Raw genomic sequence first — 1,153,433 nt, 5'->3', positions numbered from 1 at the left:
CTTTTTGGTGGGAAAGGAGTAGGGTTGTTTTTTCTATAGAATTTCAGTGTGTAATTTGCATTTAACTTTGAAAGTGGATTGTTGTAGAGTCTTGACACCTGCTAGGATGAGTATCCATTTCATGCTACAAAGTGGTGCTCTGAAATAAATATCAGCAAGCTTGTTAAATTTTGTCAGCTGTATCATCACATTAGTACCCAATAATATGGTGAAATAGATTTGAGTTCAATTTTATGGTTGTATGTTTATGAGTCAAGAGTTTCTACTGCCAGAAAGGATCCAAGGATGCAAAAAGACAGATTGATCTATTTAACTTTCACGTGCTGAGAAGACATTATGCAATTTATACTGTCATATGAGATACTGATATAATTCTGTGATACCTGTCAGAGAATCAAGATGTGAAAATATAGTTTTAAATACCATTATGTTTCAAAAAAGTAAAATGTATTTTGATGTTGGTATTGAATATACTATAATTTTGGTAAATAATTTTCATTTTAAGTAATAGTAATTATCTATTTAGCCCCTATTAAGTATTAGGTACTCTCTTGGGTCCCTGGCTTCATTTACTTTATCTCATTTCATATTAACTATTCTTAGAATTGCAAAGAATGGCCTTGGTTTTTTATTTTTACTTGCTCAAAGTCATATAATTAGTGAGTGGAAAAATCAGAACACCAGGTTTGAATGGGCCAGAAGCTGAAGCTGCAGTGGCAAGTGAAAGAGAAAATGATATAAAATATCAGAAAGAGGATATAATGAGAAAACATTAGAAAAAAAGTGAAAATGAACTGTACTGAATCCAGTGCCTGAAGATGTGTTCATTTTATTATTTTTTTAATTTATTTTTTATTGTTATTTCCCCCAACACATTTTTTTCCCCACTATACAGCATGGGAACCCAGTTACACATACATGTATACATAAATTTTTTCTCCCATTGTTGTGCTGCATTGTAAGTATCTGGATATAGTTCTCAATGCTATACAGCACGGTCTCATTGTTAATCCATTCCAAAAGCAATAGTTTGCATCTGTTAACCCCAAGCTCCCAATCCCTCCCACCCCCTCCTCCTCCCCCTTGGCAATCACAAGTCTATTCTCCAAGTCCATGATTTTCTTTTCTGTGGAAAGGTTCATTTGTGCCCTATATTAGATTCCAGATATGAGTGATATCATATGGTATTTGTCTTTCTCTTTCTGACTTACTTCACTCAGTATGAGAGTCTCTAGTTCCTTCCATGTTGCTACAAGCAGCGTTACTTTGTTCTTTTTATGGCTGAGTAGTATTCTATTGTGTATATATACCACATCTTCCTAATCCAATCTTCTGTTAATGGACATCTGGGTTGTTTCCATGTCTTGGCTATTGTGAATAGAGCTGCAATGAACATGTGGGTGCATGTGTCTTTTTTTTTAAGGAAAATTTTGTCTGGATATACACCCAAGAGTGGGATTGCTGGGTCATATGGTAGTTCTATGTATAGATTTCTAAGGTACCTCCATACTGTTCTCCATAGTGGTTGTACCAGCTTACATTGCCACCAACAGTGCAGGAGGGTTTCCTTTTCTCCACACCCTCTCCAGAACTTGTTATTTGTGGACTTATGAATGATGGCCATTCTGACGGGTGTGAGGTGGTATCTCATGGAAGTTTTGATTTTCATTTCTCTAATAATCAGGGATGTGGAGCATTTTTTTCATGCTTGTTGGCCATCTGTATGTCTTCCTTGGAGAAATGCCTCTTCAGGTCTTTTGCCCATTTTTCCATTGGTTTGTTGGCTTTTTTGCTGTTGGGTTGTATAAGTTGCTTGTATATTCTAGAGATTAAGCCCTTGTCCGTTGCCTCATTTGAAAGTATTTTCTCCCATTCTGTAAGTTGTCTTTGTGTTTCCTTTTTGGTTTCCTTTGCTGTGCAAAAGCTTGTCAGTTTGATTAGGTCCCACGGGTTTATTTTTCTTTTATTCCTGTTGCTTTGGGAGACTGACCTGAGAAAATATTCATAAGGTATATGTCAGAAAATGTTTTGCCTATATGTTCATTTTAAAATTTTCATTTAGCAAAAGTTCCTAATGAGACAGACTTTAGTCTCAGCGGTAATTTTAACACTTAAAATCCATTCAGTTCTTTATAAATTGTTGAGTTCTTATGAAAAACCACAACCAGGCATGGAGTAAACTCTCAATAACAGAAAGAGGAGTCCTGACGGGAAGTTAGCAGTGTCCAGTGAAGATGTATATTAATTAACATTACACTAGCTACTGCAGTAGATGAACTCCAAGTATCAGTGGCTTACCATAATTGAAGTTAATTTTTTAGTCATCAAAATACTAAGATTGTTTTTGATGATGCATAGTCTTCTATGTGATCTTTTAGGAACCCAGGCTCTTTCCATCTTGTAATGTCATCTCCCTCTCCATTCTGAAGGAAGAATGGAAGGAGAAGAGAAGAGTGTCCCTTAGAGGGCTTTGGGCTATGGTAGAAACAGCACATATAACCTCCACTCCTCTTTCATTGGCAGGACTTTGTCACATGGCCATTCTTAATTTAAGAGAAGGCTGAGAAATACAATCTAGCCTAACAAGAGACAGTATGTTTTAATGAACACTTAGTTGTGGCTGCATGTTGCAAACATCTATATGATAGCACAGAAGCTCCTGAAACAGATCTTTCTATCCTTTTTTCTGGGTTTAAGCCCCAACCTCCTCTCCACACACAATTTTAAAAATACCTACCACAATCTTTTAAAACACATACTGTGTGCTAGTCACTATATTAACCCCTTTGTTTACATTTCCTTGTTTTATTCCTGTAACATTTCCATAAGAGACATTACTCACTTTATAGTTATTTTGGCTGCATAACATAACAAGCTATCCTAAACCTTAGTGGCTTTACAATATTTTCTATTCTGGTGGCTCCTGTTAGCCAGGAATTCAGGAAAGGCTTAGCTGGGCAGTCCTTGCTTGATCTTCCTCTCTCTCTTATACTAGCAGTCATATGTTGGCTGGGGTTGAAGTCATCCCCAGGCTTGGCTAAGACTGGAGGTCTCACTTCCAAACCTCGAAAGATTAAACTGGTCATGAACTTGGTAACTTCAGTTTCTCCTTGTATCAACCTCTCTTGCCTGCTTAATGGTCTTTAAAACATGGCTTCTGGCTTGCCTAGAGTGAATAGTTTAAGAGGTTAGGGGAAGATGTAATACCCTTTATGACCTAATATAGAAGTCACACAATATCACTTCACCATATCCTATGGGTCACAAAGGACCAATCCTGATTCACTGTGGGATGATCTTCTTTAACAGTGTGAACACCAGAAGGATTGATCATTGGGGTCATTTTGCAGGTTGATTACTATACCTCCATTTGGGAGGTAAAGAAGTTGAGGCTTAAAGGAGGGTTAATTAAGTGTATTGCCCAAGTTCCCATAATTAGCAAGCCCAGAAATACACACAAGAATGTTTGCCTTTAAAATCCATGCTATTAACAATGAAAACAGGAATTTCTGTGGTGGCTCAGAGTGTTAAGAATCTGACATAGTGTCTGTGAGGATGTAGATTAGATCTCTGGCCTTGCTCAGTGGGTTAAGGAACCAGCATTTCTACAAGCTATAGCATAGGGTGTGACTGTGACTGTGGTGTAGGCTGTATCTGTAGCTCCTAGTTGATCCTTAGCCTAGGAACTTCTGTATGCCATGGATGTGGATGTAAAACAACAGCAGCAACAACAAAAAAACAATGAAAATACATTGTCTTTATAAGCAAGTAAAGTATATAAGCATGCGTTTTGCCCTGAAAAAAATGTATGTAGCCAGTAAGCACAAACAGAAGCAAATGCTACTATGAAAATTCAAATAGTTCAAATGTCAGAATTTGAAATAAAGGGAATACTTAGTCAGAAAAGCTCAAAATTTTCTTGAACTCAGTCCTAGAAATTACAACATAAATGATTGTCGAAATATTATATCACAGAGTTCCCATCGTGGTGTAGTGGAGACGAATCCAACTAGGAGACATGAGGTTGCAGATTTGATTCCTGGCATCAACCAATGGGTTAAGGATCCAGAAATGTGAGCTGTGGTGTAGGTTGCAGATGTGGCTCAGATCCTGAGTTGCTGTGACTGTGGCATAGGCTGGTGGCTACAGCTCTGATTAGACCTCTAGCCTGGGTAACTCCATATGCCATGGGTGCAGCCCTATAAAGAGAAAAAAAAATTATATTTCATACTACAGTTTATATTACTAAATCATCAGTCCTTTTTGATATTGAAATTAGAGCAGGAAGGCCTAGATGAGGGCTAGTTAGGGTTGAAATTCAACATATACCAAAAATCCCTTTCTGAAATCAGAACAATTACTCCTTTTATCAAGTTAGAGTTAACTTTTATCAATCTGTTTTTGTTTTTGTTTATTTATTTATTTATTTATTTTGCTTTTTAGGGTTGCACCTGCAGCATATGGAGGTTCCCAGGCTAGGGGTTGAATCAGAGCTACATCCACCAACCTATGCCACAGCCACAGCAACGCCAGATCTCAGCTGCACCTGCGACCTACACCACAGCTCACAGCAACACTGGAATCTTAACCCACTGAGTGATGCTAGGAATTGAACCCGCATCCTCATGTATCCTAGTTTGGTTTGTTAACCCCTGAGCCATGATGGGAACTCCTTATCAATGGTTTTAAGTGAAGTGCAATTTAACTGTGAGCATAGGATTGTATTTTCTTAGGCTATTTGTAAATAGGTTGGCAGACAGATGTTTTTGTTTTATAACACTCTGAAATAATCTAGTTTATCATTGGTGATTACAATGAAAATAATGTGGTGTTTAAAAATTAATAGTCTTGGACTTCCCATTGTGGCTTAGTGGGTTAAGAACCTGATAGAGTGTCTGTGAGGATGCAGGTTCAATCCCTGGCTTCGTTCAGTGGGTTAAGGATCCAGTGTTACCACTAGCTGTGGCACAGGTTGCAGATGTGGCTTGGATCCAGCATTGCTGTGGCTGTGGCATAGGCCTCAGCTACAGCTCCTATGTGACCCCTAACTGGGAACTTCCATACATCACAGATATGGCCCTAAAAAGAAAAAAAAAGTCTCAAAATCAGTTAAGAAATTGCCCTATAATGTCTTGTCATTAAATTTAAAATAAAGGGTGGTAGGCAATTCTATACCTTAGTGACATTTCCCCCTCCACCAGTCCATGGACCACTTGAGCATAAGATATATATCTTGTTTTATTTTTAGTCCTCTGACATAAAGCACAGGGTTAATACTACATTAACTAAAGTGAGCTGCATCTTCACTCTCTACCAAACTCAATAAGGAGAAGACATTCATGGAAATGAAACTCCCTTATGCTCCTCCAGCAAATAGCATCCAAATGCCCAGAGGTGGGTTTGAAGCCAAAGCTACCATTCCCAATCCCATGATTACTCTGTTTCCTTTTCTGTAAATGAGGAAACAGGCATGTCAGGTTTGAGAGGATTACATATGATAATGAAGTAAACATATCTAATACAGATGTCAATATCAATATCTATCACAGATATCAAGTGACAACTATAGTGATAACTATACAAAAATGGTACCTGCTAGTTGCTAGGTTATTCCTTTTTGAAATTGAAGGTATATTTGAGTTGTTCTATCATTTTCATTTCAGAAACAAATATTTTTCCATCAAACAAATATTGTTTACCCACCTCCAGGGTACTTGAGGATAGTCAGTGTCTTGTCACACTTTTTTAGGACCTTCCAATTAGTCATTCACATTTTCTCCCACTGTGTTATCAAACTTTAACTGGAGATCCTCATTACCTGTCTTCTTATATTTCTGAAAATTTTAATAACTTACTTTTATCAGCAGTGATTTAATTTATTGAAAGAAATACTTAGTGGGCATAACTATGTGCCAGGAATTTTATTAGGTTCTAAAGATATACCAAAAACAATACAAGCAAAAATCAAGGAGTTCCTGCTGTGGTGCAACTGGATAGCAGCCTCTCAGCAGTGCTAGGACTCAGGTTCAATCCCCCACCCAGCACAGTGGGTTAGGGATCTGGCCATGGTTCAGATCTTGTCCCTGGCCTGTGAACTCCATATGCAACAGGGCAGAAAAAGAAGAAAAAACAAACAAGCAAAAATCAAAGCCCTCAGGGAGGGCTGTCTCTACATTTTGATCAGAGCCCTCTCTAGGTTTTGGTAGAGAGACTGTAGAAATTGGTGAACGAGATATATATAGTGTGTTACATAGTGATAAGTCAGATATGAGGAATAACAAAACAAGGGAAGTGAAGAGGGAACTGGGAAGGAAGAATTTCAAGGGATATATGTGTTCTGGGCAAGATTTGAGTGAACACCTAAAGGAGGCACAGAAGCAAATTATACTGTTATTTTAGAATCCAGGCAGAGGGAGAGGATGATTCTAAGCCCTGTTTTAGGAGAAGGATTGGTGTGTTCAAGGAAGATGGAGAAGAGTCATGTGACTGGAAAGGACTGATGAAAGGAGAGAGAAAAAGGTGCATCAAAGAATTAACGTGGGAACAGAGCACATCAAGACTTGTTGACTAGTATGAGGAATCCATGTGGTATGACTTAGCCTTTCAAAAATCACTCTAAAACCTAATTTTAAATGGAAGATTGATTGACTGCTTTGGAATACAAATATAATGAGCTTCCTTTGCCTGTCTAAAGCCCTCGATGACTGCTTCTGGGCATCAGGCATGGTATAATAAGATCCTTTTTGATTAGCTTCTCCAACATCAGATTTTTCTTTCAATTGTACTGTTATCTTCCTTTCTGAAGGTTTACATTTTTCATAGTTTACTCTAAACTGAGCACAGGCTACTCATGTGGGGAATATCTCCTTTCCTTGATCTTCAGTGACAACTCTTTTCTTCATTTGGCTGAATTTTTAATAGCTTAAGAAATCAGCTTATCATTGTCTCATGGTAGCCTGTCCTTTCTCCCTCTTAAACTTCCAATATATATATATATCCCAAACATAGATAATGTTCGTGTAGTGTTTCAGAGGCTAAATAAAAATACAATTTAAAATATTTAATTTATATTTCCTATATCACTGTGCTAATTGTCTCTTCTAAGTCTTTTTAAATTAAACTCCTAAGTTGCATTAATGGATATGCAACCTCCTTAACTCAGTGGCTGACATAGTGTAAGTGCTGAACGAATGAACTTTGCTCATGAGCAAGTGAAGCTCCAGGAAGATGCCTTAGGCTCAATCTGGTCATTCCCACACTTGCTCCTTCCTGTTCTTTCTGGTATCCAGGTTTAAATACTCTTTTTGGTAGCTGACACAGTCTTCCTATCCCAAGGTGTTTTTTTCTCCCTCAACAGTGATTTCTCCCTTTTCTCTGAACCCTAACCTCAAGCATTTTTCATTTTTAGTGTTCTTTCTATTAAAACAGAAAATATCACTTAGGTGACCTTTGTAGAGAAGTCAAAAAGCATTTCTTCCATATATGGTTAAGTTGAGAGCAACAGAGCTGAGTTGCAACCTGCATTTCTATGCAGGTAACTGGATTTCCTCTTAAGTTAAGAGGCTCATTTTCCTGTACAATGGTTTCATATCACAACATGGGATTTGGTTCATTGCCTCAGCAGAATTACAAGTACAAAACATCATGAACTTTCAGGATTGATCAACATCAATTGAAATAATTTACATGAAGAGTACAAATGCCAAAATTCTATTCTCTGGAAAGTTGCAAACTTTCCGGCAGTTCACAAAATCTTTCCTGTCTTGGTCCTGGGATTACAGTTTTTGAATCTTTTCCAAGATAATATCTGGCAGTCTGACCAGTTGAGTTATTGAAGGCAGGATGCACCAAATCTCTGTTTTTTTTTTTTCTTCCCAACTATACCTTTGCACATAGAAACCCTTCTTCTATGACTAGTCTACTTCTCAGAGGCCTGTGGATGCAATCCACAACAAATGGATGGTATCTGTTTGTCTCAAATAGACTATTTGTGTTTTTGAATTTGATATCCATTCCAAAGGGGTGTTTCTAGAGTTTTGTCATCTTCTCACAAGAAAGAAGGCCACTTCTTTAAACGAAATCATTGTAACCACATGTAAGAGATATTATATGATTAAAATCAAAAACAAATGTTTCATATGACCAGTAGGTTCCTAAAAAATTAGAAAAATTGAGGTAGAATAATATTAAAACATTATTGATAATTATACAGAAGCTATTACAGAATAGATGGAATATGGAGAAGCAGGCAAACAAACAGGTAAATAGGTCTCTGTGTTTTGTGTGCTGGAGACTATATTCAGGAAAGAGGACTCTAAAGGGAAGAAATAATGTCTACCTTTAATTAATTTACATTTTGCCAAAATACTACAGTCAAAAAACACCTATTTCCACATCCCCCATTCATACTATACTGCTCACGTGTCAGTTTCTAAGTAAGCAAGTAATAGCTAAATGTAAACTTAATGAGAATTTTGCCATATAGATGCCTGGGCTCCATCTAGTGGCAGAAGGTAACTGTATGTTTTGACCATTTTCCCAAAGAGTCTTTAAAAAAAATTTAATGGAGTTTACATCTTGAGAGCATTATGAATTAAGTCCCATATTCTTTCTAAGAAACAAGAGCATTCAAGGTTTAAAAGTTATTTCCACCATTTTCGTTTGTACCATTTTCATTGAGAACGTTTTATTCTGTCTGCTTTATAAAATTTGACCTAAATAGTAATTGTGGTGAATATCCATGTGTGTGAGATTTTATTCTTTTGGTTTCTTACTTTTTTGTTACTCAAGAGGATATATAGAAATTACAGATCAATCAAGCTAAGACGTCATAAACTGACTCATAGTTCAAGACACAATGATAAAATTTGTGAACAAAAAATAATAATAACAAATCAATGAAACAAAGATAGAATTCAAGAAATTAGAATTGGATGAATGATCTAAGCTGACAGGCTAAAAGTTAAATGTGAATTAGTTACATACAATACTGTATTTTCAATTTAAGCATTTTACATCTTACATGCTACTTTGAATGTTTTGAGTTTTTATTTTTCCTACTTTAACAGCTTTTATTTATTTATTTATTTATTGCTTTGTAGGCCCTCACCTGTGGTATATGGATGTTCCCAAGCTAGGGGTCAAGTCAGAGCTGTAGCCACTGGCCTACACCACAGCTATAGCAACACAGGATCTGAGCCACATCTGCCACCTACACCACAGCTCTCAGCAATGCCAGATCCTTAACCCACTGAGCGAGTCCAGGGATAGAACCTGCATGCTCATGATGCTAGTCAGATTTCCACTGTGCCATGATGGGAACTCCAGCTTTTTCTTAAATATATTTTAAAATCCTGATATATTGTCACTTGCCTTTGTACACATACATGTGACTGTTTGTGTATGTGTGTGCAGAATGTTTTACTCTTTATTAGATTAGTTTTGATGTGAATTGTGAGGGAAGTTAGTTTAAAAACAATTATCTTGTAAGATTTTTTTTATGGCCACATCCATAGCACATGGAAGTCCTGGGCTTGGGATCTAATCTGAGCTGCAGCTGTGACCCACTCTGTAGCTGCTGCAAAGCTAGATGTTTAACGCTCTGCACTGCATGGAACATTTGTGCATGAAACCTACAGCTCTGCAGTGACCTAAGCTGCTGCAGGTAGATTCTTAACCCACTGTGCCACAGCAGGAACTCCTCTTGTGAGTTTTTTATACTCAGTTTTTGTCTGAGATGCCTTTAAATTTTATTTATGTAATATTTGTTGAAGCTGATGAACCCATGTTGACAGGTCATAATCACCCAAAGTTCATAGTTTACATTAGGGTTCACTCTTGATGCTGTACATTCTGTGGGTTTGGATGAATGTGTAATGTCATGTATCCATCATTTTATTACCCTTCAAAGAATCTTCACCATTCTAAAAATTCTCTGTGCCAGAGAATTCTCCTTCATCCTTCTCTCCTAACCCCTGGCAACAACTGATCTTTTTACTATCTCCATAGTTTTTCCTTTTCTACATATTTGTTTTGTAAATATTTTCTCCCAGTCTATGGCTTACTTATGTTATCATTCCCTTGATATTGACTTCCACAGAGCAGAAAGCCTGATGATAGTAGCTGAGGGGCAGGTTACTGTGGTGGGTGATAAGCACAATTATTTGATAGACACCTTGGCCTAAACTAGTTTTTCTTCTTCCAACAAAAGGACATCTTTTACTTTCTCTACAAGTTTGGAAAATGGGGAGAAATATGAAAGTAAATATAATTCCAAGTTTTTCCTTCATACAATTCCAAATGCTTCTGACTAGCACTCAGTGTTTTGGTGATAACATTGTCATTTGCTAACTAACTGCATTTCCCAAAAATGATTTCATTTTAATCAAGTTTCCTCAAAGTCCACAAACAAGCCATACTTAGGCTTTCTTTATTCCTTTATCAAAAAATCCCCACTTTTATGCATTGACTACAGATAAATGAACTTAAAGCCAATAAGCATATATTTTACAGCATCCCTATCTGTTTTGATAATATCACTAAAGTAAGTATAAAATCCTAAAAACATGTAGTTCAGTACCATGGGGCTGTTTTCTTGTCACCCATTGTGTAGCTGCTTTAAAGCTTAGCATGTGGAAGCATGCTTTCCAATCATACAATGCTTTGCTCTGGTAAAAGTCACAAACTCCAAGCTCAAGAAAGAGCCCAGAATGATCTTTGAATATCTAATTTTTTTTAATCTAAATACTCTAAAAGAATGGGAGTGTTTCACTATTCTACCTGAATATTTCCTGAATAGGAAGTACCTTTTTCCATGTGAGGCTTCTGTAGCCTGGAATCAGAAATATATTGATTGGTTAAAGAAAGAAACCAGAAAGAACAACAAATGTTTTAAAATAAAAGTAGAAGGATCGGTATAATTTAACAGCATCTCAACTACCATCTCCGTATTAAATGGTTATATTTTATATACTGTATTCTTACTCATTTTTTTTTCTTATCCCCTTGAAAGGAAGATAATGGGATTTTTCTCCATGATGGTTATTTTTCCCTAGTCTGCCTTTCTCTAATTCTTTCATATCAAAGAATTAAAAAACAAAACAATGCAAATACACTAGCAAAATCTTGAACAGTCAGAATTATTTGTTTCTGATTATTGGAACATTTTCTTAAGGTAAATTGACTGTATCTATTTGTGGAGATGATTTAATAAATTTGTCCCATTTTTAATTCTACTATGAAAAGCAAGATGATTCTGTACTAATGCATTTGCTTACTGTCTTTTTATGTTAGAAATTTAAAATAATTCTAAATACTTCAGAGATGGCACATTTTTTGAAGTTTGTTTATTTAAACATTAGGTATGCCTAATTTCCATCCTTTAATTTTTTTTTTTTTTAGTTACACAAATTGATCTTCACAGTTGTATATATGTGGCCTATTATTTTCTTTATACAGGATTAAAGTTAATATAGTATGTTTAAATTAGATTTTACCAGTCTTGATAACTTGTGTTTTCATTCTCATCACCACTTATTGACCCATTCCTATCTCAATTGGTATTATCTGTCAGTTTTCCATTAAGATTCATAAAGTATATTTAATTTTTCATGTGATAGCTGATAATGATGTGTAACTTGACATCTCATTTTTTTACTAATCATATATTTCTATTTAATAAGGAAATAAAGTTTCCTGTAGTAATTAGAATTTTTAAAAGAGCCTAACCCATTTTGTTTAGTTTATTTACATTTTGCAAGAAATTTTTATTCTAGAAAAACCAGTAGGAAAATAATATATTTTGAATAAACCCCAGATTTTCCATTGTCATAGCTCAAGATTTTTGACTATGAAGAGAGGGTCTGGTATGAAGGTTAAAGTAAATAAAAATGGCCAGCTCACTATTCTGTGGAGAATAATAACCAATCTTCCTGTATTTTTGGAATCTCCTTGAGTTTGAGTCACAGGAAAACAAAAAGTATTGAAGCAAAATCTCAGGTCTCACTTGTCTTTCTTTTCTCTATTAAAGTTCAAAGTTGATTTTTATTGAGTACGTGTCTTCTTTTTTTTTTTGTCTTTTTTTTTTTTTGCTATTTCTTGGGCCGCTCCCGCGGCATATGGAGGTTCCCAGGCTAGGGGTCGAATCAGAGCTGTAGCCACCGGCCTACGCCAGAGCCACAACAACGCGGGATCGGGATCCGAGCCGCGTCTGCAACCTACACCACAGCTCACGGCAACGCCGGATCGTTAACCCACTGAGCAAGGGCAGGGACCGAACCCGCAACGTCATGGTTGCTAGTCGGATTCGTTAACCACTGCGCCACGACGGGAACTCTGAGTACGTGTCTTCTAAGTGTAGCAATGATATATGTCTTTTAGAACTATGTTGATCTTGCACTGTTAAATGCAAAACTTCAAGCAAATTGTCTTATGTACAAATGCAAACTGTAGAGATGAGAGTCCTTTCTTTATATCATGCCACTGTCTTCTGCACCCTAACCCCAATTCAAGAAAACTCTCAAGAGCTCCAATTTTAGTTAATTTTGGGCACCTCTTGTTTGGAGGTGATGATGTATTTATAAATATTGGTTGCCGACAGAGCCTTGCCATTTTTTCATAGAAGAATATATCCTACTTGGAAACCTTTAGTGCCAGATATGTTTGGAATATGGCATATTTTAGACCTTAAAGTATAAGTACCATGTATTATGGGACACTCCTAGGGGGTCTGTAGCAACATCCTTAGTCCAGTAAACAATATTTTCGAGCAAATTTACCAGCAAAAATTTGCTGGCAAATTTACCCAAAATTGTCTACATGAAGAATAAAAATAGATTTCTGTCAATTCCAGTTAAGTCCTATGGCAAAATAAAATAAGAAACATACAACACACACAACAGTTGGATTTCAGAACTTTTGAATTTCAGGCAAAGCATTGTAAATTATACCAAGGAATCCTCTCTGGAGATGGCCCCATCTCTTTCTATCTTTTATCAGAATAGGGGCTTGAGTGAAATGGGTGAGTAGATTTGGGGTGAGAGTTTCCCAGAAAAGCTATTCAGATAATTTACCGTAACATTTAATTTCACATTAAAAAATGTAAGTCATACAACATCTAAACTTGGTTTTTAAAGACTAAAAAGCTAGCTATATAACCCAAATGTAACATATATTTGACAATTATGTTAAATGCTGTCATTTTCTTAACTTGATTTCTCTGGTCAGAAGGGGACAGCTTGCACCTTTTTTGTTTATCTAATTTGGAAATTGTTTTTTCAAGTTTGTTTATATCCATACATTTAATATGTAATGCCCTGTGACATCCATCATCTAGTTTAATAATGGTTGTCAGTTCATTTGCTAGTAAAAAGGGAAAACAAGACTGTTGAGGTACTTGAAAAATCTAACCATTTAGGAAATAAATCCTCTCTAAGTTTATATTTACTGCTCCTTTTCATTATTTTCAAATTATGAAAATGCAATGTGAACATTTAATGTGTAAATGGAGAGTTGAATGATTTAACATCCTTTTTTTTAAAAAAAAGCTTAACAATAATTCACTTAGAATATTTAAAAGCAAAATCTCTACTTATTTGTGAAACTAGTGTGAGAAAGCTTGGAAAAGAATCAAAGTACAAGAATTTTCACTTAGAGAGGTGACTGTTTTACAGCATCTCTGGCTACTTGGAAGGTTTTGTCTTTGGTTTTTGGCAGTTTCACGAAGATACATCTCACTTTAGGTATATTTTTATTTATTTGCTTAGGATTCTTGGGTTTCTTGAAGTTATGAATTGATGTCTTGCATCACTTTGGGACATTCTTATATTTAATCCCTTCCAATACTGCTTCTGCTTCATTCTGTGTTCTCCTTTTAAAATTCTAATTAAACATATTTTAAAACTTCATTATTGTATCCTTTTACAATATCTTCTGTTTCATCCTAACCTCCACTCCTGTCCTCTACCTCCTGAATTTGATTCAGGACTTTTTTTTTTTTTCCTGTATATTCTACTTTACCTGTTTTTGGTTCATTTGTGTCTCGCTCCAAAGTGAGACCACTAAATTGTATTTTTCTAGCTCAATATCTTGATAGTGCTTTTTTCAAATATTTTATGTAAAAGATTCATGTACCATTTTCCATCCACAAAACTGAAGCTTGCCACATATCTCCTTAAATATTAAAGATAAGTATCTATGATCTATGTCAAATAGTACCAATCTTTGCATACCTTTGATTCTTTTTCTATTGTCTTTCATTTTTCTTCCTTCTCATGCATGGAGTTTTCTCTCCAGTGTTTCTGATGAGTTTTGACTGGGTTATGGATATTAAGTGTAGCATTTAATTTTTAGAGGTTAGTTTGATGCCAGAAAAATTCACCAAAGAGGACTTTAAATTACCTTTGCCATAGTCTCCAACATTCCATATAAACTTAATTCAAATTTGAGGCGTATTTTCTACATATATGACTCAAAACCAACCTTCAGATCATGGATTACTTGGTTCATGCCCTCAGCCCTAGGATGCATCCTTTTGGTCCACAGTCCAGATTCAAGGTTGATTCACCAGGGTCACTCCTTTGGGAAATCCTAGACTTTGATTCTCTTCATCCAGCCTCTTTCAGTTGGTAAATTCTGGGAGAGCAAGAGAATCCTAAATGTTGGACTCACTTCTTTGGATTTCCATTCTTTCTCATTTCTCATTCTGATAATTCCATACTAGCATTCATTAATTCCCCCCAAATATTTAAAATTACTTTGTCTCACTTTTTAAAAAATATTTTTAGGGCCGGACATGAGGCATATACAGGTTTCCAACGGGATCAAATCAGAGCTGTAGCCGCCAGCCTGCACCACAGCCAAAGCAACACAGGATCTGAGCCACATCTGCTACCTACGCCACAGCTCATGGCAATGCTGAATGCTTAACCCACTGAGCAAGGCCAGGGATCGAATCTGCATTCTCATGGATGCTAGTCAGGTTTCCACTGAGCCACGATGGGAACTCCTGTCTCACTTTTTTAGTAGCCTCAGTGAGGGAGTGGTTACTAATATTGCCATTCCTTGAAGAGGAAATTCAATAGGAAGGCATCAAGAATCACCTTTGAGTAGAATATAAATGATTATTTCAACAATGAGAAATAGTTGAGTATTCTACTTAACTACTATTTGAATAGAAGAGAATGATTAGGAAAAGGCTAATGGAGGAAAGGGAGGATTAAAAAGAAAAAAAGGCGCATTGAAAGATTTTGACAATAACCAGTGATAAATGTAGTAGTAAAGGATCATGGAAATCAAAGGGAGAAAGAATTTCAAGAAGAGATAATTGTTAAAGGTAAGAATGACCAAAGAGGATGAATACTGTGGGGAAAAGAGGTCATTCAATTTTGTAATTAGAAAAACATTAGAAATTTAATGTGAATAGCTCTAAGAAGAATGGTTTTAGAGTTTTCAGAATGACTAATTCAGTAAAAAGTTTATCAACTTCTTGAAGAAGTTGGGTAAAGGAAAGAAAAAATGCATTTTGAGATAATATGGGATATAATTCTAGTTAATATATTTTAAGTATTTTATTTAAATCATACTGTAAATAAATTAGAATTAATTTTTTTCATGAACAGGCCCCACAGATGATGCTTACCAAACCAGTTCTAAAATTTATCTAACAGACACATAAGAGAAATCTGTTGAAATTGGAAGAATGATAGTATTAGATCTTGCATATTTTTCTTAATTTTCTAATATTTAATTTCTATAAACTCTAAGTTCATCTTTTGATTCTGGTTTGTGAAGTCATCTAAGGTAAGCATTTCCACCTGTTTGAAATTCAAAACCAGCAGGGTATTTTTATCTTTAAACTGATCCATTTTTAGGTAATACTGTTTTGAAGATACACTGTATCCAGGGCTCTGTCTTTTAGCAGCAGAAACCTGAGCTTGATTGCCATGTGTTAGAATAAAACTCCCATGAGGGACAATTGTAAGACTTTTAAATCTTTTATATATATATAAAACAAAGAGTAGAAACCTTTCTGAAATCCTTCCAGTGGAAATTATTAGATAGTACTATCCATCAAAGTTACCATTGTCTTACTAGGTGGAAAATTCTCTTCTACTGATTTCTGTAGAAGATACTTGTATCAAATTACTTCTGACTCTGTGTTTGGAAATTAATGAATAAATGAAAGCTCCTAGGATGTTTTATTTTACTATTAGTAGCTTTAATAATAAATGTTCATGTCACTCCAGACAAGTTCATCTTTAAGAGCATTTAACATGTTTTTACAATGGTAAATTTATACCAACCAATAGGTTAGGAGTTTTTCTTTTTCTTTTTCTCTTTTTTTTTTTGGTCTTTTTAGGGCTGTACACCTGGCATATGGAAATTCCCAGGCTGGGGGTCGAATCAGAGCTACAGCTGCCGGCCTACACCACAGCTCACGGCAGCACCAGATCCTTAAACCACTGAGCGAGGCCAGGGGTTGAACCCACATCCTTATGGATACTAGTTGGGTTCATTACCGCTGAGCCACAATGGGAACTCCAAGAATTTTTTTTTTTTATTAGAAGATGATATGAAACCAAATTATTTGAGAAGAATTTGAAAGTTTTGCTTATTTCCACTCCTAATTTAATAAAGAAAACTAGATTCCTCATACTGATTTATTCTAGTCTACATTTATTTTTATGTCCCAACACTGATTACAGGCTGCTGGTTTCATCTAGACATCTGTCAATGGTCAGGTTACAGTTGGTTAAATAAACTTTTACACTGTTCTGGGATTATGGAATTGACTACTTTTCAGGGTCATAGATTTATATTTTATATATGTTACAGTGTATATCTATAGTTCCACCAAAAAATAATCTTAAAGGACAAAGATTCTAGTTTATATTAATCCCAAATATAGTGGAATATTAGATAATGTGGACTTTACTAAAATGAAAAATTAGATAATGTGGAATTTACTAAAATGAAAATTAGATATAGTGGAATGTTAGATAATGATAGAATTTACTAAAATGAAAATGATATTACTATTTTGAGAATCAGTCACAGGATGATTCACTTGAATATTAGGGGAAAACAGAGTTGTTACGGTGAAAGTTTGTGGGGTTTTTTTCTGGCCACGCCCATGGCACGCAGAAGTCCTGGAACCAGGGCTCAAACCCACTCCATAGCTGTGATCCAAGCCACAGCGGTGACAATGCTGGATCCTTAATCAGCTGTGCCACTAAGAGCACTTATAGGTTAAGGGAGTTCCTATCATAGTGCAGCGGAAATGAATCCAACTAGGAACCATGGGATTTGGGGTTCAATCCCAGGCCTCACTCAGTGGGTTAATGATCTGGTATTGCCATGAGCTATCATGTAGGTTGCAGACGTGGCTTGGATCCTGTGTTGCTATGGCTGGTGCTGTGGCTGGCAGCTGTAACTCCGATTGGACCCCTAGCCTGGGAACCTCTATATGCCGTGGGTGCAGCCCTAAAAAGCAAAAAAAAAAAAAAAAAAAAAAAAAAGGAAAGAGTACTTATAGTAGGTTAGTAATAATGCCACATGTGGATGTACTTGATGTATTTCTTTTTCCCTATGTCTATCCTATCAGTTATAGGGAGCAAAAGGTTAACATTCTCTTTATGTTAAGACAATTTGGTTTTACTATGATGAACCTAGAATGCCATTGGCAGTGAATTATACTATCTACATAATGCCTAATTTAAAAAAAAATTATTTAAGTGACATACAGTCAATAAATCTGTAAAGTGGACTGATTTATTCAGTTACATAGAAATCTACTTCGAAACTTTTTTTTCTTGGACTTTTTGCTAAAAATTATATTGCTAACAGAATTAATGAGTAAATATTTAGCCTGGTAATTACTTCAACGTGCCTTATAGAAAAAGGAAAAATACTTTTACTTTATCGAGACCCCTTTAGCTATCTGACTGAAGAAAAAAATGGCATATTTATTTGAAAGGAGACAGTGTCATGGGTAGTCTTTAGACCCCCATGCAGCCATAGCAGAATGGGCTTTGGGCCTGAACACTTCTTTACCTAAAGCGCCCACACAGCCTATACAGGCTTTATCACCTTGAGCGGGAATATCTTTCTCTGTTTGAGACTGAGTATTCCTTTGTCCTGCTTATGTATGTGTGTCTATATCACAAGGGCTTCAGTACTTCAGACTCCATGGAGAAGGAGGAGGGGTCCTTCTATTGAATCAAGAAAGGACTGAGCTAAGCCAGTTGCCCAGCTTCCACTACCAAGAGGACCTGGGAGCCACGTGGGAACTGACACACTCTATTGGTGCTGATCTTGGTCTGTCTCTTCTCTTCCTGGTGCAAAGCATTACTCCACCCAGTGCTTGACTAGGTTGTGTCTTCCTTAGCAATTTGCATTCGAAAATGCAATGGGCAGAAGTGTTTGGACCTCTGTTCCTGGTGGCTGGCATTGTGATGCTCTTAGTTTTCCTTTGTGGAGTTGGAGTCCTCCTCTGGCATTGGTAACCGTGCATGGTGTTCTAATCAACAATATTGCTTTAATAATACCACTCAAAATTAATGTTTCTTGGAACATCATTTAGAAATTATTTCTCTAGATAATTGAAATTTCAGATATTAGAGAGGTCTTGTGGTTTTGACATTTACTCAACTGGTAAGGTATTGTGAATTTAACCTACAATTTAAAAATTATGAAAAAAATGGTGTGATGGTCTGTTTTCACTCTATTTACTCTGTGGATATTAACGACATTGTCCATCATGGTCCTCTTTAGAAGTTAACAGGTATATTTATGCAATTTGACAAACTCACTCGTATCTCTCTTATGTACAAATATCTGCTAATTTTATAACTAGATTTTTATTTTCCTATGTGTGTTGGTTATTCACTATGTTTTGCTTTTCTTTTCACTTTTACTTCAAGTATACTTTAAATGTTTTGCTGCATGTATATTATCTATTGCTGCAATAACAAATGACCATAAATTTAGTGGCTTGAATAACAGAGACTTGTTATGTCACACTCAATTAGTCAGAAGTCTGTGTTGACACAGTTCTTTGTTCCACGATTCAAGGTGTCAGTCTACTAGGTTCTTATTAGGGGGTGCTAGCAAAAATTTACTCCCAGTTTATTGAGGTTATTGGTGAAACCTGGAGTCTAGTAGTTGTAGGACTGTCATTCCCACTCCCTTGCTGGCCATTAGCTAGGTGCTGCAATTATTGCAAAGACTTCCCTCCCATCCCTACAGGAGGACCACTGCATCTCAGAGCTGGCAGTGACATTAAATCTGTCTCAGTCTTGAAATCTCTGATTTCCTCTTCTGCTACATCTTTTTCTCCTCTGTTGCCTTTAGCCAGAGAAATTGCACTGCTTTTAAAGGGCTGAGGTGATTAGACTGGGTCTAACTGGATCCTTCAGGATGATCTTCCTATCTTAAGGTTTATTACCTTAATTATATCTGCAGGGTCCCTTTTGCCATGTAAGGCAATGTACTCACAGTTGCAGGGCTTAGGGCATGGTCATCTTTATGGGTCATTATGCAACCCACTGCATTGTACTTTATAAATATTTGTGTTTTCTGTTTTGATATGTCATAAATAACATTTTAAGAATAAACCAAGAAAAAATAATTAGATATGTTCCAATGAACTGGAAATAAATGCCCTCAGATTAATCTAAATATGAGGAGAATTTCATTAAGTTTTGAAGGGTAAAATTTGATTTATAGTAAAATGTAGGTGTTTTAATTTTTTTAATTTTAAACTTAGACATATAAATCAACATTCACAAACTTTAAACATGCATGTTTATCACAAGGCATTTTTTTTTTGCCTATTTTCCTAAGTTACTGAACAAAATGAATGTGTCTGTGAATTATATCACTATATTACTATGATATTATTGTTTTTCTTTATTTCTCTTCTTTGTATTTGAGTTCATGAAGCAGTTGTATTACTGCACTAAATTTGTGTTTACCAGACACTTAAATCCTTTCACTACCTAAAAATATAGGTTCATCTGCTAGAAAAAATTTCCCATTCTTTTCAGGAAGCATAGCTATGAAAATGTGGGTTTTTTTGAAACTTTTACCAACAAAAGTAAATAAATGTGTACCTATCTGCTTATCAGTTTTAGGATATTTGACTATTATGTAAACTTACTGTTTCGTTTCCTCATTTGTAAATGTGTTTAATGGTAGTTACCGCATAGGACTGTGGGTAGTAATTGTAAATTGTTTAGCAATATGTCTGGAATACAGTTAAGAGAAAGTCGAGGGAGGATTTATTTTTATTAAAACAATTATTACAGGGGATCAGTGAGAAACATGCCTCTACTGCCATGAAAGAAGGTAAATCACAAAGGGGCTTTCTCTTTGCATCTAAAATTTGGTTTTTTTTTAGCTTCCTAAGACATTGATCATAGTTTTGTTACATCGTTAAGTGTTCATATAAGCCTTCCCACACACAGGCCTTCACTGTATTCTTTCTGCATTTCTGACCCTCTTTCTCAGAATTCTTTGCTTCTGATGAAGTTCATTTTTTAGAATTTGCTTTAGTGCCTGTTTGCTGGCAGTGTACATGCCGAGTTTTTTTTTTCATTCTTAAGCAGCCCCACCCCCACCCCCGAGTATAGAATTCTAGGTTGGCAGCTATTTTCTTTCAGTATGATAAAGATATACCTGATTGTTTTAGGACTTCTGTGACTATTCTTGAGAGATCAGCTCTCATCCCAGGGTCAATTACTTAAGGGTAACTTGCCTTTTATTCTTCCCCTGCCATGGAAACTTTAAACATTTCCTTTTTGTATTTAGTGTTTTATAGTTTTAATATGATGAATCTAGGCTTGGCTTTCTTTTTGTTTATCATGTTTAGTATTCATCTGGCTTTGAGAAGTTCTGAAATAGTGTTTTATATTAGTCCTGGAAACTCTCTAGCCTTTCTCTTCTCAGTTACTGCCTCTACCCAACTCTCTTCCTTCCCTGATTAAATTTAAGTTAGACTTTCTCATCCTATCTTCCACAGATTTTAAATTCTATTTCCCTCTTAAAAAAAAAATTTCCTCCGTGCTGCCTTTTGATAAAATTTTCTTAACAGTTTACAAATCCTTTCATGTGTATTTAATCTGATAATATAATCTTATATTAAACCCATCTATTGAGCTCATAATTTTTATTTTATTTTTTGTTAGTGCAAGTTCTGTTTTCTTAAAATGTATTAGTTTATGGCTTCTTATTTCCTACAAATGTTTTCAAATGTATCTTTTATTTTTTAAAATATGGCCGAAGGCAAAAGGTGTTATTTTAGAATACATGTCTGATAATTTCAACAGATATGTTTCAACTTTCTCCTATTTGTCTTTTCACTTAGCATGCTTTGGTTTCTTGTGAACTTGATTGCCTTTTATTATATGTTGTCACTGCCTTTAAAAAATTATGTGTAGTGATTCATTAAGACATAAAATGAGGTGATTTCCTTCAGAGGGAATTTCTGCTTTCACTAGACAGCTGGAGGTTCAGCCAGGCAAGTTATTTAGTCCCCCTAAGATAGAGAAACTTTGTTGCACATCTGACCAAGGGTTGGCTTGTGATTGCAAATTCATGGGCACCGTTTATCTCCCACCTCTGTTCAGGGCCTAAGCAACTTTCTTCCTGATATCCTGGTGTTAAAAAGGTAGGTGAGATCATTAATCATTCCAGATTAATGAGGAGGGGGTTTTCTGTTAGATTCCTCACCTTGCATGGTTCTTAAATTTTCATTTATTTCCCTTTTACCCAGAGGTCTTCAGCCCTAAACTAGTTCTCACCCTCTCAGTTCCCTTTTTCCCTTGAATTTTTGCTTCTACAATTCTCTCATTAATTCTTCAGTACTTAAAAAAAAATACATCTAATTGTGCTGCATACCACAGGAAACTATATCTAGTCACTTGTGATGGAACATGATGGTGGATAATGTGAGAAAAATAATATGTGTATATATGTATTTCTGGATCACTTTGCTGTACAGTAGAAATTGACAGAACACTGCAAATCAACTACAATGAAGAAATAAAAATCGTCAAAGACTATATATCTAGCATTTTTGTTTTATTTATTTTTAATAACATTTATTACTCCAAAATACATTTTTTTTATCTTTTTTTTTGCACCCATGGCCTATGGAAGTTCCCAGGCTAGGGGATGAATCAGAATGGTAGCTGCCAGCCTATACCACAGCCACAGCAATGACAAATCTGAATCACGTCTTGGACCTACACCACAGCTCATGGCAACACCAGATCCTTAATCTGCTGGGTGAGGCCAGGGATCAAACCTGCGTCCTCATGGATACTAGTCGGGTTCATTACAGCTGAGTCATAATGAGAACTCCTGGCACTTTTGGTTTGGAAGCAGTGTTTAACTCTATGTGGTAGGCAGAATAATGGCCCCCTAACTATGTCCATGTCCTAATTTCCAGAACCAATGAATATGCTATGTTATAGATACAGCAAGGAGAAGTTCAGGTTGCACTTGGAATTAGTGTTGTTAATCTTCTGACCTTGAGATGAGGAGATTATCCTGAATTGTCTGGGTGGCCACGGTGTAATCACAAGGGCTCTGAAAAGTGAAGGAAGGCAGGAGGGTCTGAGTGAGGTGATGTGAGAAGCACTCAACTGGTTATTACTGGCATTGAAGTTGGAAGAGGGCCTCCAGCCAAGGAATGTGGGCAGCCTCTAGGAGCTGGAAAAAGCAAGGAAATGGATTCTCCCTTAGAGCCTCCAGAAAGGAAGCAGCCCTGCCAGCACCTTGATTTTAGAACAGTAAGATCTGATTCAGACCTCTGCCCTCCAGAACTGTACAATAATTAATAATTTGTGGTATTTTAAACTACTAGATTTGTTGTAATTTGTAGCAGCGGCAATAGGTAAATAATATATTTTATCTTATTAGAAATGGAAGCTTCCCATTTTTTAAAAAAAGAGTATAAATATTAGAAATAATAATAGTAGTGTTCCAATATTCCTGGTTATTTTACTTACTAGTTAAAACATTGTAATAGTGAAATAACAAGATACCAAGGGAAATAAGGGCATTTTTGTCTGATCCAATTTGTTATATTAGTGATTGATGCTCTCTACCTTAAATCTCTACTTATTTGAGACTAAAAGGCAAAATATTTCAAGTGGTTACCAAATATGCTTATTTCTGGCAAAGTGATAGAAACTGAAATTTTAACTGGGTCCCCTCCTCCAAAGTTATAGCTAAGGATAGAATGGAAATTTTTGCTAAAAATATTATCTTGACCTTTTTAGCAAATGAAAATCTAAATAACCGCAGCTTTGATCATTTACTTCATGTGTGTTTTTGTGAGAGGTTTTACATTTGTTTAAATAACATTACTGAGTCAAATTATTCTTTAAATTAAAACCAAACTCTATCCATTTAAAGTGTGCCAAGTTACTCAGCCTTACTGCTATGTGTCTGCTCAGAGCAGCTGCTAAGCCTAAAAGGACTGGCAGGTACCATGTGGGGGTCTTGGGGATAGGATTCTGTGACAAATTGTGATGAGCAAAGATTTCCTTCCAGACAGCATATGATATGTATGTTTTTTCGTAAAATTTATATGAAGCTGAAGCAATATAGGTGAATGAAACATTAATTTAGAAACCTGCAAAAATGGAATAGGGGGAATTAAACCTCAATTCTATTGATCCTGGAATTAGGTATACTTTCCAGTGGATAACACTGTTTATTAAATACAGAGAATGTTTTATAACATAGAATGAAGATCATTTATTGAGGGACATTAGGCGAGTCAATTAGTCCTTCTTGGCCTTATTCATATTATCCCTAAAATGATAGGAAATAAATATAATAACCAAGTTTTCTCTCTAACATTCTATCTTAGAGGAGGTACACACACACACACACACGCACACACACACATACACACATAAATATATGTACATATAATATTATTATATTATATATAATGTAGTAATAAATAAGGGACCTCCTTTAACATCCTGGGTATGTTTTCAAAAATAAGAATCAATAAAAACAGCACCTGAGATAAGTTGACTCACTGAGCTCTTATATTTGGGGGAGGAGATGGAAAAAGGTACATCTCATTGAGACGAGGGAGGTGGACTTCAAAGTTGCCTTAGTTCCATCCAACCCATAAAGTTAATAACTCTTTGGCTATAGTTTAAGCTCATCACTATTACAGAGAGATGTTAAGAAAGTATAAAGTATTTCCTCTCTGCTGATGATCTTTTACTGGTACCTACTCAAAAATTTGGAGATGTCCTCCTATGGAAAAAATGTTGGCTCTACTCATCTTACTGGTCTGTGAAACAGTTCAGTGAGGATAAGGATGATTCTTTATAATGTGTGCCTGCAGTTGCAATTAAAATGTTCCCCCAAAGGATTTTTAGCATGGCTTGTCTTTCTATAATAGACTGTGTCTCTTCTATACTGAGTATTTGATTAATAACGGCTTGAAGGGAAGGCTGCTGATGGACTATTGCTTGATGTGGCTATTTCAACTAGTGACTTCAGCCTAATATTTGGGATAATATTTGGAATTCAGAATAAAACTGCTTAATATTAAGAAAGGGTAAGCTTTTAAGTTGTGAATTTTAGCCAGATCACTCTGTGTGACCAACTATAAGTCAGTGATTTTGAAATCAAATTTAAATTGAATTAAATATCGATTTTACCATACACAGATTAAAAGACTTTGGATAAGGTATTTAAATATTATGGAACTTTGTTACCTTATCCACACAATGTGGAAAACATTGCCTGCTTTCAAGAGGTATGTGAAATCGTCTATAAACTATAAAGCATATCATATTATTTATTATGTTTTCATTATATGTGATATAATAATATGATTATAAACAAATCCAAGAATAGTAAAGATCTTTGCTTAGCAGAGAGTTGCTTATATGATTTTTGGTTAACATTTTGACTTATAATTTGGAAAATCCTTATGAAAATGAACTTGAAGGCATAAATTTGTCTTTAAGAAGCTTACAGTGACTTGATAAATGCAAGTGGGGAAACAGTTGCTGTGCAGTGGAAAGCTCTCTGATATCTGTAGCTATTAGGAGGATGCTGCAGGTATATAGTAGAAGGATATCCAGTCATGACTAGTAGTTTAGAAAGGGCTTCTCAAGTGAGTAAATTTGGCCAGAAGCTTATAGAAGAAGGAGAGTAATGGAGCAGAAGAAAGGAGAAAGGAGACATCTTTAAATAGGAATAAAAGCATGTGCAAAGTTAGAGCAAATTTTCCGTATTCAGGGAGTAACCCATGTTTTGGAGTGGCAGGTGCACATGTGGAGAGTGAATAGGGCATTATTACTAGGGGACATACATACAGGATAAGCAGAATTTATCCCGCTCTGTCTTTATGACGGAATTTATCCCACTCTGTCTTTATGTCTAATTAATGAAGTTCCCACTGAACTTCTTTAATTAGACAAGTGACACGAATGGATTTGCTCTTTTGGAAGATTCTTCTGGCAGCTTGTGGATGATGGATGGAGAACTGGAGGAAAGCAGTGAGAAAAAAGGCAAGCAAGGCTTGAGACCTGGAATCTTATAGGAAATTCTAGGTATTTAAAAAGTAGGAGTAAAAGTAGACTAAGGCAGTAGGCATAGGGAACAGATGGGATTGACGCCAGAGAGATTTAAGCATGAGATACATCATAAATCAACTAATAATTTTTTTAAAAGAGATTTTATCAGGCTTCTTTATTAATTGATTAGAGGTGGAAGATACATGAGGAGTCTTACAGTCTTTTGAATTTCAAAATTGGTGAATTCACTGTGTCATTGAGAGGGACCTGGTAAGGGCAAAAATTCGAAGGGAGAGATACTGAGTTTATTTGTTGGCATGTTTATACTGTGGTACCTGTGAGATAGCTGAACCTCAGTTCTAAGTCTGAAACTCAGGAAAAGAGGTCAGGCCTGGAGGTGTAGATTTGGGAGTCATTTTGAAGGGAGTATAATTACAACCATCTGCATAAAAGCAGTCCCTTTGGGAAATTTTTTATTGTCCCTCACTTTGATGCATTTACATGTATAGGTAATTATAATGTCTCCTTCTCACATGCATCATAAGAAAAAAAAAGTCTAGTATAAGTTAGTGGTTTATTTCCAAATGTCTACATTTGTTTTAAAACAAGTAAGTTAAAGAGTCTTATTATTAGATTTTAAATTGATTTGCTCATATGAGAAAAAAAGTTCTAAATCAGCTACTGTCCCTATCACTTTTAGCTTATTTTCAGTTATATCTCTAAGTAAAAGTGTTTTAACTTTCCACCATAGGATAAAATGGGTGATTCTGTTTTTTTTCCAAATGAATGGATTTGGCTGGAGGACAAGTCATGTCAAATAGGAATTCCCGGGAGTTCCTGTCATGGCTCAGTGGTACCCTACTAGTTTCCATAAGGACACAGGCTCAGTCCCTGGCCTCCCTTGGTAGGTTAGGGATCCAGCGTTTCTGTGATTTTTGGTGTAGGTCACAGATGTGGTTTGGATGCTATGTTGCTATGGCTGTGGCATAGACTGGCAACTACAGCTCCGATTTGATCCCTAGCCTGGGAACTTCCATATGCCATGGAATGTGGCCCTAACAAGATTCAATAAATAAATATAAAATAAATTATGTCTTTATCTTTCACAAGATTATTAGAATCAAGGGACTGAACTAGATATTAAGATTGTGTAAATATATGTATCTCGTCATTATTACTGGTAGATTTGTCTTATTGGCCATGAAGAAATTGGGTAATTACAAGTTACTATATTTTTCCTTTTGGAGTCACTTTATCATTTTCTCATGTTTGAATAACCTAAGCTACTTATATGTTTTTTTTAATATCAAAACTTTCCCAAATTTGATATGCTTTAGTGAGTTATTTCTCATAAATGTAACTTCTGCATTTAGAAATGGTGAAGTATTTTAAGGAAAGAAAGAGTCCATTATCTTTGTAAGAGTGATTATAACTTATTTTAAAAATATTTTACATATCAGATTATGAATTATGTATTTCCATTAGCTCTTTTCTAATGTGTATACTGAGCATAATAAAGTAGAAATCTTAGTTTGAGGACATATTCTTCAGCCTGCAAGAATTAATACAATCTAAAATAGTAGGTGAAAATGTAAATTGTGCTAATTCTACACATTAAAATCTAACCATTCAAAGCATTAACAATTCTTAACAGCATCATAAATCATTTTAACTTTTTAGCAAGGTAACAAAAGTTGCTATATTTTGTAATGCTTTTTTTAAACATTCATACTCTAAGTGAATTTGGGCTCCAGGCCAAGGAGAATTTTGGAGAACTTTTAAGTCTGAGAGACTGTCTCACAGCTGGAAAGCACCCCAAAGTGGATTGATCGGAGAAGAATATGTTTCCCATTATCCAGCTCTCTACCAAACTATTTCTTGTAGCTTGAAAATAATAAAGATTTTGTAAGCCCCAAGAGGTCTTTTTTGATCCATGAATGAAGTTACCCTGGATTCATATAACTAAAATCTGACTTCCTTTCAGCCATTGAAATTTAAAACCCTTCCATTTATTAGTATGGAATAAGAAAATTCTTCCCTGTCAAAACTTTGTATTTTAATGAAGTCAGTGTCAGCGCATATCAAAGGTTTTTGTTCCATTTAAGATGAGTACAATATGATGTAAAAAAATGTAAAGTGAATTGAAAGAGGTTAATTAAAACAGTATTAAAAGGTTCATTCCAGTAGCCTTCAAATTGCTTTCAACAATTTTCTTTTATCAAATGTTATGCTTTTTTCTTCTACTTAATCACAAAAATTATCTTACTATGACTTTCCAGAAAAATAAGATATTGAGGGGTTTTTGGCTGTTGTCACTTTAAAATTTTTATTACCCAGAATTTTAAGGTGCAAAGGTATTTTTAAAAAGGACTTGTTCTTCTAGCTCATCTATGTACTCATAATGCCATTTTACTCCTGATTGAGTATTTATATGTATCATGTATTTTTAGTAACTTTTCATAGAGGAAACCAAGTTTAATTCATAGAATTTTCTATATGATTTCTCTAGAACTGCAGTCTCTATCAGTAGCACAGTGGAAAAATTGAGTTGTTATATATAACAGTGGCACCCCCAGTAAATTAGTAGCACAGTGGCACACTAGTAAATTAGCATATCTAAACTCAAGTCCAGATCACCATTCCAGATTCTAAATATCTATATATATCACCATTCCGAATTCTAAATATCTATATCTATCTCTCTATCTATCTATATATCCAGATCGTATATATGGGAATTTAGTTTTGAAGCAATTTTCCCTAGGAAAAAATTGGGAATTATTATTAAGAACTATTTACTACAACTATCTGAGTCAAAGGAAATAACCATAAAACCACAAGGTTTAAAAAGTGGCACAGTCACCCATCTTGCCAGGTGAAAAGAAATTGATGCAACATGTTGAACTTTGATCATTCATGTTTCACCAGTGAACCCAAACACACAGAAAATACTTTACTTCAATTGCTTATAATCAGTGCCAATCCTCATTGCCCCATATCAAGGAGAGATGGCAATATGAAAGAATATTAAAAAAAAACCCTGCAGATAATCCTCGAATCTTGATTTAGATAATATTTTAAATGTCCTGTCCTATCAAACTTGAAAAAAAAGAAAAGATCTCCTAACAGGATTGCCTTCTCTTGCCCCTGCCTGCCCCCTCGTGGAAAGCAGCAGGAGCATAAGGAGAAAGGAAGGGAAAAGACGTGGCAGAACATCCATGGTGAGATGATGACTAATTACTTAAAATAGGTGTAACCAAGCGTCATTGGAGAGTAACATCCAGTGAGAATTTGTATATTTCAAAACAATACCCTATTTTTAATATCACATTTCTTTTAAATTACTGAATGTCAGCTGTCTCACTCTGCCTTAAAATTCCAGGAGGGAATCCCAGAGGAAAAGGAAAGCAAGAGGAAATTGTTATCCAGCATGCTTCCCAGAGTTTAACTAAATCATTGGCCAGAATTGACTTTCTTATTAAATGTTGGTGCTTTGTGTTAGTGTAAGAGTAAAAGTGCCTCATTTTTCCATGAGAATATTTTGGAGGATTGGGGGACAGATTGGAGAAGACACACCACTTCTCAGTTCTGTTTAAATAAATTAATTGTTTCATCTCAATCCCGGCAGGCAGCATCCTAAGAGGCTGAAAGTGTTTGTTTCTTTGGGTTCATTGGACTCTTAAAAAGTCATGGCCCAGTAAGGTTCAGTCATGGACTTTTGAAATAGGTAAACAGAACCTTTGACTCATAACCAATAACTGCATAAATAAGATTTTTTATTGTTAAAATAACCAGAAAAAAACCTAAATCCTCAGTTGTAAAATCTCCCCTATATTTTCACAATAAAACTCTAAATAATGAACACTGAATCACCACCATTTAACAATAATGCAATTGAGAACTCAAAATTGTTTGGTTGTCCTCAGACCGGTAGATTTGAGATTGTACCCAATATTTCTGTCCTGGTTTGGCCCCATGCCTCCATCCAGCTCTTCTCCACAGCTGTTGGCTGGGTGCATTCTTATTCAAATAATAGGGCTCTGTGGAGAAGACCTCAAGGGGATTGAACGGAGAGAAAGAGTTGAAGAAGAAAAAGGAATGAAAGAAACTTTAAAAGATGAAACAAAGGTTAGGAGTTTATGTAGGTCAAATCATGTAAGTTTCCTTTAATTTATATTGTAATGTGGGGATATTTTAGCTACTTTGAGCAGAGAGCCCAGTTATTTTATAGAGTAAAAAAAAATTTCTGAGCATGCTGTCAAGCCTTGGATAAGGGTGTTGGCTTGGTATTGTTATTTGTAAAAGGACTGAAAGTTGAACTAACATAAATTTATTATTTTAGACTTGGGAGTCTAGGAGTTCATGGAAAATAGTATTAGATGTTTTGAGCTATTAGAGACATGCCCACTGCCTTGTTCCTTTCCAGGTAAAGAACATTATTTTAATGATAAGCAGAAGACATTATCAGAAAAAGAATTGACCCCCGCAATTAAACAAACACACCCAAAAAGCTGTGTGTGTGTGTGTGTGTGTGTGTGTGTGTGTACATGTGTATCTATTTTGTATAGAGAATCACCTATACACTTATTTCTCTTTACCTTTTCTACCTAACATTTTTAAAAGGCAGGTCCAACTTAGCATTCCATTTTTTCCATAGCTTTCATCAAATTCCCCATACTCTGCTTCTTTCTTCTGCTTTTCAGCACCTTCCTATCCCTTACATTCTTTTACAGCAGAGCACAACTCTCTCACTTTTTTCTAACAAGAAACACACATTGCAGTTAAACAACCGAGGTCATTCTCATGTTCACGTCACAGGTCAAGCAAGATCACTTACATTTTTGAGGGGGTCACTTCTTCTCCCTGGGTGGGATATGACCTTTTTCCTTTTCGTAGAAAAGAAATCACCCCAGATGTTCACCACCCCTTCTCCTTTTTTTTTTTCCATTCTCTTCCTCTTTTGCTGCCAAAGACACACTTAGACATCATTCATCTTGCTAGTTATCTTCCATTTTGTTGAGAAGGGATTGATTTTTACTTCTATAATGTATTTTGAATAGAAAAGGTTTGTTTTACAAACAAAAAACCCAGCTGATATTTAGAATGAACTTTAAGACACAGGTACTCATTTTTTAACTTGAAGTCTAATTCTGAAAACTCCTATGTTATAAAGCCATTTTCTCTACATTGGTGTTGCCATCTTAATATCAGCTGTGGGTTGCACGTTTCTCATAACCACCTGCATTTTGAGCTGTCTTCTGAGAAGTAGCTCTAAGACTGTATCTACTTCCATTCTTCCTATGTGGATTGGTCTTCCTGTTTCTTCACTAATTATCCTGGATAACTTCTGTCTTTTGAGGTCCTTTAAATTTTCTCATCTAATACAACCAAGTTTGCAGGTGTTCTTCACTGGCTAGAGATATATAGATAATTCTGTTTTAATCTTTCATAAGACTAGTCAAGAATGAATATGAGCATAAACAGTTATTACTATCCAGAACAATTCTATGGCTTGAACTTGTTGCCTTTATGTTCAACCTTATTAATTGAAAATATTGCATGCCAGGCACTGCCACAGATTCTAAAGGGAGGGAGAGTAGAGAACAAAACATAAGAGGCCTTTCTTCATGGAGCTTACAGTCTAAGGAAAATAGACTTTCTAATTCAAAGAAGCCAGTATATTAGAAAATAAATATCTGCTTTGCAACCACTACTAAACTGAAAGCCCTATACCAGTCAGATTGATTTATGAATTTTTTATTCTCATTTCCACTGATTTTAACTTTTAAATAAGTTTTACATTTTCCACCTTTACATTTCTAAGCTCATTTTTATTAAGTTCTGGAATTGGAACAAAATAATACATTTTAAAATAAGAAACTCTTGCAAAAATACCCCTACACCTTTTGTCACCATACCAATTTTACTACAGAACATTAATACCCTATAAAAATACATAATCAACATGATTTCCAAAAAAAGTTTTCTGCCTAATTTTTTGGTTAGAACAGTTCTGTAAATTAAAATCACATTTCTCTTGAGATGAAATATTTCTTTCCAAAGAAAGTTTGTTCATTTGAGAGATGAAAAATATTTGTGGAGATCAATCTAATAGATTATCTTAAAGAGCTATTCTAAAATTTTACCCTTAAAAAAATCTAACAATAAGTAGCAAATAATTCATTCAATCAAAAGTATCAATTATTAGCCTTATAACTGTGAAATATTAAAAAAAATAAAATGATAGAGGAAACATAGCAAACATATATACCCAATGAGTTTTATCAAATCTCATTAAGCTCCATCTGCTTAAGTACTTTTTTTCCTTTTTTGACTGCCCTCTCAGCATATTCAAGTTCCTGGGCCAGGGATGGAATCCAAGCCAAAGCTGAAACCTCTACCATAGCTGCAGCAATACCAGATCCTTAACACACTAATACTGGCCAGGGGTTGAACCCAGGCCTCTATAACGACCTGAGCTTCTGCGGTTGGATCCTTAACCCACTGTGCCACAACAGGAACTTCTGCTTAATATTTTTAAGTTAATAAAATATTACCCAAAAAAGTCAAGGAGCTTTCTCTATATACTTTTCTTTAATATCATTTTCCTCCTTTTGGTACTAGAAGTAGCTTCGACTATGAATTCAGGGAGGACTACATTTTAACTTTCATGGATTCTAGGTACTTTTGTCTTTTTAGGCACCCTTCTCCATAATAAAAGTCCAGGTGGGATTAATTGTTGTATATTAAATATTTCAATATTCATTTTTTCTTGTTTAAAAAAAATAAATCATTTCTTTGAAACCCTAAATTATCCTTGTTTGTCGGCACTGTGGCTGTTAGACCTAGTGGATAAGTCAATACTAATTGCAGGCTCTATCATTCCTGTGTGTTTCTTTATATGTTCATCTATAAAGATTATTTCTTAAATTACCACTCTTTAGATTGTTTTTAGCTCACATTATAAGAAATAGTTGCATAATTTTGGTTGTCCTACTCTGGCATTTTAAGAAAAATAGTGTCTTTATTTTGTGGTTACCTCCATTCTCTGCATTCAGATCACCATCAGAGGCATTTTAAATTCCTCCCACAAACACATACAGTCACCAAAACAATATAAATATGGGAAAGACTTGTTAAATATACAGTTCCTTCTTGGAACATAAGAATTGGTTTTCCTGTGTTCTCCAGTGGAAAATGTGTGTGTGTGTGTGTGTGTGTGTGCGTGTGTGTGTGTGCGCGCGCGCGCGCGCGTGTGTTTAAATCAGAGGAGAGAGAGTCATCTGACTTCTTAGTATAACTTGTAACATACTGCAAACTTAAATGCTGGCATGTTTAGAAATTAATCCTTGGAAAAAATGTGCATTTTGCCATGGAGAGAGTGTCTGCTGCTGTTTGGCTTTGCGGTTCAGTGCCATAATTTGTGTCATTTTTTTGGACAAGCACTAATACAGAATGTCATCCACACCTTTAAGATTTGCTAATTTCCTCCAGGAGTTTTGCTCTTTCTACTGCCAGTTAGTGGTAGAAAAATAGCTTCTTCTATTCATCAGATGAGGTCATGCTCCGTAGCTCTTCACATTTGAATGTGCTATGAGTGTTCAATATAAATGATATCAGCAGAAAAAAATAGCTTGTTTCTTTTTAAGATGATTCCTAGGCTTTTACTCTTTAATGATTTTAGGATAACTGTATAAAACTATTTCCTTGAAGGTTTTTAAATTTTCTTCATCTCAGTTAATGATGAACAATGGCTGTTAGCAGCCCCTGTTATACCTCATTCAAGATGTTAATACCACCATGATAAATTAATCCTGTCATATAGCTGCTGTGCCTAAGGATATGCTTTTCATTCCACGTACCCAAATCTGGTTAAGCTATTGCACTGTCAGCTTAGGTTTCACATTTGATGGTGAAAGATGCTCACCACTTTTATTATCATGAACTCTAATCCACTGGACCTATTTGCTAGCAACTAAACATGCTCAGCATTTCTTCATTATGCTTTTATTTTTTCCCCTTCTATCTCACGTTTCTTCTACCTTTATCTCTTGGATCTCTTCATATTCAAATCCCAACTACCTTTCCCAAATGTCAACTCAAATGCCTCAAACTTCTTAGAATCTTCCTCATTTCCTACTCCCTTCCTTCCACTTCTGTTTTCCCTGTTCCTCTCTATCAGGACAGGAGTGTTTCTTGTCTTTTAAAACCCCTTGTCTTTGCCAGTGTTTATTTAATAATATTCATATATTTTATATATGAATATAATATTCATCTATTATGCCATGGCTTACCCAAATCTTCTTTACATGTTCTTATCTGCTAAGTAAGGACCAAGGACATGTTGAATTTATACTTCTAATCCATAAAACTCTGAACATGTAGTGCTTAATAAATGCTTACATTAGAGATAGGTATAGAGGTTACTAGTCCTAGACTGGGTGTTGAGATACATATTTGAGAAATATACTCTATTTCTTCTCTTGGAAAGTTCAGTCCACTTAAAGATATCAAGAAAAAATAAATTATGGAGTTCCCGTTGTGGCGCAGCAGAAACTAATCTGACTAGAATCCATGAGGATGCAGGTTTGATCCCCGGCCTTGTTCAGTGGGTCAGGGATCTGGCATTGCTGTGAGCTGTGGTGTAGGTCGCAGACGTGGCTCGGACTCCGCATTGCTAGGGCTCTGGTGTAGGCCAGCAGCTGTAGTTTTGATTTGACCCCTAGCCTGGGAACTTCCATATGCCACTGGTGCAGCCCTAAAAATAAATAAATAAATACATACATAATACATACATACATACACACATACATACATAAATTACGGTAAGCACTCTTATAAGTAATACCATAGAGGTATGAATGGGGAGCATAGAACAAAGGGAAAAAAGAGATATTCTCCAGGTAATGCACTTGTCTATCATCAAAGCAATACTGTTAATATGTTATGATGTGATTTTATACAGACATGGTAACTAAAGCTTAGTGAGATTAACATGCTCAACATAAATAACTCCTAAGTAAAAAGAACAGGTTTTGAATTTCAGACCTGACTAATCTTAAAAGAAATATGAGGAGAAGAATCTAACAATTTGGGGAGATGATGGGAAAGTGGCTAGAGATCAGTTACAAAAGGAGAAGGTAACACTTGAGCTGAGCTTTGAAAGATGAATAGAGATACAAATATAGGGAGGTCTGGAGGACAATGACAAAAGCAGGCATGAGGCGTGAAATACAGGCAGTTAGGGGAAATGAAAATAGTTCAGTATGAGTGAGACAAAAGTGATGAAGTAAGAAGTGGACAAGAATAAAATCATAGAGGACACTAGTGCTAAGACATTTGTATTTCAACCCAAAAAGGATGAAGGGTTTTAAGCAGAGGAATAAAATGGTTGGTATTTTTCTAGTAGATCACAGACAACTAACACTAAGAAGCTATAGAGAACGAGCCAGTGGTGACCAGTGGGGACAGGGGAGCAGGCGGGGCAAGAGGAGGGTAGGGAATTAAGAGATACAAACTGCTATGTGTAAAATAAATAAGCAAAAATATATTGTACAGGGAACATACAACCATTATTTTGTAATAATTTTAAAGGAAGCATAATCTATGAAAGCACTGGATCACTAACTTGTATACCTGAAAGTAAGCATAGTATTATAGATCAACTACACTCCAGTAAAACATTTGTAGTAACATACTTCAATTCTTTCTTAAAAAAGAGGTGATAGTTTGAAATGAGTGGCAATTATAACAGAAAAATATAAAAGATGTAAGAGATAATTAGAAGGTAGAATTGATCAGATGTTAAGTGACTAGAATAGTGTGAAGGAAAATCATTAAGGGGGAAAAATCAGAGTTAGTAGGCTATATATATTTTTTAAAGTGTGAATTAAACTAATTAAATATTCTTAATATATTTTATATCACCCTAATCGTATTACAAGGAAAACTGATCAGCTTATAGTTTGCCAGAATAATTCTTATTATACATAGCTGGTTTGTGTTTCTTAGCTTTAAACATACATTCTTCAAAAGCCCAGAGGATGTGAATCTTTATTGCTCTCTTTATGAATTTACTCAAATATGCCTGGATAATTTATTGACTTCTCTTGAGTTAAAGTAGTGTCTCTACAAAGGAGTCATGTTAAAAAAACAGATAAAAATATTTCTTTTCAGCGTTGAAATTAACATCTACCCTAAGAATAAATATTTAACAAATTAGTAGAGCCTTCCCGTCTATTTGGATTTCATGTTAATTCAATATCTATCATGTACTGTTTATACAAAGCTCATTCACTTATGTTTTCATACTTTCCTGTCAATTCATTAAATGTGTATAATTCTCTCTTCATACTTGAAATTATTTCATGGAAATATTCCTGGAGTAAATACTTTCATAATTGATTGAAAAATCTTTTACATTCTCACATGATAATGTCAGTGTTGCCCAGGGAGGGGAATATCCTGGTTAGATATTTTTCTTTTGTACATTTGTATGTCTTATTCTCAAGTCCTCAGCCAAATGCAACACTAACTTCTCTGTGATTTACTCTGTAGTAAATCAAGAAAAAGGTGAACCTTTTCTTTCTAAATATGCATGTTTTGGCAAGTTTTCATGAGTCATTAGATGCTGAAAATGTACCACACTATACAATTATAGCTCCATTTCTCCTAAGATATTTGACTTGAAAAAAGTCCTCTTAAAACTGTATTCCATATGCCAATAACTACAATAGTAAAATAGCACTGCCCAGGATTTATATACTCTATTCCTTTAGAAGTATTAAAAGTATTTTCCATTTTCACTGCTCCACATTCTTCACAGCCCTCATCAGTGTGGTTGGTTTTGATGGTATATTCGAGGGATTTCATGCCATGTTACCTTTAGCACTGGGATTAGAAATGTTAATAAAGGCTTACTAGTGATAGATTAAATAGTGATTCTCTTTCTAGCAGTTCGGTGGGTATTGAGCAGATAATTTCCTCTGTGGGTAGATTGCGAATATGTTTGTGAGTGTGACATGAAAGGCAGTATGAGCATCTGTGCCATCTGTGGCATAACGTAGTCTGTAAACTCATTGCTGTATGCACGTTCAAAGCATAGTTGAGAAATAGCAAAGGGAGGGTTTGTTCCATCTGAAGCATCTTAGGAAGACTATGGTGATGTGGAAAAATGAGGAAAAACCCACAAAACCCTAGTTTTGGCTTCTTTCAGGCTCAAGGGCAAATCCCAGCTCAGCTAATTTTATAGTTGTGTTGCTGTGGCAAGTTATATTTGGTCTTCCTGAACTCCAGTGGCCTAATTTGGAAAAGAGAAATAAAAATATTCGCTCTGTGGTTTGGGGTGGAGAGGGACTATTGCATGTTAAAATACTTTTACTAGTAATCTCTCAAGTATATTCCTTTTCTGATGTGTTTTCACTGCAGTTATTAGTGTGCTTATTAATACTAATTAATTTTTAGTACTGAATAAGTGAAATTTAAGCCAGGAGCTAAAACAAAGAGATGGAAAAGGGATGGCTATTTCACTTAAGTGTGGTGGTACCGTGAGCCTGGGACAGTAGAAGGCTCACGGTATCCCTGGAAGGAGTTATTAGTATCAAAAATTTTTTAGGTGGAAAACTCCTATTTTTTAGACCAATAAGCTAAGCAACCTTGTCTATCTGGACATAATATAGCCAAATGAGCTCTGATTCTTGCAGAAGATGAAATCTATACAAAAGTGTATCTTAGTGGGGACCAATCCTCTGATATTAGATTATGTAGGCATAATATAGTGTTTTCTCTATTGTTTGAGAGGTTCATGTTGGTGTGATTGATTCACTCTAAAATTTTATAATTCTGAATTAAAATTATATCTTAAATCATATTATTTTCATATATGTCATATTTTTCATCCATAAATGTTTGTATATAAGTAAGACAATTTAAGAAAATTTTATATGTGCTATAATACTCTGACATTCTTCAATTAACATTGTATTGTTTATATTTTCAATATATTTATAAAATTTGACACCATAATTTTTAATGATCACAAAATACACATAATTATTAATATTATGGCATAATTATTCCATTAATGTTCTGTATTAAATAGCCTCTATTTATGGAATGCAGATTTCCAGATTTATTTCCAATTTCTGACAGCTAACATTAAATTGTGCTGAGCATTGCAGTTCCTAAGAGCCATTTCTATACTTTTTGCTGTTTCCTCCAAACAACTTTCCAGAATTGGAATTCCAGGAAGAAATGTTATGAACATTCCTAAGAATTCTGATAAGTATAGCACTCTGCTTTCTAAAAGCATTATAATATTGTATCTTTCCATGAATGATACTCACTGACTTCTCTGTTTTCACAGCACATATGTATTATTACTTTTTATTGTATTATAATTGTCATACAATATTATATTAGTTTTAGGTATCAACAGTAATTAAGTATTTTTATGCATTACAATGTGATTACCATATTAAATCTAGGTAACATCGGTTATCATGCAGTGCTTACAATATTATTCAAAATATGCCATATGCTGTATGTTGCTACCCTTGATTTATTTATTTTATAGCTGTAAGTTTGTACCTTTTAATCTTTTTCATCTATTTTGCCCATCCTCCCACCCCACTCCCTCTGGCAACCACCATTTTTCTCTCTGTACCTGTAAGTTTGTTTTCTGTTTTGTTTTGTCTGTTCATTTTTTTTGATTCAATCTATAAATGGAATTATATAATATTTGTCTTTCTTTGGCTTATTTTATTTAGCAAAATACTCTCGACATCCATCCAGTTGTCATAAATGGCAAGGTTTCATTTTTTTTAATATTGTATAACTGAGAATATCTCAGTGTGTGAGTGTGAATGTGTCTTTATCCATTCATCTATCAAAGGCAACAGGTTGCTTCTATACCTTGGTTTTGGTAGGTAATGCTGCAGTAAAGATATGGATGTCTATATGTCTTCTAATTAGTGTTTTTGTTTTCTTTGGGTAAGCCCCAGGAGTGGAATAGCTGGATCACATAGTGTTCTTGTTCTTTTTTTTTTTTTTTTTTTTTTTGCTTTAGAGCTGCATCTGTAACATATGGAAGGTCCCAGGCTAGGGGTCAGATTAGAGCTACAGATGCTGGCCTACGCCACAGCCACAGCAATGCCAGATCCTAGCCACATCTGTGACCTACACCACAGTTCATGGCAATGCCAGATCCTTAACCCACTGAGCAAGGCCATGGATGGAATAGAACCCACACCCTTGTGGATACCAGTTGGGTTCATAACCTGCTGAGCCACAACAGGAACTCCCTGGAGTTCTCTTTTTAATATATTGAGGAACCTCCATACTGTCCATAGTATCTGCACCAATTTACATTTCCATTAACAGTGAAAGAAGTTTCCCTTCGGAGTTCTTGCTGTGGCTTAGCAGAAACAAACCCAACTAGTATCCATGAGGACACGGGTTAGATTCCTGGCCTCGCTCACGGGTTCGACCCCTAGCCTAGGAACTTCCATATGCCATGGATGTAGCCCTAAAAAAACAAAAACAAACAAAAAGTTTCCTTTTTCTCCTCATTCTCACAACTTTTTTTTTCTTGTTTTTGATAATAGCCATTCTGAAAATTATGAAGTGGTGTCTCATTGTGATTTTGATGTGCATTTTCCTGATGGTTAATGTCGTTAAGCATCCTTTCATGTATCTGTTGGCCATCTCTGTCTTCTTCAGAAAAATATCTATTCAGGTCCCTCTGTCTATTTTTGAGTTGTTTGTTATGAGTAATTTATATATTTTAGAGGTCAATCTCTACTCAGAAAAATTGTTTATAAATATCTTCTCCAATTCAGTTAGGCTGACTTTTCATTTTGTTCATGGTTACCACAGCCATGCAAAAGCTTAGTTTTAGTTTGTTATAGTCCCATTTTTTAATTTTTGCTTTTGTTGCCTTTGTCTAAAGACAGATCCAAAAAAATACTGCTGGGACTGATGTCAAAGAATAGAGCATACTGTTTGTGTTTTCTTCTAGTAAATGTATGGTTTCAGATCTTATTTAAGCCTTTAATCCATTTTGAGTTTATTTTTTTTTATATGGTATAAGAAAGTGGTCCGGTTACATTCTTTTGCACAAAGCTGTCCAGGTTTCCCAGCACTTTTTATGAAGAGACTCTTCCTCGTTGTATACTTTTGCCCCCTTTAGAGTGGATTAATTAACACTGGAAGTGTTGGGTTTTTTTTTTTTTTCTGTATCATTTTACTTAAAAATAACTGTTAAAAGTAAGGCTTAAATTTTAGATCACCTTGTCACTCTCTAATCATTGATCTGTTCACTGGAATCTATAACCACTTCCACATTTTCTATCATCACTTCCTAAGTAATTTTTCTCCCTGGCAGTTACTCCGAACACATTAGGTCACAACTGTTAGTCTTATTTAATGGCCATCCCTCCTGTATAAGGGCAACACTTTTTGTCTCTGTATACTGCTATTTCTGCAGATTTAGAAAAGTGCTTTCATATAGCATGCATTTAGTAAATATTTGTTAACTGGTTAGGTAGATAATTATGCTGCTTTTATTTTGGTCAATTTTTTTAGTCCATTTATCTTTTAAGTAATGTGTTTTCTAATATAAATGAGAACTGTGTACAACAATATACAATTCCTTTATCTATACTACGCCCAGAAAATATTTTCCTAGTTTCTGGTTTGACAGACATACTTAATAAATGGATACATAATTAATAAATGCATTTATGTGAATATAGACATAAATATTGACACTATTTATGTCGGTTTAGATGTTTTAGGAATATGAAATAAATAAAGACTAGAATAGTTGTTACCAATGCTTAGAGAGTGCAGGAAGTGGAGAGATGTTTGTCAAAGAATTCAAACTTACAATTTTAAGATGAATGGGTTTTGGGGAATCTATGGTACGGCATAGTAATTATAGTTAATTTTAGTGTAATATATAGTTGAAAATTGCTAAGAGAGTAGATCTTAAATGTTCTTACCACAGAAAAAGTATAGTAGATATGCGATGTGGTAGAGGTGTTAGCTAACACGATATGGTAATCATTTTGCAATATATAAGTGTATCAAATCAATAAATTGCATACCTTAAACTGACACAGTGTGGCATGTCAATTATATCTCAATAAAGCTGGAAAAAAAAAGTTGTTTTAAACTTGTGAACATCTGCTCATGTTTTATTTTGCAACTATGGTTTTTGCCCATGGCTTTTAAGATTAGAATTTTTTCTTTTATTTTGGGGGTTGTAAAAAAATAATTCATTTGTATTAGATTTTACTTTATGGTGGTTGCTTCTATTATTTTTATTATTATTTTATTCAGGTGTTATTTAGGTTTATGATGTGGGTTTAAAAATATGTTTTCATATTCATTGTTGTACTAGTTTTTGAATAAATTTCATGACTTCTCATTTTTATGTTTCTTTTTTCATGTATTGAATTATTACTTGGAACCTATAAATTATTTTCTGTTTGTCATGTTTCATTGATCTGAATGAAACCTTGTATACACTTTAGCATAATTTGGTAAGGCTCAAACAACTCTTAATGATGTTTACATTGGGTTTTAAGCCTCCAAAAAATATGAAAATACTCAAACATCTTTAAAATAATCAGGTTTTTCATCCCCTCAAATTATATTTGTCTTCAATTGCTCATATGTTAAAGGAAATATTCTTAGTATTGTTTTAAGATTATCTTCATCTATGTCACCATATTTTTTTCATTAGGGCTTTATTCCCATGTAGTTTATATTTTTGTTATTGAAAATAAGATTTTGTTATATTTTATAATTTGATATTTTATGTTGAAATATTAGTTCCCATTTATATTGCAACTGGTAATTTATTATCCACTCCTATTAATTCTAATTGTTTTAGTTTATTACTTTTTGGTTATATGAATTAATAATTAACTTTTTTTCTTTTCTGTTTTATATTTTTGTTTCATTGCAAGTTAAGGACATCCAAAAATATTAGTAGTTATATCTGTATTATATTCAATTTTAATTTAATCTCTATCATGCTATGACCAAGCTCTTGTGAGTTTGTACTATGTACCCTAAGATATAAGAAAAAATAACTCTCAAAGGTTATGTTATGCCTACTCCTCTGTATTAAATGCCAACTTTGTTATATCATTAATCTCAGTAGAATTTGCTGGTAGCTCTTCACCTAGTTTGAAAATTATGTCTTATTTTCTCAAATCTGTTCAAGATTTTAGACTTAAACTATTTATTATTAAATATAAGTGCTCTAAACTGAGATATCTTTTCATTAATATATTTAACCAATATTAAGCACTTTAAAAATATTTCTATTTAGACTTTCTGAAAAATTTTCTTTCTGGTAAATACCTCAGCTACCTCATTTCTCCTCTATAGTAATCAGTGATTATTTTTTTAATACTTGATATTTATGGTGTTACTTTAGTTAATACCAATATCCCTTAAGAGATATTGTGCTCTTGTGGATTCTGGATGCTTTATCATTACACAACAGTTAGCATTTACACATTGTAAGAATCTAGAAATATAAAAATTAGAGATCATGAGCGACATGTTAAACAAAGAAAATGCATAGAGTATTACCTTACTATTCACTGGAGTAAAAGATTGAGCATGGCTTAAACACAAAATGCAGAAAATCTGGCATAGTTTATATTATTCTTCACTAGTCAACACTGGTCTTTCTCTGAACAACTACGTGTGGGTTTTAACCATTGACTTGGGGAGCTGGACTGCAAGATGAGATGTACCACTCCCTTATAATAAGTACCTTAGGGTTTGTTGGTTGGTTTTTTTGTTTGTTTTTGCTTTTTAGGGCCATAACTGCAGCATATGGAAGTTCCCGGGCTAGAGGTTGGATTGGAGTTGAAGCTGCGGTCTGTACTACAGCTACAGCCACAGCAAAACAGGATCCAAGCCACATCTGCTACCTACACCACAGCTCATAACATTGCCGGATCCTTATGTCAATGAGTGAGGCCAGAGATCCTCATAGATACTAGTTGATACTATGTATATATAGAGAGAGAGAGTGCGTGGATATGCACGCACTTGGAGAATTCATTATATATTTAGCTTGGAGAATTCATAGATTCTTACATTGGGATAATTCACATTTTATTAGGATTTTTTTCTACACACATAGAGAAATCATTTGAGGACAAATACCTCATTCTATTACTTAATTCCCCAACAACATTTTTACTTTACCTGAGCTTCCCTAGTTACGTAAATATACTCTGAAATATTTTAGCAAGTCTTCAAAGAAGTGATACAGTTCAGTTATAGGTCTCTCCTTTTTTTTTACTTAGTCTTTCATTGTAAAAATCATCTAGCTTTGAAGTGAGTAAAACCATCCCAGCCTAAGTGACATTAAGACCCTGCATACCTGTTGTCAGGGGCTGGAAGGATGGTGGGCCTTAAATGAAATTGGCAATAGGTCCCACTCCTCTTTGTGGAACTTCTAGTACAAAACCTGGTTCATAGAATGAATAAATAATTATTTGTTGTGTATGGGAACCAAGTAATGAAAACACAGCCTAAAACATAAGGAAAAGAGTATATTTCCAGATAAATCAGAGACCATATGGATAGAAATCATAATACATAAACTCTTTTCTACCTTGTCCCTATGACCTTTTCCCATTCTTCCAAAGCAATGAAAATTCACCAGTGAGTATGGGGAAAATCTTTACAATATTGTAAAATGTGTTTCTCTAAATTCAAAATGTTAAAAATTTGGCTCATAATCATGTTTACGATATTCGGCTGATCTGTCATATTTACCATCAATATTAGAGCTTAACTATTTATCCAGTTCCTCCAGCAAAAAACCATAAGAGTCAAATGTGATGTCTCTTTCCCCACTACCACCTTCACGGACCAGCCATTTAGCCCTGGAAAACCAAAAACATAATTGGTTCTCAATTTTGGCTGCATGATAGAATCATCTATGGAGCTTAAATAATATTGGTGCCTTGGTAGTACAGATTCTACTGTACTTGGGCAAGTGTGCAATTGGGGCATTTTGCTTTTACAACTCCCCAGGAGAGTCACGTATTCAGCCAAGATAATCTAAATGCTCTAAGTTGAACACATTCTCATTTCCTGCAAGGCACATAACAGAATCCTTCTCCCAACACCTGCCCTCACCCCACATTATCACTATTTAAAAAAAAAATCTTTGTGAGTTCTTGTTGTGGCACAGTGAGTTGAAAATACAACTGCAGTGGCTTGGGTCACTGCAGAGGCTTGGGTTCAGTCCCCAGCTTGCACAATGTACTAAAGGGTCAGGCATTGCTGCAGCTGTGGCATAGGTTGCAGCTGCTGCTAGGATTTGATCCCTGGTCCAGGAACTTCCATATGCAGTGGGTGTGGCCATAAAAAGAATTGACTCTTCATTGACTCTGGGAGATGATGATCCAGATACATCTGAATCCAGATAAATTCATGTGTTTTGTTCCTTACCTGTTTGTAATTTCAGCATGTGGTCATGTTCATGCTTCTCATACTGTCACCACAATCTACACCTCAAGTCCTCCATTCCCATTCACAATTCCCATGCTTCCACTTTAAATGTTTTTTTCTCTTCTCCATCTCTTAAATTCCCACTTTCTTTCTACTGCTCCCCTTTAAGGTAATGTCCTTTAAGAAGTCTTCCTACATGCTCATAGGCCTCTAGCTTCCCTAATATGATCACATAATGTCTTTATTATATATTTTTATGTCTCTCTTTTGCTAGGCTGAGTGCTTTGAGGGTAGGGACTCTGCATTATTATTATTTGTATCCATTTCACTGTTTAGTCCTAGCATGGCTATTATTTAAGGGCTATTCAATGGATTTTTTTAAAGTTAATAAGCAAATTTTTAAGAAAAGTTTATAATATTTTTCAGAGTTTACGAAGAGCTTTTTTTGCATTAATATATAGGCAAATAATGAGAATATGTTCCATATTTTTAAAAAATCTGTGTTACAAAAAATTGAGTTATATTTAAGAGGTCTCTACTTGAAGAATTTGAAAAATAATAGATCCGAAGGAAGTGTCTGCTTTGTAGAGATTTTCATATTTCAGGAATATATAATCTGTGAAAACAAGGACTGTAAGCATTCCTCTTATATGTAATAAACAAAAATTGTCAAAAAAGCATTTGTTTAGTCTATTTCTCTATGTTTATGTGTATATCAGCTTATCTATATAGACATGTGCATCTATATTACATTTAACCAGAAATATTTTAACTTTTAAAAGGTAAACTAAAATTTCACTTACCATGAGAACCATCTGAGAACCTTAAACATATTTGTAAATATCATCTGACTTGCACGTATTGTGGTATTCTAAGTACTAGAAGAATTGCTCGAATCCAGAAAATTCAGAAAGCCTGGGTTTTGTCCTTGTCAGTAAAATAGAGCTAAATTAGGTTTATCAGACTCTAGTATCTGTCCTAATATATGAATTCCTAGCTCTTTTACTTAATAAGAAATCCTGAGGGAAAAAAATAAGTTAAAATGATAGATTCCTAGACAAGTCATCCAGAGATTATGAATCAGGACATCTGGTATGGGGCCTCAAAATCTCTGTTTCAACCATCATTCAAAAAAATTTTTAGTCAGAAAAGTTTGAGAAATACTGACAATTTTTTTTTTTTTTTTTTTTTTTAGGACCGCACCTGTGGCACATGGAAGTTCCCAGGCTAGGGGTCAAATCGGTGCTGCAGCTGCTGGCCTATGTCACAGCCATAGCAATGCTGGATCTGAGCTGCATCTGTAACCTATACCACAGCTTGCAGCAACCTTAACCCATGGAGTGAGGCCAGGCACTGAACCGACATCCTCGTGGATACTAGCCAGGTTCTTTTTTAAAAAAAAAAAATTTATTTATTTTTATTTATTTATTTATTTATTTTTGGTCTTTTGTCCTTTTAGGGCCGCTCCTGCAGCATATGGTGTTTCCCAGGGTAAGGGTTGTATCAGAGCTACAGCTGCCCGCTTACACCAGAACCACAGCAATGCCAGATCCAAGCCACATCTATGACCTACACCACAGGTCACAGCAACGTCGGATCCTTAACACACTGAGCAAGGCCAGGGATCGAACCTGCAACCTCATGGTTCCTAGTCACATTCATTTCCACTGCACCATGATGGGAACTCCATCTTTTTTTTTTTAAATTATTTTCTATTATAGTTGATTTATCATGTTCTGTCAATTTCTGCTGTATAGCAAAATGACCCAATCACACACATTATCCTCCATCATGTTCCATCTCAAGTGGCTAGATATAGTTCTCTGTTGTATACAGCAGGATCTCATTTCTTATCCACTTCAAATGCAATAGTTTGCATCTACTAACCCGAAACTCCCAGTACATTCCACTCCCTCCCCTCCCCCTTGGACACCACAAGTCCAATCTCCAAGTCCATGAGTTTGTGTCTTTTCTATAGATAGGTTCATTTGTGCCATATATTAGATTCCAGATATAAATGTGTTATTTGTCTTTCTTTTTCTGACTTTCTTCATTTAGCATGAGTCTCTAGTTCCATCTGTGTTGCTGCAAATGGCATTATTTTGTTATTTTTTATGGTTGAGTAGTATTCCATTGTGTATATATACCACCTCTTCTTAATCCATTCATCTGTTGATGGACATTTAGGTTGTTTCCATGTCTTGGCTATTGTGAATACTGCTGCCATGAACATGCGGGTGCATGTATCTCTTTTAGTGAAAGTTTTGTCCAGATATATGCCCACGACTGGGATTGCTGTATCATATGGTAGTTCTCTACTTAATTTTCTGAGGTACCTCCATACTATTTTCCATAGTGGTTGTAGCAATTTACATTCCCACTGACAGTGAAGAGTTCCCTTTGCTCCACATCCTCTCCAGCATTTGTTATTTGTTGACTTTCTAATGATGGCTAATCTGATTGGTGTGGGGTGGTACCTCATAGTAGTTTCGATTCGCATTTCTCTAATAATTAGTGATGAGCATTTTTTTCATGTGCCTGTTGGCCATCTGTGTATCTTCTTTGGAGAAATGCCCATTTTTTTGTTCCAACCAGGTTCTTAACCCACTGAAATACAATGGGAACTCCTGTAAAATTTAGTTTTTTGTGTTTTCTTTAAGTGATCTGGTAATAAAATGTGAATACATCTAATCTTCCTTGGTTCTAGATACTTTCAGTCAGCATCTTTGCCTGAGGTGTTTGTGTCTCTCAAATTTGCTCTTAACTAATTGCATCAGGCAGTTTTTCCGTAAAGATAATACAAAAAAAAAGATATTAAAGAGAACTTACTGAAACATAGAAATGAATAGCAGAATTAATAAGACTTTATTGTGAAGTGCGAAGTATTTGAATACATTTAAAATATGTATAGATTCATGACAATACCATCCAAATGACTGATTTTTACTTAATAACTCGTACCTAAGCACTTGTCTCCCAAGTCTTTTGTTCTCAGGATTTTATATACTTTTGCTCTGTTATTTTTTGTCTTATTGATTCATCTTTTCCTTCAATACCACATTTTTTTCTTTTTTCACTAAAATTTCTTCCTTCATTAAAAAGAAGGTTTCAGTTTCCAAAGAGCAGGAGCATATTTATAACTGAGCTTTGTGTGGCATTGTAAAAGCCTCCACACTGTTGTTCATTCTTGGCATATTGTTACATACCCAGAATAGATGTTTCAAAGTTCTAGTGGAAAATGTGGGTTCAACTCCACAACTTCAACACCCTCAGTTCCTTTCTCCTCAAATGTAGCGTTTCAAAATATGAAACCAACCTTGGGGCAAATCATCATCATCTGTCTGCTCAGTAAAGCCATCAGTAATGTCACTAACTGGAAGCAACACTAACACATTTCAGCCAGTTGAAACCCAACTGTCAACCAGTTATTTTATTTTACATAAGCACAACTGCCTGTGGCCAGTTAGTCATTTTCACCCTTGGTCTCTTTCTCCTCCAATGTAGTTTATTTCAAAATAAGGAATCAACTCTTGGGATAAATCATTGTCATCTCTCAGCTAGATAAGGTCATTAGTAATGTTACTAACCGGAAGAAATGCTAATCCATTTCAACTAGTTGAAACAAAACTGTCAAACAGAAACTGTCAACCAGATGTTATTTTATCTTTCATGGGCAAAATTTCATAATGGGCAATTAGTAGTGGGTTGAAAATGATATGAACCAATTTTCTAGGAACGATTTCCCCATATAACTTAAGTCAAGATCATGATATGAACCAATTTTCATAGGAACCATTTCTCCATATAACTTGAGGCAAGATCATGATATGAACCAATTTTCATAGGAACCATTTCTCCATATAACTTGAGGCAAGATCATGATATGAACCAATTTTCTAGGAAGCATTTCTCCATATAACTTAAGTCCAACCTCTTCTCCTTATATTTAGGATAGACATCAGTCAGAACAATAAAAAGCACAAGAAAGGCATTGAACTGAGTCTTAGAAGATAATAATGAAGGCATTTGATTATCCTCTCTAAGGCTTTGAGCAGGCCTACAGAAAGAATACTTTGTGGATTTTATTTAACCTAACAGTTTCCTAACTTCATATATTTCAGAAATCTGTCCTGATCTCCTTCATCCTCAACAACTATCAATATTCTATGAGAACAATGCTTTAAGAAACAAATTTTGGAAAGTGATTGAATAAATAACATTCTTACATATGATGGCACAATAGACACTTAAAAGTTAAAATTTCATATAGAAGAGTAGTCATGTAGATTTGCAACTAAGTGATATCCATTTATTCACCTTTTATTACAGTAAAATTTAGCATAGATCATTTTCTCTGTTTTAGCAGATCAGTAAACTGAGGCATGGTACTTACGTTTTTTTCTTTGAATTACTTCTTAGGCACATTTTATTTCCCAAGGAAGTCAGTAGACGCTAGTAACAAATTTTCCATAGATAAACTCATGCAATGATATATATTCTTGAAGAAATAGTACAGTTTCAATGGAGTCTATTTATCAAGTGACTTTGTAAATTTCTTTTTCAGAAAGCATGTACTCTCAGTGAACCACAAAGTATATATTACCAAAGTAATGACTAAACCAAAGTTATTGTAGCAAAACTATACTTATTAGCTATATTTTGGATTTTGCTGGAAATATATCTGATTAAATATTGGTTTTAGGATGTGGCTACTATTTTAAAAAAACAAAGAACCTTAATGATAGAGACAACTATAAATTTTAAATTTTGATAACAAAAAGCAATTCATCATTTAGTTCTATAAATAACCACAGTTAACATTCTTTAAAAATCTTCTCTATGCAACTGGCTAAAAGTTTAAAAAACAACAACTGTAACTTCTTTTTTGATATAATGCAAAACAAAGAACTGGAATGGTTTTAATGATTCAAATTATGAATTCAAATAAATTGCTTTGTGTTTAGAGATACATTTAAAAGATTTAGTTTTTTGTAAATAAAAAGGAAGAAGCAGCTCTTTCATTACTCTTAAGATTCAACAATAGGAAAAGAAAATATAAAGAGTGAATAAAAAATGTGTTTCAAATTGAGCCAAAAGTGTCAGGTAATAGAGCAACAACACACTTAGCAGATCTCTGACTACCAGAGTTTTGGATCAACTCCCAGCTTTAGAAGTTGGATAAAACTGGTGTGATGTTTGCCAAAGTTGATGGAAGCTCCAAAAATGTTAAAAAAAAAGAAAGAAACACTTTTGTTTATAAAGATGGAAATATTTTTTCTTCTCCATACCTAGTTTTTTTTTTTTTGGATGATTTAATTCCTAAAATCCACTACTATAGCACATTTAATAACTTATTTTGAAGGCTTATAAAAATGGTGATAAAATTAAACCAAAAATCAAAATTATGCATTAGAAGCTTTATGAAAGCTTAAGCTTTCAGATAAAGATGAAAATAGGATTTCTGTTCCTTCTGGCATGTTTGAATTCTTTAATAAGTAAATATGTATACAAATTTGAATTCAAAGAACTCTGCCTTTTTTAATTCATAAAATTGTTCATTTAGTCCTTCCTCCTTAGTGAAATAAGAAAATGAGATATAATTTATAGTTTTCATTGAGATTCATTATATTAAAAGCTACTATTGGGAAGAAATGCCTCAGGATAAGAAATGAGTCCACAAACACAATTTCAGTTTACCATGTAAACTGGACTGAGCATAATTCTGGCTGATACTTGTATATTTTAAGATTTTAAATTGGGGAAGCATAATTTGAAGTTTAGAAAGTACTATGTTTAAAGACTGGTGCAATACTTCTATATCTTAAAACATAATAATTTAATCAAAATTTATTTTTTCCAAATTATCAATATTATTGGAAAGGGGCAATAAGCATTCTAGTTGAAGTAACAGCAACACAGATTCTCACAGCACCTAGAAAATATATATTATGGGTACATAACTGTTGATTGACTGAAATTGTCAATAATTAATAGGAAAAATTAGGAGAAATATCCTTTTTACATCAAAACACACTCAGAAAATGTATTCCAAAGAAACAGATTTAACATAGATGAAATAATTTGGACTGTGTTCAAAAGCAACCTAAAACATTCATTGATGTCAATATAGACACTTTATATAATTCACTGAAATATTCTGCAAAATTCTGATCCTACATATAAGTATTTTTAGATATGTGTATATTGCTGACAAGTTCTCAGAGTATTTTGCATCAAATTGATATAATTCACTTTTAAAGTAGGGCCAATATAATCTTAACATTGCGTTTAAATGTAAAAACTGATAAAATCTATGCAAAACTGATAAAACTGATAAAATCTATCATGACACAGGATAGGGAATATAATCTTTCTTTTGTCAGGTATGGGACCAAATTATGAGTTTTCTTGAGAGCCAAGTAGAGAACTTTAGAGTTAATATTTTATATCCCTGAACAGGGCAAATGACTTGATAAAAATGTTTTTCTTTTTGGTAAGGAGGAAATTTTGGTGGCAACGAAAATAGGAGTAGGAATATCAGATGTGGGACATTTATAGTCATAGACGTCATTGGTTATAGTTGGCTGAGTTATCTTGTTCCCAGTGTTTTGATATTTATATTATTAATTTTTGCTCATGGTTCGTTCCATGTTTTGAAAACCTTATTTTAAAAAACTGTGTTTATCAAGTAGTCAGTTTACTACTTTTTAAATCATTTGACAACTATACACTGTTATAATCACAGGCCCCTTTAAAACCAAACAAATGAATAAACAAAAATGACACCTGATAATTGTATTATTGTATAGAATACACACATAAAATTTCCATTATGCTTTTTGAAATATTGACATTTGCCAGTAGATCCATTTAAATCTTCTAAGACTCTAAAAGGACTTTTGACTCCATGTTGGTAACCACATGAATAGAACTGAGAGCAGAAATGACAGTGAGAGATTAAAGAAAATTTGATTTTTGAAACAATTGATCTTGAGAAATAATGAGGAATAAAAGGATAAAAAATAGAATATTAGTTTGTTTAAAAAAACTCCAAAGATAAACTGGATGCAAATCTTTACTATGCATATGAGGCTACTGTAATTTCATGTGGTTAGAATTATTTTGTTTTCTCATCATTATATTAACAAAAATAACAAAAATTGACAGCTGAAAAAGGAAGCTAATGAAACTTCTATTGTCCATCAGAGATCCAGAAATAAATATTTCTTTAGGTATGATCTTCTCAATGTTTCTGTTAAGAAAAAAAACATAAGCTTTCTTTATTCTCATGCACCTATATATAGCACCCATAATAAGTATGCAGTAAATGTTTGAACATGGTTTCATGGTGAATAATATAGATGTTTAATTTAAGGTAAATTTTAATTGATAATCTTTAGTACATTTTATTGCCTCTGACATTATCTCAGATTTGTTACAAAGTTACTTCATTATATATCTTAGAATCAAAAATATAATATTTCAGAATACATTGTGTTATCATTTTAGTCTCAGGCATGATGAAATTATGACACAAGTTTTATCTTCAATTTGTGTAATCACTGCTCTTGGATGTTGTCAATTTATGTTTCTCTGCGTGTGGGTACACATTTTTTATCTTCCAACTTCTATTACCAATTGAAATAGAGAAATAGGAAGCTGTGTACCTGCCTTGTTGAGCATATAGTACTACAGTGTGCCACTAAAAAAGGTGGGTGTGGAAAAAAGATTATTAAATGTAGTACTGAACTGTATAATCTGATTTGTCCCCAAATAACTATCTTGACTGTAAATAAAATGTTGAATGAAAACAAATATGGATTGGTTTAAATGAAATAGGTGTTGGGGTAACTCAAAATAACAATTCTTATGTCTTTTTACCTTTAAATTATTAGGACTTAAGAAATTCACTTGCTTTCATGAAGTGTGTGAAAATACTTTGAGTTTATTTTCCAAGTTTTTTTTCATTGGATGAGTCCACGTATCTTTAGGTTAATGTATAAAACACATTTTGTTGTAGACAATGTATCTCATTATAATTATCTGCAGTGTATTTTTCCAAGAAACAAAAGAGAAATGAATTTGAAAATAATAGTTTTTTCTAAGTAAAAAATAATGAGGATTAGCTACACAAGAAACATTTGCCAATTTTTGCAAATGTTTTAAAATAAATCTCAAGAGATTTCTCCTTAATGAGAGGCAACCTCCCACCTACTAAAGTTCTCTGAAACAGAGTACCTCTAATGGGATGACTGTATCCAAGAGGTCAAAGAAAGAACTTCTTCCATTTTCTCTAAATTCTCTCTTCCATTAAATGATAGTTTTAACAAAAGTAAAGATGTTTATTGTCCAGTTATGCCAATATTTTAGACATCAGATTGTCCTTTCCTTGGAATTTTCAAGATTGTCTACAATTCTGAGCCATTTCAAATATCATCTATTTTATATTATTGATAGCAGTGGACCCTTTATTTTGTTTCTTTAGATATTTTGACATCATTTGTATATATTTTGTTATACTATTCAGATATTTGGATTTTCTTGATTTTTTAAGACTGTTCATCATGTCAGAAAAATATATATGGAAAAAAGAATCTAGAATTTTATTTGTAATATTTATGTTAGTGAGAAAATGATTTCATAAAAGCTCATGAAGGAAAACTCCCCATAGTCAAAAAGTTTGTATCTCTCTCTTAGATTTCTCTAGGATGCTTTTATGAAGCTGTGGTCTACTAGGAAAGAATCTGAAAAGGACAAACTGAGAAGAGGACAAATAGAAATAGAAGTAGCAATAAACCATATGGGTAGAGAAATGAATCACAAGCCAAAGGGAAAGGCTTTATTTAGTAAAAATTTGATATGAGAGACTTCCATGGAAGGAATGTTCCACAATAATTGTCCCTTTGAAGTTAATTAAAATTACTTTTTAAATGGGGATCAATAAAAGTTAAAGTAATTATTTGAAAGTCTGCCTTATTGCATTTCATACTAACTAATGCTACAAAAAAAGACTCAATGAATTAATTAATCCAAGGTACATTTTTTTCCCAAATAAATTTTAAAATATCTTTTGGCTGAGGCTATCTATGTCTTTGCTTTTATTACAGAATAAGATAGAATATATGCCAATTATTTTACTATGAAAAACTCTCTATACATTTTCTGACTGAGTTATGGTGTATGATTATAGTTTAAAATATCTTTTGAGTTTTTCTAAAATTATCATTTGAAAATGGTTAAATGTCAATCTTTTAAAAAGTTGTTATTAGCTATCATTATTTTAGATGCATACACATAATTAACGAATATTACCTTAAAGTATCTTTTGCTTTCTTCCTTTTCTGATATTTTGAACCTCAATTTATTTTTTAAGCTTTGATATTCTGCTTCATATCTCATTTCTGCATAGAAATAGCCTGCATGGCTGTATATCATTTCAATATTTTTTTCACAATCTCTGCTTTTTTGATATTGTGCTTATCAGTGAAGACTGTAAGAATTTCCCAAAATTATTCGTGTTCAATCTACTATGATCTCATTTTTGTTGAAAAAAAAAAGCAAAAATTGCAGAAGATATACCAGGTCAACATTGGAATTTTATAATGTATTAAAATAAAATATCAGTAGAATCTGTGTTTACAGATAATGAATCAGCAGATAGTGCCATGTAGTTAACTGATCCCCTAAAAATTAAAAAAATGGGGAGAGGGAAGTAGGACAATGAGAGGAAGAAGAGGAATTTAAACAAACACTAGTGTCCAAACCCTCTGACTGGAAACATTTATCTTTGATCTCACAGAGTCTATACTCAGCTTAAAAATTTATTTCAGGTTGTATGCCTCAAAATTAGAAGCCATGAGAAAGTAGAACCATACCAATTTATAACTGAGAACGACATCCTACATTTTGTAAAATTATAAACTAAAATAACACCTTGCTACTAAACATTTATATGGATAGTATAAATCACACTGTTATGACATTGTGGTTAGTAATGTTATAAATTTCATGAAGAATGGAGACTCATGTGTTTTTAGTTTATTATTCTCAGTTTTCATATTATGCTAAACAGATCATTTAAAATACAGTTTTGGTTAGCTACAAAGAAAAACAATAAAATAAATCTGTTTAGGATATGTGATTGGGTGTGGTGCTGAACAGCAGCTTTATGTTTTAGCATAAGTTGTTAAATGGGTGGTAATCTCCACTACCCACACCAGTTGTACATAGTTTTAAAAAGTAGGGTGAAAGCATATGATTTCACTTTAGATGGAGCAGTCATTGAAATCTTTCTTCACTGTCCTCCTCCCTCTCCCCACTGCCCAACCAGGCAAGATTTTAATTGCCATTCATGTTAATAAATATCCTGAATATGTTGTATTTCTGGTAAATTATGTTTATAAACAAGGTGTAATATCCTTTGGATCAATTCTTCTTACTAGATTTTCTTAAGAAGTTCTGTGCCATAAAGAAATTTTATTTATAATTGGAGGGAAAATTCTTAAAAAGTATTCTGTGACTTAAGTAGAAAGAGATATTCTTTGTATTTTATGATCAAGAGAATTGAGATTCAGTTAAATTTATTTTCTTTGGCCCAGTGTAAAGGAAATATCAACAGTAAATTTCGCACTGTTATATGATGAGCATAAAGGAATTGGCATTTCAATAAAGCGATTCTAAATTTTGTTTTATAGTAGTAGCATTAAACAATTATAAGATTTCCATAAGAAGTACCCAATTCATACTTTAATATAAACATCTGCCTGAGATAGGAGTCCTTGTTGTATATGACCATCCTGAGACACTCATTCCATATTTGCCCATATGGTTTATGTTAATAATGTATTTGAAACAGTTTCACTTCTTTTGAGTTTGTGGATTATCATTATGTTGTACTTTGAATTCTTTTAAAAAGTAAAATTCGTACTAAAACCAAAACCAAAAAAAAAAAAACTAAGTTAAATAGTTAAGACCATTGCTTTTATCATTTTTACCTTTCAAAAATATAGAATCTTAGAAATACAAATGTTAAGATTCTCATAGAGAATTGTTCCTCTTTAGAGACTTACTAAAAGAACATTCTGAAGCATCTCTCTGTTTTCTCTGGTGTCTTCATGGTAATTTCTTAGGTAGTTAAATAGTTTTTATTTTTCAAATATATTCTTCGAACGTATCTTTTGATTTGGCTGACATTTTCTGTGAATTCAGTGATACTTTAGTAACAAATTGAGACCTCTAATTCTCTATATTTCTCCATAGCACTTATTTGTATGTAAATAAGTTGCAGGTTTAAAGGATTGCTATTCTTTTCCTGATATTTATCTCTCTAAATTAATACTCTTATGTATTTCATCACCCATCCATATAGTCAACCATTGTTTACTGAGCATCTGTTACTTATTAGGCATTCAATATTGGATTTGTAAGGGTAAACTTGATAGACATGGTACCGGCCCATAAAATTTAGATTTTGCTATGACCAGTAATGTGACTAAAGATGTATATATTGTTCTAGAAGGGCATAGAGGGACCCAACCTGGACTGGTCATGGGAAAACTTGCTAGAGGAAATTATGTTAAAAGCTAAGAACTGAGGGTGTCTTAGCTAATGAAGTGGATGGTAAGGATTATGAAACCAGGATGGTTCAGAGAGTATTTTAAGGCAAAGAAAGAATCTGTATATTTGTAAAGACTAGAAGGCAAAAGAGTATGGCTAGACTTTTCAGGGACCTTATATTAGTTCACTGTGCTCAGTATTCAGTGTGGAAGTGGCAACGTGTAGGAGTTGAGGTTGAAGATGTAAGCAAGTGCCATATTGTACTGGATTGTGTAAACTGTAGGGTTTGGACTTTATCCTGAGAGGAATTTAAAGTTACTAAAATAATTTAAGGGAGGACTCCCACAATCATTGTTGCTTTATAAAAATATTGCTCTTTTGTGCCATGGAGAGTGGGCTGGTGGGTTCAAGGGACACTGTGAAAGGTAATATCTAAACAAGCTAATCTTCAAATTCCTTTTACTTTCGTGTTCTAAGAAAAACTAAGTACTTCCATGGGGACACTGCTTCACCCATAACCCTGTCAGATGGTAGTTCTTTTGTCTTCTACATCAGTTGAATCTGTGGATCTAGGGGTGAAATAGGTTGTTTCTTTGTTCTTTGCTAACACCTTTACTCCTTTCTCTCTCTCCTTCGTAGAAACACTCAGCTTTGAATCCCATGCAGACTATATCAAATACTACCCTTTACGTAGGGATCCTCCTGTGGGCCACCAGGATATGCTCCCTCATTTCTTGAGGTTTTTAAATTCCTGGCTGTATTCACTCTACCTAACACCACTCTCAAATTCTGGGCAAAGTATCAAAATGTTCTTTCCAGTCATCCAATGAGCTGGCCTTGAGTGCTCCCTCGACCCTTCTCCCATGGGAATTTCCCTAGGGGTGCAGTGGTTAAGGGTCCAGTGGTGGTTGCAGCTGTGACGAGTTTGGAAAAATGAAACCAGGTTCAATTCCCTGGCCTGGGAACTTGCACATACCACAGCTGCAGCATAAAAAGACAAACAAACAAAAAAACATCAAACACTAGTTCCCATAGATATATCAAAGATCTTTGTCATTACCAATAAGTTATGGCATCTCCAAATTTCCAATTCCATGCATCCCACTCATTGACTACAACTTCCTGTTTTATGGGCTTCCACTTCCAGTATCTCTACTATTAAAATATTTCCACTACACCATTACATTGAGTTGGTGGAATGTTTTACTTCTTTATCTTTATATCCCTGCTATCCCCTCATCCCTCCTTCTTCAGCTTAAATCCCATGGCCAGTCACTATAACAACCACTTTACGAATATTCACAACCCTCTCTCCTCTTTTTTGTCGTGATGATTTACAAAACCCCAATCCTGGTTAATTCCAAATCTTTACCTTTTCCATGCCTGAACCTGAACAGATGAATGTGGTTAGAATAAAAAGAGAAAAAGCATAATCCCTTCCCGATTAATTTTACTTCAAATTCATAATAAAAAAGGCAAGTTGGTCCTTCACCTTGCCCAGAGATCATTCTTTCTTTCCCATCCATTCTCTCTCCATTCTCCCAGATGATTATTGTACATATTCTAACTGCTGCTTGAACTGCCAGTAGCTACTCACCATCCTCATTCCTAACTGATAGTTTTACTTCTTGTGTAATTGATAAAATTGAAACAATAGGAAAGAACATTGGTGAACTCCAACCTGCCAGCATTGGTATCTCCATTCTCTGCCACCTCTCCTATTCTAGGACATGTACTTTGTTTGATCCTGCTTGGCCTTTTGCTTTTGAAAAGACCTCATCCTTTCTCATCTACATGAAAATGTCACTCCAACATTTCTTCTCTTTCTATTCCACATTACCAGTTTCCCTGTGCTATTTTCTCTTCTCAAAAAAAATTCTAGTAACAAACTAATCTTTGTTCTTCATCACATGAGCTACTGCGCATTTATCAAATTTAATCTCTCTACTCTTCTGTGTCTGGTTTTTGTGAAGTTTATAAATAATTTGTACCGAATCTGAAGATTCTCAGTTTGTTTTAATCTCAGCATCATTTGACATAGTGGATCACACCCTCTTCTTGGAAACGTTCTCTCCACTTGGCTCTCTGTGGCCACAATCCCTTGGTTTGCCTTCTGATTTATTGGTCCCCTATTCTTGGTCTCTGTTGCTGATTCTGTCTTTTCATAAAACCACTTGGAGTGCTGCAGCACTCGGTCCATGACTCTCTCCTTTCTCTACATTCACCCGGTTAGTAAGCTTATTCAGTGTCAGAGTTTTAAATATCTAAATATATCCACTGGGCTATGCCTCCCCCCTGAATTAACAATACTGATACAATACTTTCAGCTTGATGCCTAATAGGCATTAAGTGTTTATCCTTCACTGAGCTTCTGATATTCACCACCTTCTTACCGAAAAATGTAAAAACAAAAATGAAACAAACACACAAAATATCTGCTTCCTCACAGTTTTCTTTACCTCGGTTATTCCCACCAAACCCTTGTATTCATCCCTGAATCTTCTGTTTCTTACACCTCAATTCTAATTCATCTGGAATTCCTGTTGGCTGGAGCTTCAAAACATAACCAGAATCCAACCACTTCTCACCACTTACGCTATCACTCACTCTGATTCAAGTCACCATCATCTCTCACCTATGTTATTGTAATAGTCTCCTTACTGGTCTCTTTTATTACTATTTTAATCTCCTATAGCCTATTCTCAACATGCCAGCCAGTATGAGGCTATTAAAATGTTAACTTATAACATGTTACTTTGTTCAAGCCCTTTAATTAATGTGTCTCTTTCACTCAAAATCTGGAAGTTCTTTCTATGGCTTATAAAATCCTACATTAGTTTCTCTGTTTCTCCTTTTACTCTCTTCCTTGCTCATTCAATTCCAACTGTACTTACTTCTTGCTAGTCCTAAAACATTCTGGGCTTATTTCCACTTTAGGGTTTTTTTTTTTTTTTTCACTGTCTGTTTCCTTTGCCCCAAATACTCTATACCCTGAGAGCCACATGGCATTTGAATACCTTGTTAATGTGAACTCCATTGATGTGTTAGTTATCCATTGCCACATAACAATATTACCATTCATTTGGCAGCTTAAAATAGCACTGATTTATTATATCACAGTTTCTGTGAGTCAGGAGTCTAGCCATGGCTTAGCTGTGTCCTCTGCAAGGCTTCAATTAAGCTGCAAGGTTGCAGTCACCTCTGAGGCTTGATGAGGTATCTTGACTATATATCTATAACCTAGCTCACCTAGTTGTTGGCTGCACTCAATTATTTGTGGGCAGTTGGAGAGAGAGAGAAAGAGAGACTCATTTTCTTGGCTAGCTCCTCAGGCTAGGCTGCCCACAGCTTCTTTCCAGATAGACCTTCCCAATATGGACACTTTCTTCCTCAAAACTGTAAATTGAAAGTCATCTGTAATGTATTATAGAAGTGACATCCTACCACCTTTAGTATATTCCATTGTTATAAAGATGCCATAGCTTCTCCCCACACTCAGATAGAGGCACCATCGCAAGGGTAAGAGTACCAGGCAGTTGAGATCATGTGGTTTACCTTAGAGTATATCCATCATAATTTATCACCATATTTAAGACTGTAACCACCTTGAATTTCTGACTTCTAAAGAACTTCTTATCTACTTCAAGTATTTTTTCTCCCTAATATTTAACAACTTCTAACATACTGTATAATGTATTTGTTCATTGTGAGTGAAAAGAGTTAACAAAACTCTTTTACCCACATATCTTCAATTAAACCCCTGGCTCTTTTTCCTTGAAAAGACCTAAATGTGGTGTCTATTATGTTATGAAGTATTTTTGCTAATTATTACCCTTGATTAATAAATTCCATCAGATTGGGAGGAAATTAGAATGAATTCTAAATATCTAGTAATGACATATGCTTTTCTGCATGTCCTGAGTCTTATATCTTGTGTGTCCCTTGCAGGAGATGCCAAAATTTATACCCATGGAATCCTTAAAAACATTTTAACACATGAGAGACATGGAGATTTGAGGCAGAGTAGTGCTCTCAGGAGTTCCTGCATCTGCCCTATGGGGACTTCATATCTTTACACTTCAGCTGTCTGCTGTGTGGCTGCTGCAAGGACCCCACTGGAAGGAGCACCTGACACTGGCCTTTCAGCAAGCTGTGGCTCCTTTCCTTCTGTGTAGACTGAGCAGTCCACTGACTCTGAATGTTTAGTGGAGACTAAAAGACCCCCGGATAGGCTTTATAATTATTATCTCCCCTGCTAGAACATTAACTTCACAACGGCAAGACTTTTTTGACTTTTGTGTTTGGCTCTAGTGATACCACTTTCTCCCTTTGTCCCTTTGACCTAGGGATGTAGTGGCTTCCTTTTGGTCTTGCCTCACTATCTCCCAGTTTTTTCATCACAGATATAACAAATTTCTTGCATTTAGATCTCTGCGTTTTAATTACCTAGGATAGTTTTTATTTTTTCTGGTGGGCTCCTGACTGGTACAAACCCCCAGTCTCTGATTAAGTTTAAAATTCTAACATCTTTAAGAGAGAATCTCATTGGCTCATATTTGGTCAGGTGCCCCTCCCCCTTCCCCCCAATTTGTCAGCTATGGGTGAAAAAGAGGGGACCAGACCGTGCAGTATGGAAATGATCGATGGGAGCATCAAAGGACTAGCTTAAATAAAGAGAAACCATATTGAGCTGGATCAGATTATATAATGTTCTAATTGAGTTATCAAATACTGATATAATCAAGCAAAAATATGCTTGAATCAAAAGCATATAGATATATGTATGAACAGACTTTGTTGGTTCTGAAACAAATTTTGTAGGTTTAGACATTCACACATAAATTCTTCATCTCCTCATTGGACTGTGCTTTGTCTGTTTGACCCTACATTAAAATTCAGGAGTGAAACTTTACAAATGTTTCCAAGTGTCACTTCAGGAGTTTCTTCAACCTCAGATTTATATGCTAAAATCAATTCAGTCACATAAGTCAGTATGTGTGTAATTCAACTTCCTTTCAGACTTCTTTCGGCTGAGACTGCCCCTTACTGGAATGTATTATCACAGCATCAGATGGTCTGAATAATGCTTGAATGCTACTAGATCCTGGTTCTACCTATTTAACAATAAACATGTCATTAATTTTTCTGTTCTGCTTCACACTTGCAGAATAACTTTAATATTGTGCGCCTTAATTGGTCACCTGTATGACTCTTATTCCTTGACTAGAAAATCTAGCCACACCTTAAGTGTCTGAGGATTCTTTCCTCATCAATATTTCTTGACAACCAACTTGATCATTAATAAAAATTAATAGATTGTGATGATTGACAACACAATTTCACAGACATGTTTCCCAGAGATCATTTAGGAAAACCTCGGTCAGCCAAAGAATATGAATATTGGATTTTAGTTAACAATCACTTTTTAAAATGTGGTAACTCAGCACAATTATATTACATGGTTGAAACAAGTACAGATACTAAAAAACTGAACACAAATCCATAAGTGGAATGCATCACCTGTTTCTTAGCCTCAAATAAATATCAACAGATGCAAAGTTGTGAAATGCTGTTTATCAAAAAATAACATTCTAAGTCAGAATTTAAAACTTCTGGGGGAACATTTTCCTAAGAGAAAATACTCTAAACTTCAAGCTGAAGTTTATAAAGCAATAAACCTATGATATTAGGTCATAATTCTTTCCTAATTTCACATCTAGGGAAAAGTTTTGAAAGAGGGTATTTCCTACACATCACCCAGGCGTGAGTGTGGCTCTAGGAAGTTTTATGAAATAGATATACCTTATTTTTGCATCCTCTTACTTCCTATCTGTTCTCTTCTTCACATCTCTGTAAGTCTTCTAAATATCCATGGCCTTCCTAACTGAGCCTTGCTCTAGCACATTCTACTAGGATCTTTCTCTGCCTTCAGCTAGGCTGGCTTTTATGGAAAAGTCTGTCATGCTTAAAAATTGCTTTTTTTAATAAAGGACTTATATCCTGATTAAAACTGTCATTTCTTTAGCATGACAGACATGGGCTGGTAGGAAAACAATGACAAATTAGAATAATATATTTTGAAATAGCTAAATATTTTTGCATCTTTCTCTAGTTATTCTATTCCTAAGCATAGCAGTTTGAAGTCCATGCACATTTCTTTATTGGTATTCTCTCTATTAAAGTCAGCAGTAACTCTCTTTTTAAAAATTTATTTTATTGAAGTATGGTTGATTTACAGTGTTGTTTTAATTTTTACTCTACAGCAAATATATGTGTGTGTGTGTGTGTGTGTGTGTAGCTACACATTCTTTTTCATATTCTTTTCTGTTATGGTCTATCATAGGATATGGAATATAGTTCCCTGTGCTATACAGTAGGGCCTTGTTGTTTATCCATTCTATATGTAATAGTTTGCATCTACTAATCCCAAATTCCCTATACATCCCTCCCCAAACCTCCACTCCCTTGGCAAAAAGACTGTTCTGTACATCTGTGAATCTGTTTATGTTTTATAGATAAATTCATTTGTGTCATATTTTAGATTCCCCATAAAAGTGATATCCTATGATATTTAGGTTTCTCTTTCTAAATGATGAATTCTGTGGCCATTTTCACCTCTCTATATGATTATTCTTTTTCACACAGTTAAATACTAACTCTTCCTTAAAAAAAAAAATCTATTTTCTCTTGGTTTCTGTGACATTTAATGCTCATCTTATTTCTCCAGAAATCCTTCATGGTCTTATAGTCTTTGAAGTTTCTTGGTATTGTGAATGTTTCTTAAATGCTACCAGAAACAAAACAAAACAAAATACCTCATCAATACTCATTCATCAAGTTTAACTTTTTACCAAGGACACAGAAGATGTATTCCATTGTTACCTAGGGATTTTTTTCCCCCCATGCCAAGCTGTATCCATTTTTATTAAAGATACTTTTCATAAACAATCATGGTATTTCACGCAGGGCATGGACAGACAATCATTAACAGAATACAGCATCATTCAAACTCCATTTTTCAATGGACTAGTGCAGAAGTCAGACAAGAAAATGGGACATTTTAATATGGTGATTGTCATCATAGAAAGGGGATTATTAAACTGTCAATTGGTTAAAAGTTTTTAATGTCTCTGTATTGTAAGGGGAAGACTATAATAATTTGAGAAAGCTCTGCTTGATAGATTCTGTTGGAAAAGAATGCCGCATAATTTGTAGGGAGTGAAACCCACAAATAATTTGAACTTCAAGGCATCATCTATTAACTGACACTTTTTAATCTGCCAAGGAATATAAGAAACAAGGTTTTATTAGTAGTTGTCCTCCCAGAAAGTATATAAAACACATTTTAGGGGGTTTTAATTAGCAGCAGGTGGCGTTTACCACCACAGAAGCAAATTAATTCATTTGTTAAACAAATTCTTACAGAGTACGAAATGCAGCCTATTCAGTTTGGAAATGTTTATCTATTTTAACCACTGGAAGCTATTTTGTAAAACCAGCATCCTTAGAGAGCTATTGCTGGAATATGTAATCATTTTGGCATAAAACTTAATCCCTAAAAATGCAGTTTGAATTATTGCATGATTTCTTTATCTTTGGTAAGTGAGGGTTTGTGATGAAACAGATGAGACATTTAATCAGCTTAAAAAAATGATGTATTCTAGGAAAATGCCTCTATTTTCTAGGCTAAGACATCTTTTAATCATACTGGACAGTTTCATTGTATCTGCAATGAAGGAAATGAACAATGGAAACATTTATGTAGTGTCTGATTGTCTGGGGATGATGATCTATAAGATGCAGAATTATTATTTAATGCTTTGGGGATTCCCTTCTCTTCCTCCATCATTCCTTTGAGCTCTGGTTTCTGTACTAATCCTAGAGAGAAAACACAAGCATTTATGTTATTTCTGGATTGGAAAATTAGACTTGTACCTAACAGTTAAATAATATTCTTAATTAACTAAAACCAGAGTTGGTTAAATTGTCATGAGTAATCATTGTGGCATTTTCCTCCTTTTTAGTAGAGAAATAGCCCATAACTCTGGGCACTCTGGACATATATATGAAATCCTTCCAATTTGTAAGTCTGTGATTCTAGGTTTTGAATATTTATGGTGCACTGTACCTCTATGATGGTGATTTATTTTTACTGAGCCTCATGAGTTGCAAATTCTCTTGCCAAGTTGGGGGAGGATCAGAAGAGGGGGAAAAAAGAAAGGCTGAATGTGATTTTGTTCCCTGTTGAGCTAATTAGGAATCTAGGGCTTGTTTAGAAACCTGCAAAACTCAGACTCTCTCTCAGTCAATTAGTCTAGCTCACGCTCTGAATTAGACTGCAGTTAGTTTTTCCTCAGGTCAAAGCAGAAAGAGAGGTATATTCTTAAGTCCCAAATCTCGGAGAAAAAAGGAAAAAAAAAAAGGGGGTGATGACACTGGTAATCTGGTAGAGTGGGAGATTAGTTGAGAGGGAGGACATCTTTTATTGTAGTGAAGTGAAAGGAAATGAAGGATTTGTAATGGAATGTGTCATATTACATACAATAACCTGATCTATTAGAGAGTTAGAACTTCCATGTGATCTGGAAAACTCAGATCATCTGCTATTGACATTGTTATCCTTATAATCCACATGCTAAACTTTATTCTAAATTTTCTGGACTCTAAAATGTCTTTTTAACAGTCTCACAGTGGTATATATTATTATTTTCAAGACAGTAAGTCAAGTAAAATTAGTTATATTTTCATCTCTCTTTAAGTATTAGTGAATATTGTCCTTTATTAAGATGAGAAAGAGGCTCTGGTCTCATTATCAGCACACTAATAGTGTAAATTATTACTTCCACGAAATCGTAAATTTGCTCTTTGTGTTGATTTTTATTAGCTTTTATTTCAGAATATACTCTAACAAAGCAAGTTGGGGGGCAGGGTTTTATGCAGTGCCCTTAATGCATACACTACACAAACTCAGGAAAGGAATATAAAAGATGAGCAGTATATATAGTCCCCATTTTAGGATAACTTACCAAAAAATGAGAGAATGTTCTAAAACAACTGTGATGTAAGATGTTCTTTCTTATATTTGAATACATCTTTGAACAAATAATCATTGGTTCCAAAAATCAAGTTGTTAGACAAAGGTACACACTGAGAATATTTATTCTTCTCACTTCATATGGTTCTTGTATATCCTTTCCACTACATCTTTATGCATATATAACTATGTGTATGTTTACTCCTTTTTTATACACACAATGTATATACACTGTTTTGCCCCTTATGCAAAGTTTGCTAGAAATTGTGAACAGGACACTTTGAGACAAAAGACAATAATAATTTCTCACTAAGAAGAATTGAAGGATGTCTTCAGGATGAGTTTTTGTTTGATTTATGTCCTAAAATATGATAATACAGGGAAAAAAAACATTCTATATATAGAGAGAGAATATATATATTTCACTGTGTACAAAGAATATCAAAAGGAAGTAGAAGTTCAGGCAATGATTAGAAAATATCAAGCAGCTGATTGAATCATAAATGAAGAAAGTAGTGGGAGACAAGACTGGATAAGTAAGTGATTTTTAGGGGGAATTATGGGCATTTTGGTTGTTGCAACCTCAAAATTTTCCATCCTTTAGAAAAAAGTATGCCAATCTTACATTCCTAGAGTTGGTGGATTACTGGGTTTTGATGACTGCTAAAATTTACTTTGACTAACCAATTAAATGGTTTTTATATTACTATTTAAAATATTGTAAAATACATTTTAAAGCTTAATTGGCAAATGTTTTGATCACTTGGTAGCTTCTCTCTTTGAAACTCTGCAGCCATGATCAATACAGACTCTTCTCAGCTTAGTGTCAACTGACATTGACACTATGGATAGCCATCGGTCATAGGCCAACACTAAAAAAATAGATTCTTCCAAGTCCAAACAGAGGATAAAACTGATCTGGGTGGATTTAACATTTTGCTCTAGCATCTAGGGAAAACTCTAGCTCATAGGATTTCTGTGTAAGAAGCTCCATCAATTTTAACCAGATGTACTTTTGGTTCTCCAGATGATATTATAATACTAGAGTAGTATAGAGAATAATGACGCTATGGCTGCTCGGGAGAACAAAGAAGCATTGATGAATGTTTACCACCCATCTCTAAAGAGCTGCTTTGCTTAAATTTAAATTGAGGATTACTTTCCTGATGATTTAGATTTAGTGAGTAGAATTGTAAAAGCAGTCCCTTGAGATCTGACTGTTCTGCACATATTAAGGACAAGGAGATTTTTTTAATCTAAATATCTATTTTTAAGTATATAAAATTACAAATATCATATTATGAAGGGGGCTTTTAAGATGATATAAAAAATTCCTTTCAGCTGTTCCCACATTCTCTCCCAAGCAACAATGCTTGTTTACTGACTTAAAATTTTTCTTCCACCTTGAATTAGTGAATCTGATAAAATATTGTAGGGGCACCTGTTGTCTATACTTAATGTTATTTACCTTATTTCTATAATTAATTAATCATTTTATTTTAAAAATGTAACTAAGGTAACTGTCAGATAATATAATTGTCAGGTTATGTGTTTATTATTTCATATATTTATTTTATATTATACATATTTGGCTTATCATGTATTTTCCTCCAAAATTTTTTACCCAATAATGGAGAAGGTGGTAATTATATAAATACTTTGGTCCTTCTCTAATATAATTTCAGTTTAATTGATTAGTCATAGGAATTCTTTACACTTTTTCTATGATACAGTGTTTAAATCAGTTGTTCACTGGTCAATTTAATTCTCTGTCCTGGTCTCTGAAACAAATATGTGCCCAGAGTAGAAACTAGATCTTCAGAGCCACTAGTTAGTTAGCAGTCCAGCATCATTAGTCTTTTGTCTTCTTTCCTCCAGCATTTAGTCTTAAGACTGATGATATTATTTATTACTAAATGACAATTTATTCTAAACATTGTTTTTAAAACATATATTTGATTTGCTGATTTCATTCCTATAAGCTTATGACATAAAATACTTGAATCTAATTGTCCCTAGCTAAAAACAAATTCATCCCAAATCTGATCTAGTGACTGTGAATCAACTAAATAACTTATTTATCAAGGCTACTACTTGTTCACAAAATCTCATTTCTAGTCCAAAGTTGTATCCACCAATCCAAAACTGTTGTTTCACTTGACCTTTGCCTAATTCGAAATAGTTCTCTACCTTTGCAGGCTTATTTTAAAATCATTTAGCCCAGGCCAAAAAACTCATTAACATCCTCCTCTAATTTCTCTTGTCTATGACACTACTCAGGTTCCTTCGTTTCTTTCTTTCTTTCTTTTTTTTTTTGTCTTTTGTTATTTTTAGGGCCACACCTGCTACATATGGAGGTTCCCAGGCTAGGGGTCTAATCAGAGCTACAGCTGCTGGCCTATGCCATGACCACAGCAATGTGAGATCAGAGCTGCATCTGCGACCTACACCACAGTTCAGGGCAACGCCAGATCTGTAGCCCACTGAGTGAGGCCAGGAATCGAACCTGCACCCTCGTGGTTACTAGTCCAGTTCGTTAACCACTGAGCCACTACAGGAACTCCCCTTTGTTTCTTTTAGGAGATTTTTCCCCTCCCTCAAATACATCTAATAAACTTAGTTTGACTAAGTCAAGTTTTTCCTCATCTTTCAGAGGGAACTGACAGTCAACAAATGAAGAGAAGAAAATTCTGAAAGTCTAATAAATAACTCCATCTTTGGCCCATCATATCAGTTGTATTTTAATTTTAATTTTAATTTTTTTACGGTGGAGGGAAGGGCACCACAGTAAACAGATGAGAGTTTTGCTTTTCCCATGGAAATCATTATTCCCTAAAAGTTGTCTACCTTATATGAGTTCCCTAATCTTAACTTGGCTGATGCATGTTAACCCAGTAGCTCAATGCCAAGACCAGTCCTACCACAGTAAGTGCATTCATTGTATCTCTGGGTATTCACCTTCCTGATGGGAATTGGCTGACACTCCTGGTATAAATTATTCCTTCTTTTGGTACCATTTATGACAGTCAGTTAAGCGGATTAGAATCTAAATCCAGCTGGTGTGATGGACAAAACTTGGTTAACAGATAAAAAATATATAGCTAGAATTCTGCTTTCACTGTGTTTTAGATTGAAGCCTGAAGAGATTGATTATTTCCACTGAACTTGTTTTCCCCTTTTAGGAAAATAAAAGTAACATGGGATGTTGTAAGAATTAAATTTTTTTAAAAAGTTTTAAGGCTTCTAGCATGGATATGAGCATATTGCAAATGTTCAGGTGTTATTGGTGTTTATTTTTTTCTTTTAATAATGGAAAATTGCCCTATAGAATATACTTTTAACCAGACAACATCTGTGTTTACTATAATTATGAAATCCTGGAATACTTTTAAAGTTATCAGAAGTTAGTTTTTATATTGCATATAACATTCCTTTCAGATTGATTTTGCTTCTTTAACCTTAATAAAGACTAAGTTGATCCTATTTACAGGATATAGTGATACCCTGAGTCTACCTTCATCTCTATAACTAAGTCCAAGTGACAGCTTAAGTATAAGAAAGCAAGTCATGGAAGGGAAATTGCTTGAAAAGAGTTGAATAAGATAGAGGAATGTTCAGGAAAATTGCTTGATATTTCACATAGGTCCAGATTAATTCATCTTCAACAGACAATGTGTGCCCACAATTCTTTAAATCTTTAACATCAAATATCTTCAGCTTATTGTTTCCACCGATCCTAGACTATTGTATCTGAAACTTTACCCAGTACTAATGAAGCCACCCTTTTGCAAGACCTACCTGAAGCCAAACTTTCAATAAATGGTGACCTTTGATTCAGTCCTCAGAAACACTGCAGCAGCTCTGGAGTTTGGATCCCCCTTAGGGCAGTAAGTAGCACTTGGCTTTGTGTTATCAATAGGTGGTGTTGGAGATATTTGGGAAGCTGGCCTTCCACAATGCTGAGGGCACAGGTCTAAAACAAGGCTTTCCAAATTCAAATCTCAGATCTGCTACTTACTACTTGTGTGACTTCAGGCAAGTTTTTAATCTCTCTGTGCTTCAGTTTCCTCATCTATAAAGTGGGGCATAATAAAACCTACTTGATAAAATCATTGTGTTGATTAATAAATTTTCATATGAAAACAACTTTAAATAGCATCCTGCATGTTATAATAGGGATATGTATTAAATATTCATATTAATATTATTCATATTATTTAACTAGTATAGTTATAATTATTAATATTATTAAATTGTTAAATGTCTTAGGGCATTTAAAATATTTTATTTTCAAAAATTATAACTTTCCATGACCATTTTATTATGTAATATGGTATATTTTGCTTGTAATAATAGGATGTAAAATTGGGAATATTTTTCTTAAATGAACTGCATGATTTTCATTATTTCAAATTTTGTGCAATGCATACTTTTGAATTTCCTTCATTTTCCACAAAATTTCCTTCATTTTCCTCAGAATTTCCTTTATTTACCACAGACAATAATTTTAACATCTAGTCTTTTTTGCTTTATGTTTTAAACTATTTATTTAAATTTAATTTATGGATAACATTAAAATTATGAATAATTTAAAAATAGAATTTGCTTTAAAAATGTATCTGTGTGTGCACATACATGTGTGCTTGTGCATGTATTGTAGAAAAGAAATTAAATACTTGTTAAGATGACAAGAAAGTCTTAAGAATTTGCAAATGAGCTCAAGACTACTGCAGTATGGGAGAGAAATTGAACTCAATTTCACTAAAACAAAACGTGGGAGGATTTGTAAATGCTGGGGTGAGTTAATGGAAGAGTGCCTGAGGATGCTGGTGGGGAGCTTTGTTGGTTCGTGTAACTAGGTCATCTGTGTTTGCTAATTGCCACTTACTGAAGTTAGGCTGCTGCCTTCCCACAAAGACTACCTATCTTGATGTTTACATTCAAAACGATGGCTTCCAGGTTCCTGAGAAAGAGGTTTCTGGGTTGTAAAACTGGTAAGAGGCTGGGAGACATATCTCAAAAGGCAGAGGAATAATTTACAACTGCAGGTTTTCTAAAGTAACTAAGAAAAGGTCAGGGCGTGTAGTCAGGAGGGAGACTGTCTAAAGTTTAGTCAGTCTGCGGGAACCATAAGGCCATCTTCGTCAATACAGACGCACGTAACTCTTATTTAAAGGACAACTTTGGATATTTTATACCTGCAAGAGGCACATTTATCTTAACTTTTCTTTAAGCAATTCTTTCAGAAGCATATCTTGTAGACATTTTATATCCCACCTCCAAAAACAGACTTTAAGTTCCCTAGTTTTGTGTGGTCACATTTCAGATGTAAATTATTCTTTATGCAAGAGAAAAGATCTTTCTCTAGGTCTAACTCAAATATGCTATGCATATCATGTCGCAGAACTGTAAACAAGATCTCAAATAGGTCTATGTCTCCTTTTCACAAATGAGGAGAACACAGGGGACACAAAAGGAAAAGGAAGTCTCTGTGAACTTCTTTTTAAAAAATATTTCTTTCATCTTTTCTGGTGAAAATATCTGAAAAGTCTGACATAAGCATGACCCTCCAAAGAAGAAAGAGTATACAACATTGATAGAATTTCTCTACCCACAAGTTCTGGATCTCAGCTGCTGCTTCTGGAAGCTACTTCCCCTTGTTTTGTCTCCATTGTCTGGTGTGAATCTGTGCCAGACACAGAGCTTCATAACAAAATAATCTTTTAGGAAGTCCCAAGAGTTATAAGACAAATTAGAGGCTAGTTACACAATGGTTATTAGGTAAAAAACTCTTGAACACCTCTTTCTTTGCCTTAATCATAAAGATTTCTTCACTTTTTATTGTCTATTTCTTAAATGGCTATTTCTTAGTTATTTAGGTTTTAGGTGATGATTGCACTTAGTTTCGTGTTCATCTAATTACAGTGTTTGGAAAATTCATTAAGAGAATTCTGATGATGGAACAGGAAGCAGTATGAATATCTGAGGTATAGAAAAAGCCCCCGGACAACTTTTCACCACTAACCAATAATTAGATTCTAACTTTTTAAATTCAGAAAACTTCTAGTAGGTAACAGGCACAGCAACCTCAAATCTCTTGGTATTTAAATTATATATTTCTAATTCATACCTTAGTTGATTGTCTTTCATTTCATTGCAGCTGCCAATTATATCATCTGTGGCTGCCTGTTAAGCTTTTGAGTTACAAACGTCAGTCCTGGGACCAATTATTGTCTCTATACATACCTCTTATGTCCAAGTCAAAGCAGTGATCTTGGAATAGTATTTTCACATCTAACATCTGATATATCAAGACAAGGATCTTTATCTTCTTTTGCCAACTTACCTATCATAAGCTGTTTCCTTTTTTCACTACTTTGTTAATACATATATATGAATCGCCCTTCCAATTTATGAAAAATAAAATGTCTTATGAGCAGTATGCAAATATGGTTTTAACAATCTGTAATATCATATCTTAGTACATGAAATCTTCTTACTTCTAGAGAGAATATTGTCTACCCATCTCAGATTTTTTTTCCTTAAAATCTTCAGAATAACTGTCTTCAATTAAGGAATCCTTTCAATATCTTTAAATCACTATACAATGGAAATGTTTTACAATATGTAACTTAAATTCCTCAAACGTGGCCCTCTTGCTCAGGACACAGAAAGCAGTTTCTTATTTCCTTTATTTAGTATTTCTTTACGGTGTTTGAAGGCCCTTTTGAAAGTGTTCTTCAGGTTCCGCATCCACTAACAATATTTCGAGGAATCCTTTCCTAAAGGATTCCAAAGAACAGAGAAGAAAAATTCCTTTTGGTATGGAATTTCTTTTCAATCTCCCCATTTTTTCTTTGAAAATTCACTTATATTTTATAGTCTGAAACAGCATGATGCCTTGTTTACTTTGTTTTTAAAAAATGTAATGGTTTAAATTACTTACCACAATGAATGATTTCTTTCTTCTCTCCAAAGAAAGTAAAGTGACAAAAAAATCACCAGTATGGTTTCTAGACATTTCATCTGCCTCTTCCCTAGTTTTTCCTGCTATTAGAGGCAATAGTGATTTTAATCTTTATCTTTTTTTAGGATCTGTTTTCCAAAACAATAATTAACTAGTGTCTAGGAAAAGCAAAAACAAAATAAAAGAGAAAAAACAACAACTTATTTCTGATCGTAGTTATACTAATAGGAACCAGCACTCTGGAGTCATTGCAATAAGTTTCTGTGAAGAGTCAGGTTTGAAGTGACCTTTTACATTTGATACTCTGGACCTAACTTACTCACCAATGCCTAAATGAGGAAACCCTCTATGGTAGTTATTTATGTGTTATGATAAAGAGGTTTTTTTTTTTTTAGTTAATTGGCACTCTTATGCCTTCAGTGGACAATTATTCACTAGGTATCTGCCATACTCTAGGCATTTTACAGAATTGTAGGGATGCAGACACAAAGCAAGGAAGGTCTTTTCATGATGCTGTAGGTCAGTGGGAAGGGAAGTGTACTGATGACTTCAATACAGTGAGAACCACATATGGACACATGTACGTATTACAAGTAGTGAGAAGTTAAAAGAGAAATGTCAGATAAAGCAGCTCAAAGACCTAAGTAAGAGTCTCAGAGGAGAGTCACGTTGACCAGGGATTTGCAGAATACATGGGAAAAAAAGGAATCATTCAAGGCAAAGAAAATATAACAAGTAGCATGTTATGCTCAAAGAACTGTAAGTAGCTCAGCATAACTGAACCATAGGGTAAGAGTTCGGGATGGGAAGACATAAGACTGAAAAGAGCATGAGGCCAGATCTTAGGAAATACTGTATTGTAAACCAGAGGTCTGCAGCCTGCCTTTGACTTTTGTACTGCTCAGAAGTTAAGAATGGTTTCTGTATGTTTAACTAGTAGAATAAAAGTTAAAAAGAAGAAGAATTTGTGACATATGAAATGATATGAAATTCAAGTTTCAGTGTACATAAAGTTTTATTGGAATATGGCCTCTCCCTTTTGTTTACAGATTGTCTGTGGCTGCTTTCATACTAGGGGGGCACAAATGAGTGGGTGTGACAGAGATCATATGTCCTGCAAAACCTAAAATATTTATTAAGTGTTTCCTTCCAGAAAAAAATCTTGCTGATCCTCACTGTAGACTTGAAGACTTTATGATGTAGGAGGAAAAAAGCAATGGGTGGGTTTAAGGAAGAAAGTGTCTCTCCAAGAACTGTTTTTTAAACTATTTCTTGGATGGCGTATTTTGAAAATAGTTTGAGTTCAGGCAAGACCAGTGTCCAAGTGAACTAAGGCATCGGCAGATAAGCAAGTCAAGATATTTTTGGTCCTTCTCTGTGATAGGGAGATGAAAAAAGATGTAAGTCTACGATACTATTCTTGGGAGAGATAGACATTCGCACAGAATAAAGTACTCAGAGGTGGCAAGAAAACAACTAAGTCCCCTTTGAGATAGGAAATTGTGAGCTTCACATTGGAAGATTGAAGTTATAATCTATTTGATAAATGTAAATTCAACTACAGTTCAAAAAACAAATGGATGGAAGGACTTTTTAATAGAGGTGATTTTTAAAAATGATTGAATTTCAGGAGATTTATTTTAATCTTTCTCTAATATGCTTTATAATTTGGTCAAATCCTTATAATATTATTGATCAGATTATTTAAACACATGCCCAGCTATACCATCAGCGATGTATGTTGTGTGGGGGTTACTTGCTTGTTTTTCTCTCAGATCTGTTTCCTGCCTTTTCCTTGCTCTGCTCTGGATTGAGGGGTCTGAACACTACCAAATACATTGCAAAGCTCTTTTACCTCTGTCATCCACCTAATTCTGGTCACTGTAGTGCAGCAGTGGGAAGCTGCTAGTTGTGAGGAAGGCAGAAGCCAGAGTAGTTTCCCCTCTGACTGCTCTGAACCACTTTGCAGAAGTGGTTGTGTCTCCTTGGTGGCTGCAGCTTCTACTGTTGTCCCAGTCCTAGAACTTAATCTCCTAGACTCTGGTAACTCCATTCTCTCTCCCTTGGTCCCTCCAGCCTGGGTAGCCAAGTCTTCGTGCTGTGGTTACTTTGTGGCTGTTGTAAATACCCACACTGCCTGTCTCCTGTTGGGTTTTCTGCTCTGCCATCACTTTTTAAATTGGCTGCTTCTTTAATTCTTTCTTTTTTTAATTGTGATAAAAATTTTCACAACAGAAAGTTTATTAATATGACATTCTCATTCTGCAACTCAGTGTATTTTAAGTCAACGTTTCAAGTGTACTATTGAGTAGTATTAAGTATATTAACAATTTTCCCATCATCCAAAACAAAACTGTTGTAACTCAAGCAATAACCCCCTAATCTCTCTCCCCAGGCTCTGGTTACTTCCATTCTCTGCCATCACTTTTGTCGCTGGTTCTCCATATTCAGTCTCACTCTCAAGCTTGCTGGAATGGGCTGTGTTTTCTTGCTTGGACCTGACCTTATGCACTTTGTGAGTCCATCTAAGGGAGGGTTTCCCTACTCCAAGCCAGCCTAGTATGCACAGTACCATGCTGTGGCTGGCACTTTACAGGGATTCATTATCCCATACTTTTAAAAAAAATTGCAGTATAGTTGATTTATAGCATTGTGTTAGTGTCAGATGTACAGCAAAGTAATTCAGTTACACACACATACACACCTACGTATATAATTATTTTTCATATTATTTTCCCATATAGGTTATTACAAAATACTGAGTATATTCCCTGTGCTATACAGTAGGTCCTTGTTGTTTATTTTATGTCTAGTAGTATATGTAAATCCCAAATTTCTAACATCATTTTATCCCATGCATTTTAATGCATTTGCCTTATGACTTCTTCATAGTAGTTCAAAACAAACTAATTTGCTCATGCAAAGATCTATAGAATTGGAGGCTATTAATCCTCTTCCTTTTTTTCTGATGTTTTTATTTTTTCTCTTTGGATTCTTGGATTTTTTTTGACAGTTGATAATGGATCAAAAACAATAATTTTTTTTTAGAACAATGATCTGACCTTTAGATATAAATCATGTTATAACATTCCACCTATACTGCAATTTGATATTTTTAATCTCTATTTATTCTTTGAAATGCTTTTCCTTGAGCACATCTGTCCTTTTCTTTCTCCTTCTGTCTGTTAAAAACAGAAAAAAATTCAACTGAGCACATTTGAAGATCTTCTAGACTTTATTTAATCATTCATGAATTGAGCAGCATCCTATCTAGCAAAGAGAAGGAGCTCCCTCTGAGGACCTATACAGAAGGAAAGGCTTTTGTAGGCAGAAGTTTACAGGGACTTTTATGTAGTTTGCACATTTAAAGGAAAGAGCGGACTACCACTTCTTTCTTGGGAGACAGAAGGACTCTATCAAGTAGATTACTTTACTATTACTGACCAGGAAATTCCAGACTGACCCATTCAGATTACCTTGCTGGAGAGGTTTACGCTGTAATTAGGTTAGGTATTAAGTCTTGATTTTTGGCGATGTGGATGTAGCAGAAGTGATGATATTTTGAGCTTATTTTGAACACGTCCTAGGTTCCTTTCCTCCCAGTCACTGTGACTAGCACTACCTACTGTGATGATGGGTTGAGCCAGATGAAAGTTTTTTTGAGTTATCTTTTATGTAGTTTGCACATTTAAAGTTAAATCTTGGTATAATTACTGTATTTTTATAGAATACTGAAGTGTTTAATTTTAATTAAAGCATTTTTGTTTGTTTTTGGCCATGCCTGCAGCACATAAAAGTTCCTGGGCCAGAGAGCAAACCCAAGGCAGAGCGGCAACCCAAGCCATTGTAGTGACAACACCAGACCCTCAACCCACTGAGCCACAAGAGACTCCGAAAGCAATTTTTATTTAGCTAAAACTTCCTTTGATTCAGGTTCTACTCATTGGCAGATTATTTTTTCCTACTGTGTAGAACACATTCTTCAAATCATGTAGCATAGGCATTTTAAGTTCAAAAGGTGGAATTCCTCTCTCCATAAAATATTGTAATGTTATTTAACTGATTTCTTTGAGCTCTTCCCTAATCCTCTTGTCCATCAAGCTTGCAGTGACACATTTTTATGCCTCACCTATTCTGGCATGCTGATGCATGATTGTGAAAAGAAAGGACTGAGACAAGGACAGCAGAGGGAAGACAGAGGAAAGAGAAGGAAAAGAATGGAAGCTAAATCTTTAACTTACTAAATTTCTGACCTCGTGTAAGTCACTTAGCGTGACAAATCCTGTTGCCCCAAATGGATGTGGATACTCAACATCGTCACCTCCCATGCCTGGTAGGGACCAGATGTTTCCAGTCAGATTTATCACTGTACAGTGTGAGCAAATGAGTACTGGAGAGAAGTGAATCTGCTTTGAAGAGGTCAGTTTGATAATTTGAGGAAGAGAGAAGAAAACGTTCAGCATAGAAGGATGAGAAATTTTTAAAAAATCACTTTGAAGGTTTTTGTAAGAGAGATAGAGAACAGATACACTCATATGACAAATATAACTTTGGGGGAAAGGATGGTGCAATTTATTTTAAGAGCTTTTTATTTTCTGGGCATAACCCTTTTGGCATTTTTCAGAGTTTTTGGTGAATACATAAATTAACTCTCTATTATTTTTGATTGTCAGAATGATGTTACTTTGCCCATGACACCATGTGATGTCTGGACCACAAAGTTGAACAGCTTTTTAACCAGTTACATATGAAAGAAGGTGCAAAAGAAAGGGAAGAAATAGGTGTTGAATATCACATTATTTCATTTTACCATCACAACCCTGCAAGACGGTAACATTATCCCCACAGATAATTCAGTAATGCCTAGGAGACCTAGGATCCTAACCCAGGTCTGACCAGCTCAATGAAATTTTGTTTTGCAAAATGGAATGTGCATATCAATTAATTAGGGTCATTCATTATGCAGAGCTGATGGAGAAACGCAGATATATACTTTCTTAGAAGGCATGATGTTTATTTAACACAATTTTTATCTCAAAACATAATCACATCATAAAATACAAAGCAAAACTTACATTGCATTACATATGAAAAGGAACTTCAAAGAAAGCTCATGATGTGAGAGATGACAATTTGATCTGTGCCTTCAGATAGGGTGGGGAATGTTGGGAACCAAGTGAATATACACTGGCTTACATTGCTGGGGAAGTGAGAGACAACGATAGAAGCAGCATCCATCAAGCTGTCTTATTTATAGGTTTTGATTGTAAAACAAAGAGGATAAAAATGTTGAACAAGCTTCCCAGTGCAACAGAAAGTAGCAGTCTTCCTGTCCTCCTGTAACCTCTGCCTGCCCAACTGCCACCATCAAACTAATATATTCAGGAATTCATGGGAAATTAAAGGGGAAATACTTTATATTTTGAAATGCTCTGAAAAGTCTCTTCTGCTGATGCTTTAAATTGTAAATGAGTGAATTTTTGTGCATTATTATTGTCTGGAGCTCAGCTGAGCTGGGAAAGAGTGCTGAGCCGCCAGGTGTCGGAGTAGCTGATTAAAGCAACAGACCACAAATGAATGTTAATCCTTTAAAACCACGCTGGTATAAGCAGAAGTCCGCAACCAGAGAAAGCACCCGCTTGCCTTGTTCCTTTTTCCTTGCACAGGTGGAGGGTCAGGTGGAGCTGCACAGATGAAGGGGGTGGGGAGGTCACGTCTCACTGCTGAGGGAGCCCCAAATTAAATGCTCTGGCAGTTTTATAGACCCTAGCTTGGAGAGAGAGCAAGGGGTTAGGGCTAGGAGTGGAAAAGCACTGGGTCCTGAGTCAGAGTGGAGTCTTCAAAGTTTCCCTTACCTCCCCCCCCCCCATAAGGAGGTCTTTCCAGAGGCACCTGAGGAAGATCTCTGCCCGGGGCTTCAGATCAGGAAACCTGGGAATGAAGTTGCCTGGGTTAAGAATGTCAGCTTATGAGAGAGCTTGTCCCACCTGGGCTAGGGGGTTGAGAGGGAGAGGTGGAGGGGGTGGCTGAGTCCCTGATTACAGCTCCTCCAGGCTATGCTCCAAGTCTGGTGAGGGGAGAGCTGCCAGGTAAAGCCTTTGCAATGGCCTATGGTCAGGCCTAGAAAATTACATAGTGGTTTTTAAACAGGAGCCAGACTCCCCAATTATCTTTATTGGTGAACTTTTGGTAACAGTCGTTACCAAGTAAGCTTGTAAATCTAAGGGGAAAATGTAAGAATCTTTGTATTCTTTTGCAAGGAAAGAACTCCACTGCTTTGGCTATTACTGCTTTTTTTCTCCTTTCCTGAAAGAAAATTTTCAGAATTTCTGCGGTCACCACCAGGAAGCCCCTGGCTTTGCTGCTGCTTTTCTTCATCTTCTCTTTCTTCTCTGCCCCTTCCTCCTCTTCCTCCTTTTTGTGGACTTTCAATTCAGAAAGTGATCATGATAGAAAGTTTGGCTTAAAATTTTTATGTCCCTATGTGTAGACACTGGTATTAAAATGAAAAATTAATGTAAATTGCATAAGTGATAATATTATTTTGTGTTTCATGAATTAAAAATGTGAGATATAGTTCGTTTTTAATGATCACAACTTGCAAGTTGATTATTGGGGGGCAAGATCTTAATTTATCAAGTATCAGGTGACTATTTTAAATTCCCTTTCAGGGTGGCATCTACCTTATTTTGGATTCAACAGTAATAAATGCCTTCATAGAGTTTTGTGGTTTGCTTTGCAAGACACAAAATGTCCTGGTTCAAATCCTGAGTATTTTATAGGCTTGAGTTTTCATTTTTCCATGACCATTGTCACTTCTAGCATTTGTATTCTTATAATAGGATAAATTCTTTTTGATTTGACCTTGCGTGAAAGTTTTGTGGAACTTGGCAAAATTCTCATCTTTACCCCTGTGTTGAACCCATTTTCCCCTACCTTATCTGTTTGTTTGTTTGTTTTCCTTCCTTTCTGTTTATTTTTAGAAGGATGGGGTAAGGTGTAGTACATGAAGAGAAATTTCTAGGATAAAGGAATAAGGCAGTAAAAAGACAACACCTCCACTCAGCTGGGAATAGCATTTCTGTGTTTTTCTAATTCCAACCACTAAAATTCACCTTTCATATATATATGAATATTATATATATGAATAATATACATGAATATATATTATATATTATAAATATATATATTACTAGTATGAACACTATGTGAATAAATTTTGTGGATTGAATGTGTGCCATGTTTGCATGCAGTATCTCTTGTTGTAAACATGATAAAATTATCAATGAAACTCCCTAATTTGATCCTGAAGTGAAGGGATGTTGTCCAATGAATCATTTGTGTTTGTAGGAGGCAACATTGTAGCTAACAGAGCAGGAATGGGACCCAGATGTTTTCTGCAAAGTTGGTTGCACTAGAGGCAAGAAGCATTACCTAAAGTGGAGGCGGCCATATGGAAGTGAAGGTTGGAAACATCCCATTACAAGTCATATATCACTGAGCTGACAGCAAGGGTTTCAGCTTGTTTTTATTTAAATCATGAAAGCAGCTGCTCAGCTGTCTAGCTGTATTAAATTTAACCCCTTTTCCTGGCAGTTGAATTCAGTAATTTATGCAATTCTGATTGGCCCACGGCATAAATATCATTTGGAAAGCTTTCACTTATTCTTGTCCCTTAAATTCACATCCTGATTCATGATTGGCTAATTTTTCTCTTGAATGAGAATGCTAACAGATAATGCACCTGGCTGAGTCTATTAAGGCGAATCACAGAGGAATACTGCAATTTCAGCTTTAGCTGATAATTGCTATGGCAAAGTAGGAATAAATGCCAGATAGCTTTTTTTGTTTTAATGATCATTTTCATCTCTTGGTATCTTGTCCTTATTTTCCTCTAATTATTGTCTTTCCTTGTTCTTCTTCTCTTAGTGACTTACTCGTTCACTTTTCTGTCCTACATGCATTTCCAATATGTCATTCTGCCTAAATGTTAATACTTTATTTTTGAATTATGCCTCTTGGCTGTTTTAGTTGACCCGTTCACAACTCTCCTCCAGCCCTTTTTCCTCAATCTTTCTTTGCTTCTCCTTCTATATACCTTTCTGTCCCCATACTCAGTATCCCTTTAAACCCCTTTCCAGTTTTATAACTTGCAAAGTTGGTTTTAATTACCTTTCCTTGAGCCCTGTGGATCTTTAGGGATGTTCCGTGCCCTCCGTGAAGTATGTTTTGTCAACATTTGCAGAGAACCTTCAACTCATGTTTTGACCACATGTGCCTCAAGCTACCTGCTAATTTAAGATATATTTTATCACTTGCCCACCAAAGTAGAGACTTGTAGCATTTCCTGTTGGAAAATATAGACTTTAATTTCCTGTAGAAATAAACAGTATGGAAAGAAAGACAAGTTTTATTTAAAACAATAGGAGAAACAGGTAAAAATAAGGATAATCTTGTTCTGGGGAAAAAATGAAGCTAAGGGAGGGTTTTTGCATTTATCTGGATTTTTCTTGTAATTACTTGGGTAATAATTCAATATTCTTCCCTAATTATAATTAAAAGTCCCCACCTTCCTTCTGCTAGATAATATTTTGTTGGAGATACTTAGTCTGAAAAACACATTCCTTAGTTTTTTTTTTTATTGATTTTATAATGATGTCTTTCATTGGATTATTTTTCATGGATATGAAACTCTTCAGAAAGTGACTCTGATAATGAGTTATATCTGTAAGATCAAGATTCAATGTTTTCACCCTAAAAATAGTTGGAAAATAAGAGTTGAGAGTAATTTAGTGTGCTGTTAGGTGCCAAAATGATTTGCTATGGTTCAATGAGCAAGCTGACATTTTCCAGGGCTAATAATAAAAGTCCTGTGCAGAGACAGTATTTTTTCCTCACAAGCAACTCTACCTAAACAGAAATTCTGACCCCATATTTCTACTCTTTAAAAATGTAGTCATGGCTCAGCGAGCTAAGTAATGTAGCATGGCTCATCAAGAATTATTTGTGAATGTGGGACCTGTAGAAGATTGTTGTGACTAATTTTATATCCACTGTTTTCTTATTAGAAATGAGCTCAGAATATCCTTCAGACTTTGCATCAGAAGATAGTTGCCATCTCACAGCATAAATGACTTTTCTAAGTTCATGTCTGACAATGGCCAAACAATCAAAGAGCAAACTGGTTTCTTTTCAACCAAATCATCTCCTTGGCTGACAGTCTGACTTTGGATATGGATCTAGTCCAATGATGTTTAAAGAAAAGAGTGCATTATCAGATGTTATGAAGTGGTAATATTGAGCTCAAAGTTCCGCTTTTTAGATATCCTCCAGACCCAGGTTTGATAAGAATTTAGCCAATTAAATCTGATGTGAGAAGGACTGGTTTTTATTAGGGCAGAGAATGAACAGGACTGGGGCAAATAAAGCCAGGACAAACTTTATTCACATTTACACAGGTGAAAATGCAATGAGAAAATGCATATCACACAAGGGGCTGACCTGTCCTTTTCATTAATTCAAAAAATATCTACAGAGAAAGCACTATGAGTTCAGACAGCAGGCTAGGTGCCTAGATGCCTAGGTAAGAGGAGAACTACAGGAAAATAATGTGGGAAAAAAGCCAAATTTCACAGAGTGAATATCATGATTTGGATGTGTTTAACCAGTACTCAAATAATTAAGAAGATGCATTAAAGTATTTACTATGTCTGTGCTTGTCTTTCCTGAATATTTCATAAAACAAGACATATTTACGCACATGAACAGTAAATAGGATGAACATCTTGATTTTTTTTTTAATTGGAAGCTAGTATGAGTAGCAATTCTAGTAGAAGCTGAATAAGCTTAGCAGTTATCTAAAAAAAGATGAGGCTCAACAAAACCCATTAGATTAACTTTTCCATTACTCAGATTAACATTTTTAAATTATCTATTTTTAAAAACAGATAATACTAACCTTGGCATGAGTGTAATGAAATGTGCATACTTTAATATTCCTAGTTGGATTATACATTTTCACACAATTTTACTAGGGGCTTTGGCAATATGTATTCATAAATTTAAAATATTTATAGTAATTCCACCCACAAAAACATATCATAAGAAAATGCAGGGAGTTCCCATTGTGGCTCAGTGGTTAACAAATCCAACTAGGAACCATGAGGTTGCGAGTTCAATCCCTGGCCTTGCTCAGTGGGTTACAGATCAGCATTTCCGTGAACTGTGGTGTAGGTTGCAGACGCGGCTCAGATTCCGCATTGCAGTGGATCTGGTGTAGGCTGGCAGCTACAGCTCTGATTAGACCCCTCGCCTGGGAACCTCCATATGCTGTGAGTGTGGCCCTAGAAGACAAAAAAAAAAAATGCAAAGATTGGCTAAAAGACTTTTGTATACAGATTACCATCACTTTACCATTTATAGAGGTAAATTTTTAGGAGCATATGAGATGCTCGATTTTAGGGAATTAATAAAAATCGTGAGCATTTATGCGGTGAAACACTACATAATTCTTGAAAATCTTATTTTTGAAGAATATGTAATCACAAAGAAAAATGGTCACATGTTATATAAAAGTGTATCAAAATATTTAGTATAATTTTAGCATGCACTGAACAAAGAGAGAGAAGCATAAAGAAAACATTGGAGTTACACCAAATGTTAATAATGTCTTCCTAAATTGTACCCTTACTACTGAATAAAGATCTTTGTTTTTTATTATTCTCATTTCCAATATTACTACAACATGTATATTTTATTAAACAAAAAGTTAAAAGTTTGTCTTCCAACATTATTAGATGTGTAACAATAAGCAAAATAATTTTTAAAACTTTCGAAGATATAATTGGACCATGTTACTTCTGTCACCAAATTTGCTAACTGCTTTGATTCTATTCATAACCCAACCATTTTGTCATATTTCCTAGGGGCAGTCCTGTCTAATAAGAAAGCATTGCTCAAACAGTAGAAGAGAAATTTTAAGTATAGAGAGTTCCAGGGGCATTGGGTGATGCGAAAGGCATAAAAGATAGCTGGGGGTCAAAAATGTGGCCACGGTGCATACAACAGTGTGGCTCTCTGAAATCCTTTGTCCTTTTATTCTGCTCTTACTCTAGAACTCTTTGGAAGCCTGGAGGCAGAGAGGTACATAACATCTCCTTAAAGAGAATAGCTTTCCGACTTCATTTAATTCAGATGTTTCTTTCTTACCCGTACATAATAATCTTGACACACATCGATGTAAATAAATGTTATATATCAAAATCTTGTCAAAATACTACTTCAAATAATAGTTATTTGACAATGAAGGTGTGATTTCTCTAGCTAGGTTTGATGAGAGCACAAGTTTTTAGTACTTTTCTCAATAAAGCTGATGATAAAAATTTTGCGTATTTACATATTCATAATTTATTTCACCCTTTATCAGGATTCAATTAATCAATTGAATCAGATCTCGATAATTCAAATGCCATAACAGTGCTGTTTCTCTTTAGTTAAATGTAGTTGTCATTATAATATGTTTTAAGTGTGAGGACAGGTATTAAAAAGAATATAGGGAAAAAATATGTGCTTAAATTAAAAACTACACACTGTCTAGACTCTTGCAAAAGACCTTTTCAGTTATTAGATTCTTATTCTAGGGGAACTATTTTACAACTCTATAAATTATAGCAGGGTGAAATAGCTCTTATCTGTAGACATGTAATTTCCCTCTCCTAAATGACAAAAATCAATTTTACGTACTATGGCTCATTCATTTAAATATTTTGTATATGTGCCTGCTCTTAACATTCTCTTTTGAGCCAGTTATAAAATCTGCCCGATTTCCTCACTGAGATGAATCTCTTAACAAATATTCATTCATATATCTAGATGAGATGCGCTTTTTTTCTAAAAATTATCTTTTTTATTTTTTTAAAGAAAAGAAAGTCATTTCTACTTGAATATATGATGGATAATTTCAGTATCATATAATATCACAAAAATCATAATTTCATCAAAAGTTTATCTATTAATTTCATCCTGGATATCACATAATAGCATTTGCAGTAAACCATAGTATCAATACCAAATTGAACAAGAATAATAATCAAATTAGAAACACCAATTTCTGTGACATTTTGGATTTTCCTCACATCTTTTAGGTTTGGGTAGAAACTGTATTTCAGTATTTTCTTTAAATTTTGGTCATTTATTTAAAATTTGCCAAGTTATTGGAGCCCAAGTATTACGCTTCATTTATGCTCATAAGATCTCAAAGTGGTATTTAAATTAAGTATAAAATGTAACCAAATGCAGTGTTTGATATTTTGAGTATATCTGGGATGCACTTGAGCCCATATATGTGCATATGCACACGCATGCATATATTGAGACATTTGGAGAAATATGAATACAGACTGTGATTATGTTATCAATACTCAATTATTTGCATATAGTGATATTTTGGAATGATGTAGGACAAAGTCTTTGTTCTTAGCAAACAATACTAAAATATGTAGACATAAAATTTCTTGCTGCTTGCAATTACAAATGGTAAAAACTGTTTAGGAAAAGAGAGAAGGATAGATGGAGGGGGAAAAAAAATCACCAAATCTCCATTCATTCATATTCTTTCTCTTTTCCTCTGTTTTATTTTTAAAAATATTCTGAATCTTTTGTCTTAGTTTGCTGTTAATCAGGAAGAGTCTTCATTCTGATTTCCACAATTAAAAGCTGAGCCTGGAGTTTTGGTTGTGGCCCAGTGGGTTAAGGATCTGGCATTGCTGCACCTGTGGTGTAGGTTGCAGTTGTAGCTCAGGTTGGATCTCTGGCCAGGGAACTTCCATATGCCACAAGTATGGCCAAATAAATAAATAAATAAAGTTGAGGCTACATTTAACATATCTGTAACTAGTTAATTAAACTGATCACCAAATCTTGAGTAACCTCAGGATCCTATTTATCTAAACCAAAAATATTATCAGTGTCTGATAACAAATGAGCTCAAAATATCTTGGGCTCATAATAGTAACACTCTTCTTCTCAAAATGCTTTAATAGCATGATTAAAAAGTAGCAAAGTGGACCAAGTTGAACCTTACATCTTGCCTCTTCCTTCAAAGTTAGCATTTCAGGCTAAAATATTTCAAAGAATAACTATAGGGAAGATGCGTGGTTTTATTCTCCAAATGGAATATCTAACCATAAAAGTATTTAAACTGTCTATATGTTTTGTTTTTATAAATTTTGAGATAATTTTAAAGTAATTGGGGTCATGCTATATAAATATTAAGAATCTTTGACTTTTAGATTGACAGAAATTGTGAAATTGATGAAACTGCACAACATGTATCTAGTAATCACCTGGTAGTCCATAGATACAGCGAAAGAGATAAAATTGTGTTCCCTGTGTTGAATTTCTCTCCCATAGGAAAGTGGCTATTCCTTTAAGGAAGCAGATGCTTAAATTTAACTTTTTGGATGGCATGTTTAACATTCAACTGAACAATGTTTTTTTTGTTTTGTTTTATTTTTTTAAAGAGCTCCCATATGTTTATTCTCTCTTTAAAAGGAATTCCAAATTTACTTCCAGCGTGTCTGCAAACAAAGGCAAGGTAGTATATCCAACTCTTCAGTAAGGAGAAAAAATATCAAAGTTGACTGCTAAGAAATCAAGACTCTGTATTTGATTATTTTTTAGGAGGAAAGGGAATTATGTGTGTGATTGCCACTATTGCCCTTCGTCTCAGAAGGAAATAATGAATTCAAAGAGAAAAAACAAGGAGGAATTTTTTTATTCATGTCATTTTTTTCCCACTGTTGCTGTGATTATGATGTAGGTAAAGTTGTTATTTCATGAAAGGCACCTCTGCAGCAAGTCAGCATTATCAGCCAGATTCCAAAGTTGTGATAGATGACTTACAAGAGCTGAGCTCTGGCTCAAGGAACTGACAGATGGACTTTAGTTCCAGAAGAGTTGGAGTAGATTCATGGAAATCACCCTGTAACTCTGATCCGGCACACATGTCCTCAATATCCAGAAGCCAAATAGGGGCCAAATGATTCTCCTACATTTTCTATTGGCCCAGTACCAGGGAGGAACACTGATTCAGAAAAATAAAAAAGTTTATCCAATATACCTCTCCCTCCTTCTAACTTTGGGGATGTAAAAGGATACAAAATTATTAAAAATTCTAATACCTTGATTTTATTTTTTCTGTTCTCGCAAGTCTTTTGAATGCTTTATGGTTTTCATGGTTTTATAAAATTTATGAGTATCACACTGAAAAATAACATCATTATAAGCCTACATATTGCTTTGGACACCTACTTTATTTAAAATTAGAATAATTGTATTTATTTCCAGAGATAGATATTAAAAATTACAATGTGATATTAATAATAATAATAATTAGCATGTATTGACATCAGTTAATACCCAGTTCTAGACTTGATTTTATAATTGGTTCTAAAATTTAAAGTTTCAAAATGAGGTTAATTTTCTACTAAAAATAGGATGCATAAGACAGGATGCCGAGTACTTCAGAGGGAAAGAAATTGAATTGGATATTTTTCCTGGCCTTAAAGTACAGTTGGGTAGGTGCATAAGACATGCAATAGCCATCACTGCAGGCAATATGTAATAAATGCAAAAAAAAAGAAATAAGGGGCAGAAATCTGGAGGTTGAGAGGAGGTAAAGCAGAACTGAGATCATGGAAGATACTATGAAGGAGGCAACACAGGCCCACTTTGAAGGATAGGTGGGATTTAAAGAAATGGGATTCAAGAAGAGAATTAGAGGGAGTGCTGTACAACAAAGATCTGGGGTGTATTTAGGAAACAAGTCATAAGCTGTCTGGTTTTTCTGGAAATATGCTAGGGGATTATCAGGAGAGTATGAAAATATTTTCTTATGTATATATTCCTTGGGGAACTCATTCACTCTCATGGTTTAATCCCCTAAAATCCTTTCAAATCCATCTTTTTCTCTCTATCCCCACGGCCAATACTATTCTAGTTCTGGCCACTGTCATCATCAGCTTACTGAGACAGCATCTAACAGACCTCTCATCCAGTGCACCTCGGAACAGATAGAATCACATCCCTGTGTGGTGAAAATTCCTCATTTGCCTCCCCCATTAGATGAAAACCTTATCTCTCTATCTACTCTTTTCCTGTGCTTTTAGGAAGACCTCTCCAAAGGTTTCTTAATTTTTCCCGAGAGTAGTCTTTTCTTCCTGCCTGGATTGTTGTCTCGGCCCTGTAAATTTTCCATCATTTTTTCCACTAGCAAACCTTATCTTTATCTTTAATGTCTCAGTTTACATATCAGTCTGTTTAATCATGCAATCATTAATTCGTAAAGGTTTAGTTGAGGAGGTAATGTGTTCCAGGAACTTCATTCCTCCAAGACATTTTCCTAGATCTCCCAGACTGTATTTTTTGCCCCTGATCCACACAGCACCCTGTACTGTAATTGTCTGTGCAGTGATCCATATTATCTATTCAAATACAAACCTCATATGAGTAGAAATAGAAGAATTTTGATGAGCATTATATACATAACTCATGCATCGAGATAAAACAAATTTGAGTGATAAATTTAAAAACCTACAGTACTCTTTCTCTTACCAAACATGATTCTGCCAGATTTTCCTGATTTAAATGATCTCCTACTCAATTTATCTCCCATATTTTATACTTCTGTAATAGTAGTATCCTTCAGAATCATGCAATGAGATATCCATTCTTGAAACTGGTTTTGAATAGCTCCCATAGAAAGACTTCTTTTTCAATGTTTCTTTTATGCTCAACTCCCTCTACAACAAGGATGACTGTGGACCCATGACTTCAATAGTATAACTTCTCTCCACCAAAGGTCCAGTCCAGTGCTCAGGCCCAGGGGAATACCATTTCTACCTTGAAGCTGTCCTGAATCTTCGCAGGTCTCATTGACTCCCTCCTTTTTTAAAATTAAAACTGCTTTTCAACTAAACTATAATCTTCTTCAGGAGTTCCCTTCATGGTGCAGCAGAAACAAATCTGACTAGTATCCATGAGGAAGCTGGTTCAATCCCTGGACTTGCTCAATGGGTCAGGGTTCTGACATTGTGGTGGGCTGTGCAGACATGGTTTGGATCCCGCGTTGCTGTGGCTGTGGCATAGGACAGCAGTTGAAACTCTGATTCGACTCCTAATCTGGGAACTTCTGTATGCTGTGGTCTGGCCCTAAAAAGCTCAAACAAACAAACAAAAAAACTATACTCTTCTTCAAAACTATGGAACAATAAAGGAAATAAATTAAATCTTTAAATTTTAAAGAAAATTCTCACCTTATTCTAACTTTCCAGTTTCTTCATTATTCTTAAGTTTGTGGTATAAATTCTGTATTTCTTGCATCTGTTAAAATCTCCCTCAGGATGTTTTTGGTTTGCTTTTTTAAATGTGTGATGAGTGTGTGCATGTGTGTATATTTATATTTACATTTTTACTATGAACTCATCCTCATTTGGGGTTGTTATATCCCTAGGTCTTTCATGTGCTTGGCATGTGACAGCATCTCTATGATACACTGATTTCTTTTTGGTCCCCAGCAATTTTATGTTATAGACCCATTTTTATGTTAAACTATCTTCTTTGGATATATGAACCACACTGACTTCCAGAACAAATTTGGCTTTTCAGTTTTTCACACTTTCATTTTTTTCCCCCGTTTATATCATAAAGTGAACTGAAAGCTTTCTTGCCATCTTTCTGGGCCAGTGTTTGTTTTCTTTCTTATCTTTTCAAGGATTATGCATCGGTTAGAATTTTATCTCAAGCACCTCAACATTTAAAAGATTCAAGACCACATTTCATGGTTCTGTCAAAGATTAAAACTCCAGCCCCAGTTTTGTATAGCCTCCCTCTCTGGCTCTTTTCCCTAGTGTCTAGCATCCCCTTTCTTTCTTTAAAAATTAGCTATATATTAGGATTTCAAAGGATGCATTTATCCAACATTCCAGTGCCTTTGTAGTGGAAGAGATTTCTGTATCTGTGTAATCCGTCACTTTACAAAAAGGCCCAGCCCCTTCGACAATATGTATATTCTGTGCCCCCTCTATATAATCATTTTATATTATTTCTCTAACACTTCAGTTCTTGTACATATATAGAAATATAATGCATGCTCAGTATGTATATATTTGTATGTTGATCCTGGAGCTTTCTACCATGCAATAAATAACTCTCAGTTGTATGCATTATGTTTTGTATAAAAAGAACCTAAATATAATATACTTTATTTTATCTGGTATATTCTGAATCCAATATGCAATTTGGCCAACTTGGATTTTTTAAAATTGTTAGACTTTTTTACAATCGGGAATTTTTTTTAATCTTATTCTTACTACTCACAAGTAATTCATATAGAAATTAACTCAAAAATGGGGCTTATTCTTTTACCATAAAAATTTAAGTTAATTGTTACAGTGTGAAAATCAAGTCTCCTGGAATTTAGTATTACTCACAAGTATATCCATTTGTGGTTATGGCTGAAAAAAAAGAGAAAGGGAATGAAAAGAAAAGAAAAAGAAATCATAACCATGGAGAAAGTGTAGTTTTCTAACTCCCATTTAAAATTTCCCCAGGAGAACAGGCAACCCCTTCATGGACTTGAACAGAGATGGAGTTTGATCACAAAGCCATGAATTCTCTTTCTGATTGCTATTTGGCCTGAAGGTTTGCTGGAAGCATTACTGTCCTAGTTAGACTATTTTCCAGCTTTTAAATGTACTAGAGTATGATTGTATTATGTGTTGAACCTGATTTATGTTGAAAACCCAGAAACATTTTTTCCAGAAGTGCTTTGTGTATGTGTGAGCCTTTGAGGCCTGGCCCCTTCTGAGAGTTGACTGGCTCACCTCAGTGTACTGTTCATTTATTCAGATGGCTGACTCTAAAGGAGAAATCTTTAAATATCCAGTGGTATTTCAGTGAAATAAATACTGTGAAGCAGATATGGGTTGTTTAAAATGTATGACTATGACGTAATATGTCAATGCTCAATTATACGTTTGCATGCACCTTAAAAAATTCTTTCTCCAGAGAAAAACTGATTGTCATAATTCTGTGTTTCAATTAAACCCACATCCTAGGCATTCTGAGTTCCAAATTCCTGAAACCCTCAAGTTAATGTGTTCCATGTTGTGGGGTTAATTTACATAAAATTCTGGAGCTCCTGCTGCACTGTTTCCAATCTTGGTAGCTTTGATATTCTCCATAGTGCTATATACAAATATTATAAACTAGTTTTCACGGAGACAAGTTATGATTATCAGCAGGAATTAGTTTCATGAGTGATCTCTAACCATATTGTACCAGAACATTACCCAGACCCCCTTATTTCTGAACTTCATTTTGCAGTCCCTATAAAACACATCTGTTCCACTGTGTGTTTTGAAAATTAAATGTACTAATATCATTTCGACTGACCCGGCCACCAAACTCATGTGGGAGAAATCCGGTCCACAACCCAAGCTGTGTTGAGGCTTCAGGTCTTGTGGGAGCTTGTAATTCACTTCACCACAGCTAGGGAAAAGAAAAAATAAAGAAAAATAACAGTAACATTTCTGAATATGTGTGCTTTCTTTTGATAAGAGGATGGGAAAATTCAGTCAATTATAATGCACTTCAGTCAATATTAATCCTGGTTAAATTTTCAAGGGATAAATCATCTCATTCCAGGATTCTGTAGTTTCTCTGTATAATTTCTGGTTTTTAACAAGAGGGAATGCATGTATTAAATATTCTGTGATGGACTGATTTATTGCAGAGGGTCATAATTAGGTAAAGAAAAAAGTATTCAAATATAAAATTAGATTATTTATAAAAGAAAGTCTTGATACATCACACAGTTGTAACAGAATTTGAAATGGATTTATTAATTTGAATGTTTGAAATAAAATGCTTGTCTGCATAGGTCTTAAAGGATCATAGCTGTCAAAGATGCAACAGAAATGACAATGGACACTAAAAGCTGAGGGCAGTTAAAACATCATTTTAAAACAAACTTTTTTTATGGTGAACAAGTCAAGCTAAATATTTTCCTGCATATTAAGGTAAAGCGGAGTAACATCATGTCTGCATTTAGGCTATTTCAGAATTTGGAACTTGCTGCTAAGTCCAAGATGCTCTATAATACCTTGTTTGTCCCTCACAACAGGAAACCTTCATTTAACATGGCATACTAGAGTAACAGAGGCTCAACATTAAAAATAAAAAGGAGTAAACAATAAAGAGCTCATTATCCATTTTATTTTTTTCTTTCTTTCTCTCTTTATCCTGTTCTCTCTCTCTCTTCCTCTCTTTCTTTCTCTCTTTATATATATCTCTCCCTCTCTTTTTTCTCTTTCCCTCCCTCCCTTCCTTTCTTCCTTCCTCTTTCTTCTTCCTCCTTCCCTTCCTTCTTTCCCTCCTACCTCCCTCTCTCTCTCACTTCCTCCCTTCCTTCCTTCCTCCTCCCTCCCTCTTTGCCTTTTTTCTTTCTTCCTTCCTACCTTCCTTCCTTTCTTTCCTTCCTTCCTTCCTTCCTTCTTTCTTTTTCCTTCCTTTCTTCCTTCCTCTTGTTTTACCACTTAAACCAAAAGGCAAAATTGTTTTGAATTATCAGACATCTATATAGACACTTAGACACTTTCATTTGATTGCATTCTTCAATCTAGAACAGTGGTTCTCAAACTTGAATGTACGAAGGAATTATCATAAAGGGCTTGTATGCACTCATGCATGTGTATTACACTATATGGGTTTTTTAAGGGATTTTCTAGAGTAAATTTAACTCTAGACAACTTTTGCTGCATGTACTAACTTCAGAATCTAATGAAGGAGGTTCCACTTGCCCTTACTTATTTATGAGAATTATTAATACCTTTCCCCAGATTCCATAAAATGCACCCTGTGATGTAATTATAAATACATTTGCAGTTACAAAGAAACTTTCTGAAAACTCATACTATATTAAAATATAATTATTCTTTTATTCAGTCTTTTATATTGGTTACATGTTTTCTCCATTTTTTTACAATTTTTTCTAAGGATCCAAATAATAATCTCCCTCCCCACCCCATCTTTCTTTCTCATTGGAGAAACAATTGACAATGAATTATAGACTAGATAAAAACTGTTTTGAAAGTTTCATTTTATAACTTGATTTGGACAAGTTATTAATGGCCAAACTGTATTCTTCTCCTTTCCAGCTTTACTGAAGTATAATTATATTTCTTGAACTATAAACACAGACAAGATATTTTACCTCTGAAATTTCTCTTGTCCTTAAAACTCATTATTTACCAATAACTATCAAAACTGTCTATTCCTTGTTTTTATTTCAGTATATGCTTCTGCAAATTTTCTAAGAATTACTGCTGCAGCTATTTCTCTGATGTCCACTAAGTTATTTTTTCATAGCTAAACGTAGCATGTCTTAACTTTCTAAATTTCAGGCAGCAGACTGCAAGAAAGTCAGCTTATGTCCAAGGAGATTAGGGATCTCGATATTTTAAAATGGATCATTTGGAAATCATTTTTCCCTTCCTTTGCCAGTCGCTACACATACTCCACATGTGTAGACAATGATTTTGTTGAAAGTCTTTTCCCTGCCATTTCCTTTGTTATTTCAATTACCTTATTGTGGTAGTAATTAGGGCCAGATGAAAAGTATTTCTGGCATGTTCTTTTTATTACAAATTTAATTATTTTGAGGAACTATCCTGGGAACTTTCTACCTTTATAATATTGTGCTGGCCAATTCTACTGCTTTTCAGATAATAGAACTGAAAATAGACTTCAGAGATTTTCTATTTCTATTCTCTCATTGGACAGAAAAAGAAACTAAAGAAACTGACATCCTGAGGAAATAAAGTGACTCAGCCATTTCATGACAGAAAGGATAAGAATCCAGGTTTTAGGGCTCTCAGCCAGTGTTTTGTCAGGGCCCCAAACTTTGGAATTTTGAACAATTCTTTATCCTTTTGATTGTGGTTTTCAAAAGGAATAAATGAAAGAATCCACTGTAAAGAAAGAAGTAAATATTAGAATTTCTATTGAGTTGTTTTATCCCATCTTTTTAAAAAAATCAGTTTTTATATGACTGAGAACATACATATAATGATTTAAAGTGAAAAAAAGTATGATAAATATAATGGGGGTAGTAACTGCTATATACATTTTCAAAACAAAGTTTGGAAAACACTGCTCTAGAAGTAGACCTATTATCAATAGCAACACAATAGCATCAGCTAAACAGCTGACATTGTGGAGCACTTACATATATGAAACTTTGTAATAATGTAATAATAACATTATTTTAATTTACTTATTCCAACAACCTTGTAAGATTATCCATGTTTTTGAGGGGAAGATACTGAAGTGTAGCAACATTAAATTACTTGTTCAATGAACGGGTCTTATAACTCTGTGATTGACCTTATTTTAGTATAACAGTTTTTATTTTACATTTAGCCATAGTTTTGTGAAGACAATTCTACCTGAATATTTAGAAATAAGGTATGTATATATATTAAAAAAATAGAAATTATATATATATAATACCAGCCTTAATACATACACATTCACGAAAAACTGTAGACCTAAATTCTGTGAATTCAGGGGCTACATTGCTCACCAGTGAGTTCTGTCAGCAGTGAAATGCTAGATACAGAAGTGTATGATAGTTACTCATGTAGTGAATACGACCTAAGGGGGAATGATCCAATGAAATTTTTTGTATGTACAAACCTCTTTGAAAGAGGTGGCATGCTATGTTTTCTTAAGGATGCCAAACCTAACACTAAATAAATAGTGAGTAATTAGATTAATATCAATGTCTATTTTTCAGGTTAGTATTTGGTCAATTGTGATTTTACTAGCGTTTCCTATATTGAGTCTGTATGGAACATTTCCATAGTTTTTCAAGAGTTTTGATTTTTACAGGGTATTATTTACAATAAAGCAAAGGTATGGATCTCTATTTCCTCACTGGCATTTTTCTTACCATTCTTTCTCCATTGCTTCCTTGATGTTTGGTCTCTTCTTTTGCCATTATATTGTCAATCCCATAATCAAAATATTTATCATGCCATCAGCTTAGTTCCACTCAGAACTGTCTTGATTCAGCTTGGCTTATTATGCTTTTTACATTTGTCAAAGAATATTTCAAGATATGCTACCACTAAAAAAATTACTTATTTATTAAAGAATTTGGGAAAAAAATATTTTCTATTATATTGTGCTGGATCCCCCTGGAATAGCAACTGTTGTAAAAAGTTATTTTAACATAGTTTAGACAGGAAAAGGGAATTTAATGTAACATAAAAGAACAAAGAGTACTTTGGCAATAGGTGTGGGATAGAGGATCACTAGAAATTCTCACTTTTACCATATTTTTGTCATAAATAAGAAGTTAAATTTTTAAAAAATAGGATTTAAAAGATATAGCTCAGAAGTCTGGCATTATGGTAACTTATCAAGAACATCGAACTCCCATGTTCTTACAGGCTGAGGTACATCATAGAAATTCTCCAAACAATAATCAGTCTTTAACTGTACCTACTCAATAAAATCTTACCCTGCTTTGTAGGAGAATTATGTTTTCCCAGCAGTAATTATGTATTGAGTTTTTTTTGGTTTTTTTTTTTTTGTCTTTTTGTTGTTGTTGTTGCTATTTCTTGGGCCGCTCCCGCGGCATGTGGAGGTTCCCAGGCTAGGGGTCTAATAGGGAGCTGTAACCACCAGCCTACGCCAGAGCCACAGCAACGCGGGATCCGAGCCGCGTCTGCAACCTACACCACAGCTCATGGCAACGCCGGATCGTTAACCCACTGAGCAAGGGCAGGGACCGAAACCGCAACCTCATGGTTCCTAGTCGGATTCGTTAACCACTGCGCCACGACGGGAACTCCCTGTATTGAGTTTTTAAAGCATCATTTTAATTTATGACCATCAATGACAAAAAGCTGGCATTTATAAAATCTCTCATGTGTCAAATTCTTAGAATTTATGTTTCCTTATCTGTCACTCTGTTTTCACTTTTAATTTATTGAATCATTTTAGCATGAAAAAATAACACACTTAGTAGTCTATCATAGCTTTATAAAGCTTTATAAATTTAAAAAATGAGTCAATATTCACCATAATCTTGTGAAAATTGGAGATGCTTTTCACATTTTATGGAGGCAGAAACAAATTCTAAAGTAACCTCTTGAGGTAAAATTATTTGTGTTAAATGGGGAGAACCTAACCTCTTACTCCTTCCAGAGTTCTTCTGGTTGACTATGGTCATTTTAGGTCCCAAATTAATTGCAATTGATCACTTTACTATTTTTCTAGAATCTGAAAATCATTCCCTCTTCTGCTTTCATTCAGTAGCATTTGTTCTTTGAAAAAGTCAAATTTAAAATTATATCAAATAATACATACTGCTTCTTGAAGGCAAGAAAATCATGGCTAAAACAGTAGATATATTGAAGAGATTTGGCATAGCCAAAGAGATCATTTTTGTGAATTATTGAGGTAAGAATAAATGAGACCCTTAAAGTAAAAATTAAATGCAATTCTGTTCTTTGGGACATAAACATTACTTTGTTATACAGGAAATTGAACAATAATCTAGAAATGCACATTACTGAAACTCCAATTCAATTCTTACAGTATTTATATATATCCTTGATCTAATATGTCAAATTCAGAAAACATTAAAAAATAATAAAACTGAAGTTGTCTGGTGTTGCAGCAGGTTAAGGATTCAGCATTGTCACTGCTGTGGCTCAAGTCACTGCCATGGCATGGGTTCGATTTCCTGGCCGAGGAACTTCCACATGCCATGGGTGTGGCCAAAATGAAAAAATAAATAAATAAACCTGTATATGTGACCTATAAGCATAAATGAGAGTGAGTTATTTAAATCTTTCAGGTTTTGTTTTTTGTTTTTGAGGAGGCAGGAGGCAAGTGTCAATATTCTGCATTTTAAACATACTTCAAAGTGATGGGGATGCTTCAAGTCTGTGGACTACATTTTGACTAGCAAGGATTTTTCTTTCTTTTCTCTCTCTTTATTTGGGGGGCCACCCCCGCAGTATGTGAATGTTCCTGAGCCAGGGATTGAACCCACGCCACAGCTATAACCAGAGTCATAGCAATGACAATGGCAGATCCTTAACCCACTGAGCCCTGAGAGAACTCTTAAACCATTCAGTTTTTAACTATCAGATCCAAAAAGTGGATATATATACATCTATATATGTGAGGGTGTATATACACATATATATGCATACATATATATATGACCTTATATATATATATAAGGTCAGGAAAATTCATCTTAAAATATAAATCAACATCTCTAGGTATCTAGACCTAGTATTAATAATAAGAGGACCTTATATAATATTTTATAAATATACTTTGTAGGATATTTTACACATATTAAGAGTTTAAAGTAGTATTTTTGAATGTATGTGAATGAAAGGAAAATGTGCTATAAAGCACATGTGTAATGCAGCATCTGACTGTTTTTTGCCTGGTTTGTGAGAAAAATAAGAAATCAAGTGAATTAAGTGCACATTTTGACCTTGTTGTTTCATAAAGGAACACTGAACCTGTAATGCGGAAATTTCACATCTTTCCAATTCTTTTTGTATAATTTGAGCTCTTTCCCAGCAGCTCATGTTATTATGTTTCGTTTAATAATCTTTGCTTTCATAATTAAAGCCATTATTATTATGATCCCCATCATCAGCGTTGTCATTATCATTATTTGGAGCAAAGGAGATATAGGGTGTTGGTACAGGCTCACACCTTTTTTACAGCTTAAAAACTAGAAAATATGCTCTTTGAATGTTTGTAGTGTTTATGTAATCAGTACCTACATTGCCAAGGCTTATTGAAAACAGCTGGGTGCCTGCTGCCTGCCTCACCCTTTGTTGGAACTGTTGCCAGAACAGGTAGTCAGAAATGGAAAGTAAGGGAAAATTCAGGCATCTGGGGTGTCTCTCAGGAAAGCAGCTGTGGCTTCCTTAGGAAGCAGTCATTGTTTCCCATCAGCCAAGACTCTGTATACCCTTGGGTCCAGTTCTGGCACGGCTGGACTAGGAGGATGCAGTTTATGACTTAGGACTTACGCGAGAAACCATTTGGGCAGTCCCATCTCTGGCAGAACATTGAGAGAAATCCCCAAGCTGCAAGCCATATGTGGGCTGTTGGCTTCTTTTTAGCCTGTTCTGGGAGGTTCCCATTTACAGGGGCTCTAATCATTCCTTTGACACAAGCAAAAACAATACAAAAGGATCTTTTCAAAACATATCTTTCCAAGATAGACAGTCCTGTTTTTAAAACCAGACACCATTATTATTTCTGTAAACATGGCATTTTTTTCCTCCAAATGAATTCATTTCTAAAGAAACCTGTTTTGTTTCCTAGATAGAAGGCAAATACAAAGAATTTTTTTAACAGCAGGGTAAAAGTACTGAATTAGCTGTGTTGAAAGGTATTCTGCATGCTCTTCCAGATATAAATTTTTGTACATCAGGTGTTAAAGGTTGTAATTCGTGTGAGAAGACCTAAGCTTTTGATTTATGTCAGAGGGAAGCCAGGAGCTCTGCTGCGCAGCATACACCGAGAATCAATATGCTATTGTGGAAGGATTATCTGGCAGGGACTGCCGCTCATTTACCATGAAAATGGCATTTGGTGGGTTAGGATAGAATGATTTTCTTAATAATGACTGTTGAAACAAAGCTCTGTTTTTAAAATATAAATGCTTTAAACTTCAGTTGTCAGAAATAAAAGGTCATTAGAAGGGTATAGTATTTTGAATTTTAGATTAAACATTATGTTTTTATCATTACAGAGAGTTCTGTTAGGAGACTTAGGGACCATGATTAATCCAGCAACATTTATTAAAACTGTTCTGTTTCAAAATATACTAGATATTTGGCAAACAATTTTATGCCAATATTAGGCATACTCAGAACAATTAAGTAAAATTTTATTTCTATATAGTCAGAACTTATTTACAGAAATTTATCCATTGCTCATTTTATTGCATAAAAATGTCTCAGCACAGAGTCAAACTAGGTAATGTCCCTTTTTATTTTTCCTAGTCTTGATTTATTCTCAACTTTATAAAAACTAAAACAGACTATCTTTAAAATTTTTCATCACCCTGATATTTTTTTCCTTCTCACATCCATAATTGGTAAAGAATGTGAGGCTCCGTACGCAAAGGGTATAAATAGACTCTTTCTATAAAATACGTATTTCTAAGATATTTTTTCCAACAGAATGGTCAACATTCACACAAACATTCATTCTTCCAAGTGGTATTTGTTCCTTTATTAAACTGACCTTACTGAAACTCTCTCTTTATGTCCTCATATTGCTTCTGTAGTTCAAGAAAAACTTTCTGATATTTTATCTTTCTGTAGCATTCGGAACTTGGACAATTAGAAGAGTATAAATTTAGGGTTCAGCTTTGACGAGGCACATATTCTGGCCCTACTTTGGGTATAGGTCATGTCTTACCAACTTCAGCTCTCTCTTTAATTTTTCTTTATGTGTTATTTGGGATAAGTTGGGAATTTCTTTGTACCTGTCCATTTGACAGACTTACGCTAACAACAAAAAGAAAACTAAGCTGGAAAAAACTGAGAAGGAAAAAGCCTGGATATTTAGAATATGTTTATTAAAATATTTAGAAAATTTATTGGAAATCAATATTAATTGATTGATGTATCATTGGCTATAAGGAAAGGCAAGTGTTAGTAAGCAATCAAAGGCAATTTTACAATCCATATTACTGGATGGCCATACCCTTAGAACAAGGCTTGGTAATACTGAAAAATTTTAAAGTCGTTAAGTATAAAGATACTTTATTCATAATTTTGAATTCAGAGATTAAAAATCTACAGATGTTTTTGAGAAATGTAGCATCTATTATCACTTTATGCTAATTATGGTTTATACAATTTCCACCAGATGGGTTTATGCACGGTAGCTAATTCATGCCAACTGTCTGCAAGTATATTCTCTGTATTGTAGGTAGGTTTGGGGAACAACTAAGTGGTCTCTAATGTTTTCTTACTAGTACTAGTGATATCTAGACATTCTTTGTCATGTCTCATATGTGATATGGATAAACAATGGGATATTCTATAGGAGTATTTTTGAAAAGGATTAACACGAGTGGTTTAGCCTTAGAAGTGAATAAATTACTGTATGTAATAAGAGGTGACCATCTCTGGGGAACTGATGAAATGGTTGCAATAAAGATTCTACGTTTGTTGTCTAATAAACATAGTGCTTTTCAAGTAACTGAATTTATATGGGTCCTTTTCCTCCACTGAGCATAAAATAATGAAAATCTGATGTTTCTGATTTCATGGTTCAGCTGAATTATTTTAAATCTTTGTTGTAATGTTTTGTTTATTTTCTTTTAAATAACATGATTGCAGTATATTTAATATATTCTCTTGTTTAAACATCATTTTCAGAAGTTATTTAATGATTGAGTAAAACATTCTTTTCAAATAAGCCATTGTTATTATTACATGGACATTCAGATGAACTTTCTTTTCATATTGTTTTTCCTTAGGTAAGAGCATTAATATATATTTAAGCTAATATAATATTTTAATATTAAATTTAATATATAAATAGTAATAAATCTTTATAAGACCACATATTAAACATAGCTGTTATTAGATCTGCCCTTGAATAAGGTTAGAAATAAACACAGAGAACACGGGAGTTCTGAGTAATAGTTGCAATGTCTGGAAATCATTTCTCTTAAGTCTTTGTCTACATATGATTCAGTATTTGGGTCATATATAGAATATATTGGAAGTAAAATAAATACTTCTCAATTTCTTTTCAGTAGGAATTTGTCAAATTATGTTCTTCCACAATTCTAGGGGGAAAAGTACCTATTTCAGAAGGACCTTCAAAATATTTGGCTTCAATTTCTACATTTATTTCATTTGTGTTTATTTGTTCTCTTGCATTAATGGGAAATGGAGATATTTTGTAGCAATTCAGGTCTGATCTCTGTTTAAATTCTTATCTGCATAGCAAAGAGTGGTCATGTTTAAGAAGTAAAATGTAAGGTTCAAAAGAATATTTAACAAAGAATTTGTTTTATTTTTCTCTAAATAATTAGGTAAAAACTCTGTTTAAAACGTTTCTCTTAAAACTGTTGTTGTGTTTGTTACAGTTCTGTTAAATAGCCAGTTAACTGGTATTTTATGAACCTCATCAATATCAGAGTAATGTATATTTTTTAACCTCACTTTTTGGTTTATTGGTAGGGTATGATTTGTTAGTGATACAAAATAGATACCTCCATTCCAGTAGAATTTTAGGAAATCAAAACAGAATTCTAAATTTGGCTGAGAGTTTACATAGTGGAGTACAAGCAAAACTTGAAAATATTGCATGTTTGGTTCCAGACTACCACAGTAAAGGAATATTGCAATGAAGTGAATTACACAAATTTTTTGTTTTCTCATTGTATGTAGGTTATATTTATACTACACTGTAGTCTAAGTGTACAATAGCCTTATGTATGAAAATTTGACATCCCTTAATTAAAAATACTTTATTGCTAAAAATGCTAACTATTATAGAAGATTTCATCAAGTTGTGGTAGTAGCATCAAAGATTACCAAGCACCATAACATAGATAATAGCAATAAAAAGTTGAGATTTGTGAGAATTGACAAAGTGTGACACAAAGGTGGGAAATGAGCAGTGCTGTTGGAAAAATGGCACCAATAAACTTGTTCCATTATGGTTCCCACAAACCTTCAAATTTCACAAGGAGCAGTAAAGTAAAGTGCAATAAAAAGAGGTATGCCCAAAAATGATAATATATTTATTAAAATTACATGAAAGTGATTAAGTCTCAAATATTTATAAAAATGCTATCTTGTGTTTAAAAATATCTCAAATTTCTTCCTTGGAAAAGTAGAATTTAGCAAGTAACTTTACCCATCATTTACAACATGACTTAGCTTTTCTAAATTGTTTGTTCAACATTTTAATGTAATTATACTACCACTGAGAATAGGCATACAATTCAATGAGATATTGCTTCATAGTGAGTGCATTCTATTTTACTATTTGTTATAATAAATACATGTTTGGGAATCAAAATAAATTGGAACAATTTCAGAGACTGTATTTCTCTTATGGGTAATTTTTAAGGTACTCCAAAACTTTCATTTTATTTGCAAGTTTATCTAAAGAATAAATGATTTAAGAAGTATGGGATCTTGCTAGCTAATTCTAATGGAAACTGTCCACTACTCAAGGTGATTTTTGTTTTCTTAGCTCATCAGATCGTTTGTTAATACATATAGCAGGTAAATTCAAACCATCAGAGACAGGTACATAGCATGTAAGAATAATCCACTAGCTTTGTAATTTGAGATGTGGCCGTTTGAAGAAATACTGATACTATATCTGGTACTATATCTGATACTATCTCTAAGATTAGATGCCTGACATTTTTTTCATATAACTAGAAAATAAACATTTTAAATTTGTATGGAAAAAAAAGACTTCGAATAACAACAACAAAAAAAACTTGGAGAAAGAATGGAACTAGGGGAATCAGTCTCCCTGACTTCAGACTGTACTACAAAACTACAGTGATCAAACCAGCATGGTACTGGCACAGAAATAGATGCAGAGATCAATGGAATCAGATTGAAAATACAGAAATAAACTTACAAACTTATGGTCAATTGATCTACAACAAAGAAAGCAAGAATATACAGTGGAGAATACATTGTTTCTTCAACAAGTGGTTCTGGGAAAACTGGACAGCTACATGCAAAAGAATATATTAGAACATTCTCTAATAGCACATACAAAAATAAACTCAAAATGAGTTAAAGACCTACATGTAAGACCAGATACTATAAAACTCCTAGAGGAAAACATAGGCAGAACACACCTTGACATAAATCACAGCAATATTTTTTTTTATTCTGTCTCCTAGAGTAATAGAAATAAAAGCAAAAAATAAACAAGTGGGACATCAGTAAACTTAAAAGCTTTTGCAAAACAAAGGAAACCTTAAACAAAATAAAAAGACAACCTATGGAATGTGAGAAAATATTTGCAAATGATGCCACTGCAAGGATTAATCACCAAAATATAAAAATAGCTCATAGAACTTAATATTAAAAAAATCGAAAAATGAGAAGACTGAAATAGACATTTCTACAAAGAAAACTGATGACCAACAGGCACATGAAAATATGCTCAATATGGCTAATTATTAGAGAAATACAAATCAAAACTACGATGAGACATCACCTCACACTAGTCAGAATGGCCATTATTGTAAACTCTACAAATAAGAGTTCCTTCATGGCTCAGTGGGTTAAGGATCTGGTATTGTCATTGCTGTGCTCTGGTTAACAGCTGTGATGCAAGTTTGAACCCTGGCCTAGGAACTTCCACATACCAAAAAACAAAAACAAAACAGAAGACTAAAAATAATAAATGCTGCAGAGGGTGTAGAGAAAAGGGAACCCTCCTACACTGTTTATGGGAGTGTAACTTGACTGAGCCACTATGGAAAAAAGTAGGGAATTTCCTTTAAAAATTGAGTTACTCTGTGATCCTGCAATCCCACTCTTGGACATATATCTAGAGAAGACTTCAATTTGAAAATATGCATTCACCCTGATATTCATAGCAGCAGTATTTACCATAGCCAAGACGTGGAATCAACTTAAATGTCAATCAACAGATAAATGAATAAAGAAGATGTGGTACATATGTGCAATGGAATATTACCCATCTGTAAAAAGGATGAAATAATGTCATTTGCAGCAACATGGATGGACCTAGAGATTATCATACTAAGTGAAGTAAACTAGACAAAGGCCAATATCATATAATACCTATTATAAGTGGAACCTAAAAAGTTATACCAATGAATTTATTCTCAAAGTGTACATATAAAACAAACTATGACTACCAAAGGGGAAAACGAGGGATACATTAGGAGTTTGGTAGTAACATATACACACTACTATATATAAATTAGATAAACAGCAGGACCTACTCTATAGTACAGAAAACTTAGTATCTTATAATAACCTAATGGAAAATAATCTGAAAAAGAGTATCTTTCTATCCATCTGTCTACCGATCTATGTGTATGTGTATGTATAACTGAATCACTTTTTTATACACCTGAAACAAACACAACATTGTAAATTAACTGTATTTCCATTTGTAAAAGGTTTAAAAAAAAGATTAGATGCCAGGTTGGCTCATAGGTAGAGCCATTTTTAATAAGGCCTCTAGAAACACAGACACAAGGGAGAAGAGAAGCAGCAGGATAACACATAAATTCCCGTCGGGCATTTTACTGTGGATTAATGGTTCAGATTAGCCACCTGCCAATTGATGAACTTTTTGGAAGGGGCGGAGGAAACATGGAGAGCATCTGTACAGGCCAAAGTTCAGGCATCAGAGTTGAGGGCCCTGGGAAGTCAAGGAAATAGCCTGAAGACAAGGTCCACTAATGATGTGTTAGCACAGGGAGGGCTTGACACCAAGAGTGAACTTCCTGTTTCATATTTTGAATCCAGCTGTTAAAATCATGGGACTTGCCCAGACATAGAATAAAATAAGTGTTCATTGAGTTTGTACATATCCAGAAATGTCGTATCTATGGATGAGGGAAGAAGGTTGCAAAAAACCCACTGTGGTTGCTATTTATTCTTACAGTAGTCTAAGTAGCAAGTCTCCTGCCTTGACTGAACAAATAGTTGATGGAGAAATATGTGAATGAAGTATTATCTAAACTGACACATTTAATCTGATCAGCTATGGAGAACTAAAATGAACAGCCTAATACAGAAATCAAGATAAAGTGGACAAGGAAAATTTTTAAGTGGAATTACTACAATAATCAAGTGATCATATTGAGGCCATGTTAAATAACTTTCTAACTTAAAATTATATATGAAATATATATTTAGATCGATTATAAGTGTATACATTCAAAAACATAAAAGCAAATCTTTGTTTCCCTACTTAATTATTTTCTAATGAAACAGGGTGTCTGTTTCAGGGCCATGTATATTTTGAGAAGGACATATTCATTGTATTTAAATTCTATAATTCTGTGCCAATCAGGCTTTTATTATATAAAAACTCTATGCTTAAAATATTATGAAAAGGTCTTAGAAATCTAGCAGTTACTAGCAAAAAAAGTACAGGTGATTACTAAAAAAGGAGAAAATGAAGTCACTATTGGTGTTTGTATCCACTGAACTAACTTCCTAGGATGTGTAGCTTGATTCTGGGGAGCGGGGGTGAAGGAAACATTAAGTAAACACAAAGCATCGTACCATCTCTGATAGTAGTTTTGTGATTTCTTGGTAAATCACATACATCCTAAGTTCCTGTTGCCTCATCAACAAACTGGGTACCACTTCTCTCAGGTTTGCCTTGAGAATAAAACATAATCTGGTAAAGGCACCTCAGAAAATGCCCAGCTCAAGCAAGGGGCTCACTGTGCCTTAACATTATATCTGAATCAGACCCCTTTGCCTCCTCAGCTTTTGTCCCCAATCTATTTAGAAGGATAATACATAGGGTCCTGAAAGAATGAAAAATCGAAAGCAGAGAAACAAAATAAAACTATAAACTATGCAATACTGCATTTTTGGTAAAAAGCTAAAAGCATTTTAGATAATTGGAAAAGACTAGATCCTGGTATTTTCATTAGGGTTGGATCCTTAGGGAAATAGGACTTGAATTATAGTTTCAAAAGTGGAAACATTTAGTTGTGACGTGGTGAATTAACAACAAAAGCATGTACTGAATTGTAATCTTTTTCACTTTCTCGTTAGATCAGAGGTTCTTATTTCTGGGGTCTCAGATGAAGGTGTGGTTAATTTAGTGAGTGGGGTAGAGATGAGGGGAATTTTGACATACAGAATTTTACATACAGTTTTAGAGGTGTCACTGAAATTATTCTCTTTAGGCTTCACCAATGAAATAATCCTTGTGATCCTAGACACTAGATTCAAAACCAATAAAAACTTCTATTGCCAAATATATTTCAGATACCAGTGCCTTGCACAACACAAGGTATGTATATATCAGTTGTTCAATTACTGTTATGGATCCAAAGTAACTCTTTACCCTGATATCAGATTTACCATCTCTGTCCTGCTTGGAAAGTTGTCTTCTCAGCTGTCCCTGTGTCAACGTTAACCCAGATTCATATACAAGTGTAATTCAATGCACAATCTATTAGCTTTCACAAATACTCCCTTATCTCCATATTACTTTGCTTGGCACCACCATGAGAAATCCTTTGAGATCATTTTTCTTGAATTACAGCAAACAAACCTTTAAATTTGTTGTATTTCACTTCTGAGGCAACTCTGCAATGGTAATATTATTCTTGACTCCTGCTTCAATATAACTTTTGAATTTACTTTGGTAGTTTTTTAATATTGTGTATGCTATAGGCTGAAAGTAATACATAGATTTGAATAAAACTATCAGATTAGCCAATATGAAGGACAGTTGTTCTCCAGAAAGAATTAGGTGGTTCATATGAAACTGAACAATCTACCCACCTAATCTAAATATCAAAGTTTAAGAAGGCTTTGCTATTGTTTTCATATCCAGATTTTAACAGCAAAATCACAACATCACAACATTTGAAGGTATGTTCTGTGAATGAATGAATGACTGGCCTCAGTTAACGGCCTTGGCTTCACTTCAGTCCATCAGCCCAGAAGCTTCCCCATGCCACCATCTTACTAGTTAAATATGTGTCTTTGTACATTTTGATGGATCTTTCAGTAACAGTCAACTTCCTTGGGAAGTAGTCATACTTTAATAGTTTGAAGAGGAAGTTTGCGCAGTAAAAAAATGGAGAAATTCTTTTACAGCTATCCCTATATCCCCAGATGTTTTGGCAATTTCTCATTTACACTAATAACACCTGAAATGGACATCATAAAAGCAATCCTATAGCTTAATTTTAGTGCATAGGTAAAGGGAAGTGTTGACTTCAGAAAGCTCTGATGGTGCAAAGACTATGACCAGTGCCTAGATTTTACATCAGAAGTAGATGATATGTGTGTTTATGGCATTATGGCATTAAGATTAAACACAGGCTAAAATTCTGCAACTCTTGAATTCTTACTGAGGATGGCTGTATCATTCTGGCTAGGATCATTTAGAAATCAGTAGTTTCATTCAGCTGTATTTTGGTGGTTTATTGAGAAGCTATGGTGTTACTGGAATACAAGGGGTAAACTCTATAAACTCTTAGGGTTGCTTATTAAAATTTAGCCTGTCTTCAATTTTAAAGAGAATTTTTCAGCTGAATTTTTACAGCTGATAAGATCATCAGACTGAGAAGCTAAGTCAGCCGTGTTTGGAATTGAATTCATGTTGAATGGAGTTGATAAGATGCTATATCACACTGCCTCAGAGAGGACTGATTCCTTAATAATGCTTTTATTTCTCCCTTTCCAAAGTCTTAAACTATATACATAATGAGACCACATTAACAGCACATACAACATGCAGTCTGCCCAAATGTCAGAAGAATGTTCTGTTTCATTTGATATCTAACTTACTATACCCCTCTTCTTAGAAATAACTCAGATTTGTAATAATTTTTTTTAAAGCAACAGAAACAAAGCTTTGTACTCCTACCGTTGTCTTCACGTAACGTGTTTTTAGCTGGGTTGGCTAAGTTCTATCAGTGAACAACTGCTAGATTCAATTTGAATAATTTAACTGCTTAAAAGATGTATGTTCATTTTCCCCTAGAAATGTTCTTCTAACTCAGTTGAACAAAAGTATAAATTCAATTTTAATTGTTCCTCCTCTTTGTATTTATTTCTTCAGATTTTTTTTTCCATCTGCATTGCTTTCTGGGGAGTAAAAAGCGTGAAACAACTTGTCTCAGAACCTTGGAAATAACGTTTGTATACAATTCTCTTATTTTAATCATTTGTCCACAACCGTAATATATTACTACTGCCTATGGAAATATAATTAGTTTATATGATGATTATATGAACCCTTTCTTTAATGAAAGAGAAATGCATTTATTTACTCTTGCTTGCTTTCCACATTTATTATTCTCTATTAAAATTAAAGTCAGCTGTGGTTACTTTATTGCTAAGGTTTAAAACAAATAATTTCAGTAGAATAATATTACATCCACTGGTAGCATCTAAGCCAATGAATATGAAAAGGAGAAAACTTCCAAACAGTAAAAAGAATGAAGGTTTTATTTGCATTGTTTTGACAATAACTTTTTGTTTGCTGTTTGTTAAAGTTCTGCTTAGATACATATTTGGTGTCATAAAAATGTACTACGTTAAGTTGTCTGCTTAAGACTCTTCTTACCTTTGAAAACCATCTAACCTAAGGAGTGACCTTACAGAATATGACATAACTGAAATGAACATGAGCAGAACACATTACTCAACAGATTAATTTGTGATATTTGTGTCTAATATGCTTAGTCAATTTATTTTGGCAGATTGAGGAGCATGCAGTAATTCTGTGTTATTTTAAATTGTCACAATAATGTTAATAAAACTCTTTAAATCAAGTTTCCCCAGGCATTGTGTGTACATTTTTTCATCGTGATTGTAAAAATCTGCGAAGTGTTTCATTAGGAGGGAACTGACAGAGATAAGCAGGAGAAGTTTCAAGGGGGGAGACCTGAAAACAGTTGGGATTTTTTTTCCTTTCCTTTTTCCTATATTTCTTAGACCTAAAATTACAATTTAAGCAACCAAAATTATAAGCACTAAAACAGTTAATGCTATCCTTCATTAAACTTTGCCCATATTCATTGCAGGTTTAAAGACACTCATCACTTGGTTAACTTATTTTTAATATTTGTTTTTAAGCTTTGAACAGAGAAAAAATTGTGGAACTATTAAAAGAATCAAACTGCAGGTGTCTGTGTGGACTCATGATGCAAAATCGAAGCACATTTATTTTGCAAACTGGAAAAACAGAGGAAGATTAAATTTTGCATAATGGAAAAATTAACAAATTATATCTCAAGCGTCAGAAGTAGGGACTTGGCTTTACTTTATTAATCCTTTTATACTCCTTAATTTAATACAGAATTAGAGCAAATACTTGAATCCATAACAAATATTAGTCCCTATTCTTGACTCACACCAACAATTCTTGCTGGATTTTGCAAGAATCATATTAAAGAAGGGAGCCCTCTGCTGGCTTGAATTTGCCAAGTTTATAATGTAAAAAGTGAATATCCATATTCTACATCCTAAAGACTCTTCAGTTTATTGGTCATAGCCTTCAAAAACAGCAAAGAAAAGAGGTTTGACAAATCTGTAAGTTTTGAATATGTTAAAATAGTTTATTGGTTTCCCCATGAGTCATGTATAAACATGTATATATGCTTGAAAATATATGATTTTAGAGGAGCAGCCTAAAAATGAGCTTAATAATGGAAGTAAAGAATTCAAAAATAATAAAAGATACTTTTATGGTGAAGCTTAGTTTTCTTTGAGTCAACTTAAACTTATCCATCCTTTTTTCTCTCTCTTAGTTACCCCCACTAAGATTATAAACGATTTTTTTAAGGAATGCAGACATTTTCAACCTAGGAATTTTCAGGCCTTTGAAAATAGAAGTGATTCCCAGGTAGGTAGTGTTCCCAGGGGCTGTGTGTGTTAACAGGGGCACTTTTTGCTTCACCTTCAACCTTGTTAATTTTCCAGTCTAGTTTCCTCTTGCAGAGCACTAATACATGATGACAGATCATGTAATTCTTATTAATGTTGTAAATTAATCTTGAGTGATGCCATGTAATTTATGCTTACTCTTGACTGAAAGCACTTTTCCTTTCTCTCTCTCTCTCATTCTCTCAAAAGCACTGTAAATAGGGTTCATCAATTACTCAGCACTTGTAATGGAGAGATGCCAACTGACTTTGAAATTATTAGGAATATTCTCAGGTTTGCTAATCTGCCATAAGGAAGGAGAGAGGAAAGACACATTTGTTTATTGAGTAATACTCAATTCTTTCTTTTAATCTCTAAAATCCTGGGGTTTAAGTGCTGTTATCACCATTTTACAGAAGAGAATTCTGAGGCTGAGAGAGGTTAAAAAGCATTCTCAGGCCTATCATGCTTAATCAACAGTCAGAAGAAAATTTAAAATGTTTGAATTCTGAATTAGAAGTCCATGGTGTGGCCCCATTCCATGGGCAGATATCTAAGGCAAATCTTCAGAATGTAGGCTCGAGCATTTCAGTTCAAAGAAATTTCTCATCAATTTGATGCTCCATATTACAAAACAAAATTCAGAGAATAAGTGGTTTAGTTATAGGATGGTCAACTTTGTTGACTAGGTGAATAAGAACAGAATATATTATCTTTCTAAGATAGATAAGGCCCTAGGTTATTTTACAGGATTGCCACGTGTCTAAAAGAAGTCCATTCCTGTACTTGATTTGCTTTGATAAATGTGCCCATAGTACTCTAACTGTAATTATTGTATCATTTACTTCCCTTTCATCTTGTTCTTTCTAATTATTGTTGTTAAATTTAATCTAATCATCTCATGGCCATGATATTCAGCAATATGTAGATCTGTAATTGAGTATCTGAAGTTCAATTAATCACCCAAGTATCTGATCTCTTGTTTTTTAACATTTCCAGCATGCATTATTGCTTATTAGAGGCTCTCACCTTCCACTTTACTGGTAGTATACAATTCAGTTTTTTAGTGCGCCATCTACAATAGAACCATTGGATGGAATTCTTTAAGGTATGATGTATGTAATGAAGAATTGTAATGTGATTTATTAGAGAGAGCAATAGTCATTAGAAAATGAATTCCTTTTGTTATTCCCCTCCTCTATTTTTTTTTTAATATTTTATAGCTTCCAGGGAAAAAAAAAAATCCCAGGGAAAAATAGAATCCCAGGGAAAAAGAGAAAACACAGGGGCTAGTTTGGCTTTCAGAATCTTAAAAAAATAATAATAATGTCATGATTTTCAGCAGCACTGTGGAAGAGGTCAGGCTCTATGTTAAGCCTACTTCAGGGAAAGCAAATTTCACAATGTTCTATTATTGGCATTTTTTTTTTCCCAAATTTTGCCCCAGTCAGCTGCCTTTTCCTCTGCAATACGTGACACATAACTCCTCCCTCATCAAAGACTCAATTAGGAAAAAAATATTAGCAAAAAGAAGAAATAAGCAAGTTTTGATGGTCTTGCTTTGTGGCTTGTGTCTCCTTTTTTGGTTCTTCAAGTCTAAGACCTCTTTAATCAGTCTCTCTAACCTTTCCAGACTTTCCAGTACCCATCAATCATAAGTGTATTCTTTGGGTGTGCTCTCCTTTTGTATTAGCAGTGATAAATCCAAAATTCTAACTTGCATAGATTTACATTACAGGAAGCAGGAAGAAGCAGGCTTTGTCTTTATGTATCAGGATTAACTGTGGATCTTTTTAAAAATGCAAATTCCTAGTAGGAACAGTGGAATCCTAATTTAATAAGATTCAAGTGGTGCCAGAGAGGCTGTGTTCTTCAAAGTTCTACTAATGGTAAGTTACAGAGGCCCTAACCCATCTAGGTTCTCTAGAACCTTCCCTTCAGTTTCAGAAATATGCGGGAAAGGTGCACAATGTAAGGGATTATTGTTTCCATAGCAAATTAAAAGAAAAAGGGTGATAATGACTAAGTAAGCTTGAGTACTTAGATATGCCACCCAAGGAAAAGCATCACTTTAGCATCAGATTATTTTGCATGTCTTTACAAACCTGAGCAAAAACTGAAAGTTTAAAACCCGGATAAGCATCAGTGAGATGGGGAGAGCAGGGATGTCTAGCACATAAAGGAAACATGGTCAAAAAATATTAGTGCCCTAGGTCCTGTTTATGCTTGTTCTCGATTTAATTTCCAATACAATATCATTAATACCAGAGTTAAAATGTACTGGATTGGGTTTGGTAGACATTGATTCTGTACTTTCAGGTTTTGCCAGGGCTTCTTGTGATTATGTGAAAGATGGATGTGTGGTGAAAAGTATTGTCACTTTAACAGAAAGTTAAATATGAAAGATGTCCATATATAGTGGTTTGTGTTCTTCCTGTTCTGCCCCATTTAGACAAAATGCAACTAATACCTCCTTTCAGAACAGTACACAGCATGCATTTTATTTCACTGGTAAAATAACACGTGCCAAGACAATCAGAAAATTCATGTTAAATGTATAGCTTGCATAAAATGCTTTTTTGTTGTTGTTTTTGTTTTTATGGCCACACTTGTGGCATATGGAAGTTCCAGGGCCAGGGATTGAATCTAAGTCACAGCTGTGACTGATGCTGCAGCTGCAGCAATGCTGAATCCTTTAACCCACTGTGCCTGGAGAGGATTGAACCCATGCCTCTGGAGCAACCCAAGCCACTATAATCAGATTCTTTTTTTTTCTTTTTTTTTTTCAGTGTAGTCAGATTCTTAACCAACTGTGCCACAGCAGGAACTCCATAGCTTACCAAAAATATTTATCAATCTGTACCATGCACAGTGTGGAGAGAGGCTTAGTGAGATCACTGATTATATGAAAACTAGAAAAAATAAATTTGCTGACAAAACAGTAGCATCTGTTTCAAAAGACAGTACTCGTTTTAAGATGACTCTATCTGGAATCTAGACAATCATTATGGATGGGTTTTGTTTTTGTTTTTTCAATTTGCTTCGATTACATGGTTTTCTATTTTTACTTTTTGAAAGACTTTTATTTGAGGAAATAGTCTTAAGTATACTATTTTATAAATCTGCAGTATAATATAACATATTTCTGTTTAACTAATAAGGGTATGTGCATATGTGTGTATTTACCTGCATATGTTTGTGTGTAAATTAATGAGAGAAAGAAATCATGAGCGACCAACAGTTTAGACAGTCAGTCTACCAATATGGCCTACGTAATCCACTCATAATTATCCTGAAGACAGGAAATTCTTCCACATTCTTTAACACTAATGTGATGAGTCTCATGCTGAAGTGCTGGAAATGAGATTAAACACTTTTCATATATTACAATCTAAATGTAGTGACAGTAAATATAACAATGCATTAATGCCTTACAAACCCTCGCTAAGTGATGATAATTTTATCTAAGAAAACTTTGAAGGGTAGTTCTTTTGAGCATTGACCAGCTTCAAGGATCCATTCAATTTGATGAAGATTTATTTTGCAGCTCTTCAATATGAGATTTAATTATTCATAATGAAAAGATATTTAACAGAGGCTTATGTTGAGTGGTTTGTTGTTCATTCTCATCTCCTTTATGTGATTGGGGCAGTATTTCTTAATATATGGGCTGAGATTTATCCACATCAAAACACCCGCTATTCCCAGGGCTCCATTTGAGACTTAAGGATTCCAGACCTTAGGAGATGAGTTCTGCCATCTACAAATATAAATAGCTCCTCAGAGGGATTCTTTGCACTCTAAATTGTAAAAATTTCTACAGGAAAAGAAGGCTCATATAAACTCTGATATTTAGCAAGATATCCTATCCCCTATCATATTTCTTGTGTTTCAGAAGCTTCCTTTGAGCTTGGGATCACTGTTCTTGACTGGTTTGAAATTTTATTTCCTACTCTCTATAAAGAAGCTATTCTCTTCCTTTTTCATTAAAATATGAATGCTGTGTAATAGTCTCAGCAAAATACCCAGGATCACATTTAAACTATTAAAAATAACCTTTTCCCCAAAGTTAAGCCTTAATTATTAACACACGTAGTAAAAAGTCCATTAACCAAGTTTTTCAAAGGTGAATTTTGCTTGGTTCAGAAAGAATAGGACTTGTACTTAAATTCTCATGGCAATTTAGCTACTTGCTAGCTGTGTGACCCTGAACAGAAATAGAAAATGGCTGAGTGGGTCTGTAGAACACAAGATTCAAAACCCAGTCTGGTCATTTATTGTCTCATGTGAGCACTGGACCAGATCAGGTGTACATTCCCTTATAACTGTTACCTTCCAATGAGCAATTAATCCAATGTACTTCTATATTTTAAAGTAATAATACTGCATTTTTTAAAGACTATGATGCAATTTGGATTTAGATCAATAATGAAGTAATGAGGTTTTATTTCAGAGTATGTTCGAATATACTCTGAAATACATGGAGGCAAATCAATGGAGACAACCTTATAAAGAAGATAAGGAGGAGTTCCCTCGTGGTACAGCAGGTTCAGGATCCAGTGTTGTCACTGCAGCAGCTGTGGCATGGGTTTGATCCCTGGCCCAGGAACTTTCACATGCTGCACGTGTGGCCTAAATAATTAACTAAATAAATATTTTTAGGAAACTATAAAATTATAATATGAAAAATAAAATCTCATTCACTCATTTAGGAATCCTACAGCAGTTTACAAATTTTTGTTTTTTATAGACAATATATGTTTTTATTTTCAGGGACAACACATTAATTTTTTTAAAACATAAAACAATTGAAAATAATAACAGAGTAACTTCATTTATTATGGCTACTTTCTGTTTAATTTTTATGTATTTTAATTATACATATTTTCTTAAAACACAAGAAATAGCATTTTTGGCCTCACCCATCAGACATGCTTCCCTTTCTAATATCTATTTTCTTTTCTGTTTTCTCTGTGTTTTATTCTCTCCTTTCCATTCTTATCTTCTCTAGTAGTTAAGTTAAAGCTGTTTTATATGAAGTATAGTCTACTTTATCTTATGTGTGCTTATTTTGGCTACCACATATTGACTTAGTAGTTGATAAATTAGTTTTTGCCCTTCTTTTCATTTTGGAATGAAAAATATCAGGTAGTCCCTCAATTAATATTTCCTCTGAAATTAAAAACAAACAATGGTTCACTGCGTGATAGCACTTGGAAACCTTGAATATAGGCACTACACAAATAACTCAGGAAATTCAGGTCATCTGATACAGATGAGTGTGGTCAGCCTCGTGGAACAGCAGGGAAAGTCCCAGAACACAAGAGGAAATTGCTTACAGTATCAGGAAAACATGCAAGTTTTAAATTCATTATTAAATGTGAATGATAAACAACCTTTATTTAAGGAATTGTTATAATTCTTCAGAAATGTAACCTATCAGCTTACAAAATGTGATAAGAAATACCTTTTTCTGTCCTTACCTCTCTGTACTGAAATATATAAGGCAAAGGTTATATAAAAGTTAGCTTTATTTGAGTATCTTGATAATTGAAATTCTCTGTGACAGCTCTATCCTCATGAGACCCCAGAGAGTGTGGAAGTCCAGGAAGTGATGTTGATATTGCTGACAGAGAGGGGAGTTTGCCTCTTAACCTTCTGGTTGGTTGACAAATTCAGCCAGCAGTGATTGCAGCATAGTGACTTTTGCTAGTGGCTCACTGGCTGTTTTCTCCAATATTCCTCTTGTGGTTAAATCACATAAATGATCTTTGTATTATCCTGGCATCTCAGTTCCTTGGTCTCTTTGCCCCAGTGATTTTTGTTGTTCACTTTATATCAGTCATGTTGCCTTTGTAATAACTGTAATTCCACCATAATTTCAATTTCAAACATTTCTCTGATCACTCCATCTCTCTTTCCAGCTCACTACCTTTGATACTCCATTGCCAGCATTGCCCCACTAAGGCATCCCTACCACCTTTCCATCCTCTCACCCTTTCTCATGTATTTACTTTCTTAGATGGCCAAATATCATAACCAATATGATTGTTCTTTTGGTCTTATTACATCACCAGAAAGATTCAGTCCACCGTAGGTCTCCTGTATGTCTGTCCTCTTTTAGCTGAATGTGGATAGAGAAAATCATATGACCATGAAACTGGCTGCACCTATTCATGATTACATACTTCAGCTGAGCTCTTAATTCTGTCAGGCAATCATGCTACACTTCCCCAGCTCTCGTCACTCTTCCACACTCCTTGATGATGGATTTGTACTCTCAGACTTTCAACATGTCCTCAGTATTCATTGATGCACTTGTTCCTTTTTTTTTTTAACCTCAAACAAAACAAAAAGAAGCCATCAAAGAGAACTTCACCTGTCTAACCCACCAGCCAAACCTATTTCTCTTAATGAACTGCTCATACTATTAAATAAGGCTCACTCTCTGTGCTTGTGTCCTGGTTTCCATCTGCTTCTGCATCTCTCTCTCGGTTTTCCTCTAAAATTATTCCTGTCTACATACAAAAAAAGCCTGTTACTTTCTACCAACTTTAAAAAAGCTTTTATTTCACCCCCTCTTTGCTTTTAGCTAGGCTTCTTTATTTCCATTACTTGATCTCAAATTTCCCTCAGAGAGGTTTCTATAATCATTGTTTCTTATCTCTCTCCCCCACTTCTCCCATGGACACACTCTAGCGGGCATTTCTCCCCTCACTGTTTCTCTGAAATTGCTCTTACAAAGTCAGCATGATGCCCCTGTTGTTAAGTCCAATGGCCAGTTCAAGGCCATGACTTTGTTGAATTTAACAGTTAGCACATGTTCTCCTTCAAGTATGTGCTTCCCTCCAGGACAACTCACTCTCCTAGTTTTTCTTTGAAATCATGAGCCCCTCTTCCTTGGCTTTCTCTCTGTCTTCCCTAATCCTTTCAGTGTTCAGGGTTTCAATCTCGATCTTTGGTCAGTCTTCATTGTCTGCATATCCTCTAGGTGTTGTCATCCAGTCTCATAGTACTAACACAATCTGTAGGCTAAAACCCCCAAACGTGTATCTTTAGCCCATAGTTCTTCTAATTTCAGACTCCTATCCTATTGACATTGTCTCTTCAATCATAGAAAGAGAAAAAAATAACTTTATGAAACACTTTCGATGCCAGACCCTAGTCTTAGTATTTTGCAAGTTTTAACTCACTTGATTCTCACAACAGCTTTATGAGGTTGATAGTATCTTCCTCATTTTTCTTCATCTAAGAAAACGGAATGAGAGATGAAGCACTTTATGAAGTTCATATCCAGCAATGGCACTGCAGGATTTGATGTAGGTGATTTGAAGAACTTGAGTATTCAGGTTCTAGAATCTACATCATTGTCCCCTATAATTCTGCTATATAACCTCTCAAATTAAACAGTTAAAGGGCATTCTTCAACTGCTGAAAACTGTGCTCCTGTTATATCCAAACCTGATTCTTTCCCAGTCTTTTGCATCTTGTAAGTGCTTCTCCTTGCTCAGGCCAGAAACCATAGAATTGTCATAGGAATTTCTTTTTTTCTCACATCCTACCCAACAAACCTTCACCAAAATGTGCTGAATGACCCCCAAAATATATTCAGAACACCACTGATTCTCACATCCCTTCACCTGCCACCACTTTGGTACAAGCCATTACACCTTCTTCTTAATGTTAAAATACCCTCCTGAGTTGTCTCACCGTTTCTAACTTGATTCTCTTTAGTCTATTCTTACTATGCAATCAGAATGATTCTGTTAAAATATAAATCAGAAAATATCATGCATTTTCTTAAAACCCTCCAATGGCTACTCACTTCACTCAGAGTAAAAACTACCACCTTAGTATGACATGCAAGATTCTTTATAATCTTGCCTTTTCATATTCTAGGAATTCACCTCTTCTGGCACCCACCCCCCATTTGCTTTTCCAGCCACATTGGACTCCTCATATTTCAGGTTTCCTGGACCTGACTTGGGGTTTGTACTCACTGTTTCATCTGCCTGGAGTATCTTCTTCCAGATGTTGGTATTATGGGTCAAACTGTGTCCACCCCAAATTCAAATCCTCAAGTCTTAACCCCTTACCCTGCAAACCTAAGTATGTGACCTTATTTGGAAATAGTGTATTTAACAGATGTAATTAGGTTAAGAGGAGGTTATAGTGAAATAGCATGGACCCTAACTCAGTACAACTACTGTCCTCATAAAACGTGGAAATTTGGACAAACATACAGGGAGAATGCCATGTAAACATGAAGGCAAAAATCAGTGATGTGTCTACCAGTCAAGGACAACAAAGATTGCCAGCAAACCACCAGGCGCCAAGAGAGAGGTGTAAAATATACATTCCTTCACACCGCCTAAAAGGAACCAAACCTGTTGACAATTGATGTTGGACTTCTAGCACCCAGAAGTGTGAGACAACAAATGTCTGCTGTTTAAGCCACCCATTTGTCATCCATTGTTGAGGAAGCCCTAGCAAACTGATAGTGTTTGTATGATTTGATCTATCACCTCATCATGTCTTTAATCAAATGCCTTTTTATTAAAATTTTCTCTCACTAAGATTACATACACACACGCCACACACCACACATACTCACAAGTTCACCACACACTTCTCACCTGCATCACCCACAACTATGAGGGAGAGGGGCACAGAAGAAGAAGAACCTCTACTAAAGTTCAGAGTTGTTTTTCAAACAAAGACATTGACATATGAATTTTTGAACTGAAAATATTTCTATGACTAAGGTGACTGAAGGAATTATAGATTCAAAGAGGCCTCAGGTGAATTATGGATGCTGCTCAAAATGTCATTCAAGGGCAAAAAGATGGCTGCTTTTACAAAAACAATAGAGGGGGAGTGAGGAAAATGAAAGCAAATTTTTGTTATCTGTGGGCCCTGTGTTTCCAGTATACTGGTCTCATGCTCCACTGTGCAGAGAAAAAGATCTCTTTATGAAAATTATCTGAAAACTGTGAGATGCAAACTATATACTTCATGTAGAACAAACTACGCTTACTCACATTTTCCAAGTTTGCAGCATTTACAATAGCTCTTATTTTAAAAACAATACAATTTAAACAAAATGATAAATGTTTTCTAACATAGACTAGCTATCCTGAGACATATATGATATGATTATTTATTTATTTACTTTTTAAAAGTAAAAAAATTGCCTTATAAACCAATTTCTGTAGCTAGCAGTGTGGGAAAGGTGAATAGGTCTAAAGTAATTTTTTTCCCTGTTTCAGCACTTTTGAAAGGCGCAAAAGGAAATAAGACCAATCCAGAAATTCATTATTTCTCTCCAATTTTTCCTTTTCCCATCTGAGCCGAGCCTGGAAGTGCACAGACACATTAGGGAATGTTTCCACTGTGTGGGAGAAACATCTGCAGAGTATGCCTTAGACCACCAGAAGTGGAGAGAAGGAAGCGTGTGGGGGTGGAGGCAGCAGACACGAAAAAGAAAAACTGGGAGCTGATGAGGCCCAAACATCCAACTAATTGCCTAACCTTCAGTTTACCTTTTCCATTACATAAGACATCTAAGAGCTATAATATTCATGTGAAAAACAGTTTTTCAGTATGGTGGTGAAAGAGAGTTCATAGCACACCCTTCAAATTTTTTTTTTTTTTCTGTACCTACGGGAAAATGATAGCCTTCCACTTTGCCCTTCACTCTCAATAGCGCCTTAGCTGGATGTTCTTGGGTTTCTTCCTACTGGTCCTTGGCAGCCATTTATTAAGATGGCCGTGCGCAACCCCAGGAGCTGCAGGCCTCTGCTCTGCCCAGAGGAAAGCACAGTGAAGACAGAGATGCATTCTGAGAAATTTCCTTATGAAACATCAGGGGCAAAAGGGGCTTTGAAAATGCAAATGATTATCATTAGAAAGTAATATGCAACTACCGAAGAAACATTTGAAAGAATAATGTGGTCTAGCAAAACAATCCCGAAATCTGCATTCAATCACTACTGTCCCAAAATGCTTGCAGTGGTCCTTTGTATTGTTGGGAGCCAAATGCTTTCTGGAATTCATGAAGCCAGTTGTACCAAGTGGCAAATTACCAACAGAATATTGTTGAAAAAACAACCAGCCTTAGAGTGGAACTTTCCAGTAAAGGGGAGACTCTTCAACTATAATGGCCAAGGTACTGAGAGTGACAAGAATATTGATAGGCATGCCTGTAACTGCTCACAGATGAGTTTTTTGGATTAGTTTGTTTTAGTCTACACCGTGTGGAACTGGACATCATGTCCACCAAATAGCTTATATATAAGGATAATTAAAATTCAGTATATAAAATTTTGAAAATTATATGGGATAGAGCTATATTTAGGAGATTGGACAGGAAGAATACATACCATGAACTTTTGGAACTGACTTAATTTTGATTCTAGGCCGATTTAATAAGGCTCTTCACTGCAGTGGTATCAAAATGCTACTAACCTTTTTCTCGTAGAAAACAAGACACATATTCTTTAGAGATCATAGTTTTCACCATTCATCTTTGGTTCGGAGCCTTAGGGAGCAAGGCTCTTGGGCTCTAATCTTCCAAAAGAGAGCTCTAGCCCTGGCTATGATTAACTTTCAGACAAACCATCTCCCTTCGCCCTTCACAGTCCACACCTGGCATCCATGAGAAAAGCAGCCTCCTCGGGACATAGACTGGCAGTCACGAGGCAGAAGCCCTGCTGTCTTTCATGAAAGAACTACTTATCCCAGAGCAATATATCATCTATAGCCAAAGTGTGTGGTTTAGGAGATGTCAAGCATACTCAGAAATCCTAGGCCTCATTCATTTGCCCACCAGAAACAGAAATATATTCATAAGAAGTCTTTTCAACAAAATACCATAAAGTTAGAAAGGAGTTGAGGCCCAGTGTGTTTACTGCCAAAAAAATAGACAAGCAAACTGAAAGACCTTAGGTTTTCTCATTTAAAGCCTTTTAGTTTATTTTTCTGAAAGGGACTGATAAAATTTGTTAAAATCAATATTCAACCGAAGTATGCATTGAATCTTAACAGTCAATATTCTGGAGAAGGTTTAAGAGAATATTTTTATGTTCTAGAAAAGGTTTAAGAGAATAGTTTTTAAATTTGTATCATTAATGCCAGTATCACACAATAAAACAGTTTATTTGTAGCTCTCCTGATTCTTTTTAAAAAATAACCTTTCTTTTCTTTTTCTCTAATCCCTCCCTCCCTCTTTTCCTTCTTTCCTTCTTTCCTTCCTCACTCCCTCCCTTCTTTCCTTTCTGCCTTCCTTCCTTTCTTTCTTTGCTTTTCTCCAAAGAGAAAAGAACTTTTATTCATTTTAAAGCTCTAGAAATTTGAATTCAAATGAGCATTCTGGTATTTGTGATACAGATTAAATGTAGGATAATTGTCAAAATACTCAGATTTGTAGATATGGGAAGATTAAATTAAGGGCTATTTCCCCAGGAGGTATTGCTTTTTAACAGTGTTTTTAAGCAATTTATTAAATATGCTATTTTCTGTCTCATTAAAATATGTTTAACAATAACAATCACATTTTAGAAAACTGTACTTGAAAAGGGGCATGTATCTAATTTTACATATTTAGTAAACTGAAAAAAATCCATAAATTGTTGTTGCACCTCTTGTGGCATTGAAGAATGTTGACTTTAACCGAGTTTTTACTTGAATATAATTCAGTGATGTTAAAGGCCTGATTCACTCTAATCTAACTGCGGTTTGGCTGCCAAATATGTCATAGATACTAACAGGTTATCAATTTCTTGCCTTATGCGTTAACTCCTTGGACCTTCACATCGACACTATTAAGTAGTCATTATGTCCATTTTATAGCTGAGAAAACTGAGCCTTTAAAAAAGTAAGCAACTTGCTAAAAGTCATACAGTAGTGAAACAGAAGGAGAACCAGGAGCTTTTGAATCTAGAATCTGGTATATTACCTCATCTCTCACTGAACTAAAATCCACGAACAAAATCTAGACAAATAAATGTGGTTAATCCTGGTTTTTATTCGAGGATACTTTTTCATCTAAAGCATGAAGTTAACATTTCACATGTTTGAAATAGAAACATCAGAATATCATGAGAGGTAATAAAAAATGAGCATTTGCAAACTTCCAACACTCAATTCCTTGTTCCTTTTCACCCTGCTGAATAGATTGGTACCATGGGATCCATTTACTTGGGTCTTCTTCCAACTGTGTGGGTTTTGGATGCGAGAAATTTTATTTTCTCTGAAGTCAGGAAGGAGAAAGGAAAATATAGAAAGAGGATGAATTAGGCATATAAAGGCAGAACCCTTCCGATTGCTAATATATGCCATCATGATAAATAATAAAAAAGCATATGTGAACCAAAGAAATACATTCTCCAATTTGCTTTACTAATTTTTATTGTAGGAAAATACACGTAACATAAAACTTATTATTTGGACCACTTTTAATGTACACTTCAGTGGCATTAAGTACATTCACAATGTTATGCAACTATCACCACCATCCACCTCCAGAACTTTTCATCATCCAAAAATGAAACACTGACTCTCCCTTTCTCCTTCCTCCAGGCTCTGGAAACCACCTTATCTTCTGTTTCTATGATTTTGAGTACTATATGTCCTCAAAAAGTAGACACATACATATTTGTCCTTATGTGACAGGCTTATTACATTTAGCATGTTTTCAAGATTCATCCATGTTGTATCATCTGTCAGAACTTACCTTTTTATGGCTGAGTGCTTCATTATATGCATATACCACATTTTGTTTATCCTTTCATTTATTAATGGATACTTGGGTTGCTTCCACCTTTGGGCTATTGTGAAAATGCTACTATAAACATGGGTGTAAGATGTGTCTTTTTTTATCTATAACTCTAATTATAAGTTTTATCTCCAACACCCTCAGAAGCTTTGGAAATTCCTGAGTTCTACATCATTCACTGTTAACAAAGTAAAAAAAAAATTTCTTGTTTACTCTCTCAGGAGCTGCCTGTACTAAAACTAAATTTAAAAAAACAAAATAAATCACCACCCTCAACACACAGGTATCCAAAACTCCTATAATTTTATGTTATAATGAATAGCAAAATTAAAGAAAAAACAAGGGAGGATTTCAATTTCAGATGAACTATTAAACCTACAAGTCTATCTTTTCTCCCTCCTAAAAATCTATTCCTTTAGAAGTAATGGAATAAAAAATATGTTTCTATAGACAAAGAAGGGAATAGGAGGGGAGGAATTAGAAAGAGCTCTGGAAAGGTGAGAGCCAGTTTATGGGGTGGGTAGTGGCTGGTAGAGTATTCTGGTCTAGTGTCCAGTGGGGAATATGAACACAGGGGGTTCTATCTAAGGAAAAAGGAGACCTGTCCCTGAAGAATCTCATCAGATAAAAATTAATAGGAATGCAATATGGGAATTCAAATAAGAATCCATTAACACTTCATGTGGAAGACTTCTCCGCATTTGGCATGAAATGACAAATGGGTGATTCTGCCCCAGGAAAATAAAATGAGAATTTTTCTCTAGTTAGCTTTGCAAAATTGTGGAGTTGGCATCCCAGAACACAGCCTGCTTCATATTGGCCTTTAATGGTTCCAAAACTTAACACAAGTCTCCTTGACTGTTTACCTGCAACCTAAGTAGGAGAGGCAAGAATCTCTCCTTGTGTGCAAAGTACATACAGTCCTTTTTACTGGAGCCTCTTTCCCATCAAGAAACACTAGATCGAGGGGATTTATTATTAGAATACCACTAAGATGTATGGTACAATATCACTATGGGTATTGAACAGAATGTATTTCTCTTTAACTTTAGAATTATAAAACTTTCAGAAAACAAGTATGAGGAGGCAATAAAGAAAAGTGCAGATGTTGATGGAAGCTCACATGGCTTCCATTTTACTGAAAGAGGGGTCAAAAGATGCTATTATAGGAGTTCCTGTTGTGGCTCTGTGGTATAAAGCCAACTAGTATCCATGAGGATGTGGGTTTGATCCTTGGCATCACTCAGTGGGTTAAGGATCTGGCATTGCTATGAACCGTGGTATAGGTCGCAGACATGGCTTGGGTCTCACGTTGCTGTGGCTGTGGTGTAGGCCGGCAGCTGTAGCTCCAATTAGACCCCTATCCTGGGAACTTTCATATGCCGTGACTGCAGACCTAAAAAGCAAAAAGATGCTGTTTATAGAAAGTGAATTAAAATGGAGATTTTAGAAAGTTTTCTAAAGTAAAAGGGGAAGAGAGTTTTAGCAGGTAATTGTGAGCCAGTTATTTTCTTATTATAAGAGAAATTAATAACATATACATTTTGTGAATCAAAAAAAAAGTGTTATAAAAGTAAATTTAAATATCAAGGTAAACACCAGTGGAATTGAAACCAGAAAATAGTAAGAAGATTTTCTTCTGATGGAACAGAAGCTTTCATGGGCTGAGAGGACACCATATATTTTTATTATTTTGCATTATTATATAATCCTTGTGATCTTTGATTTTTTTAAAAAATCAATGTGAAATTTTTATAAAAATAAAAGCACATAATTTAAAGGAAAGTAAAGGCTAGAGGGAAGAGTTTGCGCAAGCTACAAGAAACACCTTCTATTATTATTAACTCCAATATTAACTTTTATTTATTTGTGGCATGTTTCAAATGCATAGACCTCATCTCATTAAAAGCAACGTCATCTTGCCTTTTAGTCTCTAGCATTTTGGAAAGAGCAGGTGGCATGAGATTCTTTTTCATTTTTCTCTTGTTAAACTAAGTAGAAAGGTATAAAAAAATATATTTAAATTAGTGTAATGCAGTGAAAAAAAAATGGCAGACAGGACCTGAATTTTGTTTGCCATTCCTCCCAATGAGACATGACTTTATGCAGCTGTCATGGCTCCTTCTGCTCCTCTTGACTGTCATAGTTGAGACTTTCCTTGTCATGAAACAATGGTGCCACCATATACAAAGAGTAGCAGAGTCATGTGTGGTATCTTGGAATTTCAGAGTAAAATTCCTTCCCATTTTAGGCAAAATTCTCACTTCTCAATTCTCTCTAGCTATTTTGTTGATGAATTAACAACATTAACAAAGGCATACCATGCATCTTTATTTTTATCCACTTAAAAATTTTAAATAACTTTAAATAATTTAATAATAGATTTATAGAAAAGTACAAATGTTTCCCTAAGAATACACACACACATGTATTTTACAATGAATTAATTTGAAAACTCTGCTAATATTTATTCTAAAGATGATGTTTTGTTTGGGGGAAATTAAAGTTCTATGATAGTGAAAACAGTATGGAGATAAAGACTAGTCATGATAATATTTTTTTAAATACACTGTGCATTTCAAAGATTAAAATGCAATGTGTGAAGTTCTCTTGTGACACAACGGGTTAAGCATCCAGCAACATCACTACAGTGGTTTGGGCCAATGCTGTGTCTAGGTTCAATCCCTGGCCCAGAAACTTCTACACGCTGTGGGTGCAGCCAAAAAAAAGAGAAAAAAAATGCCACTGGAAACTAGGTAAACTCCTTACTTAAACAAAAAATCATTTGTGAATTAACAGTTGGAAATGGAAACTAACAAGGAGAAATTAGATCTTATACTGAGAAAAGATAGAATAAAAGAACAGCCAAGAAAGAAAGGGAATAGAGATTACTTGAGATACTCAGATGTTGCCTTACTATTTTCTTCCTCTTTAAGTACGATAATTCCTAACTACACTAACTGCATGAATTCCTACCCACTCCCAAAATAATAACCATTGTGTGTTTTAAAACTATTGTTCCCTGCTCCCCAAAGGAAAAGAAAGCTACAGTCCCTTATCGGATTTCTTAGACCAGCTCTAGCAATTCTGTGTACATGAAACTGGAAAGAAGGGGGAGGAATATTATCCTTTGTACTATAAGACAATGATATTAAATGACTAGACTAGTTCTTTTCTTTTTTGATACTGACATCTATTGGAAAACAGGAGAATGTGTGCATGTTTGTTTTTTGGAAAAAAAAACTGATTTAAAAGCCCAATTTAAGCTAAAAATTAAGAATGTAAAATAAATTAACCACTTTAATGATGCCATTTTCTAATTGCTGAAAACACATTTACATGAGTTTGCAATATTATAAACCTTTTTTAAAAGCCAGTAGTCCTTATTGCAAATATAATTGCATCTTCTTTAAAATTCACGAACTTTAGGTAAGGTGTTCATCATTTGAACGAAGAAGCTAACATTACGTAGTAAAAAAAAAAACAAAGTTTAAGTTCAAGAGCACTCTATCAGACTCTAAAGAAAAGATTTTTCATTCTATCAAGATTCAATAGGAGTTCCCGTCGTGGTGCAGTGGTTAACGAATCCAACTAGGAACCATGAGGTTGCGGGTTCCATCCCTGGCCTTGCTCAGTGGGTTAAGGATCCGGCATTGCCGTGAGCTGTGGTGTATAGGTTGCAGACGCGGCTCGGATCCCGAGTTGCAGTGGCTCTGGTGTAGGCGGGTGGCTACAACTCCTATTTGACCCCTAGCCTGGGAATCTCCACATGCCGTGGGAGCGGCCCAAGAAATGGCAAAAAGACAAAAAAGACAAAAAAAAAGAGCGAATCAATAACACAAAGATAAGGAAGTTTTTTGAAATAATTTAATAGATTCAATATGTGAATGTCCTTTTAAAAATATTTGGAGAATATTTTAGCTAGGTTTTGCCAAATCTATTTGTTACTTGAGCAAAAATATGTGCGCCCAATACAACATGTATGTAGCTATGTGACTACCACTCAAACCTCTCTTCAATTAAGTATATCTGGACATACTAGGTCTATGAATGGCATTTGTGTCTAAAGGAACTCACAAAGATCTCCATGGAAATAGAGAACACACAGCTCTGAAGTCTGACCTCTGTTTGGTAAGACAACCTAAAATATACACACTTTCTCTACATTCAGCTGGGTTGCTACATTCAGCTGGGTTACGCCATCATTTTTCTTTGAATTTTTACCAATATAAGAAAGTCAAGCATGGGATGGAGAAAAGTACTGTTCTTAAAATTTAACTTCTCTCTTTTTTGATTAAAATTTAAACATTAAAATTACACAAGTGATACATGTAAAATGCAAATAGTATATAGAATATAATAAATGATCATTCTTTTTCTGCCCTTCTCTAATACCACTCTCCTCCTCCCAGGAAAAATACTGTTAACTTCATTTGTCTAGGCTACATGTATTTACATGTATATGGGTGTGTATATACAAAAGGTATGACGTGTGTATCTATTTATTTATACACATATGCATTTATGTATTGTGCGGTAAATATGAATTCTAGAAATTGAAGAAATTCATAAATGTATTGAAAAAAAGTCTAAAAAGAAACAACAATCCCCCGGATGCTACTGTTTTAGAACACTGGTCCTCCCTCAATTTTTGACAAACACCATTTCAGACTTTTTGTATCTCTAAACACAGATATAAATAAGAAAGGTAAAATGTGATTATACTTTCCATATTTGGGTTTTTTTTTTTATGGCCTCACCCATGAGGTATGGAAGTTCCTAGGCCAGGAACTGAATCCAAGCCTCAGCTGTGGCAGCACTGGATCCTTAACTGCTACCAAGCTGCAGAAGTCAGAACCTTCTGCACCACAGTGGGAGCTCCCTCTTCATGTTATTTTAAAATTTAAAATGTGTCAGAGGTTCCTGTTGTAGCTCAGTGGTTAATGAATCTGACTAGGTTGAGGGTTTGATCCCTGGCCTTGCTCAGTGGGTTAAGGATCTGGCCTTGCAGTGAGCTGTCGTGTAGGTTGCAGATGTGGATTGGATCCCATGTTGCTGTGTCTGTGGTGTATGCTGGCAGCTATAGCTTCAGCTAGACCCCTAGCCTGGGAACCTCCATATGCCATGGGTGTGGCCCTAGAAAAGACCAAAAAAAAAAAAAAAAAAAATGCGGAGTTCCCGTCGTGGCACAGTGGTTAACGAATCTGACTAGGAACCATGAGATTGTGGGTTCGATTCCTGCCCTTGCTCAGTGGGTTAACGATCCGGTGTTGCCGTGAGCTGTGGTGTGGGTTGCAGACGCGGCTGGGATCCCGCGTTGCTGTGGTTCTGGCGTAGGCAGGCAGCTACAGCTCCGATTCGACCCCTAGCCTGGGAACCTCCATATGCCGCGGGAGCGGCCCAAGAAATGGCAAAAAGACAAAAAAAAAAAAAAAATGGTGTCAAAGTTAGCATAACATTTACAAAATTAAAAGAAATAGAAATAAGCCAAAGAAATTACTGAGCTTTAAATCAATGTTTCTTTACGCTGAAAGATATTAATTCCTGAAGGAAAATCCCACTAATCTTAAGTGGAAAAAAAAATGAGATAATATTAAGGAAATATGAATAAAAACATTTTACATTTCCAGATTTCTACATCTACTGACTCTTTGTTGGACAAATTAAGTAACTTTGCAAACTTAAACTCCCAACTTTTTATTTCATTCTTTATCCAGTTTTCTTATGGCCATATTTGTTTCACATGTTCATGGTTCTATAATCATAAGTACTACAATTTAGTAGTTTTATGTTTATTTTATATTTCATTTATACATTTTAATTATGTTATACTCACATTCCTTTGCCCATTCAAGTCATAGTTTCATTTTGAATCTTGCAATAATAGTCAATGGGCCAGATATATAGCTTAATTTTAATCTGTGTTCTAGGGGATAGATCTTCTTCATATTCATTCAGCCTATAAGAAATAAATAAGACTTTACAAATATTTAGAGTCTATACTATATAAAAATCCAAGAGATGAAAAATTTATTTCATAATAATAGATGACATTTTCTCCCTTTTATAAAATAAGATATGCCATGATGTTTCTTTGTTTTTCACTTTTGTTTTTGTTTGTAAAAAAATCTATACAGGGGTATCCTGTCAAGGAGTTCCTTTGCATGCATTTGACCTTTCTGCAGTGATATAAGGATTTTAGTCAACAGAATTTGAAAAATAAAATTCAGTAAAAAAAAATACATAGAAGAAGCTATAAAGAAATATTTTATCTCTTAAGCAGATATAATGGGATGTAATCATTTCAGAAGTCATTATCTTTGAGGTTTTCTTCTCACCTAAGTTTTTGTGTCTATCAATTGTGCTTGTCAGAGGTTTTAAATATTAAACCTTTACTGAGTGGAGTTTGTATTTTAATACAAAGCAGGGGAAGGCATCAGAGCACCACCATCTTCCCCAGCACCTGACTAGTTTGTTGCTTTCCACCCATTTTTGGATTCTGGATAAGCATCATTCTTCTCTCCAACTTGTGGAGGCACTAACAAGCTTTGCTGGCTGAACCCTCCAAGTCCATCTCCACAATACTAGGACAGGAGTTTGGGGAACTCTCTTGCCTCTACTCTACTGCAACGTTAAAAGAGTTACAGCCACCAATAAAAGTCTTTAGGATTGTAGCCTGTCAGCAAAGGCTACAATGAAGCTCCGTTGTAGCCTCCAACAAAGTCAAAGTCAGGTTTTCTTTAAGTCCTGATGTTTTAGTCAGTCCAGGCATGATGAATGAATCTCCTTCACCTTGCTGAGAATTATGAAATGGTTTCTGCAAACCCACTTGTGGTCCTCTCTGTGGGACTAGAAGTAAACCAGTAAGTACTGTCTTCAGCCTGAGCCCTGAAATGGCTCTGGGAGAAAGATGAATTGGAATGATTTAACTCATTACTCCATCCATCATTTATTGGAGTCTTTGAGGAATATCCACTATAGACAGCTGCCTACCTCCTTCTAAGATGCTGGCAGTCCTGTGTCCAAAGGGTAGCCATGGACTATTCTGTCCTTCTTATTCCTGAGTCTGAGATACACTCAGAGTTATAATGAAAACTATCCTTGAATTTAGGATTTCTTGACTACAAACAATTAACTACCAAATTTATTCTGTACCTCCAAATCTTGCTGTGATGATGCATAGAACTTTCTGCAAAGTCTTTGTGTGGGAACAGAAAGGAAGAGCACTTTTCTTGTTTTTGAGATGTAGTTGAGATGTAGTTACGAATTTGAGATTATCCCAGGCTGTCAATACTTGTTTCATAATTAGCCCCTAGGTGCTGGGTTATAGAGATGGTCACTTAGATATCTAGGTATGCTCCAACTCTGAGACAGTCCATCTCTTCACGATTTCTAATACTCTTTAAACTCAGCTCACATCTGTGGATGACGCTTCCCAGGAATTTCTCAGATTTCTTAATATTAATTGTAGTATTTATAATAGTTAAAAGGAAGATACTTTAAATGTTAATAAGGAAGTGATAAATTATTATACACATATAGTGGAATACTAGGCAGCTAAATAAATCATGATGTGACTCATTTCGTTATTTATACAAAAAGACATAAAAAAATTGCTTTGTGAAAGAAAGTGCTAGTTAAATACATCACATATCAGTGAAGGGGAGTATAGGCAAGTCTACCCCTTGCTGACAAATTTCAAATAATAAATGTGGAGACTCACTCGTCAAGATGAACTTAATTCCCTGCAACTGAAGTATACAGGCTGCACATAGTGACTTCCTTCCACAGAGTACAATATAGAAGGGGGGGAGTATATACTTTATACTGACAAACATTACTTCAGCAGGTGATCAAGGTCAACATCAAGAGTGATAATTCAAGGAATTCCCATTGTGGCTCAGCAGGTTACAAACCTGACTAGTATGCATGAGGATGTGGGTTTGATCCCTGGTCTCTCTCCGTGAGTTAAGGATCTGGCATTGCCGTAGGCTGTGGTGTAGGTCCCAGACACAGCTCGGATCTGGCATTGCTGTGGCTGTGGCATAGGATGGCAGCTGCAGCTCTGATTCAACCCTTAGCCTGGGAACTTCCATATGCCACAGGTGGAGCCCTAAAATCAAACAAAAAACAAGAGATAAGTCATGTTGATTCTGTATACTTCTGATACGATGGGATGAAAATGGCATTTTACTTCTGTGGTCTTCCTACCAAAGACCATAGTCCCAATCTAACTATGACAAAAAAATACCAGTCAAACCAGATATAGTGACATTCTGAAAAATACCTGACCAGTACTCTTTAAAACCATCAAGATCATCAAGATCAAGGAAAGTCTCAACTATGACAGCCAAGAGGAGCAGGAGCCATGACAACTGCATAGAGTCATGCGTGGTATCTTGGAAGGAATTCTGGAACAGAAAAAGGACGTTAGGTAAGAACTCAAGAAATACAAATTCATTATGGACTTTAGTTAATAATAATATACCAAAATTGGTTTATTAATTGTGTTAAAGATAGGATATTATTGTAATAAACTGTGTTTGAGGTTTATGGGAAGACTCTGTACTTTTCTATAAATCTAAAATTAATTAAAATTTTAAGTGGCTAAAAATAAACATGCATGGTATATCTTTGTTAATGTAAAATACATGTGTGTATGTGTATACGTGGGGAAACATCTGAAATGACGTGATAATATGCTAACCTTGGTTGTCTCTTAATAGTGGGCTTTTTTTTAATCTTTTTTCTTCATTAATAATTTGTTATACAATGAAAAAAATAAGCAAATGTAAAATCAGTCTGTCTCCTTTTAAGTAACTCTTTATAGGCATAAGCTACAGAAATCTTCCACAACACAGAAATACATTTTCTCACAAAAACAAGATATCCAGAGGTAAGGGAGGTTCTCCTTATGTGTGACTCAGAGCTTTGGAAACAGTTCACTGTCTCATTTCAGCTCTGTGACCTCAGCATGCCAGCTTTGTCCTTGAGTATGCTTCCTTCATGGCCACAAGATAGGTGGCAGCATTAATTACATGGCAATATGCTTTCCTGTTCATATCCAGTGAAGAAGGAAGCCAACACCTCCTCCAACTTTAGAAAAAGATTTGAGTCAACTCAGGTCACTGTGCTCATCCCTAACCAGTAACATTTACCATCATGTATTGCAAGTGCTCACTGGCCTTAAGCCAAGTCTCCTGAACAAGTTACCATTGGAGAAGTTGGAAATGATGCATTAATTCTAATCAGGATCCCTTGATAAGCAGGCTGGCTAGGAAGGACTAAAACCAGGAACTCCTGATGGCAAGTTTAAGTCTGCACCTGCCCAAGTTATACCGCCTACAGAGTGGCTCAGAGAAGTAGCAATAATTGATACTAATAACTACCTACCTGTAATTTAGGACTTTCAATAGCTTAGTTCTGTCCAATTGAGAAATATGAACAAATGGTGTGATCCACAAATCTGGTATGTTTACGTCCATTAGAAGGAGTAAGATGATGTGGAACAAGTACAACTTTGACAGATTGTTCTTAGCAGAAAAGGAAAGAAACATCACAGGTGGGTTAAAAAAAAAAAAGTTCCCACCTTAACACATTGAACTTACTTTTTAACCTGGTACAGGGATCAGCGAAAGATGGCAGCCTATGGGCTGCTGCCTGCTTTTGGGGGGGATTTTTTTGTTTGTTTTTTAATGGCATTTATTTTTTATTGAAGTATAGTTGATTTACATTGTTAATTTCTGCTGTATAGCAAAGTGCTTCAGTTAAATATATATATGTATACACATTCTTTTTTATATTCTTTTTCATTATGATTTATCTCAGGATTTTGAATATAGTTCCCTGTGCAATTTAGTAGGATCTTCTTTATCCATCCTATATACAATAGTCTGCAGTTTGCTTCTGCTAATCCTAAATCCCAATCCTTCCCTCCTCCAAACCCTCCCCCCCCTTGCAAAAGACAAGTATGTTCTCTATATCTGTGAGTCTGTTTCTCTTTCATAGATAAGTTCATTTGTGTCATGTTATATTTCAGATTCCAAAAAAATGATACCTGACTTACTTCTCTTAGTATGATCACTTATAATCCTATTGCTTCAAATGGCATTATTTTGTTCTTTTTATGGCTAAGTAATACTCCATTGTGTGTGTATATATATATATATATATATATATATATATATATATACACGTATATATATATACACACGTGTATATATATATATATACACGTCTTGGCTGTTGTGAATACTTCTGCTATGAACATAGGGGTGCCTGTATCTTTTTGAATTATAGTTTTTTCTGTATATATGCCCAGTACTGGGATTGCTGGACCATATGGTAATTCAATTTTTAGTTTTTTGAGGAAGCTCCATAATGTTTTCCATAGCTGCTACACCAATTTACATTCCAAAGAACAGTGTAAAAGGGTTCCCTTTTCTCTACACCCTCTCCAGCATTTGTTATTTGTAGAATTTTTAAAATGATTTTTATTTTTTTCCATTATAGCTGGTTTAGAGTGTTCTGCCAATTTTCTACTATAGAGCAAGGTGGCCCAGTCACACACACACACACACACACACACGCACACGCACACGCACACGCACACGCACACGCACACGCACACGCACACACACACACACACACACATTCCTTTTTCTCACATTGTCATGCTCCATCTCAAGTGACTAGATATAGTTCCCAGTGCTATACAGCAGATCTCATTGCTTATCCATTCCAAAGGCAATAGTTTGCATCTATTAACCCCAAATTTCCAATCCATCCCACTCCCTTTCCCTTCCCCTTGGCAACCACAAGTCTATTCACCAAGTCCATGATTTTCTTTTCTGTGGAAAGGTTCATTTGTGTCATATAATATATTCCAGATATAAGTGATATCATATGATATTTGTCTTTCTCTTTCTGATTTACTTCACTTAGTATGAGAGTCTCTAGTTCCATCCATGTTGCTGCAAATGGCATTATTTTGTTCTTTTTTATGGCTGGGTATAGACTTTTTCATGATGGCCATTCTGACTGATGGGAGGTAGTACTCAATGTAGTCTTGATTTGCATTTCTCAAAATAATTAGTGATGTTGAGCATCTTTTCATGTGATTATTGGACATCTGTATGTTTTCACTGGAGAAATGTATATTTAGGTCTTTTGCCCATTTTTTCAGTTGGGTGGTTTGTTTTTTGTTATTGAGTTGTATGAGTTGTTTGTATATTTTGGCAATTAATCCCTTGTTGGTCACATCATTTACAAATATTTTCTCTGATTCTCTGGGTGGCCTTTTTTTGTTTGTTTATGGTTTCCTTCACTGTGCAAAAGCTTTTAAATTTGATTAAGTCCTATTTCTTTCTTTTGCTTTTGTATCTATTGCCTTGGGAGACTGACATAAGAAAATATTGGTACAACTTATCTCAGGGAATGTTTTGCCTGTGTTTTCTTCTAGTTTTATGGTGTTGTGTCTTAGGTTTAAATCTTTAAGTCACTTAGAGTATTTTTGTGCATGGTGTGAGGGTGTGTCCTAGTTTCATTGATTCACATGCAGTTGCCTAGGTTTCCCAGCACCACTTGATAAAGAGAATTTTTCCAATTTATATTTTTGCCTCCTTTGTTGAAGATTAATTGATCTTAGGTGTCTGGGTTTACTTCTGGGCTCTATTCTGTTCTATCGAACTGTATGTCTGTTTTTGTACCTGTACCACACTGTCTTTATTACTGTAGCTTTGTAACATTGTTTGAAGTCTGTGAGAGCTATGACTCCTGTTTTGTTCTTTTTCCTCAGGATTGCTTTAGGAATTCTGGGTCTCTTATGATTCCATATAAATTTTAGTATTATTTGTTCTAGTTCTGTGAAAGCTGTCATGGGTAATTTGATAGGGATTTCATTAAATCCGTAGATTGCTTTGGGTAGTATAGCCATTTTAACAATATTACTTCTAATCCAGGAGCATGGAATATTTTCCCATTTCTTGTATCCTCTTTAATTTCCTTCATTAGGGATTTATAGTTTTCCTGCTGCCTGTTTTTTACATCACCTGGGAGATAAGAATGTGCTTCAGGATTTTAAATGGTTAAAATTTTTTTTTAAAGAATACTTTTTGTAACACATGAACATTAAGTGGAATTCAGTTTTCAGAGTCCATAAATAAAGTTTCACCAGCCACAGACACACTCGTCTGTTTACATATTGCCTATGGCTCCTTTTGCACTGCATGTTGGAAGAACTGAGTAGTTGTGACAAAGACCATCTGGCCTGCAAAGCTAAAAATATATACTGTCAGGCCTTTGCAGGAAACTTTTGCTGGCCCTGACCTTGAGAGGTGGGCTTTGCTTCCTCCCTCAGTGGAGGACATAGCAGTCTCTCTGGCCAGAAGGTACCCACCTTCCTTCATGAGGCACCTCCCAGTACCAACCTCTGCTTCCCTTGTTATCCTCCTGAGGATAACAGGCAAAAGGATTTTGCCCCTAGAACAACACTCCCAGAAGGCTCTGAACTAGGTCAGAACAGTACATTAATCAATCCAACTCCGAAGCTGGAAATTATCTTTTTCCATTGTGCAGTCCAATTACTTCCAAATGTGTTATTGCATATAGCCTATCAGGAATTTCTAAAAATTGTGACATTAAAGACATAGCTACCCTCTTGCAACATTTTGAAGTTTGCCATTCCCAGTTACTGGGTTTATTTTAAGTGCCTTTCTTTCCCATCCAATATATTTAAAGCACCTAATTCTCCTGTTCATTTTGAGTCATGTTTCTGACACCCTCTAACTGAATTGAGTGTGGGCTCCATCTAGTGACTGAGCGTGGATACTCCCTTGTGAGTACTTTCAATCCTGTGTTTTAGGAACTGTTTCTACTGACTCTTGCTGTGAAACTGCTTGGGCTTAAAAATAGCCTGCCTCCCTGGGAAAGAGTCTTCCTCTTATGTAATTAACTGATGAGGAGCCAAATGGAGGCCACCTGGTGAGGATGATATAATCAATGCTGTGGATAAACTCGTCCTTCATAATTCCCTTCTTGGCTCTTGCAATATTGATGTCTCCAGCAGCACATACTGGACCAGGTAATGTCCTAACAATTTTATGCCTAGGACCCCATAAATGCTTTGCAGTTTAAAAACAGAAAATGTTGATCCAACCATCCAGATATAAAAGGGCTGTAAGCACTCCCTTCATTTTTTTTTCTTTGCTTTTCTTTAATCCTTACTTAATTTCACCTGCTTACAAAGTTCTCCAAGACTTCCCAGAATATGTGATTTTCTCCTTTCCCTGCAGTAGGTATAATACAAAGTTTAAAGTAAAGTCAAATGAGCATATGTACCCTGAGGCTGCCAATGCTAGCTAACGACCTGTGCTTTTACTGAGGCCAATGAACTTGGCATTGCTTGCTACACCCCGTGCAAATAGATTGCAGTGGACGTTTACATACCTTTCAAAGGTATATTTGCTGAGATGGTTTGGCCCCTGTACCAATGCTAGGACCTGCTTTGGCCCAGTGTACTTGCTCAATTTCTATAGAGCCAGACAGTTACCTATGGACAAGATCACTTTATACTGCTATAAATGATGATGTCCACCTTATATTTATCAAGGTTTAGAACTGCTCCTCTAGAACACAACATTTAAAGGTCAATTACACTTCCATTTCCAAAACATCTCCCCAAACTCTAGGATTTTAAATGTCTGTTGGGAGTGGGATGGATTGGGAGTCTGGGGTTGGTGTATGCAGACCATTGGGTAAGAGTGGATAAGCAATAAGATCCTGCTGTATAGCACAGGGATTATATCTAGTCACTTGTGATGGAACATAACCAGAGGATAATGTGAGAAAAAGAATATATATATATATATTACATATATAATATATACACATTTATATACAAATATATATAATATATATTAATGTAAATATATATACATACACATATATATTTGTGACTGCGTCACTTTGCTGTACAGTAGAAAATTGATAAAACACTGGAAACCGACTATAACGGAAAAAATAAAAATCATAAATAAGAAAATAAAATAAATGCCTGTTGTCACAGTCAAAAGTTACACAGGCTCGTGATGCCTCAGCACATGTAATGGATGGTAGATTTAAATGCCTTGTTGTGTTGGACTTGAAGAAGCTTCTGAAGTGGTTGCAAAGCTCTCAGAACAGTGATCATAGCCAAGCATCTTCAGGTTGATGTGAACTTTCTCAGCCTGACCTGAGAACCTAGTGAATGGCTGAAATGTGTTATAACTGCTTTTAAAAAATGCTCTTTGGTTTTTTAATTTCCTTTCCTTTTTAAGTGTTTGGAAATTGAAATGGTTTCTGAATACAGCATTTTTAAAGCACATAGTCTGCTTTTAATTGTGTTATTCAACAATGAGCAGTGAAGGAGTTCCTGTCATGGCTCAGTAGAAACAAATCTGACTAGTATCCAGGTATCGATCCCTGGCCTTGCTCAGTGGGTTAAGGATCTGGCATTGCCATGAGCTGTGGGGTAGGTCACAGATACAGCTGAGATCTGGCATTGCTGTGGCTGTGGCATAGGCCAGTGGCTATGGCTCTGATTTGACTTCTAGCCTGGGAATCTTCATGTGCCACAGGTGGGGCCGTAAACACAAAAAGAAGAAGAAGAAAAAAAAAAAGAATGAGCAGTGTGTGTAAAGTTGTGTAATGTCACCACCAAGTTTCTTTTGTCACAGTCTCCTTTTCACTTTTCCTGCAGAACATCACTTGTGATGTGCCTACTTAATGTTATCAGATAAAAAGCTCTTCCAGAAAATGCTTTTCAGTAAACAAATCTTGAGAAAATTTTTGTTTTATCAATTGTAATATATATTTCATAACTTGAAATGTTTTAAGACAATATTTTATATCATCCCTAACACGAATATAACCACAGGTTATCAATCAGTTTCTAAGTAGAGTTTTCTAACTCTCTCCACGGAATATTCCTTCATATATTTCTTTGAAGTAACTTTTAATTATGGGGGACTTTGTTTGCATCTCAATGAAACTGACTGCTACAAGTTTTCATGATTTGGTGGTGCTATTTGGAAGCACCTCTAGGTTTACAACAAATTAAGAGTACTTGTTGCAGACTTACAAAGTTCAAAATGCCAATTTAAATGATCAAAAATCTCTTAATGTGGGAAAAATTAAAGAGAACCTCTCTCCCCAATTTTCCTCTTTTTCCCTCTTCTCCTCCAGCTTGCTGCTGGACAGTTTTATTTAATGACTAAATAACTCACTATTTAATGTGAAAGTCAACTTTTCTTAAATTGATCCTGGCCCCTTCGCTCTGCCCCTGACCCCAAATCTTGCTCCCTCCAGAGACTTCTCTATCTCAATTGTTCAAAATGCCAGACCTCTAGTTGTTCAAACCAATGCTCGGATCATCTTTGATTCCTCTTTTTTGCACCCCCACATAAAATCTATCAGACTGTCCTATTGTCACTACATCTAAACTATATGATAATGTGAGCACTTATCAACTGCTTCCTTTCTACTCTGTCCAATGCATCATCCTTCTTTTTTTATTTTTTTCTTTTGCTGATGCTTTTTTTTTTTTTGTCTTTTAGGGCCACACCTGAGGCATATGGTGGTTCCCAGGCTAGGGGTCCAATCAGAGCTCTAGTTAGCATCCTACGCCATAGCCACAGCAATGCCAGATCCAAGCCATGTCTGCAAGCTACCCCACAGCTCACGGCAATGTTGGATCCTTAACCCACTGAGTGAGGCCAGGGATTGAACCTGCATCTTCATGGATGCTAGTCAGGTTCATTTCTGCTGAGCCACGATGGGAATTCCTCTCTTTTAAATTTAATTTTTAAATTTTTTATTGAGTGGGTCTTCAAATTCTATATAGTGCTTTACAATTTTCAAAATTTCCCACACAACTTCATATAATCCCATAATAACTCCTTCCCCTCTTATATTTCACCTCCTCCTTTCCCGCTCCCCACTGGTAACCACTAGTTTGTTCTCTATATCTGTGAGTCTCCTCCTTTTTTGTTATCTTCACTATTTTTTTTTTGTCATCACCCTTTCTTTTTTTTTTGGTCTTTTTTTTTTTTTTTTTAACTATTTCTTGGGCCGCTCCCACGGCACATGGAGGTTCCCAGGCTAGGGGTAGAATCGGAACTGTAGCCCCCAGCCTACCCCAGAGCCACAGCAACACAGGATCCGAGCCACATCTGCAACCTACACCACAGCTCATGGCAACGCCGGATCGTCAACCCACTGAGCAAGGGCAGGGACCGAACCCGCAACCTCATGGTTCCTAGTCGTATTCGTTAACCACTGCGCCACGACGGGAACTCATCACCCTTTCTTTACTGGATTACTATTGCAATCTTCAAACTGGTTTCCCTGCTTTGCCTCCTTTTCTTGTAAAGACTCTTTTTAATACAGCAGCTAGGGTGATTGATTCTTTTAAACACATTGAATCATGTTCCTACTCTACTCAGAATCTAAAACTAGCCTCCTATACCACTCAGAATAAAAGCCAAAGGACTCTGTGATTAGTACCCCATCCCTGTCTGACCTTATCTTCTGCTGCTGCTCCATCCACTCTGGCATCTGAGAGATGACTTGAACACACCCTGCACCCTCCTGCCTCAGGGCTCTGCATGAGTTGTTCCCTGTGCCTGGGCTGGTCTCTTCCACTTAGCATGTCTAACTCTCTACTCATTATCTTGCATCTTTGCTCAAACATCCTCTGGAGATTCCCTTTAAAGAGTGTCCTACTCTCCTCTTCTTCCCCAGCACCACCGATCCTGCTTATCTGCCTCTGAGTGTCTATTTTTTTCTATTGTATTTCTATGTTTACTTAATATGTCAATCCCACAAGAAAGTATACAAGGCCTGGAGTCTTTGTTTTATTTACTAATTTATCAAAGTATCCTAAGAATGTAAAACATAGGTGTAGAATTATTGAATGAATGAATGGATACAAAAAAAATCATCCATATGAACATATACATATATATCCACTTCTGAACACTTAAAATATGCTCAAAATCATTTTGCGTTTGGTTACAATAATTTTTTTAACTAATATCTTTCTGTGGATCATTAAAAGTCTTTTAATTTTCAACTTTATGATTTTGATAATAATGTATAGTGTAAATCTTTTTTTACTGTCCAGTTATAGCAAAATACCTTTGGCAATTTTAAAATATCCCTGTTAATCTGTGTTTTATCCATTTTAAGAAATGAAAGACTATGGCATAGTGATTGAGTAATACATAAAAAAATTACTGGAGTAAGAGGAGGAAAACTGTCCATATCTGCTACTCTTTACTTCTTGTGGATTACATAAAATCCTTGTTTTCTCTATTTATAAATGATACGCACTTTGTTTATCATCTATGTCATTTGTTTGAAAGGATTAAATATGATAACATAGGGGTGATTATTTTGAGAACTATAACTTTCTATTCAAGCTGTTGATTGAATCTACTTGGAATCTGCTTTCCAAGGCTGAAAATTTTCTAATGAAGACAAAAACAATGTCTTATTCACCTCTGCGTCCCTTGAAGCAGGAAAAGTGCCTGACTGATGGTAGCTGTATTACTAGTTATGTGATTGTGGAGGTTGATAAGTCCAACATTTGTCAGGCTAGAAACCCAGAGAAAAGTTGATGTTGCAGCTCCAAGCCTCAGGTTGTCTGCAGACAGAATTTCCTTTAACTCATAAATGTCAACCCTTTCCTTAAGGCCTTCAAAGGATTGGAAGAGACCCACCCACATTCCTATTGTCATGTCATTCAAAGTACACTGATGTAAATGCTCAATGTATCTAAAAAACACACTAATTTTTGATGAAGAGTATGACTACTGTGGCCTAGCCAAGTTGACATAAAAATTAATCATCACAGTTGATGATTAATAAATATTTTAAGCAATCATATTACATAATTATCAATAAATTTTCATTGCTGTGGAACTCTTGTTTATTTTTATAAAGAATTTATGGTCACTTATAGATTTTTTGATATATTAAATTCTACCTTTTTGAGCTTTGATATTACACATATGGGCCTTTAAGTAGTTTAGAGTTATAGACAGCTAAATGGATAGCTAGATGGATGGAAGAATGGATGGATAAATGGTAGATGGGTAGAGATACAGGTTTAACTAAGCAATATTTTTTATATTAAGCCATTAGAGATATATTTTTTATATTTTTTAATTCTTTGTATCAGAAACAAGCCTGCCAAATTTTATATCAAGGTTATACTAGGCCATGGATGGAGAGAACCAAGAATATGGCATAAGTCAAATCTCTGCTAATGAGAATTTCAGTGAGAAAGGGAGATTTCCTTCTGACCCACGTGTACATGAAAGAGAAGGGAATGTCTGTAAGTCACGTGCTAATGTTAAAATTCCTGCTTCTTTCTGTTCCCTGATCTGTCTCCTTTAAGTGGGAGGGTGCTGTGGAAATAGCCACATATGTGAGGAGACCGCTTTATCTAGCTTGGGAGTAACTGAGGGTCTCTAAGGAACCTTGGCATTTGGCTCAGCTCCATGTAGAGCACAGAGCTATGTCAATAGACTGGCCTTTGCCAAAAATGGTGGCTAAATATGTGAGCATGAAGCAGCACCTCCAGCTTTCTCTGCATGATATGCAAGAGATAAGAGTTGATGCATGTTCCGACAGAAAAATATTTAGGAGTGAAGAAGGATGAAGGAATAACACAGGTGTAGGAATCAGAAGAGGATAGATAATATGTATGACTTTTGCCACTAGGAACAAATGAATAGATACCATGGGCCTTAGCAGTGGTGCAGATATACCCCAACAGGTAAGACAGGGAGAACCATCTTTCATAGCTGTGAATCCAGGAACTAAAGCCAACTTGCAGAAGCCACATGAACTTGAGGCCTTCTTGTTCTCTGGTCACCATAAAGCAACTCAGGGCCATTTTAAGGACAAGTACCAGGTGGAAAAGAAAATCCAAAAAGGCTGAGCATTTTTCTGAAAATGACTTATTTAACCAAAGAAAACTATTTAAAATGAAAGAGTCCATGGCCCAGTGTAGTCTGTTCCAACACTCTCTCCCAATCTTCTGTAGCTTTATATGCTAAGCTCATTAGGGAAAAGACTTAGGAAAATAAATACTTTCATTGTAAAATATAGATAAGCTACTATTTTTTTTTCATATCTGAGTAGTACTAAGTACATTTTTAACTCTGCATCCCTCTTTCTCTCTCTCTGTCTCTTCTCAACTACTTTTAAATCTACAAAACATTTTCTATAACTACTATAGTATGTCACCTACCCATAACAGGTGCTGGAAAGAAAAATAATTTTCCCTCTATAATTCTAGGTTCTGGACTGAGACTTCCCATTAATAAAAGACAGATGAATGGAAGAAAAACAAATGGAAATTTAATAACATATATTCCTCCTGCATATGTGGGAGATAGCCAGAAAAAACTGAGTGAATCTCCTAAATGGTCCAAGCCATCCTTTAATACCACTTCCAGCCAAAGACAAAAATATGTTGAGGCGTGAGGAGGCAGTTTGGGGAGGTTTGTGGACACAGCTCTGTTAAAAATGGTATGGTCAAAACTCCTGTTGTGGCACAGCAGAAACGTATCTGACTAGTATCCATGAATATAAAGGTTTGATCCCTGGCCTTGCTCAGTGGGTTGGGGAGCCAGTGTTGTAGCTGTGGTATAGGCCCTCAGCTATAGCTCTGATTTGGCCCCTAGCCTGGGAACTTCCATATATCATGGGAGCAGCCCTAGAAAACAAACAAAAAAGTATGGTTGTTTTGCAGACTTAAGAACTCGCCTTCCCAGTGAAGGTTTCTAGAGATTTAGTCATCCTCTTCTTCTTTGTGCAAAGAGGAAGACATAGAATAAAGATTTATCGTATAAAATTAAATTACTCTTACAAAAGGAAAACTACACTGTTTTCAGAGCTTCTTATGTGTCTGCTGTTTCTTAAAAAATAACTAGCTCAAGCTAGTGCTTATATCAGAGACATATTTTGGGGTGGCAAATTTTGCCTCCCTTTGCAGAAAAATATCATTCTTTTTTCTAGAATGAGGTATAGAAGCTGAGGTAATTCAAAGACTTGTTTCTAGTCACAGAGTGACTCACAGCAAAGACATGATTCAAGATCAAATCCTTACTTTCTCATTTTTTTTTTTAATGCTTGGTGTGTGAAGTCACACTGTCTTCTAATGTATTTCCTGATATTCCTGGTTATTTGTGTTTTTCTGCAAAAAACAATGTCCATAAGAATTAGGAGTAAACCATTACATAAACCAGTAAATAAATCAAAATCAACTCATACTTGTGGCATCTGTATACATGTGGCTCTGGGCCCTTTACCACTTTGTGTGTATTTGCTGGGGGAGGGGTGATGTGGTGGAGGATGAAGGAGGAAGGAGAGAGGTGAGTAAAGGAGCAACTGGGGTGGGGGGGGCGGTGTTCCACGACCACACTTCACATGACTTCAAATTATTCTATCACTAGGGAAAATACAAACTCCTAGAAAATGGTCAACGCCATTGGCAAAGACTAAGTATAGAATTTAGAAAAGATTCAAATGATAACAAAAAATTCTACCATAATCAAGAGTGAGGAATGAGGGAATCCTTTAGTCTGAAAGCAACAAGTCTCTCGGGTAGCTTATGGTGTTGTATTTTCCTTTACTTCTTTTCTCTTTAAGGAGCATGATCAGGAGATCACAGGACTTCTTGCTTAATTCCTTCATATGAATATATCCATCTCTATATTGCTTGTACTGATGCTCCCAGATTCCTGCAATTAATTTCTGTCTTTTCTTCTTAATCACAAATTCTACTCACCATTTCATGTGTGTGTCAGATGAAATGGCTGTTTCCTACAAACTCTTCAAATTTGTATATTTAGAGAAGAGATATTTTCTTTTTAATGTATTATTTTTCCTTGGAAGTTAAGGAAATTGGGGCACATGTTTCACCTCTTAGGAAGCATTCTATCTTATAGCTCAGACACTTGCCAAAGAGAGTCTGAAAATCCTCAAAATCACTGTAAGCGATACAAATAGGATCACTTTGGTAAAACATTTCAGTTAATCCTCAGTTTCCTCCCTTTACATTTTTTTTTAATCCACTCATATTTTTTGTTGTTCTGAAAATCAGTAAGCACATGAAACAAAAATATTTTCAACTCATGATCTTTTATTGGTATGAGCATTTCTCTGGCTCCACTGTCCCTAAATCACTTGCAGAACGCAACTTGAAAGAAGAAAAAGCACTCAAAAGAACACACAAAAAAAGGAACATAACTGACATTAGTTGCATTAGCCCTTGGCACACCTGTTGTCACAGACAGTTCTTACACTTTCTGGCTAATCAGGATAGTGACTCAATTTCTTGGAGATTTGGGTGGGTAGAACCTACTTCATATAAAGCTGAAAAAGCTGTACTCATTATTTCCCAGCCTCCCTTGCAGGTAGAGCACAGTTATGGGTCCTATGCTCTGACAGACTACAAACTGGATGCTAATAATACAAAGGAGCAGAAGCTGCAGAATTCTTTCTGAAAGAGTGGCAAGTACAGAGAAACCAAATTCCTGAGGTGGAGTGATGACTATGTTGACAGCCCTGTGAGACATCCATGGCAGCCACTTTTAGTTGTGGGAACTACAGTTTATAGTGCCTGAGGATAGAGGCATCGTCCTTACTAGATCAGTTCTCTTGCAGAGCTCTGAGTATCATTCATTGTTATATCATCTCTGATCTTAGTTCCCCTTATGAGACTGTGTGTTAATCAATATTTGATATATTCATTTTCTGCTTAATTGATTCACAGCTAATTTATTTTACTTATAACTAAAAATAGTGACTGGCCTACCAAGCAATTATTTCTACCTTATTTAAGGAGAAATGATGTTAAAAAGTCAATTCAAACCATTGGAAATTACTTTCAAGTCCATATATTGTATTATGAAGATCTGAAATATGATTAAATTATAGTATGATATGACTCTCTAAGATTATTAGAGCTATTTGTGTGTTTAAACCATCTCCGCTCTGAACATTTTTTTAAAATTTTACTTAATAGATCATTACTTTTCACATCTCAGACATAGAAAGTCATTGAAAAAAAATCTATGTATTCTCATGTGAATTGTATTATTTTCTCTTTTCATTCTCCACAAGTCTAATTTTTTAAAAATAGTTATATTCAATCAATGTTTGATTATTAAGTTATTGTTTGATTATTTGGGAAATGGGAGGAGGCAGCAGAATTAGAAAATCACCATCATACCTGTGAACATATGATCTGTTATTCATACTTGTGATGCAGTTCAATTTGACATCTTGGATAAAAAAACTAAAACATTTGCAATTGAATGGGCATTAAAATGTTGAAAGAAATTAAAATACTTCTGTGGCCAGTATCTACAAGTGATAACTATGGAGTGCTGTCTTAGAGATATTTGGGCTTTATACTGTAAAAACATGCTTAGAACAAGTTTGTGCAAGAAGGAGGAAATTTATTTTTTGAGAATGAGTACAGAGCTTATGAAAGCTAAGACTAAAAAGTACACTGGGGGTTCATGATGGAAGTGAGGGAATTAGAGAATCCAGGGAGTCATTCTTCGATCTCTCGTTCTCTCTTTTTTTTTTTTTTTTTTTGTCTTTGAGCCAATATATCTCATCCCAGCTGCTCCTTTACATCTCCTACAGTATTCTTTGTCTAGTTCAACTTTTCCATTTCTCTACAGATAGTTTCCTCACCTTGTTACCAACCACCTTCAGAGATCTGGTGCAAAATGCCTGCTGATTTCACTTTCTATTTTACTGGAAGGAGTTTGGCTAAAATTGAATCTAATGTTCACCTCTGTACTAACCCACGAGGCACAGATAGTGTGGTCACATGTATAAACATGGCTCCTAGGGACCCTTCCTCATGAGATTTTTGGTATGGGAGCTGCAGATCTCAGGAAAACAGTTGTTATAAAGTTGAGAACTATGTCAAAAATTGCCTTCTATAGAATTTAATAAAAGCAACTTCTTTAGGAAAAGCTAAAAGGCACTCCATTTGGTTTTGTCACCTTTGGGATTTAAAATGCTTTGAAGGCAAAAATAACTCTTGTAATTCATAATGCATACTAAATAAATGTTTCAATTGCACTTAACATAAATTTGTCAACTTGTGCTCTACTTTATACATTTAAAATCTGATCTCCCATTTCAGGAACATCTTGGGAAGCAGAGGTAAGGAGGAGGTAGAGTGCACAATTCAAATATTTGGATAACTTGATTGTCATTTCCCTAAGGAATCAGAAAGATATACAAGTGGTATCTGTTATTTCTGGTTTCTGCAAAAAATGTTCTCTAAAGATACCTAACGGTATTTTTAAAGAATATTTCTACCACCCTTACGGGGAGGAAAGCACATTCTAGGCTGGAAAAGCTGGGCTCAAGAACCAAGCATGATTACCAAATTACCACCAGGTAAGTTTCTTTCTTTTTAAAATTTTTTATTATTTTTTATTTTATTAGGGCCACACCCATGGCATATGGAAGTTCCCAGGTTAGGAGTCAAATAGGACTGCCAGCCTGCACCACAGCCACAGCAACAGGATATCCAATCCACCTCTGCGACCTACACCACAGCTCAAGGCAACACTGGATCCTTAACCCACTGAGCAAGGCCAGGAATCGAACCTGCATCCCCATGGATGCTAGTTAGGTTAGTTACTGCTGAACCACAAAGGGAACGCCCCAAATAAGTTTGTAATATCTACAAAGTTCTCCGTGTAATCACACCAGGGTAACCAATTAAATGACACGTGGTATATATTTTTTCCTCTATTGCTTTCTTTGTATGTATTCTGAAAATTTTATATAGAACATCTAATTTATAGTATGCTTTGTAATAATTTTTCTAATAACACACAAATTAGCAAGGTAATAAAATGGAATTAAAAACCTAAAGCTCAGACAGCAGGAAAATCTATGAAAGCATTATCCTTCCCTATTCTGCAACAGATCAATATTCTCTACCCATCGGGACAGATGGAGAGAGACATGTCTCAGATTGATGTCAGGCATCAGTTTTGTATGTAGTCTGGCTCACTCCTTTAAAGCTTTTTTGCTACTATTTGGCTCCTCTTTTCCCTAGGAAAAGCAAATACAGGATTTTTTTTTTTTCTTTTTAACATGCATTCTAGCTGAAGATGAGCATAGGGAGTATACAGTACCCTCATTTTTTTAAAGTCCTGGAAATGTGCCCTGGAAGCATGTAATAAGAAGAAAGAGAAGAAATGGAATCTCAGCAGAAGAGGTAAAAACAAAGCAATCACTCTTTACTGTGTCTCCTAGCCCTTCCTTAGAGTTTAAAGATTTTTTTCAGAATTAAAATTTGAGATCTTTCAAGAAATTTATTTCAATCAAAGTCTGTGTTGAAGAAAGAAAAAAAGAAAATTCCCTCTATTTTTCTTGGGTTCTTCTGGCTGCTCTAAGGGTTAAATTGACATGGGACACAAGAAAATCAAATTTAATAACATACATAACTGAGCTCCATAAGCAAAAAGAGCCTAAATGTCATTCAGGCAGTGGTAGCTTATCTGTTATCCTAAACTAAGCAGAAAGGGGTAAGGGTCTTGGACTTCAAAGGGGAGAAGGGTAATTTACAGGAAGATGAGAAAAGTTAATGTTTGGTAAGGAGGTATTTGCTGGGCCACACAGAAGCAGTGGAAGACAGAGAGGACTTTGGTGTCCAGGCCCTGCCCAGTGTTCCATGCCACACCTAGACCAGATGCTTTGTAGATCTCTCTGGTGCCCGGCTCTTCCTGCACCAGGCCTTTTATTGAAATTCTCCTAGGGGGGTAATGGAGATGTAAAAAGAGAGACTTCCTGAGTCTTCTATTTCTTTTTTTAGGGCCGAACCCGTGGCATATGGAGGTTCCCAGGCTAGGGGTCTAATTGGAACTGTAGCTGCCAGCCTGTGCCTCAGCCACAGCAACGTCAGATCCTTAACTCACTGAGCGAGGCCAGGGATCAAACCTGCAACCTCATGGTTCCTAGTCAGATTCATTTCTACTGCGCCATGACAGGAACTCCCTGAGTCTTCTATTTCTTAAACATAATCAGCCTAAAATAATCCTTACACCATAGAGATACATTGGAGGGCCACAGATTTTGCTCCCCTATATCTATCAACTTTGGCTCATCATAAATAGGTTTATCCTCAGACTCACAGACACGGAGAACAGACTTGTGGTTGCCACGGGGTAAGAGGAGGAAGTGGAATGGACTGGGAGTTTGGGATAAATAGATGCAAACAATTACATTTAGAATGGATAAGCAATGAGATCCTGAGTACTGTATAGCATAGGAAACTATATACAATCACTTGTAATAGAACATGGTAGAAGATAATATGAGAAAAATGTATATATATTCATCACTGGGTTGCTTTTCTGTACAGCAGAAATTGACAGAACATTGTAAATCAACTATAATAAAAAAATTTTTTTTAAAAGAAAAATAGGTGGAGTTCCCATCGTGGCTCAGTGGTTAACGAATCTGACTAGGAACCATGAGTTTGCGGGTTCGGTCCCTGCCCTTGCTCAGTGGGTTAATGATCCAGCATTGCTGTGAGCTGTGGTGTAGGTTGCAGACGTGGCTCGGATCCTGTGTTGCTGTGGCTCTGGCGTAGGCTGGGGGCTACAGTTCCGATTCGACCCCTAGCCTGGGAACCTCCATGTGCTGCAGGAGCAGCCCAAAAAAATGGCAAAAAAGACCAAAAAAAAAAAAGTTTATTCTCCACAACAGATTACCAGGAATATATTTTTACAACTTAATTCAAAATTTTTCTTCTCTCATTAATTACATAATGTTACTTTAGGGAGATGTCAGCATTTACAGTAATATGTAGGAGCTATTGGGACTCAAATACAAAGAAAATATAATCAAGAAACCATCCAATAATAGAGATAAGACATATGCACTTATAAGTTGTTTAAGAGAATATAGTTTCACCAAAACAACAACAATAACACACAATCTTGAATATTTGGTTCTGCTTAGCATTTTGTAATTATTTTCAGGGCTAAATATAACATTACATTTGCTTGTATTTTTGGTTTTTATCATTAGCGTTTCTTAAGGAGTCCCCATTGGTTAAAGCATTGTCCTAAGTCCTGGGATATATTATACAATTTATTTCCCTCCAGGAAGGAGTTTAATATTTAATTCAGAGACAGGAAACAAATAAAAACAAATCAATTTTATGCTCAAGCTTTATAAGCACAGCAGTCTGGGAAATTCTCTCCTATGAATGGACCTACTTTATTATAACTTTCTTTTGCTTTTGGAACTGAATTCTCAGAGGGGCTTGTAAGATAGATTCATTGGTCTAGGACTATTTCCTACAGGAAGAGTGCTATTGTGATGCTATTGTAAGACCAATGCATAAGAAAGAACAAAACTTGAAATATCAGATGTTACAGGCATAAGGCAAAGAGTGGGCAATCTGTTGCTATTTTTCAGAGTTGGATTTGTTGCTGTTAATATACTTTTAAAAACGTTTTTCCCCCACAAATGTGTTGGCCTCATATGAAGCTTGGTTTTTGTTGTTTATCATTCACCATAATCACAGATTTTCCCTGAGGTCCTCAGGCACCTATATTTTCTACCAGAGCTTTGCAAATTTACCTAATGAGAAGAATTACCAAGGGATGGCTACTAAAATGCTTGCTCCTTGCCAAACCTAGTAACAGGGCGGAGTTCTCAGTCACATAGACACAGTTCCTAGGGTCCATGATACTCTTAGAATCCCCCAAAAATGTTCTAATTCATTTCAAACGTGGAAGAAATAAGTACATATTTCTTGGAAATCCAACTTGGATTATATTTGTTTTTATACCAGCAGTTGTAAAATATAACGTTTAGTATAATTTTTTTTTTCATGAATAAAAGGGTACTCAAGGCAAAAATGCCCAGGGCACATGAAAGCAAGTATCTGGCCCTGCCTAGTAACTAGAATATCTACATTTTAAGGAGTACACACTCACAAACGTTTTTGAAACACTATCTGTGCAATATTTTAATACTACATTCCTCTGGGTTCATCAGGGTTCCACTAGAGATGCGATTACTGCGAGTATCATGGGATAAGGGATATATTAGAGGAGTTAGATCACACGCTATCGTGGGAGACCCAGAGAAAGAAGGTCAAGAAGGGAATGCAGAAGCCAGCTTTCCCAAGAACAGGCGTGGATAGAAGGGTGAAAGGTGGCCGGGAAATAAGGGAAGCAGGCTTGTCTGTCTGTGGGGGCAGGACAAGGCGAGCTGGGATAATTCTCTGTAGGGTTGTTGCATTTGCCTCTGTTGGGATGTGGCTTCTCTTTGTCACCAGGACTGGCTGCCTAGCAGAAGAGTGCGGCATGGAGCAAGGGACAACAAGCCAAGCTTAAATGCACAGGCAGGCACTATACCTGTACTTCTGCCCACAGTTAACTCGAGGACCTTTGGAGAGTATGACTGCTTCATTTCCGCCTTCCAAAAGTCCCGCCAAACCCTCCTGCTGACACACAGTAGAAGCCTCTGGGAGGAGGATTCTGGGAAATGTAGTTCCGGCTTAGCCCAGCGTGCTGCTGCAAATCGCTGCACCTTCTGACCTTCAGAATGAATTGTTTTCACCTGAGCTGGGTCTGTGCTATTCCACGTGACGCCAGTCTTTTCTCTCCCCAACCCCCCTCATTCACTAGCTGAGTTGTCTGGCGGAGGTTATCCAATCCCTGAGCCTCATATTCCGCACACAAAACAAAGATGAGGAGAGCGCATACCGCAAAAATTATTGTGAGAACCGAATGAAAATAGGCGGGGTGTTTTGACCACGGTGTCAGGCACATGGTGAGTGCTATATCAATGTTACTATTACCAGTCTTAATAAAGTAGGCCACAATTCATGTGAGTGTGAAATGACTGTAAAAATAATTTTAAATTTGGATCAAGTGACTGTGTTATTTGCAGTCCTAAGCATTTAAACCCAGAAGGAAGCTTCAGACCATCCAAAAGGAACGCTCATTATATGGCTAACTTTGTAACAGCAGCTTTGAAAGCCAGCAGAAATCAAAGGAATAAGATCTTCAGTGCGGTGAGAGAAAATAACTAAAAACTGTCGAGAATAGAGCAAATTTTCGCACATAAGAGATTTACGGCTAAAGAAACAATAGAAATTCGACGATGTATATTTTAAGTGGAAGGAAAATAAATCTAGAAAGAAAAAATGAAATGTAAAATGAATAGTAAGCACAGATGTAAAATGTAACTAAATTCAAGTTAACTACTAAAAATGGTATTAATACTAATGCTTTTAGTTAACTGATTTTTTCTGATTTTTTTACCACTGCTTTTGGTAACTAATTCCTCTGATAGGCTTTACCACTGAACAAGACTCACCTGGGTTTCTGTGATTTTGAGTCTTGGCTATAGCAAAAACCCTCAAATCTAGGCGTCTTGCTTTATTTGGGGCCTCCCTATTATAGGATTGGAAAAGATCCCAAACTTTACACCTGAATTTGGTGTTATGACAGGCATATTCTATGTTGAATAAAAGTCAAAATAATAATGCTCAATCTAGTATAAGTATAGTATCTAAATCAAGAAAAAGTTCTAAGTTTCAATATTCTTTTAATTATTACAATTTTTCTAGATCCACTTAATCTGCCTCTGGCAGCCACCAGTCTGTTCTTTGAATCTATAAACTTTTTTTTTTTTTTTTTAAATTTTTGGGTTTTTTTAGATTCCACATGTAAGAGAGATCATTTGGTATTTGACTTGGCATAGTGCTCTCAAGGCCTATCCATGTTATTGCAGATGGCAAAATTTCATTCTTTTTTATGACTGGGTAATAGTCCATTTGTGTGTGTGTGTGTGTGTGTGTACCACAACTTATTCATCCATTCGTGTATATTTAGGTTGTTTCCATGTATTTGCTGTTGTAAATAATGATGCAGTGAACATGGGGGTACATATATGTTCCTGAGTAGGTGTATTTTTTTCTTTTTTTTCCCTTTCCTTCAGATAAATACCCCAAAGTAGAATTGCTGGCTCATATGATAGTTTAATTTTTTTTTTTTGTCTTTTTGTCTTTTTGCTATTTCTTTGGGCCGCTCCCGTGGCATATGGAGGTTCCCAGGCTAGGGGTCGAATCGGAGCTGTAGCCACTGGCCTACGCCAGAGCCACAGCAACGCGGGATCCGAGCCGCGTCTGCAGCCTACACCACAGCTCACGGCAACGCCAGATCGTTAACCCACTGAGCAAGGGCAGGGACCGAACCCGCAACCTCATGGTTCCTAGTCGGATTCGTTAACCACTGCGCCACGACGGGAACTCCGATAGTTTAATTTTTTTAAGAACCTCCATACTGTTTTCCATAGTGGCTGCATCACTTTATATTTGCACCAACAGTGCACCAGAGTTCCCTCTTCTCCATATCCTTGCTAACACTGGTTATTTCTTGTCTTTTTGATAATAGCCATTCTAACAGGTGTGAAGTGATAGCTCATTGTGGTTTTGAGGGACTAAACTTTGGAATTTATGCAAATCTGACTAGAGCAGAGACTGCTCTTTTTCTCTCAGTATACATTCCTCTCTTCTTTGATAGAGACAGAGTTCCTTATTTTTAATTGGTCACATGGCCACTGAGAATAGAAGCTATAAATTCCAGTCTCCTTGTTAGCAACGTGTAGCTCTAAGATAAAATTATGGCCAATGAGCTACATTAAAAGGTAATGGATGCGTTTTCCAGTATGTACCCTTAAGAGGAAGGACTGTGCTGTTGACTGCCTGCCATATCCATTTTTTTAATAAATGAGACTGTAAATGTGGCAGTGGGCAGTTTTGGACCCTGAGAAGGAGGACCCCATCCTAGAGATAGAAGAGGAGCAAGAGGGAAGGAGCCAGAGTCTTGACACTGCACAGTGCCTCGATAGTTTGGACTTTCTTTCTAGTTTAAGACATTGTTATTTTTGTATCTGTTACACTTAGTTGAACTGTGTAATATGAACTAAATAGAGTGACTATAAAAAAAATATGTAAATGTATAGGCACACTGAAATTCTTTATTGCAAATATGTCTTTGATCTTTATATTTCATGAAAACAACATTATTTCTTATGCTGTAAATATTTCTGTAATTTTGAAATACCACTTTATATTTTAGAAAACAATACCATGATCATGAAAGCAGGAAAGACATATGTAGGGAATGTTCTATAATACTTTCTAAAGCATGTGCCTTCCAGAAAAAACCTGTGTATCTTTAAAACTAAATTTTGGGGCCCTATCCAAATGTATAGGTAGGTTTAAGAAATAACAAGAATATGATGATATGGACTTGTTTGATTTAATTTTAATAAAACTATAATTGTGTCTCAGAACCAAGACAACTAACATATCTAATCATTTTAACAAAGAGAACTTTAACAAAAATAGCTGGTTGTTTCCTTTGTCTAGACAAAATCACTTCGTGGGAGGAATAAGCTAACCTTTTAAAAAATATGAGGAAATGATTGAATTACACCAAATGTAAGGCTACCTTTTATGCAACACTAAATAATTCTATCACATCTTTCTTTCTTTTAGTAATTCACTTGGGATTATGGTGTTTGAGCCACATGTTAAGCCTTGTACTTCATGTATAAATTATCTACATTCTTCCTTCTCTTAAGAAACTAGTGACTAAGTTAGCTTTACAGTAAGAAAACACTGACCTTACAGATTTAAAGAATTAGTTACCAAAAATCTGAAAATACATATCTTTATACCATTAACTTGACAAGATTTAATATTTATATTTCAAAAATTATGTATCAGAATTAACTATGATTATATAAACCATTTTAATATCAGAATTTTATTTTTTTTCTTGTGTTTGAGTACAGCATTATATCTGCTTTATTTTACTTTTTAATATTTTATATTTAATCAACTCTGTTAAAAATGGAATATTTTCAGCATCTTAATTTTCATAAGAAAATGTAGCTGTACAGATATTTTTATAAGAAAAATACTTTCTTGTTTTTTGGCATAAAATTTCCTTTAAAATTATAATTTATGAGCAATAGTTTAGAGCATACTATCCCTAAAATTTGAAGACGAAATAATTTTCCCATTTGCTTTGCTTTAGAAGAAAGTGGGTATAGGTAATAGCATTTGCTCTACAGTGTAATCATGAAATAATCATTAAATTTATCTGTTACAGAATGTCCTAAAGAGACAAAGAATAGTAGTCCTATCACCTTCTCTTATGAGAATAATGGAGATTGACATTGTGAAGTATATGGAAAAACATGAAAGGTGAGAATAGTTTCATCTAAGATATGGTAAAAATAGCATTTAGTTTCCCTTTTAAACCCTACAGTTTATTGTTTTAAAAATATGGAAAATACAGAAAAGGCAAATTACCCATAATATCACTATTTGAGATAACCATCATTAATATTTTGATATATTTCTATTGTGTTGTTTATTCTGTGTGTATTAGCTTATATAGCTACAGCAAATCTATAACTTTATCACAATAGTAAATTTGCATTGTATTCATACTTTGATAGACTTGGCATGTTCATGTATTCTAAATAGACTTTTTAATAACTTTATTTCATAAAGTTTTTGTAATCACCTGTATTCAGAAAGCAGTTATCTTTTCAAATACTATTAATTAGGAAGCAAGTTGATGATGGCAGTTGAAACTTCATTTATTTATTCAGCATCTTACTTCATCTTCTTTCAAAAGTATAGGGTAGAAGTCATGTGATAATTTACCCTAATGATGAAAATAAAGTTATTAGGTCGCTTCTCCTACTCTCTTGCAAATAAGACATAAAAATGCCTCCAAACACTAGAGACTCCTCAGCACATCTCGATGCTTAAATATGATGATACCCAAAACTTTGTAACCTGCCTTAAAGGAGCAGGTGTAGACAGGCATGTAAACATGTCATTACAGTTGAGGAAGTGCTACTAGAGGTAAATATATTTTGGAAGCATCTTTTATTCCTTACTCAAAATATGCATGGACTAGTCTATATACCAATGAGAAAATTAGAGATTTGTAAGAATCATATATTTGTTTTTTCAGGGCTGTACCCATGGCATAAAGAGGTTCTCAGGCTAGGGGTCAAATTGGAGCTGTAACCACTGGCCTACGTCACAGCGACGCCAGAACCGAGCCTCATCTATAAGCTACACCACAGCTCATGGCAATGCTGGATCTTTAACCCACTGAGTGAGGCCAGGGATGGAACCTGCCTCCGCATGGATGCTAGTCTAATCCATTTCCATTGAGCCACAATGGGAACTCAAGAATCATATATTTCTTCTGTTTGTTTTTCTTATTTGCATTTTGTTATGCTTTCGCGGGTAATGGATAAATAACATTTTGAGGTATTTAATTATTTTTTCAATCTTTAGTTTCTATTCTCTGAAATGGTTTGAAAAAAGTACTGTATTCTAATGTTTTTAAGTAATTAAGACATAATTATGCCATATAAATCAAAGATATAGTGTAGAACAGTACTGAGAAAGTCAAAGAGATGCTAGTTACTTTGGATTATTTCACAAAATATATGACCATATATTTGTGGCATACTCATAATAACACCAGTTTTAGCTCAAGTTTCCAGACTTTAAAAAAAGTAGTATACTTTCTGTGTCTGCCAACAGTTTATGCACATTTATAAATATTATATTCAAGTTTAACACTGATAGCTATCTTTTATACAGGCCAGGTAATAGAGATGTGAGATTGCTCAATAGGTCAGCAGTACAGAAAATACGTATTTTATCATAACTTGTTTATACTGTAAAATTTCCTATTGTGTAATTTACAGTGTATGCTACTTATCAAAATTTTAAATGTTCTTGCTTTCTACTTCCTGCTCACATAATACTCTGTGTGAGCATTTGCAAAATGAACACCACTGGGATAGTATTTTCCAGGACAATTAAATCAGTCTGCAAATCTGCCCATCACTCCTTCCTTTCTAAGAAAATACGACATCTTAATGAGCAAGCTGTTTTGTAGTGGCAGAAACTCTTACTGTGTATATTTTATATTTTTTTAAGTAAAAGATTTCCATGCCAATTCCTTCTGTAAATCTTGCTTGGCTGAGTAGAAGCATATTTTTAAGTTTTTTCTGATTATGATATGGCATCAAAGACCAAATGTTTATAGTGTAAATATTTTACTCGTTGACCAAGATGACTTTTGCTGGTAAAGTAGCTCTCAGTCAACTATAGTCTGCATGCTTTGTTCGTCATACCTTGGCAACTGGTGCATCATGCCTGGTGCATGCTCTGTTAATGGGAAGGAATGGGAGAGGAGACCAGCACAAAATGTGGCCGTACTGATGGGGAGGACAGACTGAGTGGTATGTGATGCCTCCTGAGTATGTCACATATGGGTTTAGGGAAATAGCAGCAAGTTCTTCTAGCCAATTTACAGAACATGACTTGAGGGGATTTTGTGGAATGGCCTGCTGTAAATAGGAAGAGTTGGCCTTAGAGAACTCTGTCAACAGATAGTGAGGTTTTCATTCATCAGTAGTAGGAGGACTCCAAATCCTTGGAGAAAACTCTCAGAAGAAATACAGGGGTAAAATGCTAATTGAAATTCTTAGATTGATCACATAAGTAGTTACTAAAAGAAGAACTGGGGAACAAGCAGAATTTCAGGAGCCTAATTAGTGGACCAAAAGCAATATAACTTAGAGTTGGATTGTTGAGATTTAAATCGTGGCTCTTCAGTTAAGTAACTGTGAAATCAGGGGCTGTGATTTAAACTCCTTTTAGCCTTTTGTAAAATGGAGATAACAATACACTTATTTCCTAAGATTGTTTTGAGAATTAAATGAGATGACTCATAAGTTTCTCAGCTTTATTTCTGGCACATATCAAGCATTCAAGAAATAGTAAATAAATATTAGAAAAATTATTTTGACAAGATAATCACTTTGGTCTTTGCTCTCTGTAATCCCCATCTCCCTCTCCTTCCTTGAGGTAGCCAAAATCTTTGGTGTCCAGAGGCTCAGGGGAGCTTGCCTTGCTGAGCCAAAAGTAAAAGCCAATTAAAAGATGCATTTGTTCTTATCATTTGATATATAAAAGCCTTGGGATGAAGGAATTAGGTGAAATGCTCATGAATGTAAGGAGAGCAGAAAGGGGAAATTCGAAAGATCAAGAGCAAAGACAGAGGTATTTCCTTTATCTAACAATGTGTGGGAAGTCATCAAAGATAAACATTATACAGTAACAGTGTTAGGAGTATTAGGTGTAACTAGTATGGTTCAAATATCAGCGTGTCTGGCTTCCTTTCCAAGGCCATATTCACTGAGACCTTAAAAGAGAATGGGGCCCTAATAATGACTGACTTAGAATCTTTTACTTAACCTGTAGAGAGATTTAGAATCCATTTTAATTTGATTATTTAAAATATTCTAAAATGGCTGTTTCCTGTGTACTTGAGTTTGTGGATTGTGATTCATATGTTCTGCATTATAATCATTAGCACACATATGTGAGTAAAGAGTAAGGGATTAAGAGTATTGTGAAGTTGTGAACCTTTACAATGAACCTCACTATATAGAGCTGAGATTAAATGAATAACTTCACAGATCAGGTAATATTTGACTTTGGAAATTAGCATAAGGCTAGGCCCACTGGCAAAGGCACACTGATCAACCTTTTGGGAGAAAGAAATGCTGGCTGAGGTGATATTTCTAAAGATCTTTTCACATGTGCTTTAGGGAGTTCTGTTCCTTTACAAAGAATCCCAGCTTAGTTCTAAGAATTAACAAAAGAAAAATATCATTGATACTAATCAGGTTAGTTTTCAAAGATGATTTTGTGCTGTAGTTATCAGTGTTAAAGTTAACCCAGATAATGTAACTACCATTTTACTTGGAAGGGTGTATCAGGTGTATTAACCTCTAAAAATGTCAAATTTGTAGAATTTCCATCCCCAGAAATTGCTTTGATTGGCCTTTAGGAAAACAAAACTAGAGGTTGCCTAGCATATAATCTTATTATGTTATTGGATTAATCAGAAATTGGGGTCATTTCCAAGGAGACAAAACAAAAATACTAAAAGATAAAGGAAATTGAAACTGGAGTTGGAGCCTATCTATTGATACTCAATGGGTGAAGTACCTTTCAAGGTAAATGACATCTGTGCTGGAGTCAGGTAAGTGAACAATGAGCTATTTGAAAGACACATGTCTTTAGGCTCTTTAATTAATACCAGAACCCTAAAAGCTGGATAAATCCTTCCCAGTTAGTAGCTGCCTTGATTACTGGGAGGAAGAAATGAATATCTACTCTGGAAGATCACTAACTAAGTTCAACTAAACATATGCCTATCATCAAAGAGCACCAAACACATAAGAAGACAGAGGGCCTTAAATGAGACTCAGTAGGAAAAAGGTATTGGTTTAGGAGCCCCAAGAACCTTAGCTATTGGAATTTTAGAGGAGGCGAAACTTGACTTTTACCTGCTTAGGATTTTCAGACGGGCCTGAGAATTTAATTGACATAAAAATAACTAGGAGAAAAGCATGCAAATATTAAGTTGTATGTAACAGAAGGAAAGGAAGAGCCAAAGTAACAAAACCGAACTACTTTTATACTAGTTTTGCACAAAGCGAGGCAGTGATGGAAAAGTAATTAAAATAGAGAGTCTAATGGAAGATAAGAATTATTTTAACAAAATCTGTTTTTACAGAATTCTCTAGTCTTTGACTCCCCATCAAAGAAGGTTTTGTTTTCTCCTGGTACAAGGAAGGGTATCCTTCACATGAGAGTTTCTCTTGTTCCTGCAAGAAAAGAGGAGATTAGAATTCCCTTTCTTACATCTGCTTTTTTTCGAAGTACTTTAACTGAAAATAATCCTTATGCCAAGGTGGCATGTGGTCAGGGTGGCATATTCTACCATTCTTCAGAATCATTATATATTAATTATAAAATAGCCATGTATGAAATATTTAAAATATAAAAAGTTAAATTTAACAAGAAACTATTCAAAATGATTGGGATATCTGGAAGAACCAAAATAAGCTTTAAGAAAGAAAAATATAATTATTGAAATATTTTTTTAAATTAGAAGGAGTTCTTATTGTGGCTCAGTGGTAATGAGCCCAACTAGTATCCAGGATACTAGGATGCAGATTTGATCTTGGCCTCGTTTAGTGAGTTGGGAATCTGACATTTCCGTGAGCTGTGATGTAGGTCACAGACCTGGCTTAGATCCCTCATTGCGGTGGCTGTGGTGTAGGCCGGTAGCTGTAGCTCTGATTGAACCCATAGCCTGGGGACTTCCATATGCTGCGAGTGTGGCCCTAAAAAGCAAAAAATAAAAGTAAATAAAAATAAATCATTACTCTCTTCAGCATTTGTTATTTGTAGACTTACTAATGATGGCCATTTTGATCAGTGAGAAGTGGTACCTCATTGTAGTTTTGATACGAATTTCTCTAATAATTAGTGATATTAAGCATTTTTTTCATGTGCCTATTGGCCATCTGTATGTCTTCTGTGGAGCAATGCCTATTCAGGTCTTCTGCCCATTTTTCAATTTTTTTGTTTTTTGTTTTTTGCTATTGAGTTGTAAGAGATGTTTGTATTTTTGGAGATTAAGACCTTGTAGGTTGCATTGTTTGAAACTATTTTCTCCCACTCCATAGGTTGTCTTTTTGGTTTTTTTATGGTTTCCTTTGCTGTGTAAAAGCTTGTAAGTTGGATAAGTCCCGTTGGTTTATTTTTGTTTTTATTTCTGTTGCTTTGGGAGACTGACCTAAGAAAACATTTGCGTGATTGATGTCAGAGAATGTTTTGCCTGTGTTCTCTTCTAGGAGTTTTATGGTGTCTTGTCTTATGTTTAAGTCTTTAAGCCATTTTGAGTTTATTTTTGTGCCTGGTGTGAGAGTTTAATTGATGTACATGCAGGTGTTCAGTTTTCATAGCACTCTTGCTGAAAAGGCTGTCTTTTTCCCATTTTATATTCTTGTCTGTTTAGTCGAAGATTAATTGACTATAGGTGTCTGGTTTATTTCTGGGTTCTCTATTCTGTTCCATTGGTCTGTGCATCTGTTTTTGTACCATTACCACATTCTCTTGATTACTGTAGCTTTGTAATATTGTCGGAAGTCTGGGAGAGTTATGTGTCCTGCTTGGTTTTTGTTCCTCAGGATTGCTTTGGCAATTCTGGTTCATTTATGGTTCCATATATATTTTGAGATTGTTTGTTCTAGTTCTGTGAAAAATGTCAAGAAAAAAGGGAACCCTCCTACACTGTTGGTGGTAATGTAAATTGGTACAACCACTATGGAAACATTATGGAGGTTTCTCAGAAAACTAAAACTTCCGTATGACCCAGCAATCCCACTCTTGGGCATGCATATGGACAAAACTTTCCTTGAAAAAAGATACATGCACCTGTATGTTCATTGCAGCACTATTCACAATAGTCAAGACATGAAAACAACCTTAATGTCCATTGACAGATGAATGGATTAGGAAGATGTAGTGTGTACATATATATATGAATACTACTCAGCCATAAAAAAGAACAAAATAATGCCATTTGCAGCAACATGGATGCAACTAGAGACTTTCATACTAAGTGAAGTAAGTCAGAAAGAGAAAGACAAATACCATATGATATCACTTATATCTGGAATCTAATATATGGCACAAATGAACCTATTTACAGAAAATAAATGAACTCATGGACATGGAGAATAGACTTGTGGTTGGCAAGAAGAAGGGGGAGAAAGTGGGATGGACTGGGAGTTTGGGATTAGTAGACGCAAACTATTGCATTTGGAGAGGATAAGCAGTGAGGTCCTGCTGTATAGCACAGGGAACTATATTTAATCACTTGTGGTGGAACATGATGGAGGATAATGTGAGAAAAAAGAATGTATATGTATGATTGGGTCACTTTGCTGTTTGGCAGAAATTGACAGAACATTGTAAATCAAGTATAATAAAGAATTTAAATAAATAAATAAGTACTTTAGATTAGATAAACCTAATTAGAGAGTGGTGAACTGCAAAATAAGTATGAAGAAATAATGATGTGGGAAAAAGAAGCAAGGGGATTGAAACAATAAAAGATCAAGCTATTTGGAGAATAGAAGGCCTGGTATATATCTAATTTGAGTCCCAGAAGGACAGAATAAGTGAAATAAAAGAGAGGAACTATTTCGGAAAATGACCCCTGCATAGTTTCCATTACTGCTGAAAGATTGATTAAAAAGTTAGAAGTGTTTAACTAATGTCAGAAAATACAAAATGGACATAAAAAACCCAGAAGATCTTAATAAAACATTAGAGAGAAAAGACAGATCTCCTAAATATCAATTTGATAGGTGTTTGCCAGCAATGTAAACTTACATTTTTTAATTAGCCAAATTAATTTTTATTCATGATTACTTTGATTCCTTCTAGCTCAGTTTCAAGCACTGAGTGAATTATCCTCTACATTTCATGGCATATTTTTATTATTCTTATATTTTATATTATGTATATAACTTACACATAATATATAATTTATATTACATTTTTATTATTGTAAAGTTCAGCCTCTCTTTTTGTTAGTTCATTTTTACTTTTTTTTTTTAGCCTGAATCTCTAATTTTATTCTCTTCCCTACCATTCTCTATCATGGCCAGAGTCTAATGTATTTAAAGCATATCCTGTATTTGAGTATATTTAGATAAAATGTTAACTAATGGTGAGGATTTGAATCAATAGCTGCTCTTATTGTTGAAATACATTCGAATTCAGTTTGGCACAGTCTTGTAAGATAAAATGTTCACATACCAATTGATCCAGCAGTTCTAACTTGCCCCCATTTCCTGCACTCAAAAGTTTATTATACATGATCCCCAGTCGACAAGATTATTCATAATGACGCTAACAAGAATAAAAATTTGGAAGCACTTGAAGTCCATTTCCAGGGGATAACTGCTATAAACAGTGAAAATGAATACACAGCAGTGACAATTAACAGTTTGTATGAAATTTAGGAGCAATTGTGAGTAGAAAAATCAAGTCAAAGGTGACAACATACACTGTAATGCCATTTTAGAGAACTCAGAAACAAAATGTACATCTCCCCTAGGGTTGTATGTTGAATGGGGAGGGATGTTTGGTTACTAAGCTTCATAATTTATGTATGTGATTATATATATATGATAATTGCATCTATCAAATAATAGCTAGTAACATTTTAAAGAACTTAATATAAAAGCTGTTTTGCCTTTTTTATTTGCTTTAGTTATAGAATCAGCCTTTTTCTGTGTTCAGTTTATTAATTATGCCTTCATGGTCATTTTATCTTTATTGGAAGGGGTTTCATTTTCTGTTAATCTGCTTCATTAAGTTTAGTTGATACTTTACCATCTTGGGCAGTACGTTATTTGTGAAAAGTATTAAAAAACTGGTATTTGGGTAACAGTTTGTTCTGCTCCCCCCTGCTTAACTAACTCTTGGTTGTATGTGCTGTAATGTATCACCTAGACAACCATGTTCTAAATGCTTTCAGGTTAATTTAAGTCTCTGCAGTTTTGTATAGAATTTCTCACATAGATAATTGGAATTTTGTTTTGTATGACTAAATTCGATGGATACTGATTCAACAACTCATTGCCTCACAATGTATATAATATTTGGGATGTCATGATTATGATTTATGTTGTCCAGGTGGTATAGTGGGATATAATTGCATGCTGTGTCTCTTACTCTTTACTTAAATCATCTAGGAGTAAGTAAAGTCATCATACATACAACATGTACCTTGCCAACACTATTTAACACAAATTTCATAGTTTTTCTGAGCATGTGAGTGACTGAAGTAGTTTCCTGTCTTCAGGGCTATCTAGAGGAACAGATTCAGCAATAAGTAACTTCAAGTAACTTCAATAAGTATCTTCAAGTTAAAGATACCAATAATAGATGTCTTAAGAAAGAGAAATGTGATCAAAGGCGTGGGGGTCATTTAACATGAGAGGCTGGTGAGGTAGCAAATGGAGGAACCTGAGAGTTTAGCTAGATTGGGAATGGATATAAAGTATCACTTGGCTGGAGTTCCTGTCATGGTTCAGTGGTTAACAGACCCAGCTAGCATCCATGAGGATGCGGATTCAATTCCTGGCCTCGCTCAGTGGGTTAAGGATCTGGCGTTGCTGTGAGCTGTGGTGTAGGTCTCAGACATGGCTCAGATCCCGCATTGTTGTGGCTCTGGCATAGGCTCGCGGCTATAGTTCTGCTTCGACCCCTAGCCTGGGAACCTCCATATGCTGCTGATGCAGCCCTAAAAGACAGAAAGACTAAATATATATAGTCTTTATATGTATATATCAGTATATCACTTGGAGAATAAAGAGGCTGAGAACCTTCCAGGGCCAGGCTACAGCTTGCAAAAGTGCAGGAGAGTGTTTAAGACTCATAAGATGAAGGAGACAGTAGCTCTCAGGAAACAGTAAAGCAAAAAAGCATTTTTTTTCTTTTCAAGGGAAGTTCTTCTGTATTATTTTATTGCCTCTTACCTCTCTCCTCTCTTCCCTCCTCAAAACACTTTGCTCTTTTAAAAATGCTTTCAATCATGCTTCTCCCCAGTAAAAATATTCACTGACTTTTCCTTCCACTTGGCAAGATATTTTCTGGAGCTTGAACTCAAGGACTTCCTCAAGATGATCATAACAGTTCTTTTGAACCATCATTCCTATGAATCTTCTACATGAAAACTATCTTATTTAGAGTAAATCCACTTTCTTCAGACTTCTTCGATTTGCATGCTGATCTGCATTTGATTTTACCTGTCTGTCCCCACTACATGTCTGCATGATTTTACCCCCACCATGACATCACACCCTTTACCACCTGTTTCAGGACACATGTCAAAGTTCTGCATCCTCCAAAACAGTCTCCAAAACCCTGGGGAGTCATTTCCTCTTTACAGTAACCTGCAATGCAGAAAATACAACACTAAACTATTAACAATTTAAAGAATAGAAAACAATGGGAACAGGGGAAAAAGTCACAAAAAGAAAAGGGCTATCTTCAAGGCTAAAAAACATAAGTTGTCAGATCAAAAGTATGTACTGCTTTCCAGGTAAAATGAATAAAAAATGATTGCTCTAGTACCTATCATTTTGAGATTTTTGAACAGCATGGATGAAAATTATATTCTAAAATTTCCTAGAGATATGTCATGGACAAATGGACAAAAAAAGTGTTCAGAAATTCTGCATATTTGTAGGGTACAGAAGAATGCCTTCAAATTCAAAGAGAAATAATTTTAAAATTAGGATTCAATAACCAGAAAAACATCAACCAAAGGGGGAATATGAAAAAATAATTCTCCATGATGAGTTAACTTAAAACTGGAGCCCAGGGCATGACTAAAATCATATCATTTTGTCTAATAAGTTGTGGAACTCTTACTTAATTTTGCAAGTAATTAAGCAATATTCTGCCTTTCTATCACCAGTGATAGAAAGATATTTGGAGATTTATCCCCAGATAAACAAATCTCCATTTGTTATTGGAACCAATGTTTAAGCCAAAACTCTCTGGAGATTGTGGCAAGAACCTTCTTTCTCTCTTCTTTCTGAAATTGCCTCTTCTTTAACAAAGTGGTTTCATCTATATACAAATAAAGTTATAAGCAAAAAGATTTGAATCAGAATGATATAACTCTTGTCATTGAGAATTTTAAGTTTTTGAAGGTTATTAAATTATTTCAATGTTTTAGAATTATTTTGCATAAACCGCATTCTTTGTTCGAGAAAGTTAATTATTTTAAATAACACAATAGCTGTGATGCTGAAGATGAGAATGGAAAGCCTTGCTCACTGATTGCTCACTCCTGAAGAATATATGTATATATTCATAACACAAATATGCCAGGTGTTGTGTCACTGAGGTTAAGTGATGTCATCACTTTAATGCTATTTTTTTCATTTCTCTCTTCATTTAAGCAATATTTCAAACAAACACAAAATTTCTTTCACTGTAAAACCAGTGGCCAAGTCTATTAATTCCAACAGTTACATAAATTACATGACTGAAATATTAAGATCCTAATCTGTTCCCTTATATTCAAATATCCCTTTCCTTGTTCACTCCTTGGGCTATAGTTTCCTTTATCACACTTCACAGAAAGCAGAGAACCTTTTTTTCCATATTGGAGCATTTTAAAAAATGATTTCCAGGTTTAGTCATTTTCGAAGGGTGGAGAGGAAGGAGTGGAGAAAGGATGTTGAAAATATGATACCAATATGCATGAAAATGTTCCATTATTCTAGAATATTTAGTTGCAGGAGAGAAAAACAAAAAGGATAACAATAAAAAAAGATTAGACAATATGCAGAAAAGAATAAAAGTAAGGTATTTATGAGTATAAAAACAATCTCATTTTAAACATGAGGAAAGAAATAAATATTAAATTAAGAATTTCTAAAGTATAATTATAATAAATTTGGGAACCATTGCCCTAAACAAACCCAAATAGTCAGAAATCAAATTAAATATATTTTATACTATTTAAAATAAAAGTATATTTCCAATTTAATTCAGACACCAAATAAAAAAAACATATTAAAATTGTAAAAAGAAGAGAAATCGAATGTAGCATTTTACAATTTCCTATTTCCAGAACATATGTCCTGGACCCCCAACTTTTATACAATGCAGGTTTTCCATTCCTCTTTTAAAATTAAACCTTTGGGATTGCTCAAGCATGACTGATACACTTAGATACTATCAGGCATTCAGTACATACTATGTGCCTTTGATTTACTTGACAAGTGACAACAAGGCTGTATTGAGTTAAGCACAGACACTATCGCTAAATGAGTATTTGCAGGACCTGCCTGTGGTTATTGTCATACCAGTACAGAACTCTTGTTCAATATCCTGTCTGGGAAGGAGCCTTTACCAAATGCTTCCAAAGAAGGGCAAAACCACCCATAATGCAATTGGATGAATATGCATTTCAATACCCATGAGGGAAAACACTTTGTGCTGGCCCCAGGTGGTGAGCCACTCACACTCTGTTCATGTTCCTATGAGGACTGATCTCTTCAAATAATTCATTTTAAAGGACTTTTTATTCCAAAATTATTTTAAATAATAAATCAGCTTTGTTTCCATTAGAGAACCAATTTTTATTTATTTAAAGAGATAAGACATCACATGTTCGAAAGAATTATCACAAAGTTCCTAATAGGCTTATATACAAATAGTTTTGAACACACTACTGTTAATATAACAACATTAAATTTGTTAAAAAGAGAAGGGGTTACCTAGAATATTCTCTACTATACTGGTGACTTTGAAAATTGAGTAATTTCTTCAAATTCAATAAACCTGATTCCTTCTTTTTTCCTTATCTTTTCCCTTAGAAAGCCTCTGCCTCCCATACCTACATGGCGATATGGCCAGACCCTTGTTTCTCTTTTGCCTGCCCAGAGCACTGGCATATCTCTTACCACGTATGCTTGAGTTGCTGCCAGCCATCTACTCCTTTAAGGAGGTCTTCATGGGGAAAACAAAACTACCAACCAGAGGCAAATTATTGGGTGATACTGTTGAGATTTAGGGCCAGCAAGGCAGGAGTTGTATTATAAAACAGAAGTAAATGATGAAGAAATTCATTTTGAAACTTTTTGGATGTTTCTTAAAACTACATGCAGTGGTTTAAAGCACAGGGAGTTAGATAAAAATATGGATGGTGGAGTTCTCATCATGGCTCAGTGGTTAACCAACCTGACTAGTATCCATGAGGATGTGGGTTTGGGCCCTGGCTTTGCTCAGTGGGTTAAGGATATGGTGTTGCTGTGAGCTGTGGTTTAGGTCACAGACATAGCTCTCAGATCCTGTGTTTCTTTGGCTGTGGTATAGATCAGCACCTGTAGCTCCAATTTGACCCCTAGCCTGGGGACCTCCATATGCTGCGGGTGTGGCCCTAAAAAAAAAGACAAAAAAAAAAAAGAATGTGGGTGGCAAGAACTAAAGACTGGGGACAGAAAATTCACCAGAGGAGAATACATTGAAGAGGAAAATGCTATAAATTCCTGAAGATAAAATTAGAAGAAAGAGAAGTTAGATAAATTATAACCAACCACTTTCACTATATTTCTAAGAATGAAAAAATTCAGATATTTAGTACACAGATTTACAATACAGAGTATCAGATTTAAAAGATTCTGTAAGAAAAAAAGAAATGTGATTTAATTAAAATATTGACTTTAAAATAGAAATATTTAAATAGAAATACCAAACCAAATTATGAATATTAAAACACACTGTTCTTAGGAATAATTCTAGATTAAGGCCTTCAATTTTGCTTCAGTGATTTTATTTCAGAGTGATTTGGATTTTTGTCTGTAGACTAGCAAAATTGGATTATTATCACTCAGTCTTTGAAAGGAGAAGATTTATTTACAACATAGTTCTCTCGGTATCTTCCATTAGAGATGATTTAGTCAACTTTTTCTCAATGTGAAAAGATCCTGGAGACCTTGTTGTATATACTAGAGAATAGCTTTGTTGGGAATTTATTTAAGTATTACTCATAATAATTTCAAATATTGATGAAATGTTTGTCATTTGAATACAAAGGCCCACGGCAATGCTGCATTTTAAAAAGGTTATCTGGGGAAAAGCTGAGTCCTAAAATCATATATTTACATATTGGTCTTTCATTTTTAGATTTGATCACTTCAATTTTATTTTTATGTGGTACCTGGAAGGAATATACGTTCTTTTATTTTTCATTATTACAATCAGCAATAGATTATAGTAAGAGGTTATTATAAAAATTTCATAGATTTTTACTTATTTATGTATTGCTTTTTATGGCCTTACCCTCAGCATATGGAATTTCTAGGCTAGGGTTTGAATTGGAGCTGCAGCTGCCAGCCTCTGCCACAGCCACAGCAATGCGGGATCTGAGCTGCCTCTGCAACCTATATCACAGCTCACGCCAGTGCTGGATCCTTAACCACTGAGTGGGGACAGGGATCAAACCCACATCCTCATGGATACTACTCAGATTTGTTTCCACTGAGCCATGATGGGAAATCCAAATTTCATAGATTTTTATACTTAGCCAATTGGTATGCTGTATGATTGGTTAAATTTAAATATTATTACATTTCTTACATCTTTCTTATACTTGACACTGTACATTGTTTTATAAACATCTCTTTTATAGTTATAGTAAGATCTATTATGTTTGGCTTCATATGGGAAACACTTTGACTCAAGAAGTGTAAGTATTTTTATGGAAATATGTAATTAGTAGCTGGTAATTTCTAAGTCAGGACCTAAGTCCTAATTTCAAAGTGATTGTAATTTCCAGTAGGCTATCTGTGTCTCACTAGAAGGGGGCTTAATGTGTGCCTGGTTCCCAGCTATTTCTTGGTATTTAATACACAACTTTACTGAGTGCCTGAACCTAGTTACAAGCAATCCTGATATTTGCATAGCATTGATTTCTAATGAATATACTAAGAATATCTATGAAATACCAGGTACTATATTTGATGATTTAGAGATATTCTCTTTAATACTTACAATAATTTTAAAAAGTTGTTGATACTATCTCCGTTTTTAGAAATAAAATTGAGGTTTAGAGAGATTAACATATCTAAGGTCACATGGTTGACAGAATTCTGTTGAATTTTATGCTTCTTCCAGGATCTCTTGCTTATTTAGGTACAGGACGCCTCTTTATTTTTATGTGATTTGTGAAGTCTCTTTAATTGGGGCTGTTCACACTCCAAGGACCTACTACTTAGTTAACTTATTTAACTTTCCTATTCTTTAGTCCATCAGAGATAGATGTGTAAATATACACACCCACCCACCATTGTCTAGAAGACAAACATAAAGACATCTGGTAAATATAAACATTATTCCAAGAGTGTTTCTAAAAAGGAAGCATTGCCCAAAGAAGAGAATAGTAACAGCTAATGCATTCTAGAGTTGAGACTGAGGCAAAAGATAAAACACCGCTGGGAGGGATCTAATAACAGTTCATCTAGGGGCCCATCTTTATATTTTTATTTTTATCAAAATCACTCTCTCCTTTGTAACAAATAAGGGGTGCCTTGACAGTAGTCTGATAATAGAAACCTACCTCTATCGTGTTTCTGATCCCAGTCTGCAGACCACAGACCCCTCAGTATCCCCCTCTCTCACTCTCACTTTGTGAAAAGGACGCTAAAGCAGGCTAGAGGGAAAGCACAGTTCCAGCCCCTGAGCTCTGGGGACAAACTCATGCATTTTTGTTGTATCTCCAACTTCCCAGCTAGAGAAGAAGCCATTATATATGTTTTCAAAAATATGCATGCTGTAGAATACTGTTTTTATTAATTAGAAAAACATATTTGAGACTTGTATATGGAAGTATCTTGGTCTTGGGTGTAATGAAAATATTCCCAGTAGGTGTTTGTCATTCAGTTGTCATTTGTTTCCTGAAGCTATCCCATTCCCAAAATAATTTTCCTTCTGCTTTCTAAATTTCCAGTTATTTCATGACTTCATTAAAAAATGTGTCAAGCCCTGCTCTCATGATTGATTTCTGCTCCCTTCTCTGTTCATTCTCAGCCATTACATTAATGTCCTAGTCACTTACATGACTTAAGTGGGGCCGTGACTTCAGGCTTTGTAGGAGGCAGTACTCTTAGAAACATTCACTATCTTAATCCAGTTACAAACAATTCTGGCATTTTCATAACATCTTGAGAAGCAATTTCTATTATTCTCGAGTTCCCAAGTCTACTGTAAACTTGGATCAATACTCCATCGCTGTTGAAAAATGTCTATCTTTAGTTAAATGTAAGAAATTATATGAATATTAAAGAAATGGAGAAGACGACAATATCATCTTCGGCTTCCTCTCAAAGATTAGATGAATGTGTCAGTGAATTAAATGTTTCATAAACAAGGAAAAGCTTTATCTGATGCAAGTGACTCTGGACTCGAAACTAAGTTGCTCCATTTTTTGTCTGCCATCTTCCTATATCCTGGGTTATTTTATGCTGCAACCAACACAATATGACCTGCTGGCAAATTGTATTGTCATGATAGACAATCCAGACTAGATATTGGAACAGATCTGGGCTGTGACTATTGGATCACACTGGAAGAGCATTACCAAGAAAACTCCATGGCTACCACAGAGATAAATGGCTCAGGTAAAAGGGGAAGGAACAAGCTGATCAGCCACCAGCAAGCAAAGGACAATGCTGTTAGCTGGTTTTTTGGTTTGTTGGTTTTGATCTTGTTCTACCTGCCTATTTTTGCTCATAGCTGCATGTGTGAAGCAATGCTTGCACAGTCACTGTCTTTTAATCACTTATACCATCTGTATGGAAGGTCTTCATTACAAGCATAGTGAAAACTCTGAGTTTTTAAAGATGTGAAGGCTATGCTGTAAGTTACTAACTTGATGCATTTCATAAGAATATTTGAGATGGATTGAAGGCATATATAATAGAAAAAGTGCATAAAGTTATTTGAGTAAAAAATATGTCTTAGCAAAGAGTACATCCATTTTGTTGTGGTAAATTATTTCATTTTTACTGCTACTCACACCATAGTTTTTATGTATCTAATAAACTCATCAAAGGTCTGTTTAAAATCTGGGTCAATTTATTTCTCCAATTAAAGAGGACAAGGTTAATATTTGCTTTTTTTAATTCTTAGTGATCATGCTCAACCTTGTCCCAATATTATTCACCTATGGAAGCTGACAGTAATGCAGAAAACATGGAATCACATGCTAGAAGATAGTGGATTGGTGATGGGAATGTGTAGAAATTCTTTTTTTGATTGCTTCCATTTTTCTTTATAAGATACAAAGGAATTATCTCAGATTGAGGCTGGGGAGAATAGGCTGGGAATAAGAAGTTATGGAATATTTGTACTTGGTGATATAATTGCATGGAAACATGAAGGGCCAGTGTATTTGAGGTTGATGGTCTTATACTGAAAGTGGAATTAGTAAGTAGGTCCTGTGTCTCCCTCTAGGCACATTCAGCTGCAGGGGTTTAGGGGTTAGGAAATTGGATATAATCAGCCAGGAAAATTTGACAAAGAGAGGTGCAAGGAAGCTGAGGGTGTGTGCAAGAAAGTATTTATAAGACTGACCTTAGAATTTAATCTGGGTAGGCACATTCAGCTGCAGGGGTTTAGGGGTTACAAAATTGAATATAATCAACCAGGAAAATTTGACAAAGAGAGGTGCAAGGAAGCTGAGAGTGTGTGCAATAAAGTATTTATAAGACTGACCTTAGAATTTGATTGGGATAGAAAAAGGGGAATGGTATCAGGAAAGTGGAGGATAGTGAAAAGATGGTAGGGTCAATTTTAACATTGTAGAAATTAGAAGTATCAAGTTAGAGAAAAATATCTTGCTTATATCAGAATACCCATTCTTGATGTAATCATCAATATCATCTCACCTGATTAAATTATGTTCTATAAAATGGGGGGAATACATAGCAAAGCCATGCATAATTTATTATAAGTCAATATAGAATTTATATACTGGAGTTCCCATTGTGGTTCAGTGGATTAAGAACCTGACATAGTGTCCAAGAGGATGTGGGTTTAGTCCCTGGCATCACTCAGTGGGTTAAAGATCCAGCATTGCTGCAAACTGTGGCATAGCTTGCAGATGTGGCTCGGGTCTGGCGTTGTTGTGTTGTTGTGTCTGTGGTGTAGGCCTGTAGCTGCAGCTCTGATTTAACCCCTAGCCTGGAAACTTCCATATGATGCAGGTTGGGCTGTGGAAAAATAAAAATAAAACATAAATAAAACATTATACTGTATATATATATATATATATATATATATGTATGTATGTAAATTGGTAGGTAGCATTCTTCTTAAGTTTGGTAACTGAACACAAAATTAGTGATTATATTATCATATTTTAACCATTTGCAATTATGTCTTTTTCCATTTTTTACTTCATTTGTCAACATTTCCAAGGTTTCAGACACAGAACATTTATACTGTTACATGTATGTACTGCCTATCACTTGAATTTTTCCATTTCTAAAACTATATACATGTGTGGCCCATTATTAGTGTGTAATCAATCCTGCTCTGTAGTTGGAGTTGTCCATACAAGTCAGGGGTACAAACTGCCTCACCCAAGGGGATGTATCAATTTGTAAGGTATAATATGAGTAAAGGTAAATCTATCAATCTATCTACCTACCTATCTCCATATCTGTATTTCTTTCATCCTTGTATCTTGGGTGCCCAAGATTCTTTCACTGTTTATTCATTTCTCTAGAGCAGGTGGAAGGAATCACTTTTGGTGACATCCACATCAATCAGTTTCCTACATATATTCAACTCTTATAATGGTCAAAGGAAAATAATCAATAGCTTAACTCACTGTTTTCCATTGTTGGATATGTGACAGGATCCCTTGTAAGCTTTTAAAAATTGCTGACACCTGCACTCTGTCTCAGACCAAATCAAAATATTTGGGGGTTGGGGCTTTGGGCCAGAGTTTCCCACTTCCACAAATCAAATATGATTTTAATAGACTGTCCATCTATTTCACTTGTAGGGATGCCATGATCCACTAGCCAATACAAAAATATCTGTAGATTAGACTATTCTGATAAATGTTTTGACTCTCTGACCAAACAACTACGTTCACCTTGTTCTTGACAATAAAGTACTACCATCTGGCCTCTGAAATCCCAGGATCTCAATGGTATTTAGAGATCCCTATTTGATTGTAGCACTGTCCTCTATAATAAATAGCTTATAAAGAAGAGGTACAATAAAGCTCTTTAAAGATGGATGTGAAGGGCTCTCTTGATTATGTTTCTCACTACCTTGGGTAAGAGAATGTCATTTAGATCCTAGAAAACATAGTTAAGGGTTGGCGTGGGTAAGGAGTTCTTGCATGGTAAATTTACTTCACCATTCCAGTCCTACTAAGCCTTTGAGTAACTGCCTTTACAGTATACCAAGGAAGATAAAGCCCTTCACTTTTACTTGTTATAAATAGTCCATATTTTAGTAGGCCCAGCAAACACAGACCGTTCTCAACTCTTCAGACTTACACATTGGATCTGGAATCTCAGTACATCAATAAATTAACTTAATCAAACATTGTAAATTGGTTGAATAGACTTTGAAGTTGTATCTAAATGTATCTTGAGTTTTATAGCTAGAATTTAAAAAAAAACCTCAAAAGTTGTATTTTAAAATAGTAAATCTCCCTTTAATAAAATGGAATTACTAAATTTATAATTTTTGCATTGCTTTTAAGTAACAATTTACAAGATTCTGTACTTCCCAAATGCATTGCCATGTTTACAAAAAAATAAACTACAAAACTTGTATCCATAAATAAAGCTAAAAAGTGATGGAAAACCTACTGAAGATACTGAAAGTATAAAAAAAATGGGAAGAAAAATAGGATATAACGAAATTACATAGTGAACATAAAAACAAGTGGGAAATGAGTTCCCATTGTGGTTTGGTGGGTTAGCAGCCCTACATAGTGTCTGTGAGGATGCAAGTTCCACCACTCACCTTGCTCAGTGGGTTAAGGATCCCACATTGCCACAAGTTGTGGTGTAGGTTTTAGATGTAGGCTTGGATCCAGCATGCTGTGTCTACTCTGGTGTAGGTCAGCAGCTGCAGCTCCAATTTGACCCCTAGCCTGAGAACTTCCATATGCCACAGGTGCAGCCGTAAAAAGAACACACACACACACGGAATAATATTAAACTGATTTGTATATGTGATAAAAAGTGAAATCTAATTAAAAGTTGACTCCCTAGGAGTTCTGTTGTGGCACAGCAGAAACAACTCAGACTAATATCCATGAGTATGAGGGTTCGATTTGTGGCCTCACTCAGTAGGTAGGCAGTCTGGCAGCTCTGATTTGACTCCTAGCCTGGGAAATCCCATACGCCATGGGTGCTGCCTTAAAAGGCAGGAGAAAAAAAAAAAAAAGTTGACTCGTGAATTGTCTCACATTTATCATAGCTATTTTCGTGGACATGAATCAGACTGTTTTCACTTCTGGCTTGAATAGAAGTTCAAGTATATGGATGACAGTTCCTATTCAAACATTTGGTATTTTTATTAATTGTATTTGCCTTTGATTTGATGAATGTGTTTGAATGTCAGTACACATTTATACATCATCCTTAACCTTAAGGAGACAGAGCTCTTTTACAATGGCCTTCTCAGGAAAGTTAATTGTTTTAATTTAGAGAATGCATCTGTAAGGAAATTTCTGAGGTGTCTGTGTAAATAATTTATGAAACCAAGGACAGGTTCAGATCAAATTGTGAAATGTAAGAAATGTTCTCAGTTTCTTGCTGCCCTGCTCTGGTGATAATTCCTCACTGGGGCAGAGACCATGTGTTCACCAAACAGCCTTTATCAAAATTTGCCCTGAGGAAATTTCTGGAACATGTTTGTCTTAAATGTAGATAGAATCATGTATAAAATGTGGCTCATAATATACACATATCTAAAAAGTAACAGAATCCAACAGGACTCCATATTTTAGAGTATCTTTTATGAAATGTGTTTTTAAATAAGACCTTCATTAATCAAAATGAAAAATTCTTGATTATTGAGAATTCAAAAGTTATCCAGTAGAACTGAGTGGTTCTGTTTGTTCTGTTTTTAGTTTTGAATTTTAGAAGAGCTGTCAATATTCCCTGAAATTTTATTATACAAATAAAGGGTTCTTCCACATATGGTTTTGACTGAGTATAGAAGTTGGTGTTTCCTAAGTTTCTGTTGGAAATTTCACTTTAGGAAAGAGCCACATAAAAGAACCCCTTTAGATAAAAAGTACAATAGGAGAGTGTACTATTTAACCAGTGTCTTACTTTATAGACTCATTTATTGAGGTAGTGCTTGATATATACCTGGCACATGGAAGGCATATGGTATGCATTATTTGAATGAATAAATGCATGCTATCTACAGTGGGTGTGAAAAAATTTTATTTACCCCAAAGGAGAGATTAAAAATGAGTTTTATTAAAAACATACCTAAAGCACAGGTATGTTTGAAGGTATGGCTTCGGTTTGATCAAGTAAACTCAAAATCCTCTTTGGAAAGAAGTAAGTAATTTATATTTTTTGAAAGGCAGACTAATCATTTTTTGTAATATTACATCTCTGAAAATGTATTTTTAATGCTTAGAGAATTTTGATGCCCAACCCATAAGATAAAATTTTATTCTTCTCCCCCTAAAATTCTCAAAGTGAATTAAACTCATGTGAATATTCAAGAGCTATGCCTGGCATATAGGACTTAAAAGATTGGAGGTAGGTTTTTCTTAAATAAAAATAAATTCGCAGCCATCAGGAGATTATAAATCCTAGATAAAGTGAAATCAGTATCAAAGAGTAATAAGCTTTTCTATTTGTATTTCCAATATGTTTAATTTAAAGATTCCTTTTATAGCAGAAATCAAGACCATTTCCATTTTGGTCTTGCTGTTTACAAACGGTCTCAGGTTTTTAGCCTCCCAGTCCAGACCTTTTTCATACATGCTGATAATGTGTGGTACTGTTATTTCATATCTTAGATACATACATCAGTTTGTAGTTATTCAAATTAATCTTGTTTGATTAGATATTCACCAACTGTTTAAACGTATGCTTTTAAATGAAATTAGTAATCTACTTAGAAGAGAGGGATATAAATTTAAGTCATGATTTAAGAGTAATAAAATGTACCTTGACTGCTAAATAATTACATCCTGACACATCATGAAAAGTTATCACTAACAATAGAAAAACAAGATTATAGTATTATTAAGAAAAAAGTCAAATTGATCCAAAATGCCAAGAGAAAAGTCTAGAAAATATTCTACTACTATGAGTAGAATACTGATGAAACCTGTAATACTTATATCAGCTCTCCAGTGATAAGCAAAGTTTCTTATCCATGGCTTTCAATAAAATACACAATTAAAAATCATACAGGGTTTAATTTATTTGACATAAAGCACAATAATGTTTTCGTACTTTTGAAGGTAGAGCTAGATTAAATAGTTCATTTAGGTTGAAAAGTTAACATGAAAAGTAGAGCATATTAGGTGTCTTTAGAGAATAACAAAGTCCTTTGAAGATCCTAAGGAAATTGCGTAATTGGAATAGACATAGAAAAGTTTTTGGTATTATTATTTTCAGGAGGGCATATGAGTTTAAGAGTTGTGCTTCTTACTGGTAATATTTCAACCAGTTAAGCTGGTGGAATGAGGGCATTGCATCCTAAAGAAACAGTCAAGAATGACATAGATTTAAGAGGGGAGTTGGATCAGAAAAGAGAGAAAATTTGATTGGAAGATTGTGTGTGTGTGTGTGCATGCATGCATGCGCTCGGAAAGGGAGGAAATGAAAATTCAAATAGAAATTCACATAGAAACACACAAGGTGAATTCATATAGAAATGCGTATTGAAGCAAATATGAGGGAATCAGGAGTAAAATACTGTTAGAAAGTCTGAGTTGAAGAGAGTAAATGAATTTCCCCCTCTGCTCTTGGAAGATTAATTTCAGAATAATGTAGAGGTGTACTTGATGGAGAAAATGGAGAACAAATAAGTTGGGAGCTGATGCATATTAGTGGTGTCAGAGGGTATTGGGATTGGATGTGCAGGTCACTGAGAAAGTTATACATATAGGATTTTGTAGTAATTGGATGTAGTTTGTTGGAGATCAACTACAACACTGTCTTTACAAAAGGAATGCTGAAAAAATAGTGCTCATTCCCCAGCCGTGTGTGTCTCTGCTATGAGGAACTGTGCAAGGAGAGATACTGAGATATTATGCACACTGTGAGCATAACGTCTGCTTGGGAAGATGATCAGGTAACTGTAGGAGAATGATGTTTTGAGAGAACGTGGTGCTTTGGAGGTATGGAAGCAGGCATCTCTACTGGGGGAACATAAGAGATTTTCAGAGGAAAAATAGCAGATTTTCTCCACTTGAAGATGGGACTGTGGCTGGCTGGGGTTTTGTGTTCTTCAGTGCTTACCTGGGAAACACCTGGAGCATGGTTTCTGTGAGGGGAGTCAGGTGAAGCCCATAATGATCAAATCATCAAAACTTGTATATTCAAGAGATGGGTTTTGCTATAGATATATTTTAAGTAGAGGAGAGACATGATCAGTTTTCATTAAGACAAACAAACTACTTATGAAGAGTGATAAATTGAAAACAGGAAGACTGGTTAGGAATGTACATTGTCAGGCAAAGGTCAAGAGTTGGAGATTAGATTAAGGCAGAAGAAGTGTGATTAGAGAGATAGAAATAGATTCAAAAAAATGATTATGAAAACTGTGATGGGAGATAAACAAATTACAAATTCTCTAAAGAGAGACTGTAGGGTGAAGGAAAATATTTTGTGAAAGTGCAAAACAGGAACTGACCATTACTGTATTGACTCAATGTATTTTTGAGGTTTTCCTAGTCTTCCTTTTATTTTCAATGACACAAAGGTTTTTTTATTCAGTTGCTAACTTCACTTATTTAAAAAACAATCTGGAAGAATTTAATTCAACATTGTTTTATGAGCAGCTGCCGAGTTAAGAACAAAATGTTACTCAAATCACTGAGACATATAGGTCTTCAAAGATCACATTTTTGAAGGATATCTTTTCCAGTATAATAGCAGTAATATCTACTCATGCCTTATCCAACTGCCCCGTCTCATCTGATTTGGATGCTCATCCTTCCTCTTGTACTTGTACACTCTAATAATGATGCCATCTCTAACTTGTACATCTTTGCTAGCTTTCATGTGTGAGGAGCAGGGCTGATAATTACATTTCTATTTGCTTCTTTCACAGGCATCAATTTTCATGTTAAAAAAAACCCCTGAAAATATCTCCTGGAAAATACCTCTAGGACATATAATTTTCATATATTGTGATGGATTTTATCATTAAAATTTATGGTGATCAATCTATAAAAAAGGAAAGCCAGTGCTTTATCAGGTAATCTTTCCATCATGCTAAAAACTCAGACTGATAATTAAGACCAAAAACTTCCACAGGAAAACCACTAAAATTCTCAAGTTTTACTTGAATGGCTTCTTGCATTGTCAGGAGCCCCTTTTTGGCAGTGTAGATAAAGAGCTGTGCATCCTTGCAAGCTTGATAATGACATTCTGTCACCATTGAAAACACAAGGTGAATCTCCTGTGGAGAAAAGAGAATGTCTTATCCTAAATGGACAATTAATGAGATACTTAAAAGCATAGCCAGTGAAATGTATTACTGGAACAAGGTCTATATAAATTTGTTTGAGGCCTCTGGTTCATTGATTTGTTTATGGGGATGTCTTAGATTGATATATTTTTTTACTGCTGTTGCCAAGAATAGATTGCAGACATATTGAACAAATCTTATTTGGTGAGAATTCCCAGAGGGAGTATCAGAATTAGCAGTCCCTGTCAATAATATCTGAGAGTCTCCTGCTTGATTTCAAAAACAAAATTAGTTATACAGTAATTGCTTCTCTAATGTTGTTTATATTACAGCCAGTTCTGAAAGTCAGTAATTTACCCTGAAGAAACAAACAAAGCCACATGTCCTTAACATTGTCATAACTGCCCATCTCATTTATATGTAATGTAGCTGTGTCTAAATAAAGTAAATGAAGAACTAAGCAATTAAGGAGGGAATTTATTTTCCACCAGCTAGACTAGATCACCATATTTTTGTCAGCTTTTCTCAGTAGTGGCATTGATTCTCCACTTTCATTTTCTGTGAGTATAAATGAAAACACAAAACTGTAGCAAATATTTATACAATATGTAGTCTTGTGTTTGAGCAGAGAGCTGGTTAATATAAAAGAGTAGGCAATGATACCACCACTCTTACGGAAGAATAGATATAGTTCAGTATACACTTGTCCTTTAAATGAGGAACTGTGAGAAAATGGATATTTTCAATAGAAATTTTCACATAAGTTTAGGGTGTAGATTTACCAGAACCCCACAAGAACACTGAAAAATTTGAGTAAATTACAGAGTCTATAAAAGCAACTCTAAAATCAAAAATTATAAAAATCAGTAGGAAAGCTGCAAACGTTTAAATACACCACAATGCTCATAGTCCTAACTAAAGAGAGCATTTACTATAGTCACCATTCATCATTTATATTTTGGCGTAGTAGGAAATTATTAATGATAGAACAGATGAAAATATCAGTGATTTTAAATTTTCTTCAACATGTCACTGTGTCGTTCAACTCTCACAGTGATATACCCTGGGTCAGGTGCTAAAAATTGTAATGATTGACCGTTTATAGCTGGAAATTACCAAAAATAATAACACAAAATTTAGAATTATTTTGGAGAGCTCCCGTCATGGCTTAGTGGTTAACAAACTCGACTAGCATCCATGAGGACGAGGGTTTGATCCCTGGCCTCGCTCAGTGGGTTAAGGATCTGGTGCTTCCGTGAGCTGTGGTGTAGGTTGCAGATGCGGCTCAGATCCCGCATTGCTGTGGCTTTGGCGTAGGCTGGCAGCTACAACTCCAATTAGACCCCTATCCTGGGAACCTCCATATGCCACCAATTCAGCCACAAAAGACAAAAAGACAAAATATATATATATATTTTGGGGGTATAATCTTTACTGCAGATTTAATCAATATAATTGATGACAATTGTGCACGTTCAATGACTTAAAGTAACAGCATTGTCCCCTCACCTATCATGTTGTCTTTTTTTTTTTTTTTTACCATTGAGATCTCTGTGTTCTCCTTACTGTTGGACCAAATAAACTATTTGAAAAAGATGATATTAAAAATATTTTATCCTTTATCTTCACCATTTTTAATGGAGAAACCATAATGGGTAATTTTATGTGTTAATTTGACTGTGCCCTGGGATGCCCAGGTTGAATATTATTTCTGGGTGTATCTGTGAGGGTGTTTCTGAAGGAGGTTAGCATTTGGTTCCATAGACTAAGTAAAGCAGAGTGCCCTCCATAATGTGGGTGGGCATCATCCATTCTTCAGGGCCTGAATAATGGAACAAAGAGGTGAAGGAAGGGAAATTTTACTCCCTTTGCCCAACCATTGAGCTGGTAGATTGGTCTTCTGTCCCCAAGCTAGGACAAGTGCTCCTGGTACACTTGGATTCAGACTTTATACCATCAATTTTGATTCTTTTGGTTTTCAGGCCTTTAGACTCAGGCGGGAGCTGCATCATTAGCTTTCCTGTGTTTTTAGCTTGAAAATGGCAGGTCATTGGTCTTAGCCTCCATAATTGCGTTAGCCAATTCCTTATTATAAATAATATGTATCATAATAAATCATATTGTAGGTATTCCTTATAATAAATCACATATGCATACATACATATGCATGTATCTATATACATATATGTAAATATATAAAATATATATTATATATTAGAGAAATAACGAACCATGACTAATGTCAGGATATTTTAAGATATCTAGTCTTTGATGCTGCTAATAAAGAATTCTCACATTGTAGTCATCTGTGCAGTGATTCAGTAAGTTATAGCCAGCTTCTCTGTTGATAAGCATCTTAATCCTTCTTGTGTTGATTGTGTATATCATTGGATTTGTTATCTCACAAATATGAACTGATTTGTTTATATTTGAGATTATCAGATCAGTTTACAAATATTTGCACCAATTTACACTCTCATTTTTATCATGCAGGTTACACTGGGTTATGCTCATCTAACAAAAAATAGCAGAATCTCAGATTAAAACCAGGTTTATTTATCTTTACAACATATTTTTTACAGATAGCTAAATATTTTCCTCCATTTCTCCTCACTGCAGGACCCCAGCTGAGATAAGTGGTCATCTAATCCTTGGTCTGACACATTATATCTCACATGCTAAATACAACATGCTGTCTGTTTTTGTAAATAAATTTTTATTGAGATAACAGCCACACCCACCCATTTACATATCTTTATGACTACTTTGGAACTAAACAGTGCAGTAAGATACCTGCTTCTGAGACCCTAGAGCCTGCCTAACTAAAATATTTGCCCTGTGACCCCTTTTAAAAGTTTATCGACCCCAGTCTAGTTCATTTATTTTGCTGACTGTGGTAAATGGAAAGAAATTGGGTCTGGTGAGCCATTCTCTGGCTCTTAAACTTTAATTCCTAAATTGATTGAATTTCATCACATTTTATCTTTTAAGCAAGGGATCATGTGTTCTATTTACCTTGACTTATTTTCAGTTTAGCAACATCTGCCTGTTAATTTTATACTGCAAGGACAGCTAAACTGAGGATTAAAAAAATTGGATCACATTATTTTTGCCCTGGAATACTTCGGACTTTTTCCGTTGTCTTATGGTATTAGCTATTGATGAGATGTTTCAGACCATTCTGATTTTTTTCTCCCCTACTCTGCATGATCTCTTTTCCTTTGCCTTTTGTATTCAGTGACCTGAGAAATTATTTTAACTTGAAAATATAGCATTTTAACCAGGATGTGTCTCAGGGTGTAACTTTTTCTAAATAATCCAATCACATTTTTTTAGTAACACAACATGCGTTTTCAATATATTTATTTAATTCTTCCTTCATAGAATAAAATATTTTTCTGTTATAGCCTTTCATATTTCTTTCTATTCCCTGTGTTCTGTGGTCTACCTAAGAGAGAGAGCTTTTTCTGATACTGGATGATCTTTCTTCTCCTTACCCACTATATTCTTTCTAGTTATCTTTCTTTTTCCAGTATTGGTGTTCACTGTAATTTTTAAGTCCTTTCTCTATGCTATAAATTTATTTCAGCCATTTTGATTCCCGTTCTTGTCTCAGACTCATTGCTTTTTTAGTAATACTGCTTGTTTCATGATTTTGTTCCTCTGAGTCTCAAACTCATATTAATTTAACTTTGTAATTTTATCACCTCATATTTAATATCTCATTTCATTAAATATATAATGTCTTTAAATTCTTCTATGGTAACAGCCATAACATTGGGGGGGGGGTGTTTTCTTGGAGGGGTCTGGTTAATCTCAGAATTAAATACTTCATCACTTTCTCATTTTTTCACCTTTGGTCTACCGTCTTGTGTTGTGGATAGATGTCATTCTGCCTCATTTCTAACTCAGTTTTATTAATATTGTTTTTCTGATTATAATATGGTTAGCTTTTCCTCAGTTCTTTTACTATATTATGTAAGACTTGTCTCCACATCTAACATTTTATTTGAGAGGTGGCATAAATGTATGTTCTCTGTGGTCTTCTAAGAGCCTGAATATGTGCCAGTGTTTGTGTAGGGGAAGGTGAGGGTGGGTTAGGATCAAAAGTGTTAAATTAGAACTATGAATTCAGTGTGGAAACTGGTAGTTCATCAGTTCTGTGACAAGTCTTATACCACCTGGCTGGAATATATTCTGTCCTTTGTTGAGATACTTTTGAGCTTTGAATTTTTCCTCAGTGCATTCAGGTTCTTTTGCTTCTGGAAAACACCAAACCCAGATATCCCCATCAATTTATTTTGTTAGTTTTGAGTTAGGAAATTCCAGGATCTGCCATTTTTTATTCTGCCACTTTATGTTGGGTATTAAAAACGATTACAAATGTTTTTGATATGTCAATTTTAGAAATACTTCAAATCATTTTTGAGGAAAGCAATATATAAATAATAAATGACACAAGTGTCAGCCCTACATAGCTGGTTCTCACATATAAAACCTTTATCAATTATTTAAAATGTGACTTCAGATTATTTCAACAGAGTATTTTGAATGAAATTTAAACAAAGCCTTTTTAGCAGATTTCTAGTGTAATTTTTTTTAATAATCAGTCACCATGCATGATATGAAATTTGCAAGTATATTAGTTGGAAAGATGATAAAGAGTTACTTTTGAGAGTTCAGAATTGAGTCAAGTAGACTCATGTTCAACCTTAAGTGTTTCTGACCGATTCAGTGACTTTGGGTATATCACTTTATCTCTTTGAACTCTAGTTTCCCCATATGTATTATCCATGTATTTGGGTTATTGTGTCTTCAGTTGTAGTTGAAGTACCTGGTATAGTCTGTCATAGAATATCCTAAATGAATGGTAGTTATTTATTCTAGTTAATAATTTAAGATTTCATTCAATTTTAGTAAAAATGTAAAGTGGCAACTATACTGTGGCTATGCCATAAATGTAAAAACATGGATTTATATAAATATTGTAGCTACATCTTGCCACAGTTAGATATGAAAAATAATTTTTGAAAATTCTGAAGACCTGAAGGGAAGACAAATGCGTAAACATTTTTCCATATGCTATTTTAGTATCAGAGATCTGAAATAGTTCAAGTAAATCTCACTTTACAGTTATATGATTCTTTAATTTTGAGTTACTTTTAAAGTTTGCCCTATTGATTCTCCTCTTTTTTGTGCTTTTTTCCCCCATTTGGAATAGTAATTTCAGTTAAAGATCACATAACAAATTTATATCCATATTAATTATTTAGAAAACTTAAACATTTACAAAATGTCTTTTGGAGTCTCTCCAGCTTTTCTTCTTTGGTAATCAGTTCTCTCCTATCTCCCTTGGAGAAAGAAATCTCCAGTTGCAACTTATAGGTGAAGAAGTGAAGTGCATAATTGATAAACCTAATTGAATTAACTGAGCTTATTAACTCTTGAATTGTCCAAAACCCTTCAACATCTACCACAGAAAATATAAAAATCCCACATGTTGGATAAAGCAGTCTTTTGCCTAAACAAAACAGTAATGGTTACTAATGTTATATTTTTCTTAGTGCATTTGTTAGTTTCCTACAAGCTAATCAGAGAAAGGCATTTTTTTCATATACTGGTTATGGGTGGTTTGTGTTCTTTCTTATATTTTCAATTTCTACCTTAAAAAATAAATATAAAATATTTTAAAATCAAAAGCAAAATTAATTTAAAACTTTCCATAGGAGAGGTACACTTAAAAAAATCAGAAAATTTGATTTACAGGAACATTTAACTTTACAGAGAAAAAGCATTCTGTAAATGAACCATAATGATTTTCATTATTTTAATGTCTATAGGAATAATGTTTTCCTATTTTTTCTTTTATTGCTTTATTTTGTTTTTTTCTTCTTTTTTTAGGTCTTCACTTCCCACTTGTATACATTAATAAATCCATTTGATATTCTTACAATATCTACCCAGTGATCTGCGAAATCAAAATTAGAGGGACCACTGCTATGAAATTTTGTCAATTTTGTTTAACTTGAATTGCCTTTTTTTAAGCATGGCTATGGACTTGTGTGCCTGTGACCTTTGATCTATTGTGGAATACAGAAATATTTCTTTACCTCCATATTTACAATTTTCTGTAAATATTTTTCCTGAAGATAATTTATTTCTCCCTAATAATACAGTACTAAGGCTTTATCATTATAAGGTGTTATTCATTATCTTATTGAGTAACTTATTTTCAGGATTGTAATAAATCATCATTTACATACAGACATGTTTTATAGGCAGGTTTTAATCTGTAAGTGCAGATTTCACAAGGTGCGCAGCTTAAATCCATAAGTGCAGAATTCACAAAGCAAGACAACATGTCCTTAAACTTATGAGAAATATTTCCTAGTGATAATTGTCCACAGTTGGGTATTATTCCATCATTGCTTATCACTTGTCTTTAAGCACTTGGTTCTACTAAAAATGGTGCTGTCTGTAGCAAGTTGACCTTTCACAGTGCAGTTGATCTTCTCAAAAAATGCACTCATTATGTAATAAGCATTATAAATAAAGAGACAGTGAATACTTATCTGGAGAGTCTTCAGACTTTTTTAATGACCTTTGTCTTTTCCCCCACTTTCAGAAACTGAATTTTTAAATTTTATTTACAGTGTTGTGTCAGTTTCTGCTATAGCATAGCAAGCCAGTCATAGATATATATATGTTCTCATACTATCTTCCATCTATCTCATACTATTTTCTATCTCATACTATCTATCTCATCTATCTCAACTATCATCTATCTCATGCCATCTATCTCCTACTATCTTCCATCATGTTCTATCCCAAGAGATTGGGTATAGTTCCCTGTGCAGTAGAGTAGGACCTCGTTGCTTATCCACTGTAAATGTAATAGTTTGTATCTACCAACCCCAAATTCCCCATCCAGCCCACTTCCTCCCTCTTCCCCCTTGGCAACCATAAGTTTGTTCTCTACATCTGCGAGTCTGAGAAACTGTAGTATTAAATGCATTTTGTGATGGAAAGATTAGAAGCAGCATTCTCATAGCAACTACCCACTGACCTCAGACTTTGACACTAAGAAGAAAACTCAGCTGAATGCTTATGGGACTAAATATGACCTTTCATATGGTATACGTTAAAAGAAATAAACCCAAAATACAACATCAGAAAATTAATGTTTAGTAATCCAATTTCTAGATCCCAGAGCCATTGCCTTTTGAAGGATCAACTCATAACTACTTTTCTTATTCTTTGTCTCCCTTACAGGACAATTATGATGTCGTACTTGGAAAAACCAGATCCCTCTCTAAAATGGCATATGGCATTTAAAAATATAAATCTCCATTTTCAGGGCTTGCATAAATCTAATGATTTTTTTCTCTTGAGCAAAGAGACTTTAATGCCTTCCTGGTGTGTTTTTCAGAGCACTGGATCAACATCACACATGGAATATATTTGTAAAGAGACAGACAGAATTATGTCATACCCAGAAGGGATAATAATCAGGTAACAAGCCTACATTTGCTGCATTAATCATATTTTTGTGACTAAGAGAATTAAGAGTAGAGTTGGTTTTTATACTTACGATGACCTTGTTCTCAGTCTCCAGTTTTGGTGTGGCAATTCTGTTGACTTGTCTGCACATTGTGTCATTGGTAAAGTAAGGATAATAATGCATAATACCTCTTCATTGGATTAGGGCTTTGGAAAATAAAATTTCACATTTTGTGTGTTACTTGAAAATTTTACGCTATTCAGCTGCTAATGACTCTCTGGCAAAGAAAACTAAGGCATACTCTCTTATGATTTGCAGAGGATTTTAGGTGAATAATTACATTAATATTTTAAGTAAATTGCTCATCATATTTATATCATAGGATTTAGGGTTATTAGCATTATGTAAAAAGTAGGGGTATTAGGAATGAGGGAAATGATAAAGTGGACTCTTAAGGAGATCTGGTTTTAGGTAAGATAATGTTACATTGCACCTGGTAAAAGATAATCTAGTAACTATTTTTGGATATAATTTAGCATCTAATTGGAAATGATAGTGACTAGAAATGTCATGGTTTATTAATAAGCCTTTGGGATAAATTTGATCAGATAAGTGTATAAAACGGGGTGGTTACAGAATTCACTGTCAACAAATCTATCAGTTGAACTAGAGTTATAAGCACTGCATTAAGATATCAATTTGTATTTGTTAACCTAAAATCATGTAATAGTGATGCTCATAATTGATAAAACTCAAGAGTTTGAAAAGCCATGGATGAAAATTCTTCCTATTAAGAGATGGTCAATTTCCTAAATGATACTTCATTGCAAAGTGGTTGCATATGTCTGTCATTGTCAGCTTCCATAGAGAGAATATTACAGAGTGAGGTAGAACCTCTGTTTCTTTTGAAATTAAACAAGGTAGACTTTACAGTCATTTCTTATTTTTCCTGTTAACAGAACCCCAATTCTGCTCAAGCATTAGATAGCTGTATACTAAAGAGAAGGTCATATATTTCAAAATGTACACACCAGAGGCTAATTTTGTTCAGCTAAGCCTCTGATTATAATTGTTCTCTTTTTTCTTTTTTCTTTTTTTTTTTTTTTCTTTTTAGAACCTCACCTATGGCATATGGAAATTCCCAGGCTAAGGGCTGAATTGGAGCTGCAGCTGCTGGCCTACACCACAGCACCAGATTCGAGCTGTGTCTGTGACCTACACCAAAGCTCACGACAGTGTTGGATCCTTAACCCACTGAGTGAGGCCAGAGATCGAACCCACAACTTTGTGGATTCTAGTGAGGTTCATAACCCACTGAGCCACTCGAGAACTCCCTATTAATTCAGCTTTCATGCTGATGGCTCAAACATGTGATTGACTTCTGGCCTAATAGAGATGAGGAAAAATCTTCAAGGAAAAGACGGCTATTCTCACCAATAGCAGAGAAAAGTAGATGCAAAATAAAAGTCTTCTCTAATGGATTCTTCTGTGACACCTAACATTTTGGCAGTCATTTTGGGAACATGAGTAGATCCAGCAGAAAAGAATTAATCAATGTACCTATAGGCAGAGAAAAATCATAAAGAGAGTTACTCATTATGATGTAATGTATTCACTAAATTATCCAGTCATTCTGCATTTGATCTTCCTTTCCAGTTGTGATACTAAATTTCTCTACTGCCAGTTTAGTTTAGTTTGGTTCTTCTCTAACTTGCATGATAGTTGATACTTAGTATTCAGTATATTGAAACATTTTTTAATGTTAGGCATTGTATCTCTCTGAGTGGATTTGAAAGCATGGAGAGTTTATATCAGCGGCATAGATATATAAATTAGGGTTGCATTCATCTACATTTGTGGAAAAAATTTTAGGTAATATTACTCAAATCTAGAACACAGAGGACCTTAGACAACGTTTCCCACATTTTCGTTCCACTTCACCATTTTACAATGATTATGGTGAACTTCAGAAATGTTAATTGGCTTCTCAAAGGTAGCTTAGCTTTCTATCTTTAGAACTTTAGAGCTATCAACACTTGTCTTTGTTCTTAGTTCAGCTTTCTTTACCTAACACTGTGCTTTTTCTTGAAGCTTTAGGAACCAAATAAAATATTTGACTTTAATTGCTTCAAAGGCTTGTAATGTCATTGAGTCTTCTTTATAATACTTGGAGGTAATTAAGAATTTTCTGTATTAACCAACAGGCTAGTCTTAACTAATGGTTTTGGCTAGTCACTGTCCATGGTGCTATAGTAGTGGAAAGAAGAATAGAACTTTCTGATTATGACTGAATTCTTACTTTTTGATATTAGACAGTAATATTCCTATAGTGTCATTTAAATTAAACTTATATGTTAATTATTGCCCATTTTAAAAGTAATGTAGTCACTATATTTGTCCTAAAGTTAAGATTCTTAAACTGGCCTTATTTCTTTATTGTACTGGGAAGCATTTAGATGCACGTCTTCTTGGTACATTAGATTCTACATGGTCTATAGAAGAACATCTTGAAATTATAACAGAATAATATAGCAGTTTCATAATTGAGTTGCTTAGAAGTCTTCAGCACTGGTTTAGAACTGGTGATATACTATATTTTTTCACATATATATTGGTACCTCATAATGCCATAAATCACCATTTTAAGTATAAGGAAAGTTACATTTTCCTCAAAGGGCTGAAATGCCCTTACCAAGGCCAGTGAGACACTACATGATCAGGCCTCCCTAACCTCTTTCATGTCCTCCTAAGCCCCTCCTTTTTCACTTGTTCCAGGCTTCTTGCTCCTCCTGGAATATACCAGTATGCTTCAGTATACAGTCTTAGCTCTAAATTATTCCCCATCCCTATACACCTCTTTTCTTCACTTATGCGTGGAATCACTCACCACATTCCAGTATTAGTTGAGATTGCCAAAAAAGAGGTGACAAAAATAACCCAGAGAAATAAAATTGGTTTAAAATGTTGACAACATGGTAATAAGTCATATGATAAAAGGCCCAATGTATGATATTCAGAAACCCCTGAATTGGTTTCATGTCAGTGATAATAGAAGTAACAGAAGTGTTTTGGTTTTTTTTTTTTTTGATACTAATAACACAGAACAACTCTCTTTGTAGTTAAAAACTGTGTGTTTTTTTCTTTTTTAAGAGCTTTATCTAGTGCTTTTCAAGACAGATCACATTGTTTTGCTTCAAAATATTTCCTCTTTTTTCTTAAACTATTTCTAAGATAGAAAAATCTTTATCCAGTTATTTGTAGAATTCAATAAAGCATCACTACTTTCCATAAAATACAGAATTTTATGTCATCCTGATCTATGGAAATCTGTAGAATTTAAGCCAGCATTGCTGAGTACCGTACATATTACAGTTCTCACCCTGATCCCCAGCTCTAGCTCAGTTTCAGATAAGGCTCTATTTTTTGGTAGAAAACATGAGCAAGATAATTATGTAGAAGAGAATAGGCTGCAAGAATCTCTAATAATCCTGAAAGAAGAATTAAACAAATCATGAAGATTATGTCTAAGTGTGGTCCCAGTGGATCCAAGAAAAGATTCATGGTGAGTTCCCATCGTGGCACAGTGGTTAACGAATCCGACTAAGAACCATGAGGTTGCGGGTTCGGTCCCTGCCCTTGCTCAGTGGGTTAACGATCCGGCATTGCCGTGAGCTGTGGTATAGGTCGCAGACGCGGCTCGGATTCCGCGTTGCTGTGGCTCTGGTGTGTAGGCCGGTGGCTACAGCTCCAATTCGACCCCTAGCCTGGGAACATCCATATGCCACGGGAGCGGCCCAAGAAATAGCAAAAAGACAAAAAAAAAAAAAAAGATTCATGGCAACATGGGGCCTTTGAGTATCTATATATCACATGAGAAAAATGGTAATAACCTAGCTAATTTAGAAACTTCAAATGCATTGAAAGAACTAACATCATTAAAATGTCACAAGTTCATACTGTGATAATGTAATTTTTCTGTTAAAATGATTTATATTAGTCCATGACTACTACTCTGTTTACCCAAAAATATAAATATAGGTATTTGAAACATTGCAATTTACTCCTGAAATCAGTATTTTTAAAAATCAAAATTAAGAAGAAAGCTATTGTGTGAAAATAGAATACGTACATGTATGTGTAACTGGATCACCATACTGTACAGTAGGAAAAAAAAATTGTATTAGAGAAATAGCTATTGAAAAAAGAAAAATAAAAGAAGATAGTTATAAAGGGAATTTAAAAAATTAGAAAATATCTGGAGCAAATAAAAAAAAAGGGAGTGGTGGGGTTTTTTTATAGGACAGAATTACTAAGGAGTGTATGTATAGGTGAAAACAAGTGTCCTTTCCCTATGTTCTATCCTTATTTGCTCTGAGAGAGTTTTTCATATATCTGCTTGCTTTGATACATTACGTATTGATTAAGCAGTCATTTGCCAAATAAATGGTTTTTTGACCATGAATCTGATGGCTTGGGTATAATTGCCCTGCCAGAATTTGTTTATATACTTCATTCTGCATTTTCTTTTTTCTGCTGCCTTTTAACCTTCCTGCTTCAATTTGCAATGTGGTTGATGTCTAAAATGTCTAGCCCTGAGGAGACAATCCTGAAATGAAATAAAAGACAGCAGCATGATGCCATCAAGTAAAGCAGACTACTGATACTTGAGTTGCCTCCATCTAAATCTAATAAAAGCAGCTGCTTGTCCTAAAGAAAATTAAAAAAAAAAAACCTAAAAAAACACCTGAATTAAACTGACCAAGAAAACAAAATGGCTTGATTATTTGGATAAGATACTGAACAGAAAATGTTTCACAGAACATGGTCTCTCAGTTAGCAGTGATGGCAAAATGACCTTGTCTTTGATCTAAGAGTGTGTGTGCCTTAACCTGATGTTTGCTTTTCTTATCTACTAACACTGAATTGTATTCCCAGAAGCTCCCAGTATTACTACAGCAGTGCAGCTGAGCACAGAATAGTTGTGGGATAGGAACTGACATTTTAGTAACATCTTTAATACCACTCAGTCCTAGCTATAAAATGTATTTTCTTTCCTTTTCATCTCTTTTTCCTTTTCTTTCTTTTGCATTGTTGTGAGAAAAGCAGTCCTTAAATATAAGCGCTTTCAAATATTGATAAGAAAAGTCACAGTTTTCTCCATATGCAATGTATTATTTCTGTTATAATGCAACTCTGTATATGTATCTTCTCTGCATATATTCAGATGTATCAGTTGTTAAAATGCTATTGAAAAAAGGAATATTTAATTATAGCCAAATGGATTCATGATTTAATAGTTTCTAAAAATTTGGAAAACAATTGTGATCAATTAGCATGTCATAAAATGAAGAATATGCTTTGTTATATTAAGATTGTTGGAGTTCCCGTCATGGTGCAGTGGTTAACGAATCCGACTAGGAACCATGAGGTTGCGAGTTCGGTCCCTGCCCTTGCTCAGTGGGTTAACAATCCGGCGTTGCCGTGAGCTGTGGTGTAGGTTGCAGACGCTGTGGCATAGGCTGGTGGCTACAGCTCCGATTGGACCCCTAGCCCGGCAACCTACATATTGCCGTGGGAGCGGCCCAAGAAATAGCAAAAAAGACAAAAAAAAAAAAAGATTGTTTGCATTTTGAGAGGTGGGATAAGTAATTTTCTTATCTTTATTATTATTTTATACTATTTATTTCATTTACTCTATATGTATATATAGAGTATATGTATATCATAATTCATATGTGTTTGTATACAAGAGAACAGCAAAAATGTTATTCTTTAAAAAGTGATAGATCAATGAATAGATAATTCTTAAAATTTTTGCATATTACTCCATTAATGTTTACTTAGCTTATTTTTAGATACATATTCTATTGGATTCAATGGATATTACCATGACATTTGTGATAGGCTGATAAGGGATTAAAATTTTTAACATATGTATCATGTGCTAATCATATTTGTTTGTTTGAATGACCAAAACCACTAAGTTAAGGACATAATTTCTCACTAAATACATTCATCCATCTACCTATATTTTCCACAATTTTCCTACATTCTTTTGGACTTTTCCAAGGGATTGAAATTGAAACTGTAAATTAGAATCAATCTAAATTAATGTGTTGTTTAAAATGGTGTATCAGCTTTCTTTCAGCCATCTAATGCTGCATTACAGAACACCTGAAAAGTCGATGGCTTAAAAGGATAAGCATTTATTAGCCCATGGGCCTGTAGTTTGGTGACTTAGGCTAAGCTTGGTTGGGCAGTTCCACTCATTTTGGCAGGACTTATTTTCAGGCCTGGAAACTGACCATTTGTAAATGACGTAGGCTGGCTGTGGGAAAACTGGGGCACCTGACTCAGCTGCACATGTCCTCAGTTGCCTAGGCTGAGCACAGTCTCGTGGTGATGGCAGAGAGGCAAGGGCACAGTCGAAAGCTTGAAAGTACTTTTCAAGCCTTTGTTTTGAAAACACCTCCTAACATTCCATTGGCCAAACCAAGTCTCAAGCCCAAATCCATAATAAGAGCAGGAGAGGAGTATTTCATTTTAGGTCAAAAAGCACTAACACTGGGTAGGGAGTAGAATAAAATCAATAATGAAAACACTCTACTACATATGGTATGAACACATCGGATTCTACTCTTAAGGGGCCATGATCATCTGTGGGACATATTAAGCTAAACATACATAGCATCTCTCCATCACAAATTTTCACTCAAGGTGTATATGTGTTTAAAAATCCATACAGATAATTGAAATGTATAACCAGATTGGGAATCACTGGCCTAATAAAATCAATACCAAGAGATATGATATGGTGATTTGAGTGGCCTTAGCAGAGAATGCTTATATTTTTGAAATTATCAAACAGTTTACCAGGTTCAGGCAAGGCACAAAACTATTAGAAGTAAGTCATGGATACAAAGGAAACTTTCAAACTTAGATCTAGTGGTTTATCCCCTGTGCTTACTTTTCAGAATATAAAAATCAAGAACAGTAATATATAAAACTTCAATAAAATGTTCTTCCTAGATTGCTTGGTTTATGGTATCCCTTGGTTCTACTACCCTCTTCATCTTACCCAGTTTTTGCCTTTATCCAGACTTCCCAAAGAATCTTTATTTATTCTATGACTTGTTCTGATTCAGTGGATTATTCTAATAATAACTTAGTAATAAACTGACTAAAGCCTGTGCCACAAAATCATTTTTGTCTTTAATCTTTTAGTGTCATTCTGATTGATAGTGGGAGAACATTATTTTCCAATTCCATCATAAAATGTTATTTTAGTATTAGTATTTAGTATCTTGGTATGCTAGAAGCAAGGTGAAATACAGAAATAAGAAACATATATATTAATATTAATTCATGTATAGGCACATATATATCAGGACTTTACCAAGTTTTAACACAGGCAAAATAATAGACTCTCTTTTTTCTTTTTTCCATATTTTAACTTCATATTGTACTGCATACTCCATATTGTAACTATATATTCCATATGATAGCTTCATTAATGAAGCTTTCTCATTTTGGGAATTATGTCTAAGTCTTTAGTCAATTTTGAGTTGATCTTTATGTATAGTGTAAGATCAGGGTCCAATTCCATTTTTATGCGTGAGGATATCTATTTTTCTGAACACCATTTGTTGAAGAGGCTATCCTCTCACCATTGTGTTTTCTTGGCACTCTTATTGAAGATCAGTTGACTGTATGATGTATGACTTTATTTCTGGACTCTCTGTATTCTTTTCCATGGCCTAATATCTTTCTTTATGTTAATATTTTACTATGTTAATTACTATAGCTTTTGAAGTTAAGAAGTGTGATGCCTCAAGTTTTGTCCTTCCTTTTCAAGATTTATTGGGTTATTTAGTGTCTTTTGTGGTTCTGAATTCATTTTACGTTGCTTTTTCTACTTCTAAAAATATATGCAATTAGGATTTTGATAGGTATTTCATTGAATGTGTAGGTTCCTTTGGGTAGTATGAATATTTTAACAATATTATGTCTTCCAGTCAAACTGAAAAGCTTCTCCACAATAGAAGAAATAATCAGTAGATTGAAAAGGCAAACTATGGAATAGGAAAAAATATTTATAGGCCATATATTATATAAGCATTATTTCTAAAATTTATAAGGAACTCATAGAACTCAACAGCAAAACAACTAACAACCCCATTAAAAATGAGCAAAGGGCCTGAACAGTTATTTCTCCAAAGAAGATGTACAGATAGCCAATGGGTTTATGAAAAGATGCTTAACATCATTAATCATTAGGGAAATGCACATCTAAACTACAATGAAGTATCACCTCCATACCTGTAAGGATGGATTTTTTTTTTTTCAAAAAGATGTCGAGTATATGGAGAAATTGGAACCCTTTCATGTTCATGGTGGGAATGCAAAAATGATGAAGCCATTATGGAAAACAGCATGGAGACTCCTCAAAAGATTAAAAATAGAATGACCTTATGATCCAGCAGTCACACTTCTGTTTATTTATCCAAAAGGTTTGAAACTAGAGTCTTAAAGAGATAGTAGCACTCCCAAGTTTATTGCAGCACTTTTCGCAATAGCCAGGTGTGAAAACAATCTAAATATCCATCAGTGGATGAATGGATAAAGAAAATTTGGTATAAACATTACAGTGGTATGTTATTTAGCCTTAAAAAAAAGAAGGAAATCCTACGATATGTGAAAACAAATGGGCTTTAAGGACATTATGCTAAGGGAAATAAGCCATTCACAGAAGGACAAATCCTGTGTGATTCAATTTATATGACATATCTAAAGTAGTCAAACTCATAGAAATAGACAGTGAAATGGAAGTTACCAGGGACAGAAGGGAAAGGAAAATATGGAGGTACTAACCAGTGTGTATAAAGTTTCAGTAATGCAAGCTGAATAAATTCTAAAGCTCTAGTGTACACTATTATGCCTAGAGTTAACAATGCTGAATTATACACTTAAAAATCTCTTAGAAGGGTAGATCTCATGTTAAATGTAACTGCAATAAAATGAAAATAATACTTCTGGATAAATCAGAATTAAATGCCGTATTTGAAGAAGCTATTTAAATGCATAATCCACCTATTTAAAAGTTGAGCTCTGGTTTTGGAAAACTGGGCCAGAGAAACACTGAAGTGCTTGAGGCATGTTTCCTGGCACCACCTTGCATCACCTTTTCTGAGTCTGAAGCCAAGACTTAAAGAGTGGGATGCTGATTGTCAATGTGTTACTAATCAAAAGCTAAGCCCTCAGATTTCTAAACCAGACGTATTTGCAAAACTATTGCATTTTCTTACTTTTCTTCCTGTATCAGCTATTCATCACATAGTCCTGAAAAGCAATGCATGACTTCATTCATTCTGATCTATGCTTTGGTTTGCACAATTCAGGAATACTCATCAAGATTTACCATTAATCAGTTAAAGATGTTCATAAACAAAGCCAATGAATAATTCATATAAAATCGAGTACATGTACTTTAATGATGAATAATCATGAACTGATCTGATCTGGAATTTGTTAATGACTTGTGAATATTTATCTCTAGATGGTACTCCTGTGCAATTCACCATTCCGCAAAAACTGTTTCCTTTTAGATTTCACTGTGTAATTTTGTTGAAGATACCTTTGGGACCATTAAGTATCTTTCTAAAGGATCATAATACAATCAAAATTGGGAATGTGATGTCATCTGCAGAACTTACTAAACACACAAAGAATCTAATTTATTTCCATAGTCTTAATTTGCCAGATTTTTCTCAGATAATATTGCCTTTCACCATATGATCTTTTTATGTGACAGGAAGATTGCTGTGTGAAGCTCACTTGACTAGTCAGATGTGAAAAATGTGAAAAAAATAAATTGAATTGAAAACCAATGCCGGAAATAACATTTTCCTTAGGCAGCCACTAATCTTATGCCAGGTGCAGAATGTACCGCTCTTCAGTGAATGTGTTCTTAGTGTGCCCTCTGGCCACTTGCAAATTGGAATTTCACAGCAACTTTGGATTCAGTATTTATATGACATGAGATATTTCAGCCTAGAATTGTCATCAGCTGGCTCTTCTCAGGACGAGGGGAATTAACAGGCAACATTTTTGGAACACTTCAAGGGTTCCAAGTGCTTGGCAATCATTTACAGTTAATCTTCTTTGGGGGGAGGTCAGCCCTCTACTTGAATTTTCACATGAAGTATTTCACACAGATGTGACATAATCTCCAAAAAGCCACAGTGCAGCAAATCTGGGTTAAAAAAAGAGAGTGAAAGAGAGACAGACAGACAGACCTGGGCCAAACTGAAGAGCAAGAAATATATATGTTTGGTTGCCTGCCTGGACATTCTTTCTGCAAGCTTCTCTTCTAAACATAGCCAGGAGTTAATTGAATCCTCACTGCAATGCTAAAAATCTTGTACTAGCATTGTCTCTATTACACAGATGGGGATGCTAAGGCCCACAGTGGGCAAGTCACCTGTTCAGTACGCAGCTAGTAGGTGACAGAGCTGCAATTTGCTTCTATTCAGCAGGGCTCCAGAGGGGACTTATAGCCATTCTCATATGCTGCATCTGCTTCCCAGTGGTTCCTCTGCTGCCCCATTTGTGTCCTCCCTGTCACGATCACCCTACCATATCTAGTCCACCCCAGCAATGAACTCTATGTACATTTCTGCCAAGTTTTCTCCCCAAAAAGCTTGTTTAATGTCCTATTAGTCACTCCCTTTTTCTGGTAGGGTATTACTAAATCTCTACAGTGTGCCTTTATTTGTTTCCTAAAGGATTTTGGAAGAGAAACATTGTGAAAATTCTTTTAGAATACCATATAAGTAGATACATATTGTGTACTGTGTCCCTATTTTTTTTTTTCCTTTTTTTATTTTTTTAGGGCCATGCCTGTGGCATATGGACATTCACAGGCTAGGGTTTGAATCGGAGCTGAAGCCACCGGCCTACATCACAGCCACAGCAATGCAGGATCCGAGCAACGTCTGTGACCTACACTGCACCTCATGGTAATGCCAGATCCTTAACCCACTGAGCAAGGCCAGGGATTGAACCTATGTTCTCATGGATGCTAGTCAAGTTTGTTAACCACAGAGCCATGATGGGAACTCCCATACTGTGTCCCTTTTAAGTGACTAGCAATTTCAGAAAAAAATGGGGAATTGTATATCTCTTTTTTTTTTCCTCCAGAAAATCCTAACATGTAGCTGGCCCCTTAAAAAAGTGGGGTGCTTTTGCAGTTAAGCCAGGGAGGGGATCATAAATACCTGGGTGTGCACAGAGTACTGAGGAGGCTGGTTTGAATCTGCAGAGAGATTGCATGTTCATCCAGACATTTTGTCCATGATGCCAGGACATTTTCACAAGTGCAAGTCGGGTATTTTGGGGTGTGTTCAGGCAAACTACTAAATTCCATCGATGTCACACACTGGGTGATTAAATTCTTCAATTTGTAATGAATGCTAATGGTTGCTATGAGGTCAGTCTCTGTTCATAATAATTATTCCATTTGAGGATAGAAAGGAAATGTCAAAGAGCTATTTTGCTTTCATTAGTCTTCCGGACTATTCCGCACACGTTTAAGCATTCATCTCTGGACTACTTTTTTAGGTGTATATATACATTTTTAAAGCACTTCTCCCTCACTTCACGAAAAAGATAGTAGTGTTTTCATTACCAGTAATTATTCGTAAATATCAATGATACAATGGGAATAATAGCTGATAGCTCCAAAATGGCTGGAAATAGTCAATGGTTAATATAATAACAAAGAAAGTGTGAAGTCTGTTTCAGAGGCTGAGTTGAAAAAACTGTGTTCTTAGAAACATTTCTAAAATTACCTCAAAGGCTAATGATTATAGAACCTCTTTCTTTTATACATGTGTGTGTGTGTTAAACATTGTCTCCCTAAGAAAGAATATCTACATGTCAGTGGTCTTCTAAATGTCTATAAATTTTTATGAAAATTTTTTATTCACCTTCTTCATAAATACCTTACATGCTGTCGTCTCCAGATAAGATTATCTGATTCAGCAGCATGAAAACGTATCTTTTATTATTACAATTAATAATAATTTTAAATTGATTTCATATTTATGACTTTTCAAAATTTTTCTCTTGGTTTGCCAACACTTTGTATAGGCCTTGTACATTTCTGGTACAGATTATTCTTTTATAGATCTCTAGTAAAGATATTATTTTGCCTTTTATGTTTATTACATTAAAATTATAATTGCTATTTTAGCAAAGTAAAATATATTTAAAAAATAAACTTCTTACCTATATTAGTTCATTTATCTTCCATTATGCCTCTCTTACAGTTTAACCATTCCTATTTTAAGAAGGAAAAATTTGAGACACATAAGAGATTTATTTAGTTACCCAGAGTTACTGTTAGTAAGTGGTCAAGTTCAGGTTATATATAGACCTTTTAAATATAGAACTTGATTTTTAAAATCCTTTTAGGGGTGGACCTGCAGTATATGGAATTTCCCAGGCTAGGGGTTGAATTGGAGCTGTAGCTGTCTGCCTATACCACAGCCCCACGAACGTGGGGTCTGAGCTACGTCTGTGACCTACACCACAGCTCACAGCAACACTGGATTCTTAACCCACTGAGTGAGGCCATCGAACCCACATCCTCATGGATACAAATTGGGTTTGTTACTGCTAAGCCACAGTGGGAACTCCCAGAACTTGCATTCTTAAATAATAATTTATTTTTATTTTATTAATTTTTTATATTATTTTTCCCTTTTATTTAATAAAATATAACTGACAAATTTTATTTTGTTTTTACATATCTAATAGTGGTCCAGAGCTGGTAATAAACATGCCCCATTTTTGCCGTCACCAGTTACTACTTCCCTTATGCTCTCCACCTTCCTCTTTTTAAAAAAGGTCTCCACATTTTTAACTAATGTAGTCTATAGAGCTATGCCTTTATTTTCCACTGTTAGACATTATTTATTGACTTACATTATAGAAGAGGATTTAGCTCATAGAGTTCATTCTTCTCCCCTTCGGGACTCCACTTCTATAGCCATTCTCCTAAAATAGTAATACCCGGCTTCCTGGTTAAGTCAAATTTCAGTATTTACATTTTTGTGGTTTTGCAAATATTGCTCTCAGTTGAGCCATTGTCAGAACTCTCACACTTCATTTCTACACTAAAGACACTAACACTTCATTTCTCCATGAGTTTTTCTTTATCCTGGAGTTACCTCATTCACTTCCATTGCTTTTTTTCTCTATATTTATCACTAACTCAGCACCCAAATGCTTCCACAGAACTGTAAAATTATTTTCAGTGTGGTCAGATACTTCACGTATTTCTACGTTTCATTATTTTTCCCTTGATCTGTCTCTCCTGTGCCTCTCTGTCCCACTGCTTGCATCTAACTTGTTTTTCCACAAAACCTACTGCACACAGTACTTTGAAACATTACATTTTTTCATCATCCTGAGAATTTTCTTCCTCCATATTCTTTATTATTTCTCATGTCTTTCTTTCTGTTGTTTATTTCCTAATTTTGGTGGAGTATATTCTCTAAGAGATCGGGAGTAAAGCATTTAAAGACCTTTGATGTCTAATCATGACTTTATATTGAAGTTTATTAAATATATAGAATTGTAGGCTGGAAGTATTTCATCAGCTTTTAATTTTCTAGGTTGCCTGTTAGAAATATCCTGCAAATTTTGTTTATAAATTTCCTTTTTCCTTCTCTAGGAGTTTCTAGATCTGAATGTACAGCTGAAGTGTCACTATGATCTTGCCTGGCTTGCTGTGGTGTTTTTATTTTCATATTATGCTGACTGACTAGAGAGCCCCTATAGTCTGAAAACCCATGTGTTTCAGGTCTGAGAAATTTCCCTCCCCATATCTCTTTGTTATCTCTTTCTATAACTTGTAATTGCTGGTTAAATTTTTTTATTGTTAAATATTTACCTTGATCAGGGATCAGCAGATATTTCTGTAAAAGGCTCAATATTAATATCTTAGGTTTTTGCAGGCCGTGGAGTCTCTGGCAAAACTACTCTTTCTCTGCCTTCAAAAAATAGCCATAGATAACGCCTGAAGCAGTAGGCATGGCTATGTTTCAATAAAACTTTGTTTACAAATTTAGTCAGTAGGCTGATTTGATCTGCAAATCAAAATCATTTGCCAATCCTAATCAAGATCCATATCTTTTAATTTTTATAAATTTCCAATCATTGCTTTGGATTTTCTAGACAAAATATCTCAGACGTAGTATTTGCATAAACAAAACAGAACAGAACTACTCTTTTCATCAGCACAACACTATTAAAAATTACTTTTATGGCCATCTATTCCAAATGAAGGACTTAATGCTATTGATAGCCATGTTCTGATTTTAATTTGAATGCTTATAGTATCACATTAGTTTTTAGTTTAAGGGGATTTCTTTTTCATGTTTAAATTAATTTTAATTTTAGGAAAAGCTTAATTTAATTCCTTAGAGACAGACATCTATTAAGGTAATCATGAACATTTTTCCTAGCTACCTGGAATTTAATGTAGTGATTTTATAATATTTATTTAATTGATCAGGTAAATCTAGGTTCATCATGGTGTTTTATTTCAGTTGTCTAGAATTTAAGTAAGATTTTAACATGTATATTTATGTTATTGTTCCTATACAATCTTTTTAGAATGAGTATGAAATTGATCGATTGAATCTATGCTTTGTTCAAAAAGGCCCTATGTGAAAAAGATTAACTCTATTCAACCTAGGTGACCAGTAATGGATGTTGACTTAGCAAAAATAGTTATACATTTTCTGTCCCCTTTTATTGCACGGCATTTGAATTCATAGCTTACAAAGTGAAAGACAAAAGCAGGTTAAAAAACCAAAAGTGGTTGGTGTAAACAAGAAATGTTAGTTTATTTATAATAATAAATACCTGTCATGGAAAGGATAATATATATTGGCCAATAAAAGCTAAGTAATCTATACCACTTTTTATTTTGTGAGGTTTGATTATTCAACTATTTAAATTTTTAAACTTCTTTATATATATATAATAAATTTGCATCACCTGAATTAGGTTTTAGACATACTGTTAATGTAAAGAAACTTTAAAATGTATATATAGTTGTATAATGTGCAATTAGCTATTCTTTTAAATTTTGAAAGAATTCACTGGTGAACTGTATTATCTCAGAGCTTTATTTTGATGTGATTTTTGAATTTTTCAACACTTTTGCAATTACTGATTTACTCATATTTTTTCTTTCTTGAGTTCATTTTTTCTTTATATTTGTTCACTATTAATTTATTGAGATTTCAAATTAATTAGCTTATATGTGGGCATGCTGTTTCCTTAAAATATTCTGAATCTCCTTTACATATGTTGGAAATGTCTAACCATGTAAACTTTTCAAAGCTAAAGAAGTTTTAAAAGGTGTGGGAATCTAAATTGACAGTGGTCATTGTCTGTGAAAGTTAAAATATTCAGTCACCTGGAAATATGGTAAAACTCTTTTGAAGGTTATCTGCTGAGATTGCCTCAAACTTGAAGGTGGTTTCTCAGTTGTTTCTTTGCAGATGTAAATAGCGCTTTTCAAACCCAGACAAATATCATTTAATTGGCATAAGTACAAAGGCAATTGTAGCATAAATTCACCTTGAACATTATCTAACGTTTCTGATGTTCTTCAACACAGTTTAGACCTGTTTGGCAAAGAAAGCCCTGATTTCTTTTGTACCCACATATATTTGTGAGTCTGGATTTTCAGCACATATGGCCATTAAAATAAAAATAAAACTGGTTAAATAGAAACAATTACATGTACATTGTCATTTTTAAACTATTCCACATTTAAACTTCATTTTAGCATATTTTCTTTGAAAATCACTTTTAACCATAATTAAATTTTACTTTTGCTTCATAGAATACCTTGAATTAATTTCCCCTTTTTTTCTGAAATGGCAATAACCTTTTTGACCAAAAAAACCCCCAAAATTGTAGGAGAACTATATCTTTAAAATACTCTTTCTATATTGTATGTAAATGGGGTAAAACATGTTTCATGTAAAATTTTGTAACTTTTTAGATTACATGTCATTTTTTCCTCCGGAGTAGAATAATCATTATCAGATTCTCAAAGGAGATTTATGAATGAAGTTTTAGGGATTTCCTGTCATGGCTCAGCTGAAATGAATCCTACTAGGAGCCATGAGTTTTCGGGTTCCATCCCTGGCCTCACTCAGTGGGTTAAGGATCTGGCATTACCATGAGCTCTGGTGTAGGTCGCAGACGCGGCTCGGATCCTGCATTGCTGTGGCTGTGTTACAGGCCTGCAGCTGCAGCTCTGATTCAATCCCTAGCCTGGGAAACCCCATATGCTGCGGGTGCAGGCCTAAGAAGCAAAAAAAAAACAGTTTTTGAATCACTGATTTACTTTGTGAGACTAATAATACACCCATGGATTATATATTTTAGCTCTTATTTTTCTTATAATCTGTATAAGCTAACACTTTCAGGGAAATAAAAGTACTCCTGTTGCTGAAACTCTGCCTCTGTCCATCTGTGCCAAATAAAAACGTGGAGGCAGATTTTTGGGTGAAGGAGAAAAAAAATGGCTTTTATTGCTTTGCTTTTTTTATTAAGTATATCCCTTGAGAGGGAACCAGGATCTTGCCCCAAGGCTGTATTATTGTTGCTTCACTATTCCTCCCTTGTCTTTTCATCCCCTACCTTCCCTGATCAGCAACTGTCTGAACTTGCCTCTTGAAACTCAGGGAAGGCCATGGAAGATGAATGAGGCCCATTTCCTAAAATCAAGCAATCAGGGACACAGAAAGGCTTCCATGCCCAGCAGCCCAACAGGGCCTTGGTAGGTTACACTCCTAGCAGTAGTTTTTGCATTGCTTTTTCAGTTAATAGAAGTGTCTCTGTTTTTCACCATTTAGGATGATTTTATTATTTGATGTTTTATATATATATATATATATATATATATATATATATATATATATATATATATATTACTTTTTAGAGCCGTACCTGCAGCATATGGAGGTTCCCAGGCCAGGGGTTAAGCTGCAGCTGTCAGTCTACACCACACCCATGCCAACGCAGGATCCGGACCTCATCTGTGACCTACACTACAGCTCACAACAACACCGGATTTTGAACCCACTGAGCAAGGCCAGGGATTGAACCTGCCTCCTCATGGATACTAGTCAGGTTCGTTACTGCTGAGCCACAATGGGAACTCCTGATTATACATTTTCATTTTATTTTTTATTTATGTATTTTTTATTTTTATTTTTGTCTTTTTGCCTTTTCTAGGGCTGCCCCTGTGGCATATGGAGGTTCCCAGGCTAGAGGTCTCATCAGAGCTGTAGCTACACCAGAGCCACAGCAACTCAGGATCCCAGCTATGTCTGCGACCTATACGACAGGTCACGGCAACGCTGGATCCTTAACCCACTGAGCAATGTCAGGATCGAACCCACAACCTCATGGTTCCTAGTCAGATTCATTAACCACTGAGCCATGACGGGAACTCCATATACATTTTTAAAGTAATGTTCTATTAGTATTTTAGTAAGAATTTTGTTTTGTAATCAGGAATGGATGGGAGTTATAGAATTTGACATTTCTTCAATTCATGAATTTTTTCCTCCTTTGAACCATGTAAATAGTGAATAGTGTTCATAATTTCATAGTGGATGTTCATGAATTTCTGGATTAAAGAAACAAAAACTTAGAAAGCAAATACAACATTTTTTCATTGATGATAAATATGTATCAGCAAAGGACTAAGTTTCATGCCTTTTTATATCACTCACAGTATAAAACTAACCATTAGCTGAATTGAAGAGAAAACAGGCATAAATATTCAAAGTAAGACCTAACAAGGAGAGATAATCGTTGCAATGTAAGAAATTTAGAGAGACTACTTTGTAAAATGCTATGCTAATCAGTTTGAAAATCTCAATGAAATGGATAATTTCTTAGGGAAATACAAATTACCAGAATTAACCCCAATAAAGTTAGATAGCTTCAACAGAGCAATTTCCTAATCAAGAAATTATTAAGGAACTTTCACAGAAGCACAGGGCTCAAATGGTTTCAAAAAGAAATTCTACTGAACTTTTAAAAACCAGATAATCCATTGATCTATGAATCATTCCAAAGCAATAGCAGCAAGGAACAACTTTTAAATTAATTTAAAAAGCAAGTGTACAGGATAGAAAGCCCAGAATTGAACCCACACACCTGCAGTCAACTAATCTATGATAAAGGAGACAAGAATATACAATAGAGAAAACACAGTCCCTTCAATAAATGGTGCTGGTAAAACTGGACATCTACATGTAAAAGAATGAAATTAGAACACTTCCTAACACTATACACAAAAATAAACTCAAAATTGATTAAAAACCTAAATATAAGACTGGATACAATAAAACTCTTGAGGAAAACAGGCCAAACACTCTCTGACATAAACTGCAACAATATCTTCTCAGATCCACCTCCTAGAGTAATGACGATAACAACAAAAATAAACAAATGGGACCTAATTAAACTTAAAAGTTTCTTCACAGCAAAGGAAACCATAAACAAAATGTAAAGAAAACCTGTAGAATTGAAGAAAATATTTGAAAATTAAGCGACTCATAAAATCTCCAAAATTTATAAATACCTCCTGCATGCAGCTCAATACCAAAAAAATAAAGGAAACCCATCCAAAGGGCAGAAGATTTAAACAGGCAGTTATCCAAAGAAGACATACAGATGGCCAAAAAACACATGAAAAGATGTTCAACATCACTAATTATTAGAGAAATGCAAATACTAACTACTATGAGGTACTGCCTTACACCAGGCAAAATGGCCATCATCAAAAAATGGCTACAAACAATAATGCTGGAGAAGGTATGGGTAAAAGGGAACCCTATTACATTGTTGATGGGAATGTAAATTGGTGCAACTACTGTGGAAAACACTGTGGAGATTCCTCAAAGAACTAAAAATGGAATTACCACTTGATCCAGCAATCCCACTCCTAGGCATCTATCCAGAGAAAACTACAACTTGAAAATATACATGTACTCCAGTGTTCATTGCTGCTCTATATACAACAGCCAAGACATGGAAACAACCTAATTGTCCATTGACAGAGGAGTGGATAAAGAAGATATGGTACATACAGACAATGGATTATTACTCAGCCATAAAAAGGAAAGAAATAATGGCATTTGCAGCAACATGGATGGACCTAGAAATTATAATGCAAAGTGAGGTTAGACAGACGCAAACATCACATGCTAGCACTTCTATGTGGAATCTAAAAAAATGATACAATAAGCTTCTTTGTAGAACAAATACTGACTCACAGACTTTGAAAAACTTATGGTTTCCAAAGGATACCTGTTGGGGGCTGTGGGTTTGCAATGGAAATGCTGTAAGATTGGGTTGTGATGAACATTGTACAACTGTAAATGTAATAAAATTCATGGAGTTAAAAAAATAAATATGAAAGCAAGTAAAACACCAATAGCTTAGCTCCTCTTTCTGCCTACCCTGTGGTTTTTCATTTGCTTTCATTCGAATAAGCCTGTTGACTTGCAGGAAGTGACAAGATAGTGTGCGAGATCATGTGCGGCTCTGCGGTGAATTATATTTCTTCTTTACTCAGGTTATTCTAAAGTCTCTGCATTCTCTGCATCAAACTATAGTGAGGGTATGATTGGTATAGAATGCAGTTTTGCATTTTGGTTTGTTGCTAGTTGATTATTACTGGTTAGAGGTACATAGACTGACTTGGGGCTCATTTTCACTTGGTTATGTAATGCTGTTGCTTCATAGCTGGCACATGTGTTTAGTCCTTTTACCTTTGTAATATACATACTTATTTATGTTATAGTGTGACTTGTTTATGCATTTATTGCTTTTTGCTGTGAATGCTACTATGCCTGATAATGGTAATTCACCATTCTTGTTTTTGATGATTTTTTATATAACTTTTTCTCTCTTTTTGTTTTAAAACTTTGTCAGTTATGGTATCTGTCTAATCACATATGATTTTAATTAGGGAGTTCCCATTGTGGCTCATCATTAATGAACCTGACTAGTCTCCAGGAGCACAGGGGTTCAATCCCTGGCCTCACTCAGTGTGTTAGGGATCCAGCATTGTTGAGAGCTGTGGTGTAGGTCACAGATATGCTCTGATCCCGCGTTGCTGTGGCTGTGGTGTAGGCCAGCAGCCATAGCTCCAGTTGGACTCCTAGTCTATGAATGTCTCTATGCCATAGGTGCGGCCCTAAAAAGACAAAATAATAATAATAATAATAAAATATAAAAAATAAAGTTTGATGTCAATTAAATGATTTAAAAAATATAAAGTACCCAATGTGAAATAAATGCTTGATATTATTATTTTGTTTCAAGTAAAAAACATTTAATTAGATGTTTAAAGTTCTGTGTGAAAATCAGTTTTTATTAAGGATGTAAGCTGGCCATATCTGAAGCATGGTGGATGTCAGATCCCTTCATCCTTACCTGCCTCCTGGTCCTTTATCCTTGCTCCACCACCTGCTACATGGCACCCATTCCTTGTGGCCTTGCTCTTCTGCCCATCTCAGGCCAAAGGTCTTATGATCTTCCCACTCTGTTCAAATGAAGTCCCATCCTACATGGCACGGAAATGACTTCCCAATGACTGTTCAAAGACCAGCTAATCCACCTGAAAGTCAGTGATAGTCTGGGATATTAACTCCTTTTGTTGTGAAATTTGACCAGCATGAGTGGGTGGGTGGGGGTAATAGATATGCAGATAAGTTAAACTACCCTTTCTATACTTTCTATACTTTTCTGAAAAACAGTATTTGCAGGGTGTGCTTAGAATTGTCCTGTTTAGCTGAGTTAATAGACACATCTCTTCATGAAACTGGCTGTTCGTATAACTTTCTTACGCTTTTTTGGAACTGTTGTGTTCTATCCTAATTATATTATTTCCATTATATGATGACTTTCAGAAATACCTGTGATCTTATGACTTAGTAGCTCAATAACAGGCAGCTTATGGGTGACAATTTATACTCATTTATACTTGTCCCGTGATCAGACTATATCTCTCTAGAAAAGCTCAATAGCACACCGACATTTTTTTTCCCCAAGTAGAATCTTCTCTGTCATGCTGGACCTGTCTTTGCTCCAAATTCCTCGGAATCTGCATTGCAGCTCACCTATTGGAGCTTAGCACTAAGTTGAGTGTCCCTATTCACCCACGAAAACTCCAGGCCTATCAAATGTTCTGGACATTATAGCTCCATTGGCAGGAAAACTTAAGCCATAGATTGGACTGTCTTCAGAGCCCTCTTTTCTATTGGGATCTACTCACAGGTAACAGTCATTCACAACCTGTAATAAATGAGGCAGGAGATTATTCTCAAGTATGTTATATGTTACTTTTGAAATCTCAAGAAGCCTAAAACCCTTGTGCTTAGTTTTTAGTGGCAGGAGGTACAGTGTACAAAAACTTGCTCTTTATCTTAGATATCTCAGAACATCACAGACCATTGTCATTCAGACTCCCACATTTTACCAACGCAGTAAATCCCTCAGTATCTATAGAGATTCTCCTGTGGTGTGCTGGTAAATGTTTGACAGTCAGCTCTCTAAGAAAAAAAAAAAAAAGTACTTGTTTTTAGATATATAATTCTTTCATGGAAAGATTTCCACCATGGCTGATTTTAAATTATCAAAGGGGCATCCCAAAATGCGTACCTGGAAAGAAAGATTCACATTTGGACCCCATGAGCCATTGCAAGCCAGCTCCAAGAAGTATCTTTTATATTCTGACAATATATTACTAGGGTATCTAGGATACTTGCAACATTCTGCTTATCAGGATCAATATAGTGTTACTGATAGTAGATTGAGTGTGATAGTCTATAGAACAAATATAAGAAAATCATGTGTGATATTTCCTGGCATAGGAGAGACATCAAAGTCTGTGTGATCTATTATGATAGAAGAAGAGAATTAACCTGTTCTACAGTGAAGTTGTACTGCTAGCCTTAATATATATAAGCAAACCGCTTTTGGCCTCCCCTTCATGTAGCTCAAGAAGAAAATTTTTGTCATGTAAATTGTGGCTTACAAAGTGCCAAAGACTGTGCTAACCTGAGTCAGTCCATATGGGGCATAGCAGTTTTAATTAAGATTACTGTTTTTATAACACAGTAACGCTTTACATTATCATCCACCATGATCCATATGGTTTTAACCAGAGGTCATATAAGTGAATTGAAGAGCTTGTAATGTGTTAGCCACAATGAATTCTTTCATTTTTTAAATGTAGGTTTACCGCTAACTGCTATGTTATATATTGATGTATTTTATATAAAACAAAATACAGTTACAATGAAACTGAATTTTATTTTAATTATGAGTGATAACTATTTGGAAAGAAACCTATGGTTCAAAGAAGTTTATCATACAGATATTTTTGAAATAGTAAGAGTTTTAAACAAACTTTTATATATTAACTTTTCATAATGTTTTATCTGCACAATGTTTTATCTTTCTTCATTCTCATAGAAGTGTTCACAAGATGTTTCATTTTTTTGAATTTTCATCAAGTATAATTTATCAGCAGAGGCCATATCTCAAGGATCAAACTCAATAAGTATTCGCAAAATTGAACACAATAATGGAGCTAGCACATAGGTCATTATTAAGATACCAGAAATCTTTCTTGGGTACCCCATTATACTTAATATCCCCAACCATAAAAGTAATTGCCATCCTGACTTCTAACAGTTTAGATTAGTTCTGCCTTTTTGGTTGTTAGTATAAATGGAGTCATACATTACATACACTTTTGTATCAATCTTCTTTGTCTCAATATCTTGCTTGTGAAATTTGTCCATGCTGTTGTATATGGTTGTAAATCATTAATTCTTATTACTGTGTAGTATCTTTTTGTAAGGATATTCTATTGTAGTCAATCTGGAGATTTATAAGTAACAATAAGGAATTCCTTTTCAGATATTTATTGACCTCTTAAATATCTAGTATATTTTGTGAATATCTATTCAAGACTTTTGCACATTCTTCTGTGGATTTTCTGTCTTTCTCTTATAATAAATTTATTTGAAATGTCATTTTTTTTTGTTAAATGTGTATATTCTGCAAATTTTTACCCATTCTGTAGACTGTGGTATCTTTTGCCACATATTAAGATGGTAATAAAATCTGATATAAAGAGGAGCTCAAAAAAACTGTGTTTACATGTATTCCATCCTTAAGAGCTGATTTTATTCCTTGATATATTCAAGAATAAACATATTTTTACCAATATCTAAAAGAAAAGTTTTTTCACCATTTACTCTCCATTATCTGAATTATCAGACTCTTTTGCCCAAGGAGGGCCATTAGTGTACTCAGTGGTTTTTTACCAAATTGTTAAAAGTTCAGATATGTTCATTTATAGTAAACAAGCCTACTGTATCTATTGGAATCAGTAATGGTGCCAACTAATTCCTAAATATATATTTTATATACTCAATTCACTTTCCCCAAGGGATAAGCAAGTTGTTATAGTTGTCTCGTCTCACCTTTTGTTTAGTAGATGAATTGAAAGTTCTGTCATTTTATGGATGAATGCATATATGTATATGGGCATATAATGCAATGACATACATATATATAATTTTAAATTATTTTTTACTAGAGGATACGATGCGAATAATATTTCAGGGCTAAAGAATATTTAATTACAGGTATGAATTTGACATTTATTACTATGATTTGCAACAAGTATGTTGGATTGAAATATAAAGATGTTAAATTTCCTCTAAGCAAAGGCATTGATCTTAAGACTTAACTTCTCATACACATACACATATAACTACTTTCCCCTTGACAAAATAAATTGTAAAAGTGTGGGAGAGGCTAAATGGAGCTATTTGTTATTGAATACTTAAAAGCACTAAATTTTTTTTAAAGTATGCCTTAAAACAATCATTAATTAAAAGAAATCATAAATAAGAGGATAAGTAGGAATGAGAATAAAACAGTATAGAGAAGTAGTAATAGCATTATTTAGGTTTTAAATAAAACTATCATTTTAAAATTTAAAATGTCTAGTCTTTGAAAATAGCCTAAGAGTTCCTGCAGATTGCATTAAATAATTGCACAGGTTTATTTTATATTACATTTACCTCTTTTTTATGACTGATTTACGAACAAAAATCAATGTTCCTTTGAATTATTTTTCAGGTTCAAATCATTCCTTGGTGGATTTCTTTCTTTCTCTCTCTCTCTTTATTTCTTTTTCTTTCTTTCCATATTTCTTGAATTGGAAATCTTAAATCTAAGACCAAATATGTTCTCTGATGCATTAGAAGCATATTTTTTTCTTATGCTCTTGAGTTTGCTTAAATGGACAAGATAATGTCATAAAAGCATGGAGACATTTTTTTTTTTAGAATTGTCTACTATACAGTTACATCTCTAAATTGAAGAAATATTCCTTCCAAATAAAATACACACATACACATGCTCATGAGTAAAAATCAGCTAAATAAATTACGAGACACATTTTTTTCTTGGAATTTTATTTCAGAAAATAAAAAAAAAACCTTACTGAAAGGAAGTACGTTGCAGAAAATATACAGCATATTTATTGTCAGATTCACTCAAGCCAAATGACTCAGTGGAGCCAGCAGTCATCAAGAGGAAGGAGGGAAGTGAAGTAGTAGAAATACCTACAGATTATTTAACCAGCAGAGAAAGGTGATGGAGTAAAAGTCAGGGAATTCTGATTCAGGGGCTCCCTCTAGAGTGGGTCAGGGCACTTGCTATCCCTCTATTTTACAAGAGACTGCAAAGGGACTTTCGATCAGTGCATTTGTGCTTGATCCTTGGGGGGTGTGGAATGTTTTCTAATCTTTGTCATATAAAAATATCTGTGATAGTGTCCCACTAAGAGCAAATGTATAAATGTCCAAGTGACTATACTGATCTCGATGTTTTCACATCTAAAGTATTTTTTGATATGTCGTTGTTATCATTTTAAGGAATGAATACAGGTGGTTTTTATTCATTTGGTTAATAAATTGGCACATTTAATATTAATCTTCTTAAGTTTAATAGCTTCTGTCTCTAACGTCCCAAACAAGAATTTCTTCAACTGCAAATATGTTTCAGAAGTGTTTAGCTCTTTAGACACCAGCTAATTATTTAAATGACAAAATCTTTGAAATATCAGAACAAATTTACAGTGTCAAAACAGCATAATGTGTTATAATACAGCTCACTTTTTTCCTTAAGGTAGGTAGAATAGACAGTTTTCTTGTGTTTCCCTTCAAACTTTCAAATACTACATAAAGATCCTTTGAAGGTAGAATAGACAATTTTCTTGTGTTTTCATTCAAACTTTTAAATACTACATAAAGATCCTTCTATTAAAAAATGCTGGAATTCCCGTCGTGGCGCAGTGGTTAACGAATCCGACTAGGAACCATGAGGTTGTGGGTTTGGTCCCTGCCCTTGGTCAGTGGCTTAACCATCCGGTGTTGCCATGAGCTGTGGTGTAGGTTGCAGACGCGGCTCTGTTCCCATGTTGCTGTGGCTCTGGCGTAGGCTGGTAGCTACAGCTCTGATTCAACCCCTAGCCTGGGAACCTCCATATGCCGCAGGAGCGGCCCAAGAAATGGCAAAAAGACAAAAAAAAAAAATGCTAGGCCTAAAACAACTTTTTTTTTTAATCCTTAAAATTTCTCTAATGGTTGGCAGAATTTGTGCAAACCTGCAAATGTCAGCAAGGGCAAAAAAAATCACCATAAAGAATTAGAAACTCTTCAAAACCAAAAAGCAACCTGAGATACATTATCTCCTCTAAAAATTGAATTATCCTTAAGTGACAAATTTCATTGCCACAGAGAATTCACATTAATTTTTTTTTCCTTGGGTCTTTTTACTCACAAACCTAATAGGAATGCTGCAAAAGATGTGGTTTCCTTTTCATTTAGTAAATTCATTACTTGAAATAAAATTCCAAATTCTGATAAATCTGTATTTATTCAGAGTTTACTTTTCTGCTTCACTCAAAGTAACATAAAAATAAACTCCAAATTTTTTTCTAGGAACATTTTTATTGCCTTTACACAACTGGGTTTCCATTATCACAAGATGTTTTGTAGCACAAAGGTACGAACACCTTCCTTCAGGGAGAGTTCAGGATGTAGATGGGAAAAGGTGGAAAAGTGGTGCTGAGTTTCAGTCATCAGCCGATTTAAGCTATAGCATTGGTCTGTCTGTTTTCCTCTCTCATAACCTTGCAGACTGTCACTATGTGACAGATCCCAGTCCACATGAGTTAGTAAAAAGGCATGGCCTATAGTGCCAAGGAGGGTAAAACACTTGAGATCAATGCATGGGAGCTGTAGTACCCTTGAGCATATCTGAGAGATGGCCTACTACTACTGCATCTTGGATCTCTGTTATATATTTCAGATACATTTTGGGTGGATTGGATGCTCAATATCAAATAGCTGTGGCTATTTTGAGATATGAAAGTAAAAAGTGGAATTTCTTTGTCTTAAAATATTACAACAGGATATAATTTAATGTATCCTTGCCCTTCAGAATAGCTTTGATATTTCACATATAAAATAATCTATTTTAATTCTTTGTGATTTTTTTCTGATAACAAGGAAATATAAAATTAATGTAAACTTTCAAAAAATTACAATGTCAAATTTACCTTGTCAAAGCATATTTTTCAAAAATATATAAATTTAACTTTTATGCATATATAGAATGAAGATATCAAAGAATTTTTAACTCATTAATGAAGGAACCAATAGGATGTTAAATGTTAGTTGCCGCTGCAACTGGATATTTAAACACATTTTTAAAAGGGAATGTCGGAAGACTTCTAGTTAAGCTATAAAACTTGTTAATGTTTTACAGGGCAGTAAAATCATATTGGGCGTATCTTTTCTCCCAGACAGAAATATGCAAGTTACCATGTCTCCTCATAGTTTCAACTTAAATAATATTTCACGACACTGAACACAGGTACATTCTTCTAAAGAATTTAATAACCCTTGACTCAGTCTATGAAAACAGTGCTCCAGTATGACATTGAAAGAACATTAAGTACTTCCATTTGCCTTTTTTCAAATTTAGATAATTTTTCTTAATAGTCCCCTCATTTTGCTAAATAGTCTCTAAAGAATTTTTTTTTTTTTTCCGTTTTAGGGCTGCACTCGAGGCATATGGAAGTTCCCAGGCTAGGGGTCAAGTCAGAGCTACAGCTGCCACCCTATGCCACAGCTCCAGCAATATGGGATCCAAGCCACGTCTGCAACCTACACCACAGCTCACGGCAACGACAGATCCCCAGCCCACTGAGCAGGGTCAGGGATCCAACCCGTATCATCGTGGATCCTAGTTGGATTCATTTCTGCTGAACCACAGCAGGAACTCCCTAAAGAATATCCTTGATCACAAAAGTTGACCACATTATAGTTGGATCACTTAATTATATAGTTACAGTAACATTGACAGTAGAAATCCTGAGCAAATGGTTTTGCAGTTTTGAGCAACTACTAAGCATCTACTGGAGAATTAAGTTCATCTAGAAATGTTCAAAATGAATCTAAGTTTGGATTTTTACAAGCTTATATTATTTGTTCTTTTATAACAAAGCCAGGAAACCGAGGCCAAGAAGTCTCTCCTGTAAATTTGGGGAATTCTACTTTCTGAGGTATATGCGATTTGGTAAGGTCTCTGCTCTACCTGGAAGGACCTTCCTTACAGGTTAGGCTAGAAATGTGTAAGAGGTAAGCAGGCGAGTTTACCTGCAAGGACTCTGTGGGCATTTTTTCCTTAAATGTGTGCTTGACATGCTCTGATTAAATGAGCAGCATTTTCAATATTACTCTCTAGGTATGACCTCGGACTCACCACTGATATCTCCAATTAGATCGTAGCGAAAAGATAAGAGATTTTTATTTAAACTTTGCAAATCACGATATTTTCATGAAAAGTACAGACACTGAGTAGTATGTGTTTCTGAAGTATGAGGGGGTAAAAGAGACTAGTAAATTGAGAATGGACATAGATTAAGGGAAAGAGAATGAGCTTACTTATATACCTGTCAGAAAATAGAACAATGTAATTAAATCAATAATACTGCAGACAAGTAACCATAGTTAAATTCCCCTTCTTAGTTCATTCAGCCCACTGGGATTAATTCCTTTACAGAGTCTTAAGTCAACTGTCTATATTTATATAGTTTTCTGCTTCTACATTAAAAAAATAATAATAAAAAATAAACCTCAATATTCTGATTGAGTCTCCTGGTACAGTCTGTCTAAATGATGGCAGCTTTAAGCCCCAAAGCCTATAAATGTGAGTCTATTCCTTGAGATATCAATAGTAAAAATACCTTTTTTATTGCTTTACATAAGACTGAGAGTGACTTTCTTTGTTGAAGATAAACATTTACAGAGCATTCATGAGATAAAAGCAGAAAACATCTGTACATGAGACTGAATGGCTGTGCCTAACTTATTACAGAACCAATGATATCAGTATGGAGAGGAGTAAAGTTCCTTACTGGGGCACAGTGAATAACTCTTTGAATTTTATCACTGTTGCCTCTGAGAACATATTAAGGACAGCGAGGGCAATGACAAATCTTTAGAGCCTTTAAATCCATTTTGCAAATTGTAGAATCTCTGAAATATTTCTATAATTCCCAATTTATTTGTGTAATAGCATTCTTTGGTTTGAAATCTTTTTCCAGGCATCTTTTATAATAATGTTAAGCTAGATAAGATATATGAAGCATATCAAATGAATCTAATTTTTCTGTTCCCTATTATTATTAAGATGAAAAAACAAGCCTTTGTTATTCCCCAAAATCTGAGAGCTCTAAACTTTAGTTTTAGTTATAAAAGACATGTATGTTTTTCCCCACTAAATTTAGAGACTGATTTGGAGGAAAGCAAAATAAAAAAGATTAGCAAAGAAGATTTGGTCATTTGATGAAAATAGGCTCCTGCATGCCTAAGAACAATTAATCAATGTGGCAATATAATATTTTAAGTAAACAGAGAAGGAATCTTAGCTCCTTCAGGTATGAGCAATATATTTTCATTGTTTAAATCTCAAGGACATGATAAAGTCAAAACAAAACAGAAAATGACTTACTCTAAAAATTGCATGAGGGAGTTCTCTTCATGGCTCAGCAGTTAATGAACCTGACTAGGATCCATGAGAATGCAGGTTTGATCCCTGCCTCTCTCAGAGGGTTAAGCATCCACTCTTGCCATGACCTGTGGTGTAGGTTGCAGATGCGGCTTGGACCCGCATTGCTGTGACTGTGGTGTAGGCCAGCAGCTGTATCTCTGATTTGACTCCTAGCCTGGGAACTTCCATATGCCATGGGTACGGCCCTAAAAAGCAAAATAATAATAATAATAATAATAAATAGAAATGAAAATGGCATGAAAATACAGCTGTTTGGACATACTATTTTAATACTCCTTGTTAAAAAACAAACACTTCAGTTGTCACATTAATTGATAACTAAATTCAGTTTTGTGTTAATATGTGGCAATAAAAATGCTTAAGCTCACTTTAAAATATATTATTGATAAGGCCGTCAAACTAAAATTATGCCAAATTTTTGACATATTTCTTTGCTTATTTTCAAATGTATTATTTGCAGGCAGATTATTTCCAAGGTAAATAAAAAAATCAGCTTCTCTCAAATCCTCAAACTTGTTATACACATTGAAGTATTTCCCTTTACTTGACTTTTGTATATTCAGAAATGACCTGAGAAATTAACTACTGAGAACATAACTACTGTTTTTTCTCTTGAAATCAAGAACTTACTGTGTATTTACAGAGTCAATTTTCCATGCTATTATCATTCCTAGTCTAATTTTAAACATCAGTATTAATTGTAACTTTCCATCAGTGTAAGTTCTGTTGTAAGGAGGAAACTGGAAGGTAGTGATTGCTAACTGCCAATGCCAATCATGTTGAGAGATAGTGAAGGATCCTGAGCAAAATAATGACTACTTATTTATACTCACATCTCTTTTATTCATAATTGACTAAATGGACATGTTCATTATCTGAATCCATAAGTCACTCTGTAACACTAACAAACACACACATAAAAATTTCAATCTTAAATAGTTCACCAGGTATGTAAATATCATTTATTAATAATTTGATTTAATATAAGTCAAAGTCCTTAAGTTGAATAAGGATATTGGGCATTATATGAAGCTCACATGCCAAAATGGTAGTGAATACTTATTATTTCTTAATTCATAATTAATACTTATCAAGTCCTAAAATACTAGCATATTTTCAGTTTTAGAAGTTAAGTTGTTCCACTAGGTTTTTGAATTCTTGGGTTCCCTAATATTTTTTATGACCTTTGTTAGCCTCTATAAGCTAAAAGATTTTATAATTCAACATATTCATTTACTATGAAGGAAGGAAGGATTTCAGACTCTCATCAAGAGGTACGGGTGCTTCCTAACGATAGCAGATATGGAGCCTTCAGGCTCATTTTTGCAACCTCAGTCACAGTTTAAAATAAACACAAAACAGTAACAAAAAAATCATGGCTGCAAATCTCAAAGGGCTGTTCTCCTTCTCAATGGGCAAGAAATATTTTCTTCATTAAGCTCACAAATAAAGAGCAACACAAAGTAAAGAACTAAATAACCAGATTTCTATCATCTCTCACCTGACTTAAAAAAAAAAAAAAAACTCTATCATCTCAGCAAAGATTATTAAATATTCTGATCACAAAACCAGAATCCTTATTGTTGCTGCCACCCAGTGAGGAATAAATTATTGGCCATACACAAAGCAGACTCAGAACCAAACTTGGTCAAGTACTTGAAACAAAAGCAGAATTATAAGAGAACAAGAGCAGTAATGAGGAAGGAGGGGAGCAAGGAGTGGTGAGGGAGGTTAAAGTACTATTGGCACTTGTAAATAATTCTAAGGATCCACCCTACATTCCCATAAAATGTCAAAGTTTTAATACCTATTAATGAGGAAATCACTCGAATGCAAAGAGTAAAGCTTATTCCAAGAGCATTTGAGAAGCTGAGAATGTAAAGGTATAGAAGAAGGTAGAGGAGGAGCAGAAGAAGAATGTTGTAAGGATAAGATTGCTAATTAGGTACAATCCTGGTTAATGTCCTATATGGCACTAAATCAGTAACTCTGGGGCTAGTCTTTTTCTACCAGATGGAAATTTACAAGTTAATGTGGAACATCACAGTTGGTGGACTACAATTAAATAATAAATAGAAAAGTACAAAAAAGATACATTGTCTTGGGCCCTATTAGGGAAAGTACACAGTGACATTAAAAGGGCCTGCTGTATTCTGTTTTGTTTTGATTTTTCTTTTCCTATTTGCAGATTTGTATATCATTCCTTAATATCTTGTAATTTCAAGTGCCAGAGATTAATGTTTGGTGTATATATATATATTTTTTTTCTGTATATACTTGGGAACTGTGTATGGGATCTTAAGAGCAACATATTTTTCATAATTGGGTACAAATTTCATATTAGAACTCCTATTTAATTAATGGCCAAATGGTTTTACATATTTTCCATTTTATCCTAATATGTCTCCATTCATTATATTAACTTATTACATCAAATATATACAGTAAAAATTTAAGTTCTTAATAATTTTTTGATTTTATTTTTTATTGAAGTATAGTTGATTTTCATTGTTGCATTAGGTATACAGCAAAGTGATTCAGTTACATATATATATATATATATATATATACTTTTTCAGATTCCTTTCCCTTATAAGTTATTTCAAATTATTGACTATAGTTCCCTGTGCTATACCGTAGGTCCTAGTTGGTTATTTTATATATAGTAGTGTATATATGTTAATCCCAAATTCTTAATTTATCCCTCCCCCACTTTTCCCCTTTGGTAACCATAGGTTTGTTTTCTATGTCTGTAGGTCTATTTCTGTTTTGTATAAAAGTTTATTTCTATCTTCTTTTTTAGATTCCATGTATAAATGATATCATATGATATTTGCCTTTCTCTGTCTGGCTTAATTAGTGTGGTAATCACTAGGGCCATCCATGTTGCTGCAAATGGCATTATTTCATTCTTTTTTATGGCTTAGTACCATTCCATTGTGTATATATACCACATCTTTATCCATTTATCTGTCCATGGACACTTAAGTTGCTTCCATAACTTGGCTATCGTCAGTAGTGCTGTAATGAACATTGAGGTGCATGTATCTTTTCGAATTATGGTTTTCTCTGGATATATGTGCAGGATTGGAATTGCAGTATCATATGGTAGTTCTATTTTTAGTTTTTTAAGGAACCGCCATACTGTTTTCCATAGTGGTTGTACCAGTTTACATTCCCACCAAGGGTGCAGAAGATTCCTTTTTCTCCACACCCTCTCCAGCATTCTTTTTTTGTAGACTTTTTGATGACGGCCATTCTGACAGGTGTGAAGTGATACCTCATTGTAGTTTTGTTTTGCATTTCTCTGAAACTTAGCGATGTTGAGCATATTTTCATGTGACTTTTAACCATCTGTATGTCTTCTTTGGAGAAATATCTACTTAGATCTTCTGCCCATTGTTTAAATGGGGTTGGGTTTTTTGTTTTGCTCTTGAGCTGTATGTGTTGTTTGTGTATTTTGGAGATTAATCCCTGGTTGGTCACATCATTTGCAAATATTTTCTCCCATTTGGGAGGTTGTGTTTTTGTTTGGTTTATGGTTTCCTTATGCTGTGTGAAAGCTTTTAAGTTTAATTACATCACATTTTTTTATTTTTGTTTTTATTTCCATTATTCTAGGAGACAGATCCAAAAAGATATTGCTGTGATTTATGTCAGAATGTTCTGCCTATGATTTCCTCTAGGAGTTTATAATATCTGGTTTTACATTTAGGTATTTAATCCATTTTGAGTGTATTTTTGTGTATGGTGGTAGAGAATATTCCAATATCATTCTTATACATGGAGCTGTCCAATTCTCTCAGCACCACTTATTGAAGAGATTGTCTTCTCCATTGTATGTTCTTTTTTGGTAGAAATTATTTTTATTGCTATTATTATTTTGTTTTATTAAAATATAGTTAATTTACAAGGCTGTGATAATTTCTGCTATACAACAAGGTGACCCAGTCATCCATATTCATGTATCCATTCTCTCTCAGATTCTTTTCCCATACAAATTATCATGGAATAATCTGTGATAATTTCTGTGCTATACAGAGTTCTTTGTGCTATACAGCAAGTTCCTGTTAGCCAGTTGTTGCATATAACTCAGTGTGCATATGCCAATCCCAACCCCCATTCCAGGTCTCCCACGCCACAACCTGTCCCCTTTGGTAACCATAAGTTTTACAAAGTCTGTGAGTCTGTTTCTGTTCTGGAAATAAGTTCATTTGTATCCTTTTTGTTTTTAGATTCTGCATATGGGTGATATCATATGATATTCACCTTTCACTGTCTAGCTTCATTTAGTACTTTGGTTTCTAGGTCCATCTATGTTGCTGCAAATGGCATTACTTCAGTCTTTTTTGTGGCTGAATAATATTCTGTTGTGTATATGTACCACATCTTATTTATCCATTCCTTTGTTGATGGACATTTAGGTTGTTTCCATGTCTTAACTATTGTAAATGTTGCTGCAGTGAACATTGGGGTGCATGCATCTTTTCAAATGATGGTTTTCTCTGGATAAATGCCTAGGAATGGGATTGCTGGATCATATGATAGTTTTATTTTTAGTTTTTTTGAGGAACCTCCATACTATTTCCCCTAGTGGTTGAACCAGTGTTCATTCCCACTGACAGTGTAAGAGGGTTCCCTCTTCTCCACACACTCTTCAGCGTTTATTATTTGTAGACTTTTTGATGACAGCCATTCTGGCTGATGTAAGGTGGTACCGCATAGTAGTTTTGATTTGCATTTCTCTAATAATTAGTGATGTTGAACATCTTTTCATGTGTTTTTTGGCCTTCTGTATGTTTTCTTTGGTGAAATGTCTATTTTTTTATTGGGTTGGTTTTTTTTCTTTAAATTGAACTGCAGAAGGTGTTTGCATATTTTGGAGATCCACCTACTAAAGTAATGATGATAAAAACAAAAATAAACCAATGGGACCTAGTCAAACCAACAAGCTTTTGCACAGAAAAGGAAACCATAAAAAAATAAAAGACAACCTACACAATGGGAGAAAATAGTTTCAAATGATGCAACTGACAAGGGCTTAATCTTTGAAATATACAAACAACTCATACAACTCAGTAGCTAAAAAATCCAACAACCCAACTGAAAATGGGCAAAAGACCTGAATATACATTTCTCCAAAGAAGATATACAGATGGCCAACAAGCACATGAAAAAATGCTCAACATCTCTGATTATTAGAGAAATGCAAATCAAAACAATTCTGAGATACCATCTCACACCAGTCAGAAAGGTCATATTAATACATCCACAAATAACAAATGCTGGAGAGGGTGTGGAGAAAGGGAACCATCCTGTACTATTGGTGTAAATTGGTACAACCACTATGGAAAACAGCATGGAGGTACCTCAGAAAACTAAGTATAGAACTTCCATATAAGCTTGTAGTCTCACTCTTGGGCATATATCTGGACAAAACTTTCCTTGAAAAAGACACATGCACCTGTATGTTCATTGCAGCACTATTCACAATAGCCAAGACATAGAAACAACCCAAGTGTCCATCGACAGATGATTGGATTAAGATGTGGTATATATACACAATGGAATACTACTCAGCCATAAAGAAGAACAAAATAATGCCATTTGCAGCAACATGGATGGAACTAGAGACTCTCATACTGAGTGAAGTAAGTCAGAAAGAGAAAGACAAATACCATATGATACCACTTATATCTGGAATCTAATATGTGGCCCAAATGAACCTTTCCACAGAAAAGAAACTCGTGGACTTGGAAAACAGACTAGTGGTTGCCAAGGGGGAGGGGAAGGGAGTGGGACAGACTGGGAATTTTGGGTTAATAAATGCAGACTATTGCATTTGGAAAGGATAAGCAATGAGATCTTGCTGCATAGCACTGGGGACTGTATCTAGTCACTTGTGATGGAGAATGATGGAGCATAATGTAAGAAAAAGAATGTATTTATGTGTGTGTGTGTGTGTGTGCGTGTGACTGGGTCACTTTTCTGTGTAGTAGAAAATTGACAGATCACTGTAAACCAACTATAAGAAAACATAAAAATCATTAAAATATTAAAAAATTGATGAATATTAATATGCTCATTTATTCCAAAAGCAAAGTAACTGAGCATTTATCACTGTCAAATATGTTAAGGTACATAGTTTAGTTTTTATTTGAGTAATATATTTTGAACTGAAACTTTGTGGTACTTTTCTACAATTTATTAGTATTACTTTCCCTGTACTCTGTTATACTCTAAATGTCTTTATTATTATTATAATCTTTTTATGTGTTTGCTTTCACAGATTATTTGTTTTTAAAAGGCAAAACACAGAATTAAAATATAAATGCTTTGTTTTGTTTTTAATTTGGGATTTCATTTTTTTTCTTTTTGGCTTTTTAGGGCTCCACCCATGGCATATGGAAGTTACCAGTCTAGGGGTCGAATCAGAGCTACAGCTGCTAGCCTACACTACAGCCACAGCAAGGTGGGATCCGAGCCCTGTATACAACCTATACTGCAGCTCACAGGAATGCCGGATCCTTAATTCACTGAGTGAGGCCAGGTTGAACCCGCATACTCATGGATACTAATCAGATTCACTTCTGCTGCAACACAGTGGAAACTTCTGCTTTGGGTTTTAGGTGGTATTATGGTATATATAGATAAATAAATTCAAATATACATCAGTGCCTGTATAGCGCTGGGGTTATTTCCTTTGGGAGATTAAAATGAACTCTATATTTTAATTTCTTTCTTCACACTTCATGGGTTGCTCCATTTTTCTCTTCAATAGTGATTCTACAAAATAAAACTAAAACAGTGTTCAATTCTATTTATATATGAATATATAATTAAAATATATTATACAATATAAACAAAATATTTTTTGAGCCTGTAATGTACAGGTCTCTGTGAGAGGATTAAGGATATTAGGGAAAAAAATCCTTTAAACAAAGTATTAAATGAAATATCATTAATATAAGTTTTAATTTATACGTATTTTACACATTGAAAATTGAGATAAATTGCTAGATCTGCTTCTTGAATCTACACTTGCTAAATCCATCACATCCACCTTTAGAAATGCTTAATACAATTCCTTAATGCCTTACACTTTTCAGCACTCTACGTATTTCAAGGAGCTTTCAAATTCAGTGTTTAATTCTTATATTCTTATAAAGGGAAGTAGGCAGAAACAGAAAAAGAAACACATTTAGGGTTTTTAAGTGACTTGTTTGTGGCCAAACAAGTGTCTATGAACTTGCTTTTGACTTTGACTCCAAGTTCAGATCCTTTTTCACAATAATTTTAGTTCCTTTTTCAAAAACACATTGTCGATACTGAAAATGAAACTGTTGGTGGATGCCTGGGGCCACTTCTTTTCTTCATTCTCACTGGCATCTTTGTTCCACAGTAGAGGACATTGGCATGCTTGAAGGACTGTATGTGGTATAGAGTAGACAAACACATGGCAGCCCAAATTATAGATTTGATATTTTCTCTCATGAATAGTGAGAATTTGGATAAGTATTCATTTCTCTGGTCCCAGTACTGTGTTAAATGAAGAACTATTCAACCAAATGTTTGTTCAAGTCCATTCCAGCCAGATTATACTGTTCTACAAAATATTGGGTATTACTCTATTACAAAATTGAACTTGACCAAAAAAAAGATGGATCTAATTTTTCGACAAAGAGTTTCCTAGTCATAGATAACTCTTTTTTTCTGTATATTTCACCTTGCGGATAAATGTCTAGTGTACTTAGTAAAATGATAATCCTTCAGTCTAGATGGAAGGCCTCAATGGTAGAAAAATCATTTGTATAATCATAGCACTTCTATATGCTAGAGAGTGTCTTGAAATATGTAATTATTCTAAAAGTCAAAGTTGAACTTCTCTTAAATTATTTACTTCCAAAAATCAAACAAGAAAAACCATTCATTTAAGACTGATATAGCAAAATTACTGACTTTTGCTACGAATTTGAGATTAAAAATCCCCCAAATCTTACAAAGTGGGTATTTTCAACATCTTGAGTTACTAGTTTTTTGAACAAGAATGTTTATTTTCAAAATGCCCTAAGCCTGATATAGTGTTACTGTGACATGTCAAATTGAATTACATCATGTAATAAAACATACTTAGAAAAGTACATTATTCTAGAGTACGGTATTCTCCCCTTATCCGAGGTTTCATTTTCCGTGGCTTTGGTTAATGTATAATCAACCAAGTTCCAAAAATACTAAACGGAAAATTCCAGAAATAAATAATTCATAAGTTTTAAACTGCACATCATTTAGAGTAACATGATGAAATCTCACGTTGTCCCACCCAAGACATGAATCATCCTTTGGTCCAGTGTAACTTACTGTTTAGTCACTTGGTAACAGACTTTGTTATCAGATATAATGCCTGGTTTTGCAGTGCTCGTGTTCACGTAACACATGTTTTACTTATAAGAGTACTGATGCTGGCAATTCAGATATGCCAAAGAGAAACCATAAAGTGCTTCCTTTATTTATTTATTTTATTTATTTACTTTTTGTCTTTTAGGCCTGCACCCATGGCATATGGAGGATCCCAGGCTAGGGGTCAAATCAGAGCTGTAGCCACTGGCCTATGCCACAGCCACAGCAACATCAGATCTGAGCCGCGTCTGCAACCTACACCACAGCTCATGGCAACGTTGAATCCTTAACCCCCTGAGCAAGGCTAGGGATCAAATCCACAACCTCATGGTTCCTAATTGAATTCATTTCTGCTGTGGTGGGAACTCCTACAGTGCTTCCTTTAAAAGAAAAAGTAAAAAATTTCAACTTAATGAGATAAGAAAAATTGTATGCTGAGCTCGCTAAGATGTACAGTAAAAGCAAATCTGTCTGTGAAATTGTGACAAAGGAAAAAGAAATGCATGTTTGTTTTGCTGTCACATGTCAAACTGCAAAAGTATAGCCAGAGTGCAAAAATGGGTCAAGAAAAGGAAGTACATTTGTGAAATAAGGTATTTTTAGAGAGAGAGAGATCATAGTCACATAACTTTTATTACAATATATTAATTGTTCTGTTTTATTAGTAATTATTTTTAATCTCTCACTGTGCCAAAACTTTACCATAGGTATGTACATTTAGGCAAAATCATAGTGTATGTAGAATTTTATACTGCTTTTACTTTCAGGCATCCACTATGAGTCTTGGAAAGTATTTCCCTCGGATAAAAGGGGACTGCTGTAGTATTCTTCCAAAACTTAGATAAAAAAATCTCTTTTTTTTTTTTGTCTTTTTGCTATTTCTTTGGGCCGCTCCTGCGGCATATGGAGGTTCCCAGGCTAGGGGTCCAATCGGAGCTGTAGCCACCAGCCTACACCAGAGCCACAGCTACGCAGGATCCGAGCCGCGTCTGCAACCTACACCACAGCTCACGGCAACGCCGGATCGTCAACCCACTGAGCAAGGGCAGGGACCGAACCCGCAACCTCATGGTTCCTAGTCGGATTCGTTAACCACTGCGCCACGACGGGAACTCCAGAAAAAAACATCTCTTATAAAAGATGTATATAAATATATCTTAAATTTCCTCCTATGTATATAAGCAAATCATGTATAAATTGAGGTATCATATTAGTATATCTTTATTAGACCCTTTAAAATATTATTTACTAATTAACTGGATGCAGTTTTTTTCTTGGAAAATACAAGATTTTGGTAAGGAACATTTGGAAAATTGAGTGTTTAGAAGAAGGTGTCATCGCCTCAGTCTCAACAGATACACAGTTGCCAGCAAGGATTAGTTTTCATTTCTTATTTGACAGCAAGTTGAGCCTCTTTGCCTCTTAAGTGCAGAGCAGACCCACATGAAACCAAGGAGGAAACATACAAGCTTGCATTCACAGAAGATTTAGACATTATTACAATTTATTTGCCCAAATTCCTAATTTGTCTCACTAATAAACTTGATATCTGATTAGATTTTTGTTTTATGTGAAGCCAATATGTAGAACAGATTATATGCCAACTGTATCAATTTAAAATTCCTGTTGTTTGGATGTATAATAACAATGGATTTGCAATGGTCAGATTTTAGATTTCTAGATTCTTACGAACTATACTTTACTTTTTCATTTAAAGGAAGCACTGTAGGACACAAGGGTAAAAATTTTGAAGACTATTTCTAGAAGTATAAAGAAAATAATATTGAAATAATTTTGAACTCTTGAAGATACATTATATAGTAAAGCAAATAAGTAGTCTTATTAATGTTTAAAAATTCAAAAAATTACAGCACATGACAGGAAAGTGGAAAGTTTCTTCTTACCATATAACTATTTCTTCAAGTCATTACTAGTCTTGATAAATATGGATTTATTTCTCTTTATCAGTGTTGCTAATTGTCCTTGACAAGAAGATTGGTCCACTGTTAGTAAATCTCTCATGCAGGATGCACATATCTCTTTCTGAAATTTAAAGATAAAACATTAATTATAAGGTGACTTAAAGAGTTCAGTTATATCGATAAACATGTAAAAATCAAGAATTCTGGTATAATAATAGGCAAAATTGAGTAATTTAATGGACTCAACTTTATTTCAAATTGCATATCTGGAAAACAGTAGTCTCATTACTTAAAGCCACACCACATTTTCCACTCAAGCCATTTGGTGGATTATAAGAGGATTACTTTATAGTGATAAAAGGGAACTTATAACAGTTTTAGATGTGTATGCACATAGAAAAATATTCTCAATGTATGTAAATATTTTCAAACGTTGAATAAAACTTGAGTACTTAGAAAAAAATCCAACTTATTCATGGTGTATAATTCTTTTTTATACATCATTGGATTTGATTTGCTGATGTTTTGTTAAGGATTTAAGTACCTGTATTCTGGTCTGCAGTTTTCCTTTCTTCTAATGTCTTTGCCAATTTGGGTATTAGAGTAATATATTGACTTCATAGAGTGGGTTCAGAAACATTCCCTCTGCTATTTTCTGGAACAGATTGTAGAGAATTGGTATAATTTCTGCTTTAAATATTTAGTAGATTCACCAATGAACCTGTCTGGGCATGGTAGTTTATCTTTGGAGAGGTATGAATTAATGATTCAATTATTCTAATCCATTTAGGCCTCTTGAGATTATCTGTTTCTCCTTGTGTGACTTTTTGGTGAATTGCGTCTTTCATGAAACAGGTTAATTCATTCTAAATTATCAAATTTGTGAGCATAGTGTTATTTATGATATTCTTTTATTACCCTTTTAAAGTATATGGAATTGGTGGTGATGGCTAGTCTTTTATTTTTGCATTAGTAATTTGTATGTTCTTAGCATTTGTTTTAATTATTACTTAGAGTTGTATTTCTCTGCTTCTATTACCTATATGGCTTCATATATTGTCCACTTTTTCCATTTTATCCCTTAGCATATTAAGTGTAGATGTTTTAAAGTCCCAGGCTTATAATTCCAACATCTCTGCCATAACTGAGTCTGGTTTTTGGTACTTGTTGTGTCTCTTTAGACTTTTTTTTTTTAGTGCTTATTGTAATTTCTTATTGTAATACAGACATGCTATATTAAGTTAAAGGAACTGGGGTAGATAGGCAGTGTGAAGCTTTATGTTTAGCTGGCTAAAAAGTAAAGCTACCTTTATTCTTTGCTGTAGCTGTGGTATCAGAGGCTAATTTGCCTTTAATCTCGTTGTTTTTATTTCCCATGTTGTCTTTGGGTGTCTCTAGAGAGTCCTTAAAGAGGGTCTAAGACTTCTAAGACTTTCTAGGAAAGGGAAACATTTTATATGCCTGTGATTAGGTCTCAGTCTTTTAGTGAGCCTGAGTTGTGTATTTCTCTCCCCATATCAAAGGCTAGTGAAAGCTGTATTTGTATATTTCCCTTCTACCAGATATGTTATGATTTGGTAAAATTCCAGGCAGTTAGGCTCTGATAAAATAGATTTTGTTGAGAGAAGTTTCTTGTTGAAGAACACAGATAGCTCTCAGCATATTTCAAAACATATTTTTTTCAGGTTTTTTTGTTTGTTTGTTTGTTTTATTTTTTTGTTTGTTTTTGTGGGTTTTTTTTTTTTTTTGATATGAAGACTGGAGTGATGACTTACAAGCTCCTTTCATGTTGGCCAGGTTTTTACTGCAATTGCCCTATGATGGTGTGCTCAAAGATATCCTGTCACTTCAGTTGTCATGCCCAGTGCTTCAACCGTAGAGCTGTTTGTGGTTTTGAAACTCACAGGTTTATTTTTTTACAATCTTTAATGTACTCTCTCCTTTACCTTGAATATTCTACCCTCTGGTATTAGCACTAGAATTAGCTAATTTCCATTTTCCTTTCTAAACTCACTTCACTGTACTTCTCCATAGTACTGAGCTTTTGTTCCATCGCCTCTCCCCAACTCCTGCTTGTTGGGTGTCCTCCCTTGGCTTGTACTACCTTCTTGGATAACACTTTTTACAATATTTTGCAGCTTTCTTTTCACTTGCTTGTTGCTTTGACCAGAATTTTTCTCTAACACTGCTGCTTGTCCTATAGGTATTGTACCATTACTGATCACCAAAGTAATGGGTGAATAACACCTGGTAGACACTTTACTATTGCATTTAAAATACGAAAAGAATAATGATAGGATTAGGGAATATGTTGTGTGGTCTTTAGGCATTGTTTACCAAGCTTTTTAAAAATGAGGGTGAGTGAGTAGGTAGGTTGTCCATATGAAGCAATATAGAAGTATTTCTAAAGAAACGCTAAACTTGGAGTCAGCTGATTTTTTTTTCAGAACCAATACCGCAACTTAATAGTTGCTGTCCTTGACCAAGCCATTTAACTTGCCCAAGCATAAGTTTATCCTTTAACATTTATCCACTTCATAGGATGAGAGGCTTGGTAGGATTTTCAGCCTCATGGTTTTGCCAACCTCATCGGATAGTTGGGATTAAGTAGAAAATTCCAAAGGATGATAATTTATAATCTGCATCATTTTCCTCATATTGGTTTTGATTTTGAAGTTTCCAGTCATTCAGCTATGAAAGAGAAACAGAACTGGAAATTCAGTTTAATTCACTTTTAGTTCTATGATTATGACTTGGTTCTGCCTACTCCCTGTGGTTCAACTGTGGATCACAGCCTGTAGGTTGGTCTTCTCTGGCTATAATCATTTTTTCCTAAAGACTAGGGAAATCAGACTAGATTTCCCCTAGTATGCTACAGTATGACCCTTTCTACTTGTTCAGTGATCAGAGCAAATTTAAAGAGAACCAGTTTATAAACTCAACCTCCTTCTTGCCCCATAGCCAGCCCCACTGATGGTTGCTTCTAGATGTCAGAGACTTGTTTTAAGGTGCAATATTCACAGAGTTCTAGGCAGGAAGTGTATCCCACAGGGTGCTGGTCAAAGCCATGAAGGGCCTGTCCTGCTGCTGATGCTCACAAAAATGTCTTTCCAGCCTGTCCTGTGGCAGCTGTGGGGTGCTCAGATGGTGTCATCACAGTTACAGACACAAGGCTCAAGTGTGCTTGATTTTTCCTTTGGAAATTTTGATATGTGCTGCTTTAATTGCTTTATTATTTTTTAAAAATGATATACTTTGAGGGAAAAAGAGCTAATTATGAGGCTTGCTCTCTGAGTTGAAGAGTCATGTAGTCAGTGAGAAGGGTAGACCCAGTTCATATGCCTTTGGAGCCCTTGAGATATCTGTGGTGGAGGCCAGTCCCCTGAAGTTACAAAGTCTGTCTTTGTCAGCACTTGGTAAGATGCAAACAGATCTGCCTTTTCCCTGTGGAACACAGTAGACCTTCTTGAGCAAAAACAGAAAAGAGAGTCACCAAAACTTTCATTTTATGACTTGATGATGGTAGTCTTGAAGGACAATCGCAATCACTCAAAAGAGTCATCAAACTTCCTAATCTTAAGTGACTGAGGCCTCAAATATCTTAAAGTCATTTCAGAAGACTATATGACAAAATCAGAAATAGTTAATGTCTTTGATAAGGATGTTCAACTGCTTGCCCCAAAAAATGCTGAAAGGAAAAGAGTGCAAAAATCGAAGGAATAGAAAACATCAGCACACAAAGGAACAGGAGGTCAACTATAAAGAGAGCCAGTTAAATATCTTTTATTGAATCCTGTGCTTAAGGTGATAAACTTACCTGCTTTCTTTAGAAAAGATTACATAGATGATGACAGGTTGGCACTGAACAAAAATGATATAAAAAATGGAAACCAAGGAGTTACCATTGTGGTGAAATGGGATGCCTGATGTCTCTGCAGCTCAGAGATGCAGATTCAATTCTTCCCCACCCCACCCCCACCCCTTTGCCTGACACAGTGGTTAAAGAATCCAGTGTTACTGCAGTTATGCATAGGTCGTAGCTGTGGCCTTGATCTGATCCCTGACCTAGGAACTCCATGTGCAGCAGGATAGCCAAAAAAGGAAAAAGAAAAATGGAAACCAAGATTATTAGTCAGAAGTCAAATTGAAGAAGCTCTTTGATGCTGTTAACTTAAATGTACCCTTAAATACAATTAAATGGAAGAAAGAATGAATATTTTAAAAGTTCCCAAACAAAGCAGTCATCTTTCTATGCAGTGAGAAAATGCACAGTTTGGAAGTGAGCTTCAAAAGCTCCCCCCGATTCTCCAGACACAGGCTGATCTAAATCAGTAGTATAAAGTGCAATTTTGCAGAGTATCAATTGAGAAGGAAATTTACTTCTTAGAAATGGAGGAGGAACTGTACATAGTATATGAAAACATTAGCCTTATATATCAAAATATTGACTTCTACAGAAACATGGCCAAAGACCTGGAGAAACAACTGGACGTTCCATTTCCTTCAACCCAAGGTGGATCAGTTACCATGAGAAATAGTACAAGAAAATTTGTTGGCTATAATTTCGACCAAGAGAAAACTCTATAATCTAAGGAAAGGAAATGGTCACAACAGGCAAATTAGAGTTTGGAATCCAGCTTTTTCCACATGACCCCTTTGTGTCCAAAATTCCACCTGCAGCCCAGAGCAGTGGCCCAAAGAAGTCTGGTAATTCCCTCTCTTATCAGGTCCCCAGGAGAGCATGAGAGGCAAGATGCGAAGGTTTAGGGATTCAGGGTGATGTTTACGTTTGATTAAATCTTACAGCAGCTAAATCCCAAATATTTACAGACTCAGCAGGATATCTGACTTGTTTTCTCTCTTTAATTCTGATGGATGTCTTTTGGTTGAACTTGTTACTTAATTGATGTTATATTTACTCTTTTGAAATATTATACAATTATAACTATATACATATTATTTCCAATAGCTGGCTTTACTGTATTTTTTTTTGTCTTTTTGCTATTTCTTTGGGCCGCTCCCGCGGCATGTGGAGGTTCCCAGGCTAGGGGTCGAATCGGAGCTGTAGCCACTGGCCTACGCCAGAGCCACAGCAACGCGGGATCCGAGCCGCATCTGCAACCTACACCACAGCTCACGGCAATGCTGGATCGTCAACCCACTGAGCAAGGGCAGGGACCGAACCCGCAACCTCATGGTTCCTAGTCGTATTCGTTAACCACTGTGCCACGACGGGAACTCCTTTTTTTTTTGCTTTTTTAAAAAGTTTTTATTATAGTTGATTTTCTGTTTTATATATATATACATATACATATATATGTATATATATATGTATATGTATATGTATATATATCTTTTTTAGGGGGGCTGCGCCTGTGGCATATGGAAGTTTCCAGGCCAGGTGTGGTGATCTACACCACAGCTGCAGCAACACTGGAACCTTAACCTGCTGCGCTTGGCTGGGAATTGAACCCACGCTGCTGCAGAAACAATGCCAGATCCTTAACCCACTGTACCACAGTGGGAACTCCAAGGTGGCTTTACTTTAATTTTTAGAATATATAAGTTTATTTCATGAAGTTCCTATTGTGGCTCAGCAGTTGACGAACTTGACTAGCATCCATGAGGATGCAGATTCGATCCCTGGCCTGGCTCAGTGAGTTAAGGATCTGGCATTGCTGTGTGTAGGTCACAGACACATTGCTGTGTGTAGTGAGCTGTTTAGGTCACAGACACACTACAGGTCGTAGGCTTGGATCCCATGTTGCTGTGACTCTGGTGTAGGCTGACGGCTATAGCGAGCCTGGGAACATTCATGTGCCGCAGGTGTGGCCCTAAAAAGACAAAAAAAAGGCCAAAAAAAAAGTTTATTTCATCAAGCCATCTAGCATTAGATAATATTATTATTATATTATAATTACTTAATTGATGCTTTATTATTTAAATTATAACTGAAGTTGGACCTGACCACGGGGATATATGAAACACTAAAGATCATTTCCATATGCTATGCAATGATAACCCATCTCTAAAAGTAACCTAATGTTTACCTCAATAAATATTGATTGGTTCAAAACACTATAAAGGAAACAAAAAAACAAAAAACACAATCACATCCCCTGCTAAACTTAGTATTTTTGTTAATTCAGGCCTAATTTTGTAGATTAATTTTGGGAAGTTACTGTTTTGCAACCTTTTGTTTTATATTTATTCTTTGTGATTTTTGCTGTGTTGTTTATAATATTATTTACTCTTTTCACCTTTTCAAATTTTATTCAGTCAAAATAAAATATGCTTCTATGGCCCCTGAGTTTTACATTTAACTTGAAAACATTCTCCTCAACCTAATTTTAATTTTCTCTTCCTCTCTATTATTTTTATGGTTACAAATTTTTTAATTTAATTTTTTTCTCATTCAACCACGTATTTTATTTTTATCACTCACATCAAAAGTTATATTCTTTCCCTTATCCCTTCTGCCTTCCTTCGATTTTTCTAACATAACTCAGCAACCCAGAACTTAGTGGTTTAAAACAATTGTGATTAATTATCTATTGTAATATTTGCATCAGGAATCCTGATAGAGCTCATCTGAGCAATTCCTCTGTTCCATATGGGGTGGACTGGGCCAAAAGTTACTGGAAGATGTTATGCCTTTGTCTGGCATTGTCCTCTGTGCTTCTCCATATGTCCTTTCTCTCTCCGTATGGTGTGTCATCATTTAGTAGTCTGGCCTGAGCATCTTTAGGTCTTGGCAGCTGGCTTCCTACATTGAAAAGTGGAGCCTCTTAAAGGTCTCTTGAAGACCTTGAGCAAAATTGGCCAAGTACATTAAAATGTGATTCCATTCTGCTTTGCATTAGGAAGGAGTTGGAAATCCCACATCATACTCCCACCCCCAAATCACAATGAAGTTTTTCCATAGCGTTTATGTGACAATTCATGCTTAAAATGTTTAAAATTTGACCTTTGTCATGTTCTAAATTCTCGTGTATTTTTGAGTCTATTAGACCTGCTTTCTAACAGTGTTCATGACATCAGTAAGTGAAACAGTAGCACAGAAAGAGGCAAGGCCACTACTCTGGTTTGAATGACAGTGACCCTTGTTAAGCAACCTGCTACCATGCTTAATTTTTTCTTGTCTGGCAGGGGTGCACAATGACAAACAAATATCCTTATGGCTGCCCCAGGTACCCAGTGACATTCCCAGGCTAGATGCATTGACCAGAGAACTCTAGCCTGACCCTTGATGAGTGCAGTACAAGCATAGACTGGTTAAGCAGCTATGCTTTCCTGCCTTTACAGCGGGATCCTCAGAGATGACTTGCCAAATAGATTCTGAACCTGACAGCAGGTCGTACGGGGTTGAGTCACTTAATAGCAATCCTGACCTTAGAGATGAGAGTGTTTTAGTCTTGAAAGAGATGTCAACACCCAAAAGAGACAATAGAGTGTCCATAAGCAAAAGCACAAACATGACAGCCATTGTCCCACACAGTGAAGTGTATCACAGAATCAGTTAGTGAGCCAAGAGCAGTTAGTTAAACCTTACCAAGAATCTTAGGTTGTGGTTATGCTGTCCTTTATGCCAGCTGTTTCAGCTGCTCCCTATTCACCCTACTGGTGAGGAGGGAGTTCCTCCTTAGGCCACCCACGTGTAGGATGGCCAAACACATGACAAGTGACACTAACCAGTTGACATTACTGCAGTTTATTAGTCACATGAACTCAGAGTCTGAGTGGGTGGACAATGTACATTGTTCAGGACCAGCTAAGTTTATACTTGGAAGGATGAACAAGCAGGGACGGTGAGAGGCAGACTTTGTAGAACCAAGAAGGTAGAATGGGAGTTCCCATCGTGGCTCAGCAGTAACAAATCTGACTAGCATCCATGAGGATGCAGGTTCAATCCCTGGCCCCACTCAGTGGGTTAAGGATCTGGCATTGCCATGAGCTGTTGTGTAGGTCTCAGACATTGCCTGGATCTCGAGTTGCTGTGGCTGTGGTGTAGGCTGGCAGCTGCAGCTCTGATTTGACCCCTGTAAATGTCCATATGCCATGGGCATGCCCCCCCCAAAAGAATGTAGGATGACTCCTTGTTCTGATGGTTGAGGTGCTTGGTTTGTTTGAATAAACCTGTGGCCTAGCAGGGAACTGAAACCAGGTATTTGGAGATAAGTAGGAACTGTGCCTGGTCCCTTGGATAGTGGACTTATGATATCAAAGTCCAGAGGGGAACTTGCAATTAGGCCATTCCAAGACCTTTTGATTTCATCAGATGTCAAGGTAGCATATAATAATGGGTTTTACACTTAAGCCTTACACTGTATATGGATTCTGTCCATTTTTGCTGAATGTATTTTGAAACTCTTGTGTTAGGTATATTGACATTTAGTTCTATTGCCTCTTCTTGGAACATAATCCCTTTATCATAACATTTATAAATCATATATTTGATAGGAGACATATCCAGAATATACTGGAAAAAAAAAAACCTTACAACTGAACAGGAAAGACAAGTAACCACATTAAATAATGAACAAGGAGTTGGAATAAACATTACTCTGAAAACTGGCCAGTGAGCACATAAAAAGATGTTCAACATCATTATTCATCTCAGAAAAATGCAAATCAAAGCCACATTAGATATCAATTAACACTATAGGATGGCATATAATAAGTCATGGAGAGCAGAGAAATTAGAAATTTAAGATGCTACTGGTGAGGATGTAAAATGGTGCAACAGCTTTGGAAAAGATTTTACAAGTTTTTCAAAAGGTTAAGCATAGAGTTATCATAGTACACCCACACTAGGTGTATACTCAAGAGAACTGGACTATGTCTAAACACTTACCACATGTGTGTATGTGGAAAACTCAAAACAATCTACATGTGACATAATCTGTTAATTCAGCAAGATTCCTAGACAAATAATATATAAAATGTGATTGCATTTCCAAATAAGATCAATTAACAAAATATTTTTAAATGACGGCATTTAAGTTAATATCAAATAGGTAATACTTGGTAATAAATATGAAAATATGTGCAAGAACTTTTCAGTGGAAATCTATAAAACGTGAGAAAGAGGAATCAAAGCCTACATAGATGGTAGGACATACCATACCAAAAGCAGAAAGGCTCATAAGGTGAAGTTGTGATTTCCCTACTAATTTCTCTGTATAATTAATACACTCCATATCAAATTTTTAGCAGGTTATTTTTGTGGAAAATAACATTTTTCCAAAATTAATGTGAAAATATTAAGCAAGACTATTAGGACCAGGTGAATTTTCTTTTCATAGTTTCCTATTTCTGAGACCCTTTTTCCTTGTGGCTATGCTCTACCTTCGATGACCCCAGTGTTCTTTTTTAGAATTTCCCACGTCAAAACATCCTCATTTCATTTAGTGAGCTCTACTCCACTTTTGAAGCCATGGCATACACTGGAGCATTTAGAGAAAGAAAATAAGCATTTAGAGAAAGAAAATAAGAGTAGTTTTTTCCCCACCTTTTGGCAGACCACATAAAGTAAACAGTCCTCAGTCCCCTTCTGATGTTGATTCCAAGATTCTTTTCTAAAAACTCACCTTTGGAGCTGTTTCCTATCTTTGAGTGGCATGGAATGACCAACTCTTCCGTTATCCTAAGTTTCCCAATCCTACTGACTCCTTTTAGTTCACAATTGACCCATTTCTCTTGTTTGCTAAGTCCTTGCAATCTTCTGAGGTCACTAGCACAGGTATTTTTTTATTAGTATTTATTTTGGCATTTCAATAGGTTTTACAAAAGGAGTAGAGAAAGGGTGTTCACTTACGCATCTTGACCCAAGTATTTCATTGTGCAGGTATTTTCTACCCGTATCTAACTACTGTTCAAATTAGTTTTAAAATAATAGGGAAATTCTTGACACCTGATTGTTGACTAAAAGTCAGGGGAAGAACAAGAGAAAGAGTAAAACAGTTTATGTCTTTCAGAAACCTTGTTTCTGATTAAAGAGAGTTTTTATAAGCTTCACACTGAGGTTGGTAATGCTTAATGGAATTAAGCATCTCATACTTTATGGAAAGATAATATAAAACAAAACCCTCAGTAAAGTACTTCTCATTTGTAAACTTATTGATTTAAACTCTGGAATTTATTATTAATACTGGCAAATATAAGCAAGCATACCCTGAACACTATGAAGTGATTTACGTATTTTTATGAGTTGGTTCCTTTCTTAGCAGGTTGCAGAACCTCCATAAAATTGAATGCCTGAAAGATTTTAACAGCAAATCATTGACTTTCCATTCGTTTATGACTAATACTCCTCATTTCTGTTTTCTTGGCACTAAATAATCTTAACCATAACAGTATATATTGAGTAGCTTTGACATAAATAGAAAATTGATGTATTGTTTGCAAAAGGGAGCATTAGTCAGTTATTAAAAAAAATATTGGACTGTCTTACTATAGGTTAAACGTAACTGATTGTATATCATCATTCAAGCACCTTTTAGTATTCTTGGCTTTCCATCTCCATGTTACTACCTCAGTTCAGTTTCAGTTATCTCCTTTCTACATTCTTATAAGACCTCCCCTCTGTTCTACCTATATCCGTCTTACTCTTGTCTGATTATCTCCCACTGAGGAGCCAGAGAGCTTCTTAATATGGAAAAGAAAGCATTGCATTTTCTTGCTTAATGTTCTTCAATGTTTGCTCATTTCTCTTAGGAAAGAAAAAGATAAAATTCCCTTTCAGGAATAAATAAGGATCTACCGCAGCAGATCCCTTCCAAGCTTTTCACCCTCTTCACCTTCCGTGTTTCACTCATTGTAGTTTTCTTTTATATAACTCCTTCATTGAGATAAGAATCTATGTCTGAGTCTTTGCATATGCTGTTACTTCTGCCTCTAAAGTACTTGGTCTTTATTTTATAACCAGATTTGTCTCATAATTATATTTTATCCTTTTAGTCACTCAAAAAACATCTTTTTACTACCTACAACATACCAGGTGCTGTGTTAAAATTGCAGGTACACCACCAGTGAGCACACCAGACATAGTCATTGGCCCCAAGAATATTAGAGTCAAAATAGGAAAACAGACCTAGAGCAAGTGCTTGCACAAATAAACTGACAGTTATGAGAGTCCTCCAAAAGAAAAGCTTGGGGCAATATAAGAATATAAAATGAAAGTGCACTAAAGAGATGTCACCTAATCAGAAGGGTCAGAGAAAGTTTCCATGCAGAAATGATGATTAACTGAGCTGTGAATGAGTAACAGTTAACTAAGCAAAGTGGAGAGGAAGGCAGCATAAAGGCACTAATGTGGGAGAGATTAAGGAAAGCGAAGAAATGCATCACACTTCGTAATTTCTATGAACTGACTTGATGTGCTCATGAATTATGTATGCTGAAGCTATATCCCCTGATGTGATTATATTTGGAAATGGGCTTTTAGGAGGTAATTAAGGTTAAATGAGATCATAGGAGGTTCTGATCAGATGGATTAATGGACTCTTTCTGAACTGGATCCACCATCACTTGATCTTGGGCTTCCGAACTTCCTTCTGGAACTATGAGAAATAAATAATATTCATGGTATTTCGTTACAGCAGCCCAAACAAATTGACTGATCAGAGGCCTTCTTGACACACCAGACTTCCTTAATATGCCCCTGTGAACCACTCTCATTGCAACCTGCTTTTCTCTCGATGTCCTTTCCTATTTCTCAGTTTAGTATTTCCTTATCCTTCCATTGAAAAACTTCTGTCCTGTGGCCTGGAAAAATGGCCACTCCAATTTGCAAGTTTACATTATGCAGATTAATTTACAGAGCAGGAATCAACTCCCTTTTGAACCCGCAGTATTCATAAAAATTCCAGAAAAAGGTACTGATTTGTCCTTCTGGGTCATGTGCCTCGGCGTTATTGTGGAGAAGGCCTGGGTACTGTGCTCTGTAGGCAGTGGGGACATAGTTGTTACTGGAAGAAGGTGTGGTAGAGAAAGCCATGCTGGGCAGTCAAAGCAGTCACCATGCTAGCTCAGCACTGTGCTTGAGTTTTAACCCCCTTCACCACTTTTTGACTTATACTTTACCCCTTTCTTTGAGAGCACTTTACCTTGAAAGGTGACTCAGTCTTCTTTGAATATTTAGAAAAGCATCACACTTTAAAAAAACTCTAAGAATCCATTTATAGTGTAACTACTGTAAACATATTTTACTTAGTTTCAAGTATGTTACAGTGGAGTACCTGAAATCCTAATGCATATTAGAATTCAGAAGCATTTTATAACTGCAAGAAAGACAGAAAATTGTAAGCCAACTTTTCCGTCTTTTAGAAGAGTCAAACCTTTTTCTCTACTCACTTGTAAGACATAAATTGGTTGTGCTAACTTTTCCATTTATATTCAAAATTGTAATTTCACCCATGAAATCCCTCAACACATGGCAAATGCCTCCCTAGAGAAAATAGTATATCAAATATGGAAATATCTTACCCTCCTTAACAAAATCTGTATGGATAAAAACAAAAATGAAGAAAATGAACAGCTGAGAGTAAACTAAATCATTTTAGATGAGTCGGAATGTTAACTGTTATTTTCAGAGTTGCCATTGCATATTGCTTATAATAATAAATTCTAGAATAGAGAATGGTGTTTTATGCTTCAGGATGCCTAGGGATTATTCAAGAGTGCAAGAAAAATAAATCCATAATGACAAATTATCTGTAGAAATACAAGTTTATCTAAAACTTTATACTAAAACTATATGCTGCAACAGTTTTGTTCAATGACAGTGAGCTGTTAACAATACATATTGAATGCTTACTCTGTGCTTGGCACTGTTCTAGGCACTTAGGGTAAATCAATGAATGAAGCAAAGTTGCTTGCACTCATAAAACTTATGTTCTAGAAGATTCAAATAATTATTTATATTCATAGTTATGTGAAAATTTCAAAGATATCTCACCGTAAATAAGGGACCTGAAATTGTCTGTTCTTATAAATTGGCCCTTAGATTTGCAAAATTAGCCAATTTCATAGATTAGCCTTCAACCACCTAACTTCAGAAACCTCACATTTAGTATATCAAATAGTGCTACATCTATCTCTCACAGGTGGAATCCAATTAAACTCAGACACCAGTGTCTATAATAAAAACACTTATTTACTGATCTGAGTAAAAAGTACAAAGGGTGCTTCTATAAAGGGACCAAACTTCCGTATGCATTCTCTCTTTGTGGACAAATTCTAGACAAGCCAAACCATAATCTGAAGATTGTAGAACATAAAGTTACAACATGGGAGTTGATAAAAGATTTCAAATACTTTCACCACCAGATTTTTAAAAATCTGCTAATATTAGTCTTCAAGAAATGCCTACTTCCAATTTTTTTTAAGATTGGCAGGGTCCCCTTTGTTATCCCTTCCCATCAGTATAATTATTTATTGAGAGCTAAAATTTGATAGGCATGATGTTAGGTAATCATCACCCATTATCTCATGTATTCATTTTATAACCTTCTGTTTATTTATTTAAAAATTTTTTGACATATAGTTGATTTACGTTTCAGGTGTACAGCAAAGCGATTCACTTATACATGCACAATTTTACATCTACTCTTTCAGGTTCTTTTTCATTACAGGTTATTATAAGATATTCAGTATAGTTCTCTGTGCCACACAGGAGATCCTTGTTGTTTATCTATTTTATATGTAGTAGTGTGTATCTGTTAATCCCAAATTCACAATTATCCCTCCCATTTCCCCTTTGGTAGCTGTAAATTTGTTTTCTATGCCTGTGAGTCCATTTCTTTTTGTAATGGCCTAGCTCCAAATTTTTGTGCAAATTAAACACAGACATACTTTCTTCTTGTGGCAGATAATAAAAACAGCTCTCTGATTAGTTAGGAACTAGTTAGGAACATACCTCAGTCCTCCCATTGTCCTTCCCTCAGATCCACTCACCTGGGAAAAGAAAAGGAAAAGGGTGTGGAAATGTGCTTGTCTCTGCTTTAAATAATTGCATGCTCTTCATCTCTTTGCAACAGACCTGGCTTGGCAAATGTAACACAGAATTTCAACTTGGAACTCCCTCTTGTTTCTCTAAATATCCAGTTAACACCCTCTATCTAATTGATGTGTTTTTCTATACATTATTCCCTAGCCTGTGACACCTTCTGTATTCCTGAGTTTAGTCTCTCAAAGTGGATTTTGTGCAGTCTTACTGATACTCCTTAGTTTTTCTCACCTATCATAGGTTTATTATTTCACAAAATGCTCACCAGTCTTCTCAGTATTAACTGTTCTTTTCTGGAATTCCTGTCATGGCATATTGGAAACAAATCTCACTAGTGACCATGAGGACGCAGGTTCAATCCCTGGCTTCACTCAGTGAGTTAAGGATCAGCATTGCCATGAGCTCTGGTGTAGGTCATAGATGTGGCTTGGATCTGGCATTTCTGTGGCTGTGGTGTAGGCCGGCAGCTGCAGCTCCAATTTGACCCCTAGCCTGGGAACCTCCATGTGCCCTAGAAAGACCAAAAATAAATTAATAAATAAATAAAACTGTTCTTTTCACATGTTTCAGTTGCATCCTCTGTAGCTCTGTTTACTATCTTCTCTACTAATCTCCCCAGTTATTGTGTCCTTTGACTTTGTGAGGTGTTGAAATAAGTCTGGTTTATATTTGTAACATAGTAAGTGTTCCCAGCAGAAGACAGTGGCATTTGTGCAAAGGTAGTGTGCCAATAAAGTGGTGCTGGAAAAAGCATTTGTGATATTGAATTACATATGGATAGTTCATATACAATAAAATCAATGGGGCACTTGTCCTTAATGGCTCACTCTGAAATTGGCTTCTGATTCACAGTACAACCAGGATTCTCGAATTAACATTAGGATTTGTTTCCTGTATAGGTTATTACAGAATATTGAGTAGAGTCTGAAAAGAATGGATATGTGTTTAAATGAATCACTTTGCTGTACACCGAAACTGACACAACATTGTAAATCAACTATACTCCAATATAAAATAAAACTTAAAAAAATAACAAAATAAAATAAGTAAGGATAGCATTCATAAAATCCTTAATAAAATGAAATTGGCTTTGGGGAAAACAAACAAACATTAAAAAGGTGGAGTTCCTATTTTGGCTAAGCAGTAATGAGCCCAACTGGTATCCTTGAGGAAGTGGGTTCAATCCTTAGTCTTGCTCAATGTGTTAAGGATCTCATGTTGCTGTGAGCTGTGGTGCAGGTCACAGACGCGGCTTGGATCTGCGTCTGCGATTTGCACCACATGTTTGGTGACTAAGAACAGTGTATCTTAGTCGCAAATATGCCACCTATCTTAAGAGGGAAAGAGGACTATATGTGAAAAGAGCTATTGTAATTAGCTGCCAGATTTTGACAGGAGCTGTGGGAGTACCAGTGGGACTGTTTTCAGGGTGTTTTATCAAGAGGGTCATCTAAGACTGGATAAGAGAGTCTTAACTGACTCAGGGCCTCTTTGGAGAGACAGGGTTTAACACCACAGAAGGAATCCTAAAAATTTATTGCTGGGGTGGTACTTGAAACCTCTAGAAAGTAATGGCTTTGCTGGACAAAGTTGAAATGGCTGCAATGCTTTGGCAGATAATTGAGAAATGAATTAAAAGGCCCCAAGAAATGGCCATGAATGAGTGGGTATTCTCGGTAAAGCCTGATGATGTCAAAAGATCACATTTCTGGGAAGACCCAAAAGACACCCAGTTCAACAAGGTCATTAGCAATGCAAAGGGAAGGGACACTAGCTTCAATGAGAAATTCAGTCATGCCTTTCCTCTGTGTGTCCTGGCTTACAGAAGAGGCTGTCTCAGAGTTTGGCTCATTTAGTAACTAAGAGGATGATGACTCCATGGGATGATAGAGACCCCGGATGGTCTTTAACAACTGAAGCCCCAGGGGTTGGGGGGCAGTGGTAAATTTTGTAATGATTCACAGAGAGTGGCAGCCTAGGGTGTCTGAACCTCAGAAAGTTATGGAGGGGATTATGTTAATGTGCCGACCCTAAAGGCAGGACACATAAAATACTACTTTATATATCTCTATAGCAAAAATAGATGACCAGAGTAGAATGGCACTGTTGCTGTCAAAAAGCATGCTCCCTTGCCAGCTTTCTGACTCATAGCCTATTGACTGAAGAACTGAATGTGTCTCCAGGAAGGGCCCTGTAGGACCATGACAAATGGAAACTGTAATGATTCCTCACCCCACTCCCCACTGTTGGGATTTTTTTTTTTTTTTTTTCCAAATGCTGTCTTGACCCTGTCTTAAGGCTCTGGCTAAAGGACTGTTCATTCCCCTTATTGAGAAGCTGATTGAAGTCCACACCCCAACCACTACCTTTATCAAGTTCTTATCACACTCCAAGCCACTATGCACCTTCCTTAATTAACTCAGAAGCAGGTACCAGAAAAAATTATTAAATTTAGCTAGTATACAAGGAGATCACAAAAACCTAGCTAACACCATCACACTTGCTGTGTATGTAAGCTGCCCGCTACAACTCTGGTTTGCTCTTATCCTGTCTCAGGTGCAGCCCCCTCTACCTTCAGCCTTTTCTCCTCTGAGCTAAAACAGAGAGTTTCCGTTTTCATCTATCAAGGATCATTGTGTCCCACCATCAAAATAACCTTTAAATCTTCTAAACACTCAGACTCCACAATAGGACCTATAGCATACTAGGGTAATTCCATTCTGTGGGAAAAAAAAAAAAAAAAAAGAGGTGGCATTGATACGTACATAATTGAAAGTCTATTATAGTGGTTATTAACCATGGAGAGGTTAGGTAATAAATGGAACCCAACCAAAGTTGTGAGTAAGGTGGATCCACTGAGCCCATAGATCCAATTATTAGTCATTTCCACAATTATGGAATGTTACTGGTATACATAGTTTATATAGTCACTATCATAGGTGACAATATAATATATTGAGTTCTTAACCTGTGCAGTAAGAGCTATCATAGTACGGAAGGCCAAGTAGAAGTCTCTGAGTTATCTCTCCAGCCATTATGTTTGGGGATAATAGCAGAAATATAAGCAATGCAGTGGTTATAGTCTCTATCCTGTATCCACTATATTAACAAGTATGGCTCCTCCAGAAACTGGATGAATCTTGACATTTTACTACATTTCCAAAGCTCCTCCAAATAGTAAGCCTGTAGCTTCCTTGTTCATGTGGTATCATTGCTGAAGCTGATTAATGAGGCCTCGATTATGTGCTGTGGTAGCCACTGATTTGAAAATGAGTTATTTCCTGTCCCAATCAGGAAAGAGAATTAGTTTCCATTCAAATGGGATAGTCAAATGCAGTGCCCAAGAAGGATATGTTAACAGTGACTCAGAGCTATGTGGAAAGGAATGTCTCTTTCACCTCCATGTATGCAACCAGGGGCAGCAGAGGCAAAAGCCGAGAGTTAAGAGAATGTAACTTGGAAAGTGAAATAAAGAGAAGACGTTCCAGTGACATTAATGTCATCATTCTAAGTGCCACCTCACTAAGGCAGGGTTTCTGGATAAGGGCTCCTCAAATGTGTATGGGCCAGTGGACTCATGTGGCACAAGGGAGGACAGAAACAGATTTGGAAATGTGTCAATCAGATCTCCAAGAAAGGACTTGTTGACCAGTTGCAAGAGCTCTGGTTAGCCAACAGCCTCTGTTGCTGACTCCTTCAGGCCAGCCTCTACTTTAATGCTAAGATCACATTCTTCTTCTGGTGGCCCCAGTCACTGACTGAGAAACCCTGTGATACAGAGGCCCAGTCATTTCTGTCCAAAGCAGACTCAGGCTAATCTCTCTTCCATATTGAGCTGTCAGAATTTGTCAGTTCTGCATTAGGGTATGTGATGGCTCCCCCTTCGCAATCCTGCTTCTATCTCTTTCCTTCCGTTAGTATAGATTTCCAACAAATCTTTTGTACTCCTAACTCTGTCTCAGGACCAGCTTCTCAGAGGACCCAGTGCACGTAGCTTTTTATACCAAAATAAAGAGAAGAAAATTGAAGATTTGGTGTCCTGAGTTTAGGTTAGTTCCACAGCCAGAACCTAGAAAAAAAATTCTACTGAAGTATCAACATAAATTGCATTTGGAATTTTTATTTAAAACTTTTTAAACTTTTTGTATTCAGAGGAATTTCCACTTCTGGACTATGATATGGTAACTAGTATCAGACTAGCCCTTCTGCACTAAACAACTAAGAGCCTGGACCAAGTATATTAAAATAAAGCGCTTTTCAGTATTGGACAATAGGTAGAGCAGGAGTAATTTTTGTAGAGGGGAAACACATATGCCCATAATAACCTTGATTCTTGCTTGGAGGCACTTCTAGATCACGCAATATAGTATATATATTTGTTTGAATGGTATTTTCCCAAAATTAATGTCCATCTAAAACCTTGTGATGTCACCTTTTCGGAAATAGGTTCTTTGCAGAAACAGTTAAGATGAGATCATACTGTAGAATAATGGGTGCTAGGTCCAGCATATACATATAGTATAATTCAATTTACATGAAGTTTTAGAACTGACAAGAATAAAACAGTAGTTTCTTTGGGATGATGGAGATGTAGGGACTATAAGGGAAATGGGTGGAGATTTTTGTGAAGAGAAAGGGTCTTTCTGCGGTGACACAATTTTTCTATATCCTAAGAGCTACAATGGTGTGTACAGCTGTTAAGCTTTATCACAGTTTACTACACTGTACTTTTCACTCTATGTAAATTATACCTCATTTGTAAAAGCTTATTGAAAAACATTTGGTATTACTATCCTATGAATTATACTGTGAATACCTGGAGAATGCCCAAAGCATTTATCATATCTTTTCTTCAGCTGTGAATTCTTCGTGATGACATAATCAAATGTATTTCTATGCAATTAAGTTTCTATATGCACTGTCTATATTATTGCTTTTTCATTCTACCTTTATTAATGCTTTAATAACATTTATGTTAAACCTTAAAATAGAGAGCTTGATACAAACATTATACCTAAGTAAACTGCTTTCTAAAGCACCTAAATGACCAGGAAGTGTTAGTTGAGCAACTTTGTAAATAGCACTCCATATGCACTATAAACTGGGAGGGAAGTAAACAGAAAACATAATTTGAAAGAAATCATTGACTTGATCCATATAATAAGGATAATGTTGCTGGTGCAAAATACCTACCATGCATTCAGAAAATAAGTGACAGATGGTACTCTGTGAAGCTTCAACTACAGTGTGATACATTTTTAAAGACAGAAAACTAAAATAGTGGAAAGCAACTTTTCAGGTAGTGTGACTTGCTTAAGTCCTGAAAGATCAGTAGCGCATTGTTTGATGCCTAATTTTTGTGTCTGCATGCTTGCCTAAAATAAAATAAAATAATAAACCATTCATCAGGGACTGTTTACAATACAGTTCTTTCAAAGCTAACACGTTTCTTTAAATTTTGTGGTATTTTTAGTAACTTAAAGGCTTACATATACACACAAAGTTCTTTTCACATACAAAGTTCATTTATATAACATAAAAATGGTGTTTTAAGGTTTGATGATTTACTGATATTATTTTCTAGTCTTACTCTTGGAGATGTCTTAAAAATATCCAGAGTATTACCCAGGAGAATAGGAATATATGTACAGATTTTCCAAGAGGACGTATTGGGAGTGAAGTCATGATAAAACTAAAATAATGCCATTTTCATCTTATTAGATGATCTGTTTACCATCCATTGGGTAGAAAGCACCCACTAACTCTTTGCTTCCTAGCCTTCTCACAACAGGATTACCCTGTAATTTCCTCGGCTACATGCTTTGCTCTCTACTCCCTTCTGTGGACTCTTCTTTAGTTGGTGTGATTTTCTAATCAATTTCAGATGACACCTAGTACTCTCTCTCTCTCTCTCTTTTTTTTTTTTTTTTTAGTCCTTTGACACTGGACTTAAGTTCTATCCTTTGAACAATGACAGATCAGTAAAGGCCGATGTAGTTAAAACAAACAAACAAACAAAAACCCTATTTTTTTAACTCAATGAATTTTACTACATTTATAAAAAAAAAACTTTAAAACAATGATATTTTTGAAAAGGCAGTCAGAATAATTTTACTGAGCTGTTAACTACAAATAGACTTGCAAGTGAGTTTTTATAGTTTCCTCTATTTTTGAACTGTCATAATGTTCTTATATCTTTGCATGCATTTATTTTTGATAATTTTCTCCTTAGTCTGTTGCATTTTCTCTAATGTACTAATATTCAGTTTAGAATTTAATACTTAAATTTAATATTCAGCCTACATAGGAAGAAAATGGTAGGTCAATTTTATTATGGAGTATTTTTAATTTTTTATACAATTTTAAAGGTGACTTTCCATTGCCAGTTATTTCAAAATACTGGCTATATTCCCCATGTTTTACAGTACATCCTTGAGCCTTGCTTACATCTAATAGTTTGTACCTCTCCCCCACCCCAACATCGCCCCTCTGCATCCTATTCATTGGTAACTATTCATTTGCTCTCTATATCTGAGTCCACTTTTCTTTTGTTATATGCACTGGTTGTTGTATTTTTCAGATTCTTCATGTAAGTGATATTATACAGTATCTTTCTCTGCGTGACTTATTTCACTTAGCATAATGCCCTCCAAGTCCATCCATGTTGCCGCAAATGGCAAAATTTCATTTTTTTATGACCACGAAGTATACCATTGTGTAAATATACCACATCTGTTGATGGACATTTATATTGTTTCCAAATCCTGGAAATTATAAATAAGGCTGCTCTGAACATTGAAGTTCTTATATTTTTTCAAATTGGTGGTTTTAGTTTTTGGCTTTTTTTTTTTTTTCCTCAGATGTATATCCAGGAGTGGAATTGCTGGGTCATGTGGTAGTTCCATTTTCAGTTTTTTTTTTTTTTTTACAAACCTCCATACTGTTGGCCATGATGGCTGCATCAGTTTACATTCCCACCAACAGTGTCCAAGGGTTTGCTTTTCTCCACGTCCCCACTAACATTTGTTATGATAGCCATTCTGACAGGTATGAGAGGATAACTTATTATGGTTTTGATTTGCATTTCCCTGATGATTAACAATCTTGAGCATCCTTCTGTATACCTGTTGGCCATCTGCATTTACTCTTTAAAAAAAAAAACATCTATTCAATTCTTCTGCTCATTTTTTAATAAGGTTTTTTTTTGGTGTTAAGTTGTATGAGCAGTTTATATATATTGACTATTAATCTCTTATTGGTTATATCATTTGCAAATACTTTCTCCAGTTTTGTAGTTTTTTTTTTCTTTTCTTATTTTGTCAGTAGTTTACTGTGCAGAAGCTTTTAAATTTAATTAGGTCCCATTTGTTTATTTTTGCTTTCAGTTCCTTTACTTTGGGAGACATAGCCAAAATTTTTTTCTGTGATTTATGTCAAAGAGTGTTCTGCCTATGTTTTCCTCAAGGAGTTTTATAGTATCGGGTCTCATATTTAGGTATTTAATCCATTTTGAGCTTATTTTTGCATATGGTGTTAGAGAATGTTCAGATTTTATTGTTTTAAATGTAGCTGTCCAGTTTTTCCAGCACCTCTTACTGAAGAATCTGTCTTTTCTCCATTGAATATTCTTGCCTCCTTTGTCCTAGATTAATTGTCTATAATCATGTGAGTTTCCGGGCTTTCTATCCTTTTCCATTGATCTATGTGTCTGTTTTTGTGCCAGTACCATGCTGTTTTGATGATTGTGGCTTTGTAGTATAGTCTGAAGTTAGAGACCATGATTCCTCATTTGTGTCATCTTTAATTTCTTTCATCAGTGTCATATAGATTTTGAAGCATAAGTCTTTTGCCTCCTTAAATAGGTTTATTCCTAGGTATTATATTCTTTTTGATGCTATGGTAAATGGGATTATTTCCTTAATTTCTGTTTCTGATCATTTGTTGTTAACATATAGTTTAGAATTTAATACTTAATACTTATATTTAACATTAAATTATACATATGAAGAAAAATGATAGAGCAACCTTTTGAGTGGCCAGCAGGGATGATAAAAATGATGGTTTTATCATTTACTGGTCACAGTGTTTTAAAGAAAAAGAAATCTCAGTGACTTGGCAGGTTGAATTTCCAAAACTGATGAGAAAATTTTGAAGACATAGAAAATGTGTAAGAGATACAGATCAAAAAAAGATGATATAAAGGAAAGAAGAAAGGGAAGGTAAAATTTTTATCATTTGGCCTTGATTCTCTTAAAATAAAAGTTAAAAAGGGAAAATGATATCAATTGTGATTTTTGCAATTATTTATCAATTTTACCTATCAGTTATATTATACTCCAGCGTAATCTCGTTTTATATCTTCAAGCCATCCTTGCATCCTTGTATCAAACTCAATACCCTTTTTAATTTTCCTTTTATTCTCTAGTCTTCCTAATACTCCTCTTGCATTTTGTGTTTCGGCCACATATTTTACACTCTCATTTCCACTTGTTCTAATCACGATAGATTTTCCTAGAAGACAGTTTAGTTCCCTGACCAACACAGGCAAAGTAGTCTACCACATTAGCAAAGAATTGCATAAATATGTGGAAACGTAAATCTTTCTTAACTTTTAACTGCAGAATTTTTCTCTTAACTTGCATTGTTGAACATCATATAATAATCTTACAGATTATTAAACCCTTTTGTCATTATTCATTTGCTTGTTATGTTTCTTTGGCCATTTCAGTCATAGGTGAAATTATAGGATAGACTCCTTCCCTGTTATACTCTCTGGTCCTCACTAGGATTTTCAGTAGTGAGAATGACATATACATATTATAATTTAAATCTCTCAGTGATACTTACATTCCAGTATCCTTTAGGAAAGTGCAATGACTGAAATGTGAATGAACAATAAACAGGACATTCCCAAACACACTGTTGAATAATTCATTTCAAAATTCATTGCTTTGGGAGTGTGCCATTTATTAAAAAGATTTGTGATAGAAACTAACAAAAGTAGAATACATTTTTAAACAGGGTTAGGGAGATCTTTGAAAGCATCTTGAAATTCCATCTCTTTTCTCTATTTTCCTAGAGTTTGGTAATAAGAGATTCAATATAGATTTCAAAACTATTTATAAAAATTCTGAGGACATTACTCATGAACAAAAGCATAAAGAGAAAAATATTTATCTCCCAGTGAGCATTGAAAATGAAAGTGAGGAAATATTTTGTAATTTAACAGTTGAACTTTCAGGAAATTGAGATTATTTGCATATCATTTATGATTAATTTCTTATTGTTAGGTAGATAGTTATATGACTACTTCATTTAAAAATTTAAAACACACCAAAAGAACTTGAGTTTAATTTTCCAGAGACAATTTCCCCAGCATATAGTTTTTAGAATTATTACAATTAACTTTTTACAAGCTTTTATGTGTTTTAATACATGCTATGGACATTGGCCTACTTAGTCATTGTGTCATTATTCACTTCCAAGTAAGTTGGTACCAAAAACAAATTTAGCAATAACATCATGAGTATGATTTTTTTTCTCTCTTCTGTGTTTTTCTGTTTCATTTCACCCAGACACTTTGTTAACAATTACCAAGTCCTCTCTCTCCTCCTTGTTCTCCCCCAGTCCCTCTTTCCTTTCTCCCTTCTTTTTTTACTAGTTTTTCCCAGCCTCTCCTGACACTTGGATTCCCTGCATCTTTAAAAATGATCCAGATTTTTTAGATTAATAATCACATTCTTCTGGTTAATTATTTATTAGTTACTTCAAGTCTTCTATTATCAGTGAAAGGTGAAAGTTTTCCTGGAAAGAAATTCAACCCTTGCACTTTGCAACATGAAACCTCAAGCACATTGAAAGTTTCGGGGAACACTAAAAACACCTCACAATCCTAGGCATATAAAACAGTAGCTCGGAGTTCCCGTCGTGGCGCAGTGGTTAACGAATCCGACTAGGAACCATGACGTTGCGGGTTCGATCCCTGCCCTTGCTCAGTGGGTTAACGATCCGGCGTTGCCGTGAGCTGTGGTGTAGGTTGCAGACGTGGCTCGGATCCCGCGTTGCTGTGGCTCTGGCGTAGGCCGGTGGCTACAGTTCCGATTCGACCCCTAACCTGGGAACCTCCATATGCCACGGGAGCGGCCCAAGAAATAGCAAAAAGACAAACAAAACAAAACAAAAACAGTAGCTCAACATCAGAAATACCCACGGGACCAGTTGTTAACATCTGCCATCACATCACTAAGTGGGCACACGGTATACTCCAGTCGTATTTGAATAACTTCAGTGTTGCCTCACAGGTGCCAGTCATCCAGCATTGAGAACCTTGCTAAAGCTCTCGTGAGTAGTACCATTCATTTCAGGTCTTTTATCTTACACAAGCAGAGTTTTAAGAATATGTACAATCACAATGTTGCATATCAACTTTACTTCAGGAAAAACAAAAACAAAAACACCCTTGGAAAAAAAGGAAAACAAAAGGCTGTGCTTAAGGAAAAAAAGAAAAAAGAAAAAGAAGGGAATTCCTATCTTGGCTCAGCAGTTAACCAACCCGACTAGTATCATGAGGATGTGGGTTCATTCCCTGGCCGCGTTCAGTGGCTTAAAGATCCGGCATTGCCATGAGCTGTGGTCGCAGATGTGGCTCGGATCTGGCATTGCTGTGGCAGTGAACGACAGCTGTAGCTATGATTCAACCCCTAGCCTAGGAACTTCTATATGCCACAGGAGTGGCCCGAGAGAAAAGGAAGGAAGGAAGGAAGGAAGGAAGGAAGGAAGGAAGGAAGGAAGGAAGGAAGGAAGAAAAGGAAAGAAGGAAAGAAAGAAAGAAAGAAAGAAAGAAAGAAAGAAAGAAAGAAAGAAAGAAAGAAAGAAAGAAAGAAAAAGATACCCCTGATGAATCCTGTTTTGTACCTTGATTTTTCTCGCCATTGATTTTTTTGGTATGAATTTTCTCAAATCAATCCAAACTATTTAAATTAAAATAATATATATACTATATCATCATCTCTGTTCATCTGCTGTCTCTACTCAGCAACCTGTTCAAAATGGACATTAGAGAAATAGGAACAAAGAGGGTTCCTCCTTAGTGCTGGAACAATTGGAACTTCAGTTAAACTAGATATAGATTTTAGTTTAGTCTTTTTCCCATTGGACTAAAAACTCCTGTAAGAGAACAACTGGAAACCTGACACATCTCAGTGACCAGCAGAGCTTTATGTCCATGTTAGTGTTTCAAAACAGTTTTGGATGTTGTTGACAAAAATTAAATGAACAAGTACAGAAAAGTAAATCCAAGTTTCCATCTGGAGATTAAAGTTTTTGTTATTATAAATACTTCCAAAGAAAAATTCAGATGTATAGTTAATTTTTAGGAAATGATTTCACATGTATGTAGTATATAACAATCAATAGATGTTTTAATTCAACAAAGGAAAAAGAGCAGAATGATTTAAATAAAAGATGAAAGAGAGAAGAAAACAAATACAGATGGTTTGGGTAAAAAAAAATTTTTCCTTTAGATTAGCTAGCAGCTAGCAACGAAGATAGAGTGTTCTCCCCTCGGGCAGCCTGGTGGGTCCTGAATGAAAACCATTTTAATTGTTTATGGTTTCTCCTGATAATCTTTGGGACACATCTATCAGGCTGTTTCTTTATAATATCAGCATCCTTTCTTAAGTCTTCTTCTCAGAACTACACATTTTTCTCTTATCATACTTTCCAAAACTAGAACTGAGAATCACATGACAGAGCTATACTTCTTAATGAAAAGTGTCCCATTTTGAAAAATGACACAGCTGTCATTTACTTACTCTTTGACTATATTTTATAAAATGCAGGATGAGATTTCCAAATCCGTCAGTATACAGATATAAGTGTTACTGATGGTGTTACAGGTGTTACTATGAATGATGAGGTTTTCCAAGCTCCTGATTGCAAAACCAAATTTCTAAATGAAACTTCCACCACTAACAGCAACCTTCTTTCAGTCTTTTCATGCAGTTTTGTTTGTTTGTTTCAGTTTTCTGAGGAAAGAAAGTTAAGAGGTGTTGAATTTCTGAGCCTAATGGGCATGCATGTTTACTGCACAGCAAGGAGGTAGGTCAGTGTGGCTGGGCCTTATCTTAGTAGGAGAGCAGCAGGCATAGCAGCAGATGAAGTCCCAGAGCCTATAGAGGCCCTGCTCCTATAGGTTTCTTAGGTCATTATAAGAACTCTTGCCTTTACTTGGGTGGATTTGATGTGGTTTACATTTTAACAGGATCCCTCTGAGAGATATTGAGAATAGAATGCACACTTGAAAGGATGGTGTGAATGGAATCCATTAGTAGGATTCATTGTAATAATAACCGAAGCAAGAGTTGATTATGGTACTGAAGTGCAGCTATGGAGTGATGAGAAGAGTTTGGATGCTGGATAAAGGATCTTTTGTTGGAAAAGATGTGGGGTGTGAGAAAAAGAGGGAAATCAAGATTGAGTGTAATCTTAACATTTTTATACCTTGAACACTATTGAAGCAGCCTTAATAGGACTGTGTGTCTGAACCTGTTGTGGAAATAAACTAAATAATTAGATCATCTGTACTCACTGGGATTATTTCAGCCAGCTAGATATGAGATATCTAGCCATCTAGTGTTCTAAACTATTGAAAGGATGCTCAATCTCACTTAGAGTTAAACAAATGCAATTAAAACAACAAGGAGACATTTTTATCTTGTTACTTTGGCAAAAGCACATTTTGATAGTACATAGAATGATAAGGGAAACAGGAATTTTCATACACTGCACGAAGGTGGGAGAGCATCTTAGTAAGGCCATAAGGGAGTGATATGGCAATATCAATAAAAATTAGAAATTCATGTCTAGCTTTTAACTAGAAATTTTATGTTCAAAATTTAGCCCACAGAGAGATTTTCAGATATGTTTCATGCATATCTATTGTAGCTTTTTTTGACGATAACAAAACACCAAACTTCCCATAGGTCATTGGATGACTAAATCATTCATCTATTCTGTGTATATCCATTTAACACATCATTATGCAGTAACTTTTAAAAGGTGTATGATTCATCTCTAAGTTATATTCTTAAGTAAAAAGTAAAAGGTATAAAAATGTTTAGAATGTATTCTTCTAGTAGGTTTATATGCGTATTGGTACATAATATCTATTATTTATGCTTTTATATGCATGGAAAATTTCTGGAAGAGTACATAGTTGGTTAATAGACAAAGCCTTAATGAGAAGAATTTATTACCTCAGAAGATGTCTTTATGTTTGACTTTTTTACAGTGCTAGATTTTTTTTTCATGTGCATAAATTATACATGTAGTTAATTTAGTTGAAAATAAAAAATTTGACCATCACGTGGAAGTGGTATGACCTAATATAGACCATCATAATCTATAAATGTCCCTCTCTAGACATTTTGAATCATTTTAATTTTAATTTATTCTGAAGTATCTGTAATATCTAAGATGTGGTCCCTGAGTAATTGTTTTATCAGATATTTCAGGTTCTAGTTTGTGGTCAAAATGAGCAGTCGTTCTTCTGTAACAGAGACTGGATCATAGAAACACAATGACTTTTTATTATTATTAGAATATAGTTGATTTATAGCATCATAGTAATTTCAGTCATACAGCACAGCGATATATACATTTGGGGGGAATCTTTCTCTTATAGGTTATTGTTTACCAAACTTGTTTGCTTTTCAAACTTGATTGAATCTGTTTAAGCATCGCAATGCATTGGCCACTACCTACTGGTAAGTACTGTATGTGACCTTGTCTTCAAGATGGCTACTCTCAATTTTTTATCCTTCTAACTCCGTTTTAAGTTCTTTAACTAGCAGCTGCTTCTCCTATGTAGTCACCCTTAAGGATCGATTCTCCCCAGGATTATTTCAGTTCAAGTCAGGTGTTCTTAACTTAAAGCTCACAGACCTCAAAGTTGTTCTTATAATTCAAGGGGACCCATGAATTTGGATAAGAAAAAGAATTATATTTGTTAATCTTTAATTTAAATTTTGAATGTAGGTAAAACCTGGAGTAGTAATAGCAGTACCTGTATCTTTATGACTGACAGAAATTGAGTATTTTTCTATCACATGACAGTTTGTAGATACTCCATATATCACTTATAGCCACCACTAGTTTGAAATTACACTAGCTATTAGCTTTCCACAGGAGCTTGTTATTGATTTGTTAGTAATGAGGTGAATGTGTGACCATAACTTGAATGTGTTTTATGAATATTTTGATAATTATGATTTAATAAATTATTTTCTTTGTGACCTTATATATTTAATTCTGCACATTGAAATGAACTGTTTAAGGCTCTTATAGACTTTACCAGTCTGTCACAGGTGTGAATAACACAGAAACAGTGAAGAAAGTTGTCTTTCTATGGTGAGCACATCACTTCTAAGACTTTAGTGATCAAGATTCTAGTAATCTTTGAAACTGTATCTTTAATAAAGACTTATTTCCTGAACTTGACCATTCAGAAGTTTCACAGACATGTTAAATTTAGCTCATTCCAGTCTGGACTCACGTTCTGTGTACCACTCCTCCCCCTCCCATCTCTACCATCAAACCTGAATCCTGCCATATCCCCTCTATTTAGTCATATTGTCCACATGCATCTAGTTTCACAAACAAGGTCACACAGTCATTCTTTATCCCAGTGGCTTAACAAAGAGAAAAAAATGTATATATATATATGCTTCCATCTGGCAACTCTTGTACCAGAAGCTACTTGTGATTGGCATCACAGTTTCATTTTATCTTCACAATAATTATACACAAAATGAAGGTTATTGAGTCCTTGGTAGGCTGAAAAAAACCAGCTTAGAGAAACTAGGTATTATTAGATGATAAAATTAAGGTTCAAGTTCAAGTTTGATTCATAAACTATGCTCGCTCTGTCACATAGGAGGTCAGTAGGATCCATTATTGCTATTCTCATCTTACTAGAAACTGAAGAAAGCAGGAGCTATGCTTCTCCCATTCATTCATTCATTGTTCAAACATTTACTGATTGCCTACCATGTTTTGGAGGGTCTCAGCTCTTTATTAAAGAGAAAATATAAAGCTGGCACGATACCCACTCTTTTTGCAGTTTAAACATGTTCAAGTACAGTAATTTGTAAAAATTGGAAAAACAGAGTTCCCGTCGTGGCTCAGTGGTTAACAAATCCAACTAGGAACCATGAGGTTGCCGGTTCAGTCCCTGGCCTTGCTCGGTGGGTTAAAGGATCCAGCATTGCTGTGTGCTGTGGTATAGGTTGTGGTATAGGCTCGGATCCGGTTGCTGTGGCTGTGACGTAGGCTGGAGGCTACAGCTCCGATTAGACCCCTAGCCTGGGAACCTCCATATGCCACAGGAGAGGCCCTAGAAAAGGCAAAAAGACAACAACAACATAATAATAATAATAATAATAATAATTGGAAAAACACTGTTTTAACAACTGGACAGTGTGATGATAACAATACCAATTATTGTTAATGCCAACAAGGACAATAATGAAAAGGTAGGTATAGCTTCAAAGTAGCAGTTACAGAATTTGTTCTGCTATCTTGAATTGGTTACCCAATCATGTTCTTATTTGTGAATGCATTCCATTCAGAGGTTCTAGCACTGTCACAGATAATAAATTTGCTTACAAATGTGTAGACTACCATGACAAATGCCATATATTATTGTCATTGATAAAATCTGAGTTTTTACATTTTTCTCACTGTGATTAAAGCAAAACTGCTACACATTAGTAGATCCTTGAGAATTTCCACTATAATTGTTATGCGTATATTTAAATATTTGAATAATGTTTTCAAAATAAATTTATTATTTTCTAAAAACAGTGCATGCTTGCTATTTTAAAAAATACATATTAGGGAGTTCCTGTTGTGGCTCAGCTGAAACGAATTTGACCACTATCCATGAGGATGCCAGTTCACTCCCTGGCCTCGCTCAGTGGGTTAAGGATCAAGCGTTGCCACGAGCTATGGTGCAGGTCATATTTTAGGATCCTGTGTTGCTATGGCTGTGGTGTAGGCTGGCAGCTACAGCTCCATTGACCCCTAGCCTGGTAACTGCCGTTTTTAGGGCTTCCATATGAGGCGCTAAAAAGACAAAAAGAAATCATAAAAAATTTTTCCTATCAGTGAGGTTTAGTTTCTTAGTGTTTTTCAAACAAAAGGAGAAAGCCTAGTATAGAGTCTAAGAATATGTTTAGTTTTCAAGCTGAGTGAAGAAAATCTGTTATAACTGCTTATTTGATTGCATCAGATATTGTTTACCAGCCATCCAGTAATACTAACCAAAGAAGAAAACATTTGACATAGGCTTGGCCCTCATTAATTGGGAGGAAGGAAAATCTTTTCTTAGAAACAACCATAAGAGCTGATCCATTTCAGTGGCCACCCTCACGCTCCCTACTGAAGCACTTTTGTCGTGGGTCTCGCCTTGTTGATGGGTCTTTCTTATTCTACTACTGTATCTACCTTTGAACACAGGGGCATTGTTTCTCCATTTATTTTCTCTTTGTGAAGCCAGTTGCTAGCACTTGACAGGAATTTATCACTTCCCTTAACTTCCTTCTCTAGACACAGCCATAATAATTGCCTTTTGGTTAAGGTGTCTATCCAGAAGCCAGTCATTTACACACTAGTGAACTCATACATCTTTAAACCCATATAAATTAATTTGACAAACCCTATGTCCACACCCTACTGAAAAGAGGCAGTGGCTGAACAGAAGTAGTTTTACAGTTATTTAAGATTATATTTGTTTCGTTAGTTTCTGCTAGTCTCACCAAAGTCTTCAGAAAGAAATAAGGTATATTACTCCCTTTTAAAAGATGGAATAATTTAAAGGGTGGCAATTTCATGATTTACTGTAAGCCACAGAATATAACACAAGCAGAACCAGGAACCAAATATCCTGGTTTCTAAAGCAGAACGTTCTACAGTATGTTAAGACTCATACTTTGATTGCTATAACCAGTGGGGATGCAAGTAGTAAGAAATTTGTAGGAAAATACAGCAAGTCTACTGCTTATTGTATTTTAGGGTATATGAACTATTCATACTGTCAAACAGTTATTCAAACTCAAACAGATTATGGTTCATTTAATTCAGGAAAGACGTTTTACTTGATTTCTTTTAATTCCCTGCAGTCATTTCCTTGAGAAAGCTGATTAACTGAACTAAAAATAGAAGAATAAATTGTTTCATGCCATTTAGAACATTTGTAACTAGGTGCAAAAAAATTTCTTTGCTGTTGATTCTTCATGAACCAAATATTATTATGCCTGCTAGAAAAAGAATTAGGGGAAGGCAAATTAAGTATCTTAAGTTTGACTGACTATATTTTTATATAAGATTATATTTTTCTTCCTGAGCTAAGACACTAATTTTACAGGCTTATAATTAGGTCAAAAGCTGAACAGTTTAAGTATCCATAACCTGAGAAATCATAGATCCTTAGTCCTAACTCAGAATGATGAATGATTTGTCTTTCCAGAATATAAAAGTAGGCTTAGAAAAAATGTTAATGTATGGAAATCATTTTAATGGAATGCTGATCTCTCCTTTCTTGGTTCCTTTGCCCAGATCTTTATGTATTCCAGGACCTGTATGTTTGCAGTCTGGCTGTCCTTCAGAATTCATTAAGTCTAAGTCATATCCTCAAATATGATGATGATCTATCTGAATATAAGATCTGTTGATTGAAGGGCTTAATTTTCCTCATGAGCTCTGTTCATTGTGATTGCTCTTTTGAACCCATGTATGAGGTGAGAGTTATTCCTCATGGGTGCTTATTAACCTTTGAGGCCTCCATACCTGCTTGAAATAGACTGCCAGCTGAACTCTAGATTTAGGTTTCATGACTTAATAGGCTCAAAAGGACTATCTTTGCACCACGTTTGTTTAAGGCTTATAATCCTTACAAAACCATAGACTATTCACTATAGCAGCTGTGGGACAAGTCACCAGGTTTTCATAGAGTCCAGAGACATAGAATGTCCAAGTGTGTGGCCTCTGCAATGGTATATATTTTTTTTAAATGATGAAATGAGAATGCCTCAGTAGATCTATCCCTGAATTTCCTGGAAAGTTTTTTCACCGTACTGAAGGTCAGATCTCACCAACAGAGTTTTTGATTTAATTCATCAAGGTGGGCCTCTGTCATTGGTAAACGCTAAAGGATCCTTAGGTGACTCTTATTTCCAGCCAAGGTTAATGCCCACTGATTCGGTAGTCTCATTGATCATAGATGTTCATCAGCTGGGTAAGAGACAAGACGCCAAGTAATAGTCTAAGCCAGGATCCGCTTGCTTTTTCTTTCAAACAAGACTCCAGGAAAGTATACACAGGAGAAGGTAAAGCTCATAACCATTATATCTACAAATATTAGAAAAATCACTAGCACTAGTTATGTGACTTAGTTTTGTTTGTTTCTCTTTTGTTATGTTTAACCTTCAAATGCAATACATATTGACTCCATTTATATAACCGGGATTTGGCATTTTGTAGGTGAGTCGGAGGTTGGGTTTTGTAATTTGGTCTCAAGAATTCCTCTATGCCAAAAACAGGAATAAGAATACGAGTATAATAATTTCAGCTATCCCTGCTTCGTTTGTTTTTTAGTGTCACTACCAAGTATTGTGAATGTGGACACTTTGGGCATAAGAAACTTAGTTTGCTTTTGTGTTTGTGTGTGTGTGTATCTGGACACTTTGGGCATAAAAAACTTAGTTTGGTTTCGTGTGTGTGTGTGTGTGCGCGCGCGCGCGTGTGTGTGTGTATCTCCTAAGAACAAAAAGCATGCCTTCCACATAGGTTATTTTTTTAAAAGGATCTATTCTTATGTTGGCATTCTAGAAAATGAACTCACAACTGAGCAAACAAATCTGAAGTTTAGAGATTTAAAGAATATTGGAAACTGGAAGAATGGGAAAAAATACCAAAGAAAGGATAGGAAAGTAATTGGCAAGCCAAGGTGTGGTAAAATATCTCAGTTCCCATTTGGGATGTGCACGTGTGTGGGCTGGAAAGGGGGAAGGGGGGAATAAAGAAAGCTTTCCCAGAAAAGGAAAATATTTTGTTAAAAAGGTAATATATTTTTTAAAGTGTTGGGTGAAATGTAATAATTTAGAAGGAGGCATATGAGTTGTATTAGCCTTATTTTATACAGTGAAGTTGTAAAATATATAATTTTGTTTGGTTAAATACAGTGATCAAGTATATCTCATGTTTCCTTAGAACAAAACATTGCAATCTTTTCAAACCAAGATTATTTTTAGAGTATACTAATGCTAATTTTCTCCTCCGTCCATCTTCTTTCCCTAATTTCATGCCAGAGAGAGGTGTTGTTTCCCTTTGGTACTCCAAATGAATAATACCTATTGCTTTAGACATATAAAGAAGCCTTAAAAAACAAACAAAAAACCCTCATGATTGGAGGTCCCGTTGTGGTGCAGCAGAAAGGAATCCGACTAGGAACCATGAGGTTGTGGGTTCGATCCCTGGCCTTGCTCAGTGGGTTAAGGATCTGGCGTTGCTGTGAGCTATGGTGTAGGTCACAGACACGACTTGGATCTGACATTGCTGTGGCTTTGGCGTAGGGCAGCAGCTGTAGCTCTGATTTGACGCCTCACTTGGGAACCTCCATATGCTGCAGGTGTGACCCTAAAAAGCAAAAAAGAACTACTTATGATTAATCACGATACCTGACCTATCTTGAAATATAATTTTGGAGAAGTTTGTCTAGTAGGTATACGTCTTTATGCATGAACTAGGAAGTTTCATATAAATATTTCATAGTATGTATATATATTTCCACATGATTCTCTCTTGGTGCCCCACCTGCTGGACAAGAGCAGCGTTCACTGATGAAGAGTATGGTTTGTACCAGGTTTGATGCTGCTGTCAGTTAGCATCTTAGGGGCGTGGAGTAAAACTAGAGAGAAGCTGTAAAATGCTTGCTATTATTCAGTAATAACATCATGCAAGTCCTGACTACAGTAAATCCCAGGAGAGTCCACCAGTCGGTATGCATTTGGGTGTCTCTGGGTGATGGGCCTTGTAGGGGACCCCCTCCCTATTATTTGAATCTCAGATGATGGCTAGGCAAGTTTTTCAAGTGGTTTTAGAATCAGACTGAAATGCACAATGAGAAAAAGTATAGTTTCTTCATGAAAAAACTTAATATGTGAATATGTACATGTTTATAAATCCATATAGTCTTACTATAATTTAGGCATCATGGGTCCTAATTAGAAACGTGACTTCATTTAAGTCATATTTCTTATACCACAAGGTGCTTTACTGCACAGAAGAAATTGTCCTTGATTTGCCCTCTATTTTTTATGGAAATAAACACTAGTTCAGGGCTTCATGGATTAATCACAGGGATGATCCTCAGAAATTCTTTCCCTACAATATAAAATTAGACACTGTGTAAAAGGAAAGAGAGATGATTAGCTGTTTTCCTCCTAGTGTGGACAATCCCATGGTCTAATCAATGCCTAGAAGAGAAAATTATTTTTTCTAGAGGACAGCTGTGGATGGGCATCTGGCTTAGAAGACCAGGTGTTATTTCTGGCATAGCCATGCAATGTCTTGGGCTCATTTAGCTTTTCTGACTCTCTAAATCCTCATCAATAAAGGGAAAGAGATCATTTTGCCTCATAGAAGAATTTTAAAGATTACATTTTTTAAATTCTTTTTAACTAATAAATTATGCTGATAATAGTTTTCTCCTATTGTTATTACAATTTATTAAGTGCACATGCAATATCAAATACATAATACTTCACATAATTTTGTGCATCAGGTATTTGGAAAGTCTCAGCTGGGAGGAGTATTTCTGACCCTCTTGGTGGCAGATGGAGATAAGGAGACCAGGGGTTCCACTTAAAATACGGCTTCTGTACTCACAGGTCTGGTGACTTGGTGCCCCTGGCTTCCCTCTCTCCACTTGGCATCATATTTTTGGGCTTTAACACCCATGTGGCTTTGACATCTCATAGCACAGTGATCTTAGAATGGTCGCTCTTCTTATGTGGTGGCGGGCTTCCAAGGAAGTCGTTGTCAACCCCAGTTCAGAGCTGTGCTCAGAATTGGCACCGCATCCTCTCCACTGTATTCTACAGGTCAAAGCCGCCTTAAGGACTGCACAGGGGCAGTGGGGAAAAGAAACTGATTCTATCTCTTTTAATAGGGTAGTGGCTAGGTCAGCTGGGATTTGAATCAGATCAGACTCATTATCTTCTCCTGCTTCTAATGGATTTTTTTTTCTAATATGCATTTAATAAATGAAAACTTACAGCTTCTTACATGATACACAAAACATGTATGCACAGAAAACATGACATGCAAAGGCAGTCCTGGTCTGCTATTTTATCATCTGGAAATATCCAGTCACACCACATTTGCACTTGCTTCTGTTGCACTGACAATTGATAGTAGTACTCTATGATGCTGAAAGTGTATGGAATGTTAAGGTAGAATATTGACACTTCATTTTGGCTAAGTTACTGTCGGTCTAAGGAATGATAGAAATTTAATGTCCAAGACAGCATGGTGATAAAAATATTTTAAGACATGGGCATTATGGAGGCAGCTACCTCCTCTGCTTAAGACTAGTCATCCTTTTCATAAATTTGAAGTGTGGCAATACATTTGTGATGCATAAGATATATCAACATGGGTGGTATGACCACTTTATTTCTTAGGATCGTTGACTAACCAGTACACCGCCTTCCTTCATTATGTTAGAAAGGAGAGGATTTATTTTTCTAAAACTGTCATAAATTTTCCTATTAGTGCTCATAGCTATAATAGCATGAGCTCTACAACAAGCTCAGTAACCATGACAAAATCTTACTGTGACTGTCCTTCAGTATTCTCAAGTAGACATTGAGGGACCATTTGTGTGTGTGTGTGTGTGTGTGTGTGTGTGTGTGTGAGAGAGAGAGAGAGAGAGATTCTGGGGAAATTTCACTACCAATCTTCCTCTGCTATTCTTTGCCTTGCCATCTTGATGTCTATTTTCTCTAGCTTTCTCTTCAGCTGGCTCCCTTCCTGATAGGATCTGACTATTCAGCACAGTAAAATACACCTTGAGAAGATTCACATTGTTTGAAAGTGTCAAGACTGTGAACTCTGCCATGGGGTCCTCTTCTTCCCTCTCTCTACCTTCTCATTCTCTTATAGTGAAATCTCATTTATATGAGTCAGATCACAACCTCGGATAAACTGTGCCTCACAGGAAACATAGATGAATAAGATGAATAATGCAGGATGGATGCAAATAAAACAGGGTTTTAGGATTATCTATTTTTCCCATATTTGGTTCAGATATGAGTAAATTATGTTTCTACTATTAAAAAATTATCAACAACAACTGACAAAGTCATTGTAGAAAATACAGTGGGGAATGGTAGAGAGTGTGGCCAATGGAAGGGCAAGATTCCCTCTAGGAGAGGTACAGATATTACTCAGCTCCAGGTCCCTGGAATCCAGTGCGAATGCAGAGCTAAGAGTACCAGCTTCTATGTTATGTGAATTCTTCTGATTTTTAAATGTTGATGACTACCTAACAATAAAGTGAAATTCTATGGAGTTCCCATCATGGCGCAGTGGTTAACGAATCCGACTAGGAACCATGAAGGTGCGGGTTCAATCCCTGGCCTTGCTCATTGGGTTAAGGATCTGGCGTTGCCATGAGCTGTGGTGTAGGTTGCAGATTGTGGCTCAGATCCCACATTGCTGTGGCTCTGGCGTAGGCCAGTGGCTATAGCTCCAATTGGACCTCTAGCCCGGGACCCTCCATATGCCGCGGGAGCGGCCCAAGAAATGGCAAAAAGACAAAACAAAACAAAACAAAACAAAAAGAAATTCTATATAGGTCAGTGAAACATAACTTGGGGCCGGATTTTGCCCATGGACCACTGGTTGATAAATTTATTCCTTTTTTAAAAATTTTTTCCTTTTATAGCTACATCTGCAGCATATGGAAGTTCCTGAGCTAGGGCTCAAGTCAGAGCTGCACTTGCCAGCCTATACCACAGTCTGCAGCAACGCTGTTTCTCTAACCCATTGAGCAAGGCCAGTGATCAAACCCATGTCCTCAGGGACATTGTTTTATCTTCTTAACCTAATGAGCCACAGTGGGAACTCTGATAAGTTTATTCTTGATTCTTGACTTTTATCTTCCTCTTGAGCATTATATTCATATCCAGCTACTCTACAACAGACATGTCTAAAATTCATCATGCTTAACATGTCTAAATCAAAGTTCTATTTCCTCTTAAATTTTCCTCTTTCTAGAAATGGCACCACTATCAGATTGTCAGTCTACCTTTATCATCTTCTTTCTGTTCCTCCCCATAACCCAAATTATCAACAAGTTATGACATTTCTAATCTCCAAAATTTAGCTAGAACACATCAACTTCTTTACATCTTCACTAGTGCTTCTCGAGTCTTTGCTCAATTTCTCTTTCCTGGACCAATACAATAGCCTTTAGGCTGGTCTCTCTGCTTCTGTTATTTTCCCTTGTCATCCATACTCCATCAGCACTAGAGAAATATTAGGCAACTAGCAACAAAAACATCATAATTCCCCCACTAGCAATGACTTCCCATTGCAGTTAGGGTAAAAGCCAAAATCTTCTCCATGGACTGACCTTTTGTAACACCACTCCCACACTCACTATTTTTAAGCCACGTTAGTCTTCCCCATCTCATTGAAGAGGACAAGCTCTTGTCCAACTCAGGATCATAGTGGGTCTTTTTCTGCTGGAGCTTTGTGGATTAGTTGGCTTCTTCTCAATTTCATGTCTCAGCCCAAACATCTCCTTAAAGAAGCATTTCCTGACCATCTATCTTATCTAAAGTAGTTCCTTCTACACAGTTTATAGCACAACCTATATTTATATTACCTAATTTACTTTCTCCATGGATAAAGTACTATTATTTTGATTTTTATGTATTTTTTTACTAGTTATAACATCCCTCCTGTAGAATGAGACTCTATTAAGGGAGAAATCTCATGTCTCTTGTTTGCTATAGTAATCATAATATCTAGCCTGGCATATGATCCTTCAGAATAAATATTTGAACACACAAATAGTTTGAATACTTATACGCATTTAGTATGAAGACATCACTATTTTACAAAAAAGCCCCTAATTCTTAATATGTCCCATGTTATTTGGAGCTGCCTACATTAAATACTGCAGTCAGCACCAACTTTCCTCAGTCTCTGTGAACCAGTCACATCATTCTCTCACTTGACGTCATCACAGATGTTGTTTCTTCTGCCCAGAATGATCCTTCAACTCAGACTCCTTTTAGCCAGGTCTTATTCCATTCTTCCTTCCAGTCTCAATGTTGCTTCATACTGAAGATTCCCATCTGCCTCGTATTCCATCGCCAGACCTACAATGGTTTCCCCCCAAATAGATACTTTCATGTAACTTTTTAAAATCCCTTATCCCAATGATAATTTGCCTATTTCCTAGTTATAATTTGTTTACCATCTATAATGACCAATCTATCTAGTTTACTACAACATTACCAGCTTCCTAGAACAGAGTTGGAATTGAATGAATAGTCATTCGCAAACATTTGTCAGTTTCTATTTGAAAGTATAGAATTCACTTTTCTAGCATTCCTGTTCCCATCAGAGTACAAATTAATTAATGTTAATAGAAATTAACATGTCATCCTAAATTACTAACACAAGACTTTCATTCCCTAAAAAAGTCCTCTTCCATTATTTTTCAGGAATTGTGATGGTTGTGCATGTGTGCTCACAAACCACTCCTGTCAGTCACCGTAAAGTCTGCTGTTTTCTCTCTTCCTCTCTGACCCTCTCCTCCATTCACAAGAGGAGCTGGGTGAAGAGACTCTGCCACTGTCCCCCAAGTTCTCAGCAAGTTGAATTCCATTTGTTCCTTTTTTGTACCACTGCAGGTCTCTGCCACCATATAGTGCTCTAAGAGAGTTGAGTGCTTTGAAACATTCTGTGTGGACTCACTCCATTGAGAATATACCAAAAAAGAGAAAAAGATCCTTATTCTTTCCTGATTTATACTTTGTAACTACTATGACATCTTGTATCCCAGTGCTCTGTAGAATTTTTAAAGAAGAGTTTAATTATATATTTCTTCAGACTGTGTAAACATATCTCTACCTGTCTTAGGAGTCAGGCACAAGTCTGTGAAACACTAAGTGAGATATAAATTCAGTGACTATTCCATGCTTTTCTCAGAATCACTTTACCCTTCTGATAACTGAGGCTTTGATGTGGTTCAAACCTCTCTCTGTTGGAAGGGTCTTTCTTCTATCAGACTCACACACACAGATACCCGGAAAAGAGATCTCATTCATTTCCCAGACTTAAAATATGCTTGAGGGTCTTCACACCTCCACCGCCTCCAAATTTTGTTTCAGTAAGAAAACAAACATGGTAGCCAGGCAGACTCAGACCTGTGCTGTAGTCGAATGGAAAGGGCTTGGCTGGTGTAAGGTAGGAAAAATAATTTCCCCTCTAACTTCCAGGTTCTTGTCTGGAACGCACCCTGTAATAAAGGACAAGTTGAACAGGAGAAAAATAAACAAAAGCTTAATAGCTTGTAGACCACCTGCATAGATGGGAGATGAGCAGGAAAACTGAGACACTCTTCGAAATGGCTGAAGAATACTTTCTTCAGCTAAAGACAAAGGAATGATGTTGGGGGCAGTGAGGCCAATTATTGGAAGTTACCAGGAAAACCCAGTAAACAAGGATACAGAGGTCATGGTGGTTTCACAGATTTAAGCTGTTGCCTCTCCATTGTTAAGAGTTTCTAGAGATTTAGAGGAGATTTCCCTTTAATTGAGTTTCTCTTACAAAAGGGTAACTTTAACTTTTTTTTAGCTTTCCTGTGTCTGCTGTTTCTTACAAACAGTCAGCTAAAATAAACCTTATGCCAAAGAGGCATATTTGGGGGTGACAGATTCTGCTCCCCTTCACAATTCCAACATGATGAATTACCCCGGGTTGTTACGTATTGTGACACTATACAAAGAGAAAATTATAAATATGGTTTCAGGATCACAGACCCTGTAATGGACCCAAGGTTTCAGATATATTTATAGCAAATCCATCATAATGATCAGGGATCCCAGCCAAAGCCTCCTTCTTTCTCCCTTTTCCCATACCATCCCTGATGATTGCAAGGAATTTCATAGGCTTATAAAAGGGAAAAACACTGATGTGAGACCAAAGACTAGGAATGGTGTGGAGTCGGCTCTTTGGCAGGCAATGTTTTTTCAATATGTACAGTGACTAAACTTTTCCATAGAAAAAAATTTCCACTCAGATAAATCTGCCATACTTTATGACCAAATGCAAAACAGGATGATAGACACTAAGCAGCCTAGAGGCGGCCTGACCTGCCTTTTACAGCCTTGCAGGAGCCAATTTGAGCTCTGAGCAGTGAAATGCAGTGCATCAGTGCCTGAGAAATACAGAAACACCAGGTGAGAATTCAGAAGAGGTCTGTTGTTAAAATGCAGGAGTTGGAACAAAATAGAAATCTTACTCTTAGAAAATCAGTAGAGATGGAACAACCTGGGAGAGCAAATGTTTAAATCAAGGGAGATAAAAATAATTAAGGGAAACAAAAATAGACTGAAGAAAGGCTTTGCCCTTCCTTAAGCTCTGCTCATAAATGAAGATCAAAGGGGAAAATGAATATGTCTAGAAACCAAAAACATTACTGTGAACAACTTACTGTTTGGAAAGAGCTCCTATGTATTACTTTTGAAATATTTAAACATGGCTTGACCTTTATATCCAGGTAACAATTGAAACTTCGCTTTGTTCCTTCTTTGTTGCTTTTTACCAATTTCAGGAAGTGATGGAAGCTTATACTTCAACTGAGCGATGAGGGGCCATAAGAAAGCATTACTCACAGTAGGTACTGCTGTATTCAGATGTGCTTAGCGTCTCAGATTCTTGTTGTAGTTAAATGAAACTCCCACCAGGGGGAGTGAGGGAACAATCTCAAAGCCCCTTCCAGGCACCTTTCCAACTGAAGGTACATTTGATTCCAGAGGGAACTGCTCAGTATTTTTTCCCCCCTAGTGAATCATTTGCAGCCTGCATTTCACTGTGGGAAGTTTCTTTCAGATTTATTTTCTCTGGTTTTTCAGTTGCTTTTTTTAGTTGTAAATCCATGCTATGGTTGAGCAGCAAAGCAATATTCCAGAAACTCCAGCAGGGAAATATTTTCCTGCAGGATTTCTATAACCTTGCATAGACGTTTACAACAGAGCCGTCCCCAGAGCCTTGCCAAAGGTAGCACTCTGGTAAACAGGGACTGGGAGAAGGGATCAAATTAGATGGGAAAGGGACACTGGGTTTAGGGAAGTCTGGGAACAGTTTAATGACTCAGAATGAGGAACTGGGGAAGCAGGCAGGTCAGCACAATAGATGCAATTAGCAAATGCAATTAGCATCAGCATATAAATCCCTCCCTCTCGACTTTCTTCTTTGTATTGCCAAGGCAACCCAGCAGCCTCCTCCTTTCCCACCCCCTTCCGTTCCAAAAACCCCAGGCCCCCGCCCCTCTCACTTACTGCCTCTGCCCTTGGAGTCGATTTTAAACAGGTTGCACCTGGATTAGCACGTGTCTGGGGGTGGAGAAAGGGCAAAATGGGAGAGGAGAATGAGGACCTAGGCTTTGCAGTTGACATTTTCTCTTGTCGGTTTACTCTTTTCAGGATATATCCTGTGCCAGTTGGGGAATATTTTTTTTTCCTTTTTGTGACCCTCAGCTGGCGTGAAGAAAAATGACTTTCTTTTCATTGCAACATAGGAGTTCTCAAATGGAGAGAAGTGCGTCCAGCACTGTGCTCCTTTTGCACATTTGGATATATCCTTAGGGCTATTTTGTTGTAAGATGAGCAGAGTTCATTTTCTTGCTCACTGATAGCCGGAAATTGTGAAAGGCAAAGTCACAACCAAGGAAAAGAAATGGGAATGACTTGAAAATACGTATAAACAGTAGTAACATCTGAATGAGAAACAGTATTGAGGAAGAATGTAGGCACTTTAATTTTCTGGCTTAAAACAGTTTTACCTTCTATTAAGCAAATATGTAATAATTTAAAAAAGAAAACTAACCACCAAATTAAAATAAAATTCCTTTAAAAATAAAGATATTCTTTCTTATCAGTTGGAAAAAAAATAGATGTAGAATCGAAATGAAGCCAATAACTCCAATAATAGCAAAGCATTTCCTGAAGGCTTTCTGCGTGCCAGGCAGTATTCTAAGCCCTCATTTGATTCTCACAACCACCCTGGGATGTAAGTATTTTTATCTCATTTTTTTCAGATGAGGGAACTGAGGAACAGAGACAACTTGCCCAAGATTTCTTAGCACTATAAACTACCAGGCAAAACTGCCTTTCATTTTCAAAATCTGCTATGATTTGTTTATAACATTATATTTGTTGATTATTCTTTTAGGAGAGAAAGAGCAAAGGAAAGGTAGGCAGCTTGATAACATTAGACATAATTAACCCTCAGGTCGTTTGGCTTTGGTCTAGCAAATAAGCAGATGGATTTTGGAGTCAGCTAGATGTAAGTGCATACTGAGGCTTCAGCTGAGTAGCCTGGCAGACTAGCTCATCAGCCTCAGTATTCACATGTGTACAGAAGATCCAATGATAGCTGCCTCCCTTCCAAACTACCTATTTTCCTTTAGGTTCTCATCCCACCCATCCAGTAACCCCCTATACCTACACCCATATTTTGGATACATTCTTCCTTCTTGACTGAGAAGAAAGGACTAGATAAGTTCATTCAGGTAAGATTTTGTTGCACAATGCCTTTTCAAGGGGTATTGACACTCTAAAAGAGAACCCATCTAGAAACAAAAATGCTTACATCAGAGGCACAGTTGATTATGAAATACTGTGGTTATGAGATTCACCTGCAACCTACTGTACCCTGATTTGTACTCTTTGTCATTTGCATTCTCTCCTTAAGGCTTTCCTGCAGTTTGCTGCACTGTTAGTCATAGATATAGCACTTCCAGAGATGCAGAAATGAGAGGAAAAAGTGAGAAACTTTGTAGAACACCTCACACACCTGCATGGCCCCAAATCAGGCCTCTCAATTTTTTTAACTGATTTTCCCTCCAGAGGCTGTTTTATGGGGGAAAAAATAAAGGAGTGCTCATTTAACATTTTCCAGCTTTATTGAAATATAATTAACATAATCATATTACACTGATAAAGTACGAAATGGTCACTAGCATAGTGCTATTACCTGCATGGAGTCATCTAATTACTATTTCTTTTTTATGATGAGAATATCTAAGATCTACTCTCTTAGCCACTTTCAAGTATATAATACAGTATCATTAACTATAATCACTATGTGGTACATTAAATCCCGAGAATTTATCCATCTTATAACTGGATATTTATACTCTTTGACCAACATCTCTCTTTTCCCCACATCCCTAGCCTCTAGTAACTACCATCTACTCTCTCTTTGTATGAATAAGTTAGCTTTCCAGATTTCACATATAAGTGATATCATATAGTATTTCTTTTTCTCTGTAACTTATTTCATTTAGCATAATGCCTTCAAGGTCCACCCATGCTGTCATTAATGTCAGGCTGAATAGTATTCCATTTTACACAAACACACACACACATGCACACACCCTACATCTTCATCCGTTTATCCTTTGACAGACAGCACTTAGGTTGTTTTTATATCTTGGCTGTTATAAATAATACTGCAGTGAGCATAAGGGTATAGATAGCTCATCTCATCGAGATTCTCTTTTTATTTCTGTATTCCAGATACCCAGAAATGGAATGACTGGATCATATTATAGTTCTGTTTTTAATTGTTGAGATGCCTCCATAGTGTTTCCCATAGTGACTGCACTAATTTACATTTCTACCTATAGCACACAAGGTTCCCTTTCATCCTCATCATTGCCAACACTTGTTATTTCTTGTCTTTTAGATGGTAGTCTTTCTAGCAGATGTGGAATGATATCTCATTGTGATTTTAATTTACATTTCCTTGATGATTAGTGATGTTGAGTACCTTTTCATGTACCTGTTGGCCATTTGTGTGTCTTCTTTGTAAAATGTCTCTTCAGTCACTCTGCTCAGTTATTAATCTTTTTGTTTTTGCTATTGAGTTGTGTGTGTCTTTAAATGTATTTTGGCTGTTAACCCCATCAGATATTTCATTTGCAAGTATTTTCTTCTATTTCATAGGTTGCTTTTGCTCATTTCATTTTATTTTTGTTTTTTTATTATTTTCATTATTTTTTGTCTTTTGTCTTTTCAGGGCCTCACCTGCAGCATATGGAAGTTCCCAGACTAGGGGTCTAATTGGAGCTACAGCTGCCGGCCTACACCAAAGCCACAGCAACACCAGATCTGAACCATGTCTTCGACCTACACCACAGCTCACAGCAACACTGGATCTTTAACCCACTGAGCGAGGCCAGGGGTTGAACCCGCAACCTCATGGTTCCCAGTCGGATTTGTTTCCGCTGCACCATGATTGGGAACTCCTGCTCATTTAATTTTAGATAACATCCTTGAATGAGATGTTTAAATGGTTTAATCAAATAGAAAAATCTGCTGTTCTCCTGCAGAATGGATTGAGAGGTAAATAACTATTAGTTCAGAAGAGACCCATATCAGTTCACTGACTCAAATACCTGCTTCCAGCCACCAAGGATCTAAAACTTTCCTTGAGCTATATTCAATCCAAAATTTGTTAAACACTAAGAAAAAAATTAATGGATGGTGCTTTTTGTGTAGATAGCAAATTTGGTTATGCACGCCAGCTGCTCTGTTGAGGCCATAGAGTTTGGCAACTTCTTGAGAACAGTCAAATTTGGAAAAGAATTGTTTGAATTTGGAGGAGAGCCATCCCCTCCCAATAAACACACACACACACATACATTCACACACACACACACACACACACACATCCCTCTATCTCTTTGACTAGACTTTTTAAGGAATATTAACATGGCTGAGCAAAGAACATCTCTGCTCCTAGGAAACAGCAGTGAAATGGGGAGGAGGCAATGGGGCAATGGGAATGATTTCAGCTTCATCTGAAAGAAAAATATAACTTAAACTGTCTCAAATAATTAACAAAATGTAGCATTTCTCCTTATGAGGAGTCTGGAGATAAGCCAGTCCCAGGGTGGGCTGAATCAAAGAATTAACGGTGTAGTCAAAGCCAGTTTCTCACTGTCATTCCCTCAGCTGCTCTCACAGGGTTGGCTTCGGTCCTTGGCTTTGTTGCTTTGTGAATGCAGTATGATCCTGTACTTTGAAGAATCACATCTTCAGATCATAACACCCCATGTCCAAAGCAGAGGCAGGGAGTGGTGTGTGGGAAGGGTATGCAGCCTCTGTGTGTATGTTTTGAAGAGCCTGGGGAATCTTCCTGGAGGCTGCATCAGCCAACTTGGCTCTCACCTTCCAACAACCAGTGTCAAATTCCTGTTTCTGAATCAGTCACCGGAAGGGAGACTACTAGTTCCTTGATGGAAATAGATCCACTCCCAGCTTATCCTGAGACAATAGCCATCGAAAGGATTCCATTAACAAGGAAGAAGTAAAGGAATGGCAGCCAAATGTCTGGGCAGGAGCCAGTGAGGACATTTAAGAGACAAACTAGGGAGCTGATTATAAGACATCTTCTTTCTTGTGTCTCCTGTCTGTTATACTTGGACCTTGACTGGTGTCCTGGTGACATGGTTTCATTTTGGGCCTTATAGGCAGGATCTGGGGTCACAGCTTTGACACAGAGTAGTAAGGGGGAGAATAGCATAATCTGGAGCCAGCAATGTCATGGCTGCTATGCTTTGATCCACAAGGAAAACGAATCGGTACAGGATTTGAGTTGTTGAGTTGGGGCTGTGGGATGCATTTCCCCTTCCCCAACTGGGTATTTTCTGTTCCAGTGTTTTCCTAGGAGGATTCATTTGTTCACTCAACAAATTTTACATGAGCCTCTAGCAGGTAGTCAGGCTTTGTTCAAGGTGCCGTGGGTACATTAGTAAACGAACCAGACAAAAATCCATACCCACAGTGCTTACATTTTAGTTGACTTGTGAGGAAAGAAATACTAAAACTCAAAATAGAGAAGTAGATCATTTAACACGTAAAAGGTCATGGCCTTATGGAAAAAAATTAAGTCAGGGAGGGAGTAGGGAAGGCATGGAAGTCAACAACTTTAAACAGGGTGGTCAGGAATGACCTCACTGAGAAATAACATCTGAAGAAAGAATTGAAAGGGATAAGGCGAGCAAATTCATTTGTGAGAAGAGCATTCCAGAGAGATGGGACAAAGTCACAGACCTGCAGTGTGAGGAAGCTGGTACATCCCAGTGACAAGGTGGACACCCATGAGGCCAGTGCACTGAGTGAGGAGGAGGCAAGGGTCAGAGAGAAAGGCAGAGAGGAAGCTGAGGGCTTGGAACTCAGAGGTCATGGCAAGGACTGTGGTTTAGATTGAGAGAGATGAGCAATCAGTGGAAGGTTTGGAGAACAGACATAGGAAGAAAGGAAGAGAAACAGGGAGACCAGCTAGAGGAGGGCTACTGAAGTAAACAAATGATTGCTGACAACAGTTTGGATCAAGGGGGTAAATCTTGGAAGAGCATGGATTCTGGATGGACATTTATAAGTAGCCCCAAAGGAAGCAATGGCAGGAATAAAGTGGTACTTTAAAGAATGAGGAGCCATAGGTAACTGCAGAGTGTGGACGTTCTTTTATTAGAGAAATTAGAGTTTCATGCTTTCTTTATTATGATTGGATCACACTTAGCAACACATTGCTACCTGTAAATTGTCAAAAATGTACTAAATATAAATAAAAAAGTATTTCATGGTTTTTTAGGGACCATGTTTCTGTAGCAGTTGAGTCCCCTGCTGCAAAATGATCCCTGGCCTCACTCAGTGGGGTAAGGATCCAGTGTTGCCATGAGCTGTGGTGTGGGTCACAGACGTGGCTTGGATCCCCCATTGCTGTGGCTGTGGTGTAGGCTGGCAGCTGCAGCTCCATGGGACCCCTAGCCTGGGAACTTCCATATGCTGCATGTGTGGCCTTAAAGAGCCAAAAAAAAAAAAAAAAAAAAGTGTGCATTAGTTTATCTCAGTGTCTGAAAAAGCATTGTTTTATTTTTTTAAATCACTCCAAATAAATATAACATGGACAGATTCCCCAGTTTGTATCATCTATTAACTTAGTACTATAATGTTTAAAAAAATCAAAGATTTAAATTTTCTGAGTACAAATGATGTATTTTATGGTCAATCAGACATCAATGAGTAGTTTCTAAATACTAGACTTTTTTAATCCTCTTGCTCAAGGATCTAATCACATATTTATCAAGGAATTATTCTTTATAAATTATTCTTATAGGTTAGCTATTTAAATACTAATTCATTCACTCAATATAATGGGCTTACTATGTGCCAGGCACTATTTTAAGTATTACGGATAGACCTGTAAAGTCCCTAGACCTATGCAACTTTGCTATAAGCTATTTCATGTTCACCTTCTTTGTGTCAAATGGACTATCTTAGAAGAAACTAGGGTATGATTATCTCTAGGTATTTAGAAGTGTAATTCTTAAACAGATCTTGCTGGCTCATATGTTTAAATCCAGTGATTAAGTGCTACTTGTCATTTTTCCTCTTTAATTCTCAGTCTTGCCTAGCACTGCTAAGTAAACTGAAAATTTTATTAAGTTTTTCATAGACAAAGGATCTTTCACCTAGACCAATGGACTTTGTACATTTCAATAAGTAGTGGTACCGTGGTTAAGAGTAAAGAAATTAGATTGAAAATCAACAGTTTAAGCTCTATCCCTATCATGTAATGTGGATTCAAGCCACTTGTCTGAGCTGAGGCCTCATATGTAAAATAGGGGCCTCTTGAGGTTTTCTTAAGGTTCTAGTGAAATAACATAGCCTATTATTCCAAACTCTAAAAAGACACCCTGTCATGATTAAACACTAATTCTTAGTTTTAAAAATAGCTACCAGAGAGTTTCTTTTGTGGCTCAGCGGGTTAAGAACCTGACTAGTATCCATGAGGATATGGTTCAATCCCTGGCCTCACTCAGTGGGTTGTCACAATATGAGACCTAGGTCATAGATGTGGCTTGGATCCTGCATGGCATAGGCTGGCAGCTGCAGCTCCAATTCAACCTCTATCCTGGGAACTTCCATATGCCACAGGTATAGCACACACACACAAAATAGCAACCAGGAGTTCCCACTGTGGTGCACTGGGTTAAGGAGCTGGTATTGTCTCTGAGGCAGTGCAGTTTTGATCCTGGACCTGGTGCAATGGGTTAAGGATCCAGCATTGCAACAGCTGTGGTGTAGGTCACAGCTGCAGCTCAGATTCAGTCCCTGGCTTGGGAATGTCCACATGCCACAGGTGTGATTGAAAAAAGAAAACAAACAAAAAAATAGCAACCAAATTTGTCGTAAACCTATAAAATAAAATATACACATTAAAAAGAACAAAAATATAAATAGTTTTTTATTAACTTGAATATTTTAACCATCACATCGTTTTTCTCATCACATATATCAGGTCAAGCAAGTTCCCAAGACATGTCAATTTCTTTCTTTTTTCTTTAACTTGGTACTGGCAAGTCAGAATAGCACACTTAAAACAGAGCATGACAGAAAAGAAAATGTGTTTACCTCTGTTTATCTAAAAGAGGATGAGCAAGGATAATTCATTTTAAAATTAGAGTTTTGTGTATTCCAAACAGCACAGATAAATTATGGGCACATTTTCCTCATTTCTAGCATAATACTACCCTTCAGAGATTTACTAAAGGTGGCAAAGGTGTTCCACAGGTAGTATTAATTGCTTAGCAGGATGCATTAGGCTCAATGAGGTAATAAAATAAGGTACTCATTGAAAGATTTTAGAGTCTCAATAGAGAATGGGAAATGAACAGCACTATTCCTGCAGATAAGTTAAAATGGTCATTGAACTTTGTACTGTAAATTTAAAGACTCCAGTGGGCAGAATAAAATAATGGCAATACCCAGAGTGGAATGAAGCATAGATTTTATACTAGGAGCGTATCAGTCATCTCAAGCAGAACAAGCCATCATTTGTAGTTGAATACTAGGCTCATATTTTACTCTCTCTGTCTCCAAGAATGTCCTAATTCAACTCTCTTACTAAGGAAAGTGTTTTGCTTTAGAATATATACTTTAGATATTTGCAAGGAAACATTTTATCTTTACCTATTTAGCATTCCTCATAAATAGTACAAGATTCAAGGAGATATCACAGAAAATGATGAGGGAAGAAGAAGAAAAACCTAAATATGATGGAGCACATTATTCACTAGCATTTCTTATTATAAAAGAAGTTGGTACCTAGTTTTGTGATCCACATTTGAAGATAATTTACTAAATGTTTATGTTTGCTTGATGAAGTAGTAGTCCTAGCCTTTATGGGTCTGGGAACTGCAGTAGGAAATAGACAAATATAGATCAACATTTAGGTGACATTCATAAATGAAGGAAAAACAAAACCATATACAAATGGTTCTTTTACATTATATCACCATGTAAATAAATTAATCAAATGGTCACAGTCTCATATAGAAACCAAATGAATTTATTTAGGAAAAGTTTCAGCTCATGAATTGGTATGCAGTATATGTCTCCCACAAACCCCTCTGAGGCCGTTCTTTCTTTGACACAGTAGCAATTGAATGTTTCATGGAAATACTTTAGTAGCTGTGCTCAAAAGCATGACCAACCCAGTACTGAAGGCATTCATCTCCACAAGACGTAAACCTAGTTGAATATTTCAAAGAGTCAACACAGACAAGAGAGTGAGGTAAAAACAGTTGTCAAACCACAGCACAACAATCTACAGGTGCAAAAGGGAAGGAGGTCGTTAATTTAACAATGTTTTATTAATTGGATTTAATAATACAGACACATTTCAACTTCTTTCCTCAATAAATTTTATACTAACAGTTACTTTATATCCTCAAAGGGCAAATAGAAGACAATCAGATAATATGTCCTAAGACACAAAGTAGATAAGTTTGTGAATGCACTGTGGTGGATGTCGAGGGGCACTAGATAGCCATCCTCCTTTAGAACCAGTGCACTAGATCCCTCCACAGCAGGGAGTGTTCCTGGCTCACAGCGCTCCCCAAAAGTTACCTTCTGCTAGGAGGAGCTACCTCTTTATAACAAGTGGAGGAATAGAAGCGGACAGAAGCTGAGCCCCTTTGCCTCAACTTGGGAAACTTGTTAAGGGGAATGCCAAGTCCCCAAGGAATCAGGTGAGATCCTCCGTGGTCCTCTCACAGTCTGTCTCTTCTCTCTGCCCAATCTTGCCTCCTTACCTCTCTTCAGGTGAAGAGTACTACTCACTGTACCACATGCAGGCAAATAGAATCTCCTAGGGTTTTGGAGGCATTGGCCTCCTCCCTAATTAATTGCAGTTTGAAACTGCAAACACTGTAACAGGAATTTGGAAAACGCTCTGCATTTGTTCATTACTTTACCATCATTTTATTAAATTACTTTGCTCATTTTCTCAAAAGAGTCTTATACTGCTTCCCTCTTTTTCCTCATTCACAATCTTCATCAATTTCTGCTCCCCTCAAGATTGCAGGACATTGACTTTTTCTTTTCAAGATGCATGATTTAATAAGGACAGATAATTCTGAAAGGTCATTGAATCCAGTTTTAGTTCTAGTTTTCAAAAGCCAACAGACTATGAACATTCTATTCAGTCTCCCAAATTAGCATTAGTCATCCCTATTCAAGATGTCCTTGTCTGACAGTTCATTCAGATTTATATTCTCAGACATGGGCTACTAAGAAAATTGAGTTTAAAAGAAATAAACCAGGAGCTATATCAGGGACACTTTCAATTTTATTAGATACATTTATATTTTTAAAAACAAATGTACCAATAAAATAATTAGCCACTATCTACCAATGCTTGCTATCCAGCATATATTTCACTAAACACGTTTCCTATTTTGTCCCTAAACTTTACCACATATTGCAAGTATTATTAGCAGTGTGTAAGGAAAGAGAAATACGATTTATGACTATTAAATAACTAGGTGGAGATTGCATGTTTAGTTAGTAGTCTTTTTTTTTTTTTTTGGTCTTTTTCTGCCATTTCCTGGGCCTCTCCCGCGGCACACGGAGGTTCCCAGGCTAGGGGTCGAATCGGAGCCGCAGCCACTGGCCTACACCAGAGCCACAGCAACGCAGGATCCGAGCCGCATCTGCAACCCACACCACAGCTCACGGCAACGCCGGATCGTTAACCCACTGAGCAAGGGCAGGGACAGAACCCGCAACCTCATGGTTCCTAGTCGGATTCGTTAACCACTGTGCCACGACGGGAACTCCTAGTTAGTAGTCATTTTGAAGCCCATGGGTCAAAGGCTACCGGAGACACATCTATAGTAATACAATGTCAAGTTTCTTTAGCTTGGTGCAGTGAGGTAGAACACTCCACAGGCAAGACTTGGGAGTTCTCAGTCTGAGGAAATAATGTCAGGCTTTTACAGGGTATTAGGGCTTAGTGTGAGTGGTTTTAAGAGGGGTTGTACAACCTTTATGGAAAACAGTATGGAGGTTCCTCAGAAAACTAAATATAGAACTACCCTATGACCCAGCAATCCCACTCCTGGGCATATATCTGGACAAAACTTTCAGTCAAAAAGATACATGCACCTGTATGTTCATTGCAGCACTATTCACAATAGCCAAGACATGGAAACAACCTGAATGTCCATCAGCAGATGAATGGATTGAGACAATGTGGTATATATACACAATGGAATACTTCTCAGCCATAAAAAAAGAACAAAATAATTGCTATTTTCAGAAACATGGATGCAACTAGAGATTTTCATCTTAAGTAAGTCAGAAAGATAAAGAAAAATACTGTATGATATCACTTATATGTGGAATTTAAAGTATGACGCAGATGAACTTATCTACAGAGCAGAAACAGGCTCAAAGACAAGGAGAACAGACTTGTGGTTGCCAAAGGGGAGGGGGAGAGAGTGGGATGGACTGGAAGTTTGGGGTTAGTAGATACAAACTATTATTTTTAGAGTTGATAAGCAATGAGGCCCTACTGTATAGCACAGTAACTATATCCAAACTCTTGTGGCAGAACATGATAGAAGAGAATATGAGAAAAAGAGTATATACATACATATATATATATATATATATATATATATATATAATGAATACTAACTATATATATATATTCAGATATATATACATGAATGAATGTATGACCAAGTCAGTTTCCTGTACAGCAGAAATTGACAGAACATTGTAAATGAACTACAACAAAAAATTTTTAAGTTAAAAAAATAGCTTGAAATACTAAAAAAAGTTTGTACAAAACAGTATCAGTTAAGACTGGTAGATTGAGAGAAGCAGAGATATTTACTGATTGGTTATGGACTCCTGGCAGAAATATTTTAACCACAGAGAAATGTTTCCTGTAGTTTTCCTAGGTCTAAAAGTCTATTATTGTGATATATGAGTTAATACCCTTTAGAAAGCTAATCAAGCAGTTTCTCAGTTGACTCAAAGCCAATTGCCACAATCTGAAAGCTACCAATGGACATGCGACAATTTTACGTATTCACTTCACTCGTGCTACCTTAAACCAGGTCAAAAATTCTGGAACACTGATGGATTAAAATGTTCTCTTTAACATGTAAAACAATTCAAAATGATATATGATGTCTGTTGATAAGAGTCTCACCTCAGCTTTCTCTTTAGCCATCTAGAATATAACTTCTCCCTCTTCAGGACTAGATATTATTTACCACAGTATTTAGATATACTGACCAACAGTTGTTTGATTTTATTTGTCTTTTAGTGAATTTGGAAGTAAACAGTAGAAAATACTATAGCACTATGGAAGGACATGAAAACAAGGATGGAAAGTTGATTTTTAATAGCATGTCTAATTAAGAATTATTGAAATGTTTTAAGGTAGGAAATGATATCATGAACGTATTAGTGGAATCAATTTGGGAAACTATGAAATAGCTAATGAAGACCTCAAACCCATAAATGGGGCTAAGCGAAGATACTACAGTACATTTTTTAAATGGTAGATATTACAGAGCTCTGTTATTAATTTTATTTGAGTAGTACAGTAGTTGAAAATGATTCTAATATCTTGAATCTGACTGACTGAACTGGGCTTTTTTCTAAAGAAGAAAATCAAATTTATCTGCTTTAGAGCTACTGATTTCAAAGTATGTAAACATTGAACCTCTGCCCTTCTCACTTTCTCCTAGACCTTATAGAGCAGAACACGGTGATTCTGCATGCTCATTATAACATTACATAGCTGAAATTTACTGTGCAAGTCTGAAACTTCATCATTGTAGTTCATCATTGTAGCCGCTGCAAAAAGATGGCCCAGGTAATATAAAGACCATCTGTCCAGTTCTGGAGTTAAATCTAGTGACATAGCTTGATAATGACTATTTTCAAACATCTAAGGTGGCTATGCTAAAGCCCAGAAGACTTATTTAGGAGGTTGTTCTGATTACCTATTGCTGCCTAATAAACTTGCCTACAGGTTAGTGGGTTAAAATAACAACAACTATGGAAGTTCCCATTGTGGTGCAGCAGAAACAAATCTGACTAGTATCCATGAGGATGTGGGTTCGATCCCTGGCCTCGCTCAGTGGATGGGGGGGTCCAGTGTTGCCATGAACTGTGGTGTAGGTCACAGACACGGCTCAGATACTGAGTTGCTGTGGCTGTGGTGTAGGCCAGCAGCTGTAGCTCTGATTCGACCCCTAGCCTGGAAACTTCCATATGCCAGGGCTGTGGCCATAAAAAAAAAAAGAACAACTACTTTAATATGTCTTCTAATTTGGGGGTCAGAAATTCAGGCAGGGCTCATCTGAACAATTCTTCTGCTCTATGTGGAAATATTTAGGATCACTGGGTCATATTCAGCTGGTGACTGAGCTGAACTAGAGGGCCTGAGACTGCTTCACTTACATGTCTTGTGTCTTAGTGGGGTTTGCTGGAAGGCTGGGCTCAGCTGGGATTCTCTTCCTTTCATTTGTCATGTAGTATTAGGGCCTCACAATATGATATCCCTAGCAAGGTGGTTGGACCATTTATGTGGATGTTTGGGGCCCCCAGAGACCAAAGCGGAACCTCCCCATATTCTTAAAAGCTAAGCCCAGAACTGGAATAGTTTCACTTGTGCCAAACTTGACTTGTCTAAGTTGTTATCGGCCAGATCAAATTAAGGGGCAGGCCAAGAGACCTGGGAATGGGAAGAGTGTCAAAACATTTATGGTCATATTTAACTTTCCATGGGAGACTAAGGAGTTAGGTGAGGCCTCCACCCACTGCTGCCTACAACCTGGCATGACCTCTCCCTACACAAGCAGAATCTTATCTGTTCACCACCTTATAAGTATGTCATCTCTGAAGGAAATAGTGATGCTAGAAAGGCCAGACTCGCTGAGTGGTACACATCCTTAGTTTATTTTTGCTGAAACTGTATTATTGACCTTATCAGGGAAAAGGGCAGCTTGTGAACAGTTTATAGTGCTCATATTTACCAACTCTCCCAACAACCAAATTGACTGATAATGTAGACAAGCTGGAACTAGTGGTCATGTCTGGGACAGCAATATGTATCAAGAAATTGGATTCTTAAATGAGATTTTTTTAAATAATATTTTTTGAATATTTTACTAAAAGATATTTCCTAATGCAGTCCTGTTATTAAGCAATGTGCTCATTTAAACAAAAATTTAAATATATATATAATTGAATACATATATAAAAACTAATGGAAAGTAACAGTAAATAACATGTGTTCTTATTTTCAATCAACAGTTCATTAACAAGGACATCAGTTTAAATGATGAACATTTTAGAAATCATAAGTTAAGAGTTGCTGGTTTATAAACATGTCACCAATTTAAATTGATCATTCTAACCTATAAAATTGGAAGTGAATCACAGCTAAAATACTTTTTTTTTTTTAATTTAGAGGCTATCATTTCTTTCATTTTAAGAAACCTGTGTTTTTATGGGTTATGTATGTTAATTGAACAAAAAAATACCACAGAGTAAAATACTTGGTCTAATTAGAACTGAAATGTTTTCCTGTTTTCATAATTATTAGAGTTCTACATTACATGCTTTGTGATACTGTATGCTTCCTACCCCATCTATGGTAAAATAATCTCTCTCATATATCCTGTAGTTACTCAATTTTCAGAAAATGATTATGAGAGAAACATTTGAACAATTTTTCAAATGTAGATATGTATGTGTGGTCTTTAAATGATGTATACAGATTATCTTTTTACACGTTTTTTTTTGTTATAGTTGATTTACAATGTTCTGTCAATTTCTGCTGTACAGCAAAGTGACCCAGTAATATATATATTATATATAATAGTTTCACATTATCCTCCATCATGTTCCATCACAAGTTGAACAAGATCTCACTGTTTGTCCACTCCAAATGCAGTAGTATGTATCTACTAACCCCAAACTCCCAGTCTCTCCTACTCCTTCCCCCTGCCCCTCCCCTATGGCAACCACAAGTCTGTTCTCCAAATCCATGAGTTTGTTTCTTTTCTGTAGATAGGTTAATCTGTGCTGTATATTAGATTCCAGATATAAGTGATGTACGGTAATTGTCTTTCTCATTCTGACTTATTTAGCATGAGAGTCTCTAGTTCCATCCATGTTGTTGCAGATGGCATTATTTTGTTCTTTTTTATGGCTGGTAGAATTCCATTGTATATATGTACCACCCCTTCTTAATCCATTCGTCTGTCGATGGACCTTTAGGTTGTTTTTCCATGTCTTGGTTATTGTGAATACTGCTGCAGTGAACATAGGAGTACGTGTATCTTTTTCAGTGAAAGTTTTGTCCAGATGTATGCCCAGGAGTATTATTGCTGAGTCATATAATAGTTCTATATTTAGTTTTCTGAGGTACATCCATACTGTTTCCAAAGTGGTTGTACCAATTTGCGTTCCCACCAACAGTGTAAGAGGGTTCCCTTTTCTCCATACCATCTCCAGCAATTATTTGTTGACTTGTTAACAATGGCCATTCTGACTAGTGTGAGGTGACACCTCATAGTAGTTTTGATTTGCATTTCTCTAATAAATAGTGATGTTGAGCATTTTTTCATGTGCTTGTTGGCCACCTGTATAACTTCTTTGGAGAAATGTCTGCCTATTTTTCAACTGGGTTGGATTTTCTGCTCTTGAGATGTATAAGTTGTTTGTTCATTTTATTTTAGAGATTAAATCCTTATCAGTTGCATCATTTGAAATTATTTTCTTCCATTCCATAGGTTGCCTTTTTGGGTTTTTTTATGGTTTATTTTGCTGTGCAAAAGCTTGTTAGTTTAAATAAACCTAGGTCCCATTGGTTTATTATTGCTTTTATTTCTATTGCTTTGGGAGACTGATCTCAGAAAACACTTGTGCACATGATGTCAGAGAATATTTTGCCCATGTTCTCTTCTAGGAGTTTTATGGTGTCTTGTCTTATGTAAGTCTTGAAGCCATTTAGAGTTTATTTTTGTGCATGGTATGAGGGTATGTTCCAGTTTCATTGATTTACATGCAGCTGTCCAGTTTTTCCAACATCACTTGCTGAAGAGACTTTTTCCCATTTTATATTCTTGTCTCCTTTGTTGAAGATTAATTGACCATAGGTGTCTGGATTTATTTCTGGGTTCTCTATTCTGTTCCATTGATCTGTATGTCTTTTTTGGTACCACTAACACAGCCTTGATTACTTTAGCTTTGTATATTGTCTGAAGTCTGGGAGAGTTATGCATCCTGCTTGCTTTTTGTTCCTCAGGATTGTTTCGACAATTGTGGGTCTTTTATGGTTCCATATAAATTTTGGGGTTGTTTGTTCTAGATCTGTGAAAAATGTCATGGGTAATTTGATAGGAATTGCATTGAATCTGTAGATTGTTTTGGGTAGTTTGGACATTTTAACAATATTAATTCTTCCAGTCCAAGAGTATGGAATATGTTTCCATTTCTTTGAATCCTCTTTAATTTCCTTGATTAGTGTTTTATAGTTCTCAGCATAAAATCTTTTACCTCCTGGTTCTGGTTTATTCCTAGGTATTTAATTCTTTTGAGTGCAATTTTAAATGTATTGTATTTCTATATTCCTTTTCCAATATTTCATTGTTAGTATACAGAAATGCAACTGATTTCTGAATGTTAATCTTATATCCTGCTACTTTGCTGAATTCATTGATCCATTCGGGTAGTTTTTGTGTAGAGGTCTTAGAGTTTTCTATATTTAGTATCATGTCATCTGCATAGAGTGACAATTTTACCTCTTCTTTTCCAAGTTGGATACCTTTTATTTCTTTTGTTTGTCTGATTGCTGTGGCTAGGACTTCCAATACTATGTTGAATAAAAGCGGTGTGAGTGGGCATCCTTGTCTTGTTCCAGATCTTATTGAGAAGGCTTTCAGCTTTTCTCTGTTGAGTGTTATTTTGGCTGTGGATTTGTCATACATGGCTTTTATTATGTTAAAGTATGTTCCTTCTGTACCCAATTTAGTAAGAGTTTTTATCATGAATGGATGTTTGATTTTGCCAAATCCTTTTTCTGCATCTATTGAGATGGTCATGTGGTTTTTGACTTTTCTTCTGGTAACGGTGGTGAATGATGTTGATTGGTTTGCATATGTTGAACCATCCTTATGAAGTTGGGATGAATCCCACTTGGTTGGGGTGTATTATCTTTTTTATATGTTGTTGGATTCAGTTGGTTAAACTTTTGTTGAGGATTTTTACTTCTATATTCATCAAAGATACTGGCCTGTAATTTTCTTTTTTGGTACTTTGTCTAGTCTTGGTATTAGGCCGATGGTGACTTCATAGAATGCCTTGGGGAGTGTTTCCTCTTCAACCAGTTGGAAAAGTTTAAGAAGGATAGGTCTAATTTCTTTGTTTGTTAGAATTTGCCTGTGAAGCTGTCTGGTTCTGGACTTTTCTTTGTAGAGAGTGTTGTTATTACATATTCAATTTCATTTCTAGTGATTTGTCTGTTCAATTGATCTATTTCTTCTTTCAGTTTTGATGGGCTTTATGTCTCTAGAAAATTGTCCACTTCCTCTAGGTTGTCACATTTGTTGGCATATAATTGTTCATAGTATTCTCTTATTTATTTATTTATTTATTGTATTTCTACAGTATCCATTGAGATTTCTCATTTTTCATTTCTTATTTTGTTTATTTGAGTGCTTTTTCTCCTCTTCTTGATGAATCTGGAGAGAGGTTTGTCAGTTTTGTTTGACCTTTCAAAGAACCGGCTCTTGGTTTTATTGATATTTTTTAATTGTTTTTTCGAATCTCTATTTTATTGATTTCCTCTCTGGACTTTATAATTCCCTTCCTTCTGATGACTTTAGGTTGTCTTCATTCTTCTTTTTCTAATTCCTTTAGGTGGTGGGTTAAGTTGTTGATTTGAGATTTTTCTTCTTTTTTGAGGGAGGCCTGTATCGCTATGAACTTCCCTCTAAGCACTGCCTTTGTGGAATCTTACAGATTTTTAATGATTGTGTCTTCATTATCATTTGACTTTAGGTATTTTTTTTTAATTTCCTTCTTCATTTCCTCATTGACCCATTGGTTTTTTAGTAGAATGTTGTTTAGTCTCCATGTAGTCAGTTTTTTCTCATTTCTTTTCCTGTGGTTGATTTCTAGTTTCATGCTCTTGTGGTCAGAGAAGATACTTGAAATAATTTCTGTACTGTTCAAATTGTTGAGGTTAATTTTGTACCCCAGTATGGGGTTAATCCTTGAGAATGTTCCATGTGCACTTGAAAAGAATTTTTTGCATGTAACATCCTGAAAATGTCAGTGAAGTCTAACTTTTCTACTTTGTCATTTAGGATCTCTGTTGTCTTACTGATTTTCTGTCTAGAGGATCTGTCCACTGATGTGAGTGGGGTATTAAAGTCTCCTACTGTGATTGTATTCCCGTCAATTTCTCCTTTTACGTCTGTGAGTATTGTTGTATGTATCTGGGTGCTCCTATATTAGGGGCATATATATTGACGATTATCATATCCTCTTCTTGAATGGACCCTTTTATCATTAAAGAGTGATCTTCTTCGTCTTTCTTTGTGGCCTTTGTTTTAAAGCCTGTTTTGTCTGAATTGAGCATTGCAGCTCTTGCTTTCCTGTGTTTGCCATTTGCATGAAATATCTTTTCCCATCCCCTCACTTCCAATCTATACGTGTCCTTTGGCCTAAGGTGAGTCTCTTGTAGACAGCATACTGTGGGCTCTTGCTTTTTTCATCCAACCTGCCACTCTGTGTCTTTTGATTGGACATTCAGGCCATGGACATTTAAGGTAATTATTGATAAATACGTATTTATTGCCATTTGAAACCTTGTTTTCCAGTTGATTCTTTGTTTCTCCCTTGTTCCTTTCATTATTTGGCTGGATGATTTTATTTTATGCTTGTGTACTTTTCTTTTTAGTTTTTGTGAATGTAGTGTTTGGTTTTGAATTGTGGTTGCTCTGTTTTTCAAGTATGTTAATCCCTTCCTATACCTGCTTTCATTAGCCTGATACTCATATCCACTCAAACACTTTCTAAAAGAAATAAAAGAGAGAGAGTCTAGATTTATTTCTTTCCTTCCCCACGTTTTATGAAGCCCTTTATTAATAACATATTCGTTTGTCCTTTTGCTGTTCCTGTGTTTATCATCACTTTTACAATAGTTTTTTTTCTTTTAGATATGTATAGTGGTATATTGAAGCGACTGCTTTCCTGTGATTTCTTCCATCCTATTTCTTCTTACTTCTTTTTTATTTAGAGGAGCCCTTTCAGTATTTCTTTTAGAATGGTTTAATATTGCTGTACTGTTGTATTTCTCTTTGTTGGAGAAATTTTTTCTTTATTTCTCCTCCTATTTTAAATGATATCCTTGCTGGGTAAAGTACTCTAGGCTGCAGATTTTTCCCTTTTAGAACTTTGAATGTATTTTGCCACTGTCTTCTGGCCTGTAGTATTCTGTAGAGAAATAAGCCTTATGGGGGCTGCCTTATAATTAACTATTTGTTTTTCTCTTTCTGCCTTTAGAATCCTCTCTTTATCTTTAAATTTTGCCATTTTTCTTATAGTATGTCTTGGTGTGGTCCTGTTTGGGTTCAACCTGTTTGGGGCCCTCTGTGCTTCCTGTATCTTGATATGTTTCCTTTGGATTTGGAAAGTTTTCACCCATAATTTCTTCAAATATACATATATATTTTAATTTTTTGTCTTTTTAGGGCCACACCCACAGCATATGGAAGTTCCCAGACTAGAGGTCCAGTCAGAGTTTGACTTGGATACTTTGGCTAGGTATCCAAGCCAAGTCTGTGACCTACCCCGCAGTTCATGGCAAAGCCACATCCTTAACCCACTGAGTGAGGCCAGAGGTCAAACCCACATCCTTAAGGATACTAGTTGGGTTTGTTACTGCTTAGCCATGACAGGAACTGTGTTCAAATATATTCTCAATCCCCTTTTCTTTTTCCTCTCCTTCTGGAATATTATCCTATAGATGTCTTGTATTGCTTTTGTGTTTTTTCATTTGGTTCTGTTTCCTGCCCTGATTGGGTGATTTCCATCATTTTATTTTCCAAGTCACTAATTTTTTCCTCTGCATTATTCATCCTGTTCTTCAGTGCCTTTAACTCAGCTTGCATCTCTGCAAACAAATTTTCTAATTTTTCTTTGTTCCTCCTAATATTTTCTAGTTCCTTTCTAAAGTAATCTACATCAGTGTTCATATTCACTCTTAATTCCTTCAGTATTTTCACTGTTTCCTATTTGAGCTTGGTATCTGTTAGACTGCAGAGGTCTTTTTCATTGTTTGCTCCTTCAGATGAATCCTGCTGTTCTTTTAATTGGAAATGGTTCCTGATCTTCATTTTACTTATATTTTTCTTAGTTTAGGGGAAAAAAAAAAACTACTGTAATCTTGGAAGGCTATTTATATGCACAAGCATCCCTGGGTGTTTTCTGAGGGCTTGCTATTTATTTTTAGGGTTCTGCAAGTATTTCCAGGGAGATGGAAGCAATGGGCAGGGCTAGTAGCCAGTGCCTGGTTGCTGGGCCTTTGACAGTGGCAAGGACCCATGGGAAGGTGGTACAGGCTGCTCGTAGTTGCAGGGCTCTGGGAAGTGGCAGTAATCAGGAAGGTGTAGGTGGTGCCTAGAGTGTTTGGCAGTGGCAGCAACAGGGCGTGTGCATTCCCAGGGGAATGAGTGCAAAAATGGGTGGTGCTCGTTTGCATTGCCCTCCTCTTTGCTGACCTCTGTGGTAACTGGGGATTCAGGTGGTGCCTGTTCATGGACTTGTAGTGGTGGCGGGCCACATCACCTCTGGTGCCTGAGATGACTGCATGGTTTGTCCCCACCACCTGAAGACCACATAAAAGGTACTACTTTGTGCTTAGCCTCCCCCTGCCACTGCCCTTATCCCACACAAGTGGTGCCCTGCCACCCAGAGCCCACACAAGAGGCACCCTGTCACTGATAGCCTGTGCCAAAGGTGCCCTGCCCTCTGAGAGTCCATGCGTGTTCAGGGAAAGATATTCCTATGGCTGTCTACCCCTCCCCCTCTCACCCTCCCCAACAGTGGTGCCATGCTTCTCCTGCAGGCCCAGACCTCCTGCCAGGTTCCCTCAGCTGTGGTACTCTGCTCCACAGCCTGTGGCATACCACTCCCTAACCCCTCAGGCTATCTTCATACAGCCAATCCTGGTCCTATCCATGGAACTGACCCCTGGAGCCTGAGTCTCTGTGTCCAGCCCCTGCTGAAGCATCTCAGGCTGTGATGTCCCAGGGCAGTGGTACCCATGGTCTGTGTGGTTCTCACTCTGCTTTGATCTCCTCAGTCCAGCTGCTGTGCTTTTCTTTGTGACTTTGAGGTCACTCCATCTTGGCTGATCTCTCTGTCAGTTAGGTGGTTTCCCAAGGTGTGGGTTCTTTTCCTCTTTAATGGCTCCCTCTCAGGAGTACTAGTCCTGTCCTGATTCCTTTTCTCTCTTTTTTTCTTTTCCTTTTGTTCTACTCAGTTACGTGAAGGGTTTCTTGCCCTTTTTGGAGTTTTAAGGTCTTCTGCCAGCATTCTGTAGATGTTCCGTGTGAATTGTTCTACATGTGGATTTTTTTTAATGTGTTTGTGGGAGAAGGTAAGTGCCATGTCTTACTCCTCTGCCACCTTAATCCTTCTCCTACATTTTATTTATTGATTGGCCTCTCTTTCAGTTCATTTACCACCTGGTATAGGTGTTTTAATGAAAAAAAATATAAGTTTCTGATAGTCACAGAAGTTCACCATTTTTACTGCAATCTTTGGTTAGTGATATACATACTCAAAAATTTATTTATTTATTTTACCATATATCATAATATTGTTTATAAAATGATTTTATTGTATGCTCCCTTGAATGGAATGAGAACTTAAAAACTTAAGGATGACAGACACTAAGTCAGTCTTAATCGTCATTACATTTCTCAAGGGAGTGTTATATCAGTTTTACAGATGAGGCAGCAAGGACTCTTCAGTGATCAGATGTCTTAACCAAAATCATACAACCTAGTGAATGGGATGAGGAGGTAGGAGGAAGAAAATGAACACATGCTGAGTGTTAATATGTGCTAGACATTGTGACAGGTACTTTATGTATATTTTATAATTTAATTCTTAACACAACTGTGGTAGGCTGAATGTTGACCTCCAGAATGACTGCATCCTATTCCTCAGAACTTGTCCAAGAAACCTGATAACAAAAAGAAACTTTATAAATGTGGTTTAGCTAAGGATCTTGAAGAGACCATGTTGGAGCATCCAGATGGACCAGTATAATTTTAGGGGTCTTATAAGCAGGAAGCAGGAAAAGAGAGAAGAAGCAGATGTTACTCTGGAAACAAGAGGTTGATGTGATGTGAGGACAAGGTATGGCCTTTAAAAGCTAGAAAAACAAAGGAATAGATAACCCCCTATAGCCTCTAGAAGGAACAAGCCCTATCAATACCCTGACTTTAGTCCAGTGAAACTGATTTGAGACTGCTAGCTCCAAAATTGTAAGAGATAAATTTGCATTGCTTTAAGTCACCCAGTGTGTGGTAGTTTGTTTTAGCACTCATGGGAAATTAATACAGCAGCCCAGCTGGATAACTCAGTTAAAATTTGGGTAACTTGTTCAATATGACAATACTGCCATAAAAGAAAGTTGAGTGTGCTGTTCCTATACTCTCAGACAGTGTTAGAAACCTATAATCATAAGCAGAAATTTCTCCCATATTTTAGAGTGTCAAGGAGTTACAAGTAATTTTTTAGTACTTAACAAAAAAAAAGATGGCAGGGCAAGTTTTTGGTTTTGTTTTGCCGTGGTGTTTTTTTGTTTGTTTGTTTGGGTTTTTTTGGTGGGGAAATATATATTCATTATAGGTTTTCATAAACCTAGTATCACATGCAGTTCTTCTGTATCAGAGACCACCTGCTCTAGTAGACCAGTAGCCCTTTATGAATTAGCACTCTTCAACCCAGAGATGCCCTGCTTCTTTCTCTGTGAAAAGGACCTGAGACTTCCAACAAGGTAATTCTACCATGATTGTGCAACAGTAACAATGCTATGCTTACTGAGGTGTAAGATCATTCTGAAGCGTAGTGCTTTAGGCTTCAGATTCTATGGAGAATCAGTAATAGTGGGGTAAAGTAGCTGAAGATACTGTGATGATAATTATTAAGAGGAGGCCATCAAGGAGATGTACAGCACCCAGTCTTCTTTTCTAGAGGTAGGTGAGGCCAGTGACCATTGTCCATGTGGCTTTTTTGGGGCACCATCCTCAGATCCAGTCCCATGTCTTAAATGGATTGCTTCTCCTCTGAGCATTCCTTGTTGCTTTAATAAAATAGGAGGTGTTATACCATACGCTTCTTCATATTCACTTAACACAGTTCTTTTGACCTTCACACTCATAACCCATTCAGCCTAAATAAAGTTTAGAAGAGATTATGGAAATAGAGAATTCATCTGGGTTGTTAAGCTGTAAGCTCAGGAAAGAATACTGGGACATGGAACTTCTTTCCCTCCCAAAGTAAAGTGATCTAAGAAAAGTATTCAGAGACTGATGGTGCCTTTAAGCAAGGTAGAGTATACCACACACCATGGTCAATTGCACAAGAGTGATAGAATCTCAGTCCCATTTGGGATTTACCTTGGAGTAGAACCCAAGACCTTGCTTAATTAAATCCCCGTAGGGTGGAAGCATTCATGTACATGAAGACTTGGGCCTGTTTATTGCCTGAGGCCTTCATTTGTTGGGAGTATGGTTAGAACAGTCCACCACAGCAGAGAGACAGACTTAAAGGGGATGAAATGCTTTGGATTCCCACAACTGGAAATGACAGGATTCATGGGCCAGTAGATGCAGAACAGAGTAGCCCAGCTTGAGTGTTCTTAACTGTGCCCCATGAAAGAGGGAAGCTGACAAAAAGAGAGTTCCCAGAGCCTCGCACCCAAATTACAGTACTATGCATCATGGAGACCCCCAGGCCCCCTGAAAAAATTCACACATGTACCCTAAGAAAGCAACCATTTAGAATGGTGTCATGAAAGACAACAAAGGCCAGACTGCAAAACTATGAGGAAAGAAAGACTTTTGCCCTTCTTCTTCGTCTCCCCTTTCTTACCACAGTCCAAGAGTAAGCAGGAAAGGAAGGGGGGTGAGGAGAGAAAGTGAAGCTAAGTAAAAATGCCCTTTCTCTCACTAAGTCTTTGGGTCATGGACCAGTCTTGAACTGTGGAGAAGAAAGAAGCTTTGAATGGAATTAGAGACTGGAGCTCCAATTTAGACTGGATTGAACTTTTGAATAAAGTTGACTAAGAGTGAATCACAGTGATTGAAAAGGAAATAGAAGTGACTTTGAAGTTACAAGATTTGCATAATGTGCCATCAGAGGGTAGGAAAGTTTGATTAAAAAGGAATGATAAGAGGAATAGTTGGTTAAAAATAAAGGGACTTCTAGAACACATTTCCATCAAATTTAGTTCACTCAGTAAATCAGTTAACCTTGTAAGGTGTGGGACAGAACAGCTAGGGCTGGAAATCACAGCTCCCAAATTACTTTCAGGTTTTCTACATATTATAGCATACATCCTCTGGTCCCTAATATCCTTAGAAATTACCCTAACATGAGATTTTGACCCTCAAGTCTGTTATTCCCGTTGAATATGCCTTTATAACACATTGTACAAGACACTGATTTTAGTGGTAATCTGTCAATTCTCTTTTTGCCTTGCAACATTAAATTAACTTTAGATTTCCTTGGTGAGTTTTTTTTTTTCAATTTATTTTAATTTCTTATTTTACTAATTTGCCACACTTTGTTTGTGCTTGGAAAACTTGCCAGCTCTTCATGTCATAGTCAAGTAGGAGAGAGACACGAGATGATGAAAGTTAAAAGATACATTTCTAGAAGCAACTTTTGAGTATCTTTGATGACACAAAGGCAATAACTGTGTTTCTCTAGGGTTTATGATTCTAATCTAAGGAGAAAAGGCATGAAGCTGGAGAACATTACTTTGTCTAAATGGTTTCCTGAAAAAATTTTAAGATGTCTTGAATGTCAACCAATAAAGAGACTGTTGATTTCAATAACTCAATCCTGGTTATAAGAAATAAATGAAGAATAATATGGGAAAGGAAAAACTTATGTCCAGTCATTAAGTGGCCTTAAGGACATTTAGAAATATAATTAAATAAAATCTTGTCCTAAACCTGAGACAAATTAAAGCACTAAGTATTAGTAAAGCTGTTATATAAAATTGTCTTTGAAGAATGAAAGCTTTTTTCTTTGTCCTGTGCTATTTGGAAATTGCTAAGAACCATCATGTCTCAGCTTTCCATTCCATGACTTAAATCTCATCATCTCATTTCTTCATACACATTAAAAAAAAAAACAAAAAAAACTAGGCATTTAAACTGAAATATGTCAGATTAAGAATGGAAATCTCTCTTTGTTCTAGTTAAATGTCAAAAAAAAATGTCCATCAAAAATGTTTTGAGCTTACTATATATGTATCATTACAGGATGATAAAGGTCTATTCTTTTCCCTGTTATAAAATAAGCAGTTCAGCAGCAGAGTCAAAGATTGTCAACTTGTCAACTCTGACTGGGATCTTGGGTTCATCTAGATCAACTTCCCTCGTGGTGGCACTCAGTAGCCCAAGATTGCTCATCTAGTCAGTTAAAGGATTTGAATCACTGACCATTTCTGCCGACTCTTATCCAGTATACCCATTCTCTCTGAATAGCAATTGTAATTTTAATCCTGGCTCCAAATAGTACACACATTCTTCCCCCTACTCAGACCCACCTTTCAAAAATACAAAATGCATTTTGGAATGAATTCTGTTTTTCTATTTCTTATTTTCAAAATCCAAAATCATGCAACTTTATGAAGTACTCTTTCCCCTCCATTTTTTTGTCTCTCTTTTTCTTCCACTCTAAGCCTTAAATTCCTTAATTATTCGCATATTGAGCATCTTTGGACAATACTGCGGCCCAGAAGCTGGGGATCGGTTTTCAGAGGAATAGGACAACCTATAGGAAGATGACAACCAGAGAACTTAGACATTTTGACTCATTTCCCAGTCATTCAACCTTCTTACAGGGTTGTATTTTATTTTATATCAAATTAGGTACTTATACCAGTGTGAAAAATTATATATGTATATATATATATATATACACACACACACACATATATATATATATATATTTTTTTTTTTTTTGCTTTTTAGGGCCACACTCATGGCATATGGAGGTTCCCAGATTAGGGGTTGAATTGGAGCTACAGCCGCTGGCCTACACTATAGCCACAGCCACACAAAATCTGAGCTTCTTCTGAGACCTACATCACGGCAACACCAGATCCTTAACCCACTGAGTGAGGCCAAGATCGAACCCACAACCTCATGGTTTCTAGTTGGATTCGTTTCTATTGCACCACAATGGGAACTCCGAAAATAAGATAATTTTTATCAAGTTTCCATAATCATGTCTGAATTAGATAGGGGAAGCTAAACTCCTTTAACAATGGATTCAGAATGTAATGACTTGAGGGGGAAAAAGACAGAAAATACGTTTGTTTCTTTCTGCACAATAATCCAGGACAGCACTTCCCAAAGTATGAGAGCTGTTAGGAAAGAAGATTCTTGCACCCTGTTCTAGATCTCCTGAATCAGAAACTCTGGTTTTGAGGGTCAGCAATCTATCTTTGGTAAACATTCCAAGTACTTCTGATTGCACGTTAAAGTTTGACATCTATCGGGCAGTTTTTCAATTCAGGGAGATTTATGTGTATGGCAGTGAATGGGCCGTGTCTCTGCTTCACTTAGTCATCCAAAGACTCAAGTTGACTCTATTTCTACTGTCCTCAATATGCACACATGAGAATTGAGAGCACAGACAGGATGTGTGGGAAGCAGGACCCCTGTAGGGCTTCTTACCTACCTTCAAGGGAATTTCAGCAAATTGTTATAGCCAACTGCAAGAGAGGCTAAAAATGTAATAGAACTGGGCATATTATATGCAGTTACTATGAAAGAAGGGAGAGGGGATTTTGGTGGACAGCTGATAGTCTCTGCAACAATCACATAATTATATTTGTACAATCAGGTTTATTGGTGACATTTTATCTCTTTTTCTTATATTCCTATTAATGTTGCTTTCACTCAGGTACTTTAATTCTGGCTTTGCTCATGGGAGCTAAAGTAAGAGGGTAATTCAAGAAAGAGTAAACTGTTAACAGTGCTAAATGATGCTGAGAAATCAATGAAATGAGCACTAAACCTATCTCTTACATTTGGCAAAATGAGGGCCAAAATGGAAATATTGTTCCATAAAACGATGAATCATAAGCTGTGTTGGTATAAGGTATGTTGGTAAATGAGTAGGAGATAAGAAAATGAAGATAGCAAAAGAAATAATTTTTTTTTTCCCATTGTATAGCAAGGGGGTCAGGTTATCCTTACATGTATACATTACAATGACATTTTTCCCCCAGCCTTTCTTCTGTTGCAACATGAGTATCTAGACAAAGTTCTCAATGCTATTCAGCAGGATCTCCTTGTAAATCTATTCTAAATTGTGTCTGATAACCCCAAGCTCCCGATCCCTCCCACTCCCTCCCCCTCCCATCAGGCAGCCACAAGTCTCTTCTCCAAGTCCATGATTTTCTTTTCTAAGGAGATTTTTAAAAAGAGATTAATTGTGGAGTGTCAGTGAGTTAAGGCTGTAAGTAAGGACGATATGGCATAGAGGCCTAGGTATGACCACATATTGATAGAAAAGGTCTAGTTGAGAAGCTATGATTGAATATTCAGGAAAGGGAAGTTGAATAATATTTCTTATAATGGGATCTAAACACACAGATGGGAGGAGTTACCTTGGGAAAAGAAAAAAACTGCCTCCAATGTAACTAGAAAGAAAGAGAAATATAGGGAAAGAGAAGAAAAATTGAAGTAATCATTGGAGAAGTTGCCAGAGGAAGTTTCCAGAGTAATACAGGTAGAATGCTGAGCAGGATTAAAGACCTATTTGAAGTCACTTTGCATAAATCTACATAAAATCCTTGTAATAGTGTGTTAATGTTATATTGGGTTGCTATATTAATTTGGATGCTATCAGCCGTAAAAATTACATTTATTGGAGTTTCTCTGTTAATTTTTTAAGACATTAAATAAACTGACCAAGAGTAGGAAAACTGTAATATTTGATTTTTGCCTAACCCTAGTTAATTAATCTGTGGTAGGAATTCCCTATTCAGCAGGTTTATAATGTATGTAGCACTTGGTGAAATTTTGTGAAATTCCATAACTCTCTTAAGGCTTTGAAATGAACACTCATATGGTAGGTTTTTAAGAGTTGACATCTTTTCTCCATATTTTATTGGAATTTTAGAAAATTCTGAAAAGAGTCTTATCAAATGGGCCACTGTTTCCTGTTTATAAAAAAGTAATTTAAAAAATTAAGTGCCTAAATTAAACATGCAGTTTATGTGCCAGGAAATGAAACAAAATAGGTCTTTCTCAGTCATGAAACTTATTTCTAAAATGGGACATCAAGATGACTATAAATTGTGAAGGAACCTGGATATTTATGCAGTGCCAGGCTTTCATCCTTGTATTCTGGCTGCTGTAGGCTTCTGGGTGTAGAGAGCGCTTTGGTGGAACCCACCATGCTGCTCTGCTAAGTTAACTTCCCTCACCAGGCCCAACCCTTGAGGCCACTGTATACCACCCTAATCCCTATAAATTCCAGACATTTTGAGATAATCCCAAGCTGATGATTCTAACCAGCTAGTTCTCAGGAAGCCTGCAAAACATAACACCCACCCTGCTCACTAGATCTCCCTTCGTAGCTGCCCCCTCAGCTCTCCTTTGCTGTCACCCTCTCCCTGGGTACAATTCCCTGGATGGTCCAGCCCAGCAGCCATCTCTTCTTAGTAGCCTTCGTAAAAAAACATTCAGCTTTTCCTCTAAATGGGTCATTGTTTCCCACAGTCAAAAGAATTCTTAAGGTCTTGTAAAACATTTGGCTCTCTGGCCAGAGCAACTGAGTCTTGGATTATTTCTTGGGGAAATTGCTCCTGGCTCACTAACTGACTCCTGACCACAGAGAGAACATTTGGGATGGAATTTGAACTTGCTCTTTGCCCTTGTAGCCTGAGGCTCCTTGAGCTAAGCTTTCCAGGCTAGAAGATCAGTGGGTTTGCTTTTAGTCTCAGTCTGTTTGGCAGAGACCTATTCTAGGGGACGGCCTCTTCTTGATGGTGATGGTGATGGTGTTTGTTTATTTTCATTTGGGTCAGAACTCTGGTTGGTCTGTGTGTTTTAGGGGACTCCTGTGCAGGAAGATGTTGGTTGGGCGCCCCTGGTAGAGAAATGGCAGCTGGGTCTCACTTTGACATTGCTCAGGTGAAGGTAGCAGCTATGTGTTTTGCTGCTGCTTATCTCTTTGCTGTCCCAGAGATCTTTATACTCCTTAGACTCTCCAGTATCATAGCCTGCACCTTTAGAGACCAGCTGCCCAATATATAATCCAAAGGGGGCCTCTTGTGCAAGGAAACTGATAATTTCATCCAAACAACTCCCTTCAGAACACCTGACAGTTATCCAATTACTTAAATAATGCAGACCTCTAACCAGTGTGCTTAGCCTTAGTAAGTTCCGTGATATCACATGTGAAAGGACTGATTCTTCTGACAGTGGGTCTTATTACAACACTGTCCTAGGGAGAGATACAAACCCCAACCTTTTAGCTGTGGACTGAGAAAGCTTGAGCAAGAGCTGGCTGCCCTTCTTATAGCCACCCAAAGAGTTCATACTATGAGTTATCAGACAGAGACAGAAACTAAAAACACAGCCTTAGATGGCTAGAAACCCAAAACAGGGAAAAATAAATTCTATAAATAAAGATATGTATATATATTTTTAGCAGCTGCACCTGTGGCATATGGAAGTTCCTGGGATAGGGGTCAAATTGGAGCTGCAGCTGCAGGCTGAAGCCACAGCCACAGCAACATGGTATCCCAGCCACAACACTAGATCCTTAACCCATGGGTTCTTAACCTGCTGAGCCAAAATGGGAACTCCTATTTTTTTAAAAAACGTCTGTAACTTGAAACAATTGAAAACTCAAGATTTACTAAAATAAATTTTATCACAAAAGAATAAAAAGGTTACTGATTGCCTTTTGTACCTCAACAGCATAAGTTCTCAATTAACTTTAACCACTGCTAAAATGCACCAATTGACAAAACTTCATGGACTTAAACACACTGGATCTCAAATTACAGTTTAATTAGAGGATTCCATTAAATTCAAACATGGACCCCCCACCTCCAACCTTAGAAAAGTAACTAAAAACAGAGGAACAAAATAGGCATTCCTTATTTTAAGTTATAACCCTGATTAAATTTCCCATAGTCATGATATCTAGGGCCCTAAAATATTTTTTGTTGGACAGAGGCACTCTAAAACAATGATTAATAAACTGAAGGTAAAGAAGGTCTCTGGACCTTACAAACTGGCTTGACAGGAAATGACCCCATGGACTTCCCAGTTAAAATAGTTAAGACAGCCAATATAAGTTAAGACAGGACCTTCAATAATTCAAACTTTATGTAAGAATTAATAAAAGAGGGATTATATTCACTGTCCCTCCATTTAATTGTCAAAAGTTGCCTATTCTTAAACCTTCAAAAATTGAAGAAAAAAAAAAAAAAAGAATGCCTTACAGTAGATAACCGCAACTTTAATATCATGGACCCATCCATTAAGGTCTTCATACCTAGTGCCCAGTATTGTTAAAATTACTGACTTCATCTGATCAACAATCAGTATATTGGTGGTAAGAGATTTGGCTCATACGTTCTCTTTGGTGCCTATTTTAACAGCCTCTCAGTAGCAGTTTGCCTTTACCTCCAAGAGAAGCAATACAACTTTTACTGGCCACCTTCTAGAGTAGGGACCTCAAGATCTTTGCCATTGCACACAATCTTGCAAACAAGATCTTAACTGCATCCACCTTTTTTTTTTCATCAGCATGCAAATGACTTTACAGTGAAGACGTCCTCCTTCAAGTGGTTTTATTTAACGCACTCATTTCCATTCTGGAGGCAACATGGTTCTCATTTAGCAATACTACTTAATCTCTTTGATGCTGTTACTTACTAATCACCCATCTTAACTGGCACCCCCTCCCAAGAAAGGCTCAAAAATTGGTCCAAATTAAAACTGATAGGCCTCACAAGGAACCACACCAGGAGGGACAGCTGGGTGGTCTACCTCCCTTCCCTCATTTGCAACCACAACCTCTCACCCTGTGTCCATGGCCACTACAACCACCCTTTCCCTTGTCTACAAACAAATACCCCTAACTTTTACATATACTGTAGTAAACTATCAGTTCATAGTATGTCTGCTGCACTTACCACCTTAACTCAAGGAATACACCAAGATGTTATTATCAAAAATATGTTTAATTTGTACTTAAACATGCTTTATAATTCCACCATGATATTGTTAGAGACTCCCAGATTTCAGACCTGTTTTTCCATATAAACAGGAAACTTAGTTATGGGTTGACCTTATACTTCTACTGCTTCTCTCCTTTTGACTCTCATAATAAAATATTTTTCTATGTAGTTTAGGGCAACTTGAACCTCTCTAAAAGTCTCCTCTCTGCTCCTTGGGCTACTGGAATTCTTCAAATAATTGAGCTCAAAACTGATGTCAAGACAACTATAATATAGTTTTGTTTCTGTGCTGTCTTGACCCAGTTTTGAGGACCTAAAAGTTGGTCAGTTACCCTTCTTGAGCAGCTGTTTAAGTCCACACCCCAGTGGCCTCCCTTCTCAGGCTCCCACAGCAGGACCATTGTACATACATGCTAACTCCTTAGGGCCAGAAACCAGACAACTGAGGACAGCCCCTTTTCCCTGAGCCTGAACAATCATTTAAATTAGCCAGTCCGCAGGGACCCTTTGAACCTAACAAACTCCACCTCCTTGCTCCCTAGAGCTACACCTTGCTATTACCTGCTGGGGTAGTGAGGAGGGAAATCTTTGTGTGCCCTACCTGGCAGCCAGTTCTTTGGAGCTCTAAATAACAAGGAATTCTCCCTTTCTTCTATCCAAATATCAGTGGGTTTTGTTCTTTTATCAAAAATATCTTTAAATCTCACATAACATGTAGTTTATTTTATTTTACTACAAGGAATACAGGGAGGTTCCACCCAAATCAGAAGTTTCTAAATTCTTAGAATTTCCCCAAAGTAAAAAAATCACATCATCATACCAGAAATTAGATAATAGGTTTCTACCTTCAGTAAGGCCTTGTAACCTAAATGTCAAAAGAACCTAAATGTCAAAAGAAGATTAAATTCTTAGAGGCATTGATTCATCATAATCTTTTGCCTTTGTTTGTGTTAGTGTTTCCTCTTTCCTTCTGTTCAACTCAGTTTTATGTTTCCCCTAATCTCAGTTTCTTTGAGTCATTAGTATTCTGTCTAGAATTGTGCTCATCAGTAAACTAGCTACCAAATTAAATCAGAACTTTAAAACTTGTTAATTAAAAATAATTTTTAAATTAAAGAAAATTGAAAATTTATTTTGTAAGTTATACTAACCACATTTCCATGTTTCAGTAGGTACATGCTTCTAATGTTGACTATACTGGTCAATGCAGAAAAGCATTTCCTGCATAGCACAGAGTCCTACTGAACAGCTCTCTTGTAATATATGAGTGTCTATTAATTCCCCCAGCTACTTCTAGTATTACTTGTAGGAATAGTTTTATGGAGCATATCAGATATTTTAGGTGAATATTTGTTAACTGAACAAAAAGGGCATTCTGGGAGAAAAAGTGATAGGAAATAAGAAACAAAGCATGCAGTTAGGGGTAAAACATTTTTAAGCTAAAGAAGATAGTTATATGAATTTATGGTAAAAAGATTCTGTGCAATCTTGATATCTCTAATCCTTTTGAATTAGTCCTTCACTTTCCTTGCTTTTGATTTTTTTTTTACCAGAGATTCTGTGTTATCTTGGATTTGATCTCTACTCTTCCAGGTGGTAAATGTCTTCCTGAACATATGTTTAGTAGTACAAAACAAAAACAAAGCAAGCATATGCTCTCCCACAACATCCAGAAGACATTCCTGGATGAGTCTGAAAATATGCTCCTGACAGTGTGGTTAGGGCTCCAGACAGAGCACAGGCACAATGTGAACAGGCTATCTTGCATCCTTTTTCTACAAAGTCTTGCTGAAAGGAAATATGGTTACTCACCTAAATAGATATGAGTTGCACCAGAATAAATTCATTTCATGTCAGCAAACCACATGCTTATGTACAACATATAAGAAATTGCTACTGTCCAGAACTGCTACTGGTTTTGAAGTAGACTGAGCACGTGTCTGAAAACTGGGATGGTGCACCACATTCTGTGCTTAAGATTAAGCCTTGATAAATTAACATTTTATAAGATGCAAATTATTTGATTTCCTCTTCAAAGCAAGAGTATGTGGCCATGATTATCATCTTACTATACATAATTTTAAATACAGTGTGTGCGTGCGTGTGTGTGTGTGTGTGTGTGTGTGTGTGTGTGTGTGAATGGCAATGTTTCCAAACCACTGTTGACATGAGGCATTTGAGACAATGTCAGTCTTTGTTGTGAGGTCCTGCTCTGTGCATTGCAGAATGTTTAGCAGCATCCATGTCTTCTACCTAATAAATGCCAGCAACCCACCCTCTTACCCAGTTGTGACAAACAAAAATGTCTCCAAATATTGGCAGATACCTCCTAGAGGGCAAAATAACCTGCATTTGGGAAGGTCTGATCTATGATCTATGATAATTTCTCAACAGTGTGGATATATTCATAGTTATGTTAAATTTAGTATGTAAACATGCTACTGACAACATACATTAACTTGATAGATTTTACACAAATTAGAAAATGGCAAATGAAAAAAAAAAAAACCTAAGAAAAAACAAACAAAAAAAAAACCTTTCATGAGACTGAAATTTTGGTGTTTTAAGTTCCACCTTGCCCTGAGAACTGATACCCCTTTATTTTAATTAGAATGATTTAGGTAAAGAATTTCTGGCTGGCCATATTCACACATTTGGCAAGGGCATTAAGATCTTCTCAAAATGAGGCTGCACAACCAGTTACAGAGACAGATTGCCTACATTGGCAAAGTAAGTCATTTTCTTCCAGATTTCAGCATGGATCCTTTATTGGTCAGTATCCACAGTAATTTTTAAAATACATCCTTTAATTTTGTGTGAAAACTTAATTATTTTATCATAGTTTTATGTTAAAATAGTTTATAAAAAAGAAGACATTTTAAATACACAAAATTATAACTTCTTTGGTTATATTTTGCTTTCATTTTTAATGTGCTGCTGACCTAAAAACAGGGAATTTTCTCCATGTCCTAGAAGTTTTGCCAATGTTCTTCTCCTTGCCATTGTGACATCAGTCTGCAAAGCCTTGGACGAAGAGGTAATTCAAGTACTAAGTATAACCCCTGAAGTTTCAGTAACAACCTTTTGGCCTAGAAGGTGAGGATTCAAAGTGTCTTGCCAAGATTGTGAGGGATGGAATCCAGAATTCGAGATTATCACCACCCTGTCACCCTCAGAGTCCAAAAGAATTAAAAAGGATTTAACAAAATAATTAAACTGAGCTCATGACTTGAGGAGCTTTTGTATTTGGCAAAGACACTTGAGAGCAGGATCTTCCTTAGCAACCAGTTAATCATGATCTCCTGGCTTGTTCACCAGTATCCCCATCATCCATTCAGATGCTTGTTTTTACATGCATTTGGCAGATAAATATCTTTATCTGTTAGTCTACACTCTCACTTTTACTCAAGTAAAGCTCATGGAGCTATAATACATTAAAGAGTGTATTTTTTCAGCATTATACAATGTAAAATGCCTCAGGAATCAGCCCTGATATTTTTCTCAGTTAAATCGCTGCACTGATTACCATGAAGTGCATTGATGTCACCATCACTATGACAACATTATGACAAGAACTAGTCACTGTAAGCTACCTAGTAAAAGGAATTGTCATTTATATTGCCGAATAAAATGTAACCCACATAGGACCTCCACTTTCTTGCATAAATTAGTACCTTAATGGTTAGGGAAAGTTGAATCACAACTGGATGAAGAAACCATTCATGTTTATGTTTCTCTCAAGGTAAGATTTGAATATTTGAGGAATGTATACTTTAACTTTTCAGTCAGTTAGAATGGAAGCAGCTGTTTTATCATTATAAAGAACTGTTTAAGACAGTAAATGTCCTTCTTTTCACTTGCTTTTTTTTTAATTTTGTTTGTTTTGCATTTAAGAAAGCACAAGGCTGTGATATCAACAGATAGTCTAACTAAATAGGTGAGCTTTGGGATTTATTTGAAGGTTTTTCTGTGAAGCATTATTTGAATTAGTCTTTATACTTTTAGGTTATTGCATAATTTTTAATTTTTAGCTTATTATGATAGAAGTGAGTCACCCTCTTGTACTGTTCCATTTTTAATTAAACAAAGATTCAAAATTTTTTTTAATGTTAACTTTAAAAATAACTTGACTCTTGTGTGCTCTCTGTTCCCCTCCCACTAGGGCTGTCCTATAGAAAATAAATAAAGGTGTGTCAGAGACTTAGGAAGAAAAGGTTAGTCATCACAAATGCCATCCATCTAGAAATGCACTGCTGCCAGTATTTTTAGATTATTAATGCTCAATTTTGTACTTGTTTTAACTTGTAGAGTGTCAGCATTGTGGCATTTGTTGTTTAGAGAACTGTATCACCACACAACATGACATGGAACACTTGACAAATGGCAATTTTCCCAGTAATGTTTGCCTTTTTATTTTATCTGAGTAAAATAGGAACTCTTTGGAGGAATTCCTTCCTTGTAAGACATGGTCAATTTGCAAAAAGAAAAAAAGAAAAGAAAAAAGGTATAATCTCTCCTGATTTTGAAACTCTTTTTGACCAATTAAGAGACTGTGACAGCCATCATGCATAAGTAAGAACTCTAATCATGGAGATGGCCGTGTTGTTCTCTTACAACTTCCTGAACACAAGATTCTTAATGAAAGAAAGTCTTGATTGAAATACTTTTTTATTGTAATGTATCATATTTATTGTAATGCTAAAGACACTGAAAGAAAAACAAACATTTTTGCAAAGGGTGTGCTATTCCAAGTATATGATTCAAAACTTCAAGTATGATTTTTGTGTTACTCAAAACTGGAACAATTGAGAAAGATAATAGCAAAAAATTGAACATGGATATTTATCTAGAAGCAGTCTTAAATTTCTCTGAAAAGTGATATGGTTAACTTAACATTCAATCTGTATCTTTTGTATTGATCTCTTTATTAGAACACAAATGTGCATATTCTGATTATACCATTTTTAACCAAACAACCTTTGTTTTCCAAATTATGCTTTGTATAGGTGTATTAGACAACCATCTAGACAAGAAAATATTTCAATAGAAGACATTTTGAATATATCTCAATAGCATTCTTAACAAAAAATTCAACATAGATATGCACAGATATAAAGAGAAGGAAACTAATCAAAAGTCTATTCGATGTGAAGAAAATTTGAGGGAATTTAGTACAAATTTACTAAAATTTGTACTTTTAGTAAAAAACAAAAAACAAAAAACTTCAAATTGATTGCTTTAAGAGATTTGTTTTCATGAGACATTCCCTGCAAATTGTAGCTTCTATTTTAAATCAAGTCTTTAGCAGAGCATATTGTATATCACTAAAAAAATCTGCTCTACACCATCCATCTAACCTATTTTTATCATATAATAACATAAGCATTAGATTTCCCATATCCTATATAAAGTTAACCTAATTTCTATAACCTCCCTCTATAAACATGTACACACACCATACACTTACATGCTTTTGTGTTTATTCTTCTCTGTAATCCAAATGATATATTTTACCATAATTTTATTTTTTTGTCTCTCCTTAAAATTCTTATAGAAATAAACAAATTTAAAATCCACTTCCCTAAGAACAGTTTTTTATTTGAAGACTTAAGCAACAGTAGATTTTTTGGTAATCTCTGAGAGAGCTAGAACATCAAAATCATGAGTTCAAATCTTAAGAAATATAGTTCAGATCTAATAAGACATGATTCACATACTAATACATCACTTTAATGTGAGGTTAGTGTTTTAAATTTATTGAAGTTCCATAATTTTGTAGCAAGTCAGAAATAGAAGACAGCAAAGTACTCTGTTCTTTTTCTTCCTTTTGGATTTAAAAGGCAAGTGTTTTAGTTAATTGCTCTGGAAATAAATAAAATTTGCTGCTTATAAATTTAGGACAAAAGAGCAGCACAGTCTGTTATATATCAATTCTGATTTATTCCTGTTTGCCTACGTAAGTTACATCAAATAGCTTTTACAGTACACAAGAAATTGGAACATTTAAAAAAATATGAAATTTACAATGGAAACTTTTTCTAATATGCATGTTAGAGTATATGTCAAGCCTTAGTTTATTTGCAATGCAGTGTAAAATTGGCATTTGTGAATAGAGTGAGAGGGACTCCAGATACTGATTTTTGTTATACCCAGATCCTAAGGCACAGTAGCCTGTCATTATCTTACTAAAGCAGTATCATCTTGATTTACGTTAAAATTTCAATCAGTATTCTTTTATAAGCAGGTTTAGTGTGGTTGTAACTTTAAAAAAATAAAAAACTTTTATCAATCCAGGAATTTTTGCACATGCAGTATTGCATTTGATAAGCTTAATGTTAATGCACTTCATTTTTTTCCTTTCTTTTTTCTTGAATAAACCTAATTGGTTTCTCAAATGTTTGTTTTAAATCTACTTGATTTGGTTTTACTGGTAGGAAATGGAAAATAGATAGATATTTTTACTCACCTACAAATCTTAAACCAAATAACCATTTAAAAAGTGCTATATTTAGTATCCACAAAGGAGATATCCTGTGGCCAGAGTTTTCTGCCAAAAATACACCCTAGTTTTTTGTTAGTAGTATGCAGAAGTGAGAAAGGAGGTAGGAAACATTATTTTCTGCAATATAAATGAGATTCCCCTCTCATTATCTCAGAGCTCAGTAAACATAGGGACACCTTAACATATATTTATTTATGAGGTTTTTTTTCATCAGCCCAGAAAATTCTCCAGCCTCCGAAGTACACTGGCCTTATTTACTTGCTATTATCACCATCTGTTAAGAAATATTTTGAGTTGAACAGAAGCAGCAAAAGAATAATCCCACTTGCAGATGTTGGTTAACTGAGAAATTAATTCCAACAATTGAAATTATCATTTAGGGAGCACAGGTTTATTTTTTATTTCATTGTGATACAATAGTTTACCTTATCTGACTTGGGGTAAGGAAAGAAAATGCTAAATACTTTTCATTCAGATTTGCATTTGAAACTTCCCTTTAGGGCTTTGCACAAAAATGGTTTGAGAATTCTTTGACACCCCCTCACCCTGTATTTGATGCCAACCTAGCACAGCTGATCCTCCCTCCAGAGAGAGCTGTGAGTGGTTTCCAGGGCAGGAGGAGTTCTGGGCCATCTTTTGGAAGAGAGTCAAAGGAATACTACACAGTGTATTTGCAACAAGACTTGTTGTCCCTGTTAAAACAAGGATAGCCTTTGGGAGTTGGGGGAGGGGAGGTTACAAAAAGGCCACTTTGTGGAAGGGGGCAGGAAACTCTGAGGGGCAATTTTATCTGCTTTCTCTTTGTGATTGATAGGTGGGCATTTTGAGGATGGATTCTATTTGTCTTTTTTCTCCTCCAAAGCATTCATTCATGCATTTCCCTTTTCCCCTTGTGTCACTCATTGTTTAATTTATTCATTCACCTAACATTTATCGAGCATTTTAGGATTATATGCCACTTTATTTTTATTGTAGTTGCCAAACATGTTCTTACTATAAGACTTTACCCTTTCCTGTTACCATATTTTATTTCTTCAAAGATAGTGTCATTATTTGATACTATCCAAACAAGTCTTTTCTAATTTGACTGTTTTCCTCTCACAAATTATACTTTGTGAGAAAAGTAAATACTACACGTTGTTCAATGCTGACTTTCCCAGATCTAGGGGCTTGCCTGGCATCTAGTAATAACAGTGCCAGGCAAGCCCTGGCACTGTTATAAAAATAATAATATATAATAATAATAACAGCTAACTTCTGTTAACTATTAATAATAATAATAATAATATAATAGCAGCTAACTTCTGTTAACTTTTTAATTTTTTTTTGCTTTTTAAGAGCTGTACCCATGGCATATGGAGCTTCCCAGGTTAGGGGATAAATCAGAGCTATAGCTGCCGGCCTACACCACAGCAAAATGGCAATGCCAGATCCTTAACCCACTGAGTAAGGTCGAGGATTGAACCCCAAACCTCATGGTTCCTAGTCAGATTTGTTTCTGCTGTGCCACAATGGGAACCCCATGTTAATTTTTTTAAATGTTTGTTCAAAAAATGAAAGAATCAATTAAAGTCATTGTAGAGGACTCACTGGGATTAATTAGGCCAAAATCATGTTGCTATACTTAACGAATGACCAATTGATCCCACAAATTTTCACATTCAAATAATCCAAAGTTTTCGGTAGTCAGAGGGTTTCTGCATCTGCAGTCATTTCTTTTTATTATCCCTCCAACACATTTGTATTTGACAGGAATTATAATTACTTTTGTGTGTGTGAAATCTTAACATATTAAACAAATGATCACTTGAGGCCTGGGTCCCTAATTGTCCTTTAGCTGTTTATAATACAAGATTCCTTAAAGAGAACTGATGGTAACACTAAGAGTTTACTCTTGCTTCGATACTGCCACCATCTGTTGCTAGCACAGTTGTTGTCATCAAGGTTTTTGTTAATTCTTTACAAATGGCATAAGGCTAAAAAACAGTAATAGGATGGGACAGTGGATGTTTATGTGAGCACAAAACAATCAAAATAATTTTGATATTTGGAAAACAAGTCAAAATAAAGAGCTAGTATTTCATAAAAATTAATGGAAACCTTCTTATTTAGATTAAAGTAGTCAACAATCCATGATAAGAAAATGCTAACTGTTTAGTATGAAAGCAAAACACTTTGCATTCTGTGAATGATGCAAATGTATGGTGAATATGCTAAAAATATGAAATTTTATGTGCTTTGATAAAAATATATGCTCAAATAAAGTATCTCATGCATTACATTCTAAGAGAGATACTAAAAATTTACTTGCATTTTTCAGCAGGGTCACTTTAATTTAGTGCATGTTTTTCTAGAGCATGGGGCCTACCCTTACCACAGGGAAATCTTTGGGTAAAGAATTAATAACTGTTTCTTGATCTGGTTACAGGGAGAATCTATTCCATGGAAAGTGGAAAGGATTGAATGCTACTCAAGTCCCTTCCAAGTCTGAGATTTAATTTTTGAGTAAGATACTTAAGGCTAAAAAACAGAAGACAAACAGTAACAGCAGTTCAACCTCAGGAAAGTAAATGGGAAAAGACAGGATCTTTTATTTTCAGTCCTCAAAGATAGAGGATATACTAAATTCTTTTTTCAAAGGAGCTCTCTTGAGAAACCTTGATTTGAGTTTCAGCTGCTATGTTAAAAAGAGCTATGAATGGGTAATTTATTATCACTGATATTTTACTTTTTACTGTGAAAACAGCACTGTTACATTTAGTTCGATTCAGTTAACCATATATACAAACAGAATAAATTGAAGATTTTCTAAAGGCTTGAGTTAGGAAATTAATCTTTTAAATTGTTCACATTCTAATTGCTGCTTATCCACTAAGAGAAGGCTTGCTGTATTTAGTGTTTTTGACTAATATAAGAGTAAGTCATTGGAAGCTTGTTTTTATTATCTTAATATGTATTTTACTGTTTGGGGGGGAAGAAGGAAGAAAAAAAACATTAAATTTGAGATAAAAAGATATGAGAATAATAGAAATATTTGAGAATTATCTGCTATCCCTGCTATTAAGTAGAAGATAGATACAAATATTTTAGTTCCGAATTTCTCTAATATATGGAGTATGGCTAAGTGGGCTTCCACATTCTTCTTTCCACAGCTTTTTCAGAAAGAAGAATATTCACAGAACCCAGCAGTTATTAGAGTAGGTTCCTGCTTTGGACTAAACTTAGACCTCTCAGTCCTCTCCACCTCTCGGTTTCTCAAATACTTTTTGTTTTAATTATTTTTCTGGCTATAATTCTCTGGTGAAATTCATTAGTTTTACATACTTTACTGATTTTTACATTTTAAACAAGATTGTTCACAAGCAGGAATAATTCAAATCTTTTAAGTACTACAATTACATTTTGTTCAAAAATCAAGTCTGACATTATGTCTAGTCAAATAATCCTTATAGTTTTTTAAATTATAAAAAATATCCACCCTAAAAAAGTCAATGAAGGAGTTCCTGTCATGGCTCAGAGGGAAGGAACCCGACTAGTATCCATAAGGATACAGGTTTAATCCCTGGCCTTACTCAGTGGGTTAAGGATCCATTGTTGCTCTGAGCTGTGGTGTAGGTGTAGATTGCAGACATGGCTCGTATCTAGCATTGCTGTCTCTCGTGTACACCAGCAGCTACAGCTCCGATTAGACCCCTAGCCTGGGAATTTCCATATGTGAAGGGTGCAGCACTAAAACAAACAAACAAAAAAGTCAATCACATCTTTTAAGTTAGCACTTTTTGTTTAGGGTGTGCTGTGAATAAAATTGTTTATGTTATGTGGGAGTTTTAAAATACTTTTGAATTTTCCTTAGCACATTTGAATTAAATTTTTCATTTAAATTGTTTCCATCTTGCATGTGAATAAAAATCTATAGATAATCATCTGAAGTTTCAGTCCAAAACTTGAAATTAGTATTACTTCAGTAGTTTAACTGAACCAGTAACTGCTATGAGGCTTATCACTAAATTCTCTTATTTCAAATAAGTGGCTCCTGCAAAAATTTGCATTCTATGTAAAATGCATGTTAGAAACTATTGTAAAATGTAAAATTTATGTATATTAGGTAATTCATAAAAGGTACAATTTTTTAATTTTTAGCTGTTAAGAATCTTCCATCATTTTATTTTTATGTAGTATTCTATAATACAGTTTTTAGATGGTATCTTTTAATAAAATTGTGTTCACAATCAAATGGAAATATTTCCTTCTCTAATTCGCAGTTATTCTTACAAAATTCCTGTACTTGAGTGAACAAAAAATAAAATTAAAAGTTAATTAGACTGCCTGAGGTTATTGTGGAATGGAGCCACAGAAACAAATCCACCTCCATCTCTCATCTGGTCAGTCTGTTCTAATAGAAGCAGCACAAATTCAGGCAGCATGCAACATTGATTGAACATCTTCTAAAAACTTCTACCATTCCTATCAAATTAGGATTTTTCCTTGAATCAGGAAAATGATGCCAATCCATTCTGGTATTACCGGGATGAATCACTAAAAAAATTTGCTTAGCAAAATTTTACTGTGCCTTAAGTGCCGAGATATAAAAAAGCCTTTTAAGACTTAGTCCTTCCGTCAAGGCAGTGTGTGTCTAATTAGGGAGACAAATTTAAAAGCTAAATTGTATCTTACTCATTCACTCCTAGGAAATAAGAGAAGGAAATGATGCACATGGACTGTTAAGAGTAAAATCACCACATAACGTAAAGACTCCAGCCAGACCTTGAGAATTTCAGAGGATATAGTTTTGTTGACAGAAGAATGAAAGTCATGTCTGGATGGGAGAAAATATAATTAAAAGCATGGAGTCAGGAAGAAAATAGAGTATTTAAGAGAGAAGGGAGTAGCCATTTTGGAGTGTGGCTGATATATGTGAGTTGAAAATGGTTTTTCATATATAGAAGTGCTACCAGATACATTGAAGTATCAAATATATGATTTTAGAACTGATAAGAATTTTTTTGTAATGTTTTATATTCTTTTGATGGTAGGCCTATTTTATAGGGCAGGAGTGATAGTGTTAATACGTTACTACCACCCAGTCCTGTTTTTTCTTGTTTATGTTTTGAACCAAATTAAATATTTACTAATGATAAGTGTTATGTATATATGATGAATACAAACCACCACTAAACCACAATTAAGAGAAAAATGTTTTGTCTTTGTTTGTTTTATTTAATGTCCTAAAATCTGTACCAAATTTTTCTTAGGAATTGTGCTATTAATAATGCTTTGGTTTCTATCATCAGTCTTTAATCTTGAGTATCACTGATTTGGCTAAAGAAATTATACCTCTTGGCCCCATCTCAGTTAGTGGCCTAAGTCAGTTACTCAAAAATCTTTTCTCTAGTCTGTTGCCAGCAAGATCTCTTTTAAATAAATATTTTTTTAAATTTCACTGCCCTCCAGGTCACCCAACTCCTATTTAAAATTTTCATGTAGTTTTTGACTTTTCTTTTGTTAATGTTGTGTATGATGTTGATTGATTTGCTTATGTTGAACCATCCTTGTGAAGTTGGGATGAATCCCACTTGATCGTGGTGTATGATCTTTTGATATGTTGTCGGATTTGGTTGGCTAAAATTTTGTTGAGAATTTTTACATCTATATTCATCAGAGATACGGCCTACAATTTTTTTTTTTTTTGGTAGGATCTTTTTTCTGGTTTTGGTATTAGGGTAATGGTGGCCCCATAGAGTGTCTTTGGGAATGTTCCTTCTTCAACCTTTTGGAAAAGTTTAAGAAGGATGAGTATAAATTCTTCTTTGAATGTTTGCTGGAATTTTCCTGTGAAATCATCAGGCCCTGGACTTTTGTTTTTTGGAAATGTTTTTATTACATATTCAATTTCATTTCTAGTGATCAGTCTGTTCAATTGATCTATTTCTTCTTGATTCAGTTTGGGAAGGCTGTAAATCTCTAAAAAGTTGTCCATTTCTTCTAGGTTGTAAAATTTGTTGGTATGTAATTATTCATAGTATTCTCTTATGGGTTTTTTTTTTTTTGTATTTCTGTAGTATCTGTTGTAACTTCTCCTTTTTCATTTTTCATTTTATTTATTTTGGTTTTTCCTCTCCTCTTCTTGGTGAGTCTGGCCAGAGGTTTGTCAATTTTGTTTTCCTTTTCGAAGAACCAGCTCTATGAATTTCCCTCTAAGCACTGCCTTTGTGGAATCTTACAGATTTTTAATGATTGTGTCTTCATTATCATTTGACTTTAGGTATTTTTTTTTTAATTTCCTTCTTGATTTCCTCATTGACCCATTGGTTTTTTAGTAGCTTATAGTTTAGTCTCCATGTAGTCAGTTTTTTCTCATTTCTTTTCCTGTGGTTGATTTCTAGTTTCATGCTCTTGTGGTCAGAGAAGATACTTGAAATAATTTCTGTACTGTTAAAATTGTTGAGGTTAGTTTTGTACCCCAGTATGGGGTTAATCCTTGAGAATGTTCCATGTGCACTTGAAAAGAATGTATATTCTGATTTTTTTTGCATGTAACATCCTGAAAATGTCAGTGAAGTCTAACTTTTCTACTTTGTCATTTAGGATCTCTGTTGTCTTACTGATTTTCTGTCTAGAGGATCTGTCCACTGATGTGAGTGGGGTATTAAAGTCTCCTACTGTGATTGTATTCCCGTCAATTTCTCCTTTTATGTCTGTGAGTATTGTTGTATGTATCTGGGTGCTCCTATATTAGGGGCATATATATTGACGATTATCATATCCTCTTCTTGAATGGTCCCTTTTATCATTAAAGAGTGATCTTCTTCGTCTTTCTTTGTGGCCTTTGTTTTAAAGCCTGTTTTGTCTGAATTGAGCATTGCAGCTCTTGCTTTCCTGTGTTTGCCATTTGCATGAAATATCTTTTCCCATCCCCTCACTTCCAATCTATACGTGTCCTTTGGCCTAAGGTGAGTCTCTTGTAGACAGCATACTGTGGGCTCTTGCTTTTTTCATCCAACCTGCCACTCTGTGTCTTTTGATTGGACATTCAGGCCATGGACATTTAAGGTAATTATTGATAAATACGTATTTATTGCCATTTGAAACCTTGTTTTCCAGTTGATTCTTTGTTTCTCCCTTGTTCCTTTCATTATTTGGCTGGATGATTTTATTTTATGCTTGTGTACTTTTCTTTTTAGTTTTTGTGAATGTAGTGTTTGGTTTTGAATTGTGGTTGCTCTGTTTTTCAAGTATGTTAATCCCTTCCTATACCTGCTTTCATTAGCCTGATACTCATATCGACTCAAACACATTATTAAAAAAAGGGTCTAGATTTTTATTTCCTTCCCCACATTCTATGATTTTGAAGTCCTTTTTTAATATCTTCAACAAAGGAGGCAAGAATATAAAATGGGAAAAAGTCTTTTTAGCAAGTGGTCTTGGGAAAACTGGACGGCCACATGTAAATCAGTAAAACTGGAACACACCATCACACCATGCACAAAAATTAATTTGAATGGCTTAAAGACCTAAATGCAAGACAAGACACCATCAAATGCCTAGAAGAGAACATAGGCAAAACATTCTCTGATATCAACCTTATAAATATTTTTTCAGATCATTCTCCCAAGGCAACAGAAATAAAAGCAAAAATATACCAATGGGACCTAATCAAACTGACAAGCTTTAGCACAGAAAAGGATACCATCAAAAAAAAAAAAAAATAAAGAACCTACAGAATGGGAGAAATAGTTTCAAATGAAACTTAATCTCTAAAGTACACAAACAACTTATACAACTCAACAGCAAAAAAGCCAACAACCCAACTGAAAATTGGGCAAGAGACCTGAATAGACATTTCTCCGAAGAAGATATACAAATGGGCAACAAGCACTTGAAAAAATGCTAAACATCCCTGATTATTAGAGAAATGCAAATCAAAACTACTCTGAGGTACTACTTCATACCAGTCAGAATGGCCATCATTAATAAGTCCCAAATAACAAATGCTAGAGAGGGTGTGAAGAAAAGGGAACCCTCCTACACTGTTGGTAGGAATGTAAATTGGTAAAAACACAATGGAAAACTAAATATAGAACTACCATATGAGCCAGCAATCTCACTTTTGAGCATATATCTGGACAGAACTTTCCTTGAAAAAGACACATGCACCCATATGTTCATTGCAACATGTGTTAGCCAAGACATGGACACAATCTAAATGTCCATTGGCAAAGGAATGGATTAAGATGATGTGATATATACACAAAATGGAATACTACTCAGTCTTAAAAAAGAACAAAATAATGCCATTTGCAGAAACGTGGATGGAACTAAAGACTCCCACACTAAGTGAAGTAAGTCAGAAAGAGAAAGACAAATACCATACGGTATCACTTGTATCTGGAATGTAACATATGGCACAAATGTACCTTTCCACAGAAAAGAAACTCATGGACTTGGAGAATGGACTAGTGGTTGCGGAGGGGGAGGGGGAAGGAGTGGGATAGGCTGGGAGCTTGGGGTTGGTAGATGCAAACTATTGCATTTGGGGTGGTAAGCAATGATATGCTGCTGTATAGCACTGGAAACTATATTTAGTCACTTGTGATGAAGTGTGGTAGAGGATAATGTGAGAAAAAGTATATGTGTGTGTGTTTGTGTGTGTTTGTGAGACTGGGCCACTTTGGAAAAAATAAAAATCATTGATAAAAAATAAAATAAAAATTTTCAGTTATGTTAGAATCAATTCCAATATTCTTTTCATAACCTACAAGATCTTTTTCTGGTTTTGGCTATCCAGCTAAGTCTTTGTAAAACTTACTTGCATATTTATTCACCATTTATCTAAAATATTTATAATTCATCAAAGTACAGTGCTATTCAGTGACTCTTTACCTTAACATTTTATATTTTTATTCATAATTCAACTGTCAAACACATCATTTCCTCCAAATGTTCATCAGGCTTCACCTCCAATGAAGCCTTCTCCCAGATTCCCACCCTTTTCCTCAAAGATAATCAAGTTTATGAATATAAAGTTTTATATATCAGTTTCTTATAGCATACATATATTTACATATATATTATTTTATGTTTATGTTTTCTTATGCACTACCACTACCCTCAGGCAAAGGTCTATACTGTATTTATCCCCGTATTGCCAGTGCTAAATCCAGTGTTTTCAACATGGTAGATTTTTTTTTTAGTAATACTGGTTAAATAAGAAGAAATCTTCTATGTATTGAAAAGAGTAGGAATTCCCATTGTGGCTCAGTAGGTTGAAGACCCAGTGTCTCTGTGAAGAGGTAGGATAGATCCCTGGTCTTGCTCTATGGGTTAAGGATCTGACCTTGCTGCAAGCTGCAAAGTAGGTCACAGATGCAGCTCAGATCCTGCATTGCTATGGCCATGGCATAGGCTGGCAGCTGCAGCAGATTCAGCCCCTGGCCTGGGAAATTCCATATGCCACACATGTGGTCACAAAAAAAGAAAAAAAAAGTAAAAAAGAACAAAAAAGTTTTGATCCATCTTAGCTGTAGAATGGGTAAAGAGCACCTGTTTAACACCAGGAGTTCTAGAATAAGTTTATTTACTGATCAGATCTTGTCCCACCATTCCCTAGCATAGGAAACAGTTGTCACACAGTTGTCTTTGGATTTTAGTGAGGTAATTGCTTCTCAAGGGCAGATATACCACCCCTCTCCCCATTCAAATGTGGTTTCATGAAATAAGCAGGTAGGCCAAGGGATGTGAAGATGAGCAATGGAGAGGGAAGGAGAGAGACAGAGAGGCAGAGAGCACAAGTGGTCACAAGTTCTGAGTTCTGGTTGCCCTGTTGTCCACATCTTGTCCAAGCCCGTTTTACCTACATTTCTGCCACTTCATATCAATAGAATCCTCAATAATAAAATAGATTATATATTAGCAGTTGTGAGATTTTTGTTTATTTGTTGATAATAAGATTAAAATGAAAATTATCACTTGCAATAATAATAGGAGTATTTATTAACCTTGCTAATAATCTTGTTTTATGTACACACACACACACACACACACACACACACACACACACACCTGCATCTACTTACAAAGAATTCCATGAAAATTAATGAGTTTTGAGGAGGCACAGGGTGATGTTTTGTTATGTTTTGACTGAGTTAAAAAAATCAAAATCTTGATTTGCCAGGATCACAATGAAAAGCCTCTGTTTTATAAAGTAAACATGTACTCTCTACCCCAGAATAAATCATTTTATTCAAAACATAAAATGTTAAAGTGATTTTGATCTTGGAAAAAGGCAATGCAATGCTTTTGTTGTTGCTGCTGCTATCTTATGGTAAAATGTGATGTCCTCTAAACTTCTGCAGCTGAAGTAAAGGATGTCACTGAAAACAGCTTCTTTTCAAGGCAGAAAGTGCCTTATTCTTTCTGAAATTGGATAAATAGGGAAACTTATAATATGGTGTATACTTTATTTTTCAAGTTTGAAGGTCTGAAGTGCCTCAGAAATATATGCAAACTATTATATACTCAATAATTAATTGAACTGATTATTATTGATGATAATAGTCTTTGTCATATACTCTTCATATTGACAAATATTTTTCACAGTTCTAGACAAATGATTGTTTGGTGAGATGGTGATTATAAAGGATTCATAAATATATCATCTCACATGATATCAAGGCTAAGAAGATAAAGTTATTTTATCCAGTGGGTAGATGTTATAATTAAGCAGCCTACACTGATTTTTGTTTTAATTCATTGTAATTTTTGTATTATAAATAATTTGGATCCTCTGAGAAGTAGATGCTGAGACTGAAGTTTCCGAAGGGCTGTGAAGGTTTATTGTGGAGTAACACCTGTAAAAAAGGAGGAGGGAAGGAAGATGCGGAGTTCTTCGGGAGGCACTTGGAGGCCAGGTTTTGGATTTGTTAAATTCTGCCAATTCAACAGAGGTTTGACAGAAAGATCGCCTGTTAGAAAATAATTAGATTCTGCTAGATAGCACAGGGAACTGTATCTGGTCCCTTGTGATGGAACATGATGGAGGATAATGTGAAAAAAAAAATGTTTGTAAATGTATGACTGGGTCACTTTTCTGTACACCAGAAATTAACAGAACATTATAAATCAACTATAGTAATTTTTTTAAAGTCCTTTGCTAAGCAGAAATGACCTAAATTCAGTACCAGAGCTGACTCAATTATCTGCTGCTTCCAAAGAGTGTCCTTGGCTCAGAACTTGTGATGAATGAGAAAGACTTAACGGATGAATGCTGTCATCCCAACTACACACTCCAGAACTGGGCAAGGAGTCCATCCTGCATCATCCTGGCATGTCTCCACGGCAGCCACACTGGAGATACATAGGCTACTCAAGAGGTATACTTTGATCAAGTTAGTAAACGCAATTCATTGAGAGACAGGACCATTGCCAGGAATTCCAAATTGTGTGGGGTTACCTCCAGGAAGTGCTTGAATGGAAAATGGAAAGAGAGATGTGAAAGTAAAGTCAATATTCTGTTCCACAAAACTTTATTATATGAAAAAGTTAACCTGCATGCACACAAATCTTCAAAACAAATGAGACACAAGGCCATTTTCAAAACATGATAAAGTTTCAGTAATAGAAGGAAATAGAAAGGAAATACAAGTGGGGTCATGCCAAAGAAGAATGGAATAAAGAAGCTAAGAAAATAATATTTAAACTAGAACAGACATTAAATAAACTGTACAATCCCTACAGTAACTGTTAGCTTCACAGTTGGGATTGCCAGATGTTCAAGTGAGTGTATGGAATTATAAAAGGTACATCTTTGAGATGTCATGTTCTCTGGTGTTTTGTCCTGAGCCCTTCTGACTGAGATCCTGAGTAATGAAAAACTTACCAATGGCTTATATTTGATTTGATTTGACAGCCAAAGAAGTATTTGTAATTATAATTTTCAAAATCTGGGTGGAGAAGATAAATGGATTCACAGTACAATGTGTACAGTATCCACCTCAACTTCAGAATGAATGAAAAGATGAACTGTTATGTGGCATTGACAATAGTGTCATACTAGTCAGTGTCAATTGAGGTTTTGGAGGAAAATCACCATTGTCATTGTCGTTTTTGCTCCCTGGCTAGATTTGCTCTGACTTTATCATACCAAATAACATTTGTAGATTATTTTTTCTCAAATTATAATAGAAATAAGTTTATATGAACATTCTTTTTTACTTTCAGTTATAAAATCTTATATTTAGAGCTTTTCATATCTCTTAACAACGATTGTGAAAGAACAGACCTAAAATGTTCAAATTACTGAGATTTCCAGTGACCTCTTTCGGGTTGGCACATTGGAGCAGTTACTTAGTCAGATAGCATGGCAATATGTAATTTAGTGGCAAAAATGGTTACTAGGTTACAAATGAGTTATATTGTCCTTGGTGAACTGTAGGGCTGTGAACACTCAAATTAGTTTCCTCCACCAAATTTAAAAATATTAAATTCAAGAAACTGGATCATGATGTCAGATAGAATGAATAAACGCATGTAACTTTTGCCCACCTAAAACACCCTAAGGGGATGAAAAATTAACTTAAAAAATCTCTTTACTGGCAAATAAGAGATATGTGAGCCAAGTATAAAATCATTTTCTCAGAATCAACAGTTTTTAGATAAACCAGCTATAACCAATTAAACAATAAATGTGCACTGATTCTATGAAGAAATTCACAGTACGTTTTAAACAGTGTAAAAGATCTGAGCAAGTGAAAATGTATTCAGTATTCCTAAATGTGAAGATATATTTGTAAAGATGTCAGGTTTCATCCAACTTCCTTTTCTATTGATCCGTAACTCAGTCAATCCATAACTCAAACAAAATACTAAATAACCATCAGTAATTTTTCAATTAAAAAAGAGATTAATTCCAGAAACAATGTACAGAATGAAATTTTGGAATTATGTAGCTAGATGCTTTCTTGGCTTTTGACATAAGAATACAAATTATTGAGATATGAACCGGAATATTTCCTTATGCCTAGAATTTAACCCAGCTAAAAGTTCCTTCTCAAGAGCAGCTTCTGTGGGAAGGAAAATACTGCAGTACAAGCTCTGGCAATATCCAGCTGTGTGCCCAGTAGGTGGCAGGAACCATCATGCAAAGAGTTCTCTTCACATGTGAGATGAGAAGTGATAAAAATCGGCTGAGGATGTGCATGGCACTCATGTGGAGATGTTCTACAAAAAGGCTGGAGTTGAAAACCTTAAAGTAATGAAAATGTAGGTTACATTAAAAAATGGTATTGCCATCTGTAGGACATTTGGTCATAAAAACAACCATTAAAGGACGAAAATCAAATATTTTTGGTTTTCCGAATTTTGTCTTAAATATAAGACAGTATTTTGTCTTAAAATACTGAAACAAATTTCCTAGGCTTAACACTCTCTCTGTTTTGGTCTCTTTTGTTATTTTAGTAACATCTTCTGGAAGGGGTGTGTGTGTGTGTGTAGAAGTATGGGTGGAGAGAAGAGTTAATGTAATTAAACAGGGAGGCTGTTAGACTGAGGTGTCTGTAAGGCCTTGGAGTCCATGTAAGCAAAACAATGTCAAGAGTAAGTGCAGTCACATCTGAGGAAATGAAACCTAAGAACAGCAACTCATCACAAACAGCCAACAGGACTTTCCCAGTGCAGGCAGATGCTTAGTTATAACCAATCAGTACCCTTGCTTTGCTTCCTCATCTTCTCTGTAAAAAGGTCTCCCCTAGGTCCTGTTGGTAGAGCACTGCTAACCTCTTTTGCTTTGGTGCTGCCTAACTCAAATTGATGTGTGCTCAAATAAACTCTCGAAAATTATAATATGCCTCGTTTTATCTTTTAACAGGGATGTGTAGCAACTTAGGAAACCACACAATTCCTTTTTATATGTTTGCCATCTGCCATCTACTTTGTTTGAAACTAAACTAAACTACTATGTCTCATATAAGGGTCCTTCATCGGAAGAGCCCATCCTGGAGGCCTTCTTAGTTATATCATGGAGACCTCTCTGCAAATGGAAGGGAAACCAAAGCCTGTCATCATACTTGGGAATGCTTATGAATACAGTGGTATGGTGCCAGGGTTGACTGGATGTTGATTTAATCCTTACCAAAATTGTTTGAATAATATAAGAACAATTTAGAAATTATAGAAGGGTTTCAAATCAGTATATTTAAATTGCACATATACAATATAACAGATTGTATAGTTTAACATATTCTATGTAAACACCAGTATTTATCATTCATAATTTGTTGGTAAATACAAGTTTTTAAAATATTTTAAATCAGTCCTCATAAATTTTTTGCTTTTATAGTGCTATGAATGTGAACTATATTTTTAAATTTCACTATATGTTGTATTCACTTAACGGACAATTCTATAAATGAGACTATTTGCTTTATTATCAAATTATGTAAGGCACTTGATCTTAATATTTTGGAACAGGTATAAAATCTGTAGTATATAGAAATAGGTATGGTAATAAATCATAACAGTCTCATGTAAAAAAGAACTGGAGTTCCCTGGTAGCTCAGCAGGTTAAGGATCTGGCATTGTCACTGCTCTAAATAAATAAAAGAGCTTACAAACCACAATATGTGTCAAAGTACAATATGAGAAAAGAGCATCAGGATAATCATTAGGTGAATAATAGCTAGTCTTGGAAAATACATTCATAATGCCTACAACACTCATAAAAACTTTTCCGTAGTCTTTCACAGTCTTCCTCAGTTTGAATTAATATCTTCTTGCTTCTCATGTTCTTTTGTTCCCCAGTGCTCACTTTTAACATACTCTATTTTATATTACAATTGGTTGTATAAGAAAATGTCCCCAGTACTAGGTAGCATTATTTATTTTATCCATTTCAAAGGTATCACAAAATAAATACATCTTTAAGTAGGTCAAAGCAGCATTCTATACCTTTCTTCTTGGAATATTTCCAGAAAGCTTCAGAAATAATACGCTTAAAAAACAAGAGTGTCAGTCAGCAATTTTCAAAGTGTGTCTAAGGATAATGAAGCAAAATATATAATAAGATAGTACATTTAGAAATAGAAAATTTCAACCATGAAACTAGAAAACCAACAGGATCGCAAATTCAAATTTGGGTCTTTGATAGCCACAGAAAAATTTTTGCATGTGATTAACATGCTTCAGTTAGAGATTTTATTCCTTTTGCAATGGAATTGTGAAAGTTGAATTAGAGGAATCCAGGATGAGGGAGACAAGAAGGAAGGCTATAAGAATGTTAAACTTTGTTCTTTGCTCATTTGCCTTTTATATGTATTTTTTCATGAAGTGCCTTTTCTCCCTTTTTTTGCCTAAGAGAAGTCTCATGCTTCAGACACAACCAAAACTTCATCTTAACATCTGCTCTGTTGCACACATGGGTGTATTTATCTTTCTTTTTTTCTTTTTTCTTTTCTTCTTTTGTTTTGTTTTGTTTTGGCTGTACACCCAGCAAGTGGAAGTTCTCAGGCTGGGGATGAAACCAGCGCCGCAGCTGCAACCTTATCCCGCTGTATCACAGGGAACTATATTTATCCTTTTCTTCTTTGAGAGCCCATATATTTCTGTGCAATTATGTTGTTATCATCATTCAGTGTTTCCCTCTGATGTTCTGCAGTCTTCTGAGATGGCTTGAAGATATTTTTGGACTCATTCACTTTGGACCGGAGTAATTTTTTTTTTAATTTTTTTTATTTTCCCACTGTACAGCAAGGGGGTCAGGTTATCCTTACATGTATACATTACAATTACATTTTTCCCCCAGCCTTTCTTCTGTTGCAACATGAGTATCTAGACAAAGTTCTCAATGCTATTCAGCAGGATCTCCTTGTAAATCTATTCTAAATTGTGTCTGATAAGCCCAAGCTCCCGATCCCTCCCACTCCCTCCCCCTCCCATCAGGCAGCCACAAGTCTCTTCTCCAAGTCCATGATTTTCTTTTCTAAGGAGATGTTCATTTGTGCTGGATATTAGATTCCAGTTATAAGTGATATCATATGGTATTTGTCTTTGTCTTTCTGGCTCATTTCACTCAGGATGAGATTCTCTAGTTCCATCCATGTTGCTGCAAATGGCATTATGTCATTCCTTTTTATGGCTGAGTAGTATTCCATTGTGTATATATACCACCTCTTCCAAATCCAATCATCTGTCGATGGACATTTGGGTTGTTTCCATGTCCTGGCTATTGTGAATAGGGCTGCAATGAACATGAGGGTGCACGTGTCTCTTTTAAGTAGAGTTTTGTCCGGATAGATGCCCAAGAGTGGGATTGCGGGGTCATATGGAAGTTCTATGGATAGATTTCTAAGGTGTCTCCAAACTGTTCTCCATAGTGGCTGTACCAGTTTCCATTCCCACCAACAGTGCAGGCGGGTTCCCTTTTCTCCACACCCCCTCCAGCACTTGTTATTTGTGGATTTATTAATGATGGCCATTCTGACTGGTGTGAGGTGATATCTCATGGTAGTTTTGATTTGCATTTCTCTTATAACCAGCGATGTTGAGCATTTTTTCATGTGTTTGTTGGCCATCTGTATATCTTCTTTGGAGAACAGTCTATTCAGGTCTTTTGCCCATTTTTCCATTGATTGATTGGCTTTTTTGCTGTTGGGTTGTATAAGTTGTTTATATATTCTAGAGATTAAGCCCTTGTCGGTTGCATCATTTGAAACTATTTTCTCCCATTCTGTAAGTTGTCTTTTTGTTTTCTTTTGGGTTTCCTTTGCTGTGCAAAGCTTTTCAGTTTGATGAGGTCCCATGGGTTTATTTTTGCTCTAATTTCGATTGCTTTGGGAGACTGACCTGAGAAAATATTCATGATGTTGATGTCAGAGAGTGTTTTGCCTATGTTTTCTTCTAGGAGTTTGATGGTGTCCTGTCTTATATTTAAGTCTTTCAGCCATTTGGAGTTTATTTTTGTGCATGGTGTGAGGGTGTGTTCTCGTTTCATTGCTTTGCATGCAGCTGTCCAGGTTTCCCAGCAATGCTTGCTGAATAGACTTTCTTTTTCCCATTTGATGTTCTTGCCTCCCTTGTCAAAGCTTAATTGACCCTAGGTGTCAGGGTTTATTTCCGGATTCTCTATTCTGTCCCATTGGTCTGTCTGTCAGTTTTGATACCAGTACCACACTGTTTTGATGACTGTGGCTTTGTATTATTTCTTGAAGTCTGGGAGAGTGATGCCTCCTGCTTGGTTTTTGTTTCTCAGGATTGCTTTGGCAATTCTGGGTCTTTTGTTGTTCCATATAAAAGGACCGGAGTAATTTTGATAGTTCTTTGAATAAGCTCGGCTGTCCTAAATAAGCCATCACCACTCCATGAAGTAAAACTTTATAGGACTGGCTTTTCTGTTCTCAGTCAAGAAGACTGAGTCTTTCCCCCAGTGAAAAGTTGGACATTTTTACATCAATATTAAATTCTGCCCAATGCAGAGTTTGCAGAAGCAGAGGACACCCCTCCACTGCAGATGACTCAAGGACATCAAAAGCATTTGTAATGAGTTTTTTTTTTTTTTCTCCCACTGACTTTAAGATATTTTGCTACTATTCAAGTACCAAATCTTTTGGCTAGGTCATTTTCCCTCAAAGTGTGTCAGTGTTTTACTGTATAGTCAAAGCAGCATAAACTAAAATGTTCAAGGAAAACTCAAAGGGACTTGAACTTTGTGTCAGTAATTAAAACAGCACTGTCAGAGTACCATACAGCTGCCACAGGAGGAGTTGGAAAGACATTTTCATGACCGTCAGTGGGACCTCCTGGGTTCCAAAGGGTGCTGAAGCTCTGCCTCTAGCCAGTAGCTTCAGGGTTATACCTGCCTCCCCAGAATCCTGTGTGTGTTCTACTTTAAAAACAAACAGTCCTGGGAGTTCCTGTCATGGCGCAGTGGAAACGAATCCGACTAGGAACCGTGAGGTTGCAGGTTCGATCCCTGGCCTTGCTCAGTGGGCTAAGGATCCGGTGTTGCCATGAGCTGTGGTGAGGTCACAGATGTGGCTCGAATCTGGCATTGCTGTGGCTCTGGAATAGGCCAGTGGCTACAGCTCCGATTAGACTCCTAGCCTGGGAACCTCCATATGCTGCAGGTGCAGCCCTAAAAAGGCAAAAGACAAAATAAAAATAAAAATAAAAACACACAGTCCTCTCAATCAGGACAGACTATCAGTGGGACTGTAGGAGGTGGATTGGTTTTACTAAACTAGTGATGTCTAACTTTGATGTGGTCACTGCACCCGTAGAAAGAATTCTAATTTGTATAGTACACTGGGGTAATGGAAAAGACCAATTACAGCCAGAGCAGATAAACTGTGAGCACTCTACTTCCACATATCCCACTGGAAACCTAGGAGATCAAAGCAGTATTATCCCTAAACCAAACTGATAGAAGAGTAAATAAACTTAGATTTCTGGTCCTGGTTCTGACCCTTCAATAGCTTCATGACATGGATCTTCAAAATTATAGCCAATAGTTGATGAAAACAAGAGAGAACATAAATCATTGTCTTATAGTATTTTATTTAAAAATCTGACCATCCTTCAAGATTGATCATTGTTTTAATTAGCTCAGGCTGCTATATCAGAATCTCGAAACCTGGGTAATTTAATAAATATTTTTCAGTCTTTTGGAGGCTGGGAAGTTACACAATCTAGGTGCAAACATTCAGTTCATGGCAAGGGCTCTCTTCCTGCCTTCAAGACAGCCACTTTCTCCTGTATCCTCTGATGGTTTAAAGAGAGGGAGAGAGAAAGTTCTCTAGTCTCTTCTTGTAAGTATGCTGACCCCATCATGGGGGCCCCACCCACATACCTAATCTAAACCTGTTTACCTCCCACAGACCCACCTCTGAATGTTTCACACTGGATCTTCAACATAAGAATTTATGGAGGACATATTTAGTTTATCATATCATCCTAGAAGGTTATTAAGTTTCTTTTAACTGATAAACTTAGGTTAAATGGTTTTCCAAGTATGTGAACTATTACTTTGCTGTTGAATTTTGAATCGAAATCATCTACCTCCAACTATCTTTTTTTTATTTGTTTTAAACTAATCTATATGGCTTATTACGTTCACCCCATTTTTTTTTTCTTTTTAGGGCCGTAACCATGGCATATGGAAGTTCCCAGGCTGGGTGTCAAATCAGAGCTATAGCTGCTAGCTTACACCACAGCCACAACAATGTGGGATCTGAGCCACATCTGAGACCTGCTCCACAGCTCAGGGCAATGCTAGATCCCGAACCCACAGCTTTAAGCAAGGCCAGGAATCGAACCTGCATACTCATGGATACTAGTCGGATCATTTCCTCTGCCCGCACCAGGAACTCCCACTCCACTTTTGAAACAAAGTATTTGTTAAATAATTTTTAAGGTCCATATGCCTCTATTATTCTCTGACCCCAGCAACTTCTTTTTGACTCAATAGCAAAGCAATCATTTTGTATTATTCACCCAATTACTTAGCAAGTATGAATAGAATTACTCCTATATGACAAGTACTAGTGCTGCAGAGGAAGAGAGCTCACAGTCAGGTTAAGGCCAATCACAAAAGAAAGGAAAACAGAAGGATGATCAAGACTGTATTAATTTGGGGTGAGGATTGGGGTTGAGGTACCACTGACAATTTCAAAATAGAGGTCCATTTCCAGAAAGAAGATGAATGTGAAGAAACAACTCTGAGGCCGAAGTTCTGCTTCAAGGGAAAGGTATAGTTCAGATAACTGATTAAAAAGGGTGTAGAGTGAAAGTCAAAGAGAGGATTACAGCATTTAAGAAATTAAATGAAATTAAACTTATAAAAAAGATTGAGAAATACTAACTTCAATAAGAATTTTTCACATGGGTTCTCTCTACTTCTCTTATTCACTCAGCTTTTGAAAAAAACCTGGTTTCTGCCCTAACATTTCCATTGCATTTGCTCCTGCAAATTATCTTCACCGTTGAATCATATGTGTGCTTCCAGGTTCTAACATCTCAACAACTTAGCCCAGTGTTGGTCTTGCCTTCTTCCAGGGACTTTCTTTTCTTGCCTTTATAACCAGACAGTCTTATGGGAGTTCTTCCTCTTTGGCTCCTCCTCTTCCTCCCCTTCCTCTTCCCCCTCCTCCCTCTCTTCCTCCTCCTTCATATTGCTGGGTGGGCCAGCAATATGTTGGGTTTTTTTTGGTTTTGTTTTCCGTTTCTTAAAGTTTTATTGAAGTATAGTTAATTTACAAAGTTGTGTGTTTTGTGTAAAACAAAGTGATTCAGTTATACATGTACACATATTTCAGATTCTTTTCCCACATAGATTATCACAGATTATTGGGTAGAGCGGGTCCCCATTGGCCAATCTTGTTTGGGGGTTTGAGACTGGCATATGCACACTGAGGTATATGGAATGATTGGCTTCTTCTAAGTCTTTTTTGTTATCTACTCTTTCTCCAGCAGATCTTTTAATTTTAAACTTGCGGTTCAATTGCATACCAGTTTCCATTGGTGTACTCTCCCCACAGCATCCATGTATTTAGAAAAAATATCTATACACCAGTGACACCCAAATTTGATGCTGAAATTAAACTTCTCTTCAGTGCTCCAGACATATGTGGCCAAATATTTACTCATTATCTCCAGGTAGTTATCCAGTAAGCATCTACTTTACATATTTTATGTATATTACCTTTTATACATTTAATATATTTCATTATGTATATGTAATTCACACTCCTGTTTTTACCTGATATCAAATATATATATACAAATAATTATTGGATTTGATTATTCCTTCAGAATACATCTCAAATATGTCTACATTTGCTTATTTTGTCTCCATATCTGTAATGCAAAAAAATCCCCGCACTTCCCTGGATGACTCTAAGACCTCTTATTAAACTTCTGACTTCACTTTTTCTTTCCTTGCAGTTTATTGTTGATTCCGTGGCTAGAGTGATTATTTAAATGTAGATCTAATCGTATCTCTACACTGCTTAAGTCTTTTAAAGACTTCCTATAATTGAGAACAAAATTTGAAACATTGGTGTTCCTTACATGGCTTTGCATAATTTTGCTCTTTGTTTTTTTAGCATCATTTCATAACTCTCTGTCTGACATTTAATGTATTTCTCCCGACTCTTTCATCTTTAGTGCTCATCTATATGAAGTGCTCTCTTCCCACTACTGAAAAATTGTTCTCATGGTCAGTACCATGGACATCAGTTGTCAGCTTATTGGAAATGCAGAATTTTAGCGCATAGTGAACAATTTAACTTGGAGGTTGAGGAGTCAGAGACCAACTTCTAGAATTTTGACTTGAGCAAGAATACCTACGTCATCTTCCCTTTACACCCCTACTTAAATCTGAGGTCCCCAAAATAGATGAAACTTCTTTAGAAAAGCCTTCTTTGATCCCTAATAGTGATTCTCAAATTAGAGCCGCATCAAAAGCACCTGGAGGGCTTAGTAAATCACAAGTTGCTCAGTCCACCCTCAGACTTTCTTATTCACTAGGGCTGATGTAAAGGGCTGAAACTGATGTTTCCAGCAACCTCCCAGGTGATGCTGATGCTGCAGATTCAAGGACCACACTTTAAGAAGCCTTGCTCTAATAAGTAGTTCTTAGCCTTAGATGCATCGTAGAAATACCTAAGGGAGTTTTTAAAGCCCTGATAATTGTATCATACCCCATGTTACTTAAATCAACATTTCTGGGACCTTTCTATTGGTCTTAAAGTTAACATGGCAAGCTTCAGCTTCTTCAGATACATATGGAACCGATAACTAGTATATTGATTTCTGATTGCTGATGTCTTAAAACACTTCATTTTTATATTTTCCTTGTCTTTTATTTTCTGCTCTATTTGTTGTTGTTGTACAATTTGGAAATTTCCTTCAGATTTTAGTAAACCTGGTAATACATTAAGCTTTCTATATGTTGTATTTAAAACAAACACTTCACTTAGAGGATTGGTCTGCCAAATGACTATTTTAAATGCTCCACTGCTAAATTTGAAATTAAAAATTTTAACTTTGGTAGAAACAAAAGAGAAAAAAAGTTGTTAAGAATCATCATAATGTAAATTTAAAGTAAATGATCTTTTAGTCCAGATTAGGGAAAAAAAATTAGTGAAACTAAGAAGTATAATGAAAGGAGGGTGTGTGTGATCTTGGTTTTGTCCTTCTATTTTGGATGCTCTGAAATATTCTTCCTCCTGAATCTCATTTTTTTAGGCCCCATAAACATTATCTTTCTTCTGTTGTTAAGTTTCTCATCAGATATAGAAAATTCAATTGTCAGTATGCTATATATAGTTTTGTGAGGTGCCTACTTAAAGTGCATTGCTTTAGGTGTGTTGGTGGAACAAAGGACTTTTCATCCTTTAGTCTTTTGACCTTGGCTGTTGGGGGAGAGGTTTCCCTTTCAGTCACCAAAATAGGCTGGTTCTATGTAGAAGCCAATGAATGGGAAAAAATAAGAATTAGTATAAAAAGTTCTGCAGTGAACTTTAGATTAATGAAAATGGAGTTGGTGGGATTATTGAACCGATATAAGGAAAAAAAAAGAGAAACTTGGACAAAAAAAAGAGGGGAATTGAATATATTTTTCTATATCTTGTGTTTCTCTTTCAACATTTGTTTTTCCAACTTATCTTTGACCATACATGATTAACTGTATATGATATAAAGATACATACATATATTTTCAGATTTGTTTGCTTTTAAAGCTTTTCACATATATAAACCTTCAGGAGTGTTTTTCTTCTGTGGATATTATGGATACAATAACATATATTATTATTACATACTATTGTATGATCATGTAAGTACATTAACTTGACTCCAGCTGCTCAGCATAATCTCATTAATGTAAGAATTCCTGTTAAATAAACATATTTTCCATAGGTTTCAAAAGGATAAGCATGCCAAAATAAATCTTATTAAAGAAAATTTAACATTTGAACAACAATTCATCCAGAAACAAGTGGAATGCCAGAAACATAAATTAAAAGATTCATAACAGAACAGTTTTGTTTTTCCATTTCTATATAAAGGAGTTTGTTTTACAAGCAAAGTAATAAATGGCTTAAAACAATCTTCTTGTTGCTAGGCTCTTGGATACCTAAACAGACCTTATACTTTTTAGGTTTAAGCATAACAAACTGAAACATTATAAAAATGCTTAGTAAAATAAGAAGGTGACTCACTACAGAAGTTAGCATTTCTCTTTTCTGCTAAAAGTCCTTGACATTGGGTACAACAGATATTTTCTTTTTCAGATTTTCGCCCTTTTTTTGTTAATCCTTGTCTTAACAGAGTAGCTCTGTGAATTAATACCTTTTTTTTTTGGCTTTTTAGGGCCACGCCCTTGGCATATGGAAGTTCCCAGTCTAGAGGTCAAATCGGAGCTACAGCTGCTGGCCTATACCACAGCCACAGCAACGCAGGATCTGAGCCACATCTTCAACCTACACCACAACCCACTGATCTTTAACCTGGTGAGCAGGCCAGGGATCAAACCCACAACCTCATGGTTCCTAGTTGGATTTGTTTCCACTGCACCACGATACCAACTCTGAATTAATCTCTTTTTAAAAATATGATACCCTTTAAATATTTCCTTAGATTATAGCTTATTATTTCTTACTTGTTGGAAATGATCTATTTTATCTTGAAATATTTTTAATTATTTCTATCTGATAATAAATAGAAGGCAGATAGTTTCAATGAATATACAATCAATCAAGTATAATAAAAAGAGATTAAGGAACTTGATTCAAAAGATAGAAAAATCTTGCCAAGTAGCATAGTAATGCCAAGTAGTGTAGTAAAGGTAAATAATATTGAGGAAGGAGCTTAGAACTGGACTTTGAAAAGATAGAGTTATAATTCTTTTTTTGATTACTCAGTGGCTTTGTGATGGTAGGCAAGTCATGTCTCCTAAGACTTCTCAATTTTCCTGCTTATGTGATGACATAGAGTCCTTTGGGTATAAGACATTCAGGAAGATTGAGGGGCTGATATTCATGTGTTTGTGCATATGCATATGGTTTTGAAGTGGGGGTGAGAATGCTGTTACTGCACTGTATCACTTTAAGAATATATAGGATTGGATACCAACCTATGAAATGTAGGTTTTTATTGTTTATGCAGTATGTGTGTATGTTGGAAGGGGAGTAGAAATAGTTTGAACCAATGATAACCATGATTAGGATGGAGAGGAATATATTAAGAAGCCAGTGTAAAAGCAAATAGAATTTGGCTCAAACAAAAGGGTGGTTTTTGGAGTCCCTGTTCTGCTCTTGTCTTTGTGGTGGTAAGGATTCTCAGACCTAGTGCAGTGGGATAAGTATCCAGCAGCTGGGGCATAGGTCACAACTGTGGCTTGGATTTGTTCCCTGGCCTGGGAACTTCCACAGGGCTCAGGTGCAGCCATAAAAAATTAAAAAAAAATTTTTTTTAAAGTGGTAATTAAGGAAATGGAGGATTCCTTGATTAGCTCTATAAGAATTTGTGCCTGAATTTTTTTCCTTAAAACTTTATGTCAGATGTCAAGCTTAAATTCTGCTGGACATAATGAGCAGATCATGAAAAACCCAAAACAAAAATGCTACACAACCTATATAGGATTAAATTATAAAAATCAACTGGATTTAAAATATGGAAAACTTAGCAAGAAAAATGCTAATAATAGGTAGTATATACATTCTTAATCAAAATTAGCATACAAATGCCCATATGTTAATGACATTTTATCTATCAGCACTTTTTTTTTTTTTGGCTATGTCCATGGCATATGGAAGGTCTCAAACCCAGGATCAAACCTGTGCCACAGCAGTGTTCCAAACCACTACAGTGACAACGCCATATTTTTAACCTGCTGTACCACAAGAGAACTCCAGCACATTCATAGATAAGATGCTTAATACATCTTCATACTGACACATCTAAAAACATTTAGTTTGGGAGTTCCCTAGTGGCTCAGAGGGTCAGTGATCCAGTGTTGTCACTACTATGGCATGGGTTCTATCCTTGGCCTGGGAATTTTCACAAGATGCGAGTGCAGTCAAAAAGAAAATTAGTTTATATGGTGCCATAGTGATATTAATACTAAAATATTTTCCGCTTGAAATTCAAGATTTTTCTTTTAGAAAGTTGTTGACATGAAAACTGCAGGAAAAGTTTTAACTAAACTACTGAATTTGCTTATTTACCTGATATAGACATATTATTGATGATATTGGTAAGTCACCAAAGGCTACATCGTCTAACACTAGAACTTTATTAGTTTTTAGTGATGACCAGAGTACAATAAACAGACATTGATAATTGGAATATTGATGTCTGACACTCCCTTGCTTTTTTATTCCTCTTCACTTGTATCTAAAATGATTAGATTTATAGCAATAGAATATTTGTATTATTGTCTGTGTCTGAGGATTAGTAGAATGTGTTCATATTTAGTGCTTTCAGAAAGTACATACTTGAGTGTGTGTGTGTGTGTGTGTGCTTATGTGTGAGTGTATGAGAGAACAACCACATAATGAGTAACAATCATGCGTATTTATGAAAGACCTGACTTTGGTATTGTTATTTATAACCAGAGCCATTTTTAATTTTGCAAGTATAATTGTCTAATTGATGGCATACAAAGAAGAAATAAGGCAAATTATAATTATAAAGATCAAAACATTTTTGCAAACTGAACACACATATGTTGACCGGAACTGAGTTTAAGAACCAGGGCGTTACAGAATGCTACAAGTTCTTTGCCTATGATACCTCTCCAAGGATAAGCAAACTTTTGACTAACAGTATAGATGAATTTTGCTTATTTTTGAATTTTACATAAATGGAATTATATGACACAGATGTTATTGTATCCTTTTCAACATTTTGGTGATGAGAATTTATACCTGTTGTTACATGTAATTATAATCCATTAATTTTTATTGCTGTGTGGTATCTGTGACATATTATACTACAATTTATTTTTCCATTCTATTGTTCTGAACACTTAGGTTATTTCCACTTTTGTGGTATTATGAATAAGCTGTACATGTATTTTAGTGAATGTATATAACCCATATGTATATACTGCCACACTTGTTACTTTGTTACTAGATTTTTTCAAATGATAGCTACATTATTTGAAAAAACAGATTTTTCTTATCCTTCCTAAAATAAATACTTCCAGTCTTAACTTCTGGTAAGTTTATTGTCTATACAAACAAAATAAGAGGCATATTTAATTTAGGTTTTTCCAGTCTTAGTGTTATTGACATTTTTGCATTGGAAATTTATTGGTTGTGGGGGTTGGTCCTGTGCATTTTAGGATATTTAACAGTATAATGTCGAGTATTTGTATCACAGAAAAGAAATTCTGTGACCTATCTGTTCTTTAAAAAAAAAAAAAGAATTTCAGAATTCTCTGGTGGCCCAACAGGTTTAGGATCTGGCATTGCCATGGCAATGGCTTGGGTCACTGCTGTGGCATGGGTTTGATCCCTGGCCAGGGAATTTCTGCATGCCACAGGCATGGCCCCCCCAAAAAATTAATAAACAAATATATTTTTATTTTTTATTGTTATTTCCCCAATATAATTTTTTTTTACTGTACAGCATGGTGACCCAGTTACATATACATGTATATATCCTTTTTCTCCCATTGTCATACTCCACTGTAAGTGACTAGACATAGTTCTCAGGGCTGCACAGCAGGATCTCATTGCTAATCCATTCCAAAAGCAATAGTTTGCATCTATTAACTCCAAGTTCCCAATGCATCCCACTCCCTCCCCCTCCCCCTTGGAAAACACAATATTTTTAAATATTTGATCTATATGACATTTTCCTTGTCTGCATCCTGACATATGGACATTCCCAGGCCAGGGATTAAACCCATGCCACAGTAGTGACCCAAGCCACCGAAGTGACAATGCCAGATCCTCAACCTCCTGGGCCACTTGGGAATTCCTCTACATGGAATTTTAATATGAATCTCCCATTTTCAAAAATAATCAATTCCAGAAGAATAATTTTTAAACTTTTTATCATATCACAGTTTTCAAAAATTTTTTTTATCATCAGCAGTTATTGCCTATTGTGTCTCTTCACAAATGTCACACCTTCTTTAATTAGCTAGTTGCAGCACCAAAAAATTCTAATACAAACACTGTGACTAGGCAAAACCTAGTCAATCTGGGTTCCTGAATCTACCACTTAAAAATTTTATAACAGTGGGTGAGCTAATGTTTCTCAGTCTTCCGATGTATAGAATGTTGCCGTTAGTGTGTAGAGTTATTGTGAGGTCTAAATGTAATTCCCCAGGTAAAAAATGTAAAGCATTACCATAATAACACATGCAACACTAGTCAATTTATAATAAAATAATATTATTTGGATGCCATTGGCAATGAGCTTGAGTTCATTTATTGGCTCCCAGAAAAACCCTGCTGGAATAATAAAGTGACCTTTGATGGCACATTTGTTGCCAAGAAGAAGGGACAGCCTTAGAGTGTTAGGGGATAAGAGCAATCCACTGGTAAAGAGAAAGCAGGCAACATTGTGAAAGAAAAAGAGATGTGGGGCCAGTAGGGGAGTGAATTTCACTTCATAACAGTAAAATGGAGTAAAACAATGAAGAGGCAATGAATTTGGGTATTTATTACCTTTATTTATTTATTTTTGGCTGTACCTGTGGCATGTGGAAGTTCCCGGGCCAGGGATCAAACCTGAGCCACAACAATGATAACGCTGAATCCTTAACCATTAGGCCACCAGGGAAATCCTCATTCCCTTTATTATTATTATTATTTTGCTTTTTCGGGCTGTACCCGCGGCACATGGAAGTTCCCACTAAGGTTAAATTCGGAGCTGCAGCTGCTGGCCCCACACCACAGCCACAGCAGTGCCAAATCCATCTGTGACCTACATACAGCTCACAGTGCTCAACACTGGGTCCTTAAACCACGGAGCCAGGCCAGGGATCGAACCCAATCCTCATGAATACTAGTTGGGTTTGTAACCCTCTGAGCCACAATGGGAACTCCATATTCCCTTTATTTTTAATGTGACACATTTAATATTTACTGTAATGTAAGCTAATTTTAATCATAGCTCTGTTTAACAACTCAGTCACAATGTCCTTAAATTCAGTAATACAATTGGCTCTCGTGAGTTAGTACAGCTGCCTTCAGCAAACCACTGAGGAACACTGTGAAAATACCAGAGTCAGACATGTAAATGTGCTTTGTTATCTCAAAACAGGCATTAGAATCAAAGTTCTTTTCAACAATTATCTGGCCAAAAATGCCTCTGTATTATCAAACTACCTAGAAAACTGAGTCTAAGACTCATTTCATCGTTCGCTAACAATAAAAATAATGCGGATAATTTCTTCTGGCTTATGTGCTCAGGCATTCCATAAACATAAATGTATCTATAAAATAACCATCTAGAAGTACTCCATTGTAGACTATATTTGACTTATTATGTTAATCTGACTTCTTTACGGAGTTTTTTTTTCCCTTTTACCTATTATGTTTAGTATTAGAATTTAGGAAAGAAATTAATTGATGTGTATAAACATGATTCTTTCCATTAAAAAAATGACTTCATTACCTTTAATAATATGTAATATTTTCATTCTTCTGAGAACAATGTTATAACAGAAAAATGAGCTTTAATTATGTCTCAATTGAGGGAATGTGAACATGGTTATTTTAAAAACATTTTTCTGTATTAAACATAAAAATAAAGACACAAAATTTACACAGTTATCAGAAAGCCAGTCAGTTATCCAATCAATATTTGCTGAGCAATTACCATGTGCTAATTAAATTATCTAGGTATGAATAAAATAGATCACATCTCTGTACTCATACAGCTTTCATTCTGGAGTTTTTAATGCATTTCATATTACTTTACATTTGTTCGTTGAAAAGAGATAATAAATGAAAAAAATCTACATAAAATGCTAGGTCAGGCTTTGAAACTAATTAGGCAGTTGCTATGTAAGTAATATGTGGTAAGCATTGCAAGTAAAATGGAGAAGGTATTTTAGAGAAAGTAATAAAAGGCCTTTGGAAAGGTAGCATTTGAGTTGAGGCCTAAATAAGAAACAGAGCCATGTAACTAGCTAGAGGCTAGAATATTTGGAAGAGAATTCCAGGCAGAGAAAATGTAAAGTGCAAAAGCCCTGGGGCAGAAGCATATTTGAAGAGTTCAAAGGACAGAAGGAGGTAAGAAAAGCTAGAGCAAACTAAGCCAGGGGAGAGTAGTAAGTAGAAAAGATTACAAAGGACAGAATCATAGACTGAAACTATAATTGTTAGGCACTGTTAATTAGGATTCATCACAATATTAAAACAAAAACAGGGAACATGTGACCCCCAGTAACCCCTTCAAAAATATAAACATGAAAGAACTTTAAGATTGGTGTTGTTAATAACATAAATGTAATAATACAAGTGAACAGGAATGGAAATAGTGTTATTCTTGTTACCTCAAGCTGTATCTCAACCTTCTATATTCATTTTTATTATAGAAACCTTTCTTTAAAGAAATTTACTTTGTAGAGATTCCATCGTGACGCATTGCAAATGAATCTAAGAGCCATGAGGTTGCAGGTTCAATCCCTGGCCTTGCTCAGTGGGTTAAGGATCCAGCATTACCATGAGCTGTGGTGTAGGTCACAGAGGCAGCTCAGATCTGGTGTGGTGTGGTGTAGGCCGGCAGCTGTAGCTCTGATTAGACCGCTAGCCTGGGAACCTCCATATGCCGTGGGTGTGGCTCTAAAAAAAAAAAAAAAGACAAAAGAAAAAAAAAAGAAATGTACTTTGTTACTTATTTACTAAATATTTGTATGCCTTATTTTTATGTCAAGCTTTTTTATAGGAGTAATAAGGAGTGTAACATATTTAATTTTATACTTCACAATATTATTATAAAAACATGTTTATATTCACATGGTATCATTTTATATATAATTCTTTTAATATATCTAAAATTTTAGCACTTGCATGCTTATAGTAGATGTTTCTACATCTGTGGTTGAAATGGTGATAGACTGTTATTGAAATATTGCTCATCTATAGTTAGAAACATTATAGATAAAACTTGGAGTTCAGTTTTGTGAGTATTTCCATGTAATACAATCTGCAAATGCTGTGCCAGGGCACTCACTTGAAATGCTTTGAGCTACAAGTTATAATAACCTCCCCTCAAAGTGTCTTATATGATAAGAATATTCATTAATTATTTTTCCAAACCAGAAATTGGAGTTAGGCAATTCTAGGATATGTTCAAAGGTTCAGAGTATCAGAAAGTCATTGACATTGTTATTACACAATTTTTTACTCTTCCTTCGCATGGTCTACGGATTGCTTTTATGGCTTTGTGTAGTACATCTTTTACCAGTCTACAAGTAATTCTCGATGCATTTCTCACTTCCTCACATCACTTTCTTTTTTGAATTGATATGACAACCTCCATCAGGTCCTGGCAGAAATTAGTCCCTGGTGCAAAGGACAGAATTACCCAGTTAGGACATCCCTGATTCAGGATCTGAGGTAGGGACAGAGGCCCTCCTTACCTAAACCAATTATTTGCCTAATCTAATTTTTAGAAATGCATTTGTGATTCTCTTGACAAAGAAGTAAATATTGAGGAAAACAGCTCTTGAGTGGGCAAACAATAATATCTATCACTCTATACTCCTCAATTTTTTGAATTGGCAAATCTTCCATTCAATTGCACTGATAAATCTATGTTTTTAGATTATGTTTAATTTATGTTTAATTTATAAATCTATAAATTAGCACAAATGAGCACAGCTCTAAAGAAACTATTACTGATGGGGGAGTTCCCGTCGTGGCGCAGTGGTTAACGAATCCGACTAGAAACCATGACGTTGCGGGTTCGGTCCCTGCCCTTGCTCAGTGGGCTAAGGATCCGGTGTTGCCGTGAGCTGTGGTGTAGGTTGCAGACGTGGCTCGGATCCCGCGTTGCTGTGGCTCTGATCCCGCGTTGCTGTGGCTCTGGCGTAGGCCAGTGGCTACAGCTCTTGGGAACCTCCATATGCCACGGCAGCAGCCCAAGAAATAGCAAAAAAGACAAAAAAAAAAAAGAAACTATTACTGATGGGATTCTAAAACTGTTACCAAGGTTGAGGTGGAAGTAATGATTTAATAAATTATGAAATTATATCTTGCTATATCTTTCCCACTTCCCAGCATCCCTTTAGTTAACTTTTATATAATTATTTTTGGTATAATTTTAATATCTTGTATGGTAACTAAAAAATTATACGAGATTTCAGGTTACATTTTTTTCAATAGTTATTTCCCCAGTACAATTTTTTTTTCTACTGTACAGCATGGTGACCCAGTTACACATACATGTACACACTCTATTTTCACACATTATCATGCTCCATCATAAGTGACTAGATGTAGTTCCCAGTGCTACACAGCATCAGGTTATATTTTTATATGATCTTTATTGTAAGTGATTAGGAATTTACTATTCTTGTTAGTCACTTCTAGAGGATTTTTCAGAATGAGTAACAATAAATAGTTTTATTTGATATTATGAACCAATATTTAAATTTTTATTTGTCTGAGGACACTTTAATAGTCTTATGTAAACTATAACTGTTTCTATGGATAATTGTATGTTTATAAATTATGCATAAAATTTCTACAGTAAATATTCTTCATGAAATCCATTTAAGTTCCCCTTAATTTTGCAAATCTCAGGATAGGTTTTCTTTTTTCTTTTTATTCTTATCTTTTTTTTTTCTTTTCTTTTCTTTTCTAGGGCTGTACCTGTGGCATATGGAGGTTCCCAGGCTAGGGGTCTAATCAGAGCTGTAGCCACAGCCCTATGCCAGAGCCACAGCAACGGGAATCCAAGCCACATCTATGACCTACACCACAGCTCACGGCAACACTGGATCCTTAACCCACTGAGGGAGGCCAGGGATAGAACCTGCAACCTCATGGTTCCTAGTTGGATTTGTTTCCACTGCACCACAACGGGAACTCCAAAAATCATTTATTTTTTAAAAAATCATCTACCTAAATCACACATTGAATTCTTTTATAGATAAGGCAGTCTCTATATAGAATATTCCTCATAAAATCTGTGACTAAATTTTTTTTCATTGTATAGAACACTACTGTTTCAGTAGTTTTCTACAAGTACTTGAACAGATGCAATTTTTATGACAATATCAGTTCTATCTGTAATCATTCCCACTGTCCATGCCCTATTGAAGTTAGTTGACCTTTGCTTTGAGCAAGAATAGGTAATTTGTCTCATAAACTTTCATGAAAAAATATAACTGTCTTCCTCAAATCTAGCATTTAAATCATGGTCCTTACCATTACAAGAAGTATGATCTGTACACTTTGAAACTTCAAATAATAAATTTATATTTTCTTATATCAAAGTTTTATTTCAGACACATTACTTGAAGGAAACAGTCTAAAGTATCAAAAATCCATTAATGCCATGGTACCATAAAATAAAATACCTAGAATCTGATCTTACTGTCCACAGACATATACCTAAACTGAAAAAAGACTTACTAATGTCCTTAATTTACCAATGTTAAATTTCGAATAGTGATTTTTTTTTGTTTTTGATAAAATATGGTCCCAGACAAAAGTGCCTTACAGTGAAATATTTTCTATAGAAAAATTTTTTACAGGAAAAAAATGTATCTCTATAAATTTGTTTGTATGTTCTCTTTGTCAGACAAGAAAAACAATGCAACTGCAAGTTTTATGTATTTCTTTTAACTATGACAAAAACTCAAGCCTAATTACATGCTCATCTATTTCAGCCCACCCATATCAAATGCCTAATAGTGTTTCCTCCAGGGTTCTTCTTACTTGATTTGAGTTCTGTTTTCTCTTTGAAAATTAAATTTAAAAGCCCTTTCAGGGCCTTTCGGAAATAGGTAATATAGGATATTTTTTAAGCAGCTTCAAATCTTGTGTGTTTTAAAGTATTGGAGACAACATGCAGAATGTCCATAGATTTCTGTATCACTCACTGCATCTGTGTGGGCACAAGCATATGTGCCTGCTTGGCTGCTTGTGGGTTGTATGCACATTCACAAATACTAAAGCTGGGCAGAGAGGGAGGCCATGAAAACAGCAGAGGAAAGGTCAGGAACAGATGTCTTATTTATTGCTTAATTTGTGTCAGGTTCTGTCTAGGCACTTTATATACATTATTTCATTTAACGTTTGCAACTATACTATGAAGTTTGTATTAATTATCTTCCTATCTTACAAATTGAGATAACAAATCAGATAACATGTTTTTTATACATATACATATATACACACAAACATGTATATATCATATGTTTTGAAGAACATATATACTATATAGATATATGTATTTTTGAATGTCATTAAAAAATAACAATGAACTTGGAATTAGAAAATCTACATCCATATGTACATGTGAACATATTGTCCAGTGGCTGGAGCTGACTTCCCCAATTATGTTAACTATGTGGTCTAGCTAGATTTTGATAAATACAGATATGCATGATGTCTCCTCTTTTCAAAGGGGAGCATCGTTCCTTAGGAGACCCTCCCTACATATAATTTTATATTCAATCAGGATTTGAATAGATAATAAAAATTAAGCTACACTTAACAAAAGTGACATTTTATTTTTATCTTAACTCTATTATTATAAATAAATCAATAGATTAATGCATTAATAGTATGTGCATTGTAAAAGCCCTGGATATGTTATGTATTTTGTGAAATAATAAAATATGAAAATATGTTAATTGTAAATCTAATCATGCGAATGTAATAATGTCATTACCATGACGCTCAATAATCTAAGGAAGAAGTCAGGTCAGGTTTGATTTGAGATAAAAAATGAGTCAGATCAAAAGTGATTTTTATAATGCTTTAGTAGAAAGTCATTATAAGGTGATATTTTACTAGCTCCATGGTGAATTTTAAATGGATTTCCATAAAAGTAAAATCATATTTTATCGCATAATCTTCTAAAACTACCTGAAACACAGTATTAAACATGCAGTCATTGATTTTTTTCAAACTAACGTGAGTGGCTCATAATTCTGCATTAATAAACATTTTCTCCCAATTTTTTATTATTTTAGAAAACAAACCACATATGTTACCTTTCTTTAATAACCGTATATTTTAACAGCCAAATATATTGATTACACTAAAATTTTCTTGAAAATTCTGAAATTGTTAGCTTTGCCACTCCTTCAAGTCTTCAAGAAGAATGTCTTCTATTAAAGTTTCTCAGAATTTGGAGTTCCTTTTGTGGCTCAGCATTTAATGAATCTGACTAGCTGCGATGAGGATGCACATTTGATCCCTGGCCTTGCTCAGTGGGTTAAGGATCTGGCATTGCCGTGAGCTGTGGTGTAGGTCACAGACGCGGCTTGGCTCCTGCTCTGCAGCATAGGCCAGCAGCTACAGCTCTGATTCAACCCCTAGCCTGGAATCTCCATGTACCATGGGTGCAGCCCTAAAAAGCAAAAAAAAAAAAAAACTTTCTCAGAATTTGAATATTGCATGCAGAAGATTTTGAACAGAGTAAAATATTTTTACTACCAAGGTTAAGAATAAAATACTTAAAGGAGCTTTGGGCAATTAACAAACCACTAAGTATTTACTTAGATGTTACCAAAAATAACTGCAAGTGATTTTAATATTGTGAATAACTTTATAACATACAGAAAAAAATCTGATCAATTATGTTTTCATACTCTGGAAAAAAAGTGTATTTATTGAGCACCTAGTGGATAATTGGCACAGAAATGTATGGAACAGAAATATAAAGTTAGTCTATCTTTGTAGAATTAAATTTTGGTAGGTAACGAAGTTCCCACTGTTTCTCAGTGGGTTAAGAACCTGACTAGTAATCACAAGGATGCAGGTTCAATCCCTGGCCTCGCTCAGTGGATTAAGAATCCAACATTGCTGTGAACTGTGGTATAGCTTGCAGATGTGGCCACAGGTGCAGCCCTAAAAAGAAAAAAAACCTTTGGTAGGGAAGGTGACATAAAACTTGATAATGTTATATAAGTATATACACAGAATGCCAGAAAAACATTCAAGATGAACATTTCACAGTCTGGAGGTTTGAAGTCATCTTTCCAGTAAGAATGAGTAAAAGCCTATTTCCCTATATTAAATATCTCTTATTGTTGCTTGTAATAAACTACTGAATAAGTCATATTATCACCTCCAGTACTTAATTCTGCATTAAGTAACTTTCTATAGTTGCAAAATCAAGTTTGAATAAGTTATGTTTTAAAAAGGAGGAGGAAGGAGAAAAACAAGAAAATTAGAAGAAGAAAGTTACAAAGTCAGACCTTTACATCATGGGACAAATAAATATGAGGACAGGAACCTCAATGACAGAAATTATAGATCAGTCTCCTACAAGGCTTAGAAGCGGAGTGATTTTACTGTAATCATTCTTTATCCTGGTGTAATACTGCTAGTATTATATCTGCTCCCAAAAGAAGGCAAAAAACATGCTGAGCAGGCAGACAGGCCTGCCCTGTGTTTACATGTAGCCCTAATCTGTGCTCTCTTCCCTCTCAGTTCTTCTATTCTTTCCTTTCCTGTTTTCTTGAGATGGTAGAAGAATGATCTATATAGACAAATCAAATTAGCATGACATTTAAGGACTTGTAAAGGAGTAGAAAGAGCACTCTGGAGATGCCTTTCAGTCCCTCCCCTAGTCCCTCCTGCTGTAACATGCAGAAGCTTCCAAAGACCTTTTTTTTTTCAATTGAAGTATAGGTAATTTACAATGTTGTGTTAGTGTCTGTTGCACAGCAGTTACTCATATGTGTCTATGTGTGTGTATATATGTATGTATGTGTATATATATATGTATAATTTTTCAGGTTCTTTTCCATTATGGTTTATTATAAAATATTGCATATAGTTCCGTGTGCTGTACAGTAGGACCTTGTTGTTTTTCCATTCTATGTATGATAGTTTGCATCTGCTAGTCCCAAACTCCTAATCCAACCCTCCTCTTTACCCTCTCCCCCTTGGCAACCATAAGTCTGTTCTCTACGTCTGTGAGTCTGTTTCTGTTGTAGATAAGTTCATTGTCTTGTATTTTAGATTCCATATATGTATCATATAGTATTTGTTTCTCTCTCTCTCTTTTTTTTTTTTTTGTCTTTTTGCTATTTCTTGGGCCGCTGCCAGGGCATATGGAGGTTCCCAGGCTAGGGGTCGAATCAGAGCTGTAGCCACTGGCCTACGCCAGAGCCACAGCAACTTGGGATCCAAGCCGCATCTGCAACCTACACCGCAACTCACGGCAACGCCGAATCGTTAACCCACTGAGCAAGGCCAGGGACCGAACCCGCAACCTCATGGTTCCTAGTCGGATTCGTTACCCACTGCGCCACCACGGGAACTCCCTGTTTCTCTCTTTCTGACTTACTTTACTTCTTAATATGCTAATCTCTAGGTTCATCAATACAGCTGCAAATGGCATTATTTCGTTTTTTATGGCTGGGTAATATACCATTGTGTGTATATGTATGTATACTACACCTTCTTTATCCATTCATCTGTGAATGGACATTTAGGTTGTTTCCATGTCTTGGCTATTGTAAATGGAGCTGCTGTCAACACAGGGGTGCATGTATCTTTTTGAATTACAGTATTGTCCAGATATATGCCAAGGAGTGGGTTTGCTGGATCCTATGACAACTCTAATTTTTAGTTTTTTGAGGAATCTCTGTACTGTTCTCCAATTTACATTCCCACCAACAGTGTGGGAAGATTCCCCACACTCTCTCCAGAATTTGTTATTTGTAGATTTTTTAATGATGGCCTTTCTGACCTTATAAGGTGGTACCTCATTGTAGATTTGATTTGCTTTTCTCTAATGATTACCGACCTTCCACATCTTTTCCTATCCCTACTGGCCATCTGTATGTCTTTGGAAAAATGTCTATTTAGGTCTTTTTTCCATTTCTCAGTTGGGTTGGTTTTGTTTTGTTGTTGTTACTGATTTGTATGAGCTGTTTGTATATTTTGGAGATTAAGCCTTTTTCAGTTGCATTATTTGCAAATATTTTCTCCCAGTCTGTAGGTTATCTTTTCATTTCGCTTATGGCTTCATTTGCTGTGCAAAAGCTTATGTTTCATTAGGTCCCATTTGTTTATTTTTGCTGTTTGTTTTGTTGCCTTGGGAGACTGACCTAAGGAAATGTTGGTACGATTTATATAAAAGAATATTTTTCCTATGTTCTCTTCTAGGAGTTTTATGCTGTTAGGTCTTGTATTGAACTCTTTAAGCAGTCATGAGTTTATTTTTGTTTATGGAGTGTGTGTGTGTTCTAACTTTATGGGTTTACATATGGCTTTCCAACTTTCACAACATCACTTGGGAAGAGACCATCTTTTCCCCATTGTATATTCTTGCCTAAGGAGAGACAAGCAAAGGTGCTGAAGATTAGTTAATCATAGAAGTGTGGGTTTATTTCCGAGCTCTCTATTCTGTTCCATTGATGCATATGTCTGTTCTTGTGCCATTAGCATGCATTTTTGATTACTGTACCTTTGTAGTAGTGTCTAAAGTCTGGGAGAGTTATGCCTCTTGCTTTGTTCTTTTTCCTTAGGATTGTTTTGGCAATTCTTTGTCTACTATATACATTTTAGGATTGTTTATTCTTGATCCATATAAATTTTAGGATTTAGTTATTCTAGTTCTTTGAAAAGGGTCATGGGTGATTTGACAGGGATCACATTAAATCTGTAGATTGCTTCAGGTGTAATAGTTCCACTTGTGATTTTGATCCACTTTAGCCAATATTCACAGGGATTGTTCTCCATCAATTTTCTTCATTCTCATTTGTATAGTCTCTCTATTCAGGCTTGCCTATTGGAGAGAAAGCAAAACCTAGGCAATCTTTCCTTCAATATTTTTATGCTTTCAGTCTCTTTTCCGTTTTTTCATCATTGCTTCTTATTTAAAATTTACTCAGGGCTCCCATTGTGGCTCAGCAGATTACAAACCCGGCTAGTATCTATGAGGATGTGTTTGATCCCTTGCCTTGCTCAGTGGGTTAAGGATCTGGTGTTGCCATGAGCTGAGTTGTAGGTCACAGTCATGACTTGGATCTGGTGTTGCTATGGCTGTGGCATAGGGTGGCAGCTGCAGCTCCAATTTGAACCCTAGCCTGAGAACTTACATATGTGCAGCCCTAAAATAAAAAAGCAAAACAAACAAATGAAAAATGCTGCTGTGTTCTTTTACTCTTTTTTTTTTTTTTTTTTGCTTTTTATGGCCACCCTGAAGCATTTGGAGATTTGGAGGTTCCCAGGCTAGGGGTCAAATTGGAGCTGGAGCCACTGGCCTGCACCACCGCCACAGGAATGTCATATGTGAGCTGTGTCTGTGACCTACACCACAGCTCACAGCAACACCAGATCCTTAACCCACTGAGCAAGTTCAGGGATTGAACCTGCATCCTCATGGATGCTAGTCAGATTTGTTTCTGCTGAGCAACAGTGGAAACTCCTACTCTTCCCTATTTCTTACTTATACTTTGGTATCTGATACTGAATACTCCATATGTTGTTTTTAAAAAGATTTCTTAACTAATGAATAAAACCATTTTATATATTTCCTTGTTCTTTATACCCTCAAGTTCTCTGTTTTTTCTGACAGCACCTGATTGGAAATTTCTTCTCTTTCATTTTCAGGCACTTAGGATGTGTTTCTCCTCCTATTTCTGATAGCTCCTCATTTATCCCTTCTCTGACATTTCTTATATTACCCACCTCAAAAGTATGTGTGTTTTCTAAGTTATGTTTTTCAACTATTTTTGTTTCATTCCACATTTCATATTTAGACACTAATTAAATTTATAGGTATAAATCTGACTTCTCTTCTCTGCTACAAACTTTATTTCTAACTCTTGGTGAGGAATCTCCACCAGTGTTCATGTTGATGCCTCAAACATGCAAAATAGAACTCATTTTCTTTCTTTTTCTTTTTTTTCTTAAGGCCACACCTGTGATATATGGAGGTCCCAGACTAGTGGTCGAATCAAAACTGTAGCCTCTGGTCTATGCCATAGCCACAGCAACATGGGATCCAAGCCACATCTGCAAACTACACCACATCTCATGGGAACACTGGATCCGTAACCCACTGAGTGAGGCCAGGGATCGAACCCACGTCCTCATGGATACTAGTTGGTTTTGTTAGTACTGAGTCACAGTGGAAACTCCCAGAGCTCATTTTCCAGGTCAAATCCACTGATAAGACTGACATTTCTATTTCTGTTAATGGTATCACCTTTCTTTTTGTCAACCATGTTAAATACCTGGAGATACTCCTCATCACTCAAGCTCATGGCTCTGAAAAAATCACTCTTCTCAGCCATAGTTAGACTGAGAAGCCACAGCAATGCCAGATCTGAGCCTCATCTTTGACCTACACCACAGCTTAAAAGCAACGCCGGATCCTTAACTCACTGAGCAAGGCCAGGGATCAAACCAGCATCCTCATGGATACTAGTCAGATTCATTTCTGCTGCACCACAATGGGAACTCTCATTTTCTCTTTTTATGTGGTATTACTGCCCTTATTCATCATTACCCAACCCAACTACAAACAGCCATTGGAAGGATTTATTTGAATACTTTTAGTCAAAAATGCGTGTAATAGCTTCATTATATTATTTTATATAAACTTTTTTTTTTTTTTCTGTTTTAGGGCCACACCTGTGGCATATGGAGATTCCCAGGCTAGGGGTTGAATCAGAGCTATGGCTGCTGGCCTGCACCACAGCCACTGCAATGCATGATCCAGCTGCGCCTGGGACGTGCAGCACAGCTCACAGCAACGCTGGATCCTTAACCCACTGAGCAAGGCCAGGGATTGAATTTGCAACCTCATGGATCCTAGAGGGGTTCATTAACCTCTGAGCCACGATCGGAACTCTTATATAAACATTTTTATGAGGAATTATATGGTAGGATATTTTTATTTAAAAAAAAATCTTTGGCAGATATTCTCATGTTTGAGGTGTGTTACTGGGTCTTAGTGAGACTCTTAAAATCCAGTCAAAACCTCCAGGGTTCATCTGCTGCTGCTATAAGAGAAATTATTTTTTCTCCTTGATGGAAAAAAAAAAAAAAAAAACCCTCAGTGTGACACATCCACTTGTCTTCATGATATACGCTGTCTTCCTTTTTGGAGAATTCCCATAAGAACATTGTGAATTCACTGATCAACTGCCAAAGCCACTTTAATTCGGGATCCCACTTGCAAGCTCATTAAAGCCCACAATAAGACAGGACCTGGTCGTCGCTGATTTGTCAGCTCATATCCCCAGAACAAAGATGACACCTGATTGCTTTCTTGTCCAGTGAAACTCAAATTGGCTTTACAGTTTGACTCAGCATTAGTAACATTCATTTAGAACCACAAGACTCCAAATGTAACATTATGCTGCAGGTAAAATTATGACTGCAAAGAAATTCAGTTATGTGGCTTTTGTTTTGTTTCCTTCAGTCACAATTAAAAATCATTGAATTTAAAAAGTTGGGCAGATGTCAAATATAGATCAATATATCACATGGAGTCTTAAATCAAGTTAAGGGGACTGATTGAAACAGACATTTCTTACTGTGTTTGGCTTCATCTGTTTTTCACCTACTTGAGTATTCATTTGGAAATATACTCTTTTATGCATGTTATTTTTACATGATAAAATACATTAGGTAGAGTATATTTTAGAGATATAAAGAGAAACCAATTGTGGTAGAATATATATAAAAAGAGTCACTCTTGTATCCTTGAAATTAGCATTTAATGATTTCCTATTGCTCACATATTTTCTTCTTTGGGGTCCTCAGTCAGCACATTCAAAAAGCAATAGCTCAATCTCACAACAGTGACTGAAAAAGAAATAAATGAGAATGAATTTTTAATTTAACGATATTTTAGATTGATGATGTATAGCATGTCAAGCCCTCCAGCACTCAAAAAACTGGTAACAGCAGATTATCAGATAATTGCTTGCATTTATAAATAGGATACATTTTATTCTTATTACAAATGCTTATTTAGTGTATTATAAAACATTTTATAGCATATCTGTATATAAACAAAATTTGTCATTAAAGTTTTTAAAGTAATATCCCTCTCTTGGGAGCAGTTTATTAAATTAGCAATTTTGAATGTTAAAGATGTCAAAAGGGCAAATAATTGAAATTATTTTTCTGGTGATCAAATGGAAATTGAAATTATTCATGAGGTTGAAGCACTACAACCTTGTTTATCAAATCCAGACCTGACAGGTAATTCAAATAGTCACTTTTTCCTGAGGTCATTGATCATCTGCAGATATAAAACAATGAAAGGGGATTCAGAAAGGGTATCATTTTTTGTGATGCCATGAAGAAAAATTACTAGTGACAGGACATCCTTTTTTTTTTTTTTTTTTTTGAACAGAGTTGGGTTAGATTCTAGAGAGGACATATTGAGATGTCATAATGTTAGGGAAACAGCCCTTCCCAGTTCTTCACTTATGTGCCATAGTTGATAGGAGAAAAAATTAATAAAGCCAAGCCTTGTAATTTTCAAACATCAACTAAATAGAGAAACTTCTGGGGCCATTGAAAAGGATGTATGTTTGATCTCATTTAAAATATTAATGAGCAGAAAAACAGAAAGTAGAAAACCTGAAGAAATTTGTGTTCTGAAGCTAGTTGAATTTTTGCCTCCCTAAAATTAACATTTATGGGTATATGAACGTTCTCTATCTTTTTATATATCAGTTTTGGAAATTCAGTCAACTGATGAGTGCTACATCTGGGGACTGAAAATATGAGTAAAATCTCATTTCTACTCCAAAGGAACTCATAAAGTGATAAATTTAGCACAATAATTAGTTAAAGAAAAAGGCAGAATGTAGTAACCTTGAAAGAGGTACAAATGTAGCTAGAAAATGGTCTTTATTCAGGCAGAAAAACACAGTTCCCATAGACTGTATGCCAAGTGCTATGCTAAGAGTAAAAAAAATGTATATATATATCTCTGGGAATGAAGAAAATATTTATAGATAAATCAAATTTAAGAGAGGAACTGAAGGATTGATAGATACAATTTCCAGGGATAAAGAAAGAACACGAAGAGTACTCCAGGGTAACAGAGTTGTCATGATATAATGTACATAATGACAAATTTAAGTGTGTTTGGGTGGTAGAGAATAATTTAATAGAGAATAAGTAGTGTTGCTTTAGTAGAAGATTAATCCGGAAGCAAAGTTTTATCTTAAGTGGAGTATAATGTGGTGGTTATTGTTTGTCAGTGCCAGGTTCACCAATTTTATAATATTCTCTGCAATAGAAAATGGGAGTCTGCAAACATTTCTATGATTTCATTACTGTCTGGGAAGCATTGGTGTGTGATTGGAAGTTTAGAGAAGAGAAAGGGCTCTTTTTCTGCCCGTAGCTTCTGTGAGCATCCTGGCAGCATCATCTGATGGTAGCACTTCCACTGCTGTTTGTTACTTCTATAACCATCCACCTAACACTTTCCAAGGTGGCCAAAGAACATACCCATAAAGTTTCCACCACATTCCCTCACTTCTTTTACCCTAATCCCCAGCCAGGTTTCAACATGCCACCTGAATGCCCCTTGGTTGTCATCACAGTAGCTTTGTTGAACTCCAGGTGTCTGGTAATACTTCTTGGGCTTTGTTTCCCAAGCCTTAGGAAGCTGTAACTACTTCTTTTATACCCTGTTTTTGCTTTAACCTTTTGATATCTAAGTAACCAGTTATTTATAGTAAATCATCTATGTTTGAAAAGCCTAGCTTGGTTTCTAATTCTTGAATGTCACTTAACTGATAAGAACAGCATTAGGAAATACAGCAAATTAGTAAATATACTAAGAAGAAAAAGACTTAGAGATAAATAGAATAAACTAGTGGTTACCAATGTGAGAGGGAAGATGGAAGGAGCAATATAAGGATAGGGGATTAAGAAATACAAATTATTATGTATAAAATAAGCTACAAGGATATATTGTATAACAGGGAAGATAATCAAAATTTTACAATAACTCTAAATGGAATAAGACCTTTAAAAATTGTGAATTGTTATATTGTACATCTATAATATATAATACTGTACATAAACAATGCCTCAATTTAAAAAGCTTTGGGAGGTTTTGCCCATGGAGATGGCATCATCAGCCATGTGTGGTACAAAGTGTAACAGTTTGTAGCATTAATAGCATGTTTCTGGTAATCATTTCATAATTATTCATAATTCAGGTAAAGAGAAAAAAATATGAGTGGGTTTTGACAAAAAAGAGGTCACTGGTGACATTGTTAAGAGAAGTTTCAATGACACATAGAGCTCAGAATACAGAAAAGAGTGTGTAGGAACACTGAGGATGTGTATATCACCATTTTTTAAAAGTTTGAAAGAACAGAGAAAATCAGTAACATGATGAAATATATGTGATCAAGGATTTTATAATCTGACAGAGAAAAGAACATTTATTTATTATTTTGATATGCTAATGGCTTCAGGAAAATTCTGAGACAACTTTGATGTAATTAGAACATTTCTAGGATAACTAGGTATCTGTATGGCTAACATTTCTTCTGTATTTGATAAGTCCTATGTTTCTGTAATTGCTAGGAAATAAAGCTCTATAAACTCCTCTGCTAGGATGAAACTTCCATGAGGCTAGGGCCTGATATTCATTTCTAAATGACTAGTGCCTGGAAAATGATAGTTGCTCATTAAACACTTGTTGAAAGATTTATTCTATATTTTAGTACAGTTATTTTCATTAACTTTTATATATAAATATAATTTTAAATAGGTTTTTGTTGCCAAGTTGAAGGGACTTCTGCAAGAAAATGTTATTTAATTACAGTCCTCAAAATTCCAAGTATCTCCTCTAGTTACTCTTGTCATGTCATGTAAACATAGTACTATGAGAAATATATTTGTAATAGCAATTCAGAGGAGATAAAAAAGGCCAAGGGCCCACTCACTGTTGAGGATACCACTATACTCTCCATCTCTGCATAAAATCAGCGTGCACAAAATCTAAATCATCATTGATACAGGTAAGCAAAAATATCCACCTCCCTAAAATTCCAACAAGAAGCTCTAAAACTGCCAATCTTGAAACTTGATGCTTGATGTAGAAGGAGAAAGAATATCATAACACACATACACACACACACACATTTCATGATTAACAGCCTTCTTCATGAGTCTGCAGCCCACATTTTCACTGAGTGGTTTAAAACATAAACCTCAGAATTTATATTCAAATAGTCCTGGGTTAGAAGGGTCTTCACTACAACCACGTGGAAGGAAATGCCAGTCTTCTGGAGAGAATGACATTCAGCAAGGTGTCAAAGAATTCCTGTGATAAATTTTAAGGGAAAGTAAGATTTCTAAAACTTAAAAGACACGAAAGGAAACAGGCACTACCAGAAAGAATAATAGATAGCAGATTCAGATGTAGAGGTATTAAATATTGTCTTTCCCACACATAAAATATAAAATATATTAAATATATTTATAAAAAATTGAAGGTTAAACATATAAGAAGCCTGAGATATATAAAGTGACAAGATTTGTTAAAGCAAAATGTATACATAAAATAATCAAGGAAGAAGACTTATAATTCCATGAAGATAGAGTAGCTTTATTCTTTATAAATCCTCCCACTTAAAACTAAAAAAAATAAATAAACATAATACAACAACAACATTTAGGTAGATTTTGAAAAATGGCAAGCTGTTTGGGAAATGCAGGACTTGAAAAATAAAACATTCAAGTATAAAATCAAAAATAACCCATCTTACCAAGAACCAGGAAAATCAAAATTGAATAAGAAAAGGAAGTCAACAGATGCCAACATTAAAATGGATCAGATGATATAGTTATCAGACAAAGATTCTAAATCAGCCTCGATAAGAGTACTTTAAAAAACAATTATAATAATAATTCACTTGAAACAACAGGAAAAAAATCAATCATAGAACAAAAAAAGAAACATTGTTTAAAAACCCAATCTTAATTATAAACTTGACAGGTAAAATCCCCCAAAACAAAACTTGAGAGATGAACTCAGTAATACAATGGACGTAATAGAAGATAGACTCCATAAAATTAATAACAGATCGGTGGGACTTACCCCATCTGAAACAGAAATATTTTTAATAGCAACAAAAAGTAGCACAGCTTCAGGAACTCACGGACCAATAACAAAAAAGAGTAATACTTTGTACTCTTTCATGATATAGTCAGATGCCGCCACAGGAAGGGACATAGGAAAAGCACAGGACTGGGAGTTTGGGGTTAGTAGATGCAAACTATTATATTTAGAATGGATAAGCAATATACAGCACAGGGGACTATATCAAATCACTTGTGATACAACATGATAGAAGATAATATGAATGTATATATATATAACTGGGTCACTTTGCTGTATAGCAGAAATTGACAGAACCTTATAAATCAACTATAATAAAAAAATTTTGGGAGTTCCTATTGTGGAGCAGCAGAAACGAATCCAACTCGGAACCATGAAGTTGTGGGTTAGATCCCTGGCCTTGCTCAGTGGGTTAAGGATCTATCATTGCTGTGTGTTATCGTGTAGGTCACAGACGCAGCTTGGTAGGCTGGCAGCTGTAGCTCCAAATCTACCCCTAGCCTGGGAAGCAGTATATCTACAGGTACGGCCCTAAAAAGCAAAAAAAAAAAGAAAAAAAATGTTTAAGGTATATTCACAAGTCTTAGAGGGAGAGAGTCACCACATGCCACAGGGACCAGATGGGGGAACACTAATGCAATGGGTTCAGCCAAGCAGAGACAAGCAGAGAAAGAAGGATCTGTGGACTAATGCCTTTTGGAGGTTCATGGAATTCACGTGGAGTACACAAGAGCAAGTCATGACGGAGTTTCACTGGTGCATTTGGATGGCACCAGATCTCAATCATAGAAAAGTGAGAAGAGGAATTTTGTGGCAGGAGCAAGACTTATCACTCTGGTGCTTGTCACCTGGCTGGGATGTGGGAATGTTGGGACAGCTGGAAAATACAACATTTTAAAATTTGCAAGTTAACATTCCTATCATTTGAATCTCAGAACCAAAGACAGAAGTGGGATTAGAAAAGTATGCCAAGAAAAGATGGCTGAAAACTACAGATTTGCTTAAAGCCATAAACCTAAAAACTAAAGCTGAATTAAATTTTAAAAAGAATGGGGAGTTCTCTTGTGCAATGGGTTAAGGATCCGATGTTGTCACTGAAGCATCTTGGGTTGCTGCTGTGGCATGGGTTCAGTCCCTGCCAGGCAACTTCCACATGCCCCAGGTATAGCCAAAAAAAAAAAAAAAAGGAGTTTCTGTCATGGCTTTGTGGTTAATGAACCTGATTAGGATCCATGAGGATGCAGGTTTGATCCCTGGCCTCGCTCAGTGGGTCAAGGATCTGGTGTTGCCTTGAGCTGTGGTGTAGGTCACAGATGTGGCTCAGATCCTGCGTGACTGTGGCTGTGGCATAGGCCAGCAACTATAGCTCTGATTAGACCCCTAGCCTGGGAACCTCCATATGCTGCAGGTACGGTCCTAAAAAGAAAATAAATAAATAAATGAATAAAAATAAAAAATAAAAAGGATAAACTCAAAGGAATCCAAGGCACACTATAATTAAACTTAGGAAAACTAAAGACAAAAAAAAAAAAATTCTCAAGAGGCCATAGAGAAACAACCCGTTAATTACAGAGGAACCACTAATTTGAATGACACCAGATCTCTTATCTGAAATTTATGGGAAGCAGAAGGAAGTGCATGACATTTTTTAAGTACTGAAAGAAAAATGTCAACCACAGTTTCTTTCTGAAAATAAACATCAGGAATGAATAAAGGCATTCATTTACTTATGGGGAATAAAGACATTCTCAGACAAAACAAAACAAAAACAAAAACAAAAAAACCAAAAAAAAAAAACCTAGAAGAAAATTACTGCCAGTAAAATACACTTAAGAAAATTCCACTTTAAAAGTGAGGAAGGGGTGTTCTCATTGTGGCTCAGTGGAGACGAACTCAGCTAGTATCCATGAGGAAGCAGGTTCGATCCCTGACCTTGCTCAATAGGTTAAGGCATTGCCGTGAGCTGCTGTGTTGATCACAGATGTGGTTTGGATCCTGAGTTGCTGTGTCTCAAATTCAACCCCTAGTGGGAACTTCCATAGCCTGCAGGTGCAGACCTTAAAAAAAAAAAAAAGTGAGGAAGGTAAAGCATTCTAAAGAGAAGTAAGATGTTTACTTATATCCATTCCCTTGAAGTAGAACATCAATATCAAAAGACTATGATAAATTATGTGTATATTGTAATATCTAGAACAATCTCTAAGAAACATATACAAAGCAATATACTCAAAAACCCTATGATTAAATCAAGATGGGGTTAATAGATGCAAACTATTGCTTTTGGAATGAATTAGCAATGAGATCCTGCTTTATAGCACTGAGAACTATGTCTAGTTACTTATGATGGAGCATGATAATGGGAGAAAAAAGAATGTATACATGTATGTGTAACTGGGTCACTATGCTCTACAGTAGAAAAAAAATTGTATTGGGGAAATAACAATTAAAAAAAATAAAACAGGAAGCGGCAACTTGAAGGGAACGGAGAAGAGTTTCCCAGAAAAGGGAATATGTGAGATGGTTTTTAGGTGGCGAAGAGTTGGCTAATTGTAGGGCCATCATATGTGTGGGACACTTAGCATTCTACAAAAGAACCAGAGCCTGGAGCTACCATTAAAATCATGTGAGGAGTTCCTGTCATGGCTCAGCGGAAATGAATCTGACTAGCATCCATGAGGACACAGGTTCCATCCCTAGCCTCGCTCAGTGGGTTAAGGATCTGGCATTGCCATGAGCTGTGGGGTAGATCACAGATGTGCCTTGGATCCCACGTTGCTGTGCCTGTGGTGTAGGCTGGTGGCTGCAGCTCCAATTCCGATCCCTAGCCTGTAAACCTCTATATGCCTCGGGTGTAGCCCTAAAGAGACAAAAAAAAAAAAAAAAAAAATCAGGAGAATGACAATTGTGATAAAGCAGATAACTCAGTAGGTTTCCACTAAAATACCTACATTGGCATCCTACTCAGTTGCAGTTAGGAGAAAAAAACAATGAATTTTGTAGCTAAATCTATATAACACTAAATACCTTTAACTTCATTGAAACAGTTCTGGCTTTTCATGTGAACTTTTCAACAGCATCCTGTATCATTTTCCTGGTGCTTTAAAAAAAAAAATTCTCATATAGTCTACTCATGATCACCAGGTGAGTCATCCTAAGTAATCTCCCAAAGAACTCATTCTTGGGATGAAAATTCTGAGTGTTTCATCATTGTTTGTTCTAGCTGCTTATGTTTTTGTTGCCAGCAAGATAAACGGATTCTGGCTACTTGATGCACAGTAATATCATTCAGCAAATATAAAGTGGTTCATAGACAACAGAAACCACGATAGAACTAGACTTAGAAAGGTTAAGAGATAGGTTGACTTGAAAATCTAGATAGAAGCACTTGAAGATAATACTGGAATTTGTCAACTGTAATAGCTTCATGTGGCCTGGGAAACTCAAATTTCTAGAGAAAGAATGTGATTGGCTTAACTTAGCTTCCTTGGCCTTAGGGACAGGGTGTCTTTATTTACATTCCAACAAAATTATATCCAAGGGAAAAAGAGTTTGATACCAGAAGACAGGGAAGACACTAAATAGGAATAAACAGAAACTAAAACAAGTCCACAAATCAAAACTCAAATGTGTTCTGAACATAGCCCAAAGATCTTAGCCTGATAGTCAGCCTCTTCTTTTTCCTGGCTTTTAGATACTGCTTTAGTGTCATACAACATTCCAGCATATTGTTGTGTAAATAAGGTCAGAAACTAAGTAATGAAGATGGTCTGTTAATTTACTAACCCTCATTTTAATTTTAACATCTTTGGTCTCTATCTTAGGCTAAAGGAAACATGGTGTTACTGCAAGTTGGTTTCTCTGGATCATGGTACCAAGATGCTAATCCTGGAGCCTAAGGTACCATGAAGGCCTCAGGTGATCATACACATCTTTCTCAGATGATTTAGACTTGGGAAAGACAGTTATGTTTTCTGAAGGGAAACAAAAGAAATATTTACTAACTTTCTGAATTAATTAATTTTATTTATATGTGGGTAATTAATAGATCATTAAACTTCAGTGACCATCTGCCAGGCATTGAGCTAAATGTTGGAGCTATAATGGTAAAAAAACAAAAAACAAACAAAAAAAAACAACAGAAGAATCCTTTTAGAATCCTGCCTCTCATAGAGCTAACAAGTTAATAAGACTGACAAATATCAAGCAAATAAACAGCAAATATACTGTATAATTAATAATTTTCCTAAGCCTTTGAAAGGAAAATATACTTATTCTTTAATACCAGACTATAATGTTTATATAATATAAAATCAGCCGCTTAAAGTATTTTCAGCATTTGGACAGATCCTGACACAAACATTTATTAATGCTCTGACAATTTTGACAATGTTTTTAATTCCTATTTTTTTTCAAAGAGATAAAGCTTCATAGGCAAATAAGATACTTTGTTTCTCTCACCGAGCTTACAGTGTAATGAAGGAGAACCACACAAAAAAACTATAATCCTGTAGCATGTTTCACTATATGTATGCATTGTAAAGTTAACTTAGTTATTAAAAGGCATAAATTAATGGCTCTATTAATTATTCTTTACCTTGTTATGAAGTATATCTGATATAAACTATATCTGAATTTATGATATAATGAGGATACTAAATTTTCAAAATTCTACTCCAAGTAATTTAAAATTAATATAAATTACTGACATTTCAAATATTAGTTACATTTTTTTTTCCTTTTTAATGCTGTTACTACAGCATATGAAAGTTCCCAGTCTAGGGGTTGAATCAGAATTGCAACTCCTGGCCTACGCCACTGTCATAGCATTCCCAGATGTGAGCCATGTCTTCCACCTATGCTGCAGCTAGTGGCAACTCCGGATCTTTTTTTTTTTTTTTTTTTTAAATTCACCTTCAGTAGGTTTATTTTTTTCTAAAATTCAGTTCTTTTTTTTAAAATTATTTATTATTATTTTTTTCCCACTGTACAGCAAGGGGGTCAGGTTATCCTTACATGTATACATTACAATGACATTTTTCCCCCAGCCTTTCTTCTGTTGCAACATGAGTATCTAGACAAAGTTCTCAATGCTATTCAGCAGGATCTCCTTGTAAATCTATTCTAAGTTGTGTCTGATAAGCCCAAGCTCCCGATCCCTCCCACTCCCTCCCCCTCCCATCAGGCAGCCAAAAGTCTCTTCTCCAAGTCCATGATTTTCTTTTCTAAGGAGATGTTCATTTGTGCTGGATATTAGATTCCAGTTATAAGTGATATCATATGGTATTTGTCTTTGTCTTTCTGGCTCATTTCCCTCAGGATGAGATTCTCTAGCTCCATCCATGTTGCTGCAAATGGCATGATGTCATTCCTTTTTATGGCTGAGTAGTATTCCATTGTGTATATATACCACCTCTTCCGAATCCAGTCATCTGTCGATGGACATTTGGGTTGTTTCCATGTCTTGGCTATTGTGAATAGTGCTGCAATGAACATGCGGGTGCACGTGTCTCTTTTAAGTAGAGTTTTGTCCGGATAGATGCCCAAGAGTGGGATTGCGGGGTCATATGGAAGTTCTATGGATAGATTTCTAAGGTGTCTCCAAACTGTTCTCCATAGTGGCTGTACCAGTTTCCATTCCCACCAACAGTGTAGGAGGGTTCCCTTTTCTCCACAGCCCCTCCAGCACTTGTTATTTGTGGATTTATTAATGATGGCCATTCTGACTGGTGTGAGGTGATATCTCATGGTAGTTTTGATTTGCATTTCTCTTATACTCCGGATCTTTAACCCATTAGTGAGGCCAGGGATCGAACCCACATCCTCATGGAAACTAATTGGGTTCTTAACTCCCTGAGCCACAACAGGAACTTATTATTTACATCCTGAACTGATCACACATAGATTCATCAATTATCTGTTACATTGCCTTACGCATTTGAATTTCATAGATTAAATGATATTTACTTTTTACAAGCAGAGAATCAGTGTTGCAGAGCTGTTAAGTGTATGACATCTGGAGTCAAATTATAAAGATCCAGTGCCTTGCCATTCATCACTGACTTTGGTCTTTGGATAAACTACTTAAGCTCTTAATACTTTGTTTCTTTATCTGAAACTTGGAAGTAACAGCAGCATCTGCCACTTAAGATAGTTCTGATTATTAAATGAGGTGCCATTGCATATTATATACCTCTTAGATTAGTAACTAACCTAAAATATTTTTTCTTATTAAAAGTGAATATATTTTGGTGGGCAAAAAAGGAAACAAAAAGTTAACATGAAGGCATATGCTCTACCAGGCTTTTTTAAACATAAACTTTAGAATAAATCTTTCTAAGAAAAAGATTTGCTTAATCTAGCTGTTACTTTTCCTGCTTTTAAATTAATATCATGTCTTTTGTTTGTATAAAGTATCATAATGTCACAGCTTAACAGGATTTTCATAATGGATGAAAAAGTTTCCATAATAGTTGGATGACCATTCCTGTAGATGTAAAAGTGCTTATGTGCCAGTGTGTCATGAAACTATTTAACCTAAAAAACCATTTTTAGATAAATCATCCAGGGCAAAGATGGTACCTGAATTCAGGTCATGCCAACTGAGGAAAAGTGACTGACTTTTTAAAATACAGTTCGTCATTGTCTGTTTTAATCATGCAATTTATTTTTAATTTGTAAGCTGACATATAATGAAGCCCATTTGTAAATTTAATTTTTTGTACTGGCCAAGAAATCTTAAACTTTGGCCTGGATATATTTGTGACTGTTTAATAAGTCTACAGTGAGAAATATTCTTCTTTCTGTGTCTTCTCATAATATTCTAAGAACTACAAATATTAATATAGTTAAGAATGACGAGGCTAAAAAAGAGCATATAAGAGGGAGTTCCCCAGTGGTCTGGCAGCTAAAGACTCAGCATTGTCACTGCTGTGGCTTGAATTTGATCCCCGACCTTGGAACTTCTGCATTCTGCAGTTGTGGGCCCCCCCCCCAAAAAAAGTCTATGAATAGTTGGCAAAAAGGAACATTGCACCAAACAATCATGCTTTTAGGAGCTCTATCTTTATGCTGAGATTTTTGAGAATCTGACATTTAAAAATATGGTTATAATCTGAAAACAAGAAATTATTAAACTATAGGGTGAGATGAATTATATTTATTCATTGGCTATTTGGGGACTGTGCAGGTCACATACATGATCAAACTTTTCTTCCTTCAACTCTTTGCGTGGGATTCAGGGGAATCATAGAATAGGAAGCCATCCCAAAGTAATAAGAGTTCTGTTTGTTTTGTTTGTTTGTTTTTAATAATTGAGGCTTAGAATGAATTTCTCTATTTTGTGAACATGCTTTATTATTATTTATTTTTATCTCTCAGCTAGTAGACTGAGAGGGTTAATTGAAAAATATACATCCTCAGTTTCTCAAACGAACTTTAAGGACAAATACCACACAGATGGTTGATTTCAAAGTAGTAAAGATAATGAACCTTGTTATCAAAATTTTTACAATCGTATAACTTTTGTCTTTTCAATGACAGGCTTTGTTAAATTCACCCAAATGAATCTGTCCGTATATACATTTTTAATGCATAGTGAAGGTGGGTATAATTACTGTTACAGATTTTAGTACAAGCCCTTCCTTTCAGGTCACCTGCCATTCTAAAAGTTATAGTGATCTCAAGTTTCAATTTAATAAAAATATGCTTTAAGGTTAAATGCGTAAAGGGTATGATAGAAAGCTATTCAAGATCTGACCCTACCAGAAAGTACCTGCATGTCATCTTAAGGCAGTCTTTCCTAAACTGTAAACAATAGAAACCACATCTAACCACTTAAATAGCTTAAAGCTAAAGTATCTGTTTGAAACTGATCTCATTCAGTTTTAAATAGTTCACTGTTAAATGAAGACTTACATATTCTCTTTCAAAAATGGTATTTAAAAGGATTATTTGTTATGACTCCAGATCAGTGTAATTGAAAAATCTGAGTGCCTTCTGCTTGTAGGCTCTGTACAAATATAAATATAATTTGGCCTGTAAGTGCAGTGAAAAGACAAATAAATGGCCTCTAGAGTGTTAAAGAGAATGATGGAATGCCATTCTAGGGTTAGAGAAGGCATAGAACAATTAATTAAATCTACCTATCTGGTTTCTTAAGGAAAAAAAAAAAAAGTCATGACAGAATATGTATCCTTTGCCTTCTTTTAAGCCATCGGTCTAAATAATAAAGTGAGATCATACAATACATAATATGGTCATTTTCAGGAATTGCTCCTGAAATTCACTATACGGGTGACCACTGCTAAATCAATTACAATGTAATCCACAGCCATCCTGGAGACAGCCAAATGAATGGTTAGGTTATATTAGGGTCTGCCAACTTCTCACCTAGAACTTCAATCTCAATACCATAGTTTCTTTGTCGAAAGCTTTCTATTTTGTGCTTTAAATCACATTTTGCTGCATTTTCTATGGTTCCATAAGTATGTATGTAGCTTAGGACTTCAGAATTGTGGATGCTTAAAAAAGTTTTGACTGACTCGGAGTTCCCGTCCTGGCGCCGTGGTTAACGAATCCGACTAGGAACCATGAGGTTGCAGGTTCGATCCCTGGCCTTGCTCAGTGGGTTAAGGATCTGGAGTTGCCGTGAGCTGTGGTGTAGGTTGCAGATGCAGCTTGGATTCCATGTGGCTGTGGCTCTGGCGTAGGCCAGTGACTACGGCTCCGATTAGACCCCTAGCCTGGGAACCTCCATAGGTGCGGGAGCGACCCTAGAAAAGGCAAAAAAAAAGTTATGACTGAATGGTTTCTTCAGTAATTCACGTTATCACTGTTCCATCAGACTCCGTTACAACATTACTTAGATTCTTTGAAGTAGAGGAAGAATTCTCCCTAATTTTAAGTGTCTCTTAGATCAGCAATATGCTTGGTGCCCCTAAGAGAATTTTAAGTTTAAAATTCCTTTTTTTTTTTTTTGTCTTTTTAGGGCTGCACCTAAAGCATATGGAGGTTCCCAGACTAGGGGTCAAATCAAAGCTGTAGTCGATGGCCGATGCCACAGCCACAGCAACACCAGATCTGAGCCCTGAGACACGGCGGTAACTCCAGAGAATCATGAAGATTCTACCATCATTATTTATTTTTTAAAAAATTCCTGTTATGGCTCAGCGGTAACGAATCTGGCTAGTATCCATGAGGACATGGGTTCGATCCCTGGCCTTACTCAGTGGGTTAAGGACCCATTGCTGTGAGCTGTGGTGTAGGTCACAGATGCAATGGTTTGGATCTGGCATTGCTATGGCTGTGGCTAGGGCTGCAACTGCTGCTCTAATTCAACCCTTAGCCTAGGAACTTCCGTATGCCACGAGTGCAGCCCTAAAAAGACCAAATAAATAAATAAATAAATAAATAAATAAATAAAATTTTTAAAAAAGCTGAAAAGTCATTTATTTAAACATTAACCTCAGAAATTATGAGTCCAATGAAGAGAAGAGGTAATAATCACAAAAACTGAGAGTCTTTGTGTATGTGTGTGGATGTGAGTGTGTGTGTGTGTATGCACACACAGGTAGGAATATGCATAGGCATGTGTAGAACTCTGCCAGGCAGCATATTATGTGCTTTACATGTACCAAGTTTTTTGATTTGCTAAACTATTCCACAGGGTGGTTGCTACTGTTATCCTTATTTCAAGAGGAACCAAAATAGCAGCATAGAAGGTTCTTGAACTTCTCTCCTCTCATGAATGCATAGAATGTATAGCTCTATATTACAGAGCTGAGAGAAATACAGAAACTAGCTGAGAGACTACTCTGCATCAGGTGGATGAGAAAATACCAACATCAAAATGGGTAGAAAAGGCTGAGATGTACTTTCCCCATAAACCCTGCATCTGGCACAGAACAGCACAATTGGAGGATAACCCCTAACTCCCACCTTCTCCCTGATGAATGAATGGTTTGAAACACACATCTAGTGCTTGAACTTTTAAGGCTTCCACTCAAGGGATGGGATCCCAAAACACATAGCTTTGAAAGCGAAAGGAGCTTATGTCCATAAGACCAGTAAAACTGTAGAAAACAAAGAAGCAGTTCTTAACAGGCAGTGGGGCACTAGCCATGACTATCACCCCAGGTCTCAACATGGACAGATCAGGCAGAAATGCCCATCTCTCCATCTTTTCTTGTAAGGGATATTATTACATATTTCATACGCTGCTCCCTGAGCTCTGGCTTCTAATTTTCAGGCATCTAGGGAGTAGCTATGATCGTCCGTTCTGCTAGGGGAACCAGTGAGCACTTCCACTGCTTTCTCCCTTCAGTGCACTCCAACTATCAAACCAGCTCACCTGCATCTTTCTTGAAGTATCTTGTACACACCCTGGTGTCTCATCTTTTATGATAGCCACCTGAGGGATGTGACCCTCAGATCACCTGGCTCTGGTAGCCAATGGGGCTTGTATTCACCATTCCAACAGGACTGTAGCACCAGAGGAGTAGCTTTTATTTTTTAAAAAAATTAAATTTCACCCTTTTTGTATAATCAACATGTAAAATTGAAAGATATTTAAAGTGTATGTTGTGGTGATTAGATACATGCATGTATGAAAAGATTCCCACCTAGTTAATTAACACTAGTTAACTATCACCTTAGTTTTTATTCATTCATTCATTCAACTTAGTGAAAACATTTAAGTTTTAGCCTCTTAACAGATTTTGTTTTTATAGTACAGTGTCATCAACTGTAGTAATCATGTCTTATTAGATTCTCTGACCTTATTCATCTTGTAGCTGAATGTTTGTACTCTTTTACCAACCTATTTCCTTTAGCCAGCCCCATCCCTGACAATCACTTTTCAATTTTCTGTATGAGTTTGATTTTTTTTTTAAGATTCCATATATAGATAATACTGTGCAGCATTTGCCTTCTTTTGTCTTACTTATTTCACTTAGCATAATGCCATCGACTTGCATCCATTGTTGTAAATGGCATTATTGTCTTCTTTCTCATCGCTGAGTAAGATTCTACTGAGTGTGTGTGTTGGGGGGGTGGTATGTGTGTGTGATAGATATAAACACATTGCATCTTCATCCATTCATTCACTGATGGACACTTAGATTGTTTACATTTCTTGGCTATTGTGAGTAACAATGCTATAAACATGGGGGTGCAGATGTCTCTTTAAGATCCCCTTCTCTTTGCTTTTGAAATGCTTGCAGTAGTGGGAATTCTGGATCATATGATAGTACTTTTTGTTAATTTTTTGAGGACCCTCCATACTGATCTCAATACTAGCTATATCAATTTATATTCCCACCCATAATGCACAGGGATCTCCTTTTCTTCATATCCTCACCAATGCTTAGCTTTTTCCTTTTGATGATAGACATCCTAAGAGGTGTGAAGTAGGACCTCACTGTAGTTTTAATATTTGCATGTACCTAATGCCTGAAAATGTTGACAACCTTTTCATGTACCTGTTGGCCATTTGTTTTGTCTTCTTTAGAAAAATTTCTGTCCACATAATTTCTCATTTTGTAATTGGGTTATTACTTTTTTGGTATTGACTTATGTAAGTCTTAAGTCTTTTTTTTGGACAGTAACCCCTTTTGGATAGGTGGTTTGCAAATATTCCCTCCCATTATATAGGTTTCTTTTTCATTTTGTTGATTTCTTTTGCTGTGCAGAGGTTTATAATCTCCCTTATTTACTTTTTTTTTTTTTTGCTTTTTTAGGGCTGTACCCGCAGCATATGGATGTTCCCTGGCTAGGGATCTAATCAGAGCTACAGCTTCTGGCCTATGCTATAGTCACGGCAACATCAAAGCTGAGCCACTTCTGTGACCTACACCATAGCTCATGGGATGCTGGATCCTTAACCCACTGAGCGAGGCCAGGATCAAACCCGCAACCTCGTGGTTCCTAGTGGGATTTGTTTCTGCTCCGCCACAACGGGAAATCCTACTTTTGTTTTTATTGTTTTTGCTTCTAGTGTCAAATTATAAAAATCATTACCAAGATCATTGTCAAAGAGCTTACCCCTTATGTTTCCTTCTAGAAGTTTTAATGGTTTCAGTTCTTACATTCAAATCTTTAATCCATTTGGTGTTGATCTTTATGCATGGTGTAAGATGGGAGTACAGTTCCATTCTTTTGCATGTGGTTGTCCAGTTTCCCCAACACCATTTAATGAAGAGAGTATCCTTTCCCCATTGTATGATCTTAGCTCTTGTAAATTAATTGACTGTATATGCATGGGTTTATTTCTAGGCTCTCTGATATGTTCCAATGATCTATGTGTTTGTTTTTATGACAACGCCTTATTATTTTGATTGATATAGTTTCATAATATAGTTTGAAATTGGCAAGTCTAATGTCAACTTTGTTCTTCTTTCCAAGATCACTTAGGCTATTTGGAGTGTTTTGTGTTTTCCTATGAATTTTATAACTGTTTATTCTATGTCTGTGAAAAAAATGCCATTGGAATTTTTTTAAAAATGTTATGGAGGTGTAGTTGATATACAATGTTATATTAGCTTTGCAAAGTGAATCAGTTATACATGTATCCCTGCTTTTTTCTCATATAGGTTATTACAGAACGTTGAGTAGACCTCCCTGTGTTGTACATTAGGTCCTTGTTAGTCATATATTCTATATATAGTAGTGTGTGTTTATCAATCCCATCCTCCCAGTTTATCCCTCTCTCCCTTGGTTTCCCCTTTGGTAACCATATGTTTGATTTCAAAATCTGTAAGTTTTTCTCTTTTATAAATAACTTCTTTTGTATCATTTTTATTAGATTCCATGTATAAGTGATATCACATGATATATGTTTTTCTCTGCCTGACTTACTTCACTTGATATAATAATCTCTAGGTCCATCCATCTTGCTGCAAATAGCATTATTTTGTTCTTTTTTATGGCTGAATAATATCCCATTGTATAAATGTACCACATCTTCTTTATCCATTCTTCTATTGATGAACATTTCAGTTGCTTTCATGTCTTGACTATTGTAACTAGTGCTGCAGTGAAGAGGCATGTATCTTTTTAAGTCATGTTTTCCTCCAGATAGATGCCCAGGAGTGGGATTTCTGGGTCATATGGTATTTCTATATTTTTTTTTAAGGCAACTCCATATTTTGGTAGGGATTTTATTTAATATGTAGATTGCTTTGGGTGGTATAGTCCTTTTAACAATATCAATTCTTTGACTCCATGAGCATAGAATATCTTCCAGAGAATCAATTTTTAAAGGAACAGGAGCACCCCCCCACACACTGCCATGGTTATACACCCATACTTAGTTTAGAAGAAGCAGGAAAAAAATGCCCATCTCCTGATTTTTCCCTAGGAGAGGCTCACCCACATACCTTCCCAGCTGCTACCTGAGGATCTGGCTTCTAATCATCCTGCATCTAGATGCTGTTTACAGTCATCCCCCTTGCACTTACACATCTTGGTATACCCTCAAATACTAGGAGCCAGTAAGAAAAAATACTACAGCTTGGATAAGCACAAAGGATTGATCCAGAGACAACCTGGAGCTTGGATCAAAGTGATTAACAGACTTCATCTCCTACAAGAGAATAGTCTGTCAAGACTAAGAGAGGTGGCTCTCTTATATGATGTTTATACGCCAACTTGGAGAGTCACGGAAAATGAACAAAATAGGAGGATATGTTTCAAACAAGAGAACAAGATAAATCTTGAGAAACTGGTCTTAGTGAAACAGAGATAAGTGATTTACCCAATAGAGAGTTCATGCAAACAAGCCAAAGAAAGCAGAGTTAGCTATATTTATATCAAACAAAATTGACTTCAAGCCAAAGAGGGCAACAAGAGAAAAAGAAGGCTATTATTTAGTGATGAAGGGGTCAATTCATCAAGATTATGAAACTATTATAAATATTTATGCACCTAATGTCAGAGTAACTAAATATATAAAGCAAATATTAACAAATCTGAAGGAAGATACAGACAGTAATACAATAATAATAGAGGACTTCAGTGCCTCACTTTCAATAATGGTTTGGTTATCTAGAGATAAAATTAATAAGGAAACAGAGGACTTAAACTATATGGTAGATAGAACAGGCATACACAGAACATTCATTCCAACAATAGCAGAATACACCTCTTTTACAGTGCCTGTGGCATATTTTCCAGGATAAATCATATGTTAGGTCACAAAACAAGTCTTAATTTAGGAAGATTGAAATGACATTGAGCGTCTTTTCCAACTACAATGATATAAAACTAGAAATCAATTATAAGAAGAAAATGTGAATAATTCACAGATATGTAGAATTAAAAAGCATGTGCCTTAACAACTGATGGATCCAAAAGAATTCAGAAGAAAAATTTAAAAAATCAAGACAAATGAAAATGGAAACAACATACAAAATTGGAGATATGGCAGAAACAGTTGTAAGAGGGAAGTTGGTAGTGATAAATGCCTACGTTAAGAAAAAAGAAAGATCTAAAATAAACAACTTAACTTTATACCTCAAAGAACTAGAAAAAGAAGAACAAACTGAGCCTATTAGTAGAAGGAAGGAAAGAAAGATCAGAGCAGAGTTAAGTGAAATAGGGACTGAAAAGATAATAGAGATCAGTTAAACCAAGAGCTGGCTTTTGGAAAGATAATCAGAATTTACAAAGCTGAAAAGATGTTCAGCAATCACTAATCCTCAGGGAAATGCAAATCAAAACCACAGTGAGTTGTCACCTCATACCTGTTAGGATGTCTGTTATCAGAACACAGGAGATAAATGCTGGCAAAGATGTGAAAAAAGAGGAATCTTGTGTATTGTGGGTAGGGATATAATTTGGTATAGCCATTGTAGAAAACAATATGGAGATTCCTCAAAAAATTAAAGATAGATCTATAATATATGATTCATTCTTTTCATTTCTATGTCTATATATCCAAAGGAAAGGAAATCATTATCTGGAAGAGGTATCTCTACTCTCATGTTCATGACAGCATAACTCACAATAGCCAAGGTATAAAAAGAACCTAAGTGCTTGTGTACCAATGACTAGATAAAGAAAGTGTTTATAGATATATACTCACAAAACAAGGTATACCTCCCCTCTAGCATGTGAACCTTTTCTGACCATTGCAAAGCATCTGCTTTTCCTTGGCCCTCAGCCCTAGTTGCACTTCCAATCCTAGACTTGTCCTATATCCCTTGGTGGGTATCCTCCAGGAACCAGGGGATGCCTCTCATTCCAGTCAACAGCACTAACTGGAATCCCTACAAGAGTTAGCAGTGAGAGTATGTTAATAGTAACATATATATACACATACACATAGTATATTATTCAGCCTTAAAAAGAAGGTAATTCTGGGACTTGCAACAACATAGGTGATCCTGGAGGGCTTTGTGCTAAGTGAAAAAAACCAGACAGAGAAAAATAAATACCTTATGGTTTTATCTACATATGGAATTAAAAAAAAAGTAGTTGAACTCCTAACAGTAGAATGATTGTTACCATGGGCTGGGGGTGGGGGAACTAGGGAGAGACTGGTAAAAAAGGTACACACTTTCAGTTTTAAGATGAATAAATCATAAGAATAAATGTATAACATCAGAGTCAGTAAAACTGTACTGTATAATTGAAATTTGCTGAGACAGTAGAACTTAAGTGTTCTCACAAAAAATGAAAAAAATCAAATATGTGAAATTATGGGTATATTAATTAGATTGGTAGTAGGAATCCTTTCATAATGTATATATACCTCAAATCACCACATTGTACATTTTAAATATATTCCAGTTTTGTTAATTATACCTCAATAAGGCTGAAAAAAATAATTCTCATTGTATAGATGAGAAAACTAAGGTACACAAAAAAATTTTCCAAATACCATGCAACTAATCATTGGCATGGCCTGAGAATCAAAAGTGAGAGTTTTTGTGTCAGAGCTCACACATCTAAAACTGTGTTATTCCTAGCCAGAGTGTCCAGTGGAGAGACTGGTAAACAGCTTTCCCAGAAATAAGCCATGGTAAACTATGATGGTAGCTCCTATCCCATAAAATATGAAAATTGGACTAGATGAGATCAAAGGGCCTATCAATATCTGTCATGTTATTATGTTTATTTTTGGGTGTTTTTACTGTTTCACTGGCAGCATATGGAATTTCCCAGGCTAGGGGTCAAATCAGAGCTGCAGCTGCCAGCCTTCACCACAGCCACAGCAACGCCAGGTCTGAGCCACGTCTGAAACCTACACCACAGCTCATGACAACTTTGGATCCTTAACCCACTGAGGAAGGCCAGGGTTCTAACCTGCATCCTAACGGATACCAGTCAGGTTTGTTACTGCTGAGCCATTACAATGGGAACTCCTATGTTATGGTTCCTCCTCTTTTTTTTTTTCTCCATTTGCCACAGGGCAGCCAAAAAAGACATGACTTGGATCTGGCATTCCTGTGGCTGTGGCGTAGGCCAGCGGCTACAACTCCAATTCAACCCCTAGCCGGGGAACCTCCATATGCATCAAGCGCAGCCCTAAAAAGATCAAAAAAAACAAAAACAAAAACTAATTTCCATTTACAAAAGGTTGCCTTGTCTGATTCAAGACTCTTACTTTACAAACACACACAGATATAAATGTGTAACTTCCTATTTTCTTTAAGATCTGGTCCAATACTCACTAGACTAATTGCAGATTGGGGAACTAAAAGTGGGGGGAAAAACCATCTTTTTCGCAGAGATTAAATAGGTCCTAATTTTACTCATTTGTAAAATGCTCAGGAAATGAGATTTTAGGGAACCTTGTTGGTTGAATTTGTATAATAGAAAAATCATTTTGGAGAAGTCCTGGGGACAGATATTTATTATATAGTTTTGTGAAGTCTGTGAGTGATACACCTAAGAGGATGCTTTGAGACCATAAGAAGTGAGTCACTGCCCTAGGGCCTCAGTTACTTACCAGCAGCGTAAAGGCTGGGAGAATTTAAACATCTTTATTCCCAGTTCACTTATTTTCCCAGTGGCCTGCATGCAGAGGTAAATTCATTTACTCATTCACTCATTTATTTAAAAAAAAAAAAACCTCTTTGCTATGCACATGCCATATTCTAAGCACTTTGATGGATGCCAAAGACACATAAGTGAACTAAACAAACAAGGCTTCTGCCATGGTAGAGTTTACCATCCTTTGGCTTTTCTTCAGTGAGCAAGTATTATTAAATTACAGAATTTGGTTAGAAATATACATGTCCATGATAAAAGAGATTTAGTAGAAAATTAAGAAATTCTTTCTATATTTCCACAAATTATAGATTTTGTTGATTAATGAGAATTTATACAGCAAGTTCATTTTTCTACCATTATTTTTTCTTGAGACTGATTAATTATGCAATGATCTTTATGAAGTTTCCCAACATTTAGTGCTGGGGCAGAGAGGCATCTTAGAGAAATGGGCATGCAGTTATAAAGCAATGATTTATAAGTTTTCCTACAAAATGAAAAATCCGGAGTTAAAAGAGTCAGAGATTAAGGGTCAGCCATCAGTCACCAACTGAAGATTTTCTTCTTCCGTTACCAAACTTTGGGAATTGTGGGTATTTTGCTAAGAAATCTGTTTCTTCTTTAAATCTCAGTAATATTGAAAACAGTTTTCAAAAAGCCAACCAAATCAGTATTAAATGCTAATTACCAAGTATTTCAGTACTTTCTGGTTCTTCCTTCTCTACCTAGACTGGATGTTTAGTTTCTTGCTTATCAGCAAGAAAAATAATGAATTTTCTCTCTCGGGAATGTTTAAATTATAACTGCTCTTCCTCAATATATTAGAGTTTTAAAATAAGGGTAAAAGTAAAGCTATCCCCCAATACTAAACTATGGAATTTCACATTCTGGTAATTTTAGTAACAAATAAGTTTGAAGGGCAGCATAACTTTCAGATCACATCACCTCTGGGTAAATTAGTCTCTGTATCAAAAGTATCTCTAAGATGCCTACTTTCTTACACTGCATTGTATAGAGGTATGAAAATGTGAAGTTACTCTTCAGATTTTCAATAGTAATTGTGCGTTGTATAAAGTTATTTAATAGACAAAATTAAGAGGCAGAAATATGTGGCTATTTGGCATTATTTTTCTATAGGATTTTGACATTAAACATTCTGAATACTGTGGGTTTAACGTATTGCATGATTTTTATAAAAAATTAGCCTATGTATTTTCTGTTACAGTTGTAGTTAGGTTGGTTTTGGTAAATTGATATTTATTAGATAATTAAGAAATGCTTTGCACATTAACCAGCCTCCGTTTAGCTAACGGTAGTGATTTTCTAATATAAACAGATCAAGAAAAGTTGTATTATTTAATCCTTTTGGGTTCTTTTCCTCCTTCTGGGTTCTCTGTTATATTTTCAGGGGCTTTCTTCTTTCTGCATTAACATCTGTCCAATTTAATCCTGATTATACAACCAACTCTTAACAACTGGGAAATGTGTGGCAAATATGAAAATTGCTCAGAACAAGGAAGAAATAATTAAAGGTGTTCATTACTAACAACATTAAAAGGAATGAAGTTTATTCTTAGCTCAGAAGATTGAATGAAGAAAGTGGATTAATAGTACTGTTCATTTAAGTGTAGCGTTTTTTTTATGTTTGGGAAGTGTTATTCATGGTTTCCCCATCTATTGCAGAACAAGAACATGAAGACAAACTATGACGAGAGAAAATTTAGTCACTAAGAAATATTCTAGTCTTTAGGGGTTTTGAGAACTTCTTTAATTTCTAAGTTCTGATGAATATCATCTTATGTGAGAATAATCTGGAGGTAAAATGGGGCAGAGAATGAGCAACCAATAAGGAGAAAGGGAGAGTTTATAGGCAGCAGTAACCAGTATGTTTCACTAGAATCTGTAGCTGGCAGGCATATTAACACGTCAAAATCACAATGGCTATAACACAGGAAGGCCGAAAGCCACCAAGGCACGTATATATCAAGATACCCTTCTTTTAAGCTGGTAAACACACTCTTTGTAACTATCTGGTTTTGTACACATTATATAAAATAAGCATGATTATTTACTGGCTTACATTTTTATTACCCCAATGCTTTTTTTTGATATCATGGCTCAAAATTTTCATTTTTATCTGTGTCCTGATTGGTTACATATACATACAACTCTTTTCATATTCACCTCCTCTCCCATCCTTTCCTTCTTCATCCCATAATCACCTGTCCTGGAGTTAGTAAGTTTGCATGTAGAAGTAGTGTGTGCAGCTGCCACAATTGAGCAAAGTGAGTTAGGCAGGTGGTTGATGAACAGTGACCCATCAAGGACTACAGTTAGTAGATAGCAGACAGGAGAAGACAGGTATCAGGTTTCCTGTTGGAAGGGAAATATATCTTGAATGGTAGTGATTGCTGCAGATGGAGCTCAGTGTTTCAACAACAGCCACTCATTCCTGCATGGTCTCCTCCCTTGTCTTATTACTGGTCAAGCAGTTAAATAGCTGTAAAGCACTGTCTCTCTGTCTCATTTTCCCTGAGTTCCAACAGCAATAGTAGCAACAGCAGCTGTGGAAGCGGCAGCCAGAGATAGGCAGGGCTGTTGCTTGCAGCCGCCGCGCAGATTGCCTCCTCCTCGCTGCACACACACACACACACACACACACACACACACACACACACAGCACACAGATTTCCAATATCAATGCGTCTTGATATGTATCAAGGACTCAGATGAGAGAAGAGCATTAGTCATGGACAACAGGTATTTCATCTCTGACAAATTCCTCCTGATGCTTATTGGTATGGATGATAAAATAATCATTCGTGATACCTAGTTTGAGTGGGAGACTGGGGGTGGCTGCGGGAGAGGAGGGAGAAGTGGGAGGAGTGAGAGGTAGGGAAGGGGGCTGCCAAAGATGACTTTCAGGCTCCGGAAACCTACATCTTTCAGCCTCCGCTGTTTTTGACTTGCAAATTGTCAGGAAGCAGTGGACTGCAGGCAGCCCAGTGTTGTTGCCTGGAAGTCAATTTCCATCTCTCAGACACTAGTTAGCATGGGCTGTGCGTTCTGGAAGGGGGTGGAAGTAGACAGGAGGAGATGCTGTGAGCAGAGTTCTTGAAGCTCTACTCCTCTGGGGAAGCCGAGCTGTGAGGAAGCCTTCTGACTGTGCGGAGCGTGTGAATTGGAAGGGATCCTGAGAGCTGGCAAGTCCCAGTTCCTCTCCGGAAAAGCAGTTGCTCTAGCTCCAGAGATGTGCCCAGCCTTCGCCTGCATCACGCTGCAGTAAGTTAAACTCCGCACGGTCGGTCGGCAATTTGAGTGGCTTCTGGGGATGTTGTGCGGGGGAAGGGAAGCCGACGAGATGACGAGGAAAGTTAGAAAAGCATAGCTTTGAATTTGGCAGGAGCTATTAAATCGGTTTTTCTCCTTGATTCCTATCCTAGTTATGCTATAGTCGGGTGGGGTTCCTCTCAGTTATTTGCAGACGGAAACTGCTTGTTGGTTAGGTATGCAGGAGGCGCCCTGTTCACAGTGATTTTCGGCAGCAAAACGGGTAACTGTGCTCTAGATTTAATTACAAGAGTGGGCTCTGAAAGTTACTGATGGATAGCACCTTGCATTTTCAACAAAAAATTTGTAACGAGGCTGGCTTAGATTTTTTAAATACCCAGTTAATTGTAAGTTTCATTCCAGACTTATTCCTAACCTATAAAATAAAGCAGTGAACAAAACAAAAGTCTTTGATTTACTTTATTAAAATAAAACATGAAGTAGGTCTTTAGATAATTGCTAGGCAACAGTCTAGGTGACACTGATGATATGATGAACATTTGAAAATACTCTGTAGTGAGTGGACCATGCAGGATTCCCCTAGTTTCTTACTACTGCAATAATCTCCTCCACTTGTTAAGCAGTGCCTTCTTGTGATTTCAAAGTGGTGGTTTTTACATAGATGACTTTGTGCTTAGAACCAAGAAGCATTTGTGTTCACTGGCAAAAAATGGAGGCTTAAAAAAACTTTTAAAAAACAACTTGTACTGGTTTCTCAAATTGCAGATAACCAACTTTTCAAAGGAGGTAAAAACAGGTCAGCAAGGGCCAGCCCATTGTAAAGCAAATGACCAAATTGATTGTGAATGCAAGCAGAATACTAAAGTCTTTTTAAGAAGGGAAACCAGAAATAATTAATCTAAAAATGTTGGGGTATTTCCAACCAGGTCCTCTTTTCCACTGACTAGATTTTTATAATGGAGAAGAAAAAAGGGAATCCCTCAAGCAGAAAGGATATGTCACACAAAAATACTCAACTTAGCAACAGGACTGTAGAAGAAATGACTATATTACTATGCTTTCCCCAGGAGATATTAATGGAAAAACAGAGGTTGTCTAAAAGGGAAGCCAAGATTTTAAGCTGAACACTTTCACATGTTACTATTAATTCTATAGGATAGAAGGGTATCAAAACTTGTGAAATAACCATTGTGAGATACAAAATAATTCTGAAATTCTCCATCATTAGAAGAGAGGAAATTAAAGCTCAGTCTCCAATTATCTCAGTTTTAAATCGTGTTATTCTTCCTTTAATCCACCTAATCTTGCTTATTTTATTAAAAGTTAAACATATTCTGAGTATAATTTGAACTTCTTTGCCTACCTATCTTGGAGATCTTCAGATATAATATTTGTGTTGTTATTGAGATACTCAACTTGTTAGAGGTAAGCTATTCCACACCCATAACTTCTTGGTGCAAAAAACTCAGCATTTGACTTTGTAAGTCACTGAGCCATATTTAATCCAGGGAATGTTTGTTGTGATAGTGTGTATATAATAAGTGGTTAAAAATTTTAGACAGTGCAAAGGAAGAATAAAAGGAAACATCTATACAGAAACTAAAACAGTATGTTTGAAGTAAGTTTGCAAGCAGTTCCCTTATACTCTAGAATAAATCATTACTTGAAACTGAAGAATTTAGTTTAAGAGAAGAAAAACAAGCTGAGAGCCTGATTATAATTGATAAGAATTTAGATTGAATAGGAATCTGGCAGAATTTCTTGAAAGATAGAAATTTAGGTAGATGGCATTGAGGTTGGAAAATACCTTTGCTTCCTATTTTGGTTGTCCTACTGGTCAGCAAGCCACGTCTTATAGCTGAGGAGAAGATTTTCTGATCTACTTTTGAAACAAAACAGTTACTTTAAGGTTTAAGCCATTGGTAAGGTTTGCTGGAACAGTGTCTGAACCAGCCAAGTGTCCTATGACTCATGGTTTTCCTCACACACTTGAAAGAAGGAAGAGTTGTGGCTGGACAAACCAGACAGAGATCAGCTGGTCCCTCAATCTAATTCTGCCTGCTAATAATGACTGTGATGTTGATCTATAGGCTCGAAGTGACATTTTAAGCATATCCTTTCCTGGACGCTCTCTTCCTGGCTGGCTTCAGGAACAAAACTGTACTTAGGTATTCATGATACGCTTGCATTAGTCTCTTAAGAGTAACACCCTTAGCTTAGGAGCACCTGCCAGGAAGAAGCTCCAGACAAGAGGGTGAAGAAGCCTCTTCCTACTGCCTCTCTCACATTTCTGGCATTTTCTTTTTCTTGGAAAATACCAACACAAAATCTGACCTCAGGTCAGAACCTCGTGTACTTGTTCACTCTTAGTTATTGACTGTGGAGTGGCAGCTCCTGAGGTTATCTGCATGTATGATTTTCTCACCACATATTGTATGAGGTGTTCCTAGTTACTGTGAGTGCACTAATGGCAGGCCCTAGGTTAGGTACTTTGTTTTGTAATTGAAGTAGATTTGATTTACAATATAATACTAGTTTCAGGTGTACAACATAGTTGTTCAATATTTTTATGATTACATTCCATTTGAAGTTATAAAATATTGGCTATATTCCCTAAGTGTCCATTACATCCTTATATTTTATTTATTTTATACTTAGTAGTTTGTACCTTTTAATCCCCTCCGGCATCATACTAGGTTAAGTACTTTGAATATGTCTTCTCACTCATGGGATAAAAGCTACTGGAGGGAGATCGCATTCTCTCCCATGTATAAGCAGTTCAGTCCCAGAGGAAAGATGTAGTTTGCCTAAAACAACATATTTAGTAAATGGTGGGCTAGACTTAGCCCCCAAGTATGACTAGCTCTCACTCTAGTCACCTTGCCACTTTATCTTATTTAAATGGTACTCTACAACAAATCAAGTGGAATGAGTTTATTGTTTTGCAAATGGAGTATAGGTTAAGAGTGCTTGAGAGAGAATTGTCAGGAGAAAACTCCCAGCTCTAATGGTACCCCAAAATGGGTCTACCTAAGTGGGGACTTATATTGACTTATATTGACGCCAAACCCCAGCTTAAAGTACCAGTTTCAGTGTTCTGTTCTGGCTTCATGAACCAAGGAAATGAAGCTGAGAACATCTTTGCCAGGAAGAAAGATGATGGAGTTAATGTGGGAGGAAAATAAGGGGCTCACATGGCAGGAGGCTGGTATAACTTGCCCAGATTCTGTGCTGTGAGGGACTCTATAAAACAAACTCTTTGGCTATATTTGGGATGGAGATCTTTAAAGACACAGATAAAGCAGAGACTCAAAATAGCTCCTTAAATAGTTGTAAGGTCTGATTATGAAAATCAGACTAGTCTTGTCTTCAAGATAATTTCCTGCATGTGTGTGCATAAGCGTGTGTGTGTGTGTGCGCGTGCGCGTGTGTGTGTCTATGTCTGTGTGTATATGTTTAAGAGTAAAAGTGATGATTCAAAGGAAAGTGGGGAGACATGCCAGATGATGACTGAAGAGGTAAAATCGTGCTTGGAAATATCACTAGTTCTTGCATAATCACTTTCTGAAAATTTGCCAGGAAATGAAAGGCCATCTTTAACTGGTGAGGTTGAAAACAAAATGGTTCATTTAGGTAAAACTTGAAGTGTTAAGGAGAATAGCATGATGACTGTCATTTGTCTTCTTGTCATGGAAGACAAATACTAACAAGGAATAAAATGAAAGTGATATGGGCATAAAGCCAAACAATATTTTAAGATTGGTCTTTCTTAGCATGCTAAATTTAAAAGCTGAAATTCTTTTTAAAGAATAATCTGAGTCAACAATTTGAAATGGAGAAATTTCCCTTTAACAGGGAGTCTGTATTGCATTGTAAGTTTGAAACACAATGTCCTTGACTCAGTTATTTTTTTATTGGCAATATGCCAGTTACTACAGATCAAGCACAAAAGCTGTCATCTTTAAAATCAGAGTATAAATGTCCATGCTCTGTGAGGAAATTTGATGCTTCTGAGCTCCTGTCATATAACTATATGGTGATGGAGCTTTGTAAATACTCTCACGTTGTCAGCCCTGATTCTTTCTCTTGTCTCTCTCCTGTCATTTGTGACTCTGAAGCTTGAGGTTAGGAATAGAGTTAGTTTCAAGGGTTGATTTTTTTTTTTTTTTTGCTTTTTAGGGCCACACCCATGGCATATGGAAGTTCCTACTCTAAGGGTAGAACCAGAACTACAGCTGCCAGCCTACACCACGGCCACAGCAATGCAGGATCCAAGCTGTGTATGTGACCTATACCACAGCTCATGGCAATGCCAGATCCCGAACCCACTGAGGGAGGCCAGGAATTGAACCTGCATCCTGATGGATACTAGTCATATTAGTTTCCATTGTGCCACAACGTGAACTTCGAAGAGTTGATTTTTAGTGTGGTGCTTTGGCTCTCTTCCCTCATGGTTTAAAAATAATGACAATGACTTTTATTGTGTGCTTACTACATGCCAATTGCTTGCATAAGCATCTCACACACATAATCTTGAAAATATCCTTATGAGTTAATCTAATTATCATCTTCATTTCCATTGTGTAAGACAGAAAACTAAGGCACAAGAGGGTTAAATGACCTACCCACAGAGTTAGACATTAGAATAGAGCTGGGCTATGAACCAAATAGTCAGGTTTTAGAAGCCATGCTCTTAACCAAAGGCTCCAAGTCTTCTCTTAAGTATCCCTGTCTTGTTATACCCTCTATGGTACATGCTATTTGTCACCTCCTTTTTCTCTGCTGATGCCTATCCTTGCCTATAACTTCTTTTTGGACACCCAGATCCCTTTGCCTTCAGTCTGTTGGTGTTTTACTTGATGATGTGTCTGTGTCCTCTAAGTTTCTGCTCTAATGTCATGACCTTCTGGGATGCTCTTTGGATTCTACCACTGGCCCAACTGTCCTTCTCCAGGGTTCCACTGAAATGTGTGCTTTATTTAATATTGAATGTGAATATTGAATATTGAAGTAATCTTTATCCATCTTGAGGAAGGAAACCAAGCCTTTTTTATTTCTGGGATTTTAGTGCCTAGCATACTCTCTAATACATTATTGGAGCTCAGTAAACACTTCTTTTATAAACCGAATTCAAAGCTCTAATTTCAATTCTCCAAGTAGTAGGTATTTTCACTTTCACAGTCTTTACCCTGAAAAAGAGTAGAGAACATTGTGTCAAATATTAGTTACAAAGCCTGAGCCACATAGCATATTCTAATATGTTGAACTCATAACTAGTATAAAGGTACTTAAATACATTTAGCGTCCTCTCTGGAATTGCATATTTAGAATATAAGAGATAATGTTGTAGTATATGGCACATGGCATATTTATTATCCTATCATAATATTGAAAATTTTAGTGATACCTAATTTCTGATACTAATTTATCTTTAAAGGGGAAAACAAATATTAAATAAAAGGTACATCAAAGATGTTTTGATTTGTGGGACAATAAAGTTGTAAAATGATTCTTTTTTATGAGTTGTTTCTTAAACTCTTGTTTCTTTTGAGGAAAAATCCTGAGAAAATTTTGATTTAGTCATAGCTTAAAAATATTGAGTCATATCTGCGAGCTGACATTAGTAACTTGACTGCAAGTAGAAAAAAAATGAAGAAATGTGTAATGATGGAAAAATCAATTCCCATTCCCCCACCCCACATAAGCATTTTCGGTATATATGATAATTTGGGTTTTACTTATTGATGAATTTGTGCTTTTTTCTTAGTATTTAAATATTATAACAGTGTGAACTGGATGGACATCACGTAAAGTTTCCAAAATACAATATTTTAATTAATAGTATCATCTTAGGTCAAATAATTCCATTTTATTCTCTTTCTAATCCACATGAATCAGTTATGAAATATGAAATTATAACAAGGGAAAGGACAGATGGGATGAGAAGTGTGGTAGCTATTTAAAATCTCTTTGAAATTCCATCAACAGAGCAGTCTCAGGATGAGGTTACCCCAGCGAGGTAGCTAGGTCTTCCTTTGTAATAATTTATCTTACTTTAAATAATTTCAGCTTATATCTTGTTTTGATGATTCATGATGAGGATGTGGAGAAATCAACTCCATGTATACTTTCTCAATATGCAAAGATGCTCATTTGAATTTCATCATTCCCTTACTAGATAGACATTAAGATGTAGGGGTTAAAACTTATTTTTTTTTTTTTTGTATTCAAGTTGTCTGGCCTTAAATCTTTACTACTTGGATGACCTTGAACAAGTAACTTAAATTTTATGCTTTAGATTTCTCTTTGTAAAGCTGGGATAAATGAAAATGATATCCACCTCATAGAATTACATGATTTAATCATGTGAAAGGCTTAGAACTACAGGCACATAAGTCCTCAAAAATATTAGCTATTTGTTATTTCCTCTTTATCTGGGAGGTTGTCTCTGGTAAAGAATAAAGCATCAGTGACAAAGAAAATGTTCTAAATAAAATATAAATCTAAAAGTATTTTAGAAAAAATCTATTAAAACATAAAATCTATTAAACGTTATGATAAATACCCTCTATTTAGGGTATTGTTTACTTATTATTTTGCCCAAAAAAGGTTTTATTGAGTTACAAAAAAAGAAAAATAACCCATGTAAATAACTCCAAGAGAACGGCTGGCACGAGTCAACCCTCAGAAATTTTAATTCCCCTCCTCTTAACTAAAATCATAGGCATTTTTTTGGAGTCCCCATTGTGGGGCAGGGGAAGCGAATCCGACATATATCCATGAGAATGCAGTGGGTCGGGGATCTGGTGTTGCCATGAGCTGTGGTGTAGTTCACAGATGCAGATCAGATCCTGTGTTGCTGTGGCTGTGGTGTAGGCTGGTAGCTGTAGCTCCAATTTGACCCCTAGTCTGGGAACCTTCATCTGCCACAGGTGTGGCCCTAAAAGGCAAAATAAATAAATAAATAAATAAATAAATAAATAAATAAATAAATAAATAAATAAATAAATAAAACCTAGTACTTCTTCACTTTCCTTCCTCTTAAAACATGGTCACAGCCGTCATTCACTTAATGTCTAAATGTCAAAATGATCGTACTGACCACTCTGCCTTCTGCGCCCAAACAAACTGAGAAAATGGGACCTCTTATGTGAGGAAACCTATTACTACCTAGATCAGCTCCTTTTGAATTATATGAAGTGGAAAGGAGGAAGAATCAGCAGGGCTGTGGAAAAGCATTACAGGATCCTTGACCTGAAAACAGTCTTCAGGCACAAAAGATGAGTTTGTGGTTTACTCAGCAACTTGTTTTGCTGAGACAGAGAATGTAAGGAAATGTTCTTCCTGGGCTTTTGACCAAGAAATCCCTTTGCTGGTTCCTTGATGAAAAGAAATAAGAGCTGGGAGTTCTCACTTGCCTGCCTTTCCTAGTGTGTGTTTTAGAAATTGTAAGCAATACTCAGCTATCTCTGGGAAATTTAAGGTTCAGTAGGCATAGTTATTAAGATCATCACCTTAAGAAACAGAACTGTTGATAACATTGACGCTGGATTGTTTCACCCCTTACTCGTGGATGGGCTACTGTCACTGTCAGGCACTATGCCAGCCAGACTCAGGGAAGGCAGAGTCCTTAAGAGTCCTTAATTTCAGTAATACTGAAATTACTTCAGTGATAAAGAAACACAGAGGCAAACATACTGAACAAGGAAGCAAGGACATGATTTATTGTTGTTGCAATAAGTGCTATGAAGGAGACAAAAAGCTGCAATAGAGAACAGAGATCCTATTTATTGGAAGACAAACTGATTTTTTAAGGCTCATGTGAGGTACTCCTCCTGTCCTATTATGCTGGTTTTTTTCCCATTATAGAACAGGTGTCTGGTGTTAACAGTGAGTAGAAGGGGATTATATACCTGAAGTAATCTTTAAAACCAAGACAGATGAATTCATGGTGAATCAGAATTTCAGAATTATTGAACAAAATATTTTCATTCCCTCAAAAACATGACTCCCACATTGCTTTTCCCTTTACCTTTATATCACCGGATTATTCAGTTTGTGGGAGCTTTTAAAGATTAGAAAAATGCAAGCACTTAATGTTGCTTAGTAACTTCTCTTGCCTGTCATTTGGGGCTGCACATAAACAACTTGTAACTTCCCCACACTTGCCCCAAATTACTAGAATCGGCAAGGAGCATACAAGCTGATGAGTCACTTTGCTATCCTGTTGTTCTTAATAAGAGTTCTGATTACCAGGATGAATGCTTTATTGTTATATAATGTCATTTGCCACACCATATGTCAGAACTTTCTGTTTGGCAAGGAGAGGTTCCTCCCCTGTCACACATCGAAGAAAGCATAGCATGAAAGCCATTCAGGGGAGGACTATTGTTTTGTTTGGGGTCCTTGGTTTTAAATGTACTCTATCCAAACTGTACTAGACAACATGTTGTGAGAATAAAGTTGTACGTTTTTTGAGCTTCAAGTGGAAATTATGTTTTGTATCTATTAATGCTTCTGTCATTCAAGCTACCTGCATTAGTGCTTGGTGGCACATTCAGTATTTAAATAACTATACTATCTTTATAAGAGTGCTTTCAAAACACCCCAAAAGCATGATTCCAGTGTGGCTATAAAAATATTGCTCTTCTTTATGGTTAAAATTAATAACTTTATAAAAAGGAAATAATAAGAGTCTGTTAGATTTCATGTATACATCGGTAGAGTGGCAGTACTATGTTGATCAAAATTTCTCCTCTGCTAAGACATGTCAAAGCTCTATTCAAGGAATTAGTGCCTGTATGGTACCATTGCCGAGCATCCTGGGTAAAGGGGATGTGCCATACCCTCTTGTTCTTTAACATCTGTTTTGCTGATCCTAATGATGGGAGTCTGGGGTTAATAGATGCAAACTATTGCATTTGGAGTGGATAAGCAATGAGATCCTGCTGTATAGCACAGGGAACTATATCCAGTCACTCATGATGGAACATGATGGAGGATAATGTGAGAAAAAGAATGTGTGTATATAGGTTGACTGGGTCAGTTTGGTGTACAGTAGAAATTGATAGAACACCATAAATCAACTATAATGGAAAAAATAAAAATCATAAAAATAAAAAAATCCAAACAATCTCAAGACACAAGGAAACATTTTTGAGGAATACTACAATGTGTGTTGAAAGAAAGCTCTGCTTATCTAAACATTAAACAAAGTTACATGTTTTTTACGTTAAGGACTTCATATACTTCTTCAGATACAAGTGTGTGTTAGAATCTCTAGGAGTGGGATTTAGTAAAAATTTTGCTGGCCTTTCTTTCTTAAAGAATCTCTCCTTCTAGAAGCACTTATTAATATATTTTTGAAAACCCAGAAACACAATTTATTGTTCTATTGGCATTCAGTTACTCATTTAAACATTTTTCAAGCATCTAGCATGTTATCAGAGTAGTAAGTTCTGGGAAGAAAATTATGGATAGAACCTGGCCTTAACATTCAGTAATTCTTGAATTGAGTGTTGGAGGAAGATGCACGAATTATAAGGTCATGGCCTGTGTGTGAAAACTAGTTGCAAAGGATGTACATGTTAGGTTGCTAGAGAAGATGAGGAAGTAAGAGACTATGAAATTAATCACAGATAATTTAGAATTTGAGTTGTCTCTTGAGGGAAATTTGTAATTCACCAAAAAAAAACACCAATAAAACCATTTACAAAGATATGTTCAGAGATCATTCTTTTATGCTTGTATGGAAGCCAGTACTCCTTTCATTCATCAAGCATAACTCTTGAGAGAACAGTTGGCTATATGAATAAAGAGATGAGAGCAACAAACCGGGAAAGAGATATATAAATTTTGTGGTGCAGATGGTAATCCATTCCTTTGGAATAGATAAGAATCCATGGTAAAATAATGTAGAATGAGAAGGAAGGTAATTTTAGGAACACATCTTGATGAATTCTAATATTTTAGAGTATATTGGAGTAGATGGGATTGTAAGAGATGAAAATGAATTGCCACAGAGGAAAACAATGACAGAAATTTCTGGTTTTCCAAAGACCAGAGGAAAACATGCCATAGGAAAGACAAAGTAATCATCACTGCCACTTGTGGCTGAGAGGTTAATTTAGATGAGGAATGAAAAATTCCTTTGAATTTGAATACAGGGAGGTCAGTGATGATTTTAGCTAATGATGTGTTCCTCACGTGAGTGATTGGGTAAAATCCAGATGAAAATGTGTGAAGGGTTGAGTAGGAGTTCAGGAAATGGAGATACAGTGATTTATTCAAAACATTGGTGAAGCTTTTTTTTCCCCTCGGTTTTAGGGCCACACTAGCAGCATATTGGAGGTTCCGAGGCTAGGGGTCGAGTCAGAGCTGCAGCTGCCTGCCACAGCCACAGCCACAGCAGTTCGAGATCTGAGCTCCATCTGCAACCTATACCACAGCTCATGGCAGTGCAGGATCCCCAACCCAATGAGCAAGGGCAGGGATCAAACCAGCATCTTCATGAATACTAGTCAGATTCGTTTCCACTGTGCCACAATGGGAATTCCAAGTTTGTGAAGCTTTTGGAAAAAAAAAAAAGCGCTTGTTTTGGAGAATAATAGAAATTTAAGGGAGCTTTTTCTTTTGAAACATGGGAGCTCTCTGGGCATCTCTGTGAAGATGAAATTATTAAAAAATATAGAAGGACACTTGAGAATGTGGAATTGAATTGGTTCAAAGACATCAGAGTATGAGTTGTTTTTAACCAGGGGTTACATACTCTGTAAAGATAAAGGAAATAAAAGAGAAAAGGAGCAGTTGGGATAGGTGTGCATGTTTTGTAGTGCAAAATTGAGGATATTTCTGGAATTTAAGTTTACTTCATAGAGTTTGAACAAAGTGGAGAAACTTTGAAGTTTTTAGACAGTATTGGAGGATTTACTGACAAGAGACAGCTACTAGAATCTGGACAATATTGAGGGGGGGTCATTTGAGTTATGAATTTATAATGATAATAATTTACCTTAATGTGAACCTTTCAGTAGTTTAGGATATGGCATTAAAAATGCCAGATATATTGTTTTATTTTGTTTTGCCTTTTATATTATCATCACCTACCCCCTTAGGTATTATTTGTCACTTTTTTTTTTTCCTGGTAGTGCCTGCAGTATGTGGAAGTTCCCAGGGCAGGGATTGAACCTGTGCCACCGCAGTGACCCAAGCTGCTGCAGTGACAGTGCCAGATTCTTGACCCACAGGGTCACAGGGGAGCTCCTGTCATTTTCTCTATTACTCTCTCATGTTTAGAAATCTGGATGAGAATTTTTCTTTATATCTGCTGCCTTTATTATGATTGATTAAAGTATATAGGTTGACAAGTCACTCGACACCCTATGGGAACTCCTTAACCACCTTACCTTCATTGACATCCCTCTCTATCCCATGTTAACCACTGGATAATGACTCCATTCTAGATCGTGATGTTACCGGAAACTTATCATCTTTGAAATAATGAATTAGGAAACAATCACTACCTTGTTCTCTCTACCTCTCACCAGTCTCCAGGAGCTTGACAGAGCTTGTTTACTTCCAGTGACTCTTTTCTCATTCACCCTCTCTGTACCATACAGGCAGGACCTAGTATACAACTTGAATAACTATTTTGCCCAAATCTTTATTTCTTTGTCCTCTTTTCTTTTCATTTTACATATGGCAAAATCCTTGCCCTATTTCAACTGAGGAATATGGCTTTGCTTTTTCACTTGGGGTACTGGTACTGACTGCTATCGAAAAGTCACAAAACCAGGAGTTATCCTCATGGCTCAATGGTTAACGAACCCAACTAGGATCCATGAGGATGGGGGTTTGATCCCTGGCCTCACTCAGTAGGTTAGGGATCTGGTGTTGCTGTGAGCTGTGGTGTAGGTTGCAGATGCAGCTTGGATCCCACGTTGCTTTGGCTTTGGTGTAGGCTGGCAGCTACAGCTCCGATTCAACCCCTAGCCTGGGATCTAACATATGCCATGAGTGTGGCCCTAAAAAAAAGACAAAAACCAAAAAAAAAAAAAGAAAATCACAAAACCGTGAAAACTAATAATAAATTTGTGATCTCTCATCTTAGTCTGACCTTGGTAATTCTTCTAAGTGCCCATGTTTTATTTTCCTTTCCATTCTCCATAGCAGCCTTGTAATATCTTGGCATATGAGTTATTTCGTATTTCCTTAAGAAACTTTGAGTATCTAACTTCTTCCTCTTTGTGTCATTTGTTGTCTTTTGATAATGGCATTTAAATTTTTAAATTAAATTTGGCTTTAATTTAAAAAATACTAATATTGATAATTACTTCAACTGTATTCCCCCCTGCCACACAGTTTCTGCACACTTGCCTTTAGAGAGTGCTCTATGACATGGCCCCTCTTTATCCCTTCAAGAATGTCAATTGCCACTCTCTTCTCTTCCATTCCAGTGTTCCTTTGACATTAAGCTACTTAAAATATCCTTTCTGTCAGTGCTCCTTTCTCACCTTACTTGCATTCCATTGTATCTCAGGGGTTCTTTGTATTCTCTGTGCTTAGAACATTAGCTGGTACAAAACAGGTATCTTAAAAAAAAAAAATCCTGAATAAAAAAATTGAAAAAGCCTTTTTCTTGACTACGGGTGATAGGTTATCTTGTAAAGTATCTCCCTGTGTCAACAATGATGTCATCCTTCTTTCCCTGAAATGTACTATTTCTTACCTCTTTCCTGTGCATTTTGTAGTAAGGTTTGTACTTATTCTGAACAACTGTCTTGCTATAGCATATGTTTTCCCCTTGGTATATAACACCATTAAATAGATTTGCTTATTGTGGAGCTAAGACTTAATCATCTCATTCTGTTTTGAGAGAATAAGATTATTGTTAACTCGACCAAGTGTAGTCATGGGAGCTTTATTTCTCTAAGATTAGCAGATTGATTTAGATTTAGGTATTTGTTTTATTCGTGGCACATTCCACAAATTGATTATTGGTATTCAGTTGCACACTGGATGTAAAGAAGTAAAAGGATCAGGGTTATTTTCAGTATTTGAAAACAAGCATGGAGACTTTGAGGGCTTATGGGAAATAAACAGAAAGCTAAGAGGTCACACATGTGGAGAGAATAGAAAATAGCCTAGTCTGTTTTCCCCAGTGCAACGGCACTTTCTCAGAGACTCATCTAAATGTTGATGTGCCGATGACAGGAAGAAAATATTTTTCTCAGCCACATCAAAAACTTATAAGAAAGGTAGGAAAATTCTTTAGAAAGCTTTTATTGTGATTTCCAGGCGTAATTCATGAGTGGGTGATCACTTGCTAAGATTCTTGCTTTCCTGTAACTCTATTCTCGACCATTCTTTCCATAGAAACGGCTATCAACTAAGGAGATAAATGAAGGCATTTTAGGGGGAAGCATTATTTATCTCAACCTTAGTTTCAGGTGGATTTATTCATTGTAATAAACTAGTCTACTTTGGAAGTGTGGATTTTTCACTTACATGCTTCAGAAATCACAGTCCCTAAAATAGCCTTTGAATTTCTAGTATTTACGTTCTATGTCCTTTTACCTTAGCGATATAATTAAGGTTAACTGTGACCTAAAAACTGTATAGTCAGTCATTTTGCTTAGAACACAATATAGTATGTGCCCTCATTAACTTAATTTGTGGGATTTGAGAAAGTGTAACCTCACGAGGTAATGAAAACTGTGTGGAAAGAGAAGGCATTCAGACTTCTCTTAGATTTTAGGATTATGTAAATTCTGATAAGCTGATACATTGTTAATGCACATGTTAGTTTTTTTCTCTGTTTTTATTGGGTTTATACATCATTGAAAGAGGTTAACGTTATGTATGATATTTATTTTAGGATAACCGGGAAAAAATGAAAAACTAATTTTTGGTTTTGAAAAATGACTATTTTTTTAGGGCCACACCTGTTACATATGGAATTTCGCCAGCTAGGGGTAAAATTGAGCTACAGCTGCTGGCCTACACCACAACCACAGCAACGTGGGATCCGAGCCTCTGTTTGTGACCTACACCACAGCTCACGGCAATGCCAGATCCTTAACCCACTGAGCGAGGCCAGGGATTGAACCCACATCCTCATGGATACTGGATGGGTTTGTTCTCATTGGGCCACAATGGGAACTTCTAGAAAAATGACTTTCTTGATTGGCCTGAGTTAAGGTGACAGAGGTCAAAGTTCCCTATGTCTTATTGTCCAGATTCCACTCATTGCACAGGTTTTGTTTCTATAGGTTGTGAGTGGGATTTTTATTTTTCTGATTTTAAAAGTCTTCCTTTCATTTTCAACTTTATATTGCCAAGGGATTAATTACATGGATTCTTCTGAAGACCTCTTCTTTCTTATACAATAAACAAAGTATTGGCGGCCTATTACTACCTAAGAAGTGTCGGTTCTCTGTTAACTTATGTGTGATTCTGTTCCTTAAACTGAATACTGATCTGTGAGATGAGTTTCCTTTCCCAACTGCATTGGGGCTGGAGGTGATTTTCCAAGAGGGCATTGTGGTAGGCCAGAGCGAAGCATGATGCACTGGAGGTTTGGTTGGCCTGATGAAACACAAGAAACAGAACACAGAAGTGTGTGTCTGTGATGCAGCAAGAATGGCGACTGAAATGGAGAGGGCTGGCCCCTGAGTGCTGACATGCCCCCCCCCCCCGCCCCCCCGATGGTTATAGAAGACTTGCACTGTGCAGACTGAGAGGATTCTTCCTTCTGCTTGGGATTCTGGTGATATTGAACTTTGGCTGTGCTCTTGTGTGGAATAAAACAAAGCCTCAGGAAGCATCTACTCACTTGCATTCTGAATCCCGTGTTTATTCTTTGTAAGAATTATTTGCCGGTATAATTGTAAATCAAAATGAGAGCCAAACCTAAATGAGTCACGGACCTAATTCTTGCCAGTGCTAGAACCTGAACCAGATTTTTTTCTTCTGACCAGCTTAGAGTCAATGACTGAAAAATATCTTTACTGGGCTAGACATAGATTTCTCACTACTTCCTATCTTCCTGTATATCATCAACGCTGCTTGGCTCCGGCAATTCCATGGTTGTCCTTTTTATCCATATTATATACCCTAGAGTGCAAGGTATATGATCTTGTTAAATGTTACAAAAATCATTGCTTGAAAAAATATTCTGACAGGCCACTAGATATTACAGTTACCAACCTTTATTTATACTTCCTAATTCAATATTTAAATCAGAGTGCTCAAAACACTACACATGAAAAAAAAAAAAACACTACACATGCATCCAATTTTGAAATTTAACTTCATAGCAGTGGTCTTCATTCTAAGTAATAACCTTCCCTCCTAACTTTCAGAGGTATGGCTCTTTGTTCACACAAAGATAAACATGAAGAGAACTAGTCCTTTCTGATTTAAGAAACCAGTGCATAAGAAGTGCAGGGAAGAAGGGTGTTAGTGTCCTTGTTGATATAATGGTGCTGGAAATTTCAACTCTTGCATATGCAATGAACAGGACCCAGGCATTAAGCATGATATCTACTATAGCATTTTTACCATGGGGCATCTGTCTTCTGTATGTCCCACTAATTCCTTAGACAGTTTCTAATGCCATCTATAAGCACCTACCTACATTTGGGATTAAATTTATTAATATTTCCAAATTGTCAGGTGTATTTACCCTTTATTGTTTCTTGTCAAATTCAACACTTCACCATTTGCCCTTTTTGATATCTGTACTCACTGTTGCAAATCTATGCTTCTTTGTTATGACTAAGACTGAATTACTATAGTGTTATTTCTATTTATTCAAGCCATAAAAAAGCATTTAAAGACTATTATTTGCCAGGCACTCAGAAAACAATGCTAATCAAACATGTAAATAGTTTCTGTCCCCAGTTACTTTACAGTTTAGTGAGTGGATTGATATTAATGATTGCTTATTTAGTGTAATAAATATATTTGAGCACATACTTGGTGCCAGGTTCTGTTCTAGGTATCAGAAATGCAGTATAAAAATAGTCATTTCAAAAACTTCATATTTCCTCGGAGTTCCCATCGTGGCTCAGTGGTTAGCGAATCTGACTAGGAACCATGAGGTTGAGGGTTCGATCCCTGGCCTTGCTCAGTGGGTTGAGGATCCGGCATTGCCATGAGCTGTGGTGTAGGTTGCAGACGCTGCTTGGATCCCGTGTTGCTGTGGCTCTGGCGTAGGCTGGTGGCTATTGCTCCGATTAGACTCCTAGCCCGGGAACCTCCATATGCTGCAGGACGAGCCCAAGAAATGGCAAAAAAGACAAAAAAACAAAAAACAAAAAACAAAACTTCATATTTTCTTTGGAGGAGATAGAAGGTAACAATGAAATGTATAATATAATTTTATATACAAGTGCCATGAAGAATAGTGAGTCAGGGTAAGAGGAAATTGATAGAGAATGGGTGCTAATTTAAATAACGTAGAATTTTATATTTATTTAAAAAATATTTCTCATTCTTCTCTGTGAATATTATATGTGAAATTTTTTTTAATTGCAGTTGATTTACCGTGTTTTGTTAGTTTCTGGTATACAACAAAGTGATTTACTTATACATATATCTGCATTATTTTTCTTTTAAAAAAATTTTTTTTTATTTTGTCTTTTTGCCATTTCTTGGGCCTCTCCCGTGGCATATGGATGATCCCAGGCTAGGGATCTAATCGGAGCTGTAGCTGCCACCTTACGCCAGAGCCACAGCAACGCGGGATCTGAGCCGCATCTGCGACCTACACCACAGCTCACGACAACGCCGGATCCTTAACCCACTGAGCAAGGGCAGGGATCGAACCCTCAACCTAGTTCCTGGTCGGATTCATTAACCACTGCGCCACGACGGGAATTCCTGCACTATTTTTCATATTCTTATCCATTGTGGTTTATTATGGATATTGAATATAGTTCCCTGTGCTACACAGTAAGACTTTGTTGTTTATATGTTTTGTATATAGTGGTTTGTTGAAGTATTTTTAATATTCCCAAGAGGTGCTATTAATCAGGCAGGTCAATAAACAAGGCTAAAATTAAGGGAGGTTGTTGGAGATAAACATGTTGGCATGAAGAAAATAAATGAGCAAACCAAACCAAACCAAGCATGAAGCTACAGAGAAGAGAGCAGACATTAGCCAAAGGGAGGGCAAAATGATTAAGGGGATCAAGTGAATGGTGATGGGTGGAAACTAAATTTTTGGTCATGATCATGGGTAGGGTATTCAGAAGTAGAATATAGTGTTATACTCATGAAACTTGTATAATGTTATAAATCAGTGTTACCTCTAACAAAAATGTGAACATTTTGTGTACACCTGAAACCAAGAGAGATCACCTAGAGATTGAATGTAGATACAGAAAGTCCAATGCTGAGCTCTGGGGTAAATCAGCATTTCATGGGGTAGAGAAGAGGTGGAGAGGTCTGCAAAGGTAGGTGAAAAGGAGCAGCTAGAGACAGCTAGGAAAAGGTGCTTCCTAGGATGCCTAAAAAGGGGGTTTTTCAGTAAGAAGGGGCTGTTGGAATGTGGTGATTGCCATTGAGAAGACCAGCAAGATGACTAACAGATTGACCACAGAATTGGAAAAGAGATCTTTGTTGACCTTGAAAAAGGCAGTTTCAGGGAAGTGGGGGAGCAAAAGTCAGACCGAAGCAGATTAAAATATCAGTTGGTGGTCGTACTAAAGTAGAGAGAAAACATATTAAATACTGGTACAAATAAACTGGGAATCAAACATGAAATGAGTGGCCCAAATATAACAGTATTTGTTTGACTTGGTCGAGAGGATTTGAAGGGCTTTATGAAGTCATTATAAACTGAGGTCTGAGGGATGAGTTGGTATTAACTACATAATAAAGCAAAAGAAGAACATGTGAGAAGGCTTTATTGCATGACAAACTTGAGGGCCAAAAGAAGCCCATGCAGTTTAGAGTGTGTATGTATGAGTTTAAAGAGGAGTCAAATGGTACAAGGATAATTTGATTTTAGCCGTAGAGCATTGGACATAATTGATGACTTAAGGGAGGTGGGGGATATGTGGATATCTATGTTTTGATGAGGTTATTCTAGTTGTAGTGTGTATAAGACGGATTGCAGGTTGACCAGATGGAAGTTGGGTAACCCATTAGCAAGCCATGCAGTAATGAGAGTGAGTGATTATTTTAGCTTAGATTACAGCAGTAACAGTGTAAGTGGAGAGACAGATAAATCTGAGTGTTATTTATGAAGTGAATAACACTTATGTCAATCTTGATATCAGTACATGAGAAAATGAGGTAGAGAAGTCAAAATGACCTCTAAGCTTCAGGCATTTTCAATAGAGAGGCCGTGCCTTGGCACCAGTTGAGAGAAAATTGGAGCAGGATTCCATAGTTGCTGTTATTTTTGTGGGCCCTAATCAATTCAGTTTGAATTTGAGGGACTTCTGAGCCATTTTCATCTGCCTACTAGACTCTACTGTCTAGATATCAAGACATATCTATTGGCTCCCCAAGAATATTATTAAAACTGAGTTTATTTTCATCCTCCAAACTTTCTCCTTCCTTTGGTCCCAGACCTGGTCATCTTGAAATGTCCTGTCTTCCTCATACCCTCCCAGCTTCTGTATTAGCTGACTCACTTCCATCTCTTGATGTTTCCTGTCTCTGTTCTACCTCACATTTCTTCATTTTTTTTCCCATTTTTATCCCTACCAGGCAATTTCAGACTCTTAAATTTCACTCAGCTGTACTCTTAACCTGCTATGGAGTCTCTTCATTTTCAGCCCATTCCTTGCTTTATAGTTCTTTTTAAATCCTCAGCATCAATTTTCCTATATAAGATTCTGATTTTCTCATGTTCTTGCTTAGATTAATTCACTGCCCCCACCCCCTATTTTTTCTAAATAAGCTGTAGATTCACCTTGGGCTGGCATTCCACTAAAATGGTAAAATAAAATCTGTAGGAACTGCTGGTTTAACCAGTGGTGTGATTTGGGTTGAATTGTATATTTAGAATATTCCATTTTTCAAATGGGTTCATGAAACATTTGCATGGTTGATTTAAAATCAAAATCTAGGAGTTCCCATCGTGGCACAGCAGAAATAAATCCAACTGGGAACCATGGGGTTGCAGGTTCCAACCCTGGCCTTTCTCAGTGGGTTGGGGATCCGGCATTGCTGTGAGCTGTGGTGTAGGTTGCAGACTTGGCTCAGATCCTGAGTTGCTGTAGCTGTGGTGTAGTCTGGCAGCTGTAGCTCCAGTTTGACCCCTAACCTGGGAACCTCCATATGCCACAGGTGCACCCCTAAAAAGCAAAAAAATCAATTCAAATCAAATCAAATCAAATTAAAATCTATGAACTTCTCTTAGCACAGCCCCTGGCACAAAGCTAGCACTAAGTTAATGCAGCTTCTAGATTATTCTGTTAACCTCCCACTACACCCCTATATGTGCACAGGCACATTTAATCACCATTTAATGAACACACCTGTCATTTCTCTTAGGTGCCATATTGGATTCCTTGCATTCTTCCACCTAGAACACTCTCTCAGTCTTCTCTTGGCCTACTCTTTCCACAATACGATTTTTTCCTGTCTAAATTCTTTCATGTCTTCAAGGACCAGCTCCTTTCTCTCTCTCTGCTTAACATTCCTTTCCTATTCAGCCCTCCCCCCACCTAATCCTAAGTTCTGTTCCCCCATGTTATTTATGTACATTGACATATATTTTATCAGCTCCTCATCTATAGTTATGCATGTTGCTGGTTACAGTTGTCACGCACTGTCCCTTGAGCATAGGAAATTTATTTGTAGCATCTATAGTGCTGTCCATATTTGCGAACGAATGATTGCAATGTCAGTGGGCAATTCCTTCAGTTATCTGTATGCGTTCTCTCTTTTCCTTCTCACCCAGACTGGTGCTGGCTTTACCACCCATCAAGAAACATCAAGTTACCTGTCCCAGATCTTTTTCCTTTAGGATAAGAGGTTTTAAGTCAGCAATCTTCTAAACCAATCATTGCTAATGTGTTTTCCTGTGCTCTCAAGAACTCTGAGAACATTTAACTAAGCCCTTCTGGCAACAGTGGCCTGACTTTTGTGTTCCAAGTCATTAGTTTGAGGTTTTTTGGTGTTTCTTTCCCTCAGTTATGCATAATTTGAAGGAGGCAGTCTTAGGAGAGGTAGCCAAGCCCCAAGCTTAATACTGTTCCACTCAGAGATCTCCAATAATTGGCTTCTTAAAAAAATGTGCCATAAAAAAGAATATTTAATATCTTTTCTGCTTCCTGCCTAATTTCCTGTGGTCTAAGTTCTCCTAAGCAATGGCCTTTGGAGCCTGAGCTGCTGTTTTTTAGCATGTTCCAAAAGCATGAATCAGGATTGATTCTTATTTTATTCATGGCTATACTTGGTGGTAATTTACACAGCCTGAGATGAGGGTTTATTTTTCCCCTCTGAAGGTTTCAGGAATGTTTTTGTCAGGTTTTGGAAAATGTGCTTTAGGAGCAGTGATAAATTGAGTGCTGCCTCAGTAAAAGTCAGGCTGTCAGTGAACATATTTATCTCGACGTTTGGGTAGCAGAGCAGGATATGTGCAGACCTTTTAAGAACCTGTGTAAAAAGTCCTAAGGTGAAGGAGAAGGTCAGTCTGACCTGGCTTTATATTCATTTTATTTACAATTTTTGGGCTGCCTGTGTATAAAGAATAACTTGAAATCTATAATTATTCAAATATGAACATTTTTTCCCTCTAGTAATGCAGTACTGGCGAAGACTTGCTAGTTAAATGCTTCTTTTTCATTCTTTTTCAAGCATAGATAACATGATATAAGAGAAATAAGTAATTATATTAAAAAATATTCCCTCAGGTTTGCCTAAGGCAGAAGTCTACCTGTTATTATGAACACAGTGTATAGGAACATGACTGAATTCATGTGTTTACATATTGCTTGTGGCCTCTTTTACACACAACAGCACAGCCGTGTAGCCACAACAGAGACCTTTTGCCTTACAGATCCTTAAGTAGTTACTTCCTGGTCCTTTAAGAAAAAAGTTTGTTAATTTCTGGCCTAGAAGGAATTTTTGTCATAAAAGGAAGTTTCTACTTTGTTTTCCTTAGTGGCATTAAAAGGAATGCTTTGTTTTTTTGCTGTGTAGGGCCACACATGCAGCACATGGAGGTTCCCAGGCTAGGGGTCAAATCAGAGCTGCAGCTGCTGGCCTACACCACAGCCACAGCAACACCAAATCCGAGCTGTGTCTGCGACCTACAACACAGGTCATGGCAATGCTGATCCTTAACCCACTGAGCAAGGTCAGGGATCAAACCACCCACAACCTCATGGTTCCTAGTCAGATTCGTTTCCTCTGTGCCACAACAGGAACTCCGGAAGCTTGTTCTAATTGTGATAAATGAAAGAATTGTGATGGGAGCATCTATTTATTAATAGATATCTTACTCTACCGATTCATTCATTGGTTGGACATAATTGGGTTTCACATATGGCTAAAAATGAAAAGATAATAAATTTATACTGCCTCATATAAAATATTCATTAGGGGTTTATTAGGTATCACAGAGTTGGGTATTGTTTGCATAGCTACTAGGTCTACTTATGGGAACAAAGTATCAGTTAAACCTCTCGGTCCAGGTCACCTCTTCCTATGAGAGGTTTCCAAAAAATGACTTTCCAATTTGTTAAAAAGTACAAATGGTCACAGGGATGAATATAATCACAAGGCTTTGAGTACAGACACCTAGCAAAACCCCTGCAGATTATCTCTACCTCTATCTCTGCCTGTCTTTCCATCTCTATCTCTGTCATCTCTGTCTCTAACATCTCTGCATGGGTGTATGTGTATTCTACCATCTTAAATATTTACTTCAAGAAACTAGAAAATTTGAATTTATTAGTATTTCGTGTATTTACATTTCGTGTCCTAGTAATATATTAATTGTTTACTAGTATTCATTAATAACCATCTAATCAAATAGTGCTAAAGGGGAGCAAAAAGGCTTGGTTCCTAACTTCAACAAGCCTTTATAATTAGACGGAATAAATATTTAATACATTGCAAATGAATTATATACACACATATATATATACATATACATATTTTTTTCTCCTTTTACGTTTTTATCTGAGAGGAAGGGTACATATCTTGCTCTTGTATGGCCCATGAAATTTTCACAAACTGCACACATCTATGTAACCAACCCAGATCAAGAAGCAGAAAGTTGCCATCAAAGTTGCCAGGTGTCTCCTGGTCATCTCCACCCACCAAGGAAAAAAACCACAGAGATTCAAACCTTAAGTTCCTAAAAAATTGAGTTTCTGATATTTATAGATCAGGAAATCTGCATTTCTGCCATCCTGTGAGAAAGCAGAGCTGGCTCTCCTGGGTGTGTGCACTGCCGTCTCAAGACAGTGGTCTGCTGGAGCAGGAGCAACTAGCTATCCCTTAGGTAGGGTGTGGCTTCTCCAGACCCACCTGGCTCACCTCATTTTGTCACCTGCCTGGTCTGCTGGTTGCAACATTTGTCTTTTTCCTTCTCTAGATAACAATTTCAGTGTCTGTACTTAGAAAACAATTGTACTGGAGTAAAGTTGACTTAAAAATGTTGTTTTAGTTTCAGGTGTACAGCAAAGTGAAACAGTCATGTATATAAATATATCCATTCTTCTTCCCCAAATAGGTTAATACAAACTATTGAGTAGATTTCTGTGTGTTATACAGTAGGTTCTTGTTAACTATCTATCTTAAACAGTAGTGTGTATATACTATTCCCATCCTCCTAATTCCTCCCTCCCCCACTGTTACCCCTATAATAACCACAACATTGGTTTTGAAACTTTGAGTTTGTTTCTGTTTTATTTATTTTTTTAATATTTTTTGTTAAGTTTTTTTGGACCCAGTTACACATTTATATACATTATTTTTTTCACATTATCCTCAATCATGTTCCATTATGAATGATTAGTTATAGTTCCCAGTGCTATATAGTAGGATCTCCTTGTTTATCCATTCCAAATGCAATAGTTTGCATTTACTAAACCCAAACTACCAATCCCTCCCACTCTTTCTCCCTCTTGGCAACCACAAGTCTGTTCTCCATGTCCATGTGTTTGTTTCTTTTCTGTAGATGGGTACATTTGTGCCATTTATTTGATTGCAGATATAAGTGATATCATATGGTATTTGTCTTTCTCTTTCTGACTGATTTCACTTACTATGAAAATCTCTAGCCTGCATCCATTTTGCTGCATATGGCATTATTTTTCTTTTTAATGACTGAGTAGTATTCCATTGTGTATACACACCACATCTTCTTAAACCATTTGTCTGTTGTTGGACATTTAGGTTGTTTCCACGTCTTGGCTATTGTGAATAGTGATGCAATGAATATAGGGATGCATATATCTTTTTCAATTAAAGTTTTGTCCAGATGTATGCCCAGGAGTGGGATTGCTAACTCATATGGTAGTTTTATATTTAGTTTTCTGAGGTACCTCCATACTGTTTTACATAGTGGTTGTACCAATTTACATTCCCACCAACAGTGTAGGAGGGTTACCTTTTCTTCACACTCTCTCTAGCATTTGTTATTTGTAGACTTACTAATGATGGCCATTCTGACCTATGTGAGGTGATACCTCTTATGGTTTAGATTTTCATTTCTCTAATAACTAGTGATGTTAAGCATTTTTTTTCATGTGCCTATTGGCCATCTGTATGTCTTCTTTGGACAAATGCATATTTAGGTCATCTGCCCATTTTTCAGTTGGGTTGTTTGTGTTTTTGCTGTTGAGTTGAATGAGCTGTTTGTATATTTTGGAGATTAAGCCCTTGTTGGTTGCATTATTTGCAACTACTTTCTCACATTTTGTAGGTTGTCTTTTTTTTATGGTTTCCTTTGCTGTGCAAAAGTTTGATTAGGTTCCATTGGTTTATTTTTGTTTTTATTTTTATTGCTTTGGGAGACTGACCTAACAAAATACTTGTAAGATTGATATCAGAGAATGTTTTGTCTATGTTCTCTTCAAGGAGTTTTATGGTGTCTTGTTTTATGTGTAGATCTTGAAGCCGTTTTGAGTTTATTTTTGTGTGTGCCGTGAGGATGTGTTCTAGTTTCATTGATTTACATGCAGCTGTGCAATCTTAAGAGCACCACTTGTTGGAGAGGCTTTTTCTATTTTGATATTCTTGCCTCCTTTGTCAAAGATTAATCAGTCATATAATTCTGGGTTTATTTCTGGGTTCTCTGTTCTGTTCCGTTTGTCTGTATGTCTGTTTTTGTACCAGTACCACACTGTCTTGATTACTGTAGCTTTGTAATATTGTCCGAAGTCTGGGAGAGTTATGTGTTCTGTTTGGTTTTGGTTCCTCAGGATTGCTTTGACAATTGTGGGTATTTTGTGGTTCCATATAAATTTTGGGGTTGTTTGTTCTAGTTCTGTGAAAAATGTCATGGGTGATTTGATAGTGATTGCATTGAATCTGTAGATTGTTCTGGGTAGTATGGCCAATGTAACAATATTCATTCTTCCAGTCCAGGAGTATGGAATAGCTCTCCATTTCTTTGAATCCTCTTTAATGTCCTTGATTAAGCTTTGATAGTTCTCAGCATACAAGTCTTTCATCTCCTTGGTCAGGTTTATTCTTAGTTTTTTGAGGTGAAAATTTAAAAGGTTTTGTATTTTTATATTTTCTTTTCTAATATTTCATTGTTAGTATACAGAAATGCAACTGATTTCTGAATATTAATCTTATATCCTGCTACTTTGCTGAATTCATTTATGAGTTTAAGTAGTTTTTCTGTAGAGTCATTTGGGTTTTCTATATATAGTATCATGTCATCAAAATAGAGTGACTGTTTTACCCCTTCTCTTTCAATTTGGATATATTTTATTTCTTTTGTTTATCTGATTGCTGGGTTAGGACTTCCAATACTATGTTGAATAAAAGTGGTGTGAGTGGGCATCCTTGTCTTGTTCCATCTATTGTATAAATAAGTTCTTTTGTGCCATTTTTATTAGATTCCACATATAAGTGATATCATGTGATATTTGTCTGTCTTTGTCTGACTTCACTATTATCTCTAAGTCCCTCTAAGTTGCTGTAAATGGTATTATTTCATTCTTCTTCATGTCTGGGTAATATTCCATTTTATATATGTTCCACAGCTTCTTTATCTATTTCTCTGTCATCTGCCTTTATACTTTTGAATACCCTAAGCCTTTTGTCTTTTATACAAGTCATAGTAGATAAATAGATAAGTACATCAAAAAGGAAAAGTATAAATTTAATTATATATATGTATAAAATCACAAACTTAACATGTGCCATATACAGAAGACAAAAACAGTTCTTCATAGGAGGTCATGTTTTTGGACAAAAGGAGTCACAGAAACTTTTCCTAACAAAGTAATTATTGAGCTAAGACAAAAAATGAGAAGTTAGGCAAAGACAAGAGAAGGAGAAAATATAACCCAGATAATTTTCTGTACATTCATGATTACATTAAGTACCTCACTATAATAATTTTGTTATTTTTTTATGAAATGTTTATCTTTATATGCTTAAAAATGATAAAAATTTTCCATTTTCTTTTTTTGGTCTTTTTGGGGCCACACCTGTGGCATATGGAGGTTCCCAGGCTAGGGGTCGAATCAGAGCTGTAACCACTGGCCTACACCACAGCCACAGCAACACCAGATCCTAGCCATGTCTGTGACTTACACCACAGCTCATGGCAATGCTTAATCCTTAACCCACTGAGTGAGGCCAGGCATCGAACCTGCATCCTCATGGTTACTAATAAGATTTGTTTCTGCTGAGCCATGACAGGAACTCAGTCCATTTTTCTTAAAATTTCAGTTATTACTATTCATCCAGCCCAGATCACCATGGACTGTATTTCATATGGAAACATATAACAGAAACTGAAACATTAAAACAGGAAAGTCAGCACTGCCTACCTGACTGTAAAACAATCCCATCCCTACACATCTTTCTTTCTGCTGGTATGAGAGAGGAAGACTTGGTCCTTGCGTGGCATCAAAGATGTCGTTATATACTATCAGACACTACCCTTTTTGTGGACTGCCTCCATCACTTATTTATTCCCTTTCACCCTCTCTCACCCTGATTTCTCTTTCTCCCTTATACTCTCAAATATATTCAGATTTAGTTTCCAACTTTTTACCTCTAAATCCACTACTCTTAATTTTCATCATGCTATTTGAATCCACCAAAATCTCTTGCTTAGGAAACATGTGTTAAAAATATGACTTTCATAGAAACACAAGATGAATACAATGATTTTATTCAACTTAGTTAATGAAGGAACTAGTAAAATACCCAGAATGATTCAAAAGAGAATTAGATGATGTGAGGTTTACAGAGTTGGTCACAGATTTTTTTTATTGCAGCATTATCTATTATACCCTAAGACTGGAAATAAAAGCGAATAAGCATCAGTACAGATATTGTTGAGTAAATTATACTTCCATACCATGTAAGTTAACCTGTAAATTTGTGTAGCCTGTGATCAAATATTTTTTCCTTCCAGTTTTATTGAGATATAATTGACATATTGCATTATACAAGTTTGAGATGTACAATGTAAAAATTTGGCTTACGTAATGATCATATCTTTAAAAAAAATAAAAGCAACTAAGACAAAAGCAATATTCCCCAAAATGAAGATGTTGTACAAGCAACGAAAAGTTATACACAAAGCCTTATGAGTGGTTAGGTTAAGGTTATTAGATTGATATGAGCTTCTTAAAGACATTTTAAATTTTGACACTTTATCATTTTATTAAAAAGAACATTAATTTTATTATTATATATATTATTTTAAATTATTATAACTCTGCCCTCATGATCACAATCATTCAAGGGGCTTATTATGGCTTTAGAATGCAATCCAAACTTCTTACCCCCATCTGTAAGTCCTTTGTGATTCAGTTCTGCTCCAACTTGACCTTGAGCACCTCTAGCACTCCTAGTAACAGTATTCAGTTTTTACTTTTTCTTCAAGAAATGTAATTCTTTCTTACCTTAAAGCCTTCCTCTTTACTATCATACTCTGTGGATAGAACCATGTTTGCCATAATTTGTTTAGCTGATTCAGTTTAAATGTCACTTCTATGTAACTGTCACTTTGATCCTTCAATAGAAATTACGTCCGCCAGTCATGAACTCTTGTAAGGATTCTGAAGAATGTACTTTTTAAAAAGAAACCAAATCGACGTCTCAAGAAGAAGCTCAGAATAGCTAATCTGAAAATTTTGAGCATACTGTGCAAGGTGAACTAGATAAATATTCATTAAATGTAATTTTTAAAAGATAGAATCCTATGATGAGAGAAAACAAAGATCAGGCATACAATTGTCTTTTAATACTTAACATTGATAGCTTTTGGATTGTTTCACTGAGAAAGAATTTCAGTTTGTCATATAAAAATCTTATGTGGGGAAGGATCATTTCAACATAGGGTTAGTTTATCTTAGAGAAGAATGAATGCCCTTGCTTGATTTTTGTTTACAGCTATAAGGTGGTTATCATGAAGATTTTTGCTGAATAAAAGAAGTTTTGCAAGTTTGTTTACTAACATAAATATTTAAGATCGTAGACTTAATCTTTGGACTTTATCACCCTTGGTCATTTCAGATAATAAAAAAAAAATTTGGCCACTTGGATTAGAATCTTCTAAAGACATAAATATTTATGTAGAATGTAAGCATTATTTTAGATGTTCTGACAAGATGAAGTATAAACTATCCAAATAACTTGGAAGAAGAGTTAAGTGTTTTATATTTAGGGAGTATGCTCCCATCCGAAGTGATAGAAACAGTCTATCTCTTTCAAGTGATGTATCTGACCACATTCATTGCTAAGAATGAATATCACTTGTCTTGCTAAGAATGTGGCCATTGGTAACAATGCTAAGAGTGGAAGTTTATCATATTAAATTGTTTCATTAGATAGGCCTGGCTATTTAGACCAATCAAGCATCTAAATAGGATATCCTTTACCTCGGGTCATGAATATTTTGAAACATTAATATAGATCATTTTTTTGGTCATTATTTGGTAAGAGTTACATTACCTTGAGTTGTGAGCCCTTGTCTTGATACACAGTATCTCTTTAATAAAACAAACATCAGGAATCATATGATATATTATCCTGTCTGGTAACATGAGACCATGAATATATCATTTATTGTTATCAAAGGAAGGCCGTAGGTTTTATTCTGGTCATTTTATATTAATAGTTTTTGTTGGCTTTTGATGTGAAGTTGAGTGGTCTGAGGGGAGCTTATGACCTACGGTCCTTAGGCTGAAATATATGCAAGATGTGTAATGAATTCAATAGGAGGAAAACAAAATTAATTTGTAGGATATTTTAATAGATCACATGATATAAATATCTGTCTCTGAATTTTTACACCCAATACAATTGTAGTTTATAAGGCCTTTTCACAAACTTACCCAAATTATGCAGAAAAATGCTGACATCATTTAAAGCTTCAGTGCAGGAACATTAGAACAATTGCAGAAGAGAAAGAGCAGTTGGTACAAGTTTTACTAGATTACTATTTATGAATGAAAATGAAAGAAAGAAAAATGTAGGTGTTAATTTCTGAATTATTATTGGCATGAATTTTTTCTGGTTAGCTTGATTTATACATTCATATGTATAGCAGACATAAAGAATTTTTTTTGATAGACTGTATTTGTATAGGTGCATATTTCACTGATAAAATATTACTGGCGTTTTCCCCCTCTTGGTCAATTCCAAGGTTACCATAAGTTAAAATGAAAAATCTATTTTTGCCTTTCTGTAAAAATTGGCACAAATGTGAATTCTTTTTTGAAGATATACCTATATAAACTAGGCACTTGAGATACAAAAAAAATCATAAAATGATAATCAGTACCTCAAAGCTAGGGTTTTGATTTAATTCTCCTACATATGATTTTTCTGCATAACAAATCTGCGTATTTTCAAAAGCTTCAAGGGCTTATTATTTGTAGAATTCTCTGTGGAGAGTTATTTAATTATCCTCTGGGAAAAATTTTTAATCTGAGGTTGCCTTAGTAAATAAACATGTATTAAGCATCTATCACAAACTTGATTTTTTGGAGAACATTCCAAAGCAAAAGAAGTTATATAGAAGTTATAAACCACTGACATAGGCAAGCCAGCACAAGCTGTGTGCAAGGGTGATGGAAATGCAATGCCAGAGTGCCTGCCCAAAACAGAATGTTTCAAAAGAATATTTGAGTAGGAATGAGACCAAAATATTTGGCTGAATTTCAGCAATAATATTGTAGAAGGTAAATCAAATGTATGAACTCTCAGAGACTCAGGTGACAATGTGCAATAGTTATGAAACTTCTAGCATCTGCAGCATTGTTTCATGAGAAAACAAACAAACAAACAAAATAAAACAGAACCTTCTTATTTAATTGTGGTCATGTAAGTGCTTTTATTTTATTTTTTTTACTTGCAAGTCTAAAAATATTAATGTCTTTATACTGTCTTACCAGCATTGAACACAGTTCTTAGCACAGGAAAGGCATGGACATATTGAAATTACAGACAGTGACTAATTTTTATTTTCTGAAAACAGAATTCAGTGGATGTTACTAATCTTTGTTAAATAATGTACAGCATATGAGAAAAGTCATTTGGAATATAGTTAACATTTTTATTTGTGATTTGATCCAATTGATTACAAATAGTACATTGAAAGTATGTAGTAGTGCTAGGCACAGTAGACTTAAAAGAAATACAAAATATGTGGCCTGGCTAGTTGAGCAGACAGGTCCATGCTATCAAATGACACTACATGGCATTATATAGGTAAATTTGATTATCAGTTGTGCACAAAAATCAAGTCCAGAAAAGTAGCCTAATTACATTGAGTTGAATTTGTTGCAAGTTATAATTTAAAAAAACCAAAAAACAAAAAAACACCAACAACATTAAGCTGATATGGTAACAAGCATGAAAGCCTAAGAAATATAAGAAAAACAGGTTAGGAAAGTTGGTTGAGTTTTTGCTTAACTCTTAGTAGTCAAGGGAAAAATGTAGCCATAATAATTAAAAAGGTCTTATTATTTACTTGAATGATTTTTAATAGTGTTAGGAAAGATAATTCTTTCTATCCCAACATGGGTTATTTTGAGATAAGGATATAATATGTGTCTGACATTTAGCATGTATGCACATATTCAGATAAATTTTATAAGGGTCTTTATTGGCAGTTAATGGGCAACAAGATTGATGGTGGTCTTGATAATTGTTGCATTAATTATTTTTACAAATAAGTAAATGTGAAAACACAGGACGTTATAGCAACAAAGAATTACCAAAAGCATTTTTATTTCACACAGGGGTACGAAATGGTATTGTTCAGTAGTGTTCAGTTATCTCTGTGGCTTAATAAAAAAAGCATGGTAATTTCTAAAAAGTGAGTAAAGGATTCCTGGATTTTAAGCTACAAACCAATACAGGAAGCAGAGATTCCCTTCCAAAATAAAAGCAATAGCATTTGACATTCAATGAGCATGTTTGAATATAATGGAATGTCCTAGATGGTAGATAGATAACAGAGAATTTTTTTTCTGAGGCTTGTGAAGACAGCTTCACTTCTTCAAAATCATTTCTCAATATAATGTTAATTAAACTGTTGTTAAATTTCTTATTCTTTGTTTGCTGTCCTGGCTTTCAGGGAAATTCATTTTAACTACATCACACTGAGCTTCTTAATGACACACTGAACTTTTCTCTAGATGATGCACGTTATTTTCTCATACAGAGGAAAAATCCCTTACCATGCAAAGATGCTTATGAAATTATACAAAATGTCTAGTTGTTTAATTTTCTTCCCCTTAAGCCAGCAAGCAGGAAAAAGAGTTTAGGAAAAGAAATTACTGCAAAGCTATTTTTTCCTCCTTCTTATTTTGGAAGAACAACTTGAAAATTTACATGCAGGGGACTGTGTGATCTAAGTTTTATATTGTATCTAATAATAAATCTATGTGGGGGGGGTTGATTTTGAATAATGCCTCCAAGCTCAGGGTACAATGAATTTTGTTGTAATTGTTATTTTTTTCAGTTTTACTAAAAAAAAAAACATGTTTCAAATGACTTGGATTTCTTGTAGCAATAATTTCCTACTTTTAAAAAATCCTATATGTATACGTAATATTGTATGTTAATATTTAGTACTTATTATTTATCATTATATATTAATAGTATATTATTTGTATAATATATAATGTTTATTTTTCCTCATTATAATCTCATGGTAAGATTTCATATGTAAGAAAATTGGGATTCTCATTCATTAATCACATCTGATATATTACTCAAATGAAAACAGTGCTTATAATATTTACATTAAGGTGTTGAATTTGAAATGTGGAAAATATATCCTGTTTTCAGTGCTATACTGTATCAACTAACTTTTTTTCACAAAAATTGCATTATAGTAATGCATGTCTACTGAAATGATCCATGAGATAAATTGTGATAATATAAATCCTGATTAAAGGCAAATGGATGAGGCAACTAAGAGGTCTGAGATAGGGCAGAGGAACTTAGGTCCTGATTTTGTGAGCATTTTCAGAACAGATTTCTCAAGAATGTGTGTGTGTGTGTGTAGCATTACTGCAGAGTAACTGGGTACATCTCTTCTTCGTCTTCAACTAAAGCAATTTAACCTCTGATATACTGACTGTACCAGTAGAATTTTGTTCAAAGAAAGAATGATCTTACCAAACATATTTTAAAATCAGTGCTGTTTTTTGGGAGTTCCCTTCATGGCTCAGTGGCAAAGGACCCAGCTAGTATCCATGATTCCTGGCCTCACTCAGTGGGTTAAGAATCTGGCATTGCCATGAACAGTGGTGTAGGTTGCAGACGCAGCTTGGATCCTGCACTGCTGTGGCTGAGGTGTAGGCTAGCAGCTACAGCTCCTATTCGACCCCTAGCCTAGAAACTTCCATATGCCACAGGTGTGGCCCTATAAAAGACAAAAATAATAAGTAAATAAATAAAATCACTACTGTATTTTTTATTCATTCATAGTAACTCAACATTCTATTTTTTCACATTTTGACCAATTAATAAAAAATAATTATTCTATATCTGTGTATTAATCAATTATATGATACTTTACAGTTAATAATAGAATACATAAATGCTACCATCACTGAATTCCACAAATTATATTTCTTTAAAGAAACTGAATAACTTTTAAATGATTTTCACTCAGTTCAGAGATCTTTCCTAATGAAATCTATAATTTTGACTCTAAGGGTAGCTTTGCCTAGACATAGTGTAACTTAAAATTAACTATCAGTGCACATACATGTGATGGAAAAGTATGTGAATATGTATGCATATGTAGGCATGTGCATGTGTGTGTATATGTAAGGAATGTGTATAAAACTTTAATTCAGACAACTGATATTAGGTTGGTGATATTTGTATTTGTTCTTTTAATTTCAAATTTTTCTCAACAAAGTCATAGATAAATTGCTCAAAAGAAAAAGTAGTTCCCTTCGTGGCTCAGCAGTTAACGAACCCACACAGATCTGTGAGGATACTGCTTTGATCCCTGGCCTTGCCTGGTGAAAGTATCCAGTGTTACCGTGGCCGTGATGTAGGTTGCAGATACAGCTTGGATCCCACGTTGCTGTGGCTGTGGTGTAGGCCAGCAGCTGTAGCTGTAGCTCTGTTTCGGCTCCTAGCCTGGGAACTTCCATGTGCGGCCCTAAAAAGAAAAAAAAAAAACAGTGTTTGAACTTTTATTGTTTACTGTACTTGAATAACTTTTAAAATTTATAGCAGCATTATTATCTTTTGACTTATCTATTTTGTCATTGTCATAGAAGTATAGGGTGTTGATGTATTAAATATTTTAGGACGTTAATTCTGGTACTACTAAGCAGGCTATTATCATGATTAAGAACAAAATTTGAAAATGTTTATTGTCTTTATACCAGAACAAGTAAAGGGGGCTAAGTTGAGTGAGTGTATGTTTGAATGGAAGACTGAGTGAAAGGGCTGCTGGCTATGTTGACCTCATGTGCCAGAAAGTAATTTCCAAACAAGAACTTCCTGAAGATAATTTAACAGAGATTTCGGAAAGTTCTGTTTCTATGCCAGGGTACTTTTCTTACCTTGTAGGGTGATTTGAATTTTCCATTATATGAGTCAGTTCTTGATAATTCTATTCTTTGTTTGCTTTTTTTAACTTACAGTTTGGCATTAGAGGCAAGGGATAGCATTTTAGTGTGTACAATTATCACTAAATAGTTGCATTCCTATTCTCTTGATTATCAAATAAAATTTTGAATTCTTAATGCCTTTCACATTGTTTCCCACTTCAAAGTTGAAGAAGCTTCTCAGAGAAATATGTATTATTTATAAAATGTGAATAGTTTACTAAGCAGGTTTCTTTGCTTGGGAGCCAGGAGTGATGCCAGCATAGTGTCTTAGAGAAAGGCACCCATAGAGGGAACAATTCTGAAAATAACCAATGGCAGCAAGACAAGCAAAGTTCATTTTCAGAATTTTTGGAGCCACTTGGGTTCTTTAAAAAGTGATGATAATATCACTGCTATGGAAATATACACCAATAATTAGATCATTCATTCTTCCAACAATTATTATCTACCCTAAATCAGGAACTGTGCTAGGCATTTGGAGTGTAATACAATATATGATGGGCACTTTATCTAGCTACTTTATGTAAATTATGTGATTCTAGAACAAGCAAAAAAATAGGTTTCATTACATATGCCAACATTAATCAACTGGTAGTATTTGCCTCCAGTGCTTTGTATAGAAGAAATTTCTGAGCCTGCCTTTGGCTCAACAGTCAAATATTTTAGTTAACTATTTATTATTGTGGCTGTTTGAGTGTCTAGTGGTAGCATGTATATCATGTACTGCTTATCCCTGTCCTACCATTTTCTTAGAATCAGCAATTTTATTGGAAAAATAAGTATACTTTATAGGTAGCCTATTTATATAATGAATAATGTGAGCAGATTAATAAATGATAGTTCTTATATTAAACTGTAGAAATGACTTATGATGCTCAATTCTTCATCTTTTACAAACTCATATTTATTTTTAGATCTAATGAATCACCATTTGCCCTTTGCTTCACAAAGAACTTAGGATAATGTTCTTGGGAATCTTGGTCCTCTCTCAAAGATAGCTTTATTTTTGGCAAATTGCCAGATCCATGATAGAAGTTTTAGCATAAAAGCCTTAGAAAATGTTTACGTTTCAAACTCCTAAATGTTATTTAAGATAAAAGTACAGAATGAGTAAGTATCAGAATTCATTTTGATAATGATCAGCTGTTGTTTGCATCATGTCATCCGTCTTTATATCTCCCTATACTTAACAATTAACAATAAACATGTTAATATTTTTTACAAAATCTAAACAATGCTGGGCACTTAGTAAAGGCTTAATAAATGCTTGTTATTTGATTAGAAGAGTGATCTGTATGTTCCAAGAAGTTTTTTTTTTTTTTTTCAACACTATGCTCTGCGTGTTTTATAAGAAACAAGAATCCTAGTCCTTATCAGTGCAAATTCTAGATGATGTTGGCATACTAAGCATTTAGGCATTTTAACATTACCCAAACTAGAGAACAATAAGCATTTTATTTTATTTTTAACTCAATGAATTTATTACATTTATAGTTGTACAACAATCATCAAAGCCAGTTTTACAGCATTCCTATCCCAAACCCTCAGTGCATCCCCCCATCCCTCAACCTGTCTCCTTTGGAAACCCTAAGTTTTTCAAAGTCTGCGAGTCAGTATCTATTCTGCCAAGAAGTTCATTGTATCCTTTTTTTATATTCCATGTGTAAATGATAGCATTTGATGTTGGTGTCTCATTATCTGACTGACTTCACTTAGAATGATAATTTCTATGTCCATCCATGTTGCTAAAAATGACGTTATTTCTTTCCTTTTAATAGCTGAGGAATATTCCATTGTGTATATGTACCACATCTTCTTTATCCACTCATCTCTTGATGGATATTTAGGTTGCTTCCATGGCTTGGCTATTGCATATAGTGCTGCAATGAACATTGGAGTACATGTATCTTTTCAAGTTGTGGTTTTCTCTGGGTAGATGCCCAGGACTGAGCATTTTATAAATAAATAATAAACTCTATGGGACTGACCTTAAGGTCAAAATAAGGTGAATCTTGGAAACTTAAGACAAATTTTCTCAAGAAGTTCAGACAAAAGTTTGTTTTTGTCAGATGTCCATAATTCGAGAAAATGGGAAAAGATTTTTTTCAAACACAGGAAGGAAAATATCCTGAGTATAAGGACAAAGTGTTATCTAAAGAATTAACCTACCAATTCATATGTTTATTCATTTCCCTCGTTTAGTCAATGTCCAAAAAATTGCTTGCGTACCTATGGTGCAGTTTATAAGAAGCTTCAAGGTAGGGTAAACATGAGAATGGAGACAGCACTTCATTTAAAGTATCTGTGGGATGCCTAGATGAAAATCTCTCCCTAATATGTGATTCTGTGGGCTTGGATGTCAGGTGAGAATTACAGATGCCATCTGAGTAAGTTGAGAAGGCTTTTTCATCTAGGTGCCAGGGGATATGTTAGAGAGAAGTGAGGTCACTCTGGGAAAAAGTATTTAAGGCCAAGACCCCCAAGATATAGCTCTGGGTCAAGGTGTTGCCTAAAGGAGGAAACATTAATGAAGGAATTAGAAAATAGAGAGGTGGAAGAAGAGTCAATAGAGAGGGTAATTTAAAAACAAGTGTTGGATGATAGAACATTATTTAATATTTTCTCCCTGATGCAGTATGAAATCTAGTGGGTAATCTCTTGTTTGTTGATTCCTACGTCATTGATCCATTGATGCTGACTAGATGCGAGTAGACTATTATAAATGCAAAGCATAATTGATTTAAAAATCTGAATATATTTTGTGTATGTAATTGTTTCAAAGATAAATTTGGAAAAAGCTCATGTACAGTAAATGTATGTAATATATTCTTTCCCTATTAAAGACCTACTTTTATATATTTAAATGACAATAAACTTTCAGAAGAGCTTTTATTGAGATGAGATTGATTATATCTTTCTTTTTTAGAAGTAAAATACTTGTTTGATATGAATTTATTTAAGGATAGGCACTGCTAACAACACTGTGATACAGCATGACAGTTTAAACTTTTTTCTATAGACGGAAAGAAAATTTTCTTCTATTCAGAGGACTGTATATTCAATTACAAAATTGTGATAAAATGTGTTAGTAAAAAAATGAAAAAGAAAATCTTTGTGAGTTCCCAATGTAGCTCAGTGGGTTAAGAATCTGACTAGTATCCATGAGGATACTGGCCTCACTCAGTGGGTTAAAGGATCCATTGTTGCCACAAGCTGCGGTATAGATTGCGGATGTGGCTTGGATCTGGCATTGCTGTGGCTGTGGTGTAGGCCAGCAGCTATGTCTCTGATTCGATCCCTAGCCTGGGAACCTCCATATGCTGCTGGGTGAGGCCCTAAAAAGACAAAAAAAAAAAAAAAAAGAAGAGAAAAATTTTGTACTTTAATAAAATGCACAGGAAATTTTGGACTCAGTTATGCCTTAAGGATTTAATTATCAAAACATGATAAAGTCTTGAAGTCTCCGAGGTGGACCCCAAGGTGAAATAAAAACCAAGAGTGAATTCTTAACTAAATTACATTTTCCAAATTAAATAGGCTGTTTTTAGTTTTTCATTACTCTTTTTGATGAGGAATATAATTTTTTGTGTTTGTATGTAACATTCCCTTTGACCAGATGCCATTGCTTATCTTTGTGGGTTTGGTTATTTTAGTGATTGCCATCCCAAGGTAGGATTTGTAACATTTAGTTAGGAAGAATTGTGACAATGTTTAGACTACAATCCTAGAGGGACTGTCCTTGCAGTTTGACAAAAATGTCCTATCTTTACCTTTAAGAAAAACAGTGGTGAGGATTTCTTTTTTCAATGTTTTCATGGGTCTGTTTGTCTTCCTTGAGGTATCTGGAATTTGCATTTGTGTAAGGAAGCAAGGAGCTAGCTGTTTACTAACATTGATTGGGTGTTAAAATATGCAACAGAGATTATGCTGGATTATTAGGGCTTCACTTTCATTTCACAGGAGTCCCTTGAGGTAGGTTCTGTTTTGTCATACCATATGTAAAGGAGAATTAATTTATCCTCTTTTCCACTTCTAAAGAGGGAGAGAGGGAGACTTGAAAATGGAAAATCAAAGTTGAAGGGAAGATAACTTGTTCATTAAAGGAAAAATGGTGGAGCGAGTTAAAGGGAAGATGGGAGGAGGGCATGAGATTGGGAGCAGGGCCAGAGCTGCTATGTACAGATGGCATCTCAAGTGAGAATCCTTCCAAGAGAGGAGAGAGGCTAGAAAGTCGGGGTGGGGGCGCTCTGGAGGGATCAGTGACCAAGGGGAAGTTAAAAGAGATATTTTGCTTTGGAAAATGTATCAGTAGCTCCTTCTCTATTCTATCACAAAACCTTCCATATAGTCCACATTATTGCCATTGAAAGACTGACCTCAGGAGGGTTCTTGGTCAGATTAGAGCCAGAACAAGGTCCAGTTACACATGTTGATTACATGTTGATGATGAAACAGAAATGCAAAGATGTTGAGGATAGGGAGTTCCTGTCATGGCTCAGCAGGAACAAAACCAACTAGTATCCATGAGGACATGGGTTCAACCCCTGGCCTTGCTCAGTGGGTTGAAGCCATCGGTTCTATCCTTGGCCTTGCTCAGTGGGTTAAGGATCTGGTGTTGCCGTGAGCTGTGGTGTAGGTCAAAGATATAGCTAGGTTCCCACATTGCTGTGGCTGTTGTATAGGCCAGGCAGATGCAGTTCCGATTAGACCCCTAGTTTGGAAACCTTCATTTGCAGAGGGTGCAGCCCTAATAAGAAAACAAAACAACAAATAAACAAACAAAAGAATTCAGCCCAGATCTCTCTGACTTTATCAGATACTTTGTTACTGTATCCTTTTGCCTACAATTAGAAGTCAGCTATAAATTCATGGGGAAACACCTCAGAAAGGCTGCTTTATCCTTTGTTGATGATTCCTTCATTATTATTCTGTTACCAGTGTCTGACTGGACAGCTGATTTGTCAGGTATCTCAGAATTAGACATCATCCAAAGAATCAATGCCCGTGTTTTTGCATATGTATCCTAAAGAACTGTACTTCCTCAGTTATACTGGTATTCTTTAGAATGATGATTCTCAAAGGAATAAACAGAAGCCTTAGCTTCATGTTCTATAAAAGAGTAAAAGAGAAAATATGATTCATTAGAGATGCTTATGTAGGTTAATTACCTTTGCTTTTAATAATTTATAAATACTTTGAGCTTTATTATTGTTTTTGCCAAACACTGTTAAGCAAACAAATTTGAAAAATTAGTGGTGCAATTTCAGAAAACTTCAAGTCAGTTTTTAAATTTAAAGAGTAATATAGCAAGTTTTATCACATAAAATGAAATACATTTCAAGAATCATTTTAATACTGTAAGCACAAAAATACTGGCCTTAATATATTGTATATGCTGCTGGAAGTTAGTTTTTAAAGTGCTTAAAACACAAGATGTATGACATTTCAGAAAAACTGAGTAGAAAATGGGTATTTTCTGAAAGTATCTCATAAATTTATGTGACTGTATTAAGAAACAGGACCACTGTCTTCAGATAATTAAGTGACCTATAAAAATGATCATCATAAAAATATTAATCCAATTAAGATTATCTACATCAATGTCTTAAAAGCAGTTTACCTTGCAATGCTTTGTAACAGGATGTCTCAGCCTCGGTACTGTTAACATCTAGGACCAGTTAATTCTTCGGGGCTTGCCATGTGCATCACTGGGTATGTAGTAACATTCATGGCCTTTACCCACTGGATGCCAGTGGCATCCCCACATCCACCCCACAGTCTGAACATTTAGAACTCACTCCAGACAGGCCAAATATGTCGTAGGGGCAAAATTGTCACAGATTGAGAAACACTACCCTATCAAAATCATCGTTTAACTTCATTTGAGATAACTTCCTACATTATTTTAAAGCTTAATATATGAAGCTTTAATTATTCATAATTGTTACGAAATAATGTGTACTTCTTATTTGTACTTACTTTCTACAAGCTTTGTATAGTTATGTAGCTGAAAAAGTTGCACATGGCCATCTCCGTTTCTGTCAAACAAGAAAAATTTACTACTAGCGAATAAATGAATAGAAGTCATTTTATTTGGGGAAGCTCTTTAGAAGAGTTCAAATAATATTGATGGAACATTGTGCCTGAGAGTGGATTTATTTTGTTGATGATTGCCAATTTCATTGACAGTTACTCTCATGTTACTTGTTTTTTTTTTTTTTTTTTTTTTTGTCTTTTGTCTTTTGTCTGTTGTTGTTGTTGCTATTTCTTGGGCCGCTCCCGCTGCATATGGAGATTCCCAGGCTAGGGGTCTAATCGGAGCTGTAGCCACCGGCCTACGCCAGAGCCACAGCAACGCGGGATTCGAGCCGCGTCTGCAACCTACACCACAGCTCACGGCAACGCCAGATCGTTAACCCACTGAGCAAGGGCAGGGACCGAACCCGCATCCTCATGGTTCCTAGTCGGATTCGTTAAGCACTACGCCACGACGGGAACTCCATGTTACTTGTTTTAAGTGAAATTATTTTATCTAAAGAAGAGCCCAATAAATTCAACTTTAACAACTTAGATGCCATTTGTATTCCAAAATTAGTTAAAATTATTTCAAATATAGAAACCAAATTAATTTTTATGACTTTCTTAGCTGATTTCTGTATGGGAATTGTGTTATGGCTTGCTAAATCCAGATAGCGAGAGAGTGGGAAATGTATCAGGAGAAACAGGAACTATAAAAAAGCAAGGACTGGAACTCACAGATCTCAGAAATATAATTTCATTAAAGTCATTTTCTTTTTTTTTCTTTTTTCTTTTTCTTTTTTTTTTTTTTGTCTTTTTCCGGGGCCGCAACCTCGGCACATGGAGGTTCCCAGGCTAGGGATCGAATCAGAGCTGTAGCTGCCGGCCTATGCCACAGCCACAGCAACACGGGAACCGAGCTGTGTCTGTGACCTACACCACAGCTCACGGCAACACAGGATCCCCAACCCACTGAGCGAGGCCAGGGATCAAACTTGCAACCTCATGGTTCCTAGTCGGATTTGTTAACCACTGAGCCACGATGGGAACTCCCTAAAGTCATTTTCTTTTACTGTAACACAAATCCATTGCTCCTCCAGAGTCCCATTACTGGAATATTTACCTGGCTCATTTTTGATCATCTTGTAGTTCATCAGTAGGTCATCTGTTCTTTACAGTTTTAGCTCTAGAATATCTCTAGAATTTGCCCTTTCCTCTTCATCCTCATTGCAGTGACTTTTGTGTTTATCATTAACATAGTTCTTCTTGCAAAGCTACCTCATCAGCAGCTCTGCCTCTGGTCTTCAATACCAGCACAGTTCTATCTAGAACATGAATGAAGCCATGTGATACTCCTACTTATATTTCTACCGTAGTTACCTTTTGCCCAAAGAATAAAGTCTTAAAGCCTCAGCCTGACTCCATTCCCCACCCCACTTTCCCACCATCATCTATCATCCCTTTGTCTACAGCCTCTGTTCAGTTCTGTTCAGTGGCTTAGCTATTGCGTGTGTGTTTCTTTCTGCGTTTATGTATATTGTTCCTTCAGTCTGGATAATTCCTAGTGCTTCTATAGGATTCTACTCAAGAATCTCATTTTTTTGTGTGTGAAATTTTCTCTCTAATGACCGGGCATACATAACTATTTGTATTTATCTCCTTGCATTTTAAGAACACACACACACACACACACACACACACACACACACACACACTCTCTCTCTCTCTCTCTCTCTCATTTAAAAGATTTAAGAAAAGTAGGATACCTACAGAAACATATCTATGTAAAACTATTATGTGAAATAAAGATGATTATAATTCTGTAGCAAATTAAGACAAAAATCCTTAAACAACTTTTAATTTTTGCCAAGTCAGTGTGCCATTTTTAATTTAGTACCTTTTGAATTTAGTATCTTCTTAACATATGCTATCTAAAACCTTAAATTTATATTTTAATTCATATTATAATATCTTCATTTATTTATATAACTATAAATATGTAGTAGATAATCCATTCCTCTTGAGTTTGAAGTGATTTTCCTTGTCTCATATAAAATACTATGTTATGAAATTATAGTCATATATAATTCTAAAATATGTAATTTTAATGCAGGTGTTATTAGTTTTTTCACTTTTAAACATAACTGAAATCTAAATACAAAATTTTTGGAATGTATACAAAAGGAAATTTTTACAACACAAAGGAGATCCAAATGATTAATATCCATATAAAATATTAAGAAAATATGTGAGAAAATCTCAGTGGGAAGATAGACAAAGTGAATTGAAGAGGCAGTTCATATGCATACAAAAAATTACAAACACTGTATATAAAAAGTTTCATATCTTCACTAAAACTGAAAGAAGTATAACTGAAAATTGTTTGCCATTTTTGGCCCATTGCATAAAAATAAATTAAGCGCAATTTTATTAAAATAATTGAAACATTTCCTTAGGGCTCAGTGCCATGACCGATCCTACGTTTCCTGACTTTCCATCTTAGTGCTCCTTCATTACCCTCCAGTGTCTAATGTAAAAGGAGTTCTATGGGAAATTATTTTAAATAATCATTACTAAGGAAAAGCACAGGGAAAAATCAAAAGTAAATTGAATGAATTTTGTGACCTGTATAATACATTTAATGCAATAGAACTAAAGTGTTTGAAATAAAACTCAAATATACAAAAAATTGTAAAGTTGAGTGAGAGCTAGAATTGTGCTATGTGTTAAAAAAAAAGAGACCAATTTGTAAAGAGAGATGATGAGGACCTTTGAGCTGTTCCTTTTGCTTTATTCCCCTTATTGAATCCCAAACTTTTATGTTTATTTTAAATGTAAAATGTTTAGTCTATATATAAGGCAGCAGTGGAATTTAGTGTTGTAGAGTTGGGTGAGAGGCAGTTCCTTCTTTGGATCCCAGGAGTTTGATTTCTGGCTCCATCATTTACTATGTAACTTGAGACAAATAACTTAAACACACCATCTCAGTTTTCTTATATGAAAATATGGAAATAATATTATTACTTCACCAGAAATTTGTTTTGACCACTAAATAAATATAAAGGCTTAAACATGTACCTGGGTTTTAGAGAGCACTTAATAATTGTTATCTATTTTTATATTGTTTGATTTATTGACCACTTAATATTTTTATTTTTAAACCATATCACAAATCACTTAAATATGGATTATGCTGAAAATTAAATATTTAACACATTCTTATTTTATAAAATCTATTTAATATATATTTTTTAAAAGTATAACTGAGCAGAAATGTTTTTGTACATTTTATTGGATGCCTCAGGGTCTGAGAAATATGAAATATAAAAAAATACAAATAGTGAAAAACCTAATACATTTATATGAATCATATACTAAATATGACTGCCATATATATATGTGCACATATTGCTACCTTAAAATAAAATGAAGTTGTGGTTGTGGGAAAGTCATCCTGAATTTGGATTCTTAGTTTGAATTTCCCCTACAAAGATGTCTTGCATCACAACTAAGAATCATTTTCTTACCAGGGTGTAGGTAATTTAGGGATGTAATATATCTTTCAATGTTTATGAATGAAGTATATGGCATCATTTAAAATTCCTAGATGATGTCAATATTTATAACGTTAGAACCTTTAAAGAATGTCGCAAAATAAATGAATCTTTTCTTTCCTAAGTTTGTACACATGGTTGCACAATTTTGCACTTATCAATAGTGTGTTCAAAGATTTTCCTAACACAGTCCCTGAACTATTTAATGTCCTAAGGGGGGGATAAAACTCAAAAAAGATGATCATTTTTGGCAATCTTCTAAGTATAAATAACATTTAATTATGCCATTTGAAACTATACAACTGATAAGTAACCAGTAAAAGGATCTAAATATTTCTCTAGATTAATATTGTGTCACTGAAATACTCATCTTAGAATTTGCATATCATCCAATTTTACAGTGTAATAAAAAGAGAATAGAACATTGTTATTGGAAAATGATGCCAAAATATCACTCTAAAGTCATTTTCTTTTCTTCTTGACTTGTATCAGTTTTGTGTTTCTTTCTCAAAGTAATTTCCTAATACCAAGTTATTAGGTATTATGTATACATATAAAAGAAATAAATAATGGAGATCAGGATAGATGTATATTATTGTCATCAGAGTTCAAATTTTGTCCAAGAAACGCTTATGTTACAAGACAAGCAATTAATATCAAGAGTAAATGACATTTGTCTTTTGTAACAAAATACTACCTTATAGATCTAAAATGTAAACAATTTAAAATAAGTACTTTAAGTTATAAAATTTCACAATTCCTAAAATGACAGAAATGATAAATTATATTTGAAGTATTTATAATGCTGTGCTTTATAGGCAAGGAAGATATTTAACAGAGGAAATACCTGGTACATTGTTGTTGGAATGTATCATTTAAGTATGAAAATACAAAGCTGCTTTTTCCAGATTTCTATAGTTAGTGAAATTGTTTCTTGTCATTTTGTTTGTGACAGTGAAAATAACTAAGTAGATGTCATCAAATTGTTTCTTATTTCTCCATACAGTTTTTCTACTCTGATGGCTATTTATTGAAATCCCCTAATTTTTTTCTACTAGACCTTTATTACAACTTTGGTTCTATGTTGTGTCTGAGTGTCCTTAGGGTATATTATAAGTGACATTGTAACATAATTGGGATCCTTGGATCTAATATAACTGTTGTGAGATGTACATTTAATCAATTTCATGTGTTTGCATTTAGTCAGGAAAGGAGGTAAGAAAGAAAGGAAGATGTTTATTAAACAACATAGAGACTCCATAATTAAAGGAGCAGTAATCTGCAGCGGTTTGGTAGGAGGAAACTGGAGAAGGAAATTTGTGAAATCTTAAAACAGTAATGAGAAAAAAAAAATCCTTCTTAACATCTACCCCACTAGTTACCTCCTTCTCTACTCTTCTATAGTCTGAAGATAAAAAGCAATGATCCCTGTACTTAAGCTCTCTTGGTTCATCTTGGTCAAGTCTTCCTATCTTTTTTCTCACTCACTTATAAGGTCTGTTTCTACTTCTGAACAAATGTATATTTAGTAAATAAATGGCAGTATACACTTGTCCCTGGTTATCTACTGGGGATTGGTTCCAGGACGAGTTCCCTCCCTATCTGAGGATATATTTTCATATATGATTGAGGAATCAAATCTCATTACCAAGATTAACAAGGAGGCTCAACTCTGGCACTGTTTTCCTTTACCCTTTTCTTTCCTTGATATCCAGATCTCTTATCCAGGTTCCAATCTCTCTTTGCCCAGATTTTTGGTTTCTGTTCCACGACATACACCCATGACCCATTCTCTCTGCCTGAAATATTTCTTGATTGCAGACCATGTGTTTTTGCTGCTTGGAAAGCCCTCTCTCCCTCATGTTCTCTCTCTCCTGGTGAACACGTCCTTCAAGGTCAGATTTGGATTGTACACTTCTTTGTAGCTTTTCCTAATCTTCCCAGTCAGAATCACACTTCCGTCTCTGTGCTTCCAAAGCACTGTTATTCACCATGTTGCCTCATAGGAAGGTGAATGTGTTTAAGTTTGTCTTTCCAAATAGATTGTGAGGTCACTGAGGTCCTAGAATACTGCTTAGTCATGTTTGCATCCCCCAGAACCTGTGACAGTTACATGCACTTGTCACTTAATGGCTGTGTGATTTGAATATCTGCAATGTATCTACTTTGGCTGGTTTTTATTAATTCCCTTGCGGATCCACCTAGTTGGAATCTCTTGGTTATTAGCTAAGGTTCCTATTCATATTTCTTGGCTTTTACTGCTATTCTAGTAGTTCTATCTATCCCTTTCCTCTTACTCCTTATTCTCTTGCCATCTGACACTGTGACAACTTAATATCCCTCATGGTGCTCTGCCACCTAATTATAATACACGTTTTGCACGCCAAGTAATTATACCCCCTTCAAAGCTGCCACCTCACTTAACGAATTTTGTTTGTTCATGTTGCACAGGGCAGGATCTTAATATAATGTAGAGTTTTTTGTCCCCTTTTACATGCATCTTGCATTGCTTTCACACATATTTCTCTCGATATATATAGACATATTTTCCATTTTTACTTTCCTCAGGAGATACACATTCATATCTTAAAATGAATATGAGAAGTGTGTAATCATGCTGGTTCTTTCATGTATGTTACTATTGGTTTTCACAGTCCTTTTAACTGTAGGTTTTTTTTGAACATAGGGATCTGCTCTGGACAGTCTCTGAAGCAGCATCTTATGGAGGCAATTGGAAACAAAAAATAAACTAGAAACAAAAGAACCTAAAGCATGATTCTTGGGTATTTTTTAAATAGGGTTGTAGGCCAATATTGGAAAACAGTTTTACCTTCATATTCCTAATTCTTACCATAGTCTTGAATATGCATTTTGCTTATGTTGAAAAATGTTCACAGCTCATTAGAGTATAAACCTTAATTATTACTGAGAATTAGTGTCTTTGAGCATTAATTTTAAAAAATCAGTCAAATCAGAAATTACCCATATAGCAGAAGTTTCCTTCACTTTGGACATTTATATTTTTCAAATCCTGTCTCTTGAGATACTTAGAATTGTATGTAATACTTAAAAATGTACAATAAATTATAAAATAAAAATATATACATTTAAACGAGTTAAAATTTAAAATCCTGAAAACAGAGATATGATCAATAACTGAAATATACTCAGAATAATAAATTTATTTATGAAGGTTTCTTTATATGAAAAAGAAAAAGGAAAGTAACCCAACAGAAACATGGAAACATGATGTAAATAAGCAATATAGTGCGCAGGATATTTGAATGGCCAAGGGACACATGAAAAGGTGCTCAGTGTCCTGGAATCTGATATATATTTCAAGTGACATTCATTTATTATCTCTTGGTTATGCCCAGCTCAGAAAGCTAGGCACCCCTTTTCTGCATTCTCTACTCACCGTCTCAGAAGACTGAAATCAGGGTGTTGTCAGGGCTGTATTCTCATCTGGAGGTTTGACTAGAGTTGACTCTTGTTCTGAGTTGCCTGAGGTTGTTGGCAAAATTGTTTTCCTTGAGGCTGTAGAATTCATGGAAGCTTGCTTCTTCAAAGCCAGGAGCAGAGATAAGGAGAGACTTTGCTGCATTCTTAGACCCTCTTCCAAAGGACTTGGTCACCTTGGTCACCTGAATAGATTGAGTCCACCCAGGATGAGCTTCCTTTTGATGAACTTAAAGTCAACTAATGAGAGACTTCTACTGTATGCAAACTCTCATGCCACATAATGTAACCTAATGAAGGGTGTGACCATAGCCATAATCTATTGCTTAAAAGTAGCTCACAGTTGCCACCCAGATTCAAGGGGAGGGGATTATTTAAGGATGTGACTCATTGGGATTCACCCTCTGGTGCCTCTCACACTCATCCTACAGGCAAAAATTTAAGAAGCTCACTAAAGTAAATTCATTGTGAAGGGGAATTTGGTAGCACAAAGTAAAGTGTACTCTAAAATCTAGCAATCACATGTATAGTTATGTGTCCAAGAGATAGCTGCAAAAATGTCTAGTTGCATTTTTATTAATGAAAATTTGGACAAAATATAAATTCTTTAAATAGAAGACTAGTTGAATAAATTTAATATTCGTACAATGAATACTTAAGATTCATACAATGAATACTTTAAAATCTTATTGAACTATAGTTGATTTACGTTACATTAGTTTCAAGTATATAGCAGTCATTCATTTATGTATATACATTTATGTGTGTGCGTGTGTATCCCTTTAAATTTTTTTTCCCTTATAGGTTATTATAAGATATCGAGTATGATTCCCTGTGCTATAGGTCCTTGTTGGTTATCCACTTTATATATAGTAGTGTGTGTATATTTAATCCCCAAATCCTAATTTATCCTTCACAATTCCCTTTCCTCTTTGGTAACTATAAATTTGTTTTCTCTGTCTATGAGTATTTCTTTTTTGTAAAAAAGTTCATTTGTATTATTCATTTAGATTCCACATATCAACAATGTCATATTTGTCTTTCTCAGTCTGACTTACTTCACTTGGTAAACTAATCCCTAGGTCTTCTCATGTTGCTGCAAATAGCATTATTTCAATCTTTTTCATGGTTGAGTAAAATTTCGTTGTGTGTATATACCACATATTTATCCATTCATTAGTCATTAGATACTTAGGCTCATTCCATGTCTTGGCTATTATAAGTAGTGCTGCTGTGAACATTGGGGCATGTGTGCTTTTGAATTATATTATCCAGATATACCCATGAATAGTATTGCTGGATTATACACTAAGTCTATTTTTAGTTTTCTATTTTTATTTTTTAAATGGCCACAAGTGCAGCATATGGATGGAGGTTCCCAGGCAGGGATTGAATCCAAGCCACAGACTCTGCAGCTGCAGTAGCACTGGATCCTTTAATTTACAGTGGCAGGCCTGGGATTAAATCTCCAGCAACTCAAGCTGCTACTCTCTGATTCTTAACCCACTATGCCACAGTGGGAACTCCTATTTTTAGTTTTCTAAGGAAACTTCATACTGTTCTTCATAGAGGCTGTACCAAGTACATTTCCACTAAGTATTGGATGGTTCCCTTTTATCCATACCCTTTCCAGCATTAATTATCTGTAGACTTTTTAATGATGGTCAGTCTGACTGGTGTTAAGTGGTACCTCATTATGATTTTGATTTGCATTTCTCTAATAGTTAGTTAGGTTGAGCTTCTTTTCATATGCCTGTTGGTCATTTGTATGTCTTCTTTGGAGAAATGTCTAATTATGTCTTTTGCCCATTTTTTGATTGAGTTGTTTTTGGTTTGTCTTGTTTTGTTTTTGATATTGAGTTGTGTGAGCTGCTTATATATTTTGGAAATTAATCCATTATAGGTTGCACCATTTGCAAATATCTACTCTCATTCCATAGGTTGTCTTTTCATTTTGTTTATGGTTTCCTTTGCTATGCAAAAGCGTTTCAGTTTAATTGGGTCCCATTTGTTTATTTTGGTTTTTATTTCCATTACTCTGGAAGGCAGATCCAAAAAAATACTACTGTGATTTATGTCAAAGAATGTTTTGCCTATATTTTCCTTAAGGAATTTTATAATATCTGACCTTGCATTTAGATCTTTAATCCATTTTGAGATTACTTTTGTAAATGATGTTAGAGAATGTTCTAATTTCATTCTTTTATTTATTTATTTTGCTTTTTATAGTCATACCTATGGCATATGAAGGTTCCCAGGCTAAGGGTCGAATCGGAGCTTACAACTGCCACCTAAGCCACAGCCAGAGGAATGCAGGATCTGAACTGCGTCTGCAACCTACACCACAGCTCACGGCAATGCCAGATCCTTAACCCACTGAGCAAGGCCAGGGATTGAACCCGTAACCTCGTCGTTCCTAGTCAAGATTCATTTCTGTTGAGTCATGACGGGAACTCCTAATTTCATTCTATATCATGTAGCTGTGTAGTATTCCCAACACCACATGTTAGAGAGACTGTCTTTTGTCCATTGTATATTCTTGCTTCTTTGTCATAGATGAGTTGAACATAAATGCTTGGGTTGGAATCTGGGCTTTCTATCCTGCTTCATTGAATTCATTCTATATTTCTGTTTTTGTGGTAATACCATACTATGGTTTTTTGAAGACTATACTTTGAGGTGTGTTCTGAAGTCAGGGAGCCCTATTCCTCTGACTTCATTTTTCTGTTTCAGGATTGCTTTGGCGATTTGGAGTCTTGTGTATTTTAATTCAAATAAAAAAGTTGTTTTAGTTCTATGAAAAATGCCATTGGTAATTTGATAGGGGTTGCATTGAATCTATTGGTTGCCTTGGATAGCATGGTCATTTTGACACTATTGATTCTTCTAATCCAAGAGCTTGTTATATCTTTTCATCTGTTTGTGTCTCCTTTAGTTTCTTTCATTAGCATCTTACTTTTCAGAATACAGTTCTTTTGCCTGCTTAGGTAGGTTTATTCCTAGGTATTTTATTCTTTTTGATGCAATATACAATGAATTCTTGTGCTCCACAGCAGTGAAAAATGAATGAATCATAGCTACATATGCATATGTAGATATACATATATATGGAATATATTTTATTTGTGTGTGTGTGTGTGTGTGTATATATATATATATATATATATATATATATATATGGAAGAATTGAGTGAAAAAATAGTAAGTTGCAGAGAAAAGATACTGTAATGCAAATTTTACAGCCTTCATTATATATGTATATATACAATGTATATGTATATATTCATTTATATATAATTATGTTACGAACACAATAAAAGATAAAGGAAGCTAGAAATAATGAAGAGCATTGTTAACATCTGGACTTTAGAAGACGTAAGTGAAAAAAATGTGTGCTTACCAACTGGAAGAAAAATCAGTTGTAACTGTGTACTTTTATATTTGTATTTCAGTGAGGTCTTTTCAAAGCTGGAATTTTTCAGCTCTTAGACATAAGCCTCAGGAAGATAATAAGGAAAAGTTTTTTTTAAGTTCAAAGTTATTTACTTATGAGTTCCCTTATAAAAAATATCTTGAATACTATAAGGTTTTATAGTTGATTAAGGCATTAAATTATGATATTTTAATATCATTAAAATTGATAGGTGTGTGTGTTTCACAGATTCAAGTACACTGTAAGTTTAGGAAATGTTTAACTGCTAGTATTCATTACATCTAAATTAGCACATTGATGCTAAATACCATTAATATTACCATAAAATGGTATTTGAATATATTATCTTCTGCATATTTTACATTAACTTCTTTGTTTTTATTACTTATCCCTTATTCTCAGTATTTAAAAAAAAATCCTTTAAAGTACATATGAGCAACTCTTCACAATAAAGTTTTATCAAAAGTCATATTTAATCAAAATTACATAGGGTGCTAATATTTATTTGTTTTTGTTTTTTTACTAGAGCATTACATAAGTTTATTTCAGATGTAATAGCAGTGTTAAAATCAACAAGTTTAAATCTTAACTGCACCAAGTAAACGTAGCCATTTAAGCATTTTTAAAGTTATTTCCTCCAAGATAAATGAGGGAGCTCTTCTTTTCTACCCCACATACCACAGTTTCCCAATAGTTTTATTTTTTGGAGGACTTTGAATTGATAAGTAAAGTGTTTTGAGGATATTTCAGAACTTCTTTCCCCAAATGAAAATTAATCTGGACAGATTCTATATTGCATAGATATCTCTGCATATTCTTTCCTTTAGAACCTAAATGACATTACCATATGGTGTAATTTTAACCAATTTGGGTGTTAATATTTAGATATGAAAATGAGAGCAATAAATTAACTACAGAAAGGATCTGATCTGATTCTATTAAAAAAAAACTTTTGGTAAATATCTGAGAGTTCAAGAGTTTTATCACTTATAGCTCAGGAAGGCAAATCAAATGTTCAAGTAGTCTCTGACAAAACGTGTGTGTGTGTGTGTGTGTGTGTGTGTGTGTGTGTGCTTAATTCTGTTGAGATTCAGCTATGTCTCTTGGTCAATGGAAATACAGATTTCCAAATCAAATTTTCAGTCCCTCATTCTTTTCCAGTGTGTCATAGAAACATATTTGTAACAAGTACCTTAAGGTAAAAAGAGTTTGGCTTTGTGTAGAAATCTTTATCAGCTCTCTGAAAGAACTTTGAAGACAGTCTCTTAGTTGGAAATAGATCTTACGGGGTGATTTAGGCTCTCCCTGGATTTCCAAGTGCTGCTAAATTTAGGCCTTCTAACCAGGAGAGGCTGAGGTGTGCTATTTCTCTGCTGATCTCCAAACAGCTACTGCTATTCCCTGGTCTTTTTTGGGATAGACCTGATTTAAAATATTGCAACCTCATTTCACATCTTGATTTCTTCTCAGAAAGAGTAATTTAATTTCAATGCATTTTTAAGAAACATACATTAAAAACTTTGTAATACTGTTAAGTTTTCACTGTTTCTATTTTTTGAAGGGTGTCCTACAGACTCATGAATCCATTACAGTACATCATGCTTCTACCCAGGAATTATTCCAGTTAAGAATTTTTCTTTTTGTGTTTCTTTGGTGATAAGAACTTTCTTTTTTTCCCTTTAGGACAAGTAACATACACCATAGCGTAATTTCATTAGTCAGTTTATCCTTTTGTAATTCTGATGATAAACTTCAATAGGTTAAAAGTAAAAGCTTAACTTGTACAAAAAAAGAAAAAAGAAATTCTTCTTTTGGTTCAGTTGTCCACTATAATAAACACGGTGCTTTCCACAACATACTTAATCCTTGTAAGATACTTTTTTCCCCTTAAGAAAAAATTGTCATTTTTTTAATACCTAATGAATTTTATTACATTTATAGGTGTACAACAATCATCACAACCAAATTTTAAAGCATTTCCATCCCAAACCCTCAGTGCATCCCCCCATCCCTCAACCTGTCTCCTTTGGAAACCCTAAGTTTTTCAAAGTCTGCGAGTCAGTATTTGTTCTGCCAAGAAGTTCATTGTATCCTTTTTTTAGATTCCACATGTAAGTGATAGCTTTTGATGTTGGTGTCTCATTATCTGACTGACTTCACTTAGAATGGTAATTTCTAGGTCCATCCATGTTGCTAAAAATGACGTTATTTCTTTCCTTTTAATAGCTGAGGAATATTCCATTGTGTATATGTACCACATCTTCTTTATCCACTCATCTTTTGGTAGACATTTAGGTTGTTTCCATGTCTGGGATATTGTGTATAGTGCTGCAATGAACATTGGAGTACATGTGTCTTTTCGAGTCGTGTTTTTCTCTGGATAGATGCCCAGTAGTGGGATTGCTGGATCAAATGTTTATCTGTATTATCATTTTACCCAAGATGTGAGTAGGATATAAAGACGTTAAATTTTGCTGAAAGTGACAGTTTTAAGGCAAATGTAGCTCCAAAGTTACTTGACTAAAATAAATGTGCTCTTAACCAGGTAAGAGCCTATGGCTGAATTGTATATGCTTAATGCTACAAATTGAACATTATCATACAGGTAATAAAGAATCATTAAAGGCTGTCAGATGTGGGAGTCACATTTGCTGGTGGACTTTTAGAAAGAGTATCTTGATTGCAGTGCTGATAATGGAATAAAGAGGGTTTAGGACAAAGTGAGAAGAGATGTCATAAAGGTGTTTAGTAATGCAATGACCAGGTGGATGGAGACAGTGTATATTTTGCTTATAAAGTATCATGTGAAATTTAAAATCACTTTTACATAAATCTTAGAGAAAAATGTTATATTCCAAACATTTCTCAAGGTAACTTCTAAGTTTCTGTAGTTTATGGTAAAAAAAAAAAAGGACTAATCTTAAACCCTTCATAATTTTAAAATAAGTTTATTATTTTATCAAGCAGAAAAAGGCAACATTTCTATTTCACTACTAGCAACAAAAGAAAAACCAAAAGAGAAAATTACATTGTGTTTTTCAGTGGTGTTTTTCTTGAACCATGATGGACATGGAAAGTTTAAGATACTGTTTTTATAGAAGAAACAAAACTATAAATAGCCAGAATATATATTCTTCCAATGCCGACTTTTCTCTCTGTGTCTGTAAATTGAATACAGCTCTCTGTATTTCATACAGTGGATTCACTGCAAGCATTACTTGTTTCTCGTTGCAAACATCAAATTTCATTTGGTAAAAAGGTCCCTAGTGTACTTCAATAATGATTTTCCTTAGGCAGTTGTGTTCTGTAACTTGAAGTTGAATAATATCTTTAGAGTTGATTATTTTCTTGGGATTAAAGATTTGAAAGATACTAGTTCCTTACCAGTAATCATCAATTTCCAGGAAGGGCTTGGGACTGAATTTATTATTTTTTAATTAATAGAACAAAATTATTAACACATGCATTTTTAATTCAATACAAAATTCTAAATATATCAGAGTCTCTTTGGGGAAGGAGTTAATATTTGGAGAATTATTTTTATTGAATTTCTGTTTTCTTAAACTGGGCATGGGAAACAGTAAAAATAAATTTATCAGCTTGTAATAATCAGCATTCTAGGAAATACATGTTTCTGTTGTAAAAAGTCCCAGGTCAGGTAGACTGAAAAAACCCTTTTAATGACCTTCTTCTTTAATTAGTATTCCATGCTGGGAGTGGAAGGAAGAGGTTAAGAGACAAAGACCCTTTGTGCTTTTCATTTTCTCCTGTTTTGGGGGGCTTATATTAATATTTGGAAAATCTTTGTAGAAAACACAAATAGCCTTTGTTTCCTATCAAAACATAACAAAAATAAATGGCCTACCAAATGGATATTTTTTTCTTTCTGGGTTTAGAGTTTTTGTCTTTTTCTACTGTACTCTGCTAGGTTTTTATTTTTTAGTCCAAAATTCTCAATCATTCAGCAATCCATTGCTATAAAACCCAAAGTTAGAAGAAAACCTGGGTTAAATATTTGTACTCAATTTCAAAAGACTTTATTCTTCCCTTCAGAGGGAGATGGAAAACATATACCAATATGAATTTGACCATATAATGTAAGAATGATAAATTAAGAGTTAAGCACACACACCCCCACACATACATTTTCATATTTGAGCATATGCAAAAATGTCATCATCAAATAATTTTTTGTACTTTTTGTATATCAAATATTGTTCCAAATTATTTGTTCTTTTTACTACCCTGTAACAAACCACAAAATACTGTATAACAACCATTTTATTGGACTTGTGAATTTAGTAGTCAGGCTTTTAGAATAGGCTTACTAGGTTGGCTTGTTTCTGTTCCTTTCTGTTTGCTGCCTCATCTATGGAGACTTCCAGCTTGGAGAAGAAGATTGGTTGACAGCCTCGGGTGGGATCCATCTGAAGGTGTCCTCACTCACATGTTTTGGGGATGATGTTGGCTGTTGGCTGGTACACCTGAGCATGGTGTTTCCAAGTGGTCTTTTTACATGGTTAGTCAGGCTTTCTTCTAAAACATCATATAACATCACTTCCACTGTAATCTGTTGGTTAAAATGTAGTCATAAAGGTGCTCACAAGTACAAGAGAAGGACACAGCCATCACCTGCTGAGAGAGTAGAACAGATTTCTAGAAGGGCACTTTACATTTGTGTTTCATATTGAAAGATGTTCTACTCCTGTATATGATCTCCATTTTCACCTAACCTTCTGTTCTCTATTCTAAGAGGTATTCTGCTTAAAACCATGTGTGGAAAGGAAGAAAAAGTTCACTAAAAGCAATTTTCTTAAAAAGAATAAAATTAAAAAAAAATCTGAGTTTAAAAAAACCACACCTATAAAATGCAGATAATACAAGCTGATATATTTCCCTGTTTCATATCACCAAAGATTTCCTATAATTTTTTTAGCTTTTTTATGTCAGCCAAGTTCAAAAATAACATAACTATGAATCTTATATTAAACTACTCACATAATCTTCCAAAAGATTTCTAGACTTCTATTTCACTGATATGCAAACTGTATATATGTTCAAATTCAGTACTACAAATATATCTTAAATTCCCTACTTAACAAAAGCAAGGAAAAAATAACCTCTATTGAGAATCTTTTATTTGTTATGTATTATACACATGCTATTTCATAAAATGCCTCTGGGTGGAGGGTGGTACTTATCCACTTTTCATGAGAAAGGAATTAAAATCCAGATAGGTTAAGTGAATAGCTCTACGTAGGGAAGACATCTCAGAACTTGAATGAGGTACAGGTCTATCTGATTCAGAAGTGGTAGGTTAAGAATATGATTGTCTTTTAGTTGCCTTAGTCTATAAAATAATAATTTAAAATCAGGCCGTTACAGTTTTAAATAAATGGAAAGCAATATCCCATTCGTTTTTTATTCTGCCTGCTGTTTTTCCTATATGCTTTATTGAGCTCACTTTACCTTATTTGCATATAATTTTTTCATTTCTTTCCTCTTTTACTTCCTCTTTCCCTGTCATTGCCTACCCCAGATCTATAAAACCACTTACATTTATACTCATTGTAAAGATTAATTTTGACCCTCACATGTTTTATGAAACTTCTCTCCTCCTGCTATTAAGGACTTTTTAGAAGTCCTTTTTTTAAGGGCTTTGAAATATGGATCAGTTCTTCTGTCTCCCAAAACTTGAACTGTTCCCACTAGAAATTCTTCTCTTTGATTTAACATTTTGTTATAGTGATTCCTACAGTAATTGAAATTCATTATTCCACATTGATCATTGATTCATTCATTTATCTATAACTACTTTTAGCTTTTTTTTGTGTGTGTGTGTGTGTGTTTTTTAGGGCTGCCTCTGAGGCATATGGAAGTTCCCAGGCTAAGGGTTGAAATAGAACCACTGGCAAATGCCGCAGCCACGGCAACGTCACATCTGAGCTGCATCTGTGACCTACACTGCAGCTCACAGCATTGCTGGATCCTTAACCCGCTGAGCGAGGCTAGGGATTGAACATGCATCCTCATGGATGCTAGTCATATTCTTTTTCACTGAGCCATGATGGGAACTCCTACTTTTAGCTCTTGACCTCCCCCCTCATAGTCACACTTCTCAAAGTATCCATATTCACAACCTTCCCAGAGTCAACTCTATTATGAAGCCCATTCTAATTTGACTTGCTTAGGCTCAGAGAATTGTTTTGCTAAGATCTCTGGTGACCAGCATGTTTTGCATCAGATATCCCTCTCCTATTTTTTTTTTTTTTTGGCTGTCTCTCAGCATATGCAGTTCCCTTGCCAGGGATCAAATCCAAGCACAATTGAGACCTACACCTGAGCTGCAGTAATGCCAGATCCTTTAACCCACTGTGCCAGGCCAGGGATCAAACCTATGTCCTGGTGCTATAGCAAAACACGTATACCTTTGTGCCATAGGACTCCTTCAATCCTCTTTTTATTTACCTGCTCAGCAACTTTGGAAAAGTGCTTTCTACCTTATCCTTGAAGAATTCTTTTCTTCCTCTTCTGTTGTCTCTTTGACACCATATTTTTCTGTTTTTGTTTTCTTCCCTTGTTTTCCAATACTAGTGTCTAATAAGGGATTGCTTTGGAGTGTTGTGCTGGGCCCATTTTCTCACACCACACACTCTCTGCAGATCTGCTTGATATTTCATGTTTGTCCCTACAGATTCCTTTTTATCCTCTTCCCACTTTGCTCTGTTTCGTATGAGGCAATTTTACATAGTCTGCACCAATAGCCATCTTGGCCTAGTGACTTATGATTGGGCTTGGTCAATGAGAGGTAATGAAGGAGACTGGAGAGTTGAAAGATGACAAGGTCGGGGAAGTTATTTCTCTACCTCCTGTCCAACTAAGTTATTGAAAGAGGGATGCATCCCACTACCTAAGCCCATGGCTCCTATCACATGATCCTATATATATATATATATATATATATATATATATATATAACCACTCTTGGGTTTCTTAGCTGCAACACCCCTATCCTCTTCAGACTTAGTTCAGTAAGTTCCTAACTTTTGCTTGACCAGGATACTGCACTGGCCTCTATTAATTTTTCTAACCACCCTGTTCACACTTCCTAAATAATCCTTTTATTAAACTCCTCCTTATTCATTTTAAGTATATCGTCTATTTCCTATTGGTATCCTGACACATGGGACCCTTCACCAGGAAACACTGAGATGGAGTTACAGATACAGAGGCTTATCAGGAAATTACTCCTGTGAAAGACAAAGAAGGAAGAAAAGCAGGAGCCGGCAGAGAGAACCTTCGAACAATGATTCACATTTGATACCTCAGAAAAGAAAGAGGATGGGAGATTCAGGGTTGGTTATGAGCAACTTCAGATAACTATGCAGATGTGGTAAAGTCTTAGCCAGTCCACTGGGGAGTTCTGGAGCAAATATGAATTATAAAAGGATTCTCTTATTGGGCAAAAATGGTGTGATCCTCTTTAATCCGTCATCTTTAGTCCCTGACCTCTGCCTGTGAAGAATGTGACCTTGAAAGCTGAACACATTCTGAAGGCAAAAGAGCTAGAGACTGTCAGCTAACTGTACTGTGCAGCTGACTGTAAGTTTTTTCTTGAAAGCAGAGCTTTTAGTAGCATAGCTTCTAAATATCTGGCAGTCTTATGAATTTCCCTCTCTTCAAATATCTGTATCTGTATCTTATAACTCACAATGTCATACTTCTGTCTCTCTTTTATTAGCCCTAGGCTTATCTCATTGTCTACTAGTCCTTTCAGTTTAGATGTCTTTTCATAAGTTTAACACATCCCAAAACAGGATTACTCATTTTTTTCTTCTCACACCTGATACTGTTCCAGTATTTAGAAACTTAAATTCCACCTTTCTGTAGCCTGTGTTCAAGGCAAGACTATGAGAGTTATTCTTCATCTCTTCATCCTGGATATAACATATCCTATTCATTTTCAGATCCTGCTTTGAAAATATATCACAAGTTCGGCTTTTTACCTTCATTTTTACTAAGACTTTCCAAGTTAAAGCCACTAACAGTCCTCTTCCAGTTACTGGAATAGCTTCTCTTTGGCCTTCCCACTTCTATTTTTTTCACTTTCCAATCCATTGATTAGAATGAACTTCTTAATGGACCATGTTTATCTCCTTCAAAGAATATGTCAGTGGCTTTATGTATATGACAGGTCCTTAGTATAGCCTCTGAGAATCTCCATGACATGGCTTTTACCTGTTTCTCTGATCTAATGGTGTGTTCCTTTCGCTCTTGGACACCAGGCTCTTGTCACACTTGCCTTCTTTGGAGATCTTCTAATATTTCTATTGCTTGTTTCTTCACTTCCAGGTTTCTACTCAGAATGTATTTTTTATTAATCAAGTTTGTAATTGTTACTCAACTTTTTAAATTTAATTTAAATACACCTTTTCTGTGAGTTGCACTTTGAATCTCTAAATCTAAATCAGGGCTCCTGTTGTACTCTCATAAAATTCCATGACCTATTTTTCATATAACTTAATCACAGTTTATAATTATTTATTTGTGTAGTTGGTTTGTTTAATGTAGATCTTCTCCCCAAACAAGAGCTAGGATCTGTCTTATTTACACCTACAGCACCAGCATTTGGCATAGTGCCCAGCATGATATTGGGTCTCATTTTGGATTTCTTTTCATGGATAAGTGAACAAATAATTTTAAATGAAGTGATAATATTAACATTCCATTTAATTTCATCCTATTTTTCTTTCTGAAATTCTATGATTGATATTTTGGACCTCATCTTTTTTTCACTCCTATGATTTTTCTGTCTGTTACTTTATAATTTGGGATTTATGACCCTTGAGACCTAGTAAATATTTTCAGTGATCATAATACCTAACTTTGTATAGTATAGTTTTCAGTGTACTTTAGTGTGTACTAATTCAATGACTGAAGTCATCACATGCTGAATTTTTAGAATTATTTAGACACATATGTTTAATGTGACTAAAAACCAGTGCATCCACTTATCTAAACATTTCCTAGTGCATCAGTCATGAGAAGTCTGATTTCCTTCCCTGATTATGGAGAATGTGTTTTATCCAGGTACAAAGAGCCTTCTCCAACTCTTACAATTATTTCCAGCCATCAGCTAAACAAAGTGGCACATCCATTCACTAGATGAGATGCTAGAATTAGACTGCATTCCAACAGTCAGCAGTGTAAATCCATTCTGGCTTTCAGTTTATGTGTCTAAAGACAACTCCCTTGCAGAGGAATGGGAAGTTTGAAAAGCTCTATAGAGAATCTCAACCAAATATTGTCATTTTCTTTCTGTACATTTATAAAGAGGCAGAGACTATAAGAAAGTGTTGTCATCATTCTCATCTCCTTCTAAGACATGAAGATCTGTGTTTCTTTATTTAATTTTACACATGCAACATTTCTCTTTACCTAGACTTGGGATATGTTGATTAATTCATTTGAAAGACTTAAGAAAACCTTTTCCATTTGTACCTCACCCTTATTCGTGTGTGAGTTTGGCAGCATGGCACATGGTGAGAGCTGGAATAAGGAGAATTATGAGAAACCAGAGTCTTCCATTAGGAGAAGGATGAGAAAGAGAAAGTTTTAGTCAAAGCACATTGATGTGGGAATTAATCATATCTAAGAAGAAAGAATTGACTTTGTGTCCTTCTGGGATGCCATTACTCTCTAAACACATCTGCTAAAATGCAGGTTGGAGTAGATCCATTCAGAAAAGCTGTTCTTGATATGAAAAGTGAAGAGTTAAGCTGACAAGATCACATTAAATTAAATAAAAAGCTGTGGTGTTTTTGTTAAATATCTAAAAGTAATTTAGAGATTGTCCTGATGCTCATGTGTAAATGGTGTTGTAAACTGCTTAACTCATCTCAGTTATGGCATCCCTAGGAAATATTGCTCATTTATGCAAAGTTAGCTATATTTAACAATCTCCAAAAGAGTGGAATAAAACTTTTTTTTTTTTGTGGAACTATAGAATATTGTATCTCTAAGTACAATGTCTTTGGTTGATGTCCATTCACTTGAAGGGAAGAGGTTTGGCACCTAGAGAAAGTGAAACTCATCATGATTTCTATCCCTTCCTTATGTACCATTTTCCCTTTATCAACTTCAGGGGCTCATTCTCATTCTCCAGCCAAAGATTTTCATTATGAAAAAAGCATGTAGGTGAACTCATCCTACAAATATGTATATATATACCAAGCACTCTTTTGTTGCACTGGCCAACAGCGATGAACAGATAGGTGAAAACCCCTGCCCTCATGGGACTTATATCTTAGATCACATGAGAGGATAGTGATGCAAAATCTAATACATGCATTAAGATGAAAATCAAGGGCAAATTCAATAAGCATTTTCAGTTGTTTGGTCCTTTTTGTAGAATCCCATCAGGGCTTAAAATCGCTCATGTTGCCTCTTGTTCTAGTGTGATTCAAATGTCAAATGAGTATATGATAATATGACATTATATTCAAAAGAAATAAAAGTGCGATGGAGGGATAGTGTGTATGAATGTTCAACTTTAAATTGAATGACCAGTTGAGATGTTATTAAGGAGATAGGTAGCGTTCATATAAAGATCTGAAGGATATCAGTTAACCAGTCATTTTCTTTTTTTCTTTTTTCTAAGATTTTTATTTTTTCCATTATAATTGATTGACAGTGTTCTGTCAATTTCTATTGTATGGCAAAGTGACTCAGTCATGTGTGTGTGTTTGTGTGTGTGTGTGTGTGTATTTATTCTCCATCATGTTCCGTCACAAGTGACTAGATATAGTTCGCAGTGCTATACAGCAGGATCTCATTGCTTATCCACTCTACATGCAGTAGTTTGCATCTATTAACCCCAAACTCCCAGTCCATCTCACTTCCTCTCCCTTCCTCCCCCTTGGAAACCATGAGTCTATTCTCCACGTCCATGAGATTTTCTGTGGAAAGTTTCATTTGTGCATATTAGATTCCCCTCTCCCCTTCTCCCTTCCTCTCCCCTCTCCCTTTGGAAACCACAAGTCTGTTCTCCATGTCCATGAGATTTTCTATGGAAAGTTTCATTTTGTATATTAGATTCCAGATATAAGTGATATCATACAGTATTTTTGCCTTTCTCTTTCTGACTTAGAATGAGAGTCTCCAGTTGCATCCAAGTTGCTGCAAATGGCATTATTTGTTTTTGTTTTTTTATGGCTGAGTAGTATTACATTGTGTAGATAAACCACGTCTTCTTAATCTGTTCATCTGTTGATGGACATTTAGGTTGTTTCCATGTCTTGGCTATTGTAAATATTGCTGTGAGGAACATACAGATGCATGTATCTTTTTCAGTGAAAGTTTTGTCTGGGTATATGCCTAAGAGTGGGATTGCTGGGTCATATGGTAGTTTTGTATTTAGTTTTCTGAGGTACCTACATACCAATTAACATAGTGACTGTACCAATTTACATTGCTACCAATAGTGTAGGAGGGTACCCTTTCCTCCATACCCTCTCCAGCATTTATTTGTTGACTTGTTAATGATGGCCACTCTGACAATGTGAGGTGGTACCTCATTGTAGTTGACCAGTCACTTTAAATTTGAGTTTCTTACACTAAATTAACTGCAGAACTTTAATAAATTTCAGAACAGGTAGCCAGGTGGAAAACTATAATTGATTAATTGCTATACTAACATATTACTTGCTGGTAATTTATGAGACAGAACTTTGGAGTCATCTCAGTTCATGATTATCCATGGACAGGAAGGGACAAGCCATGTTAAGGAAAGGGAAATACTCAGGGAGCCTGTTAGGAAGCAATTGCAAGACAGGTGAAAGAGAAAAACCTAAAGGAGCACATTGACATTTTTCCAAAATTTCATTTTCCAAGAGTGATTGGTTTCTGCCCTTTTTTGTAGTTCTTTCCTTGTTTCTTACTGCCTTCACAGTAGTGCCCAAGCCTCTTTATTTATTTATTTATTTATTTGGCCACTGAGTACAGTGGTTTGATGTGGGATCTTAGTTCCCAGACCAGGGATTGAACCTAAACTGCAGCAGTGAAAGTGCCAAATCCTAACCACTAGACCATTAGGAAGGAATTCCAGTTGTAGCTTAGCAGGTTAAGGACCCCTGTTGTCTCTGTGAGGATGCAGGTTTGATCACTGGCCTCGCTCAGTGGGTTAAGGGTCTGGCATTGCTGTGAGCTATGGTATAGGTTGCAGACATGGCTGGGATCCTGTGTTGCTGTGGCTGTGGCATAGGCCAGGTGCTGCAGCTCCAATTTATCCCCTAGCCTGGGAACTTCCATATGCCACAGGTGTGGCCCTAAAAATCAAAAACAAACAAATACTTGCCAGCTGTTTCTTTAAATAGAACTTTCCTGTATGCTCCATGCAATGTCCACTTCCATTTCACTGACCACTTCTTTGTGCAAAGAACTTGAGGAGTGTAGTTGTTTAGATGGAGATATTTTCTATTTTATAAAATTAAGGCTCTGCTTACCAAGGAAGCAAGAGAGAATGGATATTGGGTGGGTTTCTCACAGTCTCTATCTTGTCTCTCAAATTCCAATCACCTGGTGTCAGTTTGCTCTTTTGTTGCAATGGGAGTCAATGAGCACCTCCCAGAGTTGTTTCATGAAGACCAAAGGACCCAAAAATGAATGTTGTTAAGTCCATGCCTTGCATACTGTAGGCTCTCAGTAAAACTGACACATCATTAGAATGAACATTGTTGTCTTTGTATTTTGATCTTTGTTGTATTTCCAGTGCCTAGAATGCTTTCTGGCACAGAAGGGATTGATAAATGTTTTTTTTGAATGAATAAATGAACTGCCTCTCATGAGTTGAGGTTTTGAGGTTGTAGGCAGTGGAAACTGATTCTGGACCACTTAATCCCTTATTAAAATAATGCTACTTATTTCTAGAAGTGGCAGGATACCTGAAGACCCAGGCTCAGACAGGGACAGGTATCCTATTTTGCTGTAATCATTCAGATAGAGCTATTTTTACCCTGTCCTTGAATAACTCCACTTACATTTAAAGCCCCATGAGATTGAGTCTCATGTTCCAGTTGTGAGTGAGTCATCTGTCTCCCTTTGGACAAGAGAGAACAGGACACCTTGCTTTATAGTCACACCAAAATGGCATGTAATTGGAAAGAAGCAAAGAATTGGGATGAAATTGATGTGAAGGATGAAATCAGTAGGAAGAAACTGGGTGGAAAGCACAAAGAAATATCCATCACATGTTCTCATTCCTTTTAGTTTGCATTCCTTCCACAAAGTCATGGTTGTAATGTAAGAACATCCACTGGGAAGAAAAAAAGACCTAGAAATTTGGCTTGTGTTAATGAATCACTATCTTCATTTTTCCCAATTAAATAGCAAACAGTCACCTTTTAAAACTGATAACTGACTGCAAGAACCCTAAGAAACGAGACCCACAAAAAGAATTTTTTTAAGCAAAAGATGACAGAATATGATGGTGCGGTCGAGGGTTTGGTAGAGACAGACAGTAAAGAGATCTCAGCCACTAATGCCCTATATAGGTACCCTGCCTTTAGGTAATGGCACCTATATTCATAATCCTTCCAGTCATACAATTTCATAAACTATCTTAAGTAATAATTTCTAAATACTTCAGTTTGTATAATGTTTACAGTGCCAGTCTGGTTGGCTACTGAGCAGTTGATCACTGTCTCTGATGAAAAATTGAAGCCAGATGGTTTTTCATTTTGTTTGCCTTTATAGATAGAGCAGTGAATGTAGGTCCATGACAACCTAGGGATTTATTTTTAAGCATGATTCACAGTTGTCCAATCTACTATCATTATGAAAGTCTGTCAGACATTTGGAATTGCTTTAATTTGGTAAATTTCGCTGGAATTTTTATGGATGGTAAAATTAAAATTACTGTATTTTATTGTGAGAATAAAACACAATTTATATAACTCCCTAAATTGATTTTCATAATTGCAAATATATGTACTATCACTGATGACCATTCCAAACCATTGTTGGAAAGCTGGTAGACTAGAACATTGTATATTTAGAGAACTATAGAGCTTATTTAGCTTCCTTTCATAATATGGGTCTAAACATAACATTTGCTAAATTTTAAATAATTGATACCTTCAGATTGTTAAGAATGATACCTTTGTTTGCCCTTTGAATGTGGCATTTTTAAAACTGAGCAAAAAATCTACTTTTACGAAACTAATTGTTATAAAATTTTCTCCACACTTTGCATTTTAGTCATATTTCTTCTATGATTTGGTGTTAGGAAATGTATATAAAATTGCCCATAAAGACTGAGGAATTAAAGATTGAGTATTATGCAAAGTAGAATAACTGAAATATATTATTTAGGAGCTAAAAATCTTTATAACTTGTCAGTTTTTTTCTTTGTTTCATGATGCTAATCTTTGGATCTTTATGCTTTTCTTTCTGCAGTGCTTTAATACCATACTGAAACTACAAACCCATATCTGCAGCGGTTTGTTGGTGACAGATTGCATATTTTGAAAATTTGAGGTATTTTATAATGAAACATACCATGTGGAAACTTTGAAGCATAAATTCTGCCACACATCTGAGTAAAGAATTCCTCACCTGGTATGTAAGAGAACTCCACACCACCACTATGACAAACCAGGAAAAATGGGCCCACCTCAGCCCCTCAGAATTTTCCCAGCTTCAGAAATACGCTGAGTGTAAGTATGCATATGTATAACAGGATATTATTTGGCATTTACACTAAGTGACATATATTATTTACTTTCAAAAGCAGAGTATAGATCCAGTTCAGCTTTGGTATAAATATCAGTGTGTCTTTTGTGTTTATAAGTAAGTGGACTTGAGACTACCTGTTATGCCTGAGAAAAAGGAAAAGGTAAACTTGCAAATCAAATCTGGAAGAAAAAGCACCAGAATATTATGTGCAAAATTGAACTTGGAAACGCTCCAGCTGTAGTAGATGTGAAGTGAAGGATAAGACAGTTTGGGAGACTGGAGACTGGTGATACCATAACTGAGAAGGATAAGCAGAAGTAAGAGAAAAGTGAGATTTTTTTTCCCCCCACTGTTTGTTAGTATAACATTTCAAAGACTGTAGTAGGACGTCACAGACACTTCCTGAAGTTGAAATCAGAGGTCGTAAAAGACAAAGTGTCGCGACCTTATGCCAATTTTTTAGCGTGGAATTAATACAAAAGACAGGCTGTGGTCATACACTTTATCGTATGTGATTTTTAATATAGTAAGCTTCTTTACCATAAACAGTAAGATTTTATTTATTTATTGTTTTTATCATGGACTTTCAAAAAAGGTCTGTTTCATAAATTAAGCTTCAACTTTAAATACAGACAGCAGCTGTGTCAAGGTGTTGAAGAGAAAATGAAGCTTCTAATGAATAGACAGCAAAAGGATGTGAACATGATGAGGAGAGAAAATATGTTGTAAGTAGTAAGAATGGTGAGAGTGAGAGAATAAAATAATAAAAAATAGAAAGCGAAAAAGAAGCAAGAGCGCATAATAGTTAAAAGAAGCAAAAAAGGAAGCAGCTGGAGATGCTTATGCTGAGAATCGTGACATGTAGGAAATAAGTGTCAGGAATGGATTGAATCATATTATGAAGGAGAGGCCAATAGAAAGGGTTAAACACAAAAGACAGATTTGGAATAAGAAATAAGTATGTCAATGAATAATAGCACTGACATTTATAGGGTACACATTATAAGTCAGGACCTTAGTAAGCATTTAATTTATATCATCAGAAAAGGCCAATTTCATAGGTTTTCCAGAGTCTTCCAAACTCGATGGGTCAAGTGTTTTGGGTAAGGATATAAGAGAGCTGGTGAGTGTTCACAAGGAAAATACAAATCCACATAAGAATCTATAAATTTTCTCTGTCAATAATAATAAAAATAGGAGTTCCCCAGTGGCTTAGTGGTTTAAGGATCTGACATTGTTGCTGCTGTGGCTTGGGTTGCTGCTGTGGTGTGGGTTCAGTCCCTGGCCTGGGAACTTCCATGTGCCTCTGGCATAGGCAAAAATAATCCTACTAATAAAAATACAACAACTATCAAATGGGGGGAATCAGAAATTGTTGACATCAATATTTGGTTTTCATGGACTAAAATTGTTTAGCCTGAAAGCACAATTTATTTACTTATTATATGAACAATTCAGCACAGAATGACTGAGTTATTATCTGTATGTTTATATTTAATAATTTCCAAATTGACTAAAAAATGGTTTACCTATGTTTTCTCTTTTCTATATGCCCTTTACTATTGTGTTACATCTAATAATTACATATTTCTGAGCATCTTCTTTAGGGAGGGCTCTATGCTTGGCACTGCAGAGAATGTAAATATGAACAGAGGTGGGTCTGCCCCTTTGGGAATTTACAGTTTTGTTTTGTTTTTTTGTCTTTTTACGGTCGCATCCACAGCATATGGTTCCCAGGCTAGGGGGTCAAATCGGAGCTGTAGCTGCCGGCCTATGCCAGAGCCGAAGCAATGCAGCATCTGAGCCACGTCTGGGACCTACACCACAGCTTAAGGCAATGCCAGATCCTTAACCCACTGAGTGAATCCAGGGATTGAACATGCATCCTCAGATGCTAGTCAGATTCATTTCTGCTGAGCCACAATGGGAAGTCCTGGAATTCACAGTTTAATAAAGGCTAGAAACTAATGGGTAAATGACTATATCTAGACAAAGTATTATTTAAGTGCTACAAACAAAGTTAGAGATCAGTAGGGTTATAGTGTGTAGCTAGAGCTGGAGAAAGGGATATCTTCATGGAAGAGGCAGTATTTAAAATGAATCTTAAAAAATAGGTTTAAGGAGTTCCCTGTTGGCTCAGCAGATTAAGGTCCAGCATTGTCACTGCTATGGCTCAGGTCACTGCTGTGGCACAGTTTTAATTCCTGGCCTGGGAACTTCTGCATGCTGCAGGTGTGGCCAAAAGAAAAAAAAAAGATTTAAGGTAAATGGAGATGAAAGTGATATAAATAAAAAGAAAAATTTAACATATATTTGAGGAAGTGAGATAAGTCACATTTAGCCACACCAAAAATTTAGGGAAGAAGAAGAGTTAAGCCTATAAAAATGAGATGGAAATAAAATATACAATGCTCAAGTTGAGTTAGGCAGTGAAGAGTATTTGTAGGGTACGATGACGTGAACGACGCTATGCTCTAAGCTTAATCTGCAAATATAGAAATGGTGTATGGCAATAAAAAGAGACTGAAGGCAGGCCGGAGGGCTACTGGAATAGAGTAAAAAAATGTGGATGGTGAAAGATGACCAGAAAACTATAGATTCAGATATTATGGCATTGAAACAAACAGAGGAGAATTTGGGCAGTAATAAAATATGAGAATTTAGAGAGAGACAGATGATTTCTAAAGTTTAGCTCTAAAAATTTGACTTATAGGATAGGGGAATTTGGTGATATGGTGATATAATTCCCCAAGTAAAATAAACATAATAGTTTGGTTTAGGTTATGTTGAACTTAGCTGGATTATTAAAATATATTTTTCTGTGTTTGGTTACTTAAGAGAAACTTACCTATGGAGGCGCTACTATGAAATAGATATATACTGTTCCATGCTAGCTAAATTATCATTTAGAATAACTTTTGCTCAGATATTCAAATTCTGTTTGAATTGATAAACAGAATTTAATACTGAGGTGTTAAATGTGTTATAGGTTGCTGTTTTTATTTGCTAAGAAATATGAGGTTATATTTAATTATATCATTAAAATGCTTGATGTTGTCATGAATTTGCAGAAATACCCAAGACAAGTGATAATAAAAATAGTCATAAATGTGAAAGTTGTAACCCATTGAGTCAAGGCATTCTTAAATGCTCTTTTTCTTAAATTCTTTATTGAGCATTCAGTAAATTTGTAGTAAAGCAGTGACATCGTTAGTATAAGACATTATTAAAATTGATTTTATGAGAATACATATTAAATGTTTATTCATGAATGAAATAAATAGTGCTGATTCCATGATCATTAGAACTACTCTTTTTTAAATGGAAAAGACAACTTGAAAAGTGCTAGATTTAATCCTCCAAAAAGTTTCCTATAAAATTAAATATGAAATAATATGATTAGAATATATCTTTGTGTAATAAATTGCCATTGTCAAAATATAACTGGAAACAAATTATCTTATGGATAATACAAATAGTATATATTCTATACTATTCAGTGCATGTGATCAGTTTATCAGCAACAGTAAGGATCATTTTTTTCATGTTGCAGCACTATATTGGCAAAGTTACATTCCTCCATAGTCTATTAGATTTGCTTTTTTGATTTTAATAGTTTAGTAACATTCAAGAGGAAATTCTTTATATGCGTTAAATGAATGATATTTTTAATACATTAAGTTTAAATTTGTAATATGCTAAGATTATATGTACTATTGATGTCAAATAAGTGTTTTATATGTATATCCTGTGGAGGGATGAGGAGGGGTCATGGAATTCTTTTATTTATTAATTTTATTGGAGTATAGTTGACTTATAATGCTGTATTAGTTCTAGGTATACAGCCAAATATATCCATTCTTTATTCCCATATAGGTTATTACAGACTGTTGAGTAGATTTCTCTGTGTACAGAGTGGGTCCTAATATGTATTAGTAACATACATATTATATATATGTTAACATATACAGTAGTGTGTATATGTTGCTCCCATTCTCCTCATTTATCCCTCCCCACCACGGTTTCCCCTATGGTATCCATAAGTTTGATTTTGAAACTGTGGGTTTATTTCTGTTTTATAAATAAGTTCTTAATGTCATTTTTATTAGATTCCATATATAAGTGATATCATAAGGTATTTGTTTTTCTCTGTCTGACTTCACTTAGCAAGATAATCTCTAGGTCCATCCATATTGCCACAAATGGTATTATTTCATTCTTTTTTATGACCAAGTAATATTCTATTATACATATATACCAAATCTTCTGTATCCATTCCTCTGTTGGTGGCCATCTAGGTTGCTTCCATGTCTTGGCTACCGTAAATAGTGCTGCAGTGAACATAGGGGTGCATGTATCTTTTTGAATTATGGTTTTCTCTGGATATGTGCCCAGGAGTGGGATTGTGGGATCATATGATAGTTCTATATTTATTTTTTTAAAGATCCTCCTCCATACTATTTTCCACAGTGGGTGCACCAATTTACATTCCCACTAACAGTATAGGAGGGTTCCCTTTTCTCTACACCCTCTATAGAATTTATTGTTTAAGGCTTTATAATGATGGCCATTCTGACTAATGTGAGGGGATAGCTCATGGTCATTTTGATTTGCATTTCTAGAATTAGTGATGTTGAGCATCTTTTCTTGTACTTTTTGGCCATCTGTCTGTCTACTTTGGTGAAATGTCTATTTAGATCTGCCAATTTTGATTTTTTTAAAATATATGCTTAAAGCTACATGAGATGTTTATATATTTTGAAGATTAATCCCTTATTGGTTGCTTCTTTTGCAAAGGTTTTCTCCTATTCTGTGGATTGTCTCTTCATTGAGTTGTAGAATTCTTGATCAAGATAAATGAGTTCAGGAATTCCTGTTATGGCTCAGTGGTCAATGAACCTGACTTGCCTTCATGAGGATGTGGGTTCGATCCCTGGCCTTGCTCAGTGGGTTAAGGATCTGGTGTTGCTTGAGCTGTGGGGTGTAGGTCACAGACGTGGCTCAGATCTCGCATTGCTGTGGCTGAGATATAGGCCAGTGGCTACAGCTCCAATTGTACCCCATATGCAGAGGGTGCAGCCCTAAAAAGACACACACACACACACAAAAGATGAGTGAATTCAAGCAAAACCAAATTATTCAATGTTGGACCTAGATAATACTATAAAGATCTTTTCCTCAAGTTATCTGGTGTTGAATTCTCTTCACAATTACCACAATATACCACTTGTCTTATTTTTATTTAGGCTCCTATAACAGAGTATCACAGAAGGGGTGACTTACAAACAACAGAAAATTATTTCTCAAAGTTCTAGAAGCTGGAAGTTTGAGATCAGGGTGCCTTCATGGATTCTGATAAAGGTCCTCTTCTGGGCTGCAAACTGCCAACCTCTTGTATCCTCACATGGTAGAAAGAGTGAGAGAGAGATCCCATTCACCGGGACTCCACCCTCAGGACCTCATCTAATCCTATTCACCTCCCAAAGTCCCCTCACATTAGGAGGAAGAGTTTCAACATAGTGTTATGGGAAGACATGAACTTTTAGTCTATTTTGTATACTTTTAGTCAATGTTCATGTTTAGAAAATGGGAAAATATTAAATATGTTGCATTAAAAATTTTATTATAGTTGATTTACAATGTTCTGTCAATTTCTGTTGTACCGCATAATGACCCAATCATACACACACACACACACACACACACACATATATACACATTTTTTTTTTATTTTTGCTTTTTAGGGCCACATTTGCAGCATATGGAGGTTCCCAGGTTAGGGGTCCAATCAGAGCTACAGTTGCTGGCCTACACCACAGCCACAGCAGTGCCAGATCCAAGCAACATCTGTGACTTACACCACAGCTCATGGCAAAGCCGGATCCTGAACTCACTGAGGGAGGCCAGAGATCCAACCCACAACTTCATGGTTCCTAGTTGGATTCGTTTCTGCTGTGCCACTATGGGAACTCTTATATATGCATTCTTTTTCTCACATTATCCTCCATCATGTTCCATCACAAGTGACTAGATAAAGTTCCCTGTGCTATACAGCAGAAGTGTCATAAGTATTAAATTGAATAACATATTCAGCAAATATTCTATTTTTAAATATTCTATATTTAAAATATATAGTTAATATATTTGGTCAAGTAATGAGAACCTTGGCTGGCAAGTTGCAAGTAACGTAAGTGTTTACAATTGTTATTTTAATAGAGAGGGAGCAAGTGTGTTCTGCTGGCTGTTTGAACGTATTGTTGATGATCAAGTTAAAAAGTGCCACATTTTGGAGCATAAAGAGCAGGCGTCTTTTTTTTTTTTTTTTTTCCTGTGATTCTTTCCACAAGGTAGAAGCTTCTGGTGCTGTTGGCAGCCTTAGATCTTTGTTGTCCCCACAAATGCTGAAGGCAGCTAATGTGAAGCCTGCTGTGGCTGCCTACAGCATGCTGAGACCATGCTCCTGTTTAGGGTTTCAGGCTGAGTCACTCCATGGGAAGCATTTCCATTGATATGTGGGAAGAGGAGTATAATTTTCTCTCCCACTCTTTATAAGAAGTCAACCAAGCTGTTGTTATAAGATAGAGAGCTCTCACTCCTGCCGTGTGGAGAATTGAGCTTATCACATTATTAGTTTGTCAGTGCTTCCCACTGTGGTTTCAGGACACAGCAAAGGGTTAAGAAACTCCAGACCTCTTCATGGGTAACAGTAGTTTCTCTATAAAATCTACAGAATATTTCTAAGTGATTCATTATCTGCCCACATATTGTCACGTAGGATTAGCTTTTTATTTGCTCTGTATAAAGTATATTATATAGCAGGTAAATTATTTTTTTAAAAAAAATACTGTGTTATTACAGTGGGAATACTTCCAAACTTTTAAAAATTGCAAAATTATGAAGTTGTTCTTTTCAGTAAGCACTGGTGTGCCTAATATTTGGACCTAGTGTACACTTTCTTCCTTTGGAGAGAGGCACATGGTGGAAAGAGCCCAGGCTTTGCAGGTAAACTCATATTTGACAGCGTTGAATCCCAGCCCCATCTTCGACTTATTATCTGTGGGGCCTAGGGGATGTTACATATATTACCTGTGCCTCAGCTTTCTCACCTGGAAAACTAGAATTCCACCTGAAAATGTTACAGAATTTAATAAGACGATCATCATCATCTTCATCAGTCATAGATTTTTAGTCCCCTATTCTAAATAACATACAAATATTAATTCAGTTAATACTCACAGTAAGCCTCAGAGGAGCCAGATGATCTCTTTCAGACAGATCACCTGGCCCATTGCTGTGACACAAGTCATAAAGATCAAAACAGTAATAGTTCATTTATATTTCCTACAAAGATTGCTCTGTTAATAAATAGGTTATTAATCATGTTTCCAAAATAGATCCTCATATCTCCATCAGACACAGCCATCTCTCTCAGAGAGCTTTTGTATACAAGACAAAGCTAACAAGCAAATCTTCTAACCATAACTTTGGCATCAAACTATCGTTCTGCTTTCATCTCCTATTAGATTGCTCTGGACAATGTGTAAACCTCCATGATGCTATGCCCCAAGTAGAGTCAGATTTCATGCTCCTTTCTCCTGTCTCTGGAAAATCCCTCTTTTTTCCTTTTGAAAAACACAAGAGGGAAATCAGAGAATAAAACCAGGAAACAGTCATAATAAATAAATTGGTAAAGTCCTTTTCCATTTTAAGTTAGCTTTCCTCACCAGAGAGACTCCATCCTCTGGCATGATGATCTGATTGTGTCTCTGATTTATATTTGGTGCTTGATCCATACATGGTGGGTTAAGGAGAGTGGAGGGAGAGACTAGACTTCCTCCCCTGTGCATTTTCAATTAATTGTTGAGCACATTTAGATCACATATTAGTCCTCTTGCTGGGATTAGCTTTTACTTCTGTCCAGTGCCCTGTGCTACATTGCCTCTATTTTGGGAAGCCAGGCCACTTAATGTTAATTGCTCTCTTTGTACAAGACAGAGAAATAAATGGCAGAGAGTTATTTAGTATAGTGGCTGAGAACACATGATTTGGTTTTAGATTAAACCGGGTTTGAGTTCCAGGGCTGTGATGTACATTTCACTTTCTGTACCTGTGTCCTAGGATTGCAATGATGATTAAGTGTGAAGATGCCTGTGAATTGCTCAGGACTCAATAAGTTATTGCTTTTATGTGTTTTTTTGTTGTTGTTGTTGTTTTTTGTTTCGTGTTTCGGGGCCACACCCTCGGCATATGGAAGTTCCCAGGCTAGAGGTTGAATTAGAGCTGTAGCTGCTGGCCTCCACCACAGCCACAGAAACCTGGGATCCACGCCTCATCTGTGATCTACACCACAGCTCATGGCAATGCTTTATCCCCAATCCACTGGGCAAAGCCAGGGATCGAACCCACATCCTCATGGATAACTACATAGATTTGTTTCTGCTGCACCACAATGGAAACTCCATTACACTGATTTGATGAGGATCATGATGGTGGTGAGTGAGGTGGTTTGATGTCACCTGAGGACTTTTTGTTCTTCGATTCGTGCCTACTCACTTATTCTACTTACATGGAATGTCTTAGCTGTGATACTTGGTCTGAAAGTTAGACTCTGTGACTCTATTTTAGGTAATATATGTCTCTCATTTCCGACCCTGCTTCTTCTGATTCAAATTGATTAACTCAGCAGTTCCTGGCTCTGACCCAGATTTTATTTCTGGAATGTATGTTGGCTGCGTAATCTCTTTTGCCTCATCATCTGCTTCCTATTTGTTGTACTGCTTCAGACTGAGTCTCCTGTTGATGGCTTCTCTGGGTCTATATTTCTTAAGTTTTTTACTACCAAAATGTTGGAATAGTGAAAGAAAGTAGGAAGTATGAAGATCTAAATTTCCATTATTTTAGTATCCTAAAAATACATGCTTTTCAATGATTTTTTTTGTGTTTCCTTTTATTGCTGCACCTGCGGCATATAGAAATTCCCAGGCCAGGGCTCGAATCAGAGCTGTCACTGCAGGTCTATGCCACAGCCATGGCCACACCAGATCTGAACCTCATCTGCAGCCTATGCCACAGCTTACGGCAATGCTAGAATTTTAACCCAATCTGAAGGCCAGAAATCGAACCCACATCTGCACAGAGACAGTATCAGGTCCTTAACCCACTGAGCCACGATGGGAACTCCTCAACAATTTTTTAACATCTATTATTTTCAACTTTTCAAACTTGCCCAAAAACCCATTTTCTTAAGATTAATATTGAAATTAGTACTTCTGTGAAGTGGACCAAATCAAGATGTACCAAATTAGGCTATAATTGGAAACATTCCCCAAATCTCATTAGCTTAACAAAATAGAAGTTTACTTCTTGCTTCTATTATATTTACAAATCTGAATAAGCAAATGGCTTAATTTCACCTTGTCCTTGATCAAGTCCCAGTCAGATGGAAAAGTCATCAGCTTTAAAAATTGGCGGATGCTGCAGCACAGGAAAATAAAGTTTGTGCATTGGATGCTGGCCTTTAAGGCTTCTCTTTGGTATATTATGCTTACATTTCTTTGGCCTTAGCAGTCTGTATGATCACATCAACTTCAAAAGAGTGGAGAACACATGTCTTCTGCCTGTCTAGCATCAAGGGAGAACTGACATACTTGAAAACTACCAGTGTGGACAGTATCGCACTCATAAAATATAACCTGCCATTTTCTTTGGAGTATTAAGTAAGTCATCACAATTTCTTTAAGCTTCTATTTCTTCACCTTATAAAGTGAGGATAGGACTCTCTATAAGTGATTACTCTTATTTTTATAACGAACATTTGCATGACACATTGTAACAAAGTTATCACAAAGATGAATACAGATTAAATATGTACTTCAATTCAATAACAGATTAAAGGTTGTTCTTCATTAGAAGTTTCCTTAGATATCACTATCTGCATTGTAGCAGGAAGTCACACACACACATGAGTATGTATCATTATTCAGCCAACAGTATTCAGTACCTTTCACTCTTAGGCATTATGCTTGGTTCTAGGTAATACATTAATGAATATTGTGGTTCTCTTAATTAAAGAGCTTAGTATATTCAGAGACACATATATAGTGGCAAATGATGATAAATCAATGAAATGCATTCTATGAATGTTATATATTGCAAGACTCTTTTTCACTGAGGTACAGTTGACATGTAATATTAGTGGGAGTTCCCATAGTGGCACAGTGGATTAATAATCCAGCTTGTCTCTGTGGAGCTGCCACTTTGATCTCTGGTCTGGCACAGAGAGTTAAAGGATCTGGTGGTGCTGTAGCTGTGGCATAGGTACAGCTCCAGCTCAGATTCCATTTCTTGCCTAGGAATTTCCATATGCCACACGGGTGTGGCCGAAAAGGAAAAAAGAAAAAAGACATTGTGTTAGTTTTAAGTACACAACATAATGATTTGATATGTATTGCAAAATGATTACCACAATAAATTTAGTTAACCCCCCGTCACCACACAGTTACATTTTTTTTTCTTGTGATAAGAACTTTTAAGACCTACTCTCTTAGCAACTTTCAAATATATGTCACAGTATTGTTAACTATAGTCACTTCATTATACTTATACCTGGAAGTTTGTAACTTTTGACCACATTTACTTATTGCATTCACCCCCTGCCTTTCACCAATTTGTTCCTTGTAAGTTCTGTTTTTTAAGATTTTACATGTGAGTGAGATTATATGGTATTTGTATTTTTGACTTCTTCCACTTTGCATAATGCACTCAAGATCCTTTTTGGTTGTTGTCACGTATGTCAGGATGTCTTCCTTTCTCTTGACTGGATTTTATATATATACTTTTCTTTACCATTCGTTTGTCTGTGGACACTTAAGTTGTTTCCATATCTTGGCTGTGGCAAATCATACCACTAGGAAAATGATCTTATTTCTCTCAGAAAAATATGCACAAGTTGAATTGCTACAAGATACAGTAGTTCTATTTTTAATTTTTTTAGAAATCTCCACACTGTTTTCCATTGTGGCTGCACCAATTTCGATTTCCATTGACAGTGTGCAGGGTTCTTGTGCACATCCTTGCCAATACTTGTGGCCTCTTATCTTTTTGATAATAGCCATTCTGACAGGTGTAAAGTGTTACCTCGTGATTTTGATTTGCATTTTCTTGATGATTAGTGATGTAGAGCACCCTTTCCTGTATCTGTTGGAATATGATCTGCATATAGGGATCTTTCTCCGAAAGACTAGGTGTTTTAGTCTGTAGCGTCTGCTCTGTGCCCTGGGAGTTCAACGGGTAAGAACTGATTCTCTGTTGCAGGCTTGTAGGACCCCCGAACATAAACTCCATTAGCTGCCAGAGCCATCAAGGGGTGCATCCCCCTGGGCACAGCTGCAGAAGCTGGAGCAGCAGACCTGTGTGTATATCTCCATTTAGTATATCTCTCAACCAGGTTGGGAGTCAGGTGAAAGAGTCAGTGAGCAAAGGTGGTACCTGATAGCTCTGCTTCTCTGGAGAGCATTGTGGTTACCCTTGGAGGAGTATTAAATTAGATGATTGATTCTCAGGTAACACATTTTAAGATAAGCTAATCATCCTTTTTGATGGAAAGACTGGGCATCTTTCCTATACAAAATGTTGCGTATTTTCTTCTGGAAGAAACCACTTTACACTTTAGACTTCCTTATCTCTCCATGAGCTCCACTCTGAGGTATTGTTCATGTTAATATAAACCTGTATCTACATCTCTCTGTCTATGCATGTATATCCGATAGGCAAGACATAGTATATTCTCATTTTAAAATTTTAGTGTTATAGATTTTACTCTGCTGCGTTTTCACTGGACCTTGGGACTTAGCCACAGTGAGTCATGTGAGCCCATTAAAAACAATTTCTCTATTCCCTATAGCCTTGTGGGTCTCCTGGACACAAGCCCTATTGGCTTTCAAAGTAGGTGTCTTGAGGTCCCATCTCTCAGGTAGAAGGATTAAAAGTTGGGGCGACATATGTAGGGTCCAAACCCCTCGATCCTCAGGCAGAAGCTGGGAGCCATGAGTTCTCTCCTGGCTGTGGGTCATCACAGTGAGACTGTGGTTCATGGCAATATTGGGTCTCAACCTCTCCTGCCTATTTTGATGTGAGTTTTCTCTTGTTGGTCTAATGCATAGGGTTCATTCATCTAGTTTATGGAGTTTTTGCAGAGGGAATTGTCCCATACATAGCTGTAGATTTGGTGTGTCCATGGGAAGCAGGTGAGTTCAGGAGCCTCCTATGTCACCAACTAAAACCAAAATCTATGTAAGAGTCTTGGAGAGCTTGAAACTTTTGTTCATGTGGATGAACAAGGTGTTGAAAGGGAAATGGAATTTTAATTGAAAATATTGAATGAAGGTAAAAGAAGCTGAGAAACTCCAAACAGATGTCAGAATATGTGCTGAGTCAGGAAAGAAAGTGACACATAGAGAAGGAATTGGAAGTATGTGTTGGTGTGTGTATGTGTATGTGTCCATATAAAAATGTGTATATATACTGAGGACGAGGCTGAAGAATTCAGCAACAGTCATAAAATATGGATCCATGAATGTCATTGGTAAAATTCTATCTATCCACATAGAGCCACATAGATTTTAAAGATATTAACTGAATGGAAAAGAAGAAAGGCAGAGAGAATACATATAAGTCACTCATTATAGACTCTTAGCCGCAAAAAAAAAAAAAGAAAGGATCACAGCTAAAGTGAATAAGATAAGAAGGGGGATTTCATTCTTTCACATAGGAAAGACATGTTTATAGAGGGCAAGTGGAGTGGCATATAAAGGCAAAAACTTGGTGATAAAAGATTCTGAGCTTGTGGCCAAATCTTGATTTATGTTTTGGTTTTATTCAGTTTTCCTAAGTCCTTCTATAATGTTTATTTTCTTAATGTATTAGTTTTGGCCATGAAAAAGTTATATAACCCTTCTAAATTTTAATTTTCTCAACTGTGTAATTAAGAAAATAATAAAGCCTACCCACAAGAATAAGTCTCAAAATAATATGTGTGGAGATGCTTTGTAAACTGCAAACTACCATATGTAAGTTAATTATCGCTTTCATTGTTATTATCATTAGAATGTTCTGAGTTATCTTCCTACTATTTCTTTTCTTTTTCTGTAGTTCAATATCTGTACTTTTTCCAAATACACTATTCTAATTTTATAATTTATTGAATCTTATAGTTTGCTTCTGTAGGATTATGTGAGAAATACCATTCTGCTTATTGTGGGCCAGCTTTCTACAGTTTATCTTCAAATCCTGCAGCCTCTTTCAAAATCTTGCCTAGACATCTTCAGGTTTAAGGATTATTTTTTTTTAATTCCAAAAAATATATTCTATAAATAAGAACATTGCCAAGACTGTACTGGGTCTGAAATCTTACTCTGCTTACAATGTAGTAAGTTAATTTGCTGCAACCTCATGGTACTAGAAGATCCAAGACTCCTGGATCGGAGAAGGAGGACTTTATTAATTATGTCACAGAAAATAGCATGTACCTCATATTTATTGGCTCTTCTACTTTAGTTCTCACAGGAAAATATGAAAATTTCCTGGTGACCTTGCACAAGCAGTGAGTTGAGTCATAGGAGGAGAGCTCCAAGTTTAGGGAACCTGAATGTTTTATAACAGACAGTAAACAAACCTACCTCTTGCTCAAGAGAGGGTCACAGCTTGTCTTCCTCAAGGTCCTTCACTATAAAAACATCCTTTAAGTGATAGTCGGGGGGCGGGGAAATGTAGTCTGTGCCTCTGCTTGTAAAACCTGCAGAGACATGAAAGAAACATTGAGAACTATCTCCTAGTAAATATTAGCCCATAATCACCTTTGTCACCATAATCAGTAGCCCAGTGGCTGATGAAACACATATTTTCCCACTGGGTTGCCTTTCAGTCCATATCAAGGCAGCCTCAGATTTGTGTCCAGAAGTCTCTTTATCTTGGTCTCTGATCCTTCTTCTTTCCCTGTTCCCTACTGCTAGGTTTTCACATTCTTGCTGTTTGTCCCCCATACTTTCAAGGTAGAAGGAAATTCTCCCACTTTTATATAGATGAATATAGTTTAATATATATTTTATATTTATTCAGGGAAAATGAAGGGGAATCTATTTAACTACAGGTATTTTAGAGTCTACCATGAAAAATAGGCTTCATTCTTACATTTTACTTTTAAATGTGTCTCAAAAATACATTTATACACATTCATTCATACAAACACATACATACACACCTTTTCCTTGCAAGCAACACTATTAACTTATTTTTTAGTACTTTATTGTAGAATTAATGCAGAAAGGAAGGATCTGTGAGAAGTGGACAAGAGCTCCAGGCAGAGTATCAGAACTCCTTACAATTGAATGAATGTCCAGGATCCTGCCTCATGTCTTCAGTGCCTTTGGAGTAGAATGTATTACTATTTGAGCTTCTACAGCTGCCAAATGATGAATGACTTCTAGACCTTTTAAAGACTTAGTTTCTTACTAGGTTAGGTTAATCCACTGTTCCTTGAAACATACCCCTAAACTGAAGACAGTGGGAAATCAGAACTCTCACATGCACAAAGAAACAAACAAAAACAAATCAAGAACAGAGTAAAACGCTGGTGGCCACAGCTTTGACTTGGACAGGAGAGTCCCTCATGTTTACACAATTATACCAAATATTTCTGGTTTATTGTTTCCATATGGATATCAGATTAGTAATGGTAGTTTAAAAATTCTGCCAAATGAAAGTCTTTCTCTAGAAATTTATCCTTAAAAGCTCTACCTGAGTTAGAAGGTATTCAAGGAGGTAGTCTATAATGAAAGGAATCACACAGCATGCATGGAAAAGAGGATATATTCTGATTATTGATGGGATATGATTTGATATGATTACTGAAATAGCCTATTGCCAATATCATATTAGCTGGTTATGATGGGAAAAAAATGTTGTATACATTTTTTAAAATTATAAGCCAGAATTATTTTATGTAAGCTTTTCTGGGAGAGAATACTATCCCTTCCACTTGCCGCATACTCAGTTTCACAGGTGGCAGAATTAAAAAAAAAATTAAACATCTTAAACATCTTGGGATATTTTGAACCAGAAAACCTACACCCTAATGATCTTCAGTCTCTTTTCTCTTCCTAGGTGTCAAAGGCATCAGGCATTGCTCTTCCCACCTGTGGGAAGTATTTCTGAAGCAGTAATAATTGCTTCTACAGGCAATTTAGGAGACACTGCTATGTGGTACACTCATTTAATGATAATTTTTGCCATTTCCAAAGTCATTTTCTAGCAAAAGAACCTTGCAAAACATCTTCCTTCTTCTTCTGCTGGCTACCATCATCATTATACTGAGTTCTGTGCCAATTTTCCTTGTATTACCATATCTTCTAGTCTGATCTTAAAAGTGTAGTGTTTAGGAGTAAATAACAATACCATTAACTTAAGAGTTCCTTAATGTAATCCCTCAAAGAATCTGTCTTTGAGGAACAGACATTCCTAAATTGATCATTGATAAAATCCACATGTCCTGTAATTGCATATTGCTTTATTGTTTCTGAGTCCAAATTGCACATAAAGTGAGAGAATTCTCTTCTCTACCTTGTAGTTTCTGTTTCATCTACTCTTTCAGGTTCTTGGGTATCTAAAAATGTTCAGTATTTAAAAACAAAAAAGAAAAAAAATATATACTTTCTGTTTGACTCCTTTTCACTGAAATCTACAGGTTGAGACATTTGGAACTGCTTTCATAATATTTTTGACCTCTAACTCCCTGTACAAGTGTGCACAAAGAGAGTATGAAAAGATGCCAGTCAGTCTCTCCTGTAAGAGCAAAAGTATAGATCAGTACCTAAAAGAAGTTGGGTTTGACCTTAGTTAGCAGCATTAGTCTGGCTACACTACACATGCTGTGTCCATATGCACCATTTTTCTGATTCTTTCATTCTCCTTTGGCAAATACAGGGGCTTCTCAGTGCTATCAGTCCAGGTGCACATAACTTTGTACATTTAAACCACAGAAATTATGTCAGTAGTCTTTCTAGGGAAATGTGGACGGTAATGCCCAGAGATGAATTAAGTAATAATAGTCCCCTAAGACACTGATATGAATTTTTATTCTGTTAGTACAGACATCTTGAACTGTTTACTCTTTTCTCAAGGTATTACAAGTCAAGGGCTCCAACAGGGCTCTCCTATAGGAAGCCCAGCCAGATCCAAAAGGATGGCATTATGTCCATCCCTATGAAAGAATCCATTTGAAACATAATTTACTGGCCTGCACTGGTAGCAGTAGATGGAGTGTCCTATTGAAGGAGCTTGCCCATGGTGTCACCTCTACTCATGAGATGAGAATTGGAAGTTCTTATTTCAACCACCTAAAGTGTCCACTGACATCTCAGCTTTCAGATATATCTTATGAGTTGATATATGACCCTTGTTTTTCAACTACTTCTGTTTTTTCCTGGTTCTCCATAACCTCTGACTTTTCTTTATCCTATCTTGAATTAATAAAAACCACAGAGATACTCAGACATCTTGGGGAGATGGATGACTGACAGAGCTTGGCACTGGGCCATATCTTGCTGCCACCAGGTCTTGTTTGAATCTTTACTGGCTTTCTTTTAAAAAACCTAAGTTCTCCTCTCTAGCATATTTTATAAAAACTCTCTAGTGCATCATACAATTGCATGTATTTTATCTTCTCTTGTCCAGGTTATCAAGAACTTAGCATATATATCTCAATATTTCCTAACCTAATGAAAAATTTGTCTTCTAAACTGCTGATAGTATAGAGCTCAGTACAAAGAGATGCAGCCACTATGTCCATGTTTCTCCAGATTCCCTTCCATATATATGTATCTATCCATCCATCCATACTTCACAATATAGTTTGCTCCTAACTTTAGAGAGTAAAAACAGCATTCTCTCTCTCTCTCTCTCTTTTTTTTTTTTTTTTGCTTTTTAGGGCTGCTCTCACAGCATGTTGAGGTTCCTAGGCTAGAGCTCTAGGGGTCTAATCAGAGCTACAGCTGTCAGCCTATGCCACAGCCACAGCAACACCAGATCTGAGCCCCATCTGCAACTGACCCCACAGTTCGTGGCAATGCTGGATCCTTAACCCACTGAGCAAGGTCAGGGATCAGATCCAACCCGCAACCTCATGGTTTCTAGTCGGATTTGTTTCCACTGAGCCATGACTTTGGGGAACTCCAAAACTGCATTCTCAAAGCTTATGTTTCTTTAGGTCCACTGCAGAGCCCAAGGTATCCCCATGTTGTAAGTACCTCTCTTAAACTGTTACGTATCTCTCCACTCTCAGTTTAAATGCCACAGTGGAAACTTCTAGAACTTTCTGTGGTATGTTTGGATATAGGTGTGACCATCCCACAGGTCAAAAATCCTGGGCATTGCCTTCTCCAACTGTTCCAATGCTATTATTCTATATAATGTTTAAAGGGTGTTTCAGAATAGTCCATGTTTCAAAAAGAATCTGATCTGTATTGATAAGTATCTGATCAAAAACATACCTAGAGTACAAAGAATGAGGCAAAACATTTGTTCATCTGTTTTGCCCTTTCTTCCCCTGTCTTCCTTCCTCTCTCTTTTTGTAGCCCTTTGCAGTGTCTTGGCTCCATCCTGCCTGTGTCCCACAGGATCAGAACTAGCAAGACCATTATTTTGGTGTCCTGTGTAGTCATGATCAGCCATTACTCATGACTTCATCCCCTGAGGGCAAAAGACTGCTCATCGCAGACCTTGGGTCTATTTTAGGATATTCAGAGTGATGCACTTTTAAGGCCAGCCAAGTGTTTGCATGCTGCTACTTATTTTTACTGAGAACATCTCTTGGATGGCAGATATATATTGTCTAATACTTAAAAAGAGGTTATCATGAGTACGTTTTGGTCATATTTTTCTAAGTACCTATACTGTAACTATTCTGACATATTTAATCCCCATTGAAACTCTGTGAGGTTAGCAATTATTATGATCATCTCAAGTTTACAGATGAGGAAATTGAAGCCCAGAGAAATTAAATAACTTGCCTCATGTCATAGACATATTAAATTATAGAGCCATGGTTTAAATCAGGTGGACCCTGTATCTTAGATCCATACACTTAATCACTCTGCTATACTGATTTTTGTTTGTTTGTTTGTTTGCTCTTTAGGGCCACATGTGAGATATATGCAAGTTCCCAGGCTAGGGGTCAAATAGGAACCGCAGCTGCCGGCCTACACCAGAGCCACAGCAATGCAGGATCCAAACCACGTCTGCCAACTACACCGCAGCTCATGGCAATGCGGGATCCTTAACCCACTGAGCAAGGCCAGGAATAGAACCTACATCCTCATGGATACTAGTTGGGTTCATTATTGCTGAGTCACAATGGGAACTCCCTGCTATACTGATTCTTTGTATGCTATCCCTAGTGTGATCATTAGCTTGAAAAGAAAGTATAAACAAACACAATTTCTCTACAACAGGAATGAGAATAGAAAGGGGGAAAATGAATAAAGGGACTAGGAAGGTCAAATTATTCATAAAGGATACATATGTTTGCCACCACTAAGGAGAAAAAATATGAAATAATGGATGTTTCTTGAAAGCTGTTGGGCCAAGAAATGGATTATTGAGGCAGCCTTGAGATAGTTCTGATGGGAAGGGAGTTGGAGTCACTTTGAAAACAGTAAGAGACTTCATGAAAAAAATCAGAGATTGTGGGCAGAAGCTTCGATGAAGAAGAAACATTTCTCCCAGGCAGCATCCATTTCCAGGCCTGAGTAGGAAGAAGCAAGATGGGGTCAGCCAAGTTGTTTGAGTAAGCGTTTAAAGGTTTGGCTCATTTTTACTGCAAGTTTAATACTGCTGCTCTGCGCCCTGAGCAGTGTAGGCAAAATCAAATAGGCTGCCTCAGGCAGCGGCAGTAACAAGAAATGCTGAAGGTATAATCCAGTAAGTGGGCAAAGGGAAGTTTGCACTTGGAGAGTTAATGCAATTGACAAAAATGAAATGAATTAGGCAGGAAGCCCAGGATATCTCTGTATGTGTTTTCCTTCACAGTCTCTCCTCAGTCTATCCTTTCTTGCTATAATATAGAGGTAAATGTTCACTTACATTTTTGTTTTCAGTAAGTAGGAATGCAGTTCCCTCTCCCCCCCCCGCTTTTCCTACAGAGCATTCATTTTAAGGAAAGAAGAAATTCCCTGGATCATTTATTTAAACTGTGAACTTTTTAAAATGTATTTTTGGAGAGTAAGGGCATTGTCTTTTTAGACAGTAGCCATTGAACAGCTTAGCACCATCCTGCTCTAGACAAGAGTTCTTTATTCAAGGCTGTTGGGTGTCATATATTTCCCACAACCCAAGAATGCCTGCAGAACAATAGCCGAATGAATGTTCTATGGCATCTCTGCTTACCTGGTACATCTTTTTCTTTTTTCTTTTGTCTTTTTAGGGCCGCACCTGTGGCATATGGAAGTTCCCAGGTTGGGGGTCTAAATGAAGCTGTTGCCGCCGGCCTACACCACAGCCACAGCAATGCCTGATCTGAGCTGTGTCTGCAACCTATACCACAGCTCACGGCAAGGCCAGATCCTTAACCCACTGAGCGAGGCCAGGGATGGAACCTGCAACCCCATGGTTCCTAGTCAGATTTGTTTCCACTGGACCACAACGGGAACTCCTCATTTTCTTTCTTCATTTCCATTTTACACATCCATCAAACCAGCTGTTTCTGTTGGGACTAATCTATATGGAATAGTCATTTATTATGAGAATATTTTAAAATTAGGATTTTAGAATCAATAAAAAATATACGCAAGATGATGTTTTCCATAATTTTGTCATATGTTCTTAAATTACAAAGTCTAAATAAATTTAGTAATTGTAAAAATGGTAGGCATAAGTAAACCTAATATGTCTTCTAATCTCTGATGTAATGCTCCATGGTTGTATCATATCAAGCTGTATATACAGATTTCTCCAAGTCAAAGCTACTGAAGAAACTTTTGAGAATCTTAATAATTTTTGAGCTGTATAATGTAGCATTCTGAGTTCTGATCGGTAATGAAGATATGTTGCTAATTTTCCCACAAAATAACTAAATTTGATCCATCACTCTCTCTTTTTCTCAGTCTGTATTTTCTCTTTGTTCTACTTCACTCCTATTTTCTTCCCCCAAATAATTATTTTTTCTTTATCATAATCCTGAGAGAGAAAAACGTTAGTATCCTAATTAGCAAAAACAAATTTATATTCTCTAACATGGAATCTTAATTTATTACTTACTATTTATTTACGGGGAAAAATAAATGAGGAGAAAAGGTTATGTACCTAAAAGTCAGTAGAGATACAGCTATGCTAATAAAGACTGGTGAGTAATGACAAAGAAATTAAATTTTGTTTTTAAAAGCCACATATATTCTTTGTAAGTAATCTGAAAAATATGGATAGACAGGAAAATATTTTAATATCTTTAGTTTCACTTCTTTCTTGATTGTTAACCAAGAATATTTTGTTATTCTAGTTGTTTTTGTGAAAGTTGTTGGAGGTAATTGATTTTAAGCTTTTTTTCTTAGTTAAGAAAATAATAATAAATTTTAAAATTTGCCTCTGACATTGTAAAGCATAGCCAACTTTTTTAGTTCTCTCAATTGAAATTAACTAAGATATAAAATCTTGTATATGTCTTTATGATTTTTTAACCTTTAATAAGATGCTCTTATAACCATATTTCCCCTCTCTCCCAAAGGCTAATTTCTGGTGAAACAAAAATATCCTATATTTGGTATACCACAGAGATGAATTTTTTTAAATTGAGAAAACATTTTAAACATATGCTGGCTTAGGAATAAAAGTTTTAAGTGAAGACACAAGAAGTAAGAATCAAATAAAAATTAAACATTGTAGCATATCTAGATATTTCAGTATTCTATCCATTAATTTACTCATCTCTGTGTTCTACCTAATTTAACTTTAGTTGGTCCTGAGATCCCACTGCTTCTTCAATTATAGTTTTTGAACAGATTTTTCTTCCACTTAGTTTTCCTTTAATGTAGAAATATAATTTAAGCTCTCTATAATTGTATGAAGTAAGTAGATAAAAATTTAATTCTTAAACTATGAGATGAATTGTTCAGTTGTCAACAACAAAAAAAATGAATCAGGTAATAACCATCAAAAGATTTCTAGACTGCTGGGATAAGTCCCATTACTTTCTCCTTTCTGTTTCTTCTTTATTTTGTCCCAATCAATTTTTGCCTTATTTAGTTTATTCTTTACTTAAAATTTTCCATCTTGTTGGGAATAGTCCCTTTACTCTCCTCTGGGCCTTTTCTCATTCTCTTGTTAATTAATCTAATGTTTTTATTACCATCTGGAAGACCCATGAGGGGAAGCTGAGACAGCAATTTTAATAAGGCTTCTCAAATTGTTTTTCACTTTTGTAACAAATTATATGAGGTGCAGAGTTCCCATTATGGCTTAGCAGGTTAAGGAGCCCGTTGTTGTCTCTGTGAGGATACAGGTTCAATCCCTGGCCATACTTAATGGATTCAAGATCTAGTGTTGCCACAAGCTCTGGTGTAGATCACAGATGTGGTTCAGATTTGGTGTGGCTGTGGCTGTGGTGCAGGCCCCAGCTGCAGCTCTGATTTGGCCTCTGGCCAGGAAACTTTCATATTGCACAGATGCAGCTGTTTAAAAAAAAAAAAAAGATTATATGAGGTGCCCTTGTGAAAGGGCCCCTTAATCATAGTGTTTACCATGACCTGGATGGTGAGCTCTTGGTTCTGTATCAACTCAAACAAGCTCTTCCACTCAGAACCAAAAACATAGCTCCCAAAATAGTTGCGATTGACCCTTGAATAATACTGGTTTGAACTGCATGGGTCCATTTATATGCAGATCTGTTTTTCAATCAATATATACTCTAGTACTACAAGATCTGTAGTAGCTTGAATCTTTGAATCCAGAACTGCAAATACCAAGGGATGATTGTAAAGTTATACATGGTTTTTCAACTGTGTGATGGGTTGACACCCCTAACCTCTGCATTGTCAATTGTGCTCTCATAGTCCATTTCAGTAAATGTTCCTCAAGATGCTGATGGTACTGATCAACATTGTGAAGTGACTGCTTCACACTACATATATCCTCTGGTGTCAGTAGGTTTTTGAAGATCTACTGCTGTTCAGGGACTTGCATTCTTTGCAGTGGGGGTCCATTGTATAGAAAAACTTGAGACTGACCAAGCCTGATTTCAGAGGCCTAGAGAGTAGGGGTGTTACTGAACTCAACTCTGGCTGCTTGCTGCCCGAAAGCCAATACTCAAGAGGCAAGTGGTTGGAAGGGAAAGATTGCTTTGTTGAGGAGGCCAGCAACCTGGGAAGAAGGTGATCTCCTGTTGCAAAACCAATTTGGAGGAGTGTGTTCAACTGGGAAAGTTTTAAAAGGGACAATCATTTAGAGACAGGGTCCGCGTCTTTGGTATCTTCCAATGTGTCCAGACTTTCTTCTGGATAATTAGTAGTGAACTCACAGGGTGATGTTCCAGGAATCTTGCGTTCAGCTTGAAATTATCATTATCCATCTGAGTGAGGACCTTAGTTCCTGCAGAAGAACTGAAAGATATTGTTGGGTACATTCCCTGAGGAGGAACCAAGGCCCTGCCCAAAGGCTGCACTGTTTTTTCTGGGCTGCTCCTTTCTCATCTCTTCATTCCTTCCCTTCCCTGATAGGAAACTGTTGGGACCTGCCTTGTGGAACTCAGGATAGATTGTGGAGGTTGAATAGTCTATTTGTGACAAAGCAGAAAAAGAAGACATGGAAAGAATTTGTGTCCAGGAAGGTCCCACCAGGTCCTGCTCCATTTCAAAAGGAGTATTAAGAAATAACAAAGTGAGAACTACTGCCAGTTCCAGATGCTTCTGCTAAATTCATTTCCTGGCTTTTAGCATTTACATGAATCACCTGTAAACCCAGGGTGTGGACATGAGGCTGGAGTGCTTTCTCTAAATCTTGTAGGAAAAGAGAAGCTAAAATAGTCAAATGGGACCAGATTTTGAGAAGGAAATTTACCTTGAATGTAGACATTAATTTTTGTTGTAAGTCCAATTTCTGTTCTTTCATCCTATTAAGGAACTCCTAAGGCCAGCTGTTATACTTCTTTGTATCCTCTTTTCAGTTTGATCTTTCCATAGGATTACCAGTGAGACAATTGTTTAGGATGACAGTTCTCTCAAAACTTAAAAAAAAAAAATTCCAATTCAAAAGATCTGTTGTCTGGCTGTTGAGAAGTAGGATCTAGTCTCAATAGTTATTCAAACTAATAGGGCTTTTTGTAGTTTAACTAAGGATGTAAGAGGCACACCACAACAAGAGTGCAGCCTTCACAAGATCAGAAGCTTACTCTAAAAGTTAGGCTAAGAAAGCAAAGACTTTTGTTGTCACAAGCAAGGAATGGTGTCTCTATTTTCCTAGAAGAATATGAGATGTCTACAGCAAAAGGCCCACAAATCTATGACATTGTGCCAGGGCTAGTAGACTGGGACTTTTTTTCAGGACTAGCAGAATAGCACAGGTTGAGATCACAGAAGTCCCTATGGACTGGAAGCCCCTCTTATGATAAACTCCCCTGAGAGCTGTCGTGACTGGACAAAAAATATGCTGCTTACCAGAACCACAGCCCATTCAGCTTTAACAAATTATAGACACCCTTTTAGATTCTTTGGCTGGCCCAGTAACCAAATTGATACAAGACAGATTAACAGGAGAAAAACCAACAGAAATTGAATAACATGTACAAGTCAGTCCTATGTACATGGGAGACACCCAGGAATACTGAGTAAATCTCTGAAACAGCTGGAACCATCACCTTCAATTGCATCATCAGCTAAAGACAGATGATGTTGGGAGAGGAGGTTTAATGGGAAAAACACAGTAAGCAAGGGTAAGGTGATTTTTCTGATTTAAGTTTATATCTTCTCCATTGCTAAGTTTCTGGAGATTGGTCATCTTCCTCTTCTCAGTACAGTGAGGGAAACTCCCTTACAAATGGAGATTTCTCTTATAAGTGCAATTTTTAAAATAAAAAGTAACTTCTGCTTAGTTTTCAAAGCTTCACTTGTCTCCACCGTTTGTTAAAAACAACTAGCTTAAAATAATCACTATATCAAAGAGGCATATTTTGGGGTGGCATATTTTGTTCCTATTCAGTTCCCTTCTAAAACTCAATGTTAATTTCCTTTCAATGAAATGTATGTGACAATATCTTTAAATACCATGTCTGTGACATTGACTTTTAAATGTGTATTTTTAACCCAGTTGTCTCCTCTCAACTTCAGCTCTAAATATGTAGCTGACTAGAACGTCTTCAATGGAATGTCTCATTGACATTTCACATTTAACAGATTCAAAATCAATTTATTGATTCCCTCCTGTTCCATCAAAACAAAACAAAAAACATAGTTCTTTTACCCTCTTAGATTTAGTGCATTTTGAATTTGTGTAATTATCATTTAATAACTTTGGAATTCACAAATGTATATCCAATTTGTGAACATTTAACAAACAATAGGTAATCAGTAAATATGGATCTAATGAATTAGTGAAACTTAAGGTAATCAGAGAAAGTGACTCTAGTCTGTATATATAAAAAGGGGCATGGTAGTGTGTTAAAGATACAAGAGTAAACTTGTCTGACTTTAAGATTTTCCCCTTCCTAATCATGGATATGTTATTGACTCAGATGTGAATAGCCTTTTTAAAAAAATCCCCAAGTAATTAAAATCTTTCTGGAATCTGTTGAATATGTTTACAGAGAATACAGACAGCTTAGCATACTTATTGTAAATACCTGTAATGTTTAAATAGCCTAGTGGGAGATTGTAACTATGACATTTGGGTCAAATAGTATCCAGTGGGCCCACTGTAGTTTTCCAGATCTAGTAGTTTAGCAACAGAACCACAGATTTACTCCAGACTTCAAAATTCTAGTTCTGAGATGAATCTCTCTACTAATTTTGGATTAACTTTGCTAGCATTTCATGCCTTAAACCCAATGAAAAGTCATATCAAGGAAGGAGCACTATGCCCCATAGCATCTCATACGCTACCCACTCAAGTTAAACATTCTCCACCCCTCCATTCAGTGGTCAACTACAAGTTCATTAAGAATATTTACTTCTTTCTGTTACTTATCTTTGAAATAAAATAATTTGATTTTTTTCAACAAACTTATTACAAGACTTTAGTTGATTGGAAACTGTAAATGATAAACACTATTTCCTGTTTATACATACAGTTAAACAGTTTCTGAAATGCTTTAAAATGCTCAGCCTAAGGGAATTTTTTGCAAATGTTATATAGTATCCAGCACTGTGGAACCACTGCAAGTTTTTTAAAAATTGATTTAAGCACTTACTAGACTAGATTATAGAAATGATGGTCATCTCGATGTTGAAATAAAAGGTGGCATAAGCAATCTGGAGAACAATGAAACACTACTGTATTCCAATGCTATATAATACAAGATTGCCTACGTATTATACTAAAGGAGCAGGATTTTCTAGATGGTGTTTTTAAAAAGGGCAAATTTAAACAGGGTTTAAAAAAGTTTTTTTTTGTTGATCTGGACTCTCTATGGTTTATATAAAAGGTGACCAAGCATGCTCCAAAACATAGAGAATCATCAGATGATGGATGATTGAAATTTTTAAAGTAATTTCTACAATGAGCTGATATTGGGCAATGTGTTGAAAGAGTGAAAAAAAAAAATGGTAGCCTCTACCTCTCTTTCTCCCACTTTGTCTTTTCTTCTCTTTCTTCTTTTTCTACCTTCCTCTTTTCCCCACAATACTCATTTCTCTGAATATTTCAACCTCTCCTAACCTCTGTCTTTTCAGAATTTATTACATTTATTGGTTATACCACTTACTTGACACTTTATTTAGTTCTATAACTTAACCTAGTATGTTTATGTACTTATTTTTTTTTAACTCTTAAGGCAAATGATATAGTGGTTAAGAATGTGGGCATCGAATTAAACTGCCTAGGTTTGAATTTTGATTTACACACTGTGCAACTTTGGACAAATTACTTCATTTCTGTTCTTTAGCTTCCTCATCTGTAAAATGCAGATATTTACTGTGTATTTGTTATAGAGACATAGTGCTAGTAATTATTACTATTACCACTTATTGTTATTGGTCAACAAAACAACTGATTTATCCACATAGAATATATATATAACTTAAAGTCCATGTTTCTACATCAATTTATCCCAATTCTATAGCATATAAACTGGGTACAGTGTATGAATTAGAAAAAAATGGAAATATTGGGAAAAAGAAATAAAATATGGAAAGTGAATGAATCCTTGGCATCTGGAAATGATAGGGAATGGAATAAAGGAAACCAGAGGAGAAGGAAAGAGGACAGAGAAGTAGCATAACGGATAGAGCAAATATTCTAATGATTAGGTGTAGTCAGTTCCTTGAAAGAATAGTTAAATATTTGCTACTTTATACTCACTTTAAAAAAATATATCATGCATTTATTATTTTATTTTTCTTTTTTGGCTGCCCCTTGACATATGAAGTTCTGGGCCAGGGATCGGATCCGAGCTGCAGTTCTGACCTAGGCCACAATTGTGGCAATGCTGGTTCCTTTAACCCACCGTGCTGGGTTGGGGATCCAACCCGAGTCCTGGTGCTGCAAAGATGCCATTGCTAATCCCATTGTGCCACAGTGGAAACTCCTATATTCACTTCTAAACCGCATAAGAACTATGCCTATTTTTGTAATAGGCACTCATCATGACTTTTGGTTTCTGCACATCCTTTCAATACTATCATCTCGAGTGTTTTTTCTTTTTTGGCCTCAAAAAGCACCATCTTTAATACATACATCTTGAGGATACGGTATTGTCCAAATGTAGTTTCGACAATAGTGAACATGCTGTTGTCTTTATCATCATTCCCTTCTCCTCTCTTGCGAAGTAGAAACTTCTACTTCTCAACCACAAGTTGAATTTAGAATCCTTCCATTTAATAATTTGACTGAAGGTAATTTTATTCTTCTTTTTCTTCACCATATAGCCCTTGCTTCTGTTTCTCTTTACCTCATGTTACAGCTACATTATAGTTCCTTTCTTTATATCCTCTACTCACAACCTTACCCAGCAGTTTTCCTGTGCTGTGGCAAGAGGGCAGGAGGCAGAAAAGGAAAGGGATGCCCGCAGGAGTCTAATGGCCTATGTTTCTTCACTCTGCTGGGGAACTTCTCCTGCCTGGCTCTTTATTGCTTTCCTTTGATATTGGAGGGTTGGCATTCTCATCCTAGCCTGCTGGTTCAAGATTCTAGAACTACATGCATTAGTGGGGGGAGAATTAAATGTTTGAATTAATAAAGAATAGAATTTGGACCACCCCTGATTTAATCATTTTATTTTTATTTCTGGAAAATACCTTTAAATGACTTTCAATAGTCCCCTGTAGGAGGATTGTGACAATGGCCCAGTTCCTCTTGATATTTTTGAAACAAATGTGCTTAGTTGTTAAGAGCCCCTCTTCAAGGAGCCTATAGAGGTTTCAGGCTCTTAAGAATGCATGTTCTAATCTTCTGGAACATTGGTATTATCACAGTTTCCTAGCAGAAGTCATGATTGGTGAACCCAAGAGAAAATCTGGAGTTTTTCCCAGTTGGTATCTGGGTTGCTTTCTCTTATATTAGCACATAGTAGAGCAATTCAGAATTAGGTTTGGCAGATACATGTGACACCTACTGATTTTTGTTGTTGTTGTTGTTACCAGAATTAATTTTTGCTATCAGCATCATACCATAATTTTGTGTGCTTCTGAATGTGTGTGGACATTTGCATTATTATATTTCCCTGGGAAGTGACTAAAACCAGACTTTACTTTGTACTGTATCATTATTGTCAATATATGTGGCAGGGATATGGGAATAGACACTAAGTAGACAATTGGTTTTGACAATATAATCTAAACGTGTCATTGTGCTTAGTTCAGACGAAAACATGCATATCCATGGTAAGAAGAAAAAAAAAGTATGTTAATTAACATATCTAACTCTGATCCAAATTCTAAAGTCAATATTAGACTGCAGAAGTATAGATATTAGGCACTTCAAAAAAGAACTTTTTTTAAAAAACTTTGCAAACTGAAATCTAATATTTACTCAGTTATTACAATCTCTCCTTGATCATTTTTATTGTAGTTAATCCCTTTGAAGCTTTTATGTTTTCATTTCTATTTGGTTTTCTTTTTTTTAATATAGTAATAATGTCTGACTAGATTTCATCCTTTTCAAACTGAAGCCAAATATTATACCTGGGCTTTGTGTAATTAAATTCTTATTTTAGTGTAGCTAGGCATATATTACGATCACCAAATTAAAACCTGCAGTGTTTACCGGACTGTAAGATAAACTCCTAGTGGAACAAATAACCTAAAATATAGTGGCATTTAGTCTTATATATGTGTATGTGGTAGATGCAACTGCAAACCAATAATCTCAGAAGTGAAGGTCAGGATCCCTGACAGAGATTATAATCAAATTAAAGTAACTTGGAGATGAACTTCACGCTACTCTTAACCCATAGTTCTTTTCTGGAATCTCAAAAATTGGAACTAGACCTGAACTTTAGCAGGAATTTGGAACGAGGAAACTAAAAAGACAGATATTGATATCTAATATGAAAAGAAGCATATTACAAACAGATTGTCAGCAGCCTGTGAGCTTTGCTGTATTGAGTGTGCACCGTCAGCAGCATGGAGCAAGTCATCCTTCTCACCAGGAATTCATCCCTGAGTGACATTTGCATAAATATGTCAGGTTACCTAGAGGGCATTGTTATTATTATCAGCATGTGTAAGTTCAGCAGGTGTTTTTGTTTGTCTTTGCTATTAAAATAAGTATTCACTGAGAATGTAGGTATCATCCTATAATATAACACAGCTGTATATAAAAGTGTGCTATGTCTTAAGCTTGCACTGTCTCATTTCATCTTTTTTAATTGTTATTTCCCCAGCACAATTTTTTTTTCCCCCACTGTACAGCATGGGGACCCAGTGACCACACATGTATGCTTACTCTTTTCTCCCATTGTCATGCCCCATTGTAAGTATCTAGACATAGTGCTGTACAGCAGGATCTCATTTAATCTTTATATCAGACTTATGAGGTAGTGTTATCTATACTGTTTTTCCAACTAATAAGATTTAAAGTTTAGAGATGTGGCATGACTGTACCATGCAGTCAGAAATGAAACTTGGGTCTGTCTCATTACATGCTCTTTTTTTATTTTCTATTCTTAGAAGTGGTCACAATTCCTTCTGCCTCACAACAATTAGAGACCAAAAATAATGAAAAATGATTATTTTGATAATTTATAACCGTCAACATGGATAAGAGCTCAGAAAAACTTGGAGCAATATGGCAATTGGGTGGGGAATGGAAAAGAACATAAAGATAATTTCTAATAAGCATGCAGAAGGACTCTGGCTATTCTCTAAAGATATGCAACACAAGTATATTATAACAGCTTGCAATGGAAGCTTGTTATATTTAGCATCTATATCTTTCTTCTTCTGTTTAACTTGAGGTTATATTTTATCTATTTCCTGGTGCCCAACAAGTCTGGTCCAGGGAATTATCTCTCACAATATGTTTTCAACAACTTCCTTTCTTTTTATGATTGTACACAGTCTGCTATCATGTGACACCTTTTTTGTGTTGCTGTTGATGGAAAGAGTTTACCAAGGGGTGAAGGAAGGAGTATTGAGCCTGTTTAGTGGACAGTTCTGTGGTTTGAAGTCCCCCAGCTACCCCCTAAAGCCAGGGGATTGGGTGCCCAAGAAAATCTCTCTCAAAGATCAGGATTGCAGGAGAGATTAAGACTCTCTCTCTTTGAGGATCCTGTCTTAGGGCAGTAGGTTTGGTTATTTGCCGGACACCTACGCAAGAGGAAGAACAATCCTGTTAAGTGAGTGGCTGGAAGAAGTGAGGCAGACACCTGTCGTACCCTAGAGGTCAGCCTGCTCTTAAGGGGACCTTGAAGCAAGAACTTAAGTGACTTAAGGTGGGAGGAGAGGATGAGCTGGAGGCAGGTTTCCAGTGTCAGAGGCAAGTGCAGTGGGAGGCCAAGAATGATGATTTCATACCTCCGTGTGAAACTGTGAGCCCTGGGTGCTTGCCCTCAGTGATGAAAACCAGCAGCCCTACTCTCATAGACAGCTGCAACCAAGATGGAAACAAGCAAGCAACAAGGAAGCAAACAAAACAAGACAAAAATATTTCCCATCCTTCCTAATCCCTCCATTTTCTGATTATAAAGTAGTTCATAATATTTCATGTGTAATTCATGACGTTTCATTTAAATTACATAGAACATCATGAAAATAATTAAATGTGAGAGGAAAAATAGTAAATATGAAGACTAGAAAAATTATAAAATATTGTAATTGAAATGTAAGAATAAAAGAGCAGAAGAAATCAGTCATGAACATAAGTATGTAGTAGAATATGCATTTCTGAATTGAAGAAGAACATAAGTCTGCTGACCAAAGGAGTTAAAGTATTCTTACCTAGAATACTTTCATAGTATTTTTAAATTTGAAGGATAAATAAAACATTTATAAGCACTTAAGAAGTTGATTTCTAATTGAGAACATCTGTCTAGTTTCAGATTTTTCTCTTCAGAACTACTTTTCAGAAGAAGAATAAAGTTACATTAGTTAAAGTTTGATTAGAAAATGACTCCAGGAATTCCCGTCGTGGCGCAGTGGTTAACCAATCCGACTAGGAACCATGAGGTTGCGGGTTAGATCCCTGGCCTTGCTCAGTGGGTTAAGGATCTGGCGTTGCCGTGAGCTGTGGTGTAGGTTGCAGACGAGGCTCGGAACCCGCGTTGCTGTGGCTCTGGCATAGGCCAGTGACTACGGCTCCGATTCAACCCCTAGCCTGGGAACCTCCATATGCCCTGGGAAGCAGCCCTAGAAAAGGCAAAAAAAAAAAAGACAAGAAAAAAAAAAAGAAAGCAAAGAAAAAAAGAAAATGACTCCAAAATTCCAAAGCAACTACACTTCCTTTCATAAATAAATACAGCAGAGAGCAGTACCCACAGATTTATATAAGATTTTGTGATCCTGAAACTTGTTAGCCCTTTATTAATCTAAGTAATATTACTTGCAGAAATTCTTGCTGCTGAGTATTTTCAGCTATGATAGTAGAAATCCTAGTTCAAAGTGGCTATAATACATGTATGTCTATATATTTTTTTCTATGTCATCTCTCTCTCTCACTGCTTTTTATTTATGCTATAGCTTGATGTTCCAGAGCAGTACTGGTTGGGAAATATATCTGATAGGTATAATAAATAGTAGTTTTCCTATTGCAGTTGAAGCAAAAATTAAATGTTGCATTATTTACATCTGCTCATCTATCCCACTAAGGCTTGCTAAAGGAAATCACTGGAAATAAGAAACACTGAACGTTGTAGAAATTTAGACAGTTGAAATACCTTGGGATAGCTCTAGTTATTAATAAAATTACCAGAAGCTTCTCACAAGTCCTTGAACCCTTGAAATATGGCATTGAAAAAGTAAAAGAACAGTCTGCTTTAGTTACAGACATCAGTTCTCAAGATTCCATGAGCTTTATTTTCTATATTTTTAGATCATACTTGAAACATAGGTGTGTTTATTTTTCTCCTTGGTTTGGATCATGCATCCTCAAAGCCATATTTACTAGAGGGGAAGAAATTACAATCGAATCCGAGTTGTAGACTGGGGATAAAAAGGACCTGGAGATAGGATAAGCACTTACTGATGCTGCAAAATTGCTAAGGTGCAGCATCACAAGGCTAAATTTAACCTAACCAAGCACACATGGTATTTTAGTTGCTGGAATCGTATTGCTTTAAAAATGAGTTTTTAATACCAAGAATAGTTCACATGTGGGAGCTGAGAGAAGAACTAATAGAGTGAAGAAGGTTGAAAGATTGAAGCCTGGAGTGTGTGACAAGATAAATTCCAACCAAAATGTGAAACTGGGATAATTTATCTGGGACCCAGGGAGCTGTAGCTTAGAATGTTCTACAGATATTTTTAATTTTCAGAATTCATTATGCTAATATTTCTACATGTGAAGTGACTTAATGTTAAAAAATGATGACCTTGGAATAAAGTGGAATAAGAACTAGGAAATAAGGGGCAGAAAAAAAATCAAGTTTTCAGGGGAATAAATTTATGTTTTATTAGGAAAAGATTATATATATATATATATAAAACCTGATCAAAGAGGAAAGATTTTATTTTATTCTAAAGTAAAAGAAAAATATGCCACCATCCTAGTGAAAGAAAAGTTGGAAAAATAGGTGGTCTACAAACTTAGGACAAGTAATAAAAGTGAAAGCCCAGGACCCAGATATTTGTACACTCAAGTTCTGTTCGTAGTAGCATCCAATGATGCATATGTAAACACAATGTGGTTTATGCATAGAAGGAGATGTTAGTCTTGAAGAAAGTTCTGACACATGCTCATTATTTGAATATACCCTTAAGACATTATGCTACATGAAGGAAGTTAGTATCAAAGAGGCAAATATTGTATGATTCCATTTATATGAGATACTGGAATAGTCAAATACATAGGAACAGAGAGTAGAATGGTAATTTCTAGGGGTTAAGGGGAGAGGGGAATGGAGTGGTAATGTTTAATTAATAGAGCAGGTCGTGTCAGTGGGAGGGGAATGAGAAAGTTCCAGAGATGGATGCTGATGATGGTTACACAACAATGGGAATATGCTTAAGCTCACAGAAATATACAGCTAAAAATGGTTACAGCAATAAATTTTATGTTGTGTTTATTTCACTGCAAGGAAAAAAAGTGAGGCTTCGCTTTTAGAAACAGTAAATAATGGGATGAAGATGATCAACTTAGAGAATACTGATTTTAGGCTGTTTTAACAAATTATATGCATAATTTGAATATTCTTTCATTTAAAGTAGGTATGATTTATTCATTCACCATTTCTACTTTTATAAATAAGAGTAAATATGAAAAAGACTTCATATCTGAATGATAAAATTTTTATGAATAGCATGGATTTTGTTCTAGAAGAGCCAGTATCTAAAAGTATGTTCTGTTCTTATTGTATAACTTAACTTATAACTCTTTATAAATTAAACGCTGAGAACAATTTAAATATTATTAAAATTACCCTTCCTATTTGGTTTTAAAGCAACACAGCCTTACAGGGATTGTATTAAAAGAGACTGAGAAATATGGCGTGTTTCAAGTAGGTCTCTCCGGGACCTCCAGACAGACTTCCACCTTTTAGTTATATCATGGTAATCAAAGAGCATTTTAATTTGCAAGCTTATGTCACTCTGCTTGGCACTGTTTAAAGCATTTGCAATCTTAACATTCCAGAACTGTATTATCTAATACAGTAGCTACTGACCATGTGTGCTGTTGAGCATGTGAAATGTGGCTACCCCAATTACTGATAAATATGAAAGGATCACAACATTTCAAAGACGCAGGAGGATAAAGGTATTTGTCCATGTTGTAAAATATCAATATAGCATGTATGCTGAAATGTTAACATTTTTGAAATTTGGAATTAAATTATTAAAATTAATTTTACCTAGTTTCACTTTTTTTTTAGTGTGGCTACTACACAATTTTAGCTAACTTTTTTGGCTCATGTTCGTGGTTTGCATTATATTTAAATGACAGCAAAGACCATCCTAGGATATCATAACCTAAACATAGTTGAACCTGACAATGAGAAAACCAGTTCAGGATGAGATATATTGCCTTAAGGTACAGATTAATTTTCAGGAGGGACTAGCTTTCATTAGATTACCAGACACCAGACCATAGCTGGCTTGTCTTATTCCCTGTCATTGCCATTCCTTGAGAGTGGCAATGTGTGTACTTGTGCCACTGATCTCTGAGTATAGCCTTTGAGAATGATTTTACCCTAGTTTTGGGCCAGTTTCTAAGTATAGTAAGTCATTTATGTTTGCAGTATGGATATGTTCTTTCAAAATTCAAGGAAAAATTTAAATAAAATACTATAAAATAGTGGAATTTGGTGATCGGAAGGAATTAACACAAGATCCTAACATGTTTAGTGATTTGTTTGTGCACCAGAGTTCGTGGAAAATAAGAAAGTAAATACAACACATTCTAGCAGTTACCTACTAGAAATCGACAGGGACGTGTTTTGTTTGTTAATGCAGCACCCGGATATCCCTAACAAGTGTCATGGAATGCTGAATTAGGATCTGTTGCTTACTTCTGTACACGTAATATAAGCAGCATGATTATAATTTTCTTTCTCTTTTTTTTTCTTTCTTTCTCTCTCTCTCTCTCCCTCTTCCTTCATTCCTTATACCTGGACCCATGGCATACAGAAATTCCTGGGCCAGAGACTGAATCAAACTGCAGCTATAACCTACTTTGCAGCTATAGCAACATGAGATTCTGTAACTCACTGCCCCAGGCCAGGGGTTGAACCCACGCTTCCACAGCAGCTCAAGCCACTTCAGTTGAGTTCTTAACCCACTGCACCACAATGGGAACTCCATAATTTTCTTGAGGAAAGAACTACATTTACTGTTTTTACTGTTCCTTACTCCCTACTTTTTAATTTCCTAAAACACTACTGCATCGTTGGCTCTAAATTATTATATATTTCTTATTTGATTATCTGTTTGTCAGGCATCTATTTAAGCTGATTTCATAAAACATATTAACTAAAACTAAAAATAAAATACTTTTTGGCAAAAAAAATAATTGCCTACTTTTATTCATTCTTTACTAATGGACACTTTTTAGAGGATCTCAAATGTGTTAGAATATTTGTTAAAGGAACCCTACATTTCTTACATGGGTGCAATTCAGATAAGACCTCCATGTTTCTGGGGGGCGGTAACATTCCTATACATTCCACACATTCCTTGACCCTTGCTTCAACTGAACTTGAAGTCTTAAGTTTGATGTTTCACTCACTCTTTTTAATATCATTGTGAAAATATGGACTCTATTAGTATTTGATCTGAAATATCAGTATTAACCCTAGGCCTATAGCAAGAAACCTAGTAATTTATTGGTAAAGAGCTAATACTCTTGTAAATTAAATCACAATTAAATTACACGTTTTAAATATAAATATTTAAATTGTCTTTAAATAATTTAGTGAGACTCCTTAAATTTCTAAGTAGATGTTCCTATGAGATATTCTGATTTATGTCTCTTAGTTTATTACACTTTTCTACAATAGCTATAAAGAAGATGCTAGGAGGAAAGTTAGCCTACATTAAAGTTATCACTGCCTCAGGTTTTGTTTCTAAAATTCTCTTTAATATCTGTTAGAACTAAATGCTTTTATATCCACATCATTTGAAAGCTTTAAGAAACTTTAAGTGTGTGTAAAGGATGTCTGTGTGACAGAGACACTCCTAAAGTCAGTCAGAGGAATTTGGAGCTGTACTTTGGAGTTGTCATCAATTCACTCCCTCAGACTTGAAATGAGGATTTCAAGGGCCAGGTATGTTCCCTGAGTTGTACAAGATCACATAGCTAATTAGTGACAGGTCTGGGGTAAGGACTTGAAATACCTGTATCTTTGTATAGTTACTTCCGGTGTTTCTGAAGAGCCTCTTGTTCTTTTCTGACTAAATGAAACCTATGGATTAAAAGCAAACATTCTACCCTTGTCAGTTTTCACCTGCGTTTCTGTAATACCCTATGCCCATGCTTTACTTCCATTTTGTAGTTTCCTGTGCTACTTTCCTGTTTTCCCCGCAATTATTATCTTCATCAAGTCTTTATCCTGTAAAAAACTCCTTTGCTGGCTACTGATTCATATTCAGTGTCCTTATACTGTCCTTGAGTTTTTAGAGTGCAATCACTTTTCTTTTTATTCAGTCTTGTTTCATTGTTTCATTTCTTTTAAATTCCTCAGAGTTGCTTTTTTTTTTTTTTTTTTTTTGATTTTTAGGGCCACACCCATGGCATATGGAGGTTCCAGGCTAGGGATGGAATCAGAGCTATAACTGCCAGCCTACATCACAGCCACAGCACTTGAGGATCCGAGCTGTGTCTGCAACCTACACTATGGCTCACAGCAATGCCGGATCCTTAACCCACTGAGTGAGGCCAGGGATCGAACCCGCAACCTCATGGTTACTAGTCGGATTCGTTTCTGCTGTACTACAATGAGAACTTCTGAACTCTCAGAATTTTAATGGAGGGTAATGAACATATAGTAAGTATTTATATGGGACTTGAATAGTTCAGAATCTTTTTCTCAGTAACCCCCTCCAGTGTGTTAACCAATGTGCCCCCCTTCATAGTGTTATTTATTACTTTTGTATAGAACTCTTCTTCCTTAAGAAATTATTTGCTTCACAATATTTTCTGTGTTGTAATCATTAACATTTTTTGGCGATAGTATTTTGCAGAATATTCAGGAAAAGATAATCTTATCTATTTGTTCATATAAGAATTACAGAAATCTTGTTAGTCTGGAATAAAGAGATTGTATAAACATTTGCAATGCATGAAACTAGTTTTTAAAAGGAAGCTCTAAAGGACATTTTTGGGACAACTGGGAATATTTGAGTATGGTTTAGAGACTAGTTATGAACTCTTGTCATTATTTTAGGTGTCATACTGACCTTTGGCTTTGTAATGATCCTATTCCTAGGAGTTGCATGATGAGGAATGAAGAGGTTAGGTGTCATTTTTATAACTTACTATAAAGTAACAGCAAAATATGTGTATACACAGATAAATAACAGATAAACAAATATGCCAAAATATTACAATTATTGAAGGTAGTTTGAGGACATGTTTTTTTTATACCATGAAACTTTTCATAACCAAAATAAAAAAACAAAAGAAGGACTTCTGTTCTAAGAAGATGCTCTAAATCAGTAAATATGTAAACATTTCTTACCATAATATATTTGTTTGATAATAATTATGGAAAGCAGGAGCTTTGTAGCAGAGATGAGAGGATGTGTGTTATTTTTCCAGAACAACACCATTCTTTTCTATGTCACTTATATCATTTCTGATGTGCATTGATACTGATATAACCACATAAATGTGATTTAACATCATAGATGATAACTATTTTTCTAATCTGATATTCTGTTTCTTCATAGGAATGCCCCATAGGATAGTGTGGAAGGAAAATAATATTTATTTAGTGCCATTCAAGATATTTAACTTAGAATTATAGACAAATTTATCCATTATTGCAAATGAATAATAAGGAGAGTATTATATTATGAAAATTAGTACTCATTCGTTTTTTCATTCTTTTTTTTTATTATTTGTGTTGCACACCATGATGGAAACTGAACATGAAATGGTTAACAAAGCAACATCTGGATTCTCAGGAGACATAATCAATGAAGCCGAGGAGAGAACGGGTGATTATAATATCATCTGTGAGATGAAACTCCTACCATTGGAGAGAAACTAAACTCTAATTGGCAACAGAGAAAGAGAGGGAAAGAGAGAGGAAGGGAGTGGGAAGGAAGGGAGCGAAAGAAGAGAATTTACCTATTTTACCTACTGAATTGAAAAACTCTAGGACTCTTCTAGTTTAAGGCACAGCTTCATGCCCTCAGGAATTTATCTCCATTTCTCAGCTCTGATTTTCCTCTCCAAGAGCTTCTCTGTCTTTCCCTCTGATAGCAGGGTGACTCAAGCAGTGATATATGAATACCTTACTGGTTTACAAGCCTGGCAGAAAGAGCTGTCATCATTCTAATTGTTAGAGGAAATCCCAGAGCTGATGTTGCTAAGTATGTCTCAGTGCTCATCACTGCAACAAGTGATATGGCTTTGATTGTCTGGGTCTAGATTATATTGTTGCTCCTGTCACAGTGGAATTGTGAGGACCTCTGAAACAACACAGTCTGAGAGCAGAAGCAAAGCGGATTCTTAAAGGAAATTGGTGTGTTACTAGTAAAGAGTGGGCAGCCTGTGAATACCAAGTAGGCAAATGTGATAGCTATTCATCACAGAAAATGAGCTGTGACAGTGACAAAGTACTAAGGCAATGAAAAGGAGGAATACCATACACCAACAAAGGAGATGCCATGTGATTTAATAACATGAGTACAATGTCTTATTTTGGAGGGACACCACACACCAACAAAGGAGATGCCATGTAACTTAAGATCATGAATACAATGTCTTATTTAACATCTTTTCATCTTACAAACAGTAGCACTATAGACACTATTCACATGGCTTTTATAAAGCAGAGAATAATTATCAGTAGCCTGTTTGTGTTTATTTTCCCCTTTATTTGGAATCGAATGTTTATATAACTAGTTAAGAAGAGGTAGGTATTAGGTCACGATCTTTACTACATTTTAGTTTATACACATACAAGATCCAGATTCTTTTCAAAAACTTCAAGATCTATAGCCATATGATCAATAAATATAGCACAATGCTAGGCAGTAATTCCTTCCAAATATATGAAAGAATATTAGTTAAAATTATTCAAATATAATTGGATAAAGAACATTTTTTATCTTTCTGAACCTCACTTTGAGTTAAAGTTAGCGCTTCAGGAAGACTGCAAATTAAGCTAGAGTTATAAGGAGAGCTGCTTTGCAAAATTATGATGGAGAAATCAGAGAAAATCATGTCATATAAATTTTCCACAAAAAGGTCAACTATTCTTGGAGTAAAATATGAAGAACTTTTGAGATCCTAGTGTATATAAAAATAATAGTGAAATTATTATGTGAAAATATAAAAAACTGGAAGTTCAAGTAGGCTGAAATGATTTGAATTAAGACCATTTTAAAAACATAATCACAAGTGTAGGATGTATTTTCCTTTACGTATAAATATTCTTGAGATTCAAATTCAATGAACTCTTGGTAAAATGACTTTGGAAAAAGTTATAGCCTTAAAATATTTCAAAACCAAAAATAAGTATCAGATCATTTCCTTGAAATGCTTATTAAGATAAAGTTCATACCCTTTTATTACAAAAACTTAATAATGTTGGTTAATTAGATATTTCAGAAATTGAAAGAAAAATGACACTTTTCTAAAGAAATACTATACTATATAGCATAGGAAGTACTATCTAAAGAAAGCTATACACCTCCTTGGACTAAAAACTGGAACGAAACATGAAATAGGATGTGTAACTAAATGTGTAGGCATACTGGACTTTGCTTTTAGACACAAACATGTAAGAGTCTGAGACTTCAATTCTTCTGCATCAGTGAGAGTTAAAAGAACCTACGAAAGATGAGATACCAGAAATGCAGTCAAAGTTGGAAAACAGATGCCATTTTTAGTCTAACCTGTTAGTGAAAAGAAGTTTGAAATGATGTATTTGCTGCCTTGAGCATCATATGTAGGAAAGTGGAACAAAGCAGCTGGACTCTTATAATGATTCTACCCACTACCTCTTAATTTCTTTCATGATATGCCCATCTTCACTCAGGTGATACTCTACAGGGCAGCAGTTGAGGTGTGTAGATGGTATACTACACAGTCCTCAGGGGTATCACTCACATTATAGTCCAAATAAAGGGGTGCTTTGGAGTTCTGTGGTCATGGTTCTGGGCTATAGTCCTGGGGATAACAATTCACCAGCCTAAATCTTGTTTCTCGGCAGTGGGCTCTATAACTGAATGGAGGCAGCTATACAACTTTTATAAAGAAAGAAATCTTCCTGGAGTTCCTACCATGTCTCAGTGTCTAAGGATTCTGACTAGCATCCATGAGGATGCAGGTTCAATCCCTGGCCTTGCTCAGTGGGTTAAGGATCCGGCGTTGCTGTGAGCTGTGGTGTAGGTTGCATATGCGGCTCAGGTCCCCTGTTGCTGAGGCTCTGGTGTAGGCCTGTGGCTACAGTTCCGATTGGACCCCTAGCCTGGGAACCTCCATATGCCACAGGTGTGGCCCTAAAAGACAAAAAGACAAAAAAAAAAAGAAAGAAAGAAATCTTCAACTTGAAATCTGCCTAAAATTCTAAGTATGATCACCAGTAAGGAAAAAGAAAATCAACCAAAAAAAAAAAAAAAATCCAGCCAATAAAAATCAGTTCTAAAAGAATTATAATAGTTTTATGACTAAAAATTCTCAAAAAACTAGAATTTATAGACAACAACATCAATAAAATGTAATAGATTACAATAAATAGAAGAGAAACAATAACAGATGTATCCGAAAAGAGCCAAGAATTACTCTTGGAAAGAAAATACAGTCACCTAATGCAGTACACTCAATAGATGGAAAAATACCTATGTTGGAAACAAAGAGATTAGAAAATTGGAAGATAAGAGAGAATGATTCCCCATTTGTAGCAAAAATGAAGTTAAAGTTATAAAGGAACATTTCAGAAACACCAAAATTAGATTGAAAATATATAACATATGACTGTGTTAGAAAAGAAGAATGGAGTTCAAGAGGTGATATTTGAAAAATAATTTCCAAGAATTATCTAGAATTAAAGGAAGACATACAGAATGTCTGTTGTGGCTCAACAGGTTAAGAACCCCACATAGTGTCCTGTAAGGATGTGGGTTCAATCCTTGGCTTCACTGGTGGTTAAGGACCCAGCTTGCCTCAGCTGTGGTAGATCACAGACTCAGCTCAGATTCATCGTTGCTGTGGCTCTGGCATAGACCAGTACATGCAAATCCTATTCAACTACTAGGCTGGGAACTGCCATATGCTGCAGGTGTAGCCTTAAAAAATATATACAAAAATTAAAATAAAAAATATTAAAAAATGAAAGGAAGACATAAGTTTTCTAATTGACAGTCCATGCCCAGTGCTAACCAGAAAAAATAGAAAGATGGATGGAAAGATGGATGGATAGAAATAAAGAGGTACATACATACATATACAAATAAAAATAGAAATATTAAAAATATATATTGAGTCTCTAATGTTGAAACTGCAGAATATATAAGGAAAAAGAATCTTATAAGCAATTAGATGGTGAAGACTTAAAACCTGAATTTAGGAGTTCCCGTCGTGGCACAACAGAGACAAATCTGACTAGGAACCATGAGGTTTTGGGTTCGAGCCCTGGCCTCGCTCAGTGGGTTAAGAATTTGGTGTTGCCATGAGCTGTGGTGTGGGTCGCAGATGCGGCTCATTGCTGTGACAGTGGCATAGGCCGGCAGCTGTAGCTCTGATTACACCCCTAGCCTGGGAACCTCCATATGCCGCAGTTGCGGCCCTAAAAAGCAAAAAACCAAAAAATCGCTGATTTTATTTTTAAAACGACTAGTGTCTGGTATCCTAGTCAATAAAAGATATCACAAGACAATGAAAAAAATAATTCAAAATGCTCAAGGACATTGATTGTAAATTGGTTCAAGGGTAGAGACAAATAAAAGACTCATTCTCAATGTTTAGCACAAAAAAAAAATCCCTGAATAAAAGAACTACTGAGAAAAATACAAAAAAATGAACTCAATGTGAAGAAACAATACAAGGATCAATGTGGTAAATGTAAGGCAGTATTAAGTGGAATAATTAACAATAAGTAAAATTTTTAAGTTTCAAAAGAAATTACTAAAATTCTATGCAATAGTTACAAGGAAAATGAGGGAGATGTTGACTTGTGACTAAAACATTCTTTTCGGCCAGTAATAGATAAACTGAACTAGTTTCAACATTTTTAGAAATTGTGTTAATTATTTGTATTAAACATATACATGTAATCAATTTAAAGTGGTATCTAGTTTTCTAAAGATATAAAACAAAGGAAAGTAATCACAATAGAAAAAAAAACATACACAGAGATAGATGCACACCCTTATAGAGCAGGTGATAGAAATAAATTCAGTTTAAAAGTAGTCATAATAATTTCAAACAGATTAACTCAGTCATACAGGGACTGTGCCTAACAAATTTGAAGAAAAAGTAAAGCATTTGATGTTTTAAAACCAACCAAAAAAGAGAAACAAACAAGACAAAGTGAAATTAAAATAATGGCAGGAGATATTTAGGTAAGTTATAATCACTCCTTGCACCCAAACACTTTCACAATTAGCCAGTATAGCAGTGTTAGTGAAAAAATTAAAAGCAAAAACAGTAGTGAAATTAAAGAAGGTTGTGTCCTGAGAGATCCAAACCAGTGCAATAATAGAGGAAAGGAAACCACTCTTAAAATGTTCGCTCAAATGACACCTTTTCTAAGAGACTTGTATTCATTCTATTTAAATTGCAAACTACACTCAGCTCACACATTTCAAACCCTACTTTTCTGCTTTATTTCTTAGCACTGTCACTTCTAAGACTTTTCATTTTATTTAGTTTTTTTTTATTTTATGAATAAAGAAAAATTGCTAAAAATGTATGAAAGTAAAACATTTTATGCAAATATTAGATTAATATGTACCCTCGCTCTCGTTATGGATACATAAATATTCAACAAATGTTAAAAAATCAGGATGGTGAAGATACACTTCAGTTTTAGGATTGTGGTTATTTCTAGGTAGGATTGAGAGAAATGTTTATATAGACTTTAGTGAGTCTGTAATTTTTATGTTGATTTTTATAAAAGAACTAAAGAAAAATATAACATTTTAACATTTGTTAAATCTGTGTAGTGAGTACACAGATGTTCATGATTTCATTCTGTAAACTTCTCTGCATGTTTGAAATATTCCTAATAGGATGATCATTTCATCTATCATAATTTGGTAAAACTTCAACCTTCCTTGTTTTATAAATTAATTATATTAAGAATGTTAACAAGTAAAGATTTTTAAATATATTCGGAGAAATTAATAGAAATTAAAAATAATGTTTTACAAAATCTCCAAAAAAACAGAGAGAAGCTGAATTCATGCTATTGACCTTATTAATATTAGGCTGGTGAGATTTTAATGGATCTATCAACTTAAATGCTGTAGCCCTTACATTCTTATTGATTGCAATTGCAATGGACATTGCAGAAAGGTCATTGCATTTGTAAGATTAATAACAAAAGAAAAAATGAGAGGCAAAAAAAGCATTATAAAAATGTTACTCCTTTAAAATTAGAATGCATTTATAGTAGTGGCAGTGATTTTGTAAATTGGAAATTAATCAAGTATAGAAATGACTAAAATCGGAGTTCCCGTCGTGGCGCAGTGGTTAACGAATCTGACTAGGAACCATGAGGTTGTGGGTTCAGTCCCTGCCCTTGCTCAGTGGGTTAACGATCCTGCGTTGCCGTGAGCTGTGGTGTAGGTTGCAGACGCGGCTCGGATCCCGCGTTGCTGTGGCTCTGGTGTAGGCCGGTGGCTACAGCTCCGATTGGACCCCTAGCCTGGGAACCTCCATATGCCGCGGGAGCGGCCCAAGAAATAGCAAAAAAAGACCAAAAAAAAAATTATAAAAAAAATAAAAAATTAAAAAAAAGAAAAAGAAATAGAAATGACTAAAGTCATCTTAGTAGCATTGACTTTATAATAAAATAGCAAACTCTTGATTTAAAAGGTCCATAAATTGGAGTTCCCTAGTAGTCTAGTGGTTAAGATTTCACTTTCACCACTGTGGCTTGGGTTCAATCCCTGGTCTAGGAACTATGATCCCACATCACGCTGCTTCATGTGTAGCCAAATAAATAAATAAAAATAAATAAAATGCCCATAAATTGTGGATGAAATCTCAGATGTGGACAATAATTGTAACATTAGATATAAGAATTTCTCATGGAGATAGTTTTTTATTATCATAATTTTTCTTTTAAAGTTAACCTGTACATATACTATAAAAACTGACATGTCTGTATATCTCTCTGATTCCAACAAGCAATATTAGTCATCTTCATAAAAGCTCTTAAGTACTAATTACATGAAATAGTTGAGAGATACTTTAAAAATCATGCACTTTTCTCTAATTTCTAAAAATTGAACCTCCCAGGACGGTTCAGAACCCAGACAGAGAAGGCAAAGCAGAGTCAATGCATTCAGGAAACAGAAAGAGGAAATAATGGTATTTGAATATCACAAGTGAGAGTTGGAGAGAGAAAGGCAGTGGTATTTTCTTGAGACAGTAGTGGTGGAATGACGTGTCCTGAAAAGGCCAGATGAAGAGAGGAATCCCATTCCAGCGGTTTTGTGTTTTCTGAATTGACAAAGTTCCAGGTACAATTTCTTTCTTTCTTTTTTTTTTTTTTTTCCCCCGACTAGCACTGCTCATTTTATTTATTTATTTTTTATTTTATTTTATTTATTTATTTATTTTTATTTTCCCACTGTGCAGCAAGGGGGTCAGGTTATCCTTACATGTATACATTACAATTACATTTTTCCCCCAGCCTTTCAGGTACAATTTCTTAAAGAATGTATTTCCCATAGTCTTCTGCCAGAATGACTGCTATTATTTTTCTTAAAATTCACCACAATATTTGTGCAGAATAGTAAATGCAACTTTTTCCTCCAGAAATTCTAAGAAGTTTCTTAGCGTTTGTCTTTGATATTTTTACCTTCCTATTCCCCCAAGATGTATATCACACACAGGTATGGTTGGTATGTGCAGTCTTTATACAAGAAGCTCAATTGGTAAATTTGTCTCACATGATATTTTGTATTGTGTATATGTTTTCACATACTTGTGCTTTCCTTTCTCCTTAATTAGAATGTTAGTCCTCTGTAGAAAGAACATTTTTCTTTAGGTTTAATTAGTATATTCTTAATTGTTGAAGTCAAGAAATTTAGTTAATGTGCCACTGATTTTCCTAAAGAATTTATTTTTATGAAATAAATATTATGTGTCCATGGGGAAAATTTTGCTAGTGGGTTAAACTATAATTATTTGAATAGAAAAAGCATGAAGGGCTTAATGATAATACTGTAGATATACTGGCTTTTCCTTAAATCCAGTTTGCCAAAAGATGAAGCATCATTATATTAAACAAAACTAACCTATTCTCTTATATTATATTTACAAAGTAAGTTTCAAAGTTTACTCAACAGATTTTTGTTTGTTTGCCTTACTGTTCATCTTTGACTTGAGTCTATCAGACTATTTTTACTGTAACTCTGGAGATATCTCAAGCTAATAGAGTTGTCTTTTATAAAAAAATTTGGGGGAAAAGGTTGATTTTTCTCCAAACATATGAAGTCCTTCCTTTAGTTCTGTCCAGATACTTGAGTTGAGACATTCCTAGTCCCTGCCCTTTTTAGATGACTTCCAAGAAGTAGCATCTATTTATTTCCTTTCCGCTTCTTTGATGAAAATGACAGTTGTAATGATGGCAAGTCTTTAGTCAAGCATTTTGTGTGTGCTAAGTACCTTACATTCATTATTTTATTTGATTTTCATTACATCCATATGAAGTCAATACCATTGTTACTGCTAATATCACTGAAACTCAGAGATGTTAGGTAACTTGCAAATATCACATATTAAATTAAAATAAGAAAGCTAGAATTTAAACTCAGGATTGCTTGACTCAGTGTTCAGTCATCCCAAGCGAGGTAACAACTAAGCCTCCTGATCTTTGCTTGAATGAAATAATAAATTGTTGAGGCCCTGTGGTAAATACGTCTCAAGATAGCACTTACGTACTATTCTCCTCACTCTTCTGACTAGCTGAAATGGTCCTTAACATTTTTCTCCTTAAATTACTTTTGAATAGGTTAAATATGTATATGGTTTTAAAGTTGAACCATAAAAAAGAGAATAATCTGAGAAATCTCATTCCCATAATAATGAGGACCTGCATCCCTTTATTTCTTTCCTCACCTCTAGTTCCCTATGGGTAACTCTATTTATAAGTTTCTTATTTGCCTTTCCAGTATTTACTTTGCAAAATGTAAGCAAAATCGAATATACGTTATTATCCTTCTTCTCCTTCTTTCTTTTCTTTTCTATTTTTCTTTTTTTCTTTTGACAGCTGCACCTACAGCATATGTAAGTTCCCAGGCCAGGTGTCAAATCGGAGCTGCAGCTGTAGGCCTACATGACAGACACAGCAACGGCAGATCCAAGCCTCATCCGCAACCTACACCACAGCCTATGGCAATGCCAGATCCTTCACCCACTGAGTGAGGCCAGGGTTCAAACCCACATCCTCACAGAAACTCTATTGGACCCTTAACCTGCTGAGCTACAAGAAGGAAACTCCTTCTTCCTTCTTAAACAAAACTTCTCTAAGGTATGCATTTTCTTGAACTCTACTTTTTTACTTAACTGGTACTCTCCCTAGTAATATATAAGACCTTTCTCACTATTACTTTATAGCTACATTGTACTCTTTGTTATCTAATGAAAGTTTCTAATAGTTCTTTTTCAGCTAACTGCAAAGCTTTATATTTGTTTTAGTAACTGGACAGGATCCTTCTTTCAGTCCTGACAGTTACCAAATTCATTTCATAGATACATAATACATGAGGTATGAAGTCATTTAAAATTGATATGTCAAAGATACAATAGGGTTATTATCAGAAAGCATAGTTACTAAAAATCTAGGAAGCTAATTGATAGATGAAAAAGTAGAATTTACTTTATAAGTTTTGGAGACTGAATCACCCCCCTAAAATAGCCTAGTCATTAAGATCAGAGGAACCTGGATTTGAAGTCTTCTCTGCTCCATATTGAATCCATGAACATAGATACGTTTTCCAGCATCTCTGATCTTTAGTAACCTCCTTCGTAAAATGGGGAAAACAATAGGTACCTCAGAAGATCATTATGGGGATAAATGAGATAATTAATATGAATCTGAAGAGTATGTGGCAGGTAGTATTTATATAGTAGAAAATTATTTTCTTCTTTCTATTGTTCAAATTAATATTGTAGAAATGTGAGTATTATCTGGTCTTCCATCTTCCTCACCTAATCTTGTCAATGAATAGTTTAAGATGAAAATATCTTTCTTGGCGTATATCACTGTGGTTTTCTTTTGGACTATTATATATTCTCCATCTTTCTCTTTGGTCTCATTCTTTTTCTCTGCTAGACTCCTGATGATTTTATAAGAATCATCTTAAGTGATCAAGGCCACCCACTGTTTTTAATCAGAGCCACAGTGCTGCATGTAGCTGAAAAAGCATTAGAAGGGTAGGTACATGACAAGGTTGGATGCTAATTGGATTTGGGGATTAGAGTGGCATGAATAAGCTCAGCACTTCATCTTCGTATTTGATGACTGTTAGAACATTTTGCTCTGGGAAGGTAAAGCAAATGATAGGTCTGAAACAAGGTGAATGGCTATGCAACTATCAATCAGAATTCTCTCAAGGCTTCCTGCCATTTGTAAGCAAATCTATTCCTGGAAGAGTCAGAACCACTGCACCCACCTAGTTGGCTGTTTTTAGTAATACAGTATTAAAAATGTCAGAATATTCTTCAGACAACTTAAGTTAGCCAGATGCCCTCTGAGCTGTGATTTATCTGATTGTCGTATTTTTAAAAAATATATTTTTATTTTTTCCATTGTAGTTTGGTTTACAGTGTTCTGAGGGTTCATTTTTGATCACTTTGGAACATCTGACAGGAATAGCCAAGAAGAAGAGACATGTGCTCATATTTAATTTCTGGGAAACTATTAGATGCTTTGTGTTAAAGCTGAAAATAACCTCTATGGACCTTTCAGAAAGGTTAAAGACAATAAAGACAATTTTAAGATGCACCAAATAGTTTTTCTATTTATTTATAATGTATTTGTAGATATCAGCAAAATGAAGCTGATCATTCTGCCTTTCTTGTGCTTCTCTTGTCTCTCTTCAAGGACTGGTTTGCATCTTCTTAGGTTCTTCATTGTTATTCTTTCACCCTCTTGCTTTCATAACCATGCCTGTTAAACACATGCCTTTAAAACACATTGTTGGATTTTTTTTACTTCCATGCAACCCTAACTCTGCCCAAGGTGTAAATTTTGAAAAATTATACACTAATGTAGAATAGCATAGCATATTTATAAAGGGAATATAATACATGCTGTATAGGAAAACCTATAGATTAGTCAGTCCAATTGCTACTTTCCTGCCTCTGCTAAATTTCCCATTAATTTACCCAAGATTAGTGGCAGTAGAAAAGTTATAGTTTTCTCTGCACCTCAGTCTCACTAAGCTTAAATAACAAAAGGATAGCACAAGCTATATAAAAAAGTTCATAAGATGATTACATGAGATAATGTATGAAATCCTTCTGCAAAGTAATTTACATGCATAGTAATATATTATTTTAACTGACTTAAAAATTTTAATTTGCAGTTTCCTTCATATCATAGAGTTCCCTCTGACACATTATAAGTCAATTCACACTTATCACATACAGCCCATGGCACCACTAATTTGATTTTTGTTATTACATTTTTGTCCTTTAAGAGTGTCATAAAAATGGAGACCTATAGTTATTTTGTTTTTACTTTTGCTTTATTGCTGTTTTCTTTTTAATGGCTCCTTTCACTTAATGCTGTTGAATGCATCTTTATTGCTTGTATTAGTAGTTGGCTCTGATTTCTGCTACTGCATTTCACTGTGTGATGTACCAAAATGTCTGTCAGTTTACCTGAGAACTGAATGTTACCAGTTTTCAGAAATTAAGAGTAAGCCTGTTTTGAACATTTGTGTATAACTCTTTTTATTTGTAAATATTTTTCTTTTTCTTGGCAAATAACTAAATGCATGTAGAAGAAATATTTAAAGCAATTATTAATAAGAGAGGGTAAAAGCATGTAGAAGGATGTACATTTTCCACATTTTACTTAACTGGCAAAATGATGACAATTTATACGTATATAGTGTAGTTCCTAGAGCAACCTCTAAAGCCTACTAAATAAACTTATTTTGAGATACACTCAAAAACACTAAAGATAAGTCAAAATGGAGTTCTAAAAATGTTCAAGTAATTGATGAGAAGACAAGAGAAAGAAAAAGGAGAAATAAAACAGATAAAGAGAAAACAAAGCAAAACAAAAAGGCAGACTTAAAGCCTAATACATAAATAATGGCATTAAATACCAATAATCAAATTAAGGCCAGTTAAAACATACATGGCGGCAGAGTGGATTAAAAATCATGACCAACTGCAGGCTGTCCATAAGAAACTCAATTCGAATATAAGGATATAGGCAGATTAAAATAAAAAAATACATAAATACAAATATTAAGGTAGGAATGGAAAAATTGATATAGGGAGATAATATAGATTTTGGAGCAAAGACTATTCCAGAAGTAAAGAGGGACATTATATAAAAATAAAATGTATTTACACCAAACAATTGAGCTTCAAAATGTATAAAGCAGAACTGAAAGAAGTGTAAGTAGAAGCACTCAAATCCATGATTAGAGTTGAAGTTTCAAAACATCTTTCTCAAAAGTTGATAAAACAACTAGACATAAAAAGCAAGGATATAACAGAACTAATGACATCATCAACTAACAGATCCAGTCATTTTTTTTTATTGAACTTTACATGCAACAGTAGCAGCATACTTATATGACACTTTTCAAGTGCCCATAAAGCATCCAACAAGATAGACCATATTCTTGGCCATAAAACAAAATTTAGCATATCTGAAAGAATGAAAATCAAGTAGGGTATGTTTCTAACCATAATAGAATCAAACTAAAAGTCCATAACAGGAAGCTAATAGGAAATCTCGAAACACTTGGAAGCCAAGCAACACATTTCTAGATAAACAATGAGTCAAAGAAAAACTTTCATAGGAAGTAAAAATTTAGATTGAACTTAATGCAAATGCAAACGTAACATATGGGTATTTGTAGGACACAGATAACAAAGATTGAGAGGGAGATTTACAGCACTGAATGCATATGTTACTTCAAGAACCTAGAAAAACAAGACCAAACTAAATCCAAGTAAGGATGGAGGATGAAATAATAAAGATAGCAGAAGTCAGTGAAATTGAAAGCAAACAAACAAAAAAACCCCCAATAGAGAATATAAATAAAAGGAAGAGTTGGTTCTTTGAAAAGATCAATAAAATTCGCAAAACTCTGGAAAGAGTGACTCAATAAAATGTGGAGTCAAACTGTCAATATCAGGAATGAAGCAGGGGGTGAGACTATAGATTCTGTAGACATCAACAGGATGATAAGGGAAGATCATAACTCTACACACATATGTTTGATCATTTAGATGAGTTCATCAAAACCAGCTCTCATAACTTATATAATAAGATACAGTTTGGACAGCCCTTTAACTATCAAAAAATTGAATTCGTGAGTTAACAAATCCCCCCAAAGAAGTCTCTAACCCAGATGATACCATTGGAGAATTCTATCAAATATTTAAAGAAGTAACATAAATTCTACACATACTCTTCCACTAAATAGCTGTTCCTTTATAAAGCAAATGTGACCCCAATACCAGAACTAGATGAAGACAGTACCAAAATAGAAAACTGCAGACAAACATCACTGCAAATATTATGCAAAAATTCTTAATGAAATACCAACAAATATAATATATAAAATACTATACCATAATCAAGTGTAATTTATTCCAGTGAAATCAGATTGTTCAATATTAGAAAATCAAGAAGTGCAGATACCACAATAACAGAATGAAAGTGTCACAATTCTGTTAATCAATACAGTAAAGTCATTTGACAAAATTAAATATATATCATAAAGAAGAACTGTCAGACAACTAGGAATAGAGAGGAAAGCCTCAATTTGATAAAGAACATCTACAAAAAAGCCACAACTATCATTCTGCTTAATGGTGACAGACAAAATGTTTTTTGCCCAAGACTGGAAACAAGGGAAGATGTTTGATCTCCCCATTCTAATTCATATAGGCCAGAGCAGTAAGGGGAGGAAAGGAAATAAGAAGCTTATAGATTAGAAAAGAAAAAATAAAACTATCACTGGTTGCAGATGCCATAGTTGTTTTTCTTGAAAATCCTCAAAAATCAATTTTTAAATTCTTAGAATTATTAAGGTAGTTTATAATGTTTTCAGGATAAAAGATAAACATCCCAATGTCTATTGTATATCTTTGAGTTGGGAATGAATAGATAGACACTGAAATTCGCCTATAATTACTCAAAATTAGATGTAAATCTAATAAAATATGCACAAGATTTGTGTGCTTAAGGTCAAACCTTTGGATTATGGAAGTCAAGTAAAATCTAGGTAAGTGGACAGACGTGTTCATGGTTTGGAGGTCACCACTTAGCAAAGATGGAAATTATCCCTAAAATAATATACAGATTTAATGGTTACCATCAAAACCCCAGCAGGACTTTTATTTATTTATTTATTTTTATTTTTATTTTTTTATAATTTTTTTTATTTTCCTACTGTACAGCAAGGGGGTCAGGTTATCCTTACATGTATACATTACAATTACATTTTTCCCCCAGCCTTTCTTCTGTTGCAACATGAGTATCTAGACAAAGTTCTCAATGCTATTCAGCAGGATCTCCATGTAAATCTATTCTAAGTTGTGTCTGATAAGCCCAAGCTCCCGATCCCTCCCACTCCCTCCCCCTCCCATCAGGCAGCCACAAGTCTCTTCTCCAAGTCCATGATTTTCTTTTCTGAGGAGATGTTCATTTGTGATGGATATTAGATTCCAGTTATAAGTGATATCATATGGTATTTGTCTTTGTCTTTCTGGCTCATTTCACTCAGGATGAGATTCTCTAGTTCCATCCATGTTGCTGCAAATGGCATGATGTCATTCCTTTTTATGGCTGAGTAGTATTCCATTGTGTATATATACCACCTCTTCCGAATCCAATCATCTGTCGATGGACATTTGGGTTGTTTTCATGTCCTGGCTATTGTGAATAGTGATATAGATAATATTATTCTAAAATGTGTATGTAAAAGGTAAAGGAGCAAAAATAGAACAATTTAGAAAAAGAAGTAAGAGGAATTAACCTACTCACTTTCCAAATTTTATTATATAGCCACAGTAGTCAAGACTGTGTGGTATTTTCAGGTTAGATACATAGTTAATGGAGACAGAGAACCCTGAGATGACCTAAGAAAAGTATGCACAACTAGTTTTTGACAAAGGTGCAAAAACTGAGTGGAGAAAAGAGCTTTGCAGATAAAAAGTGCTTAAGCAATTGGGCATCTTTTAAATAGACCAACAAATGATCCTAAATCAAACCTTAATAAAAATTAACTCAAAATGAATTATAGCCTTATATTTAAGAAGTGAAATCCTCAGGAGAAAAAAGCAACATAGAAGAAAATCTTAGAGATCCAGTGCTAGGCAAAATTTTCTTAGACTTGACACTAAAAACAATCCATAAAAGGAGAAATAGATATAATGGACTTCATCAAAATAAAAATCTTGTGCAGTAGAGTCTATTATGTGGAAGAAAGGACAAGCTACACGTGGGGAGAAAATATTTACAGAACACACATAACAAAGGATCATTATAAATACATAGTGAATTCTCAAGTCTCAACAGTAAAAAGCAGAACCAACATTCTCATTAGAGTGTAGGCAAAAGAAATGAACAGACATTTCTCCAAAGAGGATATACAGATGGTAAATAAGCTTGTGAAAAGCTGTCAACATAATTGCCGGCTGGGGAAATGCAAATCAAAACCAAAATGATATACCAACACTCACCTATTAGAATAGGTAAAAAAAAAAAAAAAAAAAAAAAAAAAAAAGAAGTAGTGACAACGTCATACACTGGAGAGGATGTAGAGACACTGCTTATCCTTTGTTGGTAGGAATTCAAAATGATATAGTAACTCTAGAAAATACTTTGGTAGTTTCTTAATAAACTAGATATGCAACCAGCGTATAACCCAGCAATGGAATCCTGGGCATTTATCTAAAAGAACTGACTATTTCACATTAAAAAAAAAGTGTACATAAATCTTTTTTGGGGGGAAGTGGGGGGCACTGGCTGCACCCATGGCATATAGAAGTTGCCAGGCTAGGGGTCGAATCAAAACTGTAGCCGCCAGCCTACACCACAGACATAGTGACGCAGAATCCAAGCCACATCTGTGACCTACACCACAGCCCACAGTAATGTCGGATCCTTAACTCACTGAGCGAGGCCAGGGATCAAACCCTCATCCTCATGGATAGTCAGGTTTGTTAACTGCTGAGCACGAAGGGAACTCCTCATAAATTTTTTTAATAGCATTATTTATAGCCGCTAAAAAATTGAAAACAATCCAGTTGTCCTTCAACTGGTGAATGTTGAACAAACTGTGTTAGCTCCATACCATGGAACACTATTCAGCAATAAAAATGAACTGACTCTTGATACATGTAACAGCCTGGATGGATCTCCAGGAAATTATGCTGATAGAAAAAAGTCATCCCAAAATATTGCATACTATATAATGCCATGTATATAATAGCTTTGAAATGACAAAATTATGAAAATAAAGAACAAATAAGTGTTTGTCAGGGGCTAAGAAGGAGGTGGAAGCTAGAGGGAATTGGGAAATGGCAAAAATATTACCATTGAGAAAAACTAGGAAAATCACACAGAAGATGACTTTATCTTATTTCCTATAACTACATATAAATCTATGATTATCTGAAATTTAAATGTTTACTTTATGAATTCCCATTATGGCTTAGCAGATTAAGGGCCCGACATTGTGCCTGTGAGGATGCGGATTCAATATCTGGCCTTGTTCAGTGGGTTAAGGATCCAGTGTTGCTGCATAGGTCACAGATGCATTTGGGTCTGGTGTTGCCATGACTGTGGCTGTAGCTCCGATTTGACTCCTGGCCTGGGAACTTCCATATGCTGCAAGTACAGCTGTAAAAAGAAAAACAAAAAGTGGTTTAATTAAAAAAAAAAAAAAATCCCCCCAGTGGTAAACTGCAGCTTTATTTTGTGGAAGATCTGGAATGCTGAGGGGTTTCTCTCAGTGTACTTGCTCCACTGTGGTCTTTCACAGGTCTTCAGTGACTGTGGCGTAGATGAGAGTTCTCACTGCCTTACATTCACCTCAAGTAGACTGCTGTTGTTCATTACTTGGTGTAAGGTGTTTCTTTAGAAAATTAGATTCTATCATTATTAGGTGAGGCAAGGCCAACAGATCAGGGAATGACTGCAATTGAGAAAATAGTTTAGTGTACTCCCAGATCCTAAGAGAAGGGAGCACACCTATGACGAGGGGCCACATAGGTAGCACCAGGGTCAATGAAGAGGCAGTGGGAGAAAGGAGAAAACTTGGATGAAAGCCTTTATTATGATTTCTGCGAGAAAGAATGGACAAGGCTGGGTGCCAGGTTAGGGTTGGTTAATTTGAATAATTTCAGCAGTTTGGCTCACAGGGCCTGTCCCTAGTTGTCTGATACCTCACTCTGTGGTAATCAGAGCAGATGGATAGTGGCCCAGAGTGAGAGCCTAATAAATGAGGTGCTTGTTTATAAGCTCTGGATAGAAATGAAGGTATAGTCACAAGCAGGACTTCTGCTATGTCTAGGAACTAGCTAACCCTGAAATGAACCATCCCTCCAGGTTCAGCAAGGCCCCAATATATTAAAGAACCAGAATACAGAAAACCACAAAGTGTGGTTATATTAGCATTAATATACATGTATTTTGTTGGGATGGAGATGCCATTGGAGGATTTTATATCATTTGCTATGTTCTGAAACTCAGAAAGATTCTGCCTACTTGTTCCCCAGGATTTGTGAGGTTCCTAGTGTTCCTGGACTTCTCCTAGAGGCAGTAGACCTCTGCTTTGTGTCAGAGCGGTGTTCTCATGGGCGTTAGAGCTTTCTTGCTTGTCCTCCACAGCAGCAAGGTTTTGCTTGGACTCGGGGTAACTGCAGACTGCCTTCCCTTTTCCAGCAGTGTCCTCCTATGGCTTGTCACTCAGTGCAGTGCCTCAGGGGCCTGGCCATGTCTTTGTTCTCCTGCCCCAGCTTCAGTCTTAGGCATCCATTTTTTCAGACTCTGTGATACTATATAAAGGGGTGTGTGTGTGTGTGTGTGTGTGTGTGTGTGTGTGTGTGTGCATTCGTGTCCCTGGAAATTTTTCTGACCTTTGCTTCCTATGATGTTTGTGACACAGGAGTTATCTGTACAATTGCTTAGAAATGTCATGAAGAACACGAAAAAGAAAGACAGATGGCTCTCACAAATGACTTTCTGCCAAAGAGTTCAAAAAGTATTTCATAAATAATTCTTGGAGCTCATGGGACAAGAAGTTATAATATAGCTTGCTTCTATCCATAGATCCTTCAGGTGTAGCAAAAAAGAAAAAAAAATTCTTCCTTTCATATCTGAATATTATACTTTACAACACTATTTACATGAATTTGAGTTATCCTAAATTTTGAACTGTGAAATTAATATTTAGCTTAATGTTATGTTTCAGAAATAAGCTTATTCATGATGTTTTGAATGTACAGTAGCTGTATATTTTGAGACTATGCTCCAGTATCTGATTTTCTATTTCAGAATTTCAGCATGGAAGAGTTGGCTTAACTTTCTTTGTGTCATACTCTTCCTGTTATGTGCTCTCTCACAAGTTTTTGATATAGGTGGCCTTGGATTTCTAGTTCAGTTCTCTGTCTTTTTTATTCTGCTGTCAAACGCGTAGCAATGAATGAATGAATACAATTTAATTGTGAATTGCAGTAGGGCTTATGCCATATATGAATGATGTTATATGTGTGTGTGTGTGTGTGTATGATTTCAACAAACTACCTAGATGGAAGGAGTTGATATTACAGCCAAAATATTTTACTTAAAAATAAATCAAATGACAAGGCAAGGTTAGAGAAGGAAAGACAAAACCATTTCCTGGAGTTAATAAATTTGCTAGTCATTTTCTATGCTTTTCTTCATGTACTGATAATAAGATATCCGAAAAGGATTTTAAGAAGCTAATTGGTTTTTCTAAACTTTGAAGTAACATATTTTATATCATTTTACTTTATAACTATACATTTCTCAGACTTTGATAAATAATCATGATAAATGTATACTGCCAAGGGAAAATGGAAATTAGACATGGAAGTCACTCAGAATATTTATATAACTCTTTCTTACTGTTTTTTCACAGAAAGGACATTCATACCAATATCTCACAGTACAAAGGAAAATAGAACAGGTGATTTTTGATACACCAGGACCTTAGTTTATGACAGCTGTGCTCCAGTAAAGGAATTATACTGTTCCAGCAGTGTTGTGGTCTAGCCTTATTCAGAAGTCGTTCAACAACAAGTGTGCAATAAAATATATTGTTCTTAAACTCAAAGCAGGTACTGGAAGTTCCCAAAGCCCCCAAAAAAAACTATTAAAAAAAAGATACAAAGAAAAGCTGACATAGGAGGGTAAGAGAACAAAGAAGCCAGCTTGCCTTGGGAAAAATTCTAATACCAGAAAATTAAAGTAACCTTAAGTGTACAAATAAACATCATAACTTCTTATTATGAATAAAAAGTAGACAACTAAAGCTCTAATCAAAATAGCATATAATTTGGAAAGGAAGTCAATATGTTTAAAATGTTCAAAGGCTCTTTTATTCAGATTTTATTAAAATTAGACTCTATTAAGGTATGTACAGTCTTATCTCAAGTGAACCATTCATAGAATATATTACAGGATATGACATAGGGAGCAGTAGAGTACAAAAAAGAACATGAGGTCAGAGGTAAAAGTCAATAGACAATGATAAGTGGAAAAAATGCAGCAGGAGTTCCCTTCGTGGCTCAGCAGTAACCAGCCTGACTAGTATTCATGAGGATGCAGGTTCAATCCCTGGCCTCACTCATTGGGTTAAGGATCCGGTGTTGCAGTGATCTGTTATAGGTTGAAGATGTGGCTTGGATCCCATGTTGTGGCTATGGCCTGCAGCTGTGGCTCTGATTGGACCCCTTAGCTTGGGAACTTCCCTATACCACAGGTGTGGCCCTAAAAAGACCAAACAAACAAACAAAAAAGATAGAAAAAGGAAAAAAATACAGTGTATCTTAATCTCACTACATATACTCCAGGAATGAAAGACTTCTTGACACTTAAAATGCAGTTATTGCAATTGACAATAACAGATTCATGTTGTAAAAGAAATGTTAAAAACATCCAATAAAATTCAGTTTGTATTCATAATTACAAGTTTGTTGTAAACTGGAAAAACCAAAAAATGTCTTCAACTTGATTAAAAGTATTCAACAGAAAAATATAAGTATTGTTTTCAATGGCAAAACAATACAAGCATTCCCTCTAAAATCTGGAATTCAACAAGGATCCTCATTTTTACTACTTCTATTGAACATTATAATGGAGGTTCTAGTCAGTAAAGTAAGAAAAGGAACAAAAGATACAAGGATTGGACTAAGAGAAACAAAGTAACATAGTGCATGAATGATATGGTTGTCTATATTTGAAAATCATGGTAACAGCTTATAGTGGTGATCATTTTGAAATATGCAGAAATACTGAATCACTTTATTGTGTGACGGAAATTCACATAGTGTGCAAGTCAGTTTTACTTCCAAAACAAACGAACAAACTCATAGAAAAAGAAATCAGATTTGTAGTTATCAGAGGCAGGAGTGGGGAGTTTGGGGTGAGGGAAGGGGAATTGCATGAATGCTGCTGAAAGTACAAACTTCCGGTTATACGATAAATAAAAATACTAGGGATGCAATGTACAATGGTAAATATGATGAATATTGATTTAGGTTATATGTGAAAGTTGTTAACAAAGTTCTAAGAGTTGACGTCACAATGGAAATTTTTTCTCTGTATTTAATTTTGAATCTGTATGAGATGATAGATATTCACTAAAATTTTGTGGTGATCATGATGTATAAAAGTTGAGTCAAATTCATTAAACATTTTCTGGTAATCATTATGCTCTACAGTTTAAACTTATATAGTTCTATATATCAATTATATCTCAGTGAATTTGGAAAAAGGATAAAAATAGATTAGCCCAAGGGAGAGTGGAAAAATTTCTGTTTTCACTTTCGTATTGTTTTTATATATTTCTTTCCAACTAGTTTGTACAGCTTTTGTAATTTAAAAAATAATAAAATTAGGGAGGAAGAAACAGGGTCAAAGATTTTATGAAACATTTTGAGAATTAATAATTGGAGTAACCAGGTGCTTGATGTAAGATAAATACAGAAAAATTGCTCTATATTCCAAAAACGACAACCAGAAAATATAATTAAAAAGAAGAAAGATACCATTCAAAATAAAAATAGAACTACACTATACCTAAAAATAAATCTATATAGCATTGGGAACTATATCTATTCATTTATGATGAAGCATGATGGAGGATAATGTGAGAAAAAGAATGTATTTATGTATGTGTGACTGGGTCACTTTGCTGTACAGTAGAAAATTGACAGAACACTGTAAACTAGCTATAATGCAAAAAAAAATCAGTAAAGAAATAAAAAATAAAAAATTCCAACAAAATATATACAACAGCCTAATGGAGAAAGTTATAAAATTTTATGAAAACTTATTAAAGCTGACAAATAAAAGGAATAATATTTCATATTCAACACCAGGAAGACCTAAAATTGAAAAAAATCTTCAGTTTTCTACTACTTAAGTTATATGTTTAATTAATATTGTAAAAATGCATACATATTATTGTTACTGAGTGAGGCCAGGGATCGAACCCTCATCCTCATGGTTCCTAGTCGGGTTCGTTAACCACTGAGCCATGACAGGAACTCCAGTAATTTTATATTATGTTTAAAAGTTACAAAAATGAAATAATACATACATTGAAAATGCAGAGCTATCTACACAGAAGTAAAAGTTAAAGGTCAATTTCTTCTTTGGTTTTTTCTCTTAGCTGAAGGCAAGAAATATAAAAACAACACTTTCTTAGTTGACTGAATATTTTGTATTAGTAAATGTTGCATGAGACCTCAATCATTTTTCTCTTACTTTCTAAAAAACAAATCAACTTGGAAGAATGGTTACATCTTCAAAGGGTTATGGAATAATTAATACTGGAAAATCAATGCTTAGTTTATTTTGATACAATCCTATGAAATAAGATTTGGTTAATAAGCAACTAGCATACTCATTTAAAAACATATTTTAGTATAATCTGTGTGGCATTTATAAAAATGGCTTTTATGGAAGTACTTTCATTCCAGGTGCTATGGAAAAAACTAAGAAAAGTCACAGTCATTAGCTTAATGGAGCTTGCAATATAGCCTATACAGAGCATTTTACAATTGGAAAAGGCTTAGAAATTGCCCAATCTATCATCTTTATTTACTGATAATAAAAATTAAGTCTAAGGAATATATTTGCCCTAGTGGTATGAGTCTCCTAACTCTGAATCCTATGCTCTTTCCACTTCAGAGCACTTTTATTCTTCAGTCTCTCTTTCTTGATTAATCTTTAAGAGCATGATGCTCAATAATAGTTCTGCTACAATGCCAGAAAAATAGAGAACTTACTAATAATTCCTATGTCTACTTAAATTATTCATAGTAATATGGAATCTGAAGTTATTGTGGCATTTTTACTTGAGCATATGGTTGTTGTAGTCAGAATGGGAGCAGGTTTGCACCACATTTGAATTATGTACAGATTCTATATACAATAACAAACATGTCCCACTTATACACTATTGTGACAGATTAAATTGCTTCCAACTTCCTGATGAACAAATCAGCATGATGTAAAAAAGCCTTAAAATGTATTAAACCTTTGGCCCATCCATGTTTCCTTCAGGAAACACATATGGTGTCAAGATATGTATATATGTCCTGTTAATTATACTTTTAAAATTTTTATTATAGTTGATTTACATTGTTCTGTCAATTTCTCCTGTACAGGAAAGACCCAGTCATACATCTGTACATGCTCTTTCTCATATTATCTTATACTTTTAATAGAAACATAGTTTGAAAATAATTTCAGTGCTTGAATGTGAGACTAGTAAAGGAAACATAGCCACACAAGGACATATTATTCAGCAAATACTAATGATGTTATGGATATATGTTTATTAACATGAAAAATAATTAAATACATTAAGTATAAAGTTTGAAAATGCCCACTTAATATGTAATCCCATTTTTCATAATTTCTGATGCCAGTTTTGTAAATATATATTTACACATGCATACTGAAAATATTCCAAAAGGATATCACAATGATAATAGCAGTCTTTTGCAAAGAGAGACATTATAGATGGTTATATCTTTTTATATTTAAATGCTTCCTAGGGTTTTTTAATTGGCATTAATAATTATATATTCATAAAAAATACAATGATCTTGCCTTTATACATGAAAATTTTAATAGCAAAGGGACACACGCCCCTTAATATAATGTTATTCTGGCCAGTTACAGCCACTATGATCTGTGATGGAAATAAGTCTTGGCAAAGGTAGGAAAGGAAATGAGGAATTCTAAGACAATAACAAATTATTGTTTCTAATGTAATAAATTTAGATAAATTTACTGCCAATTTCATGTCATGGGCCATCTGTCTTGATTAATTTGGACTTTCTTAGAATATCTAGTAATTTGGAAAAGATTGTTGCAAATTAATATATAGATTCTTAAATTAAAAAAAAGATGATTGATATCCAACCATAATCTGATTAAGAATTAAATAACACTTATAAGGGACAGTTGCTAAAAAGTTAATTTAATAACCTAATTCAGAGGAACACTCAAGCAAAACCAGAGGCAAAATGACAATGATAGTAACATATGAATAAGAGAAAACCTAAAATTTTTGACACTTTCCATTTCATACCGCCTTTTCTCAGCTCTTCCATCATTTCAGATTCTAACTGAAACAAATATTTAAACAATTTAGAACTTTTAAAATTGTATTTGTGCTTGAATAATGTGTCTTAGGTAAATCTCTTTTTAGATAATAAGTGGAACTTATTTTCATTTCTTGAATTTCTCTTAATTTAGCTTGCTTTAGTGGAGGTACTTTCCCAGGCTTTCTCCAGTTCTTGTCACACACACAAAACAATCAAGGTGATTTCTCCACAACTTGTAAATCTTTTCTGCCCAGTCATTCAAACAAACTTTTCACTTGTCCTTATACTCTCCCAGTTTGGTTGGTGAGAGCAAATAGCACTAATGCAAGTAAGGGCCAAAAGCAAGGTAGCTGGCTGTCACACAGTATAGTAACTCAAGCCAGTTTACAAAACTCAAAATGTCAGGAAAATGAGTTTTTGGGGTGTTCTTTCTCCTCTGCAGTGGACCCTACCAAAAATTTTTGAGGCAGTATGTGTTTTTGTTTTTTTTTAATATCACTGTCTAATACAGATATGCTTTTATCATGATGCTTGACAGGTTACAATACAATAGAATTTCCCACAGGTATCAGCCAATATAGTCATTTTTATTTACGGTCATTTACATCTTCTGTTGATTTCATCTTTTGTCTGTGGCAAAAGCCCTTCCCTTACTGCTTTCCACAACTTTTTCTATGGTATAGACAGTTTGAATATGCAGTTTTCTGCTCCGCATGATTGATTACTTTACATTTTTCATTACAAACCTGAGAATAGGACCCCTTATTTAGAGTCCTGCTATAGAGGACCTAGTTTGCTAGGTCGAACTCCCATGCTGTTCTCGGCTTTTCTTGCCCTCGTGGTCTCTTCCTCATTACCTTCTTTGTTATTCTTCAGTTACTTGAATTCACTGAGTTTATGCATTCTCTTTCTATTTAGTAAGTGTAATGCATACATCCCTTATTATCTGAATCTAATCCATTATTGAAAATGAGGATTTAAATTTTTAAAAAAATTGATTAGGACAAATAAAAATGCATTCCCAGCCTGTACAAACACCCAACCAAAATTTACCTAGGTAGTAATAAATACCAAATCACCTATGTAAAACAGACTTTTGCATCATGAAAAGCACTAAAGCAGCAATTATTTAATCATGTAACAATTATTTAGCACTTTTTGGATTTAATACTGTATATGTGTTCAGTGTATAATGAAACTGTGTGTAAATTTTCTAAGCAAAAATACCTTTTCCTTGTAAGCAAAAACTTGAAGAATGATTAATATGTTAAAGATAGAGTAAATAAAAATATCCTTTTTTTTTTGTCTTTTTGCCATTTCTTGGGCCCCTCCCGCGGCATATGGAGGTTCCCAGGCTAGGGGTCGAATCAGAGCTGTAGTCACTGGCCTACGCCAGAGCCACAGCAACGCGGGATCCGAGCCTCGTCTGCAACCTACACCACAGCTCACAGCAACGCCGGATCCTTAACCCACTGAGCAAGGCCAGGGATCGAATCTGCAACCTCATGGTTCCTAGTCGGATTCGTTAACCACTGAGCCACAACGGGAACTCCCCCGAAATAACCTTTTTTTTATTAGAGTTGACTTACAATGTTTCTTCAACTTAAACTCTTACAGACTTCTTGATTGAAGTTTAGTGGTGAAAAATAGAAGATGAATTCAAAGCTGTTGCTTTCTGAAGAGGAAGGATGAGCAGGAAGGAACTGGTGAAGCACTTAGGCAGGAATAAATGCCTGAGGTTTGATCACGTCCAAGTAGGAAGCCATGTCCAAGTACATGGAGCCAATGAACAATTTTCTCCTGTTGGCTCTTTTGAATGTAGAAATGAGTGGTTGTAAATTACCAACTGTTGCCATAGACAAGGATAATAGGAGGCTTAAAATTCAAACTCCACATGCTTCCTTTCACTTTGCTTATGTCAGTATAACTTCTGATACTATGACAATATGTGATGTTCATATTCCTGTCGTGATCACTTGTCAGATTATTTTTAATTTATTATTTCAGGTAAGAATGTCTTTGAAGAAGACATTTTAATCAATTTAATCAAATCATTGCTTTTGAACATATCATCTTAATATCCTATGTAACAAAATTGGAAGTATGCATAAATAATTCCTATGGACACAAAATAGAGTGTCCCAAGGAAAAGTATTTACATGCTTACTGATGTTGCAAGTTGAACTATTTACTTTTCTCATATTGTACCATTTTGAGTTGGAAGAATAATTGACTATGTTTATTCAGATATTTTGCCAATTATTTTCTGCATGATCTAAAATTTTCTTAAATATTTTCATCGTGTGTATGTTTTCTCTTTCAATTCACAATAATAAAGTTGAATGAATTACTTGCTGTAATCCTTTACATGCAAACCTATTCTTCACCATTTTCACTGTTCACAGTAGGAAATCTGACCTCTATACAAGATGATATGTGTTTGATTAGTTCTCTTCATAAAAATCTTTCAAGTTTAGCAAAAAAATATAGCACAGTCTTTTTTCATACTTTATTTATTATTAGGCATGAGATCTATATTATAGCCCAACTGATCAATTTGAGTACCTTTTTGCTCTCAGGATCATTTATTAATCCTTTGTCAGAAGAAAGTCATCTGCATCTGCACCCTACTCCAGATGCTGCATCATTAATATAATATGTCCTCAAGGAGTTCCTGTCGTGCGCGGCAGAAACAAATCTGACTAGGAACCATGAGGTTGCAGGTTTGATCCCTGACCTCATTCGGTGGGTTAAGGATCTGGCGTTGCCGTTAGCTGTGGTGTAGGTCACAGACGTGGCTCGGATCTGGTGTTGCTGTGTCTGTAGGCTGGCAGCTGTAGCTCCAATTAGACCACTAGCCTGGGAACCTCCATATGCCTTGGGGGTGGCCCTAAAAAGACAAAAGACAATAAATAAATAAATAAATAAATAAATAAATAAATAAATAAATAAATAAAAAATAATACGTCTTCAAGGTTGTTGGTACCCTGGCTATAACAGTATCAGTGGTAATGGGAGATCACTTGTACATTATCTCATAATCAACAATCCTTGAAGGATGATCTTGAGCAGGATATACCTTGAGCTCTTTTCAGAATTTTCCTTCTTGAATTCTTCTTGGAACATTTTGATGAATGGTAACAGAAAGCCTTTCATGGAGCTTTGACTACCTCTTAATCATTTAGGCATTACATGTGGGACTTAGCAGTGCTGATGCTGAGGCCAGCTCTCCCTGGACTGCTCCCAGGCATTGGCCAAGCACACTGATGGTGGTGGTAAATCCAGGTTCCAACCCAACACTCTTCCAGTGTTCAGTGTTTTCTCAGGAGTTCCTCCTGGGCCTGTTTGAGGCTTTCTCAGAGCTACACCATGTGAGGCCCAGCTGCCCAGTCCTCCTCCTTTTTGTCTCTTTTCCCAAGGGTCAGACCTGGCTTATAGTCTGAAGGCTCTTCCTGCCTTCATCCACTCCTGCTCCTGCTCCCCTTTATCCTTCACAGATTCTTACCACTTTCTTGCATGAACATCCCACAGAATCTGAACTAACATTCCTTGCAACAAAAAAATAAACTTTACAAAATTCCACTAAGGCCCCTGGAAATTTTTCATAGAGGTGCTGAAATAAAAGTTTTGGCTGAATATTACCCTTGAAGTTTCTACCTAAATCTAGTGTGTCGTGGTTGAATAGCTACCCCTTGCCCCCCTCCAAAAAAGATATGTCCCAAGTTGTAACCCCTGAAACCTGTGAGGTGTCCTTATTTTGGAAATGAGTCTTTGCAAATGTCATTAAAAAAATCTAAAGATGAGTTCATCCTAAATTCAGTGGGCTCTAAGTCCAATAGCCATTGTCCTTAGGAAAGACAGAAGGAGTTCCCGCTGTGGCACAGAGTGTTAAGGATCCTGAGTTGTCTATATGGTGGCTCAGGTCGCTGCTGAGGTAAGGAGGATTAAAGTGCAGTAGATTAAGATTTGATGTTGCTGTAGCTGTGGCATAGATCAGAGCTGTGGCTTTGATTTGATCCTAGGCCTGGGAGCTTAAAGAAAAGGCAGAAGAGAAGAAGACACATAGCACTGGGGGAGAAGCCAGTTGACAAGGCAAGGACTGCCTTGGGTTTCCAGCAGCTACCAGTGGCTAAGAGAGAGGCTTGAAATGTGTTCTTTCTCTGAGCCTCCAGAGGGACCCATCCCTAAAGATACCTTCATGTCAGACCTCTGGCTTCCAGACTGTGAGAAAATAAATTTGTGGTGTTTTAAACCACCAGGTTGGTGGTAATTTTTCACAGCAGCCTAAGAAAATAATAAGCAGTGTTAGCTTACCTTTGGCAGCTTTTGTGTTCCTGGCAGGTTCCCCCCGACCCCCCACTGCCACTTTGACTGAGAATTTCCTCTGTAGTAGAGGCACATTGATCAGTAGATTCCTGCAGTTCCCTGGGGAGGCTGCTGTTGTCTCATTCATCTCATTTCTGCTTCTTCAATTGCACAGTGGTGCGTGGTCCTTTAACCATCTCCAACTGCTTTGTGACTAAACCCTCTACAGAATCATTACTCTTAATCATTTCCTTCTTTTGTTAGATCTTTAAAAATATTTAAACGATGTGAGACAAGTCTTCACCCTAACAGGTGAATGGCTGAAATACAGCTAAAATACATCTGATATCTTCTCACTCAGAATAGCCAGCACATTTATTAGCATTTTAGCAGTTTGTTTTTTTCACATCATGACAAATTATGGCAAACTCTGTTGGAAGTTGTTATAGCAAATATTCCAAAGTAAGATGTAAAGTGTGAGGGATCTCATTAAAGAAAAAAATGACGCCATAAATTTCCCTTCTGAACACTGCAGGCCAGGGATATTCAGAAAAGTAAACAGCAATATCCAAACACTGTGTTTCATCTCCAGGCTACTCTGATCAGTAAGTTTTCAAAATATAAAAATGGATTGTCATATGGTAGGTAAAACTCTTAGCTTAAAATTGTCAATCGGAGGGAACTTAAAGCCAATCACTTCTCAGAGTACTAAGTTTAATTTTAAATATAGTTTTTAAATATAATACCAGTACTAATATTACTAGAGGTGCTAATGTCCTAGGGCATTTGACGTGCCAGAAAAACATCCTCTCTGAACTGGAATTTGAACTGGAATTCCTTTCCCCTCTTTTTTTAGTTTATCTAAAAGTGGGATTAGAAATCTCCAAGATCTTCCAATCTGAATTTTCTGTCCAAATGTTGGATAAGATTTAAGAGAAGTACCCTTAAGGTACCCTTCTAGGGTATCTGAAAATGTTCTTTATTATTAATCACAGACTGCCATGACTTAAATATTGTTTGTTTTCCTCCTCCTCCCTCTCCACCTCCTCCTCTTCTTCTTCTGTCTTTTTAGGGCCACACTCATGGCATATGGAAGTTCCCAGGCTAGGGTCGAAGTGGAGCTGCAGCTGCCAGCCTACACCACAGCCACAGCCATGCCAGATCCAAGCCACATCTGTGACCTACACAGCTCACGGCAATGCCAATGCTTAACCCACTGAGCAAGGCCAGGGTTCGAACCTGCATCCTCATGGATACTAGTCAGATTTGTTTATACTGTGCCACAAGGGGAACTCCTAAAAATTGTTTCTCCTAATTTCCTCAGTGAAGAGGGAGAAAATGGTGATCACTTTTATGAGAGGTCTAGCCTAAAGATCAACTCAGAACTGAGGTCTAGAATATTCCCATGTATAGTTGCAGCCCTCCTTTTCACAGTGAAGCTTTCATAGCTCCAGAGGCTGCTTACATAAAGCCACAAGATAAACATGGCCCATTTCCCTGAGTTCTGTTTTGAATTTAAAACTGGGGACAATATTTTGGAGTTTTATATTCTTTAAAATACGTATGTGAGCAAATTATTCTTTGAGATATGTGTGCCAGTAAAATTAAATAGAATTTGATTTTTCCAGATTGCATAATATTGTGTTTGTTGGTAAACGTACAGAGAGCTGGAAATTTTTATGGTCAGAAACTATTTGGAAATTTTGGTAATTTTGCATTGTCTTAAAACAAGATATCATTAACATCGTGACTAGAGAATTTGCTATTGTTTCCAGAATATTGGTTTCTCAGTAAATGTTTTGCAACCCACAAAAGAACTCTAAGAAATAAGACAGAATGTTCAACCTTGGAACTAGTGTGGGTTTCAAAAGTTTTAATGATGTACAGATTTAAAATTTTAACTCATAGTTGCATTTCATTCAGTATTTTAATTGAAACACATATAATGACTACACTTAATTCTATTGCCTATGAAAGTGAATTTTCCATGATAAGATTAAAATTAATAATATAAATATAATTTTATTATTATTTTTTTTAGGCCTTACCTACATCATAGTTCCCAGGCTAGGGGTTGAATCAGAGCTGTGGCTGCTGGCCTATGCCACAGCCACAGCAACACCAGAGCTGGTTTGCATGTGTGACCTAAACCACAGCTCATGGCAATACTAGATCCTTAACTGAGCAAGGCCAGGTATCAAACCCACATCCTCATGAATACTAGTCAGAGTCTTAACCTGCTGAGCCACAATGGGAACTCCCAAATATAACTTTAATTTAAAATGTTTTCCTTTATATCCTGGTTGTTAGTTCAAATAAGTTTAATGCATCTGGTAAAAATGCAAAAGAAAATGAAAATTGATAATAATCTAAAATTAAGGTTATGGCAAGAAAAAATTTTCAGAGCTCAGTGTAAATCTGTCAGCACAGATGATGATAAGATCTCACAATTAATAATATTTAATGTCTGACAGGTCCTAATCTCAATAGAAACATGAGGAAGATAATATTATTATTACCACTTACTAATAGCAATAATGTCATCAAAACTAGTAAATTATAATTAATTGATATTAACCAGTCTAAAAATCTTGTTATTTAGTTAAAAATGGGCTCATTAGTTTGATGATTCCACACGGTATTTGTGAAGAAACTGCTCAAACAACATTACTTGAAATTATCTTTTATCTCAATTATATAGTCATACATATATATAAATAAAATCTAGTCCACTTCCTGCAAAAATACAATTAATTCAGTTTATAAAATCTTCCTCACTGAACTTAATAAATGACCCAAAATCACTTTTAAAAATAAAGAAAAAATTAGAGAATAAATGAGCAGACTTTAAATTCAAGAAGAGAGGAAAAAATACTTAATTTCAACCATACAAGTTAGAAAGTATCGTCAAGGACTAGAAATTGTCAAAAATCATCTCACTGTTATTTTTCAACTTCTCTAAAATGATTTGAGGGAATGTGTACTGGTGTGTCTGGAGCACTGTCAGACAGAAGTAAGAGCAGCAGCGGTAGAAAGGGGACAAGAGGCTTAGAATGCCTCTCTAGAGAAATAACCCTTTTTACTACTGATAATGATGGCTCTACACAGAGCTGAACCCCTTGGACTTTCTATTTTATCATCCACTGGACAAGGAATAAGGCTGAAAAGACAACTATTAAACAGAACATTACATAAGTGTAATACCACTTACCAGATGGAGAGAAAAATGAGAAAGGGAACAAAAAGACATGAACCACTGATGTATGATGTACAGTTAACTCTGTGGGCACCATGTAAAAAGCAACCTGAAGTACCAATTTCTCTCTTCCATGTCACATTAGGGGCTGGTACAGAGGAGCTTGGCATCTGAGTTGAGAGCATAAACCTCTGAAAAGCACAAAAATTGCCAGTAATTGTTCTCTCAAACTGAAGAAGATGCCTGGCAGAGTCACAGTGGACTTTTCCTGACTTGAAGAAATAAAACCTAAGTCCCAGGTGCAGTCCTCAGGAGAAGTGATTGAAATTGTCTCTTTGCTTCCTTCCTCAACTCTATTGCCCCCCTTACTCCATAGCACTTGGATAAACAAACCATAACCCTATGTAATTTTAACCCTCCCTCTGCTTTATAGCTGACTGGCCTTCAGGCAGCTTGGCAATCTTGACACATTTCCCTTATCCATTCACTTTTGCTATCTCCTGACTGACCTATCAACACCTCAGTCCTCCTGTTAAAACTCCATCACTTCCCCTGTCCTCTTTTTTCAGCAGATAGCCTTTCTTTCTCCTTCATTAACTAAAATAATCAGAAGAGAACTTTACGTATACCAACTGAACCTCTAACTCCCCCAGCACATGAGCCCATAAACTCCTCTATCTTACTTAAGTAAACTGTCCTTTCCTTTACCCTAAGCCAGGCCCTCCCACTTTCAGTTGTGAACAAAACTGCACTCTTTCTGGTCCAATTAAGGACAGCGTTCTTGTGGGTTTTCCAACTTCTTTTCTGTCATTTTTAATTTTTTCCCTTTCCACTGAATCATTTCTACCTGCGTTCTGTTTTCTTTTTTCTCCTCTTAAAAATGATCATCTTGAGTCCACTTCCTCCCATCTAGCTGCTGCTCAAATTCTTTGCTTCCATTTGCAGCAAATCTTTTTGAATGAGTTGCCTCTGTTTGCTGCTTTCCATTTCTCCAATTCTATTTTCTCTTAACTCACTCCGATTGGGCTTTTGTCTCAACCACTAAACTGAAACAGTTCTTGACAGGACAGGGATAACTTTCTTCTTGCTAAATCCGACGATCAGCTTCTGTTCCTCGTCCTACTTGACATTAATGTGATACTTAGCTTTCATGCCATATCACTTCTGGTTTTTTATTTCAGTTGGTAGTCATTCTTAGTCTCCTTGCACATGCCCCCTCTTTTCCTGCCATCTGAACTCCCAAATATTCCAGATCTCAGTCCTTGGTGTCTTCTCTTTGTTTTCTTTCCATGTGATATCATCCAGCTCTGTGGATTTAAATATTATTCATGCAAAGAGCATTAAAGTTAGTTTTGTTGCCCAGCCCTTCTCCTGAGTTCAACACTTAGGTATAATTGCTTACTCAATGGCTACACTTGGATTGTCTAATAGATTTCTCAAATATAAAATGCCTAAAACTAAAATTGAGAACTCTGCATCCCATATCTGCTCCCTCTGCCGTCTTCCGCATTCCTCTATATGGCAACTTCATCCCTCCAATTCCTCAAATATAAAACTTTAGGATCATTATTGACTTCACTTGCACAACACATATCCAGTCTATCAGGAAACTCTTTTGGCTCTGCATTCAAAATAAGCCATCGTTCCTGCTCTGTCACAAATACCTTCATGTAAATTCATCAAATCTCTAGACTGAATTAACATAATAATTCCATAATTATTTCCCTGTCTCTGCAGTCTGTTTTCAGTTCAATGGAATGCTGCTTTAAAAAATATTTTGGAATAATGACAGATTCACAGAAACTTAAAAAAAAAAACTTAGATGGGAAATCCCATGTACCAGTTGCAGATCATTATATTTCACATAATGACAGTTTATAAAATTCTATCAAAATCAGAAAGTAAACATTGATATAGTCCACAAAGCTTATTCAGATATCATCAGTTTTACATGAACAGAGTACCTCTTCTAAAACATAAATCAGATTTAAAGTTTTGCCCAAATGTCACCTTTTCACAAAAGTCAACTCTAATCTTTTTATTTAAACTGATACCAAGACATGGAAACAACCCAAAGGTCCATCAACAATGACTGGATTAGGAAGATGTGGTATATATATATATATACAATGGAATACTACTCAGCCATATAAAAGAATGAAATAATGCCATTTGCAACAACATGAATGGAACTAGAGACTCATACAGAGTGAAGTAAGTCAGAAAGAGAACGACAAATACCATATGATATCACTCATATCTGGAATCTAATATATGGCACAAATGAACCTTTCCACAGAAAAGAAAATGATGGACTTGGAGAATAGACTTGTGGTTGCCAAGGGGGAGGGGGAGGAAGTGGGATGGATTGGGAGTTTGTGGGTAATAGATGTGGACAATTGTCTTTGGAACAGATTAGCAGTGAGATCCTGCTGTGTAGGACTGGGAACTATGTCTAGTCACTTATGGTGGAGCATGATAATGTGAGAAACAAGAATGTATACATGTATGTGTAACTGGGTCACCATGCTGTACAGTAGGAAATTGACAGAACACTGTAAACCAGCTATAATGGAAAAAAATCATTATATATAAAAAATGAAGTGATAAACTGTCCTGCAAGCTGATATTCCCTCTTACCATGTACTGTTTTTCCCCCCACAGCAGTTAAAATCTTTTAACATACTACATTATGTATTATGTTTATTTTCCATCTCCTTGCATAAGACTATGAACCACATGAGCCAGAATATTTTCTGTTGTGTACAATGATATATTCCAGGTCCTTAAAAGAAGACTCCTAAACTTAATGCATGCCTCTCAGATATTTGTAAGAATTATTACACAATTGCAACTGGGGACTTTTGTTTCTGTTTTTTATCTCTGTTTTGAAAGACCTGCTCATTTTCCCTAAATTATATAACATTTTGTATTGATTAGTTCATCAAATACTGCTCATGTGAATCCAGTACTATCTTCTCTTCTCAACTTCATGTTCATGACATCATGTTAGAGGCCTGCAGTGGCCATGGTAGGAATATTTATAAGACCTAAAGTTAGAAACACTTCAGGTCAGCACTCTGTACCCATAGTAGCGGTTATTAAAAATTTGTCAGCACCTCACTGAATCTGACTAGTCAGTTCAACCACCAATTAAAAGTCTTAATTAAAAAAATTTTTCGTATCAACTTTGTTATTGTATAGATGAGTGGCTCAAATAAAAATATATCTTTTCTTAATGAATTTCCTACACAATACAATCTTTATACAATATAAATTATTTCATGAGCTCTTAGGCCTGTGTTGGGCTGACTTAAGTTTGCTAACAAAATTATCAGATACTTTGTCCAAAGATTCACTCTTTTTTTAATTGTTAACTATAGGCACTATGTTTTATTTCTTTCTTTTACATTGTGGTTTATTAGAGGATATTGCATGTAGTTTCCTGTGCTATACAGTAAGACCTTGTTTTTTATCCATTCTAAATATAATAGTTTGTCTCTACTAATCCCAAACTCCCAACCCATTCCTCCACCATCCTTCCTCCTTGGCAACCACAGGTCTGTTCTCTGTGTCTGTAAGTCTGCTTCTGTTTCATGGATAAGTTAATTTATGTCATATCTTAAGTTCCACATATAGGTGGTGTCATATGGAACTTGTCTTTCTCTTTTTGACTTACTTCACTTAGTATGATAATCTCTAGGTCCACCCATGTTGCTGCAAATGGCATTATTTCATTTTTTTTATGACTAAGTAATATTACATTACATATTTCTATGACAACTTCTTTATCCATTTATCTGTCAGTGGACATTTAGATTGTTTCCATGTCTTGGCTGTTGTAAGAGGTGCATATACAAAGATTTACTCTTACAATATTTTGTCCAAGGCATTGCACTAGATTCACACATCTTAAATTTAAGTATACGCAAAAGGACAAAAAAAAAAGTGCACTTTCCATTAAATTGGAGTTCCTGTCGTGGCTAAGTGGTTAACGAATCTGACTAGGAACCATGAGGTTGTGGGTTCAATCTCTGGCCAAACATATATACATACATATATACAGACCAAACATACATACATACATATATACATACATACATAGGAAAATGTAGCAAGAAAAAAAAATACTGATTAACTTTTAATTTCTTTGTGTATCTTTTTAAGAATGGGATCAAAGGTTATTTCAGCCTTAGCTGAGCATATGAATCATGTGAGAAGCTTTTAAAAAATTCCTGTTTCTGAGAGCCATGCTAGGCCAATGCAATTTTTATCACTGTATTTTGGGCCCAGGCATCAATATATTTCAAGTTACTCAGATGATTCTAAGATGAATCCAGGTTTGTGTACCCCTGAGTTAGACACAAAAATGTTTGGGTTAGACAAAGATAAAGCTTTTTCACTCATTTTAAATATGATAGAGCTAAGGGAAACTTTATCAAGTTTACATTTGTACCATTTACAGATGGTCTTTAGCTTAGGGTAGATAAATTCAATGGTTTTTCGACTTTATAAAGGTGCAGAAGTGATTGATATGCATTCAATAGAAACTGTACTTTGAATTTTGAATTTTGATCTTTTCCAAGGCTGCCAATGTGTGATATGATAATCTCTCTTGATGCTGGGTGGCAGCAGTGCTCTGCAGCTCTCAGTTGGCCACAGACTTGGAAAGGTAAACAACTCATACACTTAAAACCATTCTGTACCCATACAACCATTCCTTTTTGCACTTTGGGTACAGTATTCAATAAATTGCATGAGATACTCAAGCTTTTATTAGAAAAGCAGCTTTGTGTTGGATGATTTTGCTGAAATATACATTAATGTAAATGTTTTGAGCACGTGTATGTTAGGCTAGGCTAAGCTATGATTTTTGCTGTGTTAGATATATTAAATAAATGAGTTTTTGATTTATATTATCAGCTTATGATGGATTTATCAGGATGTTGCCCCATCACAAGTTGAGGAAGATTTGTACTAATATGTTATGCACATTAATGCTAACTCAGTATTTATATGAGAATAGTCTTCTCTTTCAACGGTTGAAGCTACATGACCCTACTACTACAGGGTTAAAACAGCTACTGCAAAGATGCCTCCAACTGGGCACAGGGAAGATTTCCAGGCCACAAATATCCCTTGTGATAAGGGAAAAAACTCTGCTGGGAAGTCTGGATTTTGAAGGAAAATTTTAGAAGTGCTAAGTAGAGAGAACTGAAAGATGAGTTTTGCAATGGTCCCATGTAATATTAAGATCAAAGGCTTTGGCAGCTTCTCTCAGATTGTCAAAGGGTTCATTCTTCCTCTGGAAACCCAGTGTCCTCACTGAAATAGGCACCCAATGGCATTGTCTATTTTTGCAAATAAAGGACAAGATTTTAATCTACAGTTCTTTAAAATCTTGTTATTTTCAATGATGAAAAATGAATTTTATAAGTTGGATAGTCTTGGTATTAATTATGAAATCTAATAATCTTCTCATAGCAAATGTGACTATGATTTAGGTGGTGAGATTATTGGCCTTGGCTTTTAAAATATATTTACTTTGGAACTAATTTTTAAAAGATTTTCTCATGGGCATAAGAAGAATGTCTTATTTGCAGATTTTTTCTTCTGTTCAGTGGACCTCTGTCTTTTTGATGTAATTTTCCTTTATAATGCAGCATAAACGTTTAATGTTATTTCCGAAATATTCCTTTTTATAATTATATAAAATATATTATGAAAATATAAAGTTTTTTTAAAAACTGTGTGTTTTTTTAAAACATTATCAAACATAAAATAATCCTGAGCCAAAAAGAAAATCATGCAATGAAACACTTAAATTTTAAAAATCCATGTTACTTTTCTGGCGTTTTTTTTTTTTTTGCTTCATATATACTTTTTTTTGGTAAAGATTTTGTTTAGTGCTTTACTTCTTAAATCATCCCATAGAATTTAATTGATGTTATAAACCAGAACTCTGTAGAGTTTCTTTTTTAAAAAATTTTTGATGACATTTATTTTTTCTAATTTTATGAACAATACATTTTTATTGCAAACAACTAGGAGAGCATAAAATAAAAATTAATTATCACCCATAATCCCCATCTCTCAGAGATAACTCATTAGCAATTTGATGTTTCTTCATAGTTTCTACATGTTTGTTTCACAGAGGTACTGTTAACACACATCACTATGTTAGTTTCAGGTGCACAACATGATTCAATACTTCTTTACATTTCAAAATGAGCACCAGAAGGTATCTAGTACCCATCACCATAAAAAGATATTACAGTATAACTGATTATATTCCCCATGTGAACATTTCATTCTTATGACATATATAGAAGTATTCCTTGTAGAATACTTTGTATACTTCACATCTTCTTTATTCATCTGTCTATTGATGGACAGTATTCATCTACTTTCGGACACAAGTTACTTCCATATCTTGGCTGTTGCAAATAATGCAACAATAAACATATGGACACATATATCTTTTTGAATTAGTGTTTTTGTTTACTTCAGATAAATAGCCAGAAGTGGAATTGCTGGATCATATGGTAATTTTGTTTTTAATTTCTTGAGGAAACTCCATACTATCTTCCATAGTGACTACCAATTTGCATTCCCATGAACAGTGTACTATGCTTATTATTTCTTGTCTTTTTGATAATGGCCATTTCTAAGAAGTGTAAGGTAATATTTTATTGTTGTTTGATTTTGCATTTCCCAGATGATTAGTGATGTTGAACATATTTTCATGTGTATGTTGGTTATATGTATGTCTTTTTTTGAAAAATGCCTATTTAGGTCCTCTGCCAGTTTTTTCAATGAATTTTTGTTTGTTTTCAATGTTGAATTATGTGGATTCTTTGTATATTTTGGATATTTACCCATTTTCAGATATGTCATTTGCAAATATCTTTCTCCCATGCAATAGACAACCTTTTACATTTTGTTAGCAAAAAATTTCTCCATGCAAAAGCTTTTTAGTTTGATGTAATTCCATTTGCTTATTTTTACTTTTGTCTCCCTTGCCTGAGCAGACATATCCTAAAAAAATATTGCTAAGACCATTGTCAAAGAATATGCTCTTCTAAGAGTTTTATGGTTTCAGGTCTTTCATTTAAGTTTTTAATCCATTTTGAGTTTATTTTTGTATATGGTGTGAGAAAGTGTTCCAGTTTGATTCTTTTGCATGGGGCTATTAAGTTCTCAGCACCATTTACTGAAGAGGCTATGTTTTCCCCACTGTATATTCTTACCTCCTTTGTCGTAGATTAACTGACCATATAAATGTGGATTTAACTCTTGGCTCTCTATTCTCTTTCATTGGTCTTTGTGTCTGTCTTTGTGCTAATACTACACTGTTTTAATTACTCAAGCTCTGTAGTACAGTTTAAAATCAGGGAGATTGATATTTCTAGCTAATTCTTTCTCAAGATTGTTTTGGCTATTCTTTTTTGTGTTTCCATACAGGTTTTTAAACTATCTGTTCTATTTCTGTGAAAAAACATTAGTGGTATTTTGATAGAGATTGCATTGCATCTGTAGATTATTTTATGTAATATGGTCATTTGAACAATTTAATTCTTACCATCCACGAGCATGGTATATTTTTCCATTATTTGTATTAATTTCTTTCATCAATGGCTTTTATGTTTCTGAGGACAAGTCTTTTACTTTCTGGGTTTGATTTATTCCTAGGTATTTTTTATTATTTTTGATGCAAATGTAAATGAGATTGATTTTGTAATTTACCTATCCATAGTTGGTTGTTTGATATATGGAAACACATTTTTTCTTGTCTTGTCTTGTCTTGTCTTGTCTTGTCTTTTGTCTTTTAATTTAGGGCTGCACTTATGGTATATGGAGGTTCCCAGGCTAGGGATCTAATCAAAGCCGTTGCCACCAGCCTACACCAGAGCCACAGCAACACCAGATCTGAGCCATGTCTGTGACCTACACCACAGCTCATGGCAACGCCAGATCCTTAACCCACTGAGCGAGGTCAGGGATTGAACCCATAACCTCATGGTTCCTAGTCAGATTCCTTTCCACTGTGCCACGATGGGAACTCCAATACAGCAGTTTTCTTTATAATAATTTTGTATCCTGCAGATTTACTGAATTTATTGATGAATTATACTAACTGATTTTTTTGGTGGCATTTTTAGGATTTTTTATGTAGAGTATCATGTCGTCTGAAAACATTGACAACTTTTTTCATTTTCAGTTTGGGTTCTTTTTATTTCTTTTCCTGATTGCTGTGGCTATGACTTCTAACGCTATGTTGAATAAAAGTAATGAGTGGGCATCCTTTTCATATTGCTGATCTTAGAAGAATTGTCTCAGCTTTTCACCTTTGTACATAATGTCAGCTGTAGGCTTGTCATATATGGCTTAACTTATTGAAGTATCTTCCCTTTATACCACTTTGTTAAGAACTTCATTTTTTTAATCTTAAATGAATTTTGGGTTTTGTTAAAAGCTTTTCCTGCATCTTTTGAGATGATTTTATGATTTTTATCCTTCAATTTTGTAACCTGATAATCATATTAACTGATTTGTAGATATTGAACCATCTTTACAGATCTATGTTAACATTCCACTTAATCACAACATATGATATTTTTAATGTATTGTTGAATTCAGTTTGCCAATATTTTGTTGGTTATTTTTGTATCTATATTTATTATGAATATTGGCCTGAAATTTTCTTTTTTGTTTGTTGTATTTGTCAAGTTTTAATATCACAATGATGCTGGCCTGGTAGAATGAGTATAGAAGTGTTCCTTTCACTATAATTTTTTAGAGTAGTTTGAGTAGGATAGGTATTATTTCATCCCTAAATGTTTGGTAAAGTTTATGTGTAATGTTATTTGGTCCTAGACTTTTTTTTTTTTGTTGAGAATCTGTTAATTACTGATTCAGTTTCACTATTGATGATTGGTCTGTTCATATTTTCTATTTGTTCCAGGTTCAGTCCTAGGAAATTGTGCAGTTTTAGGCTTCTTACCATTTTTCTAGATTGTCCATTTTATTGGTATATATTTCATAGTAATCTGTTATGATCCTTTGCATTTCCGTGCTTTCATTTATGCTTTTATTTGTTTCTGAATTTATTGATTTGGGCCTTCTTTTTTTATGGTGAATCTGGCTAAATATTTATTAGTTTTATCTTATCAAATAACTTTTTTATGAATATTTTCTAATTTATTTCTCTGTTTTATTTCTGCTCCAATCTTTAAAATCTATTATCTTCAATTCACTTCAGATTTTGTTTGTTCTTTTTAAAAATTAAATTACAGTTGATCTATGAGGTTATGTTAGTTTCAGGTATATAGCATAGATTCAATATTTTATAGATTATACTGTATTTAAAGTTATTACAAAGTAATTGCTGTATTAACCTGTGCTGTGCCATATATCCTTGTTATTTATTTTATATATAATAGTTTGTATCTCATAATCCCCTACACATAATCCCCTATTTTGCCCATCCTCCTTTTCCTCTCCTCACTGGTAACTAGTTTGTTCTTTATATCTTCAAGTCTGTTTCTGTTTTGTTTTGTATGTTTGTTTTATTCTTTAGATTCCACATGTAAGTGATTATTTGCAGTATTTGTCTTTCTCTATCTGAATTATGTTACTAAGCAAAATACCCTCTAGGTCCATTGCATTGTCGCAAATGACAGAATTTATTCTATAAATAAACACAGGTGCACACACCCACACCCCAGATCTCCTTTATCCATTGATCTGTTGATGGACAGTTAGGTTGGTTCCATATCTTGGCTATTATAACTAATGCTGCTAGGAGAATCAGGATCTAATTTCAATCTGCCTTTTCGGCCTTGTTTTGGGAGTAAGTGTGTGTATGTATGCTCCTCATGAACAGAGTTTGACTTCCCGCAGACCTTCTATTAGCCCAATCTAATAGAAGATCTCCAACTAACCAAGATTGTTTTATTTTCCCAATGTCAGATCCCAGGGCCAGGACACTCATTATGTATCTTGAACCATTAGCTCCCCAGGGAGATTCTCTGCCCATTTAATTCCTCTCCTCTTCTGAGTCCCCTGTCCCCACTTAGGGACACACATGCTGACCTGATCACCTCTATGCTCTTGCTACCCAATTTCATGTGGTTATTTCCTGCAGTCTTGGTTATATAGGAGACTTTTTCAGTCTGCTTCTTAATTTTCTGTGAGAATTATTCCACATTTAGATTTATTTTTGAGGTGTTTGTAGAGGAGGTGAGTCCTTTATCTTCCTATTCTGCCATCTTGATCTCTTCATATTTGTTCTTCTTTTCCTAGTTCCTTTAGGTGTAAGATTGGGTTATTTGAGATTTTTCTTGTTTTGTATAGTAGGCTTCTATTGCTGTAGTCTTTCCTCTTAGAACTGCTTTTGCTTCAGTGAATATGCAGTGGGTTACTTTGTTTTCTTTTGTTTTTGTGTTCAGATTTTTTTTCTCTTTGATTTCTTCAAAGATCCATTGGTTGTTTAGAGTATATGATTTAGCCTCCATTTGTTTAGGTTTTTTGAAATTGTTTTTCTTGTATTTGATTTCTAGTCTCATAGTTTTCTAGTCAGAATAGATGATTGCTATGATTTTAATATTAAATATACTGAGACTTGTTTTTTGGTTTAGCATGTGATCTGTGCTAGAGAATACTCCATTTGCACTTGATGAAAAGGTGTATTCTCCTGCTTTAGGATGGAATGTCCTCTATATAACATTTAACCCCATCTGCTCTGTGTTCTTTATTTTATTAATTCAATGAATTTTTATTACATTTATAGTTGTATAGTGATCATCACAACCCAATTTTATAGCATTTCCATCCCAAACCCTCAGCCTATCCCCCACCCCCATCCTGTCTCCTTTGGAAACTGTAAGTTTCTCAAAGTCTGTAGTCAGTATCTGTTATGCAAAGAAGTTCCTTGTGTCCTTTTTATAGATTCCACATGTAAGTGATAGCATATGACACTGGCATCTCACTGACTAACTTCACTTAGCATGGTAATTTCTAGGTCCATCCATGTTCCTTTTAGTGGCTGAGTAATATTCCATTGTGTATATGTACCACATTTTTATCCACTCATCCGTCAATGGGCATTTAGGTTGTTTCCATATCTTGGCTATTGTAATAGTGCTTCAGTGAACATTGGAGTACATTATCTTTTCAAGTCCTGGTTTTCTCTGGATAGATGCCCAGGAGTGGGATCTAATGTGCTCTTTAAAGACACAGTTTCTTTATTGATTTTATATCGGACTGGCCCATCCATTGATGTAAGAGGTATGTTAAAGTTTCTTGTGGCGGTATTATCAATTTCTGTGTATATGTTTGCTTTTATGTTGGCTACATATATAGTTACAGTTGTTACATCTATTTCTTGGATTGATTCTTTTATCATTATGTAATGTCCCTCTTTGTCGTTTGTTACAGTCTTTGTTTTAAAGTCTAATTTGTCCAATATAAATATTGCTTCTCTGGTATCCTCTTCATTCCATTTGCTTGAAATACTTTTCTATCTCCTCACTTTCAATCTGTGTGTGTCTTTAGATTTGAAATGAGTCTCGTAGGCAGCATATTGATAGGTCTTTTTTGTGTGTGTATCCATTCAGCCACTCTATGTATCTTGATTGGAGCATTTGGTCCATTTGTTTTTAAAGCAATTAATGATAGATATATACTTATGGCATTTAATTAATAGTTTTCAGGTTATTTTTGTAGTTCTTTTTTGTTCTTCCTTTTGCTCTATTCCCTTGTGACTTTTTAAAGTATAGTTCATTTATAATATTGTTATAATACAATATTTTATATTGTTTTATAATATATTAGTTTTAGATGTACAGCACAGCCATTCAATAATTCATAAATTATACTTCATTTACATTTATTATAAAATATTGGCTATATTCCCTGTGGTGTAGAATATATCATTTTTGCTTATTTATTTTATATACATAGTAGTTTGTATCCTATTATCTTGCTTCTATCCCTATCTTATTTCTACCCCTTTCCCTCTCCCCTGGTACTGGTAACTACTACTTTCTTCTCCATATCTGTGAGTCTGTTTCTGTTTTATTATATTCATTCATTCTTTTATTTCTAGATGCACATATAAGTGATAAAATGCAATATTTGTATTTCTCCATCTAAGCATACTCTCCTGATCCATCCATATGGTTGCAAAGGGCAAGATTTTATTCTTTTTTTTATTACCTCTTGTGATTTGATGATTAATTCATGCTATTATGTTACTGTATTAATTTGTGGGTTTTTAATTTTTTTGACATTGTGTCTTACATCTTGTTTTGTGTATCCCTTAACTGCTTATTATGGATGTATGTGATTTTAACCTTGTCTTTTAACCTTCCTACTAGGTTCATAAGTGGTTGATCTACTACCATTACTATATATTTTCCTTTACCAAGAGATTTTTCCTTTTATAATTTTCATATTGCTAATCATGGCCTTTTCTTTTCCACTTAGAAAAGTATCTCTGATATTTCTTACATAGCCAGTGTAGTGGAATTAGACTCATAATTTTTGCTTTTCAATAAAACTCTTTATTTCTCCTTGGAGTATGAATGATAGTCTTGGCAGGTATAGTATTCTCAGTTGAAGGTTTTTTCCCCTTTCATCACTTCAAATATATTGTACCACCCCTTCTGGTCTTCAAGTTTCTGCTAATAAAGTCAGTTGACAGTCTTATTGGGGTTGTGTGTAACTGTTGCTTTTCCCTTGCTGCTTTCAGTATTCTTTTTCTTTATTTTTTTGCCATTTTAAGTACAATAGTGTGCCTACTATGACCTTTTTGCCTGATTCTCTGTTTTTGTTCCCCTAGATTTGTTAGGTTAATTATATTTCCCAATCTTGGAGAGGTGGCTTTATGTAGAAAACATCCTACATAAACATCCTACATAAAAGGGAGTGTGCCCAACAGCACACTCCTTTTGTTCACCAGAGCTATATGCTGTAGGAGTGCCCTTTATGTGGGCTGTGTGGGCCCTTCTTTTGTTGTCATGCCAGTACTGTGGTCATGGTCGTAGGCTGGCCTCCAGCCCTGTTAGTTTCCTATCCAGTGCAGAAGCTTCAGGCTGTTGGTGAGTGGGGCCAGGCCTGAATGTGGTCCTGGTCTTGCTGGTGGACCACTGGTGGGCAGAGTTATGACCCACCTGGCTTGCTTGCTTCAGGTTCCAGTATTCCTAGAACTGGTTTCTTCCCCACGATATGTGGAGTTGATTTTCAGGGTGTTTAGGGGGCTCAAGGGAATCTATAGTTGCAGCCAGCCTGGTGATGGTGAGGCCATGTCCCTGTGTAGCTTCCTGCTTGGCCTGGGGTGTTGTAGAACTTGCATGGACTGGCTGATGGATGAAGCCATTCCCAGTACTCAGAGACTAGAGAGAAGACTCCACAATGGCACTTGCGAGTACTAGTGTAGAATGGGCTTCTATGTGGTAGAATGAGCTCCTAACAATGACTGCCACAGTTATCTGTGTCCCAGGAAAAGTCCCTGATGCCTTCTACATCTCTAAGAGGCTCTTCAAGATCAGTAGGTGGGTACAACCCAGACTCCTTTTAAATTAGTGCTTCTGCCCAGGGTGAGCATGTGAGATTTTGTTTGTGCCCTTTAAGAGCAAAGTCTCTGTTTCCTACAGCCTTTCAGTCATCCTAAATGCCAGTTTTACTCACCTTCAATGCCAGATGTTCTGGGGGTAAGTCTTTCTTACACCAGTCTCCTGGCCAGGGGGCTGCTTATAGGGCTTGGAGCACTCACTCCTGGGCAGGGGAACTTCTGTAATTGTGATTATCTTCGATTTTGTGCCCCCCAAACACTCTGAAAATATATGCCTTCACTATACCACCTTTCCATCCCTCATACCAGTCTTATTGTGGTTTTTTGGGGGGAGAGGAGTGCACAGGGCAATTCCCAGGCTAGGGGTTGAATTGGAGATGCAGCTGCCAGCCAAGGCCACATCAACAGCAATACCAGATTCAAGCTGCATCTGTAGTCTACATCTGTCAGATTCTTATCCCACTGAGTGAGGCCAGGGATCCAGACTGCATCTTCATGGATACTAGTTGGCTTCTTAACTCACTGAGCCATAACAGAAACTCTGGTTTCTTATTTATATCTTTAGTTTTAGAAAATCTTTTCTCTAGTTTTCAGATCATTCTCATTGACAGTTGCTGTATAAATAGTTGTAATTTTGATGTGCTCATGGGAGGAGGTGAACTCAGAATCTTTCCACCACCATCTCAGCCCCTCCTCTTATATTTCTTGTATGTATGGAAGATATATTCTTCATCTGTTAATTTAAACTGGCAAAAAAGAAATGGGGTATTCCCATGTACTAGAAAAATAGGTGATAAAATACTGTGAACTAAATTAATAGTGGCTATGTTCTCCAAATAAGATGACTTGGCTGTAATGGAAACTTACAGTGATTTGTCTTCAAACATAAAGAAACCAGATTTAGGTCATATATAAGCTTGTATCAGTACTTTAATCTCTTATCTGTGTGATTTTGAATATGTAGTGACTTCTTTTTTTATTCATTTTGCTTTTTATTGATGTATAGTTGATTTACAATGTGGTGCCATTTTCTGCTGTTCTGTGCCAATTTCTGCTGTACATGGTTTCTTTAACCTTGATTTTTTATGTTTTAAAGTAGGTGAAAGTTAGATTAAGTTATAAGATAATTTTAATTTTTAAATGAAATAAGAAGAAAAAACACTTTGTAAATTCCAAAATGTTCTACAAGCAAACTTTAATTCATATAATAGTACTCAATGCCTCAATCAGGTATGGTGTCTAAGAGACTTGTTATAAGGCTTCCATTCAGGGTAAATTGCTATCTACTGTGGTTGAAAGTGGCTCTGAGAAATTCTATGGACAAGGTAGCAGGGAAACTATGGCATACATTATGTCTGAACTTCATTTGACATTTTTTGGAATGCTGGGCCAAAAGAACATCATGAGCAAAAGAATGCCTCTAAAACAATGGGATACCTAAGAATAGGATATTTGTATATTGAATTACAAATATAGAAGATAAAGAAAATAATTATTTCTAAGTAGGTTTGTATTATATTCTCACACATCTGTGATGCCAGTGGGAGGAGCTTGTACTTCAACTTAAAGACACATGAAATACTGAATGATGATGTGTTTGAAGTCTGTGTTGGGTAGAACAAAGGAACAGAAATTTGTTCAGCACTAGACATTTTGCTAGACACAATATTTCAAGATCCATATCATTATTCCAATTTTAAGCATTAGAAAACTGATCCACAGAGAGGTTAAATATATGCTTAGGAATATTCAGCCAAGAGTTCTAGAGCCAAGCCTGAAATCCAAATCTATCTGGCTTTAAATCTTTCCATTACTCTATGGAGCCATGGCAATTAATCTGACAAATGTGTGTTGAGTTTTTTGGAATAAAGAGGCAAAGAGGCAGTAAAATCCCAAAGGAAGCTCATTCAAAGTGCAAGAGACATCTAAAGAGATATGAGATAAACCAAAAGTGTTTTATTTTTATGTAGCATCTTTAGAACCCATTAGCTTGATTTCTCTATTTCCTAAACTTTGCCAAACATGCTTACCAAATTATTTATTTTTATGACCAAATTATGTAAAAGGACAAATTTTCAGTGGAAATCAGGTAAACATTCTGAATATTCCTAACTGTAATTTTTCTTAAGTGTAGCTAGTTTAACTCTCATGGCTTTGGATATCATGTGGCTCAGCCAAACATGAGAGGATTCACAGGGAGTGGGCACTTTAGCAGACCTCTGGAAAAACTCATGCAGTAGAGCAGGTGCTAGAAAGACAAACCACACCATAAGAGAATATCTGCTCTGTCAATCCTCATATAAATTCCTCTGTTCTAGCATTTAACAAAGGCTTTGATGAGCAAAATGACTCCTGCTTTTAGATTTAGTACATTCCTGTTTCTTAGATGATACTGAGAGTGATGGAAAAGATAACCTAAAATGACCCCATTCTTCCATTATGGTTATTAACATTAAATTACTTACTGCTAAGATGGATATGCTAGTCAAAAGGTGGTAATTGGTGTCCAGTGTTGTCCTCCAAGTTTCCTGCCCTATTACCCAAGCCAAGCATCAGCAACTCTGGAAATTAGTCCTTTATTTCAGAACTGCCTCAAGTCACGACCCCCTTTTGCTTTCTAGAAGACCCAATATTTTGTGTTGAGCATTTGTCCTGACCCCTTATCCCACGGGGTAAATCAGATGTTAAATCAGATGTTTGAACGTGGCTGCCCAGCATTTCAATTGCCAATCTTCTTGGAAGCTGGACCTTTATCCCATTACAGATACGTATTAACTGTAAATTGCTCTCCCAGCTCACAGCTGCCTGCCTTTCTGGCTGCCTGCCTGGATTTCTCAGCCCGGAATTTGTCACTATGCTCTCATACTTGAAACTCCAATATTAGCTTAAATATGATTGAAACTATGTCTTTCACTCAACTACTATCTGTTCATCTAGGTGTCACTTCCTTGGTATCTGTCTTATAGTAGAGGATATGTCAGACTCATTCATGCATCCTTTCTTCCCTTTGCTGCCCCAGTGTTATTTTGGACAGACATCATTCAGACAAAATTAAAAAGTCAGGAATGTTTTTGATGATAGGTAATAGGAACGAATCTAGAAAAGCAGCTGAGTTACAAAATAAGTAACTATATAACCTCCTGTGAAGGTACTAGAACCCAGCATTGGTACCTCACAACATAGCACAATTTTGGAATTCAAGGATATATGTAGCAGTTTATGTAAGAGAATTCTGTTTAAATAATATGGGGTCCAGGCAATATACCTGGAACCCTGTGGTGTTCCATGCCAGTATCTCCATCTGTAGAAGACTGGCTGGAAAATCTTAGAGAAACTGGTCCTGAGAAAGATTATTGGGTTATGAATAGGAAAACAATATAAGGCTCCAATTTCTAGACTAGATTGTGAAGTGGGAATTGGATTGTGGGTAAATTTCAGATGTCAACACATTAAAAATGGAATTGGAAAAGGAACAAGTTGAGTTGATGGTGATTCATCTGAATATGAATCAGACCTTCTTAAATTGTCCCAGACCAAGATCACCACTGAGCCTCAGTTCAAGGAAATTGCAGTCACAAAAGAGATTTTGGCTCTTAATTTAGTAATTTACTCCTAGTGTTCACCCTACTGAGAATATTCCAATGCAAACTATGACCAGTAAACTGCTAAAAAATGACTTGAGTAATTTTAAAGGCTGTTGCCTTCCCTAGGGCATTTGTAAATGATTTCTGACTTTTTTTTTTAAACTTCTTTGCATGTCTGAAATGAAAAGCCCACCTTCAGTCTGTGTCTCTAAGGTTCTGTGGAAAGCTTGTGAATAAGTTTTCTTCCCTTCCATTTTATCATGGGATCAAGCCATGGTTGAAATAAATAGTCTCTGGGGATATATTATTACAGAATTTACATTTCTGTATGTGTTGTGTCTCTGTAGGCATGTACAGATAGATGGTCTGGGTCTACATCTATAAAGAAGGACTAGAAGGTGTTCTGCTAACTTGGCATAGTGTATTATCAACCATAGGGAAGGGTTTGGGAATAAGGAATCAGCTTCAAGTTTCTCTTTAATATAGAGCCTTATCTCTGAAGTTGTATAACTTTTTGCTTAGATACATGTCAAAGCAAGTACTATAATTTGTTGTATTTTAGGAATAGCTCTGATCAGTTCAATTCCAGTTTTTAGTGCAATTCTATTGTTTCAGCTTTGTAATACATTTGAATGCTTCTAAAAATGAAGTGTACATTTTATTCCCTGGAACAACCTACAACCAAGCAAGGGGCATAGTATAACCAATTAACGTAGTCATAACATAGAAAGTGCTTGCAAAATATATACTAAAAATATATATTGTATTTCTGTACTGGGCTGTATATTCACAGTAGCATATATAAATGATTTGTGTGTTTTTTACTTCTTACAGATTCTACAAAGAAATTAAAAGATGTTCTTGAAGAATTCCATGGTAATGGTGTGCTTGCAAAGTATAATCCTGAAGGGGTAAAACTTCTTTTTTCTTCATATAAGATTCACATAGATTTTTGAAGGAAGATTTCTTAACCAAGAGTTATTGGAAATATATTAATATATAAAATGAAATTAGTAATGAAATCCTATTCTGGAAGATACATTAAACAGTGTACTACTTTTTTCATCTAAAAACATTTTGCTAGTGAAAATATCATTTCTATATTGTGTGCTTGGAAGAGTACAGATTATCTATAATATATGTTAGATTTTTTTTTTCTAGAAGTCAGGAAGTAGGATTAGACAGAAGGAGAAGGAACGTATGCCTGACTCTCACTCTACGACTTACAAACGTTAATCCCAAACACACATTGGTATGGGGCAAGAAAGTTATTCCCTTGACTGAAGAAGGACTCCGTAATTATTATAACTAACTGGTCTATTACTTTGAAGATTAAACTTGGTTACAAAGAGAGAACTTTCTTCTATCTTCTTTTAGTCTATGACCAGTAAGATTATCAGTCCCTGAAATTCTTTCCCTATAAAAATTGATGTTCTGTCAATTGCTTTGAAACATTTTGCTTGAATGAATGCTTTTCCCCTTCCTAATTATTTGTTAATGACCTTGTGTTTAGTGTTAGTTGAGATATGTTTTATGTTTGATCATCATTGTTCTAACTTCTTTTGTAGCTTCACCAAGTGATAGTTGTATTATATGGGAGTTAAAACAAATTACCATTTGCAGAAGACTCTTTTGCTTGGATATTATCTAGCCTTCTAGATAGATTTTTTTTTTTACTGATTAAAATGTGGTCGGTTTTTTATTATTGCCATTGTGGTTTTAGATGTTTACAAAAGCACAGTTCTTGGTTATCCTTTACATTTTACTACTGTGGGATTTATAGAACATACTTGAGTCAAAACCCAAATTCTAAATTCTAACCTCAAAATTTTCATATTTTTTTGTTTTAGTATTTCCAATACTAGTTATTTTTATTCCAGTGATGACTCTTTCATTCCATATTTTATTCTGTCTACATTCTGATACATAACGATACTGTTTAAAACTTTAACTAAAGATTTATTTTCTTTTTTAATGTTTAGTGCCTACATATGATGCAGAAAATAGACAGTTTAAAGTCATTCCCATTTGCCTATATCATGGGGAAAAAAAGAAAACATTTGGCCTACATCCTCCTCACATTTTATTTTCCTAGATCCTTTAGAATGAGAAAAAAAAAATGTTGCCAAATAAATTTGTAGAACTGAAAATCTCAAAGACCAAGAAAGCAGAGTTGGAAAGGTAGAGATGACAACTTTACTGATTTGCTATAAGAGCTCACAATTTCATTAATATTTACACTCCCAATTATAGTAGAAAACATGCATGTTATCTATTTTATGTACATAGAAAAAAACAGTGTTTTCTCTCTAAAGATAGCTGTTGGCTATAAATTCAGTTGGAATGCGATCTTGTTTGCAAAGTAGACTTTTTGCTTCAATTATTTTTTATTTAAAGAACTCTCAAGACTTACTCTTACTGATTATGTATTTCATGTGGATTCTCAGTCACTGTATACTGGATTTATTGAGGTAATTACTAGGTTCATTGTTAGACACATATATGATGTCATCCTTTTCAATAATGTAATACCTCACCATAAGTGCACAGATCTGCTCTTGAAATGCATTCTTAAAATAATGAACAGTTGGAAAAAAAAAGTTAGATCTCATTATGACTCAAAAGTATTTCTAATTTAAGAGTGAAACCACTCTCTAATCTTAAAGCTGATAGGTATTTTTCCCTTCAGGAGAAAAATGAAAGTTTATATGAGTCTTTTAAACATGAGTATGTATTTTGTGAAAGCCAATGGGAAATACTGAGGCATATTCAGTGTTGAAAAAGAAACCTTTAAGGCCTTCAGATTCTCTTCAGTACATGCCTCCAGCAAGTTTATAAAAGGTTACTCTAATAGTAGGAAATAACTCATACTGGCAACTCACATATGAAGTTGTCACTCTCTACTGGTCAAGTTGAACCCAAAGTAAGCTTAGCTGACTACCTAATTGGTGTTCAGTTATACAAGAAAAATTAGAAAAGTGATTAATCTAGTCTGGCTTTAGAATAAGTAACTAATACTTTGTTTTCTAAAATGGACATGACTTGTATCATCCATATAAAATGTATATGCCAAGAGAGAAAGCAAACTAAATATCTATAAATCACTTTCCCCTTTACAAATAAAGTGGCTTAAATGGTAGATACATTATTTTTCTTATCATTCACTTAAATGACTGAATAATAAAAGCTCTGTATATAAAAACTTAATCCAATGAAAATATGACCTAAGTCAAATAGAGAAGAAATATTAAGTGTAATATATGGATGAATCATTTATTTTTAATTCCTTTCTTTTAAAGATCATTTGATGATCTTCCTTTGAGGAAATAAATAAAAGAATCATAAGATATAAATTTAAACAATGGCTTTAAAGTTTCTCTAAGAATAAAAGCTTGAGAAAGGCTTGAGATAACTAGACAAATATGATTATTAAAGTTTGAAATAAAAGAAACTCATTTCAAGGAAAGTAAAATTACTTCCCTAAAATTAACCATCTAGGCTTGTGACAGTAACCATCATTGAAATCCAGTTGTTCAGAATTCCAGATTAAGATCTTTCTATTCACTTAATTGACGAGGCCATTAAAATGAGAGGAAAGACCTGGAGGAGATGAGAAGAATATCAGGATGGGAAAGATATTTCACATGCATTGAATGGCACTGATTATAAAATGAGTATAGCATGCTCCACTGCATGTAATTTTTACCTATTCATGCCTAGCAAGGTAGGATTTCCACCTAATCTTATCTGAATAATACAGCATATGATTACAGGTAGACTGTATTAGTCACCATCCAGTCTCAGTGAAAATGTTCACAGTAAAACAGTCAGAACATCTCAGATATAACTGATACACAAAAGTAAAATTTTATAATATGAGAAAGAACCAGTTTGGCATTGCGTATGTAAGTATTTTTGCACTGGAATTAAAATTTGGTACCAAATTATTTATTTAACATTTGAAGAGATTTGAAGCAATTAAGTAGTAGTGTATGTATGGAAAGATATATATCTTCAAAGGAAGGGAGAGAGGCTAGGCAAGCTATCCTAATAGAAGGAAACACTAGAAGTGGGGATAGGTATAATCTACCTTTATATATACTGTAATATTTTTATATTCTTCTCTGAAAGGTATTAATTATACTGTATGTGTTATTTATTATCTTTTTCTCATGTCAGAACTGTTTGCTTATTTCACTCTAAGACTGACCTAGTCAACGATTCTCAAATTTTATCTTGGATCAGAATCACCTGGGGATCTTCTTAAAATAGAAATTATTGCTTCACCATTTAGGTTCTGTGTTTCTGGGATGGGGCTCAAAATTTGTATTTCTATCAGTTTCCCAGCTGATGCTGAAGCTGATATTTTGAAACCACACTTTTGAGACCCATGGATCCTAGGGTATGTTTTAAATTCAATCCATAAACTTGACTTTTCAGTTAAATTATCAGTGATATGAGATTAAGAGTATAAATTATCTTACATTAACACATGTATTCTTTCTTTCCTTGCATGCACAGAAACAAGACATTCTTAACCAAGTAAGACATTTTCTTTTCTATTAAAAATCTGTCTTTTCTTTCTTTATTCTGATGTGAGCTATGAATTTCTCATCCATATCACTGAGCTGTACTTTGGTACCAGTAAGATTCATATAATATGTAAGATTATCTGTAATATTTATAAAGTTGTAAGTGATATTTGTTCCAATTAGTGCCAAATGGAGGAGCTGATAACTTAGTAGAATCAAAAAAGGGTCTAGCATACAGGCTTAAGTTTTGTATACTACTGAATTTAATTTTCTAATCTCACCAAAACGTAATCAGGGTCTGATAAATATTTATTTAATGAAAGTCTTAACTTTATTAATTTGTGATGGATATTTTAAAGTTGTGTTTAAATGCAATGGATAAGGACTGTATTTTTTTATTGGACTACAAGGCTGTTAGAGTCTGTGAGTCAAATATAAGTGAAAGGCTCTTGATTTTCACCCTTCTGGGTAAAAGAGTAACCCATCTCTTGCTCTAGCCCTACTTGCTTAGTAAAGTCCATTTTGTAAAACAAATTTTAGATCCATAGTTTAGTTGGATATATAGAAGTACAAGGCATTTTTCATTCTCTAAATGGATTTTTCTGTCCCACTAGGAATACATCTTACTAAAATGCATGAGTTGTCTCAAACCATAATACTGTCTCCCTTAGTCAATACTGGATATGTACTAGCTGCTTTGCCTCTTATTCACTAGTTTCCCTGTTGTTTCAATGACAAAAAAACACTGTAATTTCATCTGCAACATGTTCCAGGACAACTGATTACATCGGAATGCTCTTAGCTGACCCAGATGCTGGGGTCTGTTATAGCATATTACGGTCTCCTAGGAAGAAGCGTGGCTGACGTGGCAATTCGTTGACGGTGATGGTTTTTACTAGCTTCTCTCAAGGTGGTCCTTCCTTGTTCTCATTCCTGACCTCTGTGGAAGCCTACTAGCTCCTCCAAAGACAGTCCACATGGAAGTTATGTGATTAGGAGGCAACTCCTCAGAGTCAACAGTTGCTTTTATGAAGCAGGACCTAGCTTTTAAAAGGCATTTGTTGAGCACTTTGGTTAGCAAACACCTCATTCTGTACAACCTGCATCCTCACCGAGGCTATCTGAAAACTAGTGTCAAATGAGCCGGTCTTTTTTGGGGTCAGTAGAATGAGCTTCTTCCTTCCTTTTCCTTGCTCAGTCTTTGTTCCCTTTGTAGTTGTTTAGCAGGGGAAGCAATTTCGGTTGCAGAGTAGAAGGAGCATGGAAAGCTGAGGGTAACCAAAGGAAAAAAGAAAGAGGGCATATGTATTTATGGATCTGTATGTGTTTTTCGAATATCAGTGTTTTGAGTGTAGGATTCTCTCTTTACATTTTCTGTCAGTAGATGATTCTTGGCTCAAGGCTGAGTTAAGTTTTCATAGCTCCCTGGGTGTACCTTATCTTTATGCTTGGTGCTCTGGGTTTATGCTAATGTGTATACCCTTTATATTCAGACGAGTGAGTTGCTTCAATCCCTTAATAAGAAACCTGGGAATTAATAACCAACATTTTGTAGTACTGCTGCCTAATATAGTCTTTTAAATGTCATTAACAAGGATAGTGATACTGTTATAATTGTTAGCAATGATATAAACACTCTTTTATTGTAAGTTATAATTGACCTTCTAGAGCCAGATTCAGCCTTTTCTATTAAAGAAAGCATCTGGAAGGTATAACAGAGAAAATGTGGTCTTAGGAATCCAGTTGAAGTGAGTTCAGATTCCACATCTGCCATATATGAGCAGGTTTTGGATAAGTTACTTCATTTCTCCTCACCTCAGTTTATTCACCTATAAAACGAAGAGTATTGGCTCTGTTGAGTTATTAAAAGGGTTAAATTCTAAAGTATATGTAAAGTATTTACTTTGGGTCTGATAGATGTCTATTGATGTTTGCAAGCAGTGGCTGTTGGTCACACTGTGGGGACCAACGTGAAAACTCTGGAGCATGTATGAAAGGTGAAAAGGAGAGTATCTGAGATACCCCAGCCAATCCCATAACCTTGATTTTTCTCATAGCCTCACTTTCTCATCTATAAAGTGAGGAAATATAATGCTGTAACTAGGATGTCTTTTCTAACCCTAAATTAACTTCCTTCCCCTACCATGAGATGTGAGTGGAGGATATAACATGTGGTTTGCTTCCCCTCCCAAGCCTGGTTGCCATCCAGAATGCTGTCCTCGTGGTAGTTATTGTGTCTGTTGTGTTTTCCCCACCTCCCACAACTGCATAAAGGCCAGGCCAGTTAGGTATTAAGGAATGGATAGAACATGTTAACCTGTGTTCCTGCTTTCCTTGCTTATTACTATCAACCCAATTTCAGTCGTCTTTCTCATCTTATCAAACCTACACCGAGTGCACACTTTTGAAAAAATACCACCAAATGGAATAATAAAATGCCTACTGTAATTCTGTGTTAGTAACCCAATATTGACTATGTATTAATTATCGTTGAAATATGTAGTAACTTTAACATGTGGCCTCAGTTTTTATGCTATGATACTCAGAGAATTTCTCTCACTTAGAATGGAGCCATGTCCAACAATTGAAGCAAATATTTCCATATATACTTATAAGATTCGTTATGTCATAATTATACAAATCAGCTTGAATAGCTACTTGCAGGTTTCTAGTAATTAACACTGAGGATTGAATCTCAACATTTCCAAAAAACACTATCTATGAAAACATTTAGAATTTGAGAATGGACCATCTACAACATCTTATCCCAACTGGAAAGCTTAGATTAATGGTCTGACTGCTTCAAATACCAAGGTGATATCTGTCATAGTTAGTATGTCACAGATGATCTCTTTCTCCCTTAACCTTCTGTAATAAACATACATAAATTTTAAAATAGGTAAATACTTAGGGTATATAAAACACAACTATAGTAATTGCTGCCCATTGCATCTTCTACAGATTTTTTTTTTTGCTTTTTTTAGGGCTGCTCTTGCAACATATGGAAGTTGTCAGGCTAGGGTTCAAATAAGAGCTACAGCTGCCAGCCTTTGCCACAGCCACAGCAATACCCGATCTGAGCCATGTCTGGAACCTACACCACAGCTCACGGCAGCACTAGATCCTTAACCCACTGAGTGAGGCCAGGGATTGAAACCACGTCCTCATGGATACTAGTCGGGTTCTTTACCATAGAGCCACAACAGGAACTCCTACAGTTGAGTTTTTAAAACAAGCTTAAATAATTTGAAAAATAAACTGCTGACTCTACTTCATTTAATGGTAACAGCCACCTTTGAAATGTGGTATTTAAACATTCTGTGTAGATTGCTCTTTCATTTCTTTCATAAAATTTATTAAATAATTTATATAAGAGTTAAAAATCAGGTTAGAGAAAAAGAGATGCTGGGATCCTTAGATGATTTTTGTGTAATTTCTCAAGGAGAAGTACAGCAGACTCTTTACGTGCTTGCTACACCTAAAACATTTTAAGTTTTGTGTATTGTTTTTGGTTGTGTGTTTTGATCATTAGGAATGGTTTTTTTGAGCAAAAGTGCACTTAAGGATATTAGGGGGAAATAAATCTAGAGATTTGTGCAGAAAAGCTTAAAGTGTCTAAGGATTTTTAGGGTTTTTTATTAGGTAAAGGAAATCATAAATAATATTCTTACAATTGACAAATTAAATTTTCCACTTAGAAAAATACTTCTAAAGCCAATGTGAACAATAAGTTTGAGCTCTTGAAAAGACCAGATATGAGTTATTGAAATAGTCGTATCAAATGATGAAAACTGAGATGGCAACGGGGATTAGTATGGAGGCTGGGGTAGATTTAGAATACATTTCAGATATATGGTCAAAAATAATAGGTTATACTTAGAATGTCAAAAAGATTTATAGTCACCTCACAATTTTCAAGGTTGCATCACCAAGTAGAGATAATTATACCCTTACTTTTTATTTTTATGCTTCATTTTATTTCCCCTTTTCTGAAATGGATGGCTTATTGATAGTCTAGTCAATGCATTCAATAATGATAAACTGGTTGTACTAGGTGTGAATATTGAAAAATCAAAATCTTTCTATAAAATTATACTTAGGTAAACTATAACATAGTAGCCTTTGATGTCAAAAACATTTAGGTCCTTGGCACTAACTAAGCGCTTTTTACCTTGGGCAATTTACTTAACTTTTCTGAGCCACAGCTTCCTCTCTATGTAGTAGGAATGATAATAGCATTTACTAACTGGGTTATTCTGAGGATTAAAGTATAGCACACACATAACATACTTAGTGCAATTCCTAGAACACAGTAACATTTAGTTAGTATTTGCATTATATGCAACAAATATTTTAAGCAAATGCCTAATTTCATTCTTCCATTTATGGATATAGACTGTATCGTTGACTATAAAGATTAGGACACATTGGAGGGAGTTCCTGTTGTGGCACGATGGAAATGAATCTGACTAGTATCCATGAGGATGCAGGTTTGATCCCTGGTCTCATTCAGTGGGTTAAGGCTCTGGCATTGTCATGAGCTGTGGTGTAGATTGTAGATGCAGCTCAGATCCCAAGTTAATATGGGTGTGGCATAGGCCGGCAGCTATAGCTCTGATTTGACACCTAGCCTGGGAACTCCCATATGCTGTGGGTGTGGTCCTAAAAAGCAGGAAAAAAAAAAAAAAGAGGAGTTTGGCATAAAACAACCCATTAATGAGAGATAAACATACAAAAAGTGAGAAAAGCATTTGGAACAGAAACAAAGTATTGGATTATATCCCAAATGCACTTATTGCATGTATATTATTTATTGAGGTATTGTAACTGGTCCTGTGGGAGAAAACAGAAATGGTCAAGAGGACCTGTGCTATCAAAAAGTATCAAACTATGGAGTTCCTACTCTGTGCAGTGTATTAGGAATCTGGCTGCAGCAGTGGCTGGAGTTACTATGGAGGCATGTGTTCAATCCCTGGCCCAGCACAGTGGTTTAAAGGATCTGGAGTTGCTGCAGCTGTGTCTTGGATTTGATCCCTGATCTGGAAACTTCCATACCCCTCGGGTATGGCTATTTAAAAAAACCAAGGGTCAAACTATTAAATGTATTTTACAAATTGCTAACAAAATACTTCAACTCGGTGAATTCTTAAGCCCTGATAATTATTAGCAAATTCCTTGACCCACTTGTAAAATCTCAGTTATGCACTCTCATATGCTGGCTGAGTATATCCTGGCCTGTCTTCTATATCTTCTCACCTTGGTGTTTTTGTCAATACTAACCCTAGTAGATTTGGGCCTTCCTGCATTAGAAATAGTAGAATTTAAAAGATAGTGTACATTTGAAACTGATACAAATTCTTCATTATTTTGCTATCATTAGCTTTGTGGATTTTGTTTTGTTTTAAGCTACTACAATATTAAATATGTAGGCATATGCTGTTATACTTTAAAATAATCTCATTTGAAATTTATTAAGTGAACAATGTATTCCTAATCAGGAGCTTTTTGTATTTATTCTATTTCACCAATTCTTATCTTCCTAATTCTAACTGAATCAATTTTCTCTCTTGCTGTATTTCCTACAAAGGGGTAATTGAGTGAAATTTTGCTAGTCCACTGTCCATATTTCTAATATATAATGAGGACCTACAATGTAAAAGACACTATGTTAACTACCATGCGATGCATAGGTGTGTTGGGTCTTATAGTCTAGCGGGAAAGAAATACTTGTAATTCTGCCTGTACACATACTTGCATTATGATAATTCCCTTTGGACATTTTCTTTAAAAGTGAAGATCCAAGTAAGCAATCACTAAAAACTGACACTATTAATAAAAAATATATATGCATAGTTGTTCGAGAAATCTCTATTGGGTTTTAATTTTTGAGGAGAAAATAACCTTAGAGCATTTAATATATGCATCAGTGGCAACTCGCACCAGTTCTCATGACGACACTGAAATAGTCAATACAATGTCCTCCTGGATGAAAGTGTCTTCCATCTGCAGTACAAAATTTAGTTGAATCTTGGTCACATGATGTACTGAATATCACAGTAAAAACACTGCTTAAAGTCCTTCCAACCCATTATTTGCATTTCATTATTACTAAAATAACTTGGAGCAGTATTGTTTGTTATTCTTGCACTTACCATCTCTTACTGAAAAAAATGTGTTTCTAATTTTCTCTCTTCTGAGTCTTAACAAATATTTGTCTTAGGTAAAGACAAATATAATTAATAAATTACTTCTGAGGTAGTAAAAATAACTTAATTAGCCAAAACTAATTTTTTAGAAATCTGGCTTTTCACACTTTTACTCTTTCTCTTTCTCTCCCTCTCTTTTCTTTTGGTTTTTAGGGCCACATCCACAGCATATGGAAGTTCCCAGGCCAGGGTTCGAATTAGAGCTGTAACTGCTGGCCTACGTCAGTAGCCACAGAAACACGGGATCGAGCCATGTCTGCCACCTACACCACAACTCACTGCAGTGCCAGATCCTTAACCCACTGAGTGAGGCCAGGGATGGAACCTGCATACTCATGGATACTAGTTGGGTTTGTTACCGCAGAGCCACAATGGGAAGTCCCTACTCTTTCTCTTTAACATAAGTTTCTCCATGGTGGTTTTAGGGGACTATGGAAGAGCTCTCCACAGCTTGAAGTAATGAACAATCAATTGCAATACAAGATAAGCCTAAGTAAAGAGACGTTTAAAATGTAAATTTTTTCTGAATATATTTTATTATTTTTTTTACTTTATTTATTTATTTATTTTTATTATTCCCATTCTTTTTTTTTTTCTTCCCCCACTGTACAGCAAGGGGGTCAGGTTGTCCTTACATGTATACATTACAATTACATTTTTCCCCCAGCCTTTCTTCTGTTGCAACATGAGTATCTAGACAAAGTTCTCAATGCTATTCAGCAGGATCTCCTTGTAAATCTATTCTAAGTTGTGTCTGATAAGCCCAAGCTCCCGATCCCTCCCACTCCCTTCCCCTCCCATCAGGCAGCCACAAGTCTCTTCTCCAAGTCCATGATTTTCTTTTCTAAGGAGATGTTCATTTGTGCTGGATATTAGATTCCAGTGATAAGTGATATCATATGGTATTTGTCTTTGTCTTTCTGGCTCATTTCACTCAGGATGAGATTCTCTAGCTCCATCCATGTTGCTGCAAATGGCATTATGTCATTCCTTTTTATGGCTGAGTAGTATTCCTTTGTGTATATATACCACCTCTTCCGAATCCAATCATCTGTCGATGGACATTTGGGTTGTTTCCATGTCTTGGCTATTGTGAATAGTGCTGCAATGAACATGCGGGTGCACGTGTCTCTTTTAAGGAGAGTTTTGTCCGGATAGATGCCCAAGAGTGGGATTGCGGGGTCATATGGAAGTTCTATGTATAGGTTTCTAAGGTATCTCCAAACTGTTCTCCATAGTGGCTGTACCAGTTTCCATTCCCACCAACAGTGTAGGAGGGTTCCCTTTTCTCCACACCCCCTCCAGCACTTGTTATTTGTGGATTTATTAATGATGGCCATTCTGACTGGTGTGAGGTGATATCTCATGGTAGTTTTGATTTGCATTTCTCTTATAACCAGCAATGTTGAGCATTTTTTCATGTGTTTGTTGGCCATCTGTATATCTTCTTTGGAGAAATGTCTATTCAGGTCTTTTGCCCATTTTTCCATGCTTGATTGGCTTTTTTGCTGTTGGGTTGTATAAGTTGTTTATATATTCTAGAGACTAAGCCCTTGTCGGTTGCATCATTTGAAACTATTTTCTCCCATTCTGTAAGTTGTCTTTTTGTTTTCTTTTGGGTTTCCTTTGCTGTGCAAAAGCTTGTCAGTTTGATGAGGTCCCATGGGTTTATTTTTGCTCTAATTTCGATTGCTTTGGGAGACTGACCTGAGAAAATATTCATGATGTTGATGTCAGAGAGTGTTTTGCCTATGTTTTCTTCTAGGAGTTGGATGGTGTCCTGTCATATATTTAAGTCTTTCAGCCATTTGGAGTTTATTTTTGTGCATGGTGTGAGGGTGTGTTCTCGTTTCATTGCTTTGCATGCAGCTGTCCAGGTTTCCCAGCAATGCTTGCTGAATAGACTTTCTTTTTCCCATTTGATGTTCTTGCCTCCCTTGTCAAAGCTTAATTGACCATAGGTGTCTGGGTTTATTTCCGGATTCTCTATTCTGTCCCATTGGTCTGTCTGTCAGTTTTGATACCAGTCCCACACTGTTTTGATGACTGTGGCTTTGTAGTATTTCTTGAAGTCTGGGAGAGTTATGCCTCCTGCTTGGTTTTTGTTTCTCAGGATTGCTTTGGCGATTCTGGGTCTTTTGTGGTTCCATATAAATGTTTGGATTGTTTGTTCTACTTCTGTGAAAAATGTCATGGGTAATTTGATAGGGATTGCATTGAATCTGTAGATTGCTTTGGGTAGTATGGCCATTTTTACAATATTGATTTTCCAATCCAGGAACATGGAATATCTTTCCATTTCTTTACATCTTCTTTGATTTCTTTGATTAAAGTTTTATAGTTCTCGGCATATAGGTCCTTTACCTCCTTGGTCAGGTGTATTCCGAGGTATTTGATTTTGTGAGGTGCAATTTTAAAAGGTATTATATTTTTGTATTCCTTTTGTAATATTTCATTGCTGGTATACAGAAATGCAACTGACTTCTGAATGTTAATCTTATATCCTGCTACTTTGCTGAATTTATGAATCAGTTCAAGTAGTTTTGGGGTTGAGTCCTTAGGGTTTTCTATGTATAGTATCATGTCATCTGCATACAGTGACAGTTTGATCTCTTCTCTTCCTATATGGATGCCTTTTATTTCTTTTGTTTGTCTAATTGCTGTGGCTAGGACTTCCAAAACTATGTTGAAGAGCAGTGGTGAGAGTGGGCATCCCTGTCTTATTCCAGATTTGAGTGAGAAGGCTGAATGTATTTTAATATCAAAAATGTGAATGTGAAATCTCAGGAAGTTAGACACACTGCATATTAATTTATATACTTCGCTTCAATGACATTTACATCAATTTTCTATGTAACTGAATTGATACAAATTAGAAAGCAAAATGTAAATGGTGAAAGAAAGCATCTTGTCTGACTATTTACATTACCACCTACTCCATTTGATCAGAGTTTTTTTTGCCCTGTAGCCAGTAGTATTGTACACATAGTAGGCACTCAGTCAACACCTACTGATAAATAGAGGGGTTTCTTGTTAACGGTTTTACCTAGCTACTTTATATGTAATATTTCAATGATTCATTTTTCTTTTTAAAGATCACTTATTAATTAGCTGTATATACAAGTTTGTTAGAAAATGTGAAAGTTGCATTTCCTTGTCTGATAAAAAAGTCACATATATAAAAAAAGATGATAAATTCTGTTATGTGTATTTTACAAAAAAAAACTGGAAAAAGAAAAGCAGAGTTAATAATATCCAAATTAGTCAAAGTATAAATCCCCCAAAAAAGTCATATATATGATCCTCTTATATAAACTGATCCTATTATATGAATGAGTTATGTGATGCTATTATGGTCATATGATCTTGTCAAACTATGCCAAATCATGTGATTTCCCACCTCAGTCCCTCTAGTAACTGTTCTTCTCACTCTCCCTTACAGCCATGACACTTTTTGAAGGTCTCATATATTTCACACTGTCAGCCCAAGTCCACACACCACCAATGATCAGACCTTTTACCTCACCTCCTATAACTGTAGTCCTCCCTCAGTCCTGCCCCAGTCTCCTGATCCTCCTCACTGGTGCCTCTAGAAAATCTTCTTAATACTTCAGGTCATTTGGACCACCCACTTCATCTATCTGGACTGTTCTTTCTCCAAATATGTGTGAAGCTCTCTCCCTCATCTCATTTAAATTTTTATTCAAGGAACAGATTCTCATTTTCTCATTTCTCTCTCTGATCATCTGGTTTAAAACTGCAAGTGGAGTTCCTGTTGTGGCTCAATGGTAATGAACCCAACCAGAATCCATGAGGATGCGGTTTGATCCCTAGTCTCGCTCAGTGAGTCAGGGATCCCACGTTGCCATGAGCTGTCGTGAAGGTCACCATCACAGCTGGGATCCCACGTTGCTGTGGCTGCGGTGTAGGCAGGCAGCTGCAGCTCTGATTCAGCCCCTAGCCTGGGAGCCTCCACATGCTGTGGGTGCAGCACCCCCCCTCCCACCCGAATAAAATGAAATAAAATAAAATAAAACTGCAAATACTACCCCCAATATATAAACCTTTTCCTTCTTTGTTTTTTTTTACATTTGATACCATCAGACATTGTACATGTAGTCTCTTTATCTTGATTTTTTCTTATTCCCTTCATTAGAAGATAAACCCCTTGGTGGAAGGATTTTTGCATGTACCTGAACATCTTTACCCACCACCTAGAACAGAACCCAGTATATGGAATGGATTCATGCGCAGTGAACATTTGCTAAATATGAGAATCTCTATCCTGAAACTACCAAAATAAAGTAATGAGAGAGTGACGACATTTATTTTCACTCACTTTGAATCTACTTGGAGTTATTTCTTTAGTATTAGCAGAGATTTAAACACCAAGAATCCAGATGGTCAGATATAATAATGAAAGGCATATAGAAATGTGTTTTGAATTGGGTCCAATTTGGCAGTAATATCTGAGCAGCTTCCTCAGTTTGTATTCTTTACAGATTCTCTATCTCCCTAAATAGACTGTGGCTGCTCCTTAAGGAAAAAAAAAAAAGAATAAGCAGTTTTCAAAATTTTGAGCATCATTTGGTGTGTTTATCTCTGAGCTTACAGCCAAATTGATTTTTTAACACTCATTCAATTGTCTGGCCCTTCTTTTTTCATTAGTTATTCTAGTGATATGCATATAAATGATCCCATTCTATTTAAAGGTCATAACCTTCAAAAACCAATTCTAATGCTGCTACATGTCAGAAGTAGAAAATAAGACACTTAAATGTGCAAATATTCTGCTAAATCATAAAGAAAACATATAGATTGTGGACATTACCCATTTATAGAAATGTTTGGTATTTTGGACATTGGAGAATTTTAGAAAAGTGTTCATAATCTTTTACTAATAAGAAAGAAATGGGTTAACCAGTAAAGACATTGACAATTAATTTTCAATGAATCCAAAACACTGAATGAAGCAGTTGCTTTTTGGCTTTAAAGAAGTTTAGGTTTTGCAACATTGTAAGCTGTGTGGAATCACAGGAAATGTTAAGAGAAAGGAAGTTTGCTCCCACCAATACTCTAAAGGAGTCTGAGGAAGAAGCTTACATCATCAGTAAAATTTCAGTAATAAATAGGATGACATCATCTCATAGAACTAAGGAAATTTTTATTCCATTCTTATGTCTGTAATAGGCTTTTATTTTTTTAAGTAAGATAATGTATTTTTCAAGTTTTGCTATCTGAAAGCAGTTATTTGCCACTGTTGTCTGGACACAGAACAATTGCAGCAAAATATCTGAGATACAAAACAACAATAGCAACAACAACAACAAACAAACAAACAAAAAACCCGTGGGTTTGATTTGGAAAAATACAGTGAATTTTCTAATTTTATGGCCCAATGAAGAGGAGGGCAGATTAAGATAATAAAAAATCTAACCTCAAACCTGTCCTTTCTTTTATTTATTCTTTTTTCCTTTTTACCATTTTACAGCCTATGTGCCCAAGGGTATGTTAAGTGCTTTACATCAATTTATTTTTACATTTAGGCAATAATGCTGAGTGATTGAACTTATGTAGAGGAAATTAAGGTGTAGAGTGTTAGATAATAAAACTAAGTTGTTTTTTTGCTTGCTGAGCAGGGGAGAGCCACAACACTGGAGAAAGTTCAGAAAGTTTTCCTAAGAATTGAAAAAAGAAGGACAAAGGAGAACTGTATTCCTTATTAAGAGGGGTGTCGTCTATCAAGTTCACATTTTCATTTTGATTGGCTGTTTTTCTGGTCTTCATCATTAAATTCTGAGCACCAATTTCCAGGAGGTTCTATATGGTTATGTAAGGCTCTACAAAGAGTACATTCTTGGGATGTGGCAGGTTTTTCCCTAAAAGAGCAGATACATTTCTTGTTCCAAATCACTCAGGTGGCTGGTGGAAATACTGGAATATGAAACAAAATTGTTTTGTTCTAAAATTTTTTTTGTTGTCAGTGGTTGGTTGGTGTTTTCCTGTGTAACTATGTTAAACTCTTGACTTGAAATAATTTTTGTTTAAAATACAGTTTCATTGTAAAGGAAGACCCAGAGAAAAACTTTCAGCATTCCTAGTCTTCTGTTTACATTTTATTACCAGTTTTCTCAAAAAAAAAAAAAGAAGAAAAGAAAAAGAAAGAAAAACAAGTAAACAAACACCCACCAAAAAACCAATAAACTACCTAGCAGTGTGTTAAATGCAAATGTAAACATTTAAGTTATTATGGTTTTAAGGCTCATTCTTCAAATACAGTTTGGAGTTCTTCCTAACAAACCAAGAGATCAGTACTCTTATTCTTGGCTATAGATAAAGAATTTGAGGCACAGAGAGCTTAATAAATTGTCCATTGTCACACAGCTGGAAAGTGTTGGATCTGTGAGTTGATCCAGGAAACTGATTTCAAAACCATGCCTCAATGATGTTATATTTCCAAATGCAATGCTGACTCTAAGAGGCTTAGATTATGGAAAAAAGACCAACTGTAGGTAACTTTGACTCTAATCACAAGTGGATGTATTTACCACACACATTTCCTGTAACTTTGAAAATAAAATTAATTTCTATTTCCCCCCGGGCCTTTATACATAGTGAAGATTACTGCTCATGTTGGTCACTCATCCAGCACTGAGGGTGGATGACTTCCACCCTCAATTGAGGCTGGATGACTTCTCTTTCCATAGATCATTCTGTTAGAATAGGTGCCCCTGTTCAAGAATACTTATTTGGGTACTAGTCAAGCTGTAGCCTCATCTGCATATTTTGAAACCTTGGCTTCATTCATTGTAGCAAGTTACTTTTTCAGAGTTCTTCTGGTAATCGATGCTATTCTTTATATTTTCATATTATTATGATTTTTTTTTTAGTTTATGTTTCAGTTTACTAGTAGAGTTTACAATATTCCGTGGGCGTGGTGATGCATTAAATATGGACAGGAGTGAAGTCTTTTTACCACCACCAGTATACATACCTGAAGTGCCCTTCCAAGAATGAATAAGCAAAGCAAGATTAAGCTTAAAAAAGGTCAGGTTGGAATTCCCATTGTGGCACAGTGGAAATGAATTCTACTAGTAACCATGAGGTTGCAGTTTGGATCCCTGGCTTCGAATGTCATTGCCGTGAACTGTGGTGTAGATCGCAGATGTGGCTTGGATCCTGCCTTGCTGTGGCTGTGGTGTAAGCTGGCAGCTGTAGCTCTGATTTGACCCCCAGCCTGGGAACCTCCAAATGCTGTGTGAGGCCCTAAAAAGAAAAAAAAAAAAGGCAGGTTAAGTTGTAGATAGAGACTTGGAACCATTAATAAATAAAGTGAAGTTTAGCTTTGTTTGTTATTGGCTTGAGATTATATTAGGGAAAAAGCATACCCAGTACTTATACGTAATTGGCATGTGATTGAATCAGCAAAAATTCACTTGCTATGATGATACCTCTGTATATCTTATTCCATTTTAGGTTTATTCAAAATAATAATAAAATTGGACATTCCCTACCACCTTATCCCGATATTTTGATGTAGGAAAAATAGACTTTTTGTATCCAAAGTAGCAGTTTATGGAATTAATCTTATTCTCATCGGCCAGGGGTTTGAAAAAAAATTAGGAGCATTTTTATGCCAAGTTGTATTGTTGCCTTATTTTTATTTTCTTCTCAGTTACATTAAACTGGGTAAGAAAAAAATGCCCTTTAGGGTCTTCCTATGCGGCCTGTAGCCCTTGCCCTCTCTCGATCTGGGCAGTGGTGGCTTTATTCCAGCTTCTTCTCTGAAGGTCTCCTGGTCCCTTCCGATGGCCAACTGGATAGGATCCAATGTAACTTCAGGGGCCTTCTCTTCCATAAGGTCTACCTCTGTTTCCCAGAAAATGTTTATGCATCACTGTCTGTGCCATCACAAGGAGGGTTGGGTAAGCTCAGAAAAATACCATTTATTTGCCTTAGTTTGAAGCACCTGCACCCTTGTCTTCGATTCCCTAGGCAGGAGTCAGAGCCCCACCCACTGCTCTCATCTGCTTGGAGAAAGCAAGCTCTCCTAAGGAGCTCCTGTGACATCCACTCATTAACGTGAGGATAAGAGGTGGCTTCCATTACCATTTCCCCAAGTGAACATGGAGACTCAATGTAGCAATAGTTCTCTACAAGTACATGTTGATTCTTTTACAGTCCTGCCATGAGTGAGAGTCAGCAAGGATCTTGCAATAGGTTGATTTGAAAATCTGCAGAAAGAGATTTAGAATTTCACTTCAGAATTTTATATCCACTCGTCTTGGTGTTAGGGAAAAATTTCCATGTTAACCACTTTCTCCAGTTGCCAAAGACAATATTCACCATTAGAAACAAAGAAAGGACACCAGAGACATGCCTTTCTTTCTGAGTACTCATGCTGTGTTGACACCTTCACATAATCATCTGATCATCACAACAATCACACAATCATTGAATCATCACGACGACTCTGTGGGATTGGGAATATGATACCTGATTTACAGAGGAGGAAATTAAGTTTCAAAGAGTAAAATTTTTAAGGCCACACAAATACTGTGGAAACAGACTGGAAAACTGCTTTTCCTGCTCCATTGCTACAGATAAGACATACAAATCTAACCACCAATGTAATTAAGACTGCCTGCTTCCCTTCTTATACAGTTATCTTCCCTTTGTAGACTATGATATAAGAATGTTTGAGATCATTTTTACTGCTAGTGATTTTGAACATAGCATTTTAAAATTCCTAAGTCTTAAAATATATGTTTAAATTTTTTTCAGACAATAGATTTTGAAGGTTTCAAGCTATTTATGAAGACATTCCTAGAAGCCGATCTTCCCGATGATTTCACAACACACCTATTCATGTCCTTTAGCAACAAGTTTCCTCATTCTAGTCCAATGGTAAAAAGCAAGCCTGCTCTCCTCTCCGGTGGTAAGTTTAATTATTTAATTTCAAAATGTATACTCTTTAAAAACCTTAAATGGAAAAAAATCAGTGTCAAGTTCTCTATAAGGAAAAACGATTTGCTTAAAAATTACCTTTGTTGCAGGATTTATATTTTCATACTAAGAATATGCAAAGTATTTAAGGTATCTCCAGTTTTAAAGTAACTAAACTAAAATATATTTTCTCATTATTCATCACTTGTCATTTCATGTCTTAGAAGTCTCTGTTAAGGTAATAATTTTAACACATAACTTCCATCAAGTATAGAAAAGTGCTCTTTTAAATGGCTGGAATAGATATATGTAGTCACAAGGCAGTTATGTCTAAAAACATAATATTTAATATCACTTGTGCAAATTATCATTATAGTTCACATTTTTTAGACTTAGCTCAAAACAAAGTTTTATTTTTTGCTTAGTTATTTAATTCGGTTTTTGTCACCATAGAGATGGCTGGTTCTCTCATTAGGTGTAGCTTTTCAGAGATGTCTGATGTATCCTGTGGCAAATTGTATCCCCCTCCATGCAGTCAGGAAAATAAAAATGTCGCAGTATTACTGTAGGGAATGTGAAATGGGAAACTGGTTGGACAGTGTTAGATGGTTGAGAAGGCAAAGATGCACACTGAGGTATGCGGAGGTAGAACCACAGGAAGCACTTCTCTCTCTCAGGTTGGAGTGGTCAAAACCAGAATCTTGGAGGGCGGCCCTCTTAGATCTGAGAGGCTGAGTTTGAGGTGGGGGATATTGTCTGGCTGACCTTGCCACTGGACTCCTGTGGAGGGGCAACTTACTGACTGGCTCTGGTAGCTCAGGAGCACAAGGAGGAGCCTGTAGCCTTGGAACTGAGACCTCTAGTAGCATCACCAAGGTCCATGCAGGATTGTAGAGCCAGAGCTCACTCTCTGCCTTCCTGATGTGGCAGTAGCTGGAGACTAGAACCCATTGTTCCTGGGACCAGGTGCTACGAGGGTGAAAGGCTGGGGAACTGCAACAGGAAGGGCAGATGGACTAGCAGAAGCTAGTCCCTTCTCTGTCCTTCCTTCTCATGGCTCTAGGGCCCCTGGGAGTCCAACAGGTCCACCTGGCAATGGAGGAACATAGTCTTCAGCAGTGTTTCTCAGGCTCTCTGAACTCAGGGCTCTTTTAGGCTCTTAAAAATTACTGAGGACCTCAAAATGCTTTTGTTTATGTGGATGATATTTATTTCTGTTTACCATGTTAACTCTGAAGCATTCTAGAAATGACAATAATAGACCTGTCAAATGTTGACAAAAATAAGATCTTTATGAAAAATTATGTTTTCAAAAATGAAAAATACTAGATGGTCATAGTTTTACATTGTTACAAATGCTTAATATCCAACTTTATATGAGGCAGCTGAATAACTATATTTGCTTCTGTGTTGACATTATCATGTGTCATGCAGCCTCTTGAAAACTCCACTGTACACTTGCGAGAGAATGAGAGTGATAAAAGCAAATGATATCTCAGAAGCATCACTGATAACCATTTTGACCTTATACATCTTAAGTATCCCATGGGAGCCACTGGTCTAGAGACCTCCACCCCTAGCATTACAAAGTAGAAGATCAAAGTGCAGACAAAGAGATGAGCAGAGTTTTACTAACCAATACACTAATAAATACAAAGTTCAAAAAATACAATTAAGAAATAGGTGATTGAGTCATAAACAAAACCTGAGCAATTTGATGAAGTGTCCACACTGTTAAGCCTCATGTTGTGCTGCTTTCCTGTCTATTAATGAAGTAATATATTTTTGCTCGAGAAATCACATGTTGGCTCAAGCTTTTTAAAACAGATGTACACCTTCCATATGCTGAATTTTGATCCCTTCAAAATATGGAATAATTAATGTGCTTATAATCTTTACCCATAAAACATTTTAATTCCTTAAATAATTCCCCTTAGGTGTTCCCTAGTGGCTCAGTGGGTTAAGGATCCAGTGTTGTCATTGTGTGCCTCAGGTTACTCCTGTGGCTTGGGTTTGAGCCCTGTCCCAGGAATTTCTGTTTGCTACGGGCATGGTCAAAAAATAATGATTCCTCTTGTACCATGAATTGAGAGGACGCCCCTCATTTGCTGTTCTTCTCTGAATGAGTTCCATTTAGTTTGTTCTAAAGTGTGGTTTCAAAGCTTACCAGTGTTATAGGCTGAACATTTAAAATGGGACAGGTTCTTACTTGGATCTAGAAATGAAAACTTTTGTGTTCTCCATTTCATTCTGTAAAGGCTTTGCACATTCATTAGAAATAGCAGAGTTATCCCTTATTTAAATATACATGAAGCAAAACTGTCCTTGGAGTTTGAGAAAGAAGAACCTTTTTGTAATATGCTATTTCTCTGAATAATTGTGTCAGACTCGGAGGAAAGAGAACAAATCTAATTACTTTGGTAGTTCCGCAAGAAATTCAAATCTCATGTCCTCTTTTCTTCAAATAGCGTATAATAAGTACTACATACAGTTTACAAGGAGTAGAAATCAAGTCGGATTTCAAAATGAAAAAAAAAAAGGAATAACGACTTGTACTTCATTTGGCACAATCACATATCCTGTATAGACTCACTTTAAGGAATTACAAGGCTTTGTAACCCTCATGCAGCAATAAAAAATTAAACTGTGATGCTTTCTCAAAGCTTGGGCTCCACATTTTAAAACATAAATGCATCGTGTCCTTTGTAGTACTATTTCTCATCCTATTTACTTTTCAGAAGTACCTTTGATTTTTTTTTCCCCCCTTGAGAATAAGAAACACTGAACAGTAATAAAATTTTCAAGGCCTGGGATAGCCTTGATTCAGAAACTGAAAAATATATATTATTTTCATTCCTATAGACTTGCTTTGCAGTAATCTAAGTTATCTACACAAGATGTATTTGTGTTTGAAAAATCACAAGTTATTATTATTATTATTATTATTATTATTATTATTATTATTTGTCTTTTTGCCATTTTCTTGGGCTGCTCCCGCGGCATATGGAGTTTCCCAGGCTAGGGGTCGAATTAGAGCTGTAGCCACCGGCCTACGCTAGAGCCACAGCAACGTGGGATCCGAGCCGCGTCTGCGACCTACACCACAGCTCACGGCAACGCCGGATCCTTAACCCACTGAGCAAGGCCAGGGATCAAACCCACAACCCCATGGTTCCTAGTCGGATTCGTTAACCACTGAGCCACGACGGGAACTCCACAAATTATTTTTGAATAAAGGAATGCTATAATCTTTATCTGCTCTGAGAGTTCACAATATTTTATTACCACAATACTGAACAATAATGGCTTCTTAATAAAAATAAACACTTTTAAAGGAAAAAAAAATTTTTAATGAACAATAATCGCATAAATAGCGGAGAGTTCCTGCTGTGGTGTAGTGGGTTAAGAATCTGACTGCAAATAGCTAAAAAAAAAAAAAAAAAAAAAAAAGGGAGTTCCCGTCGTGGCGCAGTAGTTAACGAATCCGACTAGGAACCATGAGGTTGCGGGTTCAGTCCCTGCCCTTGCTCAGTGGGTTAACGATCCGGCGTTGCCGTGAGCTGTGGTGTAGGTTGCAGACGCGGCTCGGATCCTGCGTTGCTGAGGCTCTGGCGTAGGTCGGTGGCTGCAGCTCCGATTCGACCCCTAGCCTGGGAACCTCCACATGCCGCAGAAGCGGCCCAAGAAATAGCTGAAAAAAAAAAAAGAATCTGACTGCAGTGGTTCAGGAGGCGAGGGTTCAACCTCAGACTGAGTGCAGTGAGTTAAAGGATCTGACGTTGCCTCAGCTGTGATGAAGGTCAAAGCTGCAGTTTGGATTCAGTCTCTGGCCCAGGAACTTCCATATACTGTGGTATGGCAAAATAAAACCCCAAAGCAATAACAACAACAACAAAAAAAGAGTAAAACATTTAGTTTTTATAGAAGAAAATATTTTAAAATAGGTATAAATAGATACAAAGTTTATGTTTGTATGCAGTTGCATTTTGTTGAACTTGTAAAACCTAATGACCCATATAGTATTTCATGTAGTGGATGGTAAATTTTTTGGCAGATTTTGTTGCAGTGAAGTGCCTCTTACCACTTATATTAATAGAAGATGGTTAATTCCACTGTTTCCATGTTGGACTTTTAATTTTTTGAGTATATCCCCATTGTACCATCTTTACAGCTTTCTCATAACCTCTTCTCCTTCATTGTAAACCCCAAGTCAGTAATCCTTCACCTCTTGGCTACTCTAATGACCAAGTTGTGATCTTACTGAATCCATCACCTTATCTATTATCTTTACGGAATGATTCCATCGCTTGGAATCCTTTTCCCCACCTCCTGCTCCCCCATATGTGGCTTACAAACCCTCAACCATGGACCAATATTATGATTCCATACTTCAGTTCCAACATTTTGAATGCTCAGCATACCAGGGAGAAATCCCATAAATATGCAGATTGTTGACACTACAAATCCCTAACACCCAGTTAACATGGCCTTTACACCTCTTCAGCTTGTTAAAAAAAATCTGTTTTGAAAGGTATTCAGTCTTAATACTGTCTCCTAGATCAATTACATTCAGCTTTTCAAAACTTTCTTTAGTTTATTCATGTCTTTCTCCTCATTCTCAACAGATGACATTTTTTTCACATCATACAAAAAAAAAAAAATAGGCACTGTCTAGCATAAAATGCTTCAATTATTTCCCACACAACCCAAAATTGTTTCTTCAGCTCACAGAGAATACGTTATTAACTGTATTCCAGATGGAACACTTCATCTCAATGTTATCCATGAGGAATCAAACTAAATGTTCTGAAAGTCAAGTAATTATATGCTACCCAAAGCCTCCTGCATTCCTCTCTTCTCTCTTGGTGAATGGAATCCAAATGTTTATCAATTTCCCAACCCTATAGTCTCGAACTCTTCCTACCCTTCACTGCCTCATGCATGTTTAATCACAAAATGCTCTCTATTACGCCTTATAACTTCTGCTCTGACATTCTGCCAGTGTCAGTTTGATTCATCATTGTTTGTGTCATAGACTCTCAATGAACATGACTCCCAGCCAGGCCTTGACTACCCATCTGCAAAATGTTCTTTCTAACATAGAATCCTGATTATATGATTCCTGGGCTCCCAAATTCAGGCTTTCACTAGCATCTTGTGAAGTGGAAGGTCTTTTCTTAAACTTTCATTTTCCAATTAAACTTAAATCCTTGATAGGTAAAGCTAATTAAAGCAGAGTTGCTTTGCTGTGGGATGGTGCAGGAGAGGTCTAAGTACGGAGAGTCCTAATCACTCTGCCTTCCCCTGCCCCCTGGGGACACTTCCTCCTAAAGGACCCTAAGTGAGACCCCAGGGCCTGCCTGGGTGGTGCAGTTAAGATGATTAAATCTGAGTTCCATGGCATTAAGCACATGCCATGTAGCTTATAGAGTCTGCCTAGAGTCCTTCTTTTATGTCTCCTTGCCCCATGCACCCAGACTCTTTTCTTTTCTTTTTTTTTTCTTTTTAGGGCTGCCCCTGAGGCATATAAGGTTCCCAGGGGTCGAATTGGACCTAGAGCCACTGGCCTACACCACAGCCATAGCAACGTCAGACCCGAGCCATGTCTGAAACATCACCACAGCTCACAGCAACACCGGATCCTTAACCCACTGACTGAGGCCAGGGAACTAATGTGCATCCTCATGGATGCTAGTCAGATTTGTTTCCTCTGAGCCCTTTTCTTTTTTTTCCCTTTTTTTGGACCATAGCGTCTTCTTTATTTAATTTATTTTTTTATTAAAATATAGTTGATTTGCAATGTTGTGACAGTTTCTGCTGTACAGCCAAGTGACCCAGTCATGCATTTATATGTCAATTCATTTTCTTATATTATCTTCCATCATGGCCTAACCCAAGAGACTGGGAATAGTATCTTGTGCTATGCATAGGATCTCTTGCTTATCCATTCTAAATGTAATAGTTGGCATCTATTAACCCCAAACTCCCCATCCATCTAATTCCCTTCCCCTTTCCCCTTTCGCAACTGCAAGTCTGTTCTCTGTGTCCTTGAATCTATTTCTTTTCTGTAGATAGGTTCATTTGCGCCGTATTTTTAGTGATATAAGTGTCCACATATAAGTGATATCATATGGTATTTGTCTTTCTCTTTCTAACTTCACTTAGTATGAGAATCTCTACTTGCATCCATGTTGCTGCAAGTGGCATTATTTTGTTTTGTTTCGTTTTGTTTTGTTTTGTCTTTTTGCCTTTTCTCCTGTGGCATATGGAGGTTCCTAGGCTAGGGGATCTAATCAGAGCTGTAGCTGCCGGCCTACAAAGCCACAGCCACAGCAACGTGGGATCCAAGCCTCATCGGCGACCTACACCACAGCTCACGGCATCGCCGGATCCTTAACCCACTAAGCAAGGCCAGGGATCGAACCTGCAACATCATGGTTCCTAGTCGAATTCGTTAATCACTGAGTCATGACAGGAACTCCCGTTTTTTTTTTTGTTGTTGTTGTTTTTTGTGTGTTTGTTTGTTTTAATGACTGAGTTGTATTCAATTATGTATATGTACCACATCTTCTTAATCCAGTCATCTGTTGATGGACATTTAGGTTGTTTCCATTTCTTGGCTATTGTGAATAGTGCTGCTATGAACATAGGGGTGCATGTATCTTTTTGAATTATGATCCCCCCAAAACACAAACTAAACTAAACACTGCATAGTTATGTAACTATGCAGTGGGGAGATTCTTGGCACACAGTAGGCCATTTAAAATATATTTGTGCATTTATTAATTTGATGTGCTTTTTAGATAGTAATGATTATAGTCTGTGCAGCTTGTGTCCCTACATACAAATGCTCTAGAAATACAGATAAAATTTTTCTATCTATTGGCCAATTAGTATTTTTTTGTATCAGCTATTACATGTTTTATGCCTCTTTAGCACCAAATTCATCATTCTAATTATTATTCTTAGTAGTAGTAGTAATCTACAAATTATTTTACTCCAATAAATCTTTTATACTGAAACTCTAAAGACTCTGAAAATTATTCTCTGAAACCAGAGAAAACCCCACAACTTTAAGTCCCCATTCATGATAAGATTACTGCCAGTAAAATTTTCCCCGTAACTCCTCTTTAATTATTAAATGGTTTTGAGTACATTAGGCTTGAGTATATAGCTTTCTTTATTACTCTATGGGAATATTTTAAATGAAATTTTGGTCTTCAAACTTTTCATTTTAACTATGAAATTTATTTGCCCAAGATAAAGGGGCCTTGTATATTCAACTGCATCTTAATGATTGCATATTAAATAATAGCACTATCTTAAGTTTATTTTGCAGTGTGTTCACATTTATTTATACTTTCTAAGATCTTTATAAGGGTAATATATTTAGCACTTTGGAGAATCTCAAATAAATTATAAAATTATTTAATTTGTGATATGCTATAAAAATACTTAGTAGCAAGCTGTAAAATACACCTTGGTACTGAGCATTTGCTCTGGTCTGCTAAAATAAAAGCCCTATACAAATGGGATTTCTCATTGCTTTGTTTACTCCTTTCATCTTCAGTGCCTAAAGCCTGACCACATAGTTAACATTAAAAGTCCTTAATATTTATTTAAGTTTATGTTTATAAAGCATATGCTAATATATACTTATTAGAAAACACAGTTAAGCAAAAAGAAAACTTATTCATAATCCATTTCCTTATAAGAAAATGCAGCTAAAGATTTGATAAATATAGATTTGTGGGAAGTTCCTGCTGTGGTGCAGGGTGGATTAAGGATCTAGCATAGGTTACAGCTGTGGCTCAGATTCTATCTCTGGCCTGGGAACTTCCATGTGCCACAAATATAGCTGAGAAAAAAAAAGTATATATATTTGTGTGTATGTTTATATGTGCAAGCAAGAGTATACATGTGTTAAATGGATGGCCCGAGGACTGATCTGAGTGGAAGATGAACATGTAGAGCTCTCAGCCAGGGCTAGGGTTTTTAATTTCCTTCCAAAGTTTTATGATATAATCAACACATGTTCTCTCAAGAGTCTTGAAAACCAGAGTCATAATACCAAAGGTCATTTATTGAGAGGTAGGAGGCAGAGTCCTCTGATATATTTTTCTCTCCACAGCCACACAAAATTATACTGAAAGCATGAAATCTACGGCAGACTGCCCTTGGAGTTGTGGATGCAGCACTTATCTTTGCCCATGTTTTCTTTAATGTAAAATGGAAATGATAAGTGTGTCTGTTTTACAGGGTATTGTGGACTCAAAAACATAATGTGTTAGGTACATTAGGAATGCCTCCTCTTAGTGTTATTCTTTAAACAGGTTATTTTCCTGTGTTTCAGTTTGCAAATACAGGATGAAGGTCAAATTCAATGCTGGTTTTTTGTTCTGTTTTGTTTTGTTTTTCCATAAGATGGCACACATCCAGTAAAATTTAAGAAGTATTATTGTGATTTCTTTTTAATGTGACAAACATGACACATACAGAAATTTTGGTAGCATGACTTGTTTTTGTATGTCATGCCTCAGAGGTGGTGGTTGAATTCCCGTACCTAAGCACATTAAAAGAACTGAGAGTAATTCAACCAATTTTCAATTCCCTACCAATAGAGTGTGTGTCACCTGCATTATGGCCACTACCATCCCAGTGGTACCTACCATCCTAAATTTGAATTAGTTAACAATATTAATTAAAATCAAAATTCCGTTCTTCAGTGACACCAGCCATATTTCACATGCTCAACAGCCATATGTGGTTAATACTACTATACTGAAAAATACAAATATAGAACTTTTCTATCACTGCAGAATATTCTTGGACAGGATTGAGAGAGCAGGTCTTGTTTTGACTTCTTTTGCAATGAGCCCAAACTTCAGAGTTAGATGACCTGTCTTCAACTCTTGACTCCTGGGACTATGACATGAACATCAGCAGTTTAACTCTCTGACTTTTCACCCATCTCTCTCTCTCAGACAGACCTGCAGGGTCAAATAAGCCCAGGATGTGAAGGTGTTATTGGTACACAACCAGATGTGTTACTATGGTTGCTCCTTTGCAGTGGTCAGTCTGCTTCTAGAACATCACCCCCAAACTCCTCAAGCCCTGTTCCTAATCATTGCTTCTTTGGGTTTTTTGGCAATGTCCAAAAAGTTGAAACCTACATGATGTTCTTTTTTTTTGTCTTTTCTAGGGCCACACCCATGGAATATGTAAGTTCCCAGGGTAGGGGTCCAATCAGTGCTGTAGCCGCCCACCTAGCCCAGAGCCACAGCAACACAGGATCTGAGCCACGTCTATGACTTACACCACAGATCACGGCAATGCCAGATCCTTAACCCACTGAATGAGGCCAGGATCAAACCTGCAACCTCATGGTTCCTAGTCAGATTCCTTAACTGCTGAGCCACAACGGGAACTCCTACATGATGTTCTCAGAGGGATTTTGCTGACCCCAGTCTCTAGTCGTGCCAACTTTGAGTAAGCATAAAAAATTTAAAAAACTATCATAATGTCTTTGGACAAGCATAGTTAGAAGGTTAAATCTAAAAATCATGAAGTGTGTAATAATATTAAATGACTGTTGTTACTTTTGATTGTGTTACTCATCATGACTACTTATGTGAATATTGCAAGTATGATATGTGATTAATCTTCATATACCTGATGAATTTCTGCATATTGAACCAGTGTAAAAAGTGGAAACAACAAATGGCCAGAGGGTCTCATTGCCTTTTAAGTCTAGAATTTTAGTTCATGTTTTGAATATTTCATTTTAATGGATTAAGGGAAACAATGGAGATAATGCCGCCGTTTTTATTATCTGGAATGTAAGTGTTTGAAAATAAAACACACTGGAGCAGAGGAGATAATTGAACATGTACCCAAAACCGAGTTGCTAATAATTAAACCTTGAGACTAGAATTAAAAGTATTTATTAGAAAAGAACTTTTTAGGGTATTGTTGCAAGTAATGGAGGGTCTGTATTGGAATACAGTGAAAATCACGTGCTTGAAGGATATGGAAATAGGTAATATTCAATTTGGCAAAGGCTGCTTATTTTTGTAGTTAAAACCTTGAAGAGAAGAATATATGGGTGTGTATATATATGGATGTGTGTGTATATATGCATGCACATACATACGCACATACACATTTACATATAAACATGCATATAATAATCCTCAAACATAAAAAAGTCTATCAAAGTGTAGGATAATTATTCTTAATAAAACTAATAGACTCTAGTTGCAATGCCTATTCACACTTCATTTTGTACTTCATTGTACCTTGTAATGTATATATGTGTATAGGCACATATGGGTGTGTGGACGTAAATAGAATGTGTGGATGTATGTACACTTGCTTCACTTTCATGGGGAACTATTTAAAGAAGCATAACATTAGGTAAGTCAGAGAACCTGCAAATTGGGTGTCAGTCACTAAATATTGACCACTTGAGGCAAAAGAAATGTCTTGCATGTTACTCAGCTTCACATATAGTTCAAAGTCTAAGGAGTTTCACAGATGATTGCATGGGTTAAAATGGCCTTTGTTAAGGGGAAGTAGGCTTTTCGGCCACTTCTTCTGAGGAGTGAAGAGTTCCCCTTCCCATCTCATCATCAGGGGCTGCAGTCAGGAAATTAGGTTTGCTACTTCCTGTTTGCCATTTGCACTGCTTACTATGTGTTCTGCATAACCGTTAGGACAGGCTGCTTAAAGGAAAAGGCCTTTTCTTCAGGGCAGGAGACTTTTCTGGAGAGAGATAAGGAGTGGGAAAGACTTGCAACCAAATTTAGAGACAGGAAAAAAAATTCTTAAGGATAGCATAAGTTGTGAAAATAACCCCTATGAAGATAGATTGAGGCCCTGGGGTCTGCTTTCAAAATGTTAAATGGAAACATAAAGAAAAATTTTCACTGCATAAGAGAAATTAGGCTGATCTAGGGAAAGGGGTAGGAGCAGGAACAAATCTGTGAACATTTTCAGTTTAGCACCTCAAGATTTGGTAAAGACCTGCTCTGTAATTTTTCTTGCTATAAAGTAGTTGTGAAAAAGGTCTTTGCCATTTTATTTTTTTTAATTCAATGCACCCTGTAAACCATTGCAAAAAGTATAAATCTTACCTCTCAAATTTGGCTGAAGTTACACTTGAGGAAAATTTGATTAGTTCTTCATTGCATGTGGTCATATATGCCCATAATTTCTTCTTTAAATAAACTTTACATTCTTTTAAATGTAAAACTATGAAAGAGTTAGATGCAAGATACAATTTTGAAACGTCATGAATAGAAACTGGGAAATAGTCAACTCATTTTTTGTCTAACAAAAATAATTTTTGTACAGTAGCATGTTTATTCTTCAAAAGTAGTGTTAAATTATGTCTTAATGTTCAGTATATACATTATATATAGGAAAGGCAAACATAAAAATATATGGTACCTACATTCTCCACTTGTGAGATTTCCAATTGTTTATGTTCGGTCTTACAAAAACTGATAATGAAATACCCTTACACCTTAGTCTTACAAATACAAATGAGCATAATGAAAATATATAAGTGGAAATATATAGTATCTTTGGCATGCTTACAAATGAATGTGATGACACATGCTTTTTATTCTTTCCTGTTTTGTGCTGAGTTTTTGTATAAAAGAGTTAAATCGAACTGATTAAGTCATGTTAGGACCATGAGGGGGAGCAGAGAATGAGGATTAGCTCATCAGGCAGGATGAGTTAGGTCATAGTTTATCCAACCATAATTCAAGTGCTGTGTTCACCGAGTCTGGAAGGTATGGTCGTGTGAAGAGTGAGTGCCAAAGTGTCTTGTATCATAAATTGGAACTGCTTATCCCTGCAGCTGGCTAGGCTTTAGTTGGTTAGTTAGAATTGGTCAGATTTTGTTCTTTTTTTTTTTTGAAGCTGAGAATTGTCTTCAATTCTCTGCCTTTGCTTTATAAAAATGACTATTTTTTTGCATCAGATATACAATGACACTGCTGTTAAGGAGGGAAATCAACTTATAATATGTATGTATTATATGTATGTTATATATACACATTATATGTAAATTGATGTCTTTTTCAGTAACTTAACTATTATGAAGCATAGAGATGTATTTGAAATAAGTAAGACATTTTTGTAGAGAAATGAAGGGAAGATGTAAATCAATGTTTTTTCAAACTGTGGCTTGCAGGCCCTAGTGGGTAATGAATTCATTGTAGGGAGTTTTGGACAGAATTTTAAGAATGAAATAGAATAGAAGACAATAGGTTAACCTAAAAAAGAAAACACTGGGGTAATTATGAAACATTGTGTGTGTGTGTGTGTGTGTGTGTATTTGTGCCGCACTAAGGTATAAATTCTTTTTCTCTTCCTTAATGTTGGCCTTGAACAAAAATTGTCTATATGCTATTTGTGTAGAATAAAGAGGCTAAATTTGTTAGTTATGAAACTCTGGGCATTTAATCTCACCAATCCTGTTTCTCATCTATAAAATGGGAATAATACAATTCCCTCACAGGGTTAATGAGAGAATTAAGTAAGATGGTATATGTTCAAGTGCTCAGCATAGTTCCTGCCACATATTATATACACTCAATAAATGGTACATTTTATTAGTGGTAACATTGTGAGAAGTTCCTGTTGTGGCTTAGCACATGGGAGTAACAAGCTTGACTAGTATCCATGAGGATGCAGGTTTGATGCCTGGCCTCGCTCATTGGGTTAAGGATCTAGCATGGCCATGAGCTATGGCGTAAAGTCGCCAACATGGCTCAGATCCCACGTTGTTTTGTCTGTGGTGTAGGCCAGCAGCTGCAGCTCCGACTCAGTCTCTAGGCAGAGAATTTCCATATGCTGCAGGTGCAGCCCTAAAAAGCAGATACATATATATATGGTAACATTGTGACTACTGAACTACATAATTTAGGACTTCTCATAATACATTAAATTATATGCCTGGATGTCTTGAGATGGCTGAAGGATCCAACTGGGGTTTAACCAAAGTTGAACATAGAAGGAAATAGACTAGAGCAAGAGATGTAGTGAGGTAGAGGTGATGAATGAGAGCTGAATAACAAGCTCATTGAACTGTATTTGGCGAAGATTATTCCCTCCATTCCACTAACTCCTGGTTGATTAGGAATCAAGTAGCCACTCATCCCATTAACCATCTCAGCCCAGTACCTTTTATATGGCCAAATAGACCTCAAAGGATAACTGGGATTTACCTCGAGGCCTCATCGAATAAAAATGGTCTGCTTTCAGAGGCTTCTCTGTAAGATGGAACTATTTATTATGAAAGAGTTTCAATTTAATATCATTGGCTAGATAATCTGCAGTCATCACGTGTTTTGAACAGACCTTCAAGTTCTCTCCTCTTGCCTTAGAACAGGTACAGTGAATGGGTGTCAGAATTCAAGTAAGGGCCATATTAGAACCAAACTGCAGTTGTATGTTCTTACCTCTCTAATTAAACCTCATGTTTATCTAGATTTTTCTTTCTTGCTTATACATGGGCACATTCCTTGATGGCATAAAGGATGTCTAACTCATGGTACTGGCAAATGTGTGACATAAATACATGTTTTTGTGTATGAATGATTCCTAGTTATCAACTTATAAATCACAAGGTGACAGACTCAAATGTCTTCAGTCTTCTGTGAAGGACTGATGTTTAGTCTTCCCAGCTGATTTAAGCTGTCACTGCCTCAAGCAGAGAGAAGTGAAATAGGAAAGCATTTCTTCATGCTTTGAAAGATGTCCACCAACTCACCCTGGGACCTTGAATTCTGACCCACACACCCTCCAGTGAGTTGGTCTTGTAGCCCTCATGTCTTCAAATCCCAGAGAACTCTCTCCATTGCTTAAAAGAGTGATAGGATGTCTGTCTCTGTTATACTAAAAAACTAGAGAATGTGATGATTTTATGCCTAAGAAATACACAGCTTCTCCATGGTCTAGGCGTTATCTATTTTCTTTGTTGTTGTTTTTTTGTTTGTTTGTTAGAGAGCACTGAATGTTTTTAAGAATATAAAGACAGATATTGTTTTCCAGGTCTGAGAATGAATAAAGGGGCCATCACCCCTCCACGTACTTCTCCAGCAAATTCGTGTTCCCCCGAAGTGATCCATCTGAAGGACATTGTCTGCTACCTGTCTCTCCTTGAAAGAGGAAGACCTGAGGATAAACTGGAGTGTATGTGTTTCTTCATTTATGTTTTTTATCACAGATGAGGTGGAGGAAGGGCCTGGACATTGACAACCTTAAAGTTGTCCCTACTGTGGTTGTCTAAATTTTTATTAAATAAAGTGACCTTTGTTATTAATAATATTAAAAATTCTTCAATTGAGAATGGTAAAAATATTAAGAATCTATCCATTTTTAAGTTATTATTGGTCAAATTCCATTTATCACTAAGTATTTCTTGAGTATATTTATCAAATGACTTTAAAAAAATGTTGCCCAGTTTGGTAACAACAGTACTGAGGATCTTTTGAGTTATTTTGGACAACAAATGACAGTATCCTTTAAGTTGTTTTGGAAAAAAAAATCATTTCTAGAATGTGAAAAAGTCTTCCCATTAGTCAGAAAGAAGGTTCACTGGACACACTCAGCCTGAGCCTTTTCCTCTTGGATATTTTCCCTGCAACCACTAACTTTCTTTGCCAGAGACATATCATTTCTTAAATGCCAAACAGAAGAGTTTAGTTTATTGGAGTTGACTCCGAATATCATAAATAATTAAACAATAGCTTTGTTTCTTCTGTCATGTAGCAGGCATTTCAGAGAGAAAATTTTTATCTAGTTGAGAGTAAGTGCTCTCTTTAATAAAATACAGTGACTGGGCTCCCTCTGGTGGAAAATTATACTCATTGCCAGGCAGGAAAATATTTGTTCAAATCTTTTTTTTTTAAATGATATTTTTCCATTATAGTTGATTTACAGTGTTCTGTCAATTTTGACCCAGTTATATATTATATATATTCTTTTTCTTACATTATCCTCCATCATGTTCCATCACAAATGACTGGATATAGTTCCCTGTGCTATACAGCAGGATCTCATTGCTTATCTATGTTCCAAATCTTTAAGCCAGTTCATTTAATAATCTATTCTGTCTCCAGACCCCTTGATAAATATAGAGTTGATGGTGCTTTCAGTAATATGATTAACTTGATTATTTTGTATATCATTAAAATGAATGAAAAATTCTTGCTACTGAAATGATAGTAAAGATAATGAATCAAATTTTATATTGCTAAAGTAAATATAGAACATTGTAGTATCTCAGAATTATGATTAGGTAGGGTATGTTAGGTTAAATTTAATAATAACGTTGATAATATTTCTATTTACTAATAAAGTATTTACTATGATTATTTCAGAGTCACACCTGCTTAGGTTATGAATAAACCATATTAACAACATTCTTTAAATACATATTCATGAGTTCTAAGTGTTGAATATATGCATTCCAAGATTTATTTGTATTCCCAAGAACCTACAGAAATCTCTCCCATTCCAAAATACATATTAATGTTTAGTGAATTTCTATTGAAGCAACAGCCAGAGAAAAAGTTTTTTCAGGTGTTATCCAGACCATGTTTAGAATGATTTAAAAATTACAAAGATGAATACCCTTTTCCAGGTCTGAGGATAAAAAAAGGCACCATCACTTCTCCCAAAAACAGTCTTTGTGTTCCAGTTTAATTATTTTTAGGTCAACCCGAAGCATTTTTTTCTTAAGGTAGAATTCCTTAGTGGCACGCTTTTAGTTCTGTGTTTGAATCTGTGAATCAACAGTCTGTCCACAGTTGCAGGGCAGGATGTTAACCCACAAATGATTCAAAACTATTTAATGAATCAAGTCGAACTTGACCTGCCACTTAACTTCCCTCAGTGTTATCAGTCCCCTTTCCCTTTGTTCTCTAAGTTTTCCAGCTCTTTTTTCAAGCTTATACAAGGTTCATCTGCACTTTCCTTCTTCTTAACCATTTCTTCAGAACCTCCTCATAGCTACCTATGAGTAGCTATGAGATTCTTAGGGCCTGGCGTTACTGCTGTGATTTTCACCAGACTCTTCAAAGTAAATGAATTTCCATTTCAGAAGCACAGTAAATTCCAGCTCTGCTGTAGTTCTCTTCTCTCCTGTCCTCAAGTTTGGAGGACCTTAACCTGGTCCTTAACCATTTGGAACTTGCATTTGTTTGTTTGCTTCTTAAATAACAATACTGGCTCTTTCCTATGTCCATTAAATCAGAATCCATTTCTTTCACCCACTTCCTTGGCCATGTGCTTACACATTTTTCTCTTCTATGATTGCACTTTTACAAATACCTAAGACTCATATATTACTTTACTGTTATAGATTCTGAAATATTTTTCAATAAGACTTTAACGAAAAAAAAAAAAAAAGGGAGTTCCTGTCATGGCTCAGCAGAAATGAATTTGACTACTATCCATGAGGACATAGGTTCAATCCCTGACCTTGCTCAGTGGGTTAGGATTTAGCATTGCCATGAGCTGTGCTGTAGATCACAGATGTGGCTCGAGTTGCTGTTGCTGTGGCATAGGCTGGCAGCTGTAGCTCTCATTTGACCCCTAGCCTGGGAACCTCCACATGCTTGGGGTGCGGCCCTAAAAATACCAAAAAATAAAGACTTTAAAGAAATTTAAAGGTAGTTAAATTTAACATACACTTACTTCAAAAACAGTTAAGACCTTCTACATGCAATATATGCTAGAGGAAAGACAATAAGAAAATATTGAAATTAACATTGAAATAGATGTGCTCAAGCACATAATATAATGAATTTTTGCAAGTGAGTGCTTTTTTTGATTCTCAGTTTCCAAGTGCCTAAGCAGAAAGGAGTACAGACATATTGGCTTAGGCCAGAGGTTCTTGAACTTTATCACAGATGAGAATCACCTGAGGGGCTTATGGACATACAGCTGACTGGGCCCCAATTCCAGTAAATGCAATGCAGCAAACCTAGAATGGGGCCTTAGAATTTGCATTCCAGGTGTTGCTCCTGCTCCAGGAACCACATTTTGAGAAGCAATGTTTTATGCAATGAAAACACACACATCCAATCCCACAATCAATCTGATATGACGAGTTGTTTCTTGGAACTGATGGTGACAATATTTGATAGGCTCTTTTACCTAGGTTATTAGATAAAATAATGTCATTGTTTTCAATGTTTATAAAAGGAATATTTTTTCTCCAAAAAATAAAAATAATAGTTTCATGAATCTGTTCAGTGCTTCCTGCCACTTCCAGTCTCCACATTTGTCTTTTCTGCCAGGAACATACAAAATATTTAGAATAAAGCATTTTTTTTTTCATTGAAAGGAAACTAACAAAAGCTCTTGAACTCACCACTGATTACATGGCATTTCTTCAACTTGCTTACTTAATCTTTTAACTCAATCCTAATGCTGCCCTATGGTCTTTGCCAGTCCTGAGGCCTTATCAGGTAGAAGGAGTTTATTCACCTGTTCCCATGGACCCTTCGAAAGTGTGTGTGTGAGTTTGTGTGTATGTAGTTTGCGCGTGCTGAGGTTGTGGAAAAATTCCAACTTTATTTTTGTATTTTTATTTTTTAGGGCTGCACCTGCAGCATGCAGAGGTTCACAGGCTAGGGGTCGAATTGGAACTGTAGCCACTGGCCTACACCACAGCCACAGCAATGCCAGATCTGAGCCGCCTCTGAGACCTACACTGCGGCTCACTGCAATGCCTGATCCTTAACCCTCTGAGCGAGGCCAGGGATTGAACCTGCATCCTCATGGATGCTAGTCAGATTCGTTTCTGCTGAGCCAAGACAGGAACTCTGAGAAATTCCATCTTTATCTCTCCTTGTTGATGTTAGTTACCAGCCACCCTGGTGCATGGATGAGAGAGTCATACAGGGCTGATTGGCCCTTTAAACCCACCACTGCAGTACTTCATGGACAGCCATTCAATACATTCCTCTTCGAATCTCCTTGCACTCCTCAAGTTCTGTGACCCAGCCTCCATCTTACTTCAGCCACCCAGTTTGGTTGAAATACCCCAAGCCATGTATTTCCAAAGACTGCTCTTATTCTAAAAATTGAAACTCAAGTATTTTACTTTGACCACAGCTTATGTTCATTTAACCCCTCATTTTCCTACTTTTACTTTAAATATAGCTTGGACATACTGCTCAAGAACCTGGACTAATTGAATGAATCTCAACTTTAACACTTACTGTCTGAGTGACCTGGGCACATATTTAAAACTTCTTCGGGTCTCAGCTTCCCCACCTGTAAAACTGAGATCATATTAATGTCTATCTTGTATGTTTGCTATGAGAATTAAATGCATAAATAATTACTCAATAGATTCCTTTACATTTATTAGTTCATATGAATGTTAAGTTAAATAAAAGTAAGTTAAGAATTCTTGTCCCCTGGGAGTTCCTTGGTGGCCCAGTGGGTTAAGGATCTGGTGTTGTCACTGCTGAGGCTCAGGTTTGATCCCTGGTCCCAGAATTTCCACATGCCATGGTTACAGCCAAAAAAAGGAAATTTTACTTCTTCCTGAATTGGCCTGCTGCTTTGGGGCCTCTTATTTTTTAAATAGACTGACCCCACAATCCATGATGCCAATCATTCTTTCTCACTTAGCTTCAGATATCCAATTTATTTGCTCATATACTGAGCTGGCAGAGAGTTCACGAAATGAAAATATAAAACTATGGATTATAATTCTGCTAAAAACCTCAGCTGGCCATCAGTGTTTCTCTGGTCATTGACTTTTTCCGGTCACAAGTTAATCTAGATGCTTCGTTGCTTCTAACACCTACCCATTTAATCCTCATCTCACTCAAAAGGGGTGAATTCTTGTAACTTCCTCTCATGTTACCTAAAACTTGCCAACTTCTATACCTGATTTCCCTCTTTCTCTTCTTACTCTTTCTCCCTTTGATAGTTTCCTGTTGAAAATTACAAAAAAGTAAGCCCTTAACTTAGCATCCATAAACTAATCTGCCTCCACAATTTGACCCCAACTCTCCTGGCCAGTCTTAAAATTGTCTTTGACCTACACACATACACACACACACACACACACACACACACAAAAGTGTCCCAGGGGATGTGAATATACTTTTCAATCCTCAGGTAAACCTTGGACTTTTCTATCTTCATGCCTTGGATTATAATATGCATTGGCTGGGGATGTATTTCTTTCCCAGGGAATATCAGATGCAGTTGAGTCTATACTTGAAGCCTAGCTTACATCATGAATCCACTTGCCATGTCTAATTAGATTATTTTGCTCTTCTTTATACTTTCATACTGTGTATAACTTCCCACTCCAGCACCTACCACTTGTGTATGTATGTTTTTCAAAAGATAGATGCTCAATAAATTAGTTAAATGGAATTGTATTAAAATCCATGGATGCTTGACAAGAGAAAAATATTGTTAGTTATTTAGAGTATCAAGTAATACTGAATGTTTACTTTTACTGTAAAATACATGGCATTCACATTTGGGTTACTGTTTATCAAATTAATAATGACTTAACTGGAATAATTTTTAAGTTAGCTTACAGGTACTAAAAATATATCAGTAAAAATCAGCAGGAATTTCCATAAAATAGATAATTGACATGCAGACCATAAAGACTAACCTGTATGTTAAAGTTATTGCTATGTATAGTGTAAATTTTATTTTATTTATTTATTTATTTATTTATTTAATTATTATTGTTATTTTTTGTCTTTGTGCCATTTCTTGGGCTGCTCCCGCGGCATATGGAGGGTTCCCAGGCTAGGGGTCGGATCAGAGCTGTAGCTGTTGGCCTACGCCAGAGCCACAGCAACGCAGGATCCGAGCCGCATCTGCGACCTACACCACAGCTCACAGCAATGCCAGATCCTTAATGCACTGAGTAAGGCCAGGGATTGAACCTGAAACCTCGTGGTTCCTAGTCAGATTCGTTAACCACTGAGCCACCCGGGAACTCCTATAGTGTTAATTTTAGAATTAACTGAAATTTAACATTGAGGAGACCTTAAATATCCTTTAATCAACCTTCCTAAAGTGTTGATGAAAAAACTAAAGCCCAGAAAGTCTAGTTAATTAATTATACTACCATTTTATCTTTCTGTGACTAAAATGTATGATTTTTATTTTGAAAAGCTACTCTTCCTTGTTGATATTATTGTTTCTTTTGTGGAAAAAAAAGGGAGAAAGTGTCACACCATTACATTAGACGTCAAAAACCTTAAGGAAGTTGTTTTCACTTCTGACCTTATGGTTTAGTAGGGCATGAATTACATAAAACAGTAAAAGAATTGTGAGTTAAGGAAATTCTGGGTTAAATGCCTTTTAAAATGTATATTTTCTAATCTTTATAAACAGTTTCCATATTAATATTTTCATATCAATAACATACTACACAAAGGAAAAATGCCAGAGTATTAATAATGGAATATTCAGTGAGAAAAGAGATTGGCAAAATAGACTGGTAAAAACTTGCAAATCTTTTGGAAAAGAAAAAAAAAGAATTACCCTTATGTTGCATAATGTGCCTTTCCCTTTGATCTTTTAACCAAATTCGCGTGTGGGCACATAATTGTTTCTATATAAAGTATAATTGCATGAGCATAAAAATAGAAAAAAAGTGGGTTAAACTAGTTTATAACTTTGTAACAGTTACCTATCTTTAGAAGCTATCCTGTTGACAGAATAATTTTGATATTGGGCTTAAATTATTTTTGCACCTAAAAATCTATATCCTTATATGTTGATTTTAATAATAAGACCTATTTGTTCAATGATTCACTTGACCTTGGAGACTAACTTTATTTTCAAATTCTAAGGGAAAAATAGTCTTATTATATAATGTTTGAGGATAGATATTTATTTTGTCTATATTATTCAAATAGTTTTAAAAGGCAAAGGGTCTGTATGCTTGCCAAACCAAACAATTTTTATTTTCTATGGTGTTAATAACCACCTTTTTTCTTTATTTGATTAGTTTTTCTGTTCCTATATTACTAATTAGTTCCCAAGTCCTCCATCATAAATTCTAATTTGGAAACTTGTGCTTTCCATCTCTTCTCCCATCTTTTCATTACCTTCTCCTTTATTTCACTTGCTGTCTTTCTGGAATCACTATTTGTGGAAGTTGAAACTCCAAGGCAGAACTTTGGGTTATTATTATTATTATTTTGGCCATGCCCAAGGCATGTTGAAGTTCCCAGGCCAGGGGTCGAATCCAAGCCATAGTTGCAACCTATGCCACAGTTGTGGCAACACTAGATCCTTAACCCACTATACCACAGTGGGAACTCCTAAATTACTCTATTTTTAAATTTTCCTATTTTCCAGCTTCTTTTCTCTCATGTCTTCTTTGATATCTGGGACATCTTCTACATTTATATTGCCTTTTTTTTTTTGCTCTTTCTATCATAATTTTAACTTCACAGAGAACCCATTTTGCTGTCAGCATAATCTTTATTTGCTTTTATTCTTCTTTCACCGATTGAAACTTCCTTCTTATTTACAAGGTTCTCCACTTCCCTGCTTTGCTTGTTTCTTCCAGATTAATTTGTTTTGAAATGACTGCTTAATGGTTGTGGGTAGGTGGGTAAGTGGGTGAGGTTTAAGTCTGACTCATTAAAGATGAGGAGGGGACTTACATCTCTCAGTGTTCAGTCTATGCACGCTTTTTTTTTTTTTTTGTCTTTTTGCAATTTCTTGGGCTGCTCCTGCGGCATATGGAGGTTCCCCAGGCTAGGGGTCTAACTGGACCTGTAGCCACCGGCCTACTCCAGAGCCACAGCAATGCGGGATCCGAGCCACGTCTGCAACCTACACCACAGCTCACCGCAACGCTGGATCCTTAACCCACTGAGAAAGACCAGAAATCGAACCCGCAACCTCATGGTTCCTAGTCGGATTCGTTAACCACTGAGCCACGATGGGAACTCCATTTATTTTTATTTATTTTATTTTTTTTTTTAGTCCATGCAATTTGATATAACAACACTTTCTTTGGTGTGGCACCCCTACCGTCAGAATTCCTGAGTATCCTTAGCTCAGAATCACCGTGGCTTGACTGCTATAAAGCTTAAAGATCTGGGTTTCTGTTACGTAGCCAGCTGACATATTCTCAGGAACAAGGTGTGAGGGGTGGTATTTACAGGTCTAAATTCTTTTCAGTAAGATGTTCAGTTTCCCCTTCTATGTAAATTTGTGCCTTCTCTTCACCACCAGCTTAAGTTGATATTTCTCAAGTTTCTAGGTCAATCAACGTATATTGTTCAGCTTCTAAAATTGTGTTATTCTTGTCTCCTTTCATCTTTTCTTTGCACTGGTGGGTTTGTGACTCTTTCATTCCCTACTGTTTACTGTAGAGGCACTTCAATAGAAAGTCAAGGTAAATATGTGTGTTCAGTATTTCATGTTTTGCATGACCCCACTACAATTTTTAATCAGAAAAAGTGACTTATCAATGAAAATTAAAGTCTTGGAGTTTCACTCATCCAGGATCAAAGAAAATTTTATCTTTAATTTATACTTGGTGAGATTTAGACTCTAAGATACATAGTGCTTGGATTTCCCTGGTGGCTCAATAGGTTAAGGATCCAGGGTTGTCACTGCTGTGGCACAGGTCTGATCCCTGGCCAGGGAACTACATGGCATGGGCATAGCCAAAAATACCTAATGCTAGTGTTTAATAAATGTATGCTAATTTTATTATTGCAATTATTATTAACTGAAAGTTCTCCAACTTTATTCCTTGGTGAATTAGCATTTCTAGACAGCCATTAACTCCTCTTAATGTGTTTGGAATTTAATATTTAAAATAAACTAGGGGCGTTCCTATTGTGGCTCAGTGGAAGCGAATGCAGCTGTTATCCATGAGGATGCAGGTTTGATACCTGGCCCACTCAGCAGGTTAAGGATCCAGAATTGCTGTGAGCTTTGATATAGGTTGCAGATCTATACCAGTCGTCTCGGATCTGGCATTGCTGTGGCTGTGGTATAGGCCTGCAGCTGTAGCTGTGATTTGACCGCTACCCTGGGAACTTCCATATGCTGTACCTGCAGCCAAAATGAAAGGAAGTGAAATAACTAGGGCTTCTACTTTATAAAACAGTAAAGTGTTTTCACTCTAATTTTACTGCTTACAACAACTAGAACATTTAAACTCAATATTTTTTAAAAACTCTGTAAGTTTCAGGAAATTATCAAGGCAAGTTGGGTTTGTGGGTCAAATTTCTGGGATCAGGGAGCCAGGCTTTTGCCAGTGTTTTTGAATTGTAAATACTTAGACAACTGAGAAGCTAAGAAATTAAGCAGCTTGGTAGACTGGTCTTGGGGAAAAATCTTGAATTCGAGAGTCTTTCCAGCAGGTATGTGATGGCTTCTCATCATGATTTAAATTTTCATTCATTATGATTGATGATGTTGAGTACTTGGTTAGTATTGATCACTCATATATCTTCCTTTTTTGAAGCACCCACTCAATATTTTGCCTCTTTCTTAACGTTGTTTTATTACTGAGCTGTAGGATTTCTTCATATAGTCTAGAAACAAGTCCTCTGTTAGATGTTTGTGTTCTAAATTTATTTTTTCAAATCTGTACTAGCTTATTTATTTTCATAATAGTGTTTTTTTTCTTTGATGATGAGAGATTTTAATTCTGATGAAGTTTAATTGACCTCCATTTTTAAAAATCATTGATGGTATATATTGGCTTATGTTGAGGTTGTGAAGATGTTTGCCTAAATCTTTTTCTAGGAGCTTCATAGCTAAGTTTTATCATTAAAGTTTAGTATCAAAACAAGTTAAAATTTCAGAGTTCTCTTTTGGTGCAGCAGGTAAAGGCTCAGGTGTTGTTGCTGCAGTGGCTTGTTTTGAGGCTATGGTGGGGCTTGGGTACTTGGCCTGGGAACTTCCACATACCATGCCCTAGGTGTGGCCAAAAAAAATTAAAGTTAAATTTGACCTAGTGTTTATGTCTGGTGTGAAGTAAGGATAAAGATACCTTTGTTTAAATGTGAATATCCATCCAGTTGTCCCATCATCATTCTTGAAAAGAATTTTCTTATCTCATTGAATTGTTTGATACTTGTATATGGATCTTTATCTGTACTCTCTATTTCTCATCCTTCTATTTGTGTGGCCTTTAGCAGTATTTTGCTTGTCTTGACTCCCTTGATTTTTAACAACTCTTGAAGTCAGGTCATGTTAATCCTCCAGATTTGTCCCCCATTTTCAAGGTTGTTTTGGGTGTTCTAAGTCTTATTAATTAATTAATTTATCTATTTATTTTGCTTAATAGGGCTGCACTTGCGGCATGTGGAATTTCCCAGGTTAGGGGTCGAATCAGAACTGCAGCTGCCAACCTACACCACAGCCACATCAACGCAGGATCCAAGCAAGCCTCATCTGCAACCTCTCCCACAGCTCAGGGCAATGCCAGATCCCCAACCCTTTGAGTAAGGCCAGGGATCAAACCCACATCCTCATGGATACTACTCGGATTCGTTTCTACTGTGCCATGATGGGAACTCCAGTCCTTTTTATTTTTATGTAAGTTTTAGAATCAGTATGTTAATATTCAAAACAAAGCTATTGATATTTCTGTTGAGATTGTATCCATTATATAGGACAATATGTGGAGAATTTACATTTTAATGATATAGAATCTTTCAATTCATGGACACAATATATCTTTTCATTTATATAGGTTTCCTATAATTTTTCTCAGTGAAGTTTTATAATTTTTATAATTTTTGCCCAGAGGTCCTGTCCAACTCTTGATAAATTTATCTTGTGTATTTATGGGTTTGGATGCTATTTTAAATGATACATTTTATGTTTCATTCTTTTTCCAGTTCTTCTTTGCACATATGTAAAACTGCAATTGAATTTATAGCCTATTACATCACTTAATATATATACATATGTAAGTTTAAATACTTACATAAATGTTATATAATTTCTTATATAATATGCAATATGTAAGTTAGGTAAGGTCTAATAATTATAGTTACATAAGGTCTGACACTTATATAGGTCTAATACTTATATAAATTCTAGCATAAGATAAAATACATATGATGTATGTTTTAATAGGATACATATAATGTATCAGTTATATAAGTTCTAATATTTATATACATGTTATATAAGTTCTTACATATATTTTCTAAATTATATAAATTTTGGAAATATAGGATTTTATAAATACATAAACATATTAAAGATAGTTTTAATAATCATTTTCTTATATGCATGCCTTTTATATATTACTTCTTGCCTTATGGCAAAGACTAGAATAATCAGTATAATGTCAGGGAGAAATGATAGGGGAGAACATTTTTGAGTTGTTCTTGATCTCAAGGAAAAAGTATTCAATATTTTACTAATAAGTGTGATTTTAATTGAAAATTTTAATAGAAGGTCTTTATCTAGTTGAGGAAATTTTTTTTTCTTATTTTGGTGAGAGTTTTCATCATGAATGGGTATTATATTTTTAAATGCTTTTTTTGGGTATCCATTTGCATAATAACATTTTTTTCCTTATGGAGGTTAATATGGGAATTGTTAACCAATGTTTATATTTTAAAGAAAATTTGCATTTATAGAATAATCCCCACTTAGATTCGATGTTTTATTTTGATTATATGTAGTCAGAGGGATACATAGGGCTTTCTTTTCTTAAAATATCTCTGTCTCAGTTTGTCCTCATAAAATAAACTTTTATTTTCTTAAAAAGTTTTTGGACAATTGACATTATTTCTTCTTTAAATATTTGGTAGAATTCACCATTAGAGAAATCCATGCTTGAAGATATCTTTTTAAAAAGAATTTTTTAAATTATGAGTTCAGTTTCTTTAATACTGAGGTATTAGGATTTATCTATTATTATTGTTCTAGTTTTGGTAAGTTGTAGGTTTCAATAAAATGAGTGTATGTATATTATATGTTATAAAATATATTATTATAGAGAATTTATCAACATAGGAAGAGAGGAAATTAAAAGTCATGGCTTAGGCTACATGATTATTTACAGTTAAAAAAATCCAAAGTTATCAGATACATTATTTGAACATGATTATTTGCAGTTAAAAAAATCCTGGGTAATCAGGCACATTATTTGAATTAGTGCAGTGTGTTAAGGACCCATCATTGTCACTGCAGCAACTTGAGTTCAGTCTCTGGCCTGAGAACTTACATATGCTGTGGACACAGCCAAAAAAAAAAAAAATGTTTAACAATGTCTCTGGATACAAAGTAAAAGTAAAATAACTTATATTTCTATGTAACACTAAAAATAATTTAAAATGAAGTTGAAATATTACCATTTATAATACATTAGAATTGTTAGATACCTATGAATAAATCTTTAACAAATATTTTAAAGAACTCTACCAGAAAACTCTGAAAATTTATTGAGAAAAATTAAAGAAAATCTAAATAAAAAGATTGTATTTTTTTTGCCAACTTAGCATTGTAAAGATTGTTTCCAAACATATCTATAGATGCAGTGCAATCACAGTAGAAATCAAGTTTTCTTGTTTGTTTTTGCTGGAGGGGGGAATTTTTTCTAAATGTTACGTATAAATGCAAAGTCCAAATATAACCCAGGTGATTCTCAAGTTGAACAAAGTTACAGGATACATTTGATGGTATCTCAAGATATTTTTCAAAGGTGTATTATAATTATGGCATTGTACTATTGATGCACTAATAGATAAGTCATTGGAACACAATAAGGAATCCAAAAACTGACCCAAACCTACATGGATACTTGATTTTGACAAAGTTTTGGCACTGGAAAGCAAGCAAAGATTTCCAGTAATAGTATTTGGGTAATTGGATATCTATATTTTCTCATTTTCTCTTGTGAAAAAATCATCCTAAACATAAAGTTCTGACTGAAGGTCTCTCTTGGAATTGCAGTCAGACAGGGTAGAACTAAAAACATTGGGGATCTGGAACATCCTGTGAATGTCCAAAACTCTCTGGACTGGCAGCCCAAAAAAAGGAAACTGAAGAAAACTTAAATATCTTCCAAGTTTAGAATGAATAAAATGTGATATTTTATGCATTGGAATAATATGCAGAAAAGGAATGAATTAATGCTAATTACAGTACAGGTGAAGATTAGAAAGAATATTGAGTAAATGATGCTAAATTCAAAAGAATGCATGTAGAAGTCAGAATAGCAGTTATCTTTGTGTAGGGTAGAGGAAATAATCATGGGGGAGCATGAGAAATGTTCTTTTGCATTGGCAGTATTCTGTTCCTTGATTTGGATTATTGGTTACATTGATCTGTTCATTTTGATAATTTGTTGAATGTTACACCTCTCTCTCTGTAAGTGTAATATTTCAATAATAATAAGTTTATCTTTTTTTTTTTCTTTTTAGGGCCACACCTGCAGCACACAGAAGTTCCCAGACTAGGGGTTGAATCAGAGCTGTAGCTGCTGACCTATGCTGCAGCCACAGCAATGTGGGATTTGAGCCACATCTGTGACATACAGCATAGCTCAGGGCAGTGCCAGATCCTTAACCCACTGAGTGAGACCAGGGATCGAACCTGTGTCTTCTTGGATACTAGTTGGGTCTGTTGCACCAGAATGGGAATTCCCAGTAGTAAGTTTATCTTTAAAACAGTGTTACTGAATAGTATAACTGGTGGAAACAGAGAAACAGGTTAGTTTTTAATTAAAGATCTTTTATCAAATAGAGCAGTTTATTATTGTTTTTAAATGGCGTTGAGGAACACAGAGAATCATTAGGACAAGCAGAGAACCAGATTTGAGGCTACATGTCTAGGAATGATCACCAAATAAGTAGCTAAATTAGACTGTGGGGGGGGGGAAGGCCATCACTGGCTCTCTGTATGCAGATAGAGCACCTTTCAGTGCCAGCACCCCTGACATACACAGGGCGCCAGATGCTCTCTCTCCAATCGCTGCTGCTACTGTGCCTCCCATCACCATGGATTCTGTGAAGCTCCTTTTTTATTGGGTCACTAGCATCTGATTGATCATCTGAGCTTGTGCTTCTGATTGGTGGAGGCTGGATCATGTGCAAAGTCTGTTTTCAAGTCAGGCTAATAAAGAGAAGGTATCTGACCCTTCATCTGTGATAAAGTATGGCTTTCAGAACGTAGACATTTCAGATGCTTCCCCAAATGAATGACAGATACTCCCCCCCACCCCGACATACCCCACTTGTAGGTATATCTTTGAGCTCAAGCTTCCAACAAAATTTATCAATAGGCATATGGCTTCCATTATATCTGAGCTGTGTGAAATAGTTTAGCAGTCATTTCCTCCAATAAGGATTAACAGAGTTACAAGTGTCCTTTGCTCTAAAATGTAATTAGGCTTTTGGAAGTCCTTGTCTTGTTCCTAGTTCTGAGTGATGTGTGAATTCTTGCTATTTATACAGATATTTTTACTATTTTATGCTATACTATAAAATCTTTAAATGCTTAATATCCACATTGTGGAAGTTTTTTTTTTTTTTTTTGCTTTCTGAATTTTATTTTCATTTATTGAGTATATGAAAGAGAACAATTATCATAGTTTGCAAATAATTACATTAAAGTCCTTTAGCCAGCCCAACATCATATCCTTTAATTAAATAGGTATACATTTTCTCCTTACATTTTAATATCTGTAAAGTCTCTTTCCACTTTATAATAAATAGAACATGATGGCTAGCTTGGCAGCATTTTTTTTTTCTTTTAAGTTATATGCAGACTAGTTTTGCATCTTATAAATTACATCTAAGAATTTATGAAACATGAAAATTATTTTAAATATAAAAATAATGTGTTACAGATTAAGGTCATTGCATAATTATGCCTCTTATTTGCAATTTAATATTAAAATTAAGACATCAAAATTCTTCAGGAAATTATACAAACCCAACACAAAACCTCATTTCCACTCTATTTTCACAGCTGTCGCATTCATTTCTGTTTCTGTCACATGGCACCTGCAGCCTCCTGTGTTTCCTGGTGGTATGTGTGTTGTACAGGGACTCCTCAGACCAGTTGTGGACCTCTGTCCTCTTGCTTTTCTGAGCTCCCTTACCACAGAACCAACAGTGTCTTTCCTTACTTGATTAGTTCAACGAAAGAGTCGTTACCCTATGAACTTAATCTCAGATTTAAACAAATACGCCATTATACCCATGATGATTACACATGTTATGTCTTTGCATCCTCTATTAGAAAAATTCCCTTATTTTTCATTAATCTTCCTTTCCCATAGTGCTTAAGGATCAATCAAAGCAATGGCTTATATTTGTGTAGTGACCTATAGCTCTTGACACACAATTGCATGTAGCAGCTCACTTAACTTTCACAACTAATATGTGTCTTATGGCAGGGTGATTATTCTCATCTTAAGATAAAGCAGTGTTTGGCTAAGCTCACATAATAGTGGATGGCATATTCCAAATTATAATTGAATTCTGGATATCTAAATCAGTTTTTTTTTTTCCTATTCTCTCTGTCCTTTAATATTGAGACTCTAAAAGTCTGAACTTCTATTATTTTTGAATTTCCATCAGTCATCTTGCAGTATAAATTTAAGCAAACAATAGTACTTTTTAGTGTTTTCTAGCTAACAAAAGTTGATAAAATTTATATCCAATATCCAGTATTTTTTTTAATGTTTAAATCACCGTTAGCTTGAAAAATGATCCTAACTAATTGCTTTGAGTAGGGGAGGGATTTAATAGTATTTGCTTTCAGCAGAAAATAAATATTAAAGAATATGCCTTTTCCTAGGATTGATCTTGCTCGCCTATAATCTTTTCAACACCTCTTTTATTTCTAGTTATGTTTCGCCTCTATGACACGGATGGAAATGGCTTCCTGGACAGTTCGGTAATATTTCTCTTCAAATTTTCTGTGAAAATTTCAAAGTAGTTTGTTTTGAAAAATGCAATGAATAAATTTATAGCTATTACCATGGAAGACACAATATAATTTCCATGCACTCACACAGCATTTTTATCATCTGACTTTTTGAAAGCAAGTTATCTGAGGAAACTGTTGGTTTTACAATTGTTCTATTGAATACTTGTACAAAAAGTGATTTCTTATACACAGAAAGATAAAAAAAGATTTCAGCCTTGTCTGAATTAAACATAAGAGAAAAATGAGACCATTGATCTAGAAAGAAAATATATATGTGTGTGTGTGTATGTACATATTTGTATGTATATAAAAATGGGATTTGACACTTAGGAAGATATTGAGACTACAAGCAGATTTAAAAGAATTACAAAGTTGATTCAGTCACTTTATCATTTGCCCACTTTTAAAAAGTATCTGTAGACAGAGATGCTATTGAAATAGTTATATTTAAAATTGCTTTGGCCAAATTCCCTTTTTAAAATGTCTTGTCTGATTTTCAGTGCAACTTGCATGCTATCTATAGTTTTAGTTATAAAAATCAATAGAATAAAAATACCATCTCTCTAGAAGTAATAATTTTTTTGTAATATGTACAAAAAAATTGACAGTTTTAAGAGGAGTCATTAGACCCTTAGTTCTCAAAGCAGGGCTTCAGAAGTACATCCATCTCAGGTTTTACCCAAAGAGGTGTTTTCTATTTAACTTTTGTATATTGCATCATTTCCTGTTCTATGAGGGAGATATATTAATAGTAACAAAAGAGTAAGTATCAGATTGTGAAAATTTTGAAGTACATGGGTACATTATAAAACAAGTGTTTTGAAATATTTAATATTGATTAAAGTCAACATTATTTCTAATAATGAGTTTCATCTGATGTACGTCGCTATGGCAGAACTCAAACAGACTTTTACAAGCAAAGCAATGAAGCTGGAGACATATTAATGTGACACTGAGTAAGATAATGGTACATTAGCTTCTCCAGAGAGAGATAAAAACATATCATTCCTACTTAGGGAATGACCACCAGTCTGAATTAATGCCGTGATTGTGGAATTTCTTATGTTAAAGTCTCTCTAATTTTTCAAATGCTATTATTTTTAAGTGCCTAGGAATGTTCAGTTTTCCAATTAGGAATAATAAGCTACATGATACATGCACTCATTTTCTGGTGGCATTTCATGGCTAGGAGTTTAGATTTCTTCTACATATTTCAATATACTTATTGTAGCATTTCTGACTATACTAATGCAAATTATATCTTTAATACAGATTTGATTTATTTAATTTTATTTTTAATTAAATTAGAAGAATGTTTCTTTACTGGGCTTTTAGCCACGGGTTGGCAGCTGACTTGCAAATTCAGTCAAATGCTTTGTTTGGTCTCTGGCCATTTTTTAGTTAATATATAGTAGATAAATAGCAATATTTATAACTGATTTCCCAATATTAAATGATGAGCTAAGGATATAAATTTGTTTATGATTAAGTTAGTCTTTTGTTTTGTAATTAAAGCTCTGGATTCAATTCCTATGTTTTTTTCCCACACAACTTACTACTCCATTATATTTCCTTCCATATCAGGTTGAAATTGTACCTTTTGATATCATTTGTCTTCAAAAGTTGAAAGTTTAGCTGTTCATATATTGGAGACAAAACAAAGGGAAATTAATACTTTGAAAAATGACCACTATGTCTAATAATAGTAATTAATGCTTATTGATCACTTGGTTCCTGATAATATAAATGTGTTTTATATGAGAGCACATTTAATCTTTGTAACAACTCTGTGAACTAGGTGCTATTAGAAAATCCATTTTCCTGTTGAGGAACCTGAGTCATCCAATATCACATGCCTACACTTGTGATTTAGTCCACCACATGTACTTTCTGTTTCTCAAAACATATCCAGAGACTTTACCTTCTTAAATTGCTAAGTTGTATAAGCAAAGATAAGGTATATAAGCAAAGATAAAGTAGCTGGAAGATTGGTTACACACACATACACACACACACACACACACACACACACACACACACACTCTAGCCTCTAATTCCAAGGGATTTGTATTTAAAATTTTTCTTATCTGTAATAAATAAACACATTTATATTTGTCTTTGTTTCTGGAGCAGCCTGTGTTATATAAATAATATTTTCATGATGACATATATGCATGTTGGAGAGAGGGAGTGTAGCTTTCATCAGTTTCTCAGAGGGATCCATGACCCACCCACTCCCCCAACCAGGAAAGAACCTCTTTTACCATATTTTCTTCTTCATTCTATGAATATTAACCACATATATTAGATCAGAGATTTGAGTAGAATAAATTGTATTAATGTAATTTCAAGTTGTATTCTTATTACTTATATTTTAAAATATCATATTATGAAACACCCCTTTAAATTGTTTTATTGGCTAACTACCCTTAAGTAATTAGCATTTATAAAGTATGTTCAGTCTGTTCTGAAGCTATAAAAGAATTAAAATATTAAATAAATAAGTATGAACATAGTGTGTTATTTAGCCAAGCCATGTATATTAACTAACAGTTCTTCAAAGAATTGACAATGAGCAGAATAATGTGAAAATTCAAACTAAAACTCTATCCTCTCATATAATCAACTCTACATGCATTTAGCCTCCAAACCTGACCCTGAACACTCCTCTAGTGGAGTAAATTATACCAATAAATGGCTAAAACAATCTATACACCTTCTCAGTGTATCAGAGTAAAAATAAACCTCTCCTTTCTCTCAGACATTCCCTTCCACCCTTGCACACCTGTTCCCAAGCCACAGGTCAGGATACTCAGTGACTTAAAAATCACATTGTGTAAAACTATGCATGCTCCTACTTTCTTCCGATGCTGCTGTGCAAACAAAAATTTTGTTAAAAATCTTCACCTGGAAGGAACTCTTTCTTTGTATAGTTGTGCCCTCTCCTGGTGAAGATTTCTAGACAAAGTACTAAAGGAATTTCAATTTAGGCTCTTCTTTAATGGATAGTTAGACTTTTAAAATGAGGTATATGTTTACTTTTTATACAAAATTAATCATATCACTCCTTTGGTTTTTGAGCTACATACTGAACAAATCAATTCCTGTCAGTCAAAGTTGAAGGACTTAATAAGACCTTGTATTCATCCTTCTCCTTCCTCTCTCCCTCCCCCTCCCCTACTTCCCCTTCTCCCACAGGAACTAGAAAATATCATCAGTCAGATGATGCATGTGGCAGAGTACCTTGAATGGGATGTCACTGAACTTAATCCAGTAGGTATATGAATGATTTAACGGCTAGCTAAATTCTAGAAGGCCCCTTTCTTTTTCATCTTTTTTTTTAATCCTACGATGTTATTAGCATTTGATTTTATCTTTTGATTACTCTAAATTGCTATTTCTAATTGGAAGCCTTAGTGAACTCTGAACAAGAAAACGTATATGTGATTTTCTGAAGCTCTTAGCAATAGCTTTGCTTTTATTTTTCTTCTGGGAATTAATTCGAATGGTGGTCTGATATATGTAATGACATATATCAGTTGATAATGATAGTGCCAAGGTCATAAGCCATGCCATAAAAAGTCAGAATTTTATGTTTTTTTATGATCTATGATTTTCCTTATGTGGAAATAGCTAAAATATTCATTTTAAAAGAAGATGAGGGAGTTCCCGTCGTGGCTCAGTGGTTAACGAATCCAACTATGAACTATGAGTTTGCAGGTTTGATCCCTGCCCTCTCTCACTGGGTTAAGGATCCAGCGTTGCCTTGAGCTGTGGTGTTGGTTGCAGATGCAGCTGGATCCTGAGTTGCTGTGGCTCTGGCGTAGGCCGGGGGCTACAGCTCCAGTTAGACACCTTGCCTGGGAACCTCCATATGCCACGGGTGTGGCCCTAGAAAATACAAAAAAAAAAGATGAAGTTGAGAAAATGATAATGATAGTTTTTAAACAAATTGTTTAAAGAAATAGTATCTAATAATAAGTACAAGAACATTAAAAAAACCCTCTCATTAAATAGTTCTATATCAAAATTACAAATGATTCAAATGTATATTAAAACACAGGTGATTGGAAACTTTCACTTTGGCCACACGTAATTTTTTGGGGGAGAGTTAATATTAGTGATTTTAGTTTCTCTTTGAAACCAAGTTTAGCAAATTGTACATTAATTAAGTAAATACCAATCAAATTTATTTAAATAGTTTACAATTTATATGAATTCAAAGAACCTATTTAACCACATAAATTCACATTTATGCAGTCCTCAGCATGGTGATGGCATGGGTACGTGGTAGGAAAGCTCTAATAGCATTTCCCTTGCTTTGCAAACTAATGCTGTTAAAGTGCAGCAAAGTCAGTGCAATGCCATGGAAAGGGAAGGCACCGTTTTTACTGGGATTAGGGTTTTCTAAGTTTTAGCTCAGCTGGGTTTTCTTTTGCTTTTTTTCTTTGCGAATGTGGACATGCACATGCTGTGTACATAATGAGTGGCAGATATCATTAACAAAATCACAGTTTGCATGTGGAATAATAAACTAGATAATAACAAGTACTTAACGTTTAAGAATACAGCTTGATTCATCTTAATACGATTTTCACAGAAATCAAAGGACTTCTTATACATTCTGCTGCTTTTTTTGGTTATGGTAATGTCAAACAGCTTTCTCCATTGTACTTAATAACTGTGAATATAATTCATCTACCCATCAAGCCTCTTGTCCTCACTGGAGTAATAGAGGGGAGGGGATCTTTTTCAATCAGCTTTCAAAGCAGGAGGAGGCCTCATCCCATCACAACAAAAAGTATTTGGTTGTGAGGGGCTTGAGAAAAGGGGGATCTGGATGCCCTAGGAAGAGAACAATCTAATTAGGACAGATACCTATTGGAAAATACAAATAATAAACCATGTAGCATTATCTGCCATTTGTGGCTCATACCAGCCAGCCTGCCCTTTCTATGGGTAGCATAAAGCGTAGAGAGTCCAGATAAAAGACTTGCCTTGTGCATTGTATGTGCTGTCATGGTAACTGCCTCATCCCTCCTGATGACTCAACAGCTCTCCCCATTTTAGACACGTGTGTACATTTATGCACATTGTTTTCTGAATCCTGGTGAGTTTGCATGATAAATAAAGAGAATTGTGCACTTGAGGTTAATGGAAGTTAGTAGGGGAGACTAGGATGTCTTTGAACAGAGTGTTTTAAAAAACTAACCCAGGCACTACCACTATATTTATTTAATACAAATGGAAGTATCAACATTCTGAAACAATGGCTCTGTATTTTAGTTCTTTGCTCTTTTGGTCATTTCTACTAGTTCATCAGAGGCCTTCAATGTATATGACACTTTAATAAGATCATATGCCATTTTGCCCAACTCAAAATAATGTCCCTTGCCTTTCATTTTGAGAATAATGAGAGTAATGGAATAATCACTTCAGCATCATTTTGTTCCAAAGAGTCTTTTTCCAATACTTAAGATATGTGTGTTTCCATGACGGAAAAGAACCTGATTTCTAAATACTTCCTGATGAAAGACACCATTCCACTAAGTTCAGGGACTTTGGGACAAACGAAACTTGTATCAACTTATCAAGTATTCTGTTTATTGCACCTTTTCACATTTTTGTTCTGATGCTCTCTGTATTTCTCTCTTATTTTTTGAATTGATTAAAACTCCCATATTAGATAAACGTGGTGGGTTACTTCCTTCACTGGATCCTACCACGTTTGCCACTTTGCTGCCATCAGATGGGAAGTACTTTGTCTTCCCAGCATCCAAGGGTTATATGTTTGGGATTCAACTATAATGTGTGCTAAGATAACACTAACAACAGCTCTATTCCACTTACTATATACGCTAAGATATTTATATTAGCACATTTAACCCTTACAACAACCCTTCAAATTAACAACTAATATTAGCATTAGCGCTATGCAGCCAAGAGGTGAATGTAGAATGAACAAACACTGGCGAGAATGGTTTGGGATACTCTGTGCATGACGTCCTTAGAAAAGAAATCTAATCAGAAATGTCTGGATTGTTTAACTACTTGGCTCTATTAAGTTCTGATAGGCAATTAAAAGCAACTTAATTCCCCTGCCCCATACCACTTAGCAAAGAATTATTTCAGCTCTTTGCCATGAAGTTAATTTGTTCAGCCATTATCTGGCATATATTTGAATTTTAAAAATCTAGAGAAAGCAATTAGAGAGCACTTTCTTCCTTAAATTAAAGATACCTTCTTGTTTAAGCTGTACCACTCAGTGACAACATGTTAAAAAGTTAAGCAATTATTTCTGAAAGTTGGACAATGTAAGTAGTCAGATTCTAGAAATCATAAGAAAGCCACTGTCTTCTCAATAATAGGATAAATGTTGTACCAACTTATCTAGATATTTATCTCAACTCTCCACTTAGCTGCTGGTCACAGTTTATCATAACGAATTCAATGCAATACCTTTTGGTATCGTATGAAATTTATTTTTTTGATTTATTTCGTTTTTCCTCATCTCCTCTACTCTAGATCCTCCATGAAATGATGGAAGAAATTGACTATGATCATGATGGAACTGTCTCTCTGGAGGAATGGATTCAAGGAGGAATGACAACAATTCCACTTCTTGTGCTCCTAGGCTTAGAAAACGTAAGCATTTGGAGTTTCTGCTGTGGCACAGTGGGTTAAGAATCTGACTGCAGTGGCTTAGGTTACTTTGGAGGTGTCGGTTTGATCTTGGGCTCTGTGCAGTGGGTTAAAGGATCCAGCATTGTTGTAACTGTGGCATATGTCACAGCTGTGGCTCGGATTCAGATCCCTGGCCTGGGAACTTCTATATGGCACAGGTATGGCCAAAAAAAGAGAAAATTTACAGCATTTACACAAAGGAGTAGCCTGGTGGTAAGTCAGTGGGGTTCTTTCTCAAATGTTTATAGGGATGATCTTATTATTTAACACATAGTAGCCTTTTTTTCATTATTTGAAGTGCAATCTAGTTTAAAAAATGTTGACCTCATTCTATCTAATGCAATAAACACTTTAGTATTACTGCATTCTGTGGTTCTTGTGCTCCATCCCATTCCGTATTCCCCCCTCCCATGAAGATGATCTGTGTTATTGATAACCAAAACAGGATTTGGAGGAGCCAATTATATATCATGGTACTTGTGATTTTATATATATTTGTAATATAGGTATATATTTTATAGATATATAAATGTTCTCTTACCTATCAACAGTTATCCAGGTTCTTTCTTCTAAGCCTGTGAAAATTTTCTTCTATCAGTGCCTCCAGTGGTAACTAAAACTGGTTTGGGGAATAAAGTAGAGCAAACTAAGATAAGAATATGATGTGATAGTGACTTTCAAACCAAGTCTTGCTGCCTCAGCCTTGATGTGAATTTCAGTAATAGTTAATTTAAAAAGCTAATGCGTCCACACCAGATTTTTATACTTGGCATTAAAAAATTAACTATAGCTAATTAATATGCATATAGTAAAATGTGTACTTACATTTAAAAAGTAACGCTGATAGAAAGTACCATGACATTTATAATATTTAGAGTTTTGAGATACAAGAATGTAGCATCCCCAGTTTGCTACTGATCCCCAAACTTTTCATACTTGTTACCAGCAGTAACACTTTTTCAGATTCAAGACTATACCACAGTTATTTAAGGTACCGAATATTTTAAAAGTCATTTCTTAAGAGACGTTGCAGTCTGTTTTCACAAAACACATTGGAGTATGTAAAAATATGTTTGAACATATTTATATATGGGTTTAGGAATCTATAAATGGGCTTCAGGATAGTAGAAGATACTGTATCTTCTAACTTTTACATTCAGGTTAATCTTACCCTACATGAGACCTATGGGATTTTAGACACAGAGGAAGGAAAAGAAAAATTACTAATAGACCATAAATAGAAAATTATCCTTAAAGTAAACAATTTATTAGAACAGAGAGAATATAGATCTCACTGTTAATAGATACATAATTCTACATTTTGAAAACTTGTATCTGATGTTCTTTTTTTTCACCTAATTTTTATTTTTTCCATTATAGTTGGTTTACTGTCAGTTTTCTACTGCATAGCAAAGTGACCCAGTCACACACACACATATATATGTATATATACATTCTTTTTCTCACATTATCATCCACCATGCTCCATCACAAGTGACTAGATATAGTTCCCAGTGCTACACAACAGGATCTCATTGCTCATCCATTCCAAATGCATGCAGTAGTTTACATCTATTAACCCCAGACTCCCAACCCATCTCACTCCCTCCCCTTCCCTCTCGGCAACCAAAAGGCTGTTCTCCAAGTCCTTGAGTTTCTTTTCTGTGGAAAGGTTCATTTGTGCCATATATTAGATTCCAGATGTAAGTGATATCATATGGTATTTGTCTTTCTAACGTAATTTCACTTAGTATGAGAATCTCTAGTTCCATCCATGTTGCTGCAAATGGCATTATTTTGATCTTTTTTATGGCTGAGTAGTATTCCATTGTGTATATATACCACATCTTCTTAATCCATTGATCTGGGTTGTTTCCATGTCTTGGTTATTGTGAATAGTGCTGCAATGAATATAGGGGTGCGTGTGTCTGTTTCAAGGAAAAGTTTTGTCTGGATATATGCCCAAGAGTGGATTGCTGGGTCATAAGCTTATACTATATACAACCTAATATCTTTTTATAAATAACTTATATATCTGTATTGTAAATGTGTGTTAATTATTTAAAATCTGTTCTGACAAAAGCATATGTAAATTAGACCATTAGGTGAAAATAAAAAGAAAACTGTCAAAATATTATCATTGTAAAGTTTGGTATATATTTTATACTGAAAAATAGTTGACAAATGCCTTTTCAAGAAGTTCTACTAATAATGGCTCCCTAGAAGGAAATTTTATATTTTTAAAGCTAATTTTTTATTCTAAATACTTATGGAAATTCTAATATTAGAGAATGAGACAAGATGCAGGAATAAGTAATTTTTTTGTTAATTTATGGTTAGACAGGAAAATGTAGCAATGGAGACTTAGTCATCAGTATTTTAAATATCAGAAAGGATTTTGAAATAATGTTTTTCTTTGGAAAATATTGATTAGAAACTCTTTGCAATTTAATTCATAAATAAATTTATTTGTAAAATTATGAAAATAGCTTGGGTAAACATAGTACACAAATCTATATGTATTTAACTAAAACTATTTTAAACAATTATGCCTCATCAGTTTCTAGTGTAGCATAAATTTATCCAACAGAATGACAATTAGTTGTCATGAATGGCCATTAGGTTAATGATACATAATTTATATTAATATTTTCAAATTTGTGTTTTATTTTTTTTCATTAAAAGGGTGTTTTTCTGTGGGGAGCTTAATAGGAGAAATCAATTCAGAGTTTCAAAGCCACCTGAGCTGTTCCAGAGCTGTGTTCCCAGTAATGACCACTAGGTGGCAGGGCTACATTGTTTAACATTTATAGATCAACTTGCATATGATGTTGGATGTTTACCCTGTAAAGTACAAGTCTGAGAGTAATACCCCTTTTTCTTCACTTCTTAAAAAATAATAAGCCAATAATATTTTTAAAAATTGTCTTTTAATAAAGCGAATAAGCCATGTAATTGTGATCACAAGACAGTATCCGTTAATGGTTTTTTAATTCTCAGTGATGGCAAGTATTTTAAAAAGCAGGAATGACACAATGACACCTGAGTGATGAGGGCCTTTTTTTTAATAATTGAGATTTATTTCCTCTTCTGTAGGTAGCTAATGTGTTATGTTATTATCTGTAGAGAATTTGATTCATAGTATCATCCCCCTCTACCCTGCCCCCTACTTCTGCTTATCAGACTGGAAATCTAGAAGCTTTAGGTTGACTTCAGCCATTTATTGTGAGGTCTGTCTTGTTATATTGTCCTATATATTCTTGTCTGTTGTCAATTATGAGCTCAGGAAGCAAATTCTAATTGATAGTGAATGTTAAATACCACAGTGTATTTGAAAATAGCTGTGGTATACTCGCCAAATTGTACGGATAAGAATATTGCCCTGGGAGAGCAATTCTCACTTGGAATATAAAGCCGAGCAGTTGTGATTTTATTGTAGTTCACTCATGTCCATCAACGCAATTTTTAAAACTACTCTATTATACATAGTACCTGTTTTGATGCCAATTTTTTAATCAAATGTTAGAGAGTAAGAGTCCTTTCCTTTTTCTTGAAAGAAATCCTTCAAACTTTGTGATACTCAGTATGAAATGGTACAGTGTCTTACCTCTGAAGGAATATTGAGAGTTTGGGCAGCATGTGTGATTTTGATTACAATAAAAAAATGTATGCCTGAGGCTTAATCATTTTCCTTCAATCTTATTGAAGAATAGAACTTTTAAAAGACATCTTACTTTTGAATAAAAATATTTTCCTTTTTAAAATAACAGTATCTAGTTATAAACTCTGCTCCAGTGACTGGCAAACTTTGCCTCTAAAAGGACAGATGGTAAATAACTTAGGCTTTGTGGGTCATAAGTTCTCTGCTGGACTCTGCTATTGCAATGCAGAAGCAACCACAGACATATTGTAGTGAAAGAGCAAGGCTGTGTTCCAATAAAACTTTATTTGCATATACAGCATGCTGGCCACATTTGACTTAAAGACCATAGTTTGCTAATTCCTGACTAATTCTATCATTCATCTGTCATATTATAAAGAGAACAAATTTTAACTTACTTTTAATCATTTTGGAAAAAGAAATCTGATATTTTTCCTTTAGCTCAATTTGATCACCCCAGGAAGATTCAGGGACTAATGAAGTAAGTAGCAATGAACGTCATCAAATTGGCTTTCACCTTGGCTTGGTTATTAACTAACTAGGTCATTTTATACCAGACAGTCATCCTCTCATTCTTTCCTTTTCTAGTATTCTTTCAGTTCAAACATTCTTGTACCTAGATGAATAAAATGAATAATGCTCCAATTCCAGAAATTTGTAGTCTTGGATCATTATTAGACTTTTAGATTATTGGATTTTTCAGGGAAAATTCCTGAATTCATGTTATCATAAAAACAGGAATATGCACTTAAATATGAGCTGGCTTAAAATAAGGATGCCTTAACTTCTTAGTCTTGGATTTTTGTGTCCAAATCTGGGCAATATGATTTTGGAATGGTTATGTATTTTGATTTCACTGTATGTGCTCACAGAGTCTGGTTTCTTTAATCCTGATATGTAGTTTAAACCTTGCTATTGATTAAATGTTTTAGGACACATTTTTTTGCTTTTGCCTCATTCAATAAAGTGAAAGTGAATGTTTGGTTTACCCCTTGATTGCTGATGAAATATGTCCCTTGCTGAGTATGATGGGGAGTAGTGCTTGATATGCTCTTAATAGACTAAGCCATATTTGGAAAACTAATATTTCACAGTTTTTTTTTTAATTTTAATTTGGTTGAGTTGTTTTTCCACTGTTCATACATTGCTCAATCTGGAAAGGAATTATGAAGCTGGATAAAGGCAACGATTCTTGAGATTCCACATTGGGTCATTCAAGGGAAATGTAATCATGTGTTGCTACAGGCTGTTGAATCTGACTTTGAACCTTGAGAATGTTAGTGTCTGAGCCTGGCTTCAGAAAATGGCATCTGGAGATGGGAGGATGATTGCAGCTCCACTCAGAATTTTAAGCCCTCTCTCTGCATTCTCTTTGTCCAGGCTTGATATAACTCGTTTTTTTGTTTGTTTGTTTGTTTGTTTGTTTGTTTTTGGTCTAAGAGAACAGCTTCTTTCATATTGTTATAATATGTTGGGGACCTTGAATGGAAAAGTAAAATAATTTCATGGTGCTTTTATTTAATGAGTTGGAATCCATTTGCACTGTTGGCCCTTCCTTCTCTGTGCCATAAGTGAAGTCAGCTGATGCAAGGACATGGCTAGGTGTGGGGATGGGAGCATTTGGGCTGTCACATCATTGGAATTTCTCCTTGAGGTCTTTTGGAAAAATGCCATTACTTATATCAGCCCTAGTCCACTTAATTACAATATGTAATCTTGGAGGTATTTAGGGAAAAACAAAAACTTTAGAAATCACTAGGATAATGAAATGTTTCAAAATTTTCAAAGAGCATTCTTCCCTTTGAAACCTCCTTTTTATTTGTAGGGGATGTAAAGACAAGGAGGAAACTGGAGCTCCCCCTATGTCAGAACTTGTTTGAGTTTCATTAAACATTTCTCTGATGAAAGCACAGAACTGAAAGCCTTCCTTATCAAATACAGTGTTTTCTAAATATCAGGAATGCATTTTGTTACAAACAATGTCTGGTAGTGAAAAAAAAGGAACAGAATTTTTATGAAATAAAGTATTGTAAATCTACAAATATCCTTCTCAAAATATGTTGGTTGAAATACTGTGATGTTGCACAATTCAACCCAATGACGGTAATAATATTTGCTGTTTATATAACACAAGTCTTCTAGGAGCTAAATTGACTTCACAAGTATTGTATAATGAAACCTCACACCACGGCCTGGGCGAGGAAAGTGGGTACTTTCATTTTGTTAGAGAGGAAAATAAGAAAGGTGAAATGGCTTATCCACATTTTCGTCAGAGGCAAAGAACCAAGCCTTCCAGATTCCCTCCTCATTTCTTTTTTATAAAGATGAATTCTGTTCTATGGCAATAAATATTTATTTGCTATGGAAGTACTAATAGGCATATGCCCTACTGGCTGATGGGATATAGTAAGGGACAGTGTTCCCCCTTCCCCACTCAATTTACCATCTAAATAAGACAAACAAGACAAGACAGAATACAGAGCGTTGAAGTGTAATTTGCACTGCTGAGAAGTAGTTGGCTCCTGGTTTCAATTTCTTCCCTTGAAGTCACATACATATTTCATCCTTTGCATATTTTGGCAATGGATCCGGCTAAGAGCTATAAAGCTATTTAATTTGTTTTTTGGTAAAGCATTTTATGTCCGGGTAATGGATTTGTATATCAGTGGCAGCCTGTAACATGGCTAAGTGTTCTGATTGACAGAACACCCACGTTCAGACTTATTTATTTTTTGATAAGGAAAATGCCAGCTAACTTAGTCCATATGTGCTCTTCAATAGGATGAGGCTTATTCACATGTAATGGACACTCATTGAAAAATAAATGACAAGGATAATGAGAACAGTAATACACATGAAACAAAGTTTCTCTTTTTTCACTTAAAACTTTTTAAAAGCATTACGCTAATTACTTCAAATAATTTGGTAATGCTTAATGTTAACTTCATCAATATACTTTTTAAAAAATTAACCTCTTAATCATTAACATCAGGGTTTCTTATTCTTATTTGAAGGAAGATAAATTTTAAAATGTAGACTGTTTGGAAACTATAACAACATTAAACAAATGTATAAAGCATCTCATTCAAATAATAAACATACTAGAAATTTTATGACTCAGGCAAACCGTAACTGGCTTCAGCAATTATTGTGAAACCTATTTCCTAAGCTTTAGAGAAAAAAAAAATTGAAACACTGTCTTCTGACGTCCTCTCCATGACACCTTCTACATAAGTGCTTTTGTTGAGAACTTGTTAGTCCTTTGTCTGAAAAATGAATTTTAGCATTGTCAAGAACTGCGAAGGGTCTGAGAGTCACCCTGTTGGCAAGTGAACAAGTTATTTTGCCACAGTTTCATGTGTACGGCAGAGGCCATGAGCACGTGGGTCAGAAACCAAGACTTGTTTACTCACAGCAAGGGAGCAGCAGGAGCTTCTATCTGAGCTGGCTCTCAGGCCCACAAAGTCTCTGAAGGGCCATGCCGAGAGGCCCCAGTAATGGCCATGCCCAGCATCAGAGTTCAGAACCCCTGGCTTGGGGAAACTAAATCTTTTATAACATGCAGCAAACAAACCTGTGTAACTTTTGCTTAGAAGGGAAAGATTATTTTCATTATACTGGACAGTAAGTAAACCTGCCTTCAACATCTCTATTGTGCAAAATTGTCTGCTATTCAAATGTCTTTGAAAAAAATAGCCTGGAGTGGGGGGAAAACAGTCCTGCTTACAAAATGTGCAGAAATTCAAGATACCCACGGAGAATTAGCTCCCAGGAAGCATTTTCATTAATGTTTCATATTATGATGCAAATTTGACATTTCTGGTTCTAATGTAAGAATTAGTTACTCTGGATTTAATTGGATGCTTCAAATCTGGTGGTTTATCTCTTGACTGGGAATAGAAAAAAGTGGTTAGGAAGCATAATTATTAATATTTTGTTACCAAGAAAAAACAAGATGATCTGGACATGTTTATATTTTCCCATTACCGCAGAATTTGTATTAGTGCCCAGCATATAATAGGTACTCAAAAAACTATAAAGTCAATATGTTTTAAGAAATATAGCAACTTGACTAACCTGAAAAACTGTGACCTGTGATGATTTCTATAGAACACCAATAAATGATGTGTAAAATTAATCTGAGTTTGATACAATTTGGTGAATGAAGCACAAGGACTACATGTCAATACAGAAAGTGATGATAATGAAAATAATGATATATCTAACTTCATTTAATATCTTGACCTCCTTGTAAAGAATTTAAGAGATTTTTAAGTGTGCTATTACTTCATTTTTCTTTAATCTTAAACAATGCAGATATAATTAAGTTCCTGATAGAGAGTAGCTATTATGATATTATATAGAGTTTTGCTTAGAAGAATAAGTGATAATTACAGTTGTTTTGCTAAAATGTGAATTAATTGCACTCCAGGTTTTACTGTGGCAGATAACCATAGTGATTGTTATAAATAAATACAATAACACAGCTTTAATATTTTTGCCATCTTTCCATGAGAATAAAGTCATTAATGTTTTGTAAAAGAGAATAGTAGTGTAATTAGAGCCTTAAAAACATTTTTTAAATTTTTGCTATTTGAGACATGCAAAGAATGCATTAATGTAAATGATTAATATATAAGGAATCCCCAACCTAAAGTCTTAGGATATCATCAATAATTAATTTTCCTATCCCATCTCACCCCTCTACCTCTTTTTAAGACCTAAACACCATCATGGAATTTGCATATTTCTATTATCAAACAAGTGCTTGACATATTGTATCCAGCTTTCATTTCTGAGAATCTTCTACTCAAGGGTATTTTCTCTTTCTTTATTCATTTATTTGCTTATGGAACTGTGCTAAAGATAAAGTATACAAAGACGAGGCACACAGACATACCTCTGTTCTTAGGAATCCTGAGTTTGGCAGGTCATTATCATGGTTTGGGACGTGCCGTTGAACTGTTAACAGTAGACAAGAATTTGTGGGTTGCTATAGCATCCGAGATGCATTAGCAGGATCTCATTCCACTCAAGCACATGTGTTTTTCTAGACTCTGTGGCGATCTTGGAGAAAGTCACGGATGAAATAACAGATTGTCTTCAAATGCTTCAGTCCAGCTCTGAATTTTATTGGCACTTGCATATTCCACTGTTTATTTCATTAAGTGAAATCTGTTTCTCTTACATCCCGTGCAGAATGTGAAGGATGACGGACAGCATGTGTGGCGACTCAAGCACTTTAACAAACCTGCCTACTGCAATCTTTGCCTGAACATGCTGATTGGTGTGGGCAAGCAGGGCCTCTGCTGCTCCTGTGAGTATGTTTGCTTTGCTGAGACATTATTACATCTGGTGAGGAAATGCTGATTTCATGGAATAGTCTCATTTGGAGATGGAGTTGAGAAGTTGCCTGACCCTTCCTGTGCCTGTGATCTACGTTTCCTGACCATAGGTATCCAGATCACTCTGTTAGGAACTTCCTTCAGTTTTGGGAAACCCTCTCCTTGGAAAATAAATAAAGACATTTTCCAATTCACTATCCGTTTTCTTTCCATTATAGTTTAATTTAGTCATGATTCCCATTTCTTCTGGGATTGTTAGGAAGATACCCCCTGGTCTCATGTTTATATCTCATTAATATTCACCTCCTCCCCCGCCCCCGAGTTAGTCACTTTATTCACACTGTCTTCCTATAAAGAGCTAATTCCTTAAAGTCTTTTTAAAATACTTCAATTAACTGATTATCAGTTTGCATTCAGATTAAGAAAGCACAGGGACTACAAACTCATCTTATACCTCAGGCACATGATTTTTAATTCTATCATGAAGAAAATCTTCATATAAGGCTAACGGATATGGGGACCCAAAGTATTGGCAGTGTGTGAATTTTGTTGTGGCAATTCAGTACATTTATCTTTGCAATCCTTGTGGTATTCTGTGGAGTACCGCCCACTAGAATTTTCTGATAGGGTTGGGGGAAAAATGTATACATGTAAGAATAACTTGATCCCCATGCTGTACAGCGGGAAAAAAATAAAAGAAAAAATTATATTAAAAAACCCTTCCCTGATCCATTAAACCTAAAAAATAAATAAATAAATAAATAAATAAATAAATAAATAAATAAATAAATAAATTTATAAAAGTCACCTAAGAATCTTTAAAGCAACAGGGTATATGTCTGATGAATTACATTCCCCGATGTCTCTGTTAAAACAGAGGGAACATTGAGTCCTCCCATTAAAATGTGACATTCCCTTGATCCAGCACACTGTCCATCCATACCCTTTGCTGCAACATGCGGAACTGTCAAGTTTGTTAAGACACGTCCCATTTGTATGCATTTATATGAAATCTAAATTCCTTAACTGGCCTCAATGTAATACATCCTTCTCAGATATTATTTTTAGCTTACAGGTTCTTTGGTAGTATGTTTGAGAGTTGACTTTCAAATATTTTATTTGACATTAAAAACCAGTTTTAGTGCCGCTTTTTTTTTTTTTTTGGCTGAGCCCACAGCAAGGAGAATTCCCCAGCCAGGGGTTGAACCCAAACCATAGCAATGATAACACTGAATCCTTAACTGCTGTTCCACCAAGCAGTGCCACTTTTAAGTGATTTCTTATGTGTTTAAGGATTGTAATAAAGTTATATAAAATAACATTGTGTCACTTTAGAGGGCAGTTTCTGGTGACCACATTTAAAAGCCTGATTGTATATGAGATCATTCTTCATATACAAGAGAAGTATTTTGCTTTCAAGGTTTTATTATTTTTAAGGAAAAGAATTTTTCATGGTGCATTCTATTGATGGTACCTTAGGAAACAAAATGATAGTTCTCAAATAATGTAGGTGGTACCATATAAAAGTGAGAATTTTGCTCCCAAATTTTAACAGATTGGTGTGTTGAATGTAATATTCAACATTACTGCCATTATAGAGGAGAGGAGAAAGTATATGTTTTCTTTCTCCGTGTCACCAAAGGAAATCACAGATGTGGACATTTGGAAAGAGTTTTACTGTGTAAATATTATGTGGACTTAGCATTTTTTCATTCTCATTTCATGCAGTGGTTAATTTTTGCTTGTTTTACTGAGAGAGTTACCTGGTTGTTTTTTATTTAATTTTTATTCTGTGTATTTATGCATTTAGAACCCTTAAGTTAGAACGAGTGTTTTATCAAAGAATATCTGTTATTGACCCAAGTTATATTTAGAATCAAGTCATGAAATAATTTGAAGATGCCTAGTAAGACATATGCATTGGTTTTGTGTCACATTTTATACATACGCACACGAACTTATATATGTGTGTATATGGGTGTATATACATGTTTGCACATACATATAAAATTTTGCGCATATATATATATATATATATATATATATATATATATATATCATGTGCTACCCAGCAAAGGTGATTTCTTTTGGACAAACAGTGCCACAATGGCAATGAAGGATGAGCTCTAACTGAAAGCCTGACATGTACGATGAAATCTATTCTCTGGAAATAGACTAATCGGCCATTTAACGTTTAGATAAATCAATAGACAAAATAGCATAAACTCATAGGCTTTTATTCCCATGCCTGCCAGCTGCTCTCATGCCTATACTTTGTAAAATATAGATCTCTTCCTTCTAGCAAATGACACCGAGCCATTTGGCAGTCATCAATTTGTCTTTAATATTTTTGTCATCTGGGAATTGTTGTGAAAAATTTGAGTAAGGCCTGATTTAATTAAGCATTTCCTGCTATGCCATGATAGAGGAGTCTTGGTTTTTCACATGCATAATATTTCCTGTACTAATTGGCCTTTTGTATTCCATGGTAAAAACAGTCGGCTTGGACTTCTCCGTGATGTGGCTGATTGGATTGATTAGGGAGCAGTGGTTATGAAATGAGGTTCTGTTAATGTCATCCTTTCTCTATAAAATTGCAGTCAAGGACTAGGATTAGCTCTGAATTTGTGGACATGTTTCCTTTCAGTTTGCAAGTACACAGTTCATGAGCGCTGTGTGTCCAGAGCACCTCCTTCTTGCATTAAGACTTACGTGAAGTCCAAGAAGAACACCGACGTAAGTGTATGGCCCTGCTTGCTTTTTGAGGGTGGCGTTTATGGATGCCTCCTCTTACCACAGCACTCGTGTTCTGTTCCAGGTGATGCATCATTACTGGGTTGAAGGCAACTGCCCAACGAAGTGTGATAAGTGCCACAAAACCGTTAAATGTTACCAGGGCCTGACAGGACTGCATTGTGTTTGGTGTCAGATCACAGTGAGTAACATGGGAGAATAAATCTCCAGCATTCACTCACCATGAAAACAGTGTATCCCAGGTTCTCTGAGAGTCCTACCCTGGAAGGTCATTCTGAATTGTTGACTAAGTCCAAGTTAGCATAAAATCATGGCGGCTCCCAAAGGGATAAGGGTCAGAGTCAGATTTTGTCTTCCAAGAATCCAAAACTTTAAAGCTAATGACAACCTTAGAGATAATAGTGTCATAAGGTTTTCTAACTCTGCCCCATGGAATTCTGGGAGCTGACAGGAAGGTAACCAGTTTCCATGGCTGTGGGTGGGCAGTGAGCCTGGGTTGCTGACCTGGTAGAATTCAGGTATCCCTCTGCTCTGCAACACTGTTTTGGCAGAATTTTCTATTTTACATGTAGTAAATTTATTTTAATCACAGGATCTATGGGATTAAAAAATAAGGTAGAACAATGACTAATGTAATCCAGACTTAATTTTATAGTGAAGACTCAAAGACCAAGAAAACCTAAGCAGATTGTCAATGACCACATAACGAGGTGGAGATGCAAGGAGTCCATGTTTTAGTTCTTGATGCTTCTGAGAACTTACTTTACCCTTCCATTCACCATGCTGTTACCTTGCTTCTTTAGTTAAGTCAGTAGTTGGGGAATAAGAGATGTGGATGTAAACACTAGTCATTAACAGCATTGACAATGGAGAAAGAGGAGGTCACTAGGTCTTTCCTGGGAAACTTCAGCCTGACTTGCATCATTGTCAAGGCTGCTTCAAATCACTTCTGGAATAAATGCAGTTGTTAGATGGTACCTCTAGTATTTCATGTTTCATGTTTTATTTCTGGATGTTAATGAGAATAAACATTTTTAAGAGTAGCTTTTTTTTTTTTTATAGTTTAGTACAAGAACATTTATGAGACTGCATTTTTCCCCCCATTGGTTTTGTTTTCTTTTTACAGCTAGTGTGTGAGTCATCTTGTTAGAGGACAAATTGTTCTTTCTTTTGTAGGAATAAAACAGTAGGGAGCACTGTTTCAGTTAAGCAAATAAGTTTCTCTGCAGTACCCTTCAAAAACCCTTCTCAACACACACACCATTTAAAAATTTTTCTTAAGCACACACACACATACACACAGAATAATGAGAAAAACAAACTGTGACTTGCATTTCAAAAGTACAATTAAGTGCTTTTTTTAAAATGAACACACTTTCCTCAATCATTTTCGGTTATTATGCTGTTAAATTATATTTACATTTGAAATTTCTTCAATTATGAAAGACAGTTTTATTTTTTAAAGTGTTTGGTTATTATAATAAAATGTCTAACAATGATTTAAATTACATGTAAGAATTACTTAAACATATTGAGTTCTCAGTTTCAGGAAGACCACAGCTATTTCAATTTTCAAAAAAAATCATGCTCACTGAAAAATGCTGTCTTTTTTTTCTTGCTGAGCATCTAAAAAATATTTAATTTTTGTTTCAGATCTTATAGGAGCCTGGTTGTTTTATTTTTCCCACAGAGTGCATCTTTAATTACTTACAGCTTTACTTTAAATATCAGAATTTATTTCTTCTTTGTTTTTCAAGTTATTTTTCCCATCCTTCGTATATTTCCAATGTCATATTTCAGACTCTTATTTTTCTTTCCTTTTTTATTTAATGAAAAATATATATTTAGAGTTAGAACACTCTAAAATATGCATTGCTACCTTTCCTAATACAAAAGTTTTTAGTGATTTAAAGTTTCTTTATTTGACTCCTCTGCTCCTTTCCCCTTTTAATCTCTATGAAGTATATCTTCTGCCCTTCTCATTCTATAGGGAGCACTCTCTTCAAAGTTACCATTGTTGATGGTCTCTTACTGATACTCAAGGTATCTTGAAATGTCCATCTTCTTCTATATTTCATTTTGTTTTTCTTGTTTTCTTTCTTTTGTTTTAGTGGTTCCCCTCATCTGTAACTCCAAAATCTACATTTCTAACTCAAGCAGTCTCCAGTTATACATTTATATTTGGTCTTGATTCTGGTCCTAGTCTTATAAGAAATTACACTCTTCGTTTTATAAGAAAGCTACCTCTGAATAAACTGTGCTTTTTTGAAATCTAAAGATTTCATGTTCAATTCCATTTAGGCAACATGCCCCTAACATCTCATCCTTAACAAGAGGTCAATATATACGTGAAGATGACCCCAAGGCAAAGCACAATGTAAACTGTAAATGTCTTTAAATCCTGAGTTCTACTTAAGATACAGGTTAATCAGGGAGCAGTGAAGGGTTTAAAGCAGAATCTGGGGAATAGCATTGCCTTCTTACTAAGCTCTCTCAAGACCTGAAGCTTCTGGCTAACTTAAGCCTCATTTGCTGTAAACCATGATATCCAGGGATCCTGTGGATATTTGGTTCATGAAACAAGATTGCAGTTTTTTAAAAAGGTCTCATTTATCCAGAAAAGTATAGATAGCCCTCTATAAAAGTAACTTTAGCTTCTGTGTGCTTTTGGATTTTTAAATTGGGCAGTTCTAAGAATACATTTATCAATTTATTGACTTTGTGCCTAGGTTAAACAATATATTTAGGTAGTGCCCTGATGGTGCAGTGGGTTAAGGATTTGGCCCTGTCACCGCCGTGGTTCCGATTACTGCTGGGGGGTGGGTTCAGTCTATGGCCTGGGAACACCTGCATGCCATTGGCACAGCCGATAAAGCCCAGAATATGTTTACCTCAGAACATTTATATGTTTAGTATAATCTGTACTTTCTTCTTGAACCACTGTACGAAAATTTTAGTAAAGAGTTACTCTGCTCTTGACAGGCTCACCTACACTGCAGATTGCCTTTCCACTTGAATCTACTTTCTTAAGTTTACATGCTTCCCATAAAGTGCTATTAATATAAGAAAAATTAGAGCTCCTGTCGTGGCTCAGTGGTTAATGAACCCAACTAATATCCATGAAGATGCTGGTTCAATCCCTGGCCTCGCTCAGTGGGTTAAGGCTCCAGCGTTGCCATGATCTGTGTGGTAGGTCACAGACGTGACTCCGATCCTGCATTGTTATGGCTGTGGCATAGGCTAGCAGCTACAGCTCCAATTCGACCTCTAGCCTGAGAAGATCCAAATGCCACAGTTGCAGCCCTAAAAAGACCCCAAAAGTAATAATTTAGCAAAAAGCTAGCAGAAGTTGCCAAAGTGATGCGACCCGGCACCATCAAAGTTGAGCTTCGGGAAGGCCTATCTGAATGGAGTTCATGAGGAATAGAAGGTAGAGAGAAATAAAAAGAATGAAACCTGGCTTCATCTCAGTAGTTTTCCAAATGCCATTATTTCCTTTATATATGAAACTTCTGGAAATGGCTTGAGTCTTATAAGTTAGACTGATCAATTTCTTAAGAATGTCTCTGTTCAAGAACTGAGAGAATATTTGTTCAGTCTTGGGCCAGATGTGTCAAAAGCTTTGGCCAGTTTCCTGATTTGTAAAATGGACTTAATACCTATCTTGCAAGATTTTTATAAGAACTAAATTAATTTTAAAAATCTCCGTAAATGTGGTTAGGGCTGGACTTCATACATAATAGTGCCTCATGACTGGCAGTTTTTATCATATTTGAACACTAGGTAAAATACCACATGAGGGCACAAAACCCAACACCTGACTTACAGAGGGTGTTCCACGAAAATTACTCATGTCATCTTTCTCTCTCACTCCTGGAAGGATCCATAGTTGTCCAGTCTAAGCATGTTCTAAAACATCCAGAACTGTGTGGTCCTGAATATCACCAAATCCTAGACAAAGCTGATTTATTTATATTCACAAAGAACTGCTATTCCAGCTCTCTTCTATCAAACATGGTATCATCATGCTTGCAATCACTGGAAATAGTTAGAAGTCGATTTCCTTTATCCTAGTCTTTCACCTCTACCTCATATATTCAGCCCATCACTGAGCCTTTAAATTTCCTCCTTAAAATATCACTCTCAGATTTGAGTTTTTGTCTTCACCATTCACAGCCCAAGTGCAAGCTCTTAGCACCTCTCAACTAGATTAGAGTTAGAACTCTTGGCTTATCTCCCTAACAGAAGGTACTTTTCCTATAAGGCAGGCTGCAAACCACCTCCAGAATCATCTTCTGAAAATACTAGTGCGCTATCATATGCCACCTTCACCAGCCTATAATAGTTCTGTCATAAGGAATGCAGCCCTCACCTCTTCCTTCCTCGACCTGTTTTTCAGTTCATCAAATATCAGACCCAAACCCAAGCACATGACATATATAATAGTTCCCTCTTTGCCCAGCCTCTGCTGTGGTTGTGCATGTCTGTTGTCAAGCCTTTGGGAAAGCCATGCTTCCCTGCTCTTATTTTGCTCACTCTTATCATTGCCCTGAATACACCCGCCTTAAACTCACTACACCTCCAGAAGCAAATTGAGTTCCCTATTTTCCTTGACACTAATATTTCCTTTTTCAGAATCCTTTTTAGACTTTTATTCCATACCAAAGGAAAGACTGAAGGGTTGTCTGGCAGTTTCATGTCTGCATGCTAGCATTTTCTATGCTGCTAGACTGCATTGTCCAACATACATTTTTTCTCTAATCAGCCTAAATTATTGATAGAGTGCTGAGTTTAGAGGAGTTCCTCAATAATTTTACTTTAATGACTGCTATACTATTATTCTTAGGTTAAATAGTGAATTTTAAATGCATGATTTGAATTCTGTTTTTTTTAAATCATCTTGTAATACTCAAATCTACATGAAATATACAAGTAAATGTAAACAAATACTTAAATATAATAAAAAACTAAAATATTTCAACACTTCTTTATTGGTCAGTACTTGAGGCTTCTTGATGGCATACTATTTTTTTATTTTATAAGTTTGGGCTCTTAAAACTGAGTTTTATCTCCTTTTGCAAGCCTAAAATTAAAAACAGAAAAATCCTGTATAATAACAGTCTTAACGATCTTCTAACATTTAGGCAACCATTTCCCTGTGCTTGATAATTCAACCAGCCAAGTTAAATGTCCTCATTGGTTCTCTCTTCCTTCTCTTATTTATATTATCTGATCATTGAGATCCCATTTTTTGTAGCTGTTCATATCTGCCCCAAATGTATTTTCTTGACATTCTACTTAAAACATGTAATAATTGACTCCTGGTTATGGTAAAATGTCCCTGGTCAGGCAGGACTCGCAAGGTTAAGAGGGTGATACATTTTATTTGAGTTTGGCAAAAGGAAGCCTATGTTATGGCTATGAACTGTCTACTTTTGGTGTCATGTGGGACCACTACTTTTATTAAAATAGTAAGCTCAAAACAATAATGTTTCAGGGTTTCCAGTGCCTTTACAATAGAAAGGTTATTATGCAGTAAATGCCAGCACTAAAACAGCACCTTGAAACAGCAAAAATGTTAAGAGACAAGCATGTATAAACCAACAAGTGTTCTTCTATGTGAAGTCACTTCATTTTTCTCTAGAAAAATTACTTAATTTTCTTTTTTTCTCCAAATTCTTTGGAAAATTTATTTTCTGTTTTTCTTCCTTTTGACTTAGATTCCACTGTTTTCTTCTTAGTACAATACCCTCACTCTCTTCTCAACTCCATCCCGTAAACACACACACAGTCTTATTCACACATTTTCCTTTCCCTCCTAAATTGAGACAGTTTTTTCAATAAACATAGATCTGGCTCTAAATTAAGTGCTATTGGAAATTGTCATAAACTCTGAAATTATTTCCAAGTATTTAATTCACTTCCAGGAATAGCTGGTTCATATTTCATGAATTTCCTAGATATAGAATTGATTCTTTTAATGTGAATGGAAGTTTCTGTACGTATAATAAAATAATGACCTGAGGATTTCTATGCCTTATTCTGTACAAATGCAAAGATAACTGTGAACAAAAATAAAAACATTTTAAAAAAGATAATTTATTTCCTCTGGGGCTCCATTGGCCATTTCATTAAGAAACAAGATTCATCAATATCTTAGTTTATTTCTTTTCTTATTGAGGCTCTTTTGTGTTTTGCTGATTTGAGATCTGGGTTATCTTTAAGAAAATTGTCGGACTTTAGTATCTTATTGATCTAGAAGAACTCAGCTCTGTCTTTTTATATAAAATGTCATGGTGACAAGTTTAGGCAACTTGTTTTTATTGCTGATTATATTCACTTTTTTTCCTTTTTACAGTCTTATAGAAAAATAGCATAAATACAGAAAAGTATAAATATCTTAAGTATAGAACTCAATGAACTTTGCACAAATGAACACCCAGTATATCTAGTACCTGATCAGGAAACAGAACATTACCAGTAACCTAAGATAGTTTTAGGGTGAAATAGCTTTTAAATTCTGTTATATGGTTTCTATGTTGTTGATATTTGTTCTTTTTTAATAGACTTTATTTTTCACAGAAGTTTTAGTTTCACAGCAAAAATGATGTTCCTTTTCAATTTTGATTAAATAGTCCTGGGAACTATAAGCATTTTTTCTCATTGGCTTTCATGTGTTATATTTTGTGCTCAAATATGTCTCTGAGCAATATGGTCAATTAACTAGACTTGGTATTCAAATTGTGCAATGATCAGTGTTTTCCAACCTGGTGTCCTCAAGCTTCGACACTCTGGCTACAAACAGTGTCATGATGTTGATGGACACCTGAATATATTTAGCAGCTACCAGATTCCAATGTTAATAAAAGTATAAGGTGATTAGTTAATGCTCACTTCTTGGAGAGGAGAATATTCTTGCAATGTGTCTCCCTGTTTCACTGGTGACAATAGGGATACCTACTTTCTTGTAGACCCTGCTGCCTGCCCAAATTCCTGCAAAGACTCTGCCTTCCAGATACCGAGGCAAAGCTTGGGGATATAGGTCACGTGGCAGTCAAACTGGACAGTTCCATGCTGCAGAGAATAATATTTCGTAGGACCAGTTGCCAGTACTTTTACTCTGAAACCTTCAAACTGCAATGTAAAGAATTATCCCTTACACACACGTTCTGTTCAGCTTATCAACTCTGGTTCTACCTGAGTTCTCAGTTGCTTCTTTTTGGCTGGGAAATTAACCTACGTTGCCAAAAGCCACCATTAAATTCATTTTATTTTTGTTATCTTTTCTTACACCCAGTAGCCCCATATTACTGTATAGAGGAGTCAGCATCCATTACTGTATCAGTTGCAGATTGTTGGAGATCAGTTGTGTGGAAACATGGAGGAGGCTGAGCCCTCAGATTGTGTATCTGTTTTCAGTGCTGGCAAGAAACTCAGAGTGCCCCACCCTTCTGTCCTTGAGAGTCACATGTAAAGCTTTACAAAGTCCAGTCAAGGGTGCAAATTCAGTACTTTCTCACTCTGTACACACAGAATTTTTGCCTCAAATCTTGCTACTTGTAGAGGGTTCTTAGAGTCTTGCATTGTTAGTTTTAAACAGGTTGTACAGGATCAAAAAGCAGAAGTTTTTTTCTCTGTGACACCACAGTACAAAGGAGCCTTAAGACACAGAGCCTATCTTTGGTTTGGGTTCAGGTTTCATAGTGATCCATATATTTGTTTCCTATGGTGGCCATAACAAAATAACAGCAAAATGAGAACAGAAATATTTTCTTTCATAATTCAGGAGGCTAGATACCTGAAATGAAGATGTCAGCAGGGCTATGTTCCCTCTGAAGCCTATAGGGAAGACTCCTCTCTTGTCTTTTCCTGATTCTGGTGGTGGCTTTTAGTTTTTGGTGTTCCTTGACCCACAGCTGTGTCACCAGTTCTCTGCCTCTGTGGTCACATGGCCTTCTTCCCTCCATACTTGTCTTTTTATGTCCAGATTTCTCTCTTTTTAAAAGGACACAAGTCATTGGATAAGGGCACAACCTAATTCAGTATAACTTCATCTGAACCTGAATACATCTGCAAAGATCATATTTCCAAATAAGTTCATATTCACAGGTACCAAGAGTTAGGACCTCAGTTGGTGAAAGATTAGATTTAACCCTACAACACTTGGTAAACCTTGAGGCTAAATTCAGGATTCCAGGACCATGACTTATTATAAGAAAATTGATTAAATCTAATAAATCAATTATATATTTAAACCAGTCACTAATTTCATTTCGAGGAAACTATACATCTCATTTGCCAAATCAGAGTTTAGTTCTGCTTTGTATGGGGCTTCATTTGCCTCTTTATCTTCAGTTCTTCTCACCTCTTAACAAAGATCAGAAATACCTGATAATATTAAACCCCTTTTTTTTTGTAAGGAGTTTACAGGACACTGAGAAGCAGAATTGCTAATTACAGATGAACGTTATAGGTACTTTTATTTCATGTAATGTGGTCTAGTGTGTGTTAATTACAGTACAGGTAGCCTTAACTTCAAGGCAGGGTGTTATCATGATAGAGGACTTAGCTTCAAGGACAATAGAATTACCCCTTCAGTAGTAGTGATCTACTGTCACCAGCAGCAGATCAACACTCCTTAAACCCCTCTGCTTGGTTGTTAATTAACTATTACAAATATAGGTTTGTTATGGAACTTAGGAACTTAGACAGGGTGGCCTTTGATACACAGCTGAAAAATGAAGCAGCTCATTTTTGGTTTGGAACAAGATATGTTATTAACATAAATAGTTGTTCTAAAATATGAATGTTTCATATTAAATTGACAAGGAGTAGTAGACAGAGAACTCCCTAGATGCCTTTAAACAACTACTACCTTAGCAATTCAATATGGCTCCAATAAGTTCTACCACTTCAATTTTTTTTAAAAATTACTATTTAATGCACTATGTTATAACACTTTAAGTTAAACTTGTGACCAAGCTTGATAAAAAATATCAGTGTAGGTTCTTACATGTTGAAAAGTAAATAACACGTTGTATGATTATACACTCAGTGAAGAAATGGTAAATACAATATAAAGATAAATTTTTATCATCATAATCATCTTCTTATATTTATATCCTGTTCCTACTGAGATGAATCTCTGGTTACATTTACATATTGAATTAGAAAGTTAAAACTAATGATGGGATCAATTATGCCCCATACTGAGCTGTGCACTTTGGAATGACTTTGAGAAAACAGGAGGGTCAAAAGGAAAAAAAAAAAAAAGCATCCACAGTGCATAGTGGTTTCAAGATTATGCTAACAGATAAGCAAAGGAAGCGTTGTAATGGACAATAAGGTGTGTTTGTGAAAGAAATCAGGCTTTTTGGTGGAAAACCTAAAGCACATTTTTAATAAAAACATTTCTGAGAATTGGAAGGTGCATAGGCTAGGTCACGAAAGTTGCTAAACAGTTTATTTAAGGTAGAATATATAAGGGCAAATGTAATATGAATCCCTTTATGATCCTGTTTGTTCTTGTAATACTTTATTGTTTTTGCTGTATCTCAGTGGAAATATAATCTGCTCCATGTTTGCTGTTGTCATGCAGAATTTGATAGTGTCTTCTTTCTCCTTCCCTAGCTGCATAATAAATGTGCTTCTCATCTAAAACCTGAGTGTGACTGCGGACCTTTGAAGGACCATATTTTACCACCCACAACAATCTGTCCAGTGGTACTGGTGAGTTTTTCCTTCTCATCATTCTGCTATAACTGGGGGTTTCTAAGACCAACTGATATGCTCTATCACTAGATACTTCCAGAGACCGTTTTCCATTGATTAAGGCAGAACTCTCTAGAACTTAAAAAAAAAAAAAAAAAACTCCTCCCTTCAGAGAAGACCCCTTTGCCCACTGTATGTCTTCTTTCCTTCATGGCACAATAAACGTCTTGGTAAGGTATGCTCTGACTAAAGCTGACTCAGGTTTTATCACTGATCATGCTGTACTTACCAGAAATTGTATAGCCAGAACACGTCTACATTTTACATGTTTTATAGATCTAACTTCCCAGAATAATGAAGTTATTCTTATTGGCAATTTTGCTAGAGATGCAAATACTATATCTGCAATAGTGAGGTCTCTCACTTAAGTCAGAGGTTATTTAAAATGAGGACACATACCTTGAAGAAAGCTATGGACTGCCATTATCTGTATTTTATCTTTTATTAGTGACTAATAAATTTAACTGACTGCAAAATAATCACTTGATTCAATAAATATACAAGTTACAAATCTGTAAGTAACCTGAAAAGAACAAATCTTGATAGAAAGAGAAGCAGACATTCAAAGATAATATTCATATTAACATTTTAAAATCCCAATTGTTTCTAAAGTGAAACAGTTATTTTACAAAACAAACTATTTTATATCCATAATGCATTTCTCATTTTTTAAAAACAACATGGAAATTAACTAGCTGGAACTTCGGTTTGATATAATAAAATACAACAACTAAGAAATGTTAGACAAATACTTTTCTAAAGGTCAACTTAGAAATTAATCAAATTACTCAATTTGCACCCACTTATGATTCATTTTGTAATTATCTGTAAAATACTGGTCGTATTTAAATGCCTTTATTTAAGAAAAATTAAAAACTATTTTCTCAAACTGCAAATAAAAAGCAGAAGAAAAAAACCTCCATATTGCTGAGGATAGCAATTACTAATTCTAAATTTACTTTCTGCATGTAAGATTTATTAGACATCCTGTAGTAAATAAGATTAATTAAAAATAATGAGTCATATTAAAATACTTTATATTTTAGATGAATTTTAGTAATTTTTTATACTTTTGTATGATTTTCTTAAAGAGAAAGAACTTGTGGAATTTTTAACGTTTGCATTATTTTTAAAAATTATAGTGATCTCACAGGTTTAGATTCATCCTTGATCTCAGATTTTAACTCTAAGATGAAATCTATCATGTCATTCTATTACCCAGCTATCTGGGTCAAACTCTCTTCAGTTCAGTAAGCTAGGGGGCTACTTCTTTGGCCCATTTATGTCAACCTCTGGTTGTACATGTTCAAACATGGGAAAGATTCTTTTATTATTCCACTCTTTTTTTCCTTGAGCGAATCACAGGTAAAGAACATGTGATCAATGAATATTCTTGTTGCTAACAATCTTGCAAACTCTTTCATTGCTTTTGCAGACACTTTTGATTCTGAAGATTTATTTTCACTCATTAAATCTTCCTACAGTTTTTATCATGATTTGTATCTCAACATTTGCTATGTTATCATTTCCTTGGCACTCTCTGCTCTGAGGTATTCAGCACTGTTAACCACCTCATCCTTCACACGTGTCTACCTTTCATTGACACCCACCATACCACACTCTCCAGCTGCTTCTTCTGTTTCTCTGGATGCTTCCTTTTAATATCTTTCCTGGTTTTCAGGACTTCAGTCTGCCCTGTGTTGGCTCATCCCTTGACCCTACCCTCACATGCTATCGCTTTCCAGTCTTCTTCCAAGTGAGGTCTTGTTTATTCACTTTATTTTATTATGCATTAACTTATGTTAAGTTCCTCCTCCTCATCTGAATCTCTAAACTATAAAGCTGCAATCGGGAGGTCCCGTGTTGTTTTACATGCTCAATATGTTGTTACTATTACTATTATTATATATGAATAATAATAACTCATTTATTGAACACATACATACCAGCTGCTATGCTAATTCATTCATTCATTCAAAAATATTTATTGAATGTCTAGTATGTGCCCTGTATTATTAACAGTAGAAGGGAAAACACTACAAAAACAAGTTATATCTTTACCTTCATAAAGTTTTCACTCCAGTGGGGTGAAATGGTAATAAAGAAGTAAGTTATTTAGTACCTGGTTTTAATAATATACTGGTGGTATTTAAAACTTAAAGGACAAAGTTAAAACAGGAAGAGAAGAAATGATGAAACTGCAATTATAAAAGAAATAGTTAAGAATTTACCAAGGAATAGTTGAATAAAGAAAGTTTATTGAAGTTTATTTGAATGAAGAGTTGAGGAGTGTGAGGGAATTGCCCATGTATCTATCTGGGGACCAAGCTTTGTGGACAGAGGAGTCACCAAAGAAGGACAAGGGAAGACTCAAGGGCAGGAGAAGCCTGACATATCCAAAGAACATTAAGAAATTAGTGGCTGGATCTTATTCTGCAGGAGGAATGATAGTAGAGAATGTCAAAGATGTCTTAAGATTTTCAAATGTGTAGGACAAGTTAGGCCATTCTAACTAATGCTTTTTTTGTGAATGAAGTTGGAAGCCATAAGATTGTTTGAACCAAAAAAGAGAATGATGTGACTGATAAAAAGAAGAGTCTAACTTGTGAGTTGAGGGAGAACCAAAAAAATAAGCTATGACAGAATTTCTTAGAGGTGTAGGAAGCTGCATCATTGCTGAGAGCAAGGATGTTATGAAAATTTTGAGGATTGGGAGAAGTTACATAACATTTACCTAGAGAGTGAGAGCTATGAGGATCAAGGGAAATACTGTATGACTGCCACAGTATAATGAGTGTTCTCTTGTTAATAATCATGAATTTAGAAAATGATTTGTAACCTTGGATGGGTCACATCTTGTTAAATTTCTCCATTTACTTTCTAGCTGTAGGAGTTGAATAGACATGGACCAGCATTCATGAGATTGTGTTTTGCCCAGTATGATGAAAGGAGAGAAGCAAAGGAGTTGAGAGTGTACAAAGGAGTGATTATAGGCATTGGGCATGGAATTTAAGCTGGGTAACAAGGGAAGTAAGGACATGAAGAGTGAAGTACAGTAGGGATGTTAGGAAAAATACAGTGTGGATCATTGATTAAAATGATCTCACTGTAATCAAACATACTTTGATTACAGTGGAATCAAAGTTTGCTGGAATCAAGGGTATTGGTGTCAAGTTACAAGAATGAATGCATGCTGTACGGAAAAAAAAACTGTATTGGGGAAATAGCAATAAAAAATTAAAAAATTAAATTAAAAACATTCTAAAAAATGAATGTCGTACAATTGACATTATTAAAGGGTTGCTGCTATTGCTAATGACAAGTCTGAATTAATTTAATCATCACAGTGATGCCATAAGATAAATATTGTAACTATCCCTATTTTACATATAAGGAACCTGGTAAACATAGAGATTCAGTTACCCATGTCACATGACTATGAAGTGACAATCTAGAATGGGAACCCAGAGCTTGTACACTCAGATAATCCTTTCTGCCCCTTCTCCAAATTCCAGTGTTGGCCTTCTCTATATGTCTTTCCTCAGAGACCAGAACCTTCATTTCCCAAATTTTCTAAGCCAGAAACCTAATAATTATCACTTATGTCTCATCTTTCAGTATCACATTAGGCAGATTATTCTAATGTTCTTACTCATTTTCTTTTCTTCAACCCAACCGTTAACTGTCTCATATGTCACTCCCCAGTTGTACTGCAGAATTGTCCTAGTACTAGGAGCATTATCACTGAATTCCCTCTTTCCTATGCACCCTCCACACAGCTTCATGGATCCACTTTCAAAAAATACAATAAAATATTTTTCTGCTTAAATATTTAAAATATTTTTAGTGATTCCTAATTGAATGTCAAACTATCTAGCATGGTAAACAAGACTTTTGAAACAACTCAAGTCACCCAGTCGCTCACGCATAACCTTACTCCCTAGAAATCAAAGATTTGAACTACTCTATCTCTATGTACACCTGCTCTCTAAAGCCTTTGTGGTTTTGTACATGTTAATTAGCCTAAATCACTTTGCCTTAAAATTTCCCCTGACTTGTTAGGTAGAGATTAAAGTTTGCTTTCTGATCATAGAACAAATACATTGACTCTTAAACCGTTAACTGTTTAAATACTAAAACTTTAAACAAATTAATAAAATTGCTCAGCACATAAAATTGCTTAATGTGCTTCAACTGATGGGCTCTGAGGCTTTTCAATTTGTGAACTCTATTTAACTTCCCAGGAGTGATTTCACACTGCATCACCTGCAGTATATTTTTAATCTTTCATTGAAAGAAAATCATTAGTGCTCACAAATCATATTATCTTGGGCTTTTTTGTTTTTTTAATAATAATTTTCTTCTTAAAAACATATCTCAGTTGTCTCAGTTTCTTATGATAATGTTCTCTACAAAGAGCAAGTGAATGTCAAACACAGTTATTGCAAAGTGGTTATCAATATTTCTAGCTCATTCTAGAAACTATGAATGAAGAACACATGACGTATGATTTTATTGAGGATTTTTATCCCTTGCCTTTAACCCTGCGATCAGGAATTGGTTATAGAATAAAAATGTATACTCATGATGGATTCGTAATTCCTGGTTGAAACTTCTTAATGAAATACTTCAAGGTCAAAGTCCATTCCAGCAGTCTTATAGTTTAGAAGATCTTTTCAGGTATTAATTATCTTTATTTATTTCAAAAAATTCTGTACCCCTTCTCAATCTTCAATCCCCCCAACACTTATTAAGTTAATGATTACATATATATGTGCTCACCTATTATAAAGATTAGGAAGGTGAGCATCTTAACTGCACTGTTGACACGTTTCTATAAGTATGCACTAAAAATGGCTTCCGCAGATTATGTCTTCCATAAAAATGGTTTAGAACCAACTACTCTGAGATTAAAACAGAAATGCAAGACATGATTCCAAACATTAAATATAGTCACTGTTTTCTGGAGTTGCAATTGGTATCTAGCATATTTTGAGAATACTATCAAAAAACTTAATTGCTTAAAATTTATCAAGATTTTTTCCCATACTGTGTTTAGGTGTTTATGATTCTTTCTTTGATGATTTTCCACCAAAAATGATTATAACCACAGTTCATTTTCTGCCATATTGAAGATAATTCAGAACCATTTACAAAGGTAGATTTCTTCAAGGATTTCCCTCATCCCACCTTTAATCAAATATAAAGTCCTTATCTATTCAGTAAGGACTCTTGATCATCATCTTCATTTCTATAAAAGGCCAGTAACCCTTACCTCATGATTGTCAAAATAGACTATCTGCCATTAATGAACTCCATCAAAAGTGCATTCTTGATTCTTATTTTGGATCACACTCAGAAATCTCTGCTGTCCAGTTCTAATCAAATGTCAATGTCAAAAATTATATATGAAATTATATGTGAAATTATTATATTTCATATAAAATATGGCCTGATGAGCATGCAATTTACCCACTCTTGTATGTTTTAAGTTTTACCCTTAACCCAAGAGAGACTTGGTCCATGTTGCTTAAGTCCCTTACAGTGTTGGTTTAGTTAAATGTGAACTCACCATTTTGTCTTCATTCTGCATTAGAAGGTTATTTTTTTGTTTGTTTGTTTGTTTTAATCATATGAAAGTGTTCCATTGTAACAAGAAAGATATATTGTTGTTGGTAATGCCTTCATTACTTAACAGAAGGCCCTCTCAGCTCTGTTCATTTTTCATCATGTTTTGTTACCTTATGGACTCTGTGAGTCTTTACTATCATCTGTTATTTTCTGTCCCTAAGAAACATAGAGTTAGATTTATATGGACATTTGACCATGATGCTTGGGTATATGTTACTTCTATCTACTAATCTATAACACTACTGCTATCCTTTCCATAAATTTCCCTTCACTATAATGGCCTCATTTAGTACTTTAAAATTACTTTTGATAGTACATAAATTTGTTAGGTAACAAATAGGCAAGAGTCCCTTTGATTCTTAGAGTAATTTTATAGTAGGAGCTATAAGTTTGATCAGCTTCTCTAGAATTATGGTGTAGTCTTATATTAATTGTAGATTTTATATATTTTTAAATGGTCAGGCTAACTGGGCCTCTGTGATCAAAAATGTTTTTGTAATGATTCTTCAGTTTGGGTTAGGCTTTTATTCAATTCATTCTGCCATACTTGAGATATCTCATGAAGAAGTAACTTTTTAAACTTTATATTTGAACAGTGAATGATGATCATCAGAAAAATCATTTCTGTTATACTTAGCTCCATAATTTAATTTAAAATTCACTCTATATAACATAATTATTTTTCATTATAATTTAAAAGCAAGGTTCTATTCTGTAAATAAGAGGTTAATTTTTAGTAATTTTCTATATCAACATATGTTACTATAGTTGATAAATTAAAATATAGGGACTATATAATGTTGATTTCTTTAAACTTGAGTTTATATTACATATAAATATCCACTCTTTATATAACTGCTCTGTGCCTTTTAAATATTTTTAAGATCATTGCTGATAGCTGAGTACATTATTTTTATACACACTATCTGCAGTGCTAGATTCTTTCTGTTTTTTCTTCTTTTTCCTTTCTTTCTTCTTTCCATTGGCTTTTATTAAAGTCACTGGAGCTAAAAACTCAGATAAGAACAGTTCTCTTATTTAGTGTAATTTTGATTTTATTGCACAAGTCGGCGAAACAGATTACACATTAGGGTATGAAAAACATTAACTTATTGAGGGTTTAGTGAAGTGACTCTTCATCCATCCTAAGGGTAATTCAAGAGTAAATGAAAACTTTCTTGAGGATATGATACCTGCGCTGAATCTTGAATAAAATCAAGATTTGGCTGGCAAATGCAAAGTGAACTTCATATGAATAGTCTCAGAAATAAGAGAGCACAGAGTGAGATCTTGAAACTGCAGAATATCTACTAAGGCTTATAAATCAAGGTAAGACTTAGAGAGACAGAAAAGATCTGAGGTAGTGAAAAGTCTAGCCTTTCTTGTCAAGAATTTGGCCTCTATCCAATGTGAATAGGAGACTGCACGATCAGATTTGTGTTTTAGAGAGATAATCTTGCTGGCAGTATGAATTATCATAAATTTAAAGCACTGAGAAGGGGAGATATGAGAGAGTAATTACTGGTTTGTGAGGCAAATATCAGAAAAGACCAACAGAGGAGAAAAACTGGGGAATCAGGAGAGAAGATTGTAGCAGAGAGAAGAAGTTTAGTGTTTGATTTGACTTCAAAATATATTAGTTCCAGGAGACAGTAAAGTCCAGTATGCAGCCATGGATCTGAGCAGCTCAGCTGGTGTGCAGAGGAAGTTCCTTACATGTAAGTGGTCCAGGAACTCTGGGGATGGTCTATATACGCCGTCCATAAAACCACCCAAGATAATTACAGGATCTTGATGGAATGGTTGCTATATGACAGTAATGAATAAGGGGAGAAGGGGGAACTGTTAGAGACAAAAGTCTCAAATGATTCTACTTTAGGGCTGGAGAAAGGATGATTTTGATGCATAGCCAAGAGATTCCATTTAAAACAAGAGGAAAGTAATGGAATGAGAAATGTTTGAGAGAATGAGCCACCTCTTTTCAAAAGTGTTATAAAGTTGTAGTAACTTAGAATTAAAAGGGATAATTTGTTTCTTTTGAGAAAAGTTTCCAGAGAGCCCACTGAAAAGATCAATTGAGAAAGAAAGCAGAAATAAGTATGGGATAGTGCTATCCAGAAAGGATGGAAGACAAGAAACTTAAGTTTCTAACATAAATACTGGATCTGTAGGCAAGCTGTGCCCCTTTCAAGTGGTTACAAAATGACGGCAAATGATTTGTATCTGGAATGTAAAAATAATTTTTATAAACCAGTAACAAGCTACAAATAATCCAATCCAAAAGGGCAAAAGATCTAAAGAGATACATGAATAAAACTCTGTACATGTAAATCACCTTTAAACAAATGGCTGAATCCTCACCATCTTTACTTATCAGGGTAGGACGTGGATCAGATTGTCCATACATTAAAAGTGTGAGAGTATATTGGTTCAACCTAGTTACTTCTAGCAGTATACTGTTTGTATTTGAATCTGTTTCACTAGTATCATGATGTAAGGCAAGTTATTAACATTTTGTACCTACATATTTCATTTGAGAAATGGAATTAATGAATTCATGAAAATGCCTTGAAAACTATCCTATTATATAGTAAGTACTCAGTTGATATCATCTAATATGACTTATAAGTATTATGTTGAGTCAGCAAGTGAATTTAATATGCATTTATTAAATAAAATTTATGAAAATAATATCAAATATAGAGAAAAATGTTTAAAATTTTTAAAATTTTATGTAGGAACCATTATCTATCTGTTTATCTGTATAGAACGATAAAGTTTGTCTCTTATTTCTAAATGCATAATTTTTGACATTTTTGTGATTAAAATTGACATATCATATGACATCGTATTTTTACATTAAACTGATCATTAATAATTCAGTGTTTATATAGTATATATATATATACTATGAAACCTTTACTAATAGTTGTGTATTATTTCATTTATTGAAGATATAATTCATTTGAAACAATTTATATTAACATGTTTTTAATTCCTTATTTTGATCTTGTAAATAATACTTTAGTGAATAACTTTATAAAGACTGGCTTCTCCAAGATATTCTCTAATCAATACTGCAAAGTATCATTTTCTTCCCATGCTGTATTATTTTGTTCTATAAATGAATTAGATTTCATAGTTGTTAAGTTCTTCATGTACTATACATTTCCAGTCAGGAACACAATGATTGACATGCATCCTTAAGCCAAAAATTTGTTTTATGATAAGCTATTAATCATTTAAGTATTTTAAAAACTAATTTCACAGGATTTTTTTAATCTTATTTTGAAACAGGCATGATATTATCAGAATATGCAGTGAATGTAGTATTCATTGACCAAAAGGGATATGAAATAAAGAATATTTCAGCATTGTGCTTTTTCTGGTCCAGTTGTGGTATATTCTTCCCAGAATACTTTCTCTTATTATAATATCCTATATTACCTTAAATTAACCTTTAAAGATGCCAACGAAATAAATAATAAAACTTGTTAGAATGGAAAACAAAATTATTGAGAAAATATAAATTTTAACCATAGCCTTAAGATTTGATTCAAATGGTTCCAGTTCTACTTCTCCCTCTTCTTTGCTGTGACTCTGCAAACTTGGCCAAGTGGTGGTGTTGCTGAAGCAGCAATCTCTGTATCTCTAGGTATAACACCCTCCGAGAACCATATGTCTATATTAACTTTTCCTCTTCCTCCGATCTTATTTGCTCTTCCACAATTATAAGGATTCTCCTAAATTATGCATTGTAGATATGGTAAGTCTTAAATAGCATAGAATATGTTAAATCTTTCCTTAGAGCATGTGTTTACTCCTCAGTAATGTCAGGGGCCTGTTAGGGAGTGGAAGTATAGCATGTGTTTCTTTGTTACAATCCAAGTATTATGGGCTCTTTCAGTTGCATCTTTCACTTAACCTAACCAGCAACAGTTAATAATGATGACGTCAATACTAAATATCAGCTAATTAAAAGAGGAAGGGAGATATTTGAATTCTCTGTGATTTTGAGACGTGGATTTTGAATTCTCTGTAACCTTGTTTCCTGTACTAGTTAGAGAGCTCCCAGAAGTGTAGTGTCTGGTGGAGAGGCGTGAACAGTTGGCTAAGGATATGACTTGCCACACGGAGCTTCAGGCTTTATTTAATATCATTTCAGCTGCTTCACCCTTCTTTTGCACTTACCTCTTTAACCTTAACCACGGTTACTTTTTTCTTGAAAATTCTTTATGTAATGGATCATGGGTTTGTACCTATGCACTTTTCTTTTTTGTCTAAGAGTGGGACAAAGCACATTGTCAGCGCTCAATAAATGTTTCATCAATGTCATTACTTAATATTCATTTAATTAATATTCATTATAGATCAATTCATAATTGTCATCATAGTAATGATAGGCAAGAAGGAATCTCATTTTCCCCCCTATTTTGAAAATGTAACTCAGGCTCAATTTCATGGTATTCTTCATAAAGGAGAGCTGCTTTTTATTTATTTTTGAGTATATAGAATTAAATTCTAAATGTTCTTATTTTTTGCCTGTGGTTTTCTGATTCACAGTCCAATAAAAAACACATTAAGCACTAGAAAGCTTTAATATTTGTAAACTATGTATAGATCCATTTGATAAGGCATAGTCTTCATGTACATGTATTTTAAAAGGACAGAACTCAAGAAATCTGAAAAGGACCCAGGATCACTAAGTGAGGATTCCATCATCTAGACATGAGAGATGAACCACTTAGCTGTTATATTGTTTTAATTAGATTGGTTTTACTGGTTTCTGAAGAACCCATCTTTATGCTAATGTAGGCTATATTATACAGAATATGTGTACATATAATCAGGGTCTAATATAGGAGAACAGTTCATATTCTATGGTTTATTATAATTTTTTAACCTAACGAATATGGTAAATTCTATTGTTAGGACTCTAACATATTAGTTTTTGCTTATTGTTTAATAGGGCTACAAAAATATTCCCACAAGTTTCTATGATATTTTATACCTAAAATATTACTGTACCCCGAGAAAGTTAAAATAATTTTTTAAGGAAACAAACTGGTTTTGTCATGATTTATAGAAAATCAAAAGTCTGATATGACATAAATTGGAAGTTCAGTTAATTGAAAATCTGATAGAAATCTAAGACAGGGGAGTGAGCCATTGTGGCTCAGCAGTAACGAACCCAACTTGTATTCATGAGGATGTGCGTTCCATCCCTGTCCCTGCTCAATGAGTTAAGGATCCGGAGTTGCTGTGAGTTGCATTGTAGATCACAGACATAGTTCAGATCTGGTGTTGCCGTGGCTGTGGTATAGGCCAGCAGGTGCAGCTCCAATTCAACCCCTCACCTGGGAATTTCCATATGCTGCGGGTGTGGCTCTAAAAAGGAGAAAGAAAGAAGGAAGGAAGGAAAGAAGGAGAGGAGGGAGGAAAGAAAGAATCATGTAGCCAAAAATGAACACCATGTAAAGAAAGACTAAAAATTTTTAAATCTAAAATATATTAAATAAACTCAGCAAAGAATATCCTGTGGATCTGATTTAAAAGTGAGGATGTGAGAGTATGTTTAGTGAATTGTTATTCTGCACTTATTACCAACAACATTCCAGGTAGTTTTTATAGTTTATATGGATATACAGTAAGCAGCAATATAAAACATAATAAAATTTGTGTCAAATTTAGACTTAGAAATTCATGTCACAGTATCCTAAAAAGTTCACAGAAGTAGTTCGCAAATTTGCCCCTGAGATTCTTGGTAGTCTTAGGAAAAGGAAGGAAATGTTGCTTGACAGTAGTCACAACTTAAAAACAAACCATTCATTTTTTTCCTTGTTACTGTTATTACTAAGATGGGAGATTAATTTCATCCATGTAAAATTGTATTGGTTTGGGACTTTACTTAAACAATATTTCTGTAATTGGTATAGTAGCCTTTGTTTCCTTGGATTTTGCTGTTTTTATGACAATTGTCAGTGCAGACCGATGGCTTATGACTAAAGTGCATTTTAGTATAAATAAGTCTACTTGGTGCCAAAATAAAAGACTAATAACTCTGCAACAAGGAAACCAAGAAATAAGTATAGTAGTTAGTTAGATGTCACATATGAAGATTCATTGCATCAAGCAGAAGCAGAAGAAGATGTTAGCAATTTTACATGACCATGAATACTAATGTAAATACCTATTTCACAATAACTGATTGAAAAGGAGTATCTAGAAGATTAAGAACATACATAGAGACAGAAATTATGCCTTAGCAGCAACTAAAATATATCAGTATCTGCAGAGGGGAAAAGCAACCCTGAGAACAACTGAATTGGTAATTAGAGGGAGAAGATTAAGAAAATCTCTTGCAGTGCAAAGAATGGCAACAAAATGGAAAGAGATTATGCTACCCCTAAACAAAAAATTAAAGCTAAAGTTTTCTCTTAAGTCTAAGTACACTGAAGATGAAACTGAACTAAAAAGAACCTGCATTTCTTCAAATTCACTCATCAACTTAATGCAATTCCCATGCAGTATGTTTTGCTAGAAGATTTTTTTTTTGCCTCCAAGAATAAATGTGTACATTATAAGTTTTGAGAAAGAAAAGTAATAAGGAAAGATCTGTTTTAACAAATCCTAATATGTTTACTAAAGCTACAGAGATCAAAATGATGTAGTAGTGGCTCTGGAAGGTATAAAGAATCTAAATGTCTCAAACATGTTGAACTATATGTAATGGTGTGATGTGTAATGAAGGTCATATGTCAAATCTAGTAAAAGGGTTAGGAGAGATCAGGGTGTTGAGATTACTTTATAACCATATGAGAAACTACATTAAAATAAATTTTACTTTATACCCATTCCAAAATAAAGCAAGCATGGATTAAAGATTTAATTGTTGCCTGCAGAACTTTTTTTCTAAAAAGAGAAAAATGAAGGATTGATAGCCTTGACCCATCAAAAATTTCTTTAGAAATTTGTAAAGACAAAAATTTACAAATCAATATAAACATAATCTTTACAACAAAAAGCCCTATTTTGTAAAAATAATGCAAATAACTAAAAATAGTTTTAAAGCTTATAAATATCCAAGAATGTCAAACTAAAAAATAAAATTTACTTTTTCTATCCATTTTTGGCAAATATATATCAGTATTGGCAAGGATGTACAAAATTGGTTGTTCTCATTAAACATTGGTAAGCCTAAATTGCCCCAAACTGTGTCATAAAAGCTCCCAAATATATGTCAACCCTTGTGTTGGTATTTCTGCTTATATCTTCCAAAGGAAGATTTGGATTAGTGCAGGGAAAATATCCAGATGTAGTTTCATAACCATAGAAATAAATGCTTTATATTAGCCTTGTCTTCTAACTTTTAAATTTTGAGTTCAATAAAAATGAGTCCCTTCACCAGTATATATTTGAGAATAAATTCCACCTTGTAGAGGTAACCTGTGGTTTTAATGATTCCAGATGAAATTTAGGTGATTATGAAGTATTTATATACATACTTCCTCTGTTTTGCTATTAAATATTACTTGTCAAGTCTAAACTTTCTCTTGAAACCTGAACAAGAATTGATTTATATATGTCTTTTGTCCATAAATGAATTTCATGCATAGTGCAATGATTTTTGACTCAACCCTCTCTTTATTCCTCATCCTATATGTTCATCCTATACTTTCCCTTTATATGGAATAAGAATTTAGTCCTTCAGAAAACCTCCATGCCCACTCCTTGCTAAGCAGTCTAGATGATAAAATCTATCATTTTAAATTTTGCTTCTAATACTCATAGGAGCTTTCACCAATTCCTTCTTATTTAGCCCAAGGAAACTCACATTCTGGAGGAATACAGCTCATCACCTCATGTTCAATTCCCTGTGACATTACTCCTATTTCATCCGAACCACAAATATTCTCAAATTATTTCATTTGGTTGCCAATTCTCCAGTGTCCTTCATCCAGGATCATCCAAGGCCTATTTTCCTCCAGTCTCTTTTATGCTAGCATTTTCCGTCCCTCTGTTCTAGAATTCCCCATTTTTCTCCTTTTGGCATTTGTCACAATCTAATAATGTACTGCTGCTTTGTGAAATTGCAATTGAAAAAATTCAAACAAGGTGTCATCCAATGTGTTCATGTTAGGTAGCACTTGAGCTGTAATTTAAGCCCAGCACTTGAACTTCTCAGTTTATACTCTTAGTTGTTTGCCTATCAAAGAACCCAGACCAGAGGAAGAGGTGTTCTTTCTCCTGTGCAGTTATTTTCCACATTTGTATATGGATGTGGTCTTTGCCTCTTAATGTGACCATAAGTACATGCCAGTGTTAAGATAAACTCATTGTGTCAAATTTCCTCCTTACTCCTCAATCTACATTATTCTAATTTCTGACTATAAAATGAATCTAAAACTACTCTGGCCATCCATCCTAAACCCAATGTCATTCTTTTTAGTTGGATTCCCAAGGAGAAGAACATGAACTATAAACCAGGGATTTAACTCTGTGTGATGTATAGAAAGAGGGATATTTATTTTAAAAGAATATTTAAGGGAGGGAAGAAGCAGGAGAGGAAAGAGTCAAGCTTTCATTAAGGAATAGTCTTAGGACAAGTTTAAGCCTTGGCCTGAACCTTGGCACTATGGGACAAAAGCATACCATAGGATTGTTCTTAACTTAAAGGGGTAGGGGGAGGGCTGGTATTTTGTAATCTGTATCAGTCATTCAATGTCTGTTGCCTCCTCCAAGGTAGAAAGTGCTCCCTGGAAAGCCTGCTCCTGTGAGCAAAGGGTAATTCTACAGAAAATGGGACAGCTGGGAGTTCTCAGCTGTCCACACTCTGAGCAGTTAGAGGTAGATGCCCTACTACACACCCTTTCCAAGGATGTTCTTTTTTGAATTCCCTGTAGCATTTGACAGTATTTGAAACACTTTGTTCTCATGCTCTATAACACTTATTTGAGACATTTCTACTGGTTTTTCTTCTCACTCTCTAGCTATACTATCCATGTTGCTAAATTCCTAGTCATCTATTTTTTTTTTTTTTGTCTTTTTAGTGTTTGGCATATGGAGGTTCCCAGGGTAGGAGTCGAATCAGAGCTGCAGCTGACAGGCTACACCACAGCCAAGCAACACAGGATCCGAGCCGCGTCTGTGACCTACACCCCCACTCTTAGCAATGCTGGGTTCTTAACCCACTGAGCGAGGTCAGGGATCGAACCTGCATCCTTGTGGATACTGGTAGTGTTTCTTATAGCCGAGCCACAATGGGAACTCCCTCTTTCTATTTTTAAATATGTGTAGTTTCCATTTTTAATTATATTCTCATGTTATTATACTGTATATAATTTATCTCATCCAATTTCATGGCTATAGCTACCACTTTTGAATATATCTATGTAAGCTTGTTCTCCCTTACTTTCACTAGATTCTAGTACTCAGCTTCATGTTGGAAATTGCCTCTTGAGTATTCACAGAGGCCTCCAAGCTGGCATGCTAGGACCTGAAGTCAACCTGTTTTTTGTTAAGCTCTTCCCTATGCTCTTTGAATAGTACCACTGCCATTCCTATCCTCACACTAAGAGTTTATCTCTTTATCTTCAGCAGCTAATTTAATTTGAGATGTAGTAGATGCTTAACAAATATTTACTGAGGTAATGAATAACATTCCCAGCTCTTCATTCCCATTAACCATCACTCTTTTTCCTGAGTCAAATGTAACATAAATATTAAATACAAATATTAAAGAAAATACATCAAATGTGACATAAATATTAAATACAAATCAAAATGATATGCAAGAGACAGGAAGGCTTATTTAAAAAAATCATTGGTAACACATGATAATTGAATTTCACAGTTATAATTGAATCATCTTTAAATAAATTGTGTGATGATGAGATAGTATTACTGAATGTCAAATTAGCACTGTATGTCATTTCTAGAGTGGCACTTGGAGTATTTTATAATTATTACTACATTTTTAAAAGCCTGTTATTGTTATTTTGTTGTAGTTATTAAAGTATCCAATAGATGGTACTGTGAAATGCCTAATATTTAAAGTAAAGTGATATTGCAGGTAGGGAGTTTAAATGAACAGTTCAAAAATTCTGAGCATAATAGACATATTCCTCTGGCTATTAAATTATATTTAAAATCAGATTTTTAAAGCATAGCTTACATAATATAGTAGTCCATGGGAAATATTATAAATACTCTCTTAATTCTCAGAAAATGAAAATTGATGCTTACTACAAAATGCGATTTTAAAACTGTTCATCTTACATTAGAAATTTTTTGTTCTTTTTGTGGAGATTACTTTTAGTAAAGGTGGTATTTTAGTTAATGTTACTCAAATTAATTGCAGCATTTTCAGCAAGCAACTATTCTATGTCTTTGTTACTGAAGTTCTAAAAATAAATTTATGTTCAAAATAAAGCAAATCTGTGTGTGATAATCTACCTTCTTAGCAAGAATGGGTACATTATTTCTTTCAGTTTTTAGTCTCTCCCAAGAACAATCAAATATTTGAAAGAAACCTTATACCAGTTTGTAAATATAACATTCATTCAGAACATTTAAGAATATATAATTTTATAGAGAACATTACTTAAAAAAAAACAAGCAATAATTTACAAATTGGTTGGGATTTGCTTCTAAACAGCATATGAAAAAGAACAATTTGTTGATGGCTTAATTTATTTTAGAGCTCATTCAGAATTTCCAGTATAAATTTCCACTACATATTTATTTTTAACTATGAATACCAAATTTTGATTACCAGAACAGAATTTTAAATCCTACCTCTAAAGCTTAAAGATATCTGAAAATTTATGCAGTAATAAAATGTAGAAATTTTCTGTATATCATATTATACATAGATGCTATGTAGCTTTAAAAATTTTTGTTAGTGTTTTTGATATTGTTCTTCAATAATGCTGAGTATTCCTTTGTATGATTATTTACTAATTTAATAAAATTTTGTTACATATGACAATATGCCAAATTATTAAAGAAACCAAGTTAAATAGCTTTTAGGAAGAATGATTTTATGTCAATCAGCAGCTGCTTGTGGGACATGAATCATAGGTCCTGTGGTTTCTTTACATTCATTATTTTTCCATGTTTTATATAATCTGAATGTATATGATAATATTATGCATACTCTTAGGAAGAATATATTCTTAGATGCATTGGCATCCTCTGCTTAAACAAAATATGCTGTTGAAATAACTTGATCTAGCTTAAGTATCTGAGGCTATTTTCTCTATTTTAAAAAATAGTTATGGAGTTCCCATTGTGGCTCAGTGGTTAACAAATCCGACTAGGAGCCATGAGGTTGCGGGTTCGATCCCTGGCCTCACTCAGTGGGTTAAGGATCTGGCGTTGCCATGAGCTGTTGTGTGGATCGCAGACGCGGCTCAGATCCCATGTTGCTGTGGCTCTGGTGTAGGCCGGCGGCTACAGCTCTGATTAGACCCCTAGCCTGGGAACCTCCACATGCGGCAGGAACGGCCCTAGAAATGGCAAAAAGACAAAAAAAAAAAAGTTAATGTTTTGGTAAGTCTAGGCTTTTCCAACTATCATGTCTTAAGCCAAATAAAAACAAATATGTCAGACTTGTAATAACAGGTATGAGATGAACACTAATTGCCTCAGTACTTCAAGTTAAAAATAATTTCTGGGATGTCCCTTGTGGCTCGGTGGGTTAAGGATCTGGCATTGTCACTGCAGTGGCTAAGGTTGCTGCTATGGCACAGGTTCGATTCCTGGCCTGGGCACTTCTTCATGCCAAAAAAATATAAGATTTTTGTCCACCAAGTATATTCCATGTGATGCTAATAAATTTGTGGATTCATTATGGAATAATGAAAGCCTCTGTAATTTTGCCCAGATTCTTTAAGATGTTTGTATGCGTTTTGCATTATGCTTTTTTCAAAAAAAAAAAAAAATGGCACAGAGCGATTCATTCATTTACTCAGATTTCCTAACCTACTGGATATATGTAGCATTACATGGCAAAGTTCCTACTTGAGCCAAATGGGATTAAATATAAACTGTGCATGCAGATCTCAAGTGATAGTCTCTTAATAGATATCAGATACTCTTTATTGCTGCCCTCTTTTATTTCAGTAACATTTTAATTAATTCACACTGATTGAATAAATGTACATTGAGACTTGTTTCCTAATGAGGGTGCATTTAGAGGAAAGGTTTTGCATCATTCTGATATCCTGTGGGTAATTATATTCTAATTATATGGTCGGGAGAAAAGAGTCTATAACTCAGTACTGATATTGTTCGTTGGACCCAATTAATTACATGCACATAATGAAAGTTCATGATAAGGTTGACTGGCATTCAGTGTAAAATTTTAACTCAATTGAATCTAAGCCTAATGTGAATATAGAATTGGACTTTAACCTGGTTAGAAAATGCTTTGGTGTGAGATCAGTGGATATTTAGAGGAGCAAATGATGAGAACAAATTTCATTATAACTTACTTGTTTTCTAATTCAGGGTCTTTTCTATGATTGATGACAAGGAAACTTAGCAGCTTAATGCTCTAATTCCGAATTTATCATCAATATTTTTTCATTATCTTAAGTGATTTATCTGTATTTTAGAAAGTAGCAGTACACTAATGATATGATGGTTCATTTCTAGAACTGGTTTGTCTATCTGTTGAGAGACAAAATAGGTGTAGCAAGAAGTGTTATTGATTAATTTTATCAATGTAAAATTCAGTATGTATTAACCTATTTTATTTGGGTTCTTTTTTAATTGTAAGCCACCAGCTGCATTCAGACTCCTCTCCCCAAAATTCACAACATAAGTATATATACATACACATACTCATAAATAGGTAATTATTAATTATTTGTAAAGTAAGAAAGCTAAAAATTAATCTGGAAAAATCAATAACAGCATGTGTGTTTCATTTTGAAATATGTTTTGGAGATGTTTGAATCTGCTATTAAGTTTGTAATACATAAAACGAAAAGCTAAAGCCATGGTCTAAATATCAGCTGCCATCCTTTCTTTACTTAGTGTCATTGTTTTCTTTTCTCAGATTTTGGAAGAAATAGTCTCTAAGATTGAGACAGGCTTCTTCCACCCTCTTCTTCTCAGCTCTCTCCTGTTTTCTTCATTACCTTCTCTCTTTGATCTCTTTCTCTCCTTTTCTGCCTCTCTCTTTCTTACTCTCTCTTCTAATAGCCTTCACATAGATATTTTGAATAAAAGATCAGTCTGTTGGATCCCATGTCCCTATTAGTAACAAAAATGTTTTCAGATAAAAGAAAGTGGAGTCAGTATTTCTTGCTGGGTCCTAAGCAAGCAGTGGAAGCCTTTGGGTTCTAAGGTTAATAAAACAGTTACTGTTTATTGAGAACTTAAATTTATTGGACATCCTTTTAATCCTAAAGGTAGAGATAATTATGATATTCTCTCTACATTTGAGGGAAGTGAAACGTAGAGAGATTAATACCTAAAAATCACCCAACATGCACCTGTCAGATGCAATAACCTGCCTTACCCTGAATCCCATGTTCTAAACCTATCTTTTATGTTCATGCTGCTGGTCCCCATAATTGATGAGGCATGAAAATAAATTTAGGATCTAGACTAGCCTTTCAAAAAAGAAACGGGAAGGAAAGCAATGAGGTAGCATAGTGGGGAACAGAACTGAAGAGAGAAGAGAGTAATAGATGGGGGGGCACACAGCCCATGTGGTCTTCTTTGTGAAATTGTTTTACAAGTGTGTAAATAACACAGATATTTATTATGGATTACAGCCAGAAGGAAACAAAGAACACTTCCTTAGCTATATTGGCTTCTGACAGTTGTATGAGACCTAACCTGGTAGGATAACATTTCTAATGGTTTTATTTAACTAGCTAATTAAATAGGCAAGGCAATAAGGATATGCTTGCTTATGTGTTTTATATGAAGACATTTCTGTTTGAAATAATTTGAATGTCACTATAAAAATACATTTTTAATATTTATATCAAACATTTGGCAGCATCAAGGTTTCCAAATGTCCACTGTACTAGGTATACTTTCCCTGAAGTTTCAGAGAGCTCTCATTCTGGACACAGACTTGAATATTGAGGGAGTATCACACTCCTTCTCTTCCTTGTCTCCTGAGCAAAACTCTGCAAAGACGCACAAATGATCATGTGCTCAAGAGTAAGGACTAGAATGTTTTTATAGTGGTTATAGAAATAGTGAAATCATCTCAGTTAAAACATTCTTACCTTTAAATTCATGTTGGTGCAAGCTTCAGCCAAACTTTGAAAGAAGTAGTTAGGCAAAGGATGCTAGATAGGATTACAATATGTGTATCTTATAAAATATTTTATTTTGGAGTTCCCGTCGTGGCGCAGTGGTTAACGAATCCGACTAGGAACCATGAGGTTGCAGGTTCGGTCCCTGCCCTTGCTCAGTGGGTTAACGATCCTGCGTTGCCGTGAGCTGTGGTGTAGGTTGCAGACACGGCTCGGATCCCGCGTTGCTTTGGTTCTGGCGTAGGCCGGTGGCTACAGCTCTGATTCGACCCCTAGCCTGGGAACCTCCATATGCCGCGGGAGCGGCCCAAGAAATAGCAAAAAGACAAAAAAAAATAAAATAAAATATTTTATTTTGGATAGTCACACTTTCACTAGATATGCCAAGTGCCAGTGGAAAAGAAAAACAATTTAGGATTCTCATTGGACATACCTACCATTTAATAATATTAAATGTATTATTTAATAATACAGTGTTGTATTAATAAATACAACAGTAGTATAAACAACATTTTTGATCCATTTCCTCTTAAAATTTATCTTGTGTTTAGGTGTGTCAGTATGCACACATCCTTAAGGCCTACAAAGTCGTAAGAAGTTTAAAGAAATTATGAAGCCTCAATGTGAAAATAAGATTCATGGAGACTAAATATGTGTTAAGTTTCTGCACCTGGAAATGCCCTTGATGCATTCTGTTATCATGTGTGAGAAGAGCAGAGCTTCTTCTCTTAGGCTGAGGCAGTACATTGTTTTAGGAAGGCAGTTGTTCTTTTCCCAAGCCTGATTTCCTGTCTCATGTTTTTTGATGCCAGAAATATCCATTATATATAAGGAAAGCAAGCTATTTAAAAGAGTTTTAGCAGTTCCCACTGTGGTGCAATGGGATCAGCAGTGTCTTGGGAGTACTGGGACACAGGTTCGTTCCTTGGCCCAGCACAGTGGGTTAAGGATCCAGAGTTGCTGCAGCTGTGGCCTAAGTCACAACTACCCCGGGAATGGAGCGGCCAAAAGAGAAAAAAATAAAATAGTTTTATTTGGCCACTTTGTTTACCACAGTACTGGAAGTTATTGTATTAAATCCATCCATACTGATGTAGATGCCTGTTCTCTCAGTCAGAACAGAGGTAGCATGTGGTTTCTAAATTTTTGGCCGTGTTCATCAAGATTTTAAACTAATTTGATTTCCAAATCACTTAAGAACTAGAGACATGGCAAAAAAAAAAAAAACTTAAAATAATTCTTGTTGAACTTGCTGTCGTTTTAATAAGTGAAGCCTGAATAGGGGAACAGTATATTTGGATTCTGTCACTAATTTTATTTTCTCAACTAGTCATCTAAACTTTCTGATTCTCGGCTTTCCAATATGAAAAACGGGGTATCTCATTTTACTAGCAGGATTAGTATGAGATACTATAAACATGAAAGCAATTTAAAAAATAACGAGTTCTCGTGGTGGCTCAACATTTATGAATCTGACTAGTATCCATGAGGACATGGGTTCAATCCCTGGCCTCACTCAATGGGTTAAGGATCCAGCATTACTGTGAGCTGTGGTGTAGTTTTGGGAGACCTGGCTCAGATTTGGTGTTGCTTTGGCTGTGGCATAGATTGTCAGCTATAGCTCCGATTCGACCCCTGGCCTGGGAACTTCCATATGCCACAGATGCAGCCCTAAAACACAAACAAACAAAAATTAACCTTCTTATATAGGTATAAGTATAATTCTCTTAATTTTACTTTATCTTGATATAACTAATGGCCCATTTAATGCAAGTGCTTATTCTCTTATTGTATTTTTAACTAAATTAAATCTCCAAAAATCTCTCCACCAAAGATTTTTTTCTTTGTCCTCTGACATTTTGGATTAAATTGTCAATTTAAAATGATTACATGTTAGAAAATATAAAGACAAGAGATATCTCAAGAATAATAGGATTTTTAAAAATTCTCGACATTAGGTTAAACTTAATAAGTACCCTGAAGGCAAATGCATCTTTTAAACTAATTATCTCTACTGTGTATTCTATTTAATATTAAAATGATTCTGATTAAATAAAATCAATCACATTCCTCTGTAGTCACACCTCAAATTTGATTAAATAAAAAACTTCAGTTCCTGTATTAATTCTGATTAAAAATACATTACATTTAGGATTATAAACTCATGATAATTTTCAAAAACTACAACAGTTATTCTCTCGTCCTTGATATTTTATAATTACATACAAGATTTAAAAACAAGTATATCTAATTTGTTTTCTAACAAGTTGCTTCTTTTTCTCTTACCCAGATGCCATGGTTTTCTTACTGTACCTCGGGTATAAGCTACTGATGAGCATGTTAGTTTAATGTACACTTGTTCCTTACACATCTCGATTGAACATGAGCTCATATGTGTGTTGTTTTCATCACCTTTATTCTTGGAGTGAATTTCTAGTGTTGCTCTCAAATGGCTGAACCTTACTGGAGAAATTCTCAGAGCTGGTGGCTTTCTTTTTTACATGTTTATTACTTCTTAACTGCAGCTGAGTCTTTAATTTCATTTGGTCCTCTTACTCGTCTTTAGTCACCTGTTTTCCCCTTCTCAAAGAATAGTGACAAAATCTTTCCTCTTTCCTTACTTTCCTCATTTCACTACGTCTCTGCCAAACTTAACTCACTCTCAGTAGAGAACTCATATCCCCACCACAATGAGAAGGACAAAGCCTGCAAACATGAATATCTATAAATTACCAACTCTCTATAGAAGGGGTAGCAAAATACATCCATAGTATTTTTGGGGAGAGTGCCTTCAAATTGAATTTTTATTATGCAGCTTGGCACAGGCTTGTGGCATTGGGGACAGTCTTCTGGCATTTATGTTACCTTCTTGTCACCTATAGTTTTTTGCGCTTGAAATCCCTGTGAGTGTGTTCTCCATTATTAGAAACTAACTCAAAATGAACAGATTTGGAAAAGGCTACTACCTTTATATAATACCTATATAAGCTTTTGCCTCATCTGAAACATTATTTTTTAAAGAATCCCCTTTTATTGTTTATTTTCAAATGGTCCCTCTCAGTCTCTCTTTGCCTCTCTCCCCAGCAACCTAGATACTTACCTATATTTCCTTATCTTATTTGAGAGTAGAACTCTGAGACTCCATAAAAATAGTGTTCATTATTTCCTTCCCTCCCATCCCCATGATGTCTTGACCAAACTTTTAGAAACTTTATGTTTCCACTGTGATTATAAGTATATACACACATATATATTTAATTTCTTTTTAGAAACATTTTACACTGTTTTAGGAATTAGAGGATCTAGTAAAAAGGTAGAAAGAGAGGTCAGTTTATTTGTCCAAAATTTTATTGCAATAATTCTCAAATATAATATAGTGATTCCAATAATTATTACATTTCAATCATTCTTCATATATATGTATGTATATACACATATATATTTTATTATGTTCGACCGTATGAAAGTAAATCACAGGTAGTATGATGCCACACGTCTAAATACTTCATTAGGCATGCTCTACGATAAGAACAATGGTCTATGCTATTACAATACTCTTACCGCGACCGAAAATATTAGCAACTCCGTAATATTAGTAATTATCCTATCTATATTCACATGCCCTTTAGTATGTCAAAATGTCCTTTATAGTTCTTTTTTTTTTTAATTTTGGTGTACACAGGAAATGTTTGAAATCCTTGCATTGCACTTGGTTGTTATTTTGAACCATTTGATAACTATAGTTTTTTTCTTGGCTTTCCATTGCCTTGCTCTGTACAGACATATGCACAGTGAAGACAGACTCTTCCCAAGATAGAAGATGTTATATAGACTAACTTGGACTCAGAAGTCAAGACATCAGAAGATTTCAATGAACGTTCTCTAAACCTATTGTCAATGCATCTGGCAAACAGCAGCAATGACTCCCATAGGGTTCTCCTGTTAATGGGATAGTTGACCCCAGTTATTCTTCCCTGACTTCATGACTTATTTTGACTAAAAATCTGCTACTGCTGATTTTTTACTTATATTATGGAAACATCTTTTAAAGAGAGTTGCATTCCTGGACACTTTAACTTTCTCTAGGGCTGCCCCAGACTTTTCCTTCTGTTCCACATTTGAGTACGTTGGATCCTTCTAGTCCATCTCTGTAGGAGCAACCATGAATCCTTCTGAGCCACATCACCCCACATATAGCTCTTTATTCTTTTGGGTTTTGCTCCCTTCCTGGAGTTCTACTGGGTAAAGGAGTAACCTAATATCTATGCAGATCTTGCAGACCCATCCAGAGTCTCCCTCACATGGCTTTGTCCAGGAGAGGAAATTGAAATATACTTACCATTCCCTTCTTTCCAGAGACACAAGAAGTGTCTCAGAACTCCTAGTTTCCCATCCATCTTTCTGACTCTCCCCAACCCCCAACCAAGGAAAATCTTTATCTAGTATATGAGTGTGGTTTATCAAGTATTCTTCCAAATTTGTGTTTTATATTGTAAAGGCCTATAGAACACAGGCTTTTGGAATTTAGTAACTTTTTTATTCTGTTTCTTGCCAGAAAAAAAACTTTCCCAATGTGATTCAGTAAAGAAAGAGTGCTGGGTGATTGAAGATAAACTGTCATGAAGGCCAATTTTAGTGTATTTGATGTAATTTTTAAAATATTCCTCTCAAGTAAAATTTTCCTGCTTATTAATTATTTACTGATATTAATGGATTTTTTTTTCATTTCCAGAGTATCACACACAAAAAAATCAACACTATAAGCTATATCTGCATCAAAAAGACACTGAGTATTTTTAGGGAATTCTCGTTGTGGCTCAGCAGGTTAATAACCCGACATAGTGTCCATGAGGATGCAGGCTTGATCCCAGGTCTCGCTCAGTAGGTCAAGGATCCCTCATTGTCACAAGCTGTAGTGTAGGTTGCAGATGGAGCATGGATCCATTGTTGCTATGGCTGTGGCATAGACTGGAGGCTACAGCTCTGATTTGACCCCTAACCTGGGAACTTCCATATGCCATAGGAGCAGCCCTAAAAAGAAAAGGAAGGAAAAAAAGGACTCTGAGTATTTTTAGAAAAGATTGAGAATTGAACTGGAAAGTGAAATAGTGGGCTGGGTAAACGGGCAACTTAAAAAATTGGTATAAATGGTTTATGAAGGATAATGGAATTTGGAGATGAGTTCTCCTACCAAAGTATGAATGAATGTAATACATCATTGTTATTGTAGAGAGGTCTCTGAAGCTGGCCAAAGATTAGTCTACTTTAAGCATATAAAATTGTATTTTGGATATGTTGTTCCACAACCTAATCCCCTCTGCATTAGCGTGTTCCTTATTTTATGAAAAGATTTTGGTTTATGTATGAAAGTAAGTAGAAACATTATGACAGGGAAATGCATTTGCAAAGTATTCATTTATTTCACAGATATGTAGTGATATAAGAACCTTCATTCGCATTTGTTTTCAGTTTGAATTTTGTTTTCAGCTTGAGTTTTGTTTTCAGCTTTAATATGAACTTCTCTTTTTCAGCAGACTCTGCCCACTTTAGGAGTTTCAGTACCTGAGGTGCGTAAGCAAAAAAAGGTTTTCACACCTGCAATTATAGGTCATTACACATCTTGTCTTGTTATAAAGAACATTTTGGGCTGTATCCGTGGTGCACTAATTTGTATGTCTTATTTTTTTATCCTATTTTGATCATTGAAATTGGGATCTTTATATTTTCATGATGGGAGAGACTTGAAGCCTTTCCAATCTACATTTGTGACAAGCGTTATGGAAAAAAGTTATATGGCATAAAGTATACAGGAACAAATAAAGGTTACGTTGCAGAGTTTTGACCAGTGTATAACAATGGCACCATTTCTATTTGTCACATTCAAATCTTACAGAAAACCTTTCAAGCAGTTCACTCATCTAAGCCACTAAAATGTAGCTTTCAGTGATAGTAAATGGATAAATCCTTGCTCACTTTGAAGTAGCCATCTCTATTTTTAGAAAGTACATCTAAATTAATCACAAAGCAAATGACATTGCATAGAAAGTCATTGGAATAAAGTATAGTCACCAGAAAAATAACTTTTATTTTGAAAATAAATGGAGGCAATCCTGCAACATTTATTTTCAGTTAAGTGTTAAGTTTACCTTTGAATTAATAAAGCAAAGCCTCCACATTGTTCTGTGGCAATATCCAATTTAGTTGTTATTGCTAAAGATATGCTCAAGTGGCATTGTTTCCTTCAAAATTATAATTTAATCTCTTTGCTTACAAAATATTATATGAACACTATATAAGAATATGAATTTTTAGAGAATAATATAATTACACAAAAGTGTGATAATGTCTCTCTCTTCCTTTAAAATATTTTCTAATAAGTGTAGACAGCCTCATTAAAATTTCATTTTGTAACCAAAGATATATTTAATAATATACTAAGAGCTATCCTTAAAGTAGAATGTTTCTACTCTAAAAGAGAAATTAAACTGTTTTTATATTTATATCAGATGATACTATTATTATTATAATTATTATAGAGATGTTAAATTACACACTTAGTGACAAAGCAATTATGAAAGTTTATTATTTATACTATTTGTATCAGGGAATTAACTTTTTTTTTTTTGTCTTTTCTAGGGCTACACTCACGGCATATGGATGTTCCCAGGCTAGGGGTCCTATCAGAGCTGTAGCCACCAGCCTACACCAAAACCACAGCAATGTGGGATCCATGCCGCGTCTGCGACCTGCACCACAGCTCATGGCAATACCAGATCCTTAATCCACTGAGCCAGGCCAGGGATCGAACCTGCAACCTCATGGTTCCTAATGGGATTCGTTAACCACTGAGCCACGACAGGAACTCCGAGAATTAACTTCCTATGTTAAGATCCTTGAGTTTATTTTTGCCCATATCATATCTCATCAAATGATGATAGGCACCATATCTGAGACTTAAAGTTATTTTCTTTAACCTTGTTAATCTCAAATGGTCGTCCCATATTCTGTTACATAACTTATATAAGTATAGATTCAGTAAAAATCTGCTATTTTCAGAACATGCTCTTTTTTTCATATATTATGAACCATTTTTTCTGCTGTCAATAGTTTTAAACATCTTCCTATAAATTTGGGGGCAATATATACTAATTTGTATTAACTTAAACTTTCCACTATATCTGAAATTGTTGCATAAGGTTTTTTCCAACTATCTTGCTCCAATAATTTCTTTAGGCCCATGTATAGATATATACATGGATGAGTATGTAAATACACATGTATACACACACAACAAGAAACTTTATGTTCCACCATCAAGAACAATTGCTTGTTGGTTAATTGAAAATGTGGTTAAAGGTATGTGGGCCAAATTATAGAAAAATGTATATATACCTTAACCGTTTTATTTAAATGTGCAAATATAGGGAGTTCCTGTCGTGGCTCAGTGGTTAATAAATCCGACTAGGACCATGAGATTGCGGGTTCGATCCCTGGCCTCGCTCAGTGGGTTAAGGATCTGGCATTGCCGTGAGCTGTGGTGTAGGTCGCAGATGTGGCTCTGATCCCATGTTGCTGTGGCTCTGGCATAGGCCGGCGGCTATAGCTCCAATTAGACCCCTAGCCTGGGAACCTCCATATGCCATGAATGCTGCCCTAGAAAATACAAAAAAAAAGGCAAAAATGCGCAAATATATATTCTTTGGCTACACTTTTGACATGGAGTCAAAGGCTTTTCTATGCAGACCTATCTACATTACCCTTTCATGCATATATCACAGCCTTATCACCCATGATAAGTTTTAATATCAGTCACTTTAATGTATAACAAAAGCATTCCTTATTTTGTGAAGATATTTATTAATGAAAATAATTCATATCAATTGTTTTAAAACAATTGTTTTAAAACTCAGTCATATCTATGATGTAATTTGAGTGTAAAAACTCTCAACTTCTATTATTAATTTTCAAAGCTTTTACAATCACTGTGTCCAACCCAACTTGCCCAGTCTTCCTGCCTGTGTACATGTGTACACATGCATGTACACACACACATACACACAAACTCACATGCACAGACACACATCTTGTATTATTGTGCCGCCAAATGATGCAAGTAATTTTTCATGGCAACTACTCATTTACATACACAACTCAGTGGTTTGAGTGATAATTCAATCACACTGTCCAAAAATAAGATTCTACTTAGAACTTGCATAAACAAATTGAGGACTGCATAGAAATCACTAGGTTAAGCATTTAACTTAGAAAAAGAGATGAGGAGTATGAACATACTAGAGAACTGCCTCTTGGCTTTTACCCTTTGGCTTGTTGTGGCCATCAGTTATCATGGTTAACGGAGGGAATGGAGAGTGAGTGAAGATGAGGTCCATACACACGCACATAATTTTCTAATGGCACAGTTGTTAAATAGTACCATTTTTAAATGGCCCATTCCTAAATTTCATTATTTCAGTAAAGATTTGTTGAACAGAAATCCTGAGTGGTTCACACCTGCTATGAAATTATCCTAGGAGAGAATATGCACATTCTGTGTGATGTATGAAAACCAGGACTGGTGGAGCAAGTTATAAATTGTACATTTAGGCTAAGTTGATTGAGGGCACCTTGCAGGTATGAGACCAGGATTAGTTCTGTCTAATTTGTTGTCTTCTATCCTCCTGCAAAAAACTGCCCAGATCATCACAACAATTACTCCAAGTTATGGTAACTTAGTGGAGAAATAAATTGCAATAAAGTAAATAAAGTACTTCTGCACAACATATCTTTACTGCAATCTAAGCAGTGTCCCTGTGTTAAATTTTGTGATAAAATATAGCAGTATTATATTTTATATTTTAAAACTTGAGTACCTAATTTATGCTATTACCTCCATCTACGTTTCCTCAATTTGTCATCAAATGAAACTTCCCATTTTAGAGATGAATCAAATCGCTGGCTTAGCAATAGTAAGTAACTTGCCCACGTCTATACAGTGCATGAGACAAAGCTAGAATTCTACTTCCAAACCCGTATTTTTGCCTCTGCTCAAAATAATTTTTTATTAAGTACTCATTTAACTAATTAAAAAGGAATGACAATATTTACATCATTTATATCTATATTTAAAACTATGTAATTTTTTAAAATCAAGACTACTTTGCTATTAAGCCATGTTTTGCTGCAACTTCTAGGGATTTCCAGTAGATTTAGAGCCTTTGCATTTTTTTGAAATTAGCTAGTTTCTCTTGGCAGGAAAATGTTCAAATCCCACAATAAGGCTATAATAACCAAAGGTGCAGCTTTGCAGCTGTCATTAGCTTGGTTTCTTGGAGCTCGTAATCTGAGTAAGCCTTGATGAACATGGTATCACTTCTGCTTCAGGGAGATCTTTTAAATTATGAATATCCATGTGTTCCTTGGGTTAAAATTCTAGAGCTTCTGGGAAATTCTTGTGGCCTTGCTCCAGTGTCAGAACAGGCTAAGTCTCCATTCAGGCAAGTGGTGCTGTGGCAGAGAAAGCAAGTTCCAGGATTCCAATAAAGGATGCTGTTGGCAGTCAGGCACCCCCCACCCCTACCCTCTGTGGCTTTGTACCAGTTGAAGTGCTTTGCTGCTGCCTGTCTCTCATGCTGAGATTGGACAAAAAGAAGAAAACCCTGTGCTTGAGGTAATCATCACTTGCTGCTTGTCATTTCTGAATGATCGATAACAGCAGGCTTAAGTATTGTGGTAAACATCCCTTTTGTGAAAGCAGTTTTCTGCAACTTACAAATACCCTACCTCTGAGAATCAGCATGCTATAGAAAAAGATGTTTTTTAGAGCACGTATTTAAAGTGACGTCTTTTTATTTCATTTATTTCATCTTTCTGTTTTCTGTGAAAGGTGTTTTTAGTTTTTCTTCTGTTTATTGTGATGATTATTCTTTTGGAATTCTAATACAATATATTCCTCAGTTAAGATCTGCTGTGCTACTTGTAGGGTTTAAGGATCACAAAACATTGAATTCTGTATTTCAAATGTCTGTGTAGCAAACACAAACGTTTGATATTTGAAAAATGCTGAAATATCAATAACTGTATTTTATAATCTGTAGTTCTATTTTTTTTTTTTTTTGGTTAGAGCAGCTCTTTTTAGTGTTTGAATAATTTCTATTGATTAAAGCAATAATTTTCCAAGTCCTTTTATATCTGCGATAATTTATCTGGCGGAACAAAATTTGCCTTAATTATAACAAAGTAATTTATTTTGTGATTTTAGAGTCCAAAAACTTAAAAAAAAAAAAAGACAACTGAAGGTGAAGTGATAAGCACTGCCCCCTATTACCAGAGAGCAATTTTTTCCTGAATAATGACACAAAATAATGCCGGTAAGCTCCTCTTGAGACTTTCCAGTAACGTCAGCATTAGAAGTAAGTCTCTTAAATATCATCCTAGAACTCTGCCAGTCAGAGTGAATTAACCCCAAAACAAGCCAGTGAAACATTTGTGGATGACAGGTTTTTCAAAGATGCAATTGTCTCACCTTTTCTGTCCCCCCATATAAAATAGGAAAGAAAGAAAGATTTTCATAGTGGAACCAGGAAAAACGTATTTACTGCCCACCTGTTAGCTTATGCTGCTGCATAAGTAAAATACAGTGAAGAGATCAGCGAGACCTCCGTACAATTTGGAAATAAACTTAAAACAAATGAGTATTAAAAATAGGAAAATTAAATGGTTACAAGTCTCTCCTGTTTTCATATTGTCAGCTTTGATTAATTCTACAAATTCTACTTACTAAGCATATTTTCCTCAAAGAAGTCACTGGATTTTCTTGGTGTGTGTGTGTGTATATGTGTGTTAGATGTGTCTGAGTGTGAATGTTAAACAAATGTTTCAGTATTATCCAGATTCCATAACAAAATTCACCTACAGATGGATTGACTGAGGATTTTTTTTAAATTACATACCTCTTTATTATTATTCTGGATTTCGAAAATGAAATCTTATCCATTGAAAACTCTATTTGGGATTTTAAAATATGTTTATATGTTTTACAGTTGTTACTAGAAAGCACTAGTTTAGTCCACTCCACAATTTACTCTGAGGGTAACTTCTTGGAGAGACATGAAGCCGCTCAATTAAGGCCTCTTTGCTGGCTGATAGCTGTATATAGCTAGGGAAGTTCCTTACCACACAGGAATTTCCCTAGCTATATGCATATCTAAGAATAAAATAATGTTAATAGGTCACTTGTTAACTCATTACAGACATATATTCACATGTCTTAAATTTCCAGGATTACATTTATAAATAGCCTGGGCACAAATACTGAATTCCTGTGTGACTAACCGTCTTAAACTGTATTTAGTTCTTATAACCTACACATTTAGAAATTAAATGCTAAATAACAATTGTTGGACTGCATGGCAAAATGTAAGATGCATAAGTTACATGATTATATATAGAGAGATTTTTATAGAACATTGTTACCATATTTTGAAAAAATTCTCTAAGGTTAAATAATATTTAAGTAGCAGATATGAGATTCCACTTTGGATTTCTGACCCCAATACTCATCTTATAATTCGCTCATTTTATGCATTATGCTCTTAACTATCTGTGGACAAAATGTTATTTGTATGTTTAGAAAGAATGATTTTCTTAATATCAATATTTCTCTGCAGAATTATGCTTAAATGAAAGTACATCCTTTTCCAAAGTATTTGAATTTCAGGAATCCTATTACACCATCCATTTTCAGCCACATAAAAAATATATTCAGTGTTTTTGCACCATGAAATTGCAAAGACTATAAAAGGATTATGTTAGCGTTTATTTTGATCTGAGAAGTTTTCTGTTCCATCTGGTCCTAATATATTTTAAAAGAGCTTTACTTTTAAGTCCACTTAAAATATTTTCCTAAATTATAGTAATTGAAAAATGCTCTAAAAAAGTAAATATAGGAACCGGGAAATATGTATCTGAATAAGTGATAGGAAATATGTGGCACTCGAGCATGTAAGCACACATGGCAGACATTACTAATTGAGCAGGACAGTTTTCACACCAAGCTTAGACATGCCCCAGGAGTCTTCTCAATGCAATGATTCAAGCACATTAAAATTTTTGACTTTTTTTAATGTTAAGACATTTATTTCTGCATTCATTTATAATGACTGTAGTCATGCACTGACCTAGGATCTGATGTAAAACCATGAAGCAAAGAAAGTCCTTTCTTGATCAAGCTTTGATTAAAGTGTAGGAAGACCTGCATTAAATAGATAACATTTCAAGTTGTAACAAATTTTAGGTAGATAATACTGTATATAATATATACATACTATATATAATGTATAAATACCATATATAATATATAATACTAAAAGCATAAACACACACAGTCTCTCTCTCACACACACACACGCACATACACACACACACAAACTTTCACAAAACAAAGAAACAGAGAAGCCTGTCTAACATTTGACCAGGAGCAAGTGCAACAAATATACAGAGAAGAGCTATCCAGCAGAGGGCAGAGTGATTGTAAGAGCCCATATTAAGAGCAGGATAGTTGTGATCAAGGAGTAAATACAAGGTAGGTATAGCTGGAATGGAGTAAAAAGGATTAAGTGTGGCTATGGCATAGAGAATTGACTTTAGGGAGACAAAAATGGAAGTTGGTTGATCCGTTAGGTGATAGTTACAATAATTAAAGCAAATAAGATGATGGGGGCTTGAACCATGTGATAATGGATGTGGTGAATAATCATCCAGTTTGGGATTTATTTTCAAGGTGGGTAGGCAGTAAATTAAAAAAAATAGCTTTGGACATTTCAGAATTGCTATGCATTCATTCTAGAATGATACTCATGTGGAGAAAGAGAAAGGGCTTTTGTAAATAAGAATTAAGTTTCTATGGAGAAATCTGAATAGGAAATATAAATTTGGAAATCTTTGTTACCAAATTGAAATTGAAAGCCTTGGGTTTAAATGAAGTTACCTAAGGAATCAGTACACAGAGGGAAGGGTGTATAGATTGTAAAGCTGGAGGAGAGACCAACAATAGAGACCGAGGAAGCAGTTAGTAAAGTACAAGGAGAGTTAAGTGAAAGAAAAGTCCTGGAATCCAACTGAGGCAAGTTTTCTAAAGGGAAGATGTCATTTCTGTCTAATGATACTTTAAAGTTGAGATGAATATTGACCAATAGGTGAGGCAAACGAGCAGATCATTGGTGATTTTATAAAAGCTTATTCGGTGAACTAATGCTGATAAAAGTTTATTAGGCAGTGTCGAAAAGACAGTGAGAGGAGAGGAAACAGTAACAGGAAGAAGACAACTATAAAAAATTTTTCTACTATGGCAAACATAGCAATTAGCTGGGATAGAATGTGGATTTTATGTTTATGCCATTCTTAATAGAAAATGGTAGCTGAAAGCCCCATCATGTATTCATTTTCAATATTGTATGTATTTGTAAGCATTATTTTTAATGCTCAGTACCATATCATTTACATTATAATCCTATATTATTATCTGTACCATTGTTTGTGAAAATAATTCGCTTCTGTGGTCCTTATTAACTTTTACTAGAGTCATAATTGGGCACATCTGGATAATACAGTTTGATTTTCTTTAACATCCTTTCTTTAACTGATATTTGATCATGTATCTGTCATATATTTTAAGCCGTAGAAGGCATCAGCTTTCATGTCATTCACCAGAAACCCCAAATTTGAATCTTGGCCCAAGTTTGTGGCCATGAAATTATATGTTGCCCCTTGCAGTAAAACAATTCCACATTTTTATAAAAGATTTTTTGTCTTATAGGAAAGACAAGCAACAGTGAAAAAGGAAAAGGGTGGTTCCCAGCAGGTAAACAAAGTGACTGACAAGAATAAAATGCAAAGGGCCAACTCTGTTACTGTGGATGGACAAGGCTTACAGGTATGATTTCTTTTTCCAAATTTTAGTAGCTTTCATATTTGTCACTTATGTGCTCTTAGAGGGGCATATGTCTAGCTATCAACACATTTGTTAATGTGCAGATTAGTTCAGTTGACAATTTCAGGAAAAATTTTATTAATTTATTAAGATGTCAGTTTTACAGTTGATTGACAGAATGACGTTCTAATTAATCATTTATGATATTTTCTCCAGTTTAACTCTGGTAAGAGGTCTTTTGTCAATCTGAAGTTTTTGCAAAGTATTACTAAATATAATACATTTATTATTCATATATATGTGTGTGTGTGTCATTTATTTGCAAGAATACTTTATCCATATATTTTATTACATCTACTTGAAGAGTCCTTTTGACTCAAAATATGTTTTTGGAAAAGAATAAAATAAACTCTGTGGAATTTTTTTCTAAATAAATAATAAAAATAAAGAATATTATAATTTACCCATATCATTCAAAGTTTTAAGTCAAAATTGATACCTCACGAATATTTCTCATTTAAGTTAACAAAGGTTGTTCAAAATCATGTTTTTAGTACTTTAAAAATTTCTACATTACCCCTAGGGTCTCTCACCTCAAGAATAAGATTTCTTTCCATATGTGTTATGACACATCCTATAGATTGAATACGTTATTGTTATTTGCCTCTCTTTCTCAGTCAGATACGAAAATAACTAGATAAGTTGTTTCAACTACAGATTAGCGGTATTTTTGTTTTGTTTGTTTCCCTTCCTGTATGTTTCTCTCATCTAATATCTAATGCTTAATTTTTTCTGCAAGTTTTAAAAAATATATATCATGGAAAAGCATTGAGTTGCAGCCCAGTTTGCATATAACTTAGTGACAGAAGAGATCTACACTACTTAAAGACTATTAATCATAGTTAAGCACATTCATCTTACTTCTTTCCAGCTAACCAGCATAATGATCAGGATTATTATTTCTAATTAGAGGAAGTAATAGATCATGTATAACCTTAGGATGAGTCTCATTAATTAACCCGAGTCCTAGGGGACTTCAAATAGAGGTGGTTAGGCACTCCGTCTTTGTCATGGCTCACACCATAGGTTTACACTTAGTACATATGCTCCAATGTAATTGAAACTGCAATTCCTTAACATTCAAGAGATGTGAAAATAGAGATGACTATCCACCTGTGAACAAATACATAGAAAAACAGAATAATTGTTTAAACTATATTAAGCTGATGTTACATTGTCCCTACTATTCTTTGAGAAATATTTCCTACTATATGCATCTCTTGTGAACCAAAGTCTAGTTTCTAACACTCTTAAAAAAGGTAAACAGAGATAACTTTATACTGAAATATCTAAAACTGAACCAGTATTGTCCCCACCACAACAGTTTTTCTCCATCCATATTGTCTTTTTAATTTGCAATATCTTGTAATTACCAAAACCATAAATTAGATATTGCCTATATGTGCTAATCACAAACATATAATGTATGTATAAAATTAATTCATTTTCTTTGATAATATATGTGTGTGCCCACTTTGGAATCTTCAGTCTTGTTGATTCTTACAATTATCTCTACATTGTCATTTTAAATCTCTAAGTCCAGAATTGCTACTTGTACTTTTGAGTGTAATAACAACCTCTGAAATGAGTCAGTATCTTCTTACATTCGACGTCTAGTTTATACATGAAATGAAAAAAAAAAATGGAGCTGAATAAGATAAGCCATATCAGGGCTGAGAGTTGGAGTTGTCTGTAATTTTATGTCAGACTCATGCATAAGCAAAGGGTCTGAGACATGAAGAAATTTTACCCATGTAACTGAAACAATGGAGTTCCCATTGACTGAAATGGGAAAGGGTACAGAATAAAGTTTGGAGAGAAATTTTTTTTTTCTTTTTTGCCTTTTTAGGGCCATACCCGCGGAATATTGAATTTCCCGGGCTAGGAGTCTAATGGGAGCTGCAGCTGCTGGCCTATACCAGAGCCACAGCAACACCAGATCCAAGCCACGTCTGCGACCTACACCACAGCTTACAGCAACGACAGATCCTTAACCCACTGAGCAAGGCCAGGGATCGAACCTGCAACCTCATGGTTCCTAGTCAGATTCCTTTCCACTGCACCACAGTGGGAACTCCTGGAGAGAAATTTTTGATGCTCTTAGATCTCCAGATGGAAATGTCAAACAGGCAGACAGATATGTGGTTCTAGAACTCAGGGTGAGGGCAGATATGAATTTGGAAGTGAAAAGCACACCGATGGCCCTTAACACCTCACATAAAATGAGTTCACTAAGGGAGAGAATATATGCAGAGAGGGATGTTTGAACTGGGATCCCAAACCAGTCTGACCCTAAATTCATGTCCTTGAGTATTGACTGTGTACGAATATAACCGCCCCTCTATGTGAGTAAAAAAGATATCACATGATTAGCTCTGTTCCGTATAAAGGAGAATCTAGTATAAACTGTTTCATACTGCAGTGCCCTTCACACTTAATTTATAATCATTTTTCAAGGTTTCAAGTACCACACAAGCTTTAAAATATTTCTGAACACTTTATCCTGTTATCAGTATTTTCATTGTTATACTGTATTACCTTTTCCTGATTTTTTTTTAACCAAAAATAAAGAAATAAAAAAAAATTAAAAAAAAAAACAACCTGGAAGTTCCCATCGTGGTGCAGTGGTTAACAAATCTGACTAGGAACCATGAGGTTGTGGGTTCGATCCCTGGCCTTGCTCAGTGGGTTAAGGATCCAGCGTTGCCGTGAGCTGCGGTGTAGTTTGCAGACACGGCTTGGATCCCACGTTGCTGTGGCTCTGGTGTAGGCCAGTGGCTACAGCTCCGATTAGATCCCTAGCCTGGGAACCTCCATATGCGGTGAGAGCGGCCCAAGAAATAGCAAAAAGACAAAAACAAACAAACAAACAAACTGCTTTGAGGAGCCCAGGGATCTGTAGAGATGTCTCAAGCACAATAGTGAGGTGATGAGAAGCTGCTAACAGGCTCAGGGTTCTCTCACATTTCAAACAGGGCAATTTTCCTTTCATCTCTTTTTGTTACTGTTCCACTTGAAATTGTCTCAGCTGATATATACACATTTACTTCCAAGAGCAATTAGTTTTAGGTTAACAGAACTCTTTTTTAGTATTTAACCAGAATTTTAAAAATATATGTTTTTTTTTTAAATTTTTATTGTTATTTCCCCAATACAATTTTTTTTTTCTACCCCACAGCATAGTGAGAACTGTAGGGTAGAAAAAAAATTGTATACATAACATGTAACATGTATACATTCTTTTTTCTCCCATTATTATGCTCCATAATAAGTGACTAGACATAGTTCTTAGTGCTACACAGCAGGCTGTCAATGCTAATCCATTCCAAGAGCAATAGTTTACATCTATTAACCCCAAGCCCCAATAGGTCCCAATCCCTCCCCCTACCTCTTGGCAACCACAAATCTATTCTCCAAGTTCATGATTTTCTTTTCTATGAAAAGGTTCATTTGTGCCACATATTAGATTCCAGATATAAGTTTTATCATATGGTATTTGTCTTTCTCTTTCTGACTTACTTTACTCAGTATGAGAGTCTCTAGTTCCGCTCATGTTGCTGCAAATGGCATCATTTTTTTCATTCTTATGGCCAAGTAGTATTCCATTGTGGGTATATATACCACCTCTTCCTAATCCAATCATCTGTCGATGGACATTTGGGTTCTTTCTATGTCTTGGCTATTGTGAATAGGGCTGCAATGAACATGCGAATGTATGTGTCTTTTTCAAGGAAGGTTTTGTCCAGATATATGCCCAAGAGTGGGATTGCTGGGTCATATGGGAGTTCTATGTATAGTTTTCTAAGGTACCTCCATACTCTTTTCCATGGTGGCTGTACCAGGTTACATTCCCACCAATAGTGTGGGAGGGTTTCCTTTTCTCCACACTTCCTCCAGCATTTGTACTTGTGGACTTATTAATGATGGCCATTCTGACTGGTGTGAGGTGGTATCTCATGGTAGTTTTGATTTGCATTTCTCTAATAATCAGTGATGTTTAGCATTTTTTCATGTGCTTTTTGGCCATCTGTACATCTTCCGTGGAGAAATGTCTGTTCAGGTCTTTTGCCCATTTTTCCATTGGGTTGTTGACTTTTTTGCTGTTGAGTTATATAAGTTGCTTGCATATTTTAGAGATTAAGCCCTTGTCAGTTTCATCATTTGAAACTAACAGGGGAACCACAAATCAAAACTGAGCATTACAATCACAAAAACAGAAAAGTACTCAAGCATAAAATAAATGGAAACCACCCAACCAAAAAAAGAAAAGACGAAAAGAGATCATAGAATCAACTGGAAAACAAGGTTTAAAATGGCAATAAATACATGTCTATCAATAATCACCTTAAATGTCCATGGACTGATTGCTCCAGTCAAAATACACAGAGTGGCATATTGGATAAAAAAACAAAAGCCTTCATTCTGCTGTCTACAAGAAACTTACCTTAGAGCAAAGAACACATATAGATTGAAAGTGAGGGGATGGGAAAAGATATTTCATGCCAATGGATAAGAAGGAAAGCAGGAGTTGGAATACTCATATCAGACAAAATAAACTTTAAAAAGAAGGCCATGAGGAAAGACAAAGAAGGACACTATTTACTGGCTAAAGGATCCATTCAAAAAGAGGATATTACAATCATCAATATATATGCCAGTAATATAGGCGCACCTAGATACCCCCAACAAATACTAATAGACATAAAAGGAGAAATCAATGGGAATACAATCATAGTAGGATACTTTAACACCCCACTCACATCAAAGGATAGATCCTCTACATAAAAATATATGTATTTTTATCTCAGTCCTCCCATCCCACTAAAATCTGTAACAAAATGCATATGATATTTTAGGATGTCAATAAATCAGTTTTCAAAATAAGTGAGTTTTACATCTTGTATTATTATTGTACAAAAGTAACAACTCAAAATTTGTCACATTAAGATACAGTTCAAAAGAGAATTTAGTGAACTTGAATATAAAATTGATCCATTAGTACTATCTAATCCTCAGATCACATTCAAATTTCACCAATTGTCCCAACATTGGGTCCCAACTGTGCTTCAGACAGGACAAGGGTGCTGTAAATTTCTGTCTCATGTAAGTGAAGTCCCAAAGTAGGATCTTCAGAACCAGGGCAAGTAAGACAGCTGTGGTTCCCAGGCTAGGGGTCCAAACAGAGCTGTAGCCGCCAGCCTATGCCAGAACCAGCAACGTGGAATCTGAGCCATCTCTGTGACCTACATCACAGCTCACGACAATGCCAGATCCCCAACCCACTGAGAGAGGCCAGGGATCAAATCCTCATCCTCATAAATAATAGTCAGATTTATTTCCGCCAAGCCACAATGGGAACTTCCTCACTTTTCCTTTTTAAAGAACATAGCTTGAGTATCCAAGGATATTTCTATTTTGATCTGCTTGGGTTGTATAATAAAATACCATAGACTAGATGGCTTAAACAACAGACATTTATTTCTCACAAATCTAGAGGCTGTCAAGTCAAGCAAGCACAAGGTGCTAGTAAGTTGAGTTTCATTCTGAGGCTTCCTCTTTTGTCTTGTAGATGGTCACTGTCTCTCAGTGTACTTACGTGACCTGTCTTTGTTAGTGCACAGAGTGATCTCTCTTTTCTTATAAGGTACTCATCCCATCATGCAGCTCATGACCACCCTTATGACCTCATCCAACATTAATTGCTGCCCAAAGACCCCATTTCCAAACACCTTCACACTAGGAGTTGGTGCTTCTACATATGAATTTGGGGAGACAAAATTCAGTCCATAGCAACTTCCAATTATATCTTATCAGACAAAATATAGACACATTATTTTCTACTTAAGATATTTATTTGCACTCTTACCTAACAAGACACCAAAAGTTATAGCTTCTCAAAGCTCTTCAAAAGAAATGTATTTATAAATTCTGCAAGCTTCAGCAACTTCTAAGATGCAGATATAATAGAAGGGGGGTAGTCTTACAAACTTACCCTTGGCCCAGGGTTTTTTTGTTTTTTTTTTTACTGAGGATGAAGAGGAATGAGATAATTAAATGACAACTGCAGTCTTGGCTACTAAGATGATGCTTCTTATTTTAGGACTATTAGTGAATGCAGTGGTTGTTCATTTTTAACTTGTTAGACTTGATAATGGCTATGTAGGACTGTAGGTCTTTGGCTCCAAAATCTAAGACCCCTGTCTTTTGTCTCCTGGCACCTAAATTTACTCTCCTGGATTGGCCTTCTTTTTATAATAACAATGTTTAGCAGAATTTTTAAGCTTTTTGAATAAGCATTGAAAAAGATGTCATATTTGCCTGAAATCTTGACATTTCTATATAAATAACACCCTTAAATGATGCTCTAACACTGGAGTTTTAGTGATTCTGATGTTTAATCACGTATTACTCCTTAAATGGAGATGTTAGGTCAGATATTTTATCTTTTAGTATCATTATCAAAAAGGTTCAATTCCATAGTCTCTGACAACTTACAAATAAATATCTTAATTTTCCAACATTTTATTTTTATGTAGTCGTATTTTATAAGGCTAATTTGTTATAAGGGGATTTGTGAGGAAAAGTTTTACTGGTTTGATTTTATTACTTCTATACTTCCATTTTGGGTACTTGATTTATATTATGGTTATTCTAAATACTTTATCTAGTTCTCTCCTATTTTTCTGATCCATTTGATCTAATTATCCATTTACTCACCCCTAAAAATATTTAGATTTTTGTATTTTGAGATCCTCTACAGACTATAATATATTCTAGTGAGATCTGTATTGTCTATAATAATGTTTCCTCAGAACATAAATTTCTGCAGCATGGTACTGACCTTTATTTGATAAATCATAACTATGCCTTCAAATAGTCCAATTAATAAATATTTCTGGAAGGCATTCCAAAATATATTTTCAAATGAATTTTAAAATTTAGCCAAATGAATTTAGTGTAATCTCATGTAATGGTAAACTGAATATTGAATTTGGGAAATATTATCTTAATTAGTGTTTGGGTTCAAATGTTGCATTTTACTAGAAAAATTTATTTACCTTGAGAATCTCAGCTCTACTTAAAAACAAGGAGTAACAGTTCAAATTAAGTGTGAAAATCAAGTAAAATCCACATCTGTTAGCCTTTTTGCATGAAAAAACGTTAGGAGCTACATCTGATTTTGTAATAGAATGAGAAAGAAAGGAAACTGAAAACTAGTCTTCAGAGGTGTATATTGGTATTTCTCAAGTTTAACTTTCAGTGGGGGGTCGGGGAGAATACATACCACAAGTTTATAGCACAATGGCTTAACCCAGTAGGCAGTCTCCATACAGTAATGGATTGAGCACATGGAGTTCTGGGGAGAAGAGCTGGCAAGTTACTAGAGATCCAGCTCATCCATCTCATCTCTCAACTGAATGAGAGACAAATAAGTTATAGAAACCATGTGCCCACTCTACAAGGAGAAGTAAAAGAGTCAGAAATTTAATGAGAACAATTTAGATAAGAGTAGAAGAATTAAGGAGTTCCTGCTGTTGGCTCAGTGGGTTATGAATCAGATTGCAGAGACTCTGGTTGCTGCGGAGGTGCATGTTTGATCCCTGGCTAGGGTGGTGGGTTAAGGGATCCTGTGTAGGTCACAGCTGTGCCTGGCATCCAATCCCTGGCCCTGGAATTTCCATTTACCTCCAGTGCCACTGTGTAAAAAAAAAAGAGTAGAAGAATTTAGAATATTTTATTCAACCTTCTCATATATAGTGAAGATTTCAACAATTTCTCTGTGCCTATACTCATTAGAAAAATGGCATTTCACAAGAATTGGACGAAAATAAGTTGGTAGAATATTAACATCCAGTTTAAACAAAGAAAAGGAAGAGCATGATAAGGTGAAATAGTTATTTTGAATCATTTCATTAAATATTTAAGGATACTTTATAGGGGAGAAATAATAGCAATAAAGGACACTTTAAATCTACTTTCAAAAGCAGACTGATATGAAATAGTTCAACTTAATATTTAGAGGACTGTATTAGTTGCATACTTGTGTTATCAAAATAATGCTTTATCAAATTATGTTTCAATGGAAGATACATAGGTATACTAGGAATACTTTTATTTAAAAGAGATTGCCTCTTAACACTGAAGTCAAGTAAAATACAACTCTTCTCTTTTTCCACTCTATCAAAAACAATTTCTGCCCCCATCACTAAAGTGCTACCACCTTGCCTGCTTTATTTTTGTTCATGATACTTTTCACTATAAATATGTACTTATTCATTTGTTTATTGTATGTTTCTTTACCAGAATGTAAGCATCACTAGGGTAGGCACTGGGTTTTTTTTACATTGGAAATATGTAGCAATAAAAACAGTGCATGGCATAGAGAGACACAATCAATTTAATGTATCTGTCTAGCGAATAAACTAGACTAACTGGCACTCTACCACCCAAGCCAGAAAAGACAGCTTTCAGGAAATATTGCGTAGATGGAGACTGAGGTCAAAAGTGACCTCGAAACTCTTATTTATTTATTTATACATTCATTTATTAAAATATAGTTGATTTACTGTGTTGTGGTTGTCTGAGGTGTACTGCAAAGTAATGCAATCATATAAAATTTTTTTCATATTCTTTTCCCTTATAGGTTATTACAAAATATTAAGTATAGTTCCATGTGCTTTGTAGTACATCCTTGTTATTTATCTATTTTAAAAATAGTAGATTCTAGCTCACAAATGATTGGGACAATGGATTCCAAACATTCTACAAAGCTCTAAAGTAAGGATCATCTCTAAAAATAAGGCTTACTGTAATTGTATCCCTTTCTTTTCTTCTAATCTGTTTTCCCATTATATTCTGCTTTATCCTGGGTGGTTGAGTCACTGATTGTTAACTGTACCTATTGTTTTCATCCTATATCTGTTCAGAGGTTATTCCCTTTTCATAGATGCCTTCCCCTTTGCCATATCCCTAGCTTTTTGCTCCCTCTCTTAGAGGAGTGGGTATTCCTGTTGATGTGTATGGAGTCAAAGCATAGATTTTGATTTAATTACTAACTAGATCTATCTATCTGTTTACCTACATTATAGAACAAAAGAACCATATTTTTGAATTGCCTAATTGGCATTTCATTACTTAGAAATAATAGGAGGTTCTCTTTATGTATAATGTAAATAAGTTGTCCATATGTTAAACTCTTCTCTAGATCACTCCTGTTCCTGGTACTCATCCACTTTTAGTTTTCGTGAACCCCAAAAGTGGTGGGAAGCAAGGAGAACGGTATGTTATTTATTTATTTATTTATTTTGTCTTTTTGCCATTTCTAGGGCTGCTCCTGCAGCATATGGAGGTTCCTATGCTAGGGGTCTAACAGAGCTGTAGCTGCAGGCCTTCACCAGAGCCACAGCAACGTGGGATCCGAGCCGCATCTGCAACCTACACCACAGCTCACAGCAATGCCAGATCCTTAACCCACTGAGTGAGGTCAGGGATCGAACCTGCAACCTCACAGTTCCTAGTCAAATTCATTAACCACTGTGCCATGATGGGAACTCCAAACGGTATGTTTTTTAAAATTAGGTTTATTTACTATGTCATATATCTGTAAAAAGATAATCTAAATTTATGGTGTAAAATCATTTAAAAATATTATCCCTCATAGTTTATTAATTTTAATGTGAAATAAATGTATCTGTATGTAACACTGTATATTGATATGATCTGTTCTTGTTTTTACAGTTGAAAATTTAATATTAATAATAGCCTTTTATAAATATTTCATTATCATATCTCAGGTATCTAAATTCTTTTTCCCTTGCCTATCACCCCTAGCCGTTAACAAAGAGCTTTGCATACAACATGGCTCCATAAATACTGTTGAATGAAATTGGTTCTCTAAATGGTCAACAAAGTGACTTCAGGTAAATTATCACCCAGCAGTGAGAAACAGAATTTATATCCAGCTTCTAGACAAAATCTATTATAATGATTTTCTGCATGCCCTTCTGGGGAACACAATGCCATATATCCTGGAGAAGTACATTATATTTAATCTGAATAATAATGGACTGCATTTTCGGGCATCTCAGTGTTCTCATGAACAACATAATATTTTCATTTTTGTAAAATTAATGATTAAATCATAATATTCAATAAAAATCTGAAAATCACCATGTTGAAGAGTAAATCTTATGTTCTTCTATGAAGGAGTGTCATAAACAAACACACAGTTGTACTTATCTTAATAATTTCTAGAACTCTTTACTAATTCCAGCCAAAAAATGAGTGATCAGATAAAAGCACTACACAAACACTATGATAATAAAACAGAAATTTCCATTGCAACTTCACCAAATAATATAATTGAAACTTCCCATGAATGATAGAATTTTTAAAAGTAATTTCTTTTCCTACCATTTAAGTTTCCAGCTTTATTTCAGTGAAATAAAGAATGGTGATTTTCCATTTAACCAAATACTATTTGTTTATCAAGTTTTCTCTTTAATCACCATATAGTTATATTTTTAACTCTGATAAACATGGCAGCAATTATTTTAAATGACTATCTCTTAATATTATAGAATATTTGCAATGCTTTATTACAGAGAATAGTCACCTCACTTTTAGAGATATAAAATGGTAATTAAATAATGATGCTAAAATTAGTTTCTCCTTTACTTCTCATACTTTATTAGTTGTGTATGTTATGGATATCTTGAAAAGAAGTAAACTCCCTATAAAGCCTTAGATGAGACTTAATTTTATATTGAAAATTAGAAACAAATGAAGTATCAAGAGAAAAATATTTATTTCAAATGGAAGCATTCCCCTCAAATCAAGATAATGTTAATCATATAGAATTACCTTTAAATTTTTACCCTAATCCCCTTCTCCTAGTACAAAATAATTTTCTTTAAATTAAAAAAATAAGTAGATACAGTGAAGTCATTAGTAAATTAAATTTAATGGGGCAAGGGAGGATATTTGAATGTTCCTATATGCACACCCACTTATGTTTTATCCTTTATACATTGACAGGGACATTTCAAAGTCAAAACAATTGTCAGTATGTTTAAAGGAAAAAATCTATTATGAATGCAATCATGAATTTTCCTGAATGCATGAGGCATCTTTCACAAATAATGGGATTCTCTTTAGGGTTTTCCTTTCAAAACATTTGGGCTTTTTTTCTTCGATGCATTAGATAAGCAGAAAAAGGTCACAGAATTATATATTCATCCAAGTTAGTTTCTCATACCAGTCACCAAGGTGAAAATGTTTACACATCATTTAGACAGCGACACCTGAGGGAGTCCAGGCTCTTCTGGGAACTGCGAATGAGACAGAATACACAGTCATACAGGGAGGCAGATACATAGTAGATTTACTTCAATATTCCAAGGTAAAATCTAAGCTAGGAATGTTTAAAATAAAGGTGCTGTGAAAGTTACAAAAAAGAAATGACTAGCTCCAAAGATTCAGATGTCTAGCTTTTGAGCTGGTTCTGATATAAGTAGATGTTTGCCAGGTGAAAAAAGAAAAAGACAAATTTTGGAGGAGGGTGTGGTGTTTTTTAGGGAATCAGGAAATATTCACAAAGTTAAACATATAAAGGAAGGGAGGAGAAAGGTGAGACATTCTATTTTAAATATAATAACATTTTATATTATGAGTAACTTTTTAACATAGGAACAACACAACGGTACTTAAATAGAAATATAGAAGAAAGCTGGATAGGCAAGGCTTTTCAGAGCTAGGGAGAGAACTTGAAATCCTGAAGTGAGGCACGGAGATGGAGTAGCCAGGTATGACAGACAGCACCCAGTTAGAAGGTACAGGATTGTCTGCTCTTCAGATTCAGGTGCTGGGGAAAAGGAGGTACTGAGAATGACTCTAGGATCACTCTTGAGGCAGTAGGTGATGCAATTACTTAAGGTCTAAAATATGAGGGTATTAACAAGGAGATGGGAGGGTATAAGTAGATATTACGTGGTGAATGTGGGGAGTTTCAATAAACCTAATATAAATGTGTTTTTAAAATATACAGTGATATTTTCACATGCATGTAAAAACTAACTTAAAAAAAACCAAGTATACCTCTTCACTTTTAATACTTTGTCTCAGAATTCTTATACAGGATTTGTGTGTACTCAGAAACATTTATCTTGCATTTGTTATACAAAGATTGGTTTCTTTAAAAAAAAAAGATGAATTGTTTCATATGTGCCTGTTGAAGTAGTTTAGCAATTTTGTGAGTTAACTAATCAAGACTATAGTTTATGTGAAATAATTAGGCAGCCGAGGTCACAGTCTTGGTTTATATATATACATACAAAGTGCACAGTCCCATTTTATATGTGGGATAGTTTTCTTTCATCTTTATTAGGTTGACCCAATAACCTGTACATTTCACAAGAGAAGATACTTAATTTTATACTGATATTTTAAAATATGTATTTGAAATATGGTTAGCTAGATAATATTCAAAAGCAGGATAGGGAATGTTCTAAATGCTTGTGCATATTTAGAATGCAAATACCATTATTTATAATTTTCAAGCTGTATTGCCTTTGTAATGGGTACAAAGCCTCTTTTTTAAAAGAACCTTGATCCTATTGAGCTGTTATACATTTCTAATATTATTAATGCAAAATTTATCATATATATTTAATTACAATCATATATGTAATATAACATTAAGGGTGCTGTTTATTTGCAAATTTAGAGGTATCACTTAATTTTTCTTTCTTCCCTATTTTCATCTTCATAGAATTTACAGAAAATTCCAATACCTATTAAATCCTCGTCAGGTTTACAGCCTTGCTGGAAATGGACCAATGCCAGGGTAAGTCTAAATATGATATCACTACCATTAACTCATTTAATACTAATTAATTGAATAAGCAGCCTGGCATAACTAGAAATAATGTTATTGGAATACAGCAGCCAGATTAGTATGCAAAATACATTGAATATCAACTACATTAGAGAAACTAATGTAGATGCTCTTTTTCATACTCTTCCTCCTCCTAATAATAATAATAATAATTATTATTATTATTATCACGCTGCAAACATATGTATACATTAGTTGGATGCTTAAACTGTTAAACCATCTATCTGTTTGAAGAACTGCTCTCCTCTCTTTTCCTTTCCTTATTAAATATAGAAAATAGATGTACTACAAAGTAAAAAAAAAAAGCTCATTAACAAATAATGGAAATCATAATATGATTTTTTCATTTACTACTTACAATATCCAATAAATATCACTCTCTTTTAAGATATGTTATTAATAGGCAAGACGTAGTAAAATAAAATTCTTTTTCAAAAGATACCATACACTTTTGATGTTATAAGTATGCACTGAATTAAATTGTCATGAATTTGGCCTCGTTAACTAATTAGTGTCATTTTCTACTGACCTGTTTTCTGTCAACATGATAGTAAACATTCGACCAGATGAAGTAGAGAAGAGCTTCATTTTTTAAAAAAATAAATATAATTAAAAATGAGTCTTCTAGGTTATTCTCAGAAACTAGGAACCAAAAGTTAAAATTGTCTTTTAAATGTTCAGAATAAAATTGATGCTATCATATCTCATGTTAGGTAAATATAAATAACATGCAATTAATTAGCACACGCTCCCACAGTTATATTCATCTTTCTCTCCCTTTCCCTGCTACCTGTTGTCCAGGGCCAGTGTCCAAATGCTAGGTAGGAATCTGTGGAGCCTGCTGACTGTAGAAGGTAGACTCACATTAGCTATTTAGTTCCGAACACAGCCTTTTCAAACTCCAGGCTTTGCATTGTAGAGGATCATGTTGGCATCATTAGCTAGGTGAGCTGCATCCAGGAAGCCCCAGTCTAGATAAAGACAAGCAAGAATAAGGTCTTGATATGAACACAGAAACTCAGTCCAGGTGATTCTTTTTCTTATTCTTTAATATTCTCTGAACTTCAAAGAAGAAGCTCTTATTCTGCACATTTAAGGGATTGTACATTAAGAAGTTTAGCCTTTCCAAGACCTCTGTAGCTCCACTAGACCAAGTATATCCAGGATTTTCTTATATTTTATAGTTAAACTAAATGCCTACTGACTCTGCTAACCACAGCCTTTCAGTTTAATCTCCCTGTGTCTTCATGATCCTCTCTAAGAAAGGAAGAAATAGTACCTGCCTCATAGGATAGTTATGAAGTTAAATAAGATCATGCTTATGGAGTATATGAAAATGTGCTTATCACATAATATGTCCTTGATTAGTATAGTTTTAGTAATATAAATTAATAATTAATAATAATATCACTTTGTAACTCTATGTAAATATTCTATAATGACATTGATTTTTAGCCTTGCTTTCTCATTCCATTTTTCCTCCTCCACTTAAATAAGTATTACATGTTTCCTTTTACTCTTTCAATGTTAGCGATACTATTACCTCCTCTATTTTAATATAATGAAAAATAAAAGTAATGTATGTACTTGTAAAATTCCACATTACAGTGACTATTACTTACAAATTAGGTTAAGGGCCCTATTTTAAGTACTACTCCCTATTAGGGAATATTATTGCAAATTTTTTGTGTGTATCCTCTAAGCACTTCTATAAATACAAAAACTAATGTGGGTGTATAATGTATTCATGAATATACAGTGTATTTATATATAGATACACACGTGCGTGTTGTGTAAATTTTTTTGTATAACTTAGAGTATAGTTTTTATTGCTCTGCAGTTTTTTTTAACTCAAAAGCATATGGTAGATATTGTTTCGAGTTAGTAAATATTGATCAGTTTCATTATTTTTAAGAGCTACACAATATTCCATAGTTTCATTAGGTATTCTGTTATTAGTAATTATTTAGATTGCTTGAACTTTTAAATTATTACTATATGTGCTAAATTAATGCCTATCAGTGTACTGTTTTTAGAAACATATCCAAGTATTTTCAATTTTAATTATCAGAAATTGCCAAATTATTGTACAAAAAGTTTGTGTCGAATGATAATCCCAACAGCAGTGCATAATGGCTTATTCTCTACAATCTCATTTAAAGTGGCTATCCTCAGTAATTTTTATTTTTTTCAAATGTACTAAGTGATTATATATCATTATCATTTTTATTTGCACGACTAATCAATTATAAAGTTCAATATGGCATTAGTTAAATTGATGTTCCTATAAACAAAAGAAATATACTCTGGCTTGTGATCCAAAGAGTTTATGAAGTTGCTCCTGGGATTAACAGAAAAATGGAGAACCATGTTTCAGAAAAGATAGGAAGTAGGAAAATTTGAGGAAACTCTGACTAAAAACACAAAGTCCACAGGAGTTACTGCTAAGAGAAGTTGATCCCAGTTGCTTCTAGTGGTCTTATTTCTCTATCAAAGATTCTTATCCAGAGAAGCATATTTATTAGTCTCTCCTGTTTCCCAGCCCACAGGGGAGACTATTTTGGAAAGGGGCATCTTGACTAATGATCCTGTCAAGGAGCATTAGTTTGTTTCCTCAGAGCCAAAGGAGGATACTGTAACCTGAGGATGAAAGATTAATTCTTGGAGTTCCCACTGCCGGCCAATGGGGTCAGTAGCATCTCTGCAGTGCCAGGATGCAGGTTTGATCCCTGGCCTGGCAAAATGAGTTAAAGGATCCTGCGTTGCCGCACCTGTGGCATAGGTCCCAACTTCAGCCTTAATCTGTTCCCTGGCCCAGGAAGTCCATGTGTTGCAGGGCGGCCAAAAAAGAAAAAAAAATAAAGATGGAAATTTTGGTGGGAATATGCAATAGATGTCCATCACTGTTCAACCATTGTGCTTTCCAATATCCTTTCTTCTCTGAACATAAAAATTGAAAAAAATACTAGTCAACTATTGCTATTACTAAATATGTAACCAAAAATACACATCTTCCTAAAATGTAGACAGCCCAAAGTTTTACATACTTAATATATCCATCTTCAAGTCCTGATTCTCTGAAACATCTCTGGAGATAACTATTTTCTCCTTTCTCTTCATCCATTTCATCTCAATATACAGCAGTGTAATGAGAAAATTATATATTTAACTACAAAAATGAATTTCATAAAATGCTATATGTAATAACACAAAGTATAAAACACATGTAGAGTCTGTAGTCTTAGTTTTGCTACTAGTTTAAAGGTGTAGCTGAAACACAAAACATTTCTAAACTTCTCAGAAATGTTTCCCCAGTGCAGTGACTCAAATATTTTCCTGTGATTGGTCTGGTCTGGTATTATGGTAATTCTGCTTGTATGGGGCTGAATTAGCTTCTCATTTACCTTTAGTGATAGGTGTGGTAGTACATGACAGTATTAGTGCTATTTATCAAATATTTCCAGGTCTCCTCCCAGGCACTTGATTTTGATTTTAGTCCTTTACCCTCAGTATTGAGTAGCCTTGTGTCTCTCTCTCACAGTCTGCTGTGGGCAGGAAGCAAAATTTCCAGTTTTTCTTTTCCTTTACCACAGTGACAAGCAGTATTAAATTTTGGCCTTTTGGTTAGTTTGGATCACAGAGTAAAAACAGGGAGAGAAAGCCCCCCACCCCTTACCCATGATCCCCATAGAATGAATGATAAATAAGCCTATGTAACGTATGCCACTAAGATTTTGGCTTGTTTACATATATTCATTACAACTAAACCAATGAATGATTGGGGTAGAGATCCAGTTAGTATCCCGTATTCCCATTGTAGGGAAGCAAATATATTATTTCTCCTTGAGAGTCAATCACTTATGACAGTTAACTTCATAAATGTCTTTTTGCTTATTTGTCTAGTGCTATGAAGAGCCTCAAAAGGTCCTTGTTGGCCTCTAATTCAATGAAACCTCTATTGTTTCATATGCTAGCATTCCTCCTTTTTGTTAAAACGTCTATACCACATGAGTACAGAACCAAAAGGATGTGAATCAAAATACTTGAAAGTGAATATATTAATCAGTGTGCTTCAGGAAACAGAACCAGTAATGTAATGTATAGAGAGAGTTTTATTATCAGGAATTGGCACACATGTTAATTGAAGCTGATAAATCCAAGCCTATAGAGCTGATGTTCCAGTTTGAGTCCAAAGGCTGGCAAGCTGCTGTAGAACTAGGAAGGATCAGTGTAATAGTTGAAATGTGATCAGGCTAAAGCATTCTCTCTCTCTTGGGGTCTGGTCAGCCTTTTGCTCTATCAGGCCTTCAACTGATTGGATGAGGGCCACCCACATTAAGGAGACCAGGCTGCTTTACTCGGTTTACACATTTGAATGTTAATATAAATATTATCCACAAATACACTCACAGAAACACCTGAAATAATATTTGATCAACTATCTGAGAATCTGTGGCCCAGCCATTTTGAGCCAAAGATTTATAGGGAGTATTGAGTATAATTCTAAGTTTTGTCACCAAAGCTTTACATTTGGGCTCCAGAATTATGTCTTATGAATTAGGTAATGCAGCATCATATAATTCAGAGCATGTGATACAGTTGTTTATAGTATACCATTTAAGTGCTCCCACTGATTCAGTGACTGAGTCTTTAGTAGGCTATTTTAGTGTCCTATGGACAACTGCTCTTCATAATAAAACATTACAAGAAGGCTTTTAAATCCCAGGGGCATCATCCCACGGTCTTTCTTCCTTCTTTATGAAAGGCATTCCTTGAAAGGAAACAGCAATAAGTGAGACACTATCACAGTGTCTAAGGCATTCACTAAGTCAATTGCTATGGCCATTGACAAAGGCATACTAATGGGAAGGAAAAGTAAATCCAATTGCTAGAACAAATATTCAGTTAGTGAGGACAAATGGTTGCAGTTTCAATATGGAAAGGGTCCAGTGAATTTAGACTACTCCTAAGTAGCTGGCTTAGTTTCCCTTGAGTTAGAGTAAGATATTAGAGTCACTAATTGGTTCCTTTGATGACAGTTGAGTACTCCGGAGACAGTAACAACTCTTCTTGAAGATAAATTCATGATGTCAATCTCTTCTGAAGCTTCCAACTCTACCAACATGAGCATGAGTATTTTGGACACTCACTGGGAGTGATTAAGAAAAAACAAACTGGCCTTTCTTTGGAGCAGTTATAGTCCCAATTATAGGCCTATTCTGAGAAATTCACTTATATAAATTTTCCGTTCATCACTATTTCTCCATTCTTGGCCTTTCCATGTCCTTAATAGTGTGAGCCATATTTATTAGTCAGTGGTATTTAATGGGTGCATTTCCTAAACTCTAACCATGTCTCTGTCCAGAAAAGGTAGACAGGAAATTTTATTGCTTGAAATACTGCCCACTAGTCAAACGGCATTCTTTCCTGTCTTCAAATTATTCTCAGTATACTTCTACTGCCACAGCTATCTACTTCCAGCTACTTTTGATACATCATGGAGAGACACTGGTAAATCAGTCTCTTCTTCCTTAAAAAGTGAGACTGTAGAAACGTGGGTTGAAGGAGGGGTTGGGAGTATAGCAAGGTTCAGAATCACTGTAGGGTTGGGGCCAGGCATTTCAATTTCTTTATTGTTTTTTTTGAATTTTTAAAATGATTTTTATTTTCTTCCATTATAGTTGGTTTACAGCGTTTTGTCATTTTCTACTGTACAGCAAAGTGACCCAGCCACACCTATATATACATTCTTTTTCTCACATTATCCTCCATCATGTTCCATCACAAGTGACTAGATATAGTTCGCTGTGCTATACAGCAGGATCTCATTGCTTATCCACTCCAAATGCAATAGTTTGCATCTATTAACCCCAGTCTCCCACTTGCACTCTCTCCTCCTCCCCCGGCAACCATAAGGCTGTTGTCCAAGTCCATGAGTTTCTTTTCTGTGAAAAGCTTCATTTGTGCCATATATTAGATTCCATATATAAGTGACATCACATCATATTTGTCTTTTTCTTTCTGACTTACTTCACTTGCTATGAGAGTCTCTAAGTTTCATCCATGTTGCCGCAAATGGCATTATTTTTTATTCTTTTTTATGGCTGAGTAGTGTTCCATTGTGTGTGTGTGTGTATATATATATATATATATATATACACCACATATATATATATATGTATATATATACATACATATACCACATATATGTATGTGTATATGTGTGTGTGTGTGTGTATACACACACACATATGTACACCACATATATATATACCACATCTTCTTAATCCATTCATCTGCCAGTGAACATTTAGGTTTTTCCAGGTCTTGGCTATTGTGAATAGTGCTGCAGTTAACATACGTGTTCGTGTATCTTTTTCAATCAAAGTTTGTCTGTGCCCAAGAGTGGGATTGCTGGGTCATATGGTAATTCTACATTTAGTTTTCTGAGGTACTTCCATACTGTTTTTCATAGTGGTTGTACCAATTTACATTCCCAACAAAAGTGTAGGAGGGTACCCTTTTCTCCATACCCCCTCTAGCATTTATTATTTGTTGACTTGTTAATGATGGCCATTCTGACAGAAATGAGGTGGTACCTCATTGTAGTTTTGATTTGCATTTGTCTAATATAATTAGTGATGTTGAGCATTTTTTCATGTGTTTGTTGCCAATCCATCTGTATATCTTCTTTGGTGAGATGTCTATTCAGGTCTTTTGAATATTTTTTAATTGGGTGGGGTTTTTTGTTTTTTGTTTTTTTGTTGTTGAATTTTATCAGTTGTATGTCTATTTTAGAGCTTAAACCCTTGTCTGTTGCATCATTTGAAAGTATTTTCTCCCATTCTGCAGGTTATCTTTTTTTTTTTTTTTATGGTTTCCTTTGCTGTGCAAAAGGTTATCAGTTTAATTAGGTCCCACTGATTTAAAAGCTCCTCAGTTGATTATGTGGAACCATCATGAAGAACCACTTATTTAGTAAATCAATTACTATATAATAGGTATTACAGACTATATTGATATGCTACAATTAAAATAACTTCCCCACTAAATTTATAAAGATCACTTTGTTTTTTTATGGCCAAACCCATGGCATATGGAAGACCATGATCAGGGCTTGAACCTGAGCCACAGCTGCAACCTACATCATAGCTATGACAATGCTGGATCCTTTAACCCACTGTGCCACAGTGGGAACTCCAATAATTACTTTAAATTCTTAGACAACCAGGAGACTATCTCACTACCATTTTTACAGGCTGCCTCCTATGGATGAATCAGCAACCTAACTTGATCTTAGTGTCTCAAAGATCAAAATTCAGATTCAGGTTCTAGAGAAGTATCCCAGAGGCCCAGATTTGGCCACGTGCCTATCCCATTCTTTGGGTCAATACAGTTGATTTCTTTGTTTGATATACCTACCAAAACTGTATTCAGCAGTATATTTCCTGACAATCATGTAAGGCAAAAACAACAGATGCATTTTTCTTATATATAGTAAACTTTTGATTCCTTATGTAAAGCATATATTCTTTTGTTTGCCCATTTTTATTTTGATTTGTCTTTTTCATGTTCATTTTAAAATCTCATTGTATAAATATTAACAGTATCATTTTTTGTATGTTGCTAATGTTTTCTTCTAGTTTGTTCTATGGGCTTTCAGTTTATGTATTTTCTTTTTTGTCCATATACTCATGTAAAATTTTCATCTGCTAATTCTACAATGAATAATTTTTTGATTTTATGTCTTAGCGAAGCCTTTCCTCAAGCCAAAATTACTGAAATATTCTCATACATCTTTTATAAATTTTACATTTGATTTAAATTTCTAACCTTTAATCTTTAAAGATTGCATTTTTTAAAGAGATACATTGATAAGATGAGGTAGGGATGGAACTTTTTCTCTCAGATTGAAATTTAGTTGCCCCCACAAAAGCTGTTTTATTAGTCTATGCCTAACCACTGATTTGATGTACTTTATATATTTTGAAATAATGTATATGTTAGACTTGCTCCCTTTCCTTCACTTCATTGATATATTTGTCAATTTTCAGTATAGACTACTTTATATATTATAACTCCCTAATTATTCCCTCAATATTTAAAAAAAAATTATTTTAATTTTAATTTATTTATATTTTTATTATACTTAACTTACAATGTTCTGTCAGTTTCTGTTGTATAGCAAAGTAACCCAATTTTACATATATATACAAGAATGTATATATATATACATTCTTTTTCTCATATTATCTTCCATCATGTCCCATCACAATTGATTGAATATAATTCCTTCTGCTGTACAGCAGGATTTCATTTCTTATCCACTCCAAATGCAACAGTTCTCATCTACTAAACCCAAACTCTCAGTCCATCCCACTCCCCCCACCACTTGGCAACCAAAAGTCTGTTCATGAGTTTGTTTCTTTTCTATTAGTAGGTTCATTTGTGCCATATATTAGATTCCAGGTATAAGTGATATCATATGGTATTTGTCTTTCTCTTTCTGACTTACTTCATTGAGTATGAGTCTCTAGTTCCATCCATGTTGCTGCAGATGACATTATTTTGTTTTTTATGACTGAGTAGTATTCCATTGCATATATGTACCACATCTTCTTCATCTGTTCGTCTGTCAGTGGGCATTTAGGTTGTTTCCTTGTCTTGGCTATTGTAAATAGTGCTGCAATGAACATACGAGTGTGTGTAGCCATTGGTCTCTATGTCTGCTTTTGTACAAGTACCACACTGTCTTGATTACTGTAGCTTTGTAATTGTTTGAAATCTGGAAGAGTTATGTCTCCTGCTTGTTTTTGTTGTTGTTGTTGTTGTTGTTGTTTTCCCTCAGGATTGTTATGGCAAATCTGGGTCTTCTGTATTTCCATATAAATATTTGGATTGTTTGTTCTAGTTCTGTGAAAATTGTCATAGGTTATTTGATAGGAATTGCATTGAATCTGTAGATTGCTTTTTAACAATATTAATTCTTCTAATCCAGTAGCACAGAATATCTTTCCATTTCTTTGAATCCTCCTTAAAGTCCTTGATAAATGCTTTATAATTCTCAGTATATGTCTTTTACCTCCTTGGTCTGGTTTATTCCTAGGTATTTAATTCTTTTGAGTTAAATCTTAAAGGTATTGTATTTTATATTCCTTTTTCTAGTGTTTTATTATTAATATATAGAAATGCAGCTGACTTCTGAATATTAATCTGATATCCTGCTACTTTGCTGAATTTATTGATCCATTCAAGTAGTTTTTGGGTGGAGGTCTTAGGTTTTCACCTGCATAGAGTAACAATTTTAATCTCTTCTTTTCCAAGTTGGATGTTTTTCATTTCGTTTGTTTCACTGATTGCTATGGCTAGGACTTCCAATACAATGTTGAATAAAAGTAGTGAGAGTGGGCATCCTTGTTTCCTTGTTTTGTTCCAGTTTGAGCAGGAAGGCTTTCAGCTTTTCTCTGTTGAGTATTATACTGGATGTGAGTTTGTCAAAAATGGCTTTTGTTATGCTGAAAATTTTAGTGGAGTATATGTTATACTAGGTTCAAGTGTACAGCAGAGTGGCTCCATTATACATATACATATATCCATTCTTTTTTCCCACAAGGTTACTCTAGAATGTAGAGTAAATTTCCCTGGGCTATAAAGTAGGTTCTTTTGCATCAATTTTGTTAGATTCCCATATAAATGATATCACATTATATTTATCTTTATCTGACTTATTTCACTTAGTATGATAATCTCTTAGGTCCATCCATGTTGCTGAAAATGGCATCATTTCATTCTTTTTTATGGCTGAGTAGTGTTCTATTATATATGCCTTCATCTATAGTTATATATATATATATATATATATATATATATATATATATATATATATATTTATACCACATCTTCCTAGTCCATTCTTCTGTCAGTGGACATTTAGGTTTCTTCCATGTCTTAGCTATTGTAAATAGTGCTTCAGTGAACATTGGGGTGCATGTATCTTTTTGAATCATACAACTTTATATCAAAAAAAGTAACCCCATCAAAAAATGATATAAAGATCTAAATAGACATTTCTCCAAGGACAGACAGATGCCAAAAGTACCTGAAAAGATGCTAGACATCACTTATTATTAGACAAATACAAATCAGAATTACAGTGAGGTGTCACCTCACGCCAGTCAGAATGGCCATCATCAAAAAGTTGACAAAAAATAAATGTTAGAGATGGTGCAGAGAAAAGAGAACCTTCCTACACTGTTCATGGGAATGTAAATTGATGCAGTTACTATGAAGAGCAGTATGGAGATTCCTTAAAGAATTCAGTAGAAAGGAGTTCCCACTGTGGCTCAGCAGGTTATGAACCCAAGTAGTATCAATGAGGATGCAGGTTTTATCTCTGGCCTAACTCAGTGGGTTAAGGATTCAGTGTTGCCTTGAGTTGTGGTGTAGGCTGCAGATGTGGCTTGGATCCTCTGTTGCTGTGGCTGTGGCTTAGGATGGCAGCTGAGGCTCCAATTTGACCCCTATTCTGGGAATATCCATATGCTGCAGAAGTGACTCAAAAAAGCAATTAAAAACAATTCAATAGATCAATACCTTATGACTCAGCAATCCCACTGCTGGCCATACATTCAGGGAAAACCATAATGTAAGAAGATATTCTCTAAAAATTCAGTGACATTTATTCTCCTCGGTGTGTTATTATCTCAAGTTTTTAAAACATGAATTTGAATGTGATTGTATTGAATTTCTAGTTTTCACCTTGATCACTATAGAATGCTGTTTTTCCCTGATGCCACTTCCCATGCTGTATGCCCAGTGGTAGACCTATACTTCACTTATGTTTGAGAAGCTCTTCCTCTGTTTTTATCCAGGAGGCAAATGTCATAGATAGCTGCTCCGAAACCGGGCTCTATGCAGGCTATGCTGTAATCCTTCACTTAATCTCTTGGTGGACCTGGTCACTTGTTGCAACTCCTCCCATTCCTGTTTCTGGCCGTGACCTCCTTAATCCTGGTTCAGCTGGGAACTTGCCTTTTGCAGCGGTTCCCTTTCAGTGTTATGCTTTCCAAGTTCTATTCTGCAAGGTCTCTTTACTAATCTAATACCCATTGTGATTTAATTTAATTTCTATTTTTGGTTTTACTTTTATAATACTACTGTAGGTATACTTTTTTAAAAGTAAATATTTTATCTGCCACCTTCAGCTTGCCGTTATTCATTCTTTTAATTTCCTTTTTCTCCTCTTTTCCTCTTTGCTATACCACATTTTTAAATCTTTTGTATGCATCCCTTTTCTTATCCTATCTTTCTTTTTTTCTTACATTTGCTTATAGAATAGAAGCTTTTCTCAATGTATTGAATCTCTCCATATATTTCTTACTGGTCTTCAGAAAATGAGTTTAATCTCTCCTTCACAACATTAAAATAAATATGCACATCTTAAGCTGTTATACCAACTGCATATGCTAATGTGACTTATGCAAAGTTAATATCAAGTTTCTTGTATACTTGTAATATTGGTTGTTCCCTTCTGACTGTAAGCTTCATAAAAATACAGATGGCTGATTCTCTTATTATCTCTAAAATATTTAACTAACAAATAACAAGTATTTATTGAATTAAAAAGTACACATGATAAATATTTTTAAATTATGTAAATTGTTTTCCAGATTGTTTAGCATAGTTAGGTAAAATGAAGTGTTTGTAAAATAGGTGCTTTATAGAGATCCTTGGTCTCATGTATCTGAACTAAATGTAAAACACATAGTTTAAAAAATAAAATTTAACAGTCAACATACAGATTCACATATTCCAAGTATCACACCTATTTCCATAGTAAAGCTTTGGAATATATTCTCCTCTTAAAATAAATTTGTAATTAGAAAATATATAATATATTTCACAGATTTCATACTTTCTTAATTCAATATATCATTTTATAACAAAGTTTCTACCATATTTTACTTAAATAAACATCCTCTTGAATCAGAACTTATGACCTACTACATATGTCTCTTGTCATGAAATCTTGTTATGTCAGAGAACTGAAATAATCCTCAAAATGCTAAGAAAATGTTCATCAAAATTCAACACAGATCTATTGGAAATTTACAGGAAAAAAATTGTGGCTTTGCTAAGGTAAAAATAAAGCTCTCAACTCATCCTTTCAGCCCTAATGATTAATCATAAAATATGATGCAGATGAGTGTGCAATTAAATGTGTGAGGGAAATTCTTTCTCTGCCTTGATCCTAGAGTGAGTGAGTTTGAGAATGGATGTGTGCTTCTATTTTAAAGATCCACAGGTTATACACACAGCAAAAACATGACATGCTTCTACAGTTAACAAAGTCCTATGACTTCCAGCCTTGGGGAAGAATTCCCCCATTTTGGGTATCATAATTCTATAAGCATCAGCAAATGGATTATGGCTTTAAAGACATGGAAAAATCTGAACTTTTATTATTCATTTCACAGATAAAGAAATAGCTGAATATTAGTTAGACTATAGAGCCCTGTCTTATTGTTTAAAGGTGATTATTGATCCAAATTCCCTGAACACCCTAGAGAAATAATGTTTTCTCCTGAATTGGCTGTTGGAAATAACTAATTCATTTGCTTATAACCTTATACCCATTTCTTACTTTATTCTATAAAAGTATGGTGTTCCACAGTGGCTTAGTGGGTTAAGGACCCAGTGTTGGTACTGCAGAGATCTGGGTCACTGTTGCAGCACAGGTTCAATTCCTGGCCCGGGAATTTCCACATGCTGCAGGTGCACCCCCCAAAAAAAAATATATATATATCTTTAATTTATATATGTATTCATATATATGTATATATGTATTTATATAACCCTAATTAGAAAAATAAAGTTTCCAATAACGTATCATACACTATTTTGACTATCCTCAGTTTGCTTATATCTAAGCCTGTCCAGCAAGCTCCTTAGCACAACTTTATTGTCAGCCCCAGGCAGTCAAATAACAGTGTATTACTAATGAGTGAAAATAAGAAAATTCATAGCAGATGATTATCTCTGGATCATTTAATTATGATAAGATAGTAACCTACTCTTATAATTTAATTAGAAATAATAACAGTGGGCTATTGAATGTAGTCCACACTCAAACAGAATAATGAAACACTAAGTAAAAAGCGAAATGGTAGCTTAACAAAAGCAACTACAATATATAATAATATTAAAAATATAACTTGATTCAGCATATATTAATTCAGTGGCTATCAGCTGGCCAGGAAAAAGCCTTAGCACTGCCAATCCACTTTTAACAGAGGAGAGAAACTTTTTTCCCTCATGGCTTTATATTTTAGTGGAGGATGACACACATTAAACTAATGAAATATATATGTATCAGCAGGGAAGGTAACCAGAGTGTATGTTGGTAATGAGTGCTTTGTGATGGTTATTTTAAAAGGCTAGGCAGGGAAGAACTCACTGAGTACAGATATAAAGGAGAAGAGGGAGCAAGCCATTAGGTCATCTCACAGAATAATATTTAAAACAGGGGGATGAGCAAGAATAAAAGCATCATGGTGGGGAGGTCCTGTGTTGGCTTAGTGGTAAGGAACCCAACTCGTATCAATGAGGACGCAGGTTCGATCCCTGGAACTGCTCAGGATGTTAAGGATCTGGCATTTCCATGAGCTGAGTGTAGGTCTAGGTCTAGTGTTCCTGTGGCTGTGGTGTAGATGGAGTCTGAAGCTCCAATTTGACCCCTAACCTGGGAGAAAAAAAAAAAAATTACACTGAGGGGCCAGATCACATAGAGTCTTACACTAACTGTGTCCCTAATGATAGGTTTACTGAGGAGTATTCTGGTTTATTCCTGGTGTTCCAGCATCTAGCCCAATTTAACATTAGCATAAGAATTTTATATTTTTAATTTTAGTGTTATTATTAGTTGGTACATTACAATGAACTTGATGGTTTGAGAGCTCTCCAATTTTTACATCCAGCTTCTGCTGTAATCCTCCAGTAAGATGTAACACACATACATACTCAATGAACAGAGTTCTCATGTTGACCTATAATCATTTCATCTGAAATGGAAAAACTTTCTCTTCTCAACCCTTGCCACATACAAGCAACAACTTCTAAAGTATAGTGTACAGAAAATTCAAAGATAAAATTTAATGTTCACTGAAAAACCTATTGGCCAACTGGTATACTTGTTATGCTATGACCTATGCCTCACATCTCCTTTTGAGATACAAAGGGGAACAAATAACAGTAATTTTAATGTAGATGAGGAAAATCCTAGGTTATATGTACATTAAGTCTATGTGAGAAAGAGAAGTTGAGCAGTCCTGCCAAGAATGTTTAATGAGTTGTTTGAATATTCTTCTTTCAGTATTTTGTAAATTAACCATGTAGTTTATATCTATAAATATCATGTTATATAATGCATTTTTATTTTGCAATAAAGTTTTTCAGCAAATTTGACTCAAAATGAAATACATATTAAATGAAAAATTAAATTCTGAATTTCTATGGTTTTAAAATTGTTGGTAATGAATACATATCTTATATAAAATATGTAACAACCTTTACCATCATTGATGGGCGCTCTAGTGATATCACTGACCATGTAAAAGTGATAAATACAAATATGCTAAGAAGCCTCAGTATCTTCATGAAAATTAATAGTGAATTCTCTGCTTGAAGGCAATCATTTAAATAGCAGAAAATCACTTTACAGATCACTCTTTTAATCATGATTTTTCTCTTTTTAAAATTATTCAATGAATTTTATTACAGTTATAGTTGTACAGCAATTATCACAACGCAATTTTATAGCATTTCCGTCCCAAAGCCCCAGCGCATCCTGCCACCCACCGACCTGTCTCATTTGGAAACCATAAGTTTGTCAAAGTCTGGGAGTCACTATCTGCTCTGCAAAGAAGTTCATTGTGTCCCTTGTTTTAGATTCCACGTGTAAGTGATAGCATGTGATGTTGGTGTCTCACTATCTGGCTAACTTCACTTAGCGTGGTAATATCTAGGTCCATCCATGTAGCTGCAAATGCCATTACTTCTTTCCTTTTAATGGCTGAGTAATATTCCATTGTGTAAATGTACCACATCGTGTTATTCACTCTTCTTTCATGGACATTTAGGTTGTTTCCATGTCTCGGCTATTGTATATAGTGCTGCAATGAACATTGCAGTGCATGTATGTTTTCAAGTTGTGGTTTTCTCTGGATAGATGTTTAGGAGTGGGATTGCTAGATCAAATGGTAATTCTATTTTTAGTTTTCTGAGGAATATCCATACTGTTTTCCACAGTGGTTGCACCAATTCACATTCCCACAGACAGTGTAATAGGGTACCTTTTTCTCCACAGCCTCTCCAGCATTTATCATTTGTAGACTTTTTGATGACTGCCATTATTGCTAATGTGAGGAGGTATCTCATAGTGGTTTTGATTTGCATTTCTCTAATAATGAGTGATGTTGAACATCTTTTCATGTGTTTTTTGGCCATCTGTATATCTTTTTTGAAAAATTGTCTGTTGATATCTTCTGCCCATTTTTTGATGGTTTTTTTTTTTTTGGTATGGAACTACAGAAGGTGTTTATAAATTTTGGAGATTAATCCCTTGTCAGTTGCTTCATTTGCAATATTTCCTCCCATTCTGTGGGTTGTCTTTGTTTCGTTTAGGGTTTCCTTAGCTGTGCGGAAACTTTTAAGTTTAATTAAGTCCAATTTGTTTATTTTTTGTTTTTATTGTCATTACTTTAGGAGGTGGAAGATATTGCTGTGGTTTATGTTGGAGCATGTTTGGACTATGTTTTCCTCTAAGAGTTTTATAGTATCTAGTCTTATATTTAGGTCTTTAATCCATTTTGAGTTTTTTTTTGTATGGTGTTAGGAAATTTTCAAATTTCCTTCTTGTACATGTGCCTGTCCAGTTTTCCCAGCACCACTTATTGAAGGCACTGTCTTTTCTCCATTGTATATTCTTGCCTCCTTTTTTGTAGATTAGTTAACTGTATGTGCGTGGGTTTAATTCTGGGTTTTCTATCCTTTTACACTGATCTGGTGAACCTTGTCATTTGTGGTATTTTTATTTCTAGTTGTGGTCTTTTCTTTTCTGCCTAGACAAGTTCCTTTAGTATTTGTTGCAAAGCTGGTTTAGTGTTGCTGAATTCTCTTAGCTTTTGCTTGTCTATAAAGCTTTTGATTTCTCCTTCAAATGTGAATGAGAGCCTTGCTGGGTAAAGTAATCTTGTTGGAGGTTTTTTCCTTTCTTCACATAAGTATATCATGCCACTCCCTTCTGGCCTGCAGAGTTTCTGCTGAAACATATGCCAATAACCTTATTGGGGTTCCCTTGTATGTTATGTTTATTTTCCCTAGCTGCTTTCAGTAGTTTCTCTTTGTCTTTAATTTTGGTCAGTTTGATTAATATGTGTATTGTGTGTTCCTCCATGGTTTTATTTTATATGGTACTCGTTGTGCTTCCTGGATTTGAGTGAGTCATTCCTTTCCCATGTTAGGGAAGTTTTTCGCTATTATCTCTTCAAATATTTTTTCTGTCCTTTCTCTCTCTCTTCTCCTTCTGGCACACCTATAATACAGATGTTGGTGTGGTTTAACATTGTCCCAGAGTTCTCTGAGACTATCTTCATTTCTTTTCAATCTTTTATCTTTTTTTTGTTCTACATCAGTGATTCCCACTAGTCTGTCCTCCTCCTCGCTTATTCATTCTTCTGCCTCCTGTATTCTGCTGTTGGTTGCTCCTAATGAATTTTTTATTTCAGTTATTATATTTTGCAACTCTGCTTGCTTAAGTTTTAAATCTTGTATATGTTTGCTCAATATTTGCTGAGCTCAATGTTTGTCAATTATCAACCTTTGCCTCCAGTTTATTTCCAATGTCTTGCATCATCTTCAGCATCATCAGTCTAAAGTCTTTTTCCTGGAGGCTGATAATTTCCAGGTCAATTAGCTGTTTTTCTGGGTTTTTTTTTTTCTCCCTTATCTAGGTTATAGTTCTCTGTCTTTTCATTTTTATATGTTTTTGGTGTGGTGTCCTTTTTGCAAACAGTAGAGTTCTAGCCTCTCTTACTTCTGATGTCTGCCCCCCTTGTGGCTGAAGTTGATATGGGGGCTTGCTGTGGACTTCCTGATGGGAGGGACTGGTGCCTGCCCACTGGTAGGTGGGGCTGATTACTATCCCTCTGGTGGGTGGTGTTTGTCTCTGAGTGAGATTAGAAGCAGCTGGGTACCTGGGGGATCTTTAGGCAGCCTATTTACTAATGGGTGGGGCTGTGATCCCACCTGGATTATTGTTTTACCTGGGGCTTCTCAGTGCTGATGGGTGGGTCCAGATTTTCCCAAAATGGCCACCTCTAGAGGAACACATGCTAATGAATAGTCTAGAGACCTTTGCCTCCAATCTCTTTCCCCCACAATGAGCCACAGTCACCCCCTGTTTTCCTAAGAGATCCTTCAAGAACCGCAGTCAGGTACAACCCAGATTCCTATGGAGCCTCTGCTTTCCCCTGGGACCCAGTTCACATGAAAGCCTGTGTGTGCCTTTCAAGAATGGGGTCTTCATTTCCCCCAGTTCCATGGATCTCCTGCGCACAAGCCCCACTGGCCTTCCATGCCAGATGCTCTGGGAGCTCTTTCTCTCAGAAGCAGATCCCCAGGCATGGTGACCTGACATGGGGCTCAGAACTCTCACTCCTGTAGATTAGTCTCCATGATACAATTACTTTCCAGTCTGTGGGTTGTCCACCAGGTGGATATGGGGTTGATTATGTTATATAATCACCCTTCCTATGGTCTTGATGTGGCTTTCTCTGTCTTCTGGAGTAGGATATCTTTTTGAAAGTATTCAGTCCTTTTGGTTGAAAGTTCTTCAGCATTTGGTTGTAATTTTGTTGTTTTTAATGAGAGAAGGTGAATTCCAGTCCTTCTATTCCGCCATCTTGATCCTGTCTCCACCCTATATTTTCTAATTGCCTAAATTCCCTGAACATCTGAGGTCCTTCACATCTGCCCCAGCTACTCAGGAAAGATGAACCCCTACTTTTCCGCTTGGTGAACACAGCTTTCAAAGCCCACTTCTCAGTCACCTACTCTATGAAGCTTTCCAAGAGCTTCACTGTATTCTCAGTGCCCCACACTCAGCAATATTCTGAAATTGTTTGTTTGATTTTTCACTTAGAACAAATGAGACTTTTAAATTTTCAAGTTTCTCTATGTGTGTTACAAGTGACATAATAGTAAGGTTAAAATGTTGCCTCTACTGGCAAAATAACTTTACAAAAATCAAGCAGCATTATTTTTACATCAGAGTAATCAGAATGTTTTAAATAGAAAATCTATTTATTTAAAAATGATTTGAGTGTATGCAATTTGTGGACTCCAGATCAAGCTTTTGGAAGTCCATTTGGATGATGATAAAACATTGGATATTATTGATAATGTTATCATAAACTTAGTTAAAAGGTTCAGCACTAAGTTTCAGTTATTTATTCCTGAGGTGATAATTTGAATATAAATTTTAATAGAGCAGATCATGACAAAACCATGTTTTTTTTTTTTCTTCTAAAGTTAGAAACATACAGCTACAAATACATGCTTTGAATTGTTTGTGGTCTGCTCATAAATCATGATTGCTTTCAAAGATACTTTAATAGTCTATGAATTAAAATGAAAGCCTTAATTTTCAAGTTGTATGCATATACACATTCACACACACATTCAAAAATTATTCAATCATTATCTTACTGATTCTGTAGTCCCTGAGGGATAATTTGGCGGGGGGGATAATTCCTTAAAGTCTCTACCCTTTACCAAACGTGTTCGCTGACTTTATCCACTAACTTGAAGAATTGAAAGACCATTCACTTTCCCATCTCCTCTGACAATGTATTATTTCAAGCTGTCTGACATTTATCATTTAATCACTTTTCTAGCCTCCTATATCCTCCCTTCCTACGTATTAATTCTTCACTCAGTTCCTTTTGTGTTTGTCTCCAAATTCATCAGCAAATTAATTTTTACCACATCCTCAAAATTCAACTCAAGTGTCTTCACTTTTATTTAGCCCACTCCAATATTCATTCTCCTCTAGTTATTCTGTGGTACCTCTTATCAGGGAAAACATCCCAGAGTGACCTGTTTTGTCTTCCTTCTCAGTTAGATACTTGATGGCATGGATTCCATATAGCTTTTGAATCTCTGGAATCTAACCCAGTTCCTGGTACATAGTTGCAGTTAATAAATGCATATTAAATAAGTGAATCAATATAGGTGCTATACCAGTCATAAAATTATTTTTCTAGGCATGTGGATTTTCTAATAAGTGTATCTTTCTTGTACATAGGTATTCTTTTTATTTGATACTAGTCAGAGTCACTTTTTTCTCTTATAGATGTCTAGATGCATTTCCTAATTCAAAATGCCTTTGTAATTCTAATTCTGAAGTTAACTTGGTAGAACAATCTCACACATATAAAACTCATCCTTTTTATTAATAGTAAAAGCACTAGGATAACATAATGTATTTGAGTAGTTTTGCCAAACAGACCCAAACAAACTAATTACTTTTGCTGCTACATTTTGGGGGTTAATTTTAGACTATCCTTTGCACCATAGACTATATCTCTTTGCTTTCCAACTGCAGGTATTGAGAATAAGTATGAGTTCTTCCAAGTTAGCGTCTTTGAAAGATCAGGAAGTGTGATTTCTGGTTAAAGTATATATTTTATCAATTTTTTCACTTCATTCTTTATTTCAAAATTGTTGGTCAGTTCTATTTGTGTTGTAGTCATGGAATTTATAAACTGAAAAATATTTTTAATTGCATGTATAAATATATAGATGTATGTGTGTTTGTAATATACATATATACAATATATATTATTTTACCTAACATATTCACATACATTAGTACTTTGAGGGATGGAGACACATGTACATGACCATAAATTTGACTACGTATTTTTAGCATTAATTATGGAATGTAAATACTGGTCAAATTAATTTCCTCTCATTCTTATTCAGAAAACTCTTGAATTTATAGATGAGAGAAAATAATAACAACAATGTTCTTCATTTATGTTCTTTAGTTACTTGGCCCTTACATACTAATTTTCTGAATTTATATGCACATATGTATATATTTAAAACTTCCTAAAATAGTAGTATTTTCCATATAACAGAAAACATTTATATTTTAAAGTAAGATCTTTTAAAAATGTTTTATTATACTTTTATTAAAAGTGAAATCATGAATACTTTCAATAAAAGGTCAAGACTATTTTAACTAAATACTACTTGTTTTCATTCACTCAAAAGTAACTTGAGAGAATTTGACATACATTTTAAGACATTAATTTTCCAAAAATTATGTGCACCAGTCAAAAAAAAGAACAAATATTTGTTTCACTTTACACAGCATATATACTGCCTTATTTCTAATTCATTTTATACTGGGGAGAATATTAAAAGTTATTTAATGAGATAACATATAGGCTTCCCAGCACTAAATAGTCTCTTGTTTTATCTATTATTCTCTCTGTCATTTTATTCTGCCAATCTCCATTTTTCTTATGAAATATATATATGCGTATGAGATTTTTTTTAGATTTCCAGAGATAATGAAGTTAATGCTTCAAATATTAATGGTTCATTTGGATATATATTTTCCCTAATACTCTGAAAGTTACTTCTGGATATGATGAGCACAGTGTTAAATTTTACCAGGTTCATAATGATAAGTCAAATAACATTTTTTTATAGATATTCCACTTGTCTACATGAAATGCCCCCTACAAGTGTAAATTCCTCTTTCATAAAATATCCTTACAAGACTAAGTTTGTTGAAATACCTGCACTTTCTGATTTATCTAAACTTTATAACTTGTTGGCAAAATAGAGTACTTCTATAATTAGTCTTACTTTTTGCTGAAATGAGGAAGGCATGTTGCAGTTGATAAATCATCACTTTGAAGATGACATTATTAAAATCCATAAAAAGGATGATGTATATCATTTTTAATGTATAGTATAGAAAAAGACTTGGGGGGCATAATTTATTCATGCATAGAATTCTTTTCAAATTGGCTTCAGCAGCAACAGTAATAATCCCAATGACACAAAGGCATGTGTAGATGCAGTCTGAGTACAATAGCAAACAAGATGGAAGGTATTTAGAATCATCTTTCTTGGATTTCCCATGGTGGCGCAACGGAAACCAATCTGACTAGGAAACATGAGGTTGCAGGTTTGATCCCTGGCCTCGCTCAATGGGTTTAAGGGTCCGGTGTTGCCCTGAGCCGTGGTGTAGGTCGCAGATGAGGCTTGGATCTGGTATTGCTGTGCTTGTGGCGTAGGCTGGAAGCTATAGTTCCAATTTTACCCCTAGCCTGGAAACCTCCATATCCAAGGGTGTGGCCCTAAAAAGTCAAAAAAAAAAAAAAAAAGAAAAAAATATTCTTTCTAGACCAAAAAAAAAAAAAGTTTCAAAAACAATGGTAACATCACAAACCAGAAAATTCTGCCTGAATTTAATGAGACAGTTGTGAAGCTATCTAATCTTATAACTGTACATTCAAGTGTGAGTATGAATTGAGTTGAGTAATAGGAGATAAGTATGCTTATCTGGCTCAGAATGTTTAAATCAATGTGTAGACCTTTCTTAAGGCAAGCTTTTGGAGTAAACTATTTTTTTCTAAAAAATATAAGAGGAAACAGAGTTGATGACCTATGATAAAGTAGTTTTTGATCCCTCAACCTTGTGTTTTTTCAATACAAGGAATGAAGTGTAGAATTAAATGAGCATTCACCCTGAATCATTATGCTAACAAATTTTCAATCTTATGTTGGTTTCCTTTAAGTATCAGAGAATATAATTTTACAATATATAACATACAAATATATACTTTTTAGTAGCTATGAATTTATTTATATGTTCAAGCTAATACATTAAAATTATATTTATAAATGATAGTATCATCTCCTTTGAATAATAAAATGTGAGATTGGAATAAAAAGAAATTCCTGCATATTGTCATTTAAGAAATCTGATTATAAGACATTTTCCAAGATAATGGAATCAGTACTGCAGTTTTTCTTCTTAAGTTTTTCTAGTGTGCTTTTTAAGTACTGTTGTTTGGTTCAGATGAACACTTCCTAATTTGTCTATGTCAGTTTTATCCTAAAATTTATTTAAAATGGAAAGTAGACTTCTAAACTTAGAGGAAATATCTTGATTTTCTTGTAGTGGTATTAAGCATCATAAACTTACCATCCACTTTTTTTAGAGTGTGCTGTAGTGGTGGCTCTTGAGAAAAGTGACAAGAAGACATTCAATAGGTGAAAAAGATAGTATACAGCACTAAAGCTTCTACAGAGGGGAATCTTTTCAGATACTCCTCATTCCCTCATCCTCCCTATCCTTAGGATGATATATGAAGTAGGACTCACATCTGCTGGTCTTTGCAGCCCCATGAATGAAAGGTCAATGCTCACAAAAAGCCCTGGATTTTGAATTCTGCCAGGTCTCTTGAATTCATTTGTTCTCTTTCAGAGCTGTTTGCCTCTGTACTTTCTGCCCCACATGCCGTAAATAGGTCTCCCAATAATTTCAGATTGGAGATAGTAGAACTCTTGTCACTTTCCGTCCAGCTTTGCTTGTTCGAAAATTGTCTTTTTGACTATTTTGCCAGAACATTGTGGATGGTGGAGGTGATAAAAATGGAAGAGTGATACTTAGAGCTACAAAATATATATACTGCTTTTAATAAGTAGAAAATAATTCAATTAATGGTGACCTCTGAATAGTACAATGTGATTTACATATGCATTTTGTTTATTCCTTAAAACAGCTCAAGAAAGCAGGTGGTATTAAGTCCATTTTAAGGATAAGGAATCTGAAGCTCACAATGGTTAAATAATTATCCAAGGGATGAATGAAATTAGTAATGAAAGAATCTCTAGGGAAAACTGCATGGATTGAGTGGATTGAGAAGTTAAGATAGAGAGGTCAATTTTTCAGTCCATTTAGCAGTCAATTTAAAGAGAGTAAGCTGGTCTGACAGTCACATGGGGTTTATGTTTGGGGGTAGGATGCTGCTGAAGAACCAAAGATGACAATTTTAAAAGAAAACAAGAATGAATAACAGATGAAACATCATCATGGAGTAGAAGAGCAATGGTGAGTCACATGGATGGTTAGGCTTTCACCAGAAACAATTATGGTAAACTTTTCAGCTCAGTGGTACACTTTTCAACTACTGGCATATTTTGAAAAGTTTTTGTAAGCCTCAATGACAACGTCTTTAAAAATTTAAGGGATAAACAAATTAATGGACTATATAACCAGTAAAAACTGCTTTAGAAAGAATTAGAAAATATGATTGTTTTCAATAATTATTAAAGGAAATGAAATCATTATTTAATACCTCTTAATTTTAAAAAAGGAATAAAAGACTCACCAGAAATTGGAAAGTTGATATGCAAATCTACCAGGTTTATGTTATTTCCAAAATTATACAAATGCCTCCCAAAAACTGGAAAACAAGAGGTTCCTCTGCAATGCATTTTATGAGGGAAAATAATTTTGGTAAAAAATTAGAGGTGGTATGAAAAAGAAAATTAGTACATCTACTGTGTTCATGAATATAGATGAAAAACTTCTAAACAACATATTAGCAGACCAAACCCAATCTCTATAAAAATATTAATAAAGGTCCAATTTATGTATATGAAATTATTGTAAGAATGGTTTAATAACAGCAAAATATATAAATGATACTCCATTACCAATTAAATGAAATCAACCATATGAATAAATCAAAAGATGCAGAAAAATTAACATGATTCAGAATGAAATTTCCTTCTATGTAATAGGAAAACAAGAAATATTTATTAGCCTTATAAATGGTATCACTCAAAAAAGAAGAGAAAAAGGAAGTCCCCATAACAAACATCATCCTAGGTGGTGGAATTCTAGAAATATTCCAGTTAAATTCAGGAACAAGATGTTGATGTTCTCTATGAATACTCTGATTCAACAAAGGATTCAAGCTCTGGCCAGCACATAGGATGGGGAGAGAGATAACAGTTACAAGGATTGATGAATACTAATAGTACCATTGTACTAGCATATGATACAATTGTTTACATAGAAATCCTCATGAGTCCCCAATCAAAATCTATGCAGTAAAAACAGAAATAAGCACAACATTGTAAATCAACTATACTTTAATAATAGAATAAATTATTGTAAAAAACACAGGGAACTATATACATTCTCCTGGGATATATATGTATATCTGAGTCACTTTGCTAAACAGCAGAAATCGACGCAACATTGTAAATCAACTATATTCTAACAAAAATAAATAAATAAAATCTATACAATAGAAAGCAACAGGAGTAATGTGACTGTTTACAAGGTCAGTAAATAAAAGTCAAATGTATTTGTATGTGCCACCTATGAAGCATTAATTTTAATTTAAAAAAATTTTTAAATTTAACATACTAACACAAATGATAAAGCAAGAATAAACAAAGCGTATATAAGACCTGCAAGCAGAATTTTTTTTTAATTTATTGAGGAACTGTAAAGAATATCTAAGTAAATTGACAAATCCTATATTCATGGATGAGGAAATAAGTAATATTGTACGGATATTATTTCTTCTGAAGTTGACCAGTGAGTTTCATGCAACTCCAACTTTTAAAAACTTATAATTTTTGGTTATATTTTTACTTTTATGGAATATGACATGTTAACTTTAAAATGTATTTAGAAAAGCAAAGAAGAAATACTAGATAAGATTTTTTCATGCTTAGTGAAATATGGACTAACTATAAAGCCATAGTACTTATAGGAGTGTGGTAGTGGTGCAGAGATGGGCAAATTCATGAATAAAATAGTGTCCAAAAAGAAGACTACATCCATATGGAAATTTGCTTTATGATGACTTGCATGGTAGAAAGTTGAATTATGTAATAAAAAAAGATGGTTTTATAAATGAAGAAAAAAATTGGTGCACAGAAGCCAAAAGAAAGGAAAAAAGGAAGCAAGAAAAGAAGAAATGGGAAAGGGAAAGGGAGAGCAGAGGACATAGAAAGGCAGTGAAGAAAGAAAAAGAAGAAAGGGATCCCTACTTACTATCGCTATAGAATATTGTGAGCATTTTGTATATATTATGTGTTCACCTCTATTACAGTACCTCATAGCATCCCGCCACATCACCACAAAAAGATTCTATGTTAAAAATAAAACTGAAATGTTAAGAGAGTAAATGTGAATTCTCTTTTGACTACTGGAGAAACAAATTTTTTTCTTATGTAAAACTATCTAAAGTGCTCGCCATTTATCACAAGATTGATAATCTTGAATACATTAAAATTAATATCTTCTTTATTACAATACATTTTAAGGAAAGCAAAAGAAAAAATTTTCAACTGTAGAAGGTATTAGTAAATGACAACAACAACAACAAAACCCAAAAAAGATTAAAATCAGCAAGTAATGGGAGTTCTCTTCGTGGCTCAGCAGTTAACAAACCCAAGTAGGGTCCATGAGGGTACGGGTTCAATCCCTGGCCTCACTCAGTGGGTTGGGGATCCAGCATTGCTGTGGCTGTGGCTTAGGCTGGCAGCTGTAGCTCTGATTCAACCCCTGGCCTGGGAACTTCCATATGCTGCAGATGCAGCCCTAAAAAGCAAAAAATAAAAATAAAAAATTTTTTAAAATCCACAAGTAAAGAATATTTACCAATAAAATGGAGTAAAGATATGAAAAGGCATTTTACAAATGAAGAAATACATGAAATTAAAAAGTGTGACATTAGAACTTTTAGAGAGGGTGGGCTCAGCACAATTTTTTCCACATTCCTAATGGGTAGATGCTTTGGTATTTCTTTAAGAAACCAATTGGCATTATCTGGAAGTACTGCATGTAAGTACACACTACTTGGAAAGCAGTCATTCTCCTTGAGTGCTAGAATGTATGTACAATAATGAATTTTTTATAAGAACATAAAACTAATCCATCTAAACATCCATTGGCATGGATTTTAAAAGACATATTCACATACATGATATTAAACACAGCAGTAGAAATAACTCCAACCACGCATGGACAGAAATTCACCTACTATATGTAGGAATCTTAGTAACAATGTTAAGAAATAGTAAAATACAAACAATGTGTTATTTATGGCATGCTTGATAACCTGAAATTCAGAATAGTGCTTGCCTTTATTAATGAGGAAGGGGTGGTATAGGGAAAAAATACAGAAATATACATAAGTTGTTAGAAATGTTCCACTTTTTGAGATGGACAATTAGTACATAGGTGCTTATTATATTATACATAATATTAAAAACCAGTAATAGTCGAAGAAAATATTGCAACATGTCTAATAAAAGGTAAATATCCATAATACAATAATACTTAGGGAAATACAGGAAAATTTCATGTTCTAAATATTTGTATTTATTATTGTCTGGTGGTGCTGTTCCAGTTATTTTTATATGTTTCTATTATATTTATGCCCTCTTTATAGTATATTAACCAAATGTTTTTTCAATGATGCTAATTTAAATGAAAAATATCACCCATAATATGTAAAGAGTTCAAAAGATAATAATAAAATACAATTCATGGAAAAGATGGACAAAGCTTTGACAATGCACATATATGTAAAACTGCAAATCTATTTTCAACCCACTTATAAACAGGGAATTGTGATTTTTTTTTTTTTTTTTGTCTTGTTGCCTTTTCTAGGGCCGCTCCTGCAGCATATGGAGGTTCCCAGGCTAAGGGTCTAATCGGAGCTGTAGCTGCCAGCCTATGCCAGAGCCACAGCAATGCAGGATCCGAGCCATGTCTGTGACCTATACCACGCTCACGGCAACGCTGGTACTTAACCCACTGAGCAAGGCCAAGGATCGAACCCGCAACCTCATGGTTCCTAGTCGGATTCAGTAACCACTGCGCCACGACGGGAAATCTGAAAGTGTGATTTTATAGTAACAGGATCATGGCATTTTTCACTTATTGCAGAAATATCATAAAGTTGTTTATATGCAGTGTTTTGGAGTTTCAAGGAAATGAACCTTCACATTTTCTACAGTGGGAGCCATACAAAGGGTTATATGATGTCTTAGTAGAACGTTTCCTTTCTAGATTAGCCTTCAAAACATAATACAGTTTTTCACATAAGTATATTCAAATAGTGTTAACTACAAAACTTTATTTTTTGTGATAGTGAAACCCTAGAAAGAGCTTAGAAGTGTGTGAAGTGACTTTTTCAATTATGGAATGTACACTTATTTAATGCATTCACTTATAATCCTGATACATACACTCACAGAAAGATCGCTGACATTTTTGTCAAAAAACACACATAAATTAAAAGGATGTGTAACACAATCCCATTTATGTTAAAAATATGTGTGCGATAAAATTTACATGTGTTCATTTATGTATGTAATCATATGGAAAATGTCCTTGGATGACTGCATATAGTTGCCACTTCGTATCTGTAGAGAATTGGTTCCAGAACTCTCCAGACATCAAAATCTACAGATGCTCTAAGTCCCTAACCTGAAATGGCATAGTGTTTGTGTATACTTTAAATCACCTTGAAGTTACTTATAATACCTAAGACAATATAAAGGCTATGTAAATAGTTGTAAATATAATATAAATGTTCTATGAACAGTTGCAGCTCAAGAAATTCAATTTTTTTTAACTTTCTGGATTTTTAGAAATATATATTTTCAATCCCAGTTTGGTTGAATCTGCAGATGAGGAATTCGCAGATAAGGAGGCCAACTATATTGTATTATTACTGTTGGTTATCTCTAGGGCAAGAAAGGTGAATATTCCAAATATTCTGTCCTGTTTCAACTTTTTTGCAAGAAAATGGGCATGTGTGCTTGTATAACTGGCTGATTCCCTGCCTTGTAATTTTCCCCAAGGTAGGTGACATTATTAAGCACACTGCAAACAGTAGCAGAAGAAGCAGAGGGCATTTATCACAGCTGACCCAACACTTAGTCTTGGGTATTCCTGGGTGGCAAACATTGCCAGACAGGTCAAAAGACAAGGGGAAAGCTGGCTTCTATTTGCAAATTCAAATTGCAAATTGAATTTGAAATTGAAACATTGAAAACAGTTGGCTAGAACCCCAATGCAGCCTGATCAATTTTTCCCAGTAATGGAGAAGGCAGAAAACTCTCAAAGACATACTTACAGGCCTAATAGTCACATTTATTTAATTATTCCAAAGAGAAATGTGGGTTAATAAAAATAAGCAAATGAAACAGTGTTATATACAACGCTAAATTCACTCTGGATTATGTGAACTGCATATCACATCTAGGAGCATGTCTTAATGAAAATTACTATAACTCATTAATTTCATTTTTTCAACTGTAAAATTGATAAAAGGAAATAGATAATATTTATTATGGAATATATAATGACAATATTTTTAAATTAAGATGTTAATACTTTTATTTTAGAATTTTGTTCTGGATAAGAATTTAATATTTTTAAATAAAATCAAAATCTTTCATTAAATGAAATGCTAATAAAAAAGTAAAAATGTACTCATTTTGAAATACCATTCATGTGCCATAACATGCTTATTTTTCAGGTTAAACTTTTTCCGTGATGTTCCTGATTTCAGAGTGTTAGCCTGTGGTGGAGATGGAACCGTGGGGTGGATTTTGGACTGCATAGGTAATGAAGACACATTTTTAACATGGCTGGGATGAGAGTGGTAACCTAAATTCTGTGTATTTAATGAATTCATACATTTGGGCACTACATTTATATAATTAGATGTATGGCATGTTACACACTGTTTACTGGTTTAATTTATTCTTCTATATTTCAAATCTTTGACAAAAAAAATAAGTGTTTAGAAATCCTTCTTTTCTCTTCATTTCTCATGGGATTTGATAAACCCTCAGATATTTCCAAAACTGCACTGATTTGTTAAAAGCAGGTCCTTCACAAACAGGAAAGAGTCAATTCAAAAGTTTTGCTGTGTACATATGTTGAAGCAAACTTTTCTTTAATCAACGCAGTTTAGAATATTCTATCTTTTCTTACCCTAAAAAAAAATTCAGATTAAAAATGAATACCTGTTTTCAGCCCATTTTTGATAAGCATCTTAAAACTTTATGAACATGTTTTTACAAACAAGAAAAACAGTGAAAATTTTATTCTTTGTCCTTCTAATAAACAAAAATGTCAGTAGTATTAATATATTTTAAGGAGAAAACTAGAATTCAAGAATTACAAAAATTAAAGAGTTGCTTTAACAGTGTCTGAGGGCTTGTAAGAATTAGAGCAGTAGGATATTGTTGGTTTGCATTAGTCCCCAGAATCTAAGCCTTGGCTACTATGCCGTGGCAGATCCCTACATAATTTCTTCCCATTCTTTTTTATTTTATTTTTATTTTATTTTTTTAGGGCCGCAGCTGTGGCATATAGAGGTTCCCAGGCTAGGGGTTAAATCAAAGCTGTAGCTGCCTGCCTACGCCAGAGCCACAGCAACATGGGATCTGAGCCTCGTCCATGTCCTGCACCACAGATCATGGCAAAGTAGAATCCTTAACCCACTGAACAGGGCCAGGGATCGAACCTCCATCCTAATGGATGCTAGTCGGGTTCATTAACCACTGACTCACGATGGGAACTCCTCCCACCCCAGTCTTAAACGCAGACACCTACTTACTTTGAGGAGCCCAGAAGGGGAAAAAAAATAAAGTAATATATGTTTGTGAGATTTATTCAAGGTGTATAATGATTCACACAAAAGCATTTGGAATTTCAGTGGCAGATATCTTTACTGAACCCAAACCCTGTTATATAAAGTTGTATTTCAAACAAAACCTGATGATCCCTTCCGTTGTTGACTCTGACACAAGGCAGCACTATAGGTAGGAACAGCACATTCATTGTCCACTCTTTACTAACTTTTAGAATTCCACTATTTTCAAAATATTTTATTCCTTATAGTAAAATATACCTCAAGTTGATGTTGCAAAAGTACTTCATATATCAACCTACTCCTCCACTCTGGTGACATCCCTGAATGTATATTCCTATGTTGCATATACTTGCATCCTTGAGAATTTCAATGGCCTTAAATCAAACTTGCCACAATTTTTAACTGGGTTAACATATTGAAATAGCTTTTCTCATGCCTAAGTCTTGAAAATCCCCATCTTTCTTTGTGAATTATGATATCCACTTGTATTTTGGAAATTGCCATAGGTACATACAAATTAATCATAATTTATAGTTGTATATATCCATAAAATATAACTTTCTAAGCACCTAGTCGAGTTCCTTTATGTAATGTATGTTTTTATTGTACTGTGATCAAATTTTTATTTTATTTTAATTTTTCAATTCTACAGAAAAAGCTAACATAGTCAAGCATCCTCCAGTGGCTATTCTGCCTCTCGGGACCGGCAATGATCTAGCAAGATGCCTGCGATGGGGAGGAGGTAAAATAGCTAAAACAACAATGAAAATCTTAAAAACAGATATATAGTACAGAGTATCCTTCCCCACCAAAAATTCTTCACTGCATGACAACTTCTATGTGATTTTTACAAATATAATTATCATTAGATATATACAGTGTATAATTTTGAACAGTTATCTGGGGTAGAGAAACAAATGGTGGACCAAGACTTGGACTGTGAGTGCTAATTACATATTTAATGGGGCAGGAGAGCTTCTAACCCTCTCTGGTTTTTGGACCTGTAACTTAAGAAATGAGATATATATGAGTTAACTCTAAAATAATGTTCTGATTTTTGGAGTTCCCTTGTGATGGAGCAGGTTAAGGATCCATTGTTGTCACTACAGTGGCCCAGGTCACTGCTGTGGTATGGATTTGATCCTGGCCCAGGAACTTCCACCTTCTGTAGGTACGGCCAAAAAATAAAATAAAATAACTCAGATTCCTAATCTCTGAGCTGTTTGGATAAAAAACACAAAGTTAAAATTTGATAAGCTAACAAGTGACTTGTCCAGGAATGAGTACACGAAGTACCACATTTTCTGAGACCCACTTTACAGGAGGTAGTGTGTTCTGCTTTGGGATACAGGAATAAGAACAGAAAGAAAACACAATCTTCTTTCAAGTAGGGGCTTAAATTCTAGTGGAACATTAGGTCCTATATAAATTGTGAGACTTCCTACTGACAAGAAAGATGACAATCAGCATAATGAACGACCTCGTCTAGGAACTGACTGGAAGCCATAGGGAGGTGGATAATGACAGAGCCATTTAGAAATGAGGGTGGACTTTATAAGCAGGGGGAATATTAGGACCCAGAGGTAGGAAGGCACTAGACATACTGAAAGAACTCAAAATGGAATAGTGTAGATGGAGCAGTTGAGTAAGCGGAGAATATTTCAAGATCAGATCTTAAAATAATTTGATGCGTCATTAATAGTTATCCTTACCCAAAGATATCAAAGAAAAGAAAACCATATTTTGCTAAAGAAGCAAGAACTGAATTCTGAGTATTTTTAGCCTCTAAGTTTACTTGGGGAAGTCCAAGAAGTATCTACCATGAGAGCGTGAATCAGAAGCCCTTGGGGAGCTTGTTAAAAAATGTGGTGGACTGACCTCACCTCAAATATGCTGAATGGAATCCCTAGAGCTGGGTTCTGAGCAGTTGATTTTATTTTTAATAAACTCCCTAAGTAACTTAATTTACAACAAAATTTGAGAACAATTGTTCCACAAGTACCTGGGTAACTTGTGAACTCTAAGATGTATATATGTATTTGTGTATATGACAGAATTTGTGACCAAGTTAAAAACTTCATATATGATACATTTATAATTTTCATTAAGGATTTAATTTAGTAAAAGAATATTGGAGTTCTCATCATGGCTCAGCTGAAACGGATCTGACCATGAGGTTGCGGGTTCAATCCCTGGCCTTGCTCAGTGGGTTAAGGATCTGGCATTGCTGTGAACTGTGGTGTGGGACACAGACATGTAGCTTGGATCTGGTATTGCTGTAGCTCTGGCATAGGCTGGTGGCTATAGCTCCGATTTGACCCCTAGCCTGGGAACCTCCATATACTACAGGTGTGGCCCTAAAAATTACAAAAAAAAACTAAGAATATTATAAACTATTGAGTTAAACTGTATAGAATCTACATATAGATATAGGTAGAATGAGTCATTGTTTATGAGATGCTCATTTGTCAGTATTTATATATGGGTATTGACTGAATGGAAGGGAATCATGCATATGGCTTCTTATATAGTTCTCTGGAAAATAATTTTGATATTTGAAAGTTAATAATTTTATTTTGGTTCTAAGCTAGCAAATGACTTAAGTCTCAAAATTGATATGGAATTCCATTTGGGGGAATCTCTTACTATTTCCTTATAAAACAGTTTTAAAGATATAACCATGGCCAAAAACACATGGATTATAGTATATGTCAAAGTTTATGTTGATGACAAACTCTTGTCTAGCATGTGTTAGCGCTGTTCTAGTTGCTGCATATAGAGTAAGAAAATAAAGTGTCCATCTTCTTTTGGAGATTACATTTTCACTGAGTACAGAGAAAATAAATCATTGAAAAATTAACTATATAATTACAAAATAAAATCAAGGCTATGTATGAATCAAACAGTGCATTTTTAGAGGATAACAGAAGGAAACTATTCAGCTAGATGGTCAATAAGGCCTCTTGGATAAAGCAACATTTAAGCTGGATTTAAAACATGAGGAAGGAAAAATAGCTCTCTGTATTGGAAGGACTGAAGGAAGGCTGATGAGACTCTAAGGAGTCTTGGGGTGGGGGGTGGGCAGAGTTTTGAAAGGGTTTCAAAAGGAGAGTGACACAATGACTTTTATGTTTTCAAAAATAGATTAATCGAGGGGTATAAACACTGTCAATAAAATGTGGAGAATCCTAGTTTTCAAAACAAGAATTGAATTACCATTGTAATTAGAGAATAAAAGGAATGGGCTATGGTGGTGGTATTGCAGGTGAGGCAAATGGATAAATGGAGTAATGTTTTCAAGGACAGACTGATAGAATTTGCCAGTTAGTTGGACCAGGGCTTTAGGGAAAGTGAGGTATCAAGTGAAGTAGCAAGATGCCCAAGCTGAACCATTAGGAAAATGGATTTACCATTTGCTAGAGTTACTGATAAAGAAGCAAGCTCTGGAGTGGGATTACTTCTGTCAGGTGTTTAACTTTGTGCAAGTTGCTTAACAGTGGTGCTTCAGATCCTCAGCAGAATTTGGAAACAGTAATAGCATATGACTTGTAGGTTTTTATTCCCAACTATCAAATTGTTTGCACTGAGTCCTTTCTGCAACTGTACTAATTATCATTATGCTTAATATTTAGGAAAGTATTTTATTCAACCAATAATCATTTGTTACACTTAATGTCACTGGAATATATTGTCATTAAGCTTAAATTTTACAAGTATATTTCCATATTTTGGAGAATATAAAACAGTACAAATGTAGGATGTCCTAGGGTATTTGAAAAATACTAAATTTACATTTTCTTTGCAATTTTTCTGTCAGTAATTAATCTCCTGAACAAAAATTCTGAAGTTAATTGCAAGAAAGTTGTTGTTTTGTGAGAGTTAAATGGATAAGGACAGTTTTAGATTGAGCATACTCTTATAAATATATGTGTTATTATTCTTTATTTGATTTTAAATTTGTAAAAATTTGTATGACTCTTTAGATAGAGTCAGTCATTATGATAACATATCATTAAACCAAAGATAAACACTAATTATGTTTTCATTTTTCTTAGCCTAGAGTGATTATAGGTTTTAAACCAAAATAATAGAAGCAAAATACCATCATTCTTTCCTAGAAATATGCTTTTGTTTACATATTTAGTATGTTTAATTTGTTTTTTTAAAATATTATCTTCTTGAGATCAGGAATCCTATTTATAGTTATGGATCATTATTTAAGAAGCTTAAGCATAGATAAATACAAATAAGTAGGGCATAGATATTTGTTAAATGGGGGACTACAGTTTGGATTTCTTCACCTTTGTGAATTGGTTCTGAACTGCAGATATGTTTCTCAAGATAGATTTATTGTCTTTTTCCATTTTACTTGGCTAGAAGGCTGATTGATACCAGCATTTGTCATACTTAGATATAAAATCCTTGAGAATATATCCAATGGTAAAGAGTTTATGTTGACTGACCCTACTTTAACTCACTGTATTAATTAATTTTCACTAAATTCATTTCCATTATGTTCTCTTCCAGTCAGTTACCATTCCTACATTTTTCCAGTATTATGTTAAATGATGCGTCTATTCACCTGAGATATAGCTGAGGACAAGCTCAATGCTTTCTTTAAAGCATTATCATTTACTCATATTTTGCTGAGTGTGTGAATATTACTATATATTATACTATATTTCCCTACTATATTATACAATATTGTTTTAATACATATAAATTCATTTTTATCTGAATACTGTCATACTTATTTTCAAACCAGAATAGAATTTGGAAAATATTTAACTGATTTTTCTCCAGTTCTACAGGGAAGCATGTATATGTGAGGGGTTTAAAAGAAATTTAAATTAGGAAGAAAATAAACATTGAGAATGTGTAGAACTACTAAAAAACATCTGGAAAATAAGTAGGCTTAATTATTATAGTCTTCTAGTTTAAACAAATCAATGTTTCATCATTGAGTACAACTATATGCATCTTATGTGTGCTCATAAGTTTTGAATTATGCTATAAAATATACTATGATATCCTTCAAAACAATGTATTAATTAATGTATTAAATAGTGCATGGGAAGTTTCCCATTTGTGGCTGACAGTAAGGAGCCAACTAGTATCCATGAGGATGTGGGCTCAATCCCTGGCCTCAATCAGTGGGTTAAGGATCTGGATTGCCATGAGCTGTGGTGTAGGTCACAGATGCAGCTTGTATCCTGTATTGCTGTGGTGTAGACCAGCAGCTGTAGCTCTAACTCGACCTCTAGCCTTGAAATTTCTATATGATGCAGGTGTGCCCATAAGTAAATAAATACATACATAATGCATAGTTAGCTTTTAGATATGTGCAAGGTAAGATGGGATGATAGGCTCCAAGATAGGTATTCCTAGTTTCTTGCTGCAATATACCATCAATGTAATTTATTCATCTTTAGAGAATGTTGGCATGTTATAGTGCCCATTCTCTCTCTTTTTTAATTTAATTAGCTTTTCCAATGTTATGTGTGCTAACACCTCTAATGAGACTCAGAGCCTCTGATATTTACTTGTTCTACAAATAGATTATTAAAATATAGACTGAAGTTGAACACAGAAAAAAAAATCTATGAAAATACTGTCCCAACTCAAAATATCATTTCCAGAGTACGTGTATATAGAGTTAGAGAAAGTTATTTAACTTAGTATAATATTTCATATTCTAGTGTTATCAATATTATATTGTTGACAACTTTCTATTTTCATGCCTCATGTACTACAACCTTTTATGCATATTCTCACTTTTTTTCTCATTTAATTATCACAACAAATCTAAGATTTTATAGAGGAGAAAATTATTCAGAAGATTACAAGCAAACATTTAAGTAACACAGCCAGAATTAAGCAAGCCTCATTTAACTGTAATGTTACATACCTATAGATACATTTAAGAGAAAATATAATATAGCAATAACAATCTTTTCAGGCCATGGTGACTATCTATAATAAATTTATTTTAAAATGGGTTTGTTGAGCATTTACTGTAGGAAATTTTAGGGGAAAGATGGAAATAACTGTAGTGTGATGTACTAGTTCCAAAGTGGAACTAGTTTTGAGAACTGTGTGCCATGGTACTGTAAAGAATCAATTATTTGTGGGTGGTGGCTTCTGGAAAGAAGTGCTACCAATTTTAAGACCTGCAGAGGAAGGAGAAACAAGGGGCAAGTCTAAAATATCATCTAGGCTTTTTACTTTAGCAACTGGGTGGAAGGTGTTGTCTTTTGGAGGAAGAGTTCAAAGGAGGATGATATGGAAGCAGATTATTAATTCTATTTTAAATATATCAATAAGTTTGTGAGCATTATGCAGTCAAGTTGTTCATTTGGCAGTTGGCTATACTTAGAATTTATACCACAGGATAAAATATGAGTTTGAAATTAAAACTAAAAATAAAATATTGGTATGAGTATAATAAGATTATAGTTAATTCTTCAACAAGTATTAGAATTTTCTTGCAAATTCGTTATTGAGCTTTGGAATGATACACTTAAACACATATAGATGTAGCTTTTGGTATTTGGATGTGTTTTTTTCTCAAGATAATTTTTTTTCATTAGGTTATGAAGGTGAGAATCTGATGAAAATCTTAAAAGACATTGAAAACAGCACAGAAATCATGTTGGACAGGTGGAAGTTTGAAGTCATACCTAATGACAAAGATGAGAAGGGAGACCCAGTGCCTTACAGTATCATCAATAATTACTTTTCCATTGGCGTGGTAAGATTTTCCAATAACCATTCTTTTTTAATAGTCCAGGATAATCACTGATGTGAACTCTTACACTATGAAGATTAACTGATTATAAATAATTTATTTTATCTTTGTGTCGGCAAAACACCTCTTTCAATGTGTAACAATAAAGCTTATGGATTTAAAGTCAGAATCAGCAATAAATTTTTCATGTGTTAAAACAGAAGAAAGAAACTATATGTTTTGCAATTGGTTTCACCATTTGTGTTACTAAAATGAAGCTTAGAATGGTTTATAAGTTAGTTATAAGCTTTGCAGTATAAGCTACAGTTGAATATTAGTGAAAATGTGAAAACAAGGCATCAAATTTTCTTATACTGAGATCTATATTATAATATCACTACCTATTAGGTTTTTACATAGAGACATTATTTTTAAATTTATGGTTAGCTGTGAAGTCTAATAAAAATGCCACTAGGGGTGTTCCCACTGTGGTGCAGCAGAAATGAATCCGACTAGCATCCATGAGGATGCGGGTGCAATCCCTGTCCTCACTCATTTGGTTAAAGGATCCCGTGTTGCTGTGACCTGGGGTGTAGGTGGCAGACACAGCTCTGATCCAGTATTGCTGGAGCTGTGGTGTAGGCCGGTGGTTACAGTTCCAATTTGACCCCTAGCCTGCAACTTCCATATGCTGTGAATGCGGCCCTAAAAAGACAAAAAAAAAACACAAACAAACAAAAAAAATGCTGCTAGTATTCTCAAGTGGTTAACAAGTCAAAAGGGTAACTTTTTACTTAATTTCTTGAAAAAAATTGAGACAAATTAAAATATCATTTAGCAATTAAGTTATTGAAATTTTAATCCCTAAGGAATTAATAATTTTAGCAGTGCTTTTAAATATATTTACATATTACCCAGTAGTTATGAAGTCTTAAAATGATATCTACAACATTACCTTCCAAACATATTCACGCAATACTAATCTTATGTCATTTCTTATTTTTCTCTTATGCACATGCACATGCACACACACACTCACACACACAAACACAGCTAGCAAACTGTAGAAAGCACTGGATGAGTCCATGAACTTAGAGGTACCTGAGTAAGAGCCCTTTGGCAATGTTTTCTTCTTAGTGTGCATTCATTTGCCTGTATCATCATGATGATTATTTCCTCTCTTATAGTTATAAATAATGTGATTATACATTTAAAGTCTCGTATAATGATGTATAATGAAGGCTAAATATACAATTGTTACTAATACTATGATAATGCTTATTATTTGGAAGAAAAATGCAATGCCTTTGTTCCATGAAATCCTATTTATATTTGCTATGAATATGAATAACAATATTTTAACAGTTTTATTGGCAAATAACTTACACATAATCTAATTTACTCATTTTAAGTAAACCTTTTAATGATTTTAATAAATCTATCCTATTTTCGAGCATTTTCATCACCAAGACAAGAACCCTCAGGCCCACTTGTAGTCAGTCACTTCTTGGTCCTTCCCCTAGCTCCAAGGAACATCTAATCTTTCTGCCTCTAAGATTTGCCTTTTATGAATAGTTCATATAAAATAAATAATACAATATATAGTTTTTTGCATATGGCTTCTTTCACTTAACATAATATTTTGTGGTTCACCTATATGGACACATGAATACTGGACTCCTTTTACGGTTGAGTAGTAAGTTTCCCATTATATGGATATATCATGTGTTGTTTTTCTCTTCATGAATTGATATACATTTAGAATGCATCCAGCCTTTGGATATTATGCATAATGCCACGCTGAGTTTCTATAGTTAATTTTTTATTTTGTTTACTGTATTTTTAACTCAAGAATTTCTATTTGGTTTTCTTTTTTATATTTCTAGGTCTTTAATTGGTGTTTTCTATTTGAATAGTCATTGATGTTATGCTTTCCTTTATTCTTTAAGCAAAGTTTATATTAGTTCTGTTGATGTATTTATAATAGCTGTTTTGAAGTCTTTGTCTAAATCTGAGCTCGAGTCCATCAGAGATATCGTTGTCTCTTTTTTTTCCAAAGTATGTGTCATGCTTTTCTGTTCCTATGCACGTTTGCTGACTTTTTGTTGGAAATTGGAAATTTTATACAATATATTGTAGCAGCTGTGAATTTGGATTCTCCCATCCTTTGTTTGTTTAGGGATTTCCCTCCATTAATTATGTGGAGCCTTTCTTCCTGGGAGAGTATGAATACACTGACGCCTCAGGATTTTTTTTCTTTTCTTTTTTTATGTTAATCATGCATTTCAGGGATCATTCCTGTGTCAGCATGATTGACTAAGGTTTGTACTTAAACACTTTGAGACAGTGAGTCTTCATCCTTTTGCCATTGGATCTATGTGTACTTTGGGGAACAATACAAACGTCAGGCAATTATTAATCCGAGTCAGCTTTTAATATCTTCTGGCTCTTTTGTCTCTTCTGCTCATGTACGTGGCCTCTCAATTAGCCAAGGATATATAGATAAGTAGGGCCCTCTTTGGTTTTTCCTGAACACATGTGCAGCCTTGCACATGTATATGGCCTTTTAGACAGCTTTATTAAGGCCCCTTATGTCTGTCTCATTCCCAACATGTGGTTAGTTGGCTGGCAAGTTTCTTGCCTTGATCAGTTTCACAAATTCATGCAAGTTGCTACACTGGCCTTCCTTATTCATTTCCAACTGAGATTAGTATTATTTTAGATAACTCTCTGGGTCATGGAGTTTTTCCACCTTCCACTTCAAATTATGTTAGCTCTCATGGCAGTAAGGTTGCTTGCTTTCATAACTTGCTCCACTCTGGTAGAACCATAGCCTTGATTGAGTTGAATGGTAAAGAAGCAGGCTAAGGCTGAAACATCACAAATTACCAGTTTCTTATTTTAGTTTCAGTAGTTTTCCTTGAATTAAAAGTTCTCAATTTGTTATATGCCTTTGATCAATTTCCAGTGAGCCTCAATAAAAATTACTTCCTTTCCATCACAGGAGATTTTTGGCAATGTTGGGACCCACTGGCCATGTCTGAGAGAGGATTGCTACTGGCAGCTAGTGAATAGAGGATATGGATATGGTTAAACACTTCCAGTTCATGGAACAACCCCCTGAACACACAATAAAGAATTACATAGCTCAAATGTCAGTAGGGCTGAAGGTGAGAAATCCTAGTATAAAGAAACAGAATATTAATTACAAAACTCAAGATGTTAGAAAAGGAGAAATAGCTAAAATCTAAAGAAATGAGAAGAAAAAGCTATAATAAAAAGAAGACAGGAACTATTTCAAAGAATAACAAGGAAAAAAAAAGAGCATGTTAGATATTGAAACTAAAAAGCATACTATTGAAAGTAATCAAATCTATTACAAAATTGATTTTGTAAAAATATTGTCAAGAAAATTGCAAATAAATAATACAGAGTGAAAAAGACCAACCCACCCCCCCATAAAGATTAAAAATATCTCAACTGAAACTATATTAGGACTACATAAGGAAGTATGGCAAAGCTGACAAATATAAAATCGAATTAAGTTACCAACAGCAGTCCATCATACGAGCAATAATCAATAAAGTTTCAAAAATAACAACCAAAAAATTGGAAATATCTAGAAATAATAAAGAACAAACAAGGACCACATATAGAAAATGTTAAAACTCTCTACAAGGATATAAAAGATCAGAATAGAGACATTTTTTATTCTTATATGAGATAGCTTAATATAATATGCAAATTAATGTATACCTTTGATTCATGACTGTCTAAACTTAGAGCTGGACTTTATGACAAATTTGAAAAACTTTTTCCAAATATACCTAACAAAGTTGCTCAGGAAATGCTAATAAAAAGAAATGCAGAACTGTTTTACAAAATTAGACATGCCACAGTGAATGGCTAATAACAATAAAATGGTACAATGAATGAATAGATTAAAGACTCAGTGGAGTAGAGAGGCACATATTGAAACTCAGTATAGATGAAGCTCAAAATCTCATTGAAGAAATGATGGTACTTAGTTGATAGTGTACAAAAATTAGTTTTCTAGGGGAGAAAATTTTGTTAGAACTCTACCTCCTATTAGATGGGCAATTGCTGGATCTATTAAAGTACTAAATTTGAAATGGAAGGTTTAGGACCTCATAAAAGGATAAGTAATAGCATTCATTTATGATTTTGAGGTAGAACAGAACTAAACAAGGTAGATTTTGATTGAGTTTTCTTCAGAAGGGTCCTGTTCAGTTGACTCAGAGCCTCTCTCACTATGACATGGGAAGTAGAGGTGTAAAGAAAGGGAGAGGATGTTTGCTTCTGTCCCTGCAAGAAGGAGGATCAATACTCAGCATCACAATCAACCAGCTGACTTTATAGAGAATTCAAGCTTTGGCTGTCCCTCAGCCAGGTAACTTTGTATTTAGCAGCTTATATCCCTCTGCTCCAGTGAGTGATTTCAGAAAACAAAGACATGAATTATGGTACTCAAGCTGTTCCTAAATATATAAGAAGCAGTGGAACTGGAATTGAAGCATTGAAAGGATAAGGTGGACATAGCAACTTTTGCTATAACCAACATGAGAGAGCTTTAAAATAGCACATAATTTGTACTTGACATTATCTTGGGGAAACCTACTTCCTAATGGTCTCAAAACTTGACTCTACCATCAGTGTTGTTTTCTTTTTTAAAAAAATAATTTTTATTTTTTCCATCATAGTTTATCTACAGTGTTATGTCAATTTTCTACTGTACAGCAAGGTGACCCAGTCACACATACATATATACATTCTTTTTCTCACATTATCATGCTCCATCATAAGTGAGTAGATGTAGTTCCCAGTGCTATACAGCAGGATCTCATTGCGGTAGTTTGCACTTGTTAACCCCAAATTCCCAGTCCATCCCATTCCCTCCTCCTCCCTCTCCCCCTTGGCAACCACAAGTCTATTCTCCAAGTCCCAGATTTTCTTTTCTGTGGAAAGGTTCATTTGTTCCATATATTAGTTTCCAGATATAAGTGATATATGGTATTTTGTCTTTCTCTTTCAGACTTACTTCACTTAGAATCAGAGTCTCTAGTTTCAGTGATTATCCTTCACGTACTGATTGTAAGTGCCTTACACTTCACATAAGATATTGATTTAATTTTTTGTTTTTTTAAACATAATCTTCATATATATTATGATATAATCTTTACATTAGTCAGAGTGTTTTGACTGCTGGCAGAATCTCAAAATATGAGTTTTGATAACAACTAAAAATTAGTTCTTTTCTCACATGTTAGTACAGCAGCAGCTGTCTTTTGGGAGGGCTCCTACTTTATTTGGTCGGTCTTTGGCCCAAGCTCCTTCCATCTTGTGGCTCTACCTTCCCCTAGATATACAGAGCTCTTCTATTCAACAACTGAGTGATAAAAGAGAATGAAGTATTGGAGTCTGTTTTTATTTTAAGGGGCCAGGCCTGGAAGATGTTCAACTTACAACCCATTGGCTATATCTTAATCAACTAGCTGCACCTAATTGTAAGGAAGCTGAAAAAGGAATTCTGTATGCCCAAGAAGAAAAGGGAAATTGGTAAATAACTAGCCAGTTTCTGTTAATTCCTTCTCTGTAACACTTTTCAATTTTCACCAGAACAATTGGAAATAATCCTGAAATCATAATTAACTCTGAAAATAGGTATTTCTCTACAATGATGATCCTTCAATAAAAAAATATTTATTTAGCACCTTCTATGAGCCAGATACTGTGTGAGGACTGGCAGTGAACAAGATAGATGTCTATGTATCATTAAACTTACATTATTATGAAGTGAGAGAGAATTGTTATGAGAGTGTGAATACCTGGATGTTAAAATATGGATTATAAAATAAGAAATATGGATTATAGAAATTAATAAGAAAAACTGATATGTGCTACCTGTCATTCTGACTTTGTACTTTATAATTACAGATAATCTCAAAAATCACAGCTAGAAAATTGTTCACCCCCTGCACTGCCATCAAATTCACATATGTCATCACCTCATTATTAGAACTTGAAGTTTAATGGTAGAAGAAATATTAAATACAAATGCACAATACAAAGTTTTTTTTTTTGCAAAATTGTGATACATTCTGTGAGAGAAAACAAAAGTTGGAATGAGCTATAATAAGGAAAATCAACTTTAGATCTCATAGTTAAGGAAGGCCTATATATAGAAGATGCATTTAAGAGAGGAGCTAAGGAATACACATAAGTCAGGTGGACACCAAAGAGGTGGAAAGAGCATATCTAGCAGATGCAGCTGTATGTGAAGAGCTTGAGAGAAAAAGCTTGATGTGTTAAGAGATCTACAAGGTCAGTGTGCCTGGAACATAAAGAAGGAGTGAATGCTAGAAAAGCCTGTAGCAGAGGTGGCTACTGCCATGAAGACTCTTGTAAGCCAAAGTGTGGTGTTTGTCTTTTAAGGCAGTCCATTGAATGAGTCAATGAATATAATCAGGAAATGAAGTAGTGCAATTTACGTGCAGCAGAAGGTCATTTACCAGAGGGGATAAACATTTATTGAGAGGTAAAACAAAGGTCATAATATATATAGCTTTGAATATTTCATTTTAACCTAAAACTTATAACTATGTTTGAAATGACCAGTTTTCCATTATATGCCCAGCTCGGTCATTTCTTTGAATATGGGTCATTGACTGACTGGAGTTCTACCAAGTTTGCTTGTATAAATTCCATTCCATAAAAAACTATCTATGATTCACATTTTTAGTTACTTTTAGGTGAAACAAAAACTCAAAAGATACTTGTGAAGCAATCTGAGTATAAACTGCATTTTTGCAATAGTTTTAAAAATCTTTTATAATGATCTCTTACATATAATTCTACAGCAAAGACTATGTAATTCTATAGCAGTTTCAAAATCGCATTTTTTAACAAATCTTCCCAAATTATCTTTGTTTTCATATAAAACAAAGTTTTTTTTTTCTTCAGGAATCATAGTTTCCATTTATATAATAGTCAATTAAATTATGTAATTATAATCAAGACTAAAATTGGCAGAAACAGTGTTGGAAACAACACAAATGACTCTTAGTACGTGTAAAGCTTAAAATGTGGAAACACTGCCAGACTGTAGTAGCTGAGAGGGGCTGGAACTGAGTTACAGGCTGCTTCAGTATCTACAGTGAGCATTAGGAAGGATGTTAAGTGGGCTTCCTCTGGGGCACGGATGAGCATATCTCCCTCTGGGTCCCTAAGCATACAGGACTGCTGGAACGTTGCTAAGAAGAACTGGGGCCAGGTTAAACAAATGCTTCAAGATTGCATTTAAAAAAACAGTCACTTTCTCGTTACTGAACTGCCTGGGGAGAGAAAAACCTTATTAGCCAGCTAGGGATTGTGAGGCTCCCTCAGAACTTTTCTGTAGATGCGACCACTTCCTACCTCTTGTTCCCTCTTTGGGAAAGTGAGGAGAGGCATTTTTAAGACTGTTTGCTTTCCCTCCACCCTTCAAAACCTGAGTGGGTGCTGGGAGCCTCCTATGTGCTTTCCTTAGAGATACTCAAATTTGGGAATCGTCCTCCAATTTCGTGGGGTTCACCCTGCTGTACGCACATGCTCAAAAGGGGTCAGCAAAGGCCTGCCCTCCCACCCAAGACGCTGCTCAGGGCACGTGCAGCGCAGGCGCACAGGGCGCCCGACGCAGGGTGAGAGGGGTGAGGCACACAAAGCTTTGGGCCTCAGGTGGGCCAGGTGGGGCGGAGATTATGAGTTGAGGCTAAAGGGAGCAGCCTGTGCTCGAGCTTCTAGTTAGAGTCCTTGCAGTGCGCTTAGCCTCCACAGCCCCTTGTTGAGTTCCAAGCCCTTGTGTCTGTGAGCCCTCTTCTACCTGTTCCCTGCCTCTCCTAACCCCAGCGGTGCTGAGACCCTCGGTATTCTGGGTGGGGCAAGAAATAAGTGGCCTCGAGAGCAGCGTCTGCAAGGCCGGGAAAGCTGAACTCACAATACTCCCACTTTCCACCCTGGGAGAAACCTCTCCGAGCTGAGCCTTTCTTGGCCCCAAGCTGTGTGCCATTTGGCGAATGAAGGGCCGTGCAGATAAAGGGATAGTGTTTTTACATCCCTTCGATGGATCTGTTCTTGGATTTTTGCTCCAATGGTCTTTTGGAACGTCTTCGCTGGACTCCCGGACTCCCAGCAAAGGTACTATCATATATTAGTGTTTGTCAAAATCTGTATTTTGGGGGGGGAGAGGCAGATGGTGATGGCTGAAAACTCCTATGCCGCCGGCTTGCTGACGTCACTCTCCAAAATTATTTAACAAAAAGAAATACAGGGCATAATAAGTTTGAAGATATCGGAGTTCCTGTCATGGCTCAGAAGAAATGAATCTGACTAGCATCCATGAGGATGCAGGTTCCATCCCTGGCCTTTATCAATAGGTTAAAGATATGGCGTCTCCTTGAGCTGTGGTATAGGTTTCGCAGAGGAAGCTCAGATCCAGCGTTGCTGTGACTGTGGTGTTGGCCAGGAGTTATAGCTCGGATTCCACCCCTAGCCTGGAAATCTCCAAATGCCTTGGGTGCGGCCCTTAAAAAAAAAAAAAAAAAAAAAAAAAAGAAGATATCGCTACAGCTGTGGAAGATATTTAAATAGTTATTATAGCAATCGTTTGCATCTGTGCCAGTAAACTTTATCATGTAGAAGAAATTGAGTATTTGCTTTCTAAATAGAAAAAACAAATTTCCTTAAGAGAAGGGGGTAGGGAATCTAAGCCAGTACTTATCAAACTTAAGCATGTACCAGAATCACCTGAAGGGCTTGTTAAACTGCAGATTGATGACCTTAATATCTAGGCTTTTTATTTCAGTAGATCTGAAAGCTCCCAGGTGACCCCAGTATTTCTTGTCCAGGGTCATATTTTGTGAACCATTTCTATAAACCAAAGGGAAAAGGTAAGAAATGTAGTAAAAGAACTATTGAAACTAGTGTGATCTCCAAAGATCTTTCATAGTAAAATAATTCTTTCTGTTTAAAAATTGTTCCAAAATATAGATTAAGATGAAATATCTTCTCATTTGTTTTACATAGCTAGCAAACTTCAATATCAATACCTTATAAACACAAAAGACCACACACGTGAATATAAATGCAGCAGTTGCAAACAACAAAATTAGCAAATTAAAATATTATATTTAAGGACTGAAACCTGTTGACTCTGTAAGGTTTATTTCAGCAAAGCCAGAATGGGTCAGTGGTAGCAGAATTACATAATCTAAGTAAAAACCAGGTTTGCTATTTTTAAAACTACTGCCAAATATGTAAAACATTTCTTAAATTAATAGTTAAGTTCATGTTGATAGTGGCATAGTAGAGGCATCCCATGTAAAATCAGGAAGAATACAGGGATCTTTTCTGTCACCACTCCAGTTAACACTTTTAGAGAAGTGAGCTAATTTAATACTAGAAAAATGTAAATGTCATATAACTATTGAAAAGAGAAGATTATTATTATTTGAAGGTGATATGATGACATTATAAATATGTATAAACTAAAAATAAAACTGGTAAATCAATTTAAGGAACAAATGCTAGATAAATGTACAAAAGAAAAATGACCCTTAAACTTTCCTTTATAAAATTACTGGTTAATATATTAATATGAGTATAAATTTAGTTAACAGTATGAGAAAACTATAAAATACCAACATTTATATATAATATGAAAGATAGCCTGCCTGTAGGGAGAAAACTAAATAATTTAGTGCAAAGTTATAAAATAAAACCTGAATAAGTCATCCCATGTTCCTGTATGGGAACATTTAATATTAAGAAATCAAATCTCCCCAAATTAATTTATAAATTAAGTTCATTGCTACGGAGAATTCTGACAGTATCACTTATAGTTGTTTTGATAAGTGATAATTTGTAAGTAGACAAAAATGCCTTTATAATGTTTTGAGATAGTTAATATCCTGTAATGGCAAATTTTCCTTGCCATGAACAAAATATTGTCAAGTTACTGTAATTTAAATATGGTAGCACAAAAATAAATAGAACAGAATATTAAATTAGGCCCAAAAAATTATGAAAATATGCAGAGAATTCATTATTTATGATATGTTAAAATTTCAGATCATTGGGTAAAAATTAAATATACACAATAAATCAGGTGACAGAATTGGTTATTGAATGAATATAAATTTGTATTTCTATTCATAACCTAGAAATATACACCAACTAGATTAAAATGCAAATTATATTATACATAATATCTTAAAAGGTAATATAATAGCATAAGTAATACACTTAAAAGTTATTAGAAGAAAACCTAGAATTATATTGCTTCAGGTAGGAGAAACCTATTTGAGGCAAACAGGAAACTTAGAACCTGTAAATGAAAAGGTAATTAAAATTATTTTTCATAATCTTTTATTTTAAGAAGTTTGTTTAAACCCTTTAACAAAAGTCAGAGGAATTTCCTGGTGGCATTGCAGGCTAAGGATCTGCTGTTGTCCCTTCTGTGGCTCTGGTTACTGCTTGACAAGGGTTCAGTCCCAGGCCTGGGAATTTTCACATGTTGCAAGGATGGCCAAAAAAGAAGTCAAGGTATTTCTAACACAAGTAATAAACATGGTGTTAATAAACTAAGATATGGGATTCCTACTGAAAAAGCATCTAATAGAAAAATGACTACAACTGTGAAAACTATAATATCCTGACAAAAAAGATTTCTAATGTTATTAATTCATAAGGAAATGAAACAGTGCAGTGGAATATATTGTTTTGCCTTTCAGGTTACAGAAAATTATAAAGATTGGCAATATCTAATGTCAGTGAGTATATATATATATAGGCACAATCATAATTGTGGGCCTGTAAAAACAGTTTTAACTGTGTGTCTTTAAATTGTGGGTCTGTAAATTTAAATAATCTTTTGGAGAATAGTTTGATAGTATCTGTTAAAATTTACAATTTGAATAACCTCTGAGCCATCAATCCCATTTCAAAGAATCCATTCCACAGAAATAATAATATAAAAGCTGAAGCTACCCCAATTATATTTAGCGACATGCAGTTGGGAACAACCTGAAAGTTTACCAATTTGAAAATGATACACAACAAGAAAAGAGGTACCAAAATTATAGTGTTTAATCACAAAAACAAATTGTCCATAAGTTAGCATTGTTTCTCCTATTCTTTTGAGAATGGGGATAATAGCTATCTTAAAAGAGTTTGTGGCATTGAGTTAGGGACTCCTAAATCTTGCAATATTTACAATAATATCTAGCACTGATGCTTAATCAATGTTAAGGATGATGATGTTGATAAAATATGAATGGTTTTTTATGTACCTCTGTTTTTAAGAATGTATAAAAGAGTTAGAAAAGCTATATACCAAATGTTAACATCAGTGTGTAGGAATATGGAAAAGGAAATGAGACTTTATTTTCTTACTTAATGAGAAATATGATTCAAAGTATTATGGGACCATGGAGAATTTGTAAAGGATTTTGCAAACATTTTTAAGTGTTTTGTTTTATTTTGGTTTTTGCTTTTTAGGGCCACACCTGAGGCACGTGGAAATTCCTAGGCTAGGGAGCAAATCGGAGCTGCAGCTGCTCATGGACACAGCAACAGGGGATCTAAGCCATGTTTGTAACCTACACCACAGCTCACAGCTATGCCGGATCCTTAACCCACTGAGCAAGGCCAGGGATGGAACCCACATCCTCATGGATACTAGTCAGGTTTGTGTCTGCTGAGCCACAAAGGGAACTCCTTAAATGTTTTTAAACCTGCTACCATGATCCTTAATTTCCGATTCAAATATTAACTCTACACCTGTCTTTATCTCAACCTCTTAATAAAATTATTTTAATAGCAATTTAAGATTTTATATGGTTTTATTTGCTTGTTTTAAGTGGCTATGCTTTATTTAACTATTGCTGTTCTATTGATTCTTTTTTGTTTTATGCTTTCTCATCTTTTTTCTTTCATTCATTTATACAGCAATTTAATGTTCACCATTTGCTGGACATTCTTTAAACATTGGGTGGTTTAGGGGAAATCAAAATTGGAGAATAGAGCAAGCAGAACTTTAGTTATTCTGTCTGCACTTTGATAGAGGGGTTGAGACAGACAAGTGAATTTCAAGTAGTGATAAGTATTAGGAAGGAAAAGATGCAAAGTACTAAAATACAAAGTGACTAAGAGTATGTAAGTCACATATGTCTTTATTTCACTTTTGGATGGAGAATACTTTTTGTTTTGTATGACTTTATTTTGGTGCATTTTACTCAATGGGGTTCCTCTTTGCAGGGCTGCCTTACCAGACCATAACAAATTTTTCTATTTTAACTGTTCCATTTGCTTCCTCTTCTTTTCTATTTTTATTGAGGTATAATTGACATATGGCATTATATTAGTTTCAGACATACAACATGATTTAATATTTATATGCATTGCAAAATGATCATGGCAGTAAGTGTAGTTACATCCATTGCATAATTATATAATTTTTTTCCTTTATTGTGTGATGAGTTTTAAGACCTACTTTCTTAGCACCTTTCAAGTATGCATTGCAGTAGTACTGAGTGCAGCCTCCCTGTTCTACGTTACATCCCCATGAATTAATTTAGAACTAGCAGTTTATACCTTTTGACTGCTTCACCCTTTCTGCACTCCTCTCCTGACAACCACCAGTTTGTTTTATGAATCTATGAGCTTGGTTTTTGTTGGTTTTATTTTTTAGATTTCCCATGCAAGTGTGATCAGGCATTATTTGTCCTTCTCTGACTTATTTCATTTAGCATGATATTCTCAGGGTACATCTATATTATCACAAATGACAAGATTTCTTTTTTTTATAGCTGAATAGTATTCCATTGTGCATTTAACCACATCTCTTTTATTTATTCATTCATCAGTGCATATTTAGGTTGTTTTTGTATCTTGGCTATAATAAATAGTGCTTGAATGAACCTTTTCAAGTAAGTATTTTCTCCATTGGCTTCTTAAAGCTCTACTTTATCTTTGGCTATTTCCCCTTTGGGAATTAAGCCTTATGTGTCCCAAGGGTATCAAGGCCCTCATCATTAGCCTTAAGACCACTGGCTCATTAATTTTATTTTTCCTCTTTTGGGTTTTGTTGAGGACTTTCCCAGTCCTTTACTACACTGCCCCTGCCTTCTCTTGTTTTCATCCTTGTGACTTTGAGCTGGAGAGCCAATTTCTGCATAAAATATTATAGGAATCTTACATATCTAGTAACTGTAGAAGCCATACTTCATGAAAATCCCATGCTCAAAAACATGTACTTTTCTCACTGGTATGGAAAGCAAGAGAGGTTGCAAATTTAATACGCAGACGGTATAGTTCAAATTAATAATAGCTGCCTCACACACAAAAAAGATCAATTTGAGTCTCTTTAAACATGAATTTTTTCCACCCTGTGAGTTATCTTTCACCCAAGAAACACATGCCATATTTTAATAAGGAGATATTAACATGTGAGATGAGGGTAGGAGGAGTGTACATATGTAAAGGTACTCTTACTGGAGGATCCAGTTTAACAGAGCAGCAAAACGTTCCCCTCCTGGGCCATTTACCCATATTTGTAAATGACATTGTTGAATAAAGAGTTTTTAACTTATGAAGGTATGCACTGTACTTAGTATAAAAAATTTAAAATATTGCGTTGTCATGGTCATTTAGTGCCCTCGTTTTGGTTAGTATTTTAATCAAAAAGGAGTTCATTTACAGTTTAACCCATCAGCATGTACTCAGTGACTGCTTTAATTCCTGGGATAAGCATTATAGTGGTTACAAAGATGAACATTGTGCCTGAAAGAAGTGTGAATTCCAGCGTATTGGATGTAAAACAATATACATAGGCTTCTTCCTTAAATGTGGCTAGAAGAAATACAAATAAGTAATGGTTCAGGGAATTTATTTTTGTCCCTTTAAACTGGTAGCATATTTATCTTGTTATTTTAAAGTTATGGTATTGTTATAAAAATCTTGATAATTTATTATAAAGAGTACTTAGCCCTAAAATAGTAGATATAAAGGGTTTTTAAGATATACGTCAGCAATTACCTTACTCTTCTATAATTGGAGCATCAGTGCATAATAATCCAAATACACAAACATCTGTATTACCTTTCATAAAAAGTTTTAAGGCTTACTTTGAGGCAGATTGCGGTAGCAATAATAGTATGTCTTAATGTTTCAACCATAATAAATGTTAAAATAATGAAAGATTTAAGTAAACCCATTTCTCACTAAGTGTATCAGTGATCATCTTGCAACTGGGAATATGCATAATTATGCATAATTAAAACCTATGAATTATCTTTCTCACCCTCTAGGTCTCTGAGGCCATTTCTGAAAAGCCCATGGATTATATCCATGGAAATGCTTCCACTAACATAAATTATATCTGGCTTGCTGACATCGATAGATATTCAGCCACAGAATAGTGCTCATGTAAGATCATCTTAGCCCATTTCTGTTTTCCCTACATAGAGTATTGATTTTGTAGCAGCTGTTAATCATCCCAGTAAGTTCCAATTTGGACACTCTTCAACACAGAAGTCAACACTGTGAGCAGAAACAAGCAAGGCAGCAAGAATTTCAAAGGCTTCTGGAAAGGTCCTCTAGTTTTTGTAGAACATTTCCAGAAACAAATTAGTATCACACACTGTGTAAAAAGTGAAAGCCAACATGAAAATGAAAACCTTATCCATATAGTACTTCTGAAATTGGAAATAGGTCTCTGCTCACTGTGGAATTACTCTGAGTCTAGACGAAAGCTGACAAAGGCAAGTGGACTTTTAGTGCATCATATATATTACCAACCAGTGTCCTTTCAAATAGATATTTGCATAGTTATGGTTTAGTATCCTTCAGCCTTAGTCAGTCACTAAGAGTCTCTTATTCCTCCAGTGTAGGGATTCTCACAACTGTAAATTTGAAGTTAGTGGAATAGTTAGCAATCAGAATTCCTTTAGTCATCAGACATTTCTTACATTACACGTTTTCCTGTGCTTTTATTGAAAATACAAAGGAAATATCTTAACTGCAGTAATTTAATTATGATCACAGACTGGTTAAGAATGTAGAGGTTTTTTTGGTCTGTTCCTGAAATCATTAAAATTAGAATGTGAACATGATCAAAATCTGTTTTCTTTAAATCTTATTTCCTTTAATTTGTCCACTTCATCAACTTTTTTATTACAAACATTATTAATTTTTAAGCTATCACCCTTTTATTCCTTAACTTTAAATTTGTTTTTGCCAGATTCTGTTGGTCTAAAGATAATTCTGTTATTAAGCCAACAATAATTGTTATGTGTTTTCCTACATGAAGAATGTAGATTGTATATTTGAGAAATTGAAAACACTAATCAAGACTCTGATTCTCATTATAGAAAGACATTGTTTTCAAATGTACCTTTTCTCATTTTATGACAAATTTATAATGACATGAATGCTATATTGATATAAAATATTTTTCCTGAATAATCAACTTCATATTTTTATTGGAAGATGCTATCTCACGGGACATTTATTTCTGAAGTAGGTTATTTATCTCAATAAAGATAAATAATGTTTGAGGAAATTGTCAATCACAAAAAGGTTACTAACTCAAATACCTGATAATTTTACCTTATGGTAGTTTATTTTACCCAAAATTTCAATGCAAATTTAATTCTAAACATTTTCTTACCATTATATAGTGTTTCTTTTTTTGGGCTTGGCCACATTAAACTCTTTAGTAAATTATTTTAAAAAATGATTAAGTAACTTTCTTTACTGAATAATAAATAACTTGTTCATTTAAAAGAAAATAGAAGTATCACAAAGAAAATTGTGAGAATTATTTAAAAATCAGATTCATAATATAAAAACCAATAATGAATACTACAATTTGATTTTACTTCCAAAACTAAAAGCCTCACACTAGAATATTGCATCAGAGGTTGAAACAAAATTGTTGTTCGTATTTTATTAATAAACTTTCAAGAATTGCTCTTTTGTTAAGTAACTGATTGCTGTATTTTCCAGTTATCTTTTTTCTTTTTCCATGCAGGTGTTCTATTTTTTTAGTGTTCAGACTTAAATATTTTGAGTTATTTTTTCTGCATTTTCTTTATCACCCAAGAAAGTTTACAGTGTTTGATTATTGACACAGATTTCTGATCTCTGAAGATGATAGAATGCAGTGTTTAAAATATTTAAATAAAATACAAAATATTAAACAGAATGTTTTAAATGTATAAAATATTTGGGGAAAGAAGAAAATGCAAAACACACTTTACATTTTAAAAAGGAAATCTTTTTACTAGGTAATTCCTGAGTCCAAAACAGTTCTTTTTAGTTACCTCCACTTTATCATCCATTTGCTAAACAAGAGTAAACTGGCACTTGTAGCTCTCTACTTGTTTTCTGATTCCAGTTTCCTGAAACTTCTCTGCCTATTGTCACCCTTGACCTTCAAATTGACCAATTAGTAACACCATCTTTCTCAGTATTTTGCTGGATTTAACCTTGAATCAGTTTCTTTTTCTTTTTTTCTTTTTTTTTTTTTTTTTTGGTCTTTTTAAGGCTGCACTCTCAGCATGTGGAGATTCCCAGGCTAGGGGTCGAATTGGAGCTATAGCTACTGACCACAGCCACAGCCATGGAAGATCTGAGCCACATCTGTGACCTACATCACAGCTCATGGCAATGCCACCAGATCCTTAACCCACTGAGCAAGGCCAGGGATCAAACCCGCATCCTCTTGGATCCCAGTCAGATTTGTTACTGCTGAGCCATGATGGGAACTCCCTTGAATCACTTTCTTTCTTGAATTTTTTTTCTCACTTCCTTGGGCTTTCTCAATCCTATACCTTCTCAAAACTTACAGTTGTTTTCTGACCACTTTGCTGAATACCTGTCACCTTCATGTGCTTTTCTAACTTCATCTGCCCTTTAGTTGTTGATGATCATTAGGACTGTTTTTCTGTTCTGCCCTTTCCCCTCCATGTCTGCCTGGGTTATTTCATTCTTCCTCATGACTTCAAACATCATCTAAAAATATGACAGTATTCTATCTCTTGGAGTTTCACAAATCACTACTAATCAAGGACTTCTGATGATTCTGTATCTTAATATTCTCTAAATATTTTTTCTTTTCTTTTTTTTTAGCCCATAAGGATTTCAGATTCTTATCATCTCTGATTTTCACTATTGCAATGCCTCCTCATTGTTGTTCTCTTCCTCCAGTGTTAATTCATCAAATCCATGCTCTGTCTAGACAGCTATGCCTCCAGTGGCCCACTATTTAATACAAGCGAATTCCCAGCTCCTTAGCATGTTTTGGCCCTGACACATCCTTTAACCTCATCTCCATTTGGGAAACTGACAGTAGTTTCTGAACTGTGTTTTCCTAATCTGTAGTTTTGCTCATGTCATCAATTCTCTCTGGATGAAAATGACCATCTTTATCCCTCCTCCACCCCACTATCTCTGCCACGAATTTCCTCAAAATCTGTCCACCCTTGGAGTTCTGACTGTGATGCAACAGGATTTGCAGCCTCTCTGCAGTACTGGGACGCATCCCTGGCCCAGCACAGTGGGTTAAAGATCCAGCTACAAGTGTGGTGTAGGTCAGAACTGCATCTTGAATCTGATCCTGGCCCAGCAACTCCATATACCGTGGGGCAGACAAAAAAGGAAAAAAAAAGAAAAGAAAAAAAAGTATATCCACCCCTTTCTTATTCATAAATTACAAGGTTAGCAGCTGTCTATTTGTGAATAATCAACACAGGATATTTTTCCTTTAAAAAGTTTTTCCTGAGCATCCAGGAAAAACTTGCCTGTCCTTGGTTTAACATGATACTCTTCACAATATTTAATGTTAATTACATATTCCTGTTGTTTTTATAATCATCTGTTTGTCTTCCCCTAGAATCTGAGCACTTTGAGATCTGAAATTTAAGTTATTCAAGTGTTCCTACCCTTTGCACATCCCTTAACATATGTCTTTTTCAACAGATATTAAATGATCATTTACTGTGAATGAGTAAATACTGTCTTCTTTTCAGAGACAGATCTCTTTGGTTCTTTGTCTTGCTCCTATTTAATTAAGAACAGTCTCATTGTTAGAGAAAAGCAAGCATTATAAAATATCCATCATAATTTAAACAAAACTTTATGTGTGTTACTCTAAGCATATTATTATTGTGACTATTTTAGAATCAGAATATTGAAATACTGTTTAAGTGTATATAAACGAATTCATAATGTGTTGTATGTACATTTTCTCTACATACATTTCAAAGCATGAGGTCTTCTTTTAAAAGCTGTAAAATATAGGAGAGGCCTTTGTCTGACTTGAATGATTTTAACAGAATTTTTATTTTCTTACAGTCATTTAATTTCTGGGACATGGACTTTGCTAATGTTCCATAACTAATTTAATCTTACCTGGTTTTAGCTGTCATGAGCTTTTAATGACTAAACTTGCAAAATGTACCACAGCTAAGGAATTTTTTTCATATTAAAAAAAGCCTTACACTCTTGCTAAGAGCTATAATGCCGCAAATGACAATGATAAATGAGAGTGTATTCCTGAAGATATAATTAATCTGCAGCAGGGTCAGAACAGCTTCTTAGGTAAATGAAACTAAATCAGCTGTGTAGTCTATAATTAACTTACAACCGTATTAGTCCAAGTGTAATATTATTCATTATATATGTAAGGTATTATTTTCTCCATATGAAAGTTGTAATTTGCTAAGTAATGATTAACAATTCATCTTAATACTTTAGTCATATTGTCATAATATAATTGTCATACATTTTCATTTTATTCTATTTACCATTTATGTTTGAAATGCAGGAGTAAATGTCTATTCTTTACATTGTGTGTACACAAATGAGTAATTTGAAGATAAAGCCTGATTCCTTGTGATTAGATTAGTTCTCGCTGGCACTCCATGTGGCAGGTTTATTTTGGATTATGTGAGAGCGGGGAGATGTATACAATAAATAATCATACAAAGCAGAGGTATAGCATTCAGTCTGAATTGAGTACATGTTAGTAAGACAAAATCAAAGAAATAAAGTAAGGAATTGCTGACCTTTCAAACTTAAAACCAGAATTGTTCTTCTATACTTATCATACCATATTGAGCAGAGTCTATAAAAAGTTGAGGCATTCAGGGATTGTTAGGGATACTAGTTAACCAAGAACAAGCATAGTTTATGCAAGGTATAATGCCTTTCCAGGCATAAACAAGAACATTTTGGTGAATTAGGAAAACAAACAAGGCTCTACACGGAAATAAAACAAATTTTGGTGAGAACCGCTTGGGATTCACATGGCCAACACCCCACTCATGCTTGTTTAAGCTAAAATGAATTGATTCACATATCTAATCAAGCTGGATTTAGAGGCTCAGCACCATCATCTATACCATAGTATTCATTCTATCCCTTTGTTCACTTGATCTTTGATTTCTCTTCCAGCTCAGGTCCAAGTAGTATTGTCTGGATTAGTCTTCTCTATTTTATGATCTGCTTACTTCAGATTCAGCCCATCTAGTGGAAGAAATTACTTCCTGAAATTCTAAATCCATGGTGGAAAGATGTTGTCTTAGCTTAGAGTTCCAGTAGTAAACCCTAGGGAAGTATTTGACCAAAAAAGTTGTGGACATTCATTCAAGATGGGCTACATAATTTGCAAGGCCCAGTGTGAAATGAAAGTAAAGAGGCTCTTGTTCAGAAGAATTTCAAGAATAAAGCAGTAGATAGAACCCATTGAAGGGCCCTCCTGATGGTAAGGTCCTTCTTAACTGCACAAGCCCTATGCTCCTGAAGCCAGCCTGCATAGATTCATTTCTGAAACAATCACTGTGTCCTGAGTTACTATTGCAGCAAAGAAAGATAGTGCTGATGGAGATGAATTTATTTCTGCTTGAGTCACAAGGAAGAAGTTGTCTGTTGTAACGAGAGATTTTATTATGAAAAAAAGAGGAAGGGTTATTTGATAGACAAAGCCAAAAATATGCTCAACAGAAGTCATTAAAATATTTGGAAGTCACTTATGAAGGAGACTGAAAGATTAATTCAAGTAAAAAGTAATTTAAATCATTGGTTACCCTATACATGCAAGTAATTGTCCTTGTTGGTGTGAATAATACTTAAGTATGGTTATAAGTGATGGTTCCTCTAAAGAAAATTACAGTAAAGCTGAAAGGCTTTGAAAAACTATGAAAAAAATTACTTTTAACTTAATATATTTACAGATGCAGTTACTAGATAAAAGCAGGATAAGTCAAATAAAAATAATATGTATATTTGCCAAGATAGACTGGGTTATGCTATGGTAACAAACCCTCAAAATCTGAGGGCTTAAAAAAAATCACAGGTTTGTTTCTTGCTAACGTGTTGTGTACCCATCACTGTCCATAAGGCACTGTGATCCAGAAGTGCTAATAACTTCAGGGACTCAGGCTGATAGTCTTCCCCATCTGGAACACCTCCTTTCACTGTGGCAGGGGGAATGGTATATTCAGTCCTGGATGTTTAAAGGCTTTTACCTCAAGTTGACATAGAATACGTTTACATTTTATCACTAAAGGGAGCCTGCAGCCACAGGTAACTACAGTGGGCAGAGAAGTTTATTTTTACCATGTGCCCATTAGAAAATATTCAGTGTTATCTCTGAAAATCCAGTCCACTCATGCCCTGATCAACAATGCTAACCCTGTAGCTCTAGCCAGTCACATCCACCCTGGTCAGAGTCCACAGTCTCTACCCTAGTCATACTTGTCTCTTCTTCAGGACATGAGAAAGTCATCTGCCTCCATTCTTTGTGTGGCCTCTCTTGAACTAGAGACTTAGAATTAAAAATAACCGTTTTCTGCCCTCTTCCTCATTTGATATGTGATGAATCAGCAACAGGAAGACCACAATACATGTTCTCAGAAGGGGAAAGAATGGAAGCTACTCAACTGACCCTGATTTTTAGCAATTCTTCAAGGCTTCTGAGCATATAACTGAGGATTTTAACTCTGGGAATGTGTCATGGTACCTAATTAAAGCCTTTTTTCCTGCTTTCCAGAGACCATGTGTCCATTGTACATAGTTCCTTTGCTTTAATCTTTTTCCTTATCCTCTAGCTACATCTGGAGCAGGGTTTGGAAATAACTCTTTCTTGAGAAATGATAGATTTTTTTTAATACAATTTCTATACATAAATTATTGGGGCCTCATGGGTCATCTTAATCTTATAGACTTAGTCTCTCCACGCTTTTTAAAAAAAATTTTTTTTTGTCTTTATAAGGCTGCACTCTCAAATATGGAGTTTCCCAGGCTAGGGGTCGAATTGGAGCTGTAGCCACTGGCCTACACCACAGCCACAGCAATGCCAGATCCAAGCTGCATCTGCAAACTATGCCACAACCACAGCAACGCCAGATCCGAGCTGCATCTGCAGACTACACCACAGCTCACAGCAATGCCGGATCCTTAACCCACTGAGTGAGGCCAGGGATTGAACCTGCATCCTCATGGATTCTAGTCAGATTTGTTTCCCCTGAGCCACAACAGGAACTCCTCCTAAAATGTTTTTAACTGCTTGGTTGACTTGTTAACTGTTTGATTCCAGTTAACAACATGCCCCAATACCTACATCCATAATTCCTTTTAATTGAAGATGTTTTATTTCTATAAACTTCACCTATAGACACTCACCCTTAATCTTTTTTTCCCTTGAGCCATCTTTGGCAATTAAAAGAATTTACTGTGTCCCACACATATTAGCCTAACTTTTCTCCAATGCGTATTAATCTTTCGGAGGTTCTAAGACTGTGTATGAAGACTGTAGCTTCAATCATATCTTTATCCCGAGGCAATTTAATCAATTAAAAGTTTTTAATAATAGATGCAAATCCATGTTATTCTTTTCTTTGCAAAAACTAAGTTTTAATCTGCTTTAGTTTCTCTAAAGCTGTCTCAGCTTTATCTTGTACTCTAAGGGTTGAGAAGTTACTTCTTCCAGCCCTAATGAATTCTCTTTATGTTATTTTATTCTTGATTGCAAAATGTCCAGTTCTTTTCTGTGCTCACCTCCTTCTTAAAATGCCTTACCAAATCAGACAACACACACTGCTTACATTTTTAAGAACTTTTCTCCTGGAGCTCAAGATATTTAGTACATGATCCACTTCTGTTTCACCGAAGTATAGTATGTCTCATCACCTTCTTTCTTACTACCTCTGAAAATAGTTTCCTTGCCATACAGCACCCTAAGCCTAACTGTTAAGCCAACTTCCTATGTGTTCTTTTTTCTTTTTTTAATCATGACAATATCCTCCGTAAAATAACAATTTCTGTTACAATGTGGTAACAAGAAGTGCTCTAAATCTTAGTGGATTAAAAACAGTTTATTTTTCATTCAAGCTATGTGTCCAGTATATGTTGCCAGGATTCTCTGATCCATATCATCCTCATTCATGGACCCGTAATTGGATGTTTTCTGCACAACTTGGAAAGTTGATGGTTGCCTTGGCAGCAGGAAAGGCATACAGTGAATCACACACAGGCTCTTCAAGGCATCTGACTGGCAGTGATATGTATCACTTTGGTTCACTTATTTTTTTTTTTTCCTAAAGCAAGTCACATGTCCATTCCTAATTTCTGTCAGTGCCCAGAAAAAGGAGAACTGAAATATGGCCAAACAGCCCTAATGACAATCCTAACGTGGATGCTTAAAAAGGAGTAGAAGAAGTAAATGCAATTTTAGGAAAATCTGTCAGAGAGAAAACACTTAGCAATAGAGGGAGTTTAGAAGGAGTGGTGATAGGATGGAATAGCAGGTATAAAGGAAAAAGGAGACTTTCAAAAGCTGAATTTAAAAAAGTACGTATTTTGGCATAAACATGAAGAAGCATCTGACAGCAGAAATACAAGTGGGAGTGAATGAAAGGGGAAATTGACATTTGGGAGCAAGCCTAGAAAGCAAAGAAAGAACTAACTAAAGGGGGGGAAAATACTGTGATAGGCCTGAAAAGCAAAAATGGATTTCTATAAAAGACAAGACAACACTACTAAGGAATGCAACACCCTTATCCTAGGAGAATTTTCCTGTCAAAAACACCATATGAAATTTTAATCTTTACTGTTATTCATTCCCCAGTATTTTTGACTCTCCATAAAATCCAAATAATAAATGTGCCAGGTAATTTAGATATTCTTTGAAAACTAACCTGAATTGTTAAACACAAAAATTTGACCTGCATATTAGCAATGTTAAAGACCCATAAGAAAAAAAGGTTTTCTTGACATTTTTTATGCACAAAAATGAGTGACTCTCCAAACGTATTAATGAACTTTAAATTCCTATAATGAAGATTTTCCATTATTTAAATGATTATGTATTTTAGGTTTATTTGCTTTGTTTTCTAAGCATATGATCTCTTCATAAATATCTTCAAGGCTGATGAAAATCACTGCTGTTCTGCTAAACATTTAGAAATACAAAATCTTATATACTTTTCCAGCTTTACTGAAATATAAATGACATATATTGTATAAGTTTAAGGTGTACAACATATTAAATTGATAATACTTATGTATTACAAAATGACTTCTACCGTGCTGTTAGACAGCAGTTGTGCCATGTCACATAATTACTATATTTCTTTTTTGTGGTGAGAACATTTAAGATCTACTCTCTTACGAATTTTTAATTATATAAAACAGTGTTATTAACTATAATCACAAGGCTATACGTTAGATCCCCAGGACTTAATTCTTTTAACAGCTTGAAATTTATACTATTTTACAAATGTCTCTCCTTTTCCCCCACCCCCTCAGTCCTGGTAACTACCTTTCTAGTTTCTATTTCCATGAATTCAGCTCTTTTAGATTCCATATATAAATTATATACAATATTTGTCTTTTGCTGATTTACTGCATTTAGCGTAATGCCTTTCCTGCACAACGATGTCACAAATAGCAGAATAGTCTTCTTTCTCATGGATGAATAATATTCCATTTTATGTGTATACTGCATCTCTTGATGGATATACCCATATCCTGACTATTGTGAATAAGGTTGCAGTAAATAAAGGCATGCAGATAGCTATTAAAGATCTTATTTTAATTTCCTTTACATAAATCCAGAAAAGGGATTACTGGATTATATGGTAGTTCTACTTATAATTTCTTGAGGAATGTTGTTTTCCATAGTGAGCACACCAATTTACATTCCTGCCAACTTAATATTAAAAAATACAAAAATCATAAAAATTTACATTTTCTTAGATGTTTAATCAGTTAATATTCTCAGTGACTGGCCTCATTCAGTCCTAAGGGACTTAAATGGAGAACATTTTTTTCTTTCACTTTTATAATCTATACCATCACAAAATTTCTGAGGTTCTGCTGATATTTCCTAAATACATGATTTTTTTACATATCTGATGATTATCTAATAATGTTAATTTGAATATTTTTAATGTCAAGATCCTTTGAAATTTTAGCATTTATGGCTTGATTATAGAGAAGTAAAAAATATATTCTGAAAGCAATGTAATATGCCTAGTAATATACTAAAATAAAGTTCAGTTACTATTTTATTTTTTATCAAAGTGTAATTATTTTTAAAAATTCATTTGTTGTCCTATACTTAACATGTTTTCTTCTCTCTTTTTGAATACCCTGAGGTATACACAGATGTCTAGAAAAAACTTGGGGAGCTTTCTCTCTAGCATTTACAACCAGGTAGTACCTTCTGAGTTAGCAAGACCTGAGTTTTTACATTTATGGCCATCACAATGAGCTATTATTTATTGAGATTCTACTGTATATGAGAGTTATTTGGTACTAGCTTCTTTACAAATTTTATTTCATTTTATTATCTCCACCTCACTAAGAGTGAGTTACTGCTATTCTTGCCTCATTCCTACTGATGAGAAAACTGGGGTCTAGGTAGGTCAGTTTTCCCAAGTTCATGCAGCAGGTAAGGGGGAGGGCAATAGCAAAATTTACACTCCCCCTTCCCCATTCTTTCAGGTAGTTCTTCTAACTCTGTTAGAGTTAGTTCTTTCAGTATAAACATATCTTTTCAAAATACTGTAGCAGTGATAAAATAGAAATTTGTTCATTGGGTATTTAGAAGTTTTTTAACTTGTTAAAGACAGAACAAAACATCACATAAACGTGTAATGTGTTTTAGCCCATAGTATGAGACTGGGCAAGTAAATCTTTATCTCAGAATCCTAGAGTGGTTCCAGTGAACCTATCCACTCTTTTTTCAAAGCCATCACATCAAAGTCAGCTAAATGTAGATTTGGGAGCTGTTTGTAGAGAGAGAGTATTTTATTTGCTCACCAAAGTATGAAATACAATGGTAACCAAACTGCTCAGAGAGAGGAGCAATGATTGAAATCCCAGGAAAGTATCTCCATGCAGAATCTTTCCCGTAAGAAAATCCTCAAATTGTGTGCTTGGACAGAGGTTTTATATTCACATTTGAATATCTGAATTTTTTGCCTTTGCAAGAGAGAGGCAGCCACAGGTTGGTTCAAGTGACCAGGCAAATAGTGAAATGCTAAACTGGTAAAATTATATGGAAAATTGTCTTCTCCAGGATTATTTAAAGAAATATAGAACTTAAATAGCAAACAAACAAACATGCAAGTGTTTCCTGGACAAGAAGAATGATATAAGCAGAGTTAAAAAGTGGGGAATTTTATTACGCGCCTAAACACAAACCATGTTTAGGGGAGAGTGACCACTGTAGCTTGACAAAGGTATTTGTAGGTAGATGATCGTATGAAAGTTTAAAAACAACAGTCTAGTTCACCATGAAAAAAATTGATAAGGAACTTGAAGATTAAGGGTAGTCTACAAAGAACCATTGGAAGATTTGGGGAAAACAGTTGATCATTTGAAAGGAATGTTATTACTTTCAAGAAAATGTGTTTAAAGAATGGAGGCAGGGAGGCCAGCAATAAGTTTAGAGGCCAGCACTTTCCATGGTATGAGATAATGAATGAAACAGATTGGGATTATTAGAATGGAAGTATTAGAAATCAAAAGTGTGTGAAGGACCAAAGGAACAGTTGAGAAATTTTGGTAATAATTTTAAATTTAGGTTGATGTGTCTGTTAAAAATATTATGACTTCAGAAACACTCATATACCAATTGAGTTGTAAGTTCGAGTCTGTGCAACAAATGAGGATATGGTGATAAAAATCTGAAGAGTAGAGTAATGTGGATGTGAATGGGGAGAGCCAGACTCCCCATTTGGAAAGTGGTCCAGGCTGAGTTGGATAATGTCATTTATGTACTTAGGGAAATTTAAAGGTCTTTGGATTGCTTCTGTATAGCTCTCTTTAAATATCAGTCTGTTGTTTCTTAATAGAAGAACTCTGAAAAACAAACAATTATGAACCCAACTAGTATCCATGAGGACCCAGGTTTAATCCCTGGCCTCACTCAGTGAGTTAGGGATTTGGCATTGCTGTGAGCTGTGTGTGGGTCATAGACACAGCTTGGATCTGGCATTGCTCTGGTGTAGGCCTGCAGCTGCAGCTCAATTCAACCTCTGCTAACTTGCGTATGCCACAGGTGTGGCCCTAAAAAGCAAAAAATAAATAAATTAATTAAATATGTTATCTTGTCCATGTCTTTGTGGAGAAATCTCAGTGATATTTTATCTTTTATTATTTGTTTTTCCTCAGTGAGCTCCTGTCTTCTTTCTGTCTTTTTTTAAATTTTTTATTTTTTTAGGGCCGTCCTATGGCATATGGCAGTTCCTAGGCTAGAGGTTGAATCTGAGCTGTAGCCTCTGGCCTACCCCACAGCCACAGCAACACGGGATCTGATCTGTGTCTGTGACCTACACCATACCTCGTGGCAATGCTGGATCCTTAACCCGCTGAACAAGTCCAGGGATCAACCTGTGTCTTCATGGATATGCATCAGGTTAACACCAAGCCACGATGGGAACTCCTCATTGGGCTCCTTTCATTCCTTCTTCACTTGTCATGTTTAATAGGTAGCAAGATATAGTGCCTACAGGTCCACTTTTCCATTTCGGCTCTAAGGCACTGTAGCATTTTCTGATCTGGTTTATAAGCATTTCCTTGTGCCTCACAAGTGAAATTGTACTAAAACTGACCAATGTTTATGGGTAATTTTCATTTCAGTTTTTATTAGTGTAAAATCATAGTGATGATACTACTACAGCTGCCATTTACTTGAGTTCTCTGCTCCCATGAATGAAGGAATATCATAAATATTTGTAAAGGACATTCCTTCTCTTATGAATAGATCTAGAAAAAAAAAGAGTGACATTTTTAGTGTGGTATTTTTCAAAGTGTAAGTAAACCATGGACCACTAGTGGATCTTTGTAACCTATCAAAGTTTAACAAGCTCAGGTGAAACCAGAGTAAAATTAGTTCATATATTTTGCACAGATTTGAAAATAAGGTTAACTACTATTTTCATACTATTTTACACTATTATTAATAGTTGCATTTGAAAAGTTATATCCATGCTAAAAGGACAGTGTTGTCTTAGAACGTGTTCCGGTAACAGGGTAAATTTCCATTTTATTTATATTTATGGCTTTTGTATTTTAAAAATGCATTTGTCATTTTTACTCTTAGTTTGAATTTTATACAGAGATCATTGGAAATTAGGCAAAGCCTCAAAATAAACATTGGTATATAAATATAATGATGAAATCAGTCATGAAGTTGTAACTCAAACTGTGAACCAGACTGTATTACAAAGCATAGAAGGTAAAACTGAATATTCTTAGGGAAGCAAATTAGTAAGTGTGATGACTTTGCACAAGCAGCCAGAACATAAAATGATATGATAGCTATTATGAAGATCAAAATCTTTTAAAATTAGATTTTATTGTATTAATGAGGTTTTTTTTTGTTTTTTTTTTTTTTACCCTACCCTAGAGCTTTCCAGGTTAGTTATCTCTGACAATTTGGGACATGAACTTTTGCTTAATTTTCAAACAAAGCACAATAACCTCTCTGGTAAACCAATTGAGTTATTTCAGAACAATCATAATGTTTATAAAATTGATTACTATTTTATTTTTGCCAAAGGCAAGGAAGAAACTAGCATTTCAAAGGCATCATTAAAGTCACATTTTCGTAGTGAATATGTTGTGTGGTTGCGGAGAGTATCATAACAGCATCTGCAATGTTAATAAGCATAATACCCCCAACATGATGTATGGGAAAATTCTTTTATCAAATGATACTGTTGATTGTGGGATAATATAATTGGACCACTCCTTGGAAGAACAAGTACAGAGTTTTTGCATACTGTCAGATATTTAAGTGAAACCACTGATGTGATAAGGGAAGCAGATTCAGTGATGTTTCTTCTAGTTATCACATGAAAATTCATGCTATGAGAAATTAGTCAAAATTTTGCAAATTATTATGGAGAATTAAACAATATTTTGTGATCAGTAATTTCAAAGGCCTGAGTATTACACCCTGAAATAGTTAACTCTGAAAGATAATCCACATACTGTACTATGCAGTGATCAGATATACACTGATCTCGATTAAGTATTGAAGCCAATAAATATTGTGAAGGTGAACAAAGGACATGTCCTAAGCATAAACTATTCTAGTGTGCTCTTTGCGGAATTGGATAGCAACTCTAGGATTGTGATCTTTATTGCTGAACTACCGTGTATGTCACAAAGAATGAGCATTAAATGAAGGTTTTGAAATTTAAAATGGATATTTTAAAAATTCTTGTGGACAGTATTTGTAAGTAATTTACTCAAGTTTCATATCTCAGCTTTTTGCTTTTTTTTTTTTTTTTTTTTTGTCGTCTTGCTATTTCTTTGGGCCACTCCCGCAGCATATGGAGGTTCCCAGGCGAGGGGTCTAATCAGAGCTGTAGCCGCCGGCCTATGCCAGAGCCACAGCAACGCGGGATCCGAGCCGCGTCTGCAACCTACACCACAGCTCACAGCAACGCTGGATTGTTAACCCACTGAGCAAGGGCAGGGACCGAACCCTCAACCTCTTGGTTCCTAGTCAGATTCGTTAACCACTGCGCCACGACGGGAACTCCTCAGCATTTTTTTAAATTTAGGAAATGTAATTTACATACCATAGTAACCCATCGTAGAGGTACAGTTTGGTGCTTTTATTAAATTTATGGAATTATGCAACCATCTGCATAACATTTCTGTCATCCCCAAAAGTTCCTCATGCTCTTGCAGTCAGTCTCTGCTCCCACTTCTAATATTAGGCAGCCACCAATCTCCTTTCTGTCTCTCTTGTTTCTTAGCTTATTGCACTACCTAGAGTCCAGTGAGCAGGTGTATTTTCCCTGTTTACAATCTTAGGGAAAAGACAGGCTTTGGTGATTAAATTTGAGGTTAGAAATTAAAGCTGAGAAGTTTCATGCCAGATTGCTGATGTATTTTTATCATGATAAGTTTTATTATATTTTATAAAGAGTGCCCATCACAGCTCAGCAAAAATGAGTCTGACTAGAGTCTATGGGGATGTAGGTTTGATCCCTGGCCATGCTCAGTGGGTTAAGGATCCAGCATAGCCATGAGTTGTGGTGAAGGTCACAGAGGCAGTTCGGATCTGGTGTTCCTGTGGCTGTGGTACAGGCCAGCAGCTATGGCTCCTATTCGACCCCTAGCCTGGGAACCTCCATATGCCGCAGGTGTTGTTTTAGACATCTATTTTCAAACTGTTTTATCTACTAATAAAAGTCAGGATATTTACCTTTCCAAACATAATTGCTACATTGTTTTTCTTTAAATATTTTACTTCTTCCTTTATATTATCTTGGGATAAATTTTTATTGATATACACTTTATGATTATTATATCTTATGTCTGATAGTTTATTAATAACCCTCATTTTTTGCCTCTACCAGTATTTCATATTTTAAAATTTCCTTTCTTTAAGATATTTTCTTATATATTACTATATCCATTCCAGTTCTCTTATGGTTACCATTTACATGGTATGTTTTCCACCTCCTTTGTTTTCAACCTGTTTTTGTCTTTGAATCTAAAGTATATTCCTTGTAGAGAAAATATAGTTGGAGCTTAATTTGATCCAGACTGACAGTCTCTTCTTTTTGATGCAAGTGATAGTCCTTTCATGTTTCTATAATTATTGGTATGGTTGTTTTCACATCTGCTGTTTTGTCTTTGTTTTCTCTAAGTCTGATGATATTTTTTTCTTTTATTCCTCATTTACTACATTTTTTTTGGATTTTAAGAAATTTGTTCTGGGAGTTCCTGTCATGGCGCAGTGGAAATGAGTCTGACTAGGAACCATGAGGTTGCAGGCTCGATCCCTGGCCTTGCTCAGTGGGTTGGGGATCTGGCATTGCGGTGAGTGTAGTGTAGGGCACAAACGCAGCTTGGATCCGGCATTGCTGTGGCTCTGGTGTAGGCTGGCGGCTACAGCTCCAATTAGACCCCTAGTCTGGGAACCTCCATTTGCTGCAGGTGCAGGCCTAAAAGGACAAAAGACAAAAAAAAAAATTCTGTATCGTTTTTAATCCTCCGATTTTTTTTTACAGCAGTTGAGTTATAATTTACATAGTCTAAAATTCAGTCATTTTAAGTGCACAATTCACTTGTTTATTAGTATTGTTTCTTAGTGTTCAAGTTAATACCAGCACCCATTTTCAATCACAGATGATCACTGATAATACTTTTTATCTATAAATTTGTCTTTTCTAGAGATTTTATTGATATAATTGACATATAGCACTACAAATTTAAGGTGTACAGCATAATGATTTGACTAATATACATTATGAAATGATTACTACAGCAAGTTTAGTGAGCATCCATCATTCCCTAGAGATATAAAATGAAAGAAATAGAAAAAAAATTTTCCCTGTGAGAGCTCCTCAGATTTATTCTCAATAACTTTCATATGTAACGTTCAGCAGTGTTAATTATTTTTATCATGTTGTATTTTATATTTCTAGTACTTATTTATTTTATAACTGGAAGATTTTATCTTTTGACTACCTTCATCTAAGTCTCCCTCCCCCCATGTCCCCCTCCCCTGATAATCGCTACTCTGATCTCTTTTTTTGTGAGTTTTTTTTGTTTTTGAGGTATAATTGACCTACAACACTATGCACAACATTTCCATACAATTCAGAATGACCATAAGAAGTCCAGTTACCATTTGTCACCATACGAAGGTATTGCATAATTATTGACTATAGTCCCCACACTGTATGTTTTATAGCATGAGTTATTAGTCACTTGGAAGTTCACACCTCTTAATCTCCCTCATCTGTTTTCTATTCTCCCTACCTCCTACCCTCTGGCAACCACCTGCTTGTTTTCTGAATCTGTTTCCATTTTGTTATATTCATTTGTTTTGTTTGTTAGATTCCACATATAACTGACATCCTACAGTGTTTGTCTTTGACTTTTTTGCTTAGTATAATAATCTAGGTCCATCCATATTGCTCCAAAGGGCAAAATTTCACTTTTCTATGTCTGAGGGATATTTTATTATGTGTATACTCATATCTGTATGAATTACATCTCACATCTTCTTTATCATTTGTCTATGGATGGATACATAGCTTGCTTCTATATCTTGACTATTGTAAATAATGCTGCAGGGAGCATAGGAGTGCATATATTTTTTCCAATTAGTATTTTCATTTTCTTTCGATAAATGCTTAGGAGTGGAAGTGCTGTATCATATAGTAGTTTAAATTTTTTTAAGAATTGCCATACTGTTTTCTATAGTGGATGCACCAATTTACGGTTCCACCAACAGTGCCTGAGAGTTCTTTTTACTCCTCAACTTTGACAACACTTTTATTTGTTGTCTTTTTGATGCTAGTCATTCTGACAGGTGTGAGATGATATCTAATTGTGGTTTTGCTTGTAATTTCCTTCCTGATTAGTGACACTGAGTATCTTTTCGTGTGCATGTTGGTCATCTATATATTTTCTTTGGAAAATATCTATTTTAGACATTTATAAAATTGAAATCATGAAATATGCAGTCTTTTGATCTGATTTCTTTCACCTAGCATAATGGTTTAAGTCAGTAATATTAGAGTGTACATCTGTATTTTTTTAAGCATTGAATGGTGTTCTGCTGTATAGTTATATCCAATAGTACATATATTTCATTAATGTGTATTTGGATTATTCTCAGTTTGCACTATTAGTATTATAAATAATGCTGCAATCACATACATTCCTTTGTGTGGACATTTATCTTCATTTGTTGGATAGATTCCTGAGAGTAGAATTGCTTAGATGTTTGGCAGGTACTTGTTGAACAATTTAATAAATTATGAAACTGCTTTTCAAAGGAACTTTATGTGCTTTTTTACGTCCTCACATGAGTTACATGAAGAATTGTTTCTCCACATCACCACTAACTCGTGATAAGTCGTTTTTTATTTTAGCCATTGTGGCAGATATGTAGTGGTATTTCATTATGATTTTAGTTTGCATTTCTTTAATGACTAGTGGTGGTGATCATTAGCTATTTATATATCTTCAATTAAATATCTACTCAAATCTTTGACCCATTTTAAAAATTGGGTATTTTGTCTTATTATTATTGATTGTAAGATATCTTTATTCTGGATACAATCCTGATATCAGATATGTTTGAATATTTTCTTCCAGTCTCTTATCTTACATTTTCTTAATTGTGTCTTTTGATGTATAATGGTTTTAATTTTAATGAAATATATTTAGATTTTTTTTTCTGTATCTTTTTTTAGGGTATCATATCAAAGAGCACTTTTTTTTTTTTTTTGTCTTCTTAGGGCCGAACCTGTGGTGTATGGAGGTTCCCAGGCTAGGGGTCAAATTGGAGCTGTAGCTGCTGGCCTACGCCACAGCCACAGCCACTCCAGATCCGAGCCACATCTGCGACCTACACCACAGCTCACGGCAATGCTAGATCCTTAACCCCCTGAGCAAGGCCAGGGATCAAACCTCATGATTCCTTGTGGGATTCATTCTGCTGAGCCACAATGGGAACTCCCATATCTGAGAGCTCTGTATCCAACACAAAGATCATGAAGATTTTCTCCCAAATTTTCTTTCAGAAGTTGTGTAATTTTAACTCATCTATTTAGATATGGGATCCATTTTCAGTTAATTTTTGTATATGATTTGAGGGAAAAGCCTGAGTTCATTTTTTGCATATTGGCATCCAATTATCCCACTACCATTTCCTAAAAATTCTCTCCTCTTCCCCATTTAATTAATTTCATGTCTTTGTCAAAATTCAGTTGACCTTAAATATAAGGGTTAATTTTGATACTCTTGAGTATATTCTATTGATTCACATGCCTATCCTTACATTAATACCATACTTCCCATTGCTGTAGCTTTATAGTAAAGTTTGAAATCAGTATAAGTCCTTCAGTTTTGTTCTTATTTTTAAAAATTGTTTTGAGTATTCCAGGTTCTTTTTATTTCCAAATGTGTTAAAGGATCATCCGGTCAGTTTCTCCAGAATATCCTCCTGGCATTTTGATAAGAGTTTTATTAAATCTATAGCATATTTCTATAACATTGCTATCTTGACAATTTTTTCCAGCCCATGAACATAAAATATCTCATTTTATTTTGACTTTCTTCCATTCCTTTGCAGTATTTTGTAGCTTTCATTGTTCAGGTTTTCCAATGTTTGGGTTAAATGTATTTTTAAGGATTTTAGTCTTAGGAACTATTTTAAATCAAACTTTTCTTGATTTTTCTTTAAGATTGTTCATTGCTTGTAAATAGAAGTAAAACTGATTTTTCTAGACTGATTTTTGTATCTTGTTTTAGTAATTTTTTGTTGGGCTTTTTGGTTTGGGATTTTCTACATACAAGATCAAGTGGTCTAGAAATAAAACATAATTTTTCTTTCTTCTTTCTAATTTGTTTTTAATTCTTTTTTTTCTTTGTTGCTCTAGTTATAACTTCCATTGAAGTATTTGAATATAAGTGGTGAAAATGGATGTTCCATTTAGTGTAGCAGTTTTTCAAGGGATAGATTCAAGCGTATTTGAGGACACAAAATGTCGTTTATATGTGTTTGCCAATACAGAAATGTAGAAATGCAAAATATTTTTCACATATTTGGTGATGAAATTAAACAGACTAAAATTACTTTCTTTTTATTTCATTTATATAGAAGTTTTTGTATGTTTTGCTTCATAATTTAGATTACTTAGCCCTACTATGTATTTTATTATGTTACTTTATAGAGGAGACAGCCTGGATAAAATGAGCTGGGAAACTTAGTTTGTATCCATTCATGACATTTTTTGCTAGCTTCTTTTTTTTATGAGAGAAGTCATCCTGTACTAGAACAATGAATTAGTAGGGGGAAAGGAAGACAAAGGAGAGTTTAATGGTAAATTGCATAAATGATGCATAGTGAGATTGTTAAGAAGTCAGTTTGAACCACCTTGCTGTCTTTTTATAATGGCACGTTTCTTCTTAGGAACTGATGTAATGAGTATCGTTGTATTTCATTGATGTTTTCATGAGACACCCAATATTGTATGGTAAACTCACTTAAAGCATCTTTTCATATTTTATATATGCCGTTCACTTTCCAACCTACCCCCTTTATAAAAGAGACAGAAATTTTAAATTGTAGCCTATATTAGTTAAGAAGTGATCAAGGGTGGAGGCAGCTTGAGATGAGTTATGATATATACAGAATTGCTGGCCATATTAATTACTTACTAACTTCTTTCCTCAGGCTGATCAAAGGCATTATTCAATGCATGATTTTTATTTATTACCTCCTAATTTTTATGCTTCATAAAACAGTGTATAATAATTTATTTTAAAATTAATAGTGATTCACTTTGGAAAAGCAAGGATAAATAATTTTTAGTTACTACATTAGGAAATATAGCCTCAGTAAAATGGCATTCCTATCTTGGACTATTGACATTTTCATATAAGACAGAGAGCTTTAATGAGATCTCAATCAAAGAAAATACTTCATTAATGATATACGAATTAATCGATGCTGATCAAATAAATCTACCACAGTCCATTTTGGATTTCACTTTATGAGTAGCTGCTCAGGTCAAAAGGTTAACAAGATCATAAGTGACTGCTAATAGCATTGCACATTGAGTATGCCTTTGTATCTGGCTAATTGTTCAAGACAATATTTGCAGTACTTCAAATTGCAGTTTATTGTAGTGTAGTATTCCTTGGAGAAGGAACATAGCAGGCAAAACAATATAAATCAAGGATGAAATAAACCATCTGAACTAAACCATGGAAAAATACTTGAAGGTATATATTGTCTTTCATAGGGCTGTAGGATAAAACAACAAATACTAAAAAATGACAATATTAAGACTATGTTGAAAAAATAAAACAGGGTTTGAAAGTAACCAAGGTCCTTTATGATGGCATTATCATTTATTTGGATGCTGTCACCTCAGCCTTATCCTTTAGGTAAGGAATTTTTATCTATTGCTCAAAGACATTTTTTTTTCCAAAGAAAATGATGATTTTAACACATTCTAGACCTCCATGCCAACATTACAAATAAAATGTCATCATAATTACTTTATAATGGAATCAAACTGATTTTTATTTCAGGGCTTATGTTATTGGTGTTTGCAATCATATTACTTAAGAAGAAATAGTTACTTATCTAGATTTATAGATTAACTTTTAGCACCATTCCTCAGCAAAATAGTTGATTTTAACCCTCAGCAAACACATATGTAAGCCATACTTCACCAAATCCTTCTACGGTATATAAATCCTTGCCATTTCCCAGTTTTTGTATTTGTTTAGATTTCTGGATTCAGTCTATATCAGATAATTTTTAAAAGAGAATCCTTTATTATTCCATTTCCAAACTTAAGTTAGATGCTTTGAAAATAATTTCAAGTAAATATCTTACTTTATTTCAAGTAAATATCATTGAAAAATTTCAAATGTTTCAGTATCATTGTAAGTAGTCATCCAGAGAGTTCTCATGCCACTTAGTAATTTCAGGAGGAAGTAAGGGTGGGTGAAAGACTTCAGCGTGCGTCCTTCCAGTGAGTAATGAATTTAAGATATGCTCTTGGTTTGGATTTAGCCATCCGTTCAAATGATCAATTTCTAAACATCATCTCTTTCGACTTTATAATACTCATTCACTTCTGTCTCTTTTTTAGTTATTTTCCATATCATGTTTTTATTTTAAAGTAATATGTAAGTAAATTAATTATATCTTGAGAAATGTATGTCCCCAATCACGTGTTTTTCTAATGAATTGTGTAGTGTTTTTGGTTAATATATATGTGCTCTATTTGCATAATGTATGATTATTTTTTCTGTTACCACTTTATAGAATGTATATTACAATATAGTTACTCTGCAATTACTGTTGAGGAGAACCACAATACAAATACAATTTCTATGGACTACTTCTTAATTATACTTCAAGTTACCACGTAGTTCAATGACTAATCATCATGTTACTTGCAATTTTTATATCTTGTAAGCCTGCAGTTTAAAAGACAGAAATAATCAGATAATTAGTCTTTGATTACATAGTACTCACCCTGTTCTTAAATGTACTTAAATGGTCAATAATTACCATGTAATTACAGAGCAATTATTGTAGTGCATTCACACCAGCATATGTAAGGCATGTCAGTGATTTCATCCCCTATGTTTAGGGATTTATGACTCAGGCATGGAAAGGTCACTGCAAGCTGCTTTAGGGAAGAACTGCCTGAGAGTGTGGGTCATATTATAAAGGTGAGAGCAGGTGGCAATGAAGCACAAAGGCCTATTAAAGTAAAGTAGTGGTGACTGGGTTTTGACATGGCTAATGCAAAGTATGTGCAGAAAGAGAAAATCCAGATTTTATATTAACTGTTGAAATATTTTATAGTCAATTTGTTCTTTTCAGGAATTCATTTTTGCTAAGGTATCTTTTTTTACCTTACCCAAAGATGCTTTTTGGGGGGCTACTAATAGACCACTTGAAATTACATAGTACAAGGTTCACACACTAAAAATTTCCATCTCACTTCCACATAGCAAGAAGTTTTAAGTGCCAGCACCTGGCACTCAGCAAAAGATCATAGTTAGCACATTTTCTTTTTATTGAGTTGTTGCATCTCAAGAATTGATAATTTTCCACTTTGAAAGTAAAATAAAAGTTGATGCTTTAAAAATAGCTTTCCATGGTTGAATTTCTTACTGAACTGTGTAATTCTTTTAATTCTATAATTCATTATTTTCTATGTGTTTATTTTCATTACAATCATGTTTCACTCAAAGAAATTGGCTTTATTGATGTGTTAACAGGAAAAAGTCTTTTTTTTTGTCTTTTTTTTGTCTTTTTTTTTTGCCTTTTCTAGGGCCACTCCTGCAGCATATGGAGGTTCCCAGGCTAATCGGAGCTGTAGCTGCCAGCCTACGCCAGAGCCACAGCAACGCAGGATCTGAGCCGCATCTGTGACCTACACCACAGCTCATGGCAACGTCGGATCGTTAACCCACTGAGCAAGGCCAGGGATCGAACCCGCAACCTCATGGTTCCTAGTCGGATTCGTTAACCACTGTGCCACAACGGGAACTCCGAAAAAGTCTTTTTTAAACTCAATCAGTAACATTTATGGTAATATTGTCCTACACTTTCTTTGAAACTCCCAAAAGCAATTCAGACAGAGTCAAGTATGTATAATAAAAAATCTTAGAAAAACTTTGAGTTGAAATCCATTCTAACCTAATTCTCTTAGGGAATTCTCTAGTGCCAAAATTTGCTAGTTCACCAGCAGTTTGGATGTTTACTTTTACTGTTTTTTAATTTTGGCTTATCTTTAATGGAGGTGCTAAAAGCTAAGATCACAAAACAAGAAAAAGGAAGTTCCTCAATTTAAGCCCAAATATTTGTTCAAGTTTTATTCTATCCCCAGTGCTTTTCTTTATACAGAGGACGGTACTGATCAAATTTGTTTTCTGTGTAGTTGTAGAGATGAAATAAGTCAATCAGAGATCAGTGCTAAGATACGCCAGTATATTCAAGGTAGTTCAAGACCATCTTTGAACATAAACATTGAGGATATTTAGAATAAGATTCTCAAAAGGCAAATAAATAAACACATTATTATTTGTAGGCTTTGTGAGCACATAAGAGTAATTTCAGTTAGTTGTTCAAGCAGCCATATTTAACATCATTATCATCCTTCATTTTCAAAAGAAGGACAATAGAGATATGTGACATGCTAAGTAAAAGTAAAAGTAAGTATAAGTTTACTCATAGTAAAGTGTCTGTGTATGTGCATGCATATGCCTATTTGTATTTACCTCTGATTAATTTTCATTTCTTTGTCTTTAGGGTTGCACCTGCGGCATATGGAGGTTCCTAGGTGAGGGGTCTAATCAGAGCTGAAGTTGCCAACCTGTGCCACAGCCACAGCAATGCTGGATCCTTAACCCACTTAGCGAGACCAGGGATTGAACCCGCAACCTATTGGTTCCTAGTTGGATTTGTTTCTGCTGCACGATGGGAACTCCAACTCTGATCAATTTTCATTTATCTGTACGAAGATTTAAAATTCATGTTTTGTCTATGAGAAGCTGTTCTAGATGAAGAAATGGCAAAGCAAATTGATGAAAAACGCATTGCTTATCACCCTACCATTTCCAAGGCTTTATAAGCAACTTTTAAGTTTTCAAGCAGCAGCTCATCGTAGCACTCTTGTATAGATCCTCACATTTTTTTAGCACACATTACTTGAAATTACTTAGTTTAAAAATGTTTTTAATTGAAAAGCAACTTCTTATAGTGCATTTCACAAAATTCATTTAACTTTCTTGTTTAACTCTTCCTTTTATTTGTTATAATCCAAAATTAGATAAAAAAGCAAAACATACTTTAAAGCATTCGTTTTCAAAGTGAGTAATTTTATTCCTCGGGGACAAATCTGACAATGTCTAGAGAAGTTTTTCGTTGTCACTACTTGACAGGAGAAACTGTAGATGCTGTTAAATATCCAACCATACACCAGACAGCTCTCTACAATGAAGAATTACCTAGCCCACATTCCTTAGTCCTGAGTTGGAAAACCTGTTTTAAAGGGATGAGCTTACATTTACCTTAATAGTTTATATTAATCATGTGGAATTTTACTAGATTTTTTTTTACTCAAAATTATTTAAAACATATAGAAATGAAGGAAAATTTTACATGAAATTGAGTTTGAAGAAATATATAAAATGTAAAGTAAAAATTAGTCTGCCTAGCTTTTTGGGGAGCAGACAGATACTTTTGAGCATATGTAAAAAGCTATACTAAGTTATTCTTAATGACATAAAAATTCTAAAATTTTCCCTTTTTAGTGATTTTTTTCTTCAGATGTTTTCCTTCATAACTTAACTATGGCCCTAAGTGTCATGCTATTAATATAGGTTAATAGTTCCTGGAAAGTATGTTGAATGGGCAGTTAGCTTAGTAAATAATAAAAAAAAAGACTAAACATTTTTACTGTTGCCCAAGTAAAACTCTTTTACTCTGCCTATTGATTCATTCTTTCAAATTGCCAGTGTGTATACGTCCCTTACAGCAACTGGCTCATCACATCTTGCCTTCTATCTACAATGTCATGGCTCTGATTTAAAGGTCATTAGACCAAGTCATTGAAGTGACCTGCTATGGACATGTACCCAACCATTAGCCAAATGAGAGAGAATTCCTTGTTGGGTAGAATGATTTTTCCTCTGCTGCTTATTGGAGACAAGTTGATAACACTCTTCTTAAGACATGGTATAAATGTAGCAAAAGAGTATAATTTCCAGAACAGTCATTCTTATTTCTGGAAGAGTTTAACTTAAACCTCTCAGAATGTCTTTTCTTTTTCTTTCTTTTTTTTTTTTCAACCTGGAACTGAGGTCACAACAAATCTTAGAGTAGTTCTGGTACAAATGAAAATGAATTTTGGGATCATGTGTAAAGAAAATTTGAACTGGAGTGGAAGAATTTACCAAGATCAGGGTTGCAGCATGGATAAGAGGAAATACTAAAGTACTTGGTTTGGAAATTGTTTTATATTCATGGCAGGGACACCAAACTAGAGGTAATAATTAAAAATAACTTATCAAAAGGGTTCAAAGTAGCAATAGTAAGCCAAAAATTAAAAATTTTTTACTATGGAAACCTTCAACTACACCAGAAAATGTTGAAAAGGGTATATGAAGGTTATGCACTTTTAAAGCAGGTTCAATTATTATCAAATTCTTGCCAATCTTTATTTTACCTGTAAATATTTTAGTATGTGTCTCTAATTGCTAAAGGCATTATTATAAAAGTTACCATGCTTTTATTATATCTAACAAAAATAACAATAATCCCTTAATATTTTCACAATCCTGATAGGAAGCAGATGGTACATTCAAGTTGGAATAATTTAGAGTTTAATGAATGAACTATTTTAAAATAAGTAAGCAGGGTTTGGAGATTTCACAAGTAAAAGTAGCCTGGCTACATTTAGTAGTATGACTGATATCTAGGAAAAGAATATTGCTTTTACAATTCCTTTGTCTGGAATTCAGCAAGGAGTAACAACCATTACTTGTGCTTAGAGAAAGGAACTATGACCAGTTCACTGGGAATTCTATTTTCCAAGAAGTTTGGGGGTTTTTTCAAGTATAAACATAAGCTGCTAATGTATTTCCTAAAAAACTGTTTTCGAATATGAAATGAATCTTATATTTTGGATATAATACAATAAATATAAAATATAGAAATTTAAGAGACTGTCATTCCTGAGCTCTTACTAAATCAATGTTAGGCATTTCCACAGTGGCTTTTTGAGAAGGTACAAAACGATTTATTCAGTATGCTTACCTGCCTTTGTTCAGAGTTGGGGGATGCAGAGAGAAGGTCAGTTATATCTCTGGTCTGTATGTAGATACTTTAATAAATATATAGTATATTATTTACTTATTAGAAAAATACAGTGTAGATATTACAGTCTTTGTTATTAAGATGAGGAATCTAAAACACAGAAGGGCTAAATCATACTAAATCACTCAGCTAATAATTAGTGAAATTGGGATTTATACACTAATGTGTCTGACTCTAAAACTCTGGCTTTTTCTACCACAGTATGCAGTGTTTCATATGAAACATATTCAGCAACAGTTTGATATCTTGTGACTCATGATTATTTGTAGAGAACATTTGTATATAATAATTACACCCAAACAAGATGGCATATGACTGTTTTATTGATGTTACTTGTATTACACTATGTTCTAATATATAAACATTTATATTTTGTACGTAGCCTTGACTTGGAGTGTTATTTTAACGCAAATGTTCTCAGAGATCCTGAGCTTACTGTAAGTAAGGCTGTCTTCTGGGTTGTTCACTAAACTGTGATTTCTTAGAATAGAATGACCTATTTTTCATCAATGAAGAAGGTTGTACCTGTGACAACATGCATGTGGAATGTCTTATACTAGCTATTAGACTATAATGTCTTCAGTTTAAACAGCTTTCATGAACAAGGGGAATGGGAGTCTCTCTTATCAAATGGTTTATATGATACCTTCTGTGAAAGGAAATGCTATCAAAATTAAGTGATTTTTATGGATATTATGACTGATAACTTGGTTTTTACCTTCCAATATGTTTTCAAAGATAATTTATTATTTCAGAAAGAGGAAAGGAGGATTTCCTTTCCTCTCTTGCAGGTTAAGGATCTAGTGTTGTCACTGCTATGGCTGTCATTACTGCCTTGGCACAGGTTTGATCCCTGGCCTGGGGACTTCCACATGCTGAAACTGCAACCAAAAAAAAAAAAGTTAAGACTGAAATGGAAGGTATTGTAAAATGAAGAATGTTAAAAAAAGAGAGGAGGGAAGGAATATTACTCATTTGATCTGAATTAACATCTTCTTAATTATTGATGTTTATCTTTTATTTTAGCATCAATATCTATTAAATGTTAAGTATAGTTCTGACTCTCGTGTCTTCAGAAAGCATAATGCAATAGATGGTACTGGACTGTTAATCAACGTTGGGTTTAGATTCAGCTTGATCAAAAACTCTTAGTTCAAATCTGGTCAGTTTCATATTCTTTTCTTAATCTTTTTCTGCACAAAAATAGTCAGGGTTGTTGATCTTATCTTTTGTTATTTTTAAGTAATCTTGTATAAATCACTCAGAAGTCAGTGGATGGAATGACCAGGTGAGGGGTCAACAAATCCTTTTACCCCGAAAACAAGTATAAATAGCAAACAATTCTTTGCTCTATAATTAAACCAGAAATATAAAGTGAAGCTTATCGATAAATGAAAATATTTTAATTTGGGCAAGAACAATTTAAGTCTATTTTTAACTAGATGTGCTCCTATCACTCCCCCTCCCTTGCTGTGTCAATCTGATAGTTAAATCAGGGAGGGGTCTGCCTTGCTGCCATGACTAAATGTGTCTAGTTTAATCGGGGTATTGTCACTTAAAATTAATTATCATTAGCAATGAACAAGGGAGATTTTTACTTTCCTAAAACTTAGTGTACAGGCACCTATGCTGTATGCAGGACCAGCAGACTGTCCTGAGAAAATAACAGAGAAGGGGGTTCCTGTCATGGCTCAGCTGAATCGAATTGGACTGGCATCCGTTAGAACATTGGTTTGATCCCTGGCCTTGCTCAAAGGGTTAAGGATTTAAGGATCGGACATTGCCGTGATCTGTGGTGTAGGTCACAGATGCAGCCTGGATCTCATGTGGCTGTGGCTTAGGCTGGCAGCTGCGGCTCTGATTCAGCCTCCAGCCTGGTTACCTCCATATGCCGTGGGTACAGCCCTAAAAAGACAAAAGACAAAAAAGAGAGAGAGAGAGAGAGAGAGAGAGAGAAAATGACAGAGAACTATGGGAGGTCAGACAGACGTAATAAATAGGCTTGTAATCTTTCCTTATATTCAAAGTTGACAAATCTTATGTGCCTTCTCATAAATAGAATATTCCTAACCCGCCCACATATTTCTGTCTATGTGGCAGAGATATCTGAGAGCCTTATGAAAAATAAAAGCCTGGACAAACTTGCAAACACTGCCTAAGTTGAAATGTACTCTCTGGGTCACAAATCAGCAGAAAAAACAAAAACAAAAAACTTATTGGCTGAGGTAGGTGAACACAAACTCTGACCAGACTTTATGGGTACACTAAGTTAAATGGTGACAGAGGTGACTCTTACAATGCCAGGCTTAAAAAAAAAAAAAGCAAAAACGAAAAACAACTCCACAAACCAAACTGAACAGAGATATGCATTGTAGGAGATGATGAATTGCTAGAGAGAGAGATATCACAGATTTTGTCAAGATAAACAGACTAGCAAAACAACCATAACAGTAGCCTTAAGGGAGGAAAATCATAATCTGTCATTGTTTTGTTGTCTAAAAGGTGCAATATTCAACAAAACTTATGAGATGTTCAAATTAATAAAGTATGACCCATACTAAGAAAAAATACAATCAGCAGAAATGATCTCTAAATTTTCCCAGGTATTGAAAATATCAGGTCACGTTTTTAAAGTAGCTATTATAAATATGCTAAAAATAAAATAAACTTGAAATAAAGGTATATATGAAAATAATGACAGTGAATAGATTATCTGCTTATTTTTAAAAATGGGAATTGTGAGATTGATAGTACAATAACTGAAAAATGGAAAATTCACTGGACGGCAGTGTTTCTGAAAAAAGAAAAGGAAAAAAGAATCAGTGAACATGAACACAGATGAATGGAAATGTTTTAATCTGAACACACACAGACTGAAGGTAAATGAATAGAGTATGAAACTTGTAGGACAATAATATATACACACACGAGTATACAGGTAATAAGAGTACTAGAAGTAAAGAAAAGAAAGGAGTGGGGGAATTTGAGATATAATGGTTGAAAACTCCCTAAATTTGCTGAAAAGTAGTGATCTCCAGATCATGGAAATCAACAAACTGCAGATAAGATAAATGCTAAGTGAATCATACTGTGACATACCATATGTCACACTGTTCAAAGAAAAACTGAAAATTTTGGAAGTGGTGGGAGAGAGCTCTCATAAAGGGAATGACAGTAGAGAAAATGGCTGACATGTAATCAGAAATAAGGAAGGTGAAAAGAAAGTGGAATAATATATTCAAAGTGCTACAAGGAAAAAAATTGTCAACAAGAATAAAGATTTCTTGCCATACAAAAAGTACTACAAGAGGTCTTTCAGGATGAGAGAAAGTGACACCAGTAAATAACTCTTATTTATAGAAAGAATTTAAGACTGCTGGAAATGGCAGTTGTATGAGTACATACAAAAGATTTAATAAATATATTTTTCTTATGTATTCTGTTAATTATTTTAAAATATATAATATGGTATAAAGCAATGATCATAAGGTTGTATAATAATATATAGGGATTATATATTGTAATATATTTATTAGAACATAAAATTATACATGGCAATAATAAAATGGAGAGGGAAAGGGGATATATTGGAGCAAAATTTCTATATTTTAGCAGAAGTTAATTAGATTTGATAAGTTTAGCTATATATTGTTATAACTAGCAAAGCTACTAAGAAAATAATTTTAATATTTTAAAAATCAGAGAAATTAAAGTGTTTCACTGAAAATATTTAATCACAAAATAAGGCAGTAAAGGAAAAACAAAAGACTAAGTAGTCTCGAGACAATAGGAAGCAATGGCAAAATAGCTGACATAAATTTAACCATATCAGTACTTATATTAACTGGGAATGGAGTAAGTACCCAAATCAAAATAAGAGGTTATTAGATTGGGTTAAAAAATCATTTCTATGTATTATAATTTATATATATTCATATGTTATATACGAGACATTAAATTCGAATGCATAAATAGGCTAAAAGTAAAAGAATACTAAAATACCATGCAAACAGTAACCATAACAGAGCTGGAGCACTTAAGATGACAAAAGTCAGTACATCAGGAATATATGTATATATATTTGTACAATAGAGGATATAAATGCACATACACTTCTAAATGTATATGGTCCCTAAATACATGAAGCAAGAACTGAAAGACTTAAAGCAGAAATAAAAACTTCAGTGATATTGCCTGAATTTTTCAGAATTTCACTCTTTGTAATTTATAGAAAAAGTAGATAGAAAATAGCAAGATAGAGTCTTCAACAACACTGTCAGCCAACTCCATTAAATTAGCATGTAGAGAACAGTCCACCAAATGACTACAGAATACACATTCTGCTCACTCACGTTCATGTACCATCTTCCAGTAACATCCACTTGCTGTGCCACATAATAAGCCTCAATGAATATAAAAATATTGGCATACAAGATGTTGCTTTGACCAGAACAAAATTATATTAAAAATTCACCACACAAAGAAATCTGGGCAAACCCCAAATAGTCAGAATTAAACAGGACACTTCTAATCACACATGATCAAAGAAAAAAATCACAAAATTAAAAATATTTTAATTGAAAACTTATGGATGTCACTAAATCAGTGTTCAGAGTGGAATTTATAGATTTAAATGCCTATAACACAGGAAAAGGTTTCAAATCAGTAATCTAAGTTTCCACATAAGAAACTAAACTAAATACAAAGAAAACAGAAGGAATGAATGATGAATATCAGAGCAGAAATTAGTGGGATAGAAAATAGAAAAGAGGAGTTCCTGTTGTGGCACAGTGGTTAACGAATCTGACTAGGAACCATGAGGTTGCGGGTTCGATCCCTGGCCTCGCTCAGTGGGTTAAGGATCCAACATTGCCGTGAGCTGTGGTGTAGGTCGCAGACGCGGCTTGGATCCCACGTTGCTGTGGCTCTGGTGTAGGCTGGCGGCTACAGCTCCGATTAGACCCCTAGCCTGGGAACCTCCATATGCCATGGGAGCGGCCCTAGAAAAGGCAAAAAGGCAAAAAGACAAAAAAAAAAATCAATAAAACTAATCAAAGATTTATTATTTGATGAAATAAAACTGACAAAAACTAGCTAGACCAAGAAAATATGACCAAAGGTACAAATTTCTAAGATCCAGAATAATAACTAAAATGATACATTTCTAGAACAAAATGGTGAACATCTTTGTGGCTTTGGGTTAGACAAAGTGTGTTTAGACACAGTTGTGAAAGCATGACAGATAAATTAAAAATTGACAAATTGAAGTCAACGAAAATTCAAAATGCCTTCCCTTTAAAGCACCATTAAGAAAATTAAAAGGACAATCTGGAGTGAAAAATATTTGCAAATCATATATCTGATAAATGATTCGTATCCAGATTGTACAAATAACATATAATAATGACAACTTTTATAAAATGGACAAATGAATAGACATGTCACAAAAAATGCTATTTTAAGAATGTAATAAACACATGAAGAGTACATTATTAATCATCAGCAAAATTAAAATTACAATAATATGGAATTCCCATTGTGGCTCAGTGGAAACGAACCTCACTAGAATCCATGTGGACGAGGTTCAATCCCTGGCCTTGCTCAGTGGGTTAAGGAGCTGATGTTTCCGTGAGCTGTGGTGTAGGTTGCAGACATAGCTTGGATCCTGGGTTGTTGTGGCTGTGGTGCAGGCCAGCGGTTACAGCTCTGATTTAACCCTTAGCCCGTAGCCTGGCAACATCCATATGCCATGGGTATGGCCCTAAAAAAATTAAAAATTACCATAATATACTACTATATATCCACTAGGAAGTCTAAAATCAAAAGCTAAACATACTAAATGATGAAGACAATGTGCTAAATCTGGAACCCTCATTAATTTCTGATGGGTATTGTGAAAACAGCCATTTTCAATAAGTAGGACAGTATCGTAAAAATTTAATTCTGTACCTAGAAATACACTCAAAAGAAATAAAAAGTATGTCCATGCAAATATTTGTTTTTGTACTTCAGTAATGTTCAAAAATTTTAATGGAGCTTTATGATTTGTTCCTTATAATTTATAGAGAAGACTCAACAGTGTACATCAGTGAAGCAGAAGCAACAGCACAGGCAGCAACATTACCTGGATACTAGTTGGAAATGCAAATTTTTAGACCTTACCCCAGACCTACTAAATCAGAAAGTCTAGGCAAGGGACTCAGCAATCTGTATTTTAACAAGCCTTCTAGGTCACTTTGGTACAAGCAGAATTTGAGGGCCGCATACCTTCATATTGCTGTAGTAGTATGGTTTTCTCTTTGAGAAGTGCATATATCCTAAATCCCCATAAGCCAAATGTTGTTTTTTTTTTAGTTTTTTTTTTTAAATGTTGAATAGGCAAATACTTTTTGAGAAACAGAAGTATTATGTATAGAATTCTATATTTCATGTTTCTCTTAAAAAAAAAAAATCACAAGATGAGGAGTTCCCATTGTGTCTCAGTGGGTTAAGAACCCAGCTGTTATCCATGAGGATGTGAGTTCTATCCCTGGACTTGCTCAGTAGGTTAAGGATCTGGCATTGCCTCAAGCTGCGTAATAGGTGGCAGATGCAGCATGGATCTGGAGTTGTCGTGACTGTGATGTAGGCTGGCAGCTGTAGCTCTGAATTGACCCCTAGCCTGGGAACTTCCATATGCCATGGGTATGGCCAGAAAAACAACAGCAAAGTCACAAGATAAGGCAATACTCCTCTGGTCTTCCCTACATGGCAGAGTTGAGCTGGAGCAGATTCTGTCAATCTTTTGAGACATAACAAGCTCTACCCCATACAGCTTTATTAATACATCTTCACTCTCTCTGAGTGTGGACCTTTGGGTCTGATTTGCTTATTTTCACTCTTTAATATAACCCCAAACTACTTCAGTAAAAATTACAGAGTTTAGAAAATCCATTGAATTCTTAATGTTTGCAAGAAAGTATTTTTTAGATAGTATTGCTCTTATGGTTCTAGGAGAGTCTATAGAGTTTGATTATATAGCCATATTTTCAATTAGTTCAATGAATTTTTTCAAATTATGTACTTTGGGGGGGCTTACTTTCTATTTTATCTTTTGGGACTCCTAATAATAGTTTAATAATTTCTAGAGTAGATAGATTATTTAGATTATTTTGTTTACTTATAAAACAATTTTCTCCTTTTAAAAAAATATGACTTCTATGCTAGCAATTTGGAATGATGAATCTTAAATTTCTGTAATGTATCATTTATTTAAAATGCAAGTAGCATTAAGAAAAACAGCCAATTATTGAATTATTATTCAAATAATTTATTGATAAAGTATTTATTTCTAGATAAAAAGGCAGAAGTTTGAGATGTTGATCAGATTGTAGCAATGCTGTGTGAATACTTTGTATTAGATGCTTGAAATGTGAAAGTTACTGATTTTTTTCCCCTCTCCTCAAATCATACATTTTTTGATGAGGTACCTAAGTTCTTCTTGAAAACAGTGATATTCAAGTTAATAGATTAATGAAAAGATAATTTGATAAATTTAAATTATTAAACATGTTAGGTTGTTCAGATTGGTTTCTGATTTATTCATATAATGGGGGGTGGTGTGGAAGTGATTTGCCTGCCAGGAACACCTAAGAGACAATCCGTCTCTAAGCAAACAACTCCTTTCCTTATTATGAGGCCTTGAATACTGCCACTGCTGATTTCATTATTTTCCTGGCAAATAGTCACAGAATCTGTTATTACTCAAAGATGTTGAGTAATTTTTTTGAAGTTGCTAATGAAATAGAAAAGAAGAAACAATCTATTTATGTTGTAATGAGTGTTTACATTTTTAATTTTTTGTTACCGGACTGTAATATTTCTTAACTGACTTTCTAAAGCTTTAAATGTGAGAGTTGTTACTTAGGGAATTTTTATTGATGTGTAGTGTCACAGCTCTGAGTAGGGGATCTTGAAGTTGCTAACTCAGTCTGCTTTTAATTTGAAATTCTGTAGTACCTTTCTTGACAAAGTTTTAGTAGAAATTAAGAACATTCATTTTATTACTATATTTGATACAGGGTGAAATTTAAAATATGTTCATTTGATATAGAATAGTATTTCAGTATCTGCTAAATAATATCTTTGTTATTCAGATAAGCATCTTCTTTGCTCATAACATTAATATTTAATCATTTGGTTGTTTTTTAATTAGAAGATTACTAATCCAGAATATACTATATATTCAAATATTTAAATAAAAGAGTTTTTGCAGTTATAGTCAAATTCTGTGAAGTGCAAGTAATAGTTGAAAATATCAAAGTATTGTTCAAATAATGCACTTGATAGTTCTTAAGTTCTACTTATGTGTAGTATTTAAGAAAGTCAAGTTAATGTCCTATTTTTAAAATTTATTTTGAGTGGGAATATAGTCCTCATGTATATTTTCATTTGTCAGTTCTTTTTTTTTGGGGGGGGGGGCGCTTTTTGTCTTTTCTAGGGCCGCACCCATGTCATATGGAGGTTCCCAGGCTAGGGGTCTAATCAGAGCTGCAGCTGCTAGCCTATGCCACAGCCACAGCAACACAGGATCCGAGCCGCATCTGCGACCTACACCACAGCTCATGGCAACTCCAAATCCTTAACCCACTGAGCAAGGCCAGGGATCGAACCCGCAACCTGATGGTTCCTGGTCAGATTCGTTAAACACTGTGCCACGATGGGAACTCCTCATTTGTCAGTTCTGAAAAAAAAATTCCTGAATTTTGGAAAATAGCTTTTTAAAAACATGGTGGGAGGGGAGCCTACATGATTTAAAAAGAAGATCAAAGTTTGGTTTATTATTTAAATAACAATTTAGAAAGATGCTATAGAAAGAATTTCATTGGCTAGAACTATAAAAGCCTTGTGATTTAAATAGTACTCCAAATATAATTAGTTTTCAAGTTAATTAGTATGCTTTTTATTGGCATATTATACATTTAACATTTATCTCATGGATTTAAAGATTTTAATTTCCATTTAAAAGATATGGAACTTTAAAAAGAGAATCATATTGCTTTTTGGTAATTAACTGCCAAAAAATTTTGGTAGCCCAAAGGCAGTACCAGCAAATTTAGACACCAAATAACAGGTAGAACATTTTAACCACTAGTAATGAGTAGAACAAAGTAACTGCAGAGAACACTTTTATATTTAGAAAATCATCCATATGTTCACAATGTTAATTTCGTTCTAACACTCTTTTATTAAATGAAACATTATACTAGGTCCTGGGTAGTATACAAAGATGAACAACATATATAGTTATTCTTGTAAAAACATTTACAGCCAAGTAAAAAAATGTATTTCATTTGCATTTCAATATAAAATTTTGACAATGTTGATGATAAAAAAAATTGGCCTTCCACTATATGTTTAAAATCTTATTGAAAAAAATCTTGTTTTAGTAAAATCATTGTGTTGGTATAATATGAAAATATAGGTAGTATTATCTAAGTTTTAATTGCTTCCAGTATTAGACTAAAGTTTTTATCTTAAAGTCAAGTGAATAAACCCAAAAAACTTCCCCTCATCACACTCACAATGCTAATTCATTATATTATTTTTTAGTGAGAAAATTACACAACAAATTTGCATTCAATAAAAGTAGAATAAGCTGTTGACATAAGTATTATTGTTCTAAACGGACACACCGTATATTATGTCCTATAGAGATTTGAAACATTTTTTAGTTTTATTCTTAATTATATGTAATACCCCAAAATGTGGTCAAACCTACTTAATACATGTAGAAGATAGAATAATAAAGTATGGATTCTGTCTTAATCACTCTGCTCTATTAAATATTCAAAGGCTGTTATTAATAGCACTTTTATAATGGATGTCATTTTCTACTTTGAATGAAAATCTCATCTCCTTTCATGTATTCACTGCAGAAGTTATATAATCTTTTCAATTCTGAATCTTGTACCAAAGAAATTTTCTTTTGACTACATGCCATATTTTCTTTGTATCTGCCCCAGTTCTTGACATGTAATAAATGCTCAACAATTACTTAGTGATTGCATAAATGACCACGTGATTGAATGAAAGAAGGAATGAAAAAGATAATAGAAGAATTGTCATCAAGCAAAATCTCTTTGTTTAGTTCAGATAAACTGTTTTCAGGTTTTGGTGTGTAAACTTTTGCTATCAAGGAGATTTTATAATTTGTGGTCTTTCAAAACCTGTGTAATGATGAGCTGTGTTATAATTGAGTTCTATGATGTATTAATGAACAGGGAGTTTCTGAATTACATTTCATACAGAAAACTGATAAACTGTAAGTTTTTATTGGAGAAATCTATATAGTACTTCTCTAGTTTCTTTGGGGAATAGACTGTCAGCTACCTTCTAAAATCTGAGCTATCTATAGGGATGTTTTAAGACAAATTTTTTTAAAAGATACTGAGTTTTCAGGGTGAGATTTTAGAAAGATGATTCAAGGAAGCTGAGGGCATTCTAATCCTGTCTCATATCCTAGTAAAGTTCAAGAGTAAGCTTATTTCTTAACATTTCAGTATCTTTTAAGAAAAACAAAATTATGATTGGGAAAACTGCTCTCTGGGTAGTATTTGACTATATATCACTTATGTAAATCTTCTTCGGCAATCAAATGAAGGCAAATAATTCCATCTTGTAGGAAAATAAGGATAAAATAGCATCTCAGAAACCAGTTTCTGTGTCTGTGTTTTATGGTCTACAAATGCGAATATGTTGTATTGGAAGTATATATTAAGCATTTGATAAACAAGATGCACCTATAGACAATGGACATAAATTCACTAGGATTCAAGATTAAAATGGGATTGTGCTGTCTAATCATAGAAGACACTAAATGTCTGTATGTACTATATGCTATAGAATTTAAGAAAAATATGGAAATGTAACATGATATAACCAACCACTTAAATAGGACTTTTTTTCTCCATGTTGGTTGAAATCTTGTATGCCACTAGTCATTAATAAATGGTCATATGAAGATTGGATATACTATTTCTATGTATATCTTAAACTGTAAAAGTTATATAAATGAACTAGTTCAAGTCTGTAAAATGGCAGGATGAAAGGACAACAGATGTAGACTCTAGAGACCTAGGTTAAATATATGATGCAGTCATTGTGACCATATATGTTATCTAGGTCCTAAATTAGTTTTCTAAGTATTGTCAACTTTAAGAAGTTCAATATCATCTTCTCTAAGAGATGCTAACCTTAAAAGCAATTTAATAGGAATTGTCTTTAGTTGAGCTTATGGTAAGGTGAGGAGATTCTGGGGGTCCTTCACAGTAGGACCAGAAGGCCTTGGCTACAATATTTCTACCTCATTTGTCCACAGAATCCAAAATCTACTGTTCTTCTTTCCCTGATAAAATATTTTCCTTCTAATAGCACCTTCAGGAGATACAGTAGCTTAACCTAAGTGGCAATAATTTCAGATTTTCAGGCAAACTGCCAAATCATCCGGGAAGCAGTTCTTTAAGTGGATGATCCATTTAAAGATCTTCAAATCATGTACTGTCCCTTTCATGTACTCACTTGTCCAATCCTGATAATGCAATTTACTAGTTTATAAAACAATACATTTTTGACTACACAGGCAGAAGTGTCAAAGATGAATATTTAACAGAGCTACAGTTCAAAGCCTGCTATGTCGTCTTTGGTCCTAGCATATAGTGTTTGAACTTTTGTCTTCTATTTTTATTGTGCTGTATATATGGGTAAAGCCAAGATACACTTTTTCCACTTATTTATAACTGATTTAGTTAGAAGCAATTTTTTTAATGTCTTGCCTGCTTATCTTTTGAAGAGTCATTTGAGTAAAGACTGAACACCAGTGTTTGTAGAGTTACTCCTTGTAGCTATCCTCAGCAGCCAAAGGTGGCTTTAAAAATATTTTCTAAAATTAATCTGTCAGTGCTAGATTATTGTTGACAAATCTGTATATCTGTAAGTATGTACTATAAGCTTAGGATGGACAAGTGTTTTTAGACTTCCATGTCTGGGAATTATGCCATCAATTCCCACAGTTGATTCACATGTTTTTTTTGGCTCTTTCCCCTCATGCCATCTGTGTCTTTGGCATTATGCCTGCTTGCAAGTTGGTCAGACCTGTGCCAACATAATGGAATATCGATGGATGGTTCATATAATGCTGCAAAATATAGCATTTTAAAGAGGAAAACCTGCTTCAGGGGGCACCACATTGGTTCAACATATGGCCTTCCTTGGATACCTGAGGAGAAAGGGTGAACAAAGACATGGAATCCACAGATACTCTCAAATGGCAGCAAAAATAAGAACTCTGTGAAATCTCTGTGCAAGTACAAAATAAAAACAGCCTTACATACCTTATGGCTTGACATATTTAACATTAAGTCATATGTGGATTCTCCACAAAAATGTTGATTAGTAATAGACCATTAAGATTTTTATATTGGAAATTTAATATTTCAGGAGTATCTCTGACAGTATTCTGAAGGGAGTTAAGTATTCCATTAAAATTGGAGTATTCCTTGGAGAAAATATCAGAGCTTAAATTGTACTCTTTAAGTTTTGAAGGGGGAGAATAAGAGCCTAGATTTTGGAATTGCCATGAAAAACACTGAAAAAAATACATTGATTTTAATTTCTTATCTCAATGAATGTGTGAGATTTTTAATATTGTATAGTTGTTTGAATGAAGCATGCTATGCTAGGTTATGCTGCAACAACAAACAAGCCTTTAAATCTCTATGGATTAACCCAACAGACACTATATCTTGTCCATGGGTTAGACGGTTGTCCTCTAAATAATAACCCAGATACTTGAAGCTGGTACCTCTGCCATGTAGTAATACAGTGTCACTTGGGCATCATCTAGCCTACAGTTGGAGTGAGAACTAGGGCAAAAAGAAGGAATCCTGACAGGTATTGACCGTTGGCTATAGTGATACTTATTACCCCTATTTCATCTGTTTACAAACTATTGGCCAGAACTATTCAATGGTTAACCTGCTAGGAAATACAGAAGAGAACAAGAGTATGGGGGTTATCAATAGCTGCTGCTACAGCAGAGAATGTCAGCAGCCAATCTTTGGTGTGGAAAGTCCAAGGGGGTAATGATATTCCTACCCATTCACCGACTAACAGAATCTTGAATTTTCTGGTACCCTAGGGATCCCAGGTGTCATCTCAGATGTCTATGCATAGCTTGCTATGTTTTTTGTTCCCAGTGCCTTACACAGTCTATGTCATATCCTTGTTTTGTGAATGAATGAATGACGTCTCAACTCCTATTTTACATATCAACTCAGAAGAGATTAAATGACTCTCATAAATTCCTAGAGTTTGTCACATCTTCTTATTTCTAGTGTGGTTCCGTGACAATATAGGGACACTCTATTTGCATATTTTCTTCCTTTATTGCATAAATGTTTTGAAACTAGGCAACATAATTTTTCCCTTTAAGAAGTTTAAAAATGATGAAGTAGTTTTTGACCGTAGGAGTTTGCCATTTTGCCTCCAAAAAAATGTACTTTGCCTGAACGTCTGGACTTGCTCTGAGCATGCTCTGTGGAGTCAGGACAACATCCTTCCTATGGGTGAGTTTACATTTACTGGTTTGTGAGAGGTCTGGAATTTTGTCCTTCTCTAATAAGAGGATTCTGCCAAAATCTTTGTTGTGAGTTACTAGGAAGTATGGTTAGCCATAGTGAGTGTAGTGTTCACTGTGAGCTAACGAATGTGCATTGAATAATGCAATCAGTCCTGTCTTGTAGTACACACATGAAAATATGAGGCAGACCTGCAGACATATCTGGGTGTAGCTAAAAGTGAAATCATTTTAAATTACACTACTGGCAGGGGAAGAATGTTGCCCTGTCTTTAGATTCAGGAGTAAAAGACATAGAAATTAAACAAGTACACTGTAGGTTGGAGAGGAATAGAGAATTTCCATGAGTGCATTGTAAGGAAGCAAGTAAACTGGGGTTTTGCATTTAATTCACATTTGTTCAGCCCTAGCACTTTTTTATTTCCATATTTTCTTGTGGAAAGTCTGCTAAAATTTTATTTTCTGTTTCAAGAAGAGGAAAAGTCTAAGGATATTTAATCAAAGTCTAAGACTAATAATTGTATACATATATGTATAGAAGCAATTTTAAATTGAGTTTTGGAGGTGAAAGTTGGATAACATGGATTAAGCATTTTTTAAATCTCTGTAATAGTGAACTTGTGACAAGTAGAAGGTAGTCTACATGACAAGAGATGATGAGGGTGAGTCGTGGGAAACAAAGTTAAACAATCTTGAAACAAAAGGAATCAAAATTAAGTACATGAAATACGTAATGTGAGTATAAAAACTGGATATCATATAACAGCTCTGTGCCTTGACTTCAGCAGGGGTTTAAAGGAAGAACATTGATGAGTTTTCCAGTAGTTGGAAGGAACGCTTGTTTTCTCCTTCTGACACTTAGACAGTAGTGGGTATTGAATTCAAGTCCTTGTTATTTTGTGGATTTGAAAAGGTTTTAACACATTAAAGGGATGATTATATGTAGAATTAATGAAGTCACACTAATCACACTTTACCTAATTTGTTAGGTTGAAAGAAGTCATTTAGTTTTTCAATAATATGTAGATGAGTATAGCTAGAGTCAAATCTTGGAAATTCTCCACTAAAATACTAGAAGTGAGTATAAATTAAAAATCAATTTCAGTTCATCTATAAACTTTTTATAAAAATCTGTTTGTTTTAAAGAAGAACAGTAATTTTTGGTGGTAGGTACTGACAACTTCTTACTGACACACATTGACTACTTGCTTTGGCATATTTGTTCACTTTAAAAACAGTAAATGGCAAGTACTTAAAATTTTACAGTACATTAGTAATCACACATCTCAAATAGATGAATGATACTCGGTGAATCACAAGGAGAAAGCTATGGGGGAAAATGTCAACAAGTTCATTTCTAGATGCCTCTTAGCTATAAACCTCTAACCACTCTTCGTTTGTCAATACTGAACTTTAATGAGTCCGGATAAGAAGCTAGTCAATGGATATCCATTTAGCTAGTGATAATCTGAACTCCAGCTGATTGTCCTAGCAGCTGTGTGACTTCATTACCATTAGAAAGGCACACAGCCAAGCCAGCTGGTACCCAAACCGGCTACTCAATTCACAGAGCATATCTATTTGTTGGTTTACACATCAGAATTACACACGCTTCATGAAAAGTTTGCAGTATGAAATAGAATCTGCATAAAGATTTAATTTAAAGGGCTTATCATTACTATGCCAAGTACAGTTAGTTTGTTTTGTTTCTACTATCATATAGTATATTGTGGTTGTTTTCAGTTCTTCCATAAATGCAGCCTACATGCAGAATTTGCATTTAGATACCAAACATAACTGCACATCGTAATTTACCAGTTAAGAAAACATCTTTTTGGTTGTGTTTGTTTTAGTGCTTACAACAGTGCATTTTCATTTTTTTTAAAGGCAGCTTTAATAGAAAACAGTTTCAGGAACCTGTTAATAGCTAGTTCAGCTTCCATCTGTCCCCTCCTTTCTGTCCCCAGTATCACTGTCTAGATCAGGCTTCTGGTGGATCTCCTTTGCACTTTTTCAAATATTTTCTAACTGGACTTGGCTCTCATCTCTCACTGCTTTATGATATTATTAGAAAATTGTCTTGAATCTCATCCTCATTATATAGAGCAGTGTTTGTAGTATGGTCTCTGGATCAGAAGCAACTGGAAAGAGATTCATTAAAACAGGATATCCTTTTCAGGGAGTTTCTTGGTGCCCTAGCAGTCAAGGATTAGATGGTGTCACTGCTGGTGACAGTACCTGGTCCGGGAACTCTGCTGCTGTGGGTGCAGGAAAAAAAGGTCTCTCTAGGATGACACAGAAGACAAGGACTGATCAATTCCTGGAGAAGATAGTTAAAGAAATGTGGAGTTGATTTGGGGAAAGAATATTAAGAAGTATGTCTTATCAAACATGTCTCTTTTCAAGAACAATCAGTATCAGGTAGGTTCAGCAGTAGATGCTACACAAATGTCAAAATACATTAAATAGTTTCTTTCGTTCCTTCATTCCTTCCTTCTTTCCTCCCTCCCTTCCTTCCTTCCAATGGAGCAATAAAAAATGGCGGAGATGCAGCAGTGCAGATGTTTCTAAAGCAAGGACTGACAATAATATATAGTCGGTTACATAAGTTAAACCCTGAAGAGGCACACAAATTACAAGGGGGAAAAAAGATGAAAACCTGTTTACTGAAGTGAAAGTAAAAATCAAAAGAAGGACAGAACTAGGCCTTTGAGATCCTAAGCTGTCTAGTGGTATTTTAATTGATTCTGGTTTTCTGTAAGTAAATTGATCCTTAAAGAGAAGATTGGAGGACTTAAAGCTGAGGGTAGTAGAAAGTTGTTAAGAAAAAAAGGAAGTCTGAGAGTCAGAACACTGGGTCAGGTTTTTCACAGACGGTAGGAATTGTGCTGGACTTCGAATGATGAGTACAAGCAGCAAGAGGGGCCTTGCATTTGGCATGCATGGTGATGGGAAGAGTGGTTTAGATCATATCATATTTTCAAGAACTATATATTGACATTTTAATTGCAATTACAAAACCCAAGACAATCTAAATCAAACTCTGAATTAAGTTGTCAATCTAATGTCAAAATTTGTGATCTCTACATTTCTATCAACTGCAATTAAGGCTCCAACTTTTATAAATTTCATTTTAGTGCCAGAAAAACAAGTATTACCGAAAGTATTTAAGATTCATAAGTGAATATTGAAATGACAGTATAGGTGTGTTTGGCTTAATTAAGAGTTATTTATTGCTCTATAACAAACTACTTCAAAATGCAGTCATAAAACATCTATTTTTAGCTTGCTCACAGTTTTGAGGGGCAGAGATTTGGAAAGTGATCAGAGGGTGACTTATCTCTGATTCATGGACATCAACTTTGGCAGCTGGAGCTGGACAATCCAGTTCCAAAACAATTTCTTCACCAATGTGTCTGGTAACTTGTTCTGTTTGACTCTTTTCTCTCCTTCCAGCATGGGAAGCCACTTCTCATATCTGCAAGTCTCAGGTTAGTTGCACTTTCTATATGGAGGCTGGGTAGTTCCCCCAAAAGTAGACATTTCAAAAACAGCTTGCTAAGAGACAAAGGTGGAAGACACAAGGCCTAGTATGTCATTGTCATTGTATTCTGTCAGTCAAGCCCAGTTTCAAGAAGAGAAAAATTGACTGCACCTTTCACTAAGGTATGAACATGTGTGGTTAGATAGGACTAGAACTTAATGACAACCACTATTGAAATAAGCTAAAATATTCACCCTTTGCCTCTCAATTTTATTGCCATACCATATGAAAAATGCGCTATCTCCCAAAACCTCAAAAATCTGATCCCATTATGCCATCAACTCAAATTCCAGAACCTCATTATTTAACTCAAGTGTAGGCATGGTGAGGTTCCTGAATGCAGTTCCTCAAATATAGATTCTTGAGTATGATTTATCTTAAGTAAATATTTATTAACTGAAGAGACAAGTTATCTCTTCCTCTGTACACACCCAACATACAATGGCATAAAATAACAGCCACAGACACACTCCTACTGAAAAAATGAGGAAATGCAAAGTACATAGAAGTTACTGGTTCATAGCAATTCTGACATCTAATGGAGTATATATGGTCAGTTTCTTGTTTAGTACCTAATTAAGATTCCTGGGGATGATTCTCTGAACTTTTAGTTCTACTGATTCACTATTTATTTTCTATTAAAAAAAAAAATAGCCCTTTTTTTTTTTTGTTAAACAGTTTCCTCAGCCTGCTGCCTACCCATAGTAGCTTATGTTTTCAACGACTTCTTTTAATTTTGCACTATGTCCCTATCAGCCCAAATAGATTCTTTTAAAACCTTACATGCTTTTTATGTGTCAAAATATAAATAGACTCCATTAGACAAGGCCATACCCTATGTATCTTCCTGATAGACTTTTCTCTAATTTGGGTTGCCTGAGAGGCCTTTGTGGGGCAATACCCTTAAGATTCTTAAAAGTCCTATTAACAGAAAGTCTATAAAGCATACTCTTAAGAGTCTTAGAAGCACTGTTAAGCAAGACCTTTAAGTTTTTTGAGGTCTTACAAAAGAATCTTAGTAACAACTTTGTGATGTTAAGTTTAAGCTTGTATGTTACTTGTATTGCCTAGATTTTATCTTCTCCCTAAAGCTAGGTCTTGAGAATTTTTTTAAATGAATTTTTACTTTATACTGTAATATAGTTGATTTATACAGTATTGTGTTATTTTCAGGTGTATAGCAAAGTGATTCAGTTGTACATATACATATATCCATTCCTTTTTAGATTCTTTTCCTGTATAGATTATTACAGAATCTTGTGTACAAGTCACTGTGTTGTATAGTAGATCCTTATTATCTGTTTTATAAATAGTAGTGTGTGTTAATCCCAAACTCCTAATTTATCCCTTCTCCCCACCTTTCACTTTTGATATCATAAGTTTGTTTTTGACGTTTATGAGTCTGTTTCTGTTTTGTAAATGAGTTCATTTGAATCATATTTTTAGATTCCATGTATAAGTGGTATCATATATTTGTTGTTCTCTGTATGACCCACTTTATTTGGCATGAAAATATCTGGATCCATCCATTGCTGCAAATGGTATTATTTCATTCTTTTTGTGGCCAAATAATATTCCATTGTAAATATGATACCATATCTTCTTTATCTATTCCTCTGTTGATGGACATTAGGTTGCTTGCATGTCTTGGCTCTTGTAAATAGTGCTGCAGTGAGCATTGGGGTGAATGTATCTTTTTAAATTATGGTTTTCTCTGGATATATGCCCAGCAGTGGGACTGCTAGATCATATGGCAGTTCTTTTTTAATTTTTTAAGGAATCTTTATTCTGTTCTCCATAATGGTTTTACCAATTTACATTCCTACCAACAGTGAAGGGGGATTCCCTTTTCTCCAAACCTGTTCTACCATTTATTATTTGTAGACTTTTTGATGATGACTGCTCTAAGCAGTGTGAGGTTATACCTCATTGGGGATTTGATTTGTGTTTCTCTAATAATTAGCGATGTTGAGCATCTTTTTATGTGCTTTTTGGCCATCTATTTATCTTCTTTGGAGAGATGTCTAATTGGATCTCCTGCCCATATTTGATTTGGTTCATTTCATATTGAGCTGCATGAGATGCTTGTATATTTTGGAGATTAATCCCTTGTCAGTCACTTTATTTGCAAATATTTTCTCCCATTCTGTGGGTTTTCTGTTTTTTTTATTTATTTATTTATTTATTTATTTATTTATTTATTTATTGTCTTTTAAGCTATTTCTTGGGCCGCTCCCGTGGCATATGGAGGTTCCCAGGCTAGGGGTCAAATCGGAGCTGTGGCCACCAGCCTACGCCAGAGCCACAGCAACGCATGGTCCGAGCTGCGTCTGCAACCTACACCACAGCTCACGGCAACGCCGGATCCTTAACCCACTGAGCAAGGGCAGGGACCGAACCTGCAACCTCATGGTTCCTAGTCGGATTCGTTAACCACTGTGCCATGACAGGAACTCCCCTTTCTGTTTTATTTTTAACTTCATTTGCTCTGCAGTAGTTTTTCAATTTAATTAGGTGATATTTGTTTATTTATATTTTTGCTTTCATTACTCTAGGAGGTGTATCCAAGAAAATATTGCTGGGATTTATGTCAGAGTGTTCTGCTGTGTTTTTTCCTAAGAGTTTCATGGTACCTGGTCTTACATTTAGGTCTTTAATTCATTTTGAGTTATTTTTGTGAATGATGTTAGAGAATGTTCTAATTTCATTCTCTCATATGTAGCTGTTCAGTTTTCCCAGCACCACTTTTCTCCAGTGTGTATTCTTGCCTCCTTTGTTGTACATTAGTTGACCCTAGGTGTATAGGGTTATTTCTGGGCCTTCTATTTTGTTATAATTTTCTATATTTCTTTGTGCCAGTTGCATACTGTTTTAGTTACTGTAGTTTTGTAGTATAGTCTGAACTCAGGCAGCCTGATTTCTTCCAGCTCTGTTTTTCTTTTGCAGAATTCCTATATTTTGGGGTCTTTGTGTTTCCATACAAATTTAAAAACCTTTTGTTATAGTTCTATGAAAATGCCATTGATAATTTGACAGGGATTGTACTGAATCTTTAGATTGCCTTAGATTGTATAGTCATTTTTTTTATAGTACTGATTCTTCCAAGAATGTGTTGTGTATTTCCAACTGTTTGTGTCATCTTTGACTGCCTTTGTCGGCATCTTATAGTTCAGTGTGTAGGTCTTTTGCCTCTTTAGGTAGATTTATTATAAGGTATTTTATCCTTTTTGATGCTGTGGTAATTGGGATTGTTTCTTTAATTTCTCTGATCGTTCATTGTTAGAGTATGGAAATGTGAGAGATTTCTATGTATTTATTTTGTATCCTGCAACTTTACTGAATTCATTGATGAGCTCTAGTCATTTTCTGATAGCATCTTTAGGATTTTCTTTGCATAGTATTATAAATCTGTAAACAGGGACAGTTTTACTTCTTTTCTTATTTGGATTCTTGTTATTTCTTTTTCTTCTCAGATTGCAGCGGCTAGGACTTCCAAAACTATATTGAATAAAAGTGACCTGAGTAAACATTGTCCACCTCTAGGATCTATTCCTGATCTTAGAGGAAGTGCTTTCAGTTTTTCACCATTGAGTGTCATGTAACCTCTGGGTTTGTCAGATATAGCCCTCAGTATGTTAAGATATGTTTCCCCTATTCCCACTTTCTGGAGAGTTTTTATCATAATTGGGTGTTGAATTTTGAAAAAAAAAAAAAAAACCTTTTCTATGTCTATTAAGATGACCAGTTGGTTTTTATTCTTTAATTTTAATATAGTGTATCACATTGATTGATTTACAAATATTGAAAAATCCTTGCATTCCTGAGTTAAATATCATTGATTGTGGTATATGATCCTTTTAATGTACTGTTAGATTCTTTCTTCTAGTATTTTTTGAAGAATTTTAGGTCTGTGTTCATCAGCGGTAATTGATCTGTAATTTTCTTTTTTGTGGTATATTTGGCATTGGTATCAGTGTGATGGTGACTTCATAGAATAAATTTGAGAGTTTTCCTGCAGCTGAAATTTTTTGGAATAGTTTCAGTGTTAAGTGTTAACTTTTTAAAAAATTACTCAATGAATTTTATTACATTTATAGTTGTACAACAATCATCACAACCAAAGTTTATAACATTTCCATCCCAAACCCCCAGCTCATCCCCCACCCCCCAACTTGTCTCATTTGGAAACCACAAGTTTGTCAAAGTCTGTTTTTCTTTTGCAGAATTCCTGTATTTGGGGGTCTTTGTGTTTCCATACAAAGTCAGTATCTGTTCTTCAAAGAAGTTCATTTTGTCCTTTTTTTTTAGATTCCACATGTAAGTGATAGCACTTGATGTTGGTGTCTCACTATCTGGCTAACTTCACTTAGCATGATAATTTCTGAGTCCATCCAGGTTGCTGTAAATGCCATTATTTCTTTCCTGGAATGGTTAAGTAATATTCCATTGTGTATATGTACCAGACCTTCTTTATCTACTCCTTTCTTGATGGACGTTTAGGTTGTTTCCATGTCTTAGCTACTGTATGTAGTGCTGCAGTGAGCATTGGAGTGCATATATGTTTTCAAGTTGTGGTTTTCTCTGGATAGACGCCCAGGAGTGGGATTGCTAGATCAAATGGTAGTTCTATTTTCAGTTTTCTGAGGAAACTCCATATTGTTTTACAATTTACATTCCCACCAACAGTGTAATAGGGTTCCCTTTTCTCCACACCCTCTCCAGCATTTATTGTTTGTAGACTTTTTGATGATGGCCATTCTTGCTGATGTGAGGAGGTATCTCATAGTGGTTTTGATTTGCATTTCTCAGTAATGAGTGATGTTGAACATCTTTTCATGTGTTTTTTGGCCATCTGTATGTCTTCTTTGGAGAATTGTCTGTTGAGATCTTCTGCCCGTTTTTTGATGGGGTTGTTTGTTTTTAGGGTATGGAGCTGCAGAAGGTGTTTATAAATTTTGGAGATTAATCCCTTGTCAGCTGATTCATTTGCAAAGATTTTTCCCATTCTGTGGGTTGTCTTTGTTTTGTTTAAGGTTTCCTTAGCTGTGCAGAAACTTTTAAGTTTTTCCTCTAAGAGTTTTATAGTATCTAGTCTTATATTTAGGGCTTTGATCCATTTTGAGTTTGTTTTTGTGTGTGGCGTTAGGAAATGTTCTAATTTCCTTCTTTAACATGTGGCTGTCTGATTTTCCCAGCACGACTTATTGAACAGGCTATCTATTATCCATTCTATATTCTTGCCTCCTTTGTCATAAATTAATTGGTTGTATGTGCATGGGTTTAATTCTGAGCTTTCTATCCTATTCCACTGATCTGTATTTCTATCTTTGTACTAATACCACATGGTTTTGATGACTGTTGCTTTGTAGTATAGTCTGAAGTCTGGGAGCCTGATTCCTCCAGCTCCATTTTTCTTTTTCAGGATGTCTTTGTCTATTCTAGGTCTTTTGTGCTTCCAAACAAACTTTAAAATATTTTGTTCGAGTTCTGTGAAAAATATCCTTGGTAATCTGATAGGGATTGCATTGCTTGGGTAGTATAGTCATTTTGATAATACATCTAAACCAGCTAGAGAGACAAGAACAGACAAGACCTAAAGTTAGCAGAAGGAAAGAAATCATAAAGATCAGAGTGGAAATAAATGAAATAAAATGGAGAAAACCATAGAAAAGATCAGTGAAAATAAAAGCTGATTTTTGACAAGATCAACAAAATTCATAAACCCTTAGCCATACTTATCAAGAAAAAAAAAGACTCAAATCAATAAAATTAGAAATGAAAAGAGAAGTTACAGTGTACATCACAGAAATACAAAAGGTCATAAGAGACTATTACATGCAACTATATGCCAATAAAATTGAAAACCTAGAAGAAATGGACAAATTCCTAGAAAAGCACAATCTTCAAAGACTAAACCAAGATGAAATAGAAAAGATGAACGGTCCAGTCACAAGTACTGATTAAAAAACTTCAAACAAACAAAAGTCCAGGACCAGATAGCTTCACAAGTGAATTCTATCAAACATTTAGAGAAGAGCCAGTCCAGGAGCATGAAATATCTTTCCATTTCTTTTAATCCTCTTTAGCTTCCTTGATTAATGTTTTATAGTTCTCAGCATGTATGTCTTTCACCTCCTTGGTCAGGTTTATTCCTAGGTATTTAACTTTTGGGGGTGTGATTTAAAAGGTATTTTTATATTACTTTCCTAATATTTCATTGTTAGCAGTTTTCATGTCTTATCTCTTCAGATATTTTCAAAGGCCCTTTTCTCTCGCTCTTATTCTTCTGAGACCCCTACATTGCAACAGATGGTGTGTTTGACATCTTAGATTGTCCCAACTTATTTTTATTATTTTTTCTTTATTCTGTTCTATGGCAGTGATATCCATCAATCTGGCTTCTGCTCACTTATTCATTCTTCTGCCTCATTTATTCTGCTATTGATTCCTTCTAGTGTATTTTTCATTTCAGTAATTTGATTGTTCATCCCTGTTCTTTAAATCTTCTAGCTCTTTGTTAAACATTTCTTGTATTTTCTTGGTCTGTACCTCCATTTATTTTTCAGGGTCTTGGATCATCTTATCATTACTCTGAATTATTTTTCAGTTAGATTGCCTATTTCCACTTCACATAGTTCTACTGGAGTTTTATCTTGTCTCTTCTTCTGGAAACTATTTCTGAGCCTCCTCATTTTGTTTCATTTTCCTTGTTTGTGGTCTTTGTTTTTCAGGCTGTAGGATTGTTACTCTTAATGCTTCTGCTGTTTTCTGCCTGGTGGGTGAGATTGGTCCAGGGGCTTGTGCAGCCTAACTGGTTGGAAGGATTGGTGCCTGCCCACCAGTGGGTGAATCCAAGTGTTTTCCCTCTGGCGGGCAAAGCCATGTAAAGGGGTATGTTTAGAAGTGGCTGTAGGCTCCAGACAACTTTAAGTAGCCTGTTTACTGATGGTAGGAGCTGTGTTCCCACTCTGTTGTTTGTTCATCATGAGGTGTCCCAGCAATGGAACCTACAGGTTTTTGAGTGAGGCCAGGTCAGCATGCCAAAATGGGGGACAGGGAAGCTGACACCAATAAATATTCCCTAGAGCCTCTACCACCTTGTGTCCTTGCCCCATCAGTGACGCTTTGCTGACTCTTGCCTCACCAGGAGACCCTCCAAGACAAACAGATAGGTCTGTCCCAGGCTCCTGTAGAGTCACTGCTTTGCCCTGGGTCCTGATGTACATGAAATCTTGTGTGTGCTATCCAGGAGTGGAGTCTCTGTATCCCCCAGTCATGTGGCATTCCTGCACTCAAACCCTGCTGGTCTTTATACTCTGGGACTCCACCTCCTGAGGCCAAACCCTCTGGCTGGGGTGCCTTACATGGGGCTGAGAACTTTCACTCCTGTGGGAGACCCTCTGTGATAACAGTAATTTTCCAGTTTGTGGGTTGCCCACCTGACATGAAAGGGATTTGGTTTTTTCGCCAAAGCACTGCTCCTACTTTTTGGTGTGGCTTTTTGTCTTTAGATATAGAATATCTTTTTTGATAGTTCTAGTCTTTTTTTTTTAATGGTTGTTCAGTTAGTTGTGATTTCATGGTTTTGTGAGCGAAGATGAGCTCAAGTCCTTCTACTCCACCATGTTGTCTCCTCTTTTGAGAATCTTTTGACAAGAAGGACTGAAAAATTTCAAACCCATCAAGTACTCATTCATTTTTTTTTCTTTTAAATTTTGCTTTAAAACATTAGTTCCTTTGTTATTTGATATCTGTCTCTCTCACATTTTATTACAGGCAGAAGATATGAATGGGTAGGTTTTTATATTTTACCTAGAAATTTTCTCATTAATATTTATAAGTTTATAAGGTATCATTCCAGTCTTTGATAAAACAAGAAGGCACAATGGTGCAAAACCTTTCAACATCATACAATAAAGGTCCTCTTTTTTTCAGCTCCCAATAACATTTTCCCAACTGTATTTAAATCCCCACCAGTAGACTCCCTGAAGTCCTTTGAACTTCTGCCTCTCAGCCAGTCACCACACAAAGTTTTTCAGGAGAAATTCTCACAATACTGCTAGATTGCTTCTGTCTGGGAGTAGTATAAATCATTTACTATTATTGTTATTGTTATTGCTACAAGTGGAGGTGAGGAGATTTTACCTAGTATGCGGAAATGCTGCTAGACTTACTACTTGTACCTTTGTTTATTCCACTTTAGGAAAGTTATGATAACAACAGAAAAGCAAGTAAATTTTCAATCATGTCCATTTTCTTATTTCAAGCCTTTAATCTGGTACCAAACATAAATTAAAAATTAAATGATTACATGAATTAATATTTTAAAAAGCCATTTTTTTAAATGCAGAGAGGGATAAGGAAATTTTATTTGAAGGTTTTATCAGTAAAATATGAAAATACGAAAGTTTTATGAACTGTTTATTCAAAAAATAACTTATATTCTAGGCCAGTTAAGTTATATAGGGCAAAAATGTTGATAAAATTAAAAATACAAAAAATAAGCCATTGTTTGATTCTTTAAAGTCAACATCGGTTTGTAGCAAATACAAACTCAATCAAGAAAAATTTTGAGTATATAAAATTGGGAAACAGAAAAATATATAAAAATATTCAAAAAAGCTGCAGGAGTTCCTGTCATGGCTCAGCTGTTAGCGAACCCGACTAGCATCCCTGAGAACTCAGGTTCGATCCCTGGCCTTGCACAGAGGGTTAAGAATCCAGCATTGCCATGAGCGGTGGTGTAGGTTACAGACTCAGCTTGGATCCCTCATTGCTGTGGCTCTGGCATAGGCCAGAGGCTACAGCTCCGATTGGACCCTAGCCTGGGAACTCCATGTGTCATGGATGTGGCCCTAAAAAAAAAGACAGAAAAAAAAAGCTACAAAAAATTAATTCCACAGGGATAAACAGGTTGCTGAGGTATAGTCTCAAGTCAACTTATTTTCTAACTTTTGAGGTTGATGTGTGGGAGAACAAATGTGCCATATTCTTGTTGCCACTGATAGAAAACATTGGGATGAGCCACTCACTTTTCAGACATTGTTTAAAATACTTGGCATTAAAGCTAGATTATATAGTATAAAGGGAAAGCAGTAGGAATCAAGAGACCCTTATCTCTGCCACAAGCTTATTAACTATTTGCATATCATTCCATTTAGGGTGTTCCACTCTGATTTTGGGGTTTTTTTTGTTTGTTTGTTTTTTGTTTATTTTCAAAACAAGGTGATCTATGAGATTACAGATTTGTGATTTTATCATTATGTTTATCTATCATTGATCTTGGATATCTTCATTTCCTTTTTGGTATTCAAGAAGACGTGGACTGGAAGGCAGAGGAGTCAAACCAAATTGAATCTTTTATGGCCAATAAAAATGATGTCTTTGTAGAATATGGTAGCAAAAACTCACCCATCTCTCTCTTTTAAGAGTTCCAAATGAGCAAAAGCATACTGCAAAAAATGGACTCAGGTATCATTTTAATCAAACGAAGCCTTGTTTCTCACCAAAGCTGGTAATTGTCTGCTTCAAACAACTACTTCATGCCAACTCACAACAAACTGAGTATATTTCTGGGCAAAACCCAGTAAAAAGGACAGAAAATAAGTTTGAGCATAAATATGTTTGGAACATTATTTGCTATATTTTAGCACTTCAGAAGTCTATATAAAAACCCTTCTTTTATTTAGTAATAAGTTAAGCTTTCCAAAACAGAATCACAGCTATCTTTTTAGATAGAGGCCCATTTCCAAGATAAAGCTTTTCCCTCCCTCTGTTCAAGAACTTACAATGAGGATTCAGTTGTCAATCAAGTCAAATTAAAATTCCTTACCTTTGTATTGTCAAAGCCCTTCATATTCACACAAATCTTTTCTTTTTCTTTAAAATGTAGTTTTCATCTGTCTTCATCTCTCCTTCCCCGTCAGTTGTAGTTTGTTCCTCACATGTGGGTCATTAATAAATTTAAGGCAAATGAGTAAACTCTATAACTATTTAAAGAAATTAGTAGTTTTGACATTTTCAGTCTGTTGGGATGAATGTTTTCTTCCTGTACCATCCAAATTAGTTTGGTTCTACGCATCCTTGCTGGCAAAAAGCCGACAGATGCTTATAGATAAATCCTAGTACTCACTGACAGAATGTTACACTTTTTGAGGCAGAAAAAAAAAGAACAGCTCACAACAAAATCAATAATTCCCTTAAGTTACTTTCCATATACCTAAATTTAGATGATTTAATGTAAAATAAAAATAATGTGTACATTTCAATTTTAAGATTTTATTTCTACTCCTGGTTTAGCACTAACATTTAGATAGGTTATTTTATTCTCTCAGTCTCTGAGTTTGGGTATCTAAAGTCTCTTCAAGTGTTGCAAATTCCATGGCTTGCTACCTGTGCTATTTTTCTTTTCAATTTATATCTCTGATTTTTTTCTATGATTTTGGAACATCGTGCATTAATTGTTAGAAATGTTAAAGTATCCTTAGAGCGATTTTTTTTTCAAGTTTGTTACTGTATTTTAATAAGCTTTAAGGACATTTAAGCAGGGTAAGCATCTTTAACAAATGCTATTAAGAAGACTATATAAAGCAGCAAATTTGCTTTGCTAAAATAATATTTATTTGCTATAAAAGATAATTTCACAAATTGAGAATAGGTGTAAATTATATACCATTCAAAATGAAAAATTTTCCTATACTGGATTTAAACCCTTCCGATAGAGTAAAGCATGATTATGCTCCTGTGTATTTTAAAAGTAAAATAATTCAATTCAAATGAGACATAAAAATTCACAATAAGTGAAAACACGTTAAATGCATTTTTCTCTTAGTAATGTTGAATGTACAACAAAACTTTAGCTTTAAGGTTTAGTAGTGCTAGAATGTCCATTATCCTTCCTTTGGTGATGTACAGCAGTTCTTTCAGCATTCACTGATACTGTGTAAATAAAATAACCAACCATCTCCAGAACAGAGTGGGGTTTGTCTACCAGTTCAAACCAGATAATGATTTTTCAGTGTTGCATGACTTATCCAACATTGTTGAATATCAGTTTGCTCAACTATATGTGTGGTTATATCTAACCTTTGATAGCATCAATAGATTATTATTATTCTAGGTGATCCAGCTAAGTTCTCATTCTTGCCTACAAGCTCTGAGTTATTTAGTGTTTTAGACGTTATAGAACAGAGGCTCTTTAAGTGCACTTGTGCCTAACTAGACATGTACTGGGAGTATAGTGACACATTCCGTTAAATGCACTCTTTGACGAACGCAGGAACATAGAGTTGACCAAAAATGATCTCCTCTGTGATATGGGGAATGGATTTCAGAGTTTGGTGTAGTTTTCCCAAAAGAATAATGCAACATCAACATGGAGGGCTAGTGTTGCTAACTAAAGATGTTCACTTTTCATCCTACTCTCCTGCCTTGTATAGTAGTATACCTTGAAGCACACTCACATTTTTTTAGAAATACGTTCCTACTAGGTATATTGATTTTTGATTCCTTACCTGAAAATGGGACTGCGTAATCACCAACATAATTTTAGTAGTAATTAAATTACTATAAATATCTGAAGCAACTCTGCTCACCTTCTGTTTCCAATTTTATTGCAAAAAAATTTGAGTCTACTATTCCCAAGAACTTTAAAATATTGTTCTTGCCTCTGTGTCACTGTTGAATTGCCAGAAAGATTCAGAGAAAAATAAGACTGGGAAACAGAGATTTATAGCTGTTGTAATTTTCTAAGCACAGGTCTAAGTTTATTTAGTTTTGTCAACTTGGAATGCAGCACAATGTCTGGGACATAGTAGGTACTCACTAAATGTTTATTCAAGAAATAATTTTGAAAGATAGTTTTATTAACATTATCATTTTGAACAATTTATTATATTTTGTTAGACTATATCTGTTCTAATATAACACTGCACCATTCTTTTTTTGCCCAAGTTACTCTGAGTTGATTAAAAGAACTTGAAAGGTGCTCTGTATGTAAAGAAATAACAACAATTTGTAACTAAGAAATAAATACTCATTAACTACCTTCTTATCACCTTTTATTTTTTTTAATATGCCACTGAGGTTTATCTTTAAAAATCTAAGAACAAATTGCTTCAGGCCCTTATTGTTAAGTTTGACCATATGGGCATTACTTCTGCAATCTACATTTGAAATAGAAAAACAAATCTAAAGCACATGTTTGATAAAACATGAACTATTTATTTGTTAAAGCAAGAAAATGCTACTTCAGTACATTTTTAAAAATGCACGTCTGTAGGTTAAATATTAATTTCAATGTCTATAATGGTACTTCTGCTATTTAAGGAATTCATTACTCTCCTGTGTAGTCAACAAGAATATTGATTAGAATTAATTCACTGCAAAAAGTCTCCAATTATTTTTAACATAAGGTTTTCTTCTTCAGCAGTAGCCTGAAGCCTCTCCCTTTCCCTCTGTCTCTCTCCCTCCCTCCTCCTCCCCACCTCTCTCTTTCCCTCTGTATCACACACACTCTCTTCTGTGGTCACTTTAGCAAAATTTGCAATTAATCACTAGCTGTTTGCCTTGAATGGTCTGTTAATAGTATGCGACTCACATTGCTAAAAGGGTTATACGGAGCTTTATTGTTTTCCTTTTGTCTCAGGAATGGTTTATCTACCTATATATCCTAGAATGGATTTGAATAGTCTTTTGAGGTAATGCATACCAGTTTTAAAGAGACACTACAGACTTCTCAGAGGGTATTAATCAAGATATGCCCTAACTTTCTTTTGGCATTACAATATTTGGACATCTGTTCTGACTCCTTATATGTTAAATAAAACTCATACCAGATAGTAGAATAAATGAAGGGTTTCATTATCTTAAATGTCATAACATTTGTTTGAATTATCATGTGTAAATTTTAAATGCTGAAATTATCGTTTTGGTTTTGTTTCATCTATTTTGCTGTCCTTTCGAAAGACTACAGGCCTGAAAAATTCTTTTTTTTCTGTTGAATTAATAATTTAAAAGAAATAATTTACAGTGTTATGCAATAACAGTGAAATTGTTGTGGATGAGCTATGTAGTCTGGTAATATCTAAAGATATAAATATTTTACTGAGAGAAACATACCCTTTTAAAGCACAAAAGGTTTCTTGTTTTGATGCCAGTGTATTTAGTGACAAATAGTACATTTTTAAAAAGGCTTGAATTGACTATTATTATAGTTTTCTTTGTGTAGTGGTATTATAGATTCTTAGGTATTCACTTATTAGAGACTTTTCCATTGTGTGTGTCAGGCAAGACTTGCCTCTGAATTCCATGGTGCCACTAATTAGAGGCAGCTGCATTTAGAGTATCACAAGTCAACTTGAAATATAGTAGGAATATATTGGACTTGACTTTTCTTTCTTTCTTTCTTTTTTTTTTTGTCTTTTTATGGCCGCACCTGCAGCATATGAAGGTTCCCAGGCTAGGGGGTCAAATCAGAGCTATAGCCACCGGCCTGTGCCACAGCCATGACAAAGCCAGATCTGAGCCACATCTGCAGCCTACACCACAGCTCACGGCAACACGAGATCCTAAACCCACTGAGTGAGGCCCGGTGTCAAATTTTTCTCCTCAGGGATACTAGTCAGATTCGTTTTTGCTGAGCCCCGGGAACTCCTGGACTTTTCATTTAAACAACAACAATAAATTTGTTTGTGGTAGTTATCAACAGTACTGTCAAACTTGATTTAAACTACTTCTTAATACCTTTGCCTTTCTGAAGAGTTTCTGTTTGTTTGTTGAACTAGCATTGCTAATTATGAGAAGATAACTATTTGCCATAAAACTGTATTACTTACATCCACTAGGCTTGCAAACATGAGTAGTACTAGATACTGGTTAGTATCTGAATTTTTTTTTTCATTTCATATTAGAGTGAAAGAATGGCATATAATTTGACGTACGTAAATTGATTTAACTAAATTGTGGAAGCAAAGTAGTGTTTTACAAATGTGCAATTTTGAAAGTCATAAGCATTTTCATTCATGTATTCACTTTGCATATTTGATGTCAGAGAGTCAGTGATATTTTGCCTAACAAACCATTTGAATCCAAGGTGCTTCATAATATTTTGTTTGTGATACTAATTTATCATGAATGTAATTCTTAACTATTGAAAACCATTTTTATAAATGTTGCTTATTTGAAAAGAGAACAAAATGTAGATTAAATTTATATTCCTATATTTGCAAAAACTGAGTAAATTTGTGCATTTTGGATAATGGGGTCTTGAATTAAGATCAGCACAAAGCAGAAAAAAGTATCTCATTTGATATATTAAATATGGTTTGTCTTAAGCAGTTCATATATTTTGAGTTAGATATGTAAAACCTTGTCATTTTATAAAACTAAATAAAAAAAGCTACAATAACACATTAACATATAAGATAAAATGGTAAATACTAAATGAGATAAAATATTAATGTAGAAAAATGCACTCTTTAAGGGTAAACTTTTATAAGAATATGTTTTTAGTAGTACATATTCTCTAAGCATAGAGAATATATGATTTTAGTTAAAGAGCATTTTTATATATTTTAAACCATCAAAGCCCTTAAAAGATTGAAACTAATATGTTGGTGCCAAAGTATAGAATGTTTTGTCCATTCATGTATTTGTGGATCTTATATTGGATTATGGCATGTGATGCAGGTCACATTTGTGTTTAATTGCTCTCATGATTAAATAGCCACAATATGTAATTATGCAATTTTTTTTTTTTGTATTTAGAGGTAAAAGTGATAGTTTTATATATGGAAGTTTTCATGGTGAATAAGTCCAGAGTTGTAAAAAGTTCTTAGTTTTCAAATAGCAAAGTGGAACATGAAACTCCATTTTTAATGCATAATTAATTCAAATAAATATAATTAAACATTTATGCCTAATCCTAGAACCATTTTGCTAAAAACGTGGATATAAAACCATTTTATCAGAAATGGTAACTCTGGGGAAATTTGTCTCTAAAAGTGTTTGCATAGGTTAAGCATTTGAAGTAGAAGTATTGAAAGTGGTTATATCTGCATAAGTATATATGATAGTTTCATCTTTTGCAAAATTTGACTGTGGTTATTACTGACATAAACCATATAAACAGTATAATTGACATACTTTTCATCATTTCAACTCAAGTTTATTTTATTTCAGTGTACTATAAATATTTAATTTTACTGCTATGATTTTTATTCCTATTGATTATGAAATATCAAAATTATTTAAATTTATTAGAACTTATTTTTTTAGTTTTTCTATTTTTTAAAATTTTTATTATAGTTGATTTACAATATTCTACCAATTGCTGCTGTACATCAAAGTGACCCAGTTGTGTATATGTATATACACATACATTCTTTTTCTCACATTATTCTCCATCCTGATCCATCACAAGTGACTGGATATAGTTCCCTGTGCTATACAGCAGGGTCCCATTGCCCATCCATTCCAAATGCAACAGTTTTCATCTTATTTCTTTTTAAGGTGACTCATGTTTCTTCACTTTGCAGGTTCGATAATTACATGGGATACTCAAAACAGTTTGGTGTTTGTGAAATTACTTTTAATGGCACAATAGATATAAGTACTTGTTAATTGGAAATAGATGAGTTTTGAAAGCAGGAATACAGAGATTAAATATTTGAAAATATCAGATAGATACGCAGGGGCTAATAAGTTTTAAGTAGTAGAGTGGCCAGAGGATCAAAGGGCTTGACAACTAAGGCTCAGATTTGGAAGTTTGATGGCACAGAGTAATTACTATGTTTGAATGAGTAATAGTACTTAGAATGCATCATTATAGCATGTCATGTTATTAGCAGGACAAACCACTTGGAGCATGCTTGCAGTAGTTTATTATATGGAATGTGATCAAACCTGGTCTAAGACAAAGACAATAGAAACGAAAAGCTTCAATAGATTGATAGCAGTAGTTACTAACTAGATCTGGTAGAAAAGGAAAAAAATCAGAAATAACTTGAACTCTGAACTCAAGTAGCTAGGAGTAGGATGATGGCATCAATGATGGAAATAACAATTTGAGAAGGTGATCTATTTGGGAGAAGAAAATGAAGGTGTATTTGAATTTTAAGCAATGACACCTGCAAAACAAAATAAAATATGGACTTAGAAACATGGAACTGAATAGCAAGAGCACAGAGCAGAGTTCCCATCTTGGCTCAGCAGTAATGAACTGGACTAGAATCCATGAAGACGCAGGTTCAATCCCTGTCCTCACTCAATGGGTTGAGGATCTGGCGTTTCCATGGCTGTGGTGTAGGCTGGCAGCTGCAGCTCCAATGACCCCTAGCCTGAGATCTTCCATATGCCTCAGGTGCAGCCCTAAAAAGACCACAAATAAAAATAAAAAATAAAGAAGAACACAGCCTTCCATGCTGTAGCTATTGAACTAGATTTTATCAAAATAGTTGAAAACTAGAAAAGAGTGTAACCAAAGATGCAGAGATTTTAAAACTATGAGCTAGAGAGAAAGAGCTATGTTGCAGGGACCAAGAGAAGAATCCTGAAAAAGGCTTTGGAGTTCAGTGTCTTGGAGTTTTCTCATGCTGTTAACTTCCTAATAACTTTGATTTCTCATCAGAACTATCAGTGAAATGTGTCTCAGTGTCACTCAGCAAAGATCTCGAAACAAGTATATGGCATATTTTTAGGTGCTTCAATTTTAAGAATTGCTGGAAAGATAAGGAAAATCCATGGGCAAACCAATAGTTATGTCCACTTTTTCATGTATGAAGTTTCTTTTCTAAAGGAAATATTCTATTTTTTAAATTTTGATTCATATATTGTAATTAAGATGCAGATGAAGTTTTTTTAATTGATAAGAGTTAAAAGATAATACTTGTAAGAATTTTAAAATATCATAAAGGGAGAAATCTCACACTTTTCCTGTAGTAAATTTCCAGTTAGTGACAAGTTTTACATTAGCAAACCCAAATATAATGAAAAAAGAAAATATTATCGAGTATTTTCTGTTTTGTAGGAATTAGTTTGATTCTTTCACTAAACTATTTTCTAATTTACTCCTTACCATAATTTCAAAGAGAAAAAAAGAATTTTGTCCCAGAGTTGCACTGCTAGCTAGTGGCAGAGAAAGGATTCAAAGTAAGGAATAATTGATTCCAAATCATGTTTGATTTTTTTTCCCTAATGAAAAATTGGATGGTTGTTTATTTAATCTATGTCAAATAGTGCAAGAATAAACATTTTTTGAATAAGGAATAGCAAAGTCTCAATTATTCATCATCATATATAAACATTCCAAAAATTGATTTACATATTTTATATTAAATGTTTATCTAAATATTGATAAAGAGGGCCAGTTTTCAAAGGGAAGACAAATTTGGAAGAAATTACTTTAACATTATAGCATTATAACACCTAAATTCGTATTTGAGATTCTAATATTCTTAATATATTCTAGTTAACATAAACTCTCTTGATATTAACTATCAGTTTACTCCACTATTTAATTATTTAAAAGTTATTTACACACATCATCACATAATTATACTTGCACATAATTTCATAAATGCCAGAAATAATTTTAAATAGGCTTTTAACCATGTACCCTTTCAAAGACATAGTCAGTGACTAGTCAAATTGCATATTTTACTCTAATATTTAGGTGAGACTGTTACTCTTTGTGTGTGTGTAACTTTTTATATGATCTACACTTGAATCAAAACTCAGTAGGAAATGTTAAAAGACCAAAACTCAACTTTTCATGATGGGACTGCATTTTTGGAGAGGACGCAAATGACCTATTTTTTTTTTTTTCAGTCTGGATGTGGGTGACACAGTTGTATGTCCATTTATTCACTGTATACACTTCTTTAAACTAGATGTTAAGTTTCAGTGAAAATTTAAGCAAAAAGCTTCACTGTGACCAAAAAAGACTTTGTCATCTCTGCTGAACATCGTGTTCTTAGTCTATCTCAGTTGGAGACGCCATATCAATCCAATTACCCAAATCCCAAATCGGCAAGTCATTTCTAACCATTTCTTCCTGCTTACCACCAAGTCAATGCCTAGTACTAGTCAGTTTCAAGGCCAGTACCTACCTCTTAAATATTTCATAAATAAGTACTTATCTTTCCACCCATACTACTACTACAGTTCTAATTCAGCAGTTATTTTATATTTTTCAAATACAGAATCCGCCAAATATATCATCCATATAGTATCTGATGATTGTTCTAAAATGCAATTAAGATGCCCTCTTTAAAACATTTCTGTAATTTCTTGTTTTTAGGATTAAGTCTTATCTTCCTACATAATTACCTTCCTTTTCAGATTCACTTGTGTAGGGTTAGAAAAAGAGTGTGAGGATAGAATCCCAGGGAAGGCCATTATTGAAGAGACAGACAGAAGAGAAGTAGCCCACCAAGAAAACTTAGATGGGGTGGCCTGGAAAATAGAAGGAAAATAAGTAGTTGGTCTGATTCTAGTCAAGGAAAGAGAGTATTACAAAAGAAAGAAAAAATATTCATATTTGCCTGGAGATCAAGATATCCATTATAATGGAATAATAAATTATACCCTAGACTGTAGGATAGGGAAATAAAGTTAGTAGAGAAAGCAAAGAGAGAAATCATGGTTGAAAATTTTAAGTTGTGATATAGAAAGCCAGACTTTGGTAGGTTAGAGCATCAGAGAGAGTGAGGAAGTGAAATCAGAAGTTCTAGTTAGTATTTTTAAGAAGTTTATGTGAAAGGTGAAAAGGAAAAGTGCCAGTATTTTGCAGACATGGGAGGTTAAGGGTTTTTTTTTTATGTTATAGCTCTCTTGGCAATTTTAATGTTAAGGAAAAAGAACTTAGGGAGAAGTGGAAGTAGTGGAGAGGAAGGATATAAACTCCTATGTGGTTCCCAAGAAATTAAACAGGGATGGGATCTAAGCACAGGTCAAGGAACTGATCTTCAAATGGAGGAAGGGGACCTGTATTGTAACGGAGAGAAAGAAAACCAGGTATGTTGGAGAAAATTACACATTAGGTTTGGAGGCAGAATGTTGAAAATTTCCTTTGGTTAGGAGGTGTGTGTGTGTGTGTGTGTGTGTGTGTGTGTGTGTGCGTGTGCTGGAGATGAGGCAAGTTTCACAGGTGTGAAAAAGAGAATGTTTAATATGTCCAAAAAGTCAGAGACTTTGTGTGAAGCACTGTTGACCAACTAGCTTGGAGAGGGTTTAGACAAATTACAAATCCAAATCAGAAACCTGTAAGATGCCATCAATCAGAGGTCAGACCTGGAAAGACATCAGGTCTAGAACAACTGTGGAAAACTGAATTTTCATCTCAGGCAGTTGGCCCACATACCTGTCAAAGGGGGTTTGATTAGCATTTCCAAATATATTATAAAATTATAAATACTCATTTGTGTTCTAAGGAGAATATTTTTTCTTCTAGGAAATTTCAACATGCAAAGCGTTTATAGAAGGAAGGTTCTATAGAACAATGATTTTAAATATCTCAAAACTATTAAAAATGAAAGTTTTTTAAATAACTCTTTGAACTGCATTTAAAGAAATAACCTCTGAAGTCCTGTTTTGGAGCAAAGTTGAATTTAAAGGATGACCCAAATGGAAGCTTTCATCTCTATTCATAGTTCCCTTGAACACAACTCATATATAAACATTGTTAGCCCACTCCCATTCTCCAGCCCCTCTAAACTCTCCAATCCCAGTAGCACCCACCGGTTTCCCTGCCATTACATTGCCTTCTTGATCTTTTCACTCTTTTTGATGACATAGCCCCACAGTGTGTGTACAGATGTATTATATTCCCTTTCAGTCCTCTGGGGATTGTAATTATTTTTATGTTATTTTATTTTATATTTTATTGAGGAAAGGACACTAACGGGAGATCTAGCCTCTTTTAAAATGTTGTCTGATATATTATTGACTACAGGTACAGTGATGTACAGGATATCTCTAGAGCTGATTCATCTTGTTTGACTAAAACTTTACACTCTTTGATTAGTGACTCTGTTTTGTCCTTTCCCCAGCCCCTACCAACCACCATTCCACTCATTGATTCCATGAAGTTGATTTTTTTGCTAGCTCCTATAAGAAATGTAATTATTTTTCTAATAGTACTTTTCTCTAGAAAGTCAATTTAAAAGGCTTTTGAACTTTGTGTTCACAGTAGATAGGAGAAGAGAAAAAAATTGAGCAAATAGCAGAGGAGGGAGTTGGGAGTCCTTGTGTGTTAACAGTTTTTATTCTTTCACAGATGGTATCGTATATAGTTTAACATGTCAGGATTATATGTCTTATTTTGCCACTGTGATAAATCTTTTGTAGATTACACAATACCTAATCATATATAATAATTTCTCAGGAATGGCATGTGGAAGATATTCAGGAATTTGAGATTTAATTGCCACTCTTCTCATGTACTTCACAGTAACACTTCATAGGATTCATGATTTGTACAAGGCAGAGATTAAAGAAATGTCTTAGTATTCACTACTTATGTTCCTCTGTGTAATCTGAATTACACTAATAAATGTGACAACTGTATTTACTTTTCTTCAAACAAGCCACAATGCAAGATACTTTTCCTTGCGTACAGATTAGGCCTTTACTTTTAGGTTGGAAAAACAAGACCAAATATTTTAAATAATGCTGAAACAATGTTTGATTTATGTTCTCTAATTTTTATTTATGGATTTTTCTTCAAGGATTTCAGCTAGAACCAGCACCTCTGTACTATACCTCCTCCCTCTTCCCCAGTAGGACTGCTCCTTCTTTCAGTACATAAAACCTGTTGAAAAGGTTACTCTTTTACATGTAGCTTTCTAGTTTTCCCAGCACCATTTACTGAAGAGAATATCCTTCTTCCACTGAATTTTCTTTCCTCCTTTGTCATAGATTAGTTGACCATAGGTCCTTGGATTTTTTTCTGGGCATTCTATCCTGTTCTAATGATCTATATTTCTGTTTTTGTGCTAGTACCATTGTGTCTTGTTAACTGTAGCTTTGTAGCTTTGATCCCCCTCCTAGAATAATGACAGTAAAATCAAAAATAAACCAATGGGACCTAATTAAACTCAAAAGCTTTTGGACGCAAAGGAAACCATTTAAAAAAACAAAAAGGCAATTCACAGAATGGGAGAAAATCTTTGCAAATGATGCAACAAACAAGGGCCTAATCTCCAAAATATACAAAATACACAAACAACTCATACAATTCAACAATGAAAGAACAAAAAAACCAATTGGAAAATGAACAGGAGACCTAAAGAGACATCTCTCTGAAGAATACATCCAGATGGCCAATGGGCGCATGAAGAAATGCTCAACATCACTAATTATTAGAGAAGTACAAATCAAAACTACAATGAGTTGTCACCTTACACCATTCAGAATGGCCATCCTTAACAAGTGAACAAATAACATGATGGAGAGGGTGTGGAGAAAAGGGTACCCTTCTTTACTGTTGGTGGGAATGTAAATTAGTACAACCACTATGGAAAACAAAATGGAAGTACCTCAGAAAACTAAATATAAAACTACCATATGATCTAGCATTCCTACTCCTGGGCATATATCCAGACAAAACTTTGATTGAAAAAGATACATGCACCCCTATATTCATAGCAGCACTATTCACAATAGCCAAGATGTGGAAACAACTTAAATGTCTATTGACAGTTAAATGGATTAAGAAAATGTGGTATATATATATATAATGGAATACTACTCAGCCATAAAAAAGATAAACTCATGCCATTTGTGGCAACATGGATGGAACTAGAGATTCTCCTATGAAGTGAAATAAGCTAGAAAGAAAAAGACAAATACCACATGATACAACTTATTTGTGGAATCTAAAATATGGCACAGATGGTCCTATCTACAAAACAGAAGCAGAGCATTACCAAGGAGAGCAAACTTGTGGTTCCCAGGGGAGAGCAGAGAGGGAGTGGGACAGATGGGCAGCTTGAGGTTTTGGGATACAAACTTATATTTGGGGTGAATAGACAATGGGGCACTACTGTACAACACAGGAAACTGTGTGTGATTGGGTCACTTTACAACAGAAATTGAAGAAATATTGTAAATCAGGTATAATAAAAAAAAAACAGATAAAAAGAAAAGTAAGATTTCTCTTTTCTCTCCTGCCCATAGCAAGGTCCTTAATAGACTATTACAGCCCTGTTTTGGAATTGTAAAAACAGACTGTCTGGAGAAACTTTGCCTTATAATTTTAATTTTTTTCTAGATAAGGAGTAGATTTTAACTTTTACATTACCCAAGAAGCACAGGTAATTCTCTCTCTAAAGTCTGTTTCAAATTCACTTACCAATATTATTCATTCATGAGGGTGATATCATAGACCTTTATCCTCTTTAACATACTAGTTTACTGATGTGGGAGTTCTGTCATCACTTTGTGTGATGCAGCAAGCCATGAGATACATTTGCCAAGGAGTTTTGGAGTCACATTCTTCTAAGTTAATTAATTTTGGAGTCTCTGATTACAATCTCAAGCTACCAATTTACAGATTTTATTCCCTTCAAGGAGAGAATTGTTACAGGAAAGGACAGTTAACATTATATTTATTTTTGAGTACAAATAATATAAGCATGAATATATTAATGATTACCAATCAACATCATTTTGTTTTATAACATCACCTGGGATATATATCTTTAATTAAATGAAACTTACTATTACATTACAAATAGAACTGTGGATGTAAGCAGCTTCTCCTGATTTTCTGAATAGTATTAGTTGTTGTAGAAAATATGATATGCTAATGGCATTAACGGCAGCTAACGTTTAAATACCTATTGACAAGAATGTGCCCTAAAGGAACACTAAGTATTCCGTCCCTGTTGTTGGGATAAATAAGGGAGTCACACCATGAGACATGGATTGGGAGACAAATGATTAAAGTCAATTGCCCTTCTCTTGCAATGTGTAACTTCAAGAAAGTCCCTTAAACTGACATGTTTTTGTTCTGAAATAAAGGTACTAATATCTGTCTGTTTCTGTCAAAAAAAAACCAATTTAGCAGAAAAAATAAGGTCTAAATATGTATTTTTGTGGAAGAATCTTTATAAATCATATCTCTGTAGAAATTCATAATTTTAAGCATAAAGAAGAACATTGAGTGAAATATTTCCCAGAAATCACTGTTACGGAATTTGTAGAATCTCCTTATGTTTGCAGGAAAAAATTTATTTTCAGAGGAATGAGTTGCCAGAGAAGTTATCACCTATGTTTTAGTTGTATTTGTTTGGATTCATTGTGCAACAACAAAATTACAAGTTAAGGGCTTCTTTTCTTAGAAGGACATCTGGAGGAATTCAGTGAAGAGCTACTGTGGCCATCAAGATGTTTTAAAGGACCAGGCTCCTTATTTTCCTCTCTAGATTTCAGTAGTAATTTTTATGCTTATGATTTCAAGTTTTCTGCTTATACCTCTTAGGAATTACACATTCGTGCTAGAAATTGGTTTTGGTGGTGGAGGGTGGAAAGGAAGAATACCTAGATCACCCTTCCTAGTTACAAAGAGAAATTCCAAGGATTTAGGATTTGTTTGATTCTTTGCTTTCTTGCTTACTTGTTTATTAGTTGAGTACATGGTTGCCCAAGTAAAATAAGATCCTTTTGGTTAAAAAGCAGAAAGAAATAGATACTGGGAAGGCCACAAGCAGCAGCTGCCACATCCCAGTTTTGCCCTGTTAGAACCAAAATACCTTAGGTAGATATACAATTATAGGTAAGGAATGTTCTGTAGAAAAAAGGTGAAATCTGCCTAAGGTACTTTCCTATGGAAAATTTAGAAGGGCAGAGAATCAAGACAGGAAGGAGAATGATGTGTAGTGCAACACTCTTGAGTGAGATTCTCCCCCAAGACAGGTCAAATAAATAGAACATACACTGTCACTTTCAAATACCTCATTTAAGTCAATCAAACTGTTGATATTGTTTTTCAGATATACCATTCCTATAATAAAGCTAGAATCATTTTGGAAGCAATTGGCCATTAAAGATAGTAGAATACATGACTGTAAACTCTTTGTGTGTGTGTAGCTACTCCAATTTTATGACCTGTCAGGTTATACAAACTGATGAAAGTTCGATTTTTTTTTTATAATAGCATTTACCTTATAGATTTAAATGGGATAAAGACTGTATAATTGTACCTTGTACTTACTGCATCATTGGGATTATTGGCATTCATTGACTTTATAAATATTTTATAGGGGTCCTTACTTTCATGCTTCCCATGAAAATTTTCCCAGTTCTACTTTTGATTATGTTAAACTACTCCTCTTCCTGTGACATCGTCCTCTAAGGGACTCCCCCCACACCCCGTCTTTTGTTTTGCATGCAGACTTATTTCTAGCCTCACTTCTGAAATCTCCTGTCCCTACTTATAGACAGCAAATAGCAATTCTATTATTTTCTGAATTTCAGTTCTCCTCTTCCTTTGAGTTCACTTCAGCCCCTGCTCCTACCCATTTCACTATCTCTGCCCCGTCTCACCCCAGTTTCCTTGTTGCACTCAAGTCAGCTTAGTCATTCTCAGCTTCAGTTTAATGACTGATAATCATACACCAAATATCAACTTAGATTTATTTTGCAAATGCAAGAATTACTAATTGAGAGTTTGAGATATTACGGAAAATTCTATCACATTTCTACCCCTTGGATATTCAAACATGACAAAACTTTCTTTGCAGATTTGTTGAATACATTTTGTTGAACAAAGCAATGAATACATTCGCAGCTTTTATTAGATTGAATGAATGCAGTAATGACCAAATCAACCTCAGAAATAAATATAACTGATATATCCAACCTTTCTGTTTTAAATGAAAAATATATCTTGATTATTGAAGATAATAGATACCAACAAAATGCTTAGAGTTTCCATAAACTGTTACAGAATTTTCAATATGTAACTTACTATGAAAAGAATAGTTAAAATACATGATCTTGACCTAATTTTTCTGAGTTCACAATCTCTGACAAATTTAGTGGTTATAATAAATATTTCAGTATTTAAGTCTGATACTTTTTTTTTCAAATTAGAAAGAAGACTGCGAACTATGAGAAAATAATTCTACTACAGAGGGACCAAAAATTGAAATAAATAAATAAATAAATACATTGGAACACTACAGTATTCAGTGAATACTAGCAGAACTTGTGAAATATTCTAGGCATGTAACTATCTTCACAAAGTATTTTTGTAAATATTTTCCAGTTAGGTGATACTTAAAGAAGTGAATTGCTTTTCTGTGTTAAAGATACCATTGATTTTTTTTTTTTCTTCGCTGTGCCTGCAGCATGCAAAAATTTCCAAGTCAAGATCAAACCCATGCCACATCAGGGACTTGAGCTGCAGCAATGACATCAGATCCTTAACACACTGATCCACCAATTAACTCCAAGACACCATCAATTTTTTTCTTCTATTATGTATTACACTTAGACTAGTTCTCGTTTGCCTAGTAACCCAGCAATGTTATAAGAGCTTTCCTATTTTGTTTCTTGTCAGGCTCTATGCCAAAAGATAAGGATCCTTAAAAGAATATTATTTAATTGGTGTTTACTTGATGAGGTAAATATGGACTGTTTCCACTTTTTAAGTGAGGAAATAGCAGCATAAAGAGCATGAGCATAGCAGGATTGAAGCGCTCAGGCTGCAAAGCATGTGCTCATAATTACCATTGTGCCCAGCTGTGAACAAGGCTGTGCCTTCCTTGTTTCACTAAATTAGTCCATCTTAAGTCTTTATGCCATAACATCATGTGCAGTATTCCAGTGCTGCATGCCTGAAGTCCTGACTTGCTTACATCCACTCTGGTCCTATCCTAGACCTTAATTATGGCACAGTGGTTGACTTCTTTCTTGTCAGGCATGGGGAGAGTTTCTTCCCATCATACTGATGGGATAATTCTCTCTGTAGACCCCAAACAGGGCTTTCTGTGAGGGGTCTGACTCTTTCTGAACCCTCCTAAAGGGAGTATCTGTGGTTTCTCTTTCTAGGATTGTTCTGTAACACTACAGTTCCTCTTAGGAAGTTAAGGTTTACATCAGGTTTTGGGCAATTTGAATTTTACTACCAGAGTACTTTAATCAGAGCATCACCAAAACTATGCAAAGTTGATTTAAATATTTCTTTGCTACTTAGGTACTAGCTTCTATATGTATTATATAAAATGCATCTTAGGTTCTGTAGAGAGATTCTGATCTAATGATTAACTGTTACTAAAACTGTTACAAATTGGGATTTCTGGATTTTCAATGTAACTAAAGTCTACCTAGAATAGCCCCTCAATTAGGAATAAATTGAAATTATAAAAGTAATCATTTGGCTTACACTTTAGTCATCGATTATGTCATCTATACTGTTTACATCATTTTAAATTTCTAGGCCTCAAAACTAGGAAGTTTTAATCAAAAGAAGTATTTTTTTTTTCCCTAGTAAAAAACCAGTCAGGAATTTGCTAAGTGGAGCAAAATTATATTTAAGGGAGCATTTTGCTCATAGAAATCATATAGTTGTGATAATAATAGGTATATAGTAAGTTTATTCTTTCCACAATTTTGTCCATAGAATTTAAGGTTAAAGTGAACTGTTCTGGAAGTTTCCTGGCAATGCGAATCCTGTGTGTTGTGTGTGAACAAGGCCAAAAGCAGGATTTATGTTTTAAATTCTCTTCTTGGCATGTCTCTCTAGGTTCTCTGAGGTCAAAGCTTTTTTCCAGTAACCTGAGCTAGTCTGCCTGGTTTCATGAGCTCTTTTGTATGAAACACATGTAAACAATAGGAATTTTCAATACGATTGTTAATATTTAAGTAAAATGTTCTCATTTACTGCATAATTTGAGACATGGGTTTCTGTTTTGGAATTTAAGCTTAAGCTATATATTTGTACTTTTTCTTTCACTCTTGTCAAAATAGCTTAGAATTTTAACAGATTTTTTTTATTTATAGGAGATGAAAAATAAAATATTTAAATCCCAGTAATGTTTGTCAAAGACAATTTTAAATAGCTTTGGCGTTTTGGACTAAAATGGCAATCTTGGAATTTCAGTTTAATAAAATGCTTAGGAATGGTTAGAGTTTTTTGAATTTCAGAAAAAAATTCCTGAAATTCAAAAAATAACCTTACACAAAACTTAAAAGATAATCTTTAAAAAGTATAAAAGAAAAATACATAGCATATCATATTTTGTTAACGTGCCATGTATAAGATGTTAATTGGTATAGAAAAATATTTCAAGAAAGGAAGACAAACTCATAATAAAATATAACTGGATGAATCATTTCCAAAAATGATAAAAAATTAATTACCAAAAGGAAAGGTAACATTCTGAGTAGCAATAATCTACTACATACATTTAATAAATTAAATATGCAAAAAGAATACCAGCATTTCTATTTGGTATTATTCTGGATATATTATATAAAGCAATTAGATAAGAAAAAAGGATTTAGATATAGAAATATTTAAAAGGAGGCAGAGCACATATAATTATGTATAAATGATAGGACTATATTCCAAGAAAAATGAAGTAATTGAGGGAATTCCTGCTGTAGCCTGGTGGGTTAAGGATCTGGTATTGCTGCAGCTGTGGAGTAGGTTGCAGCTATAGCTGGGATTCAGTCCCTGGCCTGGAAACTTCCATATATTATGGGTGCAGCCATTTTAAAAAAATAATTGATTGAAAGGAACTGATATAAAATAACAGTATTGTAAGGTGGCTATTTAAAAGATTAATAATAAGTAATCAAAATTTTTCCTATATAAGACATAAGCAATTAAAAAGATAAAATAAGAAAGGGGTATATTACAGTAAATGCAAAAATAAGATAAATTATCCTGGAAATTGATAAAAATAAATACATAAATACATTGGATTTAATATGAAAAACTTGGACCTACTAAGAATCATATGAGAAAACATAGTAAGTAGGAAATTATATCTTTTAAAAAGATAGGACCTGATATTATAAAATATTCCAGTTTTCCCACAATTTATCTGTTCAATCAGATCCCATTGCATTACCAAAGATTTAGGATTATATTCATAGCAAGGTATTTTGAATCAAAATGATATCAAATTTTATCTGAAAATACAGACTTTTTATATAACCAAATTTTTTTTAAAAATAAAATAAATGAGGAATGTGACTCTTGCCCAACCAGATATGTAAATTTATTACAAAACTACAGTAACTAAAATAGTTTGGTATACTGGTTCAGAGTAACAGATATAGAGATGGAAATTTATTATATAATAAATTGTATCTTTCAAGTGAGGGAAAAGTAAATTATTGAAAATTTCTATTAATATAGATATTAGGTATTTTGGCAAAAATTAGACAAGATTTCTGTTTAACTCTTGAACCAAAATAATATAAAATGATTCAAATATTACAGTTTAAAATATCAAATCATGAAGGCCAAAACATACAACAAACACAAGGAAATATGTATAATACAGACCACAACTTAAAGTTGCCAAAAGAATTTAGAATTTGTACTGATGAGGGCTCACAAAGCATCTAAGGATCATTTACTCAAGAAAATATTTAAGTACATTTGTGATTGGGCAGGGTGTAGGGTGATTACAATGATAGATATGAGCACCTTTGGCGACTGAAACATCCCTTTGGAGCTTCTAGTACCCTGGATATAGCACATTTCCCGTAATACCTATAGTTCAACATGAGTAATGCTACGTTAGCAATATGTAGAAGCAAGAGTTAGAGTTATCACCTTTAAGTTTAGGAATTTGTAATTTTCAATTTTTTTTCTGATTTATTTATTTAAGATTTTTATTTTTTCTCTTGTAGTTGATTTACAATGTTAAATCTATTTTTTGTAATTGAAGTAAAAGTTCATGTACAATATTGTGTCAGTTTCAGGTGTACAGCAAAGTGATTCAGTTATACATATATATGTATCTTTTTTCAGATTGTTTTCCTGCATAAGATAATACAAAACATTGAGTAGATTTCCCTGTGCTATGTAATATGTCCTTGTTGGCTTTCTATTTTATATATAGAAGTGTGTATATGTTAATCCCAGACTCCCAATTTTTCTAGGATAATTGCAATTTGGAATAACTCTTGTTAATACTTATTTGTAATTGGCTAGATTTAAATTGTGTCCTGAATGGAAAGAAATTGAGAAAATTATTAATTTGGTATAATAATAATAACACTTTCAAAAATAAAAACAAATTATTTGACAAGTAAAAATATTTGTTAGAGAAAGTTTCTTTAAATGGATTAAAAAATATAGTACCTGTGATGGAGTTCCCGTCATGACGCAGTGGTTAACGAATCCGACTAGGAACCATGAGGTTGCGGGTTCGGTCCCTGCCCTTGCTCAGTCAGTGGCTTAAGGATCCGTTGTTGCCGGGAGCTGTGGTGTAGGTTGCAGACACGGCTCGGATCCCGCGTTGCTGTGGCTCTGGCGTAGGCCAGCGGCTACAGCTCCAATTTGACCCCTAGCCTGGGAACCTCCATATGCCACAGGAGTGGCCCAAGAAGTAGCAAAAAGACAAAATATATATATATATGTATATATATATATATATGTATATATATATATATATGTATATATAGTACCTATGAAAATACTTGGGCAAATATATTTTACACTTCAAAACCAAGGTTAGTATTGATAATGTCTTCCTCTTGGTAAAAATCACTGTATATAGCCTCAGGTATCTCAGCACTTATATTTTCTTAATTTAAAATGTTATGATTAATAGAAAATAAGTTTTTCAAATTAATAACTTAAAATGCAACTTCGGGGATTTGGGGTAACTTTATTAAAAAAAAATAAGCCCTTGCAGGAAAAGTAAACAGTCAATCTGGAAAAATACCAGATCAGAGCATTAAGGACAGATATTTTTAGGAGCTGATTCTCTGATATATGCATATACACCTATATATGTATGTATATACATATATAAATTACTATACAGACGTCTTTGAAAAATCAACGTAATGAGATTTAAGTTTGTTTTATTTTAATGAACTTGCATTTTTGTTTCTGAGATCTGATTATATTTTTTCATCTGTCAATAGACATTTAAGTTGTTTCCATGTCTTGGCTATTGTGGATAGTGCTGCTGTGGACATAAGGTTGCATGTATCTTTTTGAATTTCAGGTTTGTCTGGATATATGCCCAGGATTGATTTCTGGATCATATGGTAGTTCTCTATTTAATTTTCTGAGGAACCTCCATACTTTTTTCCATAGTGGTTGTACCAATTTATATTCCTACCAACAGTATAGGAGGGTTTCCTTTTCGCCACACTCTTACCAGCATTTGCTATTTGTAAACTTACTAATGGTGGCCGTTCTGACCAGTGTGAGGTGTTACCTCATTGTAGTTTTGATTTGTATTTCTCTAATGATTAGTGATATTGGGCATCTTTTTATGTGCCTACTATTTTCTCCATTTCTATTGGTTTCTTTTCATTATTTTTATGGTTTCCTTTGCTGTGCAGATGCTTCTAGGTTTGATTTTTTTTTAATTAACTTGAAAGTATTTTATAAATTCAGAAAATAATATAACCAAATTGAGAGTCAGCAAATAAATCTTTCAAAATTATGCAATTAGACTATATTTTAGAACCTGATTATTTTCAGTAATATTCTGGTATGGAGAAGGAATATTTGAACACTTCAGCTGTAGAGGACACTATTGCAATTGTCATACAGAATAATCTCAAAAAATCACCACCACAGTACTATAAAGGGGTATTGATATTCTCTTTTAAAGATAAGGAAGCTGTGACTCATGGTAAATGATTTGCTCAAAGTCACAAGTCTTAGAAGTGAAAGTCTGAATTCAAAGTTTGTCCATTTTTGGGTGTGGAACTGGTGCCAAATTTAATTTCTGATCCCTAAAAACTGCAATACAGGGAGACCAGAAGGGCAACATTTGTGTAAAAAACTAACATTATTTTAGCTTTTTCTTAGTTGGTTTCTTTATAAAGAAACTTAAGTGTCCCTGAAATATGGCTGCTGGATAAATTTGCAGGGATTGGCAGTTCTCTTTCAAACCTCTTGGGGTTACGCCAAAGGGACGAGGTCCCATGGGAATTTGGTCTGAATTTTCATCCAAATGAACACCTGCTGTCATTGTTCCGGATCCATCCTTTAGTCAGCAATGCCAGCTCCCTCTTTGTCATGGAACCCATTCAACAAAAGGAAAAGGCATGCCAGTGTTCCTCAATAGTTTATCATTTTCCCCTCTCCTTGCTACATGATCCGTTGCCTGAGTATCTTGGAGATGGATGAGGAGCTAAGATTAAGTTTACCACTGGCTTGTTGGTGTTCTATATTTCTAAGAAATTACTCGGTTACAGTCCAGTCTACTTAAGTCGTTTTTTTGATATTCCCTCTCTCTTTCCTCCTACCTCTTCTCCTTTCCCCTCTCCTTCACTTTGTCTTATTTATGTTGCTTTGGAAAGGAAGAGACCTGTTATTGCAAAAATATATGCTTGTAAAATGCAAATTATAGTACACAGTCTACTTTTAAAAGTTTCATCCTATACCTTAGCGGAAGCAAATAATTCAAGCAGAGGTAAATTCAATGGTAGTCTCCCTGTGGATAACTAATATTGATCATTCATTCTTAGTGCTTGATTCATATTTCTTTGCTTTCATTTAACTGATCTGTTGGATGTATGCATTTAATTATAAGGTATTCCAAATTGAGTTTGAATCAGATTAAAGTCAAAATAAATGATTTTTTAAAAATTAATTGACAAAAATGCTATGCTGCATAATATACCATAAATAGCCCAACTTTCTGTTATTTCATACTGCAGCTTCACATTCTGACGAAAGTATATTTAATGCTTGTTAGTGAGAATTCTTTAAAAAGGAAGAAACTCTGTGACTGGGTGTGAGAGCATTTGGACCAATAAAAATGAGCATCTTGATATTCTTAGCAAACTAGGAAATTGACCAAACATATGTAACAAAGTTACGTCCTAGAATATCCCACCATAGAATTTTTATAAGTTTTTAATTTTATAACTGTTTCAGTACACACCTGTCTGTACCTTGTGTCCTTTATACTGTGGATTAATTCAATTATTCAACACTGTTTAGAGGAGAAAATGTACAGAAAACTTATATTTCTGTCATAGCTCTATCTTGCAGGGAAAGGCAGCTCTGCCATCTGCAGCGGGCTTTGGTCCCTCTCTTGTGCCTCATGCTTTGTTATGCATGAGTAAGCCCATTAGCCTTTTCATTTCATTCATTAGACTTTTAATCCTTGATTAGTGTTTTCAGTATTCTCTCAAATACACAACTTCTTTATTTCTTTTGTATTTGGTTTTTCTCTTTCTTTTATTCTCACTTTGAAACAAAATTAATAGTTAATTGCAACAATAGCTCTATTTCTATTGAGGTGACTGGTAAATATATTAGTTTCTCATTGGGGTGATTAATCATGTGTAAGATGAAGAATGGGAAAATATCTCTTTGCTTGGAATTTCGGGGACAACTTTTAAAAGTCAGCAAGAACAGTCTCTGCTTGAAAAACTTGAATCACAGTATTCTACCAATCTCACACATTGTGTGATTCTCTTAGAAACTGAATTTCCTAAAAGGAAGAAACATCCATTAAAGAGCAGAACTGATGCATTTGGGGTCTCAGAGCTTAGTTACACTTGTTACCAATTTTCCAAAAATAAATGTTTCTCTTTGTTCCTTTTCTTTGTTAAGCCAGAAAGTAGCTGATGGAATGAAGAGTTAATTATTACATATCCAACATATTCTTTGCAAACCTTAAAATCATGTATTATACTTACCTTTACTAGATATGCACCCTCACACTATCTTTTTACCCCTAATTAATCTCAAAGAACTTGGAGCTTCTCTACCCAATCATTTCTCACTTATGCCATCCTTTTAGCTTTCGTATAACAATATTTTCAACTACTTTTGACATCTTTGTTCATATGAACTGCCTTAAACCTATTTTAAGCATGAGGCCAAAACCAGTTATTAAAGGAGATATATGCATTTGTTAGAAATCCATTCCTGGAATTAAATATGAAAAATAAGCAACAGTAACTGAATCACACTTTTTCAGTCTGTAGTCTAAAATCCACAGAATTTGTGTTGATTACACATTTTTGCCTAATTTCAGAACATCTTCTTGGCAATGTAATTCATGGGAAAATTTAATTTAGAATATTATTATTTTTTTCTCTTTTAATCATTATTTCCACATGATAATAAGATTATAAACTGTCTTGTTTTTCATTTCTCTTTCTCTCCTTAGGATGCTTCTATTGCACACAGATTCCACATCATGAGAGAAAAACACCCAGAAAAATTCAACAGTAGGTAAGGTAACAAATGACATATTATAATTGTGTTTGCTGTTGATGACCTGTGTCATAAAAGGGATCACAATATGGTAGAAAGCATTTTGCATGTAATGACTGAATAGGGTTTAGTGTGTGTGTAAGTATTGACAGAAATGTAAAATAATAATTTTTCTTACTAGTTTTCATGAGGTTATAATGGGGAGTCCAATGTTGTTATCTCTAGCCCATTCTTAGGTGCCAAGAAGAAAGATTTCGTGTGTAAGGTGAAAATAGCATTTTATTAAGATGTACTGCAAGTCTTTCCATGGCTAAGTATATGAGGGGTGATCATCCTAATCCTACAGGAAAATATGAGGCTCTGATTATTTGATCATTCTGAGTAACTGTGCATTGCATAAGTAACATATAACGACTTGAATCTTTGTACTATCAGTCCTATATTGTTGGTCTCAGCTAAATGCAAAGTAAACCAAAAAAAAGAAAATGTCAATATGGACAAAAACTACTTTTAAAGAGTTTTTTCTTCAAGGTAAAAAGCATTGACCAAAGTACTTTTGCCACTATAACAATATGCAGACATTATTTCTTCCAAAATATAGGCATTGACTTTTTCTCATATTCAAGGAAATAGAGAAAGCTTTGACTATATTATCTTCCCCATTTCTAGAGGGAAATATGGCTGTCTTCACCCCACTCTTCAGGAAAAATGAGGCAGAAAAAGTGAATCATCTTTTGCTTCATTTGAACTCATTTTTACTCTGTTCATTTCACAAAGTTATGAAATCATAATCAGCATTTATATACAGATATTTAAGTGATTTTTATATTAATGTTCAAAGCGAAAGGCCAGTAGTCTTTGAATTTGGCTGGATCGACCATTGTGCCATAATGTTACAGAACACTTATAATTGCTCCTACAAATTCTTACATTTATTTCAGTTTTGTCATGCAGTAGTGGATTGACATAATTTTCTTCCATGTAGTTTCATAGTAAATAAATGCTGTTAAAAACCGTTTTAGATTTTTCTTAACTATAGATTTTAGTGTTCTCTTTATACAAGAATAATTGTATTAAATAGTTTAACAATTAGTGAGGTAATAACTGATTTTTCATTATGTTAATCTCTTTACATGTTTTAGGTTAAAATAAGTTTCAAGCAGAAAAAAAGATGTTATTTGAAAAATGTTGCTTCCCGTGTACCCTTTCAGGAGTTTTACAATTTAAAAGCTCATTAAAGGCATTAGGAAGTACACAGGGGGAAGTGTTTAATGGGGGGAAAGTTTTGTCCCAAACTTATTGAGCACAGAGGAGGTGGGAGAGAGAGGGGAAAGGGTGGGAGGGGAGAAAACCAGTGGAACAGAGAGATTGGGGAGTGGGGAGTGAGAAATAAAAACTTTAAGTTTTAGAGTGGTATGTCAGTATGTTTAGGTTACACTCAAATTGACAGACTATATGTAAGAATGCTGATCTTTATGATGATCCCTCAAATGTGAGAGGCTAATGAATTCTGTTCTCCAGAATAATTTTAATTCTTTTTAATAGTAAAGACTTCTCTTATTCATATATGTCTATTTAGGTTTTTGTTATCGATTGTAGTACCAATTTAGGACATTCCTCATTGCCCAATATGTGGTTAGATGCCATTTACTTCACTATGCTTGTAAACTCCAGTGTGTTTATAAGATGTAAGAGTACTTCTTATTGAAACTTATTTTTACATTTCAGTCACAGATAAATCTTGCTATTATAGTTTAAAGGGAATGTTTCATTTGGAACAGTAACAACATGGAAAAGACTTTGTGTATTGACTAGGTCACATGTTTCTGTTGTGAGTTCAGAGAATGCAAGATCTATCAGTGGATGCTCAGTGTGTTATTGCCAACTATTTTTTAAAGTAACAGCCCTAAAATTATAGATATTACCCAGTTAATTATCCATATGTATTTCAGTCTACGATTTTGCAGATTGTCTTCACTTAGAGTTACAAGCATTTAGACAATTCTCTAAACTATAATGCAACATATTCAGAATATGAACATTTTATGATAAATTTCTATGAAAAAGACCTGCTAGATATTGTGCACAAGTAATCTCATACTTACAAGGACAGATTTCCACATTTCATGATTGAGACAGATTCAGCTATAGCACTTTCATATTTTCAAGAATTTGCAAATGGGCTTTTTTAAGTACTCCTAATAATGGTGTTTCAGATCAGATCTTTTGTCACAATAAATCATATGCCATTAATATAATCTCCTAGCATGCTCACCTTGAAATTCATTTATATTTTAAAGAACATGATGTTTCTAACATTATCTTAAGGAAATTAATTACCAAAATATATAGTTCTCTCTATGCTTCTTATGACAGAAATTGAAAGAACTGGGAATGATAATGATTTTTCCGGTGGTACTTAAGGGAGTGCTAGTTGAGAGGTTTATATCATATTCTTTTCCAAATTTCTCTGTAAATCTAAGTTAACTGTTAGAAGGAAATATATGCTGTTCAACTTTCTAAACTTTAAGGTAGTCTGTAGTCAAAATTAATTTAATTAAATGTCTTTTTAATCTGAAAAAATTCTGAAAATATTTATGCTATTTAAAACCATTTCCTACATAATATTGGTGTTTAGAATATTTACATAACTTGACGATTATTTACAGTCATATTTATACTTATAATTCAAATGTATTACACCTTTCTGGGTTTTATTTAGAAAAAACATTTTAAGTTCTTGCTTTTTAAAAATGGTATTAACAATTATATGTAAATACACTAAAATATGCATCTATTAATAATATAATTATGAACTTATAATGATTTTGGATAAAATATAGAATAAATTTCCTGTGTAAAACTGTGCAGCATTGACAGGGGCTTTTAGGTAACTCTTCAAAATTTAACTAACTATAGAAAAAGTATTGAGAGTTTACAAAGATTTCTTAATATTGTAGTCTTAGCTTTTTTAAAAGAGCCAATTCAGATTCTTAACACACAGCACTTAATACATTTGCTAGAAAACCCTGAAGGCTGGCAGTACTCTACAAGGGTACTATTTCGGAGTTCTCATTGTGGCTCAGCAGTAATGAACCCAACTAGTATCCATGAGGATGTGGCTTCAACCCCTGGCCTTGCTCGGTGGGTTAAGGATCTGGCATTCCCATGAGCCGCGGTGTAGGTCACAGACCAGCTTGGATCCCATATTGCTGTGGCTGTGGTGTAGGCCAGAGGATACAGCTCATAATTCGACCCCTAGCCTGGGAATTTCTGTGTTTAGGGCAGGTGTGGCCCTAAAAAGAAAAAAAAAAAAGATACTATTTCATTAAGTCGCATTAATTATTTAAAAGTATTTGTTCTCTATTTCCCTAAGGGAGACAAAGATCATTTTAAGAGGTGTGTGCCTAATTTCCGTCAAACTTTCTGTTTTTTTATGAAGGTATCTACAAATAGAAAACCAAAATTGTTATGTAAATTTAAAATAAGGCAGTTTCCCTCAGAATCTGGATATGATACATGACAGAGGGCCTTGCCTTCCAAATGTGTGACGAGAAGAAACAAAATGAAAAGGTGGTATTAAAGACTGTTAATGTGGTATTACTCTATGACTGAAACTTAAATTTGAAAAGAATTTATGCTCTATAAATTACTCGAGAAATTAATAGTATACATGAATTTAGAAAATTTGCATATACGTTTAAGATCTCACTCATTCTGTGGAATGATTCTTGATTTTTTTTCTAACTGTATGTAATGAGACTCTTTCTCTCTGGGACATTAGTATCTACACAGTGCATGGAACATAACGAACACTAGATAGGTATTTGGTAAATTTATTCATTATTTAATATTGAGTGTATATTTGTTTTCAAAATACCCTGCAACTTTTATAGTTTATGCTTTTTATAGTACCAAAATGGTAACACAGAAATAGTTGAAGTATGCCTAAAATGAGTCTTCATTTTGAAGAACTATTCTTTTAGATGCTAATAATGCCTTTTACTTTTTTCCACTCTTCATGTATTTAATATTCAAAACGTTCAGACAGCAGTGTTAAACAGAAATTTTTCAATATAAATCTTTGAGCATTATGAATACCATGCTAATGAATAACATAAACTTACTTATAGATTTGTTGTAGCACTTTTATAATCAACTTAAGTTAGTAATACGTTATTATCTGTCAGTTATTACTATTTATCTGGTGATGGTGTTGAACTTACAAAGACTGTAAAGATTTGTCTCACTTTTTCTGTATGTGTGTGATTTTGCAAGTTGCATATCATGTGATATTAAGCTAAAAACTATAAAATTCAGTTTGGCATAAAGTATAACAATCCAGAGATAACTGACACAAATGTTTTATTAATCAAAACAGGTAATAAAATATAGTGATTTTGAAGAGCCAATTTTATACCTGTGCATTACTTATTTTAAACTTTGTTTATATTTCTTAACTTGAAAATTTTTCTACAGTCCTTTATATGTGAAAAATTATAATTTCCAAGTTAATAGAGAAATAAAACCTATGAATCTTTTTTTTTTTTTACTTTCTATGTTGGTATTGTAGGGACAGAGCAGACAGACAAGAAGTCTGAAACAAACATATGTCAATTGATAGCTAGACAGAAAATTTCAACCGAAATTTTAAAATAAAATATAAAGTTGAAAATGATATTTCAGTAGTGATGGAAAATGCTATATCATAACCTAGTATTTTTACGATTTAAAGGCCACTTAGAAATTGTTTCTCTAAGTGTTTATTTTATTCAATAAAATAAATGTTCAAACCTTTAAAAGCATTGTTCAAATTCTGCATGACATTGTGTTTAGGGCATTTGATCTCACTTTTGTATCCATTGGTCAGGACAACATTATTGTACAGTGAAGCATTTTTTTTCTGTGGAAAAATGTAAATTATGTTTTAATGTAAACTTTTAATGTTTTAATGTAAACACGTATAAATGGTACCACCTTTTAGGTACCAGCTAGGGAAATGACAGTACTTACATTAAAAATTTAATCTTTGTCACTTTTAGTATTTTTGAATAAAATTTATATTAGGAGTTCCCATTGTGACTCAGTGGGTTAAGAACCCAACTAGTATCCATGAGGATGCGGGTTCGATCCCTGGCCTCACTCAGTGGGTTAAGGGTCCAGTGTTGCTGCAAATTGCAGCATAAGTTGCAAACACAGCTCAGATCTGGTGCTGCTGTGACTGTGGCATAGGCTGGCAGCTGCAGCTCCAATTCGACCCCTACCCCTGGAACTTCCATAAGCCATGGGTGTGGCCCTAAAAGAAAAAAAATCTATATTCCTTAGGAAGGTTAGCATTATACAAGGACCTTTTGGACAGACTTATGAGAATTCTATGACCTAAAACATTTTTTTTTAATGTCTTTATTTTCTGTGTACCTAACTAACTTTGGTCTGCTTTTAAAGAAGAAACATACTCATTGTTCATTATCACTTAGAATGACTACTCAGTTATATCCTTTAAATAGTATTTCCTAAATTTTTTGTCTAAACATTATCAAATCAGTTTTTCCAGATGACTAAACCATTACCGTCATCTAAGTCATATAGTGTGTAGATAAATAGATAATATATAAATTTGTGTGTGTACATACACATTAATTATGTGTAAATTTATTTATTTATGTACATATATACTACATGTATTTTCTGAGTTTCAGATTTTCTTATTTATGTAAATTTTTCATAATTGTATGTATTCTTTCTACAATGTATTCCAATATAAAACCTTTAAATTAATTTACTAATAGGAAGTTCCCAGAGGGTTATCAACCCAGTTAGTATCAATGAGGATGTGGTTTTGATCCCTGGCCTCACTTAGTGGGTTAAGGATCTGATGTTGCCGTGAGTTGTGGTATAGGCTGGCAGCTACAGCTCCAATTCAACCCCTAGCCTGGGAACTTCCAAATGCTGAAGATGCAGCCCTAAAAAGACAAAAAAGAAAAAAGTTACTAATAACCGTACTTTTATATTCATTTAGGTTCATTTCTGAGTTGAAACTCATTTAAATATTTGTATGATCTGAGCAGATAGAAATATGAATAGTATACAGAGTTCCCGTCGTGGCGCAGTGGTTAACGAATCCGACTAGGGACCATGAGGTTGCGGGTTCGGTCCCTGCCCTTGCTCAGTGGGTTAACGATCCGGCGTTGCTGTGAGCTGTGGTGTAGGTTGCAGACGCGGCTCGGATCCCGCGTTGCTGTGGTTCTGGTTTAGGCCGGAGGCTACAGCTCCGATTCGACCCCTAGCCTGGGAACCTCCATATGCTGTGGGAGTGGCCCAAAGAAATAGCAAACAGACAAAAAAAAAAAAAAAAAAAGAAAGAAAAAAAAAGGAATATGAATAGTACGGTTAAGTAAATTAGATCTGTGTACGCAGTGATTGGGGCAGGAGGTGAGTCACCTGAATCTTTCTTCATTATTTCCTTGTATCATTAAAGAAGATCACTCGCTTTTATATCCAGGTTATTCAGAATCAAGTTTGTAAGATAACTCTTTGGAATAGAGTGAGAACTGGAGGATAAATAAGGAAGAGGTTCAACAACCTCCTTCTGTCTTTGCCTCTCGCTCTTTTCTTCATTCTTTCCAGATTTCTTATCCTGCTCTCTTTTTTTCTTTATTTTTGACGTTGCAGTGGAGTAACAGAAGGGTGAATGAAGGTCCTGAAGTTTAAGATGAAATATTCCTATCTGCTGTTGAGCTGGTTGATTATTTACTCTGTAGACACTTAATAAGGAGTTCTTTTTATATAATGGGCATGCACCTAAACACTCAGTCTTTTGATTCTGTAAGACAAATGAGGGAAATGAATTTGAGGTTATGTAGAAATCTTAGATGATTATATGTTCTGCAGAGAATATAGGAGAAAGAGTCTCCATTACCAGTACAGAGGGAGAAATATTTCTTGAGCTCCCAAGTTAAGGTGACTCATGAGCTCTCAAGGATATATGTTGAAATCAGGGTTGCTTATTTATTGTCTGATATAGCTGAAAACAAAACATTTATTTCTAGTTTTCCTTTGCAAGATACATTTTATTAATACCATCTCCAAGCAAATATTCTAAATATTTCCTCCTTGATTTTGCATTTCTATTCAAAGGATTCATGTTTTTGCTTTACATGAATTTTCAAATGTTTTATGCAAAAATTTTATACACACACACAAACATGCAAACACATGCACATACTTTCTAGGATACAAAATAAAGAAATAAGGATTTGTGAAGTGACAGTAGTTAATTTAGACATGTCCACAAAAAGCACAACTGAATAATCCAAAATATTGAATATCTTCTTAAAGAGAAGAGTGCTAAACACTAAGAAGGCAGTTTAACAATTTCTGCTCGTTAGTATAGATTTGGTGTCTAAATGGAAACTTATAGGAAATAGTTATCAAGTTAAAGCACTACATTATTCCTTGCTTTTTATAAGCTGAAAACAAATATATATATGGATATATTATATATAAATATGTACATCATATATATAATTTCAGGTAGTCCATAGTATATCATCAATTTTGAGGGAAAAACTAAAGATAAGTTTAGCCATCAGTTAAAGCTACTATTTCTAGGATCTCTATCCCCAATTTATCAAATGTTTTTGTGTTGAAAACTCTGAAGCTCCTGTTTTCTTTGTTATGCTCACTTTCTGTTTTTCTGGTTTAGTCTCTAAACTGCATGAAGAGCCAGGTATGCTCTGGGGGCTGAGAGGATCCACTAATGTAATTAGACAATGGGCTGCTGACTTTGGGAAAGGACCTTGTAATACTGACCAATGATAATAACAGATTTTTTTCCTTTGATTTTCATAGTTGATCTATCTATAGGCTAGCATTTGGAATTGGTTAGAGTTCAGCTTTTCTATTCTTTAGTATAAAGTTAGTGCCATATGTTAATTTGATAAGAAGTTTAAATAAATACCTAATTTGTAGTATCCAGGTGCTTTAGGATTTACTCCATCAATGGTATAATAAAAGTGTTTTTGATTCTTCAGCAGTAAAATTTGTTGATTCTTGGTGGAAGTTACCACTGACACAGAAGCTTGAGGACCTTTGTCATACTGCTTCTTTACAGGACATATTAAGTGTAAAGTACATCTGTCTCGAACTGTTTCCAAAGAGTTTAATCACCTCATTATAAGGTGATTTTACCTGGAACGTAATCCCCCTGGCATGGCTAATTGGAACTGATTTAGGTGCTCTCTCTTGCTTCTTGCTCCACCTAAGTGTTAATTACTAATGCTTTTCCTTTTGGAATACATGTTCTTATATGGGTATGTTCAGCATTATTTTCTGACTGAATATAATTAAAACTCTAAACACTTAACCTTGAGTGGCTAATTTACTTTAAAAAAAGATTTCCTTACTTACATTTTTTTTAGAAAAGAAAGATAATCTCAAATATGCAGCATTTTTAAGTTTGTGTTTTCTACTCTGTACTTCTATATGACTATTGTTTTCACAAAGTAGGGAATCTTATTTAAGCCACCCCTAATCCTATGTACTAGCTTTAAAATCTGAAGATAATATGTTCTTAATGGGTAAATGTCTGAGGAGATTTAGAAAGTAGTACAAAATCTTAATTTATTGGGAACTTTTAATTTAAATTTTTAAAATTCTCTCCCTCCCCACCTCCACTTTTAGCAAGAAAATAAGACATTGTATTTTTTAAGATTTTTATATGGCAAACATGTATAAGGAACCAAAAATATGCTAATTGCCAGGACATTCCCTTTACTATTGTATTGCTTCATAATAAACTTTTTTTGCCACCATAGAGTAACAATTCGATTTCTTCCCCTTCCCAATAATGTTGTTACTACATTGTTCAAGCCCTACTAACAGTGTCCTAAGACTTGTCATTGTCTCTCTGTCTCTTCCAGATTCTTCCCACCCTTTAATTCCAAAGCAAATGTCACATGTTTTCTGGTTTTGTTTTGGCAGCCATTCACTTCCACAATCAAAATCTCTTCTGTTTACTGTTACTGAGTACAAACTACTTGAGAGTTTAGCAATGTTAAAACAGTGATTTGATTATATGTATAGTTCTGTGGGTCAGTAGTTCAGGTGGGGTGAAGCATGGATGGCTTTTCTTTGCTTTATCATGCCTGGGCTTTCAACTGGGAAGATTCTGTGGTTGGAAATGATTTGATATCAATAGATGGAGTTATCTGGAGGCATGGTAACTCTCATTTCTTTTGGCTGATGCTAGTTGTTGGTTGAGAACTTATCTGTTGCACTTACTAATCAGTGTTCTCCATAGAAACAGACCTGGTTTACATATCCTTCATATGTATACATATAGTATATAGCACTCATATAGATATGTGTGTGTATATATATATATAAAATATATGTACATGCATATGATTATCAGTCACATGACTATGGTGACTAAGAAATCCCAGAATCTACCTTCTGCAAGCTGGAGACCCAGGAAAGCAGTGGTGTAATTCCCGAAGGTCTGAGAACCAGGGGAGCAGATGATGTTAATCCTGTTGGAGGGCCAGAGAAGATGAGATGAGATGTCCTGTTTCAGTCAGTGAGGCAGGGAAAAGGGGCGGATTCCTCCTTCTTTTGCCTTTTGTTCTTGTTAGTCCCTTAACAGTTAGGATGATGCCTCCCCATACTGGGAAGGGTGATCTATTGAGTCCATCAATTCAAACGCTCATCTCATCCAGAAACACACAAACAACCCCAGGAGTATTGTTTAATTTGAACACCCTGTGGCCTAATTGTCACATAAAATTAATTATTACAGGTACTTAAAAATGGCTCCTTCTGAGTTTTTTCAGAGTGTGGTGGCCTAGGATGCCTGGACTTCTGACTTGGCAGCTCAGGCCTCCAAAGGTTAGTATTGCAGGAAAACAGGTAAAAGCTCTGTAGCATTTTCTTGACTTAGCTTTGGAAGTCAGAGCTTCACGTTCCCTGTACTTTTCTTTTTCTTTCTTTCTTTCTTTCTTTCTTTCTTTCTTTCTTTCTTTCTTTTTCTTTCTTTCTTTCTTTCTTTCTTTTTTTTTTTTTTTTATCTTTTTAAGACTGCACTCATGACATATGGACGTTCCCAGACTCGGATTCCAGTTGAAGCCACAGCTGCCAGCCTGCACCACAGCCACAACAATGCCAGAGATGAGCCATGTCTCCACCCTACACCACAGGTTGGAGATCTGCCACAGATCATGGCAACGCTGGATCCCCAACCACTGAGGAAGGCTAGGGATCAGACCTGCGTCCTCATGGACACTAGTCTGTTTCATTACTACTGAGCCACAGTGGGAACTCCCCCTGTACTTTTCTTGATTGAAGTGGTCAAAAGCTTACTCAGATTCAAAGGAAGGAGACATGTATAGCACCTTTCAAGCACAGGAATATTAAAATGTGTTCTAAAACCTTTATAGAGGGGATTCAGTATGAATAAAAACAGATTGTTTCAAAAGAGATTAGAGTTTAATGGGAATCATCTGTTGATACTAATAGTACCATTTGTGGATGTTCGTTGCTAGGTAAAAAAAACAGTGGATGACTTAGAAACCAGTGACTAGTAAATACCAAATTTTTGATAAATATTAGCAGTTATTGTTCATGATCTTATCACTTGCACTGAGCCCTCAAGCTTTCTCTCACACTGTGTTCACCTTACCTCTCTGACTCTTCTTAGAGAGTCTAATTTCACCTTCAAGGCTATTCCTACAGAATCCTATTTCTGGTAAATGGCAAGTAAGAAGGCCTCTAAAATCAGACGTGGACACCTGCAACACATGCGTGCTCAGAAACTCAGAAGTAATGTCTGTGCTGTTACCAGAGCTTCAGACTAGGTTCGATCCAAAGATAAATAAATTGTCAGGTACTAATTTCATGTTCCCTTTTGTTTTTGTTTTTGGTTTTGGTTTTACTCTCCTTCACATGTTAACTTTGTCCTTAGACTGAGTTAGGTTATAGTGGTAAATATTTTCAGGATTTACATCTACAAACCCACACTGTCCAGAGAGAAACAGAGAAAGGAAGTTCTGATAGGCAGTCTTATTGGCTCTTCATATGTCACATGCCTGCCACTGGACCGATCACTTTCACCAGAGGATAGAAATCAGTTCCCTTGAAATCATATAGATCTCTAGATGGAAACAGCAAGTGATTGGGGATTGGGAAATAGATGCGGTTATATTCACTATACATATTAATAAGCAATTAAAGTCATTGGTTACTTAACTTGCCTCCTTAGAATTTTTTAAATTTTCCTTTTGACTTTTTTTTACTTGTTCTTTTTTACATAAACCTGAATACTACCTTACAGATTCTGGTCTGAAAGTTTCACTTGCTGGAAAATAGCAGATGCCGTTCTTACATTTTCATTATCTCAATGACTTTTGCCAATAAACGAGAATTATTCCATCTTTTTCTGTTTTCCATTAGCGAAAGCTTAGCTTGGTATTTACTAAGTTGATTCCCTTCCATGTAACTGAGTGGGATGTTGAACTTTTCTGTAGAAAAATCATAAAATGAGACCAAACTTATCTGAGTGTTCAGTGTTTTTTTTTTCTATTTAATTTTTATTTTATATTAGAGTATAGGTGATTTGCAATGTTTGCAAAGTGATTCAGATACACATGTATCCATTCTTTTTCAGATGCTTTTTCCTATAGGTTTTGCCAGAATACTGAATAGAATTTCTTGTGCTATATAGTAGGTCATTATTGATTATCTGTTTTATATATAGTAGTGTGCACTTGTTAATCCCAAACTCTTAATTTATCCTCCCTCTCTGCCTTTCACCTATGGTAACCATAAGTTAGTTTTTAAAATCTGTGTGTTTCTGTTTTGTAAATAAGTTCATTTGTATCATAGTTTTGGGGCATGCCCACAGCACATAAATTTCCTGGGCCAGGAATGGAACCTGTGCCATAGCAGCAACCTAAGCTGCTATGATGACAATGATGGATCCTTAACTCACTGAGCCAAAAGAGAATTCCTGTATCATATTTTTACATTCCACATATAAGTGATATCATACGATATTTGTCTTTCTCTGTCTGACTTGCTTCACTTAATATCATAATCTTTAGATCCATCCATGGTGCTAAAAATGGCATTATTTCATTCTTTTTTCTGGCTAAGTAACACTTCTTTTTATATATGTACCTCATCTTCTTTTTGTACTTTTCTCTGTCCAAGGATATTTAGGTTTTTTTCATGTCTTGATTATTGTAAATAGTACTGCAGTGACCAGTGGGGTGCATGTATCTTTTTGAATTATGGTTTTCTATAGATAGATGCTCAGGAATGGGATTGCTGGATCAGATGAGAGCTTTATATTTAGTTTTTTAAGGAACATCCATACTGTTCTCCATACTAGTTGTACCAATTTACATTCCCAAGTAAGTATAGTGGAAAGTTCCCTTTTCTCCATATTCTTGCCAGCATTTATTATTTGCAGGCTTTTTGATGTTGGCCATTGTTATTGATGTGAGGTAATACCTCATTTGGTTTTACTTTGCATTTCTCTAATAATTAGCAATGTAGAGCATTTTCCCTGTGTTTTTAGCCTTTTGTCTCTATTCTCTGGAGAGATGTCTATTTAAATATTCTGCCCATTTTTTGATGGCATTGTTTGTTTTTCTTATTGAGCTTCATGAACTGTTTGTATATTTTGGAGATTAATCCCTTGTTAGTTGCTTCATTTGCAAAGAGTTTCTCCCATTCTGTGGGTTGTCTTTTTATCCATTTTCTGTTGTCTTTTTGTTTTGCTTATGGTTTTCTTTGCTATGCAAAAGCTTTCAAGTTTAACTAGGTCCCACTTGCTTATTTTTATTTTTATTACTCTAGAAGGTGTATGCAAAAAGATATTGCTGTGATTTATGTCAAAGAGTGTTCTGCCTGTGTTTTCCCTTAAGATTTTTATAGTATCTGTACTTACATTCAGGTATTTAATCCACTTGAGTTTATTTTTGTGTATAGGGTTATACAATGTTCTCATTTCATTCTTTTACATGTAGCTTTGCAATAAGGTTGATCCATTGGCTTATTCTTTCACATGTAGCTTTGCAGTAAGGTTGATCCATTGGCTTATGCAAGCTTCCACTGGTGATTAGAGCTGGATTTTGTCCCTTTGTTGAGCAGGGCCATGTGAAGGGGTGTGTTTAGGGGTGGCTGTGGGCTCCGGACAACTTTAGGCAGCCTGTTAGCTGATTGGTAGGGCTGTGTTCTCCTAGGTTGATTGTTTGACATGAGACATCCCAGCACTGGAGCCTTCAGGCTGTTGGGTGGGTCAAGGTTTGGTGCCAAAATGTCTAACTCTGAGAGATCTGTGCTGACAAATATTCCCTGGGGCCTCCATCACCGGTGTCCTTGCCCCCACACTGAGCCACAGCCAACCCCCACCTCCCCAGGAGGTCCTTCAGGACCTACAGGTAGATATGGCCCAAGCCTCTAGGGAGTCACTACTTTGCCTTGAGTCCTAGTGCAGGTGAAATCTTATGTGCACCTTCCAAGAGTAGAGTCTCTGTTTCCCCCAATCCTGTAGGGGTCTTGCACTCAAGCCCCATTGTCCTTCAAAGCCAAATCCTCTGGTGGCTGTTTCTCCTGGTGCCAGACCTCCAGGCCAGGGAGCCTGATGTGGGGCTCATGACTCTCTTCTGTTAGGAGAACCTCTGCAATATAATCATTTTCCAGTGGGTGTGTCGCCCACACAGCAGGTATGGAATTTGATTATATCCTCAGAGCACCCCTCTTAGCATCTTGTGACTTCTTTGTCTTTGATGTATATTTTAATATTCTATTTTATTTTTTCCTGATCTTTCTTTCTCTCTATTTCTCTCCTCTGTCTTTGGTGTGGAACAGAGAAAGAAATACTCATTCATCACTGACTTTCCTTGATAGTCTATATTTTATGTTAGTATTCATTTGATTTGCTCTGTAGCACATCTTTCAAACCAGGTCTTTGTTTTTCTCTTCTCTGAAAATCTTTCTAAATGTTGAAAACTTGAGTATAAGTATTCAAGAAACCCTCTAACTATTCATCAGATAGACTTACCATATACCCAAAATAGAAATGTTTTGTATATTATATATAATTTTCTTAGACAAATATTCTTAGAAAATTAATCACTTCTTAGTTGATGGCCTTATATTTCAATATTCTAAGTGTTCACATATCATTTATTCAGCAAAAAATTAAAGATTTACACATTTATATTCCTTTACTTATAAAATGATTACTACCAAATTTTGAAAACTTTAACACAAACATCCTTACCACAATTTTATATTTTCCCATTATGTTTAATGTGTAACATGAGAGAAATATTTATTATAGGTCTGTAATACAAAAGTGCTTGGATAATAAGTAAGGTTAATAATTAAATATCCTCCCTGCCCTTGAAAAGCCTGCAGGTCAGTGGAGAAGAAAAACCAAATATCTAATCACAATAAAATGTGGTAAAGACTCTTACTGAAGTTAAGTGCAAAATTGAGTGCAGTGTGCTACCAGAAGGAAGTGTCTATTTTTGTCTGAAGTAAGAAGAAAGGAGGACATCCCACCAAAAGATGGTCTTCTCATATCTCTGTCCACTGCTTACAGCAGCATCATCAAGTTCCTCCACTGAAAGTCACACATGTCACTTCTGCTCAAATTGTGATTTAGTGAAGCAGCCACCCTGAAAGGCAGGAGCTTGGGAACATGTGGCCTCACACTGTGGGGTCATAGGCTCATCTCTAGCCTGGGAAACTCTAGTACACACAGAAAGAAAGGGCAATAGACACTAGAAATTGATTAGCAGTCTCTGCCAAAATCTTCACATGTTATGAAAGTGAGTTGGGCTTTTCATAGACCTTAGGATTCTTAGTTCACTTTCTTGGCTTTAGGAAGTCAGTTACATCTACATTGCTATGGTTCTCATCTTCTCTTGCATCTGCTTAATGATGTAATAAAAATACAGATACTATGAAAAAATCTTATAATAAAACCTGTTTGTAGTGCCAGCAATCAGCCCACATTTATCAGCTTTATACATCAGCTTTAAGGAGTTTCTGTTGTTGTTCAGTGGTTAATGAATCCGACTAGGAACCATGAGGTCGCGGGTTCTATCCCTAGCCTTGCTCAGTGGGTTAAGTATCTGGCATTTCCATGAGCTGTGGTGTAGGTCGCAGATGTAGCTTGGATCTGGCATTGCTGTAGCTGTGACGTAGGCCAGCAGCTACGGCTCCATTTAGACCCCTAGTCTGGGAACCTCCATATGCTGCAGGAGCGGCCCTAGAAAAGGCAAAAGACAAAAAAAATAAAAAGTAAAAATAAATCAGCTTTAAATCTTTATATGTCCATTTATCTCTAAGAAGGGCCCATACCACATATACCACCCTTCTAATTTGCTGATATCAGTCACTGTGATGACATAATTTGTTTTATTTTTTCACACAGAGGTAATCAATTCTTTACATGTAACTTTTACGTATTTATTTTACCTTATTATCCTTCATTTTTTTTTCTTATTTAATTCATTCTGTTTTAATTTTTAGGGCATATTCAAATTACAGATGTCATTTAGAATTTTTATAATAACTTTTAAAGTACAGAAACATTCATGTCCTAGAATTCATGTAATCTGTGAATTTATTAGTATGATATATTTATTTTTATACTCAGTTACTTTTACTGGCATTTCTTACATCTCACACAAGTCTAAACTAACTTAAACTATTACATAAATTTCTAATGAAACCTCTATTGATTTCTCTTTATTAATCTTGTCAGTCTTTATTAGGAAAATTACTTCAGAAAAAAAAAAAACAACTTGGATTACCATGAACACTTAAAATAATGCCACAATAGTTAGTACCCATATTATTTTCATTATGCATTCTTATAGCCTAGTAGATAGTTATAATAGTTGTCTTTTGTTCTAACACTGTACTATGAAAAACCTCACTGTTAATTATTTTAAAGGCTACACTATGTTCTAGTACTCTTCCAAATGGTTTTCTTGGATTATTTTCTTGAATTTACCCACAACCCTAGGAGATGGTTGTTCTTATTATTCCCACTCTACCTATTCAAAAACAGAGTTATAAGGAGTTTGTCTATTCTACGTAATCAGTAAGTTACCATTCTATCCAGATGAACAGTTATATAATACATAGCTACTAAACAGAAAATAGTTTTATTGCTCAGGGTAAAATATGAGTTTGTTACCATTCCAGCCTCTTAAGAGTTTATGGCTTAGCAGGGAAAAATTACACGTAAACAAAGCTTATAGTAGCACTGTGAGATGAAAGCAGCAATCAAAATATCATACATAAGGATCCAAAGGAGAAAATGAGTTTTATGTGGTGGTAGTGTGGTGGAGCTAGGGAAGGCTTTGTAGAAAACGGAATTCCTGAACATGGTTCTAAAAGATGAATATGCACTTTGCAAGTGACTATGGAGTTAATGAGAGGAATATCATGTGTTGAAGTGGCACAAAACCTATCAATGTATAGTGGGAATCATAAATGGTTCCAGATAGATAGATAAATGGGTGAAAAAGATAGATAGATAGATAATGTTTGAAATGTGAGAAATGGAAGGTTGAAGAGGATTTGTTGAATGTACTTAGATCACAGAGAACTTGAATAGAACCATTGGAACCTGGGACATAAACCCATGAGCTAATGTAAGCAGTTACGGGGTTTAACACAAGAACATGAGATTAAAGAAATGGATTTTTAGAAAATTGGCTACTATTATTGAATGTAGTAATTGTTATGGCCATGATGGTGGATGTGAAGGAAATGGTTAATGAAAGTATGTTAATGAAGGTGGAATGGTATCGACACCGAACAAGAGGTGAATACAGGAGGAAGAGGTGATATGTGGGAGGAAGATTATGAATTTGGTTCTGCACTTGTTGAATGTGAGGTATCTGAAATATCAGTCAGTTCCATAGACAGTAGATCCTTTACAGGACTGGCATAATGGGGAGTGTCTGGGATGGAAATGAAGAGCTGTTCAAATAAAAGAGCCATTCTTGCTCCATCATTTATAAACTGGAACATTGGTACAGTCAAGATTAGTGATAATTGGGTTGTTTGACAAGATTTGGTTATTTTGAAATATACTCATTATAATAAATGGATTTTTGAAGATGCTGAATTAAAGTCATTGGTGAATTATGTGTTCATATATTATGAGATAAAATTATATATAATTACAGTATATATACACTTGTAGATACTATTATTAATTGCTAGCTTTATCAGAGACATTTACTTACCATTTATTGATGTTTGTTTAGACTATTTTATCAGAAGCATTTATTATTTAGGTATATAAACTTATTCAATTGTTTCTTTAATTTTTAGGATAAAGAATTTAAAAACCTACCTTTACGATGATCCTGTCAGAAAAGTATATTTTTCTAGAATTCTTGAAATTAAGTTTAAAGTTCAAGTTGTTCCATAAAGTTTTTATAGATTCTTAATTCCAGAAAGAAAGAAGCTTTAGGACATCCTTACTTACAGGTCTTGAAAAACTCTCAAAGTGCTTTAAAGAAGTTGATGAATCCAGCCAGCAGAGGGCGTGGGCCCCCATGCACTTAGTCATTGCAGCAATCCTTGTAATAAGACAACACAGAAAGAGTCCTTTCTTAAGCATACTGGCAAAATAGTTGTTTTGCTGAGTGTTGCATTAATGCCAGAAGGTAGATGTTTATACGAGTAGTTCATCTCTTGTGTAAATATGCATCTCTTTTAGCAAAGTGTAATTTGAATGCCAGCCAGTACACTTGAGAGTTCTTTATAAAATGCCAAAATCTGATCAATCTGTTGTGAGAGGTCAAAGGCCATTTGTGTTTTCTAATTCTGCTAACTAGTTAAAGAGTTTTTGATCAGATTTGATGGACATGACCAATTTTGATTTGATGTGGAAAGGACATTGCTTAATGTAAACTAAAAGTCGGAGTTTTCATACTTTTCCTTTGTAGTATTACTAATTTAATAAAAGCCAAAATGTCTGAAACAGTTTTCTAATTGGGATTGAGGACATTCTAAGAAAAAGTTCTTATTTTAAAAAATTCTTAAATAATTGGATTTAGGAATAATAGCATTACTGTGGTATAATGCATTAATTATGTATAAGATTTTTTTGAACACCTCTTTGGTTGGGAATCCTAACTCATCTTATACAAATGTTATTTTATAAATATTAAAAATGTAATACTATGCCACGGGAGAGGCCCTAGAAAAGACAAAAAGACAAACAGACAAAAAAAAAAAGGTAATACTATATATCTTTTAAAAGAATTTGAGCAAATCTCAAATAAATTTTACATTCATTTATTATTATAATTTTCTTGCATTTTCCATTTAGATAAAAATAAAGAAAATGTTTATTTTTAAGCACATAGAAGCTCTCTTTTTTTTCTTTCTTTTTTTTTTTTTTTTTGACTTTTCCAGGGCCGTACCCGCAGCATATGGAGGTTCTCAGGCTAGGGGAGCTATAGCTGCGGACCTATGCCAAAGCCACAGCAGCATGGGATCTGAGCCGTCTCTGCAACCTACACCACAGCTCACAGCAATGCCAGATCCCCAACCCACTGAGCGAGGCCAGGGATCAAACCCACAACCTCATGGTTCCTAGTCGGATTTGTTAACTACTGAGCCATGATGGGAACTCCCCACTGAAGCTCTTTAATATACAGAAATTATGTGTGTATTTTAGGTGATTTCTTAATATAAATTAGTTTTTATGAATGTCGGCCCTTTTACATGCCCTCTTTCCTAGTGCACGATGATTTCTTGTTATTATAACATGCAGCATACTTTTAAACTTGTGTACAATTAAATACATGATGTATCTATACAGTGTCTGAAATCTGTTTCCTTTTAAAGGCTGTTATGAAATATATTTGCTTCTTATGTTATGAAAAAAGTTAATGCTGTCATTTCTACTTTATGATCCATCACAGTGAAAGTTTAGTAAACTGTTTGGAAACCTGTGGGAAGTTAATTTTAATGTTTAATAGTGTGAGGGAAGTCCCTTCACTTTTCTTTGTTTGATGAAGCTTATAACAATTTTATTTGCCAAGATAATGATTATTTAATAAAGTGACAAGCTGCCCTACTGATAGGATACATTAATTTGCCTCTAAAACTGTTCCATGTCTTCTATAAGAAGGTGATAATTAGGTTTTCAGATTAGAATAAAATAATCATGTCAGTTATGCAGATGCTTGTTAAAATATATTTAATCTTTTACATAAACTTGAAACAATTAAAAGCTGTAAAATATTTTTTGTGTGAACTTTTAGGTGAATATAGCTAATATATGAAGTTAATTTTAAGCTAGCATGACTCTTTGGAAGGTTAACAATTAGAAAAATAACATAAGAAGCCATTAATTTTTCAAGTAGAGCAAGGGTTTTAGGCTTTGCTAGAACATCTACCTAATAAAACAGCACTCATTCATATCCTGATTTAATTTCTTGCACTGTCCACAGAGTGTGCAGTTTAATCTTTCAGAAGTCACATAGAACCAGTTTGTGCATGTGTATTAACACCCCCAGTTTCTAATGTTGTTAAGGACTTGAATTATTGTCAGGTACTACAAATGATTACATTTCAATTTTAGCTTTATATTATACAAAATTAATTTAGTCCCACAGCTGAAAGCCTAAAAGGTATTGTATGGTGTTTGATATTCCAACACAGAAAACACAATTTCTAAAGGCAAAACACTAAGTGACTTTTTAACAAGAAGGACTCTTTCATTGCCATGGGGTTGATGATAGCACATTGTCTTAAAGTTCTAAGGACCAATCTTCCCTAGCTTTAAATAACCAAAGGTAATTTCCTCTTCGTAAAGTTTGCAGAGTATTAAAAACTTTCCTAAATCTATTTCCTGAACCAAGTTGGAGAATGTTCAGTGCACATTCATTTAAAATACGTTTAAATTTTCTGATTCAATTACTTTTAATAGAGTGGGAATGTTTGGTGTAACTTTGAGTGCATAGCATGAAAGTTTGAGTTTTAGCTAGGGAACATACAAAATTAGTTTCTGCGCAAAGGTAATCTCTAGAGAAATATAACTAACCTGAAAACCTTGCTGAAGATGAGTACATATACTGCAGAATGTCGTGTACTTTCTTTGTACATGTTTTATAGAGAATTGTGACATAAATGAAGTAATGGTAAGAAATTGGCAAGATAAAGAGATTTTTGTTGATAATATGCAAAAATGCCACATCTGTTTTTATTCATTCTGCAATTATTTCTTTGAGGGAGCCTTTATACAGCTGTGAAAACCTAGAGGGTTTTGTACAAAACAATTTGACAAATGTTGATGATTCCACACCAATGAAATGCATTTTAATTTCATTCAGAATGTTCCAAGCTCTCTAGCACATAAACAGTAATAAAACTCATATTGAAGTTATTTCTGCAGTTTTTAACTTCATTGTTCAAATGATACAACCAAGTTTCCCTCGTCCTCATTAAGAAATATAGAGAATTCTGTCCAGAGTTTACATAAGAAAGTGTTTATTGATGATTTGGAAGTTTGGACCTGATATGTCATGAGATCACACTAAGTACATGCAGTGGGTGAATTCTCATTCTCATTCTTCATAGCTCTGAAACTTTGGGCAAATTATTTAGGATTACTTCTATTATATCACCTGTAACAACAGAAACATTTCCATAATAACAACAGAATTCCTAATTTTCAGAGTTATGAGGAAATTAAGTTGAATAATGCATGTGATTTAGCTAAAGTGATATTTTTCCTTTTTTATCCCCATCAGAGTTTACTATCAAAACTTCATTTCTTTTTGTCTTTTGTCCTTTTATAGGGCCGCATGCATGGCATATGGAGGTTCCCAGGCTAGGGGTCTAATCAGAGCTACAGCTGACGGCCTACGCCATAGCCACAGCAACGCCAGATCTGAGCCGCATCTGCGACCTGCACCACAGCTCATGGCAACGCCGGATCCTTAACCCACTGAGTGAGGCCAGGGATCGAACCCACGACTTCATGGTTCCTAGTCAGATTCATTCCCACTGCGCTACGACGGGAACTCCAAAACTATCATTTAAATCAAGTGCATGAAGGATGCTGATGTCCTAATGCAGGGTCCAGTAATTCTCTGGAATTCAGGAAGACAGGTCAGAAATATTAAGTGATTTGTAGAAAGTGTATAAAAATGGAGTTGAAAGATTTTGAAAATTTTACTAGTTAAGAGGTAGCATGCATCTTATAATAATCACATGATTTTTCCATCTAATACGAAAATTGTTACATGATAAAAAAAAGCACAGATTTTAGATTAAGAAGCTATGTTATAATTCTTGGTTGTGGAATTTACTGCCTCTGTAAATTGGAATAATGTTGGTAAGACACCTCACGGGCTATAGTTATCCAGCATGATAATGTTTGTGAAAACACAGGCTATACAAGAATTGGCGAAGAATGATTTTCTAGTAAAGATCATGGTTCTAAAGGAGAAGTTAAGTTTGATAGAGACACACAGAGAATGCCATAGAATTAAGTAGCTTTTCTAGATGGGAGAGCATTTCCAGATTATACTTACCTCCCAAGAGGTAGCACAAGATATAGACACTTTCCAGAGTTCTGTAGCAAGATAGATCAAGGATTGGAAAACTGATGCACATACCAATTCCAACCCTCTCCTTGTTCTGTGAAAAACATGAGTTGGAACACAGCCAAGCTTGCGGTTCTTCCTCCTTTCTACATCAGTATTCAAACCTCAAGGGCAGAGTTGAATTGTGACAAAGACCATGTAATCCACATAACCTAAATATTTACTATCTGGGCCTTTACAGAAGAAATGTACCCCCCCCCACACACACACACACGATGGAATAGATAGAAAACTGTAACTATGGAGAAAATGTTTAAAATAGTATGGCTAGTTACTAGAACATGTAAAAGGAGTGAAATCTCAAGTTCCGTAACATAGGGACATATACAGTAGATAAAATTGAGAAATATAGGTTTCTCTCGCTCTCCAAAAGTAGAACATTCCTGTGTAGTCTTCTGTAAGATAAAATTGTGTAAAGCAAAGACACTTGCCAGCAGATGTACATCTTGTTGATGGATGCACAGAATAAGTCGAGATAAAGCACAGATGCTCACAGACATAGTTCAAAGCTGTGGTGGGTGACTCAATGCTGAGATGCTTGAGTTTAGTTCCCAGGGAAGGAGCCTGGAGATGTCACTCCACTCCGGGGTGAGCACTGCCTCTACTTGCTGCAAAACAAACCTGAATGCTATCTATATTTGCTTTTCTCCTTTTTTTTTTTTTTGTAAGCATAAAAGTCCTTTTAGGATTTCTTTACGTTATTGAAAACAGGTACTATGTATGTCTTTCACAAAAATGAAATGACAGAAAGCAAACATTCAAAAAGTTGGGGATAATTATACAGTGGATGAGACATTTAAGTAGACTTCTCATCTTAGGTAGTGTGTGAATTTGGGGCAATTTGAAGAAACTGGGCTTCTCTGCACAATGTAATACATTCCAGTTCAGATCCATATTTGTGACACAAAATTGTGAACTAGAACAGTGTGTGAAGTGGGGACTCTTGAGTGTTAGCTTTGCTTATTAGGTTGTTAGGAAAGGCAGTACATACCAGAACCATTTAATTTGACCTTTGAAGTGACTCTAGTGGTGACAGGCACACACTCTGGAACCTGACAGCCTAAATTTAAATCCATGCCCCTTGGCTTACCATTTGGATGACCTTGGGCAAGAAGTTTTGCTCTCTCTGAGCCTCAGTTTCCTTCTCTGTAAAAAGGCATGACAGTAGTTCCTAACCTGGAGAACAGAAAGGAGCAAAAGAGTTAATGTAAAATTCAGGAGTTCCCATCCTGACACAGCAGAAACGAATCCAACTAGGAACCATGAGGTTGCGGGTTGAATCCCTGGCCTCACTCAGTGGGTTAAGGATCCAGTGTTGCTATGAGCTGTGGTGTAGGGTCGGCAGCTGTAGCTCTGATTAGATCCCTAGCCTGGGAACCTCCATATGCCCAGAGTGCGACCCTGAAAAGCAAAAAAAAAAAAAAAAAAAAAAAAAAAAAAAAAAAAATGCAAAAACAGTGACTGGAATGTGGTAATCACTATATGCCTAAGCCATTGCTACTTCCATGTCCATGCACATGCATAAAGTAGTTTATATTAGCTTTTTCACTTATATTTACTATTTATGATTTTCATTGCAAGTGTGAATTGAGTCAATTTCATTTGACCCATTTTTTGGCTTTATAGGGCTCTGATTTAAATTTACCTGAATGTATGTATACACACACACACATATAGATACAGATTATCTATATACACACATATGTACATATTTGGACAAATGGAATATTATCTAAAAATTTCAGTCAAGAAAGTATATTTTAAAATGAATTGCAAACAATAGTTATCTAAATGTTAGTTGCTATATAAGTATTTCTTTGGAACCTTAGTAGATGAAGTAAGCATAAATACTTTCATACTAAAGGACAAAATTTGCAATTCTTGGATCACAGTTTTCCCTTAATTTCAAAATAAATATTACTTTAAAATACGTAGTCAAATAGTTTGGAATTTATGTGAGGATAAAGTCATTAACATATTCTAGACAATTATCCTGGTTGTTTTTGTATTCTAAGAAAATTTTTGACCCTCAGTGTTATTGTTTAAATAATAAAATACATGTGCATACCGATTTACAATTTTTACTTTTATATGCATTATTTTATGTGATCTTGAGATGTTTAAGCACAGAGATGTATGCCATGCATGCTCTTTTCTATTTGGCAGGAAATATTGCAAGCATATTGACGGTGATAATTAATATTTTCTAAACAGTCAGAAAACAGGTGTACCTTTCCAAATAAATCCAGTTAATTTCAAAACAAACTTGTTGAGTGACTTCAAAAAGAACTAAAAAAAAAGTAGAAATGGTCTGAAAGTCTTAAATCAGGACTATTGTTAGAAATAATTGTTATGTCAAAATTTTCAAGATAGGAGTCATGCTTTATTCATCTTGATGTCTTCTATGCTCATTAAGTGCCTAGTACAAGTAGACATTCAACATGTATTAAACTGTATAAATTTAAACATTCAACATGTATCAGCTTGCATAAATTTTAAACTTATCTTTCAGTGGAAGTTTTAATGATTTGTTTCTAAATGTTCATGGGATAGAGTTAATGGTAAGAGTAGCTAAGTTAATTTCACTTTATTATGTAAAAATTAATAGCTTTGGCAATAGCCATATTAATACAAGCAGTAAAATATAAAGCAATCATAAGTCAAACTATGCAAAAAAAATGCCTTTCTTTAATTTCTAGAATTGATCTCATCTTGTTTTTGAGTCCCCATTCTCACTGATGAATAAACTGTTGGTTTTGTCAATTAAAATACTTGTCTTTTCCAATTTAATTTTTTTTATCTTTTGTTTAACTGCTCAGTTTTTCTAGATACCAATTTTTATTCACTGGCTTTGTCCTCCCTTTTTTACCCTTCCAGAACAATGTTTGGGTACAAAGGACATAATCACTTTCTTCTTTTTTTTTCCTTCTTTTTAATGGCTACACCGGTAGTGTATTAAAGTTCCCAGGCCAGTAATCGAATCCGAGCCACAGCTGTGACCTACTCCACAGATGTGGTTATGCCAGATCCTTAACCCACTGTGCCATAGGGGGAGCTCTACATTTCCTCTTAATATGGGGGAAAAAACTCTCTCTCTGCTCTCTATCAGGTGATCTCTAATTCCAATGAAGTGTAAAGGAAGTCAGGTGGTCTTTGAGCATCTTCCACTGGTATCCTCTGTGGAGACCTACTTGATATTTTGAGCATCTTGTTAATATGTGCTCCTCGTGACTGTGGACTGTGTAATTGCCTTCATTGGCAATGTCCCATACTCACCACCAACTTATCCTGAATCTATGTCTCCTCCCATTTCATCCTCTTAGCACATTTCATCTATGTTGTAGAAGGGTCTTATAATCCCAAAATGTTTTTTTCACCATAAGATCTTAGTGACCCTGGTTTTCTTCAGGTCCATTTGACTGGATACCTCCTTCACCACTGTTACCTCACAGAGCCTATTCTGTCTAGGGTAAAGAATAATGGAAACATTTTGTTCTTTCCACTCATAGATACAGTCTTCCAAAGCTACCCCTAGGTTCTTCGGTTGCCTTGTCCTACATGGGTATTTTCCCTTTTCACGCTGAGGGACTGACCTGAAGAATGAGGAGGAGGCCAACATTTATACCTAATCCCTTATCTTTTCATTCCCAGCATTCGGGCTCTAACCTTGACACCCACCACTTCCACCCAGCAGCAGCTGGGCTTTGTGCTTCTGGTTGGGCAGAAATCCCATCATTGTGTCTCCTTATTCTATAGCTTCTATGTATGTATTCTCCTGTTCTCAGTCTTCTGGTACCTGACTCTTGATCTGTAAATTCCTGCTGTAGAAATTCAGGGAAGGCCCTTTATCTTTCAGCTAAGCCTGACTTTTGCAAAAGTCAGAAATGCATGTCTTTAGATTATTGCCTGCATAATTCCATGCCTACAAAGATATACATGTTTAAATGATTAGTGAGCGCTTCACAGGCATTCAGGATTTGGTTATTAACCAACAAGATAATACATGAATTTAATATTTCAAAAATAAAAAGGAATTAGCTGTTGTATCTATTTTTGATAACCATAGAGTGTGTCCTTGTGATATTTGATTTTTTATTCTATGAAATGTTTTATAAAAAAAATCACAATTAGCTGTTGCCTAGAAAATAAACCATACTCAACTTTGAAAAATCCAAGTCTACTAATTTAAAAACAATTCACTATATTGTTTACTTTCTATACTATAGTATCTTCATAAAGTATCCAATTAGATAGTTTCACTCAACATTCTCCATGAGAATTTGGCACAAAACCCAGATCAGAATAGCTAACTGGGTTGGCTAAACATTTTGATCCAAGAGTCACGCACAAATTAAATGTTAATTCTTTTACTCTTTTGAAGCAATATTTGCTTGATCTATCATAAAATAAAAGCTTGCAAGAATATGCCTTAAGGGAATATAGATGTTTGAGGGGAGGTTAAATGCCATTATAAGATATTTAGGAAATGTCTTATGGATTTTGTAATGGTAAAATATGTCAGCTGTTCTCAAGAAAGTGGATGTAGATATTATAGGCAACTGAAAGTAGTAGGTGGTTATTTTAGCTGGAATGCCTCCCAGAGCAGATGGTTTTTTAGGAGTTTTTGAAGGAGAAGAGCAAGGTGGCCTGCCTGGCGTATATTAATTGAGTGCCTGTTCCAAGTGTAGGGGGTGGTTGGAAGAATGTGTGATATCTTGAGTGGGCGAATGATAGAAACAGGCATAACTTCAAAATAACCTGGAATTTATATCCCAGAAAGCTTGCAGACAAAGCACAAAGACACAGTTTCGACTATAAGGAATCAGTAAAATGCAAAATGACACAAATAGAAATTTAATACCATATAAAATAGAGCTTAGTCAACTATGGTCAATATTTTCACATTTAACACTTTGCTATTGATTATCAACAAAAAATAATAATTTACTAATTAGGAAACCCATACTAAAACTACTTTTGAGTTTGAATTTTAAAAAAACAGATTTAATCAAGCATTTAAAAAATATAATTATTAACTTATAATACTTTTACATATATTTGTACACAGATTGAGAAATGACATGATTTAACTTATTATGTAGTTATTTCATTTACTTTTCGTGTCCATAATGACTCTTGAATTTATCCCACTCATTCATTTCTTAGAGCCCCTATTCTGGCTTAAATAACAGTACCCTGTGCAAGTACCGCTGAAAATTCTTCTAATTGAATTTAATTCCCTGACTTTCCACTTCTTTAAACACATCTATATGTTGCAGCCAGTTTGATTTTCTTAACAATTGATTTTGCTCATATACTTGATAGAGTCACAGAAGCTGGCAACAGACTGCCTACATCTGAATTCCAGTATTGCCTGTTCCCAGTTGTGACCTTGGGCAATTTCTCAGTTTCTTAGCTGTATGAGTATGTATCAAATAAGAGGATAATAAAATTACCTACCTGAAAGTTGTTATAAGGAATAAATTAGTTATTTGCATTCAAAATATTTTAAACCATGGGACGCATCACAATGCCATACACATTCGCAAGTACATTGTTAAATATTTAGCTAAAGGTCATTATCATGCTCAGAAACTTTAGGATTCCCTGTTGCATAACAAAGTTCAAAATTCTTAGGCATTCAAGGTCTTTTCAACTGTCTGCCTCTGATTTCTCCATCTTAACCAACTTGTTTCCACAGGCAAACATTCTGTTCAGTCAATATTCCCATTCTGTACCTTCCTATTTGCATCTTTTCAACCTCTAGCTTTCCTCAACTGGGATGGTGACCAGCATTCCAACACCATTCCCACTTCCACCTTTAGCTATATATTAGGTCATGCATAACATTCAGATAGTTCTTTAATTTCACCTCCTGTATAATGATTTTCTTTTTCACCCTCTTCCTATGTAGTCTTCCCTTCCAAATTCCTCCAATGCTAATAGCTTAAACCACACACTTAAAAACATTATGTTGTTACTAAATTGTTATAATTCGTATTTCTTCACCTAAGTTACAAAATTCTCAGAGAGCATACTACCAACACTCAGTGTAGAGCCTTGCTTGCAAAAGGTGCTCTTAAGTATATGGTGAATGAGAAAAATGAATAAGCAGATAAGTAAACACATGCCTAAATTGCAGTATCCAACAAAGAGATTGTGTTTTACAGGGATTAAAATGTCTAAGTTTCTTGGAATTTCAGTGTCACTCTGTTAGATCTTAGATAGTATCTTTTTAGTCAGGAGCCCACTGAAAATCAGATACATAATCCAAAATTCCCAATGAAAGCACAGAATTCATCTTTCTTGAGATCACCAAAGTCAGGGAATTGTTCTAATACACATAGAAGCTTAGAAACAGCTAATGAGTTTTATCTGCAAGAATGCCAAGGGTATGCTGTGATAGAGGTTGCTGTGGTAGCCATTGCCTAATTTTGATCAGAGGTCTGTTCATATCTAGAAGGGTTTTCAGTGTTTCAGGTCTGAGATCTGGATGTGTTGATAGTTGTACTTTTAGTTGTACTTTTAGTACCTGGTACTTTTAGTACCTGGTGACTGAGAAAATGTAAAATGGTACAGAGTAACATAAACATAACAGTGCTCTAAAGTAAGTACCTAATTAAAAATAAATATCTTTGAAAATTATCAATGTATATAAATGCAAAATAGTATTTTTGTGTTGTTTTTATGCATATGTGAATTTACAGACCTTTTGTATTGTATTGATATACCCCATCCATTATCCACATTTTGGAAGCTGTTGGAATTTAACTTAAATTTATGAGCTTGTTATTTGAGCCTCTATGTGTCCTTGGACAAAAGTGTTATCCAGGAGCCTGGAAAAGGGACTTTAAATGTCTTTAGATACAAATTGAGAAAACGGTATGCTGGGAAAGAGAGAAATATAGAAAGCTCTTAGAACATATGGTACAGACGTTGATGTTTTATAATAATTTGTTATATGTATTATTATTCAAAGATATGATCATTTGTCAATGTTTAGTTGAGTCGTTTTTTTTAAATTGCTGTTCATGATAACACTCAGTTTCTGCATGCATGCCATGTGTTCAAGTAATATGTGAAGTATGTAAAAACTAACAAAGCATTTGGGTTGTCAAATGCTTTCTCTGCATCTATTGAGATGATCATGTGGTTTTTGACTTTTCTTTCTAATCAAACTGACAAGCTTTTGCACAGCAAAGGAAACCAAAAAGAAAACAAAAAGACAACTTACAGAATGGGAGAAAGTAGTTTCAAATGATGCAGCTGACAAGGGCTTAGTGTCTAGAATATACAAGCAACTTATACAACTCAACAGCAAAAAAGCCAACAATCCAATTGAAAAATGGGAAAAAGACCTGAATAGACATTTTTCCGAGGAAGATGTACATATGGCCAACAAGCACATCAAAAAACACTCAACATCCCTGGTTATTAGAGAAATGCAAATCAAAACTACCATGAGGTACTACCTCACACCAGTCAGAATGGCCATCATTAAGAAGTCCACAAATAACAAATGTGGGAGGGGGTGTGGAGAAAAAGGGAACCCTCCTGCACTGTTGGTGGGAATGTAACCTGGTACAACCACTATGGAGATCAGTATGGAGGTAACTTAGAAATCTATACATAGAACTCCTATATGACCCAGCAATCCCACTCTTGGGCATATATCCTGACAAAAGTTTCCTTGAAAAAGACATATGCACCTGCATGTTCATTGCAGCTCTATTCACAATAGCCAAGACATGGAAACAACCCAAATGTCCCTTGACAGATGATTGGATTAGGAAGAGGTGGTATATATACACAATGGAATACTACTTAGCCATAAAAAAGAACAAAATAATGCCATTTGCAGCAACATGGATGGAACTAGAGACTCTCATCCTGAGTGAAGTAAGGCAGAAAGAGAAAGACAAATACCATATGATATCACTTATATCTGGAATCTAATATGTGGCCCAAATGAACCTTTCCACAGAAAAGAATATCATGGACTTGGAGAGTAGACTTGTGGTTGCCAAGGGGGAGGGAGAGGGAGTGGGATGGATGGGGAGCTTGGGGTTAATAGATGCAGACTATTGCCTTTGGAGTGGATTAGCAATGAGATCCTGCTGTGTAGCACTGGGAACTATATCTAGTCACTTATGATGGAGCATGATAATGTGAGAAAATAGAATGTGTACATGTATGTGTAACTGGGTCACCATGCTGTACAGTAGAAAAAAAAACTGTATTGGGGAAATAACTATTGAAAAAAAACTAACATTGCAAGTTTCTGTTATAGAATACTGTACCTCTTTTTCCTGTTGTATCACTTCTAAGGAGTTAATAGAGCAATTGATAAAGAAAAATTAAATAAATAAATTTACCAAAGTTCTCAGGAAGTTTTGATAAGGATCTTAGAAGAGGTTTGAAGGATGTGCAAATAATTGTCCTAGAAAAGAACATATTTTGTTTGAATGGAACATTTAGTTAAACAGCTGCTTTTCAAAACACAGAAATTTGTATGATTCTTGAGTCCACTATTGACAGGATTCTGTCCGTACATTTTAGAGCACAAATGGACTTCAAAGCAAATTCCTTTCGTGAAGCATGGGGAAATCCTATACATTGACTCACTTAACAGGAGAGTGCAGGAAGTATCTGGAGAAAATTTTGATTGTGATATGTGTCAAGGAGAGGCTAAACAGCCAAGAAAGTACTGATATGTGTCTTTTCCTCATATTATAGATTATGGTGATTGAAATTTAACTTAAAAAGTAAAAAAAAAAAAATTTAAAAGCCTCTGAACATTTCAGTGTAGACATCCTTTCCTGGTAGGACTTTGAATTCTAGGGAATTTCTGCAGCACAAAATAGAAAATAGTTGTTGCACAGAAGGCAATATTTTAGGACTTGCTTTTGGAAAGTCATAATTCTAGCACACACAAAAAAAACATTTTGATAGATGCCTTGATTTCTAAGAAACATGAAACCTGTGGCTGTGTATAATGTATATATGTCATTAGGGTCACTTTACCTTTTAAGATGCGGGGTTCTCTTTATGGTTCTTGGAAACAGTTTCTACCTTTTAAGGTAAAAAATATAATCACAATCAAAGCCAAAGTTTATACTTTTTAACCTTCATTTTGGGCTCCATTATTATGATCTTCTCTCCATTATTTCCTTTCCTCTAGTTCTTCTTATTGAAGTATATTTCTGAATTTTATGTGTCCTGGTAAAACATTGTTAAATAATTGGGGGATAGAAAAAGAAATATAGTTGGCAAATTAAGAAAAAAGACTATTGCAACTGTGGAAAATATTTCTTTTTTTTTTTCAGTATCAATCAGCTTTTGCTTTGATAATTACCAGTTTCACCCTACACATAATAATGCAATGGAATATGCAGTGGTCTTGGAGATAATGTATTCAAATTATATGGTAAAAGTACAGAAAATTAAGAGACTTTAGTCCATTTTCTTCAAAGTTAGTCATTCTAGAAGACACAACCTTTTTTTTTTTTTTTTTTTGCTTTTTAGGGCTGTACCCATGGCACGTGAAAGTTCCCAGGCTAGGGGTTGAATCAGTGCTGCAGCTGCAGCCGCTGGCCTACACCACAGCAACACAGGGTCTGAGCTGCATCTGTGACCTACACTACAACTCATGGCCACACCAGGTCCCCAACACACTGAGCAACATCAGGGATCAAACCCGCATCCTCATGGATAACAGTCATGTTCATTACTGCTGAGCCACAACAGAAACTCCAACGTGATGGTTTTAAAATACACGTCATGACAAGGTGTCACAAAGAAAAGAAACAGCAGGAATAAAGAAAAAAGCTAGGGAAAAGTTTAGTTTAAAATTTTTGCAGCTATTTTTTTCTGAAATGGTTTTCTAGTAGGTAATGAGTTGATATGACATTAAACAGAGCTTTTTGTGCAACTGGGGCTTTAGTAATTGGGCACTTTTTCCCAGTTTTCTTTCCTATTAAATGTCTCTACAGAATAGTCATAGGCTCAAAGTTGTTGCTAAATTTTGTCCTCACAAATTATTCCAATGAATGTTTAATCAATTTTTTAATTTAATAAAAACCTTTAAATGCTCAGTTATCTTTGAATAATTCCTTGTAAGTAATCCTCTTGAAGATCCAGTGTAGTTTCTATGATTATATGAACTTAAAGTAGGGAATCATTCAAGGACTAACATTGTGAATGATTGTTGATTGTTGCTTTGTTTTATATGATACTGTTTTTAATAATTTAATTCTTAATCTATGTGATCCTATGCCTTAGTCATTCTTTAAATTAATTTTTTGGTCTCCTAATTTTTTAGATTCTGTGCTTTCATTTTACAACCAATATCTGTTTCAGCATATTTATAGTATTTTAAACTCATTCATTCAGTGAAGGAAAAACAATACAGTCCTTTATCATTTATAATACAGAAAATGTGGGGTGAGATTTTTTAATAAAAATCATTATAATAGAATCTATACTTGAGAAAAATGAGATTAAATTCTCTCCTTGATTGTTATGATTTTGGCCTTAAAAATGCACTCTGCTATTGATTTTTTTTTTGTGTATTTTTGCTTTTTCTAGGGCCGCACCCGCGGCATATGGAGGTTCCCAGACTAGGGGTCTAATCGGAGCTGTAGCCACCAGCCTATGCCAGAGCCACAACAACGCGGGATCTGAGCCATGTCTGCAACCTATACCACAGCTCTCGGCAACGCTGGATGCTTAACCCACTGAGCAAGGCCAGGGATCAAACCCAAAACCTCATGGTTCCTAGTCAGATTCGTTAACCACTGAGCTATGACGGGAACTCCTTGATTTTTTTATAGTGCAGTAAAACCTAGGAATGGTATCAGGTAACTGTATGAACAGAAAAAAATTAGTCTTGGATCTTACAGGCAAATAAAGGAACCATCATGATGACCTAGTGAAGAAAGAATTGAAAGGGTACAAGAGACAGAAGCGGGAGGACCATAGTGGTACTGGTAGACAGCCTGAAATATATTAATAATTAATTCCATGCCTCTATTACTCATTAATTGGAAAAGAAGCATTTTGAATTTAATAATCAATTAGTTATCATATTTCTAAAATGAACTTGCTGTAGGGAATAAGCAGGCATATTCAGTGGTGGTTTATGGCATTTCAGATATAATAGTGTATTATTATTTTATGCCTTTTTAAAGACTGCTCTTATGAACACAATAATGATGGGTTTATCTTGAAATTGTACGGTTTTAAACTTAATACTAGCTGTAGTAATCCATAAAAATAAAAATATTATTCGTTGGGGAATTTACAGTATAATAGATGCTGTGCTAAGGGCCCTATATCATCATGTATTTGTAATAATAGGACCTCCTTTGTAGTCTTCTGTGAAGACAAAAAATGTCTGATCAATGTCAAGTGCTTAGTGCTTTGTTCTGTAAATGCCCAGTGTTATCTATTTTGTTGTTATTGTTGTTACTTTATTTAATGAAACAGTATTTTCTATCCAAATTTTCCATGTTAGGAAAACTGAAGATGGGAAATGTCAGATAAGTTGTAAATCTTGTAATTGTTGCATACAACATTTGAATTCTTATCATCCATCTTCAAAGTCCATGCATTTGGCAACCATGTTATAATGGTGTTAATGAACACACAACTTGTCTTTTCAATATCACATTTATATAACATTAAATATCACATTTATATCACATTTATATAACATTAAATAAAATTTTTACTAAGAGAAATAGTATACAGTGAGAAAAATAGTGCTAATGCATACCAAATGAATAATACTAAAAATTATGAGTTCCTGTCATGACTCACTGGTAGCAAACCTGACTAGTATCCATGAGGATGTGGGTTCAATCCCTGGCCTAGCTCAGTGGGTTACAGATCTGGTGTTGCCATGAGCTGTGATGTAGGCCAGCAGCTATAGCTCCGATTCAGCCCCTACCCTGGGAACCTCCATATGCCACATGGGCAGCCCTTAAAAGACAAAAAAAAAAAGAGTTAATCATCAATATAAATTGTCACCTGTAACAAAAAGAAAATACGTCAAACCCTTATTTAGAAATTCAAAATTATACATAAAATATAGATCAAAGTAGGTAGTCATATGAGTAGTAGATAATCTTTAGAAATGAAATATAATGAAAATACATATTAAAACTGTCATAGGGAGTTCATGTCTGTTGCTGTGAGCTGTGGTGTAGGTCGCAGATGTGGCTCGGATCTGGCATTCCTGTGACTGCGACGTAGGCTGGCAGCAACAGCTCTGATTAGACCCCTAGCCTGGGAACCTCCCCATGCCGTAGGTGTGGCTCTAAAATGACGAAAAGACAAAAAAAAAAAAAAAAAAACGAAAACTCTCATAGTATGTAATTAAAGCAAAGTTACAAATGTAAACAGGAGAAAAGGGTGACAAAAATTAATGAGCCAATTATTTAACTTAAAAAAATTTTTAATAGGAAATTCCCTTGTGTTGCAAGAAGATCCAGCATCATCACTTCAGTGGCTCATCAAGTCACGGCTGTGGCACATGCACAGCGAAAAAAAAAAGTTTCGATACACTCAAAGAAATGTTAAGATATTTTAAAAATATTTTTAAGAGATAATCTTAAAGAAATAGAGTAAAAAATCTAACTTTGCAAAGGTAAAAAAAGTTAAATATTTTCTTATGTAAAAGATAGAAATTATAACAAGATAGGTCCCAAATGATATAATAAAGAATTTCAGAAATATTATGAGAATTAAAATGCAGAAATCACAATAATAAATAGTACAGTGAACTTTTTTTACAGCACATTTGAAAAAATATTCAAGACAAATGTGGTTTATAAAACTGATAACAAAAGAAATGTAAAATTTTAGACATAAAGCAAGGAAGTGGAATCAATAGTTAAAAATTAATATACCCCTTAATTCACTGATATTTTTTAAAACAGCTTTGAAAAAATACTCAAGGAAGAGTTTATTTAAATTGTATACCAGTTCGAGGGTATATAAAAGGAAACTCTTATTCATTTTATGTTTAAACATATTGATAAAAATAATCCATTATAGAATGAGAAAGGAAAATTAAATCTAATTTCAAATATTAAAGTAGGTGTAAAATTCTAAGCAAATAGCTTGAAATCAAATCCAGAAACAAATACAATATATTTGTTTAGAGACAACGCCTGATCCTTAACCCACTGTACCTCAGCAGGAACTCCTAAAACAAACATATTTTAAAATATCAACTACATCATAACCAAGTTGAGTGATCCCAAGAATGCATAAATGGTACACAATTAGTACATTTATTATGGTAGACATATATCAAAAGTAAATATTTAAAAGCAATTTATTAAATGTCTTATTAAAATCACAAAAGGGAGTTCCTATTGTGGCTCAGTGGGTTAAGAATCCAACTCCAATGGCATGGGTTGTTGTGGAGACACGGGTTTGATCCCCTGCCCAGTAGGGTGCGTTTAATGATCTGGCTTTACTGCAGCTGAGGCATGGTTCGAAGCTGCAATTGAATTCAGTACCTGGCCCAGGAAATTCCGTATGCCAGGGGTGCAGCCATTTAAAAAAAAAAAAAATCTAAAAAGAAAGTAAGTAAAATTAAATCTCTCCTCCTACGAAAATTAACAACAGGCCTGTTAAATAATAATACAAATTGGAAATATATTCTTTTGTTTATTTATTTATTTTTATCTTTTTGCCATTTCTTCAGCCGCTCCCACGGCACATGAAGGTTCTCAGACTAGGGGTCTAATCGGAGCTGTAGCTGCCGGCCTGTGCCAGAGCCACAGCAACGCGGGATCCGAGCCACATCTGCAACCTACACCACAGCTCACGGCAATGCGGGATCTTTAACCCACTGAGCAAGGCCAGGGATTGAACCCACAACCTCATGCTTCCTAGTCGGATTTGTTAACCACCAAGCCACAATGGGAACTCTGAAAATATATACTTTTGATTGTAATCTCATTATTTCTATAGAATACTATACTGAAAGTTATCAGTATCATATCAGTAAGTCAAAAATATGAAGTGAGACAAAATAAAATTCGTTATGACTAGGAAAGAAGTTACATTGTCCTTATGTGTCTTAGACATGATAATATGGAAAACAACTAAATGGTCTACATTCAGATTATTAGAAATGTTATGAGCCATCTGATATTTAACAAGTAGGTATCAAATATAATGGAAAGATAATTAGATCCTACTTACAATATTTTAGAAGATAGAAATTACATTTGAATAAATCTAACAAAGTTGTGTAAGACCACCAGGAACAATAACAAAATCGATGCATTTATGGAAGAATATTAAAACCATAATATTGGAGTTCCTGTTGTGGCTCAGCAGGTTACAAACCCAACATATCCATGAGGATTCAGGTTCGATCACTGGCTTCACTCAGTGGGTTAAAGGATCTGGCCTTGCCCTAAGCTGTAGTGTAGATCGCAGATGTGGTTTAGATACTGGGTTGCTGTGGCTGTGGTGTAGGCCTGTAGCTGCAGCTCCAATTCAACCCTAAAAAATAAATAAATAAAACCCTAATAGTAAGAAGACTAGGTACCATCAAAATGTCAGTTCTCCTCAATTTTTAGTTCATTTATGATCCTAAAAGAGTAAATTTTTAAAATGAAGTGAACAATCTTATTTTAATATATGTGTAGAAGGTGAATGTTTAATAACAAGACAAAGCAGGAGAGGTTGTCTTATCAAATACCAGTGTGTATAAAGAGGCAATGATAATTAACACAAAGTGAAATTTGATGCTGGTGCAAGTACAGAAAAATATTATTAGAAAGGAGTGCCTAGAAACATGCTCCCCACACAGGAAAAAAAAATGATGTATGGCAGAAATAGCATTGTAACAATCAAACAGTAAATTATTTAAATTGTATTGGGAGGTTGTTTATCAATGTGTAAAAAATGTAAATCAGATCTCTATTTCATATCACAAAACAAAATTAATAATATTGAGTTTATAGAAGTTGGAAACTTGTATATTAAATAACAGCAAAATGAAAGATAAGCTGCATCTAGGGAGAAGATAATTATAATCTCTATGACAAAGATTATTATCTAGAATATGAAAAGGGTATCTGTGGACATAAACATAAAGTTGATTTATTTTGTATGAAAATGGAGAAAAGATATGAAAAAAAAAGCAATTCTAAAAGAGGAAAAGTGAATACCTGATAAACACAAGAAAAGCTATCCCATTGGTTTTAAAAAGGAGAAAGCAAATGAAAAGCTACCTTTGAATATCTCTCAGAATAATTAAAATTTAAAGTTTAATGATGGCACAGTGGGTTAAGGATCAGGTGTTGTCACTACAATGGCCTGGGGTCACTGCTGTGGCTTGGGTTCAATCTCTGGCCCCAGAACTTCTGCATGTTGTGGGTGTGGCGAGAAAGAAGTAAAAAAAAAAAAAGTAAGTCTGACAATACCAAGTGTTGGCATCCATGAAAAGCAAAGGCAAATCTTAAACACTGCCTTTCCTGTATATATTGATAAATACTTGTTGAAGAACAGTTTATCAGTAGATGTAAAGTTCAAAATGTGCATATGCTAAGACCCAGCACTTCCATTCCTAATTTTGTATTCTAGAGAAATTCTCACACATGGTGTACCATGTGACTTGTTTATAAATGTTGAATACTCTTTGCATTGTTTATATTTGCAAGATAAATCAGAGTCAACCTACTGTGCCATCAGCAGTAGATCAATAAATTCAAACAATGGTAGCAAATTCAAACAATGGAATATCATTCAGCAATGATAATGAAGGAATGTGAGTTACATCTGTCAGCCTCAATATATCTCATAAAACTCAGTGCTGGATTTAAAAGAGCCAACTGCAGAAAAATACGTATCTCTGATAATATTTTCCAAAAGCTCTAAAACTTCCAAAAATTTTAATCTGTTTTGGAGACTCATATATATGTAAAGCATAACTCATGGAAATGACAAATGCCAAACTGAAGTAAGGGATTATCTACATGGAGAAAGGAAGGGAGAGTAAGTAAAGAGAAGGTCATGGAAAACTTTACTTATATTTGTTACATTTTATTTTTTCACTATATGAAGAGAGCACAGATTTTTAAATTATTTTTATTCATCATTGTATATCTAAAATATTTTGTAATAATATTTCAGAAGAAATAAAAATATTTTATTGCCTTTGTATTGACATTCTTCTTATATTTTTGCAAATGCCATAAGAAGTTTCATTTACTTCTCTACTGAAATAAAATATTGACAATATAGCCTCATGTGTCAGGAATGACTGATGAAGAAAAAAATGTAAGGAGGTAGTTTGGGTACATGTAATTAAGGCAAACCTACCTTAAGAAAACCACACACCCCCTTTTCATATTTGTTTCCCTTAAACACATTTTAATTGGAGAATGTTTCATCTGGTTATGATTTCAACGAACTACAAGGCACTCTTGCTTGGAAAGAGTCCGGGATTTTTTTTTAATTGATAAGATTTTCCCCATTGTTATGTAATTTCTTCATTATTATAGGATTTGAAATGTTAAAAAAAATCTTAAACATTGTTAAAGGTTAGAGAGTATATCAGGTCACTACCTATATATTTTTCTTATTAGAATTTAAAGCAAAGTGTTAACCTTATAAAATGCATAGAGAAGCTAATTAGGTGATACTTAATTGTCTGTTTCTTTAAGGAATATATTTCTGGCTTGAAACCTATTTTTGCTGCCAACACTTAGATTTCTTGAAGGACACTTTGCTTCACAATGTCAGCTTTAATTTGAGATAAAATAATGCATCTAACTATGCTGTCATCTATAATTCATGGCCACTCCTAAGTGTAGTTCATTGAAATCTCACCCGTGCTCCAACCTCTGTCACTCCAGGAAGCAAGACTCACTCACTTTTCTTTGTTTTTATCTAAATTATTATATTAACTGTATAGTAGGTTTGGGTAATAAGTTGTTCTCAATAAACACTTAAATCTAACTTCACAAATTCCTTTAATAAGAGAGTTTGCATTTACCTTTTTTTTTTCCTTTTTAGAATAGATTACAAAAATAACACAGTGTTTGTGAAGGTTTCTTTAAGTCCTCCTCCAAATGTCACATGTTTGGTTGGATTGTTTAAAAAAACAAACAGAAAAAAAATATCTTTGCTCCCTTGACCTACTAATACGACTTCATCAGCCTCATGAAGGAGCAGTGATAGCACACAATCTCATAGCAAGGCAGAGACAGTAAGCCTCATTTTCTTAATCCTGGATGTTCTAGTGTTACATTGACAAGTTGGATCAGCAGTCTGTCCTGTTTGAATTAATTTGTCCTGGTCTCCCTGATTTTCTTTTTGATTTAGGTAAATATTTATAGAAAAGAAAATACTTCAAAACTTCTCAAACTTCAAACTTGATAATAAGACTTTGCCATCTAATTATTCTTGCATATTAATGGATTTTGTCTTTGTGTTATCTTGCAATAAAATATTTGAATTTTGTAAATTTCATCTTTCCTATACTGAGGGGAAAATATTACAAACTCCAGGCTTCAGTTTCTTTGTCTTATTTATCAGTTACTTAAAAGCCAATAAATTCTGCCTTTAAAATGCTTTCCCTAGAATTCTCCAAGGCACAATATTAGTTATTTCCTAAGAAGAACTTAAAAGAAACCCCTAGGGGAAATTTGGGAGGTTATGGAGTAATGGGGAATTAACTTTTGAAAAAAAATCTCATGATAAATTGTTGAAAATATTTTTTTATCTCCCAAGAGATTACCTTAAACCAGTTCTCTGACTTGAAAGATTCCCTTTCAGGATGCCAATTAACACAGTTATCTCAGTTAAAAACATATTTAGGAGATATGCAATCAAAATAAGAAATCAGTTAAAGCTGGCACATGCAGTGACTTTTGGTTAAGTAAATAATTTCTAATGAGAAACTTTTAAGGAATATATTTAGCATACTTTCAAGAGTGGAGTTTATTTTCTGTAGAAGTCAATATTATTCCTCAGCTTAATCTAAATTTTCCTTTTCTAATCCAGAAACCAATAAATTAATTAATTAATGTGGAGGAAACTCAAAATCAATATAAAAGCATGATCAGTTATTTTATGTTAATTCTGCAATAGTGAGTAATGTTAAAATTGAATCTTTACTCTCATGATTACTGAATCAATCAACTCCAGCTTAGTTTTTAATTATAATCACTTTTTCTGAGTCTTACTATAAGGTTTTTTTTTTTTCTGTTGTTGTCATTTTAGCTCCTTTATATATTTAAAAGTGAAATGCATCTCCATAAATCATATAGTCTTGGTTCCCAGAAAAATAATTTGTGTATAAGAATGAAATTTATGGTTTGCTGAGGTTGCAGCTCTTCACTGCAGAGACCCACCAATAAGCAGAAAGAAAACCAAAAAGAAAGAAAAGCCCAATGCAAGTTCAGTTCATTAAGGAAGGTGAAGTTAGTTGTCTTAATTAGTAAAGTCTGTGAAAGCATTTTAACAATGATATAGTTTTTAATGACTCAATTAGGTAATTTCACTCTGAGGTTCGTTAAATATTTTCAAAGTTTATCCTTGCCTGTTTTTGTTCCAGTACTTTTAATAATGTAATACTGCAAACTCTCTAATTAAAGCAAAGGTCAGCCTCCTAGAGTTTGAGCTAAGGCAAGACTATCTGGATGACTTTTATGATAGAAATAGGTATACAACTTGCAGATGAATCACTGGGAAGTCACTAGTATGAAATGAAAAAACTTAGTTTAAAAACAAAACACTGTATTTTTGAAGAAAGGTAGCCTCTCTAGCAAAAGGGTAGAGAGTGGTTAGGGCTTTATAGCACCCATTTTCCAAGTGGACACCATGCTGAGACAGCTTGCTGTCCAGTCAGAAATGCCTAGAAAGGCAGGGAGCAAGAATTCTCAGTCCTTAGCTGAACAGAAGGCATAATATCCATTCTGTTGGTAAATGAATCCAATTCTTGCAATAATATTAATTTTTTGAATTTAATGTTTAGCTTCTATTTATTTAATAATGCTCTTTGCTCAGAGTTAAATATTCAGTCCTATTAAAAATAAAGGAAATGATTATTGGTATTGGGAATTAATTTTAAATTCCGTTATTTCTTTTTTTTTTTTGAGAGAATTTTTTTGTAGTTATTTACCCAATACACTTTTTTTTTCTATTGTATACTAGCACGTATAACAGGGAGAGTTAGGCAATAAATTCCATTTGAAATAGTCTTTGCCCAAAGAACAGTGAAAATTTCTATTCATCTTTCTTTTGGTATTGTTCTTAATCATTATCAGTTACAGTATCCATTTTCCCTCTATTTCCAGAAAGGAAATGTCAGTACAATATGTGCCAGAATTAACAACTATGCTTTATTTTTGGAACTTGGAACCCATTTCCACAAATTGCTTTCATAAATAACTTCAAAAAACTAGATTTCTGTCCTGATTTACAATAGAAAAATAAATAAATATTATTTCCAAATATTAAATTTTCTAATTGATAAAAGCAACTAACTACACTCTTTTTCTTGCCTGGTGAAAAGAACATAAATTAGAAGGCTCAGAGTTCCCGTCGTGGCTCAATGGTTAACGAATCCGACTAGGAACCATGAGGTTGTGGGTTCGATCCCTGGCCTTGCCCAGTGGGTTAGGGATCCGGCGTTGCCATCAACTGTGGTGTAGGTTGCAGATGCGGCTCGGATCCTGCGTTGCTGTGGCTCTGGTGTAGGCCGGCAGCTACAGCTCCGATTAGACCTCTAGCCTGGGAACCTCCATATGCTGTGGGTATAGCCCTAGAAAAGGGAAAAAAAAAAAAAAAGAGAAGGCTATATGAACATGAACAAGTAGACCAGTGATGATAATATGAAATGGAGTATTATATGGGGAGCTTTGTCAAGGCATTTATTAATGCCATTGATTCTTGTAATAAAAATAATATTATTTATTAATAAACTAAAATTTTATTTTTCTATTTAGTTGCCACAGTACTTTAACTGCATTTGCTCTACTCATATCACCCTGTGGAGTGAGTACAACCTACTTTTCAGAAGCGATAACTGTGATTTAGACATTTAAATAAACTTCTTGTCATCAGATACTGACCAAATGCTGGAGCAGAAACTGAACTTAGGGCTGTCTGACTCCACTTAGATCTCTGCATATTGCCTCCATATCTGGAACTTAATCTAATGTCCAAATTGTATACAAACTTAGAGATTTCTTTCCTTTAATTGTGATTAATCCGCAGTTAGGCATGATTATAGTTTTTGTGATATGAATAAGCATCAACAAAAAGGTGAGAGCAATGCTTATTTCTGGAGAAATAGGAAGAGAAAAGTTAATTTCTATAGGGGTTGATAAGAGCAGAAATCTAGATCAAGTGCTAATTTGAATTAACAGATGGATAATGTTAACCCCCATCCCAAAAAAGTAACATGCAAAAGTAGAGAAATAAACTTTCCTGATGTTTCTCCATGTGATAGTTTTATAGACTGAGAACAACATAACTTTTCTGGTATATGTAGGAATTTGAACGAAAGTGGGTTGGAGAGGGCACATTAGAAGGGCAAGAGAATACAACTGGTAAAACAAACCTGGAGTGGTGTTATTCAGCCAGTATTGTCATATGTGTTGATCTCTTACTGTTTTCACAACCTTAGTCCCTACATGTAAACCAGACCTGGTTTACTTGTTGGAAACCATTCCATGAGTCATGAAGGATCTTCTAGTTTTCTCTTGATGCTCTAACAAATTCCCTTAAACCTAGTGGCTCAAAGATAACACAGAAACTTTATTATATTTATTAATTTGCAGTTCTGTAGGTCAGAAATTTTTGACACACTGGCAAGGCTGCCTTGCTTTCTGCAGGCTCCAGGGGAGAACCCATTTCCATGTCTTTTCCAGTATGGCACTCTTTCTCCATCTTCAAATCCATCAAGGACAGGACAGACTGAGTACCAGATCACATCATCTTTTTTTTGGCTGCTTGCAAGGCATGTGGAAGTTTTCAGGCCAGGAATCAAACCAGAGCCACGGCAGCAACCCAAGCTGCTACAGTGACAACATTGGATCCTTAACCCACTGCACCTGAAAGGAACTCTCTCATATCACATCTTCTGATTGCTGTAGTGTTACATAACCCTCAGATTGTCTTCTGCCTCATACTTTTAAGAATTCTTGTAATCATATTGGGCTTACTCAAATATCTAGATTATCTATTCATCTCAAAGTCCTAAATTTAATCACACATTCAAAGCCCTTTTGAATATTTAGAGTCATATACTCATAGGTTCTAGGGGTTAGGATGAAAAAAGTTTAAACATCTTTGGCAGGGGGTAGGAATTATTTTGCCTAATACAAAATTTAGGATTGCCTTGTCAAAATAAAGATAACTGAATTCCCAGTATGGCACAGTGGTTTAAGAGTCTGACTGCAGTGTCTCGGGTCTCTGGGAGATTCAGGTTCAATATCTGCCCCCAGAAGTTCCACATTCCATTGAGTGCAGCCATTAAATTAAATGAATAAATAAATAAATAAATAAATAAATAAATAAATAACTCAGCCATGTCAAGCTGCTTGTCTAACTTTAACTTTCGGTCCAATTAAAATAACTGATCTTTTTTATTCTGAGATTACTATCTTACCTTATATTTCAAAAGTGGTATTTAGATGTTTTTATTAACTATTTTGTTTGATTGTCCTCTTTTCTAAAGTTAGAAAGGGATTTTTTTTAATTATTGAGAATCTCTTCTGCCAAATAATGTGTGTTAAATATATTTTCTTATTTAACCTTTCACTTGTCATGATTTTTTTCCGATAATCAGATTGCACAAGTCCATGATGTCATTCTTATAAAATACAATCCTGTTGCCTTCATATTACCATTTTTTTGTTGACAGAGTTAAGAAAGCTAAGAATCCAGGGTTATACACAGCAAGTTAAAGTACTTGAATCAAACCCATATCTCTCTGACCCCAAAGCCTATAGTTTCAGGTCACATTCCTTGGGAAAAAAAGATTCGGAAATGGAGATTTGTGTGAAGGAAATGCATTGATGAGGGAATGATGTTGAGAGGATAAAATAAATCAGATTGAGAGAGTTAATTTTTATTTATTTATATATTTATTTGCTTTTTAGGGCCGCACTTGTGGCCTATGGAGGTTCCCAGGCTAGGGGTCTAATTGGAGCTACAGCTCTCGGCCTATGCCACAGCCACAACACCTCAGGACCTGAGCTATGTTTGTGACCTACACCTCAGCTCACAGAAACACCAGATCCTTAACTCACTGAGTGAGGCCAGGGGTTGAACTCAAGTTCTCATGGATACTTGCTGGATTTGTTTCCGCCGAGCCACGAAGGGAACTCCTGAGAAGAGTTGAATTTTAATTGAAGAGTTTAATTTTGATCAAGAAGAGTTGAAGCTCTCAAAAAGGGCTTCAGCTGATTCCATGGAGTGCTCTAGAGCTGGAATAGCCCTTGAGAATAATTCTTAAAGCAAGGGGCCAAACTTTATTTAGTGTTGAATTGACCAGTTATCTTCTTCCCTGGGAGAAGCTGTGATGAGGGCTGAGAAGCTCTTCCCTGCCCAGTTGTTGTCAGCTGTCAGTATTTCTAGCAGCCAGAGAAATGAGAACTTTAGTCTTCAAGTGGGGAACTGGGAAGATCACCAAAACATCTACTATACTCCTGTGTTCTTTCCATCTATGCCTATTAGAGATCCTTCTTTTCATTGCATTTGATATTCTCCCCTAAGACTGTTTTCTAGGCTTCATATTTCCTTATCCCTTCTAGTTGATAATCTGGAATGTGTCACTTAAGAAAAAAAAATGACTGGGGCAGACTGAATGAAGGAGAGGGAGATATAGAAAGGAAAGCATGGAGTGAGGGAAATGGGAAAAGTAGAATCAGAACTGAGACAAGGCTCAAGAAATCACAACTTTGGCAGTGAGTGGAGACACGTGGGAACCACTCCTCAAATGTCCTTTTTAATGGATTATGGTTAATGGATTTGCGCTTAGAAGTCAATTCCTACATATATATATATATATTTAAAAGTAACAGCAAATCAGGAAATCTAGTAGGTAGAATTTAAGCTAAAGGCCATGAAGGGAAATTAGAAGTCTTCCAGAGAGATGAGAGCCACAGACCAAACCTGGGGAAGTAGAAGTAGAATTACAAGTAAGAATCAGAGAAGTGTTGGAAACAGTTTGGGGCTGAATCAATTTTGAAGTATTTCCTGAGAGCAAAGATACCTGGAAAAGACTGCCATTGACATTGGTAGAGTTTTGCAGCCCAGTTTTTCACTGAAAGGAGGTGGTGGTGGTACATGAGTACATGACTCTAGGAAAGGTTATTGTATGGACTACTCATTATTTTCTCTCTTTTCTGAAAATTGGATCAATACTTAAGTCAAAATGCCAAGAGAACACTTTATAAGATATAACATAGGGCAGCAATAATAACAGAAAGTCACAGAGGGAATTATTTCTGATGTGATGGTAGCAGTTTCTATACCTACCAGTGAGAAACTGATAATTGTAAGGGATTTTGTAAGTTGGAAATTTTGCATGCATATATGAAGGCATATTAAAATATATTTTTATCAACAGTAATAAAAATATGTGAATATTATAAGAAGAGAAGTTATCTTTTTTATATTTCTGGGCAAGCACTTTCATTTTCCACTGAAGAATATCTGGCAAAGCCTTTCATAGCTAATGAATGTCAAGACATTGTAAAATGTACATTTATAAATAATTATGTAAACATGCAAGCAAAGATCGTAATAAATACATATATCCTTTTTAAATATTATTTTCCATCATCATTGTCTGTCCCAGGAGATTGGATATAGTTCCCTGTTCTATAGAGTAGGACCTTTCTGTCTATCCATTCTAAATGTAATGGTTTACATCTATTAACCCCAGAGTCTCAGTCCATGCCACTCTCTCCCCCTCCTCCTGGGCAACTACAAGTCTGTCATCCATTTCTGTGAGCATCTTTCTGTTTTGTCGTTTGATTTGTGCATGTTGAACAATCCTTGTGAACGTGGATGAATCCTACTTGGTCATGGTATGTGATATTTTTTTATATGTTGGATTTGGTTTGCTAAAATTTTTTGAGAATTTTTACATCTATATTCATCATAGATATTGGCCTATAATTTTCCTTTTCGGTAGTAGCTTTGGTTTTTGTATTAGGGTGATGGTGGCTTTGTGGAATGTCTTTGGGGGTGTTCCTTCTTCAGTCTTTTGGAAGAATTTAAGACAGATCAGTATAAGCTCTTTGTATGCAGCAATTTATTGATTCAAAATATAGATGAAAGTCACATGAATCTCAAAAAATTAACCAAAATTTAACAAAAATTATTATCCATGTAAGAAAAATAATCATAATTTGAAATATTTTTATTTAAAAATTTTATTGAAGTATAGTTGATTTAAAATACTAGTTTAAGATGCACAGCATAATGATTCAGTATTTTTATAGATTATGTTCCATTTAAAGTCATTATAAAATATTGGCTATATTCCTTAAACTATCCAATATATTCCTGTAGCTTATTTATTGTATACATAGTAGTATACATAGTAGTTTGTATAGTATTTAATCCCCTACCTCTATATTGCCCCTCCCCCTCTCCTCTTCCCTGTGATAACTGCTAGCTAATTCTATCTGTAAATCTGTTTCTGTTTTGTTCATTTGTTTTATGTTTTAAATTCTGTATATAAGTGATAATGTACAGTATTTGTCTTTCTCCTTCTGACTTATTTCACTTGGCTTAATACTTTCTAGGTCCATCTGTGTCGCAAATGGCAAATTTTAATCCTTTTTTATGGTGAGTTGTGTTCCATTGTGTATATATATCCCAGGTCTTCTTTAGCCATTCATCTATTGATGGACTTAGGTTGTACCTATATCTTGGATTTTGTATACAGTGCTGCTATGTATGTTGAAGTGTATGTATCTTTTAGAATTAGTATTTTCTTTTCTTTGGATATATACCAAGAAGTGGAATTGTGGCTCATATGGTATTTCTATTTTTAGTTTTTTGAGGAATTTCCATACTATATTCCATGGTGGCTGCACCAATTTATTTTACCACCAAATACTGTACTAAGATTCCCATTTTTCCATGTCCTGGCCAATATTTATTATTTGTGTTCTTTTTAATGATAGCCATTCTGACATTAGTAAGGTGATATCTCCCTGTGTTTTGACTTGTCTTTTTCTGATAATTTTCTATGTTCTGCATATTTTTATGTGCTTGTTGATCATTTGTGTATCTTGGGAAGCTTGTCTGTTCAGGTGTACTGCCCATTTTTTTAATCAGATTGTTTGTTTCTTTGATAATGGGTTGTGTAAGCTATTATGTATTTTGGATATTAACCCTCTATTGATCATAGATCATTTTCTGTGCAAATATTTTCTTCCATTTACTAGGTTGTCTTTTTGTTTTGTCAACTTCCTTTGCTGTGCAAAAACCATTTATATTTAGTTAGGTCTGATTTGTTTATCTTTACTTTCATTGTCTTAGGTGGCAGATCCAAGAAAAAATACTGCTGCAATTTATATCAAAAGTGTGTGTCTGTGTTTTCTTCTAGGAGTTTTATGCTTTCTGGTCTTACATTTAGGTCTGCAATCCATTTTTTTTTTGTCTTTTTGTCTTTTTAGTGCCACACCCATGGCATATGGAGTTTCCCAGGCTAGAGGTCTAATTGGAGCTATTGCTGCCGGCCTATGCCAGAGCCACAGCAACACGGGATCTGAGCCGTGTCTGTGACCTTGCAATCCATTTTTAATTCATTTTCGTATATAGTATGAAAAATTGTTCTGATTTCATTGTTTTGCATATATCACCACTTACTGAAGAGACTGCTTTTCCCCAGTGTATATTCCTGCCTCATTTATTGTAGATTAATTGACCATAATCACATGGGTTCATTTCTGAGCTGTTTTGTTCCATTCATCTATGTGTCTGTTTCTGTGCAAGTACTGTGGCTTTGTAGTATAGTCTGTAGTAGGGAAGTGTGGCACCTCCAGCTTTGTTCTTTTTTCTCAAGATTGCTTTGGCTCCAAAGAGTCTTTTGTAGCTCTTTATAAATTTTGGAATAATTTGTTCTAGTTCTCTGAAAAGTGTCATTGGTATTTCGTTAGGGATTACATTAAATTTATTGATTGCTTTGGGAAGTATGGATATTTTAAAAATATTAGTTTTTCCAGTCTGTAAAGATGGGGTATCTTTCTGTTTCACTGTATCTTCCATGTTTCCTTCAGTGTCTTATAGATTTTGATAGTTTTTCACCTCCTTGGTAAAGTGTGTCTCTAAGTATTTCATTATATTTGATATGATTTCAATGGGCTTGTATTCTTGCATTTTTCTCTCTGATTTTCATTATTAGTGAATAGCAGCAGTATATTTAAATTGAATCCTGTAATTTTACTGAATTCATTTATCAGTTCCAATAGTTTTTTGGTAGAGACTTTGGGGTTTTCTACATATAGTGCCATATCATCTGCAAATAGTGATGCCTTCACTTCTTCCCTTCTCTAATGCTATGGCAAGGACTTTTGAGACTATGTTAAGTAGAAGTAGTAGCAAAAGAAAGAGACACAAGAAATAAATATTAACCCCCCCGAAAAACACAAAGGGGTATTCTAACATAGGAGTAGCCTTAGAAGACTAGAGTTTGGCTTCCCCAAACTCATAGAAAAAGAAAAAAAACAAGCAAGATGAAGAAGCACAGAAACCATTCCCAGTTAAAGGAATAGGAGAATTCACCTAAAGCAGTCAACAATGAAACAGACCTCAGTAGTCTGACAGATATTGAGTTCAAAAGGGAGGTATTGAAAATACTGGAGGAATTAAGAGAGGATATTAACAGTAATACAGATTCCTTTAGAAAGAAACTAGAAAATGTAAGGAGGAGCCAAGAAAAATAGGAAATTCATTTGCAGAGATACAAACTGAGCTTAAGGCAATAAAGAGCAGAATGAATAATGCAGAGGAACGAAATAGTGATGTGGAAGATAAGATAATAGGAATCACTCAATCAGGACAACAGACAGAAAACCAAATGAAAAAACATGAAAGCAATATGAGAGACCTATGGGATAATATAAAGCAGGCCAATCTGTACAGAATAGGAATTCCAGAAGGAAAAGAAGAAGAAAAGGGGATTGAAAATATATTTGAAGAAATTATGGCTGAAAACTTTCCAAATCTAAAGCATACTGATATCAAGATACAGGAAGCACAGAGGGCCCCAAACAAGCTGAACCCAAACAGGCCCACACCAAGACATATTATAATAAAAATGGAAAAATTTAAAGATAACGAGAGGATTCTCCAGGCAGCAAGAGAAAAGCAAAGCATTCATTACAAGGGAACCCCTATACGGCTATCAGCTGATTTCTCCATAGAAACACTACAGGCCAGAGGGGGAGGGGAAAGGTATATTTAAAGTGCTGAAAGGAAAACATTTACAACCTAGAATACTCTATCCAGCAAGAATATCATTTAAATTAGAAGGGGAAATAAAGGATTTCTGCAACAAACAAAAGCTAAAAGAGTGCAGCAATACTAAACCCAGTCTAAAAGAAATACTTAAAGGGTTTCTCTAATTATAAAAAAGAGAGAGAGAAAAAAAAGAGAAAAGGAAGAATTAGGATGGAGGAAACCACAATTGGAAAGCAATCACTTCAATAAGCCAGCAAACATGAACATGTCAAAAAAAAAAAAAAAAAAGGACATCAAAATCATACAATGTGGGGAAGGAAAGTAAGAAAAAATATATATATATATATATTTTAATTTTAATGATGTGTCTGAGCCTATATGACTATCAGGCAAAAACAGATTTAGGAAGGGCTTAACATGCTTAAAAAACACGGCAATACAAAACAAAACCAAACGTTACACTCACAAAAACTGAAAAAAAGTACTCAAGCATAAAATACATGGAAACCATCCAGCCAAAAAAAGAAAAGAGAAACATTGAATCAACTGGAAAACAGGTTTAAAATGGCAATAAATACATATCTATCAATAATCTCCTTAGATGTCAATGGACTAAATGCTCCAGTCAAAAGACACAGAGTGGCAGAATGGATGAAAAAGCAAAACCCTTCAATCTGCTGCCTTCAAGATACTCACCTTAGAGCAAAGGACACATACAGATTGAAAGTGAGGGAATGGGAAAAGGCATTTCACGCCAATGGACAAGACAGGAGAGCAGGAGTTGCGATACTCATAACAGACACAATAGACTTTAAAATGAAGGCCGTTAAGAAAGACAAAGAAGGGCACCATTTTATGGTTAAAGGATCCATTCAAGAAGAGGATGTTACAATTGTCAATATAAATGTCCCTAATATAGGAGCACCCAGATAACTCCAACAAATACTAACCCTAGACATAAAAGGAGAAATCGATGGGAATACAATCATAGTAGGAGACTTTAACACACCACTCGCAACAATGGACAGATCCTCTAGACAGAAAACCAATAAGGCAACAGAGATCTTAAAGGACACACTAGAAAAGTTAGATGTAATTGACATTTTCAGGATATTATATCCAAAAAAATCTGAATGTACATTCTTCTCAAATGCACATGGAACATTCCCAAGAACTGATCACATATTTGGACACAAAGCTAACCTCAACAAATTTAAGAATAGAGAAACTATTTCAAGTATCTTCCCGACCACAATGGCATGAAACTAGAAATCAACCACAGGAAGAGAAATGAGAAAAAACTGACTACACGGAGACTAAACAACATGCTACTAAATGGGTCAATGATAATGAAGACACATCCACTCAACACCTATGGGATGCCACAAAAACAGTGCTCAGAGGGAAATTCATAGCAATACAGGCCTTCCCGAAAAAAAGAAGAAAAATCTCAAGTCAACAACTTAACCCACCACCTAAATGAATTAGAAAACGAAGATCAAGAAAAACCTAAAGTCAGCAGAAGGGAGGAAATCATAAAGCTCAGAGAGGAAATCAATAAAATAGAGGTTAAAAAAACAATAGAAGAAATCAATAAAACCAAGAACTGGTTTTTTGGAAAAGGAAACAAAATTGACAAGCCTCTGGCTAGACTCACCAAGAAGAGGAGAGAAAAAAACCCAAGTAAACAAAATCAGAAATGAAAAAGGGGAAGTCACAACGGATACTACAGAAATACAAAAAACCATGAGAGAATACTATGAGCAATTGTATGCCAACAAATTTGACAACCTAGAAGAGACAGACAACTTTCTAGAGACTTACAGCCTGCCAAAACTGAATCAAGAAGAAATAGACGAACTGAACAGACTGATCACTAGAAATGAAATTAAATACGTCATAACAACACTCCCTACAAATAAAAGTCCAGGACCAGATGGCTTCACAGGTGAATTCTACCAAACATACAAAGAGGAGCTTATACCCATCCTCCTTAAACTTTTTCAAAGGTTTGAAGAAGGGGGGACACTCCCAAAGACATTCTATGATGCCACCATCACCCTGATTCAAAAACCAGACAAAGATACCACCAAAAAAGAAAACTATAGGCCAGTACCTTTGATGAATATTGACACAAAAATTCTCAACAAAATTTTAGCCGTCTGAATCCAACAACATATCAAAAAGATCATAAACCACGTCCAGATGAGATTCATCCCAGGTGCACAAGGATGGTTCACAATACGCCAATCAATCAACATCATACACAACATCAAAAAAAGAATGTATACATGTATGTGTAACTGGATCACCATGCTGTACAGCAGAAAATATGCCACATTAACAAAAGAAAAGTCAAAAACCACATGATCATCTCAATAGATGCAGAAAAAGCATTTGACAAAGTCCAACATCCATTCATGATAAAAACTCTTCCCAAAGTGGGTATAGACGAGACATACTTTAACATAATCAAAGCCTTTTATGACAAACCCATAGCAAATATAATACTCAATGGAGAAAAGCTGAAAGCCTTCCCACTAAAATCTGGAACAAGACAAGGATGCCCACTCTCACCACTGTTATTCAACATAGTTTGGAAGTCCTAGAAACAGCAATCAGACAAACGAAATAAATAAAAGGCATCGAAATAGGAAGAGAAGAGGTAAAACTCTCACTGTATGCAGAGGACATGATCCTATATATAGGAAACCCTAAGGACTCAATCCAAAAGCTACTTGAACTGATCATCCAATTCACCAAAATATCAGTGTATAAGATTAACATTCAGAAATCAGTCACATTTCTGTATACTAACAATGAAATATTAGAAAAGGCATGCAGAAATACAATACCTTTTAAAATGGCACCCCCAAAAATCAAATACCTGGGAATACACCTGACCAAGGAGGTAAAGGTGTATGCCGAGAACTCTAAAACATTAATCAAGGAAATTAAAGAAAATGTAAAGAAATGGAAAGATATTCCATGCTCCTGGGTTGGAAAAACTAATATGGTAAAAATGGCTATGCAACCCAAAGCAATTTATACATTCAATGCAATCCCTATCAAATTAACCATGATATTTTTCACAGAACTAGAACAAACAATCCAAAAATTTATATGGAACCACAAAAGACCCAGAATTGCCATAGCAGTTCTGAGGAACAAAAACCAAGCAGGAGGCATAAGTCTCCCAGACATCAGGCACTATCACTAAGCCACAGTCATCAAGACAGTGTGGTACTGGTACCAAAACAGACATACAGACCAATGGAACAGAATAGAGAACCCAGAAATAAACCCAGACACCTATGGTCAATTAATCTTTGAGAAAGCAGGCCAGAGCATAAAATGGGAAAAAGTCTTTTCAGCAAGTATTGCTGGGAAACCTGGACAGCTGCATGCACATCAATGAAACTTGAACACACCAAAATAAACTTGAAATATCTTAAAGACTTAAATATAAGACAAGACACCATCAAACTCCTGGAAGAGAACACAGGCAAAACATTCTCTGACACCAACCTTATGAATATTTTCTCAGGCCAGTCTCCCAAAGTAACAGAAATCAAAGCAAAAATAAACCAATGGGACCTAATAAAACTGACAAGCTTTTGCACAGCAAAGTAAACCGAAAAGAGAACACAAAGACAACTTACAGAATGGGAGGGAGAAAATAGTTTCAAATGATGCAACTGACAAGGGCTTAATCTCTAAAATGGACTCAACAAACTTTAAAGTCAAGGCTCAGAGATAGCTTTCTTGAGGATTTCTAACCTGCTAAATGATTTGTCTCTCTTCTACTCATAATTTGAGCAGAGGAGTTCCTGTTACTGCTCAGTGGGTTACAAACCCCACTAGTATCCGTAAGGATGCAGATTTGACCCCTGGCCTTGCTCAGTAGTTTAAGGATCCTGTGTTGCCTTGAGCTGCGGTGTAGGTGCAGACATGGCTCGGATCCTGCATTGCTGTGGCTATGGCTGTGGTGTAGACTGGCAGATACAGCTACAATTTGACCCCTAGCCTGGGAACTTCTATATGCCACAGGTACAGCCCTAAATATCATAAAAAATAAAAATGATTTGAGCAGAAGTGACTGGAATATGCCATTATCAAGAAATCACTTAAGTCTGAGGCAAGCCTGGGGGTAGTGGGGTAAAATTAAACATCTTTTAGTCAGTCATTTTGCAAAGGCTTATAATTTCCCTTTGTGCTCTTAATTATTGTTTTGTGCAGCTTTCTTATGCAGTGAAGCCAAGCAATCCATTCATATATTCATTCAATAAACTTTTATTGATCTCCTAGTTTATGCTATGGGAGATTTATTTATACAATAAAGCATCAGGTTTTGATTTCATATACCTCACATGGATATTGCCTGCCTTCAAATCACTTAACTTTGTTTACAGATTTCTAAGTCTAGTTTTACCAGTGTGCAAGTGTCAATTTTCTATTGCAAAGAGCTTGTATTGCCAAAAGTAGACTGATTAGTCTTCTCCCATTCTTACAGAAAATTTGGGTTAAATAATTCATGGGACTCTAAGAGGATCACTCATGAAACTAGTCTGGTATATTCCTCTTCAAGCAAATATTCCTTTTTCTATTCATTTAAATATATGTCCACAGTGGTGGCTTAAATCTATATTAAAACAACAATAACAACAAACAAAATTTGTGGTTAACTAGATAAATGTTGAACTTTAGTAATCCTAAGTAGTTGTTGTGTTTTATTTCAAACTATTACGGAAAAAAATAGATAAGAATGTTTTGTTGTTATTTGAGATGGCTTTGAGGAGAATAGAATAAAGCTATTATTACTAAATACTAACTTAAATGATATAAAATATTCCTTTTAGTATACTGATATGATACTAAACTTATTAGGCACCAAAGATACTTGTAATCATCTTTACTGCAGATCTAATTACAACATGATATTAAGGACATACTGCAGAGCGTTGTCACAAGACAGCTTGTCTTCTTGGAGTTGCTGTCATGGAGCAGCAGAAATGAATCTGACTAGGAACCAAGAGGTTATGGGTTTGATCCCTGGCCTCACTCAGTGGGTTAAGGATCTGGCATTGCCGTGAGCTGTGGTTTAGGTCATAGACGAGGCTCGGATCTGGCGTTGCTGTGGCTCTGGCGTAGGCCAGCAGCTGTAGCTCTGATTAGACCCCTTGCCCGGGAACCTCCATATGCTGTGGGTACGGCCCTAAAAAGACAAAAGGCAAGAAAAAAAAAAATATATATATATAAAGATAGCTTGTCTTCTTTCTCCTGCTACTGGAGAAATGCTGAGGCAAAACTGAAAAGTTTATCTCCAAGCAAGAGATACTAATCTTGTAACCAAGTTCTGTTTTAATGACTTTATATCTAATGGTGACTGTCAGATTATTACATGCAGTTATTTGGTTCTGTGTGTTGGATGTTAGATGTACCAGGTACATCTTGAGTATATCTTTGTGTAAATGTAAAAATGTATGTCCTTTGTGTTAAATTATATTTGATTCCAGCATATAAATGGAATTGTTCACCCATGGTAGTTATTAAATTCAGTGAAATTTGTAAAGACTGGCTTGTGTATAAAAAATATCTGGGAGTTCCCGTCGTGGCGCAGTGGTTAACGAATCTGACTAGGAACCATGAGGTTGTGGGTTCGGTCCCTGCCCTTGCTCAGTGGGTTAACGATCCGGCGTTGCTGTGAGCTGTGGTGTAGGTTGCAGACGTGGCTCGGATCCCGCGTTGCTGTGGCCCTGGCGTAGGCTGGCGGCTACAGCTCGGATTCGACCCCTAGCCTGGGAACCTCCATATGCCGCAGGAGCGGCCCAAGAAATAGCAAAAAGACAAAAAAAAAAAATCTGGTACAGTTGATTTTTATCTTTTACTAAACATACAAGCAGTAAAAGAATTTTTGTTTGGCCTTGATGCCAATATTGCATTATAAAAATTCTGAAGGAATATGCTTTACATTATGGTTAAAGGTGTATTTAAAGGATTTTTTAGTTATTATTTTAGAGGGTTTTTAATTCAGTGGTCCAGTATGGACATTTAAAAATGAGAAGTTTAGCAGTTACATTATTAAGAGTATAAAAATAATTAGCAAATGAAAGAAGAACAAATCAATGGAAATCATGTTTCAGCACCAAATAATGTCAGGGATAAAATCACTATTGGTAATGTTATATATGTATACTTTTCTTATACTTCTACCCCAGCCAAATCATGGGACTGAAATAAACATTTATTTACCTGAAGCTTGAGTAAATGTGTAAAAATAAAGCCCAGAATACATGCAGAGTGAACAAATGTCTTATCTTTAGGTGTTGATTGCCAACAGTGATGATATCTCCTCTTCCCTAAGGAGGCAGTGTGATGCAGGGAGGTAATCATCAGGTTTGATCAGCCTGGGTTTGGTCTTTTGTCTCTTTAGGGCCATACCCACAGCATATGGAGGTTCCCAGGCTAGCAGTCGAATTGGAGCTGCAGTAGCTAGCCCACGCCACAGCCGCAGCAATGCCAGATCTGAGCCGTGTCTGCAACCTGTACCACAGCTCATGGCAATGCCGGATCCTTAACCCACTGAGCAAGGCCAGGGATCAAAGCAATAACCTCATTTCTGCTGCACCACAATGGTAACTCCTGATCAACCTGGGTTTGAATCACTTTTCTACCATCTCCTTTCTATGTGATCTTGAATAGTTACCTTAAACTCTTCACCCTCATGTCTGAATTTGTAAAATTGGGAGCATCTTGAAAAATAAATGAGATTGCGTGGTGGTTAAAGAGCAAGGGCTGAAGAATCTGTAGAGACCAGTTTGAATATTAGTGACATGTCTAGAGAGTTATTGTATAAATTTTAGTAAGTTTACCTAAGTTTTCCAACCTTCTGGATGAAAGAGAAAAAAAAAAAGGTACTTCTTAGAATTACTTTGAGGATTATGAGATCATGTATATAATGCATTTAGAACAGTGCCTAGGATATTAATATAATAAAGCCTCCAAATAGAGAGTGGTAGAGCTTAATTCTTTTATATAATGAAGGTCAGAGAAGGTTTTCTTGCTAAATGGCATTTGGGAAGAGAACTTAGAAAAAGGAAGGGGATGTGACATACAGAAAATCTGGCAAGAAGAGTATTTTCAACAGGGAAGAGTACTTGTATTGAAGGTCCAGGAACAAATCCAGGCTTGGCTTTCTTGGCAATGGGGGCAAGGTGGAGGAACAGAGTGAGCAAAAGGAAAAATGGCAGAGAGAATGAGAACAGAAGAGCAGAAGTCCAGGCCACATATGGACTCATAGTATTGAGATATGGGTTTTACTGAATGGTGGGGTTTGGCAAGTTGTACTGGGTCAACTCTGACTTCTGCGTGGAATAAGAACTGAATGGGAGTTAGGATTTAAGTGGCAAGACCAGTTGGGAGACTCTTGCCCAAGTCTAGGCAGGGAGTGATACTGGATGGACCAAGATGATAGTGATGAGTGAAGGGGATGAGATGAGGCTGGATTCTGGATATGTTTTGAATGTGATATTAATGGGATTCACTAATTGATTATATAAAAGATATAAAAGAGTGGCAAATTTAAAAATTTAGGACTGAACAACCAAAGAGTAGAGGAACAGTTTATTAAAAAGAAACCATTATAGAAGAACCAGATTGAAGAGGAAGAGATCAAGAGATCTATGTTCAGTTTCTTTCCATGTACCAGATTCAACAACTGAAGCAGTTATAAATGTTAAATGTGTGTCAGTGGTTTATATGTAATCATCATTGTGTGAAATGTCAATGATTTTAGTTAACTTTTTTAGAAATTCTCTTCTGAATTTTAGTTCAACTTTATATGGAATAACATTTTTGTGAGTTGAAAGATGCAAAGCTATTGCTAATTCTTTCAAAATATTTCCAAACAAATTTAATAAACTACTAAGGAGTAATTACACAGTAAAATAAAAAATTTATGCATAACTAGATTCATTGGCTTTTATATACTAATTATGGATTAGATGATATTTGAGCACCTTTTCGGTAAAGACTAAAAGTGTAAGAGTTATGAAGCCATTTGAAACTTCTTAAATGTCAGATAATTTTATTAGAATTCATATAGTTAATATTCCATTGCTGATTTCAAAAGATAAATAGCATTATTCTTTTTGATAGTTATTTTAAATATAGGCTATATTTTCATCTTATATTTCAAACTGAAATATCAAAATGTATAATAATTTTAAAGACTAGTTTCTAGGGTGGCAAAACTATATTATGGATTTGAAAATCCCATAGAGATATTCTGTTATTCTCTGTCTAGCCATCCTGACTGTGTATTACTTAGGTGAGCTATACTGTTCCTGTTGTTAAGACCTTTAATTTACCGAATCGCGATGGTAATTCTTCTGCAGTAGAGAGATGGAGCATGATCATGAAATACAAGTCTTATCCTCAAAATAAACATTGAGTCCCAGCATTTCCAGTATTTAACTATGTAATATTGTTCCAGTTATTTTATCCCTTAGAGCCTAGTTTTCTCATCAAAATATGCATTGGCTTCATAGTTATTCCAGTAATTTAATGAGATAATGAATGTAAAGACCTTAATACCATACCAGAGATAATAGAAATTACTCAATAAAAAGTACTTACTATTGGAGTTCCCATTGTGGCACAGTGGTTAACGAATCCGACTAGGAACCAAGAGGTTGCAGGTTCGATCCCTGGCTTCTCTCAGTGGGTTAAGGATCCAGCATTGCTGTGAGCTGTGGTGTAGGTCGCAGATGCGGCTTGGATGCCACGCTACTGTGGCTGCGGCGTAGGCTGGCGGCTACAGCTCTGATTAGACCCCTAGCCTGAGAACCTCCATATGCTGCAGGTGCGGCCCTAGAAAACACACACACACACACACACAAAAAGTACTTCCTATTAATATTCCTTGTATTGTTAATTATTATTTTTATTACTAGTAGATTTTGAAGATTCTATTCTATCTGTAGAATTTTTAATGACCCAAACTCATGCATGTACAATGCAGCATTTAAACACTAAAAAGTGTCTTAATGGGGAGAACTTTTTAGCAGATAAAATTAAAAAAATATATATCCCATGAGAGAAATGGAGTCTTAAAACTATACTAACAAATAAAATACAACAAATAGATTTTCTTTTCAAGAGAGTTCTCTGATATTTGAAATAAATAAAGCCTGGGAGTTCTTTGGGCTCCTGTGGTGCTGTGTGTGAATAACTATGGAAAAATTGGATGGTCTTTTACCTGAATAAAATGTTCATGGATTTCAAGCTTTCTTGATTATAAAGTAATCATCTATAGACAATATACATATTTCCTATTGTCTCTTCATTTCTTTAATATAATAGCACAGTTTTTGTTCACACACAAATTTTGCAATGGCAGTGGTCAACCATAACACAAAAATAAACTTCAAAAAATAAATATGAGTTAATTCTCGTTGAAGGGGATTGGCCCTTCTCTTGATTTTTCTAGAGGCCAATAAGCAAATTCTGATACAGTGATACTTTGTTGATACATCATATTTAGAAACAATTGAAAGGACACTGAATTTAATTGTATTTTTCCTCTTAGGTTAATGGAACTGAAGAAGGTAATATAATTCAGCAAATTGACAAAGGAGATTAGTTGTCACAAATGAATTTTTAAAAATAGATAAACACAACATATCAATATTTATATATATATGTATATATATATATATATTCTATAAATATTCTCATTATTTTCCCAGGAGGCCATAATAGTTTTTCTGAATGCTAAGTGGTATCTGAAGTGAATTTTTATGGCCCATTATAAACTCCTAAAAGAAGGGTTTATAATGGAAACATGGTGAGACATTTAATATCAGCACTGAAATAGGTACTTTGAGTCACATATTTGTTTGAAAATAGTAACAGCAATCAGTTTCTCCCAGAGGTATAGTTTCTTTAGCTGCATGTCTAAGTATGTCTAATTACAGTAATACACTTTGTGCCTAAGCAATGTTGATACTGAACATTGTTTTCCATTACAACAGTATTCTTATTTTAGAACTTTTAAAGTATACTCTACCCAATAAATTTCTATGGAAATTATATTTGAGATTTAGTGAAATGTTTTCCATTGGTAAAGCTTGAAAGGCAAAATGTTTTCCTTCTTTTTTAATAAAAAATTCTGTGGTGTAGGTCACAGACATGGCTCGGATCCCACGTTGCTGTGGCTGTGGTGTAGGCTGGCATCTGTAGCTCCAATTAGACCACTAGCCTGGGAACCTCTGTGTGCTGTAGGTGTGGCCCTAAAAAGAGAAAAAGACAAAACAAAAAGAAAAAATTATGTAATAGTTTACAGCTTACCGAGTACTTTTAAAGCAAATTATTCAGCCTGACTAAATTCCTGTGGGGTGTGTTACCTTTATTACCCTATCTATCTATCATCTATGTATCTGCTAATAACTTCCAGATATAAGGCTTGACTATTTGAAATCATTTGAGCACCAGAGTTACTGTTCTTTACACTTGCATAAACTTTTCCAAAATACCATGAGACTTTTCAATGACTGAACAAGTAAATTCCAAAAAAACTAATTTAAACATTAAAATGAGTGTCTACATTTGTAAAGTATGAGTGATTGACTTCTTTCTCATCAGCTAGATAAGGATTTAGTTACCTAATAGCTGAATTGGAATAAATTAACATCTCAGCCATGCATAGTTAAAGCTCTGGGGTTAATAGATGCAAACTCTTGCCTTTGAAACGGAAAAACAATGAAATCCTGCTGTATAGCACTGGACACTATATATCTAATCACTTATCATGGAGCACCATAATGTGAGAAAAAGAATGTATATATGTATGCGTGAGCGAGTCACTTTGCTGTATAGTAGAAAATTGACAGAACACTATAAACCAACTATAATGGAAAAAATAAAAATCATTAAAAAATAAAGTTTAAGGTAAATGAAACTATGTAGTGTGTGATGTCTCTTAAGAATTTCTAACTGAGGTTCCTGAATTTATATAATGGATGAGGTAGAAGATTAAGGACAGTATAGTCACTTTCACATTCAGATCTACTGTGATGATTCATTTTTTACTTCAAAAGTATAGAAAAAAAAATAGATTGTGAGAGCTGTATTGATAAAAAGGAGACAGAGATCCCAAAAGACTGTACTCACTGAATTCGCAGTAAGCAGAGAAAGACTTTTACCCAGTTTTTCTCCAAAGTGATTTTCTGGAATTTGTATTGGCAGTTGAATTGGAATTGAAATCTGAAAACCCTTCTGCATATTATATTTAAAAGTCTGAAGATCAGTAAGTAAAAGATATTTTTATGAGATTCCAAATAATTTTTTAGTCATACCACAGTGAAAATATTGCCACCTAAATTCATCTTTAATACAGACTAGCTAATATATTCTTCTTGAAATCATTTTTAGGACCTTTACTCTCATTTAGCAAGTACAGATGTGAACTGTTTTTAAACACCAGTTTTCTATGCCTTGGGCTCATTTTACTTCAAATTTTAAATATATATAAAATAAAAATAATGATATTTGTCTCTTGAAGTTTCAGGTTGGATATATTTAAAGTGTCAAGTATATCTGGCAGGTAAAAGTGCTGCATTACAAGTCGACAATAAGAAGTCGGATGATCCACTTCCTCCCACCATGTGCCCAACCCCACATTCCACATACCAGATGGAATATCCATTTCATTTTTTAATCTGGCCAAGCATATATCTCTTTGGCAACACATGGATGACATTATGGGACACAGGGCTTTTTCGACTATTATTTTGTATTTAACACTCTTTTTCCACATACTTTATATGTTGGTAGGGAGAAGGCCATTTTTAGAGCTAAATAGGAGCCTCTTAAATCTAATTCAGTTCTTAGTGAATAATTTTCCTAGTTACAGTTTCATTAACCTGCTAGAGCACCATCAGTACTACTCCAGTACTTTTTTTCAAATTAGGTATCTTTGCTTTGAATAATTTCAACAGTGTTTCAAAGGAAACATCCAGTTTAGTGATGATCATCACAATCTAACAAAATAATATTTTTTCGCTTTGTCCTTAGTCATGTAACAAGTATCAATAAGTAGATGATTACAATTTTCTTTATAATGACTAAAAGCCAAAAAGGAATTATGACTTGACCTGTTGCAGAGTCAAAGTTTATATCTTTCAAACTCAACAATTTTATAGTTGATGAGAATTGGATTTAAAAAATGCTTTAGAATATCTTTACATATATATTACGAATTATTTTTTCATTTCTCATCATGTTTTTTTCTCCCCTGCACTTTTGGCGTATGAAAGTTCCCAGGCCAGAGGTTAAATCTGAGCCACAGCTGCAACTACACCACAGCTTTGGGAACATTGGATCCTTAACCCACTGTGCCAGGCCAGGGATTGGACCCATGCTGCCACAAATACAACACCAGGGCCTTAACCTGCCACACCGTAGCGGGAATGGCCTTCTTTTTAAATTTTATTTTATTTTTTTATTGAACTTCAGTTGGTTTCCAGTGTTTTGATAGTTTCTGATGTAGAGCAAAGTGATTCAGTTACACATATACATATATATATATTCTTTTTCATATTCTTTTACATTATAGTTTATTATAAGATAATTGTATATTGTTTCCTATGCTATACCATAGGATTTTGTTGTTTATTTTATATATATATATATGTTTGTATCTGCTAATGCCAAACTCCTAATTTATGCCTCCCACCTTCTCCTTTTGGTAACCATAAGTTTGTTTTCCATATCTGTGTGTCTATTTCTGTTTTATGAATAAGTTGGTTTGTATCCTTTTTTAAGAGTCCACATATTAGTGATATCATATGGTGTTTGTCTTTGTCTGACTGACTTCACTTAGGCCTACCCATTTTGCTGCAGATGACATTATTTCATTCTTTTTTATGGCTGAGTAATAACACATTGTATATATGTACCAAGTCTTTATCTTCTGTCAGTGGACGTTTAGCTTGCTTCCATGTCTTTGCTATTGTAAATAGTGCTGCAGTGAACAGAAGGGCGCATGTGTCTTTTTGAATAAGAATTTTCTTTTCTAGACTTGTGGCTGCCTGATGGGAGGGGGAGGGAGTGGGAGGGATCAGGAGCTTGGGCTATCAGACACAATTTAGAATAGATTTACAAGGAGATCCTGCTGAATAGCATTGAGAACTTTGTCTAGATACTCATGTTGCAACAGAAGAAAGGCTGGGGGAAAAATGTAATTGTAATGTATACATGTAAGGATAACTTGATCCCCTTGCTGTACAGTGGGAAAATAAAAAAAATTAAAAAAAAAGAATTTTCTTTTCTTTGTAAATATATCCCAGACTGGTATTGCTAGATCATATGGTAGCTCTATTTTTAGCCTTTTAAAGAATTTCTGTACTCTTTTCCATGGTGGCTGCACCCGTTCACATTCCTACCAACAGTGTAGGAGGGTTCCCTTTTCACCATACCCTCTCCACCTTTTGTTATTTGTAGACTTTTTGATGATGGTCATTCTGATTGGTGTGAGGTGATACCTCATTGTAGTCTTTTTTTTGTTGTTGTTGTTTGTTTGTTTTGCCATTTCTTGGGCCGCTCCCGCGGCATATGGGAGGTTCCCAGGCTAGGGGTCTAATTGCAGCTGTAGCTGCCAGCCTACGCCAGAGCCACAACAACTCGGGATCCGAGCCGCGTCTGCGACCTACACCACAGCTCACGGCAACGCCGGATCATTAACCCGCTGAGCAAGGGCAGGGACCGAACCCGCAACCTCATGGTTCCTAGTCGGATTCGTTAACCACTGCGCCACAACGGGAACTCCCTCATTGTAGTCTTGATTTGCATTTCTCTAATAATTAGCAATGTTGAGCATCTTTTCATTTGCCTATTAGCCATCTGTATGTCTTCCTTGGAGAAATGTCTGTTTAGGTCTTCTGCCGAAAATTTTTGCTTGGATTATTTGTTTTATTGTTATTGAACTGCATGATCTGTTTATATATTTTGGAAATTAAGGCCTTGTCAGTCACATTATTTGCAAATATTTTCTCCCATTCTCTGGGACCTTTGCTCTGCAAAAGCTTATAAATTTGATTAAGTCCCACTTGTTTATTTTTGCTTTTCTTTCTTTTGCCTTGGAAGACTGATCTAAGAAGTTACTGTTGCAATTTATGTCAGAGAATGTTTTGCCTATATTCTCTTCTAGGTGTCATGTCTTATGTTTAAGTCTAAGCCATTTTGAATTTATTTTAGTGTGTGGTATGAGGGAATGTTCTAACTTAATTGATTTACATGTGACTGTCCAGTTGTCCCAACACTACCTGCTGAAGAGACTTTTCTCCATTGTATATTGTTGCCTCCATTGTTGAAGATTAATTTACTGTTCCTAAAGTTTTGATTGCAGCATAACTTTATTCACCTTTTTAATAGGTTCTGAACTAAGAAATATGTTTTCTATCACATTAACTGTAGCATTTATTCACACTAATTTCTCTTTCTGTTTTCTCTTCCCATAAGAGAGAGAATTTTGTAGAAGTTTATTTTTGATACACTTTGTTAGATAAAATGAATTTATTTTTCAAACAAAATAATTTATTATAATTGTATAAGTGATTTTCAAAAATAGTACAAACACTCTCCTACCCCATAGTAAGATTCTAATAAACTTCTTCATCTGCACTCAGTTAACCATAATCATATTTAGTGAAGGGCTTCTTAATTGAAGTAGGTCCTGTCTCTATAATGAGCTATATAGGACATATGTCCTGGAATATCATGAATGTTTACAAATCTTTGTATTTCAAGAAGCAATCTTAATTCTTGATTTCAGGTCCAGTTAGCTCGTATTGGATGCCTTTTATGTGGTCAGACCATTTCATATTCTTATATCACATTGATTTTTTATTTCTTATAAATCTGTGAGACAAATATCATTGTTCCCACTTGATATCTCAAACTACTTGGTATTTCAAACAACAAATTGATAGCTGTGTGAAATTAACACAGCTATCAATTAACATAGCCAGGATTTATTTTTTTTACTGCAAACCTAATTATTTTCAGTATAATTCCAGTTTTTATTTGTATTTACAGCAGAACAGTAGATTAAAAACAGATAAACGGATTGACATAAACTGTCATGTCTTCCATAGTTACTAAATAGTAGTAATGATAACTAACAATTATAGAGTAGTTGCTGTATGCTAGAGACTATTTCCCTTGGCATTGTATGCTTTATTATTTTAATTAGAGGGAATATGTATTACATATCTTTCTATAGAGGAAATTAGAGGTTTCTCCTTTCATTTCTTTCTGTCTCTCCCTGTGTACGCATAGATATGTATAGATACATTTGTATATGTATATATGCATTTATATATATGACATATTTTAGGGAAAAATCTCAAAGCATTTTAATCTGTACTTAATGCAGAGACATAAAGATCTACCTGGAGTCCTATAAACACTACTGTGCTGCAGAAAGCTACATTCATTCATAAACAAATGGGAACTGGCATAAATAAGCCCAAGCTTACTTAATAACTCCCTGATTTTTCCAAAAACACCAAATGAGTGCATAATATATTCAAGATTTCCACTCAAACCAGGTTAAAAGTTTTCATTTTCTTTTCTTTTCTTTTCTTTATTACTGAATATTATTTACAGAAGACACAGTGATCCAAACCATCCTACTGATCCAAAGTTCTGGAGAAGACAGCTTTACTGAGGTTTATTTTGAATTATTCCCTACCATTCTTAACAGGGTAAATGTATAGTTTGCACATAAAATAGTAAAATAATGATAAAAATGTATTATATTTCCTAATTTTCACATATCAGTGCAGAAATTTGAGCAAAATTGAACCATAGATCATTATTTATAGAGTTCTTTAGATTGAGAGAATGAATTTTAGTAATTTTAAATGTTATTTATCAAATCTCTTTGTCCAGGTTCAAGAATAATTTTCTCCCAGGTGAAGTAAAAAAGGAAATTATTCAGAAAGTATATCAAAACTTTTATGTTTTGAATTAGTGCATGATTTTTAATTCATAAAGCTCTTACCACTCAAAAATTTTCTAGCATAAACTAACTGAACTGAGGTACCTCTATTTTGTTACATTTCCTGAAGTGTTATGTGAACATTGAAGTTGCCAGTTATCTCAGTGTTTATTTTATTCTAATACAGTGTCTACATTTTACAATATCTAAGTAAATTTAAACACTGAAATATTTAACATCATGGAATTATTCATTGTAAATATAATATACTCAAAAATGTAGAACCCTAGGAGTTCCTGTGTGGCTCAGTGAAAACAAACCCGAATATATCCATGAGGATGCAGGTTTGATCCCTGGCCTTGCTTAGTGGCATTGCCATGAGCTGTGCTATAGGTCACAGACACAACTTGGATCCCACATTGCTGTGGCTGTGATATAGGCCAGCAGCTGTAGCTCTGATTCAACCATTACCCTGAGAACTTCCATATGCCTCGGGTGAGGCCCTAAAAAGCAAAAAAAAAAAAAAAAGTTGAATACTAGAACTTTAGAAGGAATGAATTTCAGAAAATACTTAATCTTTACTAAAAACAATAGGGGAGCAGAGAACTTAATTGTCTTCCCCAAGGTTCATAGAGTGATTTGTTGGAAAAATACAAAATATAACATCTGTCCCTATGATACTACTTCTTTCCATCAGATATGTATACCTTTAATTTTAGTAATATGCATAGTAACTGTTAGACTGTGATAGTATTAGAATACTTAACACAAAGGAAGAATGTCCTCCCATGAGTGAGCCTGGTGAACAGAGCACAATCTTGTGCATTGAAGGCATGAGTTGCAACTTAGAACTAAGTTTTGAGTGGGTCACCAGACAAAGGAACTATTGGATAGATTTACTTGGAGCTATATAAATCAACTAGTTTAAGCTTTTCAAGAATGAATTTAAGGCTAAAAGCAAGATTTTGGTCCTGATCCATAATCTAAAGAAAATATTAAAGTATATATTTTCAAACAGTATATTGTTTACAAAGTTACAGAGTGCTGGTTAAGAATGGAAGTGGGGAGTTTCCACTGTGTCACTGCAGGTTAAGGATCTGGTATTGTCTCTGTGAAGACACAGGGTTGATCCCCCCAGCCTGGTGGGTTAGAAGGATCCATCATTGCCACAGCTGTGGCATAGGTCGCAGCTATAGTTGGGATTTGATCCCTGGCCTGGGAACTTCGATATGCCATAAGTGCAGCCATTAAAAAAAAAAAAAGATTGGAAGTGGATTTCTCTTATCTTCCACAATTTCATGTTATCCAGTTCTATAAAACATAACTGAAAAGAAACACCACAGAATCTGACCCATTTAGATATAATGAAATCAAAGCAAAGCCCAATTTAAAAATACATGAGTACAGTTTGACTCAAAGGTAATAGTTGATTTCATGCATAAAGCCAAACCAATGTTAACACCTACTAGAAAATAAAAATTCCTAAAAGGAATAGGTGTCTTTACTTGTGATCATTGTATGTCATCTGTTCATTATTTTTTACATGCTTATTTTAACATATTAACTTTAAGAAATACATGTGTTAACTTTTGATTTCATCCTCTACTGATAACTCCATTATCGTGTTTTTGGTTTTTTAACAGATTATATTAAAAAAGTCTCAAAATGGCTTTCTTATTCAGTGTACTTAAACTGTATGTAGTTGTAAAATTATGTGTACAAGAGATAGGGTTTTAATGGATAAGTTACACAGGGAATAAAGTCAAGTGACTTGGCTTGTCAGGAATGTCAAGTACCCCTCACACATCGCTAAGTCTGGAGAATGTCATTTCACACCTCTTCCAACGTAATCAGAATTAGGTCAAGAAATGTGTGGAGCTTTTATTCCCATTTACTCAGGGACTTACCATAACAAGTTCTGATAATATCACGCTATACAGATATTCAGGGTTACATCATTGTTTTGTTTTGTTTTTCTTGTAGCATGCCCTACCTCTTCTTTTGGTAGCAAACTCAAGAATTATAACGTTGTGACAGATAAATAGGGAAATTCTTTAAACACACATGTAAAGAATCTAAAGTGTGCATTAATTAAATGTCTTATCCAAGTTCCCCTATTAATTATTGGCAGAAATGTGAGGAAACTCTTCTACCTGACTTCTATGGAGGGGCTTTTCAGTTGTACCATATTGTACCACCTCTAGAACAGTTCGTCACATAAAGGTGACCTGGCCTTCATAATATCATAGGATTCTTTTCATCTCTTTTTTATTTTTAATTGTTCAAATATGTTTTAAAATCTTTCTCCTTTCAGAGGGTAAAATTTTCTTAACCCCCTCCACATTCCTTATAGTCATATCTCTGACCTGTCCCTCCCAGTCTCTTACAATAAGCTTTCACTTTTCCAAGTTCTAGTTGTTTGAAAGGCGTACACATTAGTACTTAATATTCATCAGCTTCATCTTTTTATTGCTATGTATTGAAACTTATCATCTTTTACTAGTATTTATTTACTCTTTGCCTTGAATTACCTGTGAGAGATTATAGCCTCATAAAATTAAAATATGTACAGTCTATTTAAAATAGTTTGAATATTGTTGAGTCAATTATTCTGCCCATTTTTAATGGGTTTATTTGTGGGTTTTCTTGATGTTGAGGTATATGAGCTATTTATGTACGTTGAATATTAATCCCTTATCAGTCATATCATTTGCAAATATCTTCTCCCATTGAATTGGTTGTCTTTTCATTTTGTTGATGATTTCCTTTGCTGTGTAAAAGCTTTTAAGTTTAATTGGGTCCTACATATTTTTGCTTTTGTTCCTTTTGTTTTAGGAGATGGATATTAAAATATTTTTGCAAATTATGTCAAAGAGTGTTCTGCCTATGTTTTCCTTTAGGAATTTTATAGTATCCTGTCTTACATTTACATCCTTAACAAATTTTGTGTTTATTTTTGAATATGGTGTTTTTTCATTTATTTTTCCATATTTTGTTCATTTGTGCTATATATTAGATTCCAGATATAAGTGATATCATATGGTATTTGTCTTTCTCTTTCTGCCTTACTTCACTCAGGATGAGAGTCTCTACTTCCATCCATGTTGCTGCAAATGGCATTATTTTGTTCTTTTTTATGGCTAAGTAGTATTCCATTGTGTATATATACCACCTCTTCCTAATCCAATCATCTGTCAAGGGACATTTGGGTTGTTTCCATGTCTTGGCTATTGTGAATAGCGCTGCAATGAACATGCAGGTGCATATGTCTTTTTCAAGGAAACTTTTGTCAGGATATATGCCCAAGAGTGGGATTGCTGGGTCATATGGGAGTTCTATGTATAGATTTCTAAGGTACCTCCATACTGATCTCCATAGTGGTTGTACCAGGTTACATTCCCACCAACAGTGCAGGAGGGTTCCCTTTTTCTCCACACCCCCTCCCACATTTGTTATTTGTGGACTTCTTAATGATGGCCATTCTGACTGGTGTGAGGTGGTATCTTGTGGTAGTTTTACTTTGCATTTCTCTAATAACCAGGGATGTTGAGTGTTTTTTGATGTGCTTGTTGGCCATCTGTACATCTTCCTTGGAAAAATGTCTATTCAGGTCTTTTGCCCATGTTTCCACTGGGTTGTTGGCTTTTTTCCTGTTGCATTGTATAAGTTGCTTGTATATTCTAGAGATTAAGCCCTTGTCAGTTGCATCATTTGAAACTATTTTCTCCCATTCTGTAAGTTGTCTTTTTGTTTTCTTTTTGGTTTCCTTTGCTTTGCAAAAGCTTGTCAGTTTGATTAGGTCCCATTGGTTTATTTTTGCTTTGATTTCTGTTACTTTGGGAGACTGACCTGAGAAAATATTCATAAGGTTGGTGTCAGAGAATGTTTTGCCTATGTTCTCTTCCAGGAGTTTGATGGTGTCTTGTCTTATATTTAAGTCTTTAAGACATTTCGAGTTTATTTTGGTGCACGGTGTGAGGGTGTGTTCAAATGTCATTGATTTGCATGCAGCTGAAAAGACTTTTTCCCATTTTATGTTCTGGCCTCCTTTGTCAAAGATTAATTGACCACAGGTGTCTGGGTTTATTTCTGGGTTCTCTATTCTGTTCCATTGGTCTGTATGTCTGTTTTGGTACCAGTACCACACTGTCTTGATGACTGTGGCTTTGTGATAGTGCCTGATGTCTGGGAGAGTTATGCCTCCTGCTTGGTTTTTGTTCCTCAGAACTGCTATGGCAATTCTGGGTCTTTTGTGGTTCCACCTAAATTTTTGGATTGTTTGTTCTTAATCCGCCGAGCCACAATGGGAACTCCAAGAATGTTCTAATTTTATTCTTTTACAAGTAGCTGCCCAGTTTTCCTGGCACCACTTACTGAAGAGACTCTCTTTTCTCCATTGTATATTCTTGCCTCCTTTGTCATAGATTAATTGACCATAAATGTATCAGTTTATTTCTGGTCTGGCTTACTGTAGATTTAGCTTTAACTTCTAAGAGCAAATCTTTGTTCTTAGTACATCCAGATCTCTCCCATTAAGAAATAAATTCTTTTATTTATTTATAATTCTTTTATTTATTTATAATTCTTTTATTTGCATAGCTCATGCTCTTCTAGTTAATGCTCTTTATTGCCCATCTTCCATTGCCCAAAATGGGACAGGTGCTTTCTTTATTTTCTGTTTTCATTATTCAAGTCTGATCCAGTCTTCTCTATATCGATCACTCTTGTGGGCATCAAGGACCTTCATATCCCTTTCTTTTTTTTTTTTTTTGTCTTTTGTCTCTTTACGGCTGCACCTATGGCATATGGAGGTTCCTAGGCTAGAGGTCTAATCAGAGCTGTAGCCGCCAGCCTATGCCACAATAACACCAGATCCAGGCTGTGTCTGTGACCTATACCATAGCTCATGGAAACCCCAGATCCTTAACCCACTGAGCAAGGCCAGAGATTGAACCTGCAACCTCATGGCTCCTAGTTGGATTCGTTTTCTCTGTGCCATGACAGGAACTCCCCATATCCCTTTCTTCAGTGAGATTTCTGTTAACTGCTTTTTGTGTGAGCTCTGTGCAGAATTCATTAAAAGTTGGTAAATCTAGAACATATTTTTTTTTCACTTGGTACTATGTTACCATATCTCTGACCACTCCTGCTCTATCTCCCCTTTAGGATTCTTCTCTTTTTATCTGCAGCAGCTCAAGACTCACTACTAGGCTCTTTAACATTGACTTTATGGGCCCCATATGTAATTCTCAAATTTATGTACAATCCAGAACTCTCCTCAGATCCAGGCTAATTATTCAGCTACATTTTTGGCATCTACTCTTGAATGTTTTGAAGGTAATTCAAGGTCAGGATATGAATTAATAATTTTCCTCCTCAAGCTTGATGCTCTTACGGCATTTCCCATTTCATGAGTAGCAACACTATACTTCTCTTTGTGCACTTTAGGGTCCTATAAACCAATTACCTCAGCTCCTTCTTAGTCAATACCAGTCCTTTTCTGTGCCTGGCCCTGTACCAAGTGTTCAAGTGACTTACTGTTTTGTTTTGTGTTTAAGTCTTATAACTCCAGTGGAAAGATTCACACTGTACTCTCCATATCCAACCCATTGCTATGTAATCTTAGTTTTGCCTCTTAAGTGGCTTCTAGGTCCATTGCTTCATTCCATTTCTAAAAACCTCTCCCTAATCAAGGCTTCTGCAATCTCTCACTTAAATTAATCAAATATCTTCACACTTTTTTTCACTGACTTGCTCATCTTCAGTCTGTAGCCAGAGTGGTGTTTTTTAAACAAATCTCTGATCATTGCACCTATATGAACGCCTCCTTAAATATTAATAATTCCCTGTAAACCCAGTGGGATCTGTCACTCACCTGACCCTCCAGCCTCACTGGATGCCATGCCTATCTATTAAAACCACACCAAAGTCCCTTGCTTCTTTCTAGCTTAGGGCATTCCTGGAGCTATCTGTCCTCCAATTTTTTACTGCATATATCCTGCTCTTCCTTTAGATTTTAGTTCAGTTCTGTCTTGAGTAGACATGCCTAATCTGATTTCTTTCAAGAGGTCAGTATTCCTATTACCTGCTTTTCTATAGATCTTCTCTTTGAGGCATTATTCCAGTTACAATTTGAAATCTGTTCATGAGATTATCCTAAAAGTGCTTGTCTCTCTAATACATTGTTTACTGCTATACAAGTTTGTGTTTTGTGTTCGTTTTTTCTGACAATCCTATTGCCAGAGCTTCATATGGTATCTGCTTTGTAGCAAGAATTCATTATGTATTTTTGAATAAATGAATTCTTATTGACATCCGGTCTTTCTCTATGCTTACACATACTTACATGCTATTACTTACATGCTATTACATATGCATACACATCATATCATGTTCTTACATGACCTACACATGTAAATACCTGTGCTTAAACATAACCCATATACACATGTAGACAAAATTATGATAACAAAACATTTCTACAATCTGATTTTTTATCATAATTTTATAATAAGCTCTGTTTAAAATTAGTTTTAGGGGAAAATAAAATTATATGCAGGGAAAAATAAGGAGATGGAAGAGAATATTGAGATACTAGCAGTTTTTTTCTAGAGAGCAATTATTATTTGCCAATAAATGTTTTCTATATTGTTTACTTGACAGTCATTCTAAAAGATGGCTGTTGTGATCCCCATTATACAGAGAGGTAAGTTAAGATTCAAGGCAAAAAGTAAGTGACTGGGATTATATAACAAGCAAGTGGTAGATCACAATTTGAGTCCTCGATGGTCTGATTACAGTAAGACATTAATAATAGGCTACACTCTTTAAAGTTGTTTATGTTTATTGTCATGCCCTGCAGAGATTTTATATTAATCTCTACTTCTGTGTTTCTGTATCTATGCCATCATTATTATTGCTTTTTCTGTTCTTACTAAGTAATTTTTTTCCCTTTCAAAATACAGAAATTTATTTTTAATATATCAATTTATGTTTGAATACAAGTAAATAAGTTTCAGTACATTTGTATGTTTCTCTGAGTTGTCTCATCTTTTATCATTTTTATGGGTATAATTTTAATATGATTGATTCTTCAGAGCTATTTCTATATTAAGGGCATTAACTTCATACCTCATATTGCAAAAATTTTGTCAATTTTCCTATTTTGTCAATTTTCTTTTAATTCCATTTATGGAGTATATGTGTGCCCTTGTGTGTGTACTTTTAATGTTGCAGTCAATTTAACTCTTTTGTATAGCAAAATAATCTAAAACTACATACTTTTACCATATCCATAATTTGACTTTTGAAAACATTTTAATGATGGATAAAGATTAAATAATCTTGAAAGAAATGTGCTTGGAAATATAAATTATAAATATGATTGGTTATATAAGAGAATATAGATGAAAATTATGTTAGATATATCTTGCTAAATAAAAACGTCTTAGAGATAGGAATAGCAAAAGGTTTCAGAAATAGACTGAATGTATACATGAAATGAATTTGGAACAAAATGAATAGAAAGTTACCCATAACCAGACTTTATAAAAATATAGAACTATTATAAATTTTAAAATATGTTAAAATATTCTTCTGGAAGATTCTTTTTAAAAAGTATATATATGTCTATATATGTAAATGTGTATGTGTGTGTAAACAGACTTGGTATGATTAAAAGATAAAAATTGAAGGAATAGCAGAGGGATTTGAGTATAGATAAGGGTTTTGTTATTTATAGTGTAACTGTATTTTGTTTATTGAAATTCAGTGATTGTTGCAATAATGAACAAGGAAAATGAAAAATTTGTAAAAATTAAAATTATAAAAATGAGTGAACTAGAATAATATTATAAAATAAGTTAGAAATGGCGGTTCTTCCATTAATTTGCAAGTTTAGGTATACACCCCCGGCATATTTTGCCCTCCCCTCTATATAATAAATCATCAAAATATTTCCTATTTAGGAGTACCCATTGTCACTCTGCTTTAAGAATCCAACTAGTATCCGGGAGGATACAGGTTCGATCCCTGGCCCCACTCATTGGGTCAAGGGTCCAGCCTTGCTGCAAGCTGTGGAGTAGGTCGCAGACAGGGCTCAGATCCTGTGTTGCCTTGGCTGTGGTGTAGGCCAGCAACTACAGCTCTAGCCTAGCCTGGGAACTTCCATATGTCACAGGTGGTATTGTGGAAAAAAAAAAATTTCTGTTCATCTAAAAGCATGGTCAGCTTGACTCTGATGTACCCTGTGGAAATTAATGCTTTGTTTTATAATCCTTCTATATTCCCTATTGTAACTAAACTGTACTCTTCACATAGTAGTAAATAAGTATATAATTACTTATTGATTTGAAATGTTTCTTTATTTCTGTGCTTAGTGTACCAGAGATAAAATGCCGAGTACTTCCATGATAATGGATTTGTCCTCAGGTGCTTCTGACACCCAGAGCTTATTAATTAATGCCTTACTTTACAAAATCCCGACCAATCACAGCTTCTCTGACTATTACACCTTCAAAGGACAATTTCAACCAACTAAACTGGTTACTAAACTCTGGGTTAAGAGATGTGTTTACTTTGTCAAGAACCCCAATATTTTTTTCTTCATGACTTTATATGCTAAAATGTATTCTGCCTTCTTATAATATGTGTTATACAGTGTTAGCTTCTGATGAATAATAATTTATCAGTATGGACTCTAAGAATTGAATAATGATGTCTTCCAGAGTTGTTGGATTTTTTGTTCAGTACAAAAATAGAGTTGATATTTCTTTCATCTCTAATATCTATCTGTGTCAGTATCCATACTTTCCAATAAGTATACATTATTGATCATATGCTGTTTAAACACCACTGAGGAAAATACAGAGGATAATGTTAACACAAGTTAGCCACACACCCCTCCCCCTATTCTTGAGGGATGTGACTTCTATTCTTACCCTGCATTACTGTACAATTCAGACTATTACTCTTCTGTTATATTTTAAAGAAGAGTGGGGAAGAGTAACCTTTGAACTTAAACACCTAATTCTGTTTATTTTGTCTCTACTTGTTGTTGGTATCTGTTGACCTCCCATTTGCTTCCCAGGAGTCTCAAAGAAGCATCAGGACACCTGATTTATAGCATTTTTCTGCATTCCTCTTGTATCTTTTGAATTCCTCATTCTCTGGTTTTGATCACAGTTTTTGCAATACCATTTTGTAATACAATTCATTAGAAAAGACTGATTATTTTTCTCTACCTCATTAATTTCAATTTGAGTCATGCAATTTATTTTGGACAGTGGGATGTTAGCATATATTGAGACTTTAATTTGTGCTTCTGTCACCCAAAATGGGAAGAGCATGCCCAAGTATCTTCTTTTCCATCAGCCTGGCTTCTAGAGGAAACCTAAATACTGGAGCAAAGTCCCTACACAAGCACCTTTGAGCAGAGTAACCCAGGTGAGCCCAGCCTTGATCAACTGGACGGATATAGGATAAAATGTTTCTTTTTGTATACCAGCTAGATTTTTGAGATTGTTTGTTAAACAGCAGTGCTGATTAATAGAATAGGTATTATAAACACTTACTACATTTGATGAATCTCAATCCATTTGGGCAACTTTTTAGCTCCCTAAGATTGTAGTTTCTGAAACCTATGAACTAGAAAAATTACCATTTCCTTTCTGTTCATCTGTTACCTGTCATATTCATACAGTTAAAATGTGTCACTGTCCTCACTCTCTGATTTCTATTTTATACCCATTTAGGTGTCTTGCTGCTTTCATTTCTTCTTAACTGCTCTTTGACCTCATAAAGACCTCATGTACTTGATGCCTGCATTTTCTCCTGTAACTATCAGCATCTTCTTCAATTAAATTTTCTGTTCCATGCAAAAGCCAGAGTTACTCACTTGACTAAATCCTCAGTCATCTGTTCCTCTTTCATTTGCTGTATATCTCTCCTGAAGACCCCAAACATAGATAAAACAACAGTTTATCTTCTTTACTTCTTCATTCAGACTAATAATATAGCACTTGAGAAAATCGTGTATAACTTAAATAACTCCACAAAATGAGAAGCAAATGTGGTCATATCTCATAACATATAAATTAATTATTCAAGATGCCACTTAGCTTAGTAGTGGAAAGTTTAGGATCTTCTAGAAGTTTCTCTCAGACTGTGTGTTTCTTTCCCACGATCCCTAGATTTAGACAGCCCCCAAATGGGCCAGTTCTCTGCACCCTAAGAGCTTGTTTTTCACTTAAAGAAAAAGTTCACTATCAAAAATTTTTTTCTAGCTTCCTATTCACAGCCATCTTTCTGGAAGACAACCAGATAGGGCCTGTATTTGTGGTCTTGACCAGGAGTATACCAACTCATAGACCCAAATCTTTTGTCTGAGTTTCCTTTTAACTTTTATCAGGGACAAGCTATATTTTTCTTTATGTCTCTAAAAATATAACATTTCCAAATCCATCCCCCTTTCTTTTCATAGGAGGATTTTTTCCCCAAAAAATATTAAATGAAGCAAGCCCTCATGACCTGGAGGATATTCTGTTAGTCTGAACCAACATGTTCTCAGATCATTTTCTTGTACTCTGCATTTTGCTTTATAGGGGGCTGAAGTCCTAGGCTGTATTTGCCAGGCTATTTTGTCATCTGGTGTCTGATTTGGTTTAACCACTGAAAGTCGTTGTTAATGGAGATGTTTATTGATAATGGGATAATGGAAAAAATGGTAAAGGAGAGTTTTAAAGCTCTCTCCCCTTCCCTCCTTCTGGGCTGGCATCTCTCTCAAGAGGCAATATCTCCTCATTGGGGCCAACTTCCTTTGGTTAGAGCACCTCAGGTTCCACCTGATGCTGAGTGAACCTTTCCCTGGGCTCTCATAATTTCATGTCCCCTTTTTGTCCATGCAGGTTAGAGGTAGTAGTGGCTTCCTGCTTTTGCTAATCCTGCATTGCCTCACCACCCCCAGTTTGAAGTCACATCTTCCTAAATGATGCCCCATTCCTTCCTACCATAGTTATCCTTCTTAGTGCTCTGACCTATAGTGTTTTTTTTTTTAACCCCTTCACTTTTTGCATGGAGTGCTCCTTCTCCTGTTGGTCTCATCTCAAATATCATCTCCTTGCAAAGTTGTACCTGGCTTCCTTTATTCTCTATCACATAGGATCCTTTCATCCCATGTGTCAGTCTATATAGCTTACATAATTATTGTATTTCCTTCATGTTGACTTTCTTCTCCTACTGGATTATAGTTCCATGATGACTGAACCTTGTCTCTCATGATTATCCCTCTATTCTCAACACTTAGAATGATAACACATTAGACTTATAATACATATTTCTTGAATGAATCAAAGACCAAATTAATAAATAAAATCTGATTATGGATCTTAGGAAGCATATTTTATTTCTTACTGTAAGCCAGTGTCATAATTACTATTAACCAAATTTGATAGGTGAGTACCTTGACATTTATAGAGATTAGGAGCTTGTCATGAGTTATTTCAGAAGTTATAACGTTAACTCACTAAAATGCTAATCAATAGTAGAATCCATAGTAAAAGAAAAAACAAAACAGTTTTTTTTTGTGATTCTCTAATTCACACTCTTAACCAGAATTTATTTTATAAAATATTATCTAAAATAAATTTTTCTCCTTTATTTTATTGCATATAAAATGTCTTAGCTATCCAGATATGCAGGAATTAATAAAGTTTCTACTTTGAGAAACTGGAGGTGAAGTTGATTTAGAATGTGGAAGTAAAGAGTTTGGGCATATACACAGTAGATATGAAATCTAAATGGTGATATCACATAACCTGTTGGAATTTGGACCCTTAAGTGTAAATCAGGCAACAGTTAAGTTCTGTTTGGGTCGATTAGCCTCAGAGCCCTATAAGATTATCCCAAGACTATCCAGGGAAAGAGTGTGGGCACAGAGCACTCAACTGAAGCTTTGGGTCACAGTAGCATTTTATGACTGAGATGAGAGGGCAGAACAAACTAAAGAGACTGAGAAGCAGCAGCCAAAGTAAAAAGAAAAGTAGGGAAATGTAAATTAATAGACATAAACAGGAAAAAGTGATTCAAAAACAGTTTTGTTGGAGGTAATGTAAGATAGGAACAGGGCAGAAAAGAGCACTTTTGGTATTTTGGAGAAGACCGAAGGGATGAGGTTGAATGGGAATGCGTGGGATGAAGTAATAGAAAAAGTATGTAGAGAAAGACCACTGCATTGGAAAGTTTATTATGAGATGAGGCTACACCTCTGTTTCCATCACTGGGCTCAATTTCTGGTATATAGTGGCTACCCAGTAAATGTTAATTCCACGCAACAGGATTGCATTGGATATTGATTTATAATTTGATTTGAAGAATAATTTCTAGCAGAGCGAGCAATTGAGTGTATATGCTAATTTGCTCTTAGGGAGAATGAATAATGGAATCAAGTCCATTTGTGTATTTGTCCTTTTAAACACTTGGTTACAGCATTTTGGAAAGGTATGGATGACATAGCATAGCATTCCTCAAAGAGAAGGTAATGACAACATTTTTCAGAGGTTTAAGGAGGAAGGAAGGTCATTACATCTGAAGGAAACAGAAGGTTATGTGGAGATATCTTAGAGTGTGTGTGGATGCATCTCACGATATCAGCATTCAACGCTTTCTAGCCTCCTCTACTCTTACTTTTGATCTACTATGTCTGTCTGTAAGAGATATTCAACCTTTCTAAATCAACTTGGCATATTACAGTAAGCATGCCTTTGGCCAAAAGGCCACCTACTTCTTTCTACATGACAAAATGTATGGACTTTCTGAAAACTATCTTCCTCAAAGAAATCTTTTACTTCTTTCTTAAAAGGAAATCTCATTCTTTTGTCTAAGGAATTGAAATAATGAGATAGAGGGGTGCATTTATAATGTACTCTTACTTTTACAGTAGCGAAAAGCAAACTAAATAATCACTAAGCAAATTAACAAAGCTTAGATGAGTATCACAGGTCCTGATTTTAGGTGTTTTTATCCTGCCAGATTCAGGTAGGGGTTAGTGGTTTCAGTAATAATCTTTATCAAAGGATACTTGAAAAGAGCAAGTCACTGTGGTGGTTAGATAGATGCCAGTGTAGTCATATGTAAATAGTTTCCAGGGTCTTTACATGAGAAGTTTACTTCCTTATTGAAAACTAATGGATACTATGGGACACTAATTAGCGTTTCCTAAGAGATCTCCAGGAGGATTTGCATTGGAGTTGATGTGAGTTGGCAGAAAGGAGCATAAATTGATTTGATCACTAAAAGGCCTTGCATTTGGGGCTTTTTTTTTTCTTAAGTGGAAAATGGGTCCCCAGTGAAAACATCTATCATAGGAGGATGAGAGGAAGAGAAGATAAAGAAAATTGAATGTTCATTGCTGATCAATTATTCAGAATCAATTATGGTTTGCTAGAGTTTGCATGCTGTGCCAAAGCCAAACCAAACTCAAGTAAGCATGAGAATTAATTACTTTCATGCTTGTATAAGGCTAGAGGAAGGAGGACGTTGTATCTGTTGGCAGAAATGTACTGCTCTCTAGGAGCAGAAAATGATTATGACACAATGAGAGACCTTACTCCAGAAAGTCAGACATTTTGTTACTAAGGAAGGGATTCTGAATTCATTTTTTAAGAGAGGTCAGAGTTCTCCACAGAAACAAAATCAATAGGATGGATGTAATATATATATGGGGAGAGAGAGATTTATTTTAAGGAATTGACTCATGAGATTGGATTGTAGGAGCTGACAAAATTTAAAGGGCAAAATTCACAGGGCAAGCTGGCTGGCAGGCAAGAAATTTTGGTAAAAGTTGGTATTGCAAGAGTTCCCTGGTAACTTGGCAGGTTAAGGATCTGGCATTGTCACTGCTGTGGCTTGGGTCACTGCTATGGTGCAGGTTCGATCCTTAGCCCTGGAACTTCAACATGGGCACAGCCAAAAAATAAAGTTGGTGTTACAGTCATGAATTCAAAGACTAGAAATTCAGGCAGAATTTCTATATTGCAATCTGAAGAGCAGAATTCCTTCCTCTTTAGGGACCTTTGTCTTTTTTCTAAATGCCTTCAGCTGATTACATGATGCCAACACATTCTCATGGATAGTAGTTGGGTTCTTAACCTGCTGAGCCACAGTAGGAACTCCTGACTTCTCACATTTTGATAACTAATTTTATATATGATCAGACAAATTTTATATTCTCACATTATTGCAAGTTAAGCATGGAAGCATTTTCAATTTCAAAAACACAAATGTGGACACAATATTTAAAATATTTGAATTGTGTATAAAGTTCATGTTCAATATCATAAAGAATTTAATTAGCAGCCAATAAAAATAGCAGGAAAGTGTATTCTTGGGAGTTTCTCCTGTGCCTCAGCGGGTTAAAGATCTGATGTTTTCTCTGTGAGGATATGGGTTCAACCCCTGGACTTGCTCGGTGGGTTAAGGATCTGGTATTGCCTGAAACTGTGGCATAGGTCACAGATGCACCTTAATGTTGCTATGGCTATGGCTGGCTACCCCTGGCTCAGGAACCTCTGTATGCTGCAAATACAACTGTAAAAAGAAAAAAAAAAGTGTATTCATGGAATTAAAATTAGTCATTATTTGATTTGGGCAGGAGTGTCATCTTTATCATTAAATTAAAATTTTTCAACGTATTTGAATTTGTCAGCAACCTTAATTTAGCTTGAAATATTTTCAATTACTGAAATAGGTAAACTGATAAAATATTTTGATTCTAAGAATTACACTTTCATGTCTTCTTTTGAAAAAACATTAAAATCATGTAAGAAATGAAATAGATGTACTTCCCTCAGATAACTTATGTCTGTGTCTAGAGAGAAGGGGAAAGAGAGATAATTAAAGAGAAAATGGTAATTATCAGTCTCTGCAAAAGAACCTGAAGTCCACCTCTGATTGGGGGAGATTTAAAAAGTCTTTTCACCACAATTAAAAAGAAAAAGAGCACTGGTTCATATTAGTTGAATAGGATATGTGTGTATATGTGTGTGTGTAGACAAGTTATTGTGGGTTTTTTTTCCCTTGAAATAGATCTGTCCTTCTATGGAATTGCTCCTATTCACTGGTGTCCTACATAAAGGGATAAAAATCTGTATTAGTATTTAAAAAGTCTCACCCAGTGAGGCAGAATTTTCCCTTTCACTGCTACTCAGTTGAATGTTTTTGAGCTGAGAAAGACTGAAGAGTCTCTCCCTATTTAGAGAATGAATTGGTTAACTATAATGCTAGAAAGAAACTATTATACCAATTATTTGACACATTTAAAAACTGGCCTAGTGCAAGCGATTATGTTTGGAGTTAATGAAGCACTGATTCCCCTAATGTAGTTGAGTAAAGGAAAGAAAGATCTTTTGCCAATAAAAATCTCATCAGGTGATGGCTTTGACAGAACATCCCACTATTCCTGTCAGCCAGAGCTGTCATAAACAAACCACTGATGAGACAATGACAATAATTAACACTGTGTTAATGGGATATGGAGCCTCACAGTTATTTTTTCAGCTACAGTGAACTGAATAAATGCCAAGCAGTGCACATGGCTTAACATCATAACATGTTTCTCTTTTATTTACTGTGGTTATGTTGGCTCTCTTGAGTTACAAATCAGAGATATGCTTTCTTAGGCTCAGGGGATGGTAGATAAGGATACTGGATGCTGGAAATCCAAGAACTATGTTTATTATCTCCATTGAAGAGTAAGAAGAAAGAAACTGGCTTAATCTGGGCTTTGTTTTGATAAGACTATGGCAATGCCCAATGGAAGACAATTTGGATTATGATTATAACTCTAGGGGAGAAAATTTTTAAGAAATCAGAAGTTTGAACACGCAATTCAAATAATCAGAGTCAATGGATGTTATTAGAGATGTTACTGGCAGAATCAGGTTATTAAAGTCAGAAGAAGGACTGCTGCTGCTACTATACTTGGGCATCTTTGGTGGAAATTTTTGTAACAAGGTATCACATCTAGTGCAGGGCAGGAAATTGAACTACGAAGCAGTCAAGGATAGCTTTACTGTACATTTCTAGAGCCATCATTTCAATCTAACCTGCTTATACTCCACTGTATTTTCAAGTATGTATCTAAAAGATCTCTCCCTCTTGGCATTTCTATTTTTCAATAAGATATTTATGGAACACATGAATACTTCCTAACGCCACATGTCAAGCTTAATAAATTTTCATTGTACACAAAGAATAAACATAGTAAGTCTAGACAGAATTTTTTTTTTTTGGTTTTAGCTTTTCTGCTTGAACTCAAATCAAAGGAAATAACTGTATGACATAAAATGCATTCACTTGTAGAAATGGAAATGTTTTGATCTCTATTAAGTATTGGAAATTTAAAAAAAGTTTGAATGTACTCTGAAAAGTGGGATTATTTTTATCATCCTGAATGACAAATCTTACTGAAGAGGCTTTCCAGCAATTAGTCTTGCTCTAATGCTATTTCTACACTGGCAGGATGAAGTCTGTTACTTGCCAGATATCTGGAGAATATGGTGCATTCTGTACGGCACCAGTATTTGTCCAAAAGCCAGAGTATATGCTTGTACTTGGCCAGTGTAGAAACAGCAGAAGAGGCCCAAAGGACTCAAATTTTGATATGATTAGTTGGGTGATTCTTGTAAGGAATCACTGCTTTACTTCTGTAAGAGTCACAAATTATTAAACATAATGCAAGGAAATCTATGTGCGATTCTATTTACTGAGTGTGCATTATGTTTGGTAGTACTGAGAGTCGGAAGGAAGTAAAGCCATGGTCCTGACTCTGGGGGGAGACCGTAAAGGGTGTTTCACCTTAACTCCCAACTTAATTGAATAGATTTATGTGGTACTTCAAAATCTGTTTTAGAAAACTATTTTTATATCACTGTAAAAATGATTTTTTTGATAGTCTGATAAATACTTATGTAGAGCTTCCTTTAAAATACTTTGAAAAGAAATTCTATTGTTCTTGTCAGAAGTCATGGTGGTTTTCAGAATAATCTAAGTTTTTGTTAATATTGTCATCATGTATTACTCCTATCAAAAAGGAAAAAAATTGGCAGTCTGAGGCTTGTTAAAAAATTTTCATTGTGTTAGATTCAAAGGCTTCAAAATAATCTGTTCTGTCTCTTTTTGAGAACTTCAAGAGAAATGGCTTTTACAAAGAACACCCTGTTGAAGGAGATTTTCTTTGCCATTCTAGAAACATATACTTTGAATGTTGCTCCATAGTCTGTCTCAATTAAAGCACAGTCACCACTTCCAAGTTTCATTTTTCTTAAGCCAAAATCAAAGTTCACTTTTTCATGAGAGTAAATGTATAAGACAGTCACTATACATGGTAGTCAGTTTACTTAGCTCCTCAAACCTTAGTGCTTGTCTGTAGAGTTATTTTAAGGATATAGTGTGGTTTAATATAGAGTCTAAATGTTCCTCTATTCCATAAATACACTTTTTTTACAATTGAATGTACTGAGTGATCTTAAATGTTTATGATAAAATATAATTATTTTGGATTTAACTAATATCAGATAAATACTTCTATCTAATATTTAGGTTAATGGCACAAAATTGGGCTATAGATAATTGTTGAAGAATTGAACACTCAAGTGAAATGGTAATTTTTTTTCCATAGTTAGAACATATTGCAGAACATGGTGGACATAATAATTATTCTAATGTATTTATGATAGTAGATGGTAATATAACTACTTATGTTGCTAAAGTAATTTCAAATACATTCTTAAATGCTAGACATTACTTTTCTTATAGGAATAGTAATGGTGGTGATGGTAATAGTGGTATTCTCATTATACCATTGAGAAAATCAGGATTGGAGAAGTTAAAACACTGGTTTATATTTAAATGTTTTATAAATTACAGATCAAACTCAATAGACTCATAATTCTTGATTCACAATTTCTTACTTTCTTGATTCAAAATTTCTTTCATACTTTTCTTCCATGTCTACCAATTGTAAACATGAATAGGATTCCTAAGTCTCTAGGATTTAAAGGCATATCTCAGCTCAAAATGACTTGCTAAAGTAGTACTTAATAACCCCTGTATCTTCCCTAGCCTCATGCCAGTCCTGCCACTGACAGCCAGCTTAGAAACCTAAATGATTTTCAAAATCGAGGCCTTGCACAAACCAGTGCAAGGCTTCACTTTAGGGCCCCTGCATTTTTAAATTCGTAGACTATAAGTTAGAATCCAAGCTTACATTACTTCACAGAAGACTCTAAATAATAACTGTCAACCACTATTACTTCTAATTCCATTCCTATGATGTGTTTGTAACCACTGTTCTGTATACACCTTCATTCTAACTCATCAGAGATAAAGTGCTGCTAAGTTCTTTACTTCTGTAGAAGATTTGCTCATTTGAAAAGAACAAAATGATAATAAAAACAGTTAAAGGTTTTGCTTTCACACATGCCAGTTAGTTTTCCTTTTTATAAAAGTGATTGTAGCTTTGTCTCATTCTTCCTTTTCAAAATGATAGTGTGAATTTGTCAAAATCATAAATGTAAATTTGTGCTTAAAATATTGATTATCACCTGCTCAGCCTTTGAATGAATTATACCTTTAAAACAATATACCAGTTATCCTAATGTCCATTATAAGTATCTTTCTATTTTCCTAACTACTCATTTTATATTCACTTGGACACTTTTAAAGCCTCAGCTCATAGGAAACATAGGAGACTATTGGTTGGTAAATGTGGTTTAGCATAATTTTTCACAATTGATAGTATAAAACCTTGGCATTTCTTCTTTTTTACTATCTTTAATCTTTCAACCAGTCATTATCATTGATCAAAATCATTCAAAAGGAAGAGATCAAAGTAGGTATTTAGGTAGTCGCATGCAGTATATGAGCATTTATGGTGTTATGTCACATTTTCTCCAATGCATAAAACATTCATTGAACTGAATCCAATATTTATATCCATGCTAAGTGTTCAGAGATTGCAGTGAAATTTTGGCTATCTGAAACCAGACTTCTTGTTCCTCCGTGCATCTTGAAAGAACCTAAATACAAAAGGAGGCTTCCAATTCCTTGAAAACAAAGTCTAATTGCTGGGCAACTAAGAACAATTAATTTTTTTTTTAGAGCCACACCTACAGCATATGGAGGTTCCCAGGTGAGAGGTCTAGTCAAAGCCACAGCAATGCCAGATCCAAGCTGCGTCTGTGACCTACAACACAGCTCACAGCAGCACTGGATCCTTAACCCATTGAGCGAGGCCAGGGACCAAACCCTCAACCTCATGGTTCCTAGTAGAATTCATTTCTTCTCTACCATAACAGGAACTCTGGAACAATTGAATTTATTGCAAAGAAGTGGAAGACCCAAGGATCACATTTTATGTAAGAAAGAAGCCAAGTAATAAATACTCTGATGAACTGACAAAAACAATCCACTTTTTTCACATTAAAGCTGAGAAGTATAACAGTAGTAGCATTAAACAAAACATAACCAAACAAAACTGAAATTCTGTAGTCAAAAGAGAAGGCACACAGCAAAGAAGGGTCCTGTGGACCATGGTAGGGTAATGATGCAGGGCAATGTTAGGGCTGAAAGTGGTTAATCAGAGTAATGTGGAAGAAAATGAACAAGAAAGAGGCATAGTAGGAAAAGCAGCTTTGTTGGTAGGAGGCCACAGTCGTTCTAGACCCCAAAGCTCATGGAAAGCATAGACTAGAGCTACCTTACAAGGACAAAAGTAACAAAGAGCTAACTAACCACATTAGAACCTAAAGATAGACCTATAGATTAACCCTAATGATTGGGTAATGGAAAGGGGGAAATGAGTAAATGTGTGGAACTTCTTTACCCCCTAAATATCTGCATGTTAGAAGTAAGCTAACCCCTATGGTTAAATAGTCTGAGGACAGCAAACATCCGCAGCTGACACTTTGAATCTCCTATTCAGTTCTGTACCAGTAAAAATGACATTTGCAGCTTCAACTCTTCACATGGTATAACACAAGTATTAATGCTAATGATGTAATCTTCTGTCAAGAAAGTTTTAGTCATGTTCTGATCACTTATGCAAGAAAACATAGTTTTTACAGAGATTTCTATGCCCCAGTTTGTGGGAGTAAATATAAAACTCTCAGAAAACTTGAAAAGTTCCTTGTATGGAATGTTATATCTCTCCAGTATTTTCATATAACATAATTTTTACAATAAAAAGCTAGAGAATTAATTAGTAGACAGCTGCTCAACCCAGCTCAGAGTTGGGAATTCTCCCCACACTGAATCAGTCAGATGTACATAGTAGGGCAGCATATTCTGCCTCTTTTATTCAGTGAAAAACCTGCATACTTTTATTCTGTCCTTGGTCTTTAGAGTTCAGTTACTCTATCAATTTAGTAGCTATTTGCATAGTAAGGCAACTATGGAAGGACTGTGTGTGGATTGAAGCATATTGTCACCCTAGTGTGGAAAGTAAGAAGCACTTCTAAAACACAGTGTTACAGCATTTTCAAAATAAAATACTGATTCTGTTTAAATATGCTATCTGCTTTGACCTACATGTCATCAGTGTTATTAGATATGCTGTTTGAAAAATCCCAATCAACAAACAAAAGCTTATAATAGTCTTTTGGTCCATGGCCACTCAGAGCTGGGATTCTTCCTGCTTTGAGGTGAGCTTGAATATTGTCATTGTACTAAATCTCAATACGTAAGGTTTCACTAATAATGCCTCTAAATCTGTAATTAATGAGATTCCTAATGATAAGCCAACATGCTTTCTTTATCTAGAAGAGATAATATTTTAATAATTCAGATAATTGGCCTAAAATATTTGTTCTATTTAAAATTCTATTATTTTATCATCATGCAGAGCTATACTTACCTGCCTCTTATTTCCTATAAGTTATTCCATTGTGTTTTCAATTTGACATTAATTGTTTTTTTCAAATTAAAAAATCTTTAGTAAAATTTAGAATAACATTTAGGATTTCTCAGGTGACAGTTTGCAATCAAACAATAATCTGGGAATTTGTATTTACTTTCATTTAGTTATTATATTTAATGTATATTATTTCCTAACCAATAAACGTACTCTTTCAAATAAAAAAGAAGAAAATAGCATCTTTACAGATGTGTAAGGTTGACCTGCTTTATCATTCTTTGGTGACATAGTCACATAATTACAGTGTAGGAGAGCAAACTTTAATTCATATATTGATGACTCACAGTGGGAAAACTTATATTGAAGGCCATTCTTCAAATGCATATTTTATAACCAAGAAATTTCGTGTTATTGAAGTGATATATAGAGTAGCTTGTATTGCTTAAAGTCATTTTTAGGGGGGAAATGTTTACCGTTTTTCTTTAACTCAATAGTTTAGGCTTAAATGTTTAAGGATTTTACTTATCGTAAATTCGTTAAATTTATTTTATTATCAGTTAAATAATTTATGTTTTGTTTTTTTTTTCAGATAACGTGACTAATTAATTGAACCTAAAAATGGCTTTAATAGATCCATGTATCTAAAATTTTGCATTTTTGGAATTTATACATGTTTATACATATGGTAAGGTGCTTATTGTGCATAGAGTGAAATATTTAGACATAGTTCTCTAAAATGCTTTTATCTGCATTTCAGAATGCTGGAATTCTCGCTTAAATCTTATATGGTAAATTTGAACATCAATATTTTATAATTAGCTACGTGAAAAATTTTACCTAGATCTTTAACTATAAATTGGGATTTTTTTCTTTTTCTTACATTTATTCCAGAAATAATATCCCACTATTAAATAAAATATTTCTCTATTGAAAATAAAACATAATGATAAAATAATGGAGAAATATTTTTTACCAAAATTTACTTTGAAATACAAAATTTATTTTAAGGGTTTACTAATATCTGAGCAAGGAACAGAGCAAATAGTGGGATGGGAGTGAGTAAGAGATACTAGTGAAAATATTTCATCATTTTGTTCATTACCATAAATCAAAGGCACTGTAAGATTTGCCTTTATGTTTTGGAGAACAAGCTTTTTATTGACTGTCTTTCATAATTAATAGCATTTACTCTTTAAATCAAATTAGTCCACTTTTCCTATTAAAGCCTTACTGTAGGATCATTTTTTAAAGCACAAAATGACCTTGACAAAAATGAAGGATCAATAATATGTTGATTAGGAGTCTATTTGCTCTAATAGCAAATGTTTCCTTGTCATTAGTTCCTGTTGCAACACTCTCAGAGGTCGTAGTTCATTACTATCTCCTGGCAGTGGTATTTTCTACATACAGAAAAAAGTTGACCCTACTGAACAAAACACTGATGGATTGACTTAGTCATATATATGGATTTTCTTAATACTTCTTTAATCAGCTAATTTTTGGATTCAAGGTTGTGTTACAGGATATCCATCAAATGGGCAGGAAGAAGAGAAAAATATGCTTGGGAATCTAGCATCCTCAGAATATCTTGAGTTAGACTTAATCAATGAAGGGTAGAGGGGCTGTACTTTATTGCAGAGAAAGAAATGCTTTATGTGATTGAGGATTCAGAGACTCAAAATGTGAACATTGATGGGGAAACAGATAGCAGGAAGAAGGTGCATGTAGAATAGCAGTTATATAAGTGTTCATGGTTTGACATGTTGAAAAATAAAGCCAGAAAAAGTTGTACATAAGCCCTTGGAATCCTTGCTGAATTTAAGAAATTTTCCTAGGAAATACGGCAATTTTTAATACAAAGAGGTCTCCCTTTCACAGTAATTTGAGCAGAGGAACTCAGATAATTATGCAACAACACATCCAATTAACAGAAACCATTACTGATATATTCTTTATCAATAATATATATGACTTAGCTAAAATAAATGTAGTCAAAGAAAAAAAGTAGTTTGCTTTGGGTAGCCAAGAGGAATAAAGGACAAATGAGATGCAATTAAGTGCAGAACAATTTAGTATAATTCTAATAGCAAAGTCTTTAATGATGCTTTGGTACAGATGAATTTGATTTAGAAATATCTCCCAAGTTAAACTGTAGAAACGTATCTCTTCAGTCACTTAAATTTGGACAGGCCAAAGTTATTATGCTGAATGAGAAAATTGGAAACTTGGAAAGGAACTAAATGACCTAATTGATCTTTTCCATCACTGATTTCTAGATGCTACAATGAATTAAATGGAAAAAAAAAAGGTTACTTTTTTTGCTATTTAAGACAAAGAAAGATGAACTGAATTTAACAAGTGCTTACATTTTAAAAGATTCAGCATAAAACTATGTCTATAGCCTGCTTTCCCTTTTTGTCTGTGTCATTGAACTCATATTGTTCTTAAGTCACATGGCTCTGAGGTACACAATATTCATGTTATATAAATCAGTTCAGAGAGCTTGCTTACAGTTTTCTAGTACAGAATAGTAGTCACAGTTTCCTGTCCTGATTTAGAAATAACTCATTAGAAACTATAAAAACATTATCCTTGGCTGCTCCATAAGCAACTGGTAGACCAGTAAGACAGGTAAATAAATGGTGAGAGGAATGCAGAAAACATAAAGGTCCAAAGATGCTATATCAGCTAAATTAGCAATGTAAATATTTTATGATCTTTAGGGAGCAGAGCAATACCCTAGACAAAGGGTTGGCAAAGTTTTTCTACAAAGGCCGTATAGTAAATACTTAGGATTAGCAAGCCAAGATGCAAAAATAAGGATATTGTGTGTATAATATACTAAGAAAGAAAATAAATAAATTTTCATACAGTTTATTAATATTAAAATATTACATAAAATATCTTGAGTACTATATTGGCAATACATTTTTACAAACAAGAAGAATTGATTTTCTACTTTGAGGGGATAACATTTTGCTTAATTGGGGTTCAAATTTTCTGTTACTTGTCAGCAAATCAATTGCAAATGTGCAGGCTGTACAGAAAGAGACTTGATTTGACCTACAAACAAAAGATTGCTGAGTCCTTCCTTAAAATACTTTGGACCTATGTTAGAGCTATATCTGTGGAAATTTGATCTCCTAAATGGGAAAATTAGGTAAATTCTTACCCCAGAGTTATCTAAAATATCTATATTATACCCCAACGTAAATATTTACCTAGAGTATAAAATAAAGGTTTTTCTAGTCAGTTAAATGTGATGAAATATCCTTGAGTTCTTTTTTTTTTCCCCAGTGGTAATAGGATATCAAAGCCACATTTTGCCAGTGGGATTTGGAATTTCCAGTAGAATTCGACCGAAATCATTTACTTTCAACTGCCTTTCACTCTCTGAGTGCAGACAAGAGCCCAAATCTACTCCCACCAAATTCACTTTGACAATGTCTCATGATACCTAAGAATCCTCTGAAAAATGGCCTCAGCTTCTTTTATGGCAATAAAGTCATTTTAAATTTATATTCATATAATTTACTTATCAATTATTTCTTCATTCTTCAACAATCTTGTGTTGAATACATGGTACATTCCACTCATTGATAATTATGAGGACAGGGAAATGTTTTGTGAATATTTTCCTTAGATAGATGATTACATAATGTTATTAACTAGATTATATAATGTTATTAACATGGAAATGTTTTGTGAATATTTTCCTCAGATAGATGATTACATAATGTTATTAACTAGATTAAAGTAAACTAGACTTTTGCTACCTTTTTAATAGCTTTGTTATCTGGTAGTGACAGTTCCCAGATAAAGGTTATAATCTTAAAAAGTTTTGACTGACAGATTCAACCATATTGAAGTGACAGTGTTTTCTATGTAAATTAGTGTTTTTCAGGAGTTCCCATTGTGGCTCAGGGGTAACAGCCAACTAGTATCCATGAGGAAGGGGTTAGATCCTGGGACCTGCCTGGTGGGTTAAGCTGAGCTGTGGTGTAGGTTGCGAATGTGGTTCAGATTTGGCATTGCTGTGGCTGTGGTGTAGGCAGTAGCTGCAACTCCAATTTAACCCCTAGCCTGGGAACTTCCATATGCTACACCTGTGGCCCTAAAAAGACAAAAATAAATAAATAAATAAGTGTTTTTCAAACATCAGAATAAAACGAAGCAAATAAAAACAGACAATTTACATGCATTAAATGTCTAAATCAGTCTGTCAAAAGTATAGATAAAACTCTCTTGGCAAACAAAATATGATCAGGCACTCTGATGTTGTCAGGCTATTCACACCATATTCTTTGAGTAAACACATGAAATTTTCATTCAAAGAGTACTAGGAAGTATGTGCTTATGTATATAAAAATCATTATATATTTTGAAGCAATTTTAAAGCAACTTTATTTTAACAAGGATGTTCACGTATAATGAAGGATAAAAATCAACTCATTTTTTAAAATCATTTATTTGTCTAATTCTCATTCATATGATTAGTGCAACCTCTCAGAATTATATCTTTTCAATCACCTGTTACAATGAGAATGTAATTAGAATTTTAAAACTATTGAATCTTTATCATGTGTATATTACTAAATAGAAGTATGGAAAAGGTAAAACTATGGAGACAGTAAAAAGATCAGTGGTTGCCAGGGGTTCAGGTAGAAGGATGGAAGAGTGAATTGGCAAAGCAGAGAGAATTTTTAGGGCAGTGAAACTATTCTATATGATATTGTCATAGTGGATGTGTATCACTACACATTTGTCAAAACCCATAGAATATGTACTGAGAGTAAACTCCAATGTAAGCTATGGACCTTGGTTAATAATAATGTATTGGCTTGTTAATTCTAACAAATATTGCATACTAATGCAAGATGTTAAAAAAAGGGGAGGAATTCCCCTTGTAGCTCAGCAGTAATGAACCCATTTAGTATCCATGAGGATGCAGGTTTGATCCCTGGCCTTGCTCAGTGGATTAAGAACCCAGCATTGCTGTGAACTGTGGTACAGGTCATAGACAAGTCTCGGATCTGGCCTTGCTATGGCTCTGGCCTAGGCTGACAGCTGCAGCTCCGATTCGACCCCTAGCCTGGAAACCTCCATGTGCTGCAGGTATGGGCCTAAAAAGCAAAACAAGAAAAAAATTAATAATAATAATAGGGGAAACTGTTGTTGGGAGGGGATATATGGAAACTCTATACTTCTCATTTTCTTCCGTAAACCTAAAATTGATTTTTTTAAGTGTATTAACTTTAAAAAATACTCCAGCAGAGGAATAGAGAATGAGCAAACAAGAGCTGGGCAAACCAAAGGAGAGCACACAGTTCGACAAAAAATATATACTGTCAAATAAAAAAATAAAAAAAGAATCAGAAATATGAATTTCAGGTGTCCATATATCACATCTGAAAGACACAAAAAAGCCATTATCTTTCAAGTTACCTTCTTCCATCTGCCTTATAAACTCACCCCTCGAGTAGGATGGAGAACATGAAAGGTTGTGGGGAGAGAAATCTGGGTCAACTTTCAAGTGGCAAAATCTGACTCAGTCAGACCCTCACCATGGACTTAAACAAAATACAGCAAAAAAACAAGAGAGACAAAATTATATGCTGCCATATAAAATTAAGTGAATTCTTAAAAGTCAGTTACTATGATATTATCACTAAATTTATTATTTTAATCACAGAAATACCTCTGGCAAGTTGAGATAAATATATCAAACTGAATATATACTGGTTTCACTTTGACTTTTCTTGAATTTAGTTTCCTAAAAACAAATTTCTAAAAAAGTAAGTATTTTCTCTAATTTAATGTATAATTTATTCAAAGCTAAAACAAACTTTCCAAAAATTGAATAGGTAAGTTCTTAAAGAAGGAAATAGCAAAAATCTCTCCTCAGAGAGATTTGTCATCTTACCTACTCTAAATCAATACTGATTAATTGATACACTTTCTCTCATAAATTAAGTATATTTTGCATACTTATTCCATCTTCTAAATTATTTTGCAGTATTTTTCACAAATAACTAGATCACCCTTCTTAATTCTGTTGTGATGATTTTATTTAAATAAGTTGGTGGAAAAGATCTCTGAATGAAACGTAAACCAAACATGTTGAAAGATCCTTGTGCCTCTTGGATACATACAAATATCCCCAAATTTCTTCTGTTTTGTTGCTGTTATGGCTGTCATTATGTTGAAAAAAATGTCTTATGGCACTATAAATATATTTGAAATTTGAAATGATTAAAATTAATCTTTTCCTTTGTGGTTCTTGTCAAGAAATCAATAAAATGACCTAAGACTTAAGTGTATGTTATTCCTTCATTATAACTTTCTCATGTTAAGCCATGGACAGCAGTTAAAGAAAAATTTTTATCAGGCTGAAAAGGCAAGGAAAAATTAATTCTTTCAAGGATCTTTCCCCCAAGATTCTCCTCTTCTAGAATCCTCAAGAACTTTAATAACAAGTTATTAAAACAAATTATTAAAGTGAAATTAGTAATAATAGAGATTTTCATTTACTGACATGAAGACATGGAGATATTTTCTTTTGCAGCATCAGAAGTTCTAAATAGTGCTTATGATTTGGAATCACACCAGTATTTAAATAGAAATATTAAAGAAGGATTAGTAGGCATGATGAAAGATTCTATTAGCATATAGCATTAAGAATATATCATAGTTTACCAATGGGTAAGTAGTATTTTCTCTGGAAACAGTTTTAATATGTATCTTCTCAGTCTCAAATTACTGTCTGCACCCTCACTTAGGGTTTGGTGGTCACTTGCCAGCCAGCACAACTTTGAGTTGTAATGCCCATCCTATAAATGTTGGAAGTGTTTCACTATTCGGGGAGTTGAATGGCATGCCCTCATCTTTTAGCTTCAACAAGGGCTACTGATGGATGTGGTCCATTTAAATGTGCAACAGAGAGCTGAATTAGATAACGAACTTATTATTCCTTTTGGAGGATTATAGGTTAGTCCCGAAGGAGTGCAGTAAGCCAGAGCAAATCCATATCTACTGGCTAAACAATAGCCAGAAGGCTGACTAGAAATATTGATTTACTTTCTAGGCCATTTAGGCCCTAATGGCGGAGAAAAAGCTGAAGTGCTGTTTACTTTTCTGCCAGAATCGACCAAACAACCAGTCCATTTTTTACAGGTTTTTGATTGATTTCGCTTAGAGGAATTAGAGGTGATTTATTTTTAAGCTGAAAGCAACTCGTAAATATCTTCAACTGCATGGGTTCCCTGAGAGGAAATGTTAAGTGGAAATACTTACTGAGAAAGACTTTGTTGCAAATCAATGGGAACAGGTATCATGCCTCACTCTGAGCAGTCAGATGTCAGACACCTTTCCAGAGCCCTGTCAGGACTATAATCTCATCCCTTCAGCTCCTCTCCTTTTGAAAGCTCTCAAGTTCACCAAGCTTGAATAAATTTAATCGCCTGACTGAATTTCAGCCAGATGCACCCTGCTGACTTTCAAAGGGTCCTAGATGGGACAACATAATGGTGTGCAAGGCTCGTATGGAGCATTTTCGATGTTTGATGGGTGAAAACAGTAATTTATCACACAAGTGGCAATTTTCCATGATTCTTCAATCCCACACACAGAAAACGTGAAACTCCAACAAAGGAATGAAGCAGACACACAAAAGAGGGCGCCTCCCAAATGCTACCATGTTAGTCCGACTTTTAAAAAGACATGAACTCTTAAATCAGTGATAATATTGAAAGATACGCTTCAACAATAACAACAAAAAATGGTTTGTGACTTATTCTGTTCAGTCTGGCAAGGTGTGCCAAGGCTATAATGAAAGGGCAGTTAGTGTTTCAGATGATCTTTCCAAGAGTGCTTGCCTTCATGTTTAGAATGAATTAACAAAGAGGTAAATGACGGGCAGCACTTGAAATTCTATATAAAAATTCTCTCTTCTCTGTTGGCAACAGAGGCAGAAGGGAGTTCAAGCAGCTTCTGATTTCATCTTTGTGCTCTCCTTAGTTGTCATCACCATATCCACTGTGTTTTACATTTTTTGTAACTGCTGTTTGGGAAGGTTTACAGTGATTCTTTTTTTTTTTTCCCACCTCCCTGAAAGAATTTTTAAAATCAATAAAAAAATCAACTGAAAATTTTTCATTCATCAATCTATTTATTCTTATAATTTTCAAAGATACAGTTATCATTATTTTACAGTATTTTCTTTTTCTGACAACAAAATCATAGCTGCATGTTGTAGAAAATTTAGATAATACATACGATCTTTTTTTTTTTTTTGTCTTTCCTAAGGGCCGCACCCGCAGCATATGGAGGTTCCCAGGCTAGGGGTCTAATCCCAGCTGTAGCCGCTGGCCTACGCCACAGCCACAGCAACGCAGGATCCGAGCCTCATCTGCAACCTACACCACAGCTCATGGCAATGCCACATCCTTAACCCACTGAACAAGGCCAGGGATTAAACCTGCAACCTCATGGTTCCTAGTCAGATTCGTTAACCACTGAGCCAAAACGGGAACTCCCAATTTTAATTGTTCAAAAGATCATCTATAATTCTTTCAGCCTGGAATAAGCACTGTTGTCTTTTTAGTATTTTTTCCTTTCAGTCATTTTGGGGGGTGGGGGCTTACATTGTTAGGTATATTTTTTGATATTAAAAACAAAAATCTGGAAAATCTGAATATTGTTTCTTTTAACATGATTTCAGGAGCATTTTGCATCATTTTCAAAAGAGAATTTTCCTTCAGTCATAATTACACCATTTTCTAGCAGGGGGTGTTTGAAAAGGACACTTATCCAAATGACAGTACTAATCTGTAAAATGGGAATAGTGGAGTTCCCTTCGTAGTTCAGTGGTTAACAAATCCGACGAGGAACCATGAGCTTGCGGGTTCGATCCCTGGCCTTGCTTAGTGGGTTAAGAATCCGGCGTTGCCATGAGCTGTGGCGTAGTTTGCAGACATGGTTCAGATCCCGCATTGCTGTGGCTCTGGGGTAGGCCAGCGGCTACAGCTCCAATTCGACCCCTAGCCTGGGAACCTCCATATGCCAGGAGCGGCCCAAGAAATGGCAAAGAAAAAAAAAAAAATGGGCATAGTAATGGAGCTCATGAGATGTTTGAGAGGATGAAAATATTTTTTAAACTAATAGCAATGATGATGAGTCATTTGAGTTTGTAGCTCAAAAACTGTTTTATTTTATTGTTACATTTGTTTTTGCTCTCACAGTATAAAATTTAGTCCCTGCCTATTTTCTGCTGTGTTTATCTTCATCATTAAAATGGCAGGCACCACTTAAAGAAGAAACTTCCTATTAGATAGACCTTTCAAAGATAATAAATTTAAGAATCTAATTAATGTTAAAATCTTTGTGTTTCTCTCTTCCCCCTTCCCCCCTCTTTTGTCCTTTATTTCCCCCATCAAAGTATTTATTCATTTGGAAGAGGCCAGGCCTCCTGGGAGAAGAGCTGTCCATGTCAAACTGATAAGCTTGAAAGACCATGTTTGTTAGAGTTCACCAGAGGGACAGTTAGCTATGGTTTTGCTGTAATTACTGTAGATCAGGGGCAGCAGTAATTCATGGGCTAACAGTTTACACTTTCTTTCGGACTTATCTCCTGCTTTTTACTAAAATCTGTGCAACGATTTCAGCAGCTGGCACATAGTTGTGTCATGCTTCCTATGGTAAAAATGCCTTCTCACCACAGATCTTTCTTGATGAATGAGTTTACTGAATTAGAAAGGAATCATATTGATACATAGTCATGCATTAGGGCAAAAGGTCACAATCAGCCTAGAATCCCCAAGTGTAGAGGTGTGACACTTCTCATTTTCCCTTTGATCCTGGGAATTTAAATGGAGATGCTTGCTAGGAATAAGTATGAAGCTCAAAGAGATTTTTTAAATTTTATTTCTGAAAGTGAAATGTATCAGTAAAGAAAACAACAGCTGTTATCATGGAGCTGAACTGGATTTGAAAATGCTAGCTTAAAACAATTATTATAAATGCAGTACTGCATCATGACATTAGGAGCTTCCAGGCCTAAAGCACCACCAGTTCAGAGCAGAATTTCTTACATGCCATGTGGAACTGTATTTTTAAAATAAATGAATAGTTCTCATATTCAAACAAGTTCAAATAAGTCTTACAACCCTTGCTCTTGAAAATTCACAATCAATATAACATTTCAAAGGTGCTGTGATGTTTTATATCTTAGTCTTTACTAAATTCTCACTGAAATTAAGTATTTCCTTCAATATGAATGAAGACAAAAAGCTCCAGTGATAGTAGCTATACCTGAGACTTAGTCCTCAATTAAAAAATCATAAACATTTTCATGTAGAATTATGTTGCAACTATTATGAATAATCGTTTATATTCATACCCACTTCAAAATGTTTGTAGTTATTAGACCAGCTACTAGATCTTATTTAATGTGTTAATAAAAAAATACTCGCCTTAGTATGTCACATTTTTATATTTTGATAACTATACTTCATTTCCTTTGAAACACTATACATTTTGTTTTATGTATGTGAGAACATTGTGAGAAAGATCTACGACTGTCAAAAGGATCTGTCATGCAAAAAATAAAGACCATTGCCATATATAAACGTATTAAACTGTGCCTAACCTAGTGATTTCCAAACTTACTTACTTAGGAATCTTTACTTTCCCCAAAGATAGCCAAGTTGGAATGAGTCATTCAGGGAACCTTGTTTGGGAAATTCTGGCATGACCTCTCCTCCACTGATCTACTGTATTTATCCTAGAGCTCTGTCTGGAACTGGCTGCCTCAGCAGGATCAACATGCCCAAAGTTCAAAGGTGTCTTTACCACCAGACCTCCCAGAGACTTTCATATCCTTGTATGTAGTGAATCTCCAAGAAAATGATATTATAAACATTCTTCCTTTCAGTTCTTTTGGCCATGGAATCCTTTATTCTTTCAGAACAGTACTCAGGAGCTATCATTTAACATGATGCCTGTGTAGGAACCATTATGTCGGTATTTTTTAAATGATGCACAGAATATTTTGAATTGCTTAGTGCAGGTAAAAATGGTGTTTTGGTTCAGAGAAGAACAGATGAAGGAATATTGCAAAGCTCTCATTACTGATAGAATAGCACATGACACTTCCTTTCAAGGAAAGTGATTGGTACTTGGCAACCACCTGTTCAAGTTCACACTTGCCACATGAGATAGTGGGCAAGCTGTGTCCTATACATTGTGAGATGCTTAACAGCAACCTGGCCTCAACTCACTAGATGCCAGTGGCAGCTCCTAACACCCTTCCCTGCTCCAGTTGTGACAGCTAAAAATGTCTCCAGATACTGCGAGATACCTCCTGGCAGGCAGAATTGCCCCCATTTGAGAACCACTGGAGTAAAATATTTATATGAAGAAGGAATTTGTCATTTTTTAGAAACAAGTCAGAGTCAAGGTAAAAACTGATTAATCTGCTATATAATTAATAATATAGCTATATAAGCCATTTTTAAAGACAGTTCTGTGGCCCCTTATTTATTTGTAATTGAGGGAAGTTCAGCACAGCCTGTTATTTATTTTGTTATGACTTATACCAAGAATCCGCAAACTTCTTTATCAATCTGATAGTAAATAGTTTAGGCTTTATGGACCAGATTGTCTGGCACAGCTGCTCAGTTCTGCCAATCTACAGTGAAAGTAGTGACTGACCATACATAAACTTTGAAGAGTTGCTGTATTTTAATAAAACTTTATTTTTATAAAAACATAGCAAGACAAATTTGGCAAGCAACCTGTATTTGACCAACTTTGCTTTAAATACCATTTATTAATTTTAGGTCTAGAATAAGGAAAGATGTTTTTTAAGAAACTGTTATTTTATGTATTTGATATACATTCAGCTAATCTTTCAACCATACTAATATTCAAAATTGGCATTGTGTCTTTTCTAAAAGTTTGTTTACATAAATTAATGAAACAGTTTGGCCTATCTTCACAGATTTGTTAACATTTAGTTATCTTGTGCCTGAAAGTAAGGTGGAAATGAGTAAGTGGGTTGTTAAAGAAATGCTAGGCAGTGCATACCTTATCATTAAAAGGTTCTCAGTCCATGATTGATGGTGACCAAAGATAGGGACACAGTATAGTCAGTCTTGATACTTACAAAAAAACTACACGCTTTATTAAAACAACAGCATGAATGCCAATTAACGTGTCCCTTGTAGACAGGCTATGTTAAGTGATACCACTCATTACCATACTCCCCTTTCTTCTTAGAGTTAGAACCCTGGTTTTAATTCAAGGTGATCATGCATTCAGCTAAAAGACTGCATATACTTCTTAGCCTCTTCTGCAGTTTCATATGGCTGTGTGACCAAGTCATGGCCTATGAGACAGATACAGATGTGTTCTGTGAGATATTCAGGAAGGATGCTTTATAAAGGTTGACTAGGAAGGAGCCTCTTTTTGCTCTAATTGGCATCTTCAGCCTCCTAGTCTGGCACTTTGATATGAGGCCTAGAGCAATAGAAACCAGGTAGGACAATGCTTCTTAGAAACCACACATTGAGGGTAGCTGAGTGGAAAGATAGGAATCTGAATCTCTAATGACAGGCAGAAGTCAGCACCTAGGACTGCATACCTCCTGATATCTGTTACATGATAAATGAATAAACTCCTGTCTTTCTAAACTAATGAGGTTTTGGATTTCATGTTATGTGTTATAAAATATGATCATAATTGATTGAATTAGTCATAGTTTGAAGATGATTCTAATACTCATTTGATGATTGTATGAAATGCTGACATCCTGAGTACTGCTTCAGGAACTGGAGAAATGAGGTGAGGAGACATGAAATGATATTTAGGAATCCTGTGTTCTCCAAAATATTCTTCCCTGAGAGTGAGACAAGCCATTATAAATAGGAACTGTTACTGAAAAAAGAAATGTTGCTGTTAAGTCTTGTTTTTACTGCAGATCTTACTCTTCCATCTACTCTAAAAGAAAAGGAAAGAATTTCTTCTTGCTTAGAACTATCAAAATGTTACCAAATTGACACTCAGAACAAGGAATGGAATTATTCAGTTTCTTGCCTGACCAGCATAATGTTATGTTTCATATTTTAAATTTCCCAAAGGAGCCCTTCTTGGTTCTTCCCACCCTCTATTTCACAGTCACTGCCCCCTGGGCCTGTTGTTGCTGCTGTGTCCACCTGGCTGAGAGTCACCACCACTGGCCATTTAGACTCACAGTCATTGCCCCAGGCACCTTCTGTAATTTCTTCTCAATCTAGAGCTACAGGGGAAAGCCCGTGGCAGTGAAAACTCATAAGCTTTATGACCCTTCTCATTGTCAGCACTCTTCTTGTAAAAATAGTCTTACGGTCCTCTGAAATGCTTAATTTCCTAAGAGTTGCTATTGTGGCTGTTAATGCTCCCTTAGTATGTATTCCTAACCGATCATGCCTATCAGCAGGATGTATAGAAATTACGTTTGTGAAGAGGATCAAACCTTTTTCTTCTATGAGTCCACCTGTATTTTATGTTCTACAGACATGGTGAATGTGTGTGTTCGTGCATGCATGAGTGCAGGTGTGCATATGTATGCAGGTACTAAAACAATCATTGAGGGTGGTTGATGAGAAAGTAAAAGGCAAGTGTATATGAATGAATAAAGAGGCATATTCCTCTCTACCTGTTATATATACTTCATTGAATAATACTTCGGTAGACAAAATTGGTACCTTCTGTTTATCTGTGCACAAGAACTCTATTAATTGAGAATAAGAAATTCATAGGAGGCATACCCAACTCCCCATTTTCTAAATTGCTCTTTCCTGCTTCATCTGCATGTATTCCCATTGTCCTCTGTAGAACCCTCCAGACAGCTGCTACCAAACTATCAGAGGTGAAATCTGAGATGAAAACAATTTAACAGCCTAAGACTAGGAAATAAGTTGTCCTATGGAAATAAGTTGGAGAAGAAAGATGGCTGTATTTGAACCTATATGAAGCACATACTTCAGGATCCAGAAAAATACCACACTGACAAAATGAAAAGGGTGCATTATTACAAAGAGTTGACAGAAATAGTAATCCAAGCTATGGATTTCTGAGTTTGGGTGCTTTTCCACTTTAAGCACAGAAGGAAATTAAAACTGTGGCAAACCTCACTGAGATTCCTCTAAGACCAGTATATTTTAGGAAAAGGTTTGTGATTAGGCCATAGCTAAATACAGGAAGAAATTGGGGAGGACATCCACTTCCTGAATAACAAAAAGAGAAGACTTCCTACAAACAGTTACTAAAAGAAAAATCTATTAGTCAGATAGGTTTCTACTTCTGTAAATTCATTTTCTCATCTCTCAAATGTGTGTACACATTATTCCTGTATCAGTGGGTTGTCATCTGAATTAACTAAGGTAGTATGGAGAACTTTCGCATAGTGTCTGACATGTAGAAGCCACTCAGTAAATCTTGGTCGCTGGAATTATTATCCTCTGACTGCACCAGAGGCTTTTAGGACCTGGAAAAGAAGTAAAAGTGGAGGTCCACATACAAAATATATAACTATTTAAAAGTTTTAAATCAGTCTAACCAAGTTGTTTATTGATTTTAAATAAAATAGGCTCTCTCTGATTACTTTGGCACAACAACATAGGGGGCCAGCTTCTAACTCTCTGACGTTTCTCACCTGGAGATGAAAGCACAGAGAATGAGGTCCTGGCTGCAGCTCATGGCAATGGGCTTTCCTCTTCTTTGCACACCCTCAGCTCCATCATGCATAAGGTGTTGAGCTTTCACCTTCAGGACACCTCAGCCTACATGTGTCCCCTGCACACAGCAGCCCCTTGGGCAATCCATGAGCCTCAGGATGCACACCAGCACATTCTGTCAACAGGAGAGAGGACTGTCTAGTCTCTAAAGGTGGGCATAAGTCTATTGGGAAAAGTTATGGGAAGAGATTAATAGAGGAATTATTGTATTAAAAGTGCTAGTGAAAGCCAACTGAGGTCATCAACTAACCAAACAACTTGACATCAGTCAGGACTCCCCCTACTTTCTTTACTTTTTCCCTGAATCATTGACTTTCTCAAGTACAGGAGAGAAATGAACTTGGGGAAAAAAATAACTCCATAATTTCTTTGAAGCACCTAATGGTGGATTTCATCTTAGAATTTGTAGTAGCAGTGGTGTGTGAATGGGAAATTTGGTGCAACAAAGATGACTTTGTACCTTGAGGACATTCAGATGATGAAAAGTAGTAGGAACTCTTATTTAAAGAAGGTTCAAAACTAACACTAGTAGGAACTCTTATTTAAAGAGGGTTCAAAACTAACTGAATTTAGCTTAATGAGATAAAAAAGAGAAGCCAAAGAAATGAATATGATTTACAAATAGCTAATTTAGAAAATGAAGAAATCTAGTATAATGAAAAAGAGGCTTAAAATGTGTATGTAACAGAATTGTCTCTAGTACTCTCAAAAAAAAGATGGTAAAAACTAAAAAATAAATGAAAAATTAGTATAATTCTTCCTCAGATGACATTTTCTTCAGTGTTATTATGCCTTTATTTTTAACTAATATTTAGTTAAATATAGAAATTTATTAAATAACATAAATTAAATATTAAATATAGAAAAGCAAACTTTTCTAATAATAATTTTTCTACTTCACCAAAATATGTAAATATTTATAATGGACATGAGCAAAAACAGGTTTTTTTCCTCTTCTTAATTCTCTTTGCATAATCACACAGTGAAAAGGTCATCTGAGGAAAGAATGTAGGTCAGTGCTTCCAAGTATACATTTTATTTAAAATAAAGGTTAGTTTTGGTCCCTTTGAGTTTTTAAGTCTTCAAATGCATATGGGTGCTTTCCCCTAAATCTGTGACTGTGTTATACAGAAATAATTTGGTTGAGGTATTTGATGTTACTCTCTAATGAAAACATTCAATATACCTAGGATAGATATTAAATAATTTTATATCCTTTATATGGACTGACTGCATCATTCTGTAGGGTAGATTTGACTTTCTGAATTACTGGAGATCACCTTTACATCAAGTAATTTTTTAATAAAATATCTAATTTGGAAAAAAAATTAATTTATGGAAAGGTTGCAAAGATGGTATAAAGAATTCCTATGTAACTTTTACCCACTGTTCCCTAAAGTTAACATCTTACATAGTCATAATGCATTTGCCAAACTAAGAAATAAACATCCAAAGCTGAGAAATTAACATTACTATATTGTTTACTCTGTTTTTATATGCCAGTAGATGAAAATGTCACTCTCTTCCCCTAGAAATGACTGAATCTCCATAGAACATAAGTGTTCATAAGGAGTTCAACTTCAAAATTAGTAGGGAGGAAAAAGGGCCCCATGTGCCTAGAATTAAGTTAATTTGTCCTTCATTATTTTCTGCTTTCAGCAGAAGCCTTTCTCCTGGGCTGACTCACAATTTACACAATTTTGGCTGGGCCATCCTGAGTCAAGTGTAAACTATCTCAAGAATGTCCAAGTAACTTTGAGATACTTCAGCTGCACTGCAGAATAATAGGGGCACTTAGTAGGTTGGCAGATCCAATAAATACCCATTCGTGGAAAACTCTTTGTGGATTGAAAGGCAGAAATTTTAGTTCATAATCCAAGGAGTACTGTGAGGAAGGGACAGTACTGTGCTGTCTACAAAGACACTTCAGAAGATAGATCCCAAGCCCTGACTGTGAACAGTTTTGCACATGGCAGAGGAAGCACAGCCTCCCATGGCACTGGGAACTGGACTTGGCAAGACTCCCTGGGAGATCCCAGGGGTCCAGGAGTGGGAGCCTCACCAGTGTAAGGTACTGGGTTATTGATGAGAGACAAAGTGCTTTATTGTTGCCACAGATAATTTGGGGTTAGGTATATTGTTAGGTATATTGTTTTGACAGGCACAGTTTTTATACACATCCTTTTGAGCTGCATTTGTTACCAGGTTTTAAATATATGATACTAGCTTTTATTAAAATCGTTTAAGTGTCTTTATACCTGTCCTAGAAAGATAAGAATGTACAGTGAGGAGTTTTAAAATAGAAGGCAAAAGCATGGCCCTTAAGGAAAGCAAGTACATACTTTAAATCATAAAGGAAATCAAAAAAGTTTAACAAGACTACCATCATTGTAATTTTTCATCTTCCATTTTAAATTAAATCATGGGAATAAAACAATTTTCTTTTTTCTTTCTCTCTTAAGAGCTTAGTACATTGTAATAACCATGACATTGAGTGATTGCTAAATTAATGAAACCGTTGTTAAGAATTCTGTACAAGTTTAGAGATAGATTTATAAAAGGTACATTTGGCTGCAGGCAGCTCAGCCCTATTTTTGTCCCTTTTAGTTTTGACAGAGCCTAATTAGGAAACAATTCTGCACAACGGGTCAAATGATAAAATCCCTTGAGAGAGAACTCAGAATATCATGGCACAAAATTGTCTCACATTTAGGAGTTCTCATGGTTCAGAACTCTGATCCTATAATCCAGGATTTGAACCTGCAATATGCAGAGAAAATCATGCACTTCAGACTTCCTAAATATTGGCTTAAGTTACGGAGGCTATGGGTGGTCTTGTGCCATGGGTCTTCTAAAAAATTTCCCTATGGCTTTGAAGGCCAGGGAGGGTCTCCAGAACCTAACACCAACTGCAAAATTTCTCTTCCAAGTTTGGTCATTTGTAGAAAGACTACTTCTACTTTAAGAAACACTGTTATAATTTGAGTATTAGATTAGCCTTTCACCAGTCTGCCTGCTTGGAAGTATCTGGGTACTTCTTTATCACCTTAGAAAGTTATTTAGCACTTACCTAAAATGGTTTTAGGTAAGTTTAGATTTAAATAAGCAATACACTGCTGCTGGAGTGCAAGGATTGGGGCCAGTCATAGTTTTTGCAAGGCTTTTATAATTCTGTTCCTTACAGTTTAGAGTACTGTAATAGTGGTTTCATTAATTTGTGTATCATTCATTGTCATCTTTGCTATAAATTACTGGACTTTTAATGGGTTGAGGGAAAAAGGAAAAGTATTCCTATGATTTAATTTTAAATGAAAAATTGCATAGCTAGTAACTGTTGATTTTGGGGGGAGGGTATTAGTACAATTTTCATCTGATGTAAGGCTATTTTTGTGATGAAAGTATACGTCTCTTTTCATAATCTTTGTGACAAGAAAGATAAACATTTAAATATTGTGTGGTGGATTAGGTTACTTATGAAATTGAAGAGAATCTTGAGTATAAATATGAGTTACTATGGTGCATTATTATAACAGGCGACTTGGTGCATTATTAAGAATTTTCTCCATTCACCTCCTTTTTCAGACAGGGACAGCTGTCTCGGATATTTTGTGTCAGCTGGGACCACCTCACGTGGCAGCCTTTCACAAGGTGCCCACTTGCTTTCTGCCTCAGAGCCTAGCTTCCTAGGTAGAAACTAGAGAAGCAGGAGAGAGCCACTACTACTCTCTTCCATTCTGCATTTTCAGAATAATATTTGCACAGCTAGTATCCTTATTTGTAGAAAACTAAAAAGAAGAAATCATCCTTGAAACATGTTTGAGCCAATATTTCAACCCAGGTCTCTCTGCTGTCCACTCTGGCTCAAATACTGAGACACCCACCCCTCTGTCCAACTGGAAATATATTTGTGTGTTTATTCAACAAATGTTTATGGAGAATTTACGGAGTATGAGATGTGTTGTAGGTACTGAGGTTGTAGCTGTGAAACAAAATCCTTGTCCTTGAGGAACTTCTAGGTTTTTGAGGGAGAAAGGTAATCCACAAGTAAAACATCAATATTGGTAGGAAGTTCTACAGAAGAAAGCAAAATCGGAAATGCCAGTTTGGGTGCAGAGATTATAATTTTAAATAAAGCAGCCAAGAAGTCCTCTCTAAGAAGGTAACAATTGAATAAAAACTTGAAAGTCATGTAGTTCTTTGGGGGAAGAAAATTCTAGGCAGAGGGAATAGCAAGTATAAAGAATGAAGACTGGTCTCTTCCAAGTTTGAGCAAAGCTCAGCAATGAAACCAATGCCTGAACTGAAACTAACTATTCTTTGTGTCTAAGTTTTTCTTTTTTAAAATAAAGGCAATACTATGAGAAGTATCATTTTTAGGATTGAATAATCATTTTCTGTAAGACAAATAGTATATGTTCACTAAGTGCTGGCTAGCTCGTATTATCATTGCTCACTCAGTTTCATCTATTCCACTTTACAAGGATACATCAGTGAAAACTTTAGATACAGAAAATTGGGCATCTGAAAGAAAATTGCAACTGTTACACATGTCTGGAGGTCTCTCTCATCAGAGTCTTGGCTTTTCCTCAGCCTTCAGTTGCATTAGCAATGGCCTCATTTTGTTATTCTGTTTGGTGTCTGATGTATGCCATGTACCAGCCATTGAAAATTATCTTTTTGGACAGGAAGGGGAGTATATTATTGTTTTTAAAAATCTAGTCACAAAGGAAGTGTAGTACAGGATGCTTTATAAGAAGAAGAACTGATTTGTTTTGGGTCAGCCAAGTCTAAGATATGTAAGAATTTTCTAGGTGAAAAATGAGAAAAAAGAAACCTCTAGGCAAAGAAAGTATCCTATTTGGAATTTCTAAGGCAGTAGGCAAACAGTTTGTCCCTTCCTCAGGCAAAATTTGGCAATGTCTAGATACATTTTTGATTGTCACAAGGGGGAAATGCTCCTGACATATAATAGGTAGAGGCCAGGGATGCTGCTTAAATATTCTGCAACACACAGGACAGTCCTCACCAAGAACTATCTGGCCCTTAAATATCAGTGGTGCTGAGACTGAGAAACCCTGCTGTCAGGCAAGTTCTGCCATATGAGAATAAGAGAAGATCCCTGTGACTAGCTCTTATTATCACAGGATTGCTAAGATAAACAGAATCTAGATCATATAGGACTCTGTAGGTTTGATTAGATTGTGTCATAAATTCGAATAGACACTGAATTTGAAGTCACTGAAGCTTTTTTAGTCAGTATGGGTAATGCACGGTGAGGCTGTGGGGGACAGGTGGCTTTGGTAAAACTTGACTTATATTTGGAATAGATTGTTATGATGGGGGTTTCACCTGAAGCACTTTCATTTCAAAGAAAAGTGCTAATATGGAACCAGTTTGTGGACTGTTAAAACATTCTGTCACACCAAAGTGTAAAAGAGCCAATGGGTACAAATTAGAAGGGTTTTATTTATTTTTATTTTATTTTATTTTATTTTATTTTATTTTATTTTATTTTTTTGGTCCTTTGGGTCTTTTTGGCATTTCTTGGGACGCTCCCGCAGCATATGGAGGTTCCCAGACTAGGGGTCTAATCGGAGCTGTAGCCACCAGCCTATGCCAGAGCCACAGCAACGCAGGATCCGAGCCGCGTCTGCAACCTACACCACAACTCACGGCAACGCCGGATCGTTAACCCACTGAGCAAGGGCAGGGACCGAACCCGCAACCTCATGGTTCCTAGTCGGATTTGTTAACCACTGCGCCACGACGGGAACTCCTAGAAGGGTTTTAAAGAAGATTTCTCTGGAGGTAGATACTCCATCAGGTTCTCTTCATCCCTCCTAGTGGAGTCAGTCTCAGTAAACCCCATCTAACTCAAAGGCGGGAGTGGAGGTTTAAGAAATTCACCTGGAGATCTTCATACGTGTCTCCTGCTTTGTTGGACACTGTATGTGACTCATGTCAGAGAGGTTTAAAGGGCATCAGGCTGACTGAAGTGGCTGTTAATCACAGACCAGTGGACTGCAATTTGAGGAAATATAGTGGTCTCTGAGTTAGCCAGTGCAAAACACACAGTGTGAGGGCCAAATATGTGAGCTCTCCAAGGAGGGCAGCAGGGATGCCAGGTGGGAGAACATGAGCTGCTTTGCCATTATTTTAGATCCTTCAAACAGAACAAAGTGGCCTCAGCAAAAAGAAATGGAATTTAGATTATTAACCATCCAGGGGATGTGGAGGAGGTCAAAATGAGCTACATTGGCGATGCACTTGACCATGTCAGGGTACTGTGGTTGAAATATCTCCAGTGTTGGGGTTAGGGGTGGAGGGCAGTGTTAGGAGGAACCTCTGAAGAATGAAGCAAGCAGCCAAGAGAGAAGTGAATTTTAAAAATATGACAAAACTAGAAATTACTATTTGGGATTTTCTTACTATGATGCATTCAAATAAAAACTGTCTTCCTCTCCTTACCTCTTCTGCCTGGTGCTCCAAATAAGAGGGCTAGAGAATACGGATAGTAAGATAGAACAGAAAGAGAAAAGGCTGTCACCGAGAAAGGAGTGAAGGATTTGCCTCCCCTTTCCTTGTGCTAGGCTTTCTTCTTGTACCACTTAGCTATGGCAGGGAAGAAATGTCAACTTTCAGTTACATTAGGAGTTTTGATGAAACTAGCATTTTCATTAATGAACTAAAACTTTTTTTTGAGCAAAGAGCTAATGAAAGAATACATGTAAAGATAAATTTCAGACTTCTTTGTGATAACATCATTTTGATCATTTTAATTCATTGTAGCAGTTATTGTTTTACATGTCGAACCAAGTGTACTAAAACAAGGCTCCATTTTGGACAATAGTTTGGAAGGGGAGCAACATGTTTGTAAAGATATAGTATAGCATGTCTTGAACATTAGAGAAAGTGTTAGACTAAGGCAAGAACCCCCAAATAAGGGTGGCTAAAAACCACAAAAGATTCTTCTCCATCATTTCCAAGTTCTTTGCAGGGGGCAGAGGAGTTTTGTTTACTCAATTCAGTCAAGGATCCAAGTTGATAGCAAAGCCCCATACTTGTACCTTGTCATTTAATGAGCAAGAAAGGAAGTGAATTCCAGAGGGGCTCACTTTGGCAATTAAATTATCCAATCCTGAAATGGCCCACATCACGTTCATTAACATCTCTTTGGTCAGAAGTAGCCACATGGCCCCATCCTCCCATAAAGGGACCAGGAAGTGTAATTCCATCTTGTTCCCAATAACTTATAAAAGTATATTTCTTTCTAGAGGAAATCTTTGAAGAAAACTTTAAGTTCAAAACTAATATTTAGCTTTTACTAGTATCTGTCTTCTATAATTGATTATTTTAAAAATATGCCTACATATAATATTAGATGCCATAAAATCACTTTGTAGTTCATATTATTTGTGGATTTGAAAATAGACTAGGATTTGGTTTCAGGTACAATAGTTTGTAATATGAAACAAAGACCAGTCAGTTCTCTACTATGTTTTAAGATAAATGAGAGAAAAAGATCCAAGTGAAAATAATACATAATACAGTATGTATACAAATGCTATTCTCCTAACAGTAAATTATGTTCTACCAAGTCAATGCCAACATATTTGGGATACAGCAATGTAAAGTTGCAGGAGGTGGGACAATGAACTGAGAGTTAAAAACCATTCATAAAATATAATCAACTCTAAATTTGTGAATTCTTGTTAGAATAGCAAATCAGTGAATAGCTGCATCTCTAATATCATGTCCCCATGTATCTATTAAATATTAAAATGTGCCTGTCTTTTCAATCTTAAATTGAAAAAAATCATCAATTTATTTCATGTAGATATGTAAAAACACAGTTTGAAAATTGCATTGTGATCTCACATAATAAATGCTGGTACCAAATAGCTTTGAATAAGAAATTTAAAATGATGTGCATTTAAGGTCTGCCATTTATAATACATACCACCTAAGATTTTTATTAATCCTCAGAGTTACAAATGTGACCATAGTTGGGACTTTCACCTTGCATTTGCATGGTTCTTCACACTATGTATAGATTTCAAGAAGACTGTAAAAGTCCTGAAATTTTCGGCATACTCCTTTGCATGTGTTTCATGTATGTATTTTAGAATAGAAGGTTTATGACTCTCATCAAATTCTCAAGATACCCATGACCCAAAGAAAATTAAGAACTACTGCTCTATGTATCCACCTCATGTAGTTCATAAAGCTCCTTACAGACTATTGGCTCTTGTGTCTACATATCTTTTTAGTGCTTTCTAATTTTATTTTTACAGACATGAGAGGAAAGACTTTTTAGTACTTGACTAGGATTCCTGCATGCATGTTAATAAGTAGAGAATGATGAAGCCACATTAAGCTGGGGGTAGTAGGGATTTCAGGTGAACTCAAGTGTTAGTAGACATTGCACACCTCTTCTTTACCAGTGATTCCAGGTCTTTGCTTTTGTATTATTTGCAAAAGGTTAAGAATGTAATCATTAATAATTGCAAGGATAGATATAGTCCATGTTTTACACTAGCTTATAGGAAAAGGTCAATATTTTGTCAAGTGCTCATATTTGATTTTTTTTTTTTTTTGAAACAGAGAATTTGATTGATACCTGTAGGTTCTGGGTCCCTTGCTCTTCCATTTCTGTCCTGATTCATATTGTCTATATCACCTCAGCAGTGATTGAACAAGATATGAAGTTAAGGATTATGAACAGACAAAAAGACTTAGGAGACATCATCATACTGACTGATTCTCAGGAGACATGAGTCTAACCCTTTCTGGCACAAATTCTACCCAATTTAGAACTGGCTTCCTCATTTACCAGGAAAAATGCTTTTCTGCTGTACAAGTAGGATTCTTGGGAATTCCCTTGTGGTGCAGTGAGTTAAGGATCCAGTATTGTTACTGCTGTGGCACAGGTTTAATCCCTGGCCCTGGAACTTCTGCATACCACGGGCAAGGCCAAAAAAATAAATAGATAAGTTTCAAATGAAAGGTATATATTTGATATTTACAGCCAGTGTCATAAAGTGGTATTAGGACTACCAAATATATTCATTTATGTGACACATTTGCAGATGGTGACCTTCTATATGATAATCTTTTGCTGCATTTCCTTAGAAAATTCTGTTTTTCTGAAGTCTGTTGCTCCACGACTTTTGGTTCTCGAGATTTATGCTCCCATGCAGTCTGGGCCTGAGCTTCATTAGCACCTGATTTACCATGAGTGCAGATGGTTATTGGAAATAAAAAGTCAGCCATTTCCTATGATTAAATCTCTCATGGGCTGCATCTCCCTCTTAGCTATTTCCTTACTATTGCATATGATTCATTTGCAAGCAGAATAGTGATTATTATATGACTGTTAAATCTAAAGTGGAAAGGAAAGTAGCTTATTAGAAAAAGTCTAGTAGCTTATTAATATATATTATGTGCTACAATGAAATGATTTTACTGAAGTATTAGCAGGATGATAGATTTATGGATGATGAGAGACAATTACTCTATTGTGACGATTGAATATAACAAAAAGAATTCAGAATTTTTCTTTTCCTTTTTTATTCTTGCTTGACTTGCTTTAAGGGGTTATTGCTTAAACCAATAATCTCCCCCAGATGCCTCCTCATCCTTCTGAGAAATCATATTATTGTGAGTCTAATAGGCAAAGGAGGGGAACTCCAAGATTGTTAATTTGCTATGTCTATTTTTTTGATCTGAAGGGAAAGCAAGATTTTGTTCCCAACAGAAATATTTCAGTACTTTTATCCGATTGGAAATTATTGACTGTTACTTTTTCACTCAACACTTTTATGTGAACAGTGAGAGTTTGAGAAATTTTATCTCCCTTTCAGAACTTTGCATAGTCTTTATATTATACTGAATTACTGAAGTTGAAGGCCATATAGTAGAGTCAACTTGTAGCAGAAACTTGTTGATTTGCCTGGATATTACTATATTTAATTGCCCTATCAAATTCCCTTTCTTCTATGTAAAACTGTAAATTGTTAAGTTGAAATACAGATACAGCCACAATTACCAGAGCTCTTTTCTCTCTAATTCATTTCCATTATTAAATTTATTTAAGTTACTTAGTTTTAGCTGTGAGGTTTGAATATGCAAGGTTTAACAATGAAATTCAAGCACTGGTCTGCTTATACTTTAAGAATGTGTTTTGCTGCTATTTCCTGAATGCTCATGCAGTAAATAATTGCATCAAAAAGAGATAATGCATGTATATAAAGAGATACGAATTCAGCTTAAACACAGCTACTAATAGTATTAATCATAAGACAAATAGTCTATACAGCTAAGTGTCTGACTCTAACCTAGCAGCACTTACACTGAATTAACATTCTCACATATAAGTGATATCATATGATATTTGTCCTTCTAGGTTCTTTGGCCTCCTTTGCTTGGCTTTGTGTATCTACTTTTTGCCATAGGGTCTTTGTGCTGAGTGTCACCTATGCCAGAAATATGCTTGCCTCCTAGTAATTATACCCTCTCATGAAATATTTTCACTTTTTCTCCTTTCACATAGTACCATAGCAGTTTTGCAATGTGTATTTGAGGAATTAGTATCCTTCCACTATTCTGTAGGGCATCACCTATAAGAATGAGTTTATGGAAGCTTTTACTGACTTTTGTATATGTGGCGCTTAGCATACTCTAAAGTATATAATACCTTTTTGTGTCTTTTATCCTTTTCCACATAGCATACCACACCAAAACTTGGTGTCTAAATGCAACAGCAGTTCATTATTTTTCATACTTCTCTAGGCTTAGCTAGGTAGGTCTTCAGCTGCAATAAGCTGATGGATGAGCTGGGCCTGAGCTCAGCCAGGATATTAGATCTTTCTCTTCTCATCATTTTCCACTCTGGGCTTCTTCACAACAAGTTCTCAGGACAGTGCTCCAATAGAGGAAGTGACATTTACAAGACCATTAAAGCCTAGGCTGCATCATTTCTATTACTTTCTGTTGGTCTAAGTAAGGCCAGTCCAGATGGAAAGGTGTGATGGAAAAGATTTATTTCTGGAAGGGAGATGTAGCACAGTTCCTTTGCATAGGGCCATGCACGCAGGATTGGAAAGAATCTGTGTCCGTTAATAATCTACCACTGTAGTCAATGATACTTTCATTAATTACAAATGCAGTTACACTTTACTTTAAAGACTAGTGCAGGAATTGGCTGATTTAAATATTTTATGCTTGGTTGTAATTGTTTTGGGGTTTTATTTTATTTACACTGTGCTCTTAGAATAAGAGATGAAGAGAGTGAACATTAATTCTAAATGATGATAAGCAATCTAATCTCACATTTAGATAAATAAAGGCTATGAGCAATATAAGCGTAGGAGCCTTTATTTTATTTTATTTTGTACTTTTTAGGGCTGCACTGCAGCCTATGGAGATTCCCAGGCTAGGGGTCAAATCAGAGCTATAGCCGCTAGCCTACACCACAGCCACAGCAATGCAGATCCAAGCTGCTCCTGTAACCTACACCACAGCTCATGGCAACGCCAGATCCATAACCCACTAAGTGAGGCCAGGGATCGAACCTGCGTCCCCATGAATGCTAGTCAGATTCATTTCCACTGAGCCATGATGGGTACTCCATAAACTTTATTTTACTCAATAATGAATTTCTAGCAACTGGAACAGTGCCTGGAACATAAGAAATATTCAGTAAATATTTGTTGAATGAATGAATGAGCAAAAATAATAGGCATTCCTTTCTTTGGTCTTTCCTTTTATGATTTTTTTTTTGTCTTTCTTTGCTATTTCTTTGGGCCGCTCCCGCGGCATATGGAGATTCCCAGGCTAGGGGTCGAATCGGAGCTGTAGCCACTGGCCTACACCAGAGCCACAGCAACGCGGGATCCGAGCCACGTCTGCAACCTACACCACAGCTCATGGCAATGCCGGATCGTTAACCCACTGAGCAAGGGCAGGGACCGAACCCGCAACCTCATGGTTCCTAGTCGGATTCGTTAACCACTGCGCCACGACAGGAACTCCCCTTTTATGATTTTAAGGAAGTTACTTTTTGTTTTTATCTGCCTCGAATGATCAGGTCCTAAATTTTTAGAGAAGGAGATGAATGAGAAATAGAGGTCCTGCTCATGTATGTGATTCCATGAATCCATAATAATGAATTCTGGCAAGATTGAGCAACACTGAAACATGTAAATGTGAATAATCTTATGACTATTCTTCATGTGACCACTCACTAAATAGAACCTCTAAGGGACTTTGTTTCCATATTGATAGATTAAAAAAAATAACAATGAGATATCCTTTGCAACCTCTATAATCTTTTCAGTATAGGAAAACTCTCTTGAGTCAATAACCTAAATGAGTGACTATAAATATCCAGTAATATTCTGGATGAAATGACTTCAATGCCATATCTAGGTTCAGACTGTAGCACTACTTTTGTGGACAAGAGTATCTGTTTTTTTTTTTTTTTTGCTCAACTGAAAAATACAGATGACTTTTTATTTAAATTTTGGAAAGCAGTATGTTGATGAGTACTTTCATATAGCAAGAATATTGGTTTATTCATTTGTGGATGGTAAAGCAAGTTGAAAATAGTTTATTTTGGAGTTCCCATCTTGGCTCAGTGGAAGCAAATCTAATATCCATGAGGACACTGGTTTGATCCCTGGTGTCACTCAGTGGGTTATGGATCCAGCATTGCCGTGAGCTGTTGTGTAGGTCGAGATGTGACTCAGATCTGGCATTTTTGTGGCTGTGGTATAGGCCGGCTGCTTCAGCTCCAATTCATCCCCTAGCTTGGAAACTTCCATATGCTCTGGGTACAGCTCTAAAAAAAAGGCAAAAAAAAAAGAAAATAGTTTTAGTTTATGAAACATCTTCAACTATAATTTATCGGTATTTATTGTCTGCTTATTTGGGCATAATTTCAAACAGGAAAAAATAGTATATGGGCTAGGTATTTTTTTTTTTAAATAAAAGAATAGGTAACACTGCAGAGTAAAGAAGAGGAAATGTTTCTTTCTTATCTTAGACTTATCCAGTATGTATTTGAAGGCACTAGCACAATGATTAATCCTCAAGTAATAATGCCTACATCTGTCAATTAGTTTTTATACAAGTCACCCTGAATATTTTATATAAACTATAGCACTTGACTGGAAATAAAAACAGATCATGATATTTCAGGGAGTTGTCTAGGTCCCTCATGATATAAATCAGTGACAAAAAATGCAATCTAAATAATAATGGATTTACTGATTCATGTGTTAAACTACATAATTCTTCAATTTGATTAAAAATATCAATATTTTCAATATAACTCAGGTAGACTGGTTCCTAGCCTTATTGTTTTTATATGAGATAATTAATGTGTTTATAAAACCACCCCTCCAGCATTGGAAAAAGGAGGATTGCCCCATTTTTTAATTCTAGTGTGAAAGAAGTTTTAAGGTGAACAGCATTTTCAAAATGCAAAGTTGCGCTTCTTGTTACAGAATTGAAAAAGGACTGCTGATGTGTGAAGAAAAATGAAAAGTGAAACACTTAACTAATTTTCAGAGAATAGAAACAAGTTTTATTAGAAATATTTTTTTAAGTTGTAAAGCCGTGGTAGTCTTTACAGAATATAGGTAAGGGAAATAATGTGTGAAGGAGCTAGAGAGGTGTAGTTTTTTTCTTTATTTTTGCAAGTTTTACAAAATATAGCATCTAAAAATTTGTTAAAAGAAACAGATTTAAAGTATAGCAAGGTATAGTATGTTCTAATGATTCATAATTATTGATTTAAAATTATTCTACACACTGAGGATTGTAATGGAAAAGAATTAATTGGCCTTTTAGTGATGAAAAGTAGACGCGTTTTTCAAAAATATTTGTATTATCTCCTTTTTCACATGTTGAACTCCTTATGTTGCATTTGAAACTGCTTTGTCTAGTGATTTCAGATGCTATAAATATTTCAATATGCATAGCAAATGACGTTAAACCGAGTTAGTTTAATAATGTTGACTCCTTTTCTCAGTTGTTAGATGCACAAAGTTACCAGTTAATTAATATTCTAGTTGTAAAGCGTTGTCCATGAGCCAGGACAGAAACCTGGAACCATTTTTACTGTAAGTCTACTGAAATTATTACATTAACTTCCCTCAAACTAAGTCGGGTGCTCCTTAAATATCCCTCAAACCATATTAACACTAAAGAGCCTTTATATTCTTACGTCTTTTGCTTAATTAGTTGATTTTTTTTCTGGGAAAAAAAAAAGATAGAGAGAGACAGAAAAAGAGAAACAGAGCCAGAGACAGAGAGACAGAGATAACTAAAAACGTCAGCTGGTGAATTGTAGAAAGAGAGGGGATGTAGCGAACATTTCTCTCCCTCTCCAGCTCAGTATGTTGAATGTGTGTTATCCAGCTTTTGTCCCAGCAACCTGTAATTTCCAGCATCCTCCCAGGGAGCAGCATCTTGAGTGTGTGATCATAGTCCATTCTCATCCTCACTTCTGGTGAATGGAAAATCATAATTGTATCATGGTACCCAGAAGTGATCAGGCTCTTATACAAGCTATCAAATAGTAAAATGTATATATACCACTTAAAATAAAGAAGAGGTAGTAATTCCTTTACAGAGGGTAGAATGCACAGTTCTGTAATTCAGGACATATTCATGATAACATACTCCATGGAAAGCCTAATTAAATCCAGCTTGCTTAGTAACTATTTAATTAGAACAAAGGAAAGGGGATAGGTTGAGGAAATCTGTTACCAAGAGTCTTTGCAAAAGCTGGCCAGTTTCCCTGCATAAGGAAATTTTGCTCTTCTCTTTTTAAATTGTGTTTTATTAAAGTATAGTAGATTGAAAGTGTTGTGCCAATTTCTGCTGTACAGGAAAGGGACTCAGTGATACACACACACACACACACACACACACACACATACATATATCTTTTCTGTATATTATTTTCCATCATGGTCTATCCCAGGTGATTGGATGTAGTTCCCTGTGCTATACAGTAGAATCTTGTTATCTATCCCTTCTAAATATAATAATTTGCATCTATTAACCCCAAAATCCAAGTCCATCCCACTCCCTACCCCCGCTCCTTGGCAACCACTTGTCTGTTCTCTATGTCTATGAATCTATTTCTGTTTTGCAGATAAGTTCATTTGTGCCATATTTTAGATTCCACATATGTGATATCATATGATATTGGTCCTTCTCTTTCGCACTTATTTCACTTAGGATGATAACCTCTAGTTGCATCCACGTTGCTGCAAATAACATTATGTCATTTTCTATGACTGAATAGTATTCCATTTGTATATATATAGCGATTTCCTTTTATTATGTTCACTCACATCATCCTGTAAAATTCCTTTTTAGAACTTATTACAATTAATATGAAATCATTTCATATATTTCTCCTAGCTAGAGATTAAGCATAATGCAAGCAGACACTTTTACCCTATGTATAAATGTAGTTCATTGCCTATCACAGTACCATGTATAGAGCAGGTGGTCAGAATGTAGGAGAAATGATATTTTTTTCCCACTAGAGAGGTAAACAGTCTAGTTCCCATGATGTTCAGAGCTAGGCACAGAGACGTGCTAATTTCTGCATTTGTAGTGCCTTCCTCTTTTTGTTTTTAAGAATACTGAAGAGAATTTTTGTGTTGTGAATATTTTCTATTTATGAATACAATAATCCGCTTTAAAGTAGAGCTTTATTTTCTATTGAGGCATACAAAACTTAATTACATTTTCACTATCAATTTTGACTAGGCTTTACATGTTTGTATTAGTGAGAAATACTCTACCTGAAGTATTTCTGTGTATAACCTCAGACATTATGGTATATTTTATTAATGCAAATATCACCCACTGTCTCTATTTCTGAGTTATTGGATGTGGGACAGGGGAAGGCGAGAAGTATGAACCTACTAGCTGCTCACTAGTCTATTCTGACTTTATTGACTGTGAAAAAGCATCAGTTGCAAAATGGGGACACTTAAAAGGGATGTTTTGTTATTTTTTTCTCAAGATTATTTCAAGAATATGAACATGGAAATAATCCTTTAAAAATTCAGAGGGAATTCAAAAAACTAGATGAAGAAGGCATATTCATATTTTTATATCGAGTCACAAACACAAGGGATTATGCTGAACAGAAATTCTCCACCTTAACTCTTTTATTTCAGTTACCATCAGATTTCACATCTAGAAAAGTAGACTTGTATTAACATATATATCGCGCCATTTATATTTTCCAAATATCTCATTGATAACAATATATGTGAAAATTGTCTTATAATCTATACTGGACTGTGATAACAATATGCTTTTGATTGCAAGTAAAAGAAAACACAAAATAAATAATGAGTCTATTTACAAATCTCATGTGAGTAGACATCCAAAAATGGACTATTTTAGAATTGATTGGTTAGGAAATTCCGCTCTCCCTGAAAAAACAGGGGAAAAAATGAGATTGCTTTCACACTGTACAACTATCTTTTTCCAAATGAAAATCCTCCCTAGAAGCCCAGAGTATATTTTTCTCAGGTCCCATTTGGTCAGTGCTAAATTGCATTGTCATCCCTAGTTAGCTTATTTAAGGAGAGAGGTATTAAAAATACTTTAAAATAGAAATATGAATAACAGAGCCATTTAATGATAACCATCTGACCTGTAACGTTTCCTTTATGATTTAGAAAAAAGTTGCATTAATTATTATATTTAATACGAGACAAAATGGGAAAAAAGCTAGAATATCTTGAGTCAGATTCTGCTGTTTCTCATATGATATTGGGCAAGTGGCTTCTAAACTTCATTGGGTTCAACTGTGACAGTACCATGCTTAATAACAATAGCAAATATTGCTGTCACAAATTTCATTTAATCTCCCTGACTTTAGTTTTCTTAGGGAAATTTTATGATTATGAGGTATTTATTTTTTAACAGTAGAGATCTACTGTATTTAGTTCAAAACATGCTTAGATATCTTGAAAGATTTTATAGGTTTAGTTTTACATTTCATATAATTATTAATTTATCATTGGCCTTAGAGGACTTAATATATATGTTATATATGTATTTCTTTAGTGTAGACTCTGTGATGTGGCATTACTACTGCCTTTATATTTTTCCATTCTAACTCTCCTAATTATTTTTATATGTAGTACAAAGCAGAGAAAAGGAACATTTAGGAAATCAATAATTGATTATTAATAAGATAGAAAGTTCTTATATACAAAAATACTCTCACATAACCACGTCTTCTTTTTTCTTCTTTCAAGAGAATTGAAAAAACATACTAAAATATTTGGTCTTTTAAAGCATCTTTTTCATATGTACTTACATATGAAAAACTTACTTTGCTCTTGTAAAAGTAATTTGGGTTAAAAATTATTTTTTTAGAACATCCATCTTTTTTTGCATACTAAGATGCATTATTTTATGATTCTGTCTGAAGTTTCTATAGCTTGTTTCATTGTCTCATGGGGCCTTAGCAAGCATATCTTATGAATGAGTATTAGATACCAGAACTTTAATATGTCATTTTAAAAAATTATATCTTTATGTCTTGTTTGCAAACATGAAAAATGTTTTCTCTCTTTGGTGTGAATATAAAATGGCCCCACAGTAGTCATTACAGCCATGTTTCTTCCTTATGAGATTACATTATCAACATTGTTCTCTTGCTATGAGAGAGTATGAATTATTATTAAAAAACACATGGGTTTGAGGGTTTCAATAAAATGTTCCTTTTATAAAATATAATTATATAGAATATAGGATTGTTTCTGCCACTAGTATGTTTGTATGGATAGTAATTATCGTAAAATTATAGTTTCAAATTTCTCTAAGCAAATAAATAACTGTACTAAAATTTTGATAGTATATTTTTTTATAAATTAGAATAGGAGGTCCCATTCATTCCAATATCTCAAACTTTGAACAAATTTTTTCATAAATATTTACTGGTGAATTAACAGTTGCCAATCAAATTTAAATTGCTGGTTTCACTTGAGTTAGGTATGGACTTAGTTCTTAGTGACTGGCTATTACTAGTCCATACAGATGGCATTTAGTTTACAGGTGACCTCAAAAAGTGACAAGCAATGTAAACTACAAGTGTCCCCCTACCCCATATTTTTACCCCATGCTAACCTATGGTTGTTGCACTGATGAGGTCTAGCTGCCCAGCCAGTGTTCTCTTTTTGCAGCTACCCAATGAATGCTTTCTCCTTCACATTGCTTGAACTGCAGCTTTCAGATGCTGCTCATCCCCTGTTGAAATCAGATGTTATCAGTGCCCTTCCGTTTGACTTGTGAGAGATTTTTAAGAGTAATACCTCACTATGTTTAGGAACAAATTAGTAACCATATAGCCAGTGTATGGTGTAATGTCTCTGCAATGAAAATAAAACGGATTCTATGACATAAATATACTACTTTAAACACTTACCATATTGCCATAAATCAATAGGGCTGCATCTTTCATTGCCACTATTGTTAGCCAAATTCAGAATTCCTGCTGTGTTTCTGGTGTATTCCATTGAATTGTAAGACTGAATTTTTTGGATAAAATAAAGTTATTGAATTGTTAGAAACATTGTTCTCCTTAAAAAAATAATTTTAAGGAAAGTTTTCTCTGGATATTTGCCCAAGAGTGGGATTACTAGGTTATATGCTAGTTCTGTGTACAGTTTTCTAAGTATCTCCATACTGTTCTTCATAGTGTAGTATATATACACAGTGGAATACTACTCAGCCATAAAAAATAACGAAATAATGCAATTTGCAGCAACATGGATGGAACTAGAGACTCTCATACTGAGTGAAGTGAGTCAGAAAAAGAAAGACAAATACCACATGATATCACCTATATCTGGGATCTAATATATGTCGCAAATGAGCCTTTCCACAGAAAAGAAAATCATGGATGTGGAGAAGAGATTTGTGGTTGCCAAGAGGTAGGGGGAGGGAGTGGGATGGATGGGGTGCTTGGGGTTAATAGATGCAGACTATTGCCTTTGAAATGGCTTAGCAATGAGATCCTGCGATGTAGCACTGGAAACTATGTCTGGTCACTTATGATGGAGCATGATAATGTGAGGAAAAAGAATGTATACATGTATGTGTAACTGGATCACCATGCTGTACAGTAGGAAATATGCCACATTAACAAAAGAAAAGTCAAAAACCACATGATCATCTCAATAGATGCAGAAAAAGCATTTGACAAAGTCCAACATCCATTCATGATAAAAACTCTTACCAAAGTGGGTATAGACGGGACATACTTTAACATAATCAAAGCCTTTTATGACAAACCCATAGCAAATATAATACTCAATGGAGAAAAGCTGAAAGCCTTCCCACTAAAATCTGGAACAAGACAAGGATGCCCACTCTCACCACTGTTACTCAACATAGTACTGCAAGTCCTAGCCACAGCAATCAGATAAACAAAAGAAATAAAAGGTATCCAAATAAGAAGAGAAGAGGTAAAACTCTCATTGTATGCAAATGACATGATACTATACATAGAAAACCCTAAGGACTCAACCCCAAAACCACTTGAACTGACCAACAAATTCAGCAAAGTAGCAGGATGTGAGATTAACATTCAGAAATCTGTTGCATTTCTCTATACTAACACTGAAATACTAGAAAAGGTATACAGAAATACAATACCTTTTAAAATTGCACCCCAAAAAATCAAATACTTGGGAATACACCTGACCAAGGAGGGGAAAGGACTTATATGCTGAGAACTTAAAACATTAATCAAGGAAATTAAAGAGGTTTCAAAGAAATGGAAAATATCCCATGCCCCTGGGATGGAAAAATAAATATTGTAAAAATGGCCATACTACCCCAAGCAATCTATAGAGTCAATGCAATTCCTATCACATTACCCATGACATTTTTCACAGAACTAGAACAAACAATCCGAAAATTGTTACGAAACTGCAGAAGACCCAGAATTGCCAAAGCAATCCTGAGGAACAAAAACTAAGCAGGAGGCATAACTCTCCCAGACATCAGGCACTATCACAAAGCCATAGTCATCAAGACAGTGTGGTCCTGGTACCAAAACAGACATGTAGACCAATGGAACAGAATAGAGACCCCATAAATAAACCCAGACACCTCTGATCAATTAATCTTTGACAAAGGAGGCAAGAACATAAAATGGGAAAAAGACAGGCTTTTCAGCAAGCATTACTGGGAAACCTGGACAGCTGCATGCACATCAATGAAACTAAAATACACCCTCACACCATGCACCAAAATAAATTTGAAATGGCTGAAAGACTTAAATATAAGACAAGACACCATCAAACTCCTAGAAGAGAACACAGGCAAAACATTCTCTGACATCAACCTTATGAATATTTTCTCAGGTCAGTCTCCCAAAGCAACAAAAATAAGAGCAAAAATAAACCAATGGGACCTAATCAAACTGACAAGCTTTTGCACAGCAAAGGAAACCAAAAAGAAAACAAAAAGACAACTTACAGAATGGGAGAAAATAGTTTCAAATGATGCAGCTGACAAGGGCTTAGTGTCTAGAATATACAAGCAACTTATACAACTCAACAGCAAAAAAGCCACCAACCCAATGGAAAAATGTGCAGTAGACCTGAATAGACATTTTTTCCAAGGAAGATGTGCAGATGGCCAGCAAGCACTTCAAAAAAACGCTCAGCATCCCTGATTATTAGAGAAATCCAAATCAAAATACCACGAGATACCACCTCACACCAGTCAGAATGGCCATCATTAATAAGTGCACAAATAACAAATGCTGGTGGGGGTGTGGAGAAAAGGGAACCCTCCTGCACTGTTGGTGGGAATTGAAGCTGGTATAACCACTACGGAGATCAGTATGGAGATACCTTAGAAAACTATACATAGAACTCGCATATGACCCAGCAACCCCATTCTTGGGCATATATCTAGACAAAACTTTCCTTGAAAAATACACATGCACCCGCATGTTCATTGCAGCACTATTCACAATAGCCAAGACATGGAAACAACCCAAATGTCCATCGACAGACGATTGGATTAGGAAGAGGTGGTATATATGCACAATGGAATACTACTTAGCCATAAGAAAGAACAAAATAATGCCATTTTCAGCAACATGGATGTAACTAGAGACTCTCATACTGAGTGAAGTGAGTCAGAAAGAGAAAGACAAACACCATATGATATGATATCACCTATATCTGGAATCTAATAATCTAAAGGCACAAATGAACCTTTCCTCAGAAAATATCATGGATTTGGAGAATAGGCTTGTGGTTGCCAAGGGGGAAGGGGATGGAATGGGATGGATTGGGAGCTTGGGGTTAATAGATGCAGACTGTTGCCTTTGAAATGGCTTAGCAATGTGATCCTGCTGTGTAGCACTGGGGACTATGTCTAGTCACTTATGATGGAGCATGATAATGTGAGAAAAAAGAATGTATACATGTGTGTGTAACTGGGTCACCATGCTGTACAGTGGAAAAAAAATTGTATTGGGGAAATAACTTAAAAAAAAGAAAATTGACCGAACACTGTAAACCAGCTATAATGGACAAAAATAAAAATCATTAGATTAATAAATTAATTAAAAATAATTTTAAAACCAGATATGAAATGATTGTTGAAATGCTGTCATAACATAACAAAAGCGAAAGCAAACTAACGTCAAAGATGAGATTTTTTGAAACATCTTTAATGATTAAAAATTATTCATTCTAAATCCATTTTAAGTAAGCTATTTAGGACATTATGTTTTTGCTTTCCTTTGAAAAGCAGAGGTGAAAGGGTTTTATTTTCTTATCTGATGAGCATATTATTCATGTAAATAGAGATAGAATAGCTTAGTTATAGATGCTTGAAAAGGGATTCAAGTGTTTAATGAAAACTTCAGTTTTTAGATCTTTCTGTATCTCCTAAATCACCACTAAATACATGAAAATAATAGAAGAAACACACCTGTGAGAGGAAAACTTGACTGTTAAGAGTAATTTCACAGAATTAAAATTGTCTGTGTGTTTATGACTTCAAGTTTACTACAGTAAGATAAATGAGGCAATTTCACCCCTTTTACGTTGCATCTTTGTTAGAAGAGGAGCTTCATATCTAATTAGATTCTTTGGTATTCCTTGGGGGATATGCATTAGCAATTTGTTTTGTTTGTTTATGTTTGCTGCACTAATATTTCTTGGCAGACAAAAGTTAAAAAAAAATTTCGTAAAACAGGAAGAGATGTTCCAAGCAAAATGTATTGCTAGAATTAAAACACCTATTCAAATGTTCAGGACTTTTAGGACTAAACATTAACTAAATTTCATAACAGAAATGATTTTTTTTTTTTGCTTGAGCAAAATCTCTGGTAGTTCACATTTTCCTGAGAATATGTAAAAGAAGCAAAATTACTGGTAGTAAGAAAATGCCTGAGGAGTTACCACTGTGGTGCAATGGGATTGGTGGTGTCTTTGGAGCACTGGTTCAGTCCCAGGCCTGGCACAGTGGGTTAAAGGATCCAGTCACAACTGTGGCTCAGATCTGATCCCTGGCCCAGGAACTCCATATCCTGAGGGGCAGCCAAAAAAGGAAAAAAAGAAAATGCATGGTACATGGATAATACTTTCATTTTTACCTGAACATCTGGTAGCCAAGCACTTTAAATGTTAAACCGAAGCCTGTAGGCTCATAATTAAAGTCATTGAAATAGGGTTTACAATACTAATAACTTAAAATTATTATAGAATGAGTAACTTTTCTGTAAGACATTTATCAACATACCTGTAATCACAAAACCTAAGAATACAATAAATTTGACTTTGGTGTAAATGTTTCACAGTGGGTTAAATGTCTAGTTACCTTGTTCTTAAAACCCAAAGCTATATATTTTATCTGACAAATTTGAGTTTGAATTATTTGGAAATTTTCTAATGTGAGCCATAAAAACAAATAGATACATGCTTAAATGTGCTTTTTTGCATTTCTACAACCTAAAGACCAGTGTGGTTGAAAAAAAAAATAAAATTTAACAGCTTTTAATTTGTCATGTGGAATCTGATTCTATGTGCTTTTTATTACCTCCATATATTTATCTAAGCGAAACATAAAATGGTTGTAATAATGGAGAATTTAAAGCAGCTTTTGCACATGAGCAGTAATGCTAACTAATATGGTGAATAAAGACTGAATGTAAATTCTCAGAATTTCTGTTCCTTGATATGTTTGCAGAAATGAGTATATCTTGGTTATCTGATACAAACCTCTCATCCTCCAGGTTAAGCTATGGAGAACTTTGATGGAGGGGGGTAGGGAGAACATAACCATTTACATGTAATTGGAAGCCATACATATTTATTTAATTTTCATACTGTAGTACAGAATACACTAGGTCATGGAACCTGTCAAAATATAAGCCCACAGCCCTTCTTTTGTTGGGGTAGTGCTTGGGTATTCCCATACATGTCTCCAGAGATAACCTCAATATGGCAGAAATCAATATATTTTAATACCACCAGTTCCTATTGATTCTCCCTTATTTATGTCTCTTGAATTGAGCCTCTCCTTTCTTTTTTCCTTGCCACTTGGTTTAGGCCTTCAATTAAATTTCATTTGTATTATTCCAAATGAAATATTACAATATTTCTGTCCACAGTACCAGCATTTCAACATTCCAGCCCACCTGTTCATTTCTACTAGTTTTATTTATCCATGTAACAAAGCTGGCCACATCACTCCACTGTCAACAAACTTCTATCAGCATCCTTTAAATCTGTAATATTAAGGTCAAACCCCTTAACTTGGCATGTTAGCCCACAAGCAATCTCTTAAGTCACACTGCACTCCTAAAATGCCCAGAACTTGTCTCAGCTTCCTCCTATTTATCTTTTTCTACTTATTCCTTATAACGTCACCTCTTCTAAAGCTTTCTGGACTCCCCAAGGTAGGATTGATTGACTGAAGTGTTTTTGCACAATACTTTGCTCATATTGCATTTAGAGAATTAACTTTTAAATTATTTTATGTGCTTATAACCTTAGACATTCTGAGCTCCTCAGAGACAAAGATATTCATGTTCATATTTATGTCTTTAGAACTAAAAACAGCATATGGAAGTGAATGTTCTCACTGAACATTTGTTGAATGAATTAATGGATGAATAAATGAATTCAGAAAGGTCTGGGTAAAAAACCAACAAAAAATGTTTTTAGAAAACTGGCTAAATATAGAAAAACAATTCCAAAGAGTCACAAAACATCCACTAATTATTATTCTAAGATTGTCTTGAGACCACTTCCTACCAACCAATATTTTCCTCTCACTTTATTGAATGATATATTTTTCATGAGAGTGATGAATCATTAGAAAAATGTTTTCAGTTTTGCATAACTTTAGCTAATGTGTAAATTTGTAGAACTATCTATATTCTCTAAAGTAGATTATTTGCATTAATTTAATATAAACTTGGCTCAGGCCCACAGATCTTAGTGTTAAAAGTTTGCCCTTGTTCTATCTAACTAGCTATCATCTATTTTTATCTACTCTGGATATATGAAATCAGGCCATAATCCAAGGAAAATATTCTCTAGAAAAAAATAATGGTTTGTAGTGCTAGAGTCCTATGAAACTTACGTTGGTGTTCGTTTTATTAGCCTGAATATGGTGTTTGATGCAAGAAGAGCTAGGGGAAATTTTGTAAGCAAAGAAAACCTTGTATGAGACTAAATATTATTAAATATATCTATATATATAAGATCACATTTATATTATCATATCAGAGAACCCTATACAGCAAAGCATGGTAATAAGCACTGTATTTAGGTTCCATGTCATTTTCCATAACAAATAATAAGGTTGCATTAAGTATTCTTGGTAAATTAGGATCCTTGGTAAATATCTTTTTAACTGTTGAAATATTTTACATTATAATGTGAAAAGTTCTTATCAGTATTTATAAGGAAAATAATAATTTGATGTGAGAGATATGTTTGAATATCATTACAAAAAATTTCTTTTTGCCTTCATGTGTGAAAAATGTATCTGATTTTACCTTATTTTCCTCTAATTTGGGATGTGATACCTTGTTAGACTGCACGTAACTTAAAACTGCAGTTTTTCATGAGAATGAATTTTTAAATCCAATACTATATAATCTAAGTATTAAGATCTATACTATAAAAGATCTAACTGACCTTTGTAAAATTACATTAAATGATTATTAATTTAATTATCTGGCATAGAGAAACAAAGAAGGTAATTGGGAAGTGGGAAAAATAGAAACATCTCAATTCCAGATTAAATACTGAAGTAGTTTAAACAATATTTTCTTTGTAAAATTGTTATATTGATAAAATAGTATTATCTTTTATTTATTTCATGCTGTATCATAATTTCCCACTATTGTTCATATATCAGAGGACAGTATCTCTAAAAATAATAGCTATCAAAAGTTACTAAATTTTATCTTTTGGATAACCACTATTGTTTTTCTTTTTAATATGCTGGCCAGTCATGTTATTTTTAGTGAAGACATAACCATATAGAAAAAGTCAGCATATTTAAGTTTGGTATCCTTTTTCTCATGACAAGTCTTTTCTTCTCTGTCTTTGCGACTGTAGAATGGCTGGTCTAAAATCAAGTTGGCTAAGAGCAAGCTAAGAGCATAAGCACAAAAACCATATTTTAAAATCTGAGCAACCATAATTGTAGGAAATCCAAAGATACACTTGAATCTGTCAGATCAACACATTCCTATAATCTCCTCTGGGATAATTGTATAATTTGACACCAGCAATTAAGCTTTGACTATTATGTGACTGTCTATCACATAATGGATGGTACATGTCCTCAGTCTTTTCTATCACTTATAAGTTAGGCCTCCTCCATTTTTTGTTGTTTTCTTTTGTTTTGTTTTGTTTTTTTCTAGGTCCACAGGTGGCATATGGAGGAGGTTCCCAGCTTAGGGGTCAAATTGGAGCCGTAGCCACCAGCCTACGCCAGAGCTACAGCAGTGTGGGATCTGAGCCTTGTCTGTGACCTACACCACAGCTCATGGCAATGCCACATCCTTAACCCAATCAGCGAGGCCAGGAATCGAAGCTGCAACCTCATGGTTCCTAGTCAAATTCATTAACCACTGAGCCATGACTCCAGCCTACTCCATTTTTAAAAATCCCTTCTGTTGCTGATAATTGCCTAAAGCTGCTTCTTCCTTTCCTTTTTCAGAATGAAGAACAAATTTTGGTATTTTGAGTTTGGCACATCTGAAACTTTCTCAGCCACCTGTAAGAAGCTACATGAATCTGTGGAAATAGAAGTAAGAAAAATGAATTATCTTTATAATGATTTGAAATGGCTTTAGTTTGAGTATTAATATGTGTGTGATAGCCTATGGAATAAGTTATACTTTGAGCAATTCGCATAGCTTTACCCAAGATTCTAATCTGTTATTTCTGCCACTCACTGAGAATCTAACACTATCTGAAACACTAGTATAAGTTTAAGTTTGAGTAGGAGTTATTTTAATACAGTATAGAAGAATGAGAGGTGGAACACAACTTTAGAAATCAATGGAGAAGGTACTGGGCATAGTATGGTCAGAAAAATGTAGGATAAAAGAAGGTACTTGAAGGGAAAAAGTTGTAAAATACATTTTAAAAACTTATTATTTTCACGCCTCAATATCTTATAACCTTTAAAACACAGTTCACTAAAATTGTACCTACTTTCATGAATAAAGGTTAAAAAATATACTTTTCCATTCCCATTCCCATTCATTAACTAGATTTTCTCTGTTCCTGAGGTTGCCATTTCCCCATTACATTTATAGAAAGTGGAAAAGCCAAGAAAGAGCAAAGATAGCAAGAAAAGACACACTTTAAAAAGATTTGGAGCAAATAGGTCTACCAAAAAAATATAGACACTGTAGGACTAAAATTTTTGGAGACAAGTTATAACAGAAAATGACTTAGTTTTATTGATAAATTTTAGGGGTTAAAGAAAAAAGAAAAGTTTTATTTTGATAAGTGTAAAGACAAAGAAACAAAATTATGAAACAAAAACACCTAATGACCAGCTGATAAGAATTGATAAATATTGGCTTCAACATTTTTCATTTTAAAAATAAATACGTAACTTGTCTACTGACACCTAAATCATTAGTGGCATATATTCAGGTATTCAGTTCAGTAAATAAAACTAGTTTTGGATTACAAAGGATCATAATGGCCTGGCTATGTTCTTCATTATCCTTGCTTTCTTATTTCTGTTAATGATAATAACAGCAAAAGTGGTATTAGTGGAGAATGTGATCTTTTTGTGCTTTTTTTTCTCATCATGATTAGTAAATAAGCTGAAGTACTAAGGGTGGAATTGATTGCCATGGAACAGAGAATGCCCTTTTGATTGAATCAGATCATAACCTTGAAAAGGAATATAATCACTAAAGGTGAAAGGTTTGGCCTCAACATATACTTTCTCTGAGGGGTGTTTGTGATGATAAAAAAAAACCATATATATATATGTTTTTTGTGTGCGTGTGTGAATACTTTTCACACACACATATGTTTATATATAATTGTATATGCATAAATATTTATAGAAATAATCTAAAATCACCCTTTACCTTTAAAACTCATTATTTTAAAAGTTTATTATATAGTAGATTTTGCGCATTTTTACCCTCAGAAGCTCATGCTCAAAGAAAATCTACAGCAAAAGCAGAAGGCAATGATGAAAAAAATAAATAAATATGGCTTCCATTTGAATAGAGGGTGGATACTCTGAAGCCTCTTGCACCTCTTCTTACCTTATCTTACCTTTGGACATAGATGGAACAACAACAACAAAAATGGTCTAAGAAAAATATTTCATATTCATGGATAGGTAAAATCAATATTGTTATGATGTTAGTTCTTCTCAACTTGAGCTAAAGGTTTAATACAATCCCAATCCTAATTCTAGCAAGTTGTTTTGTAAATATCAACAAACTGCTTCTAACATTTGCATAGAGAATCAAAAGACCCAGAATAGCTAACACAGTATTGAAGGAGAACAAATTTGGAGGACTGACACTACGTGATTTCAAGAATCCCTATACAGCTAGTGCTATAGAGTGATGTTCGTGAAAGAATAGACAAATCAATGGAACAGAATATAGAGCCCAGAAATAGATTCCCAGAAATAGTCAACTGTTCTTTGGCAAAAGAAGAAATGTAACACAATGGAGAAAAGATCTTTTTTAACAACTGGACACCCACAGTCACCAAAACAAACAAACAAAACAAAACAACAACAAAAAAAACATTCACAGACCTTCACCATTACCAGAAACAAACTCAAAATGATTACAGATCTAAATGTAAAATGCAAAACTATCCAATTAGAAGATAAGGTGGGAAGAAGCCTAGGTGGTCTTGATATGGTGGTGCCTTTTTATATGCAACACCAAAGACACAATCCATGAAAGAAATAATTGATAAGCCAGGCTTCATTGAAGTTAAAAACTCCTGCTCTGTGAAAGACAATGCCAAGAGAAGGAAAAAACAAGCCACAGATTAAGAGAAAATATTTACAAAAGACGTATCCGATAGAGGACTCTGCATATCTGAGATATACAAAGAACTCTAAAACTCAACAATGAGAAAATAAGCAACCCCATTGAAAACTGGGCCAAAGAGTTTAATAGATACCTCACTCAAGAAGATATGTAGATGGCAAATAAGCAAGTGAAATGATGTGGCATATCCTATTGCATCAGAGAAATACAAATTAAAACAAAAATGAAATACCACTACACATCTATTGGGATATTGAAAACACCAAAGGCTGGTGAAGATGTGGAACAGCAAGAACTCAGAATTATTGATGGGGGGAATGCAAAATGGTACAGCCACTTGAGAAACTGAGGTTTCTTACAAAGCTAAATATTGACTTACTGTATGATCCAGCAATCATATCCTTGGTATTTACCCACAGGAGCTGAAAACTTATGACAGTACAAAAACATGCACTGGATGTTTATAATAGCTTATTTAACATTTGTCAAACTTGGAGGTGAGCAAGATATTCATCAGTAGATGAATGGATATTTAAGTTTTGGTAAATCCAGGTAGTGGAATATTATTCAGTGTGGGAAAAAAATGGGTGAAAGAAGCCAATATGAAAAGGCTACGTATTATGTGATGCCAACATATGACATTCTGGAAAGGGTAAAACTGTGAAGCTAATTTAAAAAAAAATTAGTGGTTTCCAAGGATTAAGGGGAAGGGAGGGAAGAAAAGGCAGAACACAGAGGGTATTTAGAACAATGAAAGTACTCTGTCTGATGCAGAAGTGGTGGCTGCATGTTAAGATACATTTGTTTAAATACATAGAATGAACACCATGCATGAACACTAATGTAAACTATAAACTTTGGGGGTTATGATAAGTTAATGTAAGTTCATCGGTTGTGACAAATCTACCACCCTTGTGGGGATATTGATAGTGAGGGAGGCTACACATGTGTGGAAGCAGGATAAATCAGAAATCCCTGTACCTTTCACTCAATTTTGCCATCAATCTTAAACTTCTCTGAAATAGTAGTGTTAATTTACACACAAAAAAAACGATCTCTATTATATGCATCACAAATGAAAAATGTTCAGAATGTTTATATCATACAGCAAAAGACATTTGATGGAAACAGATATTGAAAACAACTATTTAAAGTTACCAGTGAGGAATTTCCAGTTATGGCTCAGCAGAAACGAATCTGACTAGGATCGATGAGGACACAAGTTCGATCCCTGGCCTTGCTGTGAGCTGCGGTGTATGTTGCAGATGCAGGTTGGATCTGGCATTTCTGTGGTTGTGGTGTAGGCCGGTGGCTACAACTCTGATTCAGCCCCTAGCCTGGGAACCTCCATATGCCACGCATGTGGCCCTAAAAAGCATAAATAAATAAATAAATTAAATTAAATTAAATAAATAAAAATGAAGTTACCAGTGATAATGTTCAGCGATTTTTTTTGTCTCCCAGAGCTATACATCTTAAAGAAAAACTGTTGATGATGCAGTTTCTACATGCCCTCCATGTCTGGCTTCCCTGCTCTATATTTCACTACCTTATTCTAGGCACCACTACAGTAGCATTTGTAAATCAGAGCCAGCACTCTGCACTCCCTATGCTACTGTTGTATCTCTTGAAATATTGCTATAATTCCTGTATTTTTCTTAATTCTAAAACTTGACATGTTTTGTGTATGGATGATAATATAATATTAGCTTCTCTACTCACTTTTTAATGAATCCAGTCTATCATAATAGCAGAATATGCCTTTCTACCCTCAAGGTTACTTCATAATTAAATATAGCAAAAACAGCAATTTGGAAATTTGATTCTGTTTGCTGTTGCTTCCTATTTTGCCTAAAATTATTCCAACTATGGTTTGAAAATATATGCAAGAGAATAAAACCACTTCATTGCAGGAGTACCTCAAGTAATGGATATGTTTTATGGGCAGCTTCTTCAAAGTAAACCATTTGCTGTGTGACCCTTTATTCTACATCCAACTTTCATTTAAGAAGCTTTTTTTCCAAAAAGGGTGAATATTTGTAATAATATTAATCTCAAGGGGTATCCAGTTGATAATAATTATATCTAAGATTTCTCTCATGTTAAATGTACCTCATGCTTAGTGCTAAACAGTGTACATAACTTACATGATTTAGTCTTCCTCAAAAATCCTATATTTAGAGAGATTCTAGTATATCTTCACTGCAGAGATACACAGATAAACATTTTCTTTAATAATTTAAAAGAAACAAGAATGGTGTTGCTTGCTGCGAAAATGTTTAGGGAAACAAATCATTTGAGAAAATATACATAGATAGTAGGAAAAAGAGAGATTAACAGAAATGAAAATTTTAACTTTAAGAACTTGAGCTTTACTTTACATTTCTAACAAAAAGATAAATAAAAAAAAAATCTTCAAAATTACAAGATAATGTATTAAAAGCAAAATTTGTATTAAACTTTCTAGGGCATGGATATGTACCTGAAAATCTCAGGTCAACGTCTGGAATTGAAGTTTATGAGGTCATGAATTTATTTTTTTTATTCTTTTTATAATCACTATTATTTTTTAATAGTTATTCCCCCCCAAAAAATTTTTTTGTCAAATGTACAGCATGGTGACCCAGTTACACATACATGTGCACATTCTATTTTCTCACATTATCTTGCTCCATCATAACTGCTGGACATACTTCCCAGAGCTACACCGCAGGATCTTTTGCTAATCAATTCCAAAGGCAATAGTCTGCATCTATTAGCCCCAAGCTCTGCGTCTGGGTTTATTTCTGGGGTCTCTATTCTGTTCCATTGGTCTACATGTCTGTTTTGGTACCAGGACCACACTGTCTTGATGACTATGGCTTTGTGATAGTGCCTGATGTCTGGGAGAGTTATGCCTCCTGCTTAGTTTTTGTTCCTCAGGATTGCTTTGGCAATTCTGGGTCTTCTGCAGTTTCGTAACTATTTTCGGATTGTTTGTTCTAGTTCTGTGAAAAATGTCATGGGTAATGTGATAGGGATTGCATTGACTCTATAGATTGCTTGGGGTAGTATGGCCATTTTTACAATATTTATTTTTCCATCCCAGGGGCATGGGATATTTTCCATTTCTTTGAAACCTCTTTAATTTCCTTGATTAATGTTTTAAGTTCTCAGCATATAAGTCCTTTCCCCTCCTTGGTCAGGTGTATTCCCAAGTATTTGATTTTTTGGGGTGCAATTTTAAAAGGTATTGTATTTCTGTATACCTTTTCTAGTATTTCAGTGTTAGTATACAGAAATGCAACAGATTTCTGAATGTTAATCTCACATCCTGCTACTTTGCTGAATTTGTTGGTCAGTTCAAGTGGTTTTGGGGTTGAGTCCTTAGGGTTTTCTATGTATAGTATCATGTCATCTGCATACAATGAGAGTTTTACCTCTTCTCTTCTTATTTGGATACCTTTTATTTCTTTTGTTTATCTGATTGCTGTGGCTAGGACTTGCAGTACTATGTTGAGTAACAGTGGTGAGAGTGGGCATCCTTGTCTTGTTCCAGATTTTAGTGGGAAGGCTTTCAGCTTTTCTCCATTGAGTATTATATTTGCTATGGGTTTGTCATAAAAGGCTTTGATTATGTTAAAGTATGTCCCGTCTATACCCACTTTGGTAAGAGTTTTTATCATGAATGGATGTTGGACTTTGTCAAATGCTTTTTCTGCATCTATTGAGATGATCATGTGGTTTTTGACTTTTCTTTTGTTAATGTGGCATATTTCCTACTGTACAGCATGGTGATCCAGTTACACATACATGTATACATTCTTTTTTTGATGTTGTGTATGATGTTGATTGATTGGCGTATTGTGAACCATCCTTGTGCACCTGGGATGAATCTCATCTGGACGTGGTTTATGATCTTTTTGATATGTTGTTGGATTCAGATGGCTAAAATTTTGTTGAGAATTTTTGTGTCAATATTCATCAAAGGTACTGGCCTATAGTTTTCTTTTTTGGTGGTATCTTTGTCTGGTTTTTTAATCAGGGTGATGGTGGCATCATAGAATGTCTTTGGGAGTGTCCCCCCTTCTTCAAACCTTTGAAAAAGTTTAAGGAGGATGGGTATAAGCTCCTCTTTGTATGTTTGGTAGAATTCACCTGTGAAGCCATCTGGTCCTGGACTTTTATTTGTAGGGAGTGTTGTTATGACGTATTTAATTTCATTTCTAGTGATCAGTCTGTTCATTTCGTCTATTTCTTCTTGATTCAGTTTTGGCAGACTGTAAGTCTCTAGAAGTTGTCTCTTCTAGGTTGTCAAATTTGTTGGCATACAATTGCTCATAGTATTCTCTCATGTTTTTTTGTATTTCTGTAGTATCCGTTGTGACTTCCCCTTTTTCATTTCTGGTTTTGTTGACTTGGGTTTTTTTCTCTCCTCTTCTTGGTGAGTCCAGCCAGAGGCTTGTCAATTTTGTTTCCTTTTCCAAAAAAACAGTTCTTGGTTTTATTGATTTCTTCTACTGCTTTTTTAACCTCTATTTTATTGATTTCCTCTCTGAGCTTTATGATTTCCTCCCTTCTGCTGACTTTAGGTTTTTCTTGATCTTCGTTTTCTAATTCATTTAGGTGGTGGGTTAAGTTGTTGACTTGAGATTTTTCTTCTTTTTTTCGGGAAGGCCTGTATTGCTATGAATTTCCCTCTGAGCACTGTTTTTGTGGCATCCCATAGGTGTTGAGTGGATGTGTCTTCATTATCATTTGTCTGGAGGTGTTTTTTAATTTCCTTCTTGATTTCCTCATTGACCCATTTAGTAGCATGTTGTTTAGTCTCCGTGTAGTCAGTTTTTTCTCATTTCTCTTCCTGTGGTTGATTTCTAGTTTCATGCCATTGTGGTCAGGAAGATACTTGAAATAGTTTCTCTATTCTTAAATTTGTTGAGGTTAGCTTTGTGTCCAAATATGCGATCAGTTCTTGAGAATGTTCCATGTGCATTTGAGAAGAATGTACATTCAGATTTTTTTGGATATAATATCCTGAAAATGTCAATTACATCTAACTTTTCTAGTGTGTCCTTTAGGATCTCTGTTGCCTTATTGATTTTCTGTCTAGAGGATCTGTCCATTGTTGTGAGTGGTGTGTTAAAGTCTCCTACTATGATTGTATTCCCATCGATTTCTCCTTTTATGTCTAGGGTTAGTATTTGTTGGAGTTATCTGGGTGCTCCTATATTAGGGGCATTTATATTGACAATTGTAACATCCTCTTCTTGAATGGATCCTTTAACCATAAAATGGTGCCCTTCTTTGTCTTTCTTAACGGCCTTCATTTTAAAGTCTATTGTGTCTGTTATGAGTATCGCAACTCCTGCTCTCCTGTCTTGTCCATTGGCGTGAAATACCTTTTCCCATTCCCTCACTTTCAATCTGTATGTGTCCTTTGCTCTAAGGTGAGTATCTTGAAGGCAGCAGATTGAAGGGTTTTGCTTTTTCATCCATTCTGCCACTCTGTGTCTTTTGACTGGAGCATTTAGTCCATTGACATCTAAGGAGATTATTGATAGATATGTATTTATTGCCATTTTAAACCTGTTTTCCAGTTGATTCTATGTTTCTCTTTTCTTCTTTTCTTTTTTTGGCTGGATGGTTTCCGTGTATTTTATGCTTGAGTACTTTTTTCAGTTTTTGTGAGTGTAATGTTTGGTTTTGATTTGTATTGCTGTGTTTTTTAAGCATGTTAAGCCCTTCCTAAATCTGTTTTTGCCTGATAGTCATATAGGCTCAGACACATCATTAAAATTAAAATATATATATATATTTTTTCTTACTTTCCTTCCCCACATTGTATGATTTTGATGTCTTTTTTTTTTTTTTTTGACATCTTCATGTTTAGATCTGTATGCTGGCTTATTGAAGTGATTGCTTTCCAATTGTGGTTTCCTCCATCCTAATTCTTCCTTTTCTCTTTTCTCTCTCTTCTTCTTTTTTTTATAATTAGAGAAGCCCTTTAAGTATTTCTTTTAGAATGGGTTTAGTATTGCTGCACTCTTTTAGCTTTTGTTTGTTGCAGAAATTCTTTATTTCCCCTTCTAATTTAAATGATATTCTTGCTGGATAGAGTATTCTAAGTTGTAAATGTTTTCCTTTCAGCACTTTAAATATACCTTTCCCCTCCCCTCTGGCCTTTAGTGTTTCTATGGAGAAATCAGCTGATAGCCGTATAGGGGTTCCCTTATAATGAATGCTTTGCTTTTCTCTTGCTGCCTGGAGAATCCTCTCGTTATCTTTAAATTTTGCCATTTTTATTATAATATGTCTTGGTGTGGGCCTGTTTGGGTTCAGCTTGTTTGGGGCCCTCTGTGCTTCCTGTATCTTGATATCAGTATGCTTTAGATTTGGAAAGTTTTCAGCCATAATTTCTTCAAATATATTTTTAATCCCCTTTTCTTTTTCTTTTCCTTCTGGAATTGCATAGATTGGTCCACTTTATATTATCCCATAGGTCTCTTATATTGCTTTCATGTTTTTTTCATTTGGTTTTCTGTCTGTTGTCCTGATTGAGTGATTCCTATTATCTTATCTTCCACATCACTATTTCGTTCCTCTGCATTATTCATTCTGCTCTTTATTGCCTTAAGCTCAGTTTATATCTCTGCAAATGAATTTTCTAGTTTTTCTTGGTTCCTCCTCATATTTTCTAGCTTCTTTCTAAAGGAATCTGCATTTCTGCTAATATCTTCCTTCAGTATTTTCAGTACCTCCCTTTTGAACTCAATGTCTGTCAGACTGCTGAGGTCTGTTTCATTGTTTACTGCTTTAGGTGAATTCTCCTGTTACTTTAACTGGGAATGGTTTCTGTGCTTCTTCATCTTGCTTTTCTTTTCTTTTTCTGTGAGTTTGGGGAAGCCAAACTCTAGTCTTGTAAGGCTACTTCTATGCAAGAACACCCTTTGTATTTTTTTGGGGAGGGGGTTACTGGTTATTTTTTGTGTGGGATTTTGAATATTTGCTGTCTCTTTCTTTGGTGTGAGCAGGCTGTTGTTCCCCGGATTCTCAGTGTGTTTTCAGGGAGAAGGAGGCAATGGGTGGGCCAGCAGTCAGTGCCTGGTTGTTGGGCTCTCAATAGCAGCAAGGACCTGTAGGAAGGTGGCACAGTCTGCTTCTAGTTACAGGTCCCTTGGAAGTGGTAATAAACTCTAGGCAGATCTTCAAGTTGACCAGAGCATTTGGCAGTAGCAACAGCAGGGTGTGTGAGCTCCTAGGGGAGAGGAAGCAGCAACAGCTTATGTTTGATTGCAGTGCCCTCCTCTGAGGTGATTGGAACCGCAGGTGGTGCCTGTTCAGGGACCCCTCTTAGGAGCAGGCCATGACCATCTCTAGAGTTAATGATAACTGCAGTGGTTTGCCCCCACCAACTGTAGACCATGCATGAAGCAACCCGTCTCACTTAGCCCACATGCGAGGTGTTGTAGAGGGTGCTCCTATTTGCAGGATCCTCGGAAGTGACAGAGATCAGGCATGTGGGTACTGCCCAGAACATTTGGCAGTGGCAGCAGCAGGGCGGGTGTTTTCCCAGGGATGCAAGAGCACCAGCAGGTGTTGTTCAGTCACAGTGCCCTCCTCTGTGGTGCCTCTTAGGTGAATGGGGCTGCAAGTGATTTTTTTTCAGATTTCTCCAATGTCAGTGGGCCACGCCCACCTCTGGAATCAGAGATAACTGCGATGGTTTGCCCCTGCCATCTGCAGACCACGCAAGAAGCACCCTGTCCCACTTAGCCCATGCAGGAGGTGCTGCACCAGTTCCTCCTAGTTGTAGGGTCTTGGGAAGGGACAGTGACCGAGTGTGTGGGCATCACCCTGAGTGTTTGGCAGTGGCAGCTGCAGGGTGGGTGTGTTCCCAGGGGAGTGAGAGTAACAGCATATGGTGCTTGGTTGCAGTGCCCTCTTTTATTCTTTTTTGCCAACCCCTCAGGTGACTTGGGTCTCTTGTGGAACCCACTCACAGGCCCCCAGTGGTGGCAAGCCATGCCTCCCTCTGGCCTCTGAGAGGACCGCCGCAGTCTGTTCCTGCCACCTTTAGATTGTGCAAGAGGCACCACATTGCACTCAGCCCCCTTATGCCCTTAGCCCACACAATAGGTTTCTGGCCACCGATAGCCTGCACAAGAAGCACCTAATCTCCCCTAAATGAGTAAGAGGCTTCTTGCAGACCATGGCCTCTGCAGAGCCGCCCTACCCTCTAAGTTTCCTATGGCAGCCTGCCCCTCCTCTTCTCCCCTCCCCAACAGTGGGACCTTGCCTCTCTTGCGGGTCTGGACCTTCTCCCGGGTTCCCTCTTCTGTGGTGTTCTCCTTAGCCCCTCATGCCATCCCCAGTTCTCTCCCCGGGACTGACCTCCAGAGCCTGAGTCTCAGCACCCAGCCCTTGCCTGAATGTCTCAGGCTGTGATGTCTGGACCGGTGGCTCAGATGGTCTGTGTGGCTCTCACTCTGCTTTGCTGTTCTCAGTCCAGCTGCTGAGCTTTTCTCAGCAACTTTAAGGTCCCACTGACTCAGCTGATCTTTTGTCAGTTAGGTGGCTTCCCAGGAGGTGTGTTCCTTTTCTCCTTCACAGCTCCCTCTCGGGAATGCTAGTCCCATCCTAATTCCTTTTCTCTTTTTTTTTCTTTTCTTCTTCCCAGTTATGTCAAGAGTTTCTTGCCCTTTTTGGAGGTTTAAGTTCTTCTGCCAGCATTCAGTTGATGTTCTGTGCAAGTAGTTTTACATGTAGATGGTTTTTTTGTTTTGTTTTGTTTTGTCTTTTGTTTTTTTTTTTGTTGTTGTTGTTTGTTTGTTTGTTTTTTTGATGTGTCTGTGGGAGAAGGTGTGCACAACTTCTTACTCCTCCAACATTTTGTTCCACTTCAAGGTCATGAATTTTAATTTGCTCCTTGTAACGAACAGCACTCATGAGAGACTACAATGGCCCATTCTCCAAAGTGTTTCAGTATTTTAGTATTTTGTGGGACTTGGAAGGATGGTAAATTTTAAGGCTAAGAACTTCCACCCTCAAATACGTGCATTGTCTTAATGATTAAGTATTTCTGTAAAATCTAAATGAGCCCAAGAATGAACAATTTGCAAGAAAAGTATTGGGGACACAGAATCAATTAACAGAATTTGAAAGGTAAGATTCTGATTGCCCAGCAACCTGGAAAGAACACAGTTAGAAAAGGCAGTAGGGCAGATTTTTGCAGCTTTGTCTGTGCTCCAGTATATCAAAATCATCCTGGATAGTCTTTCAACATGCATTTAGAGAACCTCAGCCCAGCAGCAGCCCTACCAAAACACTGTCTTGGAGTTGGGAAAATGAAACAGTAAAAGGACATTCTTTTCTAAACCCCTTACTGAGGTAGAGTTGACAAAGAGCTATACATATTTCATGTACACAACATACTGAGTTTGGAGAAAAGAATATGCCCATGAAACTATCATTGTAAGCAAAACCACCAATATTTCATCACTTCCAAAAGTATCTTTCTGCCCTCTGTGTGTGTGTGTGTGTGTGGTAAGAACATTCAAAAGTTCTATCCTCTCTTATAAATCTTCCCAAGTGATTTTTTTTTTTGCATTGAAATTCCATAGTGATGGAGAGAATAAAGGTGTAGACCTCAACAAAGATGGTTCTAGTAAACAAAAATTGGATTCATTAAGTGTGAAACAAAAAATAACACCTTATTCTAGGAAAGAATAAGAAATATAGGGGTGAGGCAGTGTTATTTTGTGAAGATATATACATTATAATTTTTCTTACTGAGGATAGTGAGGAAGAATGAGACAGAAAAGGTAACCAAAAGGTGAAATTTCTCTTCTGTATTTAACAGAAGTTATTTTTAATAAGATAACTTTTGGTAAGAAATTTAATATTACAGCAGTAATCTCTGGCTTTCACAGACTCTGTCTTTGTTTTTTTTTTTTGTCTTTTTGTCTTTTTAGAGCCGCACCTATGACACATGGAGGTTCCCAGGCTAGGAGTCAAATCGGAGCTGTAGCTGCCAGCCTATGTCACAACCACAGCAGCATGGCATCCAAGCCACATCTGTGACCTACACCACAGCTCACAGCAACACTGGATCCTTAACTCACTTAGCAAGGCCAGGGATGGAACCCGTGTCCTCATGGATACTAGTTGAGTTCGTTAACTACTGAGCTACAACACGAACTTCTCACAGACTCCATTGATAAAGAAAAATATGTGGTTTTCTGCTAAGACTTAGAGCTAATGCTTGATATCTTGAACCAGCATCATCATCATTTATTATTATTATTATTATTAACATGTTCAATTACTGTGTGTGTGTGTGTTCCCGGTACCAGTCTCAAGTTTGCCTATTTTCCGGATTTGCTTCTGTCCTTCTCTCCTTTACCGGCCATCTCCCTTTCAACTGTGAAAAATATCTTGTGATTATCCGCAATCAGCACTTTTATCACTGTCTCTGAACTGCCAGCTAATACTAAAATTACCTATTTGAGTCCCTATATCACACTATTTTAAAGATAAAACTTATAAAACGCATTCAAAAAACATGGAGTTTAATTCTTGGGAAAATATAGAGTACCACAGCCTTCAAATATCAGAAGAGATACCATTAAGCCATTTATGTATACATGTCTATTTTAATTTGTTAGTTTGGTGCTAGTTTTCTGAAAAACATAATTTTATTCTGTGAATTACATATGAATATATAGAAACTCTTCTAAAAGTAGGTTTAGATAAGTCATTTTACTCAACGCCATTTTAAACAATGAACAAAGCAATGCTTTTATGTTTCATTAAGTAAAATTATGAATGTGTTTTATCTCACCTGGGTGTTGAATTAAGTTCACTGTGAGAATACTTATAGTTTATCATTATATCTCATCAGATTTACTGTCCACACTGTGGCTCTCCAAAGATGATGTTTTGAATATTTCTATCAAATGACATGTTAACTGAATCTAAAACACTAAATTCACTTATAAAATCTTGTCTTTGACACTTCTATATGATGTATTGCTGAGTATATTCGTAATCTAGTATTAAAATATATTGGAAGAAAATTTTAAACTCCATTCTTGTCTTTTAGGTAAATTTGTCTCTGGAATAAGATCTATTTCAAAACTAAAAAGAGTGGACAATGGCTTCAAAACATTGCACTCTGCAAATAGCTCCTGTAGTGCTACATGTTAATGACCTTTTTTCAACATAATAAAAATATTCAGGATTTATTGACTAACCAAGGCTGTTAGCTTTTAAGCTTTTATATTCTTTTTCTCTGTAGCTACCTTTTAAAAATCATAAATCTTCAAGGTGGATGAAAATATTATCTGACACAGTATTATAACTTGTTTATATTTCATAGCCTTCACCTCAGCTTTTATATTCATGCACTCAACTGGTGTGCGACAACTCCTGGTCTTCATCAGAACCAGCACTGGAAATTTCCAGACTAATGAACATAATGTTAAAGCAAACAGAGGAAGGTAGCCTGCGGTCAAGAACCAATGGAAACAAATCATTAATAAATAGGCATTTATGTAAGCATATTGTCCTCCTTTCATTGGAACCTCACTATTCTTCATCTGTCCTTCTTTGGGATTTCTTAAGGATTTTTTTCACCTTTCAGAAAGCTGCTTTCTGTTTCCTTAAAACTACACGTGACAAGACCGAAGAGTGAAAACATGCATGATAGTATATGCTGATGTTCAGCAATTGTCATGTGTGATTCCCCTAGTTCAATTTTTTTTTAAAGCCTATTTGCAACATGCTCTCCTCTTCTGCAGATGAACAAAGGAATACTCCTTTACTAATTCTGAAAGTAACTTGTCACAGTGGGGTTCGAAGGCCTAGTCAAATAATTGTCTTAGTGTACTACCTGCTGTGTTCAATATTGAGTGAAAATGGAAGCTGGGCCCCAACTCCAGCTTATTTCACAATTCTTCTGTTATTTAAATGATTTTAGTCAGTTTGGGGGAAGCCAGACCTTTATAAATTAACAGCAGGGAAATACCAAAGGTGTCAGATTGCATATTTATCATCTTTTTCGTGTAATACTTAAATATGTATTAAGAAGTGACTGACATAAATTAGGCAGATTTCAGAAGCCACAGGCCGTGGCTTGTAGAGGACCCCCTTCTGCTTGACATTTCATCCTTGTCAAAGATCAAATTATTTTAATTTAGGCTGCAAATTATAAGGAATGAAGACTTCTTTGTGGGAATTCCCTGTGGTAATCTGACTTTTGTTGTTACTGCTGCTTGTCAGTGTGCAAAAGATATAATATGCATGCAAATAAGGTTAAAAAATATGTACTATCTAATTATCCAGCCAGTACATTCCACTTGAAGACAGTGGGAGGCCTGACACACAGTATGTGTTTGATTCATTGAGGCCTGCAGGGTATTTACACAAGATTACTTTTAATTATGAAATTAATATCTGTTTATCTAGAATATATAGCAGTTAGTGAGTATACACATGAGCAGAATTCTTTAGTAAAAAGAAATCATCTTAATTTAATACATGAAAAGGAAAGAAAAAATCACTCATTTCTTGGGGAAAAAAGGCATCATCCAGACCTTGGTTTCACCCTCGTTGAAGCAAATTGAATGAAAACTTGGCACCTTCTCTAGAATTTGCTCCTAGCCTTGCCAAGTAGGCTCAAGATGTGTTGCTTTATTTCACAGTTTTTATATTTTGGTGAAGAAGATATAGTGCTAGATCCAGTATGGTGAGGAAAATGTGAAAAAGAGGGGGTTTTTTTTTGGTTGGTTTTTGTTTTTATAATTTTGGTAGAGCATTATCTCTTCTAGGTTCAAAAATCATGATTGTCATGAGAAAGAGAATGATGATGTTTCTCTCACCTGTTTTTTTCTGTAATAAGACATAGTAAATAAAACGATTACACTGCAGATATACTTTATGAAGTGTATATTCCTAACAAAGTTTGTTTGTAAAACTGTTACATAGTTATATCTCTTCTCATATTGACTTAAAACTGAAAATGAAGAACAATATTTAGGATATATTTATAATAACTACCATTTTAGAAAACTCAAAGCAAATGAATAAAAAAATAATAATTACAAAACTAGGCCTTGTCACTTTCTACACATGTCCATCAGTGGAAAAGTACAGAAAATTCAAAAAAGTAAAAAGCGACCACTCTGAATATTGCAAAGCACTATTATTTTCCATATATACATAATCAAAAGGGTGTTTTGGAGCCAGGCAAACAGAGAAATCTGGGTAACTTTTTTATTTTCCAAACCTTTTTCAAAGTAACTATAAACCAAGGATGGTTTGGAAATTCCTTTTACTGCTGCTACTCTTGGTGTTTCCTTCACTCAGATAACCATGGCTCTCACTGACTTAGACACTGTGCTTGGAACTTACTCTAGACAAAGCAACCATCCTTGGTCTCTCCAGTGTTAATAAGATCTCTTCTAATGCTGTTTTGTACTTTTTTCTTTTTTCAACGGTTCTTAAGCTACTTCTTCCTCTGATCCCCCCAAAATGAGACCATGAATTATGAATTCTGTTATTTTTCCCCCAGTAGTACCTTGCAGTGTGTTCTAAATAGGAGGCAGTCATTAAAATTTCTCCCTAGAATTTAATCAGACTTCCCAGAATCAACCTCTTTTTAACACATTGGAAATGTGCAGCTTGTTATATGCAGACAGTAAAATGTTTCCCTTCCAACATTTTTCAGTACACAAAGATACACCAGTGATTTAATTTGATCATTTTTAAAGACTATTAATGATACTTGGTGAATGTTATTGGCTGTCTTATCTTTCTTATTGACATTTAGCATGACCATTTAAGTGTTCTGAAAAGGTTTATTTAGAAAGGACAAGATTATAGATTGAAAAATTCTTATTAAAAGATAAGGAAATACCAAAGAAGAAATCAAGGAAAGAGTGATAAAATATCTTATTGTTTTGTATTCTTTTCATTTTACTGATCAGTGTGATGGAGTGCAGATTGATTTAATAAACATCTCTCTGGAAGGAATTGCTATTTTGAATATACCAAGCATGCACGGAGGGTCTAATCTTTGGGGAGAATCTAAAAAGAGACGAAGCCATCGCCGAATTGAGAAAAAAGGATCTGAAAAAAGGACCACACTCACAGATGCTAAAGAGTTGAAGTTTGCAAGTCAGGGTAAGTTTTCTAACATTTATTTGTTGTTTCTTTGAAATGAAAAAAGTTTTCCATTGTGCTACAGTCTGTGTACTTATACAGTTGCATTTTTTATGATATCAGATATGCATTTGCGATTAAGTTATGTCATAATAAGTTCTAAAACTGTGTATAAACTGGCTGTTTTTTCATGGATTTTACTCCTTCATTATCCTTTTTTGGAAATGACTCTTCCCAAAGAAAATAAAATGCATGCAGGTATTTCATAGATAGTAATGTAGGGTATATTATCCCTTAAATTCTGGAATGTGATCATCTTGGTCAGGATGTCTAAGTTGTTTTAACAAGGCCTACATAAGATTTTTCTGAGGTGTGTTGCAAGATTTTTTTTATTCTTCACTTTTTCTGTCAGGTTATGATTTCGAAGCTATCTTACATTAAGCTAGTGTCCTCAGCATCATATATATAAAAACATGTTTTAATATCCCACATTAAATTTTGGTTATCTATATCTACTTTTCTAGAAATGTAGTAACAAATAGAAGACTTGGGAAACAAATGTAAAAGGACTAATGAAGTAGGATAGAATAGCTATAGATCAATTTTCAACTCAATTTTAATGTAATTCACATTGGAACATGGTAACTAATTCTTTATTGATAGTATAGACAAAGATATTAAATTGCTAGTATTCTAATAATTGACCTTACCCCGACTTTTGTATAGTATCCATAATATTTCCTTTATCTTCTAGAATCTACCTCATACCATCGATGGCATTCAGATGGCCAAGAAAGCATATTGGTTCATCTCATTGTAGCAAGACAAAATATGAAGAGGTTAAAGTCTATGTGCCCATTAAAAATATTTTTTTTAATAAATAAAATGTGAAAGCGGTTGATAGGCTTGGTGAGGGTAGGAAATGGCTTTACATTTTTGTGTCTTGATGTATCTGATTCAAGTTTTAATAGCAGGCAGTAATTTTTGTGGAATTTGATGACCCTAAAGTTATCAGGGATTGACAGAGAAAGTAGAACGTGTCCTCTTTAAAGAAGTGCTTACTACAATCTGCCAGTGACAGGAGGTTTTACTGCTCACTAAAGTGGTAAATCCTAAAGAGTTTTGTAATTGAATACAAGGGAGTTTATACCAAATTAGTCAAAATACTTTATAACTTTATAAGAATGAATATAACTTTGAAAACATGAAAGAAAATGGTGTTTTGAAGAAGGAATACATAGAATAAATGAGTAGGTTTGTGCCATATGAATTTTAAAATGAGGGGAATTAGATATAATTATTCATTTCTAGGAGTTATTGACATTGATAGTGCATTTATACTTAAATGTCAGGTTATTAGATTTTTTTAAAAAGATTCATGAAAAATTTCTTAGTTCTAAAATTAATTCGAAGACCATACTAAGATCAAGCTTAAAAATTTCTGCTCCCTTCCCCCTAGGCAAGCAATGGGTTCATGTATACTACCTAATAATGTAGTCCGTATAGTTAAAAAGAAGTTTTATGTAATATATACACAGTAATTTCTAGGTTTATTTTTTGGTTTGGTCCCTGTATATTAATACTCAGCATATCCTTTGCATGACACTTCAGATATGTATCTGAATTGATTCTCAGTGCTCAGCTGCCAACTATATTCATCCACCAAGCTGTTAAATTTGTAAAACTCATGGCCGTGCTCCACCAGGACAAGTGTCTTTACACTCCCTATGGAGCTACTGCAGACATGCTGTCTGCGGGCCTCGCCACCCGCCCTTGTATGCTTTTATGATGAACTCACATTTGAAAGGAAGCATAGACATACCAGCCAAAAATGTTTTTATAAACTGTCAGTAATCCTAGGAAAAGGTCTCTGTTCTGTCTTCTTGCCTTGTACTATGAAACTATGAGGACCAAGTTTCCATGAACTTGGGAAAGAAGGAAGAGATTTAGGAATACATTTCTTCTCAGGACTAAGATGGCAAAAAAAAATAGAAATCAGTTTTTGAAAGTCATTGTAAGAGTAGTAACAAAAACTTGTTTCTGACTGATTTGATACAACTCTTTCTTCTATCTCTAAACCAACAATGCTTGAAAGTTTGGATTTAGTTTCATTTCAATGTAAGTATAATTCATTATTAAAAATGACCTTATCAGGAGTTCCCGTTGTGGCTCAGTGGTTAACAAATCCGATTAGGAACCACGAGGTTGCAGGCCTTGCTCAGTGGGTTAAGGATCCAGCATTGCCGTGAGCTGTGGTGTAGGTCGCAGATGAGGCTTGGATCCCTCATTGCTGTGGCTCTGGTGTAGGCCAGCAGCTACAGCTCTGATTGGAACCCTAGCCTGGAAACCTCTGTATGCTGTGGGGGCAGCCCTAGAAAAGGCAAAAACACACACAAAATGACCTTATCAGCTGAATATTAACAAAATAGACTTCTGTATTAATCAGTCTTTTCATTAATTTTTTTTAAAAAAATTTTTATAAATTTTTTTTATAAATTTCAATATATTTTCAAACAGAATAATGTATCTCAAAATGCTTCTATTTTGATTTAAAATTTATTATGTTAATTCTTAAATATTATGCTTAGTAGTCAGAAATGAAAGAAATTTACTACTTAAAATATCTACATATTTCTATGTAAAAGAGTAAATATTTCTATAATTTCATCTTATTTTCAAATTCTTGACACAAAAACAGTGGTATTAAATATGAGAGTCAATCACTATTTATCTTTTTTTAACTTTTTTTAGAGCTGCACCCATGGCATGTGGAAGTTCCAGGCTAGGGATCAAATCAGAGCTTTAACTCCTGGCCTACTCCATAGCCACAGCAATACCAGATCCCTAACCCACAGAACAAGGCCAGGGATTGAACCTACATCCTCTGGATACTAGTCGGATTTGTTACCACTGAGCCATGATAGGAACTCCCCCAATCAGTATTTTAAATCTAAATATATTTTCCAATTTATGCAAAATGATTACAAGTATTGACTTTAGAATGAAATATAGAAACTATTTATTATTCTAATAAAGTTTCTTTAACCAGAATTCAAATTAGTAACTTCACTCTTAGTAAATAAATGAAAATATTAATAATGTGGACTTCTTGTAAATATGAACTTTCTTGAAATATTAACTAACAACTTTTCTAATATGTCTGTAAAAATTTTAAAGTTTCAGCTAATTTTTTTTACTATTGTTTTTATAAAATTAAGAAAGCTCGGAGCTCCTGTTGTGGCTCAGTGGTTAACGAACCCAACTAGCATCCATGAAGACTCAGGTTTGATCCCTGACCTCAAGGGGTGAAGGATCTGGTGTTGCCCTGAGATGTGGTGTAAATCGTGTCTCGGATCTGATGTTGCTGTGGCTGTGGTGTAGGCCTGCAGCTACAGCTCCGATTCAACCCCTAGCCTGGGAATTTCCATATGCCACAGGTGCATCCCTAAAAAGCCAAAATAAAAATAAATAAATAAATAAAAATGTAAGGAAAGCTTTTGGTGGCAGGGAGAGTAGGGAAAGCATACTAAACTAGATGCTTGTAATAAAGATAAATTATTTTATTTAGCAGAGGGATTTAAATTAAGAAAAAAGTTTACAAGTTTATTTTAATTAAAAAAAAATTATAGACCAAAAGTACGTGATCAGGTTTGGTGCATTACGTACTCATTTATACTTTGCCCTACGATATGGATCTCCTGTAGTTTATTTGCTTACAGTCTTTGAGGACACTCACAGCATAAGATCAGAGTATCTTCATTTAATAAGTTCACTGGTTGGAAATTTTTAGCAGTTGATTTAATTTGAGTTGATAAAAATTAAAAGGAATTTAATTACATTACTGTTCCAGCAAAATATTGTAAAACAATTGGATGCAGTCCTGAAATGTACTCATACTTGCATTCATCTAATTCAGTAGATAATTTCTTTGCGGGTTTGCCTTTTATTGTGGTTGTTTCTTGTTTGTTTGTTTAACTCCTTTGGAAATACAAATGAGTATATCATATATAGAAAGAATGGTCTTTAAGCATGTAAAGTAGGCCAAGTAGGTTTTCAGTGCACTGAGCCTAATATTCAATCTTTCCCATTTCTTTCAGTTACTGGGTTTGTCTTTGCTTCTTCTTTTTCTGTATTAAATCTAAACCTCAGAAAGATATCTAATAAATTCATTAACATTAATGTATAAATGACTGCTCACAGATAAAGTAGAGATATTTGCATTTTAAAAGAAATAAAGGCCTTCAGCTAAACCATTATTTTTCAAATTGTGATCACTGGAGTTATAACTGCAGTTCATCAGAGGGTTCTGTAAAACCTTGGTTCAAATTTATTTTTACCATTATTTTGGAACAATAACCAAAAACCTATAATAAAAACACATAAAAGTATGTTCTATAAAAACATTTTGTCATATTGACAATTTTCAAATCATTAAATACTGTTACCAGATAAAAACAACTCCCTTCTGTCCTCCTGTTCCACCACCACTTCTTTCTGATAAGAGTATAAATCCATAGATAGATGAACAAAAAGATAATTATACATAGCCACACATTTGTGAACACATACACATCTAAATAAAGAAATCTAATATACGGCACAAAGGTACCTTTCCACAAAAAGGAAAATCATGGACTTGGAGGATAGACTTGTGGTTGCCAAGCGGGAAGGGGAGGGAGTGGGAGGGACTGGGAACTTGGGGTATATAGATACAGAACGTTGCCTTCGGGATGGATTAGCAATGAGATCCTGCTGTGTAGCACTGGGAACTCTGTCTAGTCACTTATGATGGAACATGTAGTGTGAGAAAAAAGAATGTATACATGTATGTATAACTGGATCACCATGCTGTACTGTAGATATAGATATAGATTTATATGGATATATAAATGATAAAAAATAAGAAATAAATAACTGATATTAATTGGAAAGTCTATAGCTCAGCATAGGTGACTTTATATCTTTGCATATTTAATAATTCTACAAATGGGAACCTTACTACCACAGTATGTGTGAGTTTTAAGTAATTAAAAGGCCCACAAGCTCAGATACTTTTGTTTCATACAAGCATAACAATTAGTGGAAGTGAAAGCAAGGTGAGAGTACTAATATTTTCAATGAAAATGGAAATCACTTTTTAGAAAAGTTTTGCTCATAAAGAAATTGCATTAGTTAAGTAGCTCCCCCAAAACTAATGAACTTTTATCACAGATTTATAATATAAACATGCTCACAGCTGTTGCTGAAGAGCCAGCAATGAAATTGAAACAGTGTTTCAGCTAAGTATGAAGAACAAGATTAATTAATTGAAACTTCAAGTTAACGTCTGAACCAGATAGCAGGTAAATTTTTACTGACAAAAATGAAAAATTATATTAAAAGGACACCTGTGAAAGTGTTTTATGACCTGTAAGGACTTTCAAGTAATGTGAGCAGTTTTTAGTGATTCCAATAGTTTTAACTTTGAAGATTCAAGTCCAACTATTATCATTTTCCAGTAATGAAAAATAATGGTGCAAGACTGCCCAGTGAGATATAAAAATTCCATATCATTTACAATTACAGATTTTCCCAATATTACAACAAAAATGACAAATATTACTGACAAAAATGAAAAATTATATTAAAAGGACACCTGTGAAAGTGTTTTATGACCTGTAAGGACTTTCAAGTAATGTGAGCAGTTTTTAGTGATTCCAATAGTTTTAACTTTGAAGATTCAAGTCCAACTATTATCATTTTCCAGTAATGAAAAATAATGGTGCAAGACTGCCCAGTGAGATATAAAAATTCCATATCATTTACAATTACAGATTTTCCCAATATTACAACAAAAATATACTGTAGAAATCAATGAAAAATAGACTGCCTGTGACTCTGCAACTGTCTATCACAATAACTCCATTATTCTCATAGGTTGACTGTATCACTAGTGTTAACAATTTAAGCCTCTAAAATACATTTGTACATTTGAATTCTAATTATGTGGCTCAGTGGGTTTTAAAATATTATTGCTTGATTTGAAAAATAGAAAAAGGTTGACTGCTTTAACAAGTTTGAAAAACACTGAGCAAAAGTAATTACATTCAAGCCATAGAGTTTCAAACATTTGCCAAAAGCTAAGGAGGTACTGCTGGAAGTAGCTGGACTTCCTGCTTGAAACCTCATTAACTAGGTGACTGTCTACGCCACATATGGTACAGCTAGGAAAGTTTATTTTAAAAACTAATTAGTGTATTATATTGTCCATGAAATTTTCAATGATTTCATTCCCATTTACCAGTGGTTATTTTTTTCTTTGGACAGAATTTCTCAAAGTATAGCATGCACTCTAGTGATGGAAAATTGAGCTATTTTAAACAGTACATAGATGAGTATTTTAAAGTGTAATTGTTTACTGTTACAGTTGATAAAAGATACTTTTTTCTAATTTGCATTTTTAAATAATTTTATTTTAAGATAAATTCATTTTAATAAAAATATAGTAAAAGGCCAAACTAAAAAATAATAGAGGAAGTATATAGCTATGACAAAAAAATTGTAAAAATGGGTCAAGAAAGACTATAAAGTATAGAAAAACCCACTAGGCTAATATTACTGATTCCACCACTTCATATAATTTGCATAGCCCCAATTTTGAATACTTAGTATAAACCTTATTTTTAGTCTTCTTTATCTTGCATAAAATTTTCTATGTCTTGGTTCCCCCAAAATAAACTTTTCTGTGTACCTTCCACTGCATATGCCCTTACTACACTTTATTTGATGTCTGTGCACTGTACTAGGGAAGACTAAAACCCTGATTTCTTTTAGGAGCTAAAGGGGAGGAGAGACTGTGTATCTGGCTGTCAAAGAATCTCTCTACTTCAAATGACTTTATTTTTTTTTGAAAACTCTGAAGTAGAATGGGAAAAAAAATGTCAATCTAAACCAAACTGATTAAAGAGAGCAAATGAGTTGATGTCTGTGAAAACTTGGCAAAAGCTAAATTTCTTTTGGAGTTCCCTTGTGGCTCAGTGGTTTAAGGATCTGGTGATGACACTGCAGTGACACATGTCACTGCTGTGGCCCGGATTTGATCCCTGGCCTGGGAACTTCAGCATGCTGCAAGCCCAGCCAGAAAAAAGTTGAATTTCTTTTGCTGCTGAAGATAAATAAGGTTATTGGCTTCAAGGTCTTCATCTTTAAGATGACTTTTGGAAGAGCTGAGATTAATCTATGTGTGCTGTGCATCATATTGCCTGGATAATTGCACAAAGAGCATTGAAATAGTAAGACTCTAACACTTCCTATTTCTTGTAAAAGTTATAGTTATCTGAAATTTGATGGTAATGGACATTTGTGACATTATTATCAATTTTTCTAAGCATTTCTATGGGTTATTTAGGGTAATTTAGCAGGCAGTGTTTTAAGTTGTCTAAATATAACTGCAACATTCATTTTAGAACTGTAGATGATGTATTTGGCATTCAGACACCACCAAGCAGAACAATTTCCAAGCATTTAAATTCAGTGATTAAATCAATTAAATTTAGAAGCAAGAAAAAGATTTCATGCCGCATTATTATACCTGGATGTTAAAATTGTTGAAAAAAGATCATGGCATTTGAGATTTTACAAAAATATATGCATGTACTAATACCATGATAATTTCATTGGTTGAAAATAGATAGATCCAAACATTTGCTATCTAGTAACCTTTAAGGAGATGCCTCAAAATGCGTTTCTAATTGTATGTTTTTAAACTACCTCCTTTGAAATTTCCAGCAATGGATAATGCAAATAACAGCAAGTTCTTAATCAAACTACCTAAATATCAAATTTTTGGTTTGCATTTGAAGATTGCATCATATACCTGTATATCTTAATGTGATGGTTCTCCATGTTTTACAGAAGGCATGCCTTAGAGTTTATGAAACAGAAGTAAAAAGAAATAAGAAAATATGGCATATCTCTTGTGTATAAAAATAAAAATATATTTTTATAATATAAGATCATATATTTGGCCTCTTATATTTGGTTTAGCTGTCCCATAAAGGTCTATGTATTTTGAAGAAGCATTTATGAAATTTCTATGTTTCAGGAACCATAAAAACTTCATAGACTCTCTAGCCTCCTAGAAATTTGGAAGCCAGATATCATAAGTATAAATCAATTAATATTTTAGTAATAATGGAAACAGATGACACTCTTTAGAATATTCTTATATGCCTTCTGGAGCTATATAAAATATCAGAGCTGGATTATTGCCCTTTACCCATGTTCAGTAATCAAATTTTCAAAATCTGACATGCAGTATAATTCTAGAAACATTCTCTGACATGTGGTATAGTTCCAGAACTTCCTGTAGTGAAACTGTTAAGGACACAAAATCATTTTAGATATAATGTAGCAGGTAAATAATCACTTAAACATAAATGAGATCTTTGAAATTAAAGGTTTTTTTCTTGAAAGCAAATTGAAATTAGGAAAATGGAGAGAATCCAAAGAACAGGTTGGTAGGAATGACAGAAAAAGGAGCAACTTGCTTTCACCTAATGAATCTGGGAAAACTAGAGAAAAAATGAGTTTTTATTAGTAGTTGCAATTTTGTTTGTTTTGTTTTTTTTGTCTTTTTAGGGCTGCACCCACAGCATATGGAGGTTCCTAGGCGAGGGGTTGAATCAGAGCTACAGCTGCCAGCCTATACCACAACCCCAGCAATGCGTAGGATCCTAGCCACATCTGCAAGCTACACCACAGCTCATGGCAACGTTGGATCCGTAACCCACTGAGCAAGGCCAGGAATCAAACCCACATCCTCATGGATACTAGTCAGGTTCATTAACCACTGAGCCACAACAGGAACTCCCTGCAGTTTTTAAAATACATGATTTGACAATCAATTCAATACGAGCAAGGGAAGAAGGAAAAGAATTGAGGTTTTAAATTAAGGCTCAGCTGTTACCTTTTCTGATTTCTGAGGCAGAATACTTTATTTTCAAAATCCTCTGCTATTGTCAGACTCTTCTACATTTCTGGCTATTGATTTTTTTCTTTTTTTTTTTATTTCTTTACATATATACTTTTTCTACTGCATAGCATGGCGACCCAGGTACACATACATGTATTTTAATTGTAAATTCAGGGAAGGATGGAAAATATAAATGCTCTAATGGGTAATTTTCTCTATGATGTTGTTGTCTAATATCAATGATAAAGCAACCTTCTTTCTTATTCCTATGTTATCATATCCAATCAAGTGTATTGAAAATAATGTAATTGAAAATAATGGCGGGTCATCCACCCAAGCTAAATTTAACTTACGCATGATAGAAATATAAAACATAGTTCCAAATTAAATGAATATTGGCTGATTATATAAGCCTCAACTAATTAACACTTGTAGAGCGTGTGTTTCCATAAGGTTTTATGTGTTTCACATGACGTTTCAAAATATGAGGCCTAAAGTGTCCTAAATATAAAGTCCTATAGTAAATTTGTTATTTGAGAATGATGACTTGAAGGGTAATAGATGTGTCCCAGGGAACTTAATTTTCCTGTAATCAGGACGCATGAAAATAAATTAGAAGGGGGGTTTAAAATAGTAAAGAATGATGAAAGAAAAATGAAAAAAGACACAAAACTAGCTCCATAATTTGTTAAAGTCACAATTCTATTTTTTTCTTTTAAAAACCATGTTTTTTTCCATCAAAGTAGAAAATATATATATATATATATATATAATCTCATTGAGAATGAAATTTTAATTGCTCCATCTTTTGAAGTGACAGAGATTTCATACCATGCCAGGAGTTATTGAATGTTTATTTGCCCCTCTTTATTTCTAAGTATTTTTTCTGGTTGCCTTAATGGATGTGATGAAAACACCGCAATCTAGCACCTGATTACTCCTTGCACATATTGTCTTACTACCAAAGGATGCTAGGGGGGTCCAGCAGAGAGCAAAGAGACCTGATTCTTAAAAGAATCAAATCCTACCATCTGCTTGGTTATCTTTGAGCTGTATGTATCCTTGAGTCAACCAAAGCAACTAATCACTGGGGTTCCATTGCCATGAATTTAGTTTCTATGAATATAATCTTTTATTATATAGAGCATGTTAATATAGAAATGATAGCTTCTTGGACAGTATCCAGCGAACTCTGTTTTTTTTGTGGAAATTGATAGAGAGTCATATAGATTACCGTCCTGTCCACACTGAATAATTTTATTCTCCTGGTTTAATAAATTAGTTATATCTTCTTTTGATACACTGTAGGTTTATAAGCTCAGGGATTTTTGGTGTCTGTTTTATACAGTAAACAATATACTGCTGTACAATATAGCTATTGATCAGAGTAAGCTAAAGATTGAGGCCTGAATGTTATAAGGTGATAGTCATTTGAAGTGAGACAAAAAAATCTCTATGGGTAAACGTAACTAATTTAAAAGAGCCCAAGGGAGGTTTTTTGAGAAAGTTTAAATGCCTAATGAATGCTTCACTATTATTCTAATTATCCCATAATATGGCACAAGATTACAATCTCATTTTATCCTTTTATTTACAAAGCTGCTCCCATTACCATTATATTTTACCTGTTCAAGTTCTAAAAGATTGCTGCTCGTTGAGAGCTTTATTAAAAGAGAATAATTATATTATATTTCACAGATTGGCAGAAAGAAAATGTGTCTTTGAACAATTCCATTTCCCTGAACAGTTGTTCGTTTCGGGGTTGAAGACAAGACTATTAAGTATCTTCTACACTTTTTAAACATGTCAAAGCTAACCATTAATACTGAAATTAGTAACTTGCTCTGATTTAATGAAAGAATTAGCTGCTGTTTGTAGCACTCAATTTCTGTGAATGAAACAAAAATAATATTTTTTAATATTGAGTAGCAAAAACTGTTGAAGAATCCTTGTATGTACTATGATTTAAATCCAGGTCTGTTCTAATAATTAAAGCCTTTAGCTCTTATGTTTATTTCCCTACTGATGCTTGATAATATGTACTTCTTTATCCAAAATACTACATCAGACATTTTCTTACTAAGTGGTATTTATATTTTCAGAATCTCTTCTTAGACTAGTAAGAGGTAAAAAAAAATCAACGAATATCAAAGAATATTCCATTTTAAAATTTACTGCAAGAAACTTCACAGGATTTGTGACTAAATATGTTTTCAAAATTAAAAAGAATATCAAGTGCACAAAAATGTGACATCATTAGAAAATAGGTCTAAGACATCTCATCTCATATTTGAACATGTAGGTGCTATGAAATAAGCTATCCATAGTCAAATGCAAGCGAATACCTTAACTATTCTGAAATCTGTCTAGTAAGTACTTGAGCAATAATGAAGTGGCATATTAAACACTGATGGTTTGGCCAAGGTCCCTATACTTGATGATGAGCGGTTTCTCTCTAAGAATCCTTATATTATAGTCTTTTAACATCATCCCACTCAGATCACTAAGATTGGTGAGCTTAGTGGAAATCAAGGCATCAATATATCTTTTACTAAATATAAAAGTATGGAACATGCTATTTGATTTTTAAAAGACAGTAGTTATATCAAGTTTAAATAGCAATTTTAAATGTATATAGGATTTGAAGAACACTCAGAGATATGAGATGAATTAATCTATGTCTCATTTTAAATGTATGTAAATAAAATGTGCTGATTTTAACTATTTTTTGAATCAAAAGTTGATTATGAGATTTTTTTATATTTTTGAGGTTAGCTGTTACTTTATAATTCTTCATTATTTTCTCTCCTTTTTACTAATGAAACCTATTTCTTCTAAATGGGTTATATAGGTCTTTAATCTTATTTTTTTTTCCAATAGGCTATTTTAGATTTCCATTGCTTTATTTTTTTTTTTTTTGCTGTTTGGTTTCTGAATATTTTATATATGCTACCTTTGTAAGCTTATTATCCAAATATTTATGCAAAAGGTAGGAAAAAACAAGGAACTTTAATAGTTGTTTTCATTCCTTAGGAAATGAATGAATATTCTATTTTTGGTGGATACAGAAAATAACTTCCTTTTGCAAGCCCAAAAATTATTGTTATCCAAAATTAAACACAAAAATGAAATAAGTGTATTAGCTTAGTCATAAGAGTTTAATTAAACTAAAAATTCTGGCATTTTGGATCCCTTTAGTATTATAAAAGTGTATATTCTAGTGAGTACTCAGATAAAATGCCTTGATCATGTGTTTATTTTGACAAAGTTTGTATGCGTGGGTGTCTGTGCATCCATGTGTATATATACTGACTAACATTACAAGGAAGGGCTAATGGTCATGAAGATATAAAAATGATGCATGGAAGCGAAACATCACTTGAACACAAATTGTTTTGGAAGTCCCAATTAGGAAACCAGGGGAACCAAAGCATTGCTTTGGGAAAGGAAGGGGAATTTTATTTTTGTTTTAATAGAAGAGAGTATTATAGAACATAGTTTTCTCCAAAACATGCATCATTACCCCATTATTCCAGGGAGAAAGGAGACAAAAACAGATAGAAGGGAATTCTTTATTCTGTCTTTCTTCCACTACATGTCACCCATTGGGAATGATGCATCATTCAGATTTCACTACTCTTCCTCCTTCAGATGAGAAGGCCCATTCTAGGAGTTCCCATCGTGGCGCAGTGGTTAACGAATCCGACTAGGAACCATGAGGTTGCGGGTTCGGTCCCTCAGTGGATTAACGATCCGGCATTGCCGTGAGCTGGGGTGTAGGTTGCAGACACGGCTCGGATCCCACTTTGCTGTGGCTGTGGAGTAGGCTGGCAGCTACAGCTCCGATTAGACCCCTAGCCTGGGAACCTCCATATGCCATGGCAGCGGCCCAAGAAGTAGCAAAAAAGACAAAAACAAAACAAAAACAAAAAACAGAAACTGGAGTTCCCGCTGGGGTGCAGCAGAAAGGAGTCTGACCGCTGTCCATGGGAGAGTAGGTGCGATCCCGGCCTCGCTCAGTGGGTTAAGGATCTGGCATTGCCGTGAGCTGCGGTGTAGGTCACAGACATGGCTTGGATCCTGCGTTGCTGTGGCTCTGGCGGAGGCCAGTGGCTATACCTCCGATTGGACCCCTAGCCTGGGAACCTCCACACGCTGCGGGTGGTGTGCCCCTAAAGAGACAATAAAAATTAAAAAATAAAAAATAAAAAAAAAGATGGCCCATTCTAGAGTGACCCTGGAACACTCACTGAAGAGCTAACAGTAGCTGAACGGCTCACTTAAAAAGTTTTTTTATTAAAGTATACTTGATTTACAATGTTGTGCCAATTTCTGCTCTGAAGCAAGTGACTCAGTTTTTACATATGTGTGTGTATTATATAAAAAATGTTTCATATTATTTTTCCATCATGGTCTATCCCATGAGATTGGATATAACTTCCCAAGTATACAGTAGGACTTCGTTCTTTATCCATTCTAAATGTAATAGTTTGCATCTACTAACCCCAAATTCCCAGTCCACTCTTGAATCTTGATCCTTGTAGCCATTTACAAGTACCTATGGGTCAGAAGACAGTAGCATTTGATAGTCTGTAGGAAAATTGTGTTCAATAGAGGACTTTTTTGGGGGTTTTTTTTTGGGGGGGGGTTGGGTTTTTTTGCTTTTGTTTGTTTGTTTGTTTGTTTGTTTGTTTTTGCTTTTAAAAGCCATACCTGCAGCACATGGAAGTTCCGAGACTAGGGGTCGAATCAGAGCTACAGCTGCCAGCCTACACCATAGCCACAGCAATGGCAGATCCAAGCTGTGTCTGTGACCTACCCCACAGCTCACAACAACTTTGGATCCTTAACCCACATGACAGGCCAGGGATCAAACCCACATCCTCATGCATGCTAGTTGGGTTCATAACCTGCTGAGCCACAGCGGGCACTCCTTTTTTTGCATTTTTAAAATTGAGATATAATTGACATATAACATTGCGTAAGTTTAAGTTGCACAATGTGTTGATTTGATGGATTTACATTTAGTAATATGATAACCACCATAGTGCTACCTAACACCTGTATCATGTCACATAATTATTTCTTTTTTATCTTGAGAATAATTAAGCTGTAGTTTCTTAGCAACTTTGAAGTTTATAATACTGTATTGTTGACTGTACTGTATTGAGTTTTTTCCTTTTTTTGGTTTTATGTCTTCCTATGATGTGTATGATAAAAAGAAGCTATATTCCATGACAAGAAAAAAAAATGCAAAACAACATCACAGCAACTCTTTGTTTTACACAAAATTCTCATCCCAGTCCAGGCTGTGTTCCTCGTACTTTTTTTTCAAGTCAGCAGCACCTGAGGGGAAAGAACTGTGGCGTGGTCATTGAGCCCAGTGAATTTCTTAGAGATAGGCTCTAGTTTTTATTTTCTGGACTATAAGAATATGGTTGTAATAAGTTCTGTGGTGAAAAGAGAAAGAAATATGTGGCCTCCAACCAGTTATTAACTTGGCCAAGCCTGTTGCCTAACCTGTATATAAATGGATATAATCATTTCTGATTTATTTTTACCTTATAGAGTGATTTGTACATCTTAATGTATTTCATATAGTGGATTGTAGAAAAGTAAGGTGTTTTATATTTATTTAATCAACTTCAAGATATGCAAAAATCTATCATTCTACAGTATGTGGGGCACTTCTAACATTTGGCCCATGTTTATGAGAGCAAAGGCAAAGTTAAGGAGTCATTTTCCAGCTGTGGAAAAAAATAGCACTTCTAAGAATCAATCCTGGTACCACAAAATTTTAAAAATAAATAAGATTTTTACTTCAGATATTTCCTTTACTGAGAAACTATATTGTGATTAAATAGTGGAAATAAATATTCTCTTTACTGAGAAACTGTATTATGATTAAATAGAATTCTCAATACTTGCAGTCTTTTTTTTAGAGTGTAGTTGATTTACAGTATGGTGTCAATTTCTACTGTACAGCATAGGGACCCAGTCATTCACATATTTACATTATTTTTGTCATACTATTTTCCATCATGTTCTACCCCAACTGATCAGATATAGTTCCCTGTGCTGTACAGTAGGACCCCACTGCCTATCCATTGTAAATGTAATAGTTTGCATCTACTAAGCCCAAACTCCCAGTTCATCCCACTCCCTCCTCCCTCCTCCCTCCCCCCTGGCAACCACAAATCTGCTCTCCCTTTCTGTAATCTGTTTCTGTTTTATAGAAAGGATCATTTGTGCTGTGTTTTAGATTCCACATATTGCAATCTTTAAATGAGATCTGTTGAGGAATAAAGGACTGCTGAATCCTGATCCACCTATGTATTAAAACAGTTTTTTTATCATCCTTTTCCAGGAAAGCGGCAATTCCTAGTAGACTTTTTGTACCAACAAAAGTTAAAGTACAGTTGACTCTTTCCAGGTATTATGATAATTGAAACACTTTGTTTTTGCTGGTTAGTTTCTTGATGTCTCATCTACCCAACCATTCCTTTCTTCCTCGTGGTGAATCGTGGACCACAGTTTGCATTCTGCACTGCCTTGGTTGCACACCTCCCCTCTCACTTTCTCACAAAGACCTTAAGATTGTGGTGGCCACAGTAGTGGTTCCCTGGGAGCTGCATGAGCACATTGCCCAGGGGCACCTCCTATATATTTTGCAGCCAAGACCAAGTTCCCCTCAGCAATAAGCTCAGATGGTACCTGCTGCTCTTGAATGTCGGTTTTCCTCCTGGCAACGTTACTTGTGTTTGTGAGGGCCCTCTATAAAGTAGGCTATAGCAGAAAGTACAATCTGCCTAACAAGTTAATGGCATTGTGAGGCACTGCCTGCTGGGGTGAAAATAAATTGTGAGTACACGGGACAGGTAATGGGCCCTAGTTAGACTGCAGCAACCCCTTTCAAACTGGTACTATCTGTGTGCCGATAGACATGGCAATAACTGTCAACAAGATTTATGACCCTTTAACATAGACTCAGTCAGAAGGGAAAGTTGGAGTTCTGTGGTTTTGTTTAAAGTTCTGTGACTTTGTTTAAAGCCTCTTGCTTTTGAATAACTCTTTCTAGGTGGCAGAAGTGTGGTCTCCTTGCAGGTCATTCGCAGTTCTCAGGGGAGCTCTTTGTATGGTCTCAAAACTGAATTTTTATTTTATTGATCTTGCATGTCTTGTTTTACTGTTGTTGACATTACTATTTTTAAGTTAAAATGAAAAAAATTCTCAGCATTAAAGTGTCGGATGTATAGAGTCTCATAAAATATGGAAATGTAATCATCGTTCATATTCTTTTTGCCATCTGAGAATAAGTTTCAGTTGTCTCAAATGTCATTGATTCACCTTCCTGAACAACTCTAGTTTGTCTTTAAGAATAATATGCCCCTTTAAAGAATGATTTTCTGTTTTTCTTTTTCCATTATTGTTGGTGTCAGGTCTTAAATCGAGCATCTCTATATAAACCTTTCATATGTATATATATAATATTCATGCAACTCTTTTTCCCCATTAATGATTAGTGTATGGACAGTTTATACTTTTAACACCTTTTTCTCAGCCTATTTTCTTAGTTAACTGATGGTTTCTGTCTTCATTAAGGATTGTGTAGATGGACAAAACTAAAGATTGAATGAAACAGAAGTAAGCTCTTAAACTGAGCAAATCGATTATCCTCACTTGAAATCTGATTTTTCTAAGGCTGGGTAGAGTTTTTAAAACCATTTTAAAATGTTGCTATGTATGTTTAAAGACAGATAATAAAGCACAATCATATTAGGACTAGAAATGTCAACATGCACACAAGTCATTCATTCAGTAGTTGAATATGTGCTCAGCCAACCAGAATTGTGACCATCTCCTTCTCACTTACTGCCCTCAAGCCAAATTGACCTTTTTGATGCTCATCAGTACACCAAGTATGGTACCATCTTAGAGCCTTTGCATTGATATTTCCTCTGCCTGCAACATTCTTAGCTCAGACCTTCACGGAGTTTCACATGGCTTTTTCCTTGCTTTTTTCAGGTTGCTGTTAAAATACATTCTCCTGGGAGAGGATTTCTCTGACCCCGTAACTAAAATATCATGCCATCCCCTCCCATTCTCTATTCCCTTCCCTACTATGTATTATCCTTTTAAAAAACCTGAACACTTTAATGAACTATAGCATTTGTATAGAAAATTGTACACATCATAGTTGTACAGCTGGTAAATTTTTACAAGTGAACACAACTATGGAGCTACTCTTGTAGATCAAGAAATAGAACATTACCAACCCCACAGCACCCCCTCCCCAAATGCATGTCTTGCTAAATATCCTGGCTTCTATTATGATGGGTAAGTTTTTCTGTTTTTAAATCTTATACAAACAGAATCGTGTAATATATATTCATTTATGTTTAGCTTCTTTATTTTCATTATTAAATTATAGCCATTATATTAGTATATGGTACAGATTTTTTTTTCCAGTGGTGCTCTTATAAATTCTATGCTATGAGCATTATCGTGCAGGTCTTTGGACATGTATATGGTATTTCTTCTGGGAAAAAACTAAGAAATGAAAATTGCTGGGCCATAGGGTGTATTCAGTTTTGGTAGATACTTCTAAAAGTGGTTATACCAATTTACACTCCAATCAGCAGATAAGGCTTCCCATTGCTCCATATCCTGACCAACTCTTTGAATGATGAGTCTTTTTAGTTTATCATGTTTTAAATATCGATGTAGCTTATAAGAGATGGTGTGCAGCACCATTTTATATGACCAAGTTAATTGCATATCCTCTTTTGTGAAATGGCTGTTAAAGTCTCTTGCCCATTTTTTAATTGGTTCAATCTAACTAGATATGTATTTGAAAGAACTAGAGTTTTTGTTGATTCTATGGATTGCAAATATATTCTCCTGCTGTGTGACTTGCCTCTATATTAATGATGTCTTTTGAAAATCAGAACATCTTGATTTGATTTGATTGAAGTTTATTGTATAAGTTTATTCCTTTTTGACTATCACTTTGATTCAGGGATTAGTTTTTTAAAATCTTTTTTAGCATCTCCTGTGTTATTTTGAAGAAGCTCTATTAGTTTGACTTTTGAATGAAATTGATTTTTTGCATGGTTTAAGACTGAAGTTGGGAATAATTTGTTTTTGCATAACATTATTCAGTTTACATAGGATTATATGCTGAAAAGGCTCCTACCCCACTGCGTGTGGCAACGTAATTGTGATTCAAGTGTTCATTTATGTGTTGATCTATTTCTGGATTCTGGATTCTACACTGAAAAGCAGGCAAATTTCTCTAGTATCAGGTAGTAAATACTTTAAATTTTGGAGTCATAGGCTCTCTATTGCACAACTCTGTCACGGAAGCACAAAAGCAGTCAGAGACAATACATAAGTGAATTGGCATGGCTGTGTTGCAATAAAACTACTTATAAAAATAGGCAGCTGACCAGATTTGACTCAAGGGTACAGTTTGCTGACACCTTTGGTTATTGGAGTATTTATCAACCTTTATGTCCGTACTATACTGTCCTAATTAATGTTTTAATTTTCAAGAAGAATATCCCTGTTATATTGTTCTTATACATTTTAGAAACAGCATGTTAATTCCTCCAATCTAAAAATAAGTAAATAAATAAATAAATAACTGAGGGGTTAGTAATTGGAATTGCATTGGTAAATTTAGGGAAAATTAGTGTCTTTACAATTTGTGTCTTCCAGTTCATGAACATATTGTATCTTTCCATTGATTTGGGTTTTCTAAAAAAACTTCTCATAATAATGATTACAACTTTTGATATAGTACTCTCATGCCTAGGTATTTGATGCTATTCCAAATAGTATGTTTTGTAGTACTTACTTTCTAATTGTCTGTTGCTGTTATACAGATACAAAACTTCATGAAACCATTTATCAGTTCTGATAGTGTATGCATAGATTCTGTTGGATCGTAAATATCTGTAAACATGTCAGATGTAAACAATGACAGTTTTATTTCTTGTCTTTCTACCCTTAGATGTTTCATTTGCCTTTTCTTGTGAGGTTTCCAATACAGCGCTGAATACAAGTGGTGAGAGTGGATGTTGATATTGGGGGTAAAGAGGTAGATTTATCCCATGTAAGGTTATATCCCGAGTTTGCCTCTCCTGTGTTCCTGCTCATTGCAGTGATTGCATCTACCTTTCTTCTGGCCATTATGTGCCACTTCTTGGTATTTATTATTTAGAAATTATATCATTCTCATTTTTATCAGGAATCCCAGTTTTGTAATGTCATTTCCTACGCTGCCTACAGAAGACAGCTACCACTGAGCTTCTCATCGATACTGACGTCCGTCTGCATAGCACATTCTCTATTGTTTGATAGATGGAGTGTCTGAAGGGCTCTCCTGTTAAGTGGTGAGGTTTCTAACCTGAACATATATTTTTTTTTCCCCTCAGGCATGCCTAATACACTGAGTCTTTTGATCACTTCCTCCTTCATCTCCCATAGCGGTTGTGGAATTTCTGCCTCACTTAACATAGGTCTTAACTTTTTCCAAGCTTCCAAGAATTATCCAAGCAGCTGTTAACACCGTCCCCTAGGATATATGCCAGGGTTTTAAATTGTTTCCCAAGAGAGTGCGCTCAGGTCAATTAAATACTGTATGTAAATGTATATTCTGTCACCTGAGGACAAGACCCTCCAGATCCATGCCCTACATACTCTCCCAGCTCCTGCAGACCCTGCAGCAACTTTAGTGATAGCCCCTCTTTTTTCTTAACAGTCTCTTTTCTGGTTGTGCTGGTATGTGATCCTTAATGTGGGTCTGGATTGCCAAGAGGACTGATGGCAGACCTTGAAGAAGGGAAAGGATTATCTATAAGGAAGCTACCTCTTGTCAGGTTTCCATATGATATTCAGCCAGAGTGTGAACAGTAGTATATTGTAAAAAAGAGAGATAGGGCTACTTTTTACAGTCCCAGAGAGAAAGTAGATGTGATGTCTGAATTGCATCTATCCAGGTATCCATATGTCACTATTGCAACTCTCAGGGTTCTGATAATACAATAGAAGACAAGACTTCTCTGAAGTCTGATGCTTTCATGAGTAAGTGCCAGGCCTGGTCTTTTGCTCTCCTTGCTCTCTGGCTGCACAAGGTTAGAAATCATAAATCTCACAAAAGAAGCCCTCTGGCTTTCACTTTTTGCCCAGAAGTGGTGATTAATCAGTATGGTATTTGCTTCACTTGAGCCATTAAAAACACTCTTATGGAAGATCTACTACATGCTACCCCCTGAATATACAGGATGAACAAGAGAGAGAGTATACCCTGCCTCTAGCAGATTATTTCATTTAATCCTAACAACAGTCCTGCAAAGGAAGCAGCATTTTGCCAATTTTTAAGCTGAAAAAATTTGGATCATTTTTCTTCAGTAGTGGAACAGAGAACTTAGAGACTGTTAGAGACCTGCATGTGGAACTGAGAAAAATGTGTCCCATATTTTTAGTTTGTTTTACAAACAAGACCCCATCTTACCCCTCGCAAAGCCCCTAAGGGCTTTTCTTCCCTTAATGCTTCCCACCAGCTCTGATAGTCCCTGGTTCTCTCCACTCCTGGCCCATACATTTCCCCTTTATCCACCTGAAGACACAGTTTCACTCTTGTTTCTATGTTTATCTGATAGTTTTTTAATTATTGGTTAATGTTTTCACTCTTGTAACTAATTCCATATCTTTACCTTATACATGTTTGAAAAAGAAGATGGAGTTCCTGTCATGGTTCAGTGGTTAACAAATCTGACTAGGAACCATGACATTGAAGGTTTGATCCCTGGCCTTGCTCAGTGGGTTAAGGATGTGGTGTAGGTCACAGACATGGCTCAGATCTGGCGTTGCTGTGGCATAGACTGGCGGCTACAGCTCTGATTAGACCCCTTGCCTGAGAACCTCCATATGCTGCAGATGCAGCCCTAGAAAACACAAAAAGACAAAAAAAAAGTAAAAAAATTTAAAAAAAAGATATCTATGCCTCCTTATTACTTCCTCTGTAGTTATAAGATTTGGCAAAGATGTTTGTGATTAAAAAGAAAAATTACATTTGTATTTGGTCATTCTCTGATTTTTATACTAAATAGCATGTTGATATTAGCAATAGGCTATAGAAAAGATTTAGTTCCTTTAACTTAATAATGATTATCAAAGAAATCTATTTTAAGTTGATGAATATAGAAATGATTTATATCTAATATATTTATTACATATTGAGAAATTATGTAAATGTCCAAATTTAGGGAAAATGTTAATCATGACATAGTCCTATGTTGAAGTATTGTTTTCCATTTATGTTTTCACTTTATTTTTTTTGCTCTCAAATTGACATATAACATTGTTTTTAAGGTGAACAACATATTGATTTGATTCATTTATTTATTGCAACATAATTGCAGAATTTTAACAAATTTTGACAACGGTTATGATGTGGAATTACATGAAGAAAACCTAGTGCAAAAACTATATAAACAGGATTATTATCATTTTACTTTTAGCATATACATGTATACAAATTATATAAAAAAGTGATTATCTCCAAAAAATGAGATAATAGATTGTTTTTAATATTATTTTTATTTTCTCAAATATTCTGAAATTAGTTTACATTACTTTTCAAATCAGAAAAATGTGTTATTTCCAAGTATTTTATTTAAAAAATGTCTTACTGATATTTATCCCTAAAGCCTCAAGCCAGTAAGATTTTTAGTTAATTGATACCTCTGAGCTGAAGTGAAGGATATTTTCATGTAATTTCAGGATGTCACTATGGGAATATTGCAAAGGCTTAGAACCAAACTAAAATGTTTATACAGAATTTTCTGTAAGATACTATGATTGTAAGAGAAAGAGAAAAACTAAGTCAATGATGCAGTGCTATATTCAGGGAAAAGTGCATTGAATATTGTTAGCGACATACAAATGAAACAAATTACTTGCTTTATATCTTAACATTCCTGTTCTTCATATTAACTACTGACAATGAGTTTTTTCTTCACGGAGTAGTTAATTTATAAGTCAGCATTAGGTACTGTACATGGTAAAGATTTGTATTTTATTTGTACACATGTGGCCACATTTCTTTAATCCTAAGAAAGTTTCAGCTATTCTTTTCCTATATGCAAATATTGCAGCCAGTAGCTCATCTTTCATTTAGAAAATTCTCTAGTCTTTAACCTTTACTGTTATTTGACTATCCAATTAATATGCCCAGTCATACATTAGAAATATGTTAAAACTAGAGTTAAATGTCTTAGATGAAAGCTTGTAACACCACATCATTTTCTATGAAAGACTTTAATTAATTGAAGTCTGAAAATATTAAATGACTCTCAGCCTTTTTATGCCATTAAAATTCTCCTGTTTTAGAAAATAGAGACAGGTATAGTTTGAAATAGTGATAATAGTTGTTAGGTATTTGATTTCTACTATATTCTAAACATAAAATTAAGCGTATTACTTGATCATTTATCAATTTTTTCCTACTAATATTGGTGCACTAATATTATGTGCCAGGTGGTATGGTAGGTTTAAATAGGAAGTAGAAGACAAAATTAAACCAGCAATTATAACAAAGACTAGTCAGCAGTAGAGGAAATACTGGTGATTCAGAAATGTATAGTTGGAGCTCCAAAGCTTGTCTAAGAGATTAGCAAAGTCAGGAAATACATGATTCTAAGCTGAGACTCAAAGAATGAGAATAATTAGGTACTCAGAGACATGTTTGTATTATTCTAGGTTTATGGTGGAGTATGAGGACATATTTGAAGAGCTAAAAACATTCAGTGAGAAGTCATAATGGAATTAGCTAGTTATTAGTTTGATTACTTGGATTGTGTTCCTTTCTCTCCTAATAAACTATAAAAATCATATCTCTTTTGTTTCCTTTTGTGTTCCCAGGACTGAACTTGGTTCCTGGTACACAGTAGTAACCCAATGATAACTCATGGGGAAAAAAAAATAAAAAACACAGAGGAGAACTGGAAACCCATGAGGCTGAGGACAGACTTTGTGGCCATGGGGCTACATTAATGCAAACCTTCATAAAAACCATTTACAGGTGACAAAACTGACTCAGCTTTTAAAATTGTGCTCAAACTCATAGAGTGGTTATATGGTAAAGAGGTTAAGAACTCAGTTCTATCCAAAAGTCAGTATACTTTTCATTGTATACATTGTAGCTCTTGGTGGAAAAAGAAAAGAAAACAAAAAACAAAAGACATAGACCTAGTTCTAAAGCATGGAATCAAAGGGAGTATTTCCCTCTGTTTCTTTACTCTATCAACCCAGTCAGGCAAAAATTCTGAGAAAAGGCTCACTTCACTTGATAAAAGCTGAGATATAAATATACAATAACCACTATCAGTTTCTCTTTTATTGTTATTAATATTGGCCAGAAAACCCTAGTCACTGTTAAAATTCCAACCAAACTCTTGCAGTATTAATTCATAGCCTCTTCTTAGAAATCAAATATAGAATCGGTTATCTCTCCACTAAGTCTCTTGCTTTTCAACTAGTTTCTCAAAAAATTTAACTACTTTATAATGAATTTAAACATCCTACTTTGGGAGTTCCCATTGCTCAGCAGGTTATGAACCCAACCTAGTATCCAAGAGGATGCAGGTTCTATCCCTGGCCTTGCTTAGTGGGTTAAGGATCTGGCATTGCTGTGAGCTGTGGTGTAGGTCACAGACATGGCTAGGATCTGGTGTTGCTGTGGCTGTGGTGTAGGCTGGCAGCTGCAGTTCTGATTCCACCCATAGCCGAAAATTTCCCTATGCCGCAGGTGTGGTCCCTAAAAAGAAAAAAAAAAAAAAAAAGGAAAAGAAAAAGGCAGAAATCCTACTAGGCCAACTACTCTTCAGATTTAAGTCCTGGAATTAAACTAGGTCTCACCTTTTTTTTTTTTTTTTTTAATTTTACGGCCATACCCACAGGACATGGAAGTTCCTGGTCCAGGGATTGAATCCATACCACAGCTGTGATCTACACCACAGTTTGTGCAATGACATATCCTTTAACCCACTTCCCTGGGCCAGGAATCAAACCTGTACCTCCGCAATGACCGGGGCCACTGCAGCCAGCTTTTTAACCCACTACACCGCAATGGGGATTCCCTTTTTAGCCCTTGAAAATTCATCTGTTTTTACATAAATCTCTGCTATTATCCTGCAAATTGACATTAATCATTAAGGTAGTAGTTCAAATGTAAACATCTGAAAAAGGAAAGTCAAATGGCCTGGCCATCTAGTCATCTTGTCAAGCTATGGCAATTCTATAGAACCTTCTGTTTTGTAATATTTATCTTTTGAAATAAAAAACCTGAAAAAGACTGTAGTGATCACCACTATGATAAGATTGTTAGCAAATCAGGGCCTTGAAATTACACATATAGTGTTCTGGAACACTGCCAAGAAGACCTTCGAGTCCCTGAAGCCACCGGTGCCATCTGATAGATTATAGACCACTATATCTGTAAATAAATGCTGCTGTTAAACACGTTCAGAAAGCATTTGAACAGTGACTCTGAACATATATCCACATACATGAGAGAGGTCACTAGCTTTAAAATTAGTTCATTCTAATCATGACTGCCGTATTGTCCCCCAAGTCAACCTCAAACCTAACTACCAGAGATTAGATTTCTGTGTCATATTATTAGAAATGAGGTGAGAAAATAACAGACAAGCAAACAAAACAAAAATATTGTGCAAATAGATTAATTAATTATGGCTAATAATAACAAAAGAAATAAAGACTGAGATATATGTGAACTTTGAGAAGTCACAGATAATACAGTAATAAACTTTGTGAATTTCAAAACTGGAGGCTGCCTCTGTCATTGAAATAGTTTTGTAATATTGCCAAAACTAAGCAATGTCAATAATCTAAATTCCTTAGTGGTTTTCACTAGGCTTAAAATAGGCCTATCAAAATGGACAAATTTTTACTTTATCAAGAAGATGAAAAATTCCTCAAAATTTCCATTAAAGCTCATAGCATATTGAAATACAGATTTTATTTCTCAGTGTAAAAATTGGAAGTCAAATGACATTTATGAACTCACTACTGGACACTAAACTGGCAATGATTACTTACCAGGGGAAATATCTGTGAACTGAGCTTTGGCTAGCATTTGAAGAGAAAACAATCTGCTTGGACTCTAATGTAAAAACTAAACTAGCAATTTCTTTTCTCGAAGCTCATCTCATTACCTGGCCTTCTGAGGCAGAAAACTGGGTGTAAGTAAATGCTATGAGGCTTAGCACAAAGTGGGGCTGTGGAATGTTATGTATGATGACAAGAAAATCTTGGAATATTACAGAAATCAAAATGTTCTTAATGGTGCAATAAAAAAATCTATAAAATACCACACTATAAAAATAAGCTGTCTTACATTAACTGGATGTAATGATGCCAAATGGAGAGCCCTGACAGCCTAGAAGGTTCTCAAAAAAAATAAAAAACCAAAATAAAAACATAATTCATATGAAAATCACTTATACTTGAAGCAAGTATATAAACCTTAACTTTAACATGAAGAATTACAGGTTGATTTGTTATTTTTGAAAAAAAAATATTTGCATCCTCCTTGTTTGCTTAAGGTTTGTGTATGAGGGTGTGTATGAGGGTGTGTGTGTGTGTGTGTGTGTGTGTGTGTGATGAAAGTTCTACAAGAAGAAGCTCTGTAGATTAAGAGACATGTAACATAAAAACTAGGAATGAAGAAATCCATTTTTCAATTTAGGATTTCATTCAAACATTATGTAATTTGTATGTGTGATTAGCATTTCCCCTCCAACACTTGATAGACTTTTCAGTCCTCAGGTGATTTTCATGGTGGCAAAAGAGGTGCTGTAAGCAAAGTACATGAAAACTTTGCAGTAAGCACTAACTACCTGCACTGTGAGGACTCCTGGCCATAACATTCTTCATAACTACACAAATGACTAATTGTTTACCTGGAGCCCATGTTTCAGTGTATGTGGCAATTACCATTGTGATTGCCATCCCTGTTTGGACTGACTATTTTTAATTCTTATGAGTTAATAAAGAATTGTACCATGATTCAGTGGATGTATTTGAACATGGTTACAAACACAGCAAAGCTGGATTTAAGTGGGAACATAAACCAGTGTTCAGATGGTAATATAGCAGTTAAGATATTTTATTTCATCAAGTGGAAGGAGGCACGGTGTCAAAAGGATCAGCAATCGATAAAACAAAACATAGTTTCTGAATTCAGGCGAAATATCTGTTTATTATTATGTAAGGATGAATATGGTTTTACATAAAACATCCTTCCCAAAAATTCATTTTAAAAAATAAAATAAAATTCTTCCTTTTTTTCACATGAAGGAAAAATAGCCATAACTGCTAACACAAATCTTCATTAAGGACATAGGCCATACCTCAAATTAAAATGAAATACAATAACATTTGTCATTATTGTACATTACATTACAAATGAACTTTTATATTAAAAAAAACACTTTGTCATTACTATCCACAGTCTTTCCCTTGATTCGTTATGTCTCCCCGAGAAATAATTCTCAAGTGTGTCAGAAAAGTCATTTTCAAAATTGGCACTGAATACATATAAAAATTTATTTAAGATAATTTTAGATAGCTGGGATAAATAAATAACCCTATTGCCTTGCATCATAGCTATGATAACTGAATATCATAATGAGATCTTAGGTTTCTCCTACTATCCATTGTGTAATAGACTAATCTTGAGAATCTTAAAGATATTTTTTCTTGGCCAGATTCATTCAGTGTTGAGAATAAAGAACAAAAGAATACCTACCCTCATAGCTCTTACATTTGAAGCAGATATTTTAAGTAAAGGACAAACGATATATACAAAAACTTACAAATGTAGTTTCATCGTATGTCACCCTCCACTATGAGGGAAATATATAAGGTAGTGTAGAGTAATTACTGGGTGCCTTTCATATGGAATGAGTGTCAAGGAATGCATCTCTGAGAAAGGTACAGTTAATTTGAAGCTGAAGAACAAGGAAAATGGTTATGTGACAGGCCAATAAAAATGTATTGCTGGAAGAAAAGGAAGTTCAAGTACAGAGGCTGATGTGGGCAATTTTTTTTTTTTTTTTTTTTGAGCAAGAGCAAGGAACTCTGTGCCTAGAGTGATGAGCACAGGGAGAGCAGGTTATTTCCAGATAAGAGAAAGAGAAGGACAATGGCAGACTATTGGAAGGTTTTCAGTGGGGAACAACATGATCTAATAAACATTTTAATAGTCTTAAAATATAGCACTCATGTACACAAGTGTCAAAAAAATACACTTCAATGATTTATCATAGAGTGATCACCTGTGTAAATATTGCCCAGAATGGAACAGTCCCAGCACCCCAGAACATGTTCTTATCTCCTCTTTTCAGTTGCAAATCGCTGCTCCCAACCGTAGAAACCATTATCTTGAGACTTGGATTATAAATGCTTTCTTGATTTTCTATCTAATTTTCATACCTAAGAATGAATCCCTAAACATCGTAATTGAATTTGTGTGTTAAAATAAATTCAATCATTTAGTATTTAGTCTTCTGTATCTACATTCTTTTATTTGATATTTGTGAAATTTGCTCATTTAGTTGTCTTTGGCTTCAGTTTGTTCATATTTATTGCTATGTGGTATTAGAGAGACTGAGAGAATCAAAACATAGTTGCAGTCCCTGAGAGATCCTGCCTAATTCTGATTGGCTCTTGTTGCTAGAGTCCTGCCACTTGGGGTCCCAAAACAAGACTAAGGGTGTTTCCCAAGCCACCTACTTTGGTAGCCCAGAATTCAGCCCCGTGAGTCTCACAGAAACATTCTATCAGCCACCCCTCCTAGAATGACGGAAAGCCCACAGGGCGAAAGTAGCCCACCTCCCTGGGGATCTCCATCCTTAGATGGTGGCCCAGTTTCTTAATTCTCTTATTAGCTTTCTAAGCCTTCAAGTAGATGGATGCATACACATATACACACGTGTACAACATACGCATGCATCTGTGCAGATGTATAAATATACGTGTATGTGTATAAATATATGAATATATTCATATGCACTTATGTATATATACAACAGCAATAGTGGTTCCCTTTCTAGGACTGGCCCAGATTGCCTAGTTCTTACTATAATAATTATAGTCTCCCTATTCTATTTTTAAAAAATACTAATTGGAGTTCCTGCTGTGGTACAGTGGGTTAAGAGCCTGAATGCAGTGGCTCAGGTCACTGCAGAGACACAGGTTTGATCCCCAGCCCAGTACAGTGGGTTAAAGGAACTGGTATTGCCACAGCTGTGGCATAGGTCACAGAAGTGGCTTGGATTCAGTCCCTGGCCAAGGAACTTCCATATGCCATGGGTGTGACCATAAAAAAAAAAATACTGATTGCATTTATTTCAGTGCTTAGAGTTGAAGACAGAATGTGAACTATATCAGTAATGCTATTATCTTTGCAATAGGCAAAGATGACTTTGACAGGATATAATAGCTCTGGAGAGAGATTGTTTTTCTTTAGGTAGAAATATCAGGACTTTCCAATTGTCAGGATATGTAGGATATGGGAAATAGAGGGGTTAAAGAGCTTGATTTCCAAGGGAAAATTGTGTCTAGGATGAACTATTCCCATTTCATTGCAATGAGGCATCTGAGTCAAGTAATATTATCTTCTTGGGTGTTACTCTTTAACATTAGATTTTAAAATATATTCTCAGATTTTAGGTTTTGGAAATACATTATAAGATGATTCATGTGTTAAAACAAATAAAATGTCAAATACCACAAACAGATAAACTAAAGGAAAAGTACAATCTTTTATTTTTAAAACCTTGGCTAGTAAAATCATGTCAAGTATATACAAATATATTGCAGGCTGTGCATGCCATATGAAACTCTGATGCCTAATAATGTAGGAAAGCTAAAATCCAATCAAATCTGCATCCAGTTAACGGATTTCCTTAAGAAAACCCATCTGGCTCAAAACACATGTCATCTTTGACTGATAAACCATTGTTGAATGAATTTTTCTACTGAGTCATTGAACTTAACTATTTGTTTTAGTTGATGAAATTCATGGTTAATGATAGAGATAAAACTATTCAAAACCAGGAAACTCAAAAAGAGCACAGCCATAGAGGAGGTGTTTCTATGAATGATACATTTGTTAAAACTGGATTCTGGGTATTTTTAAGAAAATCGAGAGTAAGATTAAAGTCAAAAATGGTAAGTATTAAAAAAGGAAACATCGAATGAAGAAATGAAATAGGAATTAAGAAAAAGTATTAAATATAACCGAAAGTATTCTGAGATTTATAGAATAGTTAATTTTATCAGGTATGTTTATAATTGTTAAAATAAATGATTATTTTCACATAAGACTTTTACATGTGGAGTAAGTGTTACACAGGGTAATCATAACAGTATCATTGTATGTATCAATCTGTGAATCACATCACTAGCCATTTAAGAAATGTCAAAATAATGATTAGTGAAGAAAGAAGTGAAACAAGACAAATAAGGTCCACTTTGCTATTTTATTTAAAACACGGACACCTAAAATAGAAACAAACATTTGTTGGGTTAATTTTGTCAGGAAATACTTATATCACATAGGATTTGAAAATATTGGTAGACTTTGGGAATTACACTAGAGCCATCTTATAATTCTTGGTAGATTTCTTTTGGCAGTTATAAAAGCATAGCTTCCCATTCTGAGTTTGGAAGTTGTTGGTATATGATTATAGTGAACTTATGTCCTGTATTATAGGGGACCATGCCATTTTAAAATATTTTCCTACATGGTTACTGTGGGGAGTGTTTCAGTTCAAAAACCCTAACAAATAAAACACACATGATTAACAGCAGCTCCATAGGCAGTACTTCTCAGGAGTGAGGAGTGGAGGCTATGCCCTGTGGGAGACTGGAACGCAATCTAAGAGAGGTATCTGGTGAAAAAGCATCCCCCAGGTGAGTTTATACACTGTGACCCCTTTTCTGCCATTCCAAAAACCCCTCATACTCTCTCCTATTCTTTTACTCAAACCACATTACTCAGTTTTTGATTGATAAAATTAGTATACACTGTGCATATACATTGTGTGAAGGTGTCTGTGGGGAGAAAGAATATGAGAATGAATTATGAGCCAAAATGTGGATAACATTTTATAGTTGTTGGTCTAAATGAAACACATTAATAGTTTTTTTTAACTTTATTTAGCTTTCTATATTGAAACAAATCTAGCATTTTCCCTAAAGCTTTTGTTAGTATATGCTATAATGTATTCATTCACCCATTTAATATTGAGTCCTTAAAATGTATCAAAACTATTTAGAGATTATGATATATTGGTGACATGACTCTTGCCATAGAAATGTAATTCTACATTTATACATAGGCTTTTCTGCATAAGTACCTTTTCATTTGCTTTTCTCTCTGGAAACTATACATCGTAGCCAGTCTGGAATTATTATAAAACATGCCTTTATTTTTTCTACCTTCTACTACCTACCTTTCTTCCAATACTCCAGTTCCATAGCCACCACCTCCACTAACACTGAATAGCTATGAAATAGAATTATGAGGATTGATTAGAAAATAACCAACTATACAAAATAACATAAAGGTCCTAAAACAAGGTAGAGGGAGGATTGAAGATTGAAATACTTTACTGGGAAGCAAAAAGTAGGCTCAATGTTTCTGACAGAATTTATTGAAAATAAACTATCCCAGTAAACCATATCCAAGAAAAAAATTAATGAAGTTTTAAGTCCCATAGCCCTGAACTGAGATAGAAAGTGGAGCTAAGTAAAGATCTAAAGCACAGAAATCTTTTAATAGATTCATGTTAGACAAATGCAGTTTTGGGGCTTTGGAAAACTACAGTTGAAGCACATTTTTGGTCCCTGGCACTCCTTTAAGAAATAGAAGGCAATAATATCTTTCATTCTTTAATTATAAAAAGAGAAATCTAATACAAAAAGGTCTGGTTGATGAAACATTTATTTGGGATTGAATTACAGCCAAAATGGGATCAGACAATGATGGTGACATATTTGCTAATGGAAAGAGAAATATGTTACCAAATAGTTCCTTCAGGATGATGCCTTTTTTCATAAAGAAAAACTGTATTTTCTATGTATGTGATCATCCTTATGTTCATTAAATATTTATACAGAACTTACCGTGTGCCAGGAACTAGTCTACTAGTGCTGAGGAAACGGTTGTGATCAAGAGAAATAAAGATTCTTTCTCTCACAAAGCTCTTGGGAGACGAAAGACAAACAGAAAGAAATGTGATACCTCTTGACAACCGGGCTACTCCTGCCTCAAGCCTCAATAGCTGGTCTTCTCCGTTTGGAAAATTTTGTAGAACTTCTCTGGTCTAGAAGTTGGGTAACTTGCTATCGTCAGTCTCTTTTGAACTCCCAAACCATCCTCTGAAACCCATGTGAAAATTCTTACATTGTCTATCATTAAACTGAGGAATCTCTTGAAATCCAGTCCTGGGTCCTATTCTACTCTAGCCCCAAGGCCATCCCATAATTGATTTTTCAATAATCTTTGAATGACTAAGTAACACACAGCCACCAAAACACAAGTTGCAATAAAATGCATTACTCGTTTCCAAAGAAATTATATAAAAAGAAGAGAAAAACAGTCTATGCGGTAAATCACAATAAACAGATGTCGGTACAACAAAACAAGCATTTTTATTATCCCTCATAAACTTTGGCTGAACAAACTTGCCCCTCATCTTGAAGTCCTTCTCATCTTTTGCACTTTCTATTTGCAATATTGCAACATTTCCCACTTTTCGGATTATTCATTAGTATGGAACTCTCCACATCAAAGTTGCTGTCAGTAAGCTACCACAGGGTCTGCATGCTTGATTTTACTGAGAATGGTAGATAGCTGGCTTTAACTTTCCAAGGAATGTTTGTGAGTATAATAAAGATAATAATGCCTCCCAAATCTACAGGATGCCCACATCCTTGTCTTTGGAATCTGTGAACTATATTATTACATAGCAAGAAAAGAAGGTTGCAAGTGGAGTTAAGGTTGCTGATCAACTGCCTTTAAAATAAAGAGATTATATTGGATTATCTGGGTGGGCCCACTGTAATCCTAAGGTTCCTTAATAATTGAAAGAAGAGAACCACGGAATAGGAGCATAATAAAGATCCTGCCCCAGGTTGCTGGCTTTGAGGGGAGACAGTGAGCCACTCACTGCAAATGGAGTCTAAAAGCTGCAAAAAGCAAGGGTGTGGGTTCTCCCCTAGAAGCGTCTGGACAGGAACACAGCCTGCCAGCATCTTGAGTCGGTGAGACCCATTTTGAACTTGTGCCCTCCAGAACTGGAAGAAAAAAAAATTGTTTTTGTCACTGAGTTTGTGCTGATTTGTTTTGGCAATAGAAAACCAATGAAGGGGAGGAGAGTAGGAAAACCAGACTCTACAAAGTCAGAGAAGAAGGTTGTAAAAAATGCAGCACTTGGCAATTTCTTCAGAGTATAGTAGGAAGCCATGGAGGGTTTTAAACTGGAGAATTTTAAAAAGTAAATTCAGTCTGCTCTGTGAGGATGGATTATAGGCAATCCAGAGGCTATCCCTGGAGAAAAAAAAAAAAAAAAAAGGTAGACAGGAAAGAGAAGGAAGCTCAGGAAGAGATGAGGGGGAGACAAAGAGAAAAATACCAGAAAGCCAAACCATATGTTACCATTAGCTATTTTGAAGGGTGACAGGCCAGGTGATATATGTGTTTACTTTTTTCTTTCTATTTTATGAGTTTCTTTATTGAGCATGTTTTACGTGATATGTATATATTAAAAAAACAATAAATGGCATACCACATAGAGAATAAATCAGCCACAGATATGACATATTAGGCCCTATCCTGTGAAGAGAAAAAAATATGGCATTGAGTAACCAGGACAGAATGAAGTACAGAAACTATGGGAAGTTGAATGGTCTTCCTATTTGCCTTCGCTTGGAATGTAGAAATAGAAGCTGGGCATGAGATATTTTTACCACACACCTGCAAACTCAGGTAAACTATTTTTCTTGATGTGATTTCTGAGGAGTTTTTCTATTTTTATGTGGGCAAATTTATAAAAAAATATTTCCAAACTATTCAATGATAGCTATTTCTAATCATAATATATATACTAAACTAATAATGTACACATTCAAAAAAACTATCTCTAATTTAAATATAAAGAAAATTATTTTTTAAACATATACTCAATGGACATGTGAATAGGTATCCACTGAATTTTTCTTTCTTTCTTTTTTTTTGTATTACTCTCTCATCCTAAGAATGATTTGCACTTTTTCAGTCTGTGATTTGGCCATCCCAAAAGTTCAGAACAGTAGGCTAATATTTCACTTGACATTTCACATCATGTAGAGATGGCCCAAGAGGAAACTAGTAGAGATAAAAGCCCTGAATACTTTTCTATTCTTTCTTTAATGAAGCGGTAGCCATTGTCAAGACTAGCTCCTAGAGACACCTGATTTCCAAATCAGAAGCCTCTCATTTCTTGGTGTGAAATCAGAGAGTAGGTATGCAGAGGCTGTCTCCAAGTGCAGATAGGTTAAACTATTTTCTTAGGATGGCAGTACAGTTCATCCATAGGTAAGACCACCCAGGATCTGAATTAGAATGAGCCATTTAATAAAATGTTCTTTCACCTGCTGGTTTAAGGATTGATACTCCCAAAGAAAGAATGGTATATATAGATCAGTCCAAAAATTGGTTTCTTATTTAGGGGTTCCAAAACACTGCTGATGTATGCCTTTTATTTTGTAACAATTATTTAAAAAAAACAAAAACAATTGTAGTCAGTATAAGATATGAATATGAGCAAAGCTAACAGAGAATGGGAATATTGCTGTGACACTTTTCACAGCTTGAATATACTTAAAATACTGTGAGAAAGGCATTCTTACTATGGTTCTGCATTCTGAGTCAGTGCTGACGATGCAACGCTGTTTATTTGCAAGAGCAGACCCAGCAGGAGGAAGAAAAGACAACAGAAGTAATTCATGTCATATCCACCCTAGATGAAAATGCAGTGGAAGAGAGAACTCTCATAGAGAGTGACATTTTAACTTAAATATTATAATTAATATCTTCCCAAAATACATTTTCATTTTTTAAACAAAATATTAGAACAAAATGACTTGCACAAACAGAACAAATAAGTTGTCATAATTTCCATTGCTTTCCTTTGCATTGATAAACACAATATTCAAACTTGAGAAGCGAGTATTGTGTCTTATTTTGTAAAGAAATTGAAAAGGATGTAATATAGATGCTACTAATAATTTCCAGAAGTTACTCTGCCTGAAACTCCTGAGATTAGCTCTTGGCTCTCTATGCCAGTGTTTGCTTTGTTGTCTAAAATGACATTATGGTTTATTGCTTAGAGCAGCAAAATGTTTACAGCAACAAGATCTTTGTTGCCTACTGATAGGGTTTGTGATTTTTACTAGTAATGGCAGAATTTTTGCTTACATTGAATAGTCTACCTTGATGTATTCCTTCTGTATACTGTCTGGAAATCTTTAAAAATCTCTGAGAATAAAATATTAAAATTGGGACTTTTATCTGGGTCACATAAAGGGAATTACACTGAAAATTTTTCTCATCAAAATAAAAATGGTAGAGAGAAAAAGTTTCAAGCTTTCAATAGGCCTAAGTCTTCAAGTACCCTTATAGATTCCTATAAGACTGGATAATTTACTCTGAGGAGATATAAGATCCCTGAACCAAAATATTTGTGAATCACCAAGGAAAGAGCCAAATTCTGAGAAGACATTTTTAGGACTCATTTCACTTTAAGCACATGTCTCCTTGAGTCATAAGAGATTCTTTCCTGTATCTGGGCCAGTAATAAAGAAATTACTTGAATTTACAAGTTAGGAAACTGTTTAATGTTTCATCTCTCTCTGTTTAACAGTGACCAGCATTTGTCTACTTTTAGATAGTGTGATATTTTAGCACTTACTCCCTAATTATTGGGGGGGGGGGGCGGTGGCACAATGGATCTGTTATTGGTGATCATTTTCTTTGACCTGAAGTCACAGTCCATCCAAGTGTCTGTTAGTCTAACATTCACTGATTTAGTCTGCTGTAGCAGTCAGTTCCTCTACCATATTCCTGCAAATTATGTAGCCTGGTATTCTCTGTGACAAACTGTGTTATTGTTCACAGATTTTCCCCTAATAGAAGAAGGTATTACATTTGCTTATTTAACCTCTTGAACTCCGGTGTATAATAAGACTCTTATTCCCAAATAGCATATGAGCAGAAGTAGCTGCTGTCTCCTCTGGTCAGGACTTTAAGAACCTCTGTATAGTTAGTGTGTGCTTTTTTTCCCCATCACAACTATCAGTGTTTCAGATAGATGGAAGGAAATGTGCAGCCAGTTAAAACACATCTTGGATGTGTAGCATGAATAAAAAATAAAACTTTATGGTTGTAAGTCACCCAGACCTTGGGTTCTTTGTGCAACAGAGTAATGTCATCATAGTCAAGTGACATAATACTCAGCTCTCAAGAGTTTATAAGTTTTCCAAGGCCAAAAGTAAAGTCTCCCTTATACAAAATGTTCAAATTACAAAAGATGGAATAATTAACTTGAAATCAGTCTCAAATTCAATTTCATGTCTTTCACAAAGAGGAATAAGAGATCTAATGTTCATTCTTCTGTTTTCCAAATCTCTTTTTGGAACGCCATACATTGAAAAGCTGAGGTTCCTTGGAGCAGAGAATACAGCTTTTCACCCAGCGCCTGCATTGGGTTTTGAGATCAAGCCAGAGCCTCCCTTCACGATGACTGTGAGCATCATTTTGTGCAGGTGGTTCCGTGTTGGTGGTTATGTATTGCCAAATTTATAAGAGGGCTGCATACACTTTGGATTGGCTTATATAATTTGATTTTGTGCATTTTCTGACTGTCAGTTAATGAGTCTATAGTACAGGTTGACCATCCTACAGTAACATACAAAGAACAAAAAAATACAGCTGTGTTTTCCTTAATGATAATCATACAGGGAGTTTCCATTGTGGCACAGCTGAAATGAATCCGACAAGAAACCATGAGGTTGCAGGTTCGATCCCTGGCCTCGCTCAATGGGTTAACGGCGATGCCCTGATCTGTGGTGTAGGTCACAGACATAGCTTGCATCTTGGTGTTGCTGTGGCTCTGGCGTAGGCCGGTAGCTACAGCTCTGATTAGAACCCTAGCCTGGGAACCTCCATGTGCCACAGATGGAGCCCTAAAAACACAAAAGACAAAAACAAATAATAATAATGGTAATCATACAGAGTTATAAAGTCCCACTTACTTTTTTAAGGCATTTGCTTAGAAGAGGCTAAAGATTTGTTTCTTTAACCATACTGCTCTTGTAGAATTGCTTTCATTTAGGATTTTTTTTTGGGGGGGACACTTCCTTTGTTTTTTTTTTAATTTTATTTTTAAAGCATGGTGATAAAGGAAGGGATCTTTTTTAACTAAAACAAAGAGTGATTTTTTTTAATGGTTATCCTTTTTGTTGTTGCTTATTAGCATGATATAGGTAGAAACTTGTAAGTAATTTCTCTTTCAAATCATTTATGATAATATTTTTACTGATTTGTGTTTTTAGACCATACCTATAGTATTCAAGATAGAATCTATAAATAGCACGAACTGTTTAATTTTTAAACAAGATTTTAGTATGGTGTGTAAGACAGATGCTTACTTATGGAAATTATTATTTTTGTTTAGAAAATGCCTGTGTTGTAAAATGCATTCAAATAGATTTGCTTCAGTTTTTAAGCATTTTACTTTTACTAATAAATCTTCACCATAATTTTCTAGTGAAGAGTCTAGGATCATCGTAGTTATCCCATTACTAATGCTCCTCTGCCCCTACTCTGAAAAAAAAAATTAGAATTTAGGCAATTTGTTGAAGCATTCATCTCTATTGCAATCAAAACAGTATCTAAAATATTTGTGATAAATATTGAATTTAATATTAAATTGATCATTTGCTTCTAAATCTATAGACATTTTTAACAACCGATTCTATAATAAACCATGTGTCTTGGGGAAATTAGGAGAAATCTGTTCTTAGATGCTGAAGAACTATGCCAAAGAACAGCATGCTACAAACAGTACTCCAAAACTGTTGTCGTCACATCTTTCACTGTATGTGCTAAGGGCTAAGTGTTGGCTGAGACCCAGCCCATGTGGAAGCTATCACATTCAGGAGCAACAGTGCATATGGGTGTGGGCTGTTCTTTCTGGTAGCAAAACCAGACTGACCCACCACAACACATCAAGGAATCTCCTGTTTGGATTCGTCTGTCTTTGCAGAGATTTCCAGCTGGTCTGTTTGCTATACATTTGGATGCTTGCATGTAAACAATGAAAACATTGAGGGAATTAACCATGGAGTCTAACTAACAACCAAAGGCTGTCTTTGGCTAATCTGCAAGGACAAAATGGTGAACTAAAAGAAAGTAGAAAGAAGGGTGTGAATAAGGTGAAGAGCTAAAAGGGAAACAAAAAGGATGGGGGGGGGAAATTGCAAGGAAGAAAATAGAAGAGGGTAATGTTTAAAAGTGCAAGGGTTACTCTATTCCTAGGAATAGTAAATGACAGCAATCATCATTTAGGCCTAACTACTGAAAACATTCTTACAATCAACATTTGAGTGAATTCTGGGAGTTCCCATCATCGCTCAGTGGTTAACAAATCCGACTAGGAACCATGAGGTTGCGGGTTCGATCCTTGGCCTTGCTTAGTGGGTTAAGGATCCGGCGTTGCCGTGAGCTATGGTGTAGATTGCAGACATGGCTTGAATCTGGCATTGCTGTGGCTGTGGCATAGGCTGGCGGCTACAGCTCCATTTAGACCCCTAGCCTGGGAACCTCCATATGCTGTGTGGGTGTGGCCCCTAGAAAAGGCAAAAAGACCAAAAATAAATAAATAAATTGAATTCTTTTCAAATCAGAAAATTGAACTTAGTATACGAACTCATTATATGAAATACACCATGGGTATGTCACTAGAAGTTATTGCAAAAGAAATATATTGTAATATTCCTCTCCCAGGCCAAAGCCAACTAGGACTATAACAGTAAAAACTCAGAGATGGGCCTCACTTACAGAATGTCAAAAGTTCTAACAGCTTCAGATTCTTCCTAACCAGTTCAGGAAGTTCAGAGTATGATTTCTTACATGCCTGCAAACATGATCATCTTGGCTTGGATTTTGTATTTGGCATTGTCTCCATTTCTGGTCCTAACAACATAAGTATCATAATAAGCTTAAGAAAATTTGCAAAGAAATCTTGTATTGATCCTGAAGTGTCATAGCCTCAGCTGACGCTGCCATTTCCTTTCCATTATATGTTCCATGGTATAAAATTGCAGCTAAAATTCTCACCTTTCAGATCTACTTATTCAAGGCCAGGATGCCCTTCAATTAAATTTAAATAATTAAAATGCCTTAGGTCTAAGCATGTTAACACAATACGATACAATTTGGCACCAAATTCTAGAAGGTCCTATTCAGAACCTACGTGTTCAGAGATCTCTGCTCTCACTTTCTCTGTTCCACTCTCATTACTGTACCACTTTGTTGAAAATGATGCTTCACTTAAAAGCTTTTGGAGCCCAGCAGTTGTCAGCTATTTGTCTTGAAAACATTGTATCGCATGAATCATGGACTCTAACCTAACCATGTGTTTATAGTTAGTTGTTTTCATTATCAGCCATGTAGACCCATCAATAGAGGTGGGTAAGAAACAACAACCAGTAAACAAGTGAGTATTAATTCAACAAATCTTTATTGCGCATCTGTCAAAAGTTAACTCAGTGACTCATTTAGAACAACTTGGAAGTTCCTAGAAACTTTTCATTAAAATTTCTGAAGAAAAAGTGGCATCACAGACCCAGCTTCATTAAAGTAAACCTGATGTTAAGAGAAGAGAAACACTGAAATTTAGAACTCAAGAACCCATTAAAATATCTTAAAAAGACAGGTGGTAGAGCAACCAATAAAATCTTAAAACCCATGTTTCCTATTGAATTTTGTTAGATATACTCAGCATACTCAAAACCTAACTTTTTTTTCTATGTCATTTTGAATTTTAGAATTGGTAGGATCTAATTAAAACATTCTAAAATAATTTAACAAAACTGTTTTTCTAATAAATAAAAATAACATTTTAAATTATACTCTCAGAGTTTTTAGTGCTGTGAAAGATGGTAGAGATCACATAGCCCTCCTTTTACCTTCCTCCCACCAAAAATAACCAGGTTTTTCAAATGTCCATATGTCTGTATGTATCACTTTATATAGGAAGATGTGACTGGTAGGAAAACCGATATATGTCCAGTTGCTAATATGTTGGTTGCATGTGAAGGAAATTTATGTTGTTGGTGCTTTACTATCATTTGAAACATTTCTCTAACATTGTCTTAGATTTTGGCACATATTTTATAATTCTAATAATAACTGAACTGTGTTGTTATAATATGCTTATATATTTATAACTACAGTTATTGAAACATAGTCTAGAATCTCAGAACTTATCCAGACATTTAATGTTCAGTGAACTTAGGAAAGTTTCCCATCAAAAAGATCTGAAAAATGTCTTTTGCAACATCAAGTGAATATTTGTGAGTAAACATTTCTATTATATGAATTTTACCCAATTTTTGCTTGAGATTTCTTCCCCCCTTTGGAAAATCATTAGTTACTGTCAGAGACTCTGAAATCCAATCCCAAGTTTTGTCTGCTCTTAGATCCCTTAGTGCAAGACATTAGTGTTTAAGTAATGCTTTCCCATGATTCTTTCACTTTTCAAAGTCTAGATGCCATACAATTCATATTGTCACCATGCTAACATGTAAAGCTATATTGTTCCTTAAGTTTGTCTTGTTATATGTACTCTGCCCTTCCAAAGTATTATGCCTCAGTGCTCAGAGAAGCATACTTTTGGATAGATAGGAAGTGATACCACACAGCCCTGGACCAAGCTGGCTCACAGGTGTTGTATACTATATAAGGTAGATTTCATGAAGGGCTTCCCATGGTGGTTGGAGAGAATGCTCAGCTGTATACTCACACTAATTATAAATAATGATTTCTGACATTGCAAAATTTGAGGGTCAGTTGGCAAAGAAATCTCCAGCATCTAATTACTGTCACCTCCTAAAGGGAGTTAAAAAAAAAAAACAATGAAAACCTATACTAGTTTATTGATATATATAGAATAATTTCTAGTTATATAGAAAAATTGGCCTCTTTTTAATTTTTTTTAAATACAAATAAGATGTGATATTTAAGAATTTGAAATTAGTCCAGAAATGCTGACTGCCATTAAGGCTGTTAAGGTCAAGGATTTCTCAAATGTGCTAAATGTGAATTTGTCTCATAAATGTGTTCTTTGTTTCCCTAAATTATTTATATAACATATTTCCACATACATAAATGTACCTTCAAAAAATATATAATATAATTGATTTCAAAAAATAAAAAGCATTCTAGGTCCATCTTTGGCACATATTAATATCCAATTAATATATATTGTGAGTTACTAAACAGTTTGGGACAACCGTCAGTGAGCCCAGCCCAGCTGATGCATCATCCACAAAGTGGCCTGTGAGACATTTGTCTGAAAATAACATTTCCCTGGCCTCTGCTAAACCATTGTATATTTAATTTTATATCTTTGTCCACTCTCAGTCTGCTGTACTTGAAATGCTTTCGAGAAAGATGAGCAACTTAAACAGCTAGTAGAAAGAGTATCTTCTCTATGAGACATTTACTTACTGCCTCCCTCCCACCACTTTGCTCCATCAGTAGTTTGTAGCCCCTTGATTATAGCACTAATTGTAGTGTAATCAATGACTCTCTGGACAAGCTAGTAAGTTTCATGTCTTGCTCAATTTTTTAACACCCATGCAATGGCAATACATTTTAGCTTAGTTACAGCTTTGTGTACATATATGGGCAAATCAATAAATTACATATATTAGGAACTAGAGCTAAATCAAGTAATTTTTACTTTTTAACTCAGCAAATTTTATTATATTTATAGTTGTACAATGATCATCATAGCCCAGTTTTACATCATTTCCATCCCAAACCCCCAGTCTGTCCCTCCCTCTACAGCCTGTCTCCTTTGGTAACCGTAATTTTTTCAAAGTCTGTGAGTCAGTATCTGTACTGCAAAGAAGTTCATTGTATCCTTTTTTTTTAGATTCCACATATGATGATGGCATATGACGTTTGTGTCTTACTATCTGACTAACTACATTTAGCATGCTAATTTCTAGGTCCATCCATGTTGCTGCAAATGCCATTATTTCATTCCTTTTTACGACTGTGTAATGTATATGTATATCTTCTTTATCCACTCCTCTGTTGATAGATATTAGGTTGCTTCCATTCTTGGCTATTGTATATAGTGTGGCAATGAATATTGGAGTTAATGTATATTTTTAAGTCATGGTTTTTCTCTGGATAGATGCCTAGGAATGGGATTGCTAGATCAAATGATAATTCTGGTTTTGGCTTTTTGAGGAATTTCCATACTGTTTTCCATAGTGGTTTTACCAATTTACTTTCCCATCAACAGTGTAAGAGAGTTCCCTTTTCTTCACAACCTTTCCAGCATTTATCGTTTGTAGACTTTTTGATGATGGCCATTCTGGCTGGTGCAAGGTGGTACCTCATAGTAGTTTTCATTTGCATTTCTGTAATAATTAGTGATGTTGAACATCTTTTCGTGTGTTTTTTGCCCATCTGAAAATCAAGTATTTTTAATTCAATGTAAAGCAACAGTGATCTCTACAGGTGCAGACTGAGAAAGTGTGGCTAAATAATATATAGAAATAGAACTTAGTAATTTATTTTTTCAGAATAAACTTTTTAAAAAATTTAAAATATTATGTTTCTTAATCTGTAAAATGGAGGTTATAGTAGTGCCCATACCATTTGGTTGTTTTATTAACTGAGATGATCCATAGGAAAGATCCTAGCAGAGTGGACAGCATATAATATTCTTTAAGTTTAGTCAATATTATTGTTATAATACTGAAATTCACCATAGGAAAATTAGAAATAATGCATACTAATACGATTTAGTAATAGACATAATCCGTCTTAAATTTAGTGTGTATTTTCCAGTAATGCTTTTAATTTGTATATGATATATATAAAGTACAAATTCAGAATAATACTGTGTAGATAATATTGCAAAATTTTAAATTTTAGCTAAATTGTACCCTGGGCATCTACTTAATACCATAAATATATTTTAATAGAATTTCAATGGTGTTTAATATTCTGACATATAGATCTACCATAATTTAACTCATGTTTTTTATTAACTAAGAAAACCTTTTTGAAAAAAAGATTACTGGGAAATGTTCACCTATTAAAAGAAGTTTGTTTGAGGGGAGGGGATATGATGTAAGAAAACTATGTAGTTCTACAATTCAACAAAAATGAACAGGTTCACTTCTCTTTGTTATAGGGAATAGGGAGCTGTGCAGTCTCACTAATCAAAAAAATTCTGTCACTAAATAGCGAGGCTATAGTTTTCATCTGGGATAGTTTGCACTTTGCCAAGTTAAGAAACAATAAAGCTGGGAGTTCCTATTGTGGCTCAGCAGGTAAAGAACCTGACATTGTGTCCATGAAGAGGTAGGTTTGATCTCTGGCCTTGCTCACTGGGTTAAGAATCTGGCATCTCTGCAAACTAATGCAGATGTGGCTCAGATCCAGTGTTGCCATGGCTCTGGCATAGGCTGCAGCTGCAGCTCCAATTCAGCTCCTAGCCCTGGAACTTCCATATGCCACAGATGTGGCTATAAAAAGGAAAAAAAATAAAATAAATCTAAAAAATAAAGAAACATTAAAGCTTCAACTGCTGCATCACAGTAACATGAACTTAATGCATTCTACTTTCTCAAATATCAAAAAACAAAATATTTTCTGTATATTAATAGGTCTAGTAGTACAAGTAGGAAATAAAATTGTGAATGAGATTTCAAAACATCTTACATTTATATTCATAAAGATATTACTCTTTATGAATGAGGAATTAGATAAGTACTCCCTTTAAAAGTCATGATTAAATGACAGTTTTGTTTGTTACTTACAATTTGCATTGTCCTAAAATTTGATTAGCTTCATCATCATTATGAACTAGCTTTGAAGATGTGTTTACAAACTTCTGGAATTCTAATCTTTTACTGGCAAGACATCATTGGCATTGTGGATTTGTTAAGGGCCATTAAGAATTGCTAGTTAATTTTGCTAAAAAAAAAAAAAAAAAAAACCACACTCTATTTTTCCCTAGTTGTTGCTTGTTTTCTGTCACATGTCCATGGCAGAGAAAGTATAGGCTGTTCCAGGAGTCAGAGACTCTATATCAATTGAAACTATTAAAATTTCCAAACATGGACTTCATTTGACTCATTCTACACATGCTGCAATTAAGTGCTTGCTAAATGTTGCTTTCCTCTTTCTGAATGAAAAGCAATTAGAGGGGGAAGTGTTGAAAGATTTAAACTTAAGCCTGGTTTAGTTAAAGATAGAGGCTCATGTTGAATTATGACTAAGAACCTTGATTTCTGTCACTGGGAAAAGAACGCTTATAATTAAGTGTTCAACAGGTTTTCATACAAAGATTTTTATGTATTAAAAAGTGTGTGCAGTAGGAGTTGGGATTGTAAAGATCTATGAGTTATGGTGTCTGAATCAAGATTCATGAAGATACACATTTGAAAGCAGAATAAAACAGCAAAACTATGAAAGTTAAGTATATTAAGTATATTCAAACCATGATAACATAAAAAGTGTTAATAAGTTTTGTCCAAAGGAGGTAGAGGGAAGTTTCCAAGATAGTGATGCTTAATCTGAACCTTGAAGAGGAATGTATCTAAGGCAATGGAGAAAGCCATTCCAAGTGGAAGAAACCGCATTTATAACACACACAGTAGAAACAGTGAAGAGTGAGAAACTGTAAAACTGATGTTAATGATGTGTCAGGTAATGAAGGCAATATAAAGGCAGGTAGAGAGGAGTCAGCTCATCAAGGATATTTTATGCCATACCAATAAATTTGAATTTGGAATAACTAGAAATCACTGAAGATATTTCATAGAAAGTGATTTGAGGAGGTATGTGTCTTAGTAAGAAAATTTTGGCCAGGTATAGGAAGACAGGATTAGTTGTTATCAAGAAAAGTACAGTGTCAAAGAATGTTCTAATTTCATGTTTTTTCCATGTAGCTGTCCAGTTTTCTCAGCACCCCTTATTGAAGAGACTATCTTTTCTCCATTGTATGTTCTTGGCTCCTTTGTCATAGAGTAGTAGACCATAGGTTTGTAGGTTAATCTCTGGGTTTTCTATCCTCTCCCTCTGATCTGTATTTCTGGTTTTTGTACCAGTACTATGCTGTTTTGATTACTGTAGCTTTGTAATATAATCTGAAGTTTGGGAGCCTGATTCCTCCAGTTCTTTTTTTTTCTTTTTTAAGATTTCTTAGGCTATTTGACATCTTTTTTTGTTTCCATACAAATTTTTATTTTGGTTCTAGCTCTGTGAAAAATTCTTTTGGAAATTTCTTATGGATTGCATTGAATCTGTAAATTACCTTTTGGTCATATAGTCATTTTGACAATATTGATTCTTCCAATCCAAGAGCATCATATACCTTTCCATCTGTTTGTGTCACCTTTGATTTCTTTCATCTGTATCTTATAGCTTTCAGAGTACAACTATTTTGCCTCCTTGGGTATGCTTATTCCTATGTATTTTATTCTTTTTGGTGCAATGGTAAATGGAATTGTTTCCTTAATTTCTTTCTCTGGTCCTTCTTTGTTCGTGTATAGAAATACAAGAGATTTCTCTGTATAGATTTTGTATCCTGCAACTTTACCAAATTCATTGGTGAGCCCTAATAGTTTTCTGGTATCATCTTTAGGATTTTCTATGTATAGTATCATGTCATCTGCAAACAGTGACAGTTTTACTTATTCTTTTCCAATATGGATTCCTTTTATTTCATTTTCTTTTCTGATTGCCATGTCTAGGACTTCCAAAACTCTGTTGAATAAAAGTAGTGAAAATGGACATCTTTGTCTTGTTCTTGATCTTAGAAGAAATTCTTTCAGCTTTTCACCATTGAGAATGATGTTAGCTGTGGGTTTATCATATATTGACTTTATTATGTTGAGGTAGGTTCCCTCTATGCCTACTTTATCAAAAAAATAGGTACAGAATTTTGTCAAAAGCTCTATCTTCATCTATTGAGATGATTGTGTGGTTTTTATTTTTCAGTTTGTTAATGCAGTGTATCACACTGATTGATGTGCAGATATTGAAGAATCTTTGCATCCCTGGATAAATCCCACTTAGTCATGCTGCTTGATCCTTTTAATATATATTTGAATTCAGTTTGCTAATTTTTCTTTTGATCTATGTTCATCAGTAATATTATCCTATAACTTTATTTTTTGTGGTATCTTTGGTTTTAGTATGAGGCTTATGGTGGCCTCATAGAATGAGCTTGGGAGCATTCCCTTCTCTGTAATTTTTTGGAAAAGTTTCAGTAGAATAGGTATTAACTCTTCTCTAAATGTTTGATAGAATTCACCTGTGAAGACATCTGGTCCTGGATGTTTGTTGGAAGTTGTTTTTTTAATTTTTTTTATTATTTCCCCAATACATTATTTTTCTTTCTCCTGTACAGCATGGTGACCCAGTTACACATACATATATACATTCTATTTTCTCACATTATCATGCTCCATCATAAGTGACTAGACATAGTTCCCAGTGCTACACAGAAGGATCTCATTGCTATTGGAAGTTTTTAAATCATGTTTTCAATTTTAGTACTTGTGATTGGTTTATTCATATTTTCTCTTTCATCCTGGTTCAGCCTTCATGTACCTTTGTAAGAATGTGTTCCATTTCCCCTAGGTTGTCCATTTTATTGGCATATAGTTCCTTATAGTAATCTCTTATGTCCTTTGTATTTCTGTGGTGCTAGTTGTAACTTCTCCTTTTTCATTTCCAATTTTATTGATTTGAGTCTTCTCCCTTTTTCACTTGATGAGTCTGTCTAAAGAGTTACTGATTTTCTTTATCTTTTCAAAGAACCAACTTTTGGTTTTATTGATCTTCTCTTTTGTTTTCTGCATCTTTATTTCATTTGTTTCTGCTCTGATCTTTATGATTCCTTTCCTTCTACTAACTTTGGGTTTTGTTTGTTCTTGTTCTCTTATTTCTTTAAGTATTAGGTTAGGTCATTTATTTGAGATTTTTCTTGTTTCCTGAGATAATATTGTATTGTTATAAACTTCCTTCTTAGGACTGTTTTTGCTGCATACCATAGGTTTTGTATTGTTTTTTTTTAATTTTAATTTATTTATAGGTATTTTTTGATTAACTCTTTAATTTCTTCAGAGATCCATTGCTTGTTCACTAGCATATTGTTTAGCTTCCAGGTGTTTGTATTTTTTTTTCTTACAGTTTATTTCTAGTTTCATAGCAATTTGGGGTTAACAAAGGGGGAAGCATAGAGGGAAGGGATAAATTGGGGGGATGGGATTAACACATACACACTACTATATATGAAATAGATAACTAACAAAGATCTGCTATATAGGACAGGTAGGTCTACTCAATGTTCTGTAATAATCTATATGGGAAAAAAAAGAATGGATATATATGTATGTATAACTAATTCACTCTGCTGCCACCTAAAGCTTAATACAACACTATAAATCAACTATACCCCAATAAATTTTTTAGATAAAAAAATAACAAAAATTTAAAAGTAAGGTAAAATGTGGAAGCTAATGAAAAAAACTTATTATTGTATGTTACATGTAAGAAAACTTCTGGACACAGTGCCAAAATCCAAAGGAAGAAAGTGAAGCATGGGATTGCTTACTTTATTTAAGGGAGCTATTCTGGAGCAAGCAGGAAGTCAGTGATCACACAGTTACCTTTTAGCTCAAATCGTGGACTGATCCTCCATCTAAACATGCAAGTCACAATACAATCTCATATTAGCCAAAGCATCTCCCATGTGTATTCCTCAAGCTGGTCAAAAAGGGAGATAGATGTTCAATTCTAGAACAGTCTTCCATAATATGGTGAAATATGCTTCCAGTAATTTAAACCCCTTGAAAAAAACCCCTCTGCAAGCAAAATTTTAAAATAATTATCTCTAGATATTATCATATTGCTTATCTGTGGATACAAAAAGAAGTTACTAATGTACATAAATATTTTTGTACAAATGCACACACATTTTCCTCAACATTAACAAAGGAAGGAAAGAAGGAACATGTACTAGTAACAACTGAGTAATATTGTATCTGTACAATTTTAAAACATGCCTTTTCAGAACAAGAGAAATGAATTTAGCCAGTGGAGATACATACAACATTTGTATGTAAAGTTGTCATTCAATTAAAATCTGTTCTCTGTACCATATCACATGAAAGTCTACTGTTATATTATACTATCATCCCCAGTCCCAGCATTCCAACCTTGCAGTCACTAGCAAATATACTAAACCAGAGAGCCCACCGTGCTTGATATAAACGTATTGTCTGTGAGTATCGGTCAAACTGAATCCATAAACTACACATGCACATCTGTTTCATGTTCTCACACTATTGTCAAAACTCATCTGCAAGATATTGCCAAACATATTGTCGTAGGATCTATAGGGGAAAATTGTGATATTTCCTATGAATCTAGACTAAGAATGGGACAGACGTATTGGGTTGCATTATCTTCATCTCCTTGTTCTTTATACCAGCTATCCTGACTATTATCAGAAACATCTATTCATTCAACTATTTTAATTCCCCCCCCCCCCCCGCCAAATTAGGCTCCCTAATCTCAATACTGCCATCTACAAACTATCCTTCTTTCCTTTTAAAGTCTTTTATTATTCAGAAAGGATTTGCAGTTAGAATCTTTCATTTTCTAAAAAAGTTAAATATCAGCATCATGCACTATGAACATATCCTAATTTTTTATGGGTTTTATTATATGAAGATACTAATAGATCAGAAAAATAATGTTATCGGTTGTGGACAACATCTGGTTTAGACAATAAAAGTGGAGGGGAAACAGACAGTGAAGGAGGTTCTAACAATGTGGCAGATAAAGGTAACTACTGTACGATGCCATCTTCAACCAACTATGTGCATGGCTTCTTCAAAGACATAAATCTCAATCAAAAATAATTGGAAAATATACTTTTCTAATTTAAATCTTTAAATGTTTTTCCATAGTTTATGGTAATCTATATAGATTTAGAAAACACATTCCTTTTTATCACATAAGATTTTTCTTCCAGCTGATACTTTTACATGTATGTGTATGGTAATAATAATGCTTGGCATCTGTATAGAATTTTTCACAATTAAAGAACTTTAGTACAGAGAATCTGTGAACAAATGCCTTGTCAACATGATAGAGATATTAAAAGGTTAATTTCACATATATTCTTTATATTTCTTTAAATCGACAGACTATTAATTCATCTAATTCTCCCAATAAGCATACTATCATGTGTTGTTTATAAAAGATAATATATAAATGATATAATTAATTAGAAAGAGTTATTTGCTTTTTAGTCTCATCACTGCCCTTCAATTCAGATTAAATTAAATCACATATGCACATATAGTACTCTATGCTTGTTTACTTGTTTTAAATCAAAGTGTCAAGGAAAGTCAAGGGCAAAAGACTTTTAGCTATACTGCTAACACACTGAGGGAGTATGGTTATATGCCTGATCTTTCAATAACTACAACTGGCAAGAGCACAGAAGTAGCTCTTCTGCTTTCTCTACCCTCATTAATGGAATGTTAATGTTTTGTTCTAAAAAGAGACATAGTATTGTTAGGTTTTTTGGCAAATCATAGTTTGCCTTACCACCACCCCCTCAGCACCAGCATACATACAAAGGGATGCTGGTGAAACCAATGCATTGGGAGCTATTTTCTTTTCTTCTTTTCTCTTTTTTATAAATCCCAGCTAAAAGCTTTTATGTTTGGAGCATTTAAGCCAAGAATACCTTTTTTGTAGTGCTCTCTTTCAAAGCACTCAGGCCTTGTGTTCTGCCATTATTTTAGAATGGTAATGCTGTCCCTTTAAATGATGCTTCTCTTGCCCCTCAAAGGCACCATTGTCTGTCTGGGATCCTTAGTTTGGTTGCTTTTAGCCTCTGATAAATTAGTAATGGAACAGAATAGGAGGCATTGCGGCTCCTGTGCCCTGTTATTAAATTGTGGTTTGGTGTTAAAATGTATACACCACAGCCTCTGTAATGGCAGGTAACTGACTAATTGGACCAAACTCAATAGAATCACAGAGCTACAAGGATCTTCAAATTCTTTGGTTTAGTCATTGCATATTTTTGAGGAAGACTGAGGCCTTGGAAATTAAAAGACTCACACAGCAACATAGAAACAATAAGCAATATAACCTGGACCATGGCGTAGTCTGTTTCTCATATTATTTCCCTTTGAATGGCAGTTCTGATATATAGCAAAATATTAAGAACATGAATTTAAATTGGCCACAGACTTTTAAAAAAAAAAAGATCTGAGTCTTATAAAATATTTTTTAAGAGTTCAAGGCAGCTTTAAATTGTTTTTTGGTCCATTATAAAATTCCTAAATTATTATTTACTCATTAGAGAGCCTGTGTTCCTATAGGACTCTGTTCTTTTCAAGACTTGTCCCTACAGTCTTTCCCTTCCAGCTTGTACCTTTATTATCTTTCCTGTAAAGTAGTTAAGGAAGATGTTATCTATGACTCATCTAGTTCTAATCTGAACCCTAATAGCTCTGTGTTTAAAGTCTCTCTTTTTAAAAGTCAGTTTCAGTCTCATATTTTATTTATTTATTTACATGCTTCATACATCCTATTAAACACTACAAGTTTTTGAAGATAAAGAATCTTCTTAAGCATTCTTCAAAACCCCACAACTTTTAACCATGGCTTCACGGAAATAAGCCTTCAATGTCTTACTTTGTAAAAAGAAAAAAAATTTCTCTGACAGATATGAAAACAGACATATAGATATACTTTCTTAAGGTCACATGGGAAATAATAAGTAGAAGAAATAGAACTAAAATCTTTCATTCATTTGCTCACCTATTTATTCAACATTGTACTACTTGGACAAGGGCTCAGAATGCCTGCACTACCAACAACCCCATTCTAAGAACACATTTGCCACATCTTTTCCTGAAGAGCTAGACCTTTGCAACCCTGTACCCCTGTCTGCCTCATTCAGAGCTGCTTGATTGAAAGGGTGGGTGAGGTCCTGCCCCAAATTCCACAATACAGAACCTAGGCTGAGGAGTGACTTAGCCGCTGAAATGCATGATGTACAGATGAAAGAATGAGACTATGACACCAAGCTAGAGAAACTCTGATTAAGCAGAAGAGTCTGTTTTGCAGGAAGAAAGAGAAGAAAATGTAGCATAAGTACAGTAAAAATTGTCAAAAGTAATGCCATGAGACACAAAGTATGTAGACTACAGTAGAAAAACCATGAGAGTAGCCCAGATTTGGAGCTGCACTACTTTTGACAGCTATACTTTTCTATTTCCATTATCCCCATGCATCTTGAAGATGAAACCCCTTTTCCATGGGGTAAATTGAGGGATATCCTCTTGCAACAGCAACAATAAATCCACATTGTTAAGAAACTTAATTAGAGGCATAGAATTTCTTGATCCCCGATTTTTGAAAGTCAGTATATTTCCATCTTTCCACAATGCCTACCCATTAATTCTCCATCTTATGTAATGTTACAGGATTTGTTGTTGTTGTTGTTGTTGTTGTTGTTGTTGTTGCTGTTGTTATTGTTGTTGTTGTTGTTGCTATTTCTTGGGCTGCTCCCGCGGCATATGGAGGTTCCCAGGCTAGGGGTCGAATTGGAGCTGTAGCCACCGGCCTATGCCAGAGCCACAGCAACGCGGGATCCCAGCTGCGCCCGCAACCTACACCACAGCTCACGGCAACGCCGGATCGTTAACCCACTGAGCAAGGGCAGGGACCGAACCCGCAACCTCATGGTTCCTAGTCGGATTTGTTAACCACTGCGCCACGACGGGAACTCCGGTATTTTTAATACAGATAATTAAATATTTGCAACCTATTTTAAGAAGTGTAGAAAAGCCTCCTCTATGTAATTAATTCTAAGATGTGTTTTGGATTCAAATGACATTCCAGTATTTCTCACTAGTGAAAACAAAATTTCCCTAACGAACAAACTAAAGAAGAAAAATGGGTTGCATCTAAAAAAGTTCTTAAATCTCTGAACTGCAATTCAGTGCAAGTTGTTTTCTTTTGTTCCAGGTAACACCTTGATCTAGATTGCTCCCACACTGCCAGAATGTGAAGTTGCATTTTGAGAGAACATATTTGATTCTTGTGAGACTCACTAGTGGAACTGAAGAAATGGTGAATTCAGAGAAAGCCCCTGAAAGAGTATAGTCTTCAGAACTACAGGCCAACTCTGACTCAGAGCCATCAAATGTGCGCTAGATTAGACTGTCACCTTTAATTCAGGATCAGACAAACCAGTGAAGTTGATTCTTGGTGTCTTTGAGCCTACCAGTGGTGGTGTTAAAATATGTTCAGGAATTCTTTGATACTGCTCCCATTGAGAGGTAGGGCCTAATTCTGCTCCCTTGAATTCAGGATAAACTTGGCAGCTCTCTGCTAATGAATAGTATAAATTATGAGCTGTGGTGTGTAGATTGCAGAGACTAGGTCATAAAAGACACTGAAAATTCCTCCTTTCACTCTGATCCGTCCCTCTGCCATGTAGTGATGACACTGAGGTAGCCTATAGAGATCCATATGGCAGGGGGCTAAGTCCTCTGCCCACAGCCAGTGAGGAACGAAGCCCTCCAGCCAGTAACCGTGTGGGTGAGCCATCACAGGAGCAGATCAGCCTGAGTAAACCTTCAAATGTTTGGTGACAACTTAGCTGCAACCTCATAAAAAAACTCTTAAGCCAGAATCATTCTCTTAAGTCCCTCCCAAATTCCTAATCAACAGAAACCGTGAGTTTATACATGCTTGCTGTTTTAAGCTGCTGAATGTATAGGTAATGTGTTACGTGTAATAGGTAACTAGTACACTACCCTTCCATCCTGTAGAAGGACCATCAAAGATACTTCATGTTCTAACATTCAAATTATTCTTCAATAATCCCTTCCCTATCAGAGGTGATAAAGTAACTTATTTTCAAAATGTTCAGTGTGTATTTTGAACGTTATACATTGCATATTTTATAAATATGTTATAGTTTTAATCTATGTTTCCAACAGAAGATTTACATACTTTTCTCAAAGGAAAGGCAAAATCAACTTTCTCCAAAACTGATTATTAATGATAGGAAGTCTCAAAGATTCTGTATCATCTAACATATTTCTTAAATTGCACCAGTTTTATTTTTAAATTTTAAAAGAAACCAAGTATCAGAGTAATTTATTTTATGATTTTACACTATTTTCCTGAGAATTCTTTGGGTACCTCATCATTTTGAATTCTCAATCAATAGCCTTGTATATGCTTAAAACATCACTATGTATTTATATACATACATATGAATACTAAAATGAGTATGTTTTTTATTCCATTTTTGTTTTATTTATATTTATTTATTTATTGCTGTTGAAGACTAATTCCTCTGCAGAAGTAGCTGCCTGTGGGTGCTGAGTGAATTCACTGCTTAGCTCCCAGAACCTTTATGACTTATAAAGCACTTTATAATCTGGTGATGTGAGAAAAGTAGCTTGAGAGAGAGAGAGAGAAAGTGTGTGTGTGTGTGTGTGTGTGTGTGTGTGTGTGTGTGTAAGATAGATGTTTAAAATCTAAGTCAGATAGTTCTATTCATTGGTTAGTTCAGTGAGGTAGACGCTAACAGACATGACTTATCTCCAAAACAAATGTAAAACCCGAACAAATACTTGGTTAGCAACCCTGAAGTTTTTTTTTAACCCTGGTTTTATAGACTTAATTATTTCAATATTTCTATATACACTTGTGAGTCATTTTCTAACATTTAGATGTTTGTCCTCTTGTAGCCTGGTTAGTAGACTGGTTCTGAAATAGTTTAATGAAAGAGGATCACAAAATGGACTGTCAGCCCAGAGAATCACACTATTTGCTCTATGTTTTGATTATTTGTTGTTTTATAACAAACCACTCAAAGTTGCATGGCTTAAAATAGCAGCCATTTATTACAGCTCATGGTTCTACGAATCAGTATTTTGGTGGGTAATTCTGCTGCATGTGCAATGACCAGGGTCACTTGGTGGGCTTCAGTTTGGCACCTCAGCATAGAGGGCTGAAAGGCTGAAGTGATCTGCGTCTATCTAGTGTCCATGTAGTTCCACGAGATAGGATGTAGAAGCAGCCAGTTTTTCCTAAGGGCTGGCCCAGAAATTGGCACAGTATCACTTCCATTGTTATCTTTTAATTAAAAGTCAAAGAACTTTCTAAGACTTGATGGGAAAACATCAAAGAATTTGTGGCATCTTTAATCTACCATACCCTGGAAGACCCACAAAGACATGCACTTATACGTAAATATGTCTCAAATACGACAGATAGCTCTAGAGGGAAACCAACTTGTTCATCATCTGTATTTCAGATGAAATTGGCTTTAAAATATAAGGTAATGTTCCTATGACAAAAATTAAAACAAAAAACTTCACTTACACTGAATCACATTAGCTTGCTTAAATATGAGTGTATTTTAATGCTGGTTGTGATCATTAATATCAAGGAAATTGATTAAACAATTATTTTAAATTATTAGGCGGTATTAAAATGAACAATATGGTCAATTTAGTTAAACTAATGTGTATTAAAAGGCAACTGAACCATTAAAGTAATCATAGGGTAAAAATATATAAAAATATAAATTGATACAGTAGAATCTTGTCATTTTATTTTCAACATGTTGGATAAATAATGGTGGAAATATTTTGGTATATTGGTGTTTAGAATTTCAATCGAAATACTTAAAAGGTCAAATACACAGAAGTCTCGTTACCTGTAGCAGCAAAATGACATCATCTCTAGGCTTTATAGCTACAAACATTTTTCAAAGACAGCAATTTATGAATGCTTTTCTAAGAATTAGTCGATACATTAGTTTTCTTTAAAATATACAGCTGCAGCAGCAACAAGCCACATATATTTTATTTGGCCTTGCTAATTTTCTCTGAGTTCTAGGAGCTATGGATTTTTGAGATGTTTGGCTGAAACTCAAAATGAAAAATCATTTTGAAAAATAGAAAAGCATTTCATTCTTTAAAAATGCTAAAAATATATGATGCAAAATGTCATAGTTTGGCTGTAATAGCAAAATTCTTAGAATCAATCAGTCAAAAATAACTGTGTTATTTAAGCGCAATTTGAAGGCATACAAACTAAAAACAGTATTTTAAAACCATCTATAAGAGCTTGATGGCTTTTCTACACACTGATAGCTATTTGCTTTGTAAAAATAACAATTGAATGAGCACAGAGAATAGACCACCAGAGAAACGGTTGCCTTTTATGTAGCACTAACATGCACTCAATAACGTTTACCTACTTAGTCTGGGCCAAGGGCAAGAGGGTACTTTAACAACAACCCAAACTCCCCTATTTTAACCATCATTCTCACTATATAATCGCCTTGCAGTAAAAGCAAGAAGCACACTAAAATTTGTATAAACACCCCAATTGGAAGATGTTTTATGCCATGCTTACTCTTCCAGAAAAAAGATGGTGTTTAAAAAAAAGTACAAAAGTACTTGGCTCAATCATTTATTCATTTATGTTTATTCATTTATTCAGAGTATGTTTATATTCTGCCAGACATAAATGTGCCTACTATGTGCCAGATACTATTCTCAATCCTGAGGGTAGAGAGAAATAAGACATAGCACTTGCCTTCAATATAATGAGAATCTAAGGGGAAAGAGTCAACACATGAACAGTGTGAAAAGTGCAGTTACTGGGGATGGAATATTGTAGGATCCTAACTCAATTTTAGAAAAGTGAGGAGAGATTTTTCAAAAGTACCGAAAGGTCATTTAGGAATTAGCTGAGTCATGGAATGGGTTTGAAAGGCACAATATGAAAAGAATATGAAAATATTAAGAGATAAGAAAGTTGTGTTAGCTGGAGCAATTAACATAGTATGGGGTGGGTAACAGGGGAGTGTGGAAGTTCAAGTGGTAAGATGAATAACATCTGAACTGGTACTACTGAGAAAAAAATATTAGAAAGAGAATGCAAGAAAAAGGGAAGTGTTTCAAACATAGCTCCTAAGGCCAACAAGTACATGCTAATGGTTAGGACCAGAGGCACAATCGTGAAGTACTAGGTGTGAAAATCAAAAATTTTATCCAATGCCTAGTGAAGTTATTTTAAAAGTTTAAATCTAACATAATCAGATTTGTCTTTAGAATGATCTCTGGCTTGGAAAAGAAAATGCTCCAGAGACAGGAAGATGAAGTTGCTATTGCATAAATTAGGGAATGGAAAGTTGAAAGAAGGAGACTTCCAGCTCTTGTAAGAGTCTTCCAGATTCTGCCCAGCCCCCATTACAAAGACAACACCAACTATTTTTGGTTTATGTTTCAGCAAAACCCTATTTCTGGTAAAGTTTTGCTTTTAGTTACTACTGTATGATAAACCAAATTTGACTGGCTTAAAACAACAACATTTTTTTTCTCATGATTCTATGTGTTTACTGGGCTCAGCTTGGACATTTTTCTACTCCCATTGATGTTGTTGGCTGGGGCTATGGTCATCTGGGTGTACAAATGGGCTGAAACATCCAGGATGACTCATTCATGTGCTGGGACACTTAGCTAGTCCTTTCTTTTGTAGTCATAAGACCCTCATTTTTCATATGACCTCTCTAAAGGGCACTCCAGAAGAATAGGCAGATTTCTTACATGGTTAAGTCAGAGTTCGTATAAGTGCAAAAAACAGTAGCTACTTGGCTTTCTTACGGGTTAAATCCTATTCATTATTGGTCTCTGCCATTCACAACAGTTGGGCCTATACTCTGAGTGAGAACCTTATTTATGATCAGAACTTATGAACATCTTTTTTAGGATTCCTGCCCGGAAAACAAAGCAACAGGTTCATCCCTGGCTGTCCCAGTGAGGTCCCTAAAAGGAAGTGTTTTCATTTGTCTTTGGGCTTCATTAGCATGCCAAGGCTGACCTGAGAATATTTGGTATGGCTGTCTCAGAGAGATTTCTGACAAAATGCATGAATGCTAGTCAGTCCTTTCATGGTTTCTTTCTTCACTTGGATGTAGGATATGTTATCACAAGGTAAAGAACATAATAGTCATAATAAGGCCACCTACTTTTGTAGGATTGCAGACTCATAGTTTACTCAGGTATGTAGAAGATATTTAGTTTATTTTACCAGTAATTAATCAACTTTAATTTACTGCAATTTGCCGAATAGCAGGAAAGGAAAAATACCATCCCATCATTTTAATAATGTTGTTTTGACACTTAATAAATCTCTTACATAATGTTCAGTTATTCTAAGATAAAATGTGCAGCTCCTCAGAGTTCTTGGCCATCTTGCCCCCTCCTCAAATTTCTTCTGAAATCTCATCTGGAGGTGGGATGGGAAGGGTGTAGTCTAAGTTTCCTCACCATGGGCAGGACAATTTTGAATTGTTGGACATAGTGTCTTCTGGCTCCCCTGGATCCCTGGACATAACCTTTATCTGGTTCATTGCTGCTTGCCCAGGTAGTGTTATGAGCTATGGTTTGAGTCATTGTATTTTATTTATATATTTATTTGTTTTATTTATGTACTTATTTATATATTTATTTGTTTATTTATTTTTGATTTTTAGGGCCACACCTGCGGCATATGGATGTTCCTAGGCTAGGGGTCGAATTGGAGCTATAGCTGCCAGCCTACACCATAGCCATAGCAATACCAAATCTGTGCTGTATCTGTGACCTACACCACAGCTCATGGCAGTGCCAGATCCTTAATCCACTGAGCAAGGCCAGGGATCTAACCCGCATCTTCATGGATCTTGGTTGGGTTTGTTACCACTGAGTCGTGATGGGAACTCCAATTTGAGTCACTTTAATGTGGTTTGACAGGTTTGACTGGTTTGGCCAGAACTCTGAGTCTGTCATCCCATATCCTTCCCTACCTGGATGTTTCACCTCCACCTGCTTGAACTGTAATTTGAAATAGCCCTGTGGCAAGTCCCTGACTCTGAGCCCATAAGGCTTCCCAACCATTCCTCCAGAGACAGTATGTACATCTGGGTTTCATTATGCTACCATGGGAAAGAGGTGGCTCAAAAATGTAAACTTTTTCTACTTAACACTGTGGTGATATTGAATTTCCTTTGCTGAAAATTCAAATTCTGCATTATGATCTGGGGAGCTTTTACCCTCTAGAGGGCTGCAACTGCCCTCACTGTGCTTCTCTTAATCTAAGGCCAGAGAAGAGAAATCTGCATTATTAATTATTCACCACATTACCCTGGATTTATTCAAAGTCTTCTATGCTTTCTATGTTATAGAAAGCACATTTCCTTAAGCGTAATTTTATTCTCTGTTTTTAAGTTGCTTAGTTAGGAAGCTTTACAGGGAAGAATTTATTTCTACTTTGCATTCTTAAGGACATTTAGTGCCAATTGCTTTTCAAAAAAGAATATAGAATGTAAGCTTTTGAAATACTACCTGTCTAGTTGAAAAAGAATCAGACAGATAGATAGGAATATCAAATTCTGGTACTTAAAATTTAAAAGATACCACCACATTATTGTATTCCTTTTAAAACATCAAAAATTGTATTTTATGTTAGAATAAAATAGAGCTATATAAAATATGTTTGGTTTCTCTCATATCCTTTTTAAGGAAGAGGACCTTGCTCAATCTTATTTTATATTTGATCGTATGTATCCCACATATTAAGTTGATTAGGGACTAATTGAATCTAAATATAATGTATATTTTTATTCCTACTTGAGCATATCAAGTCAGTCCATGAGAAAGCAAAAATAACAGCTCAACTCCAGGTATTTTTGAATAGATGTGTTCAAAACCTCTATCTTTCATCCTTTACCATCAAGTATATAATATCTTAAGTTTGCAAAAGGAGACTATTACATTGCTTCAAATAATACATCCCAGCACTTAGTTATTTCTGCATGAAAATATGAAGGAACTAGCTATACCTTATGAAAACTATTACTTGAAAAGTTACTTGAAAAGTAACAGATTTTCAGGCTAAGCACTAGTTGCTTTATTTCTATGACACCAAACATTTATATTTGAATTTTTCACTGAAATGACAGATTTTTGCCACTATAGTATTTGTCTAAATTATTTTGGCATCAGGCAACCCACCATTTTGAAGAAGAGAATGAAAACAATGCTTTGCATGATCTAAAGCAGTTAAAACATGGTTAAAATCATCTGGCAATTGCCTGCTTCATTTAGTTAATTCTCTTATATTCTATATGTGTAAATACAGTCATTCTTAAGGAGCTTTATCATTTATTTAGTTAATTTGACCAAGTATGCACTTAATGAATAAAGTCCCATAATTATTATTTTTATAATGGTTGTCTTGATTTTTGATTGCATTAAATGTATGGTTGACAGTATTCCCCTTTCTACTGGGTAGACAAAATCTGAATGAGCAAGAAACCATCTCTTTTTGTAGGCTTAAAGCAAATTTTAATCATAACATTACCTGAGTTAAATGTTAACCTTTTGGTTACTAGTAAGGTTCACTAAAGTGAAATGTTACTGTAATTCCACAGTTTTAAGTGGCCACACTTATGCCGAAGAGCTAAAATTAACTAAAAATGACCTTTAATAAGATGAAATCTCGCTCTTAATTTCATTGTTTGAAAGGTCCTAACCTCATGTAACAAGAATTAAAAGCTACAAAGCTGCCTTATTTTATTATTTATAATAATGTCTATTGTTTGTATGATGAAAAATGTGTAAGAGTTCTTATGAAATCTTGAATACCATAAAAACAACAGCCTCATCTACCTCTGAGCCTATTGGCTTGTGTTGCTGGATGATCAGCAGCAAGGTTTAATTTTAAACTTGCTAACACAAAATAGTAACTGGAAAGCAGTTTGTTCCACTTTTTTTCTTAGTAAAATTATGATGGAAAACTGTTCACCTGGGAAAATCCAAATTCATATCATAAACATAATGCTGCTTATAAGGAGTACTAATGTTATACTTTATGAATTTTAATTTCTGTTTGGAAGTCAGCAAGTGTGCATTCTATAAATGTAAACCATCTGTTGGCACCTCCTAAAAGACTAGATTTCAGTCCATCCCAACATGAATTATTTATTTTGATGTATTTCTTTCCTAAGCAAATTCAAGGTTGTGTGTGTGTGTGTATATGTGTGTTTTAATCTGTTTTTAATCTGCAATAAAGTTTCAAAGTCAGGACATGCATAGTTGCCAATGAAGAAGATAAAAGTACTGCACAATTTTAAGTATATTTATTTTTACATAATAAGATGCTTGTGAAATAAAGACAACATTTAACATTAGATCAAAGGTTAAACAAGTAATGGGAGGAAATGCAATTTAAAATTCAATAATATTAATGTTTCAGTGATAATATCAGAAATTCTTATTACTTACCAAAGAAAAAAAACCCATAGCTTTCCACTGACAATCTCAGTCTTACATGTTCTTTAGTTATAAGGCAAATACAATGACAATGAACATTTTAAATATATTCACTTAACTAGATGAATATTTACTGTGTTTTTAACAAATACCAAAAAAAAAAAAAAAAAAACCTCATGGGTGTTAGCTTAATAGACCTTGTCACATTGCCAATATTGCATTTTTAAAAAATAAATCTTTTTTTTTGTCTTTTTGCCATTTCTTGGGCCTCTCCCGCAGCATATGGAGGTTCCCAGGCTAGGGGTTGAATCGGAGCTATAGCCACCAGCCTACGCTAGAGCCACAGCAATGAGGAATCTGAGCCGTGTCTGCAACCTACACCACAGCTCACGGCAACGCCAGATCCTTAACCCACTGAGCAAGGCCAGGGATCGAACCCACAACCTCATGGTTCCTAGTCGGATTCGTTAACCACTGAGCCACTACGAGAACTCCTAAAAAATAAATCTTGATAAATATGTAAAATATACCTTGTATGTCAGAGATTACTATACATAGTTGTAATTTTCTCGAGTTTTCATTTAACTTTTTTCTTTCAGTGAAAATGTTCATTAAGTGGACAGAGACAGTCAATGCACATTAGTGAATCTGTATTCTGTTCCAGATTGGAAAGAAATGAGTATCCAGGGCATTTCTTAAACCATGTTCAACAGGGGATGGTGTAAAATTCAAGGGGGAAAAAAAAAGTTCTGCTATGGGATAGTTGCTTCAAACCTTTTGAACACATTTCATCAACAGATGCATGCCAGCTACATTATAGATTAGAGCAGGATTGGAACCAGGCTTTTAAGAATCAAAAATTTCTTGGTTTAAAATAAATGTCTCCCAATAATAATAATTTAGTAATAATTTGAAAGCTGCAGATTTTTTTTAGAAAGGTGGACCCTGATTGAAGCAACATTCTTACCCTAGAGCTATGAATCCTTTTTTCATTCCTTATATGGTCATTATTCCATTTTGTAGCATGGGTAAATTAAATCAACTGTGAAAAGTCTGTTTCTCTTTGTACCAAAGACCAAGTTTCTGGTGTACATAGACTTGATTGTGCTTATGTGTATTTCCATAACACTTGTTGCCATTGGAGAGCTACAGCTGCAGTTGCCATCTCTGGGTTGTTCCCTCCCATCTCTTTCACCCTCCAGCAATTTTTGTTCTCTTCTATTCAGGCAAATTTGAACTGATTAAATCTTCTTGGATTATGCAAGGAAGCTATAGGACAGAATGTCCCATTGCATTTCCACCCTAATGTCAGCATTCTGTAAATTGTATCTGTTGTCTTTGAAAAGGTATCTTTAGTTATTCCTCTGGGCAACAAGTCCAAAATGTTTTTAATTCAGAATATTTATTGATTCTTGACTGTGAAAAAATTCTCAAGGCAAAAGGAATCTGTATTCCTCTTCTTATCCAAAGTACCTTCCCCAAGCACAATTCTCCCTGTGCCCAATACAAACACAAAGTCTTCTTATTCTGGATGCCCATGAAAAATTAAGCTCAACCAAATAAATCAAGGAAGTGGTATCTTCACAAAATCTTGTTGGTTTTCAAAAAAGTGAATGTTAAACAGGACTTGTTAACATAAAGCCTTTTCACACTTAAAAGAAAGTTCTCTTACTATTATGCATTATTTTATTTTATTCAACTAGGGCTCAGATAACTTAAAGCTTAGACCTAATAGGAGTTACCTTTATTATTTAATTAGACGGGATTCATATAGAGGAATCAGGAAGAGGTAGTTCCTCCTAGCACTTTCTCACCCTTTACTCATTTTTTTTTCTTAATGCTTTTTGTGATGCTACTCTTACCTTATCTCTTGTACTTTCAGTATACGTTTTGTATCTGTCTGCTTCTTCTCTTGTCTTCACTATGTATATCCTAAGAAAATTATCATTCTCTCTCAAATTACCACTATAACCTCCAGTTTACCTCTCAACATCTACTCTGGCACTATCCACTCTCACCGCAAAAGCCAGGGGTAATCTTTTGAAACAGATAAAGCTGATTATTTTATTCTCCCACTTAAAATATTGTTTTACAAAATAAAAGGGAGTTCCTGTTGTGGCGCCACAGAAGCAGATCCGACTAGTATCCATGAGTATATGGGTTTGCTCCCTGGCCTCGTTCAATGGTTTAAGGATCCAGCGGTGCCATGAGTTGTGTTGTATGTAGTTCTTCAGATCTTGCACTCCTGTGGCTGTGGTGTAGGCCAGCAGCTACAGCTCCAATTTGACCCCTAGCCTGAGAACCTCCATATTCCATGAAAGCGGGCCTATTTAAAAAAAAAAAAAAGGGAAAAAAAATGAACTTCAAATACCCATAATTTGAAAATTTTAAAACATCAAAATGAAATTAAAATATTGAATGAAATTAAAGGTAAAATACTATAGATTATATTTGAGTATCAGCTCAAAGGGTATCTGTAGGGAAAATTACATAGCTCTAAGTACTAGGAATGAAGAAAGATTGAAAATTAAAGCACTAATAAACTTAAAAGTTTAGGAAAATAGAATACATGCAAGAATATGAAAGAGAAAAATAAAAGTTAAGGATAAAAATTGACTTAATAGAAAACAAAGATTCAGTAGATAAGCAAATAAAACAAACTTTTGTTGAAGGTCTAATTGAATGGACAAAACTATACTAAGATTTAAAAGGAATTATAAGTAAGGATTGAGAAGAGTCATAAGAGGACATTATGATAAAGAGATGGACAGAAGAAAATTTTGGAACATAGAGTTGTTCACAAGCCTCCTAAAGGTCAAGAGAAGAGGGACTGAAATATATGTGCATTATGTCTCATGTTTAGTAGGACCCGTTCAGTGGGGTCGGAGCAAACGGTCCAAGCTTAAATGATGTTTACAGAAGAGTGAATTGCAGGTTAGCAAGTACAGAAATAAAATGCAAGTAACTGCAGTAAAAGCTTGGCTGTGAAGAGAAGGGGAGAAGCTGGGGGGGGGGGGATAATCCATTGAAGTCACAGTGCTATTTCACAAACTCAGGAAAGGAATGAGGTAGTAGTGAGGTGAGTCTGGGAGCTTTAAGTTAGTGTGCATAGTGTTAGTGTGTGGGAAAGTCTTTGAAAAGGGCATCATTTTAGCCTTGTTTTTCACTCTTACCTTCGCAACAGCATAGAGGTCTCCATGCAATCTCTGACTGCACTTCTTGTTTTACAGTTCTCTGAAAATATTTCAAAAAGCTGTTATGCTTCTTTTTCTTTCCACTTAATTAGAGGCCAAGGGAGTTGGTTGCAGTAGAGTGAAATGTCTTTAATTGAATTCTGTATCTTGGCCTTTGTCATCATAAGAGTATACGGGTATTGACTCTGCTGATTGCATTGTGTGTAGTAGCAATAGGAGGGTGATTAATATTAAAATATTTTAATCTTTAAAACACCTCCAAATTATTTTATTTTTTCCAAGGCTTAATATGACGATGTTTTCATCTTTGTTGCAACACTTATATCTCTCTTTCAGTAAGACTTTTCAAGTTTGTTTATTACAAATAATTCTTAGCCCAGTAATGGGGAACAGCTTTAAGAGAAGGCAAATTTAATTGGTTTGACACCACAATAAGATTTCACCACATTGTCTTCCACATCTGTCTTTCCTTTTGTAACCCCTTTCCTTGCCATAACTCGTTCTTTACTTGAAAAAAAATTGTGAATTTTTCATATGACGTTAATGTGATGAATCGCATGTGGGACTTCCTTCAGTTTCTATTGGCTGCCGGGCCAAGTAGAAAAAAAAAAAAACCTGTTGTTTACACTTCTCAGTGCTAAGAAACGTTATTCACTCTGGGGAAATCATCAGTATTTCTGAATATGCACAGTAGGAAGAATTCTTTATGAGGTATTAGGGCAAGGTTTGAGATGGGATAAAAAAGGGAGAAAATTCAGTTGGGTTCTAATTTTGATTTCTAATTTACTTTTAGGATAAACTTGATAATACACTGCTGTTTGCCCTAGCGGAAAAGCAGGGAAACAAAGAAACACGATTTGGAAGATTTATGAAAGGTTTTTCGATATCTAGAAGTAGTTTAAAATAATAATAATTGAAATTTATGCAGTACTCTGTGTATGTGTGTGAGAGAGAGAGGGAGAGAGAGAGAGTGATAAAATATATAGAGAAGCACAAGAGTGTGGAGAAGACCTGTCACAAAGAACATGGAGCCCACTCTGGGATAATTTAATGCAGGCATCTTGTGTTCAATTCAAATCTTGGTTCTTGCCATACCCCTTCCCAAAGTTACTCGTTCTCTCTTTAAGATTTTGCATATATTAAATGCAGCTCTTGCTTTTCTTTTCCTCCTCATTCTTCCTTTTCTCTTCCACAGCATATGGAAGTTCCCGGGCCAGGGATTGCATCCAGTCCAGAGCTGTGACCTGTGATACAGCTGTAGCAATGCCAGATTCTTAACCCCCTGCATCAGGCAGGGGATCAAACCCAAACTGCCACAGAGACAACACCAGATCCCTAACCCCTGCACCATGGCAGGAACTGTGGGAAGAGGCATTTTAATTTCCAATTCCAAGCAGAAAAAGTTTACTGAAGATGTTTAAAAAAATTGTCCTCATCACTATATTCAAAACTCTAATCCCACAAGAGGGAAAAAAAAAAAATGGTTGCCAGAGAGACTTCAGACATAAGAGCATTACGGACAGAGAAATAGGGAGCTGTAGCTATTTCAGTGGTTAATAATTAATTATTAAGACTAGGTAATATGGACCCTCTAGGAAATGTGAGATAATCCAGTGCTGATTGCCAGGGCCAGACACCTGGGGACCAAGAAGAGGGTACAGACTCAAAACTCAGAGCAATGGTCTCTGTGACTTCTTAAAGTCACTCCCAGTTCCTTTGCCAAAAACAAAAACATAGAACTTCATTTGAAAAGCTACTGGCTGTATTCTTTAGAACTATAATTTGTTACATAGTTATATAGTGAATTATATGCCGTTCTTAGCACAGAGGATGGACTTAGGCATTTTCAGTAGAGACAGACGGACAGTTTGGCATAATGGTTAAGAATGTGGCTCCGGAAGCTTGATTATCTGCTTTTCGACTCTGGCCCCTCCACTTACCAGCTGTGCGATACTGAGCAAGACGCTTAACATTTCTGACCTTCAGTCCCCTCGTCTATAAAATGAGATGAGCTTTAAATGTATGACATAAACCTATCGTCAAGGTTAGATCTGAAGCACTTTGCCAGCAGCACCTGGCAGTTAATCACCACCAAATAAATATTAGCCATTACATTTAGAGTTAATTTTTTATAACACACTGGTATTTTTTAAAAATGCAAGCAGTGTTACATATATATCCCTGGACTGGTGAAGCCTTCTTGAACATCACAGGCAAACCAGCTAATGTTTAAGGGACTGTGTTTAGGGGAGCAGCTGAGAAATATGCCTTAATAGGTCCTTTTTCTTTCAGTAGAGAGCCAGTTTATTACTGGATGGCCAGCTCTTACTTATGATGAGATATAATTGTCAAATGAATTTGTTTTCACTCCGATCTAGCCAGCACACTCTCTTTATGAAGACATATTAAGTGAAGAATAAAATTATTATAGCTTTTGCTGGTAAACTTGTTCCTTTCTTAAAGTAGCCTGAAACACTTGTACTCACCAAACCATTATTCTTGCCAAGGAAACCATAATGTTTGAACGTTCAAGACCACTTGGATAGTCTCCTCACCTTTTGGCCAGCACTGACTTCTAGGATCCCCTGTTTCCTGTGTTCCCCTTCTTTGAGTTCATGAGATATTTTTCCCAAAAGGGCATGATGTAATTAAACATGTCATTTTGTTTATTGTTTCTGTTTCATCAGTTGCAGTCAAATTTCAATCTTCTTTATCAACCTTATCCCTAAATAATATTAGAGTTTGGAGCTTCAGCAAAGGTTTCAGTAGAATATTTACTATAGCAGTAGCCTACTCTTTTATTATTCCCAAAGGTTATCATGCTGTGCATGAGTGTGTGTGTGTGTTTCCCTAATATAAATAAGTCTGATGGGTAAATTAGTTAAATTTTGGGAAGACTCCTCTATGCCATTTTCATGGATCCCATTCCTCCCTTCATTCAAAAGTTGCTCCCTGCATATCTCTCTGTTTCTCCACAGATGAGATATAAAGAATAAAAGTAACGCAAAGTTGTGGAATAGTAAGTGGTTGGTATTTAGTGACATTGTGCTCAAAGATTTTATGAAAAGATAAATTTTGAGAAAACTATAATAAGTTCAGACAGGCAAATTCATCCTTCTTTCCTTCTCTAGTTTTTGGAGCATTCATCTCATTATTCAAGGCCTGGGTATTATTCTCTTTCCTCATTATGTCTTCCCCATTCTTTCGCCTTTTGCCAGAAATCATCCTATTTTCTTTATGTTTATAAGTACCTATAAAGTAGATTCTGCCTCTCCAACCCCCACACAAAATCTCTTACAATATCTTACGCATATAGAAGGAAAATATCAATAGTAGAAATAGAGATGTATCAGTCTTCAACATCTTCACTTAATTATATTTATTAAGTGAAGTTATACAATGTGACTGATATCGAATAGCAAAGATATTATAGTGATCGATCAAAGGTGATTGTAGTCTCAGTTTTATTGGAAGGATAGTAGTAATACTGAGTAGATATTTTTATTTATCAGATGCACTGTTCCAAAGAAATCATCTAACTTGAATATTTGCACTCCAAATGAAGTATTTGAATATCAGTGTGTTTTGATGTGCTAATGCTTCAGAAGGCATTCCTGAGTATGTTTGTTTTGGGAACTGAAATGCCACGTACTTTTGGGATAAAAGTACGCTTCCCCTATTTTGAACAGTATCTTGAGTAAATGGAATGCTGGTGATTTCAGCATATGACCTTGACTTTTAAAGATAAAAATCAGGATATCTGAGTTAGTTATTTGATATTTAAAGTTATGAAATAGCATCCAATTCTAGGAATTTTCAAATGTCTCTGTATTGTCTGTTTCTCATCATCAATTTCTATCACTTACTCGCCTCATTTGATTTGCCTTCCCCTTGAGAGAACTAAAAGTTCAGTTCTATCCACAGAAGCAGTAGGTTTCCAGACTTTGGGGTCAAGGTGCACAACACTTTAAGTGCCAATTCTGTTTCCCACCCGTTAGTGGACACTAGGCACAGCTTTGGCAACATTTGTATAACATCAGAGCAACATTCAGATTTCTCCTGAAGTCTCTCCTTTTCCATTTTACTTTTTTCTTTTCCATATATCTTTTTTTGTGTGCAAAAAAGGTTAAATTGGCCTAAAAATTAGGCTTAATGCATTTCCTTATAGACTTTCTCTTTCATTTGCATTTAATGTCTGACACTGCTTTTTAAAAAAGGTTATTACCATAATTCTCTTTATCAATCCTATTTCATTCTCCATATTTGTGCTTTAAAACCTTCATATATTTGGATATGGTTCTTGTATATTTACTGCTGCTGACATTTCTATTGAATTTAGAAGCACCAACATCATCTTTAGTTATTATTGACTTGGAAACTTATAAAGGGTATAGTTGAATTTAAGAACTTATGGCCTTTCTCTGGGGTCACCAATTAAATTTTATGACTTATCTTATGAAAAGCTGGAGTCAAAGAGCAGAGTAACTTTTTTTCCCCTTCAGGTTGTAATATAATTTATGAACAACTGTCAGGATTTGCTCAAAGTATTTCCACAATGTAAGATATTGCTTTGAAGGGCCTGGGTGGCGTTACTGGATGAATTCTGACCTAGATTCCTAAGTGAAGCAGGCCTCACAGGCTCTCAGCTCCTTCTCAGACAAACAGTAATCTGATTCTCAAGCACAGAAAGCTGTCACAATTTGTGACCTTTACTGTGAGTGATATAAGCTATGCCAAAGCAGAGACAGAATTACCTCTTACCTCGTGCAAAGTCACTCTTGAGGTCACTTTCAGGACAATGTAAGGACAGGTGCCCTACTGCTTCTTTGCCCTGTTAGGCCTTTCTGTTTGGCTGATTTATCCATTCTAGGGTACACCCCGCTCCAGTAATTCAAAGAGAACTCAACCTACACTGGATGAGATCAAGCCTGGTAACCACTAGAGACTGGTTTCTGTGAAGGAAAATTATGTCAGACTGCAGGCAGGTCAGGGACTGATGGAAGCAAATGAAATCAGCTTAGTTTTTCTCGTTCATTGGGCATCATCTGCCTAATAAATATGAACCGTAAAATGCTGATTTGTTTCACGTTGGTCTTTTTTATATAGATGTATTGAAATATATAAATTGCTACAGGTCACTAACTTAATGAAATTTGTCCTATTATCTCAACTTAGTTATTTTATATTAGTTACTTCTAAGAATAATTTATTACCTGGAATTTTCTTTATAATTTATTATTTAATCATTCATTTGCAGTCATTTTATAATATTTGTAAAAATCATTTAATATTTTCTCCTAGACGTCACATGTCATATCTCTAAAGCTCTCCCTCTTTCTGTTCTTAAGTCTGCATAAGTGTTCTCATGATATATCTGTATGTATCCTGGAGTTCAAGCAAATCAGTTTTACTCATTCATTTTATTTTGCTTTCCTAATTTCAGGTAAGTGAATCAGTTAAAATAAAACATTTTCAAATTCAATTAAAGTTTTGAAAGCCTTTTAATTTGTACTGTTTCTTGTTAAGTGTGTATAAGCTGCCTAGAAGTCAGCTTATTTCTTAAGGACAATTTTAAGACATGCCTGAAAAGTGTTATAGGATATTCCCGATATGTCATTTTTCATAATTTACATGAATTGGGTTTAGGAACATAACATTCACATATTTAATTTTGACATATTAGAATTTATGTAAGACTCCTCTTCACATGGTCAGAGCATTCCAGATTTTGATAACCTTTATAGAATTATGGCTCACCATGGAAGAAATGCTAAGGTAAAACTCTTAGGTAGAAGAAACTGTATGTTGGAACTACTAAGTGAAATTCAGGCTACTGATTGTTCTTCTATTGTGAACTTTATTCTGATATATAGTATGCATAGGAATTATTAATATTACAATTTATAACAACAATAATCATGAGCATTTACTTTAATTAGATGGCCACAGAACGAGGTTAGAAGAAGAAAGCTCCATACATTTAATTAATGCTCTGAAAGACTACGTCTTAGTCAGCATGCAATTAAGGTACTTCCAGATCATTTCTTGATAGCTCTTGAGTTTCTAACCACTAGTAGGCTTTTATTACCAAGAATCAAAAGGTCACATGGACATTAAGGCCATCTCTGTGACCATAACTACTTTGTGATTTGGCAAGACTCTCCCAAAAAAGATTTGTGAAATGATTAACTCAAAGATTTTGCTAAGTCAATAAAGGACACATATAAAAATTCCCAGAGATGAAAATTATTAAGTTGTTTTTAAAATAGCACCTCTGTCAATCCTTCCAAACTGTAACCATTTACTGAAAATATCACTTAGCTTATCAAGTGTTAATTACTGAGCAACTCAAAGACAACAATGAAGAGCAAGATGTCAGAGCAGAAGGTAGCTTCTTTTCTCCACTTGCCTTTTCTCTCTTTTTTTACTAAAAGTAAATAGGAGACCCAAATGGCAGAAGCTAAGCCCTTTCACCAAGAATCTTTCTTTTGGGGAGGGAACAAAAGGTAAGGGGCACTTTCTGACATTTCTGATTGAGGGGATTAAAAAAGGGAATTAGTTTATTTTTTCTTCTGAGTCACCTTGTGCCACAGTGACAGCTCTAATAACAATAAGTAAGTACGAACATAGGTTTCTAAGGAGAATCCTGGAGGTCATGGGCCAAAATAAAATCATTTTGCCACTTATCACTTAATGATAGCCTAACCACTCCAAAAATAGTAACTTTTTAAATAATTAAGCAGTTGTTTAAACATTGACATTTCTTGGTTATTTGGGATGCAATACAAATGACTTCTTAAAATCGTAGATTTTTCACAGGTACTGCAAGTTACCAAAAAAAATTTCTTAGATGGCTTTGGAGGATTGCTTTGTTATTCTTCTGCAGCTTCAGGGTATGAAGGTCGAAATAATATAACAAAGAGAATTAATAATGAAATCCCTTAAGCATAAAAGTATTTTCTGGATAATGGCAATATATTGGCAATAAATTGGTGAGGGAGGAAGCAAAACATATATTCCTCTCCCATGCTGTCTTTTCTTCTTCCTCACATTTTCCTTTCCATTAATGTTTTAAACACAGCTTATGTATAGTGACCAGTAAGTTACTCAGATTATTTTTAAATTATATCTCTTGTCAACATTAAATGTATCCCTGTAGGGTCTATAAATTTTAATATGGTAAAATGCATATATTCCTATAGATTTATCTTTAAACTCCAACTCCATATTAATCTCCTATAGCAATTAAATTTCAGTCTCATAATAATTAGGCCAACTGGAGGATTGGTCTCATTACCAGAGACCCCAGCTCAACATTCTTTTGAATAACCTAACCTGTCATAAGAAGCTCCATTAGAATCGTTGCTCTTTAATGGAAGAATCAGTACTGCTTTTAACCTAAGTCCTTTAGGCTCCCCAAACCATGAAATATTTTGCATCATTCATGTAAAATTCCTGTCCTGGTCAGAACCAATTCTGTATATTGTTTTCAACATTTTAAACTCAACTAAGCCTAAATAGTACACAATGACTTTATGATGATTTTCAGTTTTTCTTTTATTATGCTAATAAAAATTTAAGGAATTTTATTTTTATGATTAATGGGCATTGCATTTGAAAGAATGACATTGCAGTTGCCTTCATGTTTTTCATAGCTATAAAGACTTATTGAACAAATGAACAAATGTTTGAATAAGAAAAATACCAGTTATTTCTAATAACCTACAGATCATCTCATGTAAACATATGAAGCTTCCACAAAGAAATAAGTATAAGCATATTCTGAATACGTGAGTTTTTACAGATGTCTTGCTTTTGATTATTTGAGCTGTTTTTTTGTACTTTCATTTTTTTTCTGAAAATAACTTAAGAATTATACATTGAGCCCAACCTAGCATGTTGAATCAGATACTTATAATACAGCTGATGAGAACAAATTAATCTTATAAAGTTCAAGTGTTTATTCTGGAATGAATGGAAGGGCTTCAGAGAATCCATAAACCCTCTGATATAGAAAGTAAAAATTTTGTGTTCTAGGGTAATGGACCTTAATTAAAAGAGTCTTATTGAATTTGTGAAAACAATAATAATTTAAAATCACATACAGAGCTATGCTTACATAATCTAAAAATTCCAAATTATATTTTACCCCCTTATGCCCACAGGAAGCCAGCAGCAACTATTATAGTGAGGATTCTTCTTACCTACACCAGCTTTTATGGGTGTCAGGTAAATGTAGATTCTAGTTAGGGCTCGGGTATTCTTTGACCTTTTGACCTTAGCACATCATTTAACATACTTACTCTCCTTTTTTTCCTTAATGTGAAGATGATAATTATCCACCTAGAAAGATCAGAGGGCATATGGATGAATAAACACATAATAAAATTATGAAGTGCTATGTTAAGTGTAAGGAATTACTATGACTGCATTGCTTGAGATTTTGGTATGAAAATGTAGTCTACAGAAAATTGCACAAAGCAGTCTGCCATGTAAAGATCAAACAGTAGTGAGCTGCTTTAGATACTTTTTAAATTCCATTCTCTCAAATTTTCAAATTTATCATACCTATGAGCTTTAAACTTTGCTGGATACATTTTAACATTTTTAAAAACTTTTTGAAATCAGCAATAACATTCCTAGAGCTATAAAATCATGATGTTCCAACTGCACTTCTTTTATAAGCTTCGTACCCTTTTCTTGGTTTTATTGCCAAAACAACTCATGGAAACAAAAGATGCAGAAAGGATACGAAAGGAAGTTAACAACTGCTGAGCAGTTATCCTGTAGATGAATAATAGACAAGTACATAAACAGATGCAAGCCTAACACGGATGCAAAATGAATGAGAGGAAACAAACAGCAAAAACAGTTATAAAGTTAGGCTTTGGGAGTGGGCTCTATTGGAAGATGCTCTGTTGCTGACAAAACAAAATCCCTCTTCACCGTAATATAATCATTGCTTTATATGTATCTCCTTTTGATAAGTTAAAAAAGAAAGAAAGAAAAAGTTTTACGACCTAAGACAAAACATGCTAACTTTCTTAGGCTATATTCATATGACACTTCAACAAGCATCTGAAAATTGATCAGCATGCATGCATAGATAGAATATGTAACATCAATTAATATGTTTTTCAATTAGTATTTAGCTGCTGCAGCTTTGATGTATATTTTCACTAGAAATCACCTGTTTAGATTAACTGAATCCTCCTATTCTGTGGTGGAGAGTTTATTAGAATGCTGGAGAGTTGAGAAGGAGAAAAAATTCTGTAAACTCCTACCATAATGTGATGAATCCAATTCCATAAAACGCAGTATTGTATCACTGTGAAGTTAATCAATTGGCTTTCACTGCTTCTCTACAGCCACCCATCTGGGAAAACATGGGTGTGGGTATACTGTCCTCATCTTCGTGGATTTCAGTTGGGTTTGGTACCTAGAGATAGTTGTCTGCTCTAGTTTAAATACCAGCAGGGATGGTACAGGTATTGTGGCTTACTGGAATTTCCAGGCCAGTAACATTGGTGCCGAGAATGTTCTTGCCTACCAGCCTAATCCAGGGACAATGGGCCAGAAAACTGCAGAGGACATGAGGACCAACCCACCACCACCCAGACACCCAACATAGAAAATAATTGTCTTTAACTTCTCTGCCTGGGCTCAAGAACAGTTGCACTTCTGTGCTCCCTTCAGAAGTTAAAAACTTTAACTCTTTGCCCTGTACTATTTTGAAAATGGTTATTTACCACAAGCATTGCTGAATTTTGTTCTTACCAAATCAAAAATATACCCCAAGAAGGGTTATTGTAGTTGAACCCAAAATTTAGCCCTGGAAACCAAGGCAAAAGTAACGCAATTTTCAGTAATTTTTATTTCTAATAAAAAGAAATTTATGGACTTAAATTTTTTTTCACAAACCTCCAAAATATATTTACTACATGATTGTATATGTAGAGAATACTAACCAATTTAATAGATAGATTCAAAATGTGTAACATGAAAATTACCTTTTGTTAGGTTTCAATGACCTATATAGTAACAAAAATATCATTTAATAATTATAAACTCTATTAGGGACCACAGAATTCTTGATTATATTTTGTGTTTAATATGAATGAGTAACATTCACTAAATACTACAAAGATGATCAGGATTATATACATGAAATTTTAAAAATATTCGTTATATCATCTTAAAAAGGTAAACTTAAAGTGGTGATAATTTCAAATCTTTTATGCCAAATAAAGGATATATTTTAATGGCATCTTCCACATCTTAGGTAATCACGTTGTTGACTATTGTGTTGCTGTCAGACCTGGTTCTGACTCTTACTCAAAAAATCTTGGGTAAACGGCCTGAACTTTATATAAATTTTTTATATCTATACATGCATACACAGTTTTAAGAGAGTAATAGGAGTTCCCGTCGTGGTGCAGTGGTTAACGAACCCGACTAGGAACCATGAGGTTGCGGGTTCGGTCCCTGCCCTTGCTCAGTGGGTTGAGGATCTGGCGTTGCCCGTGAGCTGTGGTGTAGGTCACAGACGTGGCTCGGATCCCACGTTGCTGTGGCTGTGGTGTAGGCCGGCAGCTACAGCTCCGATTGGACCCCTAGCCTGGGAACCTCCATATGCCGTGGGAGCGGCCCTAGAAAAGGCAAAAAGACAAATAAGTAAGTAAATAAATAAATAAATAAAAGAGTAACAGGTTACTATGGGTAATTAATGTAGAAAAGCATAAGGCAAGTATAATGCTGGACTGCAGGATATTACCTATCGCTTTAAAAATGAATCATTTACAAGAAGAGAATAAATGTAAGAAATTTCAGAAAATTGTTTCTCTGTACTCGAGTGACCAGGAGGAAATAGAAAAAGACCTAATATTAAATTCTGAAAAAGATTTGTGTCCTACAGCTTATTTTCACTAAAACTTTTTCCGTTTAGTTTCAATTTTTTTGATGTTTAATCAAGCTATTATTGTTACTGGTGTAAGAATTAAATTGACTTAAGTGCATCAAGTTGATAAATTGAAGTTGGTAAATTTTTTTTGCTAACTTTTATACAAGAGAAATTTGGAATTAAATTGCTTCTTTCTCATGTATAACTTATAGTTGGGAAAAGTTTAATTGCTTTGATTTTTAGAAAATTTATGAACTTTGTTTCTTTCGAATGAATATTTCTATGTCTAAAATTATTTCATCAAAAATTACACGTTTATGGTACATTTATCAGCTACATAAAATTTGTTTGGTTTTTATTAAACACCCCCAATTATCCTTTTATCAAAATATATATTTTATTTTTTTCTTCTTCAGTGACATTATGATTAATTATATTCTGGAAAAATAGTGGTTGTTCAAAGAGTCTCTGTGTTTTTTTTGTCTTTTTTCTATTTCTTTGGACCGCTCCCGCGGCATATGGAGGTTCCCAGGCTAGGGGTCGAATCAGAGCTGTTGCCGCCAGTCTACGCCAGAGCCACAGCAACGCGGGATCCGAGCCACGTCTGCAAACTACACCACAGCTCACGGCAACGCCGGATCGTTAACCCACTGAGCAAGGGCAGGGACCGAACCCGCAACCTCATGGTTCCTAGTCGGGTTCGTTAACCACTGCACCACGACGGGAACTCCTCAAAGAGTCTCTGATTCCTCTTAGCTTTGCTAATACTTTACTCTTTTGGGGGGGGGCAGAGTAATAATTTAGTATTACTTTTCTTGCTTGTACTGAGTATTCTCTTCACTTTTCTAAGAAAATTTCTGTGCCTTCCCTAAATATTTGTATATTTGTATATAAGCTGCCTTTTCTGTTGATAGTTACTCATTCTGATGCTTGGTTAAATTATAACAATTACAATTCATTTTAAATGGTGATTATGAAGTATTATTCATTCTTTCAAATGATGTCTATAATTTGAAGTCAGTAACTGCAAAATACATCACTCTTAAAATTCTATTTTAAAATCAGGATTAAAATGTGTATTTTGCATTGTCTTTTGACCAAAAAAAGTATCAGATAAGTAAATGAGCTCATTTTGTATTTATTGTATTTCAGAACTCAGCCTGATTAGTAGTATCATAAATTGTATATGTTTGTTTTGTGTGTACATGTGTTCATATATGGATGCACATGCCAAGGGTAAAACACTCCAGAAATGTAGTGTGCTATTTATGAATATCATTTCTATTGCCACAAAATTTTAGATATACATAACAGCCAAATTAGCTTCAGGAATCTAAACATTAATACATTATTTTTAAGTATGCAAGGATAGTTTAGCTTTTTAGAGGAGAAGTTGAAGCAGAGTTATAAAAAAATTAGTTCTCATTTCTGGATACACTTAACTGTTTAGTAGTGCCTTACATCACATGTTTTCTGATTACACTTTTAGCAATACTTTTAGCAATATGCTGCAATGATGCTTAATTATAAAATTTTATTTATGAAATTATGAGCCACTAACCTTCCAGAGAGTAATGATCAGATATTGGCATTCTTTTTCACTGATGCCAATGAAACCTCTGATAAAATTGATATTCACTCCAGCATCCTGAAATAGGGTCCCATTTCTGAAACCCTTCTCTTTTGGACAGAATGACAGTTTAGTTTCTTAATATCAAATTCTTTTGCCTGTTCCAAGCAAAACAGATGGTTAAGATAATTATGATGGAAATGGCATGCTGAGAAAACTGTGGAGAGAGACCATTCCATTATTTTATCCTTCCTTTTTCCTCTTTGTAAATGCAGTGAATGAAGGTGTGGGGCAGTAAACAAAATATGCAAGTCAAAAAAAAGTGAGTTCTAACCTTGACTGGAGAGATGACCTGTGAGTCAGTTGACCTCTGCGGGTCTCGGTTCCCTCTTCCATAAAATCCAGAGGAGGGAATTATTTTCTTAGGTAGAACCTCAGCCTCCACCTGGCAAAGGCTTCCTGGAGAAAAAGGAGGAGGAGTCAGCTTGAGCAGAAGAGATGGTTCCTTCAAAATCAAACCCAAGTTACTTTTTTGTTGACCAAAAGAATTTTTATGCAAAAGGCATTTTCAAATGCATTTAAAACAGAGAGCAGAAATGAATCTGAAATGCCGAATGTATGCTTTTTCAGCACTTTCTAGCAATTATGACAATTTAGGTGGTTATGTAAATTACACAATTCTTGTAAAATGACATAATTATGAAATGTTGGGGGAGAAACAGAAAAGGATTACATTGCTTTAAAGTGAATACTGCAATGATATAAGGCTGGGAATATATCCCCTCCATCACCTTTTCTAACTCCCTTGGAATTTTACTGTTGCCAGTGGAAAAGTATCAATAGGAAGTAACTTTCCAAGGGCGTAATTATTGATAAAAATCTTGATGGGTGGTATAATATAATGAGGCTGTTTTAAACTGATTTTTATTGTTTTGATTGAGATTATTAAATCTACATTTGCATAAACAATACATTCACATGTAACATTTTTCAAAAATTTTATTTCTAGCAATTTATTTGGAATTTGGAGCATTTAAACCCCTGAAAAATACTTGTAGTAAGTATTTCACTTAGCATTGTGTGGTTCATGTTTTCAAGAAGGGGAATATTTTGGGGGGGAGATATTGCTAAGATAGTTTCAAATGACGTAAGAACCGTAAGAATATATAGATGTATTTGCAAATATCAGAAACAATAACTTCTTTTGGAGAATAGTACATGAAATTTATTTTCCTTTAAATCTATAGTTAACACCTCATCCTTAATTCTTCTGTTAGCAATGACAAGTATGTATGTTAAGTGTGTTTGTGAGCAGCAATAGAGGATTTTTTTTCTTCACTATGTAATGTGTTGAATATCAAAGTCCACCACAGTGTTCCCTGCTTCTCCTCCACGCTGGAAATTGTCATCCCTGAGAAAGGTCAAGGACAGACATGCAGGCATAATTTGTGGCTCACAAGGGCTGTTACCTGCCTGGCAAGGTGTACTTTAAAGATACCATGCCTTCTAGGCATCTTGGCTTTCTTTTTTTGAACCAAAATTAGGTGTACTTCTCACCCTGAGGTTCACAGTTAAAATTGCCCTTGCCAGGTCCTTCATCTCATTGAGAGCAGTTGTGATGTGGAGAGTGACAAGCAGAAGCTTTATTTCTACTTTCTTTCCCTTCCTGGGGGTAAGAGTAGAAATGGCTGAGAGAGAGGTAGGGGTGTTCTCTCCATCTACCTGGGGATACACCTCCCTAGGCTCTCATTCCTATTTCTTCATGTTCAGTTCTTAATCATATAGATAACTTTGCTCTGAGACTACCCGCCCTTCTCCCAACTCCGTGTAGCTTATACTTAGTATTCCTAGACAATAATAATCATCTTTAGGCAATTTATAGAACAGCATAGAGTATTAGTTCAGTGGATACAAATGTACTTATACTTTATTACCTTTCCTTCCAGGATTTCTGTGGGGTGCCTCTAACTAAGAATAGTTATTACTGAGAAATGTGGACCTCTGATGAGGAAGGATTTTTCTCCAATCACAACCTCTCACACTTGCTAAGAAAACAAAAGGAGTAAGGGAGAACATTTACCTTACTAAGTTTGTAACTCAGAATGGTGAAACATGAGGCCTAGGACTCAAAGAGACTTAAAAAAAGGAAATTCTGGGACTCAAATTATGGGAAATGAAAGAGGACACTGGCATGAATGACTTACAAAATAATATGAACATCCTCCCTTGGCTAAGATATAAAGTATAAAGATAAAGAAAGAAAGACTTTGACACTGCTCTTCACTCAGCCACTTCAGATAGTCCAACTTATCCTGGCTAACCAGACTAGGGTGGAGAATTGTCTGAACAAATCATTTTTCTACTGCTTCCTTTCTATGTTCCCTTTTTTCTTTCTTTGCCTGCTCATAGCTTAAGGCAAGTGTTTTATACATAGGCTTGCATTGTCTTGAGTTCCCCTCATGTGTTCCCCTCTGTCTTCCAACTCTAGCCAAGACACCTCAAGAAGCCATTCTTCCTTGTTGAAACCATTAAGGCAAAATATCAAGCATGGATAATAAGCTTGAGCTGTCTCTGTGCAGAAAGGACAAAAATGCTATTTTTAAGTGGCCAGCAGATTCTTCCTGTTGCTCTTGATGTAATCTGGATCTTAAAATTGTTGGAGCTTGGAAACTGATGTCTTAGGGCTTGTAAAGAAGTTTTATTTCTAAGGTGGAGTCTGGAATTTGTTCCTAACGCAGGCATGCTCATCATTCTGGGAGTTGGGTTTTAAAGAATACTTCTTAGGAGAGCCCATTATGGCTCAGTGGGTTACAAACCTGACTAGTATCCATGCAGATGCAGGTTCAATCCCTGGCCTTGCTCACTGGGATAAGGATCCAGCATTGCCGTGAGCTATGGTGTAGGTTGCACACACAACTTGGAGCTGGTGTTGCTGTGGCTGTAGTGTAGGCTGGCAGCTACAGCTCTGATTTGACTCCTAGCCTGGGAACTTGCATATGCTGCAGGTGTGACCCTAAAAAAATTAAAAAAATTTAAAAAAGAGCACTTTCAGTCATATGTGTACCTCTTCATAGCCTTGAGATAAAGCTTGAACTAGTAAAATAATCAGACAATTCAAAGTAAATATTAAATTTTCTTAGCGTATTTTGGGTGTTTTCTTAGCAGGACTGTGCCCATAAGGAAGTTAGTTTTTGCTTTCCAAATTAGGAATTTTACTTGTCCTGTCTTAGTGCATGCTACATGTCAGGTAGAGTAACATTGAATCATACAGATTTCGAGCAGCACTTGATTTACTTTAAAGATTCACCTGCTTTCGTGTCCAGGGTCTAGATCACCCTGTATAGCGGCCTGGGGATTTTCTCCTATGCAAATGCAAGTTCACACTCACAAAAGGCAATGTTGGGCTCCACACTTGCTCTGGACTTGGAAGGGAAGGAATTTTCAGCAGTCATTTGTCTATTTTTATTAACTAGTATCAGAAAGTATGGCATCACCATAATAGTCCTTAAAAAGTATCTTCTTGCTTAATCCAATCTGTCAACCAAAAATGAACAACAGACTTGATAATTGTCCTCCAGGAACATTACATCATAATAATAAAGATACAAATAATTACATAGTAGTTTTTTAATTACTGTACAGATATTTGTAATAGACCTACATGTTAGGGCCATAACTCATCTGGTAGGAAAGGAAGGAAGACTGTTCTGAAGTATTTGGACTTAGCAGGAAATGGGGAGAAAGGCATTGTCCAGACAGATACAATAGCGTGTATGAGAGTTATACTACATGTAGGAGGTTTGTTCTTTATAGAAATAAGGAAAGTAAAAATCAAAGATGATGAAAAGGGATAAGGCTAGTGAGGATGATCTACTGATCTAACAAGTCTGTTAAAATACTTGTGAATCTGTGTTGCTGTAATGAAATGTGGCAAAGTTGTTAATGTTACAGTAATTTTCTGGTAATACTTGTTTTTCAATTGAAATAGTTATTGCTATGTCTTATCTTGGTGTCATTAATTTCTCCTTTTTCTTAATTTGTGGAGGATATTTGACTTTACAGATTACCTCACATAGTAATTCTTCAATTAATGACTTTTTACTACAATTGCTTTTGAAAATGTATATCATTTTTCAGACTAGATTTCATTTATTCACAGTGAAATGACTTTTTCCTCTTAAATATACTGACTAGACCATAAGAAGTTTTATATTGACATTAGGGTTCTCAGCAAAAATACTTAAACCAATTTGTGGGAAGTCACATTTTCTGATAAAATAAATCATGCAAAATAAATTAGTTTTATGAATTTGCCAAGTGAAGAATTGAAGAGAAGGCATCTTCTATAATACTTCAAGCTAATCCTTCTGTTTTGAGCCAATCTTGTGTTAAGAATTTTTGGCCTAGTAGTGTTTTCTAGCTCCTGGTCTGTAACTTTATTTTTTTAAACATATTTTAGTGTAATTTTATATTTACAACAAATTTGAGAAGAAGACATAGAGTTTTCCTGTATCATCCCTGCTCCCCACACATGCAGAGGATCTCTCATTATCAATATCCCACATCAGAGAGGTACCTTTCTTAAAATCAGTGAACCTTCATTGAGACATAATAATTACCCAAAGTTTGTAATTTACATTAGTGTTCATCTTGGTATTGCACATTCTATGCATTTAAGCAAATGTATAATGGACATGTAACTACCATTATAGTCTAATACAGAGTATTTTCGTGGCCCTGAAAATCCTCTATGCTCCACCTTTTCATTTGTGCCTCCCTACTGACACCTGGAAACCACCATTTTTTTAATGTCTCCACAGTTTTGCCTTTTCAGGAATGTCATATAGTTGCAATCATACAATATGCAGTCTTTACACATTGGCTTCTTTCACTTAGTAATGTGCACCCAGGTTTCCTCTATGTCTTTTCATGACTTTGTAGCTCATTTCTTTTTAATGCTAAATAGTATTCCATTGTCATGTACCACAGTTAATTATCCATTCAGCTACTTCAGGACATCTTAGTTGCTTTCAAATTTTAGCAGTTGTGAATAAAGCTGCTATAAACATCCACGTTCATGTTTTTGTGTCAACCTATGTTTTCACCTCCTTTGGATTAATATCAAAGAGTATGATTACTGGATTGTTTGGTAAGAATATGTTTAGTTCTGTAAGAAACCTCCAAAATCTCTTTCAAAGTATCTGTACCATTTTACCTTCCCACCAGAACTGTATGAGAGTCCTTGTTGCTCCACATATCAACACTTGGTGTCATCATTGTTCTGAATTTTGGCCATTCTGATAGGTGTGTATTGGTATCTCATTGTTTAATTTGCATTTGCCTCATGATGTAATAATGCTTATTTTTCATATGCATGTCATTTTGATGGGGTTCTCTTAAGGTCTTTGGCCCATTTTTAATTGAGTTGTTTGATTTTTTTTTTACTGTTGATTTTTTAGTTCTTTGTACATTTTTGATAACATTCTTTATCAGATGTGTCTTTTGCAAATATTTTCCCCCAATCTATGATTGTTTTCTAATTCTCTTGATGTGGTCTTTTTCAGAACAAAAGTTTTTGATTTTAATGAAGTACACCTCCTCAAATATTTCTTTCATGGATCATGCCTTCAGTATTATGACTAAAAAGGCATCACCATTCCCAAGGTCATCTAAGTGTTTTCATTTAGCTATGTGTTTTACATTTAGGTCTGTGATCCATTTTAGTTAGTTCTTGTGAAAAGTGTAAGGTCTCTGTCTAGACTCACTTTTTTTTCATGTGCTATTCCCATTGTTTCAGTACCATTTGTTTAAAAGACCACCTTTGCCCCATTGTATTGCCTTTGTTCCTTTGTCAAAGATCAGTTGACTATATTTATAGAGGTCTATTTCTGGGCACTCTCTTCTGTTTCATTAATTTATCTGTCTATTCTGTCACTAATGTCACCTATCTTGATTACTTTAAATTTATAGCAAGTCTTGAAGTCAGATAGCACTAGTTTTCTAACTTCAGTTGTTCTTTTCCTTCAATATTGTGTTGGCTTTTCTGAGTCTTTTGCCTTTCCTTATAAACTTTAGAACCAGTTTGTCAACATCCATAAAATATCCTGTTGGTATATGACTGGAATTCCATTGAACCTATAGATAGATTTGGTAAAAACTGACACTTTGACATTTTTGAGTTTTCCTATCCATGAACATGGGCTATCTCTCTGTTCATTTAGTTGTTCTTGGATTTTGTTTATCAGCGTTTTGTAGTTTTCCCCATGTAGGTCATGTAGATATTTTGTTAGATCTGTACCTACGTGTTTAATTTTTGGGGTGCTAATGAAAATAACACTGTGTTTTTAATTTCAGACTCCACTTGCTCATTTTTTGTATACAGGAAAGCAACTGATTGTGTACACTAACATTGTGTCCTACAACTTTGCTATAATTGCTTATTAGCTCCAGGAGCTTGTGGGAGATTTTTTTGGTCAATTTTTTTCAGATTTTCTCTGTAGATAATTATGTCATCTGAGAACAAAGATAATTCTATGTCTTTTTTCCCTATCTGTATACCATTTATTTTGCTTCTCCTGCTTTATTGCATTATTGAGGACTTCCAGTATGATGTTGACAAGGAGTGATGAGAAGGGACATCTTTATACCTGATCTTAGTGGGAAAGTTTTGAGTTTCTCACTATTAAGTATAAAGTAGGTTTTCTGTGGATAGTCTATCACCTTGAGTAAGTTCTCCATGTTCCTAGTTTACTGAGAATTTTTATCAAGAATGAGTGTTGGATTTTTGTCAAATACTTTTTCTACATCTATCGATATAAACATGTGATTTTTTTTTTGGTCTATTGATATGATGGAAGACATAATTGATTTTCAAAAGTTAAACCAACCTTGAATAACTGGAATAACTTGGCCACCTTGGAGCGAGGCCAGGGATCAAACCCTCACCCAAACAGATACTATGTCAGGTGTTTAACCCACTGAGACACAGTGGGAACTCCAGATTGTGTCTTTGAGGAATTGTTTCATTTTATGTACATTTTCAAATTTATGAGCCCAGAGGTATTTGTAGTATTCCACTAACATTCTTTTAATTTCTATGGCATCTATAGTGTTATCCACTCTTTCATTTTCTGATATTAGTAATTTGTACCTTGTCTCTTTTTCCTTAGTTAGCCTAACTAGAAGCTTATTGAGTTTACTGATCTTTTATAAAGCTATTTTCATTGGTTTCACTGGTTTCATTGATTTCATTGGTTTCATTGATTTCATTGGTTTCATTTCTCTCTTGATTTTCTGTTTTCAAATTTCACTGATTTCTGCTCTAATTTTTTTCTTTTCTTCTGCTTACTTTGAATTTAGTTTGTTCTTTTTCTGATTTCCTAAGATGAAAAGTTATGTTATTGATTTTATATCTTTGTTCTGTTGTAATATATGTATTCAGTGCTATAAACTTCCATCTAGGCATGGCTTTCACTGAATCCAAAAATAATAAATTGTGTTTGCATTTCATTTAATTCTTATTTGGCCCATGTGTCATGTAGAAGTATATTGTGCAATCTCCATGTATCCTGGAAATTTCCAGTTATCTTTCTGTTACTGATTTCTACTTTGATTCCCTTGCAATTTCAGAGCATTGTATGAATAATATTTTTTTAATTAAAGTGTTTTATTTCACAGAGTGTGGTCTATCTTGGTGAATGTTCCCCGTGATCTTGGGAAAAATGTGTATTCTTATATTGTTCAATGACATAGTCTATAGCTGTCAATTATATTCAGTTGATTAATGGTATCGTTGAGTTCAGCCATGTCCTTACTGATTTTCCGCCTGTTGGATCTGTCTAATTCTGAGAAAGATGTTGATGTCTCCAGCTTTGGTAATAGATTCATCTACTTTTTTATTGTACTTCTGTCAGTTTTTGCCTCTTGATGTTTCACATCCTGTTATTAGGCACATACACATTAAGAATTGTCATGTCTTGGGAGTTCCTGTTGTGGCTCAGCAGTTAACGTACCCAACTAGTATCCATGAGGATGTGAGTTCAATCCCCAGCCTCACTCAGTGGGTTAAAGATCTGGCGTTGCCATGAGCTGTGGTGGTGTAGGCAGCTGCTACAACTCTGAGTAGACTCCTAGCCTGGGAACTTCTATATGCTGTGGGTGCAGCCTTAACAAGACAAAAAAAAAAAAAGTGTTGTGTATTCTTGGAGAATGGATGCCTTTAAGGTTATGTAATATACTTCTTCTTTTAAATTATAGTTGATTTACAATGTTTCTTCATTTTCTGTTGTACAGCACAGTGACCCAATCACACCGTTTCCTGTGCTGTACAAGAGAACCTCATTGCCCATCTATTCCAAATGTAACAGTTTGTAGTTCTTTATCTGAAAATTTTTCATGCTTGAAATCTTCTCTGATGTTAATATAACTACTTTTGTTTTCTTTTGATTAGTGTTAGTAGGATACATTTTTTTCTATATCTATTTACTTTTAATCTATACGAGTCCTTAAATTTAAAATGGTTTTCTTATAGATAACATATTGTTGGGTTGTGGTTTTTGATCCTCTCTGACAAGTTCTCTCTTTTAATTAGGGCACTTAGACCCTTCACATTCAACGTGGTTATTGCTATAGTTGGATTAAGAATTATGGCCTTATTTACTGTTTTCTATCTGTTGCCCTTGTTCTTTGTTCCTCTTTTTATCTTTTAGTGTTTTTTGCCTTTTGTGATTTTTTAATTGAGCATTTCATATAATTCCATTTTCTCTCCTTGGCATATGAGTTATGGTTGGTTTTTTTTCCTTCCACTTTCTCCAGTAGTTGTTAAAAGTCCACTTTCAAATGAAACTATACCACTTCATGGGTAATGTGAACACCTTATAATGACAAAATAATCCTATTCCTTTCTCCATCCCTTTTATCATTTTTGTCATTTATTTCACATATATAAGTACACATACATATATATATATATGTATTTATATATATACACATGTATGCTTATGTTTATATATATTTATATATATATATATCAATGCATTGTTGCTATTATTAATTTGAATAAATTATCTATTTGACTGAGAATTAGAAAAATAAAGGTTTTTTGTTTTACCTTCATTTATTTCTTCTCGTTTGTCTAGAATATCTGAGATTATGACCTGTATTGTTTTTCTTCTCTCTCAAGAACTAAATAAGTTCTAACTTTTCTTGAAAAACAAGTGTACTGGCAACATACCCCATCTATTTTTGTTTGTCCAAGAAGGTCTTTTTTCCCTCTCAGTTTGAAGGGTGATTTTGCAGGGTACAGAATTCTAAGTTGGTAGTGGGTTTTCCCCCAACATTTTGCATATTTTATCCACTCTCTTCTTACTTGCATGATTTCTCAGGAAAGGTTGGATGTAATTCTTATCATTATTCCTCTAGAAGTAAGGTTTTTTTGTTTGTTTGTTTGTTTTCCTCTACCTACTTTCAGGGATTTTTCTTCATCTTTGGTTTTCTCTAATTTAAAAGTGATATGCCTGGGTATAGGTTTTTAGCATTTATCCTGCTTGCTCTTTTCTGAGCTTCCTGGGTCTATGGTTTGATTTCTAACATTAATTTGGGGAAATTCTCGGTCATTATTGTTTCTTGTTTTATTACTTCTTCTTTTCCTTTCTGTCTGTCTTCTCTTTCTCATATTCCTATTCAACTCATGTTACAACCTTTTAGTTGTCCTACAGTCCTTGGATATTCTGTTCAGTGTTTTTCAGTCTTTGTTCAGATTCTTTCCTGAACTATGTTCAGCCAAGCCCATTAAAGGCAGTTGTAAAATTTCTGTTGCTAGAAAACTGGTTCAGTAAGAATGAACTTTTCAAGAACCAACTCTCTTTCATACTTCTTCTACCAACCATCTCTCACTATATATAGTTATGCTATATTTTTGGCACAGAAAATTAAGTTCCATTACATTGCATTTTACATGCAAAGTAACAGTTATTTACTTTGGAATTATCATTAATTACATATATGCTTTTTTCTATTAATTCATATTTTTTTTCTAATAGTGAAAAGTATTTGGTTATCTTAGCTTGTAGGGACTATATCATAATTTCTCTCACTACAACTAATTTTTTTTAAAACTAACAGCTTTTCACTTAGAAACAGGCTTCTCAGGAATGAATGAGAGTCACTGAACCAAAGATAAATATATTTTGTAGTCATTGATAAAGCAATATTTCCTAAAAATTTACCCAAAGAATTTTCTCCTTGGATGGCTAAACTTTCTGGCATTTCTACTATGGTGTAAATTTCATAGAATAAATGAATGAGATATGCATAAACATGTATCTCCATATACTTTCTTATAAATGTGTGTGTGTGTGTGTATGGCACCTGATCATTTTATCAATTTCTAAGTGAAATTTATATGGTCATTTACTATAAGTTATCCTAAGTGCTTTTCTTCTTCATTGCCATTATTTATAGGAAAATATTTTAAAACACATGCACACACACACACAAAGAAAAGGAAAAAAAAAACTGATGCCAGGTACTTTGAATTGTGATCTTCTTTGTTGGTAACGGAAGCAATGGGTTTTGAAACAGAAGAAAAGGTTTTTTTAATAATGTTGGAATATGTTCCATAGGTTGGGTGTTCATTTGTCCCGGAAAATCTTACTGTTCATTTTTCTCTTATGATTTGTCTAATTGCTGCAGACAACAAAATGATCAGCCAGTTTCACATTTGTTCACATCTACTCTTATGGGTAAGGTCACCCTGCTGTGTGGGTAGAGCTGTTTGGACAGACAGTATCATGATGCTCCCAGTGTAGTATTATACTGTATGTGGGGGCCAGGAGGGGAGGGAAGTCTACATGCACCCACACTTGTGTGGTGTACTTTCAACATAGCTCTAAAGATATTTTCGAACTACCCATACTAAACTTAGTGTCTTATCAAATTAGAATCTTTGGTTTTACAAAAATTATAATGAGGTGGAACTCCCAATCACAAGAGACAGGCCACTTCAGAAGGTTGCAGTATTAAAATAATAAATGAGTACATTTTCTTCATTAACTTAGAGCATGTTGCAATGGAAAGTGGACCATGTGCCAGAGTATGTCCACTAACATCTTAGTTCTTGCCCTTCAGTGCTGTCAGCCTCTATATTTGTTTCTTTCAAATTGAGGAAATTATCAGTAGCATGCATTGTAGCTGTTTCTGTTCTGTGGTTGCCAGGCAAACAGGCATCAGTTATAAAATAAAATAAAAATAAATTGCAGAGAATACCTGGTGTCCTAAGAATTAGTGAGCCACAGAAGCTTATGACATAATAACCTTAGCCTTCAAAGTCAGAAATTCTCTATAATGCTGACGTTGAGTTCTTTGAGCCTAAAGACTATGCGTGGTTAAACCACTCTCTGCAGTAGCTAGTTCAGCACAGCCAATGACTTAATAAATGCTGTCTTGATGATATTCTTGGCAGACACAAATAACAACAACAAACGAAGTTTGCTATTTTGTTTAATATTTTTTAATAGTACACATAGTTATCCAGAATGCTGAAAACAGATGTGATCATGTATGCAGGGGTTGAAATCATACTCTAACAAAACTTCAAGTTTTAATTGTCCCATTGTTTTTCCTGCTGTTTTAATGAAATGATAGATAAATGTTACGTATGTATATGTGAAATGTATATAAATTACATGTCCTTGTTCCATGTTTTTGATATTTACATACCTTTTTTTTTCATAGAGTCCAGCATAAAGACTAGACCAACAAACAGCACTGCTCCTCCCTTTCTCCTTCCTTTTTTTCCTTCCTTCTTGAGTAATTTTATCAAGGTAGAATCCAGTGAGCCTTAGTTACTCCATATTCGAAATGGGAATTTGGTTGACTCTTAGTTCTTGGTGAATTGACCTTAGAAAATCATTTTTATTTATTTATTTATTTGTTTTTAATTTGCATTGGCTAGTTTTGTTTGGCTCTTTGCTCATAGATTTTTCTAATAGCTTTCACCTTTGAGAGATGTTTTGAAACTCAAAAACTTAGCCATTATTATTGTTTGCATAAAAATTTAGGGAAAGGGAACTTTCCAGAATGTAAATCTAGTTTCAGTCTACAGTGTGTGTTAGGATGAAGTAACCATATGTATCTCAAACCCTTCAAAGTGAGATTTTTCTGGATAGAAGTTCGCCACTGTTCTGAAGGAAGTATAGTAGAGTTGAAAATGGAATGGACCAAGACTTTGGCAATCTGTAGTCTAATCCTACTAAATTAGGATGTCTTACTAAATAGCTGTAGAATCCTTAGGTAAATTATATAAAGTTTATAGACCTCAGCATTTTTATCTTTCAAAACAAATATTGTAATCACATGACCTTTTAGATACTAGCTTTAAAAGATTATGATTCTAAGTAAATGTTAAAAACAATAAAAATCCCTCATATAAAAACTAATTATAGAAATTTATTCCAGTGCTGTAATATATTTTTCACATATGATTGATTTTATGTATTATAAGTTAAACAGCTAGATATTGACAAACATTTTCTAATTATCAGAAAATTTGGCCAATACATATTCGGTGAACTATGTGAGTCAGTTTGACATGTGTATATATCATAAAATAATTATAAAAATATTTATGTTACCATTTGCTTTATGAGTTCTTGATTTAAAATCTTTCTTCAAGGAAACAGTAATGAGACTAAAATTTAAAAGAGAAATTACAGCATGCCAACTCAAATAGTTTAAATGCATAATTTCTTTAAAAAATAGATAACAAAACCCATATTTTCTATCAGTTTGGTTGTAATTCACATTTCAAACGTAAGTAATCTACATGCCTTTAAAAAGTCTTAGAGTCAGAAAGAAAGAAAATATCTATTTTGCCTACATATAATCCTCTTAACATTCACATGCCAGATGGTGTTTCATATCAGGTCAGAAATAATGAAGGAATCTGGCTTTAAATCTAAGAATATGGTGGGAGGGGATGAGTAGCTAGGGATTACATATTTATAATAGCATTTTCCCCTGGAATTCAGCCATTTGTAATAATTCTTGATATGCTTCTGTCTATATGTATGGATTTATATTTACTTATTTTATTTCTATTATACCTTGTTGGGATTCTGAAAGGTTATTTATGATGTGATTAGACATTTTCTCAATCCTTGGATCTCTATAGCCAAGTATTAATTTGACCTTCAGATATTTCAAACTGAAACTCAATGATTAGTCTAGAAACTAGAAAAATCAATGACTCTTGGGGAGGGAAAAGTAAATAGAAATCCTGTTAAGTATGGAGAGGAGTAATATTTTTCTAATTCATTTTTGAGAAACTAATTATAAGATTAAATGGCCTGAATTCTCCTGCACATTTCATAACCATAAACCTGGCTGACTTTAGAGAATAAATGTAGGCCTTTGTGTTATGGGGAAAAGAAAAATTACTGCTCTTAGTTAATCAACTCATTTTTATTATAGTCGTGATTTCTCTCACTTTCTCTTAGTGGATCATGTGATTGCCTATGTCTTTATGTCTTTAGCTAACCTGATCAAAACTAAGTCATCACAATCTTCTAGTAGTCACTCTCTTTTTAATGTCTATAAGTAATGATTATCTTATTTGTGGATTCATTTCATCTAACCTATTATAAAAAAAGGACAAACATTTCAAGTAATACATGTGGCTGGATTATGTAAATACAGACCCAAATCTCTGCCAAAAAATTAATTTTACTTTTGATATGACAGCACAAAAAGCTCTGTATCACTCCCTAGTGGAACTGATAAAAAATGTTAAAAAATTAAATCTGTAGAAATAGTTTTAGGGGAACATTCAGAGTCTCTGAAGTGGTTCTAAGGAAGGCAAATGGCAAACATAGGTCATATAATAAACGTATTAAGAAACATTCAACAAAATCTACTAAAACTACTGTGCCCATCCCATCAATTAAACATTTAGCTCATAATGCAGAGGTGTTAACTCAGAGAGATGTATGCTGCCTCCCCACTTCTGCTTCAGAGCTGTAGCTAAGAGATTTTGCAGTGGGAAAATACAAGCAATGAAATAGAGGCTCCATTTCTCTTCCCAGAGGAACTGACTTCATTCGCAATAGAATGTGGAGAAGTACATAGTGAAGGATGCTCTCAAATACAGTGGTGGTTATGATGAAAGGCAGTTGGAAAAAGACCAGCAGCTTTATTGGACATACAGACTATACTTTTAAGTTGGCAAGTTTGCTGAGAAGAATCAGGCATAGATGCATCTGGGAAGTACTTTCTTTAGATCAGAACAAATTTTAGAGAGGAATCTCAAGAACTATTTCTTCAGATGATCTCAAGTTTGATTTAATTCTGTCAAGCAATTTATGCCTTAAGAAATTGTTGAAAAGAATACAAATAGGCTTGGCAAGTATTGGACCTGGTTTTGGTAAGGGAAGGAGACAGAGAGCCCCGCAGAGATCACTGTCATCACAGAGGGAGAGTAAGCATACACAAATGCGTCTTCTCTGAGGAGCAACATCAGAGGCTTCATGCTAGGAGGTGGGATAGGGGAGTGGGTAGCAGTGGAAAAATCAACTTCACTGAGCTAGTCACTAAATAGATAAATAAGCACATAGCAATAACAAGCCCTTAGGGTTGGTGGGGTGGGGGAGTACCTAGAATTTCCAAAACATATTATCTAAAGTGTCAAGTATCTGGAGTTCCTGTTGTGGCTCAGCACATTGCAAACCCAACTAATATCCATGAGGATGCAGGTCCCTGGCCTTGCCCAGTGGGTTAAGGATCTGGCATTGCTGTGAGCTCTGGTGTAGGTTGCAACTGTGGCTCAGATCCTGAGTTGCTGTGGCTCTGGTGTAGGCTGGCAGCTGCAGCTCCAGTAAGACCTCTTGCCTGGGAAATTCCATATGCAGCAGGAGTGGCCCTAAAAATAAATAAATGAATAAAGTGTCAAGTAGCCAATAAGAAAAAATATAAGAACAGCAGAGAAACAAGAAAGTATGATTAATACAACACACAGAGAGAAAGCAGACAACAGAAACTGCCTGTGTCTACAACCATATGTTAGATTCAACAAATTCTTCAAAGTAACCATTATAAACATATTCAAAGTAAAGAAATCATGATAAAAAAAATAAAGGTATGACGACAATGTTAAATCATAAAGAAGTCTTCTGAGAAAAATGCAAAATCTAAAAGTTGCACATTACGTTTTATTCAGTGGACTTACTGATGGCTTAAGCCTGGGAGACAAACTTTCAGATAGCTCTGAGGGACTGTCTGAAGAAGTAAGGGAAGAACCAGGATATTTAGGAGTTTCTGTAACAGAAACCAGGTAATTGGAACATCAAAAGATTACTATTAATTAAAGAAAAACCAGATAGTTCAAGTTACTGAATTTAGCACTTTAGTATATATGAGAAAACGCAGGAGTCTGGGCTCATTGAAATCATTCCTTTGCTATGCACCTTAACTATCTAGGGCCGACATCCTGTTTTCTCCACCCTGAATCCCCTCAGTGTGCACAATCAGGGGTAGGTACATGGCTGATGGCTTGATGGCCACAACATCCTTTTTTTTGTTTTTTTGTTTGTTTGTTTTTACTGATACAGCCAATGACATTCTTTGTCCACATAAACAATATCAATGAAGAGGTAGAAATTATTTTTTTAAAAAGCACCAGTTTTAAATCCTGGGACTGAAAAGTGCTACTAACAGAAGTGAAAAATTCAGTAGATTTGAACTGAATTAGTGTTTTAAAAATTGATTGATAAGGGTTATACAGTCTTAAGAATAAAGAGAAAAATGAAGAAAAATGCAATGCAGAGAAATACGAGGCACTGTTAAGGGCACCATGATGTTCATAACAGGAGTACAGAAGGAGAGGAAAAAGAAGCAGACATATTTTTTAAAATAATGTCTAAAAATGCCCCAAATTTATTGAAAACATTAATCTACACATCCAGGAAGCTCAACAAATTCCACGCAGTATAAATACAAGGAGATCTTTAATCAGACACATCACGGTAAAAATATTGAAACCAAGACAGCAAGAAAATCTTGGAATCAGCAGGAAGAAAAAGCATGCTAATTGAAATTACTATAAATTTGAAGCTGATTCTTATAAATAAAGAAGTATAAGGTAAGCCTTAAAATACATAGTGACATTTCTCAAGAAAGTATGTATTTAAAAGTCATTAAAGTAATTGAAATACTACATTAGAAAATATTCACTTACTAAAGAAAAGCAATAGAGAGGTGCAGAAAAGATATGAGATATACCAAAAGAAACGAAAACTGAAAAGTAAAATGACAAACATAAATAAATCCACTATATAAAAAATGACATTAAATGTGAGTGGAATAAACAACCTGATCAAAAGGCAGAGATTGTCAGAATGGAAAGACAAACTAAATATCACAGTCCAATTCCGTCCTGTCTATAGCAGACAAACTTCAGATTCAAAGATAAAAACAGATGGAAAGTAGATACCGGAAGAAGGAGGAATTCCCATCGTGACTCAGCAGTTAACAAATCTGACTAGGAACTATGAGGTTGCGGGTTTGATCCCTGGCCTTGCTCAGTGGATTAAGCATCCAGAGTTTTCATGAGCTATGGTGTAGGACGCACACACGACTTGGATCCCGCGTTGCTGTAGCTCTGGTGTAGGCCCATGGCTACAGCTCCAATTGGACCCCTAGCCTGGGAACCTCCATATGCCGTGGGTGTGGCCCTAGGAAAGACAAAAAAATAAAAATAAAATAAAATAATTAAAAAGACTGGGAGAAGGAGTGACAATGCTAATATCACAAAGAGAAATAGACTCTACAGAAAGTGTCACTAGAGATAATAGGGACATTTTGTAACGATAAAGGACCAGCCCATTAGTTGAATAATTATGCGTGTGCACATAAAGGCAGTGTACCAAAATACATGAAGCAAAAACTGACCATAATGAAGGGGGAAACAAACAATTCAGTAATACGCAGAGACATCTATATCCCTCTTTCAATAATGGTTGACCAGCTAAGTAGAACCCCAATAAGGAAATAGAACATTTGAACAACTCTGTAAACTACTATATAACATCTGTGCAAACACCTATATAAAAGACATTTGTATAGTATATAAAACATTCCATCCAACAACAGTAAATTGTACATTGTTCCCAAGAGCACTTGGAACAGTCTCCAGGACAGACTGTATGCTGGGTCATGAAATAAACCTCGGTAAATTTTAAAGGGCAGAAATAATGGAAAGTATGTTTTCTGACTACAATGGAATTTTTATAATTCAATAACAAGATATTCCAAAAACTCACTAGTATATGAATTAAACAGCATACCCCAAAATAACAGTAAGTCAAAGAAGAAAATCAAAAGCAAAATTGAAATGAACAAAAATAAAAACAAAACATACCAAATTTATAGGATACAGTGCTCAGAAAAAAATGGGAAAGTTGTAGTATTGAATGGGTATTTTTAGGATCCAGCGTTGCGGTGAGCTGTGGCATAGGTTGCAGACGCGGCTCAGATCCCGCGTTGCTGTGGCTCTGGCATAGGCTGGTGGCTACAGCTCCGATTCAACTCCTAACCTCGGAATCTCCATGTGCCCCGGAAGCGGCCCTAGAAAAGGCAAAAAACACACAAACAAACAAAAAAAATGGGTATTTTTTAAAAGGGAAAAAGCTCTCAATAAACTAACCTTCCGTCTTAAGACAATGTGGCAGGGGGGTGGGGAGAGCAAGCTAAATATGAAGCAAACAAAAGGAAAGAAAAAAATAAAGTTTAAAAGAGAAATTAGTGAAACAGAGAATAGAAAAGAAACAGAGAAAGTTGAGGAAACCAAGGCCTGCTTCTTTAAGAAGACGAACAAAATTAAATAATCTTTACTTTGACCAAGAAAAAGAGAAGATTCAAATTTCTATAATCAGAAATGAAAGAGGGGCTATTACTACTTTTCTTATAGAAGAAAAAAGATTATAACAGAATAAAATGGATAATTATTTTCCAATCAGGTAGATAAGCTAGATGAAATGGATGTATTTATAAATATATTTATGAAATGGATGTATTTCTATAGAAAGACACAAACTGTGGAATTGACTCATAATGAAATAGATAATCTCAACTGAAAGTAAAGAAATTAGTGTTCAGAATCTATAAACAAAGTGCAGGCCCTTTATTAGTAAAAGCTAATGAAGTGTTAATATTATTATTCACAAACTGTCCCCCCCCCCAAAAAAAGGAGGAAGGAATACCTCCTAACTCATTCTATGAGGTAGTTATTACCATTACAGCAAAACCACAGAAAGACATAAGAAGAAACAAAAACTGCAGAATAGTATCTTTTATGAATATAGATGCAGAAATCCTCAACAAAATACTAGCAAAGTAATTCAGCAACAAATAAAATGAATTATACACCATGACCAAGTGTTATCTTAAGAATGTAAGTTGGTTTTAACATCTAAAAAATCAAACACATATCACTGAGTTAAAAACCAAAACATGATTTTCTCAACAGATACATAAAAAGCATTCAACAAATTCTAGTATCTTTTTCATGCTTAAAAATATTCAACATACTTTTTTCTCCCACTGTCATGCTACAGTGGGAGGAAAAAATGTGTTGAGGAAATAACAATTAAAAAAACATAGATATGTAATTATGTTATATAAATTGTGCTAATTAAAAAATCATTCAACAAACTAGGATAAAAATTCTCAACTAGATAAAGGACATCTGTTTATAAAACACACATCTAATATCATACTTAGTGGTAAAAGACTAGATACTTTCTCCTCTAAGAACAAAAATAAGACAAGTATGTCCATTCTCATCATTTCTAGTCAACATTGTACTAGAGGGTCCAGGTAGGACAGTTCTAAAAGAAAAAGAAAAAAAATCACTCAGGTTGGAATGAAGTAGTAAAATTACCTCAACCCAATCTTATATATAGGAATTTTAAGAAATCTACTAAAATACTATTAGAACTGATTAGTGAATTGAGCATGCTTGTTAGAAACTGGATCATTATATAAAAATCAATTGTATTTCTAACATTTGCAATTAAGAGTCAAAAAATGAAATTAAGAAAACAATTTTATTTCTAATAGCTTCATAAAATAAACACTGGGAATAAATTAAAATTCCTGTCTCAATTCATACTGTGAAAACTGCCAAACATTGTTGAAAGAAACTAAAGAAGCTCTAAATTAAACTTTCCATGTCATAGATTGGAAAACTAAAAACTTCTAAAATAGTAATAATCCCCAAATTGATCTACAGACTCAGTGTGACCACTTTCAACTGATTTTGACAAGGCCACCAACATCTTTAAATGGAGAAAAAAGTCTTTTCAACAAATAGTGCTGGAAAACTAAACATAGAACTACCATTTGATCCAGTGGTCCCACTCCTGGGGATCTATCCAGAGAAAACCATGACTTGCAAAGACACATGTACTCCGATGTTCATTGCAGCACTATTTGCAATAGCCAAGACATGGAAACAACCTAAATGTCCATCGACAGAGGAGTGGATCAAGAAGATGTGGTACATATACACAGTGGAATATTACTCAGCCATTAAAAGGAATGAAATACCAGCATTTTTAGCAACATGGGTGGACCTAGAAACTATCATGCTAAGAGAAGTCAGCCATACAATGAGACACCAACACGAAATGCTTTCACTGATATGTGGAATCTGAAAAAAGGACAGACTGAACTTCCTTGCAGAACAGATGCTGACTCACAGACATTGGAAAACTTAAGGTCTCTGGAGGAGGCTGTTTGGGGGTGGGGGGATGTGCTTGGGTTGTGGGATGGAAATCCTGTGAAATTGCATTGTGATGATCATTATACAACTACAGATGTGATAAATTCATTTGAGTAATAAAATGAAAAAAAAAAAAAAAACAGTGCTGAAACAACTGGACAAGCCACATACAAAGAATGAAATTGGACCCTTACCCGTACCATATGCTGAAACTAACTTGTGTTGAAGCCTGAATTTAAGATCTAAAACTATAAAATTCTTAGAAGAAAACATAGGAGTACATCTTGATTCCTTAATTTGGCAGTGTATTCTTACGTATGACACCAATAGCATGAGCACAAAATTTAAAAATATATAAATTGGACTTCATCAAAATTAAAAACCTGTGCTTCAAAGGACACTATCAAGAATGTGAAATGACAGCTCACAGATAAGAGACAATAATTGTGACTCATATATGTTACGAGGGACTTGTATCTACAACATATGAAGAACTCTTATATGTTACCAACAGAAAGATGAATAATTCAATTCAAAAATGGGGAATGTTTTGAATAGACATTTCTCCAAGGAAAATATATAAATGGCCAATAAGCACATGCAAAAGTACTCAATATCATTACTGATTAGGGAAATGCAAATCAAAACCACAATGAAATACCACATTTTCTAGGATAGCTAGAACCAAAAAGTTAGATAATAATACATGCTGAAGAAAATTATAAAAAGGTGCTACATTTTGGAGAACAGTCTGGTGATTATTCAAATGGTTAAAAAGAGAAAGTTAGCCTATGACCTAGCAATTCTACTCCAAGGTAAATTTCCAAGAGAAACGAAAGCATGTGGCTACACAGACACTTGTACATTAATGTTTACAGCAACATTATTTATAATAGCCAAAAGATGAGAACAACCAAAATGTGCATCAATGGATAGATAAACAAAATATAATATATTCACACAATGGAATGTTATTCACACATTAAAAGGAATAAAGTATTGACACATAGATGGACCTTAAAAGCATTATACTAAGTGAAAGAAGGAAGTAACAAAAGACATTTTATGATTCGATTTATATGATTGGGTGATTAGGGACTAGGGACGATAAGTAAATAATACAGGGTATCCCTTTTTTCATTTTTTTAAAGTTTTATTGAAATATAGTTTATTTATCATAACACCACTATGTTGTGATAATTTCTGCCAAACAACAAAGTGTTTCAGTTTTTAGAGGGGATGGAAATGTTCTAAAATGTACTGTGAAGATTGTGCGCATATCTTTGAATATACTGAGAAACACTGAATTGTGTACTTTAAGTGGTTAAATTGTATGGCATGTGAATTATATTTCAATAAAACTATGAAAAATCTATTTCCCCGGAATGGTGGTTTAACTACTTTCTCAAAGGATGTAATGTAATATTTTAGTCGAGAAAGTCCATAATTGGACAAAAATATGATCACCTTCCCCTTATCTTCCTTCAAGGCATCTCTTATTCATTATGGGCAAGAGCCACTTCCAAAGCAGATCATGTCTTCATTCCCATTAGCATCTGGCCTTTGGTCAATTCACAGCACAAAAAGAGCTTTCTTTAGCAGACAGCTTTAGACCACCAACAGATTCGCCTGCGAGGTTGAGCAATTATCATTGTGGTTTTTACAATTTTTTTGAAATTAGAGTGATATTTTTATATAACTATTGAGTGCTTTTGCAAAATGATTTTAGTATTGAGACATATAGAGTAATCTTGATCAAGGTTTGTTAACTCTTTTTTTACTATGACCTTGTAAATATCACTTCAAGTGTCATAGCTAAGTTATGCTAGAGCTCAGATTTATTATCTGTTTGGAAAAGATTTCAAATTCTTCATTTCCTCTGGATAATCCAATACATTCCTTTTTCTGGTCTCTATTTTGAACACATTAATATTTAATATCTCACATTGAAAGTGATTATTCTATTGCTCAAATTCTTTTTGAAAATTTCAGTCTTAGGAACACAAAACCATGTATGGTAGGTGTATCTGTGTTTATATCAATCTACCCTACCAAATAAAACAGCTTATTTCAAAGTCAAATAAAATCTAACATTTGCATATTAGTAAAGGTCCTAACAGGAAAAAGATTACACACTCAAGTAGGGATAACTTGAGAAGGGTTTATTTACAAAGGACTTGTTACAAAAGTGTGAGTAAGACCATAGGATCAGATGCAATGCAGTTTTCACCGCCTAGACCACAGTGTACAAAGGGAAGGAAAAGGAAAATGGGGAAAAAGAATGATGGTGAATCAGCTTCCTTGAGAAGGAGCATAGCTTTGTCAAGGCTCAGTCCACCCAGCAAACTTTTGGTGACTTCACAAGGAGAGAGAAGGAAATTGATAGCTTCAGCTCTGTATGGAAATTTTCATACTTCTGTGTATGGAAGAAACATGCCATTTTTTTTTTCATGCTTGCACATATCTTTTAGCTTATTTTGAGATATGTTTTGCTGGTTTCCATTTATGTTTTAGCTAGACCTTTTGGAATTTCTACTGGGACCTCCTCATAGATTTTTTTTCTTCCAGTTTCATTGAGATGTATTGACCTATAACACTTTAAAAATTTAAAGTACATAGCATACTGATTGTGACTTACATCATGAAATGATTATCACAGTAGGTTTAGTGAATATATCTCATATAGATACAAAATGAAATAAATATGGAAAAAAATTTTCCTTATGATAAGAACTCTTGGGATTCACTCTCTTGACAACTTTCATATATAACAGGCAGTAGTGCTAATTATATTTATCATGTTGTAATTACATCCTTAGTACTATTTATCTTATAAATGGAATTTTGTACATTTTGACTGCCTTCATCTAATTCCCCGTCTCCCAAACCCCTATCTCTGGTAACCACAGATCTGATCTCTTTATCTTCTGTTTGCTTGTTTATTTTTGAAATATAATTTACTATAAGACTGTGTTAGTTCCTGTTACAAAAAGTAGTGATATGGTATTCCTGTACATTCCAAATGATCACCAGATAAGTCTAGTTACCATCTGTCAACAAAGATATTACATAATTTTTGGCTACATTTCCCACATTGTACATTTCAGATCCATGACTCATTTATTGTGCAACTAGAAGTATGTACCTCTTTATCTTGCTCACCCATTTCTCCTCTCCCCCCACCCCCTACCCCTTGGGCAACCACCTGTTTATTCTTTGTACCTGTAAGTCTGTTTCTGTTTCACCATATTTGTTCATTTGTGTTAGGTTTTTTTTTTAGACTTCACATAGAAGTGAAATAATACAGTATTTGTCTTTGTCTGACTTATTTAACTTAACATAATACCCCCTGGGTCTACACATGTTGTTGCACATGGCAAGATTTGATTCTTTTTTATGGCAGGGTTGTTTGGGTTTTTTAATGTTGAGTTTTGTGAGTTCTTTGTATATTTTGGATACAAACCTCTTATTTGATATATTGTTAGCAAATACCTTCTCCCAGTCAGTAAGCAGCCTTTTCATATTTTTTTATAATGTCCTTTAGTATGCAAAGTCTTTTTAGTTTGATTTGTCTATTTTTTGCTTTTGGTTCCCTTGCCTGAGGAGACATATCCAAAAAAGTATACCAGGATCATTATCAAAGAGCAAACTATGTTTTCTGCTAGAAGTTTTATGATTTCAGACCTTACATGTAAGTCTGTAATCCGCTTTGAATATATTCTTGTTCATGGTATGAAAGAGAAATCTGGTTTGTTCCCTTTGCATATAGCTGTTGAGTTTTCCCAACACCATTTATTGAACAAGCTATCTTTTTCCCACTTTATATTCTTGCCTCCTTTGTCATAGATTAATTGGTCATGTGAGTTCATTTCTGGGCTCTCTATTCTGTTCCATTGATTTATGTCTTTTTTTTTGTGCCAGTGTCATACTGTGTTGAATATTGTAGCTTTGCAGTAAAGTCTAAAATCAGGGCATGTGATACCTCCAGTTTGTTCCTCTTTATCAAGATTGTTTTGGCTATTGAGAGGGTTTTTTTGTGTTCCTATACAAATTTTAGAATTTTTCCAGTTCTTTTGGAACATGTGGGATTATTTTAACAATATTCATTCTTCCAGCTCATGAGCACAGTATAACTTTCCACCATTTTATGTTTTCTTTCATTTCTTTCATCAATGTCTTACAGTTTTCCAAGTACAGTTCTTTTACCTCCTTAGTTAGCTTTATTCCTAGGTTTTTTATTCATATTGATGCAATTATAAATGCATTTGTTTCCTTAATTTCTCTTACTGATAGTTCTTTGTTAATATGTAGAAATACAACAGGTTTCTTTGTATTAATTTTGTATCCTACAACTTTATCAAATTCATTGATGAGTTCTAGTAGTTTTTGGTGGCATCTTAGGGTTTACTGTGTATCATGTCATCTGCAAACAGTGACAATTTTAGTTCTTCCTTTCCAATTTGAGTTTTTTAATTTGTTTTTTCTTTGACTGCTGTGGCTAGAAGTTCCAATACTCTGTTGAATAAAAATAGTGAAAGAGGGCATTCTTATCTTGTTGCTAATATTAGATGATATGCTTTCAGCTTATTACCATTGACTATATTAGCTGTGGGCTTTCATATATGGCCATTAATAAGTTCAAATTTATTCCCCCATATCCACTTTCTTGAGCATTTTTAATCATTAATATATGTTAAATTTTGTCAGAATTTGTCTGCATCTATTGAGATAATGATATGATTTTTATTCTTCAATTTGTTAATACTCTGTATTTCTGTATCACATTGATTGATTTGCAGACTGAACTATCTTTTTAGTGACTTCCACTATTTTGCTTCTGGTTTGCTGGGCCATTTCTCTGCATCATCTAATCTTCTGTTGATTCTTTCTAATGTATTTTTTATTTCAATTATTGTATTATTCAGCTGTGTTGGTTCTTCTTTATGTGTTCTAATTCTTTGTTCAAAACTTCTAACTTTTCATTCTGCTCAACCATTCTTCCCCCAAGCTCTTCGAACACCTTCAGATCATTACCTTGAACTCTTTATTGGGTAGATTGCTTATCTCCACTTCACTATTTCTATGTGTTCAGCAATTGTATTATGTTTCCTGATCTTGGAGAAGTGGCCTTTTGCATGGGCTTTGCATGCCAGCAGTGTGTTCCCCTCTTGTTACCAGAGCCGTATGCTCTAAGGGTGTCCCCTGTGTGGGCTGCATGGGCCCTTCTGTTCTAGTGGGCTGACTTGTATGGTCAGTCAGAGAAGCATGACCGGCTTCTGGTCTGGATGGTTGCCATTTCCTACCTCATGTGAAGAATGCCTAGCCACTGGTAAGTATGGATGTGTCACAAGGCTGATGTCTGTGAAGCACCAGGGGTTCCTAGGGCTAGTGCTGGCCCACTTGCAGTTGCAGCTGGGTCCTGAAGTGGGTAGTTATGGATCTGGAGGTTCCAGATGTAGTACTGGCCTGCTGGTTAGCAAAGCCATTTCCTGACATGGCTGGATGCAGAGTCCAGGTTATCCCAGCACAGGTATTAGCCCACCAGTAAGTGCTCCCAGATCCTGGAGCATATGTAACTTAATTATTTTGCTGTACACATGAAACTAATACAGAATTATAAGTTAACTATATTCCAATAAATTTTTTTAAAAACTATATAACAAGGAATAAAATAATAATCTAAGCATTAAATGTAATCAAGGAAGAGAAAAATCAGTGGACAGTTGCTTACAATTATTAAATTATTACTAGAAAAGATATTACTTATAAATAAAACTTTGAATTATTCTCACTTTTTAAAAATTTATTATCCAAATAGTACTTTAGCATCCTCATGCTTGTCTTTTAGAAATATAATGCACTTTGGATCTATAAGTTGCCTTAAAGACCCCCTTTAGCCTTTCTCTTGTTATTTGATGTATATGTTGTGATATAAAGAGAAAAGTGGCCTTATTAATCCCTTCAAATTCTTATTCAATGGGCAAGATGAAAAAAGCTAGATTAGAGTTTCGGAAGAAATTTTTTAATATAATACATTTGTGTGTGTGTGTTTAATTAAATGTAATATACAAAAATTGGTAAGATATGGAAATATGTACTTTTGAAAAGGAACAAAATATCACTCATAATTTCATCTTTCAAAGATAACCTTGACCAACACATAAGTGCAAATCCTTCAAATACTTTTCTGAGCATATAACTCTTTCTCCAGTCCCCCCGCCACATGCTTACTGAGAAAAGCGGTAACATAATATTTATGTTTTTTATAGCTACATTTTCATTCTATAATTTGGGTTTATAATAACATTTTAAACAAAATTTCACTCATGACATAATAAATACACTGGCATAGCCTTAAGAAATCCAAAAAATATTAGGCATGGCTGTGATTTAAGTAATATTCACTTCCAGCTTCCAATCTGATTAAAAAAGAAAAGGAAAAAAACCAAGATTATGCCTCATTATTATTCTTTCCCGACATAGCATAGTATTGATTTCCTTCATAGTATTCATCATAATTTGTCAATATATATCTTAGTTTTTTTTAAATATGTTATTCTCATTAAACAGTAAACTCCAGGAAGGCAGAGAATGGTTTCAACCCTTTAAATTCCTAGCACAAAGCTTAACACATAGTAAGAGTTTGGTAACTATTTGTGAGTGAATCTGCAAATCAGTCTGCTTAAAGAAATAATATCCACACCACATGTACGCAGTGGCACACTTGTAGAGGAAATAAGCTTAGCATTGTATAAACAAATATATTTTAAAGTGTTTGACTTTTTTGAATAAAACACATGCCTTCAGAATCTTTTTCCCATGTACACATACATACAGAGAAGTAAAATCAATAATAATTACATTAGAAGAGAGCTCAAACACAAAATCAGAATCCCCACCTACAAATCCCAGCTCCACCATTAATTAATTAGGCCAGCTAATTAACTCTTTCTCAGTTTTCTTGTCTAAAATGTAGCACCCACCTATGGAACTATTTGAGGATTAAATTAGATAAAACATATAAAACACTTACTGCACTTATTAAATATTCTAAATATTACTGATTGTATTATTATTGTTATAACTACCATTCTTATTATTATGGGCTCATCTGAATGCATAAACTTCCGTGAAATTTGAGAGAAAAGGAATATGCATATAAGAGATGGAAGAGAAAGAATATTAGTATGTATGCTTACCATGGGTCTACACCTTTTGAGGTACTTTTAATATATTACCTATAGTTTACTCTTGAGGAAAATGTGTCTCAGAAACTGTATTTTTCTCCTGGGTTTGTCATTAACCACCTTGAATACATGCATGCTGATACTGCAGGTTCCTCTCTTAGGAAACTGTTTCTATTTGCCGTAACCTTAAACATATTTGTGTCTTCCCTGTATGAAAAATCTCAGTGCATCCCTCAGCCACCAGACAAGTGACCATTTTTTCCTCAGGACTCCATCCAAATGGTACCTCCAGTAATGGTTGTGGCCTTTGTGCTTTTATCTCATCATTTGCCATGATGATGAGTGTAGCTGTTTATAGATCAACCCCTCCATTTCACCATGAATTCTTTAGACTTGCTTATCAGTGTCCTTGCATTTGGCTAGTGCTCATTAAATGCTGAGTGGGAGGAGGAACAAAGGAGTGTGAACAGGAGGATGGAAGACATAAATGGAAGCCAAACAGTACTATGTGACTCCAAAACCTGTGAAGCAGTCAATGGGGTTTTCGCTCCATGCTGTATTTCCTTAGTTCTTACTAATTTGAAGTTAGTTTGGATGAGGATAAAGAAGCAGTTCATGCACTTGATCATCTCTTGGTATTTTTGTTATTTTCAAATTTGTTCTACCTTCTTGCACATAGAACCATGCACTACATTTGAAACTTTTTTGTTTATTTTATTGTAATTATGTGATAGAAGAGAGAGAAATAGAGGTAAGCAAATTTTGAGAAATTTTTTCTAATAGAGTAAAATATGTTTGTTGCAGAAAATGGAAGAATGTGGAAATTAAAAAAGCTAAAATAAGAAATACATGTTGGCCATCATTAATAAGTCCACAAATAACAAGAGCTGGAAGGGTGTGGAGAAAAGGGAACCCTCCTGCACTGTTGGTGGGAACGTAAACTGGTACAGCCACTATGGAGAACAGTTTGGAGGTACCTTAGAAATCTTAACATAGAACTTCCATATGACCCCGCAATCCCACTCTTGGGCATCTATCCGGACAAAACTCTCCTTAAAAGAGACACGTGCACCCACATGTTCATTGCAGCACTATTCACAATAGCCAGGACATGAAAACAACCCAATGTCCATCAACAGATGATTGGATTCGGAAGGTGTGGTATATATACACAATGGAATACTACTCAGCCATGAAAAAGAATGACATAATGCCATTTGCAGCAACATGGATGGAACTAGAGAATCTCATCCTGAGTGAAATGAGCCAGAAAGACAAAGACAAATACCATATGATATCACTCATAGCTGGAATCTAATATCCAGCACAAATGAACATCTCCACAGAAAAGAAAATCATGGACTTGGAAAATAGACTTGTGGCTGCCTGATGGGAGAGGGAGGGAGTGGGGAGGGATCGGGAGCTTGGGCTTATCAGATACAACTTAGAATAGATTTACAAGGAGATCCTGCTGAATAGCATTGAGAACTTTGTCTAGATACTCATACTGCAACAGAACAAAGGGTGGGGAAAAAATGTATACATGTAAGGATAACTTAATCCCCTTGCTGTACAATGGAAAAAAATAAATTAAAAAAATAATTAAATAAATAAAGTATAGTTGATTTACAAAACAAAAAAAAAGAAATACATGTTGATCCTACTACCCAGAAATAACTGCCATATAGAATTTCTATATGTTTTCTTTCTATACTTTTTAATTTGTATTGCAATATACTACCAAAATACATTTTTAAAAAAAATTTATTTCCAAAACATGAGATCAAAATAAATTTCTTTGAAAACATGAATTTGAAATAGCACATGGAATTTGATTTAATAAATGGATGAACATCCCCCAAACAAGACTATGACATATTCAAGAAAGTGAAAAGCTCTGTTTGCTGTAGAAAATTAAGAGTGCTAACAGATAGAGAGGTGATCAAGGGCAAGAAAATATGGGGACATGTTGGCCCTGTCAAGGGTTTAGAATTTGAGAAAAATTAAGTTTATTTAAGGAAGGAAGTGATGTGATCAGATCTGCATTTGAGGGAGACTTGAGTGATGTGAGGCTACTAATCAGGAAGCTGTTACAGTTAACTTCCAACTAGGATGGTGGTATCAGAAAACAGAAGTGAAAAGGTATGAGGAGTAACTGGGAAGGAGCAAATGGAAAGAGAGAGGGGGAGAGAAACATGTACAACCTGACTATACTAAAAGTAGACAAAAGACTTGGGTGAATATACACCAAATTCATACAATTTTACATCTAGATAGAGAAAGGAAACGATGGACAAGTATTAGAAGTAATAGAGAAAGGACATTTTTTCCATTTTTATTGAGTACATATTCATGTATGTCCTGTATGATTTCTTTCTTTTCTTTTTTTTTGGGGGGGGGTGCTGTATCCACTGCATATGGAGGTTCCTAGGCTAGGCATCTGATCAGAGCTACAGCTGCCAGCCTACACTGTAACCACAGCCACACCAGATCCAAGCAGCAACATACACCACAGCTCACGGCAACGCCAGATCCTTAACCCACCAAGCAAGGCCAGGGATCAAACCCACAACATCATGGTTCCTAGTCAGATTTGTTTCCGCTGCACCACAGTAGGAACTCCAAGACTTGTTTAATTTCAGAAAATTAACTGACAAAGTCTTTGTAATTTTTAGATTGTGGAAGGAGAAAGATGTCAAAAATGGCCTATCTGGCCTAATCAGTTAGGTGGATGGTAGTGAAACTGGGAAGACTTGCAAACTTTAGAAAAGATGTAAGTCAGTATTGGGGTGGTAATGGGAATAATAAGTTCAGAAGTGTTGGGTTTGAAGTACTTGTGAGTCATTTAAATTCAGATGTTGAAAGAATAAGTTCATTGTCAGTGCCTGAATTTTGAAGACTAGAGATCAAAAGGTGTAGGTCAACTACAACATGATGGTAAATGACGAATGTTGGTGAGAATTTCTAAAGAAAGAGTACAATGAAAAGAGAACTCAAAACAAAGCCCTACAGAATTCCATCCTTTCATTGTTAGAGGAAAGAAGGAGAGAAAAGGTAACTAGGAACATGTGACCAGAGACGGAGGAAACAAAAACATTTTCAAAGCAGAAGCTAATGAAGGAGCTACATGAGAAATAGCAGTCACATATGTCAAATACTGCAGATGTCTCCACTAGAATTATGAAGTCCTTTGACTTCAGCAGCATGAAGATTGAGTTGTGAAATCAACATAATCAATTTTAATGAAATGTTAAGGGAAAAAAAACAGATTTTAATGGTCTGAGAGGTGGGTAGGAGGGGAACAAGGCAAGGAAACTTGTAAACTGTTAAGAAAGAGGAGAGTAATGATGAAGTTAGGAGCAAAGAGCAACTATAGAGATTTTCTTTTAAGGGGAGAATCCTAAGTGGGTTAAAATCCAGATGGCAAGAACCCAGTGGAGAGAGAGTATGTATGAAAATTCAAGTAAAAGTGAGGGTATAATGCAGTGGAAATGGGCCTGCTCTATAAGGAGCCCACAAATCTATTGTAACAGAAAACAAAGGGGAAAAGGTGGGTGCTGGTTTGTGTGGGCTCTAAAATGGTGGAGTGTTGAAGCAGTGCCCCTCTACTGACTTCTAGTTTCTCTGCAGTAGCCTGCATGGTTGTTTCTTGAGGGTAAGGGAGATGGGAGTATTTGAAGGGAGGAACCTAACTGGTGTGAGCTCCATATTGTAGAGACTGCTGGATGGGTGATCTCCACCATCCTCACCCTCCCATACTGACTGATTGTGAAAATCAGTTGTATGTTGAAATTTTGGATTGAGCCAAGTCACATTAAAACTCTGTTATGATTCTTGCAACACATTAAAATTCTGTTCTTTTCCTGGCAATAATATTCAGAGACAGATTTTTAAACTGAAGAGTTAACCTTCTCCAGATTATGCACATGGATATGTATTTAACTAAACTGTAAGAACAAAAGCAGCCATCTTTCTGGAGTGCTTTCTACTAATCAGTCTCAGAGAATTGGCTGGCTGCCCTTGATCCTGAAAAGAATTCCTGTTTGCCTTTGTGTTGAGTTAGAGTCAGGCATTTGCCCCCCGTAATGGAAACATCACTACTTTGTGCTTGGCCATTGCACCACCAGATGTATCATATAAATACTCTAATGGATAGTGGTGGACTAGGAACATAGGAGATAATCTGATGCCGGCAGATGCTAGCAGTCAAGATTACTCAAGCTGTATTGAATTTCCTTTGCACCTGGCACTGGAGGTGTTAGCCATGCCAGTTCAATCCCCTCAACACAGATGTTCTTGTTGTACCACTTTGTATGTATAACATTTAGGTTTCTGTTCAGCTTTGCCATGGTACACATAAATACTGTAATCCAAAGACCACCCATTTATTAGTGCACCTGCATCTTCAACCAGATTTCTTTCATTCCTCTCAATGAATGCTCAACATTTTTTGAAAAATGAGATAGCTATAGGGTGAATAACATTTTCTATCTGCCAGATAACTTAACAAAATGATGATGATGTTGATGATAATGATAAAAATAACAATACCAAATCCTCCCCCATCCAAAACACAAAAACAGTGTTACTAAGACATGGAAGTAAACTGAACTATGTTTAAACAAAAGATACTTTAGTAACTTCTCTTTTATGCTTTTACTTCTGATTAGTGAAGAATATAGATTATATAAATACATAATTTTGTTCAAAGCTAAATTCTTCTTTTTATCTTTCACATGGGAGACTGGTAGAGCTTACCTCTTAAGAAGCAGATTTTCCTGTATGTGAACCTCTGGAGCCCCCACTTTAAATTAATAGGAGTGGAGCTCTCTGTAGCTGGAGACTGGATATGATCTCCCATGTACGGGATTAAAAAAAAAAAAAAAAAACCTTTGGAGGGAGGCAAGATCATTACTCTAGAGAATAGCCTTGTGTAGTTGCTGTCCTCCTGAAGTAGGAAAAGGGCATCAAAATGTTTTGATCTTGTTTTTATAGTTGCAAGCAGTGTCTGTATCCTTCCAAGTAACTAATTTTTAAATATCTCTCTCTATGAAAAGGAATTTCAGTGCTACTTAATTTTGGTTTGGGAGGGGGAGATGGAACTGCCTTTCATTATTCATTTGAAACAAATAAATGTTTAAACATGAGCTATATTTTAAAAATTGATGAGTGATGATGGTTTTTAAAGTTTTTTCATCAGGAGTAATAGTTTCCAGGTTTACATTCATGTCCTTCTTACTTCCTACTCTGCATACAGCCACAATTATATTCTGTCTCAGACTTATGCACACACTCCACAGAAAAAAAAGAAACAGTGCACACCACTATATCAGTATTGCTTTAGTAATTTAGTGATTCATTGTGTAGAATACACAGGCTATCAAGAAGCCAGCTAACTAAGGAATGGAGTGGAAAGAAGAGGGGAATCCAAGAGGAAGATTGAAGAAGCAAAAGAAAGTAAATGAAAAAATTAAAACTAGTCATATCCCCAAGGCTGTGAATGTTCTTTTGTTTATTTCTGACAATTCTGGGATCACTAGGATAGAAATGAACAAACACTAGCAGTGTATTCAGTGAACAGTTAGAGAATCAAGCTAGCTGCAGAGCCTACCTAGTGGAACAAAATTAAAGACATAAAGGTAGAATGCAGAAAAATGAAGGAAAGAGTAAAAGCAAATTTACTAAATATTCTAAGAATTAATGCCAGTATTTCCATTTAGAACTCTTTGATTCAGTACAAAAATGCTAGCATATATTTATACATAGGCACAAAGAAATATCAATCCAAAAACCTAGAAAGAATAAAGAAAAAGAGGAAGATATCAAGGCTGTCTGGCAATCCCTAACATCTAGTAAAATGGATGGGAGATGTTTGGAGTAGAACTTGAACCTCCATTAATCCTTCCTACTTCCTACTTCAGACATGAAGAGTAAGTAGAATATATGTTTTTATCCTAGACTAGTCTTTGTACTTCTTGAGTTTTAAAGCCTTCTAATACTGTACTCCTACCTCAGTTCAAGAATCCAGAGCACCAGAACTCACTCCTTCCTGTTCAACCCTTGAAAGACTTTCCCAGTTCATTGAATTGGCTTTGTTTTTGATGATGTTGACGCTATTGAGGTCCTTCCTGTCTTAAACCAAGCATGGTGCTAACTTTTTTAAATCTATTCCTTTACTAGGTTTTTTTTTTTTTTCATTTTACAAACAAAAGGACAAGTGTTTGAGAAAATTAAATGTTTTTTCAAGGTTACACAATTCATAACTTAAAGAACAACAATATGGACTCATCATAATGTAAAGCTTGTATGTGTACAATATAAAACTTAATTGAGAAGATCATAGAGTAGAACTTTACAAACAATTCCACAGACATATTCAAGGATCACATAAGAAATTGTGATGATAAATCCTATTTAAATTTTGAAACTTAATTTTTTAAAATGCCATTTTACTTAACTTTGAGGATGTAGTGGTGGGATCCATTTTTTTTCCTCATCTTTTGTTCCACATTTATACTCTCACCCTCACTGTTTTCATGCCCTAGTTCCCAAGTACAGCAGTGTCACTAAAAAGATTGCCACCTCAAGATATAAACCATAGTTTTACTTTGACATATATTTCAGAATTTTCAGTTGCAGACAACAGGATTCAGTCTCACTTGTCTAAGAAAAAAAGTATTTATATCATTAATATTAGTAGCCCAGAGTGTATCCAAAGTACAGAAAATGAGGCTTAAAAGCCACACTGCCAGAAACCACAGGCAAAGTACATCATCTGTCTCTTCCACAGGGAACTTTACTGTCACTGCTTCTATGTAAAACAAAACTTACCATAGAGATGTAGAACACAGGATGCTACCCTCCAGCAGTATTCCCTCAGAAACAGAATCTCCTTGCCATCCTGGCTGGAGTCATTTTGCCTGGCTCCTCCTTCTTCCAGCCAATGCATTTCAAACTAGGCCTCACATTGGTGCACCTCATTGGCAAAGTCCATGTCACGTGCTTGTTGCTCATATGCCAGTGGACCATATGCTGATTCCATACAAGGCAGGGTGAGTGAGCTTCTGCTCTCTGCTGAAGGCAGGATTTATATTCCTGAAACATAAAGGGATTGCTTTAAATGTGTTGAATGGCAAAAAACAAAACAAATGTCTTCAGTACCCAAAAAGAGAAGCAATATAAGAGAAAAGGTTAATTAGAAGTTATTTTCCACATCTACAGTCTCCATTCATACTTTTTTACCCTAATACTTATATTTTCTGTATCATATTTGTCTTTCCCTTAGTTTAATGTTAGTAAATGGATGTAAATTATACTTTAGTACCATTGTCTTAAAACAAATTGATTCTCTATCAGAGATCTTGCTACAAAAATAGTTGAAACAATTGAATTTTAGGAATTCCTATTGTGGCTCAGGGGATTATGAACCCAAATAGTATCCATGAGGATGCAAGTTCAGTCCCTGGCCTTGCTCAATGAGTTAAGGATCCATGAGCTGCGGTGTAGGTTGCAGATGCAGCTCAGATCTGGCATTGCTGTGGCTGTGGTGTAGACTGGCAGCTGCAGCTCCAATTCAACCCCAGCCTGAGAACTTCTATATGCCAGGGGCACAGTCCTAAAAAGCAAAATAAAATAAATAAATAAATAAAATTAATCTAATGTAAGGTTTACTTGTATCTTAGGATTTTTCCAAACTTTGATAATTTTATCTTTGCAGTAATCCAGTAAGTCAAGCATGATATATGACATTATTTCCACTTTACAAATTAGAGAAAACTGGATTTCAGAGGAGTCATGTGATTTCTCAATGCCTAAAACCTGACTATGTTGACTGTTATATAAAGTATTTCAGTGGAGGATTAACAGCCTTTCACATAAGTTCAAGCTCTTTACCATTGTTTATAAAACCGTGTGACCAGTGCTTGCTTACATTTTTAACCTAATCTACCTTTTTCCTCATAAGCCCTGAAATTCCAGGCTGCGGCCAATTTGAACACTTTCTTAGTCATTTTAAACATCAGAATTTAATGTTTCATTGTGCCTTTACACATACTGTTGCTCTACCTGAAACAACCATTGCTTACCTGTTCACCCAGCTGAATCCCATATTCTCAGGGTGTTGCGGACATGTGACTTCTCCTGAGAAATCTTCCCTTAAGGTTTAACTTTTTAAAAAAATGTTAAAAAGAATGGGAGAAAAAAATTGCAAACTATGTATCTGATAAAGAGTAAATATCCAAAATATATAAGGAACTCCCACAACTCATTAGCAAAAACAACCTCCCCCCCAAAAAAAAAAAACAAATAGATGTTTCTCCAAAGAAGAGATACAAAGGATGAATAGGTATATGAAAATGTATTCAACATCACTAATCATCAGGGAAATGTAAATCAAACCACAATGAGATAACTTCACACCCATTAGGATGGCTTGGCTGTTCTTTAAAGAAAAAAGTATTTGTGAGCATGTGGAGTAAAGGGAACCCTTGTACACTGTTGGTGGTCATGTAAAAGTTGGTGCAACCACTATGGAAAGCAGTATGGAGGTTTTTCACAGAATTATTAGGACTACCAAATGATCCAGCAATTCACCTTTGGGGTATATTCCCATAGGAATTGAAATCAGAATCCTAAAGATACCTGTATTTTCATGTTCATTGCAGCATTGTTCACAAAAGCCAAGACATGGAAGCAACTTCAGTGTTCATGCATGGATGAATGCATTGAGAAAAATGTGGTGTGTATATATATACACATACACACACAATGGGACATGGTTCAACCTTTAAAAAGAAGGAAATCCTGCCATTTGTGACAATATGGATGGAATAGAAGACATTATGCTAAGGGAAATAAGCCAGACATAGAAGAACCTACACTACATGATCCCATTTGATGATTCTAAAATAGTCAGATTCATAGAAGCCTGGAGGAGAATGAGGGTTGCCAGGAACTGGGGGAGGGGAAACAGAGCAGAATTGGTTAAAGAATACAAAGTTTCAATTATACAAGAAGAATAACTCTTAGAGCTCTAGTGTGCAGCATAGAGCTTACAGTTAACAACACTATATTGTACACTTAAAAAGTTTACCAAGAGAATAGATCTTAGATTAAGTATTCTTATCACAAAGAAGAGAGGAGGAAACTTTGTGAACTGATGAATGTTTACAGCATAGACTGTAATGATGGTTCCATGGGTGTATGTTTATTCCCAAACTCATCAAATTGTATACATTAAATATGTAACGTTTCTGTACATCAATTACACCTCATTATAGTGGTTTTTAAAAAAGAAAAGAAATTGACAGATTAAAAAAAAGTTGACAAAAATTAAATGTTTTAGAACATGTATGAGTCAAAGAAGTCTGTGGACCAGATTTAGCTCTCTGACTAACAATTTGTGACTCTTGTTCTCTTAAGAGATGATACAAGATGTCCCAACAAAAGAGGAGCTTTTGGGTTTTGGAAGAGAAAGGAGAAGTTCTGCAGGCAGCCAAGGGAAGGGGTTACTATGAGTGGGTCCCTGGAAGTCCTGAAAAGGTGGTAAAATGTCCTCAGGTGGAAGAGCTGGGGGAAAGCTGGAGAACAAGTCTCAACAAGTTTCCTCCGTCCCCCATGTTCATGGCATCGGAATGCAAACTTCAACACCATGAATAACAGTGGCAGTAGGACAGTAAGAATGAGAGGCTGTTTTCAAATTATCCTGGCTATTATACAGCCTTTAGAGAGGAAATTGCTCTTTAAAATATCTGAGATGGAATTTACTGAGAAAATACAATAATGGGAAAATGGAGACAGAATTAAATTGGTTACCAGGAAATAAAAACTATGATATTTTTGTTGAACACCCAGTGTGAGCTTACAGCCACACACACACACACTCAGTCTCTCTCTCTCACACACACACACACACATGCACACTGAATGCTTAATTTAAATGATTAAAATTTTTCCAAATAAAAGCACAGACCCTAATTTCAAAGAATTGCATGAAAACAACTATCAGAGATACAGGACAGAAACAATTCACGTAAAACATTTCTTTTTCTCTTTGAATTGATCCACATGAGCATACGTTTCCCTTCCGTATCCATGTCCCGGCTTTTCATATTCTTTTTTGTGTGGAAAATAGTTGCTACTCTGTTGTTGTAACAGGGCTCTTGGCTGTTTCATAATGTTTCAAAAACAACAACCTCTTTTTATCAAGTTCGCTAAGAACTTGAACCTTTTAGTTCTCATGGGCAAAGAGCCAATGAAGTTTTATGAAACAATTTAGGTCATGTTAACTCCTCACCAAATCGTAAACCCTATGGTTTCTCACCAGTTTTATTTTTCCCTATTTAAGACGTGTGTGGAGAGTCAATCTTATGTAATGGTTGAAGTACTGTCAGTGACTTAACCAGAGATCCCAGGCTAATCATTTCCTTACTCCTGTTTATCTAGACAGACACACACAGACACATTTAGAAGGTTCAGTTTTCCAAGGCTACTTGTAGATCTGTGTAGAGGAGCTGCAATAAATCAGAACAATTAAGCTTTGGGTCATATCAGAGTCGAACATGGATGCATGTATTAGGCCTCAGTATACAAGTGTCCATGTGTTAAAATGTCATCCACTCCAGCAGAGTTTGTTGAAATTTGTGAACCGAAGCACTTGTCCTGTCCTCATTTTAAAGTATATGATTTAATATAAAGCAGTGATTTATTTAAATCTTCATTGGTTGAAAAAACATAAATGGACAATTTTTTTTTTTTTGCCTTTTCTAGGGCCGCTCCTGTGGCATATGGAGGTTCCCAGGCTAGGGGTCGAATCGGAGCTGTAGCCGCTGGCCACAGCAACGCGGGATCCTTAACCCACTGAGCAAGGCCAGGGATCGAACCCACCACCTCGTGGTTCCTAGTCAGATTCATTAACCACTGCGCCACAATAGGAACTCCAGGACAATATTTTAAAATGCCATTACATCATCTCATTTTCCTCCTCTATGCTTGTCTGTGAGTGCCATTTCCAATTTTAGATCTTTTCTAATAGATGATACTGGGAAGCTCAGTTAAAATGACAAAAGGATAAATATCCTGAAATTCCCTGGAGAAGGAAAGAATAAGGATGACATTTAAGTACCTTTTATGGGTGCTTTTTAGCAGGAAGTTTCAGATTATCTATATATTTCAGATTGTCGATGGGCATCAAATTTTTCTTTGCCCGGCACCTGCTGAAGTAGGTGCCCATCATTCTTCCAGTGACCATCACAGTGCACGTCATGGAGTCAGAAATGAAGTTTCTGAAGTACTTTCATGTGAGGTAGCTCATCTAAGTAAACCTATTCCCATTTCCTACAGCCTCATGACATTTTTCAGAAATCCAGTGTTATGATTGTATGGGCTATGCTCTGTAAAATTTGAAGAGATGCCATTCACATGGTAAGAATGTGAATGGTGACCTTAGAGTTAGATGGTGTACAACCAGACAACTGCACACACTGGCCTGCGGCTTTAGTGACTTCTGGAATCAGAAGCATTTCTTTTTGTTAGTGTATCCCAGCTGGCTTACTCCAATTTAAACACTTTGATGCTAAATATTCTTGTTTATACATGTGAACCTTCTCTAAATAAGGGTGAATCATTGCTGCCCTTGGAATTTATTCATTATCAGAATAGAAGAGTATAAAAACGTGAAGTCAAAATATATATCTATCTCTTAATGCTGTTATTGATTTTGTAGCTCCTCATCCCAATTAATGATTGACCAATCCAGTTATCATTATCAAGGAAAATTATGAGAATGTTTTTGTGTATATCCTCTAATTTGGTGCAGGAAAATTTGAGTATAGAAAGAATTAAAGTTGGAACTTTCTTTTTGGGCTACTGTTCTTTTTGATACTGGCCCCAAAGCAGAGATTATTCGCACATCTGTTGATTTTTTTTTCACGTTGCACACATTTGCACCTTTTTTTTAATGTCGACTGAATCACTTAATTGTAGAGGAGCATTCATTTTAATGTAAATCTTACAGTATTACATGAGTGAATGTATGAAAATAGCTTGGAACAGTTTAAATTGGGCAGAATTCTGCTTTGATCATAATGTGCCTCTTCAGCATTAAAATAAACTTGCAACATATGCTGAAAAACATGTGTAATAAGTACGTGCCTCTTGCATGGTGACTTTGCTGGAAAAAATAAATCATCATTTAATATAATTCAAAATTCATAAAATACTTCCAACATCTAACAATGTGAGGATATGATTAGCATCTTATAATGACAGATAATTACCTGGGTATTTCTGACTTAAAGAATTTTTAAAATTTTAAAATGTTATCATGTTATAATCATTTTTGGAAATACGTGAAAATAAAGTGTTTAGTTGGCAGCTGTGTAACACCTTATTGTATTATTATAGACTTCTAACTTATTTATACTATTTAAAAGATATCAAAAAATAAAAAATGAGATATCAAAGAAAGTGGCAACTTGATTCCAATCTTTAGAGTGGACAGTAAAAATAACAAAGTTATCAGTATTTTTGAATCATGATGATAATTGAGAAGAATTAGGAATAACAAAGGAATTTCCAAAGACAAAATGGCTAGAAAACAACTTTTGCCTTTGAAAATTACCTTGATATTATTAATTTATGACAGTAATCCAAGGAATCTTCCCATCCCATCTGTATCTTTGAGCTGTCAGAAGGAATTGTGATATCCTGAAAAGAACCCTAATTTATCTTTTGAGATTTCTTCACCCCAACTGTAAAATTTTATCACTAAGAAGTCTTCCATTTTAAGTTCATTTCATCTAAAATGGCTTAAGCATAATTCTTAAGTACTATTCTAACAATGGCTTAAGGATAATTCTTAAGTGCTATGCATGCTTTAAATCATGAAAAAATGTGGGAAACTAAACAGCCACATAAATGTAAGAAATAAGTACTATATAAAATACAATCTGTCAGGATTTACCTTTAATTTTTTTTTCTTTTTTCTTTTTAGGGCTGCACTTGCAGCACATGAAAGTTCCCGGGCTAGAGGTTGAATCAGGGGCTGCCAGCCTACACCACAACCACAGCAATGTAGGATCTGAGTCACATCTGTGACCTACACCACAACTCATAGTAATGCAGAATCCTTAAACCACTGAGCAAGGCCAAGGATGAAACTTGCATCTTCATGGATACTAGTTGGGTTCACTTCCACTGAGCCACAATGGGAATTTCCAATATTTACCTTTAATTAAAAGGAATATGTTTGTCACTTGAGGAAAGTTTCTCTAAAATCATGAGCCATTTGTTTTTTGTTTTTCCCAGCTAGTACTCATAAAACAAATTCAAAGGTGAATGGGTCTTTCTTTTGGAGACACTTAAGGAGGACTCTCAGAAAGTTTCAGGTGTACTTAATACAATGTATTATTACTAATTCACCATATGCTTATTGATTGTCTGTTCTGTGCCAGATTGTGCATTTGGAGATCTAAAAACAAAACAAAACAACACACTCCAGAGCAATACTGTATGATTCTCGCCCTTAAAGAGTTTAAGTTAATTTGGAGATAGTGTGCATATCCACATCATTCTTTACTCCTAGAAATCCTCTCTTTGGAGTTTCAGAGAGCTCCTCATGAATGCCCAACAGAGCTCACAAGGTCAGCATATCCTAAAATAAACTCCCCATGTCCTCTGCTTCCCCACTGGCTTCCACCCAGATTTCCCTGTCGGTTGGTGGCACTGCCATGGGCCTGCCTAACCAGCATAAGCCTGGGTATCATTGTCCTTCTAACACTCTCCATCTCCCAGGTGGTGGTTCTGTCACTTCTCCCTGCTACATAGCTCTCCCTTTCATGCACATGGTCAAAGCCTTTCTTTAATTCCTTGTCTGTCGTTCCTTATGAGAATTATTGCAGCCATGTTCCATTTGACCACTCTGCTCATTACTTCATTCCTTTACAATCTGTCTTCCGAGTGCCTCCCTTAATCTTATTTTTAAATTTCAATCTAATCATTTCTCTAGCTTAGAAATCTAACTGGCTCCCAGTCAACTGCAGGGAAAATCCAAACTTCCAAGGAATGTTTATAAGACCCTTCATGACTGAGTCATCATGACTGCATTTCTCTCAGCTCTTCTCCTTCATACTTAAAATCCAGGAAAATAGAGATTTTTGTAATTCACGGAACCTACCATTGCCATTGCAAAGTCATTGTGTCTCCATGCACACGGCTTATACTGGAGGAGCTTCACTTAACCCAACCTTAGAAAACTAAAACTTACCATTGGTATCATCTGTCCAGAAAGACTTAGCCCTGAACTTCTCCCCTCTCAACTCTCTCCAGTACCAACTACCACCCAGGGAATTAAACACTCAACATTTTTGTCAGTGTGTAGTTAGAATATGTATCTATTGTAGCTCTAATTATACCATGTTACAGCTTCTTTCTTAACATATGATTTATCTTAAGGATACCAGCCTCTTTGAAGTTAGGAACTGTAACTTCATTCTCATCCATCTCAGTCACCTTCCATAATTCCTGCCATATATTGATCTACTGAGCATCTATTTGGTACTCAGTGTAACTTTGTAGTGTGAAATAAATAGATAAATGAACAAATGATTGTTAGTTATTTTGAAACAGTATGTATGATATAACAAAATATAGAGATAAAATTTAAACCATGAAAATAAAAATTCTTGCCAAAATTCCTAATCAAGATGGAACAAAATGAGATCACCAGAAACTCATCAGAACTATGTAAAAATTGGGATTACTTTTCGGAGTAGTGTTGGAGGAAAAAAGTCAGAATTGAACTAGAATATGGATAATGATCATGGTCAATAGTAAGGAGCTCTCATAGTCCATTAGGCAATGAGATGGCCAAGTAAAAAGTGACTTGTGTCATTTTTAACTGTGAGGTCTTGCACTCTAGGGTCCACCCTATGTGAATATTTGATACTGTGTTTGCCGCCTCACAGTGTGTGTTGTGTCAAGAGGGTCACAAAAATAGAGTGTTTTTTATTACATTTAGCAGTGGGTTGGTGACATAAAAAAGTGTTACAGAAGAGGTATTATTAAACTAAGCCTTAAAGGACTAACAGTTTAAGTAAGAGAGGAGGGAAAAGCTTTACATAATATTAAGCAGTGGAATGATATCAATGGGCTGATTTTAGAGAACAGAAAGTAGTTTGAACAAGATGTGAAAATTTGCATACAGGAATGTTGGAAATGAAGTTAAGATTATGGAAAGCTGGATGCCAAAGTTCTTACTGTTTATGGCATACAAACCAATGAAATGTGTCTAGAAAGGAGAATGACACCACCAGAGTATACTGAGGAGGCTAAATCTGGCAATAGAAAGAACCAGAAGCCATGACACTCAGGTGCCATTCAGTTGTGAAAGACTCAGTTCAGCCAACTAAATAAAACTAGACTGCTTTTATTTTAAATGTTTAAATTTAAAATTATTTTGAAAGATACAAAGTGTACATATTTGCTCATGCAGCAAAAAAAAAATGGAAGACAAAGCTTGGGAATGGCTGGATCTAAGTGCTCAATTCATTAACCAGGATGGCTCCTCCCATGCAAGGGCAGGTTGCCCTCCAAAAGCTCTGGACTTAGGCTCATTTTTGAACCTACAGTGAAATGTGCACTTGTCCTTTCCAAAGATTGTATTCAGAATCTTTGTTTATGTCTTGCTCACCACTGTATCCTTAGCACCTTGCCTGGAAACCGACACATATGATTTTTGAGATTTTCTTTGATTTTTTTTTGTTTTGTTTTGACATTTTTGGTTTTGTTTTATCTGAGATTACAATAAGAGTGTGGTAAATATCAAATGTCTTATTTCCTAATATTGCTAGCCAGAGACCTAAGCTATTGTATACTTTATTGTATACTTTGTCATCATTACTATAATTGTTTCAAAAATCACAAAAGATACCAGTAAAATTATTGCATTAGTTTAATAGCCTAGTAAAAATCTTCATTACAGTGGGCTGTCACTAGTCCAGTTATGATGTAGCTTTGCTCTACTTACCAATTCAGTCACACTGAACTTTTGATTCTACTATGTATGGCAGCTAGAACACCTGGCCATCATCTCTTCACCGCCATTCCTTGTGGGAATAAGACCCAGTGTGGGTCTTATTTCTGCCCCTTGGTGCACAGTGATCCCTATCCTATACCAAGAAGCCAGCTGAGTACTGACCTAGTTTCTCTGTACCCCTTTGACTCTATGATTGAAATGCTCTTTGCTTTGCCTTGTGGAAACTGGGGTTCAGGGAACTGACATCAATGTTGTGGGTAATAAAGTCTTGGATCTCTGACTCCAGAAATTCGTGTCTTCTGCCAGACTCCCCCAGACTGTGGAAGACAACATTAACTTTCAAGAAAGGGAAAATCTCAGCTGCTTCACTTCTTGACAATGATGTATATTCCCCAATGAAAACTCCTCTTATCCGGGTTCTCTCTAGACACTTGCTCTCTATTTTTTTCTTATTACTCTCATTCCTTGGCTTCAGAAATTTCTGCTTTTTATTGACGATCTATGAAAAACAGAGCTTTTTTACTTGCAATTTAACATTCTATTATGAATGTGTTTAGTCCCAAATGCTAGTTTTAATCTTTTGCTAAGAAAAAAGGGAAAGAATTGAATATCTGGGTACAGCTCTGAGATTCTACCAAATAATTCAATTCTTTCACCCGATCCCCACATCCTTCAAGCCCAGAGGTGTGAATTTATCAGTCCAAAATGAGTCACCTTGGACACATCAGTCTATTTCATACTTAGTGACCTTAGTTGGGTGACTTTCTTCAGAGAGAAGTTGCAATTCTATCTGTAACATTTGCTCAATAATACATACCTTTCCACATGATAGATACAAACCTGTGAACTTGTCCAACAGAAACCACTAGTAGGTATTCTTTGAAATGTGTATCTCAGCTATACAAATACATTTGAGGAAGAGACCTTTCTAATAATATTTTTCCAATGAAATTGATACATATTCTGCATTTTTACCTAAGAGGGGAAAAAATGAATAGGAAGGTTCTGCACAGGAGCTTTGAACTATCTGGTAAAAGTGGCGATCAGTCCAAACACATTAAAATTCTATTTTCCTTTCCAAGTGTTTGCTGCAGATGACCCCCACTGATCTTAAATATATTTCTGTATCTGTAACTGAATAGAGGTTTTCCGTACAGCATGTTCTAATGGCACTCTGGCCTTTAGCCAACAAGGCACTGAATAAGGCTATTTTTAAAATACAGAAACTGGGAACAGCTGCAGCAATCAAATTTGATAAAAACAGAGAGGAACTTTGCTTTTTTTTACGGTTTGTCCAAGTTTAGACTTCTTTCATAGAACTGCTTTTGTTCAGTTGTATGAAGGGCTACAAGACCAATACAGTGAAGCCCTTTTAAATAAATAACTTGTAAAAGAATGCTACTAAATGGAATAAATTTTCTTTGTACTAAGCATATCCATGCAGTAGTACTTTAAATTGTCTTTTAAAAAGGACATATCTCTTATATGAGGTAGGAGAAGAAAGAATTATATTAGTAAACTTTGTACTATGAAAGAGGTTTTGGTTTCCCCCACCCCCAAAGGCACTCCTTGAAAGGACTGATAAAGTCTTTAGTTTCTCAGTGTTGGAAATCTGAAAGTTTGCATTTGAGCTTCTCTTATGTTCTCAAGTGTTCTTCAGGGTGAGGTACTTTGTTCCATTTCTAATTTTCACATTACTATTAGTCATGAATGTTGCTGTATTTCCTTAAAAAATGAATTAATATCAGTAGAGTTCTTTTATGAAGATAAAATGACATCCTTTTTAAACAGTAAAGGAAAACTTTTTCACAGAGACCTTTTGTGTTTATCTGAATCCCTCAACATGTCTACATACAAGGGCTTATTCTTTATTTTTTTTAAATTCAAGCTCTTTGGAAACTTGTCAGTACATGATTAATAAGCATCATGAGGTGAATAGACACTGAAAATTTCCTATATAGTGGTAGGTTGCAAGTTCTCTCTTCTAAGTGATTTCATATGTGGAGTGAATTTCTCTGCTAACTTCATAATTGACAAGACAAAGGATATTGTATTTCTTATAAGTATTTACAAATGGGATTAATTTAAAACCCCCATCCAAATAAAGCTACTTATGTCAACATTAATTCAATTTAGTAATCCAAGATGTAATATAATTCTTTTTCTATAGCCATAAAGTCATAAAATAAAATTATCTTACTTCAGAAGAAAGAAAAAAAAGGAGGATATATACAAAATAGAAGAATTCAGGTGTATTTTAACCTATACTAACTTAACAGATAGCCTATTAGATATGTTGGCCAGCCCGTTTATGATCTGTGATGAGCCTAAAAGAATGAAAAAACAAAACTTTAAGCAGTGTCTTCTGTAACTTGAATGAGTCAAGAAGTGCGTTTCTTTAAATGGTAAGGCAATGATGATGTGTGTTTGCTAGTGCTTGAGATCATAACAGTTCCTGTCTCCAGTCCTGTTTTCATGTCCTGTCCTCGGTTGAGGGGGTGGTCCTCACTCCTGCATAACAGCAAAAATCCTTAAACACACACACTGTTCTAACCAGAAACTGCGGCATTCCTGCTGTGGAGAGCCTTGAACTCAGCAGGCACTCAAGGGCCCTCTGGCAGGACACCAAGATTTCAGGATATAATCCTATATTTTAACCACTATCAACAAGTTCCAAATGAAGATTACTGAGATTTAATTCTATTTATTCTGTAGCCAATTTTCTGAAGACCAACTGCCAGGAGAATGAGGTTTACTTCTGACGAACATTGTTTTTATGCAAATGGCCTTAAAAAGCACAAAACCCCAATGTAATAAGAACGTCTATCTCTTGCCAGAAGTACAACATTTATATGTAACCAGGAATAATTAAATATCAAACTCAACTCTTTTCTACAGGACAATTTTTAGTGTCAGTCACTATTCCTCTCCATTATATTTGGTCTTTAATTTTTCAGCCTTAAGTTTATATGTGTGTTCAAATGGATTTTATCTTTTTAATATTTTATTGTTTTTCCTCAAGTGTATTTCATATTTCATTGAAACTAAAGTAAGGAGTCAGGAGAAATATACCCTTATATTATCTAACATAGCTCAAGAAAATAACTGATTTTCAGGGTGCTTCTGGAAATTGAATGTAAAGCTCCCATAGTCATATGTAAAGTGATATTGGCACTGCCCCCTAATAAATCGGATTTTAAATTGCTTTTTCATTGTTGTAACTACTTAATTCTTAGGAGAGTAAGGACTGGTGATCTCCCTGGTGACTTTAGCCCCTTAGCAGGCATTAGGGTTGGGGTGCACGATACCCTTCCAAAAGTTATTCAGAATTTGCTGACATAAGCCTCCATTCAGGAGCGCTGGCTTTGTTTAGTGATGGCACTAATGTGAGAAGACACATGAAGTAGCTTGGTTTGTGGAAGAGGGCAGGAGAGGCACGATGCTGTGAAAACATCCCTTCACACACTAATGGCCCATTCACACAGAAAACAAGTGACAGCCTTCAGTCTCTCCACAAAGCTTGCTGAGAACAAACTGACTCAAGAATCCAGAAGCAGCAGTGTCAGATTCACTGCTCGCTTGCACCTCCTAAACTCTCTGCTTGCATTTACTGGTAGTACATGTTACCAGTTGTAGCAATAGATTGCTGAGGGAAGTCATTACGCTGGCTCACTCTGTGAATAAAATGCTTGTGATTTCTTGGGGTGTGTGTCCTGAGGTGAAAGCCATTTTTCAAGTAGGCCGTCCCAAAGTGATTTGCAAGCCCTCAACTGCTTTGGTCACAACACAGAGGTTGTTGACAATGCATTGCACTATGATTTCTGGTCTTTACTCTTTTTTTTTTTTTTTTGGTATCCATTTAGGGGGGTTCAGAATTTCAGAATGAAAATAGTGATGTTATAGTCAGCTTTAGCTGAGTGCTTTAAAAAAAAAAAAGCAGATGGCTTTGAAAGAGATAATCAAATCTATTCCTTTTTTTTTTTTTTTGTCTTTTTGCTGTTTCTAGGGCCGCTCCCGTGGCATATGGAGGTTCCCAGGCTAGGGGTTGAATCGAGCTGTAGCCACGGGCCTACACCAGAGCCACAGCAATGCGGGATCCGAGCCGTGTCTGCAATCTACACCTTAGCTCACAGCAACGCCTGATCCTTAACCCACTTAGCAAGGCCAGGGATCGAACCTGCAATCTCATGGTTCCTAGTCAGATTCATTAACCACTGAGCCACGATGGGAACTCCAATCAAATCTATTCTTTAAAAATCATCTTTAACATCAGGCATATGATTCCACTGTATATATATTTCTGTATTTACCTTAACTCCTTACTTTTCAGATTTCAACAAAGAATGGGATATTTCACACTGTTAGATTTTTCAAAGAACTCTTATTAATCCATTTATGTACTAGACTCTAACTTGTTTCATGTTTAATTTCTAACCACTTTGGGTAGAAATCCTTTCAAAGAGTATTTTGCAATTCTTAGCATACTTATAAAGATTCTTTAGAGTATAATTCACACACGTGACCTGGAATAGACATCATGAATGAGTTTTACATGGTATTACACTTGGTGACAGAATCTGAAATGATTTAGTGGTAGGATGACTTAGGGGCACCATTTTAAGGTATTATATGTATTTCTTTCTCATATTTGTTCTTTTCGTTACTGATAACATTTAATTGGTTCTTACTGTTGTCAAATATGTACAATAACCTGGATTTGGGTTATTGGAAAATCAGATTTTTTAACTATTTGTGAAGACTTGGACAAGTAACATAGTTTCCTCATCAATAAAATAAGGAGAATAATACCAGCCTCTAAAAAGCATTGTTGGGTGTCTTGGATGAAAAAATGCTTATAAATCCCTTAGCAGAGAGCCTGCACATAGGATGCATACAATTTATATACTCCCCATTTCCTTGATATAATTGTATAGTATGTTCCCTGAGGTGCTAAAAGTTTGCTTTAAATATACTTGTACTGAGAAACAGAGTTCATGTTAAATTTCTGCTTCAGCTCTCTCCACTCAGCCCTTTCTAATTATATTTTATAATTTGTAGAGGTCAGGGAAGACAGCTATAAGAGGTACCTCTAAATTAAGAATCAATGAGCAATAGATAGACACATTCATAAAGAATCCTTGAAGAACTCACTTTGGTGGAGGAATTTCATATATCCCTTGGCTTTTTAAAAGTTTATTTTAAACATTTCAAATGTTTGCTAGATAAAAGAAGCATCACTTGAAGGCATTCAGTCTACCCACACTGAGGAGGTACAACTCCATGGCTAGCCTGGTCTCACCCTGGCCAAATAAAGACTTAATAGGTGATGATATAATTAATGATTTATGGTAATGACAAAATGTCCTTGCTAGGTCAATGAATGTCCCTCTGAATGTGGCTTCCCACTGTGCTGTAGCATTTTGCTAGATACCATGCACAAAGGAATATACCCTGCCCTGCCCCCACCCTATTTCTCTCCCTTCAGTACCCGCTATATTCAACAAAATGCCAAAATGCTAAACCCCACATTCAGTCTGTGTTTATAACGCATCCTCTTCTGTTCCCTACATATGGCAGTCTGAAACAATTACATAATGAGACATATTATCAGAGTATAACTGTCAAAAATGAAGAGACTAAGCTATGAATAAATATTATCCATTTATTAGCTGTGCTGTTCTTGTATTTTCAAACCCTTATTGCAGTCCTGACTTTCAGATTTTGCATTCATACTCCCAGTCACCTGTGTAGCAGTAATGCAGCACTAACAGTGTTCAGGAAAAGATAAACAAAGTTAAAAGCAAATTAACTCTAGGGTTTCATATCACTTTTGTGCTATAATTCTCTTTGCCAGTCTGGTGAAATCTACTGACTCTTCTCAGAGTAATGTTTTAAAAATTTTTTTACGAAGTAGGCTTACAAAGGAAACCACTTATATTGAAATGCCATAAAGATTTTGATTTAGTAGCATAAGTGCTTCTTTTTTAATAAATGACCTAAAAATCTAGCAATGGCTCAATAATCAAGTGCTTAATTTCAGTTACATGTTAGTGAAAATAAAGTTCTATTTTTCTGCATTCAGAGTCACTGACCTTGTGTTAAGTATCTTGTTCTACTATATCCCAATTAAGTTATTTCACTAAGTTTCTTCCCTTTGAAGCACTTCTTCGAGATTTTTTTTTATTTTAAATATGAAAATGCCAAATTTGGCAGATTCTCTTGCCTCTTTATTACCCATAGATCCATTTGGAAAGATATAGTAACTCTTTCAGAAACATAGGATTTTTTCCCCTTCAAAAGTATGTCTCATAACATTAAATTGAACAAAAGCGCTGTCTTCATCAGGGTAGACACGCTTCCCACAGCTAGGACGTCTGGATTTCTCAGTGCTCAGCAAATGACTCTCATAGCTGGAGCACTCACCTGGATCTCTAGACCTGGATGCAACTTCTGCCTTCTTCTCTATGACTCTCCTTCTTTACCTTGACACAAGAAAGACAACCAGATGCAATGACTGAGTATAACGTTGAATGTTAAGCTGTATAACTTTTGTGATAAAGTTATGTAGAGACTTTCATGTTTCATGATTAATTACAAACTGATTACGAGAAACCTCACAGTATCTGACTGTGGCAAGATTCATGGTTGAGAGCAGCTTTTTTTGGACCAGTATACACACCCTAAAGAACACCTAAGCAGAAGTTGGTGCTTTGTTTTCCTCAAGGTCCAAGTAATAAATATCTTAGGCTTTCTGGGCCATATGGTTTCTGCTATAACCACTGTCTTCTGCCATTGTAGTGTGAAAGCAGACAGACAAAACCTAAATGAATGCATGGCTATGTTTCAATAAAAACTAATTTATGAACATTGAAATTTGAATTGAATATAATTTTCAGATGTCACAATATATTATTAAAATTTTGGAGTTCCCTTTGCAGCACAACGTAAGTGGATCTAATATCCATGAGGATGCAGGTTTGATCCCTAGCCTCGCTCAGTGGGTTGAGGATCCGGCCCTGCCATGAGCTGTAGTGTAGGTGGCAGACGCGGCTCAGATACCACATTGCTGTGGCTCTGGTGTAGGCCGGCAGCTGCAGCTCCAGTTCACTACTCCTACTTTTAAACATGAAGGCAGTAGCTAGGGAGCAGGCCAGTGAAGGTGGTGAATCTGCTTGGGGGTGCCATCTCAAGGAGGCCTACACTTAAAATATATTTTAGAAGTTCTTTTTTGTCACAGTGGGTTAAGAATCCAGTGTTGTCACTGAAGTGGCTTGGGTCCCTGCCATTGCATGAGTTCATCCCTGGCCCAGGAACTTCCGCATGTCATGGGCACGGCCAAAATAAATAAATAAATAGATAGATAGATAGATAGATAGATAGGTAGGTAGATAGAAGAATTTTAACTGGAATGTGAAGTGAGGAAGTATCTGATGCTTCTGTATAATACCATATACAGAAACAATTCAAAATTATATAGAAATTATTTTTGTCTGAAGCCAGTCAAGACTGATCTCAAAGACAGTGTATGAGAGGCAGCAGTTGTACCCAGACATTGCAGGATGCTTTATTAAAAAATGTGGAAGTGTCATGGAAGTAAGTTTATGCAGCACAAATTAGAAATTTTTTTCTGAACAACTTAATTAGAAGGAACATTGTATTTACTTACTTTTTTGGGAATTGGTAAATATTCTAAATATTCTATTTCTACACAGTCCTTTGTGTTAGCAAGAACATGGAAGTTTGAAAGCCTGTGTCTTCTAAGTCCATAAGAAGTGTCTTAATTGCCAATTACTAATAGTGGGTTTGATTTTCAGGGTAGTCTTATGGGAAGAAAACGAGAAATTAAAAGAAAGGAAAAAATCAGAAGGAGGGTGGTAGACAGTAGCAATATGTTGTGGATGTAGACAATCCCTGTGATTCATGGAAAAGTTAGGGCTCACAGATTAACTCTGTCATGAGAAAGCATTTCATTTCTTGTAGAATACTTCCCATCAACCAGATCATTACAAAAATTAGCATAAAATTTCACCTATTTAAGAATCAGGCAGTGCAAACTATACAATACTAAATATGAACTTCAGTTTAGCGGCGGTGGTTGTTGTTGTTGTTGTTTTATAAATATCACCAGACACACATCTGCGGTTTTAGTGCTTGCCACAGTGCAGTTTTCTGGTTGACATATATCTAAGAAATGTGCGTATTAACACCCAGGCTCTAGAGCCAAGCACATTTTAGTGCCGGCTACAGCTGAAAGAATATGTTTCCATTCCTTGTCCATCTGTTCTCAGCAACATAAATTTAAGCTAGAAACACAGAATAAGTTTCATGAGAAATAAGTCTAAATATGGCTTAGAAAAGCAAGGTGAATGCTTTAAGTTATTATGGCTTGTTAACATTTCATTTGGTAGCTAGATGGTTGTGTTTATATGAAGAAAACTCACACTGCAGCTAGACCTTAAAGTTTAAAAAATAATAGTTTTTTAAAATGAGTTCACTTGAAAAAATGCAGTGGCTTGGTCACACTTTCTCTTTTCAGGGCTTTAATTTACTACAGATCATGGGCCTAACAAACTTTGAGATTTCAAAGTGCTGTTCACCACACACTTGAACTACCCTGAAAATATATCATTTAACCTCTCTGAGCTTCATGCTAAAATGGATTCATTAGTGGAAAGTGAGGGTTTTCTATACAAAATGAAGTACATAACAACACGCATATGCTTGTTTTCCCTGGAGGCGTCTCTCAGCTATAAGCAGCTATTACATGGGATCATGTACAACGATCATACCCACCCTGTGCCGCTACATACCACCTCTCTAGCCTACTTACTTACTTACTTATTATTTATTTATTTATTTAATAAACCAGCTTCATTCACTTTATTTTCTTCATATGCAACTATGTGGTGACCACAACTGGAGCCTGGGTCTGGTGCACAGACACACTGGCGTGGGTCTTTACAAGAAGGCCAGTGAATTCCTGACAAGGAGACTTGGTGAACACTGTGTTTCCCCAGAGATAAGGAGTGAGATAACTGTAAGTCTTGGAAATAGCATCAAAGGTGGCCTTGGTGAAGTTGCCCAGGGTGGCAAGGCAGCCCCTGACAGAGGTAGACAGAGGTGTTGCAGTCGTCAGTTCTGGCCATCACCAGTAGCTTCTTGAGCACAGGGGCTATGATGATGCCAGTGCCCCTGGGGGCAGGGATGAGGTGCACCAGTCCTGAGCCACAGCAGCCAATCACTTTGCAAGAGGCCACAGGGGGCTTGCTGATCTTGTTCGCCCAGTAGCCTCACTGCAGGGGAACAATGTAGAGCTTGGCCAGAATGATGGCTCCACGTATAGCAGTGGCTGTCATCTTAGAGCACTTGACACTGAAACTGACACATCCATTATAGTCCCTAGCAGTGACAAGTGCCTTGAACCTGGTCCATTGACCAGCACAGGTTTGCTTTTGCAAAGGCATGATCTTCAAAACCTGCCCTTGAGGGACGCCCCTGGAAAAAGGCAGTGATCTTAGATTCCTTGATGGGCAGAGATAAGAGATCTCCTCCAGGGACTTCATGTCTTTGACCAGGCCACCCAGCTAGATGAGAAGAAGCCACTCCTTGTCCTCCACCTTGCCTCCACAGCCTCAGTCCCAGCTCGGCCCTGGCCTAACCATGGCTGAGACCCCTGCCCCTGACGCCACTGCCAAAGCCCCTCTGTGCTTCTCATTCCAGGGCCCCAGACCTCCACCTCCCCACCGCCCCTCTGCAGCACCTCATCATCAGCCATATGGTGTTGTCACAGAGAGGAGCTCTAGCCTACCTGTAAAAAGTGTTTAGTAGTAAATACTTTAAAAATATCAAGTAATTTATTTACATTTGAAAATACATGAATTACATGAAAGTATCACTACAGAAAGGGACCATACATGTGCACCTAAAATTTTACCTTCAAAGCAAGAGTTCAGGTATTTAAGCAGAGGTGCTGTGCTCCAAGACTGGGTCCTGTAGAATTTTCTGATGTGAGGGCATCCTCTGCTTTCAAGCCACATGAAAATCTTCAGTTCGGAGAGGGACCTTGCGGCTCACACATACCACTCTTGCTCCCTATACAAGAAATGCTTCTATAATTTTGTTTTAAATATCTCTTTTTGCTGTGGTTGATTTATCAAATATAGCATGTAGTTATGCCTCAGAGTAGTTGGATTCAAATTTTGGCTCTGTCACTTCCTATATATGTGAATAGGGATAAATTAGTTAACTTCTCCATTTTTCAGCTTCTCTGTAAATTCTAATAATTATATTTGTCTTAAATTGGCTCGGGGTGGGGAGCTGGGTAGCAAAGGAGATGATATAGAGAGTGAAGAGTCCAGTGACAGATACTTAGGAAACACCCAGCAAGCAATACCTAATACTGTTAGCCTCTTTTTACTGTCTTCTGTTAAAAAATATAATGACTGTAATGTGCTAATTAGCCTAATCTACTCTCAGGTGGATTTTGGTAGCATATTCCTTATCATCAGAAAAGCATTTCTGGAAACTAATATGGTTTCTCGAACTTCACAGATTTACCTATGACTGTGGACAAGTCACTCCGTGATTCGGGGATTCAAGTCTTCTGATCTTTAAAATGAGAAACTTTAAATCTGTAACCTCTAAGGTCTTTGTCCAAGTAATTTAACAAAATCATGTTTGACAGCATATCCTCATACTTTATTTATAGTACTGAAGTGTGTATTTGCTGCCAAATGTCTGATGTGGGGGTGTATAAATGTTCCATATATACTTGTGGAATAGCATCACATTTGTGGATGATAAAAACTACTGGTATATTTTTTGGCATTTTTTGGCTAAGAATCCATTCTTCCCATTTGATTTTAGAAAAAGCTGACAACACATCTTTTCCCAGAGCACCTCAAGGTTTAGTCAAACTGAGTGTGTCGGAAATAGGCCACCTTTTGTTACTTTTAATAGAGAATCCTAGTCAGAGAAACTTTCTCTGCGAAGTAACTTTTATTTTTCATTTCCATAATTTTAGGCTGTGCAGTAGGCATATGCACTGGAACTGACAAGGCTTCTGTTTTCTTTCAGATCTGAGTGATCAGCTGCTGGAGGTGGTTGGCTTGGAAGGAGCCATGGAGATGGGGCAAATATACACAGGCTTGAAAAGTGCTGGGCGGCGGCTGGCTCAGTGCTCTTCTGTGGTTATCAGGTAGCTCCCTTCTCTATAGTGAGAAAGAGATTGACATGGCATAACTACGAACGAATTATTTTAAATTATAGCAGACTCTGATAATAATGTTTGTTTTATCTGTACGTCATTATCAATTTCTTTTTTTAATGATTTTTATTTTTTTTGCTTATAGTTGGTTTACAGTGTTCTGTCAATTTCTACTGTACAGAAAAGTGACCCAGTTACACATATGTATACATTCTTTTTCTCACATTATTCTCCATCATGTTCCTTCATAAGTGACTAGATATAGTTCCCTGTGCTATACAGAAGGATCTCATTGCTTATCCACTCCACATGCAGTAGTTTGCGTCTCCTAACCCCAGAACAAATAATGGAAATTGGCAGAATTTACAAAGTTTTCATTCACTGTTACTTGCAAGTTCATTGGAATTTGATTCTTTTTTTTGAGACCATGCATGCAATTCTAACATACAAATTTTTCCCCCTCTAATCTAGTTCACACTCAGTTTAGTTTACAGAGGGAAGTATCTACCAGGCCAAATACCCAATGAAAACACTGTTGAAGGACCATTAACTTGTATTTTTTCATGAACTAAAGTCCACCACTGTTTCTAGAAAAGTAAATAATGACTTATTATAAAGTAAGATTTTATATTTGTATTATATTTAAATTTGTTTAAAAAACAGTATTCACAAATTTACCTATAGATAAAAAAGATCTATTTTGACCTTAAAATGAAACCACAGGCTATAGCACAGATATGATTGGTGTTATTTATATGTACGAAAGTGTTGATGCTAGAAAATCTGCGACGTCAAACACTTTTCTCCAGGTTTGCAATGTGGGTTTGCATGAAAACAAGGAGGCCCTTTTGACTATAGGAATTCTGATCGTGTCATTAGGCATAAAGCCAGCATTTGTTTTTTGGCATCCAGGATTTTTTATCACCACATTTACCAGGAAGCTCTTAACGGTCCTGTAATTAAGGTACCTTTCAGGGTATTCATTAATAGTGAAGAGTTCAAGTTCCTTTTCAGAAGATATAATTTTAGAACAGAGCCTAGCTATTACCATATATGCATTCCCTGGTCTCATCATCTTATATGGGACTTACAGCCTGTTGTATAAAGCTGTGTTAAACTTTGAAATATTTTTCCCCAGGACTAGCAAGTCTCTGCCAATGCAGATCGATGGGGAACCGTGGATGCAGACCCCATGCACAGTAAGTACAGGGTAATTAAATTGCTGTGTCATTTTCTTTTTTGTTTCCCAGATATTATATACTCCCATAACTAACTAATCAAATACTCCCATAAGTAAATAATCTAAGCTTTGGGCCTATCACCAAGTACCTTTTTCCCTCCTTATTTATGTGGCAGAGCCATTGTATTCAGGTTTTAGATACTTTCTGCACTTGGCAATGATTTAGTATTTGAATGTTTGTGTTAGCCAAAGTATAACCTTTAGATACCATAGATCAGTTATAAACTCTGGAATTTAGCAAAATTGAAAAAGGTTCTTTTAACTGTTTTTGTACTTATTTCAAAACACCTTATGCAAGTTCTCTTGTGGTACAGTGGGTTAAGGATCTGGTATTGTCCCTGCAGTGGCTTTGGTTGCTGCTGTGGCGTGGGTTCAAGCTGTGGCTCGGGAATTTCCATACACTGCACATGCAGCCAAAAAAAAGAAAAAAAGAACACCTTATGGGAAAATATTTATGGGAACTTCAGACATGAATTTATTACCCATCTGCTCTTTTGCCCCCATGAGGGGATCTGAGGGCTTCCTTCTCTGTAGAGAACCTCCCATTACAATTGTTCTCTCCACAGTAAGATATGATTTAAGTGAAATCTTTAGATCTCCCTAAATTTCAGTTTCCGTTTGTATAGTGAATATTTTATTACATTTCAGTAATATGCTTGGCACTACTCTTGGAATTTAGAAGCCTGTTCGATAATATAGATCATGGTCAATAATAAAACATTGCAGTAATAGAACATGGAATAGAATGTAGTCAATAATATAATTGTCCTGGAGTTCCCATCATGGTGCAGCAGAAACAAATCCGACTAGGAACCATGAGGTTGCGGGTTCAGTCCCTGGCCTTGCTCAGTGAGTTAAGGATCCAGTGTTGCTGTGAGCTGTAGTGTAGGTTTCAGACGCAGCTCAGATTCTGCATTGCTGTGGCTGTGGCATAGGCCGGCAGCTGCAGCTCTGATTCGATCCCTAGCCTGGGAATCTCCATATGCCGTGGGTGCAGCTCTCAAAAGACAAAAGACAAATATATATATATTGTCCTAAAGAAACTTGCATTCTTATAATAGGAAATTGAATAAATTAATATAGAGAAATAGATATGTAGTAAATACAACTTTTGATGACAAGATTTATGATAAATGATGAAGAGGAACTAGGTGGAGTACAAAGGATCCTACTTTATGTAAGTGGCTCTGGGAGGCCATTTTGAAAGAAGAGAAATGAGTTGGGTGTGTTAAAGAGTAAGGAGGATGGTGTGACCAAACTTTTTAGAGGTAAGGTGGGAGTGGTAAGAGGTAAAGTAGAAAAGATGAGCAGGGGACAGATAAGTAGAAAAACGATGGTAAAGTTCACCTTAGCTGCCACGTGGTGAATGGATTGTACTGAGTAACAGCTGAAAGACAGGGTTTGTCAGAATGGTCTGCCCTTGGGCCAGGGTAGTGGCCAGGAAGTGGACAGATTTGAGCTACATTCTTGAGGTGAAACAGGAAGAGTTTGCTAATGAATTCCCTTAGGATGAGAGAGAGGAATGAGGGAAAGAGATGAATCGAGGTTAGCTCTGTGTGCAAATAAAGGCACCATTTACTGCCTAGTTAAGACTGGGAGGGAAGATGGTTAGGGAGTGACGGCAGAGGTCTTCGTCTTAGATTGGTACAGGCATTGTGTATGTGCTGATGTAACGTGGTTACATGTGAATATTGTGTTGGGGTTTATTTTTTTGAGAATAATTGACATACATTATATTAGTGTTTATTAAATAGTCACACAAACTCTTAATAATAAATATCACCATTTTTCCAGATAGAGAAAACTGAGGCATTAGAAAGTCAAATAAGTAGCTTAAGGTCAGATAAGTAACAGATATGGAACTCAAACCCAGACTCTTTGATTATAGCCCATTCTCCTAACCACTAATGCAAACACTTAGCTACTGATCGCAAAGAGCACAGCTTAGCATATAAGAAAGGAGTTTTAATTTTTACCTTTCCAATGCTTTTACTCTGAAGAAGTTGGCTCAGACTTTGTATACTGCACATGAATATGACTTTGTGTTTATTTGTTGCTGTATTCTTTTTGGCTAATTGAACCACTCATTTGTAAAATCCATTAATTCTGTTATAATAATGTAAAACAAACTTGCCTCAAAATCTTTCTAGACTGGCTAACTTCTCCTGCCTTCTGCTACATCTGTAGTTGGTTTCAAATCTCCTTTAAAAAATCCCTGCACATATACACTTACATCCTGTTTGTTATTCTCCCCTCTTCCAATGGCACTTCTGAGTTCACATTTATACTCACATGCATATTGAAAGTGCTATTGTTGCTGTCAGTGGTGGTGATGATCATGTGCTGATAATGATGGTTAGGATGATGTCATGATGGTTATGGTGAAAATAGTGGTGAAATTTATGGTGATGGTAGTTTTGATGATGGTGGTAGAGGTGATGGCCATGGTCGTGGTCATGATAACGGTGGAGGTGCTGTCAGTGATGGTGGTGATAGTCGTGATGCAGGATGGTAGTAGTCATGGTAGTAGCAGAATTCTTGTCTTTTTTTTTTTTTTTAATCTTTTTAGAGCCACACCCATAGCATATGGAAGTTCCTAAGTCAGAGGTTGAATCAGAGCTATAGTTGCCGGCCTATACAATAGCCACAGCAATGCAGGATCCAAACTGCCTCTGAGATCTACGCCACAGCTCACAGTACGCCAGATCCTTAACCCACTGAGCAAAGCCAAGGATCAAACCTGTGTACTCATGGATACTAGTCAGATTTGTTTCTGCTGAACCACGATGGGAACTCCCAGAATTCTAGACTTAATGAAAGGTCACTTTTCATCAGCCTTCATCACAGAAGAATAAATGAAAGACAATGAAACCAAACACCTTCCATGAATATTCTGTGTTCTTTTGAATTCTTCTCAGGGAAGAATTCTTGGTACCTATGCCGTGTTTTAAATCAAGAAAAAATAATGGCAACAATAATATGTGACATTTATTAAGCTTTTAGTTTGTACCACATACAGTTTGAGACACTTGACCTGTGTTTACACATTTAATTCTCACCAAAACCCTATAATAAGCTTTATTTCATGAATAAAGCTACTGAGTCAGATCAAGTTTAAATAGGTTGCCCGATTCCACACAGATATTAAGGGGCAGACTAGAAATTGAAAGGCAAGAAGCTGGCTCCACCGTTGGCACTCTTCATGGCTGCTCTCCACCCTGAATCTCCACCTGAAAAGGCCCCAGGCCATCCCTTCTCCAGTATGACCTTTGGTAATCACTTACTGCCCTTCTCCAGGTTTAAAAATCTGTCTCTGTTAAAATATAATTAGGGTCTCAGAATACTTTTAGCTTATTTCACACAATCTCTGCTGAGAACTCTCTTGTTAACTTTTGTCTCAATTAGCAATAAGATATTCATTTCACCTGTTAATTATCATGATCTAAACACTTGTTAAATTAATAATAACTTTTAGAGAGAATATTAATATATTTAAAATATAACCCCCTCTTGCATTATTAACATACTTTCTCGAGAATCTAACATATTTTCTTGAGCATCAGTGGCTACCTCTGTGCATGGTGGAATTGTGATTTCCAAAGAGATGCCACGTACAGAGGAGGCAACGTGGTAGCATGACAAGCAGGCCCAAGCAAAGACCCACAGAGCCTTTCTTGAGTTTCTATAAAGTAATATCCTGGTCTCATAAAAAGCCAAGGAACAGGTCTCTAAAGAGTGTTTCTCACATTCTGTATGGTTGGGGTTGGTCCTTCTGTAGCTGCAGTTACATCCTGTTTCTCCTCCTAGATAGATCACTAAGTTCTCAGCTTTTTATCTCTGTCCTTATCATCATCCAAGCCTCTGTCATTTCTCACCCTAATCAGTGGGCTCTTTGCCATTTCTTTCCTTGTTCTCTATACCTGCTACCCTCAATAAATGTTTATTACAGTGAGTGATTTTGATTCACTAAAATCTAGTTGGCATCCTCCATACTCATGACCCTCCTAATTATTCAATAAAGAAAAAGCAATTTTCTTTGTAAAAAATAATGAATTTTATATACATTAAATTTAGTTTTCTCTCCATATAAACACTCTTATTTCAATCATTTATCGCAGTCTACAGTGGGCCAAGAACTGTACTAGACTATGGCTCATTACCATTACTTCGTATTCTGGCATACTCTGCATTTCCTAGAACCACGTGGAGATCTGAACTTTAAATTTCACTTTAACTGAAGAGGATATTTAGTATTCACAGCACTGGTATGGTTTAACTAAAGCGTGTTCTCGCTTCGATTGAATAACACAGTGTTTCTCTTACAGAACATACAAATTGGTAGAATGTTAAAATTCTTTTCTGAATTTAAATATCCATAAGCCGATACTCAGTTTATGAAGGAATTGCTCTAGATATAATTTTAGAGCACAGCAGAAGTTCTGCTTTTCCTTAAGATGAATATGTAAAATGGAAAAGCAGGTGATAAGTGGGTTTTAATTCTTTTATAAATTAATACTTTAAAAAAATCAGAGTAATATAAATTCTGGAGATGGATGGTGGTGAATGATGGCACAACAGTGTGAATGTACTTAGTGCCACTGAATTATGTGCTTAAAAATGGTTAAAATGGTAGATTTTATGTTATGTATATTTTTCAACATAAAACAGTAATTGAAAAAAGTTAAGGTAATATTTACTTGAAAATTTCACTAATCCTAAATTCAAGTATCAGGAAAAACAAAAACTATAAAGCTTAAAACTTTCTTCTCAAATATATGCTTTGTAATTATTTGTATGGCCTTTTAAATTACCTCACTGAAAAGTAGTGCACAAAAGCTTGTTAGGTACTCCTGTATTAACAGTTTTATGCTAGTCACTGAATCAATGGAGAATGGATTTTAACCCTGTAATAATTAGCAATGTTAATAAGCATGTCAAACTAAAGAGACAATTATTTCAAGAAGACATTATACTGAACCAGTTCGTGAAGAGCCTTTTTCTGTGGTGGACTCCAGGGCCTGAGTAAACTCCCCTTTCTATCATCTTCCTCCCTAATCCTTCCTCCTGACCATTTCGAACATACAATGGGAACATACTGACAACATAGTGGAGAGAAAAAAAAAAAGAGCAGTTTGGGGAGGAGAGAAGGAAGAATACTAATATGAGAGATCACGTACTGGATCAGATTTCATTTTGTATCTGCACACCCAGCCCATCCACCTCAGTTTATTACAAGTGATGGGTGCCTAGTAAAATTTCATTAAGTGAAGAGTGACCATCTTAAGCCTTAAATTCAGTGTAGCCACAATGGACTCATCATGCACTTCCTTCCATCTCCTTTCCACCCACCAAGTAATGACTTCTTACTTTCCCAAAATCCTGTCCCTCCCTTTACTATATAGAGTAGTGGGGCACACAGTTTCATAAGCTAAAAATCTGAGGCTCATTCTATATACTTCTCTCTATACCCTAAGATTCCATAACTCTGCCCACTTGATATTTCATATTTCTGGACTCTTTTTATCCTTAGTACCTTGTCCTCGATTTGGTCCATTTGATTTCTCTCTCGCCACATCAATCTTTCCCCATCTCCATTTTTTTTTTCTATTTAAATCCAACCTTCACTTTTCTACCAAAGTAATCACTATAAAATACTAATCTCACCATGACACTGTTCTACCTAAAATATTTGATTACTTTCTATCTGATAAAATATAATTTGAATTGGGCTTCCTGTTTCACTGATACCATCACTTCTTTTTCATATTTTCATATACTTTCCTCTTGCCCAAATAAGCTTTCTTCTCCTTTAGTTGAGTTAAACACCTCCTCTTTTGAGACTCATTTCATGCTGCCATTCCTTCATAAAGCCTTTTTTGAATATTATCTTTCCTCCACTCCATCCCATCCCCAGCCTCAACTAGTCCAAAAGCTCAGCCTCAGTGCTTCATATTTCTTTATCAAAGAACTATATGGAATTGAAACTATCCACTTTTCTAACTAGCTTATTGGTGACGTAAGCTTATTGAGGTCAGGCACAATGATTTTGGTTATCTCTCTACCTCCAGAGCATAGCACTGTGCCTCACACATCATTAGGCTGCCAACACCAAGTGCATTTTGAATTTGTGAGTTTCCTAAATATTTCTTGGGATAGTATAACAGCTTAAAAGAATGCAGTCTACTGAATCTTTCACTGAACATAATGTAGGTTGGCTAGCAATTCACTCACATATTTTTCATATGTATACATGTAAACGTTATTTTGAGTTATCTTTATTCATTACATTCTCAAAGCAAAGAATGATGAATGTATCAGAGAAGAAGTACTTTCTCAACCTTAAAAGATTCAATCTCTGTTTTCTGTAATGGGTAATTAAACTTCTTGGGCCACTTCACTCCATTATCAATCATGTATTCATTTTATACATTTTGTGAGCTACATTCCTTTAATACTTTGTAATATTAATACTCATGTATTAATTGTTACTTGTAATACTTCTTTGAAAAGTAATGCCAAAGAAGTTGTAATGCAGTATCACTCTGAGTATTTTATTTATGATTAAGTCAGAAAGGATTCCTGAAACTTTCTTCCATGTGGTAGAGAATGGGAAGGAAGTCAAGAACAGATCATAAGCTAAATGGTGAAATGACCACAGGTAAAATATGAAGATTCATCAAAGTGATAGCTGAATTCAAGGCAACTACTTAAAGGCACTTACGTGTGTTTTGGTCTCCCTTGCCTGTTTACCTTCCTTAGGATAATACTTCTCAGGACTCTGACCTACTTGCACAATCTCAGCTTCCAGTGTTAAATACCTTCAGCACACAACTCAACCCTGATCTGTAGTCAGCCAGTCTTTGCCAAACCTGGTAGTCTTGCTGCTTTAAGTTTACTTCCTAGTATTCTTGGGACAGAGACTTGTTCACTTAGTGCCTTAAGAGCAACTGCCTGCCTCCCTCAGGCCCTGTTTCCACTGTGTAGACCATTCCATCACAGGCTGTTTTCTGACTCCAATGCCACTTTCCTTCTCAGACTCTAGTATCTAGTTGATTCAGACACTGACTAGTTGCCTAGACTTTGCTTGCCTCCTCTCTTAGGAAGGCCTGACCTTTATCCTCATGGCCCTAGGCACACAAGTACACAGAGTTTATCTTCTTTTTGACACTTACGTTTGCTGAGAAAATATTCAGCAGAGCTTTAAAATGCAAACTGTTTAAAAAGAGTAACAGTGTTTCGGGCCTATTAAATTTTTATTTATGTGTTTTTGTAGTAATTATTTAAAATAACCATAATTGTTAAGTGACATTCAATCATTTGCCAGAATGACAAATTAATCTCAGGACATTAAGATAGAAAATAAAAAGTAAAAGTAAGATTTTCCAGTCCCAGGAATTTAGTGATGTATAGATGAAGGCTAATTGAATTTTTAAAACATTTTGATGTCCTAGAGATGTTTGGAGGAAACCACGGTAGTAATGCTTAACAATATTTAACAGCATTTACCGTGTACCAGTTTCAGTTCTGCATATTAATATCCATCATTTATTTAGTCCTCAAAACAACCCTAAGAAGTCAGTAAAGTTATTATAACACCTATGTCATAAATTAAAAAAAAAAAAAAACCTGAGACAGATAAGCCAAGCAACTTACCCAAGGCCACACAGTTGGAGGTAGAGCAGCTGAGCTGGCTTAAAGCCTTTTCCCTTAATTATGATGCTTTACTGCCTCACTCAGTCACTTGTGTTAGCAACCAGATAAATCTCTATCATTGATAACAGAATTCAATTCTTTTTCACCTTATTTACATTTTTCTCTTTATTTAATACATTATTTTTTGCTTCCCCATATAGCCAAAGCCATCCATGCCATTACCAGAATTAGTACTGAACAACATAACTCTGATTATCTAAGTCTGATCTCAAAATTCATTGCCTCCTCGTTTCATACATCATGGAGTACACTATCTTTGTCATGGCATTCAAGCAATCTCCCAAAGCTGCCATATGCCAGCCGTGCTTCATAGAAACCATTCTGCAAAGGCTTTCTCCTTATACAGCTTAATTTTGTACCTAAAATCCTCGTTCCCTATTGTGTGGTTTAGAAAAAAGACACATTCTTCTGGCCTTCAAGCAGACTCCCTGCAAATCTGTGGTTCTTCTCAGCAGTTCTCTAGGATTAATGGTTTTTATCTCTTTCATTTAATCTTACCTACTGTTTATTATTTTGCCTGAATTAATTATCCTACCCTGTTGAGATATGTGTATTTTTATAAGTTTACTTCGAAGTCTTTCTGGAAGGCAATGGCATATAAATACATATATACTAAAGATAAAATAAAATCCCTCCCTTCAATGCCAAGCTTAGCAGCAATTTCCTCATGAAGACTTTTTAACTGCCCATCTGTCTGAAATAACTGCCTGGTCCTTTGTATTCATGTGACTGTGTTGATATCTTTATAATGCCATCCCAATGCACAGCCTTGTATTTCAGCTATGCAGTTATGTGTCCATCTCTTTTTTTTGGGGGGGTGGCTGCATCTGTTGCATATGAAAGTTCACAGGCTAGGGGTTGAATTGGAGCTGCAGCTGCCAGCCTATGCCACAGCCACAGCAATGCCAGATCCAAGCCGCATCAGTGACCTATGCCTCAGCTCACAGCAACGCAGTGATCAAACCAGCATCCTCATGGATACTAGTCAGATTCTTAACCCCCCCAGCTGAGCCACAATGGGAATTCCAGTGTGTCCAGCTCTTCTGATTTAATTGTAAGTATTATAAGACTTCATCCTTAAATCCTCTTCATTTACTTCATTTACCTCACATACTGTCTTTTACATAATATGATTTCTAATGCGAAATCCACATTTGAATCATTGCTGTACAAAATGTAATGCATCGTTTTTCTCAGGCTGCTTTCAAAAATGTTTTTCTTTGTCCTTAATTTTCAGTACTTTTATTTTGGTGAATCTGGGCTGGATTTCCTTAAGGTTATTCTTTTTTAGTTTCTATGAACTTCATGAATCTGTAGGTTTATGTCTTTTGCCAAAGTGGGAGGTTTTCAGCCATTATTTCTTCAAATAGTGATTTAAGCACTGCATTCTTTGTCCTTTCCTTCTAAACCCTGATGACATGTTTTAGGTATTTATGTAGTATCTCAATCTTTAAGTCTCAGTTAACTTTTTCTTCCCTCTTTGTTCTTTCTCTTGTTCCTAATGGATAATACCTATTCATCTATATTTAAGCTCACTAACTTTTTCTTCTTTTATCTCCATGCTGTTCTTGAGCCTCTGCAGTTCCCTTTCATTTGTCATTAATTTTTCTGTTGTAAAATTTTTAGTGGGTGCCTTTTTATTATCTTCCTTTTCTCAGCTGATAATCTCTATCGGCTTTCATTTCAAGACTGTCTGTCAGTAATTCTTGGAGCTTGGTAATAGTAGCTGCTATAAATTTTTTGTCTGATAATTCCAACACTTGATCATCTCAGGGATTGCATCATTGGCTATCTTTCCCCCTTGGGAATTTTTTGAGATCTTCCTGGATCATCATATGTTGAAAGTTTTGGATTGTGTCCTGAATATTTTTATATCTGGGTGTCATTTAATTCTCGTGAGGAATAATTTTTTTATTGTTGTCATTGTTGCTCTTTTAGCAGGTAATTGACCCAGTTAGGTTCAAGCCACAAATCCTGACCTGCTGCCTGTGAATCATGGTTCCAATATCAGTTCAATTTTCAAATTATTATTAGATTTATCCTACATGTACAAGATCCATAGGTTTATCTGGAACCTGGGTGTGGTCTACCCCCAACTCAATTCTCTCCGTTGTCAGTATGCTTCTTAAGGTCAAATCTATTTCTTACGCTGTCCAGGGGTAAACTCTGAAGATCATATAACAACTTTAAGAGATAGTCTTTTTGAGGCCCTCTCCACTCCAGGATCTCCCTGAGGTTTTTGAACTGCCAGGGCTCCTCTGGCTAGAAATCCAAACCTTTAGTTTCTCTCCATTACCACGTGCTTCCTGATTTAGCATCTACCTCCAGGGCCTTAAGGAAAAGAAATAGAGAGAGAGAGAGAGAGAAAGTCAGCAGGCATTTGCCCATGCTTTTGAGACTGTAGTTTCAGTGACCATAGAGAAGGGCTCTCCTTCACTGGAGTTGTAGCCCCCTGTCAACGCTATGGAATTGCCAGGGTACTGGGATGGGAGGGATTGGGGTGGAGTAGGGGTGAAATGACACAAGATACTTCTCTCACCCTCTCTCACCTCTCCCTACAAGTCCTTCATTGCCTACCCTTGAATCAAAAACAAGGCTTTTCTTGGAGCCCTCCACCTATACTTGGTGTTACAGTTCCAGGCTGGGAAATATGAAGGGGGAGAAAAAAACAGGAAGATCATCTCTGGCTCAGAGCATTTCATGTTCTGGTTTCCTTCCCTTATCTACCTGCTATCATTTGCTTTGCAGCAATCCTCAGTTAGCTGTTCCATGCATCTGTGCAGGGTTTATAATTGCCTTCAGTGGGAGATTCAGGATGGTGCCAGCTTACTTCTACTTGACTAGAAATGAAACCACCACTCTCCTTAGATTTTGTATATGGCCACTTGAGATTTGCCTGTGTAGTACCTGTCAGATTGATATATTATTAGCCAGAAGTACTTATCTGCCAACTTACATATTTTACAGTATAGTCACCATTTACATGTCTTTTACAAAAATTCTAAATAAGTCTGAGAAGTGCCCTAAACCTCAAATCATAAATCTTATCCATTTTGAGAAAACTGCATTAATTTTTTCTATTTATGTGTCCTGCATTTAAGCAGTTGAGACCACATTTACCTTGTTGCTTGAGGGAAAATAATTGACCCAAAAAGTCATTGATTTTTCTACTCACTTATAAAAATTAGGTTATGTTTTAGGTATTTCTCTAGGCAGTAATGGTGTGGATGACCATAGGAGATGTGTTTTTCTAGATTACTTTGTATGCAGACATATTTAAGACTATTGCAAGTAAGTTATGTGATTGTATGGGAGCCTTTTAGACTGTGGAGATGAGGTTAGGTGACGGTTCAAGGTCATGAAGCAAAGGGTTATAAAAGTGGGGCTGTTCCCAAGTTGTTTTTCTACTCCTAAAACCCATTAACCATTCAATAAGCTTATTTGCCTAAAGATATAAAGTTCAGAGAGGACAAAAATACAAGATCTCTGAAGCTTTCTGTAATGCACAGTAGTGGGTGAAAGAGTGCAGGTATTAAAAAGGCAAAGCCAGTCAATGAGACTTCTCTGGCAGTTCTAACCACAGCAAACCAAGCATGGAGCACTCACGGTTGAAAAGGAGTTAAGCTGGTTTAAGAAAGAGATTATTTTAATGGTGCTTTAAACCTACTTGTAAAGTTGAATACCATGAAAATCCTTTGTGTTTGGGAATACCATTTAAATGAGAATTTCACATAATATTACATTAGGAAATACAGTATCAGATGGATTGCTTATTTCCATAGTTTATGTGTTTATATCTCTCTTGATTACTAAAGGTACGATAAATACTTTTAAAGGTAAATTATGTATAGAATGATGTCTCCTGTCAAGAGGCTAGTAAAGGCTAAATGTAAACAGTACATGAAAAGAATTATGAGGAAAAAGGGGAGAATCTGAGAAGTAGGAAAATAGCTAGAATTTGCTTATCTTTAATGGCAGGTGGATCTCTTTATGCCGACTACCTGGATTTAACCAATCACAGACCTGGGAACTGAAAACAGATTAGAAATTACAAATCTTTACCACTCTTTTATTATAGAATCTTAACTATTTTATTACAACTTCTGCATATCAGCCTTTTATTTGAAAGTTATTCTTGGTTTTAATGTTTTAGAAGTTATTTTGAGTAGGCTGGCCTCCACAACTGAAATAGTCCACTTCTCTAAGCACTTTAGCGGAAATTCATAGTAGTCCGAGGTTAAAATATTTTTCACTCCTTGAAAACAGTGTTTTATGGGACTTCCATAGGAGGGGAGATAGAAGCTGCGTAGGAATATTACTGTGCAAAATAACTATACGCCACTGGGTAGAAAACAGAAATAAAGGCCATTGCCCGGGGTCTTCTATTTGTTGTATCAGTGACCTCTGGATTTCAGAAAAGTACTTAATCTTGGAACTTTTTCCTTATTTCTAAAGCCAACTACCTGCAAAATCACAGGAGAGTACAGAAGGGTTGTTGAAAATTATTATGCATCGCATTTATCAACACTTCAAAACTATTAGTTATTTTGCGGTGTATATTAATTATCATTATATTTAATAATGCACCTGAAATTCCTCTTTTTCATTGTTTAGACTAACACCCTACACGAAAAAAAAATAGTTAAATCCATGTTATTTTATGCTGAAATAGTATTTGATGTATTTTTGAGATTCAGCCAGAGTGTTATAGAAAATTAGCAGTGACTTTTACTTTTTCCCTATGATCATTTAAAGGTCAATCTTTAGTAATTATCTAAAAGGAAAATTATATTAAAAACCCATGCAGAATAAAGCAGTTCATGAAACGTGTAGGTTTACCTAACTCTTGAATCTCTCAAGACCTTTGCATTAAGTCAGTTAACTTTTAATGGTATTAACTGATAGTTAATGCACCAGGCTGATTTCCTGGACAATAGTCTTATTTTGAAAATTTAATAAGAATAATATTTTCTTATTAAAAGTTGCACACCTATTGTAAAATGACACTTGCTGCCTTGGCAGACACCATTTTTAAGGCATCTTAAGCAACTCTAATGGCTTACTTTATTTATTTATTTATTTATTTTTATTTTCCCACTGTACAGCAAGGGGGTGAGGTTATCCTTACATGTATACATTACAATTATATTTTTTCCCCCACCCTTTCTTCTGTTGCAACATGAGTATCTAGACAAAGTTCTCAATGCTATTCAGCAGGATCTCCTTGTATATCTATTCTAAGTTGTGTCTGATAAGCCCAAGCTCCCGATCCCTCCCACTCCCTCCCCCTCCCATCAGGCAGCCACAAGTCTCTTCTCCAAGTCCATGATTTTCTTTTCTGAGGAGATGTTCATTTGTGCTGGATATTAGATTCCAGTTATGAGTGATATCATATGGTATTTGTCTTTGTCTTTCTGGCTCATTTCACTCAGGATGAGATTCTCTAGTTCCATCCATGTTGCTGCAAATGGCATTATGTCATTCTTTTTTATGGCTGAGGAGTATTCTGTATAATACCACACCTTCCGAATCCAATCATCTGTTGATGGACATTTGGGTTGTTTTCATGTCCTGGCTATTGTGAATAGTGCTGCAATGAACATGCGGGTGCATGTGTCTCTTTTAAGGAGAGTTGTGTCCGGATAGATGCCCAAGAGTGGGATTGCGGGGTCATATGGAAGTTCTATGTATGGATTTCTAAGGTATCTCCAAACTGTTCTCCATAGTGGCTGTACCAGTTTACATTCCCACCAACAGTGTAGGAGGGTTCCCTTTTCTCCACAGCCCCTCCAGCACTTGCTATTTGTGGATTTATTAATGATGGCCATTCTGACTGGTATGAGGTGATATCTCATAGTAGTTTTGATTTGCATTTCTCTTATAAGCAGCGATGTTGAGCATTTTTTCATGTGTTTGTTGGCCATCTGTATATCTTCTTTGGAGAAATATCTATTCAGGTCTTTTGCCCATTTTTCCATTGATTGATTGGTTTTTTTTGCTGTTGGGTTGTATAAGTTGTTTATGTATTCTAGAGATTAAGCCCTTGTCAGTTGCATCATTTGAAACTGTTTTCTCCCATTCTGTAAGTTGTCTTTTTGTTTTCTTTTGGGTTTCCTTTGCTGTGCAAAAGCTTTTCAGTTTGATGAGGTCCCATGGGTTTATTTTTGCTCTAATTTCTATTGTTTTGGGAGACTGACCTGAGAAAATATTCATGATGTTGATGTCGGAGAGTGTTTTGCCTATGTTTTCTTTTGGGAGTTTGATGGTGTCCTGTCGTATATTTAAGTCTTTCAGCCATTTGGAGTTTATTTTTGTGCATGGTGTGAGGGTGTGTTCTAGTTTCATTGCTTTGCATGCAGCTGTCCAGGTTTCCCAGCAATGCTTGCTGAATAGACTTTCTTTTTCCCATTTTATGTTCTTGCCTCCCTTGTCAAAGATTAATTGACCATAGGTGTCAGGGTTTATTTCCGGGTTCTCTATTCTGTCCCATTGGTCTGTCTGTCAGTTTTGATACCAGTACCACACTGTTTGGATGACTGTGGCTTTGTATTTCTTGAAGTCTGGGAGAGTGATGCCTCCTGCTTGGTTTTTGTTTCTCAGGATTGCTTTGGCGATTCTGGGTCTTTTGTGGTTCCATATAAATGTTTGGATTGTTTGTTCTACTTCTGTGAAAAATGTCATGGGTAATTTGATAGGGATTGCATTGAATCTGTAGATTGCTTTGGGTAGTATGGCTATTTTTACAATATTGATTTTCCCAATCCAGGAACATGGACTATCTTTCCATTTCTTTACATCTTCTTTGATTTCTTTGATTAAAGTTTTATAGTTCTCGACATATAGGTCCTTTACCTCCTTTGTCAGGTTTATTCCGAGGTATTTGATTTTGTGAGGTGCAATTTAATGGCTTACTTTAGAGCAGGGAGAAAAGCAGGCAAGGTAGCATGTGTATTTTAGTGATTAAAGAAAAAGAGTAACCCATAAAATAACAGTAGGAAAATGGTTAACAGGTGTAGACAGTGAATATTTTCTTGATATGCCTAGATATTGCATTTTGACTAATATTTACATACAAAATAAAGATAAATCTTAAAGAAGAAAATACCAGAGTTCCCATGTGGCTCAGCGGTTAATGAACTCAACCAGCATCCATGAGGACGCAGGTTCCATCCCTGGCCTCAAACACTGGGTTAAGGATCTGGTGTTGCCGTGAGCTGTGGTGTAGGTTGCAGACTCGGCTCAGATCCCACATTGCTTTGGCTCTGGCATAGGCTATAGGCTGGTGGCTACAGCTCCAAATGGACGCCTATCCTGAGAACCTCTGCATGCTGCGGGTGCAGCCTTAAAAGACAAAAAAAAAAAAAAAAAAAAAAGAAGAAGAAGAAGAAGAAAATACCACCATTTGTTGTTTAATGAGTTACATCGTAATATTTTGAAGAAAGAAAATTAACTAACAGTCTCCTGTCATCTTGAAACATTTAAATAAGCAGGTTGCTGTTCTAATGGATGAGTGGTAGTGAGACTCCAAAAGCAGTTAAATAAAACATAAAGGGAAAGCATCCTTTTACCTAAGACTTCATTGGTAAATACTCTTGCATAAATTTGCATTTCTAAACATTTTTCCCCCCAAAGACTGGCACATTAGTGTTTAGTAGCATTATTTTGTGTGTTCCTCTGTTACTTATGCATTAATTAGTTTTGTTTACCTGTGCATAATTTTTTCCTCATTTCACAACAGTTGTTGTTTTTGTAATTGACAATGCAATTTACTGCATGTGTGCTTTCTGGCCCCCAAACAAGAATGTTAAGGTGTAAAGCACCAATCTATTCATCTCAGATTGTTTAAAAAAAAAAAAGGGGATTGGTTGTGACTAATTTCCAATTAATTTGTGGTGGTTACAGAGAAGAAAACAATTGCACCTACTAATTAAAATTTAAAATATTCCAAAGTGTCATCTTTAGGTGTCTGTGGAATATATAATTTCCATTCTGGTTCATTGGTGGATCTGTAACACCCTTGAGCTTGACAGCTCTATTAATTTAAAGGCTCAGTAATACCTATTAGTACAAAACATGAAAAAAATACCATTAATCATTTATTTTAATATTGCAGCTCTGTCATTTTCTCAGTATGTTTTAAAATTATGATGACACTATAATGTGCACAAATCGTCCTGGATGAAGGAGAAACGGATCACAGTATTTAGGAAAGATACTGAAGTACATTATTAGAGCTTAATTAATGCCAAACTGATTAGATTTGGTTTCATTTTGCACAAAAATATTTTAAAGAATTTTTTCTTATAATACTATATTTTAAAAGTTATCCCAAACAGGTTACATATACAATGACTTACCTTTTAATAGCTCTTTTCTGTACTTTAAGTATTATGATATAAACCCACATTGTTCTTTTATTTTCCATTTTGAAACCTGAATTAATCTACTAAGTTTCGATTTAGAAAAGTTCATTTCAGTTCTTTGATAGGAATGGCTAACCCACATTGGACATGATGTCCAAAAAACATGAAAGGTCAAAAAGTGAGATGAGAAATATACTAAGTATATGTAATACCTTATGCATTTATATTGAGGTTAAATTTCTAAAACTGGGCTGTTAATCATGCTAAAGGTGATCAAATTGTATGCATGTAATAGAATTTTTTGATTAGCTTTCAAGAGGACCAATAGTTGTTTAAATTTACATCTAGTTCAAAATTGAATATATTTCTCTAGAACGGGGAAAGTTAGTAGCCTCCTTGCTGATGAGCATCATTGTACTAATATGTAGATTTGATTTCTTTCTTTCCTTCCAGAGCAGGTAGAGGTTGCTCTTCTGGTGGACACTAACCATTGAATCACACAGCCTGAGCCTGACTTTTCTCCCACAATTACCTTGTGAGAGAACTAGCCCTTCATTTCTTCTGACTTTATGTATAAAAATTAGAAATTAAATTCTAAGCTTTTCCTCGAGAGGCAACTACTGTATTGTTGAAAGTTTTAAAGCATAAGACTTCTTAACTACTAAGAGAGCAAAGATCCAGTATTTCATAGAGATATTCCCAGGACAGTTTACCAATTTCAAGTAAAAATTTGAGTAAGGAGTTCCGGTCATGGCTTAGCGGAAACAAATCTGATTAGCATTCATGAGGACACAGGTTCCATCCCTGGCCTCGCTCAGTGGGTTAAGGATCCAGTGTTGCTGTGAGCTATAATGTAGGTTGCAGAGGCGGCTCAGATCCCGCATTGCTGTGGCTGTGGTGTAGGCCAGCAGCTACAGCTCTAATTTGGCCCTTAGCCTGGGTACCTCTCATGCCAAGGGCGCGGCCCTAAGGAAAAAAAAAAATTGAGTTAAGAAAACTTAATAGGAGATCCCGTCATGGCACAGCGGAAACGAATCTGACTAGTATCCGTGAGGACACAGGTTCGATCCCTGGCCTCACACAGTGGGTTAAGGATCTGGCATTGCCATGAGCTGTGGTGTAGGTCACATATGCAGCTTAGATCTGGCATTCCTGTGGCTGTGGTGTAGGCCGGCAGCTGTAGCTCCAATGAAACCCCTAGCCTGGGAACCTCCATATGCCATGGGTTCAGCCCTAAAAAGACAAAAAAAAAAAAGAAAACTTAATAAAAATATACAAAATATGATGCAATAATTTACTGTTTTTATTTCCTTGATTATTCAGAACATAGTTGCACGTGTCTTATTTGAGACTTTAAAAAATTTTTTAATTTTAACATATTACAGGCATACCTTGGAGATCAGTTCCAGACCACTACAGTAAAACAAATATTACAATAAAATAGGTCACATGATTTTTTGGTTTCCCAGTGCCTATAAAAGTTATATTTACAGTATACTGTAGTCTATTAAGTGTGCAATAGCATCGTTTCTGAAAAACAATGTATGTGCCTAAATTTAAAAATATTTTCATACTAAAAAATGCTATTACCTGATCCTTTACTGAGACATAATCTTATTGTTGGTTGAGAGTCTTGCCTCAGTGTTGCTGGTTGCTAACTGATCAGGGTGATAGTGACTGAAAGTTAGGGTGACTATGGCAATTTCTTAAAATTAAACAACAGTAAATTTTGCTGTTATCAATTGATTCTTCTTTTAAGGTCAGTTACGCTATAACATGCAAGGCTACTTGATACCATTTTACCGACAAGAGAACTTCTTTCAGAATTGAGATCAGTCTTTCAAACCCTACAGTGCTTTATTAACTAAGTTTCTGTAATATTCTAAGCCCTTTTTTGTCATTACAACCATTGTCACAGAATCTTCATTTGGAGTAGATTCCGTTCAAGAAACCACTCTCTTTGTTCATTCATAAGAAGCAGCTCCTCATCTGTAAAAGTTTTATCATGAGATTGCAGCAATTCAGTTATATCTTCAGGCTCTACTTACTAATTCTAGTCCTCTTGTTATTTTCACAACATCTGAAGTTGTTTCCTCCACTGAAGTCTTGAACCCCTCAAAGTCTACATGAGGTTTGATCAACAACTTCCAAGTTCCTGTTAATGTTGATATTTTGACATTTTCCCATGAACTGTGAATGTTCTTAAAATAGCCTCTGGAATGATAATTCCTACCCAGGAGATTTTCAATTTACTTTGCTCAGATCCATCAGAGGAATCACTCTATTGGTGGCTATAGCCTTACACAATGTAGGTCTTAATAATAACACTTGAATATCAAAATTACTTCTTGATCTATGGGCTACAGAATGGATGTTATGTTAGCAGGACTGAAAACAATACGAATCTCATTGTATATCTCTATCAGAGCTCTTAGGTGACCAAGTACATTGTCAATGAGAGTAATATTTTGAAAAGGAATCTTTTTTCTGAGCAGTAGGTCTCAACACTAGATTTAAAATATTCAGTAAACCATGTTGTAAACAGATGTACTGTCATCAAGCTACATTGTTCCATTTAGAGAGCACAGGCAGAGTAGATTTGGTATAATTCTTAAGGGCCCTAGGATTTTAGGAATGGTAAGTGAGTATAGGCTTCAACTTAAAGTCATCAGCTGCATTAGCCCCTATTAAGAGAATCAGCCTATCTTTTGAAGCTTTGAGGCCAGGCATTGACTCCTCCTCTATAGCTGTAAATATCCCAGATGGCATCTGCCTCCAATATAAGGCTGTTTTGTCTATATTGAAAGTCTGTTGTTTAATGTTCCTAACTTCATTTATTATCTTAACTAAATCTACTGCATAATTTGCTACAGCTTCTACATCAGTGCTTGCTGCTTCATCTTGGGCTTTGATGCTAAGGAGATGGTTTGTTCCTTAAAGTTCATGAACCAGCCTTTACCAGCTTCACAGTTTTCTCCTGCAGCTTCCTCACCTTTCTTAGGCTCCACAGAATTGAAGAGAATAGGGTCTTACTCTGAATTAGACTTTCGCTTAATGGAATGTTATAGCTAGTTTAGTCACCTCTATATGCAAATAAAAATTAATAATACAACTATTTAATACAAACCCTGTCAAAAATATCAGTGATTTATTTTTTCATTCTTTCAACAAATTCTTACTGAATTCCTTCTTTATAGGTACTGGCTTTTTGTCCTAGAGTGTTATAATGGAGAGAAAAAACAAAACTAAGGCATGATCTCTGAACTCTTTTCAGGTATACATTACTCGAAGATTCCCATGTATATAAAGTTTCAATAATGAAGTAAGATCTGTTAATGAAAAGTTCACAGGACTGATACTGTGATACTGTGGTACCATGGTACTCCTGTCATATTAGAAGGTATTTTATCATAGAAGGATTTGACCTTCACAAAGGAGTTCTAGGAAGGCTGTCAAACTCAAAATAGATCTGAGAACTAAAGGATGAGGAGCATATATCTAGTCATAAGGGAAGGAAGAGTGTCTGATGCAGAAGGAACAATACGGTGTGGGAGGGAGCATGATGTTTACAAGGACATGAAAGAAGACATGATGGAAATATAACAGGAGGAAGGGGGTGTGGGGTAAGGCAGGTGATTCCATGGGAATCTGAGCTAAAGGACCTTCAACCTCACAGGAAGGATTTTTAGCTTAATTTAGAGGTCATGTTGAACTAGAGAGTTTAAGTAAGATCATTAGATTTGCCTGATGATAAGATCATTTTGGGTTGGGAATGGAATGGAAAGCCAAAAAAAAAATAAATAAATAAAATAACAAAAAACAAAACAGATTTCTGCAGTTGCTCAGTCCTTAGAATGGATAGGGAAAAAAAATGTATATATATATATATGTTATCATCACGTAATGGGGTGGCAGGTTTTTATGAGTAGCCTGTCAAAATGTTGACTGGATTACCATGAAATAGTTTAAAATTGAAGAGGAAGTCTTTCAGTCAGTCCTGTGATATGTCAAATAATGAAGGGTATAGCTGAGACTAGGAATTGGGTCATTAAAGAAGCTTCTCACAGTATGTCAGAATGGGCTTATTGATCTCCCTTGGTTTAAAAAACCCAGACTTTCCATGGGTTAGTAAATGTCCAACATGGATTTTTTTCTAGTCTTTCCATTGGGTAGAACTGGAGCCTGGCATATGGCTGAAATCCTAACAGGTGCTCCTGGCCTCCTCAGAGGAAAGGCAGATGGCCATAAATGTCATCTCTCAATGTCACCCAAGGAATCCCAAAAACCTTGTCTCGGGGAGGAGTAAGCAAAATGTGTTTTCCACTGGACTAAGCATAATTGTGCTAAAATTATTAAGTAAAATGTATTAAGCACATAAATAACATGCATAGCCTCACTTGGTACTTGTATTGGTCTTTTTAAGTAGGTGTATGGTTATCCACATTTAGTCAATAGAGACTGAGGCTCAAAAATGTGAGATCCATTGGTCAGTGGCCAAGCTGGCACGCAAACCTTTGCCTCCTGTCTTGAATCCATGATCTTAACCTCTATGCTATGTGAAAAGACTACATAGGAAAGGGTATATGAAATATTGTTTGTTGAGAAGTAGAACCACAATTTGTAAATATTGTCAATATTCTCTGGTTGTAGTCAAAGAGGGGAATTTTTTGTTTTCGTTTTTTTTTTTTTCTCCCATTTGACCAAAGAGAGAGACCCTACAAAAAGAAAAATAGTTACTGGGTTAAAATTGTGGATATAATTTCTCTGTAAAGACATGGAAATAATAAAAACATTTTTTAAAATGTCATTGACCTTCCCTGGCAGCCAATTTACAACCATAAAATAAAGAGAGAACCAAATTTATATCTTGAACGAGATTTCAAATCCAGGTATGAATATTTCCCCTGTGATGTAGCCAAATAGCCCATCACTTTCAGGAAAAAGTTTCTCTTTTCTCATTACCCCACCTATTTAAAATTCTTTTGGGTTTAATCAGCAAGTAAACCTTTCAAACCCATTTTTTAAAAATATTTTATTGTAAATCGTCACAATGATTTCTCTGAATTTGATGTTAGATCAAAGACTTTAACATTAAACTTGGAAATTACTATCATTCCAGAAAATAATGGCTGGAATCATAAAGAAGCTGGCACAGGGATTTTAGAAAATTGTTATGTTTCATTGCTTTGCTTTTTGGCAGTTATGGACCTGAAAAATTTAACATGCTCTTTATTCCCGCTGTCATATGGCTCAGCTACATGCATGAATTCAAAATGGTTTCCATTATTGGAAGGAGACAATCTTATTCCAGAATCAAATTAGGTAACTTCTAATGTTCCGGATAATTGCTAAATTAAGCTCTCCCCACAGATATTTTATGGAATTTTTTTTTTTTTTGCTCTGAAAACCCCATTCATTTTTAAGGCAGCTGAATAAATCCAGTGATAATAAACTCTTAAAGAGATGAATCAGAGAAAGAATATGTTGGTTAGATACAGGGAGAATATTTTAAAAAGAAGATAGTCCCTGCTGAGGTACTGTCTAAGAAACAATATTATTAAGTCCACCCTAGTGCAAAGCAATAAAGAGCTAAACATTTAAGCCAAATTTGATCGGTTGATATGTTACCAGAATTGGGAAAGCTAGTACATGTTCTAATTCAGATTTTCACGGAATGAATTCTAAATGGTGGCACTCAGTATAGCAAAAGACATGCCATGTGAGACTATTTCCACATGTATCCATCATTTAGCTATTGACCCATCAAGTCATAATTTTAAATTAAAATTCTTTTCTGCCACCTTATGCCTCATAATTCGAGATGTAATTTTCAGTATTTGACTGTAATTGCATCAGGGGTCAGCAAGTTATGGTCTGTAGGCCATATCTGCACAGCTACCTGTTTTTGCACAGCCAAAGAGTTAAGAATTATTTTTATATTTTAAATGGTTGAAAAAAATCAAAAGAAGAATGGTATTTCATAATGTTGAAATTAGATGAAATTCACATTTAATTTTACTGGGACACAGTCACACCGATTTATTTATATGTAGTCTATGGATACTTTTTCTGCTGCAATAGCGTAGTAAAGTTGTTACAAAGACCTCACAGACCACAAAACCTAAAATATTTGTCATCTAGCCCTTTATAGAAAATGCTTGCCAACCGCCACATTACATAAATGTTCTACAATATATCACTCTCAAATATGACTTCTGGATTTAGAATTAATATAAACAATTTAGTAGCTTACATCACTTATATGCAAACCATCGTGACAAATGGAGGCATGCCTAGGTACATGTAATTGGAAGACTTCTCCTTCATTAATAGGAGTCGGCCACACTGAAGATTTTCTAGAAATGTTTGTATGATGGTACTTCTTTCTTGCTTTTCTCCTGCCTCCCTGGCTATTTCTAATCATATTCTTTCAGAGTATATAATCTCCTGCTTCACTGTTACATGTCCATGTTCCCCAGTTACACAGTTTAATATTTGATATTTGCATTTGCTAGACACATTTGTCCTTCACTAATCTCATCATCAATAGATGATGTTATTTATAGGATTGTAACACCCAAATCTGTCCCAAGACCTGTTCTCCCTTCTAAATACCAGACCTACAAATTCCAGAGACACTGAGTCTCTCCTCTGAGTGTCACACTCAACAGAGTTCACTAACTTCTGGTTCTTACTCCTGCCAAAAGCACACCCCTTTCTATAAAAAAGCATTACTGCACACATAGCAAACATCTAAAAGCATTGGCGCCATACTAGAATCTTTCCCTTTTCCAGTCGTCCACACCTCTGGTTATACCCTGCGGATTGTACCTCCTTGCTGTCTCTCAAATCTGCTGTTTGTTCCCTTTTCCACTGCCACAACTAAAATCCACTTTACCTCTTTTCTACATTATATTCACCTCCCATCTAATCTCCTTGTTTCTGTTTTGCCATGCAGCCCGAGCTATGCTTCCAGAGAGATGTTGCTAAGGCTCAGTTATAATTAGTCCTGACCTTTCTCCATGATCTAAATGGCATTGTTTTGTGCTTCCATTGCACTCTGAGAATATCTTCTTAGCAAAATGCATATCACATCCTACTGCTGTATATGTTGTTATCACTACACTGTCCTGCACCTCAACTGTATTTTAAAACGAGTCTGTTCAACTTGGAATCCCCACTACTAAGGCTGAAGCAAGCTGGTCCCTAGTAGATTATCCATAAAGCTAATTAAAGTTAAGTAGATCAGGTTATTTGGATCCACATTAATATTAGGTTTCAGCTATATGTTTTGGGGGGGCATATAAGAAGGTGCTGGGCATTCAGTCTCTCAGTCACTCAGCAGATTGTTAATGACCCTACCCCTTAGAAAGAGAAGTGAAATGACATATAGACCAGGGCTTCTTGAATTTAAACATGCATATGAATCACCTGGCTGTCTTGTTAAGGCAGAATCTGATTCAGGTCTGGGGTGGGACTGAGGAGTCTGCATTTCTAACAATGATGTCAGTTGTCCTGGATTGTGAACCAGAACCAAAACACTAGAGTGCAAGAGAGTTACCTGTAGGGGAATTTTTATTTTTACTGATTTTTTTAACACTTGTACGAAAGCATAATATATGCACATTGGAAAAAATAGAATGTACAGAGTTCCAGGAAAAGTAGCTAGCCTCTGTCCCATTATTTCTGGATCACTAGGTCCCTCTTCGATTCTTTGGCTCTCTCTTCTGATCTTTTACTGCATGCCTTATATGCTTTTACTGCATGCCTTATATGCTTTGCTATAATTTTTTGACCTATTAGTTTTAGGTATATTCAACTTACTTTATGCTATAGAAAAGTGATTTTTATTCCATTTAACTCTCTTACTAATAGTTAATATGTCCTGAGTGGTTTTTATGTGCCAAGTAACATTCTTAGCATCTTGTGTGCATTGATCCTTTTAATCCTTATTAGAAACCAATGAAATAGACACTATACTAAAGTCTCTGTAGTACTGATGAGGGAAATGAATTATAGTCATTTGCCCAAAGTTGCCACATAGGAAGTGGTAGATCCAGGCAGTCTGAATCTTAACCATTATGCTGTTCTACTTCTGGACCAATATATAATAATTTTATTAAAATAAATATAAGATATATAATGATGAGATAATGAAAATGTTGTCAACTCTAGAACCAAGTACTCACACACAATTACATTTTCTTTCCTTTAAAGATTTTAGAATATCTTTTTTTCTTTCTTGACAAAGTCTCATGATAGTAATTCTCCTTTTCTTAAAGCTCCACCATATCAACCCATCTGTTATCCCCACTCCTCTTCTTATGGCCAGAACCCTTCCCTGCAGGTTTCTTTCTAGATTCCTTGCAAATCTGTCCTCTTAGGTGGCAGTTGGATCTGCTGTTTGTTGTTGTTGTTGTTAATAATCTTAATTTTTAGAGCATTTTTAGGTTCACAGTAAAACTGAGGGGAAGATGCAGAGATTTCCCATATATCTCCAGCCCTCACACATACATAGCCCCCCACCAGCCACATCCTCCACCAGCATGGTATCTCTGATCCAAATGATGAACCTATGTTAACACATCTTAATCACCCAAATTCCATAGTTTACATTAGGGTGTATTCTCTGGGCTGGTTTCCATCACTATAACATAAAGAATATTTTCACTGCCCTAGAAATTCTCTGTGCTTTATCTGTTCATCACTCTACCCGTTTCTTCTTTTTACTGTCTCCATAGTTTCACCTTTTCTAGAATGTCATATAATTGGAATCATATAGAATGTATTCTTCTCAGATTGACTTCTTTCACTTAGTAATATGCATTTAGGTTTCCTCCATGTCTTTTCATGCCTTGACAGCTCTTTTCTTTTTAGCACTGAGTAATATTCCTTTGTCCATATGAACTGCAGTTTGTTTACCATTCACCTATTGAAGGACCTCTTGGTTGCTTCCAAGTTTTGGCAATTGTGAAAAAAGCTGCTGTAGGGAGTTCCTATTGTGGCTCAGTGGTTAATGAACCTGACCAGTATCCAAGAGGACGTGGGTTCAATCCCTGACCTTGTTCAGTGGGTTAAGTATCCAGCATTGCTGTGACCTGTGATGTAGACCAGCGGTTGTAGTGCCAATTCATCCCCTAGCTTAGGAACTTCTATATGCCACATATGCCACAGGTTCAGCCCTAAAAAACAAAAAAGAAAAAAAAATACTGTAAACATCTGTGTATAGGTTGTCTGCAGATGTTAAGTTTTCAGGTTTTTTGGATAAATACAAAGAATGCACATGCTGGATCATATGATGAATGTGTTTATTTTTGTAAGAAACCTCCAAAGTTATTTCCATTTTGCATTCCAAGCAACTATGTATGGGAGTTCCTGCTGCTCCACATCCTCCCTGGGGTGTTTGGTGTTGTCATTGTGACCCCTGCTTTTTGAATCTCTTTCTTAGCTCACTCATTTGTTTCACTGGAGAACACCCTCAAATATGTTTTAAAGGGCATATAACAGGAAAATTTTCTAGATCCTGTTATTACTGAAATGTCTTCATTTCACCCTTGTATTAAATCAATACATTGACTAAGTATAGAATTCTAAAATTAGCTTTTCCTCTGGGATTTGAAGGTGTTTCTCCATTTCATCTAGCACTAATGTTTTCGAGAAGCCTGATGCCATGCTGATTTTTACTTTTCTGTAAGTGACCTGTTTGTCCTCTCAGAGAGCATTTAAAATCTCCAAAATAATGTGTGATTTGAGCTGGGCAGGACAGGGATCAAAGTTTGACTGGCAGAAAAGAGGGAAGATTCTCCAGAACACTAACTGGCACAGAGGTGCATAGGTGGAAATTAACAAGGAGCACTTAGGAGATTTGAGAGTCAGCTTTCAGATCCAACTCTTGCACTTATCAACTGGAGAGGTGTAATACTGGTTACAGAACCTGTCAAGTTTTTGTCCCGTATTGTAAAATATGGATGTTGTCACCTACCTCCCAAAGTTGTTGGAAAGATAAAAGTAGATAATACATGATTAAAATCATGGGGAAAAAAGTATTCTTTTGGTATAAGGTAGGAGAGTTCCATGAAGAGAAAAACAGACCTACCTTTGTTCTAATTTTATCAAAATGCTTTGACAAGCCCTTGTGTGGGTGGATGTGGCGTCCACAGGCTGGGTGTTAAGTATGATGTTCAGGTAGCATTGAGTAAGAGAAGCATTACTCTTCATAAAAAAAGAGTAGTGGAAATATTCAATACTGATGGACAAGGACTAAGAAAGAAAATATCAATGAGTTGGGTCAAATACAACCTGGAGAATGAGTCCAAGAAGACTCTCTTCTTTTCCTTGATTTAAGTTGGATGAAGGAAAGTCTTTGGAGAGAACACAAAAACTGGTGGGACTAAATACTATTCACTGTGTGCTATCAGATATAAACCCCTCTTCTATCCCATTTATGAAATCATTCTTCAATTCTGTGCACTTCAGTAGTATTAACTTTTATGGGAGTTGACTTTTTTCAAGAGCAACTCAAAGAGATGGATGAAATAGGTAGCTTCTGAATAATGGGTATAAAGCACTTAGCATAATACTTGGCGCACAGCAAAAGCCAAATCTTGTTACTTTTTTTTCTTGTTAATATTACAATAAGAGGTACAGCTGTCATTCCATGCAACCCTGGAAGTGTCATAGAAACAAGAAAACTGCCTTGTGATCCTTGATCTGGTCTCTATGTATGCATCTTTCATATTGAATAATTATAAAACTGAAAGTGAAATCAACTTTGTTGTTTATATTTTTAGATGTTCCCAATCTTAACCTGCAATAGGAAGATAAAAGTAGAAAGAACCCTAGAACTTTTGCTGCTGTTGGTTTTCAGGGGAGTAGAGGTTAAATAGAAACGAAAAGTTTTTATAGAAGGACACCATCCTAATTCTGACAGTATTTATCTTGCATTCTCAGCAATGCCCTTCTACCTTTGTGCAGCTATTCCAACTTTAGGAGTCCCATCACCATTGCCTATGGTTGCCCACAATTCTCTCTCAATTACAATATCAGATTCTCTTCCAAACTAAACAGTCAAAATCAGGTTGTGAAATGCCTTTCCCATAGCTTGTGCTCAATAAATACTTTGATATATTCAGAAACAACCAAGAAGTAACTACCTGACTCTTACAAGAGATGAACACACTTGAAGTCCCCTTCATGGATCAGCAATTAACAAACATGCATGACTGGGATCCATGAAGATGTGGGTTCCATCCCTGGCCCTGCTCAGTGGGTTGAGAATTCGGAGTTGCCATGAGCTGTGGTGTAGGTCACAGACATGTTTCCAATCCTGAGTTGCTGCGGCTGTGATGTAGGCCAGCAGCTATAGCTCAGATTTGACCCATAGCCTGGGAACCTCATATACCATGGGTGCAGCCCTAAAAAGTTTAAAAAAAAAAAGGAAAGAAAGAAAGAAATGAACACACTCAAAGAGAGCCTAATGTTTGGTTCATGTTTTCAGAGTGCTGAGACATCTTTCAAGGGATAAAATTTGCTCCTTATGCAGTATTGTTTTTCTAATAGATAACAGGTTCTCAATAATAATAACAACACAAAGAGTGTGGAGGGTTTTTTTTTTGGGGGGGGTTAGGGGTTTTTTTGTCTTTTTGCCTTTTCTAGGTCTGCCTACGTGGCATATGGAGGTTCTCAGGTTAGGGGTCTAATCGGAGCAATAGCCACCAGCCTATGCCAGAGCCACAGCAATGCGGGATCCGAGCCACATCTGCAACCTACACCATAGGTCACAGCAATGCTGAATCCTTAACCCACTGAGCAAGGCTAGGGATCAAACCCAAAACGTCATGGTTCCTAGTCAGATTCGTTAACCACTGCGCCATGACGGGAACTCCAGAGTGTGGAGTTTAAAACAGGCATCTGAGTCATTATCCCATGCTAATGAGGCTCCCCCCTTACCGAACTCCCCCCCCCCAACACACGCACACACACAAGCCATCTGAACCTGTTAAGTTTCTACAGCTTTCTGAAGCCAACACGTGGACTTTCTGTGATTATCATATGAAGAGTTCACGTGGACTGGAATTAGTCTCATCCTTAAAGGAGTAGTTTTTGCTTCTGTTCAAATATGTGAACACCTGTAATTATCAGACAAGGTAACATATGCAAAGAGCCCGGATACACAGTAGACATTTCATGACTGTGAGTTTCCTCCATGTTATCTCCCTTGAGAGGAAAACAGTTGTTTCTCAGCTTTATAAAAAACAGACAAAAAGGATGTAGATTTCATCTTTTCCATAATTAATGTTACATTAAAGAAAGAGTTGTGTACTTTGACCAAGAGGAAAAAAATAGGATGGGCCCTTATCCTACATAAAAACTGTAAGCTACAACTTCACTTTAGTCAATAGCACGAATGAAGGGTCCCACTCTGTCAAGAGCACTAAACGAGACACTGTGATACTTTTCAAAGGAATAAGAACATGTAATTTCTTTCAAAGGGATTGCTAATAAAAAGATAGCTATGATAAAACAAAAATCCAAATAGCTAAAAATACAAAGGGCAAACAAAATCTCATACACAACGAAATGGGGACTTTTGCCTATGCTTTGTCATGAATTGATGCTAGTCTTTTGTAAGTGACTAGAATGATGTATTTCTTCCAAGGTTTTAGTGACAATAATATTACCATGCCCTCTAAAAGATTTAGTCCAGCAACTGTAAATCAGAAATCTGTACTTTCTTACCTTAGCTACTGATGTTTTGTTTGAACCTAAAGTTAATATATAAGTGGTATGTGTTAACTGAATCCTCAAGTACTCATTTAAAAATGGCACTTTTATATAAAAAGATTCATTTTTATTTTCAGCACTAAAAAATAGTCATTTTCTGCTTAGCTTCTATAGCACCATTGAACAAGCTTATTAAATTTATCTTTCTGGACTAACTTACTGAGGGCAGAGATTGTGCTTGTCTATTAAAGGTTCCTTATACATTGTCTGAAGTACGTAGGGGCTCAGTACATTTTGTGGAATGAATAAGTGAATGAATGATGGTGTATTAATTAGATAGAGGAGTATAAATGTCAATGGCATAAGGTAGAGTGTAATCTAAAAGTGAATTGTTAAGAGAGAAAATCTGGTAGAGATCTTTCTCACTCTACGTGGATGGTTCCACTCTGGCATCTTAACTGTCTGGCTATTAGTTCCTCGGTTCGTAAGATAACAAAAATAAAATAAAATCAGATATCCAGAGAGTTTGGGGCTGGTTTTAGCCTGGGCTTTTACAGATAAAATTTATTTTTACGGTATGAAGAAGAACATTGAATCTCCCCAGAATAACCTGATTCCACCAAAGTTAAATAAAATTGTTCATTTATCCAGGTTTTTGACATACTTCTGTCTTTCTAGACTGTAAGGTAAATCGCCATTTCCCAAAAGCCCCAGTGCTGATTTTAATGATCCTGTCCACGTGACATACATTTTTTTTTGTTGTTTCATTGCTATTAGTGAATGACAAGTGAAGGATATTCATTTTAACTTGAAAATGTCAGCTATGCACTTTAAGAGATATATTTTTGCAGCTTTTAATGAGGTGGTGTTTCTTTTTGAAAGAAGTACTCATCTCTGATGCGGGTGCCGTGCAGGTTGACAACCGATATTTAATAAGCGATGGTTCTTGTATTAGTCGCAGTTCTCTAAAGAAAATGTCTCAGATTGCTTTTGAAAAACTCTTAGCGTCACTAGCCCAAAGGCAAGATGTGACCTTTTTATTACATAATGAGAATCATTTATTATCTTACAATGTATCTTAAAGTCACAGACAAAATGCCACTTTGATAATTGCTTTCAATTAGCTTTGAGCATAGCATATATTCATAAAATGTCTTCTCTAATTTAGACTTGAATTAGAGAAAATTGCAGACATAATCTACTTTAAGGTTGTCTCATTTAAGGTGATTCGTAGTTTTATTTCAAAGAAATCAAAATGAGTAGTTTTAGAACAGTCTCTCAAAGTGTTTTAAGCAGGCTTTTCAATATTTGATTCCTTTCTATTACCAATTAATTAACAAATTAGAAAGCTAGTTCATCATTTCTGACCTTTTATGCACGTTAACTTTTGACTTTCATTCTTAATGATTGTTTTGAAATTAAGCCTTGCAGTTCGTGTTGAAAGAGAGAAACAATCTGATTAGCAGGGTAAATAAGGCTGGCCTTGATAGCAAGTACATCTTGATGTTAGGCTATAACTGGGATTCTGAATACTATAATGGTGCACTATTTCCTGTCTTAAATAAATAATACATAACTTATGGTTAATAAATTACACTAGATAATCATGCGGCATGAACAAGGAATTTGGGGGTGTTATTACAAGTGAGGTTAGAGGTAACGTGATACTTAAAATGTAATTTCAATTAAATTTCATTTCTTGTTAGCACCCTGAGCATCGGAATATGGTTTAAATGCGTACTCTTATCTTCCTTAAAAATATTTTTTAAATAATAGAAACTCTAGAACTATGTTTTATACTTGTGTTTCAGTTACTCATGGGATATTATTAACCTTAACAGATTCTCAAAAGTGGGTATCTGGAACTATTTCTACCCTCTTTTTCTTTTTTTTTTTTTCCCTAGATAAAAATTATACACAAGAATCAAGCCCCAATGCTGATGGGCCCTCCTCCAAAAACGGGGTTGTTCTGCTCTCTCGTCAAAAGAACAAGAAACCGAAGCAAGGAATAATCCTGTATCATTTCATTCTTAGAGATCTAATTAGCATAATTGGGCCATGGAACACTTACGCTGGAAATCTTTCAACTATTTCAAGTCTTCTGCTCATGCAAAATCATGGAATTGGTTTAACAGTTTTTGTTACCAAGCTAATGTAAAATCCAGCTATAAGAAAATTTATTGTCTCAGTCTTCAATAGGCATCTCTGCATGAAGAAAGCAGAAGTTTACATGAAGTGATACTGCATATTTTTGTTGCATGCATTCCCATAGATTTTTATGTTCTCTACCCATTATTTCCCCAAATTACATTTACTAACCTGTAAGAAAAATCTGTACAACATAAAAAAAAAGGAAATACCATGGGAAATGTGATTCCCATTATTAATAAGCACTAATTAATAATGCTACAATGATCATAAATACGGATTGCTATACTTTTCCCACTTAGAATCGAACAATATATCAATGATCTCTGACCTTTGACTTGAGGAGAAACTTGTAATTGAAAGATTTTATTAAATAGTTGTCTACTTGCTGTATCTAAATAGTTTTTCTTCAACATCTTAATGCTTCTGAGTGGAATTTAAAATATCAGGTATAAAGTTTCTTGTGATAAAAAATAGGAAGTGGTTTTTATTTTGTTTAGTTCTGTTTTTAATTCCAGACATAAGTGAAAACATGTTACTTGGCAGCAAAGTGTGTTAATATGGCAAGCCTTATTCCTTCCTGCATGTGAATCTAGAAGAAAATTCTTAATCACAACAGTAACCAAATAGATGTTTGAAACTATGTGCCTAACAAACTGTGTTTCCCACCAAAGATTCAGGAAAAAAAAAAAAAAAAGATGCTTGAGAGAAATGGGCTAATGCGTAATTAAGTAAGCATTGTGGAGAAAATTTATGGTTTTCATGATTAATTTGGGGGATGACTAAAACTCTGGAAGAGAATGAATTACACATTAACTATAATTAAAATTCTCACCTTTCGCAGACAATAAGCCATACAACACAATCCAAGCTCAATAGCTGATTTCTTCCTTTTTTGGTTATTAATAAATATGTGTGTGATTTTTAACAGATCAGTTAAATACACTTGAGAAAGTAAATGATTGTATCAGTTCCGTTCTAGTATAAATTGATACCTGTAATAATATGGAGCGCAGTGAAGCCAATCATGCATGTAATTAGTGCCCTCTCCCTCACCTACTCCACTCCCCACTCTGTGACATTTCAAATATTTATTTGGAAATAATGGCCTAGATTGTTAAGTTTTTCATGACATAATTAGTTTCTCTGATTGTTTGAAGAAATCATTGAATAGTATTTTTTAAATGTTTCATTAAGCCTATGATGTGAAATGAAATGCTATTCTGGGCAGTCTTGATATTGTTCATTCATAATGACCTGCATCTCATCATTGCATGTTTTATGTTTTCAGACATGCCATAAGGAAAACGAGTGCTTGAAATGCATGATTTATTAGTTTATCTCTCCACTCTGCATTAAACTACTCATGATTTATCAGTTCTATTTTTCTATTGATTCATTTATCTTTGAATAAAAAATAGCATTTAGTGATTCTGTTGAACATAATCCTGTGCATGGATTTATGGATTTCCAGTGAAGTCGCTATAATTTTAGTTCTTTGATTTGTAAACTCAGCTCACTGTGGTTATATCAACTAGCTACTCTCAAGCAGTGTGCTATAATGGAAGATTATGTATAAAGCATATTTTTTTAGTGTTCCAGGAACATCGGATGGTAAATATCAATCAACAAGTTTAATTGCTTTGAAAATAAAAGCTTTTGAATAAATTAGGACATAATTTAGCATTCTCGGGAAAATTATCATTACAATTGCAAATGTAGCACAGCAATCACTTGCCCCAGTATAATAAAGAAGTTATTTGGCAGAGCAGTAATCTAGACCAAAAGAAATCTCAAGGTAGTAACAACTGCATTACTGACATAATGTTACATAACACACACATTGATTTTGTGTATCTATGGTTACAGGTAATAAATATTTTTACATAAATTGACAAAATTCTCTATGATGGGCAGGCAGGCTTTGTGTCAAAAACATATTCTGAAGCCACAAATTATTTTGTGTTCATTACAACATACAATTATTTCTTGGCTAGCTTTTATGGTATATAGTTTGAAGGCAGCAACAGTTTGTGAATCAATCTGTGCAGTGAAAAGCTGTTGAATAGACAGTGAGATGAGAGAAATCAAACAACCTGTCTATAAGACTTCAGTAATTGAGATAATGGGATGTAGCTTTACTTCAGTGTAGCGATATAGCGATAATTAGTGATAATCATAGTTAGATTTTCAGTTAGTAGGATTCACTGGTACCAATAATAAATGTTCAAATAGGAATCAAATTCTACTTTCCCCCACTCATTTTCTAAAGATACTGACTAGTTTGCCCTTCAAGTACACTACCCTTGGGACTTGGAAAGTAGTTTTAAAAACTTCCTTTGATGGTTTTGATATCAGAGAAGGTATTCACCCCATTTTAATGACAGCTACAAGTGAAAAAAATATATTTTAAGAAAAATTTCAAACTGAAAGCTCTATGGTAGATAGAAATATTAAATACCAAATGTTAGCTTTGTAATCTGGAAACTCTTCTGATGTGTGTATGGGGAGTGTTTGTGTTCTGGAGCAACCTCTTTTCAGTATAGTCAGTATAGTTGCATAAAGATTTATGTGGATGAAGCTCTTAGGTAAAAATTAAACTGAGATTGTAAGGGTCAGAGGTAAAGGGGAAAAGAGATAGCACTTTGCTAAACATTGTCATACACTGAGTGGATAAATAGAGATAGATTCCAAAGGAAACCTGGATAACCGTGCTTCTAACAGAAGAGGAGATGTGTGTGAAGAACCAAGAATTTTAAAGGTCATAACCACTTACATGCATATACCACGTGTCTCTGATGCTAAGAGTGATGGTCAGTTTATTGTGGAAGAAGAACATATTTTGTAGAAAATGAAGAAAATAGAATTTTTAAGCAGTTTTCTTTTTTAAAGATTACGTGATTATAGCCAGGATAAAGCAAAATACTCAGATATTTAGTGTATTCTACTGTAGGGAAAAATTTATATCCAATGAGAATAAATGAATGGCATATATACTTTTGCATTTTGTTCTTTTTTCCTCATTTCAGGGGATGGGAAACAATTGCAGTTTTCAAGGAAGAATCTTTTTTGAATCTCAGACTGCATTCTATTTGAATGAGACAAAACTTTTAAATGGCCACATTCCTTTTTTGTGTCAGGTAATTCACTTTTAATTGGTAATAAAAAGGAAAATGTACCTTTCTTGACACATATAACCCCCAAAGAGCTATTCAAATACAGTATATATACTCTAAATTAAAATATTAAGTTCTTGTAATATATATTGAGAATGTAAAATTTAAATAAACTAATAAAAACTTGCAAAGGAGCTTTTATTTTGTGAAATGTAGAAATTACCCCTTCAATCTCTTACTTTAAGTGTATTCTGTTTAAATAAAATTTGAATAAACATATTTAAAGGAGTCTATATGTCTTTATTGTGTTTAAAAATATGGAATTCATTTAATTATACTATCTTTTTTGTTTGTTTGTTTTGTTTTTTGTCTTTTTTCCTTTTCCAGGGCTGCTCTCTCAGCACATGGAGGTTCCCAGGCTACAGGTCTAATCAGAGCTGTAGCTTCTGGCCTATGCCAGAGCCACAGCAACTCGGGATCCGAGCCACATCTGCAACCTACACCACAAATCGCAGCAATGCCAGATCCCTAACCCACTGAGCAAGGCCAGGGATCGAACCCGCAACCTCATGGTTCCTAGTCTGATTCGCTAACCACTGAGCCACGGAGGGAACTCCTAATTATACAATCTTAATTATTTTCTAAAAAAGTGTTATACACAGTATCCTGCTTTTTAAAATAAAAATGTTAACCATGCAGTCATATGGTTAACAGATTTTGTCTTTTTACCCAAATTTTGTCCATAAGTGAATTCTCCAAGTAATTGACAGTCTAGCCCAGTGACTATCCACTGGGGGTTCTAGACAGACCACCTGTATTTTGTCAGAGAGAAAGGAGCCTGGATATTTGAGTACTGAGTTGGGTGTCATTGAGGATAGAATCATTTATGGTGCTTTAGCCCCAAGTTGCTGCTGAACATTATTCCACCAATTCAGAGATTCCAGGAATGCCAGCAAACCAGATGGTAGAATCGTGGGGACTGAAAGACTAGAGTGAGGGTTCTATGAGGCCTTACACTTAATTTTCTGGATGAACTTGATTTCTAATTTTATTTTGTGTAACAGACCTTAGCAGGTATCTCATAGGTACAAGATAGTCTACAATGGGGCTGTAGAAATTAAACTTTTTTTTTTCTTAAATGATGCAATCTCTTCTCTAAGTATCTTTTCATCTATTGGAAAAGTTAAGTAAATTAATGACCAAGGTAAGAAGCAAGGTAAGTCAAATATATATTTAAGTGAGAAAATATGATTTTGTTGAAAGAATTTTAAAAATCCTCTAGAGAAAATAGATCTGCAAATGGCTTTTCAGGACAACTAGACTTTGACTTGAAGCTAGAAATAGAAGGAATTCCTGAATCAAAAATGACCTAGGGCATAGGGATAGAAGTGAGGTCCTGGATGCTCCATTGCCTCAATCCATAAAAAGATTAGGGAATTTATACAGTAGGCATTTAATTTCTACTTAAAATTATTAGGAAGGAGGAAAAGAAGAGGTATAAGAAGAAGGGAAAAAAATGAAGTAATGAAGGGGAGAGAGAGAATATAAACAAACCTCCAAATTAGAATTAAGTGACTGTCAGAAGTAAGTTTGCATTCTGGAAGAGAGAAAGAAATAACTCCAAGGAGAGTGGCTTAGAAAACCTCAAAGTAATATCTTGCTATTCTACATTTTCGGAGAGTTTTGATGGCAAAGTATTTTAATAATGAAGTAATTTTCTAAACTCTCTAAAACTTAACAGAAAAATAAAGTAGTAGAAAATACTAATTGTAAAATGTGTTAATGCTAAAAGTATAAAAATTAAATATTAAAAAACCCACATAAAATAACAAGCCAAAAATTCATAATAAAATAATAGGCTAGAATAATAGAAAAATCCCTAATAGAATAGTCTAACATCCTACAAAGGGAAGCAGAGCCATAGCAGGTCCCAAAGTCTCTCTTATTCCATTTTTTCTATCCAAACAGCCAGTTGATCTCAGAAAAAACACTGCTGATTAAAGTTGTGTCAATAGTACTAAAATTATGAGAGACTTTATAGCATGTTGTTGAAAAATAGAAAACCCTCAAGGGTTTGTTCACCTCATTTTGGAGGGATTTCTGGAATCACCCTGGTATTTAGTTTTTCTGGTGAATGTTGTTTATGCTCCTTTACGACTTGCACCCCTCTGCTAAAGTTCTTATACTCTGTATTTTAAATGGTTACTTCTTTGATTCTCTCATTAAACTTGAGTCATTTGAAAGCCAGTCTTGAGTCCTAGTCACTACTCTTCCCCTGGGGCCTTCCCATATATTAGATTATCAATTAATCCTTTTTTTTTTTTTTTTTTTCCTGCCATGCCCAAGGCATGAGGAAGTTGCCAGGCCAGGGATCAAAACTGAGCCACAGCAGTGACAATGCAGAATCCTTTAACAGCTAGGACAGTGGGAACTCTGTTATCTTTAAATAGATAAATAACAGACACCCACCTAGACAATTCCCTAGTCACCATAAAATGTACTTCTTGCTTCACAAGAAAAAATATAAAAAGAAAAGGAAAATATAGTCTATATTTGGTAAATCATAAAAATTGAAGTCAGTACCACAAAAGAAGTATTTTATTATCCTTTAAAAATGTTGTCTGAATAAGCTTACACTTCCTCCTAATGGCCTTCTCATCTCTCGTCACTCTGCCCTGCTCGGTAGTACATTTCCAACTTTTCGGTGAATTCAATAGCCAATAGGACACCTCAATTCACAGGTGGGTATTATTGGGCCAGCACAAGGGCTGCATGCCTGTGCCGATAGTGGGCCTAGTGGGCAGCTGTCTTCTGTTTTCCAAGAAATTCTGGGGAGATGGTGGGCAGAATAAGGGGCCGCCCTCAAAATGTCCACATTCTAATCTTTGAAGCCTGTGACTATGTTATGTTTCATGGCAATAGGGAATTACAGTTTTGGGTTAAGGATGTAAATCAGCTGATTTTAAGATGATAGTATTTTGAATAAGCCAGGTGAGCCCAGTGTAATCTCAAGCGTCCTTTAAAGTGGAAGAGTGAGGCAGAAGAGGTCAGCGTTGAAGAGGGATTTGAAGGTGCTGTGCTGCTGCCTTTGAATCCGGCAGAAGGGTGATTACAAGTCAAGGAAGGTGGGCACATCTAGATGCTGCAAAAGGCAAGGAAATAGATTTTTCTCTGCAACCTCTGGAAGGAACACAACGCTTTGACTTCAGCCCTCTGAGACCTGTTTTGGACTTGCGACTTGCAGCACTGTGAGATTGCTTGAAGCCACCAAATTAGAGGTAATGTGTTACAGCAACAATAGGAAACTAAAATAAGGAGTAGGCAAGTAAAATGACCATGTTCAGAGCTGTTGCTACATATTGATGTCTTTTAAGATAGAGTAAGAATTCTCTGACTTTAATCCTTAATATATTTGAATCGCTTAATCCTCACTTAAATGCATTTGGGCTCCCAGAATTCAGTATGCATGTCTCGTCTTGGACCTTGTGTAGATAAATTGATGAGAGAAGGGAAGAAAGGAAGAGAGATTTTATTTCCCAGTTCTTTGTTTTTGAGTGATGCCACTCGAGCAAGAAAAAAGTGAAAATATAAAAGCATCTGTTCTAATGAGACCTATTTTGCTGAAGACAATGATCTCAATTTCTTCTTTCTGGTGATATACTTAATCCTGGTTTTAGTTATTTGATAGTTTGTGATATAATAATATTTCCCTCTTTTCAGGACACTTAAGACAATTTCTACTTTTTGCCTGTAGGAGTAAGAAAATAATAAAAGGTGGCTGTAAATGAGAGGTTTAGAGTACTTCTCTCCAGTTAAATTATTTGTTATGTCTGCCCTACATTTTCCTGCACATTCACTTGGCAAGTTCAGCTTCAACGGGAGCAATAGCTGAACAGAGTTGGTAATGAACTGGCTCCTATGCTCTGGGTCAGAGCCCTACTTTTGCTTTTGGATTGCTATCCCAGTTTGAAGCTTTTGAAGAGTATGCTTGGCAAATGCTAATCAATTCAAACTGGTTTACATTTAAATTATTAGGTGTTTGGAGGGAACAGTAAAATACTTTGCAAATATTTTACAGTGTCAAAGACTTTATGGGCCTCTTAACTTATTCATAGATCAGAATTTCCCAAGTCAAAGGAAAGTTGCCAGCTAGATGAAAACTTAGCAAAGCTTTACCTTGAGTCCTTTTCCTATGTCACGGCCTTTACTATTGTGAGTTTTACACATAGCTATTATTTACCACTCACATACATGAGAGAAATTGATCAAATTAGTGGTCTTTTTGATACAGTTCAGTGACAAAGATTCTCTCCTTGAACTTCAGGCCCCCCTGAACTCTTCCAGCTAGACCTCAACTTTTGTACTTCTTTGTCTTTGTATTGTCTAGGTGTAGCAAGAATCTTGGTAATTCACTTTAGCTGGATTTTGCAGCCTCCAAATCTGATCACTTATGATATCTAATTAGGTTCCTTAGCCCCCAGCTTCCCCCACGTGACATCTGATTACCCTGCCTGTCTTCAACAAGAATGCCCCCTTGCCCTGGATGTTGTTTCTTAGTAATTTTCCATCACTAATACTGATCCTTAGCTTTAAATTCCATTTGCCCATGCTGGCTTTACAGTTGAGTCCAGTCTCTCTCCCCTGTTGTAAAATTCTATTAGCCAGCCAAACTTCAGCTTTACTCTGCAGGCAAGCAGACCCATCGACTAACACTGGATTTTGGTCAAGGCAAGTACAGCATTTATTGCAGGGCACCAAGCAAAGAGTCAAGGAAGCTAGTGCTCAAAAGGTCTGAACTCCCTGATGGCTTTTAGGGAAAGATCTTTAACAAGGTGCGAGAGGAGGTTACAGGGTTTAGGATCAGCTCTTGGGCATTCTTACTGATTGGTGGTAAGGTAATTGGAAGTCTGACATCATCAACTCTCTGGTTGCAAGAGGTCTGAGGTCTCTGTGCTGGTGGTTAGCATGCAATTAACTTCTTCCACCTGTGGGGGTTTCAGTATCTGCAAAACACTTCAAAGGACATGGCTCAGAATGTTATCTATAGCCCTTGAGGAGGAGCTAAAAGCTCCTGACTTTGTTTAAAGGCTAAACTATTACTGTTTTGTCTTGCTTGACTCTTTCTGCATTTTCTCACTTCTCTAATTAAATTTATTCTTTGGAACTTGGAGAAGGTCTAGGAGGCTAAGGTTTTTCTACAAACAAGAAGCTGATAGAGAGCACAGATGGGGGAAGTCTGTCTCTGGAAGGCCTCACAGGGTCCTGTTGCATTACAATTCCTATGTCTATCCTGATAGCCCTCCCCTAGTAAAGTCTTCCTTACCTTGCTTTAACAAGTGTCAGTGAACACTTTTTCTTTAACATTAGTCTTTGGTATAATGACAGTACATTATCAGAGTGTAAGGACTATCTCACAGTACCAGTCATATATAATATTCGCTGATGGAAATTCATCTTGCATTCCAACTGATAGAGATTAAATACAATCAAAAAATAATTTTTAAAAATCAGAATGTAGAAATATTGTTATTGCCGTGCAGAGATTTAAGAAATTAATGATTTGCAGTTCCATAGTACAGGAAAGTTGTAAAAGGATCCCCCCAAAGCCTACCTGAGTTTACCTGTGGCTCTAGAAAGTCCTCTACACACTGACCATTCTCTGCCTGAGAACACTCTCCTGCAAGGAGGCAAACGTGCTGAGGCATGCCTAGGCTCTACCCAGAAGCACAGCCTAGTAATAACACCAAGCTCAACTTTCAACCAACTGGGGATGGGAGTCCACGATAAATGTCCCAGCCTTCCTTGTTCTTAGAGGGCTGACAGTTCAGAGGTGTGGTTTCTGAGAGGCTTGTCAGAGGGACTGATTGCCAGTTGTCCACAGCAGTAGTCCCCTCACCAAAGTTCCCTTCATTAGCTTATCGTGGGCTTCTTATCCCTGTTTTCACTTTTGCTTCCTGGCATTAATCTTCCAAATAAATGACTAACACCCAATCGCAAGCTCTTCTTTGGAGGAAGCTTTGAACTCAAAGACAATATTAACGTCCCACTTAAGCTTGCTGCTTTTGGAAAGAGAATTATATATATCAAAGGTTAAGGGAAAGAGACCACAGGGAAGGGTGTTAAATGATAAACTGAGGCATGTTAAAATAGTTAAGTATTTATTTGAGCAAAAACCAATTCAAATTGGGCAGCATTGAATTTAGCAGATAGAACGGAGCTCTGAGGTGTTGAACAAAATGGAATACTTTCATAGACAGAAGGGAGCAGGTACAAAGTCACAAAAAAAGCTGAGTGGTTATTGCAAGGTTATTAAGGCAAAAAAGCTGAGGGTTAGTGCAAGGTTACTTACCCTGAGTGAATGGCAGATATTTAACTAGTGCTGATGGGGTGATTCTTGATTGACTGGTTTGAGAATCCATTTCTGTGAGAGCTGAAACTACATTTAAGTCTCTATTTGGTGATGAGAAGCTTAGCATAAGCAACTCCATTTGGGGCCTGTTTAGGTTTTTAAACAAAGGTAACATAAGGAGTGTAGCCTACTGGGTAAACCTTTTAAGTGGGAATTGGGTAAAGATGAAAACTGTGTTCAACAAACATACACCTGGTTGATAGGGGACTGTAGCCACTTAGGGCAAAGTGCATTGTTACCAAATGAGGAAACTACACTGGTACTGCCTTTTCATACCATCTTCCAAGAGAAGTGGCAAACTAAGATTTTTATATGCAGGCTTTTGTATACAAAATGCTGTGGCTAACAAACTAAGCAAAAACACATCTATAAATTTTGTTCAGCCCATGGGCTCTTAAGTACTCACTACCTTTTACTTAAGGATTTTTTTCTCTTTGGAAAATGTCAATTGTGTAGTCAGAGGAACTGTTTGTCTACTTCATAATAAGACTCAATACTGTGTAATCCTCAATTTCTCTGCTGAGAAATCTGATCAGTTTTGTCATGGTTTCAACTGAGATTAAATATGCCAAAACTCTTGAACAAATTTAATACATGCCTTTTAAATGCCTCTGGGTCAGGAAGCATCTGTGACTTAAAGTCCACTGTCCTCATGTGAGTTATATTCTAACTGAAAGGGCCATTAAACAATCTACAGGACATTTCAAATGGCAATATCCAGAAGTTATAATTAAAAACTTTCATGAGGCTGTACTAGGGGAACTTAAAAGCAAGCATTTTGGAGTTCCCGTCGTGGCGCAGTGGTTAACGAATCCGACTAGGAACCATGAGGTTGCGGGTTCGATCCCTGCCCTTGCTCAGTGGGTTAATGATCCGGCGTTGCCTTGAGCTGTGGTGTAGGTTGCAGACGCGGCTCGGATCCTGCGTTGCTGTGGCTGTGGCGTAGGCCAGTGGCTACAGCTCCGATTCGACCCCTATCCTGGGAACCTCCACATGCCGTGGGAGCGGCCCAAAGAAATAGCAAAAAGACAAAAAAAAAAAAGCAAGTATTTTATAAGATATAATAACTTTCATATATTATTAATGAGTTTGGGATATTTTTTATTCTTTACTCAGTTTTCCTAAAATTTTATTGACTCTTACGTTCACCCAGGGCTTGTCTAAAAGGACCTTACATACTAAAAAGAAAGGGACAAAAAAATTATTATGGCAGATTTTTGTTGATACTATATGATGTTCCTATTTTTAGCTATTGGTTGAAGATAAATCTCCTTATGTTCATACAGCCAAAAACTAGGAATTGAATATAGGCTTTTGACTCTCTACAAAGTATTTTTTTCACTACTCACTGCCTCCATGCCTTTAAGGTAGGGTAGTAATGTGCAAGGAATGAATGAATATCTTGGGAATATTACATTTACCTAAGATTTGGGGAAAAAAATTTTATGTAAAAACCAACACAAATAGCACATACATGTATAAGTTGGAACAATATTAAAATGAAACTTCACCATGCTGTATAGTAGAAAAGAAAAATGTATTGGGAAAATTAAAAAAAACTAAAATTAAAAAAATAAAATAAAATGAAACCTTAAGTTTACAATAGGCCCCTTAAAATACTCCCCAAAAGTTCCCTAGTTTATGCAGTCAGAACTTTGAAAAATACTCTGGGAAAAGCATGACCCACAGGCAAATCTTGACGAACAGCTAGATCTTATTTCTAAGCGGCAGACCTACTGGTAAATCTATTTGGATGTTCCACAGACATCACAGACACAACTATGCTTGAATCTTACCACATTTTCATATGACAACCTTTTCTCCTCTCTGTATTTGATTTTTCACTTAATGGAAATGGATGACCCATTCCTTCATATCTCCTCAGTCATCCATTCTTTTCAGTTTTGTCCAAATCTTTTCATTCATTCTTCTCCTTCTATTCCCACTGCTGTTGTCTAACTTTCAGTCTTTAAGAAATAAGTTCTCATTTGAACTTTTTTGCAGTAATTACCTAAGTTAGCTGCCTGCTTTCCCTTTGTTCTGCTTTCAATGATCCTACCACATGATGGAAGAGTTATTTCTAGACTACCAACATTTGGGGGTTCCCTTCATGGCTCAGCAGTTAACAAACACGACTAGGACCCATCGGGACACAGGTTTGATCTCTGGCCTCACTCAGTGGGTTAAGGATCTGGCACTGCCTTGAGCTGTGGTATTGATCGCAGACATGGCTTGAATCCGTGTGGCTGTGGTGTAAGCAGGCAGCCATTGCTCCGATTCGACCCCTAGCCTGGGAACTTCCACATGCCACAGGTGTGGCCCTAAAAAAAAAGCAAAAATAAATAAATAAAACAGCAATATTATTCTAACACCCAACATTGACTGTATACTGAATAAAGTTAATTTTTTTTCATATAAATGGGAATAGCTTCAGGGTTCTTAGATGGCAATGTCATTATTCTCCTGTGTTAGAATAAGCTATTTTGACTGGAGGAAAGAATAGAAATAATAGAAATACACAGCATTCATCTTACCAAATCACAGTCCAGTGCTAGCTGCATGAGGTGTGTGATAAGGACGACCGAACCTTATCCACCACATGGATAGGAAGGCGTGGAGTAATAGCTGACCTAGAACACTTCCAGCACAACTCAGAGCTCTCCAAGCAATCCCAAGCTCTCTCCCTTCATGTTTCCTTTACCCTCTAACATCTTTTCAATCTTAGAAAATGTGGAGCTTTTAATATTTTACTGTTTATTAGAGAATTGGTTGAAAGATTGCAAGCTTGTTTCACTGCCTCTAGTCATTAAACACATTGTGACTTATAATGGAATTGGTGCTAGAAATAATGGACAAAATAGGAGTTTAAAGCACTTAGCATCTGTAGAGAGCTGCAGATGGGCTAAACAATATTTTCAAAATGTTTATACATATTTGTAACTTTTACTATGCTCTATAGTAACTGCATGCTGAGAACTCAGTTCTCACATCCATGAGGAATAAGTTGGGTTTTGCCTTGTAATATTTTAGATTACCTTAACAGATGCAGTTCTAAATATCTGGCATTTATTTTAAAGTCGTTAAAGCAAAGGTAACTTTTTTTCCTTGTTCTCAATATGTGTATTCTCCCTTTTAGAGATTTTTTTTTTTTACAGAAAGAGGCAAAGTTTGTCTAACTCACACTTATTCACACATATAACACACGCCACTTCACACAAAATTGGCAAAGTCAATTTAATTGAAGAATGTGAGAATCAGGTATAGCCTATATTAATTTCAAGTGCATTAAACTATATAGTATAGAAAGGAATTTAAAATAATGGAAACTTCTCATTCAGTTGTTAATTTGTTGTTTATTTTCATACAAGAACATACAGGCAAAATAGAAGTTCCCTTTCATTCATGCACCTGGAAGATCAGTGATGATCTTTCAGTAAAAAAATAATTTTGTTACTTGATAAATGCATAAGCTAAGGTTTCTAAATGATCCTTTGGTTTTAAGCAACTTCCACGTGTGCTGTTAAACACACAGTATTAACAATGAAAAACAATGACATTTATAAACTAAAGAATGACATTTATAAATTCAAAAATACACAACTCTTTAGATCTAATATTGATTTTATCCTCCTCATTTATAACTGCTCTTAAACAGAAAATTTCTGTCAGCTTTAAAGACAGGGTGATAGGCATTTGAAAGTAGAAAACAATAACATCAAATACTGCTTCCTAGTTTCTAGTCCATATATTTTTGGAAAAGCATAATGTCTTATTTTATAGCTATTAAATTGTTAGAAATTACCATTTCATTTTAGAGCTATTTTGGAATTTGACTTCTTTGAATTTAAAAAATAATTTTTAAGATCTCATTTTAATTTTTTCTGAGTCTTGGGATGTGTACTTTAGATATGTAAACAGAATTTTCATTCTCTGGGTCTTTATCTGGACAAAAGTATCATTTAATTTCATTGTATTTTTAATTCTCTAAACTAGTCCAAGTAAAACTTTGTACATTTTAGAATCAAAAAATATTTAGACCTGTAAGAACCCCTCATTAAACATATTTTGAAAAAATGTGCCTAAATAGCTTAAATTCGTAGACTACATTCTCACAGTTATCTAGGAACAAAATAGCCACATACGGAATTCCCGCTGTGGCTCAGCCTTAAGAACCTGACATAGACTCCATGAGGATGCAGGTTCAATCCCTGGCCTCACTCAGGATCTAGGCTTGCTGCAAGCTGCAGTGTAGTTTGCAGATGCGGCTCAGATCCAATGTTGCCATGGCTGTGGTATAGGCTGGCACCTGCAGCTCCAATTCGACCCCTAGCCTGGGAATTTTCATACGCCACAGGTGCAGCCATAAAAAGAAGGAAAATAATAAATTTAAAATGAAAAATAATAACACCCACCTATTCCAAAACTACTCCCATCTCTACAAATAGTTCAAATTGTTTAAAAAAAAATGTGAAACAATAAAACGAATCCTAGTCAAGTCTGCATTATACAATAAAGTAAAAGTATATGGTAAAACAGTTATTTCTAAAACATTTGATTTTGGAGATTGCTGTTTAATTTTAGAGGCAATTTGTATAATTATGTTTTATTAGCAAATATTAAAATTACTTTGCTTCTCCTGAATAAACAATGCCTGATAATAGGGATAAATGAGGCATGGGGTTGACAAAAGTTGGCAAGGATTTTCAGAATAATATGTCTTAGATAAAATGCAAAACCCCAAATCAGGTAGTTGAAAGTCAAAATTGTAATAACTCAAAATAATAACCACAAAAGAACCTAATATGCACATGCTTATATTAAATATTAGGATTATTTATTTTAAAAGTATAGGCTTCCAGATTCTTTGGAGATTTTTTTTTTTTTATTTAGAAAATTTGATTAAGAAACCTTACAACCAGGTATGGTATTATCTAGTCAAAAATATAAAAATAAAGTTATAAATTATTAGGTTTTTTTTTTGTCTTTTGTCTTTTTTAGGGCCACACTGCAGCATGTGGAGGTTCCCAAGCTAGGGATCTAATTGGAGCTGTTGATGCCGGCCTACACCAGAGCCACAGCAACACAGGATCCGAGCCACGTCTGAGACCTACACCCCAGCTCATGGCAATGCTGGATCCTTAACCCCCTGAGTGAGGCCAGGGATCTAACCTGCAACCTCATGGTTCCTAGTTGGATTAGTTTCTGCTGCACCACGATGGGAATTCCACAAAAGTATTAGATTTTTAAATAAAGGAATATATTCTTCCTTATTTTAATTTTAAAAATATGTTTTTAAAAAAATTGATCTGAAGCAGGTTTTACCAATAAAATAGAGATCTTAATTTAACACTTGCAAGAGAAAATACCTCATAGATTTTGTAATATACTCACTTTTAGCTTCTCTGTACTAACGTAACATGGATTGTATGTAAACTAAGGTCAACAGTCATTTACAAGGCTTGTTGTCAACTTTTGGTTTGCATGGAAATGACAGGAAAGTGTCTCTCCTCTCTTAGACCATGTCCTATGCTTGCATGGTCACACATCCCCTATTCCACTTTTCTGTTCATGGTGTCTGGATCACTTGCTAGGGAGCTTTCAGCGGGTTAGCTATTGCATTTTTGACCTTCTCTATCAAGTTAGGATTCAAATATTGTCATTTATCATTTATTTTATATTTGCTCATGTTTTTTTCATTTCCTGTTAGCACAGAAACCAAGCCGAACCTCCGTCAGGTGCAGGAATCACCAGGGCCTTGTAGTGTTAGGAGAAGGAGATGGGGAGCTGGCACAGAGAGAGGCCAAGATGATGAGTCTTGGCCTGTGCAATTGTGCTGTTGTTTGTTTCAGCCACTGAAGGGTACCAACAAACTCCTGGAGACGATACCTGGACTGGTGCAGATTTCTGAGCACTACGGGAGTGCTCCCCAAACACAGGTTCTAAATCTGTGTTGCTTTTCCTTAATTCACAGTGTTTGGCCATTTTCCCCTAAAATAAAACACCATGCAATGTTTGTTTTGTTGTGATGGGCTTCCTCCTCCAAATAAAAATTGTGTTCATACCAACTACTCCTTCACTACTGCTTAGCCCTTTCTCTTAACATAAGTACTAGATGAGATTCTACCTTTCCTCACAGCTATTTTATTTAGGAATAAGATTTCCTTTTCCTGCCAGTAGGGCTTTCTGAAAACATCCTGTCCTACTCCAGTCTCTTTACCGTTAAATCTCAGAGAGCGAGAAGTGGAGATTTCTGTCTAATCTCCCACAATTAGGCCTGACGGTTCCTTCTTTTTCTACTGAGTCTAGTAAGTAACCTCAGGAAATCAGTCATGATAAAGTCATAAGAGGTTCTATCCTACTATTTTGCAGGTTTCCTATACCCTAGCTCCTCCTTGTCACAATTCCATAATGTATATCTACTTATCTGCAGCGTGTACATATCTTGGAGTGTGCACATATACATGTATACATTCATGCATGTATACAATCATAAATACTGCTTGATCAAGGGAGCATCTTTTATTCCAATATGTGTATACTCTTCTGGCCTTGGTGAAGATTGTAAATTTAGGAAAACTTCTCTTTCTTCACTGTTTCTCATCTTCTTTCAGGGTCTCCTTTTCAATGCCAACTATAAATGGTTGCATTTGACCAAAAACTCTTAACATTTTCCACTAAAGCAGAACTTACTAGTCTCCAGGATCAAGAAAGTGATAACACATACACAAGAAAATGGGAATTACTGTCATGGTTCAATGGAAATGAATCTCTCTAGTATCCATGACGATGCAGGTCCAATCCCTGGCCTTACTCAATGGGTTAAGGATCTGGCATTGTTGTGAGCTGTAGTGTAGGTCACAGACACAACTCAGATCTGGCATTGCTGTGTCTGTGGCATAGGCCAGTGGCTACAGCTCTGATTCCACCCATTTCCTGGAAACCTCCATGTGCCACGGGTGCAGACCTAAAAAAAAAAAGACAAAAAAAAGAAAGAAAGAAATAGATAACACATTCCATGTCTGCAGGGAATATTTATAACCAGATCTTACATATTTAGGGATTGAGTTTTTACAGAGTACTTCCTTTGAGAAACATCCTCGCGTAGCAAAAAGCTCTCTGGGTTTACAGTCATCCTGACACAATTCCAAATTCCTGAGCAAAAGAAAATGATGAGAGAAAGAAAAGAAGGTACCAAATAAGAAACCGAAGACAAATGAGAAAAGGAAACTTGTGCTCTGGTTATTATTGTATTTGGACTCTATCATTTGGAAACTAAATTGCATGATAGGGTATTTATAACTACAAAAGTTTGCCATGTACTTGAGCAGTATAAATAATAAATAGTGAATATTTAAGAAGGTGGGCATAGTGAAATTTTAAGGAAAATTTCGGGAAAATGTATAATGATTTCAATGTTTAAAATCTTTGCTGCATAACAAATCAGATGTCATTGGAAGCAAATGCCAATGAAATTTCTCACTGCTGACTTTAATACAAGGAAGCATCATCTGTGACCATTTCCTTCCATGAAAAAGGAGGCTGACTAGGTCCTTGGATTTCAAGTTCATGGTTTCTAAAATGAAATCCACAAGTAGAAGCCAATTTAAATAAAAATTCTTGAAGTAGTAAAAGAGAATGCTTTAAAAGTAAGGATAATGACTGTTATTTCATAGAGCAGATTGAAATGCCTTACACGGACTTTTCCAGTAAGTGGCCTGAGGTGACCTCTAAAAATGGTCCACTATTCACTTGACTCAGAAAACCCCACACAGTCATGCAAATCAGAGATTCAAATCTTCATGTTCACATTAAGAAGTCTTATGACACTGCCCAGGCCGTTAAGGATACACATATTTGAAAAGCCACCAAGTATTGGAAGGATGTCACTATATAGAAGCAATGTGCGCCATTCCATTTTTACAACAGTGGAGTTGGTAGGTGTGCCCAGGCCAAACAATGAGGCTGGACAGAAGGTCAGTGGCCCAAAAAGAGTGCTGGATTTTTATTGCACATGCTCAGAAATGCAGAGAGGAATGCTGAACTTAAGGGCTTAGATGTATATTCTCTGGTCATTGAGCATATCCAGGTGAACAAAGCCCCCAAGATGCAGTGTAGGACTTACAGAGCTCATAATCAGATCAACCCTTACATGAGTTGTCCCTGCCACATTGGGATGATCCTTACTGAAAAAGAGCAATTGTTCCTAAGCCAGAAGAAGAGGTTACACTGAAGAAAAAGATATCCCAGCAGAACTGAAAGAAACAAAAACGTATGGCCTAGGAATGAATTTCACAAAAATAAATGCAAATAAATTTTTTAAAATGTATTACATGAAAAAGACAATTCAAGAGAAATTTTTCTGTAACTAACTTGGTTTGGAGTAGCTAGATCCTAATTGATGGAAGTTGACACAAAGAGTGTTTGGTTTTCATGGTTGTTTTTTTGTCAATATCTTTCTCAAATTTGTATATAGATATTTATTACGTCTATGTACAATTTATACACACATCTAGATTTCTAACTTTTCTGTATCTGTATGTTTACTACCCTGGGTGCTATAGTGCATTTCATAAACACATCCCATATTAATTTATACTGAAATAAGTTTGGCTATTTGTTAAGCGTTCGTCAGTTCTAAAAAAATACATATTTTTAAGTTCTTAAAAGATATGTACACTTTGCTTTAATATCAAATCAGAAAAATGATTTTTCTTTTCCCATGTGGAGCTTGTTTAGTCATGTGTTAATTGTCTACTTTTATCCCCATCAGAAATGTATTCTTTGGGAAGTAATTCAGAGTAAGTAAATTATCCCCATTACTGGGTTTTGGTAACCCAAGTGTTAAAGTTTAGCAAATACCAAAATCTGCATTTGATTTCTAAGCTTTTCATGTTTTTACCAAGTGTCATCTTCAGTGCCATAAATAATTTAGAGTTCAAAGTGAATTTTGCCAATAAGTGCTCAAGAGCTCCAAATCACATTTATTTAATTTGTTAATATTTCCTTCATACAACCAAACTCTGAAACTGTTGCAGTTGTCCACCATTCTTCTTATAAATAAAGCCAGATATGCTTTCTTCTTGCAAGGGGTAGAGGAATAAATTAAACATCCAAAGTGAATTGATTATAGAACAACCTTAATATATATTCTTACTAATGACAATATGATTATCTTACTATATGTGATTCATATAGGGAAATCTGCATTGAACATGGCCAAAACCAAGAATATGAACGCTCATATTTATTGATTTAGAAATAGTGTTTTTATTAATAGGTTATTCAAGAGTGGCATCTAAAATGTAAGAGAGTTAAATTTACTGTATTTTGCGTCAAAGTGTACATAACCAAACTGCTGCCCTTGAAAGAACAGAATAACGATTTAATTGAATATTTCTTAAAACAATGTCTCATGAATAATAAAAAATATTCACTTCAGCACATTGTGAAAAATGACATAGAAGGTTCTTGACAATAGTAGGAAACATTTGGTTACTTTATTATAGTGGTTTCCTGAGGCTAAAAAGCAGCCATTTCAAATTATTTTTTTTGTTTGTTTCATGTGTATGACCTTGAAACAGTTTTTAGAATGAGACGGGATCTAACAAAAAATCTAGATTATACATTCATTTAATGATTGTGAAGAAAGAGGTTCAAAACATTTTCTCTTTGCCCAAGTTATAAAGGCAAACTGTAACTGCTTTAGAATTAAAACCCCAGGAATCTGGTGGCCTGCTCTGGCCACTCCACTTCACCAACTCATGCAAGGTTTCTGAAATTCTAAAACCCTTCTTTTAAGAGTGGGTACCACAGACAAGTTTAAGATATCCTTAGTAAGGTGCCATTAAAAAAAAAAAAAAGTAATTCAAAAGATTATCTAACTTAGTCATTTAAATATCTTACTTGAAACCAAAATATGGAAAATTATTTCTCTCCCATTTTAAGTCAGATTAGAAAATACAGGATTTTTGGAGTTCCTGTCATGGCTCAGTAGTTAATGAACCTTACTAGCATCCACGAGGACACAGGTTTGATCCCTGACCTTGTTCAGTGGGATAAGGATCTGGCGTTGCCATGACCTGAGGTGTAGGTCACAGATGAGGCTCATATCGTACATTGCTGTGGCTCTGGTTCGACCCCTAGCCTGGGAACATCCATGTGCTGCCAGTGAGGCCTGAAAAGACAAAAAAAAAAAAAAAGAAAGAAAGAAAATACGGGCTTTTCAATGGACAAGACAAGAAAGCAGGAATTGCAATACTCATATCAGATAAAATAGACTTTAAAATGAAGGCCATTAAGAAAGACAAAGAAGGACACTATTTAATGGTTAAAGGATTTATTCAAGAAGAGGATATTACAATTGTCAATATATGCCCCTGATAGAGGAGCACCCAGATACCTCCAACAAATACTAACATACATATAAGGAGAAATTGATGGGAATGTACTCATAGTAGGAGACTTCAACATGCCACTCACAACAATGGACAGATCCTCTAGGCAGAAAATCAATAAGGCAACAGAGATCCTAAATGACACAATAGAAAAGTTAGACTTAATCAACATTTTCAAGACATTACATCCAAAAAAAAAATCAGAATATATATTCTCCTCAACTGCACATGGAACATTCTCAAGAATTGATCACATCCTGAGTCACAAAGCTAACCTCAACAAATTTAAGAGTGTAGAAATTATTTCAAGTACCTTCTCTGACCATGATGGCATGAAACTAGAAATCAACCACAGGAAGAGAAATGAGAAAAAATTGACTACATGGACACTAAACAACATGCTACTAAAAAAACCAATAGGTCAATGAGGAAATCAAGAAGGAAATTAAAAAATACCTCAAGACAAATGAAAATGAAGACACATCCACTCAAAATTTATGGGATGCCACAAAAGCAGTGCTCAGAGGGAAATTCATAACAATACAGGCCTTCCCCAAAACAGAAGAAAAATCTCAAATCAACAATTTAACCTACCACTAAATGAATTAGAAAAAGAAGAACAAGAAAAACCTAAAGTCAGCAGAAGGAAGGAAATCATAAAGATCAGAGAGGAAATCAATAAAATAGAGGTTAAAAAAAAATAGATAAAATTAATCAAACCAAGAGCTAGTTCTTTGCAAAGGTAAACAAAATTGACAAACCTCTGGCTAGACTCACTAAGAAGAGGAGAGAAAAAACCCAAATAAAAAAAAATCAGAAATGAAAAAGAAGTCACAATGGATACTACAGAAATACAAAAAACCATGAGAGAATGCTATGAACAACTGCATGCCAACAAATTTGACAACCTAGAAGAAATGGACAACTTTCTAGAGACTCACAGCCTGTCAAAACTGAATCAAGAAGAAATAGATCAACTGAACAGACTGATCACTAGAAATGAAATTGAATATGTCAAAAAAACACTCCCTACAAATAGAAGTCCAGGACCAGATGGCTTCACAGGTGAATTCTACCAAACATACAAAGAGGAACTTATATCCATCATCCTTCAACTTTTTCAAAATGTTGAAGAGGAAGGAACACTCCCAAAGACATTCTATGACGCCACCATCGCCCTGATTCTAAAACCAGGTATCTAAGATACCACCAAAAAAGAAAACCATAGGCCAACATCTTTCATGAATGTAGACGCAAAAATTCTCAACAAAATTTTAACCAACTGAATCCAACAACATATCAAAAAGATCATACACCACAACCAGGTGGGATTCATCCCAGGTGCACAAGGATGGTCTGACATATGCAAATCAATCAATGTCATACACCACATTAACAAAAGAAAAGTCAAAAACCACATGATCATCTCAATAGGTTCACAAAAAAGCATTTGACAAAGTCCAACATCCATCCGTGATAAAAACTCTTACCAAAATGGGTATAGAGGGACCATACCTTAACATAACCAAAGCCTTTTATGACAAACCCATAGCAAATATAATACCCAGTGGAGAAAAGCTGAAAGCCTTCCCACTAAAATCTGGAACAAGACAAGGATGCCCACTCTCACCACTGTGATTCAACATAGTATTGGAAGTCCTAGCCATAGCAATCAGACAAACGAAATAAAAGGCATCCAAATAGGAAGAGAAGAGGTAAAACTCTCACTGTTATGCAGATGACATGATACTAAATATAGAAAACCCTAAGGACTCAACCCCAAAACCACTAGAACTGATCACCAAATTCAGCAAAGTAGCAGGATATAAGATTAACATTCAGAAATCAGTCATATTTCTGCATACTAATAATCCAATGTTACAAAAGGCATACAAAAATACAATACCTTTTAAAATGGCACCCCAAAAAATCAAATACCTGGGAATACACCTGACCAAGGAGGGGAAAGGCTTATATGCTGAGAACTCTAAAACATTAATCAAGGAAATTAAAGAGGTTTCAAAGAAATGGAAAGATATCCCATGCCCCTGGGTTGGAAAAATAAACATTGTAAAAATGGCCATACTACCCAGAGCAATCTATAGAGTCAATGCAATTCCTATCAAATTACCCATGACATTTTTCGCAGAACTGGAACAAAAAATCCAAAAATTGATATGGACCCACAAAAGACCCAGAATTGCCATAGCAGTTTTGAGGAACAAAAGCCAAGTGGGAGGCATAACTCTCCCAGACTTCAGACACTATCACAAAGCCACGGTAATCAAGACAGTGTGGTACTGGTACCAAAACAGACATGTAGAGCAATGGAACAGAATAGAGAACCCAGAAATAAACCCAGACACTTACGTATTTGGGAGGGTTTGGGAGCTTGAGTTTAACGGATGCAAACTATTGCTCTTGGAATGGATTAGCAATGAGATCCTGCTGTGTGACACTGGGAACTATGTCTGGTCACTTATGATGGAACATGATGATGTGAGAAAAAAGAATGTATACATGTATGTGTAACTGGGTCACCATGCTGTACCGTAGAAAATAGACAGTACACTGTAAATCATTACAATGGAAAAAAATAAAAATCATTTTATATAAAAAAAAGAAATATATGTATTAAAAAAGAAAATCGGGCTTTTTAAAATGGTTAGAACTTGTTTACTTACTTATGTACGTGGAGTCATCTGTTATTTTCTTTATCTTATGTGTAACGAGAACAATGCTTAGCATCACTGCCAACTCTCTCTAGGCTTCTTTCTCATTTATAAGATATTTGCTGATATTTAGGGCTTTCGTGTGGTCTAGCTATGAAGAGGCATGTATAAATACCTATGCTGGTTTCAATTAGTATTACTAAGTGATTGGCTTTACCGAATCATTATCTCCTAAGATTATCTACTTGAATTACTCTTTTCCATTAAACATCTTTTCTTTTCACATCCATAAGCTTTCTAGCTACTCCATCTCCCGAATTAACATTGAGAATTCCAGTATGAAAGGGGAAGACTAACACAAACCCTCTTAAACACCTGCAATAACGAAAGCACTATCATAGGTGTTTCATATATTATTTACTTTGATTCTCTCAAATGTCCTATCAGGTGGGTATGAAAGTCTCCCATTCTCTTCCCATGGGCACTCAGTTCAAAGCAGCTGACTTGACTAAAACTCCATGGCAATAAAAGAAGCTGAATTCAAATTTAGCTTTGCCTCCTTTTGAAGTCCATCTATTTTCTGATCTATCAGGTGACATCAAAATCCAAAAGATCATGTAATTTTAAAGATTTAAAAAAGAAACTATTTACTCCTATGGTAGAAAAACAAATTTTGTTTAAAGTACATGAAATTCCAATATATCATCCAACATCAATGGATGATATATTGAGAATCAATTTCTGAAATTTCTGAATGTTGTTCCCAACTCTCCTGAGCAGCAAATTTTAAGATAGGATTTAGGATTGTTGAATTTCTGTCTGATACAACTTCACATGCTTTGCATTTCCCTTCCTTCAGCAAGTCAAAAGTGAACACTACACAACACACACACACACACACACACACACACACACAGAGTCATCTGCCTCATTTCCCTCATGAGAAACTAGAGCTTTCTTTGTATGGTAAGACCCATATGAATCATGATGCAACATGGCTTGTCCACCTACCAAGTCCCTTTTCAGGAGTTCCCATTACAGCCTTCAGACCACTTTTTCCACCTTTTTCTATGCCCTGATCAAATAAGTCCCAATTTCTAAACATTGAAAATGAGCTCATGAAATTTCTTCAGCTTTCACATGAATAAGATGAGATATTGGCTTTCTTAGCAATATGTTCCTGGTGATAGCTAAGCACATTGCACACATTCTAATGGTTACAATAACTGTATACAATAAATCGTGGTCCCTCCCCCTAATTTTCAAATGGGTAGCCCCCAGAAAGGCAAAAACAAATCACACAAAACACCGGGATTAATAAGAGAAGATTCAGGAATGCCAGTCAGAACTAGTAGGGATGGTCTCACATTTGACCTTATAAGATTAACTTTGGAAAAGCAAACTCCTTAGCTGGTCAGACGTGAGACCAGGAACATCACTTTGGAGACTGTCCATAAGCAACGTGGAGCATTTTCTCCTCTCCATGTCCCCAACTTTGCCCAACAAGAAAATAAAAAATTGGATACTGAAAACTGTGTGGAAAACAGGAACCTGTGATACATGATCATTGCCATCACAGTGTTAGTTCAGGTTAGTCTTACTGTCCAGGGTCTCTATAACAATTTTGGGCACTTTATTTCATAAAAGCAACTCCATTGCCATTTTCATTTCTGTTTATTAAATGTGCTGTCATTTGAAACAATGATATTTATGGAAAACAAAAGAAATACAAATCTCCAACAACTTTACACTCAAAATGTATTATATATACTGTCAAACTTTCCAACTGATGATAGAAAAATCATTTTAAAGTTTAGTTATGATGCATGTTGTTTAGGAAATTTTGGATTGGTTCTATTAGTGCTCAGATGGCTGTAATGAAGACAGCTGCCGGGGAAATTTGGCAGGTGTACAAATGAAGTTAGAAACATAAGTGTTTATCACTTAGATGCTGCATATACCTACTGTTCCTCTTTGCCAAAAGATAACAATTCCACATTTTATAGGCAATTGTCATTCCTTTTTTTGTCCCAGAGGCTCGCCAAAATTCAGTAAGTTTATTTTAGTGGAAACCACCTTGCTGCACTCAGCATCTTGCCTAAGCAAAGTTCCTTAAAATAAAATGAGCAGCAGCAATTACTGCAGCGTAACAAAGCCAAAATGATCATGAGCCCATTTCTTTCCAAATGAGCTCATTACTATTAATTTCTCATATCCTTAGAGAATATTTGGAAGCACAAGTTCATCAGGAAAGTGAAAGAAATGTAAAAACAAAGTTGGTAAAAATATCTTCCCTCTTCAAAGCTGCATCCTAAGTAAGGCAATCCCATAGGACCCTGACTTGCCAAAGCACAGGTCTGAATACATATTTTAGATGATTAGCTGTGCATGATTCTGGGATGTTTTGACACTGTTATCAAACAGGAGCTAAATGTTTGTAGAACCACCTTAGTAAATACACATAATGCAACAGTTTCCATTCTCAAAACTCAGGACTTTCCCTCCTTGGAAATCTAGTGAGACTCTGTAATGGCAAAGAATATTAATAGTAGATACCAAAAGTTAAAGATAAATGGTTACATTTAGAGACTCTCACTGTGAGTGAAATTCTGACAGTTCCCAACCTGCCCGAAGGATGGCTTGTGGCTGTATTGTGTGCATGGGCTGCATGAGGCTAGAGTGAAGGCTTGAGGTTGGAAGAGGGGGGTGTATATAGTATTTGCTTTCCTTGGTTCCTCTTCACACTTCTTTTGAACCCAGCTCCTCCCTCCACTTTCAAGCTGTTTCACATTGGACTTTTACTCAACTCTTAAGTATGCTCCATTTTTTACTTTGTAAATGAGAATGGTAAGAGTTCTTGCATTATACAAATAAAATATTAAATGTAAAGAGCCTAGAGCAGTACCTGGCACATGGTAAAAACCAAACAATTGTGGTCATTAATTTCATGAATTGGGACAGCATGTCCTGCCCAAACAATTGTGGTCATTAATTTCATGAACTGGGACAGCATGTCCTGCTTTCTCCATTTCTTTCCAAATGGAGAGCATAGGAAGGTAAGCACAGATCTGCTTCCCTGCCTTTGAAAAGTGGAGCAGGATGAGATGGGTTTGGGAGCCACAAAGTGGGAGAAGTGGCAGACTGCATACATGAGTTTTTGATGGAGGTAGGTATTCTTTCCCTATGAGCTAGATCTACCATGCTTGCTTTCTTCCTGTTGTCTTTTTAGGGCTGCACCTGAGGAATATGGAATTTCCCAGGCTAGGGGTCTAATCAAGAGCTGCACCTGCTGGCCTATGCCACAGTCACAGCAATGAAGGATTCAAGGCACATCCATGACCTACACTACCTATGCCAATGCCAAATCCTTAACCCACTGAGTGAGGCCAGGAATCAAAGCCACATCCTCATACATACTCAGGATCATTACCACTGAGCCACTACAGGAACTCCTAAGGACAATATTTTAATTCTCCCCCAGCCACCTCTTGTTCCCTGTCATGAATCTGTCTTTCTCCAAATGATTCTTTCTTTCCCAGAAGAGAGAATTCAATTGTTATCAAAACTTCCAGCCGCTTTTCCTGGTGAGTTGACTTAACGGAAGACAAGATGAAGCATCCAGGCACCCAAAGCTAGAATGCTGCTGCTTAGCTCTCTGTGAGCAATGCTGTCAATTATTTCTAGAACAGAAACACACATTTCAAAGTAGTGGCTGCTCCTCGTTAGTAGTAGTCAAGCTGTTAGAGGTAGTAGAAAATGGAAATTGAGAAACTATTGTCTCATTTAAAAGCTAGGGGTGGCCAAGTATTAGAAAAACGTCCCGCTAATGATACATGCATGTCAAAACCCAAAGCAGAAAATTCCATTTAACGTTTGACTTCCAGTGCCTGAGATTCTAGTTTTTTGTTTGTTTATTTGTTTGGTCTTTTCTAGGGCTACACGTGCGGCGCATGGAGGTTCCCAGGCTAGGGGTCTAATCAGAGGTGTAGACCAGCCTATGCCACAGCCACAGCAATGCTGGATCCGAGCCGTGTCTGCAACCTACACCACAGCTCATGGAAATGCCAGATCCCCACTGAGCGAGGCCAGGGATCAAAACTGCAACCTCATGGTTCCTAGTCGAATTCATTAACCACTGAGCCACGATGGGAACTTTGAGATTCTAGTTTAAATGTTTATATAGCTTGACATCGCTAGAGGTTTTCAAAGCAAATGCTTTAAACCAAGGATGGGGTGATCCTTGAAATGTGCATACATTTTTCTTTATTCTAGAAGACTGAAAAATGTTAAATCAGAAATGATCTTGTCTTAGCCTACTTGACAGGGATTGAGTTACTAATAATATCAAGTATGTTAAGCATTGAATGGAAGCTTCCATCCCAGACTACACACTTGCCTAACATCTACAGTGTTTCCCAGAGGAAGGCCTTGAAGAACACCTTGCAGGAAAAGGCTCTGCTCCTGATCAACCAAAAAATAGAGGTGGTTTTGAATAATTTATCCAAAGCTGTCAATTCACAGGTCTTAAAATACTCTTTCAACATGAATACCTTGATAGGTGATCCAATTCATGGCTTTACTTTGTGCTCAAACATTTCATCTCTGGGAAATATCCCAACAGTGGCTAAAACTTTTGCATAAAGTAAGAAATATGGGACGATTATCTAGTAATGCAATCTCTGAATTTTTTAAAAAAGATTGTACCTGAATTTTTTTTAAAAGATTGTTCCTTCTCCTCCTCCCCCTCCAACACTACTTAGTATTTCTTCGTGGGCATCAAGCACATGCATAAAATGAGATGCATTTTACAGAGAAGGGTTTCAAACTCCAGAAATTTAATTCTTAAATTCAGTGCATTGCTCACATTTTATTTGATTGATTTTTTTTTCGTAATATATATTCCAAGGTGCAACTATTGTTCCTCAGCTATAAACAAAGCACATTATGCAGCTTTTGCCTAACTTCCTGGGTAAACCACAATCCAGTCCAAATGCTTTCTATACATGATTCAAGATATTCAAACTGCAAATTAATTCTCAGTCATAAATGTTGGAAGAGAGAAAGTTGAGACTGCTCTGCATGGTTCTGTTTATTAGACATTATGATGGTTCAATATAAAATGATCACATAGAAAGTAAGAAAAAAATCAATCTGGGTTCCAGAGAGGAAAATCAGGGTATCAATACGTGCAAGATTATAAGAACATGGCACAAGTGGCTTTCAAACTTTTGACCTCAGACCAAAACCAAGAAATAAATTTTACTTCATTATTCAGTACACAGTCGCAAGCACACATACATGAGAAAGAACTGAAATACAATTTTCATGAAATAACACTTGCCATTATTACCTGTGATATATTCTGATATTTTCTACCTTATCCTATCCCATGTCATCTCATTCCATCCTATTCTGTTCTGTTTCACTTGTCTTGGGATGACTTAATTTTCCACATATTGACCATAGTCTTTGTTGTGGACCTAGGTGCCAGTATTTGCCTTGTCAGTGTCAGATTCTTCTCGTTTGTGCCCTGGAGCTTCTCAACCACATCTACTTAGGACTAGATGAGAACAACATCAACTATTTTGATGCATAAAACTAAAACTATGAGGTAATTACCTCATTTTTTGAATAATCTTTGATGAGGGCACAGGAGTCAGTGGAAAGATATTCTTCCATGCCTCTTCTGAGGCACAGGACTCATGGCTTTTCAGAGTTAGACCAGTGAGCTCTAGCCCCTGGTGCCCATCATAATGACCAGGATATGATACCTGTTAGTTTTTTCTCTTCTTGGTTTCACAATTCTGAAGACCCTGACTACTATTTCTTGGGATCAAAACCCAAATAATTCACTTGCTCATATACTCTAGACTCAGGCTAAGATATCACCCTTTTTTTTTCTTTTACCAGCCTAATGTGTATTTGGGTATGGCAGAATAATAAAAATTTGGAATACGCAAGCTATGGCAAACCATTGGCAAGTCTGCAAAACAAAGGAAAAGAATATTATAGAGGAAAAGGAGGAAGGTGGGAGGATCTGCTTTGTTTTCTTTAATTTTTATTTTTTAATTAAAGTAGAGTTGATTTACAATGTTGTGTTGGTTTCAGGTGTATAAAAAATTGATTCAGTCATACATTCACATATCTCTACTTTTTCAGATTCTTTTCCCTTATAGGTTATTATAAAATATTGAGTATAGTTGCCTGTGATCTATATTAGGTCCTTGTTGGTTATATATTTTATGTGTAGTAGAATGTATATGTTAATCCCAAACTCTTAATTTATCCCTCACTCTTCTTTCCCCTTTAGTAGTCATAAATTCAATTTCTCTATCAGTGGATCTGTTTCTGTTTTGTAAATAAGTTCATTTGTATCTTTTTTTAGATTCCTCATATAAGAAATATATTCTTTCTCTGACTTAGATCATTTAAAATGATAATTGCTAGGTCCTTCCATCTTGCTAAAAATGTCATTATTTCATTCTTTTTAATGCTTGAGTAATACTCCATCACATACACACATACAGACACACGCACACACACATATATATAATACACTTCCCACATCTTCTTTATCCATTCTTATGTCAATGCATGCTTAGGTTGCTTCCATGTCTTGACTCTTATAAACAGTGCTGCAGGTATATGTACCTTTTTTTTTTTTTTTGGCTACACCTGTGGCATATAGAAGTTCTGGGCCATAAATCAAATGTGAGCCACAGCTGCATCCTACACCACAGCTGCAGCAGTGCCAGATCCTTAAGCCACTGTGCCAGAGCAGCAACTCCCATACATCTTTTTGAATTATGGTTTTCTCAAGATACATGCCCAGAAATGGGTTTGCTAAATCATACAGTAATCTCTATTTTCAGTTTTTTAGGAACTTTTGTACTGTTCTCAATAGTTTCCACTTGACTTTAAAAATGCTAGTTGTAAATTGATTTCATGATTTATTAATATTAGTTGGCAAAACAGTGATCCAAGCTTTGGGAAGGAGAAATCAAGTGAAAAGAATGAGTCCTAGGTGATAGGAGAGAAGAATTTCGTTACTCAGAAAATTTGCAAAATACCCATTGGTGAATGATACTCAAGAGGCAAGGGTAGCCCAGTTAATAAGAAAGTATTATCTATCCCTGTTTATGATATCAACTCCACTCACTGCTACCACCTTTGTTATTTCATGTGAAGACAGGATGTACATCATGCATTTTAATTCAATTAAATAAGTATTTACAATGCTGAAGGTTGGAATGTTTCTAGAAAAGAGCTGAAACATGCCTCTTTGTAATAAGAAGTTGAAACCTTCATAGGCTCTATTGGTGCTTTTAAACTTTTGGTTAGGGGAAATGAGGGGGTTGTAAAGGAAATAAAGAGAAACGACAGTGTTTGTGTATGTATATATGATTAGAAAAGATGAAATACAACGTGATGGTTTGAGTTAAAATTCACGGAAAAAGAAATACCTAGACAAGGAAAACAGAGAAGCCAGTATGGAAAAAACTGAACAAGTGTCAGGAATACAAATTTTACCATCACATTCTTATTGTACATAAATACCCAGGGAGTTAGAAATAAGACAGACATGAAAAGGAGCTACATATGTCCACATAGGTATTACAGGGCTTCTCTGATGACTGAGGAAATTTACTGGCCACAGGGTTTCCTTTTTTATAAATTTTATCATCTCCTCATTGCCCATCAGTCTGCAACTTTTTTTCTATGGGTCTCTAGAATTTTTTTTTTTTTTTTTTGCATATTGTGAAAAGTAATCTACTGTCACTGATGTGTGTTAGATGAAGGAGTCTTACTTCATTAGTATTCCAAAAGAGGCCCAGTAGCACCTAACAAACTCTTGCTAGGATGAGTTTAAGTAAAAATTAGATACGGAGCCTTAAAAGAGGACACTGATTGCTTTAAGCTTTTATCACTTTTTGGTCAAAGGGTCCAAACTTCCAGTTATAAGATGAATAAGTTTTAAGTAACTAATGTACAGCCTGGTGATTATAGTTAACAGTACTGTATTATATACTTGAAAATTGCTGAGAGGGTAATTTCTAATGTTCTCATTACGAAAAAGAAACGGTAATATTGTGTGATAGAGATGATAGCTAACACGGTGATAATCATTTCATAATATTAATGTATCAAATTAAGGCATCGTACCCTTTAAATTTGCATAATGTTATTAAATTTTGTCTCAATACAACTATAGAATAAAGTTTTATCTCTGGTCCAGAAACATAATGTCCAAGGGTTCTGATAAAACTCCTAGAGCCCCATCATTATATTTGAGGAACTATGACGACTAGTGGAAAGATCAGAGGATAAAAAACATACGCAAACAGTGCTGATAGATCAAGGGTCTTGTCATCCATCTCTACCTAAATTTCAGCATACTTAAAATAATTGATGAACACTTACAAAAGATAGGGAGAAAAAGAAAAAGCATCATCTATCCTTTCCCTGGTTCAGCACAGGGCTTACTAGTGTCTTGCCCAGTGCAGTGGCATGCAATAAGTGCTAAATAAAGTCTTGCTGAACAATAGAGTGCTGCTGTGGGCATTGCTTCTTAAGAGGGATGCCAACAACTGGGAGTAAATCCAATGATGGACAGTGAAGGTCCTGAAGAGTCCAAAGGCCATGCCCTGTGAGAGTCGTGGAAACAGCTGAATTTATTAAGCCTGAGAGAAAACATGAAGACAGTGGTGAGGGAGTGTACCATGACTTGAATTTGGAGGTCATATTAGGATATTAGTTTCCCATTGGCAGGAGAGGCCCATGGGAGGAAATTCAAAAGGAGAAGATAAACTTTCACTTTCAACTTAACAACAGCAAAAATGTAAGCATTTATTATTTGCTAAACAATGTACCTGTGCTGAGGTACAAAAGCATATGAGACCTAATACCAGTTCTCAGAGGTTTCAATCAGGTAGAAGAGATGGTATCTAAACTATTAAAATTAGTAAAATGTGATCAAGTAATGTAATATACTAAGAGAGAAGAGAGGATCTGGAGATTAATTCATTTAAATACATTGAATCAGTTAATGAGTTACCTTGAGAGGCACAGAGACCCCAATGCAGAGGCCGTTTGAGCCAAATGTCATTGGACTCAAATGCATTTGGACACGGACAATAAACAAAATTGTTTAAAAGCCGATTGCATTTAAAACAACAGAATCTAAGGTGACTATTTCTAAGAATGTGTTTGCTTAATGGATTTAATTCTGAAACAAACAAACAAACAAACAAAACAGCCATGAACTCAATAGTAATCAAAGAAAATTACTGTTGTTTTCATGTTAGGCTGGGGTTGCCAGTTTATGATCCATAGTCTAAACTGGGGGTTGGAAAACTATGGCTCATGGCTCAAATCCAGGTGTCTGCCTGGTTTTGTAAATACAGTTGTATTGGAACATAGCCATGCTCATTAGATTATGTATTGCCTATGACTGTTTTTACATTACAAGAATAAACTTGAGTACTTGAGTGAAAGAATGCCTTGTCCTCAGATCTAAAATACGTAGTATTGGGCCCTTTCCAGAAAGAGCTTGCTGCATGCTGTTCTAGCTACCTGTTACTCATGTTGAAGCAGTGGAGGGAAGGGGGATTATAGGGTTAAATGCTGGACTGGATTATTTTGAACTATACATGATACCTTACAGTTGTGATTATTATGGGTTTTTATTGCTTGATCTTGAGCAAATTATTTTGCTAATATAGATAATCAAGTTCTTACCTGTTAACGAGTAAAAATAATACTAACTCTCTAAGAGTTATGCAATTATCAGTGTAATCAATCCAATTCAATTGGATCATGTGAGTTTCTTCTTCCAACCTAAAAATTACATTATAAATATACAGATTACTTGGGTTTCACCGCAATTTCCGCTCAAAAACATATTTATATTGATTAAAAAACAGTTGACCTGATAGCACTACATCAGCAGGACCTATATGATAAAACAGGTAATGCTTGCTAGATATTTAATGTTAAATTATTGAGAATTATGCAACCATTACTACTCTTGCACTGCCAGCAATGGATGTCTTATTATTATGTGAGTAGAGAGATACCGTCTTCTCACTATTTTGCTCTTACATTGATTGATCTGGCCAAGCTTCCCAGAGAAATTGAATGCTGAGTTATATTTTGAATGCATGTGAGGAAGTAGGAATTGAAAACTACTATTTATACAAAAACAGGTAAGTTAAAACAGATAGTGTTATAACATTAGAAAAAAATCCATTTATCCAAGCCTCAGCATTCAGACCCATCCTCTCATAAATAGAATGTTTTGCTAGAAATGTGAGATTTGATTCTCCTGTGGGCAGCTCTAGGAGCCAGCCTCCAAAATGGCCCTTGATGGTCTTCATTTCCTGATATTCACACCCTGGTATTGTGCCCTCCCATATTAAGTGGTGCTCACTTGTGTCATCAAGAAGATACTGCACAAATAATGGAATGTGGTGTCTAAAGCTAGATAATAAAAGACAATGAGACTTCCAGGTTGCTCTCTTGGATCACTCACTCACAGAGAAGCCACGTTTTATCACAGATGGATACTCAAGCAGCCCTGTGGAGAAACACTGTGACACAGAAATGAAACCTCTTGCTAAGAGCCAACAGCAACTTTCCAGCTACATAGGAGGACCTTAGAAGGAGAACCTCCAGCCCTAGGCAAACCTTCAGATGATTGCAGGTATCTTGACTGTAACGACAAAAGAGACTTCAAGCCAAAACCACCTAATTATGATGCTTCCAGATCCATGAAATACAGAAACTGAAATAAATAAAAATGTTTATTGTTTTAAGTCACTAAGTTTGGAGATAAATTGTTATGTTTTAGTAGATGACTAAGATAGCAGCAATACCCTATGTTGAGCAGTTACAGAGCCCTGCCTCACTGTCAGAATCGATCTACCCTAAAGAGCCCTTGGTACCTTGGAGCAGAATGTCCCAGCCCAATTGTGGTACAGCAACTTCATACAACAGGGATGAAGACTCCTCTCTCCGGCTATCTTCAGCCCAATCAGGGTGCCTATCTTACTGCCTAGAAGGATGCAACAAGGAAACATTTTGAACTCAGAGCCTGGCAAAGATACCATTTCTACTCATTTAAAGCCATATGACATTGGATGTGGCATATAACTCCTAAACTTCATTTCTATATAGTTGAAATGAGCCTTGCCTTTTTCCAAGTCAAATAAGGGAACACATGTGAATATATGTTTGAAAACACCAAAGACCTATGCCCATATCAGTGATTGCTTTTCCTTGGCACCTTATATAAAAGATGAATGCTGGCTCCTTCTTAGTTATAAATATTGATAAAACTACCCATTTTTCTTGGTCTGAATCACTGGACAAATGGGTAGCTCATAAAATTGTCTTCCATACCTGATGTTCCCTGCTATGTGGGTACCTGAATTTATTCAATTCAGATTTAGCTCAGAAGTTAGAGAGAGTATTCCTTTCCAATGGTAATTGTCCTCATGTTTTCTAAGCATTTTCATGCTGGCCTGCCATATCTATCCAATTTCATAAGATCTTATATGTCCACTCTTATTCATTTCTTTGCCCTGTGCTATGAACCACTCAATGTTCAACACCTCTAAAAGAATAAAAGGCACACACTTTTAGTATATGTGCTCATATATCATGAATATAAAAAAAATTCTGCAATATTAATTGAACTCATTTATCACTTTGTGTAATATAGCAAACACTACTAATTCTGTGTCAGGCTCTATTCTGTGTTAGGCGCTATTCTAGCTGTTGATATAGCTGTGAACATAGCAAAAATCTATACTTCCACAAGGCTTTTAGTTTATTACTGAGTGAATGCAGGACATAAATTATATAAAACGCATAGTATACTAGGTGGTGCTCTTAAAAATATGAAGGAATTATAGGGAATGCATGAAAGGTGCATTTTTAAATAGAGTTGCCAAAAGTCTTCATAGGGAAGGTGATGTCTGAGCCAAGACTGGCAGAGTTAAAAAGTGACATACGAGTCTCCAAGGAAGAACATTGCCATCAGAGGAAAGCTGGAAAAAAGGCCTTTGTTTGCAAGCATGTCTGATTTGTCTAAGGAAGAGAAAGAAGGTTAATGTGGATGAAACAAAGTGAGATAGGAGAGGGTGTAAAAAATGAGGGTAGAGGTTTTAACAGGAGTCAAGATCTTTTCCAATGATTTGGCTTATTTATGGAGTGAAATGAGAAGCCACTGAAGAATCATGAGCAGAGGGTTGATCTGATCTGATTGATATTGTATAAGAAGCACTCTAACAACTGTAATAAGAAGAGTGAGGAGGCTTGATGGGGAAGGGGAAGGAGTGGAATGGACTGGAAATTTGGGGTTATAGATGCAAACTGTTGCATAATCTGCATTACTGTTTATATCTGCTCTTAATTCTTTTATATTCACCCTTAATTCCCTCAGTGTTTTCACTGTCTCACTCTTGAACTGAGGGAACTATATCCATTCACTTGTGATGAAACATAATGGAAGATAATATGAGAAAAGAATGTATATATATATATATATATATATATATATACACATATATATATAGGTCACTTTGCTGTACAGTAGAAATTGACATAACACTGTAAACCAACTATAATGGAAAAAATAAAAATTGTAAACCTATGCTTCTGCAATTGGGCACACTAAGTACTTCATTTGAAGAAATATGTCTTTACTAGATTTCCAGAAGACACTCTGAGATATTCAGAGGGTATCTCAGTCCTCCATTGAACCATTTAATTTATTGTTGCAAAATCTAATCTACTTTTGTAAATAAATCTCTGTGAAAAATAATTTTAAAAAGAAGATGATTCAAAAGATTTTTGGCATGAGCAAATAGAAAAATGGGTTTGCCTTTAAGTAATGATATAGATTACAGGGAAATCTAATTTTAGAAAGTAGAACATAAGGGGTTCATGTTGTAATATGTTAACTGGAAAAAGCCCACTAGACCATTAGATGTCCAGGTGAAAATATCAAATAGGCAGTTAGTTGTCAGGAATTGGAGTTCAGGGATAAGGTCTGGGTTGAATATGTTCATTTAGAATTTGCCTAGATTTAAATGATCTTAAAGTTGAGATTTATGGGAAAAATGTGTTGATTAAAAAGGGAAGTGGTCCAAAGATTGAGCCCTGAAACACTCCAATTTTAGAGATAGGCAAGTAGAAAAGAGTGCAGCCAAAAAAACACCCAAAACAAAATAAAACAAAAAAACTTGAGAATGAATAACCTGTGACTTAGGAGAAAAACCATTGAGCATACTGGAAGCCAAGTTAAGGCAGTGTTTTAAGGATGAGAGACCCTTTAAATCTGTCAAATGCTTTTGATAGGTCAGTAGATGGATACTGAGAATAAAAGCAGTACAGAGCTTATTGGTGACATTGACAAGAAAAATTTTAGTGGCATTGGAAGCATGAAAACTTGAATGGAATGAGTTCAAGGTAAAAAAAAGCAAGATAAATTAGAGAGTGCTGGTGAGGACTAGTATTTTGAGCAGCAGAACATATATGATGTATTATCTAGGGAAACGAGAAAAACCCAAGGAGAATTGTTTTAAGATGAAAGATACAACAATATTTTGAGTTCATGAGAAAATCTTGGTAGAGTAGAAAAAAGCAATGATGGAGCAAAGGGGAAAATTTGTAGAAGCAATGTGCTTGAGTGGCTGAGTAGAAACTGCTATGCAAGTGGAATACTTGGTCGTTATTTGGCATACAAACACTTTATGATAATAGACCATTCCTAGGCACAGACCGAGATAGTAGGCATATGCATTTTGTTGGGGCTTTTTGGAATTCTCTTGTGGTGCTTCAGCATTTAAGAAAAATTATCATGCTATATCATGGACTAAGAATTGGCATAAAAAGTAGATGTTGGAGATTTGAGAAGAGAGAAGGCAATTTGAAATAGTTACCCAGGAAGATGAGAGAGCTAGATTGAGGAAATACAATGTGAATTTCAGGCATCCTTAAAAGCTCACTTGACATTTGCAGTCATATTTAAAGAGATGTGGTGTGTTTTTCTCCAGTATATTTAGCTGTACTGTCTGGGCAGGAGTAGAAAATGAGACAAGTTGGATGTCAACAGATACATATAGGCTTTGTGAAGATGTAGAGCAAAATGAGTGAAAGGCAAGATGGAAAGTGGAGGCCAGGGAGTGGTAACAATGACCCAACATGGAATTTAAGCAGGATAAGGAGGGAAGTAGAAATTATGACAATGGATGAGGATAATACAAGGTGGTGGGGTCAATGGGTTATAGACCTATGAGTTAAATAAATTGTTGGAGTTGGGATTTTAGACCAAATGAACTCGAAAGATGGGATGTGGTTGTTGGAGGGAAATGAATGTTCATAAATGGAATTTGGCAGAACTATAGTTATTGGTAATGACAAGTTCTAGAGTGTGAATACCTGGAGACACAGGTATTCAAAGGATGTCAAAGAACGTTAGACAAAGATATTGAAAGGACTGTCTATGCGAATGTTGCAATTCTTTCAAAGTACGGCAAGAGTAGTGTCAGAGAGACTGTGAAGCAGGAACTAAAATTTTCAAGGAAGGAAGGAAAGTGATGAGAAAGCCAGATACCAGCTGCAGCAAGGAGGAATACCAGACAGGATATTCTCAAGACATGGAATTGTGGGAGTAAAAACTGGATTTTTTTCAAGAGTAAGAAGCAAGAAAGTGGCCTGTTGCACCTCTAGGAGAGGAATATGCAGTATGTGAATAAGCAAACCTATGCCACTTGAAATGACTCCAGGGGAGGCTGATTACAATTTTTGCAAAAGAAAAAAATATTGAAGAATGCGAGGGGTTTTGCTGATGATCTACTGTCAGTGGAACAATCAGTTAAATATTTTCCTATTCCATTCTTTAGTAACTTGATTATATATCCAAGAAAATAGGTGTAGAGGAGAAATAACCCATACATGTGCAGTTATTCTTGAAGCAGAGCTCAGTTCAGTTGTATTAATTATTCACCTTCGATGATGCCCTCATGACCCAGGTGATGGATTTGAGGGCACAGTCAGAATAACCTCTGATCTTTCTGAACCATTTTTAGTTCTGTAGCTTCATAGTGTTTTTATGAGAGAGAACGGCATTTTCCATTAGCCTAGTCAGATGGAAAGTAAGAAAATGGTATAAGATTTTGAGAATAAAATAGTAACTCTGACATCAAATGCAAATTTGGCAAGCTGATAAAAATATATCAAAAACAAACAGAAAGATAATAAAGATGTGAGAACCTCTGCTAGATGAATTCTAGCATTATTTCCCCCACCTCTTTGGACTTTGATTTTTTCTGTATATAAACTGTGAGGGTCAGACCAAATAAAACCTAAGGTCCTGGCTCTAAAATTCTAATATCTTTACCCACTGACAAAGAGAATAATTTTTAAGTGCTTTAATGTAATAATAACTTTCCTTTATTCTACTCTGCTTTAAGGTATTTGAAAATTGTTTATGTGGTTTAAAAGTTGGAATTCACAGCTAATATTAAATAAATATTTTTTCTTTAGAAACCAAGTGAAAGAATGACATAAAACAAATGCCTATACTGAAGAAAAAAGAATAAAATTTATCTTTCTCCAACCCTGAACAAAGGAAAGCATTTCCCTAGATATTTCTCTCCCCTAACCATTCTATTTAATATCAGCAATATAACTATTTTCCTATTAATATGAAACCAACATGAATCTTTGAAAAAGTGATAATAGAAATAATGGTTGATACAGATGAAAGGAAAAAATAGTGTAATATTAAATTTTTTGAAAGAAACCATTTCTGTAAAAACTATTGTAAGATTTCACCCTTCATCTACCACATGAGGTGGATATGGTCCCAAAGCTAACTCTGCACTGGGATTTTTCAGCACCTTTTATGTTAAAATTTAGTCTTTCCTTATGCATGCACTCAAATTATAGCCTTTGTGAGCCGATCATACTGTGGATAACTCTCAATAATGCGGGAATACAGTCTAGAGCCATAGGATCCAAAACAAGCTCAGAAGACTGGCTGCCCATCAGGAAATTTTTTCTTGTAAGTCTGCAGCAAGATAAGGACTTTTGTAGAATGTTCTTGATGAGACAAGGACCTTGTACCAGAAGAAAAATAACCCACTTCATGAGGCACACTCTTAATTTCCAGCTGCTTTTTTTTTTTTTTTTTTCCTTAGCATCAGTGTATTGGTTTCCATTCAGGCTCACTCATGGAGTTTGTCATAGAGAAGAACTTGGCATAGCATTGACAAAGAAAGTAAATGCAGAGGGCTTTCCTGCTAGCTACAATGTTTCATACCTCCAAATTCTTCATATATTAGCATAAGTTAATTACAGATTAACTTTGTAAACTCCTTAATGTTGGCATTGTTCACTGCTAGATTCCCAATACCAGGCACAGAGCTGGACTTTATTACGTGTCTGTTGAATTAACTGCAAAAACAGAAATAAGCACGATCCTTAAGATGGTTTATTCCATCATATCCAAAAGCCATCTTTACTATGAATTCATATTTGTTTTCAATTTATTTTTCTTTTACAGTTTATGTAGAGAAATATAAGAACAAATTTCATAATAGAATACATATGTATAAGATATTTATCTCCATCAATTCGGAGTAGATGCTAAAGAATGAAAATATTAACATCATGACTAAGTACTAATTATTTATTGATGTTTATAGGACTTCCAGTACTATGTTGAACAAACATGGTGACAGTGGGCATTGCCTTGTTCCAGATCTTAGAGGAAAACTTTTCAGATTTTCAATATTGAATATTATTGCAGCTATGGACTTGTCACATACGGCCTTTCTGTTAAGAAATATTCCTTCTATATCCTCTTTGTTGAGGGTTTTATTATGAAAGGATGTTAAATTTTATCAAATGCTTTCTGTGCATCTATTGAGGTGATCATATGTTTTTTATCTTTCATTGTATTTATGTGTTATATTGTACTGATTGATATTCCAGGTATCTAACCATTCCTGTATGCTGGGGTAAATTCCACTTGATCGTGGTGTGTTACAATTTTATATTGGGTTCATTTTGCTAATATTTTGTTTTTTGAATCTATGTTCAGCAAGGATATTGGCCTGCAGTTTTATTTTCTTATAATGTTCTTGTCTGGTTCCCCCCAAACTTTAGTCTTAAAAAAGCAACATAATTTTAATACCTTACAATCTCTATGGGTCCTAAATTCAAAAGCAGCTTGGATGGACATTTCTGGCTTCATATTTTTAATGATATTGTAGTTAGATTTTGGTCAAGTCTGAAGTCATTGGATTCAATGACTAGAACAGAAGTATCCAATTCCAAGGCAGCTCACTTATATGACTGGTGAGTTGGTGCCAGCTGTTGTCAAGAGACCTCAGATCTTCATCTAAAGCTTCCTCAAGCTGCTTAAATATCCTAATATGGCAGCTGGTTTCCCCTAGAAGTGAAACAAATAAAGCTGTCCTTTTTATGACCTTGCCTTGATTTTTAATCACATTCTATTTATTAAAAATCATTCACAAGTCAGCCCACATTCAAGGGTAGGCTCCTCCTTTTAAAGAAAGGAATGTCAGGAATTTGCAGAAATATTTTTAAATCACCAAGATTACTTGGGAGATTAAAATTTGCTCATTTTTTACTTTACTTAAAGGCTATTTAGTCTACTAGCTAGTAAATTCATAAACATAATTGGCTTTTTCAATAAATTGATCTTTTTTTTTTCTTTCTTTCTTTCCTTTTTCTCCTCCTCCTTCAACTCCCCACTTCTCTAAAATCTGATGCTTTGCTCAACTGACCACCTCAGTTGTCTATCTGGAAATCTAGGAGGCATAACTTAAGTACCTCTTCCAAGGTCACCCAACATAATGTGGAACTCATTCAGAGTTTTCCAAGCGACAGATTCAATTCATATTATTTTTAGTTATTTTGAAATAACCCATCAACAACAGCAGCTTTAACATTTTTTCCAAGGCTTTGTGATTGTGAATATAAGATTCAGGGAAGTGAGTTCCTGATGAATATGGGGTTGGGAAACTTTATGAAAACTTAAATTGACAAGGTCAGAGAGAGATTTTGTCACCCAGGTAGTTTAAGTCTGGATGCATGATGTGGTAAAATAAATTGAATTGATGACTACATAATGCACTATAGACTTTTCAAATAGCAGGAGCAAAAGTCATTTTTTCTTTTATTTCTTATTTATTTTAATTAATAATGCATGATGGTGATCTCAGCAGTTTAGCACAGCAAGTTCCAAGTCTCTCATTTTCTATCTGCAGTAGAGCGATGTGACTCTGCCATCGATACAGTTTGCGGCATTTGTTATATTATAAAACCAAAATCATATTTAGCATGGCTAACTTTTTGAATCTCTCTATAGCAAAAGGATACATTGTTGTCTTAGGCAAAGAGATGATGTCATGCCTTGCTTGAGATAAAGTGATAAAGTTTATATACTGAGCAGAAACAGGGGTTGAGAGAGCCATTCTCTGAATATTAAGAATGTCAGAATGTCATATCTAAGCCATAATAAAGAAAAATAAAAAACAGTGATTCTTTGATAACTGCTATATGTCCTATTATCATATTTCATATTTAATTTCTAGTAAGTTAGATTTGGAAACTAAAATGTTTAGCCAAGACCAGCAAAAATTTTCAAGCCTATAAATATCTTTGCTTCTCTCAACCTAGGTTTATGCTGCACTTTTTTTTTTATTACTCAACATGCTGTACTTTCCAACTGAATTTCAGTGCACATGGATCAAAGACTGGCATCAAGAGAAATTTCTCTGACATTGAAGGTCAGAAACTTCAAAAATAGTGCTAATAAAATAAAAAATAACAGAAAGGAGCTATCCAAGAATGTCTGTGTTGAGTGTATATCCAGACAGCTGAGGACTTTTCCCAGAGTTTAGTTATTAAGTAGATATTCTCATCTCAATTTGCATTGGAAGACATTTTAAGTGATTTCTTATGAAAAAGTATTTTGTTCCCAATTGCTGACAAGCAACATGATTATCACTTTTATTCTATGCAACTTATAAGAATAGGAGTGGCCTGTGGGCATGAAAGCAGAGCTAACTTTTTATTATAGCATAGTGCATCCTAATATAAGATAGTTCAATATGATAGACAGTTTTGCAACTTACAGAAAAGAAATTACCAACCGATAATTAATTTTTAGACTCATCCTCCCTTTTAGGGCTCTGGATTTTAAGAAGATTATGGAGAAGTTGAAAAGTTTCATTCAAATGTTTCTAAAGAATAAAGAAATAGTAATCTTTTTGAGCAGGCTAGAGAAGATTACTGCAGGAATGTATCACTGAGTTTATATTTAAACATTTACCAGAAGATGCATTTTAGATCATGCAAAATTCTGCCTGAAAAGACTGTCTGAATTAAATAATTGAGCCACCCAGATAATTATTCCAGCACAAAAACGAAAAATTCAAAGGCTTAGGTAATTCTTGAAATCTGAAGAGCTAATTCCCATTGCTTTTTTTTTCTCCTCAATCTTTTCCCTAACACGGAAGAAAGAAAAACTCAAACATGTAACCTAGGAAAAGCAAGAGAAGCCCTACCTGAGCTTTATCAGACTAGGCAAGAGCGGAGTTCACTGCTAACAGAACACATGGCCATCATTTTTTTTTAATAAAGAGAAGAGGGTCTGCTAATAAAATGGAGGCTCTCTTTGATGAGCCTTTTCCTAATTAAAATCATTGTGATTTGGCTGAATATGGAATCTATTGACATAGCCTACAGAGACGTGGGCAGGAAATAGTTATGCTATAAAGTTTTGTGCCATTTTAGGTACAGTAGAGAACGGAAGTGCTGTTTAATATTGCAATCCAAGAAGTATCAAAAGAAGACTCAAGGTCAAAGACAATCTGAAAGCTTCTTTCTTTTATCTAAAAGACGGGTCAGACCATACTATTCCTCCCATTTTTTTTTTTTTCTGAGTGGGAGAAGCGTATAGAAGAAAGCAAAGAAAATATTCAAAGTGAAGATACAGACAGGCAAAGAGAGAAGACCCTATACTTTTAAAGGGTCAAAGAAGAATTTTAAGCAGAGTGTACAATGAAGGCACAAATGGTGTTACTGATTCCAACAGTGTCCAGAGCAGCTAGAACCAGAGAAATATTGGTGACAAAGTCTGAGCAATTGCAGAAAGAAACAGTTATAGAACAGCAGCACTGAGAGCCACACAAGTGGGACCAATAATGCAAAACTCGGAACAAAATACAAAAGGGATTCAGAGAAGAACATCTTGTTTACACAGCAATTCTTCCTTAAGATGTTGATTTCACCACAGTAAAAGACTGAAAGAGTGAACGTGTGTGTGTGTGTGTGTGTGTGTGTGTGTGTGTGTGTGTGTGTGTGTGTGTGCATAGAAGTGAGCAGATGCTCCTGAGAGTATGTGGTGGATTTAAAAGGCCATACTTTTAATCTTCCTTGACTAGGAAGGGAAGAGGTTTTTGTGAGGTTAATATAGTATTTTTGGTGATAATGTACAGCCCCTGTTGGTTCTCATCAGACCAGAGGGCCAGTGGAGACAGGATATTGTGAAGCCTGGCTCCCAAACATGAGTCCCTGAGAGCAGCAGTAAGTTTCTTTATGGCTAAATTTGCTGTGAGTGAGATTCATCTCTGAGCCTCTGAGAGGAATCCTTGCTTGAGAGAACTAGGGAAAAGGTGTTCATTCGCTGTCTGTTGGAAGTAGAAAGAGCAGTGATGGGATTTACTGTGGTTTTAGGAGCAAACCCAAGGTGTTCAAGCACCTTGTAAACCTCAAAGATTCTGTTGCAGAGCAATAGAGAGATCCAAACTCTTCATGACTGGGAATCTCTGTCAACCTTAATTTGCTTTTACATAGTCATAATGGTACTCCTTGCTCTTGAATGTTGAACATATACCCATTCACTATATAAATTATGCTTAGTACTTTGCTGTCTGAGTTTTATTTGTACAATGAAAACAATGCTAAAACTTTGGAGACTTTTAGACAATCTTTTAGAGGTTTCTTTTCTAAAGGGGAAAAAAGTAAAATGGCAACATAAGCTTGAGAGTATATCAGAAAAAAAAAGATTGACGTGATGCACTGTAAAATGAAAAATAAAATGAAGGAATGATAATTCCTAGCTCCTATCTCTCAAATCTTAAAAAAGAAGGTAGAGACAATGATATTTGCAGAAGGTGTAGAGGAAATTGGATAGTCCTCAAAAATCATTCCATAATATGCAATTCCTGCCTCTTCTAACACTTTTTGTTTACTTTTTTTGCCTCTCTTCTGTTAACTCTCAATTCCATTTCTTTAAATGTTAAACTTTTGTCTTTTGTCTATCAGATATATCTTAACTTCACCACTTAAAGAAAAAATTCTTGACTTTTCCTATTTTTCTTACAATAAGTATTGTTTTATTCTAACATAAATTCTTAGTTGTATACTTTTCTAAATTTTAGTATTTTGTTTTAATTTTTGGTTATCTCTTTGTCATTTATATCAATCCTGTTTGATTTAAAATTTTGCTTTCATATTGTTTTAAAGTTTTCCCTTTTCATAACCCTATTTCTTCTTCTTGAAGTTATCAGTTTATTATCTTTATTTTCACAATTTATCTGGATCATAGCTGAACAGTGGAGAGAATATCCATCATGTGTAGGCAGATGATATCTTTCTTTTTATAGAAATTTTTATTAGAGTGTAGTTGATCTACAGTGTTGTGCCAGTTCCTGTACAGCAAAATGACTCAGTCATACATATATATACATTCTTTATGTTTTATTTTTCAAGTGTAAATAGATGAGCAAGAATATGATTTATTTTTCATGTTTACTAAAAAACAAAATAATATGGCATGCAAGGTAGGGATGTGAGCGGAGAAAAGGAAAATTCTGTTTTGTTCAGTTGAGTTGAAGGTAGCTATGAAATAGCTAACTGCAGACAGATATCCATTTATGGAGCTCAAAGTAGAAGTTCATGCTGGTAGATATCAGCTTAGAAATCGCCAGCCTGTAATAGGTATTTAAGCTGGGAATGAATGAGTTCAGAGGAAATGGAGTTGGTTCAAGACTGTGCTTTTAAGGAAACTTCCCTTCAGAAGTCATGGAGAGGAATCCAGCCAAAATATAGGAAAATCCCTGCCACTGAATTAGGAGCAGCCTATTTCAGGGTATCCCAGAGGGGCTAATAGTTCAAGAAAAAGTCAATGGACAAATTTAGTAAATTATGTTGAGAGATCAAGAAAGACAAGTTCAAGTAAGGGTTTGTTTTTTTTCCCCAAGGAGGTTACTGCACCCCTGACAGGAGCAGAGGAGTGATGGGAGCATTTTGGAAGGATTAAGGAGTGAGTAGAGAATTTTATCCTAAGAAACTCCTCCCCCAATCTCTCTCTTTTCTCCAGGAGTAAAACTCATGACAAAATTTATAAATAGTAGTCAGACAAGCGATAATAGCCTAAATTAGTCAATAGGAAAAAGAGAAAATTGTAGGACTCTATACCAGAGTAGAAAGAGAAATTGGCATAGATCCACTCCCTCCATATGATAATTTTGCCTGTCAACTTGGTGAGCTAAGGGGTCCCAAACAGCTGGTAAATCATAATTTCTAGGTGTATTCGTGAGTGTGTTTGTGAAGGAGATTAGCATTGAATCAGTAGATTGAGCAGAGAAGATGGCCCTCACCAATGTGTGTGGACCTTATCCAGTCCTTTGAGGGCACAAAGAACAAAAGCCAAAGGAGAGTCAGACCATCCTTCTCTCCTCAGCTGGGGCATTCATCTTCTCTTGCCATCAGACATTGAAGCTCTCAGTTCTTGGGCCTTCAGACTCTGGGTACATCAGCAGCCTACCCATTTCTCAGGCCTCTGGACTCCAGCTGAGTTATACCACTGCCTTTCTCATTCTCCTGCTTACAAACAGCAGATCTTAGGACTTTTTGTCTTCCATGATGACATGAGCCAATTCCTATAATAAATCTTTTTTATGTATATCAGTATGTGTCTTACTGGTTCTGTTTCTCTGGAGAACACTAACCAAAACATGCTGGCATTTGCACAGACAATCCTGAATAAAACTACAAAATCTTGAGTTAAACCGCTAATGGTGGTATGTTTTTCTTCTTCTGATTATGAAGCAAAGAAAATAGCATCTGTCAAGGACTGTAGAGTGCTGGAAAGTGGGGAAAGAAAACAAAGAAAATGACTGATAGGAGGAAATCATGACTATATATTGCTTGAGAAAAGAAATCTTGAGTCACAAGGGTACAGAATTAAGGCAACACCTAGTTAAGGCAGATTTACTGGAGGCTAATAAAGCTTAAGCTTCAGATTTTCTTCATTTAAGGTGAGTCCTTTCTGAGGCACTAAACGTAATTTTGTTTTCATAATTTTGTTTTCATAATTTTGTATAATGTTCCACAGCAAGAGCCCTAAAATTTGTATAAACTCACTGAACTTCCACTTAGCCCTTGCCTACAACGAAGAAGAGTAAACCTCGGTAGTACATACCAAAAAACAAACAAACAAAAACCCATAAAAGAAAGGGCAGAGATTCTGCAAATGGCACCACAATCTCTACCCTTCATGACGGTTCCCTGTCTCACAGAAATTGAATGGAGACAATCATCCAGCCTTTATAGCATATATCAGGGAGAAAATAAAGCAAAGCTGACTTTGATACTGCAGGAAGAAAACCAAGTTACTTTCACAATTACCTGAGCAAAATCATGCCCAGATAGGGACAAACCATAATAAGAAAGAAAAAATAACTGCCATGGCAATTAAGAAAATACTCTATGGTAGACAATTCCAGATAAGAAAGCAAGCATTGTAAAGCAAGAAAAAGAGCTCATCCAGAAGGAATCACAGCTTGAAGGAAGTTCTTCACAATCGTGTCGTATTTAGAACAAATTAAGAAAGGTGGTTTCTATAAAGTAAGAGCTCCAAGATGAAATAAGGTAACAAATGGCTTAAAAATGATTGCAAAGGTAAAGGGAGATAAAGATTAAAACATCATAACAGAATTAATACATTAATTAGAAGCAAAGAACAAAAATGACACAACTAAATATAAAATTGCTGACAAAGGATTTGAAATAATCACAGTAGATAAAAAGGAGCTTAAAGAAACAGAATGAAACAATTGGACATTGATATTATAGTAAAATAAACTGACATTAGGTATAATTTTTGTTCTTAAAGTAGAAAAATCCAATATTAAAACAGATGATTATTTTAAAATTTAATATGTTCCCCAAAATAAAGTAGTAATTAAACCTACAGATTGAAAGAGAACCCTATTTAAGGATAATTGGGTATAGAAATCTCAAGATCAAACTATATTCTAAATCAGATATTTAAGTAGTATTTTAAAGAAGACTTTTTAGGGCATCTAGAATTAAAAATCAAATCACCTACAACAGGGGAAAATCAGGCACACATCAAAGTTCTCAGCAACTTTCAAAGCTAGAAGACAATGAAGTGGTTTCCATAACACTCTTAGAAAAGTATTACCCAGCAATATTATACCCAGCCAAAGAACATATCAGGTACTTTGCAACAGGAATATATTCTCAAATGTGAAAAATATCAGGAAATACCCAAACCTGAATATTCTTCTTGGAGGGAAAGATGTTTGACAAAGAAATCTAGAAAATTAGGAAAAATGTGAAATAAAAAAGCTGGAGAAAAACAAAAGCTCAAAATGATTACTGGTAAACATTAAAAAAAAACCCAAACCAATTATAAACAATATTGAGAATAATTATTTTTATAGAAGTCAGTCATAGGTTTGCAGAGTATAGCATTTTAATAGCAAAATTCAAATGAAGTAAAATATATAAAATGCATACAATATGATTCCATTTTTATAAAAAATATCAAGTATTCATATTAATATATATAGAATGATACATGCATTTACTTTGTGTAAATGAAGATGATTTCAGGGGAGTGGTGTTTGGAGATTTTTTTTCAAAACTTTCATCTCCATCATTTCTTTAGAAAATTTGAGTACTTAATAATTTGTATTTATCCCTTCGAAAAACAATAAAGTGAGTTTTTAAAAGTCAAATAAAATGACTCAGATCCCATGTTTCTGTGGCTGTGGCATAGGCCAGCAGCTGCAGCTCCAATTCGACCCTTAGCCTAGGAACTTCTATATGCCATAAGTGTGGCCCTAAAAAGAAAAAGAAAAAAAAAGGAAAATAAAACAAACTCAAAAGTATAATTTCATAATGTTAACCAGCATTAACTAAGAGTGGCAGAGATGTGAATTTTCTTTTTTGTTTTTTTTTTCTCTCCTGTGCTCTGAGGGCATCCCTCACCCCACTTTCTTGTTGAAAAATTTATAAAATGTGTGAAAATAAAGTGATAAAAGGGGTAAATGTAGAGAGTATTTGAAAATATTTGGTTATGAGTGAGTTGGAGAAAATGCTATAGTTGGAAGGAAATGTGGACTCAAGTCAGGGTTTTTATTAAAATAAATGAAACATGTTTCTATTCTGACAGGAAAGATCCTAGATAGTTAGAAACTGATACTGCAGGTGAGATGGAGATAACTAAGTGAAGGACCAGTTTGTTAAAGAGGTTATAAAGAATGGAACCCACAGTTCTAGCTCTAGCAAATAATCCTTAGAAACAAGGAAGGCTAATCATTCCATTGTAACAAAAGAGAAGAAGGAAAAAATGGGTACAAATGTAAACAGGTTGTAGGGTTAGGGATGGAAAATGGAGGTAATTGGATGGTGGTAGCTTCAGCATTCTTAATGCATTGTGTATTACCTGAAAATACAGTAGTAGGAAAGGATGTTGTATTATAATAAAAATACTAGTTATTATAACAAAACAAATCCCAAATTCTCAGCAGCTGAGAACAAAAGACATGTATTTATTGTGTACAGAAAATCACTGTAAGTGTTCCTAATAGGCAAGTTGTCTTCCTCATAGGAACTCAGGTCCCAGGTTCTTTCCAACTTGGGACTTCATCTTCTAGGTGCTCCTTGTGCTCTTCCATTCAATTAGCAGGTCAGGAAAGAGAAGGATTGTATGCAGGAGATTGTTATGGGCCAGTCCCAAGGTGATACATATATCTTCTGCCTACATTCCATTGGCCAGAACTCAGGAACATGACTACTTCTAACTGCAAAAGAAGCAGGGGAATATAGTCATTTGTGAGTTCAGGAGAAAAAGAAAATGATTTGGAGAGACGTTAGCCAATTTCCACCTTAAGATAGTGGTATAATATAATTTCAGGTACTGGGGAAGTGAGTCTGATATGTAATATGACTATTGGGCACACCAAGTGCAAATCAAAAAATCTTAAATTAACAGTGTTAAATCTGCAAAGGAAAATGTCAAAATGTATAGCAAAAATTTCTTGGTTCAGGTGGATGATTTCCTCTGTCACTACAGGACAGTTCAGTTTAGCTATAGAAAAGGAAGATGGCAGAGCTCATCGAGACCTAGTATTTTCCTAGATGAGTAAAATGGAGAATCATACAACCAACTGAGAATACTTTCAAAAGAGAAATGTTATTTATGGACCATAGAATCCAGGCTGATCTAGGAAGCAGATGGGTATTGAAAAAGTGACGGAGTTAACACATTGGCTATCTCAATGAGGTCAGATATTTGTAGCCAAAGAAATACTTGATAGAAAAGCTATAAAAATGAAGTTGTTGATCTCACAGTGCATTACTTTAAGTCTCTATTTTAAATGTTTCTGGTGATAACAGGGTTTATGCATATTATCATAAGATGGAATGACAGCAATAGAATGGATGAAAAGGTCGTTGGAAAAGAGAACAGTAAAAAAACTGAAAGGCCAGGGAAAAGGATTTGTGCATACTGAAGTTTTAAAGAAAAATGACATAAATAGGGAGAAAATTGTTAGCTATAAGTTTTAGCCTTGGGTGAAAAGAAGACTGTTAGGTAGCAGCATGAATGAGGATGAAGTAATTTATCCAGAGGAATGAATCAGAAAAAAATGACGTTGAAGTAATGGATTGTAAGGAATAACAGAAAAAAATTCTAAGTGGTATGCCTCAACCCTGTGGTGAGTGAAAAATGAAACAGCCTCAAGTTAAGAAAAGGAAGAAGTTACTCTTATAGATAGATGGGGTCATACAAGGCAAGGAGGACAAAAGAAAATTCTAAGAGGGAGTTAAAAATACTGGGGAGCTTTCTGATTACAGTGGGTGATCTTGTAGTTGTGGAGGGTTTGTCAAGAAGTTTGTGTGGGTGCTTAGGTCAGACAAGAGGATATCAAGATGGAGATAAGACTAGAATGGAATATAATATATAGCCTAGAAAGCTCTAACATCTGGTGGTGACAGAGAAGAAGAGATAGAAAGCATGATGCAAGTATAGGATTATAAGTGTTATAGGCAATACTCGATATTATTCTGGATTGTTCTCTGAGGAGGCGACTTCTGGCATGAGTAGAGAACACAGAAAAATAAAAGAGACAGATGTGAGACTATTTGCAGGGTAAAAGATAGAGTTACTGGTGATTGACCAGAAGAGATTAAAGAAATAAAAAAGGATGACTTTCTCATTTCTGGTTTAAACAATGGACTAGCTATTGATGTAATCATCAAATGTAGGGAACATTTTCCCAGGAGCATAGATGATAGGGTCTGGTTTTTATGTTTTTGTTTTTTGTCTTTTTAGGGCCACACCCACGGCACATGGAGGTTCTCATGCTAGGGGTCGAATCGGAGCTGTAGCTGCTGACCTGCACCACAGCCACAGCAATGCCAAGTCCGAGCTGCATCTGAGACCTACATCATAGCTCACGGCAGTGCCAAATCCTTAACCCACTGAGCAAGGCCAGGGATCGAACCCACGTCTTTATGAATACTTGTCAGGTTCGTTAACCACTGAGCCACGAAGGTAACTCCAGTCTGGTTTTGTTTTTGAAAGAGGGGAAGGATAAATTAATCATTCAAACGCAGATGGAGATGTTGAGTTAAATAACTGCACGAAAGTTTAGGAGAGCTCCCTGGGCTGCGAATATAGAAGGATGTCGACATTTATGGGTTGAGTGGAAGGGGAAGACAAAAAAGACTCAGAAGGCATAGCCAGAGAAAGAAAAGAAGAGCCATACCACAAAAGGAGAGCTAAATCAACAGGGAAAATGTCAAGAGATATATAAGCAAGAAAGTTCAAAAATGTCAATTGATTTTTATGACATGGGACACATATGGTTTCTACTTCTGTAATTGCCTAAAATTTTCTGGGATGAAACTCTACCAAATTTTCAGATTTTCTAAATCTTTCTACTAAGCGCAAATATATCTTAATTTCATCACTATATACATAACCTATTTTTTAAAAGATTGCGTCAGACATAGTAATTTAAATAACACAATTATCAGATAATATATTTAAGTAGAGTAGTTTAAAAATGCATCACCCTCTGCAAGTGCCATTTTCAATATAGGCGCCAGTTCAGTTTTTTAGAGTATACTCCAAATTCTCACCAGTAGTGGAGAAATAATTTGTAAAGTAAACTAATCCATCACAGATAATCATCATGCAGCATAGTTTCTAGATGAAATACAATACCTATGGGAATTGAGTATAAGACCTTCTGGATTAGCAATACCAATTTCCATTTCCTAATAAACATTATTATACATATAGGAAATATACCTTAAATGACTATTTTTGTCAAAGGCAAGAAAAGTACCACCACTCAAAGTAACAAAACTATAACTCATTCAGGAAAAAGAATTTAACTTAAAACTGCTAGAGATCCTCTCAGTTCCTCAGATTCTCGTTTACAATAATCAGAGTTTACCAAAGAGAAGCTGAAGTTGAAGCAACAGGAAATCCTTTGAAGACTTAGGAATTGCCTCTATCAAGTATGACAGCTTTATTAACACTCCTTTTTTTTCCTACAAAATTACATGCAGCACAAATGCCTATTTATTATTCACTCAGTACTGTAATGACTTATGGACCCAGTAAATTCAAAATTTGCTTTACAATGCAGGGCTTGATGCCAAGTATGTGTCTACTTTTTAGCCCCTTTTCCCCCTTCTTTTCTGTTTCTTAAGACAGACTGAGATTCATACTATATTCCACTGCTGAAATGCAAGGCAGCAATCTGCTTGGGTGGTTTACAGGGAGTCCCAGATACTAGCTCTTTGACTGTCTAGAATATTTTCAATTTGGGAGGTCATAGAAATCAACATTATTATACTTTTATTCTCATTTTTTCAAGGATCATCAGGCAGCCGATACAGTATTGGAAGGTCAGTAGGGCAAGGTGAAATGCAAAAATCCTATTGGCCAAGTGTATGAGAATTTGTAAAGCTTTCTTGACTTTGGTCATTGAGTCAACAAACTTAGCTACAATAGAAATATGCAGAAGAGCTAAGTAAGTATACTTTCTCGAATTTGCAAACCAAATTCAACGGCAAGAGTTTTTTGCAAAATAAATCCTCTTTCTAAATGGGGCAATCCTTTACATTTATCCTACAAGGGTTAATTATTTCTTTTTAAAAACAACACCGAAGGGAATATTTTAAAGCAGTGTAGCTGATTAAAGATTCCTCTGAATGATGTATTCCAATTGTAATAAATTAAATCAGCTTTATTAATTGCAAAATTATGGATCCACCTGACTGGCAATGGAGTATAGCTGCAGAGAACAATAGCACAAATGAACATTGTAATAAGACTGTAGTTTGAGTCCCACCTCTACCAATGTGTGTATGACTTTGATGAATTTATTTAGCCCCTCTGTGTCGTAGGTTCTTCATTTGTAAATGCCAATAATAGTGACATCTTTCACATGTGGTTGAGTAAGGATTAGTTAATATAGGTGAAGAATTTAAGACCAAGTTTGGCAGGAATTAAGCTCTATCTGAATACTAGCTACAATAAATATTAGCCAGAATGAATTTTTTCTCTCACTTGCAAGAAGATGGCCTCACTTTCTCTTAAGTTTTGGCAATTAATTTGTTGGGCAGAGTTCTACCATCACCTATTGCAGAACTTCTGGAAGGAAATTCCAGAGGATGTAAATGGAATCTAGGGAACATTACTTACAGGTTTATTCAATGAGCGTTTATTAAGTGCCTACTATGTGCCAAGTGGCTCTTACTTTGTCAAGCAGAGAAAATCAATAAGTCTGTGCCTGAGGCCTGTCCCATCATATTTGCAAACATATGATGAGATGGGCAGCATCAACATATGATGGGGGCTAAGGTGTGTGTTTGCCAAGTGAGCTATGGAGAGAACAGTTGAGTCTGTTGAAAGGAGGCAGGTAAGGTTCAGACAGGAGTCCAATCTGGACAGCCCCTGAAGCCTGACTATAAACTCCAGCCTATTTTAGTGATTAAACATGTCAGTTATCAAGGGACATTATAAAAAAAAAAAAAAAGGCTCTGCCCTTTAAAGTTAAATGTGTCTTGAAATCTTTCTTGCAATTTTAGCTGAAAGCCTGAGGCTCACACTAGCTGTAGATGACATGCTTCTTATAATTCTCACAAAAGTTACTGATGAATATAAAGCATAAGTGTTTGGTCAGATGAAACCCATTATTCCCCATCCCTACATTTCTTCACAAACAAGTTGCCACAAACATTAGTCTCAGGATAAAAGGTTGCAGAGGGCAGAGGAGCTACAGTCAAATTTGAATATTGAAATGGATTTAAGTGACAGAAACCTATCCATGAACACTTAGTTGAAGGGTAGATGGAAACGCAGACAGTTGTCATAGCATGTAACTTTTTCTGTAGTGTATGCTCATGTTCAGATACACAGTTTGAACATGTTTGACTTGGCAGGCACATCCCACACACTCTGAGGGCTTGCGGCAGAGAAGGGAAGCCAGGCTGCTCACAGAGTAGACGGATCCCAATCTCTTATCTCGTGACAGAAAGGCTTTTTATTTAGTCGTAGGAATGCCAACATGTAAAATGAGAAGCAGCTGGAGTGACTTAGAATCATCTGCAGATACTTTGGGACACTGTTTTTTGTTTTGTTTTGTTTTGTTTTTGTTGTTTGTTTTCTGGGTTTTTTTTTTTACAAAGAACAGCAAAAAAAATCATGGCTTAGAGTTAGGAGGTAACTTATCTGCCCCATGCCTCCCCTCTGCAGTTAAAAGACAAAGGATCCAAACCCTGGAAAAATCAAGTGCCCTGAACAAAATCACACCTCTATCTGGAACCAAAATCAAGGCTGGAATCCAGATTTCTTGGATTCCATTCTTGTTTTATTTCTACTACACTATGAATTCTTCCTGATAATTATGAGTGAAATATGGAGAACCATCATGTTCTGCTCTCTGAGACCTTCTCAAATTCAGGAACACAGCTCTAAGCATATATTTTGTTCTTTCAAATGCAACAGAATATAGCTAATAAATGTCATTGATACCTTCAGATTTTTAATGTATCTATAATATGTGACTATGATTTTATATATATATATATATATATATAGCTATTAAAATGTCTCCAAAAGCTCATTTCTTTCTAAAGTTACATGTTTCATACTAGGAGTAATTGCTTTTTCAGATTTTACTAAAGTTTTATCTTTCACAATAAGAACAAATTTGGGTCTATTTTGAACATCCGCTGAATCAGATTCACAAATCACTTTTTCTTGTCTTCTCATAGAACTTAACAGTGGGCTTGACAACTTCAGTTTTCTAAGCCACCACATAATTTGACAGTCCATTTTGAATTTATCCAAAATGTGAATTTATGGATAAATGCATTAATATTTGTACTGAATCTCTACCACCAGCAGGTAGATTTCTTTTCAGATTCATTTTCCATAATGGAACACAGTTCTGTAGCACTTTGCTAGGATTTTATAAACTATAAATATGACAAGAACTCAAATCCAGAGTGAACGTTGGTGCTCTGTGGTCATCTCACTCACTAACTAAAGCTCATTCCTCCCCACTAGCCTGGTGCTGTAAGTCACTCTCTCACAATTAGGAAAATTAAATATTGCTATTTAATATATATGTACAAAATCTCTCAGTGATCTAAGCAGTGTGTTAAATGTATCACATCAAGGTATCCTCTTATTAAATCCATATTCTAGCCTGTACCTCAGAGAGTGCAGCATTTCCCCTGTTTCACAGGTGGAAACTGAATTAGCATGAAGTTTGATTACATAGAATATGTCCCCATGTACCTTTTTTAACCTGTATATATAGACACAATAGACAAGTTTTGCAAATCAACATGGTACATTACATAACAAAATCCTTTCCTCTCCCTCTTTCAACTAAAGAACTTTTAGCTGTTAGGTAGACTGAGTCTCTGAAGAAAGCCTTCAATGACATATTCAGAGTATTTTTAGAATGATGTAAAAAAATTTTTTTAGCAAGTTCATTCCTATAGGAGAGAGCTTATCTCTATGATCACCTCCCCAAATTTTCTTTTTGCAGCTTTTCTCTCTGTTGTTAGGACTTTGATCTTTTTCTAAAATAGGCTTTTTTATCTCTAGGTTACGTGTCTTCAATGCAATTGTCCCAGGTTCCTGCTGATCTTCAAGATTTTTATTCTACTTCTCACTGGTTAGTAGTGATCTCTTTGTACTGCAAATATTCCTCTTTCCAATAAGCTAGTCTTTCTATCATTATCAACATAATTTAAGCTATAATTGTATTGCTGTTTTGAACTTTGGATGATTTATAGATTTGGTAGTACATGGAAGAGGTAGTGCAGAATAATCTTTCTTTGAGGCCATAAATTATACGCAGTCTTAAAATTTCCAGAACTCAGATTGTATAATAAATTTGAGCTTATGAAACAATCATAAAAATAATTGCTTCTTAGAGTTTGCATTCTATATTTGTGCTAATGTTCCGTACATGTTCATAAATGAACTCCCAAATTTAGGAGATGTGAAAAAAAGTAACATTTTGCATATTAACGGGGGTCTTACCATTTCATTGTCTTGTTCCACCAAGATAGCTGTCCAATCTTTTGGTATTTATTAGTAGAATGAGAAGCTTCCTTATGACTTCATAGTGCATCAAAAAGCAGAATTTTTAAGTCTTTAGTTACATTGGAAACAGCAATTTGAAAATGAAAAATTTTCTTTTCAAACATCATTGGAAAAAATGACTGACTTCATATAACCCAAAGCTTTGGAAAAAATATATATCTTATGGTTTGAAACAAGAGTGAGAGGTCTATTTTTAAAAGTAATATTGTATTTAAGATTGAAATGTGTTATAATATGTATTTCCTTGGTGTTTCTTCAAAAATGGGCAAGATATATGATCTAAATCAGACTGAACAGATTATTTTCTGGGGCATTTGCTGAAGTTTTCAAAAATAAAGCTAGTGTTTTGGGGTTGCAAGTGCTATTATTAATCTGGATTATTATAGCCATCACTGCTAGAAGATTGGTGCCTAAAAATAAAAAGGACCCCTAAGAGATGGAGGTTAGAAATGGAAGAAAGAGATCTTGTTTGAGCATGCTACTCACTCCTATACTTTTAATTTATGAAAGTCAAGATATTCCGGAGTTCCCGTCGTGGCGCAGTGGTTAACGAATCCGACTAGGAACCATAAGGTTGCGGGTTCCGTCCCTGCCCTTGCTCAGTGGGTTAACAATCCCGCGTTGCCGTGAGCTGTGGTGTAGGTCGCAGACGCGGCTCGGATCCCACGTTGCTGTGGCTCTGGCGTAGGCCGGTGGCTACAGCTCCGATTCGACCCCTAGCCTGGGAACCTCCATATGCCGCGGGAGCGGCCCAAGAAATAGCAACAACAACAACAAAAAGACAAAAGACAAAAAAAAAAGATATTCCCATCATGGCTCAGTGGAAACGAATCTGACTAGCATCCTTGAAGACATAGGTTCAATCCCTGGCCTCATTCAGTGGGTTAAGGATTCAGAGTTGCAGTGAGCTGTGGTGTAGGTCACAGATGCGGCTGGGATCCCGCATCGCTGTGGCTGTTGTGTAGGCCAGCAGCTACAGCTCCGATTAGATCCCTAGCCTGGGAACCTCCATATATATCCAGGGCCACCCTAAAAAGACAAAAAAAAAAAAAGATATTCCACTTATCGCTGAAGCAAAAATAAACAATTAATTAAGATTTATCTGTCATGGAACATCAACAACAGAAAAGAGAAACACCAAGGTGAATAAATAAAACAGTTAAGCCCATAGAAAGGGATATAACACAAGAAGTAAAAGAAAATTTAAGAATTATAATATTTTTAGAGTGATTTGAGAAGTTACTATAGCTAGAAAAATAATAAAAAGAAAACAAGATTATAGGAATGAATCAATGTATGAACAATAAACAGTTAAAATGTCAATGCCAAAGTAAAATTTTACTGGAGTAAAATGATAGAATAAGTAAATGAAGAATAAATACTACTACATAAGGTAAAATCAAATTTCTATAATATAAAGCAAACCCAAGAAAATTATAGGAATCAAGTAGAAAGCATAAAGGATGTTTTCAGAAAATACAGAATCTTAAATGCAAATCAAAACTATAATGAAGTATTACTGCACACTGGCAGGCTAGCCATCATTAAAATGTCTACAAATAACAAATGCTATAGAGGGTGTGGGAGAAAAAGAAACCCTCCTCCACTGTTGATGGACTGCAAATTGGTGCAGCCACTAAGGAAAATAGAATGTAGGTTTCTCAAAAAACTGAAAATAAATATGATCCTGCAATCCCACTGCTGGGCATATACCCAAAGCAAACTATAATTCAAAAATATGCCTGCACCCCAAAGTTCATTTGAGCACTATTTACAATAGCCAAAACTTGGAAACAACCTAAATGTCCATTGACAGAAGAATGGATAAAGAAGATGTGGTACATACATACAATGGAGTACTACTCAGTCTTAAAAAAGAATGTAATAATGCCACTTGCAGCAACATGGATGCAACTAGATATTATCATACTAAGTGAAGTAAATCAGAAAGAGAAAGACAAATAGGATCTGACGTCATCTATACGTAGATTTTAAAATATTACATAAATGAACTTATCTACAAAACACAAACAGACTCACAGACATAGGGAACAGACTTGTGGTTGCCAAGAGAGAGGGAGCTGGGGGAGGAATAGATTGGAAATTTGGGATTGGCAGGTACAAACTATTACTAAAGTATAGAATGGATAAACAACAAGGTCCTACTTTATAGCACATGGAACAGTATTGAATATCCTGTGGTAAACAGTAATGGAAAAGAATATAAAGAAGAATTTGTGTGTACATATTTTTAAAAGAAAATACATCATCTCATCCCCAGAGGATTAAAAAGAAAAGACTGAACAGGAAAATTTTTTAAAGAACAGAGAAAGAGAGGAAAAACTAAAGAATGGTTTTCCCAGTGTGAAAGAAATGCCCAAGTCTTAAGATGGAAAGGAAATATCAAAGACAAAATCAAAATAGGGGGAAAAAAAAAACTTGTATGTAGGTAGATACTATATTGAAATTCTGGATTAAAAACATAAAATATCTTAGAGGCTATTTATTACAATTCACCCTCTGCCATCCAAAATTCTCAGCATTTCCATAGGCAAAATATTCTCATCCCCTTCCAAGGTCCCCGAAATTCTCATCTCATTAAAGTATAAGTTCCAGAATTCATAATCTCATCATCTAGATCAGTTCCAGGTATGTATAAAACTTGTCTGATGTAGTTCCTTATTCAAATTACTGAATTATTATAATCATCACATTTCATGGAAGGGAATAAAAATCTTAACTATTTAGTATAGCCACACAACAGGTCCTGGGAAGACACTGACTAGACCTCTTTGGGAAGTAACACAGAGATCTAAGGCCACTTATGAAGCTCCAAGTCCCTAGACTGAGCTAATGATTTGGGGGAAAAAAAACAGGAGGACTTCTTTTCAAAATTAATAGCATATGACCTCTTCAAAAAAGGAAAATAAGAAATCAACATCAGGCTTCTCATCACAACCAGGAAGTCAGATGAAAATGAAAAAAAAAATCAAATACATGAAATCGATATGATCACCATCATTTTACAATGTTTTTAGAGGTCATGGCCAATGTAACATAGTAAGAAAATGGGGAAAAATGTGTCTTAGCCTAAGAAGCTGACCTTAAGGTAAAAGTTCTTGTGCTACTATTTTTTTAAGGAGTGCAATCATAAAGAAGCAGGAGTAAATAAAGGAGAAAAATAACAAGTACAAGTTTTTAGTTTTAAGCAACACTTTTTGCTTAAAACATCACTTAGTTTTAAGCACAAATTGGTTGCTTTGTCTCATAGACAATTCTGGTCTGGGAGAAAAATGGAATTAAGGATTTATCCAATGACTCCTATGACCCATTGGTCTTCCATAGGAAGTTAACACACCTAAACTTTTTGTTTTCACATGCTCAAGAACTGAAGCGTTCCATACTTTCATTATGAAGAAGGAAGCACTGAAGTCTGAAGCCAGGGGTGAACAAAGGGAGCATTAGACAAGACTGGAGATGAATGAGTGAAAGAGGATCTAAAGCAGCACATAAGTTGTGTCTCACACAAGTGGTATAAGTATTAAAAAGTAAGAGATAAAACTAACATTATTTACAGAATTTATGACGACTTAGAAATCTAAGGCACATCAGAATCTGATATGTGGTTACTTCTGAGGAGAAGATGGAATTTAATGGGGACCAAAGAGGATTTTTATTTTATTCCAAACATGCTGAGTTTCAGTTCTATAATGGGTAATTTCACTGTATAATTATTATTTAATATGAAAAAAGTTTAATGTATTTTTAAGAGGGCACAATCCTAGGGGGACTCACATATTTATGATTTTTACCTCCAGGAGCCTCACCAGGTTCTCATGGTTAAGATCAGAGAAAAGTCCCCTTGAGCTCTAGAAAGGTATAAGGAGGAAACTAGTCATTTCACAATATTCCTAGAGCATTCAAGTCTCCTTGTTGGAAGTGTACTCTCAAGGTAAACTACCTTCCCAGAGCTTTATCTAGCCTAGGGGAAGAGCTATTGGACCACTCCAAGCATGCTATCCTTCCTGTCTACACAAGGGGAGGAAAAAAAAGACTAAGAAACTCTTCTGAAAGCCATATACGAGATGTGAAGGATCTCTTCAAAGCACTGATATTTAAGCAAAATATTACAGAATGCTTCACTTCCCCAGTGCCTACCAACACATCAACAGAGCCCAATATAATAACAGTGGATTATAACTAAGAGAGGTGAAAGACATAGACTTTAATTTAGAAGGAGTTTCTATGGAAGCTCAAAGATAAAAACAAGAACACAAGAAGATAAACATAAAACCTCATAGTAAAGTCTGCTTATCTCCATTCATATTACCTGATTCATCTTGTCTGGCTTTAAACAAAAAAGTTATAATGCAACCAAAAGATGGAGAAAATACAGTTTGGGGAGACAGAGCAAGCATTAGAACAAGATGTAGAAATGGCAAAGAGTTGAAATTATCAGACTATGAATTTTAATGTTATGATTAATATGCTAAAAGCTCTAATGGAGAAAATTGACAACATGTAAGAATATATGGGTAATGTAAGCAGAAAGAGAGGCACACTAAGGATGGACTGCTGGAAATCAAATCATTATAACAGAAACAAAGAATGTCTTAGATGGCCTGGTTAACAGACTCAACACAGCAGAGGAATGAATCGGTGAGCTTGAAGATATGTCAATAAAACTTGTCCAGCTGAAAAGCAAAGAGGAAATAACAATAACAAAAAAGAAGAATTAAAAAAAGAGAAGATCTAAAAACCGTGGGACAGTTACAAAAGGTGTAACATGTAATGGGAATAACAGAAGAGAGAAAAAAAAGCAGAAATATTTGAAGTAATACTGCCTAAAAAATTTTTCAAACTCAATCACAGATGGCAAACCTCAGATCCAAGAAGCTTAAAGAATATCAAACAAGATGAAAACCAAGAAATCTATACCTAGACATATCATGTGCAAACTGCAGAAACCAAAGACAAACAGAAAATTTTGACCTATACAAGCAAAGAATAAGAATTATATCATACATCTCTTCAGAAATCATGCAAGCAAGAAATGAGTGGAGTGAATTATTTAGTGTTGAAAGAAAAAGAAAAGGGTGGATCTGAATGAGTTTGAGTTTTATTAACTCAATGGGATTAACCATTACTAGGTTTTGAGATAAGAATGTTAAAACTTCTACCCTGTGGAGGTTCAAAATATGATATCTATCTTGAGACAGAGAAGCCCATGAGTTTTAAGCAGTCCCTCTTGGAGAACTTTCTCTTAAGCGCCACAAAGCTAAAGAATATTTCACTCTGCCTTTAAAATATTTCTAACCTAGTCCCCTGCTTCCCACACCACATAAGTCAGCAAATATCCCAAGATAAAAGCTAGCCATGCATTTATGATTCCTTAAATATCAGTTCATAATTTGAGAATACATAATTGTTTAAAGCTCTGCTGGCTTCCCCTTCCCCCAGCAGGGATCCTCTACCTAAACGAAACTAACCACAGTTCATACCTGGGAAATATTCCCAAGAAAGATAGTTTTCACTAATCCAGAGTACTCTGATAGTCTCAAAATTATTTTTATTTATGTTATCCTTTTTTAGTTTCAGTTGTTACAGTAGGACCTTTTGCCTACCATAGTTTGTTACATCCAACAAGAAGCCATTTAATCCTTTAAAACATAAATATACAATACATATAAAATATATCAATGTATATATGTTGAAAGTCATTTGGATCCTGGAATAGAAGCACAGGTTTATTCTTTATTAAGACACATATACTGGGTTACAGACTTTTAAATGTTTCACAAACATTGATATATGATCAAGTGTGTTTAAAGATCAATTTATGAAAATAGTGTTACACTGCTCCAAACGCCACCAGTAGTTGATTTCTTAGCATGTTCTCAATTCTACTTCAGAAGAAATTAAGATTTTCTATTGTCTTTGCCGAAAAGTATTGGTAAATATGTAGAATCTGACTTAATAGGACATAGTCACAGAAATTTGCACCTGTCCTTAAAGATGTAGCAATGTTCTGCATTAGATGATTTTTTTTCTTTAAAGAATGGTGAAGTATAGGACCATTAAAAAAAAGATAAGAATCACGTTCCTTTTGCTGAGAATAGTTTTACTTCTTTAAACAAGTAATGAACATATTAGTTTTATTCCTGTTGAATTCTTGATGTTCACAAATAATAGCCTAGTAAAAGAAGTGTATTGTTTTTTAACTATTCAAGTTAAACAAATTATCAAGATCTTTATATTTCATAAAGAAGCCTAAACCGTTTCTATGTCCCAGTACTTCTCCATATCTTCCAGATGTTCCCATCACCAAAATATTTTGAATATCCACTCCTTTATGGTAGCTTCATATCTCTCAAACTTCAGTAGTTTTTTTTTTTTTTTAATCTCTTGTCTTATTTTACTTTCTTGGAGCTATTCTGTCAAGCTTTTTGTGCTGTTTGAAAAGCGCTCAGCTATCTGAACATCTGGAAATAAAATTTTGCAATTAGCAGTCACATTTTCATCACTGGAAGTCTGTTAGTTTATGAACATCTTGTTCTTGCCTTTCTACTAGGTATGTTGAAAAACTGCACCATCTGGGTCCAAAGAAAAGAATGAAAACTGAGCATCAGAATCTCATGGCATGGATGCCCAAAGCATCCTTATGCCTTATTTTACCTGTGCATTTGTTCTATCTTTCTTGGACTAAGTGCTTTCCTTATTCCATATTACTGAATTGCCATTGACACAAAATGAGTATTAATGTCCTTGCAAAAATTATTTAAAATTTAAATGCTTTGATGGAGCTCTGGTTCTCAACATGAGTTCTGAATTTTAATAAGAGAACATATTTCTTTTGTGTATCTAGACTTGTTTTGACTTGAAAAACAATTTAGAAATCATAATTTCTCTTGGCTGTCACACAAAAAAAATGGAATCTACTTTAATTTATGAGCCTCTAGGCTACTGTATCTCAAATTCTGACTCTCTTATTCCAGAAATAGAGAAGATCACATTGCTGTATATTTATGATACTTTGTCCTGAAATCTTGCAGGACAAAATATAAAATGACATCTTATTTAATTCCTTTAAATGATTAGAAATTTGATGAAATATTAGACTGATTTTAAATGAATCATTTATATGCAAATTCAGTTTCGTACTTGGGATTTTAAGTCAATAAATGAAATTGAAAATAGTTGAATCCACAGGTTTTCAAATTGAGGTAAGCAGATCACCAGAAATTTCAAAGCAATCTTTGGGTGGGGATTTAATAGAAACAAGGGTGGAGGGTTGTGAATAAAATAAGCAAGCAGGAGTCCTCTAGGCTTTCCCATCATGATCAGAGAAGACTGGCTTTTATCTGTTTTGCATATTCAGTTTTTTGTAAGATTTGGTTTAAAAAAGATTTTCCAGCATCTTAACAAAATTAAAATAATTAATATTATCAATGCCTCACTCTGGAGATTAAAAAAGAGAAGGAAACCTGGAGATGATGAGGTTCCCCACAGATAATTCATGAGAAAGTTAGGACAGTTTCTCCCTCTATGGTCATTCAAATGAACCAACTGGAGAATTGAGGAAAGTACCCAAAAGTATTAAGAAATATAAGAAAGCATCAAAATTATAACATCGTTTAAATTGATGAAGAATTTTGAGGCATTTATAAAATGTGCCACTTTTGAGGAAAAGAGTTTTTTTCATTTTTTAAAGTTTTATTTAAGTATAGTTGATTTACAGTGTTGTGATAATTTCTATTGTACAACAACATGAGTTGGTTATATATGTATGTACACATACCATTCTTTAGGAAAAGAGTTGCTGTTGCTATAGACAACTATAGCTTCAGTTCTGGAAATCTATGGGCATGTGTGTGTTTTTCTTTTAAAACTAGCCAAATAATTATATATGTGGTAGGATTGCTAGTAGAAATATTTGCAGCACTTTTTTCTCAAAAGTTCTTTTTATCCCTCAAAACCATTCTTAAAGTCCCCAATATGCTCAATAAGCATCTCACCAAAAAATTTTTTTCAAAATGCATTAGAGTTAATATTCATTATCTAAAATCATACTAGCTATTCTAACTTGGGCTAAAAGTCTCAAACCCACTAGGGTAAATGAACAGACAAGTCTTTAGTGAGAGTAGAAAAGGCAATAATAATTGAGTACTGTAACTCTACCATCAATGTTATAAAAGTATATAACAAATGGAAAATGTATCAGATTTTAAAGTAACTATTTTACCAGTTTAAATCATTTACTATGAATGAAGGAATTAGCTTTTCCACAATATTCTTTAAAATCTAACAAAGTTTTAGCAAATCTATCAGCATGTCTGTTCTTAAAAGGAAGACTAGAACTAGGAAGTAGAAATCTCTTTCGAATGGGAAAATGGGTCACAAAGGACAGTTATTCCCACGTCTATGTCATTTTACACAAAACAGTAGTACTGGGAAACAATATATGCAATTTGGGCTCAAACATGCATGTATTATGATGAAATAATACATTCAGGAGTGATAGTGATTTAATTAGTCATTAACTATCCACTTGCCTTACAACACTGTATAATTAGACAATTAATATGCCCTAAAGATTACATTTTGTACTTTTGTAATATCCCCTTGAAGTTGATAGGGATTTAAACAGATAGCTTAATCATTTGATAACAGCACACATTTTCTTGTATTTTTGTACTAACTTATATTTCTTTTGTATCTCTAATCTTCAGCCATCTGTACTTTATGATATACATCTACTGAGTAATTAACAACTATAATAAGTCTTAAAAAAAAAGTCTATCAGTAATCAAGTCTGAGTCTTCTCCAGAGCAATTCTCCATAAGCCTAATGACCTGAGATGGTTTTCTTTGAATCTACCAGTGCATTGGACATGAATACCAGTGTTTTTTTTAATTGGAAGAAAAAAAATAAAATTCACCCTCTTAACGATTAAAAAAAAATTTTTTTTTTCTTTTTAGGGCCATGCCTATGGCACATGGAAGTTCCCAGGCTAGGGGGTGAATCTGAGCTGCAGTTGCCAGCCTATGCCACAGCCACAGCAATGCAGGATCTTTTTTTTTTTGTCTTTTTGTCTTTTTGCCATTTCTAGGGCCGCTCCCTTGGCATATGGAGGTTCCCAGGCTAGGGGTCGAATCGGAGCTGTAGCCACCAACCTACACCACAGCCATAGCAACGTGGGATCCGAGCCACGTCTGCGACCTATACCACAACTCATGGCAACGCCGGATCCTTAATCCACTGAACAAGGCCAGGAATCGAACCCTCAACCTCATGGTTCCTAGTCAGATTCGTTAACCACTGAGCCACGACGGGAACTCCAGCAATGCAGGATCTTAGCCATGTCTGAGACCTCCACAGCAGCTCACAGCAACCCTGGATCCTTAACCCACTGGGTGAGGCCAGGGAGCAAACCTATATCCTCATGGATACTAGTCAGGTTCACAACCCACTGAGCCACAAGAGGAATTCCTCTTAACCATTTTTAAGTGTACAGTTCAGTCATGCTATGTGTTTAATGGCTACATAACAGATCTCTAGAACTTTTTCATCTTGTAAAATAGAAACTCTATAGCCATTAAGAAGTCAACATTTCCCCCCTCATTGCCCAAGCCCCAGAAACTACAAATCTTTCTTTTTTCATGATTTTTACTATCTAGATATCTCATATAGCAGAATCATATAGTACTTGTCCTTTAGTTATTGACTTATTTCATTCAGCATAATGTCTTCAGATTTTAATGATATTGTGCCATGTAAAAGTATTTACTTCTTTTTCAAGGCTGATTAATGTTCCATTGTATGTATATACCACATTTTCTTTATTAATTCATCTGTCAGTGGACATATGGGCTTCTTCTAGCTCTTGGTTATCATCAATAAAGCTGCAATGAAAATAAGTGTATAGATATTTCTTTGATATTCTGCTTTCAATATTTATATATATATATATGTATATACCCAGAAGTAGAATTGTAGGGTCATGTGGTAGTTCTATTTTTAATTTTTTGAGGAGACTTCATATATTTTTCATAGCTGCTGCAACATTTTCTATTCCCAGCAAAAAAATGCACAACTGTTCCAATTTCTCCACATCTTCATGAACATTTGTTGTTGCTGTTGTTTTGTAGTTATCATCCCAGTGGGTATGTGAAGTGATATCTCCTTGGGATTTTGATTTATATTTCTCTAGTGATTAGAAATTTTAGTATCTTTTCATGTACTTCATGGCCATTTGTATATACTCTTTGGAGAAACGTCTATTCTGGTGCTTTGTTAATTTTGTAATCAGGTTACTTTTTTTGTTGTTGAGTTGAATAAATATCAGTTTTATTATAAGTTTTATTAGCTTTTACAATATTAATTTATATCCATAATAATGGGACAATTAGCTGTTTTTGGATATAATATTATTACAGTTGGGACACGCAGCAGATAATCTTATATGAGCAAATCTCAGCACACTGAAAAATTTTTAATCATCACAATTAATTTCCACACAGTGTTTATTCAAATTATTACGAATTTGTATTTTCCAGATTGTAGTCAGTAAATATTCCCTCTTATTTCCTTCTATTCATGGGTCTTTGGTAATAGACACATCCTGGAAAATGAGAATCAAAGTAAATAACCATATTAATATTGTTTCCTGTGATCCTAGTCAGAGCTCCTATCATTTTATCCACTTTGAAGGCGTAGACAACTCCTGAATAAGTGTTTGTTAAAATAGCTGTCGTCCAGCTCACTACCTAGTTCTTTATAAAGCGGGGGCAGGGTGTCAACAGAATGCTTCCCTCCATGTGCATATGAGTCAAGGTTTGGGAAACTGTTACTCTTTTTCTCCCAGCTTCCCTCAAGTCACCAAAATTATATTAGCATTTCCCTTTGTTACATGCATAGACTGACTCCTCCACCATCAGTAACAATCTCTACTTTCTTTTGTTTATCATTAATTTTCATCTAAACCTTTCTCACTGAGATAAGCTCAGGCTTTGAACCTTCATGTTGCGGTTAGCAAAATGAAATCTCTCTTATTCCATTCTCACTTATAGGTGGTCAGATTGAAGACATATATAGAAATGGGACTATCACATTCCCTAGACTACAAAACATTTACAACCATCAGCCCCAATTTGGCAAGGCATGGGGAAGAAATGATCTATCCCATCAATTCTTTTGGAATGTTTTTAGTTAGGTTCAGATTAGTAGATATATTTTCTTATTTTGGAACACTGTAGGCTCTTGGAGACTAGCTCTAGTCTAGGTACTATTGAGATTGGCATTGAAAAAATTGTGCTTATATACAAGAGAAGACTTGTATACAAGCTCCTGTGCTGACCCCATCCCCCTACCCCCAATTTCACCACAAATGCATAACAATTTAGTTAATGAAGACCCATAATTAAACCTCTTGATATTAAATTGCAAAATATAATGCTAGAAGTTTGTAGGCTAGCTCTTTAAACTTGGTCACCATCCATCATTTTAAACAGATATTTTAATTTACCATGTCAATTAATCTACTACCTTGAGAATGATAAGGAATATGAAATATTCATTGAGAGTAATGTTTGTATACCCATTGTTGCACTTGGTAGGTGGAGAAGTAAATGCCTTGATCTGATGAAATGTAACTGGGAGGGTCAAAATAGTATAGTGACTACTTTCTTTTGCAACACCCACAGCATATGGAAGTTCTTGGTCCAGGGATTGAAACCTGGATCCTTAACACACTGAAATGAGCCAGAGATTGAACCCATGCCTTTATAGTGACCTGAGCCACTGCAGTCAGATTCTTAATACACTATGCCACAGCAGGAACTCCTGTTTTAGTCTATTTATGATGTTAACATTGACTCTTTTTTGTCACAGTCTTTTAATAGTAATAACAGCATTGGCTTCAATTTACTGGGTATGGAAACCCAAACCCAGAATATGGATCAAGTCCTGTCAGTGTCCATTTACATACCCTTTCCTATCCCCAGCAATAGGAAAAAGTAGAAGTAATTTACTTGCCAACTATGTACAGGCAAGGATGAACTATAGATTTTGCCTTTTCTGGTTGTTAGAAGTTTGACTTTGGCAGGACTCGAGTATATGCCACCATTTGGCACGTTGTTGCATGACCTGAGTTCCCTTATGTCTGTTCATGCTATGGACCTAAGCTTCCACCTCAAGAGATCAAATTAAAGGGTCAATTTCTTGATTCCAGTCATCTTCAGATCCTGGCATAGGGTTGTTTTTGTTAAGTATCAGCATGCCTTCCTTTGATTTTATCTCAGAATTTCCATAAAGATTTTCAAAGAGTGGTATTCACATATAAAGGTCCATTTCTCAGCCCATTTGGTCCATTTTGCAGAACAAATTGTAAGCCCAAGTGTCAATTACCCAAATAGTGGGTGTTTTATTTGTTTTTAGTTCTTAGATCATTGCAAGAATGGAGCTCGTAAGTGAGCTCTTCCAAGAGCATTTTACTGTTTGATGTTTACAGGGTAGATCATTTTTACACTGAGTCATGGCCCTTGCTTCTGGAACTTCCCTCTGTACACTGGCCAATTGCCTGGCCTTCTTAAGCAATTGGTCAAAAAAATGCCCATTTAGCAGTAGCTATGGTTAAGTCCTTGGGCTGCTCTACAGTATGTTATGGGAGAAAAGAGACTACTTGCTTATGAAAACAATGACTTTTTCTTGCAGAAAAAAAAATCTTCATGCATATACCATTTCTGTTCCATCGTATTAAGGAGCTTATTCAGGCATTGCTCTCTGTTGGAATGCATTTCTGATAGCACCTATGGTAATAGGTATTTCAGATTTTCATACAGTCTTAAGCATTTACTTCTTTTGGCTATAGACACTCAGAAACTGTCTTTCAAGAGGAGTACACCAAAAAACCACATCTGATAATTTTCTAGTCCAAAAGACAAGACAGGTTGCCACTAAGTAGTAGGAGGTATAAGCTTTTGTGAGAGACTCCAATTGGCATGAACATAGGTGACTAACATTTGCTAATGTCATTTCAGCCTTAGGAATATGTAGTGATAAAATAATAGCTTGATTTATAACCTTGCGTAGTTCTAAGACTTGTTTTTGCTCAAGCCCCCAGTTAAATATAACCTTTTTTCAATAATTTTTAAGGATTCTAACCAACAGTATCCCAAAGTGAGGTGTGCGAATTCTGACAAGTCAAGAAATTCCAATAGGCCTTGTTCATGCTGAGAGACGGCCAGTGAAAATGATTTATGTTTAGTGATCTTTGATAAGTCATAGATTGCTCCTATCCAAGTAATCCTTAAAAGCCTCACAGTTTATGTGAGATTCTGGATTTTTGTGGAGTTAATCAATAATCCCTGATTATTGTGTGATTTATTACCAGAGTAAGGTTGCTTTAAGTTTGACATTCAGCTTCAGAAATAATTATAATGTCATAATCATAGTATATTAAAATCCTGCCCGTTATATTAGATCCAGGTTCCACCTCATTACAGTGTGACAATAAAAGAGAGAGTTCAAATATTCATCAGTTGACTAGCGTATCATATCACAAACTGAGAACATTGGGGATACTACTATACTGAGTTTCAGAATTCACCATTGGCCTCTTAATCCCATCAGCTTGCTTTATTGTCCACACCAAGCTATTGTACAATGAATTTTTGAGCACTAATACACCTGGATTTAACATTTTGAGTTGGCTTTTGTAACTCTAATTCAGTTTTGCATGTTTAATTAGTATTTGACAGAGAAAAAATTATATTTTCATTTTTACCTGGTTAGGAGGAATTTTCATTCAGATATTATGTCTATACCAACTGCCCATTCAAGTAATATAGACACCACCAGGACATATATTTATTTTATCATACATTCCAAATTTTATCCAGACATTAATTTTTCCCTACTCCTGTAGCATCTCCATATCCCCATAAATTAATTCTACACCCAAGAGGCCTTTAGCAGGTCTAGACAGTACTCTACACTTTTACTCCTTTATTTAATAGGACTAAAAAAAAGTTCTATTCAACCCTTAAACCATTTCACCCAATATTGAGGTAACTTATTGGAGACTGGATCAAGGGACCCTGACCTTTATGTCAGTTTTATTCTTACATTACAAACAGTGTTTAAAAAAAGAACATTTTGGCATTAATAGTGGAGGCTCATCAAAACTTTTCTTGGTTATCGGTCTAAGCTAAGATTGACCATATCTGCCTTGAGGTTTTCACATCCTAGAAATTTCAAGGATAGAGAGCTGTAAGTTCTGGAATTTCCTATAAAATTCTGCCAAGCTTTTGGTGAGCATGCTGTCAATCTTCTCCTTTTGCATATCATTTATAATTAACCATATCAAGATTTCCATCTGTTAAGGTCCTGAATAGCTACCTCCTTTTATTATGTTAAAGTCCCATATGAGGAAGCTGGGATAAAGATCTGTGACTCCTTCTTTTACATTTTCCTGATGTCCCAAGAGCAAAGTCACTTACATGTCTTGCTAATAGGATTCCTTTGGTTACAAGTATAAAATTAGGAGCCGTAGATGTAGATGGCCACAAGCAGGAACCTGTTGGCCTGAGACTTTCCTCTCCTATTGAGCAACACCAGGCAGCCTGGTTTGGTTAAAATCCCTGCCCCATCCATTCCCTCAGGCGATATCAACATGTAAGTGCCCCAGTAGCATAAGATAAACCAAGAAGACCAAAAAAAAAAAAAAATTTAACTGTCATTGGAATAGCAGCCCACAAAACTAAGCTGGAATCTGAATGCTAAACAGAGTGACTGATTCCTAAAATAGAGGATTTAAACTGGAACCAGACCCTCCTAACATAATGGACATAGCTTATTGGATACAAGCGAAAATGACTTATCATAGTAAGAACTAGAAAAATTAAAACTTGAATAAAAAAGACAATTATGTGAACATTGAGATGAATCAGATGTTGGAATTGTCAGCAATTTAACTGTCATTCAAGTTAAAGTTGTTCATAAAAACACTTAGGAGTTCCTGCTCAGTGGGCTAAGAACCCAACATAGTGTCCATGAGGGAGCTGGTTCAATCCTTGGCCTCTCTTACTGGCTTAAGAATCCACCATTGCCACAAGCTGCAGCAAAGGTCACAGATGTGGTTCAGATGGCACATTGCTGTAGATGTGGCACAGGCCTGCAGCTGCAGCTCCAAATTGACCCCTAGCCCAGGGAATTTCTATATGCTGAAGGTATGCCCATAAAAAATTCATTTGTTCATTCATTTAAAAAAATAAATAAGGAGTTCCCATCGTAACTCAGTGGTTAATGAATCCGACTAGGAACCATAAGGTTTCAGTTCAATCCCTGGCCTTGCTCAGCAGGTAAAGGATCCGGCATTGCCATGAGCTGTGGTGTAAGTCACAGACACAGCTCAGATCTGGTGTTGCTGTGGCTGTGGTGTAGGCTGGCAGCTACAGCTCCAATTAGACCCATAGCCTGGGAACCTCCATATGCTGCGGGTGTGGCCCTAGAAAAGACCTAAATAAATAAATAAATGTGTAATATCAATTATAAATTGTCTTGAAACAAATGAAAATACAAAACTCAGGAAAGAAATAGAAGCTGTTAAAAAAAAAAGAACCAATGGAAGAAAATGGAAAATAGGAACTGAAAATTTCATTAACAGAAATTTAAAAAAAAACTTGCTGGATTAGTTCTATACTAGACTAGAGATGACAAAATATAAAATTGGTGAACTTCAGGACAATCAATAAAATATACCCAATCTGAATAATAGGCAGAAAAATAGACTGAAGGAAAAAAATAATCAGGGCTTCAGGAACCTAGGGACCTCCATATGCCATGGGTGTGGCCCTAAAAAGACAAAAATAAATAAATAAATAAAGAATGAAGAGGAAGGGAATTCCAAGCACAAAGAGTCTTCTGTGAAATGCTTTGGAACTGTCCCTGAGAGAATGGAAATGAGAAAGCTGTCTTAGGCCAATAGGACAGATCAACAGAGTCATGTCACTTGTAGGAAAAAATGGGCAATCTCAAGTGAAATGGATGTGGGGTAAAAAGGAAAGGAGCTTAAATAAGTAAAATTGGCATCAACTACAGAGAGTTTTAGACTCCAAATCAAACTTACCTCTGAAGGTCTAGGGAAGTATTATGAACACTGGAATAGAATGAATAAAATTGAATAAGACTATTCTGGAAGGAATGAGTAGGCTGATTAAACTGATAATTATGATCTTTAATTTTCATTGTCATGTGTGTACAGAAATTAATGCTGCTGATGGGATACTAAATAAACAAGGTTGTATTCTGGCAGTATTGAGTGGTTATTATGTTATTAGAATATACACTATTCTGGAGTTCCCATCATGGCGCAGTGGTTAACGAATCCGACTAGGAACCATGAGGTTTCGGGTTCAGTCCCTGGCCTTGCTCAGTGGGTTAAGGATCTGGCGTTGCCGTGAGCTGTGGTGTAGGCCGGCAGCTACAGCTCCAATTAGACCCCTAGCCTGGGAACCTCCATATGCCGCAGGAGTGGCCCTAGAAAAGGCAAAAAGACAAAAAAAAAAAAAGAAAAGAAAGAAAGAAAAAAAGAATATACATTATTCTGGAGTTCCCATCATGGCGCAGTGGTTAACGAATCCGACTAGGAACTATGAGGTTTCGGGTTCAGTCCCTGGCCTTGCTCAGTGGGATAAGGAGCTGGCGTTGCCGTGAGCTGTGGTGTATGTTGCAGACACGGCCCGGATCTGGCATTGCTGTGGCTCTGGCGTAGGCCGGCAGCTACAGCTCCGATTATACCCCTAGCCTGGGAACCTCCATATGCCGCAGGAGCGGCCCTTAGAAAAGGCAAAAAGCCAAACAAACAAACAAAAAAAGAATATACACTATTCTAAGCATTCTATATGTACTTCTTTAATACTCACGTAACCTTATGAGGTAGGTATTATTTTCCCATTTTACAAGTGACAACTAAGGTACAAAGAGCTAAGAAAATTATTCAAGTTCAGCCAGATGTGGAGCTGAGTGGAGTTTTATACTTTCCTAATATTTGATGCTATCCTTCTATAGTCCTGTGGAAATAAAAGGCTTTTAGACTTTTCAAAAGAGCAGGAATGCACATTTGGACATGAAGAATATTTCAAATTTTGACTCAGTAGCTCTAAGGAATAACTGAGTTCTTTTTCCGAAATATCATCTCTTAGCTCTTGAGTTATATTTTCCAGAAATACAATTATATAAAGCAAGGCATAAGAGTTTCCCTTTTCTGTATATATTTTCATTTTGTTCTTTCTATTTCTTTTTACCTGGAGCCTGAGTTAAATATTTAGTTAATATTTAGATTTTCCACAATATCTTTTTTCTTTTTGCATATAAGTGTTTTTCACTAACAATATATAATTCTTACTCTTGAGGGGGTTTTCTTTCAGTATTTCTTTTTTATTTCGATTTTGTTGAACACTTAAAATTTCTGAAACCTTTGATTTATACCCTAAATATGTAATTATACTTATAAATAAGATGTTTAAAAAATATCCCCACAAAATATTGCATCTTTTTTAGGATAAGAATACTTGCATTAGAAATTCTTTATTCCATATGTTCATAAAATATATAGTTAAATAATATCTATGTGCTTTTTAGTTCAGGAGTAGTAGTTTCTTTGGTAATCTAAATTGGTTCTTCACTTAGCAAAATGCTCATGCTTTTATTCTTTTTACCTCAAGATAGTCAAAGTGTTGATCTCAGTTGAATGGCATTTCAGGAATATTTTTTAAGGTGCTTGAAAACCTTTTTCCTTCCATTTTTTTTTTTTACCATAAAAAAAAAGTAAATTATTCAGGAAGACATTTTTTAGTGAGTTCCTTCAATGTCACTCTCTTAACATGGCATGGCCTAACCATACTTTTCTTTGAAATGGTTAATATCTCAGTACTAATTTTTGATGTTCTGCAAACATCATATCGATTGCACACTATGTTTAATCAGCTTTTCTAAGCAGAAATCGTCTTTATCTTTTTATATTCTATAAGATGTTTTACCTGTAATTAAAGAGTCAGCTATACTGAAAATCACTGTACTTTGCTCTTTCCACTATTATTGCATCATTATTGATTGTTGGACTGCTTTTAATTCTCTTTTTAGAGTACATCATTTAAAAATATGTATTATATAAAAAAATCCCGAAAGTAGTGAATTATACCCATTTGGTTTTTCCCTAAACCTATTATTTTTGTATCAATGCTAATTCAAAAAATAAATTGAATAGCAAAATTTTAGCCTGTTAGTTGATATAATTAATGACTTAGCATATTTAAATCATAGAATGGGTTGATACATCATAGAAATTTCATTGCAAATCTCCATCTTTTAAAGTTTTCTTTGCCTAGGTGGACCAATATCTATGAATCTAATTTTGTGGAAATTTTTTAGACATACGTCTTAATGAAATCAATCATTAAACAACTAGACATTTTGCGATTTTTTTTTCTTAAAGAATTAACTCACAGCCCCAGAGCATATGGGTATATCAGGAAAATTACTTTCTTTCTCAAAGGCTAAATTAACCTACATGACTAATAATCCATAAGGGAAGCTTGAGCAAATCCTATTTTGATATTTACTCTTTCTATATTATCTTTGCTCTAGCTCATTGATTCATGAACCTAAACAGAATTAAAATAAAAATAGACACATTAAGCTTCTCTGAGTCAGTTATTCCACATACCCTTAACCTTAATTATATTGGTTTGCCCTTCTCCTGTGGTTGTTAAATATTATAGTATGCAAAACTATTCCTGGTGCTATTGACAAATATGTCAAACCTTGTGTCATCAAAACTGATCTAAGTGTTCTGTACCTTGGCATGTGCACTCAGATCTAGGCCTTGAGGTCAGGTCCATGAAATTCTGTGGGAGTCAAAGAAAAGGACAGAAGAATCTGAGTCTCAAAGAGGATGTTTGAATCTAGTTCTTGTGATGGCAAGATGAGAAATTCATTGACGTTAGTCCAAGAGAGATAAAATTTATTATAAAGAGGATGAATCCATCAGAGTCCAATAAGGAGGAAGGAGTCACAGCAATTTGACTGTACACAAATTTTAGTATAAAGAATTGTTTAATTATAGTAGGGGGTGAACTATATACAGAGAACACTATGGGTTAACCAAGGGCTAAGGAGAAGTATACAGTGAAGGACAAGTTTGGACTGGGGGATTCCAGGGTAGCTTTGGATCTTTTTGGAGAAGGTATGGTTGCAGCCCTCTGGAGAGATGGTGAGGTGACTTAGGTTAGAGCCAGTACACGGTGGCTGGGCCAGCAGGATATAAGGTCACAGACAGCCAAGGTTCCTAAGTGAGGATGTACAGAGAAGTGGGGCAGGCCTTCACTGGAGAATTAAAGCCTATGGTGTCCCTATAGAGAGGGCCCTGAGAAGCACCCCTTGCAGGTATGCAGACAGCTGAGGCTGGGGCAAATGCCCAGAGGAGTCAAAATACAAGTGCAAATCCTAGAGTGCTTAGTGTTCATGGGCAGGGCTATGGGAAACACCTAGCCAGGGCATAGGCCAGTGGGCAAGCACACTGAACTGGGAGCATTAAGTCCTTATAGTTCCAAAAGAGAGGACCACCCAAGTCATCAGTGGGCTGTGACTGCAAGGTCACTTAGGGACTGGAGGTCAGTAGATATCCCTACTCATCCACCACTGACAGAACATACAGCAGGAACAAAAAATAAAAAAAACAAAGTAAAAGACAGCACACAGAATCAAAAATCTTCTTCTTCCCTCATATCTCTCCTGGGTCCTCTACTACTACATGAGTCCACTGTCAGGAGGAAATGCTTGAAGTCAAATTTATTATTCAGAGCAAGTACTGAAGGGTGAATTTAGAGCTGAGAAGCAATAAAATGGTAGTTGGCACAACTGTAAATGGAATGAACCTATAACTAATACTAGAAAATCACAAGCAATAGAGTCTGTACTTAGGGACCAGTCCCTTTTTTTGGTTTCTCTTTCTCCTGACTGTAGGTCTTTTCTCAAGTATCTCTCTTCAATCTCTTAAATCTGATTGCTCTCCTCATCCTCGGTTTCCTTCATCATTTTAACTTGTGTATGACCAGCATATATATCAGCAGTCTCTCTCTCTCTGTGTGACACATTTCATCTTCAACTTCCATTTCTAACACATGTATTCTACCAGGACATAATACCCCAAGTTGTTAGAAGCAAGAATCTGTTCAGTAAATTTTATAGATTAACTGTCATTTAGACCACTGCTAGTCCAATTGGTTCTGTACCTAGAGGTAGGGTCACATGGTATAAGACGAGACTCCCAAGAAAATCTTTTCAGCAAGAGTCATAGCAAAATAGTTCCCCATTGATTACAAGGGGAGGAGGCACAGACTGAGGGACATGATTGGTGATGGTGCTATTAAATTTGGTGTTTGTCTCTCTCTCTCCATATATATGTATATATATATATATATATATATATATATATATATTTATTTATATAAATGTTTCATATCAACAATCAGTTATATCTAGGCATTTTTATATTTCATTCCTTCTAGATATGTTATGAACTATATCCATAAAATAACATTTTTCCATCTCATAAAACCTTTTTTCTGGACCACCTCAGTTTTTTCATAACTTTTCTTTTTTATGTGCCAACATCAAAGTGAATCTAAGAAACTTAATTTACAATGGAAGTATTTTATCCTGGTTCTTCTTTGACATAACTTTCTGCATTGGGCAAGATCTTTATAGTTCTGAAAGAAGGAAACAATGCAAATCAGTTTAAGTTAGAAAGGGAAATTTATTATCTCATGTGTCTGAAAAACACTGATTACGGATGGATCCAGACTCAAATATTGTCATGCATTTCTCAGTTCAGCTTACTTTTGAAATGGTGTCATCTGCTATAGTCTCTCTCTATGTGAGGGTCCTCACTCTTCTAAGCTTCTATCGTTTTTAAGAGTGTCAGAGCAGATGCAGGCAATGGTTCCTGCTCGCAGGATTGACAGTCAGTAATGGAAGCCTAGGAAGACAAAGATCAAGTGACCCATGTAAAAGCAACAGAAGTTTAAATTTTTTTGCTCATGTTATTTTCTTTCTGTGGATTTCTTTAGATTATATATAAATATAGGATCATCTTTTTAACTGAAAGGGCAGCTAATTTAAAAATAAATAACAATCTTTTATGAATTACCTTTTGATAAGTTGGATGCACACTTTATGTGATTGGATGCACACTTTATGTGATCTCAATTGGGGTAGAAAACATTTTGTTTATTTACTGCTACTTTGCCATCCTTTGCAAAAATCTCTGTAACAGTGGTTCTCAACCAAGGTAGTTTTGCCTCCCAGGGGAAATATAACAGTGTTTTGAGACATTTTTAGTTGTCACAACTGGTTGAGGAGATGATTATTGGCAGCTGGTACTAGAGGCCAAAAATCTTCCTAAACATCCTACAATGCCCACAACAGCAGCCCACAGCCCACAACAAAAGACTTTCAGCTCTGAACGTCAGTTGGGTGAAGTTGAGAAGCCCTGTTCTGTATGATCATGCCCCCAATTCTCTCTCCTTTCCTCTCTTCTCCCCACTAATCATATGTATGAGAGCAGAAAATCCTTTTTTAAAAAAAGGGCGTATTGGCCATCAGTCTCATGGATGTTCCTAACAGTCATGTGGAGAGAAATCAGACACTGGATAATTATGTCTATGCATCTACATCTCCTTATGCTATTCCCTGATCAAAAATTCTGATTGCCTTGGATAAAAATATTCTCAAAAAACTCTGGTAATTACTCCCCTAAGTGTATTTCTACCATATCCTCCCACATAAAAAAAGAATCAAGTAGTATAAAAAAGTTCTGAGAGTTCATGGTAATTAGAGAAAACATATTCAACTATTATACAACTTAAATACTTGACTGTTTTGTTTTACCCTTTTAATTTTATCAGAGTAGTTGATTTACAATGTTGTGTTAGTTTCATGTATACAGCAAAGTGAATCAGTTATATATTCTTTTTCAGATTAATTTCTGTTACAGGTTATTGTAGAGTATTAAGTAGATTTCCATGTGCCATACAGTAGGTTCTTGTTACTTACCCATTTCATATATACTAGTGTATGTTAATTCCCAACCTCCTAATTTATCCCTCCCCTCCATGTTTTCCTTTTGATAACCATAAGTTTGTT

General features: G+C 35.2%; 1 protein-coding gene, 1 long non-coding RNA gene and 1 pseudogene across 5 annotated transcripts; all 3 read left to right on the top strand.

Annotated features, from left to right (window-relative positions):
• Nucleotides 1–298,780: 298,780 nt before the first annotated feature.
• LOC125111031 (uncharacterized) lies at nucleotides 298,781–306,050 on the top strand. The gene is made up of 3 exons (XR_007130806.1): nucleotides 298,781–298,806; nucleotides 299,873–299,924; nucleotides 304,641–306,050. It is a non-coding gene; the product is annotated as an uncharacterized LOC125111031 (long non-coding RNA).
• Nucleotides 306,051–367,394: 61,344 nt separating this feature from the next.
• Nucleotides 367,395–1,076,315, top strand: DGKB (diacylglycerol kinase beta). 4 transcript variants are annotated; one of them, XM_047753440.1, is made up of 26 exons: nucleotides 367,395–367,747; nucleotides 431,938–432,197; nucleotides 518,465–518,541; nucleotides 522,152–522,172; nucleotides 537,153–537,306; nucleotides 551,382–551,522; nucleotides 567,187–567,236; nucleotides 570,468–570,542; nucleotides 573,795–573,914; nucleotides 582,814–582,931; nucleotides 585,607–585,695; nucleotides 585,778–585,894; nucleotides 595,344–595,442; nucleotides 620,935–620,967; nucleotides 629,214–629,330; nucleotides 638,593–638,666; nucleotides 642,157–642,231; nucleotides 670,947–671,032; nucleotides 672,724–672,813; nucleotides 678,662–678,822; nucleotides 770,259–770,323; nucleotides 897,380–897,470; nucleotides 913,676–913,871; nucleotides 1,043,319–1,043,439; nucleotides 1,044,587–1,044,647; nucleotides 1,075,392–1,076,315. In XM_047753440.1, exons 2-26 carry the CDS (start codon nucleotides 432,128–432,130, stop codon nucleotides 1,075,497–1,075,499), a joined length of 2,409 nt encoding a protein of 802 aa, XP_047609396.1. In that variant the 5' UTR covers nucleotides 367,395–367,747; nucleotides 431,938–432,127; the 3' UTR covers nucleotides 1,075,500–1,076,315. The 4 variants fall into 4 exon arrangements, with proteins under 4 accessions (XP_047609396.1, XP_047609397.1, XP_047609398.1 ...); XM_047753441.1 differs by lacking the exon at nucleotides 522,152–522,172; XM_047753442.1 differs by lacking the exon at nucleotides 620,935–620,967.
• A 14,364-nt stretch (nucleotides 1,076,316–1,090,679) lies between these two features.
• On the top strand, nucleotides 1,090,680–1,093,440 carry LOC125111249 (60S ribosomal protein L17-like; annotated as a pseudogene).
• The last annotated feature ends 59,993 nt before the right edge of the window (nucleotides 1,093,441–1,153,433 follow it).

This window comes from Phacochoerus africanus, chromosome 11 (assembly GCF_016906955.1).
Source record: "Phacochoerus africanus isolate WHEZ1 chromosome 11, ROS_Pafr_v1, whole genome shotgun sequence".
NCBI classification, from domain to species: Eukaryota; Metazoa; Chordata; class Mammalia; order Artiodactyla; family Suidae; genus Phacochoerus; species Phacochoerus africanus.
This window is presented reverse-complemented; position numbering and strand designations above follow the sequence as displayed.

Coding starts and splice junctions, on each gene's coding strand:
- DGKB (XM_047753440.1), top strand. CDS start 432,128: ATGACAAACCAGGAAAAATGGGCCCACCTCAGCCCCTCAGAATTTTCC. Junction 585,696..585,777: donor AGTCCAAGAAGAACACCGAC/GTAAGTGTATGG, acceptor GTTCTGTTCCAG/GTGATGCATCATTACTGGGT. Junction 671,033..672,723: donor GTGGATTTTGGACTGCATAG/GTAATGAAGACA, acceptor TCAATTCTACAG/AAAAAGCTAACATAGTCAAG.